General features: G+C 38.2%; 3 long non-coding RNA genes and 1 other non-coding gene across 8 annotated transcripts; all 4 read left to right on the plus strand.

Annotated features, from left to right (window-relative positions):
• The first annotated feature begins 140,295 nt into the window (after nucleotides 1-140,295).
• On the plus strand, nucleotides 140,296-733,865 carry LOC106976764 (uncharacterized). Of its 5 annotated transcripts, XR_008289329.1 has the most exons (12): nucleotides 346,501-349,950; nucleotides 357,041-357,074; nucleotides 493,205-493,347; nucleotides 521,509-521,675; nucleotides 557,521-557,633; nucleotides 622,153-622,308; nucleotides 691,409-691,584; nucleotides 701,852-702,012; nucleotides 709,556-709,677; nucleotides 726,377-726,586; nucleotides 728,385-728,539; nucleotides 729,787-733,865. It is a non-coding gene; the product is annotated as an uncharacterized LOC106976764 (long non-coding RNA). The 5 variants fall into 5 exon arrangements; XR_008289330.1 differs by lacking the exons at nucleotides 346,501-349,950; nucleotides 357,041-357,074 and adding an exon at nucleotides 140,296-140,473; XR_008289328.1 differs by having other exon boundaries at nucleotides 346,501-357,074.
• On the plus strand, nucleotides 206,966-214,085 carry LOC128311200 (uncharacterized). The gene is made up of 3 exons (XR_008289332.1): nucleotides 206,966-207,899; nucleotides 208,291-208,429; nucleotides 213,833-214,085. It is a non-coding gene; the product is annotated as an uncharacterized LOC128311200 (long non-coding RNA).
• On the plus strand, nucleotides 245,141-283,881 carry LOC128311201 (uncharacterized). Its single transcript, XR_008289334.1, has 3 exons — nucleotides 245,141-248,474; nucleotides 253,299-253,427; nucleotides 272,925-283,881. It is a non-coding gene; the product is annotated as an uncharacterized LOC128311201 (long non-coding RNA).
• LOC113603326 (U6 spliceosomal RNA) lies at nucleotides 714,014-714,122 on the plus strand. The gene has a single exon (XR_003424905.1). It is a non-coding gene; the product is annotated as a U6 spliceosomal RNA (small nuclear RNA).
• Nucleotides 733,866-1,153,433: the final 419,568 nt, after the last annotated feature.

Raw genomic sequence — 1,153,433 nt, forward strand, 5'->3', positions numbered from 1 at the left:
GATCGCCCATTCTGAGCAGAATCTATTGCCCTGTAGTGATGGGGGAAAGTTAGATCCATCCCCACACTGCCTCAAACTGCAGCCAAAGTGGAAATTGTTCTGGCTATAAGACGATAAACAACAACAACCGCAAAAACAAAATTTAAGTTAGGTGGGTAGATCACATAGGTTACTAACTCAACCCAGGCCATCACTCATGGGGAAGAATACCATATGAAGGCAACCCCTGCGGAGAACTTCATCACATCATCACTAGAAGGGTTAGAACATTCCTTCATTTGACCTTTCTTGTGTCATGGAGCAAAAGGCATCCAATAGTCTGATATAATTAGTCATGAATTATTCTGGCAACTTGGCATACTATACTAACTTGGTAAAGTATCGACTAACCCTACTACCTGATCAGGGTATTCAACACTTCAGAGTCTGCCACTGCATGGAGTTATAAACAGGTCTTGGCCACGTGCACTTCTATTTACACCATACTTCAGAATCCAGTGAAGCCCTTAGCTTTAGGTGGGGCTAACATGGAGAGCAATGGGGAAGGAGGACATTTGACCACATCAGGAAAATCAAGTCCGGTGATCAGTGGGATGATAGAGATCAAAGCAATCTCATTCTGCTGATTCTTCTACATCCCCAGCAGCACCCGGCATTCTCTACTAATTCATTCCTTCCATATTTTATTTCTTTGTTCACAAATATTTATTGAGAACCTACCTGTGTTGGGAACCTACTGCTAGAGCTAAAGTAGTGAACAAGAACCAACAGTTTTTACCAGAATGGAGCTTGGATCTAACTGGAGAGGCAGATGTAGCATAACACAATTATGGTATCTATTACAAAGGAGGAGCCTTTGATAAGAAGATGTTGGTAAAAAAGCATACATCCTAGATCTGACCTAATTTGAGGTGCATCAAATGAAGTCTCAGAGGAAGTGATTAATTTGAGAGCTAAAGGATAGATAGGAGTTAATAAGGCAAAAGAAAGGAAGACAATACATACAGGTGTGGCAGTATGAGGTAAGAAGGTATGTGGCACATTCCAGAGATTAAAGTATAACAAATAGAACTGTAGAGAGGAATGACTCTAATGTGTGAGGCAGGAGACCGTTCTTAGAATGCCTTAAAGTCAGTGTAAGGAATTTTAATTTTATGAGAGTTTGAAGAGTTTGTGGGATTTTTAGCAGGAGACTGACATGATTAGACATGATTAGAACCTGATTTTCAGAATAGGAAATTCTATTTCCACCCTAAGTATAGAATATAACATTTCTTGGTATATAAAATCTCAGCAGCTGCCCTGTTGATAATAGAAGGGCCCAGGTAAAGGCAGGGAATGATTAGTTAAGAAGATAGTTAGATAATTTCTTTTGTTAACTTCTAATGAGGCCATTGGATGTCTCTACTGATAATCTGAAATGAGCTTTCTTAGGGCTATCTTTTAAGTTGTGCTTTTAATACATTAGAGTTTATAGGAAAAGGCCAGTTGAGAGGCTATTGAAGTAAATTGGTTAGGCTATGAGGACACTTGGACAGGGGGAGAAATTATGGAGATGGGAAGAATAGAAGGATTCTGAAGGAAAGAGAATCAGTAAGCCCTGCTGATTAATTGGCTATGAGGTAGGATGGGCATAAATGGAAGCAAAGTTGACTTATTTACTAGGCTCATGAACACAGAAATAAGTGAATAGTGAAAGAAAATTATAAGTTTGGTATTGAATATAGTGAGAGTGAGATACCTGGGGGATATCCAAGTGACTTGCAAAATGAGCACTGTGTTTATGGGTTTAAAGCATGGAGGAAAGATCTGGGCTAGAGATAGAAATGGGAGTGGTTTGCACATAGATGGTTTGCACATAGATTGAAGCCACTAGACTAGATAGAGATGGAGTCTAGACAGTATGAGAAAAGAGAAGTTGCCTTAAGGAACTCAAATATTTCTAAGTTGGATATAGGAAAAAGGGTGATCAAAAGATACTGAAAATAAGTTACCAGAGAGGTAGGATAAAAACCAGGTAGCATCAGCCTAAATGCTTAAGGACTGAATGTGTATAGGAGAGTTCTGGGAATATACTGCTAGATTCTTCCCTTACCTGCAAAACAAAATATTTCCTGGTAGTGCACCTGGATATCACAGATGATATAGAGGTACCTATGCCTGCTGGGAGCATTCGTTCTTGGCTATAGAAAGTACATTATCCCTACCCTCATATACACTCCCTCGTTGCCCCTGTGCTTGGTCTTGGGTGTGGCTGGCCCACACTAGTCTCATATATAAAAGACAGGCATTGGGAGTGACAAGCTGGCCTTAGTTGGCATGCCATCATCACCACCTAGTCGGGCTACATGCTTGAGGCATTCCAGCCAGCTTATCAGGAAGGGACCCAGGTAATGAGAAATGACATTCTTGGTTAGGTACTATGCTGACAAGGCATGAAAGCCAATCCTTTCCTTTCCTCCCTTAGACATTGTATGTTCTTCACTAATGGGTAGGGTTGAAGGAGTGCAGCCGGGCAAAAAAGAGTAGTCATATATTCAGACTGCTTAGAGATGAATTCTGTAAAGAGTATTTCTCAACTTTTAATGTGCACAGAAAATATCTGGGGTTCTGATTAAGATGAAGATTCTGATCAGTTCTTCTGATTTGCTGCCTGGGATTCTGTATTTTCAACAAGCTCCCAAGCTACAGGAATGCTACTGCCCACACTTTCACTGGCCAGGGTTTAACTTGTATTTGTAAGCTAGCAAGCCAGAAGAGAAAATAACCACCTAAGCAGCTGGAGCAGAAACTGATCAAGAGAGACATGGCGTACTACGTGAAGCCCAGATCTGACCTCCAGGTTCAGGATCAAGTCCTCCACAAGACATACGGATGGTGGTGCCCAATTAATGGGCATGGAACCTGGACACTTAAGTAAAAGGCTCCACTATTATGGACGTTATGATCCTTAGGTGCCTCTCCATTCCCTAGGTCCCCAAGTACTTATTTCTAGGAGAGTTTGAAGAACGATACATTTGTAAACACAGATATAAAGCAAGATTTTCATGGGTCAGCCACATCTTCAGCTACAATTTTGCTTGGGAATCTAAAGAAGATTCCTGGTGGTAAAAGCAATGAAGAAATATTTCTAGTAAGAAAATTGAGTCCACTTAGTTTTTGAAAGTGCAAATTTATAAGGTATATGTTATGTAATGAGTAATTATGCCTTTTTTGCGTGAGGGAACCAAAGAGTTGTATTTGGATTGGCAGTTGAATTCTAAAATAAAATAATACTTCTACACCTGTTCAACTTTTCCTTCTTAAAGTCTGTTCAAAGTAACAGAAAACCCTTTAAAAAATACGGCATAAAGAGAGACAGAGAAAAAGGAACTAGAGAATATACAATATAAAGAGAAGCAGATAAGGAAAATTAAAGGAGGATTTTTACAGGGGAAAAACAATTTCATTTTATTGTAAAGACCTAAATGAATAAAAGAAGACTTTGAATGTGAAGATGATTAAAAAGACAAAATCATTAGCTAAAGATATTTACAAGTTTAGACTCTTTCATTTTGATTGTAATTTTAATTAGCTGGACACTGGGGGGGAAGAAAATGAAAGCCTACATCATCTACTTACTCTTTAAATTGCATTCCACCTTAATTTTCTGCTCTTCAGTTCTTAATTTTCTCTGTTTTTGTTCTAAGTAATCCGGTTATCAGGCTAAAGTGATTTTCCCTCAGTCAGGTTTAGCCTTCTGTAGTTGCGGCTGTAAACCAAAAGTTCACCCCACCGCTTTAGTTTTTATTCTTTCAACAGCAAAAAACTCTCTACAGGTAACTTTTTTTTTTTCCAATCCTTTGTCTATACAGCAGGGTGCTTTGAATACCCATGACAGTTAGATGACTAATAACAAAGACTTCTATTTTTAAAATAATTATGCTCTATTTACACAGCTTTCCACAAAATTTACTCATAAAATTTAGAAGGCAGCAAAGCTTTAAAAAATCTGTAGTTTTATTATTCACTAAAACCATTTTTTCTTCTGTGTGCAAGCAAGTTTGCTTGTTTCTGTTTCTGTGATAAAGTAGAAGCCAAAAAAATCAGTATTAGTTAATCAAGTCTAGGATTTATGTCTGTGTGAATAACATTTTTTAAAATAACATTGATATAAAACAAAACACATCTGTTTAGAATAACCTACTTTAGGAAGGGTTTATCTTCAAGATATTATCTGGCTTTTCAGTAGGCTATTTATTTTGCATTTGTTAAAGAAAACAAAATTAGCATAGCTAACCATGTATTATGCGTCTCTCAGTTTGCCCTGTCTTCCAAAAGAAATTCTCTCAAATAATGTGAAGTAACAATGTTGAAGTGCCCTGAGGTCTGTAGATGAAAGGCACTATTTAAGTGGTGACAATTATTATTATTATTCTGCCATGGATAAAGAGTAACAATTGGCTTTAAAAACCCATTGTGGACAATTTTCATTTTGTTCCCCCATACCTCAGATATAATCAGAGCACAGAGTTCTCAGCACATGATACACACTCAAACCAGGACAGCACATATACAGTGATGGGGAATATAAATGTAATTATCCTAGTAATTAAACACCTAAAAAATAGCACTGGCTACCAGTCAATAGACATCCAGGGTGGCATAATTTAAGGAACAGCAAAAAAACCAAAACCAAACAAACAAAAAACCCCACAAAAAAGCAAAAAACCCCAAAACAAAAAAACAACACACACACACACACACACACACACACACACACACACACACAGCCATATATCACCAGTTGTCTCAAAATTCCAAAATTGAATTTGTATTTTTAAAGGCTTTCTTTACTTTAAAATACAAATACTACTTGCGATGAATTATTCTTTGAAACTTATTCATTATTGCATTATTTTAATGAGTTTCACATACTTTCCAGATGCAGTGTGTTGAAAAGGGATGGGATATGGGGGAACTAAGAAGTTGAAAGAAGAAATTATAGGAACTGTTGAGGATGAAAAATGCAGAAAATGAAATAAAAGAGTAAGAGAGCTCAAGTTCTTAATTTTGCCAAAGAATGTGATGATAATTAACATTATAATCATTAGAAAGTGTTATCGAGGATTGTTACAGAATCCTCTTACCTGGAAGTCTTTTAAAATAGGATACTTGGGTCTTTCTGGCATGCTATTACTGAATAGGAGGTGGTGACATTGATTAATTGTCCTGTTTATGATAAACCTCTTTGAAATGCACTATACCCAAAAGATCTTTTTCTTTAACGCATTATTAGAATGATATACCAATTTGTTTATAATGTGGATATGCTGCAACAGCACTGAGATTTTATTCCAGTGTTTCTTGTCTTTCCCATTTTGCTTAAGACTTACTACAAATTGTCTTCCAGACTCTTGAATAGAAATCAATTGGAGTGTTTCTAAGTACTTGAATCCCTGAGGGCCCCGTCCTTCTTTGGGATCCAATAAACCCAATTTGTGAATCTGTAGACACCTGCCAAGACGAGGGAGGAATGTTTTAGGAGTTACAGAGTGGCAAGGCATGGCATTCTCCAATAAGATGATATTACTGTCAGCTGCTGGGGTTCCCCACCAGGTACTTTCCCCGCATGGGGTTGGGTGTACATCCTCTGGCTCCATGCCACCCCCTACCACTCCAACCATAACACTTCATAGCACTGCACTGTAAAGTTTGCTTATTAGCTAGGAAGCCCTTCCGTGACTCAAGGCTGAAAATAGGGCCATAGGTTTCTTACCTACTCCTAAGTCTCCAGAATATAGTACCATTCCTGGAACATGACAGGTGTTGAAATAATACTTATTGCATAAAAGAATAAGTTAATGAATGAACTTCTTAAAGCAGAACTGCTTGGGTAAATTAAGTCAATTCTTTAAAAAGAAAAGGAATGTGTTAACTACATAGAAATTAAAATTTTTTCATTTGTAAAAAGGAATTTACCTTCTGGCAAAATGAAACAGAGACACAATAATAACAGTAACGAACAATGTTTAAATTCTTACCGTGTCAGAAAGTTCTAAATGTTTTCATTGACGTATTTAATTCATACAACACTATATATGAAATACTACCACTACGATTATTACTTTATTTCAGAATAAAAGAAGGTCCCAAAGTCACATATCCAGTAAGGCAGAACCAGCACTGAAATCAGCTGGAGGCAAGAATCCCAGCTCTAAGCTATTACTCTGAGGAATGCAGACAATGAGAAAGGTACTGTGCTAGGAGCCGCGGAGGATGCTAAGAACAGGCTCTTGCTTTCAAGGAGGCTTATACTAATTAACAATACATGTTTAACTTGTTCCCTCTGTTTCTCTGAAATTTAATAAAAGATGAGAGAGGGTAGGGGGAGAGAGAGAGAGAGAGGACAGGAAGGGAGGGAGGAAAGAGGGGGAAAGAGGGACAAGGGAGGGTAGGAGGGAAACAGCCTTAGTTCTTAACCAGCAAATTTGTGACGCATTTTATACATGTTTGATTCCATTCCCAACAAACAACAATGAACGAAAAGCTCTCAAACCGGCAGCCAGCACTTAACCCACACATTTATTCTCACCATTCTTTGAATATTGAAACATTTGAGAATTATTCTTGGTTAGAAAAAGAAATCTTTCACTCGAAAATAACTTGAATTCTTTCTGCTGTCCAAATCACCTACATAGTCTCCCTCTCTCTCTATATAAAATTTTCCTAGACCTTTAATCTCACACTACTGTTTCCATACTACCACCATAGTGTTTATATATAGTCTAAAACTATCCAATGATGTGGCATAAAATAGCTAATTCATTTTTACCGATGATCATAAAATCTTTGAAGAATTTAGGCTTATCTAGCCTTTAAAGAAAAAGAGCAAAAATAATATAAGGTAAAAAGAGAGAAATAACTTTTGACTTGTTAAAGGGTTCAGGTGCAGGATGAAGCATATATCAAAGGCATATGAAATGTCATTACTTTGAAAAGAAATAAAAGAATAACAAGTTTAGAAAATTAACTATCAAATTACATTTTTTTAAGAGGGGCAGTTAAAATGTTGATGAACAAATATAAGATGATGACTCAGGGGCACTAAAAATACAAAATGTGTGGGTTCTTCTAGATAATACACTAAGTACTGGGAGTTTCACTTTATAACCCATTGTGATTAAACAGCATACTGCTGAAAATGCAGATGTGATACTGCCGTAGTAAAACCAGCCTTTTTAAGGATGTTTCTAATTAAATCATGAAAAATCAAAAAGAAAATGTTGAGAGAAGCCATTTTGAAGATTTTATTAATGATGCATTCATGGAGAGGGCTTTATTAGATTTGAACTAGCAAATGCTTAATGCTACTGCACAAAATGATAGATAAGCATTTTTCCCTAAAAAGTTCTTTCTTTCAGAGCAAAACTTTCTTGTAATACAAATACCTTTTGATTCAGTTAAACTCTAGTAATAAGAAACTTTGATGTTTGACTTAATAATGTTTTAATTAATCCATATCTGCATATGACTTAGATGTATTGATTTCTATCATTTCTCACACAGCTTTCTACCTCTTAACAAGATTCCTTTTCATATTCAATAGTTTTTCTCAGGAGTTATAGATGACATTGACTTCACTGGAAATTGATAGCAAAGTATCCAAGTGTAAATTGTTCCACTACAGAAGCTCTTGTGAAATGTTTTCTGGACAAACCCAGGGAAGACCCAATTTAGGATTAATCTATGAAATGGATTAACAATTTAAGAAGGTGACAGGCGGATGTCTTGTTATTTTAGACACTGTTATCTCCTCATGCACTGGCTAATGGCTCACTGTCCTTTGAAACTCAGCTCAAGAGTCACCATAACTGGGGAACTTCCTAATTCCTCTCCTCCTTTTTTGGCTCCTATGTGATTTCCTATCAAACTGTGCACAGCCCACTCTTTATAAAACTATAATCCCTTATCGACAGTTCTGAAATCTAAAAATCTGTGCAAAACAAAAGCCTTTTACGCTCGGTGCAAAATTTATTGGAAGGCGGGACCTGACCCATGAGATTCTCTGCAGAAAAGGAATGTGCTTGTTGATTATGGGAGCACTTCCCCAGAGCACACTAGGGGGTTGGCAGGGAATATGGCATACGCACAATTCTACTTTTCTAAAATATGAGGAATTTTGAAACACATCTGGCCCCAGTGGGTTTAGGTTAGCAAGTGTAGACCTGTGTTACTATATCAGATTGTAGTTATTGGTTAATTGTCTGGGAAGTCCTGTGACCAAGTACTGTGTTTTATTTACCTTGGGGGAGTGATCTTGATTTGCCCAAAACATAGGGATTTTCTGGGATGCAGCACTTCCGTGCTAAAACTGGATAGGTCCCAGGCAAACAGGGACCTTTGATTTTCAGCCTCTAGCACAGTATAAGGTACATACTAGATATTCAAAATATGCTTGCTGAATGAATGAATAAACTCTCTTCAAATATTCTCTGGTCAGTAGGAAAAAGCCTTGAAGACATTCCATCTGAGTGAAAAATTTGCCCATGTCGATTTAGGCTGCTCCCTACCAGAATGGGGCCATTAAAGTGTTAACTTTTAGGGGCACCTGGGTTGCTCAGTCGGTTAAGCGTCCGACTTCAACTCAGGTCACGATCTCGCAGTCTGTGAGTTCGAGCCCCGCGTTGGGCTCTGGGCTAATGGCTCAGAGCCTGGAGCCTGCTTCAGATTCTGTGTCTCCCTCTCTCTCTGCCCCTCCCCCGTTCATACTCTGTCTCTCTCTCTGTGTCTCAAAAATAAATAAACGCTAAAAAAAATAAAAAAAATAAAGTGTTAACTTTTAAATGTTTTAACATACACCTTTTAATTGATTATTATCATTTTCCCAGCTATCCGTTTGGTTAAAACCCCAAACACATGACCTAGCATGAGTCAAAAGTCCTTGTTGGCATGTGCTTGAAATTACACATATTTACTTTGATATTTATAATAACTTGAACACCTATGAGGGACATAGGTGAATATTGAAATAATTTGCCAGTAAGCCTTTTTTTTTTCTTTTCTTTTTCTTTTTTTTTTTTCTTTTTGGGTCTGGAGCAAATAATAAAGTGACAACCTAGTTCATGAACATTAGAAAGGTGTTTCTATATCATAAAATTTTATTCTCTATTTGATGTTAGGTTATCTTTTCTTACTATAATCTGAAAATGATATGTTTAAAATTTTTTTTTAACGTTTATTTATTTATGAGACAGAGAGAGACAGAGCATGAACGGGGGAGGGTCAGAGAGAGAGGGAGACACAGAATCTGAAACAGGCTCCAGGCTCTGAGCTGTCAGCACAGAGCCCGACGCGGGGCTCGAACTCACGGACCGCGAGATCATGACCTGAGCCGAAGTCGGACGCTTAACCAACTGAGCCACCCAGGCGCCCCATGGTATGTTTTAATCTCAGGATGGGGTATTCATAAAAAGTACTTCCATACTTATTGATGGTGGACTTTAAAAACCTTGGAGAATTATTTTTCCCTATAATAATAGTAACACAAACTCACTGTGGGTAAAGGCCTGCTCTTACTATAGCTGCTCTTGATTTGATACAACTCCCTTGACTAATCAATGTCTCCCTAATCTGTTAGCTCCACTCTGGCCTAATTTATGTACCTGGCTAGACTACACGGATCATCCCCTGAACTATTTGCTCTCCAAGCTCTTCCACCACTACTCTTGTAACACATCTTCCCGGTAGCATCACCCCCTGGCCAATGTGACAGACCACTCTCTGCTACACTTGAGCTGCTGAAAACAGCCAGAGAGAATCCTCAGGACCGTGCAGATGGGCACTGTTACACATTTACAGTTTCCCATTGTGGGGCCTCAGCGCCATCCCACAACCCTTGAATTGCACCCTGTCAGTTCCCTTTCCGGTTTGGACTCCGTGAGTCTTCAACCTGACAATATTTTACCATATTTTTCAACTCCCTTACCCAAACGAGCTTGCCTCCTACTTCATAGAAAAAGTAAGGCTATGAGGTTTGAAACCTCTGCTTATTCTCCCTTGACTACCCCCACCCCCAGTTTATCTATACCCACATTCATGTCACTTGCCTTTCTCAAGTCTCTTTTTGTTGAAGACCCCTACTTTCTCTGCTTTATGTCTCAATTCTTGCTGTCTACCCCAAGATCATACTGTCCTTTCTTATTTTCATGTTTTATTTTCTCTTGTTTTTCTTTTATCCCATAAATGTATTCAAGTGTCTCCCAAGTCTTAAAGAACAAAGCAGCTACAGTAGCCACTCCCCTCTCCTCCCCCCATACATACCCTCTACTCTCCCCTGCCTTCCTCTGTCACTCTCCTTTACTGGTTAATAAGCTGCCCTTAAAGAGGAGGTGACTCTTGGGACACCTGGGTGGCTCAGTCAGTTAAGCATCTGACTTCAGCTCCGGTAGTGATCTCACAGTTGGTGAGTTAGAGCCTACACCAGGCTGCCGCTATCAGCACAGAGCCCCCTTTTGGATCCTCTGTCCCCATCTCTCTCTGCCCTTTCCCCACTCATTCTCTCTCTCAAAAATGAATAAGTATTTAAAAAAGGAGGGGGTGACTCTCGCTTCCTTTAACTCTCCAACACTCAAACGTCCTGCAGTTAGGTTCTACAGAGACTACTGCTGGGGGAAAAACTACTGACAACTTTCAGGCAACCAAGTCTTTTTTTGGTCCTCAACCTAATATCTTATTGAACCCCCCTACTCCAATTACCACTACTGATATATTTGTGAAACTCTCTGTTCCATTGGTTGATATCTTACTGTTACTTCATTTTCATCTTTCACCTCTGTCCATTCTGTCTTCATCTTGTGGATTCTTTCTCCTACCTGCTACTTTTGTACTGGTGCCTCAGTAAGTTCCACTTTTCACTCACTGTTATTTTTTTCTTTTACACACTCTCTTGTGTGAAGTGTATAGTAATTTCCTTTTCCCGGCTTTAACTCCTACTTATGATGCTAATGACTTCAAAAAGTGTGTCTTCAGCCCTAACCTGTTCCCTCCCCTGTATATTTAAATATCCAATTGCCTACTAGACATATCCCTGTTAGATGTTTTATAATAACCATATATGTACTATCTTCTAAACTGAACTCATCATCTCCCACCCCTCTCCCTTCCCATATTTTCCTGTTATATCTATAGTGTGATACCGTGATTTATAAGAAATGTATATTTGGTCTTCAACATCTTCCTGGCACAGATCTTCTAAAACCATTGAAGTTTCCTAAGTGAAAGAGTGATAAAGATGCAAGGAGCAAAGAGAGTCTTCAGTTATTTATAAAAAGTTTCTTTCAACCACACCTGGGTTTAGGATCAGGACGTGACTTTTGGCAAGTCCCCAAGGATGGGGACTGGTTACCAAGGGAACCAACCTCTGGGATTAGAAGGTTGGAACTTCAGCTTCACTTGTCAACCTCCAGGGAGGAGAGAGAGGCTGAATGGTTGAGTAAATCACAAGGGCGAACAATTTCATCAGTCAAGCCTATGTGATAAAACTGTTAACAAAACAAAACAAAACCAAACCTCTAACCGAAGAAGTTCAGAAGCTTCCTGGCATGTGAGATGCCACGAGGGTGGCATACCTGCAGCGGGGCATGGAAGCTCCGTGCCCCTTCCTGTATATCTTGCCTGTGCATCTCTTCCATCTACCTGTTCCTGAGTTGTACCCTTTTATAATAAACTAGCAATCTAGTAAGTGGACTGCTTTCCTGAGTGCTGTGAGCCGTTCTTGCAAAGGATCGAATCTGAAGAGGAAATCATGGCGACCCCCACTTCATAACCTGTAGCTCAAAAGTACAGGTGACAACCTGAACTTGTAATTGGGGTGTAAAGGCCGTGGTTCTAGAGAAGGCAGTCTTGTAGAACTGAGCCCTTAACCTGTGGGATATGACATTCTCTTCAGGTAAATAGTGTCAAAATTGGGCTAAATTGTAGTACACCCAGTTCATGTCCACCGGAGAGTCAAATTGCTGGGTGTGGGAAAATCCCCACAAATTTGATGACCAGAGATGTATGAGTATAGAGAAAGGAAATAGTTTTCCCTTTCATGTGGCAATAGTGATGTCTCAAAACACAATCTGAAATTGTCACTTCTCTGCTTAAACCTTTTCATGGCTCTTCGTTACCTAATGTTAAAACTTTCTGGCCTGGTATATCGTAAAACCCTCCTTGACCTGGCACTCCTCTATCCATCTCCCTGGCCTCATCTCCAGCTCTCCCCGCTTAATAGTTTAAGCATTAGAAACTCGAAGCCACCTATAGTTTTTCATGCGCTTTAGACAATGTTACTTTGAATATACTTGCTCATGCTTTTCTGTGGTGAGAAGAGCTAGTCTCACTTTCCTTAGTCTGTTTAGTATTTATTCATCTTTCAAACCCCATCCCAGGCATTATTTCTTCTAGGAACAAGTTTTATTAACCAGCTTTATCTCACAGTAATTGTGAAAAGAAAAGCCAAAACAATTCACTTCTAAGAGTAGGTTCTGCAACCTATTGGAAGAGACTTTAAACATCCTCAGTGATCCTTTGTGAATCTTTCAGAACTGCATGCGGAGTAGTGAGGGTTCACTCAAGAACAGCTATTGTGATGACATATTTGGGCACCTCTTTCTACATTTTGCTTTAATTTCCTTTTATCTTCCACCTAGATGGAAACAAAACAAAATTACTAGGCCAAAATTTTGTTTTCATGTTTCTTTTCATATACATATTGCCAAATTATTTTCAAAGAGTTGTAAAAACATACAATGCCACAAGCAGAGTTTTACTGTGTCCTCCCCAGCATTATTTTTATTAACATTTTCTTGCGCTGTTGTTAATAGTGAACAAAGCAAAGCATTTTGTGTTAATTTGCTCGTTTTACATATTTGTGATGCTGTTCATTTTCCCATATACTCGTCTGCTCGTAGCAGTTCTTTGTTTAGCTATACTATTCTAATTTCCCTGAGTTTTTCCTGTTCTCTGATTGACCCTCCTCTTTTAATAGCATCCTGTTCATATTTTATAAATACGGTATTTTCTGAAATATTCATGAAGTATTATTAGATTTTTTTCTTAATTTATTTCCTTTAGCCTGAATTCTATCTTTGATGGTTATTTCCGTTTATACTTTGTGATCATTCTCTTTCATATTACAGGCTCTGCTCAATGCCAGGTGATCTTTTTTTAAATGTTCGTGTTTAAGAATGTGACAGTAAAACTAAATCACTGTGTGCTTTGTGTACATGAGCAGAGTTTATCCACCGGCATGCTTTGCTTTAGGGTGAGTAGGGTGGAAGCCAGCCACCATGCTGGGAAGCCCTAAAGCAGGAAAAGAAGGTTTTGCTATGAGGCAGCGTTATCACACTCCTGAATCCTCCCCAGAGACGTGGCTCATTTTCTTTCAAAAAGGAAATTCTGATTTTTTTTTAAAGTTGATTTATTTATTTTGAGGTAGAGAGAGAGGGCATGCAAGAGAGTGCACATGCACAAGGGGCAGAGGGGCAGAGGGGCAGAGGGGCAGAGAGAGAATCCCAAGCAGGCTCTGCCTTATCAGCACATAGTTTGATGAGGGGCTTGAACCCACAAACCATGAGATCACTACCTGAGCCTGAAATCAAGAGTCAGACGCTTAACTGACTAAGCCACCCAGGTGCTCCCTCAATAAAGAGTTTAAAATTTTTATCTAGTCATCTCTCAGCCTTTCCTATATTTTATTGCATTGCATCTGTATTTGGAAAATTCTACTTGTTTCAAATACTACTAGTGAATTATGTGTTCCCTTGAATTGTCTGTATTTTATTTTCAATAATAAACACTTCATCCCTCTGAATATAGTTTGATATATGGCAAATTTTATTTTATTTTATTTTTGGTATATGGCAAATTTTTAAACTTTTGTTTTCTTTTAGGTGAAAAACTCTTCAAACAAAATCTTGCATGAAAACTTAATTTGTAAAAATGAGAAAGTGGAATAGTTTAGGTGAATGAATGTTGGGGGGATTGTTATTCACTCAATCCCATCTCTCTCTTCTGCTTTCTTTCATTTCTGGTCCTATATTTGAGAGTGTCCTTAGTTTTTTGAGAAGTAGATTAAAAAACGCCAATATATGATGTAAAGTGAAAGTCAAAATTGATCCTATTCCTAAGTTACCAATCACTTATCCAAAAAGTAGTCCCTGGTAGCCCTTGTCTTCCCCCATCGAATTGTAAAATCCTTATGATACATTAAATAATTACATATAACACGCTCTAGTTAGAGGTTCTCTTTCTGTTCCATTGACCTATCTATTTTTACACCAGAAATCTTACTGTTTTACCTAGTATAGAATTGTTTTCATGTACAGTAAGGCTGATAACTCATTCATTATCCGTTTTTCCCCAAATTAAAAAAAAAATACTCTTGCCTATGTATTATTCCAGAGTGTTCTGAGAAAAGTTATATTACCTCTGTGTGGTATAATTTTCAAAATATTAGAACTCCAAGCTGCTAATTTTGTTTGATCGTCTGAGATCTTATTTATTTTAGCCAAGTTCCCTCATCCTAGATTAATAACACTATGTTAAAATATCTTAGCATAATTGTTTTCTGTTTGTCTCTTTTTGCTCTGTAATTGATTTCTTTTCCCCCTTAGGTATTTTGTTATTCTGACTCTGTTATTTGGCACTCAGCATCAGTTCTTGTAAGATGACTAGCCTGGGGTGGGCCAAAATCTATCAGTGGGGTCTGTCCACAGGATGCTCAGAAAGAATGCAATCAGAAGTCGAAGACCAGCAAGGAGATCATTTGACAAGGACAGAATGACACTGCCAAAAGCCCTAGTAGATGCCACGGCTGTTAGAACAAAAAAGGCCTCGGTGCCAGAGAGTCAAAGAGGAAACCAGGGATGAAGTAGGGCATAAGGTGAACCAAGTGGTGGGTACAAAAGAATAAATAGCCTGGAATGAGAGTTGGGTGTGTGTGATGAGAGAACATATGAGGTCAGGAAGTTTAGCTTCAGGAGTGCAAGGTGGTACCAAGAAAGTATTAGAAAGATACAAGAGAGAAGTAAGCCTGTGCTTACCTTGCCAAGAAGCAGAGCCCTGTCTAAAGAGGAGGTCCCGAGCACACTCTCATTTGAATTCTGGTCGTTTTATTTCCTCATCCACAGGGGAAAAGAAAAGCAGGGGGAAACAATAATATCTCCGCTTTGGAGTGAATCTTGTAAATGCTACTTCATTGGAAACGAACACTGCCACTTTTCTTTCACCTAAGTCCCTTTTACTTTGTGTTTGGCCTATCTGTATTATTTGTTTAAATATAAACCATATCCTTTTTATTCAGAAAATAGCTGGATTTAAAAAAAAAAAGAATCTAACTTGGGAATCTTTTCTTTTTAGTTGCATAAAACCAACATATAAGGTTGTGCTAGAGACGGTGGGCTGTTCACTAAAGATCTGTGCTCCTCTCCCATAATGTACAGAAAGGCTATTTAGCCCAAGGATTGAATCTCCGGGTGTCATCGTGCGAGCAAAGCGGCTGTGTCCTCTCCACCCTCACTCTTTTCCCATCTTCTGGCTGGATGTCAATGCCTGGGGTGACATTTGAAACTGTAGATGTCAGAGCCTTTCAGCTAATTCCCTGAGGGACCCAGTACAGCAAGCCCCACGTCATCTATTGCTAATATGCACATTGGGTTGTTTTGTGAGCAAAACGCCGACTATTATTGTGTAAAAGCACTGAAATGTTAGAAATTATTTATTATAACAGCTAGTGTTACCCAAACTTACATGATTGTTTAGCTTTTTCTATGTTTAGGTTCTTTGCTGTTTATTTTTCAATTGTTTATTGGCACAGCTCCTTTGTGATATGTGGTACATTGTGCTGAATATTTCAATGATTTGTGAAACGAATATCTTGTTTTAAAATATACTATTTGCCTTAAAGCTAAACCTATAGTTATCTTATTAGCAAAATTGAAATAGTGAGTTACAACTCTTTTTTTTTTAGGGAGACAAGGAACTTCATGCTCCATATTCCACTCACCACTCAAACTCTTTTCCCTTTTACTGGTTTTGCTAATTTAATCTGGAGTCACAAGTTCCATCGTTAAAAACTATGTTATTTTCTCATTTTTTATTCCATTTTTTTTAACCATTGTGACACTATAAACCACTTCCTGATTACTTTTCTTTTCTCCACTTATTGTCATTTTCTCAGCTGATTTTTGTCCTCATATCTCATCCCTACCTGACACAACTCACCACTGATTCATTTTCCAGTTAGAAGCGCATTCTTTAGTAACCTTTCAGAAATTATATCTGGCTGATATATTTTCTGTGGCTCTTGGTATTTAAGAATGTCTTCTTGTCGCCATTGCACATGAACAACAACTTAATTGATTATAAAATTATTAGAAAATTGCCTTTCCTCTTCTTCTCTAGACGTTCTAAGAAACTTTCTCGATTATCTTCAGATATTTATTTATTTTTATTTTCATTTTATTTTTATTTCTTATTTTTTAAACCTTACATCCAAATTAGTTAGCATATAGTGAAACAATGATTTCAGGAGTATTTTTGCAGAGGCCAATCTAATTTAATTATTTCCTAAAGCAAAAGCACATGTGTATGTGTGTGTGCGTGTTTGTACTGATTGCTTACAAGTTCCTACATAAAGCAAAAATCAAACCTTAGCAGGCTATGTCTAGCTATTAATCTCTATTCCTAATTTTTGCCTGCTACATGTTTAGCTTTGTTAATGTCCTGGTTCTCTTATTACATCTTGAAAAGTTTTTTATATCTTTGCTTATTATTTCTGATCTGTTTGGGCTGTTCTTTATAACTATTTAGATTTTAATTCATAGTTTCTCTTTTCATACAGTCATTTAGATGTCTAGGGACACTTCTCAAATACAGCCTCCATAGCATTGATTGGATTCTTTGTAGCCTTAAACCTTATTTTTTTCTGTTTGTAAGAAAGTTAATTTTATTTTGTTGAGTGTGTTTTTCATTTTATTCAACTTTCTAGTCATCTTGTCCTTCTACTCATCGTGTCCTGCTACTCATCTTGTCATCTTGTGGCTTAGTGTGCTTTGGGGAGCCTGGCAAGGGTAGAAGTTTAGGTTCCCCACTGGGCCTTTGCTGGAGGTGATGAGGGGTGAGGAGCTGTAGTTCTGTTTTCTTTTGTTTGTTTTGTTTTCCTGTGGTGCTTGCTGGAGAAAAGCAGTCATTTCTAAGCATTTCTGTCCTGCGAGGCTATCTCTTTCTGGGTGTGTGTGTGTGTGTGTGTGTGTGTGTTTTGGTTTTTGTTTGTTTACTTTTTTGGCAAGACAAAACAGGTTTCTACCTCTATGGTCTGTACCTACTGGTGTTTTCTGACATTCTCCACCACCTTGTCTGGAATATATGAGGCATAAAGAAAACCAATGTGTCTGTCCTTCCTTTGGTCCCCAGGTCTCTAGCCAGTCTGTCTTCTTCTCTCCATCTTTTTGTCTCCTTATGTTTGCTTTATATACAAGTCTCGTGGTTTTTAGTTGTACTCAGTGGGAAGGATAGGGAAAAAAGCATCTACTCCATCTCCAGGAGGCAGAAATCTTTAGCTGAAGATTTAAAAATAAATTGGGAATAATGGGAGGCAGGGAAGACCTGCACTTTTTCTCATTTGTCAAATCATCATATCTTACATTGTCAAAGGACAGTGCCAGACTACCTTCACTAGTCAGCCGCACAAAGAGAGCCAGGTCACCTCCACAAAATGTGGGCAACCCATATAATCTTAGAACAGTTGATATTTTAATTCTATAGTTAATTTCAGAATCATTTCTACTGCTTTCCCTACATAACAGCATTTGACTCATTTGTCTTTCAAAGGACTAGTAAACCTTGATTTGCTTTAGCAGCTTTGAATGGATTTTTATTGTTTCTTACCACTGCCTTTCAACTCATGTAATTTGAAAACTAAATGCAAAATGTAAAACTCAATCAATCTGGTAGTATTCTTTTAATATCAATTTTTATATAATTAGCCCCCAAACTGTGTTCAATTACCGACAATTAATCTTATGCACTTTGAGGGACAACACTAATTTCACACTTAGCAGCATTTAAAAGGAAGGTGGTTCGAGTACCATTGGGGAAAAGTCCCTCCCCAAGGAGTTATGCTTTATTATCACTGCCTAGAGAATAAAAGTGCTTTCCCATTGTACTCCACCGTAGGGGCCCACATTTTCTGTAACTCTAGACCAGTAGAATTGTGTAACAACACACAAGCAGAATCACACATACTTTAATTACAGTTTTCAGTGAGACTGCCAGCCTTTTTAAAAAAGATCCTGAATTTTCCGTGTTCTTTTGACAATTTTCCTGAGTTAGTATTCTTAATGCTATATGGTTAATTGCTCCACTGAGACTGACTGTGAGAAGCCAAACAATGGAACCACGATAGGACGAGGAATGAGAACAATGACAGCTGGCAGAAAGGTAGAAATTGTGGCAAATTGCATAAAAATCAAGAACTTCCAAAACCAGAATGTATTTGGTCAGTGCTAAATACATATTACAATGTATACAACTTTTTGATATATTCTGGCTTTTAAAAAAGATTTGTACCAATTTTCAGTTGACAAATTATATCTTGTTACTGACTTAGATGTACAAGTACTTTCCCCTACTAGTTGGTGTCTAAAGATGATCTCATCAAATCTGAATCATATGAAAATAATTTTTAAATACAATTTTAATGTCTCCTAATAATTCAAAGGCAACTATTATGAATAAGCCAAAGCATCAAAAAAATTATGAATACATGTTATATTGTATGCATGGTGTTTAGCAAAAGATGCACACACATCTGTTTACTTTGGTCTTTCATGACTTTGACCTTTTAGGTGCTTCTTGTTAGTAATTGGGTGATGAGGAGTTGTAGCCAATTTTAATGTTAGTAATTCATACTCAGATATGCAAATTGATGAACACATGATAAATTTTTTAAATTATAGGAACAATTTATAGTGCAAAATGGCATTGCTCCAGGGGCTGAGCAGTGGCCTGGGAACTCAGAGCTGTGCATTTTAATTTCCATTAACTCTCAGTGTGATCACAGGCACAGTACCTTAATCTCCCTGTATGTTGGATTATTCATCTACAATATGTATGTAACAATTTCCTCCCTGTGGCTGAGGTGAGAACTAACCGCACAACAGAGTGGCTTGAAATAAAAGGGCACTATATATACATACCACAAAAAAATACCAAATGAGACTAAAGATGTTATGGACTTAATAAACATTGCATTGTGTCATTTACACAAAGATAAGAAAAATGGCCCTTTGTCATGAGAAGTATGGAAATCACCATATCCCAAACTAAAAATTTTATTACAGTACATGTAATGTAAGAAATAAACATTTTGTAATAGCCGTCAGAACTTAATATGGGCATGGATTATTAAATGAGCTTTACTCTTTATGCTGTGTTTTCTTCAATGCTACATACATCTTCCAAATGTGTAATAACGCATATTAAAATGAAAGGAAGACTTTTTTCCCCCTCTTCCTAACAATGAGTATGTTTCCATTAAGCAGTTAAACTTTACACCAGGAAAACAAAAACCATACAAAGGAATTCAACTTAAAAGTGGGACGTTACCAAATCACACTCCAGTTCATGGCAATTCACAGCAAAGAGTAAATCTGTGTTTTTTAAACTCATCCAGTTGTCCTACCTCTTAAATGATATAGTGTATCCTGGGAGCCCCAGAATACATAAGCGCAACTGGTGAGTTGATGATAGAATTTGAGCCTCTTTACTTTTCCATATATTGAAATATCCATCTTTTTAGCTTAATAAATAGCTCTGCAACACTGGATTTCAGCAGGGAGACCATTCTCCAGTTGTGGAGGAATACAATTTTGAGTCCTAGTGTGTTCCTGAGGCTCTCTTGCATGGTGAAGCTGATATTTAGAAAGCTCTAGCACACTAACACCTGCTAAACATAAATCACATACAGAAATCTACAACTGGACAAGCTCAGGAAGATATAATAGATCAAATCCATGAAGAACCTCACAATGCATTAAGAAAACCTTAAACTTAATCCTATAACCTGACAGGCAGTCAGCAGACTGACTTATGGAGAACTGTAATGTGGGAATTAGACTGAATGCCAGATGGCTTGTAGAAGTCAAATTAAAAAAAAAAAAAAAAAAAAAGAATAAACCGCAGTCAATGATAAGCACAGGTAGGAAGCCTGACAAGGAAAACACAGTAACTACATTCTGAAATAACACAAAACTAATGTTTTATACTATATTCTCTTTCTTTTGTTTCTCCCAGCCAGCTTGACAGAAAGTAGTAATGTTTGACTAGTTACACACCTAATACCAGATGCCAGTTTGAACAGGTGCAAAAACAAAGAATAGAACATTTCCATTTGGAACATCATCAGCTTTCCTCTTCATATGCAGTCCCTAATATGCTTTGCAGGAACTCACCTACTAGGTTTCTTATTGTTATTCCCCTGCTTGGGAGAAGTTCTATTTGCTGAATACATAACATGTTTCCTTAATCAACGGAAAGAATTAAAGAGGAGTGACCAGCTAATTTACCTGGAACCTGGTCTGGTTCCAACAGTTCACACTGTGAGAGGACACAGTGCCGGAATTTTGAGATCACCCTGAGTGAAAATGTGCCTGTTAACCTGTTACCATTCACCACATAATTTTATAGGCCACAACATACTCCTACCAGTGAAAGACAGTAGAAATTGGCACTGACAATTATCACTCTTAAAGGCATGGTCAGACAGCCCTAGTGTCTCAAACAAACAGGCAACTTGTTCCATACAGTCAGTTGGTAAATTGGATGCAGGCAGACAGAGGAACACAATATCCCTTCTCCATAGGTGGTCTCTGTTTCATTAGGTTTCCAATTGATGTTGCTGCACGGTAATCCAAAAATGTGTGATGGGAACATCACTCTCGTTTTTCATTAACACTCCTTCGCAAATGTATCGGAGGCAGGTACAGAACAGATTTTGCCAGGCTTACTTTTATCCTTTTGGACACTATTGCGTATCCAACATCACCATGGGGTGCTTACTTTCTACTTTTTAGAGTCACTGATATGATCAATGTCCTTAAAGATGTTGTGGAAGTAGTGGAAGAGCCGCTGATCATAAAATGGCAAGTGAGTTACGAAAATCAGCTTATATATAAAAACGAATAGTAATAAGGCTACTGAAGTTAGGTGGGACAAGCAAAAGCAGAGGTGGTGCTTATTGTCTCGGGAAATCTACCAGAAATGTGTAAACCATGGAATTTTTCGAGAGATCTTAGAGATCAACCTGACTGATTTCTTCATTTTCATCTCATAAATGAGGGAATTGAGGCTTACGCTGGTTCTGGCTTTCCCAAAGCAATGCAGTTATTGGCAACAGCTGAGACCAGAATGTAGGGCCTCTAACTTGTGCTCTATTCAATGTTCCAGGTTCAGTCTATAATATGTGAGTGCAGAAAACTAACAAGAACTATGTAATCCATACCTCCTGCTTCCATAAGCCTCCATCATAACTTCTATTTATTAAGTTATATCAACACGTCATCTAAAGTATTCCCCAATTTGTAGCTTTTGGAAAAAGCATTCAGCATTATGGTATGAGTAGCAGTGCTAATCTCCTGGTGTAAAAAACAAGGTGTTAATACATTTTGGGTAGATTTCCTGAGACAATAGGCATCATCTTTGTTTTTCCTTGCGTCACCTAACTTCAGTATCCATGGTACTATTGGCTTGAAAGCCTGACCTGAATCCCCATCCAGGGATGGAAAGGATGCCACTCTGCCTTGACTTTATCCAGAAGCCTCATACCCAAGATGAGGGAGAACACCTCTCGTGTGGCCAACCCCTTTTGTCTGACTCCAGAAAAACGGCTGCCTCTCAGGGTGCCTGGGTGGCTCAGTTGGTTAAGCATCTGACTTCGGCCCAGGTCAAGATCTCATGGTTCGTGAGTTTGAGCCCCGCGTTGGGCTGTGTGCTGACAGCTCAGAGCCTGGAGCCTGCTTCAGATTCTGTGCCTCCCTCTCTCTCTGCCCCTCCCCAGCTCACACTCACTGGCTCTCTCTCTGTCAAAAATAAATAAAAACTTTAAAAAAATAAGAAAAAATAGCTGTTTCTTGCATTCAGGGCGACTGTGCTTTCTCTATGTGATAGGACACTGGTTGAAGTGTGTTTGGATTAATGAGAGCCAATGCACAGGGCTTAACACACCTAATGCAATCTCAGAGTCAACTCTGACTACACAGGTCCCATGTTTTTCTCTTCTGCTCCCATTAAACCATATCTTTATTCCCTGTGCTCCTGGGAGTTTCTTGCTTTGGCAAGTGGGGAATCCCCATCCCTCAGTCATAGGTTTTGACATACAACCAGAATATTCATCTAGCTGATTTAAAGACAGCGTAATCATTCCAGAATATGAATATCAAGGAAAAGAATGTTCAAACTATTTAAAATGCCTGAGAACATATGTACAAATACAGAATACTTTACATATACAACAGAGTTTGCTTGAGTTTTCCACCATGTATTATATTCATTTCATTGCTGTAAATGTTAGGAGTGAACTGATACTACCCACTGTGGTTCACCTTTTGTTCTATTGTAAGAGCATCCAGTCCTCATTGTGCAATAAGAGTGCAAAAAGAGTGTGCAATAGGTAACAGTAGCAGATAAAAATAGATGGCATACTTCAGTTGCATTGTTTTATTAGGATTAAAAGTCGTGCAATTAACCATATCCTGTTTCTTATAGTATGAGTAAGTAAGAACATGCTAATCACATAATCCAAACAAATGGTAAGTATACTAAGTGCATCGTAGTGCCTCCAGACATACATTAGTTTCATCTGTAAACTTCAGCTGTCTGAAAGTCTCTTGCAAATTTATCAACAAAAGTAAACAAACAAAAATGATTAGTAAGCTGAGAAACTTAAAAATATATGTAATAATTACTCAGGTTCTTTGGAAAAGTTTGTCCCTGATTCATATCAATACAAATAATATTTTTATGATATTTTGATTAAATGGAATTATTTACTCATGGACATTTGTTATTATGCCACTTTGTTTAAGGTCATATATGTATATTTTAAAGTTCACCTTAATGAGATTATATTAACATCACTGTTTCAGGATAATGTTCAAATAATTCTATTTGCTCATACACTTTGTTTGAGTAAAAGGATCTGCTGAGTTTCAACAGAGTATATACACAGTGTGGATGAAACCTTCTGCTCTTATTAGTAGGTTTCTCTATCAGCACAGTATCTTTCATGAAACATCTACCTCCCCAGATTCAGAGTCAATTGGGAGGTAGTCAAGCCTAACACAGGTATTTTTATAATTTTATTTCCAGATGGATTATGATGTTAGAAACACTGAAAATTCCATTGAGAAAATGAACTAGGAATTTAAATATCCAAAAAGTAGAATTTGGGGCATGGCTACATTGTGACAAGGAAACCACATAATTTGCCACAAATGATCTATGTTCCTTTGGGCAATGACAAAATGGCAAAGAAATGTACTAAAAAATGGAAAGCTGGAGTATCAGCACCTATAATGTTGCAGATAACAGAAAACCTGATCAAGACAACCCAAATGATAGAGAAGATTGATTGTTCCAGCAAGGAAAATAAAGAGGTGGGCAGACCATAGAGGTGCTTGATCCAGAGACTTCGATATGCTATTAAGGACCCAGGGTCTTTCTGTCTCTCTAGTCAGTTCTCTGTGGGTGACAGTAAGGGCCTCATCCCAAGGCTGCCTCCCCTGTGCCGAGATGATAGGTGTGCGGCCTTGGTGAAGTTCCACGCTTCCTCTTCATGGGAGACAAAATTGTCAGGCAAGTCAATGAGATTCTCCCAGAGCTGGGAGGCTGAGAGTAGGCCAACTTTCCCTAAAATATGGATTATGCAGTGAAGGAGTAAATACATACCCCAACCTACCCAAATTCTGGTTTCAGAAAGGACAGGGGATATGTGTAACCAATATGTGTCCATTTTAAAATTAGAATTTTAAAATCAGACTTGATACGAGCCAATGAAATGTCTTAGTCCAGTACCCATCATTTTATTTAAGGAAATTATCAGGAAATTTAAGACCTTAAATCTTAGCATATGAAAGGGCCTCTATTACAGAAATATGTAAATTGAACCTTATAAAACTTGAGGTTTTGGAGAAGTGTAGAGTCATATTTGTATTAGCAATAATATTAAGGAAAAGTATATGAAAGACTTTATTAATTTTTTCTTTTTCTTTTCTTTTTTTTTTCTTTTTTTTTTGGCTGGTGTCACTATAAATTTTCATATCCAATAACATTCACTGTTTTTTTCCTTCCTTCTTTTTAGGCCAGGAAAAGTATGGAAAGTCTCTCAAGGGCTAACAATCAGAGCTGCCTGATTGACAAGGGAGGTTCTTGTTGTAAGACAACCTGAAGCAAAGATTCTAAATCGCAGATTCAGGGACAATTTGAATTTACATTTAAGATCCTTCTGCTTGTAGCAGAAGCTTATGTGTTTTGTTCAGTTGATATATAAGCACTGAGCCAAAATACTCTATTATAATCCCTGATAACATTAGCATTGTGTACTTCATAATATAATTATAGATAGAAATTTGGTCTACTTAATTCAAATTATGACCCTTCCTTAAAAGCAGAACTTGAAAATTAAATTTGTCTACATAATTGATCAACTTAAGTATTATTGAATACCTATTCATATAATATATATTCATACCTATTCATGTAGGTGCCATAGCAGGGAGCAAGGTGTTATAAAATAAAACATATGGAAAACTAAGTCCCTTTTCACAAGCTAAGTATTTCCCATTTCAAGTAAGAAATTTGATACAATGCCCTGGATAATTGTTCAGTTTATATGGCAAATATCATTGCTTTGGCTGGGTGGTTTTATCAATGTAGATGGAAGCAGTGAGGAATTGTCGTGAAAAAAAAGGAAGGGAGGAAGGAAGGAAGGAAGGAAGGAAGGAAGGAAGGAAGGAAGGAAGGAAGGAAGGAAGGAAGAAAGGTACACTGACTGCAACCCTCCCATCTCAAAATAAGAGAATTGACTTGATTAATCTGAGGAAAATAAATCTTTTGGAGTCCGCATTTCTGAGGAGTTGTGGTTGGCTTTGTATGTAGTGATTATTCTCTTTTATAAAATGAACATGTGTGTTCAAATCAGTGACAAGGAGAAAGTAAATTTTTCCTTCAGCCAAACGAAAGTTCAATGATGGGAAAGAAAGTTGAAGGAATTTGTAAGTATCCTTTCCTCTTTGTGCTTAGAGAATGCATGTACATTTCTGCAGTAAAGGAAAAAATTAAAGAAAATGTTCTCCTCAAGAATCTCTTTGAATTTCCTATGTAGACTTAGAAAACAGTATCCTAGCATTGCTTACTCTGAATAATACTTTTCAGTCACATGTAAGCTATTTTATTGGGGGAATACATTTATTTACCCAATAAACAAATTTTGGTAATTTAGGTAAAAATTTAAAAACAAAAATGACACATGTACCTCTGAACATCTTTGTTGTTGTTCATATGGTCAAATATTAGATGGAATTTTTCCCCAATTTTCCTTGTTTCCTCTCTTAAATGTCTTTACAAAACCAGTACAGTTTGTGAAAAACTTATTTATCAATTTAACTAGACAACTGAAGTTCTAATCTATGTCTAACACCTCAGCTTTTTAATTTCTATTCATTTCCTTTTTGGTATGCGGGCATTCTTGTTTAATTAGTGGAATGAGTGGTAGAATCTGATGTCTCAAATTATTTGCCAAAGTCACTGGGTTATCTCCTTAAAGCTGATCAGATGGGCTTTCTTTCTACCATCCTATTATAGGAGGTTTTTGTAAACTAGTGTTATAAACGATTATTTTTAGTTAAGAGAAGCCCCAGGAAAGATTAAAAAAATGGATATAAAGACATTCCAGTTCTTGATCTTATCTTTTTCTCATCTCAACCTTTAGAGAGTCTTGCTGGAAGAACACAAGGAAAGGCAGGAAGGCTTCTTACAGATCTTTGAGACCTCCTTCCACTCAAATCCCAGGGGAGCTAGAACGCTATACCTCTGTGGTTCAAAAAGTCTTTGGACCAGAAAAGGGGCCTTTATCTGCCAACATTTCAAACATATTCAATCAAATATTGATCTAGAAAATCAGCTACTTTTTCCTCTAGCAAAGAAATTAAATTAGTACTTCCTACTGAAGGCCTATACATGGTCCTCGGGAAGATAATGATGATACCCTAGGCTATTCCTAGGATCAAAAGTCTATATGGACACCAAACTGATTTAACATTTTCTGTAATGCATGGAGACAAAAGGGTGAAAGATCTGCTTGCCAATAGTAATGTGCTGGAGATTATCTCATGTGGCGAGTCCTTGCATCAAGAAGCCAGGTTATGGTTTTCAAATCCATCTCATCTCTGAAAATAAAAGAAATGGAATGTGGCCTGTTTCACCTCACTGAAAGGTTTTCATCACCAGAAATATCTGATGGCTCTTATTCAAGTTGACAGTGGCACATGTTTCTCTGACTCATAAACAGTCTCTCTCTCTCTCTCTCTCTCCCTCTCTCTCTCTCTCTCTCTCTCCATTGTGTCCTGTTTCCAAGAAGTACCTGATGTTATGTTATTAAAGAACAGGAGGTTTGTCTGACTATCCTTCCCTAAATATGAGGATATCAAAAAATGACAAAAAGCTTCCCAAATCCTAAAATCACTTAGAATTTCAAGCTTCGTTTATGAAATAATGTGTTCCAGTTGGTGTGAGATAGAAAAGATCACCTTTAGCCAAGACAAACTATGCAACTATGACAACCCAATTTTAATTAGAAAATTTGGGTTGCAGAGAAGCTTGTCTCTGCCAATAGTATCTATGATTTATTTACAAGTTACCTTTATACTTTTAAAAAGGTATTTTCTTGGGAGATGTCTTTGAATTCACCTTTACTTAATCAAGGAAACAAGAATGGATTACACACCTCACAAATTATACTTGCTCAAATCGATATTTTCATGAGTTGATAAAACTAGGAAAATAAAATATCAGCCTTTCTCCTTTGAACCTTACATGTGGTAGAACTGGCCATCAGTATTGTGAACCTATGAATCACAAGGCAGCATTATGGAGATTAAGCATGTGAACCGCCAGCCACTTAACAGAAATAATGCTTCTCAGGCTATGGGATCGTTAACTGTTTGACACAAAGGTTAGATTCTTAGGCAAGATGGGGCATGATTTAGAAATCTGGCACCAACTTTGGGTTTTAATGGCACCCATCTTCGATCCTTTGTTAGGAAGGTTGTTCCAAACGCTGTCACCAGGAGGTCACTCGGTTAACTGTTTTGACTGAACTGACTGAGAACACAACTTAACTATTTCCCTGAATTGACTTGTTTTCAGCATCATGGCAATGCAGTCAAAGAATTATGGAAGGAAATAGTGTTCTTGAGCAACTAATGTATGTCAGCTACATTGCCAAGTGAAAAGAATATACTGATGACCAAAAATATTTGACTCAAATAATTATGTAATAAGCATAACATTACTTATGGGATAAGAGAGGTGAAAGAGAGGTGAAAGAGAGGTACAGACATTTGTTAAACATCTAGTTTATGCCAAGCATTTTGTTTGTTCCATAAATCAATATAGCATCTTACATGAAGGTTGAAAGGATTAATTGCAAGTTTAAGAACTAAGGAGATCTGATTTAACAGGATTCATACAGAAAAAAATATATGAAAAGAGCTCAACTCATGGCAAGTTTAGTAAAAGACTGTGATACGATGTGACTTTCAAAATAACTCAAGAATTTTAGAATGATTAACAGAAGACCAGGTTGTAGAGTATGGAGGGAAAAGACATGTATATAATTGACACAAATCACATATTTTAGGCTCCTTTTCAGGGAAGTACAAGTTAAAATGAATGCTGAAAATTTGGTGATGTCCAAAGAGTTGAATCCATATGGTACAAAGTCCAGAAACGACGTCTATGAGAAACATTTAAATAGAGTGGGATGCTCCACAAAGAGAAGACAAGGGAGATTATAATAGTGTCTTTAAATAATTAATATGCTGTCATGGGAGATGAATTAGATAATGCTGTATAGGCATACGTGACAGACCTTAGACAAACCAAAGTGTGGAAGTTATGAGATTAGGTTTAACATTAATGATGAAGCTTTCAACAATAAAACCTAGCTCAAATGTAGCAAGAGGTATGGATTCTGCAGCATTAGAAATGTTCAAACACTGGTGTGAATAAAGCATTTTTTCAGGAATGCTGTGGAAACATTTCTTACATTTATTGAGACATTACACCAAATTTTTCAGGTCTCTCAAGTCTGAATTTCTATGATTTCTTATTATAATTGCTAGAAAAGAATGCCCAAATGTAAAATTTTTATCCTTTTTGCAGAAATGTACTGAAGGTCTATCACCATGGGAGAATACAAATAACATAACACAGTCTCTGATCTCAAGGTGCTGTACTCTAGCAGAGATAACAAGCATTTAAAAACAGAAATGACTCAGATGAAATCAATACTGTGATGCAGTTATACACAAAGTTCTCTGAGAAAATATGATAGTATTTAGTCCTGATGGGGGTAGTAGTAAGACAGAAGTAGAAAAGCTTAACAGAGAAGCCAGGAGATAATTCTTCCTGTTTTGCTTTTTTTGGTGGGATATGGATAAAAAGTAAAATGGGTCAATAACCCAAAGCAAAGTGCATATTATTATTACTTTCCACCAAGGTACTTCAGTTTACTATGAGAAATACTAGTATAAGATGTGTAAAGTTTGGGTCTGCATCCAGTATTGAGCTCTATATCCTATACAGAAGATAAGGAGGTGGGGCATAGGAGCTGCAATAAAGTTTCATATATAAACTACAGGACTTATATACCTATGTTGGGCATAATATGCTCTATAAATATATAAACAAGCTTGCATAGATCCCAGCACTATATAACTTTTGCACCCAATGTATTTTATTTGCTTTCATTAAATATTTAATTTTTTTAATGTTTGTTTATTTTTGAAACAGAGAGAGACAGAGCATGAAGGGGGAGGCACAGAGAGAGAGGGAGACACAGAATCAAGCAGGCTCCGGGCTCCGAGCTGTCAGCACAGAGTCCGACGAGGGGCTCGAACTCACGGACCATGAGATCATGACCTGAGCTGAAGTCGGATGCTTAATCGACTGAGCCACCCAGGTGCCCCTGCTTTTATTAAATATTTGTACCTGGAGACGTACCATTTCCTTTCTTTATCATGGCTTTAATTTAAAAAACCACCTTTATTAAATTTAATTAACATATTATACAATTCACACCTCTAAAGTACAGAATTCAACTTTTTTTTAGTATATTCACAATATACTAATTTTAGAACATTTTCATCACCTCAAACTCTATTCATTCCCTTTAGGTATGATCCCCCATTCTCCCATCCCCCACAGCTCTAAGCAACCACTAATCTACTTTATATACTTGTCTATTCTGGATGTTTAATGTAAATGGAATCATAGGTTACATTTTATGACTGACTTTTTCCACTTAGCATAAATTTTTCCAGGTTCATCCATATTGTCACATGTATCATTACTTCATTCTTTTTTATGGCCAAATATTATTCTGTTGTATGGATATGTCACATTTTTTATCCATTCATCAGTTGATGGGCACTTGGGCTGTTTCTGTCTTTGGCTATTATGAATAATGCAACTATAAACATTTGTGCACAAGTTTTTGTTTTTATTTATCTCAAGTCTATAGCTGGATGTGGAATTCCTGGATCACATGATAATTAAGTGTTTGTTTAAGAAACTGCCAGACTATTTTTCAAAGTGGCTGCACCATTTTACATTCCCACTAGTAACATATGAGGGTGCCAACTTCTCCAACTTCTCCAAAACTTGTAACTATCTGACTTTTTACTTCCAGCTATCCTAGTGAGTGTAATGTATCTCATTGTGGTTTTGATTTGCATTTCCCTAATGGAAAACTATGTCAAGCATATTTTCCTGTAATCATTGGCTATTTGATTTTCTTTGCAGAAATGTCCACGTAGATATTTTGCCCATTTTTGAAATTTAGTTGTCTTTATATTATTAGTTGCAAGAGTTCTTTACATATTCTAGATAAAAGTCTCTTATCAGATCCATCATTTGTAAATATTTTCTCCCATTTTGTGGGTTGTCTCTCACCTTGTTTCCCGACACTGGAAACAAAGGTACAAACATTTTTAACCTTGATGAAGTCCAATCTATCTATTTTGTCTTTTGTTGCTTGTACTTTTCTGTCATGTCTAAGAATCTAGTGCCAGATCTGAAGTCGTGAAGGTATATACTATACTTTCTTTTAATAATTTTATAGTTTTAGCTCTTACTTTTAGGACTTTGATCTATTTTGCATTAATGTTTATCTGTAGTGTGAGGTAAAGGTCCAGTTCATTCTTTTAGATGTGGCTATCTAGTCATCCCAGTATCATTTTTTGAAAAGGTTATTCTTTCCCCATTAAATGGTCTTGGGACCACAGTCAAAATAAGTTGACCAAAGTCACATGGATTTATTTTTGGACTTTCAATTTTATTCCATTGATCTATATGTTTATTATTGTGCCAGCACCACTCTCTCTGTGTCTCTCTCTCTCTCTCTCCCTCCCTCTTTTAAATAAATAAATAAATAAATAAATAAATAAATAAATAAATAAATAAATATTATTGTTTTTAAATTTAAATTAAGTTAGTTAACATACAGTGTATTCTTGGATTCAGGAGTAGAAAACCCAGTGTTTCATCTCTTACATATGACACCCAGTGCTCATCCCGAAAAGTGCCCTCTTTAATGCCCAACACCCATTTAACCCATTTGCCCACCCAACCTCCCCTCCAGCAACCCTCAATTTGTTCTCTGTATTTAAGAGTCTCTTTCAGTTTGTCCCCCTGTCTGCCTTTATATTATCTTTGCTTCTCTGTTCATCTGTTTTGCATCCTAAATTCCACATATGAATGAAATCATATGGTATCTGTCTTTCTCTGACTGACTTATTTTGCTTAGCGTAATACCCTCTAGTTTCATCCATGTTGATGCAAATGGCAAGATGTCATTCTTTTTCATCACTGAGTAGTATTGCATTACACACACACACACACACACACACACACCCCACATCTTTTTTATCCATTCATTGGTCAATTTACATTTGGGCTTTTTCTGTAATCTGTCTATTGTTGATAGCACTACTATAAACATTGGGGTTCATGTGCCCCTTCAAATCAGCATTTCTGTATCCTTTGGATAAATTCCTAGTACTGTAATTGCTGGGTCATAGGGTAGTTCTATTTTTAATTTTTTGAGAAACCTCCATACAGTGCCTCTCTTTCTTGATTACTGTTGCTTTGTAGTGAGTTTTGACATTGCAAATGTATGTCCTCCACCTTTGTTCTTTTTTTAATTCTTTTTTACTAAAAAATAATTTTTTGACAATTTTTTTTTGTTTTTGAGAGACAAAGAGACAGGGTACGAGTGGGGGAGGGGCAGAGAGAGGAGACACAGAATCCGAAGCAGGCTCAAGGCTCTGAGCTGTCAGCACAGAGCCCAATGCGGGGCTCTAACCCACAAACCCTGAGCTCACGACCTGAGCCCAAGTCAGAATCAACTGACTGAGCACCCAAGCGCCCCTTTGTTCTTCTTTTTAAAGACTTCATAGCTACTCTGATTTCCATGCAATTCCCTAAGAATTTTAGAATCAGCTTGTTAATTTCTACAAAGAAACTCACTGAGACTCTGATAGGAATTGTATCAAATCCATAGGTTAATATTGGGAGTGTTACCATTTTAATAATATTAAGTCTTTCAACCCATGAAAGTGAGAATGAGGTCTTTAGTTTCTCTCAACAATGCTTTGTAATTTTCAGAGTATACATTTTGCATATATTTTGTTTAATTTATTTACAAGTATTTGATTCTTTTTAATGCCCTCTTAAATGGAATTGTTTTCATAATTTCATTTTCAGATAGTTTATTGCAGGTGTATAGAAATACAATGATTTTTGTATATTGATCTTGTGTCCTGCAACCTTGTTTGTGGGAGATGCAGGAGAGAAGCATCAAAAGAAAAGACTTCAAAAGGAAAGGGTTGGAGAAGATGCAAGGCCTTAGGACATGTATACACAGCTGAACACCACTGGGGCTCGTAAGGAATGCCTAGAGCCATTAATATTGTCCAGGGCCTGATCCTCCTTCACACCTGATCCTTCCTAGTGTTATAGAAACTAATTAAGTCAAAATTCAACCCTGAAAACGAAACCATTAGATTGATTGATTAACACACTTGCTTAGCTGACTTTCTGCATGTAGTCTTTAGCAATTATCCTAATAAAAAGAAGCTTCATTCTGGAGTCTGGGCCTCATTCCGACTCAAGTATAAGGACCTTCACTTATGTGCACTTTGTTTGCAGACTCATCTTTTGCGACTTCAGCCATACTCCCTACAACACTTATTGAATTCATTTTTAGTTCTAATGATTTTTTAGCAAGTTCCTTAAGTTCCTATGTGCAAAAGCATGTCATCTACAAATAGAAATAGTTTTATTTTCTTCTTTCCAATCTGGATGCCTCTATTGTGATTTTTAAAAAGACAATCTACAATAGAGAGGAAAAAAGAGAGGTATTATGCTAAAGCATCTGTACGTGGCAAAGCTGGAATTAAGGAGGTAACGATCACAACTACCAGTTGGATGATACTGTGCAACCTACCAAAGATTTTCAAATAATAATAGTAATATCAGTTGGTCTTCAACATAACTAAACAAGAAACATTCCCAATTTACAAATGACAAAACTGATGCTCAGAGATATTCAATGATTTGAAACAGGTCCGAAATTAAACAGGAAAAACCAGAATTGAAGTTCAATACTGACTTCTGACAGAGGTTTTATTGATTGTATCACAGGCACACTTCTAAATTCCTTCTCTACATATTGGAAATGGAGAATTTTCTGGAGCAGCCCAATGGCTTGTATACAGGATAGAAAACTTTGCTAAACAGAGTAGAAAATACTGCTAACTACTTTAGTCAGGGTTCTTTGGATGCATGGAACAGAAAGCTATTCTGGTTAATCTAAGCATGAAAGAAAAAAAATAGAACTATTGGAAGTGGTTAGGGTAGCTCATAAAACTAAAGGAAAATCATGACTATCAAGCCTTGGAAAGTCAGGCCTCCAGACAAGCATTTGGATCTGGTTTACAGGAACTAGTGAACAATTTTTCCAGGACTCTGAGATCAAAAAGAGTGAGATCCAGCTATTTTCTATTCTGGTGACACTCTGCTCAAGATTCTAATTCCAAGAAGAGTCTAATTTGATTGACTTAGCTTGGTCCATAGGAACATTCATTTGCTTCCAAGTCCCATGAAGACTAAGTTCAGTGAAGGGTAGCAAACAATTGGGATGTTATTATCAAGATGAGGTGTCAGACATTGTACCAGACTAGCTCTTCTATTTATTATGTGAATGTGTGCAAACTCCTTTTCCTATTCTATCATAGGTCACAAATCTCTAAGGTAGGGAAAGTAAAAATAATCAATAGGCATGTTTTTGAAATTAACCTTTTGAAGGATTCCTTGAGATTTATGTAGGGAATGTATTCCATGAATATGAGCCCTGTAATTATGGCATCTTGTCTTACAGTCTTTCCCAATATATATATATAAAGTAAATATATATATATAAAGTATATATATATATATACACATATACACACATATATGTAAATTAAATAATATAAAATAAATATATATAAAGTATATTACATATACATATAAAACATATGTTTATATATGTTACATGCATATACATGTAAAAATATTATGTTTTTTACCTATATACATAAATAAAAATGACAATTTATTGTGCATATACACGGAGTACATGAATTTTTCCACTTTTCAGTGGAAAAAGAAACACCCATTATCAATTTACTTTGATTTTTATTTTTCTCTCTTATCTCCACCTCAGGACACAGAACGGAGTTATATTATGGGAAAAACATTATGAGTGCACTCTAGTTCAATAGTTTATCAGCATAAAAATGTGCCCTAGCACAACAAAAGCTTTTCCTATAGATATGACCAATGTTGTAAATTGCCTTTATTGCTTCATGCAGAAATGTGCCATGGACTGCTTAATTACAATTTTTCCCCATTAGTTTTGTTTTTCTTCATTATCGTACCCTCACTGCAAGATTCTATAATGCAACTTACAAAAGGAAAGCCATAAGATGCTGGGGATAAAATGAGAAATATCAAGAGGAGGTAGGGAGACAGGTAAACGAAATTATTATTATGAATGGTGCATTGCAAGATTTCTGCCCTGTGCTTTTATATATAAAGGCAAAGAGCGATTTTTAAAAGCTGCATTTTAACTGTGGTGAAAGAGCAGGTTAATTGGTTACAAGTAAGTGTACATTACACAGTGCACTTGGGTTGCCCTGGTGAAATCAATTTGTATTCCCGCGTTTCTTAAGAAAGGCCTTTGTTTTTCTGGATGGGCACTTGTATTGGTTTATAAGTGAGGATATTTGCGAATTTGGCTGCAGACGATGTAGACCAGCTACAGACCTTGCTAGTGAGCAAGGTGCAAAGAATGTGGGCTTTAATAAATGGGAATTCCAAAGGATTTTGCAGGTTTAGTTGAATGGTGACATCTGCTCTCCTCCCTGCTGCCACAGCATGGAATATGATTTTTGCACTGCCATGTCACATTGGCTCATGATAAACAAAGCTATTTATTTTATAAGAAACAATAGCAACATGATATGACAACTTGAGCTGGCCCAGTGCAATTCAATTGTGTTATTTTCTGATAACAGGAGTATAGCTTGTGTCATCACTGTATATCACTTTCTCTGTGTAAATTTGGTAGGGTTTTTTTTCAAGCCTAAAAGACAAATCCAGCTTTTATTGCTTTTATTATCTTTGATAAGCTACATACAAAAGCTTCTGCCCCTTGCATTAAACTTACATCAGAAATCATATAAAGAGACTTGAATTAAGAATTAATATGATTACAGTCTATAATAAATAATTAGGCTGCTTTCAGATAATAAAATTGTCTACCACTCGGCTTCTTTTCTTTTTTAGAGGAGGAGAGAGGAGACACCTGTCTACACTCAGAGAAACTAGTTTCCAGCTCTATTCTATCCTGCAAAACTCTTATCAGTTGAGATGCTTCTGATTTAGGTCATCTAGAATAGTAATTTACTTTTATAAAAAGTACAGAAAACTTTTGTTTTGTCATGAAAATCACAAATAAGCACACCAAGATTTTCAAATGAAGAAGATGCATTTAAATTTCACACATCTAACGTTATTTTACTGTGAGATTTCCATGAGAGAAAAGTCGACTTTATCAGAAAAGGACTCCTGTGTTTTAATCTCTTTTGCCACCTGCAGAAAAGTACAACAAACGTGTATACTAGACTTTGAAAGTATTATAGCGTGCTTTCATTTTCAAATTCTGCTATAAATTCTCCATGCCCTTGTATTGAGAAACAGCAGGTACCCATAAAAAACAGAAAATATCTATGTCTTTGATATTAATAGACGTTGTATGTTAAATGCACAAAACAGAAATAAAACACACAAAGCAAATCCATGTTTTTGCTGATTGTTTAACAGTTAACAGTCCTTTAGAATTACCTAACCTAGTCATGAGTGGTAATGAACTTTGTGACTTGAGCATGATATTGCTTTTTATTTTATCTTTTTAGTAATATACATTTACCCGTCCCAACTTTAATTTTAGGTATTCATTTCTTTCTAACATTACTTCTATCTACTCAGGATTACTTCCATTGATTTATGCTAGGTTGAAACTCTTTACTCTAGTCGCCACACCCTGTAGGACTGGGCTACAGTTGGCCTGACAGTGGGTCAGAAAACATAAAACAAGAAGCAAAATCTAAAACAAAACAACAATAGCTATAAAAATCAGTCACTATGGCAACATGTCTTATTCTGGGAAGGGTGCTTGACTGTATATAGATATATATATTTAATATTTTATTTTTATACAATCTCTACATCCAGCATGGGCTCCAACTCACAACCCTGAGATCAACAATTGCATGCTCCACTAACTGAGCCAGCCAGGCACCCCAGGTGCTTGACTACATTTAAATTGAGGAAGTGATACAGCCAAAGGTGAAGGTGGTTCCCATTGTCCTTCCTTTGATACAGGTAAACTAGAGACGAATATCAGAACCTGGCTGATGTGTTGGTTCACATTTGCCTTCTAGGCTCACAAATGACAGGTTAGCCTGTCTTTTGGTCTGCACTCAAATCAGAAGGATGCCCTTAATAGTTCATTCAGGGTGTAGAAGTTTGGGGTTACAACAATTTGCCAGGTATGACTCTTCCCTACCAGGCCTGGGGAATGTTTGAGTGCAGGGAAGAGGATGGGGATGAGAGAGAGAGAGAGAGAAAGAGAGAGACCTTCTATTTATTATTATTATTATTATTATTATTATTATTATTAAATTTCTTTTGAGAGAGAAAGAGAGGGCACATGAGTGTGAGTAGGAGAGGGGCAGAGAGAGAGGGGGAGAGAGAATCCCAAACAGGCTCCACGCTTTCAGCACAGAGCCTGACATGGGCTTGATCCCACGATCCTGGGATCATGACCTGAGCCAAAATCAAGGGTTGGATGCTCAACTGACTAAGCCACCCAGGCACCTCAAGAGTCCTTCTGCAGGGGAGGAGGACGCCACATCGTGAAGAATGTCTAGCCTTGAGAAGTAGGTTTTTACTTGTTTCTAAGGCTTCAGTGAGACAAAAGGGTACCTATTTGCAAGTGAAGAAGTGACACTGGTGACGAAAAAGACCAGTTCAGATTAAATGAGATGATGTAGATGGTGTTTGTCTTCTGGTAGGAAATTAAATCGTCATTCTTATTATAAGGAGGAGGATCACATGATTTCTAGGGTTGTTCCCAGCTCATCTCTTATAGTGTTATGACTGAGTTCAGTGTGTGTGTGCACACGTGCATGCATGTTAAGGAAAATACACAGGGCTTAAAAAAAAGAACATAATGAAAATCAGAAAAAGGTGGGATAGATGTTGTTATTTCTAGGCACTACTGTTTTAGCTTCATCTCTGTTCCTACCCAGCTCTATGACCTTTAACCATTCTAAGCCTATTTCCTCACCTATCAAATAAGAAATGAAAATATTATCTCTTCTGTTCCTGTCACTGGTTACTGAAAGGCTCAAAATAAAAATACAGAATACTTGAAAGCACTATCATATATAAGCCTCCTGGATTTTCATTCAAGCAAAAGTCCTCTTCTTACTGCACATGACATCTGTTACTGCATCTTCTTTTCCCAGAGGCATGGGCTAAAATAGTGCTCAAGAACATCATTCATTTATGCACTTATTCACTCAACAACTGCTTATTGAGCAACAACTTTTTTGCAAGGCACTGTGATGGGTGATGGGGACCCACAGAAGGAACGATCAGATTCCTTCCCTTGAGATTCCATTGATATCTGTCAAAATGAGGCAAAATGTGAAAATTGACAAAATGATACCCTGGGAAAGTTACTGGAACGAAGGTCGGTATAAGCTGCCATGGGAGTCATGAAGAAGTGTCAGGTACGAATAAGGCAATCTGGAAAGTCTTCACAGAGGAGGAAACAACTGGACTGACTCTTGAGAGGTGTAGAAGTTTGCCTGTGGTGAGAAGTAGAAGGGAGATTCAAGGGAGTAGGGTTACCATGTGCTAAGACTTGGAGGTGTGAAAAGGCAGTCTGTTCAAGGAATAGCCCTTATGTACTGTGGCTAAAAAAGCAGAGGGCGTGGGGAGGGTATGTTATTGGGCAACACTAGAAAGTTAGCCAAAATGTTTGTTGAGGAGTACCTTCCATGGATAGGAATTTGAACTTCATCCACTAGGTGATATATTGCAATTGTTGAATGTCAGATAGTTACATGATTGCATCTGCATTTTGGAAAACTAACTTTAAGGATACAACTACCATGAAAAAATAATAATAAAAATTAAAAAAAAAAAGGATACAACTACCATGAATACCAAGGGTGAATGATAATATTTCTGTACAAAGATTTTCAAGGAATATAGGAATGTGTTTTTGTTAAGGTAAAAAAAAAAGAGAGTGAGAAAGTAATATCATCCTAAAGTAATTGTTCAGATGCTGTTCAAAGGTTGTTTCAGAATGAGAAAAAGGGTGGTTAAGGACAAAAACCTGAATGGATCTAGATGGTAGTAAAGGGTTTGTGGAGAAGAAAGTAAGAAAGAAAAAGAAAGGAGAAAGAAAGAATGCTATCCCGCAGTGTCAAGCTGGCTGTAGTTGAATGGATTTACTGGAAGTTTTAACTTTAATTTTAATTTTTTTAAGTTTATTTAGTGTGAGAGAGAGCAGAGGAGGTGGAGAGAGAGAGAGGGAGAGAGAATAGCAAGCAGGCTCTGGGCTGTGAGCTCAGAGCCCAATGTGGGGCTTGAACCCACATTGAGATCGTGACCTGAGCTGAGACCATGAGTTGGACGCTTAACCAACTAAGCCACCCAGGCGTCAAGAATACAGGTTTTTAAAATGAGCTTTAATGTCAATAGTGCGCTAATGCAAAACTGTTGTTTTTCTCCCTCTCTCTCAAAAGGACACAGTTTCTTAGATAATTGGTCTGCTCTTCTTAAGAGATTATAAAAATTTTTTCCTTACCTTTTGAGTAATCTTTGTAGCAGGGGGCCCAATGGCAGGCTGACCCTAGATGGGCTGCTTTGGCATAACATTATTTTGAGTTAAAAGGAATCAAAACTCAGCAGATGCAGGAAAAGCTCTCTTCCTGATGCTCAGGTACCTAAATTTACATTGGAAAGAGCCTGTACCAGGAAAATAACTATTAAGACTCCCCCTTAGCTAAGAGACTTCTCTGCATAATAGGGCAACCTTTATTTTTCAGAATATCTCCTTACACCTTCTTGCTAATGGCCTTCCTCTCTTTGTATCCTTAGAACATGTCCTTCTCCTTAGCTCACATAAGCACCATGTTGTCTCATTGTCTTTGAAATTTCATCTCTGTGTGGATTCCCCTTACATACTGCTATTAAATTTGATGTTCTCCTGTGAATCTGTCTTGTGTCAATTTGATTCTAAGTCCAACTGGAAGGACCTTGTAGGGCAGAGGAAGGTTTTCCTCCTTGACAGTGAAAAAAAGGAGGGGGAGGCACTTGTGATGAGTAGCTGGTGACGTATGGAGGTATTGAATTATGTTGTACTCCTGATACTAATATTACACTGTATATTAACTAACTGGAATTTAAGTAAAAACTTAATAAAATTTTCAATCGAAAAATAAAACCCCAAAGAATCTGTACCTTAATTTTGTGCTTTATGTTGTCATTATAATGTCCTTGATTATGTAGGGGAGAAAGAATTCCTGTCCCCTCAAAGGTCCTTCTAACTAGACTAAGAATTAAATTGGCATGAGAAATTTAATAATTTACATACGGGGGAATCCACACAGACATGGAAATTCCAAAGGAAGTCAGGAAAATGAGGTATATGTGTCATTCTGAACTAAGGAGAAGGGGGCAGTGGTTTGGGATTTCAGAGGAAAGGAATGCACTTCACAGGGCGATAAGAAGAGATGTTTGTAATTAGATGTGTGCCCTGCTATACAGATAAAATATATCTCTGTTAATAAACCTTATTCTGGGAAAGACCCCCAATTTAGATTCTTCTGTGTGGTTACAGGAGGGGCAAAGTTTCTCTTGAGCCCACAGGGTCTCAAGGGCCTTCAGCTCAAAATAATCCACATGCCAAATTGGCACATTTTGGGGGGGGAGGGGCGGTCTGCTGTTCTCAACCCCTTCAATTATTTGAGAGAATCAAATCTTCTCAGTGTTAAACAAGCTAAGTTGTGTTTTGTTTTTGTTCTTGTTTGTTTTTTTTACAGTTATGTTACCTCCTAAATGTACTTTTAAAGTCTTTTATTGTCAGTTTGGCTGAATACTAAGTACTGTTTCATAGTGGTCTCTGATCCTATTTAATCGAGTATTCAAACTTTTTGTCATTTTTGACAACTTTTGCTATTTATCTTCTCCAAATCAAATCTTAAATAAAATCTTGATCTTGAACTGCCTTTGACATTTCCCACAGAGTCCCTGGAATATCGCAAAGGATTTGTTCCTTCATTTTGTAAACAGAGATATTTCTTAAAAATGGGTTTATTTTATGTTTAATTGCATAAGAAACATTATCAGGTAAGAAGAGTACTTAATCTTCCCTGGATTATATTAGTTTGGGTACACATTGTTAATATATTTCAAAGCTATATAAAATCAACAGAAATTTGTCAGCTGCCCATACTATCTTCTGATATGATGTTATCAATCGTAACTCCAGCTATTATCTTGGAGTTTTGTATGTCAGAGACAACATTTGTCAATTGCATTGTTTTTATAATAATGAACTCTTGTCAAATCGTTAATAGCAGCCATTTTAAATCGTTTGCTGTTCACAAATAGTTATTGTTTTATTCTAGTGCTTTTCTGAAAGCTCTTACAATCAGCAACAAGCCAGAATACTTTGTCTCCAAAAGAGACTGTCTCAGAGATCCACAGAAAAGATTATGATGGGTACCTGGTGGTACAGCCTTCTGATGGCATTGCTTAAATAACTTTAAGATCATACCATGGGACTAAGAATTTCCAGAACACTGGTGGAAAAGCTCATGGATTCATAAAACTGCTAAACCAAGAACAAGCAGAACAAGAATTAATTACATGGGACCAAACGAACTAACAAAGAATGATTCTAATTCTTATGGCCTTTTTTTTTTTTTTAACGTTTATTTATTTTTGAGACAGAGAGAGACAGAGCATGAACGGGGGAGGGGCACAGACACAGAATCGGAAACAGGCTCCAGGCTCCGAGCCATCAGCCCAGAGCCTGACGCGGGGCTCGAACTCGCGGACTGCGAGATCGTGACCTGAGCTGAAGTCGGACGCTTTACGGACTGAGCCACCCAGGCGCCCCTCTTATCTCTTATGGCCTTTTGTTTGGAACATTTCTAGTTCTTTAATGTTCTATTCTCTGGATTTAAGGAATCCCTTTCTCTTTTCCCTTAAGTTATCTGTAACTCGCACAATTTAGTAAATTATACTTTTGTAAACAAAAATAAAACATTTCTATTTTTCTCCCCACCTGATTCTTCCAGAATTCAGAAACTCTTATTGAACATTCTTATTTTCATGGTGATATAGTTATTTGCATAACTTCAGTAAAAATCTGTTCTCCTTGTAATAGGTCCTAGTTGGGAAAATTGGTTATATTACTAAGGTTTTGACTAGAATGTCATATTTGAGAATGATGTGCACAGAATCAGATATGAGCAGACAGTTTTAAGGACCAAGGATTGGCTTTACGGAACCACTGTTTACAAAGCCCTCTTGGAAAAAATGACCTGTTACCTGACTTACAAGTTTCCCTGTACTGTCAATGAGTAGGGAAGGTCACTTCCTGGCAGGCCCAGGAAACTTAAGCTCTTCTGGGGACTCTGAGAAGAGAGGAACTCACCCAAGTCTGTAGGTACTACAGGTGAAATCTGATGGCAAGTTCTTAGTTTGACACACTAGCCTCGAGAGATTTTTAAAAGTGCAATCTGAAATCCAGCAAAGCAAACCTTAAAAGACCCTCAGCAATCATTCTTGCTGTACTTATTAAATGATGAGGCCAAATTTAATGAAACTAGACTTATTTTGTTCACAAGGATTATTTTACTTTGATTATCTTTGATCAAAGCGGGGGTGATTGTAGAGAGAAATTTTGTGTTTCAGTGGAAAACTGTAACATGTTCTTGTGAGTTATCAGATTCTAGTCTTGCTCATTGTCTTGAACTATTTTTCACCTCTTTGTAGACTGAATCCTGCCACCTTGCACATTTTGTCAGTAATTAATGTTCCAATTTTTCTCCCACTCTCCTGACTTGGCGTCACTGAGACCTACGGTTACCTTTTTCCTGAATCCCTGTAAGCTGAAGTTGGATGACTTGATGTAACTTCAAAGGTTTTATCACCACAACACTGTGAACTGCTCAGAAAGTTCACCCCATACTTGCATCTTCCAATCTCTGCTCCAGGAAATGACCATTATTGTGACATTACCACTCCTCCTCTCGCTAAAGATGCTTCGATCCCAATGTCTAGAAATCTTGACTAGCTGCCTTCTGGACATAAAAACTGGGTTTATAGTCAGCTCTGAGCATAAATGTTTGTTTTTCTCTCCCTTTGCCGACCTCCTACCTCACAACTTATAACCTGAATCTCTCCATAGCAATCAACCTAGCTTCTTTTTTTTGTCTAATGTACTGTAAAATTTTAAGATAGGGGAAATATGGAGGCCTACTTGGACTCCCAGAGGTGGCATAAAGATTATGTTAAAGTGAAAACATTTGTGCTAAAAAGATGCAGAAAGTAGTCTTATCTGAACTTCTCTTATCTGACTAAAGCAGAGCCTCCAGAAAATAAAGCTGCCAATAACCCCCACTCTGAGGAAGCTTCCTGTGGATTCAGCTGCTAAGGAGACAGACTGCCCATTTCCATCCGTATCAAAGGCCCAACAGAACCTTCCATATCTTCCCATTGAAACTTTACACATCTCCCTCATACCCACCTCCTCTTTGTCAAGTTTGGAATATAAACTTTTTATTTCTGACTGTTGAGTGCAATACTCACCACTAAGCACTCTTGCATGTATGCAATGCACACGTAAAGGAACGCTGTTTTCTCTCCTGTTAATCCATTGTCAGTTAATTTGCAGGCCCCCAATCTCTGAACTCAGGTTGGAAGAGGAAAAGTTTTCCTCCCAACAGTGACATAGTAGATGGTGGAATGTGGGTGAAAGTATGACACAGGGCAGACAGAACAGGTAAAATGTATAGAGCTTTAAGTGACAATGCATATGATCTGCAGGGGGCAGAATTGAAACATGGTTGTGAAGGTCAACTGGTATCCAGAAATGGCTCCTCATGGGAGCTTTCCATGATTCATTCGTCACAACTCAGGATTGCTCTTCAGTTTTAGAAGCCCCATTTGTCATCATGCTTAGAGGGGATCCAGTTCTCACAGGTGAACTTAACCTTAAATAAACTCACTAGATTGATTTATAAAATCTGAGGGTCATGGTCAATTTTTTATAAGAACCAGATACCTTAGGAATTAGCAATCCAATCCTAAGACTCAAGAGAGATGAAAACTTATGTTCGCAAAAAAAAAAAAAAAAAGTAAATAAATGTTCTTAACAGATTTAATCCTAAGAGCAAAAAAATTCAAAAAACCCAAATGTTCAGTGGAAACGCCATACAATAGGATACTATTCAACAGTAAAAAGAATGAATGACTGATACAGACAACATGGACAAATCTCAAAAACATTCTAAGCTAAAGAAGTCAGACAAAGGAATTCACACTACATAGTTGCTTTTGCATGAAATACTGGACTAATCTAGGGTAACAGAAATTTTAAAATGCTGGCTTAGGGACGCCTGGGTGGCTAAGTCAGTTAAGTGTCCAACTCTTGATTTTGGCTCAGGTCATGATCCCAGGGTCATGAGATCAAGCCCTGCATGCACTTAACACTGAGTGTGGAGCTTGCTTAAGATTCTCTCCCTATCTCTCTCTCTCTCTCTCTTTCTCTCTCTCTCTCTCTCTGTGTGTGTGTGTGTGTGTGTGCCTCTCCCCTCTCACTCTTGTTCTCTCTCTCTCTCTCAAAATAAATAAATGAACATTTAAAATAAAAAAGTAAAAATGCTTGCTTAGAGGGAGTGTAAGCAATTGCCTGCAAAGGTGCTTGTGAGAACTTTCTGGAATGATGGAAATGTTCTAGATTTAATTGGAGAGGTGGTCAAGGTATTTATAGCTCATGGAACTACAAATTTAAAATCTAGGGCTTTTGTTAAATATAAATTCTACCTCTAGAAGGTGGTTATTGCAAAGAAATATACACGTGGGAGGAGACATCACCATGGAGTAAATGTGAGAAAGTTAATAATGTAGGAAAATAGATTTGCAACTGAATTCCAAGTTTCAAAGAGCGGAACAGGGAACCGACAAGAGAAAAAAGTAGGCAGAGTAGGAAAACAAGCCAAAGAAAGGAAAGCACAGATCAAATAGTGAAGAATCAGGTGACTAGAAGAGTTTGCATATTGCTTATCGTCCTAAAATTACAAGCATGAGAGGCAAAATTAACTGGCCCTTAGGGGGCCAGAAGTGGCTGAGGATTCCTGGCAGTATCCATTTGGGGTGTCCTGATGGATTTGCAGTTAGTATCCTGATGGCCCTGTGCAAAATGCCAGTGGCTGCTTGAAGTTATTAATACATTCCATCTGGGATGTGGGGTCCCAGGAACCCTTGTGGCTCCGCTCCTGGTTGAAGGCATTGGAAGGGCTCAAGCTTCCAGAGGAAGTGTCTGGTATAGCCACGGCAGAATCGGCCTCATTTGTAGTATAAAATATCACTCTTTAGTCAAAGTCATGGAGAGTTTGGCCTAAAGATTCTGGAGGTTTAAGACCATTTGAATAAACATAGTTCACATTCTTAACCAAAATCTGATCGGAACGCGCCACAAACTTCATGTCTGCAATGCTCAGTCAGGAATCCCTTGGGTTGTTCTCTGTTTTGCGGTCCCAATTAAGCTGAAACAAGAACAGCTTTTTTAAATAATATTTGGGCACGTTCACTCAACTCAGGGAAGGCAGAGATTAGTGAAAATAGAAATTAACAAAGGAATGAAATTGCCCTATCTTATGAAAAAAAGTGGGAAATTTGTTTTTACAGTACTGGGTAAATGTTTGTGTGGTTCTGATTTTCCTAAATGGATGGTATGATTTTTACTTTCATTTTTATGCTGAAACAGCTCCCATCCTGGATAACCCCTCTATGTATAGCACATGAATCCATATGATTTAATTCTGACATTTCTTGTCATCTCACTCTGAAATCTTAAGTCATTACTTTTTCAAAAGATCTACTCGGCATAGCATTTCTTTTCAAACTCCCTGTAAATCTCACAAAGAACTATATTATTGCCTACTTCAATTTACAAAAGGAATTTCATGTTAGCTAGGTTTTCCCTAATATATTTTCACATATATAACTACATATATAATATATATTTTCATAGATACACATATCATGTCAGAATTTATGATTTGAGTCATTGTGCCCCTAAAATTTGTGATGCTTGAAAAACACTTTTGATAAACAAAATTCATACTGGTGTTGACACATATAGAACATGAATTTCAGCTTAAAAAACCTAATGGTGAAAATTTACAACCTATACAATTCTTAACAGTTTTTATACCTGTACCTCCCTAACTTTCATTAACATTTAATTTCAATTTATTTCACATATGGGCATTTTTTATTTGACTTAAATTATATATTTTGTATGCTTGGCATTATTTGTAGTGTGATCTAGCTTTCACATTACTTATTTTCACCACTTTAAGATATATGTTATATTTTCTGATGTCATTACAAGACTGTATATCACACATTTATCTGAATTTTAACATTACATCTATAGTCCTGAAGGCACATTGCTGAGTTACTTTAACACAGATCTGTAAGAATTTAGTTTTTAATGTACTTTCCACATAAAATATATTCATTTTCATTCTCCTTGAATATGTATACATTAAAATTTTTTCGTATTTGTAATATATATATTATGGGTAATTATAAATTACACAGATAACTGCACTTTGAAAAATGGTGAGATACGCTTCTGGGGTTTTTGTCATTTATTTGTCATTATCCACATGAGGTAATCATCTTCATCTGGGATGTCTGGTTGTTTTTTCCCCTTTATCAGTAGAAGGGAGTTTCCTACTTATGACCAAATTATGTTTGTTATTTACAAATTGCCTATTACAAACTTTGAAATCATTAGGAAACTCAATAAAATGAAGTTTTAAATACTGGTCAGATTCAATTTGAGGCTACTTCCCAGCCATAGATTGTTCTCTGAGAACCATCCCTTACTGTACAGATGATGATGTTTCAATATGGCTATCAGCCTATGGCCACAGTTGATTGAACAAAGCTAGAGATATCTGGTTAGAGTGAAACCAATCCAGAGGCTCAGCTTCGCCAGATCTATTCTCTCTTGAGGAATTCAGGACTAAGGACTGAGATATGGGCAGAATAGGTCCATTATAACAGAGCATTTGCCTGGAAAGTCATGTTAGATCTGCACTGGTGGGTTGGTGAGGAATGGGATGATGCATGTTTGGGCCCTGTGCATGAGGAGTAGAGCAAAGCTGGTCTGAACAGAAAGAGACATTTTCAGTCAGTCAGTGCTCTTTCTGTTCCCATGAGATTCCCCCATTTTTTCTTTAACAAATTTGTATTTTTTTTCTTTAGTTTAAGTGGATTCTTTTCCTTGTCATTGTGAGATTCCACCTAAGTTACTGGGCTGAATATGGCTCTATTAAACAGAATGTAGCTGAATTACCAATGCTACTCATCAATATGTGGGGTCCTGGGAATAGAAGTACATGTGAAATAGGAAGAAAAAGGAGGAAGAGAGTTTCAACTTTCTCATGAGTTTCAGGCCAGTTTTAGACAAAATTTCAAAATAGGCAAAATATGAGGATGATACCATGCTGTCCCTTTATGAGCTCCAATTTTAATGCCCTCAGGCCCCTAGCACAACATTCTTATTTTGGAGAGGATAGAAGAATAAATCGAGTTGGTTTTCCAAAGTACCCATCCAAACTATTATCCCAAACTAGTATCCCAAAACTATTTAGTATTTCTTCTCAACAAGATTGACATAGCATTAAATGGAAGGCATACGACCCTTGGAATGTGAAATTGCAAATATGTCACATGTCTGTAGCATATCTTCTGTCTCTTAGTCAAATTCCTGAACTTTTTGAACCTCAGTTACCTTATCTCTAAATCGGGTATCTAACCAATTCACATGTATCTTTGCGATGTCAGTTAGCAGTAACCAAAAACTGACTAGAATCACTTTAACCAATAAGGTTAGATGAGGTCATTCATATAACAAAATATCCTAAGTGTGTGAAGCTATGGGAATATTTAAATTGGCAGCTAAAGAACATGACTTAAGGACTCTAGAACTTTCCACCTCTCTGCCAGTCATTTTCCAAATGGTGACTTAACAATCTCCTGGTTGTAAAATGGCTTCCTCAGTTCTGGTTTTCTTGTCTCCTAAAGTGTGGTCTCACATGCAAATATAACAATGTATATTGATTATTATATGATTCCATATATGGTGAAAGGAAGGGGACTTATTTCTTCCTGTGCATCCTTTATCTTTTTTTCCCGTTAGATCAAAGAAGGGCTTTTCTGGAAGCCCTTCAACAGACTTTTCCCATATCTCATTGGCCAGATGCATTACATGCTCACCCTAAACCAGTCACTGGTAACCACGTGGTTTAGACTTTTCTTGCTAAAACCCTGAGTTACAACGAGATGTGGGGCATACCCCAAATCAGGATTTTACATGCAAACAACTGGTCCTAGTCAACCAACAGTGTCTTTTGTCACATGACATTTATAAGCATCAAACTAGCTAATGCATGTGACAATTCTTTTTAAAATTTAAAGTTCTGGGGCTCCTGGGTGTCTCAGTCAGTTAAGTGACTCTTGATTTTAGCTCAGGTCATGATCTCATGGTTTGTGAGAATGGACCCAGAATCTTGGGGGGGGGGGTGTCTCTTGAGATTCTCTCTCTCCCTCTCTCTCTGCCCCTCCCCTGCTCATGCTTTCTCTCTCTCTCTCAAATAAACTTAAATGGAGGTTCTTCAAAAAATTAAAAACAGAACTACCCCACAACCCAGCAATTGCACTACTAGGTATTCATCCAAGGGATACAGGGATGCTGTTTCAAAGGGACACATGTATCCCAATGTTTATAGCAGCAATATCAACAATATTGAAAGTATGGAGAAAGAGCCCAAATGTCCATCGACTGACGAATGGATAAAGAAGATGTGGTATATAATATACAATGAAATATGACTCCATGATCAAAAAGAATGAATTCTTGCCATTTACAACAATGTGGATGGAACTAGACTATCATGCTAAGTGAAATAAGTCAGTCAGAGAAAGACAAATATCATATGACTTCACTCATATGTGGAATTTAAGATACAAAACAGATGACCATAAACCATAAAGGAAGGGAAGCAAAAATAATATAAAAACAGGGAGGGAGACAAACTATAAGAGACTCTTAAACAGAGAGAACAAATTGAGGGTTGCTGGAGGGGTGTTGGGTGGGGGAGATGGACTAAATGCGTGATGAGCATTAAGGAGGGCACGTAGGATGAACACTGGGTATTATATGTAAGTGATGAATCACTAAATTCTATTCTTGAAATCATTATTACACTATATTTTTAAATTTTTTTTTTTGATATTCATTTATTTTTGAGAGAAAGAGTGAGACAGAGCATGGGAGGGGGAACTCCAGAGAAAGGGAGACACAGAATCAGAAGAAAGCTCCAGGCTCTGAACTGTCAGCACAGAGCCCCATGCGGGGCTCGAACCACGGACTGTGAGAACATGACCTGAGCCGAAGTCAGATGCTCAACCGACTGAGCCACCCAGGCACCCCAACACTATATGTTAACTAAGTTGGATGTAAATTAAAAAAAAACAACATTAAAAAACCTAAATTTCTGAACAATACACACACACACACACACACACACACACATTTTGTTGTTTTGTAACTATTCTAACAAATAAAAACTACCATTGTGACATTGTCATTGCTTTTAAGTTACTAAGAGGAAAACAATTATAGTAAACATTTTAGAACTAATTCTCATTAACTTATGAATAACTACTATCTTTCTTATTCTCTCTCTCTTTTGTAAATGTTTATTTATTTTTGAGAGAGAGGAGAGCATGAGCAGGGGAGACACAGAGTGAGAGGGAGACACAGAATCCCAAGCAGGCTCCGCACCATCAGTGCAGAGCTCAACACAGGGCTGTGAGATCAAGAGTCCGACGCTCAACTGCCTGAGCCCCCCAGGTATCCTGGCCTTCTTAGTCTCTTGAAAATTATTTGTATTTAAAAAGATGATGCTTAGTCACCCAATTGATTGACTAGTGAATAGATTTTCCTGGATAAATGAGAATGACCTGAAAAACGTTGGGAGCAAGGAAGAAATTATCAGGAGGCCTGGCAAAGAAACACTTTCTGATTGTCTCCATAACCCCCCTTGAAAGTCGGCTCTTCTACAGTGCTCCTCCTTACCACAGCTCCTTCCTTTCCTCCAGTTTGGACGTCTGAACTTCCGTACAATGCCAACATTGCCCTGCAACGTTCATACAAACGGTAAAGGAGTCATTGAAGATCTTTGGAATTCCTAACTATATGTTATTTCAAATTTGGATTTGGATTTGGTGACTGGCTTTATCAAATTTGGCACAGTTTGAAAGTTGTGGAAATTTTACCTTGCAGAGTTTCAAGATTGTGAAGAAACATTGAGAGCGTCTCAGATATTTTTAGCATTACCTAGAAGAGCCTCTCTATCTGAAGCCTGGATTATTCAGCCTCGTGAGAAAATGAATAATCCTTACAGTTTTTAAGATTGGACCCAAAAGAAATGCAGACAATACGATGATTGGTATGCTCGAGGCCACAATTGTATTTTGTTGAGCTCTAACCGAGCAGAAATTCTCCCGTTGCATTTACTTATATGGCCCTAGTACACTGCCTGTGGCTCTAGCATAATGGATTTCATATAATAAGCTTTTACTAAATATTTGTGAAGTTAAATAGAAAGGAATTGAATTGAAGATGGTCATATCCTTATTGGCCTCCTGCCATCACATTGGTAACAGAACGCCATTCTTTTCAATATCACCAGAATGCTGTCTGTTGTCATTTCATCCCCAATTTTATAGCCTCTGAATCTATCACATACCTACAACAAACTTCTGACCTATGTCTTCTTCCTGAAACCTTCCTCTTGTTTGTTGGGAGATTTTTGATTGCAGATTCAACTTCTTTACTGATTATGTGAAACCTTCCTGATTAATTATAGAAGGATTAAGTACTCTTGCTCTTCCTTTCTTGTCTCTAATGCAGTTCAGATCTCTTTCTCCCAACTACGAAATGCTTTTAATTCTACCATTGCATGGTCTGTCTATAACATAGGCTCTTTATTATGTGTCATGCATTTGTTAGCATATATATATATATATATATATATATATATATATGGAGCAATATGATAATTCTTATCTTCATGAAAGAAAGATTTTACTATCCAATGAAATCATTTAAAGCACCTGCAAGCAGGTGGAGAAGATATGAGATAGTTCCTAATATTAGGTCCATAACCCACTTCTTACGTTTTCATTCCTTTTTTCTGGGTTGTTAATGAATAACTTAGAAATCTATGTGTTCGCTAAGCAGTAACCCTTTCTTCAAGGCCAACAAGGTTGATGAGGTAGGTGTCTTTATTGAATGGATCCACATCCTACCTTTCAAAAGCCCACCTTCTAACCACCTATAGTGTCCAAGTTGGGTACAATCAATCATGTGGGGACATTGACCTTTGTCCTCGGTGACTTATATTGGGATCATTTTGCTTCAGAATTTAAAATTTTAGCTGAAATCATTGTATATTATTTGTGGAAACTGGAACAGTATGGGGAAAAGCGTTTACTCAAAATATAATTTTTTTTTAATTACTGAGTTTGAAAGAGTGTTTAGAAGTGAATTTATGTTTCTGACGTGCCTGGGTGGCTCATTTGGTTAAGCAATGGTTCTTGATTTTGGCTTAGGTCATGCTCATGGTTGGTGAGACTGAGCCTCGCATTGGGCTCTGTGATGGCAGTGTAGAGCCTACTTGGGATTCTCTCTCTCTCTCTCTCTCTCTCTCTGTCTCTCCTCTGCTTGAATGCTCTCTCTCTCTTAAAATAAATAAATAAACATTTAAAAAAGTGAGTTTATGTTTCTTAAAAACTCTATACATTTCACTTATGTTCAAAGAAATATTTTAAATGCATTTTTATTGAGTTTAAATTAGAGATAAACAGAATCAGCCTAAATAACTTGCTGGCTCCACCTCTTACTTAGATCTTCCTTCTGACATATGTTAGACATAAACAATGCCAGCTTTATGTAAAAGAAACAGAAAATAAATCTCAGGAAGCCATTGAACTTCCTAAGCTAATTTGATTTGAGGTACATTTTTGTTTTGATTTGCTAATGTTAATCCCTTAGCCTATTGACCTATCTAAAAAGTAAATAACAGAGGAGTTGGATTGTTTTTAAGAAAACTTTTTTCTCCTTGTAATTTGCTGCAGGCACTGAGAATGGGAACAGGGCATGCCCGCAAATGAAACATCTTTTTCGGGCGATAAAAATGTTTTAAAACTGAATTGTGATGATAGCTGCACAATTCTGTCAATTTACTAAAAAGCACTGAATTGTACACTTAGCAGTGTGTTTGTGGTATGTAAATTATACTTCATTAAAGCTATTAGACACACACACAGAAATAAAATAATAAACGACCCCCTACACAAAGCAAACAAACAAATAAACCCTGCTTCTGGAGAGATCATATGATTGAAACATCTGTTAACAAGATAGATTTATAGCATACTTGGTTACATATTAGGTATATCCTCCTGCTTTGGTAAGAACAAATTAAAGCTAAACAGAAAGACAAAAACCTACTTTAATTCATATTGAATATTAAATAGTCACTGTTTCAGATTCGTTGACAGGCTTCTTATTCTCCTCGAGTCCTCCTTTTACAAGATTCCAGCAAGGACCAAAAAAAAAGCAAAAACTTGATCTTCAAAATGAACTTTCATCAAAGTGAAATGTGGCCTTACATTTTATTAACTTAAATTTCAAATTCTGCATGTATAGGAAAACCTCCTCTTTTATCCAGAAGGAAAAGGTATAAAATCTAGGATTAAAAAAAAACCCTGGGAATGCAAGCTGGTATAGCCATTCTGGAAAATAGTATGGAGGTTCCTCAAAAAACTAAAAATAGAACTACCTTACGATCCAGCAATTGCACTACTAGGCATTTATCCAAGGGATACAGGTGTGCTGTTTTGAAGGGACACATGCACCTCCATGTTTATAGCAGCACTATCAACCGTAGCCAAAGTATGGAAAGAGCCCAAATGTCCATCGATGGATGAATGGAAAAAGAAGATATATATATAGATATATATAGATATAGATATAGATATATATCACATCTCTCTCTATATATATGCATATATATACATATATCACATCTATATATAATATATATATATACATATATATATATATGCATGCATACAAGGGAGTATTACTCAGCAATCAGAAAAGAATGAAATCTTGCCATTTGCAACTACGTGGATGGAACTGGAGGGTATTATGCTAAGTGAAATTAATCAGTCAGAGAAAGACAAAAATCATATGACTGCACTCATAGGAGGACTTTAAGAGACAAAACAGATGAACATAAGGGAAGGGAAACAAAAATAATATAAAAACAGGGAGGGGGACAAAACATAAGAGACTCTTAAATATGGAGAACAAACTGAGGGTTACTGGACAGGTTGTGGGAGGGGGGATGGGCTAAAGAGTAAGGGACACTAAGGAATCTACTCCTGAAATCATTGTTGCACTATATGCTAACTAATTTGGATGTAAATTTTTAAAAATAAAAAATAAAATAAAATATAAAAAAAATTTACATGCCTTATGTAAAACAGAAATCTCAACCTCTGGAAACTTAACTCAGAAGAATAATACAAAATGTAGGGTGCTGGGAAGAGAGGGGCCTGAATGAAGAGAGATGCACATAGCTGTGTTTATATACAAAAAAAAAACTGGTGATAATATGAATATCCAATTTTGGGGAAAATATTGGGTAAACTATGGGATATTATATAATCCATTAAAGTGCTAAATGTGATTGCTTAGAAACCTTATAAGAGTACTTAAAATAGGCTAAAGGCAAAAAGAAAAGCATTAATCATTTTGCAAGTATAATAATAGCTACTGTTTTTGAGCACCTTCTATGTGCCAAATTCTGATCTAAAAGCATCACATGCATTAACTCATTTAACCTAATAACTACTCTTTTCTATGAGGAAAGTGTTATCATTTCCATTATGTAGAAGGGAAATCTGAAGGTAACAAACAACAGGTTGTGTCCCAGGTCACACAGCTACTGAAAGTATGGGACAGGTTTCCAACCCATGTAGTCTGGTTCTAAAGCCCAAACAATGAACAACCACAGTGTTCATTGTGCCTCCATAATTATAAAATCTGTAATTTAATGAATGCAAAAATGAAATATATAGATAAATATTAAAAAATATTACTGAAGAGGAATTAGTACAACTTGGAAGTAGAATGAAAGTAGGCAATGGAGTAGATTTATTAATTTATTTTGTTCCTAATCTGTGGAAGGGCCTGTACTGTCATATTAAGAGAGGTCTCTGGTGAAAACAAAAACAAAAACAAAAAACTTATTTCCTAACAATTTAAATTAGATTCAAAGGCCAGTTTTCCATTTTCTTCTTTATTCTGGAGTTGCAAAACATATAAAAATGTTATTTGGGTAAACTTTAAAAACATAGTAGGCTACAGAGTCAAGATTCAAACCCAGGAGATCTAGATCTGGGGTTGTGCATGTGGATCACTATATTGTGGTCATTTGTACACATACAAGTATGTATGGAGACAAGAATGTATGGGAGTTTTCAAGATGAGACTCCTGACCAAAATCAATTGAGGCTTGTGAAATTTATCCATTGCTTCTATGAGAAAGAGAATATAAGAAGATGGCTCTGGGGAGGAAATTAATGGTAGTGAAGAAGAATAATGGCACAGAGAGAAGATGAAGTTTTCTATTCAAGAATTCTGGTTGTTTAGTGAGCTTGAAACAATCCAGTTAGCTGTTGTGATCAGGACAGGAATAGTAAGATTGTCATACTGGAGGTAACAGTAAGTGAATTCAGCTCCAAGGTGGAAAACCTTTATCAGATTATAACTATTCACATTCTTCCCAAAAGTGAGGAATTATACAAGTTTTCCCTTCTATATACAAGAGACAAAAGGCCAGAAATGGCTCACATACAGATAATTAATTTTCAAGTAAGATAACCAGTCATTTGAAGTGAACAAATTAAAGTGTGTTCTAGAGTTATGTGGATCTACGCAGTAGCTAGTAATCACAGAGCTAGTTGGAGAAAGAAGTATGCTTGACTAATATTGCATCTAAAATGACAGCCTGTAGGGACACCTGGGTGGCTCAGTCAGTTGGGCATCTGACTTTGGCTCAGGTCATGATCTCATAGCTCCTGAGTTTGAGCCCCACATCAGGCTCTTGTGCTGACAGCTACAAGCCTGAAGCCTGCTTTAGATTCTGTGTCACCCTCTCTGCCCCTCCCTACTCATGCTCTGTCTCTCTCTCCTTCAAATATAAAGAAACATTAAATTTTTTTTAAATGAGAGCCTGTAGCAATTATGTAAAGGAGAATGAATGAATCTTATCTACAAGTAATATTTAAGTGCTAAACTAAGAATATAGTCATTACAACATTGAGATCATTAGGATATAAGCAGCATGGGCTACAGAAGATCAGCTAATGTAAAAAACAAACAGAACAGAATGTCAATCTGAAAGACATCTCAAACTAGGAAAGAACAGAAATATTTTCTTCAGCCACTGTTGGTAGAGAGGCTTTTATATTTTCTAGTGAGGAGAATTTAGCCACTAATGTCAGAATTGCTTATCCTTTGGCTTAAGTTTTCTTGATAATAAGCTATATATGGTCTTCATTCTATAATTCTAAACCTATCTTTCTAAATCTATCATGTTGTGATTTTATAAAGTTCTGATGGTATGGTACAGTAGGAAACGAAGAGAATTTGGGGTTGAAAAAACAAGTGTTCTCTTCCGAGCTCTACATCTCACTAATCATGCACTTGAGTGGTTTACTTAATCTTCTCATCTGTAAAATGAGGATAATATCTATGGTGGTAGCTACAGATCATCTTTCTAGGAGAGGCCTAGGGATGGCAATCTTGTTGGTAAGTGGCAATGGAATTTGTCATAAAACTGAATTTGAAGAATAATCACACTGTCTTTACTTGCATTTATTAGAAGTGATGGAAACTGTAGGGAAGTCAAAGGTTTCTCCCATGCTCATGTCACTCATTGGTACTACCAAGGGATGTGGGGTTAATGGGTAAATTTGGGGGGGGGTAACCTAAGTATCAAACTCATTTAGGTACTAAACAAATATTTAGTTCTCTTCATTATTACTCTCTTGTGAGTTCAGATTTTACATAGGTAGATATCAGAGTAAAAATTTTGATACCTGGAGGAAAAACATCAGGGAGGCTGTGCATCTGACAGGCTCATGCTCTGAGAAGACCTCTTTCTATCTTGGTGTACAAAAGCAATAAGTAAGGGCATGCTGAATTACAAAAGAGAACAAAGGTGTCCCAATATCAGAATATGGTTTTTCTTCCCCCTTTCTCTCAACGGACTATCATTCAAAAATTTGAAAAGATTCAAGAAATTGTGGAAAAGACTAAAGAATGTAACCAAAGAATTAATAGTCGTAGATAATCTCACCACATAGATACAACCATTTAGTTGGCAATTCCTAGGAATGCCTGTGGTATGTCATCTACCCTCAGGTAGTGTGCATACAAAAATGACTAATCCAACGGTCCCCAAGACAGGAGTACGGAGGGGAAAATTTGCCAGCCTGGAACCTCTAATGTGTGATATGTAGATTCAGAATTTATTTTATATTCTCTACTGTGTTACATCTCTCTAGAAAGCTAGTATTAACATTGTTTAGAAGATGAGGGCATGATGCCGCCTGGTCTCTCTGTTTTCCTGAAGGTACCAGTTAAGAATGTGAAAGTACACTGCCCAACCAGGATCTTCAGAAAGGGTGGGTTGGAGGTGAATGCTACCTATAGAGCTCCTTCCCTGCCCAGCAAACCTAGCATTTCTCATCTGAGTTCATCTTTAAAGATGTCACAGAGCTTTTGCAATGTTTTATAGCATTTTTAAAAGTGTGTCATGTAAATCAATCATGGCTTCAATTTTTCTGTCAGACTTCTATAACCTTAAACCAAAGCTTTCAAAATTAATCAAAAAGAGTAAGTCGATTTAATTTTTCAGGAGAGAATAACACTATGAAGTTTGTCTTTGGCTATCTCAATTATAAATATTTGTTAATGAATCTTGGTCAATAAACTTTTACAAAGGAGCTTAAGAGATGAGTGATATTTTTCAAAATCTAGTTTTCATTTCTGCATAAATAGCCAATTTTTTCTAAACACAAGTTTTCCCATTTCTGGGAAAAATACAGAAAACCATTACAAAATTTAGACGCTAACCATCCTCCATTCGTGATATATCTATGATTAAGATTAATTCTTTATTCATCTAACCATCCACACACACAGTCTACAAATATTTATAGAGCATCTATGCAATGCTAGGCCTCTGGCTGGACATTAGGGATACACAAGAATCAGTTGGTCTTTGTCTTCAACAGCTCACAATCTCATTGTGAACAAAGACAAAAAATCATGTAGTTGAAACATGAACAGTTAGAGAAATGATAACCACAGATATTGTGGGTGCATAAAGGAGAGGCTAGTACCAAGTTGGGGGACAAGGAAGGGTTTATGGAAAGGTTTCCTGGATGAAGTGTACCTGGGCAGAGTTTAAAGGGGAAGTAGAGGGACGCCTGGGTGGCTCAGTCGGTTAAGTGTCCGACTCCAGCTCAGGTCATGATCTCCTAGTTCGTGGGTTTGAGCCCCACATTGGGCTCTGTGCTGACAGGTCAGAGCCTGCAGCCTGTTTCAGATTCTGTCTCTGGCTCTCTCTGCCCCTCCCCTGCTTGTGCTCTGTCTCTGTCTCTGAAATAAATAAACATTAAAAAAAAATTAAAGGGGAGGTAGAATGGGGCCACCAGTAGGAAGAATTTAGAGGCACTCTAGTCAGAGAAAACCACAGGAGACAAAGCGAATAGTTGAGACAGTAGAATGAGGACAGGGAATACTCGAGAGTTACCAAGGCCAGAGAGATGGAATAGGAGCTGGATTGTCAATTAAAAAATACTTTATAACATCAATTTGAATAGTTGCATAATATTATATCATATGTGCCTGTTCCCCAATAATCAGTATCTTGATCATTTGTACTTTTCATTGTCATAAAACATTTCTGATGACAATTATCATGCAGAAGTTTTTGTCTATATTGATTATTTACTTAAAAAATATATTAACAGAGGGGCATTTGGCTGGCTCAGTAGACAGAGCATGTGACTCTTGATCTCAGGGTTGTGAGTTTGACCCCATGTTACGTATAGAGATTAGTTAAAAATAAAATCTTTCATATATATATATGTGTGTGTGTGTGTGTGTGTGTGTGTGTGTGTAATATATATATTATATATATTATATAATATATATATATACTTTAACAGAACACCTTCAAGAGCAATAGAAAAACAAAGTCAAAATGGCTTAAATTATAAAGAAAATTTTTGTATCTTATGACTGGAAATACAGAGTAGGGAAGGTTTCAGGGTTGGTCCATCCATCAGGCTGATGACATCACCAAACACCCAGTTTCTGTCTTTCTGCCCAGCATCCTCAGCATCAGCTTCATCTGAAAGCTAGCTCCTCTGGGATAGCAGAATGGCTGCTGGCAGTAAACAAAGCTGTGTGATTTCTCAACTTAGTCCAGCAGGACAGTCAAACAACTGTCAAACAAGAGGCTAAGATTGCTTAGCCTTCCCGAGCCAGTTCCAAGGCCACACACAATGCTCTATACTGATCATCAGCTCAGGCTGAAATGTATAAACCAGGATTGGTTTCTGCCTCATCAATTTTCAGTGTTCTGATAGATGTCCAAATAATATGAATAAATAATTTCCAAATGAGGAAATAAAATTAAATAACAAATATTGATAGGAAAAAATACTTCACAGAAAACAGGATTTTTGCATTATGTTTTTGTTTGCAAATAAGCCAAATGATAAAGGAACTGCATTTTCCTTGAAGTTTAGTAGAAATTTTCTGAGATACTCTGGTGCTTGTGCCATAAAAATAGTTTAAGAAATATTTATTATGATAATTAAAATAATACAAAAAATTCGTAAATGTTTTCCTCCCCCAGAGAGACATGTACCTATGTAGACTCTTTTCTATGGACTTAACAAATACATGTATGTATTCATACCAAAAAAATGGCACCATACTTTTTTTAGCTTAAAATATTTTATGTACAATAGCATAACAACACATCTTAATGTCAATTCATAGAGAACTGCTTCATTCTTCTTAATAGCGATGTATAACTTATTTAGCTATCCCCTTCTGATAGACTTTTAGATTGTCTAAATACTTAAATACTTGGAAGAGGCAATTTCAAAGCTAAGTCCTGCCTAGTCTTTATTAAGCTAAAAGAAGATAACAATATATAGATTTGATGTAACACCATGATTTATTTTCTATTTTGATTAGTTCAATTCAAAGCAAACTTACTGTGCAGAATCCTATAGCATCATATAGACTGCCTTGTGAAGAGGAAGAGAATGCCCACTCTCATGAAAAAGGGGTATGATTTTCTAAAAAAGAAATGGAGATATATGTCAGGATTAGGGGAAGAAAATGCTCCCATTGTGGGTTGCAATCCTGAAGACAGAGAAGCAGATGTCTTTAGAAAGAGAGGGTTGAGCAGCATAGTGATGTAAAATCCCTCTTTCATTCTAAACTTTTCATGAAGCTGGCTAGATGCACAAAAGCCTTGTGTGAATGATGATTTCACAGTAATCTCAGAAAGAGAGGGCTGTGTTCCCATGTGGAGTAGGAACAGTTTGCATGTGACAAAACTAATTCCATAGAAGCAGATCTTGGAACAGGAGGAAACTAGGAAGCTCTAGGCTTTACTGTCATCCCAACAGAGTTCCCAGAAGTATTGGAAGAAACTCAGAACACACTTCTAATATGATGAAAACCTCATAGGATAGGGTCCCTTGCATGATATCTGTGTTACGTTTTGTTTTGTATACTTGTGAAAATAGTTTTAAAGAGAGGTTTTTAGAAATGAGGTTGCTGAGGCAAATCTTAGAGACTATGGCAATGGTGGCATGAGCCTAAATTTGGTGTTTGCTTCAGGGGATGCTTTGGGCACTGTTTGAGATGCTGACTGACAAGGCATGTGTGTGCCTATATGAATGTCCTCCTTTGGGGAGGATTTCCTTTTTCCTTTCCTGTGATGTGCTGGCATTTCATAATGTGTCTAAGATAAACAGAAAGATAGTTCATGTTTGTGGACTAGAATGATATTGTTAACATGTCTATTCTTCCCAAATCAGGCCAGATATTCAGTGCAATCCCTATCAAAATTCCAATGGTACTTTTCACGGAAATAGAAAACATAGTCCTAGAATTTGTATGGAATCACAAAAGATGCCAAATAGCTAAAGCAATCTTAAACAAGTAGAATAAAGTTGAAGGCATTACAATTTATGATCTCAAACAATATTACCTAACTATAGTTGCTGGCATAAAAACAGACATATCGGCCAATGGAACAGAATAGAGAGCCCAGAAATAAATTCATGCATATATAGTCAACTAATTTTTGACAAAGTCTCTGAGAATATACAATGGGGAAAGTTGGATATCCACGTGCAAAAGAATGCAATTGGACCCTACCTTACACCACACACAAATATCAACTCAAAATGGAGTAAAGACTTAAATGTAAGACTTGAAACTATAAAACTCCAAGAAAAATCATAGGGAAAAAGTTCCTTAACTTTGATCCTGGCAATGATTTTTTGCAATTGACACCAAAACACAGGCAATAAACACAAAAATAAATAAGTGGGATGACATCAAAATTAAAAAAAAAATTCTGCATAGGAAAGGAAATAATCAACAGAAGGAAAAGGCCACCTCTGGAATGGGTGAAAACATTTGTATAACATATATCTGATAAGGGGTTAATATCCAAAACATACAAGGAACTCATACAACTCAATAGCAAAAGCAAACAAATAACCCAATTTAAAAATGGTGAAGGACCTGAATAGACATTTTGCCAAAGAAGACATACACATGGCCAATAGGTATATGAAAAAGATGCTCAACATCACTGATCATTAGGGAAATGTAAATCACAACCACAATGAGATATCACCTCACACCAGATGAGATGGCTATTGTCAAAAAGTCAAAAGATAAGTGTTGATGAGAATGTGGAGCAAAGGGAACCCTTGTGCACTGTTGGTCAGAATGTAAATTGGCACAGTCATTATGGAAAACGATATGGAAGTTCTGACAAAATTAAAAATAGAACTACTATATGATCCAGCGATCCCCCTATTGGGTATATATCCAAAGGAAATAAAATCACTATCTCAAAGAGATAGCTACACTCCCATATTCATAGCATTCTTCATAGTAGCTAAGATATGGAAACAGTCTAAGTATCTGTTGATAGATGAATGGTAAGAAAATGTGGTATATATAAACAGTGGTATATTATTCATTTTTAAAAAGAAGGAATTTTGCCATTTGAGACAACATAGATGAACCTAGAGGTCATTATGCTAAGTGAAATAAGCCAGACACAGAAAGACAGATATCACATGATTTCACTTACATGTCAAATCTAAAATAAAAAGGTCAAACTTATAGTAGCAGAAAGTAAAGTAGTGGTTTCCATAGGCTGCTGGGTGGGAGAAAAGAGAAGCTATTGAATCAGTTGATGCAAACTTTCAGTTATAAGTTCTGGAGACCTAATTTATAGCATGGTGACTAGGGTTAATAATAATAGATACATGAAATTTGCTAAGAAAATAAATCTCAAGTGTTCTTACCCACCCCCACCCCCCCACACACACATGGTAACTATGGGAGGTGATGGAAATGTTAATTAGTTTGATTATGGTAACCATTTCATGATGTAGCCATATATCAAAACATCCCATTGTATGCCTTAAATATATACAATGTTTATTTGTCAGAAACAAAAAATACACAACCAACATGTCTAACACCAAAGTCCTCAACTTCCCCATCTCCCACAACCATTGCTTTAAGTAAAGGTGACAAACAAAACACAGGTCATGTTCAAAGATGATCTCTGAATTGGCCAACTGTTGCTTGGTTTATATGTTTGTTCTCAAATTAATAGATTTGCTGATCTTTTAAACTAGTAACTACTAACTTAACACTTTCTAATTTTTCTTTAAAAACAATGTTTATTAAGCCTGGTAAAGTGATGATAAAGCTTGTGTTGTTATTTTATTTTCCCTTTCTAGAAATCACTTGTTTAGTTTGCCCATAATATTACTCTCAGGAAGGGTGGAAGTCAGAAACGTCATAAAGCATGGACTGTCTTTTAGATTGTTGCCCTTGTTGCAGATTGGAACTGTTGCTCTTGTCTAATTTTGCTTATACTAATGAATATTATTTTTAGGTATTTCAGCTGACATTCTTATATCTCAGTGGTTGGGTCCTTTCTGTTTGTTTTCTTAATTTTGCTTTATTTTTTAACTTAGCTGTACCCTGCAGAGAGTATGGGCAAGAGAGAAAGAGCACTTTGAACTTTAAAGGAAAGTGGAAAAAGCAAATCTACAAGAAATTCTTTTTAAACTTATATACTAAGGACATAGCTTTTTTGCTTCATCACTTGGATAACTCTGTGCTATAATCGGAATATCTCATGAATATTAAAAATTCCCACTAAATAGTTGTCAGGATATGTTATGTGAAAGGCAACCAGAAGTAGCTAAACAGAAATCTAAAATAGCTCTGGATACATGCCAAGTGGATGGTACAGAAAATAGAAGACTCAACAAAAGAAGGAGCTTTGGAGAAGCTGGTTACAGTAGAGGTGGGGGAAATTGAATAATCTCATAAGAAACATATGGGTTAGATATATAGAGAGGAAGCTGAGGTTGGGTAGTAGAAGTTGTGTGTATTTGGGATTCATGGAAATTCAAGGAACCATGAAGGGCTGGAGGTCCCTATAAAGGCCTGGAGCCATAAGTTTGTCCAAGGATGTCAAGATCATATTGTGGAAAGCCCTAAATGAAGATCTAAGAAGACCGACTTGGTTCATTTGGCAAATTAAAATATTTGGCAGGAGAAAACACTTCTGTTATTCACTAAAAATAATAAATCAATTAATCACATTGTGAGTTATATTTTAGTGTCATGATCTCACAGTTTGTGAGTTCGAGTCCACATTGGGCTCTGCGCTGACAGTGCAGAGCCTACTTGAGATTCTCACTCATTTCTCTCTCTGCCCTGCTATCTCTCTCTCTCTCTCTCTTTTTCTCTCTTTCTCTCTCAAAAATAAATATATAAGCATTAAAAAAAGAACCATGTCAAAAATTACTTATTTCCCTTCTTCAAGGAAGGAACCAACATATTCATCATATTTAGCTGCTTCTGTGTTATTCCTGCATTTAGGAAGACAACTACCCTCTTAGAATTGCTGAAACTAACCCTTTTTATCCCTCAAAGAAATAGTGTGCCATCGTTTACCTCTTTCAAACATTGTTTCAGAAGCTCAAACCGGTACCAATATTGATTAACTAGAGATTTGTCAAATTTCTCTTATCTGCTACCCTAAGGAAAGGAACAGAAACCTGAAGATCAGTGCCTTAAGAAAACAGTATTGTATTTGGAGAGGTGTTAGTACATGGTATAAAGATTTATAGAGTTATTTTATACATTCTAGCTGTTATGCTTTCCAATAGCATGGTAATATAATTGAATAAATACCCTATGAATATGAATAGACTGATTTTTGCAGTATACCTTATCAAACAAAGTACTAAGACCCAAGTTTTATTGAGACATTTGGCACGTTGTCCTAATTTTAAATTTTGCTTGTTCATTGCAAAAATAGAACTAGATGAAGGGTACCAGTATAAACAAAATGCTAATAAACTGCTCACAATTTCTTTGAAAGACTCCAAGTGTATTGAATATTCTGCTTCCTCCCTTAACCCCATGGCATCACATCCTCCCCGATTCACATTCTTGTTTGTGCTTCAAAGACTTGTTCAGGTCATTCTTGTCACTATGTTTATATTGTAGACTTGCTTATTCTATGACAGCATTATGAGTAGTTATCACATTCTAAAATGCCAGATACTGTTTAATTGTAATGCTGCCTATTTTTTTATCGAAACTATTCATACTTTATTACTGTAAACAACTTTGATCATAATGATGCCATTCAAAAGAGCTGATCAAGCTGAGAAAAATGACACTACAGTCGTAAAGTCACTCTATATGTAGCTATTAACATTTTATAGTGCATATAAGGAAAAGTGTTTTAAGTTGCAACCATAGACAAATAAGGAAATTAATTTTAAACACAGAACTATCCCTTTGAAGATTAGAAATACACCACTTAAATAATTATTGCCAACAGATACTTTTAGACTCTAGCAGATGACCTTCAGTACAAAGAACAGCATATACCAGGTTTTGCATTAGACAGATTCAAATCATCTTACTTTACCAGGGTAGAAAACAAGAGCTTTCGTTCCTGGGAACAAATAGGAAAGAAACATACTGTAACCTCACTTCAAAGCTATTCTCTGGTTACATACCAGAAGGGACAAGGTTATAGATGAGGGGTTTTAAGAGACACATTCTTGCGGCACTTCTGGGATCTAACACTCTCTTCAAATGAAATCAAAGACACTTACTGGGTGCCTACTATGTGCGGCGTGTTGCACAGTACAGCACAGAACATGGCCTCTGACATAAAGAAGACCACAATCCGATTGAGAGACGGATAAACATACAAACAATTAAAGACCAGAATCTGAATTCCACAAATATTTAAATAATAGCGTGACACCAGTAGGAGGAATGCAAGGTCATGTGTATGCATAATGACCGGGAAAACTAGAGAGAAATAACCACTGCTGAAATTCAAGAGAGTTAGGTTGGAATGTCAGAGAAGGTTTTATGAAAAGAATTCTTTAGCCTGGTCTTAAAAGACCGATAGTAATAACATCTCACATTTGTTTAGTGTTTTGTAGGGTGTCAGGAAGTATCTGAAACTCATCTTCCTGTGGTATCAATTTTATTTAATAGAAAGTAAAATATTTTTACATAAAAGCAAATAGATTTATAATTGCTATTATTTAAAGCATTAATAAACATACTTAAATTGTGAACCACTTTTGTCTTGGTAATGTCTAAGTGCTTCACGTATATTATTGCTTATAATGGAATTTATCACTCAAATGGAATTCAAGCTTTGTTTAATTTTCACTGACAGATCAAGGAATGGGAAAGGTTTTGCTCTCTTGCAGACTTCTTGGAGATACATGCCTTCCCTGTTCAGGGAAGTACGACTTGCTAAGTAGTTTTACTGATGTTATTTGAATTAATTCTCACAGCAATCTTGTCATGCAGGGAGCACAGATCCTAGAAATGAGCAAAATAAAGCTCAGTGTGCTTAGTGGTCAGCCAAGGTTTGCTCAGAGAAGGGTGATCATCTAACTTCAAGTACAGTGCTTTTTCTCTCAAATCCAATGACCTCCGGGGCCAGGTAGGTAACTACATGATGATAGTGGAGTTGGGTGTGAAATAGTAGGTGAAGACATGATGAACTGGAGGGTATCCCTCTAAGGGCAGTCAAACAAATAAATGTGGTGTCAAACATTGGACAGTGGATTGAGTGAAGGTCAAGGGGAGCTTTGAGCTTTATTTGAATTGTTTGTTAAAAGTTCACTAATATATAGGGGCGCCTGGGTGGCTCAGTCGGTTAAGCGTCCAATTTCAGTTCAGGTCACGATCTCATGGCTTGTGAGTTCAAGCCCCGCATCAGGCTCTGTGCTGATAGCTTGGAGCCTGGAACCTGCTTTAGATTCTGTGTCTCCCTCTCTCTCTGCCCCTTCTTGGACTCTGTCTCTTTCTCTCTCAACAATAAACATTAAAAAATTTTTTAATAAATAAAAAAAATAAAAAGTTCACTGGCATACAATATGTTCCTTAGATAACTCAAAACAGTTAAAAAGAAAACAGAGCTTCTTAAACAGACATCGAGAAAAAAATAAAAATAAACAGACAAACAAAATCCCAGGGTAGTAAAAAACAAAAACAAACACAACACCTATGGCTTTTAGACTGCCAGTTAGTAATCTTTGCCACTTGCTGCCTGTCTGTGACAGGATGTGGACAGGATCAGAGGAGGGGCGTAGACCCTGCTGATAGAACCACATGAATAAAGCTGTGAGGCATTGACTTGCAAGGTGTAATGGCACCTGACTCACCCCTGTTCTTTGTGTAGTCTCTCATAGCTCCCTGGGCTGGATTGCCCTCTGCTCTCAGAGACATCTGCTCTGATCATTTAAGATCATTTACCACCTTCCTTTCTTTTCAAAGCCTTCCTGGACATGGATTTCTCTGGCTATATTAAATAATGTCATTTTTATATTGTCTTGAAAGTTTGCTGTTATTTCACATATAATAGTCATGTTTCCCCCAATCATTCATTCTTCTCTTAATCCATTCATTCAATTAGCTCTGATTGGGTGTCTCTTTTGTGTCAGGCAATGTAGTAGGTACGGAAACTCTGAAGACGAAGAAGACAAGTCTTTGTGTGCTATAGATCAATGTGTGCATATACAGAAGGAGCTCACCAAATACTTGATTGAGAAATACAGGGTTTCGCAACCTCGACACTTTGACATTTGGGGCTGGATAATTCTTTGTTGTGAGGGCTTTTTGTGTGTATTTGGAGGATGTTTAGCATCGCATCTGGCCTCTACTCACTAGATGCCAGTAGCTGACAGGCCCTCATCTACCCCCATCCAATTGTGACGTGTAAAAATGTCTTCAGACATTGCCAACCATCCCCAGTGGGGTGGGAAGGGTGGCAGGTAGTATAAGAACCCACTTGAGAACCGCTGCATTAATAATTTTAAAGACTAAGTAAAAATGGTGTAGTGTCAAACTATTTGAAAAGAAAGGTTGTTTCAAATAAATTTGGGGAAATTTTGATTTAGAATGTTTTTGAGCATAAAAATGAAAATTTCTGAGGGAAGAAATCCTATTTAACCTAGTACCCTAAATTCATTTGCCTAAGAAATTTCTTTTTTTTTTAAATAACACTTATTAATAGCCTATAAATTACTGATCCATTAAACATACTTTGAGAAATTCCATGTTTTATTTTTTACTACCTAACTGTTGGTGTAATATAGGCATTGCTATCCTATTATCTACCCCTGATAAGATATTGCCTTAAGAACACTATGGATGCTGGTCAGGACCCATGGTAACTAGGAAGGTGAAGCAAGGGCATTGTTTAAGGTCAGGGTCTCAAAATTTAGTATGTATCAGCATTACCCAGAGGGCTTGTGAAAACACGGATTTCTGAGTCAGTAGGTCAGGTGGGCCTGAGAATCTGCATTTCCAACTGGCTCTTGGGTAATGCTGATGTTGTTCCTCCAGAGATTTCACTTTGAGAAGCACCATTATAGTATCATGAGAGCTTCAGACCAAGTTACAGTTTCTATTTAGAGGAAAAACCTTTCTCAGTCTTTTGATGTGGCGAAAGCCCATGACTGCTGTCTGTTTCAGAAAGCCAGAGAACAGGGACCCCAGAGAGAGCGCAATCCTTTGCAACAGGAATGACATTAAGTAGCCCATGGACAAATGCCGGTGACACTTTCTATTCCATTGCCATTGCACACTGAATATCCCTCAGTAATTGGAGGTCCACTGCATTTAGATGTGCAGAGCATCATACAAAGGGCTAAACGAATTATAAAGAGGTCTCAGACAGCTTCACTGCCCTCAATGAATCTATGAGACAGTTGAAAGCCACTTAACAATACAAAGCAGCATATTGAAAGGCAAAATAGTACAAGAGAAAATTAAGAAAACAGGGGGAAATGAAACAACATCACGAATACCTTCCATCAATTGTTTGATTGGGTGGATACACACCCAAAAACCAACCCACAAAGCAGGTATTCATATTCCTGTTTTCCTGATAAGAAAATAGATAAGAGGATAAGTGATAACGCTCCAGGTGACTGCCTCTGTTAGGCAGGAGAGCAGGGACTCAAACCCATGTCTATTTAATCCACAGCACAATGCCATTTCCTCCTTGTTCACAGGAGAGATTTCTGCATTCATTTTTCTTGGGCTGTTTCCCCTTGCCCAGCTATGTTAGTTACCTATTTATCAACCAGGCTTCTTTGTTTTTGTTTAGTAAATAAAATGTGTGAAACAAGTAGGTTAGCATATTGGAGCCAAATATATCTATACTAGAACTTGACTGCACCAACTTCAAGATTCAAATAATAAAGTTTACAAACATAGAATTAACCTAGAAGAATAAGGATTATCCCTTAAAAATCACTTTTAGTTAAATATACTCTTTCTCTGCTATGGTGAATCCAAACAATTTTAGTGTATCAGATATATTCATCCTAAATCATATAGATGCACGGAAACAATGGGAGTAAAAAACCCTAAGTAATTATAGATAGAACCAAAAGAGTGAGAAATAATTATAAAAGAAATAAGAATTTTAGAGCCTAAAAATAAATTAAATTAATATTAGACAGAATTAAATTAGTATTTTGCCCATGTTAAGAGTTTGTGAAGAGTATGGAGATTCCTCGCAATATTAAGAGTAGAACTCATACATGACCAGCTAGCTATTCTACTTCTGGGTATTTATTCAAAAATATGAAAATACTAACTCAAAAACACGTATGCATCCCTATGTTCACTGCACCATTATTTACAATGACCAAGATATGGAAGCAATCCACGTGTCCATCGAGGGTGAATAAAGATACGATATGTGTATATAATGGAGTACTACTCAGCCATAAAAAAAGAATGAAATCTTGCCATTTGTGACAACATAGATAAAACTTGTAGGTAAGTGAAATAAGTCAGATGGAGAAAGATAAATGCTGTATGATTTCACTCATTCATGGAATCTAAAAAAAAAAAACCATTAAAATGAATAAACAGAACAAAAACAAATTCATAGATGCAGAAAACAGAATAGTGGTTACCAGAGGGGAGGGAAGGGGGTTGGGGACCAGCAAAATGGTTGAAGGAGGTCAACTTTATGGTGACAGAGGGTACCTAGACTGGTGGTGATCCCTTGGTAGTGTATAAAGATATCAAATTATAAAGTTGTACACCTGAAACTTGCAAAATAAAATTTTGTGCCTGTTTTATGGAAGTAATCATAAAGTAGCCTTTCATAGTAACCTTGATAGTTAGAAGTAACCTTCATAGTTAGAAGAGATCAAACAGAACAAAGATGTGCCTGATAGAGAAGGCTTTTTCCTAGTCTGAAGATTCTGGTATCCTGAGAATTGGGTCCAAAAAAGTTTCATAAAGACTTCTCTAACACATTGGTTCTCACATATTACAGTGCATCGCAATAACCTGATAGACTTGTTAAAAATCTTGGTAGAGTGCACCCCCAGAAATTCTGATTCAGTAGGTCCAGGATGGGTCAAGGATTTGCATTTTAAACCAGTTCTCAGGTATTGCTGGTGCTGGTAGTCTGGGGATGGCATTGTGAGAACTACAGCACTAGCCATGCCAGCTCCTTACATCCTGTTCTCGTACATCACTCTCTAATCTCGCCCCTTCCAGATCAGAAATGCTGTCGGAGTCAGCTCTTCACGTAACCCACCCCTCCTAATTTTGCATTCTGCTCTTTCTCTCTGTGAAAGTCAGGCAACCACTTTTATTGTCTAGTCTTTGCAGAAGCATGATAAAGCGAAAAGAGAACTAGATTGGGAATGGGGTGACTAGTTTTTGCCCTGGATCTGCCACTACTTATCTTGGGCATCAGTTACCTCACACTGAAAGTAACAAAATTGAAACTAGCTGATCCCTCAGGTATATTTCAGCCCTAAAATTCTATACTGGACTTTCTCTTTATAGAATCTATTCCTCAGGGGGGGCATAAGAAAATTCTTAAATATTTGCAACGACATGTGGAGACATTTGCAGGCATTTACATCCTGTCCCATGTCTGAGGAGAGCTCCAGCTCACCATGAGGCAGTGGCTTCCAGCATTGCTCTGGGAGTCAGAGCCCTTGCTTCTGTATTCTATAGACCTTCTCTGAATCTCGACTTCCTCATCTAAAAATGTATAGGTGTGCATTCAATATCTTTGCAGTCCCCTTTATCTATATTGTATAGATAAAATTTTATATAACTTTAGCCCTATCCTCTGTCCCCCCACAAACTAACACTTGCCTATTATATGCCCAAGGGGTAAATGATTTACATTAATGTGTAAGAAATAACAAAGCTAAATGTGGTCTCCTACAAAGAATATTTTATCAGTAAATACTTCCTTAATCAAGGGAATAAATGTATCATCTTCTCATTTCAGATATTAATGGCTGCTTGGGCTATGTAAGTCCTATTTGGGGATAATACTTTCTACCATATACCTTAAGCAACAGAATATACCACCTTGCCTGTGTGTGGGAAATACCAAGTCCTACCATCTAAAAAATGGAGCCTGGATGCAGACCACCTATGTCCTTTATTCTCCAATCTACTTTGGTGAAAAAGGAGTTAAAACAAATTCACTTCAGTTCTTGTTAGGAACTGTGGGAAAGTATCTGCACCACCTTTGTTCCCTTAGTAAGTTAGCGACTTACGAATGGACTGAGAAAAAAAGAAATCTAAAAAATAAAATGTTTTTTTAATATTCATCATTTTTAATATTGGTCCACAACCACATGTGAAATGTGGTTCCTCTTGTCTGGAAGACAAGACAGAAGGCCCCTACTGTAAGTAGGTCACCCTCATCACAATGATGTGAATGCATTTCTGTTACTACATATTTGCCTTGGTGAGTGTGAATAAAGGATCACACCTTTATCCTTCAGGATAACAGAAGAAGCAGAAGTTCATGGAAAGAGCATTGACACAGATGTGTGGAAAGCCAGGGATCTGGGGTTTAGATTGGTGCTTGGATAAGATGCCTTTTTTACAAATTATCTTGAGGGGTGCCTGAGTGGCTCAGTTGCTTAAGTGTCCAACTTGATTTTGGCCCACATCATGATCTCACATTTGTGGGATTGAGCCCCACATCAGGCTCTGCACTGACAGCATGGAGCCCGCTTGGGATTCTCTCTCCCCCTCTCTCTGCCCCTCTCCCGCTCACGCACGCATGTGTGCTCTCTCTCTCCCTCTCTCCCCCAAAATAAATAAATTTTAAAAAATTATCATGAGATGCATTTTATCTTTCAATTAAAAAGGAACTGATCCATTAGGAGTTGAGCTCAGAAAAGAGCATGACCCTTTGAGCCCATGGAAGTAACTTTGGAGATTTCCACAGAGGTTAGTACAAGAGAGCAGTGAGATTAAAAACATTGAAGGTGGATGTACTGGCACTTGTGTGCGGAGGAAAAAAAAGAAATCAGCAAGACTTAGTGACACTGAGAACGCAGAAAGTAAAAAGTGCTGTGAAAGAGAGTCAAAGACAAAGTCTTCAAGTAGTTAAAGAAACCTTCCACTGACAATGGGAGACAAGTAGAAGCAGAGGACAAAGAGCTGAAAACATCCATCTTGGAATTGGAAGGCTAGTTCCCAGGAGTCATTCACTCCTTTCTTCAAAATGCCCATGACACATGCACTTACAAGCATGCGTGCAGAAGCGCATGGAAGGGTCAGCTAAACCAGGAGGCTGATGGTCTGACCTCTCTTTTCTGAACCTCTGATTTCGGACCGTATCTCATTCTTAGTGGAAGAAGTCGGGTGAGCTCATGTCTAATGGGTCTGTTGCCTTTCCTAACTTCCAATAGCTATAAAACTGGCTTTTTAAAAAGCTCTCCATTATAAGGAGGATGACGGCACCTTCACCAGACAAGCATCTTTGCAAACTAGATGACAGAATGAAAATGTGTTGTTGCTGGTGCAGTTTAATTTGTCCAAGTTTCTAATTTTTGACACATATTGTAATACACACACTTATTTAACAGACAAACAAATCAACTAAAACCATGGATTAGATGGGGCACCTGGGTGGTCTAGTCGGTTGAGCGTCTGACTCTTGATCTTGGCTCAGATCATGATCTCACTGTGAGTTTGAGCCCCACATTGGTCTGTGTGCTGATGGTGCGGACCCTGCTGGGGATTCTGTCTCTCCCTCTCTCTGCCTCTCCCCTACTTCTGTGCTCTCTCTCTCAAAATAAATAAATAAACTTAAAAAAAAACATTAATTAGCAATGACTCATCAGGATTGGGCTAATGACAAAATGAGGTTTCAGAAATCTTTAAACCAATTATTTTTAAATTATAAAAAGTTAAAGATCAAAATAACCTAATAGGTACATTACATTTTATAGCAGATGGTACAATACAATAAGTGACTACAGAGGGTATAAAAGGATGTGCAATGTTTAGTGTGGAATGGATAAGGAACTTTTGGACCCTGCCTTTATCTTACAGTCCGTGATGAGAACTTCGGTGATTTTATAATGAAGTAAGTCATTTAAACTATTTCCACTTCAGACTTCTAAAATAATTATCAGGGCTGTGGTTATTGCCATGAAATCATCTTGGTTTTTCAAGTTTATAACTGAAAAGTCCATAATCAGAAACAGGGTTTTATTGACAGTGATGAACCAAAAAAGCTAAGAGAACGCAAACTGAGAAACCATAAAAAATTCCAGTACCTGGTAAGGTGGTTGTTAGAATTTGTCAGCCTTCCTCAACTTCTCCTCCTCCCGCAACAATTGCTCAGTTACCTCAGGTCTTTTACTATCAGGTAACAAACAGGCTTCCATTCATTGCCCAAAATTCAGATGTAGGACTCCAGTCTTTTGGGGGGAAAGGAGTGTAAAGGAAAGGTCCGTTCTTAGGTGTCCATGGAACTAGACAGAAAATAAGTAACGTGAGTACCAGAGAGAAACTCAGAATCTATGCGGGAAGGGAGGTAATGAATTTGGATACTGGTTATAAGAAAGAGCAAAAATCACACACACTGGAACCAGAAGCAAAGTTGAAACAGAGGAAGCAGAAACAAAAGATAGGTTTGGTAAAGATGTGCCAGGGAATGGACCCTTGCATATCTTCTGTCTGGGACCTTGTTTGTCCCAGAGCCTGGTGGAGTCTGGTTCTGAGAGAGCATAGACATTAACAATTTTTTCCAACCTTTTGATCTTACAAGCATATCTTTTTCTGAGAACTTATATCTTTCTTGGAACAGGACAAGAGAAGGGAGAGTGGGATAAACTTGATTGGACTGAGTTTGAATCTTGAATTTGACTAGGGGGACATATATTTTTACATTAGAAAAATAGAATGACCATCAAGTGAAAAGAATAAGAATTTTCCAATAGCATAAATGATAAGTGTGTGTGTGTGTGTGTGTGTATGCATGCATGTGCATGCACATCTATCTAGTGAAAGAGTTCCAGAGCGAAACTGACTTTAGATGTAGAAAAACGGCTGAAGAGAGTTCTGCATATTTCAGTTATGATTTTTACAATTTGACCTAGCAGTACAAATATCCTAGTGCCCTAATTACAGGTCCCTTTTCTTTTTCCTTAAGTTGTTTTATTTTACTTTTCTTGTCATCTATATCACTTTATTTTTTTAATTTTTGATTTTGAGTATAGTTGACACATAATGTTACATTAGTTTCCAGTGGACAACATAGTGACTCAGCTTCTCTATATGTTATGCTACCATCTGTCATCATACAATGCTATTACAATACCATTGACTATATCGTAGTCTGTGTTGTACCTTTTATTCCTGTAACTTATTCATTCCCAAACTGGAAGTCTGTATCCTCCACTCTCTTCCCTCCGGCAACCATCAGTTTGTTTTCTATATTTATAGGTCTGATTGAGCTTTTTGCTTGCTTATTCATTTGTTCTGTTTTTTAGATTCCACATATGAGTGAAATCGTATGGTATTGGACATTTGTCTTTCTCTGTTTGACTTATTTCTCTTAGAATAATACCCTCTAGGTCCATCCACATTGTCACAAGTGACCAGATCTCATCATTTTTTATGGTTGCATAATATTCCTGTGGGGTGTGTGTGTGTGTTTGTGTGTGTGTGTGTACCACATCCTCTTTATCCATTCTACTATTGATGGGCGCTTGGGTTGCTTCTATATCTTAGCTATATTATATGCCTCTTTTCATTTTTTTCTTTTATTCAATACATCCTAGTAAGTGTTCTCCCTCAAAGTCCCAAAATAGTAGAGACTAAGATTTTAAAAATGATTTCATTAATAGAATAAGCATGAGGGTCAGTACATATTTATTTTTCTTTCTCTGTCATTTTTTTAGCCCATCTGGGTCCAAACTACTCCTCATATGAAATATATTGCAACCAACATCCTACCAGCTTTTTTCTCGTGGTTTGGGTTACATTTTCCTGGAAGGGAACCCCTTGTGCAATCTTTGAACTAATAAAGATGGTTGCTGCTAATCCTTTTATTCAGTGCTTTTATTCAGACAGTGAGTTCCTTTTTGTTTTATTTATTTATTTTGAGAGAGAGAGAGAAAGAGAGAGAGAGAGAAAGGGGGAGGGGCAGAGAGAGAGGGAGACAGAGGATCCCAAGCGGCCTCTGAGCTGACAGCAGAGAGCCCGATGCGGGGCCCAAACCCACGAACCATGAGATCATGACCTGAGCCAAAGTTGGAAATTTAACCGACTGAGGCACCCAGGTGCTCCAACAGACAGTGAGTTCTAAATTTAATTTGGTTGATTCGGAATAGCCTGCTTGGGAGAAAAATTCTGCAAAAGAGTTTGTCAAGAAAATGTTCTTGAGAGATCTTTTTTTCCCAAATACCTAGAAATTTGAGTTGATTTTTATCACTTTAATACAGGGTTCCTCAACAACAGCACTATGGACGTCAGGGGTTGAACAAATCTTTATTCAGATGGGTGTGCATTATAGGATGTACAGCACTCCCTACCCCAGATGGGACAATCAAAAGTGAATCCAGGCAGTGGCAAATCTCCCCTACAGGCACAACCACTCCCCGTTGAGAACCACTGATTTAATACCTTCAAAATACTTTCTTTTGAAAGATGACTAATTTGATTGACAACAATATCACCAATAGATAGATATCTGCATGCAATATTATATTTTATAACTTTAAGGAAACATTAAGCATATGTATAATACAAGCATGATGAATACTTCCTTTTTCACATTGCTCTTGCCATCCAACCAACAAAATGTAATATTGTCTTGATCGTGGATTATTGAGCAATTGAGAGCAAAACAACGATAAAGATAAAAATTATTAGATGACCCATAAAGCAATATTAGAATAAATAAGAATTGAAATAACCAGTAATTCTGTTTCTACAGCCAGACCATTTTTGTATTTTATCTCCCTTTTAAGGAGCTATTTTTCATTCATAGCACTGTTGTAAATTATGCACAGCAGACTTCTTCATTTAATAGGTTCAGGTCAGAGAGTGATTGTATTTCAGCAGTTGGTATTCAGGGATTTTGTAATTTATGAGGTTTATTAATTTAGCAGATTATTTGCTTAAGATGCCACTATCCCTTCATGAAGCGTGCACTGTGAGAATTTCTGGTTAGCTTAGTGTTTTCAAGAGAAGTTTCAGTATTGAGAACATTCTCATATTCCTGAAAATTATATAAATTCTATAAAATTTAGTCTCCAGTACGTGACTAGAAAGGATGTAAATGAACTGTTTGTTCCTCTTGTGAATGTGGAAGGGAGGAGGTGGGAGCTTGGAAGTTAAGGGGCTGAGAAGCAGTACCTTGTTCCCATGGAAGAATCAATATAGAATGAAAGTGTAAAAAGAGCTAACTGTCCACAGAGGAAGTGCTTATGAAATTAGGGTCCCTGGGGCGCCTGGGTAGCGCAGTCGGTTAAGCGTCCGACTTCAGCCAGGTCACGATCTCGCGGTCCGTGAGTTCGAGCCCCGCGTCGGGCTCTGGGCTGATGGCTCAGAGCCTGGAGCCTGTTTCTGATTCTGTGTCTCCCTCTCTGTCTGCCCCTCCCCCGTTCATGCTCTGTCTCTCTCTGTCCCAAAAATAAATAAACGTTGAGGAAAAAAAATTAAAACGACAATATGAACTTGTTAAAAAAAAAAAAGAAATTAGGGTCCCTGAAGAGGACATTCCCTGGCATTTCTGGGAGGACCTTGAATTGTCTACTGCTTCCTCAATCACATTACAAAACAGACAAGAACAGAAAGAACAGGAAGATCTGTTTGCAGGTGCCCAGTGGGAGAAAAAGCACCCACCGATGGGTGACTGGGAAAGGCAGAGTCATGTTTTTGGCTTATATTTAGAAATAGGAACTGTTGCTACCAGGGTAGATTTTTGGAACGACATCAAGTTGCAAGAAATTAAACAAAATGGTATTTTGTTGGAAGGAGCCTACTTGTCCTCCAAATTCCAAATCTGACCCTGGGCTCCTCTCAGTGTCCAAATGGATGTCTGGGCAGGGGATGTCTAAGGTGCAATCATCTCCTTGGGGACTTTTCAGAGGATAGACGTATTGCAGAATGTCCTATGGAGAAGGGGCCTTGCCCAGGTATTAGAAGCCAATCAATCTAAAATGGACCAGATATTTTCCCTTTAAAATAGGCTCCCCATACACTACACGAAAGCAAGCCCGTGATTTCATCATTCCAGTCTTTTTCTCATTCACAACCTTTCAAGACTTTCCATCCTAGTGTCAGAGATGGTCCCCTCCCGGCACTTGATTCCAGCATTTCCTCACCTCCACATGGTGCTCATATCTTTTCCCTTCCGTAGAATTTCTACCTATTCATCTCAATCTGCATCGTACCATCCTTGAAGCTCTGGCTCAACACTTGTCTAGTACTGAATCCTTATTTGAACTCCCCCCTCCACACCTACCTTGAAATAATATCATTAATCTCTAAACATTTATGGTCCTTAGTGCCAGAACCCATCATTTGTCATTGCCATTCCCTGTTCATATATTTTAATATTTTTGACGTGTATGTTTTATGTTCTTAATCATAGAGTAGCCACCTTAAATGTAGGGACCTTTAACCCTTCAGCATATCCTTTACATATAGTTGGTATTTTGAAAATATTTATGTAATATTAATTGGGAAGGAGGTGGTTCCTTCTGTTGCTTATATCATCTGACATTCGTTCATTCCTCGCCTTTCTTTTTGAAACTTCCCACAGTTCCAAGCATCTTGCCACCTGTCCCATGATCCAAGCTGGCTCTGTATTTCCAATTTCTCTCCTACAAGGTCTAAAATGTAAATTTTCCCTGGTAGCTTAAAAATAATGGGCTAGAGAGATTAATTCCTGCCCATGAGTGAGTCAGAGTATTAAAGCCGAGCTAACATGGACTTTTGGTGCAGAGCATGTATAGGTGTGTGTGTGTGTGTGTGTGTGTGTGTGTGTGTGTGTGTGTGTGTGTTGGGGAAAGGGATGAGGGAGGCTCTGTCAACATCCTCAGATGATGTCCCCAGGTACGGCCTATTGTACAGGGATGAGCTACTTGAAGCTATAGTCCTCGGGTACATGAGGAGAGATGATACCAGCTAATAAGTAGAATGCAAATGATTTAAATCCACACTTATTGAACATCTAGAAGAATATATGATGTGTGATTATTCTCAATGAGACTTCTTAAAACAGTCAGTTTTAAAGTTCACTTTGTTATCCCAGCCCTTGCATGCCAATGCACTGTTTCTTTTCCATGTGCATTGAAATGGGGTCAAAATCCCTTGCAGGCAAGGCCTGGAAATCTACAAGGAGAGTCTTTGTTCTTATAAAATTTCCTTAATTCCCTACTTCAATGTGATAACATTGAAATTTAATATTAATTCCATACCGTGTAGGGCTTTAGTTTCCAACTTTACGTAACAGAGAATGATTGTACCTACCTTCCCCTATTTCCTTTTTTCCCTTTCTGTATAGTTATTTTAAATGTTCACTGGTTTTCTTGAAACTTAGCAATCAGATAAAACTGTCTTGATTGATGTTACAGAATCATGGATTTCCCACCAAACCAAAGGAAGCCTTCCTCATTATCTCTGGTCTCTTCAGCTAGGCCATGCTCATCTTCAGGTAAATGTACTTATTCCCTTATCTTCTCAAATCAGCTATCCACTTTTCTCCAGCCAAGCTTGGCTGTAAATTGACAAGATCTCCAGTTGTCTTTGTGATTTCCCTGCAGAGTGCAGCTGGGTCCCTTTCAGTTTAAAAGAAACAGGTGTGGGGGTAACTCTGTTCAACCTTTAAAAAATTGCTGTCATAAAAGACAGAGATGGAGTGGTGACTTAAATCTGTTTTTTTTTTTTGAATGGCAGAAGCATCGTACTCTTATGGAATAAGAAACATATGGCACATAAAATAGGTTAATAACAAAGCATCAGTCTTACTGGCCGCTTCCATTTTTTTCCTACATTTTTTGGACAAAAAGAAATTTTGATATGCAAGCTCATAGCTTTCAAAAGCCCCAAATATGATTAGAAAAATTAGAAACAGTGAGGTCAGAAGGGAGCATTAGCTTTGAATCTTTCCAAATTTGGTAAACACCAGAAGAGATTTGACATAATAGAAAGAATAATGAAGTAGACATTAAACAGCTTAGGGTCTAGTCCCCTTGGACATAACTAGCTGAGAGATCCTTGACAGGTCATGAAAGCCCCCTAGACTTCAGGATTCTCATCTTTAAAAGAAGGAAATTGAACTAGATAATCTCCAAGTTTCAGTCTAGCTCTAAAATTCAAGGGCTCAACCCAATATTTGAACCTATTTTATTTTTATTGGTGCATAATAGATGTAGCTTTTTGTTTTTCATTGAGACAATAAGAGAGATTTGGGAATAAAATATCAACAATTTTAAACTTAAGACCAGAGATCCTAATGAGAAAGTTGACTTGGTGGTAATATGATGGGAAAGCATCTACCTGTTAATGTTCTATGCTTAGACATGAGCATGTGTAAAGTTAGCTTTGTCGTAAACTCTGTTTCAAAGTTAACTATGTCTGAAGCGAACTCTGCCTCTAATCCTCTTATTATCACCACTTAACAAATCAATCTTTTATTATTGCCCACCTATTGGCAGGTTTACTGGGTTTTGGCTGATCTAAGCTGGATTCAAATCTGTGGATGGGTTAGGGTGACCTTATTATATGTCTCTTGAGCTTCCTATGCCAAAGAAGTCAGCCAAAGAGTGTTCCTCTTATGGTGATGGTGGAAACTCAAGGGTAATCCCTTTAATTTATAGATTAGAAAATTGAAAGTCAGGGAGGCTAAGTAATAATAAAACCCATCTCAACATATGTAAAGAGAAAAGGGAAGGGGGGATGATTCATTGGTTTACATAACTGGAAAATCCTAGTATGGCTTCAAGGCACAACTGAATTTATTGGTTCAAATGATGTTCTTGTGTCTCTGTCTCTCTCTCTATTTCTTGGCTCTGCTTTCTTGCATACTGGTTTTGTTCTTAAGAAAAGTTGCTTCATGTGGCAGTAAGACAGCTGCCAGCACTGGTCTTGAGTGTTCAGGGTACAGAAAATAAATATTCTACCTCATTGTCCATATAACATTTGCAAACCATTTAGAATGGCTTAGCTAGAGATAAGAACTTGCAAGGGCCACCCATCTGTCCCTGAGATAAAAGAAGTGAGCCATTTGATGTCAGCATGGGGGAGGGTATACAATCCCTAAAGAGAAAATATGCTAACTTGACAAAAGGTTACAGACATCTACTCAAGTGTTTACCTGAAAACCTACAAAGAGGCAGAGTCAGGACTAAAACGTGTATTTCCTAAGTCTTTGACCAGTGCTCCTTAGTATATCTTGTATGAATTAGTGGTGCTGTTTCTGTACCATCTCAACAGTATGCAAGAATGCCTTCTGAATCAATGTCAATTCCAAGACTTGTGTGGGTAGAAATGATGCCCAGGATATATTCATCTCACATCTCTGGATTTTGGAAGACATCTGGGCCACTTGATTAATCTCTGATAATCCATCAAACTGAGGCTGATCAGACTGCCCAGCCAGCTGACTCTATGGCCTAATGCCTGAAATAAATGGCTTCTTGTGCTGGTGAAACTGACCTTTACTGACTCTATGCAATTGATGGAAAAAAAGTCACAGCATTTATTACTTTTTTATGACTATAACTTACCCCAATTCTATGTTTGTATTATTCATCTGCTTTGGAACAGAAACCATGGTCACTATTAAAGACTTTTTAACAGAAAGTGCTTGGTTGTGTATGAGTTTCCTAGGGCCACTCTAACAAAACACCACAAACTGGGAAGCTTGAAAACAACACACGTTTGTTGCCTCACAGTTCTGGAAGCCAGAGTCTGAAATCGAGGTGTGTGTAGAGCCATGCTCCTCCCTCTGCAGCCTTTAGGGGAGAATCCTTCCTTGCCTCTCCCTAACTTCTAGTGGTTCATCTGTAATCTTTGCCATTCCTGGTTGCAGCCACATGATTCCAGCCCCTGTTTCCATCCTCACATGGCCTTCTCCCTTTGGTCTCTGTGTGTTCACAGGGCTGTCTTCTCATAAGGACATCAGTCAGATCTCTCCAATATGACCTCATCTTAATTAATTACATGTGTAATGACTCTAAATAAGGTCACATTCTGAGAACTTGGGGTGAGGATCTCATCTATCTTTTTTGGGGGAGACACAATTCAACCCATAACAGTCTTTGACAGGATAAAGGATTAATACTGAAGAAGCCGCTGGCTGTCTAATACTGCAGTTCATGGGTACTCAACTCTTCTAGGCCTGCTCTGCATTCTCTCTTACTTCTTGATTCTCTTTTTCCCCTTCCTTCCCTGTTAGAATTTCCAAAGAACTTCCAACTTAAGAGGGGTAATGTCTTCAATTCAACTTCTGAGAATGTTTTTCACACCTATTAATTTATCATACCTTACACCAATCCATGAAGTAAATTAGGCAAAATTCATTATTCCTTTTCAATGAATGATGAGAGAGGAGAGAAATATGAAATGACTTGCCTATGGTCAGCTAGTCAGACAGTGAAGGTGGGGTTAGAAAGAGAATGCCAAGTTATAATATATGAAATTGCTTCACTCCTTTACTGCTTCCAAATGCCAGAAAGATCCATGGATTTGGCAGCTTTGAAACTGATCTTCTCCTTCTGCAGGTGCCACAGTTTCCCTGGCCTGTTCTCTATCTAGCCATGCTTCCTCCATTTTTCACCATGCATGGGTGACCTACTCAGCATCAGGATACAAGGGCTGTCTTCAGGTCCATGTCCCTGTTTCAACTGCAAAGTGGATTCTTCCTTTTGAGGTCCCTTAAGTATGTTGAGTCACTCTTTCCTACCTCCTCAAATCTTTGCCTCCTCTCAAATTTCCCCATCTCCGTTAACAGCCAGCACCCCAAGCCAGCAACCCAGGCTTTCTTTCCACTCCTCCTTCTATGCACACATCTAACTCATTGCTAGGTTACATTGAATTTACCCCCAAACTCTCTCAAATCTGTCTCTTTATTCCCAACCCATTTACCACTTTTTTGCTTTAGTCCCTTCTCATTTCTGCCCAGACTGTGGTTTTCCTTCTAGATTCTCCCTGTTCTAATACAACCTCTGCACTTACCTCTGCTAGGGACATTCATCAAAATCACCAGTCCAAAGTTCTTCAATGGCTGCCAGAGCTGAACTGCATAAGAGATATTGGTGGACAAGATACTAGAAACATCAGGGGAAATATGAAAGTAAATATGGTAAAAAGGTAGTCACATCACTAAAACTATACAGATAGTCTCAGATTTCTAAGCTGCCTGAGAATATTAAATACTCAAAGAAGAGTTTGGATAAATAAAAATGGCTGGTGAATGGGGGAAAGGGGATATATGGGAAACTGTACTATTTGCTTAGTTTTTCTCTAAGCCTAAAACTTCTCTAGACAACAAAATCTATTAATAAATAAAACGGGAATGAATGGTCATTACAAATATTTATGAAAATAATGTAAATAAAATTAAACATAATTACTTTTAAGCATTATGGCTGCTCTGTATCCATGTTTAGGGTTAAGGGGACTGAAAGGAAGTCTATTTGCTCAATCATATTAAAACGTAACTTGCTCATATGCTGCCTTGCTCTAAATTGCGAGTTTCATAAGCACTAAAAGTTGGCTGACCTACTTCACCATAGTAATTGAAAGGGATTATTACTGACAATTAGCAAGCAAGCAATAGTAATAGATAATTTACTTTCCAAATATTTTGCAAGCAAGCACATTTTTTTAAAAAAGGGAAACACATTAGACAGTTGTTTCTTGGCAAATTACAATGCATCTTTTATTTCTTGACAAATAATTCATAGTGCAATATTTTTTACAGCCCATAATTCTAATGTGGCTGTTACATTCATTATGTCTACAGACACTTTGTCAGGACAAGTATTCACTACAATGCATGGGGACTTAGCCATACAGCCCTCATTATAGCTGATAGTCCCACGATCATGGCCTGGGCAAAGCTCAGGGAAAAGGCCTTTTTATAGCCAGATTCTGCCCTTGGAGGAAAATGGGGTCATTTTCAATGTAAATGTTAAAATTCTTTCAGCCTCAGATATTATATTATATCAAGATGTAAGTTTCTGTTTGTTTTACCTAGTGATAAATATAGTAAAGTTATGGCATATCTGGCTGTGTACCTTTCTTTTTCACATAATGGAAAAAAATCATTATATCTTTAGCAGAGGCTAAGTAAAGTGAGGGGTAGAAGGCGCTAATGATGCAGAATGCATTACTGAACAATATCTCAATTAATTTTTAGGAAAATATACTTTCAACTTAAATTAATCCATGCTCATTATGTATATGTCTCACCCATATGCCATTGTTTAGCACAAGACTATTGTCTAATTGTAAGCTTATAATAAGTTTCCATGACTTCTTTTGTATCACTTTAAGATTACATTTACTGCTAGATACACATTAAGTACTCAAAAAATGCTTGATTGATCTTAGTCCTCGTTGAGTTTTCCTGCAAATGCACTGCATTCGTGGGTTCCCCAATGCCAATCAATCATTTTCTTTCCTATCCTTAGGAAGATACATAGTTTTCTGTATAGACAAGATAAAGGAAATTGCAGTATTTGCAAATCAAAAACTCTGGAAGCAGTAATTTGCCCTTCATTTTAATAAAAAAGCCTGGACTATTCTAGGATTACTGATCTGCATTAATATAATTCCTTTCTCCTGGAATAGTACTCAAGAACTATATGTCTCGTGACTGAAAGAATGAATTTTCCTCTGTCTACTTCTCCTCCCAGGATCCAATGTGTTCTTTAGAGTTACCCTTATTGCAATGACTTAGGTCATAAACTGTTGCATACAGTAGTGTAGTTATAATTTGTGCATGTTCCCCACCTAGATCCAGCTTTCTATTTAGTAAGTGTTCAGTAGATGTCTAATGAGTTAATGGCCTAATTGACAGTAATTTACTTGCCTTCTCAATAGCATTTGGCACTATTGACATTCTGCCCTTCTTCCAATCAAATTATAGTCTTGGCTGATTTTTCTCCTGCCCTCTAGCTATTCCTTCATAGACTTCTTTAGGAATTTGTCCTGGATTCTCTTCTCTTTCTATCTCCTTGGTTAATATCACACACCATTTTAGGTTCAAATATTATCTAAATGTTGAAAACTCCCCAAATTACGTTTCTCTCCCACTTCATTTAATCTTCTGAGCCCTAGGATTCATTCATTAAAAATAAAAATTAAAAAAAAATAATAATGCATCTTTTCCATTTCAGGTGTATTAGTCAGCTTAAAATATCAATAATATTGGCATAATAAAATATCACAGATTGGGTAGCTTAAGCTACAGGAATTTATATCTCACAGTTCTGGAGGCCAAGGTGGGAAGTCCAAAATCAAGGTGGTAGTTGATTCACTTCCCTGATGAGGGCTCTCTTTCTGACTTGCAGATCCCACCTCCTCACTATATCCTTTCATGGTGGAGAGAAAGAGAAGAAGAGCAAGCTCTCTGGTGTCTGTTTTTATAAGGCTTTAATATTAACATGAGGACCCTTCCCTCATGACCTTACCTAATTACTTTCCAAAAGCCTCATCTCCAAATACCATCACATTGTGAATTAAGGCTTCAGCATATAATTTGGGAGGGAAACATTTCATTCAGTCCATAGCAGCAGTATTAGGTAACCACTCCACATATATAGCAGTAAACAAAACTGATAAGGAATTCTTTCTGATGGAATTTACATTTTAGTTGTGGAAAGCGGTCAATCAGTAAAAAAAAAGTAATAATAATCATTTCAAATCATGATAAATGCTATAAAAAAGAAGCAGGATAATGTGATAGAGTAAAACTAGGATGCGGTCATGGGTTTGGGGGAAATGAGAAGCAGGATTCAGACATTATCTTTTGAGGGAGGTAAACATTTGAACACCAGATATGAATAATGAGAAGGAACAAGTTAAAGTCTAGGGAAAGGGTTTTCTAGGTACAATAACCCTAATCTTAGCTAGCGTAAAAAGAAATTTTATAACCAAGGCTATAATTGGCATCTCTAGTTAGCTATCAAACACATCTCATAACTATAATCTTAAAAGCGGATTCTAGATGACCCCCCAGAAATATGCCTCTTTTCTGATCTTCCCTAACTCAGTAAATGGTTCTACCATGCACCTACTTGATTAGGCAAGGCACCCAGAAGTTATTTCCACTATTTCTCTCTCATTCCCCAGACACAACCCCGCTCTAAAACCTATCTGTATCTCCAAAATACATCTGTCCACTTTTACCCCCCTACAATGACACCAGTACGTGTCACCATGATTTCTCCACAGAAACTGTTGTAATCACCTCCTAATCATTTCCATTGTTTCCATTCTTGGCCCTCTTCTAGTCCATTTCATTCATACAACACTGAGGGGGTGATCAGATTAAAGTATACATTGTTGGGCACTTCCATAGTTATTAAGACAGAGACATGTTGGCATAAAGATAGACATATAGATAAATGCAGTTAAATCGAAAGTCCAGAAATAAGCCCAACTTATGGACTTATTATGCTCAACTGATGTTTGCAAATTTATGCTCAACTGATATTTGACAACAGTTCTAAGAAAATTCAATGGGAAAAGAAAAAATATTCTTAACAAATGATGCTGGGACAATTGAATATTCACATGCAAAAGAATGAAAGTCTGGACTAATTCCTTATACCACACACAAAATTTAACTTAAAATGGACTTTGTAATGTAAGAGTTAAGTGTAAGAGCTAAAATTATAGAACTCTTACAGGAAAACATAGGAAGAAATTTTCGTGATCTTCGGTTAGGCAATGGTCTCTTAGATATGACAACAATAAGCATAAGTGACAAAAGATAAAACAGGTAAATTGAACTTCATGAAAATTAAAAGTTTTCACACTGCAAATAATACCATCAGGATAGTGAAAAGACAATCATGACTGGGAGAAAATATTTGCAAATTATATACTTGACAACTGACTTGTACTTAGAATACAGAAAGAACTCTTACAGCACAATTATAAAAAGATAGCCATATTTTAAAATGGGCACAGGATTTGAACTGGCATTTCCCTAAAGGAGATGTACAAATGAATGATAAGCACACGAAAAGATGTCATTATTAGAGAAATGTAAATCAAAACCACATGAAATACCATTTCATAACCACTAGGATGGCCACATTAGAAAAATAATAGTATGTTGGCAAGGATGCGAAGAAATTGGAACCCTCCTACATTGCTGGTGGAAATGTGAAATTGTATAACCACTTTGTAAAATAGTTCAGCAGTTCCTCAAATTGTTAAACAGAGTTACCATGTAGGTTTTTGACACAGCAATTTCACTTCTAGGTATATAACCAGTAGAAATAAAAACATATGTCTATATAAAAACTTGTACTTGAATGTTCATAGCAGCATTATTTATGATATCTAAGAAATAAACACAACTCAAAAGTCCATTAGTTTTTGAATGGGTTAATAAAATGTATATTCATACAATGGATTAATATTTGTCAGTAAAAAGAACGGAAGTACTGATACCTGCTATGACATGGATGAACCTTGAGAACATTATGCTAAATGAAAGAAGCCAGTCACTTGGGTGGTTCAGTCGGTTAAGCATCTGACTCTTGATTTTGGCTCAAGTCATGATTTCGCAGTTGTGAGATTGATCCCTGCATCAGGCTCTGTGAAGGGAATAGAGCCTGCTTAAGATTCTCTCTCTCTCTCTCTCTCTCTCTCTCTCTCTCTCTCTCTCTCTGTCTCCTTGTGCCCCTCTCCTCCATTCACACTCTCTCAAAATAAAATCGGGGGGGGCGGTAATAGACACCCTATATCTTGATAGGGATCTAGGTTGCATGGGTGAACCCATTTGTCCAAACTGAATCATTAAGATTTGTGCATTTCAGAATACATAAATTTTACCTAAAAAATAAACTGATAATGATGTGGGGATAGGGAATGCGGGGAACTATCGGTAAAACAAAAATTACAGAATGTTTATAATTACTGAAGATAGATAATGGGTACATAGTGGTCATTATACTAGTCTATTTTCCTTGTATATGTTAAACATTTATCATAATAAAGCATTTAAAAATGTATGCCTGTATATGTAAATATATACTGTTAGCCTAGCACTCTTTAAAGTCTTTCCTACCATAGTCTACAGGGTCCTGCATAAATTACCCCCCACCTACCTCTCCCATGATATCTTGCACCCCTCTCTCATAGCTTTGCTCTGCCTCCATCACTCTGGTCTTCTTTTTTTAATTTTTTAAAATTATTTTTAATTTTTATTCTAGCTAGAGAGAGCACACAAGTGGAGGAGAGGGACAGAAAGAGAGACAGACAAATTCTTAAGGAGGCTCCACAGTCAGTGTAGAGCAGGATGCAAGGCTTGATCCCAAGACCCTGGGATGATCACCTGAGCCGACATCAAGAGCCAACCAACTGAGCCACCCAGGTGCCTCTTTCACTTCCTCTCTCCTAACTCAGGATACTCATCCTTGCATTCTTTTTCTGGTTCTCTCTTCATATTTTGGGCCTCAGATTAAAAATTACTACTTCAGAGGCATTCTATTACATCAAACTCTCTCTTATAGCTCCCTTTTTGTTTTTTGGGTTTTTTAGTTTTTCATAGAACATATCATAACATGAAATTGTATATTTGTTTATAACATTTTGTTTTCTCTCACTAGGTTTTAAACTCCATGGAGGCAGGGAGGTTTTTCTATTTGGATCTATACTTGAAATGTTCTGCTGAGATTTCTGCCTGCCACATATTAGGAAACAATAAATATTTGTACATATAAGTAAAGAATGAATAAATGAATACATTTTCAGACTGTTCACATCATGTAGATTTTCTAGAACCAGATTAGACTATGGAGGCACTAAAATTTCTGGGTGTATTTCCTTGTTGTTTAATATTTCAGAAGTTTCTCCAACAGCAACTTTCTACGCAAAAACTCATTTCTCATTTTTAACAGTAATTTGAAACATTTAGAGAAAAGTTGAAATTTGAAGAAAATCTTCAGCTGTATTAACCAAGACTCATTTTTTTCTGATGCTAGAGGGAAGTCATAAAAAATATAATATGGCTATTGTTTTGTAGCTTAAATAACTCAAGTGAAGAAATATGAACACAGCTGCTGGCATTTAAAATCTATCAATAGGTAAATAAGGCCAGAAAATAAGTAATGGATCTTGCTTTCATTTTTTGATTGCCAAAAGTAAAATTAGGACTGTTAAGAAAAAGATTGAACATAATGCTGGAGTTTTGCTAATAAAAAAAACCAATCTACCATATAGGTTTAAAATATTATTAAAATAATGAATACAGTAAAAGATATCTGTTAAAAACCTAACTGCTACATTTTTCAACAGTCAATGAGAATTCTGAACATTCATCTTGGACTGTTTTAGAAGCACAGAAATTAAATGGTTTACACTTTGGTAAACTATAATCTTTAATTTTCTTAACTAGCATGTATACACATATATGTCATTATATATAAAATATTTCAATATATATTAAATATATTGAAATTTTTTATATGTTATATATAAAACATTTCAATATTTTAAGTGTGTATACACATATATTTTAAGTATGTATATATATTTTTTACATACACACACACACACACACACAGACACACTTTATATGAAGTGGCTACACTATTCCAGGTCTTAAACTTTAATGTGCACATGACTCACCAGGGGATCTTATAAATGCAGATTTTTTTCCTTGTGTTTTGTTTTAGTTTCAGGAGTAGAATTTAGTGATTCATCATTTACATATGACACCAAGGCTCATCACAACAAGTGCCCTCCTTAATACCCATTATGCATTTAGCCTATGCCCCCACCCAACTCCCCTCCAACAACCCTCAGTGTGCTCTCTAAAGTTGAGAGTATCTTATGGTTTGCCTCCCTCTCTTTTTTTTTCCTTTCCCCTATGTTCATCTGTTTTGTTTCTTAAATTCTACATATGAGTGAAATCACATGGTATGACTTATTTTGCTTAGCATAATACACTCTGGCTCCATCCACATCATTTTAAATGGCAGGATTTCATTCTTTTTTTTAAATATTTTTAACTTATTTTTGAGAGAGAGAGAACACAAGTGGAGGAGGGGCAGAGAGAGGAGGGGACAGAGGATCCAAAGCAGGTTCTGCACTGAGAGCAGTGAGCCCAATGCAGGCTCAAACTCATGAACTGTGAGATCATGACCTGAGCCAAAGTTGGACGTTCAATCAACTGAGCCACCCAGGTGCCCCAAGATTTCATTCTTTTTGACGGCTGAGTAATATTCTATTCTTTATCCATTCATCAGGCAATGGACATTTGGGCTCTTTCCATAATTTAGCTATTGTTAATAATGTTGCTATAAACATCAGTATTTTTGTATCCTTTGGATAAATACCTAACAGTGCAATTGCTTGATGTAGAGTAGTTCTATTTTTAACTTTTTGAGGAAACTCCATACTGTTTTCCTCAGTGGCTGCACCAGTTTGCATTCCCATCAACAGTAAAAGAGGATTCCCCTTGCTCTGCATCCCAGCCAACATCTGTTGTTTCCTGTGTTGTTAATTGCAGCCATTCTGACATATGTGAGGTAGTATCTTATTGTAATTTGGTTTATATTTCCTTAATGATGAGCATCTTTTCATGTGTCTGTTTGCCATCTGTATGTCTTCTTTGGAAAAATATCTCTTTATGTCTTCTCATTTCCTAACTGGATTATTTGCTTTTTGGGTGTGGAATTTGATAAGTTCTTTATAGATTTTGGATAGTAACCCTTTATCAGATATGTCATTTGCAAATATCTTCTCTCATTCCAAAGGTTGCCTTTTAGTTTTGTTGATTGTTTCCTTTGCTGTGCTTCTTATCTTGATAAAGTCCCAATAGTTCAATTTTGCTTTTGTTTCCCTTGCCTCTAGTAAGAAGTTGCTACAGCTGAGGTCAAAGTGGTTGCTGTGATGTTCTCCTCTAGGGTTTTGATGGTTTCCTGTCTCGCATTTAGGTCTTTCATCCATTTTGAATTTATTTTTGTGTATGGTGTAAGAAGGTGGCCCAATTTCATTCTGTATGTTGCTGCCCAGTTTTCCCAACACCAGTTGTTCAAAGACCAGCAGCACTGACATTGCCTGGGAACTTACTAGAAATGCAGAATTTTAGCCCTACCCAAGATCTACTAAATCAGAATCTGCATTTTATTATTTCCAACTAATCTTCAACAAAGCAAGAAAGAATAAAATGCAGATTCTGATTTAGTAGACCTTGGATAGGGCCTGAAATTCTGTATTTGTAGTTAGTTCCCAGGTAATGCTAATACTGCTGGTCTTGAGCAGTAGTGCTCCATACATTGCTGAGCTTTGTTAGTAGCAGAAAGAAGTTCCATTACTAAAACATGTAACTAGAAAGTACTTTGGGGATCATTTAACACTGTCTTGCCTTCAGGAGATGAACATCTATCATGTAGGGCAGATGGTTCTTTTCTTTTTAAAGATCTCTAAGGACACAACAAACTGCATATTTTGTATTCCATTTTAATATATTTAATGTCTCTGGACCTTGAGGAGCAAAATATTCTGGTAAAGGTTGCAGGTATGTAGGCACATATACAGTTTAAAGCTAATAGAAGGCATAGATGACCAAAACCCAACTGTCATCCTTGGATCTTGATTAAAATATATCTTTTCTTTATGTCATTTTAGAAAGCCCATTTAGAGCCCATCAGCCTCACCCTGCAAGCCAAGAGGGGGCTGGCATTGACTTGAAAGTGGATTTAGGGGAGGTACATTTGCACAAACATTTAAACTTAGTCCAATGTACATGTTCCCAGCATCAAGTTCAATCAATTATTTTTGTTTTGGATGTCTGTGAACATGGGAGATAATTACACTGTTCGGATAAACCCAGATTTCAAAAATTTACATGCTAGAAAATAATGGGTATGTTACTACATACTAGTTTTTTTTTTTTTTACCTATCAAAATGTTTAATGTTCATTGTTAACCTAAAACACACAAACACAAACATACATACACAAACGTGCACACACACATTATCTTCTCTGTACTTATTCTTCCATTCAGCTTCTCTACTTCAACTGCTCTGGGTACACAAGAATCTGAACATCCTGCCCACCCTTCTCCATTGCCAATTGGCCCCTTTAACATATTTTAACAGTCTATCTTCTGCACGGCCACCTAGTTGGAATTTCTCTGTAGAATCATCTCCTAATTTTCAAAAGGAATAGCCTAAAAACTTTTTATTATGAAAAACTTCAAACATACAGGCAACTAACAATACAATGAACTATATCTCTGTCACTTACATTCAATAATTATGAAGATTTTGCCACATTTGCCTCTTCTTATCCTTTTTCTTTTTTTCTTTGCTGAGTTATTTAAAAATAAAGCCCAAACATCATGTCAACTCACTGCTACACATTTTGGTACATTTTTTCTAAATAAATGTGGATTTTTTTTCAATCATTATAATGTCATCACCCCTAACAAAATTACTAATTACTCCTTGATGTAATCTAATACCCAGTACTGTAATCAAATCTCCCCAAACTATCTCAAAAATGTCTTTTTAGAATTGTTTTGTTTCAATCAGGACCCAAAAATGGCATTCTTGATATGCCTCTGAAGCCTCTGATGGTCAAGAGCATTTCCCCTTTCTTCTGCCTTTCCCCCTTCTCTGCCTTCTCTGTGATTTATGAGGTCAACTGATTTGAAGAACATCTCACAGTCTGGATTTGTCTATTTGTTTTCTTATGATGTCATTTAGTTTGTTCCTTTGTATTTGTTGAGCATAGAGGTTACTCTTAAATGCCTGGTTAGACTCAAGTTCTGCATTTTACAGCAAAGATAGTTTATAAGTGGTATTGTATGCTTCATATCAAGTGGCATTGTACAGTCTTAAGTCCCACTTTTAGTGCTAAGATTGATTAATGAGTTGAAGTGTTGACCTTCTGATCTTTCCATCAACTTTTCACCTAATGATTCATCCATTGATGTGCTTTGCCTGAATCACTTACTTTATTTTGAAAAGAGGGATTTTTTTTCCAATTCTATCATCAATTGCAAATTTATGAAATTTGCTTATAAACACAAACTTTTCTTCCCTCAGCAATGGGACTATTGGACTAGTTTACAAAGCAGTTTATATAAGAAAAGCAGAATAAATGTTTACTTCTTTCCTTTAAATTGTAAGTCTTCAGAGTAAGGTGGTGGTACTAAGTTACTTTCAGCAGTGTCCAAAAAGATGTTGCCCCCACCCCTTACCTTGGAGTTCTCTTTCTTTCCCCATTTCTCTTTCTTTTAAAAGATCATTTTGAATTCATAAGACAGCATTTAAGGGTTTCAACCCCAATTGCATTAATTATTCTTTCTGATCCTCAAATTGTCCCATCTTTGGCCCATTGGAGGCCCTTGTTGTTGACCATTGGGTCAACAAGGGTCCATTTGACACATCACGGGATTTGATGGAGACTTTGATTTCCAATCTACCAAGATATCTCAGTTCATGTTGTATAACTGCTGCCCCTGATCTGGAATTAGTTTTTTGTTTGTTTGTTTTTTTCTATGAAGTCGTGTTCTCTTTTAGTGGAGACTGGTATTTAAATGCCACAAATGGGTTCTAGGTATGTTCATTTTTCTTAGCTTGTCATTGCTTCTAGGATTTTTCAGTGGACAAAGCTAAGACAAACTTATTTGGGAGGAAAGAAAACAGTTAAGTTAAATGAATTCATGTTGCTTTTCCAATTCAAATGTAAATACAAATAAGAAAAAAAATGTTTGTTTTCCATAATTTCAGGACTTATTTTTTAAATTAATTTTTGAAATGGAAAAATATTTGTTCCCCAAATCAACGTTATATAGCATAAAATATTTAGAAAGTCTTCATTCCTGTTTCCTCAAACTTATTTTCCCCCTCCTTTCTAGATAATTTTTTTTAAATTAACACTTGATTTTTCCTTCCTGGATTTATTTTTGCTAGAGTAGCAGGATAGTTTTAACATCATATAGTCTCAGCACTATATCTTCTTATTTTTTGTTTGTAGATATTATACTTCTAAACCTTATTAACTTTTATGTTTATGTTCTATACATTCTTAATGAAATTTGTCCTGGTTTTGTGTTAAAGTTTTCCTATTACCCGGGTCATTTTTAATATTATTTTTTTATTCCAAAATGCAAGCAACCTTTAAAAATATAGCAAATGTCATGGATACTGCCCCTAACTGAATAGGATGGAATCTAATACCTATTCTCTGAGGTTTTACTAGTTACAATAGACAAATCATTCTTTTAGGCAAGCAATGCAGCATGAAAAAAAAAAAAAAGACAAAATGCTTGCCATTGGGGAGCTCACATTTTAGTTGGGTAGGCAATGAACAAGTACCTAAATAAATATACAAAACAAATACACAAAATGCCAGGAATAGCAATTTCCTAGTGCTGCCATAACAAAGTACCACAAATTAAGTGACTTAAAAGAGCAGACATATATTCTCTCACAGTTCTAAGGACTAAAAGTCAAAATCAAGGTGTTAACCAAGTCATGCTTTCTCTAAAGTCTCTAGGAAAGATGCCTTCCTTGACTCTTCCAGCTTCCAGTAGCCACAGGTATTCCTTAGCTGGTAACAACATAACTCCAAGTTCTGCCTCCATCCTCACATGGCTTTCTCCCTATGTATCTCTGTAAGTCTTCACATGGCCATCTTCACATAAGGACACTAGTCATAATAGATTAGAAGCTCACCCTACTCCAGTATGACCTCATCTTAACTAATTACATTATCAATAACAATTTTTAATTAAGGTCACATTCTAAGATACTGGGAGTTAGGACTTCAAAATGTCTTTTGGGGGGACAATTAAACCCATGAATCAGGTTAAGTATTCCAAAGGGAAAAAAAAACAGATCAAGGGAAACAGAGTTAATAGTGTCTTATACTAACCACGATGGCTGTATTGGAGGAAGATGAGATGCAATTAGATTCTGGACATATTTCTTTAATAACAAGGTGGTTTTTTTTTTTAATGTTTTATTTGTTTTTGTGAGAGAGAGACAGTGCAAGCAAGGGAGGGGCTGAGAGAGAGCAGGAGACACAGAATCCAAAGCAGGCTCCTGGCTCCAAGCTGTCAGCACAGAGCCCAACACGGAGCTTGAACCCACAAATCATGAGATCACGACCTGAGCTGAAGCCTGATGCTTAACCAACTGAGCCACCCAGGTGCCCCTCGACATATTTCTTAACGTACGTCTTTCATAGATAGGATGTGTTATTAAGATTAAGGTACCCTTTGTTGAGGCAAAATTAAAGAAGCAGAAGTTTTAAGAGTAATCAAAATTTGGTTTTTGATTAATCTTAAGGTAGCTGTTGCACCCACAAATGGAGATGCTGAATAAGCAGGTCAATAATACAAATCTACAGCTCAGGGAAGAGGCATGGACTGGAAATACCAGTTTGGAAGTCATCAGTGATAGATGATAACAAAAACAATGAGGATGGATCACATAGAGAATGTGACTTCGACTGAATAATGTCAAAGTTTCAATATCAGACAAATAAAGAGGCCCAGCAAAGGGAACCCAGGAGTGCCTTGTCAGGTAGGAAAATATACCAAAGCACCATTTTCTGAGTCTCATGTGACTAAGTATTTCAAGAAAAATGCTCTATATCTGTGATGCTCGTAGATCAAATAAATGAGGATAGGAATTAACCATTGGATATGACAACGTGAAAGTCTTTTATGACTTTGACAAGAGCTGGTGACAAGACTAGTAAGACAAAAACCTGACTATGGTAGGTTCACAAGGGAATGGAGAAAAAAGTTATTGGACAGAGGATAAATGAGTTTCATGAGGTGAAATTGTGCTAAGAAAGGAGGCTGTGAAAGAGAGCAGTAGATGGAATGACAGTTGGATTCAAAAAATCACTTTCTTGATGACTAGTAAAGAGGGAAAAATTGATGACACAGGAGACAGAGGGGACAATTGCAGATGTAGGTGAGTAGGTCTGAGGGAACAGGATCCACTGAGGTAGTGGCCTTAGTTGGACAGGAGGTAGGACTTGTATTACAGTTCATCTCTAGTAACAGTAGGAAAACCAGGATACAAGCGTGGCTTTAGATGGAGGTAAGTTTGCTGTTTTGGTGGTAGACGCATGTGAATTGCTTCTATTTTCTCAGAGAAATTAGAAGCAGAGTCATCAACTGAAAGTGAGTCTTTCCAAATTAAGGCCAAGATGAAGACTTCAAGATGTACAATCTCTCACTTTATAATAGCACAATGAAGATTTATTTTCATCACTTATCACTTATTTTCTATACTCATTATGCACAAATCTATATTACAATATTTTTAAAGACTCTCTGGGATTTTTCACTATGAAAGTTTATTTCTGAATTTCTTTAAGCAAACAAGGAAGGCATTGTAATGGGGATGATTTACTTTATCATATAAAATTTAAATGTTGCTTTTTGGGATTTAAAAAAGAAAATGCTCATTATAGATATGATGGGCTATAAGCCAAACTTTTATAAAACTTTGATAATGTCTGCAACCATAAAAATGATCTATTTCAAGATAAAAGAGCCTCACTTATTTCTACTCATCTGGGTAGAAATTACTAAAGTAACTGAATAAAGCAGGAAAAAAAAGGAAGAAAGAATGGAAAACATTTTGTTTCACTTACTGAATTAGTTAATAGAAGTAGACAATGAAAATTATTTATTTAAAATCTCCATTAAGGCAATATCTGTAAGAGATCCTACTGCTAGATTTAGAGAACAACTCACATATATACAAAAGAGATAGTATTGGTTTTATTATTTTGTGATAAGGACACAATTTAAAATTTATCCAAACAAATCTCCTCACAGAAGCATATAAGCTCCAATGCTCCTGTATAAAAGCATTTGCTAAACATTTTTTTTGAATGATAGACTATGTTTAAAACTTTTTATTTTATTTAATTCTTTTGAGAGAGAGAGAGAGAGAGAGAAGGAGAGGCAGAGAGGGATACAAAGTTTCCCAAGCAGGCTCCGTGCTGTCAGCGCAGAGCCTGATGCGGGGCTTGTTCACATGAACCATGAGATCATGACCTGAGCCAAAATCAAGAGTTGGATCCTCAACCGACTGAGCCACCCAAGTGCCCCTGAAACCAATTTTTTAAAAATTTGCACCCTGTCTTTATTGATATTTGTAGGTCAAGTTTTTGTTGATGATCTCATGTATCCATCTAAGAGTGTGTGTGTGTGTGTGTGTGTGTGTGTGTGTGTGTGTGTGTATGTGTGTGTGTTCAAAATGAAGTAGGAGAATACAAACTAAAAATTTATCATTTGGGGAAAAAACCTGGTTTTAGCTTTGAAGAATGCAGAGTCTGCTTGAGGAGATCATACACAGAGAAAAATGATGTACGGATGTCATATAAAAGAATATGACTTAAAACGTATGGAAGAACAAGACAGCATAGAAAAGTGAGCTCATAAGTGTCTGCCACTGGGATAATGACTGTTGAATAGAGGAGAAGTTAGTTGTATATTCTTCTGTATGGCTTTCTCAGCAGCATTTACAATGTGTGACCATTCCCTCTTTAGTATTTTCTCTTACCTAGATTTTGTAGTACTCTTATTTCCTAAATTTCATGCTTCCTATTTCCACTCTTTCTTGGCTTCTTTTGCCTGCTCTCCTTCCTCTCAGGAAACAACCAGACTCAGTTACTAATTCTCTTCTTTGGCAACAACAACTGATAACTGGCACTACTATATCAATCTTGGTTCTAAATAAATTATTGTTTAATCCTCACAATACGCCATGATGTAGGAACTATTATTACTGTCATTTGACAGTAAGGAAACTGCAATCAGATTACTTGCCCAAGTAATTTGGCCAACAGCTTTTCAATGTCTTTCCATTTTTTATTTTTGAAATATCACATTTTTTAAAATATGGGAGTAATTCATGAGTGTCCACATTAGTTAGGATTCTCTGGAGAAATGAAACAGAACCACTAGGAAATTTATATTTATATTCACGTTCATATTCACATATACACACATATGTATATATAAAATGCGTGTTATATGTACATACGTTTCATATGTATATACATATATAGGTGTGTATATATATGTATGCATGTTTATTATAAGAAATTGGCTTATGCTGTTATGGAGGTAAAGTCCCAAAATCTGTAGTCAACAAGCTAGAGACCCAGAAAAGCTGATGGTATAGTTCCAGTCCAAGGCTGAAGGCTTAAGAAACAGGAAAGCAGATGGTTATAAGTTCAAGTCTGAATCTGACTTTGAAGGCAGAAGACTAATGAATGAGCTCTAAGACAGTCAGGCAGAAAGAGCACATTTTCTTCTGCTCCTCCATTTTGTTCTATTCAGGCTGTCTATCAGGCTATTCAGGCTATCCAATCTCTTCTATTGGATGAAGCCCACCCCCTTTAGGGAGTGCAATCTGCCTTACTCATTCTACTGATTCAAATGTTAATGTCATCCAGAAACATCTTCACAGTACCCAGAATAATTTTTAACCAAATATCTGTACACCCTTCAGCCAAGCCAAGCTGACACATAAAATGAGCCATCACATGTTATAAAACGTTTTAAAACACAAAAATATGAACTGGCAATTCCTCCTCTCCTATCATTTTTGCCATCATTGACTTGCTCCTATTCCACTTATCTGCATTCTGCATTTCAAACAGGCCAAAGGTGACCAAACTGGAAGTTTCGCCCAGGCTGTTTTCTCTGCCCAGAACAACTATTCTTCCTTTGTATCACTTAAATTTTAACTCAAAAATCTCCTCCCACAAGTCACATAGCCTAATCACCTTATCTAAAATAACATTCAACCTGATCTTCTGATCTTAATCTGAGAAACTCTCAGTCACTCTTTATTTTGCTATCCAGTTCTAGTTTTTTAATGAAACTTATTATCTGAAATTTTCTTCTTATTTTATTTTTATATTTATTTTTCTCTTCAACTAGGATGTAAACACAACAGAAGAAAAGACTGACTCTACCTCGTTCATTACTTTATCTCCAGAACCCAGACAAGTCCTTGACACAGAGCAAATGTTCATTATATATTGAATGAATGAATGAATGAATGAATGAATCAATCAATCAATCAATGGTAGCTCCCAGCAACTTTGGGCTCACACCTTCCAATTTCACATCCCAAGGAAACAGAGATTCTTTTTCTCCAACAATTCTAGAATAAAACAATGGCGAGTATGTCTAGTGGCTGCATTTCATTCAACCATCCTGAACTAATTGTTTTGGCCAGCAGGTAGGAAAATTTCCCTAAAACATAGCACTAATCACATCATTTCCCACTCAATAGCCTCTTATATCTTCCCTTTGCTTTCTGAATAGCTTACAGATTTAGGTTGTTATTCAAAGCCCTCACTTAACAACAATTGATACCTTATTATTTCTAACCATGTCTCCCAAATACTCTAACCTTCAGCCAGCTGCATGAATCACAAAGCTCTAAACTTCCTAGCTTTCCTATTCGCTTTATATTTGTTATTTCTTCTTCTTAAAATTGGAACACTCTTTCCCATCTCTGTTTCAAGTTATTTCCCATCATTGTAAAGTAAATTCCAATGCTACCTGTTCCACTGAAGTTTCCCTGAACAACCTGAGCCAATAGAGTTTATGTTTCTCATCCAGATTCTGATGGTCCTCACTTTATGCTCCTTTATTAGTATTTTGACACATGCACTTTTATATTAAAGGTATTTTAACATATGCATTCCTTTTCATTATAAGAGTGTAAGCAAACTGAGAAAAGAGTGAGGCAGACTGGTGTAGTTGAAATAACACAGATTTTGACATGGCAGAAACAGTTTAATCACTGAAAAAATCCAAAGCATCCTAAAAATGGGGAGTAACAAAACATAATGTTTCTAATAAGCTGCCTGTCATGTTTTAGGATGCCCGATAAATGTTAGTTTTCTTCCTTCAGTCCATTTTTATCTTCATAATTTTATAATGCTTATTGTCACAGATGCTTGGCAAATATTTGCAGAATTATACGAAAACAATCTTCATAATTCCAATCTTTTACATAGGTTTCATTCTTACATTTTAACTTCTACGTGAGTGACCTCTCATTATCTCAAACTCATCACATCCCACACCCTGCATGCCATGTCCCTGCTTCCCCTTTCAATTTCCTTGCTTCTGTCATTGGCAAGACTACCCTCCTTTTCTCAATACATGTGAGTCACTTTATCTTCTTCATCATCTCTATCTTCTTTATCTGCTAAATCTTCTTTCCCTCTTACCTTTTAAAATATCTCTAGGGGCACCTGGGTGGCTCAGTTGGTTAAGCATCTACTCTTGATTTTGGCATAGGCCATGATCTCACAGTTTGTGAGTTCGAGTCCCCATGTTAGGCTCTGCACTGGTGGTGAGGAGCCTGCTTGGGTTTCTCTCTCTCCCTCTCTCTCTCTGCCCTTCCCCTGATTGTGCTCTGTCTCTCTCTCTCAAAATAAACTTAAGAAACATTTTATAATATCTCTAGCATCTGTTTGTTTCTTTCTACTCCACTACCATCATTCTAGTCCAGGCACTTAGCAGAACTACATGGAATCACTATATGGAATCCCATCAAATATTAATATAAAACCAAGCATTAGTATTACTTAAAGGATGGATGGGTGGATGGATGGATAAACAATATATCCAATTCTTGACCTTGTGCATTAATTTCCAAAACTGAATTTGATATAGGGTGTTTCTAGCTATTTTAAGAAATGTAAAGACTATTCCAAAACAAAATTAACTTATTTAAATTTGGAAGTATGCTTCATTAAGCCCTTTTAATATTAAGTTTGCTGGTGAGTGTGGTTAGAAATGTGAATAGTTTAAAGTCAACCAACAATGTTAAAATATTTTCATTCCAACTAAGTTAGGGATTGCTTCTTGAAGAAGCTCATCATCATGTGCTGGCAATCTGTGAAAGGATATGAAGATAGACATCAACAGTGAGTCCTAGCGTTCAAAGGGGGTGAGAACATAAACTTCATATTAAGAAATCAGTATGGAATACACAACACCCAAATCCAAGTTTTTAAAAAAAATCATTTATTCCAGAGTGCCTGGGTAACTCAGTCGGTTAAACGTTCAACTCTTAATTTCAGCGCAGGACATGATCTCACAGTTTGTGAGTTCCGAGTCTTGCTCTGCATTGACAGCTCAGAGCCTGCTTGGGATTCTCTCTCTCTGCCCCTCCTTCACTCACGCTCTCTGTCTCTGAATATAAATAAATAAAACTTAACCAAAAAAAATTTAAACCATTTATTCCAAATGATTCAACTCCACAGATTGTTCCCAAAGCCTCTGCATTTTAAAACGTAGTCAGCTACAGCTTGGGATCTCTCACAACTGATATTGCAATAAATGACTGTAGGCCACATTCCCTAAATTTGCTTTATTTTTGTTTGGTAGCCAGCCTCCAAGACAGATCTCAATGATCCCTGCCTGTCAGTATTCATACTCTTGAGTAGTCCTCTCCCATATCATTCCAGGGTTGGTTTGTGTGACTGATAGACTTTCTCAAAAGTGATAGTGTGTTATTTCCAAGATTAGGTTATAAAAGACTGTAGCTTCTTTCTTAGGCTCTCCTTCCTTCTTATTCCATACCTACAAACTCATAAAGATTTCGCCATAACCAGTTGACTAAGGAAGAAAAAAAAGACCCTGGCTTGGTTTACATCCCACTGATTTTGTGTGATATTACGACAATACACAGAAGTGAATGGCTGCAGTGCCCTTGCTTCACTCTGGGATGGGTCTCAAGTACAGTGGTAAAGGGAAGTCCTTTAAGTGGCAGAGAAGTATACCTGGTTGTACATTTTGCCTGGAAAGAGACAGCCAAAGGTATGGAAATGCTTTGACTCATGGGCCGTGGCTATTGGTTTGGCTGGATAACCAGGGACTTGGAGGGAGCGTGATTAGAAAATTGGTGAGGATGAGGTCTGGGGAAGAGGAATGTGAACAGACCTCTCCAAATGGGCATGGAGTGTGAAGATATTTACATCCATGTGGAAGCTCACCAAAAGGTGACTTCACTAGAGAGGATTTTAGTAATCAGGTGGATAAGATGCCCATAAAAAATGGATATCGATTAGCCTCTTTCCCCAGCCATCCTGCCATTGCCCAATAGATTCATGAACAAAGCAGCAAAGATGAAGATTTTATATGAGTTCAACAAGGGCTTTCAATCATCAGGCCAATTAGGCTACAGATATTTGAGAGTACCTGGTCAACCAACAGCAAAGACCAACATAGAAACCCTGATATGGCACCTCCTGGGGGGATTAATCAGCTAGCTGGCATAAAGTTGATCATGTTAGACTGCTTCCATAATGGAAGGGGCAGCACTTATTCCTAACAGCAGAATAGACAGCTACTCTGGAAATGGACTTATCTCCCCTACCTGCACATATTTAGGTAAAACCACCAAAATGCCTTCACTACATGCATGAGATTACACATAGCATCTCTTCTGATTAAGGAAGTGACTTCACAGCAAACAAAATATCAGAATGAAACCATGCTGATGGAATTCATTGGTCTTACCATATTTCCATCATCCTAATGCATCTGGCTTGATAGAATGATGGAAGAGCCTCTTGAAACTCAGTTACAGTGTCAGTGGGTGGTAACACCTTGTGGATTTGAAGGAATATCCTCCAGGATGTGGTGAAATGTCCAGAATATGATCCCGTTTCTCTCATAGCAAGAATTCACAGGGCTAGGAATCAAGAGGTGGAAATGAGAGTGGCTTCTCTCACTATTGCCCCTAGTGATCTTATAGCAAAAGTTTTGCTCCCTGTTTCTACAGGTTTAGGTTTTGCTGATCTAGAAGTCTTACTTTCAGAGAGAGGATAGTTTCAACAGGGGACACAATAATGATTCCATTGAATGGGAAGTTGAGACTGCCACTTTGAGTTTGCATTCTTGTGAATTGACAGGCAAAGAGGCAACAGGTTGGAGTAATAGATCCTATCAGTGGAAATTGGGATGCCATACACAATGGAAATAAGGAGGAATATGTCTGGAATGCAGAACTTCTGTAGGAATTCCTATGTTCTATGATTAAAATAAATGGAAAAATATCACAATATAATTTAGGTAGCACCTTTAACCAGAAGCCTGCACCTTTCAAGAATAAAGGTTTGGCTCACAGCACCAGAGAGAAAACTATGTTTAGGTGAGCTGTGTATTGAGAAAAAAGGATTATGGACTAGGTTGAGAAAGAAAATGTTTATAAATACTGACAATGACCAAGTGCCCAGTTGTGGAAATGAGAATTATAACAGTTATGAATATTTCTTGCATATTTTGATATGAATGTTTGTATATATTTTTAACCAAATATTTTTTTTACTTCCCTTCTTTTAGCTCACCATCTACATAAGATGTGTTAATAGTAGTTTACTTGATATCTCAGTATTGAAGTTATAGCATAACAAAGGAGGAGCATGAATTAGCTAGACTAGCTAAAAATTTTTTAATAAAGGACCAGATAGTAAATATTTAGACTTTTCTGGGCTTTGTAGGTCATATATAGTTTCTGCTGCATCTTTTTTTAAAAAACACTCTTTTTAAAAAAATATTATAAAATATATAAATGATGTTATTTTATATTGTATTTATGTTATCTTAGCATTATATTATAAAATTACTGTATTTTTTTTAATTTGAGAGAGAGGAGAGAATGAGTAGAGGAGACAGGGAGAGGGGGAGAAAGGAAGAGAGAGAGAGAGAGAGAGAGAGAGAGAGAGAGAGAGAGAATCTTAAGCAGGCTCCATGCTTAGTGTGGAGTCTGATGCAGGGCTCAATGCCATGACCCTGGGATTATGACCTGAACTGAAATCAAGAAGCAAGCCTCAACTGAGTGGGCCACCCAGGCACCCCACTATAAAAATATTTTCTAAAAAATATTTTTAAAAGTTTTTGCTCACAGGCTGTACAAAATCAAGTTGAGAGATAAATTTAGCACATAGGCCATTGTTTTCCAACTGGACTAGAAAAAGAATGAACATTTTCCACAAAAACAGGAATTTTGTATTGTCTTCTGGGGAAAGGGTGAACCATGTTGCTGTTGTATGCACAAATAGGTATATCATGTTAGGCATAATTTCATTATTGTTTTTATTTGGAAAGTAAGTATAGTTTAAGAAGATATGTCTGAGTTCCAGGATAGCAAATAGTAGACTGTGGTGGCTTTGTAATGTGTCAACTTGATTGGAGTGAACTACATTTCCCAGAATTCCCTTCCCACTGTGTTCCAGTTGGAAATACAAGTTCTTGTGCAAGATTTGGAGGGTAGAAGCCAGGCAGCAGCCATTGTTATAAATGTTCACATGTGTTGTTGCTAGTCTCTGGGCTTACAATGGCATGGGGCAGTAGCCAGACCTGCAACTGTTCCACCTTCTCTTGGATTCTTCTTTAGCTTCTCTAACTCTTGAGCCAGGTGATAAAGAATGCCAGCTTCTCCTATAGACACTCATATCATCAACATCAGAGCAACAGGAAACTGCCAACGTGTGCTTGTAGGTTCCAGCTTATTCTTGTACTTTTCCACTTTTCATCCTTTCTTCCTGACTCTGCCTTCCCAGTGGACTTCCAATTCCAGCATCAGTTGCAAAGGCAACAACCTTACAACTATCCAATTAGCTTCCACAATTGTGAACTCAAATTCCTCTAAAAATTATATACACATATGCATATGTGTATTTATGTGTAGACATATGTGTGTATATAAATATATAATCTCTAAATGGCTTTTTTTCTCAGATTGTTACATCCTATCATTTGGCTTTAGTACCTAGTGGTATTCTACCTTTGAGAGCTATTACAACATTCCCATCCCCACCTAAAGGAACTAAGTAGTGAGCCTTTGTAGATCAGAATCCTGAGTTTCGTATGTTTTTCTTACTCTGAGTTCTCAGTGAAAATCTGCATCTACTGGTAAGGAAATTCCATTGTTTACAACTCAACAAAGACTTTTGAGGAAACAAATTGTGCATAGTGATACTTTATTGTACTAAATCACTTCCTTATTATCTTTCTCACATTCACAGAGATCCCAATTATGGAATACATAGATTTCTATATACTACTTTATTAACGTAACCATAATACAAATTTATTTCAATACAACAAATTATATAGAATCTGTAATCTTATTTGGCTCTGTTCCTTTATTTCTTTCTATCCTTATAGTCCCATACTTTTACAAAACATTTCCCATCAAGCATACTTTGCATCCTGCAGTTTATTACAGTAAAAAGCCAATCACTTTCAGAACATAGACTTACATCCTCTTTTGTAGCTTCACCTCTTCCTATGGCACATACTTGATGAAATCTGTCCCAGATCCAAATTCCTTTGTCTCAGGACCCCTGGGCCTGAGATGTTACCAGTTCCCATCAGAAGGGTATGACAATAAATACCAAGTGGTGGCAGGAATGAAGGAGAACACAGCCAAGGGAAAGAAGATGAATGAGAGGCAAAAATGAAGACTTAAGGAAGACACAAGCACAACAAAAATAAATTCCTAACATGCAGCTCACATTTATTCTGTGCTAGGTAGTGTGCTATGCTTTTTAAAAAGTATTTTCAGTTTATCAGAAAATATTTACTGAATAAGTTCTTTTTTCATCTTTTATTATGAAATATTTTATACAAATATAATGAAGAAATTTTAAGGAAGAATAATAAAATGAATACCCATGTTCTCACCACCCAGTTGAAGAAAGAACATTATCAGTAGCTTTAAAATCTCCTCTTTCTCTTTCTGCTTTCCATCATGCCCAGACAAAGCTACAGGTTTGCATTTTGTTTTGCTCATTTCCTTGCTTTTCCTCATAGTTTGGCCTGATGTATATGTATCCTGACACAATCTATTTAGTTTTGCTTGTTTTTGTACTTCATATAGGTAAAATCAAATTGCATATATTCCATGATTTCTTTTTTCCACTCAACCTTATGTTTGTGAAATGAATCCATGTTCTGTAAGTGTGTGTGTGTGTGCATGCGTGTGTGTGTGTGTGTGTGTGTAGTTGTAGTTAATTCATTTTCACTGTTGTGAATTCTATGGCTGTACCCCCACCTTATCCATTCAATAGACATTTGGATTGTTTACTATTGTGGTTTTCCCATTATAGTAACTAATTCTATTTTGAACACAGTTGAACACATCCCTACTGACACCATGTGAGTGACTTACTTTTGTCCATATTATTGCTAGATTTGGTTCCACTCTATAAGTTAATTCTATACTATTTTCCAAAGTAATTGCACTAACATACATACCCACCAGTATATAAAGTTCCGTTTTCTCCACAACCTTGCTGGTTGTTAACATTGTCAGATTCTTACATTTTTGCCAGCCTAGCAGGTGTGAAGTTAAAGCCACATTGAGGTTTAGTTTGTATTTTCCTAATGGTGGAAAGGGTTGAACATTTTTCATGTTTGTTTTTCATCTTACTTGAAATCATATTTGTTGTTTTTTTTCTACTACTGGATTTTTCCCTTTCCTATTTTAAATAATTTTTAGTACTTGTTTATATATTCTGGAAACTATGCCCTTGTCTGTTATGTGCAGCAAATACTTCTTCCAATTTGTGGCTAATCACTTAAGTTTCTTTATGCTACATAACAAAAGTTCTTAATTTTAATATGCTTAAAAGGTATCAATCTTTCCTTTATGGCTTGTACTTATCTGTCTTATTTAAGATAATATTACCTACTTTGAGCGCTTAAAAAAATTCTATATTTTTCCAGTAAGTTTTAGCGTTGCCTTTCACATTGAATTATTTAATTCACTTATGTAGTAGAGATACATTTCATTTTCCTGTTTGACATTTAGAAAGACTACATTTCCAGCCAGTTTTATAGTTTGGTGGAGCCACGAGAATATATTTTGAGCCCTAAAATTTCCCGTATAGTCTGCCATGCTCACTTTCATTCCCTATCTGCCATCCAGACACAGAAGAATCAGAGAAGAACTAAACCAAAGAAATGGCAGAGCCATCAGCTGGAAGGATACTGGGTCTGTGAGTAATAAGAAGCATCAGGGCATCAGTACATCTCTCCCCGACACATAGGCATTGGAACGTGATACCAATAAGTAACATCTTTAATCCATTGTAATCTGAGGAGTTAAGGAAGATAGCATACCCAACTAATAAAAACTAGGAATTAATGTTTTGTATGATTAGAAGGAAGGCTGTAATTCATTGCCTCCATTTGAATAAATAGTAGTCCAAGCTCCATGTATTTGAAAAAGTCTACCATTTCCTCATTGACATACATTGCCCCATCTGTCATATGTCAAATTTCCAAATATGTGTGGAAATGTGCCTGGGGGTTCTATTTTATTCCAGGCATCTATCCCTGAACTAGTATTGCATGGCTTTAATCTCTATAGCTTTAGGATTTCTGTGTTTTTCTTGGATCTTCACTGTTCCATATATAGTTCAGAATCAGTCTCATAAATTTATGAAAAACTTTATGAGATATTTGCTGGAATTTCTTTTAAACAATAGATAAACTAGGGGAGAACCTGCATCTTCATAATATTTAGGCTTCTTATCCATTAGTTTAGTACTTGGTATTTCTCAATATGGGTTTACAAGTGTATCCAGAAAAGCATGAACTCCAAATATTAGACAGCATTTGTGGTAGACAGAATAATACCCTCACTTCTCAAAGGTCAAACATCCTAATTCTCCAAATCTGCAAATATGTTAACTTACATGAAAACATGAACTTTGTAGATGTGATTAAGGTTAAGAATCTTGAAATGGGGATATTAATCTGGAGATCCTGGGTCTGATCTAATCACATAAGTCCTTAAAAGCAGAGTAACCTTACTGGCTGTGGTCAGAGGTAGATGTGACTATACATAGAGGATGCTCAGAAAGATACTTTGAAAATGAAGGGGGACAAAAGCCAAAGGATATGGGTGGCCTCTAAAGATGTGAATGGCAAGGAAACAAATTCTCCCCTTAGAGCCACTGGAGAGAAAGGCAGCCTGGCCGACACCAAGACTTTAGCCCAGTGAGATCTGTGTCAGACTTCTAACTTAGAGAACTCTAAGATGATACATTTGTGTTTTTAAAGGCATTATATTTGGGGAAATTTTCTATGGTAGAAATAGGAAACTAATACAGTATTATTATTGCTCTATATAATTAGAGCTTGTTCAACTTTACCTGGAAAGTAATACTTCTTACTGCTAATGATTCTTTCTGAATCTCAGACCATCTTTCTGGGGTTGTTTTCCTTCTTCCTAAAGTGAGCCGCAGAAGGTAGTTCACGGAGAGTCTGTTTATGGAACACTCTGGTTTTTTTTTTTTTTGTTTGTTTGCCTTTATTTTGTCTTTGTCTTTGAAAAAGTTCCACTGAGTATACAATTCAAGGTTGACAGTTATTTTTTTCCCAGCACTTTGAAGATATTCCACTGTCTTATTAAAAAAATCAGGTATCTGACTATTTGATTCTCTTTCATTAGGTATTCTGTCTTTTCTCTCTGGCTACATTTAAACTTTCTGTCTGTGGTTTTCGTCAGTTTCACTGTAATACACCTAAAATTTTTTTTAACCTTTTTGGGTGTTTGCTGTGTTTCTTGAGTGTGAGGATCCATGTTTTTTACATTCCCTATCTCTTCAAATGTTTTGTCTTCCCAGTTGTCTCTATTACCTTCTTTTGTGACTCTATGTGTTGAATTTCATCACTCTGTTTTCTCTCTCTCTTAATCCAATTTTGATGTTTTTCTGTTTCTATGTCTTTCTGAACTTCATTCTAGATAATTCATTGACTCTAGTAGTTGTTTAAAAGTGGATGCAGTTAAACAGAGACTACTACCAGTGTAGTCAGGATTTGAGTTTAGAGGTCATAAGTGAAGATTAAGAATTGGAAATTCTAGGACTCCAGACCAGGTAGAGGAGAAGGTGCAGGGTAGAAAACATTAACTAAGTATAGAGAACAGGAAGGTCAGGCATGTAGAAACATTCGAGACAACAATTAGAAAATTATTTCTGAAAGGAGAATATTCAGAAGCCTGTGTTAAGGAATTTATTTCAACTCCCACCCTGGCAGGTGAGTAGAAAGAATGCACTTTGTATTTATTTTTCTCTGCTTGGAGCCAGAGAATAGAAGGTGTGAAAAAAATAAGAAGAGGGAATGTCCTGACCTATGTATGAACCGTGCCATGGAATTCAAGGGCTAAATATGTTAAACAGGAACGGAGTGACAAAGCCAAAATGTGTAGGATGGGAAAAAGCTGCCACAAAGGGCTGAAGCGTAGAGACACTGCTGCGATTGTAAGCACAAGTATTTTATTTTTATTTATATCACCAAAGTAGTTTAAGGTACATTGCTTTGTAAAAATCAAAATATCACATCTAAACCTAAAACCCCTTTTACTCTCCATTGCCCAATTTCAGAACATTCATCACCTAGAAGAACCACTGTCTAGACCCCCTATTTATATAGAAAGATGCCTCAATAAAACATATAGACTAATCGTGCGTGTAGTGAGTGTGTCATTTATGTAGGCTTTTAAATAAGGTTGGGGATTTTATAGGTAGATGTGGGATACTAGAAAGCCAGAATGAAACTGACAATATTCTAATCAGGAAGTAGCCAGACCCTAACAAGGGACTGACAGAGCAAAGGAAGCTGCTAAAGTTGATAAATGAGTATATGTGAAAGAAGAAAGATTTGAAAGTAAAGATAATGCCAGAGATTTGGGCTTAAATACCAGGATAGCAGCTGGTGATTCCCTTGGTGTTTAGGAAGTAGGGCAGTTGGGAAAATTTTAAATGAAATAAAGACATTTGTGTAAGGCACACTGATTTGAGATGAAATGACCTCAAATCTGATTAAAATCTTTAATCAAATGACAATTTTCTGTGACTCGAAATGCACTTATCAGACTATTTAATAATGGACCTATCCTATGGAATATTGATGGATATTTACTTCAATCCCAGTAATTATTATTTTCTTAATTCTAAATTCCTTAAAAAGAATTTTCTTAAAACCATTTTTTTGTTCTTTTAAGGAACATTCAAAAATAAATTCTTTATTAGGGCAACCAGAATTGTGTGACCTCAGTCTCTTACCTTCCTTTGACCTGAAAATGCTGATATTTAAATGAGGGGATTTAGACTTCCTTTTCTATCATTATTGCAGACTAGGTATTTACCTTACCCTTCTGCTGAAAACAACTATAATGTTGAATACTTTTTTTCTACTTCCTTAAATGCATTGATAAGATGATTATAAGGCAAATAAAAACACTGGTGACCTGGTGAAGTTGGGATCCCAGAAGTGTTCTCCTAGGGACAAGTTAGAAACAAACCCAATTCTGCTTTCTCTGAATACCCCACCCCAACACCAACCCCTCTCAGAATGCAAGGAAAATTGCCTGCCTTAAACTACTGTGTTTAATGAAAAAGGAAAAAAAAAATTCTACCTTGAAATGCATCCCCGCAGGATGTATGTCAATTTACATTGGTGAGGTTCTCTAAGAATCTTTAAATGGATAATACTTTGGTTTCAAGTAGTTCTGGTCTAGTTGTGCTCCCCACAACATGACACTAGTAAATGCATATGCTTTTTGGAACTAAAAATTGGAATTAAAGAATTCTGATAATGTTCTACATAAGATAATAAATAGGAGAAAAAGATGTAAAGAATGAAGATATATGAATTATCAACTACAGATTATAAAAGAACTATATTTAATATATTTCAGAAATAAGAGAACAGTTTGAGAAAAATGAGTAGGGAAAAATAAGAATAAAAAGAGAACAAGTATTTTTTGGGGAAAAACCATGTAGAACCTCTAGAAATGAAAATTAGAATAACTAAATTAAAAATTCAGTGGATTATATAAACTGCACAGCAGAAAGAGGAATAGTACGTGAACTGGAAGGTTATTGGGAAATTATTTGGAATGTAGATTAAGAGACAAAGAGATGGAAAAATATACAAAAGTGATACTAGAGATATGGAGCAAAGAGTGAGACAGTTTCTGTTTTAAAAAGGAGAAAAGAGGGAGAAGGTAGTGATGAGGCATAAGGGAGGCCAAGGGCAAAGTACAAGCTAGGACACACCCCTCCCCCCAGGTGGGATATGTATGATATTCCTTGGACACTCCCGGCTACCCAAAATCAGGAAAGATTAAACTGATGAGTCTCCATGAGTTTACAAGAAAAAAGAAATCCTACCAATAGCCTAAAGTCCAGGAACTCCCTACCATCTTGATGTTAATGCTTTACTAGAGAGAAAAACAACCTTAGTTTGACAATAGCTAGGCCTCCAGTAATCTGTTGAGTCTTTAGCATATGAAAATCTCTTCAGAAACTTCCCTTTTGACTTTACCTCCCCCCAAGTCCATAGTACATAGTACATAACCAGTCATTCCTCACAACTCCAGTGCTGCTCTTTCTGCCCATGGGTCCTGTCCCTCTGCTTTGATAAAATGACCTTTTTACACCAAAAATATCTTCAAGAATCCTTTCTTGACCATCAGCTCTGAACCCTACCATGATCCCAAAACTTCATCAGGTAGCAGGTCAAGAATTGAAATTTTCTCATGATAAGTACTGGGTGATGTATGGGATTTTGAATCACTATTTTGTACATCTGAAGCCAATATAACACTATATGCTAACTATAAAAAAATAAATAGATAAAATCTACATATATAAAAAATAAAAATAAAAGAGCATAATATAAATTAAAAAATATTTTGAAAATTTTCCAGACTGAGTAACTACCAATAATCCACGCCTTCAAGAAGCCCCCAAAACTGCAAACATAAAAAAAAAGTCTAGACCTAGACAAATCGTGTTGAAATTACAGATCAGTAAACTGCAAAGATATCATCTTAAGAACCTGTTTACATTAACAAAAGCAATAATAGACCAGGGATCAGGAAAACTCTTTCTGTAAAGAAACAGATGGTAATTACTTTAGGGTTTGAAGGCTATGTGGTCTCTGTTGCAAATATTCAGTTCTGTCATTGTAGTAAAAGCAGCTACAAAATTTGTAAGTGAATAAGAATAGTTGTGTTCCAATAAAACAGTTGTAATTCATATTTGGCAGGCAGGCTATAGTTTGTTGACCCCTGATTAGACTGACATCTGATTCCTTACCAGCAAAAATGGAAGACAGAAGGTAGGAAAATATCTTTGCTGGACTGAAAGAAAACAGTTGCCAACCTGCACTCCCAAAGGAGTGTAGCCTGCAAAATATCATTCAAGAATGAAGTAAAATGAAGAAAATTCCTAGGGGAAACAAACAAACAAATAAAAAAAAAAACCACAAGCAGAAAAAAACTTTGATAGATTTTTACCATCAATGCATCTTCACTAACTAATATTCTAAAAGATATACCTTTAGGCAAAAAAAAAAAAAAAGAAAGAAAGAAAGAAACAATAAGCAATTAAAATGAAAATAATATTTGAGTAAATCTAAAATCAAAATCAACTATATAAAACAAAAAAGCAACAATATAAAAGTATATAAACAATAAAAACAAAGTAGTGTTAAAATTCCCAAAAAGAATAGCATTTTCAATGGAGAGGTGACTAGAATCAAGTACTCTAAATCATTCAATTGTTCAGGAGAAGGACAGAAATATTGACCAACTCTAGACAATAAAACTTTATATATGGTAAATTAAATTTATTTAACTTCCTAAAGTAAGAACTATAAAATAGAAATAGAAAATGAAAATCCAAACTAGTAAGGGGGAAATAAAAAGAGAAAAAAAAATCTACCTAAAGACACATAGATATGTCTTATGTCTATATAAGATAATATAAATAAGTCTACATATATAGGCAATTAAAATTAATGTAAATATACTGAATGCTCCAAATAAAATTTTTAAATGTTGATGCTGGTTTAGTCATACATCTACTACATTAGAAAAGAATAGCAATTTAAGTATAAAGCAAGATCAATGAGATTGGGGCACCTGGGTGGTTCAGTCGGTTGAGTGACTGACTTTGGCTTAGGTCATGATCTCATGGTTTGTGAGTTTGAGTCCCGTGTTGGGTTCTGTGCTGACAGCTCAGAGCCTGGAGCCTGCTTCAGATTGTGTGTCTCCCTCTCTCTCTGCCCCTCCCCCACTCATGCTCTGTCTCTCTATGACTCAGAAATAAACATTAAAAATATTTTTTAATAAATAAATAAAAATCAATGAGATTAAAGAGTAAAACAATAAATGAAATCAAAAGCTAGTGCTTTGAAAAGATCAATAAAATTGATAAACCTTTAAACCAGATTAAGATAAAAGAAAGAAGACACAAATTGTCAATATCAGATGAAAGAGGGGTCATCATACTGATCTTCTGGGCATTAAAAGGATAATAAAGGAATACTATAAACAACTCTACACCCACAAATTTGATGACTTAGATAAAATGACCAATTCCTTGAATACCACAAACTACCAAAATTTACACACAAAAAACAGATCATCTGAATAAGCCTACATCTATTAAAAAAAAAAAAAGTGCCAGGCCCAGATGGTTTCACTGGTTAATCCTACCAAACATTTAAGGATGAAATTCTACCAATTCTATACAATCTCTTCCAAAAATAGAAGCAGGGGAAAATACACACACACACACACACACACACACACACACACACACACACACACATTCTGCTTTCTTTGGAAATATCTTAATATTTTTTTCAAAGATTTTATTCCCCTCATGACAATATTGATGCTGCTCCTCTTGCAGCAATAAAACATACCTGATATTACATGAAACCTATTGGCAAATATATTTTTAAAAATCAAGGCTAGGATAGAAACAAACATAAGTAAGCATGTGTTTTGTTAACTGTTTGTTTTGGCTGCATTTGGCTTCCTAAAGTAAACTCTCCACTGAAATCTTCAAAAAAAAAAAAAAGATAGTACAAGAAAGGAAAACTATGAACCAATATCTCTCATGAACATAGATGCAAAAATCCTCAATAAAATATTAGCAAATCAACTTTACTATGTATAAAAAGAATCATACATCATGATCAAGTGGGATTTATTCCACTTATGCAAGGTTGGTTTAAAATTTGAAAATCAATCAATGTACTGCACATCAACAGCCTAAGACAAACAAAATTATATGATATACCAACTGAATCAGAAAAAGCATTTGAGGAGGGCACCTGGGTGGCCCAGTCAGTTAAGCGTACAACTTTGGCTCAGGTCATGATCTCACGGTTCTTGAGTTCAAGCCCTGTGTCAGACTCTGAGCTGTCAGCACTGCTTCATATTCTGTGTCTCCACCTCTCTCTGCCCCTCCCTACTCAGGCTCCTTAGGCTTGCACTCTCTCTTTCTCTCTCTCTCTCTCTCTCTCTCTCAGAAATAAACATTAAAAAAATTTTAATAAGAAAAGAGAAAGCATTTAAGATAATCCAACACCCATGCATGATAATATCTCTCAGGAAACTAGAAATAGAGGAGAATTTTTTCAAGTGATAAAGAACATCTACAAAAATACCCTACAGTTAACATTCTACCTAATGGTGATAAACTAGATGCTTTAATCCTAATACGGGGAATATGTCAAGGACATCCTCTCTCTCACCATTCTTATTTAACATTTTAATGGAAGACCTAGCTGGTTTAATTCTATGAAAAAAATAAATACAAAGTATACAAGTTGGAAAGGAAGAAATAAAATGTCTTTATTTGCAGAGTAATGAATATATATGCAGAAAATCCCAAAAATTTGCCAAAAAAAAAAAAAGAAGACAAAAACCTCCAAAATGAAAGACTCATGGACTTATTAAGTGAGTATACAAATGTTTCAGGATATAGGTTAATATACAAAAGTCAGTGTTTTACTATATACTAGCAATGAACAACTGGAATTTGAAATGTTTTTAAGTTTATTTATTTTGAGAGAGAGTGCATGCACGCATGTGCAAGTGGAGGAGGAGCAGAGAGAGAGAGAGAGAGAGAATCCTGAGTAGGCTCTGCACTGTCAGCACAGAGCCTGTTGTGGGGCTCGATCTCATGAACTGTGAGATTATGACCTGAGCTGAAATCAAGAGTTGGATGCTTAACTAACTGAGCCATCCAAGTGCCCCAGAATTTGAAATTAAAAAAAAATTATGATAGCGTCCCCCAAAAAGAAAATGCTTAAATATAAGTCTAACAAAATATGCACAGGATCTACATGTGGAAAGTTACAAAACTCTGATGAAAGAAAGTAAATATCTAAATAAATGGAGAGATATTCTGCATTCATGGATTGGAAGATTCAGTATTGTCTTCCCAGCTTGATCTTCAATACACTTCAAATCAAAATCTCAGCAAGCTATTTTATAGATATTAACGAATTTATTCTGAAGCTTATATGGAAAGGCAAAAGCCAACAGAGAACAAAAAGAAGACAATTTGATTTCAATACTTACTAACAAGCTATAGTGATGAAGGCAATATGGTATTGTTGAAATAATAGGCACACAGATCAATTGAAAAGAACAGAAAGCCCAGAAATAGACCCATAGAAATATGGGCAGTGATATTTGACAAAAAAGCAAAGGTAATTGTATTAATTTACTATTACCATTGTAACAAATTACCACAAATTTCATGGTTTACATAGCATAAATTTAATATGTTATGATTCCAGAGTTTAAATTTTTTTAATGTTTATTCACTTTTGAGAGGCAGAGAGAGGCAGTCTAGGGCAAGGAGGGGCAGAGAAAAAGGTAGACAGAATCTGAAGCAGGCTCCAGGCTCTGAACTGTCGCACAGCACAGAGTTCAACTCCTGGCTAGAACTCACTGATGGTGAGATCCAGGCTCTGAGCTGTCAGCACAGAGCCCAACTCGGGGCTAGAACTCACTGATGGTGAGATTATGACCTGAGCTGAAGTCAGACACTTAACCAACTAAGCCACCCAGGCACCCCTATGATTCCTGACTTTAGATGTCTGACATGGATCTCACTGGGCTAAAATCAAGTTGCCTGCGGGGCTGAGTTGCTTTCAGGAGGTTACAGGGAAGAACATTTTCCTTACCTGATTCAGCTTCCAGAGGCACTACATTCCTTGGCTCATGGATCAATTCCAACTTCAAAGCCAGGATTTTCCCATATTGTACCAGTCTGATACTGCTTCTATCCTCATATCTCCTTATCTGACTCTGATTCTTTTGCCTCCCTCTTCTACTTTTAAGGACCCTCATGACTACTTTGGGCTCACCTGTTGAAGTCATCTGAACAGTAATCTAATTCCATCTGTAACTTTAATTCCCCTTTTCCATGTAGTCTAACATATTCACGATTTCTGGGAATTAAGACATGAGCATCTTAGGTGGAGTTGTGGCATTATTCTGCCTATCACTGCATTTCAGTGGAGAAAAAATAGTCTTTTCAACAAATGGTACAGGAACAATGCATGTCCATATGCAAAACAGTGAATCTAGCACAGATTTTTAGTCTTCGCAAGAATAAACCTGAATGCATCATGGGCCTAGATGTGAAACGTAAAACTATAAAACTTCTTAAAGAACATATAAAAGAAAATCTAGGTAACTGTGGGGTTTAGTGATGAGTTTTCAGATAAAGTACCAATAGCATGAGTCACAAGAGAAAACGTGGATAAATTGGAATTTATTAAAGTGAAAAACTTCTGAACTGCATAAGACTCTATCAAGAAAGAAAGAAAAAAGCCACAATCCGACGGAAAAATATTTGAAAACATCTTTCTTATAAAGGACTTATACCCAAGGTACACAAAGAGCTCTTAAACTCAACAAAAAGAAAACAAATAACCCAATTTGAAAATGGGCAAAAGATCTGAACAGACACTTCACCAAAGAAGATACGCAGATAGCAAATAAGCAAAGGAAACACACTCAACATTATCTATCATTCAAGAATTATGGGTTAAAACTGCAGGGACATATTTCTACATATTTATTAAAAGAACAAAACAAACAAAATAACCTAAATTTGACAACATCAGTTAATGCAGAGGGTGAGCAATAGAAACTCTCATTCTTTGTTGGTAGGAAACCAAAATAGTATAGACACTTTGGAAGATTGCTTGGCAATTCCTTACAAAGCTAAACATAATCTTACCATACAATTTAGTAATTGTACTTCTATTTATTTACCAAACTGAGCTACAAACATGTCTACACAAAAACCTGCCTGTGAATGATTATAACAGCTTTATTTATAATCATCAAAACTAGAAGCAAACCAGATGTCCTTCAATAGGTGAAATGATATGCAAACTGTGGTATATCCACATATGGATTATTACTCTATGATTAAAAGAAATGAGTCATCAAGCCATGAAAAGACATGAATGAATCTTTTTTTAATGTTTATTTATCTTTGAGGGAGAGAGAGAGAGAGTGCACGTGGGTGCAAGTTGGGGAGAGGCAGAGAGAGAGACACAGAATCCAAAGAAGACATGAATGAATCTTAAATGCACATTGCTCCATGAAAGAAGCCAGTCTGCAAAGAGTACATGCCGTGTGATTCTAGTTAAATGTATCCTGAAAAAGGGAAAACTATGGAGACAGATAAAGAATAAGTGGTGCCAAAAATTTGGGGGAGGGAGTAGGTGAAGTACAGGGCAGTGATATTTTAGGGCAGTGATGCTATTTTGTATAATATTAAAATGGTACATCCATGACAACACGCTTTTGTCAAAACCTATAGAATTTGACTACAGCAGAGGAAAAAAATTTTTGTACAACCAAGGAAACAATCAACAAAAGAAGAAGGCAACTTACTGAATGGAAGAAGATATTTTCAAGTGATGTACCTGATAATTTGGTTAATATCCAAAATATACTGTACAACTCAACACCAAAAAAGTTCACATAATCCAATTTAAAAATGGGCAGAGGAACTGAATAGACATGTTTTCCAAAAAAGATAGCCAGAGGTCCAACAGACACATGAATAGATGCCCAGAACATCACAGATCATCAGGGAAATGCAAATCAAAACCACAATGGGATATTACCTTATACCTGTCAGAAAAGCTAAAATCAAAACCACAAGAAATAACAAGTGTTGGTGAGGATGTGGAGAAAAAGGAACCCTTGTGCACTGTTGGTAGAAAGCAAATTGGGACAGCCACTCTGGAAAACAGTAGGGAGATTCCTCAAAACACTAAAAAAAGAAATACCATTTGATCGAGTAATTCCACTACTGGGTATTTACATAAAGAAAATGAGAACACTAGTTCCAAAAGACATATGCACCCATAGGTTTACTGCAGCATTATTTACAATAGCCAAGATATAGAAGCAACCCAAGTGTCCATCTATATACGAATGGATAAAAAAGAAGTGGTATATATATACACACACAATGGAATCTGATTCAGCCATAATAAAGAATGAGATCTTACCATTTGCAACAACATGGATGGACCTAGAGGATATAATGCTGAGTGAAATAAGTTAATCAGAGAAAGACATACACCATATGATTTTACTCAAATGTAGAATTTAAGAAACAAAACAAAGAAAAAAAGAGACAAAGACCAGATTCTTAAATACAGAGAATGAGGGGTTGCCAGAGGGGAGGTAGGGGTGGAGAGGTGAAACTGATAAAGGGGATCAAAAATACACTTCTCTTGTTGACCGCTGAGTAATGTATAGAATTGTTGAATCATTACATTGTACACCTGAAACTAATATAACACTGTATGTTAATTATATTTCAATTTAAAAAGAGGGGGGAAAACCCTGTAGAACTTTATAGCACAGAGAGTACATTTTAATCTATGAAAATTTTCAAAAAACCTTTTAGGAAGCTATGGGATCTCAGTATGAAATGCAGAATGTGACAAAACAATACATCTTTATTACAAATGTTGTTGTTGTTGTTGTTGTTGTTGTTGTTGTTGTTGTTTGAGAGAGGCAGAGTGTGCACCTGAATGCGGGCTAGTGGGTAGGCGAAGGGAACAAACATAGAGAGAATCTTAACTGGGATCCACACACATGGGGAGCCTGGCTCAGGTCATGATATCACAGTTGTGAGATCAAGCCCTGAGTCAAAATCAAGAGTCTGTAACTTAACCAACTGAGCCACCAGGAGTCCCTATTACAAATGTTTAAAACAGCTTCACTGAAGAGAGTATGGGAAAGAGTTGCTGACCTAAGTACCTTGGGAAATAAACAGGGTCAGTAAGACAAAAGGCAAAAGAATCTGTATATACGTGCTATATTCTAGTTGATAAAGTTGTTTCCCATGGACGTGTTAGTGAACAAATCTGATACTACTACACACAAATACTGGAACTGAATCATTAAGTAACTGGATGTCAGATGGTGGGAGCCAGGTTTCTCACTCTTGGAGTAGGGTATTACACATTGTAAGAAGAGGTTATAAATGATCTACATGGTAATAGGCTAGAACTGGAGACATCAATATAACATATAACATCTATGTTACATATAAACATAGCAAAGACATGGGTTTATATACTAGGTTTAGTATACACGTATATTTCCTTGATGTGTCAGCTGAGAGGGCCCAGAAGCAATGATAACCTAGTAGCAATGAGCACATCTAGCACCCAGATCTTGGTTTCTAATACCACTTTCTAACTAACTAACTAACTAACTAACTAACTAACTAACTAACTAAACAAACAAATAAATAGAATGGAATGGAATGGAATGGAATGGAATGGAATGGAATAGAATAGAATAGAATAGAATAGAATAGAATAGAATAGAATAGAATAGAATAATCAGAGCTTCTTAGGGAAATGGCTGATTGTAGGACTGGGAAAGAAAATATGCAAGATGAATCTGGAGCATCTTATTTGCCAGAGAGTAAGGAAATGCTAAAACAAAACAAAATAAAACAAACAAATAAAAAAATAAAACCCACCACATTGTTGGGATATATGTCAAATGGACACAGGAACCAACAGAAAGAGTTCCCAATGGCCAAAACTGGAACAATTTGATCAATAAAATAAAGAATAAGTTAGTGGATTAGAACCCAAAGTATAAAATAAATATCTATGAGTTCATAATGATATGAATGATTGAATAAATGGGAGGGAATAAACAAATCTCCTGAGCAGAACAAATTCTAATAATTTGTGTAGACTCCCTACCTTCATCGAGATGGAGCATAAGCTCCCAACTCCCTAACAGTAAGCTGCATATATTGACTTTTTGCCAAAGAGTACAGTATGGAAAGGGTAGGGAGTAACTTTTTGAAGAAAACTGACAAATACTGCTCCAACCAGGTTATCAAGGTCAACAACAACAGTGATAAGTCATGTTGATACTTTGTACCCTTGAAACATGGAACAAAATAATACTTTACATCTATGATCTGCCTTTCAAAATAGGTAAACTATCTGATCATGCATAACCATGTATAAAGTGTTAGATGAATCCCAGCTGAGGAACAGTTTATAGAATCCCTTACTCCCTTAATTTGTCAAGGTCATGTCAAATAAGCTAAGTCTGAGAAACTGTCACAGTCAAGAGGACCTTAAGGAGACATGATGAGGGGCGTCTGGGTGGCTCAGTCGGTTAAGCGTCTGACTTCGGCTCAGGTCATGATCTCACGGTCCGTGAGTTCGAGCCCCGCGTTGGGCCCTGTGCTGACAGCTCAGAGCCTGGAGCCTGTTTCAGATTCTGTGTCTCCCTCTCTCTCTGACCCTCCCCTGCTCATGGTCTGTCTCTCTCTGTCTCAAAAATAAATTAAAAAAAAAAACGTTAAAAAAATTTTTAAAAAAGGAGACATGATGACTAAATGTAATGTGGTGTCCTAGATAGAATCCTGGAACAGAAAAGGGCATTAGGTAAATACCAGGAAATATGAATAAAATGTGAACCTTATAATGTATCAATATTGTTCATTAATAATAAATGTACTATACTAAGGTTACATGTTAATAACAGAGAAAATTTGGTGTGAGATGTATGGAATCTCTCCGAATTATCTTCACATTTTTTTTCTAAATCTAAAACTGTTACAAAATAAAATGTTAATTTAAAAAGTTATTTTATTAAACCGGAAGAAGGTGAAAGGAGGAACAAAATATTTGAAAAAAATGAGATCGATAGCACAAAATAACATAATTACATTGTTCGTGTGGACTAACTGTAGTTAAGAGGCAGAGATTGTCAGACTAGATCAAAGAGCAGGATCCAATTTAGGTTCTCTAAATGGATACATTTTAAACACAAAGATACCAATAAATTGAAGGTAAAAAGATGGAAAAACGTATACCATGAAACCTAAGCATTAAGAAACCTAGAGTGCTTATATATTAATATCAAATAAAGCATGCATCAAAACGAGGAATATTACCAAAGGAAAAGAAGAACATTTTGGAGTGACAAAATAGTCTATTTTAAATATATGCTAAATTATACAATGTTTTTCTTTTGGTTTTTTTTTTTCATTGTTTCTTTTTTAGAGAGATAGGGAGACAGAGTATGAGTGGGGGGTGCAGAGAGAGAGAGATCAAATCCTAAGGGCTCCAAGCTCAGGGCAGAGCCTGACACAGGGCTCAATCCCATAACCCTGGGATCATGATTTGAGCCAAAATCCAGCGTCGGATGCTCAACTGACGGAGCCATCCAGGCACCCCTCTCCATTTTTTTTCTAAAAGGAAGTCTGGGCTACATGATTTCTAAGTCCTTCCTGCTCTAAGAAGTGTGATTCTAGGACTGGCCAGTGGCAAGTCTGACGTCTAAAAGTGAGTGCATTTTGCTATGCTTCTACAAGTCCATAAAGGGCTGGTGGATTCACCTGGGTAAATTCTGATGGGCTCTTTCTGAACAGATTTGCCTATGTAGAAAATAATGCAGAATATTTTGCTTGCATTCAAATGAAATTTGCATTAACCTTTGTAAGTGGGGAAGCATAAAGAAATAGCACGAGAGGTTTGTAGATATACCAGACCATAAGATTGTTTGCTTACGAAAGCTGTTGAACTATTTATTTGATCCACACCACGCACATTTTGGAGGCATTGAACTGACAGCATAATAGACCCTAGGGTGTGTATGTGTTCTAGAGAAAGAGAGACTTGCATCCAAATGAATGCATTTTGGTTAATGCATGTTTTAGAACCATACTTGAAAAGTACTCTATGAAATTTCAATTTGATTTTGCTGGGTCATTTTCATTTAGAACTTAGTAAAAGCTAAACTGCCTAATGAATATTTAGTATACCTTAGACAGTTCAGCATTTTCAAACCTGCATTAAATTGAAACGTCAAAACCAAAGTATGTCATTTTCAAATTCTTCTTGGTTTTTCCTTTTGTGCCTCCTAAATAAAGACAGTCTGATAGCTGGAAATACTGGTATAAAATGAAGAGGGTAATGAGTAGGAAAAGAGAGGTTAGGAAGCTATAATCAATTGTGAGCTTCAATGCAATCATAAACCATGATAGCTGAATAACTCCTAGCTCTACCTTTGCCCTTTCGTTGTAATAATGCACACAGAGATTTTTAAGTAATATAAGCTTGAGATAAAAACTGAAAAGTTCAATTATCTTAGCAATGAAACATTAGGAAGGAAAATGGATATGTTTGAATAAGTGATAAGAGTGGAAATAGAACATAATGACATTTCAGTAACAAAATTAATTTACCTCAGATAGAAGAGGGTGCATTTTCCTATACTGATAGCTACTGATTTTTTGGGTTAGTTTAGCAAGTCGTAAATCTTCCCTGTTGATGTCTAGTAATTATGTATTCATTTGAATTATGAAAATGATTATCGTAATTTTAACCTCTAGGGAGCTACAGGTTTTTCCCCACATTTTCAACCATTTCTGCATTTTTTTTGGAACTCAGAATTACATACTCATTTTTAAGTATCTATAGAAATATATTTAAGTTTCAATTTGATGTGATTCTAATTCACCTTGTAGAAAAAAGAACTAATTTCAAAGTGTGTGTATGCGTGCATGTGTGTGTACATGCACGTTCATGTGGTTATATGTGTGCTTGTGTGTGTACAAAATAACCAGGTTATTTCACTGGAATAAAAAGGTCATGAAGAATTGAGTTATTAAGTTAAGAAAGAATAGAAACAGAGCAATGAAAGACCACAAACTGAGGGCATGTGCCCCAAAGGGTCATTCCTAGCTTAAACATAATGAAGGTGGATGGAGGGAGTGGGGGGAAAGGGCAGAAAAAATGGGAAGCAAAATACAGTCTTACTTTGTATAATAGAAAAAAGTTGGCAAATTATAAAGAACAAAAATGTTACACATTGTTTTATAGTGAAAAGCCTAGGTTTAAGAGGAAAAAAGAAAACAATTTGAAAGCAAGTGGAATGAATAGTGCCATTTTCTTTCCTTTTCCATTGGTTCCATAAATAGGTATTAAGTCTCTTTGAAGTGCCAACAGATTGTGCTAACCATGACGATGGCATGATGTCTAGAGCTTCTCCAGACCTTCCATCTCCTGATGGCAAGGCAGGGCAGTGCAAGAGTCTGTCCGTTAGGTTGTGTGGCAGTCAGGAAAGGAGGTCTGGATGGAAATGCAGAGAGTGACTACTTCTAGGATTTCCCAAGGCCAGCATTTCTGTGAGCTTCATGTCCATTTCTCCCAATATCATCTTATCGTTGGGTTTGAGACTGAATTCCATGTATGTAAATTTAAGATTATTTCCAGTCACGAGTTGTTTGAGCCATATCCTTCTTCCTACAGCCTCTCTCCCTGTGTCCAATATCAGTACAAGATCAGGTTTCTAAATATACTTTTTAAAAGATCCCAGAGTTTCAATGCAAGCAACATCATTCACAGTTCCAAAATGTGCAGAGAATTGGAGGTGGGGGGAGGTTCAACTGCTGTCCACACTTTTCCCTCTCTCTTATCATGCTTCCCTTGATAATGTGTGCATTCAGAACAGATTTCTGCATTTTTCTGAACTTCCATCTTGAGGTGACACTCCTTGCAGACTGGAGTCCCTCAAGTGTGGGAAGATATTCTACCTTTCATTAGTATTATCCTGTTGTCCTACCCAGAGTTCAGCAGCCAGTGGAGATAAAGTAGATTACATTAGAAGGTATACCAAATTTTGCTGCATGGACAGCTGACACCCCCTACCTGCCTCCCTAAAAAACAACAGCAAACCTGGTCACACAGGACCCAACACCTGGCAAGGATCCTCTGCGAAGTATTTCTGGAAGTCCTCCGAGTGTGTCTCAGGGGTACACAAACAAGCCTGTGCCTGTCGGCTGCCACAAAACCCCATCTCTGTGACCTCTGGCTGGCGGCCAACGGTGACACAGGTGCTCTGCCACTGTATTTCCGGGAGGTCCCCATGGCGCTTGCAGAGATTTCGGTTTGCAGAATTTTATTATTTTGCTTACGGTTGTTTTATTTATAACAGTAGATGATGGCAGCATAGAGCTTTGAGGCACTCTGTTAGTTTTATCTATCTTAAATATGAACTACTAGATTTGGGGAAATCTTAGCCCATGCTATTGAAGGATATAACTATTTATATATAAAGTCTCTAACTTCAGCATCGTGAAGGGATTTCTTCTCCTACAGATGCAAAAACAAAACAAAACAAAACTGGCATCACCCAAGCTATATTAATTATAACATGAAAAAAAGATGAAATCTGTAATAAATTGTATTTTACTTCCTAGCTCTTAAAATAGTCTTGAATATCATGATTTTCACCTGAAATAGCCATCCATCGTTCCTTGGACTATAATAGGGAATCTGTTTTACATCATCTTTTCTGAGGGTGTAACACTGGGCTTAGTTTCTCTTTAGTAAAAAAAAAAAAAAAGTCAAAATTGTTCTGTTTGTTCGTTACTATTGAAGATGAATTTTGACTCCCAATGGCCTTAGATAGGGTCCAATGTTTCCAAACAGAATAATGCAGAATTACTCTAATGTAGCTTTACTTTTGCAAAAGAAAGTTGTACATTATAAATAAGCACTGAATACAAACTGCTTGGCTGTGTCTCAATTCTTAGCTCCATGTACAGCCACTGGGAAAAGAGGAGGAGTACCTTGATCTAAGTTAACAGGTATCAAAGGTATAAGAAGAGGCAACATGACAAAAAAAGAACAGTGTCGTCATTTTTGTAAGAGGGTCAACAATTTTCTGTTGCCTACATCCTAATGTTTTTTTCCTCCAGTTAGTGGAGAATCTTTGATCCTTTCCAGATGTTCTCAAGGCCGGAGACAAATCTAATGTCCCACTTTATTATTTCTGGAATTGTTAGAGTTGGCCATCTTACTTCTTTTCTGTAAAGAACACAGGAACGTGTGCATAATTCAGGGAACCTGTAGAATTGTGAAGACAGCAATTCATGACTGCAACATAAACATATGATTTGCAATTTTTTCCTAGAGGAGTGATTGAGTGAGATGCCCCCATCTGGTGGCTAGAATCCAATGATGCGCAGTCACACAGCTACTCCAGCCATTTCATTATGATGATGACAGGTGCCTGAATCAGTTTTTAAAAGCCAGATGCTTTCTATTTTTTAAAAAACGGTATATTTATTTGAGAGAAGGAACATTCTACTACTGTAGTGCTACTACTATTCTATTTTTCTATTGAGCTAAATTAAATGTTGATTTTGTGAAGAGCTGGCTCATTTGATTGCAGAATCTCAGACTTAAGCAGGCTCTCTTCCTGACATGGGCATCTGCAGTCACTCATTCAGGGCTGCCCCAGGGCTGGCTTTTAATGTCTGCTCCCCAGGCTCAGTGCAGGCCTTGCTTGCTCTGTGAAGCCCGTCTTCCAAAAAGTTGTAGAACGACAGAGCTGGGAGATCACCCTAGCTCCTACTGCAGACGAGGAAACTGAGACACGAAGCTGTGAAGCAACCTGTCTGAAGTCTTGCAGCCGGTCAGGGCTTAAGTTCAGATGGAACTCAAGTCTTTTACAGTACAAGGCACTACACTTCCCTTCCCACTCTGGCATTGCCTTTCTCTGGATTCCTGCAGTCTACTACATTATTTAACACTAAAATGTGTATTGCCTGGTGGCACTTTCTAAGTCCTTCTTGTGTTTGAACCCTGTGCTGAATGCTGACTGCACGGTAGGTGTTCTAGAAAGATGTGTTACTTGATTGGCATCAGTGTGCACTGATGTGGATCATGCCTCCTGACCGAGCCTTCTCACGAGACTAGAATGCAGAATCTCATTAAGATTTTTCTATTCGTACCATCTCCTTGAACATATTCCACACACCAGTTGCAAGCATGCCTATATTTTTAAAAATCAATTTATTTAACATCCAGAGTTGCCAACTTTCAACACACAAAATCATGAAAAGAAAAAAAAAAAAGAAATGGAACCATATGATGTTCTACCGGGACAAAAATATCATCTTTCACCACTGGAAAAGGTAAAGAAAGAGACATGAGCTCACTGTGTCCTCTCAAACTCCATGCTAAGCAATTGGCATGAAAACTGAAAAATTCAGCCAATTACCTGGATATTTTAGTTTGTCTTATAAAAAAAATGGTGTGTCGAGGTGTCCAGAATTCTATCATTGCTTAGTTGTCAGTCAAAAAGTCATTGTTATACATAAATATGATGTCATATCAATGCATAATAAACCTTCCTGTCAATCAAAAGTATTGTTATGTATAGACTTTGTGTCAGACATTTTAGGCTTTGCATTAAGATATGAAGTGCATGCAAATTAAGGAAAATTTAAAGATGGCATGGCCACAGGCAAATATATTTTAATAGAGTTAGACTTTACAGGGAAATTGACACTTGAGCAAAAACACAAAATGCAAGTGAGTAAATACAGTTTTCTTCAGCAAAGAAGCCAGCTTTTGAAGGTGGAAAGAGAAATATAATTTTATTATGATACAGACATATTTTCCATTTGGACATATCCACTCATTAGGAGTCTGTAATTGGGAAAGGGAAAAATAATAAGAGTAAAAAGATATTAAGACCAACTTCTCATTTTTTACCTTTTCTAATATTTTAAAAGAAATTTAAATCTGATACAGCTAATTTTCAAAGGAATTATCTGCCAAGTTAATGCAAAAATACTTCCATCCGAAAATTAAAATTTTGGGTCCAATTTTCCTTTCTCATCACTAGTAAAATTTCTTTTACTGTGAGAGTTTGCCACCTGGAGCAAGACCCCCAAACAAAAGGGATTACGTACCCAGTTGTCTCTTGTCTATTTCTCCCCACCTTTGCTCTGGTATGCCACTATCCCTGCTGTGACTACAACCAAAAAAAAAAAAAAAAAAAGAATCAAGGAAGAGTGAACCGTAGTGTAAACTATGGACTTTGGGTGGTAATGATGTGTCAATGTAGGTTCATCAATTTTAATAAACTGCACCTCTCTGGTGGGGCATGTTGATAAGTGCATAGCCTATTCATGTGTGGGGAGGGGGTATATGGGAAATCTCTGTACTTTCCTCTCTTTTTCCATGAACATAAAACTTTTCTAAAACATAGTGTTTTTGATTTTTTTTTTTTGTTTCGTTTTAATGAATCAAAATAGAAGGCATAGGACAAATGGTAATGTCCCATTGTGTCTAACCCAAGTAGCACTGAAAACTTCTGTGTGGGTACTAGCCTAAATCCAGTGCTTATGAAATTCAGTAGATGACTTTAGGGCAAGTCATTTAACCTTTCTGACTCAAGTTCTTCATCATTATGCACACCCTAAATTATATTGAATACTTTCTCCATTCTAAATACTAGGATAGAGTAATAAGCTAGATTATGGCTCAGTACTGAAGGGGAAGCCTACTGTAATAAATTCCCTGGTTCATTATTTAGTTAGGGGTGAGAATGTACAGCAGGGGGATCTAATATAACCAAAGGCAGAGTTAGAGGTGGGTGGGTGTATAGTCTGGGTAATAAAACCTAAAATTAAAATGGTTCTAGAGAGGCTCATACGTGATAATAAGAAAGTGCCAGGCAAAGTACAGAGAACTACATATGACCTAGTATTATTAATTTGGGGACATTTGATTATGATTCTGGAGTATAAGCACCAGCTAATAGATGCTAAAATATATGTATTGAATTGACTCCTTTTATAGACCCTTTCACAGCCTGAATTTATTCCCCAAATGAAGCCATGTGATGTTAAATGCAAGCTGCAGAGTCCTAAGAAGGTGGGAGGTGTGCCTTCCTTGTTCACTTCTGCTGCAGGGCCTGGCATATAGCAAAGGCTAAATAAACATGAAGCAAAGGGCCGAATGAACAAATAGGCTGCAACTGCTTCATTTCACAGATGACAAAAGGAAAGACTAGAAAAATTACTTTGTTCAACGTCACAGGCTACAAAGTAGTACAATTAAATTTTGAAATCCAGGATTCCCTGCTCTTTCAAAAACATTTTTTTTTAATTTGAGTATGGTTGACACAAAATGTTACATTAGTTTCAGGTGTAAAACATAGTGATTCAAGTACAGCTACTACCATCTATCACCATACAACATTCTTACAATACCATTGACCATACCCTTATGCTGTACCTTTTATTCTGTGACTTATTCATCCCTGAACTGGAAATCTGTGTCTTCCACTCCCCTCAACCCACTTGCCCTATGTCCATGCCCTCTGACAACCCTCAGTTTGTTCTCTGTATTTATAGGTTTGATTCTGCTTTTGGTTTATTCATTTGTTTTGTTTTTTAGGTTCCACATATGAGTGAAATCATATGGTATTTGTCTCTCTCAGTCTGACTTATTTCACTTAGACTAATACTCTCTAGGTCTATCCATGTTATTGCAAATGTCAAGATCTCATCCCCTTTTATGGCTGTGTAATATCCCATTGTGTATATAGACCACATCTTTCTTATTCGTCTATCAATGGACACTTAGGTTGCTTTCACATTCTTGGCTATTATAAATAATACCGCAATAAAGATACAGGTACATATGTCTTTTTTGAATTAGTATTTTCACTTTCCTTAGGCAAATACCCAGTAGTGGAATTACTGGGTCATATAGTGGCTGTACCAATTTACATTCCCACCAACAGTGCACAAAGGTGCTCTTTCTCCATACTGTCACCAACACTTGTGATTTGTTGTCTTTTTGATTCTAGCCTTTCCGACAGGTGTAAGGTGATACTTCGTTGTGATTTTGACTTGCATTTCCCTGATGATTTGTGATGTTGGACATCTTGTCATGTGTCTATTGGACCTCTGGATGTCTTCTATGGAAAAATGGCTATTTAGTTCCTCTGCCCATTTTTAAATTAGATTGTTTGTTTGGTGTTGAGTAGTACAAGTTCTATATATATCTTGGATATTAACTCCTTGTCAGATATATCATTTGCAAATATCTTCTCCCATTCACATGTAACAACAGATACTAATACAGACAGCTTCTGTTCTTAGCTGCAGCTGTTTTACTCAAGTATCTACATTAAAACAAAACAAAAAACAAAAACAAAAACAAAAAACACCTCTGCACTATGGGAAAGAATTTTCTGCCCAAACCCTCTATGCTGTACATGAGAAAACGATATTCCTCCTGTTACCATGCTTTTGACTATTACAGAAGCTTTAACATTCACTGACGGTAATTAGTGCTCATGCTCCACACTCTTTTTAGTTACTAAGTTTTACTCAAAACTCCATGAAATGTGAGGAGGTTGTTGATACAGAAGAAATTTAATCTCAGCTTGCTGCAAAGGAAAAGTAATACACACAATATATTACTCCAAAATTGATTTTCTTTCCTCCTGAGAAGAAAATAATAATCTCTAGAGATTATTTTTGGTTTTATCCACAGTGTCTTTGATCAAAGGATATTATATATACATATATATGTATATATATGTATTTATGTGTGTGTATATATATATATACATGTATGTGTGTGTGTATATATATACATATATATGTGTGTGTGTATATATATACACATATATATCCATATATATATGTGTATATATATACTAGAAAAATGTTGCTATGGTTGATGTCAGAGAAATTACTGCCTGTTTTCTCTTCTAGGATTTTTATGGTTTCAGGTATCACATTTAGTTCTTTAATCCATTGAGTTTATTTTTATGTATAATATAAGAAAGTGGTCCAGTTTCATTTTTCATCTCACTTATTGAAGAGACTTTTCCCCACTGTATACTTTTGCCTCCTTCACCATAGATTAATTGGCCATATAAGCATGGGTTTGTTTCCGGATTCTCTAGTCTGTTCCATTTATCTATGTGTCTGTTTTTGTGCCAGTACCATACTGTTTTGATTACTACAGATTTGTAGTATATTTTGAAATCTTTAACCATGATACCTCCATCTTTGTTCTTTCTCAAAATTTCCCTGGCTATCCAGGATCTTTTGTGGTTCCATAAAAATTTTAGTATTATTTGTTCTTAGATGTTATTCAACGAGGAAAGGGATTACTTGAAGGTGTAAATACCAGGAGACAAGAGTCACTGGGAGCCATATTGAAACCTAGCCACAAAATGACCCTGAATCACATGCTGTTCCAGCAAAGCAAGCAGATATTAAGATTATAATGCAAGGAAAGTGCCTATACTACCTAACTTATAAGTTACAAAATAATGAGTTCTACATACCAACTCTCCATGAGAATAAAACCTGTTTGTTTATATTCTGTAAAGCAAAAAAGCTATTAAAATTTTTCAACTTGGGTTTGAACAAACAAACAAGCAAAACCTAGCATAATAAGAAAGCATAAAATGCAGAAAAAAACATTCTCTCCTAGTATCAACGGGCTTATATGATGTGTGAGGTTTGAAGTAATTGGTACCCAGAAGGGACTATATATGTCAGCTGAATTGTTCTGAAAATACCTCCATCCTGCTGACCAGTTCACAGAGAGTTGCTGATAACACAGTCAGAGGAGGTCACAAAGTTTCACTGCTAGATAGAGAAAAGAAGTTCCATGAAGGAGGCAGAAGGACAGAGAGACGCAGGAATTTTGTAAAAGGGCAGAAGGGACCAACAGGTAGACTATAGCTCACCCAGCGATCCCTAAAGCTACCCACCACCAAACTAAACAATAAGAACAACTTCATCACAGAAGGCAAGGGATTTAGACTATTTGAGACCAATTCACCATTGAGTACCTCTGTGGGAAATTCGATTTAATCCCAAAGATGGGCATTTCTTACTGTCCTGAGGAAGTGTGCATTCTCACAACTCCCAGCCGAAAAATGAAATGTGCTTCAAAGTAGGTCAGAGCCAAATGACAACTCTCAGGAGCTTTGCAGTGCACCATGCATGTAAAAGAAGAAAAACAAAGCTGCTTACAGAAGAGTTTCAATTCTCAGATTTTAGAATAAATTCCCCGGCTGTAATGAAGTACAGAATAATCCTTTTGCACTTATTGAATTATTGAGTGAAAAATTTTGGGCATGCATGCATTTTATCCTTGAGCTTGATTGTCCTTTTTCATCCATCCATTTTTGAGCACTCCCGTGCATGATACTACCCTGGACAGTGTGATTAACAAGCATTTACAATAATCTCCTTGAAGATTAATCTGAACATACTTAACTCACTTTTCCAATTGTTACATATTACCTTATGTAATGATTCTTAACTACAGACTAGTTTGGGGCATCTGTACATTTGATGCTGAAAACAGTTAAGGTATAAAAGAGAAATAGATGAGCTTCTTGAACAGCAAAAAGGAGCCATATTTAATCTTGAGTAAACTGAGTTGAGTGACACAGGTTTAATTTTTATCTATCAAGGGTATCATGTAGAAATAGAGATTAAAAATCCTTGGCTTAGAATATAAAGTGGATCTTTCTACATGCCTTCCACAGGTTGGTTCCTACCTACCTTGTTGAATCATGTCTACTCAAGCTCCTTCACTCATTCCTCCTGCTCATGCCCCTCTTCCAGGTCTTTGTTCATATTCTCTCTCCGCTTTCCTGATTAGCTGAATATGTCTGATCCTAGCCAAATTTTGAAAGTTTAGATGCTGCCTCATCTCTGCATGTCAAGGCCAGTACCCTAATCCCTCTTTTCTCTGCACTCTTAAAAATATCTTTCCTTTGGCACTCATCATTTTGTTTCATGATTTGTGACACAGAGGAGGTTTAGATAATGTGATTAATTAATTAAACAAACACTTATTGAGCATCTATTATGTCCTTTGTGTTGGGAATACAAAGATGATTAATCATGAACTCCCTAGCAAGAGCTCATATTCTACCGGAAGTGACAGATGTGCAGTTTACAGCTCAATGTAATGAATTTCTGTAATGAATATGGATGGAGGGCTGCGGAAGCACAGAGAAAGGACTGAGTCAGTATTTATATATTTAGTTGAACAGACACAGATAAAGAATTTACTATTTGCCAGGACAATTTCCAACGCCACAAGATATTAACTTAATTCATCCATCTAACAATCTTACAAGGTACCTGTTATTACTATTCCTAGTTTAGAGATGAAGAAACTGAGGTATGTTCACACAGCGGGTAGGTGGCAGAGCCAGCATTTGACCCAGGTAGTCTAGGTCCTGGATCCTTGCTCAGAATGACCAGACTATGTTGACTCAATATATATCTGATGATCAGAAAGTTTAAGAAATAGACTTATTTCCAAAAGAAATTGATTGTTCTGATGAACCAGCACTCAGTACCCTGCATATGATAGGAACCGCATGAATGTTTGTGAAATAAATGTGTTGGTTCTTGAGAGACATATAGGCATTTGACAGGCAAATAAAAGAAAGAAGGGCACTCCTGGTGAGATGGATGGAGATGTGCCAAGACATAGAGCTAGGAAAAGACAGGGACAATTTAGAGGACTGTGGGAAGTTCTGTGGCAGGTACTGGGCCTGTCTGCCTTGTTTCCATTCTCACCCTTTCCTCTGCTCTTCTGTATCATACCTAGAGCTGCTTCTGTGGGCTGTACTGTCCGGACATCTGCAAGAGGCTGGGTTTGCCCAGGAAAGGCTTGGCCAGACACTGCAGACCAGAAGGCAGACGGAACACAGGGCATTTCTCCCAGACTCTCTTGTCTGTGGCAGTGCCCCTGGTGGTGGCTATGTCTTCTGATCAGCTTCTGCCAGTCAACCCTGGCCTCTGGTCCCCCTCTTCTCCCACAGGTCCCCCAACCTACTTCTGCTAGGTGTCCTGCACTTGCTAACCTCTGAGCTCTTCACCATCCCTCACTTAGGTCCTCAGCTCTACTATTTCCTGTTAAGCAACCCTTAGTACCAAATTCCCTTTCCAAAAAAAAAAAAAATCTTAGCTAGGCTTCTTTTTCATGCTTAGACACTGACAGATACACTCAGAATATTAGGGGAAAGTATAGTATATTCATCATAGGAGAGAGGAAAAGGTTGAATTTATCATTGATGAATAAAGAAAATAAAACCTTTTAATAATATTGTTTATTTCCTCTTTATTTAAAAAATTATTTTATGTTTTGCAAATGTATGCTGTATTAGTACGGTGATATATAAGTAAATATATATACAGTGTATCATGTATAACATACAATTTAAATCTATTTAATGCATTTGTATTTATATATGATTTATAAATCATATATGATATATATTTGTGTACTATATATACATTTATATGTATCATATATAAATATATGTAAATTACGTAAAATATTTATTCATATCTTTAAATATATTTAAACATATATTTTGAGGTATTCATTTCCAAAGACTGTTTCTACTGATGGGGCATTCAATTGAAAGAAAAGCTTGGAGTCTCTACAGAGAAAAGAAAAGAAAAGCTTGGAATCTCTATAAAAATACAGTGAGTTGGTATCATAACAAAATTCATAATCTATTAACATCCTCATAATAGGCAATGTCGTGTCAGAACTCATGACAGAAGCATGTTAAAACAGTGTCACAGAATGACTTATGTGACTTATGCAGGCAGGTTTTATTTGCCTTAGATATGGTTTAAATAAATTAAGCTCTCTAGGGCACCTGGGTGGCTCAGTCGGTTGAGTGTCTGACTTCGGCTCAGGTCATGATCTCCCAGTTTGTGGGTTCAAGCCCCACATCAGGCTCAGTGCTGACCGCTTGCTCAGAGCCTGGAGCCTGCTTCAGATACTGTGTCTCCTTCTCTCTCTGCCCCTCCCCCGCTCACGCTTTGTCTCACTCTGTTTCTCAAAAATAATTAAATGTAAAAAAAAATAATTAAAAAAATAATAAATTTAGCTCTCTAGCATTGGTAGGGGAAAGAGATGAAAGGAATGAAGGTTTGAGGGAGACAGGGAAGGAAGTAAAGAAGGAAAGAAATCTATTCAAATGGTACATAAACAAAAATAAAAAGACAAAATGGCCTCAAAGGTCCAGCTTCCCATCCTCTCATCACTGTCCCCCAGGGTAGACCCTCAAGGGTCCAGAAATTCTCTTTTGGATGGTTGGTACCTACAGAGGACATGTGGCTCCTCTTGAAGGTGACTTAACACCCTGTATTCTCATTTTTTCCTACTCCAAATCAATGAAAGAATAGGACTGAATCCATGGTATCAGGTAGGCAGAATAGTTGCAATGGCCACAGAAAGAATGTCTATGTACACAAAGCCTGCCTCTGATTTTCAATCTCTCTCTCTCCCTTTCTCTTGCCCCCTCCCTGCTTGTGTACGTGCACTCCCTCTCTCAAAATAAATAAGCAAAAACTTAAAAAAAAAAAAAAAAAGGTAGCCCAAGAAAAGCAAAGCGGGCACTCAGAGGTGTGCGAAGGCATGGGAAATCCCAAGCTCAGGTTCTTTTCCAAATGTCCAGACCCTGGGTATGAGCAGGGTGGTCACACTATAAAACGCCTGAGCAGCAACTCAAAATAGTTGTTTTTCTCATCACACCGTTTTATATAACTTTCTAATTTCTTTGGCATTTTAAAATGCTAGTCATTTTTATTTGTGTTTTCAAGTGACCCTAGGGGAAGAACAGAAGGAGGGGGAGAGAGAAACAGCTAAAATAGCTCAACACCTGAGTGTGCTCCTACTGCTCTTTTTCAAGTTCATGCTTCTGCACCAGTTGGTTCGATCTGGACAGAACCCTGGGAAATGAGCAAACCTATAGAATAATTTTTTTTGTGTTGCGCTTCATGTTTCAGAGTAGCTATTTTCAACTAGTATCACAGAGAGCTGCTACTAGCAACTGTTAAATTACATAGGAATTTGACTTCACACTGTTTATTGAAGAAATGCTAGAGCATATTAAGTGAAGTTTTACTGCGCTTGTATATTTCTCAGATGCAGCCACAATGCTAAGTGGCTTTATGACAGTGAACAGTTGATACAGCATTTATAATATGAAAACATTTAAATTATATTTTGTGTTTTCGAACAATCTATGAAAACAGGATAAAGTAACAGTTCACTTTGATGTTTGGGAAAAGAAACTAGAAATAAAATTAAAAGTCGTGAAAAAGAAAATGCTCTCATCTATGTTGTAGATTTTAGAAGATTAAAAGAATATACATATGTCATAAAGTATAAGCTTTTCAGAGTAATTTTTAGAAATAAGAAAATCTAATCTCTGTGTTTGACAAAACCAGCTCTTAATTTCCTTTGGGTACTTCCTTTTCTATCCTCGAGAATTACAAATCTCTAAGCATTATGTGTTATACATCTTCCCTAGTGCTTAGTTCTTGGATTTATGTTCTATTCAAGTACTGATTGCATTAAATAATAATGTTAATTCTCAGTAGTTATTAGTCAAAATTAGCTAGATTATTTGAAATCTCCCTATCATAATAAAAATACAATTTAAAATACCTTTGTTACTTTTTTTTTTGTCAAGGGAGCATCATTATTATAATTACCATCTCCTGAAGATAGTATTTATTACTTCTGTATAAAACAGAGAGCATTACTGTATCCACCTTTAAGGAGCATACAACATAAGGATAGAAACATGGGAATTATTTTCGCCTTTCCACCCCAGGTTAATACTAAGATAGGTGATAAGATGTGCTTTACAATCGAGCATATGCATCACCGAACTGACGACAGCTCTGTAGGTATACCATGAGAATCTTTCAAAACACATGTGAAAATGTGAACTGTGGATTTCTCCCTTTTTCCTACTAAGCTATGTGCTATAGCCAAGTATGTTTTCCGATCATATATTTAATATGCATATGTGTGTATGCATTCCAGATCCTGGTTTATTTAAAGGAAAAATAGCAGTCTTCCAAAGCATGGATTCCAAAGGGCGTAATTAAATTTTAAAAACACTTTGGGCTAATTTTAATATTTCAGGCTTAAAAAAAGTGAATGAGGTGGTAGTGGTTGGGAAGATACTCATTTGGCTGCTCAGAGAACCGTGTCTGGGTTCTGGGACCCCTCAAGTATAGCAGCAGCTGTGCCCATAGATGGTCCTGCACCCATTCCAAGCGCCTGGCTAGAAGTGGGAAATTCATGTTTCCCGACTACCTGCGCCAAGTGCGGGGAAAAGCATTGTTAAGACTCTGCAATTCTTCTCTTCGGGTTTGCCATGGATACTATGCTTATAGTTTTCCAAAAAAACAAAGGATAATGAAACTGTTAGAAGAGTTTGATCTTTTCATAACTTTGCTGCATATTGGAAACTTACACTCATTCCAGAAACTACAGAATGCATGAGTTTTCCAACTTTTATTCTCCTTGGATTTGAAAAATAATCCTTTTAAGCCAAAACTTTTTCTGAGCCTGGGGAAAAAAATGTATTTCCTGAAAACCTAATGATCATATAGGAGCCATAATAGAAGAGTTGTTTTATCACTAATGGACATGTTTTGGAAGTAAACAGTATAATTTTGAGCAAACCATGAAGATAATACTACTAAATGCCTAAATTTTTAGGGGAGATGATATAATAGAATTAAAATTAGAGGACAGAAAAATTTAACCAAAGATGGAGAGATGAGGATCACGAGGAATTAGGAAACAGACATTGCAGGAGAAGCACTACAAAGCCAACCTGCCACATTGCTGAAATTCTGCCATAAAAAATCCATTGCTTTATGAATTCTACCAAAAATCCCTTTGTGGTTCTCAGATCTTTCCTCTTCTACTTTGTTTTTTTTTAATGTTTATTCTTGAGAGAGAGAGAGACACAGTGCGAGCAGGGTAGGAGCAGAGAGCAAGAGATACACGGAATCTGAAGCAGACTCCAGGCTCTGAGCTGTCAGCACAGAGCCTGACATGGGGCTCAAACCCATGAACTTTGAGATCATGACCTGAGCTGAAGTCATACACTCATTTGACTGAGCTACCCAGGTACCCCAGATCTTTCCTTTTCTAAATTGAAATATCTAAGAGTCCTAGTCAAGTTACATTGTGATTAGTGTCATATACATTATTTGAACCCAAGACCTCTGTTCTGACACTCCCTGCTATTTACCTCATAGTAATCTAGCTCAAAATGGAATTTTTAATCCAATGCTAACCTTAAAAATAAGTATATTCTTTTTATAATTTTTTTAATGTTTATTTATTTTTGAGAGAGAGAGAGAATGTGTGCGCGTGCGAAGTTGGGGAGGGGCAGAAAGAGAGAGGGAAACACAGAATCTGAAGCAGGCTCCAGGCTCGAATTGTCAGCACAGAGCTGGACGCGGGGCTCAAACTCACGAATTGTGAGATCATGACCAGAACTGAAGTTGGATGCTTTACCAACTGAGCCACCCAGGTGCCCCCAAAATAAGTACATTCTTGATCATTTTAATGTCCATATTTGTTTTGTGTCTAGGGTTAGTGCTAAGCAGCTCAATTTTAATTATCCCCTGGTCTGAAACAGATAAGAAGTTAATGTATCCCAAGTGATAGCCAAATGAGATAAGGGAGCACCATGCAAAGGAGAGTTCACATAATTTTGAATTCCAGAAATGGTGGGCTCATTGGTCAATCACTTGATACATCACAGTATAGGAATGCCAGTAATCACCAGTACCATATTTATAAAGCTAGAGTTAACTTAGTTTAGGCAAAGTATTATCACATAAAATGAATTGGTTAACTTAGATTTCATTGGTATTATAGATTTAATTTATAATTGCATGTTATTTCGTGTTTATATAAACCTTTTGAGCATTTAGAGGTCTGAGAAAATTCATCTTTTGAAGACAAAACATTGCTCAAATTCTCAAGTGCAGCTAACTTGGTCATTTGCCATGTTGAGACATCCTTATTCTCTTCTCAACCCCATCTGCATTTTTACTCTGGATAATTAGCGTGTGTGTGTGTGTGTGTGCGTGCGTGTGTGTGTGTGTGTGTGTGTAAATTTACATCAGCAACAAACACCGAAAACCAATTCAAAGGTTACAGGACTCAGATCCTTAGGTGCCTAGTTCACAACCAAGGATCATCGCATATAGGGAGATAATCTGACTTTGAGGTAGTGAGATAACCAGTTGCATGCATTTGGTTTGTGTCTGAGTCCAAAATTTCCAAATGTTACTCATTCTTTCTTCTCATTCCTGATCCACTTAAATAATTTCCTGGGGGCGGGGGGGGGGATGTATATTTGTTCATTCACCCTGTTTTGTCCCTTGGGCAGAGCTGGGATTTGAATGCAGGATAGCTGAACTCAAAAACCTGTCTTTGCTTCACAACCTCAGAGATCTTAATTCTAAAGTAAGAGCATAAGACCGTCACCAGAATGGCTATTACATCATTGCAGTGACTGTGTCATTGAGGTCTAAGAGGTGACAAATGAAGTTCTCGTTCTGTAAAATCCCATTGGTTTTTCAGCTTCTTTCCCTTGACCCCACATCCTTTTGATAAATCCTTGTCTCCAACAGTAATATGACCATGTCTCTAGTCTTTGAAACTGGTAAGAATGGAATCAATTATTGACCGCTCCATAACAGACCACTCCAAAACTTAGTCACTCGAAATGACAATTATTGTCCATGAACTGACTGGACAGTTATTCTATTCCATGTAGTACTGGCTGGGATCACTCATGGAGAGCTGAATTTAGCTAGTAGCTAGGCTGGGCTGCCTCAGTTCTCCTCCATGTGGCCTTTCTTGTTAGCAGAAGAGCCTACATTTCTTTCAAAGTTTAAAAGATTCCAAAAGGAACATCCCAAAAGGATAAGCCCCAACATACTAGGAATTATCGAACTTCTACTTGTATCACACTTTCTAGAGACCAGAGCAATTCACATGGCTAAAGCCATGGTCAGTGATAGGACTACATAAGGACATGAATACAGGAAGGTATGATTAATTGGGGCCATCAATGTAACAGACTACCACAAAAAACTAAAAACTCCAGCCATGAACCAATTTGCAATTATTTCAACGTATTTTCAACAAGTGTCTGGTATACCATTAACATTTTGTTGGGCATGAAGGCTTAAAGAATGCCATTAACTAATAGGGGAGGGAAGATACACATATGAAAATCTATAATGTGATCTTACCTAGGATGAAATAATAAGAAATATATATATACTGGTCTCTGATCCTATCCTGACCCAAGGCTCCTAAATTCCTTAAGAGGTAAAAGCACTAGGAAAATCTCTTTTTTTAATATTTGGTCTTTGATCTGTCCCTGACCTGGAATATTCCTAAGTGATAAGAACGTTAGGAGCAGCTCTTGTTCTATGGAGGTGACTCTGGGTGGGCTCCTGGATAGGGGCTGGTCACTGAAAGGACCAAGCCATGATTAGACACTTGAAATTTTCAGTGCTTCCTCCATTCTGTCTAGAAGAAAGAAGGACTGAAAATGAAGTTCATGATTGGCCATGCCTATATGATGAAGCCTCCATTAAAATCCCAAAGTACAGTGTTCAGAGAACTTCTAGGTGAGCAAACACATCTGCACTGGGAGAATGGCACACCCCAACTCCACAGGGACAGAAGCTGCTACAATCATCACCCCCCCCCCCCCAATTTACAGCTATGTATCTCTTTGGCTATTCATCTGTATCTTTCAATAAGTTGCTGAGTGTAAGTAAATGTTTTTCTGAGTTCTGTGATCTGCTCTACCAAATTAATTGAATCTAAAAGGGAAGGAGGTCATGGGAACCTCTGATTGGTAGCCCAGTCAGAGAGAAAATGTGGGTAACCTGGGGACCTATTACTTGTGATGGGCATCTGAAATGGGACGCAGGCAGTCTTGTGAGACTGAGCCTTTAACCTATGTGATCTGATGCTATCTTCAGGTAGACAGTGTCAGAATGGAATTAAATTGCAGACATCCGGGGCACCTGGGTGACTCAGTCAGCTAAGCATCTGACTGCAGCTCAGGTCATGATCTCATGGTGTGTGGGTTCCAGCCCTGCATCAGGCTCTGTCCTGACAGCTCAGAGCCTGGAGCCTGCTTCAGATTCTGTGTCTCCCTCTCTCTCTGCCTCTCCCTGCTCATGCTCTCTCTCAAAAATAAACATTAAAAACATTTTTAAAAAATAAAAAAAAATTGCAGGACACTCAGCTGGTGTCATGGAGAATTGCATAGTGTGGGAAAAACCCCACACATATTTGGTGACTAGTAGCGTCGTAAGTGAAGTGTTGTGAATATGGTAGCCTTGTGGGAGTGAAGGAGACACTTAGGTAGAAGATTGAGTTTTTCAAATACATCTCATTAAGGAGAGAGGTGAGAATTTGGAATGGACTCAAGGGCAGCTCCACTTGACCCTCTGCCTCCAACTTCCAAAGCAAATCTCAGTTCATGCCAAGCAGCCCATGAAATAAATCTGAGGACAGGAAAACGGTGCAAATACACAAAATTCAACTGCATTAGAAAACATTAATGTCGGTTTGGACCTACATAAAGCAGGCCAGGTCTTTAAATAAATTAATGCAAAACGTATTTGCTTTTGTCACCTGACTTTTGGCTCCCTAAGTCTAACTTTTGTGCAACAATTAAAAAAAGATTCTTCCATGTAGTCAGTACACCAATCCCTCATTCAAAGGCCTTGATCACACAGCTGTGAAGCTGAGAAGTTTCATATCTGAGACCAAGAGAAGGCACAATCATTGGGAACGGGTAAATATCAAGCTGGGTTTCATAAGATCAAGTTCAAGTTAGAATTTGGAACAACTTGTAAAATTTAGCATGGTAGAGAGAATATCACAGTATGAAAAACAACAACAATAGGATTATAACTTCTGTTGAATTTTCCTAAGGAAACAGACTAAAGCCATATGTAAATAGATTTGATGGGGGTCATTTCCATTGCTTGGCAATACAATTCCTTTCTCTTTTCTCTTATGTATAATCAGAATGCTTGAATCCCTATTCATTGACCTAGTGGTTAAGAACACCAAAGTGACTGACCTATAGTGCAAATATTTGTTAGTTTGGTCCTCTTAAGATTGGATCAGACGGTCCTTTTACATGTATTATCAATATATTACAGGACCTGTAAACAGTGGGTCCCAACTTCTAAGGATGACAATACTTCACTCAGTAGTGCTTCCCCCCCCCCCCCCCCCGCACAGAATAAGCATAGGTAAGGCAATAATTTCTTTTAATGAGATTAATTCTGATGATAACTTCAGAGGCAGTTTCACTGCAAGATGTAGATTCCTTTTAATCTCCCTTACGAATTAAAATATTGAATCATTTTTGGTGTCATTGGTATGGTGGTTATAAACAGAAGTGAGACTGAAGGGGCAGTGTTTTAAATAAATGAAGCCATAACCCTAGACTTTTTCTGTCTTGGATTACCCGGAGTATCGTCCTAAATCCACCTAGAACAGAAGTTAAATGATGTTTGCATTAACTATAGTGAAAACTGGTCATCAGATCCATTTCTACCCCCAGAACACATACACAAGGGGGTGCAAAGCCTTCCTTTCGGCCAGGACCTAAAGATTTCCTCGAAGTTTTAAACCCCAAACATGTGCTCAGAGTCTACCCCCTCCCCAATCGAATATCTGTGCAATAACTATCACGAATTTATGCAAAGGTAAGGCTGAAGTGCCCCACTGTCTGGGAGCTTTCCACTGTGTAGGTGCTAGTTTGGATGTGTGTAAAGGCGTGTGTGTGTGTGTGTGTGTGTGTGTGTGTGTGTGTGTAATACCGGTGTTTTCTTAAAGAAGGAGTTGAATTGACGCCAATAGGTCATCCTCCCCCGATGAGCACTTTGTATTATGGTTATTCCTCCCCTGGGGTGGTGGAGACTATTCTGCACGCCTTTAGGCAGTCGGACATCCCTTACACTTGAGGTTTTCAAAGTAAACGAAGAACCTAGCGCTTCTGCGGAGTCCAAAATCCACCTGCGAACTTGGGGACGAGAGTTCGGCGGAAAGGAAAGGTGACTGGGAAGTTGCGCCACCTTCGTCGGGCACTTTCCACGGAGGAGAGTCTACTAAGGGGGTGGGGGTGCGGGAAAGGAGAGGGAAAGAAAGAGAGAAACACCCTCCTCCTCTTTGAGAAATTGCACCTCAGCCAGAGATCTGGGTATTATTTTACCTGTATTTATAAAAACCACCACCGCACTCCCTGCACCAACCACCCGACTGCCTCGACTTCCATTAAAAGCAGCTACTAAGACCAAAGAAAGAGGGAAAGACCGAGGAGCGGGGGGAAGACAAATAAATAAATAAAAGAGAGCGCGGGGGGGGGGGTGGGGAAGGGGAGAGAAGGGAGAGAGGGAGCGCCTGGGACTCCAGACGGCGGCAGGTTCAATTAGCTAAACAAAGAAATCATGGCGGATTGTTTACATTTGGCAGCGCCCGGGCTGCGCGGACCGCCGGCCCCGAGCCGCCGCGGCCCCCGAGGAGTCGGCCGAGCTGCCCCCGCGCCCTGGCCGGGTAAGTGACGCCGGCCGCGGGCCCGGGGCGCGGCCGCCACGCGCGCCGCCCCCGCCGCCACCCCGCCCCCGCCGGCCCCCGGCGCCCCCCCCCCCCGCCCCCGCCACTCCCCCTGCAGTCGCCCCAGCCCCCTCCCCCTGCCCCCGGCGCAGCTGGGCTCTGTGTGGATTTCGGTGACGCTGTGGCTCCGTTCCTTCGCTGCTGCTGCTGCTGCTGCTGCTGCTGCAGCCTTGGGGAAGGGGTGGGGGCGGCGGGGCGGCGTGGAGAGCCGGGACCCCCTCCACGTGGTCAGCCCAGCTGGCGACCCCGGGGCGTGCTCTGGGCGCCGCCTGGCTCCAGGACCGGGCGGAGCACGCCGTAGCCCCAGAGGTGGGGCGGGGCAGTGACCCGGCGGGAAGCGCAAGTGCGGAGGGCGGGGATGGTTACTGAGAGACGCAGCCCCGGGGGAGGGCCACCGCCTTGGGTCCTCAGGGTCTAGTGGCCTCCTTGCAGCCTCCTACTCGTCCTTCCTCTCTTTCATGCCCTCCGTCCCCACGACCTCGCTCTCTCTCCTTCCTGTCCACCTCCCCTCTCTGGCCGGCCTTAAGGTTGACAACCTGTGCAAGAGGTCACCTGTAAAGGCTGAACTTGCCAAAGCCACCCACGTCTGTGAGAGCTTTCCAAAGGCGAAATCTTTCCTCATCTTTTTGGCCTCAGGGGTCACTTTTTTCCCGGTAGGATGGAACTCTCTTGCTCCTACAGAGGCTTTTAGAGTGTCTTTGTGCTGAGGTTGGCACAGTGGTACTGGGAGCTAATGACGGGAGGAAAACAAAGGCAACAAATGGGGGCGGGGGGGGGGGGGGCGGGGGGAGAGGGCAGTGTCACCAACAATAGAGGGGCTCTGTATTCTCCCAGGAAAGATGGTTTCCTTTGCGGGAATCCTTCAAGCATCATAGGCATGCAACTGACACATTTCCTTTGTAGAGAGGAAAACAAATCTTTAGGTCTTCAAGTTAATCTGCTTTTCTTTCAATAAAACTTTTTTTTTTTTTTTTTAATGTTTAGTGCATTTAGTTTTCTTTTTTTCTTGCTTTCCCTTTCCAGAACCTGAGTTAATATCTCATATTTTATCTCTTTGTATCCTATCGGGGGAAAAATTCACAGCGGAGGACAGACTGTCAGAGCAGGACTGGAGTTGGTAGCATTTAAGCATTCGAGGCCCAGGCGTGGCTGGGGACCAGGGCATCAGAACACACATCCTTTTGATTCTCTGACATCATACAGCTGACAGGTTGCTAATGGACATTGTAACTTGGAGTACAGTAAATTGCTTTATCACCTGAGAAAGAGAAATGGTGATGTTTAAAAAAAAAAAAAACAAAAAAAGCAAAACACCTCTTGTACTATCATAGCAATTATTCTAGCTTTTCTATACGAATACAATTCAAGTGAATGGATTTTTGATTCATAATTTTTGTTATGCCCTATCAAAGGCCCAACAAGAAGATATGCTCCCACTTTTTCTCTGCTTCCCCTTGAAAGTAGCACACTGGGTGGGTAATTGAATCTCATATATTAGATTCAGCCAAACTATATCCATTTTTCTTGTTAATCACTAAAGCAACTTTCTATCCAACCCACTACATCCTTCATCAAGCAAAACTTTTATTGGGCAGGCATAGCTCTATACTTTGCCATTTTGCTACTCAGTTCTTTTTGACCTGTTGACATTTCAAAAAACTAAAATGCACTCACAGCAGTATAGGAAGGAGAGTGGGTTGAAAGACTTAGCTAACTCAAGAACCTAGACCTTCAGTACTGGAGTTAGAAGTTCTCACTTAAGATTGTACATGTCAATTTTCACACTTGTGTGGACATTAGAAAAACAAAGTTGGTGCTTCCATAAAGAGCCTCTACCCGGACACTTAACTCACTAGTTAGCTTGAGATTCCATTACTCAGTAACCCAAAGCACATTCTCATAAATGGATTTTATGTTGACTTCCTGCCCATACCAGGTCAGAGATCATAATCATGGAAAGAAGTGAATTGGCCTCCAAAGTGACTTAAACAGAAGCAGAAAGATCAGTCTTTGGGTTATAGATCTTGCTGACCCATTAAGGGTCAGTAAATTAGTCGACTGCACTTGAGTTGACACTTCTGATCCCAACTTAATGGGTTGATTAACTGATGGCTGCTATCTTCATTATGGGCTATTAGCACATTGTTAAACCTGAACTTAGAGTACAGAATTGTTTTTATGTTTACTCTTTGGTTCCCAAGGTTAATCAATATTCATCATGGCCTTAAATTATTTTTAACTAAAGAGGTTAAATAAACCCTTTTGTAGAGAAAAGAAAATTCAATACCATAACTATATATGATTTTGGGATGCAAAATGTTATCTGATTAAAGATTTTGCCTTGTACACAAAAAGATCCAATTAGAAACACTATCACCAAATGGAAAAGTGCATATAAATATACACATTACAGATTTAAAATCAACATCCTTCTCATTAGTAGCTAGCACCCTGACCCTCTTATCCTTCTGTGTGCATTTGAGTGATCGTCAAATTTAACACATGATATTAAGACTTCCAGTGATGATTTTCATAACTTGCAGGCTAGGAATAGCTCTTTGTAGGCAATGCCGAAGCCTAGACTTTGCCTACCATGAAGTGTGAATATTAGGCCCCAATGAGGCACACATCTGTGATCAGTATATGTTAGAAATCAGTCTCTAGAGCGCATTATTAAATCCCTGGTGTGTTTCTTCTTTCTTTACCTTCCTGATATTTCTAGAACATTCCAAGGTAGTTGGAATCCTGGTAGAATGGGTATCATCAGTGATTACTCTTTAATCTCACCATTTGGTAATCAATAGGTCAGTAATGCTGGAAAAACTGTTTAAGATGCTTGCAAAATTTATACTCCCAATCACATGACAGATTAGGAGTATAGATTGTTTCTTTCATGTGGAACTTCATTCAAAGCTCAGTGTTCTTCTGTCAGCTCTGTCAAGAGGAGCAGTAACTTCTGGTAGAGGATTTTGAATGGAATAATTGGTAAACACTGATTGAAATGAAATAAAAAACAAAAATATATTTAAATTCAATAATTATTCTATAGATAAAAATAGGAGAATTGGGATTTTTTTTTAAATTTCTAAAATCAAGGCTGAGAAGGGGCCAAGGAAACCTGATAGTTTCAAAATCAAAAGACTGGTCCTCAGAATCATGAGAGGCCACTGAATTTGGAAAAGAGGAGATCACCAATGACCTTAGGAAGGATAGCGTTGATTCAGGGGTTGGAACCAAAGTCAAGATTGTGGGAGGGCAAAGACGGTGAAAAAAACTATGACAGATAATTTTAAAGAAGAAGGTCTCTGAATGACATTCTTGAAAGGTACTATGGATGGCAGATTCTCGGTTTGCAGGACCAAGTCTCAGAGAAAATAGGATCCTAGTAGAAATGGAATTAAAACAGCATTAACTACATTAAAAACTCCATAGCAAATAAAAGCTGTGGAGGGCACCTGCCTATAAAGCTAACCACGTTTGTCAGCATTAAAAGCCTGCACCAATAGGTAATCCTCTTGAATCATCTTTTTTAGTCATTTGGGGACACATGGCTATAGGATTGTGATCTGCCGAGGCAGACGGTCCCCAAGCTCCAGGGTACACAGATTATTTTTGGCTTTAAAGTGTTTGCGCCCATTCTTACTTGAAATTCAATGTCTTTTGCACTTGCTTTCTCCCTTATTTCATTTTCTTAAGCCCTGCCAAAATGCTTTTGTAACCATATAGCCCTTCTACAAATTATCTTGGTATTTAGAGGAATTTTTTTTTTCTTTTTCTGGAGGGGGGCTGTGCATCTGGTGTCATATCTGCAGTTAGAGGATGTGCTCTAAGCAGATTCCTCTCTGAAACACTGGACTGCATTGCCCACCAGAGAAAGCAGTAACATTTATTGTCCTATCCTGTCACTGGAGTGATCGAACTGAATCTATAATATGTAAAAACACGGTAGGCTTTACCCTTGTTATTTAAAATTTGTTTGGCAAGAGCTTATTTTTATTATGAATGGTATATTGTGAACAAGGGAGAAGTAAAAGCAAAACATTTGGCATTGACAATCTGCAGATAGATAAGATTTTTGGTTTTTTGTTTTTGTTTTTGTTTTTTAAATAAGAATTTGATTTAATTAAGATGGCTTGGAGGTCTGCTCTGTGCTTGGAGCAGGAGCACGGGCTGTTATGAGGCACAGGCTGTGGCAAACAAAATGGGGCAGCACAAAGGATCCTCTCCCCATTTTCACTCCTGCTCACCTCAGAGGAAGCAGAAAGGCCTCAGGTCAAGCCTAAGCCAAATCGGTAGAATCTGCATCAAGGGAAGGCAGAGTTGTTCAAAGAAGCCACTGGACTTCCAGATCCTATCAGAGAGTTCTTGCCGGTTCATAGAAGAGCTAGTGGAAGCAGAATCTTGTCAGGGTGAGCGGCTGGAGGAACTCTGCTGAGCCACCGTGGCCCCAGCCTTGGTCCCCACTAGGCTCTGTCAGTACCAGCATATGAACCAGAACTAGGCAGAAGCTGAATCACAAGTAGGTAGGCTTTATATGAGGGAGGTTAGGTGGAGGTGTGGGTATTATTGCAGAACTCTGTCTAGACGCAGCAGACCCAACTCTCTTGCCAAATCTAGCTCACCAGTGGCTTAGCGTTTTTAATATTCAATCGTTTCCCTATTGTACATGTTTTGTGGGGAGGGTGAGGATTGGGTGGGGCTGCAAAGCGTGGACAGAGTAGGAAAAGGCAGTGGCTGCTAAAAATGAAGTAACCCAATGAAATCACAGGATTGGAATAAAACATAATATTCCAGGGGTGCCTGAGTGCCTCAGGTGGTTAAGCGTCCAACTTCGGCTCAGGCCATGATCTCACAGTTAATGGGTTCGAGCCTTGCATGGGGCTCTGAGCTGACAGCCCAGAGCCTGGAACCTGCTTCAGATTCTGTGTCTCCCTCTCTCTCTGCCCCTCCCCCACTTGCGCGCGCGCGCGCGCGCGCGCGCGCGCGCGCTCTCTCTCTCTCTCTCTCTCTCTCTCAAAAATGAACATTAAAAAAATTTTTTTAATAAAAAACCCCCATAATATTCCAAAGGTGTAGTGTTTGAAAGCAAGAACTATATGCTCAAATAAAACTGTGTGTCCAGGATTATGTATTTTGAACAATGCACTGGAAGCTACTTTAAGTTGCTCTGAATTAATGTGTCAAAATTCTTATTTCAAGCCCTTGTGTGTGTTGCTACAACTCAATGAAAGTTTTAAATTCAACGAATATACTCACATAACACATTTGTCATGGAAACTATCCTTTCCAAATTAAAGCTTCTAAATATAGCCCAGGTGAAACTGAGCACTAGAAGGAGTGAGTTTGACAATGGTATTTTATTATCAATTGCCATCATTTCCCCTACACCAACACATTTTGAAGACTGTGTCTTCTTAAAGGCATCACGTACAGTTTAATAGAACTGATTAAATGATATAACTTCCTGGCTAAAACACAACAAATATCAAACATCTTTCCCCTCTCATAATTAGTTGAAGAATGATACTACATATATACAAGAGGCTCTGTGAATATCTAAGAATATCATACTATCAAGAACACACACATAGCTCAACATATTGAGCATTCAAACCAGCATCTTTTAAAAAATCAATGTCTTCTGTTATAGTTCACTTTTTATGACTGCCTCAAAATTTCAGTGGCTGTAATTTTAAAATAATGTATAAACTTTCTGTTGCTGTTACTAAAATTTACTACAAACTTCATTGCTCAGGACAACCCAAATTTATTATCTCACAGTCCTGTAGGTCATGGCCTCACTGGGATATAGTCAAGAAAGATGTCAGTAGGGTTACATTCCTTTAAGGGCCCTGGAGAAATGGAGAAAATCCATTTCCTTTGCCTTTTCCAGATTCTGGAGGCCACCCACATTCCTTGGCTCATGGCTCCTTTCCTCCATCTTCAAAACCAGCAATGTTGCATCTGACTTTTCTTCCATTGTCACATCTCCCTCTAACCACAGCTGGGAACAGTTCTCTGCTTTTGAGAATCTACATGATTTGATTGGACACATCTGGCTAGTCCCCATTTCATGGACTTTACCAAGTCCCCTTTGCCACAGAAAGTATCACATTGACAGATTCTTAGGATGAGGATATGAACATCTTGGTGGGTGAGGGGGAGTCATTATTCTGCCTAATTTTTAATTCTACTCTCTTCTTAACTGTTAGTTTAGGTTCCTCTGCAAGCCGACACCAAGGCAAGGAGACTAGTGCCACAAGTTTATTTGGGAGTGATACAAGAAATGCTGATGAGACCTTGGGAAAAGGAGATAAGGCATAAAAGAAAGACAAGACATGGTCCATTATCAAGCAAGTTGCCACTGGGAAATTGAGGTTTAATCCCATTGGGGCACTCTAAGGGACAGTGTAGAACTAAGAATTATTCCAATGGAGGGGTGAGGAATCTGTAGCATTTATCTTCCACATCCCCGTTCTTATTGGTTCAGGCTGCTTCTAAGGGTGTTATCTCTCTGCTCTCTGGTACTTCTGGCTCATCCTGCATGTGGGCCAAACATGTTCTCCCAGCCAGGCTGAAGACCTCAAGCAGAGATCACAGGTATTCACAGCAAGCAGGCTTCAGAATGAAGAAGCGAGTGTTGGGAATTTATGAATGGAACACCAAGGGGTATCTCTCAGATTTATTCATTAATGAGTCCTACTTTTTATCATTCCTCCATTTCTCTGACACCTCCTTCTTTCTATAGCTAGGATCCAGATCAGCTTCTCTTCATTGCTCCACTAATCCATTCTTCCATCTCAAGTTCTGTTCCACTCTAATTTGTGCTATATATGGCTTCAAAGTTTGTCTTCTTGAAGACATCACTTTTATTGTGCTACTTATTGTTTATTTTTTAATGTTTATTTTTCTTTTTATTTTGAGAGAGAGAGAGCATGAGCAAGAGAGGGGCAGACAGAGAGAATCCAGGCTCCATCATGTCAGTTCAAGAGTGTGACATGGGGCTTGAACCTATGAACCATGAGATCATAACTTGAGCCAAAATCAAGAGCCAGATGCTTAACCACTGAGCCACCCAAGCATCCCTCATTGTGCTACTTAAAACAAACAAGTAAGCAAGCAAACAGACAAAAGCCTTAGTCAATTTCCCATTACCTATAGGAAATTTTTAAAATAAAAATCCTTAGTCTAGCCTTCAGGTAGCCCCCCTGAAGGGCCCCCCTTATCACCTTACCTTTGTCAACTCTTATACCAATTTATTTTTATCAACTTTACCCCTTTACCCTGTCCCCGGAGAACAGAAGAATTAATCCAATTTGCCTAACTATGTTTTGCTTAGTTCATAGTCCTTAACCCTTTGGATCTAAACCTGGGTGAAGTGGAACTTTTCACCTGATCCAGGTCAAATACTCTTGTCTCATCAACCTCTTTACTTGTCTCATTACAATTTCTTACTTTCTTTCTTTCTTTCTTTCTTTCTTTCTTTCTTTCTTTCTTTCTTTCTTTCTTTCTCTCTCTCTCTCTCTCTCTCTCTCTCTCTCTCTTTCTTTCTTTCTTTCTTTCTTTCTTTCTTTCGAGAGGGAAGGAGACAGAGAATTCCAAGCAGGCCCCACTTTGTCAGCACAGAGCCCAACAAGGGGCTTGATCTCACCAACCCTGAGATCAAGACCTGAGCTGAAATCAAGAGTCAGATGCTTAACCAACTTAGCCACCCAGGCACCCCTCGTCACTATTTTTAAGCCCATCTTATGCTTTCCTTTCTTCATGCTCTTGGTCATTGATTGTCTTTTTCTGGGCTAATCATCTAATCTCTGCCCACCCTTCAAGGTTCAGGTAAAACCTTTCCCATCCCTATTTAGCCTTGCATTACTCCATTCCAGTTGGAAGTGAGCGATCTCTCTTCTCTGAACACTTTAAAGCTACTATTTTAGCTTTTATTACTTTTTGTTCATAATTTTAGCTATATTTTTCATAGAATGTAAGTTTCATCTCCTCAGGCCTTTGAAGATAACAGGACATCATATATTTTTGCCTCTCAAATCCTAGGATGTTTTGGGTGTATTGTATACTCTAGCTATTTGTTGATAAATTTGTTAAACAAATAATCTTTTTTTTTTTTTTTGGCAAAACATGAGCAGCATATCTTGACAAAAGCAAAAACTAATTAAAGGGGGAAAATCAGTATTTTAATGACAAATGCTACTGCTGTGCTACAAAGCAATTCATTACTTGAGTTGAATAAAAATCTAATTCTTGTTTTCTTTCTTACTTCAACCATTTTTTTTTTTCACATTAAAGACAGTAACAGGTTTGAAACTAAGACATCTTAAAAGTCAAGACTAGAAGTTTGGATGTTTCTCTCTTAACCTAGCACAAAGAGATGTGGTAAGAATTATAAAGGGTTTTTCTTTTAACTGACAAAGTATAATTTTAAAGTGTTTGGAGTTTTTCATTTCAATTTTTCAAATTTAAAAACTAATTGAAAAAGAACCTAGGATGGGACTGCCTGTGCAAGGCAAAAATATCCAGTGGCTCCTTGGAGTCTGGTTTTACTATTTTTCCCTGGAAAAAATCCTGTTTTCATTTGATCTCATGAGTCAAGGGTGGTGACTGCAAAAAGTTGGGAAGCTTGGCTGATGATTCTTTATGGTATCAGTACAGCTTTCCTTCTGTGCACAATTGTATCAAGGTCTGTGTTTTGTGTTGCCTTTTTAGTGTTGGAAATGGTACCAACAATGACATGGAAGTACCGTCACCAGAATAGAATAAAGTCATCTGGCAGGGGAGCATCATTTGCTTATCTCTGACCTCATTAACACCAACCAACTGAGTTAATAATCAACATATCCAGCTAGTAACACTTTAGCAGTTCTCAGCCCTGGGAGTTTAAAAATACTGATGCCTGGGGTGCCTGGGTGCCTCAGCTGGTTAAGAGTCTGACTCTGGATTTTGGCTCAGGGTATGATCTCATGCTTTGTGGGTTCGAGCCCTGCATTAGGCTCTGTGCTCAGAGCAAGGAGCCTGCTAGGGATTCTTTCTCTCCCTGCCCTTCCCCTGCACTAAAACAAAACAAAACAAAACAAACAAAACAAAACAAAACTGATGCCTGACCCCTGCCTGCAGAGATTCCGAGTTAGTAGGTGTGGGTTGTGTTCTGGGCATCAGCATTCTAAAATTAGCTCCAGGTGATTTAATGAGCAGCCCAAACCTACTCTCTTCTCCAAGGTAGTTGAAGAGTTGAGCAAGCAGATTTGGCAGTACTGAGAGTAAAGACTCATATCCATACAATAGGAGTCAGAGTTAAATTTCAGGTCCCCTGACTCCTGGACCACAGTCCTGTCCTACTTAAAGTGGGATCCTTGGACCAGAAGTTGCCCTTCAGAGCTTGTCAGAAAGGCAGAATCTGGGGCTAACCCCTGACGGCCTGAATCAGAGTCTGCTTTTTAAATAACTTCCCAGGCTGCTTGGTATTCATCCTCGATGAGGGCTTTGAGAAGCCTTCGTCTTAACCATCAGTTAACTGCCATCTCTGAGAGTCTGGAGAATGGTTTACCTCTGTAGCCTCAAGATCTGGCACACACCTGGAACTTAGAAGTTAACGGTTGAACTCTACATTCATTTTGGCTATAAAACATGTTAGGCATATGCTTTTAAACAATGTATCATTTGAAAAAATGAACTTGATTATACTTTCTATACTGTTTCATATTTCATGTCCATGAGCTTTGAGTACCTGTTCTGTACTGGGCACTGTAACTACAAAGGTCAAGAAGATACTTTTTCTCGCCATCTTGGGGGTGGGGGGGAAGAGAGGGACAATAGGCAGATGTGATAATGCTGCAGAGTGAGAGACATATTGGAAATAATGTGGCATAAGAGCTCACAGTGTTTGCCAAGAGAGCATGGTGGAAGGGCATTGGGTCTGGGTCTTTGAGGCAGTCCGGGATGGTTTTCGAGGTGGCATCAGGGTATTAAGGGCAAGTGAAAGAAAGCAGACTCCACACAGCAATCAGGAGTCAGCCAGGCGGTGGAGGTGTGGGGATGCAGGCAGCACTGTTCACAGAGCACTGGAAGCAGAGCTGCCTGGGCAGAGGCTTGGAGTAGAAATACCTCTATCCTGTGTCAAAATATAAGGCAAACCAGGGGCGCCTGGGTGGCTCAGTTGGTTAAGCATCCGATGTCCGACTCTTGATCTCGGCTCAGGTCATGATCTCACAGTTCGTGAAACTGAGCCCCGCATCGGGCTCTGTGCTGACAGTGGGGAGTCTTCTTGGGATTCTCCCTCTCCCTCCCTGTCTTTCTTTTTTTAATTTTTTTTAACGTTTTATTTATTTTTGAGACAGAGAGAAACAGAGCATGAACGGGGGAGGGGCAGAGAGAGAGAGGGAGACACAGAATCTGAAACAGGCTCCAGGCTCTGAGCTGTCAGCCCAGAGCCCGACGCGGGTCTCGAACTCATGGACCGCGAGATCGTGACCTGAGCTGAAGTCGGACGCTTAACCGACTGAGCCACCCAGGCGCCCCTCCCTCCCTGTCTTTCTGCCCCTTCCACTCTCCCTCTCAAAATAAACAAACCTAAAAAAATATATATGTATAAAGGCAAACTGCACTCAGGAATGGTGTTTCTTGACAATCCAGTGGATGGAAATGTAGTAGAGTACTAAGGATGACCAGAGTTGGGAGACAGGGAAGAGAAGAGGGTTCCTGTACTTCTTACCCATTTGGCCTTAGATGTAAATGAAAACATTTAGAAAAGCAGGGGACAGCCCAAACATTTTACAAGTTGGTAATATTAATTTCATGTTAACTGAGGTATGAATTATAGCCCAGAGTTTGGAGGTCTCTTTTGGCCTATAGCCTTTAGCAGGCTAACGTTCAGAATTAACAATAAACAAACTGCAGTCCAATCCAGACAGAATCACCCAACTCCAATACCCTCAAAGCAACCTCCCTTTTCAAATGAGACTGTGGATTTAGACCCATGCTGTCCAATATAGCAACTACTAGTCACGTGTGGCTATTCAGTGCTTGAAATGTAGATAGTCCAAACTGAATTGTGCTGTACGTATAAAATACACATCAGATTTTTGAAGACTTACAAAACATGTAAAATATCTCATTAATATTTTATATTGATTATGAGGTTAAAATGGTAAAATTTGGTTGCATTGGGGGTTAAAGAATATATACTTTAAGGGGCGCCTGGGTGGCTCAGTCGGTTAAGCAGCCAACTTCGGCTCAGGTCACGATCTCGCGGTCCGTGAGTTCGAGCGCCGCGTAGGGCTCTGTGCTGACAGCTCAGAGCCTGGAGCCTGTTTCAGATTCTGTGTTTCCTTCTCTCTGACCCTCCCCCGTTCATGCTCTCTCTCTGCCTCAAAAATAAATAAACGTTAAAAAAATATTTAAATTAATTTTAGGGGTGCCTGGGTGGCTCGGTTGGTTAAGCGTCCGACTTCAGCTCAGGTCATGATCTCACGGCTCATGATTTTGAGCCCCGCATTGGGTTCTGTACTGAAAGCTCAGAGCCTGGAGCCTGCTTCAGATCTGTGTCTCCCTCTCTCTCTCTGCTCCTCCCCTGCACATGCTCTGTCTCTTAAAATTAATTTCATCTGTCCTTCACTTTTTAAAATGGAGCTAGAACATTCAAAAATATGTATGTGGCTTACATTATATTACTGTGAACAGAACTGACCTAGACACTTTCAAGTTGAAAATATTACTAAATAATTGTTTTTCTCTTCCCCACTCCTGGAAACACACTCCCACTTCCACCTGTGGCTCCACAAGACCTGGGAGTGGTTTTAGCTCTAAAGTTGTAGAGGCATACCTTTTCAACAGTTGTGACAAATTGGGGTGACATCAAATGAGTAACAGGCAAACTTTTGCCTTTGTCAAGTATCTTAAACATTTTCATTTTAGTATATCTTTTAAACATCGTTGCAGTTATTTTTGTTGCATGGTTATGCAGGTTTACAACTTGTCCGGCTCTTTCCCTCACAAGCCTGAATAAAATGCCATTGTCAAACACACCTTCTCTAATCTGTGCTGTTTGACATATACTAGGTAGGACAGAGCTTTAAGTTCTATTTTCTCTTCAGTGCAGACGTGAAAGTTCCAGTTAATGAGAGAGTTGTGTAGTGTTTGTGTTTCAGGAAGAAAAGGCTCCCTGAATCTGCCTTAAAGCTTTAGATATGCTGTACAGGGAATAAAGTGACATGCTCAAATTAACTGTGGCCAGACAGATCCACATGATATGAATATAAATGTTTGAGTCTTGCTCAAATTAAGGTTCTTGGTATCAGGGAAAGCGCTTTCTTACCAGGCACGTCAAAATCACTCTATCTTACTCTTCTACTGGGACATATATTATAGTACAGGATTTGCATTGAACTCAACTCTGAGATCTGATTTAATATACTTATAATACTTATAAGGGGGAACTTCTTCAGTGGTCTAACATTTTCAGTCCATGTTTCTTTTCTTGGGCTCTAAGGAACTTCAAAAATCTTTCCACTTTATATCCAATTATGTGGTTAATTGGAAAGGGTAGGAGGTTAGAATGTTAGTTTTGGAGACACGTTTCCGTACCTTACCTTCTGGTGATCGGAAAGTGTATCAATGTGCCCCCCCCAAAAAAAAAGAACCTTCTGAAGGACTAATTCCTTGAATCGTTATTTCTCCAAAAACCATTTCTTTGAAAGCCAATTCACCAAAATCCAATTCCCCTATCAAATAGTTCATGGAAGGGCCAATTTGCCAAATCACAGATTTATCAACACTTTCCTTCAGTGACGCTTCTCTTAAGTTTATCACAGATCCCATTGAGTAAGGCGGCCATAGCAGCTTGAAAGGCTATTTCAAAGGTTTAGATTAGTTTTGAACTCTTAATTTTTATTTTTGCTGTAGCCATTTTACATTAGTTGATAAGCTCTAAAATTCAGTGTACTCCAGGTTTTCTTCACGTATTGGTCCCTGACGTTGGGGAATTACAGTTCATTTATTTCACATCATGCTGTTGTCCTTGTTCTAAATTCAAGGACTTTTATAAATCCTAAGAATAAGATGAGCTTCTGTCACCCAACTCGTTTAATTGGGCCCGTTGCTTTTTGTCCCTTTTTGATTCAGAGATTTGCTAACTGGATAAATTAAATGGATTACTTGCAATGTATTTTAAACATTTTTGAAGTGCTTGAGATGTGAAACAAACAGGAAAGGACATTTGGCTGGTCTGGACTGACAAATGAGCTGCTGGACTGCGGGGTATAAATGGCTGTGGCAAACTAAAAAACGAACTAAAACTAAGACTAAACAAAATGAAATCTTGGAAATACCGTTCTAGGCTGTTGAGCCATTCCATGCAACTCAGTTTGCTAGAAATTTCAGAAAATGCAGAAAGTTTATGACTTCTGCTCCTTTGTTATGTTGACGTGGTTAGCACAAGATTCAGGATGAAGGCAGATACCATTATAAGCAATAGTAAGAAAGTATGAATGCCCAGACGGGATTTTATAATGGACCTTGTAATTAAGAGCTCACATTTGATTTATATTAATCACCAATACAAATTTATTCCTAAAACGTGTGGTCATGAAGACAACATAAAAACAGTTGACTAAAATATTAAAAGTAATCTTCAAAAGCTTTCACTACTATGGATAATATGAATTGCTGTAAAAATCATAGTTTAAAGAAATAAGTTCTTGTGGCACCTGGGTGGCTTGGTCGGTTAAGCATCCGACTTCGGCTCAGGTCATGATCTCACGGTCCGTGAGTTCGAGCCCCGCGTCGGGCTCTGTGCTGACAGCTCAGAGCCTAGAGCCTGTTTCAGATTCTGTGTCTCCCTTTCTCTCTGGCCCTCCCCTGTTCATGCTCTGTCTCTCTCTGTCTCAAAAATAAATAAACGTTTAAAAAAAAAAAAGAGAAAGAAGTTCTTGGTAAACTCAGCAGACTGGCCATTCTTCAAATTCATCATTTGGTAAATTGGCCAAATCAGTGAATGGTTTTTCAGCAAATTGCTCAAAAGGTATATGATTTGGGGCAAGTTAGTCAACTGTTATTATTTTTTTAATATTTATTTTATTTTTGAGAGAGAGAGAGACAGTGCGAGCAGGGGAGAGGCAAGAGAGAGAGGAAGACATAGAATCTGAAACAGGCTCCAGGCTCTGAGCAGTCAGCATACAGCCCAACGCAGGACTCGAACTCAAGAACAGTGAGATCATGACCTGAGCTGAAGCCAGACACTTAACCGACTGAGCCACTTGGATGCCCCAGGCAACTGCTCTGCTCTCACTTGCTTTACTTTGTGAATGGGGATGATAAAGATGAGTGCCTCTGAGGGGCTTTGCCAGTATGAAATGAGGTAACATATACAGCACCTTACGTTTAGCTTAATCAGTGTTCTTTCCTTTTCCTTAGAATGAAGATCCGCCTATGGCTGGGCCACTAGCCAGTGGTCTGCCAGCTCAGGTCAGTTTTCTGGGCCTTAGTTTTCTCAAACTTAAAGTGAAGGGATTTGAGGAGTGCCTGGGTGGCTCAGTTTGTTGAGCATCTGGCTCTTGGTTTTAGCTCAGGTTGTGATCTCACAGTTCATGAGTTTGAGCCCTGCATTGGGCTCTCTGTTGTCAGCACGGAGCCTGCTTTGGATCCTCTGTCTTTCTCTCTGCCCCTACCCCACTCGTGCATTCCCTTCCTCTCTCTCTCTCAAAAATAAATAAACATTAAAAAAAAAAATAAAGTGAAGGGATTTGACTTATCTCTAAAATCTCCTTCTACCCCCCAAATTCCATGGTGTTAAAAACAAAAATAAGCTCTGGACTACTGAATCAAGACCCGTTTAATTCCAAAACTTTGGAGTCTGGATTCCACATAAGTACAGAATTCTGCGGTCGAGGTAACTGGGTCATGGGTGCAAATTACGCAGAACCTCTGAGTTGTTTGCTAGGACCCTAGATATTTTGTGATAGCCGGAGTCCCAAGGTGATGTGTTTTTCAGCAACATGAGGGAAAAACAAGTTTGGTCCTGCATAAGTCATGGACTGGGGAGGGGTGAAGGGAGGGAGCACCCTGACTATATGCATACCTCTGGATGGACTTCGGCTTCATGCAGATGTCCACACATAGTTTAGCTCCAGTGAACCCTTCCTCATTGATTGGTCTAGGGTATGCGGGCTGTGCTACGGGTTGCCCGAAGGTCGACTGGGCACCTAGTGGCAAGTACACCAAGGGTGCCTCACCTGTTGGTTTCTCTTCCTGTCCACTCTACCCTGGGCTTTTTGTTATTATCAGTATTGTGCATTTGCTATCCTCAAGCAGTCTTTTATCAAAAGAAGATAAGCATATGCTTGCCTGTATTACAGCATCTGAACATTTCTGTGCAAAGCAAGTCTTTATTCTGGCTATAGCACACCACACTTGTGAATTCAAACTAGTTAGAATAATAAATAAAAACTTTTTTAGAGCAGACCAACAAGCTTCTGTTGAAAATAGCCATGCCTAATTTAAAATGCTATAGAAAAACTCAACTCTTTCTTCTTGATATTTTATAATGTTAGAGGTTTTCCCCAAACACAGCAAAGTTTACAAATCCACTGATTGTGCATCCAGTCAATATTCCATCCATAGACCAACTGCATTTCCCTACATGATTTTAAGTCTATCTTCAGGACTTCTAAACAAAGTAAAAGGCACACACTTTCTTTACATTGCCATCCATAAAATGCAGCACGAATCTCACTACATTTACTCAGGGGAAAAAGAAAGAGACATCTCCATGCTCTAGGAACCATTGACAGAACATACTGCAATCTTTTCATTAAGTTCACACAAAATGAGGATTTAACGCATGGGCAAAACAGCCCATCCCTAGAGGTTCCATTGCCCATAATCCCACCTTGAAAATAGCTCCATATTAATTGTCGCAGCCAAGTGGACACGGAGTTTTACTGCTCGACACTCCCACTTCACAGATAACTAACTGCAATGCTAGAAACCTTTGTTTTTCATTTTCTAACACATCCTCATTCAAGCAAATATTTTATATGTTCCTTTAAACCCAGAAAATCCATATGGATCAAGCTAAACATGAATGTCTTTGCTGTATTTTGATTTTAACTGTAGGACTTTGAGAATATTTATAAGGATATGTAGTTGTAAGTATATATACACACATATAAATATATGTATGGATGTACTCTGCTTTAAAATTTGACATCTGAAAATTCATATTTCATAAACTGATAAATTGCAAATCGGTCATCCACATTACTAAAGAACCAGCTGAAGCCTCCTTTAAGTAACCATATCCCTAGTTTAATTTAAAACATGATTCAATTTGTAAGTATTTTATTTTCACTTCACTCCTGGGATGCATTTATTGTTTAAAGTGAGGTGCACCTGGATGAAACGAATGTTTATAAATTCTGGCTTAACTTTCCCATTTCTGTGCCTCAGACTGTTAACTGCTGTAAGTCTTACTTTATATAAAATTATGTAGTTCAAGCCTTTTAATGAACCCAGAATAAGCGATTTCCCTAAATAACCACCGGGACATATATTATGCTCATTTCCTTAAAACAAAGAAAACAGAATTTCCCGTATAGTAAAGCCCTCACTACCCACAATTCCACCTTGCACATAAGAAGGGCTCAGTTGTTTTCAGGGTACTATACACAGTTTGCGACTCTGGCATGGTAAAAAATCCTGGCACCTAAACAGCCAGTAGGAGTAATGTGCCAGTTTTGAATTGTTCACTGTTTTTATTATAGGTTCTAGGTTTCAGATGAACAGGAGCCTCCTATTGCTTTTATAGCAGGATATTAAATTGCAGCCTCTGGCAGGCAGCACCTGCCCTCTTCCAGGCGTGCTCTAGCCAGTCGTTGGCCATGTGATACTCTAATGTAATGTATATTTTGTGTTTTGCTCTACATGGGGATTTAAACATTTGGGAACACAATCTCTCCCTGAAGGTATGCAGCCCGTGGTGTCAGGTCTTGATAAAGGCTCCAGCACAACTAAAATTTAGTGCATGTGGAAGGTCCTGCTTTCTGCAGGGTGTTTTGAGTGGTGAAATGAAACAAAAGCTTACGAGCATCTTAGACAAATGTATATAATATCTCATTCCCTTTGGATGGAATTACTTGAAATCTCTTTCACCCTGACAGTCTATTATACTGACCACACAGCTTGATGTGTTTAACACTACCTATTATACAGAGAATTTATCGTGCCCTGTCTGTGCTCTATAAGGGGATGAGTGTATTCTCCCTAAACCTGAAATTAGGGATACTTAAAATAATTAATAACCAGTGGATAGATTACCCATCTTTATGATTTATCTATAGATATTCAATCAGATGTTTAAAGGCACATCTCAAAAAATAAAAGACACGACACTAACATCCTTAGTTTTGGTATTGTCAGTATCTGAAGTTCATTTTTACAGCATTTCTCTGAAGGTTCGTCTTCCAGAGTTGCCCAGCTGAGCTTATAACTTATTACTCAGTTAGAAATGGCAATTAAGGGAGCCTGGGTGACTCAGTCAGTTGAGCATCCGACTTTGGCTCAGGTCATGATCTCATGGTTCGTGGGTTCGAGCCCCGTGTGGGGCCCTTTGATGACCTCTTGGAGCCTGGAGCCTGCTTCAAATTCTGTCTCTCCCTCTCCCTCTGCCCCTCCCCTGCTTGTGTTCTCTGTCTCTCAAAAATGAATAAATGTTAAAGAGAAAGAAATGACAATTAAATCTGTTAGTACACAACTGTGGAACTAGGGATGGCTTCTTGAAATGTGATATATTTGACCTTTATTTCATTCATTTATTTTATCACAAAATACAGTATCATAGGATTAGGAGAGATCTTAAAAGTTCTCCATCCCAGTCACACATCTGATACTTTAATCACCTCTAGAACATTCTTGCCAAACTGATGTTCATAGGTGCACCTCAACTGTAATGTGTCACCCAAAGATTGGTTTCCTATTGGTCATGGCCAACAATGCCCTCCCATCCTCACAGTGCTGTGTAACACATTCAGGATGGGGACTGCAGCATTTTTGGAGCCAGGGAATAGGTCACTACAGGGTCTCTTATTGAGTCACTGCGTTTTAAATTTCAAACACTTGATGCATGTGCCTTTAGCAACTGGGCTTTTGTTTCCGACTTCTTCAGAGTCTACCGCAAAATAAGGTTCAGATACCACAAGCCAATAACTGAAATGTGAAATGGCTTGAAAGGCACTGGTATGCTGAAATGGGTTCCCAACTGCCATTATGGTTTGGTAGTTAAGGGACAGTCCAAGTTAAGTGAGATCTTTCTGGTAGCTTAAAATGTGTTTTGGTGGGAGTATTTACACCACAGAAATTGGCAAGTGGTTTAAATTGTCATCATAAGGAGATATGCATAACTGAGAATGGAAAAAGACAACAGGTATAATGCATTCCAAATATGGTCCTTCAAAGAGACCAAATATGTTAAGAAGTTCTGGCTTTTTAAAATAAGTATTATGGTAATGTAGGTAACTGTGGAAAAATGAAATTAGTACCTGAAGCTAGAGACTATCATCAAAGCATCCTTTCTCTCAAAATGACTTGTTCTTTTTGGGATCACTTTTTGGAAACTTGAAAATTTATTTAGGTAACTTGCAGAACACTACTATTCTTTGCAAATCTCCTAAATGATGGAATCCCTGCATGGTTTTCAGTAACTGATTCATGAACCGGCAATCTCTGAATTGACTTGTGGAAGCATTATACAAAGTAATGACAACCATTTTTTTTTAAATCTGATTACGTATGGATGTGATAATCTGTAGCAGCACTATCAGATAAATAATACATATTTAAAAAATTTCTGTAATTACATGTTTACCCGATAGGCCAGAACGACTCTGTCCCAAGGAGCTGTTACAGACTGAGTAAATAATACATGTTTTAAAGTCCATAATTACATATGTAAACGATAGACTATCGAGTAAATAATGCACATTTTAAAAAGTCCATAATTACATATTTACATGATAGTCTGTAAATTCTGTAATTACTTATTTACACAATAGACCATAACAGCTGTTACAGTCTATTATGTTAACTCTCATAGAATTATATTATGGATTTTTAAAAACACTATAAAGAACCTAAGGAATGGAGTGATAGAAATGAAATAAAATAGAAACTCACACTTCCTATAGTTCTCTCAAAAGAGGAGTGTTTCAAGTTCAGGTAAAACTCATGATTGATACTTTATTGGTGACTACAGACTTAAAATCTCTTTGCCAAAATATAAATTGGGCATCACAGGGCAAGGAATAACTAGGTACTGTGAAATTAGGCCAAATTTTTCCACTATTTCCATGGATAGAACTTATTCCTGGTAATATAAGTAAAGCACTATACGTAACTTCTATGTTATTTAGGCTTCTCATAAAATTACAGTGAAACACAATCATTAGATTTGTATTTATGGTCATTTATTCTTTAAATATAGACTATGCTTTGGTTTGTACATACTAATATGATGTTTGGGAGTGTGTACATAGGTTACATATAATGAGAACGTATGCTTTTGTGGATTTTCAATTGCTTTCGTATCTTTTAAGGGTCCTCATTGCTTAAGGACTCATACAGTGCATTTTATCTCTCAACTTTTGAATTTAATTTTAAGTTAAATACAATATTAATGCCACTAAATGAGACCTCTGTCCATAATTACTACTAAACAGAAAGGCTAAATCAATCAAGTGAGAATCTGTCATTTAGTGATGTTGGAGCATATACTCTTAGTAATAAAACACAGTGTGGGAGAAACCTTTGATCCTATTTGTTAGGTATTATTCTGTAAGATATTTGACAGCTTGAAATAAGTAAGTGCTTGATTTTTAGGGAGCTATCATACAAAAACAAATCTTCATATTTCATAAAATTTATTTTCATTTCATATCTGAGCTCCTGACATTTCTCAACGATATCCACCAATGAGATTATTTAAACCAGTGGCTTTCAAATTTCTTTGAATGCAACCCTTGGTAAGAAATAATTTACATTAGGACCTAGTACATTCATACATATAAAACTTTCACAAAGCCACACATATCCTTAAAAAATATAACACACTCTGATATTATCTACTCCACTGTTTTCTATTTTATTTTGTGAAAATGCTGATTGTGACTCACCAGATTGATTTCATGATCCACAAATGGGTCACGACCTGCAATGTGAAATACACGGATTCAGACAGTGCTTTTTATTGTGAGGGTACACAGGGCTTTCCTACTTTATAATAGGTAGATACAGTCTGGTTACATTTGGAATGGAAGCATTCTACTGGTGCATTATAGTCTAATGAAAGCTGACTCATTATTTATGAGTGTAGAAATATATATTAAAGATATAAAGTTTTCTCGTCTATGTCTCTAGTGTTAAAGATCTTGAAACAGAACATCCTAGAGTACATTGTTCAAGAGTTTTGGTTATTACTGAAACTGAAGAAATTATTTAATGGGAGCTCTGCAGAGAGATACAACAGATTTCTGACTCCTGCTTGAGAAGGGATTCATTTTGTTGGCATTGTTGATGGTCCCAGTGCAGATCTGGAAGCAGAAAAAGAAATACTACTGCAAATGTGATAAAGGATCAGAGAGATTTTTCATCTTCTTTTTATGGTAAGAAAGTCTTTGAATAATGAAATTCATAGGGTATTGAAATGTACCAGAATTCTAATTAGTGAAGTAATTTGAAATTGGGATCCCAAATCAAAAAGCCACAACTATTAATTTGTAAATAAAGTATTTAGAAAATTCTTATTATTCTCCTCTTCATTTTATGTCAGTGTTCACCAAATTACAATTTGGTCACTAAATACAAATATCTAAAATGTATACTGTCTGCTGGTCTCTACCTTGTTGATACTTTACATTAGCGACGAGATGGGAATGAAAGAAGTTTGTGTAATTATTCCTTAATGATCTAGTTTTCATGACTATGGATAAGCTCATTGGGTAAAGACCTTCATACCACGAATATATATTTGTAGATTCAGTCGTACTCTCAAATGTGCATCATGTCAGATATCTTATTCTGGTTTTTTAGAACAATTCTTTGTGCCTCGTTTGCTTTTTCTCCCGCATTACTTAGAGTACAGCCCTCCAGCCACCCAGTCTCTCAAGCTGGAGAGCCGGCAGTTCTCCTTAGCCTCCCATTCTCCTTCCCTCTTGCTATATTGAAGTTTTGGAGATTTGTGACTTAATAGCAAATGATTGCATCACCTGGCTACTGTAATGCCAGATATGTATGTGTGGGAGAAGGTATTTATTTTTTATCCATTTGGGTTTTTATTATAATGCAATTTAAAGACAGAGATAGATTTCTTCCCTGCAGTGTTAACTAGAATAAGGGTTAGCATTATAGAATGTCATTCGGCTGGCTCTTATAATAGTATTTCCGCGACAAACGTACTATGAACCTGAATTCTCCAGAAATTTCTTTCTCCCTTGGCTACTATTTTACCTCAAGGAGAAAGCAGAGAGAATGGAGAAGCAGATTGCTTCTAGAAACTTGTAAGCAATTAAATAAATCTCCTATATATGAGGGCATCTTTCTCTTTACGTTATTCTGCCATCAGTTGTGCAGTATGTAGATTTTTTTTAGTCTTCTTATTCAAAGTTGATGCTCTTGGTGGTGCTATTGCCCATTCATAAATATGCCCTGAAATACAGGGTGTGTGCCAGAGATATTGAGAAGCTAGATTCTTGTCTTGCAGCCATTTGTTTCGTCATTAAAAATATTGCTGAGCACCCCTTGTTGGAAAGGTAAGCATGAACACAAATCCTGGCTTCAAGGAGTGTATAGTCTAGAAATGGTAATAAGAGGTGCACATAAATCTAACAAAAATTTAAAAGTGCTATGTTAAAGTAATCCAACTACTTCTTACCAGCTCCGCTGTCTGCACGGAGTCTATGTCACCATCCTCTCTTGCTTAGGTAGCTGCTAGAGCCTGCTAATTGCTCTCTCTACTCTTGTATCCGACTCCCCTCTAAGCTGTTCTCAGCAGCCAGAAGGGCCTTGTGAACAAGAAGTTGGACCATGTCACTCCTCAGCTCAGAACTCTGTAACGGCCCCCGTTTCACTGTCATAATCTGCCCCCTCATACTCCACATCATGAACTTTTGATCTCATCTCCCACTACTCTTCCCCTCTCTCACTTCCCTCAAGTCACTCTGGTCTCTTTCCTGTTCCTTATAAAAGGTCAGGTGTGTCTCTTCCAGTCTTTCTATTGGCTCCTCCTGCTGCTTGGAATGCTCTCCTGTACTATGTTGTTAATTTCCTCCCCTCCAAATCCTCAGATTTGCTCAGATTTCACTTTCTTAGTAAGCCCTACCTTAACCTCTACTTTAATAATTGGATGGATGCCTGGGTGGCTCAGTTTGTGAAGCATCACACTCTTGATTTTGGCTCAGGTCATTAGCTTTCCAGTTCATGGAATTGAGTTCCACCTGGGGCTCCATACTGAGTGCAGAGCTTACTTGGGATTCTCTCTCTCTCTCTCTCTCAAAACAAACAAAAAAAAACATTAAAAAAATAATTGGAATCCTTTACACCGCCTTCCTCTGCTCTACATTTCATTTTACCAAGTAATCTATCACCTTCTGAATACTAGGTGATTACTTGTACACGATGTGTATGGTTCGAGGTCTGTTCCACATTAGAATCTCAGCTCCATAAGGCAGGTATCTTTGCTTTGTTCTCCGATGCATCTGAAGCACCTAGAATAGTGCTAGCCCATAATAAGCACTCAATGAATAGTTGAATAAATGAAAAAATGAAGGAGATTTACAGATAGGATATTATTTACATTTATAGGTGAAAGATTTATCCTAGGAGGAAGGGATTGGAAAGATTTCATTGGAAGTTTATTGGAGCTGGATCTTGATATAGGAGTGAAGTTCGGATACACGCAAATATATTTAGGTCAAACTGTTGTACTCATTGTTTTAATATTGTCTTGTAATTCTTATCCATAATACCCTTGTTAAAGTCAGTAGAAGTCAAAATGAAGAAAGAATAAAGTACATGTAGGGATAAGAAAGCTGCTGTAAAGTTCTTTTGGTATGAGAGTATACTTTTCACCTGGGTAATGGCTCATTTTGTTTTGTGGTCTATTCTCCCAGGACCAAAAGGAAAAATAAAGGAAAAAATCATTGCAGCAATCACATTAAGTCTATCATTTTCCTCTTTCCCTTTCAAAATGATCTCAGAGACCTGATGTCCTCAAAGCCTACTTCTATTTAACAAAACATTCATTAAATCCAACACGTGCTTTAAAAAACTCTGGCATTTGGATGTTTTGCCATTTCACTTCTCTTTGACAGATTTAGAGGGGGAAAAGCTACATAGATATTAACATCAGATGATTAACTAGAGTAATATAATGGTAACAACATAGTTTAGAGAAGAATGCTAAATTGAAATGCCTGCATGGTTTCTGCCTTCTTTTATTTCTTACTTAAACTGTTCAAAATGAAGCTTTTACTGCAACCCCCAACACTGAACTCTGAAGTTCAATACTAAAATGACTGGAGGCCATGCTGAAAATTAAACTGCAAAGAACTAAGGAACAACGGGAAATACAATTCCAAGCGCTGCTTCGCTCATTTGGCAAGAGACCGTTGCTAAGGTACTGGTTTTCTCCGCACGCTCGGCTCTTGTTCTTTCTTGACCACACTCCAGCCAGGCTTTTAGAGTTGTCACTCTACGGAAATTTCCAGTGCTCATCTTTGACCCCTCAACTGTATTTGATATACTTGAAACACTTTCTTGGCTACTATTCCTGGACATCACGCCTCTGTGCTCTCCTACCTCACTGCCGCGTCCCGAGATTTCTTTGCTGGATCCTCCTCGATTGCTACCTCAAAACATTAGCGTGTCCTGGGGCGCAGGCTTCATTCGTCTTGTTCTCTGGATATGCACTCGCTTCGTGAGGCAATTGCTTTACGACCGCGGCTCGGATTCCATTTAGGTGCCAACGACCCCGAGTGTTTATCTCCGGCACCTGCCTCTCTTCCCGGCTCCCGCTGTGTATCATCACCTAATAGGGACTCAAAATTAACATGTTTAACACAGAACACTTGGTTTCCATTTAGCCGCTCCTCTGCGAACCTCCCGCGGTGCTCCTCACCTCAGTAAAGGCCAGCGCACAGTCACTACTCATTAGGTTACTCAGGCCCCCAGATCCTTCCTTCATCCTCGCCTCCTGCCTTTCTTTCAGACCTGGCATCCAACCCTGTCAGCAATTCCTGCAGGCTCCTCCCTCAAAGCCTCTCTCCACACCGACCCTTCCACCGGGGCTCTGCTTTCCACCCTAGGCGCAGTCACCGCCATCTCTTGGCCATCCACCTGCATTAGCCGCCTGCCTGGTTTTCCTGCTTCCACTATGTCCCCTTACAGGGCATTCTAAGCCAGCAAACCAGTGACATTTAAAAAGGGTAAATCAAATAACGGCACATTTTCCAACGAGTTCCCATCACACTTAGAATAAATCCAAAGACCTGTAATGGCCCACGGGCCCCATATGATGTGGCCTCTGATTCTTTCTCCAACCTCACTGCTTATTTTTCCTCCTGTCAAACCCACTGCCCCATCCCACTGGTTTCTTTGCATCTCCTCAGGCCCCTAGAAGCTCCCATGCTTGCTGATCCCTCTTCCTGGAATGCCTTTACCTCCTACAGGTATACAGGTACATGACCTGCTACTTCTCTTCATCCCCTCCTCTACCTCCAGGTCACCATCTCAGATAGAGCATCCCTGCCCTCCCTGTGGAAACCAGCACGGCCACACTACCCTCTTTACCAGCTTTCTTTTTCACCATACCAGTTATCGCTATTATTATTTTTGGTATATTGTCTGTCTTGCTACTTTAATATGAAGGCAGGGACTTATTTGTTTACTTCTCTGTTCCCCAGCACATGATAGGCACTCAGTAATTTTTTGAGCAAATGAATAGGTGTTCAGTGAATAGAAATTATTGTTAAGCCCGATCTTTTTTATTTTGTTGCCTCCCTTGTTTTCTCTATTTCTGCCATCCTCGTAGTGTCATATTTCAACCACACTACAAACCCTGTTGGAGGTGACTTTTGAAAAAGTTACATGAACCGGAAAACAGTATAGATGATCCAGAGAAACTTTGAAAATATTCACTGGAAATTATCAATCTCCACCTGTCCATACCTTCTGCTTGGCATATTATCATTAGCTCAAGATAATTCAGATACTGGCTGAAGTTTAAAAAAAAAAAAAAAAGGTTTCCTTAGAGATACACATTCCCATGAACCAAATACAAAAAGACCATGAAGGAGAGAAATCCAGACAGAAAGACAGAATATGATTATTTTTTTCCTTCAGTGCATTCTGAATAATTTCCATTCAGTCCACGAACCTAGTGGAAACTAGATCAGTTATTTCATATATTCCATGACCCAATTCAACCTGTTGCCCTTAGGCTGGTCAGAACTGGAGCTACGTTTCTGATGGATGTTAACAGGAAGTTAACAGAAAATCATGGAGATAAAAAATAAAGCAAGAAATGAAAGCAAGATGGCACGACAGGGGTGAGCTGCCCAAACATCTGTGTTCCAACAATCATAGAAGAGGTTCTGGGCTCCCCGCTGGTCTTCCCCATCATCTCATTTCATCTCCATCATCCTGTTTCAGGGCTGATGGACAAGTGATTACAGCACGTTCTTTTCTGTTTTTCCCACCAAGGTACAAGTAAGTTGGAACAACTAGAACGATCATAACTTTAGGGTCAATCTTTCCCTGATGTTTTGGTTATTCTTTGTGTTAATTTGCTATTAGGACATTCTCAAAAGAGAGTTGTAGATAGTATCAAGTAGACCTTGATAAGTCCTAGAAAAACTGTTCCTTCCTTGGGGAGTCCTTTACTCCCCAAGGTGAGTCTATGTGAGTCTATGGTCATTGGATTTGACTGTGAGTTTATCAGTGAACATGATTTTCAAGCAGCCTGCTCAGGTATTTGTTATTTGGTCAAGTAACTGTGTCTACATTTTTAAAACCAGTCTTTATTTCATTTAAACTAAAGTGAGGGTTTGGTGGAGAGGCCAGTGTGAGTTAGTGAAAATCAACTGTGAATATTTTTTAAATGTGATTTATTTTCACTCACAAAAACTCCTGCTCATGATAAGTGTTCAAGTAGACATCCTGCCAGATAAAAAAGATAAGAATTGTTTATTGCTAGCACATTATTTATATACAAATTATTATGCTAAAAGACCAAAAACAAAATTGTGTTGAATTAAAGAGATTAATGTATATGTTTTCCTTAAAATCTTATTTTGGTGGTTGATACATGTTCATCTAAGCTATTCCTTAATTTCTATAAATTTAGAATTAAAATAGGCAAAGAGAGTTTTTAAACGACACGTTGAACAACATATTGGTTCATATAAAATATTTGTGAAATATTTGAAATTTAAATATTTGAAATTTTGAAATGTGAAATATTTGAAATTAAAACTATTTTATAAAAATCTGGGCCATACCACTATACCAATTATAATGCTTTGAGTTATAGCCCAAATATTTGTAAAAAATATTCACAGTTGATTTTCACTAACTCACACTGGTCTCTCCACCAAACCTTCACTTTAGTTTAAATGAAATAAAGACTGGTTTTAAAAATGTAGACAGTTACTTAACCAAATAACAAATACCTGCTTTGGGTTGGTGATAGCCTGGGTCTAACTTCTTCATGTCTGCAGGCATAGAAATTGAGGCCAAGGATGTGATGTAGTTCAATTATGATAAATTTCTGATAGATAGAGACAAAAGTAAGCTTGAATACAATCTACTCCAAATGATATTTTAGATATTTTATTCACTTAGTCTCCCTATTTTGTAGAATTATGTTTCACTTTGACATATTTGCAAACTTATGTCAAAGTCTTTCTTAGTTATATCTATGGGCTTAGATAATAATTACACAAGTTTTATATAGGTTTTTAAAAGTTATTTCATCTAGTTATTAATTTAGTTAATACTAATATATCATTCATTCACAATACTCGTAATTTTTATTCTTTTGTGTTGGGAACTTTTACGTTTCTTTTCAAATTCAGTTTTTAGTCTCAGTATATTTGTGGTCTTTTTTTTTTTTAGAGAGAGAGAGAAAGAGAGAGCACATGGGGGGAGGGGCAGAGTCAGAGGGAGAGGGAGAGAGAGACTCTTTTCTTAATTTTTTAAAAAAATTTATTTTTTAATGTTTATTTATTTTTGAGAGAGACAGAGACAGAGCATGAATGGGGGAGGGTCAGAGACAGAGGGAGACACAGAATCAGAAACAGGCTCCAGGCTCTGAGCTGTCAGCACAGAGCCCAATGCAGGGCTCAAACTCATGGACCATGAGATCATGAAGAAAGCTGAAGTCAGACGCCCAACTGACTGAGCTTCCAAGAGCCCCATGGAGAGAGAGAGAGACTCTTAAGCAGGCTGCATGCCCAGTGTGGAGCCCAATACAGGGATCAGTCTCAGAACCCTGGGATCATGACATGAGCTGAAATGAAGAGTTGGATGCTCCACCGACTGAGTCACGCAGGTGCCCCTGTGGTTGTTCTTTGTTGTTGTTGTATAAATGAACATATGACTTTTATAATTAATTAAGGACTCTTTCTTTAGATGGTTTCTTGCATTGTAATAAGATTATACTGAAGAGGATAAAATAAGATTCAGTTTGAAACAACTGCCACCTGTGACTACCGTAAGGTTTTAATTCATATTTGAATGAGTATATTTCATCAGCATTTTAATAGGCTTCATACATCATTCTTTTATTTCACGTATTTTCAATGAATTAGGTGTAATAAGCATGTATTTGAAACCTAACTGGAGTCAATGCAGAGATGTTTGGGGACCTCTCACCCAGTTTCTAATATTTAGTTCTCCTCAACTTGGGAGAATTTTGCATTGTACAAGCCATGAAGAATTTGAATGTGAAAACAATTGTTCTTTTTCTTTTATTTCCCTTACTTCTGTGGAAATTAAACAACCAAAAAAACTTTAATTCAATACTGTATGATGCCTGAGGTTTTAAATACACAAAAGTCAGTGAAATAAAAGTGATGGTTCCTAGAGCAAGTATAATTCAGACATATTGCACATATATATTAAAGCATAAAAGTTAACACCATATGTACAAAATACTACATGGGCTCATTTGTGTCACCGCTGATAAATGCACAACTCCTATAGGAGCTGTGAGCTCTTATAAGAGCCAGGATTTGAGTCCCAGATATGAGAGAGGTTTAGGTACAGTTGTGGGAATACTGCTACATTTCTTCTGTAAATTTTAAATTTTAACCAGGAAACTGTAGAAGCAAAAATTTCATTAGGGAAACAATTCTAAAACTTCTAATTTTTATAACAACAGATTTGGTCCTATGTTATAAATTCACAAGTTCTTTGCCATTTATAGTCTTTGTTGGTCATTTATTAATTTTTTTCAACAAATATTTATTAAAAATTTATTAGGAGCCAGATAATCCAAAATATTTGGGTCATCAGCAAACCAGATGATAGTATTGGCCATTGTGAAGTGTAAATTCTGTAAGGAAAGGCAGACAGCAAACATAACACATAAATAAATTATAAAGCAGATTGAGAGGTGGTAAGTACAATAAAGAATGAAAAAGAAGAACAGGGTAAGGAGAGTAGGAGTTTGGTGGATACGTTGCACCATGTTAAATAGGGGATGATGGGAGAAAAGATTAGGAGGTAGTAAGGACGTTAGCCAGGTTCATAGACAGGAGAAAATGGTTCCAGGCAAAGGAAACAGTTGGAGCTAAGGCCCAAAGGCAGAAGCATGTGTAGCATATTTAAGGTGCAGCCTCAGTGTAGCTAGAAGGGGTGAGATGGAGAGTCCCAGGAGATGGTATCAGAAAGTTAACAGGAGGCTAGTTCATGAGGGGCCTGTAGGTCATTACCTGGGGTTTGACGATTACTGTGAGCAAACTAGGGTGCAATTCTAGCATTTTGAGCTGAGAAGTGACATAATCAGACTTTACTTTTAAAAGGGCCGTTCTGGCTTTTGTCTTGAGGATAAATAATATGGGGAGTACTATGGTAACAGTACAGTACAGGGCCTTACTGGAGTCTCTTTTAAGCATCCAGACTATAGGTTTGAGCCAGGCTAGCAACCGTGGAGTAGGGTAAGAAATGTTATGTTTTGGAATTAGTTTGAAGGTAGCTCCAACAGGATTTCCTAAAGGGTGGGTGTGGAGGGGAGAGTAAGATGGAAATCAAAGATAGGTGCAAGGTTTTTTTGCTTGAGTAAGTGGAAAGATGGTGTTGCCATTGTCTTAGATGTATGATCGCTGGTGAAACAGGTTTGGGAAGGAAGATTAGAAGTTCAGTTTTGAACTTGTTGAATTTGAGGTATCTTTGAGATATCCAAGTGGAGATGTCATCAGTTGGATCTAAGAGTGTGGAATTTAAGAGAAAAGTCTGGCCTGGAAATATAGATTGGAGAGCCATGAGCCTCTAGATGGTCTTTGAAGCCATGAGTTTGAATGTAGTCATCAAGGGAGTGAGAGTAGATAGAGAAGAGAATAGGGCCAATGACTGAGCTCTGGAACACTCCAACATTAGGAGGTCAGAGGAAAGAGGGTGAACCAGCAAAAAAGATCGAGAAGAAATGACCAGTAAAGGGAGAGAAAAATGATCAGCTGAGTCAAATGTTGCTGATAGATGAAGTAATATGGGGACTGGTCATTGACCGTTAGATTTAGCACTATGGAAGGCTTTGAAGACCTTGATAAGAGCAGTTTCAGTAGAGTGGTAGGGACAAAATCTTGACTGTAATGGGTTCAAGTGGAAAAAAAATGGAGAAAATATTAATGCATGACTCTTTTTTTATATAATTTGGTGAAAAAGGTGATTAAAAAATGGGATGATAATTAGTGAAGATAGTAAGGTCAAAAAATTGGTATGCTGTTAAGTATTTAACCGCTGGTTCTCTGGGGAAAAACCCATTTTAATTTGTAGCTTTTCCCAATATCAGTAATGTAAATACCCCCATTGTGGCTGATTTCACTGAATACAGAGTTGAAAGGATGGCTCTTGAAAGCTGGCATGAGATAACTGTAGCACATCACTAGGTCAACAGAGATTTATCTTTGTTTTAAGATGAGAAAAAACAGCTACTTTGTATTTTTTGAAGGGGCTAATCCAGTAGATAGCTAAAAATTGCTGATGTAGTCAAGAAAGGAGTGAATTGCTGGATTAAAATTTCCAGAGTAGGTGATCTAGTGCACAAGTAGAGGGATTGGCTTCCAATATAAATATATATAGTTCATCTATATCAATAGTGGAAAAAGCCAGGGCAATATAGTGAAGATTCTGTAGATAGTTGTGGTGGAATAGTCTCTCTGCATGTATGCATGGAACAGAAACCCACTTAAAGTTAAAAAAAAAAAACCCATGAAACTTTGGAAGAGTATAGAGATAGCCCAGAAAGCCCAATGGGACTAATGGCAGTTGAGCCTCATAATAGGACTCATCTCTTTTTTCTCGAGTTTTAGAAATAGTCTCTTCTCCCTCTGGAGACTGACTCTATCTCCTCCATTTTCACATGGCTCAAATTCAGCTTCCCTGTTCAAGTGTCCAACAAAGAGAAGCTAATCACAAATAAGAGAATCTATTAGCTCAACTATATCACTCTCCACCTCTGGTCCAATCAATTTAGATCAGAGGAAGGAGCCACTGACCAGTTAGCAGGTAAGATTTACTTTAAGGGACTAGGGCGGGTTCCCTAAGTAGGATGGAGCTAAGGATGAAAAAGTGGACATCTCCAACACAGCCACTAGAAATTTGGGGTAATAGTGAATGGATATGCTTCAGTGTCATACATTAAATAATTTTTTTTCATTTGTTTATTTGTTTATTTATTCAACAGTTAATTATTGAAGATCTATCATGTGCCAGGCATTGTGGTATGAAGGGAGATATGAAGATGAATAAGAATGATTCTGTTCCCGATCCTAAAAGTGTTTCCATTTTTTCTAAGATGTTTACAGTCTTCATCATTATGAAAATGATGGTGCTGATAGCACTGGTTGATTATGTCTTAAGGAGCAAATGGTGAGAATGTTTTGTACTATTTGCTATACAAATGTTAGTAATTAGCCCAAAAAGGTATCATGTACCTACAAGGTATTGTTAAAAAATCATTTATGGCCATTTTCATCTCCTATTAAAAATGAATTATTTTTGGTAATTTTTCTATACTTTAAGTTTCATAGATCATTTAGTCTTTGTGAGGAAAGGAGCATGTATTAATTCCTTTCATATACTGAAAAAGATATATTGCCTCATGCTGATGTTTGAGATAATTCGTTTGTCTTCCAAATTATTTTTTGAATCATATAATAATGTATGACATTGTTAAAGGCTTAAATATTACAGAAGGGAATAAAATGAAAGTTAAAATCTTCCTGCCTGAGCTCTCCCACCACTTAAAACTCCCAGTCTCACTTCCCAGAGAGAAATACTACCAATCATTTCTTATGTAGACTTTGGGAAATTTTTAATGTATACTTAACATATTCATACACACATAGACCTGGTCTTATCTTATGCACCAAAAGTCCTTGATGCTTGTTCTTTGAAATTCCCTGAATATATTTCTACTTAACTTTTTTTATTTTTATTTTTTCATATATTTTGACTTTAAAAATATTTATGGCATTGGGCTAAGTAATAGCTTGGATCCCAAGGACTAACTTACTCCTCTGAACAGATCTGAGATAGAGACTCTAGGTAACAATATCTTTGTGTATATATATATATATATATATATATATATATATATATATATTTAATTTTTTTAATGTTTATTTATTTTTGAGACAGAGAGACAGAGCATGAACAGGGGAGGGGCAGGGAGAGGGAGACACAGAATCTGAAGCAGGCTCCAGGTTCTGAGCCGTCAGCACAGAGCCCAACGTGGGGCTCGAACTCACAGACGGTGAGATCATGACCTGAGCCGAAGTCAGATGCTTAACTGACTGAGCCACCCAGGGGCCCTCTTTGCTTATATTTTTAATTCCACTTTACTGATCTGTGTTTCAGAGAAGTTGTATGACTTGATCATGGTCACATAATTAGCAAGTGGCAGAGGTGAGATTCAAACACACACCCTAATTGCACTGGACTCTACTGTCCTTTAAACGATCTTGACTTTTAATTATATGTAACTATGTTCCTTTTTCATGACTTTCAAAAAGAATTTCTTTTTCCATGCTTTTACAAACCTTGCTATGATACCTGTTCATAAAGGAGGTGTCATCTCTGAAATATTATGCTCTCCATGGTAATGAAATAACCACAAGTTTACTTCACTGAATTTAAACATTTTCATTTCTCCATAAACTCAGAATATTTTGCAATTTTGATTCTTGGAGCTGAGTAATTTTTTAATGTGATGAGGCTATTGGCCTGAAGGATAATTTTTCTTATGGTCTTTGGTTGCCAAACTAGGTTAACAAATTTACTCTCCTACCTTCCTTTAAGAACAACAGGTAATGGCCTTGGAAAGAAGGAATGCATATTTTTAGGCATCTTTAAGGCCAAATATGCTGGTGAATAATTTCTTTGTTGGCTGAATCCTTGAGCCTCAGCTTTAAGAAAAACAGTATCCCTTTAAGAAAACAGTATCCCCTACTTTCAAGGCTGGGAAATAATAGATCCTTAATTTTTTCAAAGAGAAATCTGCAACCCTAATTGCAGATAGAAAAAGGAAGGATTAGCACATAGCTCTTTTTACTATTTTGAGAATTGGATCTTTTCTGTTTCAGTCTGTAGACTATAAGAATCTTTAAAGCCCAGGGGCACCTGGGTGGCTCAGTCGGTTAAGCGTCCAGCTCAGCTCAGGTCATGATCTCACGGTCTGTGAGTTCAAGCCCCACGTTGGGCTCTGTGCTGATGGCTCAGAGCCTGGAGCCTGCTTCAGATTCTGTGTCTCCCTCTCTCTCTGCCCCTCCCCTGCTCATGCTCTGTCTCCCTCTGTCTCAAAAATAAATAAAAACATTTTTTAAAAACTTTAAAAAAGAATATTTAAAGCCCATTACCAGTCAATGAGCCTTGTTTTTAAGGCCAGTATACCATACATAACATTTCTATACTCTCCGTATTTATTACAGTTTTGTTTGATTTTGGATAGGACCCTGAGAAGGTTTTCTTTTGGAAACTTAAGTCACCTACATGTTAAAGAAAATGCACCTCTCTGAATCACTGAGGTATTAATTTGGGGGCATAAAAAGAGTGAAACGAATAGAATTTCATCAATGATATGGGAAGTGAAATATCCATTAGGTAATATGGAAAATGAACAGTGTCAACTTTGCCAATTGCCCACACATTTATTTCCTGTCTCCTTAGCCAATATGCTTACTGCTCTGTCTTTCTAGCAAGTCAGTGGCATTTGCTGAGAGCCCACCATATGTTAAACAGCAGTGTAAGTGTTGAGGGTATATACAAAAGAATTAGAAAATAAGGATAATTCTCTGGAGGAATAGATAATCTAGTTTCCTTTTTTTTTTTCTTGCTTTTCCTATTTGATCACTTTCTTTGGTTTATTCCATTTAATTTTTCTTTCTACGGGGTTTTCAAACATCTATCCTATGGCTACCGTGTTCTTTTTTTTCTTTTATGCACTCCGTATACAACTCAGGAATCTTTGTTGCTAACTTTTTTTTTTACATAGGCCATATGATATATGACTATGAAAAGTCAGATAATAAATATTATAAAAACAATTTTATAGGTGCTCACATCACAGATATACATATATATGTGTATTAGTGTGTGTTAAAATATATATATATTATACCTATATATTTAAAAATATATATCTTTATATATATTATATATTTTTATACATATATACATACATATATACATACATATACATACATATATGTGTGTATATATACACATACATATATATGTAAAATCTCTGGGCCTAGGGATAGCTATATGTTTCAACAATTGTATTCAACATGTGTATTCAACAATACACATTTATATATAATCTATTAAAATGATCAAATTGAGTGGTATTACTGACCATAGTTGTTAATATGTATTTATTCTCAGTCATTTTGATTACAGTTAATCTTAGGGTCTAATTACAATAACATTTGACAGCTTTAATTAGACTTCTCCCAGAGTTACTGGGTCAGCACAGGTGAATAATCCTGAAAATACCCTATATGCACTTACAGACCTAGAGGAGTCACTAGTAAGACTTTGTGTACACTTAGTATTTCAGTATCCTATTTCTATTTTTACCACTGAAATTCCATAAATCTGGTTTTGGTGGTTGAGGGAAAAGCAGCTTTTGAGCAGCTTATTAACATCCTAGATGAAGAGAACATATACTCAAAGCACAGAATATAAAAATGTCTCTCTCTCTTTCTCTTTTTCTCAGTGGGGAAGAAGCAGAAAGGAATGAAGGGGTGGGATGATAACTATACAAGCTGAAAGATTTGCAACACTACATTAAATGCCTCCCCTTGTGTGTTTATGGATCTGTTTATTCAGTTTAGTTATATGACATTGTACTAGCTAGTGGTACAAGAGAGGCAGTAGTCAAAAAATAAAGGTAATTAATTATAATTTAATCAACTTAGAAATTTACTATGGTTAGAAGAGAAACAGAACCACTATAAATCTACTCAAAAAACCACTCTAGATATTAGAAGACATCCACTATTTAGAAATCTGTATTAATAAATACTGTGCAGTGTTACCTGCTACATGCAAAAAATCTGTGCTACCTACCCATTAGATGAGTGGCCATGTGCTTAACATGTTGTTAGCCTAATGTAAGAAGGACAATGCTTAACACTCAAGAAAATCTTGAAGTTGTAAAACCATTAGAAAAACAGGAAGCATTAAACAATTTGCATTATAGTTTAAATAGAGCAAGAAGTTTTTCTTAATTTGAAAATTTAAAATACAAATTGTTTTTTGAGTATTGGTGAAGTTCTTCAAGTTGACTGAAAAACAATGAAATAATGTGCTAAAGCCATGAAAAGGCATTCCTTCACGGTGACCTTGGCAAAGCAGTGCTGAGCTCTCTTCAGTCAGAATGGGGCACAAGGAATGCCTGAATTAGTGTTAATATGGATTGATAAGGCAAAATCTTTGTTTGATGGTAATGTTGATGAATGTTCTAGTTGGCTAGCCTGATCCAAACAACAGCATGGGATTAATGTTTAACAAGTTGATAAAAATAGGGGCATCTGGGTGGCTCAGTCGGTTGAGCAACTGACTCTTGATTTCTTTTGGCTCAGATCATGATCCCAGAGTTGTGGGATCAAGCCTACTTGGGATTCTCTCTCTCCCTCTGCCCCTCTCCCCTGCTCACCGACTCTCTCTGTCTAAAATAAAATTTAAAAAAGCAACAACAACAAAAAACAAGTTGATAAAAATAAGTTGATGCCTTGGAGCCAAGATTTTGTGACATTGAAATGAGAGTGTTTTGAGAGGAGGAAGTAAGAGCCATGGTCTGCAGGAAGGACTAGCTAGCAAAAACAAGACCAAATTAGACTATACTGATATTGGACATATTTTTTGGCAATCACTCTATTTTGGTGTATGTCATTTCAGATGTTACAATACATCCATACGGTCAAATGTATGCACACACACACACACACACACACACACACACGCACACACACACACAATTTTCACATGAATAACAATGTATTTCTGTTTCTACATTTCAATATATATTGTTTATATATTCACATATACACATATAAATATATTATCAACTTCATCTTTAAAAAAATAGTTGCATGTATTCCATTGCCTAAATGCATCATAATTAAGTTAGTGAATTGGATGTAATTTTAACTGAGTTTACACTGACTCTATCTAAAACATGTTTTTATTAACTTTGTCTTCATCATGATTTTGGTGATCTATGACCTTCATCACCCCACTAACCTGATTAACTGAGAACAGACTACATATTATTAGGAAACTTCATACAAAAGTAGCACTCAAAATTAACTCCTAAGGTAAATCAAAAATCAAAAGCCCTGGATTCCATTTTTAGTGTCAAGACTTGGATATCGTGTGATTAACAAGAACAATTTTACACTAACAGTAGTAAATATATGGCAGATGATATATAGTTATAGATTTGTTCTATAAGTTTGTTATAGATTTTTAAAGGAATACAGAGACATGTTGGTTGATAGCAACTCTATTTCTAGGAAATAGAATCAGCACTACAACCAGACTATTGGTTTAAACTCAGCAAACATTTTTAGTGGCTATGTACTTTTATATTAATGGAAAGGAAGGAAATTATCTTACGAGATGGTTAGTAATTTTCACTTTTGTTCTCCTCTCTGATGTTTATTTTTCTTGTTGGGCCATGCACTAGACTGTCATTTAACCTTCTTATGAGTTCCCTGGTATAGCCTATAGCTTTACAGCAATTTCCAAAACTTACTTCCCTTTTAAAGCTCCTTCATTAACCTTGATTTCTTTAAATCTCTTCTCCTGTGATTGTATTTTTGTTAGTGTTGAGCTTTCTTATATTAATTTCCTTTCCACAGTTCAATGAATTCTGAAACATCGGTTACTTCTAGATACTCTGCCCACTGTTTACAGTTTTGCATGCATTATTTTTCTCTCTAGATGACATTGAAGGATAGGAGACTCAGTAAACTTTTCCTATTCTGTCATTATTATTATTTAAGAGATCACATGTAGCTAAAATTAGTTAATTTGAAAATTTTTAATCATCTTTATCACCTGGTATCTCCTTCTCTAGATTTTGTTTCATAGTATGAAAGGCATCAAATGTACGTATATCTGATCATCTATCTTCATGCAAACATATATACATTCTGTCTGCAAACATGTATGCATAGATAGATATGATTCAGTTTCTCTTTCTTTTGGGTGACATCTGTTGTGTGCTCTCCTACGGCAATATTCAAATTCTACTTTCATTTAGAGGATTAAGGTTTATTTTTTTTCTCCCTGGTATATGTTTAGGCCCTTTCCCCATTAGCAAATTATATACAAACTTAACTTCTGTAAGCAAACCAGTTTCAAGAAACCAGGGATTAAAAAAAAAATTAAATTACGTGTTTGGAGCTTAGAAAATGAGGCATAATGTTTTCCAAAGCATCCCTTTTTAGTGTCCTTCAGTAAGTATCACAATATAGTACTGGATTTTATATACATTTAAAAGCTCTGATTCATAATGTAGATTGTAATTTAATAGGAAATTTAATCGTGTTAGAAGATATACTAAATATTTGATAGGTGTTCTGAAGACAAATGTGTGCTAAAAAGAGAGTCATAGTTTAGTAAAGATTAAGACAGAGCTGAATCCCCTGCCTATTAGTTGTGAGCTGAGCAGATTACAGAGGTGTAGCCATTCCTTCAGGGAAGTCTAACTGGTACGATGTAATTTACTTTGGATTTTCAATATCTTTTGGTTACTTCATCTCCTAAAAGGATAACTTGGAAAGTAAATTGCAGAAACAACCATATTAGACCCTTCTGATGAAGAATTAGAAAAACAGATCAATATAGACTGAAGTGTGTATTTTTCTAAATCAGTATAAGCATGGCAACCAAGAAGTGATTTATATGCTTAAGATACAAATTAATCATCAATAGAGTTTTTACATCATACTTTGCAGTTAAAATATTCAGGAGTTATAATTCAGAAAAAGGTATTCTCAGCTCTGTGATCTCATGATCACAGTATTCGGCCACCAGCATTGCTCTTACAAACTGCTGTCCTGTGTGTAAAAACAAACGTACATGCAAACATTACGATTTTACCAAACGTAATAAATCCAGTAATTATGAGGAATACTTAATTAACTCCTGCGAACTGAAAGGCATTTTCTTAAGCACAGTGGATGTCCTTCCCACACATGGGATGCACTGTATGGGTGAGAGGGTGCCTCTCCACCATAATCTTTCAGTTCTTGTCCTTTCTCCTGGGTGACAATTCTATAATGTAAGCATCTATCTACTAAGAACTGAACTGAAACCTCCTATCCATTTTGCATAGAACACTGGACAGCCATTAAAATGGAAACAATATTTCCTCCTTCTTGATGTGCAGGGGACTTAAATTGGTACCCTGGAGGTAAAAGGGCATAGCTCATCACCCAGTGCCCAGGCTATAAGAGATTTTTTTTTAAATAGGTGTAAGAACATGATTTTCTTTCTTAATTTTGGGGAATACAGTCGTTAAAAATTTTTTATTAGTATAATTGTGTATGTAAACCATGATCTTTAAAATATCCTAATTTTCATGGGTCCATTTTAAATGTTGATTATTTAAGTTCTGAGAAAAATGTGTTTAGGTGAGTGAGTGTATGTTTGTGTGCATGTGTATTTCTGCACTTATTACGTAGCAGTGACTGTCCATATAAATAAAGGGAAGTAGAGACTTTGAGCATTCAAACCCAAATCTTTATGATTTAGGTAGAAAAGGCATTTATTGTGCATATGTTTTTCAGGTTGATATATCATGGTTATGGCTACAAGTGTCTATTTCACTTTTCTGAAGCCTCCGTTTTTGTCATAGCGGTTTTCATCTTGTGAATAAAAACATTCAGTATTCCTCCAGTGTATGGCAGATTATTTTATAGAACCAGTCTGCAGCTCTAGTTTCTGTATCTATAGATGGGCAGATTGAACCAGTTACTGAATTCCATACTCCCTTTAAAGCTCCATGGTTCTATAAAATTTGAGACTAAAACTTCTGCTTTTCAATGATCTGAGAGGAAGCTGAATTAAAATATCGTTTTTGAAATTAGTATTACATCTCAGAAATATTTCAAAATCTTGTAACACCTAATCCTCCACTTTGCAATCTTTGGGCATGTAGCATGTAGCATCACTACTAGCTGCTGTAGATGTGGTCCTTCTGAACTTGGCCACCCAGGCCTAAGACCAGCGCTTAAATACTTTACAAATTGAATTGCACTTGTGTTAGAAACTGATTGATAAAATAAATTACTGTATCTTGTAGGTTAGGATTTGAGTTCTGCAATTGTAGCTGTTACAAATTACCTGAAAACCTTTTGATATTACATTTCTTATGGCTGTATTTTACAATTGCTCTAATAAAAAATTCTATACAAAAATTGTTTGATATTAATAGCAATCATTAACAACTTGATAGATTCTTGTTAAGTATATTTGCAATACATTTAATCCTATTAAACTCAGCCTTGAGTTGTTTCTTCCAAATATTATAGGTCTTTATGAAGCTAGCAATATAAAGAAGAGATTTCAACCATTTTCGGCCAAAAATTAGGTTTAGCTTAATGGATCAATTTTTTTCTTATTAAACTGCGTCTGACCAGTGCCAAGTAATACATTCAGCATTGATCTTTGTCTCACCCTGCTGTAGCTTGCGTTCTCTTTATGTACATGAAAAATAAGGTGCCAGGAATGAAAACAATGGCTGTATAATACAAATATAGAATTTTTCTCAGACTTCTATTCGGTTTATCATTTCACTTTGTTATTAATGCCTTGCCTGCTGCTTTTCAGAAATGTGTTTTTAAAAAGCACATTTATTTCCATAAAGAATGCTTTCTTCTGGTGTAATTATAAAAAACATACACCATATACTGGAGTACATCAATTGTTTCAGGAGCATGGACAAAACGTATGAGCCCTGTTCGCGCGTGCAAATGGCCTATTCTAAATGTGGAGCCCTCCGGGGACTTGACCCATTAACACCAGTGATCTGAAATGTACTGGTTAGAACCAGGGCTCAATTTTGAACTATATGTTTTTCTTTTAGTAAAAATAGAAAGATAAATGAAAAGGAAACCAGATTTTTAATAGATCCAGAGAGTGCATGTGCCAAATCTAAAGTGATGTCAGTGCTTCTTTGAAGTGCTCAGTCTCTGAAACAGTTATAGTCATAACAGGAGCCCCCAAACCTCCTCATACCACTGCTGCCTCTGTCTTTTTCCCACCCCAAAACATTCTGCATAGGTCTCAGGAGAATCTTACTGTCACCGCCTAGAACCTCCCCTCTGCTTAAAAGTTTTCCCTGGTGCTTCACTGCCCTAAAGGTGGAACTGACACTCTACTCCTGGGCATTTAAAACTGAGGAATTGGGGCCCCTGGGTGGTTCGGTCAGTTAAGCGTCAGACTCGGTTTCAGCTCAGGTCATGGTCTCAGGGTTCATGGGTTAGAGCCCCACATCAGGCACTGCACTGACAGTGCAGAGTCTGCTTGAGATTCTCTGTCTCCCTCTTTGCCTGCCCCTCGCTTGCTCATGCACGCTCTCTTTCTCAAAATAAACAAACTTTAAAAAACAAAAAACAAATACTGAGGAATCGGTCTTCAACCTGGCTTTTCTTCTTTGTCTTATACTTCCCCAGAACGAATCTTCGACTTCAAGTGTTTCCGAATACACCTTGCACACTTCTTTACTCACAAACTTCCCCTGGGTAAAGTGTCCTCCCACCCTGCCTTTCTCCGTTCCACCTGAAGCCCCAATTTCACATGTCATCACTGTGTCAAAAAGTGACTTGCTCACCCTGCATTAAATGTGCTTTAATGGAGACACGGATTTGGGAGTCAAACAAATTTTGGTGGAAGATACCACAGACTAGTTGCACGTCTTTGGACGACTGGCTTCACCTCGATTTCGTAACCTCGCCCCAGTTTTAAAGGGAAGATTATACTATTGACTTTTCTTTTGTTTGCTGAACAACATCTCCTCTCTATCCACTCATCTGTTCCACAAGTTCTTCTTGGTCCTCTTCTTTCTCACTGTTGCTGTCCCTAGGATGTGGTGATCCTCCACGTGTGTTTCTTCCGCAGCGTGGGGGTGCCCGGCAGTCCTCCCCGTCAGAGAGGGAAGCGCCGTGTGTTTGTCGGGGTTTTCTGAAGGAGGTGTGGGTGCAGAGGAGGCCCGCTGCTGGAGGACTCCCACAACTGGCAAATAAAGAGGCGTTATTTTGGCCTTGGAGCACTCAGATCTCTATTTTCTCCTTTGTTACTGGTGAGAAGGTGCAATATTACATCCAGCCCCACTCTGTTTTTTTCTCTCAGCCCCCTCTCACTCACTGGGCTTACTTACCACCTATATCATCCACTGTCTTTAGAAGGAAATTCCTGGGGTTTTTTCTTGGGGAATAACTATGGTTCCTAGTGTTCACTTGACACACTAGAGACGGAGAGTTGGGAGAAAGATCTCTGAGGCTCAGCTCTGCAGAACGCAATTCTTCAAATCCCTCTCTGCAGACAGCCCCACAGCCCACTGCCACTCTTTGAAATTGTTGACTCAACTGGAGCTGATCTTTCCTCTGATATTTTGGGCTGCAGTTTTCCTCTGGTCTTCTGTCCTTTCATTTACTTCCATTTTCTTTGAGTCAATTTCCTCCAACCTAAGTGGGTTGCTTTCTTATTTGCCAGAACTCTTATAGAGTTTTATTCTTGGGAAAACAAAATGAAACCTCTTCTGCCATTTCAGTGGGACTTGGAAAGTAAGGGGAGGTAGCCACGAGTGCTTGGTTTGCTTTCTCAAGCTGGAATCAAGATCGAGGGCTGACCTGGCAGAACTGGGCTTTATAAGAAAGATGACTCTGCCATTAGATGGAAGGTAGAAAAGGGAGAAGCAGAAGCTGGCGGGGGGGGCGGCAGTTAAGAAGGTGGCACACGGGTTGGGGTGCCAGATGGTGAGGGTTCCAACTAGGGCAGTCGCAGCAATAGAAAGAGATGAAAGCATATTGGATATTTTCGAAATTATTCTTTAATTTTAGGAGCCGTAAGGAAATAATGCTATGTGTTAAAGCCAAGAGTTCCAGGGATAGATACCCTGGGAATGGGACGGATACATGTTAAACTTTTATCTGTACAGTCCTGGACACTGAGAAATGATGTTTAAAGGCATGATCCTGAGTTAGTGCAAAATTCTTAGTTATGAAAATAAGAATTCAATTATGCACACCAGACTGCATTTTCTAGGACAGATCTAAAAAGCACTTTCAACTAAGGCTAAAAGAATAAGGTTTTAAAATAATATCGTTTTCTAGTTGTGCAGGCACTTCAATTAACCAGGCTTCAAGAATCCAGAGGCCCTCACATCTGTTTTTTGTTTGTCTGCTTATTTGTTTCTTTTAAGTCAGGAAGGAGGTAGGAGGGAAATTCCACCTTTATTTGGTTATGTGACTAAGACTTACATTTGAGGACCTTACAGATTGTCTTGCTTTTAAGGTAGGGCAAGCAAATCTAGGTTAGCCAGCCTGCAGGGCGACTAAATGTATTTTAGATTTTCAGTAGTGAGGTGCGTTTCTGCTCATCTCGGGCTTTAAAAGAATCAAAACAAATGCTTAAAAGAATTTTTCTAGTTTCTTTGATGGTTTTAGCGCACGCTGCATGTTTCAGTGTATTACATAAACTTTGAGCATTAGAGGAGCAGTGAGAAGAGATGGCATTTAGATGATGTTTAGTAGGATAGTCATTGTACTCATCCAGTAAGAAGAAACAATAGAGCAATACTACATATTACGGGTCTATTAAAAATGCAACTTTGTCAAGGAAATTTTTTGTTTCTGTGACAGTTCGATAGTTCCTCCATCATGATGTAAAATGGTATAGGCATAGTTATTAACTATATTCCCAGTCAAGTACACATCTATTCCCTTTGCAGATGTGCACTTTATAATTTCTTCGGTTCATAATTTACGTATTGCCACACAGTGCCCTCTCCTAATAACAAAGTAAGTGCAAAATGATTTATGAAACTTTTGAGTCTTTTTCCTTTTTTTATTAGATCATTAAGAATATTCTAATAGATTCTTCTCTTCAGAGAAAATCTATTTCCATAGATTTCTGCCTGTTGTTGGAGAATGTTTTCTTTCATTTACTCATCTCTTTCTATTTTTCCTGCCTCTTTGTGTTTATTTTAGTCAATAAATAGATGAAAAGAAAATGCCTGCCTAACAAAATGCAAAGTGTATTTTTGTTTCCTAGTTGATAAATTATTTAGAAAAGATGTGGGGAATGATAAAAATATAACCTGCATTTGCAAGGCACTTTTTAAGACTTTCTAAAGCAGCATGTATATTGTGTTCCCCTCTGGCTTCTTTAATGGGCCTGTGAGTTAGTAGGGCCAGGTAGTTACTTTCCGAAGATGGGGATTAAAACTCCCATTTGCAGATAGTTTCTTCTAGCTCTCCTTTTGGGAACTACCCTCTGCTATGAGTAAAGCACAAAACCAGAGTCTAGAGTTGGCAATGAACTTGAGAACAAAGAAAGAAATAAAATATTTATTACTATTTTCAGCAATCTCGCTAGTTGACGCTAAGACCCAGTATCACTGTATTGATTGTGCTGATATGTTGCTTGGCAATCTGCGCTGATTGTTAAAATAGCCCAAGTAAACAGATTAATTATGTGCTACGCTTCATGACACGTACAAACACATGGCCAATATTATAGAATCTAGAAACCAGAAGGAGGCCTCCACAAGGGGCCTTGTCCAGCATCCTGACTTTAAACACAAAGAGACCAAGGCTAGGCAAGACCCAATGACTTGTCCAGGATCATTCCGTTATTGGTCTTAGATCCACCAATGAAAATTTAGTCTTTCTTACTTCCAGTCCAGGTATCAGATCTTCTCCTCAGCCGTAGCTTCCCATTCACATACTAGTTATTTTCCAAATCACTGAAAACTAGAGCTCTTTCCAAGGACATTTCTAGCTCTGCTAAGTCATTAATCGATGGGAGTGTCATAGGATTTCTGATCTGGGTTTCAAAAATAAGTAAATAAATATATAAATGGTAAGTTGGAGAAGGTGGAAGAAAGAATGAAGGTTTATGCTAGACTCTTGCTGCATAGTGTAGTCTGGGCCCAGCGACGCTGGGACGGCCAGGCAGCGTGTGAGAAAGGCAGACCTTCTGGCTCCAGGCCAGGCCATTCTGAATCTGCGAGACCCCTATGTGATTTACATGCACATTATAGTTGAGAAGCCCTGCTCCAGATCTGAAGTGAGCAGAGTGAGATTTTGTTGGCTCTTCTTTAATCAATTCATTTTTCTAACACACAAAAAAAATGTCTTTAAGTAACAAATTGCCAAGGTTTGGCTTTCTGAAAAAGTGGAAGCGGAGGTTCAACTTCTACAAGTTATTCTCGGACACATTAGCTCCCTTTGTAAGAAGTATCTCCCCCAGAGCTGTAGAATGCTGTATTTTTAAAAATCGTTCCCTATCTGCTAGATATTAGAAGTATATGAAGTGCCATTTTCTGAAAAAACAAATGAAGTAATGTATTGTATTATAGACACATTATTCATGATGTTAAGGATCCTCCTTTGTTTGGAATGCAGAGGTTTTCAGATTTGTCTTCATTTTATAAAAGGCTTAGTCTTACAGGTTCAATCTAAGTTTTGAGACTGTATTGTTGAAAAGCTCTAAAGGGAATTATTTTTGTATCTAAAATTTTAGAAACAAATGAAAGCAGTATGAAATCAATGTATTTGTATGTAAGCGAATGACCTCCATTGAAAAACATTTACCTCAATGAAACACAGACCAGTGATACTGGACTTTGAAGTAAACATCAAGTTTGCCCAGCATTTATGTAGCATTTTTTTAAAAAAATACAAATGGAAATGGTTCTCATTATTTACATATGTCTTATATTATTCAGAGACTAAGGTTAATGAACGGACAGTCTGATATTTTTATAGTCCAGACTGGTTTCTCTATTTTGTAACAAGGCTTTCAGGGTACGAGTCAGTGAGGTGAGGAAAGCAGGAGCTGAGCAGTGTTTCAGGAGATGAACAGGACTTGAATAAGTAGAGGGAGGATAAGACAGGCCAGAGAAGGACCCAGGCTTTATGAAACCTGAAGTGTGTACACTGTTGAGTCCCCTTTTAAGATAAACAGTGAAAATTGTAAATTCAAAATCGGGTACAGAGCCTTGCAGGGGCCCATACAAATGCTTCCTGGTGTCTGACTCTGGGAAGGTATTCTGAATAGATGGACAAAGTATGAACAAAGGAGCAGGAGTTGAAGTGCATGTGTGGATATATAGCTATCCATACGCAAGACCAAAGAAGACAGGTTAATCTACAGGCAGAGGAATGACCTAGAGGTGAAAAAGGTATAAAATACGGAGACCCTCTCACCGCTGTCACTGCAATGAGAATGAAAACCCATCACCACATGCTCCACCCTACCCCTGACTCTTTCCCTCTGTCATGTGGGCCTTCCGTAGGATTTAGGAACTGAAGAGTCAGCTGGCTTTTTCCAAATGTTACTAACTTTTAGGTGGAAAAAGCAGCTTAAAAATAAACGCTGGCTCTGAAAGTTGAGGTGACAGATTTCCCATGAGCGTGGTGGCCACTGTGTTTATTTTACCTAAGTTGTGAAAGTATGAGAAATGAGAGAAATATTTTCAGTGCAAAGAGAGGGCAATCTATGTGTTTAAGGGGGCCCATGCTTCTTTCATAAACTTTTTATGGGAATGGGTTAGTTTTTCCCTGGTGTGTATGTAGCAACATCATTTGTGAGTTACTGGATTCTTACGTAGTGAAAGGAATTCAATCTCTTTTGCCTTCCTCTCCTCTCCCCAACCCCCACCAACACTTCATAATATCCCCCAATTAATTTGAATTCTCAAAAATTATTTTTATTTCCTTAAAACTTACATAGCACTTAGAAGAATTGCTCAGTAGTTAAGCTTAAAAAATAGTGATCATAGAAATGTTTGAGGGGATCTGTAGACTAAAGAAATGAATTAATAAATCTGTTTCGGATGTGCCAGGATAATAACCCAGCAATTCCTGGCTGAGAAAATTCTGCACTTCTGAATCCCCCTGTCTCTTTCATTCATCACAGTCTTGGGAACTCCTAATTTTAAACTAGCATGTATGTGTCTCTCTGCTCACAATAGAACAAGTGAATCAATAAGAGATGAATAGTTTGGGAAGATTTCAACCGCTCCTGCACCTAGTTTCATTACAGGCAGGGCACAGATGCATCAAGGTCAAGAGTTACTTCTAGACACTGTGATTTGGGTCCAAGAGGGGCTTTCTCTTGAGTGGCATTCTCTTGAAATGTATTTGCAAACACACAGCAATTTAGACTAACAAAGACAATCCACGTCGCTAATATATTTGCAGTAGCAGAAGAGATGCTCAAATTCAGGATTCAAATGCAAAGCCAAAAGGAGAGACTTGAATTTAAAAATCAAAACAAAACAAAACCTCACTCGCCAACTTGTATGGCTCCCCCAGTCTTCGCCCTCCTTGGGTTTTCCTCATTCTAATACATTTACTTCTCTATCTGGTTAAATCCCAAATTGCCACTTCAATTTATCAGCCTGGCACGGTCTCATAGAACAGATCCTAATCCCAGTGTCAGCTCCATTCTACAAGGGCTCCTCCTGCTTTAACTTGGTGCTGAGTTGCCCTGGATACAGCTCCCTGCCTAACTCAGTGGCCCTCACAGGGGGCGCTTCCAGCCCGCAGGCAATGCAAATGAGTACAGGAAATATTACATTAATTTCTAGGCACTTCAAATAAGAGTTAGAACGAATCCCTAACTAAATTGGTAGGGAGCAGTTAGGTGACTGCCTTTCCACTCCTGGGTAAGGTGTCTCCCTGCTGATTGACAGCTGGTCTGCTTTTGAGCAGGGGAAAAGGCTGAGAGTTTAAACTTCGCTCCCACCAAAGTGGCTTTCACTTAAGCAGGGGGAAGCATCATCATAGTTGCTTCAGTGTATTTGCTCTTAAAATCCTGCTCTATTATACACACACATATAAAAATAGAAGTGTTTGTGTGTGTGTGTGTGTGTGTGTGTGTGTGTGTGTGTGTGATATGTGTTTTATATCCATAGGAATTTTAATATGCTGGGGTTGGGAAGGGCTTGGTGGACAGCAGCCTTGTTAGGAATGCTCTCTGCCCGTCCCTCTGCCTCCGACACTTGTGTTCACTGGGACCACCATGATGCTTATTGAGAGGCAGAAGAGTATGGTCTATAGAAGCCTATTCTCCAGGCTAGGACTTTCCAGGTTAAAAATCTGCCACCTACCATCTGTGTGTTCCTGAACAAGTTTTGGAACCCTTCTGTGCCTCAGTTTCTTCATCTGGAAAAGGGGGATAATGGCAATAACAAAGTGATTAGAATAGATATGATGACTAAATCAGACAGAACAGTGCATTTTATATTACGGATAATAAATACACAATAAATGTTAGATATTATTTATTTCCTTATGATACTTCCAGGGAACAATAGAATATTATATATAATTAATTAGAAAACTGACGCTTATACTATTTACCTAGCTTGCCTACCAGTTAATAAGGGTGGAAATGGGAACTTCATCTCCGGTCTGTCTGACACAGAAGCCCTTATTATTATCCATGTGTTTGCTGACCCCTGCTTTTGCCTGTGTGTTAGTGTTGCCTGTCTCCTTATCCAAGACCCTACGTGATGCTTTGGGGCAGCACCCACTGTGCCCATGGCAATGTGAAGCCTAGAAGATGCATCATAAAGATACATTGGTGGATTTATTTGTTAGCACAGCCCTGCCTGTGACGCTGCTGACCACTTCTTAAACTTGTACCTGACAATACACTTCTTTAATACCTGTTGCACAACGTTTCTCTTTCAGAACTTATGGTTACTTGTTTCCTTTTCTCCATAGCACAATTATCCATAGCTCTATTATATATTCAACTTGTTAGTCCATGTTGTTTTCTAACTGTCCATAACATGGCCAAATAAATTGCATTTTGTTCCTATTCCTCCTTAATTTCTCTTGCACGTCAAGGAGCAGTCCACATATAAGCCAATTGAACAATCAAGGGAGCCCCTTGCTTTTTTACTGGGTGGTGTTTAGGCTCTCAAGTGGTTTGAAGAAATGCGAGGATGAGTGAGAAGTCAGCAGCTACCTTTAGGTTGCTTTTGTCTTATTTTTCCTTTTTATAGCGCCTGTTACTATGGACCAGTTCTCTCTCCTTGAAGCTCCTTCTCTCTTAGATTCCAGTGACACTGGGACTTACTGGATTTCCTCCTTCCTCTCAAGCAGCCTCTTGGGTGCTCTCCTTCTACCAGCTCCTTAAGTGGCCATTTCTCGGGGCTCCCTCTTCAGTCTGTACTTCCTCTGACTCTACGACGGCTGCCCAGCTACTCTCATTTGTAGCCAAGACCCTCCCCACCACACACCAACTTGAACCCCACGTCTCTTTGGAGCACCAAATCTATGTGCTCAACTGACTGTCAGATAACTCTCTGGTTTCTCTCACCAAAAAGACTGCAAAATCATCATGTCCAAAGCTGAACTAATTTCCACACAATTCCCCAAACCCACACCCCCTTCTCTATTTGATATCTAAGTGGATAATAGACACTACCATTCACGTTTCACAAACAAAAACCAGAAACAAACCAAAAAAAAAAACCCACAAAAACTTGAGTGTAGATTGAGATTCTTCCTTCAAACACCAAGTCTTGTATACATTACCTCCTAAGTATCTGTTGAATCCATATTCAGTACCACTATCTTAGTTTCATTTGTTGCTATTTCTTGCCTATGTTATCATAAGAGATCCCTATGTGGTCTCCTTGTCTCTATTTCCACCTTTGGGTTTATCAGGAAAGATGCTTCTAACCCTAGATCTGACTATGCCTCCTCCCTGGTAAATAGTCTTTGGTGGCAGGCATCCCATCATTGTCCAGGCAGAGTCAAGCACCAAGCACCAAGCACCATAGCACGCTTGCAGACATGCGGATTAAGACCTGGTTCCTGCCCATTCTGCTAGCCTTTATGTATTACACTTCTTCTTGCATAGCCTGTGCTTCTGTGGTTTAGATAACTTGCCTGTCCTTGAACAAGCACTGTTCTTGTGTTCTCACATGGTGTGAGTGGTGGGATGCGGAGAAGTTATTAAGCATTCGGAGCCCAAGTTGAAATTTAGGCTCTGTGTAACGTTGTGTAACATTGGGCTCGTGTGTAACATTGTGTAACAGAGGCAAATGATTTCACCTCTCTGGTCCTCCCGTTTCTCAACTATAAAGGGAAATATAATAGCATCTACTATGCTAATCAGTGAAATACAGAGAATAGCAAGAGCTGTATATAAAGTAACTGTTATCGTTGTTACCGCACATTCTTTAGTCCCTCTGCTGTCATCTCCTACAGCCTGGTCTGGCCACTATTTCCTCTTTCTTTAAAACCTAGCTTCTGGTGCCTATTCCCGGAAAGTTCCTTCGCCCTCTTCCCTCAGCTTTCATTGCGTCCCATGCATGCCTCTACTACTGCGCTTACCTTAACTTTGTGGAACTGTTTACCTGGTTTGCACTCTTTTATTCTGTCTTTTCCCGTACCACACGCTTGCTTCGTAGTGCCCCAGTTAATTGTTGAGTGGTTTGCTTAAGAATGTAAGTCAGTGTTTAAAGAAGGTTTGAGCCTGAGCCTGGGAGTTAACTACTTACTTGCTCTGTGACTTTGGGCAAGAGAAAGTAAGTTTTCTCATAGGGTTGTTGGAATTATTAAATGCATGTGATTATGTTTTAAGCACTCTAAAAATATTAATTATCTGAACAGCTGAAGATGGCAGGCAGTGGTATTTCTGCCCGATTTTGCCTTGATGTATAAAAGCCATTTACCTTTGTTGTTGAGCCGTGTGCCTAGTTATTCATTAATTACTTTTCCTCTGAGATATCATAGCCTAGACACTTTGTCTGAGAGATGTCACGAGATAGAAGAGGGAAAGAATGCTGGCCTAGAGGCGGGAAACCTGGCTCTATTCTGTATTTATTCCTGACTGCCTTGGGTAAGGCGGTGGCCTGTCTGAAACTCAGTGTCCTTATCTGAAACAGAGGGCTCGTATAATTGCTTGGATTCCTCCTAGCGATGGCACGATCTGTATCCTCTGAGTGAATACTGTAGCCATGATTACATTCTTAGGTATTCCAGGATACTTTGTCACCTCATCTTCCCCCCTTTTCTCCATTTCTACCAAAAAACAAATACATTGACCCAGCTAATGTTTTCTATATGGTTTAAAAAGCACAGGCGTCTGTGGCATGAGGCTAGTGGGTGAGAGAGAATGTTAGAACTTAACGTGGGATCGTCCTGCTAGGGCAGGAGGGGCGGCAGAAATGGGATGGTGATGATGGAGAAGCCTCTGTTCTTTCAAAGTCAGAAAATAAAGGATATTTTAATGAGCCAGCCACCAAAAAATGTTTTAGGTTTTATAGCATGAAAGGAAAATCTGTTGTAAGGTCTGCTTTAGATAGCAAGGGACAAGACAAAATGTAACAAAATGAATAATACTTAGTATCTATTCCTAAGCAGGCAAATGGTTCAGAGAAGGGCATGAGAAACTTGATTAAGTAAGAAGGAATTTCTGGGCTTCAGAAAAGCAAAGCTAGACCTAAAAGGAAGATTTCATTTCTAGCGTACTGACTAAGCATTTACTATGTTTGTGTGAGGCACTGTCATAGGCGCTCTGCATGTATTAAATCACAACAAGCCTATGATATAGGTACTACTACTGTACCCATTTACCAGATGAAGAAACTGAGGCGCAATTGTACAAATTCACGTAGCTAATAAAAAGGGCATATGAGGGGTACCTGGGTGGCTCAGTCAGTTGAGTGTGTGACTCTTGATTTTGGCCATGATCTCACGATTGTGAGATGGAGCCCTGCATCAGGTTTAGTGCAGAGCATAGAGCCTGCTTGGGATTTTCTCTCTCTCTCTCTCTCTCTCTCTCTCTCTCTCTCTCTCTCTGTCTCTCTCTCTCTCTGCTCTTAACCCTGCTCGTGCTCTCTCTCTCTCTGTCTCAAATAAACAAACTTAAAAAATAAGGGGGGGGGTGCGTGAGATTTGAATTCAGACAGTCTACCTCTAGACTCTGAATCATACTTACTCTATTATAAACCAGAAAACGTCATTTTAACATTTGTGTTGGGTCACTCTCCTAGGGCAGGAGTGGAAGCAGAAAGAGGATCTCCTGTTTTAAAGGAAGAAAGGGAAAAGTAGCATGTCCAAATTCTAGGGCGTGGCCAAAATGGTTATTTATCTCCCTACATCTTTAAAATATGTAGGACTTAATTATCCCATATCCTGCATGTTTAGTCATATAGAAATATCAGCTCTGAGGAATGGGTTAGTCCAAGATGATATGTGCAAACACGGATTACCACTTGTGTGTCAGGATAACACTGACATGTAGGGCCGTGTTTCTTCTCATTTGTACATTCATCAATATATGGGAGAATTCAGTGTGAATAAATTTTTTTTGCCATTAAAATGGGTGAAAAAGGATAACAGAATATTGAACCCCTGTTTCCCATGGAGCATTATAAATTTGGAAAGTTGTCAAAATTGGCAGTTATGTTTTTCTTTTTCTTTTTTTTAAATTTTTTTTTCAACGTTTATTTATTTTTGGGACAGAGAGAGACAGAGCATGAACGGGGGAGGGGCAGAGAGAGAGGGAGACACAGAATCGGAAACAGGCTCCAGGCTTCGAGCCATCAGCCCAGAGCCCGACGCGGGGCTCGAACTCACGGACCGCGAGATCGTGACCTGGCTGAAGTCGGACGCTTAACCGACTGCGCCACCCAGGCGCCCCTGTTTTTCTTTTTCAATTTTTAAAATGTTTTCATTTCAAATTATATCACACAATTAGTAAAAGCATATAAAACATAAAGCATAGCTTCAATGACTATTTCCAAGTGAACATTCATGCGGTTCTCATTCTGGCCAAGAAAAGCACATCCCCAATACCCTAGAAATGCCCTTTCCCTACCTAGCGCCCCAGTCACAACTCCTAATTTTCCCCTGGGGTAGCCACTACCCTTCTGTCAGGTTTAGTTTTAATTCTTTTTTTTCTTTTAATCATCCAATATCCATCAAGCCGCAAAACCTAAAAAACATCTTACTCTATACCATCAATCCACCGACTAATTTAACAATCACACATTCATACTGTGCAATGCTGAGTTTATAAATGTAATTCATAAAAGGTTACCAGTGTTTGAGGGAAAAGGTTATATATATACTGTTTGTTTCTAAGGAATCACCGCTCTTGACTAAGGGAGAGTGTCCTATATTTCATGTAAAAAGAGCTAGGATGGCACCTATTGAACACAGTTTCTATAGAGCCAGTTTGATGACGACTGTATTCTGTTTGTAGTTCACAAAGAACTTTTGAAATCGTATTCTCAATCCTTGTGAAGAAATTGCGGTAAATATTACTATTACCACCTTCTATAGGTGAGAGATGAGCTGATGCCTTTATCACTCCTTTGGCACCTGTGCAAGGAGGTTGGGTGAAGTGCCTGGGACCACACGACCAGGAAGTAGCAGTGTGGAGACTGCAAGCCAGGCCTCTGCATCTCACCCTTTCCACTTGATCCTTCTGCTTCTTTTAAAATAAAATGTTTAATAGCCATCTTTTAACTTTTCAAAGTAACAAATGGTTCACTAGGTTCTTTTAATTCAGAAGACTTCTTAGCAGCCCTGTAAGGTAGGTAGGACAGGAGTTTTGAGTCTCATTTGGTGAAAAAGCTGAGGTTCAAAGATGCAAGGTGATGACATTCAGTCACATATCCAGCAGGTAGTGGAGTCTGGTTTGAAGTCCTTTATGTGGAATCCGGAGCGAGGTGGACGATGAGAGGAAAGAGGGACCCCCCGAGGGGTCATATCATTTCTTCTGTCCTTCCCCTTTGTCCGTGGCCACAGATCCCGTCCTTGACCGGAGACTCAGGAAGAGGTGGAGACTGAGGTTTGGGGAAGTGGCCCCTGTTGTGAAAAGGCTGTGGTAAACGAAGGGAAGACGTTGGGGGAGAAATTAAGAGAATAGGAAGGAATTCAAAAGTAGTTCTGCTCCTTCAAGTAAGGGATTTGTTATCAAACAGGCGAATATAAAAGACAGGGATTACCTCAGCATTTTTTGAAATATCCCAAAGAGCAATGATGACTGAAGACAATGAAATGTCAAGAAAATGAATCATTAGATTGGCTTCAAGGTCATTTGGGTAAAAATATAGTTTCATTTCTTTTAATAAACATTTACATTTTTTCCTAAAGCTTCATGATTCTTGATATGGGGGTATTTAGCGACAACATTTGGCCCTATTTCATCTACCAGCAACATGTGAAGATCAGCACATGCGGATTAAGACCTGGTTCCTGCCCATTCTGCTAGCTACGTATCTGCATGTGAAGATACGTATACCTAATCTGTTTTTCAAACATCCTTTCTTGGTTCTTCTGCCTGGTGTTTCTCAAAGAGACACGTCAAATTCTTTCCACAGGCATTTAAGGCATATCCTAATTTAATAAAATAAGTCTATGCCTTGTAGACTTTTATGAGGGAAAAGAAGGTAGAATCCAAACCAGACGATTATAGGGCGTTTCAACTCTATAAAGGTAAAGAGACTTCATCAAATAAAGTAGATCCAGGAGGAGCACACCTTATGTACCAAAGAGTCAGAAGTAGCAGCTAATTTTGAAGTCATTTCCTAACCACAACCATCAAAGTGATGATGGTATCAGTGTCTCAAATATTTACTCACACGTAAAGCCAACAATTAGAGAACAGTGCCAAGCAGGGCTTTACAGTTCAGTCTTTCTTTGTCTCAGAAAGAATCGGGTTTGTTTTGTTTTGTTTTTTAACACCCATTCAAACTATTTTGAGATTTTATATGCTTAGACTCAATCATAGCATTGAATTCAGATATAACCTTTTGCAGTATGTGGAGCTAATGAAATCACCCCAAAGGTCATTTACTTAAGCAAGAAGCACTCCAAATTGATCATGATCAGTTAAACTATCAACTCCAGGTAACGATTTTTCTCTCGTCTTCTTTCTCCTTTTAGTACTCACTCAAGTACCAGAATTAGAAGATCAGTTTGTCCCCAGTGTTTAACATCCAATTTTCTACCAATCCGAACACCAGACATGCTCTGTTAGATTTATGATGCTCTTAAAATGAGTTTTATTTTACAAGTCAAGGTACAATCACCAATTTTGTTGACATATTATTACAAGCTATGTAAAACCTTAGATAAAAGCCAAAAAGGAGATAAATCGCACATCTAATAATTAGGTATTGTGGGAAATTGTGAAATATGTGAGGATGTGCACAAAGGCACATGTATGAAAATAAAGGACACTAATCCAAATTCAATATTTTTAGCTCAGTTTTCAAGATCAATTTTTATTTCTTGTCTCTTTAATAGCAATTTGGTAAGTAAGACTGTATATAATGACATTACGTATCCACTTTACATCAAATAAAAATAATCGTGTCAGTGAACTTAAAAGACCAAACTTACATACTGTTACCATGAGTTATATAACATAATTCCTTTAAAAATTTCTAGGAATCATGTGACAAAACTTTAACATTATAGTTAGAAGTTTATCATTCTCCAAAAATATAATAATTTATCATGTGAATATGCGCCAACAGCTCATCTTTATTTTTTATTTGGATGCTTAATGTTGGGCCAGTTCATAACACAAGGCCCCATCTCTAGAAAATGAGCAGGGAAAGAGGAGTGGGAATTTAAATCATCAATTGTATTACCTAGTCAACCACCCCAGCAAAGCAGCTGATGGTTCCTGAGGCTGAGAAGAAATTGAAATGAGGTTTGGGGACTATGGATTTAATTTTTCCTTTCTAGTGTGAATTCCATTCTAATGCATCAAGTAGCCTCTACTATTGGAGACAGACATGAGAAGAGGGGATGAGTTAAATGGATAATGGTGCCTCCCACAAAACCGTAACATCATTGTCTAGCTACCTCTCAGATTCTGAACGCATGGTTTATGGAATCATCCATGACTTCTTTCACCAGTGAAAGAACTGTTTCTTCTATTTCTCAAAAAGCCTTTCTTATCCCAAGATTTCATGTTGGCTAAAATATTGTGAATGTGATGATATTATTTCAGTTATTTTTTTTTCTTGCATCATTCAGATAAAATTTGTTTTGTATCCCACATACAGCGTATAAGCAAATCCTGTTGGCTCTGCCTTCAAAGTGTGTCCTGAATCCAGCTATTTTCTTTGTTTCCAAGTCATCACGTTCATCTAGACCGCAGCAAGAGTTCCTGACAGGTGTTCTTGGTTTTACTCTGGCCTCTGATAATCTACTTCTCACAAAACAGTCATTCTCTCAAAATTAAAAAAAAAAATTAATGTTTTCTTTTGTTTTTGAGAGAGGGAGAGAGAGAGAGAGACAGAGTGCCAGTGTGGGAGGGGCAGAGAGAATTCGAAGCAGGCTCCAGGCTCCTAGCTGTCAGCACAGAGCCCTACTGGGGGCTTGATCTCATGAACCACGAAATCATGACCTGAGCTGAAGTTGGAGCACTTAACTGACTGAGCCACCCAGGCGCCCCTTTTCCCCTTTTCTCTCAAAATTTAAATTAGATCACAGCACTCTCCTGCTCCATCACACTTAGAACAAACTACAGTACCAACTTCTCACCATGACCTACAGGGCCCTGCATGATCTGGCTCTGGGTTCCCCATTTCCCACCCCTCTTCTGTATTCCAGTTGCACCGGCCCCCTTGCAGCTATTAGACACACATGCAAACTCTTTCCTCAGGGCCTCTGCTCTTGCAGTCGCCTCTAGTTGAAAGTTTCTACTCCCAAATCCACATGGCGCATGCCTTCACTCTGTCTAGGTCTTCACCCAAACGACTCCTCAGAAAAGCCCTCTCTGACCCTCCTATCTCAAGTAGGTCTAACCTTCCCTGTTACTCTATGTTAGTTTTCCTCAGAACACTGATTGCTATCTAAACTAATACTGTTGGTTCATTGGTTCATTGGTTCATTGTCTGGCTCGTACAAAATGTCTGCCCCAGAATACCAACTCACGTAAGTCAAAGACTCTCCCTCCTCCCTTCTTTCTTCTCCTCTCCTCCTCCTCCTCCTACTCCTCCTCCTCCGTCTTTTTCTTTCTCTTCTTCCTCGGTTATTCCGAACCTGGGAAGTGGAACTAGTGCCTAGAATATAGAAGCACTTGATGGAAAATGTGTTGAAAGATTATTTGTGGAATGAATTTTCTTCTTAATATAATGTGACATAAGTATCCCACATTTTTTTCTCCAAATAGTTTACCAGTGGTCCCAGGATCTTGCTTCTTTCCCAACTGATAGAAATGCCCATCATTGTGACAGTCAACATTTAATATACATTTGCTTATGTTTGTGGGGATTCCACTTCCGTCTCTTGATCTGACTGGTGTTTTGGAACCAGTATCATACTGCTTTCACCACTGTTGTTTGGTGATGCATTTTGATAACTGACAGTGTCAGTTCCTTCCCCAATACTCTTTCCAAATTCTTATTTATTCTTGCCCATTCTTCTTACTTAGTTTTGACAGATGATCATTAGAATGACCAAATCAAAAAAGTTGGATTTTAACTGGAATTATGTATGGCCATGAATTATGTATAGCTGTGAATTCGTTAACGATGAATATTTTGCATTTTTTACAATGATGGGTCTTCCAATTCAAGAGAAATATGTCTCTCCATTTATTCAAGCCTTTTTTTTTTTTTTTAGTGGCTCAATAAAACTTTGTTGTTTTCTTCGTTTCTGTCCATTTCTCCTTAGGATTATTTTATTTTTATATATTTTTTATATTTTATATTTCACATATTTTGTATTTCACATTTTATGCATATGGTGGTTTCCAGTTGAAATTAACTTTATTTTAAGTGATATTTTCCCAGTGAGTCCCACCTGGTACTTAGCTTTCTCTTTGTGCTGTACAAGTGAAGGTTTGAGTTCAAGTATTTTCAAATAGTGAATTCATTTTTTCATAACTCATGGTTTTGATGCTATGGATTTGATAAATATAAAATCTTATGTTTCACATTATGGTCATTTGTCCTTATCCCTGCCACTCCCTATTCCTTTTATCACAATAACTAACAGAATCTGTCATTGGCATTTATACAAAAATTGCTTGTCAATTGAACATTTTATCAATCATCCACCCAGAAGTATACCATGAACATGAGTTTAACACCATTCAAACAGTTACAAGTCACTTGAAATTAATTTTTGAAGGAAAAAGCTATTTTCTTTTTCAAGCATATAGATAGAAAGAATTTTCTATATTGTGTCTGGCAAGGTAACAGCTCCTTCCTTGAAAAGAATAATCTAAGCAATGAAAGGTAAAGCCAAAAGAAAATCACAAGATCTTGAATTAGAAAATATAAGTAGAAAATATAATAGATATAAAAATAATTCAGATCTGTACAATATACCCATTCTTGTATCATATGTATATATTATAGGCTTAGTTTGTATAATTGGCAGAAAAATGTTGCATAAGTCAGAAATAACATTACAAATTCTCTTTGTTTCTATTTGCAAAATTTCGGGACTTAACAAATGTTTCTTTTGCTTCATGTACTGTCATTGCTTTTCATGTTCACGTGCTATTCTATTCTTAGCCCCAATGCAAGACACCCTTAACAGATACCGTCCTGGAGAAGGTCCAGGGCTCTGAGATATAAGTTATCCCCATTAATCATTGTAAATAGGGAGTTCTGGGATGAAATTCTTTCGAGTGTCATATGTGTTATAATACGACTAACCTAAAATGATCGCTTGTGACTTCCGTTTGTAAAACTGTAACACCTTCCGGGTGAGGATGTTGCCCCCAAAATAAGAAGTATCCACAACGAAAGTTATGTCACGTTAGCTGGTGTAGAGCTTCAATAATCCCATGGTGTTCTCTAAAAGATGATCAATTATAGCTTCTGGAAACCAGCATGCTTTTTAATGTTTCACATGGCAAAAATAAAATCCCTCTCTTCCTTTATTTGTCTAGTGTGTATCCTTCTGCTTCTCTTGATGATGTTAATGAGTAAAACGAACTGCACTTTGATAGCTGGTTTCAAAAGACCCATTTAAAAAAGATCTCCACTTCTGAAGTGGGATGCCGATATTGTCTCCCCTCTTATCTACCATCGGAAAACAAGTTAACAAAACATCCGGAGAAAATGTTCCTCATATTATATCAGGGAGGTTGTACAATTTCCACGTTGAAGTGGGCTGGGGGTGGGGGGAAGGGTCCGCAGCTCCAAGCCGAGGCAAAAGAGACTCCCGTGGAGTCAACGACACACTTATCTTTGAGAACTTGAGGTTAGGTGGCTTTAAATTAAATATTAACATTCAAAAAAAAAAATGAGGTCTGTGGTGGTTGTCACTACACAGAGGAGACCTAAATTGGGCTGTGGCCCTGAGGTCCCAGCTCCATTGCCAGACACTGCAGTGAGAGAGGGCGAAGCAGTCTGCCTGTAGAGGGAGCTGGGTTCAGAACTTCATTTTCCTCTGACGTATTTTGGCTGATTAATAGGCTGACACTAATTTAGGTCTCAAAAGAGTAGAATGTTCTGTAACAGGACGCAGAAGGAGGGGGGTTGGGGGCGGGGAGGGGGAATCACAGAATGTGGGATGCCTCAGATTTGGGCCCAGGGAAACTCAGGGCATATTTTAAAGACCTTACCCGCTGGCAAATCGAGGATGAAAAAGCCAGTGCCTGAAACAATTAATTTTGCTAATCATGCAATCTAAATTGTCACACTTAAGTATCTCAGTGTTGACCTGTTTAGACAATACGCCTTAATCCACAGGGGAGTAGTTTCAGTAGATCATGTTTAAGTTAGCTAATTAATATCAAAAGCAGTGTGGAATTGACTAACAGGTAATTTAATCAAAAGATAATTAAAACTATTGAAATTTATAAATTATTATTTAATTAATATTAGTTAATATTATAATTTTCAAAGTCTGAATTATGCTGATTAAGGGTTCTCTCATAAATACCACTGAAAATTAATTACAAATTAATATAATCTGCTGAACATCCTCTTAATGGACTTCCAGCTATTCTTGACTTTTGCAATAAATAAACATTAGACCCCATACTGCATCCCATCTTTCTGAATGCATTAAGTATTCTGGAAATATTGAGGCCATTAACTCCTTGGATTTCTAAGGGAATTCACACACACTATAGCACCTTTAATAGCAGAGAGATTAATTCTTTTGTTGGGATTCGAGGTTTAAGGGCACTGGGGCTGGATGAAGGTTCTGAGGGTGAAGCCAGTGTCTATTTGGCTCCTCCATCTATGTGGCTCAATCTAGTCCCTTCCTAGTCTGCTTTAGAGAAACTACCAGAAAACAGTTGGGCAGGAGGGTGCGGGAGACAGTTCTGATATGGAATGTTGCCCTGGGCCCTTTGCTTCTCTCTGTGCTTTGCTACAATCCTTGCCTGTGGGTGACTTCATTAAGAAGGATGTGAAGGGATTCGGGTGGGTGTGACTGGAGAGCTGTGAACATCAGATATTGTCGAAGAAACCCAACAGCCTATGATAGGGTTCTGTTCTATTTGCCGAGAATATAGAGAAATAAAGGGAAAGTAGGGGGTGGAGGGGGTGGGAGGTGGGACTAGATATTGTCTCCCCTCTTATCTACCGTAGGAAAATAAGCTAACAACAAATCCGGACAAAATGTTCTTCATATTATACCAGGGCGTTGGCAACACTTCATACTGCAATGGGCAAATACCCTCAAGAGCCCTGGAACACTGTGGAGACAACTCTTTATTGCTGTTTCTCCCAGTATTTAATTTTTTGACTGTTAAGGGATCTAGAAAGAGAAATGGAAACCAGAAAGCTGAGCCAAAGGGAACTCTCTTTAGTCATTGAGGATTTGTGCTATTAACCTTTCCTAATAAACTGAACATGTAGGGCCTTCCCCCTCCACCCACCCTCGGCGTATAGCATCTAGCACATTGGGGGTGCCCTGTAAATGTACAGTGACCTCTCTGCCTATATTTATGAGGTACTTAGATGCCGAATGGGATGTCACATAACCTAATACAACATAGAGAAGCCCCTGGCTGAAACGTATATGCAGTAAAGACAGATTTACAGCTGCCTGGGGTTTCCCTTTGAATTTCCAAGATTTATCTGAGCTTAAGGTCTCCACATTAGTTTACACTGCCAGAACATTCTTCAGAATTCACGCTAGAGCAGGATCTTGGGACTAGTGCTGAATTTCCTTTGATGAACATATGCTTTTGGTCTCTTGTTTTCTCTGGAGACTGTGATTGAAATTGAGGGTTATGGTCTTCATTTTGTTTTAGTCATTGACTCTGGACCACTATCAAAATGCTCTTTCTTAATTGGAGCATTTTGGGGAAGCTAATGAAGGAAAAATCTTGTCCCTTAAAAATTGAATCACAGCTGCAGATAAGACTGACATATTCAGTTCTTAGAAAGAGGCAATCAATGTTGCATGCGTCAGGTGAGTTCATTTCTCGAGCTCAGCTTTAATAGCTTATAAAGAAGATTGATTAAGTTCTTGTCTGATAGATCAATAGCAGAATGAAACGGAGCTTCCCTCCTTCCCTTCTAAAATGTGGATTCCCAATATGCTTAAAGGCAGAGAAAAGGCAAACATTTGTGCATTGCTTTTCCCTCCAATTTATTATTAACGGCAGCTATTATAAACAGGCACAATATTTTTAAGTTACCTATGTTGCTTTATTATTGTATATTCAACATTTGAGAAAGCTCATTAATTTAGTCAACAGTCTATTTGTTTCTGCTTCTATAAACAATTTTGGCCTAGATAAAAATGAAAGTGGTAACATTGAGAACTTAAGGAAACTTTATGGATTTAAACCTTGAGACTCCAAGTCTGCTATCTGTTCTGTGTAGTGAGTATTAGCAAATAACTGTATGAAATCTCGAGTTTTGTACATTTCTGTTGTATGTTTAAGATAGAATTGTAAATTTTTTGTTAAAGTTAATCATTTTCTTTAATTATGTTATGAATATAAAATGCATATGCATAATATATTTATGTACATATTCCTCAATTCAGTTAATTTAATTTACCTACTTTCAGATTTTTTTGTTCTCTTTTTTGTTTTCTTCTCTTTAGTCTATGGAATCGTGGCAAACTATAAAGCATGTTGATTAGGAAGATAATTATCAAATGTTTTCCAACAAAGATTAACTTGCCTTTATCTATAGAATATTTTTAATTGCCATATTTCTAATTCCTTTAATATACTGGGCAGGTTTTTTTTCTGCTTCTTAAAGTAAAAATTTACATGTAAGTAAAAATATATTGAATGAACAGATTTAACATAAGATGTTGGACAGTATTCTGAGGTTAAAAGTGGTTTCTTCTGAGGTTAAAAGTGGTTTGTTACGTATACAAGAAGCTTTCCAGATGGGTGAAATCATTCTTTTTCTACCGACTTTGCACCATCTCTCTCTCTCATTCCCTCTCTCTCTCTCTCTGTCTATATATATATATATATATATATATATATATATATATATACACACACATATATATACACACACACACACACACATATATATATATATACATATAGTTTTTCATCTCCCATTAACCTTTCTTTCTTTTTGAATTTCAAATAAAAATGCTAATATTCTTCAGGTACAGTGTTTCTCAAATTTCAGGAGTGTAATGAGAACAAGTCAACCAAGTTGGGCGTACAGCCCCTATACGGTCTCTAGCTCTGCCTTTTTGTTTTTGTTTTTGTTTGGCTTTGTTTTTAAGGACCAGGGCGCCTTCTTGGCTGCATTTATAAAATTGTAATAAATAATTGAAAGTTCAAAGGATCTTATTTTGTTTTTTATTTTTATTTCTAAAGTTTATTTTGAGAGAGAGGGAGAGAGAGCGCACATGGGGGAGGGTCAGACAGAGAGGGAGAGAGAGAATCCCAAGCAGTCTCCACACCCAGCACAGAGCCTGACAAGGGGCTTGACCTCATGACTGTGAGATCATGACCTGTGCTGAAGTCAAGACTCAACCAGCTGAACCACCCGGGCTCCCCCAACTTCTCAAGATTTTAAAGGAAAGAAATACTTTGAACTCTCAGAAATAATTACTTTAAATAACAGATAGTATAACTTATTGTCCAGCATTACATGTAAATGATCATTATATTTTAACTGAAATTGATAGCATAGAAAAAAAATGTTTTATTTTACAACAAAGGCCTCTTTCTGGCACAGTAAGAGCAAGTGTGCAACTTTTAATTATATATTACTATTTAATTGTTATTAATAGCATACGTATAGTAATATGATAGGGAAATATTTAAGATTCAGCTCCTTTCAAGGTCTCAGTGGCTTGGTAGCTATAGGTAATTTTATATTTACTTTGGTACTCTGTCTTGTCGAATAACTTTTCAGATAGAAGTCATTAGTCTGATGGTACAGCATAAGGCTTATGTTACTAATGTCTTTTAAAAGCCATCTTATATATTGTAAATTTCTAATTGAAAAAGGCTCAGGGTGCCTGGCTGGCTCGGTTGTTAGAGCACGTGACTCTTGATCCTGGGGTCGTGAGTTCGAGCCCCATGTTAGGTGTAGATATTACTTTAAAAAATGTGAATAAAACAAGGCTCAAGAAATAAAACATTGACTCTACAGGAGAATGTCTTTGCTTTCTCCCTTAGAATATGTGACAGAAGAGAAATATGACAAAGAAAACTGTTTTATAATTTCATAGATGCTTTTATTTCTGTTTAATTTGAGCAGCTTATTGTCATGTTTTAATTAACATGAATTAGAATATGAATAGTGATTGTGGGTATATTTTAAGGCCAGCATTTCATGATTACAGCTTTATATTTTCTCTGCTTAGAAAGTTTTATTAAAATGATGTTGAGGGTAGATCTTTTGGTAAGTGTTGTTATCACTAAAAACTAGTAATATAGAGTTCAGTAAGAAACTTTTGGAAGCAATGCCTATGTTCACAGCATATTGTGGTGGTGGTTTTATGGGTGTACTAAACTTGTCAATTTGTATACCTTAAATATATACAGCTTTTTGTATGTAAAAACAAGATATAAATTAACTCCTTTGACAACGGGCAAAATATTCTGCGTGGATGTTTTTTAACCTTAGCCGAGCCATTAATCTTTTTACTATAAATATTTTGTAACTCTCCTTATTATCTTGAGTAGAAATTCATATTTAATATAACTTGGTATATACATAAGTTGTTTTAAAAATCAACATAATTCATTAATTATAATGATAAAAGAAAGGATTATGGATTTATGATAAAGTACTATGTATCTTAGGATGTGAATGCTTGGGAGCACTATACCAGGAGACGGAACAAAGTTAGCCAAAACTTGCTGTAATGTATATGAGGGCCATGACTCACTGCTGCTGGTACAGCATGATGTGTTGACTATTCAGACAAAGGAGTGGCTTTGTCATCAGTGAAGTGCTGTACCAAGTGAAGAATAACTCTCGGTAAAGTGATAAACAAAACAGTGTGGAATCTTCCCTGGATTACATGATGGTTGGATTCCCACAATATTCAGTTCATGTGAAATTTGTGGCAGACATGCTTTGTGTTGATGTGTAAAATGGAGTTATTCCCTAGGCTCAAATGATTATAAATGGGGCTTTCAACTATATGAATGTGTTGTAAGACAATGGAAAAGTACTCGGGATGTAGGTTAGTTTTTTGTTAGGTGTTAGAGTGACTCACTTATTGCAAGATACTTAGCATCCTGGTCTCCATCCACTGAATGCCAAAAGGATCCTCTCCATCACTGTACCTACCAAAAATGTCCCCACATTTTCCAAAGTGACTCCTAGGGCTTTCCAGTGGTAAGCACGTAATTATGAGTAAGCACTACTATCCTACGTGAAGAAGAAAGATAAGTGGCCCCTACTCCAAGCTAAGTATCATTGAGTCTTTACTATTTGGGTTCAATTACAATAAGTAAATGGGCTAAAATCATAAAAATATAAAATATGATCTTTGTCAAAAGCTTGATTTTGGATGTTAAGGTACTTGAAAATATAACAGATCTTCTAATGAGAATATGACCATTTCTAGATTTATAATTTTTAGGAGAAAAATTATTTTTATTGGGAAATTGTACTAAAAATGTCCTTCAGAATTAGGTAAGAAATTATCATAACCTCAACCAAAGACATGCCTGAACTGTGAGCTGAAGTGAGAAGGACAGTAAGACAAAATGGACAGGGTTTGTGCTTTGGTGCTGGGGGAGAAACCCAGTCATAGTGGGATACAAGTGGGATTCATTGTGCTTTGAAGAAACAAGTTTTGGTTGTAGCAATAGGCTTAATAAAATGGCCTGTCTGGTCCCTTTTCAGAGGATTTGGAAAAGCCAAATAGCTCTCATCTCAAACTGAAGAAATCTGAGATCTGTGCCTTATAAAGAGAAGTGACTGTGGAGCAGGAAGGCAAAGGATCAAATTCCAACCTTAATGTTTCTCCTTTTCCTTGGTGTAGGACCCAAATTCCTCTATCTGGATTTTTTAGGTCCTGCACGATTTTGCTTCATTGACTTGTCCTGCCTTATTCCCCGCCCCTGTATGTGTGCTGTGCTCACTGTTCCCTCCAGTGCCTTCTTCTTGGTGGGTCCCCCAGCACTTTGCCTCTCCTGTCCCACCCATCTCTTTAAGGTGACAATATCTGCTCTCCTGTAATTGTACTGGCAAAGCTGAATTGCTCTCAGATTATTTCCTGGATGCTAGTTTTATCTTCCCAGCTAATAGATTGCAAGCCTTCTAAAGGAAAGGATCACATCATAAGTTTCTTTGTGTCCTTCGCAGGGTTCAGGGAAGGGCTGGTCACCAGTGGCTGCTGGGTGAACAATTAGAAATTAATCAATTGGCTTGGCCTGAGAAAGCATATTTCAATTGATATTTCTTCAATTTATAGATATAGTCTTGTTTTTAAAAAGTCTTGTTTTTAAAAAGGTCCTCATAAGATCTCATGTTTTCTTATATCTGATGGTAATGGAAATATCTCACTTCAAACCTATGAAAAAATGAATTCCTATCAGTATAAACTTCCCTCCTCTTTTAAGGAATATGTTTTCATTGCAGTCAAGATGTTAGGTCTCTCTGGGAATTAACTTCTGTCTTATTCCAGTGTGACAATGCCATCTATGAATCTCTCTAAGAGATGCCTGCCTTGCCACATCTCCTAGGGTCATGATCCAAAGGTCACTAAGTGGTAGCTATAGGGCAACATTAATTATTCTCAGGAATGTCTTTCTACAGCAGAATCTGAAGTTCAGAATTAAGAAGACATCCTTTGCTCATGACATCTTGTTTCATTTGTGTTATTTAATTAGAGATAGCCTTGTATTATTAAGGACTCCTTCCCTGGATCAGATGCTATTTCTTTTCTTAAAGCTCAGTCCCCCAAAACAGCTATATTCTACAAGTATCAATTCTCTTTTGTGAGAGCCCAACAATATTATTTTCAACTCTCCTGGTTGACTGATTAATTTTATGCCATTTGAAATCTTTGATATAGTCACTTCAAGTCTTAAAAGAGGAACTTGACTTTAATTCCACTTGTATAGAACTTGTATAGAAGTTTATCCTTTTAAAGTTGTCAGATTATTCTTTACATTTTACATTTGTTATTAATAATGATTATATTATATGTATATATTGTATATGTATGTGTTTCTGTATATATGTGTATGTTATGTGAATATAGATATGCTTGTAATATCTCAATAAAATTTTAAACAGTGCTCCTCACTTATTAAACTTAATAAACTAAATATTTATGAGTGCCTACAGTGTTCCACTTATCTACATATTAGAAATACAGAAGAGAGTAGACAAAAATCCCTGCCTTACATTGTAGTGGGCAATACAAATAATAACTTACATTTGAGAAGGGAAGACAGAAAATAAGATAAATAACTAAAATAAAGCAAAAAGGAGGATATGAAACATCAGAGTTCTTAGTTTTGTTTTGTTGAAATTTTAGGTAGGAAAGGTAGGGAATAAGAGAGTGACTTTGAAATACAGGCCTGGAAGAGGTAGAGGAAAGAGCCTCATGGACATTTGGGGAAGAACATTACAGGCAGAAGCAGAGGCAAGTGCAAATATGTTTGCCCACCGCTTCTATTTGGTTGATTTTTTTTAATATATATTTTTAAAAATTTATTTATTTTGAGAGAGAGTGCGCATGCACATGAGTGTGGGAGGGGCAGAGAAAGAGGGTGAGAGAGAATCCCGTGCAGGTTCTGTACTGTCAGCACAGAGCCCTACACAGGGTTTGATCCCATGACCACGAGATCATGACCTGAGCTGAAATCAAGAGTCAGATGCTCGATCGACTGAGCCACACAGGGACCCCTATTTGGTTGATTTTTAATTAGGAAAGTGTCTTCAAATTCCAGTAATGGGAGACCGGCATAGGTAGTAGGGAAAGTATTGGACTGGAGTTTTCTATAGTTTTGGGTTCTTGCCTCACTTCTACTAGTTTCCATTTACTGAAATCGTGATAAGATTTTCCTATGCATTGTCTCACTTAATATTCACTACAGCCCTAATAATTAGGTGCTATTATTCTAAATGCATAGAAGTATAAATGAAATTTCAGATTAAATAATTTAAATAACTTGCCCAAAGTCTTACTGCCAAACAGGAAAGGAGCCCTAACTCAAGCATATCAGATGTACTATGGCTCCTGATCCCAATCTCACAGGCTTCCTTCTAAGACAGGTTAAAACCTTAAGTCCTTAATCACTGTGGCCAAGAGAGGAGTTCTGATAAACTGGTGGGAAACTTTCCAGGAATTGTACTCATTTCACCCAGGTGAGGGTTTCCTTGTTTTAAGGCCTTTATTGCCGAGTTTTTCCCTATTTGCTTAAAGTTATTTTCTACGTGCTTAAAGTGAGACTATAAATATTAAGACAGGTTTTTTGCTGTTGTTTTGTCTCTTTTTCTGTTTCCCTCTTCCCTTTCTCCTCCTCAGACCATCTGCATTTCCCCCTCCCCTACTGTGTCACTAATGCTAATAACCTATGTGCATGCTTCTGCGACTTTCTACATGTTCATATAATGACATATAAACATATCTATTCCCATTGCTTTACAAAAATTGGATTGCAGTATATGGACTTGGACTTCTCTGCATGTTGTAACAAGACATTGGGGAGAAAGATCCCTCCAATGTGGTTGATCTTCAACCATTTCCCTGTTGAAGGCATGTTTGTTTGTTTGTTTCCAATTCTTTGTGTTTCAGTAAACATGCTTGTTACCTACTGATGCTTTTATTTTTGAGATTCATTCCCAGAAACAGGATTACTGGAACTAAGGTATATATAATTTTAATTTTTATAGGTCTGTCTGGATTATTTTCAAAAAGTTCTGGAACAATTCACATTTACAGCTTTCATTGTTAAATGAAACCATTTTTCTGAATCCTCACCAGAAGTAAGTGGTTACTTCTCTTTGTAAATTTTTCAAATCTGATGGACATGAACTATCTCATGGAATTTACATTTTCCTGTCTGCGGGGGGGGGGGGGGCTTAAATGTATTTTATAAAATTATTGGCCATTAAGATTCACTCTTTTGTGAAATGTCTGTTCAATTGCTTTGTACAGCAATTGGATGGTATGTCTTTTTTTTTAACTGAGGTGAAATTCACATAATATAAAACTAACCATTTTAAAGCGAACAATTCAGTGATATTTAGTACATTCCCAATGTTGTGCAGCCACACCTCTATCTAGTTCCAAAACATTTCCTTTGCCCCCCCCCACCACACACACCCAAGCCCTGTACCTATTAAGCAGTTATTCCCCATTTCTCCTTCTCCCTAGTCTTTGGCAACCACCAATCTTCTTTCTGTCAGTATGGATTTACCTATTCTGGATATTTCATACAAACGGAATCACACAATATGTGACCTTTTGTGTCTGGCTCCTTCCACGTAGTATAATGTTTTCGAGGTGCATCAGCGTGAGTGGTAGATTTTTTTTTGCTATCAATTTGAAAAGCTATTTGTGAACTCTAGATTTTAAAACTTTTATGTCACCTGGATTGCAAAATCTTAATATATTATCTGCCAATGGATTTTGTGTACAGAAAGAATCATTTGTCGTTCAAAAATTGTAATTTTTTACACAGTTGCATGTATCTTGCTTTCCTTTAATCTCTGCGTTGGAAATTCAGCCCTTAAAGTTTCTTCTAATATTTTTATTCGTTTAGGTTTACATTTAAATTTTTAAGCAAACTGGAATTTTAGTATATGATTTTTTTTCCCTCGGAGGGATAGCTATTGGCAGTGTTGTTATTTTTAAATAAATCATCCTTTCTTGACTAGATTGAAATCTCATTTTCCATATATTCAGTTCCTGCTAGTGACTTTTTCTGATTTCTCTAGTGTGTTCCACTGATATCTCCCACTGTTCCCATTCTGATACCATACTGTTTTGATTACAGTGGTTTGTGTTGTTCATAATTTTCTTTCCTTGCTACATATTTTTTTCTGGATTTGTATTAACATACCTAATCTTTTTTTTTTTTTGATCATAGACAAGAAAAGTTACTTTTTATCAATTTTGAAACTTAAAAGCAATACATTTAAGAATTCATTCTGAAATAAATAATTAGATAATTTTCTCATATTTCTGTTGCTAACTCTGTAAATCTTAATCCCGATTAGCAAGAAAAGATTGCTATTCGACTGGGCTTCTTCTTAGGGAAGATACAAAGATAAGACCCTTCCCATCAAGTCTTCCATAAGTCACAAGTGTTTCATACTCGGGTCCAGCACCACTGCATTAATCTGTGAGGAAAGCAAGTACGGAGTGATATATAAGCTTCCCTGGGAAAGCTGTGTGTAATCTGCTTATTAGCGATTCCTTGCAGAGCCTGTCACTATGACTTTTTGCCCCATGATTACCAAAGACCATTGAACTCTTCATTCATAAAGCATTTGTAGGCAACCATTGTGTACCCATTACTGGGTAAGACCTAGAAAAGAAGACATTACTTGTTTCAGCTTTGAAAAACAAACATAATTTTTACTTCACTAAAAGAAGACACAATCTCTACCCTTGCAAAAAATCACAGCACAGTTGGGAAAATATAAATATTTATAATTATATCTAAATACATCTTCAAATCAACATTTATACACACATATACACACATATCCCAGTAATAACTTACATTTGTATAGCGTAGCTCTTTATAGCTTAGAAAGTGTGTTCATCAAAATTGTTTTATTAGAATACCCTACAAATGTGAACAATGTCCATTAGCTATTTGTACCCCTGACTTACTGATGCTCAAAATAAGATGTGTAAGGATGAGCAAGGTCAAACACCTTTCAGAGAAGATGGTTTAGTTCCTGCTATTCTTTACTCAGGTTTGTTCTTCGGTGGAGCCATCTTGGACTCCCAGCACCAAAGCTATGGAACATTTTTTCTCCCAGGAGTGGAGGTATTCTATTCCAGTTTGGTGGGCATTTATATTATGTAGTGTGAACTGTTCTTATAGCTGGGAGATCCGGTAGAGAACAAGACCTCCATGGTCCCTGCCTAACAAAGTTGATGTATGTAATGTGTTTTGGGAGTGACCGACATGTAGAGCAGGGGAGACAAGGATAATAAACATATAAACAAATAATTAGAATTATGATAATTATATAATGGACTGACATATGATAGACATATTTGACCTGACAGAGCTGGATAGCTAGCAAACTTTTGTAAGCAAGAGATTGTTAAACTGAGTATGCCGTAATTTGGGGAAAAGCATTGAAGAAGAGGGAAAGCCTGAAGGTCGGAAGGAGAATAGAACATCAAAGGATCTGAAATGGGTGGGAAAGGCTGGATTATGAATAGCAAAGTTGGATAGAAATAAAGCCAGAGAGTGAGGCAAGATTCTAAAGGACTGGTAGGTCCAAGTGAAGATTTTGGAAGTTATCCCTGCAGCAGTGAGAAGTTCCAGAGAGACATGGTTATATTGGAATGCTCTGACTGCTTCAGAGTAGGGCATCAGAAGAGAGAGCAGTGAAAAGCCTGTTGACAAAGTGTGGTGAGAAATGGGGGCGACTTGGACTGGGATGTTGGTAGAGATGGAGAGAAGCAAACATATTTGAGAAGCATGGGAATAGGATTCGCAGGTCTGGGTAAATGATTCCTGGTGTAGGGAGGATGTCAAGAGTATCTCCCAAGCTTTAACCTGGGCTTGAAGGAAAGATGATGTGAATTTAAAATGACAATTCAATTGAGGGATCTTGAAAATTGTTTTGGTTCTTTCTTCGTTGATGCAAAAGGAGGAAAAAAAAAAGAATGTGCCCTTGTAGGAATTGGAGCCCCAATTACACACCAAACATTTGTTTTAACTACAGAAGCTACAGTTGTACAGAGCTGAAGTGAATGTGATACACTAGTGATAATAAAACTGAGGTCCTGCCCTCTATAAAAGTTACACTAATTATTATACACTTGCATGTTCACTCATGTTATTTATTATTTTCTATTTAAAACTATTATTTTTATTGCAAAAGAGGCATAATTTTACTCTCAGCCTATAAACCTTACTATAACTTATCTGTATCTCCTAAGCACAGAGCCGTTTTTGTCCCTTTAATAAGTGTAATAATTTACATTGGCTAATGGTACAACTATGATAATTAGCATAATGTAGTTGTATTCTTAACCACTGCCTTATTAAAACAATTTTAAATCTTGCTATTTTTTCCTGTTGGAGTGGAGTTTATGATTACCCATGATTTTTTTTTTAACTATGTATAAAAAAAAAACAACTTTGCTTCCTTTATTTCACTTCTATCTGAATCTGGTCAGCAGAATTTTACATGTGGTTTGGGGATTTTAATCACTGTTGAGTGAAATTGAATACTTTGTGCTTTTTTTCTTGGTTCTAGATTTATTTGGGTTTTCTTCCTAGGTCTTTTGCTTCCAGGCTAGTGTATGCAGTTTTTCATGACCAAAAGGAAATTTAGTCATTTTTTTCAACTACGCCATGATAGATAGTTGCAGAGAGGAAAGTTTAATGTTAATGATTAAAATTCTGAATAAAAATTAAAGTGCACTCTTTTATCTGGCATTATTATAAAATAAAATACTTTGTTTAACCAAATATTCATATACAAACTCCATATAAAACTTATAGAAATTATTAATTTCTAATAATCAGAGCCAAATTAACTTGCCTAAAACTGAAACCAACTTTAATTGTATTTTTGGCCTTTGGAGAGTCAGAAGGTTTTTCTAATCCTGAAGGTTTTTCTAATCCTGACCAGCACACGAGTGGCAGCCATCAGCTCTGTTTTGCTTACTCCAGAAAGTTGCAAAAGTTAGAAGTAATAGAACATTTTGAGTATTCCAAAAGATCTTTATTATCTATTTCCAAGATATGGGAAACTTCTCAACTTTTTTAACAAAGCATTTTCTAAAGGCTTAAAATAAAGCATTAAAGCTAGAGAGGCCAGGTCTAGGAGGTAAGCTAAGGCATAGTTAAGATAATTGACATGCAAAGTTTTAAATTTTGATATTATTTAAAATTCCAATAATCTGGATCCTAATTCAAGAGAGCCATTAATTAAGTGGATTTATTTTTCAGCATTGGCCTCTCCCTCCTTTAGTGTTGAGGTTGTTGAACTCGGTCTCATCATCCACCTGCAACCCCAGGTCACCGATGATCAGAAGACCTTTCAAGTTGCAAATTATGAAAAAATATTAAATTATGCTTACTATGTCCAAGTTAATCTGAAAACTTACTAATCAAATATCTTGAATATTTCTAATATTTCCAATCAAATACCTTGAATATTTCCATGTAATAATAATGTCTCCATTATTTAATTTGGAGAATTTGGTAACAGAAACAGACAACAGCAAAACTCAGTGTTTCAACAACCTATGAAATTCAGAAAATAAGGAGACCCTTTTTCCTTTTTAATTACCCAGAATCAACTTATGTTCCTCTTCTTTTGACTCATAAAGCTCAACCTAACATGGGTATTCCAGGGGACAACAACAAGGATACTTGCTGCATTGCTCTTCTGGTGCAAAGTGTGTCAGTCTGTATCACTTATTAAAGATTTTTTTTAGTTGAATGAGATTTTACATAGATCAAATAATTGCATCCATTTTCTTCCTTGTTTATCTCCCTGAAGTTGCTTAATGAAAGGTCAATAAAGTGCTATTAACAGCAAGAAATGAGGCCAGGGATATGAAACACCTCTGTAAACTGTAAACTGCTCACAGATATATGATGATGAGACAATGGTAACAGTGGGTGTTTTGAACAAGGCTGACAGTTGAATACTCCCTATGCAGTGACTGGGAACCAGGGAAGCAGGTTTCCTGGAGGAGACTTTAGTATGTTAGCTTCTGCATTAATTTGAATCCGTTCATCTGCTCTGCTGAGATCTTGCACATTGTTTGGCCCATTTCACTCTCTAATGACAGGTCTGGTGCATTTTGATGGAGAACTTGCCAAACATGTCAGATTTCAGACCAACAGGTAACCAGCCAACCCTGTCTCTGAGACATCCTTTCTACATGTTGATTTCATTTGTTTTGCCTCCTTCTACACCGTCCAACTCCAGGCTGATTTCTTTCAGAAGGCCTTTTCTTCACTATTCTCACATGAAAGGCCTTTGCCTTGGGGGTACTTAATATTTGAACTCTTATTTTGACAACAAATTTATTATCAATATTGTGACATCTCTCCTTTGGCCTTCTGGAATCCTTACTTCAACCCATGTATTTGCAGGTAAATTTCATGTGTATGTGCTTTATATTCCCTTTCATAACATAAAACTATATATAGTATATTGTATAGTATGGTTTTGAGGTATGTTTTGATGTCCAAAACCATGCTCTTATATCTCTTTAGATGCTTCACAGTGCTCAGGATTCATGAAAATATATGAGTTCAGTTTTTGTTGATATGATTTTCATGTCCAAAGAAATATTTATAAAACTTCTTGTGCTTAGGAAATATATTTGATTTGTTTTATTTTTTAAAAAGACACTTTTTCATAAAAAGGGCTGTATGTGGTATGGATGAAGGCAAGATACAAAAGCATTTTTTTCTGCAGTTCTATCTTTGGTTGATTTTCAGTTAGATCAAGGATACTTAACATAGATGGGATTCATAGGGTCCTTAAACTGCCTGAAATTGTATGAATATTATTGTGTGTTTGGGGCCGTTTTTCCCCTGTGGGGAAGAGTGCAACGTTAATGCATGTATAAAATACTCAATACATAAAAATGCAAATTTATAAGTTGGATGTTCATTTTATAAAATGATTAGGTAGGATTTTGTTTACTGAGCTCTCTTCAACATTTGAAATTATTCCGTTTACCTGTCACTTTTCAGAAACCCATGTTCTTTGCTCTGGACAAAGTACACCAGGAATTCTCCAATTTGCAGTGGAATAAATAATCCCACAAATGTACTGCATCTTTCCGTGAGACAGACATAATTTGGAAATGTGCGTCTCATGGAAGTGAAGGTGTTTCTTCATTTGTTTGTTTTTGTTGTTTGATTGATTCTGTATGAGACCTCACATGAGACACAACACCGGCCTCGCAGTTGGTGGCTGAATAAAATTGATGTCATGGATTGAATAGCTCTGTTTGTGTATTAGTCACATAAATGAGTTTTTTTAATACCCCAGCCTCCACGTTCCTTGAACTCCTCTCTGACAGCAATCTTGTTTTTCCGCCCTACCTCACCCATGATCACACACCATACCAGTGGTTCTCAAACTGTGGGCCCCAGACCAGGAGACTCAGCATCACCTGGGACTTACTAGAAGTGCAAATTTGGGAGTTCAGCCCCAAACCTATGGCATCAGAAACTCTGAGTGAAGTCCAACAGTTCCTTTACCCAGCGTTCCCGGGGATTCCGAGAGCTGCTGCCCTAGACCTTGCCAAAACCAATAACTCAACCTGCTCCATCATCTCAGCCTCAAGCTTCTCATTCTCCAGTCACCATTTTTATCTTTCCAGCCCTCTCCCTCTAAATCTCAACTTCCCCTAGGATCCATCATTCTTGTTTACTTTTTCTCATCACCACCCATTGTCCTTGTTACTCCTCTCCTAATTAGACTCAGTTGTCCATGATTAGAATCATTGTCTCACGCTCCTCCTCTCATCATCTTACCTGGACAAATCCAACCCTTCACTCTGCACCCTCACGACTGACTGGAGGAAAACTCACAACATTGCTGGTGATCCCACTTTACCACTATCTGAACTGGGTCTTTAGTGCTCCCTGGAAATCATAGTACATTTTCTTGGTCTGGTCACTTTCATATTCTTTTATGAAGAGTATTTTCACATTCTGCCTTTTACGTGGATCTTCCTGTGGATAAACTTTGCCCTCCCCAAGGCCAGCTTCTACATTGGATTTTGTCCCTTCTCCCCGATTAAAGGAAATTGTTCCAGCAACTCTTTCTCTCTGCTGCACCTTCATTTGTTCCTATTGGGTCACTCCCATCAGCAAAATAAACAGCAAAATAAAAATGCTGTCGTATAATGTGACATTAAAAAAATTCTCCTACCTGCAAATGCCCTGCTCCCTACTACCCATTTCTCTATTTTAATAGGAATACTCCAAGAAAAAAAAATTGTCCCTAGTCATTTTCTCCCAGCATTCTCTCTTGAACCTATTCCAATAAGACTTTTGTTTCCATTGTTTCACCAAAATAATTCTTGTCAAAATTATCTAGAGCTCCATGGTGCACTTTGCAGGCTTCAGCCATCTTTATCCCCCTCACCCCATTCTCTCAGAGAGCCCAGTGTGGGGCTTGAACTCAGGAACCATGAGATCATGACCTGAGCCAAAGTCAGATGCTTAACCAACTGAGCTACCCAAGCACCCCTCACAGGTTATAATTTTAGGAAGGCATATAAAGATGCGATTAAGAACACTCAAATGTAATCTGAGGAAATATAATCGGGAATCACATTTTTTTTTAAACCACAAAAATTGTGACATCTTGCAAGGTAGTTAAAATTTCTATATCCATTCTTTGAACAAGTTAACTGAGGGGAAGGAGAAAGCAGTACATTTCCAGAGCACAGCACACATTGGGCGAAAGATCCGGGATGAGCGCCCAAACGTCCCATCTTCCTGTCTCATACTTTTGTATTCAAAATATTGCAATCTGTTACCTAGAGGATGATTAGTGTGTAAAACTGAGTGCTTTAATTTTACTGCAGGAAAAAGTAATGTAGAAAGAGCATAGGCTGCGACGGAGACAAAATTTGTCTAAACAAAGATATCTTTGGTTAATTAGTAAAATGGCAAAGACATTTATGAAAAACAAGACAGGCACATAAATCTCTTTCATAAGTGTTAAATATTTCAATATTCACTCATATGAAAATCTTTTAATGTAATTCTCATATATTTGTAGAAATGATTAACACCATGTGTGAAACATAGTTTTTTTTTTTGCCACTGAGCTAACATTACTTTTTATCATTATATCTTTGAATACCATATTACTTATCTGACCTAGAACATTTCACATGAAAGAAAAGCTAAGCTAGCAAAAGAACAGTTCAGCTCATAAAAAGATGTGGTATGTGTGAAAACAGATATGATTAAAACGGTGTGTGCTGTTTAAGTGAATTAGGAGTCATCATGGACAGCTCTAGGAAGAAGCCTCCCCATCACACATTGGCAGTTAGGAAGGTAAATAGGGCTCCAGGGGGCATTAAAAGAGGGAGTAAATACTATGGAAATATTAAGTTGATGTTATATCAAATAATGATACACGTTCATCTAGAATACCAAGGCTAATTTCAGTCAATGTGCCTTAAGACACGTCAAGCAGAGAATGAAAATATCCATAGAAATGGAGAAAAATGAGCAAGTTGGGGATGACTTCATGTAAAGACAATTTATTTCTAAAAATCAAGTTTTCTTAAGTGGGAAGTCACTTGTTTTCACAAACAGCCCAATAAAGGACATTTGGTAATTGGGTGACTGATGCTTATGATAAAATAAGTAGTAGCAATAAATAAACCTCAACAATAAATAAAAATCAATAGTAGTATCTGAAAAGTGGAATGGTACTTAAAGCCAGTAGTCTGGTAGAAGCAGAACTTCTATGCTAGTGGCTTCATTCTTTAAGTTGTGGACTTACCTCTGTCCAACCAACACAGAACAGTCATTGTAGGTTGAAACCCTTCTGCATTGACACGAAAAGTATAAAATGAAGTCTCTTCTCTGTTTTCCTAATTAACAAAGTTAATTGTATGTGTGTTTTCTCAGAAAAAGAACATAAAAAGGATATTAGTAAATTTGGGAAAGCTAGAAAAAAAGGAAAACATTCTTGCTGTGAACAACAAAAACTGATCAGTTAATGTTTTCCGTGTATTTTCATTTTAGCAAAAACATATTCCTCCATTCTAAGCTCTCAGTGATAATTTTGATACTATAATACTGCATCAGTAGATGTACTATAATTTATGCAATCATTTCTGTAATACTGATGATCCCGATATTGACAGTTTTGTACTCTGAGTACTAATCAAGTGATTAGTGAATAGGAAATGTTTAATAAAATGATGAACTTAATGATCGTGCATGTTGTAAGAACTAACAGCTCTCACTATTTTTCCACCTATGTTTATTTTCAGTTACATGCATTCACAACACTTTAACATTTGCCCTCTAGAGTATAAACATCCATTGGGTTTGTATGATATCCCCATTAGCCCAGTTTCCTATGCAACTGGGCACTTAGTCAATCATTTCTGATAGCTAACAAGGGCTGATCATTCGTATCGTGGTCAGAGCCAACTCTAGAGGCAAATACCTGAAGGACAGAGAAATTATGCCAAAGGAATTCCAGGCTTGGAGAATGTAGATTAAATGAAAGTCTTTTTCACTATAAAGGATACTTTGTCCCTATTACCTAGAACTAAAAATAGCTATAGCTCACTACTGGGAAGGTTGCTCTAAGAAAAGAGATGACATCATTTTATTTTTCTTTTAATAATGTTGGGCATTTTATAACATGTCCAATTTATATAGTTTAACTTGGTATATAAATTTTATGTCATTTTTCCTCATGTGCTTGTTAAGATGATTAACATCTTCATTTCACAGTGAAGAAACAGGGTTTATGGTTGGAAGAATAAAAGAACTAGGGTTACATCCTAAACCCTTCACCATGTGCCTCATTCATAGTCTTCACAATGGTGTTAATTTTTATAATGCAGGTGACAACTATGGGGCAAACTTGATCCCCATGGACCATTGGATAGAATCTGAGATACCCTTTATTTATTTTCTGTTTGTTCAAACGGGAAAAATTAGTCTCATAAATCTATAGCTAATTTTAACTTTCTTCCAAAATACGAAGCATGCACCATTACTAGAAATTGGATTTACATATAATCGGGATATGTATATATCTGGTTGGATCAGTGCAGATAGTTTTCTTGAATCTCCAACTGCTTTTGATTAAATTATTTATTAATGCTTTTCCCTTTAAACATCCATAGCTCTGGTCTTCCCAAAGCTCAAATGATTTTCTGCCTTTTCCATAGGTTACTGTTAGGTTCAAAGCTTCTTTGTTCTGTTTTTCAAATCTATAAGGACATTAGTAAAGACCAACGTTTGGGAAATTTGGAGAAACCAAGCTTATTTCAAAGGTAGAGTTAAGAGAATGAACTCGGAAGGTATATTATTTCATTACCAAACAGGAATTTTCAGGGAAGAAAGAGAGAGGGATAGAAATAGAGTGTAAATAGAAGAACCGAATCGTAGAATCTAAACATTTTAGAGCTTTGAGTGGAGCATCCTTTCTTCTCTTATGAAATGTCTTTAAAAATGATTTGGGGTCTTGATTGCATGTTTAGGACGTCAGAGAACTAAACTGGGGAAGGGAAATTCAGGGCCCTATTCTGCCTTTGCTGAATACTGTAGCTTTTTTCCTACGCCCGACTCCCGCCCCCCACCCCCCCATTGCTAATTATAACATTTGGAAAGATGGGGGTGGGTGGAGAGGAGGGTTTTCTTCTTTATTTTTTTTCTTGGAGAATGCTTTTCTTTCAAAGATACTGAGTTTGGAGAAGATCTTTAGACGAAGGGGTACTAGACATAAGAGTCTTTTTAAGTTCTTCTTATCCCAACATTTGAAAAGGCATTTTATTCATAAAGCTATACTTTTTTTTTTTCAAAGGAGCCATTTAATTCATTATGGAGTAGTATGAAGCTGTTGAGAGAGATATAGCAGCTTGATTCATTTGAAATCACAGGACAAATAGACTTTAAAAAGCAAATGCATCCATTTTGACACTAATTATGTGTCTTTTGCACATGCAGTATCTCATGTCACAAATTGCTCTCATTTGCTTCTCACTGCAGAATGTCTCCAAAATGAGATGAGCGGAAATGGCTGAAACAGGTGGATGTGGAACAGGTCGGGGACTTTGGTAGAGGAGGGGTGGGTTGAGAAAGAAAAAATGAAGGTGTCTTAGAAGTCACTAGAATTCATTGGGAATTCATTCAATATGATATTGACCCACGTGATAAGGTGGAACATATGGCTTCCCAAGTATTTTGTATCCTCCTTACAATCATAACAACAACATAACAGAGCCCACTGTATACCAGGCATTCTGCTAAGATTATTTGATTTATACATACTGTCTTTGAACCTTAAAATTAGCTTATGATTATATTCCCAATTTATAGAGGAAACCAAGGAGGTTGAAGAATTTATCAAAGGTATCTCTAATATGTGTGTTTTTCCCAATAGCGCCAAGTCACTAACTAATTCTGACACTAGCTGGAGATAACACCAGGTCCCACTGCTTAAGGGCTCAGTCCTCAAGACTGCCTTCCCTTCAGACGCCAGTTTCACATCCAGGCTGCACCTGTGCTTATGACCTCCTGGCTATAGATCAGGGGTCCCCACGACCCTCTCTTTGGGTTTGATTAATGTGCTAGAGCAGCTCACAGAACTCACAGAAACATTTGACTTGCTAGATTAGGGGGTTTTGATGAAAGGATATAACTCAGGAACAGCCAGAGGGAAGAGATGCGTAGGGCAAGGAGTGTGAGAAGAGGGCAGAGTCTCCAAGGTCTCCCCAGATGAGCTATTCTCTCAGCACCTCCACTTGGAAGCTAATCAAATCTTGTTGCTCAGCAGCTTTTATAGTTTACTCTGTAGCCCCTGCCTTCCCTCCCCCTTCCCAGAGGTCTCCAGATGGGACTGGAAGTTCTAACCCTCTGAGCAATTGGTCTTTCTCTTGACCAGACCCAACCTGAAGCTACCTAGGGGACTCACCCACCCCATAGTCACCTCAGGAGCATAAGCCCAAAAGGGGCTCCTTTGTAAATGGTAAAAACACTCGTATCACTCTGGAAATTCCAAGAGTTTGAGCAGCTTTATGCCAGGGACTGGGGACAAAGACCAAATATATTGCCTGTTACACCACAATATCATAAATAATACCTGGGGGACTGAAGCCCAGACAGTCTGCTTCCAGAGCCCCCAGGAGCTCTCTGGCCACCTTTGTACCTGGACCCCCCATCCTGCACTTCCCCCACCCCCACTCTCCTGGTTTGCTGCCCCTGAATTCTGTAGAATGCTTTATGACAAACAGAAAGTTTACTGAAGTCTACAGAATTAACCTGAGTTTGGCATCTTGCAATCCACTCTTGGATCTATTTAGCACAGGAGGAGAGCTTTATAAATGATGCAAGAGTTTCTTAGAGTTCTTTATAGAACAATTCAAATAGGGCTAAAAACAACCAAGAGGAGAGAGAAGTACACATTCATTTTCCCTGAATATGAACAAAAACAAAAGCATTTGCTACATGGTGTGAATTGGAGGAATCTTATATTATTGAGCTGGTGCTTGTTGCCTGATAATGGAAAAGATTAGCGTCACTTTTCTGTAACTAAGCCTGTAATGGTGTCACAGCCTATTTGATGCCAATTGGTGTTCCTGGGGTCCTTGGTATAAAGCAACCTTTGCAAATGAGTAGTCAAAACGGTTGGAATAAGGAATAAAACCAGAGAGTAAAAAATGAATAGCTAATTCAACACTTAATTTCTTTTAATTTTGAGAGTCTTACATATGTGCTGCAACTATTAATGGGTGGGATGCTGATGATAGGGGAAGAGTTTTAAACTGTAAATTTATTTTCACCTGAGCTGCAGAACTCAAACCTGGCATGCCTTACACGTAATGCAGTTTGACAGTTCATTTGAAATAAATGTGCCGATAACCCTTAAAAGTGGTAATAAAATACTCTTTGCTCTACTGTACAGATGATTAATACCACTAAAGTAATTAAATTCCATTAGGCTGAGGTTCACATACCCAAGGAATTGGTGCCAGGATTTAGCCGTTCTCTAGTGAGGACAAAAGACTAATGCCTTTTAAAGCCGCGTTTCACCAGGAAAATCCCAGGGAAGTCTATATTAACTTAGGACATCTGCTTGTTGTGATTGTTTGAGGTATTGATGCATTGGATCATTAGCAGGGTAGCGTGAACTAGTGTTTTCCTGTTGACAAGGATCTCTCACCAGGAGCTGCTAGCTTTCTGCAAGGGGAGAGAGAAAGCAAAGCAGGGCGGCCAAGTTGAGTCCTGTGAATGGCTTTGACTTACAGAATTATTGCTAACTGTATAGTCTCTGATGGTAGGAAACAGCATTTTGCCCCCAGCCATTTTTCCCAAGATCAAAGCCAAAGTAACTCTGTCTCCTGCTGTTTTGTAGCTGTAGATTCTTAAAGACTGGCATTATTGTCATCGATGAACAGTTTGCCCCCTTTCAGATGGCGGCAGTAATGACCCACGGGGGAGGCAGTGGTTAGGCAGTGCTGACAATGTGACCAGGTGCTGCAGCATAAGCGTTTCATTAAATATTGAAGCAATGGTTTTCAGTTACAGTGGCAAAAAGGGAATTTGGTCTATGTCCAAATATGTGGCTATTTTTTTCCTTCAACCTCTTCTAATCACATTATTTTTTGCATGACCTTTCTGCTGAAATTAGCTGCTGTCCCGAAAAGCATCGTGTGTAATATATCTAAGGTAATTCCGTATTCCACTTTACGTGCTAGTAATCATTCTTAATGGGTGAATGATTTATTTACCATTTTTTTCTTAAAATATGCAAACCATAAAAAAAATAAACCTTATGATTTTTTCAGTTTTCAGAGGTACCAAATGAAAGAATCCTGAAGGATTCAAGCGAAGGATAGTTTGCAGACACTGAGAACAGGATGCAAGCACATTTAAGAGTTAGTTTTTTTTTTTTTTATGTGTATCATGTGAGAAACAGTTTTAGAGCCTCAACATTCTGTTTCCATTTGGAGACCACATTAAACTTGTCTGTATAATTTGTTAAATGAATTCACAAGAGAAAAACTATGGTCATTTTGAAAGGAATGTAGCTGCCACTTCATTAGAGTGGGATCTGTTCCTCCACTTACTGTGTGTGCAAGGTAACCAACAAACTGTAACAACGGCATGGGTGTAGAGACCGTGAGTCCTCTGACAACCTGCCCTGTGATTTCCTGATCCTCTGATTCCAGAATCCTCTAAGAGAATCCGCTGATTCTTCTCTAAGAGAAACGGGACAAACCTTTATGGATAATAATCGAACACCACAGAAAACTCACTTAAAACTTTTAGAGGAAAACATGGCTCCTGTTAGAGGCTGTGAAAGGTGAACTGAGACCACAATGTACCATGAAACGAAACAAAACAAACAATACAGAAGCTCCATCTAGGAAAGAACACAGGATCTAAATATTTTCTCCCCACTTATCCCTACCTTGGAAATCCCACTTAGTGATAAATAGCTATTTTAAACTTTCAAATTTTCTGAAAAACCAAATAGAGTTTCTGCATGTTAATTGCAGTTTGCTGGGTTTCCATATTTAAATCAGCTTCCTCTCCTCCTTCAACAAAACTTTGGCACTTCCCTACCAAATATAAATATGGTTTGGATTAAGATTACCATCCATCTGAGAAACAAACCAAACTTTTATTTTCGTGGTTATTCTGTACCAACGCACCACCAGATTTGCCCCTGAGATCACCAGCACTATGTAATAATCCTCCTGAAATAAGATCCTGTTGTTAATTTTCACTCTTTTGGTTTGTTTGTATGTAGTTAGGAAGAACTGAATTAAAATGCCATTATAACCAAACCATTACTCTTCCTCTTCCTCCCTTGTCTCATCTTTATTCCTTTGCTCTTTTTCTTAAGTTCATAGATGTTAAAATGGGTGTACCTATAAGGAAAAAAAAAACTTACTGAAAAATGACTATTACCCAAATAGGATTATGTATTATGACCAGCATTAGTAAAATATAAAACAACTTTTAAAAGAGATATGAGAAAAATTTCAACCATTGAGGTTTATTGCTATCATTTCCTTCTGGTTGTGCTGTTTGGAACACTTCAGGAAATGACTGACTTCTTTTCTTTGATGAATCCTACAAAATATAGAGGTTTATGTAGAATAGAAAAAAAAATGGAAGCTGCTGTAGACAAAGCAAATAATGAAAGGAGAAGAAAACAGAGGGAGACTTGTCTAAAGATGTAACTGCTATAACAAGTTTGTTTAAACCTATCCAAGCTTAGTTGATGGTATTATCACCTAGCTAGTACTTTCATGTTGAAAATTGTCTATAGCCCAGTGACTGTTTTAAGAGATGACAATAGGGCCAAATTCTAGGGTTGTACAGTGAATACAAAAATGGATACAAATGTGTCTCTTGTCAGAACCATTCGGATAGCAGGGATAGGCAAAATAATTTCTAAAAAAAAGTTATGATATTCCTCAAAAGAATATATTTATCTATTTTCAAGTGCTAGGTAGGATATTTTCTCTGCTTCAAGAGTTTTCACAAGCAGTGTGACATCTTCAAAGTTCAGTCTAGTGCGATAGAAATATTTTTCGAGAAGTCAGTAGGCATTGAAAACTATTCCTTTCTTTTTTTATTGTAATGTGAACATTCTGTTTTGACATAATTTCCTCTTCATTTCTTCATGACAACTTGCGTGCACCATTTAAATTACTCCCCATTATTCAACTGTATTCTTTGGGCTTCTTTGAAACACATAAATATTAAGGATAGATTAATGCCAGAAAGCATGTCCAAAATGTTACTTGCAAGTCTAACATGTGATCAAGAAAGAGCTATTTTTGGTGCCTAGAAGAAAGACTGAGATTCAGTTAGGTGGGAAAGGGTAGGGATTTTTTCTTGACTAGAAAATAAATGGCCTCTGTTTAGAAAAAGATTTTATTTTAATATATTAAAGGGTTTTTTCTTCTTTAAGCTTTCTTTTTATGAGGAGATAAGAATAACTTTCACATTCTTTCATGGGATTCCTAATTTTGTGATATACAGCCTTAAAGATTCTAAAATTATCTACATTAGGAGAAATTCCTCAATTTCAGAATGTTCTATATGTTGTGAAGTGATTTAATATTATAATGTTTGTTTGTTTGTTTGTTTGTTTGTTTTGAGAGAGAGACAGAGCATGAGCAGGGGATAGGCAGAGAGAGAGAGGAGACACAGAATTCGAAGTGGGCTCCAGGCTCTTCATTATCAGCACAAAGCCCAACGCGGGGCTCAAACCCACGAACTGCTGCAAGATCATGACCTGAGTCAGACGCTTAGCTGACTGAGGCCCAGACGCTTAACCCAGGCGCCCCAGAGATTTAGTACTATAAATCAACAAACATTTATTAAGTAAGTGTAAGCACATATCCCAGGAAATACTTTGTGTAGGGCATTTGAGATCTGATCTTATGTGTTTAATTTATAGAGATTGACTGGTGGCTGCGCTCTCCTTGAGAACTCTGTATGTTCTTTTAAGGTTAAGTCATGGCTAACCCTGTATTTGGTAGAATACTGGCATCCTGTGAAAAACAACAAAGGGTTTCTATGCAAAATGGAAAACCGATGCTTTTCCCTCTTCATAAACCCTAAACTAATTTTCTAATAAAAATATTTCCATTTTAACTTTTCTCTTAGGACTGCCCCCTTTTTAGATGCTGACTTCCTTTTTAGGCTTCTGAGCTATGCAGCATTGTGAGAGAGAGCCAGAATTTGACCAGCACAGAGAGATTGCAAAGCATACTCAAGCAAAACTTAGGGTGCTAGGGTCATTAAAAATTGGGAACTTCAAAGGATTCAGTAGAATAGAGGTAGAAGAGATATTATGGACTACATATTTGTGTCCTCCCCAAATTCGTAGGTTAAGGCCCTAATCTCCAGTGGTATGGTATTAGGAGGCAGGGTCTTTGAGAAGTAATTAGATCATGAGGGTGGAGTGCTTACGGTGGGATAGGATCCCTATAAGAAGAAACAGGAGATGGGGCACCTGGGTGGCTCAGTCCGTTAAGTGTCCAACTCTTGATTTTGGCTGAGGTCATGATCTCGAGGTTCATGAGATTGAGCCCCACATGGGATTCTCTCTGTTCCTCTCTGTCTGCCCCTCCCTTGCTCATGCTCTCTGTCTCTCTCAAAATAGATAAATAAGCTTAAAAAAAAGGAAGAAATAGGAGACAGCTTGCATCCTGCCTCCGTTTCCCTCTACCTCTCCATCTCTATGTCTCTGCCACATGAGAACAAAGCAAGAAGACGACCATCTATGAACCAGGAAGAGGGTTCTTACCACAACCCAGTCTTGCTGGCACTCTGATCTCAGACGTCCCAGCCTCTAGAACTGTGAAAAATAAAGTCAGTGGGGACACAAGCATTGAAAATTCTGGTGGTATATGTAGCTGAGCCACGTGAGAATACAATGAAGGAAGGAGTAAGGGAGGAGCAAGAAATATTTGCTAAAAGTAACAATTTTCCCCTCCAGTTTCAGAGGATGAGTTGAAGGGACAATCTAGCAAAAGCAAAGGAAAAATTCAGAAATGAGTTCATGGAGCTGTGTACAGTTATACCTGAGGAGGACAGTTTTGTTTCTCCTTTCTTTAGAGCTGGCGCTTAGTGAAAGTTAAGGATGATGGACATGTTGATGTCCTACAACATAAAGAGTCTAAAATTGGCATGGAAAGCAACCTAGAACTTTCTCTTTATGTTTTGTCTTCTTCTGGGGCCTCTTTAATCATTATGGTGTCATAGAAGTAACATAGGGGAGGTGCCTGATATATTTAAGACCGAAGCATTGTTCCCAGTACTCCACATGTAGCATCTTATTTAATACTCTCAAAACCATGCCAGATAGCTCCAGTCAGTGGAACCTTGGATTTATAAGTGAGACACTCACAGTGATGACTCCTCATGAGTCACCCAAATGTCTGCTGTGTGTAGGATTTTTAATTATACTGAAAAAAGAGTCTAAATTGCTCAGTGAGGCTAATAGGCAGGGGTAGGTTCTAGATAGTGAATGCACCTGGCTAATCTTCTAACATCCACACCTTCACATGTCTTTGTTTTCTCACCACTGAGAAGTTTTGTACTTTAAATACTATTGTTTACTGTTGTATGTGTGGGGAAAATAATGCCTAGAGAAAGCCAGGGGCTAGCGATGGGAGTGAAGAAGTCTAGGAAAATTATGTCTCTTAGAAGTTCTGGGTACATTTAAAAATACAGTGCTGCATTGGGCTCTGGTTCAAATCTGTAAATGAAGAATCCACTATATGCATTGAAAAGGCAGAAGAAAAAGTGACTCACGAAGCTGTTTCAAAGAGTCAAAAGTTGTTCTTTAAATAAAAGAGGAAACTTGTGAAAATTACAGTTGGTAGAATTTATTTTAATAGCTTCATAAATGACTTAAAACCTGTACTTGTAAGATCATTAGGGATCCTAGGGAGTGGCCTAATTTTTTTCCCACTTACATTATTGCATTTCATGAGGGCAATTATATAACATTGTGGTATCTGAAAATGTAAGGATTTGAGAAAGACTGTGGTTATAGTCCTTATAATTGTCCATAGCATAATCTATTTTGAGTGTCATTTATAAATGAGGTAACTAAGGCATAAAAAAGTTAAAACAAATAAACCAAGGGCACACAAATAGCAAAGGAGAGCTGAGATAAACTTGGTTTGTCTGATTCAAATGCCTTTCCCACATCAAAATTTTTAGATAAAAACCTGAATTTATTTGCACCAGACTGGTTGAGTCATGTAACAATCAACTTACATATGACTTTTCAGAATTTTCAGCACGCTTGGATATTTACTCAAGACAGATCCCACTGGTATAAGGTCTGGGAAAGTCTTCACTGATTTGCAAATCCGTTGTAACCTGTGACACAATGTCAACTTGGCTGCCCAGTGTTAAAGGAAAAACACCCAGTGGATGTGCTGGAGACTGGTTCTGGCTCCCACAAGCAAATTTTTAGATTGTCAGGAATTTTGTAAGTCTGTTATTTAACACAGTCATGATTAAAAATTAAATTATTACACTTAACGTCAAATTAATTATATTTAAAATAAAAGGAATAGCCTTTCAAGACTCATCACTTTGTAATGACTTTATAACATTTTTACTATTGTCTGCGGTCTTGAAGTCGTTCACATCTGTTGTATTTTCATGGTGGAAATACTATATAATGGTGTGCTACTGCACATCTTTTCCCATACTCTCCATCTAGTATCATCATGTTGGTAATGTGAAATCAGCCATGGTGGAAGTACTTGCACCAGGAAAATTGGCAAATGCTACAGTCAGAGCTATTTTTTCCTCCCTGAGAACTAGCTGTTAAATATTTACTAACGCGCCTCTACCTACAGCTTTGCAAGTGTTTAATTGTGATTCTCTTGCTCATTCTTTCGATAAAATGAACCTCAACCACACTAAATGTAAGTGGCTCCAATCACTTGTTCATATTGTTTTCATAGGTTGAGAGATTAGGATTGAGGGGAGGTTTGGAGGAGCAAAACATCCTGCTCAAAACTAGTTCTAGTTAAAGGGAATGAAGCGAGGAAATCTTGGCAAACTCTCTTATTTCTAAGACACAGGTTTGCTTGGAATTTTGCCCGAATGTCACATGGAAAGAAATCGAGATTGTATTTTTTTTCGCCTATTGGGGAAATCAACACATATGTATTAAAACAGAAGGTAAAAAAGCTCATTTACAATGAATTTAACCAATTGTGGTTCTAAGGGTAAAAACTGTTCTTCTCTAAACTGCCAATGCTTAAAAACAAACGTGGGAATGAAAAGGGCACAAAACAGGCATGTAATTCAGGACAACACTTAATAGCATGTCAATAGTTTTTCAAAGGGAAATGTGAGGAGGGCAGGATCATCTTCCTAGGATTCATTCTGCCTTACCCTGGGTTCTTGGACCTTTCTAGCTCCACTAAAACACGTTTTAACATTGATGAGCTATGGGCGCAAGATAGAGAGGAAATTTTTTTTTTTTTGTCTCAGGGTGCACATTTGCAGCTTTGAAACTCTTTTACATTTTTATTCTTCATGCTGATGAGTCAGTGCAGATTTATATTACCAAGTTATTATGGGTAGTAGAGACTGTGTCTCCTTGGAAGTAATGGCATGTGATTGCTTACCCCATTACTTTCAATGGGACTCAGTCGTTGCCATCCTTAGGGACTCAATCCCATTGAAAGTAATAGTCTGAGACTGCCCACATTGTTACCGGGCTTTAAATTGGATTGAATTTATACTGATCGGTAGGGGCTAGCCACAGAAGTCTCACTTTTAAAAGATGTAGACTTGATAAAGTTTTTTGGCCAGCAGTTGAAAAGTTTAACTGCCTGCCTGGAGAAAGTATTTTTACTGTTTAAAACACTCACTCCTTAATGTTGAAGTGTTTTCACATTTAGCCTCTGAACTATTAGAGAAATTCATAACATTTCAGGAAAATTGTTTTCAAACGTTAATTCTTCCCTAACTATGCTATATTCAGGCATTTCAGGAAAGAAGACACTCTTGCTTGGATGTTAATTACTTTCTTGTTCTTAGAATAATTATATTTTTAGAACTGGAAAGAAACTTCACAGTATCACATTTTAGATGAGGAAACTGAGGTTCAAGGTAATTTGCCATGGTCAAGGTCACAAGGCAAGTTTTGTCCCAGAGTGAAGATAGTACAGTTCTACTTAGGATTACCCAATCCCATTTAAATCTTTGGAATTAGTCTAATTTTATACTTAGATAATATACTATATTATTTCCGGATATATTATACATTGCTGTTTACACTTAAATAATAACATGTTTTAATTTTTCTTCATAAAACAAACATTTGCAGATCCTGTAAGTATAAAGTACCTTTCAGGTGAAAACACTCACTGTTGGGGTTGGTGGGAGGTATTACATAGGAGGCTGTATAAAATGGTGCTCGAAAATTGCTCCACATTTTACCTTTTGTCTAACTTGGCTCCTGTTATTTGTATCATAGTCTGGAAATGCAGCACATAGTTTTTCGATTTCTGCTCTGTTATTAGATTGTTAAAAATGCCCAGTCTTGGTGTGTTGCCATAAAAAAAAAAGTTTTGTTGTAACTTCAGTTAAATTAGCAAAGTGTTGGGTGCCTGCCTGGGTGGCTCAGTTGGTTAAGTGTCTGACTTGTGGTTGGGGCTCTGGTCATGATCTCACAGTTCATGAGTTTGAGCCCTGCATTGGGCTCTGGCTAACAGTGCAGAGCTTGCTTGGGATTCTCTCTCCCTCTCTCTCTGCCTCTCTCTCTCTCTCTCTCTCTCTCTTTCTCAAAAATAATAAATAAACATTAAAAAAATAGCAAAGTGTTATTTTACATTTGGTTAATATTACAACTAAAACATAGATATACCTTGATATATATAGCAAAAATAATAGTTAATAAAATCATTAAATATTCAGTTTTCACCTTATCATGAAGGCTAATCATTTGTGAGTTGTTGCAAAGACCTTCATCTTCATTAGCAGTGCCAATAGTTGAAAGTATTGGCCAGTCCTAGATGTTCTTGTAAAAGAATTCAATGCTTTGTCAATTATGTAATGAAAATGAGGGAGATATTAGCTTTGAAAATAATAACATAACCAAAAATTTAATTTATTATTTTACTGTCAATATTAGTGTTGACATATAGATTTTGACCACCTGCATATGTGCATAGTGCTTATCTAACTAATATTTGGATAGACAATTGAATTATAAACATATTAGTTATGTTACTCTGAGACTCTGGTGTAGTATGAGGGTGTAAATGTGGGTATTCTCTACAATCTCTTATATTTCTAGAGTCGATGATTATGTGATTTCAAAACTATAATTTTCAGTTGTAGCATCTAATTGTCTTTTTTAGTGTACAAGCATACTTTATCCTACAATGTTGTCTTAGTTATTTTTAAAAAGTAAACTATCATACCAAAAGAAAAAAAAACCCACAGCATATTAATCTGGGTATTTAGAAGTCAGAGAGAGTAGTAGCTACCCTTGGAATAGGGGAGGTGGTGGTGATAGTGGCTGACAGGTGAGGAGCATGGGGAGCTTCTGAATGCTGATAATGTTCTGTTTCTTGATCTGAGTGCTGGTTATACAATTGTATTTGGTTCGTGAATATTCATCAAGTTGTATACTTTCTGTATGTATATACTTGAATAAAAAGTTTACAAATGACATTCAAATATAAGGACTATGGTCAATTTATGTTTAAAAATCCGATATTTCAAGAGACTTACCTTATTTTTTTAAGTTTATTTATTTATTTTTGAAAGAGGGAGAAATTGCGAGTGGAGGATGGGCAGAGGGAAAGAGAGAATCCCAAGCAGGCGCCACACTGTCAGCAGGCTCGAACCCATGAATTGTGAGATCGTGACCTGAACCAGTATCAAGAGTTGTACGCTTAACTGACTGAGCCACCCAGGCCCCCTGAGATTTACCTTCTTTAAAAAATCCCTCCTAGGGTTTTTTTGTTTATATGTTATTCTGTAATAGTAGAAGACAGAGGTCAACATACTATGTCCTCTGGGCCAACCTGGTTCTCCACCTGTTTTTCTCTAGCCTGTGAGTGAAGATTGGTTCTTACATTTTTAAGTGATTGAAACAAAATCAAAATAAGGATATTTAATTACACATGGAAATGATATGAGGTTCAAATTGCAGTGTCCAAAAATAAAGTTTTATTGGAATGCAGCCACATTCATTCATTTCTGTATTATCCGCTCTTTTTTGTTGTCTGTTCTACTGCATTACAGCTGCTTCGCCTCACAATGGCAGTTTAGTCGTTGTAACAGAGATCGTAGGATCTGCAAACCTAAAATATTTACTATCTCAACTTTTAAGAAAAAGTTTACTGGGGGGGCACCTGGGTGGCTCAGTCGGTGAAGCGTCTGACTTCAGCTGAGATCATGATCTTGCGGTTTGTGAGGTTGAGCCCCGTGTCAGGCTCTGTGCTGACAGCTCAGAGCCTGAAGACTGCTTTTGATTCTGTGTCTCCCTCTTTCTCTGCCCCTCCCCTTTCACTTTGTCTTTCTCTATAAAAAATAAGTAAATATATTTTTTTAACTTAAAAGAAAAAAAGAAAACGTTTACTGGGGCACCTGGGTGGCTCAGTTGATTAAGCGACTGACTTCGGCTCAGGTCATGATCTCACGGTTCCTGAGTCTGAGCCCCGCGTTGGGCTCTGTGTTGACAGCTCAGAGCCTGAAGCCTGCTTTAGACTCTGACTCTCTCTCTCTCTCTCTCTCTCTCTCTCTCTCTGTCTCTGTCTCTCTGTACCTCCCCTGCTCGCACTCTGTTTCTTTCTCAAAAATAAAGAAACATTTAAAAAAAGAAAAAAAAAAAGAAAAAGTTTACTGACTCAGGGAAAGGGTCAGCCTAGGTGTCAAAGGTAGATTAATACTATTACAATCTAAATGGTGTATGAAATTATGATATCAGCTAACTCAGATATTATCCATACTCACTCAGATAGTTCTTTTTGCAGCCTACATTCGGTGTTCATCATCCTATACATGAGTGGGAAAAGCAAAAGCAGCACAGCCAGCAACTGCATTGAAAAAATATTTTCTCTGAGGTATTGCTACTTTCCCTCATTCCTTTATCATACCAGATTTCACCACCATCATTGCAACATTCCTGCAGACACAATCAGAGTGCTTAGGCTGGTAATCTGGTTAATATTTTGCAACTGTGGGGGAGAAAAACTTTTTCTTCTTCATGTCTAGGTTCTTTGGCTGGCCTAATAATTAAATTGACATAAAAGAGATTAGCAGGAGAAGAACAAATTTAATTTTTTATGTATGGGAGCCCCACAAAATCATGAGAGGCTCTCAGTCATTCATTCAATTGAGGCATATACGCCATCTGGAGCTAAGAAGAAGAGGGTAAATGTCTGAGACTTCAAAGGGAAGGAAGACAATTCTTGGAAGATGGGAAGAGCAAATGTTTGGTAAACAAATGTTTGCTATGCCACAGATTAGTCTTTCTGATACAAAAAAAAAAAAGGCTATCTCTTATAATAGGTCTCTTCTTGGCATAGGCCCCCTATCTCAATCCTTTTAGGCAGTTAAAGGAAAGGTAAAAAGCTCTTTTTGAGTCTGTTGAGCTTTGTCTTCAGCCCAGAGTAATCCATATGCCAAAATGGCATGTTCTGGGATTGCCTGCCCTGAACCCCCATCACAATCTTCAGTAGGAATGACACCTGCCTTTGTCTTCAAGAAGTGAGGTGTTATTTACCACAAGCATTTTTTTTAAGTTTATTTATTTTTTAATGGGGGGGTGAGAGAGGGAGAGAGAGAGAATCCCAAGGTGGCAGAGCAGAGCCCTAGGCCATTTGATCTCATGAACGATGAGATCATGACCTGAGCCAAGATCAAGAGTCGGAAACTTAACTTAGCCACTCAGGTGCCCCTACCACAAGTATTTTTGACCCTCAAATATTTGTTGAACGTTTCTTTACTTAATTATTTGTGTTTTTAGGGACATTTTTTTCAACTGGTATTAGCCATGTTTTGAAAGTCACACACACACACACACACACACACACACACACACACACACACACACAGGTGTCCATGTAGCCCTGTAGGCAATTGTTCATATATCATATCTCCTTGATCTAATATACACTTAAAGTTTCCTCACAATGGTCAAAGGTAGCAACCTAACTAATATTGATTGTCCTGTTGATGATAAGAATCTTTTTGAGAAATAGAGAGCCGTGAGTGCTCAAATACAGCTACGGCCTGAGGAAGTCAAACATCATAAGGTGCCAGAAGCTGGAGTACCTTTGTTTGCTACAAACAAAGCAAACTTTTATGCAGCGTGGTGAGAGGGTGAGAAGGAGCTTGCAGTTCTCACCCATCTAAAACAGGGAAATTGGTAAACCAAGCACCCCGAACTGGAGCTGAGCCATGATTCTTTAAGTCCTTCTCCTTTTATTTTTTCTCCCATGTATTCCATATACACACATGGAATGAGGGCCTGTGGCCATTGGATAATCTGAAGGTGGCCACTGTGCACAGGAGAATATGGGTGACAGCGTGTTTTGTGATGTTACAAGCATGGTCTCTGTAGCTGGAGTCTCAGGATTCAAACCCAGCTCTGCTACTTGCTGGCTGTATGTTCCTGGACAGGCAACACATCCATCTGCTCAGTACTTCCATTCCATTATCTTCAAGACAGTGGTTAAATGAGTTAATGGAAGTGCTTTGAAAGGTGCTCAGTTAATATCATCTATTATTGTTTCACAGTCATATCTCAGAAGCTAGAGAAGAGTCCTCAATAGGATACTGGAGGCCAGTTTAGCAATAAAGCGGCATCATGATGTATGAAATAACCCTGAACAGAGTTTTTATTTTATCTGAAACTCAACTATTTTCCACCATCTAAAATAAAATTGTTTGTCTTTGTGGATAACATTATGCTCAGAATTTTCAGTCTGAAATATTTAGACCTTACTCAACATCTTGTATTTCCTCATTAATGGAACAAATAGCTACTGAGTACAGGTACTGTGCCAGGCCCTGGGGATACATCAGTGAGGAAGACTCACATAGTTCTAGAGGGGAAGAGAACAGGCAAACAAAAGCAAATAAAACATCTGTGAAAGGAAGAAGCATGGTGTTCAAGTGCTGAGAGTGAAAAAGTGAGTGTTGACCTCGAGATGTGCAAGAAGAAATACCCTATTGACAGGGTGGTCAGAGCCAGCAGGGGAAACTCTTTGAGGGATAATTAAGCCTAGATTTGAAGGTTAAAAGGAAGCTGCTAGGCTGACTCTGGAAAGGAGAGGGTTCCAGGCATACTGCACAGCAGAAGTCTTGCGTTAGAAACTGTGTGTCCTGTTGAGAAGAACCCAAAGGGAGTTGAAAGTTGGTTCACAGGGTGGAGACGGGAAATGATGATAGGAGTGGGGGATAGACCAGGGAAAGATGTTGAAGGTCGGGATGCAATCTGATTTCTGGTGTGCTTCAAGGAGGTCCAACTGGCTGCTGTGAGGAGAATTGTGGTCAAGGGTGGAACTCAGGATTACAGTTAGAAGGCTGACCAAGTGGTTCCCATGGTTCCTGTTTACAGCAGGAGGACCCTTGACATGTTCGTGCATGTGTGCATTGGGGTAAGCAGTGGCTGGGAGCGCATATATGTCATGATCCTCAGTAAATCATTCAGGGAATTAAAAATCTGTACCACTGTGAATGAGGCAATGAGCTTATATAGAATATATATCTAAAATAAATATTATGAGCCACATATTCATATGGCCTTATAAAAGATGAAATGTTTTAAATTTAAAATTCTATGATCTCAATGTGAATACAGTTTAGGATTATTATTTAGCTTGTTAATAATATTTACTTTCATGTTTTTAAAAATCATTTCCAGGGAAAGAAAGTATTTATTTGGTCCCACCAAACCTGTATTTCCATTAAAAAAAAAAAAGACCTTCTTTGTTTTCTTTATGTACGTGAAAATTCACATTAATAAGCATAAAGGTGAGATTTTAAAATGTAACAGGGATAGTTGTTACTGAAATGAACGTTGGGGAGACCTGGGTGAAAACGGCCCAGGTGGAAACACCTTAGCTATATTCTGCTCAGGCTGTATGATTCTATTGAAATTTCAGGTCTCTCTGGGGTTTGTTTCCAATCAGCCTCCTGGCTTAGAAACTCATGATGTGAATTTTTGATGGCAAAATTAGAAAATAAAGTGCCCTTCTCTTTTAAAAATAAATTTTGAATTCAAGAAGTGATCTGGCTAGACACTTGTATAAACTAACTTTACATTCGTGATAAATGAATATAACGTGGACAAGAAGTTTCACCTGGTTTCTCATTAATATGATTATATCCTGAGTTGGTGATGAGGTGGGACAGGTTTTGAACTTGCCTAGTCTAACTAATTTATTCCAGAATGAGAACCAATTCAAGTGCATCCACATGAGAGCCTGCCATGCCATCTAGGAAAACTGCGTGATTACCCTGAAATAGCCCCTTACCTTAGGAATGGGGTACAGATTCCAATGTGAGTCAAGTTATTCAACCTGGAGTTAGCTGTCCCCCAGCCCCTCCCTCCTTTGTCCAGGGCTAATGCAGACAAATGCTCTAATCCGCCCATCCTGAGGCTGGCAGTTTGCCAGCTGCAGGGACATTAGCTCCTCATTAGCACCTTGTCATCTGCCCACAAATCCACATCCTACCCAGGACAAAACATAGAGTGGTCTGGCTCATTTGAAGCTTTGACCACTGAAAGAAGGAATGACAGTCCATGGGGTTTCTTATGGTTTTATGAGTTAGGAGTAAAAGAGAAATTCATATGTTATTTAGGATCAAGAGATTAATGGGCATGTTGATCAACAAATCATTTAATTATGTGAGATATTTCTTGGTACACTTTTTATAAATTCAGATTCCAGCACTGACCCCTTGTATCCAAATCAATTAGAGATAGTCTTTTCTTTTTCCTCTAGAATATCGTCTTTGTTGTTGTTGATGATGACCTCGGTTTTTTGACAAGGTAGCATTTCAAAGTTGCAGAGTAACAAAAAGGAGAGATACATGTTCTGAGAAGTAATTCTGAGATGTTGTGGGCAAACAGAAGAGTTTAGGTTGTTCTAAAATTCTTTGTAGGGGAGCCTGGATGGCTCAGTAGGTTAAGTCGGTTAAGTCGACTCAGGTCAAGATCTCACAGCTTGTGAGTCTGAGGCCCACGTTGTGCTCAGTGCTGACAGCTCAGAGCCTGGAGCCTGCTTCAGATCCTGTGTCTCCCTGTCCCTCTCTCTGCCCCTTCCCCACTCGTCCTCTGTCTCTCACAAATAAATAAACATTAAAAACAATTCTTTGCAATATTGAATAGGTAAAGACCATTTGATAAAGAAGCAATTCCATTAACAGCAACCCTTGCCCTTGTTTTTTCTTTTTGTTTTTGTTTTTTTGTCCACAGATCCTGTGTCAGTCAATCTGTAGTTGTAAAATGTGTATATCTGAACATGTGCATCAGTAGAAGCTTTGCAGATAAATATTCCCAAATCTGTCTTTGTGGTCATTTCAGCCACCTGTGCCATCAATTTTGGTCACCACATAAATTAATCCTCTGGAATCAACGCACAGCTAACTGAAAACAAGACTTGAGAATTTCTAATTGAGTGTCTTGCATTGGAATTTGTCCCTGGGTATAGAATGGCTGGGAAACATCTTTGTTTAGATGTCAGGTTTTCACCTTTATTTCCACCCCACACAATATCTGAGAATTAGGCAATTAGGAAAGTAACGGTTAGTTGTTATATTTTGTAATATCCAAGTTAGTTTAAATTCTGGCCTGCAAGCAAGCTTAGTTTCTTTTAGGACTGATCTGATTTCAGTAGTTTGGATGTATGTTAGTCTGTGCTTTCAGACCCAATAATATAAAGTTGATCCTATAAGAAATGATGAGGTTGGTCAGTGTCTCCAAACAAGCAGCTTGCTTTGTTGGGATGGAAATTTTAAGGGTTGTATTATCTTTCTAAGATGGCCTCATACCTTGCAGATCACCACAAGATTTTAGGGTGCATAACATTCATTTGGGATATGGAGTGTTGAAGATGGGAAGATGTCACATTTTCAGAAAGGAGCTAACTCTTCAAATATATTGTTTCCATCTCTGAAAATATTCAGACGGGAAAAATAAACCTGTCAGTTGAGATAGTTTTATTTTCCCTCCTAGATACCAAAAGGCTGCCTCTAATCACTACTTAAACTCACTTCCAGCTCTGTGTAATCCATAAGGCTCCACGACTCTTACCTAATGTTCAGGATTTGCCCTGTGTATGTGTGTAAGTATAAAAGCGTGTGTGTAGAGATAGGTTCTGTATTGGTACCTGTCCTATCTCTTTCTATTTTGCATAGTGTTTTTATGCTGACAGATCAAACCCAAGCCTCTGACTGTATGAGTCTCTAACTGCAGCTGCTATCTGAGTTCCTTTTGGACATAGTCCATTAATCTATGGCACAAATTATGTTTTAATAAAATATATTTTTCCAAAATTAATTAAAAAATAATTTCATGACATGTATCAGGTTCACTGAATAAATGATGGTTATGTGATAACCAACAGCATCCAAACAAAATCTAGTCCTCAGATGTTTAACTGTATTGTTTTTCTACAGGCACAGATTCTTTGGTATCAAACTTTGAAAGAATATTATGATCCGGTTATCTAGTTTCTGTTTCAGTAAATATATTGACAAGAAAACCAAAATATATAGCATTCACAATCCGGGCTTTCAAATTCAGAAGTATAGTTATCACAAACATACCTCACAACTCAGCAATGCATAAAAAGTGTTTAAATAATAGATCGAGATGACAGATGTCATAAACATATATGAAATGGATATAGTCAAACCTGGCAAATTTTGAGATGTGGTTTCAATCACAGTATTTTTTGTTGATTTTTATATATGATACGAGGCAATTTTGAATTAAGGCAGGTGTCACCTTTAATTTATTGTCAGGTGGAAAGCACACTTATTTTGTACTCTAAGGATTTATTCAACTTAACTCTGTAATTGCTAGCAATATACAAGCTCATTATATCACAATTTAGTATATTTGATGCCAGCTGTTATGGAGTTAATGGTAAAGTCGAAAGAAATGACATAAAACACACTCTCCTGTTTAGTGCAACCATCATAATATTACCATTAAAAATCGCCAGTCGGCCTGGGTGTTCACTTTAGTATTGTTTCTAATGTCATAAGTGAAAAAATAAGAATTTTTTTCATCAAGTGTTGCATTTGATATTTTGCTGAACATTAAACTTTTAGTCTCTCTTTAACATCTGAAAAACCTCTTGCACCTACTTGCTTTTTCCGAAAGTTATTTTTAGCAAAGCTGCAGTTTAAAAACCTATTTTCTCTTCATTGGAATGGAGTTTGAGAGGTGTCTGTATAAAAACTAAGAAGCAAATAGGCTTTTAATTGGGTTATGTGCCACTCAGTATTTTTTCCTCCTGGATGTAAGTTGATTATTTCCTACTTATATTTTAATAGAGCCTGTGTTTCTTAGGGGAACAATTTCGAGATAAAAACAGTATAACAACTCAATAGGAATGCAGCAGCAAAATTCTAAGATTAGGGAAAAAAGATTTTCCCATATTATAAGGAATTATGTGTATATATATTATTTATAAGATATTTATTTATACTGTTAATAGCTACAATGATTACTATGATAATTTTCACAATTCTGAACAACGTATCGGTCATTACACTCTATAGCATCCCCATATAAAGCTAGTGGTATATTTGTGTCACCTTTGGTACACATGTAAAATTGATCATTGTAGCCAAATTTCTTAATTTGGGATCATGTAGCTTCTTTTTTTCTAAATATAGTATTTCATATGTGCACAAAAGGCGACATTTCAGGTATTCTTAAAATTGAACAGATGTTAAAATAAGAAATAAGATGACATACTACATTTTTAATTCTAGGAATACTTAAAAATATTCCCCCACCCTCTTGTTACCTGATATATTTAAGCCAATAATCATACCCATTTTGTGAATTTGTGTATTTAACTTGGGAAAACTCACTCTTCTTCACTGACACATAAAAAGAGAAAATGCATTTCTAGGAAACAATCCACTTGTAATTTAGTCCAGCTATTTTCAGTACTTAACTTTTGTGTTTTTTCCTTAAGTTCACCATGATATGACATTTCATTATTAGAGTTTTTTTTTTAAATAGTCACTCATCAGATATTAAAGGATGCAATTGGTTTCAGTTCAGGCAGGTTTTAACTGCGTTTTAATTAGCTTAAAACATATGCTTCCATTTATCGTATTACGTGGAGTACATCCTATTCCATTTAGCTGAGTATTGAGGACTATTGTACAATATTGTGCTCAGGCTAAAACAATGAAATACTAATTGGATCCAGTAAAATAACTGTAACATTTCCGATTCCTATTAGGCAGGTTACGTAAATTAGGCTAATATAAAATGGTGCTTAATAGAATTGCAAATATGGTGTGATGATACATTCAGACAGGAAAGATAGTGAAAGGGGATTTTGGAGGAAATCAAATACATTTGCATTACAATAAAACATTTCCTGCTGTGAGGGCTCTAGCAATGCTGGAAAAAACAACACTCCAGCACCACTCCCTCTTATTTACATAGGAATGCCATCTCTACCTCTTTCAGCTCCTAGGAACAGTTGTCTGTCTGTAACAGAGAATAACGTGCAGTGCAGTTTTAAGACTGTTGATGAATATAGTCTTTTTATTATTTCATTGGGCATCACATCTGAGATCTTTATACTGCAATGAGGGAACATTTCTCTTCATGTACAGTATGTCTTTTTATGATGAGAATGTGCTTTCCAGGCTTGAAAAACTGACTGCAATCATTGCATTGGATTGATATCTCCTATTTGAGCTACTAAGTGTCTTGTGTTTATTTCCTTCTCTTCTTTTAATTACTAGCCACTGGAGTGGATAGCTGTGACATTTCTGTATACTTTAATTATCCTAAAATGGATTAGACAAGAAGGTCAGGGTATTCCTTTCCTTCAATGTCTTGCCCTCCTCGGACTTTGCTGTGAGCTTGAATAACAGCCATGTGTATTATTTTAAATAAAGAAATTCGAGAAACTGACAACAGGATGGGAGAAAGGTAAAATGATCCTTTTTCTAAAAATCCTTCTAAGCCAACACTAATTTTGTCTTTGTTCATTAGCAGTCCCCATGGTGAGTTTCTTCTCTGTTTTTGAGGAATCCAGAGCACTTTCTGGGCTGAAAGGTGTTCCGGGGAGATTTTTGAAGCTGTCCCTCAAAGGAAAAGTTGCCCAATGAAGTGGGGAAAGGACTACATTTTTCCCTTGCAAATACACTGATAAAAGAGCTTTATGCTGAACTCACAAGCACCCTTGAACCTTTCAGTTTGCTCCCAGCGTTCAGATCCCAGTGTTTCTGTGAAATGGCAGAGAGAGAGAGAAGACCATTCTAGGGCCTAGCATGCAAATGAGCAAACCACGTAAAGGAAAAGAAAATTTAAATCTCATCTATTGTATTCTAAGCAGGTTGCTAGCAAGCCTTTGTGGAGCTGGTGTAAAAATGAATCTCATCTTCTTCCTGCCATGAAAACTAAAAACATACTTTATTTCCTCACTCACATCAGCAATTTTTATGCAGTTTTATCTTCAAAAAGGTTTTGTTTTTCCTAGGCATTTAGTGTGTAACATTTTCATTCATGATACAAATTATTTTGTCTGCTTCTGTGCTTCTGATTTAGACCTTAATCTCCCTGAGATCTTTAGTTGTGGAATTTGTCACTTTATTTATATTCACAGGTAGCTCTCCCCCTCCTTTAAAAAGTGTTGGAATTAATACTGTTTGCTCAAAGGAACAGCAATTTTTAGAAGGTACTGTATCGTATGGAGCATGCTTTCCTAGTGAAGCAAAGCAAGTTAAAATCCTCTAGCTTCAAATTCCCTTCTCTTTCAGATTTCAGCTGTGAAGAAAAGGATTTTCATCTAGATGTAAAAGATGGTAATTGTACAATAAGGGAAAGGTTCTGGCCAATAGAAACGTGCCTGGGGGATGTGAAAAGAAGAGCAAAGAAATAATCATCAGGCCCTGCAGGCTGGACTTATGGGAAAGGAATGCTTGACAACCCACATGAAGCAAAATGGTCAGTCAGCTAGTCAACTTTGTCCACCAAGCCAAATAATCCGTTTGGCTAGTTCCCTGACCCCATTCCCACCTCCCACTGTATTTACTAAAGAAAATTAAGCTGATTTGTTTCAGCCTCATTTCATATAGAGAGTGTGTTAATCCTTAGATCTATGTGTTTGTTTACCTATTTACCATTATTTTCTTTTCCCCTGTCAGTTTTCTAAAAATTGGGATACACTATAATTTCATGTCAGGTAGGTAGAGGTTGAGGAGCCAATCCATTGCCCACGGAAGATCTCTGCTCTCAAATAAGCCTTTTTAAAAAACAACAACAACAACAAAAAACTTACTTTGAGATAATTATTGATTCATGGAAGTTGCAAAACGGATAGAGAGGTGCCATGTGTCCTTTGCTCAGTTCCCTCCCCTGGTAACCTCTGACATAATTATATATGGTAGGGTATCGATACCAGGAAAATGAGATTGATACCATTCATGACCTTGCTCAGATTTTACATGCATTCATTTGTGTATTTGTGTGTGTGTGTGTGTGTAGTTCTAAGCAATTGTATCAAATAACTTTTTTTTTGTTTTTAGCCTAGTCATGTTTTGTAAAGAAATAGCTAAGTAACTTAAACAACTGATGATGTTTTACTAAATCTCTCATTATTTCAACATTAAATGGTAGCCAAAACTAAATCTTGTTGCTTTGGTTGCTTTGTAGTTTGATAAGTGAACTCTTCATAGACACAGGAACATAATATATGTATATTATATTCAATAATATAATATATTATTATATATTATATATATATATAATATATATATATATATATCATTGAATAATATATATTCAATGATTATTGAATATAATCAAAAGAAAAGCCCGGATCGGTAATTAATATGATTTTTATCACAACTGGGACATTAACGTTTAATTATCTCTAGAATTATAATTTTTAACCTTTCACATACATACACATGTGCATACATACAGCTAGAAGCTTGCTGTATATACAACCCTACTTTTGTCTCGTTGATCATTACTTATGTGTGTGCATACATACACTTAACTACAGACTCTAATTGCCTTATAGAGTACAAATGCCTTAAATCAGGGGTCAGCAATCTATCTGAAAAGAGTCAGATAGGAACTATTTTAGACTTTGCAGGCCGGTGTCTGTTAAAAGTTCTGAACTCTGTCCTTGTAGTAGGAAAGCAGCCACAGAGGATACATAAACGAATGAACTTGGCTACATTACCATAAAACTTTATTTATGGGCACTGAAATTTGAATTTCACATAATTTCATGTATCACAAAACGTTATTTTTGTTTTGATTTTTATTCCAACATTTAAAAATGTAAAAATTATTCTCAATTCACAGGCCTTACAAAAACAGTCCGTGGGCTGGATTTGGCCAGCAGGCTGTAGTTTTCTGACCCTGGAGCTGCACAATATATGGAATTTGGGGTCATGTTTTCGTGGGTGTGTGCACATGCAAAAGTTTTCTCCATTATAATCTCTAATTTTATTCTCATCGCCACTTGAGAAGCCACAGACAAGTTATAGGGAAGGAGCAGTTATGTTAACATGAAAGAAGGCTCATAATAATGTAGTCCAGTAGCAATAGCTTCCTTTTTTCCCTCTTTCTGTCTTTCTCTTTCATCTTTCTTTCTTTCTTTCTTTCTTTCTTTCTTTCTTTCTTTCTTTCTTTCTTTCTTCCTTTCTTTCTTCCTTTCTGTAGTTTACCATCGCATTAAAAGGAACAACGCAAGTTTTTAATTTTTTTCCTATTTTCTTGTCATGGATATATTAGCAGTACATGATGCATACTAATTATAAAGTTGGCTGTAACAAGAGTTCCTCTTGTGAATCCATTTAAGAACTGATTGTTTACTATCTTTTTCTGTAAGTATAAAATTTTAATTATGCCACTGACAGGAACTGTGCGTGATACAGTGCTCTACATTTATCACTGGGAGAGGGCCAGTTGCAGAGCTGTTTGACTTTGGAGAAATCCTGATGCGTTTGCAATGTTGAGCAGCAGGTGCCACATTATTATGTACAGAAAAGCAATTAGGAAGCATATTGGATGAATGGGGAGTGCATTAATATTAGCAAGTACATTTGTCAGTGGTTTTGATGCGAGTCTTTTTCTTTCCTTTATGCAACATTAAGATTGTGGCTCTCATAAATTCTCCCCTTAAATTGCCATCTGTTCCCTTGTCAGGCAGTAGTGAGGTAGAGAAAAGTTTTCTTGACAAAATGAAAGGAATTTCTTTTATTTAAAGTAGAAGCAAAAGAGCCTATAGAAAGTTGCAGAATTGTAGGTTGTACAGTTCAGCTTTGCGTGTGTTAAGTAATTACCTTTGAATGTAACATTAACTGTGGAAACCCTTTGATTTTTACAAGTTGCTATTTTTTTTCCAGTCATTTCATGTATTTTAAAATTCAATAGGAAAGAGTTATAATTAGATTAACGCAGTGACAGCCAGCAATTGGCCACTGGATTAGGGAGTTTGAGGAAGAAACTGCTGATTTTTTATTGCGATGCATCTTTTCCATTTTGCTGGCCCAGGGCCATGTTCCCATCCTGAAAGGATTTAAGATTAATCACTAGCATGTCACCCCTCTTTAACTCCAGACTATTTCTGAAATAAGCAGCACTCAATACAATAACAATTGAAAGAGATTCTCTGCACACCATGTACTATAACAACTGGATATTATCTTCATGACAAACTCTGATGGATAATTATTGTTAAATTTTCCAAAATCTTCATGAACTGAAAAAGCAAAGTGAATAAGTGACTTTGGTTAATTGAGTTTTCTAGTTAATCGAAAGGTAATATAATTCCTTTAACTCCAGCTACCTTAATTGAAATGTTTTTTCTTGAATGCATTTGTTTACTTTTTAACTAGTAATAGAGTGTGTACAATATCATTAAATATATGCTTTTATGTACTTCCTCATCATTTATTATCTTCAGCATTTTCAGAAAGGCCTTAGAAAGAGGGAAGAATTAGGCTAAATTTGTACCTAGCCTAGAGCATAACCTAATTTAAAAATTGGTTGGTGTTGTCAACATACCTTTTTCTTCTTTTTCCAAAATTCTTTTTTTTTAAGTTTATTTTATTTATTTTGAGAGAGAGAAAGAGCACACATGCGCACAGGAGATGGGGAGAGAGGGAGAGATAGGGAATCCCAATCCACACTGACAGTACAGAGTCTGACTCGGGGCTCCAACTCAGGAACCATGAGATCATGACCTGAGCCAAAATCAAGAGTCAGACGCTTAAGGGACTGAACCACCCAGGTGTCCCCCCAGTCCAAATTATTTTCCAAAGGAAATCAAGCTAGCATATTTTCTGGTTGAGTTAATTATCTCATTGATTATAAGCATAGAAAACAGGGAGCTTTTTTAAGTAACATAAGGATTCTCTCAGGTCTGTACCTTGCTATTTGTAGTGTCCTCACCACCTCCACCTGTTGACAGGTGAGGTCTTATAATTTCTTTCCCTCTGTGTTCTTGGAGTAACTAAGGTCAGGGGAACTAACGATTTGTGACCCCAGCTCACATGAAATTAATATAATAATTAATGCTTGTTTACTGTATTCACTAAAACAAGGCTATGTATTTTGTCCACTGGTCGGCTGCTCCTTCCATGCAGGTAAGTCTTGTTTAAAAGCAAATGTTTAGGGGTACCTGGGTGGCTCTTGATTTCCTCTCAGGTCATGATCTCACAGTTTCTGGGATTGAGCCCCACATCGTGGTCTGGTAAGAGCCTGGAGCCTGCTTGAGATTCTCTCTCTCTTCCCCTCGCCTGCTCTCTTTCACGTGTATGTGTGTGCATACTCTCTATCTCAAAATAAATAAACAAACATTAAAAAAAGCAAATGTTTCAATACCAGTCTTTGTTGGTGAGCAAGGCCTCAGAGTTAGTGTATTAATCTGGATCTTCAGAGCTAGTGTCCTTAAGTTCTTTCTTTCTTTCTTTCTTCTTTCTTTCTTTCTTTCTTTCTTTCTTTCTTTCTTTCTTTCATGTTTATTTTTGAGAGACAGAGACAGACATGGGTGGGGGAGGGGCAAAGAAAGAGGCACAGAATCTGAAACAGGTTCCAGGTTCTGAGCTGTCAGCACAAAGTCCCCTGCAGGGCTGGAACTTGCAAACCAAGAGATCATGACCAGAGCCAAAGTTGGACACTCAACTGACTGAGGCACCCAGGTGCCCTTAGTGTCCTCAAGTTCTGGTAGCCTTGTGGATTTGTCTCCACTCATGGAGTCCAGATGTTTAAGTATCCTATATCCTGCACAGGGCTGGAGATATGTTGATAAACAGGTTTGTTTTGTTTTGTTTTGTTTTGTTTTCAATTTTGTTCTTAATTTTTTAAATTAATTTTTAAAAAATTTTTAGAGAGAGAGCACGAGTGGGGAAGAAGGGCAGAGGGAGAGAAAGAGATTCTTAAGCATATTCCATGCTCAGTGTGGAGCCAATGTGGGGCTCCATCCCATGACCCTGGGATCATGACCTGAGCTGAAATCAAGAGTTGAACACTCAACTAGCTGAGCCACCCAGACACCCCACCTTGATAAACTCTTAGTTTGAGAATGCATTTATTTATTTATTTATGCCTCTTTGGTTTTAGCTCTATTAGTAATATCCACTTTCTTTGAAACTTGGATATGCCCAAATTTTCTTCATCATACGTGACTGAACAATCTCTTATGTGACTTTTATTCCTAGGTGGCTAACCTAATTAATTGGGCATTGTTTTAAAACCATCCATAGGGAATTCTAGTCCTACATTTGGGTATCCATGGACTCACTATCTTGTGTGAGGCACGTGGGTGGAAAAGGACAATTTTAAGGTGTAATGTGGGAGTGACTATGCCATGCCTTGCATCCTCACACTAGATAGCTAACCTTGGCCACACAAACAAAAACAAAAATGAAGTGAAAGGAAGGAATATTATCTAGGTAATCAGGAAGCAAACCATGACATTAAGGATGAAAATGTCTTGTTATCATTTGTGATGAATTTCCATACCCATTCTCTCATTACCTTCTCTAACAACCCAATGAAGTTCACATTGTTCACACAGCATATTACAAATGAAGAAACTGACCCTCTGCCAGGCTTTCAGAATCCTTCTATAGGGAGAGGCAGGGCTAGGAGATGAATGAGGACCTATAGATTCTGGATCTGGTGCTTCTTCCTACCCCTCAGCCTTCGTCAGCTTTTCCTATTTTACAAGGAGAAGTTTTTTCACTATAGTTAATCTATTTGCAGGTCTGGTCTCATTGGTTTAGATCTCCAATTTACTTTATCAGGGTAAGTGGTTCCAAACCTGCCTCCCTAAGTTCTTGAGTTTTTTGTTTAAATGAGGCTAAATGGAAGGAAATGTCACGGTGGGTGGAAAATAACACGGGGCTGAGAGTTGGGAGAACAGATTTTTACATGAATTTGAGAGATAATTTTGGGCCATTCAATCAAATTTTATCTTATCTGTAAAATGAGGGAGTTGGCCATAGATATTGTCTAAGCCCCCTTCTGGGGATTTTTTTGTCTGTGTCATAAAGTCCAGAAATTTCCTGAGCTCCTCAGTGTTCAAGGAGACCAATTCTCTGTTTCTGAGTGTGACCCTCTGGACACACTTCGGGTGCCTAGATTCCAGTCCCACTGGAGCAGTGCCCCAGCTCTGTCACCAAAAGCTAAGCAGGTAGAACCTCTGAGCTCCTGCCTTGTTCACACAATGAGGATGCTCATTTTTGCTCTGCTGGCTTCACAGGGTGGTCTGAGGATCAAATGAGATGATAGTTGTGAAAACATTTTTTTAAAAAGTCCATGAACTTAAGTAATTAGTCTTTGTCTTAATCATCACCTTCCTATGGCAGCTATCCTTCCCTCTATCTTCTTGTTCACCGGGCTTATCTGAAGGCTAATGAGGAGTGCTGAAAGGCTAGTGGTGAGCAGCCTCAGTTGGGGATGTCAGAGCTACATTTCTCTAGGGCATTAGGTCTGTAGGAGTCTAGGTACTCCTCAAACCCGGTTCATTCCTGAAGCTAAGGGAAGGTCTATGAAAAGACTCATGCATGTAGAAGGGAAGAAAAGAACAATACTATCCCTTAAAAAATGTTTTAAAGTGTGAATGCCAGGCAGCCTGGGCATCTAATGGTGGCAAGAGAAAATGACCCTTGAGCTTAATAATTGGATGGCTGTCACTGCCTTTCAGCCATCCAGGCAAGGCAATTGCAAACCTACTCTCTGTCTCTCACTACAGTGAGATCTAGAGCCAAGCTTGTAACCCTTCTTGGCATGTCATTCGGATCTTTTCTCAGTTCCTTAATTATTTATTTATTATTATGAAGACATCACTTTGAATCTGGGCATGAGTACAAAACAGAAGGGGGAAAAAAAAAGCTAAAAATCAGAACCACAAAGGTTAGCCAAGTAAAGAGGTCTCCAAGTACCTTTCCCTCCATTTCCTCACTAGCCTCCCCTTCCTTCTTTCTTCTTTTGTCCACATTATGCACCCTGCAAATCTCAGAGCCACTACCCATCCATAATCAGACCTATTTGCAGGAGTTTAATTCAATGCACTTAATGGCCACGTTTAAAATGCAGCTGAATTTTGTTTTGGACCAATTGCCCATTTTTTTCTCTCTTATCCTTAGTGACCCGGTCTGTTGAGTCTAATCTTGGTAGAACTTGTCAGAACTCCCTTTGTCAAAACTCAAGCACAACTTAAGCTTATTATGCAGTTCTGTTTTGGATTGTTAATCTTTTGTATTTATTTGTGTTGGATGGGTTTTGTATTTATCTAAATCCTATGTATGGATATTTTCGTATTTGCCTGACTCTTATATATCAGGGACAGTGACATAGGTTGGTTCACTGGTGACCCAGGTTCCTCCTAATGCAGGATCACATTTGTCTATAGTTTCGCAAGGCACTTCTCAGAAGGCATATTTGATATGAACAAGATAAATCATTCCTTTGACACATAGATATCAATGTAAGTGTCCCATGTGCCCTTAGGAATTATTAACTTAATTCACTTCCATGGGTATTTTAAAGAACCCCAATATTTATCGAACCTCTCAACAGTGTGCAAGTTACTGGGAGAAGGGAAAAGAAATATAGGAGATGATACCTCTTCTAAAGAGAGTTAACAGTTTGGGAGAAGAGGAGTCTTAACATACACAGATTTTTAGAGAAACAGACAATCAAATTGTGAATTTAGATGCAGAAATTCAGGGATAATAAATAGATCAATCAACTAGAGTGAATGGAGGAGACTTTATTGAAAAGGAAGGATGTGACTAGGACTGTAAAGCATAGATTGAGTTTGAAAAGAAGGGGAGAAAAATACACAATGAGGGAAGGGTATGACAGGAACAAATTTGTAGAGGTAGGAAGACACATGGTACAATACAGAAACCTGTGGCATTGGGCTCCAAATGGGGTACGGCAGGAGATAAGAGATGTGAGGGAGGCTGGGACCTTATTACCACAGGTTTGTGGCTGCAGTTAGAAGGGGCAGAGGTTTGAAACAAGAGCACAATACGTGGTTTTAGGAAGTCGCAAGTAGCTAATGGTACACAGGGTAGATGAAAGAGAATAAATGGAGCCAGACTGGATCAGCACATTTAAGTTCAGTAGGGAACGTGTCGGAGGAGGTAGGAGACAACGTGATGGTGAGAACCTGCTCCCCGCTGGACCCAATCTGGAGGCTCCCCGTCCCTCCCGCGTACGTGGAATAAAGGTTCCGCACACCTTTCCCGCAGCCGGAGCCCTTTCAAAGGGGCAACCTTGAGAGAGCAACCAGTGCGACGGTATGGGTGGTACACGTGACTGAGCCGTGCTAAGGCCTCTTCCTAAACTTTAGGATTCTGGCGGGTGAGTGGGGAGATTTACTGCCCCTGTGGCCAAGGAACACAAGCCTCCTAAGTAAGTTCTATTGATTATTAAACCGCCACTTCTGCCTTTTCTCCCTGCCCTCCCTCCCCTGGGTGCCGGTTTCCGATTTCCCCTGGGGAAACTCCTGAGGCTGGGAACCAGCAGAGTCACGCTGTTTTACATCCGTTAAAAGATAAACTGAGGTATACAGTATTACAAATTTTAAGAGTTTGAGTAAAAATCAGTTTGATTTTGGCTGCGCGTCAAACCGGAAGTGGCTAGGGGCGCTCCGGCGGCGGTGGTGGCGGTGGCGGTGGCGGCGACAGAAACCCTGAGAATGACTTTTATAGAGAAGACGCGGTGCAAAGCCAGGACATTTTTTGATTGGCTGTAGCTTAAGCAGTTGCCTTATTTGGCAAAGCCTAGTTGGCGGTTTGTGATTGGTTACCTTTAGGTTTCGGATTTCTTCACTTGGAGGCATCATAGGCTTAAATCTTGGTTTAAGGTTTAAACCATGGGCTGCTAAGGTATCAGAGCTCCCTCAGTCTAATGACCTCCTTGTTCAGTTAATTTAACACAATGTTGCAGGTTTTGTTTTTTTTTTTTTTTTTTTTTTTTTTTTGTTAACATTATCTTGTGTGAGACTGGAAATAACCCAAGAAGGTAAATAGAGCGTGCCATGTTATTCCATTCTCTGTATATAGAAATTATTGACTCAGTGATGTCAAATATTTTGCCCAAAGAGTGGCACTTCAGAAGTAATGGAATTGGGACTTGTTATGGGGATTCTGATTTTGTAACTGGACGCATGCTGTGTTATTGGGAATCAAATGCTGCCTTTTTTTTTTTTTTTTTTTTTTTGGCTCATAAAATTGGTGGGAAGGAAGTTGGACAAGCAGAACGTTTTTACTCCTGAACTCAGTTCACTCCAGTTATGCAGACTCAGCTTCACACACTGCAGAGTCAATTTCCCTGTGCATATCCATTGCCCATTTTCTTAGAATTCGAACAGGTATCTCTTAAGATGCTTTTTAAGACTTTACCTATTGACCAAGTATGGGTTGTTCTCAAGCCTTTGAGATAATTGCATTTTTTCTTTTCTTTTTTTCTTTTTTTACAACCTAGGGTGTCATTACCTGTTTTTATTTTGAGCCTCATTCTTAAATACCCTAGCAAGGATAAACTCAAAGGTTTTAGGACCATTGACCATGACTGATGGATTTTTGTTCTTTAGAAAACTTTTTACAGAAGAGTAGTATTCTTCTATAAAGATGCACAAATCATAATTGTACAGCTCAGTGAATTGTTACATGTTGAATATACCCTGATCAAGACACTAAACATAACAGTAATCCTAGAAGGACCCCTCATGTCTCCTCCTAGTTGGCGGAGAGTTTATTAAATTGATTATTCTTTCTTTCTTACTGTTTTGAACTTTATATACTAGTGATTTTTAAAATTTATTTATTTACTAATTTATATTATTATTTTTTTAAGTAAGGTCTGTGCCCAACGTGGGACTTGAATTCATGACCCCAAGATTAAGAGTTGTATGCTCTACTTACTGAGCCAGCCAGGTGCTCCTAGAAATACTAATTTTTAGATATATTATTGTCTTTATATTTGGTATACATATTTTAATGTCTTGAAGAGAAGGGCTCAAATTCTTTGATTCCTTTTAATATTAGTGTTTCCATATTTTTAGTCTTACATGTAAATATTTACTGAGTATGGTCTCTAGCATTATTATAGAGAGTATTGTCAGATTTAGGTAACCTGGAATAATTTTTATATAGCCTAATTTCAATTTTCAATGCTTTATGTACTTTAACAGTTGCTATTTGATTTCAGAGTTTCACTGCCTTAGACATTTTTCAGCTGTTTTTTCCTCTTTCATTCCAGACACAGTCTATAGACCTTATGATCATTATCACCTAGAGGGTTCTCATTCAGTTTGCTTTGCTAGACCTGTCATCTCTGTTAATCCAAGTCAAGGGAATTGATTATTTTTTTTCTAATTCAACATTTATATGTCAATAGCAAGCTCAGTGCTTGATTTCCTGTATTTAGGGTATATCCGTTAATGTCCAATTATAATCCTTTGTTACTACCAGCCAAAAGCTTGTTTTTACTTTCACAAGGCTTGTGGAGTTTGTTACCTTCTTTGTACTATGAAATGTCTTTACAAAATACATCTTAGAACAGTACCCGTGTGAATTAACTAGCTTTCTTCTTTTAGCTCTCATAATTAAAACCCATGCATATGGAGATATTATTGTTCTATTGGTGGTGACCTGATTCTGTGGTCCTGACCTTGAAGACAGTGAATCTGAGTCAGGAGTCTTCTATAACCATTGTGTTTGACATTTTTAAAAATCTTGGTTCACATGGCTGATTCTGACATCACTTCCTTTATTCTAAATGTTTTCCCCAAATTCTGCCCTGATCCTGACCTGTGGCTGTTTTGAGTAAGGGCTTGATTTGATACCTATGATCTTAGCTTTCTTCTTCCCTAACTATGATTAACCCACTGTACAGACTCAGTAGCAAAACCCTGGGAACTTCCCGTACAGTATCCATATGTAGGACTTCTGTTTTGCTTATGTGAACAGTCCAATTCTCATTCCTTTCTGACCAATGTGTGCATTTCAAGGCAAGCATACTCAAATTAAGGATTCCTTGTAATAAGGTTCACTTTTCTTCCAACGTAAAGAAGGAATGCTCCCTGAAAAAGGGAGAGGGGAGGCCCCTTTCTGCATCTCTTCCCACGTTCTCTCCAGGAAGGAGCAAGAGAGTCTTCAGGGACTTATTTCTAAGTGCAACACCTAGGTGTTGCCTGTGAGGAGTTAACAGTCCACTATCAAGAAGAAAAAAGAAATCTTACCATTAGATGTTAAAGAATATAAACACTGGGAGGCTTGCTCTTTTTTCTCTTTCCTTTTTCTACGTAGAGTCTTTCTGTTGTTTTTTGTTTATGTTTCTGCTTCTCTCCAGAGTTCTTTTTCCTAGTCTTTTTCCTAGTTCTTGATTTTCCCCCTCGATATAGCCAGCTAGATGGCAGTAGCAGGGGCCACATGAGTATTCTTAGTGTCCCTTTGAAGAGGCTTAAAAACTCACTGCAGCTGATAGGGAGGCCAGGAGGAGCCTTGGTACCTCGGGACGTTGGAAGGGTGGGCTGGGAGCTATCAGCAGATGTGGATTGGCTATAGTTAGAAGGCAAGCCCCTGCTAGCTGAGTCACTACTGTGGCTTGGTGAAAGTCTGCCTCCTGCAGGTTTACAGGCACCCTGGAGAGACCTTCATGGACTTGGTGATTCTGTGTCCTCCTGACAGGCATGTGTTCTTTTGCAAAACAGGGCGAGCTTTTCTCCTTTGTGAATGAAGAAAAAATTACATTTTTTGGGTGAGACATTTGGTACTTTAGGTAGAAAGTCATAGTTGCATTCAAATCCTTTTCCTCTTTTGTCTAGTGGACATCCCTATCTTAGGATAAGGCACTTTCCATCAGTTTCTTGCCCACACAACAGACCCTACTCCTAGGAGAAGCACAAGACTTTTCACATAGCTAAGTGCAGAGCTCTAGGGTCCTTTTCCTGATAGCCAGAGAAAGCAATTTTCCATGGTTGTGCACAAGCATTATCATTGAGAGTGGTTCATCGATCTATTAAAATAACTTATGTTTTAACTTTCTTTGGCAATAACTACAGTCTGAATTCTCTGCACTGGGAGTTGTGACCAACAGTTGGTATTTGCAAAATGGCATCATTTACATGTGCTCATTTTCAGGACCTCTGTCAAATGATTAGTTCACAGGTTCTATTTTTGTTTTGAACTTAAGAAGGATTAAGTTTGAGAGTGTTTATTTGTTTTCTAATGCATATTTTTTTATCAAAGATTTCTTAAAGTTTTTTGGTTACATTTAATTATTATGTGACATTTGGGGTTGAGTTAGTATTTCTAATCTTTGATCTTATTTTAAGAGTTGCTCTATAGATATAGAGCAGACTAATTCTTCATCTAAAATTCCAAAAAAGACAAAATTTTACATTTCCTCACATAACTGTTAAGGAGGCAATACCATTTGGTCCCAAGGTTTTTAGGGGGCAGAGACGGGCTTGCCTTGAAGAGAGTTCATACCGCACATTTACTCAAGAAGGTAGTGGACAGATGAATGTTAAGATCTCAATCTCCAGTGTTTACTGAACAGGTTCTGGGGAATTAGTACCTCACTCCACAGCATGTGCGTGTGCACGCAAATACACACCACACACACACACACACACTCACACACGGACACTTCAAGCTCTAGCTGAATCTGGTAGCATCTCTCTTCATGTTCTTTCCTTGAAAAGGAGTTTGCCTGTGACAGTTTCTTCTTTCTAACATTCATATAAAAACATTTCTGTTGAGGAAGGGACTAGAAGACGATTAGGGTACTTCTACAAACCAAGATTTCCTCTTTTGCTCCAGAGTCGTCCACATCCTATTTGATTCTGGTTTTGATAAAATACCAAAGCGAAAATGATTTATTTTAAAGATCATTTGATTTTGATTGCTAGTACACTCCTCCACTTGGTAATACTCAGCCTAATACCTTAATCAATTTTAATTCCAGGCTCCTCTGCCCTGTGCATGTCCTCTTGGAAGGGCGTACCCACTGACCTCAGCACAAGATGAGCAACAGGGTTGCAGCGACTGGCCTATGTAATGACTTACTATGTCTGTATAGGCAAACCAATCCAATTGCATGGTGATATTTGCTTGCCTCAAAAGGGACATTTTGAAACAAAAGAGGGAAATAAACATGGGATAAAATTGGTTTTTACTTGATTATTTCATGATTAATTTGTTGATTCTTACCAATAACAATTATTAGGAACATTCCATGCTCCTGGTGCTGGGATTATGAAGGCAAAGGAGATACACTCCTGCCATCCGTTTGCATACTCCAGTCAAGAGAGGAAAATGGGTTCATAAAGAGATGATGAGAATCATATGCATTAAGGTTAGTGCTGGACACCCAGGGGCTTATGGGGGCATGGGAAAGGGGTCTGTAACCCTGCCTGAGGTTAATGGTAGAGGGGATGCGTGGGGAAGGCTTCTTGTAGCAGCTGACTCATAAGTTTAATATGAAAGGATGAATTTGAGTGAAAGAGATGAATGAATCAAGGTGGGGAGAGAGGAGAGAATGGTATTATTGGCAGAGGATACAGTATTAGCAAAGCTTTGGAGTTCGGAAAGTGCACATGCATATGGAGGGAATGCAAGCAGTTTAATGTTGCTTAAGGATGAAGCAGGGAGAGGGAAGGATGAGAGATGAGGCCAGATAATTAGGCCGGGTGTTGTCTTGCCATTTTAAGGAGTTTGGACCTTTTTCTGTAGCTGGTGGGGTGCCAGGAAAGTTTAAAAGGGGACACGGCTGGGCTCTTCTTCTAATCTGATCATAACTTCAGTTCCTTCCCGCTTTGAGGAACTGCTGGGTATTTGTCAACCCAATGGTGTTGGAGGTATTTTTCCCCTGATGAGTGGACAAGCCGAATTCTTCAGAGAGATGCTGCCTGACCCATATGGCCCACTGACAGTTTGACAGTTGACAGCTTTTAGTCAGACTAGATTCACTTAAGCTGCTTACCCATCCTGAGGCGTGCATGCGGCCAGAGCCCGGACTTCACATCATTCTGGCTGTCTTAATTGGGCACTAATTAAATGTTTTGGCTGGAAACCTCTCCTTGCCATGGCTGAATGGACTCATTTGAGGCCAATATTTCAGGGAAACATCTTGTTAGGCTGATCTGATTCCCTGTTTAAAAAGAAAATGCACATATTCAGTTGTTTCTTCTTATTTTTCTTCTTTTAGAAAAAAAACAAAGTTTAAAAGGATGTGTGTATATATGGATATCTATCTATCCATCTATCTCTGTGAGTGTGCATGTGTATATTCACATGTATATATACATACATATTCACGAATAGGTAATATATATAACATATATATGTATGTATATATATTATATATATTACATATATATTATATATAACATATACATACACACACATACACACATGTGTCAGAATAGGAACTTATAGAAAGAACAACTTTGCAGTTAGGAGGCTAGAGGTCACATCTAAATTTTATTTGAGATTTAGTCTAGGCTAAAAGTAGTTAATCTGTTTATGGCTTAGTTTCTGTATTTGTGACAGAGTTGTGAAAAAGACACATGAGAATTTTATCATAATATTTAAGAATGAAATCTGAGGGTGCAGATGATTCATCTCTAATCCTAGGAGATGGGGGAGCCTGGCTTGCTCAGTTGGTGAGGCATGCACCTCTTGATCTTGGGGTTGTGAGTTCAAGCCCCACACTGGGGGTGGGTACAGATTACTTAAAAGGAAATTAATCCTAGGAGATGGATGGATGGACCAAGATCTGTTTTCTACCTTTTCTTAGCTATTACATGCTGACAAGGATTTCTTTCTCAAATCATTCCAAAAGCAGAGTAGATAGCCAGTGTCTGGGGTTCAAAGGGCCACTTTTCAGTCTACACTGTGAAGTATGCCAAGAATGCCCGCAGTGTCCACAAGAAGAGCAATAGGCGCAGCAAAATACATCGAAGGAAAACCACTGAGTAGACCATCCGTCTGTGGACCTTCAGGAGCTGGTTATACTGCTATTGAGGGTATTGGCATGGACTATTAATTTGAAATAGGTATCATTATTTGTTGAGAAATCCTTCCACTTGCTGAAACTAAGCTTCTCATGAATTTTGCTTTTCTGGTAAAATAAACCTTGTATTATAATAATTTTTTTTTCTAAAATAATGATGGTATTATTGTATTAAACAATGACTAATGTGAACATTGGGATTTTCAGAGGTTAAAATTAATTCCTAAATTATAATTTTCTATGAAGAAATAGAATTAGATAACAGGGTTGGTAGATGATTTCTCGTCTGGAAAGGAAAAATAAAATGTGCTCCAGTTCGTGTGTCTTCAACTCTTTCAATTAGCTTAATATTTATTAATATATATTGTATCTGGTAAGTATAGGTTTATAAGGCAAAACTTCATCAATTAGCTATTCTTGAATTCATTTGCATTTGATTACTAAGAAGTAACTTGTTCACAATCAACAATTGTAAAACAGCACAGTATAGCACTGCCTGAACTAAAGTAGATCTTCAAAACTTCTTTGATGTGTGTGCTTCTTTAGGTCTTAAGGACACATTAAAGTGTATGTTGAGCTTTCTAGAATTCACTTTATTTAATGAGAAATGTTTTCCTTCTTGTTTTGCCACTACCTTCCTCCTCCATATCCACTCCCCCTCCCTTTTTTGTTCTGAGCAATGATTCTGTGTGTTCTTTTCCTATTTAAAATTTAAAGAGTTACATTTGGGAGAGGAACAATGTAGGGAAAGGAAACCCCTGGAGTGTGTCTGATGTGATCGTTCTCCTCTGTGCCACCATTTTTCCTCCCGCTGTGGGAGCGCTAAATGATAATGCCTGATACCTTCCTGAATAAAGCCTGACACGGTTTCCAGCTGTGAGCATGTGATCAGTTTTTATGTTTGATTTTTGCACACAAGTATACTACTGCAAGCATGTCCACAAACTACTTCACAAATGCTTCAGGGAGGAATTGCTATTGAGTGAATCAAACATTAAACAAACACTGAGTGATTGCATTACAAAACTACATTTATTTTAGAAAACCATGTTTCTGTTCAAACCTAGAATCTTTAAAAATTAATTTCTATAAAATGGTCAGGTATAACCAGACAAGTAACCCTCAATAAATTTGCTTTCAGGCTAATTCCAGTGTGAGATGAGTTGTCCAATAGAAAAAAAGATTATGCTGCTCCCTATACTTAGCTATAATGATTAAATTTGATTATAATTATGCAATGGGTTGATTCATTTGTGAGAAACATTGACTAATATATTATGTCATCTTAAAATGGAGTCTCATAGGCTGTAATTTTTAAATCCATATTTTTCTTGAAGCAGGATATTGGATACATATGATCCTCGGTTTAGTGACATATTTTGGCAATATTATAGTCTTATATTTCAGACATTGTATTTTAACATCTTTTGTATGACAGACAATATATATTTCTTATTGTTATTTATGAAGTTTGTGGTATGCCATGATGCTTGTTAAGCACTAAAATTTACCATATACTTCTTCCTGGCTCACTGATCAGTATAGGAAAAAAGGGGAAGAGGGTCCTGAAGGAATACACTAGCAGACAAAAAAGAAGCTATTTTACTTTTAGTGATAAGAAAGTTCAATCACTGGTTCCAGTTTAATAGTTTGGACATGGAGGGGAAGCACATAATTTATAAATTAATGATAAGTACCTATAGTATCCACTCTCATGCCAAATTCTTGGTTTTCTAAATCGCACTGCTTGACCTCATGCAAGCACAAGGTCAGGTTTGGGGGCTACTCCTTGTGTATCAGGTGTAATACTAGATTCTGAGGAAGGAATATTACATTTAGAGAGAGTCAAAATATCAAAACTAAAAAAACAATCAAGCATTCTGTTGAAACTTCAACTTTTTAAGGTGTGGTTGAAATGAATCTTTGCAACATGAAGAAAATGGCGACAGTCTGGCGATAGTTCTGGAATGACTCTGTTAGTGACTACATTTTGTTTGTTTTTAACTTCATATACATCTACTTTAAACTCCAACTGAACATTTCTAGTGATGATTACTTGTTTTCTATTATTGTAGAAATCTGGCATTTCCTGATTAGCCTAATAATTGACAGTTTCTAGTTACGTCTTTACTGTGGGTGACAGCATTAAATCACCGCAGACATTTAGTCATCATCTTTAGGGTGAGTCATTACAGTTCCAAAGAAGGTAGATAAATAAAGGAGAAAAATTGCAGTTAGTCATTAAAACTTCTGCAGAGATAAGGAAACTACGTACCGACATAAGGAAACTACGTACCGACATTGCTTTCATGAATTTTCCTTACTAATGTGCTGGCAAAAGAACAATGCTAGTCATTCACACAAACACTGAATCTATGAATTTCTGGCAATTGAGGATTGTTTCCAGTCTTGTTTTGGATTTCCGTAAGCTATTAACTATTCTCTGTCTCTCAATTCCTCTCTCTGTATACACATTACACATGCTCACACATGTACAGTATATATGAAAAATATACATATGTAAAAATGCATGTTAAGTATATTTGTTGAATGTACATACATTAAATGAATGTGACATATATTAACATAAATATATTCAATGTATGTTAAATATGTGTATATGTGAAATATTTATTCATCTATCTCTCCACCCATTCATTCCTGTGATTAGTAAATGGACATCTTTCTTCTAATTAGTACTTAGAATTTAAAAATATGTATATGGTGTTTGGGGAATGATGGGACATTGGTGTATACATTTGCCAAGATTAAAACTTTCAGGACTGGTTGGAATATGGGTAATGGGACGAGGGAAGGGGCAGTAGAGAATCACCAGATAATTTACAGTAACTGAGGCAGTCTGTACATGAGCAGATTGGACTCTGTCTAGTCATTCTACATTTGGACACTTCAGTCTTTTTCTTCTATTCATGCAGATAATAATATTTCTTATCCCATATATGCCAAGCTGCCATTCCCAGACAGCTGCCAGAGACCAGATATCTTGCAGTTTATAACATGCATAGGCGGAAAAAGGGAATGTCCCTGTTTTATGTACCATTTAAAGAGGGGAAAAGCTCTGCCTGAACCTACCCCCTCTATTCTTCCCCTCATGTTTCATTGGCCAGAGCTGTGGCACTTGGCCTGTGTTTCAACGAATTACTTATGGTACACATGAGTCTTTTCTGAGGCAGCAAAATACAGGACTGTGGTCAGTTCAGAACAGGAAAGACAGTCATCTAGAGCTTTTCTTAGTTTAAAATAAGAAAGAACCTTTTTGTCCCATCAGGGTTTAGCATTTTATGGTGCCATTGCAAATATCTAAGTCCTGTCTGATTTAGAAAGATGACAGTGGCTTTTAGAAATTTTTATTTTAAGTCATTGAGAAGTTCTTTTGAAGTATAAATTAATAAAATATAAACAGTTTACCACCTTATATTTTAGGTAAATCTAGATTCATAATCTGCTCCTACCACCACTGTTTCCCAATTAAACAGCCAAAAGAGTCAGTCCTTAGAATGGATTAATGACCTGCAAAATTCCATTTAAACATAGCCATTCTTGAGTTTTATTAGTGGAAAAATACAAACTGGTCTGTGGTCATGGATTATTACAGATTCACTCCAGACTGCTGAATTGAACTCTGATGAACCTGTGACACTCTCCATTAAACCTCAAAATGAGCTTTCTCTTAATTGGGGAGTAGGAAGGGAAAAGTAAACTAGTGGCTGGTAAATGCCAGACTTGTGAATCATTGCTTTATTTTGGACAGAGTGTTGAAACATTTTTAGATGTGCATGGAGGTAAAGGAGAGGGAGTGGGGAAAGAAGTTTATTCATTTATTAAGCCTAGCTCTGTTCTAGGCAATAGTATTTAAAAAAAATTAAATATAATATGAAAAGAAGGTAGTATTGTAGTCATTTTTAGATGATAAGATTGGCTTTAGAAAGGTTAAGTGACTTGTACCAGACTTAGTAACTAGAGGTGGATCTGGGATTAAAACAGAAGTATTCCATAGATATTTATTGAGCTAAGCTCTCGAATTTAGTAGTGAAGAAACCAGATGTGACCTTTGCCCTTCTGGGGCCCACAGTCTAGGTGGCAGAGACCAATATTTTTAAAAAATCATTAAAAAATGTACATGATTATAAATTGTGATAAGGCTTACAAAGAAAAAGTGCAGGGTATTCTCACAAGGGGACATAATTTCCATTGGTGTTTCCATTGGAACATGTAAGTGGAGACCTAAAAAGTGAGATGATATCACGTAAGTGAAGAATGGAGGCAGTTCTCTTCTCTGTGAATAATTGGCCTATGTTAGGGCCCTAGGTGGGAGCTGACAACTGGCCAGTGTGACCAGGCCATAGTAACTGAGGGCTGGTGAGATGAAACTTGAAAATAGGCAGGACCAGCTTTTTGTAGAGCTTTGTAAAAAGCCATGATGAGGATTTAGGTTTTTACCTTAAATGCAGAGGAATATCATTGAATCAGGGGATGTTACAATGAGATTTACAAAATCATTCCTGCTGCCGTGTAGGAAACGGATTGGAGAGATTTCTTTCATATCTAGGTAATTTCAGTAAATATTTAAAGTTATATATGTCATAACTACTTGTGTCTAATTAGTGTTAGTTAAATGAATGAATGAATAAATGAATTTCTGGACCAAATGTGGAACAATGCTTTAAAGATAAAAAACTGAAGAAAGAATTACCTCCTAAAATGGCTCTGAGAAATTATTACTACACAGTTCTACTGACAAAATGAAATTTACCTATTTTAATTTTTTTCTACTCTGTTATGCTTTTATACTTTAAGAGATTGAGCTTTCCAGAACTGTCTGCTTAAATTAAATTTGTTTGTTTTTTTGGAAACCTTGGCTTTCTTTAAATTAAAGTTTCCTAATGCTAAATACCTAGCAAGCTGCCAAGTAATTTTAGAGTAGAAGAAACTAGCAGCCCAAAATGTGCCTACAGTTTTTAGAATTCAAAATTATAACTGATTGGTCTGTATTTGTGTCTTTTAAGATATAGAAGATGTATTTAGAAGTTTCCTAGTTCCTTTTCCTTTAAGTGGAGATATTAATGAGCTTATCAGGGATGTAGCAGTGTTTTATGAAGAAATTATTACCAGGGGAATATACATATTCAGGTGTACATAAAAAACCAGCACCGACCCTGAAGGTGTCCAGTACATTTTAAGCGCTTTTGGCAGTTGTGTGATCCACAGATGAACTATCCATATCCTTTAAAAAACAAAAATGAAATAAAAAGCAGAATTGGAAAACCTACACAAAAGATCACGTAACCCACCCATGTTTATATTGCAAGCAGATCATCACCTAAACTTTTTGAAGCAGGTGAGCTCATTTTCAAGGAGGGACAACGTCTCTCCCCACTGGACATGCAAATATGCTAAATCCAGATCATAGAGCGCCTGTGATAATCTCCTTGTGAGAAGATCTAAAGCAAGTGACTGTGTGGGCTTTGTACTCCCGGTACCCCCAGGTTCAGACATTTAAATATGTTGTCCTCTCTGTCTGGAATGTCTCCTCTCCACCTTATATTTACCCTTCAAAATGCAGTGATGCTACCTTTTCAGGGTAGCCTCCCTTGAGTTTTCCTTTAGGTTAAATTAGATTACGTTCCCTTGTTATGGACTCTCTGAGCACCATGGCATTTATCACAGCTGAAATTGTACAAGTATTTGCTTAGTTATTTGATTAATATCTAGTTTGTGAGCTCAGTAAGGTTAACGACAGTGTCTGTTTTTGCTCAATGGCATCTGGTATATGTGAGTGTTACCAAGGTGAAGGCAATTGCTATCTCCATCAGTGTTGTAATAAAGTAGTGTTTTCAAGATATTTCTCACCAAGATTAAGTTTATTATGAAATATGTCTCATTACTTTTTAGAACTCCATACCAGTTCCTTCTCCTTTTTCAAATAAATCAACCAAAATCATGACTTTTGAAAGCTTTTAAGCAGTGTTTGTGACCTATGCATAGAAATTCATTTACATCATGACCCATAACTGTATGCATCATGCATATGAATAAAAGCTTCACACAAAACTTCTGTTCTGCTGCAAAAACTTTTAGTCCATTCTTAAAAAAAAAGAAAAGAAAAGAAAACAAAAAAGAAAAAGGATGCTGATTGTAAACCAAAAAACTGATTGTATCTTTCACTAACAGGTTGTGAGGCAATACTAGAAAAGCACTAAACTATTGATCTAATTAGGGTTCTCTCTATTACAAAATAAATGACTCAAAATTAAAATTTTCTATCCATTGATAGTATTACACATGCTTCTGATTTTTCTCCTTTATTCTGCATCATCCACATTTTTGTTTTACAATCAAGCATATTGCATTTGTCATCAGAAAAAGATTAGTAAAATAAAATTGCTGTCCAGTTGTTTTGTCACTGACATAATATATACTTTGATATTCTAAAATTCTAAATCTTCTCACTAACTTCTCAATTCACATTCGTCTCATCTTACCAAGATTTCTCTTCTTCAAATCTTCATACAATCCTTCAACTTTCAATTTGTACTCTGAAGAGCTATTATGTAAAACTGGTTTCCCAGCCCTTCTTTGCAAAGTCTCACCCACTCACATCCAATATATAGATGCTCTGAAGACAAGTACTGTGGGTGTCGCTTACAATTTAGATGATCAGCTTCTACCCAGGAAATACACTTATTCCAGTATTCCAGTCTGCATGTATAGTACAAAGTACATTGTGTTGTTTGTGTTTAACATTGTTTGTTAGTATCATTATCAACATAGTAATGTTATTAATAGTATTGTCAGAAACAACAGCAATCACGAAGATAACAGCCTTAACAACAGTGGCATTTACAGTATGCCATTATATTAATTATCACAATGGATCTGACAGGCTGCTCCGAAGAATTCACATTAGTGAATAGTTTATGATTTTAAACTCAAGAGGAAAACTAGAAGCTACATCAATCCTAATATACCCTTGTCTTCATGTACCTCCCACTTTTTCTAAGTTTAAAAAAACAAAGAGGAAAATGATAAAAACTATTACCAGACCAAATTTATTAATGGAATTAAATAGGTTGTTAGCTCTGTAATAAAGGAATATGACAAAGAGTGCTTTTTTTTTTTTCTCTCCATAATTTGATCAGTGTCATTTGTCTGGATAGAAGCAGTTCATCAGAAGGGAATGTGCATGGGGCACCTGGGTGGCTTAGTTGATTAAGCATCTGACTCTTGATTTTAGCTCAGGCCTTGATCTTAGGGTCATGAGTTCAAGTCCTGAATTGGGCTCCATGTTGGATGTGGCCTACTTATAAAAAAAGAGAATGTTCATACTCAACAAGGGGAAGCCGTGAAAGGTAAGAGGTTCTTGCAAATTTAATATTTCTAAATATAATTAAGTTGAGAAAATATTTTCCTCTGTTGGAGAAAAGAATGGCCTGTTACCTGTAAGTTAGTTTTATAATTTTGCTTGCTGTGGATTTTGTAGTCCTGAACATTAGAAATGGGATAAAAGTCATTATCAGTGGAATGTCTTCCTGATCTAAATAGTAGAACTGAACTTCACAAAGGAATTTTATTCCTTTTGTGTAAATAAAAAGGTGATTTTAGTTTATGAAATGAACTTCTAATCCTGATTCTGAAAGCTTGTTCATTTACCCATCAGTAATTTACTTATTAATTTCTGTGGCACTGGACAGATATGAATACTTAGTAATTAAAGTGTCCTACTGATTAGAGGTTCCTAGAAAGCATGAAGTTATCTGGTTGATTATTTACAGATTTGGTTACCATAGAGGCAGTTGTCTTTACTCTTTCTTATCTGAGATAATTATTAGATCAAAATAGACAAAATTTACCAGCTGTCTTCTTTGATGGTCTGCTATTCAACTAGCTTTTTTTTTTTTTTTTTTTTTTTAAGTGAGCACTGTGCCCAATGTAGGGCTTGAACTCAAGAGTTGCATACTCCAACAACTGAGCTAGTCAGGCACCCCTCAACTAGTTTCTATCAGAAGCCTGCATCACTGACGGCCTTTTGAAGGCAATGAGTATGTGATATTAAATGCTAGAAATAATTACGGTTAAGCAGCAGTCTAAAGTACATGACACATAGCCATTTCTAATTTCTAATAGGATAATCTTATTTTGTATTTGTTTTTGGTGTCATAAGAATTAAAATTGGTTAAATAAACTTTATTTATATTGTTAAGTTTTTGTTTTTAGTTGTGTCTTGTATTTATTTATTTAAGGTATAATATATAATTGCATTGGATTTGTTGAAGATACTTAACCTAGGGCTGACTCATATTACGGCTAATTTGTAGCACATGGTTAGTGAGGCAAACGACCTTTATCTCAGATCTTAGGAACTAAGTAAGATTCGGCATATTTAATACTGTGCTTGAATTGTAAAAAAAGTACTTAGATAACTAAATTAAAACACAAATGCAGGTTCTTTGTCAAATCAATATGCAAGAGTTGCATCCAGCTGAAATGCTTTTTAGGCAAGATGGCTGTCCATAGTCATTGGCCTTATATGAAAGGAAAAACAGTCACTGATAAGCTAAAATAAGTCATTCTTCTGAATCTATTAGAAGCAAATGGTGAAGAGACTTTTCATTAGACATTTTTAATTTTTTTTTAATGTCTATTTATTTTTGAAGGAGAGAGAGAGAGAGAGACATAGCGTGGGCCAGAGAGGGGTAGGGAGAGAGGGAGACACAGAATCCAAAGCAGGCTCCAGGCTCTGAGCTGTCAGCACAGAGCCTGATGTGGGGCTCGAACTCAAACCGTGAGATTATGACCTGAGCTGAAGTCAGACACCCAACCGGTTGAGCCACCCAGGCACCCCAGACATTTTTAATAAAAGTGAGCAGCTCTTGGAAAATACCAAAGGAAATATGCACATAGCATCAGATGGAATGCACATTATAGATGGCTGTGCCAACTTTACTGGTTCAAAGAAGGCAAAATGTTAACAGAAACTATCATCTCAAGTCAAACGTTGAGGCCTAGTAGTTAGTGCTTTAACATAAAAAAGATTTCTAGACTTCCTCTTATTTATTTTCAGCTCTTTCTTGGGGAGACTCAGGAATCATAGTGATGCTCCTCTCCCCTTAAAATACTGGGGGCGGGGACACCTGGCTGGCTCAGTGGGTTTAACGTCTGACTCTTGATTTACGCCCTGGTCATGATCTCACAGTTTGTGAGTTTGAGCTCTGCTTTGGGCTCTGCTCTGACAGCGTGCAGCCTGCCTGGGATTCTGTCTCCCTCTCTTTCTGCCCCACCCCCCTGTTTGTTCTCTCTCTCTCTAAAATAAATAAAAAAGAAACATTGAAAATAATATTAAGGGAATTTGAGGCTTAGGTGTGTTCACATGTCTCCCAGTATGACAGAACTGGGCTGAGAACTCAGGTGTCCCCACTTCCAGTTCTGGCCTTCACCCATTATGTCACACAGCATCTAACATTTGTTTGCAACCTCTGTTTGTGTGTTTGTTCCATTAAAGCACTTTGCTGACTGTGGGGATACAAAAGATGAAATGAAAAGTGGAATTGTGGTAAGTGAACCTGAGGGACAACATCCTGTGTTCACTTTGGTCTAAAATTCTTGAATTTATGGGAAGGAACTTAGATAATTCTAATGAGTACTTACACCTTCTTATCTTTTTAAAAACTGTGCTTTCTAATGTGTAATAGAATCTGTTTTTTGAGACATCTTCTTTTGAGAGAAAACCCAGATTCTCCCCAAATCCTCTGAAACTTTTCTCTCAGTGTTCGGTCACTGCTATTAAGTAAAATGTACTTCAGTCTAAAGAACTGGGCAGATGTTAAAGACTTTCGTGGTCCCCACCAGCCAGGGGGTTCCTCTGTTTGTTATTTCCCGGCTGCTTGGCACGTTCTTGTGACATACAACAAACCTCCATTATAAAGGATTATATGATGAGTCAACAAGCATGTGAAAGATAGCAACCAAATGGTGACTCCCAATTACATGAAAAATTACTATAATCACCCCTGCTGTAACACCCGTCTGTTGGCAAAGTAGTTGATCCCCTTGAAAAGCTTTAAAAGAAGGCCCAGTGCATTAAATAAAAATCTCAGTTCTGTGTGTAATCATAAAAATTAACACTGTCACTTTAAAAAAAAATCTAATTGGTGTCCTAAAGGGAAACCTACTAGGCTATGTAAAGTAGCTATTATGAAAATGTTTAGCCTTTGGAATGTATTTCAGACAGCTCTTGTGTTGCCAGATTTGTCAGCCAAAAATTCACTAAGCAGATTTGTCAGGGGTTGAGGCCATAATCTGTAAAAAAGACATTGGCATAGAGATTAAAGATCAAGAGAATTATATAGGTTTGTTACCATATGCCAAGATTCCTTTTTAAAAATAAGTTTATTTATTGTGTGGGCTGTAACCAGAAGCAAGAGCTATCTTTGTTTGATATTTAAAACAGTAGCATTTCCTGCTGGGGAAGGAACAAAACTGTTTCATTCACATGCTTGTATGTGGTGCTAGAGGTGGTTGGGAGGGGGCAGGATGTTTCTGACATTCCTCCCCTCGGTTCCTTTCTCTCTTTCTGCCCTATAAATCTTGTATCAGAGTTGCGAATGAAAAATCAAGGGAAGGAGAGCTGTTGAGTCTACTGTCATAATCTTTCTGGGTGGGTGCCATAGGACCTGGCTGGACACCTTCACCTTTCAGGGAATATGTCCCCAACACAGAGGGTACAAATATTGTAATCAGGCTTCTCTTTTCCTGCCACAGGTGATATATTCACATCTGTGAAGTTCCCACTCTGCACTCTTACACTTAGAAGCATCAGTGACCAAAAATGACTGGGTGCAGGACTTCTGGGTTCCTGCTCTAGCCTTCTGACAACCTTGCCATGTGGCTCTGAGCAAGTCATGAAATCACTCTGAACTCCCCATTCCTTTATAAGGGTATGAATTGGGTGGTCTCTGAGGAGCCTTGCCCTTAAAATTCTGTGAATCTCTAAAGAATCCCATCTCATGTAGGTTGCAGCCTACCCAGGTGCAGCAGGAAAACGTGCTTTTACGTATTGCTGTAATATATGCTTCAAGGTTTAATAGAATGGTGGAGTGCTTCCCCAGAACAACTGGTGTGAAAGCATTGTGCTAGAAAAGCTAGGAAAATAGCCAGTGTCTCTTGAAGTTCCAGTAAGTCACGTATAAGGATGCTTTTCCTAGAATGGTGCACACTGGGACAGTTTGGGGTGTTTATAACAGCCAAACATAGTAATGACATTCTGGCACATTTACACTTTTGAGATGATCATGGATGAAACTCCCGGTAACACTTCATAATTTTAACAATGTTTTAACAGAGAAGGCCTAGTCCATAGATGACTCTGGGACACAGAAAAAATTAATTTACCTACATGGAAAGGGAATCACATACAATTTTTGTGGGAACTTTCAAAGGTGCTTACACTAAAGCTTTTCCTTGCCACTTTTAAATTATATCTTCATCATACAAATGAAATACTGCTCAAAGAACCGCTGACTGAGAGAAGTAGCAAGCAGTTTTTCCCAGACTTTATTCAGTATTCACATCCAATCACATTGGTAAACATAAATACATCACAGAACTTATTCAAACACTCACAAGTTATCTATATAAAGACAAACTACCACATATTCTCTGAAATAGATTTTTTCTCCATTTCTCTTTTGCATTTTTCATTCTGTATATTAGCTGTGAAATTCATCTTTTTTGGGGGGTGGGGGGAGCAAATTATAGACCCGTCCTGGTTCCACCCATAATTTTCCACATTTTCTTGAGACAAAGTCTGCCACATTCAGACAAAGTTAATGGCAAGCAGAAATTCCAGAAGTATCCAAAAGGGGTTTTGAGTCTGATACCTTGATTCCTGACCTGAGAAGAAAACAGATTCCCCACCAGGCTGGAGTCCTGGGTCTTTAGGAGCCAGACTTGTCATTCTTCAATGTAGCAGGAAAGGAAGGGATACCTGTGAGATGTTTTCATGCGCACATAGACACTAGGGGGTGTCCAAGGACTAAATGTGTTTCTCCTTCCTTTCAGATTTGTCTCGTCGGTACTCCTAGGTCCAGCTAACTTGAAGTCCAGGAGCTGAGGGAAAATCCATCCAATTAATTCCTGTCTTGTGCTGAAATGAATAATGTGGGGTCAGTTTCATCATCAGGCCCTGATTCCCTTGGATCTCTGGCAGCAATTGTAATCTCAGGGTTCAGAACCAGGGACCATCCCATAATATAAGCTACAGGTGATGGGGAGCAAGGTGCTCTGTTATCAAATGCTCTTTATCGCTGTGTTCTCCAGAATTTGCATGTACTTGAAAAGGAGTCACCAATGTTTCTTTACTTCAGTTAGTTTCAGTTTTGATCTGTCCACCCTGAACTGGAGGCAGGAGCATTGTGAGAAGGTAGAACTCTGACTTCTCATTCTTGTGAGGTCTGGTTTGTTTTTTAATGTAGATTATTTGTTGATTATTACGTATTAGAAAACATTTGCCCTTGCTGTTGTAGACATCTTCAGGCCTTTGGGCATGGGTCTCTTTATGAATACCTATTACTTCTTAATTATGATGGTTTAATAAGATATGTCTTTCATTTTCATCTCCTATCTCTCTTCTCCTGTGATTCTTCTCCCTTCACTATTGGTCCCTAAGGGCATGTTACTGGCTCCTTTTCTTTATTGCTCCCGTCTTCTCTTTGCCCCTCCTGGCGAATTAAAAAAATAAATAGAATGCATTTTAAGGATGACAACGGTAATAATAAAGTCAGGAATTGCTTTTCAGCTAAATGCACTGATTGGAAGTGCCTATTGAAAATAGCATAAACCTAATTGAAGTAGTCAACCCCTCCCATACAGGTCATTCTGTGCTCTATTAAAATGAAGGTAAAACAAAGCTTGTGACATTTCTGCATTTCCCAGACTCACTTTTCCTAAGACATATCAATAGTATTGACAATAGTATTGCATTGTGCTCCCCAGTGACCTGGGCTGTCATCTTATGGTCCTGGATAATTCTTTCATAATGAAACCTTATTGTATCCTTTCCCTGTAACAATCAGCAGAAAAATAATTATGTTTCAACATGTAAGATTTGAAAATTTGAAACAAATCAAAATTGTAGTGATCAGCCTAGAACACTGATCATTTAGATCATGTGGATACTCACTACCACCTAATGTACCTGTTAAAGATGCTGATACATTTCCTAAACTTAAGAAAATAAATAAATTGCTAAAGAAATGTTGAAAGTGAAATTATCAGAAGAGTTGGGATTATATCTAAGGATGTGTTATTTCATTGCATTTTGAACAGTTTAAGCAGACTCCTCAAGAGTCATTAGTGGGTTCTAAGCTTTATTACTAAAGTCTCTTGTATTAGATAGAACTATCAGATTTGATGGCAAAGCAGTAGCAGCTGGGAAACTGCTCTTTCTCTCCCCTCTCATTTCCCAAACAATGTTTGCACTGATTAATACTATGCAACAAGACATGACGCAGAGATTGTGTTGGCATTGTGTTCTGATGACCCCACACATTGTGTGCGCTCTGTGGTTCCTTTTGCTGTTCATAGTTATACGGGTTTATCAGAAATTACATGTCAGGCTCCCAATGAGTGTAATTGTATACTGATTGTGTATAGTTTTTTAAACCTCATTATTAGCCTTGTATGCAAACCAAATAAAAGGAAAGTTTAAAAAAGGAAAAAGAAAATAGCCTCCACCGGACGTCATGTCAGAGCCCAGGTGTTTGAGCCTGGATGCAGGGGGGAACAAAATGTTCTCTCGGGGACATCTGCTGCAGCCATGTGCTTGAAAAAGGCCCTAATGAATGGAGGGGAAGGAGCAGAGTGGCGAGGGTGTTGGGGAAGAGCTCTGTGGCTCTGCTTTCTTCTTGCTCTGTTCTCCTTGCATGCACGATTCATTTAATAACGAGGCAGGAGGACACTGAGGGATGCAGTGTGCATGTCCCCATTCATGTCAGCTTTCATTAATTGGTGCCCCCATGGCAATTTCTCTGCATTCTGACCCTCTCCTTAGAATCACTCTTTTAACAGAAAAACAAAAATAAAAACACCTCAACTCTGTAGCCACAAAGTCAGGGGGAAGTAGACATAGGAAGAGTGATGAAATGAACAGTGCTTTATTTCCCTTCCTAGGGCTCTGCCCTTCTGCCCATTTATACCTGAGCATTTGTTGGACATTTCTAAGACAGTTATTACCCTGGGTATGCATTCGTTGGATTCACGAGCAGGAATCTCAGCAGGGAATCTTGAAGTATTACATACCAAGGACGAGGGCCATTAGAATTAGACTCATCCCTAATGTGGGAAGTACTTAGTTCTCTTTTAAAAACCTTTAATCAGTATACAGTGGTTCAGTACACAGATGTTAGCACCAGTGTGAGGGCTCTCTAATTGTAATTTAAGTTATCCCTGCCTAAGGGCTCCCAATCAAATTATTAGACTGTTGCAGTGAGTCTGTGGCTCTTGGTTGCACCTTGCAAGGGGGTATTTTCTGGAATGATGAGAAACAGTGGTTTCTCCTGGGAAGCAAATGTACCATTATGGACTTATTAGGTCCTTGATTAGATCCACAGCTGATAAGTGAGTAGACTTTTCAAGAGAAAATATTGCAGTTTATTTCAGTGTGCCTTATTCAGCCATTGGGTAGTGGAAAGGAGGTAAATGAAATAGAACTAAATGAAACATGCATGCAATTTTCTTAAAAGTTGTGGTAAATTTATTAATCAATTTTTATAATTGCCATTACCCCTTTAGGCATTGGAGGTAGAGGCTTTTTGAATTTGTTTGTTTTCTTGCTTTTTCTCCAATGCCCAGACGAGCTTCCTATTGGCAATTTTCTGACTGGACTGCCCAGGATTAAAGAGTTAAACATTTGGAGCGACAATTAATTAATTAAGAGGTCATAGAAAGTTAACCTCTCAAGTTTCTTTCCTGAAATGCATGTTTATCTGATTTGCTTTAATAAGTGACTTGCTATTGAACTAGTTTTATATACTTTAATTTGAAGATAATTATAGTACTATAATTCATATTTCAGATGCGCATTAACTTTTCAGAAGATATCCAGCTAGCTGCTTCTACCTAGCATTGTGCTTATTTTAGTAAAGTATAACCCGAAGAATAATTGACTGGTTGTAGTAATATCTTTTAAGTCTTTCTATTACTAGGCATTTATTTGATTTTAATTGTGGAACCATTGGTCATATTGAGTTCATTTCCTGTTCATGTTGATTTCATGAGTCTCTCCATTAGTATTCAATTGCACAGTAATTAGTCATTAGTTCACCGTGATGTCTTCAAGCATGTGTACACTTATATTCTCATTTTCCACTCAGTTTCTGCAGTCGTATTTGAATTCTCTCTTTCTTAAAGAGACGAAGGCCACGATAAGGAAGATAAAATGCTAGATCATGAATTTATTAGACTACATATTTTGCCAAAAGGCTCGCAGTTAAGGCATGCAAAACTTGATGCATTGAAAATGAAATAAATGGCAGCTGCCTAACCACAATACTGAAGTCACTGAGATGTCAAAGCCTGGGATCTGAAGCATTTATGATCAGAGGCGAGATAGAAGCTATTTAGCGAAACTTCAGGATGGCGCTTGACCCCAGTATGCACCTGGCTAATTCTGATTAGAGCATCTTCAATTTCTGAAGAAAGGTCAAATTCCCAACTCATTACTAAGCTCCAATAATGTATTGGATTTTGCCATTTTAAATAACTGTTTGGCTTTGCAGATTTATTTTCCTTTACAAGAGAAAGTGTTCTTTAAAAATATATTATCAATGGTTTCATTAATTTCAAATTTGCTGTGTTTTTAGCACATTTTATCTAACATATTCGTTTAGCTTGTATGAAAAGTAAATATGTCATCTGTCATAGTCTGTCACAAGCTCATAATTTAAATCCATTAGAAAATTGTCCCTGCTTTTTATTTGAGCTGGCTTCACATTGTTGTCCTAATTAAATTGGAATCTTATATCATTTAAATGTTAGACTTGAGAATGAAATTATTTTTATTCAGTGATAATGGTGGTTTTCTTCACAGAGCTCAGAAACTGCTTTCAGGTTAGTTGAGTCAATGTTCAAGAAGCCATAACTGCTGATATAGGTTCCCCATTAACATTTACTCTTTCCACAAAATGAGAAGCAGAAGAAATGGGGTCCTCAAGATAGAGTCTCTTCTCTTCCTCTGAATATATCACTGCTATGATAGCTTATTCCTATGCCCATTTTTTTTCATTGTCCAAAGGTAGTTTAATTCTTCTAACTAAGCAAAAATATTTTGCTCAATAGTGTGCATAAATGCTTCTCAAATTTTAATGTGCATATGCATCTCTTGGGGACCCTGATAAAACTCAGAATCTGACTCGATAGCTTTGGGATGGCTTCAAGATACTGCATTGCTCATAAGTTCCCAGGTGAAGCAGAGGCAGCTGGTCCATGCTTTTCACTTTGTGTAGCAAGAGTGTTAAAATGCTAGGAGGCAAACAGGGGATGAATCAGAATTAATATGTTTTCATCTAACCCTTTTTGAGAATTGAAAAATCGTTCTCAAATTTTAGAAGTAGAAATGCCAGTTGTTATTTTGACTTAAAATTTACTAAAGTACTGCTTGCTTGCTTGCTTATTTATTTATTTATTTATTTATTTATTTTTAAGTGTTAACATCTATGTTTGATCCCTTTAGAAGCAACTGGCTTTTGTAAGAGGAATATGTGTGGCTTCAAATTCACCATCCTGACTTAAACATACCCATTGGAGTATGTGTTTTCATATAATTAAACTTAATATTTAGAAGTTAGTGGAAGGTATGTATTTCTGTATCTTTTTTTTTAAATTTTTTTTAACGTTTATTTATTTTTGAGACAGAGCATGAACAGGGGAGGGGCAGAGAGAGAGGGAGACACAGAATCCGAAACAGGCTCCAGGGTCTGAGTTGCCAGCACAGAGCCCGATGCGGGGCTCGAACTCACGGATCGTGAGATCATGACCTGAGCTGAAGTCGGACGCTTAACCGACCAAGCCACCCAGGCGCCCTTCTGTATCTTTTTTATATTAAAAATTATCTTTAATTTTGTTTAAACATCTAAGAATGAGGAATTTTCATGTCTAAATTTAATAGGGTGAATCTTTCTATAGAAAATAATATCCAATACTAATAAAAAGGGATGCCAATTTCAGAATCACAAGTAACTGGAAATCTGGAGATGTTCAGAGTGGCTTAATTAAGGTAGATGTCCACTGTGTGTGTGTGTGTGTGTGTGTGTGTGTGCGTGTGTGTGTGTGTGTGTGTGTGTGTGTGTGTGTGTATGCGTGTGCCTTCTTTGGAAACAAATCAGATCGACAAAACTTAGTTTATTTCATTTCTGTGGGCACAGGGTATGAATTTCTTGGCTTTTGGTTTCTCTTCAGCACATAGTCTCAATTACAAACTCTTTTCTCGACTGATTATAGTCTGTAAGTCCCCACATCTATTTGAAGAACTCTTCAAGTTTTCTCTAAATTTTGGTATACAGATTTGAATGAGGATGACTGTTACCCATTTATGAAGTGAAACACTCTTGATCTTCAGCCCTTTTTCTTGAGCCCTTTTTGTCTCTCCATCCATCCTTTCCTCCCTTCTTGTCCCTTGTTTGTTTTTTCTTTTAATGTGTCTATTGGATGAAAAATGAATGATTAGTGCAAAGAGAATAGATTTTCTTCTATTATGATAGAATTATGATCTATGATCATATTATCAGTCCATGAAACTTATTTTCTGAACTTTTTTTCTTATAGCATGAAACCAAAGGAAACATTTTAAAATATCAGACATACTCTAGGAAGTTGGTTCACATCAGTAAGTAATTCTGTTCCTTGTTGGATAATGTGTAAACTTTGAAGAAAATACTTTTAAAAGTTTGATGTAATACTATTTTAATTTTTAAATAAAATAGTTTTTAAAATTCACGTAAGCTCAAGGAACTCACCAGAATGGATTCGGGAAGGGCAAAAATAAAACAACAATAAAATACTTAACTCGTCTCAGACTTTAGAGCCCAAGTAGGCTTTAAGTAAATTATGTGTGATTTCTTTTATGTAAAAGCAGGTGATGTGATGGGAACAACAAGATGTCACAAAAGGCAGACCAAAACTTTTGTCCATCTTCTTTTTCCCACCTTTGGTACTTGGAATATTACTTATTCTTTCTAAGCTTCAGTTATTTTTCAGCTAATATATGACAATGCTGGTAATTCTTCACTCAAAAGATCCATTTGAATTAAATAATATAATAGAGTCCTCCCAAGTGTTGTGGATTTTTTGGCTCTGAAAATAAAGCAGAAAACAAAATAAGAAAAAATGATCCCTCATATAGCTTACATTCTAAAGGGGGAGGCCGGACAATAAAGAAACTAAATGACAAATGTAATATGCGCTATGGAGAAAAGTAGGTCAGAAAAGAAGGGGATAGAGAATGCTAGGGCAAGAAGTAGAAAGATGGCAATTTTCAAAAAGGTCATCCGAAAAGATGGCATTTGAATAAAAGTCTCACTGAGGAGAATGTTGCAGGCAGGGCAAACAGCAGGTACAGAAGCCCCAAGGCAGCAGTATGCCTCCGGTGTAAGAAGAAATGCAAAGAGACTGGTGTAGCCAGGGAGGAGTGAGTGAGTGGGGAGAGGTGGGAGAAGATCCAGTCGGGGAGGGAACTGTGAGGCCAGATCATACAGGGCCTGGTGGGATATTGTCAGGACCCTGGTTTTTATCCTGGGTGTGATTGGAGGTTTTGAGCAGGACAATGACGTGATCTAGGTTTTTAAAAGGAGGACTCCCCCTAGAGTCTGGTGTCAGTGGAGGTGTGAGCAGTTAGAATCTGCATATACTCTCCAGGGTAGAGCTGACAGGATTTGTTGTTGGATGTGGATGTGAGAAAAGATGAGAGTCAAGAAGGATCAACTATTTTGACCTGAGAATCTGGTAAGAGAGAGTTGTTAACTGGCTAAGGCAGTCTGTGGCAGAAACAGGTGTTGAGGAGGCAGGAGGATCCCCAGTTAACATGTCCTAAAATTTGAGAAGCTTTTAGGACATCCCAGGGAAGCTATGAGCTGGTACTTGTGCAAACACATTGGTCAGAGGCTAAGTGTGGCAGAATTCCAGGCTGGATATGGAGAACCGTGAGAGGTCACTGGTAGCCTTGAAAAGACACCTTTCCATGGGGAGATGGGAATGAGAGCACTGTTCACATAGTAGGTGCTCAAGAAACAGGAGTTGCCCTACTTTTATTTTTCTTTCACCTTCTATCTCATACTGTTTTTATGTATAACTAGATATAAATAGAGTCCAGGTGGCAAATTACTTGTTGTGTGCATGTTGTTTGTATGTTTTCTTCATTTATTCTGAAGAATGTCATTCTATATCAGTTGGCTGTAGGCTCTGCTTCTTGGTTTAAATTACTTTTAATGCTTACCTTCATTTGAACTAAGCCATATGTCTTTGTCCTTTCTTGCTGGTGAGCATACCATAATATTTATCTTCATAAGTATTTGTTAATAGACCATCTGAATTATGGGGTGCTACCTTGTAAAGCAAGTTGAATAAAATTTTGAACGGACCTTTAGGCCCTTACTTTGGAAAGCCTCAACCTCATGCTAATAAACCATAACCAATAAAGGCTATTTGGGTGCTTTAAAAAACACTGAGAAAATGCACACAGATTATAAATGATGTTTTATATTATGCCCAGTATTGACAGGTGCAGTTGATATTTTAAGATTTTTTTAATGTGTTCATCAAAATAGCAACTGATATAATATTAGACCATCTGGAGATTCTTTACCTACTGAATTATTATAAATGTAATAAAATTCAATTTTGTTTCTCCTCTCTATTGACATTGCTTTCCCATGTGGCATCATACATTGTTCAATGACTTAGGGGGTCCATAACATATTTATGCTTCTATTTTATTTGTTGATTTTAGAGTTTTGTGTTCAGTGTGTCCCTTTATCCATCCTTTACATGAGGCCCACCGACAGCTCCCAGTTCAAAAGTAGCACAAAGGTAGGGATGTCTTGATTATTCGTTAATGAAGCATTTTGGCTGGAAATTTGCCCTCAGGAAAGCAGAACACGCTGATTAGAAACATGTGTTTTGATGAAACCTTTTGTTCAGTGAATCTAATTTCTCTATAATGAACATCTATAAGTATTGGTTTAATTCTTTCTCAAGAGTTAATTTTCCTGTCCTGTAGTTATTCAGGGCAGTACTTAAAAGCATAATATATAGTCATATGTTTTTAGTGATGATTTTTTATTTTAGAAAATACCTACAGTACTAAGTTTTTGCTAATGCTATGGTGTTGATCATATTGTAATATATACATATATCAAATCAACACATTATACACCTTAAACTTAGACTATATTATGTATCAACTTTCAATGTAAAACACATTAAAAATAAAAGCCATGTATAAAAACAGAAAATACACATTACACTAGAGAAAACTCCTTTGTTGAAAGAATCTTGCAGAACTGTATTATCTTAGTCAAATTTCATTTAAAATTAAAAAAAAAAATTTCAGGGCATCTTTTTTTTTTCTGACACAAATCAAATTAATTATGTCTAGAATTATATTTCCAGTAAGAGGAAGTTTTTCAGAAAAACGAAAACTACCCACCTTTCACGATGACCAAGTTCTACTCAGGATGGGCTAACAGTCGTAACAGAAAGTCCAAATTCTCAGTGGTGTGATACAACAAAGTTTTCTTTTTCCTTCTTGACACCGTCTAATTAGGATGGGAGGGGTACTTTACTTCACACGGTCATTTAGGGACCTATGTTCTTTCCACGCAGTGGCCCTCCCCATCCTGTCTCCAGAAGACTCAGTGTCCTTGGTGGGTTCATTCCTACCCAGACAGAGAGGGTAGAGGACAAAGAAATAGCATGGCAGATTGGTAGGAGTTTTTAGAGACCAGGTCTAGAAATAGCATGTATCACTTCTATCTATCCAGTTATCTGTCTATCTAGCCAGAACTCAGTTACATGGCTCCATCTAACTGCAGAATAGCTCAGAAAAAAAGGTTTAGCTGGGTGCCAAGAAAAAGTGAACACAGATATGCCTTGGTTTTAGCAATCTGCCAAAGACCCTGTTAAGTTAGAAACCAACACACTCACAGTAGTGGGCTTCTCCTCATCCCGCAGCCTCTCTTGATGCTATCGCTTTCCCCACCTACTCTTCTCTTCTGGTGTTTACCAAATTGTGGAAACTGAGATGGGAGGGAATTGCACACTAAACTTAAAACCGATGAAGAAAATTGAGTTATTTTTCTTATTTAAAGGCATACTTATAATTAACTTGTGCCAGTGTCTTTTGTCATTACCTCTCAACACTACCCTTCTCGGTATTTAGCTTGCTTTTTCCTATATCAGAGGCTGACATCTATTAAAAATGAACTGCAGCGTGCCATGCAGGCTTGCAGATTATGAGGAGACTCTGGTATATGGTTCGGTTATGTTCCTGCACAGAAATAGCCCTGGATTTAACATTTATTGAACACCTACTATGTAGCCGTGCTAAACCACTTAAAAGTATTAATTTCACTTAATCATCAGAACTACTGTGTGAGTCAGGACTATCCTTATTTGGAAGGACTGCTTTGATTAAAATCCAGACCTCTTTGACTCTAAAAGCCAGGCACTCTCCACATCAGGCGGTCCATTTACCGGCCCTCCCCTGTCTCACCCTGACTCCGCAGGCTTCTTTAAGGACAGAAGGCCCTGTGTAAGTCTCATCATGTTTGACCATGTAGACAGGAGTAATTGCTTATCAAAACAGGCAAATCTGTTGTGTGTATAGACATAGGCTGAGCCTGTAATCAGACCTGTGTACTCAAACCAGGGATTAGGAAACTAACTTAAAGAGACATCTCTAAGTCATGTGAATATAGTGAGAAAAAGATTACAGATATTCTGCATATGGATTAAAAAAAAAGGTTTAAGAAAATGAATGAGAAAAATGAGCTTAATGCTTATTTCCCTAAATTTGAGGTCATTTTCCAATATATTTTTTCTCTCATTTTATCTCCATCTTTCTCTGTCTCTGTGATTCATATTCTCTACCACTGCTGACAAAGGAAACCAAAGGAAAAAAGAAAAGATTACTTTTTCCTTTTCTGTGGACTCCAAATAAAATGGACATGGTATCCTCTCCTATGATGGTCTGATCTTTGCTTCCATCTGCACATCTGACCTAATTATACTAATAAAATGAGGAGGCAAAGGGAGATATTATACTAACAAGTGCAGTTTTTAACTTGCACAAGAAACATTTCTAATCCCTTTGCCCTCCACTCTCCTTTAAACAGTGATTTCGCATCCCTTGATGCTCAGCAGGGGGGAGTGGCATTTGCCGCCCCATGGCAAAATGGATCTGCATGCGTTTACGTAAAATTGGTCCACGTGTGAATTAGCTTGGAGTTGTATTGTGTTTCTTATACTAATATAATATTGTTCTAGTGCTTGCCCCTGATTAAAGAAATACATAAATAAATAATTTATAATTTAATTAATAAGGTATAATATGCAAAGCACAGTAATTTCAAACAGCTTGTAATGTCTCTAATGTACTTTCAATTTTTTATTTTACATAAGGGCTATATTCATTATGTGGTTATGATAAACATACTAATGAATTTTATTACAGGAACAAATTTAAACATGTAAATGAGATCAAATAGTATTAAAATGCAAACGATGGTGAAACTTATTACAAACTAACCTTGCCAACATACATCGAATGATGTTATTTTAAAACTTTGCAAGTTGTATCACTTAAACAAAGGCAGTGCTTTTTACAATGTCTCTGAACATAAGAATTTGTGAACTGTAAGCTTTAAGCTTTATTCTCACATGAACCCCTCAACCAAAAAAAAAAAAAAAAGAAGTTAACTGGAATCCAGGGTTTGCATGTAACTTTGGATGACAATTAAAATCCCTTTTCTTGTTCCAGTGAACAGTAATCTGTGCATAATTACATTCAAATGAGATATTAGCATTTTTTGTGCTTACTCTTTGTTAATTGCAGAGTTCACTCACCATGGTGATGCTTTTGATGGAATCAGGCAACCTTATTGACCTGATGCCGTAAGGCGTGTTGGGAAATTCTGCTGTATTCTTCATTTTTTTTTTATTTTGGCATTTTGAGGAGTCCTGCTGCTTTTATTACATTCCTGACACTTTTGTTAATAAATCATTGCAAAGTTAATGAAAATTGCATTCAGGCATATCCAAAATAATTGTGTCCTTTGTCATGCTAATAAATTGAAAGATGTTGATCCAATGGGCGAACGCATGCCCATGATGGAGAAGTTTGTGATATGGGTGCCTGTTGCACTCACACTGTTTCCTTGGCGCATCATTCCATGTAAAATGTGAAAGAGGGAAACAAACCTCAATATGTTTTATTTCATACTTTATACAGTGAGCCTTTAATTAAGTCAGCAAATGGGCGAATTATATCTACACAGAGAGAAGTATTTGTGTTATGATTTATGAAAGGTTGTTAATATCAATAGGAATCTGCAACAGTCTAGTATCAGACTCATGAAAATATGAAAACCATGTTTAACTGACCTTTCTCTCATGCCTGGGGATTGTTCCACATTTATATATGACCCATCTGATTTAAAAATGACAATGATAATAACTCAACATTTGTTTCCCAAGGCTTCTCCTGTACTAATTCAGAAGGAAAGTGAAGAAACGTGATTAAAAAATTTGCCTTTTTTGGCAAAGCCTCAGATTTTTCATTCAGAAAGTCTTAAGGGTACAGGGTATGAGTAAGGTGTGTGTTTGGGGGTAAACACACAGTCATATGCACACACATAGGGAAGCAGGTTTGACAGTTCTAGGTAAGGAAGAGGAGTTTAGAAAAATTTAAACTCATAATAGATTACATATATGTATATTTCAAATTTATCTCAAGGAAGAACTCCAAGTAATTGTTGTCTTGGGGAGTTCTTAATTTATGCACTAGCCCATCATGCTGATTTTAGGTAGGTATTTATTCTGCTATTCAATCAAAAAGCATAGTTTCCATAACAACTGCCACATCCGATGAAACGTACAGCTTGGCATTTGAAATACAGGACTTCTTAGGAGATATGCTTCCTGACATATTGTGTTGAACTTGTGTTCCTTTCATTCTCTTTTAAGCTAGCAAGATCTGTGTTTCTATAAAGGACCATCGCAGTTTTACATAATTATTACAATCCATCTGCACATTTCCAGGATTTATATTAAAGTAATTAAAGCCATTTTGTATTAGTGGGTGCTGTGTGGAACCGGCTTGGATGCAGGATTCTAAAAGTTCCCACTTGCCTGCTTGCTGTGCTGTAATTTGGAGAACAGAATGTTCCGTAAATGAGGTTTGGGAATACTACATTTTTTTCTTTCTTTCCTTTCTTTGCAAAGTAACTTTTTTTTCCTCCAGTGGAAAATGGAATAAAAGGTTCACCTAGGGACTGGAATTAATGTAGTCCTTCTGCCTAGGGTTAAAAAAAGAGCAAAATCACAGCTAGCAACGTTGTGCAAACCCTAATATATTTTGCTTTTTCTATGGAGAAATAATAAGCCTGTGTTTCTAAGGCAACTTTCTTCCAAAGAACAGCAAGCAATTTAATTTATATTCCCATTTTTTCCCAGCAGTATTTGTTCAAGGTAAACAAGGGCCAATATTATTAACCCCATTTTATGGATGGGATGATTGAGGTAGACAGGTAATGGTATACAGAGCAGATAATGAGCCAGATAATGTTGTATTGAGAGAGGCACATCGTAGCAGGAGTAATAACTAATACTTGTTATAGCAGCCCCATAGAAAGACCCAGATAAAGGTACAATACTGCAGTTGCTGAAAAAAAAAATCGTGTAAGTTCCAAGCACTTTCAAAGGGAGAGTTTGGCACAGATTCAACCACTTCTGACCTATGTGAGACTCCTTGGCATCTCCATTGAGGTTTGCAAGGCATAGGTTTGATTCTTAGTGTTCAGTTCTGTCTCATAAGGATCTATGATTCCTCTGGATGTCCATAGGGAGGCCCAGAGGATGCCATACCATTCAGTTATCAGCATGCTTAATAAAATGAATTAATTCATGTAAAACAAAATAAAGTAAAACAACTCTTTTTTTCCCTTCTTAGAGTTCTAAGTATCAAAACTTTCTCTACTTTGAGGGAATGGGTGGTGCTGAACAGTTTCTTCCCTGAGCCACTTCTCTGCCACACAATTATTGTCAGGCTTCCAAACAAATGGTTAACTGTCCTTCCTGTGATCCCATCATATATCTAGAAGAGTGGGTGATGATGAACATTCTTTGTTACAAATCGTAGCATCCACAAAATTTACAGGGTATGGAATCCTGTTTCTGCTATAATAGTATAGCTGAGATGTTGGGTGTCCTGGAGCTCAAGGTCTTGGTATAGAGTAAAGGTTATGCACATGGACTTTGAAATCAGACAGACCTGCTAATGTGCCACATATTTGCTATATGCCTTGAGTCAGTTACTTAATAGCACTGAGCTTTGGTTCCTTTTCCTAAAAATGAGGATAATAACAACTTGCTCATAGGGTTACTATGAGTGTTTTGTGAAACAACATTTGGAAAGTGCTTAGCACATTGCTGGCATATAGTAAAGATTTGAGAAAAGGCAGTTTCTAGGATCAATCATCATTCATACATTTTAGAACCTACCAATTTGCATTACCTAGCTTGCTCACTAATTTCTTTTCCTTCTTTAGCCAGTCTATCTCTTAAAGGCAGTTTTGTTTGTTTGTTTCATATGTGTGTGTTTTAGGTAAGAAAGGACTTGGGTTTGACAGTACAATAACTGTTAGGTATATGATCATGGAAGGTGAAAAACCTTAACTGCAGTTTTCGTTTCCACTCACATCCCACGACATTAAACTTCTGAAACTCACAAGGTACAGTGGAGGCAACTGGAATGAATAAAAAGGTAAAGGGACTTCATAATGGGATTCTAGAAGTGGACTTCTCAACAAACTCCAGAATTTAACCTGCAGAGAGTTCTCAAAGCTTGAAAGAAGAAATTTAGGGAAAGAGGATATATTTTGCACAGTAGGTATTAAAATTATATAACTTTACCCTAAAATGTAGTATATTTTGGAACTTACTTAAAGAGTTTTTTGAACGCATTTTATGGATTTAGATCCCATGATGTTAGCAACCAACATCTATAGGATTAGGGATCCTCTTAGATGGGAGGTTGAGTAGACTAGTAGCTGTAGGCATGGGGATAAGAATATAAGAATGAAGAGGGGCATTGCTCATAGATACTTGCCAGGCTGGTTCCAGAAGCTAGGATGACTAAGCCCAAAGTGTGTTACATTTCTGATATTCTCAACAGATTGGCCATTGGCTTATAACTAGATAGTTCTTCTGAAATAATTTAAGCAGGAATACACACACACACACACACACACACACACACACACACAGAGTCCTAGTGGACATCACCAAAAATATCTTTATCTGTCCCATGGTCTGTAAAGGCAAAATGCAATACAATTGTTTAACAAAACGTTTGTTAAAGTTTTGGTTGGGAGTTGAGAGGAAATCCTGCTATATTAATGTGCTAAAATAAGAAAGTGTTCTAATTCTGAGCAGTGCCCATTTTCATTTTTGTTCTAGCAATGTTAAAAACTAACTGGCCTTCTTACACACGCTTACCTTTCTTTTCCTTTTTTTAAAATACATATATGTTGCTCATCCAAAACAGACACTTTGGAGTGATTGACTTGTTTAATGCTTCTGTGCTTCAATACAAGTTTTATTGCCTAGAGTCTATTTTACAGTGTGCTGGTGAGACAGCTCCTTTCTCGCACATAAAATCATACAAATCCAAATTGTTTTTGTACAAATAGAATCTGTGACTAACAACTTGATTTTATTTAATCTAAACGAGCACTCCTAATAATCTTCAGTTTTTTAAAAAGTATTTTTTAAGCATTCTATTTTAGGTGGAGGTTATTCATGGTTTAGCTTTATAAAGGATCAGTGTTACACTGGGAACTCTTAAAGACTTGATGCATATTCAGCTTCCTAGAATATCTTATAGGACTGTACTTGGAAGTCCCGGGTTATAATCTTTTCTGCTACTAACTTTCACGTTCACTTGCTGCAGGTAACTTAGCATCTTTAGTCCTCCATTTCTTCATTTGGGAAAATATAGAGATACTATCTGAAGTGTTCAGTATTTCTAAAATTCTGTAATCCTGTGGAGGTTTGTTGTTGTTTCTTCTTTTATTTTTGTTGTTTATTTTTGGTAACAGGTCTTATTGAACAAAACCTCTTTGGGGCTCCTCTACTTTTCAATTAATGCAGCATACAAAAATGGAAACAAATCACTAGTAGAAACTCAACAGGAAAGAAAAGCTGAATTGAATAGTGTACCTTCTGTTATGTATAACATCAGTTATATCATGTTTCTCCTCTGCTTTGAAAACCTTAGTTGACTCCTCTCAGGTCCTCATACATTGGTCCCAGCCTTCACCTCAAGCTTCATGTCTGCCTCTCCTGTGTCCAATATGCTGTGTGCTCCAGACTAGTTGAACAGCTTGCCATTCTCTGAATATTTCATATTTTTTGACCCTTTCATGCCTCTGTTCCTTCTGTTGAGGATGTTCTTTCCCCTTCTTTGTTGTTGGTAAAACTCCCATATTTCCTGACTAACTTTATTTTTTTTATAATGGTCATCACTTACTAATTCCTTTGTTATGTACCTGTATCTTTCAACAAATGTTTGTTGACAAATAATTGCAGTCCAGAAAGTGCCTAGTGATTCCAGATCTACAGAACACATTGTTCTAGAAACCAATGAAGTCGCATAGAATCCATACCTTTGGCAGATGAAAGTCGTAGTAAAATTATTCCAGAATTTCTTTGTTCTGGATTTGGAGGTCATCAGTTGATGACCTGTCATTTTGCCCTGAGTTGAGTCACTACCAGCAACCCTGAAGTGGTAGCTAGAGGGTCCAAGTTTCACATTCTAAATTAAAAATTTTCTTTTTTAATTTATTGAGACACATTTTTCCTGATAAGTTATACACGATCAGATTTAAGTTAAAGTCACAATAAGCTACCACCTCTACAATCCAGGAAGACAGCATTTCTAAGTCTAGTTGATGGAAAACAGAAATCCGAAATCCTAAGTAAGGGATTCATTTAATGTATTTCTCGGGGCGCCTGGGTGGCTCAGTCAGTTGAGTGACCAACTTTGGCTTAGGTCATATTCTCACGGTTTGTGGGTTTGAACCCCATGTTGGGCTTTGCATTGACAGCTCAGAGCTTTCTTCTAATTCTCTGTTTCCCTCTCTACCTTTCCCCCTTCTCAAAAATAAACATTAAAATAAACAAGGAACATTTGATAAGCTTGGAAAAGCCAGATTTTGCTGTGACCTTCTCCAGCAAGAATAGCAAGAGAGTGGTAAATGCTAGTAATGGATCTGGGTGTTTCATAAGTATTTTATTCCCAGTATCTTGGTGGTTTCATAGTATCTTTTCTTAACCAGTGGGCCCCAGTATTAACAGTGGTGGAGTCTGTTAGATTCCTGCAGCTATTTGCTGGATATACCATTAGTAAGGGGCACTCAAGTGCTTCTTTAATGATTCGCCAAACTTGCCAAATATCTTAATATTGAGTGAAGCAAGATTGGTTGGGAACAGCATTCTCCTCCTTCCTCCTCCTCCTCCTCCTCCTCCTCCTCCTCCTCCTCCTCCTCCTCTTCTTCTTCTTCTTCTTCTTCTTCTTCTTCTTCTTCTTCTTCTTCTTCTTCATCTTGTCTTCTTTCAGCATGTGTTGTTATTTAATCAAACACCAGGAACATAATCTGCTTCTTTTACCATTCTCCTCAGTTAGCATCAAGGAGAAATGATATTGCTCAGCAGCAGAATCTCCGAAAGCTGAAAGACTGGCAACATACACTTCATTATGTCTCATTGTGTCCATTTTAAAGACCTTCACACTTACAGATCTAGGGTAAAGGCTCTGTTAATTGCTTATATAAATGTTGGCGGCCACTTTGTTTTTTAAACTCTATCCTATCTTTGCCACTAGAAGATTTAATATAAGTGAATCAGCAAGCAGATAAGAGATGAGCAGGCCTTCAAAATACATCTTCATTAGAGCAAAAGCTCCTCTGAACATACTTCATGCATCAACTACTATAAAGTATTTAAGAATAAAAATTGTAAAGGAGAACCTATGATACACATCAAACTTAAAGAAGAATTCTAGTTATAGTCTCATCCTAGACACTTGGCCCCTAAGTATTTAAATCAATCTTAGAATTCTGGTACATCAAAAAAAAATAAATGAATTATAAAGGGTTCAGGCCTTCAGAACACATATAGTGAAACAGCACTAGGGAAGCAGCTGTACTTTGTATTTCTGCTTATGTACACAATGCCCTAGCAAGTCTGCATGAGAGACCACTGACCCTTCAAGTAGGTGCAGAGTGTGGAAACCGTGGGTAGCTTGAGTAGTTGGCATGTGACCAACTGTGTCCTTTTCAGTAGTGCTCATTTGTGAGTCTCGAGGTACCATTTAGCCTGGTGCTTTTCTCTTATTTGAAGTTCATACACATATTGCATGTCTATTCTATATCTTATGTTACTCTTCCTAAGGTTATCTGTGGCTTTGAAAGGCAGTGTCTGATGCATGGTTTGTTTGCCCCTTGTTCACTTTTGCCCACTGAACTTTAGTTTGTAACTATCAGCAAAGATGTGTCTGTCTTAAATGACTGAATATGAATTAATTTAGAGATGCTTATCTATACACTCTGCTAGAAATAGTGAAAGGATTAGAGAAGCATCAAACATGTGGAACTGCTAGGGAGACTGAAAATTTCATTGATTCTTATAGCTGATATTATATGGTAGGTTAAAGGCTTCTCACACATTTCAGGAGAATTTTTGTAATTGGAATCCATATTTTACAGTATTTTCCTAATATAAATGTGGTAAGTTGACAATCAGGAATTTTTTGCTTCATATTCAGCACTGTATCAGTGACTGGGCAGTGCTTAGAATATTCCTTTTTGTCCCTTTCTTTAAGTTTTTGATGGCTTTGTTTGATCTGACACTTCACAGAAGTCCCTAAAACATCGAGACTTGTGTAATTCATTTATCACGGGTGACAGTTCCATGGACAACATATCATGTCTGACTCTATTACATTTGCTATAATCTATGGGCCTTGTGATGAATGGAGAGAGGGGTGCTCTATCACAGAGCTCCATCACCGCTGATCTCACCTGGAAACACTGCACAGGTACTAATTAGAGGAGGCCTAAAGTGGGATGAAAATCCTAAGTAATTGAATCACAATCTCCCAACAAGCTTCAATCCAGATCACTTCTATAGAGTGATATGCTATATGGTTTTCTTTTTCTGCTTGCAGCTTGGAGTCGTCTTGCCTCCTCTGTGTTGCTGAGACAAACATTGCTCTACACTATCTGCACCCATACATCCAAGTATATCTTCTCTGGTGCTTAGAAGAAACATCAATGTGTCACATTTCTTCGGGCTCTACTATGAAAGCCATATTCTTACCACTGAAGCAAATCAATTAAATTTGTTTTCATTCATCAAAAGAGAAGGTGACTTATTCTGGGTTGCTAGAGTTCTCCGAAGACAGTCTTCTCTTCTTTGGGTTCGTTGAAATACTTCTCAACTTTCAATGTGCATATGAATTATCTGATGTCTTTTTCAAAATGCAGATTCTGATCCATTAGATCTGGGGTGGGGCCCAAGATTCTGCATTTGTAACAAGCTGCAGTCCCCTGGCCGCACTTTGAAGAGCAAGGATCTAAGAGGAACTCATTGAAGTGTATGCTTGAAGATAGCCTTGCCCACTCCTGAGTGGAAGATCATGGGGAGCCCAGGATTGTTCAGATTTCAGTTAGAAAACTGTCTACTGTAGCATGTGTCCTGCTTATTTCCATTAATGAGTACTGAACCTCAGTATTGATCTAACCAGCCTTGAAAGGTCAGACTTCATCCCTGAATGAAAGGCTTCAGCACATCCTGAACCCTGAGCCACAACTGCAGGAAAACCACCCAGCAAAGGGGATTAATTTCACCCCTTTCTGTATTGACTCTGTTTGGGGAGTTAGTATTTTTGGCCCTGAGCCAGCTGATCTCATCCACAAATTAAGCTGACAGTTCCTTCCAACAATAAAGGCTGTCTTGGAGCCAGGGAAACATTGATTTAATTGGTCTCAAACAATTTCAGTAGTCACAATTTCACAGATTCCTAAGGGAGAGCCTCACCCTCCTGCAGGGGTGCTGGACCCTTTTTCTTCTTTCTTCTCCATCTTCATTGATGCTGCTGGCCAGTGGATTGGAATTGCTGCACAAGAGAGGAGGGTTAAGGTGGACACTGATTAAGGTAGGTGGAGTTAAATGAAGCCAGCAAGTGGGACCAGAATGTCTGGTCAGAGAAGGAAGAACAAGACTGGTAGAGAACAGAAGTGAACAAACAGGAAAATAGTTACCTGTGGGTTTGAGAATATTTGAAACTTCCCATTGTGTATATAGTTTCCCATGGAGTAAAAGGCTACAGACAACAGACATACAAGAACTCCAAAACTGGAGGAATAAAGGAGCCTTTCTCATTCTATGTTTATTAGAGGTTGCAAAGCAACAGCTAAATCCATGGTGGTCATGTAGAATATGGAAGTGGATTCAGAAACTGGAATGTGTGGCTTAGAGGAGACTATTAACTATTGGTACCCATGAAACCCAGTGAATTTTTACTGCTTCTAGGTCTGGAATTTGTGAACTCCCTTAGTTTCCGGGAATCCTAGAACCTCCTGAAATTCTGTCTGGCGTTTGCATGTGTAAGCTTTTTTATCCCCCTCTGGAAAAAAAATTTCCTTTTTTTAAATTAATTAATTAATTAATTTATTTATTTATTTTTAAATCAGTACATAACATAAAAGTTGTTTGCAGTCTGCAAAAGGCTAAATAAAACACTGCTCTCTAAGGAACTGTAGAGACAAGGAAATTTTGGCTATACCCTGTGATACCTGATGTATGATCCTGTACTCCAAACTTGACCAGAAAATGCTTCATAATAAATTAAGGAAAAGATGGAAGCCAGTTCCTCCAGTAGGACGAACTAAGACTGACACTGATTTGCTTGCCTGGGGTGAACCATCTGAGTTAAGGAGTGGTCAAGAGGTGAGTGTGAGGAGGGAGCATTTACATCAGAATGAAACTCAGGCCTCTCATGGCTTTAAAAACTCACCTCGTGTGTTCTGGCAGAGATAGAATGAAAACCCAGGACTCCTTAATCTAGTGTACATTTGCACTTCACCTGATGTTCTAATTCAGCTGTACCATTTCAGAAACATGCTCTAGCCCACTTTTCTTATTTGATCCCACACCTTTCCACAATGACCCTAAGTGTTATGTGTCTTGGCATAAACCCTTAGAACCAAAATTACTTAATGATTTCTAGTTTTTTTTCCTTGCTTTATGTTATAAAACATAGTAAAGTTAAAAAGATTGTTCTGCATTTCCAAGACCTTTCCCATTTTTGCCTTTTAGTCAAAACTCCATTCTCATATTTGCCAATATTGTAAGAATATGGAGCGTTGTAAATCCACACCTGACTCTCCGTTGCATGTATTCTATCCATGTCTGTATATTCTCCAGTCCCATCTGGGTGCATGCGGTTGCATTATGCACTCTGACATCCATGTCATGTCATGTTTATCCAACTGTTTTACTACTAGTCAAAATCAAAAGTTCTTTTCCTCCCCAATTCTCCCAGCAGGGCCTTCCCAGCTTAGAGAAAATGAAGCTGTCGGCCATCAGTTTGTACATCATCACCAACAATAAACATGCCAGGATCAGAACCTGTATTTTGTTATCTGACCATTGTTGATGGCAGGGTAAAAAAAAAAAAAAAAAGACAGCTTGATTTTCATTAGCTAGGCTGACCCTCAGCCCTGGGAACAGTGGGGAAAATATGCATTTTGACTAGAAGTAAACTGAGGAAACATGACATGGAGTCAGGGAGGGATTGTAGATCTGTCCCACGGGTGTGATTCTTTAACAGGCTGACTTTTGGCATTTGAGGAAAATCTCAACAGTTCTCTGGACAGAATTTTTATAACTGTCCATTCAGCAGGGCTGATGTGTGACTTGAAATAGTACGCTTATTTTATTTTATATGCTCTGGCTTTTGTATACAGATGGGCTTGTTTCCTGAGGCCTGGAAATAGGGACTTTTCCCCTTTCTCCCTTGTCCTACCCTACTTTGTATCTGTGGCCTTTAGAATAATGGCTGGCCCAATAGGTATGTAATAAATGTCTTCTGAAAGGAGGTACATGTTTATATGGGAGTGGGAGCTGCGTTTTATTTGATGTGTGGTATAGGAAAAGGAACAGGCTCTGGAAGTCAGACAGGCCTGGGTCTCAATCTGGAATGTCACTTGCTGATTTGATGTTAAATCAAATCAGGTCTTTTTATCATGGGTATAAGAAGAATCTCCTCCCTGAGATGTTAGAAATAAGTGAATTAGCATGTGCAAAATGCTGATGTGTATTAAGTTTTTGAAATAGGCTCATTCCCTTTCATGTTTTGGTTGCTTCTTTTGGTATAAATGCTAGATATGCTAGAAATGTAGGGCAAACTCAATACAACTTTCACATGAATCTCATGGCCTTTCTTTTGAATATTTTTGTGTGATAAGGAAGAATAAGGGGATTGGAGTCAGACAGACATTAAACCCATTTTTTCTCTGTATAGTAAGGCTTAGCTAAAACAAGAATCTTGACACAGCACCATCAGCTATTTTGGTTGCATTATCGTGCCCGTATCTACAACCCGTATCTACAAACATTTCCTGTTTTTCTGTTGTGTTCACATTCAAAGGTAATATTTGTGGTGCTAACAGAAGACAAGCAGAAGAGCCTTGTTAAATAGAATAGAATATTAGGATGTGTCAGAAGGGAGAAAATTAGGGGTAGAAGGACCAGGGTGTTGGGCAGGAAAGAGAGAAGAACAAGACCTAGGGGTGAAGGTTTGGTAAGGTGCAGACCCACTGTTGTACTGGGTGGAATGAAACACTACTGCCTGGTCACCAGCCTGCCTTCTTTTTCCATGGCCTGGATGCTACCTCGGCTGCTCTCTCTTGACTGGGATTTTCAGGGTTAAGATTTAAATCTCTCCTTCTCTTCCTCTTTAGAACTATAATAAAGGCACCAGGAGGGTCTTGCTCCCTCTGGCCTAGAATAAGATGAAAGAACAAAGGAAACTTGATTCCATGCCTGCAAATTGAATTTTCTTTATTGGGTCCATTTAAAAATTCCTGGAGTAGGAGATTCACCTGGACTTGGGGGCATTTCATTTGGACTTGGCTTAAGACCCTAGGGTAGACAATTGGAAAGCTCCTGTGCAGATTTGGTGGATGTGTTATAAAGTGTGTATGTTGAGGGGAGGATTAAGGATATATTTTCAATAAAGAAGGTTAAAACTTCTGCTAATCATGGTTAGTGATGCATCAATCTCCTCTCAGGGACATTTTTAATTCATTTCAACAAGGATTTGTCACTTGTCTACTATTTGCAGGACAAGAGCAGAGGGCTCCCTTCTTTCCTGGGTCTGGTATTATGATTGGGCAGAGCCAACTTAGAGAGGAAACAGTAAAACAAACAAACAAACACAGAAGTAAATTGTTTAATTAGCTATAATTAACCAGCTAATGCATTTCAATAGTCTGTGTATGGGGGTAGTCAGAAGGGTCAATGACCAGCACTTATTAAAGAACCAGAAAGGGGTTCTTGGAAGTGGATTTCATACCAGGATAAAAGAGGTATGCCCTAGTATGGCAAACAAGATAGTGTGCCTGGCTGCATTTCTTGACTCATTTTATCAGGTCTTCATCTATTATCTAAGGAATAATTGCAGTTCTTCTCATGTGCCATATTCTCTCATGCCTCTGCATCTTAGCATATGTGCTCCTTCTGGCTGGAAGTCCCCCCTCTCCTTTCATTTGTTCCTTTGACAGTTCATTCAAACATAACTTGGTTGAATCCTACTATCTTTCAAAATCCATTTTGTGTGTCACCTCTTCCAGGAAGCCTTCCCAGAGGACTGTTCCCCTGCCTACCCGCACCTCCCCACCCCACACTGCCCTTAGCTTAAGCAGGGTGTTCTTCTTCCGTGCTACATTAGCACCTATGCATACTTTCCATACAGTGCAGTGAGGGCAAATGCTTGCGTCCCTGACCAGACTCTGAGCTCTCTCGGCAGTGACTTGTTTTAGTTCCATGCTTGCAGCCTCTGTAGTGTTGGCAATCCAGAGCTAAGTCAAGAAAAGGTTTTTTTAATGAGTGAATAAGAGAATACCAGAAAAAAACAGTCCTGAATATCTCATTGCTACTTTAGTTACATACTCCTGGAATGAAAATTTATGTGGCAAAGAGTCCCATTTTAGAATCAGAATTCCTAATGCATATCTCATCCCTGAAAATGATGCCATTGTCTGGCAGTGACTCCTATGCATCCAGAAGAAGAAACCTCTTAACATGGGCCACAGGTGACTGTGTGCCCCAGCTCTCCTGCTGGCAGCTGGCATGGCTCCATGTTGCCTCCAGGAATGAGAATGCTGAGGCCAGCTTCTTCCAGGATGAATGAAGGGTCCTGGCAATGCTAACTGAGCAAGACTGGGGGTCCATTTGGAGGCTGACCTCCCTGTGTTGTGCAGCACATGCTCTGTTGGGGAATGGGTGCTGCGTTTAGTGTTCCGTTTTCCCTGCAAGAGATGCAGAGATGTGAGGCCAACCAGAGAGAGGTTAAAGAGATGTGGGAGCCTTGCAGCTGGGGATCATTAACAACAATCAAGACCAACATAAAAAGGCAGCAGGACTTCCCTCCCTCTTGGCCTTGGAAGCCATCTGGATAGAGGAAATTTGGTTTAAAACCCTGGTAAGGGAACTTTTTAGTACTCTGAGATTGTTTTTTTAAACTTCTCCATAGAAGTCCCTTGACTCTCTAAAATCTGTCCCTTAAAACCCTTTGCCAGCAAATTTGTACCCCTTTATACCAGAAGAGATTGTGACTGACAGCATAAACTATGCACTTACTACCTTTCTTAAATACCTGGTAGACCCGGTGGATCTTTTCACATATTCTGAAAGCCACGATCCTGTTCGAGTCAGAATTAGGCAAGATTCTTTGACTGCTATGTCTATATGCCCTTCTAAGGGCCCATCCTATGCCACAGCTGATTAGAACAGTGGTGGCCCCTGACCCTGGGGTAGCCCAGTGGCCTGCAACAAGGCCTGGCTAAGTCAATCAGATTTTTTCCTAGAGAAATTGGAAGCAGGAACAGGGAGAATTTGCAGTCTATGACATACCTTTGAGATGAAAGGTCAAGGTCATATAGAATTAGTGCTAGGACTTCTTTTGTAATATCACATGCATACTGAAGTCCTAAAGGGCTGGGTAGTGAAAATTTGAAGACGCAGTTAGACAAAGGGGATGTTTCAAATGTGCAGAGAGAAGTAAAGATGAAGCCCCATAGGTCCTAAAGAATGAAGGAAGTGGCCTCAATTACTGTGTTTTGGTTTCCCGGTATGGTCCAGCTCTACTGTGCTTCTTGTCTTTGAATGTCCGGATGTCCCTGACATCATTGCGTCCTTATAGCTTTCCTTTCACTAACTTGATAGGGTCTCTTTCCTTAGCAGTGAAAAGTGCCCCAAACTTGTCCCTGTCAGACTTTGCCTGATCATGGAACTTGTATTGCTTTTTTTGGACTCAATAAAAACAACGCATTTAGATGAAAGGAAGTGAAGGGGGATCTGATCAATGACTATCTTTACCTTCTTAATAAATGCCATAGTAGCCTCTGGAACCTACTGTCTTGGTTCCCTTTCTCTCCCTATCATTGGCAGCAAACAGCAGTTTGGGCCTTAGTGGCATTCTGTGTTATTCCGGACATGTAGTATTTTTGTTGAGATTGCTTCAACAATGGCTAGCAATATGTTTCATGCTTCTCTTCCACTCCCCATGTCATTTAGTTATTGGGCACAATGCCAGCGTACAGAAATTATTCCTTGACATGGAAAGGTAATGATGCTGACTCATGCTTTCCTCTTAGATGTATATGAGGGAAGGAAATCCCCCTAGTCACTTGTATAATTTGCTTTTGAAACTACTGCCATGGAAGCTCAGTTCCACCCTCATTTGATAGTTGCTATTCAGATTGTCAGAGAGGCTGGTCTGATGCTGGAGGTCTAGGACCTGGGAACATTCTATGGCCTTGACAATTTTTATCTTTTTTACCCAAATGAAATAATTATTTTCATTTTTTTAACCTTACTCTGAAAGAAATGTATGTTTACAACACTCGGGGCTGTGGTATTGTATTCTCTGCCTAGAAGATTCTCCTCTCTGTGATGCCCATGGCTGGGTCCTTTGCTTCATAAAGGTCTCAGCCTGAATATCACCCTGGGAGAGGTCTTCTTTGACTGTCCTAAATAGCCAAGTAGTTGTTCTCAGTCATCTTTCTCTGCTTCTAATTTCTTTCATTGTATGCGCCACTTGCTGACCTCCTATTCTATTTTTGTTTATCCCTTGCCTTCCCCACCCACTGTAAGCCCACAAGCACAGAGACTTTGTTTTGTTCCAGGTCATATCTTCAGTGCCTAAAATAGTGCCAAGGGCATGGTACCAAAACAGTTATGTGGAATGAATATATCTATGAATTGCAAGAATTTAAAGATTTCATAAAAAATAAAATGAAAGTAAATATTACCCACACTTCCACCACCCAGAGATAAATGCTGTTAACATTTAAGTGGATAACAGTCTTGAATTTTTTAAGGAAAGAAAGGGAACATGCTATTTTAGTCTGATTTTTTTTCACATTGCAATGAAAGTGGATATCTTTCGATGTTACATCAACAGTTCTCAGCCATGGTGGTGAAGCAGGTGAAGAGTGCTAAAATTCACATTCCAAAGCCTCACCGTAGACCAACTCAGTCAGATACTTTGGAGTTAGGGCCAACATTTCTAGCTTTGGAAGTGATTTGGATGCACAGGTGGAGTTGGAAATTACTGGTCTACGTGGTTATTTTAACTGCACAGAATGAATGGAGAGTTTTTTTTTTTCTTTTTGCAAAACTAATGAATCCTTATTGGAATCTTAACTGGTGACCAATGAAACTAGATGTACCTACTACTAATGAGTTTCTCTCTCTCTCTCTCTCTCTCTCTCTCTCTCTCTCTATATATATATATATATATATATACATATTCCTTTAATCCTCACAAGAGCTATAAGTTTGGCACAGTGCTGGCACCATTTTACAGATGAAGAGATTGAGGCATAAAGAGGTTGAATAACTCACCCAATTGTCAAAGTCACACAGTCACATACCTAGTAAGAAACAAAGCTGGGCCTTGAACCCAAGGAATGATTCTGAGTCCATTCTCCTCTCCTGACCCTGACAGTATACAGTCCTCCCATGGATTCTAATATGTATTTAATTTAATAATTCTCATTGATTTAGTTCTTCAGTTTGAAAATCACTTTCATTTAGGAAAGCAGCATGATGTAATGGAAAGACTGTCACTTTTAGCCATTATCTGCTTAATGGTTGGCTGACTCTGGGCAAATTGTTTAAGTTCCCTAGTTTAGCCATACCTGAAAAATGAGAATGGAAATACCAACTGATCACCTGTGGAGAGAATGTGCATAATACATCTATTCCAGTGCCTGGCACAGGTAGGTCCTGAACACATGATAGTTTTGGTGTCATCATCACCTTAGTTAATCCTTGCAGATGTTCCAGTAAGGATACAGGAGGGGCTTTTGGAAAGGTGAATGTGCTGGGTTCAGTGTGTAATGTTTGCCTATACTTATCTCCTTCCAATACACCAGGTTAACTTTATAGGTCAGAATCTGCTTTGACATGTAACTTGGTGGGTGAATCCTCTGTTACATCGTGGGACAGATGTCTTTTTCCTACCCCTTGCCCTGTAAGTTATAGAGAAAAAGGCACACAGGGTTTGAATGGGGGTAAAAAGATAGGTGGCATATCTGCCTTTTCCGGTTGTCTTTATTCTATTTTACTAGTGAGCGATTTAATTTTACTTGCAGAATAACAGAGATGTTAATTGTCATGTCAGAGCTTTTACATGACAAGATACAGTTAGTTATTGAATAGATAAGGACAATTTCAATGCAGTACAGTTATGGTTGAGGTAGCACAAGTGAACAGTGACATTTTTTATTTAACTCCCTATTACATTAAAAAATCAAGTCCTTCCGCCTTTTCTTAAGAAATTATCAGCCATCAGTCTTTTGAACTGGAAGGCTCATGAGTTAAATGTGTCTCTGGAATACGTATGAACAATTGTATTATAAAGCATCCCCTGCCTACAACTTGCCAACTGAGTCTACCCTTGCTCAGGATGTTTGAAGTGTGAGGAGTAACGGTTGGGAGAGAATGAGTGGGCACAAAGTTGAAATGGATAATTGAAATAGGTATTTTCTGCTGACTGGTAGAGGCATTGGGAGATGGGAATTGGGAGACTGTGTGTCTATGACAATGTGTGAAATGGCAGTTTTTGTTTTCCCCTGGGTATTCAATCTTAGGACACTCTCAGATATGGCCAAGATATTATATGAAAGTCAAGTTTCTAATTTTTTCTACAATGTCTTTATTTCCTTACCCCTCGATGCACTCTACTTGGGTTTCCATCATTGAACCAATGCCGCTCTCAGAAGGGTTGACAATAACCTATACGCATTCTTAGCCTTTACTTTTGTGACCTGTCAGCATCATTTGATGTTGTTCTGCTAAATGAACAAACATGCTCTTCCCTTAGTTTATGACTCCACATCGTCTGTCTTTTCTTCTATGAGTCTGGCTACTTCTACTCAATTGCCTTTGTCAACTTGCTCTTTTTTCTTAATCTTTAAATGTTTGAGAGTTTCATAGCTTTGCCCTTGTCCCTCTTGTCTTTGCAGGCTATGCTTCTCCCCCAGGAAGTTTTATTTATGTTTGTGGTTTTAAGTATGTTCTGTGTTATAGAATCACTACAGTGACGACTTATTATTGTGGATCTCCAGCACGGATTTCCCTTTACACTCATATGAAGACCTCCTGACCTCCAACACCTGTTTCATGAGCAAACGCAGTCTCTCAAAAAATGAACTCATCATCCTTTCTACCCTAAACAAAATCTTATACTTTTCCTATGGCAACTTTGCATTCTGTCTCTCAGCTCCCATCTCCAAACAATATCCACCATGTTCTATTGGTCTTACCTCCTAATTTTCTTTTTGGCTCTGTTTGTTTCTCTCCTTCTGTAGTCTCATTGTTCTAGATAAAGCTACCATGATCTCTTTCCCTTGACCACATATTCTCTTACCTGATATTTCCATATACCTTTATAAATCTAATAAGTAGATTTGCTTTCCATCTGTTTAGTTACCTTCCCACTGCTCTAAAACTAAAAATCAGAATTCTTAACACAGTCTCAAGCCCTACATGATGGGGAATATGCCTCTATTCCCAGCTTGAACCTCTCTCCTGCTCATTCTATGACTCCTAGACTCCTTAGTACCCATGTTCCTTCCTGGATGAGAGCCTTCACATGCTCTGTTCCCACATCTTGGAACTCCCCATCCTCCTTCACATGCTAAAATATTAATTGTTGCTTTTTCAATTCCTACAGAAAACATTTTATGACCTTGCAGGTCCTTCTGCTATTTGCCCTTATTATACTCTACCAACCTCCTTCATCCAGCACATAATGAGTGTAACTAAATAGTTAACTTAGGTAAGAGTCATATAATATTTTGCTATCCCAGTGGGATGATAATATCCATGAAAATAGAAGTCCATTTTATATTGTTTTCTGCTTTCACCCTATGTCTGGTAGAGTTCTTTACATATAGAAGGCATTCAGTAAATATTGGTTGAAAGAAAGAAAGAGAAAATAGAGAATTCCTTTGGGGATATGGAAAATTCAGAAAAGTATCTGGGCAAGAAAATATTCCATTACTGAATTTGGGAAAGATAAAAGTTCTTTCTCTTAAACTGTTCAGTCTATATTTTTCCTTTAGTAAAATTCCTTTCTTCCTGGTAAAATAGGTGGATAATGGGATACTTTTTCTGGTACAAAACTTCAATCAGATGAGGGCAGTCATGTTATATTTATGGTGAAAATATATGCCCAGTTGTATAAATGTTCTTTGCCTAAAGAAGAGTTGTTGTTTTTTATTTCCATTTAAAAAAGTGATAAAGTTGAAAGATATTATATTCCCAATTGCTGAAGCATGTTTCTGATTTAAACCTACATTTCTTTATGAATTTAAATTAATCATATATTGAAGATGGTTGAAAGATATAAGGTTGTGTGCTGGTATCAGTGTGACACAACTAAGTAATTAGTGAGGAGTGCAAATACTTTCATTAAATAAACTGCTATCTTTTTAGCACTTGAGGGAGATTTCATCTTATCCTTCTTCCCTTGATTAAAAAAGAAATGATATATCTGTTGTAATTCAAGAGCCTTTACTCACTTCATAGACATTGTTGACACTGGAGACCATTGCATGAAGGGGAAAGGAAGGCAATATTCTCACCCCTAACAAAACTGTCACAAAATCACATTTTCACATGTCTGAGAAAAAAATAAAAAGAAAGAAAAAGAAAGCACAATGCTGTTAATTTTCAACGTGGATTTCTCAACAGCTAAATACAGGTGGCAAATGAATAGTATTACACAACTATTTTCTAAAGCATCTCCAATAATTATCACTGGCAGTCTTTTGTGTGGAACAATATTTGGGGGATGGGCGACTGAGAAATGGTAATAAATGTAGAGTTGCCACAATGGAGACTTATTGGAAGGCTGTTCAAAAGGTAAGCAAGGAAAGGAGCAAGTTTCTGTTGAAAAAGCAGGAAGGGAAAGTGGTTTGAAGAGATCAGTGAGAGGGAAAGGATGTGGGGTAGGCGGCTGCAGGCCCACGGAGGATTGGAAACCAGAAGTGGAATGTTGAATTGGACGTACATGTAAGAGGAATTGATTGAGGATAAGGGAGTGGGATGTAGTATTTCAAATTATATATGTGAGGAAATGGACAGGGCCATTGTCCACAAGCATTGATGTGCTGACCTGAGTATAGAAATGAGCTCATCATGGTCCACGATTGGGAGGACGTAGAATATTGATTGTGTCAGACTCCAACAAGGTCCTTGTCTCCTCTCTTTTTCTGAGCCACTGGCAAGATCTCCCTTAACAGTATGCCTCATGTTTTCTAACACCTGGTCTGATATTATTTCTGGTTTTGATTTTTGTTATTAAATCACATGAAGGAAAATTGGTCTGATATCTAAAAAGACATCCCTAAATGGTGAGAGACATACATATATTTTTATATTTGGAAATGTTTAAAATTATTTATTCATCCAAATATATATTGTTTGTTATGTCTTAAAGTATTGAAAAAAATTTCTTGTTGAAGGAAGTTTATGTGGTGCTGAGGGATGGCCCTTGAAACAACAATGACAAGTATGTGTTGATGCAGTATAAGGAAGAGCTGTCCAAAATATGGACTCTGGCTTGAGGAGTACTGAATTCTTCATAGTTAGAAGTGTTTGAACCCAGGAAGAACAACCTGGCAGGAATGTGTTAATAAGAGATGCAAGTCAGAAGCCTAGAATAAGGAGCTTCTACACAGCTTGTTATCCTGTGACCCAGAAGCAGGCTATGGTCTCCAGATAGGTTTTGTCTGTCCCTTTTGGGCTTTATAATCTTGAACTAGTTGCCAACACTTAAAAGTTGGGAGAATTCACAAGATTTAGATTTCCAGCTTTTCTTGAAAAACTAGAACTGACAGTGGGATACTAACCTTTATAAATGACAAGCCTGCCAGAGGAAAGTAGCTGTTGTCCCTGGAGATGGCACATAGGATCTCCTGTTGTCACAAACCAGCACAGTCCAGTTCTCACAAGCTCATTCCTTCCCTGTTCTCTGTACGCACTGGACTTTCCATCTGCTGGTAGGTTTTCCTACCCTGAGATTTTCCAAATCTATGAAATTTTCAACATTATCTTTTTTTTTGTCTCATATATTATATATTTTGACAGCTTATAACCCATGGTTAAACTACCCCATGTTTTAAAAAAATGTTAATTTATTTTTTAAATTCCAGTATACTTGACATAGAGTGTTATAATTCACGTGTACGATAGAGTGGTTCAGCAATTCTGTACATTACTCAGTGCTCATCTTAAGTGTACTGTCAATCCCCATCACCTATTTCACCCATCCCCCTACCCGCCTCCCCCTTGACAACCACTAGTTTGTTATCTATATTTAAAAATCTGGGTTTTTTTTTTATTATCTCCTTTTTTCACTCTTTGGCTGTTGTTTTGTTTCTTAAATGCCACATGTGAGTGAGATCATATGGTACTTGTCTTTGCCTGGCTGACTTATTTCGCTTAGCATTATACCCTCTAGTTCCATCCATATTATTGCAAATGGCAAGATTTCACTCGTTTTTATGGCTGTTTGAGATAGTTGTAAGAAGGTCCAAGAGAGGTGTAGGGGTTTATACCATTAATGTTCTATAATGATTTTAAGTTAGTTATGTCAAAGATATTTCATACTGATAATCATCTGAGTATAAACCATTAATGTTCTATAATGATTTTAAGTTAGTTATGTCAAAGATATTTCATACTGATAATCATCTATCTGAGTATAAACCATTAATGTTCTATAATGATTTTAAGTTAGTTATGTCAAAGATATTTCATACTGATAATCATCTATCTGATTGGATGAATCCACTGTTTTGCCTATAAAAATGGCTATTTTGTAAAGTATTATTATTTCCCTATGAATAGATACATGCTTTTCTTCATAAAGCATGATGCTTGAAATTATAAGGCAGTAATTAATCACTATCATAAATCTTATTATAAACCTTGCAGAAATGTTTTAAACCAGATTGCAGTGATTCTGCAGAATGTGTAGATTCTAGACATCCATATTTTATAAGCACCCATGCTTAACAGCAAGAAGACCCAAACAAATATATTATTTTGTTTGGACATTTGATGTCGAGTATACTTAAAAATGTAACCAAGGAATTGAAAACGAACTTTTTTTTAACTTTACCATGCACCTCAATAGCATCTCCTTTGTCTATCTTATTAGCAAAAACATGTTAAAAATTTACCACACTTTATCAGTGTTGTATAATTCTAGTGTTCAAGTCCTTAGATATAAAATTACCATATATATATATATATACACATATATATGTGTATATATATATATGTTTTGAAATGGAATCAGATCCCAGATGCAGTTATTTGCAAAATCTCAGGAGTTTGAGATTCTTCAGAATTCTTCAGATTCTTCGGAAGAAGAAATATGTTTCTCATTACTTTTGTAAAACTTTGAAGTATATTATGTTTTAATTGTAGAAAATACACCTTTAAATACTCCTTTGTACTGCTTATGATAGTTGTGCCTGTAATCAGAATATGTTCTCATAAAGATCTACATACACATACATACATTTTGATCTAGTGGCATTTCCCCATTAAAGAGAAGAGAAATGCAAAAGATTTTTTAAACTACTTTTTTTTTTAAAGACAGGGTGTTATATACATACCATTTATAAATAAGCCCTGAAATAGCCACAAGATATATGTGGCAGACAGTTGAGTAAACATGGTCAATATTAAGACTTCCACAGTTGACTCAAGTGGGTAAAATTGATTTTTTAAACCTGTAACCCATTATGAGTATGCATTTAACCTAACCAAACTCACATGGTGGCTTTTGCATTTTTGTGTAGCTTGGATTTTCTGTCTGTTGTCTAGCAGATGCTAGAATGGGGAAGTGAAGCTCTTCTTGGACAATATATATGAGACAATAGTGGAAGAAAACCTTTGGTTTGTTTTCTTCCTGTTTTTAAAATTCACAGTGCTAATTTGTGCTGTCTTTATACTCAGTATGTAATGCGTTTCAGAGTTGCCCTCACTTATTTTTTATGCCCACTCATGAGAAGTGTGTCGTTTTCTAGAATGGAGAAGGTAAAGCAGAGTTCCACAAGGTCTGTATTTGTCACAGTGAAAATTTGGCAGTTTATTGACTTTCCTTTTTCATTCATGTTGACTTGTCATTTTCTTTGTTTCTCGTTTCCTAATCATGGTAGCTCTTGCTTGAGAGCTTGTCTTTACAGGGGCAGTAGCAGAATGTTTGTTGAAGTTATTACCTTTTAACATAGCTGCTTAATGATGTCACAGTGGTTGTGGAGGAGAAAAGATAATTTTTTAGAACTCCTCTTCCTTAGCCAATGTACTTCATGGAATCATAGAAAGCTGGGGCTGGAGGGAATCTCCATAATCCTGTAGTTTGGCATTCACAAACTGGTAGTTCACCAGCTTTTACCTTGGCATTGCTTAATTTGACTGCCATAATGATTTTGTTTGTTTTCAAGTCTAAATCTCTTCAAATGAGGCATGTGTTTTTCAGGTTCCTGTAGACTCCAATACTGCCTAGTTTTTTGCAACCAACTTCTTGACACATTTATGCCACCCACCCAGCCTATCAAAGTATTTGTGTTTCTGACTTCAAATCTACTGAATTGAACCATATCAAATTGCCATTTTTTTTTAGATTTAAAAGGTAGTTGAATATTAGAAATTCCATATAGTTCAGTCTTCTGATTTCAGAGATAAAGAAGAATTTTTTTTTTAATTTTTAATGTTTGTTTATTTTTGAGAGACAGAGAGAGAAAGAGCACAAGCAGGGGAGGGGCAGAGAGAGACACGCACAGAATTTGAAGCAGGCTCCAGGCTCTGAGCCCAACATGGGGCTCGAATTCACGAACCATGAGATCATGACCTGAGCCAAAGTCGGACGCTTAACTGACTGAGCCACCCAGGCACCCCAAGAAGAATAATTTTAAAGAACAAATGACTCATTTAAAATAACAGAGTTCCCAGCATCTCAAAACAGGTATATATATGTGTTTTCAGAAGTTGCTATGTAAAGGATAGTTTTACTAGATTGATAAAGCAATTGCTCCTGGGGCTTATAATTTTTGAAGCCTTATCACTAAGTATATCTGTGTAAGAATGATTTATTCTCCTTCTTTCCCGGGAGTAGGATTTGGAGAAAAAGAAGGGGTACCACTGACAAAAGGTTAACAGAGTGAGGAGAGAAAGAGACAGAGAATGTATAGAACTGAAGGGAACATAGCAATTTATGAGAGTTGAGTGGAATTTTCCTGAAATGCTGTTGTCTCTGTTGATGTACCACTTGTTTTATGTGGATTAATAGTCATCAGAATCAATATGCTCTAAGTGATGCAAGTGAATTTTAACATTCTTTCATTTAACAGATTCCTAGTGTGAACCATATTTAATGATCAGCCTAAAATTGGAAATAGATATTTATTGCGGGGCTCTAAGTTATGAGTTCATTTTGTAATTGAGTTGGGACAAAGTTATGATTACAGTTTGTTCATTGTATGCACTATGGCTTAAATAATGCCTCTGAAATGCATGCATGTAGATGAAACTGCATCTGTGTGTCTAAGGAAAAAAATCCTGTCCTTTTTATTCCAGAGTATTGGGAAAATGGGTTCTGAGATTGATTTTGGCAGTTAATAAAAGTAAAGAGTTACAATATTGTATTGTACTCTAAAAATTAGAGAGAACAGAGCCACTTAATTATAAGTGGCTGTTTTTTCAGCTTTATATTTCTGTGCTTGTTATGAGATCAATAGGAATTATCTTCTGATTTTTCTAGTTCTAAACATGCCAAGAAAACAATAGCCCTAACCTGGTGTGCTAACACTAATAAATCATAATTATATTCTCAATAATAGAAGTGTACACTATTCTCAAGAATGTATACAATACTTAAGGCTACATTGTCTCAGATTCCTATGACAACCTCAGGAAATGAGCATTAGTATTCCACCCCCCAACCCCCTTCTCAGTGGAGGAAGTTGAGGTTTGGCAAGAGAAGGTGGCCTGCTATGAAGTTAGAGTCTGGATCCTTGTACTCTTATTCCCATGTGCTGTTCCTCTTTCACTGATGGAGATAGGAAATATCAAAGAACCCCCCACACTCAGACTCTTCAGAGCACTGACAGTTTCAATACCAGCAGAGAATCACCTGGCAAAGTTCAGAGATGGCATTGAGATTTTGACTAACAGAGGCTAACCACGTACGTAGTTGAATTTGCAGCAGAGGAAAGGCTACTGTATCCTACCTTCATGGCAGATCAGAACTTACATTGTCATGCCATCCTTCTGCTTAAAAGGGTCATGGTTCTGTGCCTTTCATTATCTAAGGAAATATCACATTATTAACCAGGGGCACTGAGGGATGTATATGAGAATGGGTGGCACAATGTATATAGATGATATTTCCCAGCGGTCTTCTGGAGAGAGCCTGTTCGAATGTACTGCAGCAATTCAAGCCACATTAACAGAGAGAAACACTGTTCACTGTATCCCTTCTGTCCACAAGGGAGTAAAGTGTGTAGGGAAAGAAGTTCAATTTCTCCTTCTCTGTAGCCATAAAATGATTTTTTTTCATTTTGATAAGAAATATCAGTCTTTGCAATTGAAAAAATTCAGTTAGAATTATCAAAATAATTGCACTCATTGGGCAATTATATGAAGATGGCTCATTATTAAAAATCGATCTTCTGGTGTTTATCTCAAAGAGAATTTTCTATTGCCCTGTTACTAGAAGGAGAGTGGCTTTGTGACTGCTGGTAGGCTGGTAAGTGAGGGCTAAAAACTATTTTCTCATGTGACATATTCATCACCTTCGGAAAGAGAGAAGAACTGAGAAGAACTGTATTAGGGTGGAGGAATTATGGGAGATGGCTTTCCAAATGGTTTTGTAATGAAGCTACACTAATTATATAAGGAAATATGTTTATAATACCAATGAATAATAGAAGTCTTTATTAGGTGCTACAATTGTGTTATCAGTTTTATAAATATTTGCACCAGCAGTTAAATAGAGGGGAAAGAAGAAAGACCAACAGTGGTATACATTTCAATTATGTATATAAAATAGCCACTTAAAAATTGGTCTTTGGTTGTGATGCCACATGTCCTGCCTGGGTCATTTACCTTTTTTCTAAGTAGCTAGAAATGCGCCTAATAGATCTTATAAAGAAGAATATACCCCAAGTAAATTTATCAGGGTATTAGAGGTTGTGAGCACATCACATACTCTGTTGTTGTTTTTTCTGGAATCATCGTTCAATCTTGGTCCATGTTAGTAGAGTACTTATAAAGGAACAACTGTCAAAAAGGTTCTCTCTCTCTAGTTTTCTTTTCTTTGGCTCCTTGGTAACGATGAAATGACCTTGTTTGAGTGCATTAAAGTTTTTGGTACTGATGTACAGTGTAAGTGATCCATTTTGTCTGTCACAAACCAATATTCTTTGAAAGTCCTCAGTGTTTTAGGTGCAATTCAGAAAGTAACAGAGAAAGAGACTCGATCCTCAAGGAAGTTGGAATCTAAAGGCAATCTTTCCTTCAATGGTGAAATGTTCTGCCAGGTGAAGTGCCTGCTTACTCCTCTATGGAGAGAGATTGTCTTTCGCCTTGATGCAATCCAATGAGAAGTCCCTGCCCTTACCTATTAGTTTTAGAGAACAGTGTGGGGAAGAGGAAAGTCTTCAGAACACTTTTCTAATTTCAGATAGCCATTTAACTTGTCAAAACCCAGAATTTGTTTCTTTATGTTATCTTCATGTGGAAGAGCTGTGTTTGTATTCAGAAAGCAGACAGTTTACCAACTTCTGCTATAGCCACTAACTCAGGATTTTTCAGCACAAGGTATTGCAACCAGTGAGGTAGCAGAGTGGGGGTGGGTGGGTGGACAATCTGGACTTTTTTTATTGTCCTGTTGGGCATAAATGCTCTACAGTCGGTCATTCCATAGTGCTTGGGTTTTGGCCTTGCAGACCTAATGAGGGGATGAAAGATCCATCACTTCTGTTTCAGAGTCCTGATATTTCTGTCCGTGGTCTCAGTTGTTGTCCATGGTCTCTATTTCCATGGCTCCCTATGTCCTAATACCTCTGAACTTTCACCATGCTTGTATAAGTTCAAGGAGTGTCCGCCTCATATTACAATGGAGTTTCTGAGTAACAGCTTGTTTGAGAGTATTGCCTGTGACCAAGAAACACATAAGCAAAGGAAGCTTTCAATCCTCATTTCGTTTTCATTGTAGCACAATAAAAAACTAATTTTGAAACTATTTTAAAATTTATATGATTTTCAGTTACAAAAAGGATCACTTTTCAACCAGACTAGTGCATGTGTGTGAGCGTGGACACACTTGTGTGCGTGCGCGTGCGCACACACACACACACACACACACACACTGATATAATAATCTGGTATTCATCACAAACAGACCTTTAGTATCCTGCCATTAGTCTGTGATATTATAACTCATAAAGTACAACTCTTTATTTTTAAGGTTTTATTTATTTATTTTGAGAGAGCACACTGGGGAAGGGCAGAGAGACATGGAGAGGGAGGGAGGGAGGGAGAGGGAGAGGGAGAGGGAGAGAGAGAGAGAGAGAGAGAGGAGAGAGAGAATCCCAAGCAGACTCTAATGTCAGTGCAGAGCCTGACAGGGGCTCTAACTCATGAACCATGAGATCCTGACCTGAGCCGAAATCAAGAGTCAGACGCTTAACCTGCTGAGCCACCCAGGTGCCTAGTACAACTCTTACAGTGTGCATTCCACCAGAGTTAGAGTCTGATAGATTCTGATATTGTATTTGGTGGAGGGGGCAGTAACAAGAAAGTCTTAGGATTGCTTCATACATTGCATAATATCAACTAATAATTATTCAATACAGATGTTTTAGCTTAGGTCATAATTTCAGACTGTTCCTTTTCTAAATACTAAAATGCAATAACATTTTGCTAAGAAACTGAAAACACAAGTCTAAGCACAGACATGAATATGACATCTTTCATGTGTATGTTTTTAGCTGTATGCTTTGGTTCTTGAATATAAGCTTGTGCTGCTAAATATTAAGATGGTTCCTTTACTCTATATACTTATCCAATGATAGAAACCATGGCACTCATTTTGCGGAGATGTGTTTGTTTAACTACTGGAGGTTATCCCAGTGGCAAGTTCATCCTTATTTGATAATAATGAAACATAAGTTTTATATGTTTGCTTGAGTAAGATTGCCATCTGGTAAATAATATGTTTTGTGAGTGTTTATAACAATCATGGTTTAAGCCCAAATTGACTTATCATGATTGCTGCAAATAACACTTGAGTGTCCTAACTGGTTTGATTTTTTTTTCTTTGTTGAATTGAGAAAATGTATTTTATGAAGCTTCCTGCATTTATTTTTAAAGTATTTTGTGGGTTTTAAAGCTTGAGTTTTCAAAAGCAATAATTACAGTTGATTACTATCTCCATACAGTACTTCTGCTCTAAAGTAGAGAAAAAAGATTGTTTATACAGCATAAGTATTGTTTATATATATGTGTATATGTATGTATATAACAAAATATATGTATATATATAGATATATATATCTACATATCTCTATCTCTATCTATCTATCTATCTATCTATCTATCTATCTATCTATCTAAAGTAGATTTGGTTTCACCATCAACAAGGTAGAAGTTTATTCCTTTATAATTGATGAACCCTAAACATTTTCACTTTAGAATAGTATATTAACAAAGCATATCTAACAGCCAGGAGTGTCTTGGTGTATTATTTCTCAGGCAGTAATAGCATTAGAAGCAATTGTGAAAATGGTTTCCAACCCATTATCTCTCCTTAAGTTGGAGAAACTTATGATAGAAAAAGTTTTTTTCCCCCCTCAGCTGAAGTGAAGCTGAGATTGTCTTTTCTCCATGTCACATGTAAAACAGCTTTTCTAGTTTCCACAGGATTAATTTTCCACATATCAGTTCAATTTGAAGACTTCAAGTGAGATTCAATGACTTGTTCTTGAAAATGTCAATTAAAATCTTTAGCTAGTTGCTTTGCATATCAAAAGGAATATAAAGAAATGGGTATTTAGGCTAGAAATTTAGATGAGCCTAGAAATGGAGTCTATAGTTGGTTAGTGATTTTTGGTTAGAAGACTAGGCATTTGATTCTTCATGCCCATCAGTTATTTTCATGCTTTTCCAAGGTCAAGGTTGTGGCATTTGGCTAGAGCTGGCTCTCTTGCTTTTGGGTGATATGATCTGGAAGGAAATAAGGGAGGCTGAGAGTATAATTAGATCAACCCAAAGCCATATTCTGCCCTTTGAAATGTTCTTTTTATATTTTCTTATATTCTGGAAGACTATCATATCTTCATTAGGAAGGTCTTCTGTACATACAGAGTATAGGTAGATACCTTCCTTGATTTCATCTTTATCCTCCCCTACTCAATTGATAATCTTTCTTTTAGGGAGTTTATTTTCACATACAGGTTCAACTTCCATTTACATGTAGATAACTCCAAATATACATTGTTGCCTCTCAGCTTTAGATCTCTGCCATACATATACCAGCACTCCTAATGATTTATCCATAGCTTCTTAAACTGTTGTTAGAGTTCATTATCATCCCTCTTCTCCTCTTGCTTTTCCTATATTCGTGATTTCATTCATATCCATGTCTGTGGATATACTGCCTTTAAACTATGACTCTGAAATCTGCACTTCTAGTCTGAAGAGATGAACTTCCTGTATATAATCTGTTCTTCCTCTTGTTTTGTCCATTTCAGAGAAGAGGATTACCTCCACCCAGAAGCGAAAGCCAGAACCTGGTTGACATCCCAGATTCTTCCTGTCACCTGATCTTCCATATCTAATTGGTAACCATGGCGTGCTTTTAAGTAGCTCTCAAATCTATTCCCTCTTTTTCAGTTCTACCTCTTCTGCCTTAAATCCAGGCTTCATAATATCTTGTCTGCATACAGTAGATATTTTATAACCGGTGTCAACTTGCCAGGTAGCCTTTTCAATGTCATCCTCCAAATCCCTGCTAAAATGATCATTTAAAATGCAAATCTGAATATAACTTTCTCTATTTAATATCTATGACATTCGTGCTCACTGTTCTATCAGTAGAGACTAACACAATGATTGGCACATAATAATAATGATATTTATCTCATAGCATTGTTTTAAGAATTAGATTATCAATATAAAGCATGAATGTTAGGCATCAGTTACTGTTATTGGCACCATTGTTGCAGAAGTAATTCTAATAAAGGATTTAGCAATATCCATAAAGGAACGAGTCATTTTCAAGATAAAGTTCAAGCCTCTGCCATAGCAAAAAAGAACCACTGTGGTCTGGCTCTGGTAGCATTCCAGCATCATTTTATGCTATCTCTTTAAACCCATTTGGGCTCCAGAAATTCTGAACCTGTAGCACCTTGGAGGATGGGTCGTGGTCTATTTCACCTTCACAACTTTGTATGTACCACTTTCTCTGCATAAAATGCTCTCACTTGAATGCTTTTCTGCTTAGTGTATATTTACTCATCCTGCAAGTGCAGCCTGGGTAGCTCCTTTTCTTACACTGGGTTAGGTATCTGTCCTTCAAGTCTTATGACATCCTGGGCATAATTCAAACACAGTAGTTGTCACATCGATAACGATAATTTTGCTTACTTGTCTGTCTTACCTGCTTATGAACTTCTTGCTGATCGAGACTTTTTAATCTACATCTTTCACCTGGGACAGTGGCTGCCACAAGGCAGCTATTCAGTGAATCAATGTAATTTTCCACTATAAGGTTTTAGTTCTTGGTGTTTGTTCTCCTTTGGATTTTTTTCCTCATCTTGGCGTGACTTAATTCAGATGCCATTTTAAAGATGAAGCCTGTTATGGCCTATTTGAACAATCTCTTTCTCATCACACAGTGCATGATTAATATCATAGCACGTGGAGAAACATGAGCTTCAAGTGGGGTAAAGCTGCCTTTTAACTGGGAGACTTAGGGTGAGTTACTTCATCTTTGAGCCTTGATTTCTTTGTCCATATATTGTGATATCAGCACTGCCACACAAAGTTACATGAGCCATTGCAGGTGGAGATACAGGAGGAAATATGTGGAAAGAGCCTGGTGCTGTTGGTGGTTGTAAATATTTGTACCCTGACCATAGTGTACTAATCATAGATAGTTTTCATCATTGACAATGACAATTATCTTATTTAGAAATCAGAAAAATAAAATTCATCCAGGATATTGATAATTATTTTCCCCAGGAACAAATCCACACTTTAGTAAAAATGAGAAAATCTTTGTAGTAAATAGTTATTTTTGAGATCTTTTGTTTCTAGTACTTTTAACAATCTTTCCAGGTGTGTCTTATTTACATTTCATGATTTAAGAAACTGGTGTTCAAATAGATTTAAAAATTTGCTGGGGCGCCTGGGTGGCTGAGTCAGTTGGGCGTCTGACTTCGGCTCAGGTTATGATCTCACAGTTCGTGGGATCGAGCCCCGTGTCGGGCTCTGTGCTGACAGCTCGGATCCTGGAGCCTGTTTCAGATTCTGTGTCTCCCTCTCTCTCTGCCCCTCCCCTGCTCATGCTCTGTCTCTGTCTCAAAAATAAATAAACATTAAAAAAATTAAAAAAAATTTGCCCAATAATTGTCAATAAGCATAAAGATTTTTAAAACTGTTGGTATCTTTTGACTCAAGAATTCCACTTATGGGACTCCATCCTAAAGAAACAAAATCAGGGTACCTGGGTGGTTCAGTCGGTTAAATGTCTGACTCTTGGTTTCGGCTCAGGTCATGATCCTAGGGTCTTGAGATCAAGCCCCGAGTCAGGCTCCATGCTGGGTGTGGAGCCTACTTAGGATTCTCTCTCTCCCTCTCTCTTTCTGCCTTTACCCACCTCTATCTCTTTCTCTCTCTCAAAGGAAAAAGAAACAAAATCAAAGGTACTCAAAAAGATGTATATCTTTGTGTATTTTCATGGGCTTATTTATAATTATATAAAAATTTAAAAACATGAAGTTTCAAAAACAAGGGATTATTTAAATTTGGTGTAACACATTCACAAAAGTGAAGAGTTGAATCCTTATGCATTAACACACCCCAGTATGTTTGCTTTTTAAAGTTTTTAAAATGAATATTGTGTTTTTCTAAGGATTCTTTCATTTGTAAATTTAGAAACTGAAGGTCAAAATTGCCATATATATATATATGTGTATATATATATATATATACATATATATATATATATATATAATGTGTATTTTTTTTTCTGTATCTGGCCTATCCAGTTTCTTGTATCCCTTGGTAACTATGATCTCATTTCTTTTTCTGGAGGTATATAAGGATGCTGCTAGTTTTTGTGTTGGAAATTTTAGGCAAACTCAAACTAGAAGTGTGAATTTCAGCACAATAAAAGCCATTATTAGAAAAGGGAGTCACTTATAGTATTCCAAAACAAACCTATCATTTCTGCAGAGCCAAACAGTTTACTTAACCAATGAGGATATAAATATTTGCATATCTGATAGACTAATGCCAGCTCTAGATTTAACACAGTGCACAGCTGCTGTCGGCTGATGATTTTACTCCTGCAAACTCAAATATTAACTAAACCAAATGATAGATTTTTAGCTTCTGTTGATAGAAGTTTTACAAAGTGTCTTGAATACCTGAGATAAAAGACATTCATGTGTTTCCAAGATAAATGTAATTGTTTATAAAAACTGCCCCAAATAGTGATGTTAAAATAATGTTTGATGTTAGAGGAAAATGCATGTGAAAAGACAGTGTTAGAAAAATGATATAATGCAAAAAATTGGTTTTCAAACCACCCAGTTTTCTATAACATGGAAATAAATCCTATCTACTCACTCCAAAAGGCTCTTCAGGATTTACTATTAGAAAATGTTAACTTTCCTTATTTCTTCCATTTTTTTTTTTGTAGACCCAATACATCTGAAATGTGTTAAACTCTTTGATCTATAGCGAATCGAGTGTTCTTTATGTTACAGGAGATTTTAAAAACTGATTTTTCAACTTTTAAAAGTGATTGATTTTGACATAAGCGTATAAAAAATCCATCCTTTTGCCTGCTTGGCTAGCACCACCACAAGAAAAAAAAAAACCCACACAAAAAAAGCCTGAGGTGAGGTCATCCTCACAGAGAAGTGGAGAGGGGAGCGCTCAGGGCAGGCGTGCTTTGCTTGGGCATCCGGAGCAGTGTGATTAAAAAGCAATTTATGCCATGTCTCCTTCACACTAATAACCATTCCAGGTGAAAGCTCTCCAGGAATAAATGTGCTATGGTAAAAAGTCGGGTCAGTTTTACATTTTCAACAACCGAACACAACAATACACATAAAAATAGTGAACATTTAGTGAATCATGTGTGAAAAGGAATGATCTGCTTTGGTGAAAGCTCCCAAGTCAGGAAGCCTGAGTTTTGCCTCATTGATCTTGGGCATTACTTAATTCTTTGTACTTTATATTCCCTTTATAAAAATATGGGGAAATTATCCTTCCCTACTTATCAGATTGACCAAAGATGTACTACTATCTCAGTAAATACTTTGAATATTTTAATATGCTGTTGAATAATATAAGACATTGCTAATAGCATGAGTTACAATAAACCACTTGATACTAGCTTTCAGAGAAGAAAGTCAGATAAAGATAATTTGGACTTAAATTTGCTTCTTAAAATAGAATGACTTTGAACCAAAACAAGTCAGTGTGGAATTGTCATAAAGTTGTCAGACAGGCTGAGGAGAAGGTTCTGATTTTGCCTCTGTCCCCTGTTAGGTGTGTCTCCTTTGGAAAGTTTTTTAAACTCTTTGTCTCAGGTTCCTGTTCTGTAAAATTTAGGCTTTGAACAGATTATATTGAAGATCCAGTTATAAAATTCTATCTGTAGCATGAATCATAATTTATTCCCCTTTGGGAATATTTTATTTGACATTTCTTTAGATCATAAAAGCTGATTAAAAGTTTTAAGGGATATAATGCAAGAAGTTTGATCTGAGAACAATTCTAAAAAACTATGTGTGGCAGGGTGGGTGGGAAGGGCCAATAACATTATGCATAGGCAAAATTCTCATGCATATTTCTGGTGGAAACTGTAAAACCCACTTTGGGAAAGTGGTAGGAAAGTCGAAACATTTTTTGGATGAGCATTGATGATTAAAGATGTCAGAGTGACTTAATGTAAGAAACTTGACTTAGTTGAAACTAGGCCTAAATAAGGGAGGATGGATGGGAGCTTCCCCTAACCAAATCTCGGGGAAGATTCAGAGCAATGGAAACTCTCATACAAGCTGGTTTCTTGTGAAGTTAAATTTAGACCTGCCCTATGGCCCATCAACACCAGTCCTAGATATTTACAGAAGAGAAATGAAAAGTTAAATCTACAATAAAAGACGTGATAGGAAAGTTTATATAGCAGCTTTATTCATAATAGCCTCAAGCTGAAGCAATCCAAATGCCCACGAGTAGGAGAATGGGTAATTGTGGGATATTCTTACAGTGAAATACTAACCAATGATATAAAGGCATACTGATTCATTCAACAACAATGGATAAAACTCAAAGCCATTGTGTTGACTGAAGGGAGCCTGATATGATAACATACGTTCTATTGCATGAAGTTGAAGAACAGGCAAAGCTATGAGTGAATGATGATTGATTAAAAGAGACATGTGAGAATATTCTTGGGTGATGAAATGATCTATATCTTGATTAGGGCAGTGGTTATATGGATGTGTGTCTTTATCAAAACAAATCAAATTGTATTCTTAAGATCTGTGCATTTAACCATATGTAAATTTCCCCTCAAAAAAAGGGGGGTGGGGGAGGCTTTTATGGTAAATGGAAAAGTTGACAATGGAAGGATTAAGGACCTACCTTATAGAAAACAATAGGATGTTAGTGGTTTATGGGCAGGAAAGTAGATATTATTTACAGCAATGATTGGAAGAGATGAATTCACTTAGTTCTCAAGTGGAGAGTGTTCTAAGTTTAGACAAAGCACCAGTCTGTAGTCATTTCTCTCTGCCCTTCATGCTGATAGGAAACAAACAGAAAAAGAAAGAATGAACCTCCCTCCTCATATTATATTATTCTACACGATTTCTGAACTTCTGGTAACACAAGCACCTCCACAAGTTTGGGAAATAGTAGACATTCCGATTCTGAAAGATTGACTTTGTTCTGTATTATTATTATAAAGACTTCCAAGTGGTACCCCAAATTCAGTTTCTATACCCTAACATTCAAGAAGAACATGAGGAATTTGTTAGATGACACAAGAGGATGAAGGTTTGACTACCAGGGAGCAGCTAGTAATTGAGATGGGGTTCCAAACCCAGGCAACCACGGGGACTAATCACCTACCCCTTCCTCATGCATATTTGAGAGTGGATGCAGAGCCCTAGGTCTTAATTTGTGAACTGAGTGTTCATGAAAGTGAATGCTGATTAGCATTAGCTCTGCTAGAATGCCTATTTTCTGAGCACCTACGCTGTTGTTGATCAGTATGTTCTGTTATTATTAGGGTGGGAAGTGGGTGGGGAATTTCAGTTGTGACTGATGGGTCAACTCACACATAAACAGATTTTGACTCCAGGTTATGATACATAATACATATTTCTTTCATTAATAATCAGTTCAGTAACCTGAATCAGTTTTCATATAATGTAACTTCACAAAACACAAAATCACTTTATATTCTACCTTGATTAATCTACTATAAATCAGGTGGAAAACTCCATTTTGATATAGATTAAAAAATACCTTCAACAAGTCGACTTCAGACTAGTAGATTAATTGTTTATGTAAAGGGGGAACCTGGGTGATTTATAGAGTTCTTTTGAAACACTGCATAGTATTATAAAGGAACTATTTATAAAAAAAATTTTTGTAGATAGAAAGATTCAATAGCTTCCTGCTAATATGTCATTTTGTTTTTCATTAAAAATGCTTTTTTTGGGGAATACTTTTTGGCCCACTTGTTATAAGATTACAACTTAAACTGCCAATAAAATCATATTTATCTCCCAAAAATATGTAACCTGTTTATTAAAAAGGCATCTAAATCACTGTCTTCAAATATTTGAAGTCCTGTTATGTGGAAGGGGACAAGCATTATTCTAGATTGTTTTGGTGGGTAGCTTAAATGGTAGAGAAGATGGAGATTTCCAGGAAAATGAAATTTGTAACATTTAGAGAGTAGAAGCAGTTGAATTCCCTGAAATAGAGGTTTATCACCAAAGGGTCCATGCCTCTGAGGTTAGATAATATCTCAGAACTATTGCATGGGGAATTGTGTTCTGTATGAGGAACTGAACCACAGGCCTCCACATTCCCCAGCAATTCTAAGACTATACCTACTTGATAGACATGAGTATTTTTAAAATGATACCTTCTTTAGAAACAGGTATCTGCGGAAGAGTGATTTCTAACACTGCCATAGAATGCTGGCCCGCCATTCAGAAGGGAGAATGGTTTAGTGCACTCCTTTCCTCAAACATGAGATTCTTGATAAAGTGATTGTTCATCCTTTCCTCCAGTAGCTCCAGGAACTTAGAACTTGTTGTGTGAGGTGATCCACCTCAATTCTGTATAATTCTGATTATTAATAGTTTCTCCTTACACTATGCCAGCAGCTCTCCAAGGGTTCCTTAAATCCTTTCGGGGCGAGAGGGTGGGGCTCACAGTCAAAAATATTTTCCTAATAATACTAAGATGTTATGTGCCTTTTTCCTTTTCATCCTCTCACAAGAGTACAGTGGAGTTTTTCAGTGACTACATGACATGTGACATCATAATAGGCCGATTGCAGAAACAGTTATGAGAATCCAGCTGTCTTCTATTGAACCAGACATTCAAGAGATTTGAAAAAAATGAAAAACAATGCCACTCTTCCTATTAAATATTTTTGTCTTAGGAAATAGCTGTTTTCATCCAAGATGTTATTTATGTTTACATGTAATGGGTTTGTTATTATTTTATTTTATTTTATTTTATTAAAAATTTTTTTAATGTTTATTTATTTCTGAGACAGAGAGACAGAGCACGAGTGGGGGAGGGGCAGAGAGAGAGGGAGACAGAATCAGAAGCAGGCTCCAGGTTCTGCGCAGAACCCGACGCGGGCTGGAACTCACCAACTGTGAGATCATGACCTGAGCCAAAGTCGGACGCTCAACCGACTGAGGCACCCAGGTGCCCCTAGTTTGTTATTTTAAAATGAATTAATAAAGATCTTTTCAATTTCTCAGTTTTATATTTCAAATATAATTATCAACAGATATAGCCCACATAAATTAAAGCTTTTAGGTATCCTCAATATTTTTTGAGTGTAAAGGGGTCCTGACATCAAAAAGTTTGGGATCTGCATGCCAGGTCAGAGACTGCTTTCCCTCTAACTTTTACTCATGGAACCTATATCTATGTAGGATATGTTCAAAAAATATTTGATTTGAGAGAGCCTTACAAATACTTGAAGACAATGTACTAATTTCTGAGTGTCTGTTCTACAGATAATAGGCCATCACTTCCTTTAGTTATACATAGCATATGACTTTGAGTTTCCACACTATTTGATAGCCCTTTTTTTGAATGTATTTCAGTGAGTGATGTATCATCTTAAATGCAGCTCTCAGAAATGAGCAAAATATTAGAGGTCATACTTTTAATAGTAGAATGGGACCATTATCTTTATTAATGGAACTTTGCTAGTATTCATGCTGCTTAAGATTGAATTAACATTTTTGGCAGCCATGTCATGGTTTTTGATGCACACGGAGCTTACAGCTAACAAAGAGTCTTAAATGCTTTACAGGCAAGCCACTACTTCTAGGCCACATTTTCCAAATCTTTTATGACAAAGATTTCCAAATCTTTTTGTCAGAATTCTCTTTTTAATCCAATGGAAGATTTTATTCCCTATTAAATTGAATCTAAATTATTCAACATATTATTACAATATGCTGGGATATTTTCCAGATAGCCATTGTGCCATCATCTGATATACTAGTTTTCTCAGCTTTGAGGCATCTAAGTATTCAGTAAACACAGCATCTACATGGTGAATCAAATTACTGATGCTGGATGAAGCTAAGGGAAGAGTTCTTTGGTCCATTCCTGTGGAACTTCTTTCATGTTGAAGAAAGTTTTCCCTCTGCAGATTCATCAGCACTTTTCCTAAGAGATGGCCAAGATGTCAACTATGGTTTCTATCAGTGTCCCTAGCAAGACTACTCTTATGAGCAATAGAGTTCTCAATAACTTCTGGGTGCCTCTAACTTTCCTACCGCCCATCTTTCCACTTATTCTCGTCTACCCTTGTCACCCTTAATGTGTTTATTCTTTTATATAAAAAACTTATTCTCTTTGATAGAGAAAGCAAAAAAGTTGAATGGCTTTACTTTCTCTCTGTCATCAGTTATTTTATACCTTCTTCCCCAAGTAGACGTCCTAACACTTTTTGTCTTCCTTTTGCTCTAGGTATAGCTTTAAAAGACTTTGTGTTGTCATCAGGGCCTCTCACAAGTCTCCACTCACTTTGGACTTTCTACTTAGATGATACTGGAGAGTACTTTCCTCAGCATTGGTAATCTACCCCCCTTTAATCTACCACATGTGCCTTTATCAAATTTGCATTGTCCGGTTGGTCTCTGGGCTGCCACATGACCTGTTGAGATACTTCTCCCAACTCTATCTTCAGAATCTCATTTTTGAAAGTCGTGCCTATTGTTTTGAGCAGCTTTTGCTGTTATGAGTCACTGGCCTGAGTTCTTGCTTATCTTTCCACGTAACACTTTACAATCACCGTTTCCAAAATCTGTGGCATCAGTATAACTACACTCAGCTCTTTCCTGTTTTGACTTCTTGAACTCTGAAAGAACACGGTCACTTTAAAAACATCTCGTGTCCCCAAACTCCAAGTTCTTACATTTTTATGACATTTAAATGCCACATTTATTTTCAAAATTGATTTCTTGCTACCAAAAATATATTTTTCTTGTCTCTGGGATAGAATGCAAATGTTTTATTTCCATTGCATGTTTGCTGGATGTTAGTACAACTTGCCATGTGCGGAATGCCCTATATCTATATGTTGACACGATGCCAACTCTTTCAAATATAATTTGTTTCAATCAGAAAGTATTTTACTAGTATCTATGTTCCTAGAATTACGTTCAGGTAAAACTAAGAAAAATGTAAGACTTGGTCCCTGTCTTCAAATTACTTATTATATATCCTTATGAAGAAAAGGCAGAGTAGCAAAATAAATAGCAAACAAAATCAATGTGATAATGCATCAAATTGTTTAGCCACTTATTTAGCCGACTTATTGTGCATCTACTGTATACCAGATTCTTCAGTAGATGCCTGGGACACCAAGATAAGTAAGATACAGGAGTACCTTGAGGAGTACCCTCCAATGAGAGGGATGGGAATGAGGAATGCTCAGGATTATAGCACAGTGAAAGGTAGCAGAAATGCGCATATGAGGCACCATGAAGACCTAAAAGAAGAGGAGACCAGCATCATTTGTACTCCTCAGAGAACACTTCAGAGAAGAAGGGCAGGAGTTTCAATCATGGATTGGCTGTTACCAGACAGCAGGATGGAGAACAGAGCTCTTCATAAAGAGAACCAAACAAGCAAAGTGTGCAAGCACCGTAAAGTGTAGGCAATGCTGCATGGCTGAGAGTTTGCTTTGTTATATTTGGGGGCAAGGGCTACAGGTGAGTCTGAAAAACAGGGATTTAAAAGTGAGTGTTCAGGGGCGCCTGGTTAGCTCACTCAGTTGAGTGTTCAACTTTGGCTCAGGTCATGATCTCACGGTTTGTGAGTTTGAGCCTAGCATCAGGGTCTCTGCTGTCAGTGCAGAACCCGCTTGGGATCGTCTGTCCCCCTCTCTCTCTGCTCCCCCCACCTGCTCTCTCTCTCTCACAAATAAATAAACATTTAACATAAAATAAAATTGAGTGTTTAAACCAATGGTTTTCCATTTGTACCTCTGCAGCCCCATAGAGACAATAAGGTAGGCCAACAAGATCTGATCTGCAGTGCACAAGGCCTCTTGTCCCCACTGCCGCCAGAACAGCTCCTCCTTTTTTTGTTTTATCTACTGACCTTTGAGTCAAATTTTCTTGAAAGAATTGTTCTGGACCTTTTTTTTTTTTTTTTTTTTAAATGAAGCCCACTGCAGTGGACAGAGGAGAAATCCTGATAGAGTTTAAATAGAGGGGCAACGTGATCATCCCAGGGGTGAATAAAGGAAAGATAGGAAGCAGGAAAGCAGGGGGTCACTGCATTTACATGCTCATTCCTTCAAAATGTATTTATTGCCCACTGACCATGTTTGAGGTTAGGCTAGTAAGATCCGGGACCATGAGAGTTGGAAGTACAGAGAGAGCTTTGTATTTGACAGCTTTATCACAGAAGAAGGACTTGAAGTGGTTCTTGAATGATGTATAGATTAGGAGGTCTGAGCCTCTTTGTAATTTTCTTATTTTGATGTGATTTAAAAATTATAGAAAATTTACATTTTATTTACTTTAAAAACATCTAAATCTTACAGAGTGCCATATAGAAACATGGAAACATCCATCCATTTTTATGTTTCTGTTTCTATTATATTTCTATTTCTATAATGATGGAGATAAAGGTAATGACTATTTTGGATTACTGAGTAATCCATACTGTGAACTTTCAGAACCTGAATTCTCAAAGATAACATTACCTTCTTTTTAACCAAGATAGGCAGAGCTCTTTCCATCTCAGTCACTGAACTCTGTAGTTAATGTGAAAGACTAACCTGGTCTATGCCCTGCTTTCTGGTCCAGGTGGACAGGGAGCCCAGATAGATATTCAGGGGCCTCTAGGACATGCATAGTCTGCTCTGTTGAGCTTGTTATTGTGTTATAAGACACCACACATCTATGACACTCTTGAAGCAACTGCAAATAAACCCGTAAGGCCAATGGAATAACTGGCATTCTCTCTAGAGATTGGGATTAAGTGAGAATTCTTGGTGGCTTACTGTGTGCCAGGCAATGTGCTCATATCATTTCTCATTATTTCAGTTAATTCTCAGAGAAAAAGGATGAAGGGAAAACTATTATTCTTCTTACTTTATATATGAGGCAGCTGTGACTCAGAGTTGTTCTCTAACTTGCCAAGACCACAGGCAGTAGGTGGCAGAGCTGGGATTCAACCCAGGGATGGTCACACTAATACCATACTCTTAGCTACTCATGTTATACTGTCTCCTGAGGATTCAAGCCTGTGCTCAGAGCAGAGATTTGGCTAGAAACTCCTCTAGGAGAAGCTTGTGGGGACTCGACAGTATCAAGTAGTTATCTTGGCTCCAGACGCTCATAGCCCTGTCCCTTGGGCCTGCCCTGTGACACTGCTCTATCAGTTAGGAATTGTGCTCTGCTGATAGTAACAGAGATAGGAAAGTCTGGGGCCTAATAAGTTAGAAGTTTTCCTCTCATGTGAAGGAAGCCTGTAAAAGGACCGGCAGGGCAGGCAGGTGGACTTCCCAAGGGCATCAGGAGCCTGAGTTCTTTTATGTTTATGTTTTACCATCTTTAGTGCCAGTCAGTAGAAAGATGGTGACTGACTCTCCAGCTGTCATAGCCAGGCAGGCAGGAAGAAAGGGGGGAGGAAAAAAAATGGTCTCCAGCTGTCTGTTAACTTTTTAAAGAGCTTTCTCTGTTAACTTTCTCATTGGCCAAAACAGCCGCATAATCATATGCAGATGCAAAGGAGGCTGGGAGATAGACTGTTAGCTGAGCACAGTACCCGCCTAAATAAATGTAGGACTATTATAATAAGAGAAGGGTGGAATGAATATTAAGTGGGCAGCTCATCCTTTCTGCCACATCTTTCTCCTGGGAACTTTGTGCAGTTTATTTCCAGGTTCAAAAGGTGTCCTATGAAACCTGTGTTGAATCCCTACTCTGGTTTAAGTGCTGAAAACTGGCCTAGTGAATTACAACATAGTTTTATAGTCTTATTCATGGAATCGACAGCCACTATCTTTAATTTTGGGTCTGAAGAGTTGGAGCCCGCTTAGGAATATTATTTTGTAAATATTCTTTGAATCTTCAACCTCAGTGGTTCTAGTGGTACAAACAGATAACTCTTGTCTTCAGCATATATTAGAGAATCTGAAGCCACAGGCGTTAACAATCTTTATTCAAAGTTGAGGCTAGGCTGTATGATATGTGACAGCCAGTTCAGTGACTTAATCATTGTTTTTCTAGTGCTTTTTTTTTTTTTTTTTAATGTTTGCAGGTCATTCAGTCAAAAGTAGAGCTTCTCAAAGATGGAGGGAGGGCCAAGAAACTATATATACGTTGAGAAGAAATTATTTAAAAAAAAAAGCATACCAAACCAGGGCTTTTAAACTGTAACTTTCAAATGTTACACACACACACACACACGCACACACACACACACATCTTCAACAACCCCACAATGCTATATTATTGTGCAAATCCCAGTAACAGCGTTTATTTAAAACACTCAATACTAAGGTCAATGTGTTAGGAATGGCTAACCTAGGCTGAAGCAACCAACAGCCCCAAATTTCAGTGGTTGCATATAATCAAAGTTTTGTTTTTTTTTCTTTCACACAAAGCCCTCTGTAGCTCTTGGTGATTCTCCAGAGAGACCCAGCAATTTAGCAGTTCAGGCTGACTAATGCTTTCCTTTCCCATGACTGCACTGTTAGGGACACAGGGACTCTTCTATTAGGGAGAGACAGAGTTATAATAGAGATTCTCTATAATAGAGAATCTAGAAGTGACACATCTATTTTAGCTCGTTTGCATCCTTTAGATCTAGTGATATGGCTTCCCTAACTGCAAGGTTGCTGAGAAGTGAATATTCTAAGTTCCTGGAAGGAGAAAAGAATATGATGAACATTATCTTTACCTTAGTCCAATAATGAGACAGTTGTTTTAATGTTCTGTGGTGAACATCATCTTTCAATCCTGCCAATATTTCTCTCTGGCTCTATAAAGTTGGTCTAAACTTGACGCCTTTCATGAATCTGAGGTCAAGACCTAATGACCCTGCCTTCCTCTTGCCAAATCTCTCCATGATTGACCATGATAGAGTTCAGGAACACCATCAAACAGCAATAACAAACATACTGTGTAAAGGTGGGTTTCTGGGACTGATGTGTCAATAGTGAAGCAGGTACGCAATACATAATTTTGAATGAACGTTGGATGGATGAGTGGATTTTTCTTGGAAACATCCTTCAAGTTCAAGCACTATAATTGGATATCATTTCTAGTCAGCTGGACATCTACTTTATATTAATTATTAACAGAGTCCAATTGAAATTTCATATGAAAATAGGAAACTGAAAACTCCCCCTGCACTCTTTGAATCTTTCATCAGATACTTCCAGTCAGAGTCACCAACAAAAGAGAAGAAAAAACTTCTCCCTCAGTAGAGGGATGGAGTATTTTGTGAGCTAGTATGTACATACAGAATATCTGACGACTTCTGGGGTGCCTGGATGGCTCAGTCGGTTGAGCGTCCGACTTCGGTTCAGGTCATGATCTTACGGTTTGTGGGTTCGAGTCCCGTGTCAGGCTCTGCTGACAGCTCAGAGTCTGGAGCCTGCTTTGGATTCTGTGTCTCCTCTCTCTGCCCCTCTCCTGTCCACGCTCTGCCTTTCTCTCTCTCTCAAAAATAAATAAACATTAAAGAAAATGAAAATTAAATAAAAAAAAAGAATAAAAACTTCCTAGTCTCCTTCCTCAATGGTTATTGTTCTTTGCTAACAGGTCTTTTTATGTCCCTCTATGTTTTTCTCTTTAAAAAAATTGAAATTCTGAGGTGGTATATGTAACCATTTCCTTCCATATTGTTTGTTTTATGTACCATAAACTTCAGGAGATTTTTCTACCTTTAGATATTAAGTTATAGTTTTGAAAACAACAAAAAAAGCAGCATTGCACTGAATAGAAAGTTGTATATTTTCATATCACAGATGGAAAAGAAAACTAAGATAAAATTTCAGTCTAGAGCATCCAGAGGAAATAACCATTTGAACATGTGTGTGGATTTCCCAACTAGGAGCCTAGATATGCTTCCTATTTTGATCTGTTTCATTCATTTCCCATTTAGGGAAATATAGTTCACCCTTGAACAATGAGGGGGTTGGGGCACTAATCACTCACACAGTTGAAAATGGATGTGTAACTTTTGACTCCCCCAAAACTTAACTACTAATAGCCTCCTGTTGACTGGAAGTCTTACTGATAACAGTTAACACATATTTCATGTGTTATATATCTTATATGCTGTATTCTTTAAGTGAGCTAGAGAAAAGAAAATATCATTAAGAAAATCATAAGCAAGAAAAAACACATTTACAGAATAGTACTGTATTTATAAAAAAAAAAAAAAATCCATGTATTAGTGGACCTGGGCAGTTTAAACCCATGTTGCTCAAGGGTCAGCTGGAGTAGCCAAGATACTGGGTTCTACCTGTGTTTTCACCCCCTTGAGGCTGGTAGACACCAAAACAAAATCAGAAGGTAGGGTGTGTGTATGTGTGTGTGTGTGTGTGTGTGTGTGTAATGGGAGTCGGTATCAGGAAGGGGAAAGGACACCTCTGAATTCTGTTTGTCACTTGTAGTGAGAACTGATGAGAAAGTGAGTTGTGCTAACGAGTTATAGGTAAGTAGGAAGAAAAATCTTTCTTGTTGTAGGTGGCAAGTTCAGCCTTTACTTTTTTAGTTTCTGTGAATGAGGAAATGATCTTGTCATGACTTGATTGATTCAGGCGGAGCTCTTACATAGATTTCTCCCATTTTTTAAAACTAAAGTCTCTTTGTTCTCAGTTAGAAGAGAGTTTTCCTTTCCTTTTGTTGGTCAGCCCCTTTGTGTTTCTGTGGTGTTGAGCCACCAATCTGACTCCAGTGGCACAGTCACACATGTGATGAGATGAGGGACAGACATGGGAGCAGATTGTCCCAGGCGGCTACTTTTCTGCTGACTTGGACACAATCCTAGGGGAAAAAATCATTTAAAATAAGTTCCTCTCTTTAAATCTTTAAAGTTTCTGGGACAGCAGGCAGGGACTTGGCAATGTGCTGGTAATGTGTTTTAGCCAGGATGGTCTTCAGAAATATGCTTGAGAATTATTAACTCGTCTGGGCATAATTTAGCAGTATTTACTGTCTGTTCCTCTGAGTCATTGCACAATCTGTACTGTCCCGGGGATATTTAGACCTTCCTGGCCTGGTCTGTTTTGTCATGTAATGATATATAAAGATACAACCATTCTTAAAGTGCAAGCTTGTACCCTGTCTAAGTGTGACCTCTTTAAGTTAATTTTTATGCATCAAAGCTATTTGACATTTACCCAAACAAATTCAAGTCTCTTGGAGAGGTTTTTTTTTTTTTCCTTTTTTTTTTCTTAATGACAAAACCACCGTTGATCTGACAGCTTGCTCTCCTGGGAAGAGATATTGTGGGTAGCTTTAAAGCCTTAATGCTTCCAAAGTCCTTTTCTACCACCAGTCCCAAAGCAGTGTGTCTGGAGCCGGGGCAATGCAGCTTGCCACGGTGGCAGCTGGGAGTTTGACAGTGTTATGAAGAATTGCAACTGTTGATCAGTGAATTGTTACAGTGTTGATGACAGCGTTGCAAATTAATTCTGAAATTAACTGAGGGGACATGAAGAGGTCCCACTGCTTCTCTGAGAGAGGAAGGGCAGGGTAAAAATTACCAGTGGAGCGGCGTGAGGAACACATTCAGAAAATTGTGCCTAGTAATCAAGGTGGCGGGTACAATTTCCATCGTCTTTGGGAGAGGCATTTGCCTAAGGAAAATTGGTGGCTGAAAGATACATGTAAAAGAGTTATGACTGAATGTTTTCAGTGCTTTGTTATTTTAGAAATGATTTATTGAACTCATTGCATCTTGGAAAGGAAGAATTAATAGGTTGCTATTTTCCTTCTGTTTCAAAATTAACCCAATATTTTATAAAATTGAAATACTTTTTTAGAGTTTCTTCGATTTCTCCTGCCTTCCTTCTTAGCCTGTCACAGGGTTTTTTTGTTTGTTTTGTTTTTGTTTTTGTTTTTCTTTTATTCTTCTCTCCCTTTCTTTCTTTCTTTCTTTCTTTCTTTCTTTCTTTCTTTCTTTCTTTCTTTCTTTCTCTCTTTCTCTCTTTCTCTCTTTCTCTCTTTTTCTCTTTCTTTCTTTTTTTTTTCCCAGCTGAAAGTACCTTCTAGTGCTCAGTGTTATTTTGGCTATGTGTGCAGAATGCCGTGTACCTAAAACCAGAGGTATCCTTCACCGGTTTGTAATAGCCATTAACATATGCTTTTCCCAAGGTTTCGTGTACTTATTCTGAGCATGTGCCTTTTACAATGCAGAACACAAGAGACTTGTTTTGTAAGATTAATGAAGGTCACCAAAATTCTCAAAAGTATTCTGATAATTAAGGCTTTGTTTATCAAAAACAAGTTATATTAAGAGCAAAAAGATTCATGGTAATTATTCATAATCTTAACAATTCAAGTGTAGCCACCTCATTTGTGCATTTAATTCTTCTTGTTAATGTTTTGCATAAATCTGCATAATTACTTGAGTTGCCTGTTGTAATTTTGACAGCTACTCAGTTCATGTGCACTAAAGTATATCAAAAGCTTGATGTGCTGAATATTTATAATTTTACGTATGTTCTTGGGATAATATTTTTTCAACAATATTTTTAGTTTTTATAAAATTGACACGGTATACTTGGAAACTTTGCCAAACGTGGCTCTCTAAAACAGAGAACTCATGAGGGAAATAGACTAACATTTAAAGGTATAGAACCCACCCGGGGCAAATTTTTTCAGTAATCCAGATGAATTATGCCTGTCATGAATTATTTCTCTCTCTCGATTTCTCTCTGTCTCTCTCTTACACACACATACACACTAAACACCATACAAAAACCTCATCTTATGTTTTTTATAGAAATCTTTTAAAATTAGGGAAACCAGGTTTTCTTTTTCTTTTCCTCTTCTTCTTCTTCTTCTTCTTGTAATTAGTTTGTAAGAGAGAGAATAACCAGATGCTTGACTGGATAAGAGTAACAGTATAATAAATAAATAAGCCCAAGAACCACCCCTAACTCTAAGCAAGTGTAAGCTTGCATTGTCCCCTGAATTCTATGTAGGGCACAGAGGAGGTCAGGATCCATTTCATTATGAAGTTATTAAAATGAGGGGAAATGTTTGACACAACGTATGTTTCTTAGTAGGAGAATTTTTCAGGTAATATGAAATGTCCAAGAAATAGCCAGTTGTAATCAATGCAGTCACAGAGAAATAATAGCAGTAAAAGAAACCCATCAATAAAGTGATATTATGCTTCTTCCAAACTCCTGGTGGGGAAAAGATTTTATGGATTGCGAAAATTCTAACCTCTTCCAGATAAATGAAAGCAGGCATGATTTCAGAGTGATAGCAGATGTTGCAGTTGTTTGTAAATATCCCTGTGCTTGTGAAATATTGAGGCATTTCAAGCCTAGATCTTCGAGGAAATTTTATTGTTTTTGTTCAGATATACTTGGGGGAGTTTCATCAGTCAGTTGAAGTTGTATAATTGATTGTGCTGATATCAGAATTGAAATAAGATATTAAAACAAGGTAAGCTTGAAATTCTTGTCACTGGCATTCTCACAGTTGATTTTAAAATATCTCTGAGGTTCTGTTTTGCATGAAAACACTGTAGTTTCTTCAGAGTGACTGAATTTAAGGCTAATTCTTTGGTTTAAAAAATATTGAAGTTGCTGGTCTTTCATGATGCATACTCTAACATCTGCATACACTATTAAATAGGAGATGACATCCCTTGGAAATCAATTTAATAATTTATCCAATGTTTATAAACAGTGTTATTCTAAGAGCTGATATATAACAATATCCATTAGCTATACATTGGGATTTTGACTCATTACACTTTTTCCAAAATGATATAAATTTATTAGCCTTCCAGTATTAAACAGCATGTCAGTATTTATGAATTATTATAACTTAAATGAAGAAGCCAAAGAATGAAAATGGTTGCCTAAGAGAACAAAGATCTTGTTAGAACTCAGCTCCTGTGAGACGGACATGAGTTCCAGAAGCTTCTCCTACCCCATGCAAATAAATGGCACCAGTAATCCGTTAACAGTTTTTTTTTTTTAATTATTGTTGTTTAAATGCTTCTCAATGCATTGAAAATACCATTCAATTTTATGGAATATGGGGAGGGTGGGGGAGGCTGTTGAATATACATACTTCTATGGGGTTATTTTGCAAAAAAGGGATTCTGTAGGTGCCAGTATCAGAGAAATTTTCCCGTCTTTTTCTGTGTATAGGTGTTTCTGTGTATTTGCGATGTGTACGTGTGTATTTATGCAAGTTGTGCACACACAGACACACACACAGGAAGTTGATTAAAGTTGCAAGTGCAGTCGTGTGCTTATATTTTTCATGTTAATGAGTACACAGATGTAAGTGAAAAATTAAAAGGTGGTTATATTTAGCTATAGCTGTACACTCAGTGTATGTTGCACACAGTAGGAAATGGGCATAAAACCAGTGAAAAAGCCTCAACATTGCAGCTATATGCATTAATTAAAAGAAGTTTGTTAAACTAAATTTGAAAAAAAACTTCTTTAATTGTGTTTACCCAAAAGCCTTTTCTTCCTAATTTAAATAGCATAAACATCTGGACTAAAGCAATATTAGAATCATGGCAGTAGTCAAGCAAATCTTGTGGAAAATAATGAAATTAGATCCCTGGTGTTGTGACAGAGTAAGGGCAGGATACATCAGTTCGATGTTAATAAAATTTCCATGAATGACTGAATACAATTAAGAAATTGTCAGTTGCGGCAATGAACTTTTGTAGCTCATAGATGTTTGCATCATTTGATTATGCTGGCAATTTAAAATTGTTTGTTAGTGTCTGTGTTGGGATATTAATTATGACCTTTATTACAGCCCACAATTAAACTAGTCATACAGCAACAAGCACGCAGTGTTGCAATACTAAAGGGTCTGAACTGTTGAGAGAGGGGTCTTCTGTGTTTGGGCCACCAGTGCCCTTTCAAATTGGAAATGATTGTTAAAGGATGCAGTAGCTAAGAAACTGCAACAACTGGAATGAGTAAGCCCTTTAATACAAGAATTTCTTTTTAATAGTGTTTTAACAGTTTTAATTGCTAACAACATCTGTAAAATTGGAAAAAAAAAGCATTTTTAACTGTGACTCCAAGATAAGCTTTCCCTGTTTCAGGAGGAGAAAACAATTATTCATTGGTTAATTAGCTGTAAACAACTTTTAAAAGACACATCCATTATATATGTAATTATTTGAAAAAAGGCTTTAATGTTATTTGTACTAATGCATAATTATTAGTGCTTGCTAAAAGGATTAACAGTACTTAGATGACCACTATTATTGAAGAGTATCACAGTGAAGAAATGAGATTAGCATCAGGGAGGAATGTATTACGATGAATCAGATAGGGGTTTTTGAGTTGTTTTTTTTTTTTCTTTTTGGCACCCTTTGGTAGAGGTAACGTGGAGTTCTATTACCTTTTCAGAAACAATGTGTGTCCAACTCAAGAAATGGTAGTTTTTCATCTTTATTTTTATGACACATAAAGAAAATATCTCACCAGACAAGAATATATTCCTAGGGTTACATTGCTGCTATGATTTATTTATTTATTTGTAACTCTGAGCACTCTTTTTCAAAAAATCAGCAGTAAATTATATTTTAAACCAGTGGTTATTAAAAAACAAAGTAGTTACCGATAAAACCATCAGCTTTTCAGAGTCATTTGTGCTTATGGCAGCTTTTGTATCATATTTATTAGATCATGTACCTTGTTCCCTGTGGCATGTTTGATAATTCACAACCTTTGGTAGAAACCAAGCACAATAAAAACAAACTATTTCTGCCTGATATTTGGATTTCAGTTGATGAAGTTCATTGTGGACTTGCTTCTAGTGGTCAGGGATTCTGGTTGAAAAAGAACAACTTGGACATTCCAAAGTCAAAGAGTTTGGGTATTGGCTTTTCCCCTGCCCCGTCCTCCACCCCACCCTTTTGCTTAGCTTGCTTTTTACATTACCTTTCATGATTACCTGATACTATTGTTAAAAATACTCAAAAGTTGTGCATTCCATTTTGCAGTAATGTTGATAGATATTGCATAGCCTAGGGGCAAACCCAGGGCTTTTGTACTTGTTGCTACTGCTACTGCTATTATAATTAACTCAGCTTAGGTGGTCCAAAGGCTTGGTTTGGGCTTCCTTACCACAGATGTCTGGATTTAATTCCACTCAAGAGCCCTCCCTTTTAGAAAGAACTGAAGTTCTGGGGCTTTGGTTTCAGGATTTGCAAACCTAAATTTCCCAGGATGCCAGTTAAAATCTCAGTGGTGGCGACATCTTCTTTATCTCTCCTTAAGACAGAGAAACTAAATATTACCTAAGGGAAGGCCACTGAGAGATAAGACCTTGCCTAGAGCACTGTGTAGACAGGAAAACTCTTGCATATCTCTCAATAATACAGGTTTTGCTTCCAAGTCCTTGACCAAGTTTTCTACCCTGAACTAAAAATGTGAGTTAGTGTCCTTGTGAGTCACTTCAGCATCCATTGGAGAGCAATGCTATTTTGAGTTTGAAATTTTTATGGCATTTGGCATGAGCTTGCTATCTCTAAGCAGTAGAGTTTTTTGTCTTAGGTGATACAGAACGAACCTGTTTGGGCTGTCACATTGGCCAAGGGATCTAAGCCAGATTCTCTCCTGGCTTGCCTTGAGAGACCTTACCTGTGACATTATTCTAGTGGCCATTTAAATTTGAGTGTACTTGACTGCTGGTTAATCTTCTGGGTTATTAGATTCCTCCTCTTAATTTCTTCCCTATCTCCGTCATGCAATCTGAATATTTGCAGGAGGGGAAGATGGTGGGAAAATTCACCAACGTAACTCATACATTTATTATGTATTTTTTAACTCCAAATTCAAACCCAGTCCAGGGCCTTTGGCATGGAGGGGGTTCTAAATGGATACTGTAGCACTGTTATTTTCATTCATTGACAGGGAAATTATTACATTTTTAGGAATTTGTGAATTTAAGCATAGATGATTACTTTGAACGTTGGGGTTTCACAAATGGGAAGCCTTGTTGCTCAATTTACTAATTTATTTTGTGATCTGTGACTAAACTGAGTAAAAATGCAAATAGTACAAGGCCCTTTCCATTTTATCACCAGATCAGTTTACTGATGGGAGGATCAGAGTCACTAAACACTCCAACACTCTCGTGATTCCTAAGTAGTTGGGCATTAAAAGCAGCTAAAGTGAAGACTATGAGAAGATTGCGGCGCTTCACACAGGGAGGTTTAAATGAAATCTAGTTATTTATTTTAGGTTTAAAATGAAGAGTCTCCAGCTCAGTTTTATTGGCCATTGTGACAGCACAAACAGGTCTGTTTCCCATCACACGCGACAATAAACTGCATTGCTGGGAGGTGGCAAACTCACGCAAAAAGGAAGGCATTTGGCAAAGGCTGAATGAATAATGCTGCTTAAAGGGACCCTTTTAAATGCCTCTGTATGTTATTTGTATCCAACTTCTGGTTTTTAAAAACTAAACATCACATTTTTGATTCTTCCTCTTCTTTTGTAGGGCACAAATAAGTTTCTTTTTCTATTTATGACATTAAAAATAATTCATGAAAATGTATTTCTTTCATATGTGTATATTAGTATTTTCAGTGAAGCCAGGTCATCAAGGGAACATTGAATAGCGAAACCTGTTACAATCTTGTGCGCGGTTATACATGTTTAGAGATACTATGGGTCAAGTGAAATTCTAATATGATTTAATCAGTCTTCAACAAGGGATTTATTCTAAAAATCCAGTAGAGGGAGTGTGAAATTCCCAGTGGCTGTACATAGATTGCAGATGCCTTTAAGCAGAAATGATGGGAAATAAGTTCCCAATGTAAAAGGATCAACAGCCTAGATTCATCATCTTCTCACACTTCAGAACATGAAAAGATCAGATGTGGCATAAAAGTTGATTTGTTTAACACTGTCTCTTTCAAATGTCTCTTCTTTAAAAATTATTCAATGAAACTAAGTGATGTAGCTCATTTGTGGAATAGGTCAGGGACTGAGTTGCAGGAAGTTCATACATGTGGGTCTACAATCCCTTCCCCAAAGCCCCTGGGGCAGATGTATTTTTGCATTCTGAAATTTTCTATTTTGGAAAGGTAATGTGGTGCGTGTACCACAGATTATGCAGCACCTCCAGCTGGGTCTGGGGCAGCACCCTATAATCAAACACATTCATATTTCTGCATTGCAATGTATGAATATTCACACTGAGTGGGATGAATAAAGACTGGAAATAATCTCCTTGAAATTAGTTCAGGTCTGGTTTTGCTGCCACATGAGTTATGAAAAACCTTTCAGAGCTTTTTGTTTTCAGAGTTGCAGATGGGAGATTGTAGACCAGGATTTCTATACTCGGTCAAACATTCCAGTTATTTTTGGGTGTCATAGTTTTAATCTTTATTCCAGTTGGGTCATAATATATTGCTGTAATCAAACAAGCAACCAGGGACAAATGTGACAAGAACCTTATTGGAAGACCCAATGTTTTGTTTTGTTTTTAATAAAAAGTCAACAAAAATTAACCAATATGAGCCAAGCACTGTGCTAGAGGCCCAGGGGTATGCTAGAGGAATAGAAGCATGGTCTCTGTCCTTGTAGAATTTATAATGACTTTGGGCATATGAGACTTTGTCTCTTTTCCTCTCCTTCTCTCCATCTCTCTCTCACACACAGAATAATATCAAGACACACACACACACACACACACACACACACACAGGTACAAATGCTAAATTGAGTGTCCCAAAAAATACGTGCTTTAAGTGTGCAATGGCAAAGAGGTTTAAAATCACCTGCCAAATCCTATTGATTGGCAGTGGCTGCTTCTGGTGTTATATTGAGGCTTCTGAGATAAGTCTGAGATTAGTTGCAAGAGGCTCCTTATTGATTATCAATGCATGCTATGGTGGTAGGAGAGTGGAATGACAACAGATATGCCATCTGTTTGCCATCCCTTTGTATCTAGGCCTTCATATCTAGGTAGTCCAAGTCATTGATTTTTCTTTCTTTTTTAAAAAATGTTTTAATGTTTATTTATTTTTGGAGAGAGAGAGAGACAGAGTGTGAGCAGGGGAGGGGCAGAGAGAGAGAGGGAGACAGAATCCAAAGCAGGCTCCAGGCTCTGAGCTGTCAGCACAGAGCCTGATGCGGGGCTTGAACTCACAACTTGTGAGATCATGACCTGAGCTGAAGTCGGATGCTTAACCGACTGAGCCACCCAGGTGCCCCAGTCAATGATTTTTCTTAAGAGGGATATCTTATTGCTGCTGCTGTTACACAGTTGTTGTTGTTGTTGTTGTTATTATTATTTTTAATCATTTCATGCCAATTTAAAAAAGTCCCGAGAGAGTTATTTTAGAAAGTTTAAGAACATAGTCATGGAATTGTGTGGTTATAACTTGATGATCCCTTAAATAAACATTTCTTACTTTTTTGTGTGTGGAATTCTGATGTGGTAAATTGACATGAGTCTGGAACAATAAAATTCAGTGTAGCAAGTTAGATTTATAATGCCATTGATGAGTAGTTGAAAATCTCTTCAGTTTAACTTTTTTGTTGTTTTTTCATTTTTTTTTTGTTTTAATAGGAGTTATCAAAATGTAGTACTTCTAATTAAATGTGCACCTCTCTTTTAAGAAACAATCCATTTGGGGGCTGTTACCCTAATTATTACCTTCTTTTATTTCTTTTTGTCTTTCCCTTGTTATTTCAGGAGACTGTTTGCAGTTGGTGTATTGAAATAGAAAGGCTTTATAACCTTGTTGCTAAGACCACCCTCTGAAATGTTCTCAGTCCACCCTCTGAAATGTTTAATTGTGATGAGCACAGGATGTTGGAAAAGACCTCATTCCAATGTATTGTTATGAAATATGCATATATACATGTGTATGTATATATTGTGTGTGTGTGTGTGTGTGTGTGTGTGTGTATAAACGTGGCAAGCATTATTTAATGGCAAGGATGTAACACTCCGCGTGACTTTCCTCTGTCTCCCTTACCCCAAGCATTCTCATATGACCTAATCACAGAAAAACGTGTCAGATTTTCCTAGCTCTGGAGTTTGACCTCTTCCCATAAGAATTGGGTTTTGACATACGCTTTCTCCATTTCTGACTGTAATATCTTGAGATCTTATTTGAGAGATTTTTTTTTCTCTTGAAGTTTTATTCTCAGGTTTGGAAGGAAAAAGATTCTTTTAGCCTTGTAAATTGTTTCATATTTTGCAGGTACATGATAAATTGTATGGTGATATAATTTTATATCATTAACAAATACTGAGCTGAATATTTTAAATGAATTCTGAAAAGTTCAAAGTTCCCTGCTGCTTGTGTGAAAGGTTAGGCCATCACATTTAAAACAAGACAAAATGGAATAATAGAGGAGCCACAGGCATCTTTTATTTCTATATCTTTGGGAAACAGCAGCAGGGATCAAACAGTTTAGCTATGACAGTGCCCTCCTAACCTGCCGTGTACCTCTTTGGGCGTGAGAATGGACAATCCAAGGGACCAAAAATGTGCTCATCCAGACTCTTTTGAACATCAAACTGGGCAATCATATCTATACCCAGGGGAAGCTGATTCATGGCTGGCCACAGAATGGCAATGCAGGCAACCAAATGAAATGGATTATAAAATTTGATTGGTATAACAAATCGAAGTTAAAATGTCCCCTAGTGCATTTAATACTGAACTGGGAAATTGTGATCAGATAGTGTGGAATTATAAATTTTTTTTGCCAAAAAATAGAATATTGGCTCATATACAAAAGACTTTGAGAAGAAATAGAAAAATAAAACTACCAGTCATTACCAGATATCAGCAAATAGACTTTATAATCAATGTAATACAGGTTTATTTTAAGCCTGTATTAAGTATATAATAATCTCAAATTCACCCTAACTCAATTGGTTACTGGGAGATATATATAAATAAAATAATAAACAACTATGTTATTCAAAAAAAAATAATGAATAAAAATGCATCTTAAATTCTTCCAGCTTTGAGTCTATTTTGAAATTCATACAAAAATTACATTAGACAATTTTAACATTCACAAATACAAGTAAAGTACTACTTCTATAAGATAAACACAAGGATTATAGTTGACTTTATATTTTAAAAAATAAATTAGGTAGAACAAACATTTGGTGTTAAGTATTTAACTTGGTTCTAGCTATGTATGCATGTGTTTTTCTTTTGCTAGATCCCTGTAGTACCTAAAAACAGACTCATGAATCTCAAATTATACAATTTGACTAAACAGAGGAAACTGTTAATGCATAGAGTATTAATATATTTCCATTATATTGAGGTACATATGGTTTTATTGAGTGTATTTACTGTTACAGACACATTTGATGATATCATGTCCACACTTTCACTATGTTTTGTGTGTGTCAAATTAGAACATTCTTTATGTCTGTTCACCCATCTAAATATGCTAAAAGTCCATTGGTAGCTTCATATATGTATTGACATCTATATAGTGCCTGTGGCAGCCGTGAGGATATACCTGTAACTACAGGGAGTGTAATTGACTGAGGTCCCTGGTTTTAGTGCTCTGAGGTCCACTTCTGAGTTTACTGTAAGGCCATGCCTCCTAGATGGCTCAGCCAATCACTGAGCTTGGCTTAGTAGTTAGAAACGTACTAAGTCAGGCCACTTTCTGGGATCTCCTTTGACAGATGACTTTGGCACAAGGACTCCCCACGGCTTGCTGAACCTTTCTACCAGGGCAGCCTAGGAGGCTTCTATCCAGACTTTCTTCCTTCATGTTCAGACTGCATCATGGTATGAGGGCTCTCTTTGCCTCTCCTAAAATCCCATTTTGGCATCTGCTTTGCATAGGACCCAGACTAACACAGTGCTTTGGTTTATTCTTATTCTTTGGGGATTTTAATTATTTGTCAACTTTCTATCACTTTCAACAGACTATAAGCATTGAGGTGCTCAATAAATGTTTTAATGAATTCATGAATGAATGGATGGCTTTTTGAGCAAGATTCACAGATAATGAAACTCAAATATGATGTGGTCTTTGTCAACTATATACTCCCAGTTTTACCCGATCTCTATCCTTAAAATGTTTTGAACTTAAGATTTTAGTGATATTCAAACCAGAATATAGCTTGTGACTCACCCCAGTTAGGGCCATATCATTGCATTTTAGCTGCTGACTAGTCAGTGACAGCCAACATGTATTTATGAGACACCTGTAATTATTCTTGGCTGGGAAAAGTGGAGGATTACGGAGATATATAAACATAGTGTTTGCCCTCAAGATGCTTACCATCTCAGTTGACTAGAGACAAAATTTACAAGCAACTACCATCTATTAGCAATTAGGCAGACTAACAGCATGTGGAATTTAAGACAAAGAACCTTTCATATATAGCCAAGAGCACTCACAGATGAGTAGTTCACTTGCATGCAGAGTCTATATGGCTATGTTTTCTCAATAAAATGAAACACTATTCCCTGCTCACTTAGTTTCCCAGGATGGTGGACTTCTTGTTAGTAACGTAGAATACTTGTGTCCTGATTAGAAAGTGCAACCCGATATTGGCTGTTTATTCTTGCTATTCAAAATTTTGTAGGCACACTAGCAGTATTAACAGCATTACCCCTGGAGCTTGTTACAAATGCAGAATCTCACAACTAACCCCAGAACTACTCAGTCAGAATTTTTGTCCTTAACAGGTGACTCGCATGCACATTAACATTTGAAAAGTGGTGCCTTGGAGTCTGATGCTCACACTCTTGACTGTTCTGTTTCTGTAATGAAACTTAGATCACAGCAGTCCACAATTACCAGGAATCTCACACTGAGTTGCAAGGAGTCCTGACTGAGTGCTGGATCCCAAACCTGATGGATCAACACTTTTTCATTAACTCTTTAAAAATTATATTTATTTACTTTCTATATCCTGCACTGTTACCCCAAAAAATTTTTATCTTCATTTATTTTGTGCATCCATTAGCAAGATGTGTTACCAAAAAGAAATTCTAAAATATATGTAATACAATACTTTTAAGGTAATAATAATAGAAACCAAAAATAATAATGATATTGTTGGAAATAAAGGTGAAGAAAAATATGGATAAAAAACAGAAGCTAAAGGAGAGGAGGGTACACAAAATCCATGCAGAGAGATCTAGTACCTGTGTGTTCTTTTGCAATAAAAAGATTGTTGAGGACAGTGCCTGTTATGCTAGTCCGTGCCACCTGTAATAATATCTCCATGAGACAGCCTTCTAAAATTTAGTGCCAGGAAAATCTTTGTCTAATTTGAAGAACTATTGTGCTCCTGTCTTTATGATAATAAGCTTATATAAATTACCAATGTTTCTCTCTTTTCCTAACTGCTAGGAAGCACAGGGCCAAATTTTTTGACAACTATTTTAACCTTCACAACTGAAACATTTCATTTTCTTTCCTTGAATACTTAAAATGATTTAATCTTATTGTATGTATGTTCTGTATCATAACCCAGTTCAGATCACTTTTGGAAGTGTTTCTGTAATGAATAATGACTATTATATCAACATATAATCAATCAACACATTTTGTTTCCATTCTGACATTGGAAAGGATGAATGGTGACTTTTTTGCACCAGTAAGAAAAGTGGATTGCTCATTTCCTCTTAACCAATCTGATCCAAATGGTTTCAGAATTTGGAGCATGCCCAGTAGAGAGTGAATTCTAACAGAGAGGAAATGATTAAGGAATAATGTTGAGAGCTATACCTAAAGGAAAGACAGGAGTGACTGTGAAATTGGACATAGTCAGAGGAACTTATGTAGTTGTGTATGATGCCCCACTGTAATCTCTATGGATCAACTTCCCTTATGTGCCAATGTCAGCCTACAGAGGTGAGATAGCAGAGTGTGCCATTTTCAGTGTAGATAGTGTAGATACATTCACGAGTAAGATGAGAGTCCCACAGACTGTTTCTTCTGCAGAAAGATGTGTTTTTGTGGTCATGGCCATGGAAAGATGGAGGTAGGCTACCTAGCCATGTGTTTTCATTTGCTTTAATACTTGAACATTGCCATTCAATTCCGTCCATTTAAGCCTTTGGGTCTTGATTATATAGAGATCATCTGACTTACATTACAGTTTAATTAATTTCCTGCATTTGCTCCTTGGATGAAAGAAATGTTTGTGATAGATTTTGATGTATGCAGAGGGGCTAAGGGGTGTGAAAGCATGAACTTTGGGGACAAAAGGACAACAGTGAAGGTAGTTGTGTCGGAAGATAGGAGGAAGAGAAAGTTTTTTCAGTGGGTACTTTCTGCTCTTCCAGATCAGGAAGGGATAGTGGTAGGTTTTTCTTATTTCTCTATTATTTGTTTGTTTGTTTGTTTGTTTGTAAGCTGGTTGTCAGAGTGGGCAGGGTGTTTTTCAAAAAGAATCCCAACAGCCTCAGTACAAAACTATTTGCCATATATCCATATATCTTCTTGTTCAGTTCTGTGAGTTAATTAAGATCTGGGAGTCAGCCTTAATTCTAGATTGTCTTGCTTGTAGCCAATTGTGTTAAACATTAATGTAATTGAAACTTTATCTTTTTAAAACCTGTGAATAATTCAGTTTTGTTTTCCAAAGTATTTTCCCTTAAGAATACTAATATCAAAAATACAACATATATCAAACTTTAAGAGTTTATGGTCACAGAAGTTACCTGTGAACAGGATAGCCTTTTTCTGCATAAGTTTTAAGTGAATAATTATTTGTATGTATATAATAAATACTAGGCAGTTTGGCTTTAGTTTTTCAACTATTATATTGTAATTATCTTTTTAAATAGAATTTTAACTAAATTTGCAATATCTTACTAAACTTCTAGCATTAATATTGTTTATGCATGTTCAGTGGCATTCAGGTTTCTTGAATGTTATAGGTAGAACTGTAGGCCAAGCCTGTATAGAAGTCTTGCCTCTATTTTTATTTCCTCCATTGGGTAGCATTTATTTTATAATTGATTGTCAGCCTGTAATTTTTTGCCTTGGTATATCTTTAACATTTTACAGTTTGCATTAATTTTTATAATATTTACACCCTACCCTTTTGATGCATTTTTTAAAATAGTGAAATGAAGTGAGATGATCTTTATTTAATTATGTCTTACTGCACCAGAGGTTCTCAAGCAGGGTTGTACAGTAAAGATACTTGGGGAACTTTCAAAAATACAGGTGTCCAGGCTGTACCCAGATTAATTTAAGTTAGAATCTTTGGACCCAGGAATCAGAATTTTTTTTTAAACCTCCCCAGCTAATTCCAACATGTAGCCGGGTTTGAGAACCATTGGATGGGGCAGAAAAGCACATCTGCTCTGAGCCACTCCTGATGGCTTCAAAATTGATTTCAAAAAAGATTCTGTGCCTGGGGCTTCATACCCATTTGGTGTGTTCCTATCTTGCTTCCTAAATCAATTTCAAGCCAATAATAGCTTGAACCAGTATAAAAGACAGTGGGAGTATTTTGTAGCGAGTTTTACCTAAGAAGTCATTGACTTATTACAATACAAGGAATTCCAAACGTTGAGTCTTTTCATAGGCATAATTGATTGCATCTGAAGTTCATTATAAGTGCTCTATCTAGGAAATACCCAAGTAAGCATTCCACTGAATTAACATTCAACATTCAAATTGGGTCTACTATTCACAAATTATGTATGTGAACCCATGGGGCAGGCATACATACAGATATAAAATTTAGATATATAGATACATATCTGAGAATCTTTCCTAGAGCCCAGAAGAATTGGTTAGTCTAGGTTGGTGCCAGGAACCTTCAAATTGGAGGCAGGAGCCTGAACTTTCTTTTCTTCTGTGTCTGCTTCTGCCTGAAAATTCTGTCAACTTTATTATGTAGACAGTTAAAAATGTAAAATCAGGTGAGATTGATTTCTCCTCTCTCCACCGCCCACATTTTTTTTTTTAAGTGCAGAATCTCTGGATAAATATCCTTAAGTAAGAAAGTTTAAGTGCCTACTCTGACAGTTACAAATAATTTTATACAATAGGCAGACAGACAAATTGTGCTGATTGTCTGTATTTCTTTAAAAAAAAAAAAGGAGAGAGGGAGAGAAAGTCTGGTCTGGAGACTAGAGTAAATCACAAAAGTGATCTCAAGTGAACAGAGATAGATTTCTGGAATACGGTGTGCAATGAAACCACTGACCTCTTATACACGGGTTCATGTCTTTTTCTACAGAAACAGATGGGTAATAGCATAATGCCGAAATCATGCTCTACATAATATGGACCTAGTGATTGCAGACCTGATTGCTTGCCATATGGTTGCTGAAGGGTTGAAGAGAAAATGGGATGATATGCAAACCCTTAAAAGCAACATTTTTATTGAATGGCCATTACATTAAAATCCAAACTCTGCAAATGAAGGCAGGAACTGTGGTGAATAATGATGAAATAACAAAGCAATAAAAACAGCAGCAGCATTGTATGTATTTTGTTTTCGATATGCAAACTAAGGGCAGACTTATTTTTGTCACTTTGCCTAGCATTATTATGAGCATTAGGGGGTAAGGTGGTGGGACATAAATGCCTTTAGGGCAGAAATACTGTATGTGTGGAGCATTGCTGCATTCCACTAGGTCAGAGAGAGAAGGAAATAATCACTTGTCCCAGAGGAACTGAATTTGACTCAAAAGCTACCTGCAGTATGTGACTAACCTCCGTGAAGTTCAGTATATCAGCAAGAAGCTGGTAGAAAAACCTGTTTTAGAGTCTAGTGTGATAATGCAGAATGAAGAAGCTTGTTTACTTTTTGCCTTTGAATTTCCTCATGCAGATTTTGCTGTTGCCTCACTGTTGGCAAACAGGTGTACGGGATAAGGTGGATACCATTTCCCAGAGCACATTACAGTTTAGTTGAGCAGCTGTGATCTGTTTTGCTCTGAGTTTTGTTTTTAGTGTGTTACCGGGAACAAATAGTTTTTTTTCTTTAAAGAAATTTATTTTATTAGTTTGCTTCAAATTTGCATATACTTCATTTCCTGTTTTTTTTTTTAATGAATGTCTTTCAATCATGCAAAAATCTTAAGAGTTTGTGTTCTCAGAAATGGAACTCAAGTACATTAAACTAAACCTACGAAGAGTGTATGGAGGGTAATATGCTGAGAGGTAAAATCTGAGGACTTCAGTGAGAAGTATTTATTTTAGCATGTGTGAGCTACTGATCAGGACCAAACATTTGAACAGTGTGTGTTAGTGTGCTCACTAACCTATGTGGATTTGGGGAATTTATATTCCTGAGTGCCTACCTGTGAAGGTTCACTCCTCAAGAAAGGGTTTTTTTTTTATTCAACACCCACAAATGACATCTTACTGTGAATTAACTTACTAAATTTTATAGATTTTTGTTTTAATTTCTAAGAGTTAAACTATGTGATAAGTAAGCAATTTGAAGAGTTTGCTTTTATTTTCCTCATACTTGATTTCTTCTGAACATGACCACTGTTGTAATTCCTATTTCCAGAAGCAGAAAGGTCCTGAGAGAGTTTTAAAGTTCAAGATGAAAAAGATTCTGGACCTCTTGTAAATACTGCACTTGACCATTGTTTATAAAAATTTTATTTGGAGGAAGAGATTGATGTTGGTTAATATGAGAATGGGGAATATCCTTTAATATACCTTGATTCTTTCCCTAATTGTTAAAGATGGTTAAGAATTGTTTTATTAAGTTGAAACTGTCCATTGTCAGGCTAAGTTACTGATATTTCAGTTCAGGGATTCTTAAACTGGAAGGCCGGTTAAAGCACAAATCACCTCACCTAACCTAGAGTTTCTAATTCAGTAGGATCTCCATGGGGTGGGTTATAATTTGCATTTTAACAGTTTCTCAGTTGACATAGATGCTGTGGATTCCTGGAACTACACTTTGAGAACCCCTCGCTATGTTTTTAGTGCCTAGTTGTCAGGCAGAAACCTTAGTGGTATCAAATATTATTTATTTGAACAAGGAAAAAGTTTTGCGAGCCTTCAGTTTATTTGATGTTTAAAAAATAATGGCTTGTACACCTAAGGCAGCTAATGAGGCCACACTGGGCAAGCACAAGACAGCTTTGTCTAAATTAGCAGTGGAGGTGCAGGTGGAACCACCTTAGCCCTGATGAGAGAACTTTCCATGTTTCCTCACTGCTAAAAGCTATCAGCCAGGTCTGCATCCTGTGACAACATGCATCACTCTGATTTAGTAGCTTAGAGTTATGCACCTTCAAAATCCCATTTGCTTTTGCTGGAAAAATAAGAATTTCTGTAGCACCGTTTAAAGAACTCCCGACCACTTAAATGAATCCTGGAATTGTTAGCATTTCATCAGCCTCATTGCTTTTATTACTTTCTGTGGCCTAAAGACATATGGCAAACGTAGTATATAGTATTTAAGACATTTTATGTATGGCAAAGAGTCTCCCTCCCCCCCCCCCCCACCGTGATGAGGAGCATTTTCTTCCTGCCTAGAAAGCTGATTTTTATACAGCTTGACTAGTGACATATCTCCTGTGTGGCAGAAATAAGTTTTGCATAACTTTTAAGAGCCCAGGCTGACCTATTTAACAGATACCCAGTGCTACATAATGTATTTAGGTCAAGCATTGTGTTTGAGCTCCTCATCACTCTTGTACTAGTCTTGCATTCTGTGAAAACCTCAGGTATATCACAGATACAGATATAGGCCAAGGGATGTTGTCTGATATCAAAATGTAATAAATCTCTATATAACATAATTATCATGTCATCCAATCCTACTGCTAGAGTTAAAAAGGAATCTTAGATTTTAATGAAATATCTGCCCTACTGATTTTACTATAAGGCATTCACAATGCTGCTATTAACACCGTGCTATAACTGGGCTACTGTAAAACATCAGTCAAGTGAAAATGCTTTTGAGTGTCATTACTATTTGGAATACTTTTCTTTAAAAATTAAAATAAAATGGTCTGCTATCATATTTTTGTAACTTTTTACCTGAGTAGTCGAATGATTAAGTTTTGACACATGCCTCTCAGGGTTGGGTTTTTTCCTAGCAGAAATTTCTCAGGTAAAGGTTGAAGCCTGAATATGGGCAGTGTCATTATCCTAATATGTTGGGAGATGAATCCATCCATCTTATAACAATACCTTATTGCCTCCAACGATCTTAAAATTGTATGAAAGTAAATGTGAACTTGAAATGAGATGTTGAGAAAATGCAATTTAAAAATTATTCTAAGCTAGCTTTTAACATATATTTATCAGTCACATTTCTTCCCCCTGTCTAATTAGAGAACATTGATTTTTTTTTTTTAAGAATTGGTGCTAATATCCTTTTATTTTTATGTTCATGTCTCCCATCGTCTCCTCTAAGATATCAAAACAAGTGCCTTGAGCTTCAGGTAAACCTATATCTGAAAGGGATAAGAAAAAAAAGCTTCTCATTTAATTCTTTAGCTTTGGTATGTAATATACCATTATTCCCATTTTATCGCTTGTAAACTAAGATCCACTTGCCTACCAGCGTAAATCCATTGTATACCATAGGTTAGAAATCAACTTCCTGCCTCATCGTGTAGTTATACCTTGGCTGCAGTACTCAGGCTGTAAAATCAGTGGGTCTCAACCCTGGCTGCACATTAGAGTCACCTGGGGAGCTTTTGAAAAAAATACCAGTGCCTGGGCCCCACCCCAGCCCATTAAGTCAGCATCTCTGGGGACAGGGCCTGGGCAAGGATTTTTGTTTTTAAAGCTCCCCAGGTGATTCTAATTGTGCAGCCAAGGTTGAGAACCACTGTTTAAAGTGAAACAACGTAGAAGTTCATCCTCAGTCTTACCCAGGAATCACTTTGTCAGCGTCCACATTTTTAGTCACAGATTGCTAGCTACTCTTACACAAAAGAAAATTAATTATACCCATGGAGGGAAGGAGAATCTATGGTATAAAATTCAATTCGGTAACCTACTTACACTGAGAATGGGGCACTTGACCAAGGCTTGAGGAAAAAAAGCTCCGACCAAGTTCAATATGAAAACGATGACTGTCCTGGATGTCTTCCCCCTGCCTTTGATTTAGAGCAAGAATTGGTGAAACAGGGCATTGAATGCACAAAGCCAGATGAGTTACTCACCCACTCTCTTCCCTCATCATTGTCTATAAGATGGTGATAGGAATAGGGTGGTTATGAGAGTAAAGAACTTAACAGATCCATGTATTGAAGGCATGAAATAAGTGTTTTAAGAATTAAGGATCACAGTTTCTGCTTTGGGCCAATGACAAAGCAGTAAAATTGCCTCTCATTACTTTTGTTTCTGTATACCAAAGGGATAGATTAAAGTGGATATCAGTAGGTATAGTATGCATCTTAAAATCAAATGTCAGTGACCTTTAAATGAGCTGTTTGGACTATTTGTGTGTTCTCTGAAGATACTTGAAAAATGAATTCCTCCTCTTCACTTTCCCCTTCCTATTACTGTTTTTTTCTTAGATGAACGTGATGTTAAAAAAAACAGCTTTATTGCTGTCATGGTGGGACAAGATCTTGTTGGGGGTAGGGCACATATCCAAGAGCATAACTTTGTGAATAGCGGCCATGGCATAGTAAATGAGGAATTCTATGTGAGGTGTGGTTAGTGTACTTCCATATCCCATACACTGCTGTTGCCCATGTTACTTGGATTTTATAAACCTCTACGTTTGTTTTTGTCCGTCTTCCAGAAAGTAAACACATATTTACTCTGTGTATTGTTTCTTTACTATGATTTTTTTGGTTAATTATTTGAAAATATCATTTATCAACCTTAACCATTAGCAATTTGTCACTTGCATATTTTACATCACTGGTCATTTATTATCTTTTATTTTTAAAATACTAGTAAATTTACTGGCATTTCAAAATAAAAGAAAGATAGCAAATTTTATTGACCTTTTTAAAACACATATGTGCATATGTGTGAACTTCAGCTATCACATGGTCTATTTCTAATGTCCTGGTCTGAAGTCCACCACCGAATTGGTAGATTTATTATTTTTTTAAAAAATGTGTTGGGGCGACTGGGTGGCTTAGTCGGTTAAGCGTCCGACTTCAGCTCAGGTCACGATCTCACGGTCCATGAGTTCGAGCCCCGCGTCAGGCTCTGGGCTGACGGCTCAGAGCCTGGAACCTGCTTCTGATTCTGTGTCTCCCTCTTTCTCTGCCCCTCCCCCATTCATGCTCTGTCTCTCTCTGTCCCAAAAATAAATAAACGTTAAAAAAAATTTTTTTAAATAAAAAAAAATAAAAATAAAAAAATGTTAAGATGGCATATAAAATTTTTTTCTTTAAAGAAAGATACTTAATTTTCTTTTGTAATCATGACAAGATTTTTACAAATACAGAGGCTTTTTAAATCATTCAATTTAAATAATTTATAATAATGCTGTTTTTTACTCTATAATCTTAACAATGTGGAGAAAAGCTGCATTGAAGTGAAATGGGTAGTGTACTTTTTGATTCAGTCCCATTCAAAAGCATGACCCCAGTCTGAGAATCTATATATTAATTTAGGTGCATTAAACATTCTCCCCTCACAGAAAAACAAAAAAGACCAACTGCCCTCAGAGGAGAAAATCCTGCCACATGGTGCGCCTTCATTCTCATCCTTTTGTCCCATTCCCAAAGCTTCCTCTACGAGTCTTCCATTTTGATTAACAGCCTTTCTTAGGAAGTGGGAGGCAGAGACTAAGATGCTAAACTCTCTCTGAAGTGTGTGCTAAATGATTCACAACAGTGTGAATGAATCAATTTCTGCAAGCATTCCCAACCTTTTAAATATGTAGTCTGCCAAATCTTTGTTGGATTACATTCAATAAAGAAAAAAAAGCACCTTTCTCCATGGCACCTCTTTCCACACAACCCACAGTATGCCAGCCCTTTGAATTTCAGCTTCATTATACTTGCCCCAGAGATAGACAGTGTTTGGGGGAAGCATCTACTATTAATTGGTCTTGACATTTCAATGTGTTAAGGTTTGCCTCTTTCATTTTCATCATTGCCATTACTATTGGGGTTCATTTTAGTGGCCTCAAATGTTTATTTTAAGAAACTGCCAGAAATAAGAGAAACTGAACATTCCTATTGATGCACAAGTACATAATGCTGAAGAGGGATTACCTTCTCCCAAATGGAAGTGAAATATCTTTTTCTGAGTATTTCTTTTTGAGGGAAAACAAGTCAGCAACAAATGTGCTGTTTACACTTAGCTAATTGTGCATTTAGGCAAAGGTTGCCCAATTTTTAAATGCATCAATGTAAATAATTAGAGTTCATTCTCAAAACTGATCTGAGAACTAAGTTGAATCTCCAAACGGTGTGATATAATTTAAGGACCAGTATTTACTTAGGGGAAGTTGGTGCCTATATTCCAAAGGCAGCAACATCAACACTCAGGGGTTGTCTTTTATTCTGTTGACCAGTGATGTTCTCCCTCCATATGGGAGTATATTTCAAGATTGGTATCACTGTTTAGAGCAAGGACTCTCATGATTCCCTGTGTGTAACTTAGGAGCAGTCAAACCTACAATACCTAAAACTCAGCTTAAATTCATTATCTCCATTCCCCTTCCCCTACCAAAAAAACCCTCAGTTTCCCTTTTTATATTCTGTGTCTCTCTTAGTGGTATCACCATACCCCAGTCATCTAGGCTAGAGAAGAGGTTTTGTAGAAGGGAGGTTATGAACTACACATAAAGAAGGTTCAAAGACTAGTATGACATCACTAGAGGAGTACCTTTAAGGTTTCGTCTGCAGACATCTACACCAGAATGACACATAGTGTTTTGCTAAACTGAGAGATACCTAGCCTGTCTTCAGATCTACTGAATTCGAGATGCTGAAAGTGTGGCCCAGGAATCTTTATGTTCACAGGCTCCCCGGGTTAGGCTTGCTCAAGTTTGAGAACACTGTTGTTGAGTTTTAACATTCTGTTTGACATCTCTCTTAATTTTTACAACTAATCATCCAATCCCACTGCATAAGCAAGACATTTATTCTGAGCATACATTTGTTACTGAACTCCATGATAAGAAAAGAAGTATGGCTATCATGTAGTTATCAACATAGGAAAAGAGGGAGAAAGTTTGAATATTATTAGGTCCCAATTGTTTTAAAGAAATCTCTCATGAAAACTGGAGGATTCCCATTACGAAGAAAAGAAAATTCAAGTCATATTAGCTAATGAAGTTTTGTGGTTTGAGCACGACATCTTCATATTCTCCCCCTGGGTCATCTCTATCCCTCCCTTTTCTCTCCCCCTTTCCCTCTGTGCTTCCCTCCTCATTATAGAACTGTTGTGAGGTATCATAGAATTTATGCTCTGAAAGTTCATTTCTTTCTGTGGCAAATAATCATCTTAAGTAGCACCAGGGTTTTTTTCTTTTAGAGGAGAATCAAGAAATTTCACCTAGACACAAATTATATTTAATATCCCTGAATGGGGTAATGGAGAATATCAACACCTTGTGTAAGAATACAAGGTACTGTGGAGGCACGTGGGTGGCTCAGTTGGCTAAGCGTCTGACTCTTGATTTCAGCTCAGATCATGATTCCATGGTTTGTGAGTTCAAGCCCCGCATTGGGCTCTGCGTTGACAGTCCAGAACCTGCTTGGGATTCTCTCTCTCTCCCTCTCTCTCTGCCCCTCCTCTGCTCATGGTCTCTCTTTCTGTCTCAAAATAAAAAAAATAAAATAAACTTAAAAAAAGAGTACAAGGTACTGTGGTATTTATGTTGGGGTGCAAGGAGATCTGATTATTATATTTAAAGAATAAAACATTTTTTATTTCTTAGTATTATAAAATATTACTTTTTATTTTTCATTTCACAGTTTACAGAGATTTAAATTTAGAGTTTATTTTTTGCAGAAAGTAGGGATGTTTCCCATTTGGTAAGAAATGGAGGTTAATGATTTACTAAGCTCTGTAACACTCAGTTGGGATGTGGACAGGGAAGGCCAAAGTTTCTAGGGGGTTACTATCATAAAATAATATTCCATTTTTTTCCATTGCCAAAGTAGAGGGTTCATTGTATCTCCTGTGCAGACTAGAGTGGTTGAGTTATACACTTTTCCCTAAGAATGCCATCCAAATTTCATTCTTTGAACGATTAAAGCCAAGAAGCCCAGAGAAGTAAAAATACATCTAGATGGGCTTCATGTTTGCCCTGGTTGCTTTTTTTTTTCTTTTTTTTTTTTTTTTTTTTTTTGGTGCACCGATTATTTTCTGGGTAAGTTGGATGAAATTGCTGTCACTCACCTGTTAACATCCTGAGTCATTCTTCCTGCAAGAGAGAAGAAGATAATTCAGGCTCTCACTGCTTCCTCTCTGGTCAGGTTCCCTAGCAGCAAAGCCTGAGACAAGGATGCACTGCAGAGGAGAAGGGGTGTGAGAAAGCCCAGTAGGGCATGTGGTATAAGCGGGAGTCTAGTTTCAGCTTGCCCTGCAAAGTTGATGTCCCTTAAGTTGAAGGAGTTGGCTTTTGTACCCCTCATTTCAGACAGTCCTTGTAGAAGTTGATAGTGGAGGATGTTTTAACCTCTCCAATGAAGTGGATTCTCAAGGCTGAGGACAATTCTGCAGAAAAGGGGACAGCCAAGGCCTTTAGCGGTCAACACTCCCAGAAGCTGGGGGATGGCTGCCCCCTGGGAAAGGAGTTTTGCAGGAAGAACCAACAGCATTCAGTTTTGGGTTTTTGTCTCTCATCTCTTCAGTTCATGCTTCATTCTGCATTCATCAGGTCATCATTCTGTTCAGAAACTACCAAGACTTTTCACTGTCTAGAGAACACAGTCCCAATTTTCCAGTGCTCCCAACTTTTTTTTAAGTTTATTTATTTTTGAGGGAGGGAGGGAGGGAGGGAGGGGGAGAGAGAGAGAGAGAGAGAGAGAGAGAGAGAGAGAGAGAGAGAGAGAGAGAAAGGATCAGGGGAGGGGCAGAGAGAGAGGGAGACACAGAATCCAAAGCAGGCTCCAGGCTCTGAGCTGTCAGCATAGAGCCTGACACACAGGGCTCAGACTCATGAACGGCGAGATCATGACCTGAGCCAAAGTCCAATGCTTAACCAACTGAGCCACTCTGGTGCCCTGTGACTTTTATATTTCCAATCTTTCTCTCACTGTTCCTGCTGTTCTCCCTAGGTAAGCAAACCACCTCGTCCTGCACACGTTTCACAAATTTCTTCCATTCCTCTCTACCTGACATACTTCTTTGATTGTTCCTTCATCTCAAATGCTTTCTTCTTCATGCCTTGAACTTAGAGTCAACAGAACAATAATTGAGTTCCCATTTGAATACATTTTTGCTTGGGTAAATTATTAACCTCTTTGAGTGTTGGTTTCTTCACCTCTATGAGGGGCTGTTTAGGTCTTAGGTCAAATGAGATATTGCATTTTAAAGCTTTAGAAAATTCTCTCTATGGTACTCACTTATAAAGGAGTCTACCCACAAAGACACCATGCTCCTTTTATTCTATGAACTTTGCTGTGGAAGGTTCTTGATACTTTTTTTGTGTCAGCTGTTTACTATTTATCATAAGTACACTTGAAGTATGAGGCAGCACTAACTTTGGGCAAACCATCTTAAGTAGACTGTAAGCTTCCCAAAGGCATGCCCACTGTGTAACCATCTTCCATAGTGGCTAATATAGGCGGTCTTCCATGGAGGTTTGTAAATTAACTTATTTATCAATGACAACGTGTATCTGAGGAAGGAAAGAGAGTTTCAGGCCTAGATGATTACAGTTAAAAAATCCAGGTAAGTTTAGGTTTATGGTTGAAACAGAAACTTAGAAGCTAATGATGATATATAATGCACAGTGATCAAAAAAATCACTGGACAAGGGAACTTTTTATGGAATCAAGGGACCTCTCATCCAAATATATGTAAAAAATAAATGGTTGTAGTAACCAGTACATTAGCCAAGAAGTTCCAGAAAGTCATCTCCCAGTTATTTGCTTTCTTCACTTTTTATTAAGTTAAAGTCAAGTAAAATATACCTTTCAAAACATTTTCAATTTCCTTAGAAACTTTGAGTATTATATACTCTTTTCTCAAGAATAAAATATTTAATTAGGATATCTGATTGGAGCTATGTGTCAAAATGATTAGAGTCAGTAGGTTAATTATAAAAGGCAATGTTATTAAGAATTATTATTTGTTATGTTCTTAGTGGCTGGAGTTTATTTTTTTAAGTGTATTCCATTATGCCCCACGGGTATTTATAGACCAAACTTCTTAGCAAGTCTGGCTTTCATGATTTCACTCCATGCACTCGGCTTGTACAAGTGGCTATTGAACACCAGCCAGGATGATTCACTTTTTATCATACGATGGAGCTTACTTTCAATATGGTTCTATCTTGAGATATCTGTTTTCTGCTACTAGTTAAATACCAGTGACATATAAGGTAGTAAGCATTCATTGAACACTTTAAAATACGTAGTTCGGGACTTTAATCAGAAAGTTGGGATCATGATGAAAACATAAACGTGGACCATATCACTCCTTTACCTCCCACTGGAAACTCTGAAACAGATAGGAGGGAGAAAAAGAAATTGTGGAAGACCTAGAGGAATGTCCAATTAGCCTGCTTATTTCTACTATAGTTGTAATTGATCTCTTTTGAAAACAATCCATGGTTTATGTGTGTCTCTCAACTGAAACTTAGAAGATGAGAAAAGATAGGATATTTGGAATGTCATATACAGGGAAGCATTTCTGTCAAACACATTATTGAACCTGGAAAAAAATGAAATTGAAACAAAGAACACCTGCTACTTTAACTCATTTAAAAAAAACCATAATATTCTTTACTTGCTGACTGGAAATATTGTATTTTCAGAGAAGAGAAAGTGCTAATCTAAATGGGAGAAAAATGTAATGATTCACTATGCAATGATATGAAATAAGAAATATTTTAAATTGGGTATTTTAGTTTGTGGAGGGGTAGGCATTTTGTATAGAAATGGTTTTGCTCATCAGGTGGTGAATATTTCTCACAAATTGCAGTAAAGAGAATAAAATCGGCTTGTCACTAAAGATTTTTTTTTTATTGACATCTTTAGCTTGTCTTCATGCCAGTAATTAAATTGCTAATTATGTGTTTCTGTTACTGTGGTCATGCCTTTATTACATAATTGCTTCAAGTTTTGCTCAAATCACTAACAATATTTACTTAACCTTTTTGTGCATTAGATAAATTTTAATATATAAAAGCTTTGGAACGAGTTCATTGACTCTGTTTTGATTAGCAAAATCAAAGGAATTCTAACCTTTCTTATAGTTACATGGGTTGGGTCATATTTTCAATGAGATTGCTGATAATTATTAATTCAAGCAATAGCAATCATTGAAAGACCAATTTAAATGGAAGAGAAAAAACACAAAGAAAACTTTTCAAAACCCCAGTGCCCATTCTAGAAAAATAAAATGATCTTTCTTGAGGTAATTGGAAATACAAAATTAATAATTTGATCCTTACTATGTGCTCATATTTTTCCAAGAAAATATTTGACTAAATTGTGGGTAATTCAGATACCAAGCTTCCCCTCCCCTTTTGAATGTAGGTATAATTTTTGACAGTGTTTCAATGTATTCAGGATTTTTTTCTCATTTGTTTATTTTATGCAAACCATAGGAGACATTTTTCTCACTGAAGATTGCCTCTTTATTTTATTTTGAAATATTTGTATATTTGTTTCATTAAATGAGATAATGCTTTTTCTTATTAACATAATTTCCAGTACATTAAACATATTTCTCCACAGACAGAAGAGAGGAATCAAATTAAATGACAGCTAAATCACTTGCAGCAATTTCAACTGTTAAAAGAAATAAGTGTCTCTGTTTTCTTTGTGATCACAAGATGTGCTGTAAAGGGAAATGAAATGCTAAAGAAAGAAGGGAAAACATAAAGAAATAATGACTGACTTATTGCAGTAATACCATGGAGAGAAGAAAAATTCACTACAAATAAAAGGAAAAGTAATATAGTGGATTTGAAAGTTACCAAAATTCATTTCTTATTGATGAGTTCAGTGGAAGCCTAATACTAAGTAAACTGATGAAAAAAAAAATCAATGCAATAAACTATGAATGATGAAAGTTGAAATAAATACTTTGCGTATGGAGGACCATTATTCTAAATGTCTTTAATTTTTTAATAATTCATGTCTTTATGTTTATAAAAAAGGAGGAATTATTGCTTGGTAGACTTGAAATGCATGTAAAAAGCATCTACTAGAAGCCCATATTTAGTAATAAGTCCAATGATATTGGCGACCTTATGATTTTACTATCATATTCTGACTTTGACAAAAGTACGTTGGGGGGAGGTGAACCTGACTTTTAAAAATGGTGCTGACAAATGATCCTGGTGCATATTTTACTCTGTCACAGATAAACTACTTTCCAAAAAGACAATTAATTTTTGGACCATGGAAAGAACACAACTCAGAATATGTATGTATATTTGTATATAGTATATGCTTATGAATATCCTGGGGGACAGCAGTAGCAGTTTTGGCAAAATTCAGCACTGCCACACACATGCGTATGCATACATATCTATATCTATATCTGTATCTATCTCTATATATCTATATCTATATCATCTATATCTATATCTATCTAATCTATCAATATCTATCTATCTATCTATCTATCTATCTATCTATCTATATCTATATGTGTGTGTGTATTTTTTTTATGCTGGTAAGGTTGTTAATTTGTTCAAATCAAGCATACAGCCCACCTGGTTCTCTGTATTTGTAGGTGGGCTTATGCATTCATTTTCTCTCTTCACACATCATTAAAAAATAACTAGTTAATTTAATCAGTTCAATCAGAAGGCAGTCAATTCAGTATGGGAAAAAAAAGTCACTTGAGTCACTTTTACTGAATTGAATCTGTCTGCATTAACCTAATACAGTTGATCTTGAAACCCTCGTTACTCAAATTTTTGTCTCTCTCCCTTTCATGTCCTCCAGTCAGTTTGTACCCCAACCCTTCACCCTCTATCTTTCCCTTTGCCCTGCCACCCCTCCCTTTTGGCTTCTTTTCTCCTTTCCTCCAACATGTTGGGAGACCTTATCCATCTGCTCCCTCTTCCTGTTCACCCTCCTCTTTCCCCCTCCACCACCACACACAGTTTCCTCTGCCCCACTGGAAAAAAACAAAAAACAAAAAAACCACCTAAAGCTGGTCCTTCCTTCCTGCCTTCCTTCCTTTCCTCCATCCTTTCTTTCTTTCCTTCTTTTCTTTCTTTTTCTTTCTCTTTCTTTCTTTCTTTCTTTCTTTCTTTCTTCTTTCTTTCATTACAGAGATTTTGAAACTATTGCTTTATTGAAAACATCTGACTGCCAGTATAGAATATGACTCTTAAGGTAATGTGGTTTTTCCACTTTAGAGACCCCTTCATACTAGAAGTTCTTGGGTCCCCACTCAGTATAAACTTTAAGACCATCTCTGGGATTATTTTCTTCTCAGTATGATACCTTGTGGGTGTGTGGGTGTGAGCTGCAAGTCGCACAATTTTCTAAGGAGGAGGGAAGGGCTGACATGCAAGGGAGGGGAAGGAGGCAATGTTAATGTTCAGGACTCCTTTTGTGTGCCCACTTTGGAAATACTTCTCCTTATCTTTCATTCAGAATGCAGGGGATAAGGCAAAAGTGCAGGCCACAACTGAGAGATTTTGAATTATGCATTAAGCTGATAATGCCCCAGAATGCAATCTTATGTCAATAAATAACTAGGCTGGTAGGAGGAAGGAGGTCACTTTACTTGTGTGGAGGGCACCACATAGGGAGAGAATAGAGGAAACCTAGGTGAAGGGTGAGAGGGAGTTCACATACTTTAGCTTGCTCTGATGAAGAAGTAAGAAGAGTAAGTTAATATTGAAATTATTTCCGAATGCTTATTTGCTTTTAAATTGATTTAACCAAGATAAAAGACTCTCCAGTGTGGGCCCTATGTGCCCAAGTTTGCATTTGGGGCAGGGTTAGCCCTTCTGTGGAACCTTATGCAAAGAAATTCTGTCTAGGGGAGAAATTAATTTGAATCCTTTAATGGGACCTATAAACTCTTTAAAAAAGCAAGATTTTTCATGATGAAATTTGGCAAAATACATAATAGGACACTCAGGGTTTTGTTTCACTGGGTATCCTTCCCTTATTAATATGTAGTAGAAATGTGGTAGAAGTTAAGCTAGTGGAAGGAGCAGAAGGATTAAAAGAATGCTATAAATTACCTCCCTGGCCCATGATACAGCACTGCCCAATGCTGATGAAAACTAAGTCTTTAATCTTTGCATTGCTTCTCCTGCTTTAGTCAGATGCATCAATGAATGTGACCATTTTCTAGTATGAGAAATTAATCGTGGTGCAAGGACACACACACACACACACACACACACACACGCACAATTTAAAAACATATTTAGTTTATTTACCAAGAAAATGGAAAATGTGCAGGGTGGAGACACTGGCCGATTAACATCTGAATTTTTGCCTCTTCTTTTCTCACACACAAAAAAAGAGAAGAAATTACACATATATTTCATCATTTTCCTACTTTTAGACAGCAATTTGAAGCCTCTGGTTCTGCAATCAGAAGCCTGTGCTTAGACTCTGCAGCAGTGAATGCGTTTGGTCAATTCTATATGCACACATGGATATATACACACCAACAAATTAAAAATGAATCTGGGAAGACACCCCGCTCCTTAGAGAGTCATATCAAGCAGTGTTTAAATTAAATAATTTGCAGAGTATGGGGAATAAAGCCTTTGTAGCAGTATCTGGAGGTTATCTTCCCTTGGGAAATTCCTGTCATTTAGTCCAATCTGGTGCATGCCAGTGAGACACACATTCATGCATACACACACTGGTAGATAGATTTTATTTCATATCTAAATTATATTTATTTCTTGGGGTTATCTGCCATTTTGTGTTCATGTCCAGCCAAAAAAGAAGTGAACCTCTTGTGAAGGGTTTAGGTCACTAAGATCAAAACAAAGGAGAGGAAAGGTTGTTAGTGAGTAGAAATAAGGGAAGGCTTACTTCTCCTGGCATAAAGCCAGTTATCCCACAGCTCCTGGGGGAGCATGGCTGTGATCGGGAGTATGTTTCAGTTCAAGTCAGTGTTTGATTTTGCTCCCAGCCCATTGACTGATGGCAAGCAAAGAGGAGACATGGCTGTGATGAGGTAATGTGAGTGGGTAAACCACACGTAGCAGAAATTAGTTGATTTCTTGCTACTTGTTCTACTCAACCAATATGAAATCTGAACTGTATGTTAAGTAGAAGTTTTCCGGTTAGAACCACATGCCATGTTTCTATTTAACTCATTTCTGTATCGTTGGACGTATTCATAGCCTAATCAGCACACCTGTCCTGTGGAGAACTCAAGGCCAATCACAATAGGGATGGTGAAAGATGTTAAGAGGAGGTGGGAGAGAAAGAAAGAGAGAGAAAGAAGGTACCTAACTATGTTATCTATGTATAGGGAATTTTTAAAATCCTGGGTATGAAAATAGAGGTATTTTCAAGAGCAAATAGTTATTTTCCTCAGGGCTAAGATTATCTTTGTACCCCTTAGACTCCCACTTTAATCCCTTAAAAAAATTCTTATAAATTACTAGTAGCCTATATAGAAACCATGAGTGAGGGCAAAATTCCTGGTGACTCCTGCATTCTGGCTCCCCTCTGTTTCTTTGACAAAATACTGGCGTTATTTTTCTAGGACTGCCATAACAAAATGCCAGACTGGGTGGCCTAAATAACAAAGACATATTTTCTCACAATTTTGGAGGCTGGAAGTCTGAGAGGGAAGTTGGTTAGCAGGGTTGATTTTTTCTGAGACCTCTCTCATTGGTGTGCAAATCTCCATCTTCTCCCTGTGTCTTCATACGGTTGTCCTTCTGCATGTGCATGTGTCTGGTGTCCCTTTGTGTCTTCCTATAAGGACACCAGTCCCGCATTTCCTTAAAGACATTATCTCCAAATATGATTACATTCTGAGGGGGTTAGGACTTTAACATATGAATTTGGGAGTATGTTCAGCCTATAACAACTGGTCTTCCAAAATATTCGGTAGAATGATAATTTTCCCATGCATTTAATCTAGCTTACTTAGAGATTCATTTCCCTAACTTTCATTCTCTTCTGCATGTTTATTTAGAACTGATTGAAGGTAATTTATTACGATTAATGTAGGTGGTTGTGTTTTGTTATCTTGAGAAGTGAAGGTTGGGGAAAGAGAAAAAAGCTTATTTAAGACAACAAACAAACCTTGTCTGAATTTTTTAAAAAGAGGAAGTCATCTCTTTTTCCTACTAGAACAAAATGGCAGCAGGCAGACAGTTTTATCACGGAGACTAAAAGAACAGGTTTTCGAGTCAGCTGCACACGCGTGCTAACTCTGACCTTGAGCAAGTTGCTCAGCCACACTGTTCCCCTGATTGATTCTGCCTCTCTATACTGTGGATAGAAGTAGAACAGTTTCAGAGGTTGCTGGGAGGATTAACTGAGATGATATGTGTAAAGTGCATGGCATATTGCCTAACTCACAGTAAATGCTTATTATGGTCTGAATGTTTATGTCCTTCTAAAATTCATACGTTGAAGCCCTAACCCCGATGTTATGGTATTTGGAGGTGGGACCTTTGGGAAGTAATTACGTTTCGATTAGATCATGAGAGTGAGACTCTTGTGCTAGGGTTAGTGCCCTTACAAGAAGAGAAAAAGATTTCTCTCCCTTTGGGGGCACTGCCAACGAAAGACAGACAGAAGGCAGCTATCTGCAAGCCAGGAAGAGGGCCTCACCAAATACTGACTCTGCCCACACCTTGATTTTGAACTTCCCAGCCTCCAGAACTATGAGAAATAAGTTTCTGTTGATTAGCCACCCTGTCTATAATATGTTGTTACAGCAGCCATCGCAGACTAAGAGAGTGCTTAATAAATACTTACCGAACGATAATAATAATCACCACAGATACTTACAGAATGCTGTACTGTTCACGGGTCTTGACAAGATAATATACCCTTTCTGAATTTCCTCTGATTTTAGATTGTTAGAGGTGGAGCTAGGAACAAGTTCTTTTTCTGTTAGTTTAAGTGGACTTTGATCGAGAGCTGGACTTACAAAGTATAGGAAAAGGACAAATAGGCTTTAGTGTTACCTTCTGTCCTCCAGTGATCCAAAGATCCTTAGTCAAAAAGTAGAGCAGTGAGTCAGAGGGACAGTGGAAAAGAGGGGCTGGGGTCTTCTCACAGCCTGAGTGTCACCAGGAGCCTGGCTTGTCCTCCTCTGGAGAATCTCAGCCTATTTTTTCAGCATAAGTGGCACACACCAGGTGTGTGTCCTCTGAGCTCTCAGAGGGACAAGCCACCACACCCTCTCCTTGTCCACTGGGCACAGTGGCCCAGCCTGAGTCTGGGAGTCCCAGACACATCAGGGACCACAGGACACTTAGGACTGGCTGCGAGGCAGAGGTTACCTACAGTTCTTTGTAAAAGGTGTCATTGTGTGCCAAACACGGTCTTACGATTAAGTGAAGTTTTGCCAGCGATACTCAAAATGCTGTACAGTAATCAACTGGCATCAGCCAGCACTTTACTCTCAAGGCCCTCAGGGCTCAACTACTTTAGAAATAGTCTGGTAACTAGGGAAATATCCATTGTTTTAAAGTTGCATTTCCTTAAGGAGCCTATGGTCTCAAAAAGGGGATTGTCCCATGAAAAGCTACTTTAAAATACAGTGCTTAGTTTTGAGAGAAATCTTGAGAAGTAGAAAGACAATTAGAATTGAATACAAAAACAAGGTGTTGGAGCTATGTTAAAATAATCTACTAATAGCTGATGTTTATTGAGCATTTTCCTGGGAGACACCATGCTAGGCTCTTTATATATACATATATTTTACCTTATTTAATCTTCTCCATAATCCTATGAGATAGGTATATGATCTCTAGTTAATAGACAAATAATGAACTAAAATAGGATTGCCAGGATTCAAACCCATCTATTTGGGATATTTATCTGGGCTCCATTGCAACCAATGGCAGTGGTACCTGTATTTAGATGATGATAGGAATCACCTGGAGCTTCTGAAAACAAAACAAAACACTTTAATACTGTACCTAATTGTAAAAATATGAAAATATAACATGAGATGATTTGTATAATTGTCAGTTGAGAAAAACTATTCTAAGGAACAGACAGACAATCTCTGTATATTTGAATTATATACAAAGTTAAAAGTCAAGCAGAGAGCTTTTAGAAAGTAGTAAGAAAAAGATCAAACAATACAAAAATGGGTATAGAATATAAACAGGAAGTTCATGGAAGAAATGAGAATGACTAATAAGCATATGAAAGGAAGCTGAAAATAAAAATAAGATGTTCTTTTTAATATGTTAAATTGGTAAACTTTTTAATTATGAAAAATATTTAGCATAAGTGAGTTGTGGAGAAATGGGCCCTTTTGTACGTTTTGTAGGTAAGAGTAGAACATGATACAACTTTTTGGAAGGGCAATTTTTCAGTATCTGTTAAAATTTTTAATTCACATATGTTTTATACAAAAATTCCAGTTCTAGGAATCTATACTGCAAAAAAAAGAAAAACCATGTAAATGAAGATACAGTATAAGGATGCCCATAGAAACGTTTTATTTTGCATGTTTAAAACCATCATATAAGTTAGGACAATGGTAAAATCAAGGTAAAGGCTAAAATATTTATGATTATATATACTATGGAATACTACACAGCCATTAAAAATAATAAGAAAAGTAGATAATTTTAGATAGATCTAGATATAAATCAGAATAACATGAAGTGAAAAAGTCCATTTGCAGAACAGTATGTGTAGTCTAATTTTGATTATGAAAAGTGCATACACAAATAAAATAAAAGTGAATATGTAAAGAAACTTAAAGACACATCTATATTTAATAGCAATTAACTCTGATGGATAGCTGTTGAAGGCATAGCAAGAACATTCTTTCATATTCTTATTCGTATTGATATGGAGTGTGTTGATTTTTGGCCATAAACATATATATCTTTCATTTAAACTTTTATAAAGTGACCCCCTGAGTGATTGAAAATATTATTGACTCTAGAAAATATTATTGACTTTTATATCGATAAATAAAAATATCTGCATGGATAAAAAGGTGGGCTTAGACAGTGGCTTTTTAGGTGCTAAGTTTTCTTTCTGCTTTTCATATTTTATTTGCCAGATATTCTATAGTGAGTACTATTGCTCCACCCAAAATGTGTTGAAAACAAAATCCCAAAGACTGAGATCCAGGGGTCAGCATTTTATGAAGCTCTTGGGATAAGTCTGGCAGTTAGTTGGGTTTGAGAGTAACTGACAAAGGCTTCACATCTCTAAAGGATTTAAAGACAACAAGAAGCTTAGAATTTGAATATGCCTAGAAAGAGTGATTTCACTTAAATTTTGCTTGAAGATAAATTCTAGAGAAGTTAATTGTTTCCTTCCTATTCATGAATACTGATTCAGCACTCCTTTTTGGCTTCCAGATTCTCAATCTACTGTGGTGATGCTATTACTTTGGTAAGTTTTCCACACTTGCTGAATATCCTATACCTCATGCTGCTATTTATATTAACTGCATATGGTCGATGCTCTAATTCCAAAGTCAACACTTCTGAGTATGTATTTAATTGTTTACAGAGTAAGCAGTGGGGTGGTTTTAGAAAGCCCATCGCTGGATTTCCACCTCTTCTTTTACCTCTTCTTTTCTTTCTATTTGTGATAACGTTGCAGAGTTTCCAGGCTATTCGCTCTTAGAAAAGAGACATGATTACATTTCATATATGAGCTCCTTCCTTTTCCTATCTAGTGTTGGAAAGGAAGGGCCAGATGTGTGTGTTTTTAAAAGAGCCTTGAATTAATCTACATAACTTTGGACAATCATGTCTGCCTGCCATCATGTCTTTCTGACACACCGGTATGCACACCAAATGTTTGTCCACTTAACAATGAGACACTTATTTTTGTATTCCCAGATTTCCTGATATCTGCTTAGAATGTAGTTTCCTCCTGTATAAACTGTGGAAGAGGATCCATTTTCCCATGTCTGCTCAATACTTCTATACTGACCCATTTTTGCCTTCTGCCTCTTGGGTGTTTCTTATTTTGGAGGTTAGGGTATGGGTGAACTGTTCTATCTCCCCACTTCCCCAGCTACTGAAACACAAATCTTTGGAGAAAAATATAAAATAGATACTTGTGGATTGTCTATATCTTGAAGGTCTTCTTCACATTCCATATTTTGGAAGCTCAGTGAGGCTAGAGTTCTGTAACCTTTTGGCCACAGTATATATCCCTGGCTGAATGTCTCTTGATACTATAAAAAAGCTACAAGCATAGGAATTGTTATGGGGGGGGGGGGGAGAAAGCTCTTCAATAATTAGGATTCATCTACAACTAGAGCATTTTATTAATTACACATTGTAATCACATGGATAGTCACAAAACCAATCGTGCAAGTCTGTATTTAGAGGTTTGTAGACAGAAGACTTAACGTAAACATAGAAACCTACTCAGCTGTAACCTGCAAAGAAGATAACAAGAAGGATTCTGTCCTCTGTATGATTTGTGAACAATGCTAAGTAAATATTCATCATTAATATATAATAACTGTTGCTTTTGGCAGTTCACTTTTCATTTAATTTGATAATGTGTCCAGTAAATGAAGTGGTACAGGCTACAGTGTTTTACCAACACAATTGCATATTTTCAATCATTGTTAAATGAAGGCAGCTCAAGGCAAAGCTTTAACCCCCACTAGTTTTGTGTGTGATAAAAAGAGAAGGCACTATCAATCTTTATTGTCTGTCTCGCTTACTGTAATTGCATTCAATAGTCCACTGATTCTGTTGTCTGTGCTAATGTCAGGAACAGAGGAGAGCCAGATGCTCAGACTTGATCATATGCATCCAGTGGCCACTTTGATAAGTTGGCAGCAAGTCGCTGGGTTTGATGATAAATTGTTAACGCTATAGATTATGAACAGCTGAACACTGCAAGTGTACATGGAGGAAACTTCTTACCTTGTTTTAAATCTGGCATCATGATGCTAGCTAAAGGGCATGTCATGTATTATTCAAATGCATCTTGCTCTGGAAACGTGCCAATGACTCATTGTATCCCTATGAATAGTAAAAGCAACAACAACAACAAAAATCCACAGTGATTTGAACATGACATTAATGGTCCCAGGATTATGAAAAGCATTTTGAAATACTGTTTAATAGTTTTGATTATCTAATTCAACGAGAAGAAAGCTTCTGAGTTGTATTCACATTTAATCCATATTAAATCATGTTCTTCTTGGTCATTTCTGTTATATTAGCTGATAATGAGGATGTTTTCTAAAAACAAACTGGTTTTTCATTAGTTAAAACCCATGGCAATTTGCTTGTGAAGGGACATAAATTGGGACTGCGGGGCAAGCAATGTGTTGAAATTTTTGCCAAGATTTTGTTTCACATAGATGTTGCTGCCTCTAAGAGAGATGTGATATAGGCCATTTGTACAGAGTATACAATAGGTCTTATTTCTATTGAGCCTATGTGACAGTTGTAAAAGTTCATGTCATGGGTCTTACGTCTTTGGACAACTATTAAATTGTTCTAAAACAACTATTAAGTTGTTTTAAAAAGCCAAGATGACCGTGAACTGTATAATAGTCTCACACCAGAGAACACTGAGCTGTCGACCACATTTTAAATGAAAAATCCTAAGTGCAACCAGATGAATATTTCTTTACGGTTGGAGGAATTGCTCTTGAAGTCTCTGATCATTCCATGGTTCAGTTTACCTAAAATAAACACATGTAAGAAGTACTGTTGGATTTCAGGATTGAGACAAGAAATGCAAGAAATGTCTCTTGCCTAACTGGTATGTTCCTTCTTTAGATAATGGAGATTTTGTAACCCTGTGAATTCCTTTTTGCCTGTGCTGCTAGGAAACTCAAAAGTCACTGATACTTACTTTTTGTTAAAAGTTTTTATTTAAATTCCAGTCAGTTAATATACAGTGTAATATTAGTTTCAGGTGTACACTTTAGTGATTCAACACTTACGTATAACACCTGGTGCTCAACACAAGTACACTCCTTAATCCCCATCACCTATTTAACCAGTCCTCCCACCTCCCTCCCCTCTGGTAACTATCAGTTTGTTCTCTATAGTTAAGAGTCTATTTCTTGGGGTGCCTTTTTCTCTTTTTTCCTCTATGCTCCTTTGTTTTATTTCTTAAAATTCATACTCACTTTTTAAGCTAAGTTTTCAGCTATGATTCTCTCTTCTATTTCTCCTTCATTCTTTTCTTATTACTTTACCTTGTTTTTCCTGTCTTTTATTGGCAGGATGGGTATATTAGGTAAATGGATAGCAGAGAAAAGAAGAGAGGGAATCAACTTTACCATGAGGTTTTAGGGGCAGAGTCCTAAGTGTGTATCACCAGAGTAAGGACCGAAGTTTCTAGTTATGACCAAGATGGGATTCTAGCTGACATTGGAAAAGTCACTTCAATCTCTTCTGGGTCAGTTCCTCATCTTAAAAAAAAAAAAAAGATATAATAAAAGTATTTCATAAGATTCTGGTGAGGCTTAATTAATTAATATAAAGTAAACGTTTAATCCATGTTAGCAACTGTGATGGTGATAATGTTCGTGTGAGCTCCATAAGTGAAGATAATACAGTATGACCCAAATGTTAGAATTTACTTCTGATGGCATCAGAAATTGAGTCCAAACCTTAACGCATTCTCACACACAATTTGGTGTACTACAAGTTAGATCCTGTTTTGAGCAAGCTGATATATGATACTCTTGGCTTATTCATTCGATTATTTAGGAGATGCATTCTTCACTCATAAAAGATGTTTTATTTTGTAAAATTCATTTTATTGTTCTTTGGGTTATCAGGCTTTTCTGTAAAGATCAGTGATTTACATTTACACAAGATTTGCAAGAACTTTTTGGTCTGAAGTATGATAGGTACTGCTCTCCTCTTAACACTTGAGAGAGAGAGTTTGACTCAGATAAGCCCTCTCTACCCGGATCACTAGGAATATTGCTAGTCTTCTGTTAATTGTGGTGAAACTCTCAGTTTCCTGTGGCCTGAGGGTCCATTCCTTCCTAAGCTTGGTCCTGCCCTTCTCAGTCCCATAAAAGTTGGAGTTCCTTGGGGTTTGCCTCTAGGCTCCTTGCCTCTCCACCTACACACTCCCCCTTGTGACTTCATCCAATCCAGAAGTTTTAGTATCCATCTCTTTGCTGGTTGCGGCCAAATTCCCTTCTCCAGTGTGGTCCCTCTCAGGGCACTTCATTTCACTTATCCAAGGGTGTTTTCAACATCTCCATTAGACATAAATAATCGTGTAAAATCTAGCTTGCTCCCCACCCCCGCCAATCTCCTCCAGTCATTCCTAGTTCACTAAGTACTATCGCCATCCCGAATTGCTCCAGCCAAACTCTTTATCCTCCATGCTCTGCTTTGTTGCCTTCACCTGCCACACCAATCCGTGAGGGAGTCTGGCTGGGTCTCTCTCCGGAACATACCTGACCTAGTCTGCTTCTGTCCACTTTTTCTTTTCCCACCTCAGCCACCATGCCTAAACCACCTGCCACTCTCTCATTATCCCACTGCAGTAGCCTCCTGGTCTCTCTGCTTCCCTGCAGGCTTCCCTTATAATTTATGCTACTTAAAGGTGACTTTTAAAAACACAAATAGTATCATGGTGCTGACTTCTTCCTAAATCCCTCCAATGGCTTTCCATCATACTTAGGATGAAGGCCAATTTTTTTTCCCCACTGTCTGTGAGGGCCTATTTTTCTGAAGTCACCTCTTGTGTGCCCTCATTCTTTCTCTTCAGGCATGTCAACACTGCTCTTACTCAGGGCCTTTGCATAGGTGTTTAGTCTGCTTGGAACACTCTTCCCAGATTTATAAGGAACTGGCTGTGTTGTGTCATTCAGGTCTCACTCAGCTTGGATGCCATCTCCCTTGGCTTCTCCCAACATGCACCCCCCACTGTGGCTTGCATTTTATTTTCTTCAAAGCGTATAACTGTCTGATTATTTCCTTTATTTATTTGCCTATTTTCTGTATTCCACTATTACATTTGAGCCTCATGAGAATGTGAACATTGTTACCTTGCTTAGCCCCGAGCATTGTGCTCAGCTTATCGGTTAAGGCTGCAGACTCTGGGATCAGATTTACCAGTCTGGGTGCTATTGTTGACACCCACTGTCCTGTGACTTCACACCAGTTGCTTCATCCTCTGTGGCTTTGTTTTCTCCATGAAATGGAGACCATGGTAGCGTCTACTCATTACTGTTGTTGCAGGGAATAAAGGAAATGATACATGTGAAATATTTCTAATAGGTCTGGCACTCGATAGTTTTTGTGTATTTTCCTACTCGCTTTGAATAGTACCTCCATATAGTTGATATTCAGTAAATATGTGTTGAATAGCATGTGAAAAGATACATAATGATATTTTCATGTTTTGTTGATGAATATTTCTGAATATTATCTATTTTTGATATTAATCTATGAAAAGATCTTATGATAATTTTTTTGACCTCAGAAGAGTATTTCAAATATTTATGATGTTTAACCAATGGACTGTTATTAACAATTATGTTGTCATTTGAATTTCTAAAACTGGTAGATTAAATCTTGACACCTTACTCAATAATTTTGGCAAATTAGCTCACTCATCATAAATGGTGAAATCACCTATTTTTCTTTTCCTTTTTTAAAAAAATGTTTGTTTATTTATTTATTTAGAGAGGGAGAGAGAGAAAGAGTGCCAGCAGGGGAGGGGCAGAGAGAGAGAGAGGGAGAGAGAGAACCCTAAGCAGGCTCTGTGCTGCCAGCTTGGAGTGCGATGTGGGGCTCAAACCCACAAACCAACTGTGAGATCATGACCTGAGCTGAAACCAAGAGTTGGACGCTTAACTGACTGAGCCACTCAGGCGCCCCTATTTTTCTTAACAGAACCTTAAAGGCTGATAAAACTATTTTCTCTTATTATACAAGTTTGAAAATTATTTGAGATAATTAGAAAATTTGGTTGAGCAAAATGAAAAAATAAAAATAATCTGTAATTCCTGATATTTTATGTATCCTCCCACTTCCAGACTTTTCTGTATACTGATATGTGTATTTTGTTTGATATTAGCTGTCTGTGTAAGCCTGAAACAAAGGCAATGGGACATGGTTTATTTGGGAAGTAATCCCAGGGAGGTCACTTGTATTGCCATTGTTAAATATATTGTTTTTTTGAAATTGATTTTTTTTCAGTGTTTGTTGCATGCATAGAACTACAATTGATTTTTTAAATTGTATCCTAAGACCTTATTAGACTTAGTAGCTTTTTTTTTGTAGAATTTTCTAAGTATACAATTATATTGTCTATTTTATATTGACAATTTTACCTGTTTCTTTCCAATTTTAGGCCTTTTATTTCTTTCTCTTGTCTTACTGCACTATATAGGACCTCCAGTAAAATGAAGTGGTGAGATCAGAAACCTTTACCTTTCTTCCAATCTTGGAGAGAAAATATTCAATTTAAAACCATAAATCTGATGTTAGTTATGAGTTTTTAGCTGATACTCTCTCTCAAACTGAAGTTTCTCCCTTTCCTTTCTAATTTTCAGGGAATTTTTATCATGAATGAATGTTACATTTTGTCATTTTTTTCCCCTACATCTATTGGAAAGATGATCTGTTTTTCTTTTTTATTCAGTCAATATAATAAATTTCATTGATTTATATTCAAACATGAAACCAGCCTTAAGTGTATTAGCTATGATATATTATCATAACCACTTGATTATGATGTATCATCTTTTTAATGTATTGTTGGACTCAATTTACTAATATTTTGTAATGGATTCTTGTTTATTCATGAAAAGTTTCAGTCTGTAGTTTGTTTTTGTTTTCCTGAGAATATCTTTACCAGGTTTTGATATCAGAGTTATGTTGGCTCATCAAATGAGTTGGAAAATGACCTCCCTTCCACTATTTTTGGAGAGAGTTTGTGTGAGATAGTTGCAATTACTTTTTAAAAATATTGGATAGAATTCACTAGTGAAACCAGATGGGTCTGTCATTTTCCTTGTGGGGGAAAGCTTTCAATAAAAATTTAAATATTTTAGTTGATATGGGGCGATGCAAATTTTTTATTTCTTCTGTGTCATTTTTGGAAAATTGTGTTTTGTAAGAAATTTATTCATTTCTTCTAAATCCTTGAATTTATGACCATACCTTTGTATACAGTATTTTCTTAATGCCTTGTATTATCTGTAGGATCTGGCGTGATAGTCCCATTTTCATTTCTGATATTGGTATTTTGTGTTCTCTTTTTTTGGCCAGCTTTGATACAAGTTTATCAATTTTATTAATCTTTTAAAATCAATTTGGGGCACCTGGATGGCTCAGTCGGTTGGGCGGCCGACTTCGGCTCAGGTCATGATCTCGCAGTCCATGAGTTCCAGCCCCGCGTCGGGCTCTGTGCTGACCGCTCAGAACCTGGAGCCTGTTTCGGATTCTGTGTCTCCCTCTCTCTCTCTGACCCTCCCCCGTTCATGCTCTGTCTCTCTCTGTCTCAAAAATAAATAAACGTTAAAAAAAATAAAAAAAAATCAATATTTATTTTGTCCTTTTTTCCTATTGTTTCTAATTCATTGTTGTTCTTTTTCTTTTTCTTTTTGTTTCTTTTTCTTCTTTATATTTGGGTTTAATATAATTCTCTTCCTATTCTGTTCTGTTAAGATAGAAAGTTAGGTCACTGATTTTTATGAATTTTTTGTCCCTTCATAAACATTTAAATATAATACTATTCATTCCTTTTTAACTACTACCTAAGTTGTATTCCACAACTATTGATATATTAGGTTGTCATTAGTATTCAGTTTGAGTGTTTTCTAATTTTTCTTTATGGTTTCTTCTTTGATCCACAGGTCAAATCAGTGTATTATTTAATTTTAAAATATTTGGGGAACTTTTTAGCTACCTTATTTTGATTGACTCTAGATCTCACTCCATCGTTATAAAAAACCTCTGTAAGATTTCAGTACTTTTAAATTTATTTAGGTTGATTTATAGTCCACTGTATAGATGAAAAGATTGTGAATTCTGCAGTTGTTGGGTATACTAGTCCATAAATGTCATTTAGGTCAACAGTGGAAGTATTCTATATCTTTATTGAATTATGTCTGACTTGTTCTATCACTTATTGAGAGAGTGTCAAAATCTACAACTAAGGCCATGCATATTTCTCTCTTTATTTCTGTCAGTGTTGTTTTAGGTACTTTGAAACTCTGTTATTAGGTGCATACACACTTTGTCAAGTCATGACTTCTTGATAAATGGACCCTTTGTTAATTTTGTGTTGTCCCTTTTTATTTCTTGTAATACTTACTGACTTGAAGCCTAATTTGCCTAGTATTATTATAGCTACATGCTTTTCTCCTGAAGCTTTGGGATCTTTCTCCTATCTCTGGTTTAACACATGTTAAAAACCAAGCCCCTGGATTTCCAAGAAGGAGCTCCATGCATACCTCCATTCAGTCCTTCCCAAGGCATTAGATAAGCTTTCTTCTCTGTTTTTCAGATTTTTCTTCAGTCCTGGGTCTGGGGATTTCATTAACCCTCTTGCTAGCTCAATTCTACATTAAAAGTACGTTTGTTATGTTTTATCCAGCATTTCTAGACATTTCTAGCAAGAAGAACTTTTAGGTTATCTCGTCTACCATATTGATGAAATTAGTAGTCTCACTAGGCCTTTTCTTGTACAGTTACGCTTTTTTTAATATTCAAATTTAATTTTCAATTTTTAAAAATAAATGTAAAGAATAGTAAGGATGATAGCTATTATTCAAGTCTTGAGGTTTCTGACACATGAAGATTATAATGGAACTTCATGAGCTTTTTCAGTATTTCAAAATTCCTGATGTCACTTATTTTATATGAATATTCAAAAATGCTATGCGTGCTAACTAGTGTATCATGTCTCTTTGCTCTTCATTAAAATCATATTATCTCAGTGTGATAACAATGGTTACATAATGTTGGTCTGAAACACTAGCTCTGATGACGTCTGAGACTAATGAAACATTTTTGTTACACCAAATACTGAGCAGAGTATCTCAGATATTTCTAATTTCATAGTGGTGAGACTTTAACACAATCCCTTTTTCAATATTCTTCAATTTTCTCAATCCTTTTGTTTAATAATTTATCTCAATAATTTGTAAATGTTGCCTTATTGTATTACTAACCTCTTATTTATACTACATTTTGTCCCACTGTCCTATTCATAAATTTTTATGCTAAACAATGTACATTTTATAAAAAATAAACACAGAACCACTGGGAAAAGGAAAATAAAAGTAATCTTTGATTACATAAATATTTGGATCCACTGCATTGTTGCTTTCTGGACATAAAAATGTGGGCTAGGGGCACCTGGGTGGCTCAGTCAGTTAAGCGTCCGACTTCGGCTCAGGTCATGATCTCACAGTTTGTGGGTTCAAGCCCCGCGTTGGGCTCTGTGCTGACAGCTCAGAGCCTTGAGCCTGTTTCAGATTCTGTGTCTCCCTCTCTCTCTCTGTCCCTCCCCTGTTCATGCTCTGTCTCTGTCTCAAGAATAAATAAAAACATTTAAAAAAATTTTTAAAAATTTAAAAAAATGTGGGCTAGATGTCCTTATTGCAAAATTGTCTTGGGAACTTGGACCTCTCTACTTCCATTCTAGAGCTTAATATGATTATACTTTGCAATTGTGCCATGTATCATAGCTGAAATTCTAATGGTTGCACTTATGAAGCACAGATCGGAAATGTTTTCATTTTATAAGATTTTGTTCTAGAACCAGAAGACAAAATAATGGAGTACCTTTATGTAAATCAGCCTTGATCTAAGCATCTGGATTATAGTGGTGAAGTATATTAGAAGGCTAATTTGCTAATCATTTCTCTCAACTATGGATATAATTATGGAAACATAGACTTCCCAGTTTGAAAAGGTCATAAAAGCTAACTCTTTTCTGAAAGTTAAATCCCATTTACAATATTCCTGCCAAGTACTCTTCAAGTCTGGAATTCAGCTCTTGTTCTATAGTTATGTGCCCAGTGATGTAAGGTCTCCTGACTTTAGAAGACGAACTGTGCCACCCAAAATAATAAATAACCTTCAACCTTTGGTGAGTTCCTTTATCTCACTATCACTGAATGTTCGTGCTCCTGAATCTAAATCATTGTCTCATGCTGCATGGGAAAATTGGGACCCCAAACCCAGTGCTTCATTGGTTTTCACACACACACACACACACACACACACACACACACACACACACTCATCAGCTTCGAGCTTTCTCAAGTTTATACATGCATGTGTATGTGTGTTGTAGGGGAGGATAGACAGGAGTTACATCATGCAGCCTGTAGGACTTTTTGACAGTTTTTTTTTTCCTACACTCTCTTACCCAACCCATTCAGTTGAGGTAGTGGTATTCCATTAAGAAAACTTCCATTCGCATTCAGTGTAATTCCTGGGTTAATTCTGTTCTAATTTTATCAGAAAGTTACTTTCCACAAAGGTTGTGCTCACCCTGAAGGAAATTCTGCTGAATAGTTTTTTCTCTCATCACAGAATAATTATCTTTAAAAAATATATTAAATGTCTACATGTACTGTACAACACTACCAATTTGAAATAAATAACCTGCTAGTTTGAATATCTGTCATATTTGAAGTTAAGAATTGGTCAAACAGTTGACCCTTGAACAATGTGGTGGTTAGGGGTGCCCACCTCCTGCACAGTTCAAAATCTGAGTATAACTTTTGACTCCCCCAAAACGTAACTACTAATAGCCTCCTGTTGACCAGAGGCCTTACTGGTAATATAAACAGTCAATTAACAAATATATTTTTATGTTATATGTCTTGTTTTCTGTATTCTTACAATAAAGAAAGTTAGAGAAAACCAAATGTTAAGAAAATCATAAGGAAGAGAAAATACATTGATGGTACTGTACTGCAAAAAATCCACATATAAGCCAACCCACAAAGTTCAAAGCCATGTTGTTCAAAGGTCATTATAAATTATAAAATTTCTGGGAATGTGAATTTTTGTCCAGGAGGGGAAGATTTTTGCATGGATATAATCATAGCAGGGGTGCCAGCTTGATGAAAGGAAATAACTTGCTTGCAGCTTAGATAGTGATAAACTATTGCAAAATACTCTTATATTACATTCACATAAGTAGAGAATCAGTAGCTAAAAATGCAGTGCCAGATATCTGTCCTTTATTACCTTCATGAATGGATACATTAGACTAATCTGTAATAAGCACATTCACTTTCTAAATGGAAAACCCTCAAAGTACTGTCAAACCTTAAATGAGCAGCTACTGACTACTCAAACACTGGGCAGCATGGCTTCTCATGTGGTTTCAAAAGTGCTTAGGAAACAGAGCAGTTTCATCTTACCCAAAGTTTTAATTAGACTAATTTCTGAATAATGTACATACATTATTAAATCTTACTACTATGGTGATTATTTTTATATAGGGTTATTTTTAAATTTTTTTTTAACGTTTATTTATTTTTGAGACAGAGAGAGACAGAGCATGAACGGGGGAGGAGCAGAGAGAGGGAGACACAGAATCGGAAGCAGGCTCCAGGCTCTGGGCCATCAGCCCAGAGCCCGACGCGGGGCTCGAACTCACGGACCGTGAGATCGTGACCTGAGCTGAAGTCGGACGCTTAACCGACTGAGCCACCCAGGCACCCCTATACAGGGTTATTTATTCAAGGTTATTGGAACTTTTTCCTTTAAACTAAAAGAGACATTTACTTTTGTTTCCTCTCATGGCAATGTTTTTCTTTTTCCCCTGTCTGTGCATCTGTCCTTTCCCTCAGATTCTGAATGGTGTTGATAAAAATATCTTAAGATCTTAACTAAGATCTGGGAAATCTTAACTGAGAAATCTGGGGCTATTGCCATGCCTATGAAAATTAAGTGTTGAGAGTGAAATAGGTTAGGTATTAAGAAAATGTGAGTTAGTAAGAAAGCAATGCATTTAAAAGAGAAAAGAAATACTGAGAAGGAAGATCTTTTGGGTGTTGGAAAAATTACTGAAATATCTTTGATTCTACTCATACTTATGTACCTGGTAGTGGCAGCGGTGGTGGCAGATGTTGGAGAATTCTTACATTACTTGGATGTTGTTCTCAGTGATTTGCCCCAACATTTTCCTTAGAGACAGGGACCCTGATAAGCACTATATATGTTCATGTATGTATCCCTGTCCATGTTTTTGATTGAAATCAATCCTGTAATAAAATACTTTACTCTGCTACATCAGTGTGAATGTATTTATAGCCATGGGAATTATTTAATGTTGCTTGATAATCTGTTTTGTTTACACTGAAAAATCATTAACTAAGTAGCAGAGAAAACAAGAAGTGGTTTGTTAAATTCGTATTACCTACTGTTCTTTCTTTTTTCTTGTATTTTCTTCAAATTAATCAATTAAAATGCACAGATGTTCAATTAAAACTTTAAAAATTTTCCATAGCTACAGCTGTTTTGAAGCTACATTGTTGAAAATTTAACATATCTAGTAATGATTCCCTCTCAGAAGAAATTAAATTAATGACTCTTTGCTAGATTATTTTCCATTTGATAAATTAAACAAAATTAGAAAAAAAACCATGAGCCTTACAATGCCTGCTACATTTATTAATTAGCATGATAGACTAGCAGTTATTAATATGAAAAGGCAACAAAATGGAAAATGTTTCTTATTTTTCAAGTGGAATACCTTCAGGACTGCAGTTTATCTTACCAGCAAATGGTTATACAGTATAAATTTTTAAAATTTCACCTGTAAATAGCAGACAAGTGACAAATTTTGTCATCTCACATAATAGAGATGGTAGAGATGTGATTAGGCCAGGCAAATATAACGTTTTTTTTCACATTTTTGTCCAACTTCTGCATGATAGACAGTGATCCTTAAATAATAAGTAGAGAAACACGATCTTTTTTTTTCTTGGCTGTGTTGCTTTATCTCAAAGAGAAATTAGTACTTTTTTTCTCATTTCTAATTCATTGTTTGATTTTTAAAGATCTGCCCACTCATTTTTTTTTTCTTATGCCAAAGAACTAGTACATGCTCATTGCCTTAGTCATTGTTCTCTAGAGAAACAGAACACACACACACACACACACACACACACGTATATACAGTATACACATATACATACATACTAAGAGACAGATTTATTTTGAGGAGTTGTCTCACATGATTGTGGGGGGCTGGCAATTCTGAAACTTGCAGGGTAGGCTGACAGACTGGAAACTCAGGCAGGAGTTGATGTTGCAGTCTTGAGAGGATTCTTTCTTCTGTGGGAATCCTCAGTCTTTGCTTTTAAGGTCTTCATCTAATTGGATGAGGCCCACCACATTACAGAGGGTAATCTGCTTTACTTAAAATCTACTGATTGTCAGTGTTAACACATCTAAAAAATATCTTTGCAGCAACATCTTGACTGGTGTTTGACCAAACAACTGGGCATCGTAGCCAAATAGGTTGATGTATAAAATTAACCATCACACTCATTGAGGAAATTTTAGAAAATAAAAATAAAGTGAAAATGGATATTTAAAAAGTGCTTGTAATGAAGAGCCTGCAAATGATCTCTGCTAACATTTTAATGTTTATCCCTAGAGTCTTCCTCTTATATTTATATATCTTTTCTTCTTCCAAAGTTGAGAATACAGTGGTTATCTCATAACTCATTATTCTCTTAAGAGTATAAACACCTTTTCACTTTACCAAAATGATTTCTTCTGCAACTCATATTTAATAGCTGCAATATAACCAATTGAAGGAATTGTTGGACTCTTAGGTTTTCAATTTTAGAAGGACATTATATCTTTTCACACTTATCCTTTGAATATATTACTACACACTCATTTGCTAGTTAAAAATATGCACATTTTAAAACTTTTTGCATGCATTGCTAAATTGCCTTCCAGAAATATTGTGCCAGTTTACATTCCCAGTGGCAATATTTCAGAGGCCTGTTTTCCTTCCTTTTTTCAGTATTAGGTGTTAGAATTAAAAATATTCCAATCTGAAAGATTAAAAAAATCTTTCATTGTTGTACTCTGAATTTCCTTGATTTTTAGTGATGTTGAATGAGTTTCTTAAGTTCATTGATGTTCGTAGTTCTTTGTGAATTGTCTGCTTTGCCCAATTTCCATTAAAATGCCATTATAATTTTCTCATTATAAAAACTATACAGTGTATGTAATCACTTTGACTATCATGTATTTTGCAAATGTTTATTCTAATTTATTATTTGCCTCTTGATTTTGTGTATAATTTTTTTTGATATACTAAAGTTTTTGTTTTTATTTTTGAGTAACCAAATCCATTAGTATCTTCTGTTATGTTATACTTTCTGTTTCATAGTTATAGTTTTTCTACCTTGGGATTGTATGTTTTCTGTACCATTACAGTTTCTCTTTTTCTTTTTTAGCTTTGAAACTAAATTTGATGTATGGTGTGAGGCAGGGATTATTTTTCAGTTCACAATTTTGTTTAAAATGCAACTTTTCTATCCTTCTAAACATGGGGAAATGACATGCAAAAGACTAAAAGGCTGGAAAGGAAAAACGTATACAATTCACATCTGGTAGACCCAGTATACATCACAATGAATCCACATTATTTGATTTTCTATCAGAAAGCAGAGTTAAATATAATAGCGGTTGCCTGAGGCTTTCATGTGTGTGAATATGTATGTATAGGGGCATACGACGGAGCATGCCTGTGGGATGACAATTATGGTTCTGAGAACCATTTCCAGTGTAGCTCTATGATCTTATTAGCAATGTTTTCATAGATTTGGACATTTTTCTTCATGGACAATGCCTGCATCGTTAGTCAATAATCACACTACAGTGTTTTAACTGCAGGGGTATTTATGTGCCAGGGCAGAATATGTCCACAGACAAGAAGCTACCAATGACCAAATCTTGTAATCAGTGAATAATTTGTGGGAGAAAGTTTATGACACCCCTCCCTAGCACAGTGCTTTTTTGTGGCCTTAATGTAATTGTCACTGTATTTTTTGTGCCCTCACGGGAAATGTCTTCCATTTATTCTTTACAAAATTGTAAGTTATTGGGTAACCCGGCTACAAGACACTGCAGTGACTGACATAAATCTTACCCTGGATATGCTCCTGTTTTCTCATCTTAAAAACGCTCATTACTCCCTTCTTCAATATTTCATCACTAGATGTAGGACAGGAAATAGTGATGTGAAATTTTAAGTGTGCCATATTAAGAATCATGATTTTCAGAAGCAAGCTTAGTGTTTTACCAATATGGTTCATATATGTACCAATTTATTTTAGATTAGTAGTCTCTGTATTTGAGATTATATTTTAGGATTATCCTACGGTTCAATTTAATGTGGTGGAGTTCCTTATTAATGCTTGTAGGATTTTATCATGTACTGCCCAGTTTTAGACTTGAAGTTTTTATGACATGGGGTTTGGAATTTTGCATTTTGTCAAACTCCCCAGATTTCTATAGCCACTGAAAATTTAAGAAGCATTAGAATACTGTTTCTGGGTTTAGGATTAATACATTTGGGGAAATTTTTCATGAAACATTGTGAAAAGGTAGGGAAAAGTGCCTGGCATAGTGGCAGACACAGAGTAGCTGTGCATTACTTCCTTAATCTGGTTATTAAAAGCAGTTCGTAAACTGATCTTGTTTGGTCTGTTCTGCATTTGTGTCTATTCCTAAGGAAGCTTCCATTTAAATACATATATTTTACAGTGTATGCCTTGTATTAGTAATTTTTATGAACTTAACATTTAGAGGGCAATGTTTATTGACCCTTCACGTGAACAGTTCATCATTCTGTTAAAGATTCAATATTCTGAACATTCTAGGAACATAAACATCCACAAGTCCTACTTGTATTAGCTAACAGAATTGCCGTATATTTGCACAGCTGTTAAATGGTCATCTCAAAATTTTAAAAAATAGTTCAGATGTGTAGAATTATTCAAATTATGTTAATATTCAGAGGTTTATACCAAAATAAGAAGATGCCACCTTGTGGTACAAAAAAAAGATTCTTTAGTATGTGTGTAATATGTGGTTGACAAATCTTTCAAATATGTGGTCAATGAACCTATCTGAATGAATAGAAAAGGCAACAAAAATGCTCATGATTACAGTCAAGTGTTTGAATTCAGTAACTATCTCACAAATAGAAAGATCATATGGGGAGAATTATGTGGAAATGTGCTGTTTTATGAAAGCAGGGGTCTATACAGCATTATACAATAGTCACAGAAATTAAAATGAAGCATTTCAATAATATTTACTTAATATGATAAAATAAGCTCAGAACATACACTTCAAAATTAAGGTCATGTTGCAGTTTTGAGAACAATTGCTATATTTTTGTTTCTTTAGGTTAAAAAAATTTTTTTATTATGATTTAATTTTAATGAGCTTAAAGAGGTTTTTTGTTTTTGTTTTTTTTTAAACTCTGAACAACACTTCTGTATGTGATGTTTTGTTAAAACTGACAAAGATTATTTGAAGTGAATTATGGACTATGGCATTTAGCTACATGATGATACCTTACCTCAAATTATCCTAGAATTTCTGAGGATGAGTCAATTTTGGAAACTATATAGTCCAATGTTCTTCATCTTATAGGTGTGTAAACTGAGGTATAGAAATGTTGTATGATTTGTTCAGGATCTATCACCTCTTCAGCAGTTGACTTTATTCTGTGCTCCTTCTATCTCCCTATTCTGCATCTGAATTGGTCTCTTGTATTGAGAAGCTTTGTTTCTCAGAAAAAGAACAGAAGAGAATACATTTCTCCCCTCTGAACCTTCCATTAAATGTTTATTTTGTTGCATTTCTCCATAAGCATTTTTATATTGCCATTTTCTCCTCTTATTAGAATACTCAATATAGTTCCAAATAGTGCATAATTGAAAACAGTTTATCATATCCATTTTTATTTATTAGTATAATAGTATCCCTGCGATCTGGTGGCAGGAAAGTACTACACTATTTTATTGTAATTTATCCCATTTTAAATGTTCATTTGGGTCTATGAAATTGCATAATACTTTTTAGAAATGCACTTTCAGACTATATGCTGGAAATAACCTCAAACATCAGAACTGGTTTAGAAAATTTTGCAGAGGAAAAATTTGGAATATTGTGGGATATTCCAAATTCCAAAGTTAAATAGATCAATCAGCCAGTCGTTTCAAATATTTTGAAGTGTGTGCAAATAAGATCTCATCCGTAGACATTTGCCAATGACAGATGACAATGGAAAGTACCAGCATTTATTGTTACTGGAATTTTAGAGGAACCAAGGAGCAGTGGATGATTGTACCTATCAGGAAAACCATCCCAGAATATATTTAAGTGGGATCTTGAGGAATAAGAAGAATTCATATAATTAGGTAGCAGTGTGTGGTGGGCACTCTAGGCAAAAATGATGTGGCCTGAGGTTATTTCTCTCTGGCATATAGTAATTAGAAATTTGCTTAGATATGGCCAGGGGCCTTATATAGTAGTATGACTGTTGAGGACTTAAATGATGAACCAGGAATGTTTAGTCCTTTTCCATATATAATGGAAAGCCATGGGTGACTTTTGATTAAGAAAGTGATATGAACAAACTGGCACTATGGATAAAGATTATACAGAAAAATGTGTTTTTGGAAAATAACACGAAATGAAATATAGGTGTGTTGATGACCCTTAATTGAGCAGATAATCTTTCTATTTCGGGTGTGCTTTGATTTGCAAGTTTTCTGAATAAAGTATTTTTATTATTATTTTATTATTTTTATTTGGGTAATTTCCCTTTCTTATCTTATTGGCCAGAAATAGGCAGTGGAAAAATTCAGACTTGACTTTTCAACAGTCCATCTTTTCAACAGCACTGACCTATAGGCATACTTTCACCCTCTATGTGCAGATTTCCTTTAGATATAAATAATTAAAGCCTAGGGGCGATTATACATTAATGAGGCGGTAGAATACCTCATCCTTTATATGCTTTACAGATGGTGTATATAGGAGGTTAGTTAACTCAGTATGGCCCTATATAGGCCTCAAGAACTAAAGAAGAGCTTTCTTGAAAACGTCCCTGTGGTAGGCAGAGTAATGGCCCTCTAAAGATGTTAAAGTTCTGGTCTCCAAAACCTGTGAATGTATTAGGTTATATGGCAAAAAATAATTAAAGTAGAAGATGGAATCAGAGTTGTCAGTTGGTATGAAAATAGGGAGATTATTCTTCATTATCTGAATAGGCCCAGTGTATTTATAGGGGTTCTTAAAAGTGGAAGAGGGAAAGGAGATTCGAGTTATAACAATGTGAGGACTCCAGTCACCATTGCTGGCTTTGAAGACAGAAGGAAGCTACAAGTCAAGGAATGTGGGCAGCCTGTAGAAGCTGGAGAAGGCAAGAAAACAGACTCTCCCTAGAAGTGCTACAGAAAGGGATGTAGGAAAAGTATACAGAGAGTGTACAGAAAGGGCACGTTGATTTAGACCCAGTGAGACCTATGTTAGACTTCCCACTTACAGAATTGTAATATGATACCTTTTTGTTGTTTGAAGCTACTAAGTTTATGGAATTTGTTTTAACGGCAGTAGGAAACTAATACAATCACGGCCAAAGAACAAAGAAATAGTTATACTGGTGGTAAAGATGACGATTGTTCTCCTCTACTTCCTCTTTCTTCTCTTCCTCTTTGTCATTATCATCATCTGTAGTTACCCTTCATGGAGGGCTTACTATCCATCTGTTAAGTGCTGTGCATATATTCTCACCCAGTTCTTACCACCACTTTGCTGGTAGGTATTACCTCATTTGTGACGATAAAGGCTCTGAAGAGTTTGGGGAGAAATTGGCCAGGCCTTTGCAGTTTGTATGTGGCAGAGACCAGATTTAAACTGTTATCTGAGGGGAGCCTGGGTGGCTCAGTCAGTTGAGCATCCGACTTTGGCTCACGTCTGATCTCACCGTTCGTGAGTTCAAGCCCCGCATCGGGCTCTGTGCTGATAGCTAGAGCCTGGAGCCCGCTTCGGATTCTATGTCTCCCTCTCTCTCCTGCTCAGACTCTATCTCTCTCTCTCTCTCAAAAATAAATAAACATTTAAAAATTTAAAATGATTAAATAAATAAACTGTTATCTGAGGTCAAAACTTCATTCTCTTCAGTGTAGGAGTGGCAGGGAAGCCGTAGAAACATGGAGCTGAACATGTTGGCTGAGGCCTGACCACCTGGGTTGAATTTTGGCTCCTTATCTTATTGGTTGGACTAGTGTCTGGGACACAGTAAATCCTCAATATATCTTGCTATTATAATGATTAATTTTGATGATTATTATTCATAGATGGCATAATAAGAGTAGTCATTGTCATAGGAGGGTGATTTGTTAAAGTGATCACTACCACATCCATTTTATTGAGCTTAACTATAAACTGTAAACTTTTCAAACTGCATTTCATCCTTGAACCTTATTAATTAATGCGGCTTGATCCTTATTTCTAACTGCTGGACATACCCTGTTTTACTCTGTTAAGCCCTGCCCTTTGCTAGACATATCGTGAAATATTTACTCTAATTCCTGCTCTTTTGACTGGCCCGAACTTTGTGCAGAGAATTTCTCCCTTTGGAAAGTTACTTAGTCAAAGAAAAATAGGTATTTGAGTGAAGAGAATAGTCTCTTGGGTATAAAGTGATGATCTCTCTGTTCTACCATTGTCAGTAGATGGCATTGTGATTTCGTTGGATACCTGCGCAACTTGCAGCCATTGTATCATCTCACAGATGAACCCCATGCCATGCTTAACCTACCCTCAGTCAGATTAGAAGATAGGTAGCAAGCCCAGAAAGTTGTACTAGGGCAATACGAAGTCACTGGGCCTCCACAGTAAACATTTGGTAACAAAATGACAGGATTTCTGGTTGTTCCAAGATTCTGATCCACTGGCTAGTATAAGGCTGTCATTCATCTCTGGCCCTAGACTAGGACTGAAGTATAGGTGTCCTGGGCAGCCAATTCCAGGACATATTGTTTCAGACACCAAGTGAGGTCCCAACACCTGGGACCGGCAGATGTCAGTTTCTTCCCAGTTGGCTTCCTGCCCTTCCACTTGCTCTTCCACTCCTTTGACTTCCACAATACTCTTTTCTCCTTGTTCTTCTTTCAGCTTTCATTCTTGCTTTCCTTTATGGAAATAGTTTTGACATTAAAAGATAGTTTTCTCCAGTTTTAAAACTTCTACCCTTTACTCTTCTTGTTTTACCCATTCTTCCTGGATGCTTACTATAACCTATATGCTGTTGACTCCTCATACTATCTCACAAGCTCCAGAATTCTTAACCTGAGGTTTAAAATGCTAAATCCAGTGGTTTGCCAACTGGATGTTTAGATTAATCTTGAAATCAACAAGTATGAATTTCAACTTGTCATCTTCCCTCTATACCCCTGTATCATCTCAGGTGTGGCATCTTCTCATCGCATCTTCAAATAATAATAAACTGTTTTTCCTGTGTTTATCTATTTTAATGTTTTTCTTGATTCTTTCCCCTCTTCTTCCTTATTGTCACTGTCCTAATTCAGACCCTCATGTTTGTCAACTAAATTTTAATTTGGTTTTTGATATTTTTTATGAATAGGTATAAATTTTATCATTATATATATTCAATAGTATACCATTAAATATTTAAAAAAATTTAAGTCTTTCCATTCTTTTAATCCTAGATAATACTATCTAAAATGTTATATGTTCCCATAGGTTTTCCTCTAGATTATTATGGTTTATTTTTTCCTTAGTAATTAATTATTAACACTATTATAGTTTCTTTCTAATGTTAAAATGTCTTTCCCATTATTGTCATTACTTATTTAAGTTTTGGGTACTCGCATCTTCTTTCTTGATGGAATTTGTTGACTGTTTAATAACTTTTATAAAAATCAGCTCTTATAATTACTTATTAATTTTAGGATATTTTTGGCTTTTTAAACATTTTTACTCATTTCTACTTTTATCTTTAATATCTTCATTTTATCTGAATTTCTTAGGTCTTTGGTTGTTGGTGGTAGCTTTATGATCATGAATTTGCCTCCAGTTTTCAGCTTTCTAAGCAATCCATAAGTTGTAAAATGTGGTACTTGAAAAAGGTATTTATTTGATGTGGAATTTCACACATATACAACGTAAAGAGAATAGTGCCATCCACCTCAGTACATATCACCAAGGTTCAACAGTTACCAACATTTTGCCACACTTGCTTCACCTGTGCTCCCCACATTTTTTTTCCTTCAGTATTATAAGTTAAATCTTAGACATCATGAAGTGAAGTAATATAAGTTATATTTTAGAATATGTATGTATGTCGATATTTATGTGTATTTGTATGTATATGTGTGTGCAAGCATATATGTATATATAAACACTCACATACACATTTTCAACTGATTGGGGAATCTTTGGGGCTTGATTAAAATATTTGCAGTTGCAAAACATGTAGTCAGATTATTTGATCTGTATTATTTATGCTTCTGATAATTTATTGAGCTCCCCCCTCCAACCATGAGTTAGCATCTTATTAGTTTTTAAATGTATCTACATGGATTTTTCAAAAGCCAGTAAACTCTATTTTTTAGAATAGGTGGCTCAATATTATATTTTATTAGCTATACAAGTCCAGTTCTTTATGTTACCTTTATTTTAATTGTAATAGTCCGATTCTCCATGATCTCAAATTCTTCATGATTTGTCCAAGATGTATTAAAAAATTAAAATCTATCATGATAACTTGTTTCTATTTTTCATTTTATATTTGCCTGCCAGTTTTAGCTTAATATATTTGAATGTTGTATTTTTTAACACATAATGGGTTTTGGCTGCTTTATTTTCATTTTCATACCTTCTATAGATACGAAACATCTTTCTTTTCCTCATTTTATGTTTTCTGCCTTAAACCTATGTTGTCCAGAGTTAACATTGCCACCTCTACTGCCATTTAATTTCTATTTGCTTGAGAAATCTCTACTCACTCTTATTTTTAACATATGTATGTACTTCCATATTAGAGATATCATAGTAGCAGCACAGAGTATATCTTTTGACTCAGTCTGTTCATTTTCCAGCTACTTCCAATTTTTCCAAAACTGACAAATGGGGTCTTATTTCTTTTTATGCTTTTCTTCCTTTTTATGTGTTCTTTCATTTCCTTCAATTTTTGGATTTCTATAGTTTTTGTTACTTTTGTTCTAGTTGCTATTGTTTAAATGGACTATGCTTTCATCTTCTCTAGGGATTAGGAAAGTAGACATCTTGATACTTGTTCTACTCATTTTCCAAAATATCCAACTTCTGTTTTTCTGAATATTAAAGTCAAGAAAGAAATAATATCTTGTTTATCCACAAGGAATGCTTTGATAGTCCCTTCCCCGTCCCCTATTTCTTGCTTCTTAAAGGGGTGCTGGACTTAGAGTGATATTTTAAATTATTGTTACTTTAAATGTATTCTTTTATAAGAATTAATTTTGACATTTGCATTCGGATTTGAAAATATATTTGCAACAGCTATTTAGGGCTAACACTTACGTTTAATTATTTCAGAGCTCATCACTAGGGTTTATGTCCTAACTCTCCTATACATGAGGTTTTTCATTTTAATTCAAGTCATAGCAGTCTTTTCATCCCAATCCATTTTTCTATTTAACTCAGATTTTTTTTATGGTATATTGAGGATGGCAAACAAATTTCTAATTTTTTTTTTTCTGGTTTCCGTAAGATCAACAAATACGTAAAACTTCCAAATATTTTCTTTCCTTGATTTACCATGTTTAACCACAGGTCTTTTGTTGTTTTATTTCACTTACATTCACTCAAATGAGAACTTTATTTCCAGATGTATTATTTTCCATTTTCCCCTGTCCCTCCTTTCTTCACATACTATAGCTGAATGTATTCATTTTCCTTCCTTATTTCCAGTGACTGGGGGCATTCATGTAGTATAGGTCTTGCTCCAACTGAAGTGGAATCCTCTAGTACCTCCACCACTTACTCAGAATAATGGAATTTGTTGAAACTATAACCTGCAGGATTCACTGAGAGCAGTGCTCTTCCAGTTCTTTCTTCTACACTTCATGTGTGGGTGCAATATCCTCCCAGAATGCAATATGCTATAATTATCCTCCTACCTTTCTGTTCCTCAATCATTATTTTCTGAGGGTTTTTCTATCTGAACAGCATAGAAATATGAGTGGACAGGAAGGGAGAATAATATTATGTCTGCCCCAAAATCAGCACCCATTTTGAACAGGATGGCTGCTCAGTTTCCTGTTTATGAAAGGGTCCAAATCTCTGAGCTGAGCTGTGCAACAGACAAAGGGAGTGGGGGGGGGGGGGCAGCAAGGGAAAGCTAACCTACTGCTCTTTCAAGGAGGTAGATTTTGCTGTTTTATGAGGTGATTCTTAGATAGGCTACTGACTGTTTTCTCACTCTTGATGCATCAGCCTTATAATCACTCTAAATTTTTCCCAGATTTCTGGCACTGAGTTTCCTGTCAGCCTTAGTTTTCTGTGTTAGAGTTTTCCATTTTCATATGTATGTTATTGACGATTGGGAGAGGCAGTGCCAGGGGATGGTGGCCAGATGCCATTTTACACCAGAAGTCTTCTATTATCTACATTTAATGGTTATAAATAATGAGTGCATTTGGGAATACTCTCACTTGTTCATTCCAACAAACCCTGGGAACCATTTTCTTAGGAATTAATTAATTCAACACCTACTATGTGCATTTTCAAAAATATGCCCCGTATTTAGTAGAATAAGACAAATCGCTTTTGCTTCAGATTATTACAATTAGAACTACAGAGTTCGGTTGAAAGATCCGTGGTCCAACAGAGTCAAAACCACTTTTCTCCTTGGAAAATAGGAAAGCCTATACGGAGAAAATAGATACAAAGAAATGACTCTTGAGAGGTATAAATAGATAATCAGAGGCTAGGTAGAGAGGTCAGGGCATCCTAGGCCGAAGGAAAAGCTCAGTGCCATAAGAGAGTGTAGCATGAGATCAGGAAGTGGTGACAGGGTACAGGTGAGTAAGCTAACAAGGTTCATGAGACCCCCATTGGTATGGATGGTGGTTTGGAATACGGAAAGATGGATGGCAGGAGGATTGATATGAGAGCACTTAGAATCAGCTAGGCAAGTAAAAATGTCAAACAGCAGCAGCAAGGAGGGAGGGGAAATGGCAGGTTAAAAGTCTAAAGTTCACAGGTAGAGGACGATAAAGGAGGAGTGCGTAATTGAAGACTGATTCTTCTGATCTCCTAATTACATAAGGTACATGTCTGATACAATGGTCAAAGTAATTGATATAGAAAAATAAACCATTTCTGATTTCATCATTTTCAGATCAATCTTTTGCCTGCTTTAGGTTATCACATATGTGTTTGGGTTGTGATCAAATAAATCTACTTATTTTAACAAACTCTACAGTAGTACTGATATCTTTCTTACTGGGCCAAATAGTCCCATTTCTAGTGATGAAAAAAACTGAAGGATAAATGACATTTCTCATAAATCCAAATAGAAATTCCTGATAGGCCTAGTTTGGTAGCTAATCCTATTTTTGATTTCTGAACAAACAGTCTTTTCACTAGAATTATCTACTTTCATGCTCAAGAAAGTCATGTAACTATCTGAAAACTCATGATAATTCACAAGTTAAAATGGAAGCCATTTTGTACCTTTGTTATTCTTGCAGGAAGTCCTAGTTCCAAGGAATAGATTTCTCTTATTTATTTCACATAGGTGTGATTAAAATGAATCATAGGAGAGACAAAGTAAAATTATTTCCCTAAAGTTTTGGGAAAACTAATATTCTATTCAGAAAACCAAATGGTGTTATCCAAGTGAAAATATTATTTATCCCCCAAAGGAATTTCTACCTATTACCCACAATTCTGTTAGATATGCTTCTCATGTTTGAGTTTCTTGCCCAATATCATTTATCTTGTATTCAAATGAAAAAAAAAATCCTTAAGCTGTATTACTGAGAAGTTTTCTGCTAATGGGAAGGAAAGTAAACAGTAAAACAAAAATCCTTAATATACACAAGAATTGTTTGAAGGACTTAAAGTACTCTTTTTGTAAACTCATGATACATTTATAGGCTTCTGAAATAGAGAAAGAAATCTCCATTTGCTCTAGTCAATTAATTTTAGAGACACTAGAAATGAAAAATAGAAATATAATACCTATCATATGTATAAGTACAAGTATATTATAATAAATATATAAATATATGTGTTACAGGGTTAATAGTGTGGTGATGTGACATTCTTCTCACGTTCTGACAATAGGGGTAAGGATTTTTAGACAATACTTAAGCCTGAACCTTGATATTCATTCCAGAAATGATGCTAAAATGTTTAGTGATGCACTTGTCTTAATTTACTCAATTTAAAAACATAACTCACTGCCCATTATATAGTATTTTTTTCCAAGATTTAAAAACTCTAATAAAGATTCTGACACCATGTAATCAGCTACCATCAATATGCAGAGGCTGGTTTTCATTTTCCACTTTTCACTGAGAGGCAGTCCTTAAAGTACTGAAGACCAAGCTGTACTTGAAAATGGTTGAGATTCGCTTGTGCTTACATCTTTTCTATTCCACCTCTACTTTCAAGACATGCTTTCATTTGACAAGGATGCTTCGGAATTTGAATTTTAACATGTAGCTGTGTGCATTAGGCATGCAGATATACACAATGTATATTATTTTGCTTTTACAGTAATTATTTTCATTTATGAAATTCTAAATTTGATGTTAAATATTGAATATTTTGGTTAAGTGACAGCTTGTGCTAGCTTTAGGATATTCCTGCTTGATAATTATTCATGAGAAGAACAGCTGAAAACAAACTAGTTATACACCTTGGCAAATTACTGTGATTGTAATTCTGTGAAATTTCCCCATGGCCATGTGACTTTATTATAAGTACTCTAACAGTGCAGATGTCCAGAATGTTGTCATTGTCACAAATGTTATTCCTATATTCAAAGTTTTTGAATTACTCTTTACTGCTTCGGAGAGAACGTGAGGAAGGAGATGAGACACACACAGTATGGATGACAGAGCATATGCAACTCCTTTCGGCGCCTGCCCTCCCTTGGTTAGGAGTGGGCATGGTGCTTACGTACATCACTCCTGTAAGATACAGAAGCACTGGCATTTTTGTGAAATCTAGATATGATGAAAACATTTCCTATTAAATGTTAAGAAAAAGGAAAAATAGCCCCAATTTATCATCCTTCAAAAAAATTCAGCTGAAATCAAATGTTATTTCCCTACTCTCCTTCTCCCTTTCAGTTCCTTCCCCATATGGTTCCTGAAATGTTCCTCCATTTAAATGGATTTTAAAGCTCATTCCTTATAGTTCCTAGAGCATTCATTGCTTTTGAGAAAAAAAAGAAAAACATTTTAGCATGTGCTATTTTTGTTATTCTAATTAGCAAAAACAGCTGGTCCTGTGCAGCTCAGACTGTAGTCTTTTTCAACACATTGTTCAGATTTTTTTTTCCTCCTCTTCTGTCAAGCTACAGGCTACCACCTCTCCTCTTCCCACACAAATCAACCCCCAAAACACCTGCACACACAACCTTAAATATCACCTACATCTGCCATGACAGGAAAAGGGAAGCAGCCTCTCCTTCCTGGTGGCTGGGCAGGGCTCATGCACCAAATTATGTGGAAGGTGAACAAAAGTCATTCACAAGGTACTCACTACCTCATTGATTTTACATTCACCAAGCACTTTACTCTGTTGTCTCAAAAGTACAGCTATCTCATAGTTTTTTGTTTCTTTTCTTTCTTTTTCTTTTCCTCTCAACTCCTCTGGCAAATGGGAGTAGCCTCTTGTAGAATCAGAGATTGAAAAATTGGATAATCAAACCTAACTCACAATTTGGTATCTATCAAAGGCATGTGACTGCCAATGATCATTGAAGCTGATCAAAGTCACACTCTGTTGCCATGGCAACGAATCCCCATTTTGTTTATATGGAGGGGTACTCACCACAGGAGAATAATGCTGAGAGGAATTAAATTTGTGTTGTTGAGAAATTAACATGCGGGATGCTTAGGAGTGAATTGAATGGGTGCTTATCAGCGTGATTTTTTTTTTTTTAACCGGGGTGGGGGTTGGTGAGGACAAACCATGATCTGTGGAGGGTGTTATTATGGAAGAGTCCAGTAAAACACTGAAATGTTTCAATAGTGCATTTCTAAGGTGGAGTCCAGATGTAGGGTAATAGTTTTTATTGGGTTTTGTCACTTACACATTTCGTGAGCTTAAGTATCTTCAAGCTCTTTGACTCTTTTCCCTTTTACAAATTTAAAAAGGATTACAAGAGGATACATCTTTTAAGTTTTATATTTGTTTTTCTTTGGAGCTGGAAACAATTCTTAATCTAGCACCACTAATCTGCTAGGTGAGATATAGTATGATTAATGTATTTTCATTTTCAGTTACTCAAGATCTCCCCTAGCCAAATTCTGGTGTTGAATGAAATTTTTTGCATTTTTAGTTTGGAAGATATCACCTGGTCATGAAAGTGGTAAGTCATTAACAAATTTTTTCCATCATTTTTTTTTGGCATTAAAATTTTTTTATAACAAATTATAGTCTCTTTTTCAAAGAAACACGATACAGATGGGTTATTTTAAACGTCTTATCACCTTAAAATGCTAGCATTTATTGCCACCTCACCCTTTCTTTTTCCGTGTATGATTCTCTTGCCATTTTCTCTGTGGTCCTTCCACTTTATCCAGCCTCCATGTCAAATGTTTGTGCTAGAATCCCATCCACACAGAACCATCATTTCCCTCTCTCTCCTCCTCCAGCAGCTGCCAGGGATCATTTACTCACACTTCCTGAAGTAAACAAGACTATCATATGTCCAAAAACCAGTTTCTTTCAGTTGCACTTGCTGTTTTGGCCTTCTACCTGTTCACACTTCTCTCATTATTATTCAAAATATGAATTCCACAAATATTTGAAGTGACTGCTTCTTTCAAGGCTGTGCTGACATGTAAGATGTGATCCCAGTCTGGGAGTTTATAATCTTGTTATGAGAAAGGGAGAGAAACCAATACTCACTGACAGTCTCCTTGGTGTCAGTGCCCCTGCTCAGCACTTGATGCATTTATACCTCATTGATTCTCTGTGCACACCAGAGATGAGCAATGCCCCTGTTACTCAAACAAGGAAACTGAGGCATGGAGACGTTAGGCAACTTGCTTAAGAACATGTAATGGAAGACCACCTCTAAGGTCTGGAGTGCCTTTCTCCACGTTCCATGTTTTCTTTGTTTTTGTCCTTTTTTTTTTTTTTTTTTGGTCCATCTGAGGTGATAAGACAGGTAACACATACACACATAAATACCACACAAATACCACAATGGAATGAATGTTACGTGAGTGTTAATGACAATTTCTGCCTCAGAAGGGGAAGATAAGGAATAGGCCTCTTTTTTTAATGATTATTTATTTTGGGAGAGTCAGAGAGAGAGAGCATGTGCACGAGTTGGGGAGGGACAGAGAGAGAGGGAGAGAGAATCCCCAAGCAGAGAGCGGGCCTGCATAGAGCTGGAGGCGGGGCCCAATCTCAGGAACCCAAATGTGAGGATCATGACCTGAGCCAAAATCAAGAGTCGAATGCTTAACCAGCTAAGCCATCCAGGAACCCGTGGAATAGGCCTCTTTTAACCAGGGTGTTTCGGGATAATTTTGAAGAGAAGGTAGCTTTAGGGCTGTGAAAGTGCAACAATTTTCAGGTGAAAATGAAGCATAGAGGAGAGGTGACTTGTTCTGTGTCACCTAGGTCCACCAGGAATGTTTATTGGTGCTTGCTATTTAGGTTGCATACTCAGAACAACAGTGATAGAATCTTCATGGTTTTTGTTTTTGTGTTTCTCTTGGTTTCCACACGAATAATGTGCACTCATAATTTCCAGCTGAGTGCTTGCTGCTTTTTTTTTTATTTTTAATACCTGGATTGCTTATCAAAAATAGCTCTTCTAAAATTTTTTTAAATATTTATTTATTTTTGAGAGAGAGAGAGAGAGAGAGAGAGAGAGAGAGAGAGAAACAGAGTGTCAGTGAGGGAGGGACACAGAGAGAGGGAGACACAGAATCTGAAGCAGGCTCCAGGCTCCAAGCTGTTAGCACAGAGCTCGACACGGGGCTCGGACCTACAAACTGTGAGATCATGACCTGAACCTTGCCATCGTGAACTGAGCCGAAGTTGGATGCTTAACCACTGAGCCACCCAGGCGCCCCTCAAAAATAGCTATTCTAGAACAGGATATGGTGGATGATATATTCCTATTTTATGGAGCTATAAGGCCCTTGGAACATACAACCTTTGTTAGTCAAATTAGATTGAATCACTGAAGAACTACAATTCTCTATTGTCTATGCTAATCAAGGTACTGATAAATGAAATTCAGGCAGAAACCACTAACCATCACTTTACTGTTTACTTCAACCCTTTTTCTTACCAAGTTTTGATGACATACTAAGGTTACAGTGAGTCCCTTTTCTGATTGCTGGAGGTGTTATTAAAAATCAAAGAAATAGGGGCGTCTGGATGGCTTAGTCAGTTAAACATCTGACTCTTGATATCAGCTCAGGTCATGATCTCATGGTTGTGAGACTGAGCCCTGCATAGGTCCTGTGCTGGGCGTGGAGCCTGCTTTGGATTCTCTCCTCCCCACCCCCCCCACTCACGTGCCTGCTCTCTCTCTCAAAAATAAAGTTTTTAAAAAAAAAAATCAAAGAAATAGAAGAATCCAAAAATAGAAAATATGCCCAATTAGCTAGAGAGAGGATTGAGTCAGGAACCAAGGGATAGTAGGTTTGTATACCAGCCCCTTAGTGGTGTAACTCTTGTAAGGCAGTGATCTTTTACTTCCTCATTTTCTCATGTATGTGCTGAGAATGATACTACTATTATCACTAGACTTGTTAGCAAAGAAGTATGGAGTAGTTCCCATGTCACTTTTAAGGGAGTTAATATTAATTCACTATAGTAGCTTTAAGGAGAAGGTCATTTTCATAAGAAAACTATCTTGCCACCCAAAGAGGTCAGATCAGTGTTCCCCTCTTCAGTGAAGCAAAAGGCTGCACACTTCCTGTGGTCCTTTCTACTCGGAAGTGAATCCAGGCCTCCCTGGGAGACCTTTGTGCCTGTTGAGTCCCTGTCACCATGGTGGGAACCTGTGAACAGGAGAGTACCTCCACACTGACACTTTCTCCCACAGGAAGATTCTTTTAGCCCAAGACTTAAGAGAAAATGCATTTTTTTGTTTGTTTCTTGAAGTATTTCCTTGGAGGCTTCTTCCCTTAATGCTGCCCTAACAAGCCCCTGGATGTCTCCTTCCTCTGATAATGAAAGCAAAGCTGCTAAATTTAAGGAATTTCTTTCTTTCTTTCTTTCTTTCTTTCTTTCTTTCTTTCTTCTTTTTTTTATGCTTATTTATTTTTGAGAGAGAGAGAGAGAGAGAGAGCAAGTTGGGGAGGGGCATAGACAGAGGGAGACACAGAATGCGAAGCAGGCTCCAGGCTCTGAGCTGTCAACACACAGCCCGACTAGGGGCTCCAACTCACAAACCACAAGATCATGACCTGAGCTGAGGTCAGATGCTTAACCGACTGAGCCACCCAGGTGCCCCGGGAATGGAATTTCTTTAACCAGAAGTATTACATAATCTCATTATTTATTGGTTAAATGTGCTTGAACCACTTAACTCATTTCTTTGGTTAAGAGGAAAAGAAAATCTGGTCAATGCCTTCCAGAAAGTGAGTCAATCAGTTGGCAAACAGTGCGTGTGTTGTTACTATTGCTGACAGGTTATCTGACTAGTAAGAAAAGGTTTTCAGGGTACGTTCCAAACCATCACCTGAGCATTCCCAGGCTGTTTTGACCTTATCTAAAAAAAGCAGGAAGAATGTCTCCTATTGCTTCAGTGTACTTTTTGTACATTTTGGGGAATTTTGAAAATGTTCCTGTCAAAATCTACACGAGGCTGTTGCAAGGTGGGCCATTTAGAGACCACAGCTCTATGGTTTCTGGTTAGCTCCATCCCCACCCGTTGTCCCACCCATGGCTCCCAAAGAGCTTTGAGGGCTTTTGAGGTTTTAAAATATACCTGCAGTCTGAATGGCAGGGTGAGGAATAAGGAACAGGGAGCTCCAGCTTGGCCTCCCTGTGTGTTATTTGGGCCTGAGGAACATGCAGCAGGTTAATAATAAAGTTGCAAACTTAGCGCACAGCCTTAGGACCGTGTTGTTCTTGCCACAGTGGGTCTTCCAATTAACAAGGACATCAGGCCCTCCTCTCTTCATACCAGAAGACCTGCCACCAGTTTCAGCTTAATCAACTTTCAGTCACTTGGTACACATCCACAGTATGGGGACTTCAGTAATTGCTCAATTGTTAAGAAATTGTTAAATAGATTTTGTGCAGAAATGAAGTTTCTTGAAATACATTTGCATCATCAGAATCTAAGTTTATGTTCCTTGGCAATTCTGTCTACCCCTAAGTTTCTGACTGGCTTTTTCACTCAGTGCTATTTTTATTCAGCACAGAGGAACAAACACATAAAAGAAATCTCAATTTGTTAAAGCCCAATATTAGGGCATAATGACTGGATTCAACAATGAACTGACTTTTGAATTTTAGTGAATGAACTAAATGAACGGATTGGAAGCCTCTGCCTTTGGAAGTGGGCCCCTTCTGTTCCTCTATTCTAAATTTCGTACTAGAAGGAAAGTTATTTTGCAGGTATAGTCCTTTGCCTGGAGGTCGCTTTTAATTTACTTGAAATGATGATTTCTTTTCCCTCTTTCCATTAAAGCATTCTTTCTATTCAAGGCTAGAGCATTGAGAAACTGTAGCAAGCATTTAGATCTTTTGTGATTTATAGATTTTATGTATATATTCCACCTGTAGTAAGCCAGCAAATATTCCCCTTTCCATGCAAGGAGAAATATGGCCTAAAGTAAATAAGAATGTCAGGGGGTGGGAGGCTTAATGAATTTCATGAATCCTTGGGAAAACAAGAGCCCACAGATGACTTTCTCTTCTATCTGTTTTGAATGCAAGAAACCAGATAAAATATTGGCTCTATCAGAGCCAAAATAGAAGATTCTGTTTTAACTAGTCAAGGCAAAAAGGTAGATAGACACAACTGACATAGGTAGACGGATGACAAAAAATAAAACCAAAAACTGAAAAAAAAAAAGCCCCACACTAATTGTAATCCTACTCTACAAACTATAGAGATGGCTCCTTTCCCACTGGTTTTCCTGCGGGATGGGAAGCAGAGAGGGTTAACTTCTCTTAGCCTTTTTGTAAAACAATAGCAGCCTCCCTTTGTCTTCATGGCTGCAATTGGTAGGATGGAAGTACAGTCCATATACCTTGAGAAGAGAAAATGGTTCACATTGACCAATTTTATTTGACTTATTATTGGAAAAATAAAAAAGTTCGCATTCTTTTTTTTTTAAATGTTTATTTATTTTTGAGACAGAGAGAGAGACACAGCATGAAAGGGGGAGGGTCAGAGAGAGAGGGAGACACAGAATCCGGAGCAGGCTCCAGGCTCTGAGCTGTCAGCACAGAGCCCAACGCAGGGCTCGAACTCTAACAGACCCCGAGATCATGACCTGAGCCGAAGTCGGACGCTTAACCGACTGAGCCACCCAGGCGCCCCAAAAGTTCACATTCTTGTTTACACAGTATAACTATCATTCATCCTTCTAGAGAGGTGGTGTCATTAGAGAAAGAACTTACGATGAAAGAAAGACACCTTGAATTTTAGTCCTTTGCTCCTAGTTGCTGTATAAGCTGGTAAGATACAGAATTCCTCTGGCCTTGACTTGTCTGATCTATGTAATGGAAATAATATTTTATCAACCAGAAAATAGAACCTGGGAAAAGACAAGGCATTATTGTTCCTTCCACACGTGTGTGCAGTTTTTATGATGGGCATGTACCACCAATATTCTCGGATTTTAGCTAAGAATCAAGATTTCTCATGTGCTATAATAAAATGAGGCTTCATGCTAGACAATAAAAATAAAGCAAGAGAAAAGTGGGGAAAGCCCTAATGGTTTTCCAGCTTTATTTCAAAAAGCATTTCAAAACTCTCAGAAAGACAAAAATGGACTTTTTCAGACAGTTACAAAATAATTGTAGGTACTAGATTAACTCTGCATGTTGCTAGTATGTTGGGTTTATTGTTGATTTGTCTGTTTCTGGCTTCCTAGTAAATAGTATGTAAAGCAAAACCTTATTCATTTCTTCAGTTATTATACAGCTAACTTTTAAGGATTTGAGGATGGAGTTGCCACATTTTTGACATGCTTATAGATCGTACTAAGGGTTTAAATAATTTGTTCAACTCATCTGTTGTTTCCTTTCATTTTTCCCCTACTTATGAAAACTACAGTTCCTCTGGACACTTAAAAAACAAGGTACCTAATTACTGTTTTAGTTACGATGGCTGCATAAAAAATTATCTCTAAATTTGCCAGCATAAAACATTTATTTATTAGGCTTATTGATTCTGTGGGTCAGAAATTCCAGTCATGTCACGGGGGGACAGCTTGTCTCCACTCCAAAATGTCTGGGCCACAGCTGGAAGACTAGAAAGTTGGGAATCATTTGAAGTTTGCTCACTCACACTTCTGGCAGTTGATACTGCTAAAACTTTGCTGGGGTTACTGACCAGAATGTGTATCTGTGACCTCTTGATGTGATCTCAGCCTCCTCATAACATGCAGAGAGAATCCTGGGCAGAAGCTGTACCCTTCGAGTTGGACAATCATATAACATACATCTGTACACTCTATTGGTCTGAGCAGTCATAAGACTGACATGTTTAAGGGAAGGAGAAATAGATTCCACTTCTTCATGGGGGTTGATTCTGAAAGAGCATGTAGGACTTAGAATATTGCTGTGGTCATTTCTGGAAGATGCAGCCACCTCCCCCTCAACATTGTGAAGTTGTAAAATATATACAGCCAAGAAAACATCCAAAGCAAAAAGTAACTATTAGGCAGGTGCCTTGCTTCTACTTATGGGGGTGGGAGGTACTTCTCTTGGGGAAAAAAAGGAAGAGGAAATAGTTATAAGCAGAGAGTCATCTGTAACAATTTAATTCAATGGCTTGTAAATTCTCAAATAACAAATATTCCTAAATTAAATACAAATATCAAAACCACATTGTAACATCAAATTTAGATGTTTTTGGATGGATCTCATCCGATTTACTCCAGTGGAGTGGATATTCCAGTTGCTGAATAGGGTTAAAGATGGCAATAGTAGTGGTGTTCTCAAGGGAAAGGATTGTGGTGACCATATTCCTGCTCTGGTCAGGCTTCTAACCATTTGCTAACTTTTGAGAGTATTGAGTGAGATCAGAAAAAATCTTTGAGATGTTCACTTATTTATTATTTCTTTCATTCAAGCCACACTGGTTGAATACCCAGTGTATGCAAAGCATGCTAATTATTATTTGCTCTGTCAAGCACACAGATTGATAGTAAGCTGTGTCCACTTACAATAGTAATAATAGCTGCCATTTATTGAGCACTTAGTATATGCCTGGCATTGTGCTAGCACTGCATACAGTGTTATTCATTCTTATAGCATGAATTCAGGCATACGTAATTATCACCCATTTTACAGTTGAGCAAACAATTTAGGAAAGCTGATTCCTTGCTTAGTTTGTATAGCTAATTAATAAAAGATCTTAGTATCAAACTTTGCTTTGTTGGGCTAAAAAGCCTGTTTTTCTTCCCCCCAACTAGGCTAAACTGCTTCTTCCAAGAACTTGTCTTAGTGGGGAGAGGGAAATGAAAGAAGATATATTTATAAATAATTCTAGTGTAAGTTGAAATTTGTTAAGTATCCAAGAAAGCTAGGGAGTTAGGAGAGCCTACTTCTTTGTGGAATAATTAGGGGGAAGGTTCATGGAAGTGGTGGCACTTGAGTTAGGGCTTGAAGAATTGGTAGGCTTTTAACACGTGGAGATGGGAATAAAGAAGGAAATCTAGATGTTGGAAAAATGTAGCCAGATTATGAAGAGCATGGAGCCATTTGGGTAATAGCAAACCATACCACTGAGATGAATCCAAGTTTGAAGATTAATGAATTAGAAGGCTGGAAGTGTGGATTGAGTCCCTTTGGTAGAAGTTCGGATGTGGCAGCTAAAGGAAGTTCATCTAGGAGTTCTGTAATTCATGGTGAGCAGTTGAAGGTGTTTGAGTAGGACAGTCACATGGACAGAGCAGGGCATCAGGAAGAGCAATCCAGATGCTACCTAGGATGGATCAAAAGGGTTTGACATAGCGATGCTAGGAGGTTTGCAATAACCTGGAAGATGAAAGATGGTGATAAGGACAGAGATGGGATTATGATGGGAATTATAAAGAGAAAGAAGGAAATGTATTGGCAATTCCAGAAAAAGCTAACAGCAAAGAGAGAATATCTGTATTTCTCACCAACTGACTAGTTGCTCGAGTAAAACATATTTGCCTCTTCCCTCAAATTATCTGTTTTTATTTTATTAAGTCATAGTCTCCGGGGGCCCTACTGAGCACCTGCCTCTAATTTGGAAATGTGTTGTCATGGCTCCTGTAGAGGCTGTTCTGCATTTGGAAATTCATTTTCTATTCCGTTTATTTCGATTAAATGCTTTGCTATTAGACTTCTTACAAGTCGTATGCCCTGAATACAAAGTTAGAAAATAATATTCAGCACTGGAAGTGCTGAATTGCTGGTCAGTGTTGTTAGGAGCAAGAGGCACAAAGGGGTAACGGTGCACATTGCAAGTAATTTTGTAGAAGAGGTTTATCCAATTTTTGCCCCTGAAATAGTTCAGATTTTTTTTTAAAAAAGAAATGATGTGCCTGGTTCATTCTGTTAACATTTCCCTGTCCCTGTGCCCCTCAAGGTAGGTCTGTGCACATGGAGAGGTTAATATTAATATTGCCTTTTTACTGCTAAATTATCTGGCTCTAGAACCATTCACAGATTCTATTAAAGACCCCTATGGAGGATTGCTTCTTCAAATAGGCATTTTAATTCACCCGGGTACAATAAGGTGTTACCTTCCTTTCATTAATAAAATGGGAACTCATAAAGAAAACCAGATTATCTTGAATTTATGATCAAGTAATTTTGTTTCTCTTAGCCTGGATAATAATTGTGAAACATCATTTCCCCCCTTCTTTCCTTTTCCCTTCATACACTTCGACATTCTTAATTTCTCATGTTTATTTATCTTTTTTATTTTAATTTGACAGGGAAAGCTATCTAGGACCCCAGGAGGCAAATGCTGTGACTCAAGAATTGGTCCTTTCCATCTTCAATTTAATGAAATAATAAGCCAGTAATTGATTTATATTTATATTTACATTTGCCTTACAAATTCTGGGATTTTTGTCACCTTTATTGTAATTCCATAAGTAGTCACCAAATTACTTCCAATAAACTCTATTTTTCCTTTACCTACCCTGTAACTGAAGTCTTTTATCGTAGTCTAGAGGCTTTGTTCTTCCCTCTGGTTTCTCATGTCATTTTTCCTCACCATAGGTTTTCGTTTTCATTTTAAATTGTTAATGAATTATTTTTTTGCCTCAAACTCTTTGTACCTTTATCAGCAGATAATTTGTTCCAAACAGCCTAACTTTGTGTCGTTCTACTTTCCACATAACCGCATCGTCAGTAGTCTGAAGAAGACAGTCTTCTGATGTTATTAACAATTTAGGATACAATTTGGAATTGGAAAGTTAGCAAGGCAGATTTCTGAGCATTCCAGTTTGGTTTCCCAAAATTTTTTCACCCAAACTGTGATCTTTCTGGTCTGGGCCTTCCTTCGTTCAGACACTAGTTGCTTTATCTATGCTTACTAAGGAGCATATATTATCTGGTAATAACTGAAGATTAGAAATAGCTAATTAGAAGGAAGATTGAGGAAAGAGGGGCATGTGAGATGTAAACAAATCATATCTGAAATGACAGCTGGTTGCCTGATGTTCCCGAAAAATATAAAACTGGAAAATTAATAAACTGCATTGATATTGGTAAATATGTTCTCTGGAGCACGTACTATGTGTCAGCTGCTTTTCCATGTATCATATGGAAATCATATATCACCACAATTTAGGTTATCAGTGTTCCCATTTTATAGATGAACAAATTCAAGCATATTCTAAATTATCAAAATCACCACAGCTAGTAAGTGGCAGTTCCAGAGATTTCTCCGGGTCTGTGTGACTCCCCAAGCTATGATGTCATTCTATTGTACCTTGCTGCCTCAGTGCGCTGTGGTAGTTGTCTGTCAACTTTCGTCTTCCAAGAAAGCATTAACTTCTATAGCTTCTACTTAAGGAAGCAAAAAAGCAATTTGTCTTAAGAGAATTCCATTGAAATTAAAAAAAAAATACTTTTTGGTGTTAGGAAATGAACATTTAAGTTATTTGAAAAACTACTTATGTGGAAAACCTGATACCACAAGAAGATAAGATAAACTATTTCAACATAATCCTGATACCACACTTTCAGGAAACTTGACTCCAGATTAGATTTTTCTCAAACTAAAAAAAAAAAGTTCCCATGATATATATGTTTTCTTTTTCTTTCTTTCTTTCTTTCTTTCTTTCTTTCTTTCTTTCTTTCTTTCTTTCTTTCTTTCCTCCCTTCCTTCCTTCCTTCCTTCCTTCCTTCCTTCCTTCCTTCCTTCTCTTTCTTTCTTTCTTTCTTTCTTTCTTTCCTTCCTTCCTTCCTTCCTTCCTTCCTTTTCTTTCTTTCTTTCTTTCTTTCTTTCTTTCTTTCTTTCTTTCTTTCTTTCTTTCTTTCCTTCCTTCCTTCCTTCCTTCCTTCCTTCCTTCCTTCCTTCCTTCCTTCCTTCCTTCCTTTCTTTCTTTCTTTCTTTCTTTCTTTCTTTCTTTCCTTCTTTCTTTCACTTTTCATTTGACAAGCATTGAGTGACTATTATTTACACAGAGACACTATCTTGGCTTTTCAGAATTCCACCAGATCAAGTAAACAAAACAAAATGAATTACAAAAAGCATTAAAAGCTCAGTTTCAGTATAGGTTGGGTAAGTAAGTGCTGCAATAGTCCCCCTTTCTCTTTACCTCATCCTGCATATTGCCACCAGTTATTTTTCTCTAAAACTCTCATCTGATGGTATCACTTTCTGGTTTTAAACCTCTGACAACGGCCATCGACCGTTAAGTAACTTTTGTCCCTTCAGAATCTGTTGCCTTTTGCCTTTTCTGGCTCCTCTGGACCTGCCCTCACCAGAGCTCAGCCAGTCTGTACTGCTCATTTCCCCTCCGCCTCCCCCCAACCCCCCAAATGCTAGGCACTCTCACATCTTCATGCCTGTGTTCTTACTGTTTTGTCCTGGGATGTGTTCTGCCCTTTCTCATTCAAGTGGTAAGTCTCCATTCATCCTTCAGGATCCAACTCAAACCATGCCCCTCTTCCTGCTGCTTTTCTTGACAACCTGCTCCTCCCTGTTAGGAAAGAAAAAGAAAGTTGATCTTCCCAGAGCACTTCATATCATAGCATTTTTTAAAAATAATAATAATGTAATATAAAATTATTTTGATTTGTCTCTGACAAAAGCACAGATCTTTCCAGAACATGACTCTATTCATCTTCATATCTTCATCTCAGGATTCTGACACATACTTGGCCATCTGTAAAGGTTGAAGGAGGAGAATAGGATAGAAGTGGGTGAGTAGGTAAGTGCTATGGTAAGAGGGACTAAGTTTTCAGAAGTGGTTGGTGGTGGCTTCCCAGGGGAGTGGTATGTAAGTGTGGCTTGAAGAATGAGTAGGAATTTAGCATTTTAGCAGACAGCTATGAGCAGGTTCACAGTGGGTGGAAAGAGGGCCCCATAGCACAGAAGTGTGTATCTGAAAGCTTGAGAGAGCATAGCCTGCTTGGAAATTGCAAATAGACTAGTGTCTTTAGAGGTGAGCATGCAGAAGAATGGAGCAGAGTGGGCTCGGAGTGAGAGGTGGCTTCATACAATGATGAGCCTGTGGGTGTGAGGATTTCATTCTCCCATGCAGGTCTTTGGGGGAGCCACTGAAGCTGTGGCACTCACCCAGGTGGACGTGGTTGTGTGGTGACGAAGGGATTGAGAGCGCTAATTGGGAGACTCTGGCACAGGTGGAAGCAGAGACAACGGCCTGTCTGAGATGGGATGTAGGGATGCTCACGTTTTGCTAGAACTTCTGTCCAGAAGTTAGCTTGTTCCTTTGCGCCTTACTACAACTTTTTCAGACTCTGCTTGGATCTCTGATGTTCTGATTTTATCCCCTACACTTTCTCCCTTGTTCTCTCCACTCCAGCTACCCTAGATTCCTTGCCATTCTTTGAACCACCCAGAAAGTACCCCCTCAGGGACTATGAGTTTTCTACTCCTGATTCCTTGAACATCCTCCCTGCCAGTCTCCCTTCTGGAATCTTTCCCCTTTGACCTGTCTTAAATAGCACCCCTGGTGGTCACTCTCTCACTTGTGACCCTGCTGTGGTTTCATTCTTGGTCCTAACACCTGCATTTCTTGTGTATGTTTTCACTGCCCTATTTCCCTTACTCAGAATGTAAACTCCACGAGATTACACAGTTTGTTTTGTTCTTTGCTGCATTTGAGCACCTAGAAAGAATTATGCCTGGCACATAGTAGGTACTCCATAAATGTGTATAAATATGACAGTGTTCTCCAAACTTTTTCACCTAAGGACATAGAAAATAATAATATGTGCATGGTATCAGGGTATATTGGAAGGGACTGGGCGATGTCTATATGCTACTTGGTTAAAAAAATAGTAATTACTTTTTTTTAATGTTTAATTCTAATAAGAAAAAGAAAATCAAGTACTGGGGAAAATATTAAATTTTGCATTTACATAAAAGTTCCAAATAAAATTTTCGTATTTTCACAAAATTTTATTGCCATTGTTACCTCATGGCATGGCTATAACCTATTTGCCACATACCAATGGATGTTGGCCCCCCCATTGCCTCTTTCCATTCTGTCTAGATTTGGGATTTTGCCTCTGGGGCAAAGCTTGCTGGCAACACTGTGTCCCTAGCCGCATCCCACACCTTCGTCTTCCACTTGTGAGCTGGTCTGATCTAGCGGGGCAGTGAACTGGACTGTGGCCCATGCTATTATCGTAAGGGCACTGGATGTGAGTTGCCTGCATGATAAAATAGTAAGTAAGTAATGTTTGTGAAAGTTTGGCGTGTTGGAGGCCTCCTTGCTTAACCGCAGCTGAGCAGCACCATCTGCTTGGGAACAGCCAATTTGTTGTTTGTTTTACACTGAGTTTATTAAAGTTACCCAAGGGAGAGTAGGAGGGACCTTATTTGGAAACTTGTTTCCTTGAAAACCCACATGATTTAGTGGAAAGAATACTAGAAAAGGCTTCCCAAGACCCAGGTTCTAGTACCACCTATGGTCTGAGCTGTATGATCTAGTAAACTGCTGATTCCTCTTAGCTCTGGTGACTTCACATACAAAGTAGGAATAATACCTTTCCTGCTTATATCTCACAGCTGCTGTGACAATCACGGCAAATCCTATAATGGCAAACTATAAGTGTACCATAGAACTTACGATGTTATTTTTTTTTTCTTTAAGTATTGTTGTTAATACTGGCTTTAAGTTATTTAAGGGCTTCCACATTTGTAGAGCTCTGCTCAGTGAAAATTAGATTTCCCATCGTAGACTATCCCACTGGGGTGGTTGCCAGGGTAATTCTGTACATGTGAGTGCACATAGAGTCAGTCCCTAAAAGCTTCAATTGGTCCAGGCTTCCTTATCCGGAAGCTTCAAAAGCCACTACATCTCTTATCCATTAAAAATGAAAGACTCATGAGTAAGATTCATGTTCCTATTTTAAACCTGACAACTTGTTAAGTTATATATTTCTAAAATGAACTCATCAGCATCAAGACTTATCTACAAGCGTTGAAGTGAGGCTATAGTTAAGCATAGATTAACAAAGTTGTATTAAAAGGTTACCAGTCCTTTATTGGGACCATTTGAACATGTTTCTCATTTCTTCTAAGGATTTAGAATATGTTATCCAAATTATTTATTATCTTGCTAAAATCTCCAGAAACAAATGGAAACTTAATGTTAGTTTCTCTCCTCAAATACTGATATGTTCCAAAGGTGATTCAGTGTAACTGGTGAAATGATCTTTAGTTCAATTCTCAATGCAAGGTATGATGTTCCAGTTAATAAACACCCATTAGAAGCCTTTGCTGTAATTCCTGGATATCTTTGTTTAATATTAAGGAGCATCAAGGGCATTAAACATATACTATTTTTTCCAAGCATTTGTATTGCTATTTCGTGTTTTCATCATTTTGCTAATCCTACTGTTGAGAAGTTTGTTCTGATTATTATTTCTTTAATGTCTCTGTGTGCTTCATGGACAATTTTTCCTCCTTTTGTCTCAATGAAACCTTTCTTTCTTATATCTACTGCACAAACAAGAGAAAAAGGGTGTTTTAAAAAATTATCTTAAATTGCTCTCATTTTTTAAAACACAAATATTTTCAATTTGGTGTTTTGAATCTCAGGTGAAGAGTGTAAGAGAGACTGTAGAAAACATTACTTTGGAGAAAAGTTCCTATTTTGGTTCCACAGATTGGAAATCAGATTTTTCCAGGATTTTTACAGCATATGTAAATTGACATCCCCTGAAATTTGGAGACACCAAAATAGAAAGTAAGGCCAGATTTATTTTCACTTTTAGTAATCTGGCTCTATTACCTTGAATAAACTAGTCTTTAGAGAACCATTTTTTTCCCCTCATTCTAAAAGTTAAGTAAACTCTGTATAGAAAATATGGAAAATTTTGGAAATATGTAAATAAGAAAAAAATATAATGATTAATTCCACAACCCAGCTATAACTACAGTTGATGTTTCAGTATATTTCTAACCTGTTTTTTTCAGTGTTTCTCAAATATATATATATACATATATATATATATTTTTTTTTCTTTTTAAATCAGGCCATGATTTGTTTATACTCTTGCATTTTGGTTTTTCTTTTACCATTACATTATGAGCATTTGTGGAAAGGATAAACTGAATAAAAGTTATTAAATATTCAATAGTACATTAAAAGGCTATATGTTATTCTTTATATGGATATTTTATAATTAATTTTATTCTATTACCATCAGGTAGGGATAAATTTGTAATATAAATAATTCTTAAATGCATGTTCCCGTAAACAAATTGTTTTCATTTTTAATTGTTTCCTTGGAACCACCAAATGTTTTTACATTCCTCCTATCAATTTGGGTGTTTTTTTCTATATCAAAGTTATTAACCTTTATTGAGGCAAGTTTTTACTTACCAGTTAGAATGTTAGAAAAATTAGTTTCATTTATTTAGAAACATTAATTAGAATATATTTCAAAATTTTCTTGGCTATTTTTCATTCAGTAGATATTCATGGAGTTCCTCCTCTGGGCTAGAGATGCTAGGCAAGAAGGATATATTCTCTCTTCTCACAGACACACAGCATAAGTCTAGAGAAAGTCTTATATTTCTTTTAAAACTGAACTCTAAAATCACTTTGGCAAGGTTAAAAAAAAAAAGCAAAGATTTTAATTGTAATAACACTAAGCACATGAAATAGAGAGGAATTGACATTCTTACTAAATTTAGTTGTCTAAATCTCTATATCTGAGACACAAAAGGTCACTTTATGTATTCTTTTATGATTTTCAGTGAAAATCTGTGTATTTTTCCTGAGTATTTTATTTTAAGGTTCTCTCTGGGGAGAACTTCATGGTTTTGTTATACTTTGAGAAACATTTTTTCCCTATCTTATTGTATGTATAGAGGAAAATGATTTCTTTTTAAACATTTAGTTTATATTTGGCCATTTTCTGAAACTCTTTTCAGTTTCTCTAAGAGACAGACATAGTTTAAAGTACATCTTTGGCACCACCTGTTGTATTAAGTTGACAACTTATGCAACTCTTGGTCTTGGTCTCTGTGTGTGAACAGGACCATAAACCACCTTATGGAGTTATTAACAGCTAACGAGCTACGTATTAAAGAATTGAGCACAATGCCTGGCACGTAATAAGCATTCAATAGAGCCTAGATTGTTATTACAATTTCCTTAAATTCTTTAAATCATTTACTTATTTATTTCAGGTTAGCCTAATGTCTCCCACTATAATTAATAGGTTTTTCTTTATTTACTTAGATACTATATTATTCAGAGCATAAAATTTTGAGATTCTACCTAGATGGCAGATTATGCTTATTATATTTTGATTCTTTTTTGTTCCATTTAAGTTTTTAATTCTAATTCTTTAAATATTCTAATATTTAAAGCTTCTAATATTATAAGCTTTCTTTTTGTGTGTTATATTGACAGATATCATTTTCTTTTTAATCTGTCTTTGTCCTTTGTGTTAGCTGTGTTTCCATTAGCAGCAATGGCCAGAACGATTTACCCCATCTCAAATATTTTGTTTGCTTTTAAAAATAGTTCTACGTATAAATATTTTGTGTTATAATTAATGTATTTGGTAATATTTCTCATATTTGTTTGAAACAGTTTTTATGCTTATTTCTTTTGTTTTCTCTGCTGCTTTATAGATTATTTTTTTCTTCCTTCCTTTGATTCCTTCTTTCCTCCTTTTTTTTTTCTTTTGGTTTGCTTTTTTCTCCCTACAGATATTTATGAAGTATACATTTGTTTCTAGCACTAGTAACTACTTTTATATTAAAATAAAGCTTCTTAGGCCTATATTTCTCTAATTACCAGCATAGAGAAAAAGCTGCTTTTGATTAGCCACTATGTAAGATGAGGAAATTTCCTCCTTTACTACTTTCTTTGCTTTAACTTAATTCTCAGTTTATGTGAATATAATCTGGGGTGTTAGATTTGAATACTAAATGTTAAATAATGATTTTTTTATACTTCTTCTCTTACAAGAATCGTTTTTAAAATTATTCATTCATCTTAATTATTACATTTAAAATTTTTATATTAATATTCTTTTTACTTATATTTATATTTTGTTTTCATTTTTTCAAATTTTTCTATATTTTCTCTTAGCTTAAATATACCATTGAGTATTTTGAAAGGTATGTGGATCATACTTTCTGAGCCCTTGTGTACCTGAGGATATCTTTTTATTGCCATGTTGAAGTGCCACAGTTGTTTGTATATATAATTCTTGGGTCACAAACTTTTCCCCACAAAATCGTATAGACATTGTTTCATGTCACCTAGTATTTAATGAAGTCCAACAGAAATGTAAAACTAACTTGACTTTTTTACTTCTTTGTAAATAACCTATATATATATTTTTTCAGATACAAATAGAGTATTATTATATTTTTATACTCCCCCCTTCCTTTTTTTTTTTTTTTTCGACATTAGTCCTTAAGAGGGCTTTCCATTCTTCTTCTATAGCTTTTGTCTCATGACTTATTGTTTTTTGTTGCTGTCCTTGTTCTTTGTGCTTGGAAATGTACCTTGTATTGGCTTCAGTATCAGGGAAGAAGTTTTTTCTGCACAGTTGAGCATTGTTTCTATAACACAGATTCAATGATAATAAAATTCTGGATCCCTTTTAATCTTTTCTTAATTCATTCAACTTCTTTATCACCTACATATATATCTCAACTAACTCTCTTTTCAAACCAGTCTGTATCATTTTACCATTCACCTCTTGCTTTTGAGGTGAATTTTCTTAAATCTTATTGAGAACACTAAGGAGATGGGTTATTTTTTCCCAATAGTTAAGGAACAGTTTTTTTTGTGTGTGTATGCGTTTTCTCTTTTTCTTCTGTGTTGTTGTCCTTTGATTTTATGTTGGAGAATCTTTTCCTAAACTGCTTTTTGTTGGTTTGCTTATCCAGGAATGAGGTGTGATCTATCTGGGCTAGGCTTATAAATATACTATGCTGGGTGGGTACATTCTTCTTAGAACATCTCACCATTTTCCTTGTTATTAGAATTCCTCTAAAATCTAGGCTTATGGCCAAATGACTAGTGTCAGGTAGTCATCTATCTTGTGACATCCTTTTGAAAAGGGGAAGAATTTTCTTTTCTGTTTTGATCACCTCGATTTGAATATTTTTAAGCATCATTCAGATTTTCTTATCCCAGAAATAATACATAGAATCTCTAATGCCCAGGTAGCATCTCTTCCAGGGTTCTTCTTAATTCCAGACTTTGGTCTCAAGTTCAATGTGTCCCTGTCCATTCCAGCCTTCATATAGTCCCTTACTAAAATTGAAGTCTGTAAAAGAACATAGAACAGCATGGACTGACAGGGGTTGAGGATGGAGTGGCACAGTGAGGAAGGATTAGCTCTGGTTACCTCATAGAGAAGCTTCTACTCAGTTCCTGCTTTTATGATCAGCAGAGCTACCATGTTGCTGGAAAGAGGTACACAGTGAAGGTGAGTAAAAATCCCCAAAATTTCATTTCCTCTAACCCTCTTGTCTTATTTCAGGGCTCCGTCTACTCTTTGATTACATGACATTTCTCCTGGAATATAGCAGATTATTTATTAGCATGTCAAGTTTCCACTGCTATGGTAACTTATCCTTTTTCTCCCCTGTATTTCAAGTATGTGGAGAGAGGGATGAATTAGATACCCCTGAGAATAATCCTAATCTTAACACAGAGCATTGGTATGATCCATAAAGAGAGCACCCCACCAGCTGAAGGTAAAACAATGAGCTGCCAATATACCTTCTATGTAATGTTGTTAATAGAGGATCAGACCTAAGGCTTTTCTGAGGATTCAGAAGTGGTGGCCTCACCATTATTGATGTGAGAATATGGGATACAAATATTATGTTCTCATTAGAGAATCCTAAGGACTTATCATGCATAATGAATGAAAGGAATGTATAGAAGGGAATTGACAGGGACTGTTACAGAGCTGAGGATCTGGGAGTTTGGGTCAGCTGATGATATTTAGAAGATCTTTGCAGTTCTGTTTATTAACCTGCAATTCTGCTTATTCTCTAAATTAAATAATCTGTTCTTTGAGGTCTCAGCTCTGTGTTTAGAATAGCATTTCAGGACAACCGTCTCTCAAGTTTTGAACATCCCAAGGGAGCCATTTTTAAAGACACCTCTCATTCATGCATGCAGCTTTTGAATTCACATTCTTGTCCCTGTTCAGAATAGACGGCTGCTTCTGCAACTTCAGAAGACTTTCTGACTTAGACTCAGGTCTGTCACTGTCATTTTATGGCAGATTGAATGTAGTGTTGGTTGTCAGTTTCAGAAAGAATTAAATACTGCCTGCTGTTGTACATCTTTAGTCTAGGGCTCCTTTTCAAAGCACAATTGGGCCTCTCCTTTTATTTCATGGACTTCCTGCTTGGTAGAAATTCAAAGGCACGTTAATGTCTTCCAACCTTGAGATGGCCACACTTAAATGGTAGGAAACATGAAGCCAAATCCAGAACCAGGACAAATATTTAAGGAGTGGTGTATAAATAAGGCTTGGTAACCAGAAACAAAGAGTCAGGAGGTACGTCACTCTCATTTTACCTGTCCTCACACGGGTGACTTCCTGGAACTCCAGAGCTGATTTGTAGTTGAAGGACCCTAACGGCTAAAAAGGACTGCTCAATATTCACCCAGAAAGTTATGCCCAGAGAGCAAGATGGGTGGCCCAGGACACTTAAGAAGAGAAATCTGGTCAAGATAGGCAGTCTCAGGCTGTGACAGACCATTAAAGCCTATGGAAAATAAGACTTACAGATGAGGTCTTTTGTAAGTTTTGTGTTTGGCAGAAACACTTTACTTTGCAGTCAATAACCTTATGATTAAAATAAGGTCTTTGTTCAATAAGAGAGCTGGCTGAACACTTTATCGTTCCAAATGCCCTCCCATTTATTCTGAATTAGCTTGTTCACACTTTAATGGATAAAAATTTCCATTTTAGGTTTTTATATATGATTATGCATTTCAGTTAAAGCCTCTTTTTTTTGGAAAGGTTTTACAATGTGATTTTATTTGTTTGCTAGTAAAATTTATTACCGTAATACTTTTACCATCCTCATTTAATCTTCAGACTTCTCTTTAAAAAAAAGTCAATTCACCATTATGTTAGCTACTCACACTGAAGTGGGGGGGGAGGGGAGGGTCCAGTTGCACAGTGTATACATTCTTATCGGCTTTGTCTTGAATATTTTATTCTGAGGACAGTGAAATCAGTTTTCACAGAAATAAATCATTTAGTCATATTAAGATTTGAAAGGGTTATAAATGCTTTATTTTCAGCCATTATTGTGAAAATAGAAAAGGGGGAAAAACACCCCATGCTATCATTTAAACATGTTAATTCTTCAAAATAGTGTGGTGGCAAAGCTTCTTTTTATTATTTTGAAACAACAAGATTGGGTGAATAACTTACATCTGGTTTATTTCCTTTTGAGTTCTTCTCTCATGGTCATTTTGAATATGAATATACATTTCTGAAACAATCATTGTTATTTTTAGGGCATATATCAAGAAATAAATACCTCTTGAATATGTTTAATAAGTAAAAGAAATATTCCTTTGTATAGATTTTATAGGTAGATTTTATATAAAGATTTCTCTAAATTTATTTATTTATTTTAAAGTTTAATAAATTTCTGTGGATTCCAGGAATAAAGTATACAGCCCATTTCCACTTTTTTATAACACTTTTTTTATGTTAAGACCTATTTAGTTATTGGTGCTTTTGTCTCCAGGTATGTGTTCATTCATATATGTAGGTGAATTTATTTATTTTAACACTCACTGTGTGACAATTTAAACTCTATCGTGTCATTGAACTTTATGTTTGAGAAATGTTTGCCAAAGAATTCAAGCACTTCTAAGAAACCCTAGCACACAATGAGATAAAGATGATCTAGCAAAAATGGGCGCATTACTATGGTCACTGATATTTTAGGACAATTCAAATGAATGTAAACTAACTTGTAGTTTTTAGAATTTTTTTTTTCTGAAATGATCAATCAATCTGATTATGTCATAGAGTTGTCCTTCAAAAGAGAAAGAATAGAATTTTAACTAATGTTCAGTCTCCAGGCACAGTGCCTTCTTACTTTTCACCCAATAGATGGTGAATTTTTATTTTCATGGTGTTAATACACATCAGGTATTTTAAACTTAAGTTTGTATGGCTGTGCTTGAAAATAAAGTTAATATGAAAGGTGCTATAAAAATAAAATCAAATTCTATATACTACTTTTCATCCATACACACACACACACACACACACACACACAAATCATCAGTCCAAATTCATATTCCTCTAAAAATATTTGTAAATGTTACTCCAAATACCCATTTGGTAGATTCATTATTGAATCTTTATATAAAATTCATCTTCTATAAGCTATTCAGAATCTTTAGAATTCTTCAACATGTCTTAATAATTGTGTTTGAGCAATGTTTTACATTTATAGGAGTTTTAAAAAGGCAGGTGCAATGTGACATATCAGAAGAAGCAAATTAAACTCTTGTAAAGCACAGCTGGAATGCTAAAAATGTGTATTTGTAATTTAAATATGTGACACCATCACACTGTAAAATCAGTTCATAATTAGAAAACATCTGTTTTTTCCAATATGATGCCTAATAGTATATTTAAATAATTTAGAATGCAATAAGAAAAAAAAAAGTCAAGGAACAATAAGTGATTTACGGACATTTATTTTCTTTTGTTTTCATGCCCTGTAGGAGATTTTGGAGTAACCTATCATTTTGAGGCTACTTTTTGGATAGAGCATAATCATCAGTGATGAAATGCATATGCCAAACATATGTGCTGTTATGACCTTATTGTGTTAGTCACATAAATAAATAAATAAATAAATAAATAAATAAATAAATAAATAAATAAATAAAACCAGGTTGTGTAGGTTGCGGTGTTAAGGATTTACACACTGATTTTTCTCTCACCCTACTTTTTTTGTTTGTTTTAATTAAAAGACATTGAGACAAATAGAAGTTGATTATTTTAACAGGAAATTTATGTGAATGTATTGCAAATAAAGGGAAGCTGTTGAGTTGTATGCATTCTGGAAATATACTTGAACCAGGTAAAATATTGAGTTAAAACTTAACAGGATCAATTCGAATTTAGCTAATAAAGTTTGAACAAAACCACAATTTCTCAAATGAAGTTAACATGGTAGATTAGCCGCACATCTGTCATCAGCGTTCGCATAGGAAGGTATTTATATATGTGTGATGAAAACTCAAACGGGTATTTTTATTCTAACTGAAGTGTGCACGCTGAATAGTCTATTGCTTTATTGGCAGTAAATTGTGTAACTTTTTTTTTTAACCACAGTCCAAGTATTTGTTTCAGATATGGACAAACCAAATGTGTTTTGGAAGGTTCTGTTTTTGATATTACCAGCCTGTGTCTGGAAAGGTTTTCTGCAAATCCAAAAAAAATATTTTTTAAATAGAAAAATAAAATAAAAATAAAAATAAAGCATTTGCAGCAGCTACAAAACTGAATAAAAGCAGTCAGTAATACAGGTCAAGAGTACTTCTTAAGCTCAGTCACCAAGCTGTGGTGAGTAAATTAAATGCAGCAAGGCCTGCCTGAGGAGGAACTCTGCTCTAGGAAGGGGGTGTGTTAAAATGCACAGACTTACCTTTCTATTTTAAATGCAGTTTTGCCACTTTAATTCTTCTGTGGGGGGTGGGGGCAAAGACTCTCTTTTTTGCTGGGTTAGAGTACACAAAGTTAATCTGCTGCTATTTATACTCATCTACTTTGAATCGCCTTTTATCCACCTTTGCTGCCGCCGCCCACCACTCGCCATTCATCAGTTTATACATTGTGCGCCAGGGCAAATAATGACAGAATATCTAGCTAAAGAAGGGGTACTTAATCAGCAATCAAGATTCAATTTGTTTTAATTTTAGCAGGTGTTTGTGAGGTACATTGATGGGAGAGATAATATGTGCTGCTTTCATTAGCTCTCTTGTTTTTGTGCTTGAACATTTAAGAGCCAGATGTTCGGAGGTGAGCTGATCAGAATATTAAGTCTCCAGAGGTTGGTTTCCATAGTGTTTTACATTCCTTTCTTTATCTCCCTCGATTCACCCTGAGCTCGGAGGTGCAAGTGCTTGCAATCACAGACTCTATCTCAGCGTCCTGTTCAACTAAGGTTTTAAATTAGTGGCTAATTCTCGGTATAAAATGCTTTTGTTTAATAATCTGCCATTAATTCCTGGACTCTGGGTCATCCTCTTTTCTCATTCAAAACTCTTTCCACTGATAATCTATTTTAGAAATTATTTATGTAGCAGCTGGTATTTCATTAGGATATTTTCCTGAAGCAAAAATACGAGAATCACATAAGCTACAAAGGTACTGACCCCATCATCTTGTTAAATCCATACCCAAACTTGATCAGTGCTCTGTCATCAACTAGTCAAAACATGACAGTGAAGACAGCATCATGGCCTGAACAACAATAGCAGGGCCATTTGAAATTGGTAGCTTTGCTGACTTTGAAAGTTATTACCTCTCGCAAGGAAGTGTGAATATTCTTAAACGAAATTATTTTATAATGTAATATAAGATTACTATGTTACAGTTTGCAATAAACCATTAATAGGAGTTGGAGAAGATCTAATCAGTAGTTAGGCTTTGTTTTACAATTTTAACTCAGTTGTAACTGAATTTAGCTTTTATTTAATAGCTTTTCTACATTACATTTTGATAAGCTGCACGTTTTTTTTTTTTCTTCTTTTTCTTTTGGTTTTCCCACATGCTGGAACATGAATTCCCTTTCTGCTGAAAAACAAACCTACCAATAAAGAGTTAATTGAATTGGCATTGGCAAGAAGATGTTTTCTCCTACTATTAATTGTTCTCTGTTTACTTTGATGTTCAAAGATTGTACTGTTTTATAAGCATATTTTCTTAATTGTGTCACCTTGTACCATAAGTATGTCAGAGGGGAAACATTTGCAAGTGATTAGATATGGACCTATGTGTCACCAAATGTATGAGGTACATACCCTTATAGGATATAATTGTGATCTTTTAATATGCAGCCATTGACCCAGACTTGTTATTATCTATTATAGTTTATAATAATGTATCTCTTTATGATTAAATGATGATGCCCGGCAGAACACTATGATTAGCATTTCAGTTATTTATAGATTATGTCAGAGCAGTAATAAACATAAAATGCTGTTAATGTGTGGCTAATGAAATCTGGACATGAACAAGTTTATGAATTGATATAATTCATTTGAGTGTTCTAACTGAGCTGCTGGTTCTTGTCATAATTCAAAAGCTTAGCAGGGTTCACCGATTAGGTGGTAGACTAATTTGCTACAAAAAGTCAATGGGTTTTCATCGTCTTGGGCCATCATACCCAGCATGGCTGATTGCATAAGGACTATACAAAGTAATTCTCATAAATATGTTTATTAAGCTTAATATGTTTTGTAAGGATAGGATAGAATCAACTATTACACAACATATGTAGAACAAAAATCACAGTGTTAATTAGATAGCCAAAAAGATATGTACAGCAAAATCATGAAAGGCTAGAGAATTATTTGATTATTAAGGGAGGAAGAAAACAGGGTGATTCAGGAGCAAATGCTGATGAAGACTGCAAAATGAGGATGCCTTTTGTCCCCCCTTGAGATACTCATCAAGTACACATTAAATTCCATGTGACCAGTGACGACTGGAAGCTGCAAGTTACATTTCTCAGGCTGTTAGTACAAGCTTCACATCTGTAGCTCAGTTGAAGTTGCCAAGGAAAGACACCAGTTTGTGCTTTGTTCTAATGATGTTAATATATTTATTGGAAAGGTCTTTTTAAGACCAAATCTGAAACTATGATTTCTTCTCAGGAAGCAATATCCAAAGATGTCTCTGAAGGTTCTTAGAGATCAATCTCTACGGCTAGACAAAGAACACTCACTCTTAAATCTTAGGCAGTAGTGGCTGGCTCCAAGACATGCCACACTCGCATAGAATCACTACAGAGCCATGTCTGATGCATTAAAGTTAGGTCAGTTTTGAATGTCATAATGTAAAGAGAAACAATACATTGCTTTTCCAGCATCAATGTGAATGTAAAATATTTGGTTTCATTGCTGTGTTAGCCTATCTAATTTAGGTGCCATTTCTACAACCAGATGTTTCTTTTTACTAATTCATCAAAGATCTTTAGAAGACAGAACTAGGAGAAAGGATTATTCAAGGGGTCAGATTTTGTTTGGATGATGATGATGATGATGATGATGATGTTGATGATGATAATAATAATAATAAAACCAGCACTACCAATAACAGCAGCTTTCCCACAGTAATGATGAGTGCTTTTTGGGCACTAAGTAAGCCCGTGATGTGGGCTGTAACTGGGCATATCCAAGTTGAGGCTGGATAATCAGATGGATGATCAGACTGGATCAGCATTTCCCAAAGAGTGTTCCATGGAATATCAGTACCTCAAGATGCTCTATTTTTTAAAAAAGTTCAAATTAATATTGTAAATACTATCCATGCCATTCTCTGGTTCCCATTCTAACTGATTTAAAGTTAATACTGGGGTGTCTGGTGGCTCAGTCAGTTAAGTGACCGACTTTGACTCAGGTCATGATCTCACAGTTTGTGGGTTCGAGCTGATTGCTTGCTCAGAGCCTGGAGCCTGCTTCGGATTCTGTGTCTCCTCTCTCTCTCTCTCTGCCCCTCCCCTACTCGCACTCTGCCTCGCTCTCTCAAAAATAAATAAATGTAAAAAAAAATTTTAAGTTAATATGATTATTTAATCCATGCAACAAGCAAGAAAAAGTTTAGGAATCTAGTAGGTGTTCAGTAATTTTTTTGTGGACTGAATACATCCATTAATTACAATTTTCCGGAAAGTTCCTTATTGCTGGTAATGAAGCAATTTTATTTCATTATTTTTTAATGTTTTATTTATTTTTGAGAGAGAGAGAGCACACAGCAGGGCAGCAGCAGAGAGAGGGGGACAGAGGATACAGAGAGGTCTCTGTGTTGACAGCAGCAAGCCCAATGTGGGGCTCACACTCGCAGCCTGCGAGATCATGAGCTGAGCCGAAGTTGGATGCTCAAGTGACTGAGCTACCCAGGTGCCCTGGGATTGAAGTAGTTTTAATGTAAGCCACAGCTTCTGCATATTTAATACGGTTGATTTTGTTGCTTGTCCTGTAACTGTGGCATAGGGTAAGTTTTTGCTTTTGTCTCTTTTAAAAGAGGAACTAGGCAAACAACCAGAAGAATAGAATCTTTTTGCTCCTTGTTGACAGTTTTTTCCCCCTAAGGCTATTCTGTCCTCAGAGTGGACATTTACCCCAAAATCTTTTTGGGTAAGATACATAGTCCCTTTCCAAGCACTATGAGTGGACAGTGGAGAGCTCCTTGGGGTAAAACTTTCATCACTGCCTCTACAAATATTTTTCAGGCATGTATTCTTTTCTTTTAAGTTTTTATTTAAATTCCAATTAGTTAACATACAGTGTAATATTAATTTCAGGCGTACAATTTAGGGATTCAGCCCTTCCGTACAACACCTATTGCGCATCACAAGTGTACTCCTTAATCACCATCACCTATTTAAACCATCTCCTATCCACCTCCCCTCTGATAACCATCACTTTGTTCTCTATAGTTGAGAGTCTGTTTCTTGGTTTGCCTCTCTCCTTTTTCCCTGTGCTCATTTGTTTTGTTTCTTCAATTCCACATGAGTGCAATCATATGGTATTTATCTTTCTCTGACTGACTTATTTCACTTAGCATAATCCTCTCTAGCTCCTTCCACATTGTTGCAAAAGGCAAGATTTCATTCTTTTTTATGACTAATATTCCATTATAGATATAATATATATACTATATAATATTCTAATATATATTATGTGTTTATATTATATATTCCATCATATATATGTGTGTGTTTATATACACACATGTATGCATACATACATACATACATACATACATTCATACAACTCTTGTTTATCCATTCGTCAGTAGATGGACACTTAGACTGTTTCCATAGTTAGACTGTTATAGATAATGCTACTATAAACATTGGGGTGCATGTATCCCTTTAAATGAGTATGTTTGTATTCTTTGGGTAAATATCTAGTAGTGCAATTGCTGGATCATAGGGTAGTTCTATTTTTAACTTTTTGAGGGACCTCCATACTGTTTTCCAGAGTGGCTGCACTAGTTTGCATTTCCACCAACAGTGCACGAGGGTTCCCCTTTCCTCACATGCTCACCAACACCTGTTGTTTCTTGTGTTGTTGATTTTAACCATTCTGACAGTTGTGAGGTGATATCTCATTGTACTTTTGACTTGTATTTCCCTGATGATGGTGATGTTGAGCATCTTTTTATGTGTCTGTTGGCCATCTGTATGTCTTCTTTTGAAAACTGTCTATTCATGCCTTCTGCCCATTTTTAATTAGATTATTCATTTTGGGGTGTTGAGTTTTATAAGTTCTTTATATATTTTGGATACTACCCTTTATCAGATATGTCATTTGCAAATATCTTCTCCCACCAGAGGTTGCCTTGTATTCTTATCCTATAACAGTGTATACCTCCCTCTACTACTTGACTAGTCATGTTATATTTGAAGTGTTTATCTGTTTATAAATATTGCTTGAACTTATCAAAATCAGGGTCTGTGTCTTATTCTGCTTATGTGTACTCCAATGCCTAGCAAAAGTGCCTAGTTGGGGTAATCTACATGGTAAGTCTGGAAAGAAAACAAGGTCACATGGGGAACATTTAGGAAAGATGGTGTCTTTGGAAATGTGAGCCCTAATCTTTGGAGTCCAACAGCATAAAAGTCCCTGGAGCTTTAAAAAAAATATGAGGCTAGATCCCATTTTCAGAGAGTTCATTTCAACTGGATAAGGCTTACAAGCTTATATTTGGAAAATAAACAAAAAGAAGGAACATAAAACAACAGCCTCCCCAGTGAATTGAGTACCTGTTTTAGGCCCAGGAGACATCACACATTAACTTTAAGACCCAGTGCATCACTAAAAGTGTAGTCCTGAGAAATACATGGAAACCCAAGGGCTCATCCAGAATTGAGGTTTGCTTCTATTCAGCTGTAGATGGAAGATCTTATTAATCCCTTAAAAAAGAGGTGATCAATAGAGAAATATACTGGGGAGAGATATAGATATAGATATAGATATAAGTACATGGTATATGTTTAGGTATGTGTATGTATTATATATATGTATATATATATGCATAATGTATATAATGTCTGTATATAAATGTATCTTAGTTTATCGCTTGATAAAACTATACAAGTTCACCCAGGATGTTTTGTTATGCTAAATCAGTAGAGCCAAGTAGGGAAATTCCCTAGTGCCAAACTGTAGAATCCTATAGGGTATCAAAAGTAGTAGTGGAGGTTCTTAAGCTATTTATAATATTTCCAATAACTTAAAATTGTAGATTCACCTGTGATAAGACTGCATATGCTGACTTAAAATGACAAGTTTCTTGCTTTTGGTTATAATGAAATAAACTTAATTCAGTGTTTCTGATTTGCTCATGATGTTTTATACTGAAGGCAGAAATATCTATACATATATGTATAATAAATGTCTTCGTACCTGATTCAGTTGGGACTGGTAGTTGTGCAAATTATTGGAAAAGTTGATAAAATCAAGAGTAATAAAAATAATACCTACATATAGGACACATTTTATTTTAACTTAAAACTTTGAAAATGGGTCCAGTGATTGAGATTCCATATAGTCTTTTTTGCAAAATGTATGCCAATAATCTAGGCTTTCTGAGTTTCAATTCCAGTTTCTTTCAGGTAGAATGAAAAATTATAGATGCTTCTGAAAAAATTTGAAAGCAGAATCTATTTTTTTTAATGACTTTTTCAGGGGCTTCTGGGTGGCTCAGTCAGTTAAGTGTCCAACTTCGGCTCAGGTCATGACCTTACAGTTTGTGGGTTTGAGCCCTGCTCTTGGTTCTGTGCTGACAGCTCAGAGTCTAGCACCTGCTTCAGATTCTGTGTTTCCCTCTCTCTCTGCCCCCTGCCCCCTGCTCCCCCTGGCTTGGTCTCTCTGTCTCTCTCAAAAATAAATAAATAAACATAAACAAACAAACAAACAAACAAACAAACGACTTTTTCAGTCTGTGGTGGCTTTCCCCAAACCTAGTACTACAACGTTTCTGTGTGTGGGTGTGTGTGTGTGGGTGTGTGTGTGTGGGTTGTGTGGTGGTGGTATGGGGTTGGGGGGTGGGTAGCTCAATTTTATTTATCCAAAGCATTGAATGTAGTTTTATAGACACAATAATTCTTTATTTTGCCCTCATGTCTCATTGGATTGTGAGTCATTAAGAGAGTGTTTACACATAAACATGTGTGTGTGTGTGTGTGTGTGTATTTGATTTACAAAATATTGAAAATTAATCATGATTTAATGGAACTTGTTTAGTTGATAGAGTGTTTGGGAAAGAAACCAAGAGTCAATAAGTTCTTTTTGACAAAAAAAAAATTAAAATTATTTTTTAATGAATCCCTTGATTCCAGAGTCCTAGCTTAAAGAAATGTATTCTTAGTTTCTTTAAGTAGAAACAGCTGACCAACATGTTATGATCTAGGTGTATGTGTAAGGATAAACTCTGCTCCGACATTCAAATTCCTGGTTAGACAGACACTCCTAATGCAGATAATTTTACAGAAAAGGTCTTTCTCTATTTGGGATGGGCAGGAATCCAGATCTTACAAAATTGTGTCTCAGTGTGTGCTCTCTTACAACAACATTTTCATTTACAGAATAAAATGCTTCCAACTTTTTATCAGGCTCTTCATAAAATTCTCTTTTTTTCTCATATTATCTGTTAGAACAGGACTGAGATCCTTTATCAAAGGTTTTTTGTTGGTTTCTTCTTTTTTTGTGTTGAAGACTGTTTCTGTATCCCAGAATCGACTCATGAAAATATTTCAACTCTGTACCTTTTGATTGAGAAACATCTATTTGCCATTAGTAGAACCAAACACTGAGGTCTTGGTGGCCATGAGTATCCTCACCTCTTGTAGTTCAGGGATATTCAACTAGAAACCAACAGTTAGGGATTTAACACCTAAGAGAATGTTAGTTAACATTCTCTTTTCAGACATCCTTGTCATTTCCCAGCCTCTGTCCCTGTAGGTGTCTATATGTGACTAATTCTTACTGATGGAATGTGAAGAGAAGTGATACATCACCTCTAGTCCAAGGCAGTTAAAAGTGGGTGGGCCTTGCATATCATTACCTCATATTTTGCTCCCTGCCTATCTTCTTCTTCCTTTTCCTTTCTCCCTCTGTCCCTCCCTTGCTCTTTTCACTTGTGTACTAGAAGTGAAGGAGACTAGGTGGAAGTTTGAGTTGCTCAGGAGAGAATTTTCCAAATCACACAGAGGGAGAGGGGTTAAGCCACTGAAATTTCAGGGTTTATTTGTTACCACCGCATATATTAGCTCGTTCTGAATGATACATTGGCTCACTGTAGCACAAAGTTTATTAAAGGAACCAGAAGAATTTCAGTGGAATATGTTCTCACCTGTAACACATTTCTATACAATACTGCTAACTGTATTGATAAATCAGATCCAGCTAAACAGTTATGAATAGCTATCTGCTTTTTGCATCTGTAAAGACTTATTGTGAGTATACAGATAATCAAAGAAGACATTTAAAATGAGCCAGCTGTAATAGAGCCAATGAACAGCAGCAGTGGCCCTGACCTCCTCCTCCCCTTCTCCTCAGTCCTGATGTTTATTAGGTACTTACTAGCTTCTGGGTGTTTTCTAAGAGCTTTACTTGGATAATCTAAATTAATCCTCACAAAAACCCAGTAAGGTAGGTAGCATTTTTTTCCTCATTTTACAGATCAGGAAACTGATGCCCAAGAGGTACATTGCCCAAGGTCATGTTGCTGGGAAGTGAGAGGATGAGATAGGAAACCCAGAGTCTGCCGCCAGAGCCCATGTGCTTAACCCCTACATTATGTTACATAAGCCAGTTTCTTAACTGATACTCACAAGTGTGGATTTGTAGATTTATAAGCATAGTGCTGGGCATGGAGCCAATACTCCAAAAATACATTGGTTAATTTCTTGGTGCAGGGCTTCCAGAAGCCAACTCTTTTTGGTAGGTGAGGGGTCGTGAGCAGCATTGCATCATTTAGGGCTACTGAAGCACCTCTGTTTCCAGCCTTTTCTTCCTCATTCAGAAATTCTGGTGGCGCCTTGAACCCAGAGATACCAAACATTCAGAGCTTCTTTGGTAGAGGACGATTATGCATAGACTGGATTTGAAGAGCTGTGTACCATAGAAAAGGGCTCAGCTTGTGGCATACAAATTATCTTAAAATACCTCATGCCTGTCTCCAAAGCTTCAGTGTATCCCTTTGCCTGTTTGCGAGATTCTCCTGATCTAACCTTGTTTTCTACTGTCTTTGGATCACAAACTCTGTAAGCAAAGGAATTGGTATAAATGATACCTGGGATGCTTTATTTTCCCCGCCAGGCAGATCATCTAACTGTGTCCACCATCCATATTTCTTAATCCTCCTACTATTCCTTTTTCATGTAGTGAAGAGTGTTCAAACATTGGGTCAGACAGACCTGGATTTGAATACAAGCTGTATCACTTAGTAGAGGTTTGTCCCTGGGAAACTTACAACTAAGTCTCTGTAAGTCTCTCCCAGGACCATATCTCTCCACTATGAAATTAGTATAATCACATTGACTTAGTACATTCTGGCCCATAATTGGTTCTCAGTGAACCTTCACCTTTTAGTTTCTGTCCGTCTGGGCATGTATCATTTTTCAAGGCCTAACTTTTGCTCCGTCTCCTCCTTGAAGCCTTCTGGGATGAATTCAACCCACACTGTATATTTCTCCTCAAATTGCTTCTGCATTTATTTTCCTGTACTCCACAAATGATCCTTCATTATACTTGGCATCCGAGCTGACATCCATAATCAAATCTCATTTAGTCTTTCTTCTTTGTCTTGATTATCCGACCAGTATGCAGGTTGAGGGTAAGGAAGCTTTTTTGCCTGCATTTCCCATAGAACCGGGCACACAATAGACAGCCAGTGCACACTTCTTTTAATTGTCAACCCATTTACCTTTGCTATAAACCAACAGGAGAAGGGAACAACTCAATTTAATGATTGCTTAATTTATTTTTGTAAGACACTGCATATGGAGACATGGGGAACCCCCACGTGAGGCAAAAGTGATACAGAAAAAAACTGAGTGCAAAATGCTATAATGCAACTTGAGAAATAGAAACACAGGCCATCTAAAAAATGGAAAAATATACATTTGGTTTGGAAAATTAGAAAGGATGAATGACATGGTTTCCATTACAATGGGTACTGTCTATTTACATTTTATCCATCACCAGTCCAAATGCTTCATTGTCAAAGGCAACTGAAAAACTGCTCCAAATTCATCTGGAAACAGAGGGGAGTGCCTCAGCCATGAGTGCATTTGCAGGGCATTCCTTCTGTCCCACTTGGAATCCAGTACTTATTCTAATGGTCCTTGATGACATGGGTCTCCCTTCATCCAACTTATTTCTTTAAAAGTAAATCTCATAATGCGAGGATATTTGTATATAAATTCAGAAGTACATGTGTTTTAATTTTTAAAAAGCTAACAGATGTGTGGAGTGGAAATGTAAAGAGTTCATTTATAAAAAAATCATCTGTGATGATTCCAGGGTCTGTGCAGAGGCATTTAACATTGTTCCCTCCACATGTCTCTGACTCAACACATGACTCCATGAGCATTTGCTCCCTTATCTCCCACATCAGCCTCTGTTCAGTTACCTTTCAGTATCATTCACGCTACACACATTCTTTTACCGTGGAACATAAATCTTTTTCCTGTCTCAACAAAAAAGTGCTGGGTGTAATCATACACCACCAGCTTTAGACATATTTTGCTGATCTTTTCATTTGCCGCCCCCCCCCTTTTTTTTAATTTTAAACTTCTAGGGATTAAATTTGTTTTTGCCATATTGTTCCCACGAATAATTTTGCCTTCCCTTTGAAGATAAACCATACCTTCTTCCTTTCCTTTATTGAGTTAAGGGGAAAAAAGATTTGAAAAGATTTGTAATTAAACTTGCTTCAATAAAGTAATCTATCATGAATCACTCTAACAAATTTGACATCTGTAATAAAACTTCACTTTTACACATACCCCTTTATGTCAGCCCAGATCTTTTAATATTCTTAGGAAGGGAATCAAAATAATCATAGACTCTTTGTCAGTACAATTAGCATAAATGCCCTGAATAATTTGAAAACATCTACACCTTAAACTTCCCTATGGCCTACTTTGTCTTAGCATTTAAATCTTTCTTTTTGGTGTGTGTGTGGGGGGGGGGGGGTGGATAAGCCAGTGTGTTACCCTTTTCTTGATCCTAATGTGAAATTCTCTTTCTGCATATCTAAATACATATCTGACTCAACCCCTTAGAAACCTTACCCACTTCTTTATCTCCTTCCCCATTCACTAGCTTCCCCACTCTGTAAAGTTAAAAAGAATTATGAGTGTAAGCCAAGAGAATGCTGGGCTCGGAAGTGTGTGATTTGAAGATGTTGATGATAAGCATGGAGAATTATAACTACCCTCTTTAACTAGAATGTCATATGTTTTGCTCACCACCCACAAAATCCCACAGGCAACTTAGAGGAACAGTATTTTGTCTGTGTCTGTATCTTACTATTGCATATGTTGTAATGGAGCAAACATACACATTCAATATATGAGGCAATTTAATTTAAAAAGTATTTAGCTCATGTACTTTGGGAAAAAAGTCAACTCACTTCAGAAATACTATAGAATTCTGTAATCCCACTATCTAACACAAAAGAGGACTAATTCAGAGTCTGGATAGCAAGAGTTGTTATGAGACAAATTATCTAAAATATAGGGGAGCTAAACTTCTCAGCAGTTTTCAGGATACTTGGAATATAGGCAGCCTTTGTACAAATAAATATAGGTGTTACTTTACATAATAGGTAGTTATTATATAGAATGCAGTACCCAAAATGAAAAAAATAGCTTCACTAATCTGTTTACCTATTTGAAGTTGATGCCACTTGAGGAACACTACTACTCTGTGCTATAAAAATTTCTCCCAGCCTCTCCTCCCCCAAATTTACTGTGAGAAAGAGAATACTGAACTAAATTGACAGTGGTTAAGTCTTGCAGTTATTTTTTTTTCTATTCTCAGTTAGTTATTAAAAGATTTGCTAATAATCCTTGTCCCTTTTATTATCTTTATAGAATGTTCCTTAGAGTAAAAATAGGTGTTTGATTCTTCCTCAGAATCTTGGAATTTGTAAGTAAAACATTTTTAAGATCTCTTTAAAATAGGATGGCTTTAAACTCTTAATGGCTATCTAATATCAACTTGGAGGTCTATAAACAAAGTCAGCCCAGCTGCCATTGTGAGTTTGGATTCTTCAGTAAACATGGATGATACTCTGATTTTTTTTCTTCTTGCTTCATTCCGTGTGTAATAGAAATGGTCAGCACCTATGCACCAAGCACACTGCTAGATGCTTAGGGGCATAGAAAATGGTGGACAGATATAATTCCTCCACATAAGAGTTTCCAGTCTGTTTAGAGAGAATATTCAGAGCATATGTGGATGATGATCCTTCTATAGATCATACATCCAAACAGAATTAGGAGTGGGGAGAATGTTCTGGTGCAAAGCAGCCAAAAAGGCATTCTGGAGAATGTGAGGCAGATCTAGGTGGAAGAGCAGAGAAGCAACATTGTCTGGCAAGGTAGGAGGAGTAGAGCAGGTCTGTGAGTAGCATAAGGAGAAGCCTGTAGAATGGGCTACCGAGAATATGGGAATGGTGGCAAGAGCTCTGGACTAAAAGCTAGAGGAAGTATGAAATATTTCATGCTTCTGACATTCTGCTTCTTCATCTCTAAAATGGAATAATTATACCTCCTTTGCATATCTTACAGAGGAGTTGATGGCTCAAAAAAAAATACTTGTGGAGGTGCCTTGTAAATTGTAAATCCAAGTGTTACCATTGACTGTGTATATGGGGACATTTGGAGAGAAGCAGAAGAGGAGGCCTAACAAGGCTACTGCTAGCGGAGAGGTGGTTAGACTTACTTCAAAAGACAGAACTAGCCACAGGGAAAATCATGCAGTTCTATTAAATTTTAAAAATATTTCCTGATATCGTAATACATGATAATGATGGAGATTCAATGATGTAGAAGACAAACAGAGGCTCTGCCCTCCCTGATCTTATGATCCTCTTCTCCCCCAGAACCCTGTCTTTGTCCTAAACCTACCGAATCTCATCATGGCGCAGTATTGCCCTTTTCAAAAATATTGTCTTCATTGTGGCCTCTTGAAGACTTAACATGTATTGGGGAAGAAAATGACTAAATGTTAAGTCACTTAAAAATGCCAGGTGCTGGGAAAATATTCCTGAGCATTTCATTGAGGAAGGAACATGATAAAAATAGCCTTTGAGGAATGTTAGTTAGTTGTGGGTGTGAAGAGCGTGTTATGGAGAAGTGTGGCAAAGGCAGTTCCTTCTTCCTGAACCCCTGACGCTCCCAGGCCTTCCACAATTAGCAGTGCCATGTGACTAATTCTGGCCCATGGGCTGTGAACAGACATTGTTTCACTTCCAGGCAGCGCAGTTAGTAGTCAACGCATGACCCTCCAGCTCTCGTTTCCGGTGTGGCCGCCCTGCAGGTCCCTGGTTGGCAGATACCCAAGATGGAAGCAACGTGTATGTCTCTCTGAGTTGCTTCATGCTGGAAGCCGCTTTGGAGAGGTGCGTGGAGGAGCAGCAGCCTTTCATGTGAACACGAAATAAACTCTTTTGGCTTCAACCCCTGAGTCCTATCCTGACTCTTACGGCGAGATGGGCTGGTGTCAATAATCTGCTAAATGACAGGAATATTATTCTAGGAATGAGACAAAATAGACAGAGTGGGGGAACGCCCTGAATGCTCTGCTTACAGTTCCCAGCACTTGTGCGATGTCATTCCATTCAACTTCTCACCCATTAACCAAAGACTACGGGTTGAAAACCAATAAAATACATTGTTGTTAAATTTGTCAAGATTATATGCAAAAACAAAAACAAAAACCTGAGAACTAAATCCCAAGGATGGTGGTTTAATGCATAAGATTATGTTCACTGAGGGAGGAAATAAATGCTGAATAAAATCTGCATGGAGATATTCCACTGCAATTTTCTCGTGTCCATGTTCTCTTCTGATGACAGAACAAGCCAGAAATGACTCTACATCTACTGCCACGTCATGTGGGCTTTGTTGACTGTATGGGCAGTTTCTCAGTGAAGAGAGGCATTTCAATTATTCCCAGTAGCTGTGTTCTTGTTGACACCTTGATGCCATATAGGAAAGAGTTAGTGAGCTTTACCCTCTGGAGCTAAATACATTTTATCAGGAAACAGTTTCAGCAATTGACTCTCATCTGGTCATGTTACTTATATCTTGTTATCTCTCAAGGGCCCTGTAATTAAAGCAGGTGTGTGTCCTCTTAAATTAGAGATGTGGCAACTGTAGATATTGCAGTAAGTTCCAACAGGAGACCCTCGTTACCCTTAGATTGTGTAATTAAAATGAAGCTGGTGGGAGTGTTTGGCCAGGGAAAGTGTCAAAATGGGAAAATATTTCCCAATGCAATGAGCTTATAGGATACATCATAAATGAACCAGAAAACATTTCAAACAAAATCACAAAGACTCCTGCCCTCCCTCCCAACTTCCGTCCCTTCCTCTCTCCCACCCTACCTCCCTCTTCCTCCTCCATCTCTCTCTTTTTTCCCTTTTCCCTCCTTCCCTCCCTGTCCCTGTCTTCCTTTCCATAAGTAGGCCAAAGCAAAATCTTAATTTAAATGTTTTTCCAGTATTCAATGTGACACGTAAGACCTTCTTGCTATTTTAATAGCTAATATTCTAGTAACCAAGTGACCCAAATTTGTTTAATGGCAGTTTTAGGGCTACTTTTTCTGTGTTAACTGGCTAAAGAGCATGTTCCACAACTCTTGAAGATTGTGGAAAAGTAAAGACAGAAAGACAGTTGAGGAGGAAGAAAAACTGTTGAGGTGAATGAAAAGAAAATGTGATAAAGAGGACCCAAAAAAGAGAACCAGGGGCGGAGAGTGGCAATATTTGTCTGAGGCAAATGGGTGAAGAGGGGCTAAAAGGAATTTCCCCTGAATACATGTGTGTTTTGCAAAGGTAATTCCACATAAATAATATGTGGTGCTAATTACTATGCTCAGTGCTCTTGGATGTACTTTTTTATTGTTGACTATTTTTAGAGCAGTTTTAGGTTCATAGAAAAATTGAGAAGGTAGAAATTACCCATATACCCCCTGCCCCCAAACATGCAAAACCTTCCCCACTACCAATATCCCCCATCAGAGTGGTACATTTGTTACAATTGATGAGCCTACATTAATACATCATAATCACCCAACCTACGTTGACACTACATTACAGTTCACTCTTGGTGTATATTCTGTGGATTTGGACAAATATATAATGACATATATCCATCAGTATAATCTCGTACAGAGTATTTTTACTGCCCTAAAAATCCTCCGTACTCGACCTATTCATCCCCCCACCCCAATTCCCATCTTCTGGCAAATGCTGATTTTTTTTTTAACTCTCTCCATAGCTTTGCCTTCTCCAGAATATCATCTGGTTGGGATCACATAGTAGGTAGCCTTTTCAGATTCAGATATACATTTAAGGTTCCTCCATGTCTTTTCATGGCTCGATAGCTTATACTTACTTTTTGAGAGGAACATAAAATGATCTTCTCAAGTTAGTCTAGAAGAAGAAATGCATGGTAGATGATATCAGTCCCCTCACCCACATTCCCTTGGCTCCCTCAGCCCCAGTAAGCAATCTCTGTGCGTGTTGATGTCTTCCCACCTCAAGTTTCTCTCAGCTTCGCTACTTCAGGGCTTTCTCTACCTTAGCTGCTTTAGCCCCGATTAGGTGTAGCCTTGGAGAAATGGAGCTAGAAATTTTCAGGGCCAGGGCAATTCTCAATTGTGGACTGGATCAGAGAATAAGTACCCCAACCTTCTAACCCTGCAGTGGTACAGTTCTGGGGTTCATGTCTTCTCAGTTCCTGAGGGACCCAAGAGAGAATAGGTCGGTGTCCACAGTGATAAGAGGCTGACAACTCACCCTCACCTGCTTTCCCTCCTTCCCTGACTCACTCTCCCTGTTCCTTTATGCCGGCTTCCTGGACTCATGTCCCAGTAACCTCAGTTCACTAAGTCCTTGTCTCTGTTTCTGCTTTTGTAGGAATGCAAATGAAGATACACAGTTTCTGCCATAAAATGTTTTTCAAATTCAACTCCTCGGTTAATTTAATCTAATTTTCAACTCTTTTTGGAATAAGTTGAATTGAAACATGTTTACCCAGACACCCACCTCCTAAAAGGATGGAAAACAGAATTATGGGACAGTCTCATCTCTCCCACCCCCAAAATGTTTTTATTGGTCAGGCTAGATGCTTACTAGTGCTTTCAGGGTTATTATCAGAAGTGCTAATTGGTTAGTATACAACACAGCTTATTCTAGCATTACAAGAAAAAATGCTAAAAGTAATGTATTATTTTTATTTCCCTTTCCTCAGCCCCCACAACTATTGAGAACCATTTAACCTCTAAGTTATTAAGGAATTTTTTTTTCTTTAGAGATGACAATGCGTGATGATTTCTATGTCCTTAGGGCAAGGGTAAATCTTGGTGTGCAGCCTGAACCAAACAGATAAATATAATTATTATTTCTGTATATTTGATGATGAAAGGGTTTCAGGCTCCACAGACTGATCTTCCTGTCGCCAACTGCGTACTGCCGAAATTTTGATTAAAGGCTCACTGAAGTAGTTTATCAGTATTTGTTTGGTTTCAGGAAGTAAAATATGTGAGCTCAATATGAATGACAGACTACATCCAACGAGAGCATTTGTTTCATCAGCCTGGGAAACTCAGAGTCCTTGCTGTAGATAATGTATGAGGAAGATATTTTCCCTTCTCAGATTTGCATAGAGCTCAATAGTCCCCTGATTCCAGACATATTACGTTCTGTGGTAGCTCTCCTTGCCTCCATCTTCCTCTTGCAAATGCGAATGTGCTAGAATACAGACATCACTTAAAAAAATAATTTAAACCCTTCAAATTCCCCTGTCTGGAAAATGTTTATACAATTTGTAACAGAGAAGCCCAAAGTGCAGCTGAAGACAGCCAAAATATTTTGCTGACTTTTTGAAGGGATCATTTCTAGGCAGGAAGAAAAAAAATACTGATCTTGATAAAAGGGAAAGAAAGAGTGAAAAAGCAGGTTCTGATTTTTAAACTTTTGTGAAATAGTAAAACAATATTTTAAGAAATTCCTTTAAAAATACTAAAATGGATGAGTAGATAGAGATAGGCTATGAAATGCCCTTGAGTTTCTTGAGTCAAAGCAAACTAATGTTAGGGGCACTATAATTAATCTAATGTTTTCTTGTATGTCTGAGAGGAAAAGGGGATGATTGAGAAAGAGATGGGAAAAGAGAGAAGGGAGGGAAGGAGAGAGATAGGAAAGAGAGAACACACACACACACACACACACACACACACACACACACCTTGGCGAAGGGATATGAAAAGAAAACAACACAAACAAAACCATCAAATAAGCATTTCCAGGACTCACTTAGTGACTATAGAATGATTATTTTATTTTTAGTGCACACTTTCCTATCCATAAGTGGAAAGCATTAATTAATACAAATAAACTTTTGATAAATTTCAGCTACTTATATCTGTGTATGAAACTTGAGGTATTTATCCTAATCAAGCCATTTAACATTAAGAATTTTTAATCTTTTCTTTTTATCATTATTCTCATGAATGTGAACCTCATCACTCTGTATGTACACACCATGTACACAAGTGATTACAAAAACAAAACAAAACAGACATCAAAGAAGGATGCCTTGATTTCTTTCTGTGGAGCAAAATTGAAAGAAGCAAACATATACACCATCTATTGTAACTTTCGTGTTTTTCCAAATTGCCTGCAATACGTCAAGCTCTTTGTTCAGATCTTTTAAAATAACATAAAGGGACAACATGCAGAACACTTAGAGCGAAGGCTGACAGCGTTTTTTTCAGCTGATGGGACTTGGGGTAAAAAATAGTAATAATGATAATCATCATCATCATCATCATCATCAACCTGCACAATGTGAATTAGAAACGAAATACCTATCTCTACCTTTTGGATTTTTGAGTTTCTCTACACTTGTAATATAATCTTTATATTTTGAAATGGAGGCTTATAATCTCTTTTTTCCTTTTATTTTCTCTTTCTCTCTCTTAAACACTGAAGTCCCTTCTATGTGTGGGATAAGTATACAGTGAGGTATATGATAGGTGCTACAGTAATTTTGAAAATGTGTATTATTTGGCAAAATAGTCTGTAATGATTTGAGCCCATTGTGTACATCTGTATTTGGACACTTCTTTAAAAGTGAATTTTTGATCTGATAGACCATAATGACTTCTTCCATAGCAAATCCCTCTAGATGCTGAATTATTGGGCCTCCACTGCAGTTATGGTTTATTGGGTAAATAATAGTCTGACTGTACCAAGGCAAAAGTTATGGATGGCCCAACGTGCATGTTAGCTGCCTACAAATCTTTCCATAGTTTCATTGAAAACAATTACCTGAGTATACAGGCCAATGGGAGAGTTAGGGATTCCTTTTGCATAATTATAATGCTGTGCCTGCTATACTTTTCAAGGCCTTTTGTTCTGCATTTTTCATTAGAAGATGACAGCAGTTCTGAGAGGTCAGCCCTGGGAGCTTGTTTAGCCAATGAGAAAGCTGAATCTTAGCATGTTAAGTGACTCACCTGGGTCCTTGGAACTCTAGATGGAGAATGTGGCCATGAGGGTGGGTCTCCCTCTGCTGCTGGGCAGCTGCCTTCTTCTCCACACAGTCTACAGCAGGTGTAAAGTGACAAGGTTAGGTTTAGCATTTAACTTGAAGAGAAAGGGGACTAATATGATGTTTAAATGTCAGCAATATTAAAGTTTGATTACATTTTGAGATCAAAAAAGAGAAAACCATTTTAAAACATTAACAGGAAAAGAGTGGTAGTGTTGAAAAAGAGAATTAGTAGTTTTATATAAGAGCTGAAGTTGTGGGTTTGGAAATGTAGGTGACAAGGGTGTTCATTGCAACCACAGGTACTGAACTAGGTTCCACTTCAGTAATATTACCAAGAGTGGCATTTTTTAACAAATGGCCATTATTGTGTATTTCTCAAAATAAGTTTCTTAAAAAATAAATTTTCAGAACTGAGTTTGCTCTAGGGACTTACACTTAGGGCTTTCAAAATGTGCTAGAATGTGAGTTAATAAATTAAGAATTTTCAAAATTCTCCCTAAAGGTTTCAACCTGTTTGCCTTTTATTTTGCCTTCTATTTGTTCTTGCTAACAGGATTACATCTATAATATATTTTATGCAATTGGAAATTGAATATTTATTGACACAGTCCTGTGTGAAGCCACACAGTCTGGCAATGCTGGGCCTAATAACCCGAGTAAGATATCCCTGCTGTATTAGTTTTTTTTATTACTGTTATATAAATTACCACATATTTATCTACTTGAATCCACACCCATTTATTAGCTCCTGAAGGTCAGAAGTTCAGCATCATGTGGCTGGGTTCTTTGCTCAGGGTTTCAGCAGGGTAAAATGAAGATTCATTTGGTCTGTTTTTTGTCTGGATGCTCTGGGAAGACTCTACTTCCAAAATCATTTTCCTGGCAGAGTTCAATTCTTTGTGGTTGTAGGACTGAGATCCTCATTTTTTGGATGGCTTTCTTGCTGGAGACAGCTCATGATTTCTAGAAGCTACCTGCATTCCTTGTCTTGTGGCCCCCTCTCTCTTCAAACCTGCAAACTCATGCATCAAATCCCCTTTGTACTTGGACTCTCTTACTTCTCTTTATGATGGAGAAAATTCTCTGTATTTAAAGAGCACATGTGATTAGGTCAGATTCACCCAGATAATCTGTCATCTTAATGTCAAGTGATTTAGAACTTTAATTCCATTTGTAAAATTTTTTCACAACAGTGGCTAGATTAATGCTTGATTGAATAACTCAGAGAAGGTGTGTGTACAGCAGGGACCAGGAGTCTTGGGGGTTCATTTTATAATTTTGCCCACCACACCCACTATAAAGGAGGTTAAGGTCCTTTAAGATGGATAAAGCAAAGATGTATAGAGATAGGATACAGGAAGAATTATAAGAGCCACAGGGGAGGGATAAACCAGATGTTATAGAGATTTTAAAAAGGGAGAAACCAGTTTTGCTTAGGAAAATCTAGAGAGGTTTCATAAAAAAGAACTTGAAGCGTGGGCAGTATTTTTATTCGTGGGGATTAGGAAAAGATGCTTGAGGCAGAGATAACCACACAAACAATTGCACAGAAATAGGAAAGTGAAGCATCTTGGGGAAATGGTTAGCAGTGCTATATAGATAGAGGTTGGAATGGGTTTGAAGTGGTGAGAAATGGAACTCCAGAGGTAACTTCTGTTTGGGAAGGACTTCAAATGCCAGGCAGATTCATTTGCCTCTAAATGGGTGGGGATGTACCACCATGAAAGTCATTGAATATGGGAGAGATGCGATGGGAGCTATGCTTTAGAAAGGTTGATAGTGCAACAGGAAGAAGTAGGGGTTGGGGGGGTGGGCATCCAGAGAGGTTCTCTATAAATACCCTAGAAGGTAATGAGGGCCTCAACTCTGCTAGGGAAAGTAAGAATGAAAGGAGGGTAATGGATGAATGTGGTGATAAACTCTAAACTAGAAAACAGTTTGCAAATATGGAGGGAAAGGAAGGGAAATTTGACTCCACTTTGAGCCAGCTCTCATCAGTAAAGACAAGGACATCAGAATGATTTGCTTTGGAAAGAAACTGCAATGAGATAGGCTATAGATAGCACACTTCAGATGGAATCATTGTTGAAAGTATTCTTGGACCTCGGCAATAGAATGAAGCTCTTGGAAATGAGGCCACCAAGACCGTATTCGTTGGATAAGGGGCCAGCGAGGTGAAACTAACAGGGCTTTATCTATGGCTGCCATGAATAGGCCAAATGTGGAATTAAAATAAATCCAGTCATGGAAGCAGAAGGATGCAGAGCACCTGGTAGTGGATATGCTTGGGGTCTCAATCATTTTGGAGAATTCAGTGCCATAGACATGGGGTATATAGTCTAGTCCCCAAATGGAAGGGGTTAGTAAAAACTAATTAGTATACAAGGGACCCAGTCACCTCTAGGAAAACCGATGCACTATTCAGAAACCATTCATACAAATTGTCTGCCCTTATAAGTGACCTGAGTTAGGAGAGGGTTTCAGTCTGGCAACTCACGTTTTCCAAGACCTTGGTAGACACACTGGGAATAGAACTAATGTCAGTTCCATGGGTTAGATTGTGTGAATACAGTGATATATATTAGCCACCTTGAAAATGAATGACATGATCTGTAAGCTGAGGATGTTACTATCATATTTACAATTGAAAGAGAATAGACAAGGCTTAGACTATTATTTAATATTCTGACTTCCAGAGAATAGTCAGTCCAAACTTTCTGACAAGCAGGTGAGAATGTGGTCTGGCCCTTAGAAAAGTGATAGTGATCCTATATGCCTTAGAATTTTAGGAAAAGCAGCAATGAAATTTTAGGTATATGAAAAAAAAAGGGGGTAAGAAAATTGTCATTAACTACTCTTCACTAAATTTTTGAGAGAGAAATTTTTAGAGAGAAAAGAGATGTGCTCATCAAAGGGCAGGCTTGCTGGGTTGTTTGTTTATTTTAAAGAATCTGGTAGTTCTGTGTTTGTGGATGGAGGAAAAGGAACCTGCAGGAGTACTGAAGACGAGGATTGCAGAGCAATCAGATGCTCTGAAATTAGGAAGGAAAGAGGCAAATGGATGTGAGAGGCAGTCTTAGTGAAGTTAGTGGGATCCTCCCCTGGTGGGAGGACAGCTTAGGTTCTTTGTAAAAAAAATGTAGAACACATCATCCTCAATCAGTGATGCTGCCCATCTAAAAATAATTAATATCATCTTAATAAAACCTGTTTTTGAAAATACTTGTATGACAGGGACACCTGGGTGGCTCAGTCAGTTCAGCTTCCAACTTCAGCTAAGGTCATGATCTTGTGCTCCATGGGTTCAAGCCCCTCACTGAGCCCCATGTTCAGCTCTGTGCTGACAGCTCAGACAGAGCCTGGAGACTGCTTCAGATTCTGTGTCTCCCTCTCTCTCTGCCCCTCCCTCACTTGCTCTCTCTCTCTCTCTCTCTCTAAGATAAATAAACATTAAAAAATTTTAAAAAAGAAAATAGTTATATGACAGATATGCTTTTATTCTCTCATACCTATTCTTCATATTAGGATTTAGGTTTCCAAACTTTTCTTTGAAGTTTTCCTCTGACCAGCCCTTGTTTTCAGGAGGCTGGACAATGAGGGTGGGGATGTCCTTAGAATTTCTACTTAGATCTTTTTGACTATTACATGGAGTAAGGTAAGACAGAGGGCCCTGACACCAAGTCTGGTAAATGAGAATCCCCAGGAGTGTGTGTTTACCAGGAGGGAGGAGATAAGGTGCCAGCGGGAAGATGAAGTACAGGTTCAGATGCCCAAGGAGGCCACAAAGCTGGAGAGTGTAGTGAGTGGAAGGGCGAGAATGAACTTGGATTGAAACACCTGAGCAAAGCCAGAGACATGGAAGAAGGAGGCATGGCTGAAATGCTGGATTAGCGTCAGACAATCATGCACATCTTCATCATAGAATGAAAACTTTATTTTTTTTCACCTAGCACGACATCAAGGTGTTCCTGCCATGCTGAGAAAGCATGCAGGCTCTTAGAACATCCTCCAGGGACTTTCATGCCCCAGCCTCTCCTCCCCTTTCTTTATGAGCATCTTTGCTTATTCAGCCAAAAATACCACTTTTACCTCAGCTTTTCCCACACAGCTTCGTTTTTACTTGAGATACCTTCTTGACACCATCTTCCAAAACCACTCCCTTCAGGCCACAAGTTTCTGAAATCCCAAGTCTTTCAAATTAAAAACATACTGGCAGAATTAATAGAGCTGCTTGCAACTTGCTCCTCCAATCTAAACAAGAGACCATGGCATCTTTCTATCCCACATCCTCCAACAGTCATAGTACCTTTTGTTGCACCTGCTGTTGAAAGAGACTTTGTGAATATAACTTTAAAAAAATATGTTTCAGTTTTACCCTATCCTCATCAAATGTGTAAGTGCTTGGAGCACATTTAAATCTCTTGATCTTGGATTAACCCAGTACAGAGTAATATTGTATTTAACATACATTTCTTGAGTGTTCACTGTCTTGCCAGGATGGTGGTGGTGGTGGTGGTGGTGGTGGTGATGTGTGTAGGGGATGGAGATCCAGGTAGAAGAAATCATGGTTACAAAAGCAGAGGCAGGCCTGGAGGAATTGCAGTGCGTGCAGCACAAGACGTAGGATGCTTGAGGACATGGTGGCGTGGACAGTTAATTCAGCAGTGTCTGTTGAAAAGAAGTGAAGATGTTTTTTGAGGTATTTGGAGTGGATTCCAAAGGCAGTGGGGGAACCACAGGTCTCCAAGCAGGGGAGTAAATTGACTGATTTCAGACAGGGTCTGATTTTTTTTCCCCTAGCCATTCCTCACAGTCTCTAACACCCTGGAGCTAGTCAGTAAACATATTTGCTGAATTAAATGATGTTTCATCCATGTGAAGTGAATGTAAGGCAGGGGCAACAGTGTGGCGACACTGTAGCAGGGGGAAGCTGGAATCTGGAAGAACGGATAGACCACTGCATGTATTCCAGTAAGAGATGGTGGAGATCACAGGGTTATGGGTGATTTTTATTTTTGTCTTTGAATTTCTGATTGTCTTGCAGATTTCTTAAAATAAGCATGAGTTATATTTATCATTTAAAAAACCTCTTAGACCTTATTATGAAAGGAAAAGGATATGACTGACTCAGTCATTGGGAGTGCTCACGAAGAGGACAGAGTTGAGAGACATTTGGAAAATAGTGGACCTGAAGAAATGACCTCCTGCCACCACATGTGCACATTTCATATGCCTTAAATTTATTCAGTTGGATTTTTGTTGCTGAGCTCTTCTGAGACTGTAAGGTAATCCCAGGCCTCTGTGAGTGTAGGTCTAGGGCGGTCTCCCTAACAGACTTTTGGCAAATTGAGGTCCTCTTGTGAAGAAGTGAAGGAAAGACCTCAACCAGGCTAGAAGACTAATGTTTCTGACCTCAGTCTTTCAGGGCAGCCCTTTATGGGAGGCGGTGGTGCCCATGGCTCTGCTCCATACACTCTTCAGGGACAGTAGAAGATCACCTACCACTGGCAGCAGTTTGGGAGCTAGGAAAGGACGATACTGAGCTGTATTTCATATGCTAGACTGCCTAGTTGCTTCTTATTTCCTAGTTCCATTATCCTTGTTTAGTGGAATCTTGTTTCCATTTTGTTTGTGCTGGACTTTGGAGAATTGAAGAAAAGTTGTGTTTTCATGTTGGATTAAAACATGCAATGGAAGCCTCTTGGTGTGACTTTGGTATTAGTAATTAGCATAATTACTTCCCAAGGGGAAGGTAAATCTCAGGGTATGGTTGGGAGGCTGTCCGTTCCAAACATCTCTCCCTGGTAGTGATTCTCTCTATAACTGTGAAGGGCTGGGGTCTGGTCCTTTTAAGGCATCTACATTCAGCTTGGTGCCTATTTTAAGTCTGAGGGTAAAACCAGAGAAGACAGAGGGTTTGAGTATGACTTGATATTTCAGTTTGCCAAGTTAGAGAACAGTGTCATGGATAGATAAAGCATTCGTGAAGGACAGGTTTTATGGAGAATGATTATGCTTGACTTTGGACATGCTGAGGTCAGAAGCTAGAACTCAAAATGTCATATCCAAACAGAGGATGATAATACCAGTTATACTACCTCATGACATTACCATAAGAACAAAAACAACCACCACAAAGCTCTGGATTGATTCTAGAAGTAGACTGAGATAATACATGCCAAAGTACCATTACATATGTTACTAATATTGAAAATAATAACCAGTATCTCTGTGTATTGTCCTGTCTGTCACCTTCACATTCCTATGGTGTATTATTATCCCTTCTGTTCTTAGAAACACTTTTAATTGTATTATTGTCAGACCTAGAGCAAAGATTTATTTGGAGCACTCCTTTATCCTTTAGTAAGAAAGGTTTTAGCTTTTCCTGGGAAAGTTTCATTTAAGATGTAATGATTAAAGCTTAAATATAGCCTGATCTCAATCTATCTGGTTCAATGTTTTCAAAATCATTGTTCCTTAAAGTCTGGTAATTTTTGGTTTCATTCATCCAGGACTGGGAAAGATACTCACATGTGGAATTGGAGGAAGCAAATAACTTCCTTTTAAACACCACAAAAATCCCTGAATATTACTAATACTATAAGGCTCTTTTTTCACTCAATTTATCTGGAGAAACCCTGATTTGCATATGTTTGCATCTATTTGCATGTGAAATTCAAGTGACTCCCAACTCCAAGTATATAAGATGAAACAAATTAACTCTTTGTTTTAACCTGCTGTGATTCTTGTCTAACACTATGTGGTAGGTTTGGAAATTTAAGTGCCTTTTTAACAGAAGAAGAATTTAGGAAGTGTGGAGGTGGGCATTCAGGGTGTCATCTTGGCTTCAACAGTAAGGATAGGAGGTCACCCGAAGAAGCCTGGGAGAATGTCGGTATGAACAAATATATTCCCAAGTGTGGGCTTCCAGAGCACCCCTGCATTGATCAAAGAAGATCCAGAAGAAGGTTTTGAGAGACTTCCACCTGTAAACAGGGACTCACAGCTAGCAGAGGCAAAGCATACCCTTGGTCCCCTGTACCTCCCCATTACTACTATCCCCATATTACACCCCTGCCTTCTTTCCAAGTGTCCTTGGGCCTTAAGGCCTTCTTTCCAAGGCCTTAAGGCCTGTCTTAATTTTATGCAGACATATATCTATATATATATCTGAGAGGGAGAGAGACAGAGACAGAGGGAGGGGGGTTAGAGGCATGGAGGGAGGGAGGGAGGGAGGGAGGAGAGAGAAAGAGAATCTCAAGCAGGCTCCATGTTCAGCACGAAGCCCGATGTGGAGCTCAATCCCATGGCTCTGGGATCATGAGCTGAGCCAAAATCAAGAGCCAGATGCTCAACTGACTGAGCCAGGAGCTCCTGTGCAAATATATATTCTAGAAGAATTGTATATATTCACATTGCATTTCATTAGACACGTTTTAGAAAAGAAAAATCTCCCCTGATACCTCTCTCCATTACATATAAACAGATACATATATGTATATATATATATAAAGTATATTCTTCCAACCTTAAGAAATAAAATACTCGAGGGGATTTTAGGTTCTTTGGAAAACCAGTAAATATATATGTATACAAGCCCTGGAATGGGAGGAAGGGTAGGTGTTCTTTAGAGCCATACAATTAAACCTTAAAGGTAGCTGCTTCCTTGCCTCCTTTTTGGATCAACTTCTAAGACTTTATTACCCAATGCAGTAGCCACTTACCACATGTGGTCATTGGGCACCTGAAATGTGGTTGAATTGAGGTGTGCTGTAGGTGTAAAACATATACCTATTTTGAAGGCTTCCCATGAAGAGAAATAACGTAGAACTTTTCACTCATAATTTTGATTTGATGTTGAAATAATATTTTGGCTATACTGGGTTATGTGAAATATATTATTAAACTTAATTTTCTGTTTCTTCTTCATATTTGTAAAATGTAGCTGGTGGAAAAATTAAAATGACTTATGTGGCTCATACTTATGGCTCACACAACACTTCTGCTGGGCTGTGCTGCTCCAAGAGAATCTTTTCACTTTAATCCTAAAGGGAAACCTGTAACAAAAGCTGAGTCAGGATTGGGCTGTGGCGGGGAGCACTGGCTACGCATTACTGATGTTCTAGATTATTACTGTTTGTGATTTGAATATCAGATGTCTTAAAATCATTCTAATATGGATCTTGTTTGCCTTACCTTTCTTTCTATCCTGCCCATGTTTCTACTATGATTCAATGCAGAGACAAGGGAAAGCTGGTGTCCTCAGCTTTAGCTCAAATAAATGGATTTTTGTTGAAACACAATTTCTCCTGATGACTAGTAAAAACTAATTAGGTTTTGTCATTTATTCACTTGGAATTTTGTCTCATTCAAACCTTGCTACTCTATTTAACCTACTTCTAGTTGGCAAATATCTGCTGCCATGTTAGGTTATGCTTTTTTGCTTAAATTAACTCTTAAATAATATAGCATAGCAGATACAGGAGAATGGGTGTGTGTGGGGGGGAAAGTTTTCACTTTTTCTTTTTAATACAAGACTGATTTTATTATATTACCAGGGAAATAAGTTAGATTGCTCTGGCAGTTTCAATAAATCACACATGAAGTCGTCTTTTTTTCCCCCTAAATTAAATTTTTATTTAAATAAAAGTGTTATGTTTGTATTTGAGCTGACAGCTAAATCTGATAATTAGAGTGCATGAAGTTGGCTTTGATTGGCATTGTAATTGGATTGTCATTGGGCTGAGAACCTATTATCTTTGGATCATGCCCCATGAAATCTGTTGAAGAAACTTTGCTGCCAGTCATTAGAGCCACCATCTTGGCTTACAAATTAGGTTTGAAAGGCTTCTTACCACTGGGAATGTAATTTAAACCACTGCAATTGCACTCCCATTAATTAAAATTATATTAAAATTATGGTTCATTTTCTAAATATTTTTTTCGTATTTTATTAGACATACTTATTACTAAATGCTTAACAAATTATATAGCAGCGCTTAGTAAAATTATGTTTCAGAGATAATCCATCTCTTCAGCACATGCTACTCAGTATCAGTAGAATTAGTCAATGTTAATCATTAAAAGATATACTATTTATGTTTTTCATTACAACTTTCATAAAGAAGCATTTCCATTATTTCAACATAAAATGCGGGACCAGCAATGTCTACTGTAAATTAAGATTGGTCCTGCCAATAATGAAATATGCAGCTTTGCTATAAGGAGATGTCATCTGTTATGGTCCCAGTTATTCCTGCCTTAATTTTTTTCTTTTCTAAAACAATAGAAGCCTGTAAAAGAGAGAGGACTTTTTTTTTCTTTTTCTTTTTCTTTTTTGGATAGAAGATTAAGGGGGAAAAAAAAGCACACACATGCCAAAATCTATGCTGCTCTTTATTCCTATTATTGTCTGCTAAAAGCAGATCAGAGCTGATTAAGACAGAAAAGGAGCTTGTGAGGGCTGAGAATAAGAATGAGGCAGGAATTAGGGGGTGAGGCTGGTCTCTCCTTTCTGGTGGAGATGGGGATGCGTGTGTACCAGGGCCCACAATGCATACTTCCTTTACACTGGCCTTTCTCGTGGCCACAGAACCCCGGATCCCTATGGGCAGATGCCATAATCAAGAATGAGAATATGAAGAACTCAGAGGCATACTTTCAGAGACAAAGAACAAGGCAGAGATTCTTATGTTTACTTCTCTTATTCTATTTCTTTTCTTTTCCTTTTTTATGATTGATGTTGTGATCGTTCAGGAATATCCCCTTATCCCTCAACTTCTTGCCTGCAGATATCTTTGGGGTGATGTGTTGGTAACTTGGATTTAAAAAAAAGAACAAAAACTTCATTGAGATTTAAAAGTATAAAACAAAGTTTTCAAATTTGTCCTGATTTCTTTTTTAAGATTATATTAAATATCTGTACCCTCTCTGGCCTTCTTGAGGATTCTGTCTCAGCTACATTTTTACATGGTACCTATTTCCATTGTTGTTTCAGTCTCTAGCTTCAGTGTTTTGCCCAGTATATGGCATATAATACATGTTCAGTAAATATCAAATTGAATTGAATTAGAATTTTACTACTTCTGAAGATGCTAAGGATAGTTAGAGCCAAATCCCAAGTGGGCTAAAGTACCACATGGGTGACAAGGTATAGTTGATAAGGTACCTTCGTAACTTATTTTATTTACTCTACCATATGGTGTTTAGGGTGAATACTACTACCTGTTTTCTCAGCCCCCTTTTCACAATAGATGAAGACACTGAGGGTCAGAGAAGTGAGAGTTTTAAGGCCACGTCGTTACTGAATAAATAGCAAAGCTGGGAGTAGACTGCAAAACTTCTGTCTCCAAGCTCCGGGCCTTTCCATTCTTGCATGCTGCCTTCTGTAAAAAATGACAATGCCCCAAAGTGAGGGAGAATGTGGGAAGGCACACTTTCACTTCCACTCTTATGCACCGGTGGGAGAAGAAATGAGAAGACAATTAATAATATGGCTAAAAATCCTAAAGAATGTGTGAATCCAAGACCCTTTGATTCCCTTTCTAGGAATATGTTCTAAAGAAGTAATCACATAATGAGTTATTTAATTATGGCCAACTTTTATTGGCTGTTCAAAATGAACCAGGCACAGTGTTCAGTGCTTTACATGTATTTTTTTGCTTCAGGCTCAGAACAGTCCGACGAGGTATGTTCTTACTCTCTCCTGAAACAGATGGTGAAATGAGGCATGGGAGGATTTTATAAAATATGTCCAAGTGTCCATGTTGCATGGCTATTTGGGATTTGGACCCACGTCTGAACCTAGAGCTCTTCCTCTCCACTGATCTGCTCATTGCTCAGTCATTGCAGTGATGTTAAAGCAGAGAAGCTCAGAAGCAATATAAAAGCTTGGCAATAGGGAATTTGTCTAGGAAAAAAATCCTATAGACTCTCCGAATGATGCTTTAGATGTATATAATGGATATTGAAAGATGATTACAATAAAATTGAAATCTATAAAATACTATTATCACACTTGGTAAGCACATGTCCGTGGAAAAATACCTAGAGGGATTATAGCTCATTTTTTTCTTATTCTTCATCTGTATTTTCTATTTTTTATTACAATGAACATGCCTAATTGTGTAACTTTTTTTAGCTAAAGAATATAATTGGGGAATAGTTTAGAACTTTTGAAACATTCAAATAGCATCAACAAATTTTCAACAGGTATGTCCCAAGCAAAGAATGAGTTTCCCTTCTGAAGAATTACTTTTGTCTCCTAATCCTCCTGGATAGGACCCTTCTGGTTTCCCACTCAATGACCCTGCCGTGGGCCTTTGAGCTCAACAGAGCGTCAGAGAGGAGGAGGCTCATTGTGGGACCGGGCTTGGAATGTTCACTGTTGCTCATGCAGTAGAACCTGATTGAGAGTCAACCCCTTCCTTTTTGGATGGGCATGGCCTGTGGAAAGGAAGCTTGACAGCCAGATTCTGGGTAGCTTTGCACAAGGTTGAGTTCACATAGCTTGAGATGCAGTAGGAATAGCAGAAAAGAAGGTAGGGGCCTAAGCTCTGAGAAATGAGAACAAAGAGGAGAAAAATGCCCGCCTTCTGCGGGGTGGACAGTCCCTTATTGTCCTCATTTGGCTTCCTTGGTGGGTAAACTCTATGTCAAAGCAAAAGGCCCAGCTGAAGGGTCAGGAGAACAGGGCTAAGGCAGGACTGAACTTTCTGAGTTGGAGTCAACCATGTGCAGGCTTTTCTTCAGGACATGCCTCAAATACCCATGCACGTGCTGTGGTTGAATCTGTGTGTGTGTGTGTGTGTGTGTGTGTGTGTGTGTGTATTTGCATTTGTTTGGGTGTAAGCAGTGGCTTAGGATCTATTCAGGTTCTTACACTTGCAAGGGCAAGTGGGGGTGGGGGGGAGGAGTTCAGCAGAGAGACACCAGGTTCCCTATACTTCTTTCTATTCATACATTAGAGATTTGAGGCATCCCATTAAATCTCATTTGAAAAAATTGTTCCAGAGCTAAAATGTCACCTACAAAAGTTCAGAGTGTTTAGGGGATGAGACACATGACCTGTAAGTTCCCTCGTGTGGTAGAAAAGAAGATAATGGATGCTGCCCAGAGAATGCAGGCCGGAATGAGACAGCTATGCATGAGAAGGATAGAAGAGTTGTGTACTAAAAGAAAGGGCAAAGGAGTAGACAAAAGAAACCCCACATTTTCACAACTTTTATCTTATACTGATGATGTATTTGCAGCTGAGAAATGTCTAGAAATGGTTGCCAGATTATTTACTGGCCAAATAGAATCTAAAGTTTCGAAAGATAAATTTTCTCAGGGAATATCAGTCATTTTAAACTAACTGTTGTTACAGTATAGCTGCCAAAAAATTACATATATAATCACCATAAATTCCTCTATGTGTGTGTATGTGTAATTTTTTGGTATTCCTAGAATTTAGGTGTGATTTTCGCCTGAGCTCACATTTCCAGTCTGAGACAGTAGAATTCAGCTCCTCCATAAAAGTTGGCAGTTCTGTCCAGCAATTCTTATGCTGTACAATAAGAGGCAGTTGAGAATAAAAGCTCTGAGATTGAACTCTGGAGCCAGACCCACTGAATGTGAATCCCAACCTGCCATTAATTAGCTCTATGGCCTTGGTCAAGTTTCATTAACTTTCTATGCCTCAATTTCCTCATCTGTAAAATGGGGATGATGATAGTAGCTCACTGACAGGATCTTTTTTTTGAGGATGAGTTCAACATGAATTGAAACCTTATATGAACTGAAATACTTACAACCATGCCTGGCACACAGAAAGTTCTATAAATGTTAGATGTAATTGTTGTTATCAGTTTTCTTCAACACTTACCAAATACCAAGTATCGGAAGAGTCGAAAGGACGAAAAAGATGTATTGCTCTTCCTCAAAAATCGTAAATCTCAGATTGCTAGTTTTCTCTATTTTCTCTATTGTATTGGGTCATATTACTGCTGTCACCACTATCTTTCTATCAGAATTTCGAGTTTCAAAGTTGTATTATTGAAGAAAACATGGAGTTCTCCTTATAGATTTTTTTTATTCCCTAGGAGAGATAGTTACCTCCTTCCTAAGCAAGTCAAGACCTAGCAATTCGCTGCCTCCAAGGTGAAGCAGCCCCTACCTAGATAACCACAGTGGGATTGCAGTGAAATCCTTTGAGTATAGTGAAGGCCCTATGCTCCCCTCTTGGTAAGTGAAATCATTGATCTGCTTTTAAAACTAACTTATCTAGGGGTTATCTATATCAACATTCATACTGAGATAGGCAAGGATGCACACAGCTAAATGTACATCCACAGTAGAGGCACACACTTACAGAATCCCTCCACACAGCTGGGACCTCACATTCAAATTTGAATGGTTTTTACTGAATTAATGTACTCTTTCCTAAAATCAAGAAAGAGCATGGAATCTTTGCATTTTTTTCTTTTCAGTTTGTGTTAATATAGACATGAGCCTTTATTGGGAAAAGTAGAAAGCAATGTGTATGAAACTTGGACTATATCCAACTGAAAAAAAAATGAGTTCAGATGCTTTCTGTGTTGGTTTTCGCCTCACATGCAGATTGTGCTATTTGGTGAGAGAAATAATTAGTCATTTACAGGTTCATTACATAGTATGGTTAAACCTGACCTTCTCTTCCCTTTGGCTGGCTGGTGAGGGACCTTTCTCAGTAGGTCCAGCTGGCTAATATGGCCCTTATATGTACAAACCTATGTAGTACAGTCTGTTTCTTCCAACTCTAATGCCACTCTCTTTGAGATCCCGATTTTACATATGGCAAGGAAGAACCTACATGTCATTCATTTTCAATTCTTTGTACAAGATTTCTAAATGGGACGTCCATCCTCCATTCCCCCTCCTACAACAAAAACGGCACATTGTTATTTAAAGCAAAAGCTTTATAGATTAGTTGTTGAATGTGATATTCATCTCATGAATAACTAATAACATAAAATAAAGAACAATGAAAATGCAAATTATCTGCACATATACAGTGGCAGTTAGCAGTACGAATAGCCCTCCTGAGTTCGTGCAAGGTAGGCAAAAGCCAGTCAAATTTCTGATTGCACCTAGTCCTTTGAGTTGCTGAGACAATATCAGAATTCATCTCTTTTAGGACTCATTATTGAGGCATGAAAAAAAAAAGAGATTGAAATCTGGTAGAATTTCAATTCTTTCGTTAGCATTATTAATAAACAAGAATTGGCAGAAGCTAAACTGATTGGCACGTACATCTGGAATAACAGAAATAAATAAAGTTTCAGAATGGGAGGAAGGTTTCCTGCTGGAAGGATTTGGGTAGAAAATAGCACATGTATGAGGACAGCTTCAAATCTAACCAAACCTCAAATAAATCTCAGTAGCCCTTGTAGGATGGAAGAAGGGGACAGGTGGGTGCCTCTTTCCATGGAAGACATACCTTGCTCTTATTTTGGGGGAGAGTACAGAAAGAATGTTAGGGAAATGGAAGTGGAGAGTAGGTTCCTACAGCTATGAACAACCAGTCTTCGGAGACTCACTAGGGAAAGATTTTATTGTTCTAAGTATCAAACTGATCCCAGGCACTATTTTCTGGAATGGCTCTTAAGAAGACATTAATGGTAAAGGATCTTCGGCCTTTGAAAGATTTATATTAATACACAGAGCCAAGATTTTATTTTATGTGTACACAGTGAAGTAGCCTATCGCTTGATAAAGAGCCAACACCTACCAGAAGCGCTGAAATTTTCTTTCTCTTGCTCACCTACTTGTATCCAGTTTATGTGCTCCTTGTGTACACTCTACATTTAGAAAATGTATTCAGAGTGATTTGATGCAAAACGGCTAGATTTTATTTTCTTGATAGTCTTAAGCCAGAAGAGGACTCTTTGCTCTGTATTTTAGTGGCAGATTGCCCTGTATCAGTCTTCGTAAAGATCTATCACAATAGTCATGCAATGAGATGTGAGCAACGGACATGTGCACAACTTAGGATCTGCCTTTTTATAAGACATTAAATTACATTCGATTTTTTTCTTTCCCTGTTGTAAGAGAAAGATGAAAGCCAAAGGCTCAAGAGGACCATTTAAAAGCAACAGGCCCCACAGATGGCTGACCCAGATAACTGATAGCATGACATTACAGCCCCACTCTGTGTGGTGAGCTCTGACAATTCTGAGCCCCCTGGCTGCCCACCACTAACTGCCAGCCTAAACTGTGCTTCCTGTGACCATGTCAAAGTCTTCTTTGGCCTAATAAAGGACCTCCCCACTCTCCTCACCACAGGCCAGCCTACTATATTTCCTTCTGAATCAGCTCATGAGAGATTCACTACATTCAAAAAACTTACAGCATTCATGAAACTTCTATCTTGATATCTTGACTTCTACATGACTTATATCAGTTGTCTTCAACCATTTGTACCCAAGTATCCTTAATGACATAGGTGAGTTAGATTCTTAATCCATGCCTAGTGAACCCACAGCAAACAAGCACTTCTTAACATTTCTTTTTTTATTTAAAAAAAAATGCAGGGAAGGGGCGCCTGGGTGGCGCAGTCGGTTAAGCGTCCGACTTCAGCCAGGTCATGATCTCACGGTCCATGAGTTCGAGCCCTGCGTCAGGCTCTGGGCTGATGGCTCGGAGCCTGGAGCCTGTTTCCGATTCTGTGTCTCCCTCTCTCTCTGCCCCTCCCCCGTTCATGCTCTGTCTCTCTCTGTCACAAAAATAAATAAAAAAAATAAAAAATAAAAAATAAAAAAAAAATTAAAAAATGCAGGGAAAACTTATATTGTACTCCATAATGTGTATGTGTTTTAATTTTTTAAAGTACTTAACAACCATCCCCTGCTGCCATGATGTTGAATTTTAGAGAAAAACTGATACTCAAATGTAGTCTCCAAACCAGCAGCATCAATAGCATCTGGAAACTTACTAGAAATTCAGATTTTGAGGTATCCACTTACTCAGTTTGGGGCTGAGGCCTAGCTATCTGGTTTTGAACAAGTTCTGTAGGTGATTCAGACACATGATAAAGTTTGAGAGCCATAAATCAAAATGTTGTGCTATGTTAACCATGAGGCTTTGAGCATTTCTTGATGTGGTACTCTTAGGTATATCATTCCTAAATTGGAGAAGTGTAAGATAGCTGTACTCCAGATTTTTTAAAGGTATGTTTACATATAGAGAATATGTACTTGGATGTACCTAAAGTTCAGGCAATTGGCCATTCCACAAATATTTACTGAGCACTTACTGTGTGGACAGTTGTGCATTAGAGATCTACAGCAGTGGGCAAAACTATTATGGAATGTATGTTCCACTGTGGGAAATAGCCAGTAATTAGGTGTAGTATAATGTCTTGGGGCAATACGTGCTATGGAGAAAAAGAAAGCATAAGTATAGAGATCAAGAGTGTCTGAGTTGGGACTTTTAGATAAGGTAATCAGGAAGCCTCTCTAACAAGGCAGCTGTTGAGCAGCGACCTCAATGAAGAGGAAAGGTTATGAGACAGACTGTCTGGGGGAAGGTAATTGTAGGCAGAATGAGGGGATACCATTGTCATGTTCTCCAACTTAGAATATGTGAACCTTGACACTTGGAGTGTTTCTTGTCTTCTCCGTCTGGGCTGTAGGTCACTGAAGATTACTCCCCCTTTCCCAGACCAACTGTATGCTAAAGATCCCTTTTGTCAGGAAAAGATGGTTTAACTCTTCTGGTAAATATTCTATCTGGTCGTTATCTCTAAGTGTGTCTTCCGGTCAAGGGGTCAGTCATTGAATCCTGGGCTCCGGATAAGCAAGAGCATCAACCGTAACTCCCCACTTTTTCATCTCCCCAAACAAAAACTTGGAATGCAATTTACAATATTTCTACTTCATGAATAACTTTGAAGCTACTCTCATGTATGTCTGTAGTAAAGAAAATCATTCATAAGCTTTGTACTTTACTAATGGAAGAAAACATTACTTTTGACCTTACTTGCAAGTATTCTCCACACAGCACTGTGTCAAGACAAGGCGGCAAATCCTGGGTTGAAAGTACCATGATGAAGGTCAAGGTGATAGATTCAATCCCTATTTGTGGCAGTTAACTATTACCCCAGAGACTAACAACGCTTACTAAAGTGAGTCTTTTTAAATTAATGTCATTAGTGCAGGGCAAAGTATGAACCATTCTGACCAAAGGAAAAGCATGCCAAATACATGCACTATTGACAGCAGATAAAGATGAAAATCATGCAATTTTGTTTGCTGTAACATGTAAAGGAGGCTGTGATTGAGATTGGAGACAAAAAAATCATTGCTCTTTCCTCAATCCATGGCCTTTTTTTAAAAATGAAAATGTTCAATGGAAGTACTATTCAGCAGTAGTTTACTATCCTGAGGAGTCCCCAAAGGGTTTTCCTCTTCATCCTGTTGCAAATGCACAGGAGAGTTACAGGTGGGATTCACTGAACAGCAGTGGTGGTAGGACAGCCTGGAATTTACCTGCCTTTGAAGGTGAACAGACAAATGTCCATCGTCTATGGGACCCACTGTGTTACCAAAAGTGTAAAGACAGCCATAAGTGTAGTCTCGTAATTCCCACATGTATTTCTAATGATTTTTAGAAAAAGAGCAAAAAAGGAGTCACAATTGTACTTTATTTCACTTGAGACAAAAAAAGGTGGTCTCACGGAGATCTGTGGCCTGATTTCACTTTCTTCTCTTTCCCTTTTTCATTCATGTGCTTCTCTTCTCACTGCTTTACTTTCCCTGCCTTTTGTTTCTCTGATTTATCACTGGATCTCTTATCCTCCCATCCTTTGATACAATATGAAGTTTGAAACCTCCAACAGTCGTTTCTGTCAAAGAAAGCATATAACCTCCACGTTGGAATGTCTTTGGAGCTGTGTGAATAAATGTGTTGAGAAGGAGGAGATGGTTCCCAGGTAATTCTTGCAGACAGAACTGCAATCCAATTCTGGATCTGCAGTCAAACCATCTACAGAGATAAACATCAGAAGCAAATTTGTATTTATGGGGCAAATTGTCCTTTGCCCTCAACCCAACATTGAATTTGAAAAATTCCGAGCTTTGTTACATGTAGAATTGGTTTTTAATGCTTCAAGGTGTATATAGGTGAGTGAGAATGTAGTTACATTCTCGCATCCATTGGTGACCCAATTTTCTACAACGTCACTTTGCATGTAAAAAAAAAAAAAAGAATAATGATAATGATGAGGGAATGAAATAGTTACTGTCATGAAAATGTTGAAAATAATCTGGCAAGTCTCAAAATTTGGGAGAGATTTGAGGCCAAGAAAGACTTTATCAAAAAGACTTTAAATACTATCTCCAATTTTTCTATATCTTGGTAATAAGGACATAACATTTTTCAATCTAAAATGGTTTTCCTTGTTTATGGGGGTCCCGGAGTCAGGGATGCAAGACTGCACTTTCTGGTTTATCTTCAGATGAAATTCAGCCAAGGGGTTCAGGTGGAGGGCATCTGAAGTGTTCTGAGAAAGCAACAGTGTGGAAATCTCTCATTGCACCAGCAACTGACTTTTCCACAGACACAGAGGTAGAAAATTACAATTCCTCCCACCCCACCCTGCATTCTTACCAGATTTAAGGAATTCCTGCTCCACTTCCTACACAGACCTGGTGTAGTTCATGCTGGTGCCAAATTGGACACAAGGGGGCACCGAAGTGCCACAAATTTTGCCCTGGGACCTTTCTCCACGTGCAAATTCCCATCTACAGAGAAGGCCAGGAAACTCTGGCCCTTCAGGAGCATTCTTCTTCCCAAGCTTACTCAGTAGAGGCATTACCATGGTGGTTGGAATCATAAAACATTGCCCACAGTTTGTGTTTGCCCAAGCATCTGTCTTGGTGCCAGTTTGAAAGTACTCCACCATAGTGGTTGAAGCATCATGTTAAACTTTTTTTTTCCTCTTTACCTAATTCAGCACTGCATGCTGTTTTTTTTTTTTTTTGAGAAAGTGCTAAAAAACCCATTTGAAAGGAAACTCTTTCAATTTAAAAAATGATATTCTTTTCTAACAATACATTTCAAGTATTGGTGTCCTGAATATATTCTTAACAAGGAAATTATTTTTTTTCTTGTAATCCGTCTGTTTGCCAAAAGAGACCGTCATTTGTTGATTTACTTCCTGTGCTTTGTTTTTCTACTTTACCTAAAAAGTGAAGAATTGGCAGGGTTCTTGCCACAACGTGAAAAACCATGGGATAATTCATGGAGCAACAATAAAGTTATATGTTAGTTTCTCTCCCTTAAAAGAAGATGGGGAATTTGACTATTGATTTCAAATTTTCTCTGTCTGGGCAGGAGAGCTTGCATTTTATTAAATGCAGTCAATTTGTGGTGAAATATTCTTTTTATTTTTCAAGATAGATTGCTGATTTCCTTTAGAATGGTGGGGAAATAAGGCTGTACCTGCTGAGTGCTGAAGAGAAGCGTTTATTTGCTTTATTGATTTGGTCCATTTTTGTGAGATGTTTTCTATGTATTTTTCATTTGGCTACAAAATGTACCCACAAATGGTCCTGGCTGCTGTACTGCTTCCGTGTCCTGGAGAATAGCTCCAAAAGACGAGTTTAGAATTTGCAAATGGTTCTTTTGTTGGAGAAGCCTTTTGTCCAGGGAGCCCTGTCCCTTAGAGGTGGACAGGCATAACTACAACCTCTATACTTGCAGTGATCTTGATTGGTTAAGTTCTCTTACAGTTTGACAGTATGAATGAAATGGAAGTTTGGGCTTCCAAACTAGTACCCTCAATTCATTGTTAAGCAGGAAGCCTGTCCGATCGCGGGTACTGACATCAATGCAAGGGATATTAAGCTTTCAGAAATGATCCTTTGGGCCTTGACTTCTTATTTTCTATAAGGGGGTAAAAGCTTCCTCTTTAAAAACAAAATGACAGTACTGCTTCTAATTGAAAAATTATTCGTTTATATAAAAGACAGCCTCCTTAAACACCATTCAGTTAAGCCAAGCAGGAAGAATGCGTAATCCATAGTGTTAAGTGGAAAAGTATAATGCACGTGTTATCTACAATATGTAAAACGTTTGCATGTTTAGGAAGGGAAAGACATGGAATAAATGATGTAGATTATTTTGTAGGAGTTGGGATAAAAGGTGACTTTAAAAATTTTTTGATTTTTGTTGATTTTATAAGATTGTTTATGGGGGAAAAGGGCATTGGGTACTTTCATAAAATGGTAATTCCTTTAGGTGACTGGGGCCAGTTATCTCATCATTTTCTGGCTTTCTGAGTTAAAATCTTCTGAGTGTTGGGTTTTTTTCAAGTGATACTTAATTCAATTGGAGATGACCATTTCTACGTTCTTTAAAGAGAAAGTCAGAGCAAGCTTTTTAGATATACACTGGAAAGGTGAAACACAACTTTTGTTGAAACTTAATTATGTATGCTCTCTTTCTGATTTTGACAAAATACGCAGGGTCCATTGGCACTTTCGATTTCTTGGATAAGCAGGTGGAGGAAATAAACTTGATAAGTTCTAAACTATAGTAAAAATAGTAGACTCAACTATACTGAAAAATAATATAGTTTAAGCTATATAATAAAATTCCATTAACCAAATTACCTGTTGCCATGAAATACATATATTCCCCAAACCCTATGCTTACATGTCAGTATTAAAAACTATACATGTGTATATATATGGATATATATTTTAAAATAAAATAAATTATATATGTAGTTTTTTTAGGGGAAAATAGTTTTATTATACAATTAGTTCATATACGTATGAGGTCAGTTAACTCTCTTCAGCTTTTAGTCATGCATAGAAGGCTAGCTAAAGATAGCATATCCAACCCACTTCATTTCCTATGTGTGCCTAAAGGCACTGATGCTGGATTTTGGCAGAGAAAATAAATTCAAATATAAGAGGATGTAGGCATGTTGATTTCCAGACCAGAGGAAGAAGTTAAAGAAGTAACTTTGTTTTGGATAGAGGTGGGTGGGAAGGGACGTTGTCTTTGAAGTAATGTTGGGAGCTTAAATCATTTTCTAGGAGCCTTTCCAAATTTAATTATTTTTGTGCTCAGTGTTTCAGATTTCAAATAATTCCAGTTATCTAGGTTCCAATACAGGCATATGGGTCCCCCCAATTTCCTGCAACTTACAAATGTATTTGTTTGAGGGAAGGAAGTTTCCAAGGTGGGATTCATTTTTGTGGTGATTGTGGTTGTTTTCCTTGCACACATTTCTAGGCAGGGTTTATGAGAGCAGCCCAGGGCATTTTGCTTACCTTTGGCTAAAAGGCAATACTTGAAGGTAATCTTTTGGGTGGCAGAGTAGGAAGTGGTCAAAGAAATATATAAGAGAGTAACCTTGGATCAAAATCTTTGCCAATTTGTCAATTCTTGCATGGTAAAACAAACAAAAAACAAAAACAAACAAACAAATAAAAACCCTAAAGATTTGATAATCCCAGGTTCCAAGAGCAATACGTTTTCATTTCCATCACTGTATTTCATCCTGAAGAGCAATTTGCCCATCTCCATTATGTTTCTTATTTATATTCACGTATGGGTAAGTATTTCTTTACATTCAGCTGTCTCTTATTATATACTGAAGGCATAGTATACTTTTCCAGTCTTGCTGCATTGTTGTTGGCTTGGGAAATCCCTACGTTTTAATAAAAATGTAACTCATACAGGATTTTTGTGACCACTTAATTTAATTTTTCCTGATACACCTTATCATGGATGCTATTTTAAGGTCCTGCTGTCTTCTGTTTATGGCCCCTTTCTCTTTCAAATTCATAAGAAACAGATTAACAATGTTTCTAAAACATTCTGTTTTGCATCTATGTGATCTTATAAGCATTTCTTTCAAATGAACTCATTTTAGCTACCTAGAGAGATACCACCCAGAGTTTATTTTTTTAAGTAAGTAACTCAGCATCACTTCTATTTTTTCTTGTCTAAAAGTTCTTTTTTAAAAGTTTATTTATTTTGAGAGAGAGAGAGAGAGAGAATGCACGAGCAGGGGAGGAGCAGAGAGAAAGGGAAAGAGAGTATCCCAAGTAGCCTCCATGCTGTCAGCATGGAGTCTGACATGGGACTTGATCCCATGAACAATGAGATCATGACCTGAGCCAAAATCAAGAGTTGGAGACTCACCGACTAAGCCACCCAGGTGCCCCTAAAAGTTTTTTTTTAATTAAAATATTCATTGATGGGAGAATAGTGAGTTCCCTTTCCCAAATATGAAAAGAAGAAATGAATGATTGACTGAAATTTTCATTTGCATCCAGATGTCTTGGCACTCTTTTGACATAGCCTTAGTGTGTGTGTGTGTGTGTGTGTGTGTGTGTGTGTGTGTCTGCAGGCCTATGTTGCAACCCTCCAGTCCCAGGTAGAAATTGATGAGGCCAGTTCTGGGATTAGTAGGTGGGGTGGGTGGGTGTGGTTTCAACCAGTCACCAAGATACTCAGTTATCTTTACAGGTACAGGTGTGTTGGAATGAAACATAGGGCTAAACAGCAGATGGCATGTGCCTACAAATTCAAATGATCAATAAAAGAAATGTCTGCTCTTCGGGGACTATACTTGTGGTCTCATAGCAGATCTGACATTATTCCACTCGTCTTAGAAAAGGGGGACTCGGTTTATGCCAGTTCAAGAAATTATTCCTCATATCTCTTCCAGAGAAGTCTGTTGTGTAGTATTCCTAGAGTTATTACCATTTGGCCTGCAGCACTGACTGCCTTTGAGTGGTAAAGAAAAGTGATCCCCACACAATGAAGTTAGTAAACCAAAGGTATTTGAGCCTCTAGTATAAATGTGTTATTAAAATTCATTTCTTATATGGTGAGCCATAACTAATTTCAGAAATTGATTTTATCACCTAGAATCAGCAATATCTTTCTGTCTGCAGTTCACTGCTACATGGACACATTCTCTTTTAAATACATTTTTCTCTTAATACTGAGAATATTATCTCATGTCTCTATGTGAGTGTCATACTCCAAATCCCATCTGCTGATCTTCCTTTCAAATATCCCGGTGTCCTCCTTGTTTCCCATTTTTTACTGTTCAGGCCCTCCACAGAACATGATTGTCCCAGCAGACCTTTTATCCAAGGACTGTTGATCACAGCCCAAGAGCTGTCATCCTATTTGCATTCTGTGGATGCATCATTATTCACAACATTTGATGTCCATAAAAACACATTAAAACTATTTCCTTGAGCAAAAATAATCAGCTCTCTGCTGTACATATCATTTGTATACTCAAATTGTAAAATGTAAATTGATATATAAGAAAATGGCCCATTAACTTTTTCATTAATGACAATAATACATTTTGTACACCAGCAGCAGGAGGATCTTGCCTTTACTTTGGCAACCTGAAGGGTAAATGGGGCCCTCCTTCTTTTTCCTTTTTAATTTCATAAAAGTGATGGGTGTCATCAGAGATTTTTTTAATGTATTCTTATTTGTCTTTGAAAATGGAAGTTGTGACTTATACAATTGAAACTTCTCTGATACATAGGTTAAGTGTTTTTCTTTTAAGAAAAAGGAAAAGAAATTGTTTGCTCTTTGAATATTCTTGGATAACATATATTACCTTAAAATGTTTATTGTTTTTACAGTGCTTAGTTCTGTGCTTCCCTATTACATTTAACATAACTGCGAAAATCTTAAAAATATTAAAAAATGGCATCTTTTGTGGCCAGATGTACAATCAAGTTGAAAATCCTTTTTGTTATGGAATGTGGACATTTTTATTAAATGTTATTAAGATTTACTTTTTGTTAGAATTTAGTGCATTTTCTTTATGTAAGTGAGTGTTGAATGAATCATCTGTGGTTATTTTATGTAGTAATAATAGTCATATTCTTCCAGGTTTTAACTCCTATAGTGCCTACATGATAGTTATCAAACTGCAGCATTTGATTCAAACATAGATTAATAATTTGTCTATCACGGATACATCATGCACTAACAGATAAAGAGCATCTGATATTAACTGAGAAATAAAATCTGCCTTCAGTAAATTGCGTAGAAAAATTACACAGTACATTTAAATTACCATTTGCTTAGCAACATGCCCTTGTAGCCATTCCAGTGGGGCTATAAAATGATCGATTTACTTTAATTTTCTACTGAATCCTGAAAAAAAATGGCTATCAGTAACCTATCCCTTCATCATAGCATGCTGATTCACTCTGTGTATTAAATTTACTGGCAAGGAGCAAGACGTTAACAAAAAGTAACAGATAATGTGAACATTTCATGCATAATCTGTAATATGAGATATGTATTAATAGGGAAATTATGATGCATTCAATTATTCTGAAATGCCTTCCAGAGATGTTTTGATTTGGCTGCGCTCTGATAGCAGCGGCACAGCGGGGAGCATCTCAAGTGATGAATAACCTAATCTCCTAATCTCAAAATGGGCACTATTCACAGCTAGCCTGGGAGAGGCTGGTGGAAGAAACCACACTTCACAGCCACGGCCACTGAGAAAAATACAACAAAAACAACCCCAACAACCACAACAAAACAACCAGCAGCCAAGCCGGCCACCCTGCCACCCAGCCTTTTAAAAATAAAGAAATGAAATGCACATCTCTAATGAATGCTGTTTTGTCCCTTGTGATGGCACAGGGCTAGATTCTAATCTGAGAGGCACCTTCCGCTCTTCCCAGCAAAACTTACAAGACAAAAGGCTATAAAAATGATTGCACTTGCATTAGTGCTTTAGGACTCCGGTAGTTATGAGACATTATGTATGCACAAGAACCCTTACTAATTTGCCACGTTTCATGCACACCTGGAATGATCTGCCCCACGTATACATCTTTTTTCTTTTTCTTAATTTCCGAAGAAAACCTATCACAACAGGAAACTGATCATTTTGTATCATAAGCCCCATGTTCTGTAAAGCTGCCTGGGTGTAATTAAGCGTCTACGTTTACTTCTTCGTGTGGGGAACAATGGTCTGGCTCCTTGGAGAGGTCAAGCAGGATTTATTTTATTGTGTACAGAGTCGGAGCAATGGGGGAGGCTGTCAAGATAGTAACTGGCCATTCCTTTGCATTTTTGTGGCCTTCCCTGTGTAACAACAGGGCTGTATCCGCCCCCCCACCCCACCCCACCTTTGATTTACTTCCTTTTTTTCATGGGATCATTGCTACAAAACTATTAGTTAATACCCTGCTGTAAGGAAAAGAAGTCCTGAGGAAAATATGCTATGCATGTATGCCTTCCCCACCCCCAAATTACTTGATTGCAGCAGGCTCACTTTTTGATTAATGCAATTTTGCATAAGGTAATATTACACGAGTGTATTACTTTTCAGTAATTATTCAATGGAGTTAATATGGCAGACTTCTTGAAGAAAAATTAGAACCGTGGCGTCTCATTTCTCTAAATCCCCAGCACTGTTCAGTAGGGTAACAATAATAATTATGTATAAATAAATAAATTTCTTTTATCAATGTTCACTTGGGCTGGAAATAACGGGCAGCCTCATCCCCAATCAGAACACTAACGGTTGTACTTTTTAATTAGCAGTGTTCCGAGGGGCAGAGATGATTTTATGTGCAGTTTTGTTATGCTGCAGTTTGGGAGAGTGACACAGTGATTTGTTAGAACAAGGATCTTTGCAGTTTAATCATCGTGTGAAATTACGTGTGCTCTTTCGCTTTCGCTTTTCCCTGTACCTTTGGGTTTGAGCCACTCCAAAACGGAGGACAGCAAGGCATGTGGACTCCCTTTCCTAAAGCAATTTTCTCTCTTCTAGGTCTGATTTCACGTGAGCATCATTTTAAACTCCAGCAAGATGTGGTTCTATTTAACTAGCCCTTGCTTACAGAGGTCCCATGCCTACTATTACATTTCCTTACCATGATGCATACTTTGCAGTGCATTTTTCTCACTAATCATGGTTTAGCAAACAAGGAAGATGAGGGCCCCGTTTTATGAAACTTTCTGATGAGTGATGTTCAGTTTATTTCAGTCTTTAGTATACTAGAATGTACAATTGCTCTGAAGATAAATAAAAGATTCAGCCGGGTGCCACTGGAGAGCAGAGCAGCATGTCTTTGGCATTGCTTGAGACTTATCTGATTTGGATTTGTATACCTCATGGGGAATGGCAAAATATTGGAACAGACGGCTTGATATTTCCGAAGAATATAGTGGGCTTTATTAGCACCAGTTTCGCTCCCTGACTGACGGCTTTTTCAAATTTTTTATCTTATTAATCCGTGCTACTGTATGTAAATGTTATTCCTCTCTGCATAAGGGAGGCAACCAGCGATTTGTAATAAATGCTTATGAGTGCCTGAGGCTGCACTTAAACTTTAAAACATCTATTATTAAGTTGCAAAAAAACACTGTAATGGCCAATAGTGACCTCATAGGAATTTTAAACTGTGGTCTGCTCTTCTGCATTAAAAACAAAAAAATTGCCTCAAGTTAGAATTATGAGCAATGCTATTTTAACAGCTGCATTTTGATTATTAAAGTGTGTTTTACAACTGAATTACAATGCTTTTATGGACTCTAGGTATAAGATTTAAAAAGGTCATTAAACATAGTCGGGTCTTGTCACAGTAGGTGTCATTGTATACAATGGACACTATACAATCTATTTTATGTCACTGCACTTAGGATTTAAAATAGCATGCAGGACCATTTTAGTTTGTTTAACCATGTAGATTACTATAGATCTCTCAAGGATTTTTGACAGTTTGCAGTCTGAGATGACTACTTTCATTATTATTTTATTAATTTGACAAGAAGCCCTACAGATTTTCTGTGTATCACTGATCCATTTGTCCCAGAAATAATTAAAAATGCCAGCCTGGAGCAACAGACAACAGATACACTTCTGGCAAATCAATGTTCAAAAATGCACTGCTTGTACTGTAGCCAACTCTTTGGTCCTGAAACATTTCTACATTTTCTCAATCTGATCGTATATGGGCTCATTGACAATAGGTATTGACCCAGGGTGTAGGTTTTCCAAATGAGGACCTTTGAATTGATTTATCCATTATGTCACATGCTGGATACTGTATGTAATGTTTACATCTCTTGCTACACAAATACAGGGCGAAGTTGCTTTTCCCAGGGCTGGCTGTGCCGTACGCGGCTCAGCAAGGCGGTAAATGTAAACTTGAGTTTGCCTTGCCTGTGCTCTGCCTGTTAGCCACCAACATGTAAATCTTTAATTTTCTTTTCATTAATCTGGCACGGTGTTATGCTTGTGACTGGCTAGAGTCTGTGCCATCCGTGGAACTGATTTCTGGGTGCCTGATTGTTGATGAGGACACGGGGATGGAGGTGTGATAAGGAGTATAGAACCCTCAAAATATTTGACAAAATGTCACAAAGGATTGTATTTGCATGTAGGACTGTGGGTAGGACATAATGATTAGTGTGCAGTGTGTCGCTGGCACTGCATATCCGAGCTCATGCAGATAACATGTCTGCTGTACAGCTTTGAATATTGTATATGTACTTTGAACATATCTATGACTAGCAAAGCTGTCATTCTGTTGGAAAATGTAGCTGCATGAATGACAATCCTGGTTTAATTTTTTTTAAAAAGAGGACATCTTCTAAATAATTATTATCATGCTAATAACATTTGTATTCTTTTGTGTATAATTAAGATCTGCCTGTCTAAGCATGAAATAGGGTTGAAATCGTGAGGAAGTATGCTATCCTTAACCTATTTAGTAAATCAGTTTTAATTTGGCTTCCTTTAGGTTAAATCATAACAATAGCACGCTGTATGCAAAAATCCACAATTCTTGGCTGTAAACAATCTTGGAAATATTTAATACTCAGCAAAGCTTCCCACAAAATTAAAGAAGCGCCTCTTGTGAATGTTAAGTGCTGAATCAAAAATAATGATTCAACAATCATAGAAGTCATATATTTTTAAAAGTTAACGTTAACTCTTTATATCTCAGAGTGATAAATACCCAAGCAAGTGTATGTTTTGACCTCTTTGGCTTTGGCATGTTATTTTTTTCTCTTACGTAATAAAAAAATTAATTTAAGATTCCTACTCCACCTACTTCTGAGAAAACTCGAGGCAGCAAACAGGATAAAACACAATGAAAAAATAAGCCATTTAGGGATAAAACATAACAGGTTATGCAATTTAATGATCACAAACTGTTTTGGAATACATCATGCCTTTTTGTTCTCTTAAAATAGGAATATCTTGTTGGTGTTTGGTTATTTTTTTTTCCTTCTGTAATTTCATGGCTAATACCTAGCCAGGCAATTATGCTAAAAGAAATTATCTTTGTCATTTTGCAAGGGTTATTCTTTATTTCCAAGGTACTCATGGCTTCTAGAACCTAGCATATTCCTCTTCCCCATCCCGACTGTAACCATTTACATTCTGTGATTTATAAGGTTATTGGAAAACACCTCCATTTATCAATTATGAGAGAGCACAGACTGCTCTGGAGCAGTTCAGGCAGCATCCTTGGCAAGTGAAATGTCTAAGGGGGTGGGAGGGGAAAAGAAGGAAAAGAAAGGAACATGGCAACAGGAGGAAAGTGGGAGTGCAAAGAGCTGGTGGTCAGTGATGCTTCTGCCTTTGTTTTCCTGCTGAGCACTAGCTGCCCTTCCTCCCACAGCTTTCCTGGTATTGTGCACACAGGCCCCTGCCATTTGATTTCTCCAACCATATTTTTGGTCCTGTTTTTCTATGAATGTGTATTTGTTTTTCAGTCATCAGCAAATATGTTCTGAGTGTGTATGCTCTGTGCATGCTGCTCTTGAGGGCCTAGAGTTGGGCACGGCCCCATGAGGAATAGGAAAGAAAAGATTGTAAGACCTACTATGGCCACTGTCATGGGCCAAACAAGATTATCCACAAGAGCCAATTAAAGGTAAAAAGAAAAGACAATGTGAAATGAGTGGTAAATGAAACCGTATTTGCAGAATGGTTTGTGTCACAGTGTTGGACACATCATAATTGCTTAGTAAATGGTACTCAATAATAATAATAACAGTACCTTGATGACGGCCATCGTGGTAACATTGATGCCAGTAAGGACTCAGTAGTTGTCATAGGGAAAGAAGTGAGAACAGACCAAATGTTTCTACCACTTTTGAAACTCTAGGCATTTGAATGAGTTTTTCACAGTGGAAGCCGCTTTGGTGGGACCTCTGCTTACGCTTGCTACCTGCCCCTCACCCCTACTCTCCTACCTCCCCTACTCTTGTTCTTTCTCCATAGCATTTATTAACGTTCTAAGCAGTACCTAATCTGCCCTTCGCTTCTTTTTGTCTATCTCCCCCTACTTGAATGCAAGCTCCATGAGTACAGGGATCTTTGTCTGTTTTGTTTGCTGCTGGATCACAAGCTCTTTAAGAGTGTCTGCACTGGGTGGGTTCTTACTAAATATTTCTTGAATGTTGAATGAATGACTGATGGCTCCTCTAACTTGCCCAGCTCCTTCTGCTGTTTCCTAATCTTGTGACTGGACTTCTCCCATTATATACCCTTATATTAACAGCACACTCAGTGGCCATTGTGGCCATGCTTTTTATAACGAGTCCACTCTCCTGGGGAAGGAGAAGAGAAGAAGATTTCCAGTGCCAGCTGTGTGACTGATGATAACTGTATGCCTGTGCGAAGCTTCTGGGAACAGCTGGAAAATCCAGTTATGGGTCCCTGATATGCTTGCACATTGAAGCCAGTTTTTCTGGGCAGGCTTTTTCCTGAGATACCCACTTCTCTGAACAATTCCCTCTAATGAGCAAGTGGTTAAGTGAAAAGGCTTTAGAGTCAGGCGGACCTGGGTTTGATCCTTCTCCCCCACCTTTACACCAGGCTAACTGAAGGCATGATTTTAGCCTCCCTAAGCTCCACTCTCTTTATTTATAGAACTGAGCTAATAAAGGTACCTGCCTCCTGGGTGTTTGTTGGGAATTAAATGAAATGCTGTATGAATTCTGCACGATGTTGAGCAAGACAGAGCTCAATAAATGGTGGCCAATGAATTGACACTGCTACTAATTGGTATTAGTTTATGAATATTGTTATTATTTTGGCAGCAGTCCACTATGTTGTGTTAAATATTATCTAACACATATTATCTGTGTTTCACACAGTTCTCTCTTTCTTTACAATCTACTCACTTCTCCTTTAAGGTATTTTTCTTCTATTTATTCAGGAATCTAAATTGTTAGGATTTTTTTTTTTAATTTAAGTAACTAGTTTAGGAGAATATACTGAGATTCGAAATTATACTTACTTTAGAATTAAAGAGAGAATTATTTTCCCTCAGGTCATAATCATTAATAGAAAAAGTTGAGTAAAGGTATGGGATTTGGATGAAGGACAATGAAGAGAGGAAGATAAAGGGAGAGATAGTACCATAAAGCCAAGAGACACTGTGGAGACCATGGGAAGGACACAGAAAGTAGGAAGGAATGAGACAACTGAATGAAATGAAATAGATATGAAGAAAAAGATAGAAAGGATCAGGAAGAAAATGGTAAAAATAGAAGACATGGAAAAGAGACCCACCATATATTTATTTGGATTCCTTATGAAAGAAAAGACCGTACTAATGAAATGAAACAACTATTTAAACAGAGATGCAATGTGAGAAAATTCTTCTGAAAGGAAAGAATGAACCTACATGCTGACTGGACAACAGTGCCAGGAAAATTGACTCATTTTAGTCAATACCGTGCACATTATGGCAAAGTTATAGGGCTTGAGCATCCAGGCAAAAATGATTATTTAAAAAGTCATTTTTAAGGGATTAAAAGTTAAGCTAGCTTCAGATTTCTGTACAGCAGGCTTCAATCCCCGAAGACAACACAATTAAAATCTACAAGATACTTAAGGAAAGAAAATATGAATGAAGTATTTTGTAGCTAGTCACATTCTCCCTCTAGTATAAAGACTCTAAACCAACTGTTTTGAACACATTTAAGGAGTCAAGGTGTCTTCTTACTATGAGCTCTCTGACCAGAAATTACTAGAAAGTGAACTTTAAGAAAACAAACAGAGCAAAACCACTAGCAGTGAACATTCCATATATTTAATAAACTAAGACTAAAAATAACATGGCAAGTAGAGTAACAGAAAACAAATTTTATAGGTTAGTGATTCTCAAATTTCAGGTACATAAAGATCACCTAGGAATTCTGAAAAATTAGATCTGGGTGAGGCCTCGGATTCTTTCTTTCTAACCAGCTCCCAGCTGATGCCAGTGCTGCTGGTCCCTGGACCATGCTTTGAGTAGCAAGTGTCTCATTATAACAAAACACAACATAACAAAACACACACACACACACACACACACACACAAACACACACTAAAATTAGGAGGGGAAAGCAAGTGGAAAATAAGACGTGTGATTATTTGTTCAACTATAATAGCTGTGAGTTAGTATTATCTACCACTGATAAATCAACTTATAGAAATATAACTTCTAATTACAAAGGTAAATATTAAGAAATATAATAATACTGACAAAAATCAAGTGGGGGAGGAACCGGATGGTATGCCAAGGAAGAAAACACATGATACTTTTTTCATTGCTCATGGTAGGAAACTATTTGATACAGCCCCAAAAATCAGAGGACCAAAAATATTATATAAAGATATAGTTATAAAGGTAATGACTAAAACAACTGTAACTCATCTCATTCTCTGCCTCATCATTGTAAACATTTTCGGCTGGATAATTCTTTGGGTGGGTGTTTGAGGGGGGGTGTCCTGTGTGTTTTAGGATGTTTAGCAATATCCTTAGACTATTCCCACTAGATGCCAGTAGCACCCTGCCCCCTTCGGTTATAACAACCAAAAATGTCCCAGACATTGCTAAATATCCCTTGGAATACAAAATTATCCCTGATTGAGAACCACTGTTGTATATAACCCATCACCATGCTTTCTGAGAAAACATTAGAAACATTCCTACTTACGGTAGAAATAAGAAAAAGATCCACATATCCAAATGATTTAGAAAAAAACTAAAAGGATAGGCAAAGACGTGCCATGCAAATGTAAACAGAAAAGAGACAAAATGGTATTAATATCAAACAAAAAGGAATGCAGGCCAAAGGCATTACAGAAATAAGATGAAGAAAGCCCCTTTGTAATGGTGAAGGATGAAATTTGCAATGAAGATATAATGGTTATAATTTTCTATGCACCAATACCATAGCATCAACATATAAAAAATACAGGACATTCAAAGGAAAACAGAAACAATAATAGTTCACCTCTTATGGTCCATGATTAGATGAAGTGAAAAAAAGTCGCAATACAGAAGACTGTAATAATTATGTACGTTTGTGTGTTGTATGTTAAGTTCTATTCCATAAAAATAGAGGGGAACATAATTTTCCAGTAACTATAAACCCTTACCCTGCTCACATCCTAAGCAACCAAGGAAACTACAATTGTCTCCAGATGTATAAATAGCAAAGTGAACATTTTCTGATCACAAAGCAACAAAACTAAAATTGCGAACAAAATCAGAAAATAAAATTTCCTGCCTCCTGGAGGAAGATGTCTCAAACTCTGGGGGTCACAGCAGAAGTATAAACTGAAATTTCAGAATATATAAAATAACAATCATTACCCTATAGTACCTATAATAGTTGATAGGATATAGCTAAAGCAATGTTCAAAGGAAAGTCATTGCCTTAAATTCTTGTATAAATAAATAATAAAGATTATAAGAATCAATTATCTGATGTAAGAAGGAACAACAAAATGAATGTAAGAACTAAGAAAGAACAGCAGAAATCAATGACTTATAAAAATAGACAAGGAATATAAATGGTATAGTTAAGCTCTTAGCTAAATTACTAAAGGTAATAGAAGCTAAAATAAAATTCACGAAATAAGAAGGTAGGATAGCCACAAAATTGAGGAAAATAAAATATCAGAGGGGACTACTCAACTACTGTAGTCAATATTTTACAAACAAATCTAAAATTTCAGGTGCGATAACGTACTTAAATTGACTCTAAAAGAAATATGAAGTGTAAACAGATATTTTTCCATAAAAGAAATAGAAAACATTTTCAGTTCTCCATGCCTCCCTCTTCATCCCATCCTCCCTCTCAAAAAACCAACCAACCAGCTCTGATGGCTTCTCAGGGGAATTTCCACCAAATATCTAAAAAGCAGATGATTCCAATGCTGTTTAAATTATTTCAGATCATAGATAAAAAGGAAAAATCCCAAAATATTTTAAGAAGTGAGCATAACACTGGTTTTTAAAGAGCAACAACATTTGAATATCTATCAAAAGCAAATGATATACCAATGTAATCAGACCTGGCCTTGCACTAGCTTCCCCAGATGCCTGGGCTGCACCTTCATAGGGTCTGATGTGATTGGTTGGTGCATACTGGAAGTGGGTCAGCATTGCTGTGTTGTTGTGTTGGTTTTTGTATTTTTTAAAGCTCCCTATGTATGATAAGATAGGATGATCACTATTCTAGATCAATATCTTTCTAGAATATCAGAAGAAAATCTTAAATAAATATTAACATTTGGAATCCAGCAGCATATTAAAAGAATAATACCATATGACCAGGATCTTTAATATGAGGGTATCTAATAATATCATATTAAGAGAAGAAAAATGATCTAACCATTTTCCACAGACATTAAAATGTCATGTTACAAAATTTAATATTCATGCTAAATTTTTTAAAAACTCAATAAAAGAATATATTCATCTCAAACCAAAACCCATCATCATGCTTTCTGGGACACAGAAAGACGCATTCCTACTTTTGTTAGAAATAAGGGAAGGAGGATGTCCACCATCGATATCTATTATTGTACTAGGTAAGCTGGCCAATGAAAATAGATGAGGAAGAAGTAAAAAGAATAAAAATTGGAAATGAGGAGGTAAAAGTATGATTATGCAAATGATATAATTAAATACTCTGAAAACAAAAAAAATCAACTAAAATTACTACAACAATAAAATCATTCAGGCATCAGGATACTAAATTAATATACAGATGTCAATAGTTTTCACATTTATAAACAACAAATTAGAAGGTAGAATGGGAAAAAATACCTGTTTAACCATAATAATAAATAAATAATAGTCATCGATGTGAGCTTAACAAGAAATGTAAGACTTATGAAGAAAATTTTAAAATACTTTTGAAGGCCACAAAATACTGTATGAACAAATGGAAGAGCATAGCATGTTCTTGGATAGGAAGACTGAACATCATTAAGATGCTAATCCTTCCTGAGTTTACTTATAAATTTAACATGATCCTGATAAAAATACCAAGCCTTTTTTTCCCCCAAAACTAGACAAGTTGATTGTATAATTCATATGAAAATCAAGAATATCCAGGAAATTTCTGAAAAAGAAGACCAATGGGCAGAAATTAGACAGACATAGAAAAATGTATAATGGTATGATACGACTTGTGTAAAGGAAAGGAAAAAATTATATACACACAGACCCACACCATATATATAATACATACACACATATACACATGTGTATGGATGTGTGTGTGTTTGGTTTTCATGTGCATACTCTTGTCCTCTAGCAATATAAAAAAGAAATAGAGAGGAGTGATAACCTAATTGAAGACAAATGCACTTAGCTAATGCGGGATAGAGGTGGGAAAGAAAGCTTTCACGGAGTACATTTTTACCAATTTTGATGTTTGAATCATGTAATTGTATTTATGTATTCTGAAATAAATAAGCAAAATATAAACCCATTTATAGAAAAATAGGCAAAGGACAATTTGAAACAGATTTGAGTATCACTAATCAAGGAATACAAATGAAAGCAATGATAATAATGATACTTTACTGATCCTTACGTTAACTACATGACAAGTACTTTGTATGCATTGTTTAGCTTAATCAACAAACATAACCCTACGACATAGGTACCTATATGCTTTTAGGAAATTTTTCAGCTTTTTGTTCCTTGTCATTTCCAATGTCCTAAAATTACCATTTTTCTATTTAATTTTCAATGGAGAAAAAGTAAATATTTAAAAAGAAGTCTAGTGTTTTTAACCATCTTGTCGCTCAGTCTTACTACATCGTTTGCCTGAATGCTTCTGAGGTTTTCTTTCAATGCCCCACATTTTCTGTGGTTTGAAAAGGTTTCATGGCCTTCTCTTGGTTCATTATCTGTGTTATCAAATTAATTCAGAGACATTATAACAATTTTTTTGCATGTGATGAACTTTATTATTTCAAAACCAGCATTAGAGTCAATAGATGAACAAATAACTTTGGAATCATCCACTATATGCAGATGGTGAGAAACTTTAAGAGGTTGACTGAAAAGATAGATCTGGATGCCATCAAGGGCAGGTTCAATGGTGGATTCCTGAGCCCTTGGCATGTGTATTTAAAGAAACCCACTCAACATAATAGGAGCAATAGTTAAGGTGATGGAAGCTAAGCTAAGTGAGGCTTGCTTAGCTAGGAGAAATACTATTGCAGACTTCAAATAAATGATGACACATCAGGGGCAGCAAAACCGTAAAGCATGTGAGATCTGCTTAACACTGTTCAACCATTTACTAGCTGGATGACTCAAAGAAAATTAACTAATCAAACTAACCAGTCTGTACTTCAGTGGCCTCATCAGTGAAGCGAGATGATCATCATACCTGACGCATAAGGTTATGGCGTGGATTAATATATATACAGCTCTTGGAACAATACTGAGCACATGGTAAATGCTCAATAAATGAGAGCCATTATCACTATTACTGTGGTAAGATCCCAGCTCTCTTACACAATTTTTGGAACACCACTGCCTCTAGAGATATTTCATATAAGAAGAGGTGCCTATAGAAGATGAACCATTTCCTGCAACAATTGACAAATGTGGTGGAGAAAAAATTAGATGGTAGAAAGGAAAAAAGGGAGAAAGGAGAACAGAATACAAGTATGGAAATTTAATTGCTATCAGCAGTGATTGTGACTATTAAAGTTGACAGTGAGGATAATGATAACACAGAAGTGATGCAGGGATGAGGATACTAAAGATTAGAACTATGCTATACTATCAGATTAAGCAGAACCCCAAGAAACATAGAAGAAAGCATGGCCATCTCTAGTTTGCTTGTTTGTGGAAAGCTTGCTAAACTTTTCACACCTTTCTTCCATGACCTTTGAGGGCATAAGATGTCATTATATGATGCTAAGCAGTAATATTTCTAAGTAATAAATTGTGTAAAGGAATATCATATCTAGGTCTATCTCATAAGCCATTATATATTATGGATTCCAATTTTCTTCTAATAAAAGGCAAAAGACAAAAGGATTATAAAAATTTGTGCAAAGTATAAAAGATAAAATGAGTTTCTTCACATGACTTGGAAGATTAGCCCAGAAAATCTTTGATGAGACTCAACTTAGCTCTACTTGCTGCATCCCACCTTAGACACAGCCATGGTTATGGTCGTGATCAAAAAGCAAGACGCTATTTTGGGCTATTTCAAAAGCGAGCTCCAGGGCCACTGCTAGGATCAATACTCTTTCAAATTCCATTTCTCTATCATATATACATAGCTTTCCAACAATGTTTGTAGTGTTTCTGATAACTAATCACTGAGATACACAGGCCTGGCTCATGGTCCATGAACAGTAAGTGGTCAGTATTATTACTTGTTCAACACAAAAAAAATATGCTAGAAAAATTATATTATCCTTTTTGTAGAGATGAATGAGTTGAGTCTGACTAGGCTGAAGCAAATCATCCAAAATCACATAACTAGTAACTTAGAATTGCATTGCAGGCATATATGACAGCATATCCCTTCTTTTCCACATATTGGTGCCCACACACTTTAATACATGAATTTGTAAAATCCATTTTGATTATCAGAGTTTTGTACGTTTTTATCTAACTTTTTTTGCTGTGTTTCAGTGTTTTGAGCTTTCCAAAAACATAAGATGTTAATGTCTTTATAAATATAGATATAGATGTTTGCTACATATTGAGAGACTTTATAAATACGCACACATACACATTTTGGTCTCAGCTAAACTGAATCCCATCAGCATTTCAGTATGCTCAAGTCTCTCCCATCTAACACACACACACACACACACACACACACACACACACACACGGAAATCAGACAAAAACCTTCCTTCCATCTCATGCCTCCTTCAGCTATTACTCTGTGGAACAACCACACCTCAGAACAAGAATTCTAAAACTAGTTGTCTCTATCCACTCTGTTCCTTTAACTCTCATGTGTTCCTCAACCTACTCTCTCTCTCTCTCTCTTTTTACCACTCTGATGAAAATGTTCTTGTCATGGCCACAAACTCTCTTCCATGTTCATAAAACTAAGGGCCAATTATAATTCCAATGTTCTTTGACCTCCTGCATTGCTTTGATGCCGTTAGCCATTTTTTTCTTAAAATGTTCTCTTCTCCCTTGAAATCAATGGCAATTTGGTTGTTGCTTTTCCTTTTACCTCCACTTCTTCTGGACCTTTTATTCAGGCACCTCTTCTATGAGTTCCTCTTCCTTGGGTTCCATTATAGGTCTTCTTTTCTTTCTCTACACACTTCCCTGCTTGATCCCATCCATTCCTGTGACTTTGATGCTGTCTGTGGTTCTAATCCAAACTCCTTTCCTGATCTCCAGGCCAATTTTTCCAACTGCTTACTCAATATGTCTATCTGGCCCTCAATCTCATATTTCTAAAATTGAATTTCTTAACCCCAAACTATAAACCTGCACAACTTCTATATTTCTCATTGTGAGCCTAGAAGTTTATAAAGCACAGCATTCAGGAAACATTTATTCAGTTAATTCAAGAAGCATTAAAGTTGGATAATTCACTTTTTTTCTTCATAACTCAATAACATATTGATAGGGAATGTTTAAGAAATATTTTGTAAAATAGCATATAATCATCTCTTCCATGCCCTGTGTGGGATCCCAATAGGATGACCCTTGCTTAAAGCCCACATCTTGAACTTGGTCCATAACTCCCAGTGCCCCCATTGACACTCATGGGTGGGTAATCAGCTCTGTAGAGCAATGAGGTCTCTCTGTACAATCCTGACAGCTTGTTACTGGACTTGAAATTCTGTAATCTTGGAGTGGCCCATCGATCTATAAAGTAGTCCACCGTATTAGAATAATTCTACCAAGAATTAAGCACAAGGAAAATTATTATGCTGCCTGGATGATTGATGGATTGATAAATGTATAGGAAGATAAAGGAATCAGTGAATAGAGAGTCAACAGAGATAGGGGAGATACTTTTATAAGGAAACAATATATTGAATATTTTAGACAAAATATGCTATGTTTATTGAGGACTTACTTTGTACCAGAAAATATTCTATGAATTTGATATGTATTAGTTCATTTAATTCTTCCAACAACTTTATGAGATGAAAATCTCACTTTCTGTGTTAGGAGCCCAGTAATAGGGAGCTGAAATAACTTGCACAAGGTCATACATCTAGGAGTCATAAAGCTTAACAAACATATTATAGATGGTCTTGGTATGTAAGATTTGATCTCATTTAATGATGATTGGGAAAATAACATAATCACAATTCACAAAAAGGAAACATACTAGTAAGTAAATACATAGAATATTGTTCATCCTTCTTAGTAAAGGAGAAATGCCATACAATAAAATAATACTTTTAATTCTCTTAAATTAGAAGCAGAGAGGGAGGGAGGGAGGGAGGGAGGACGGAAGGAAGGAAGGGAGAGAGAGAAAAAGAAAGAAAAAGCGTTCCTAATTTGGCAAAGTTGTGGTGAGTTAGGCAGGCTGTCTGCCAGGAGTGTCTTGGGTACTGCACTTAGAAAATGATAGATTAAATGAAAGTTATAGAGAGTCTGTTTCTGAGCTTTTAGTATGAAGAAACAATTAAAAGAAAAAGAAAAATTCATGTACCAACATGGTATTGCAAAAATCTAAATGCCTAGTCATAGAGTGACATCATAATTCATGAAATCTGTAGATTATCCAGGCATTAAAATAGCCATTTTGAAGATGTTATAAAATATGGAAGATATGTGTGGTGTAATGTTAAGTCAAGAAATCTGAATATGAACTTTATCTTTAACTATTACATATATAGTTAATTTTATGCCTGTGGTATAGATAATAGATATAGAAAAATGAACATAGTTACTATGTTAATATTGTGAGTTTCTTTATTGAATAGCATTCTTGTTGTTGTTGTAATGTTGTTGTTGTTAGAACATTGTTGATGCAATATGAATTTACTTCTGAAATTCAGAAGTAAACCAATGAATTAGATCAGATACAGGGAGGCTTTGTAAATGGTCTGTAGCATTATTTGCAAATAAGCAAAGGCGGCACCATTATGTACTGGTAGAGCCTGGGGCTTTGATTACAAACTTGGTTTTTAAAATCTGACTCCAGCATGTGGTTTTAGATCAGTCACAACCAATTTGACCCTTAGTTTTCTCATCTGAAAACAAAACCTAGGCTCTTGGATTAGTAGTCAATAATATTTAGTTGTTGCTGATGTACTCCCTCCTAAGATTTTCTATAAAAAGCAAATAAAAACCCGGGCACCTGGGTGGCTCAGTCTGTTGGGCGTCAGACTTCAGCTCAGGTCATGATCTCACAGTTCCTGAGTTCCAGCCCACATCAGGCTCTGTGCAGACAGCTCAGAGCCTAGAACCTGCTTCGGATTCTGTGTCTCCCTCTCTCTCTGCCCCTCCCCACTTGCGCCCTGTCTCTCTCTCTCTCTCTCTCTCTCTCTCTCTCAAAAATAAACACTAAAAAATTAAAAAATAAAACTAAAAAAAAGCAAATAAAAACCAAACAAAAAACCCAAAGCCCAAGTCAATTCTATCAATTCTGTAAATTGAGAAAGATTTCACTTGGTAGGCTACATCGGTATCTTCCTTTTTATGGTTTGTTGAAGCACTGGAACTGATAAACTTTTGGGAAGTGGAATCTTTGCTTGTCTAGCTTCCTGTGGGCCACTCTTCTCATAGTCTCATTCAAAAGTTGGAAAGAGTCACCCTAGAGGCTAGGGATTTGAAAATGAAAAGACTAATGTGTTCTTTAAGAACATGGAAAGTCTTTTCTTTGTTATGCTAATCAATTCCTCTGCAAATAGAAAAGTGTGATGCTCATACTACCAGTGGCACTCTAGATGATTTTAGGTAGTATATAGAGTTTTAAAAACTTTTAATAAGTTATGTTTTTATTTGAATATATATTAGAAAAATGATCACCAAAGTTTGACATACATACTCTAGGAATTATACAAGATGATTTATTTTGGTACCAGAAGATAATATTTGAACTCCTATTCATATTCTTTTCTTAACTTACCCTTTACATTTTTCTGTTTTTTATAATGTTAATAGTGTATTTGTACAGTTACACAGGTATATTGTCATAAATAAAACAGTACATGACTGGATGTACATGCTCAAAAATTTTACTTATGGGATATGTAAACCAAAAAATTTAGAGACCACTAAAATAGAGAAATATTGGTTTTCCACTTTTAATGTGGTATACAGTTTCCTTTAAGAATAAGATTCTTAGGGGGCACCTGGATGACTCAGTCAGTTGAGCGTCAGACTCTTGATTTCAGCTCAGGTCATGATTCCAGGTTCATGGGATCAAGCCCAGAGTTGGTCTCTGCACTGAACATGGAGCTTGCTTAACATTTTCTTTCTCTCTCTCTCTCTTTCTCTCTCTCTCTCTTTCTCACCTGCCCCCATCTTTCTCCCCTGCTCACGTGCTGTCTCTCTCTAAAATAAAAATAAAAAAGGGGGTGCCTGGGTGGCTCAGTTGGTTAAGCCTCCGACTTCGGCTAATGTTCTTGCAGTTTGTGAGTTTGAGCCCCACACTGGGATGTCTGCTATCAGCATGGAGACCACTAAGGATCCTGTCTCCGTCTCTCTGCTTCTCTCTCTCTCTCAAAAAATAAATAAACATACATACATAAATAAATAAATAAATAAATAAATAAATAAATAAATAGAATAAGATTATTAGGAGAGTTGGGGCGCCTGGGTGGCTCAGTTGGTTAAATATCCAACTCTTGATTTCTGCTCAGTTTATGATCTCATGGTCCTGAGACCAAGCTTTGCATCTGGCTCTGTGCTGGACGTGGAGTCTGCTTAGGATTCTCTCTCTCCCTCTCCTTCTGCCCCTCTCCCACGTGCACTCATGCACGCACTCTTTCTCTGTTTCTCAAAAAAAAAAAAAAAGAAGGTTATTAGGAGAGTCAACATAGAGTAAATGATAGTACAGGAATAGTAGGTAGTATCAAAGAAATTCACAAACCAGGATGGTGAGACAAGAATTACTAAAGTCTGGAAATCCTGGCAGAGAATATCAGATGGCAGAGGAACGATTTGAATATTCAAATAAAAACACACCTATATATTACTCTTAGCCTAAGATGATAGTTTTCTGGGAAAGCTGGTCATCCTGGAATCGCAAAAGTTCATTAGCCCTAATTAGGAAAAGGACAGAATGGACACTGAGGGCATTTGGTAGAGCAGAATCAAAAGACCGATGAGGGGCACCTGGGTGGCTCAGTTGGTTAAAGCGTCCGACTTCAGCTCAGGTCATGATCTCATGGTCCGTGGGTTCGAGCCCCGCATCAGGCTCTATGCTGACAGCTTGGATCCTGGAGCCTGCTTCTGATTCTGTGTCTCCCTCTCTCTCTGCTCCTCCCCTGCTCACGTTGTCTCTGTCTCTCAAAAATAAATAAATGTAAAAAAAATTTTTTTTAAAAACCAAAAGACTGATGATGTCAGGTCATAAGGGGGTCTTGGGTTCAGAGGTCAGCATCTGTTTCTTTTTTTTTTTTTTTTTACATTATTTATTTTTGAGAGAGAGAGAGAAAGAACAAGATGGGGAGGGGCAGAGAGAGAGGGAGAGAGAGAAAATTCTTATAGGCCCCATACTGTCAGTGCAGAGCCTGATGGGGGCTCAAACCCATGAACCATAAGATCATGACCTAAACTGAAGTCTGATGCTTAACTGACTGAGACACACAGACACCCCCAGGAACTGCTTCTATGTAGCCTCTATCTAGTAGTTTCAGATCTATTTGTACATTTAAAGCTCTATTTCATAACTTATTTGGGGTTAAGGGAGGCTTGAAATTTTTAGGGCATAAGAAAAAGATCTAGATGAGATTAATTAATTCAGTCAAATATTTTACAGACAAGTTTTGCAGTCACCCCCCCCCCAAATGTACAAGATGTACAAAAGATGTACAAGAGAATGAACCAAAGCTGTTTACCAGGGCAAATGGCAAATAACTCCTAAATGGTTTATTTTTGACACACTAAAGATAACATATCCTTCCAATATTTTAGTTTATAAGTTTGTGTCTGTTTTGATTTTTTTAAGGAAGAGTAGAAGGCTGGCTATGCATCTTTCTTAAAACGTTTTATAGACTCAAATGCTAAAAAGAATGCCTTCAGATTTTGATCAAATAGTCTAGTTTTGAATCTCTGTAATTGATTAGAGAAATAAGTAACGACTGCTGTGTGAGAATCATCTTTTCTAAGCCAGTTGAATTATGTGAGATCGAGGGAAAATAGGTTGTTAGTTGTTTTTGCCAAATAATTAGCTATTATTAGCATGTAAACTATATGTCAACAAATGGACTGGAAAAACACCCACAGTACTTAGGCCAAAGTAAGAAATTGTTGATTGCTGGCTTTTATGCTCAGGAACATTTTTAAAAACAAGTGACAAAAGCCAGCCCATCTGCATGATGATGGTTTGGGATCCAGTTTCATTTTTAGTTGTCAGGATTGTAAGGAAGTTTTTGACCCTGTTTTGTACCCACCTCCATTGACTTCCCTTGCAGTACTACATAATTGTGTATTTTTAGACATTTATGTACCTTTACCTGCCTAGAATTTACCTACACTTGTCACTAATGGGTGTGATTGCAGGATAAGAAGAAGGACAAAGGTAATGTTTGGGGACCTCAGTCAGAGTGAACTTTTTCTTGCTTGAGCCCTCCTTGAGCAAAGAAATAAAAGTCCTAGAGACTTCTAGGTACCAGTAAGTACAACTCACTAAGTACTGACCTTTAATAAATCTGCCCAGTCAGACACATTCTTTTACTTAGAGAAATATAGGTCTGGAAGGGATTTTGAGCTGTCATAAAATTCACCTATACTCATTTTGGTCAGGACTAACCTGAGACTCAAAGATGTTGGCCCAAACACTTTTTTATCATTCCAGTGGCTGACAGCTCTCATTGCTGAATTTTCACTATGCTATGGCTTATTTCTTTTTGTCTGCCTTTTTAAAATGAAGACACACTATAAACCTTTCAAAAAAATTTTTTTTCATAAATGGGGAGATATCTTGAGGTGACCTCTTTTCTAGGTGCTCACTAAAATATACAGTGATACTGGGCATTTGGTAGATTTAAAACCATCTTTTTGGTTTTAGTCTTGCCTTTAGTTTTTCCTCATTGGTTAGCATTGTCTTATAATCCAGCTCATCTCTTTCTTCTTTTTTTATTACTTGTCTTAGAGAGAAGCCCATAGAAACACACAAACATAAAAATAGTAGAGGTTTTTCTTTAAGCCTGTGACTTTTACAAAGTTTCTCCTGTAGCTCATCTGAATTCCACAAGGGAGATCTGAGGGGAAAAAATAAAAATGGAACATAAGAGGGAGTTGATGGGACAAGGACTTTAGGAATATTATTGTGTTTCTAATAACTTCATGTGGGTTGAAGGCCATCTGGATGGCATTATGGGAGAAGGGCAGCCTGCTGGGATATTTGGAAAAGAATCAGGTTTATTAGATAACTTGTGCAGTGCAGTTCAGATTTGGGAACACCTGAAAGGAACAGAGAAGTCAGGGAACTATAAAAAGAAATAATTTATTGTTCCATGGATATTCTAAAAATAAATATGATATTACAGATAAGAGCAGTAGTTAATTCTGGAGAGTTCAGATGATCAAAAACCCATTTTTGAGTTACTCAAAACAAAGAAGATAGAATTGGTGTTTATTTATGAGATAGTAGCATAGCCTTTATAACTGATAGAAAAATATGCAGTTTCCCCCCTTTTTCTGAAATAGCTTATTCCTTTCCTTTCTAATGTTTTGTTGACTTTCCAGTGGTTAGCTCATGTGAAAGATGTGTTCTCGTTCCTAGAGGATTTTTGGAGTCTTGTACAGTTGGTTAGAACAGAAACTATTTTTTTCTCAATTATTTAAATAGAAATAATTGAGAAAAAAATCAATATAGGGAGAACTATTTAATTTATATTATACTTCTATTGTTCAGGTTATATATAAGGTATTACAGACAAGTGTTTCTCAAATACAAGAATGTGACCCCCAAGTTTAGAGACTTAAGAAACTAAAGTGTAAGGTATAACAACAGCTTTCAAATTCAAATTTTTATAAGTTTGATTTATACAACTGCTTAAAAGAGTGCATATGAAGGCATGTGGGGCAATTGCCACTTTTGTTTTACATTTACTGCATTTTACGTTACAGGACAGCCATTCGTATTTGCCAACAACATTGAAAGAATTTGCTGAACCTTTTTAGGTAGTAACTTGTTCCCAGTGATGTGACAAATGACACAAATACTAATGGCTGTATTTGATTACATACTGGTCAGTTCAAATAATAAAAAATGATATTTGTCTATAAATGTAACAGTCTATACTATGTATTACATATTTATACTTGTCTTTATATTTGTATTTGAATTTATATTTATGGTGCGTACATAGATGGTAGATCTCTAAGAAGATTCTTTAAAAAATATATAATTAAAATGAAAACACTTAGAATATATTTTTCTTTTAATTATATATATTTATATAGTTAAGTAAATATGGGAAATATGAATATATATTTTTATTTTTCACAAAAAAAATTTTTCATCTGTATGTGGTGATGGATGCTAATTAGACCTATTGGTGATTATTTCATGCCATATACATATATTGGATCATTATATATTGTGTAACCTGAAACTAATACAATGCTCTATATCAATTACATCTCAATAATATCTATTTACATAATTACAATATATATATATAATTAAAATGAAAACATATTTAAAAAAAACCCTCTCCAAGACCTATCCTCTGTGACCCCTAATTAGAACCATTGGTAAGGACAATTTCTTATTCCTGTTGGTTTAACTGTCATGTGCTATTATTTTCTCTATGGAGAAAAAGGTGGGGTAGGGGCAGATGAAATAAATCTACACAGAAAAGATCATTATTAGATGTTAGATTTCTGGGACATGTAACAGTTGCCCAATTTCACTACCTCATGTTGACAGAAAGCTGACCCAGTGAGATTACATGATTTATACCCAGTAGCACAGATAGTGACTGAAGTAAGACTCAGCCCCATGATTCCTGACTTCCATTTCTATGTTTTTGGAGCACAACTATTAAAAAGAGACACGAATGCTATTTTTCCTCTAAGCAATGGGAAGCAAATAGTATGTGGTTAATGTGGATACAGACAAAATTAAATTGGTCTTGGTTCCTAATTTTCCTCTTTGTTGGACTCAATTAATTAAAAATAAAGTTAACTTTCTTCCTTGTTTTCTTAACTTCCGTCCTTCCTTTTTGTCTTTTCTTTTCTTTTCTTTTTTTTTTTTTTTGGCCTTCATGTGCTATAATTCAAATTTTTATTAAGGTAAGAGATTCCTTTCTCAGGTTGGAGAAAAATACTTCATTTTGTACAGTCATTTAAGTGTGAGTATTAGAAACTGTCAAATGAAAAGTGGATTTATTTGGGGTGATATGGAGTAAAGTGGCAATGCTTTGGGGTATCAAACCTGGAACATCAGATCCGAAGGGAAATTAACTTCTTTGTGATGTTCTGCTTCATTTTATGCAATTCCATTCAACTTTTTACCCCTCACCAAGCTCTGCTTTACCCAATTCGGTATCATATATCAGCTTTTGGGGGCCTTGGTACCCTAAGTCTCAAATGCCAATCATTGATACCAGCCTGTTTGTCTCCATGGTACCTGTCACAGAACTCAGCTGCACATGTTCTTACTATCAGAGGCTTTCTTTTTTTTCCCCAAAGACGGAATTTCATGCTTAGTGAAAAGAAGTAATGGAAAATAAAAAATCCTTTACCCTTCGGATATTTTCCTGTGTTCATATTCAAAATTGAATATTATTGGGCATTGTATTTATTATAGTAGAAATTATTTTTGACGCTCACACTTCATCTTCTCTTGCCTATTAACATACTTGTACATTCAAGTCTGTATAAAGAAACTCAGCAGAGAGAGTGACCAAGGTCGGGATAAGGGAGACAGTGATGCCAAAACTGTGCTCACTCACAAACTCTCCCAGTATCGAGCGGAGACGAGGAGAGTAAATGCAGTACTAGAAAGATAATATATTATTTAATTCAACAAAGGCCATGTGATAACTTTGAAAACCTGGTACCTTTTCTATTTTCTAGAAGGAGACTCAAAGAAGGAAAAAAAAATTCTTGTTGTTTTTTCTTTAATAATTAGGAAATGCCTACAGTGTAAGTTTTAAGACTATAAGCACTTGATATTTAGAGATTTTACATACTTCTATGTGGCTTCTGTAATTCAAGGTTTTAATAAATAAAATGATAACACTGGCTGTCTTGTATTGAATACTTTAGTATAGCGAGAGCCATCACTGTGCTAAAGCTGTCTAGATACCTCATTTCACATAGATAGATAGATAATGTCATCATCCTCATTCTGTACATGGAGACACTGAAGTTCAAGGATGAGAAGTGTCTCTGCTAATGTTGCACTGCTATCATATGTCGGAACTGGAAAGTATACAGGCTGTGTAGTGCCACGGTCCTCACTAAACCCCTCAACTACTATGTGGTGAAGCCCACCAAACCATTGTCCTGTGAAATCCCTATCAGCCTTTAAGGGCTCACTAGTAGTACAGGTGGAAACAGGATATATTTATAAACCTAATGTCTAAATGGGTTAGATATTTTAGGGTCTGAACATATGATAGAATGTTATTATCCTAAAGCCTGAAGAAATGATAGTGATCTCTTTTTTATATTGTATCTCTTTTCTGTGCTTAGAATGCCCGCTTCTTTGTCCAGTCTTCAATGTTAAGACTTTATTCATCTTTCAAAGCCCATCTTAAATTAATTCCCTGTATTAAGTTAATCCTAATCCAAAGTGATTTGTTCCTTCCCAGTTCTGTGACCATTCAATTACAATGAGGACTTTCAACTCTATGTAGACTTATGGTGTGTGATCACTCAGGTTGGAGGGCCTATCCATACGGGTAACATTCTGTCTGATTCATCTTTATACTCTCTATTGCAAGTGGCTTGCTTCTCATGGGATTTTACTACAGATCTGTTGAATGAATGAATGAGTGGATGAATGCAATGGAAATGGGGATGGGAACCTCCAAAGGTTGATCACTTCGAGGTCTATAGATGATGATGATGATGATGATGATGATGATCATCTAATATTTTATTCATGCTTATGCTGAGAAAAGAACTGTGAAAACTGCTGCATAATCACATTTTGCCCTCGAACAATCCCATTAAGAAGGGATTATTATCCCTACTCTACGGAGGAAATGGCCTCAAAGAATTAAAATAGTATGTCTAAATTCATAGAGCTACTAAGAAGCAGAGTTAAGACTTAACCCTACCTAGATCCATGTGCTTTCCAACTAAAGCCACCATGCCATTACAATTGACTTTTTTTTACCCCTCTGTGCTTACTTCCCAATTTAGGGTTGTACCAAACTCTCCTCCTATAAAGCCTTCTCCATCTCAGAGATGGAGGCGCAGAAGAGGGGAAAACCTGGGGCCACTGGATACAGTTGTACAGGATGTGCATGCAGTACCTCAGGAGGCACCATTCACAAAGACCCCATGTGCACAGTATGCCCTGACATTTGTGACCTCCCTGAAACCTGTGCCTTATTTGAAACAGTTCCCTTATTTTCAATGTAAATGTTGATTGCTTAGGAGCACAGTACATTTCTCCTTTCAACCTCCAGGATCGTTTTAGGCAAAAGATATATCCTAAGAGACCTCTATATCTCTATCTTAGCTTTAAATTCTGAAAAAAAGAGAAAAGAGCTTGTATACACTAAGAATCTTATTCACTAATTAATAATGAATGCCCACAAAAATATATCAAGTAGTAATTATGCAATTGCAATTCTAAGAACCTATTAAAAATATCTTTATTGCTTGAATAATTAAATCACATTGGTGACCAGTATCTCTGACTTTTTTTTTTGGTGTTATTCAATAAGGATTCTCCTAAAGGTGATTTTGATTCATCATAGGGTAGGCACTGCAAAATAAATAACCTGGCAGATGCAATGCCACATGACAGATCTGAAAGCATGTTCACTTAATCTCTGCCTCACTGTTTCACTAATCTATCTTTTTAAATATTTCCAAAGGTCTCCTCAAAGTCTTAGCTTGAGTTAACACTCTAAGCTCTTGATATTCATTCCTTCATTTAGAAACCATTATCCAAGTGTTGAAAAGAGCCACTTAGCCATTCATCCTGGGAAAGTAAAGATTTATTCTGGTTAGCTTTCAAAAATCCTAACTTTCATTTCATTATTCATTCACATATTGTCATAGTGGAGCAAAATCAATAGCAATACACTTAGATTCTGTGGGCAAGTGTAGTTCTTATTTGTAAGGCTGCACAGAGTATCTGGTGCCCACTCGGTAAGAGGTTTAAGTCATGGTCAAAATTAACCTAGGAACCCATCTTCGGTAATTTGTTATCAACAGCTATTGCTGTTCTGCCGAAGCAAAGTTCACCTTGGCCAGGTGTTTCCAATTGCCTGCCGCATGTGCAGGCAATTGTTTTTTCCTGCTTTCCTAATTTTATAACCTTATTCTTTCAGCTTCTTCACACCCTCCATTTTCAACTGCCTTTTTCATTTCAGCCCTGATCCCTTATCGCAGCATGGCTTGGCTTTCCAGCCTTTTGCCTGCCTGTTTTTTGATACCAGCGTTGCCCTGCTGGCTGCCTGGCTGTCCTGTTGCTGAAGTCCGCTGTCATCAGATCCCCTTTTGTCTTATTGTCTGACTTTCCTATCACTTACATAGCCTACTCAGTCAAGGCCTTACCCCTGCCTCTCCTGAAAATAGCTCTGCATCAAGCTAGTGAACTGCCACTGTTAAGATCTTGGTAAATTGGGGATATTGATGATCTTTGTAGACAGTGTTGGAGAGATCTTTATGCTGATGATGGCCACATCTTTTTTTTTTTTTTAACATTTTTTAAATTTATCTTTGAGAGGCAGAGAGACAGATCATGAGCGGGGAAGGGGCAGAGAGAGGAAAACACAGAATCTAAGCAGGCTCCAGGCTCTGAGGTCAGCACAGAGCCTGATGAGGGACTTGAACCCATGAACTGAGATCATGACATGAGCTGAAGTCGGATGCTTAACTGACTGAGCCACCCAGGTACCCCATGGCTACATCCTTTTTCTAGACTAGAACTCTCCCCTCATTTTCAAAACAAAATGTCCGGATAATTTTGTCAATAATTTCTCTCCACATTCCCCACAATACAGGTATACAATATTGAGCTAGGGATCTCCCATAAACCTGTTCCATCTTCTGTATTCTGTATTCTGTATTCACTCTCTCTGGTGGTATCACCCTGGCTGGAAGCCTGAGAATAATTCTTGATGTCTTTTTCTTCCCCACCACATCCAACAACTTGTGAAATCCTGTCAAAACATTCGAATCATGCTGTTCTCTCTAGTCTCTCTCCTACTGTGCTGGTTTAGGCCTTAGCGTCCATTGTTTTTCAGCTCAATTGATATCATCTCTTCCAGACTCGCCTCCCCCAATGTGGTTTTCTTGGTTGTCCCTCAAGTATGGGATAAAGCAGTTACTACTTATTGTGACTCTTCATTATGTGATCCTTGGTTCTGTTTTCATATCTTGCCAATCAATGTCTCTGTCTTTATGTTTCATGAATATCATAATCCTCATGGTTCACCATATCATCATCATACAGGCTCTCTCATTTGTAACTTTTTGATGTTCCTTCGTGTCAATTTAGTTTTCTGTTTTTTGCTTGGCTTTTGATGTGCACATTCAGTTTGAGAAGACATGGTCTTTATTAATTTAGACGAAATTCTCAGTTATCATCTTCCTAATATTGTTAGTCTACCACTCCCCCAATTCTCCTCTGCTTGGATGCCCATGAGTATGTAGTAAAGGTTCTCAATCCTCAATGTCTCAGAGCTGCCCTTTCCAGTTTTTATCTTCATTTGCTGCATTACTGGTTGAGTAATGATTTTCCAATTCTTCAATTCTTCCTGCAACTAATGTTTGTCTAGAGCTTCTCCAATTTATTGCTTTTAGTTATTTCAAATGCTGTGTTTCACATTTCTGAAAATCTGATTAAGTCATTTTCAAATAGATACCCATTTTCATTTCTGTTTACTCTTCTTTAAAGTAGAACTTTCCCCTATCACTTGTTCTGAATGTTATTTATGTCTTTATCACTTTGAGGATATTAAATATAATTATTTTTAAAAAAATTTTTTAATGTTTATTTATTTTTGAGACAGAGAGAGAGCATGAACAGGGGAGGGTCAGAGAGAGAGGGAGACACAGAATCTGAAGCAGGCTCCAGGCTCCGAGCTGTCAGCACAGAGCCCGATGCGGGGCTCGAACCCACGGACCATGAGATCATGACCTGAGCCGAAGTCGGACGCTCAACTGACTGAGCCACCCAGGCGCCCCTAAATATAATTATTTTAATTGTCCAATTACCTTCATTTTTTCAAGGTGTATTCTTCCAGTTACTGAATTTATCCATTTGCTCTTCTAACTTTTTGTGTCTCGTATGTTTTGGAATTGGTCTTCAAAGATTTGAATAGGGTTTGTTTTATTTTCTATCTGTCTTTGTACTCATGCCTCTCTATTGTCCCTCCCTGTTGTGAGTTTCTCTCTGTTGAGGCACCCAGATACTCCAGTTCACAAGTAGATCTTTGAAGGGCAGTGTGGCACTTTTTTCTTACCCTACTGAGTAAGTTAGGGCTGTGAGGTGGTATCTGCTACTTAAAGCCTCTTAAGTCCCAAACTCTATGTAAATAAAAGCACTAGATAGAGGGTACTGTTGGGAAAAAAAGGACTGTGACACGGAACTCCACTAAAGTAATGCATCTGGCTGCTTCCCCTTCCTATTGTTCACTCCACCCCAGGGCAGAGGGAATGACTTATTTGCTTAGAGACTTTTTTGATATGGACTAAGCATACGTGCTTTAGGCTCTTCTGGGCTTTTTGTTTTTAATTGCCTGAAAGCAGGAATGGACAGGGATGGGAAAATTTCGGTCTGCTCTCTTGGCCAAGGTATAATCTCTACTCTGTCTTTGCGAGCCAGCAGTTTTGCATTACTACCTGTTATTGGGTGGACAGATCTGTCTAATTAAAGGGACTGGTACCAGATGAACATATGGGAGGGGGGAAAAAGAGAGAGAGAGATAGAGAGAAACCATAAGAGACTCTTACTGACAGAGAACAAACTGAGGGTTGATGGAGGGTGGGGGGTGGGCGATGTGCTAGATGGGTGAGGAGCATTAAGGAAGGCATGTATTGTGATGAGCACTGGGTGTTGTGTGTAAGTGGTGAGTCACTGAATTCTACTCCTGAAACCAATATTGCCCTGTATGTTAGCTAACTAGAAATTAAATAAAAATTTGAAAAGAAAAAGCAAAAAACAAAACAAAGGGACTGTTACCAAGTTGAATTGGTTATGCATCCAAGCTACACTCTCTAATCCAACTTGTATCTCTAATAGAGCATGCATTTTTATTTATTTTTTTGTTTTTTTAATGTTTGTTTATTTTTGAGACAGAGAGAGACAGAGCATGAGTGGGGGAGGGTCAGAGAGAGAGGGAGACACAGAATCTGAAACAGGCTCCAGGCTCTGAGCTGTCAGCACAGAGCCAGACGCGGGGCTCAAACTCACAGACTGTGAGATCTTGACCTGAGCTGAAGTCGGAAGCTCAACCGACTGAGCCACCCAGGTGCCCCTAGAGCATACATTTTTAAAACCTATCTTCCTGACTCCTCCCTGTCTTTTGCTTTCTCTCCCAGTTGGCTCTGAACTTGAACAGGAAAAGGGATCCTATCCACTGAGCTTTCTTGTAAATCTAGTAGCTCCTGTGTAGCCTCATGAGAGGGATTCTTAATCTGTTTACTCACAGAAGCAGGAATTCCTAGCCTCTTCTGCTGGCATCCACAGCTTGAGAGCAGCAGACCCACAGCTTCAGGACAAGGCCTGAAAGATTTATATTACTTGTCTGCTTTTAGGGCACAGAAGTGTGTCATTTGTATTTAAGCATAGCTATGCCTTTTGATATTTATTTATTTATTTATTTATTTATTTATTTATGCTACATTGTAGTAGTGGAGAGAATGGCCAGTATGTGGCTATGTGGCTTTGCAATTCCACTTTCATGAGAAATCCTTCTCAGTGACTTTGTGCCTGCTGTTTCCTCTACTTGACATGCTTCTGCCTTGAACTGTCTCTCCCTGACCAAATTGTCCTTTAAGGCTCGACCTTGGTGAGTCTTTTTTTTTTCTTTTTTTCCTAGAAAACTTGTGTTGTAAACTGTACTTACAACCTAGAAATGACCCTTTTAGGTGTCTTCCTCATTAGGTTGTAGGTTCTAAGATGGAGTGTTACCCATTTTCATGACTCCAGCATGGGTCCAGTGCTTGGCACACAAGCAGCTTTAGTAAATGCTTGTTGATTGATTGATCATTAAAGTAAAGGAACAATTGTGTGTTTGTGTTGATAGATCATATATAGATTAATACATTCATTTTTTTCTTCTCATTTTTATTAGAATGTGATTTCATTCCCTCCTTACCATTTCTGCCAATACGGCTTTAAGAATTCACAACATCTGAAAAGCAGCATGATGAGATGGAAAAAACATGGATTTTAGAGTCAAATTGTTTGACTTTGTTCATCTTCTTAACTTCTATCAGCATCTATTTCCTTGTCTGTAAAATAGGGTTAACAGTAAATTTTGCATGATCTTATAAGTTTTAATTGCCAAATCACACACTGGGCCCATACTTCTTACTTTCCTATCTCTGTTCTGGCTCCCTTGTATTATTATTATTATTATTATTATTATTATTACTATTACTATTATTATTTGAGACAGAGAAAGAGGGAGAGAGAGGGGCAGAGGGAGAGAGAGAATCTTAATCACGTCCCATGCTCAGTGCAGAGCCTGGTGTGAGGCTTGATCCCACGACCCTGGGATCATGACCTGAGCTGAAATTAAGAGTCACATGCTCAAATGACCAAGCCATCCAGGGACCTCATCGCTGCATTAATCGTTGCAATGATTTTCTAACAGAAATCAAGTTTGTTCGGAAGTTCTCCATAATCTTGAACTTTTCCCCATAGGCATAATCAGATATGGCTGCTCAGAGGCTATCTTGAAATGTAGGTTTAGTCTCCTTAGGCTTTTTTCTAGCAAAAGATTCAACCTTTTGCTTTAAATGGAGGCTCCTACTATAGAAGGCACCTTCATAAGAGGATTCTAAAAGAGATGCATATTAGAATCTTAACACTTGGAAGGTTCAGAATACACCACTTAAACAATATTTCCAGGAAGGGGCAATCATAGAGGAAATGCTGTCACAGCATTAGTTTTAAATGGGCAGTCATGTGGGGCACCTGGGTGGCTCAGTTGGTTAAGCATCCGATTTTAGCTCAGGTCATGATCTCACAGCTCGTGAGTTCGAGCCCCGTGTCGGGCTCTGTGCTGAGAGCTCAGATGCTTGAGCCTGCTTCAGATTCTGTGTCTTCCTCTCTCTCTTCCCCTCCCCTTCTCATACTCTGTGTCTTTCTGTCTCTCAAAAATGAATAAACTTTAAAAAAAATGGGAATTCATACTAAAACTGCAAAAAAAAAAAGCAAAATGAAACAAAATAAAAAGTGGCAAATTGCATACATGAGGAAGTTCACATGAAGTGAACTTTTTCAAATCCACAACTTGGATATCTTCTTCCCAGTTTCCTCCTAAATGAAAAGGAATGTTGGGGATAGTTTTATTTAATTCTTTAATCTTCTTCATGTTGTTGTTTGCTCTCTCTGAGTAGAAATAGGGAATGAAATTCACTTGCTTAATTCTCATTAATGTGTTATAGGAGTGGAATGGGATGAGGTTTGTTCATCCTCATTGCTTCCTTTTTCTGGGCTGGAGGCCATAAGGCACTTGGCTTCTAGAGCTCAAGCTGTTCTGTTCTTCAAATATCCCCTGACAATCAATTTATTGAGTGATCCTGATGTTGCTCCAGGGATGAGATGACAATTACAGACCCACCAGGAAGCAAAAAGGTGGCAAGAACAGCAGTTACTATACAATGGTGAGGATTCAGGGATTTGTCAGTATATGGGTGTGAGGCGAGAGTGAGAAAGAATAGTGTGTGTGTATGTGTGAGCGTGTGTGCGTGCGCGTGTATTTTCAGCAGTGAGGATAGGCGAACTTTGATGTTTCGATGTACTTAAAATATGATTCCACTCAACAATAAATGTAGCTTTTGTAATAGGAGAAAGAGCCAGAAGGGTGAAAATTTATAAAGCAAGAAAGAAAGCTGGAACAATGGCCTTTGAATGAGGCCCCTTCCACTGCTGTTAGAAAGCAAGAGCCACTCTTTGTACAGACACTACACGTGAGTGTGAACATCAGAGTGGGAGATGACGGAACGTATTTTACTTTGAGTGTTGAGTTGAAGCCAAACTTCCGTCAAGGCCAGCTGAAGATTGTTCAGTTTTTAGAACTTCTTTCTTTCCTGCAATATGTGACTCCTTTGGATTCTGTGAGTGACGATAATTGGGAGGAGGTCAATGAAGGGAGAAAGCCACTATTTTTGAAGTGATTTGACTTTTTATTGTTTTCCATGACTGATTGGATAGAATATGCATTAAATAGAAACTTTCAGGTAAATGATACTTTGCTACCAGTTCTGTTGGGCATCTAGAAGAGTGAAAGGAAGAAAATCTGGTTTTATTTTCTCCCCAATAAACATATTAGCAAATCCTTTTCCATGCATCCATCAAAAAAGCAATTTTAAAAAAATAAAGTGTATAAATAAGCATAGCAGATGGATATGGGATATAACTTATTTAAGCTTGAGCAGTTGTTTATTTCTTCTTTGTAAGCCAATCATCTCATATGTGATTAAAAAAAATAAGGAGGAGCTATGATATCTCCATTGTGTTGCTCACCAAGAAACAATTCCCTAGATTCTGTGAATTAAAGCTAAAAGTAAATTAAGCATATTAGGCTCCATTTTTTGCAATTAAATTCCAGTGAGTGGTCTCTTTTACTCTGTATTTCATCTCTGCCTGTTGAGTTAGTTTGAGAAAATTAGGTAGTTGGGCTTGTGTGTGTGTGTGTGTTCTTTTTGTTGTTGTTGTTGTCATCATTGTTGTTTTAGAGGAGGACGTTCTAATATTATACCATGAAGGTGAGGAAGAGAAAGCTACATAATGCTTTTGTGTGCGTTTGTTTAAACAGATTGTTACACTTAAGATTGGAATTTGAAATATATTCACACTTTCCTCTTTTGATTTCATTTTAATAAATAGCATTTTCTGAGAACAAAAAAAATGTCTAATTTTATGAGAACATTTTGTGTAAAATCAGATCCAAATCCCAGACATCCTGATAGCAACTGCCACACATCCTTTTACATAACTCCTGAGAATATTAAGGCAGTCCACACCAAATTTCTATGTTAAAGGCTTGTCGATAGGATTAATTCAACCCAGAGCAAGGTGACAAAAATATGTCATCTCGTAGTTATAAAGCAGCATGAGTGTAAATGGACTCCGTCCAGTTCTGATGTAAATTATAAACAATTAAAAGTACAGGAGTTACAATGCCCAGAGCTGAGAGCTGAGGACATTACTGCACACTTGAGATAACTTTGGGAACTGAAGAAGCAATTGTTTCACAGTATGACATGAAAATAACAGACAATATTTGCATCTGCAGAGTCAAGCGCAATCTTGTGTGTGGCTTTATCATATAGAGGATTTTTTTTCAGCAAGCTGGCAGGAGCATGAGTGATGCATAATGGCAGTGGTGAATAGTTTTTGGAATAGATTAGTAGGTGACGTCACGGATAGAGGACTATTTATCACCATAATTTAACACAAGATGCAGCACAATGGCTTGATGGATGCATTTTATGGTTTTCAGCCAATCATAATAATGGACCTATTGACTAAAGTTTTATGTGTCCTTTACACATCCTTCATGTTTTAGAAAAAAAAAAAACAACAAAAAACAGGGACCATACTGGGGAAGAATGAGTGATAACTCTGAAAGGGCCCGCCCTGTGTGGAGTATGTTTTCAACCTCCTCAAACCCTAGTCCTGAGGCTCTCTGCTCAAACTACCAAAGGCCAAGGCAGAGCCAATGCTACATTAAAGGAAGCATCTGAGGTGAGAGATAATGTTGCTCTCCCCTACCAATGAAGTCAGTGAGCAGGGAGCAAAGTCATTTGGGAAACTGAATTACTGTCACTTCCATGGCAGTTTTTTTCCTAAAGAAGGGAAGAGGTACCAGTTAAGGAGAGTGATACCTCTCAGATTTTTCAGAGAATTTCTTAGCCACTAGTGTCTCAGAAGATGAAAAAGGAGGTTGGAAAACACTCCTTTAGAGAAAACTGTGAATTAGACATGTCAGATCAGATAATTTGCTTAAGATGGAGAGAGTATCCTTTGTCTTTTTTTTTTAACCCCCTCCCACCGTCCACAAATACCCTGAGGGATGAGTTTCCTTTCAGTGATTTCCGTGGACTTCTTGGCTACCATAAAAGATTTCTTCTTTTTATTTCTAAGGACTAGTGATTTTATTCATTTAATAAATGAATTTTATTCACGAGGACTTTTATGCTTTTTATTCACCAGGACTAGTGATTTTTTTCATTTAAGTACAACAAGTAAGCAAAATGTTATATGATGCAATGAGGACAGATACCCTGATAATAGGTAGATTCTTCAGTTTCAGAACATATGTACCCATCTCTTACTGATTGCCCTTGCCCTTGTCTGCAAGTGAGAGGGATAATATCATTACCCACATAGGAAGGTTGAAAGGGTTAAATGGGATAATGCAACAAAAGTATTTGAATATATTTTGCATAAGTCTTATGTTTAAGACATACTACATTTTCCAACTTTCATGCTGTGGTGTAGGGGTGGAAAGCAGAACATATGGAATAGGGCTGTTGGCTCTCCACCCTGGATCATGGTCATGATATTTGAAATATCAGGGGAGATTTAACTTCTGTTGCCCTCAGTTTCCTGGTAAAATGGAACTCGACATTAACACTTGCCTCATTTGACTGCTCTGAAAATTAAATATGTTAATAAATGTAAAGGACTTGGATGTAATAAGTAATAAATAAATTGAAGGCATTATTATGACTAATCCTGCTCTTGGTTTCTTTTAGGAGGTAGCCTGTCAGTGATGAAGGGTCAGTTCAGCTTTCATTGTGAATATGTATATTTGTTCCAGCTTTATTGAGATATAATTGACATATAACATTGTATAAATTTAAGGGGTACAACATGTTGATTTGATACACTTATATGTTGCAAAATGATTACCACAATAGGTGACACTTCTGTTATGTCGCATAATTGCCATTTCTTTTTTGTGGTAAGAGTATTTAAGATCTAGTTTCTTAGCAACTTGCAAGCATATAATATAATATTATTAACTATAATCACTATGCTATCCATTAGATCTCCAGAATTTACCATTGTGAACATTTTAAACACTGTAGGTTATATATTTGTATATGTTCTTTGTTTGTACTTTTCATTTGCCACAATCTGAACTGCAAATGGAACAACTAACATCTATTTAAATGGGCCTCTGTGAAGAGAGAAACTTTTCTTTATGAATGGTAGACAGAGGAATAAATTCCTTATTTATCTATCTATCCATTCATCCATCTAAACTTTTTGAAATCATTACTTTATGAAGGAGACCAGATGGCTCAGGAAATTTGTGATCCTCATACTTTCATTGGGAAAATGCTTTTAAATTAAAAATCTAAAAGCATCTTACCAGTATTAGCTCATTGCTCATTAGAAATAACCCAAGATTCTTGGTTCAATTCAGCTTCATGATGCTAATTAGCAAAAACATATCTTAATCTTGTCCTTTGTGTGGCTTATAAAAATGGTACACTTTGTTTCCAAAGAGTCTATATATTTGCACCATAACCATTTTGTATTCTAACTTTGGTTTCACCAAGAAATAGAAAACATGATACTAAAGTAGAACAAATTGCAAGAAAGAAAGAATAAAGAAACATAAAATAGGTATTCACTGTGTTGAAGAAAAAAATACCCGGCCAGGCCATAAGTAATAGTGCATGGGGTATCATATTCATGCCAGTGTGGTATTAAGTTGAGTGTGAAAAACATTTTAAAGAAAACTTGAGGTTTTAATTCAAGGAGATTTACATAATTCCTCACACTCAGTGGAGTGAAACTCATGATACATGTAAGGTAAGGGAAAGCTATTCCAGTGTTTGAAAAGATACATTGCATGAGAAGGGGAGACAAAATGCCAAGAGAATGTTCTAGGAAACCAGTGAAAATGATGATGCAGAGTGTTCTGTTAAAAGTAAAGAGAGAGAATGAGAGAGAGAGAGAGAAAGAGAGAATATTATCTTACGTTGGAGAACATGGATACTACATTTCAGGTGTAGGTAACACAGCTGAATAAGAAACAAATCATCTTTGGTGATGATGGAAGCCAGCCACCTGAGAGCATGTGAAACATCCTCAATTTACGTAGGTTTCATTCCATGCCTTGCTGCCAAGTCTTGTCAGGTTAAGCCATTTTCATTTTGTGATAGGCCAGGGAAAGATCTAATGAAGTTGGATTTCAGCGATACATTTGGTAATCTGCAAACAAAGGTGGTAAAATATGGGTAGGATAGTATGAGTACTTTTGTAACTATTTAATCACATGCCAAAGAGTGCTACTTAATGAAGCAAAGTTTACGCTTAGGGAGTTAACTAGGCTTGTGCTTCTGCCAATAGTCTGACTTTGTTCCATATTTTTAACAATAGCTTTGATGATAGTATAGATGGCTTACTTGTCTCATTGGTAGACAACAGGAAAAAGGCGAAGTAACTCTTATTTGCTTCATGATCAACAAGGTCTCAAAGGCTGCAACCATGGGTCAAATGTAATGAAATAGAACCCAAAAGAGGGGGGAAAAAGGCGGAACAGTAGTAGCACGTTTTATAAAGACACAGTGCTCAATCGATTCTGAAAACCCATCATGTGTCAACACTGTGATGCAGCTACTAGAAGAGCCGTGTGACTCATGGACATTTACTTAGCATCAGTACCAAGGAGGTGAATGTTAGAGAGTATGGGGGTTTGGTAGCAATATCAGCAAGATACTCCTAAAGTTAGTTGGGCTAGATGAGTGTGGAGTGGCTGCAAGTCTTGTATGCAATATGATAAAGAGCTTACAAATCACTTAAGGTGCTCGACTAACAATCTCTATGTCCTCCCAACTTTAAGATTCTAGAACTTGCCAAATACAGCTTTATATGAGCCATGGAGATGAAATTTAATATTAAAGAAATGAAGTAAACGGAGAGACCAGTTGGCATTCATGCAAAAAAACCTTGAGCTAAAATCTCTGTTTTTTTGCCAAGTGTTTTACGGTATGTTTCCACACACCGTGTTTCAAAGCAGTACAAAAAGAAAAAGGCCCTCAGATGGTAATTATCCTTTGAACTTTTATTTAATTTGGAATTTGAATGAATTTCTCCACCATCAAGAGGGGCTTTCAGGCTGACACATAGAGATAACCTGTGGTTCCAAATCTTCTGGTAGGATTCAGACATGACTGCAGTCACCACTTTATTTGACTTTCACTGAGTCTTTCTGTTTGCCTAGCCTTGTTTAGGTGCAAGGAGTAAAAACAGTGACCACAAAGACAATCTAGCAGCTCACAGTTGCATACATTTTCTCTGGATGTTGTTTTCATCCTTGAACCATCATTTTTTGGAAGCAAAGACCAAGAACCTTTTTGGGTCGAAGTCTTTGTTAAGGATATCCATTTTTTCCCCTCAAATATAAAGTATTCTTTTATTTTCTTTTTTCTAAAATAAGCAATACTTTTTAGTACATTCTTCCACATTTAGCCTTTGATTTTGTTTTGATTTTCACAATAAAGTATAAGTATTTCAAAGACCGGGACCATCTTTGAATCCTGAGTTGACCAGCAATTTTGGCACAGCTTAGGCACTCTGTGGATGCTTATTGGATTTTAAATTTACTGATACTTGGATTAAAGAAAATTAAGGAAACATGAGAAATAACACTAGTGATCCTGGATTAGATGCTGCACAAGTAAAAGGGCTTTAGGGAGACAATTGGTAACATTTGAAGAATGTCTGTCAACTAGGAAATGGTTTTGGATTTTAATGTTAATTTCATGATTTTGATCATTGAACTGTGGCTATTAACGTTAATTAATATTGTAAATATGTTAACATTTGAGGAGTCTGGATGAAGGTCATGGGGGACACTTTCTACTGTTTTTGCAAATGGTTAGCATGTCTGAAAAAATAAAATGATAAAAAGAAAAGGGAAAAATGTTTTTTGATGATGTGGTTTCTCAGTGGTTTCTAACAAAATAGCATGGGGCAAGATAAATTGGTATTTTTCTAAGGCTTGGGCATTTATAGGAGAAGAGGAAGTGGTTCTGCCTTGTGCATAAATCATAAGCATGTTCTAAGGTACCACTGGCAGGCGTCCCTTGGGATTAGCAATATCAGATCACAGGAAAGTGGTAGTTGGGTAGAAGGCCATTTGTCCACCTGATCTTTAAAACTCTGTCAACCAGACTGATGTGCAGTGTGTTCTCTATTTAATTCTATAGAAAGTAGCCTAAAAGATGACTTCAAGCTGACTAGGAGTTAATTTTCAATGCTAACCTTCAATTAATTTGTAACTTTTTTGGCACTCGGTTTGCTGGAATGGCTGTAATTATGTTGTTTTCTGAACGGTGAATTCATTCAGGGCATACTCTCCAGACTGTTTATACAGCTGGAAAATAGCAATGGTGATAGATGAGGGGAAAGAAGTTAATAAGGAACTTACTTTAAAAATTCAGTTATCTATGTGGGTATTTTTTAAGTGTCTCATGAGCCATTATTGGGTAGCTTAAATTAAATTTTTCATGGTCGCCATTTTAAATGAGCTAGTAATAAAATCGCTAGATGTTTTAATATTTTAAATGCTGTCTTGAATTTGAATGCATACTTGACATCACAAAGGAGGCAGCTTAATGCCTTTTTAATACTTAGTTCACCATTTGCTGAAGAAAGCCATGTTGGTTTTCCATTAAGGAAACCAAGCCTGTCATCTACAAATTTCTCCTTAACCAGAGCTGCTCTTAGTGTTTTCTGGAATTCTTTCTATGATCAATTCAAACCCAGGCAGGATGTATTGCTGCCATATTGGTTTTAGCTGATGGGTTACAAAAATTGCCTGTGAGATGAATGAGGATGCTTGCAGAGGATCTTCTGGCTTTTACAATACATGCTCTCACACCTTACTTTCTATTTAGCCCAAACAACACTCTTCAACAACAAAGATTTCCTTCTGATCAGGAATGCCCTTGGTGTGGTTGCACACCTTGTCTTTAACAAACTACTAACTTCAAGAGCTGTCGTTTCGACTGAGGTTGATTCTTGCACTGTCAATAAAACATAGACTGCTAGACTCTAGACCCTGAGTTTCTGATTCAGAAGGTCTGGGGTGAGGCTGAAAATTTACATTTCTAATAAATTCCCTGGTGATGCCGATGCGCGCAGGTCCAGAGACCACAACTGGAGAACTGTTTCTCTAAGACAGAGGTTAGCAAACTATGCCTGTGGGCACCTGGTTGCCCACTATTTTTGTAAATAAGGGTTTTATTGGAACACAGCCATGCTCCTCATTTACATATTGTCTATGATTGCTTTCAAGCTACAATAGCAGAGGTGAGTAAAGCCTAAAAGGTGTATTACCTCACCCTTCACAGAAAAAGTTGTCTGACTCCTGCCCTAAGGTATTCCTCCTAATTCTGTTCTCAAACATGACCTAGGTGTGAGGTGTGGATGTGATCACATCTGGGCAATAGAACAGCCACCCATTCCCTCTCTGTCAAGGTCCTTTTGCACCTGCCCCTCCCTTTCTTTTGCAAAGTCTGTTCTCAGAACAGAAATGGCTCTGCTATTAGTCATTTACCCCTTATTCACTTGTTTCCTCTTCAGAAGGCATTTGCATCTTAATGGTTCTCTCTTCTTATGGGACGGAAAAAAAACAAAAAAACTGTGAATTACATTTTGCCATAGGAGCGAGGAAATCTCCCTTTCTCAGTCCCAGTGAGAGGCAGCCCCTAGAATGGGCATCTCCCTCTGCCAAAGTGCACTCAGACAAGAAAAGAGAACTCTTCCTAACTTGTAGCAGCAATTTCTTGCCATGGCCTTCCATGCTGGGCCTGAGGCCTTTGCTGCAGTGCATAAAATCTGGTTTTGACACTGTTACGGGTTGGAGGAGAAGGGTCAGTTTCACAGATGTCTAAATGTTTGTTCCCAACCAAGCCAGTCATCAGTCCTCCCACTGGCCCCTGAGGAAACTTTTATTTCCTGGGGGAACAAGTGGACCGCAGGATTTCTTTATGTCCATCATCTTTCTACGTTTCCTACCTTTGTAGTCTACCTACCCAGATGATTTGTGTTGCACACATACTTTTTGCATAGATACTTTATTTCTTGTGCTGTGCTTTTGTTTATGGGTCTCTTTTGCCTAGAAAGCATGTGTTTTTTTTTGTTTTGCTTTGTTTTTTTTTCCTGTTCACATGGTTACTTTCTCTACATCCTCCATTCAAGTGCTCCTTCCTCCAGGAGGCCTTCCCTGCCTCCCTCAAGATGCACAGTTGACACTTTGTGTTTCCATGATTCTCTGGCACCTCAGCATCACTGACCTTCCCCGTCATTTTCTAATCTAATCTAATTGGCTGTTTCTCTAGGCTCACTCAAAGCGGGCTATTACTTATTTCTGTATGTCCCATCCCTAGCACAATGCTAAAATGTGAGTCATACTCAAAGTTGTTTGTTGGATGAATAAGTAATTCGGAGATACACCCTCAGATGAGTAAAGCCTCATTCACATCATCCATGCACACAGAGTGGTAACTTGGTAATAGTTCCATTGATGGGATTCCCTCAAAACAAAATTAACCATCTAGTTATTTCTTTCTCCTCTACCTTTGGGAGAACTCCTCCATTTTTACCAATATTTAGGAACATCACAACTTTTCTGGTGGTGGATTTCCCCTGCCTGCCAAATGAGTCTAATCCAACCAGCTCTTGGAACCTGCCAGGATTAGTTCAGGATCTAATGAGAATGAGGAGGAGGAGGTTTGCAGAATCAGAGGCACTGCAGAAACCTGTGGCAGTATCACTCTCACACAGTGTCATGGTGCCATTTAACATTCTTGTGTCCTAGAATTCTTCCTGATTTTAGAAATTCACTCTTCAGTCTTAAGTCGGATAAGCTAAGGCAAAGACTCATTCAATATCCTTTCTTTAGTCTTGGAGAGGAAACAAGGGAAATGATACATGTTTATATTCTGTGCTTCTCAGAATTGTTAGCAAATGTGTCTGTAGAGAGGACAGCTCTCAAGGTCCTATATTTTAAACATCTGTTTTTAAATAGTAGGTTTCTCCTTAGAAACACTCATTGCATTGACATTTGCAGATTTCTACAGAGGAAGGTCAATAACTGCGGTTTTAGAAAGTATATCCCCTCTCTGCTTGGGTCCCTCTGGGCAAAAGCAATTCCTACATCTTTTAAAGTTTGGACCATTGGGACACCTGGGTGGCTCAGTCAGTTAAGCAGCCGACTTCAGCTCAGGTCATGATTTTATGGCTTGTGAGTTTGAGCCCCGAGTTGGGCTCTGTGCTGACAGCTCAGAGCCTGGAACCTGCTTCTGATTCTGTGTCTCCCTCTCTCTCTGCCCCTCTCCTGCTTGCTGTCTGTTTCTGTCTCTCTCTCTCTCTCTCTCCCAAATAAAAAACATTAAAAAATTAAAAAAAAAAAACCACAAAGCTTGGACCATTGCATGACCCAGGTGGAAAGGGGGCTTTTAGGGCCAGTGAGCATGGAATTTTCTCACTTCATCCCAATTATGGAGAAACCTGCACTAAATAGCACTTTGAAAATTACAGTGCTTGGTCCAGCATGGACATTTGGACACATGTCCCTGAGTGAGCAGTATCCGCCCTAGCAGAACAAGGGTCCTTCTTGCTCCCTTTCCAGTTTTGGAATCATCTTTATCAGCCTCATTTGAAAATTCTAAGATTCCCTGTAGTCACTATGCTCCCTCCCTAGTCATTCATTCACTTAGTCATGCAACAATAATTTATTAAATTCTAACCATCTTCCAGGGACTAAACTGAGTGCTGGGGTGAAGCTCTGGTCTCCCTCATGGATGAGGTTGATAGTCTAACTGGAAAGATATTGTGTCTTTAAACAAGAAGATAGATGATGTAGCCGAAATAAAAACAAAGAGAAATAGAACTAAATGGCAGAACTTGCATCTCTTAGCTAGGACTGTTAAGGAAGGCTTGCTTCCAATGGGAGATGGTGTTTGAACTTCATCTTGAAGAATAAGCTCATCAGATGCATAAGGGAAAGAAGAGAGAACATTTAATGTAGAGGATAGTGTGTGCAATCAAAAGGCAGGTAGAATCGTGTACTACTCAGAGTATGATGAGTTGTTCAGTGTGGCTGTGGTTTTGGGAAGTGGAGTGGGAAGAAGAGGCAGGAAAGTAAACAGAAATTGGGTTTTAGAGGACCTGAACTGCTAATGAGTTTGTTTGTGGTTCTTCAGAAAAGGGAAAAACATTGAGGAATTTTGAACTATTTCATCGCAAGATACATGGGTGTTTGGTGTGGGACTAATATATCCAAACACCTTGGAATCCTTCTCAGCAGTGGATGAGTCCTAGTAACACCAGGAACTAGTCTTGCCTCTTATTACTGAATCTCTCCAGATAAGTTTTAGAGTGTTTGAAATCATAACATATTTTTTTCTGAGATTGGCTTGCTTTCTCTTTCTTTCTTTTTTCTTTCTTTCAAATTCAAATTAGTTAACATATAGTATAATAATGATTTAAGGAATAGAATTTAGTGATTCACCATTTACATATAACAGTGCTCATCACAAGTACCCTCCTAAATGCCCATCACCCATTTAGCCCACTGCCACCCATCCCCCCACCAGCAACCCTCAGTTTGTTCTCTGTATTTAACAGTCTCTTATAGTTTGTGTCCCTCTCTGTTTTTATCTTACTTTTCCTTCCCCTGTGTTCATCTGGGAACTGAATGCCTTAATGCTCTTGCACCTTACATATTTCATTAAGTAAACTTTGGTGTAAAACAAAATCAGAGGGTTACTTTTGGGGATAGAGATTAATAGTGCCCCCACATTTGATTATCCTCTCCTTTCTGGGCACACGGGAACTCTTCCCAGCTTCCCTTAGCACTAAGTTTGATGCACATACTAGTTCAGGCCAATGGGTTATGAAGATAAGTGAGTAAGTATAATTTCTGATTAAATACTTTAGGGGCACCTGGTTGGCTCAGTCGGTTGGGCATCCGACTTCAGCTCAGGTCATGATCTCACAGTCCATGAGTTCGAGCCCTGCGTCGGGCTCTGTGCTGTCAGTTCAGAGCCTGGAGCCTGCTTCGGATTCTGTGTCTAGCCCTCTGCCCCTCCCCCACTCATGCTCTGTCCCTCAAAATATGAATAAACGTTTAAAAAATTAAAAAAAAATACTTCAAAGTGGTGTAGGTTTTCCATTTTTCCCCCTGCTGATGCAATCCTGGTAGGCCCATGTTGAGATAGCAGTGTTAGGAGATGGTGAGAACCTTCCTCAGCCAGATCCCCAAATGTCCATATGGATCAGAGCTACCTGGTGACTTGTGTGCGAGATGAAGCAAGAGTCTAAAATGAAGCCTGGTCATATTGCACTACTGAGATTTTAGAATAAGTTTGTCACCACAGCCAGGGGGATATCTGGAATTTATGGGCTGTGAAACTTATACAATTTGATAGGTGTTTTTACAACAGAACACGAAAATAACTTACTTTGGTAAATTTGACAAAACATATGACCGTGAAGACTCATTTGCTAGGATCCTTCTAGGGCCTTGGTGGGAGTCTGTATAGATGAGAGGCCCTGATATTTAGGGCTTATTAGCTGTACTGTAAGTCTGCATCTCCCCACAGCATAGCCTACTCTGATACAATTTCTTAGAAACATTTTCATCTCAGGCCTTCTGTTTCGTCATGGAAAGCAAAGTTCTGTTTCCTGACAGGGAAATTCACTCATTCCTTTAAGGGTAGGAAAGGTTTTGGAAGGGAGCTGGTGACGATTCCTACTCCCCTGAAACTGTCCCTGTGGTGACAGACACACATCCACACATGTGCATCACCCCAGTAGCGCCATTTGTGTCTTGTGAAAAAGGATCATAGACAACTTGGAATCCAGGGGAACGGTCCGCCAAACGCCCCAGCTTTTACTTCCCCTAGCTTTGAGAGTTTGCAGATTGCTATCGGAAATTCTCAGTGAATGATTGGTTGTCCACTGGATCCATCTCTTCACCCAGTCACTTATTTAACAAGTATTTCTTGGGTCTGAAACTACTCTAGTTGCTGGAGATAGCATGATGAGCAATATTTTTGTGGTGCCTGTACTCCTGCAGTTAAAAACCTAGCCAATTCCTTGATCGCTACTATCAGAATATATGGGGCCGAAGTTAATTCTTTCCGATCTGTGGGTTAAGATTGTCCTGAGCCAAATGAGTTGACTGACCTTTGCCCCTTTTCGACTTCCCACTTGAGGCAGCAGAGAGAATGAATTAGGTCATTCAGGAAAAACTGTTATAGCCTCGGGAAGAAAGTGCTATTTAAATCCAAATCATTAGCACCAATAAATCTAATAATAGACATATAAATTCATAATGCATTTGAATAACTCTAAAATAAATATGTGTGGTGATTAAGTGATGCTGTAATTGGAACTCTGTAGGTGGAGGTGGGATGAGGGGGAGAGAAAACCACTTTTTCTTCTAGTCCTTATTAACCACCCAAATTTGGGAAGTGTTAACTTGGAAGTGGAATTGTGAGAGCATCTCTGATTATGAAGGGCAGGCTAATGTAATTAGTTTCTGTGCGACACTTTTGCAAGGTGTACATGCATGTCCTTTGAGTCTATTTCTCATTGTTATTATTAAAATTTTTGCTAAATTGCCAAAATCTCATAGCAGTCAAGGAGCTTTATATGGGAATCATGCTAAATGTGGAGCTTGGGCGCAGTCAGGTGATCATTGAAATATGAATGGTGGTCATGGATTAGCATCCACTTCTCAAATTTCACGCAGTTTGCAGGCTACAGTGGCTCATTCTTATTGCATGATATGTAATGGCTCAGTACTTACAGATTTTCTGTTTTTTAGTGCCAGCCCTTTCCTTCCCCCCAACAAGAGCTATCTTTATGACACCCACATATTTTAAATGAAAGAAAACATAAATACATGCAAAACTGTCATTGGCTTTTAAGGTATTATATAAGTGATTAAATTTTATCATGAGGAGACAACCAGCTAATGGTTTTAGTGGAACACATAAAACCTCATAAAATACAAAAGTTAAATTTTGTCATATAATGGGAATCGGTTAGAGAAACCAACAGAGTTTCCTTTTCCCCCTGAATAAATTCTAAACAGTCCTTAGAAAATGAATTACCAGACTGCAAATCAGGATGAAATATTTTATAGCCATAAAACTAAAGCTACTTTCAGACCACTTAGTTGAAAGGAGAAAAAAAAAAAAAAAAGGGAGAGTAACTTGTCAACCCTGTTGTTGCAGTGTCATTGCCAATGGCATTGATGCTGGGCTCTGCCTCCATTTTAACAGTTTGACCTTGTTTAGAACAACCTGAATCCGATCGACAGGGCTCCCTCACAATCCCCCAACCAGAATAGAAGGCGCAGCCCCTCCGAGAGCACATTCAGCTGGAGCTTTGCCAATTGAAGTAATTACGTGATGAAACTATTTAACTTTGACTAAAATACTCTCACCAGGTTCTTGCAAACGGTGTGTCTTATATCTTGTCGAAGCAATTTTATATCATGCCTTTAAAGTACAGTAATGGCCCCTTGCATTGACAGAATCCTCGTAAAAGGAGAAGACCGAGACCTGGCTCATGAAGTGGTATTGATTTTCTGAGTTCCTGCTCGAGTTGCCAAAGATACAACACTGTTGTTAAGGAGAGGAGATGCCTTGGCCTTCAATATCACAGGAGGGTTCCTCGGTAAGCACAGGCGTCCGGAGGCCCCTGTGATAAATAATGTATTTGGGTGATAACTGCCTGTATTACTTTGTTAGTTTTAAAGTGACTCAGCACTCGTTCATCCCAAATGCTTCTGGATGTCACTGGTAGCTGTGGCAAACTGTTCTATATATAAATAGTGCCCAGACTCAAAGAGAGCTCCTCTTGAGGGTTAATTTACATGAATGATTTATTTTAGGCAGATTTTTCTAAATTTTAATCAGTTAGGACAATGACCAGATCTGACTTCTGGGTAGAGTGATGGCTTCAATTTGTTGCTTAAAGAGAGCTTAAATGTGTCTGCAGATCCGGAACTATATCTAATACAGGTTAAGTTAGTTTTTAGTCACTTCTAGTAAGTTTGTGTGAGAAAGATTTATAACCTTGAGCATAGCTCTATGTATGTCATTATAGATAGCAAGAGAAGGAAACCAAGCATCTGATCAGATACTTGCAAAATATGCATTTCCACCAACCTACATAAATGGATACAACTTAATCTTCCCTTTTTTTTTTCAATCTTAAGTTGATAAACTGCACAGTGTCTAATGCTGAATAAAAGTAAGAAGAATGATCTGATGATTTTCAAGGAAAATTGAAAGTTATGTTTTTTAATCTATTGAAAATATGAATGTCTATACTCAAAGCCTTTTTTTTTTTCTTTTCGGTAGTGGTGGTGGTGGTGTGTGTATGGGGAGGTGCTGTAGAGATGTAAGGGATAGGAGTGTTGTGTATTGACCCCACTCCTGATTAGAACACTTCTTGGAGGAAGATAAAGATGAGGGTGGAAGGTTTGGAACAGTGGAGGCAGAGCTAAGTCTCTGGCAGAGAGCCACGTAGTATGTGTCCCTGTCCCCCATCCCCACAGGGCCCACACGAGTGCCCCATGAGAGAAAAGGAGAGGGAGAAGAGGAGGGAGGTACACACATGGTTTCTCCTCACTGAGAAGACAGAGAAGGCCAGAAAAGCAGGGCAATTGGCTGGAGTCTCTCCTAACCAATTAAGATGATACTGGTCTAGTAGCTTCTCTTTCCTCTCCTATTCTAAAAAAAACTGGAAGAGCTGGCAAGTTGGCCATGAGCCATGAATGTACATGTTGTGTGCTGCTTAACTTTCAGGAATGTCACTAAAGTAACAGGGCTCTTTGTTGGGATAGCTTTGGTGGTGAGGGTACTGTCTGCCTTGTAGCCTTTGTTGAGTGACATCACTGGAATTATGCAGCGTTCAGCCAGCTTGCCAGCGTGCAGTGGTCCTGGAGAAAAGATGCTGTGCAACGAGAAGATAGCGCGACCTCAGTGTCCTTATCCTTACTCCAAGCCCTTCGAGGTCACAGATGGCTCTAGGCTTGGCTGGGGAGAGAACTTTAAGTCATATTTGAGATTATGGTTTTTAAATGAATCGGAGTGACTCTTAAATGAGACAAATCTATCCTGAAAGAGACTGGGGGTTTATGAAACAGCAAGGTATGAAGAGAACCATTCATCGGGGGAGGTAAGGATTAACATGGTAGAGTGGGAGGCGGTGCTAGAAAAGAGTCATATTGTTTCATGTTTTCATGGCAATGAGTACCAACTTCTCAATAAATTCAGTACATATAAAATGAGAAGATTGCCGCTCTCTTTCCCTGCAATCTCAGAACATTTTCATCACACCAAAATACATATTTTCTCATGAGTCTAAGGAAACTTACTTGCCTAGAAATCAGTTTTGCTTGACTTTGTGCTCTATTTCCAGTGAGGAGGCTCCTCCTAGTCACGTGTCTGCTATGCCCTGTTTCCAGGGATGGACTGTCACCTTTCCCTGTGTCTGAATCCATTCTCATGGTTTTCTACAACTGAATGCCTTTACGATCATGATCCTGTTTTACTCTCAGTAGTTGTCTGAACCCCTATCCCTTACCTGAGTTTTATTTAATCTGATGCCAAAAAGTTTAGGGTTTGCTGAGATTCATGTGGAAAACCTCCGAAACTGGTTGGTTTAGGAGACGTGCTAGTGCAGGACCACTGAGGGCATTGCTGCTTGGTCAGCAGCCTCCTAAGACACTGTGTACCTTATTTCAGGTGGAAGGAAGCATCTTTGACAATCCCAATACCACCCAACATTTACCATTTGGTTACCGAGGAATGGTGTCATTCCTGGGTGTAATCGCGTTCTTCTAAATGTTCTGTCATCTTAGATGGACGATGTGAGGATAGTTAAGGGTCCATTAGCCTGGGGCAAATGAGGAGGTGATGCCCTCTGAAGCTTGATGAAGGTCAATTAAGGACAACTGAAAGATAACACTAATTCACACAGTGGGTAATAAAACAAGGGACCTCATTATCCTAAAAGGTGATACTGGAAGGAAATATAAATGGATTTTAAAAGGGTTTGGACAAATTTATGAATGACAGATTCATAAATGGTTTTAAAGAAAAGTGGGATGCAGTCGACCTTTAAGGTGGATGTCAGGAAGGATAGTCATACCTTCTTGGGCCCTTCCACTTAGAGCTGTTTTGAGCAACAGGACCCAGAGTTGAAGGGAACACAGGCATGGGTGGTCAGTCTATTGCCAGCTCAGGAACACATGGAGAGCAGAATGGAAGCGGAGAGGCTGAACTTTGAAGGCACACCACTTTCCAGTTCAATGGCCGTGGGAAACATCAGACATCTAACAAAGGGAAGGATAATATGTAATACGTACTTTGCACAGCTTTTAGGATCAGAGAGACTATGTGCAGAACATGTCCAAAGTCTATGGCGAGCACTCAAAAATTGCAACTGTTATTATGAGTAAATCAATGGATATTAAAATGACACTCTTTGCTACTTTTAAGCACAGTCACTTGTGCTGGGCCGGTGGTTTCATTACATCATTGAATATTCCATCTGTAGAACCACATAACTTTAGACCGTTACCCATAGAATCTTGGCAAGTGGACATCGCCTTGAAGAGGTTGGTTCTAAGAGCAGCCTCAGGTATTGTGATGCCTTGATGTAATTTTAGGAAGTTTTAGGTGCCTACACTAAAGGCTTATACCTCTCCCACCCGTTACCTTCATGCTGAATCTCTTTACAAAGGACAAGATTTACCGAAGCTCTGAAAGCTTCGCAAACAACCCTTTGAGGAAAGACAAGGTGCATTTAATGAAAATCCTTTGACACCACACTGCCAATACCACCCTGCCTAAGAATTTGAACATTAATTAATAAGAATTATTAAGAACAATAAGAACATTAAGACCAAAAAACAAAATTAAAACCAAAAAAAACCCTTTCTCTTGCTGAAATGGTGTGATTTAGGGGTAGATGACACTTTTGGGTAGGAAAATACCTTCAGGAGCCCTCTTTCTTCAGAAAGACAAAATCCTTTGGATCTATTATGGAAAAGAAGTGAGAGAAATACTCATTTAGTTTTGCATAATTGAAAAACATAAAATTTGAGTTTTATAGTGACAGTCGATAAAAGAGATGGGCAGAGGACCTTTGCCTGGGTGTTTAAGGAAAGAAATGATGGGCGAGAAATTCCCTGGAACAAGGATGACCAAGGGACTTTAACATTAATGGTATTTGCTTTGCAATTTTAGGTTGTTCCTATTTGGTGTTGTGTCATGATCTCTTCTATTCTACCCAAAGTAAAAATTAAAGTTAGTCACATGCAATAGCTTTGTACTGGTGGTACTTTGGGGAAGCAAAGAGGACAGAGGAGATGATGCACATGGGTAAAGTGACCAAGGAAAGAGGGGCAGTCTGGGGAGGCAGGGCCATAAGTAGAAAGAAATAAGTGGGAGTGACCAGGAAAGTAGGACATCCTTCCCTTCCTGGAAACTCTCAAATGTGTTAGGGACTGTACTACATTTCCCATGTGTGGGACTGGGCTGAGCCTGGGTCATTTCATCAGGACATTTAAAGGAGACTGTGTACCTAGAAGATGGGAGGGCTTGGGACATTCATATTATATGTCTGTTATCATTTGAACTCCATTTAAATTAACTCACGTCCCAAAGATGCTGGTATTTGTTAACTTTCATCAATTGTCTGCTATGGAGATACAGACCGAAACAAAGAATGCTAGTCAAATTAATACTTCATTGTATGTGCACAGTACTTGAAACTTTACAAAACACTCCCATCTCTATTATTCATTTGACTGTCCAATCACTCTGTTAAATAGGTAGCAAATTAGGAAAATTTTGGTTTTTCCTAATTTAGGTATCTAGAAATCCCATCCTTAAATAGGTTATAGTTCACTCTATGCAAGTAAGTCCTTGGATATTTGTTAAGCGTTAAGTAGTTGACTCATAGTTGGTTAGAAAACCCACATGGACTGGAATGTTGGTTTTGTTACAATTTATGAACCCTGGTATTCAACATTAATATAGAAAAGGTAGAGGGGACATTTGCTGAGCCGAATGCTCAGGTCTCTGGTATCTTGGACACACAGAACAATATGTAAAGTAATAGCAAAAACAAACAGCTTAGGAAAAGCAAAGCAAGGTATATTTGTAATTCCTGAAAAGGATTTACGACCTATATAAACATGAATCATAAACCCATTGGCAAATAGATCCAAGCTCTTTCAGGAAGATGTTTCATTTATATGTGGGAACTAAAAAGTCAGGATGAGAGAGGCAGTCAACAACAGAAAAGAAGATTCACGTTACTCAGAACACATAATACCTTGGTAAATGATTATCCTGACATTTTAGTTATAGACATTTGATTTTAATTTCCTCCACACCTGTGCTCACTTTTGAGGGGACAAGGCTTGCCAATAATCCTCTCAGAATTTTTTGGGTTATATAGCCTTATGGAAAGTCTTCTCTGTAAAATACTGGACAAGTTCCTCTGTTAAATTTCTACTGTAGGCTCACTAGAAAGGTTCAAACTATATCCATCAAGAGGAAAGTGAAAGAGGAAGTAAAGGCGTCTATAATCCAAGCTTTGCTATATATTAGCTGAGTAGCCTTAAGCAAGTTGCTTATGTTCATTCATATATTTATTCAGGTAATCAGTGGATATTTATTGATTTCTTATCACATTTAAAAAATATATCTTCCACAATGATCAATATGAATATGAGAAAACAAAGCCATTTCCCTCAGGTGGCATACCACTTAGCAGACTTGAACTCAAACAGGAACTGAAAACAAGAAAGGAGAGCTTAGGACAGTGTTTGTCAGCCTGTAGGTCCTCCAATAAATATATCTAATGAATAAGAGAAAACAAAAACAAAAGCAATGGAAGTAAACAATCAAAAATGCATACATATATATATATCTTTAATATCAGCATATTCCCATTCAGACTATGTTGTATATAAATGGGGGTATATATACAGATGGGCTTACACTGGGCATACTATTTTGCAATCTGACTTTCCTTTTTTTCCTAATAATATACATACTGAATATTATTTACTGCTGACTTTATTGAATACTGCCTTGTAAGCTAAACAGTTAACTTTTTCCAAAAATTTCCTGTAATAAGGAGAATTGCAGGATCTGTGATAAACATGCCTTTTTTTTTAATAGTTTTATGGGTCACTTTTCACAATATATATTGTGTACTATATATACACAATATATATATAGTGTATATATATATTAAATCTATATATACACATTTAATCATATTGATTTTTTTAATTTTTTATTTTATATCAATAGGATATGTATGTATGTCTGTGTGATATGTATGATATGTGTGTGTGATATATTATTTCATATATATATACTAAATGTGCCCCGTAACTTTATATCATGGACACCTTTCAGGTCAATAGGACCTAGCTATTATTAATGGGATTCTATGTCATTATGTCATTCAGTTATTTGTCCCATGATGGGCATTCATGTTATATCTGCTTTAAATTTTTTTAGCAGTTTAAACCAATTGTCCAAAAAATGTGTCTGTATTATATGTATCTGTGTGGACTGATGTTTTCACAGGGAAGATTACCAGAAGAACAGTTTCTGAGTTAAAGAGTCTGTTTATCTTTTTTATGTTTATTTACTTATTTTTGAAAGAGAGAGAGCACGTGTGCACACTTGCGCAAGCAGGCAGGGGAGGGGCAGAGAGAGAGGGGGAGAGAATCCCAAGCAGACTCCATGCTGTCAGTGCAGAGCCCAACGTGGGGCTCAAACTCACAAACCGTGAGATCATGACCAGAGTGAAATCAAGTCAGATGCTTAGCCAACTGAGCCACCTAGGTACCCTAAGAGTCTGTTTATTTTTAATAAATATTGACAGAGCATTTTCTCAAAAAGCTTAGCAATCCATTTTCCACCAACAATATGTAATACCCTATGTCAATAGTAGCACCATGCACTGACCTTGAGTGAACTTTTAGGTACTTTCTTACCCTCTCAATTATGTACAGAATGTCTCAGCCTGGCATTCAAGAGCCTCTATAATATGAATTCAATTTAACATTTGAGTATTTTCCTTCATTACTGTCCTAATAGATAGTACATCTATAGAAACCCTTACTTTAGCCAAAGTCATTGCATTGTTTCTAAAACCACATTTGTCTTTTCTTTTTTTAAAATATAATTTATTGTGAATTGGCTAACATACAGTGTGTACAATTCCTTAAGCTTTACTCAAGACTGTTTGGATTTGGCTTTTTCTTCCTTTCCACCACTTTCCTCTTTCTGACAAAATTTCCCTTGTTCTTCAAGCCTACATTCTTCCTTGGTCTCCCTGAGACCTTCAACTGTGTTCCCCTCCACTCTTGAACCGTCATCGTGTTTTATCCATGTCTGTCTTGTGGTACTTCTGTATAATGTATATTGTATTATATACAGTTCTTTATATACCTGCTTATTGCCCATACTAAATAGTAATATTTTGAAGATAGATGATCTGTCTCTTCCTTAGTATTTTTCATATCTATACTTAATTTTTTTTTTACCAAATTGAATTAAGGGGATCAGTGAAAGAGCTATCACAATATACTCAGTGAGTAGGGAACAAAGCAGAGGAAGCATTAAAAAATAATGAGTATATTTCACAACTGAGTTACTGGGAGAATGAGGATTCCTTTCTTTAACAAGTAGCAGGAGGAGACCATAGTTTAGACACAATCCGTGTTAGGCATTATCAGGACACCTGGGTGGCAGTGTACAATAGGGAGATAGTTGTATGCGATTCTGACTTTAGAGAAATTTGTGTATAGACTTCCCTCAATTTATTTATATGCTTTTATTTTGAAATTAGAATGAGCTAACACATGTATAATAGTAGAAATAATTATTTCCTATATGGGAACACTCTAAAATAGTAGGAAATTGCTAAAAAGGCTTTGACCGCCCATTCTTTTTTACAGGTGTCACAGATTTTGAAAGCCTTATTTTTCTCATGTAAGGAAAATTGGTGATGGTCACACTTCCAGTGGTGTGTGTGTGTGTGTGTGTGTGTGAATATTATTCTTAGTTCTTTCTAGGATAGCTGACGTTCAGCAGCTGACCCATACGTGTATGGTCATCCTAGTTATCAAAATAGTGAAATCCTTCTCTATTGGAACTTAGATTGTTTATGATCCATATCCTATAAATGCTCTCTTGCCATCACCCTGGTAGCCCTAATCCTTCTCTTAGAATCCGTTTTCCTCTCTACCAGCCCCTTTCTTCTCACCCTAATCCTCCCATACTTAATTAAGATCTGGCAACTAAACTGTTAACACCTGACAAGGTAGAGCCCTCTTGGGTCCTGTTATAGCTCTGGATGGTGTCTATACATAACTGATCATCCCCAGATGTGTGTCCATTTGAATACACACAAAGCATGGTACAGGCTTCTCCTCCCTTATTTGAACAAGGAATTACTCATTTGTCCATCTGAACCTGAGCCTTCTTCATCCATAGAGTACCACTCAGTCTTGACACGTCATTAATACATTAAACCAGAACTGCAAAAGCTAGAGATTTTAAGAATAAGAGGTTGAATGGGCATATTGTGAAAAGAATTCATCTCAGAGAGGACAGATACATGCAAGCCCTGTTTGTTTCAATATTTGCATTTAAAACTGCTGAAGGCAACTTAACGACAGATCAGATGATGACGCAATCCCATTTGTGAATTTAAATCTGATTTGTTTTGATATAGTTTTTACCAAGGAAAGCACTGAGGGAGGTTCTGTGCCACTGCTGTTGCTGGTGTTATTTAACCCATCTATTCCTTCTAATAAAAAATCTGAAGAAATAAAAAACTATTGATCTTTATTTATTGACTTCCTTGTGAGTATAGTTAAAGTTGACACAGATCAATCACAATAAAGTTAAATGGATGATATAGTGTAACGTGCCCTGAGGATTGCAGGGGGGGGGGGTTAATTATGAGAATGTTAACATTTCCCTGTATGCAAACTGGGTAGGGACAGGGATTGTCTGACTACATAGGGACACTAGTAGTGGAAGTGACAGAACTCTGGCCACTTCACATGTTCTTCAGCACAGTTTTAAGCCCCAGTGGTGAGGGGGAAAAGCAGGAATAAAGGGAAGTCACACAGCCATTTCTCAAATTTCTTATTAAATATGTGTTTCACCCTGTTCCTCTTTGGAGATCCTAACTAAGATTAATATCCAACATTGTCAAGAGGGAGAAGGGAAACATACCAGGGTTGGTGAGGCATGCTGGAAAAAGCAGAGTATCAGTCTTGAACTCTACTGCCCACATCTAACCTATGCCACATTACAAGAGTCATTTCCTCTCTTCCTTCTACCCCTATCACTCTGCTATTTCTAACCCATGGAGTAAAATAATCTCTTGGAAAAAGAGCGTGTTGCCAGTGGAAGAGTCCTCATCTCTTCTGTTGAGGTTGAGTCAGGACCAAACTGCTCAGATAGCAAAGTCGTCTGACTAATAATAGTTGTCTCTGACTCCTGTGTAAACGAAGATGACATAGTTAGCTCTGATTAGCAGTGCACGTGTTGTGATTATCTTTCTAACATTGGGAATGTCTTTGCCCTGAATCGTCCACACATGCTCACTCAGTTCCCATTGTAGCCAATATCGAATCTCAGCTGAAATTAAGCAGTTGGTGGAGAGCAATAGTTACAGATCAACTAAGGGGTATTTGTGGGAACTGGAGCATAAATATCTTAGCTTCATTAGGCTAGTGTTCTGAAATGGACTCACTAAGCATCTTGATCCTCTTACGGATGCCTGTTCCAGTGACTGCAGTCCCGATGGCTACCAATACTTAGTTGTGTGTCCAGGTGGATTGGAATTGAAATGATGATAGCCTTGTAGTGGAAAATTATGAATCCTTCATTGTTGTGGCATAAAGTACTGCCATTTATGTCTTTTGTATTTGATTTTATTTCTAAAGAACCCAGGTTTTAAAGTCAATAACATTAACAGAATTCGAGAAAAGTGTATGGCCCTGCTTTATATTGTATTCATATGACATTTGAAACCAAGAACATTTCTGCTGGTGCTCAGAAACATGTTTTCCATCTTGTATATGGGCTTTTCTTTACCCCATCCCCTCCACAAAAACCAGACCTGACAGAAACCGTTGTACTCTTATGTAAAGGTGAAAGAAATAGGGCTGCATCTCAGGGAATAAATGTTTCTTTGATTTCCTTTTCTTTTTCAATTGGTCGCCAATAATTTTACACTTTCCTGGCGTTTTCCAGGCAATAGAAGAAAGAAAGGAAGGGACTCTGGAGAGGAATTCTGGTCCTTTCTGTAAAGTGTTCTCACCTGGCTGTCCATTTTGAAATGCAGCCTGCCTGCATACAAAGAGACCACCACCATTTTTCACATGCAAAGACAATTGACAGTTGGTCCGAATGCTGGAAATAAGGGTCACAGCAATTTCCATAAGAGGCAGAGTTAATGGGATTCTGGCCACTCCTAATACTACATGAAAATACTAAGTTTGGTGCAAAAATCATCTTAAAGTGCACACCTATATTACCAGGAAAAGAGAGTCCTGATCTCTTTGGGGAGCCTAGAAATCTAGGATGGCTAACTCATTTTCAGTGGATGGTACCTTCAAGCTTCTTGTTATCATCCACTTAAAAGGTTTATTGTGAAGTTAATAGTATTTCTCCTGGGTAAGGGGTGAGAGTGTTTGGAGGAAGAAAACTGTTTCTTAAAAAATACCATGTTATATATACATTATTTTTGGAAAGGCTATTTATTTATTTTGATGAAAAGGAACTCTAGTTTCAGGGCTTCAATGGATATATTTGGGGATGCCTGCTTAATATATTAATACAAGAACCTCATGGAACTCTGCTTGTCGGTTTGTTATTTTTCTTTAGATTCTTTTTTTTTTTGATTGAGTATACATGAGTTGAGTCAGTATTTGTGCATTCATCAAACGTTGATGAATAGTGTATTAATTAGGATTAGGTTCAGCTGCTAGTAACAGAAAAAAAATGGCAGTGGCTTAGGGGAAAAACATGTGCTTATTTCTCTCTGACTTGATATTCTAGAGGAATGCAGTCCAGGGCTGTATGGTGGCTCTGTTTCCCCTGGGCCTTTGAGTTCTCCACTCCACCAACCCTAGACTAGAGTCCTCAACCTTATGGTCTCCTGTGGCATTGACAATGCAGGCTGCAAGATAGAGGATGGGTTATGAAGAGAACAAAAGGAGAGACGTGCTCTAAAGACAGGATTCTGTTTTTTTTTAAGTTTATATATTTATTTTGAGAGCGAGAGCAAGCAGGATAAGGGCAGAGAGGGGAGAGAGAGAATCCCAAGCAGGCTCCACACCATCAGCACAGAATCTGAAATGGGGCTCAAATTCACAAATGGTGAGATCATGACCTGAGCCAAAATCAAGAGTCAGATGCTTAACTGAGCCACCCAGGTGCCCCAAGATAGGATTCTTTAAGGTGGCAAAGGCAGGGGGCGCCTGGCTGGCTCAGTCGTTTAAGCGTCTGACTTTGGCTCAGGTCATGATCTCATGGTTTGTGAGTTCAAGCCCCACATCAGGCTTTGTGCTGACAGCTCAGAGCCTGGAGCCTACTTCAGATTCTGTGTCTCCTTCTCTCTCTGCCTCTTCCCGACTTGTGCTCTGCCTTTCAAAAATAAATAAATGTAAAAAAAAAAAAAGATGGCAAAGAGGCATTTCCACTTTTATTCTAATGACTGGAACTTAATCACTTGGCCACTTGTTATTTCTGAGATACTGTGAAATGTAATCTTAATTCTGTGGGGTCCTGGCTTAATATTCTGCTATTATGGGAAAAAATTGGAGAACAGATATTAGAGTACAACTAGCATTCTCTTTAACAAGAAATTTACCTGATTTGGACACATAAATACAGCTGAGGGATGTAGGGAAGCCCTAACCCTTAGTTCTTCAAGGAATACTTCAGAAAAATGGTACAATGCCAAACATACATAGAATTAGCTACATTAAATGCAAAACAAGTAACCATTCTATTTGTTCTGTGACAGTGTAAAATTGCTAAATGTCATCAAGAGGGGAAAGTGCTAAGTCAAAGAAGGCTGTAAGCTCTTTGGTGTAATTCAACCAATGAGTTCTGGTGAACCAGATTGATGTTCTTCACCCTTGCCCTAAATGTGTTTGTTTATATCAGGATTTTCCATGATTATGTAGATTCAAGCACAAATGTTGTACTCATTTAGTAGTTCCAAATTTTGGCAATGATAATTTACAGTTTTATTTATGGTACCTGTGATTATTATATGGTACCTGTGATTATTTGATAATAACATCAACATATTTTTATTTGTTTCTCCCTTATAATCTCTTAGTGTCTATATCTCCTCTTCTGTCTTAATACACACCTTTTAATCTAGTATCTTCCACAACTAATTCAGAAATGCTTGCTCCATTTTGAATAAACTGGAGAAAGATCCTCAAAGGTTTCCTGTTGTTGGGGAAAACAGCCAACACAGCAGTAAGATGATCAGAACCACGGACAGCAACACACATGCTTCATCCCTACCCTAATCCCACATTCCCACAAGAGTTTTATTAATGTCTACAAATGTTAACCCTGAGGCAGTAGAGATTCAAGTGAGAGAGTCTGAAAGGGGAGAGCATTGGGGAAAAAGCCAGGGGCGGCCTACATAGTTCTGTACTCACTCCCCTTCCCACCTCCCACCCCCACATCACCAACCAGAGTAGTTTTTCTCCTGAACTCTCTCAACCCTTAATTAATTTCTAACATCTACCTCTATTACTATGGAAAGTATAGACCATGGAAAGTATAATAAACTTAAGATGGTATCTCATAATTTTCCCAGACTACATTTCTTCAACATCTTAATGGTTTTAGCTTTGTTTTCAATTCAAGTTTATGAACAAGGCATAATTCAAATTATTTGACGTATTTCCAGGATTAATTAAGAGGAATGCCTAGACTCCGGAGTCACTGGGTCCTGCTTATTGTTGCTCACCTAAAGTGCAACTTGTTCTAATGATTCTGACTCATTCCTTCTTATTCACACTCATTCTTTATGTAGTGACACTGGAGTTCAAGTTCTTTATTTTGTAGATAATTAGTTAAAAGCCCAGGAAAAAAAAATCATGTAATAAGTTCAAGGTCATATGGAAAATTAGCAGCATATTTAAGCATCCATTCATTGTTTTCTGACCCCAGACCCATCACCACTCTGATCTACTGTAACATACCACTTCTTCAGGACATTAACATTAATCAGATTTAAGGTGATTATAAAACACATAGTCTGTGGTCACCCTGAAAACTTTATAGCTCAACTACCTCTCAGACAGGGTTCTAAAACACATCATGGCTTTAACTCTATTATTTCTTACTCTTCCACTTGGTACATATTTATAGAACTCTTATCACATGCTGCATATTCTGATGGAGCAACCTACTCCATCTGCTTGGGCTTCAGAGCTGGATACTGATGAACCATGAGTCAAAGGTATCCATGGAACTGAGAACTCTCATTCAGGTATATGGATCCAGAGCCCAGTTTGTAAGAGCCCCTCCGTTGGCTTTCTCACTGAATGCTTGCCTTAACTAATGGTGATCAGCAGCAAAGTGTGTCTGTGTGAGCTCACCTCTACTCCAAAACTGACCTAATAGAGACTTCCAAATGGAGAACTGACAAGACTCTGGGGCAGGCATAATTTCAGAAATAAAATGCAACAGCAGTTCAAACATAGCACAGTCAGTTCATTCCTTTTTTTTTTTTTTTAATTCAGTGCAGTGCTCTGGGCATATAGTTTGTTTTCTTATTTGATCCTCAGTTTTGCTCTTTTTCCCCTCTCTCACTGAGGACCATATCTAACCACATCCACCAGACTTCATAAGAGTGCTGAGTTGTCATGCAGGAGTTTTACCTCACACTAGGGAGATATTAGTTGATAAGATCCACCTTGTTCAGATTTATTGCTTTAGCATATTTCATGCTAAAAATATTTTTTCTACCATCTGCTAAGATTAGCACTCTAGTGGTATAATAAATTTACTCACCCTGTTTCTGTGATGTAGTTTGGAACCAACTTTATACTTTATTCGGCCTAATTGAAAATAGGATAAGATAAATGATGCACTTTGAATTTCTCTCTCCGACATACCATTGTTCATTGCTTCAACAGAAGATGAGTACATGCGATTGTAATTTTGGTGGTTCATTAAAACAAAAGTTCCCATGGCAAAAATACAGCTTTAGCCATTGTCATCATCCAGTGGAGTCTTGTAAAAAATATTTAATGTTGTTTGGCCCTCCCAAATTGAAATATTGTGTTTCATTGAAATACAAAACTGGTGGCCATCTTTCCAAAACATGTTATGAAAAGAGATATATTTCATGGAAATATGGGACTTGGTATTCATTTACATCTGAGGCCCAAACTTAAGGCCAAATTTAGAATCTGATATATTCTTGGCTCAGTAGGACATGTGGATTTCCTTCTCTGATTTAGTCTTCTGCTCAAGCTTGAGTTGTTTTGGCCATTTTGAAAGAGAAGTAGATGTAGGGGGTTTATTATGTGTTATATTGTTATGGACCCATACTCTTGTGTAGCAGATCAAAGTCTCCAACTTTGATCCTGGGCTGGACTGTGAGACTTGCTTTTGCCCAGGGGACATCAGCAAATGTGATGCAAGCAGAGGCTTTAAAAATGCTTGAAGACTGGGACCTAGAACACAGTCGCCACAAAAAGAAGTAGTGACTAGCCCATTTGAGACGGGTGGCCAGGCTGACAGACAACACCAACCTCTAGACATGTGAATGAAGCCATCTGAGATTATCCAGCCCTTTGTGAGCCACCAAATGATGATAGTTGCATGTGTGAACCCTGGTAAGACTAGCAAAATAGCCGTCTAGCTGAATTCAGTCTAACTTGTTGACTCACAGAGTCATAAGGAAATAATATTTTTACTTTTTTATTTTGACTTAAATTTCTTTCTTAATTTTTAAAATTGTGATAAAATACACGTAACAGTATTTTTAATTATAATCTACAACTTTCTGAGGTGGTTTGTTATACAGTAACAAATAACTGATAGAATATCTAAAACTCTCCTCTACCACCAATAAACACAGAGAACTTTATGATTAGGATTGAGAATGATGGACAGACTAAGGCCTAGATTAAGCCATAGTCGTGGCTGGGTGGAAGTTGCTAAAGAGACCATGTGAAATGTACTAGAAGATCAAGATAAGAAAAAAAATGGGAAACCATTATTTATTACTGTTTATAAACATTATATACCTCACTTTCCTCTCCTATAAAATGGGCATAGTAAGGGTAACTTCTGATGAGGACTAATCCACATAAAGCACTCAAAACAGGGCTTGATACAGAGTAAGCATGCAATAAATATGAACTGTTATCATCCTGTGTACATAATATATTAACATGTGATTGGCCAAGTATCTTTGCAGCCATGATATTAGTGACTCACAAAGTTGAAACACAATAAATAAATTGAGGTGGTTAAGACTTTGTGATTCTAATTTAGTTTACAAGTGATGAGCATGTCATGGCTCAGCTGCAGAGAGCTGTCTGCAGATTGGCCACTGGGCCCTTTCCAAATGTCTCTGTAGGAAAGTTAGTTTTAAATCAAGTTAACACAAAATCCTACACGAAGTTTTCACAAGAAACTTTTTACTCCCAAATTACCAATTTGACCTATGTCTATACCCTCAGAAATCAGAAAGGAAAAATAGCACATAATGTAATAAAAATACCTCCATACAGCCCTATTTCCCATGCCAGATCGTTTTCCCTAGTGTAGAAAGAACTATCAAATGATTAATATGATGTGATGTAAAATTCTTAAAAATATACAAAAATCTAGATATTTAAATTTTTTCCTCTTAACATTACAGTTTGGTGACCAGGTGATGGCAGGAGTCTATATTTGAGTGTGAGTCTTTGAGCGTGAGCATACTCAGTGTGTGAAGAAGGCTTCCTCCACATTTTACCAGATATGATGTATTCATTTGCCAAAAGGTATAATTTGTATATTGTGGTCTGAGTTTGAAACATGGATATGTTTAAGAGAGGGAAAGTGTTGTCCCAGTTCTCTGACCAGAGCCTTGAGGTTCTACTGAAATGCCTCAGTATTTTGTGGATCTTTCCTTTTTACCTCTTTCCTTCCTTCCCTCCTTCTCCCCTCCCTTGTCCCTTCCTTCCTTATTTCTATCTCTCTTCTCTTCCTTCCTTCTTCCATTTTACCAGTATGGTTGACTGGAAGAGAGGAGTATATGTTTATTAGAATGTTATCATCTGCTGTACTGTTTCTGACTTTCTTAGTCATTAAAAAGTGAAAGCAATAAACTTTAACCTTTCTACACCTCTTCTTGTCTCTACAATCTGGGAAACCTTCATAGGAGTGAGGTAGAAAGCCAAAACTGTTATTTATTTATAAATCAGTGTATCATGGTGGTCAAGAGCCTGGTCTTGAGTCTGGAAAATCTGTGTTCAAATCCACACCCCGTACTTTGTAGGAGTCTGACATTGGGCGGACTAATTAGTCTTTTTGAGGCTGAGCCCATCACCTGGTAAATAAGGTTAATGATTGCCACCTTAAAGAGCTGAGATGATTAAGTGATTTTATATACGCAGCATGAATGGTACATAAATAGTGGTCAATGAGTGGTGAGGATTATCATTTCATTTAATAGAATGTGCTGGGCTATGTCATGAAAATTTTCAACCACCCACTCTGCCCACCAGCTCTACACCACTTACTACTAACTGGAATAAGACAGCTGATCAGGGATGGGGTTAAGGTCATGTCCTCTCATCAGCACAGACCTTAGAGATTACTAAACTCAAAATCATGGCCACAATGGCTGGCACTCTAACATCCTGTTCTCACCCACCCACAGGTCACATCTACATTTTCAACCCGAGACTGATTTAAAATGAAGAGCAGCAGAAATAACATTTAGGTGATGTTATTTCTCAAGATGATTAGTTCAAACTGCTCATTTTTCAACCTTGTGCTATCTAATATGCTAACCAGTAGCTACATGCACCTATTGAATAATTGGAATATGGCTAACCTGAATTGAAAAGTGCCATAAGTATAAAATATACACTAGATTGTGAAGACTTAGTGTAAAAACTAATGTAAAATATTGCATTAATAATTTTAAATTGATTATACATTGAGTGATTGCATTTTACACACATTATATTTAAAAAGATATTAAAAAGGGTGCCTGGCTGGCTCAGTCGATGGAGCATGCGACTCTTGATCTCAGGGTTGTAGGTTGGAGCTTCATGTTGTGTGTAGAGATTACTTAAAAATAAAATCTTAAATTTTTTTTAATATTAAAATTAATTTTCTGTTAAAACTTTTTTTTTTTACTGTGGCCACTAGACAATTTAAAATAATATTTGGGTTCATATTCGTGGTTCACATTATGTCTTTTTTGGGCAGGACTGTTTCAAACAAAGCAAATTAGGCATATAGTTGTGAAGTGACTTGCCCAGGACAGCTCAGCTTTCATCAGCAGGACACAGATGTGATTCCAGATTGCCTAGCTTACAGTGATTTCTCTCTCAACACACAACCTTTTTTTTGGCTAACGATCTTTTTTTTTTTTTTAGACTGTAGAATTGGGTCTCTGATGGTGTCTGGGTCCCTGAAAACTGAGGTTTCTTTGAAAAATACTGCCAGTACCTCCTGTGACTGGCTGTGCTTTTTTGTTGTTGTTGCACTGCCTGGGAGACTGTGCTGCTGTTATCCATTTCTTGCGTCGGTTACAGAAATTGGTATTGTATCTAAAACAATTGCTGTTATTAACAGGTTAAGCTGCTGGGATGTTAAAATAAAGGCTGCCCAGCTTTAGTGCATTTTGTTGTAATCATCTCCCAGATGCCTTGTCGGAAATCAATTCAAGTTCAAAACTGGCTGGAATTGGGAGGTCAAGGCTTTGGCAGACTAAATATTTTATCTTCTGCTCATGTCTGGAGCTTTTAAAGATGTGGACTGGGGGCTCTTTTCTCATACCCCATCTGGACAAAGATGATTGGCTTTGCCATTTTGCCCAGGTTAGGACAAGGTTAAAATCAATTATAATCAATTATTAAGAGTCTTCTGTGGCTGCATTGCTTATAGGGGGATTTTAAAAGTTTCTCAGTTCTGAAACATGCATATCTTAGTTGCTGCTGGAGATGTTGTTATTCTAGAATGTCAAATATAGATGTTATCAGCATCAGGAGTAAATACACAGAATTTCTACTTCCCATTTCCTTGATACCTGTGTTTCAGGACAATGAGAAAAACCTAAAAAGGCTGAGATAATCATCGCTGCTGCACCAAGTTGAAAAATCTTGTTACCTTCTTATATGTGTTAGACAACTAGAGCTATTTATAATTTGGTCACACTGTCAAATTATTTCCTAGGAATTTATTGAGAGGCTCTCTGCAGTTCTTATGTGATCATTTGCAGTATAAATGCACATGTAAGTGCTCAATCTAAGGTAGACTGAAAGAATCATAGGTTTCTAATTCCATAGTAATTTTGAAACAAGCTAGATCCAGCCCTACATTTTATGATAAGAAAACTGAGGCTGAGAGAATTTAAATGGCTTCCCCAATTCTTACAGCTATCCAAAGGGAGAATTGTATCTCCATGTTCCCAAATGCACATGTGGTCCCTAAACATCCAAATGAATCTTTTCCTTTTATATACTAATAATTTTCTTCACAATGATTTAAGAAGAAAAGCTACTTGTACAAAATGAATTTCATTCTGAACCTTGGACCAAGACATGAACTCAATAAACAGAATATAATTTTAAAGTGTTTTCAAAAGGTCACTCAGCTTTATCCTTCGTTTCATTTTCCATGAATGGAAATTCTTTGTATCTTAAAATTTCATCCAGATGCAGTAGCTGAGGGTTCAAAATGCTGCCCCCCAATTCTACTTTATTCAGAGTCTATATAGAAGAATAAATCTAGAAAATATGCCAGAATTTTTCTAAAGGCGTGTGCAATACCAGCTATTGAATGAAGAGCGTGGACCACATGCCGATTTTGTCTAGGATGAGCCCATCATTGGCAAACACTACTACATGTTTTCATAGCAAGATCCTTATCCTTGTACTGTACTTAAAAAAAAAAAAAAAGAAAAACCACACTATTCCTAATTTGAGAAAAGCAAACACATGTAATCAGGGGGCAGCTCTTTGATTTTTAATACTTACTTATCTTTCCACCATTAAAATGAAGACTCCACAGTACATATTAGCTGTCCACAAGCTTACGTTGGCAGTAGAACCAAAGTGAGATATATGTAAAGCTTTTGCAAAGTTAAAATTACGAGGCCTCAGTCATAATAATTGTGTAGACATCTATGAAACACAAAGTAGGATTGGGTAAGATCACAGCTTGAACCCAGACAAACCTGGTTTTGTGCCTGGCTATTACTAGCTATTTGGCCATGGACATGTTACTTACCTTGTTTAACTTCACATTTTTCATGTGGAAAATGGGGATACTAATTATGCTAACCTCAGGGAGTTGTTTGAAGATTAAATGAAAAAATGTCTGTAAAACACTTACCACAAAGCTTGGAGTATAGGATAGCAAGCTCCAATAAATCTTAACTATAGTAATGATAACAAATAATAATCATTATCATTAATAATGGTAGCAGCAACAGCAGCAGTCACACTGATAATATATATATATATATTCTCTATTTCTAACATTGTATTATTTTCTTTTGTATCTATATGTGCACATATGGGATAGAATTGCTTCAATGTCTGTTCAGATCAAAAGTTCTGGATGAATTTTTCATCATGGTTTATTTCATAGCAACACAATTCAAATACTGAACCCTTTATCTGTGTGGAAGGATCACAATGTTCATTTGGATCATTGGTTATATTCTAAGAACAGTTTATTCACTGCATATGCAGGGGTAAACTGATCCTGATATTACAAGGGGTATTAATTAATTGGTAGAACTGTTTACTCTTTCTTTCTGTATAATATCTAAGTTTGTAGAACATTGTATCAGAACAAACTTTCAAAACCTTTCAAACTCAGCAGATGGCATAATGCAGTGCAGAAGATGTAAGGATTATGGAATAAGACAGACTAGTAGATTTTGCCACTCACTTGTTGGGTCTTGGGCAAGTCACTTCACCTGTCTGAACCTCTGGCTTGTTATATATAAAATGGAGAGAATAATACTTACTTTCTGTTATCATTTTGAGTGTTAAAATTAATATAATGCAGGTAAAACTCTTAGCACAATGCTTGATTCATGTTAAGTGATTCTTAAGTGGCTGCTGCCATTTTTATTTTGTGTATTCATGCAACTGATAAATTATGGTATTTGTTTCAGGGAAGTGAATAAACATTTAAATTATATCCATTCATAGTGTCAGTCCACAAACATTGATTGATTGATTGATAACTGACGTGTGCTGGACACTATGCTAGACCTGGAGGGAAATGGTAAGCAAGAGAAACAGCCTTAAAGGATGAATGGTGGGGCATGAGGCATGGTGAAAGAGAACAAATAAACAAGTGATTTTGGTAAATTGCATTAGAGTTTCACCGACTATCTGTTCTCATTGGGGTTGGTAGCCAGTTTGGCTTGTAGCTATCAGCTCAGAAGACCACCAGTTTGAATCTGGATTCCGTGTACACATGCTTTTCTTTGAAGTTGTGCAGTCCTTTACCCTGTGTTTACATAGTTCCTCCATCCAAACATCTCGAGCATTTAAAATTGGCTCAGGAACCTAGTGTGTAACTTCCTAGCTGAGAAGAGAAACTGAAAATATACTCTACCTGCTAGAGTGTTGACATAGCAACAGATAAAGAAGCTCAAGAAAACGACTTTCCATTCTCAAAGGTACCCTGTGATGTCCTGCTATTTATTTTTCTTTGCCTGGGCATCGTTTCTTCTTAACTGGTTTTGCATCTGATAAGATGAACATTGAGCATTTGCAGTATGTTCCTTGCCTGTTGTCAGTTACCAGCCACAGATCACCAGCAGGACCTGCTATTCTTGCATTCAGTACCAGCGCTCCTCCATTCTATTTGGATCTACTTGCTTAGTACCAGGCATGGAAGCATAGAAAGGAGTAATAGAAGAATGAATAATCCTGTTTAGTTTTCATAGAGAAGAGAGTGATTTGAAGGAATGAGTACTCCAGAAGACCCCCGTTTCCTTCACCTTTGTGAAAGGAATGCCCTATGTTTTAAATAATGGTTCGTGTGGTATGCAGCATATCCAAAGAGTAAATGCAGAGATGAAAGCTTCTATTTATTTTGTACAGTGAAAATAGAGATCTGGAAATCGCATCTGCTTCTCATTTAAATGTATTTTTTTCCCTAATTATTTAGATGTATAGAGGCATCAAGCCAGGTTTCAGTCAACAACAAAGGTCTTGTGTTATCTAAATAAAACCTCATTCCTGAAGCCACAGGTCATAACACTTAAAATAACTTAAAGATCTCAACATGGCTTTCAATGCAAAGTAATTATAATGCCTGGGTCATGAACAATATTATTTTTGTTTTTATTTTTTTTTAATTTTTTAATGTTTATCTTATTTTTGAGGGAGAGAGAGAGAGAGAGAGAGAAAGCATGAGTTGGGGAGGCACAGAGAGAGAGGGAGACACAGAATCAGAAGCAGGCTCCAGGCTCTGAGCTGTCAGCACAGAGCCTCACAGGGGGCTTGAACCCACAGACTTGTGAGATCATGACCTGAGCTGAAGTCAGATACTTTAACTGACTGAACCACCCAGGTGCCTCTGTTTTCATTTTTTAAATCAAGTGTAAAGGTATGGAGAAATATAACTATATTTCCTGATACTTTATAACACCAGGTAATTTAACCTTGGTTCTGAGTCACCTTACTTTTTTTTTTCTTAAGCTTATTTATTTATTTTGGTAGAGAGAGTACAAGCAGGGGAGGGGCAGAGATAGAGAGAAGAGAGAATTCCAAGCAGGCTCAGCTGCTGTCAGCACACAGCCCAACACAGGGCTTGATTCCATGAACTGTGAGATCATGACCTGAGCCAAAATCAAGACTCCAGTGCAAATGCCTAATCGACCGAGCCACCCAGGTGCCCCCTGACTCACTTTACCATTTGAAGAATAAACTTTGGAATCATGACTTCCATCTCTTGTTTGTAATAGAGAAGGATAAAGACCCTTTGGGGTCTTTGGGTGATTTGATAATACAGATTAGGTATTGGAAGCACATTCGAGAAGGTGGTGCCTCACATATTAACTGGTGTAATTATGACTCCCTCAATTCCATGACTCACAAAATAGAAGAGTCCACAATAAAGACCTTTTTTTATATAAGCTCTATAGCTATTCAGAAACATTGTAATTCTGGAGAGAAATGAATTCGAAATTTTGAGGAAGAGGGCCCTTAGAACCAGCAAGTTCTCTGAACAGTGGGTGTGGTTGTGGAAGCCCAGGCGGTGTGGTAGATCTGTAGCTTATGGACAGATCTGTGCTTTGTAGGTGACCCCACAGCCAAAATGAAGACAGAAGCAAAGGAGGGCCTAACTGGAGGAGAGAGCTGTCACTCATTGCTTTAAAAATGGTGTTTGCAAGGCCACGTGAAAAAATGAAGCTATCCCTGATTTCGTTAACCCCTTCCCTCCATGAGGACAAGGCTTCTGTTTTTGCTCCTCTGCACAGCTCTGACTGCAGATTGTCTCTTACAAGGGATCTCCTAATTATTCCCAGTATGACTAGAGGCTGAAAAGATGTTGAATTGGGGAAAATGGTCTTTTATATTGCCATTTATTTATTTATTTATTTATTCATTGAAAGGAGAGCAAATGAATGGGGAAGGGGCAGAGAAAGAGAGGAGAAGAGAGAGAAAATGAATGGGGAAGGGGCAGAGAGAGAGAGAGAGGAGAAGAAAGAGAATCTTAACCAGGCTTTGTGCTCAGCATGGAGCCCAACGTAGGGCTAGATCTCACCACCATGAGATCACCACCTGAGCTGAAATCAAGAGTTGGACGCTTAACCGACTGCACCACCCAGTTACCCCCATATTGCCTTTTAGATAATTTACAGTATGTTCTGGAGATGTAAATTGAAAAGTTAAAAAAAAAAACACTTCTCTATTTCTCTCTGGCTTGCCCACCATAGAAACCTATTTCAGTCTTATTTTACTAGCTCACTAACCGACAGCACTCATGGCTTCCCTGATACATGACAATTGAATTTAGGATAAGAGTTTACATTTTTATATTTTCATATGATTTATAATCTGCCTAATTTCAAAAAGGATTTGGGGCAGCAAGAGTAAATGACCCTGGGAGTTACACTGATATTTTTACTCTTCATTTGGTCCATAGTTTAGACTGCATACATTTCCATAACTGAGCAAGGATCATATCTGGATGACCTTTATCCAGGGTAAAATTCACAGAATTGCAGGAGGTGGAAAATGAGTTCTTCAGTATTTACAAAATCACCAGAGGCACATCTGAATGAGTTAAGTATTCTGCCCAGTGTCTGTAGTGGTTCTATTAATTATATTGTTTTGTACTTTAGACACATTTCCTGTTGGAGGTGAAAGGAGAAGATGAAAAGATTTAAAGTACCCCTTGGATTGCTGTGTGACTTTGGGCAAAACACTGACCACTCTGAGCTCTAGATTCTACATCTGTTAAATGGGGATAATAAACTAACAGCATCTTTATGATGGGGTTGTTGTGAGGAGCAAATGAGATAATGTATATGTAAGAGCTTAGTAAACAATAAGTCACTATGTATTATGCAGTCAGTGTGGGTGAATGCTTTATTTACTTCAATCTCAGCTTCATACACTGAGAGAGACCAGGCCCTAGCTCTCGGGGATGCTCTGTGAAAAGTGCCTCATTGTGTTTAGGCTTTATTTATTGAATGCATTTGAATGAGCGATCATTCTAAGAGCAGAGAGTCATTCAATTTGATCTCACAATGGGGTGATGGGTGAGGCTGGAAACTACATTCTCAAATGCATTATCCAGAACACAGGAAACAAAACCACTTTTTAAAAGTGACTCATCTTTAATATCTCATAGCAGTTTTGAAATACTTCATTCATTCATTTTTATAGCAAACTCTTAATTGAGAATGTCATAAACCGCTTTGCAGAGAGAGGCAATCATGACCTGGGAAATTAAGTGGAGTAATTTACAAATAGGCTTTTGTTGAGCTGGAGATTTTAGCTTATTCACAGTTTGCCTTTAGGTTATCTTAGCAACACACACTCCCCTTTCCCCACCCTGTTGGCAGTATCTATTTTGGGTGCCCAATATGCGCTGAAAATGAAACCAAACAGTTTCCTATATGTTGCTTTTTCCTGGCCTGCATTACAAAGTCTTTCTGACCCATTATTCTCAAAAACAAACACTGATCACTGTCATTGTTCTTTAAGACCCTTCATCTTTTCACCTCATCTATTGTCTATCCAACTTACTTTCTCTGTGGGTCATATAAATAATATTGTGAATGAATGAACTCTGGGCCCATTTCCAACCAAACTTGACCTATGTCCTGGGCGAGTTCCCTCTTTTTTTATTTCTTTACAACTGGGAGTCTCCATAATTTGGCACTTGAGAAAATATATCATTTTTTTCTTACTTTAAAAAATATCTTGTTCCTCCTCCTCCCCAACCCAATTCTATTACAACTTATGTGAAAAATGCAGACTGCTAAGTCTGATACACTTGGATGAAACCCCTAGTTCTGCCATTTACGAGTTGGGTCACCTGGGATGATAATAATTACTTCATAGGGTTGTTGGAAAAGGTGAAAAAAAAAAGATAACTCATATGAAGCATAAAGCACATAATATGACTTCATTAAATCTTACTCAAAGATGAATTCATTGATTCTTCTCTAGACAAAGCTTCCTCTTTAAGGAGAAGAGGAAGAGAAAGAACTTTCTCTCTCTCTCTCTCTCTCTCTCTCTCTCTCTCTCTCTCTCTCTCTCTCTCTCGTAACCAAGGATGCATTGCCCCAACTTTCCCACCCACAAACTCTTAACCTTTTACTGTTGAAGATCCTGTGAACTTTCACCTAATTTCAGTCTTGCAGCTTTATCAAATGTTCATTGGTTTCAGTTCATTCTTTTTAACAAACATTGATATCTCCTGTTATGTGCCACGTATTGTGCTTAATGTGATCAAGAAAATGTTACATACAAAATTCCTGCCTGCAGATTAGCGAAATACTTTTTAAAGCCATGGATTCATACGGTACTCCTCCCACTCTCCCTTTCATATATACATATGCTGTCTTAGAAATTAAGCTTGGGGAAAGGGGGAAGAAAGTATCCATGAAGAGAACCCAGTGGACTACAGCTTTCTAGGTCACTTTCAACAGGCTGAACATCGACGATACAGTTTGTGCAAGGTACAAGCCATACCCTACATTTCATCCTATGGGTATTGTGCGTATTTCTGTGCTTAGGCACTATGTCTTACTTAAAAATTATTTGAGCCTTCTTGCTCTTACTTTATTAGGTATTGATTCAGCATTTTAACTCATAATTTGCAGTTTTCTGATTTTATATATCCACATGCAATCCATTTGATCTTAAAACAATTGCTTCAAAAGCAATATTTATCTAGCTTAACAGTATTAATAGTCTTCTGCCAAAGATTCCTGACCAATTTATCTTTTTAAAAGACAGAATATTTATATAATTTTTAACTAGGTTAAAGCAGCTTATTTATTTAAATGATGGGTAAAGTAAAAAATAAAAATAAAAAAGACTGCATTGGTGATGCCAAAACTCAGTAAGTGCCCATCTCTTTCCACCTGCAGCAACAAATAGCCAACAGGTTATCATTGATTTTGGTAGATTCATAGAATTTCCAAGTTGAGAAATAATATCTAGTCACCTATTACTCAAATTGTGGTCCATAGGCCAATGACATCATCAGAACTTGGGAGCTTGTTCAGAATGCAACAAAATCAGAACATGTATTTTAACGGAATCCTCAGATGATCCGTAAACCACTCAAAGTTAAAATTGACGTTCCATTTTAAACCACCTCCGCCCTTTATTTAAGAGATGAGAAAGATCGAACTCAGAGTTAGTGCAGGCTAGGGCCTGCACTCCAAGTTCAGAGTTCTCTTTTGTACTCAGGGCTGCCTCAGTGGCTTTCTCACTGTTGTTAACAGTAGAAGTAAGAGGCTACTGCCCAGCCGTTCACTATAGGTTTCCTTTTATCTTAGTTTCCTGGCTGATGTGTGGTGGTCTAGAAAAATAAATTTCAAGATTAGAGAATGACTTTCCCTTTCACCCTGATTTTTCTTGTGCAGGAGGCCATTTGGCTTATCATCCTATATTGCATAAGCCTCCTAAATAACAATGAACCCTTAATGAGGCCAGAACCCTTTTTATTATCATTAATGTTTGTCAGCACCTATGATAGGAATTTTACCACCTGACATTCTTTCCCCAACTCACAGGTTATGATTGTGTAGTACATCTCCACTCATATAAGGAGGATTGAAAAGGCTGAGCCAAACCCTGTTAACAAAACAGTCCCCTGAAGGGCTATAATATTGCTCAGTGGTAATATCATCCCTATGCATTTTATCTTGTACATGAAATCTGGGCTAATTATCATTTTCTCATACAGTACATTTTAGACCATTGTGTTTTTGTGTCCCTGCCTAGTTCATTAAGCAGGGTTTTACAGCTCCTCCAGTAACAGGATTGCTATTGACACTTTCATTAGACCCATAATTCAAATGCTTGTCTGCCTTCCAAATGGAAGCCTCTCAGTCCAGAACCACAATCTGGCCACCGACCGTATGTTGGCTTTTAGAACTGTCATAAACTCATCATCACATTCAAGTTCTTGAAGGGTCAAAATCTGCTTTCTTGGTGAACTGTCTCCATCCAACAAACAGTCAACGTGTTCTCCAAGAATAGTCAGCCAAGCTTTTTCTGTCGCTCTCTGAAAACTCTTCCAGACAGTTCTTAGTATAGTGCAACTATGACACAAATAATCATTGCCTATATTTAAATAATTCCCTGCTTCATTCATTCATTCTGTTATTTTACCATTTTAGATCAATATACCCATCATTACAGCAGATGTTGTAATGACTTAAAGATAAATAAGATGGTCTCTGCCTTGGAGTATCTTATAGTCTAATAGATGTGTGTAAGTGCAATGTGAACATTTTCACCACCAGGTTGTAAGCAATTGGAATGACTATAATTGTAGATTGCTGTGCTCTAACTAATGGCTGTTATCAACTGTTTTCTCATCAATGGTTCAAATGGAAATAGCATCAACCAGCCTAGGCTTGTCCACAGACATGATTCCGATGGGCAACAGGGACAAAGTAGGGCTGGATCAGAGATAGTCCGTGCTCTGGTGATCATGAAAAATGGTCTTTGTTTTTTTATTAGTGTTTTGTTTTTCTCTTTGACAAGGTTCAAGAAAAGGTTCAATGCAAATATTTGATCTAACTGACAATAAAGCTTTTTAGGAGAGCCTACTAGACAAGGAAAATTTCTGCTTTTAATGTTTGCAGAAGTAACTTATCTTGGCCCTTTGTGAAGAAGCAGGAAATCTGAACAGACTTATGTAGCTTCAGTGTGCAGTTGAGGTTTTCAACCTTTACAAATTGCTTTTAGCTATTTATTTGAACATATAATTGTAGACCATATATTTCAAGGTACAGTTAATTGTGTTTGATTTAAAAGGCTGCTGTTTGGATACTTTGCTTTTGTTTTATGACCAATCAAATCACAAAACAAAAAACAAACAAAAAAACTTATCTGTGGGTAGTTTTTACCTTCATTGTATCTTTGCCTTTGAAAGAGAGGAAGAAATGGAAAATACGAGAGTATGGTCTTGTACCATATCTTCACATGCTTTTTTTTTTAGTTCTTAGCCTTACCTAAGTATACACATTCAATTACCTCCTCTGACCAAACCCATGTCTGGACTCCAGAAAAAGAAGGGCTCCCTGCTGGAATGGACTCACACCACTGAGCAGAAGAAGGATGTAAATCTGGTGTCTGTTGCCGATCAGGATAATGTGGCTCCATTTTGCAGTAATACTGCTGTGGTGTTGGAAAATGACTTCAGCATTTTTCCCAGTGCATTTCATTCCACTGCATGTGCCTTCAGAAACATGCCCGATCGCGTGATGGAGGTCAACAACAATGTAGGGTTTAGAAATTGTTGCTTAGAAATCACACTCACTTAAATACCTGAATCTGTCCATCAGCCATGCCATAGCTTATTCCAAGCTTGTGCAGAAGAGTGATTTGCAATCTCCTTGCTTTTCATTTCAAGTAGCATCACTCACTTTAAGTCAGATATTCAGGCCTCTTCAGAAGCCTCCAGGGTGAAGGACAAGTAAGAAGAAGCTTATCAAATCTTTCACAACTGGGGCCAACTGTATCTATTGCATCAAATTTGTTACCTCTTTCTCTGATATTTTATTTTAAAATAACACATTCTTCCTTTCATGTGACAAATAATGGGGATTTTGGCACATAATTTCACAATCCCAATGGCTCTTTTTTGGTTCTACACATTTAATTGGTCACTCCCCAGGTTAAAAGCTGGGCCAAAATGACTGAGGTTAAGGGAGAGGATCTAATATTTGTTTTTGTAAGTTCTTCCCCTTTGAGTTATCTTCCCTCATCTTTTATCTTTTATAAGCTCAGGTTGCATAACTAAATTCTGGGTTTTTTTTTTCTTTTTCACTCACAAGGACTTACCAATTTGGGCTTCTTCCAGTGCTAAAAAACGATTACAAATATGAAACAGATTTTACTACTGGACTTGAATACCATATTAAAAACAAGAAGATCATCAAAATAATTGAAAAAGATCCTCACCAAAGAATAGATACAATGTGAATGGCAAGATATCAAGGAGGTAAGAGGTAAATTTCTTAATAAAAACATGTTTGTCATGTGGTCAGGTGTATACCAATTATGACTCTAGGCTGAAGGTAGCATTCTTTCTCAGTTAAGGGTCAGAGAGGGGAGGATCATTTCTAATCAAAAAAACATACTGGATAATCCAGTTTCCTTTTTTTCTGGGTCTGTCCATCTAACTATTAATTATAGAAATATTGCACAATGCTAGATTCTTTCTAAGGACATCATTTTAGAGGAGCGGTATGCTTAGTACAGGAAACATCCTCCACAAAAAGAAAAAAAAAACTCCCGGAGACATTTACCAATTTCTTGTGCTTCATCTTGAAAGCACATCTTGAAAACCCATCTCCAGGATGACAAGGTAGCAAATCAGGGGCATAGGGCAATAAAGCTCTTAAACCTTGTTTATCTTAATGTTGGAAGAAAGGACATTCAGTCCCCCAAAACCAAAGGGCAGGAGATGGGTGGGAGGGTACCTGAGGTGGGCATGTGAAAGACTCTACCGAACAAGAATGTAACATGAGGATTTGAGGAGGTGGTGGAAATGATTTTTGAAAGGAATAATGGAGACTGAACAGTGAGTGTGTGAGCTCCCAGAGTGTGCTATTTGATAGGCTCAGGGTATTAGAAAATGAGAGAACGTATGAAATGTTAATAGTAATTGCTGTGCACTGCATTCTTGGATCTCCATTCTCCTCAATGAATGAGTAAAGGGTGGTATCCCCCAATTTTAAATAAAATGTCACTTTGGGTCTGAACACATGGCTGCAGCCTTTATTTCACTCAGAAAGCAAATATTCAACTGGGCACCTTGGCAATGAGATTTCTTTTAAAATAAATACTAGTGTCTTCTCAGTGCCCAAGCCTCAGCGTAAGTACCAGGTTTCCAGTTTTCTTCATGTGGCCAAGTTTGTAAAGAGCAAATGTTAGAAGAAGGTGTCAGCTTTAGCACTGGTGGAACTAGTTCAGTAACTAGGTGACTGAACCCAAGTCAGTCATGCGAGGTAATGCTGTGCACTAGTTGTGAACAGGACAGGACTTTGGAGTCATACAGATTTTGCACAAGTTACTTGATATTCATTAGGCATTGTTTCCCATATCTATAATGCTGGGCATTAAAAGAATCTCCCTCATTGGGCTTTTTAATGGCATAATGTATGTGAAGCTTCACAGCGAGGAGTTCAATAACTATCAGCCAGTTATAGTTGTTACTGCTCTCAGGGTGGTGTCCTCAGTTTCCTCATCTTCAACATGGAAGGATCAGATAAAAAAATTTTCTCTATGCTCCTTTCTAGTTCTAAAAATCATTTCTATAATTCCTCGGTGAGGCGCACCAACCACAAGAAACAGGTACTGTCAACGAGACAGCTCTTTTGCCTTGAATCTCTTAGAAATATTTGACTTCTTTTAAAGTGCCCCATCCTTGGAGGCACCTGGGTGGCTCAGTCGGTTGAGCATTCGACTTCAGCTCAGGTCATGAGCTGGCAGTTCTGAGTTCAAGCCCCACATTGGGCTCGCTGTTGTTAGCGCTGAGCCTGCTTTGGATCTTCTGTCCCTGGCTCTCTGCCCCTCCCCCACTTGCCGTCTCTCAAAAATAAACATTAAAAAATATACATCTCTTAAAAAAAATAAAACGCCGTATCCTTGAGAGGGCCCAAAATTTCATTTAACATGTGCTTTACCAACGTGTACAGTTGTCTACCTGTGTTGCTTGTACAGTTTCTGAATAGGAAGAAAAGAGATGTAGTTCTTCTCTTTCCATCTATAAACTGAGCTATACTTGAAGCATTTGTGATTTACCCTATATGCATGGAGAAGTCGTTCTGCTTTTCCCTAGAAAATAAGTAGCCACCAAAATGTATTTTCCTTTTCCTTTTTTTTTTTACCCTCCTCCTCTTCTTCCTTTTTAAAAAGATACTAAAACCCTAGTTCTTCTGCAATATGAAATAGTCTCAGAGACTTTTGAGCTATTTTTTTTTCTTTTTACTTGATTTTTTGTTGTTAGAATCTGGCCCACAGAAATGTAATACTGATGGACTTGTTGACTGGCCCTAGAATATATCACAGTCCCCAAATACATGAAATTTAAAAAAAAGAAAAAAGAAAAAAGAAATCAACATTGTTCTGAAAGGAAGGTAGTTAAAATTCAGAAAGAGAGATTCTTTAATTAACTTAATAAAATTACTAATGGAAGCATTTTAACTGCTAAATTTAATTTACTTGTCAAGATATCAGGCTACAAAGAGGAGGGAAGAGTAGGAACTCTGCTTTCCATTATGATGTACTCTATTATAGAATAAATTTGCTTAAAATGAAATATATCACCAAAAGCCATCAATGACATCTTAATTTGGAACAGCCAGTTGAAAAGTAATTAGACTATGAAGCAATCAGTTCTAGTAAATCAGTGTTTCCCTTTACATAAACATACTTTTTTTTCTTTTCTTTCTTTTTTTTTCTTTATTCTATTTATATACAGGAAAGACTTTCAGGTAGTAGGCAGGCGAAGATGCTGATTCTTTTGGCTGTCGGTGTTTTTACTTTACATTACCAAGCTGTCAAAACAAAATGTTTTATGATGGGTTTAAAAAATGTATAAGCATCTGATTTGATTTAATGTTTATATTTATATGTTGAACTGAGGAGAGTTTGCTTATCATAGGGGTTTAAAAGATTTACATTTGTCTGCTTCTTACTTCCAAAATGCTTTCCAGATCCGCAGGCAGCGCTGACACCTTACTTCAATGAATGAGGCTCAGTCAAAAACCAGAGAGGAGCCTTGCCTCTCCCTGCAGGGTCCCTCCTAAGTTATATAAACAAAGGTGGAAAATGTGGTTGCTAATGATACATCGATGGGGAGGGAGGTGGGAGTGGTTAAAATTATCCTTGTGTTCTATGTCTGACAGTTCACCATTAGTAATTTCTCAAAATGTAACTGGCCTTCCTAGAAGTGTGTTTGTTTATTATTATGAAAAGCTAATGAGGGGGATGGGTGAAACAGAAAATAGTCTAGATTTCATCTGATTTTGAAAAGTTAACCTGATTTAGCTGAGGTATCAAGAATCCCAGTATCCAACTCATTTCTATTAGGAAGCTCTTTTGTATCTCTGTCTTTTCTGATCACCTTGGTAAACCTCTGAAGAAGACATTTTCAACTTCAATTTACAGACATAGAAATGGAGGCCCAGAGAGGTTAAGTGACTCGTGGAGATCGCAGAGGTAGTTAATGGAAGAGTGGGGGCTACAACAAGGCTTCTAGGCTCCTGATACTCTTTCCACAACATCTGCTTCTGATGATGGAATCCCATCTGTTATATATGGAGGGGAAGAGGTGTGAGAAAAAAATAACTAGATGAGATATCAATCACTCGGCAAAATATTTATGAAGGACTTCATTCAGATATTAGGGGAGTCACCATTGTCACCAGCCCTGAAACATCAGAGGCAATGATGAATTATGCCAAAGAGAACATTAGCTCAGACGATAGAGAGTACCTTGCAATGTCATGCTTGTGTTAGTGTGTATTACTCTCTAGTGGGAGAGAATGGCATGAGAGAGGAAAATAAAGGACAGTTTTTAGTGAGGAAAATAAGCTACACCTTGTTATGAAAGAAGAAATGTGGGGAAACCTGTGAAACACAGTTCCAGGATGTGCCAGCATGCAAATCACTTAGCAGTATGCAAATGACCTCACCCTTATAGAGTAAATCATTTCCATTCTCTCCACTGCCTCTTTAGAAATGTGATCATTGATAACAGCACTACAAGGTACTATTCCTAGTTGAAAAACACATTGGGAGGAAATCTAGTATGTATGATACAATGAGATTATTAGCATTCATAATTGTAGATAGGTGTGAAGTAGCCTAAGACAATGTAGTCTAAGCGCAAAACAGACCTCTGTTGCCTGTAGCAGTGAGAGAACTGAACAGAGCACAGGGCTGCAGGCACCCTGCTTCTAGAATTCTAGTTAAAATACAGTTTGTCATCACCAATGGCTGCTCAAGATTCGTATATAACAGGACAATTGCCCTGGGAGTGGCGAAGGCAAGAACTATATGAAAATAGACAGAACAACTTAAAGTTAGCAAAGAAGGATAAGGAGAGCAAGAGTGGGAAATGAGATATTACTAGTAAGAGACGTTGGATGGAGTAAGGAGGTCTTTTATAAATGTATCAAGGAAAAAAAGTGATCCTCAAGAGAAAAAAGACCAGTGAATAAATGAGAAGAGGAGGGTGTGAAATTAATGATGGCTGAGATATTGACCTCCTGCTTTAAGTCAGTTTTTAAGAGAAAAATGAGAAGAAAATTTGGACAGCTGGAAGGCAATAATGACTTTTAAAAATAGGTATCGACAAAGAGGATGAGGGGAAATTTAGAAAAAAATTAAACATTGTGGCATATACAGATTGTAAGCTTCAGATAATATGCTTCCCAGGGAATTAGATTTCCTGCCTACTAACTAGGCACAGATATGGAAGAAGAACAATACAAACTAAGAAAATGTCAGAAATTCCTCAAAACAAATGTGTTTCATATAACAATAGAATAATGATGGGGCTGGCTGGCGGAGCAAACACAGGATAGGCCCTCTTAGTGTTGTGTAAATTTCGGACGTACTTGGTTATGCCTATGTGGCAATTGCAATTTTTAAAAATTTAGGGAAAATTTTCTCTTTTATTTAGCAAGTAAGGAAGTAACCTCAATAACCCATGTTAGCTACTGTGTATTATGTACAAGAGATACTGTCATCGTCCCACAGGAGAAAATTGGAAAATGATGCAGTTCCTAAAACATTACTGAAAATGTTGATTAAATATGTACATGAAATTGGAAAATTCAGAGTGCAATGAAAAAAAAGGATCTGAAAGAAAGGTTCAGATCCTAATAAAAATTTTAAAGCTAAATCCTTAATATCCAACTAGTTCTTGGGAAGTTACTGGATACTTGGGAATAATCATTTAGGGAAGTTTTTATTGATACTAGGTAATGCATTTTTGTAGGATAAAGATACAACTGGTAGTATTGGAGTTTTAAAGAGAGTAATTTATTGGAAGTGCATTCATTTTTATAAGTTTTTATTTATTTTTATTTTTTAATGTTTGTTTTGAGAGGGAGAGAAAGCATGCAAGCAAGGGAGGGACAGAGAGAGAGGGAGAGAAAGACTCCGAAGCAGGCTCTGTGCTGTCAGCACAGAACCCTACATGAGGCTCCACCCCAGGAACCGTGAGATCATGACCTGAGCCAAAATGAGTGAGCCACCCAAGCACCCCTTTAAAGGTTTATTTTTAAGCGATCTCTATGCCCAACATGGGGCTTGAACTCACAATCCCGAAATCAGGAGTTGCATGCTCTACTCGCTGAGCCAACCAGGCACCCCATGGATGTGCATTCTTAAGGGAAGATTGTGTCTTGGAATATTTGCCCCTGAACAGTTTCCTTGGCAGTCCTACATATGGGCTTAGTTGACAGACTGTAGTCACTGGCTTCTTGGTTTCTCTCATTTTCAATGTCCTTTTTTCTCTTTCCCTCTTGCTCTTCAATAACTAGAATCTGAGATTTGTGGTATACCATGCCACTGATGCACTGTATCCACACTCTACAAGAACTCTGCAGCACCTGCCTTCAAGCTGTTTACAGTCATAAGTCAAATGTAGTTTATTGTCAAGTCAGTACCACAGTGAGGAAGTGTAGAGGAGTTTGAAATCATATGCAAAGGGATGTGGCAGAGAAAAGGCTTGACCTCCTCCCTGAAGTTTACATGGAATTTAGACACATTGGCACAAAGTGGGGAGAGAGAACATTCCAGAGTCTGCAGCAGTTAGAGCAAAGGTCTAGCCTGAAGTGCATCTGCACAAGGGGGTGGGAAATAGATCTTTTCTGGTGGAGCAGATTCTTAAAAGGCAGCAGATGCAGCTGTGATGTGGTAGGACTGTTTGTAATCTGAAGACCTGGACACAAATCACTGCTCTTTTGGAAAAGTCATTTTATCTCTCTAAATCTCATAGTCTCAATTTGTAAAATAAGAGCCATATTCTCCCACAAGGCTGCCCTGCTGGGTGCCAGCCAATAGTAGAGTCATGGGTTTAAAGCAGCTATATGATCAGCTTCTTGCTTTTTACCCAATGTTCTGCTTTGCTTATGCTGGCATTCTGTTCCTCAACAGTTACTTTGTGCCTAAAAGGCATTTGACTCCTGGTGTATTACAGTTAAGCCATTTACTTTTGCTAATTTATGGTTTCATATTCCTTCCAAGGTTTTTAAGCAGTTTCAATGTTTTCTATTAATTTTTGATATTTTATTATAATCATTCCCAAGTGGGTTGGGAGGGAGATAACCCACTTCCCCATTGGATTATGACTGTGAAGTTAAGGCAGAGAACTTATGCTGAAAAAAGAGGAGATTCAACTCCATCTATAGAATGTTGGAGACTCTGGGGGTGCCTGGGTGGCGCAGTCAGTTGAACGTCTGACTTCGGCTCAGGTCATGATCTTGCAGTTCGTGAGTTCGAGCCCCACGTCAGGCCCTGTGGTGACAGCTCGGTGCCTGGAGCCTGCTTCGGATTCTGTGTCTCCTTCTTTCTCTGCCCTTCCCTCACTCACACTCTGTCTCTCATTTGAATATAAATAAACATTTTAAAAAATTTTAAAAAAAAGAATGTTGGAGACTGATGACTAGAATAGTGGCAGATTGTGAGTGCAAAGTGGGTGTACATAGCTGATTATTTTACATAAATCAGACCCCGAATCCAATAAAGAACCCAGTCCTCATCATTGAAAGTGGTTTCTCAGTACTACTGAAGAAGGGAAAGAGGGGTGGAGAAAGGAAAAGGAAGAAAGATAGAAAGTTAAAAGAAAAGAGGGAAAATAACAAAGAAAAACACGTAAGAAATAACATTTTTTAAGAATTCATTTTGAAGCTATGTTGTATCACTTGGGTATAATTACCCACAGATGAAAAAAATCTTTATTTCACTTTTCATGTTTTTCTGTTCCTCTTCTCTACATTCCTCTATTTACAACAACCTCACCCTTCTCTATTGCAAGAAAAAGTGAAAAGTGTTGGTCCATTTTTTGTTGTTGTTTTCATTGGTAGTTTTAGTAAAATCATTATACATAGAAAATTCTTTTTTAAATCCTTGGTTTCTTAATTTCTGTACTCTAGAACTTAGACCCAAACTCTCAGGAAATCAAAGTAGCTTAATAAGTCAATGTACATATAGACAGAACTGAAAATGCCTGACTAAAATCCTAGGTACTAATAAGTAACAGATAATGGTAAAAAAGATATTCCTCTTAGTTGGAATAAATGCTATTTGTTATAGTTATTTTCTCATGTGGCTACCATATAGTGTTTTAAAAGGTTACTTCCATGTTTCAGACAATTGGACCTAACTTATGGCTCAGAAGACATGAAAAATAAAATTGTGTATGATTCAGTAAACAATAAATATGAGGAATGCTACAAACTGAAACTTGTAAGAGTCAGCCAAAGCTATACTCAGAGGTGAAGTAATAGCATTAAATATTTCATTTCCTTGGGGAAATATAGGATAATTACGAATGAATTAAAGAAGACCTCTGGAAATTAAATATAAAGCTATGAGGAAATAAGTAACGAAGATAATAGTAAAAGAATCTACTAAAAGTAGTAGAAGTGATTAATCATCTCTAGGTATTAGCAAAAACTATTTTATTTATATAACAATGCGATGTTTATACTTATCATAAAAAGTAAAATATATTATCATATAATATATTTATAATGTAATAATATATTACTTATTAATTTATTTTGTAAATAATTTTATTAATTGACAAAACCTTGTCAGTTTTAATAAAGGGGGGAGCCACAAATGAAATTAGAAATGGGAGCATGGATTATTAAAATAGATTCAGGGACAATAAAAATCGTAAGAGAGTTGTGCAAAGTTATGTTCCAATGAGTTTGAAAATCTCAATGAAATGAAACTATTTTGGAAAAATATAAATTACCAAAAATGTTTAAGAATAATTGAAAAGAAAGAATTAAAGCAGTGGCCAAAAATGAAACTAAATAACTAACCAGCTAAATACAATTTTAAACAGTTAGTGTATTACAAGTGATTAGTGTATTTAAAGTATTAGTACTAAAACAAATCCTGGGAACTTCAAAGCCCAATTAATTTTAAATTAATACTAAATATAGAAAAATATTAAAAACTACCTAATTTTATGATACTAGTGTTACTCTGATACCAAAATAGAGAAAGGTAGTAATATAATACAATAAAAAAATTTATAGACCTCTCCCACTTGTAAATATAGGTACAAAAAATGAAACAAAGTGATTCAACAGTTTGTAATATGAATGGTCTTCTCATATGGTGTGGTGGGTAGGCTCAGTGTTCATTTCAGAAGGAGGTGAGGAGGTCATTGCATTTTTTATTCTTTATCAGAAGAGGACTCAGTCTTGGAAAAGTGGCAGGCAGGTGGAGTAGCCTCATCAACGCTGTGACCAAATTGAAGATCACAGAAACAATTAGAATGTGTCTTCAGGAAATGATTTGATTCTGCATATATTTGCTTCAATACAGGGACTGGGGTTAAAGTCATGAAGCAGTCAATAAAGCAGCAGCTTTATTTTTTGTTGCTTCTACTATTTTTAAAGTCAATGTTTACTTCACAGAACAATTATAAATCAGTGTTCTGTATTAAATCTCCAATATAAACAGTCCATGTGGTAGGCACTGCATGCAGTTCAAAGAGGTCAAAGTAATTGTTAGTTGTCATAAACTTCATGCAAGGTGGGTACCTCCATTGTACTTGTTAGTGATCTGGTTCCTTCTCTTTCCACTGCATTATACCCATTTCAAAGATCTATTTCCCTCTCCTCCTCCCCTTCTCCTTTCACTCATCTCTACTTCCCTCTCCTTTTCCTTCTCCCTCTCTCTGTCCCTCTCTGTCTCCCTCTCTCTCTCTCTCTCCTTTCCTTCCCCACCCCCATGTCTCTGATTCTTTGTATTTTGGGGGGAATTTGGCAAGCAGAGCCTTTGTCAACAGAAACCTGAATGGCACCCTCTTGCAGAGGAAAAAGCTGCCTTTAAGTGCCATTCTTAATTTATGGGTAAGAGCTGCTACTGTACCTGTGTGAGGTTCCCACGAGAATTTCACTAAATGTGTCTCTGCCAATACCAATGACCGAAAGAGACCTTCCATTAACTTCTGAATTAGCCAAATGGGACAGAGCTTAATCTAATATGTGTTATTTCATTTTCTAGGTTACTTGTTTTAAAGGAAATAAAGTATACTCATAGGCTGTCTAAAACTGTCCTGGGAGATGTGCATGGAAGGACTCCATCTAAACAGTATTGGCTTCTGTGAAAGCTGGGTGCATGCCTGAGGGCCCAATTTAGCTTGGTGGATGCCTTTCTCACAGTAGGCAAAGCAAACCCCTAATTCCAAAGAGCTCTGAGAGAAATTACACATTCGTGAAAATGATGAGCGCTTGTGCTGAAGTTTTAAGATGCTGTAATAAAGGAGCTTTTTCCTGTCTTGATACCTCCACCAATGCCTATCTGACTTCTGCGTGGAAGTGGCCTTCCTCACAGTAACTGTGATCTCTCCTCTTTGGCCTGGTATGACAGTGCTATGAGCAGTCTGGCCGTCATCAGAAGCAGATTGGAAACTGCTTCTGAAACCTCAGAATTCAGACTGGCTTCTGAGGAGGCGGAGTGGTGTAGTGGAAAGAGAACCAAACTCACTGCCTGTAGACTGAATTTCTTTCTCAGCTGAGCCCAAAGCAGCTGAGTGACCTTGAACATAAGTCCCCCTGGGCCTCAGTATCTTTATCTGTCAGATAGGGTTAATAATATTTGCTCTGCCCATTTTCCATGATTATTATATTGATCAAATGAGATAATGAATATAAAAGTGTTTGCAAACTACAAAGCTCCTATAGAAATTTAAATTATTTTTAGTGTGATATGGCATATGGAATGGTCCAACAGGTTTCTGAGATCTTGTAGGTATCTTGGCAATGCCTTCTTGACTGTCTAGGATTTTCATGAAAGCAAAATTTGCTAAACAGAGCTAGATGCATGCAGCTCTCTCTCTTTTTATAGCCCTCCTTCCCAACTGCCAACCCTATTCATGGGACTTAGGAATGTGCCAAGGTTAGAAGACTCAGACATGGGGTGTGAGCCATAACTTCTAAATCAGTTCTGGAAGGATGCCAGACCATCAGTTTAGAAAAGTGATTTGAGTGTCTTCCTGAGGACAAAGAATTACTTAGAGGGTGTATCTTTCAAGAACATGTTATTGAAACTTGGAAAAAAAGAGTTTTAAAACATGAGAACACTAGTATTAAAGGCACTCTAAACCAATTACAGCATATTTACTTGGATTTCAATGGGCGGGATACCCTTTTCATTATTTGCAAGCTTCAAGAACATTAGAAACACTTCACTGAAGACAATGTAATATCCAAATCTGAAGTAGGCTGTTGTTTGTCCATTTAATCCACTTTCTTGCTTTTACCTTCTTCATGAAGGCAGAAGAGCACTTATATGTTTTTGGAATGCACAATGTACCCTGAGTAGGCAGTGTACTTTTGGATAGTTAGCACCCTTTGTCCCCTGAAAAAAAAAAAAAAAAACGTATTATATCCTCCTTACCCTACCCTGTAGTTGCTGTGTTAGAATAGGAGCCATGATAGGGACGGGTTTAGACCCCTGAGCCCTTAGCGCAGAAAGGCCTTGTCATTTCCAAGAGCTTAAAGATCATTCTGCATGCTTCAGGGAGTTTCCTTGGGGCCATGGATGATAGATGGGGATAAAAGGCATAGAAGCCTGAGGGAGACTTATGTTCAGAGGTGCCCAGTATTTTAAAGATTTGTTATCCACAAGGCATTGACTACCTTCAGGTAATGTGAGGGCCTTCCACATTTTAGTACCCTTTAGCCAGATGATGGTCATTGAACAGAGAAAGAATATCTACACTTTTTTTCCTGATTGCTTCTCTGTATGGGTTTGAAGTGAGTTTGGGGACCCTAAAGTGCACTGGTGAATCGCTGCATATCATCAACTGTGGCCCTTTCTTCATGCCAACCGAAAAGGCCCAGTCTATACAGGCTTTTCTTTGGATCTTGTTTTTCTCTCACTTCTCTGGGGTAGAGGACTCTCCCACTTAGAAGGGCCTTGACAATCTGTCCTGCCAAACAGTGGCTTGTGGTGCCTGCCTATTTTATGCCAACTTCCCAAGCCTTACATGCTTCAGTGGTACCCAGGTCCTGCTTCAGTTTGGATGGACCCATCCTAAGCATCAGCACTTGACTCCGAGTCTTTTGACAGTAGGACTTCTGGGTCCCACCTGCTGGAGTAGCTCCCAAGAGACCACAGCCAGAGTGAGGGGGCCTCTGCCAAGGTTTCTGAGGCTTCCTTCCCTCTTGGCTCTCTTCTTCTCACTGACCGCCTGGTCAGCATTTGATTCCTCCCTCTGTTGTCACTATCTCTGTGACTTTAAGCCAATTACGTCATGCCCCTCCAGAGAGATAACTCCCCATCTTCTTAGGCAGGGAAGGATAACTGCCATCACACTCAGATTCCCTAATTAAGTCATTATAATAATGACTTAAGCACACAATAAGGTCAAAAGTCCAAGTTGGTTCGTAGTCAATAGCAGGATGTTGTTTCACAAAATCATTCAAAGACCTCAGCTAATGGTAACTCTGCTCTTGGCAACATGTAGTTTCCAAGGCCACAAAGTCATAAGGGTTCTAGTCTAGAAAAGAAGAAAAGGCACATGGGGAGCCCGTACCCTCTTAAAGGTGGTGGTCCAGAGTGGCACACATCACTTCTCAGCCTAGAGCATTGACAGATACTACCCATAAAGCCATGCGAGGGGCAGGGTGGCTGAGAAAGCCATATCTCAATAAGAGCTCTGAAGTGTGGAAGGAGAACAGGAAGGAGGACATTTTGGTGCACAGCTCCCTCTGCAACACACAGCATGTCTGGCTAGGTTTCCTAGGTTACTATTATATGTAGTTGTAGCGAGCATGGGCTACTTTTCAATTTTCTTCTGCCACTTACTAGTTTCATGATGATGAATAAGTAACTAAACAGCCTGTGCTTCAATTTATTCATCTTTAAATGGAGAGAACTTAATACTTACCTGGTAGGATTATTGTGAGGACTGAATGAGTTAATTCTCACAGGGCTTAGGAGAGAACAAGGTGTCTATAATCACTCAATACATATTAGTCGTTCAGTCAACCTTCTGTGAGTTCCTGTTAAGATTCAAGATTGAGGCTTATGGTAGAATGGGGCATTTATACTCTTTGTGATAACTTGTGAAACAGGGTGTTTCTGTACTTCATAATGGCTTAGTAATAGCAATGCCCTTTCCCTGAGGTCATAAACAATCTAAAATTCTAAATGCAGATTCCAAGTAAGAGAGAGAGAGGGAGGGAAGAAAGGAAGGGTAGAAGGAGCAAGACAGACAGACTCCCTGTTGGCCTGACTGAGCCATACTTGGAACTGTCCTGCAGTGGGAACTTTCTACCCAGGCTTCATTTGTTCCCCTTCATAAGGTCAGACCTACACTCGGGTCTGAAGGCTCTCCCTGCCTTCTCCAACTCCCTCTCCTTCTGCCCCTGTAGGCATCTCCTCTACTAAACTTCTCCCACATTTAATCCCATTTTTGCATCTGCTTCTCAGAAAAGCCAAATAACACACTAAGTATTTCACATATATGTACTCAACATAAAATGAAGCTCTCCCCAGTTATCCTTATGCAAACCCCAAGAAACTCTCTCTCCAGTTTTGTGTAACATTACTCAATAGAACATTTCATTTATGCCAACATTTCATTTATGTAGGCAGTGGCTAGTTGCCTATAACAGGGCTACCTTCTTCAGGGTACAGCCTGGAGAACATGTACAAAGAAGATGAAAAAGCCTGTCCTACTGCTGGACGTAATGCTTTTGGACCTTAAAGCATGCTGGCTTGGGACAGACAGTGCCTGCCACAGGGCCACAGAGGGATTGCATGGTGGCGAGGTGCACCTGCCGGCTCCTCTGTGGCAGCGTGTTTTGAGCAACGGTGAGTGAGCATCTGCCTGGCACTGTGACAGGTGCTAGGACTACATAGACAAAGGCCCACTCGCTGCCCTCACAGGGCTCACAGGCTGGCTGTGGGCCGACAGTTCAACAGGTAGTTGCAATTTCTCTTGTTGGGTGCTAGGTGAGAATAAATTCTGGGTGCTGAAGAATTATAGGAGAGGGCAATTTATGAAGGAGGGAGTCAGGGTGGGTGTCCTTGGGCAGGTGAAAGCTGGGCTGTGGGCTCCTCGGTTTTGACTAGAGGCTGAAGGGAGATGAAAAGCAGATGGTGTCCAGACTGGAGGGCATGACAGAGTGGGGAACATCCAGTCAGAACATCCAGTCGGCCTGGAGGGTGGGCCGGAACCAGATTTAGTGCTCTATGGGGAGAACTGTAAAAACAACTGTAATATAGTGTGATGGATGCCATCATAGGGCCTTAGAGACAACAAGGCTATTGTCACCAGAGGAAGGGAGGTGTGCTGAGAGTCTTTTAAGACCCTGATATCGGAAGGGCTTGACGGAAATTACAAAAAATGGAGAAATATTAAAAACATATTTTTCAACTTTCAGTTAGCCACCTCTTGGTGGCTCAGTTTGCTGCTTTCTGTAAAAAGTAGTATTTCCTTTTATTTGTTCTGAAATTCTATTCATTAAGCTTCAGGGGATGGGGTGTATGTAGTATGGGGTATGTGACCAGACACTTAATAGTAACATCCTGAACATGAACGTTGTTAATGATTTCATATACAATCAATCCTTTAAAAAATCATGAATTTTGTCATGCTTTCCTTTAGGCTTTATCATTATATAGTGAAGAGCCCTACTTCTTTATCTCTCCCTTTCGTGTTCTTCCCCTCTTCTTTTTCCTCATCTCTTCTGCCTACTTAGTCATCTTCTACTCAGTCAAGCTGTGAACAGGTGGTTTCCAGCTTTGGGGCCCCCTGAAGGTGTGAGAAGCTCTTTGCTCTGTCTGTGATTCCCTCATGCCAGCCAGGGTAACCACATTTGACCATCACCCTCTGAACACTTGGCTTTCAGTGGAACCCTGGGCTATGTGCAGATATGACTCCGAATAGCATCCCAGCTGCTGTATGGACACAGCACCCCTCCCTCTCTCACCATTTCTGAGAACATTTGGCCCCATCCCAGTTCTGGAAAATGTTCTGTAGTACATGGGTCCATGGAGCAGCTTAGAGTTCCTAGTTGGCTATTCCTACCTAATGATGTTACGTGCATTTCTGGCTCCTTCCTCATTTGGCCTTTTGGGTAAGCTGACCCGGAAATACTGTTAAAGGTCCCCTGTAGGAGCCTGCTGCTGGGCTCAGATCTTTGGAGTAAATCAACCTCACTAGACAAACCCAGAATATGAAAAGCTCTGTTTAACTGTCAAAACCCAGAGTCTTCAGTGACATGCTTTTAAAATAGCATGCACCTTATGTATAAAAATATTGTTCCATTTCTACCTAGCTTTCCCAGGAATGCTTGTATTATGTAAAATAAGACACACCTGTGTAGTTTCCCAAGGCTCCGGGTCCTGTTGCTTCTACTGCTGCTCCATTCTTCCGCTACTGAAAATAAACGTGTGAAAGGCTTGCCACACACCGGGATATTTTATTTTAAGCTAATTGGACACAAATAATTTTAATTTGGGTTATGATCCAAGTGAAGCTGCAAGTGAACTCCTATTTTAAGCCAAATCCATCTCTCTAAGTGACCCCACCAGATTTTTTTCTGCCATTGAAGAGCGTGCTCCTTCTCACCCTTTTAGATTCTGCTAGCACAGATATTCTTTAAAAAACAGGTAGGCTTCTCCGGGCTATGTGGTTCTTCTTTGTCTGCCTGGTGCTGTTGAAGGGCAAAGGGCATTTGAAAGCATTGGTCTTCACATAATGCTACCACCTTGCTCTTAGCTCCTTCCATCACCACATGAAAGTTGCCGTGAAAAAACACACATCAAAGAACGAGTCCCATTGAAAAGGCGAGTGCTGCCTGCTGAGCTGGCATTCAGAGCCAGGGCTTTTGTTTCAGTGGTGACTCTGACTCTCCTCCACCGAGTTTCCTGTTAACTCTGGTGCGGGTTCTGACTCTCTCTTGATGATATTGGAGTGTGTGTTTGTGGCACTCACTTTTAATCAGTGCATTTGAGTTTCTGAAGTAAGAACTTCTTTCTCCAGCAGGTTGAAACTTTTGAATGGAAACATCATGTTTGGCTAGATTTGAACCTAATAGTCCAGTGATACGGTTTTAAATCCGGGTCCCCAAATTTAACGCACATTTCGGGAAGGGAGATTTTCCTTTCTTATTTTCTTTCTTCTTTTTCCCCTTTATCGATGGTTTGATAAGTATGCTCATCTTTTGGAGGGAGAGATGCTTCCTTGAGAAGGGTTTATGTAGGGACTATGGCAAGAGGCAGTGTGTCTGGCTCTTTGCATCCAACTTGGTTCTTCCTGCTTTGCCCCCTCCCCTCCTCACCACTCTATCTGCAGAGTGTGAGGGATGAAGTCTCTGGCTGAGCCACCGATCTTCAGCCAGTGGGCATCTGCTGCTAGTTCAGAAGGTTAGGCTGAGGTGGGCATTACATTATACACAGAGACTTACAAGTCTCTGAAAATGTCATAGATATCTCTTATCAGATTGCCCAGCCAGCCACAGGTGGTTAGCGGGATGCTCTTCTGCTGTATCTTTGCTAATGGGCCATCATCTGTCCCTTTTCAGGGTTCCAAACCACCATTTACTTAAGTGGCAGCCAGAACCCGCATTAGATGCAGTTATGAACTAGACAAAGCTGGCCTTCCCAGACTTGTCCTTGGTCCTCTTTTGCTCTTCTCTGCACTCTATCCCATTGTCCTTCAGACCTTTCTTACTCTGCAAACAAGTTCATATAGTCAATAATATTGTAATAGCTTTGTATGGTGGCAGATGGTAACTATACTTATCATGGTGGGTATTTGGTAATGTATATAAATGTTGACTCTTCATGTTGTACACCTGAAACTAATATAGCATGGTGTGTCAACTATGCTTCAATTAAAATAAAAAAAAAACAACAAGTTTTCAGTTTTAGAGCTTTGTGGAGTTCAGTGCGGAACTTAGCTTGTCCACTGCTTTCCACAGTTGATCTACATAGAGCCTTTTCCTGGCTCCCAATCTCTACCCTGTGCTCCAAGCAGAGCATTGCTTCTATTCTTAAGCATTTTTATCTACTAAACATTAATGAAGAATTAAAGGTTGACTTAGGGAAAGAATACTGCTAGAATGCTTCTGAAATTCACCCGTTCTATTCCAACACTGTCATTTGATAAATGAGGAAAATGATTTCCAGGATGGTTATAATTCTTGACATAGTTAGTCTGGTGGCAGAAACAGAATTAAAAACCAGATTTCCTAAAGTCATCCTCCTGTCTTTTCTTTTATATCACCCTGTGCAAAAATATTTTTGACCCTTGGGGCTTTTGCATTTTGAAAGGAGTTAGAATTTAAGTTCATGTTTGAAAGAATTTATCAAACCCTATAAGTAAGCTTTAGGCATAAGCCATCAGATGGAGAATTTGTGTGCTCATATGTGCAATGACAGCTTCAGGATTCTCCTGGAGACTGAAATTACACAGTATAGGGTGGCCTCTTGCTCTGTCCCCAAGTGGTGGCATCCCAGGTGCTTCCTCTACCTTTCTGCAGCAGGAATCACAAGCATTTGCTACCTAGTTGCAGTGCCTCTGTTCCATGAGAATTTTAAATCAGAAGCAGCTTCTTCTGTGGTGATTATTACGCCTGATGAGAAGATTCAGGAGCATGCTCGTGAATGAGTATGAGAGAACATGAAGTCCTCCAGAAAATCTGAAGTCAGCTCCACCATATCAGATTGTACCAAGTATATGCAAACCCTCTCTGAGAGTTCCACAAAAATGTCCATTTAAAACTCACTTCTTTAAATCTGGATTTCTTCCCTCATCAATTCTTCACAAACCTTCATTCCTTAGCAATATCTCCATGAAACAGTGTATGTCCACTCTTGGATAACAGTTCTAAGAATAGTTCATTTCTACCTGTGCAAATCCAGCCTACATTCTAGAAAGACATGTGGCTTTCTTGAGAAATAGACGAGTTCCTTTGAAACTTTTGTTGCTATTCTTAAGGTGTCTTGTGCACAAAATGATCTTTCCATACATTCATATAATGCTCCATTAATATATAAAGCATTATAAAATACATTATTTTGTCAGATTCTCAAACCCAATCAGCCAAGTAGGTAAAGCAGTTGGAGTCAGGATGTTGAGTTAGAAAGGTGGAACCATTTTTCAGGATGGGAACCCGAGTCTATATTAATAAGCTTTCACATTTTGGGAAGCGGTCCCCTGCTGGAAAACTGAATTGCCACAGTTAAGTGAAAGCTGTAATTAATGCACTACTCTTACTGTCCAGCAGGAGGCGATAGAGTTAAAGTTGGCTTTCCATTTTCTACATAATTTTTAAGCAGCGCAACCTTCCCCCGGTACCTTTCTCTCATACTCAGGTATCGTTTCCCTCCACTTCAACCCTATCTTCCTTATACTCCTGACCTCCCACTTTATTAAATCTTGATTTTGAAGTGGAAGGATGGAACTGATGCTGATGTGTAAATTTTACCTGATGTTCTGCTATCTTCATTCATTCATTCAAAAAATATTTAATCAGCTTCTATGATGTGCTAGATACTAGAGAGCAGGGTGGAGATATTACACTGAACAAAACAGATACAATTCCTGCCTTCATGGAGCTTGCATTCCTGGGGTAAAGGCAAATGTTCTATCACTCAAGGGTTTCGCTTGCAAGCAATCCATTTTAAAATCGGTTAACTAAAGCAAAAAAGAAATTTATAATTGCTCCGGAATCAATAGGAAGCTTAATAGCAAGTTCAGTTTCTGAAATAGGCAAGACCTAAATGTAGCTAGGCAGCAGGGCAATAGAGACGAAGTTCTTCTGGAATAGTCTTGGTAATGCATGCTGCTGTCACCAGTGTGTTAGACGCTTGGTGCTAATGCAGTCCCATTCTCAAGGTCACTCTGAGTGATTTCTCAACTATTTCTGTGTCTTTATTTTACTTCCTTAAGATTTAAAATCTTGAGTTGGAATCTTATATTGTCTGAGCCTACTCTTTAGCTGCTAGCCATGTAGAAAGGGATATCTGAACTCTTCGTACCTGCAGTGGGAGGCAAAGCTCATCCTTTCAACAACACACACTTGTTATTCTACCTCAAGCATTATATTCTTTTGCAATTGTGAAGGGCAATGTGAATCATGATAAGAAGTTTTAAATATTATACTAAGTGCAACAGGAAGCCACTGAAGTGCTTTAAGATAGAAAGTGATAGGTGTCAGTTTACATTAGAAAAAGAAATTTCTATGGCATTTTTGAAAGCCCCAAACAGGAACTTGACAGCAATATACTTCCCACAGACATTGGAAAACTAGCTTTTAATTATTTATATTTGACTTATTGTTAATTATTATCATTATTATTATTCTTACTATTTTAGAGAGAGAGTGGGAAGAGGGGAGAGAGAGAGAGGGAAGGAGAGAATCTTAAGTAGGCTCCATGCCCAGCACAGATCCTGATGTGGAACTCGATCTCATGGACCCTGAGATCATGACCTGAGCTGAAATCAAGAGTTGGACACTTACCCAACTGAGCCACCCAGGTGCTCCTATAATTATATAATTGTTAGAGTAATATATGTATGTTATATTACTTTAGAGTAAGTAATGCTAGATGCTGTAACAATGCCCAACTCTTAGTGGCTTATTTTATTTCTTATTCACATAAAGTCCAATGCAAGTGTTGCTAGTTACCAAGTGGTCTTCAATATGGTCCTTCAGGGACCAAGGTTCCTTCTATCTGGTGGAACCACCATTCATTCCAGCCTTGGATTCTTTTGCTGGAACCTCAGCATATGGCCAGGAGTCAGGGAAAGAGAGGGAGTAAAGGATCATGTGATAATGTTTTCTAAGCCAGGCCTAGAAATGCTTCTATTACTTCCTCTCATATTCCATTGGCTGGTACTCAGTCACATGGCCATTCAACAGCAAAGGATCCTGGGAAATATAGTCTGTGTGTCCAGGAAGTGTAGGGAACAGGTTTTAATGAACAAATGACAGCTCTGTCATACAGATAAAAACTTACAGGCACAGAAGTGTTATAACAACAACAGCAACAACAAATCAAATCCTTCCCACCCTCCTAGCCCCTTTCAGTCCCTTAAATCGACCACTTCCAACTTGTTTTGAGAAGATGTGACAGTGAGAATGACCTTACACTTAGCTCTATGCAGCATACACATTGTGGAGGAGGAAGAATTCTACATTTCAGATTGTTAAAGTAATTCTGGATCAAGGATGCAGAGTTCAGTGAGTTGTGTCACTGGCCACTTGGGTGGAAGCATCAAGGTCACCAAAGACCAGGGTTTGTGAGTCTCATCACCTTTCACATTTTGAGCTGGGTAATTATTTGCTGTTGGAGGCTGTCCCATGCACCATAAGATGTTTAGCAGAATCCGGGCCTGTATCTGCTAGATACCAGTAGCTTTTCTCCCCCTAGTTGTGACAATAAAAAGTGTCTCCTGACATTGCATATGTGCTCTGGTGGGCAAAATTACCTCTGGCTAAGAACCACTTCCAGAGAGGTTGAACCTGGGGGACATAGAGGAAGGTGGATCTCATTACCGTGGGCCTCAGATTATGGCACCCCTGAGCTTTTTGTAAGAACGCCCCTTAGCTTGCATTGTAGAGAAAGATGAGGGTGTGGAGGAAGAGCGTGGATGGGCCGCTTCAGCATAAAAGACTGTGTTAGGTGCTTTATGCCATCATCCCACTTTAAGATCGGTGAGTAGCTTTTGTCCGTGACTGTTTCCATCCTCTGTCTCTCATCCCTGTCGCAGCTGTTGGCCAGGAACATAACAATACTTGAGGAAAAGTTGGGCATTTGGGACAGAGGGAGCTGGGCGTCAACTTGATTTACTTGCTGTTGCCCCAAACTTCGGTTTTTTGTTTTGGGGGTTTTGGGTTTCTTTTCTGAAGTGCAGCCCCCTGGTGGATAAAGATTGACTCTACCTCTCTGATTCAGCTGCTCTGTGGAGACAGAGACATTAAAAAAGAATTAAGAGTGAAGACAAGTATATTGATCTCCCTCACCAATCTCCTCCAACCGATACCTCTTAATCACAGAACAAATTGGAGTCCTGGTAAACTACTTTAATGAGCATCCATTCTATTTCCCAGTTCACATGATTGGAAGGGAAGCTGTCTTCCTCCCTCCCTACCTGGCTTCTCTTTGTGTTGTGATTCACTCATACCGCATCTATATTTCATTTTATGTATACATACATATATATTTTTTTACATTTTTATCTGTGTTTTGCCATAGCACTGGAGGTTTATTATTGTAGATCATCGTGAGGCACCTGAATATTTTGCAAGACAATGAGCCTCTAGAATCTCAGTATCCGAGGAACTAATTTTGTGCAGCAAGAGGAAAAAAAAATAAGGAAAGAAAAAGGAAACAGTAACTATACATCTGGTTTCTAGACAGTATTAGGATGGCATAACTTGTTCCTGTCTGAGTGAATTCAGTGGATTTGTATTGTACAGTGCCTGCTTAAAATGTGTAGCCAAATCATAGCAGTTCTTTAAATTAAAAACAAACCCCATGGCTTTCACAGCATTGCGAGTGTGCCTCCTATTTGCAACTCTGTTCAGGTGAAACCAACTCTTATCCCAAGAGGGTGGGCAGGCAGGAGAGCTCTTAGTGCACAAGCATAAATTTCTTCGTCCTTCCAAATGATATTTTATAAAATTGTAAAGGAAATTGACACCCCAAAGTGCCTGGGTAATGCCATGTCATAAACTTCATAGTGTAAATTGGAGAGCTGGGGTGGGCTTGTGTTCTGAGCAGCAGGCTGCATACCCGGAAACTGGGTCCATGTTTCCAGGTCTGTTTCTGGTTTTGTGTCACCCAGGGGAAATCAGTACTTTTGTCAGGGCCCCGATTACCCATCTCCAAAGTGTGGATATACACTTCACTCCCTCCCTTTCTCTGTCCCCAGCTGTACCTTGCATTATTGGTATTCAGAAAATAGATGAGCCAGTGTTTATGAAACACTTTGAAACTCTGAGTGAAATAATCTTATGCAAGCCTAAGTTGTTATCAACTGTATTGTTATCCTTATCGTTACAATGTACATGCTGTTGCATATTTGCAAATTACATACAATAATTATCTGAGTACATACAGTAATTCAAGTACCATCACTAGCACTTGACATTAGTATTTCATAGCAACTTGCAGGGCAATAAATAATGTTGGGATTCTTTCCCTTGACACTTGATTATTTGTTCAGGGCTCAGAATTTGTTAGACATTGTAATTAGGAGAATTTAAGCCGTATCTTCCAGGGGCTTTGTAATCTCTGACATCTTCTCTCTGGCAATAGTCCTGTGTTATAAGAGGTTCCCAGAATACTAAAGCTTCTGGAAACATTTGCATTTACTCCTTCAGTGTTTTCATTTTGCAGATGAGGAAACCAAGGTTCAGGAGATCAAGTGACTTTCCCAAGGCTGTGTACCTAGTTAAGGTGTCAGAACTGGAATTCGAGTATCTGGATTTCTGGTTTAATCCTCTTTTCATTGCCCTTCACTACTTGGGAAAGGCAGAAGAGAAAAGGGATAGAAAAGCAGGTTTGATTATGAAATTCCTCAAGGACGATAGAACCCCAAAGTGTTAGGAGTTTAGAAGTCTTCCCAAATGCACCCTAAAAGAGTAATTGAGGTTGACAAGAAAAGCGAAGGTCAAAATGTAGCCCATGGGTTAGAGATGTTGATGGCGTGGTTAGAAGACTGTAGGATCGGTTTCCCTAGAGAGCCTTGGCATCATCACCTAGTGTGAAGTCATAGTCCTTGAAGTTGTTCTCGTCTCTCTGGGAAGATAGTGGATGGGCTCCTTTCCACCACCTTTACAGCTGGGATGTAAATGAAGACTGTCAATTCCTGGCACTCATCTGTTGCCTTCTAGAGAACACACACCAAATAGTTAGCTATTGATGATGGTGGATGTGAATGTTGGGGTGGGTGCCCGGGGTGGAGTATGGCAGCCACCTCACTGCCTGTGGAGCAGTGATTCCCATTACTGTGTGGAAACATTTATGGTTGACCGATATTCTCCAGGTGATTCGTGGGCTAGTCTTTCATCGTATTAATATTTTCTTCATAATACAGGACTATTCCTGGCATGAATTAGTAATGTGCTTATGATATTTAATGTCATTTAGACAGTCGCTGTTTGATTGTTAGCAGCAGCAGTGCATCTTCCCATTTTTTTCTGGTAGGAATCCTTTTTTTCCAGTCAGTCATCAGAGATCACTTTTGCTTTAGTAGGCTAAACTTCAAACCTAAGGACTGATTTTGAGTAGGGAGATCCATATTATTCCTGGGAACATGGAAGAGTTAATTACATAGCATGGCACTGAAGTTGAGCGTAGTGTTGAGAATACTACACTAGAAGACAAAGGACCACGAAACTCACACTGACTTACCTAGCAAGTACCTTTGTAGTATAACAACTCACTTAACATTTCAGGGCCTCACCTATCTCTTCTGTGAAATGACAGAATTTGATTAAATCAATTCTAAAGCCCCCTCTAGTCATAAAATTATAGGAATCTAAGTGAATTGAAAATTGATGGTACAATTTAGGAGGAAGCTTCCTGGGATATGGAACTTCTAGAAGATGTGATTGCAATTCTTCTGGAACACATAAATTACAGTAAATGACCCAAGAGTCAGAGCCCTGAAGTATCGAAACTTCCAAGGTATGAGAGAATAGCTTTATTTTTATGCTGTACCCAAACCACTCTTTCCCCAGACATGACAAGAATATTTCCAAACGTAGATATTGAGTGATGACATAACAAAACATTGGCCGTCACAGACAATCTCAGTGTTTCTTAACACTATGCGACAGAATGGTGTGCCGTGTCAGGTCTTTCTTCTAGGCTTAGGAAGGAAGGGGAGCAAAAGAGAAGCTGGAGGGGAAGCAGAGAAAGGAACTGAGGCACAGACTTGCTGAGCTGAGTGTTTGCTAGTAAAACGGCACTAAAAACACATCTACTTGGTATGACTGAAAATTAATAAAGCTGATTCTCGTGTGGCTAATAGGATCCATCCTATGTTCTTATCATGTCATTCCACATACATTAAAACAAAACAAAACACTGAAACCCAGTGGGGTAGCTCTTTGATCTGCCACCAACTTGGCAACAGAGAATTTGCCCTCATGAATTGGAGCCACACAGTATAATTTTTCATTGACATCTGACATAGAATTCCTATGACAGAGGGGTTCCCTTATTGCCCAGTGCCACCACCAGTAAGGTTCCACTGTGTGTGTGTGTGTGTGTGTGTGTGTGTGTGTGTGTGTGTGCCTCCAGCCCAGTGCCCAGTGCGTTTGAAGAATTACAGTAGTTTAGGGAAGAGATGTCGAGAAACCTCTCTTGTTTCTGCAAAGCCATCTTAATCATGCCTGCCTCTTTTCTTTGGGTTGATTTACATAGCAGTATGACATTTCATCATTAAGGAAGCAGGTCCCAATCTTCTATGTCTTTTTCTTGGCTTGTCTGGCAAGCAGTTCTCTTTTGCAAGCTATGAAATCCTTAAGGAGGACTTCCTGGCAAGGGAAAAATCCTCAGTCATCCAACAGTCTCTCACTTTTCTATTTTAAATCTTGGCCATGCACATATGGTTGGGCATGTGTGTCTAAAAATTTCTTCCACATTGACTAACTTGAGCTATTTAATAGATTGTGCTGGCCGTGGGCCTCTACAGCAAATCCTGTGATGCTCATCTCCCTCCCTAGGGAGGCAGGAGACCGCCTCATGCATTTGCCTTTGTGCTTTCCTTGTAATCTCCCTCTCTGGCCCTGTTAGAGCATGAAAGTTAAAGCCCGCTTCTTTGCTCATTTTCTTGCAATTAACATTGTCTTTGCTCTCCTACTTCCAGCAGAAAAGTGAGATCTCCAAATATCTTGGTTAATGTCCCAGCAAATGCACTCTCCCTGGAGCTTTGCTAGGGATGTTCTAACTCATTTCTAAGGACAGGAGAGCTTGAGGATTTTTCTACCCTCTGCTCTTTAAGGCCTGATGGTGTATATGTGTGTATGTATGCATGCGTACGTGTGTGTCTGTGTGCATGTGTGAGTTTAATGTGTCTCAACCTTCACTTTTCCCCGAAATTTGTAATCTCTTGTCTCCAACAGTCCCAAACACAGACCTGGGTCCTATTAGGTTCTTAGAAATGATGGGTGAAGTGAATTCGAAGACAAAGCTGGGTTCTGGCAACTTTTCTCCTTCTTCCAGTTGTAGAGAATAGGGCCAAAGGGACACAGGAGCATGGTAGAGGCTTGCACCCAGAGCTCATCTCCAGCTGTGCCTCTTCCAGGCATGAAGCCCAAACCCCCACGGTTTTCTCAGCAACTTAGCAACCCCGAGAAGCTGGCAAAATGATGCCCTGTGATCCAAAAGAATGACTGCCCTGCCAGAAGGTGAACTGTTCTGTCTTCCTGAAAGAGACTGTTCCTAAGAAGACAAAGAGCAATACTAACAATAACATCGTCATCATCATCATCATCATCATAATGTGGGAGGAGAGCTGTACGTGAATACCAAGTAGTTTAGAAGCTTGCATAATTCCCACCCCCCACCTCCCCACCCCCAGGAATCCTATACGTTGTCACACTCTATGCCTGGACTGTTTAGCACTGTCTTAAAACTCGGAGCCGCTCTAAGAGTGGTGATATTATCCTCCTGCTGGGGAGGCCCCAGAAACTTCGGGTTTTGTTGAATGTTAAATATGTCCCCTGAAGTTTATCACAAACAGCATGAAGGAATAAAACTCCACGTGGCTCGTGTTCCGTAGATCTTCCTCCCCACTGAAATGACAAGCCCTTAAGTTAAAAAAGTCCGAAGGGTATGTGATAGATGTGAACATCAGGCTTACCTTCTCGGAGGGGTGCCTCGGCAGTGCACGTGGTTTCAAACTTTATATAAAATAATGCTGCTCTAGTAAATGGGAAGAACATGTTGTCGTTTTTGGACTCCAGACAAAGGCAAGAGTAAACATGCATTAAAACGGAATCTCTATTTTTAACTCACCTTTCTCTTTCTAGAAATCACATCAAAATTGGATGACACATACTACTGCATATCTTTCAAGGCTGTAGCAACTTCCCAGCAGAATTCACAAAAATCATTACTTTCCCACTGCTAGTCAGATGGATAATGTCTGAAGGCACCACCAACATTTTCTCTGGATTCTGCCGGCTCTGCGGATTGGCGAGAAGTGGTTGCTTTGGACTTTGTAGCTCATTTAGCAGCTCTCGCTTTGTTGTGGTCTCTGGGAGGAAGGTATTTAGGTGATGTGGCCCCCTTTCTCCTTTCTCTGCTAAGCTTCCTCAGCCCTTGGAAAGCTGTTTCTTTATTTTGCATTTCTCGTTTTGCTTTTAGTTTGTTTCTGTATCTAGATGTGGTACTTAAGGCATCCGCCCCAAGAGCCTCAGGACACCGGGCATCCCGGAAATGGGGCACACATGCCTGTTTATGGGCTTTGAAAGCACGTGAGCAATGGCACAAGGGACTTGGGATCTGCTGCCCGTGGAGCTTCTGTCATGGCTCTTCTCCTACCCCTCTGCTGAGAGGAAGGAACACCCAGGGAGGGAGTCTCAGCCTTCCTTGACATGCTGTTTGGGGCCTACTCCTAATAATGAAGGGGCAGGAGCCTGAACAGAAGAAATGAATACTCCCGCAGAATCATCATGAGGCTTTCCAGGTATTGCCAGGGTAATACCTGTAATCCTTGCATGGCCCTCACTGTGGTAAGGGCTTTGCATGTATTACCTGTTTATGCGTCCAGACCATGCCTTGAGGCAGGAACCGTTATTCTCCTAGTTTATCAGTTGGGAAACTGAGGCAGAGGGTGGCTGTGTAACTTGACTAAAGGTCACAGAGCAGTCAGACCATCCGGCACCAGAGACCACACTCATAACCACTCTGTTCTCCTTCCTTCATGCACCACACCTCATCTCATCAGTGCAAGTAGCTTGTAAGCCAAAAGTAAAACGCTCAAATGTACTGTCCTTTGACTACCAAGACCTTGAGGCCATCTTTCCATCACAACTGGTGCATGAGGCTTGATTTTTATTTTTCTTTGTTTGCACTGATCCTCACTGCTCACTTCCTAAGACCATTTTAGGAATGCCAGTGGCATTGTTTTTAATTGTTAACACTTGCCTGAAAATACACAGATAGTCCACAGGCATAGCAAAGTTCTGTCTGTAAACACACCCATGTTGGGATTGAATGCACGATCTTACGTTAGTACCACCTATGACCTTACAGAGCTTACCAGCTCAGGTGATGGAAAACAATCTGAAATCAGACTGATGCTCCCTCCCCACTGTATGTAAATTCAGCCATATACAGCATACTGGGGGTGTAAAGAGCGAGTACAGTGTTGCTAATTTGTGGCTTGTATTTTATGGAAATTAATTTTTTAACCAAATATTAGAGTAAGTAACTAATATTCACTCTTCTAATAAAATGTTATGGATCCTCACTGTGCATATAGAACTATGCTAGATGAGGAAGGGAATATGATGATACGTAAATAAGGGTCCCTTCCTTTGGGGGATTATAGACTAATGGGGAGAGATGATGGAGAATGTAAAGTCCCCCTCCCCCAAAATTGAAAGTCACAAGAAAGTAAATATAACAAGTTGTTACACCCAAATGGCTTAGACACAGATTTCTCTGAATTGGAAAGGGAGAGAAGGAGAAAGAGGAGAACTAACATTTATTATGAATCTATGCTATCCCAAATGCTTTTAAAATGTATTTTTGATGTAATTATCACAACAGCCTTGTAAGGCAGACATGACTGTTTCCTCATTTTAATGATGAAGAAGCCAACTGATGCAAAAAAATTCCTGCCCTATCAGAGGGTGCGCCATTCTGTCTTCCCTGTAACTATCACCATGGTTCCCTTAGATATTTGGTGGTAGACTTAGAGTTTTGAAGCCAAGCATTAGTTCAGGGAAGGCTTCTTTGAGGAGGCGGACTTGAGGTAATCAGGATAGAGAGCATATGGGCAGAGAGCGGGAATCAGCATGGATGCCCTGATGGAGAGAAGACTGTGCATACACACTGAGCCAGAGCAGACTTAATACTCTTAGGACATTTACTTAGGGGTAGAGTTGGAGATAACGTTAGAAAGAGGCCTGAAGCTAGGTTTGCATCACTATGAGCTGATTCTGGTGAGGAAACCATAATGCATGTGTACACACACACACACACACACACACACACACACACGATCACCAATCGTTTTGCCACATTCAATCTCGAACATAGCACCAATAATATTTCAACTCCACATTAAATGTATGTTTTTAAAATTTCATATCAAGGTATATGGTCTAGGTAGGAAAATCAGCTTTTCTTCACCCTGTGATCATTCATTGAAGTGTTGTTTGATGTCAATAAGCTGTGTAAACCCCAATGCTTGCCTTACCCTCTTACCGTCCCGCTCATTGCTTGCTTTACCTGAATAGGTCAAGTAGAGAAATCCCTGTGGATCCAGATGTGTGGGTTTTGCATTCTACCGGAGTTTTCAAGGGGACTAGAAATGGAAAGTAGCAACTACATAATCCTCTTTCTGGGACATGCATAATTTTCTAAAAAATCCCCTTTGCCTGACTTTATAATGTCACATTCTAAAATATTCAGGTTGCTTTTGTTGTTCTCTCCATAAAAAATTAATGATCATGAAAGTATTATCATGTTTATTTTAAAGCAACTATTTTCTACATTTTAATTAAAAGTTGTAATTCACCATCTTTTGACCAAGTTATCTTAAATCTTCATCTTATTGGTAATGGGTATTGGGCTAGATTCAGAGAGAAATACAAGCGTTACTTAATGCAAACAGTAAAATCTCAGCATTTCTAGAGATATGGTTCTGTTCATTTCATGTGCTGCGCTAACTCTGCCTTTTTAATTAGAAATATCCTCCTGCTTATGCAAGAATCCTGGGAAAGGGGCATTGTCTTATTCATTATGTATTCCGTGAGAATCACAAGTGGACAAAACCAGGCATAATACAATGACTGTTGTGTTATTAAAGCACTTTAATAAGGTTGCTCCCTCAGTAGAGTGAGCTTCTCAAATACCCATTTCTTTTTCAAGAGGTGAGCTGCATGGAGCGAGATATTCCATGCTTCTCTGGGTATGAGTGAGGCTCCTTTCTGTATGTATTTTACAGATTTCCGTGGGTGTACTACCAGACTAGTTCCTCTCCCTTTTTAGTCCCCTGTCCTGTCTTAGAGAGTGATGTCCTAGAAAGTATTGGATTTTCTATTTTTGTCCTATAGTATATAAGAGGAAATAGTTTAAAATAATGATATATAAGGGAAAGTTCTGTAAACAAAGATCCACTACATTTGGGGCATTTCTATGCAGTGTTGCCCTGCTATATTTACCCCTCTGTTCTCCACTCTCGGCAACAAAAAACATAATGGTTAAGATTCTATCTGTAATGGTTTTCAGTAAAAACAAAAACTTTAATGGTACTAAAAATCTCTTAAGAAAGAAACTGCAAGTTGTGAGGAAGGGTGGAAGGTGGGGAAGGAGGGAGAGAAGAAAGTGAGGAAGAATGAAAGGCAGAGAGAGAGGAAGGGAGGAAGGAGAAAAGGAAGGTTTTTTGTTTTTTGTTTTTTTTTTTTAAGGTACCCACCCAATTGTAGCAGAGCAAAGACTTATCTATATGCATTACTTTGATTTCAAATTATTTTTAGCATGGCTTTTATTGTACTCATTGTTACATACATAAATCTTTAAAGTAATACGTTTTGTAAGAAATGGTCATAAAAATTTACAGCCAGTAACTTTTCCCCTGTCCCTTACAATGATATTCTACTAAAACCATTAAATGGTTCTCATTAATGCCCTTTAAATGATTGTGTAATGACCCACAATCGCTTGTAAGTGAACAACCATTAAAGAATTACCAGTTCTTAGCATGCTTTTAAGTACAGCTTAAATACATGGGAGGTAACATATAATATATTAGAAAAAGTATTAAATTTGGAATAGTAAAAACATGATCATCACAAAAGAATGAGTAGGTGTGCAACTCTACCCTGCAATGACCATGGTTCCTACTGAACATATTATTACAGTAGGTTTTATGGCATTTGTCCTTTTTACCATATTAAATCTTTTTCCTTTTTTTCTGGGATTAATAATAATAATAATAATCTCTGTCACAACAGGAGTGAAAGTGCATATAAAACCAAATGGGGGAAATAATTAAACCCGTGTGTAACAGACAGCAGCCTATCTAAACAAAAAGTGAACAGTCTGTCCCCCAGATATTTTCTACATGAGGGCAATTATTCATTTTTTCCTAACCCTACAGATATTGGGTAAGGGATGGTCTAAGCACTTGGATGACTGAATTTTTTACACTTCAAAGTGTTCTGCATCCTGGGAACATGGTCAAAGATACTAAAAAAGAATAACTCTTCCTTGAAGGTGTGAGGTCAAATTAATCCTCTGCTATCCAAGGCATGTCTTGTAGCAAGCTTACCCACCCATGTAGAGTTGGGTGGTTGACTTACCCTAAACTACAAATGTCAAATTTGTGAAGAGTTTGGTGGCATGCGTTTTTGAAGTTCTTTCCGTCCTGACAGACCTTGTTTATACCCAAGTGCCACTTACGGGGATGGGGCAATAGAACCAGGGCCGCAGGAACCTTATCACAGATACAACAACGCACAGGTTGGCAAGATACCGAAGTAAACGAGGGACAAGAGAAAATCAAATTATTAACTTCCATTTGTATCTGCTTACCTTGAAGACATTTCATCAGGGGGAGGGGGAGCTGGGGGCAGAAGTAGTTTGGGGCTGGAAGGCACAGCTACATATCTTTTCCTGTGTAATTTTAGAAACCTCAGGTCAACATTAAATCCCCAGCTGGCATCTAACTGGCCTCCAAGGATTGATGTCACACTACATTTTCTGCTCTCCAGTAAGCTCTGCTTATCCCCACACGTTTCCTTTACTTGTCTCCTTCTGATGCCGTGAGCCAGTGGCAGGGAGGAGACTCCTAATCTCACAGGTGATAAGTTAGACTTACAAAGGTGATCAGACTTGTTTCGCTATATCTTGAAAGTCTCAGCTTAGGTGTTACTTCCCCCCAAGGACCCTTCCCTAACTCCACAGAGTTGTTCCCTTAATGCTTATCAAATGCTAGTAGAATGCCAGAAGATCTGGGAGGGCAGGTGCCATGTTGGTCCTATTCATGGCCAATCCCTCATCCCTAACACAGTGGCTGACAATGCTGGGCTCTTAAATAAATATCAGGTTATTAAACTCACCCAGAAAGGTTGCAGAATAAATCCAGTTGGTCAACTAAAGCTGGATAATTCTAAATAGGTCACTATTCAAAAACAAAGCCATGTTGGAAATTTATAGAATTGTCATTAGAAAGTGGGAATTTGGGCCTGTCAAGAATAAAATGAATCTCAGGCATTCCCCAATTTCTCCTTTCTGTGTCCTTTCTCCTGTTCCATTCTGGTTGTCCTCTTTCAAGCAGCTCTGCTTCTATTAGTCTCATCTTTTCCATTCCTCTCCTTTGCCATAAAGCCAAATCCCCTCGAAAAGCTGTTCTTCAGAAGCTGCTTCCACTTTACCCTAGTCCAAGGGTGCCTGTGCATCTTGAAACTTTGTTATATCGTAAAGAAAGTTTGCTTTCCCTTGACTGCAGTTCTGGGTATTGGTGGGCTTGTGGGACGCACTTCCTGGGCACCCTGTAATTCTGATGGAGTGCTGGGAGAGAGTGGAGTGGAGGAGGACCTGGGTTAACTTGAAGACTGACCTAGGAAAAAGCATTTCCCTTAACGGGCTTGTAAAATACATCAAGCATAGAAACAAAGATGAAAACAGAGCACACACACACACACACACACACAAAACCCAACTCTTATTCTCTCAGTATTTTCTTAGCTCCGTGTCAGCTGGTTGTCTCTCTCAGAGTCAGGGACCTTTCCCATCTCTGACTGTGAGAACACATCCAACTCTGAGACTCTTCCCTGTGTGCCTGGCAGTAGCTGCCACACTGTGTGTTATTTAAGAAGCTCCATTTGGCTCCATGCTCTACAGAAGAGAGGAACATATGGCCTTGACTGTTAAAAATATTCATGAGTCATGTTGCCCAGTGTTGAAGTACAGCCACCTCAAGGGCAATTTTCCAACAGCTCATATTGGTTTACAACATGGAATGAAGACCAGATGAAGTTCCAGGAGGTATTCAGAGGAGACAGAATGCAGTGACGCAAGTTAGAATTTGGTCACTATGCTGGGTTGCATGTCCCTTCTGGAAAGAGGCATGGAGTGTTAGTAGAATATCAGAGTGAGGGATCCCACTCTCTGGTTCCATTTATAGACCCCTTGTTCTGCTAAATCCTTCTGTAGAAAGAACTTGAGTAGACTTGGAAGTGAGGGTTACTCCATGCATGGACTCCCCAGTGACTTTCTTCTTCTTCTGTGACCACAAAGAGCTCACCTTGCCTCATGGCATTTGCTTGGTCTAGAATACCGCGTGCTTTAACTCCCATGCTGCTAATGGAAGGCTCTTCCAGGATAAGCATTCCTGGTTTAAAAACAAAAGAACAAAAAAACAAAAAACAAAACAAAAAAATTAGTTAAGGCTCCTAGGGAACTTCTGAAAAAGTGCAGATTGTGGATTTTTGTTATTGTTTTGGTGGTGGTTTTCATTTTCACATTTCTGAAGTTTCTATAGAAATGGTCCTGAGTGTGTTTGGCTTCCTGGGGACATTTTATGTTTTTTGTCAAACACCAATATTAAAGAAGCACAGTCAGAACAACTGGGGCTGGGGGATAAAACGACTTAGCTCTCAGATGGTCTAAGAGTAGACAAGTGGGACGTCTATAATAGCTTCATGATTTAGAATACAATGTACTGTTTGCCCTCTATCCTTTTTTCTATTGTAAATTAATCATTAGAGGGCTCTATCTGAAGCACTTTTTTTCTCACTGTGTATCCTGTTTCAACCTGCCCCATGCGGGCGACTGCACCTGACTGTAATTTGGGGAACACAAATTGCAGTGGTTCAGCACTTTGTGACTCCTCTAATAAGTTAATGTCACTCCCATCTCTGACACAATTCAATTCAGAAAGGTTGTGATGTATCATTAATGCATTAAAAAATGTTGTGTTTTTAGACTTGAATACCTGGAATTAGTTGGGGGCCTGACAATCCAAAACAGACTCTTTTACAGTGCTTGGGAGCCCTGAGGAAGCAATTCTTGTTTAAGCATCTGCGTTATCCAGGAAGCCCAAGTACTTCAAAGGTCTGTGCAGGATGCTCAAAATAGGCACCTTGCCAAACAGAAATTGAAACACATATACATACTATACTATTTGCCTTACAGAAATTAATTTTCAGCCAGCAGCACCTAGGATTATTTAATATTTATCTTTAGCAGCAGGAAGATGAATCTATTATTTTATGAGTTGATTTTGTTATTTTACCTGAGTGTTTCAGTCAGTCTTTACAGTAGGAGACACTTACGGTCTCCCCTATGCCCTGCCTGTTACCCTCTTTTTTAATTATTATTATTTTTTAAGTGTTCAGAAGCAGTGGGAAGGTTCACTTTTTAATCACTTGATTTCCCCCGTTGGTTCCCTGGGAAGAAGTGATCAGGTCCTTTCAGTAATCTGAGTAAATGTTGAGATCCAGGGTCCTACCAGTTAAATGGACTGTTTGGTGGTAGTAGGTGTTGAAGAAACATTTCTGGATTGCAAGTCAGGAAACTGAATTCTAGAGCCTCTCTTCACCTTTGTGACCTGGGAGAGATCTCTTAACTTTTCCCAAGCCTGTCTGCCATCACCTGTACCTAAGTAGGTTAGAGTCAACAGTCCCTACCGGAACTCTTTCCCCTAGTGATTCATCATCCCGAAATGCCACCGGGTCTTACAGTTCCTCCTCCTGTCGCTGAGATCCCAGAGGGTTGTGTGCTATGTTGATTGTTTGTGCCTGTGAAATTAAAGCACCGAGAAAGGAATATGTCAGTATGTTGAATAACAAAATGACTGATAGAGTATCAGGGGGACTTGAGTGTATAAAAAGCCACAATATTGCAAAGCACCTTGTAGATGGGAACTGTTAAATATCAATGGAGCATTGCTGTGTCTGCACTGTCAGCGCTTCCCTGTGACCACAGTGAGAGAGATGCTAAAATGTCATTTCATGGACCACATTATGTGCTGCTTACGATGAATATTCCGGCCATGGTTTATTACATTTTTGATAAATTGTAACTTCTTGGACCCAAATTTGGTTAGCTTATCTCTAGTGCCATTTAAATCTTAAAAGACTGAATTTGCCCCAAAGATTTAATCATCATTCAGCAGCGGTCTGTAACCATGTGGTACTAATTTAAATTACTGTAGCAATGGACAAGTCTCTATCCAGAAATTAATAAATGCAATTTATAAGGAATGTTAAGTAACAACTAACAATTTAATGCTTTGTGAGTTTCAGCCAAACTGATTAAATAATTAAAACAGATTTCTAGGGATAGGGGAAGAGATTTTACCATAAAAGAGATAAACAGTTTGGGAATTGTATGCATTCTTTTAGACATTTAGGATAATTAAATCCAAAACCTATGTTAAAATAACACTGAAGGTCTGGTTTAAATCACTAGTGGGAATTGCTAAGTTAAGAGTTGAACACCATCCTCAATGTCTGCTCCATTGTTTTAAATAAGGCATTTGGGGACTCTCAGAGCACTGGGTCAGTTTATAGAGTATGCTATTGGTAGAACAATATTGGTCTCAAGCACAAATAAATGTATCAAATGGAACTACCTTCTCGCCATGATGTTTCTAGGCTTTTACTAAGTGAAACTAGATGGTTAGAATCATCTCAGAGCTATTGTACCAACCTAAAACTTCCTGGTTTTCAAGTTCTTATTTGTTGAAGAAAAAATAAAGGAATTTAAAGATTATAGATTACAAATGGAATGTGTAATAAGGATAATATGTACTTTGATGGACTTAAAATAATTTACTTTGCAACAAATTATTGAGTGCTTGTACATGTGCAGTGCAGGTATGTCTGTGATACAAAGATTAATAAATAAGGAATGGAAATGCTCTGTTTTCTGATGAATCATAAGTTTGTAGGCAGCAAAAGCAGATGGGTAGTCCCCTTGATAGAAATGACTATAGGTTACCATAGGACATACTCCTTTTAAGGATAATTTTTTAAAGTGATTTGCATGAAGGGCTCAAAAGGTGCCCATCATTCATTCTTTGCCTTGCATCTGCAGTCCACCAGCCCTGGTGGAGAAAGACTATTGAACCACTTCCTGCCTTAACTGTGTGAAAGCTGGATGGTATTTACAGGATGGAGTGGAGATGTGAAAGTTGTTTAAAAACCATCTTTTTGGGGGGAGTGCATAGCTGGTGAACACTGTGGGGGCTTCCTGCCTTAACTGTGTGAAAGCTGGATGGTATTTACAGGATGGAGTGGAAATGTGAAAGTTGTTGGAAAACTATCTTTTTTCGGGGAGTGCATAGCTAGTGAACACTAGCTGGTTGAATTTCCACGGAGCTGACCAGCCATTTGAGGGTTAAGTAGATGCCAGTTGAATGTTCTGTTGCCCAATAGGCTTGGAATTCATTACCTACCAAACTGAACTTACCACACTTTCCTGCAAATGTACTTTTCCTTATGTGATAACCAATTGCCCTGGTATGCCTGGGACCCAGAGGCTTCCCAGAATGAAGATCTCTTAGCACTGAATCTGGAAAAGCCCTGGCAAACCCAGATAAGTTGAACACCCTGGTTTTTACCTTTTTCTCTTGTCTCCTCTACCCTCATTAACCATACTTACCCGATCATTCTGGACTTTTCCAGTTCTTTTTCCACATTCAGATTTTTTACTGAGCTCCATCACGTATTTCATCTCTGCCTCTTCTCCAGACTCCTTGTTATTGCCTTGGCTCAAGTGATGTCTTGATGTTCCTGAACTATTGAAGCAACTGCTAAACTGAATAACCTGCTTCTAGACTTGCTCTCACCACAACCTCCCCATGACCCAGCTGCCAGTGATATTTTAAGATGTCTATTCACTTTGTTAAGCCTTCAGTGTTACTTATTGCACCAAATCCCAATTTATATACATGAGGTAAAAAAGACTCTCTGTCATCTGGTTCCCGCCCCAATCTCCAGGCTCACCTCCATCCACACCTCCTCTTGAACTCTGTTCTCTGGCCATTTGGATATCCACTTGGGATTTCATGGGGGCAGAATACTAATTCACACTTGTACACCTTTGGGTATAATATTTCCTCTTTTAAAAATGCCCTTCCCAGTCCCTTTTTCATCTCAGAAACAACAAATTATTTTTCAAGACCCACATCCTTTATGGGATGCATAAACACAATGTGATGTTCAAGTATCACATTCCTTTATGAAATCCTCCTACCCCCAAAGTAAAAAGTAAAAGTGCCTAGTATACTCATCATGGATCTAAAACACATTTTACAGTTATTTATTGAGTTGTTAGTCTTCTGTTATAGATTATATATTTTAGTGTAGGAACTTGTATTGTGGTGATGAAAAACTGATTTTATTAACATTTATTTTTAGGTTTTGGTATTTGGTCTGACACATAACAGACCCTGAAATGTTGGTGGAGTGAATGAGGAATCTCTCACGCTGCATCCTGGGAACTATACTTAGACAGCAATGCAATGTGTGTGGTGAGTTTCCAGGAACTTTGATAATGCCCTTCTCCTTTCACCTGGATGAAACTTTTAGTACTTATTTACCTGTTTATCATTTCACTATTATGTCATCTATTTGCTCATAGAATAACTTCCAGAAGCAGATTTTATGTCCACAAGTTAGAAGAGGTACCATTTTATATCATTTTCTTTTCTTATGTTGTATTAGTTTTCATTCAACTCTAACAAACACTGTTGACTGCCTATCCAACATCCATCTCCCCACCCCATGACTTATCCTTCCAAACAGAATCCTGTGTATTCCATGGTCACCTTTCCTCTGCAAGACTGTGCACTTCTGAAAAGGTTGCTTTTCTTCCCAAGGAGGGTGTCTCCTGATTAGTCTAAGGCAATCCTAGTGCCCACATATGTAAAGCTACCTAAAGACAGCTTGAAGTTCTTGTGATACAGTTCTGGCCAATGAGATGTAAGACAAGTCTGTTGGAGATCTTGTGGAAAGGTTCCCTCTTACAACAAAGGTACCAGGAAGAAATGGTCTCTTGTTCTCTGAATGCCATTCTATCTATATGTGACACCTAAAACTACTGTGCCATCTTGTGACATTGAAGGAAGCCAGCCTTTGGGTGAAGCCAACACTGAGACCAACATAGCATAAAAATATAAGGAACCCAATTATGGATGTCATTATATGGAATCTCTGATCCTGCCCTAGCTAGAGCCCTCATTCTCCTTCTTCTAGACTTGTAATTATGTTGCATATGGTTGAAGGTCTCAAAATTTACACAGACAAATTTAACATTGTAATCTGAGAGGGCCAGGGGCGTTTGTTTAATACATACAATATGGTACTTTGAAGGTAAGGATAAAAATGAATAAAATATATTAAAAGGAAGAAGCCAAAATGACTACCTGAGAAGATTCAAGTTCTACCATTTATCAGTAACTACTTTGAATGAATCAACCAATGAAAGAGGATTCTGTTCGAGGAATTACAATAAGTGCTTACAAGGAACACAAAGTCTAAGCAGTCATAACCTTTTTCTGCGTGAGCTAATGGTCTCATTAGGGAGCTGGAGCAGCGACCTAAATTACTATAAGATAAGAAAGTAATGGATATTATGGTAGTGATAATGATCTAGCATTTTACTGAGCAGTCACTATGTACTAGGCACCATTCTGAGTCCTTCCCAAGAATTTTTATTTGCATCAGCTGTATTTTATCTCTCAAATATTTTTCTCACAGACCACGTCCTGTAAATACTTATATGCCACTATACTTGTATAAGTCTCTCCCATTCTATGAGAGAGAGAGAGAAGAAAACCACCATCTTTCCTGACTTTCCTTTCCTTTCAAGATACCGCCTTATTTATCTTTACAAACTTCACCAAGTTTTTTTTATTAATAAACTTTATTCTTTTGAAAAAATTTTTTCAATGTTTATTATTATTATTATTACTATTATTATTATTTTGCGAGAGAGAGACAGAGCGTGAGTGGGGGAGGGGCAGAGAGAGGGGAGATACAGAATCCAAAGCAGGCCCCAGGCTCTGCACTCTCAGCACAGAGCCCAATGCAGGGCTCGACCTCACGAACCGTGAGATCATGACCTGAGCCAAAATCGGTTGCTTACCCGACTGAGCCACCCAGGCACCCCTAAACTTTATTCTTTATTCTGTTTTAAGCTCACAAGACAATCGAAGCAGAAAGTACAAAGCTCCCATATATCCCTGTCCTCACAGGTACATAGCCTGTCCTGCTGTACGTATTCCCCACCATAGTTTTGCTACAATCAATGAATCTATATTAACACATTATCATCACCCCAAGTCCATAGTTTGCATTAGGGCTCACTCTTGTTGCTGTACATTCTTGTGTTTGGACAGATGTAGAATGACATCTATCTCCTGTTGTAACAGCACACAGAATAGATTCACTGCCTTAAAAGTCTCCTGTGCTCTGCCTGTTCATCCCTCTGACCCGCTTCTCCCAAGTTTTTTTTAAAAACTAAATAAATGACCCCTTCTTCTACAAGTCTGTGACTTTTCGCATCATATTCATTCTTTGCTCCACAGCACTTATTTTCATCCCCCTCATTTTTCTGAAACTGCCATGAGAGAGGTCACTGTGGACCATGATGCTGACAGCTCAGTGGCTGCAGCCCTGCTAGTTACTTCTTTTGCCCTTTCTCCTTTACAGCATCATCTATTGAGTTGACCCAAAACAGAAGCCTCTCCCTTCACTTGTCTCTCACCCGTCATCCCCTCTTGCTTGTTAATTACATCATTCTGTCTCCAAAATGTTTATTGTGTAAGTTTCTCCCAAGAGGAACAACTTTTCCTGCCTCTACTTAGGCTCCCATCTCCCCTCCTCCAGATGCCTACAAGCACCTCCGAGCTTATTCTCACGTCAGCCTGTACCCTACAGCACAAGTTAGAGTAACTTTCTAACACGTCACGGTCTCCCTGGCACTCACCATTTGAAACCCTTGAATAGTGTCTCTTTCCTGCAGAATAGCATCTAAACTCCGTGGCTCTGCTGTGAAGGTCTCCCCACTTCCGCAGTGGTGCTCCTTCCCAGGCCCTCCTCCAGCCTCTCCTCCTCCACGCTGTCTCTTCTGCCTACACTGGGGTGGTCTGGCCCTGAGCATGTGTCCCTCCACCGCCCTGTGACTCTGCACAGTCTGTTCTCTTGGTGTAGAGTGCCCTCTCTCCCTTGTCCAGGTACTGAATTTCTACTCCCGCTGAGCCACATTGCAAATGTTTCCTGCCTTCCTTTAGCCTTTTCATGGAACATCAAAACTGTTGTGCTGTGTTGTCGTATTTGTCTACGTGCTCTTAAATGTGAGCTTTTGAGACAAAGTACTCTGTCTCGTTCACCTCAATATCTCCAGTACCTGGCATAGTGCCTCGTATTTAATAAATGTTTGTTGCATTAAGGCTATTGCGATAGAGTAAGCAGAGTGTGATGGGAGGTCTGAGAGGGAGCAACTGGCAGGGGAGCTTCATTCATTCATTCATTCATTTATTCATTCAACAAATATGTGCAAAATATGTACTATGATTCAAGCATTCTTCCAGGTATTGTACATAGTGAACAAACAGAAGGATGTCTTACACTCGTGGGAGATAAAATTCTGTTTTATTTTATTTTATTATTTTTTAATTTTGTAGAGGCAGAGACAATGTGCAAGTAGGGTAGAGGGGCAGAGGGAGAGAGAGAGAGAGACAGAGAGAGAGAGAGAGAGAGAGAGAGAGAGAATCTCAAGCAGACTCCACACTCAGTGCAGAGTGGGGCTCAATCCCACGATCCTGGGATCATGACCTAAGTCAAAATCAGGAGTCTGATACTCAACCAATTGAGCCACTCAGGCATCCCAGTAGCATTCTATTTTAGTAGGAGAAGACAGATACAGTGAGTTTGGCAAAGGACCAGTATCATGAATGAATGAAAGGGATAAGACAGAGGTATAAGGCATAAGGAGTGGTAAGGGCCATTGATAAACTGATCACTCCATGACCCACCCAAAGGCACTTAAACTCACATTAAAACATCAGTAACAGCAGCTATGCATGACCTGGTCCCTGATCATATTCCAGGGGCCAGCTTTAGCCAGTAGACTACCCCTTTGTGGTCCTTGTTGCAGAGGCATCTTTGGTCCAGATCTTGTTCCTTGAAAAAGCAGGGAGAGGCAACAGATCCTTGGATGCTGGCAGAATATCCTTACTAGTTTTACTCCAGTCTACCTTGATAACAGCACCTAACTGTGGCTTATCCTCTTTATCCTATGCTTATAGCGTAATGACCTTTTTTTTTTCAGCAACCACAAATTGTCCTGAGAAAATAGTCTACTTGTATTCCTTGGAAGGAATACCCTTGTACTTGGAGATCAAAATCCCAACAATGAGAGTGCCAAGGAACAAAAAAAGCATGGGCTTCTCATTGAGAAGTTTGGGTGTTTTAAAACAACTTCTGTAAGCATGCTTTTTAGGGGACAGGAGAACAAAGAAATGTTTGCCATTAGTATGTGTGTGTGCAATGAGATGGCAGAAAAATAAACTTCATAATATTTTAAAGTTGAAAAGACCCTGGAAGGTAGCTCTAAATTAACCCTTTCATTTTACACATAGGGAAACTGAAGTTCAGGAATCATTGATGTACCCAAAATTGTGCACCTCGCATATATTAACACAGTGTTAATGGTTGACCATCTACCTCTGCTCTGTGTTAGCAGCCAAGGGTTTCAAGCAGTTGGAGATATATTTAAGGCTCTGACCAACAACTTTAAGTTTCTTTCCGAATTTCTGTGATCTAAATAGCCAGCGTCTAATGGGGAAGGGACCTATGATAAAGGTAGCTGGAGATGGGTTATAGTTGGTAGGAAGATGTAAGGATGGCACATGAAATGTGTTTAGCTCCAGCCACAAAACTGAAGCAAGAGGTTTTCAGAATCATAAAAGTTCTGATAGTATGTGGGAGAATAGTACTGTTTACCTATTAAATTATTTATTCATCCAGTTCACCTATTAAATTATTCATTCATTCATTCATTCATTCACTCAGAAATGCTGGACCTTACTGTTAGTTACTCTGAGCTAAGAGCTGAGGAGGACATAATATAACAGGATGCTCCTCCCTTTCTGGGCTCAAAGAGCTCACAGCCCCACAGAGAAGCCAGATGTGCAGGCAAATCGTCACAAAGCTCTGTGCCATGTAAACATGTATGTTGTTCCAGAATAAAGGGAAAGCCCACCTGGACGCTGAAGGCAGTTTGCCCCAAGTCAAGTGCTGTATTAAAAATACTATTGCATCCTCCCTAGTCATCCTCTAACAATGCTGCCTGGACACTAATAATCCTCTGAAGAATCTTTCTCCCTCGAGCAAAATTAACCTGCTTCGAAGATATGATGAAAAGGTTTCCTGCTTCTTTTGAAGTTACAACACTTGCCAAGTGATGTACCCTGTGTTTCCGTGACACTGTTCCCGGAAGGACCAAGGCCCCTGAGTCATAAGATGGCAGTCATTCTCTGCAGCCATTGGCTCCAGAGGAGCAGGCATTTCCATCCATCTGCAAAAGGAAGAAGAATTAGCCGCCTGCTTGAATCAACCGTATGTGTGTTGGTTGAGAGTTGTTATGAGACGTACCCCTGACAAGAGCCGAGTTGCCCAGCCAGCTTCCCTTTATCAGATGGGCCAGTGCCAATCATCATTGTTCTCGCAAGGTGATAGCAGGAGTCGTTCCCCGTTAGAAGATGGTGGCATTCTGGCAGGGTCACCGTGGCGTTAAGATGCATAGCATTTGTCAGGTTTGCCTAGGACTTCTGGAGGTTTAGTTATGAAACTTGTTAATTGAGCTATAAATATAGCTGCAGCCTTTGCCTTCCAGTAAGGCAGTGTGTTAATTTGGGTTTGGCAGGGGGATGGTGCAAGCTGCCAATGTTATGTTAGGATTAGTAACGTGCAGTACATTTTAACTCCACTTCCCCATGTGCCACGCTTTCCTCCTCTGTTTGTTATCTTTCTGAGGGAAGAGAGAAGAAGAGAAGGCAAGCTCATCATCATGGGCATCTTACATTAGGGATATTTATCTGCAGACCTGCTTTTCACCTTACAAGTCTCCAAGTGGAGAGGGTTCGAAAGATAAATGAAGAAAGCCATGTGCACCACAGCAGAGGGCTCAGCCACAGCCTTCTGGCCCGAGATTAGAGTCACTAAGGTTGCCAACAGCAGGGTGTTTCTCTTGTTTCCCCACCCCCTCCCAAACTCCTCTCTATATTTAGGACATCCCTCTGTACATTAAGGTGAATGTGATAATAACAAATACATGTTCTCCGTAATAAAATCATGTTCCCCTGTCTTTTTACACACATGAAATTACATGTGGAGTAGGTTTGTTTGCTTGTTTCTTCCTCAAATACTCATCAAAGGGTAAATGTATCGCTTGCTCATCTCACTGAGAAAAAATGTGTGGATTTTAAGCTGTACATAAAAACAACCTTGGCTGTGTACTTTATGCTCACAGGGGAAAGGAAAGGGTGCTGCAGAAGCAGTCATAACATGCCTGCTTAGAGATCCTTGATAAGTATTAACTGAATGAATGAATGGGTGAGTCTCAATTAAGTGGAGTTTTGAAAGAGTGGAGTTTGTAGATTACCCAGTCTGCCATGTCTGCTTTCTTTTCTTAAAACACACAAGTGACCTGGAAATAGGTTGGCAAAAATGTAGACTTCTGTTTGTTGGCATTGTGGTAGAGGAAAGAACTCACTTCCAGCTAAGTGGTATCAAACATTTAATTTTTGTTTCCTGAAGCACCTGGCTTGAGTAGAAATACGAAAGAATGTAGAAGTCTAACATCCTGTTTGGATCTCTCTGGAGACAGTGCTGATTGCATTTCCCTGGTTATGAAATGTTAGCGAGAGATCAGCTTCAACTAAATATTCTTTGTTTTTCATTTTGCTTCCCCTTCATGGACATGTCTCTCACGTCTGATAAATAGAATTTTCCATTCTTTTTTTGTTTTGTTTTTATATGTCTGTTTGGTTGGAGTCCTGTGTTTTGTTTCATGGTGTTTTTTTTTGGGGGGGGGTTGTTTTTTGTTTTTTCCTGTGGGTTGAACTCTGGAAGAGAAGATGTTAGATCATGGATGCAGAAATATTCTCAGCTCTAATAAGGATGGGATTAATTTTCTTTACAGTGAAACTGTAGCCTGCCTCAACTACACCAGCAGTTAATTGTATTTTCCTTAAGTCCTTTTGATATTCATTTGAGATGCATTTTATAACCCATCTGGTAACCTTGCTGCTAACCAACAATTATAGTCTGACATCTGAATACAAAGAATTTGGGACAAGCCACAGTTGTACATGGAAACTTTTAAAACAATGTCTCCCTTAATATATTCTTTACTAAAAAACATTGTGAAGAAATGATTATAGCCTCACTGAATTCTGACATGCTGAAAAAATGGCTGTTCATTCCTTGGGAATTTGTACCAACTTAGTGATCGGGAAATTGAGAGACTAATAATAATAATAATAATAATAATAATAATAAGGCACAAGCTATGCCAAGCAGCCAACCTTTCCTCTGCTTCACCCCATTGACTAGCTTGACACAGCCTGGGCCAATATCAATTCCAACTGTTTGAGGTGGACAGAGAGTGGGTGCTGCTCACAATGTGGTTACTTTGGAGACTGAAGAGTCTGGAATCAAATTGATAGGATTATTAGAGTCTGAAGCAGGGCTGCTATGGGCAGTTGTGGGTTTTTGTACTTAGGCACTAGGCCGAGTAGGCAAGTGTGGGCTGGAATCTAGTCCCAGTACTGCTTGCCAAGCTGTGTGTGCCCCAGGCTGGGGCTGCATGAGCCGGGAGGAAAGGGCCTTTCTGTAATTCATCTGCCAGGGTGGAGTGCCTTTTTGTAACTCGCACAAAGATGCACTGTGTGCTAAAGGTGGCCTTGGCTGGAAGTAATTATTGAGGGGATCCTGTCTTCTCCACTGCTATTATGTATCTGAAATTCTCCTGGTTCTATCAGCCCCTTCCTTTGAGCCCCTTCCCTTAATCTCAACTGTGAGAGGAGGAGTGAATTATTCAACAGGGACATCTAGAAGGAGATACGAAGCCTGAGTAGCTCTGCCCCCATTCTGCTCGATGTCCTTTTAGGGAACCAGCTGCCTGCAGGGAACACAGATCCTACAGGTGGTTGTGGTAAGTAAGGAGGAGAGGGAAGAGAGGCCTGACCCAGTCCAGTGTCTCCGATTCCAGGAAGCTCTCTTACCCATTTTTCCCGACCTTGCTTTACTCAGTAGGAAAGTTATAATTTGCAGCCCCCCACCCACCCATGGCTCACTCTATTTTCTCACTTTTGAGTTGGTTCAGAATTCAGGAAGAGGGGTACTATTTATTGGACTCCCAACAGGATCTTAGAGACCATACAATTCCCCATTTCCCTCCACACCCATACTTAGAAGTATTCTTTCCAGCAGAAGCCATGAACTGGTGGGCTCTTGGCCAGATCCAGCCTACATCATGTTTTGTTTGGCCCACAGAGTATCTTTTGGAAATAATTGCACAAACATTAAAAAATGGGAGGTTGCATGTGTCCACATCAAGATTTCTGGCCCTTTTAGGGGCGCCTGGGTGGCGCAGTCGGTTAAGCGTCCGACTTCAACCAGGTCACGATCTCGCGGTCCGTGAGTTCGAGCCCCGCGTCAGGCTCTGGGCTGATGGCTCAGAGCCTGGAGCCTGTTTCCGATTCTGTGTCTCCCTCTCTCTCTGCCCCTCCCCCGTTCATGCTCTGTCTCTCTCTGTCCCAAAAATAAATAAACGCTGAAAAAAAAAATTTAAAAAAAAAAAGATTTCTGGCCCTTTTGAACAACTAAAACGAAAAATGGAAAAGCTGTCCACACTGGGCCAGTCTCTCTACATGGCAGTAATCAGGTAGTGGTGTACACCCTCTTTCACAGGGCACACACTCTCCAACTTTCCTTTGTCCCCCCTACTCTCTATTGGCTCCTGGGCTGAGGCTAGGTGTCAGCTACCCATTCGTCATTCCTCTCGCATAGTTTTGTTTTGTGTTGAATTAAATGAGTGTCCCTTTGTTCTTATGTCTCTTTTAAAAGTCAATGGGAAAGGCTCCATTTCTGAAGACACATGGGAGCGAGCAAATGTCTTTATGGAACCGTAGATTATTTCCATATGTTTAATGTATATTTTTTCCTGGATGATTCACATGTTATGCTACCTACCTGGCTCCTAGAGTCATTTTGGATTTCTGTAGCATTTTTTTTTTAGTTTTAGTTTTTTAGTCTTTATTTTTCTTTCAAAACATAACCAATGAAAAGGTTCATTCTACTACATGGAAGCTCTTCCTTATCTTAAGCTGGAACCTGCCCCCTGCACTTTGCGCATGATAATATTGGCTCAGCCATCTGGTATCAAGTAAGTAAATATCCTACTGGTAGTTCTTAGAATTGTTCACTGATATTTCTTCTTCTCCTTCTGGATGTGGCAGAATTTCACTTCCTTCAAACCTTTAAATTTCTTGACTGATGGGTCCCTGCTTCCCCTTGGCAGTTCTGGCATTTAAAGATCATTCCTTTGTCTTTATTTTTTGTTTGCTAAGATAAAATTCCATTTAACACATGCTTACATGTTTTCTTAATATGTGACAAATTACTTTTCCACTCAGTTGTACAAAAATCTCTCTTAAGATGATTATCCCTATGGTCAGCTCTGCCAACAGCTATAGAACACTCCAGAACAGAGAGTAAAATCTGCCTGAAGACCAGGAAAAGGACAATGTGACCCATTCCTTATTTAAAATAGTGTCACATTGGGCCTGTTTGCTATTTTATGTGTTGTATAGACTTGAGTTTTTTTCTGATAGGGACACCAAGAAACACGTCTTGGAGCGCATAGGTACTGTCTAAAGCTAGGGGAAAGTATGGGTATTCTTCAAACCTTCCATTGAGTTCCTGCCATGCTTGAATGTTTCCAAACTTTCCTTGAATTTTTTGGAGTATTTCCCTTTTATCTGTAAGCCTAGAATTGCTTGGTGGAATGAGCTCCAAGGTTTAATGACTAGTGCATAAACAAGTATATACTCCCTTTGTTGGTGCTGAACCACATCTTCCAAAATTTAGGAAACAGTCTCTGGTCATTTTTCTGGCTTGAACTGCATAACCTTTGATGTTTTGGTGCTACCAGGGAAAGACTATCTTTTCCACTGGGGGCTATTTGTAAGAATTTTTGAACATTTCCAATAATTCATCAGAATTGAAATAGTATGTAATTTTTGTATTTTTAAAATAAACTCACATCTATCCATCCATCTTTCTTGTCAAAGCTAGTGTCTCCTTTTCTGTTTTTGCCTAAATGTGTTTTTGGATGGTGTAAAGAGTGATGAGGAACAACTAAATGTGAACTCAAAGAAGAAATAAAATTCCTGTTGCTTTTCCCTACAAACCTGATGGGTTTCATGTCTCCCTAGCCCTTATTCAGGCCAATGGGGAGATGGAGGCTGAAGGTTCTAAAGGTCAAAGTGAAGCACATCCCAGATGCCCCACCCACTGATTATAGCTTTGGGCAAAGTACAATAGAAAGAACTCGGAATTCTGGGATAAAAAGTTTCTAGCTCCAGCTCGGGAGGTGCTTAAGTCATTCGGCTTGTCTAAGCCTCACTTTCTTGGTCTGTAAATCTTGTATTCTACTGACTTCATTGATATAATATGAGAGTCAGGTTCAATAGGGGAATGTCCCTTTCAGGCGGACTATTCTGAATGTGCTCAATTGTTTTTATTACTGTTCTTCCAGGCTTCATGGCAAGTAGAGACATGTTTTTTAGGAAGGGATATGTTTCCCAGAAATGTTTTGAGTGGCCCCACTTGTCCTTCCACCCCTGCCAGCTCTCCCTCCATAGCCCTTTACAGTACACAACCCAAAGAGTAATGGTGAGGCTTGTTTGCTGCACCAGGTAATCTTCACCACTCTCCCTGCTTCAAATTGAAGCCTCTAAGGAATTCAGTATCCCTCTGTCCCTCCCTGGGTTTTTTGCTGAGTTTTTGTGGGAAGCCCTAGAGGTCACAGGCATTAGGAAAGCTAATGTCTGAGATAGAGGGACTATATTGTGTTTAGGGACTATATTGTACTGGGCTGCACTCAGACCTTGGGCATTTCTGGCATGGTGTGCCTCAATGGGAGGACCATGACACCAAGGCGCTAGAGGGGTTCCTGAAAGGGTCCAGGAGTGCCGGGGGAAAGGGAGGTTTTGGAGAGCTGATGGCAGGCCATTTGTACCCCAGACTCCTTTCTTCACCATAGGATGTGTCACTTCACCCCATCTCCCACTTCTGTCCCCCCGGAATAAGTTTTTTCATCAGACAAACGTGATTTAAGGATCCTGAGTGCAATACTGAAAACTGGGCACTTGGTCAGTAATATTTTCTTTGACAGAGACTAGCCATTTTTCAGTTTATTTTCTGGATACTTGGAAATTTCTGGTGTGTTGCCTTTAGTGGCTCAGGGAATCCACACTTAGGGCCATATAGAAGTATACTTTTCTGCCAAGCTTTGGTTTCTGAGGTGGGAATTCCCATAAATTATTGCTGCCTTCTTAGTGCTCATGAAAAAAAAAATGAGAATTATTTTGAAACCGAACAGCTATGTTGTGGACTGAACTGGTGAAGGAAAGAGAAAGGATTTCAGCCAATCCAGTCACACGTTTCTGGGAAAGCAGAAAACGGGAGTATAAATGAATCAACAGATACTACCCTTTTATGTGTGTGCCCATCTTAAGTGTATTCGGTGTAATAAGAATATATAAGCTAGAGGGGAAAACTTTGTGATCTATGCTTCAGATTTATTTCTACTCCCTGGAGTCACTGCTTCACTAACCTTGCTCTGCCCCACATCATCCTTCATCCTTCCAAAGTAAATAAATGGAGTTCTCTTCAGCTTCTTTTCTTAATTAGCTATCAAAATTTGAGGTGTCACCCAGACTTTGAAGGCCCCTGTGACACTGTCTTAAGAATGCGGGGGTCGCCCCGCTGTCCTTGACCAACTCGCCCCTCTTCCATCAGCGGTCAGCAAGATACATGCAACCGCACACACGTTCCCTGCCGGGCTCCCGCCACCAGTTCCAGAGATGGCGGAGCTCCTGGCCTCTGTTTGTATATAGAGCTGTCTGAAATGCATTCGGGATCTCTTGAGGTGAAAAGAGTTATATAAACAGAGAATGTTATTATGGATTCTTACTACAGATGGAAATGACTGGGTATTCTCAAAATAAATAACATTTCACATTTTTATAGATATGTAACATAATATGCATGTGTGTGTGTGTATTTATATTCTTTCCATCTTGAATACACAGCCTCTCCTTCCTCAGCACTTGGATAAGCCATTCATTTTGCCTCCTGCTTTTTTGATTCTCTTCTTAAGAATTCATTTAATTGTTGCCAGCGTTTGGGGAGTGAGGATGAAGCGGTTATAGGCTTCCTGCTAGCTCCCACCAGATAAGCCTGCCGTGGCTGTAGCAGTTAGGAGAGCTGAATGCTGAAAACACTTAAGTTCTGTTTTTCCACTTCCCCTCTAAAGAGAGATCAATCAGCTTGTGGCTCAGCATAATTACAAATGGAAACTTCCTAGAAGAGATGCCCAGAGTTGGAGGATTCGATGTAAGGCACCTAGATTCAGAAGTTGCTTGTTTAGATATTTGGGCATCCCCCTCCTCTTTTTTTTGAATCTGCATATGTATTTTCTTTGAATTCTGGAGGGCAAAGCATGCCATGTCTCATTTACATTGATCTACTCTCAGTAAAACAAACAAGGGAAGGTAGGTAAACGAATGATAGGATTATCATTTTCATAATGGTGCCATTCCCACAAGAAAAATCTCGAGTATTAGGACCCTATGCCTGGGGTTTGCAGAAAAGAGCAAAGATGCCAGAGAATTATCCTGAGCCAGGGAGGAGGAAGATTGGCATCCACAAGTCCAGGCAACACGAGGCGGACAACAGCTGGCTTTGCCAGCTCCACCTGGCTCCAATAAAGACTGGCTAGCATCCTTGGCAGTGGCTGGTGGGAGAGGCAGACAGAAGCCAACTGCCCCGAGGCTGGCCAGTTCTGGTGGAAGGTGGAGGAAGGAGAGGTAGCTGGGTGAGAGGGCCTCAGGCCCTCAGTATGGTGCTGAGAGAGTGGCTGACTTGGGGGAATTCAGGCCAATTAGAGAGTGATCCTTTCACACTCAGCCATCTGGAGATGTCTGCAAGGGGACTATCCTCAGTGAGAACTTCCAAATTTTAAGAGGATTTAATGAAATCTTAAACTAAGATTTACCGAGTGCCTAATACACAAATGGGCTCTTTGATAGGTGCTGGGGTCAATAATAGGAATAATCGCTACAGTGATAAGAACAAGATGATGCTAATGATAATAGCAAACTTTTAATGAGCACGTATTAAGTGCCAGCTTCTGTAACATCCATCAGCGCTCACCATCTTACTCCTCACAATCTTCTATAACATAGGTATCACCATCCTCCTCATTTTAGTAGGAGGAAACCAAGATTTAGGGAGTTTAAGTAGTATCCCCAGAATCATAGAATTAGGTGATAGCTGGGATGGACACCTAAGCAGTCCAACCCTTAATATGACTTCTAGACTATATGAAAGAATGTAGAGTCTGTAGTAAAGGAATTAGTAGTCTAGTAAATAAGGTAGGCATGAAAGAAAATGCATAGAGTAATGATGAAAACAATCCCATAGTAATGCACTTTGCAACAAAACAAATTCATGTATAACATGATTGAATATTGGATTTCATTACTGGCTTCAAACTATACTCAAACATTAACTGCATAATAACTCAACTTGTATTTTGGGGTTAAATTTTTTGGACTCCATGCAGAGTGATATGGAGGGGTGTCACCACAGAGCCATAGTAATAGTAGCTGATTTGTACAGTATATTGTTAATAGCTGATTTTCACTGGCCGTGTACCATGAAGTCACTAATTATAGTTCCTAAAACCATCCAGAAAAGTAAATAATGTTATCCCTGATATAAAGGCCATGGAGCCTCAATGATTTGTTTCAAGTTCAGAGTTAGTAAAGTGGAAGAGCTGGGATCAGAAGGGTGACAGAATGATCCCAGTCCAATGCTTTCTTCACTATGCCGTCTTTACTGCCTGTCTTCAATCAAGTGGGATATATGGAAAGACTACACATGGTACAATTACACAGAGTAGGAAGCATATTTAACTGTGAAAGGAGTTTTCATAGGAAAGAGGAAGCCGACATTTACTGAGTTCTTCCTATGTGCCAGTCACTGAACTGAACACTTAGCATGTATTGTTTCATTTAATTTTGTAAAAGCTGAGTCAGGGGGCACCTGGGTGGCTCAGTCAGTTGAGTGTCCAACTCTTGGTCTCGGCTCAGGTTCTGATCTCATGGTTCCTAAGTTCAAGCCCCACATCAGGTTCTGTACTGACAGTGTGGAGCCTGCTTGGAATTCTGTCTCCTTCTCTCCCTGCCCCTCCCCCACTTGCTCTCTGTATCTTTCTCAAAATAAAAAAAAAATAAAAATAAACTAAAAAAAAAAAAAAAAAGCTGAGTCAGGATTTACAGATGAATAGGAATTTTCCAAAGAGAACCTTGGGAGAGATGTGGCTATTCCAAGCAAAGAGAATAGTATGGAAGGTGTAGAGGCATGAAATATTATGGTGTATTTGTGGGAATTAAAATCATTTTGGTATTACGAAAGCATAAAATACAGTACGGAAGTGGAGTGTGTCAATGTGTGTTGGCGGGTGTGGAAGATGGTTGTGACTGGATGTGACGTTGTAAAGATAGAACTTCAATGACATCAAGAGGACCTTGGACCAAGGAACATGGATCTTTTCCTATAGAGATCAGGTAGCAGAGTGAAGGGAAAAACAAATCCAAGTACATATTTAATTTTCCTAAAAAATCTTGAAAAGTAGAGCTATTATCCCAGTTCTTTTAAGCCAATAAGAAGACAAGTTCACATAGAAAGATGAAGGAATTTAGCCAAAATCATACAGTTTGTAAATGGCAGACCTGGGCTTTGAACCCACTTTTTTGGGGGCTCATAAACCACATTTGTTTTACACCAAGTTGTTGCTGCTTGAAGTAGTTCAGTTCCACAGATTGGAAAGGAAATGAACAAAAAGAAGGTGGACAGAAAGTGTTCAGCAGCTTCAGACACACTCATCCAAGATTATCCTGTCACCGAAATCAATTGCTTGCTTACACATTTTTATTTAAATTCCCAACAATTACCCTTGCCACCACGACCTTCTTGAAATGCCAGTCAAGAAAGGTGATGTAAGATGGAGTCACACAAGAGCATGAAGAAAATGACCACTTCAAATAAACATGGAACTTCTCTAACTTCTTTCGCTAGCTAGGTTGCCACTGTTTAAGTTTAGAAAGTAGGGCAGCCAAGAATTGCTGGTGCTGGTGGTGCATACACAATGACACTCCATGAGGACAAAAATCTTACTAGTAGTCTACTTGCCTTAGTCCTAACACTGAGCTGTCTCCATCTGGAGGAAAGGATTCATTTTTCTACCCATACAAAAGTGCCATATGGGTTAGCAGAAGCCCCCCTCAGGAAAGAAGGAAGCATCAATAAATTGGCAGTTCTCATCAAAAGTTTGATTTAGTCTCCACATTTTAGATCAAGGAGCACCACTGTAACAATTGTGTGCCTAATTTGCAGAAATGGTAGCATTTAAATTCAAATTCAATGGCGCTTTCAACCTCTACTCCAAGTTGTTGTTAACCTTCCCGTGCAGGTGATATTCTTGATTGACACTGCAGGTTGTTTTGCTTGTTCGTTTGTTTGTTTTGGTCCTACCAAGTACGGAAAGAGCTGTGGTACAGGGGTCAGAGAGTTCACTTTTTCTACTCAGTAGTGGGCTGAACATTTCCATGTTGGTTACTTTCTCAGAACTCCACTTTACTCAGCTTTGAATTGTGCCTAATAATACCTACTTCACAAGGGTGTTTAATGGTTAGTTCCCGGTTGGAATTAAGTGCTGAAAAGTGGTCCTGATGATCTGATTATCCATGTGTTACATAGTATCAGAGTCAAGATAACACAGATGCATCTTCACCCCGCCTGGCTTGGAACTGCTGTCGTGCCAGAACCCCGAAGGGACAGGTTTACTCCAGAGACAAATAATGGAGTCTGGATTCAAAATGGGGTGGTCTTAAGGAGATGTAAAGGCCAGTCTTGCAGGTGGCCTGACTCCACACCACCTACAGTCTATATTTTTTTGCTAGCCACTCTTTAAACCTTTCTTTGGTTGATATCCAGTTCATCATGACACTATTTTATTAATATAACCTGTAATGTATAAAGCTACACATTACTTTTACGTATAATATACATTTAGATTATACATTAATACACGTATCTAAATTAGCGCCTTCAAAGTCTTTGTTCAACTATACCTTGTCAGTCTATCATGACCACCCAAAATAAACTCCACCTTCCTCATAGCACACCTTCTCCTCCTTTATTTTTACATCTATTCGTTATTACCCTCTAACATACTACTTACTTGTGATTTTGTTTATGTTCCTTCCCACACCCACCAGAATATATGCCCTATAAGAACAAAGATTCTAATTCGTTGTTTTCATAGCTTTTTCCCAGCGCCTAGAATTTAGTAGGAGGTCATTTTGAAAAAGGAAATTATATTATTGTTGCTTTTCTCTCTTAATTTCCAGGACCTGAGAGCTTATTTTAAACAAACTTGTCAATAAAATGCTTTTTCTTTTGATAGTCAAGATACAACTCCAGACATAGAAGCTTTAATTAGCATACTCAAAAATTTTACTTGGCCCATCATTTATTAAAACTAAAGTAATTTCCCAATTGTCCAGAGTGATACATTTTCCCCGGAGATAAGAAGCCTGAAGGTTGCTTTTGTCTATTTCATAGAAAGAAATAAAATTTGAAAGTTATGTCTTCCATCTGTGATTTTCTTCCCACAATATTATTAGAGACTTCTAAGATTGTAATGTCAATCTGAGGTATTGCCTAATAGATAATAATTAAAGACTTAAATCTCGACACAAACAATGCAGAGATATTGCTCTGAAAGGATAAAGAAAAAATAAAGTCCATCTGCTCCAAATCTCTCAATGTGAAAATACTTGTTTATAAATTGTCAAGCCCATATATATGTGTGTGTGTGAGTGCGTGTTGCTTTTTTAAATAATGGTTATTTCAAGCGAGTGCAGAACTTTACTTTTGTCATCTATGCATATAACATTTGTATGAAAATAATGAGACTTTTTGGTGACTTAATTGATCCACTGAATTTTCAGATGCTAGTTAAACAGCTAAGGCAGATGAGGTGACAAAAAAAATTTTTTTTAATTTTTAAGTAATGTAATGGAAACACAAATAAATTACAGTATGTTTGTGTGAAGGAATCATTTAACAAGACAACATACAGATATGTGTGGGTTGAGGGGGAAGATGGGTAGCTTTCTTATAGGGAAATATAAAATGGTACATAATTCAAGATCACAGACAGCTTAATCACATAAATATAAATAGAGACAACCCATTTTATTTGTTGCCTTCTTGCTTTTATATTTTATCCTGTAACTTTATTTTGTTTAACAAACAGTGATTTTTCTTTCTCTCTCTGTGAGTAACTATTTTTCATTCCTGAGTTTTGGTGGGGGTTGGGGTAGGGAGAGGCTGAAAATATCAGTAAGAAAATATGAAGAAGGGCTGAGCTATCTTTGTCTGCTGGTTGTAACCTGTGTTTATTATTTTTTAAGGGGTTAAGATACAACTGCTATGGGATCCAGAAAAAGGAAATCATATTGGCTGCTGCTTGTGTGTAAGAAGCATTTCAGCCTAAGCCTAGTGAACTTCCTGGAATGCTACCCTCGGCTGATGGAAGCTGAGCTTGTGTTGTAAGCAGTGCATATTATTGTATAAAATTTACTGCAAAGGGGAGTGATATGAATAGAGAATGTATACAGTAGCTTACTGCGTGCTAGCAGGTCTTTTCTGGGCTCCTAAATGTTAACTGGATAGTAATGTAAGTTATTACACTCATTAAATTAGGCCACAAACAAGTCAACAGTGATTCAGCAAAATGGCTTTGTTTGTATAGTGCAAGGAAGTCTGATAGATATCCAGTCACACATTTATGGCTAAATGGATGAAGATTTTAACATTACAGCCTAATAAAAACCCCATACTGTGTGATTAAATAAGAGGGAAAGCAGTAAAAAAGAGAACGCGTAATGACGGTAACATGTAGGTCAGTTACAATTTAATTGTCATTGCACTTCATTGCTAACATATCAATTCTCTGCTGCTTAGCTGAGCAGAAAACAACAACTTAACATGTACACTGGGCCCACTGACGAGTCGTCAAACCCCCACTTCCATCACCTGCTTTTGACTACTTCCTTAACAACCACATGAAGTCTTCCTGCTTTAATAGGATAATCTCGCTGAAAGCTCCTGCTGACTATTTCTTCCCATGCTCAATGCATCAATGATCAGTAAATTTACTTCACACTCTACATAGATGCTAAAATTAGATTGTTTGCATTACAACTTTCAATACTTCTGCAACAAGAAACACCTGCCTGCAGATTTATATTGTTTTGTTTAATGGTTTAAAATAAAGATAGCCTCACAGTGGCGATACCTTGATGTACTATATTGGAGGCGCACAATGGCTGATCATTTTTCTTACTTATCCAATTTGTACTGTATTTCTTGCCATATAAGGTATAGCTTCATTATCATTAATTGCAGCTTTAGAAAAACCAAGGAAGTATTTATTCTTGCCAACTTTGCTGCAATTTTACTTATTCAGTGCAACTACGAAAGGGAGGGGGGTAAGAAAGCACTGTATATTTAACTCCCCCCCCCCAAAATCTGGATAATTCATGCAGATCTCAAAGGGGCTTTGGCACCTTTTTAAAATGTTAGCTCTAAAGAATTGTCTGTCTAGCACACTTATGCTGATCTATAGTAAAGACTTAACCGAGTACATAACTGAACTATTAATTCAGGTGCCTAAGGTGACATTTTTTATCCAGCTTAGCGTAGTCTATTCCGTATAGAATAGAGTACAGCTCCTGGTAGAAAAAAAAAATGATCCAAGGGAAGATAGATAACTTTATTAGAATGATTAGAAACATCCACATTTTTTTTTCTATTTCCAAATCTTATTTTAATTCAGATTTCTGGGAATCCGGCCCATATATTCCAAATGTCGCTAGTGTACAAATCTGGCAGATTTTCTTTCCTTTGCACCTCACCTACCTAGATAGAATTATGTGTCATCCGAGGGTAAGGAAAAGGGCCTGGCGTTCAAGATCATGAACAAGCAAAGAGAAGACCCCAGGAATAAGTTCTACTCCTAAATTAACATCTATAGGCAGCCTCTAAGCAGTGAGAGTCAGTAGGTGTGTCTTAAAGATTTGGGAAGAGCCTTGTGGTTACTTCTAAGACAGAGTTCATGAATCGCCATTCTCATTTAGAGATCAAATATGGATAGTTACAAACCCAAGGCTGTGATCGTTAAGAAAACATTTAAAATACCACCTTTCTTGTGTTTTGTTTCTTTCTCCTTTATTCCTTGTGGAATAGGAACTCCTTTCTTTGAGTTCAACCAGGGAGAAGACCAAAGTAGTACAGTACTTTTGGTTTCCATGGTGCTACTTATAAAGATTATGCAAAGTGCTTAATGAATAAGTAACTCTTCTCAACACTTTGCAGATGAGACACTTAAGAGATTTGGACAAAAATAACAATATGAATAAAAAGTTAGCTGTGGTGCTCCAAATGCCTGATTTTCTACATATATCCCTGTCAACTCAACTGCACCAAAAGAGTGACTTATCTTCCGGTGATAGCATGCTTTGACATCGTTCTGATAATCGGTATAGGCCAAGTTGGTTCCTCTAGCATGGTTAGCTTTCTTACCATCCTGGACAATCATGTCTAGTGGAATTGATGACACTCATCCCCATCTAGGAAATGAATGCTGGTGATATGCAGAAATTGCTTGACATACTACAGATATGCCAGCAACTGGGGCAGAAGGCTGAGGAAGACCTATCATCTCAGAACTATCCAAACAGATATTTTATTGGTAAGGGTTTTCATCCTTTTATTTTAACTCATTTGTTGAATGTTCATATACATTTCTCTCTGTCCCTATTAGAAATAAATTGTAAGTACAAGACTCATTTTCACAAGTAACATATTATTCAGGGGGGGATAAATGCATTGATTTTTCCATAAAAATGAGCTCTGTAGATTTACAAGTGCCTGGCTAGCTAAATACAGAAATGTGATAAATTCAAATTCACAACAATGAATTTAACCGCATTATCATCCGAATAATCCATTTAACCATATTTTAACCTATCTGAAAGTAGCTGGAAGAAGGGTTGAGGGAAAACAGTTTTCAGGTATTTTTAGATATTTTTGAATCATAATTCCTACTTGTCTAATTTTTAAACTTGACCAAAATGCCATATTCATTTTATCTTTGAATCAAAGAGAACTTGGCAAATTTCCTAATGACAAACTCCGTTCAGTGACTTGAAGCATTGACTCATCACCCAGAATATTAACTATCTCGATTTTTTTTACATTACTTAGCTGCTTTAAATGTTAAGGCTGATCAGTGTTCTCTGGGGCCATTTTAGATTTGTCTCTCTCAGAGCAGTAAGAGACCAGGAATGGAATGAGAGAGCCATAACCCCACTATACATTGTGTGTATGTGTGTGTGTGTGCATGCGCGCACGCCTGTGCACACACGTGTGTGTTCATGACGCTTGTGTAATGCTTGATTTGGCAGTATGGGCTTCCACTTTCTCCAACAGCTGCTTTTTATAAGCTTATCTGAAACCCTGACACAATTTTTGGAAGCTCATTAGACTTAAGAGTGATTGCAAATGAAAGAGGATGCACGGTTACTCACTGACATTCATGCCTGCGTTTTAAATCTCATGCTGTATTGTTGCAGATCTTGATTTCACACTCAGATGCTTAACCCCACATTAATATGTGTCTTCTTTCCCAAGATGAACACAGTTGCCTTCCCTGCCTGGCATTATCATTCCCTGCCAACAAAATGGATTGCAGGAAATTGGGGGCGGGGGAACAACGATGATGTCTCAAAACTTTAACCATGATTTTTCAATTTATTCTTTAATGCAGTGCATATTTTTGAGTGCCTACTATGTACAACACTGTACCAAGCACCACGTAGACTCTTCTTCTTGTGAGTTAGGTTCTCAAATAAGATGGCAGATGTTTTCATCTCCCTAGGGTCATGCCAAAAGTCTATTTCTTTTTATCTTTCCTATTAAATTATGTTTACCTGAATATATCAGGTTCATTTCACCTAGGCAGGATGTCCCATTAAGCATGACAAGTAGAAGGTTGCAAGATTAATGCCCTTCTTGAGCTTGAATTAGTGTGTCAGCATCTTTCCAGACCTGGGACCAGAGTATATAGGAAGTATTCCATAATGGACCTTAGCCTCTAACTGAACTGCTCTAATATTATTTCTATAACAAGACTACTTTTAAAGAGCCTCATTATTGGCTTCATTAGATATGTTACTTGCATCAGTGGCTGTAGTTATGCATATAATATAGGAGAGGTTAACATAGCGTATTTTTTATGTATTATATGGCATATAGCTTGAAGTAGCCAAAAGGTTTATGGCGATGTAATTGGTAGTTAGTGTGAAATTTGTAAGACAAATAGACAATATCTAGGGTAACCCCTCTAATCCTCTTCTTTCAGTTTTTTACAGCCACCAAAGGGCCTCATTAAAACAGCAGTCAGCACCTTAGTGAAAAGATACAGTGCTTAGAGTGCCCAAATGTGACAGAAAATCTGCATTTTGTAAATCTGACACCTTTGATAGATTATACAGTGTGAAGCCATTTCTTCTAAGCGTTATGATAATGCTTAAGGTTCTCTTCTGAATCCAACTTTGCTATATTCACTAGCTATAACAATGTGAAAAAGAGCCGATTGAATAAAATGAAGCTTAGAAGGTAGAGAGGAACCTTTTTCTATGGCACAAAGCTCTTTGCACGCAAAGGGGCTGGAAAGCAGCCCTTGGCATTTCCAAGGACCACTTAATCTTGGGGGTAACATTCCTTTAAATATGAGGATGCTGTTTATGATACGCTGGCATTTGTGTTGTGGAGGTGAAACAACCTGTGGGCTTCCAGGGTGGACGAATAGTGGTTTTATATGCTACTTGGGAAGGATTATTGGCTTTTCATCTATTTTTACAGATTAATGTTTTACAACTGTACCCAGGCTGAGGGAATTAATGAAAACCTTACTGTTCATTTCACAAAAGAGACTTTTGAAATCTGAGACTTCAGAATGCAGAGGCTCAATGTAAATGATGTGAAACTAGGCAACTCTGGTTAGTACAAGGTGGTGGCCAAAGCAGAGCAGTCCCTGTGAAAGTGCCACCGTGAGTTTTGGAAGTGTTACTGCAGGTGTCCCAGGCAAAGATTGCCTCCCTCCAAACCCTCCCCATATCTTCTCCCATGCCAGCACAAGTGTTTGGCCTGGCTCCTTTCCACACAGTCTAGACCCCAGTGCCCCATTCAGGAAGATTTGTGTGGAGGGCCCACAACAAAAATGGAACTTAAAATTGGAAGATCTGTAGAAGTAATCGTTAAAAAAAAAATGTACTGTCTGTAAATTTACATTTTCATGGTAGCTAGAGGGGAAGAAGGTGTAGCATAAAACTTATGAATATGATTATTCTCTATTTTAGCCCAAGATTTGAGAATATTTACTAATTATGATGAGACCAAAATGCAAGGATGACCTCTCTTGAGTCTTTTGTTTCTGCCTATGATTGAACACTATCCCTGTAAATATATTTCCAGCAATTCCAACAAAGGGAGAAAAGCCCCTTCCCGACTCTCCCAAGCTTTCCATCTCTCTGGTCAAATGATATTGAAATGAATCTTTTGTATCTAGAAACTTCTAAAAAGATAGCCAGACCATTTTGACCTACATACACTTTATGCATTTTATGATGAGTATAAACTGCTTACTAAAGTAGTAACATATATTTATTAAAAGTTAAAAATAGAGAAGATGATTAAAAAGCTTCTTGAATTATTTATGTTTTTACTCCATAGCATGACAATAGAGTGTTATGTGTAAGCACCTATCATTCAAATGAAGGAAACATATCTGACATTGTTCATGTTTTAGAATTGAAAGTCTTCGAGGACGGATTGATAATCAGATTTAAACATGCCAAGGTAATCACCTCTTGTTTCTCCTTAAGTATACATGGCCATACATGCCTACTGAAATTCCCTTTTCAGTATCTTAGGTTACTCATTTTGAATCTATTTATTAAAAGGGTTAGGTTTTTTCCCCCACTGTGATAAAAGAAACCAGTTTTCATTTAAATGATTCCATTTAGGTATTTGCAATTATTAATAATGCAGAATACAAAAGGAAATCTTTCAATGACAGGAACCTTGAAATGAATCCTTGAGAATTTGGAATGGATATTGCTTTCTCTGACAATAATCTGGGGCCAGTCTCTACTTTTGTTGAATGCAGTAGTTTTGGTTTGGTTTAGGTTTTTTTTTTCCTTGTTTTGAGGGTCAGAGCTATTAAATTTTAGTCGGTTGCTAGAGGGAGTGGCGGGCCTCTTGGCTGAGAAATCTACTTGAAATTACTCTTTGGGAGAAAAAAAAGGAGAAAATTGCCTCATCAGACCCATCTTTCAACCAACAAATCCTGCGACTCTCACTGTTCTTAATTGTTGACCCCTACCATCTGTGTCATGCAATGTGGCAGGAACTCTCCCTTCAAATAAAGATCCATGTTACCTCATCAGGATGTACTTGTTAAAAGTGATAATGGTTCAGAATCGGTACTTAGCCACGTGAAATACAATATCCTCTCTTAAAATGTGGAGGTTTGGGGCCTAAATTAATACCCTTGGTACAGAAGTCATTATGTTATCTGAAAATCTTTTGATTTGAGTGGAAAATATCTGTGAGATGCTTTTGTTATCCAAAGAGTTCGAAATGCAGTATTTATTTAATTTGGAGAAGAAGTTATTGTGTGATGTCTACTACTAAGTGTTGAGTGCCATTTAGCCTTTAAAAAGCTGCCTTTACACATGTAGTACCAACACTTGCAAATGTCTTTAAGGAATTATGTATTTTCTCCTCAAATACATTTAAAAAAATCTGATATGTATGTGGCATTAGGTGAGGGGGACTGGACTTAAGAAAAAAAAAAAATTGCAACCTTTTACAGTGAATTCTCTTACTGCATGTGGTTTGCCTGCCCTGACAAATGAACTTAAAGGGGCATTGTGAATAGGGTGTGTGGGTTTAAAATTCAGTGGATTATTCACATCTGTTAGGTGAGAATTAAAGAGAGCTGAATAATGTATTCTTATGTTTTAGAGCTATCACTGCCAAAGGCTACTGACTAGTAAGTGTCAACATCTGTGTTACTTCTTTAGATTTCCTGATTCGATGTGTCTAAACATTTCATTTACTACCGGAATTTTTTAAAGTTGTTTTAAGCCTCTGATGCACTATTTCATTGAAAGATATTATTAGCAAATATTAGTTAAGGGATTGTATGTACAATTAGCCCCAAATAACATTAACTGAATGTTGTGATTCGTATTATTGAAAGAACGTCAGACGCTTGAAACGGTAAATAATGGAATAAAAATACATAAAGGTACCTGTATTTTGACAGTGATATTCCACCTCTGGTTTTCCCATGCGCAAGCATAAACACGCGCGCGCACACACACACACACACACACACTGTCTCTCTCTCACACACACACACACACGCACAATCATTCAAATGCCTTTTCTTTCTCTGACAAAAATATTCATTAAAAACATTTCACTGTGCTGCCTTTTAATATAGCACGGGCATTCAACCTGCGCAGGAAGCTTCCTGGAACCGCACAAATACTGTGTAATTATCTGGTGGCTCCCTGCTGGCTGCTGCATATTCCAAGCACAAAGTGAGCAGCGCATTTCTAGAGCCTGACTCCTGTCTTCATTGTCCCTGCTTGGAATATGAAGCCTCACTTCATTATAGTAGACCTGATCAAACTTGATAGATTTAGCCATTATTCTTGACTGTGTCAACTTTCCACAGTTTTTTTTTTTTTTTTTCTCCCTCCTTGGGCTCTTTTGTTTTGCCACCCAGGGAATGCAGAATATTCTGAGTCTAGGTTTCTCTCTTTCTCGACTCTTCTTCTCTTTCTTCCCTCCCTCTGGGCTCTCTCAATCCCCCTCCTTCTCCCTCCACCCCATTTCTTTCACCATCTCACCCCCTCTCCCTCTCCCTTCTCCCACCCAAACAAGCCAAGGATTCAACAAATAATGTTCCTTCCACATCATGTGATTCAAGGAAAATAAGGCTTGCAATTTTTCTCTCAATTGTCCTCTTTGGTTTTGATTTTTTCAGTTACTATAAAAGAATTCTGCATCAATGTTGACACACAACGCAGAAATGCTTTGAAAATCCTTTTCTATTTCCTGTTAGTAGCACAGTAACTTTTGCTCTATGATGTTGTGGTGATGGTTGGGGTTTTTTGTTTTTTTGTTTTTGTTTTTTGGGTTTTTTTTTGCAGGGGGGTCTGTTTTATGACAACTTTCAAGAAGTACTTCAGAGTTCATATTTTCAAGGATTAGCCACATCAGTGTATCTTAACAAATTTTATAAACGTTGCAGTGCATCTTCTTTACAAAAGGCATTAGATCATTCTCTAGGCAAATACAGATGTTGATACAACTGGTTTAGCATAACAGATTGCCTTGTAGTTTTTGAGAGTTGCTATGCAACAATAGAGAATTGTATCATAGTTCTCATAACATTTTAAAGTATCAAAAAAAATAATGCAAGTTGTATTACCATAATTAGGATCACACTGATCCCTTACACTGTCACGGAACAAGTTAATCAATATGTAAGGTATTTGTTACTGACCTTAAAATACTTATAAAGTCAGTTTATCATTACCCTAGTTAATGAACATTTTGTGGTGAGATTTTATTCCTGGGGTTTTAATTTTTTTTTTTTCTGTAGTGTATACATCCCTTCGGTGGACCCCTAGCACTGTTTAAAAGCAGAAAATAATGGTTGATGTTAAGGTCTGCTTATTAAGTGCAAATTATTAATACAGTAAAAACTTAAGGGGCTTGGAAAGTCGTCTACTCTCCAGAGTCTCTCTGCACTCCAAACCGCTCTCCCCCCCTTATTATGTTTATTTTTTGAAAGCAAAAGCCAGGCTCCCAATCTGATGGCTTTCAACAAGTTTGCTCACAGGATTCTTATTGTAGCATCTGGTTTTATGCCACAGAAATAAGGTACGAGGCTAGTATGGCTTGAATTTAATATTATCCTACTTAAATTAAAAATAAAATAATCATTTTTTAGAGTGGCATTTTCAGTCACACCAAAAGCTTCGCGGCATCTTAAAATGTAAATTGCCATGAAGCAACACAAAGGAGAAAGGGAAGATTTTGAAGGCAATCGCACTGATCACTTAATTCAGTGGCTGCATATCCACTTGGCATAAGGTAATTAGAGTGCCACATTGCTGTAAAGACAGAAAGCTTAGGGTCCCATTCTGACTCACCCAGACGATAATACATGATTAGAAGTCAGTGACAGATCACAACTGCTGAATGACCCACCAAGGTCTTATCAAGGGCAAATCGCATAATTAGCATGCACTTCGCTGGCAGAGGAGTGCAGTGCTATTGTTCCCGCACAATCAAATTAGCCCCGCCAATGAGGTCAGTGTTCTGTGACCTTAGAGACATTCCATGTATTATTCCCCCCTCCTTGTCACACGCATGCACACACACACGTGCAATGTGCACACATTAATACACACTTAAACTGAACCTAAGTTCTGTGGACACTAACAACATGTTTTATAGAGACATTTTTGAAGTACACTCCATTGACTCTTTAGTTCACCATGTATGGAATGAGGAATGAGGAAGCCAGTTAATGTAGTCTGACCCTGGGGGACACATATGTAATGGAGCTACTTTGACATAAATTCAAGAATCTAGTGAGGCCTGGATCTCACATTATTTGCTCTTAATACATCTGCAGCATCCCACGTGTACTAATGAAGTCTTAAGTCAAGCTTCAGGTCTCTTCGTCCTTCTAGTGATCAAAATGACGCCGTGGATATGTCCACTCCACCTCCACCCCATCTACATTTTCCTCAAGCATTGTCCATTTCTAGGACCCCAAACTTCTCTCCGAAAGGACAGTGTTTCAGGAATGGCCGATGTCTCTCCTAGCTCCAGACTATTCTTACAGCCAAAGCCCCACCACACTGTGCCACCAACTGTCCACTGAGTGCAGCTGTCGCAGTGTCCGGTGTTTTCCTTGCTGGGTGACATGTCAGGCTGCAAAGCTGGCATCTTCTTTTCATTTTCAGCAACTTGGGGATGTGGGCAGAGCCCTTCAGTGAAACAACTTGAATGACTGGCTTGGAGGCTGTTTTGTTTTCTAGCCTGAAAGTCACTGTCTCATTTGTTCTACACACTTTGTCACGTGTTCAGTGCACATAAGAGGTTGTTTGACACTCAGCAGGAGTAGCAGCATCTGTTCCCTCTGCCCTGTGCTTCCCATTTTTCGGCTATACTCTCTCTAAACCAGGTACCGTCTCCCACACTTCTGGACGCCATTTTGCTGACATTACCTGCTATTGAACTTTCTACTGATTCTTTTAAAGAAATTGTTTACATCGTATCATATTAAAGCTGAGTTTGGAGTCCTTTAGTGAAGATAATGAAGATATTTCCTTTTGTGTAGAGCTAAATAATTTCAAGTTTTTATTCTCCAAATCTTGCCCAAACATGACTCACAATTTACTACTATTAAGAGAAAGCTCACATGAGCTGAGATTTCATGACATTTTCAGAAACATCTAGTCCAAATTTTAGTGCTAATGAGAAGTCTAGGGAATATTGATTTGTGTAAGAGGGAGGGGCTCTGGCTTGAGGCTATTGTGGGGGGGGGGGTTGCTGCATGAGGTGTAGAAAGCTTTGGCTGTATGGTGCAATCAAGAAGCAATGGACTGAATATCAGATGACTTGGGTCTAGTCCTGGCTTTGAACTTGGCTAAGGCTTTCTTCATTCTTGGCCTTGATGTCTTTATCTGCCAAATGACTAGATTTGGCAAGAGGCTGTCTGTGATCCCTCCTAGCAATAGTGTTTTGTATTTCTAAAACCTGTGTGAAAGCTTTGCCCAGTCCATTTGGTTATATGTACTAATCAACCGTAGACCTTAATGTTTGCACGTTACAGCTCTGACCGCTGTAACGGATAGTGATATTGCAGACAGGGGACTGAGACCCTGGAATTCTAACACACGCAAGGAAGAGAGGGGTACAAGTGTATCTATTGTTTACAAGATTTCCTCCCCCTCCCACCTTCCATGCATACACCTTCTATAATTAAACACTAAGGAAGGGGAGAAGCCAATGAAAGCACAACTGATTTATGTTTAAATAATATGTTCCCAAAGTGTCACTGAGCAGGCAAGTTCATCTTTGAGCCAATTAAATAATTCGAGCTCCAAGTTGGCCTCTTCCGTAATTGTTCTATTTTGTGATGCTTGCATTTTAATGGGCGATACATTTTTACAATTGTATCCTGGTACTGTTGTGCTTCCAAACGTATTTTCTTGGGGAAATAAAGGATTTCGATTGACTTCTGTTTTCTGAAGCTGAACTACATGGACATTTTAAGAGAAGGAGACTTAAATTAGAGTTTAATAAATAGTACAAGGTCCTCCTGAGAATTTATTTCTAAAGTATACTTCTTTTATTACAGATGTCTTGGCCATTTGTGCTAAACGCATGGATGAAACTTTTTTCTTGTATGGCACAATGATAATTTCTAAAGGTGTTGATTGTGCAAACACAGGGACATTTCCCTTCAATGAGAATTAATATTGTCTGTCTGTAGAACGGTAGCAGTAGTCAGTGTGCCACAAAAGTTCCTGAAAACATTATATTTATAATGATTGTGATACGCTGTTCCATCCTTCTGGTATTTAGCCTTCATGGTAACTTCTTTTTGATGAAAAAATATAGAGAATTATGCACAAAGGAGCAGTTTTTATACTTGTAATGGAAATATTAAAAAGGGACCCATTTTTACAAATTGTCTCTCTAATAGAGATTTTACAGCATCTGTAAAATATAGACACTGCATCTTGCAGCACTGTATCTGCTGTAAGGGTGTGTGCCAATTTGCATAAAGTGTATATTTTCATATGTGTGCTCCTTGTCCATTATATACATCACATATAAATATAAATCATGGCACCCAAAGTCTCAGGGGGTCCCCCCCCACCTTAGTCCTCCAGTGCAAACCATGAAAGTCCCCTAACAAACAGGATTAAAATTCACTCCTTTCAACCATCCCAGGCATTTATTCCTTCCTTTTCATTGAGCTACATTTGTCTGATTTAACAAGATAAGATTTGAGTGCTGATGCAGCCCGTTGTTAATGTAGCAGCCGCATCCACCATACCATCGACACTCGGCATCAGAGGAATGCATAAATCAGGTATTCAAAAAAAATTAGATATGCAGCACACCAGTTTTATAGTCCCAGCCTCAGAAATTGAAATGGCCCAGATTAATGTATTATATCTTACACACTGTCCGAGTGAATCAACTTTAATATATTGAACAGATTCGCAGAACAAGACTTTGTTATCTAAGGAGCACTCGGAAGAAGGAATTGACCTGAGGATTTGATTTGGTTCAGGTAGTTCATGTTGTACAGCAGCATTTGAATAGTTTCACATAAAAATAAAATTTGTATTAGAAATATTTCCCATCATTTCTGGGCTCATCTGCACGGCAGCTTTGCAGAGGGCCAATATTACAGAAACAATGTCCGGCCAAGATATGATTTTAACCTTTGCTTCTGACATGGCAAAACAATATAATTGTAATTTTAATGCAAGCTGCTGTTTCTCAGCAAGGCAGCTTGTACGGGCTGACTTTAACTAGTTTGGATTTTGACTGGAAATGAAATGCCCATTGAATTGCTCATACAATAGAAGGACCACAATTTGTAGCGTTCCATTCCCAGAGGCTCAGTCGGGGCTGAAGCTGTTCTGTGAAGAAGCTGCTTTTTATACTGCTGGATGCCATTCCAGGGAAGGACGGGCTTGGAAGCAGTGCAAGGTTGTGAGGACAGTGGCTCTTTTCCTTGCCAGGCTGGGAGAACCATGATGAGGAAATAGTTTAGGGATTTGCAACCAGAGATGATGTGGGTTCCCCACCCCCGTCTGCCTGGAGGCGGGGAAGGAAGGGGAGGCAAGCAAAAACTGAAGTCTGGGGAGAAACAGTCTGCATTTGGGTGGCGGGGGGCGGGGGGGGGGCAGGTGTGGAGGGGGTGAGTACGTGGCAAAGTGTTTCATTCTTCCATGACTTTCTCTTCTCTGTTTCACATTCTAGAGAGACCTCTTTGTGCAACCTTTGGACCCACAAGGTTGTGCTCTCTTTACAGTGATGGAGCCTGAACTCCTACCTTATACTTCTTGATGATGATGTCAGCTGTGTGATCCACGATGGGTTGTAAACTCCCCTCTGACTCAGAGATGGGGTTCTACCTGTTTAATGCGTTTAATAGAACAAACACTATCAGTGGTGATGGTGACTTTATCATTGAACCCTGAAAATCTCCATATCCCTAAAGTACTTGGAACAAGAGAAATAGGCAGAGAAGAGTTACTAAATGTAAAGACAGCAAACAGATGCACAGCAGGTCACACCCCAGTTCCTATTACATGCAGATGCAAGGTAAACAAGAAGTCAAAAGAAAAAGCACACTTCTTCCCAAGATGGCACCCCAGCCCTTGTTAGCATTGGCAACAAATATTCTGCCTGTTTACCCAGTTAATCTCGCCTCTTTCTCAGGCCTTTGATGTATTCTGATTTTGCAGAGATTGAAGGTCTAAATGATCTACCACGAGCAATAGCTTAAAGGGTTGCTTTGGTACAGTCACCTTCATGGGTAGATGACTTATGCCCCTTTTTCTATGATTGGTGAAGTCATATATGAAACTTGTCTGACATCAGAAATCTGGTTAGGTTTTTACAACTTTTACTAATTCTCTTTTCACCTGCCTAATTCTTGTGTGCTCTCCAGATGTCAACATAGGTATTGCTTTTGATACAGGAAGCCAAACCTTGGCCCTCTGTCACCTCCTCCCCTACCGGCCCCATCCAGGCTGCTGCTCACCTACCTGCATGCCCTGCTTGCGTCCTGTGTTCCCCCGTGTCCCACATTTACCTGCTATTTTGTAACTGCTTGTTTCCATCTCTTTCTCCCAAGAGGACTAAAAGCTCTTTAAGGCTATCTTTTCCATAATTCTGTCTCCCATTCTTAACACAGTGCCTGGCACATAAACAACTTTCATTAACTATCGGCGGAATGTACTCATTCATTTATTCAGTAAATATTTTTGAATGCCTACTATGTGTCAGCACTGTTCTAAGCTCTAGGGACACAGCAGCAAACATGGCAAAGTCACTGATCTCACACAGCTTACATTCTAAGGTGACATTAGCAAGCCAAAAAATATTAAATGAGCCGTGTGAAATTTGACTATATGAGATCTATAGAAATGGCAATTTCTTATGGTCCAGCCTAATGCATAGCATGCCATGTGGAGATAATGAGCACATCAGTGCAGTAATGGTGTTTGACAACATCATCTGAGCCATGTTACAGTGTGAAAGGCTCCTGCTTGAGCTTATTACACTTTAACATAAAAATTCTCCAAAAATCATCAGGCAAAAATCGGGCACCATTAGTCACATGGAATATAATAGTTGCTTTAATGGTTCCTGAAACAGCAGTCCTTGTGTCCTGTTACATATGTGTTACTCCACAGCGTTCCCGTGGCCATTCCAGACGTTGCTTCTGTACTCAGGGGTGCTCAGCATGTCCTCAGAGCCCCGCAGAGCCAGCGTTTGCCAACTTCCCTTGTGGCCCGATCTCTGGGTCTGTGGCCAACAGGATTCTCATTGTGCCATGGTGACTCTTTTTCCTTAAAACCTCACTCTGGTTCTAGGAAACTGCCGTTGCTACCCTGGGAAGAATAACTTGGGGGTGCTGAGCCAGGGGAAATGAGACCAGGCACTTTGCTCTCTCTCCTCCTCTCCTGAGCTGACGGGTACCAGAGTCTGTAATTTTATTGCAAGTGGCAAGTGTGACTGTCTCCCCGCTGACCCTCACCCTTCTCAAAGACCGTTTGGGGGCCCCTTATCTGTGTGTGCAGAGTGGCCATCAGATGGTCCCTGAGCCCAGGACACCGAGGGGCCATGCTTCCCTCCAGCAGGCACATTTGGCGCGTTCCTTCTCACAGCATGTTCTTGTTGTAACATCCAGCTTTGACAGCGCACATTCCCTGAGTGTGTATGGGGAAGTGTCAAAAACAGTGCTAACATTTCTACTCGTTGGGATCATTAATTTTTTTCAAGGAATTACTAAATGAAATGACGTTTTAAAAAAGCCCTCCCATGCTTCCATTTCTAAAGTTTTTATTTTAAATGTTGTGTGCCCTTAACTGCTTTATCCCCTTGCACTTAGCTTATTTTTCCAGATTAAAGTCCATTGTGTTTTTATATGATAGAAATGATAAATATTTTCACGTATTTTTTAATTATATAGGAAACAGCGCTGTTTGCTAGCTTTCGCTGAAATTATAAAGGAATCTAGAAAAGAGAAAGGGCATCCAAAGCAAAGGAAAGGGAAAGAAACTGCTACACAGGGGGCTTATGGTGGATTTTATCCATCTAAGACCCTAGGGCTGGGGGGTGGGTTTTGATCACTCCCTAACTCAAGCTGACTGAAGGCCAGGGGCATATGTCTTATTTGGACCATCTCTACAGCAGCTAGTACAGGTCGCTGTGCACTGAGCAGGATAGAATGGCATTTGTGGAGAAATCATTCCAGCTACCATGTGTATTAAGCACAAGTTTTGTGCCAGCTCTAACTGGACCCTGCATTACTGCATTATAGAGATCATCTTCCCATTTTACATACAGGCAAACTGAGGCCCAGACAGTCCAAGTAACAGAGCTAGGATCCAAATCCAGGTTTCCACCTCCAAAAGCCCATGCCCTCTCCACTCTGTTACTCAGCTTTTAACGTGGCAAATTCTCAAGATATGGTAGAGAGATCCAAAATGTTCATCAAAGGAATGCATTTGCCATCAGGAAATGGTTGAGATACTCATTCATATTAAAATTGAGGTCTGTTGTGTATCTGCCCCAGGCTTGTTTTGGAAATTATAGTGATCATTTTATCATTTTTTTTTCTCTTCTCTTCTGTTCTCTTCTCTTCTCTTCTGTTCTCTTCTGTTCTCTTCTCTCTCTCTTTCTCTTTTTCTCTCTCCATTCTTTCCTAAGGACTTGAACCTTTCTGAGGGGTCTTATCCTTGATCCCATGTAGTATGACTTTAAGACACTCTATGCAGTAAACTGTGCAGTGTGAGTGAGAGATGTTCTCCAGCACACTTCCTCCTGCCCTCATCCTACCAGATGACTTGGAGATCCACAAATATCTTCCAGCATTCCTGTCTCACTCTTCATTGAGATAAAAACAAAGTGGCTCCAACCCCCATTATTCCAACGTTTTTGGAGATCTGAAAGGGGGCAGGGAATGCTGTGCTCCCCCAGGCACCTGTCACTCTGAATTCTTGCTTTCTCTGAACTCCCTCCACAACACTCAGTTGCACTTATGAACGCTGTCTTCATTCCCTAAAGTACCACAAAAAATGAGTTATTGCACATAATATGCATTTATTGACGGTTTTCAATAGTAAAGAGAGATTACAGAACAGAAAACAACTTTAAATTGACTATGTGATTGCTCTGCTCTTGTAGGGCCTTAAACATCCTCATTGCAAGGCATGTCCACCTGGCCATGGTCTTCCCTAGAACTCAGCCTTGGGCTATTGAAGTGGAATTTGTTCTTCCTACTGTAATCCTTTTGCTGCCTCTTTTCTCCTCAGATTTTCAACCTCCTCCCATTCTTGTTCCCCCAGCCCCCAGAGGAAAGCTGAAAATTCCTGTAAGTTGTTCGGCTGAGCAACTGAGCACCACTTTTTCCTGTTCCCCACTTTTCACAGCTACCTGCTTTCGCACACCCGAAAGGCCCACTAAATGGCAATGTTAAACAAGGAACCATCTACCGATGGGATGATTTTAGAAGCTTTCCTAGAAAGGAGAAAGTGTGCCAGTCATCCTACTTTTGTAAATCACATTCCACTCCTCATATCGACCTGTTTTGCCCACTGATCTGATCTGGGTTTGACCATATGCCAGAGTTCAGCTAGTAGCCTGTCCCCACATTTCTCTGCTTCCCCCACATACTTGGTTGATATTTTCTACACTCAAGAAACCAGATTTGACCAATTTGAAAAGGTATACTCACCCCTGTGTTTCCTGCAACATTATTTACAATAGCCAAGATATGGAAGCAACCCAAGTGTCCATTAATAGGCAGATGGATAAAGATGTGGTGAACATCTTCTAGAAATAAAAAGGCTGGATTAGAACTTGAGCCTTTTTGTATCCAGAGTACAAGTTCTTTTTTTCTGGGGCCGGGGCGGGGGGGGGGGGGGGGGGAGGAGTACAAGTTCTTAACCATTCTACATACCTCTCTACACAGGTCTTCACATATAATCTGTCTTTTCACATAATCTGAGCTAGTGGGCCCCATAACTTTAGGTCAGTAATGGAAAAAGTCCTGAGTACATTAAAGCCAATTAAAGGAAGAATAAGGGGCCACAGATTGAAGTATTCTCCTTGACCAGAGCTCAATTTATCTTTGACTTAATTATTTATCTTGGGACAGACTCTTATATTCACTTAATAATCTACTTTCCTCAGAACATCTGATAACAATCCATTGCTTATTCATTTCCTTTTTGTATCTCTGGGCATTTCTTAGAGTATGTCTTAGAGCCTGGAGATCACCAAATGAGTCCATTTTTCTAAAGCATATCAAACCAAGCGTCTGTATAATATCTAAAGCAACAGTGGTGGGAGTTTAGAGTATATTTTACAGTGCTTCTGAATGATGACATTTAAACTATGATTCAGAACTCCCTTTGTTGCTTATCTTACGTGCCCAGAATGTTCGAGGTGTACTTACCTGAACAGCATGGTTCTCTTCTGTGCCCCCTTTAAAAATGGTGCTCTGCTGGCATGAAGCCTGGTGAGTCACTGGTGCATGTTGCTGGAGAACCACATTTTAAGGAGAGCAGCTGCTTATTGGCTCCCGGAGGACCTCCTGCTCCTAGGTTGACAATCACTGTGAGATTGCTCAGAGGCCACTCAGAGTCCCTTTTTTCCTAAATTCCTCTAAAAACAAAGAAGGTACAAAAATCTAAAAGACTAAGAAACTCTTGGCGACATTCTCAGAGCCAATCTAAACACCAACAATCAAAACAAAGAAAAGGTTATGTGGAAAACTCAGCCAGTCATCCAAATGTTTTAACATTCAACATCTAGATGTTTTCAACGTTGGTATCACATGAACAAAGCCATAGTACTTGCTTGGCCAGTGGCCCAAATGGTATAGAGTGACCTACTCATTCAGGAGATTTTTTTTTTCTTTTAGATGATGAAAAGATTATCTTAAGTTTTGAATTTAATGATGAAAGGGACCTTGGAAATTATCTAGTCTAAGTACTTCTTTATCAGGCCAGTGCCTGGGAGGATATGACTTGGCCAGTCTTAGTCACATTGCTAATTCCAGAGGCAGCAGTGAAACAAAGTTCTCCTGCTTCTGGCTGTGTCTTCTTATAGTGATATCATGCAGCATTTCCTTTTTTGAAGGAAAAGGAGAGTGAATGGCTAAAATAGTCCACCTTGGACACTGCTTTGCCTATTCTGTTTCCAAATATATACACTATTAAGCCTGTATAGGTAGGACTTACAGTACTGGCTGTTACATCATCATCATCAAATATGTGGTGTGAATACACTGTATGTGAAAAACCCCTGACTTGGTGCAGGTGAAGATGTGAAGACTTTCAGACGTCAGCCCAGATATTCATTTCTGGTCATGCCATTGAAAAGAATCATTATACAAACCTACTATTTCAGGGGACGTAATGCAGCCTAGAGAAAATCAGGCCTTGAGTCACATAGATCTTGAATGTGTTCACCCTTCCCTGAAAACCAACTATTTCATGAGAACATGTGTATAAAGGAATTATGGGAACATTTGAGAAATGCAAATAACTATGTTTTCTTAGCATAGCTAAGGGAAGTAAGCATGAGTGAATGGGATGAAGAGGTGGATATGGAGTCGCTAAAGTATGGGTCACACCAATGGAACTTTAATACGGTAAAGATAGATTTTTGAAGCCGTTGGCATGGAGTTGTGATTAAAGTATATGTGGTATGACAAATGTAGGAAAGGCCAATAAGTAAGAGGATATGAATAAGCTCATAAAAGGAACACAAGACTAATTTTATTAATGTGCTCATCTTTTAAGAAAACCCGAAAGGGTTCGTATTTTAGAAACTTTGCTCCCCAGGATGTCCTCATACTGTAAAAACAAACGTGAAATTTCTTCTCTAATGAGAAGAACTCATGAGAGAATTAATCAGGTTATTTGTTACTGTTTCACAGTTCCAGCTTTTATCATATGCCATCCATTTTGCACCATCCGTTTTAAAAATGCTGGACGCGTTGAAGCCCCTGCCCCCCGCCATGCCAAGAGCGAGAGTTCTTGGTGCCTCAGTGAGTCCCCAAGCCCACTGCTCTTCAGATTTTTCTTCCTTGAGAAGAACGCCTCCACCCCCTGGCTCTCCCACCAGCACAGCTACTGCCATCACGCACCAGCATAAAGCACAGATTGCTGCCCAGCTCCTTGGAGAGGGGCCAGTGCATTTGTCAGGAATTGAAAAGTTTTGGAGCCAGTTCGAGGACTTTCTGGTACACAAAGCGTTGGCTGGGAATGTGGTAAGTATTAAATGGGATGTTAATTTTCATGAATATTTTCCCCATGGTTGTAGCTTGTGGTCATTGAGCAATTTAGCAATCACCATGTGGTCTGTTGGACACACAGCCTGGGTGAAGTTCAAGAAATTAGCAGCCAGTCAGTGGGGAGAAGGCCAGAGCTCAAATTCATGTGTGTTTTTACTTTCTTCCTTTCTGTCTTGCTCTCTCTCTCTCTCTCTTTCTCTCTTTCTCTCTCTTCTACCCACCTCAGGGGATGGCTGGTGCTTTATTAAATTTTTAGGTGCAACCATATGCCTGAGATCTCTATGTACCTTCCATGTTGGTGTTCCTTCACATTCCCAGCCACTTCATTTAGCCTGTGTTTGTCAGACTTGTATTCTGGCTCTAAAATCAATGTTTTAACGATTCTTGGCCAGTTCATTCTTTGCCTTATCATGTAGGATATACTGCATCATTAATTCCAAGTACGCATATGTACAGGGGCAAGGCATTCTCTATTTTATTCTTTTCTTCCAAAGTGAGGGGGGTTTGTTGGAGTTCTGGGAGTCACAGGACATAAAGGAAGATATTTGATATGAGGACTGTGGGAAATCATGGTCCATTATTTGACATTAATACTGCTCTCCTTTTATATGGTACCCTTCTTACATCTTATGAGCTTAATTAGCTCTCGTAATACCATGTGAGGTATCTAAGCCTGGAACTCTACCACAGTCCTTCCTTTATAGGATCTTATAGTCCCTAGAAGTGAAAGTGGGTTGCTCAAGATCATACAGCTAGTACTGAGAGACAGGTCTCCTGCCACCAGCTACACGCTCCTTTCTGTCAGCTCTTTTCCACCTTGATGCCCAAGCTATGTCATGAGGAATTTGTCTTTCCTTTTTAATTTTTTTTAATGTTTATTTATTTTTGAGAGAGAGAGAGACAGAGCACGAGTTGGGGAGGGTCAGAGAGAGAGGGAGATACAGAATCTGAAGCAGGCTCCAGGCTCTGAGCTGTCAGCACAGAGCCTGACATGGGACTTGAACCCACAAACTGTGAGATTATGACCTGAGCTGAAGTCAGACGCTTAACCGACTGAGCCACCAAGGTGCCCCAGGAATTTGTTATCAATAACAAAAATAAGAAAGTCTGCCCCTGACTTATCTTTCTAAATTTTTATAAATTATTGCAGGTGAGGCTTTCACTTTCATGAATCATAATCCAGTATGCTTTGGGGAACAGAGGAGAAGGGACAGAAATATCACATGTGTACTGGGAGTTTTGTGTGACACAAGAGCCTTAGATTATCTCATGGGTGCAACCAGGGGAGAGGGGGTAGCATGCAAATGGCATCTGAGATTTTGTTGATGCGAATTTGAGAAACCTCTCCTGTGTTAGTCACTGCTGTCTACTGTATTAAAAGGAGATATTCAACTGGGTCCATTTAATGATTCTCATTCTTTAAATGACACCCACGATAGAACCCAAGAAATCAGACTTTTTAATATTTTCCATCTCTGGTTCAGGGAAAAAGAAGCTCTGATATTGATGTTACCTTCTGAGAATTAACTACTAGATCAATCTGAAATAAATCTCTAAGAGTTCATTTATGAAAACTATGTTATTTGGTTATCTGCCATAGGTGTGGGTACACATATAATTGATAATATATGGTAAAGTACATTATCTGTCATATATTTCAATAAATGCATTGCATATTATATTTATTCTCAAATATACACATTCATATGTATAATATATATGTGCCACCCAGTTATTTTTTAATTTTTTTTAAATGTTTATTTATTTTTGAGAGAGAGAGAGAGAGAGAGACAGAGCGTGATTTGGGGAGGGGCAGAGAGGGAGGGAGACACAGAATCTGAAGCGGGCTCCAGGCTCTGCACTGTCAGCACAGAGCCCGACGCGGGGCTCGAACTCACAGACCGTGAGATCATGACCTGAGCCGAAGTGGGACGCTTGACCGACTGAGCCACCCAGGCACCCCTGTGCCACCCAGTTTTTATTCAATATTGTCAGAAAATACATTCTTCTACGTCTGTGAAATTTGAGCTTCCTTAAACATATACCTTTTTAGAATTTAAATGTGTTGATGGATTTTACTATGAAATGTTTTACATCCTTCCCTTTCAGGAAGTAGAGAGAAAGATAAAACTCATTTGGTTGTCTTTGGATAATTTGTGTCAATATTGTCAACAGAATTTATTTGTTTTGTTCTCTTGTAAAGATCCCCTCAGGTATGGTGGTGGCCTTGGAGATTATTTGAGACGTTCTGTCTTATTATCTTTTTGTGTCCCTTCTCTTATCAGGAGAACTACTCTAGTTTTTAGAAATTTCAGCCTGATATTCTCTAGCATTCTCGTAATTTGCTTCTTATCTCCCTTGAGCAGATATAAAACATATCTGCTCATGTTTTATGTGATATAAAAACATAAATATTATGTCTAAAATAAGAGTTAATAGGCTCTGAGTGATTAAAGTACCTATGAATTATCAGGGCTTTATTGTGTGGAATAATACCCCTGAATTTCTGATTCCAGGAGCCACTTTTCTCTGCTGTCTCTTTGATTTTCAGGTGGGGTATAAAAAATGGAGGTTGCCTAATAAGCGAAGTGATACTCTCCATGAAAAAACAATGAGGTGCATATGAATGCTTTCAATCTTACCGGGATTAGCTGTGTTTAGTTTGGGATGACCAAAGGATAACCATGGAGTGCTTCTGGCTGTGCATTTGAGAGGGGTGTTTTTATTTGTGTTTTGTCAAGGATGAACCTTTGAGCACACTACAAAAGGACAGTGCCTCTTTAACAGAGACTCTGGCTTCTGTTCCTGGGCGCTTCGCAGTGTTGTTCGTAAAGCAGCATGAAAGAGTTGATTTTCATTTTATGTTGTGCTTGTGAGGCATTAGCATGATGTTCTAACACTTGTAAATGAATACAGCTCTTGCCTAATCTGTCATTTTAATGCCTTATAGATTTTATTTCACTCGATGTTGTACCAGATTCTCAATAATAATAATCAACTGCTTTGTTGTTCTCTCGCAGAAATTAAATTTCTGCAGTGGGTGTGCAACTAATAAAAGATGTTGCTTGAGGAAACAAAAAATAAATATGATGAATCATAAAAGTTGGGTGGGGGGAGGGGGAGAGGGGAAGTTGCTCCTAGATGAAAGACAATTACGGAACCAGTGGCGAATGTGTCGGATTCTCATATTGTCAACAGCTTAATAACCCTACAGTCTTTAGCCACACTACCTGTATTCTTTGAGCGTTAACCTCATGGACTTGGTGTTTTCCTCGATTTCATTTAGAAGCATTAAAATAAGAGGTGAAGTAGTAAAATAACTATTCTCTTTACTTTGCACCCTAGATAAGTTTGCTCAGGGTTGCCATTTTGCCGCTCACGTACCTTTTATCTTTTCCCCTGTCACAAGCTATCTAGAAGAGCAGCATTAAAGGCAGCTGTGTGGGACTCGGAGTATTGGCAAAGACTGTAAAGTGGAAAATAAACAGTGTGTCTATCACCAAGCTACAAGAACACAGCACTCATAGCAGTGAAATGACAGTCAGTGGCAAGCAACTAATTGGTCACCAGCTTTGGAGGAAATATATTCTTCCAGACCTCTGTCATTTACCATGTTCTTTAGTTGAAAAAAAGCACCGGGTTGAAGCGTTGGCTCTAACCCCCAAAAGAAAGAAAATGAAGAGTTAAAGTGGCAAGGCTGGGCAGGCCCTTTGGAGACTGAGTAATTGGAGGCATCCACTGCTAGAAAAGTAGTTGGCTCCCCGCAAAATAATTAATTCACCCCCTCATACACAGGTGTTGTGTGGGTCCAACACCAGTTATGTGATGAATGTTGTGTTTCACACAGCTTCTGCCTGAGAGTCTAGGCTCAATGAATTCAGAGTGGTGGCTGAATTTTCATTAGAGTCTTCCCTTTTTCCCCCTCGTTTTGTCCATCTAATTTATAATTACTACTGGAAAGGCTGATGCATTGATGAGCTACGAGAAAGCAAGAAGAAACATGTTCATCTACCAAGAGGAGGAGGGAGGTCTACACCATAAACATTTAACTAAGAAAAAAAAGCCAAATGTGTGGTAACAGACACTTACAGTGCCAGACCTAGAAATGTAGTGTAATGCTAAATTAAAATATATTAAAATGAAGGACCTTAAAGCATAATTCAATTTACCTAGCATGTGAACCAACCTAATTTGGACATATTGCATGGAGAAGCGAGGGACTAAGAAAGAACTCCTCACTCGGACAAGCGCTTTGTTTACCACACAGGGTGTTCCCGTTCAGTGTAGCTTGGTCGAACAATGCCTCTGTGTGCATTGAGATTTTGAACTCTAAAAGCAAGATGTCATCATAGGAATAACTGGTTGGTTGTCTTATTCCACAGAACTAGGTAGTCCAAGAATTGTAAGATATTTTAGAATCACGTGGGTCAGTAGCTTTATAAATGTAAGCACTGTTTAAGTGCTGGGAAGTCTTGCCTCTGCTGGGTGCTACAGGACCCACAAACCCTCTGGAATCGTACCCTTTATTTTATATGAATGGATGTGCATTTGGGGGATGCTAGAGAAGATCACTGGTTTTCCTCAGATTCTCAAATTGATGCAAGACCAGAAAGAGGCTACAAACCACTTATTCATGTAATCTGAAGGAAGAAAAGGAAGGCAGAGAAAGGAAAGAATGAAAAATAATAAATTTAAGGAAATCTAGGATCTAGTTCTTCATGAAAGTCGGTTATAAGTAGGAAAGAATTGATCGAAAGCAGTTTTTAATTTTACTTAAAATTTTTAAATGTGATCGAAAGCAGTTTTTAAACATTGTTCTCGTAACTTGCTTGTAATCCCAACAGGAATCAGCTGAGAATTTGAAATGGCATCCTTTTGCATACTGTGACTTCAGTCCCATTTTTAAAACAAATATATAACCTTAAAAATGTCCTGAGGTATTACTACCCTATGTGTAATATTGTTCTATTTTTTTTTTCGCCCCCTTTTACCTTTTCTGAAGCAATAACATGGTTTGCCCAAGGATCTGCATTGGATAATACTTGTGGTGACCAGGAGGGCATATCTCTATGACTGCAAGGAATGTAACTGACCCGGGGCCTCGACTGCTATATTGGTGATCCATCACCATATGAGTCTGTGCTTCCTGTGTTGGGTGTCTAGCCCATGAGGAAGCACAGCACTGTTATTGAGGCATGCCCATTCCTAGGAGGTTCAGGATCCCCTGATGGGCCAATCTGGCTCAAGGACTGTATAATGACTTTGCCAGACTTTCCTTAGAAATAAATGCATGACAGTTTAAGATTCTTCCACTCAGTCTTCCTTCTCTCCTTCACTTGGGGTCACTCACATCATGGCCTGAAGGCTCTCCCAGCCTCTCCTGCCTCCCTCCCCATTTTCCTGCACAGGCATTTCCTCTAATAAATTTCTTATACATGGAATCCCATCTCGGCATCTGTTTTTTGGAGGATCTTGACTAATGCAATACTAAAATTCACACTTTTTTAAAAAACCATTCACTATATGCAAATTAATGTGCTACCTTGTTGTCTCATTTAATCTCATATCCCAAGAGATAAGAATTACATTTATTTTACAAGAGGAAAAACAGTTGCTCAGAGAGGTAAAATTACCCAATCTTACATAGCCAGTAGATTTCAGTTACCATTTGAAGAAGGTTCTGTACTACTCCAGAGCCCATAGTGTTTCTGTCACTAAATTGTAGGCCCCTTAAAAAGCAACTGCTACTGCCTCCAAGTCCTAGTAGTACTAGTCACTATGTTTGATTTTTTTTTTTCTTGAATGTGACTGTGATTTAAAATGATGACATTGGCATACAGTCATGTATTCTCTTTGGCTTTGTGTCAAGAGACCGTGACATGAAATTCCTGCCTCCACCATGGGAGGAGTTCCGAACTGATTGATGTGAGAGGATTTAGGTCATCCATTTGGACCTACCACCCAGCCCAAAGGTGCCTTAGTAAGTGATGTTCGTGCATCCATTCAGCTTCCCTAGTTAGACTCAGCTGCTGGGAGTGAGAGGGAGCCCATTCAAGAAGTGGAAGCCCTGCCTGTCTATTCCTCCCTAGCACATGTGACACATGTGACTTTCACCATTGTCAGAGAGGTCATGGGTTCAGAGCTGAGGTTGTTGTTGTTGTTGTTATTGTTGTTGTTGTTTAGAGAGCGAGAAAAATGAACGTTCCTCTTTCAAGGTTCCTGTTTCGTGGTGTTTGCTAGACAAAGTAGGATTTTCACAGCACAAGTCCTTAGCTCAAGAGCTCCACTCAGTCAGCAGTTATTTTATGTGCCTTTTATCCAGGCTTTCTCATGTAAAAAAAAAAAGTGAAAGAGAAATTTATCCACTCAAAGTGCTCTTTTTGCTAAACTTGTGTCTTTCCTTGTTTGTCATGTTAATTACATCCCAAACAACCCCCTTTCAGAAAATTCTGCAATCAAACTCTAAAGCCCCATCAGATGTACAGTGGCTTTTAAGTGGACTGGTTTTTCATGTAATAATGAATTCAATATTATATTTACCTCTGTATAAATGTAGATTCTGCTCCTTGGCAAGATATTTAAAATCTCTTGTTTCTCAGCTTCCTTACCTTTAAGATAGAGATAATAATAGTATCTCTTTTGGGAGGTTATTATATAGTGTGTAATGTGCCAGGCATTCAATCCACATTAATGTTTGTAAGTAAATAAGCAGATTTAATCAGCTAATCTTTGGTCCTACAAATTCAGGATTCTGTCATTGATAGTTCTGTCCAGCAAATTATACAAAAGGGGAGACTTTATATGAAGACATTTGGCTGCATAACACTTGCAGGTTCAGACAACTTTAGGAAACGGTGTTTTCAGGGTTGGCAGAATCTACGGAATCTCAAAGAACATAGTGTGTGCTCAGTGAATGTCACAAATGTGTAAAGGAAAATGGGAAAGAGGGAATATGGCAAATAATGGGTTTGGTCCTCTAAGGTAAGAGAAAGCTAAAGACTCTTAGTAAAAGATTATTTCTCCAACTTATTTTCAGGGAATAGAGAACTGATAATTCAAGAGTTACTCAGCTTTCCTTGAGTATTTATACTAAATATGGAGGTTCCATATTACAAACACACTTGAGAGCCAAATCAGCGAGTAAGTCAGTAAAATTATTTTGTTGCAGAAGTAGGGTGGTGATGACTATTTTATCACTCTGCAGAAAATTCCCTGCTCATCCAAAGTGAGGCTATACTCACCTTCCAGCCTAGTCCACTTGTTTATAAACTCCAACAAGCAAAACAGTGCCAAAGGACACACACAATTTTTCCAAACAACTTAAAGTGCTAAACTGATGGCCAAAATTCTGGCATGATATGTCAAGCATGGTTACTGATTAACTGGAAAAGTTACTAGTTTAAGAAGAAAGGAGACAAAGACCCCCTCCTGACTTAAAGAATTAAACTCATTTTGGAGAGAGAGGGATTTGTTTATATGGTTCCTAACTGGATGGTTTCTTTTTAATACTGGAGGAATCTAGGAATCCAATGGGGTCCAACATTAGATTTACATGTAATGTGGAATCAGCTTAATTGGGTCTTATAAAGCTTATTTGAGCCCTCTTACATAAGAGGAAACACTGTCCTAACCCAAAGACCTCTTAAGAAAGGGAAATAATAATAGAAAGAAAATTTGTGGGTTTCCTGGCCAAGCTTCAAAGTAGATCTTGGAAAAGTCTCCAACAGAGACGAATCTGCTTTTTCCCTAGTCGCTACTCCCTTACGATTCTGCCTCATGGTATGTGTGTACCTAACGTATTCCATCCCACTGGATCAGCTCTTTATAGGTCAACTCCATTTATTCACTAAATAAAACAGGGATCGAATCCTTGTTTTGTTATGAGCACTAGTAACACGAAGGAAAAAAAGAAAACACATAATCACCAACCTCAAGATCCTCATCTGATAGGGATACATTTAAAGAATTCGATTTGTATGTCCTCGTGCATCAGTCTCCACAATGAGGTGTGCATGTTGAGGCTGTGTAAAGATCATATTTGATATTAGAACATTAGGTAATATCATAGCATCTATTCATAGTTTTAAATGAGAAATTATGTTTTACTAATATTGAATATTTGAATTTACATATATTACATATATATATCATTATACATAATTATATGCTAAAAATACTTTTGGGGTGGAGAAATAAAGGTTTGAAGACAACTGTTACAGTACATCGTACTTTATACCCACTGGATGTCAGTAAACAATTGCTGAATGAAAGCATTCCTATCTCAGATTAGTAAATCGTCCTATTTTCCCAGGTGCACTATAATTCACTTCATGTCCTTTTATCCACCCATGCTTCCTCTTCTGCATGTTGCCTCCATGACCAGATTGCCTCAAATGTCTATATAACTCATAACCTTCCACTCTTCCCACTGACCAGGTCAGAGCTCCTAATTCAACTATCTGAGTTGAATAGAATAGAGTTGAATATTCCCCTTGAATGAATTTCTGATAATATTTTCTTGAGGTAACACACGGCGAGCTTCACAGAAGATTCATTTCCATTCCCAAGTGTAAACATTTTAAACCCAGTGTTGCCTGAGTATATCAGGTCAGTCTGCTTATCAGTGAGAAAATTGGGCAACCTCTATGAGTCACCCAAAATTAGAAAATGTAGTCATATTAGATTTCTAAACTTTCTTCCCCCAAACTCTTGCTCTACTTATTAATGCCCCTTTAAGAAAGTAGGGTAGGGTTTATTTTGAGGAGTCAGAGTAGGGTTTCTTAGCCTTATCACTATTGGCATTTGGGACCAGTACTTCTTTGTTTTGGAGGCTATCCTTGCATTGTAGAATGTCTGATATTATCTCTGTCTGCTACCCATTACATGCCAGTGGCAGTCCCTTTCCGTCCCCCATATTGGACAGCCATAGATGTCTCTAGACATTGCCAAATGTTCACAGGGGAATAAATTTGTCCCAGTTGAGAGCCACTGGGTTAGGGTATGTAGTATGAAGCATTTAAAAAAAAAAAAAGTGCACTGTAGTTTGGCAAACAATGGATTAACCATGTAATTGGGTTCAAAAGTGATGTGAATATGTGAAATGTGAATAATCAAAAATGATTTATTTGAGAGGTTAGTGTCAACCCCAATCCCCTGCTAATCAAAGTAATTTCAAGTTGTAACTAATAACTTAAATCTAATTCTCTCAGATCTTGTTTGACTGTGGGGGAACAGAGATTTTGAGCAGTAAGATGGTAAATGGTAGGAAGGGTAACATGGAGGATATACAGACAAAACAATAAATTGTTGAGGGGTGATTAATAGCATATTTTCTGCATAATCAAATGAATCAAGGCTATCAGGAAATTCTATCACTCATGACATCCATTGGGAGGTGTGCCCAGAAACAGCTAACAAAAGGTAGCATGCTATGTAGGAGAAGATGATTCTTGAAATCTCATTATTAAAAAGTGGCTCAAGGTCAGTTTCACAGCACATTAGCAGAGTGCATGTTTTCTGAATGAGCTAGCTAATTTTACTCTAAAGGCTTCTTCTAAATTCTAATTGGGGAGTCTTTAAATCTTCAAACATGAAAATGTTGGAGAAGGGATTCAATTATGTGTGAGTTGAAAATAGGAACAAATCTGCTTGGCCAATATATCTCTTCTTTCCCATGAGAACTGATGGAAAAACAACCCACCTACCCCAGTGGGCTCACTGTCCATTTGCTAGATTTATGTCATATGGGGAATTATTAGGAATTCTAGATATTGCAAACGTAACTTGGGTCAAAATTGTCAATTAAGTGGAAAAATTATATATAAAATTAGGATTTCAGAGACCCAGATCTTTCGGCAGATAGCTAAGTTCTGAAGCCCTTTGAAATCAGAATATAGTCCAATGACCCTCTGGGGTAATCCTTCCCATTAAATTTGCAATTCTTCAATGTTTGATACTGTCCAGGGAGCAAACGAATTAAGACTTTCTTTTGTATAATGTTTTTTTTTTCCTCCCTACCTGGCCTAAATTCTGACTCTGGCTCCTCTGTGAGCTGCAAATGGAAAGGTGCATGTCCTGTGGCAAGTGCCATCCATAATTCATGCTTCTGAAAATTAAAACTGGCTATAGTTTATTGTTTTGTCACTATGTATTACACCTACAGATTGTTTAAATGAGAAGAATTTAAAAGGTCTCCACGTATATGCAAAAGCATGTGTAATAGAATGCATATATGTAGGCAGTAAAGTGAAGGAAAAAGACATTGGTTATCGCATGTGTAAAGTGATATAGATTTTAAGTTATATATACTACATATTTGTTTACCTTATAGCAAATAACATACATAGGGTTACAACTATTTGTATAGTATCTTTTGCATATTTGGGAAGCTGCCATCACTAGTCTATAGCACAAAGTCAAAAGGCATTTTAGGAATTGTATACAATGAGTCGTGGGTCACTTGAAATAAATTTGTAGGAAGCCCATTAAATCTTTTTTCTCTCTTTAGTACAAAACACCCCAAAGATCATTTCTCTAATGCATTGGTGTGTCAAATCTGTATAAACAAGTATAAATGTTAAAAAAGTAAAGAATACTAATCAAGAGACACAAGACATACACTGCTTAATAAATCTTGCCTTCAATTTATTTGTCTAGTATTACAAAGGCAGAGGAGATATCAATTAATATAGGCAAAGAGGACCCATAATTTATAATTAACTGGCAAGTGGTTTGTAACAAACAGCAGCACCGAGTCTAATAGCCAGTAGAAAAATAACTAGTGTTGATTTGTCCCTCGGCAAATTAATAGAGTGCTTATCAATGACAGGGTTACATAAAACTGCTAAATAAATAATCATCAGTGAGTTCGAGTGAAGCAGATCTTTAACAAGCTTAATCTGAACCTCTTGACATCTGTAGACTATGAAGAGATTAAATGGTAAGAAAGGGAAGATACAGTGTGCATATTGTAAGTCTGCTCAGTAACTGTACAAGATCATGTTCTTATGTAATGAGAAATAAAGAAACATTTTTATTACAAAATTACATTGAAAAATGATTTTCATTATAATTAGAGTGAAAATTATAAAAGATATATCAAGTAAATGCTGAATTGGAATTCACCAGATGAGAATTTCACTATACTTCTTAACAATGAAAACACATAATTTTAGTCATTTTTGATATATTTTTGCTCGTTTGCTTCACTTTTATTACTCACCTTTGTACACGCCATGCGTTCCAACTCATATGTCACTACAGCTACATCAGTGAGCTTATTTTTGGTTATTATGGTTTCGCTACAGAAGAAAATTAATCAAGGTCCTATATTTAAATGGACATTTCCACCCTGCCTTCCCAACCACCCCCCAGCCATTTACATGGAATTCTAAGTTTTTGTTACAGGATGTTTTATTACTCATGGTTTATACTGTGCACCGTTTGCATTGCTGTGAATTAACAGATCTATACAACACTTCAGATCTTTTCTATTAGAGAGGATTCTAAAAGATCACCCTTATTTGTTAGTATATTATCATACCACTTCTATTTTCTTAACGAATAAAATAAATTATGTATTTTGAAAATCCCTGGGCTTTGGGAGCAATATCCTGAAGCAGGATGTTATCATGCTTTAGATACTAACTTTTTTAAAGACTTTATTTTTTTTAGAGCAGTTTTAGGTTCACAGCAAAATCAATGGGAACTTGCAGAGCTTTCCCATATACAACAGTGCCTTTTAAAGACAGATAGAGCTGAAGCCTCTCACAAAATGGGGAAATGCCCAAATCTTAAATAGAAACATGGTTTGCAGTGGGAAAAATAATATAGTCTCCTGGTGTTCCTGTGAGAGACAAAACATGAGAATCTGGGGCTGGACAGTCACGGGCTGCAGCCCATGTCACAATTCCTCGCTTCTTCGAGTAGAACATTTCCTTACCAGCTGGCATTTCCACATTTTGGGGGCTAGGAAATGCCACCTCTGTAAGCGTTCACCATTATATTCGTAAGTCTTTGCTCCTCTTATGTGCTCCCTGTCAAGATTCAGTTGCAGATACAGTAGATCATTTACATTTTGTTCTTAAGATAGATCTTAACTTTGTCATGTTAAGTACCAGTTAGTACCAATGAAAGCTACTGAATATCGAGTGTGAGTATGTGTGTGTTATGTCTTTAGGATGCTTGGTAATTTATAGCAGCTATTCTGAGACTTCATGCCAATATTACATGCCCAATGCTCAGATCTTGGTCAGCTGTATTACTGCTTTCCTGAATTACAGACCCGATTTCTAGCAACCTTGTGGGCATCTCACTCCTAACATTCTATGAGGACTTTATAAATCACACAGTGGAAACTGTATTCACAGTAATTAATGACATCATCTTTCACCAGTTTTTTAAACTTAATAAACTAGGAGACATCTGTAATCTCCCATTCTCCCTCATGTCCTCTGTATCCTCCAGACCCACCCAAATGAGTGTATGTATTCTTTTACTTATGCATCTAAAGACACCCCTTCCCATCTGTTTCTATTACCACCACCTTTGTTCAAACCCATACCTTGTCTTACCTGAGATTTTGTAATAACTTCTGTAGTAGGAAGCATAATGGCTTCCTGAAGCTGTCCGTGTCCTAGTCACCAAACCCTGTGATTATGTTACATTACATGGTAAGGGGAAATTAAGGTTGCCTATGTAATTAAAGTTGCTAATCAGGTAACCTGAAAATAGGGAGATTATCCTGGATTACAGGAGTGAGTCCAATTGAATTTCGGGGGTCTTTAAAAGTGGAAGAGGTAGCATAACAGGCCAGAGTGATGTGTGACGAGAGGGTCTCATTACTGGCTTTGAAGATGGAGGAAGGGACCACAAACCAAGGAAAGCAGGTGGCCTCTGGAAGCTAGAAAAGACAAGGAAGTGAATTTACTCCACAGCCTCCAGCAGGAAGGAAATGCCACCAACCACCTGATTTCAGCCCAGTGAGACTGGTGCCAGACTTCTAACACAAGGACTCAAAGAAAATAAATTTGTGTTGTCTTAAGCCACTAAATTTGTGGCAATTTGTTACAAACAGCAAAAGGAAACTTATACAGCATCATAGCAAGTTTTCTTGACTTCTGCTTTCTTCTCCTGGATCCATTTGATCTGCCTATGATGCTCTTGTGTTAAATTCTTCAATGGTTTTCTGTCTTCACCGGGATCCAATTGCACTGCTTTTGCAAGGCACAGGAGGCTTTTCATGATCTGGTCTCAATTTCCAGCTTTTAACTCCTATCTTGTTTACCACTTCCTCTTTTTCCCCTTCCCCACATGTCCTAAAAATATATTCTGCCCTCGACATGCATTACCTTTTTTAAAAAAATTTTTAATGTTTATTTATTTTTGAGAGAGAGAGAGAGAGAGAGAGAGAGAGAATGCGCGCATGACTGGGGGAGGGACGGAGAGAGAAGGAGACACACAGTCCGAAGCAGGCTCCAAGCTCCAAGCTGTCAGCACAGAGCCCGACATGGAGCTTGAACTCATGGACTGTGAGATCATGACCTGAGTCGACGTCGGACACTTAACCAACTGAGCCACCCAGGTGCCACTCAACATGTATTATCTTAATCACAGTTTATGGAAAATACCAATAACCTTTTGGCTACTAAGTGCTTGTTTACACTGTTGCCTGTTAGTAGTGTGCTTGTCCCTCACTGTCTTCCTGGCGTAACACCAAGTATAAAATTCTTCCAAACTCTGTTCAATGTCTGTCATTCATGGCTATTCCTAGGACACAGTCACTCCTACTTCTGCCACTGTTCCTTGCTAGCCTTTGTGAGCCTTACTGTGTTCTCCATGCTGCACTCCACTGTTCTCTACATTTTATAAGGATTAAATCATTTCTTTCTCACAACATCCTGATGAGAAAGAGATAGATCATCTCCATTTTAAGACAGATGAAATTGATGTGTAGAGAAGTTAAGCGATGTTCACAAGTTATAAAGGTAGTAAGAAGTGGAGCTGAAATTTAATCCCCGGCAGTCTGACTTCAGAATCTGTGTTCTAACCACCACTTTATCCCTCCTCAATGTCCAAAGCATGGTCACTTTAGTGAATGAAGAGAATTACTGCTTTTTTGACTTTGTGGAAATGAGAAACTTAGTTATATAAAATGCTATTCTACTGGAGGAGTTGACAACGTGATAGCATCATAGACCTTACTCTGTGTGATTTTACTAGCTTTGATTTATTTTGCTCATCAAGCAAAATCTTTCCAGCAAATTCCATTTGCTAATTAAAACAAATTGTATCGTGTTCATGAGGAACATTGATCTGTAGTTTTCTTATAATATCTATCTTTTGTTCTATTATTGGGGTGATAAAATGAAATGGGAAATGATTCCTCCATTTCAATTTTATGGGTGAATTTGTGTGAAATTGGTATTATTTTCTTACATGTTTGGAATTCAACAGTGAAGTCATTTTGTCTTGGAATTTTCTTTGTGGTAAAGCTTAAAACTTAAAAATACTATTTTAAAATATGCATAGACTTATTCACATTATCTTTTTCTTCTTGAGTGAGTTCTGGTAGTTTGTTTCTTTAAGGAACTTTCCTGTTTGTCTGAGTTGTTGAATTTGTTGATATAATATTCCCATATCCTTTTAATATATGGAAAGTTTTAATGACACTGCCTCTCCCTTTCCTAAAATTGGTAATTTATGCCTTTTCTCCCTGTTTTTTACTAATCAGTCTGGCCGGAAGTGTCCCAATTTTATTGATTTTTTTCAAAGGACCTGTTTTTGTTTCATTGATTTTTCTCTCCTATTTTTCTGTTTTCCATTTCATTGATTTCTGTTCTGATATTTATTATTTCGCTCCTTTGGCTTACTTTTTAAATTTATCCTATTTTTATGTGTGTGGTGGTATTTTTATTTCTCATAGTGGACAGTGAGTGTATTAATTTAAGATCTTTCTTCTTTTCTAATGCAGACATTTCATGTTATTAATACCCATCTCCCACCCCAGTACTGCTTTACTGGGCACACAAATTAATGATACGTGGTGTTTCCATTTTCATTAAGTTCAAATTACTTTCTAGTTTTTCTTTTGATTTCCTCTTTGATCTATGGTTTATTTAGAAATGTGTTAAAGTTTCCAAATGTAAGGGAACTTTTCAGAAATCTTTTTGTTTTGATTTCCTATTTAATTTTCTCATGGTTAGAAAATGTATTTTGCAAGACTTGAATCCTTTTACATTTACTGAGACATGTTTTGTGGCCTAGAATATGGTTCATCTTGGTATGTATTAGAATGGGTATTCTAATGTTTATAGGGTGGAGTGTATATACATATATATCTCAATTAGGTCAATTTGGTTGATACTGTTGTAGTAAGGTCTCTGTGTCCTTACTGATTTTCTGTCTGCTTGTTCTATCAATTATTGAGAAAGCGATATTGAAATCATAGATTGTACTTATGTATTTGTCTGTTTCTCCAAGGAGTCCTCAGTTTTTTGCTTCATGTGTTTGGAAGTTCTATTATTAGATGCCTGAACATTTAGGATTTTTATGTCCTCTTCATGAACTGAGTCTTTTATCATTATGATATGACATTCTTTACCCTTGCTGATATATTCTTTGCCCTGGCATCTGCTTTGTTTGATATTAACATAGTCACTCCAGCTTTCTTTTAATTAGCATTAGAATGGGATATCTTCTTCCATCCTTTTACTTTTAAAGTATTTGTTTCTTTATATTTAAATTGTGATTCTTATAAATGACACATAGTTTTTCTTTTTTTTAATTATATTTGACAATCTGTGCCTTTTAATTGGAGCATTCAAATCATTTTCAGTCAATGTGATTGTTGATATGGTTAGAGTTAAGTCTATCATCTTTCCATTTGTTCTCTGCTTGTCTCATCTGTTCTTTATTCACTTTTTTCTCCCTCTTTTGCTTTCTTCTAGGTTACTTATTATTATGATTCCATTTTTACTTCTTTTGCTGGCTTACTAGCTGTAACTCTTTTGTGTATATGCTTTCTTTAGGACTTACGGTACACATCTTTGAACTTATTATATTCTACATAAGGTGCTACAATACCACTTCCTGCAGAATATAAGAATCTTACAAAAGTATACTTTCAGAGGCCCCCTCAGTCCTCATGCCACAGATGTCATACATATTTCTTATGCATTTGTTTTATGCCCCACACCACATTGCTATTATTATTGTTGAAACAGTTGTCTTTTAAAAAGATTTAAACAGTAAGAAACAAGACTCTTACATACGTACTCGTGTGTTGCCATTTCCAGTGCTTTCCATTCCTTTCGTATGCGAGCTTTTCTTTTTAATTTAGTATTATTTTCCTTTTTCCCAATGGGCTTTCTTTAACATTTCTTACAATGTCGAACTGCTAGTCCTGAGTTTTTCAGCTTTTTTGCATCTGAAAAAAATATTTGTCTCACCTTCATTTTTGGAAAGTATTTTTCCCTAGGTATAGAATTCTGGGTTTATGGGGCCATTTTCCTGTCAGTTCTTTAAAGACCCCACCGGTTTCCCCTTTACTTTGTTTCTAAAGAGAAATCTGATAGAATTCTCATCTTTGTTCCCTGGTGTGGAATATGTTTTTTTTTTTCCTTTGGCTGCTTTTACTATTATCTTTTTATCATTGATTTTAAGGAGTTTGGTTACGATGTACTTTGGAGTAGTTTTCTTCATATTTCTTATACATGGGTTCATTGAAATTCTTGGATTTGTGTTCTCTGGTTTTCATTAAATTTAGAAAAATTTCATCCATTATTTCTAACTTCTTTTGCCCCATCCCTTTTCTCTCTTTATAGGATTTCAATGTAAGGTAACTAGAAGTTGTCCCTCAGCTTACTGATGCTTAAAATTTTTTTTCTCTTTTATTTTGAATGGTTTTTATTGCTACATCTTCAAATTCACTAATCTTGTCTTCTGCAATGACTCATATGCTGTTAAGCCCATCTAGATTTGTTTCACCTCTAGGAGTCTTAGGTCTTTTTACCCTCCATGCCTCTTCTGAACTCCATGAACGTGTAGAATACAGTCATAATAGCTGTTTGATGTCCTTGTCTTCTGATACTAACATCTGTGTCTATTTGGGATTAGTTTTAATTTATTGATTTCATTGTGCATCAAGGTAGCATTTTCCTGATACTTTGCATATCTGGTAATCTTTTACCCTGTTGGTTGCTCGTTACTTTTGTGGTCCCATAAACATTTTTCTCTTTTGTTCTGGGACACAACTAAATTACCTGGAAATTTGAAATTGTGAAAGGTCTTACTTCTAAGATTTTTAAGTGAGTCCAGAGCAGTGTTTAGGCTCGGGCTGGTTATCTCCCACTAGTGAGGCAAGAGACTTCTGTGCACTCCTCACAATGGTCTGTGAATTATGAGGTTTTCAGTCTTGGTGGGAGTAGGTACTCTCCCAGCGCTGTATGGGCACCTGGCAGTGTTTTCTCTAATCCTTTTGATTGCTTCTTTCCCCGGCCTCAGTTTCATTACAGGCCTGTGCTCGTAAGTACTCTGCTAAATACTCAAGAGCCGCTCTGCAGATCTCCAAGACTCTTCCTCTGGCAGCTCTCTCTTGTCTGGAACGGTGTCCTGGGGGCTCTAGCTGCCTGTGTCTCCCCATACCCGGCTCTGTATCTCTGTATCCTCAATCTTGGATTCGGCTGGGCTCTGCCTGGATGCCCCCCTCCCTCTACCAACACCTGAATACCCTCTCAAAGCCTATGTTAGTGGCAGTTGTAGGGCTCATCTCATTATTCCCATCGCTTAGGGATCACTGCCCATTGCCTGATATCTAATGTCTAGAAAATGATTATTTAAAAAAAAATTAATGTTTATTTATTTTTGAGAGAGACAGAGACAGAGTGCGAGTTGGGGGAGGGTCAGAGAGAGAGGGAGACACAGAACCTGAAGCAGGTTCCAGACTCTGAACTGTCAGCACAGAACCTAACGCAGGGCTCGAACTCATGAACCACAAGATCATGACCTGAGCCAAAGTCAGATGCTTAACCAACTGAGCCACCCAGGCGCCCCTAGAAAATCATCATTATTAATATTATCTGGTATTTTTAGTTTTTTTCAGGCAGAGGTTAAATGTGGTCACTTTTACTCCATCTTCATCAGAAGCATCGACAGGTTAGCATTCTTGTTGGGGACAAAGATCCAGGACCCAAAGTCTGAATTTTCTGTTTCGAACTATGAACACCAATGGGCCAGAAGCGTTCTCAACCTGAGTGCCCTATGGGTGTTTGCTAGGAATAACCAATAGTGGTCCTTTGCAGAAATGAGGTGTGTGAGAAAAGATGCTAGAGAGTCTATCCTGATAATACTAACCCCCACAAATCCCAGCTACTCTCTATAGCACTTACGGCCAAGGCTGTATACAGACCACTTCTATACTATGCTCCTGTAAACAGAAGTCAGGCCATAAAAATAGACATAGATTTTTCTTAATAGACCCATGGCTTTGATCTGAGAGACAAACAACTAAATCTGAGGCCCCAAAAATCATGTATAAAGTTTTGAGGACTTGGTGAGAAGTGTTACTGCTTACATGTAGTACTCATTTTTGTCGGTTTTCACCAACCGCAGCTCCAAAATTGTTCCCGGACCTGACATTTCACGGGGTCATTTGCCTTTTAAATGCACCGCTCACTTTTGTATGCCTGATCTTCAGGGCTTAGGACCAAACATCTTCAATGAAAGTTTCAGCAATTACAAAAGACAGCATTAAGTCCTCACACCATGTTTTGAAAGGCTTTAGGTTGTTAACATTGAAACGGATGTCAGGTTTGAAAAAGGAAAAAAAAAAAAAGCACATTTTTTTTTTTAATTCAAAATTAATGTTTTCACTTCGGGGCCAGCAGAGCCATATCTTCACACAGTTCGGAGCATGTTGCCCTTCCAGGCATATGTAACTCTAGGCCTCACAGACCTTGACTGTCCGGAGGAAGACCAGAATCACAGCAACAATCACCAAAAGCTGTTCTCCTGGCTCCCTTCCCTACATGCTTTATGAGAATGTCAGGCTTCCTCCCAAGTCTGGTGCTGGGAATTTCCAGGGAGGACCCGATTTTCGGTTTCTCGCACTAGTTCTCTGGAGGGTAAGGTGTTTTCATTTTCCTGTCCTCCACTCCTGTTTCTCACCTCTCCTGCCTCTGATGAAAGGGTGACAGTTCACTGGCACCTGTCGAGGTAACAGCCTTTATGGCCACTGAAGAAGGCATCCACCGTCCTCGTGTCTGATGTCTAAGGACCACTGTACACACCAGAAGCCCCAGTGCAGGACGGCCTCACCTCCTGAAGGCACCCCCCATGACGCCCGATGCCAAACAACGCCTGCGCCAAGATTCCCTGTCCCCTTTTGTGAGGGCAGTGTCATTCAGGATAAGGAGAGTTGTTACCACTGCTGCTGACTTCTTGAACGCCGAGTAACTCAGGGAGGTTCTGTGCAGCGTTCTTTGTATTCGTCCCCCCTCCTGTTGTAGGCATCCCAGCCCAGGATTCCAAGGAAGTCACATTTCATCTAATCCATGGAGGACAAATAGGGGAAAGCAAGATTTATTCACAGAACTACAAAAATAAAAACCCATGTGACTGGAACCCATGTGGGATAAAGTAGCCACAGAGTGCTGGGGTTCAGTCATTCACCTTGGCAGAGGAGCCCTTCTTTTGATGTGGTTCACTGCTCTGGCACAAACATCTCCACTTTCCCGGGAGGACCTGATTCTTCAGGTAAATACATATACCAGAAAGAAACTCATACCACCATTTCTTAAACATACCTGCACGTGCCCAAATTCTCAGATGAATTCACTTTTGGAGTTCAAATGGAACTCCTACTACCCTTCAAACAACATGTGCGAGGCACCCTCTTGGAATGATTAATGATGAACCTCCAGTGACTGTGAAATGGTGAGGCCCACAAATAGGAGGGCCAACTGGACAAGTTCGTAGAGCTGTCTGAGCTTTCCTAGACCTGAGGGCTTCTGGGATGGCTAATTATCAGGGTGTTCTCTCAGTACCTTGGGGTTTGTGAAATCTAGGAAAAGACTGTGATTCTTTGATATGCTTAAATGGTTTCCCAGAATGACTCCCAGATAAGAATAACTGAAAGGAAGTTTAGTTGTTAGGCAATCCCTGGGCATCACGGACCTTCCTCTGTCTGGTGGAATGATGGGCTTACACTAGGCCACAGGAAGTCTGCGTGAGGTAAGGCTGTCTGTAGGAAGAACTAATGAGTGAGGAATGGCAGAGAGAAGTTAGGGAACCATTAACTGAGTGAGAAATAGATATTGCGTGGCCAAAGCCATAGATACCCACTCATCAGGCAATCAAAAATACCAGCATTGAATATGTGTGGTGTGCAAGGCACTCAGAGAGTGGCCCTGAGGAGCAAACAGGCAATAACTAACAACAAGGATGACAGGTAACTTTTATTGAACACTTTCCTATATGCAAGGCACTATACCACATGCATTATCTTATTTAATTCTCAGAACAACTTGATGAGACATACCCTTCTATTATTCCCAGCTACAGATGAGAGAACACTGAGGTTGGGGCATTTATTCAGGGTGCATAGTTAGTGGAATATGTGGGTCCCTTTCTCTTAGAACTGCAGTATATGGCCTAGCCCTGCCCTTTAGGAGTTTACAATCTAGTTGTACAGAAAATATCTATATTTTTAAAACTAATGATCGATACAAGGCAATAAATAGTGTGCTATATTGTGATATGTATAAATTATACAGACTAAATGTACTGTGACATTTCTAAAGATGAGAGGTTCCTTTCTAGTTGTGGATGACCAAAGGAAAGCCACAGGATTTGGGCTTGACTTGAAGAAAAAAAAAAGGACACGAGAAGGCAGAGATCAAGCGGGGAGGAAATATTAAGTCAGATAAAGACAACAAGAAAACTTAAGTGCAAAGTGAGAAAAGTCTAAGTTGTGATTCTTCTTTCCTATAAATGGACACAGGAGTTTACCCCCCAAAAAGAATTGATTATGTGTATCTCAAGCAAGCAATAGTCATTTAGGGTGAGTGTGTGTGTGCAGTGTAAGTGTAGATGTATGCATCTCAAATATTTTATCAAAGCTGGGAATGATGCACCAACAAAGTAGATGCAAAGCCTGAATTGGACTCCTATTTACTTGGGATTACATAGGGGGTTTTCATTGGTGGGGGGGGGGGTGGATTTTTCCTTAAATGATAGAAAAAGAAAGGGAAACTCACTTGATTGAATATGCTTTCTGACCTCTCTGATAAGCTTTCATGCAATTGGTAGAATCTCCTAAATTGGAATCAGGCTCCAGCAGCTGTTTGGGGAACTTGTCACTGACCACTTTTGTTGCAGCAACATGAGGCTGCTCTGAAGGGGCACTGTTAACTCTCATGAGCTTTCATCTCATGCTCCCTCAGTCTTTGGAGGGATCCTTTTAGAAATGCATTTTAAAGGTAGCATTTGTTTATATCTGGTTTGCTAACTGGATGAGTTAGAGTCTTTGGGTTCCCAATACAATGGATAAAAATGAGTGATTAGGGTAAAGAGAATCATTAAATACTTACAATAATACTGTTGCTTTTGTTCAAAAAGTATTTTTCACTTGAATTGATTCTTGTTCTCATTTTCTTTGATTTATATCTATGTGCCCTTTTTCATTAATGACACCCTTTCGAATACTAGAATATTTGGTGGCACTCTTGAAGGAATTAAAGTGCATCCAAAACTATCATACGTTTTGTGCACTTGCCCTTTACCACTATGCTGCCATTTGAATAGAACTGTTTCTTGTTCTGAGCATTATGTTCTCCGGAGGAAAACTTCTTCCACATTCTAGAAAACACTCCATTTTTCATTTGCATTGGTTTAGTGCTGCACATTACAGCTTCTTTCTCTCTCTTTCTTTCTCTCCCTCCGTCTTCCTTCCTTCCCTCCTTTCTCGCCATCCTTCCTTCCTCTCTCCTTCCCTACTCTGTCTTTCTTTCTTTCTACTTGTAACAAGTTGTACGTCTCTTGTTTTCCTGAGACTAGCTTACTGAAATTGCTCCATTGGACAGATATCACTATAACTGAATTGTAAACCAAAAAATTTGTATGTTAATAAATATTTGGTAGCTCATATGGGTAGCTCATATTGATAGCTCAGTATATAGTATCACAAGTAAATAACACCATCCTAATATTATTTTGGTACAAATTTCTAATAACTAATCCTGACCCAGTTTCTCTGAAAATACCCTTCATATTTCCAGCCAGACATTCACTTATGTTTTCTTTGATTTTGCATCTTTTATTTCCTTCTGACATAGGAGATCTGGAAAAAATATGCTTATTTAATTCTAAATTATAATGTGAAAGTTGTCCTGTATCTCCAAGAACACGTATTATAGTTATGAACAAATGATATCCAAATCTAAAAAAATAAATGTAAAATAATTTTTTAATAAAAAAATAAATGTCAGTGCTATCCTATCCTGTATCCTTTCTGGATGTAACACATGGGTCACCTTTATAGGCAACTGTATTAAGGATTTATAATCATAGTGTAATTAGCAGAAGGTATCTGCTTTATTAGTAGTCCTTTGTAATCTTGTTTTTCACTGCAGGATCAGAATGGATTGGTGAATAAATTTTAAAATATAGTCCAATATAGTAAGCCAGCCTTGTTTTTTGGAGTTTTGGCAATGACATCTTCCATAATAAACAGTATCAACAATCACTTGCTGCCTCATGGTCACCCAAACAAAAAGTAAGCTGACACACTGTTTCTCAGCTCTGCCCTTTACTTGAAAGATGTTCTGTCCATAGTTCCATGAGTGCGCTAATCTCTTGTAGGCCATTTGCTAACATCATCATCGTCTGCTCGTTTACAAGCTAGAAAGACCTGATGTTGGACACCCAGGTGTGGTGCCCAGCACAAACTGTCAGGGCTGGAGCTTTCACCAAGCTACTGAGAGTAGCTGTGGAGAGTCAGCCATAGAATCTAGCTCCCTCAGTTATAAGGGAAATAAAAATGAGGTTCTCTTTTTTTAATTCTAATGTTTTTGTTTTTGTTTTTTTTGTTTTTTTTGTTTTTTTTTTGTTTGTTTTTTGTTTTTTTTTTTGAGAGTGTGTATCCCAGTCAGTCTGGGCTGCTAGAACACATTACCATAGATTGTGGGCTTACAAACAAAAGAAATGTATTTCTTACAGTTCTGGAGGCTAGAAATCTGAGATCAGGGTGCCAGCACAGTCAGGTTTGGGAGAGAGCTGTCTTCTGGGTTTCAGGCTTCCTTCTTTGCTTTGTGTCTTTACAGCGCAAAAAGGGCTATGGAGCTCCCTGGGGTCTTCTCTGTAAGAGCACTAGTCCTAGTCTTAAGGACTCTATCCTCATGACCTAATGGCCTCCCCAAAGCCTCACGTCCTAATTTCATCACACTGGGGGGCAGGATTTCAACATATGAATTTTGGAGGGGGGACACAAATATTCAGTCCATACCAGCAATGCAAAGTGAAACGAGCAAATTCTACAAGGAGACAGAAAAAAAACAAGGGCTGTGAGAATTCTGAGATGGAAAAAGTTAGTAGCTAGGGGAAACCTAGTATTTGTAGACTAAAAGGGACTTTAGTGATCATCAGGACATTGGTATGAGTCACGCTAGCATTTTCTCTTTCCTCTCTTTTGCCCATGGTCAGGATTTCAAATCAGAACTCAGAAGTCAGAAAGGAAAGAAGGAAGGAAGGAAGGAAGGAAGGAAGGAAGGAAGGAAGGAAGGAAGAAGGAAAAGAAAGAGAAATAGAAAGAAAGGAAAAGAGAGGGGAAGGGAGGGGAGGGGTGGAGAGGAGAAGAGAGGAGAGGAGAGGAGAGGAGAGGAAAGGAAAGGAAAGGAAAGGAAAGGAAAGGAAAGGAAAGGAAAGGAAAGGAAAGGAAAGGAAAGGAAAGGAAGGAAAGAGAGGGAAAGAAAGGGAAAGAAAGAAATCTCATTGTGCATTGGATACATAATAGTGTGTCTATCTCAACCCCTCTCTGTCCTCTAGATTGACCATTAACATAGTCCATAGTATCTGTATTAACAAATTAACAAAGGGATTTGTATTAACAAATCACACAGCAAGAGAAGCAGGACTCCATTGAGGAGTCCTGGAAATGACTGGCCTTTATGGAACTAACTAGCAATGTACATGGACACCTGATAAAGATCGGAAGGAAGGTCGTGAGACTTCCATTGGAAGGCTGAGCTTTTCTTCTAATTCTCTTAACCTACAATGGGCTACATAAATTCCTGCCTACCTAGTAGTATCTTGTGATTCTTTTTATACCCCCTTAAACACAGTGTTACAGACTCCACTCTGACATCTTCATTCTGAATCTCTCTCCCTACGACACAGAGATTTCTGTAAACTCAGCAGTAAAACCCAACCCCAGAAGTTGACAAAGCTGCATAGTAGGCTCCTCTTACTCAGGTCTGTACCCCTCTGAATGCTGATGTGTTCTTGAAATGAGGGAGCTTTAAAACCCCTTGTTGACATCGGTCTAAGATCTCTCTGTCTGAGGTACTATCAGGGAATTCGCAGGGCATTCATCAAAATCAAGCTGATGCAAGCATGAATACTCACAAGAAAGAGCCCTTTTTATGCTGAAAACTGCTGAAGGCTGGAAAAGGGGCTAATTTATTTAAATTATCCCTCTAAGTGTCAAGCCCCACACTTTCTGGAAGGGTCTGACAACTGTGGGTTAAAGAAAGTTTTCTCAAATTTATAAATAAATTAGTGACGGTGGGAAGTTAACCTGGGAAATCAGAGTAACAGAAAAGTAATCGCCATTGATGTTGATGCAGATGTAGGAAAAATACAGTTTTCTGCTATTAAGCTTTTAAATGTCAGCAAATGGCAGTTTAGTAGATCATTTGCTAATAATGATTAAATTTCTCATTAAAATGTTTCCTTCATTATTCTTCAGGTAGAAATGTGTAATTCAATGATTGTTACATCAATTACACTTAAAAAGCTCATTAAAATACTGAAATATTATCTCTCGTAGTCGGAGTACTTTAAGAGTACTGTACTAATTATAAAAGAAATAAACTCTTATAATAGCACCATTTGAACTGATGCCTTATAAATTCTTAATGTAAAGCTAACATGTAAAGTTTAAATCAAATATATAGATCCAATAAAACAAAACCTTTTTAATCTTGTTTTACCTTCAAAAGGACTCTGATTATTGTAATTAAATAATGCATGATATAATAAAGATCTAGAATGTGTGATTATTTCATTGGCAATTGAATATTGGTGCTTTTTATTTATGCAAGCAATGTATCACAGGCAATATGCATCAAGCATTAAAATATTGATACAATTACACCTAGCTTGCCGAACCAATAAAAAAATCTGTGACATGACTCTGCTGATGATACGAGGACAGTTTGAAATCCTTTTTAAATTTTAATAGTCTGATGTGCTGGGTTATGCTAATTTTGCTAAGAAATAATGCCTCCAAGATTCACTGTTGTGCTTTTCATTCCTGCGAGCGAACAAATCCAGCTTTGCTCAGCATGGCTAACAAGTAGAGTTTGCTTCTGTACGCATTTGACCATTCTTTTTCTGGGAAAGATAAAAAGCACAGTAAGGTTTGGGGTTAGTTTGTTTGTTTTTAAGGGTATTCATTCATATTATAATGACCTTTCTCTAATTTTCTCATTTACTAAGTTTCACAGTTGCTTTTAAAACATTCAAATGCTTTTTATTCTTAAGTCCTTTCTCAACAGAGCAAAGGGTTAGGGAAGTTTTCCTTGTAGCTGTTCTATTATTAAAGCCTTGGCAAGTGACTACGTGGGGCTCTGAGCCTGCCCCAGAAGTCCTCCATGAAAGCAATAGATGACAGAATTTTTCTGCCATGTGCACACCTGGGGTTCAGTGTTACATAGCTGACCCATTTTCTCACCTGTACAAATGGACCCAAAATGCCTTTGTTGTTCTGTGTGCACAGGAGTAATTTCATACATAATTGTTGACTGAAAAACACAGCAACAGAAAGAGACACTCTGCTCATTTGGCTGCTGAAATGTTTGTATGATTCTGGGGGCTCTTTGCTTTATTTTTAGACCCTTACCCTGGCTGGAGGGGGAAGGTGTTTTCTATTATCCCACCCAGCAGCAGTGTTAATACAGAAGGATGCAGAGATTCAGAACGTGATAGCTGTGCAAGGAGCGACAACAACAAGAAAAAAAAAATCACATAGTTCAACTTGCGTATTTTACAGTGAGGGCATCTCGACACCCTAAGAGGTGAAGGGGTTTTACAGGCGTTCCTTCTTTCAACCAGTCTTAGATCAGAGCAGGATCTGATGGAATTACCATCACACCATGGTTACCTAGATCTTCTCCTCAGTGATGGTTATCTGGGAGACCTGATTAAAAAAAAAAAAAAAAAAAACACCCGGTCCCTAAGCAAAAGCTGCCTGATATCTTTGCTCTCCAAAGAAGTACCAGATATACTATGGAGCTCTGAAAGAAATGGGAATTGCTGAGACTGTAAACAGAGTGTATACATTGCAGTAATTTAATCGCGTCTTAAGACCCCAGAGTTGTACTCTAGAGCCAGTAACTGTGTAAACTCCATCTTCACCTTCCCTTCCAGTGACTGTAGTTCCCCTTTTAGCAATGTCAAGTGTATTTTCTCCCTCTTTTCCTATATGAGTAAGTAGCAATGGCTGGTGATGATACAGCACAGTTGATCATCATGAATGTCTATAGGATGTCATATTTATGCTCTTCTGTTTAGCTTAAATCTCACTCAGGTTCTAATAGCAAACAGTCCAGTTACAATGGGCTAGCATTGCAAAGCATCTGCTCAATTCAGATAAATAAGACCAATGCCTTTGAAGGGCAAAGTTTCAATACAAGTGGCCTGCCATTTCATTTGGAGATGGGATTCTTCTGCAGCGTAAATAACAAAGGGGAAAGGGATCATTTGCTAATTGATTAATTATCTTATAAATGAATGACAAACCTGTGGAGTGCTAGCTAGGTGTGTGCAGAAGACCTGGCTGCTTTCTTTTCTCCTTCCAGTGTCTGAGTACAAGTGATGACGAGGCTCTGTACACACAAAGTGGCATCTGTTACACCAGGCTGGAGGCCACATGCCATGATGTGCTTGTCGTTTTGTTAGTACTTGAAAACCATTCGTTGCTGAATGCAGGTATTTGTGTGTGCACACTGGTGTGCAGAAGCATACAAAAAGAAATGAAAATTAAATTTCAAGTCCCAAGCGCTCCAGTGAGTTAAGAGTTCAGTTGGGATGGCCGACTGTTCTTTTTTTTGCCTTGATTTTTACATTCTATAAATGGCAGAGTTGTTCTGAATAACAATCTTTTGTGGACTAAAAGCGCCAAGGATTAAAGATCAGGGAGAAGAGTGTTCGTGAAGTGCAAAAGCTGGGGGTTGCAGTGCCTTGATAACCACAGAAGAGCCGATAATTAACATTCCTGCTTCCTAGGCAAAAGGGCAATTGGTCTTCCAAAGGCGTAGCCTACTGCTCTGTTTCTCCCTCTGTATGAAAGTAGCTGATTTAGTCAGAAAGGTGACAGTTAAGGCTCTTTGCTGGCGGAATTTTTGCATCTTCCCAGTGCCTCGTTTCCCCGACTTTACCACAGAGGCTGTCCATCACGGTTGTTATGTATGCAGGCTGAGTGAGCCCGCAGGGGATCCTAGTTATTTACACTCTTTTTCAAGCTTCGAAGCTGTTATAATCATTCGCTGTCAACTTTGTGCTGACACTGAATTTTACTTTGTGTTTTTTATGCTCGGTTTGGGTCTAAAATACTGGCATCCATACCCTACACTGTAATTCCATGGGTGACTGAGCTGACCAGCCGTATCCTGTATTACTAACAGAGCCCTGGAATCCTGCTCCATATGGAAATTTCAGAATTTGTTGATTGTGGACAATAAACAGAGTCCTCCAGCTTTGTGCTTTTATCCTGGTGGTGGCCCTCAAGAATAAGCCAAGCGTCCGGTTTCATCTCAATGCATTTTCGTCTTAAAGAGCATGTAAGTATCAGTTTCATTTGCCCCTGAGTTGTAAAGTTGAAACAGGCAGAACTTTCCCTCTGCAACACCCAGTGTGATTTTCAGGCATTACTCTTTCCTCCAGACCCCTGTTAAAAGGAAAATGTTTGTGATCTTCCCTTGTGGTTGCCCCCTGCTCATTCCCTTCTGCCTTGAATGGGTCAGAATACGTGCTGGAAATGCATTCATGATTCAGATCAAAATAGAAGTGTTGTTCTAGGTGCCACGAATGACAAGGGACAGATTATACAGACCCTGGGTAAGGCCACCAGAGGGATGTGAGTGATGTGCTTTTAGACTTCATCAGGGGACATTTGCATGCTCAGCCCTCAATGTCCTGTGTCCTAATCATGCGGGAAATAAACACCTTCCTTTCACTTGTGAACAACGTTCTTCCCATGTAGCCCAGGGCCTGAAACCTTTAATGACAGGGCAGGGGATGGTTTCTCCATGTTTAAAATGTACTAAGTTTCTGTGCACCGTCCCCATCCCTCCAATATGAAAATTTCATGTACTTTGGGGCCCAAAGGGAAGTGATCCACAAAATGATATGACCCTATTCTTAACTGGACTTGAAATAAAGCTGGTCAAGGAGCTTGTGTGCTCGGCCAGTGTAATAAAGTAGACAAATAATTACCGAGCAAATCAAACACACTTACACCTCAGATGATTTTGAAATATTATCTATAATCGGGCACTTCTGTGCTAGGAGGAAAGGTTAATAAAGTAATTTAAAAAAGATTGTGTGGAGTATTATAGAATCAGAAGAGGGCTGGCGATCATAATTGTTAATCTCCTAAAACACAAGTTCTGCATTGCACAAAGCAGATATTTTAGTACATATTCTTATTGTGTATTCCACTTATTACTATATTAGCTTGCTTAATTATCCTGTATAAAAACCTTACTTTCGATTTTTTTTGGTATTAAAAGAGTTGATATGATTATTCCAGCAGACCAGCCATGCATATGTCAGTCTTGATGTGTAGATGTGTACAGACAAGTAATATCTTTGAAAATTAGTTGTCTTTATGTATGCCACATAGGAGAGCAATACTGGAGTGGGCACATGGTATTTATGTAGTGGCAACCCTTTCCTTCCTGCTGTCATTTGCCACAGATACATAGACAATGACACAACTTTTGCAGTTGGAATTGCTGGAATCAAGAAAGGTAATTTCTAAGCTAGTTGCTAGTAGTTTAATACTCTTGAGATAGAGCTAAGGTGTATGGTTGTGGGATGTACCTGCAGGAAGATCTGTTCACATAAAAACATCTCTTCTGAATTTATTAAAAGTCATATAAAAAAGTAAGTTTTAATCATTCTTTCTTCTATTGAAGAATCGATTTGGCATAGAAGGAAAAAAAGGGAGGAGGGTAAGCATGGGAAGATAGAAGTCCCACCTCCACCAATATGTGTACCCCAGGGCAGATTGGTTTCTGGAAAATAGGAATAACAAAAAGATCTGCCTCATAGGGCTTTTAGAGGATATATGAAAGAACTACGTAAACTTCAAAAGCCCCTGCTAAAAATATTATTTATTATACTTCTTTATTTCACCAAAGTTTCCCATCACCTTCGTATCATAATATTTTCTCATAAGTATTTGAAATATTTAATGTATGGTTATGCAACTATGTTTCACCTTAAATTAAGCCCAGACTGGTTAGAAATACGTTTCTAATGTTTTTCTGTGCAGATAATTTGTGCTTTAAATTATTGCCCTCTCTTGGCCCTGCTGCCTCTTCTGGTAACCTTATACTTTTCTCCTTCCACTTCCAACATCTCAGCCAGGTGATGTGCTGCTCCCATGCTTTCACATCCAGTTTATCCTTCGCCTCCTTGTACTCACGCTTTTGTGGCCGCCACACCACTGAAACCAATCTGTGTTAGTCCACGGCCGCCAGTGGTCGTTCCTCCAAACCATGCCTTTGACCTGTCTGCCGTGGGCAACCCTCGGCCTCTGTGACACAGCCGGCTCCGGGTCAGCCGCCCACTCCCGCTTTGTGTTTCCCTTCCTTCTTCTCCTTGCTGGAGAGGATGCTCCACAAGCTCAGCCTGAGCTCCTGGCTCTTCTCTCTTCCCCCCTGCCCTCCCCGGCGCCTTCAGAGGCTCTGTCCATTCCCGCTGCTTCAAAGATAGCCTTGCTGCTACTTACGCCGCCCACATCTCCCTTTCAAGCCTCAAACCCCAATCCCTCATAAGAACATAAACAAACACAATTCTGGCTGCAGCTGTGCAGAGCTCTCCACTAGCAGGAGTTACTGTAGCTGTCAGAGTGACCAGATTTGAGGAAGCTTTATTTTAGAGTCAGGGGAATTAGGGTCTTAATTCCTGCAGACTGAAGCAATTGTGACGTCGTTCATTTGATGTGATTTTGGTGTAGAACCAAGCAGACTTGGTGACATGTTGGAGCCCTGTGCTAGAACCACCTACTAAACATTGTTTCTCATAACAGTGGGGGTTCAGAAGGAGCCTTCCTCTCTCATCTACCACCTGATGGCGTGGGTTGAGGACTGTGGGGATATGGCAAGGTAAGGGATACCCTGCCAGCACAGAGGACTTTCAGAATGACTGAGCTGACATGTCTATTAGTTGCTTTGTGGATTAAGATTTTCCTTTTCTCTGGCAGCAAATACTAAACTCTTAGAACTCTTGGCAGTAATGTTGGCAGGACTCCAGTAAGCCAGCCTCTTTTGAGGACTTTGACCCAGGCCAACATGGTCTATGATTTCAATTAAAAAAAAAAATCAAAAGGTGAAAAAAAAAATGAAGAAGAAATCACAACACACTGTGACTCTCAGGTGGCATCACACCCACGAAATTTTGTGGCACCGTTCCACCTGTCTCCTGAGAGATGAGAACCTTGTCTAGTGCTGTCTTTCATCACTGCAAAAAAAGTTCAAGTCAGGACCACAGATGTCTAATATGTGTCATTGAAAGCATGGCTTTTCTCTGAACTTGGCAGCTGAAATGAGTTGACTCCAACCTTCTTCTGGGATCAATACCAAGTCCCTATGGAGAGCCGAATGTCTTTCTCGAGGAAAACTCATGGACCCAGTGTAGATTAGGGGGTGGCAGGTGTCGAGGGAGGATGGGAGAATTATGTTTGTGAAGGAAAATCAAGGGAGCAGGAAGATCTCTCTTCTCTTCTCATTTTTTGGAACTCAGCTACCATCACTTCACATGCCCTGCTTCTGTAATCAGTGCTTCTGGATCTAATGTTGCTCTTCTGTCTGGCTGCAACGTTAGGGCACGAAGCTTCCGATGGAATTTGCTGGATGAGTGGCTAGTTGGTCAGAACAGAAAACTAACAGACGTTATTTTTTTTCAGCAGTATTTTCCTTTGGCCATGTTTCCCAATAAAACCTTCTAAATTCAGTATGGTTGTGTCTGCATGACTGATTTCTAGGGTAAAGCAGGTAGGTAGCATATTATTTCAAATACATAAATATTAGCCATATGTAATGCTGGCCAACAATTTATTGGTGGGATTGACTTTGTTGATAGCAGCTCTGCTTTGTTGATCCCTCTCTCCCTCCTTTTCTCCTTCCTTCCGCCATCCTTTCCTTCCTTCTTTTCTACTTTCCTTCCTTCTTCCTTCCTTCCTTCTGTCTTTCTTTCCTTTCTTGGATACAATATGGATATCTTATATTTATTATCATTGACCAAAATGATTTGTTGTGTTTCCTTGCTTATAATACTGACATCAGCCATTGCATTGTTCAATTGTTCTTGTGTTTACATTTCTACACAAGGTTAGAGTTTTCCTACAATCTCTGGAGATGTAAAGATACAAAGAGTAAAAAACAGAATAACTGGTATGTCTTTATATAAGTAAGGTCAGAGCACATCATCATATCACATTTTTTTTAAACAAGGTAACAGAATTTCATACTATGAGTACCTAAGATCCAATACACGGAACAGGTTAGAGAAGTAATATAGTCATAGTAATTACTTTCATCTGGCAAAATATTTCAGTCAGCAATGACTAGCAATAAAATAAAATGATCACCTTTAGTGTATCTATTACAAAAACAATTGCCTAAAATAAGAGTGGTTTAAAATACCTGGTGGAATATAAAACATCCATACAGACTCTCTCTCTCTCTCTCTCTCTCTCTCTGTGTGTGTGTGTGTGTGTGTGTGTCTCCCCCTCCCCCCTCATTCCCTCTCTGTCACACACGTGCGCGCACACACACATTCCACACAGTCCACAGACTGTGTTAACAGCAATTTACCTGAAATGTACAGCAGTTTTTGTTCAAGAAAAAAATACTCCAATTAAGGATTTATAAATAAATACTGTACTATTATAAGTACCGTCCTTTTAGAAATGAGTTTTCTTTTAGCTTTTAAGGTTTATAGAAATCACTTATCTGCTCCTTAAAAGACTACTATTCTTTTTTTCTTCTCTTTTTTTATAAATAGAGTGAATGTGAAACATCATTAATCCAGTCGTAATATCATCTGATAGTAGCTAATCCTTTCTTAGGCACAGCTTTTCTTGGGCCTTTGGAATATAGAAATGTGCTTTTACTGTCAGGCATTTTATTTAAGCATCAATCTATTCTTCATGCTTAATTGTGTTTTGTGAAAGACCACCAAGCAAAATGAACAGTGTCTTCAAAGTTCCTTCCCTGGGAGTCCTGTGACATTCTCCAGCCCGCTGTTTTGTATGCTAAGGTCATGGATCAAGGGCAGCTCCGTGCCTGTGGTTTGGACTTGGCTGTGGGCTCCAGCGGGATGATGCAACCCGCACTGATCCTAATCGGTCAGAAGAAGTCTATTAAGTTTGAGCCCTTAAGCTGTCGCAGCCAAATCAGGGATACCAAAGTTACATTTGTTTTTGTGATGACCATTCATTTTGGTCAAATGAAGAAATTGCTCGTGTGGGTTTTTGTGGCTTCAGGGGCAAAATCTGTGAATGTCACGTATCTTTTAGCCTCTCTGCTTTCCCAGAGATATTATTGAGAAGACGTTTATGAAAAAAAAATCATTTTTATTGCAGCTGTTTATAAGTCACCTTGATCATAAAGGAAAAGAGGAAAAAGAAAGGTAATCAGAAGCTCGGTTTCTTTCTCTTAGTGAATGACAAAGTTGGGAAGGCCTGTGTGCTGAGGTCCTGGGGACCCAGTGCGTGGAGCTGGGGCTGGGGCTGCCCGTGTCACTTACTTAACAGGCAGGAGTGGGCTTAGGACTTTCATCTTGAAACTCTTCATGCTTTTTCAAACACCGTAGTCTGGCTGAATCAGAAAACATCTAAATCTTCTCTCTTAGATCCAAATTATAGCTGTGCACTCAGTTTTTTTCACCTATGAAAAGATTTTTGGTTTGAGAACAATGCTGCCTGGGGATGGCATCCTGACCCATAGCTGCCAAAAAGAAAGAATTAATTTTTCTCCCCATTTTCTTCTTTAAAATTGTTGAATTTTTAGTTAGCCAGGGGAAGGGTTTCCGAGTGATACAAATGTTTATCTGAACTCACTTTCTAGTAAAACAAATGGAAAACAGGAGTGCATCTGGTGTATGCATTGTTTCATCATGGCAGAACAATAGACTTCAATGTGCTTGGCAGGGAAGAACTTAGGTGTTCCATTTCATAGATGGAAAAACTGAGACCTGAAAGAGTAAATGTCTTGTCCAGACAACTGACAGCAGAGATTGCTAGAAGCTATTTTAACTCTCATGAAAATGGTTTGTTTACCACCAATATCCAGCAAAAGCTGTCACCTTCTGTAGGAACAAAAATTTTCATAATGTTCATTATTCTAATAATAAGAAGATATATGCAATAGTAGTTGTTTTGTGGCTGTAAAGTGAGGCTGACTTGGATTGGAGCATAGCTTGGACCCCTGTAGAAGTTCTTCAATTTTTCTGAGCCTCAGTTTGCTAACTTGTAAAGTGGTCAAGGTAATTATTCATACTTCAGAAGTCTGTTATAAAAATGCATATAAAGTATTTCACACCAGATGCAGAACATTATAATTGCCCTATACATGATGGTTAACTTTGCAGTTTACTGACAACCTCCCCAACATCAAGGGGAAGAAAATTTTACAGTTCCAGTCAGGAAAAGGAAAGCATGTGTGAGTATGATATAGAAAATAATACGTTTTCTAAGATTGCATTGTGAGAACTGAAAAAGTATAAAAATTATGGTATTTCAAATTGGCGTACTATTATGTTGCAGTACTGCTAGCAGATAGATGTAAAAATAAAGTACAGATGTATCTCTTTTTAGCCAAATCTGATATATGGAAATCTAGATTTAGAGAAAGACTGGTTATAGGGTCATTATTTGCTTTACAAAGCTATTTGGCTTAAGGTTCCTTTATAAGGGAACTTCCCTCATATCTTTAATGTAATATTTCATTTACTGAAAAATCACACAACTTTGCAAGAACTCATTTCATGCACAAATTGAAGCACATCTGTTGAATGTATAGAGGAAAAAATAGAAGTTGAAAGAAGGAGTACATTAAAAGTTAGGAATAAGTCAGATAATAACACATATGAGGCACACAGAAGGAGAACATTAAAAGTTAGGAACAAGTCTGATAATAACACGCATGAAAAATAAAGTAGCAAGGGAACATGACGTACTGAAACTTTATCTTTTATAATTAAGGCTTATTAATAACACAAATTCATAGAGTTCCTATTCTGTGTGTGTGTGTGTGTGTGTGTGTGTGTGCACATGTGCTTATAAGAGAGAGAGAGAGAGAAGGAGAGAGAGAGCCTGCCATCACCTCTCTATATGGCTTTCTGTTTCGCTGTGAGCTGACTCCTCCCAAGTTCTCCAGAATTTGACACATGCACCTAAAATGCAGCCATAATGCACTCACGTCCTTCCAAAGCCCATTGATTTTGCATGTCATTCCTTTTGACTAAAATTTTGTCCTCAACACTCTGGCAACCTCAGTAGCTAATGTCTATATCTGTCTCAGCTAGGCTTCCCCTTCACTGGAAGGTCTTTTGGATGGCATTTCATCTCCAGAACACTCAGGGAAGCCAACCTTTGCTGGACATTGGCTTACCTTCTTAGATGGTTTTGTTGTGGGGTGTAGCAGAGCATAGACTTTGGAATCCAATGGACCTGACCTTGAACTCTGGCTCCATATCTGACTTGAGGTTTGACCTGGATCATGTGTACTGATCTCGCTGGGCTTTACCCTCGTTCATCAATACTCCTGGGAAAATCAACGGTACTTCATATCATTTCTGAGGAGATATGGTGAAATGCGTAAAGACCTTAGCATAGTGCCTAGAAAAAAGTTGGGATACAACAAATGTTTCTATCATTTTTTCTATATTACACTGCATTGTAACTACTGATTTATTCCTCTGTTTCCCCATTGAACTATGAGCTACTTAAAGGAAAATACTGGATCTTACCGAGCTCATATTGCCAGAGCCCATCTGATTCATAAAAGGTGGGCACCAAATGCATATTTGTGGAATCTAATTGAGACAAACACAACAGCGTATATTTTCATGGAATATGGCAAGTCCGGGAGTAAAGTTATGCGGAAGGAGAAGAGAAAGAACGAAGAGGTACAATGAAGTCCAAAGGGCACATATCACTAGAGAACTCTCCAGGTTGCCCCCCAATTAATTAGCAAGTATTCTTTGGGAACATTTGTTCAACCAGTTTTGAGTCACTCTAATTACACTGACTTTTTTTTCAGTCTACTAATATGTTATGCAGTAATGTGCTAAATGCCTTGATAAAACTGAGACCCGTTCCCCCAAACTGTTTGGTTAATCATTCCCAAAAACATAAAGGAAACCTCAGAAAGATTAGGGAAAGAAAGAAAGGGAATGAGGTTGATAAAGAGGAAGGAGGAACGTGGGGAGGAAGGAAGGGAGAGACTCATGTGCTCTGGAGTGAATCTCTGCTAATTGTAGGTAATTGCTACTTTCTCTAAGCACAAACAATTCATACCTGTGGTAATCTGTTCTAGAATTTTGCTAGAGATATGTTCTGGATATTTTTCTGGTTTTGCAAATTAAGTTTTTCCTTCTTTAGACCACACTGATCCCTGGTTGCCCATGATTAAACCACGATTTAAAAAAAAAAAAATCATTGATAGGCTTTTCACATTCACATCTGGACCGTTTATTAGATTCTTTCAGTTACCTGAGAGATAATTTGCCTGGACTGGAGCCTTGAACTCATTTGAAGCAACCAGGTTATATTTTAGTATGTCTTGACTTATCTTGGGCCACAGTTCACTCTTAACTCTGTTTGCTCTGCCCTCTCCAGTTTGAAGATCATTCTTCGTGATAGAGACCACAAAATCAGAATAGGAGTTGAATAGTTCTGTGTTCCTTGTGACATCTGTTAACATTTTGCTGTGTGCCCCAATCAATGTACCTATCCCTTTGTTCTTCTTTACAAACAGAGCTTAAAATAGCTTTCTGTTGTCCTTGGCAGTTTTTCAACCTATAGCCAACCTTTAGCCCTCCTGACAACATTCTTAAGGCACTTTTTTATATTGGCTTCTCATCATCTTTTCAGCCTTCCATTTTGGGTCTGTGTCCCTTTATGTTGTGCATTCAATAGCTTTAAAAAGGGAAAACAATGCTCTTTTCATGTTATATTATCTTGGAATAATCTTTGGAATAATCTGTGATTGTTTTGTCAGAATTTTTAAAATAGATTTATTTTCCCTTTAAAATGATACAATCATAGGATCATATGTACATTCTCATTACTTTGATGCCTGCTTTTCTAAATTCTAAGGTAAATACCTATGTCCAAAATTATTTTTCTGTGAATATGACTCTAAGATGACATGTTACTTCCCTCCAAGTTTCTCATCACTTTTAGCTCATCAATTGAAGCTTCCTCCTTGTTCAAAATAAATTCAAAGTAAAAATTCTCCAAACTGATTTCTCATCTTTCTCAGGGACGCAACCAGCAGAAGGCAAGCCAAAACCTTACCAGAAGTTTTTCGTTTAGAAGAATTTTATGGCAAGTCTGTGGGAGAAGTTTCCCATCACTAATTTAACTTATCTCTATATTAGTTCTATAATCTGTGTTAGGAAGGCATGGGACAGGTAGTCAGTCCATTTCTGAAATGAAACAACTTTGAGTTTCCTCTTCTTTTAACCTCACTGAAATGCATCCTCTCACAGTTCCTCATCAGGGCCATTCATGTCCATTCTTCCTTGATACAAAGTGCTGGAGCCACATCCACATTACAGACTCTTTTGGGGGCCAATTATACCCATTCAAAATGTGGCTCATAGAACGGTGCCAGTCTGCATGTGGTTTATTAGTGGTTTGCAAAAAGATAAGCACAGAAATGGAAAGTAATTCTGTTGACACTTTTAAAGCAATTTAACAAAAATAATTTTATGTATGTTGAATCTAATAAACATTGAGGCTTGAATTTTATATATCTTTTTAAGAATTTTTTTCTAGTGATTTCTTTTTATTACACTGCACAACAATATTGGTTTAGAACAGACTGGAAAGGAAGAAACCGGTGAAGGACCTTGGATGATCTGGGAAGCACTACTAGACAGGAGGTCCACGTCTTACAAAGACTTGATGTAGGTGTAAGGTCATATCTAGCTTTTTTTATTGAAGTGACACATAAAATGTATTATTCTTAGTCTGTTTATTTGTTGTATATGACCACACGGAACAAATTCATTGTCTGCCCGCCTTTGCTGTTGGTTTCTTCTGAAACATCCTGATCGACTCATGTACAATTCAAGATCTCTAAATCATATCTCTTGATACAGCTTAATACGAAGTTTTAAAGCTTTATTCAGTTTTTGCCTTTTGGGGGCTCAAATTTCAGCACAGTTTGCTTGGCTGTGATATTGTATGCCATCAGTCCTCAAAGGACTACTTCTTCTGTGCAGAAGACCCTCTTTGTACCATTAGGAAGTGAAGGGAAAACAAATCCTCTTTTGGACCACCTGGTGATTTCCCAGATCCCCCTGGGGTTCTCAACTGAAATTGGAGACAGATGCTTCTACCACCTGTAGGCCCATGTCCTCCGCTTCTTGCTTCCATTTCATGGCCACAGGTAAACCGTGACCACATCTCCTAGAGACAGCATTGACCACCACATAGAATCACAGTTGAGATTCTATGATGACTTACATACATGTTACATCTACATCCCAGGAAAATCGTTTACGTCACATAAGGGCCAAACATGATTTCCTGAACTCCTTTGTAGAGAGCTAACTACTCTCTCCCTCCACCTTTGCCTCTTGGAGAAGTTGATGAAACTCTTCCAGTGTGACTGTCCTGAGAATTCTCCTCATTCTACGTGTAATGGGAGGGAGGTTGTCATTGCCCTCATGGGAAGTCTATACTCATGATCCAGAGAAGTGGTTCCATCTATGACATGAAACCCCACCAGTCCAAACTTTCTTCTTTTTCCCCTCTTCACACCAGATTCAAATTTTCCTGGCTTCTCAGAAATGTTCTTTCTTCTTTCTTGTTGGGTTCCATTTATTTACAAGTCATTTCTAGGACCTTTATCTTCTTTAATAAGCTGGAACCACAGAATGGCACTCATCAAGTTCCTTTACTTTCTTCTCAGGACAGAACTCCAAGCTGCATTTACAAAATGCATATTACTGAGAGCCTGGACAGGAGGGAAAACACAGAACTATCTAGCAGGATCCTCTGTGATCCTAACCCCCAGGTATCAACACACACGCTGCCTATCACAGGTGCCCTTATAGTCCGTCTATTTGCTATTCCTTGTTACACCAAGGCTTCCAGCACCGGGTTGTATGTGGCGGTGATGGCTGCGGTGCAACGGGGCGCTGAGTAATGCTGCCACTAACCAGTGTGCTGCGTGGGTTAGATCTGCTTCCTTGTTCAAACCCAACGCAGAACAGCCCACCTGGAAATGGGAGTTCTTCACAGCCTCTTCCTTGTCTTTGCTCCTCATTCCTTCCAACATCTCATTAAAAGCCTTTGGGATGTGATGAGCGCAAGCGCTGGGAGGACAGATGAGAGAGGTAATGGATCTTGGAGTTATGAAAACCGTGGATTTGTGCAGCCTCGGTGCAGGGGCTACAGAGTTTGGGATACCATGAGGCCGTAGATACCTGGGTGTAGGCCTGGGTCTAGGGTCCTTTGCCAGTAGAGGTGGGAGAACTCACACTCTGAACAGGAAATAGGAAATGATGCTTTTCTGCAGATCTTCCCGTATTAACCCATCTCATTCTTTCCTCGCTTTGTATCTCATGCTTTTCTGTTTCCTGGAACCAAAGGGCAGGCCAAGGCAGTTTGCATTTCAACTCAGCTACATGATGACAAATATGTTTTCTATGGGCCAAACTGTTATTTAAGTATTGTTTCTATGGAAAAATTAATTACAAATTCTAAAGCTATTTACCAATTAACTTTGGGAATTAAACACATTTGTCACTTGGAGGCTGACTCTATGAGGTCGATTTAACTAAATACATACAGAAGTATATGTGTGTACTAGAATGCTGTATTTCAAGGCGGCTGTTAGATCGAGTATAAAATATGGTCTATTATATTGTGAAAGCAAAAAATAAATAAATAAAAAAGCTTGACTTGATCTAAACAGAAACTGTAATATTCTAAAAGTTTTTTACAAGCTAAGAAATGTATCTATGTAGACCTTGAACCTTGATTTGGACCTGTGTATTTAAGGATGAAATTTTAAGAGACGTGAATTTCACCAGATGTATGTTTTCAAGCAATCACTTGTTGGAAACAGTACACTTCTCTTTCCAAAATATTTTGCTTTAGCTCTAACACTTAGCTTAAAAAATTAATTGCAATAGAAAATTGAAAATACCGTATCTGTTATTTCCAAAGTTGGGATAGGGCAAAACCCCAAATTCGTAATGCAATAAAAATATTATTTGAGAAATTTTATTATGTCCCTTTAAAAGGCTATAAATGTTTTAGCTTTCATTTGATGTTTTTAAATACAATCCTCCACTTAATGTGTGTGTGTGTGTGTGTGTGTGTGTGTGTGTGTGTTTGGTTATGTATTTTCCAACAGAATTAATAAAGTCAAGGTGCTAAAACAAGGCCAGTGCTTATTCCATAGAATTGTTTCTGGAACAAAGCAAATAAATAATTATACTTTATTACAAGTAGCAAAATTTAACTTGATTATCTGAAAACTAATTATGTTAACTTCTATGACTTAAAGTGCAGTTTTTCCCCCATTCCACTAATTAAAGGGATATTAATATCAGTTGTATTTTAATCCTTGAGAGTCAGAATTCATAACGTATGATCACTGCCCACAATTTAACACAAGCCAAAATGATGGTAAAAGAGACCTAACAGTATACAGTTGTCAAAATGTACCTGCAGGCTCTCAGAGGAATATTAGAACAATTGACGGCAGGTGAAATAAAAGAAGTCTCAGACTTCTGAGTTCAGGAGGATTCAGCAGAATTTCCTACAGTGTCACTTGGGTGCTTAAAGCCCTAACATATTACATGAATGCTTCCTGCAATTAGAATAGCAACTACAGGTGGAACAGATTCAAAACTGCTTACCAAGTTGTTTGTATCTATTTCCCATGGGTTTCCTGAGGCCACAGAGACAAGGAAACGGTCTGAGTTTTCTTTCAAAACTAATGCACATTAGTGGTGGCACCTTATTGGGAACCCCATGTCATTCCCTTAAAATCATAGACAGGCCACCCAATTAAAATTGTACTTTGTGGGGCGCCTGGGTAGCTCGGTTGAGCGTCCGACTTTGGTTCAGGTCATGTTCTCACAGCTTGTGAGTTTGAGCCCCTCGTCGGCCTCTGTGCTGACAGCTCAGAGCCTGGAGCCTGCTTCGGATTCTGTGTCTCCCTGTCTCTCTGCCCCTAACCCACTCACATTCTGTCTCTGTCTCTCTCAAAAATAAATAAACATTAAAAAAAAAAAAAAAAAGAATTGTACTTTGTGGAAACCAAAGCAGCCCAGCCCAGGTGCTCCAAGGTACACTCATAGGGGCTGAAGACCTGCTTACACTGAACCACGCAATGCCTGCCTTGACCCCCTGCAAAGAAACACATCTTTTGCATATATGCTCTGTAGCAACCAGTGCTCTGCCAAGGAAAACTGCTATTTTAAATGGAGGCGCTTTCTGTATCAGCAGGAAGAATTTATGCCCAGCCAGTAAGGAGGCAGAGAGAAGCTTTTGTTGTCTGTCACATGTTAGTGCAGGGAAGTGCTCTGCCCTGAAGGTGCCAGGTAAAGAGAATTGCCAAGTAAAGAAAATTTATTGAATGTGTTTCCAAAAAGGAAGCATAATCTGACATTTTTTTAAGGATCTCAGAAAAATAACTTTCCTGTTTTTTTTTTAACTTTCCTCAGTTCTAATACAAAGAATGCAAATACAAATGCAAAAATACCTACCCTGTCTTAGAGTGCTTTGATATAGCTTTTTCAATTTAATCATGTTTTCATTTGTAATTATTTTCTATGCTTCTCTCTATTCATATATATGTCTGCCTGTATCACACCTCTAGATGTTGAATTTATTAATTTTTCCCCTCTCTAGTGCTCTCCCTCCCCAGGAACCGCATTATTTGGGGTCCGCCTGATACTTCCCCTACCACGTCTCACTTTGGGGTAGCCAAAGTTCTAGACTTTTCAACCTCGGAATGGAGGTAAAGGATCAAACTTCCTTTTGAAAGCCTAGAGCAGTCTGAAATCTACTTCAAGCTTTAGGTTGTGCTCTGGCTTTGGAAAGCAAGTTAAGAGCCTTTAGGCTTTTCACACCTTCCGCCCCGCCCCCCTAACTCTAAGCCCCGCCCTCATTTCCTGCTACCACCAACTTTCCCACAGTTGCCCTCAGGGTTTGTTCGTTTGCTCAGATGTTCTTAGGACTAACCTGAAGGTGGTCACATTTGCCTACTCCAGGATTTTAGAAAACAGGCTAGACCAAAAAGACAAACAACAAAAACAACAGAACAAAAACACCAAGTGGATGAATCCGAATAAAATGAAGGCACCTAATTTCAGATTGTATCGGAATGTCGCTCGGCCCTTTTTCTCTCTCTCTCTCTTTACAAAGCAACCTCAACTCCCGTACTCTGTTCCAACTTGGTCGGCGACCGACGAAGTGAAAGGTTCCACCTCTGAGCAGGTAAAATATGTTTGTTAGAGAAGGACTGCTCCGCGCGGTAAGAATGACAACAATTAGCACATGCTACTCATTAACAAACGGAGATTAGAGCAGCCGAAATGGCAAGCTGCCATCAGTGTGATAGTTACGGGGCAGTTTAATTTCTAACGAATGTGAGCGCTGGATCAGTAACAATATTCGACAAAATGCCGCCTGCATTCTCTTATGGCTTTCATTACCAAATTGAAAATCTGTGTAGATTTCTGAAAATTACTTTTAAATGTAGCCAATCTCCTAGACTGCAAGGCTTGATTTGCTGGTGAGGGAGCCCTGCTGTGAGATTTTAATGAAAGATCATAGTGGCCCTCCAAGGCCGGCAAAGAGCTATAGGCCCTGGAAGACCCGAAATAATCTGTTTTACTTTTAATGGCAGCCATTTTATATTCATTAAGATCAAAATGCAGTTTTGCAGGCAAATTGCAAAGCTGTTCCACTCACAGCTTGAGAACCTGGAGGCCCTACAGCTTTTTATCTTGTTCATAAGCAAATATGCAGTTAATATCTTTTAATATGCTTTGATGCTTGGTACCTTATGGGTACATTGTACCGGAGGTTAGAGGACTGCATGTTTCCTTGGCACAGTCAGCCACCAACCAAAGCGGTAGTCCTTTTATTTCCATAATGGCAGAAGAAATGAGTCTCTTTCTCTCTTTTTATCCCCCACCCCGTTTTTTTTTTTTCATATGAGCTCAGCTCAAATAAATTGTAAAGCACTGTATAGTGTACATTCAGGGTCTCAGAGAAGGCGCAGTTTTTCACTGGGATCCATCTGTTGGTGGTTCATATTATTTAAATTTATACAGTCACATTATTTAAATGTAAACAGCCAAATAAGATAGGATCAAATCATTGGCATCTGGAAACTGTGCTCTCATCCTCTTTGATTGTGAGGTTGTCTGCATTAATAATGGAGTTCTAAAGACTGTGATTCCACCTGATATACTGTATGACCTTAACAGTTGTGATTTTATCAGGGTTTCACTGTAGTAGAAAATGAAGGTATTTTGCAGCTCATTTCCAGCAAAGCTAGTTTGCATTATCCTCGTCCAGAGCAGGCCTGACTGTTTTGTGGGTTATAAAATATCAACCCCCCCTCCCCACTGTCCCCTTTCTGTTTTGCAGCTATACTTCCGGTCTAGTACCATGTTGGAGATTAAATTCCATCAGATTTCTTGTAGCATGTAAATGGTACTGTGGTAAATGATTAGGTAGGTGGAAGGAAGGAAGGAAGGAAGGAAGGAAGGAAGGAAGGAAGGAAGGAAGGAAGAGGGAGAGAGGGAGTAAGGGGGAAGGCATTTAGTTTTATGAGGTACAAATCTTGGCCTCTCCCCAGCATAGCATCTATGTCCTCTAATTCAGCAACTTCTGTCTCATCTCTAAGACAAGAAATAAGGTCGGTGCAAGTGGATCTTATTACTCAACCCATTACTCCATCTTAATTCCGCCTTAAGCAATCTGCCATTGTTAGAAATAATTGTCCCAAATCACAGAACTATTCAGTTGTTGTAAAAGCAAAATTCAGGGGTAATTTGGGATAGGAAACGGGACCAGCTATGTCTATTTCAATCTATTGCCTGAAGATTTGGAGGCTAAGTCAAGACACAGCTTTTGCTTTTTTACCCAAATGATTTTGGCTTTTGAATGCACTCAAGGTGTCCGGGTGTTAGAACTAGGGTGGGGGGAGGAGAACTGGAGCTTTTCTGTACGTGGGAGCAAAAAGATGTTGTGCATCCCTTTTTGACTTTCTAGCCATCTCGAAGAGCACTATGGGGCCAGCTGCTTGAAGGATGAGAGTCAGCTCTTCTCTGCAAGTAAATGCAATATTGTGGTGTCTCCAAAAAATAATGTGTATTAAGACAGCTCCACAGAAAGGCCAGCTTTTGTATCCTCTGGCCGGCCCAACCTTTGTACTTAACCATACCCCACAGGCATATTATAATATTGGATGACACGTTTACAAGTCCTAACATCTTACTCTGTGCAACTGCACAGCTTCTTTGCAGGGCCCACGAACTCAGGCTATAACTGTCTGATGAGGGAATTTGATAACCCACTCTCTTTGGGTCTCAGGGCAAGGTGAAGGTGTTTGGCCTGCCAAGGCACAATTTAATGGGCTTCTGAAAACACTCAAAAGGCAGACATAAATGTGTGGATGGGCAGCCAGCCAGGGTGACCTGGGGATGGGGCCCGTTGATTTTAAGCAGGGTGAGGTCGGGAAAGAATGTTTCAGGCCAGAGCTGGCTGGGGGAGCTGGAGGGGCTCTCTTGAAGCCTGAAGGTTGACTGTAAAGGATTTACAGAGCTTGAACCTGACTCTGTAACTTAAGAGCTAAAGCATTCCCACCTGTCCAACTTTAAAAGGGAAATGGAAAATGTAAAGAACATATAATTAATTTCAATTACAAGCCTCACATATCTCAGGCCAGATAGGCACTATCTTCATTTCCTGTCAGCTCAATGGGCTCCAATACAAAAGTCACGTAAATTAAATTAAATTAAAACATAAAACTCTCTCACATATCTGTTTTCTATTCTTAATGCCTTTTGACATTTAGTCTTTGATATGGCTACTTTTTTTTTTTTTCTGTACAACGTATATACCTCAGATGTCGATTTCCCATCAGTCTTTTCCCTTTATATTGTATCGTCCAGCATCATGGGACAATTAATTCATCAAGAATCTTTGAGAAGATGATCAGAGAGGGAAGGGGAATGCACTTACACATGAAAAGTTTTACCGAATGTCTGTTTGCTACTTGGTTTCAATTCAAAATTGCCCTGTTCCATATTGCAGTCGTTTGTGATTGCCCGACTTTGGGTGTTTAAAAAAGTAATATGGAAGTTTTTTTCCAGGATCAATAACCTAGTTTTCTTTGGGCCCACAGTTGTTTTCCTTTTTGTTTTTTCCTCCAAAGACATTGCAACGTGTGTTGTGCGGTGTCACTGGCCACAAAGGGGTCACTCTCTCACAGAAGCTGGGTTCCCATTTTGATTCGGTGCAAGGGAGAAAGTAATATTGCACACTATTTTCACATAGCCACAGAATCAGCAGTGGTGTTACATCACTACGAGTTGAGCTCCGTGTAGATTCCTAAAAAGGAGATGCGTGTGGGGAGGGTGGCAGCTGTGAGGAATAATAACATCACCCTCAGTGAGATGCTGTCAGGGAAACTGGGAGAGAAAACAATCTTCATTGAAGCTTTTTGCTATTTGAATTTCCTTCAGCTGCCTATTATCCATCCAAATATTAGAATCCATACATAATAGGGTTTCTCGGCTCCTACGTGGTATTATATTTAAGTGCGCAAAAAGGAAGTTGTATCTTGCAAATTCCTCCAAAAAGGTTATCAAAATTGCCCCGAAGGGTTGACATAGTCCTGACAGGGATTGTTTTGAAGGATGATGCTATTATTTTTCATTGGTCATTCCACAAAAGTATTAGGAGGGAAGAAAAATTCGACACCTGTCCCTCGGATCTTATTTAGCAAAAAAATAAATAAATAAATAAATACAACAAGATTTCACTTTAACAGGGTCTTTCAGGCAGAAAAATACAGCAGTAACATGTGTAAAGAAAATTTCAATATGTTTTGACAATAGTGTAATCTAGAGGAAGTGTTATCCCCCTTGTGGAGGTCATCATTCTTAATACAGTGTGTGTCATCAATTCTCAGGACAACAGAGAAAATGATCTAGTCAATACATATGAAACAGAAATCATGCATAAACATGCTGCCTTACTATAAAGTGGGTGACACCACTGAAAATTGGATAGCAGGCCTGGATGCAATTTTCCATAACTTTTTATTATTCATAAGATCGTGTGATCTAATAAGCCACACCTCAAATTACTGTCCATTGAAGGTGTTCTTGAGTGATAGATTTTGACAAACCAGACAGAGGATATATTATGATTAAGATCAGATGCTGGTAGTGCTGGACTTCACGCAGCTGACTGTTTTCAGCTGTCTTCCATCAATTCTACATCTCCCCCCTTAGAAAAATGAAGAAGCATGAATCCATGGGCTATGAATGCATAAGAGAAGAAATCTACTAACTGATTATTCAGTAGGTCTGATCTCAAGTGTCTCTCCATTTAACTTTGATTGGGGGGGGTTGATTTGAGAAAGAACAATGAATAGGAGGGACAGAATATTTGAGTTGAAAGAGACAAATATCTGAATCTGTTATCTAAGTATTTGTTAAAATACATAGAACTTTAAAGGGGCAGAAACCTCATATATTTAAGTGACTAAAAAGGAAGAAAAGGCACTACTACCACTACCAGCAGAAGCTCAGCACAGCCAAGGCAACCCAAGCTTTCACCTAATCACTTTTTGTTAAAATTAATGGAGGGTTTCTAATTAAGCAGAGTGCCTCTGCAAAAGGCTTTTAAAAGCTCGCTTTTTCCTCTTTCTATTCCTTCCTTCCTTCCTTCCTTCCTTCCTTCCTTCCTTCCTTCCCTCCCACCCTTCCTTCCTCCCTTCCATTCTCTCTTTTTCTTTTTTATCCTGTTAAATAACTCTTCTGGTCTAGGTCTACGAAAAGGACTCTGCCCCTTTAATTCATCAAATGCAGAAAAACTGGCGTAGCCAGTATCTACAAGCCACATTCCAAAGGGAGATGTTTTCAATTCACTCATTATAGAAAGGTCAGTCAGGTTCAAGTTCAATGTCATGGAAAAGAAGTACTCTCTACAAGGAGTACCACCCACACATGAAAAAGTGGAGGGAGAATTAGATGAACTATGTAACCTAATTTTTTGGGCAAATACAAGAAAATTAGCCCTGTGTGCTATTTGAATTTAAAACCACATATTAACAATTCAGCTCTAGAAGGTGACAGCAACCACAACAAAGTAAACACGCTCTCCAAACCACTCGGCCGTAATGATGTTATTAGTATGCATGTTGCTGAGCCCAGATGTAGCCTTTAACAGCCCAAGCCCTTCCAGTGCTTTTTGTTCTAATGGCTTCAGACTCTTTTTCAAAATGGGACACTCAGAGCCCACCAGGACTAGAGGACAGGATCAGGAGATAATTCACGCTGGCAAATGGAACATGACCGCCGCGTCCATCCTCACCACATCCCGTTGTCTGCCATGATAATAAATGATATCTGCTGGAAGACAACAAAGCACCTGTGAAGAATTGTAGGTTAAGTGGAATGGAGCCTCTGTTGGGGCTGAGCTCCGAGAAGTTGTTCCTTTAGGTTGACGGCAAAGCAGTTGCCTGTAGACGGGAGGAGGAGGCCCCACTAGCGACCTCTCCTCTTAGGAGTTCTCCCCGGAGTGAATTTCCCCATTGTGAAAAGGATGGGCTGGTTTTCACTTACATGTGCTTGAATAGAAAAATTGTATATAGTGCCTCAATAGCCTACACGTATTCAAACCAACTGCCCAATTCATCTGTGAGAGCCTTAATCTTTATGTTAATTTTTGCGTAGCTGCTGTGAGAGCCTTTGAAATGTACAAAAATATGCACAGCAACTCTGACGTTCAGAACGCAGAACCTTTGGAAACCACACCAAAACACAAAGTGTCTTGGCTTAATCTGTTCCTTGCTACAGTTGAAGTCAACCCTCTTGTGCCATTGTGTTCAATCTCTTCCTTGCGAATAGTGCTCTCTCTCTCTTTTTTTTCATTTTTATTACTGTAGATCTCCAGAAATAGGAGTTAGTGCTGTTTTCCTTTTTGAATCAGAAGTAGGTAAACACCAGCAAAGCTGAGGGTGTACAGTGTGATTTAGTGTAGGTTAACATAGTGCAGAGGGTATTTTGCAATAAAATTTTAAATTAGGGGGAATATATTTACTGCCTGTCGTGTGTGTGGCTTATGAACTATAGGTTTGATATTTGGCAGAATGTGTAAGAACTGATAATTAGGTATGCGTGTGTAGGTAGTGACATTTGTTTAAAACAAAGTACTGTAAAACTGAATTCATTTATGCCTCTTACTTTGTTCAGCCTCTCATAGACAAGTAATAAAATATACCAATAATATCTCACTTTACAATAAGCTTTAATTATGGAGACACCTGATAAAATGCAGATGAACTATCTGTTCAAGAGCTGTGTGGATTCTAGTAAATAGAATTGGTATAGTGTGTGTGTGAGAGAGAGAGGGGGACAGAGACAGAGACCAAGATAGACAGACAGAGGCAGAGAGAAACTATACATAATAGTTAAGATATTTTGAAGGTGCTTTTTTTTTAATTTGTAAATTTTTATCGGCTGAAATTATATTTAACAAATTAGAAAAGGCTCTCGTGTAATTTGTCTTCACTTTATGTATCGAAATACTAAAGGAAGCAGTGCCACAGAACCAAATAAGAGCATTTGATGACTGCCTGTTACTTTTTATATTGCCATTCAAAAACATTAAGCTTTTCTTTTTGTTTGGCAAAATAATCTTAATTTAAATACTAGAAGCATGAGTGAATAACCATTTTAATAAGTCCCAAATGATGCAGAGTGTTTAGAAACCTTTGTCACTTTTTTTCCTATGGGCAAAATCTGATCACTGACCAATTATGCCAGAAATTCCAACTGAAATCAAATGGACGTATTTTCCAGGTTAAAAGTAACCCAGAGAAGCCTGAACCAAGGCCCTTTATGGTGCAAGGTTACTGTGAGAGCAACTCTGATAATTTCTGGTTTGTTTTTTGTCTCCTTATTTCTGCTGTATCCCTCAGCAGAGGTTTATTACAATAAACTTGGATACTAAATGAGGCTTTATTAATTAGGGATGGGCAGAAAACCAGCTGTGACATAGTGACCCCGGGTGGGAAGCCAAACCAGAGTAATTAAGACATAACATGGTAATGGGAACAAATAATGAATACACTCAGTGACCTGATGCCAAGCGGTGCCCCCTCTCCAGGCCTGTTTTTTTTCTCTCTTTTACTTTTTTTTTTTCCCTTTAAACTGATAGTCCCCTTGAATTGCCTTCTTATTATACTTTGATACAGATGGCATCCAAAGTAGTAAAAGTTGAGGAAAATATGGACTAGTGTTGGAGAAACTGTGAGGTTTATGTGATACTATTCTTATTTTCAGGGACCAGAGATTGATGCTCCTTTATTTTTTATCACACAGCATTTCTCTTACAAGGAGAAAAGCCAGTTGAATAAGACCCGGGTCCAAGCATGCACGTCTCCCCACCCAGTCATGATCTACAGTATCTCCTGGGTTTCTTCCTGTGATGCTAACTCCCCTCTGATGCTGAGTGAGTGAATGAATGAATGAATAAGAATTCGGAAGAAGTCAGTGGGATTCCCCAAGGTCGCAGGAAATGAGGAAGTCTCATATGGCTCTCTATGTCAGGTTCTTGCTGCCCAATCAGGAGACTGTGATAAGGTGGTCCTCAAGGAGTCCACATCAAATATCCATAGACTTAGAACCACAAAGAAGCTATCAAAAGAGCATGCCCACAGTTTTAAAATGGTTCACAAAGTTTCCAGGTGGATGAAAACCTGACCCAATCACACGTTTTCTTCAGTGTACTTTGGGTTTGGATCAAGAGTGAATCTGCCACAAGACAAGAGCTTTATTTTTAACTTTTAAAAACCTCCATAAATGCTATGGCTGTCAAATATTTTTAGTGATTCTTGTTCACTTCCTGTTAAAATCTCATTGTTTGGTACCTTTGCAGATCTTGAAGTTAAATAGCATCTATGCTCAAATAACTCCAAGTCTGACCCAGAGTAGGTGCTTAATATAAGCGTATTAACTAATTATCTAGGCATGTAAAGTGGCAAATAAAGGAGTCCACTAAAATTGCTTGTGTTGGTACATAGTACAAGCAGATAAACCATCAACATTCCTGTAATGGATATTAAGACATTTTCCTTTTTATTTTCTGAACTTTTAAGGCTAATTGCTTCAAGTTTGTTTGTTTATACATATCAACATAGCTAAAAAATATTCATGATACATGGTATAACCTAAAAGATTTTCTTGTCCCAACTTAAAATCATTTGTACCTTAGTTCATTCTTTGTTTGACACAAAATCTTCACCTAGTTTTCAAATAATAAAGTATTACTAAATAAGATCTTCCCTAACATTAACAGAAAAAAAGAGTTATGAATATGTCAATTACAGCTCTCTTAAGTTATCCATTAGCTCCACTTCGGGTGTAAAGGCTTTTCTTTTTTCTATAAAAACTGCCTAACACTTGTGAGAGAGCCATAGATGGTATTCTCGATAATGTGGCCTTGTGTCGTGAAAGCATTGGCATTTCTTTTGCCTTCTGTGAATCATATCATAGCTGGCATACTGAATTAATCAATAGAAATATTCTGTATCTATTAACAATTTACTGTTAGGAGATAAAAGTCCTAGAAAAGTGAAAGAAAGAATTGCCCCCATTTAATTTTAAAGCAGCTCTACGTAGACCTTAGCACATTGAGCAAAGAAGATACATTACAGGACCACTGACTTCATGCTTTTATATATTTTTTTAAATGAGATGAGTTTGAATAAATAGGTAAATAAGATAGTTGTAATGGAACCTAACATTTTCTTTCTTTAGACCTGTTTTAGTATGATATTCAAATGAGTGACTTCAGGAAAGTCGTAAGAATGTTCTCTATATTTGTAGTCCTGACCTATGTATATTATTAATGTAATATAATGCAATAATGTAATATAAAAGAAGGACCTCTGTCTTATAGAGAGAGTATTTTCATTTATTTTTTTTAATAGGGCAAACATTCATGCATCCAGATGGTATGGATGTGGGGAATGGATATGGGAAACTTGCTCCTATTTAACCAAATAGAATTTCTTAGCCAGCCTGAAAAAAAATGCTTTATGATACCCTCCCCCCCCCACCCCTCCTTTCAATTCCTCCTGTTTGGGTGGGTTTTATTTAAAAGTCAAGCTCAGGAAATTCAGAGCTTTGAGAAATAGTTTCCACATCCTTTGAGTAAGTTTAGAAAATTTCTCTTTTTGGTTTTAAATTAAAGGTAAAAAACAAACAAAGAAACAAACAAAAAAACAACATCTCCGTAAATAGGAAAGAGGTCCTTGGGCTAAGTCAGTCTTTATCCACTGCTTAGCTGGAAACATAATCAAATACAGAAATTTGGAAAGATAAAAGTACAATTTCCCCATCAACCCACTGTTAATACAGTAAAGGACCTGTGCATCAAGCACGTAAAGATTGTACCCCAGAGCATGTCCCAGGTAACTTGAAATAAAGGCAGTTGCTTCTGCAGTCTCAGAAGACAGGCAGATGCTCTTTTCTTTGGAAGATATTAATGCTGATACAGTAAACATTTCCAGAGAAGCTTTCCCAGAGTGGAGTCCTTTGCTTTTCCCCCATTCATCCTCCTCCCTGTTCTTTGAGCTTGAAAAGAAGAGAACTGACAGCATATAAAAAAATCGTGGATGGAAGATGGACAGAAATCAGAAAGAAGGGAAGTGATTAGAGATGGACCCAGAAAACCATCCTCTTCCCTGGCAACTGCCTCGTGAAGGCGGAGGAAAAAAATAATTCCTAGAAACATCATTTATGAACTGGTGTCCTCACTCATCATTTTCTGTATTTTCCAGCTTCTCTAAAAATGTTTTACATTTTTAATTAAATAGGATTTTTAGTTTTTTAAAAGTAAATGGTCTTCTAAGACATTCACATTTAGTCCATGTGAAAGAATAGTATAGTTGGAAACAAACTAAAGATTATTTGGCAAAACATCTTCAAGGGATTTGGGAAAAAAACTATTCTGACTCCAGGTTTTGAGCATTTTCATCTATCTGTCTATCTATCTATCATCTACATAAATACATATACATGTGTAAATACACATATATGTAATTCTCCTGTGTGTATGTGTGAAAATATTAAGAATTATAATGCATGCTAAGCTCTTTATCCCCAGTGATTGTGTAGAGGACAGTGGTGTGCAGATAGCAGATATTATATTTGCCTCATTCTAGATCCACTGCCCACGATTTTCCACCCATTTGTTTTCAACGGTTCCCTTGGCTTCTGGTTTCCAGTTGGGTTTAGATAATAAAAGCATGGGCAGTACATTCACAGGACAGGAGGGGAGTAAGTGGAAGTACTTATTCTCCCACTCCTTTATTACTAGGCCACAAGTTGTCAATGGCTACAAAAATAATGTAGTATAATCCATTGAATCATTCATTTAACAAATATTTATTGAGGTCCAAACTGCAGTTGGTATTGGGGCCCAACAGCCACCAAAGGCATGAGATACCTGCTCACACATAATTTATGTGACAAGTGTCTGTTTTGATTGTTTTCATTTTTAGTCATGAGATATTTGAAGTATGTGGTGATCCACCTTTTGGTGAGAAGCCTTTTTTTTTTTTTTTTTTTTTAAGAAGTGGAGAAAAATATCAAAGCAATCCTTGTAAATTCTGGTAGTCATTTGACATGTTCCTGGCAAATAGGTTTTATATACCAGGGAAATTGTTGAGTGAAAAAGGAAAGTAAAATGAATCTTAATTACTTTTCAAAGGGTATTTGAGCTGCGATGATACCAAATGAATTAATGAAATATTAAAGAAGGGTGTGTAAGCAGGAAGACCCTGTTTCTTACCAGGCATACCCTAAAGTGCGCCAAGCATATGCATTAAACCAGGCTGTAAGATTAATTAAAAACAGCAGATGATCTTTGCTTAACACTTGCAGGTTGTCTTGATGTAGGAAAGAAATTCATCATTCATAGAGGAACTTATTTGAGTTATAGATTTGACAACTAAGACTGAACATACATAGTGATAAAACATCTGCTCAAGTCTAGTCAAAAGCTCAGTCAGTTTCGTGAAGAAATCAGTCAAGCCTGTTGCTCGGTGGCACGTAGACAAAAACCACCAACTGATCGACTGAGTTTTTCACTTTTGAATGGGTTGTTTGGCATCATGTAGACCCAGCCTATGATTATACTGCCATCTGTATTCTTTCTTACATCAGGCTTATTTCAGCCACAACTTATACATGCTGTTTTGAGAAGAACTAGTCAATATTTTGGTTTGTCTTTAGCTATAAGAGCGCCGTAGACAGTCTTGCGTGAACTTGGCTCTGCCTTGCTAATTCTCTGTCAGTTCTGGCAGCTATAGGAATTTAAGTTCATGGTGTAGATATTTGGATTCCCCTCAAAATAAAAATAAAATATGTAAAATAAAATCTCAAAATAGGCTGCTTGTCTTTAACAAAAATACCCAAATTCCTAGAAATGGCCAGCCATAGTCAATATGTATATATGTGAGAGTATAATTTTAATGTTAAAACAATACAAACAGAATAGAATATTTTGTAGTTAACAATTGCTCATGTTATCATAGTTTTCAAACTACATGAAGCAATTGAAAAAATCTTCCTTTACCAAATTCAACTGCACATAAAGCTTTTGAAACTGTAAGATACTTTGCGGTGGTGGTAGGATTGGAAATTGCGAAATGAATTAAAATATTACACATATTTATCCTCACTAGCACTTTAACAACTTATAATATTATAGCCACTGTAGTGATCAGTTATTTCTTCTAAGGGCATATGCTTAAAAAAAGAGAGAAAGGTTGAGCTTTGGAGGGCAACGAATCATCAAAGAGTTTTTGCATAATGATAAAATTGTTCTCTGGTTTTAACAGCTCAGAGCCATATTAAAACGTGTCCCTCTGTAAGTATACCTGAATCAAAATCCCTTTTTTTGTTTGTTTTCTTTAGTAAAAGTTGAAGGAAGTGATAAGTCAAAGAAAATGAGGAGGCAATATGTGTTCTTCTTTAACAAAGGAGTAAATAGAGCAGATTCAGGTTTATGGATCCTGAAATTTATAAAATTTGGGTGACCTGGTTTTGAAAATATATGAAATTATAAATAAAAATCAAGTGAGAAAGTTAATGCTATTTAATTGAAAGGAATGTTATTTAATTAGTGTTACTTAAAATTAGAGGAAAAGGGTCTTTGGAAAAGGCATGTGCAAATGAGCGGCCCTAAATTTGAGGTACATTATTTTTACAATGTAGCCAATAATAGGACTGACAAAATATCCTAGAACAACAACAATGAAAAAATTACCTTGAATTTGAGCACAGGAAAATAATTTGTCATAAAGAATATGATTTATGATATATCTTACATTTAAATCTCTTTTGATTACCATAATTCATAAATAACACTTGTATGGGAGCAATCTTGGTTTCTTTTTTCCTTTATTCCAGTAAAATCTGAGTCATCTTACTCTTAATTTCATTATTTTATGAAACATTTCAGAATCACTCAGTAAAGACTCTTCAAACATTAGGAGTGGTGGGCATATTACCAGAAGAAATATGGTAGACCTAGAGGAGATGAAATGATAGTTGGAATTGAGAGGCCACAGATTTTTGTCTCACATGTTATCAGCATCCTCACTTTACAGATAAGTGTAATAAAGTCCAGAGAGGAGAGCAACTTATCCAACTTCACATAAACCTTTCGTGGCAAAGGTGAGTTTAAAGGACACACCTGTGAACAGCCAATCCAGAGCCATACCCACTGCACGTGACTTCACATCAACCTCAGACCTCCCATTCCCTTCACTGTGTCAGCCAACCAACCTCATTGTTGTGGTCAATACCATTGCCATCTAGATTAGGATACTTGGAACTACCTAGTGAATTATAGTGCCTTCTCTCAGACTCATGTGGTATCAATCCAATTTCAAGTGAGCCTTCTGAGAACATTATGGTGTTTACACACACTTGCTCTGACCCCTGGACACCTGTGGCAGCACTGTATCTTGCCAATCGTAATGCAGTTAACAGAAACTCAGATACATGATTCTCTACTTTTAAGATAGTTCTTCCAGTTAATTAGTTTATTCACTCAGACAGAGGTGATATGGGAGTTCTTGACATTGTTTTTCTAGCAGTTTGAGAGAAATTAAGTCTTTCATGGTAACAACAAAAAATACTGATTTAAATGTGAATACATATTTTTAGGTATATCAGTTAAATGGCAAGAAAGTTCAGTAGTTCTCACCGGTCAGAAACTAAGTGAAAGAACCCAAGAGGCAAGTGAAACAGTTACTATAATTTGTGTTCCTAGGGCACTGATCAACCTAGGTGAACCTGAGTGTTCTTTTTACATCTTCATACGTTGCAGTGCTCACAAGGAAAGGATATGACATCTAAAAGGTAATCCTCTTTATAAATCTGAGACCCTAAAGAGCCACACTCTCAGTATAAGTAGAAATATTACGTTCCCCCAAGTGATCAGCAAGACGAATTCAACTAAATTTTGAATAAAGGAAAAACCTCTTCTTTGGGAATTCATATCACAAGCCAATCTTTACCAGCTAAGTTTGCAAATACTTTGATATGGGGAAATAAACTCAAACCATACCTTAATTAAAATGCTATTATATCACTGGTGCCCCCAGGTACCTGGCAGGAGCAAACACATATCATCTCTACAGGAACCTATTTCAATCCAAATCTCAGCAAATGTATATAAATAAAGTTTAAAGAATGAGAACTCAATGTCAAAATTATAACACAAATAAAGCAGCAGAAAACATCAGCAAAAGAATCTGACCCCAAACTTTCATATATTGAAAATACCAAATAATAATAATAATATAGAGACTAAGTAGGTTTAGCATATTTAATAAATTAAAATAGGGGATAAAAATGAGCAAGATAGCAGAGTCTATTAAAAACTGACCAAGCAGGTATAATATTAACCAAAGATATCAGTGAAAGAAAAATATAATAATTGAAATTAAAAACTCAATACTTGCCTCTAAAATTACATTAGACACAGATAAAAATAGAATTCATAAACTGGAAGACATATCTGAAGAAATTATCTGGATTGTAGTAAAGCAAGGCAAGGAAATAGGAAACATGACTGAGTTATTAACAGGCATGGAGGATAGAGTGAACACTCTAAAGCATATATATTTAGAAGTTTTGTTAAGAATAGAGAGAAGCAACATTTCAAGATAAAATGACTAACAGTTTTTCAGAACCAATGAGAACACCCATCCTTAGATTCATAAAATCCCAAGGAAAATGTTTTTGAAGTCTACATTTATCTACATCCATATATAGATCTGTATCTATATATCTATATAGATGTATATCTATATGTAAATATATAGTGCTAAAATTGAATATCACTGAGGACAAAGAAATGATCTTGAAATCAGATGGAAAAGATACATTGTCTAAGTAAATAGAATGATTAAATTAACACATTCTCATCAGTAGCAATGGAAGCCAGAGATAATAGAATACCTTCAGTGTACTGAGAGAAAATAACTATGAACCTAGAATTCCATATTCAACAAAGAGTGAAGGTGAAATAAAGACATTTCCATGTGGAAATTCTGAGATGCAAGGATGATGTTCTAAGAAAGTAATTAATATGTTGTTAAGACTAAGTAAACATTGACTACTGTGTTTGTAACAGAGAAAAATAATGGGGTGTCTGGTTGGCTCAGTCAGTTAAGCATCTGAGTCGATTTTGGCTCAGGTTGTGATTTTGCAGTTTGTGAGTTTGAGCACCCCCCCCCCCCCCACCACACACACACAGGCTCTGCACTGATGGTGGAGAGCCTGCTTGGGATTCTCTCTCTCTCTCTCTCTCTCTCTCTCTCTCTCTCTCTCTCCGCCCTCCTGTCCCTCCACCACTCATGATCTTTCTCCCAAAATAAATAAATAAAATTTAAAAAGTGAAAGAGAAAAATAAGGTAAAATAAAAATCCCTATAGCAATAGTGCATAAAAAGAGAAGAAATTTTCAGTTAATACTGTCCTAACATTTGTTTGGAAGGAGAGTGAATTGATGATTAACTTCAGAATTTGATAAGTTAGTATGCATGTTAAAATTCCCAGAGTTATTACTAAAAGAAATGAAGCACAGTAAGCAAAAACGAAAAAAAAATCTAATGAGAAACCATACTCCATTCAAAAGAATAAAATAAAAGTAGTAAAAATGAACCTAGAGTAGGAGAGACAAATTTTTATCCCCAAAGAAGATAGAGGCAAGTTTAAAAAATCAGAAATTCTAATAAATCTAAGTGGGTTAAATGATCCAGTGAAAAACAAATAGACATATATAACACATAAAAATACAAATAGTTTGAAAAAATGCAAATAGATTGAATAATAGGAAAAGGTATACCACCAAAATAAGAAAAAGAAAAAAAAAAAAAGCTAGTGCAGTTTGATTATTATCAGGCAAAATAGATATTAAAATCAAAATAATTCCTGAGATTAAGAGAGAACTAGGTAATGATGAATGACTCAATGCAATGGAAAATATAAAATTTTTAAATGCTAGTCACTTAAAACATACAAAACAAAATCTTGTCTTCAAAAAATATATAAAGCAAAAATTAAACCAAATATAAGTGTAAATTAATTCATTATATTGGAACGTTGTAACTATACTTATCATTAATTAAGAAAAATAAATCAGAATATCAATTTGAAAGACAGTTTACAAGCTTTATCTAATGGATTTATATAGAACATGTTTCTTTTCTTTTTTTAGAAAGAAAGGTAATTTAGAAGATAATATAAAAGAAACATTTTGACTCTAAGTTGTCCAATAAATATTGGTTTAATGATTAATGTTAGTTTGTCATTCTCTTATGACATTTTCCTTAAATTTGTTTTATGTTACCTGCTTGTTTTCCCTGATGGCATAGCTTTTTTTTTTTTTTAACTTTTGGAAGTATATATAATTAATGAAATATTTTAAACTTGAAAGTAAGAACTTCTCAATACTCAAAAAAAAAGTGAGCATCATCTATTGTCCTTGTGGTATGAATAGAACATATCTCAATTTTATTATAATCAAAATAACATTTTCTAATAACTTAGTATATTGAAAGTCACAATTATTACCTTATTAATTCAGACTGTCATTCTTTAAAAGTTAAGTGGCCGAAGGACACTGATCCTTTAGGTGTATACTGTATTATGTGAAAGTAGTTTATCATCATCCCATTTACATATGCTAAATCCTTTAAGCAAGGACAGATCAAAGAATTTACTGTTGTTTTATCTTTGACAATCCCCTAAATGATGCTCCATGAGGGTACTATTTCTAGGGTGCCTCACGTTCTACAGAAACACAAAAACAATTCCAGTTGTAGAAAAAATGGGAAGATGGTGGAGTACTTATCCAATAAACTCCATTGCATCTATAACTACTTGAATAATTGACCCCACTTTTTTTTTTGTCAGAATTAGTTGGATAAATGCCTTAGTTTTCCATTTTACTTAATCTGTGTAGACAGAGCCAAAGAATCCCTCCTCCCTTCAGTGCAAGCTTTTCTACAGCACAAATGATGTTAATGCTCTTGATTGGCATGACACAGCACTCTAAACCATTTGACTCCAGTGAATTAGTCAAGCAAGAATGTCTGAAAGCAGAGTGACTCCGTTTAAGTACTTAAATGCACAGCAAACAACTGCTTGCCTTTTTTTCTTCTCTAGTGCTGTCTCATGAAGCAGTGTATTATTACAGATAATCTACGGTGAATAAAAGACAAAGCATTCTGTGTTCAAAATATACACACATTTGCCAAGCTTACTGAACCTGTGATTTTTCAAAATAAAAGATACAAATATTTATTTGAAAAATGATATAATTAAGAGAAGCTTACTACAGAGCAGCAACTACACATGCTGTATAACAAACCATAACACCAATAAACAGGTTTTGCTGACAGACACCTATTATCAATAAGATTAGTTGAACTCAAAAGAGTGCCAGGAACCCTCTTTCATGCTTCAACAAAACATAATTTGTTTGAAGTAATGATGACTAGTTATGTATAATTATCTGATTATCAAAAAAAAAAAAAAACCAAACTTGTTTAAACAACTTTGGTGTGCTGCATTATAAGGTTTCATTTAGTCTCTGAATTATTTAATGTTTATGTAGTTCTGAGACAAACTGCACTATTCAAAACCAATTAAAAGATTTGCCCAGATTACCCATAACTTGCAAATTGGCACAACATGGTAGGATACTTATTAAGTCGGGATGTTTTTTGGAGAGTAGTAGAAGCTTCAAAAAATAATGAGGTTTTCCAGAAGGGGAATAGTTTATAAATCATCAGTCAATGAAAATGATTCATGAAATTATATCAATTTTAATATAAAACAATGTAAGTCTTATCTCTTGTGTAGGTAGACTTTTAAGGTGTATGAGAAAGTGAATTGCTTATACTATGCAAATGAAAATAATCATTCGGTGTCTAGCAGACTCTTGCAAATCAGGAAAAATATTTAGATTTATACACAAAGAATTTTAGTCATTCTTATTCTTCTGGTTTACGTGGAAACACAATGACTTAAACTAATACTATTTTCTATTCAAATGGCATAAATTAACTTTGCTTCTTGGAACATTTTATTTTGAATACTTGCCCAATGAGTTAAAATGCTAAAATTTTTCTTCCCTGGTAAGGTCCCAGTTCTTTATGGGAGGTAACTTGATCTGGGTAATTATCAGGAAGACAATAAAGATAGTTATAAGATTTAAACTTATTTAAGTTTAAGGTAAATTTATATATAATGTATGACACTGAGCCTAATAATCTCCACACATTTACATTATCACCAGGCTTTGACCACAAGTTGTATAAACTGATATGGGATAGACAAAAGGAGGATTATTTTTTTCCTGGAATAAGGAGTTTAGAAATAGGAGGCAGCTGATGACATTGGTTCCATGACTTAAACATATTGGGGTTAATATTAAATGAATTGTTCCTGTACTTTTTCTCATGACTGCCCCATCCCTTGGCATTGTGTTCACGTCAAGGAAAGATGGAATCAGGGAAACTGAAATGTCAGCACTATCTGTTGCTTTATCAGACAAGTAAAAGCTTTCCCCCCAAATACTCCTGCAGCTGAATTTCTTTCATCTTGCTAGTCAGAAATATGTCACACGGCCACCCTGAGCTGCAAGGCTGGGTGGGAAAGTGAGTATTTTTTACAGTGGAGATGGGAAAGAGAAAAAGGTTGAGTCAGCTAAGTAACAGTTTTTATATCAATATCAATATTCTAATAATGGGAGAGTGATTTAGTTCATTACTTACATGCATCCAAAAAGTGGAAATTATATTTCCCTGTCTACCTCATAGATTATGTGAAGGTTAAATGAGATGATACACCTGAAATTACTCCATGAGCTATAAGGAACTAAACATAGTTTGGACAGTCAACACTGATGTGAGAACACAATCTTGAACATCCTGTGCCATAACGCCTTGTATTACTGGTCACCTCAATTTAGCCTCCCCATTTCCAGAAACCCATTCTGCAGACCTGTGAACACAAGTGTACTCCAAGTCCTGATACAGAGAAGTCAAAATATTCACAGTAAGTGCAGAGGGAAAAGAGACAAATAAAGCAACTAGAAATAAAGTGTTTTAAAGGAATGAAGATAACGATGATTTATTGTAATATAATGAGCATCTAGAATAGAAAATCTATAAAAGGTACCTAGAATTCCACATTGTAAAAGCAGAAATTTTCCTTAAAATTGAGGGAAAACCTGGGGCACCTGGGTGGCTCGGTCTGTTGAGCGGCCAACTTCAGCTCAGGTCATGATCTCACGGTCCGTGAGTTCGAGCCCCGCATCGGGCTCTGTGCTGACAGCTCGGAGCCTACAGCCTGTTTCAGATTCTGTGTCTCCCTCTCTCTGACCCTCCCCCATTCATGCTCTGTCTCTCTCTGTCTCAAAAATAAATAAACATTAAAAAAATTTAAAAAAAATAATTGAGGGAAAACCTGATTAAGTATGTTTAAAAACATTATGTTTCAAGAAAACAATGATAAATATATAGCCTGACTAAAGTATTAAACCTCAAGTAATTTTGTAAATTTTAATTCCAGTACAGTTAACATACAGTGTTATATTAGTATTAGGTGTATAATATACTGTTTCAAAAATTATATACATGACTCAGTGCTCATCATGGTAAGTTTACTCTTAATCCACCTGTTTCACCCATCCCTCCCCCCCCACCTCCCTTCTGGAAACCATCGATTTGTTCTCTACAGTTAAAAGTCTGTTTTTTGGTGTGTCTCTTTCTTTCTTTGTTTTGTTTCTTAAATTCCACATATAAGTGAAATCACATGGTATCTGTCTTTCTCTTACTGACTTATTTCATTTAGCCTTATACCCTCTAGGTCCATCCATGTTGCTGTAAATGGAAATAATTAATTATTTTTTATTTTTATTTTTCATATTATTTTCATATTAGTTTATATATAATGGAATATAATATGTACATTTATCTATTTTATATATATATATATATACATGATATATCTCACTTTATCTATTCATCTATCAATGGACATTTGGGTTCCTTCCATTATTTGACTATTATAAAATAATGCTGCAATAAATATAGGCATGGATGTATCTTTTTGCATGATTGTTTTTGTATTTTTTAGGTAAATAGCCAGTAGTAGAGTTACTGGATCATATGGTAATTCTGTTTTCAATTTTTTGAAAAACCTTTTTCTCCACATCCTCACCAACACTTGTCTCTTGTGTTTTTGATTTTTAGCCATTCTGACATGTATGACATGATATTTCATTGTGGTTTTGATCTCTGTTTCCCCAATGATAAGTGATGTTGAACATCTTTTCATGTGTCTGTTGTCCATTAGCATGTCTTCTTTGGAGAAATGTCTGTTGATGTCTTCTTCCCATTTTTAATTGGATTGTTTTTTTTGGTTTTGAGTTGTAGAAGTTCTTTATATATTCTGGATACTAACCCTTTGTCACATGTCATTTGCAAATACTTTCTCTTGTACAGTAGATTGCCTTTTGTACTACTCTCATACAGTAGATTTCTGGTTGTTTCCCTTCCTGTGCAGAAGCTTTTTATTTTCATGCAATCCCAATAGTTTACTTTTGCTTTTGTTTTTCTTGCCTCATGAGACATATCAATGTCAGAAAATTGGCCGATGTCAGAGAAATTTCTACGTGTGTTCTCTTTTAGGATTTTTACAGTTTCAGGTCTCAAATTTAGGTATTTAATCCATTTTTGGTTTATTTTAATATGTGATATGAGAAAGTGGTCCAATTTCATTCTTTTGCATGTAACTGTCTGGTTTTTCCAACATTACTAGTTGAAGAGACTGCTTTTTCCCCATTGCATATTCTTGCCTCCTTTGTCAAAGATTAATTGACCCAATAATCATGGGTTTATTTCTGGCTTCTCTGTTCTCTTCCATTGATCTATGTGTCTATTTTTTGCCAGTCCCATACTATTTTGATTGCTACAGCTTTGTAGTATGTTTTCAAATCTAGGATTGTGATACTTCTAGTTTTGTTCTTTTTAAAGATTGTTTTGGCTATCTGAGGCCTTTTGCAGTTCCATACAAATTTTAAGAACACTTGTTCTAATTCTGTGAAAAATGCTATTGGTATTTTGATAGGGAATGCAGTAAATCTGTATATCACCTTGGATAGTGTGGACATTTTAACAATATTGGTTCTTCCCATGGAATATCTTTTCATTTGCTTGTGTCATCTTCAATTTCTTTTACAATGTTTTATACTTTTCAGAATATAGATCCTAGTTAAGTTTATTCCTAGGTATTTTATTATTTTTGTATACTTGTAAATGGAATTGTTTTCTTAATTTCTCTTTCTGCTACTTCATTATTAGTGGTAGAAATGCAACAGATTTCTTTATATTGATTTTGAATCCTGTGACCTTACTAAATTCATTTATCAGTTCTACTGTTTTGTTTTTTGTTTTGTTTTTTTTTGGTGGAGTCTTTAGGATTTTCTATATATAATATCACACCATCTGCAAATAGGGAAAGTTTTAATTCTTCTTTACTGATTGGATGCCTTTTGTTCCTTTTTCTTGTCTTACTGCTGTAGGTAAGACTTCCAAAACTATGTTAAATAAAGTGGTGAGAGTGGACATCCTTGTCTTTTCCTTATCTTAGGGGAAAATTTCTCAGTTTTACACCATCGAGTATGATGTTAGCTGTGGGTTTTACATACATGGCCTTTATTATGTTGAGGTATGTTCCCTTAAACATACTTTGTTGAGGGTTTTTATAATGAATAGATGTTATGCTTTATCAGATGCTTTTTATCCATCTGAAATAATCACATGTCTTTTATGATTTCTCTTGTTGATGTGTTGTATCACATTGACTGAAATGCAAATATTGAACCACCCTTACATCCCAGGAATAAATCCCACTTGATTATAGTGAATGATTTTTTAATGTATTGTTTTATTTTGTTTCCCAATATTTTGTTGAGGATTTGGGCATCTAAGTTCATCAGAAATATTGGCTTGTAGTTTTCTTTTTTTGTAGTGTCTTTATCTGGTTTTGGTATAAGGGTAATGCTGGATTCATAGAATAAATTTGGAAACTTTTCTTCCTCTTCTATATTTTGGAATGATTTGAAGAGAATAGGTATTACCTCTAAATGTTTGGTAGAATTTATCTATGAAGCCCCCCAGTCCCAGACTTGTTTCTGTTTGGAGTTTTTCTGATTACTGATTCAATTTCATCACTGATAAGTCTGTTCAAGTTTTCTTTCTTTCTGATTAAGTTTTGTGACATTAATGTTTCCAGGAACTTATCCATTTCTTCCAGGTTGTCCAATTTTTCGTAATATTTTTCATTATATATTTTTTCATAATATTCAGTCATAATGCTCTGTATTTCTGTGGTGTTGGTTATTTCTCCTCTTTTATTTCTGATTTTGTTTATTTATGTCCTCTCTCTCTCTCTCTCTCTCTCTCTCTCCCTCTCGATGACACTGGCTATAAGTTTATCAATTTTGTTGCCTTTTTAAAGAGTATTTATTTATTTTGAGAGAGAGAGAGAGAGTGAGAGAGAAAAAGAGTGCACACTCGAGGGGGGAGGGGCAGAGAGAGAGGGAGAGCAAGAATCCCAAGCAGGTTCTGTGTGTCAGCACACAGCCCAATGTGGGGCTTGAACTCATGAACCATGAGATCATAACCTGAGCCCAAATCAAGAGTTGTACACTTAACCAACTGATCCACCCAGGCACCCCTTGTTGATCTTTTTAAAGAACTAGCTCCTGGTTTCATTGATATAGACTATGCTTTTTTTTTAAAGTTTCTATTTCATTTATTTCTGCATTAATCTCTATAATTTCCTTCCTTCTCCTGGTTTTGGGTTTTGTTTGTTCTTGTTTTTCTTCCTCCTTTAGGTGTAAAGTTAGGTCATTTATTTGAGATTTTTTCTTGCTTCTTGAGGTAGACTTGTATTGCTATAAACTTCCCTTTTAAAACAGTTTTTGCTGCATCCCCAAAATTTTGGAATCCTGTGTTTTCATTTTTATTTGTCTACATGTATTTTTTTATTTCCTCTCTGAACTTCTTGGTTGACCCATTCATTGTTTGGTATCATGTTATTTAGCTTCCATGTATTTGTGTTCTTTCCAGGTTTTTTTTCTTGTGGTTGATTTCTAGTTTCATAACTCTGTCTCATCTGATAAGATGCATGGTATGACTTCAGTCTTTTTGAATTTATTGAGGCTTGGCTTATGACCTAATATGTGATCTCTTCTGGAAAATGTTCCATGTGCACTTGAAAAGATTGTGTGTTCTGCTGTTTTAGAATGGAATATTCAGAATGTATCTGTTAGATCCATCTGGTCCAATGTGCCATTCAAAGCCACTGTTTCCTTATTGATTTTCTGTTTGGATGATCTATCCATTGATGTAAGTGGGATGTTAAAGTCTCCTATTACTATTGTATTACTATTGATTACTTCCTTTATGTTTGTTATTAGCTGCTTTATGGATTTGAGTGCTTCAATGTTAGGTGCATAAATATATACTATTGTTATATCTTCTTATTAGATTATTTCCTTTACAATTATATAGTGTCCTTTGTTTCTTGTATAGGGTTTCTTTTAAAGTCTTTTTGTCTGATACAAGTATTACTACCCTGGCTTTCTTTTCACTTCCATTTGCTTTCCATCCTTTACTTTCAATCTGCATATGTCTTTGGATCTGAAATGAGTCTCTTGTAGGCAGCATATAGAGGAGTCTTGTGTTTTATCTATTCTGCCACCCTATGTCTTTTCATTGGGACATTAAGTCCATTTACATTCAAAGTAATTACCGATAGGTGTGTACTTATTACCTTTCTGTTAACTGTTTTATGGTTGTTTTTGTAATTCTCTGTTCCTTTTTTCTCTCATTCTTTTTTCTCATGATTTGCTGGCTTTCTTTAAAGATATATTGGAGGGGCGCCTGGGTGGCTCAGTCAGTTGAGCGTCCGACTTAGGCTCAGGTCATGATCTCATGGTCCGTGAGTTCGAGCCCCACATTGGGCTCTGTGCTGACAGCTCAGAGTCTGGAGCCTATTTCAGATTCTGTGTCTCCCTCTCTCTCTCTGACCCTCCCCCGTTCAAGCTCTGTCTCTCTCTGTCTCAAAAATGAATAAAACGTTTAAAAATTAAAAAAAAAATAAAATAAAGATATATTGGATTCCTTTCTCTTTATTTTTTACATATCTATTACTTGTTTTTAATTTATGGTTACCATTAGATTAATATATAACACCTTTTTTAAAGTTTATTTATTTATTTTGAGAGAGATAGTGAGAGAGCACAAGTGGGGTAGAGGCAGGGAGAGAGGGAGAGAATCCCAAGCAGGCTTCACACTGTCAGGGCAGAGCTTGATGTGGAGCTCAATCCAGTGAACCATGAGTTCATGACCTGAGCTGAAATCAAGAGTTGGACACTTAACCGACTAAGCCACCCAGGTGCCCCAAGTTCATATATATATATATATATATATATATATATATATATATATATATATATATTTATAGAAATATATAGTGCATATATATGTAATATATTATGCATATAGCAGTCTATATGAAGTTAATGGTTGCTTAACTTTGAACCTATTCTTTATTCCTCTCTCCCTGCTACATTTAAGGTATATTGTTTCATACTTTAGATCCTTTTATTTTGTGAATCCCTTGACTGATTTTTATAGATATAGTTAATTTCATTCCTTTTTACTTCCTACTTTTCTTACTTTTACTAATGGACTTTCTTGTAGGGCTGGCTTAGTATTCATAAAATCTTTTAACTTTTCTTTGTCTGGAAAACTGTTTATCTCACCTTCTATTCTGAATTATAACCCTGCTGGATAGAGTATTCTAGGCTGCAAGGTTTTTTTGTTTTGTTTTGTTTTCTTTTCTTTTAGCGTTTTGTACATATCATGCCACTCCCTTCTAGCCAGCAAAGTGTGTGCTGAAAAATCAGCTGATAGCCTTGTGGATCAGCTGATAGCCTTGTGGGGTTCCCTTGTATATAGCTGTTTTCTTTTCTCTTGTTACTTTCAAAATTCTCTCTTTATCACTTCTTTTTGCCATTTTAATTACTACATACCTTGGTGTGGAACTTCTTGGGTTGATTTTGTTGTCTCTGTGCCTCCTGGATCTAGATTTCTGTTTCCTTCTCCATAGTTGGAAAGTTTCTGTTATTCTTTCTTCAAATAAATATTCTGCCCCTTTTCTCTCCCTTCTTCTTCTGGGATTCCTATAATGCAAATGTGATTATGCTTAATGTTGCTGAGTTCCTTAAATCTATCTTCATTTTTATTCTTTTTTTTTTTCTCTCTCTCTCTCCTATTCATCTTGATTGCTTTCCATTACTGGAATCTCCAGATCACTGATCAATTCTTCTCTTCCTCTAGTATACTATTTATTCCATCTAGTATATTTTTAAATTTCAGTTATTAAGTTCTTTATCTCTGATTCATTCTTTTTTATGTTTTCTATCTCTTTGATAAGAGTCTCACTGAGGTCCTCCACTCTTCTCAGGTCCAGTGAGTATCTTTATGACCATTACTTTAAATTCTGTATTGGGGGTGGGGTTGCCTGGGTGGCTCAGTTGAGCATCTGACTTGGGCTCAGGTCATGATCTCACGGTTCATGGGTTCAAGCCCCACATCAGGCTCTGTGCTGACAACTCAGAGCCTGAGCCTGCTTTGGATTCTGCGTCTCCCTCTCTCTCTACCCCTCCCCACTCATGCTTGTCTGTCTGTCTCTCTCTCAAAAATAAGTAACTATTTTTTTAAAAGTTAAAAATAAATAAAAAAATAAATTCTCTATCAGGTATAGTAATTATCTCCATTCTGTTTAGCTCTCTTGCTGTAATTTTGTTCTGTTCTTTCATTTTGGACATATTCTTCTGTCTCCTCATATTGTCTAACTCCCTATGTTTCTATGTGTTAGAAACTTCCTGTTTCTATGTGTTAGGAAAATCAACTATATCTCCTGCTTTTGAAAGTGGTGGCCTTATGAAGAAGAGGTCCCGTGGTGCCCAGCAGTGCAATGTCCACTGTTCACCAGAACCTGATGGGTGTCCTATGTGTATTGCATGTGTCCTACTGTTGTGGCTGAGCTGCTTTTGCCTTTAGTCCAGTTGTCTACAATGGCTCTCTTCGCCTGTTGTGAGCAAGGTTTGGTCTCTATGTTGTTAGTAGGCCAGTCTGGAGCTGGGTCAGACCAAGTGTTTGCCAGAGCTGTGGTTGCATTGCACCACAGGGCACTCTCCCTGTGTTGTCCTCTAAGAAGCTTTAGTTAGTGGTCAGGGTCCACAGTCAGGCCTGATGTCTTCCCCAGCCCACTACTGGGGCCATAGTCAGTCTGGTGTATGTGATTATCTTCCCCTCTCCCTGGAGCAGGAGTCACTTTGGAGTGGTACTGGCCTCTGTTGGAGCTGCTTGCACACTACCAGGCTTGTGGCACCACTTTGGATGGGCTCAGGCCAAGGGTGTACTAGAGGGGGTTGTTCCACGAGAGAATGCAGGGTAGGGAGCACTGTTTGCATGTTAGGTAGTGGGTGTTGGCATGGTGCTGGCTCCCACAGATGTCCCTATGACTAGGTTTGGGGGTAGGGAAGGGAAAAGACTCCCACTAGCCCTTTTGTTCTTGGAGAAGTCCCCCAAGGATCTCTGCCCCTCCAGCACATGCTCTGAGAGCAGTAAATAAATCTCTTTCTCCGATACTTCAGATATTTTCCTTTTTAAAAAAAAAAAAAAATTAATGCTTATTTATTTTTGAGAGAGAGAGAGAGACAGACAGACAGAGTGTGAGCAGGGGAGAGACTGTGAGAGAGGGAGACACAGAATCTGAAGCAGACTCCAGGCTCTGAGCTGTCAGCACAGGATCCAACGCAGGGATCAAACTCAGGAATGGTGAAATCATGACCTGAGCTGACATCGGATTCTTAACCGACTCAGCCGCCCAGGCACTCCCAATATTTTTCAAACTGCTGCTTCTATGCTGGACCTGAGCTGGGCTGTTTATTGCGCTGTGTCTTTAAGGGTGGGGATTCTGCCCTCTCTGCTCTCCCAAAGTAGAGCCTGCTGATTTTTTAAAGTTCCAGATGTTAAGCCCCAGTGATTATTAGGCCCCTCTGGTTTTCAACGACAAATGTTATGGGAATTCATCTTTCCCATGTGGGTTCCCCTATGCCTGGGGTGGCTGGTGTGGGGTCTGGTCTTCTCTCCATTCTTGCAGATGGTCCCATTTGACTTCTGTGTTTCTGCCCTTCTTACCCTCTTTTATGTGGTTCTTCTCTACATTTAGGTGTCAAGACTCTGTTCTGCCAGTCTTCCTTCAGGTTGTTTTCTGGGTTATTTATACTGATGTGGGTGTTATCTTTTTACCATGGGATGCCTAGGATTCTCCTATTCTGTCATCTTCCCTGGAATTCTCTAAAAGAGATATTTTTAGTCATCCAGGCAAAACCAAATCAAAACAAACAAAAAGCAAGTAAGCTGTAATATAGAAAAATCATGCTAGCCTCAGACTTACCAAGCAGCTTTCAGTTCCAGAAAACCAAAGAAAAATGTCTATATCTCCTACTGTTAAGAATTGTGACCTAAGATGCTCATCATGTAGGTATAAAAGCCAAACATATTTTTAAGGACACAAGGACTGGAGAAGTACAACATCTGTGAGCCCATCCTGAAATAAAGAACACACAAAGGTGAATACCAGGCAACAAAGAAAAGAATTAAAATAAATAACTCAAGAGTGGAGAAATGATTGATAATGATTCTTGACTTTAGTTAAACATAAGCCTCAGATAACTAGTAATGGAAATTCAGTTTTGAGGACTGAGTTTAAATGTTGTATATCTTGATGATGCAAAAATAATACCATAAGAATAAAACATCAGGAGACACAAAAAGGAGAAGTGGGAAGGGATGGAGTTTGTTTGTTTTTCTTATTTCTTAAAGAAAGTCAAAACTTTCTAAACATGAAGTTTAAAAATATAACTAGTATTTATATAACATTTATCTTAAATTTAGAAGTCTATGTTTTTAAACAACATAAAGAATAAGTGTTTAGAGTTGAGCATTTCTGTCATATATTTAAGATATGTGTGTGTGTGTGTGTGTGTGTGTATACATACATATTTTTTTTTCTGTAGGAAGAATAATAGATGTCTAGGTCTTTATCCCCAAGACTTGTAAATATGTTATTATACATGTAGGGTTGCAGATAGAATTAAGGTTGCGGCTAATCAGTTGACCATAAATTAGAGAGATTATACTGGCTTATCTGATTAGGCCCAATGTAATCACAAAAGTCCTTAAAAATGGAAGAAGGAGGCAGAAAGTCAGAGTGATGCAATCTGAGAAGGTCTCAACTAGCCCCCGCTGGCTTTAAAGAAGGAGGAAGGGGGCCACAAGCTGAGGAAGCTGGGGAGCATGTAGAAGCTGGAATAGGGAAGGAAACAGATTCTTCTTTGGAGTCAACAAGAAGGAGACTGACACCTTGATTTTAGCCTCATGAAACTTCTACAGAACTGTAAGATAATAAATTTGTGTTGCTCTAAGCCACTGAGTTTGTGGTAGTTTTGTATAGCAGCCATAGGAACCAATATGTATATCAATCTGTGTGCATGCAAATTGATATAAAAATGTTGTTCGATTACCGTTAAGGATGCATCTAAAAGAGAAGATAAGTAGTTTTTCTATGGGAGTGATGGTGGGGCTTATAGCTCTACCATCTTTTAACAGCCACATAGTGGTATATATTTGAACTCTTAGGGAAGTGGAATCAACAGGGAGTAAAAGTAGAAGTTGGCATTAATTCCCCAATACCACTTACTTCACATTTTGGAAATCCGATTTAAAACTATAGACTCATGGGATTGAATAATGGACTTGACAAAGTATTTATTCTGCTCTGGCTGAGAGAAGTGGAGGTGGGAGTTGAGGGGTGGAGAAGGCAACACTGTCCAAAGCTAGTGCTCATGCCATAGGACTTGCTTCTAAGAAAGAAAGACACTTGCATTGGTGAATTTTGAGAATTCTCTGATCTGCCAAACAAGTACTTATTGAAACTTTCAAAGTCAGATTCCCCTTTGATGCCAGAAAAATTATATACATTCTCTCCTTTCCCCAATTTCACTCTCCTTTTCTCTCTTTTAAACATTTTAACTATAAGGCATGATAGTGCTAGTATTGTTGAGTTTAAGTGGAAACCTAACATGGGATATTTATTTTTGTGATATTATTTTTGAAAAAAAGTAGAAAATAATGAGTGCTTCCAAAAATATTTTCCCTATTGAGCTTGCATTTCTTTTGCTTTGTTTTTGTTATTCTGATTTGATCTCTGTATGGACTGTGGTTTCACAGCTGAGGCTATGCTAAGCCTGACCCTTCCAAGAGAGTAACACTTTTGTATATTCTTTTGGCAAAATACATATTCAAAGATTGATATTCCCACTTTTCTTGGGTGCTTTAATGGGCAGTTTGACTCGACATCACAGTTCTCAAAGTCTAAGAGGATATCCTAACTTGGACAAAAAAAAAAAAAAAGACATATATACAGGGTTAGGAAAAAATACAATGTGTAGGAGCTAAAAGGCTTGATTTTCTTGGCTGGCAAAATATATTTTATGCAATCCCAGAGTTGAAGTAAAGACAAATGAATGTCCCCATAGTGTAATCACCAAGTTGAAAAATCAGGTGACTTCAGACTTCAAATTCCCTTTTAGCCCAGTTTTTATGTTTTTTTTTTTATATTTTGGTTGGTGGATGAGTCAATGTTTAAATGGTCATTCATCATTTACCATATAAAAGAAAAGCTATTACCTGAAACTCATTTTTACAGTTGCAGGAAAACAGAAATAATCATTTTCAAGGACCTAAAGCTGTTTCTTGAACAATGTCATCATTTTATCCTTATTTTGCTTACTATTTACTTATATATGAGCCAGTTTTGGAGTCTGTACCCTGCAAGTTCTGGCTGTAAACAGTTTCCACCAACTTCTTGCTGCAGCAAGTGAGGAAAGGGAATTTGACTTTCCTGAAATCAGAGTTATCTTTCAGACAGACTCAAAGAACTAGACCAAAGGCATAAAGGCAGCTATAAGCAGGCATGGCCCCCATCATGGGCCATGCAGGGTTAATTCTAGATAGCTAGGAAACTACATAGTTGGGAGGCTATTAAAGTGTGTCTACAGGAAGTTATTGCCCTTATTCGCAGGGTGACCCTGTGGTTTTTTTTCCAGATATTTCAATAATCATCATTTCAAATGTATAGATCTGAGTTTTGTGAATATTTTCTGTCTTTTCTATGAATGAAATGAAGTAATCTATTGGTATTCATAAAGTAATAATGATATATAAGGAAGTTGGACAGTGGTCTTCATGAAAACTGATAAGAGTGCCTTCATGGAAAGTCTACAGGAGAGAGGGCTTGGTGCTTTAGAAAGAGTATAGACACTGTAGAATCACCTAGACTTGGTTGCAAGTCTTCCTCTGCTGTTTAATAACTGCATGAATACAAGCAATTTAGCGAACCTCTTTTGGCCATATTTTTCTTAAGTTCATAAACAGGAGAAGTAACACTGTATCAGAGAGTAGCTGTCAGTGTGAAATAAAACATTCAAAAAGCCCTGCTAAGCTAGCTGATATGCCATAGGAGCTCAATAAATGTTAACTCAATCCTGCTTAGTCACTCTGAGATCCAAGAATTCTCTTTGGCTGGGTCAGAACAACATGCCAACTATGGATACTCTTGAAATATGATCCCGGGCTAAACATAATTCAAGCCTACACTAAACCATGTGGAATATACATAATGTATCTTGTTTTAGTCCCAAATCCTCACCTCTCCTTCTCTCTTCTAGGAGCTTCTGTTGGGTACCAACCCAACAATATATCCGGGACCATGCTAGACCCTTATATGTTTCATTTCCTTTAATCATTATAACTGAAATAAAGGAGCAGTTGTTTTCCAAGTTACTACAGAGGGGACTGAATTTCTGAGAAACAACCTAGCTCAAATTTGCACAGCTAATTAATCAGAATTCTGTCTTCAAATCATGTCCCATTTTACCAGTCTACCTCCTTCTAAGTTTTGTGATGTCAGAGAAGTTTCTGAGGTGTAGTTTCCATAAATCATCCAGAGTGTTTACCATGGCAAATTAATCAACACATAAACAAAAAGTAGAGTCTTAGTATTACTCTGCAGCCAATGGATATTGGCAACACAAACAATTTTGTGCTTCTCTTGGCTAACTGGTCGATAGCACTGTCCTGGGTGTCAGAGACATGGTGTCATAACATGCCAGGCAGGGAGGGGAACCGCCACCAATGATCAGATGGTCCACAGAGAGAATGTGGGAGGCAAAGCTGGAAATGGGCATAGAACTGAGCTGAAAACAGTCACAAGGCTAAGAATGTGGACTTTGTTCTTAGTGGTTTCCTGCCGCTGCCTTGTATCTATACTCATGTCCACTTTTCTACCACCTTTTCTAGGCTTCCAAGAAATACGAGCAAGAGGACAAAGTTACCACATGTACATCGTTTATTAAAGTGTCTGTGCATTTATTAAATGTTGTTCAGATCTGCTTGCACTCTCTGATCAGCAGAGCCAGATAGTGTGTAAACACCTAGGACCCTTGAATTCCCTCCCCTGAAGTCTAGACTTAAGTTAGGCCTGAGCAGTTTTCTGTTTTCCCAAAGCCTTTCTATAACCCACGAAGTCCTCCAAGCCCATAGTTTTCATCCAAGGAAATAGAGAAGGAGAGGAAAGGAGGGTGATGCATTAGACATTTTTATCCTTTCACTTTCCCTCCCAAGAGCTGAGGTCTTAGGCTCCCATGTGTCCCTGTGAATCCACAGTAGACTCTCCCTAAGGGTAGAATAGGCACATAATGGCCAGCAAGGACCCTTTTATTACAAAATACATTGAGAAGGTAGTTGCACCTTTATAATCAATTACTTGGAAAAATAAAGAACGAGAAAATCTTAAGATGAAACTAGTAACTTGCAATAGCAGCGAATCTGTATTTTAGTTATCAGAAGGACACTTATGCACATTTGAAGAATAGAGATAGTGATGTATCTAGTTGGGAGACTCAGCCTCCAGACAGTTCTTAGTGTGTTCAATGGGATTTAAGGACCCATTGAAGTCTTTATGCAGCCTCCCCACAGGGGACAGACTCAACCACAGGTCAAGAACCCCTACCCATGGTAATGGGGAGCTACTGAAGATCATGATGAGTTATAAAAAATGATGTTTCAAGGAAATTGAAAGATCACTAGAGATATAAGAGACTGACTATAGGGAGACTGATTGATGCTTACATTATTCTAAGTATGAGGTTTGGGGGTCCAGGCCTAAGTAGTAGCAATAGAAACAAAAGTTAGTTGACAGAGAGGATTGGTACATTTGTTTTTTTATTTATTTTTATCTTTTGCTACTTGGATGTTGGAAGAAAATGAGAGACTCCAACTTTTCAAGTCCTAGTGATAGGGAGGATGATGGTAGTGAACCATCTTCTTTGGGGAAAAGATAACGTCAGCCCCAGCTATCTTGAAATAATGGCAGTATATTTGCTAGGTGGAAGTAGGGATGCTCAGCAAGCAGTTAGAAGTATGTGTTTGAAGTTCAAAAGACAGGTCATGACTATGGATGGAGGTTATGGAGTCATTGTAGAAGAAACAATTAAGACCATAAGAGACCAAAAATGTACTCTCGGAGTGAAAGAATGCAGAGCTGGACCAGTTAAAGATGAATCTAGAGTCTACCAGGGCCAGCCAACTCTTCCTGTAAAAGGCCAAAGAGTAAATATTCTAAGTTTTGTGGGCCAAAGGTCTCTGTTGCAACTACTTAACTATGCCATTGTACAGCAATATGTAAATAATAAATTGGCATGGATGTGTCCCAATAAAAAGCTATTACAAAATCAGGTGACTGCCTAGATTCGGCCCAAGAACTTTAGTTTGCTGACCTCTGGTCTAGAAACTTAAGCTCCATGAGGGCAAGAACTGTGCCTATTTGGCTTACTACTGTATGCTGGATGAATGCTATGTTGAGATGATTATGTCTGTATTTAGCTTTGTTGGGGCAACAGAGAAAACCAGGAGCATCTAATTGTCATGAGAACAGTCAGGATTGTGTGATATAGACAAAATGAAGAAAAGAGTGTGCCAAAAAGAAAAGTCTAGCAATAATGATGACTCTGATAGATTTTGAAGAATAAGGAGTTAGAAATTATTTTGGCAATTAAAACAAGTCAGATACTGAGGTATACATGATAAGAATAAAAGGTCACTGGAAAGGTATCAAAGAAAAGATATAACCATGCAAAATAACCTGGGTGCGGGACACAAGTAGCTTAATGAAGGAATTTGCATGGTTTAACTCCAGTAGTTAGGGTGCTTAACATGTTTAGATTTTTAGTCAAAAGATATTATTTTAATTATAGCCCCAAATCTGTGGATTAGATTTTTATAAATCTAACAACATGATTTTGCGAACTATTTGAGGGAGAGTCAGTCAAACTTGTTTTTTGATGTTATGTAGATGAAATAACCAGCTTGCCTGATTTTTTCAAGTAGTTGTGTTGATATTTGTCAAGAACTTTCTTTAGCTATTTTTCTCTAAATTTGTGAGCTTAACTTTTATGAGTTTCCAACTTCGCATTATGAAGTCAAGATTAAACATATGATTTAAATATTTTCATTTTATTATCAGTTTCCAACATTTACTTATTCCTTCCAGATTATCCCACACAGAGCTGTTGGAATTACTCCATGATGATTTCAAAGAAAATTTTCTTCTCTAAACACTCTTATCCCAAGGTAAATTGATGGATTTCTGATGAATAAATTCCAGGAGGAAAGCATCAGCATTTTTTACTTCAATTCAGAGTATTTAATTCCTACACCCTTAACTGTGGCCACCTGTCATTCTAAGTGTATGCAGTAATTTTTAACAATGGAAAATTATTATTTTTTTCATACAATGTTGATCACCTTTGTGTCATTTGATACCTAGTGTGTTTAGTTTGTTATGCCAAATGCAAGTGGGAGAAAAACAACACTATAAACATGTCTAATCATGTCATTGAAGCTTTTCTTGGAATAATTGGAGTGTGATGATGGAGCAGGGAGAAAAGAGGGAATGGAAATTGAGGAAAAGGGTCTCAGCCTGAATTTTCCAAATTGGCTATTTATCTGGTTAATTCTTCATCTTTCCTCATCACCATGTCTGAATTGAGAAAATCTTCCTAATGATAATAAACTATGTCAAGAACAGATGGCTGATTTGATGTGATGAAAATAGCTGTGTCAATTGAGGGTATTTTTTTTTTCTTACCCGTTTTGCTTTTCATCACTCTGGGGTTGGTGGTTCACGTGTTTTTTTTTTTTTTTTTTTCTTTTACAGAATCTACCCAATGTAATGTGGTGTATCTCTCCCCAAAAACAGAGTAGACCCTTTTCTCTGAAAGAAGGGATGGAGAAATGGTTTCAAAAAAAAAAAAAGCAATTATCACTTTTCCCACCTTTTCAGCTTTAGCTAAGTTACTTTTGGAAGGATCAGTTTATAACAAATGTTTAATGTCAGGAATTTTGCAGTTTCATAGGCCCTGACAGCTTGGCATGAAAAGAGGTGGCATTATGTCAATTGTAAATGAGTATGCTATTTACATACTAATTAAACTTTGCACTAGTGGGGTGAAAGAATGTCATTTGGAGCACCCCAGATATTCTGTTTATATCATTGTTGTCTATATAAAGAGCCTATTGTTTGGCATGTCACAGCCTCATCCCGTAAATGCCATCTTATAACCTTGAAGTACTTAAAAAATATTGCCCCACTGATGGGCAAAGCAAACAGAATCACTGTATCTAAACGCAAAGGGAATTCCCAGATTCACCTTGCTTCGTAATAGCGCCAAGTTTGATGATGGTGGTGGTGGTGGTGATGGTGATAGTAATAGCTTTTATCGATTGCTTCCTCTATGCCATGCCTGTGGCATTTTGCCAAGTGATTTTCATATGTTAACTTGCTTTCTCTTCAGGGTAAGGTGGGAATAGTTATTACACCCTTTTTACACATGAGGAAACTGTAGTTGTACAGTCTGTGAGGACCTTAGGACTCCATTGTGTGCTGTTATTCACCATACGATGCTGCTTTCTGCTCTGCCGTGTCACTGACCCACAGAGGGTCCCCTGATGTCAGATGTGGCCAGGGTTACTGAAAACATACCAAGGGCAGGAGCATTGCTTATCATCTCAATCCATTTACTTAAGGAAGGAGGTGAGAAACAATAAACAGCATATGCGTATTCCCCAGTATATTATTCCTTATTTATATCAGAGGTACGTCACAAATACAGGCTCACCCTACATACATATTTACCACTGCCTTTCAGCTACATCTTCTCCTATTTTGTACTAAGGCCGGATGCCCAGTCTGTTGGTCATGCTGTTACATACAATTCCACGTGTGCTCTAGGAACCTGACTCAGGAACACTGGTAATGTGTCTGTTAACTTCTAAAATGAAAAATGATTAATAGCCTATTGAGCAATTATATTCTCCTGCTTCACGTCTGCAGAATGTAGTTTATTGGATTTAGCTAAAGACATTTTTTCTCACTGGATGAGGAGCAGAATCAACGTTATATCATACCTGTGTGGGAGTTGGCGTAACAAGATTTGCAGCGATAAAGAGCAAGATCAGAACTTTTCCTGGCTGGGTTGGTGGAATGAGCTCACCATCCGTGTGGATATTTATACCCCACTGTCGAGAGTGCAGATTTGGCACTCCTTGGCATTGTCAACAGAGTGCTGGTCTGTACTTCTTTCTTCTTTAAAAATGACAGAACAGAAAGCTTAGATAGTTGACATTGAAATCACTTGCCAAGAGAGGGTTGAACATATGATCCTGTAGAGCTTTTTTTCCTCACTATTTTCAACAATCTTCAAGGTTGAAATAATTCCATAATAGAGTCAAAAATCCAGGGGAAGAAAAGAAAGAAAATATACTTCAGCTCTCCATCATTCCAACTACCATACCACATTTCATGAAATGTGACATAGTTTTGCTCCACAACCTCGCCAAAGAAAAAAAAAAAAAAAAAAGGAAAAACCTAAATTTTAAGCTGATAACTCGAATGGTTCCAGAGATATCAACTTGTGAAAAGTCACAATTTTGTATTGTGCTGAAAAGCCACCTTACAACACAGGGACTACCATCACTCTTTAATATCCAGCAGAGCCCCCCGCTGTGCTTTGTCAGTCACTAGCAACATCCAAGTCTTCCCGTAAAAGTAATTCACACTTTTTTCACAACACTGTTGCTTTAATTACCACTGAACTCTGCTGATGCTCAGGCAGGCCTGGCAGGACCAAGGGAGGGTCAGAGCCACAAAAGAAGCAAATAGCTTTTTTCCTCCTTACTTTATTATTAACAAACCATCTTTGATGGAAATGTTCCTAGTTCTGAGGCCTAGACTTAACTCTGGGTCCCTTGGTGTATTCGTTATCAAAAGAGACCCACAGATGTCATTCTGAGAGACAGAGACGGAGAGAAATATTACCTATAATCCTAATTAGAAATTAGAAATTTTGGCAAGGGACAGACTTAGCTATTCAAAACTGGCAAACACTGATTGCATCTCTCATATAGCTTTCATTTCCCACAAATGAATATAGATCTCATACTGTACCATCTTGCTGGACAAACGTCAATTTATCTACTTATTTACTGTGGATTTTTTTGTTTCAGGATTAGTTGACACAATAAATCACGTACCAAAGGAAACTACAGAACTGCCAAAATCTACCAGTGCATAAAAGTGATACAAAGAGGCTATGTATGCTTTATAAATAATATGACAGCAATATGATAGGCATAACATCTTATGTGCATAAGGCACCTTTCATTCCATGTCACAAAATATGTCTCCAATAAAACTGTCCCTGTGAAACCAGCTTTCACAGTCTCTTTCACATAGAATATGAGGGTGGCTATCACTAACTTCATACATACTTTTAGGGAAGAAATAAATAGGTCTGTGACCCTAGGCAAATGTCTTAGACTGCTAAGCTTTCTCCTGGCTCTAAAATTCTATATTTAAGACATTATAACCTAAAGTTACACCTGCATCATCAAGTAATTAATGCTACTGTTGTTTATCATTTATCATTTACTAATTCATGAGCTGATTTGTCACCATGGTGCAGGGTTTAGCTCGAGAGTGTGGTGCTATGATAAATTAATTAATATAGGTGGAATAATCATCAGCTCCTTCGCAGTCCAATTGACTCATATTCCGGGTCCCCTATGATTTGGTCCCAACCTTTCTAAATGGATGTCTTTACTCTCATCTATGTAAACCCTATGGTTCAGTGGTTCCAAACTCTGATTGATCATCATATTTTCTTGGGGGAGGGCATTTAGTAAATTGGAACATCTTAGAAGTGGGATGTGGAATCTGTCACTTTAAGGGGGTTCTTGGAGTTCCAGATAACGTGTTAGGTTTGAACAATTTCTTGAATCAAACTTTTCTGCTTATTTCCTTACTTCCAATATTTCTCAGCATCTTCTGCAGAAATCTTGCTCATCTTTTGAATCCTACTTCAAATAGCACACGTCTCATATAGGATTTACTGGTTTCTTCAGCTGCTAATAGTCCCTGCCTTCTTAAAATGCTGATAGTCCTATATACATTACCCAAGACTTATTAAACCTTGTACGACAAATTGCCATTACCCATATTTTTCTCTTTATCTATGTGCATACGTTTGTCTTATTAAAATATAAGATTTTTTCACCCAACAATAGGTTACAACATTGTTCTTTGAATTCACATAATATAGAGAATGCATCCTAACTGTTGGTGGAATGAATACCTGAATTTTATGTAGCATGTAAGACTGCAAGCAAAGTTAAAATGACTAACCCTTTTTATATGTTCATTTATATGACACAGACCCTGTGTAGCAGGCTGATTTTTTTTCAAAGGTGGCTGACCCAACATATATTCCATCCCATGTGGAATATGCTATCCCAACTCCTTAAAGTGTAGAAAATTATGTTGAGAATCCCCCCACTGAGAAGTGGGGTCTTTGTTCTCATGCCTTAAACCTGGGCACATCTTTATAAATGCTTCAACTAAAAACAGTGTGATGGAAGTGACTCTCTGTGACTTCTAGAGGTAGGTCCAACTCCTTCCTGGATCTCTCTCTTGGGAGCCACACCTTGAGAGCCCAGAGCTGATGGGGAAGGAATCTGGCTGCTGTGGAGCCTCCATCCTGGAGAGATATCAAAGGAACTACATGGTGATTAAAAGACCCTCAGTGTTCTCTGTCCCCCAGCAGTTTTGTTAATGTTTGGGGCCCCAAACATCATGTAGCAGAGAGAAGCCATTACCAATCTTCCCTAATTCCTGATGCACAGAATCCATGAGGGTGACATATGGCCATTCTATGCCACCATATTTTGGGGTAATTTCTTACTTGGAAATAGTCCTTGGAACACACCTAATGGGAGGCACTAGAGATCCAGAATGAGTAAGATAAACTATATATCCACTTTTATGAACATTATATTTTACAATAACAAACCAAAACAAATACACAAACAAGAAAGAAACCTATCATCTTGTTAATTTAAACTGTTCTGTTTATTTTAAGGGCTTTATTAAGGCATATTTGACAGACAATAAATTGCACATATTTTGAAGGACAGAAGTTACAAGTTTTGACATATATATGCACCTGTGAAACCATCACTATGCTGAAGATAATTAACATATCTATCACCCCCAAAGTTTCCTCATCTCCCATTGCAATCATTTCCTGCACTCAAGCAACCACAGGCCTGTTTTCTGTCACCTGAGATTCATTTGCATTTTGTAGAATTTTATATAAATTATAAACATGTACTGTGTTCCCGTCTTTGTCTAGTTTTTTTTTTTTACTCAGCATAATTATTTTGAAATCTATGTCTTTGTTGCATATACCAATTGCTATTCCTTTTAATACTAAGTACTATTCCATTGTATAGCTATGTTACATTTTCTTCCCACATTTGTGTTGTTTCCAGTTTGTGGCTCTGATGAACACAGCCGTTGCCATAAACATCATGAGCAAGTCTTTGTATGGACATACGTTTTTATTTTTCTTGAGTAAATATCTAGGAGTAGAATGGTTTTTCCTCTGTACTGTAGCCCAAGAACTCACTCAAGGGAGTGAGGTGGAGCAAACTTAGGGTTCGCCTCATTTGCTTCCCGTCTCTCAGATATTATTCACTTTAGTTGCTTAATGTCCAATGTCTTCAAAGCTGTATATATAGATTCATAAATTCTTCCTTATTTTCAGTTGTTTCCGGTGGGAGGGTAAATGTGGTCTGTGTTACTCCGCTTTGGTTCTGCCTCCTTTAAACTCCCTCCAGGTTAAGGAACTAAGAGGCAGAAGAATATCCACCTCTTCTTTGTGTCTCCCAGAAATTTGTTTTACAAATGCTATCGGGCATTTGTGCCCTGCTGTAGAAGGCCTCTGGAGTTGGTCATGATGTCTGGTGTAAGCTCACAGTTTTGCAGCTTACTAGCTGTATGACTTTGAATGAGTTACTTAGCATCTCCAAGCTTCAGCTTTCTCATCTCTATCACTTTAACATCAATGAAAACAACAACAGCGGCGGTAGTCATAAAAATAATAGCAACCATGATCATTTCATAAGGTTGGTATAAGGTTAGAAGACAACTCATAAAAAATACAAAACACGATGTTTGGAACCTCAGAGGCTCTCAATAAATGCTGCTGATTATTACTTGTATGATTTTGGGACCACGCCCTCAGAAAAAAGAGAAATGGTGTCAGATCCTTGGATAAAAGGAATATGGCAAATAGCCCTAATATTGTTGTGGAAATACTTAGTAATAAAAGGAGGTGCCTCGTACACTATGAGTAAAGGCTCTGGGTTTCATTCCTTTTTCCAAATCCCATCACTAGAGAATTGACATTCTGCAACCTTTACACACAAAAGCTTCAAGAAATTCAGTCAACTCATGTTAGGGATCTGGGAAAAGAACTTAAAGTTCGGTCAACAGAAATGATCCTCTCAGAGAAACTTGTTCTATCCACTAGGGCTGAAGGAGGGGAGATGTGATGTGGAGCCTAATGCAATTTGTAGAGTGAGTTTGCAGAGGGAAGCTCTCCATTTTGAACTGATTGAGGGTTTTCTGATTGTGCAAGCTCAGTAGCCAAACGGGTAGGCGAAGGCAGAGAAGGAACTTCTTAGACTCAATTTGCTGGTGAATACAATTTGTACATAGGACGGTATTAAATAGGTACTTCAACTGTGTGTGTGTGTTTGTGTGTTGTCAGTGGAGAAATGAAATGGAATCTCAAAATTTTTTCTTTGTTTTATGGCGGTTTGAATCTTCATGTATGACCTGGTAGGTATACACAATGTGGACTGCATGAGAGTTTGAAAGATCTTTAACTTATTGAAAAATTAAAATGATTAACATTAAAACCACAACAACCACTTTTTAAGGACGCTTCTTGAAATTGTGTCTATGCCAAATGCAAGGCTCCCGTGTGCTCTGATATGACTGGGGCCACCTGAAGCTGGTGAAACAACAAAGAGGAACTTTGATGCCCAAACAGGATCTCTGGGTTGTAAGACAGCATTTTTGATACTTCTCCTTGTAATACTGTTTCTAGATCCAGGCAGAAGCTGCCCCTGCCTTAACCAGGTGCTTTGCTAAGCTCATTGTGTTACTTCTTGGTCCCATTTTAGTTCTCATTAATGAGTCAGTTGTGCAAAGTACCAAGAAACATTCCCAACTGGATCTTGAACTCCTGCCCCCTTCTAGGCCATGCTCAAGATATACTAGACCCCCAAATTCCTGACCCAGGTGGCCCTAAACCCACTTCTAGGGTCTGTGCAGTCCTCTCTCCTGGGTCCATTTTCTCAGAGGTGGACCTTACCAATGGCCTCTACACCCCCAAGAGCTGAGTTGTGGACTGAACATGGAAATGTAGGAAGATGTGTCCACACACATTAGGAGCCTCATAATGCAGGGATGGGAAGAATAGGCTGGAGTAAGGCTTCCCTCTTCTGCCAATTCCAACAAAGAACTCCAAGGGGCCCAAAGATTCTAAATTGACACCTGGACTTCTGGATTGTCATTACATTGTTCTTGTATCCATCAAGATAAGAAGATAGAATCCATTTTAGTCAATAGTTTCCTAGTTTGAATTGTAATATTAAAATATTTTGCCATTGCAGTATGTGGGCCTCCCTTTGTGTTCTTCCTCCAGGCCCTTTAAACGTTAGGGGTAATTCTTACTTTGTGATAGGTTTTTCTTTCTCTTGGTTGCTTATCTTCTTCCTGTACAATGGAAAGATAAAACAGAGGTCAGAGAGACAAAAAACTGATGAGTCAGCCAAACCCTTCTGTCCTAAGGTGTCTACTTTACGATCTGTTGTGTAATCACCACATCTGCAGCCTTCACAGACGATGAAATGCTTTCTTCTTTGGCACCTTCGGAGGAGGGTCAGTAGCACGGTCTTTAAGTCCCAGAACCCCTGGGTTCCTAGTCAGCCTTAATGTCTTCTCTATCCTCTCCACAAGCTATTTGAGATTCTCCACCTGCAGCATGGTTGCCAGTTGGTAATTTTCCCGTTAAGAGATGTCATGTGGTCTCAACAGTGTCTGTTGCCATCACCCTTTCCCATCGTCCTCCTGCATCCACCTCCCAGTGCTCTTGGTTACCTTTGATGTACCCACCATGCACATCTGGGGAGGTGGGGGGGTTCCTCCCCAGAAATGTTGACTTCCTTATCTTCTATCTTGTGAATACTGTCATCTTTTTCAAGTTGCAGCTTAGGATTTCTCTCTTCTTAGGGAACACCTCTCTGATGAAGTAGGAAGGAAGGAGGTTTGGAGTCATATAGACCTGGATTCCAATTCAGTGCCTTGTTAACTTACTGACCATGTCACCTCACGCAGTTCACTCAAACTTTCAGAGCCTGAGCCTATCCATAAATAGGTATGAGGACTCTTCCCACATGTCCATTGGGATGATTAGGTGATGTGAGTGATGTAAAGCACCTGGAAGGTGTTTAGATCAATTCCTGATGTTGATGACTCAGGTCAACATAAGCACTTCTTCCTATGTGTTTCCCTGGTTCATAAAACAAACCCCAGATTCTGAACAGCAACATAAAGACACCAGGCCATAAAAAAAGTATAATGTATCTATCTAAGGAAGGGCTACCAGCTTTTAATGGCTGGACTTTAGGGTACATTCAGAAAATGTGCTGAAGAGGTAGACTGAAACCACGATGAGACAGGCATTTTAGATTAAATGAAGAAATTTGACCTACTGCAGTTTCTTAGAATTCCTGGAGTGGATGTGGAAATTTCCCATCTTCTTTAGATAAAGCATAATTAAGTATCTTAAAATATTTCAGTTTAATGTATACATGGTGATGATGTGTTGACAAGGAAAACTTTGGGACTTCATTGCCTACAACAGTGCAACAGGTTAGTGTTACCAAAGCATGCTTGCCAAATGATCAATGATAGGCTCTAAGAAAATAAGCTATGTCAAACATGGTGTCGTGCTTTGGATTAGGTGAGACTATCATGTTCTTAATTCACACTTCCCCCCAAACTAGATAAACCATTTCATAAGGAATTTTCTTAGTGCTTATATTTCAGAATGAAATTCCTATGAATTTGGGATACTAATGATTTAGCCACATACCAAGTTGGAGCTTCTCCAGTGTGCATGTGCTTCTTATGAAAAGGAAGAAGGCAAGTTGCCAATCAAAAGGCTAGTTGCAGATTGAAGGCAGAGACCCGACTGGTGATAATTGTTGGCACAATGTCCTATACAGAGACATACTCAGAAAACGCTATTGGGTCCAGTCAAGTCTTCCATATGACAACTAAGAGCCCTCCCTTGAAGACATGGCATTTCTTTAACCTAGAGCTGAAAGAAAGGCAGCAGTATGGACAGTCTCCAATTAGCCAGAAGATTTTAATCTACTTTGCAGAACTAATCGAATGGTTGTGCTTCCCCAGCGTTCACGTGAATTGCACCCTAGCTGGAGGTTAACGGACTAAACAATAGCAGCAGCAATTAAGTGGATGTAAATGAATGTGATAGGCTAATTCTCACAAGGAGAACATCAATGTGTCAGTGTCAATGCTCTGGTGCCTGGAATAAAAGAGGAATTGACTGAAATGAAGAAGGTAATATGTAGCAATTTTGTTCAGATGTATATGCTCCAACTTGACTGTTCGGAAATTCCTTGGATGTAAGCAGGAGGAATAAAAATAAGTAACAACAGTAGTTCTCTTCTATATAGCCTCTTGTGGGAGGGGAAGAAAGAAAACACCACACTTTCATATAAATACATTCAAGGTATTATACCTCACGGTGTACCTTAACTATGAAATAGATTGCAGGATATGGAATTGAGGAAAACACAAATCTACTTACAATAAGGGGAAGGACAGTTTCATGACCTGGGAAGCTGAGAATTCAAAAGAGGACAAACTTCCCTGGCCTTTTTCATATTTGGAAATGGAGACTGATCGACAGAATAAGCAGGCTGTAGAAGTTTATCGCTGCAGGGTTTCAGCAGAGTCTATCTAGAAAGACGGAAGTTGTGGGACAATAGGAAAACTTGAGGTTTTGCTTGCATTCAGCTCTTTAGCACTTTAGTACTTTGGGGAAATTTCTACTTCTGTAGCATGGGGTGTGGGGCTTGGCGGGAATGTGAAATCTGCAAAGATTTCTGTAAATTCTTTAGGATCGAAGCATCCACAAACATTATGTGAGCTGTTTGAAAGAAATGGGGTATTTCAATGCAATGAATATAACCTGACTTCTTGCTTCCTGCTCCTCAGGGCATCTCAAGCTACCTCTGGAATGCACTGGGTGAAGGAAGTCCTGTGTCCCGTCTTTTGGCAGGGGGTGAGCCACAATCTACCTTTCCTCATAAGTCTTCAGAGGACATCCCTGGGTATATTAGCTTCCTAGCCTTTGATGGACATATCATAGATGGGCCTGATTACTATCACAATGCTTAGTCTGCCAAATACCAAAGGATGGAAAAGGAGAGCACACCAGATGTGTAAAGGAAGAAAGACAGCGCAGTGTATGAGATGTAACAAGTCTTCTACTGGAGAATATTTTCTCAAAGGCAACTGAACGATTAGAGTAAACCAAAGGAAATCGATCAAGATTACCAGAGAGGTATATTGAGAGAATGAAAAAAAAATCCATCATCTGGAAAAGAAAGGTGGATATGTATATTTATAAAGTTGTTTTTAGAGAATGTTCAGATGATTTTTAACAAGCATAGTCAGAGAATTCAAAGTTTTGAGAGTAGGTGAAGCCCAGTGAGGACCCAAATTATCTATCATGATACAAATATATTAACATTGAAACCGAAATAAAGCTATACATGAAGGAAGTGACCGAATAGTTTAGTTTTTAACTCTTCTGTTCCTTTTTAAAATTGCTTAATAGAAATCTATAAGTCCTCGTGTCTGCCGAGATCAAACCTATGACTTTGTCTCCTTATATGAATAAATTTTATCGGGAAAAGTTTGAACTTGAAGAGCTAAATTATAAGGAGTAAATACAAATCCAGGTTTCGTTAACTTAGTTGCATAGCTGATTTAGATCTGTCTCCCTGCCCCATCTTTTGTAGACAAAGCCTCAAAGAAAGTGAAAGTAATATTAGTGACATCTTATTTGGCCAATTTAGAAAGAAGTATTACAAATATGATGCATTAGCAATTCCTTTGCAATGAAGCAAGAGGTGAAACAAAGGTGATGGGTAGTGTAAGTTGGACTCGCATGCCTCGATGATTTCAATGGAATCAGGCATTTTTTGAAGCACAGAATCTTTGAGGTTGTAATGTATCTGACCTGTATATTTACTGAATGTTTGCACCTACATGTGAGCTGACAGGAGGGAAGAAAAGAGAATGTAAAGTAAAAAGCTCAGGTAGTTTTAAATATTATTTGCCAATCAATTTAACACATCTATATACTGTAAAATACTCAAATCATTCTTATGAGCAGATAATGTGAAACAATGAAGCATGGGGTAATAAGGTAAAGCACAAAACAGACATTTAAAAGGAAGGAAAAGGTAGTGGCACAAGTTTGGCTCCCTTGAGATAGATTACTGGTTTTATCTGGAGGTGGAAGGCAGTGCCTTAGACATACCTTATATCATACGACAAATGTGGAGTTTGAGGAAATGTTCATCTGTTTTGCTATTATTTACACAGGCATATGGTCCCCAAAAGAATACACTCTGTATCTGTATAAACTAGGTAAATCTGTGTTTGTATTATGCTAAAGGTGGGTCAAGGAGATGGGTTAGAACTAGAAAACTTTATGCCTTCCTTTTTTGTAAGTCAGCGAAATACCAGGTCCAACGATTACCATGTTTCTGATGAAATGAAAAAAACAAAAGGTGTGATAGCAGATTTTAAAATAAGTTCTGTTTTTGGATTCCTGATAAAGAATAAAGAAAATAGTATTTAATGTACAGCATGATTCAAAATAATTGAATACTAGAAATATACTAGGAGAGTACATTTTGGGTGCTCCATCCCACACAGAGGAAAACCATATGAGGAAAAGATATGTTAATTAGTTTGCTTCTATTCATCATTTCACTATGTATATCATATCAAATCATCATGTCATATACCTTAATATATTCATCTTTTCTTAAACCCAAACAATAAAAAAGGAACATAGTCTCTCTTTGCTCAAATATACTTCTCTCAATTTCTGAATTTTGCTACCATCTCCAAGGGAGTCAGGAGGGACTAAAAGGGAAGTTGAAGATATTTATCTTGTTTTTATGGGAGAAGAAAATGTGATTCACTTACCTGAATATAAACAGTCATCATGCATGGAGGTCAGCATACATAGCATTAATTTGATTCTTAAAAAGGTGTGATGCCCTTAGGTTTGGCAAAACCAATGTAAAACATCTTGCATGGTGGATAAAACAGTATGAACTCTTTCCATCATGCCAAGAGCTACTTTAGATACTTGATGTATATCATCCTATTACATCATCATAATAAGTCAGTAAATTAATGTCATTGATTCCACTTTAGAAATGAGCAAACTGTTCCTCAGCGAGGGTAAGAGCCTTGTTAATACTCTCCCAGCCAGTGAACAGCTAGGGCCAGGATTCCTACAGGTGAACTGCCCACTGAAAGGGCATTATGAAGTCGATGATGGTAATATGCATACATTTTGGGACAGCAGTCATTGCCTTGCGTAACATTATTATCAGGAAATATCTTTGAGTTTTAAGATCCATCAATACATAAATGGCTTCTCCACAGGTGTCTTGTCATTGGAAGTATTTTAGGTATCACAAAGAATAATTTTATCATGGATCAAAATGGACCAGATACCTGAATATATCTCTTTGGAGGGGGGGCAAAATCAAATTCCCATGTTAATGCAAGGAGTATGATAGAAGGAAGGAAGGAATGAAAGAGGAAGGAAGGAAGGAAGGAAGGAAGGAAGGAAGGAAGGAAGGGAGAAAGGAAGGAATGAAGCGAGGGAGAGAAGGAGGGAGGGAGGAAAGATTAAAAGAAAGAAGGAAGGAAGAAGAAAGAAGAGAGAGAAAGGAAAAGAAAGGGGGCTAGGGTAACATCTGTCACCATTATAAATGTTTTAAAACCTGTTTCTCGATACGGAAGGACATTGATGCATTTTGCTTACAATGGAATAAGATATATAATCTATGTATATTCAAGGAAAAATAACCTGAATTAATTGCAGTAGGAGGCCATCAATGCAAAATACTGTTCTATGCAGCCTTTGACCTTTATCAAAGATGAAGTGATTAAATAAACTATTAAAGACACATCAATTACAATGGAGACACTGGCCATTCTGAAAGCCATTCATTCCACGTGGGCTGTTGCCATGTGCAGACATAGAATGTTTTCCTCTAGGAGCAAGACGCACTTGCTGATCTGTTGCAAGTTCCAACTGTTTCACCCCAGGTTCCATGCATAGCTTTCTATTGGGTGCATGAGAACACACTCTACTTAGACTCTAAAATGGTAACAGAGCTACGTCATTCCGAGCGTGAATTCCTACACATGGACCAGGTGTGCTTGCCAGTGGGTTTGCGGCAGGTATTCACCATTCCTAGTCTATGGTCTTAGCTTGGCTTCTTCTAGGAAGGAAAACAGTCTCAGATTCCTAGGATTCTGCATCAGTTTCTGTGTACCAATCCTTGACTTCTCTGTGTGTGATGTGAGGTTAATGAGAAAAGACAGTTTGCTTTTTTTGCCTCAGTGTGTAGACGCCGCTGAGCAAACTTACCCAACTGCCATTTGCTTGAGACTAACTTCTGACATATGGATCAGATTTCAACACACAAGCAGACATGCACTGGTTTCATATGAAGCAAGCGTTCCCTTGATATCCTGTGTACGTAGCAATATATATGTAACTAATCGAGGGTGGAATATACCAAGCTGCACTCACACAGCCGTCCACCTAGGATCATGAACTCTATTCAAGTGAACCAAACTGAAGACAGAAGCTTTCTGTGTTGCAACAGAATACTTCTAAGGAACATGAGTGACTTTTTAGTAGACTGAGATGGAATGAAAACACAGTCACAGTATTTAAGGATGTACTAGAGTAAGAGACAGTGAGTACAAACATCCTCTCCCTGCCCCTGAGCTCCCCCCCCACCTCCGCCCCCATGACCTCATGATCTTTCTTAGCTTTGTCCTGACAACCTGACCTTACAGAGCTCTACCTGGTCCAGACAACCACATAAACCCCACAAGCAAATAGGGGGTTGGTGCAGCCTTTTCGGATTTAGGATCATGTTTAAGCTTATGAATCAGATTTGTCTATGTGTGGACATGACAACGATGGAAAAACTGTAATTTAGGACATATTCTCTTTATCCTTTTATGTAGAATTTCACTTTAATGTGATGCAAATGACAGTAAGAAATACATTCAGTGACTGTTAAAGCCTTCCCATTAAAAATTCTGTATGCATTTTACATTCTAATTCATGTACAGTCAAAAACCCTGATAAAATCACAGTGCTGATTTGGCTGCTGCACTTATCGTATTAATGAGGATACTTTATGCCTTTTGAAAATTGGGATATGGTCCATTATGTGATTGTAAATGATGTGATTGTATCACATAAATTTGTTATTCAATCCCCCCCTCCCTCCAGTCAGCTTTGTATATAAGAAGATTCATTGGTGAGCCAGAACCGAGGGCAGAGAACTGAACTGCAAATTACTTTCCTTCTTTTGTCTTTTTTCCATGTATAGGAAAGAACACAATAAACATGCACACGTGTGCATGTCAGTATTTATGTCTATTTTGTCTTCTCCTCATTTTATAACTTTCCCTAAAAACCAGAGAGTAAAGCTCAAAGTGAAAGAAAGGAGCAGACAGGCCAGAGGCTCGCAGAAGTACACGGTGACTTCTCCCACAGCCACAGCTACTCCCTTCGCTTCTGAGCTGATCCTAGACTGAGGATTTTGCTTGAAGATAGATCTTTCCTTCCCCCCTCTTGCAACAGGTGAAAGGCTTGAGAACTGTTGTTGTTTAAGGTTTCCTGATTTTGAGTTGCATTTACATTCCTAAAAAATACCAGCTCCTCTTTCTGTTTATTTATTTTTCTGTCATGCCTGCCTAATTAGTCATCATTTGCTCCCACGAGCACCTAGTGAGAGTGATCTATGAACACAGCTGCAGGGGGCCTTTGGCTTCTTTCTGCCCCTGCACCTTCTGTTTCTGAATCCTGCCATAGACGTCTACCTTGGTAAAGGTCAAAGAACTATGTTTTTCCCCTCACCAGAGACACAAACACCTCCCCAGCCATCAATATCTTCAAAGTCCCCACAGAACGAATTAGAGCATTGCCAACACAAGTGGCCTCAGAACACTCAGGTTAAAACAAAGGAGGGGACCAGTGGCCCTCAGCTGAGTCCCTCGTAGTCTCGAAGGGCTGCACACTTCCTTTCCTCTTTAATGATGGTCTCCGGCCTTGTCATGCGGTTGTTCGAGAGTAGTCCACAGACCACAGAGTGTTCTTGCGCCCAAGTCTGGGCAATTGTCCATTGTTGCCTGCGCTTCTGTGTCTCTTAAACATTTGGCTTGGGATTCCTAAGCAATTTGTAGGCTGGGTATTTTTTTTCTTGTATTTCTTCAAAAACTTCTCTTCTATTGCCTGGAACCTGGAGAAGTAGTGGTGCCCCTCACAGTGGAGCAAGCTCCGGGGTAGAGTCCTTAGAGTTTGGAAACGCAAATGCCCAAGTTCTTGACACACACCTGGCAATTTCACATTTCTGACTTTCTTGCTCATCTTAAAAGCTGAACTTTAGGCTTTATCAAGCTCTGTGTTTTCCCAGAGTTCAGCTATTATGGATGAAATCGCTTTTTTTCTTTTTAAGGTCTCTGTCATGTTGCCACATCAAAAATACAGTACCAGGGCTCCTGGGTGGCTCAGTCGGGAAAGCTTCCAACTCTTGATTTCAGTTCAGGTCATGATCTCATGTTCGTGGGATTGAGCCCCACATCGGTGCAGAGCCTGCTTGGGATTCTCTCTCCCTCTCTCTCTCTCTCTGCCCCTCCCTTTCTTGCTCTCTCACTCTCTCAGACTAAATAAACATTAAAAAAAAAATACCGTACCATATGCTTCCTCTCCCTTCCCCCACCCAAAAGGAGAGATGCTACAGGGAACAATATGCCTAGGAGAATACAAATATTATTGTAAATTATATATTTTAAATGGCTTGTGGGAAAAGAGAAGTAGCTTGACTGAGATATACCAAAAGCTCACAGCAGGTCTTTTGTGATGGGAGGTAAGTTTTTTACCTTATTTCAGATTCAAGACCAACAAGAACTTTGTACAATCTTCTGGACAAAGCTTGCCCCATCCTAATCTGTGCAAATCCACTCTGTTCTGTTGACTGCTCTCCTTACTAATCAGCCCTACACAACTGTACCTTTCTCAGGAGTTATACACACTGCATTTTTATGCTTCTGTTACTGAGTGGCCTTTTTCATACTTTTGCTTTATCTTGCATTCAGTTACTCACAACTTGGTCTGTAGAATAGGATACCATCATTGCCTACATTTAAGCAACAGCACATTATGTCATCTTGCTTCATATATTTTACTTCTATCTCTCTTAAAGGCAGTGCATTTGAGAAATCTTGGCTCTGCCTTTGGGGAGGAATCATTTACCTTCTTTCATTCAGGCTGAAATTTGTCTCCTCACTCCCTTTGTCAATAAAAAAACTTATTTACATCTTCTCAGATCCTATTAGTTAGCTCGATTGCCTAATTCTTGTAGTTTTAAGAACAAACCATTTCCTTGCTTTCAATCATTGCTGGTCTATTTTATGGGTTCCACAAGGCCACATTTATATGTCTGCTTACTTTCTTTGGAAAGCTTTTTCTATTTCACTCTGACGTGCAGCATCATGTGCATGGTCCATTTCCCTCCCACGAATAGGAAATATGAGGACATATGGCTAAACAGGCTTCCTGTAAAAGAGCAGAGAGGAAGATATTAGGCCTAGCAATATTGCCCATTGGGCTCTATGTCTGAGGATGAGCATATTTGATTCTATATGAATTTGCTCGGGTCTTTCTTCTCTCTTGTCTTTTCTAGTGTCTTAATACTTCCTTAGAATAAATTTTCCCACCTAAGATGGAACTCCTCCTTTCTCTCTTGACAATGCCGAGTAAATCAGGGTGTGGAATATTACCCATGAAACCCACTCTCTGAGAGGTATTGCTGGCTGAAGCCACGCTGTTCATACACCATTCTATACCCAACTGTGGATAATAACAGAATTGATTTTACCCGAGGAAAGACAAAGGAACCTCGGGGCTGCTTTCTGCATTATTTTGTTCTCAGGTTATTCTGCTCTGAATGGTAAGATCTCTCACTAGAATACTGGGTCACATTTAGCTTCCTGTATAGCAAATCCCCCGTAGGGTAACTTCTGGCATTGGGCTATGAGGTATTATTGTTCTGTGCCCGTGTGTGTGTGTGTGTGTGTGTGTGTGTGTGTGTGATCATCAAATTATAACATAAATAAGTTTGTGTTTTCAGGTCCCATGAATACCCTTCTTCTTTTTTATAACTATTAAGAAAGTAGATTTTGAGCTAGAGACTAAAACCCTGGCTTTCAGGTAGTGTGAAAGGTGGGTTTAAAGAAAACTGTTCTTTAATAAATAGTAATAAGACCATGAATAAGTCAACCTACATAAATTATAAGGGCAATACTGATAATAGCCACTATGAAGTGGGTGCTTAGTATGCCTCATGGATGTTCCAGTTGTCTCCAGCTTATTAACTCACCAAATTTTCACAACTCCTTTAGGTATGTATTACTATTATCCCTATCTTCTAGATGTAGAAATTGAGGCATAGAGAGACGTTTTACTTGTTCAAGCCATGGGTGGTAAGTGGCAGACCCACAATTCAAACATGTGGCATTGGCTCCTCGATTTTGACTCTTAAGTACCTCATTGAGAGGAAACTCTACAACCTTTCATATAGTGGTCATCATATCAGCAAGATCTTTCACAAATAATTTAAGGAAATTCTGATAAAATCACGTGTAATGGTAATGACTTCATTCCTAATACTTGTGATTCTTTTCAACTACATTATCCCTTAATAATAAAACAACCCAACATTTTATCCTGAGTGCAAAGGATTCTGGAAAGTTAATAACATATAATGGTGATAAAAGTGGTGGCCTTTAAAAGAAAATTCCAAACCTGGTGTGTTTGTGATATGATTCTTTTACTATTGCTTAGAATTCACGTTTCCATCTCAGTCTACGTTCTGTTGGTGATCCCTGATTCACCTTTATGAAGGTGAATAGGTGCCTAATACTCGGCAAGGGTATTTCTGGAAAGCTCAGAGAAAGAATCAGCTAGAAGACTCAGTTGTGCATGACCAGATGTGCGTTCCAGGGCTGATCTTCATAATCATAATTCTCTGTTTACAGAGAGAGTTAGCGAATGTTTAAGGGTCCGTGCTCATTGCAGCTTTCTGAGCATTGTTAACTTTGGGTCTAGTTCTTTTAGCTCATTGCTCCAGAGTTGCCATGAATGCGCTTTAAAGTCCTACATACACACCAAGAATGTATTGGATGTTCTGGAGTTGTGAAAGTTCGAGGAATATTGGATTTTATGTTTCATATAGTATCTATTACTAGCTGACTATCACTTGCTTCTAGCTCACAGAGAATTAAGAATAGTGAATGGAATGTGTTGCTGGTTTTGTATGTGTATTACCCATTGGATTGTGTGAATAAGCATCAAATTACTGGTCAGGAATTACAAATTAGTACAATTTAGCGTAAATATCATAAAGCTTTCTGGAACCCCCAAAGAATCCTTTCTATCTGGCTCTGGCTCCTGCCGAGTCTTCACTATTTGATCAATATATCAGATCAAGAATAAGTGGAGCCCCAAAGTCACACCATCTTATCAAAATAATTATCTTTAATTAATATAATTATTGATCATGTAGTAGAAGTCACTGTCTACATGATATAAGGCTTTTAGGATTTCATGGGAATGCTTTACAACTTAATTATGTTTCCCTGGGAGATTATAACATAATTCAATTTATTTTCCCATGTGTTTCATCAATCATTATGTGAATAGAAGGAATATCAGAATCTCATTTCTCTGTCAATTCTTGAAGAATTTAGACAAGTCGTTTCAGTAGTACAGAGCTGATTAGAAGAAGATAAGGTCCCTCCCACATGAGATTGATCCCCTACATCACTGTTGTGTTGGTGCCACATTCTGTTGCTTTTGTAGTATGTGACGAGGCTAACCGCAAAAGCCTGTGAAAGCTTTTGTGTTCCAGCTTTCGTAGCAGACCGAATTCAGGCCTATGTAAAGTTCCCTTCATTGATGTGTAAGGAGCTATGTTCTTCTCTGGGCCTTGGTTTCCTTATCCAAGGAGGCAGCTGGTATCTAGGCTTCCTTCCACCTGTAAAGTTCAGTGCTCTAGTTTTCCTTGTGCTTTAGCTCTTCTAGTGTCTACGGCGGTGCGTGTACCGTTGAGTGTACTTCTGAATCACTGAGAATCTTGTTAAAATGCAGACTCTGAGTCAGTAGGTCTAGGTGGGACCTGGGCTCCTGCCTTTCTAACAGGCTGCCAGGTGATGCTGAAGCTGCCGGTCTGTGAATGACTCTTAGTAGCAGGGATCTAAATGATGCACAGAGACAGAGGGGGAAAGACTAGCTCTTTATCTTCCTTTGGTAACTTCTCCATTTGCTTTCCTCCCAGGGCTACGATTCTCGATGACTTTCTTCTGCAGATCACTGCAGCGTGCCTCCTCTTTCCTAGCTCTACCACACGGAATTGGGGCTTCAAGAAGACTGAGTGCATCCATACAGAGCACAAATCCCTTTGCCAAGAAGGAAATCACAGAGCTTATCAGGAAAGATGTGTGCCTGTAATGTCAGCCATCCCCGGCATGCTGAAATATGAAATAAATGAGGTGGAGTTTAATTTTAGGGTCTACAAATTTGTAATGTGTTCATCATTCCTGTTGCCATTTTGCATGGCAGGCTGAAGTTGGCGGATATGTTTTGTGAAGAGAGCTGCATTTGAGTTCTGGTTAAATCGAGCACTCACCCCCTCTCCTGTCCCTCTCTAATCTCCTCTTGCAGTTATGAGAAAGAGATGCCACGTATCTTCGAGGGGGTCCCTCCTGGAGATGTGCATCTCTTTTGCTTTCCTGAGGGCAGGCTCTTTGGGGGATTTTCCCAAGCCCCACTGCAGACTGGCCTTTCCCAGCAGAGGGCGCGCTTCCCCAGTACCGTGGCCCCAGAGCAGTTTCCTCCTCTCCTGGGGTGGACTTCTCTCTCGCCACTGGGCTGGTTAGGGCTCCTGGAGGATCAGAGGTGGGCTCTCAGGAGGAGAAGAGATGAAGTCTACTCTAAAGGAGAAAATCAAATCAAATCATTTCCGATCTGAATCAGTGACTTTTAAAATGAAAGGTCTACTTGGCTACTGTTAATGGGCAGCTTTTCATAATTCTCAGCTATTACAAGACTAACTTTCCTTTCTTAAAGCTTCTCTGAACCTGGCATTGTCCGGCATTTGTATCCTTCACTTTAATGAGAGCTAAATAAGAATTATATAGGGAATTTTAATAATTCTCACTGGACAGTTAATTAAGCAGTGAGGAGTCTTTAGAACTGTTACTCTTTCTGCCTTTTACAGACAAGTGCTTCCACAGATTCCAACGAAAGAGGTCACATTTATACATATATATAAAACGATGTGTGGGTTAGTAATTTTTCTCAGTAACAAATGACCTCCCTAACGAGCTGAAATAGTGAAGTAAAAATCCACCTTTTGTGGCCCACTTTCCTTGAATTCTATTCTCCACTTCTCCTCAAACATCTTTGCCCAGGAAATGAATTCCCTCTACCTTTAGGGGGGTGGGTAGAGGGCTTAGGTGTGTTGATCTCAAGTTTTCCAAATTTGTTGTTCCTCTGTAAATCATACGGCCACAACCCAGCCCAGTCATTCATTGTGAAATTCATTTCTTTTCTTTCTTTCGTTTTAAAAATCAGTTTCTGTTCTTCCTCATTTTTGATGGATCCTACCACAAACTTCAGCTAGAGTGAGTGCAGACGACCATAACATCACTCTCACATAGAGGGTATTTTATTAAGTCCAGCAGTTAAAAATGTACAAAGTTCCTTGTAATAATCCATTCATTCTGTTCTCGCCTGATTCTTGGAGTAAGCCTGCACAATTATTCAAATCCCAGCTTTTAGCTACAGCATACACCTCGCCATGGGGCTATGCCTCTGTAATCTTGCTTTGGTCTTGCATGTCAAATGGAATTAACTCCCATAAGAAATGTGTGCGAAGACAACCCAAAGTGTCTAATCCTGCTGCTGTCTTAAATTTCTGAAACTCTGAGCTGTCATCTTTTTCTATTGCTTTGTTGAAGTTCTCACTTATGCTTCAGTCCATCCAAAGCTGGAGTTTAGGAAAATTTGCATTTTTATATATTTTTTTCAGTTATGCTCTCCCTTGGCCTTTTCACATGTTCTCTTTGTAGAAGGATTTTTTTTCTCCCTTCAAATTCCAAGACCATTTTATACACAGTGGAATTTCAACGAGAGGTGAATTCACTTCTTTTTTTTTTTTCCCTGAGAGTACACAACTTGAAACACAGACAACACTAGTTGAAGATTCACAAGCCAAATCCAAACAGACGTGGGCGAGGGTGTGCGTGTGTGGATGTGTGTGTGTGAGTGTGTGTCTCAGAGTATTGGGTGAGAGAGAGGAGAGAAGGGATAAGGATACCGTTATTACCATACCTTAACCACTCGCCTAGCTAATCGCAAAAACTAATTCTGTCTCGATTGAATCTCAAACCGCATCGTCTCCCTCCTGGATAAAACGCTTGGTGAAATGAGTTTGGTGAGGCTACTTGTATGTTGTATTAAGAGTAGATTAGCTTGATGAGTGATTTCTTACTCTTCCTTCTCTAGAGAGCATACTGTTTTAAGATCCTGAATGCTGAGAGTGGCCTCTTCCTTCTTCGCCATGTCCTGAACTCCGTTTGCCACCTCCTGCTATTCCTGGACATGAGGAATCTGGAAGAATACGCCGTATCTGGAACGCCAAGCAAGCCCTTAACAAATATGTGTTGAAGCCCTTTGAATGAGTAAGAACAGCTTGTTCTATTCTTTCTGAGTGACTTATCCTGTTGCCTCAATTTACAAATTATATCATTCAATCTGGAAATGAAAGCTGCCCAGATTTTAGTAAACTTTCCTCACAGCCTGTGTGTTCAGTCGGATAATTACACGTGGTCCCTATTTTTAAATCACCAGTTATTCAGCATCGTGGGTTTTTCGAGGCGTCTTGACTAAGTGAGGTGTGGAAGGGTAAAACTGTAACTCGGTGTGGTGGATATTTAATAAGTGGTAAACCGCAGGATTCTCCATTTGAAAGTTAATTAAGGCCACTAGCTGGCCGGGCTTGTGCAGCAAACATGTTCATGGTTTAGCCATGGAAACAGTCACAACAACGCTCAGCTAAAAATAAATGGCCTTAAGAGACATTTTTTCACTGATCACTCTTGAATGCTTATTGTTTTTTTAATAAAGGGGTTGTCACATTTTTTGAGGTAATCCCCACCAGCACCGGCTCCTTCAGAGACTTGGAAGTTTTCCTTATGCCTGGCCGCTGGAAATCAAAATGAAGAGTGATGTTAGGGGACAGACACATGACCAAACAGCGTTTTTAATGCTATGTGCAAGAATGTCTCTCGGAAGGTAATCATCTGTTGTGTTCTCCTGGGTCTCTTTGCCTAGTTGATAATGGCTTTTAATATGTGGATGCAACTAGTTTGGGCACAAGATTAGTGAACTCTCTAGCTCACTAATAGTTTATTTGCTCCAAATTGGGTTTAAGTTTGCCGAAGAGCCCTCCTTTAGTGACAGACAATATAATATGAATTACGTTTCTGTGTGCTCATTGTTTCTTCGTGATGAAAGCAGTGTAATAAGACAATATATTTTACTGTACAATATACTACTTTGGCTAATAGGATTGAAAAAGCACATTAAATGTAAATGTCCTTTCAGCATCTGGATGGTGAAGTTAGATTGTCTTATCAGATATCTTAATACTGCTCTGGGATCCATCCGGCAGTATTTAGGGCAGCTGAAATAGGTGATAGCAATGTTCCAGGCAAATGTGAGACCGGGCTGGAACCAAGGTAAAGTGGTATCAAGGAGGCCGAAGCGATTCTGAGGCTTTGTTAGACTGCTTGATTTCAAGTTGTTTTCAGTGGAGCTCTAAGGATGCTGTCTTAAATCACTTTGGCAATGGACACACTGTAATCTTGGTCCATGAATCCTTCCATTTGATTTTAAACCATCTTCCTGACATTGGAGCATATTGGGAGCAGGTATTACAAGAATTCCTCTGCCTTCTCATCCATCCATACTCCAGTGGGTCTCTCTAGGCACATCTTGAGCAGAATTTTGAGCTCAAATGACAGTTCGTCCTTGACAGGACTTGCTAGAGGAAACAATGGCACAATGGGACAAATATTCTTACCATCTTCCAAGCACTGTATCTTGTATGTTGCATACACAAGCAAATAGAGATCCTATCGTGGTCTGAGGCCATAAAAATTCAGGTCTAGATTTAAAACATCTTCTTGTTTATCCTGGCCATATCTGCAGCAGAATATTCTACATGAAATTGGCCTGGAATTGTCATCCCGACAGATTCTCACTTGTGGCTCTTTTTAGCCTAAGATGGACAGCAAATGTCAATCTCTGCCGTTATCAGCTGAGTTTTTCGGGCTCCGTTTTTCTCATTGGCTACTTTAAATGAATACCATTTTTGCTGGTTTGTTCCTCCTCCTCCCCACTCTCCTTTCATTTTTGTTATTTGTTCTAATTTAATTTGAAATGCCCAGCATCTGACTGTAATCAGGTGAGGAGGCTCTGGAGACTTCCAGCAAGAGCAGGTCTCCTGAAAAGGGTCTTTTGGACACAACAGAATGAGCCTTTATTTATTATCTCAGGGATAACAAAACCGGGAGAGAGCAAGACTGCGTGGCGGCTGTCCTTTCAAGCGGCAGCAACTTAGTGAAACACTCCTGTCCCTAGGGTGTGAACAGACCGCCCCTTGGCTCAAAGTCATCCTGCTGTCCCTGGCTGCTGGTTCTCTAGGCCAACAAAAACAAGCATAACAAAACATACAGAGAGAGTGTCAACAGAAACCCCTCTCTTAGAGCCTTGCTTTTGGAAGTGGACTGGATTTCTTGCCACACAAAGGCTCTGGGCAGGGTGTCGTTGGCCATGGCCACCTACCTAACTCTGTGACTCCTGTCCCTGAGGTGGGACACGTGGCTCATTAGGCACACGTGATCTCACTCTTCCGTGATTCCCTAAGGAAGACCCCCAGATACCCCGTGCACCAAATGAAGATTGCTGAAGAGCTATAAACGCTGGCCATTGCAAAGAATCATGTGCGCTGAAATTCTAGCTTCATAACCTGCAAAAATGACCTTCCCTGACCCTCAGTTTCTTCTTTGGTAAGCTGGGACAGCAATGTTTCTCCTTCTCATTGTGGCAGTCAAATGAAATACAGAGATGTGTTACAGCTGAGCAAAATATCAAAACGTTTATACCAATGTAAGGTCTGGCACGTAGAGCCAATGGAACCATGATGTAATGTGTTTGAGAGATAGGGAAGCAGGGCAGAAGTATAAGCTATCAAAAGGGTAGGTCATTTTTCTCCATAGCAGAAAAGGGTGCTGATCCTCATCCCCAAATTCAAGCCTGGGTCTTACCATATCCACAGGGTCTTCTGCTCTCTGGCAAAGAGGAGACAGCTTACGTCTGCTCCTTCACAGAAATGTTGCGGAACGGCTCGGTTAGAGGAGATGTAAGGCAGCATCCCGCGGGTCCTTCATGCCACAGTTATTACAGATAAGCAATTATCTTGGGTATTTAATGTTCCTGTGTTGTGAGTTTTCAGGGAGGGGTGAGAAGAAGTCAAAAGTTCATGATAGTCGGTGGTTCCGTTCTTGCAGGAGTGAAGCGTGGTGAAGTGCGAAACTGACAGCTCTAACCTATCAGACCATAACCAGTGTCCAGCAAGATGAACTTTTCAGGATGTGGATATATTGGCTTTTCTGTAGTTAGTAGCCAAATGGATTTTTGGTCAGTGCAGGTGTTTCATCCTGCCACGTAATCTGCCTAAGACCTGTGTATATAAAGGGAGATAATGAGACTCCTTAGGAAACAGGGGTAGAACAAAGGAAGGATAAAAAGAAATGATAAAATCTATGGCCCAGGAGCGTTTATTCCCTTTATCCCTAGCATTTAACCCAGGGGCTGGTTTTATTGAATATTGCATGATTAAAAATAATTGTAGAAGACTGTGACCGTGCCATCTTTTTTTCTTTTCTGTCTTTCTTTCTTTCTTTCTTTCTTTCTTTCTTTCTTTCTTTCTTTCTTTCTTTCTTTCTTTCTTTTAACATTTCACTCACTTAAACCTATGCAGAACCCATCACAGTACCATATACAGGGTGGGCACCCAGTGCTTTCTGGTACCAAAAGGAAATTTCCAGAATATTCAACACTCACCAATAAAGTGGAAGGCCCTGGAAGTGTTGACAATGTCTAGATGATGTCTAGACATCATGTCTGTTTCTGGCAGTCTGTGAACTAACTGAACCATTGGACATCTTTGCATTGTAAGGGTAGGAGTGGCCATGCTCTGAAGCCCAGACATCCACCTGAAATGCCTGGCATCTGGGCATTTCCCAGCTGCTTTTGCAACACACACCCACAAGCCTTTGTTGTGGCAGGTTGGGGTGTGGAGGGGAGTGGAGAAGCAGAAAGTAGAAGCTGCCTAAGTCCTGTGAGCCTTTGTGTCCTCATCTGTAAAATGGGCTAGAGCTTTTGGAGTCCCAGAATTGTAGGAAATGAATGAAATAATGTAGGTTAAACCTTATCCCAGTGTCTGGCTTAGAGGAAGCATTCAACAAAAGGGAGCAACTTTTATTAGGAGGAAGCATATAACTCTTATCTTTGAAAAGAGCCCCTTGTCTCTCCCTGCCTCCTCCTTCAAGCCTTTGAGGCATTTCTGTAGTAATTGGCTGCTGGGGCTTGGCATCTATCTGTAGAGAAATACATTTTTGTGAAAGGGCTCTGAGGTGGTGGTGTGGAGCATTTATTAGTGATCTAAGGCAACATAAGTTGCCTCTGGTTTTTATTGACGGTTTCTAGCTGGAGGCACAGAAACGCACAGGCACTAAAGGGTGAGTTACTGTTGGTTGCTACTCTCTGGACCAGCAGGGACCTGGCGAGCTCTTGGAGGACAGAGTGTCTTGCATCAATCAACAGTGACCCCTCTGGCTGAATATGTACAGGCATAAAGAGGCTCCTAAATTAGCCCCTGTTCTCCTTAGCTGGATGGATGAAAGATGAAGTGAAATCCCTGGAGTGGGAGGAAATGTGTGGTAGAGGACTGAGCCACACTCTGGAAATTCAGGCTGACCCCTCCTGCCCAAAACAAATCCGAAGTGGTTCTATTTTCTGTGGGCCTACTGAAGTGTATGTGTTTAATAATCTGACATCGTGGGAGAAAAAGAAAGGAATGGAAGATCCAGGGATAGAAGAGAATGGACAGGGGGAATAATATCCAGAACTATTTGTCTGATGAATGCATTAAAATGGAGCAGGGGTGGCTTAGGACTAACTTCAGTATTTTTCCCAAGTGTGTTTTGATGAGATGGACTAACATTCTGGGCAGGCATGAGAGGTGTAGTATTAAGCCAACTGATCAGTTTTTAATACGATGTAGAAAATTTTCATGTGTTTATTAAAATTTTCACTGAATATTAATTTACCTAAGACTGCTGAAGAGCTGGCTAAAGTCCATAAAAGCCAGGAATCATACAAAAGCCACTTTTCTAGGGTATGGTGAGGTCCCTCTAGAAATAATGCTCTTGTTTTAATGTTTAATGTTTAAAAACTGTTAACATAGGGGTGCCTGGGTGGCCCAACCGGTTGGGTGTCAGACTCTCGAGCTCAGCTCAGGTCATGGTTCGTCAGTTCGAGCCCCACATCGGGCTATGCACTGCTTGGGATTTTCTCTCTCTCTCTCTCCCTCTCTCTCTCTGTGCCTCTCTCCTGCTTGTGCTTGCTCTTTCTCAAAGTAGATAACTAAACTTAAACAATTTTTTTAAAAAGAACCTGTTAACATATACCCAAGGAGTCTTTTTCTCCCCGCCTCCCTAGTTGTAATTTCTCCTTTGGTTGAAAAAGTGAGGAAAGAGAAAGATTCTCCAGGTAAAAGCACACCTTTGTGCCTCACGTTTTCTAGAATTTTGATATGGCTCCATAGCATTCATTACAATGCCTGTTTGAGAGCCATTAGTACTCACCAAGGCTAGTGAGAAAATAGTGAATCCATGAACTCAACATTTTTTCCTGTGTTAAGAAATGTCCTTTACTTGCTTTCTATGACACATAAGACCAGTGTATTGAATCCTGCTCCGGATGGGTATGTCACAAAACTACATCCAGGAGCATGGAGTCATCCCAGAGACAACGGAACCAGATAGGGTGGCTAACTCAACACAAACCCAGTTCTGCCGCTGCCAAAGTGAATTCAGAAGGTTTGTTACACATGTGTGTGTGCATGCATCAGTCACCACCACACACGCCCGAACTACGAAGAACCATGAGAAGGGTTTCTTTCTCAGTTACCAGGCCATCTCGGGATTATCTTCCTTGAGTGGGGATAAGTTGTGAACATCAGAGGCTGTGGTGGTCTGGATATACATGAGGATTCCCCTCTTAATAACAACAAGTAATGCTTACGGGGCACTTAATAAGTGCCTGATGCTGTTCACATCCCACTTCATATACATGGATGTGTTTAAATCTCTTAAGAACCCTATGAAATTGGTCCTATTATAATCCCCATTTATGACGAGGAGTTTAAGGCAGAGAGGTTGAGTGATTTCTCCAAGGTCAACTAACCAGTGGTAGAGCTGGGATGTGAATCCAGGCTGTTTGACTCCGTGTCATATGATCTTTTGCCCTAGGTTTGCACCGGGGAGCCTGGAAAGTAAGATGGACTCTTCGTCTACAAATTATACCTCTTTTAATCTGGGGGAAAGGGCTACTAAGGACATCCAGATTTGGAGAGCATTCTTAGAATTGCCCTTCTAGAATCTGTGGGTCCTACATCAAACAAACAAAAAACCCAAATTCAAGGGACAGTTTCCAGATTCAAAGTTTTCCTAAATAGGACTCCCTCTGGGACCACTCTTAACAATATAGACACAGGAGATAGCCTCAGGGTTCCCACGAGGAGACCCTTAGCTCTCAAGTACTTTTGACTCTATTGAAGGGGGTCCATTGCTGTCAGTAGCAGCAAATGATACAGACAAATGTCAACTTGAAGGTGTGTACCATGTTATCACAAGTGTGGGATTAACTTGTGAAAATTGTGAGTATTCAGGAATGCCACACCGTAACTCCATTCATTTCTGTTTGCAAATTAATTCAGGAAGAACCTTTGAAATTTATGTTTTGCTAAGATACAACCTAGTTCCTCCTCTTGTACCTCCCCCTTACTGCTCACCTCCCCTGCCTTCCACCACTAGTACGTCCATACATTTTTAAAGTCCTTTAAAGTTTTCAAAGTGCTTTCATATACATACTCCATTTTTTTATGTCAGGTCAGGGCAAAATCTTAATTGCATTTGGCCAAAGGCCATTTTGAAACTTTAAGACAAAAAGGGACATACAGTGTGATCTTTGAAATAAAGGGGATTAAAACACAGCAAAGTTAAGGTTAGACAGAATTTTTGAGTTTTATATATATGTAATGACCAAATACTTGATGTGTTTTTCTTTTAAACAGTTGGGGTTTAAACAAAAACAACTAGAAGATGTAAACAAATTATTTGAAAATAGCATTTATCCATCTTTGATTTTAAATAGCTAATACATGCTCATCACAGAAAATTTGAGAAATGTGAAAGTGAAAAATCAAAAATATAAACATCCATAATCTCATTAGGCAGAAAAAATGATTATGTTTAGAGTACAATCCTCTAGTTTTTATGTTACACGCACACACACACACACACACACACATGCACACACACTCAATGGAGTTGGAAATTTCTTCATGCTACGCTCAGATATGCAGAAAATAAATACTGCCCTTTAATTTCTAAGAACTCTGATCTGCTCCATGTAATTCCACTTCACTGAGTGGTAAAAACAACTTATTATCTATCCATTAGCAACATTTCAGTCACTTCTTTCATTTTCACATTCAATCTATTCAAAGTTATGATTGTTCATATAGAGTCTTCTTTGAAAGACTTAGTGTCTTTAGGAAAATGCTCAGTCTTTCAGCTCGTTCGTGTACTCCCCTACTTCTCTTCCTCAAGACACTGGCCTGGTGTCTGAGAAATAAGGCTAAAGCTAACACAGACTGCAACTTAGAATGAAATATGAAAAGGCAAAGAAGGCCTCTCTGCTGAGATAACTGATGTCAAAAAACCTCCCTTACTCCAGACTAGGACACACGGCTTGCCAAGCAAGGGCAATACCTCGCAGCACACATCAGTGCACAACTTTCCTAACCATAAGGTACATATTTGCCAAGGGGCTTGATCCATCTATATGGGGGCAGAGGATGGGGGTGCTTGAGTCCTTGTCCTGTGTCTGGCCCTGCGACTCTCTGTAGCAAGGTCTCTCAGACTGGCTGCTCTTTGGCCCACAGGTGTCTACAGGTTTGAATTGAGACCTGCTCTTCTATTGTTTGGTCAGTACTCTCAGATAACCCCGGGATGCCTCTGACTCATCTCAGGTTTTGCTGATGCTTTTTGAGTCTGTGCTATATAGCGTAACCAGCCTCTGTCTGGGAAAGTCCTCTTGGAGTGTCTTCTGGGAAGGCACCATGCCCTCCATCACAGGGGGCCCCATGCTAAGCCCACAATGCTCAGCTAGGCCACTCTGAGTCCTCTCTTTGGGGGACATTAATAAACTTCCGGGTCTTGCCTATGCCACATGGGAAGTGGGAACAGCTTATAGAATATAAATTCTCCACCTTCCTCTTTCAGCCTAGGCAATACCAACGGGTTCCTTTTATGCGGCCATCCCCCATTGTGCATCTAATTGAAATCATTTCAGCTTCTACCTGATTTAGAACTGTTGAATTAACGGAAGGTCAAAGCGATAACGGGAGAGGTTTTAAAAAAAAAACTTCTGTAAAATTTACAGCATGTATTCTGTGTCTTGTCCCAAGTTCACACTTTTTCCTCATAAAGAGCTTGAAACTCTGGAAGTGTTTTAGTGCTGCACCTCTGGAGTCCCGAAGAATCTTCAAGGGAATCATTTGCTTCAATGATTTTGGCTTCTGCTAAGTTTATGTTTTTTTATCTAGAAAAACTCTTGGTGAAAACTCACAGCATGATATACAGAACCAATTTTAGCTGATTATTTATACAGTTGATTGAAAGCTTGCATTTCTGCTCAAATGCTCACTTCTTTATTTTTTAAAAAGGAGCCCTTCTTTAGTGCTCCTTGCAATTGTTATGGAATTCAAACATCAGCCTTTGGAAACTTATACAGGATGAAACAGCAGAATCTTCAGCATTGAGAAGAGGTTTCCCTCTGGTTAATTAAAGGAGCAAGAATTATGGAACTTTATAGCCATTTAATTATGTCATTAACATGAGAGTTGGCTAGCAACAAGGGAAGAGACAGCCACGGGCCGCCGCATAAACTGAGCCTGATCTTTCAGGGCTGTGTCAATGCTCCGACCGTGACACACTGCATTTTTGAAAGATTGTGTCTACATTGACCCATTTGTTAGAAAGATATTTGATAACTTAGTTAAAGTGGCATCAGTACGTATTTTCCTAATAGGTTTTCATTTTCTCTGGTTAGAAGTGTTAAATAAACACGGACAGGTCACCTCTGAATATTAAAAGCTAAAAGGCGAAAGTTTTCCTTCTGTGTGGTCAGCAGCGTGGTTAGGCACACTTCTGGACATGTGTGTTGATATGTCTGGTGGGAAAAAAAAGTAGTAACACCTTTGCCATACTAATTAATCCTAGGTGGCATATTTATTTATTTATTTAATAAATGAATCTTATTTATTTTATCCTATGTACCAAGGCCTTTATTTTCCCTTGTTCAATATTCACAACAAACTTACGAGGTCGGTTTTATTATACCTGTTTTACAACTGAGCCTCAGAGATGTTCACTAACCTGCCCATGTCCTACAGCTAGTGAGTAGGATTCGATCGAGGCATTAATGACTAAAAGGCCATCCTCTTACCTACTTCGATGCGCCACCTTTCTTCCCTCCCCCACCCTACCAAGTTTGTTATGAAGATCAAATACAACTTTGTATGTAAATATATAAGCTATTTTCAACTAGGCAGATTCTTTTCAAGGTTTCTTTTCTGCCTATGTTCGGTTGTGTTATGTATCTTTGCATTGTTGATAAAAGTATGTAAAGGAAGACAATGGAAAATAACAATCATGACGTGATGACATGATGATTATAAAAAATTAAAAAGAAAAAAGATTACAATCATGGCATCTGCCTATTTGCGCCATTTTTTAAATTTGCCTTCGGTTTCTGTCAGAAGAATCATAAAATTATTTATAGTTTGTGTATTAGAATATGTGGTTGGGAGGGAATGCCTCTGATTTTCCATGAATTGTATCTCAGTTAATAAAGAAATGTGACCAAACTCCTCATTAATGTTATCCCTTGAAAGAAAAGTTGTCTGGGAGATTCTATGTTCTCTGGGAGATATGCTCTCCTACTAAAATGATCTTCGAAAAAGACATACACATACATGAGAAAAAATTTCTTTTCAGGAAATTTTAGACTAAGATTTGCCATTAGAACACTGAATCTGCATAGCCCTCCAGGATGGTAGGAGGAGAAGTCGGGGCAGAGTGATAAAGAGAGAAAGAAAGATAAATATTGGTAAAAGACCAACTTTTCCATGTCACTGGCACAATTTTGTTCTGACAAATATGAAAGATTAAGAACTAGAAAACAGACATAAAACAAACACTTTTGGGGATATACATTTACTTCACAAATTCAATTAACTAAACACTTTCCAGCTATCTTCAAAATGCCCTCCATTAAGTCAGAAAACTTTTAAATTGGCTGCATAAACTCTTGACCCCTTGGCCTCAGGGCACCTTATCTTGTCTAATCAATCAACCCACAAGAATTGTTTTTGAGTTTCTCTGACATGCTCCAGACTCTGATGATCCTTTGTCCCTTCACACCCTCGTCTTGGCAGATCAAATTCCATCCTGGTTTCTCCTTTATTATAACATTTGGTCTTCTTTTCACATTCTAGACTTTCTTCACTAACTTCATAATTTCTGTTTACAGACTCCAAGTGCCTTTCCAAGAAAAAAAAAAGGAGAAGAAGGCACTTTCAACAAGTGGACACACTGCTTCAATCAGTAGATTTTTGCTTTTCTCTTTCCTGGAACGATTGCTGTTTTTTTGCTTCCTTGCCATTTCAACATGTTCCTTGAGATTGTGGTAAGGTATGTATACTATATGCCAGGAGACAGTCATCTAGGACTCTGCAAACTCTTCTTCTTTCCTTTTCCATCAGTACTAAAGGGTGTATCTGGTCATCCATGTAATTTTCCTTCAGGGATACGCTGGTATTTATTTTCTTATACGGGGCCACCTTCCTATAAGCATAAGTGAAAACATGTTTGGGAACATTTCTTTCACATCATTATCTCCCTTCTGTATCTCCTCTTCTATTTCAAATCCCACTCTCTGTTGGTCCCTCAGTATCATTTAGATGCCTTACTTTTGTGTTCTTACTATGTACTGTTCAATTGTACCATTTACTTTAAAGCAACTTAATCTGATTGTCTTCCTTCTCCAGTAGACACCTTGGTGGCAAGAACTATGTCTCACTTATATCCCCAGGCTTTTGCACAGCATGTAGTCCATAGTAAGGACTGCGTGACGATAGATGGAAAATAACCCGTTCACTGGAAATTACTGCATTAAATGAAGGGCGGGATATTTGGGTTAAGGGAAAGGATGGCTAAGGAAGAATAAGAAAGTAACATGAGTTGATTTGGAGAATATAAAAACCTAAAAACCAGTTCTCTTAATATCAGCAGAGTCTCCTCCCTTTTCATCTGTGGAAAGAGAGGAGAGTACTTCGGTTGACCCACAGGCAAAATCTAGCTCCTCCCAAGTTAGAGAGTTTCTAGCAGAGTGGAGGATTAAGCACAGGCCTGCATTAGTCGCTGATGTCATCTTAATATCTTCCATAACTGAAAGCCAAGTAGGGTACAAAAAGCTTCTATGAGCTCTGAAAGTCGATTCATTTGCACACACGTGTATTGAGAGCCCACTTTGTGCTGCAACTACAGATATAAAGACAACTGGGACATTGTCTCATAATAATTCTCTTTTCTCAACCAAATTAGCTATTCTTATCACTACAGCTGTCTCTATATCAGACGTTCATAACACCACTTGAGGAGATCTTTAATACTTCCTTGTGAAGAACTCCAAATGGCTTCTTTTCCTGTAGGTATGCCATTCTTCTCTGCCCACTGTGAATTCAACCTTAGGTTTTCAGTAAAAGAGATAGCCAGATAGAGTTCTAATAGTGTTAAATTGGTAGTTCTTACCGTATATTACATTTTTCATCTGTTCATTTAACATATTTGTTGTGCAATGACCATATGCCTAGAATGTTTCTGTACATAGGAATATATACATGAACAACATAGTAGACCTTTTATGCACATGTGGGCAGACAATAAACAAACATGTAAATGGTGTCAGCCACCATTTTTTCTACAATAATGCTGTGAAACAAATAGCTCTAAAATCTCTGAATTAAAACACCAAACATTCACTTGTCTCGTTAGCAATTCTGTGGGTCAGCTGGAAGATGACTGATCTTATCAAGGTTCAGCTTATCCTGGCTTGAAACTGTCAGTTGGGATCTGATCTACTGGTCCAGAGACACCAAATCCATGGACCAGAAGCTACCGGGGCATGTGCTTCTCATGAGGGATGGCAGAGTGCAAGAGAAGAAGCCAGATCATGCCAACAAGTCTAAAACTCTGTTTCTGTTACATTTATTAAGATTTTCTTAACCAAGACTATTCACATGCCAAGCCCAATATGAATGGATCAAGGAAATATTTTTTCATTCATAGTGGGAAGACCTGTAAATCATATGGAAAAAAAGTGAATGTATAATTTTATAAAGGAAATGAATGAAGACTTAAAAGTAATAATTCAATCTCTCTTGTCAGCGTCTGCCCTCTTGGTCACAAGTTTTCAGAATCCCTCTGCACTTAGGACAGAGTCAGTGTGATCCCATGAAACCCACAAAGGCTCACCCAGATATAGTTTCAGGTTCAAAGTCCATGATCTCATGATCCGTGTCAGGTCTAGGTGGAACTACTCTTGATCTATACATCTATAAATTGAAAAGATACGTTATCTGTCCCTACATATCTAATATGCAATGTTGGAATAGGGACAGGGTAAGAAACACTTGCATTCGATGTGGAGAGAACTGAGAGAAAGATAGAAGTCACTGCTTTATAGCAATTTTGAAATTCTGCTAGCCAAATTTTGCCAGGTTCCCCTACAGGGAAGTTGGTTTATATCTTGGTTAGGCCCTGGTTCTACACCTGAGAGGTAATCACCAGCCTACTGCTGTACATGGGTCTTTGCTCTGCCCTTGGAACTTCTTCCTTTTTCATCTTGGCTTTTCTGATGAGTACTGGAGAATATGCCCTTCTTTGTTGCTGAGCAGATTTCTCACCCTGCTTCCTGCCTATGAAATTTGGGGGCCCAGAGATCTTTATATATCTCAAACAGAGATAGTCTTTTTAAACCTAGGTAGGTGGCAATTTTTCCAATGCAACATAAAACTCCCTCAAAAATTTTGTTGGTTTTCAATGTGGATTCTAGTCAACTACATGTGTCAAATGCCTCACCCACAATTCTTTTAAAGACATGATTCCTTCTAGATATAAGTGTAGGTACTTTGCTCATTTATGAGTCGCACCTTTGATCTCCTTCATCTTTTCAGGGGTCTTGACAAAGGGTGTGACAGCCACTTTTTTAATTTTGTCTTTGCTGTATGGCAGTGTTCTAATGCCACACCTTTAGAGAGAAGTGGTTTAAGGTTTCAAACTTACAATCCCCAGAATTTCTAGGTTCTTTTAATTCCCCTCAGTCCTGGGGCGCCTGGGTGGCTCAGTCGGTTGAGCGCCCAACTTCGGCTCAGGTCATGATCTCACAGTTCGTGAGTTCAAGCCCCGTGTCGGGCTCTGTGCTGACAGCTCAGAGCCTGGAGCCTGCTTCGGATTCTGCATCTCCCTCTCTCTCTGCCCCTTCCCTGCTCATGCGCTGTCCCTCTCTGTCTCTCAAAAATGAGTAAACATTAAAAAAAAAAAAAAAATATATATATATATATATATATATATATATATATATATATATATATATATAAAAATTCCCCTCAGTCCTGCTTGAAAGCTAGTCAATTTTTTTCCAAGCTCATTTCTTTCTTGTAGTTACTTATCAAATGTGGATAATAGCAGCCAACTCATACCACAAATATTCTGCCCCAAAAATTTCCCAGCCTGTGCTATCAGTGCACTTGGCACATTCTTTTGCTTTCCAAGTCATTGCAGTTGTTGGTTGTATCAAATGTTTTGTTTCTATACAATCTAGGTTGTCATTTTTCCAGCTTCTTATTACAGTTTTTTATAGTTTCCTCTACTTACTACATGATCCCAAGTCAAATGATACATTTTTAAAGGATTTTGACAGCAGAAGGCCATTGCTGGTGTAATTTTTATATTAATTAGCAATTGCCACATTAATGATGGGTGATAAGCCTCACACTCAAACCCAAACATCAGAGGCTCAAACAACAACTGTTTATTTTCGTATTGATGGTCCCATGGGTTGGCTGAAACGGCACTACTTCAGGTCATGGGGGGAATTGGTTCTAGGCCTCCAGTTAGGTTCAGTTTTGTTCCAACAATGTCTTCATTCTTTGAAAAATGACAACTTACAGCATATTTTTTATACAGAATGGCAAGAGCTCCAGGACGCAAGTAAGACACACAGCACATTTAAAGTCTCTGTTTTCATCAAGTCTACCAACATTTAATTAACCAATGCAAGTTAGTCACATGACTAAGCCTAACATCAATTGGGTGGGGGGGCACCTGGGTGGCTCAGTCGGTTAAGCATTGGACTCTTGATTTTGGCTCCGGTCATAATCTTACAGCTTGTGGGTTTGAGCCCCAGGTCGAGCTCTGTGCTCATAGTGCAGAGCCTGCTTGAGATTCTCCCTCTCCCTCTCTCTCTCTGCCTTCCTCCCCAATCATGCTCACTCTCTCTCTCTCTCTCTCTCAATGTAAATAATTAAACTTAAAAAAAAAAAAAAACATCAATTGGGTGGAGGTCATTTTTCTACCCATAGTTACACAGCATGCATATTACAGTAGCAGGGGAGTGGGAATCAAGAATTGAGAACCGTTCGATCTAGCACACATGCAAACAAGAAAATATCAACTAGTATAAATGCTGTTAAGGAAAAAAAGTAGAGTAGTGTTTGGAGACTGCCCAGAAAAGCGTTAAGAATAGTTTCTTGGAGATGACATTTAAACTGAGACTGAATGTCTTCCAGGCAGAGAGAATAGAGTATAAAGACCTGGACGCAGGGATGAGCTTGGTGTGATGGAGGAACTGAAATAAGACCATGGGGAGGATGGTAGGAGATGCGATCGATGAAGCAGTTAGAGGCCAGGGTATTTAGACTTCTGTTATAATTACTGCTATATGCCATATCATACCGGACATTTCAGAGGATTATTTACCAAAATGCTGAAAATACATTGTTTGTGAGTTTTACTGGCTGTCATGATAACCCATGAATAGGGTAGCTGCATTCAACCAGTCTGGAAGGTTTTATACACATTGAATTGTGTAATCAATTCTAAATGATTTACCCTTTCACTGGGTCTTATTGGAGTGTTGGCCTACTAAGTTGTTTCAATGGAAACAACTGAAAATACTAAGAATTCTTGACTAGAGAGGTACCAGCTAAAATACTCAAGAGAGAAAATGGTGGCCTCTGAAACTGTTTGGCTTCTTAACAACTCCAGGTATTTATTTCCCCCTGGGCTTCTTAGAGCTAAATGGAAATATAAAGGCATTGGAGCCTCCTTTCTCCCCTTACTCTCATTCTTGGGAAAAACCTCATATTCCTTTGCTCCCCAGAGGGTTTTCTAGATCTGAAATAGCAACAGCTCTGATTGCTGGTGATATCTCTTCCTGGGGAAGTTATGTGCTGGCACTCTGGACAGGGTGGCGACCTAGGGTGTAAACTCTAGAAGTACAGCCCACGCCCTTGGGAAGTTCATGACTAATCAGAGTGAAGGATGACTTTAACTGTGGTCACATGCAAAGTTGGTTATAAGTACCTCCAAATTTCACTAAACCAGAAACACAAAGATTCTAAACACGCAAATTTCCCAAATCATGAGGTCTTGAACACTTCCTAGAAAAGACCATTGATCTTTGTCCTATGTAGAAAATGTTGTTCAAAATTGGTATTCAATTAACAAGATTTTCTTCTGTCCTCATCTTTCTCTAGACTTAAAGAAAAGAGAACCATTCCCTTTTCAAATACATGAAAAAAGTAAATCAAAACCAGTGACAGGGACAACCTTCCGCTGTCCCTGGGTTATAATGACACCTCTATAGGTGTGCCCTTGACTTCTATTAAGAACGACCAGCTAAACAAGTGAAACCCACAGCTGTAAATTTTCACCGCAGCATCTTTTAGCAAGAAAGGGGCTGTGTCTGGATGAATCCGAATATGCTGGCTGGCAGAGCTCAGACACAATAAGGCGGTTTTTCAGGAGAAAGAAATGCGACAGTGTTTATTTCACATGCATTTGTTTGTCAGACTTCAAAGCACCGGACAGAGATCAGTTAAGCATTGCCACCTGTCCCATAGGCTGCGCCTCATTTTCAGGTGGGTCTCTGAGCTCATTAGCACTGAGGCAGCTCAGCCTCTGTTAAGCTCCTGTGCCACAAGGTAGGATAGGAATCCCGCCAGGAGGAGGACGTGGGTCCTGGCTCCTAACCATCCCCGCTGGACTCCAGCTGCCAGAACCGCCCAAAGAAGAGAGTGTGCCGCCTGGCCTGAAGAAAGCTCCCAGCCCAGGAGAGTGGCAGGTTAAAAGCCTATAGGATGGTTCAATCAAAGGCATTGCCTTCCTCTGTCCTGTGCCGCTATTGTACGTGGGAACACATGCTGCTAGGAGACAAAGAGGACACAGGTTTATTTTCAAGCGTAGGACTTTGGAACCACTTGGGAAGAATATTCTTGATTGAGAACCAAAACATTCCATGATGCTTAACAAACCTGCAAATTGAAAAATCAGCATCGGCCTATGCAGCCAGGAAGCAGGAGAAGGACCTATACCCTGAAAAAAAAAAATTCAAAATATTCCTTAAATGATATTTGTGTGCATTTGCAAAATTACCGCTTTCTGAATCAAAGTCTCAAGCTGTTTTCATCTGAGAACATATGTTGTGCCGTTAGACAATATCTCAGCTGCCGCCGCCCATGACATACCCCGCCGCATTGCATAATGGACAGTCCCGCGAAGAAGGCGCAGCGGCTCAGTCAATGCCCCTGTAATAATATTTTAAAATAAATGATATGCATCATTAAATCACCGAGGATGACTAACTCAATTTTAGAAAACCCACAACTCCAGCAATCATAGTTACAGCTCTGATTTGAATATTTTCACTTTCACCTGAGCAGCCAGTGGGAGCCAGTCAAGCAGATTCGCATCCAGGCTGTACTCTCAAAGGAGCAGGAAGGAACCCGTGATTATGTAGTTACAGTAACGTCGGCATCATGCCTCCTGTCCGCCTGGGCTTTTTAGACTTTTCCTTCCTCCCTTCTTGCCTTCTTATTTACATATCACAGGCATCCTCTTTGTAAAGTTATTTTAAATAATTTATTAGATTGATCTTTTTAAAATTCTACCCTGGCTAAATGTCATAAGGAGAGAGAGAGAGAGAGGGAGAGAGAGAGAGAGAGAGAAAGAAAGTCTTCTAAACTTATTTAAAGGTTTCTATTGGAGTAGGCCAGTTACCTGCTTCACTGCTGATATTCTAAAAATACCTCCATGTCCGTACTATTATCCATTCTTCACGTCCAATTGCTCTGTTATGGTAATAGTCAGAAGCACACCATGCAGTAATTACTTACAGCTGACTGAAGAAAAGAATATTCAACTCCCCCACTGTTCCACTAGAAGGTCTTTATGCACTATTAACTCATTCCTGTTTATTAATACTCTACTGGTAATTCAGACTGCTGCCTCTCAGGTTTGTAATAGGAGGACTATTAAACAGCAATTACTGACCATATGGGTTGGTGAATATTTGTTGTGGTTTTTTTTTTTTTTTTGGTGGGTTCCCCCCCCCCCACCCCCTTCCAACTTGTTTTTTAAGAAGCCATATTACAACATGGTAAAAGTAACATCGCATCTGCATAAGATTAACGGGCTTGGCAATATTTCTCCCTTAGAAAATGCGCATTTATTCCCAGATTATCATTGCTGGCTTAGGAGGACAAGATCATGGGAGAATGAGGGAGATATGGAAGACTGTGTACGTGTGGGAAGACCCCTGCCTTGGATGATATTTTGGCTCTTATCTTCCTTATGTCTCTCGGTAGGCTGTTTTCTCTTACTACCTTTAAGAGGCACTGACCCGTCCTCAAATCCTGCAAAAATAAGCAATATGTATTGAGGAATCCAAATGGAACACCCTTTTCCCTTTCAAGTTCCCCCAAGCATTTGGAAGTAGCCGCTTTAAATTTTAACATTTCGTAAGTGCATCTCCCAAAGAGCAAGTATGTATAGGACCCTGGGAGATGGCAAAAGGCCCCTCCTGGGCAAGGGATGGCTTGAGTAGTGGGTTCAAGTGGGGCAGGCAGTTGGTAAAGGAAGATTATGGTAATAATAATGCGTGCCTCTCTCACAGGTAGTGAGCTCTGAGCATGTGACAAGCATTAGAAGCATTCAAATGGAGATGCATCTTCCAGATAAACAGGAGCCCAGGAGCTGATCTCCATGCAGAAGATGATGAGTTGAGATCCTGCCCAGGTAAGTCGCTTGGCGGGCCACCCCCATGGAGGCAGGGGCAGAGACGTATCTGGGCTCTCCACACAGCCAGCTTTTGCTCCAGAGCAGCCAGCCTCCTTAGTGCTCCGTGGGCTTTCTCTTCCACTTTCTCTCCTTCCCCATGAGGGCCATTCTCTGTGTCCAAACCCTTTTAGGCCTTCAACAAACAGGTCAAACCTCTGAAGACTCCAGCTTACCCCAATCTCACCCTTTCCATTCTGCCAAGTGAATTGAATTTATTGTTTACCTTTGGTAGGTGATCGTTGCTGGCTTAGCACTCTCCCTTTGTTACCTGCTGCTGTTGTGTGTTTGGGAGTGCTTTCTCTCAGACACACTCTAAATCCTTGAAGACAGGCGGCATGTTCTTTAAACTTCTATTTATCCCTGCACCTCGTTTGTTAGTGGACATTCAGTTGGTGTTGAGCAGAGGTTGGAAGAATTCAATGGAAATAAGGAGAAGAAAACACTAGTCGCTAAATTTTCTTACTCTATGGAGGTCTAGGAGTTACAGTTTCTGTGTGAAGTATGGAAAAACAAACAAACAGTAACAAAAATAAACAACAAAAATAAAATGACAAATACCAGCCCCAAAGCATAATAGTACCAAACTAATGCATAACATATAATTGATGTTCAATGAAATGAATTAAATATGTTAGATCAGAGCTTCTTCACGGTGGGTCTAAGCCCTGAGCAAATCTGCACTTCATCCATGACCTGATTTGAACTAGAATCCTGGATTGCCCATTGCCTGGGTGATCCTCAAGGGGAAGGGGTGCTTCTCGCAGAATCTCTGTGGTGAGCACCTTTGAAAAATATAGCACCATAGGCTCAGCCTGCGCCCAAATGTTTCATGGATTAAAGGACCTAGTAGGCACCTTAGAGATTAGCTACTCTGGTGGATTTCCAAAGTGATTGTGTTTGTTTTTATTACTGTTGTTTTTAAAGCAGAATTTATTTTTTCCAGTTAAGCATGATGCAGGATACTGATGCAGATTAAGATAGGACAGCTCTGGTTGAAGTCAGGTTGGGAGCTATGGATGCCCAATTTGATAACTCAGCTGATAAAGCCACAGAGGCCCTTCTAGGAGACCCTACTGTTCCTATATGAAGATATATGAACATTATATGGAAAACATTTTTCTACTCCAGCCCTCTTTTGATAATACGTGTAGACTGAGTGCCTAATTTCAAATCCACACAATTAGAGAGCGGTGGAATTATCCCTGGAGTTCAATCTTTTGGATAATCAGCCATTTTTTTTCCCTGTATTCCCCACCTGTGCTAGTGGGTTACATCTTTGCCACCAGCAGGCCACTGTTAGTAGCTATGCACGGGACACGGGAGGACCAATACGTTGGGCCTCCTCTTAAAACAGAGCTGAGCCAGGTTTGAAGTTCAATGAGTGCAGGCAAATTGGCTGGAGTAAGCAGAAGCCTTTGACGACCCTAAATGCCAAACACATGTGGTGTGGAGGTGGCTCTCTCCTACTTGGCCTCTCCTGCACTTCATGATTAAACTTTCGGCACTGGCTTCAGCTCAGTTTGGGGGTTGCACATTTGCCTGGTCCTTGGTCACACTTGTGTACCCATTTCAGTCCAGCCTGAGTTGAGTGGAACTACCACAGAGACTTGTTGAGGGTGCTGGAAATTATGCTTCTGCTCACAGCACCATATAGGTTATGCTATCATCTTTTATAGTGTTTAAAAATTGTGCGGCAAGGGGGTGGGAGTATCCATATTGCAGACCACCCTTTCATTCTTTCACGGATAGAAGCAGCAAGACATAGAAAACAAAACGGCGTGGGGGCTCAGGGCACCTGTATTCTGGACCAGATTTTTCACTGGTTAGCCGCATGTCTTAGGGACATATTATTTAACTTCTCTGTAGCCCCATGTCCTCATCTGTAAAACAATGCCTTCTGGCCTAGATTTGCTTCTAAAATATATTTGGCTTTACTGGGCCATCAAAAAAATATATATAATGGTCTTTATATAGTAACTCTATGTTAAATTGTATTAAAATAAAACAAATGATTATGAATAGTCACATTATGAATAAAATGCTCCTCTATGCCAAGAATTTTAAATTAGGCTACATGACAAAAACATTTATTTCTGATATCAGTGAAAACTCGAGATAAGTCAGTAAAGATGGTATTAAGCCTTGTAAATATCATCCAACTGTGACTTGCAACTGTGGAGCTCTCCCCATGGGTGAGAACATCTGGGCAGTCTGTTGGCTTCATTTCAGGCATTCACTTATTCAGTGCATACTCACTTTTTTCCTATGCTATCTCATTCTTCAATTCATAAACATTAAGTTGATGCCGTTGATTCATTCAATAAATGCCACTCAATGCATCTTTAAGTAAGAACCTGCTGCATCTGCAACAGTGTTTTAATAAGAATAAAATGGTGAGTCCCTGACTGTGAGCGGCTAACACTCTCATTCAGGAGGGACAATGTATATGATAAAAAGATGAATAGCTTTACGTGACAGTGAGTGATTAGGGTCCAAGAGAAGGATAGAGGCTATAAGGGTTGGGAGTGGGGGGGACTGGTTATGTGGCTAGTATGGACCGGAAGGGTTCTAGCATGCCTCTGGTTATTCCTTGACGCGTGATATTAGCACAGGTGGAGAGGATGAGAGAGGTCACTTAGGTAGGGGAACAGTATGTGCAAAAAGCAGTGAATTGGAGAAGATTAAGAGGTGTATGAGTTTAGTGTAGATCTCCATCTGGAGAAAAGGGTTTCCGTAAGAGATTAGCGGAAGCAGTGAGTACAGAGTCTTGCATTTTGGAGAGGTAAGGAAAGTCAGGCGAAGACTTTTGGCTGTCATCTCATTGGCAGAGAGGTTTGTTTTGCTTGTTTTGTTTGGTTTTGTTTCTTTATAGGGTGTTTTAGTCAACGGAAATGTTTTTATTAGTGAAATCACAGAAGAGTCCTCAGGACTAACACAGAAAGGAAAAGGGAGGTTGCAGAAAACCACTGGGGAGTCAGGTGAGACAAGGGAGAGATTTTAAAGCCTCAGAAAGCATGACTGAGGCAGCAGAGCTTGGAGGGCCTGTGGCAAAAGCAGAGAGCACACAGAGCCTCCATTTCGAGGTTTGGTTTCTCTTGCTCTGGATACTGTGGGCTAGAAGGTAGTGTGGGGTACACAAGGAAATGTCTGGAGCAAGGCACTGGAGAAAGAGAAGAATAAAAGGAAGAAATGGGGAGGGGATAGATAGAGACAGAGAATCAGACAAGAGTAAGGGATGAAAGGAACAAAGAGCACATGGTCAATGAGGTTTCGGGAGACAAAGGAAATTAATCAAAATCATTATGTGGCAGGTTGGAGTTCAACTCACAGATTCAGGTTTGCAAGTAAATATGACCATTTTTTTTTGTAAATTTATTCTTCTTTGTCAAGGCCCTGTTTTGCAGGAGACAGTCATGTCAGCTCAATGTCTGTAACTTCCTCCCATCAAATCCCTGAGGTGGTCTCTCATTTGCAGGACCTTCGGTGGTACCGAGGTGATGGAGGTGGCTGGAGGGGTTGGGGCCTCTGCCCTTGGTTGCCATCTGTCCGCTGGGCATGTACCAATCCTGCCAGTCACCAATCCATACAGACCACCCCAGAGGCAAGCTTGCGTTCAGGGCCTCCCAGGGCTGCTTCCATGCTCTTCTCCCCCACTGTAGAATCATGGTGCCTGTGCAATGCTGGGGGTGGGGAAGTTCACAAGCCCATCGGCCTGAAAGGACCACAGAGTGCCATCTTCCCAACAGAATTGCTCTATCCCTGGAGGGCTCTTCTTTGCTTTCGTAAAACAAAGGTATCTGGGTTTTTGTCCCCCCTGCCATCCCCCCACCCCCAGAGACCCAACCCTGCAGTAGGACCAGCCTGTTTCTACTCCAACTGTCCTACAAATGTAGGCAATTGTCTCTATAATTGAGCACATCCCATTTATGATGAGGCTGAAACAGTTTATAGGTGGGGAAAATGATGTAGAGGGTTATGTGACTTGCTCAAGGTCACACATCTTGTCAGTGAAAAAAATGAATAAAAATGAAAATATGCTAGCTTAACCTCCTTTTTCTTTTCCTTCCACTTTCCCTCCTTTCCTTTTCTCTCTGTTCTTCTCTCTCTTTGTTACTTTCTTTCTCTTCTTTCCTCCTGGTCCCCAGAAGGACTTATTACGTGCCAGATAGTATATAGGTACTGGGTATACCATACCAAACAAATGAAACATACTGCTTTCATGAATTGTGATTCTTATAGGGGAGATGGACATTGTGCACGTGCATACCCAGACTCATAATTTAAATTGTGGTCAGTACTCTGCTTACTCTGGCAGCACATATACTAAAATTGGAACGATACGGAGATTGGCATGGCCCCTGTGCAAGGATGACAGGAAAATTCATGAAACATTCCATATATTTTAGGGAACAGACCGATGGTTACCAGAGGTGGGTGGGGGGATGAGTTGAATGGACAATGGGGATTAAGAAGGTGCACTTGTGGTGAACAATGGGTGTGGCATGGGAGAGTTTAAGCACTGTGTTGTACACCTGAAACTAATACTATACTGTATATTAACTAACTGTATATTATATAATATAACTGTATATTAACTAACTAATTTAAATAAAATGTAAAAAGATAAATTGTGGTCAGTACTGTGACTTCTATGAAAAAGCACAAGGGGGAACTTAGTTTAGGTTAGGCAATCAAGAAAGATCTTTCTAAGGAAGACACATTTGAGCTCAGAACTCAAAGACAGGGATGAGAGCATTCCAGGTAGAAAGAATGGCATAGGCAAAGACTTGATATGTTCACAGAGCTCAAAAACACTTGTGTGACAGAGGTACTTCAAAAAGGGAAAATGGAACAAGATGTGGTTGGAGGAAGCGACAGGATCAAAGTCTATAGGGCTATTTTAGGCAAGTCAGAAATTTGGATTTTATTTTAAGCTTAATTGAAAATCAACTTAAGCAGTGGAATGACATAATCCGATTAACATTTAAAAAATTCTTCCGGCTGCTCTGTGGAAAATGAATTGAAGTGAGGATGGATGGAAAAGGAGAGAGTAATGGGAGTTGGGGTCTCTTCAGGTAGTCCTGGGGAGAGATGATGTGGCTTTGGACCAGGGTCCTGCAGGTGCAGATGGAAAGAAATGGAAGAACCAGGTCATGTCGTTGGAGGAAGAGTTGACAGATTATTGGATTTCAAGTGTTAGGGGGACAGATGTCCCAGGTTTCAGACATGAATGACTGATTATATGTGGTTCTATTTACTGATGAGGAAGGCTAGGAAAAGAATAGGTTTGGATGAGAAGAGTTTGGTTTCCTGTGAGAAGATGTTTCATCTTGTGGTGTTGTGACTGTAGCAGAGACAAAGGTGGACACTAACGCAGTGTTTCCAGTTCCTGAGCATGAGAAAGAAAACGTTTACTAGCATCCCTTGTCCTCAATGGAAATCTTTCAACCAAGTTCAGGAAAAAGAATTTTGAGGGAAATAATGTCATTTTCTGTCCAACTCATGTGACCATCCCGCCTCTTTCTGTAGCAACTTTAGAGGCAGCCTTTTCTAGATGGCACAGCTGAAAGATGATGGAACCTTTTTAGCCTGGGTTCCCGAGTGACTGCCTCAGAGCTCTCTGCTCACCCTCAGTGTATGCTTCATATGAGTGGGGATATGCTGAGATTGTGAGAATCGATTGTGAGCTCTTCAGGAATTTTCCAAGCTGCTTATTAGGTACAACCACTATTAAAAATTAAAAAAGGAAAACTTAGAGAGATTATGTTACAAACAAAGGTAATATATATCCAACACATATCCCTTCCCAATTATTTTACCAGATTCATCTATACTCTTGAGGTGTTTAGGTCAATTGTATTCATGTGGTAAATAACACAGGATGGTGTGATGCTATGCATCTCTCTTTCCCACTCTGTGTTCAATGGCATTGCGTTGGGAGCCCAAACTCAGCCATGGTGTGGGCATTTATACCTTGAAGGTCAACACATGCTGTAAATCAGGGCTTGAAGAATTGCTGCGTTGATTATTTAGACGTATGAAAATGGTGAGAAAAATGCCAGAAATACAGATTAACAGTACTTTGGGTGTGTAGCTGTTACATTGTGAGTAGCATTCAAAGTTAAGAAAACATTCAAAACTATTATCTTATTCAGCAAAGAAGTTGCCAATGCCATTGACAGTGGAGCTCTAAGAGTCATCTTGACAGTTTCACTTTTGTCTAACTTGTCAATGGAAACAGGTTATTGAATCAGAGATGGAATAAACAGGTGTGGTTTTTGTTTGTTTGAATAGCAAGAGTGAGTGATGCATTTCTCTGCTCTCTATAGACGGTCTTTATAGCCATGGGTTTGTTTGCCTTTTTTTATTTTTTGATATGGGGTAAAACACTTAACAGTCTCAACAAAATCCTGTGCTGGGACACCAGTAGAGCTACATGAATTCAGGGTAAGGAAGGAAAACTCTCTCTCTCTCTCTCTCTCTCTCTCTCTCTTTCAGACCCAGCATCTAACTCCTCACCACCTGTTGTTCATTCTACTTCCTAAAGTCTCTCAACTTAGTCTTCTGTGCTCTCTCTCTCTGCTGACGTTGCCCTATTTGAGCTCTTCATCATAGTTTTCTGAGCTCAAAATAGTTCCAGGGTGTCCCTCTGGGTCTTCCGCCACATTGCTGCTGGAGGTATTTACTTTAAAATGATGAAACTGGATTCAGGGATTCCACAAGTGTGGGATAGAGATGCGGTAGAATATTATTCATCCATGAGAAAGAGGGAGAATTCCATTGTTTGTACTAACGTGGATGGACCTTAAGGGCATGATGCTGAGTGAAATAAGTCAGAGAAAGACAAACACTGTATGATGTCACTTGTATGTGGAATGTAAAAGAGCCAAACTTAGAAAGACAGAGTAGAGTGGTAGTTACCAGGGGCTTGGGAAAATGGAGCGATATTGGTCATAGGTTGTAAGCTGCTGGTTATAAGGTTAATAAGTGATGAGGTTAATAAGTTTGGGCATCTAATGTACAGCATGGTGATTATAGACAGTAATACTGTATTGTATACTTGAATGTTAAAAAGAGAATGATCTTAAATATTCTCGCCAGAAAAAAAGAAGAAGAAGAAAACAGCAATGTGACACAATGGGGGGGGGGGGAGTAGATAATACTATGGTGGTGATTATTTTACAATTTGTGAACATATCAAATGAACACATTGTAGAACTTCAACTTAGACAATGATATGTCTCATTTACGTTTCAATAAAGCTATCAAAAATAAATTTAAAAAATAATAAATACTGGTCCTCCTGGTCCAAAAGACAGTATCTGGACAGTTCAGCATATATACAAGGCCCTTGACCATGTGTCCTTGTCCTACTCTCACACCTTCACTTCCATCTCTCTTACTCCTTCGTACAGCCCCTGCCATGAGGGACATCACCACTTGCTCATCGCTGAACATGCCATGCGCTTTCACACATTCATCCCTTGGGGTGCCTGGGTGGCTCCATCAGTTAAGCGTCCAACTCTTGATTTCAGCTTATGTCCTGATCTCTCAGTCTTGAGATCAGTCCCCGCACTGGGCTCTGTGCTGAGCGTGGATCCTACTTGGGATTCTCTCTCTTCCTCTCTGTTTGCCCATCCCCTGCTTGTGTATACACATGCTCTCTCTAGATAAATAAGTAAACGGCAACAAAAAGTCCGTCACTTGCCCCACTTTTCTGCCTGTAATCTCATTATTTAAAGCCCGGTCAAATGTTACCCTGTCATTTAAGTCTTCCTAAGTCTCTCCAAGTTGTGGTCCTGCCAATGTGTCCCTAATGCTCTTCCGTCTGTGCCTCTGTCGAGCAAAACATTGTCTCATAATCACTCAGGTGGGTGCCTGACTGGTCCACCAGCCTTGAGGGAAGGCCCCTCAGCTAGCCCAGTGCTCAGCACAAAGCAGACACTCAAATTTTTTTGGATATTTTTTTCCACGTGATTTGCATGGGATTAGGAACCTTCAATGTCATCTACAGCCCTGAAATGAAGTACCATTTATTGAAAAGCCCAGGGCCCCTGACCAACTTGCTAAGTAGTGGTTTGCCTAAAATGAACTGCATATGTGGCAACTTTTCCAAGGTCTTTATCACAAGTCAGGCAGGATATACCACTGACTTATATGAAGGCATTTCATGGTACACATCTGGACATTTTTTTCTTCATGCCAGGAGATTCCCAGAGCACAGTTAGGTTTGATGAACATTCTTATACACATGTGTCTAATTATATGCTGAACAATTGATCAATTAATTTGTTGCAATTTAGACAACTTACTCTAACATCATGTTTGTTGTTGTTTTACTATTTTAAAAAGTAGTAGATCCAGAATGATCCTTGGGAGTGAGAGCTCAATGCTCTCTAGTCCATAAAAAGTGAATGGTATCATAAGAGTGTTACATCCAGGCTCTTCTCACTGATATATGCTCCTCCATACTCATGCATAGGGTCTGAGTTTCCAGACATGTGGTATTAGATAGTTAAAGCACATCGATGTTAATTTGTGAAAAAGTGTGACTAATGTAGCCGTGCTATATGACTATATATGTGTGTGTGTGTGTATATAGTATATCGTGTGTGTGTGTGTGTGTGTGTGTGTGTGTGTAGTATATCTAACCCAAGACTAGATTTAAGAAGAAGCAGACAAAATGGGATTTGTTCCCATGTATTAGTTGCATGACTTATATATCACTTACTGTTATGGGCTGAATTGTATCCTCCGAAAATTCATATGTTGGAGTCCTAACCCCCAGTACCCATGGCCCACAATTCAGAGCCTGTTCCTTTAGGAAGGATGTGAAATCATTGCTAAATATTAGCTTTGAAGGCATAAGAGGAAAATGGTTGTTATTTTCCCTTCTTCTCTAGAAACCCTACTGAATCCCATTAAGAAGAAAGTTGAGCTATTATAATAGGAAACTATGTGAAATGGCCTTTTCTAGAATAGCAGATATCAGTGCTTTGAGATGTATAGCATCAAGAACACTATATATTTTGTGGCATATAGATTAGATAACAAGTGAATAAATAGGGAATCTTGTATAAGAAATATGTTTACACCATCCGAGGTGCTTATTAATAATGATCTTTTTTACCAAATAATACCAAAAATTGTTACTAACATCGATCACAGGACACAGTTTGTAAATTTTCAACCACATTTATGCCTCTTGCCTATATTTGATCCCTGTGATAAATAAGGTGGATTTTTCCCCCCATGCAATAGAAATAAATAGGACCCCAGTAACTTTTGACATTTGCCATAGATCAAATAACAATTTGGAGCCAGAGGAATGACTAGAGCCTTCACCTTTGTAACAATCTTTAAGATCTAGGGAGAGACAAGAGCTGCCTAACCGTCCTTTACACATGTTGATTCATTCCAGTTTGGGTTGTTTTCACTGTAAAATTTAGGAAGGCAGTGTGTAAAATGGTCCCTGGGCTTTGGTGAGATTTCTCAAAGGCAGTCTGAGGTCCACGTTAGCAGTATGTACCATCAGGATGAGAATAACAACCAGTGTTTCACAGTATGTGCTCACTCCGATATCCAGATTCTTATATCATCTTCCAATTTGGGCCAGTTTGACATCCTAACAAAAGGTAGTTTAGTCACCTTGTAAATGGCTTTATGTAGGTTATTCTTTTTTTTTTTATTTTTTTTTCAACGTTTATTTATTTTTGGGACAGAGAGAGACAGAGCATGAATGGGGGAGGGGCAGAGAGAGAGGGAGACACAGAATCGGAAGCAGGCTCCAGGCTCTGAGCCATCAGCCCAGAGCCTGACGCGGGGCTCGAACTCACAGACCGCGAGATCGTGACCTGGCTGAAGTCGGACGCTTAACCGACTGCGCCACCCAGGCGCCCCATTTATGTAGGTTATTCTTAACAGGATGTAGTTCTACGGAGCAGAGAAAACAAACTTGAACATAAACAATGCCGGAGCAGGTGTTCTAGCCGTTGGAGAAAAGTCATTAGAGTGACATTACTCAATCACTTTGTTTCCCTTATAATAATATATTATTTATTAGAAGCATTGCTTTTTTTTTTCTCTGTCACTTTTTATAAATTTCACATCTAACATTTTCCCCCTTTGGGTGTGCCACAGCAGAAGCAAGTTATGCTTGCAGAAGGTGAGCCAGAGAAATTTTAATCCTGTTTTGACTAAAGCTCTTCCCTAAACTTATTTAGAAACCAACAGAACATTTAGCGAGACACTGCTGATATATATATTTTTTTGTCTTTTATTTGGGTTTCTCAAATCCAAAATGTTGCATTTCAGAGCTTAAAGAAAATTAAAACAAAAGCAAAAACAAAACCTATTCCTCATGTCCCTCCATTGGAAAACATGAAAGGAAGAGTAGCTGCATTAAATGATTCTATGAACACTTTAATAAGCAGACCAGACACAGATATTCATGGTAGTGCATTTTCTTTCAGTGTGGAAAGAGCAGTGATACTGTGGAATGTTTTCCCCTCCACATACCAATTGAGAGTAAAAGGGATTCTATTTTCTAGGTATCTTACTTAGTAAAATTAAGCAAAGCTTCTGGATTTAAAGCCTTCAAGTGAAGACAATAGAGTGTGTTAAGTAGCCAGCTAATATTCTGCTAAAAACCTGACAACCCTCAGGGAGGCCTCATAGAGTGTCTATTATTGGATTGTGAGTCTCATCCGACATGTTTTTGATTTGGATAACTCCAATTCTACCCCATTCCCTCGCCATTTCAAGCAGCACTATTGCAGTTCAGGCAATCAACAGAGACCTGGAGGAAGAGAACATTAGATCTGCTCTTGGGAACACAGGGGAGACAGCATGTTAAAACTGGGGCATTCGCCTCCAAATTGGGGCATGTGGTGCCCTTACAGAGAAGACTCTCCTCAGAAACTTCCTGTCATTCCCTCGAGACTGTATCAAGTTATCTTGGATATGACACTATGAAAATGCTACAGATGCAGCAGGAGAAATAATTTTTTTTTTCCTAAGATGATTATCGCAAACAAAGAATTCATGTCAAAAATAAGTAAACTTATCTGAGGAGTTTAATAAGCTCTGGCTGGTGGAAGGAGAGGGAAGGTGAAACTTGGAAATTTTGTACTTCCTACGTGTTCATCTTCTGTAGTCTGGCTTGGGTGAGTAGGGTCACTTAGAAAGGAAAGTAGGCCAAAATGAGAAGCAGACAATAAAAAGGAAATTTTTATCAGGAAGTTTCCTGTATTATTGATAGTGTCATTGCTAGCGTCTAGTGTTTCCACTGGAAACATCAAATATGCAAATAAAAAGGTGCTCATGAGCACAGCCACTTCACAATTAGCCACACCGAGGGAAGACAAAAATTCTTGGGGATTTTGGGAAGTAGAGAGAATACATACACTTAAATAGATAATTTTTCATTACTTTGGGCTCCTCTTGGCATTGAGACATTGGCAATGTCTCACAAGGGCTTACAATTTAGGGAATAGGTTGGATAAAAATGAACAGGTAAAATATAGTGTATAAGGAGTGTATATAAATGCCATCCAAGGCCAGTATGATTATTGCAGCTTCCATTACAATCAGCGAACATTTACTATCTCTTCATAATAGGCCAGGCAAAGCTCTAAGTCCCCTCCTACGACAAGTTACTTAAATCCCCATGACAATGGGAATTGCTATCTCCATTTTACAGAAAGTAGAACTAAAGCACAGAGAGGTTGAGTAACTTGCTCTTAGGACCATGGTGCCAACAGCAGAACTAGAATCCAAAGTACATGTTTATGGTTCTTCACAAAGATGACCCTGTACTGCAACTGTACTGGGAGAGCAAAATGGAACTCAGGCCTGAATGGAAAACCTATATAGCAAACAGGCTGTACATGGCTCACTAGCTTACCTGTGGTGTATTATGTTTGAAGGGTTGCCTAATTGATGGTTTAGGAATAAGTCAATTCTAGAAATAGTTTAGGAATATGTGGTTGAACAAATAATGGTATAATACCATGCTCACTATAATACATAACATGTGCTTTTTATTCTTTCTTTTTGAAGTAAACTAATTGCCCTCATGAACAATTGGTCATACTAGGTACTTTGGCCCATGTGCATTGATTTGAAAACCATCTCATTGAAGTACTGGGACATTCCACTTTTAAATCTCCAGCTCTCATTCTGACAGGTTTTGGATAGGGATTGTATGGAATTCATCCTAAAAAAATGTCCTATTTCACTGAAGATGTTACTAAGAACTGTGCCTAAATGTCGTTTGTCTCCTAGAAAACACAGTAAAGAGAAGAGCTCAAGGATTTGAGAGAAGGTTTGGCACATGATGATGAAGGAATAGGTCTTGGGGGAAATGAAGGGACTTTCTCATCCCTGGTTCACCTGAATGTGCACCGTACAGTCCAGTGAAGGTGACAAGAAAGGATGGTATTTGTGAAATGCACCCATGCGGTGACATCCTCACCTCTCTAACACTGATGCCATTGTAGATGTTTTTTCCAGCCCTCTTTTCGCTATCCACACAGCATGATGTACCTTGGCAGGGCTTTTACCTAATTTTTCACCCTCAAAGATGCTGAGATGGAGCTGAGCATATGGTACAAACAGAATGAATGGCAGAAAATAAGTGCAAGGAGAAACATTTATTTAACCTCAGGAAGACAAAAAAGTCTTTGGTAAATTGGTATAGAACTGTTGGATCATTCTTTACGTGATTGTTCCTTCTTAATTTTAGTAAAATATTTCAGTTTGGGGGAAATATCGTTCCTCACCAATAAGATATAAAAAGAGAACAACTTGGGGCACTTGGATAGCTCAGTTGGTTGAGTGTCTGATTCTTGATTTTGGCTCAGGTCATGATCCCAGGATCATGAGATTGAGCCCCTCATCAGGCTCCATCCTGAGCATAGAGCCTGCTTAAGATTCTCTCCCCTTTTCTCTCTCTCTTTCTCTCTTTCCCCCTCTGCCCCCTGCCCTACTCACATGCTCTTTCTGTCTCTAAAATTAGAAGACAGAACAACTTTAACTATTTGCAGCTCTTCCTTTAGAATTTCATGCTAATTTTGCCTCTCTCCCTCCTCTTTATATTTCTTTCTATGCAAATAATTCTTGCATATTTCTTCCAATGTATTTTTCATGAAGAAAACATAATAGAAAAGTGGAAAATCAAAGGTAAGCAGAACAGATCAAGGCAGAGCTTCACCTTTCTCCATGAAGTGCTTCTGAACTTCTTTAGATGTAATGCTCTTGAAGGCAAGAAACATGTCTATTTTATCTTTGTTTGTATCTGCAACATATTAGGTACACAGCAAATTATCTGACTCTATCAATTAATGAACAAACAAGAATGGATGAAGAAAGTAGATGTTTTTGTAAGGCGCTCAAGGAAGATTTATAGAACATTTTGGAAATAGGCCCACTTTGTTTCCGAAGGAAATTTTACTTTCAAATTAAAAAAAAAAAATTTACCCAAATGAGATTTTGGGGGATTTCATGTGATTAACTCTTTACATTATCTTGTAGTAATTATACAGAAATCTCTATTTATGTAAACATGGTGAATGCATCATAACACTAGAATAAGTGTACAAATACTGCATGTCAAATTAGGTTATAATCACTTTCAAGGGACGTGATTTCCTAGTTAAACAGATTCGTTTACATCTTGTGAAATAAAAAATAAGTGAAAATAACTATATAAAATCAGGCTTACAGCTGGACAGATCTTCTTGGCAATGGTCCAGGCATTGAGTGGGGGTGTTGTCGGGGGGGTGGGGAAAGCCCCTCCAGCTGAAGGATTCTCAGGAAGACCAAGATGACTCTGTAGGCTCGGCCCAGAGAGGGGCCTTGGGCTGCTGTCCTGACTGCTATCTGTCCCTGGCTGTCTGTGGGGAGGTGGGCTGTCTTCACATTTCAGATGAGACTCTCTACTGGGAGGGGTTTGGGAAGGGGTGGGGGAGGGAATGGAAAGTTGCTTGGTAGAGGAGAAAATGAAGTCAGTTCAACATTTCACCCGTAGGTAAAAAGCATAACACAATAAGTCAGGGACCCTCTAACTAAAAAGCGAATAGTTGAAGTAGCATTGGAATCATAGTTTAGAGTCAGAGTTTGAGAACCATGGATCACCTGGTACCATGCTCATAATACAGATGGGGAAACCGGCCACGAGGTGAGAAGCAGCATGAGAGGGAGACCCATAACTCGTCTTCCCAAATCTGGCACTTATTTATGAGGTGACTCAAGCTCACCCTTTCAATGAGATGACTTTTGAAAAGCTGCTCATTTTGTTGCATATTTTGGAGAAATACATTTCACGTTGCCCTGACTTAGCCAACGCTCTGCAGTGCTGCCTTATTTCAATGGCAGAAAGGCATGTTCCGAGCCCCGGCCAGACGTGGCATGTAATACGGTGGCATTCTCTATGGCTGATCATACATAGTTTGCCTTTCCCTAAGCTTTGGTAAGCAGGGGCTTTGGTTACCTTTTCACTGTGTCCCCATCATATTCAACTGCTACTTATTTTTGTTAATTACAAGAAGTCACCAAAGCCATGATTTTTTTTTTTTAACCCATGAATTCTGACTTGGATATAGCTCCACATTTCTGCAGTTCAGTAAATTTTTTTTGTTTAGTTGATACTCATGTTTGTTTAAAATGTTCATTGAACACTTGTTCTATGCTGTACTGCGTGTACATTACCTTCTTCTCGTGTTCCGTTGGTTGAATTGTCCTGAGCAGGGCTTGGCAAACTATGGCCTGTGAGCCAGATCTGGCCTACTGCCTGTCTTTGTAAATAAAATTTTATTGGAAGACAGTCACACTCATTTGTTTGCATATTGTCTATGGCTGTTTTTGCACTACAACGGCAGTGCTGAGTAGTTGGGATGGAGACTATATGGCCCATAAAGACTAAAATATTTGCAATTTGGCCCTTCACAGAATATTTTGCCAACCATGGTCTTGAGTGTGAACACTCAATTATCTGGCTGGCTTCATAAGAGAGCCAAATAAAATAGATGACACTAAATTAGCCACCCTGAGTGCTTCTCACTCTCAAGTGTTTGTGGCCACGAGTCACAACCATGGCACTAGGCAGTGAGGAGAGACCTGGCAAAATAGTCTCCTAAGAAATACAAGCCTTCTCCACATTCATTTATTTTCAAGCCCTGTTCCTAGAACCATCCCTAATCTGTACTAATACTACAAACTTGTAGCTTTTGCATTACGAATTTATTGTTATTTCTTTTACCTCCTTTTTTTTCAGGGAAAAGGTAATTAGGCTATAAACAGAGGCCTGACAACTAATTTCAGTCAAGGCAAAATTAATACAAAGCAAGCAGATAATTTCAGTCACGTGAAATTAAAATAGATATTTTTTAATGACATTCTAAGAAAAATCCAAGTCTATTTTTTTCCCTTTGTTTTCTCTTACCTCACCCAGTTCTCATGCAATCCCCTACTTGTGCAGGTAGTGACATGTGCTAATTTAGGTGAACTACCAGCCCACGGCTGTAGCTGTCCTCACGGCTCCTTCTTTCTGTCCTCGCTGTTGATCTTTGCATGGAGACCTGCTTCTTCTCTCTCCTTCTCAGGGATTCCTGCACACAGAAAAGACAGGACATTTGAGGGAAAGGTAGTCACTGCCCACCCCTTAAGTTTCTAAATTTTCATGGACATTGATAAGAGCCCATTCGCTAAATCTGTTTTGGAACTTCAAGAATGTAAAGGTTAGTGCCACCGTGGGTGTGTGGGTGTGTATTTCTGGGGGGAGATTCCAAGCTTGCTGTGTTCTGTCACTCCAAGAACATATTAAATATGCATCTCAATGTCAGCAGCACCTTGAGATGCTATCTCCAAAATTATCACCTGCCTTCTGAAAACCATAACCCTAAAAATATTGATTGGTTAAAAGGCAGGATCTGAAGGAATGAGCCAGTGTCTCTGTGAATTATCCTAATCAAATAAGGTTAGTATTAACCTAGATACTCACTGATCTGCCAGTATTTGGTTTGAAATGTAGGCATTTCAACTGAAGTTATGTGTTTCATTCTTTTGAATATTTCTCCCAGACATTTAAATACATTACCACTAAGCCAGAACCAAGAAAAGCATAAAAAGCATTTTAGGGAATAAATTCAGCAAGTTTCCATTTGTACCAGATAGTAAAATTGTTGACATGCATTATGAGGCATGTGTATTTTTCAGCCTGTCAGGTCTCAGTCACGTGCTCCAGGTGGAATATTTTGGCTGCTAAGGGTTACGCAGGAAGGTCTCAGACCATGTAGGTAGTAGTGCTTCCTGATGAAAAGAGAATTTCCAAGTCACCTGGCTAGCTATTTAGGCAAGTCAGAAGAAAAGCTTATTTCATTAATTATGCTATAAATGTAACTTCAATGAAGGGTAGCCAGCTAAATATAAGATTAAAGAGCTGGTAGGGATTCTCTCCATTGAAGTGTTGAGCTTTACGCAGTTTTATTTAGAGGCACTTCCATTACTAAGGAGGCTATGAGTTGATCGACTGTGTCTTAGAATTAACTACAGTGGTGAAAACACAAATTGCAAACCAGCATGAAGTCACAAAGGGAAGGGAGAAGAGAGAAGAAGTTAAAGTCAGGGACTCACATGTACTCTCCATTTTCCTTCACAGGAATAAGTGTCGGACCAGCTGCCTGGAGTCCGACGTTAGCCGGAGCGAGCCTAATTACCAGTAGGCAAGAGGGCCCGATGCAACAACGTGCTACACACACGGCCTTCCTCTCTGCTCTCATTCGCTTCTGGTTTCAGAGGAGCCTGGAATTTGGTTGGAGGCAAACAATTGCGTTCCCTCTGCTCGATATGCTAGGATGAAATATGATTGGTAAGGAAAGAGAGGACCTGGCCCGGAAAGTGTCTTGGCCACAAATTATTTGTGTGGGCACCAGAGGAAGGTTCCAGTGCTATACTGTGTGGACAGAGGGAAGGAGGCCACGAGGGCTCGGAGCGGGCTTAGCGCCACCAATTCTGAAGCCTTTTGTGGGCACCCCTCATTCCCGCCAGAGACTGTCAGCCCCAGCCTCGTCAGCGTTCCCTTTGTGCTTCCCAGTGGAGAAGGCAAGTGCAGATCAAAATTAAGCTTTAATCCTCTCAGAGACTAATACTACTTTTTTTTACCCCTTTTCCTGATTCCTTGACTGATTTCTCTCAAGATTCAGGGCTCAGAAAAATGTTTAAGTTTCCCACAAATGGCTGGGATGCAATTTTTTCACGAAAACACTAAATCACAGTCTATCGAAGGGTAATTCTTTGTACTCTGTTATGCACATCTCTGTGTTTCCTATGGTGACATCAAGACACTGTTGGTGACTAAATTGTTAAATAAACGCTGAAGATATTTAGCTTTTATTGGCGTTTCCTTTTCAGTTTGCCAATGATTCTACAACTGTTAGTTCTTTCGCTATTAGAAGATAAGCCCACAGCAGAGCAAACTTTATTCTCGTTGCAGACATGAGGAAATAGATTCCACGGCAAAGATTTGACACAGGTTAGATGGCTGGTAGTTGCCAGATTCTTGACTAAAACTCCTAACTCTAGATTTGTAAGCATTATGCTACTGGATGGCTCTGCCCCCAGAGGCCAGGGGAGACCATTCCTTCCCACCTCCAGGTTCAGTGATGTCATGTCAGTAGCTTGAAATTGGCCATGACAGCAGTGTTTACACCATGGAAATTGTCGAAAGCCACAAATCAGAGAGAGTTGGTTAGTCACCTCCCAAGGGAGTTGGCTGTCGACTATCTATCGGCATACCACCGGTTAGAAATCTGGGTACTTGGCAAAAAACTCTCATCCAGGTTTCTTCATGTTTAGGATATGTTCCAATGTGCTTGATTTGTACGACAGTAAGTTTCTTTGTAAAACCTTTTAAGTGTATCCTTTTGCAGTCTTTTGAAACTAAGCTTAGGAGAACATCAAAGTATCTTCTTGGAGAGGGAGAGCGAGGTCTGGGAATAAAATTAGCTACTTGTTTAAGGCTATGGGTGTTTGTGAACATGCAAGTGTGCTTTAAATTACACATAATTTTAAACAACTGTGTAAAAAGAGTTTTAAAAGTTTAATGGTGCTGAACCACGAATAGGAATTAAAAATTGAAAAGGAAATACAAAACTATACCTTGTTTTTCTGCTTTAAAAAATAAGTTCCCTTCTCATTTGCAATTAAGATGGAAGAATTTGCATAAAATGTGTAAAATTAGAGATAATTGAACTACAGTAGCTATAAAAGTAGCTTTTCCGCTTAAAAAATAAATCAGATGTCCACTAAAAGGGTGTAAGAGCCATGCCCCCCTCCCCCGCCTCCCTCTTGCATTTGGGTCTCTGGTATTTTTCACACTTTTATAGCTGATTTTTATTGCCAAACAATCCTTGGAGTTTGTGGCAGTTCGGAGACAGCAGCAGGCCCAGGCAGGCCTGTTAACTCTGGCATGTTAAGGACCCTTCAGAAGATTTCAAATCTAGCCTCAGCACCCAGGTCAGTAGATCAAATCTAGGGAGACCTTAGGGAGGCTGCAAGTGGGGGTGGGAGGAAAAGAGAACATGGGGAGAAAGGAAGACAAGAAAAGCCAAAGAACGGAAATGCCTTTAAAGTAAACATCAATAGCTGTTTTTGTTTCCCCGAACCAGCATTTCCCCCAGGGAACCTCCAGTTGAAAAGGGCCAGTCTGGAAAAGAGTGTGCCAATGATCAAAGTGGCCACATATGATGGTCCCAGACTGATGCCTGTGTTCCCACTGAAGGAGACTTTCTTCCCGGGATGAGATCCAGCCTCCCCTCTAAAGGTAAGCTAGGGAGCAGCCCTGAGTAACTTCAGGAAACGCGCGCTAGGCCTATTCCTGATGGCCCCCAGCAGAGGTGGCCTTTGCCTCTCCCATGGGGGCCCAGGCCCATGACGATGCACCCGCCCACGGTGCGCTATTTATTTGATGCTCTCCAGAGCCGTTTGTAATATTCAGTGTTGGTAGGGTATTCTTTCCGTTTGCCTCATCTGCCCTCTTCCTCGAAACCATAAGCACTTCAAGGGCAGAGACTACGCCTGTCTAAGCAGAGCACTGGGGGCGGGAGGGGAAATTTCACAGAGATGAAACGTGATATCGAAAGTGCCCACGTGGGGGAAAATGTTCAATTCTCAGAAATGTGACAAAGCTCTCAAAGTGGTATAAATGGAAAAATGCTAGTTGTAGTTTTATACTTTCTGTGGCTGAGTACAAAAATCACAGTTTAAAAAAAAAATCATCATAATAAATAAAAACAAGGAAAAGCGGCCTCTTCAAGAGCAGTGAGATCTCTCAGACTAAGCCATTTTTTTCTGTGACCCTCGAACATCTGCTCATGCCACACCTGTGCATTATGCAATGGATGCCAGGGCATCTAGGAGGTATGTTAAAAATGTTTATTGATTGGATTTGACATCCTTTACCCTCCGGAACCCAGAGCCTTCACGGTCAGCTCTGTCTGGAGAGGCCTTTCCAGCATAGATCTGTGCTGCTAATGCTCCTACTCCATCTACGTTCCATCTCTTTAAGATAAATAACAGGAAAGATCCTGCAGTTCCCTTAGCTCGTACCCTCTCTTTGGAAGTTATCAGCTGCTTTGATATTAGGGAATAAGCTTATTGATTTAGTGCGTACCCCTGCGTGGTAGTTTGCTTGCCTTCAACTTGAGGCATCCTGGAGATGATACGTCAACTCATAGTAGCAATTCTGCTGGCATCAGAGGCCAGTGGGGGAGAATACTGGCAGGATGCAAGTATTCTGAATCCCAGCAAAACTTTACTACCCAGAGAGCTGTCTTCTCCATTTTTCCATTAGGCCAACCTAGATGTGCTCCCCGTTAGCCATGGGTATGTCCATTTTACTTACACCATGGCATGTCCATTTCCCAAAGAGAATCAACATAAACATAAAATTATTTTTACATATTCCATTTCCCATGTGAAGGTAGGCGGCTAAAACCTGATTCATATTTAATAACACATATAACTACTGTGAATGGTGTACACTCATTCTTTATGTACTCCAACCCAAAGTTCTTAGCACGCCAGGGTGAAGAAGTTCTGGAAGTGTTCTGTGAAGTTGCATCTTGAAGAATGAGGAACGCAGAGGGGCCTCTCAGACCACAGAGGATGGCAGTGCTGGGAATGACGTCTGGAACTGGTCATTGGCACCCAAGGGTGGAGAGAGCTGGAATCCACACCACCATTCCCTTCTTTGTGCATGTTGAGACCTCCTGTGACTTCAGAATCTTTGTCAGCATAGTGTTACAAGAAGCAGTTAATTGAGGTTGGCCAGAGCAACAATGCTTCTTTGGCACTCTTGGTATTTATCGTAGGAGAGTATGGTAAATAGTGCTGGAAGTAGAATGTGCCACTTTCTGGATTATTTTCTTCTAGTTGATGAGTAGGATCTCTTCCAAACCTTGGGAAAGACTTGTGCTTTATAGATATTTTTTTTCTTCCTAATTATATTCCACTACCAGCTTTTCAGCCTGTTTACATGGGTATGTAAAAATACAGAACTAGCTTTCATTTAAAGCTAGAAAAAAAAAAAAACAAAAAGAAAAACATAAAAGTAAAATACGTACTATAGGATCTTCAGAGCTCCTGCCAGTGGACCTCAAACTTGGATTTCAGTTTTTTAGCTCTCTACAAAGAATGGCCTTCACAAGCCCATCCAATGACTGCAACAACAAAGACAGGGCCCCACAATACTTGAGGTCATCGAGGGGCATCATGGCACATTTGGGGCCACCTTAACTTCGTCTCTGCGCTCAGACTGTCCTTGAGTAATCACTGAACTCCCTTTCTGTCCCGTGGGAAATGACACCTTAACGCCTTCTTTCCAAATAGGAAACTTCCACCTTCATGGAAGCGATATCAATTCTACTCAAGGTAAATTCTATAATTTTTCAAAAGTCTTTTGTTTAATATGGAAACTTCAAGCAGAGGACCCAGGGCATTTTCTTTCATCAATGTGATTCTAATTTTATCAGAGCACTAAAAAGAAATCTACTTGGCTTTTTCTTGTCCAGTACTCCACTTGCTCTGAAGCACATTCAAAAGCCACCTCTCTGATCTGAAGACGTCTCCGCAGAATTATGTAATTGGACCAACGGTTGCGGGTTCCCCACACTCTTGCTACTTCGCATTATTGCAGAGCAGACTACTGTTTTGCAGACCTTCCTTATTGCGTAAATGGCTACATTATCACTGTGTACACATTAGGACAAGCAAATGGGCCCCTTAAGGCAAATAAGGGTTCAAATAACCCAGACAAGGTAGCCCAACTGAATTGAGGATTCACCCTTGTTACAACCTCATTGCTTTATGGCACATGAACTAGTGGAAGGGACAGACTGCTTCAAGTGTGTTTCTACTGATCCTGCTGGCAAATCACAGCTTTATTACAGTAATGAGCCTGACCATATTTCTGTGCTTATGCATATTAGGCACCAAATGTATTTTCCGGCCTGCCAGCCTGTGGTAGTAACTAACATGAGCAATTTGTCCTGGGTTGCAGTGTGTGTGCATGCATTAGGTATGAGCATGTTAGTTGCTTTGGGGTATAAAATACTACATGTTTCATCATGCGTATTTTTATATGCACAACTTAACTGTACGCAAAATAGCTTGGCAATTAACCAACACAACTTATTAGTTTACTACAAGATTATTGCATAAATATGTGAACTGGGGACAGCCACAATTTCAATTTGGCAATATTAAAAATTTTGTTGGATTATTAACTATCTGAAGAAATATCTCCCCCCTCTATGGTATAAGTGTTAAGGTTCTTTAAAAAAATATCTCGATTCTTCTCCCATTTTCATTTCCATAAATAACCCTGAACGGGACCCTTTTCGGGAGGCTGTGGGATTTGAGCCGGTGAATTCCCCCATACTCATTGTGAGCTGACATTTGGCCTTTGACCCCGTCAGCTTTCAGGCGAAGGTGAATGATCATTATTACGATTTCTTCCTCAGGATCACATTTTATGTATGCCAGTTATTGGGTCCAGGATTATTAAAAAGGAACATCAGCATACTTCAGCTCAACCGCTAAGAACAGTTATATGTTTCGTCTTTCTGTTGACCACTGGGATCGCAGAGCTCAGTGCTGTTGGCTTGTGTGACTGCCTTGGAGGCGTACAGGACTTACTCCAAAAGTGCAGACACACGGAACCACCTCTCCCTGAACTCTTAATTAAAATGAACTCTTTCTCCCGCTTCGCTGCAAAACAAAGAAACGAACAAAACATTAAGTACGGAATACAGGATTGGTACAAAATAAAGGGTTAGCCTGGTGGGAGGCTGCTGCCAGGGGAATGGCTGCTCTTGCTACTTCCGCACGTGTCACATGTCGTAAGGTGTCAGAGAATTACTTTTTTCCTCCATTCAGGTTGGATTTATGTAAATGACTGCACAGGACAGGTGCCTTTATTTAGTTGCTACTAAAGCCGGAATCATGTTGTACAAGAGCTGATAACATGAAATAACACGAAATAAGTGGGCTTATCCCTTCTGAAGCTTGTTTTACAGTACTGGTATTTCTCTTTAGCAAATCCTGCTGCGTCTTTAAGTAATACGATAAAACAACATAAATGTCTTTGTGGCTAAAACTGATTGTTTCAGGAGGAACATGGCTGTTTTATTCTTGTCTTTTATCTCCTCTACACTGAATTTTTGAAAACATGACCAGCTCCCTGGCCTGTATGTATATAAATAGGCTATTTGCGTAGAGACCCCACAATTATTCATGCATCAAAGAGAGGGAGAATGGGAGGGAACCCCATGCTGATAATAGCAGCACCCCAAATCAATATAAAACCAAGACCGAAATGTGCCTTTTGCAGTCCTGTCACAGATTAATATGGTTCATGATAGATACTTAGTTCTCTGACAGTTTCCCCTGCACCTTCACTGGGAAGTTGATAGAAATTACTCCAGCTGAATGCTTAAAGCAGATGTTATCCCATTAATTAGCTCTGGACCCGGGTACACTCGAGACTTTCCCATTTTCAGGCCGAAAGGAATTGGTCCCAGTGAGCGTGCTCTATATCCACATTTAGTATCATCTCATAAACAGCAGTGAAAACACAGCAGGCCCTTGATGAAGATCCATTAGCTTATTTCTAATTTAAAGTTATGTTGCTTAACCTTAATGTAATTGGTCACCGGTGGCCAACTGTTTGTATAGTGTGTTGATGACCAAAGAGATGTAATAAATTATAAAACTCTCTGCTTAAATGGAGGGAACGACTGTTTTGTTAAAAGCTTTGCATGTAATAATGGTAAAATAATTACACCTCAAGCCGAATAACTGTGAAGCTGTTAATACTAACAACAGAGTTGTTCTCAGGATAGCTCGGTTCATCCCCATTTAAAACCAGTACGTGAACCTGGCTCTTGTATTTAGCAAAAGAGTAACTTGGAAAGTTCAGTCTCACCCTGATTAAAATAAATGGGTAAGTCGTCCTGTTGTCTTAGTTGGGAATGGTGGTGATGGGTAGTAGGGTGGTGGGGTGAATTAAAATAACCAATTGCTATGGTTAACTAGGAGACAAAAAGCACAAACCGGTTCGTAGTCACTGCCAGACACGTCTTTAAAGAAGACTTGATTAGCTGGTGGAAAAACTGGGATAATCATCAAATATGAAAGTAATTGACACAACTTTAATGTTTAATAATGAATAGCCCGCCAGAGGCAAAATAAAGGGAAACGGTCTTCTTTTCTCAGAACAAGTTCTGACTTAAAATTTCTTAGGCCAAATACAGAGAGCGATTGCTCGAGGTTTGTGAACTACAATTCCAAGATTATAATTAAAGTTATAAATATGGTTAAAATGAAATCACACGATTAACAATATTCAATCTATCAGGGGTAATGATATTCATTCCATAGGTTTTCTGTATGTCACTGTGAAAAATCTAGTCCCCCCTCTCCCTGTTAAAGGCTTGTGACTTATTTTGAAATGCAAAAGTGAAATAAACAGAGTCGTGCTTCTGTCTGGATATGCGCTTTTTTTTTTTTTTTTTTCTGTCCTGGTTGGACTGTGTTCACTAGCTTCGCTGTAACAAGTAAGAAAAGTAAAGTTTTTGCTTTTCTCGAAAGATTGTCCTTTTCTCTAAATATTTGCATTCTGAATTTGGATCACCTCCAAAGGGTACTCGCTTCACAATAGAGAAAAAGCACTTCTCTCCCTTCTCACATTACATTTCTTAGAAAGACCTTCGAATAATTTAAACTATTTACAGTACCTCCAGGTCATTATTTCCCCTGACTCCACTGAAATACCTTGGGACACTATTTACGGCTGACTTTCTGAGTTACCCCACAGGATCAGTTTACAAAATGAGACTTCACCATGTGAAAGTCATTATTTTGTTTAACACAACTCGCAATGTTAAGGGATTCCACCCCCCTTTTCTCTTAATTTGCCACTTTCACACAAACGCTGTCATAACTGGTAGTGTCAGTTATGAAAACGTCAGCAGCTCAGATATGAAGAGATGTACACTTCAGGGCCAATATATCAGTAGTATTTGGGGCTAATTCATAAAATCAAAGATATCGATCTGAAAACAACAGGAGAATTAATAGATTTATTTTTTCTTCCAGGAAAACAAAGGGGGGGGGACTTCCTATGCAATGAACAATTCTGCATTATGGATAATAACCTAACAGACACTTCCAAGCAATCAGAGGACAGTGTTCCATGCCACGAAGACCACGCTAATTGAAGCTGTAAAAGGGGAAGTCCCCAAGTTTGTACAGAAAACAGTTGTGCTCTGGGAATAAGTTCAGAGCTACCCTTCTTAATGGTAAAAATGACTCTGTGGCTGTTCCAACTAAAAATCAATGTGGCTCACAATTTTAATAAGGAACATGAATCTGAAAACGTGTTTAGTATCAGGTTATATAAACACACCCTAATGAGATACCATAAAATCCATCACATTAAAGGCTGGTTTCCTGCAAGGTATATTAGCTAAAAATGCTCCATATATTAGGTCAGTATACAACGGTACACATAATAAAGCAGCTCTGTCAAGATAAGATGCATGTTTTGCCCCTTAAAACTGTTATGTTTTGCACATTTTATAAGGTTCCTTGAATACATGAATAAGATAAGTTATTCCCATCTCTTTCTTAAGCAATCTCAGAAATGGCTCTGACCTGAAATTGGAATTCTTGTAAACACCCATCCGAAGAAAATGTGTGCGGCTCTGTCTTAAAGAGACGGTACATGTTTAATTATCCCAACTTCTTCTAGCAGAATACTATTAACGTGCACATTAGCATCATCTCATTGGCTCATCGTGCGGCTCCGCCTTAGGGGCAACAGTAGGAGCTAATCTTATTGCTCCCATGCGCATAATAATGAAATTTGGTCTTGTCTCAAGGCAGCGTTCTTTGGTCTAAAGTACAGCTGGAGACATTACCGTTCTGGAAAATTTCTGACCGATTCCTTGTCAAAGATAAAGAAATAAAATAAAATATAGTCCCAAACAACGACTGTGAAATATACTGCTTTTGCCTTGAGTATCAAATATTCAGCGATTAAAGATACGGACGACTTCATGTTTGAATAAAGACAGGAGTGGAAGCTACATTAGTAGATACCCATGTTTGTATACATACCAAGGAGCACACCCCACATGTAAACTCCAGATAATCAGCGGATACCAATGCAAGTTCTGCTTCTGAACGCTATCTTCGGCTGTGTATAGGTGGGTTACAAAGAAAGCAAAACCATAGAGAGAACCCTTTTCCTCGTGTCTTTTTCATCTGTTTGCCAAGAAACAATGACAAGATCTCATGGAATATAAAATACCCTTGCCTTTTTGCATGCAATGTTGGAAAGCTCTAATAAAAGAAATATGCATACACCGCCTGGCACACACAGAAATACACGTGAATTCAAGGCTACTGAATTAAGGGAGGTTGTTCCAACATTTCCCCCACTGTCCATTATTTGTATTCAAGGTTTTTGAAATGACATTGTAATCTGATGATGCACCAGCCTATTATATTGTCTAGCAGGACAAATATCCTTGCGTTTTCTCTGTAGAACTAACACAATTTTTCCATGTCAGAGGTGCATAATATCCTGGCGGTCATAAGGAATGATGCTATTAATCCTCTTGGGCAATCTCCAGGTCTGATTATTAGGGAAATAAATTTGCATGCTGCATATGAGCTAGGTGAATCACCGAGAGCACAAATTATATTTCCTGACAGCAAGTTAGAGGATGGAGCCGTGTCGCTTTTTTATCTTTCCCCCCCTCTGAAAGCTATAGAATTTCAATTCATTACATGAGATTGGTTAGAATTCAAGTCTCTTTTTAAGTTGATATTAAGTTGAGTCTGTTATCTCTGTGAAGGCTGGTAGGTTCCCCAGAGTATCCACCTAATCACTACTTAAAAAAATCGAAACGTATAGTTAGTGTCATGATTTAGGTACCCGAGCTCCTTTATTTATCAGCACAGAGTGAGATAATTTCAATTTGAGCCTCCATAGCCCTCATGAATTTAACTGACTTGAAAGCTTTTCACCCCTGCTCCCTTTCTCCCCCCCCCCCCCGCCTTTTGTTGCATATTGTAATAATAGTTATTCTGGGCACCTTCCTTTCTGCCATGCCAAGCATTGCACTAGGTTCCTTCCTCCATCGGAGAGACTCGATTCCCGCCAGCCAAGCTTGCGCACACAGCCCCGACTTCTCTCTCCACATCTGACTGCCTCCTCTTTGCCAGCAGTACTGCCAGACGTGTCTGCATTCAACATCCATGATGAATGTATTTTTATTATTTCCAGGGGTTGGCATCTGAGAAACCTTTTTGCATTATTAAATTTGAGCAGGGAGAATGATAGCAAATAAGAGCATAATAAATTGCTTTCTGTCCTAATGTATTAATTAAGCAGACATTTATTATAATGGTTGTTTTATGGACCCATTGTAAAAATGTATGATTGTGTGGTGATACTCTTAGCTGGAGCCACATATGGTGACTCGGGTGGATGGGTGGTGACGTTTGTCAGATTGGAAAGGGTTCACCAGGTCTGGTCTGCAAATTCACGAGGAAGCAAAGGGGCTGGTGAAACAGGATCGCTAGCATGCAAGCAGGTCAGGAATCCTTTTATTATTATCGTGGTTACGTGTAAAAATAAAAAAGGCACATAGCACCCACAGTAAATGCCTTCTGTTGTATAGTGCTTTATGGTTTTTAAGCTACATTTACAGATGAATGCACCACAAAAAGATACACTAGATTATAGAGCCTTCCTTCAATTCAAAAATGTGTCTTATTACCATTGTTTGAAACAGAAATATGTGTACGCTTTGGAATAATAAGAATAGTGGCAAATCCAGGAGGCAGACAATTTTGGAACACGTAAGATCTAAGTGTTTTAGATTATATTTATCTATTCAGAGCGAATCCACAGTGGCACAGCTCAGAGGGTTCTATCGTGGCCTTCTGATTACTTGAGCCACGGGTAATTGTCAGAAAAACAATTCTCTCTTTACCTCGCTTCTCCACGGTGGGTTAAGTGATTCATCTACCATTTTTTTTTCCAAATAAACAAATAACTAAAAGGTCCCAGCAAATTCTTCCATCACTTTGCTTTCCCATGCAGTCAGTATGGTTCCGGTACAATCATTTTCAGAACAGAAACACCTACCATATCACAGGTGTGCTTTGTAGGCACATGGCTTGTGATTCTTCATAGTCAGAAAAATATTCTCTACACTTAAGAAAAGGAAGTAACAGTTGGAAGGAATTCAGGGAATGTCCATGGGGAGGGGCGCCTGGGGTCTCAGGGGCTGTTTCCTGTCCCTCACGTGGGGGGCTACTTTTGACTTCAAGTAGTAGTGTCTTTCGGTACTGTTTAGCTCCTGCCTGATACTGGACATTGAAGCTGGTAATTAGAGTTGATTTGTAACCAGCTCAGAAAAGGACATGAGATTAGAAGCTAAAAACGCCTACAACCAGTTACTGCAAATAACGCAAACCAAACCCATTCCCGGAGCTCTCCTAGACCCCTCTCCTCTGGAGGTCAGCCCTTGCACTGGCTGCAAAGCAAGTATCAGAACCACTGGGGAGGGGAGAGGGAGAGATGGAGAAGGGACGAGGCTGGAATATATTGATCACCGAGCACATAGGACAGGCCTTGAGCCTGACCGCTAGACAACCATGGAAAAGAACCGTAGAGGCCATGCAAGGTGCATCCATGAACCGGTAGCCAAATGACACACAATCCTGAAAAAACGCTGCCTCCCTCTGCATGATGTGAAAATAGTCACTCGATTCAGTAAAAACACGCCAAGTTGATGAAAATCTTTATATTTAGAAAGTGATAAAATCTGAGCGATCTGAGTTTGCTGCTCTCATACCTTTTGTTCAGATATTATGTACAGGTTAGAGAAGGAATTTCCATTCCTTAATGGAGAGCACCCGGCTAGGCACCTTGTTTATGCTGTTTTCCATGGTCCACCCATGGCCTTACGTAGAGAGAAGGAGCGTGGGTTTATTTCAGGTGTGAGGATGCCGAGGTCTGAGCAGTTAAGTCAAAACCTAAGTGCAGAGCTAGAAGGTAGTGGAGCTGGTGTCCCCATATGGTTCTGATGCCTGAAGTCTTGTGTTCTTATTCCTGGGCCAATGTTTCTCCTAGAGAGAGGGAGAGAGAAAAGGGAGAAAGAGACATGGGAAGAGGGAAGGAGAGAGAGAAAGAAAAAAAACGCTGGGAGGAGAAGAGGGACGGAAAGAAGGAGGAAAAGAGAGAGAGAGAGAAAGAGAGAATTTGAGTCTTCTAAATGAAAGGGAGAGGGAGGTAAATTTGGTATGTTTTTCATACTTCTGCTCCAAACGTGAGCCTGGGTGCTCTGTCTTTACATCTACAAGAATCGCATGTAAACTGTTTCTCTTTGCTCTTGAGAATTAAAGGAAAGAGCTGGTCATCGCCTTTCTCAGAAGCTTTCTCAGGCACAGAGTCTATGAAGCTGCATGTCTCTGGATGATGCTATTTGGACCCAGACAGAGTCAGGTGTAAATTAAATCTTGATCTTTACTAGCTATTATGTCTTTGAGAAAGCCGTTTACCCTTTTGAGTGTTCAATTATTATTATTATTATTATTGTTATTATTAATATTATTACATTTAATAGACTCCATTGTAAAACCTCATGAAGCACAGTAAATTCTTCCAGGTCTCTGGTCAAAATGCAAATTTGTATAGTCCAGACCATAAACCAGGCAGAATCCAATCCTCCTAGGTCGTTAATCGACCCAGCATTAAAACAGTACACTGATTGGCTGAGCCCAATACACTGAGTGTAAAACTCAGCGCTGAGAGTGGCAGTGATTAGCCTCTTGCCGTGATTGTGTGGAATCTGATAACACGTTCTACTATAATCATGGTCATTTCCATGTCTACATTTGTCCCGGCTGGTGCAGTGAACAAGAATTTTTACTTCCATGTTTTCCCACGAGTCCCGTAATTACTCCAAGAGAGAAACGGTACTTTCATTGACATTTTACAGATGTGGAAACAGTGGCAGAGATTTGGAAAGACCTGCCCAATGCCACCACTAAGTAACAGAACAGGACCTGAAACTCAAGGCCTTGGCCCTTTGTGGTACACTTTCAGGTACCAGCATTTTAGATCTTGAACCTTAAGCTGAGGAGCTTAGAAAAAAAAGAAGAATGACATATTTTCTGCCACGTTTTTCAGCCAGCGTGAGGAACTAGAGAACACCAAGCTTTGTGTAGGGTCTGGATCCACAAGGTAAGTTGATTGATATGTCTTTAAAAATTGCACAATTATCACAATGCTAATGCCACTTACATTTATATAGGGCTTGGATTCCAACCATAGCGCACTTGTCCTGAAAACAAAGGCTAGCTTTGCAGGATTTTGCCCAGGGCCCTGGCATCCACTGGGGAGATGGCAGTCTCCGGTTAGCTTCAGTGCAGTGACCTATCATGACAAAAAAGGAATTTCACACAGCCCAAGCCTCTGACAAAACAGCTCACCTTTCAGGGAAAATGTAATATTTTCTGATAAGCAGCTTATGCTAGTTTTCTTAGCAAATAGCCCGGAAGCGTTTCTGTCTGTGGCATTTCTAGATGTGATAAGTTGAAGGGACCCCTTCTGACCATGCCATAGTCAGGCAGGGCCCTTTTGGTTCAGGGGACAGCTATTTGGAAAGATGTAAACATGTGGCAATTTGAAAATGATATAAAGTAATTGATCACAGAGACAGCCCAGAGCATGCATTGTTAACAGAAATACATGTCCCTGTTTATGGAGTTGTAAACAGAGGAGTGTATATTTATTGTTGGAGGTAGAGGCCGAAGCCTGGGGCAAGATTAGGTCAAAGCCTTGTCACTTTTGCACATGGGCATGCATAAAAGCTATGCACATATTTTAGTAGCAGTGTTTTCTAACGCGCGTTCAAAGAACAAGGGACAGGGGCTAGACCTTCCCGTTCTGGGTTTCATTTGCTCGACATGGCAACTTAATGAGGTGATACCGTTACCGTTTCATGAATGAGGAACTGAGGGCCAGGAAAATCTAGTAGGCCACGTTAGGAAGCTCATTAACAGCAAGAGTTACTGTTTGAACTGATTTCTGACTCCAAAGTCCAGGGTCTCCACCACCCCATTCTCCCTCCAGAACTGAAAAAGCGAGGTACGTCGTGGGGCCCAGGGCTCACCCAGATCTGCTCCTTGGTATGAAAACCTAGGGTTACGCCATCAGACCTGAGCAAGGAACGGGCACCGTGATATTTTGTCCCTCTCTAATTATACATCAAAGAAAACCTGAGGAGGTGCCATATCTCCTCCCGTGTCTGAGTACCACGGGCTTGGTCAGGCTCTGGTAAAAGATGAAGACAATCCTTCAGGGAAATTTCCAAGTGACTTACAGCCTTTGCATTGCAAAGAATGCTACAGTGCCTACAGAGTTTGCTTTCATAAATTTGGTTGCAGGCTATTTTGAGGGAAAATGCATCCCATCTTCCCTTTACCTTGCAGGTATTCGGGAACTATTAGACTACATTTTAAAATGAATTGTGTGCACTGATGTTAGAGAGGGTTAGACTCTCTGAGCTGCCACCAGTGACATATGACTACAGTGACAGACAGTCAGCGGTATTCAAACTGAATTAATCAGAAAACACAGCCTACTTCAATGTGACGTTTAGAAGGAGGAGGAATAGCTACTTATTTACCAAAGGGATGTCACTGAACCATCTTTCTATCTGGAGATAGCCTATGGCTACAGAATCCTTTCAAACCAGCAGTAGAGCGAGAAACTACACTGGGAGCCAGGCCTTTCAGGCCAGTGGCTCTTGTTCTCTTGTCTCATTCCTCGAGCCGGCCCTGGGTATTTCATTTTGGGCAAGGCCGCAAGATGAAGTGGGGGCTTTGTGTGCCTTGTATGGGGACCGCGGGGACACAGGGAGCCTTTGGAGTTGGAGGCCCTTTCTCTGATCATTCTCCAAAGTGAACACGCACACGCAGCACCCTGCAAGGAAGGAAATGTGCTGCTAACGGCGATAGTGGTACCTTAATTTTACAAATATGTGATGCTAATTATGCAAACAGGTGAGAACTCTGAAATCTCTTCATCCTGTGTGTCATCCAATGGAAATATTATGCAGCCCGCCGCGACATTATGCAGTAATAATGTTATTTCGCACCGGCTAGTTGACAAGCAGGGGCCAACGCTGTCTATCAAACAAAACTGTTGTGCCAGATTGTATCTTGGCGATAAGAAGAGGAGCCACTCGGAGTCTGTTTATGTATTAATCAAGGCATCAGACTCACATCAGACCTTCAGATACATCCTTTACTAGAAAATATGAAACTCTTCTGGATACGAGGTGTCTTAGCTAGAGCTGCTGCAACAAAACATCATAGATGGGGTGGCTTAAACGACAGAAATGTGTTTCTCACAGTTCTGGAGGCTTTAAGTCTGAGATCAGGCTGCCAGCACGGTCACGGTCACCTTCCTGCTGTGGCCTCACGTGGCAGGGAGGGAGAGAGAGAGAGAGAGAGAGAGAGAGAGAGAGAGCTGGCTCTAGTGTCTCCTCTTATAAGAACTCTACCCTCATGATTTTATCTAAATCTAATTATTTCCCAAAGGCTCCATCTCCAAATACCATCACATTAGGGGATGGCGTTTCAACACATGAGTTGTAGAAGCACAATTCAGTCCATAGCACCAGAGAGTATGACTGATACCCCCACCACTACCCCCCCCCCACACTCCTCCTTTGCTCTCAAACTTCTATTTAAGCTCCAAGTTAAGTAAACGGTATGAAGTTCTTAGAGTTGGTCCCATTTTTTTCTCAGCATAGGAAATCATCTGGCTGTAACTCCCCCAATTGCGTATGCTCCTCACACTTCCACAAGTGAGACAGACACCACGCAAATTTGTCATGAAGGCAAGCACACTACTTTGCACCCAGGACCAGTTAGGTGTGGTAAGACTTGTGGAATGGTTATGCCACTTGTCCCAATAAAAAGTGCTTTGATTCTAGAACAGATCCAAAATGACACGTGCATTTTTACACTAAGTCACCACTCCTCCTTCCTACTTAGTGCTTACCAGATACTCTCAAATTCCAACATTCTGTAATAGTCACAGTGGGTAGGAGTATTCAGATCTCAGTGCCAGAAAGGTCTAGGATTCCAGTCTGAAACCAAATCTGTGACAACATCTGTTGGACACCTGAAGGTGACACCAATATTTTCTTCACCCAGTTAGTGTTGGAGTATTTCAGATGAGTGGTTGAACTAAAAGTGCTTTCAGTCCTTAGGTGATACATATCTAGGTGGAAATCAAAGATGAAATTCTTTTCTTTCCTTGTTTCTCTCTCTTCCTCCCTCCCTTCCTCCCTAACTCTTCTCCTCTCCTCTCCTTCCTTCCTTCCTTCCTTCCTTCCTTCCTTCCTTCCAAGAAGCTGTAAAAAATCTGAGGGGTTTATACCACTGAAGGAAGAGATTATTGAGTAATTACTAGCCACGACTGACTTGTTAAGAGCTTGGTAGAACTTAAAGGCTGAGTCTACATAGCACAACGTGAAGAGGATATTTGGTAATTATTATTTAATTTGAGCAATCTTTGCCAAGAGGTCCTTTTACAATTAATTAGTCTTCATTTAAACACAATTTCATAAGTGGACCTCCAAGTATCACCTCAGGAGAAAAATGCAGTACCAATAATGTTACTTTTATCAGGAAATATCATAATGGAATCTATGACATGGCACAAATAATTATCTATAACCCAAACAAAGCAGTCCTTAATGTTCAGAATATCAGTCCTGTGTTTCTCTTTCCTTGTCTCTCTCTCTTTCTTTCTCTCTCATTCAAAGAAAGAACATTTTTGACACCTATATAGAAAGACTTAGTAAAATGTTTCAATTAATGCAGAGTACTTTTGCTGTGTGCCTTGAACTTAGAAAATGCTGTTAGGTAAACTTTTCAAGGATTTATCAGAGAGTTTCTTCCATAAGTTTGTAGTATAAACAAGGACCTTTCAGTCTGATTTGGAGGTGATGCCAGAATGGGAGCAACGGTTCCCTTGTATATATTTTAATTTGGCTCAATTCATTTCAACCACCTATAGGTGACACGTACTCTGTTGCAGGCACTGTGCTTTATAGGTAATTAGCTCCTGCTAGATAGCAAGTGTTTTACAGACAGGAACCAGATCTTAATGGACTTCGTGTTCCTGATGCCTAGCAACGATAGGCAAGTGTGAGTGAGCACAGTGTGTTTGGGGAACACAGTCCTGGATGAGACTGGACAATGAGTAGGAGAGTACCAGGATAGGGGACCTGATCATGGTGGGTCTTGAATACAGCCAAGAGAGTCTCAAATAATGACATAGAAACCAGAGAACGTTCCTGCAGTAAAGACTTTAATCCACATAATATCCATGCTATTATCTAGTGCAATTTATCCAGTTGGCAATTTTTTGTGTCTGTAAAGAGTGAAATAGTAAATATTTTTCTCTTTTGTGGTCTCTGTTGCAGCTACTCAATGCTACAGCCATTATAGCAGGAAAGCAGCTACAAACAATATGTAAGCAAATGGACCAGGCTGGATTTAGTCCATGGGCTATAGTTGGGCAACTTTTGATCTGGTTCAATGTTTGCTATTTTTTTTCTAACAAAAGAATTTTTGACTGAAGTTTTATGAATGACAGGAGCAGTCCTTAATGAACAGTGTTATTAGTGTTTTTCTTTATCACACACACAATGTATGGATCACCAAAAAATAAATGACAGTAGAACTCAGAAGTCACCATAACTCCAAAGCCTATGTTTGTCATGCTCAAGTGGAATTATAGGAATATGGATTGAATGGTGGAGTGAATACTGCAATGATCTTACCGAAAATGATGTTCAAACAAAAAAATTGAATTTCTGTGACCCGGTCAGACTAATTTCGAGTCAAAATATCAAGAAACCACTCAATTCTCCTGAGACATCTGTATCTACTTCCAGATGACTCTCAGCATGAAGACAAAGACGAGCTGAGATCTTTGGCCCGTGCCAGGTTTCCTCACACATGGAAACTTGAGTCACAAAAGGTACCTGGTCAGATTCTCAGGTGAGCCTCCTGCCATTCCTGTCAGGTAATGAAGGGATCCGAACCCTGGACTGCATCTGCGTTAGGAAGTACCTCAACCCGCTGGTAAGAGTTTTTCAGAGCACGGTTGTAGCCCTTGGAGTCAAGTGTAAACAAACACCTGGAACTTCTACCCCCTTCCACATACTACTGGTACAAGACTTCGTCACATTTGAAAAGATAGTGGTAATAATAACAATGGCCCAGCAAGAAGCTGATGGTAGCCCTTTGGGTGAGCAAAGATTGAGCTACAGTTTCCTGTGCTTCCTCTCCTCCACTGGCTCCCTGAGCATCCCTTCTGCCCAGGCGTGATTTTTCTCTCTGTAGTAGTTTTTGAGTATTTGAATGGTAGATCACACACCTTTAAGGCTGTTATTTTCAAGTTTTAATAATGTTTTGCAACTCACTTCCGGTTTCTCAGCTGCCAACCTTGCCAGAAGCATTCCTTGTCAGGTACTAATTTGGGTGACGTGACGACCACTTGATCTAAATTTTTGGTGGGTAATTACTGAGTCAGAAGTGAGTAATTTTTTGATATCCAGTGGCAGTCAGAAAGGTGGGTATTTTACTACCCACTCATTAGAGATTCTCCAGTAGCGAAATGTCCTGAATTTTGCTCTGTTTGCAGACAGAAGAAAAATCTGACTGCTCAAATGAAAAGTAACTTCCTGCTTATCTGGCAGCACTTACAGGGTGTATTGAAGTTTTTTATTGTGAACCCGCTCCAGAGTTTCATTGTAGCTGCAATATTAATTTTGTATTGATCAAAGTCTCATGAAGTGACTTTCTCCATTTTTTGTTATAAAGATCTTGCATTTAATTTGAAGAATAGCTGAAGATATTTCAGTGATGAAGGATTTAAGAAATAGTAGAAGTCCTCACTGGTAAATCTTAGCACTTGAGAGTAAAGAGCACCATCCTTTCTGTGAAAGTGCTAGCCCTTTTCATGTAATGCTTTTGAGTGGATACCTTTCATGTTTCTAAAATTGTTCATTTTCTTCTTCTACCAGAAGACATGAACAATGGAAATGTTTTGGGTGAGAAATTAAATATCACTGGAACTTCAAGAAACTTCATGTACCCATTTATTGGAAGCAGTAAAATGAAAGACGCCATTTTCATTGTGGTAAACTTCTACTTTTAGTCACAGACATCAGCCTATCATATGATATCCCTTTAACTTCAGGCGGAAAATTGAATTGATGTTATATACACTCAATGCTTTTTTTTCCTTTAATAATGTCCTAGATCAAATCACACCTTTTTGCTGTAATTAGCCCAGTGCACATTTAGAATTACATATTTTTAATGCTTATTTATTTATTTATTTATTTGGAGAGAGAGAGAGAGAGAGAATGTGAGCAGGGGAGGGGCAGAGGGAGAGAGAGAGAGAGAGAGAGAGAGAGAGAGAATCCCAAGCAGGCCCTGCACCCAGTGCAGAGCTCGATGTGGGACTCAATTTCAAAACCATGAGATCATGACTTGAGCCCAAATTGAGTCAGATGCTTAACTGAGCCACCCAGGAGCTTCTAGAGTTACATCTTTATAACGCAGCTTCAATATTGAGAATTCTATGCACAGAGATCCAGTTTAAAAGTGAAAAATTGTCTAATTGATCTGAATAAATTATTTTAGAAATATTGATTTGTGTTGAATAATTCTGTGTTGGTTTCCCATGGCTGCTGTGGCAAATTAGCACAAAAACCTGTGTGGTTGAAAGCAACTGAAATTTATTCTCTCATAGTTCTGGAGACCGGACGTCCAAAATCTATATTGTTGGATCTAAATCAAGATGTCAGCAGGGCTATGCTTTCAGTGGAGGCTCTAGGGATAACCCCATTCCTTGCCTTTTCCAGCTTTCTGTGATCACCAGCCCTCCTTGGCTTGTGGCGGCCCCTCCCAAATTTCTGCCTCCATGGTCACATTGCCTTCTCATTTTCCATACGTGTGTGTGATCTCCCTCTGTGTCCCTCTTATAAAGATACATTTGATTGCATTTAGGCCCCACCTGGATAATCCAGGGTAATCTCCCAATCTCAGACCATTAACTTAATCATATCTGCTAAAACCCTTTTTTGATATATAAGATAACTAACAGGATCCAGGGAATAAGATGTGGATTTCTAGGGGGAGGGTGTTTGGTACCTGACTCCAAATGCTTACTGAATACTAATACTGTGCAATACAGAATACCGTCTACATCCTCATTGCAGTACTATCTTTTGCAGGGTTTTGGACAAAGTAAAACTCACTCCCATTTGAGAATAACAAAGGTTGTTAAAGAAAGGGAAGTACAAATTATGCAAATAGGTATGGGTTTAATGTTTTTTTTATTTTTTAATTAAAAAAAATTTTTTTAATGTTTATTCATTTGTGAGAGAAAGAGACAGAGTACAAGTAGGGGTGGGGTGGAGAGAGGGTGAGGGGGGACGCAGAATCTGAAGCAGGCTCCAGGCTCTGAGCTGTCAGCACAGAGCCGAACATGGGGTTCAGTGAGGGGCTTGAACCCACGAACCGTGAGATCTCGACCTGAGCCGAAGTCGGATGCTCAACCGACTGAGCCACCCAGGCGCCCCTGTTTTTTTTTTTTTATTTTTGAGAGAGAGAGAGAGAGAGAGAGAGTGCGAGTGGGGGAGGTGCTGAGAGCAGGGGAGACACAGGATCTGAAGTGGGCTTCCCACTGACAGCAGTGAGCCGGATGCAGGGCTCAAACTCGTGAACCGCGAGAGCATGACCTGAGCCGAAGTCAGATGCTCAACTGACTGAGCCATCCAGGTGCCCTGAAAATGGGTATGGAGTTGAAGGCAGGAATAAGGTTGCGAGAAATGCCTAGTGAGTGGAAGATTCGGATGGAGGCTGTAAAAAGAGGGAAGCTTGGCATGTAGATTGGGACTCTGGGTTTGAACCTTGGGTTCTAAAACCAGATTCTTGGATTTGAATCCTCACTGTTTTTTTCCCAGATGTGTGTCTTTGTTTGATCTCTCTGTAAATCAATTCTTTCATATTTATAATGGAGATATGAGTATCTAACTCATAGGGGGTTTGTTATAATACTTAGGACACTTGGATCAGTATTTGCAAGATAGTAAAATATAAGTTTCTATTATCATTCTTAAATGTCTAACATCTCATGGTTATTGACTTAATTGCCCCAAATCCCTTCAGAAGTAGGTAGGGGTGCAAGTCTTACATGAGTTACTGGGAAGGACAAAGGTTTCTCAAATGAATCCTTTTCTTTATTAATCTCAGTCCAGCCCTATTCCTCACAGAGCCCTAAGATTAAATTTTAATGACAATACTCCGTGTGGTCTTTTTACCTACAGAAACTTCAAGTAAGGAGAGGGTAAATTTCAGTAATTCTAACATGCACATTCTTTCACGACTGTGTCTTATAATCACTGCTATGTCATCATTTAGCAGTGAACAATCTTTCTTTCTTAGTGGTGTATGAAATAATGGCAAATTCTATAACCGTGGCCCTTTAGATTTGATGAAATGTGGGTTCTGTCTCATGATATAGGTGGGGAGACTGAGACGCTATGTGCTTTGTTCAGGTAAGTCAAAGATCCAGGTTTAGTGATAGCATTCAATTTCTGACTCAGTTGTGTATTTTCTTCTCCAGACCAAGCCTCTCTGGTGGTTTCTAAAAGACGCTTCAGCTAGGGAAGAGGCAGCACGGTAAAGCAAAAAGAACACATGATTCAAGGCCACACAGAACTGAGTTCATATCCAGACTCTGTTGCCTGCGTGATGCTAAGCAAGTTGCATGTCCTCTCTGAGCTTCAGTGAGCCCTTCTGTTCAAAGGTATTGATAATACATTTCTCAAGAGGTCAAGGTAAGCATCTCATCAGTTTCCTGTGGCAAATGGAGAAGGCTCACCAAATACTCCATCCGCTCCTTGAAATCAGGTAGTGCCATATGACTAGCTCTGGCCCAAGGCACCCAAGAGCTGGTGTGCAATACTGTATCTGCCTCAGCCCCTGAGAATCTGAGGGATCATATGTTCTATAAGGTGCAGCTCATCCTCTATTTCTGAATAATTCTGGGGGGCATTTCCCAGCCCACCCCCAGACATTCACATGAGACACAGAGCAGGAGAAAGAGGTAACCGTTTGTTCTGTTAACCTGCTGAGGTCTGGAGGAGGTTACTTATTACTGTAGCATGCCATGGCTGTATCCATTTCACAATACTGCATAACAAATGACCACAGACACAGCAGTTGAACACAACACACATTTATTTCTGTTTACGCTGATCAGAAGTCCAGGTTTAGAGGGACCAGATCCTCTGTTTAGGGTCTCATGGAGCTGGAATTGAGGTTTCCGTGAGAAGGCAGGTTCTCATCTGGCATTAGAGTCTTCTTCCAACCTTACTGGTTGTTGAGGGAATTCGTTTCCCCGAGCTCCGGAGACGGAGGTCTCATCTTCTTTGCTGGCTGCTCTCAGCTCCTACATTCCTTACCATGTGGTCCTTTCCACCTTCAAGTCAGCAACAGAGCGTCATGTTCTTCACATGCTTCGAATCTCTGGTTCCCTCTTCTGTGGCCGGTCAGAGGAAAGTTTCTGCTTTTAAAGGGTTCATGTGATTAGTTCAGAGCCACCCAGATAATCTCCTATTTTAAGGTTAATTGATTTGGGGCCTTAATTACATCTGAAAAATCCCTTCTCAGCAGTACCTAGATTAGTGTCTGTGTGTGTTCATTGAGGGTGGGAGTCCTGGGGATCATCTTATAATTCTGCCCATCACAACAGGATATCTTAATTTACAGAATACCACCCACCTAACAGGTGCTTACTAAATATGAATCATCACCACACTCCGATTGGACATTTATCCACATATCAGTATTTCAGAGTAGTTTTTATTTTTAATTCTTTTAAACAAGGAAATATCACAAAAACACATCCTCCTTATAAAGAATCGTAGTTCTTCAGTTGTAAGAGGAAGAGAAGCTCTGTTATAAGTTTGGTGAGGATAATATCAAATCATTTGCTATTATTTATATACATGCATAAATACCTGTATTGAACAAAGAGTATGTCTTGGTGTGTGCATGTGTATGAGGTTTTGAGTGTTTGTGTGCATGCTTATTTTTACATGTTTTTACATAAGCAGCATCACATGTTTTTACACACATGTTTTTACACACGTTTTTACATAAGCAGCATCACACTAAATGTATGCCATGCTTGTTTTTTCACAGATGAGCAAATATTCTAGATGTTTCCATATTAAAGCATATGAAACACATCATAATCCACAGGTGTTCTACCCTATTGCATCAAAGGCTTTTGGTAGGCACTTAGGCTGATTCACACTTCAACTTCACAATAATTGCATAATAAACATTCATGCATAGGACTCTTTGTAATCATGTATGAAAGTTTCTCTAAGTTAGATGGTGAAAAGCAGATTTGCTGTGCTATAGCATACGTATGTTTTTATTTATTTATGTATGTATTTATGTATTTATTCATTTAGCGTGAGCAAGCGGGAGCAGGAGAGGGGGAGAGGGAGAGGGAGAGAGAGAATCCCAAGCAGGCTCCACACCCAGCACAGAGCCCAATGCAGGGCTTGATCTCATTACCACGAGATCGTGACCTGAGCTGAAATCAAGAAGTCGGATGCTTAACCGACTGAGCCACCCAAGCACTCCAGCATATGCATGTTTTAAGTTGTGATCAATGTTGTGCCTGGGTGGCTCAGTTGATTAAGTGTCTGACTCTTGGTTTCAGGTCAGGTCATGATCTCACAGCTTGTTAGCTCAAGCCCCACATTGGGCTCTGGGCTGTCAGACCAGAGCCTGCTTGGTATTCTCTCTCTCTCCCTCTCTCTCTGGCCCTCCCTGGCTTATACTTTCTCTCTCTCTCTCAAAATAAATATATAAACTTAAAATAAATAAATAAATAAATAACTACATAAATAGTGATTAATGCTATAAAAGTGATCCCCTAAATTTCTGTAACAATTTTACTCCCACCAGCATTGTAAAGGAGCACCCTCATTGATAATGTGTGTTTTTTTTTTTTTTTAATTGGATTCTGAGTAAGTTACAAGGTATTGAACTGCTTACTTTCAGCTCTATGACAACAAGTAGTCTTTATCTAATGTGGTTTGATTTCCTGAATACTCACCTCCTTGTTCTTTCTTTGAGGTCTAAGAAGGACCCATTTCTGTTGATACTCTTTTTTATGTATTTGAGTCTCCTTTGAAGTCATCAGCATTTTGGAAAGTCTTAGCCTGGAGATAGGAAAAAAGAAGGCAGTGGGAGATAATAAATTTAATTATTAATATAATAAAAACCGTCATACTCCCCCCTGCCCCAGATGAATCTGATAATATTAACTGTCAGCTGTGCCTATGTGCATGTGCTGTGCCCATGTGCTTTCATAAAGATACCTGTAGCAGCAAACCCAGAGCCACCAATTAAGACTAAAAGAGTGAGAAGCACTACTTTTGTAACATGCATCAAAGGCAGCATTAGCTGGTCCAATACCAGCCTACCGTTTGCTTTCTTCTACTAGTAAAACTCTTACAGTGAATATGGAATTAATGGGGAAGATATTGATTTCGGTTGTTAATTTGCTTTCAAAAATTGAGCTCCTGCAATCTTGGAAGAGTAAGTCTAAGACATATCTGTTTATCCATTTATTCCTATTAAAATGGCACTTCTAGAAAATATTATCTGGTATTAATCAGGTGAATGGTGTTATAAATGCCAGGGTTTATGTTTATTATACTTATTAAACTGGTCCTGATATCTCATAAAAATAAAATAAATGGCAGGGTTAGAAATGGAATACTTTGTATAATTCTTCAAATCTTTAATATTCTGTTTATTAAGTTTTTATTGAAATACAATACATGGAGGACAGAGTGAGTGAGAGGAGTCCCAGTTCTAAACAGCAGCTGAGCTCTAGCAGTTCTAGGAGAAAACAGTCCGGCTTCTATTTTTTTTTCCTATGAAAATCTCTTAGACTTCTGAAGTCGCTCCATTCCTGGAAATATGCTTTTCAGAACTAGGAGGCGAAAGTCACCTTTTCCTTTAGGAAGTGCTTTTGTTGAAGAAGCGCAGGCTTCTAGACTTTCCCATCATCCAGAGCTGATTGCATTTACTGTTGCCGCTTTTGCAGAGAAACAGCGTCAGCCGTGGGAACAAGGAAGGGAAGAGAGGCTTATAGAAGCACACGGGCAGAGACCACAACCCCGGGAATTCTCCAGGACAGAAATAACATTGACACCTGTGCCATTGTTCCTTCACCTAACAGTAACAGTGCTGAGCACGGGATATGCCCTTGGCCTGCACCATTTGGGGGCAGAAAGCAGGTAAACTGAAATGAGCGCCTGGAGGACGAGATTCAAGGCAGGTCAGCTGAGTGGAAGGCTAGCTCTTTCATGGGCTAGAACACAGGAACCACCCTGTTGCTAAAACTTACAAGTAACTTTCGCTGTCAGGGAATCCAGCCCTTTTAAGTGAATTAACTCCCTATGCCTGCTTTCACAACTGGACAGTGATAATACCAATGATGTTTTTTATATCCCTTGTATATTAGAGAAAAGAAGCTAATTATGATAAAGCAATTTGAAAGCTTCTAAAGTAAAGCAAGATATTATTAGAGCAATACTAAAGTATTCCATATGCACCTCGAATCTGAATGGTCACATTTCCTGTTTTTTTTCTAATCTACATGTCAACTCTGACCTAGACAGAAGAATAACATGTAGAGGAGGTACACCAGGTAATTGCTTTCATGGGACAAGCAGAGAAATTCCAGAAATACCTCCAGTGTCTATGACTAGGTATAGAGACTTCAGAATCATTTTTTTTTTTTTTTGTAGAAGTCATTGAAACCATAAGGAGAAAAAGACCACATTCGCTAAGAGATAGAATATAGAGCTGGAACAGTTAAAGATGGACCTCAAGTCTATCAGCATTCAGCAAACTCTTTCTGTAAAAGGCCAGACAGTAAATATTTTAGGTTCTGCAGACCATACAGTCTCTGTAGTAAGTACACAATTCTGCTGTTGTAGTTGCTGCAGGGAAACAGCCACAGACAATACATACACAAATGAGGGTGGCTGTGTTCCAATAAAACTTCATTCGCCAAATCAAGTAGTGAGTAGGATTTGGCTGTGGGCCTTAGGTGGATGCTCCTGCTCTAGACTGCAAGCCTCTTGAGGACAAGGACTCCTATCTTCTTCATTAGGTGTCCCGAATAACCTATGTGACTGACAGATAGTAGAGGCGTAATTAAAACTCACTGAATGAATAATAAATTATTACTCTTCTCTGTTTACTCATTCCAATTAAATTTTGTGTTCAGATTCTGTTTCAACACACTTTTTGTGGGTGCCTAAAATGTAACAGGCACTGGGCTATTTTATCTGACAGCTTTAACTGTTTTCCTTCTTGGCCTTATCCTTCTTTAACGTCAACTTATTTTTTGTTTTTGTTTTTGTTTTTATTTTTTTTCTTGTTGCTTCTGTTTAGTAGCTTATTTTGACTGTCAGAAATTCCTCAGAAGGGATTGAAAGTAGAATAAGCATATGTGAGAAAATAAACAATGAGTGTTTTATATGAATTTGCATTTTTGATGTATTTATTTTACTGAAATTTATCCTGTAAATGAGACATCATTCCCTAACACACATTCTATGTAACACCAGCCCTGCAAGATGCTTCTTGAGAAAAGGTGTCTTTAATCAAAAAAGTCTGGGAAGCTGTATATTCTTTCTACTTGAGAGTCAATCAGCAAGGACACTAGGTCCTATGGTAAAGAGTCAAAGAATCCTGAAAAGTTTCCTTTGAACCCTTCATGGAACAGCCTGTGTGCAAACACCAGCAAATGCCATTTGGTGCAAGGTCTCAGCAGGTGCATGGGTCCCTTGTTCTCCCAGAGTCCTGTGGAGATGAGAGAGAGGTATACTGGGGCAGGGCGCTGCTGAATATACTGAGGGACTGTATTCCTCTAAAGGAATCTGCCACTGTATTGCTCTCCCTTTGTATGATGGAAGCATGAGAACAGCCTTCAGTGGGGAGAACTGGGCTCAGACACCTTGCAGTCCGAACTTGGATACCAGCCACCTGGGGGATTGCTGGAAATCCCAGTTGCCTGGCATCCAGAGTCTTAGGGTGCCTTTGGGAAATTAAGTCTCATTACATCCCCTAATGCTGAGAAAAGAAGAAGCTTCTGAACCTTTGGGTCATTGTGGCTGCCCCTGCTGAGAGAGTTGGAGACACTGACCCTGCTAGCTCATTTCAGGACATCACAGAGAGGGGTCTCATAAGTGCAGTTTTCCAGTAGTCTTTCATCATGGAAACCCATCCTTCCCCCTTATATAAGTGTGCAGGCGTGTTGTTTTGCAAACCCCTAGTTAATATTATATGGAGCCAGTGTTTTGTGGAGCACGCTTTGGAAATGCTCTATTAACTACCGTGATACAGTGTGTTGTTTTGTTTTGTTTTGTTTTAATGGCCACAAATGTTCACTTTTCCCTGTATTCACACCCTTTGCAATGTAACTCTATGGCCTCTCCCACTGAAAAGTGGAATCTCTTTTCTCTACCCTTGAATCTGGTCTAATGCTGTGGGCTGCTTCTGCTAATGGAATTTGGTGGGGGTGCCAGTGCACCAGATCCGAGGCTTTCACTCATTCTCTTGGACAGCCGTCAACATCATAAGTGTGGACTAGCTTACTGGGTGCTGAGATAATAGATGAGCCACGCCCATTGTCCCAGTCAAGAATTAGCCAACCATCAGACAAAATAGTGAGGCCATCCTAGACCAGACAGCCCCCAGAAGATCCCTACACATGCGAGAGATCCCAGCCATGACCAACACAGCTGATAAGAGTAAGCCCAGCAGAGGCTAGAACTACCCAGCTGATCTTCAGCCTCATGAGCAATAATAAGTGTTGAATGTTTGAAACCACGGAGTTTTGGGGTTCTGACAGCTGTGGGCTATTGCTGTAATGCAGCAACTGTCCCTGAAACAGCTACTAATTTTTGGCCTTTTTATATTTCATCTCTTGTCTATGAAATTAAGGCCTAGGCAGTGATATTACTGAAAGAGAAAAGTGGATCGTACACATAAAAATGATAATCAATGTAGAGTATTATACCAAGAATATATGTGTTAGCAAAGGATTATTGTAGATGTATTATTTTCACTCAACATAGGCAACCTTGTATAGTCATAGACCAATAATATGAAATTAGTGTGCGGGTGGGGGACGGGGATCTCAATGGTCTAAAAGAACATATGCAGAGATTTTTTTCCTGCTTCTCTCCCACCGAGCCTTCCTTCTGACTGAATCCACAAGGTAGCAGAGAAAATCCACATGCGATCGGGGGACATTTCTGGAGATTTCTTTCTGCTCTGAATTTTTTTGACAACCTGTTTTTGTCTGGAAATAATAATGAGTGATAATAATAAGGAGAGGCTTTTTGTTGTGAGATTTTAAGCTTGAAAGGTAGACGAGTCTTCTCAAATGGCTAGAAAGATAAAAACAGTAAAACGACACAGTGGTACTCTGCTTCCCCCGCTCCTGGTTTCTGTCCAGGGGGAAAATATCCAAGCACAGAGGCCTCTCGCCTCTCAAAAAAGCATTCATGGGTAAACAAATTGGTGCCATCTTCCCTGTGCCCTGAGAAGCTGTGAGTGTAGCATGGGGAGAAAGGATCTATCTTCCAAAGCAGTAAAACAACTGTCGAGCTGCTCACAGAAGTCGGGGGCTCACTGGACCCACGGAATTCCCACACCACACACTCCAGCCTCTTAACTAGTGCCGTTTGCTGGGATGCGGCCAACTAATTGAATCTAAATTAATGATGTACATTTCGTTTCGTTTAAGTTGTTAAACTGTATTTCCATGTTTGATAGTCATTTGCTAAATCTTGGGAAAACATTGCATATATAATAATATGCTTGAATCCGCTGTAGCATTAAAAAAAAAAAGTTAACAAGTTATATATGATTTACTCATTTGAAACACATCTGTATTTTAAAGAAACATTAGTATAATCAGGAGAGGGATTGGGTTATTGATTTGAATTCCAATTCAGATATTATTTAGGGAGCGTGTCTCAGAAACAAAAGACGTGCTTCTGTCTTTCTCAAAAGCGGAAAGACGTTGGCTCACCTTTTTATAAAAAAGAAAAATGAGATGTAGAGAAATAAATAATATTTCATGACATAATCATTCTTTTTTAATTTAATCAGGCATAGTTCTTTTTACTTTTCTTTAGGTCTCTGAACCCTAAACAGCAGAGGTAAAAAATAATTTACTCATAGCCAACTAATTTGAAAAACTAAATATGTAATCTTTTCCCGGAATAAATGATTTGATTCTTTGCACTTTGCTAATTTGGGAAAAAATGCAGAAGGTTGCAAAAAATTAATGAAGAGCATTTAAAGCAGATTTCTTGAATTTTTTCTCATTATCTTTATCTATAGTGAATTTATCACAAAACAAACATAGACAAGATGCTTACGTTTGGTTTATATTATATGTGGATATGCTCTTTCCTTATATATAATATTGTGGTGGAAACGACACAAAGCTAAGAGTGAGAAGATATGGATTTCTAGAAGTTAGGAACCAGGAAAGCTCAGGCAGATTGCTTAACAACTCTATAAGTCATTCTAATATTAGATCAAAATATATAAAACCGCCAGTATATGGCCACTTGTGACCAGAAAAAAATTACAGTTTTATATGATTTGACCTAATACCACTCTTATAGGGTTACTACATGAAATAAATTTTTTAAAAACATTTTGTAATACTATAAAATGTGTGTAAATGCAAAAATACTAGGTTATTATCCCAGTGTGTGTGTGTGTGTGTGCACATGTGTGTGTGTGTTCACACAAAGGAAACCCATCTGGTACAGCTGTGATAATAACTGATACAGATAACCACACATTGATTTGCCTGGTTTGCAAAGAGGATTGAGGGTACCGGATGGCATGAGGCACCTTTTATGACGACTCATTTCTTCTCCATTGAGATGTCTGATATTTGGCCTTTACTTTAAAAAATATGAGTTATGGAGCGCCTGGGTGGTTCAGTCAGTTGAGCATCTGGCTCTTGATTTCCAGTCAGGTCATGATCTCACGGTTCGTGAGTTTGAGCCCAGCATTGAGCTCTGTGCCGACAGTGCAGAGCCTACGTGAGATTCTCTCTCTTCCTCTCTTTCTCTCTGCCCCTCCTCCCTCTCAAAAATAAAATAAAACTTACAAAAATATAGGAGTTAGGGATTGAAGAGCAAGCAATGGATCCATTACCTCTCTGCAAGACTTTCTGTGTAGACAGACGAATTAATAAACTGGCTTCTCTGTAGCCATCATCAGGCTACAGAGACTTCTTCCTCCAAAGACATGTAAGCGCTTGATTCTGGTTCAAAGGCAGGCCACGTTGGGTATTCACAGATTACCAAACGGTGGACGCGCATGCATCTTCAGCCTTCTTTTGGGCCGTGTATGAACACCTAGCCTCCTCCGCTCCCCCCTGCAATGTGTCTGCTGGCCTCCCATACCCTGCACCCCCCCATCCCACAGCATGTTCAGATCCTGCTTCTCTTTCTTGCTGATCTAGGTGTGCTTAGCCCAGTGAGCCACAATAGTTCCTTGATTTGAGCTCCTGTGGAGGTAGCCAGCCCATCTGCATGGACAGGCTGAAGAAGGGGCACCGTGAACTGCAATGGTGGGATCGAATGGTTTCTTATGACTTTCTGATTTATGACTGTGGCCTGGTAACTTTACTTCCTGCCCTAAGATTATGTGAACTCCTGTGCACTCTTATATTTTTTCCTGATACCAGTCTGAGTGGGTTTCTGCCACCTTTAAACATGGGGCTCAGGCTCAGGGTGTTCCAGCAACACTGCTCTTGCTTCCACAGACCTTTGCCTTGTTTATGAATCACTAGACACCATCCTTCTCACTTTAGACTTAATACCTTGCTATCTTATGTATGTTATGTCCACATACAATGTGGTTTTTTTAAATGAAACTTATTTATCAGGTTTATTTCAAGTGATGTTTGGTTTTTAATCAGAGTTACGTTCATTAATCATGGATGGAACTAGAGTATATTATGCTATGAAAAATAAGTCAGTCAGAGAAAGACAGATATCATATGATTTCACTCATATATGGAATTTGAGAAACATGATCAGAAGGGAAGGGAAGGAAAAATAAGATAACAGAGAGGGAGGCAAATCATGAGACTCTTAAATACAGAGAACAAACTGAGGGTTGCTGGAGGGGAGGTTGGGGGCGATGAGCTAAATGGGTGATGGGCATTAAGAGGGCACCTGTTGGGATGAGCACTGGGTGTCATATGTAAGTGATAAATCACTGGGTTCTACTCCTGAACTCAATACTACATTGGTAACTATCTTGAATTTAAATAAATAAATTTTAAAAACTACGTGGGACAACAACAACAAAAAATTTCAGGATTATTACTGTAAAAAAAAGAATTTAATTCATTTCAACTCAAAAAAAAAAGATGTATGATTTTATGATTGTTAAAGCTATCCAAAGGCCTGTGCTATTTAGACCAGAAAGTTCCCTTCCAAAGAGTATTTCCAAGAACCTTTTGAGTAATTGTAGCACTGTTGGAATATTTGGATAGCTTCCCACACTGCCAATTTTTTAGGTAGAAGCTTTCCTTGGGCACACGAAAAAGAAAGTCACATTTTAGATTTACACCTTGAAATGCATGCTTTAAGGTAGGAGTGATACTAATACCTTTTCCACAGTGAACCCCAAATCAGTGCTTCTTAAATGATGGAGTTCAACCCTTACAGGTGCCAGTGGCTTAAAATAAATAACCATAAATAAAAAGCAGAAAACCCAAATCAAATGTTTTTCCCCCAGTCTGGTTGCTTCCCAAAAGTGTAAGCAGATCACGTGGACAGCAGTGGATGCTGTTGAGCGTGTTTGGCTAGAGCCTCTTACAGACCTGTTTTATGTAATCCTGGCATGGATGTCCTTTCGTATTTTGCAAGCAAGAGAAGCCCTTATGCTGTAGGCTCATTGAAGGACAGAAGTGACACTGCACTCCAGGAGATATTTCTTGTTTAAACAAGTTACAAGAAGATTATTTGAAGGGTAACAGCCAGGTTATGTACCCCATAAAAGTACGAATGATTTACAAATATTTAACAAGGAAAAAACTAATTATGCCGCTCCTGTCACACAGAGGCCAGCCTCAGAAATGGTATAATCAATATGGGAATGTTAGCTGTAATACAGTCTGTCAGCTTTTTAACCAACCAACCAACCAACCAAAAGAGGAAAAAAAAAAAAAGAATCAGAAAGTCTATAAACAAAGTTGAGGCCTCTCCTCCAGCCTCATGAATTTTGTGTATACAGTTGCATGTACCTTCCACATGTAAGGTATCTGAACATTCAGGAGTTATCTCCAAGGCCATCTGGGAAGACCCGGATGGGATTCTAAGAGAACTGTTGGCTTCACAAGGGGTCACTGTACACAAACTATAACAATTTTGTTCCCTGGGCCTGCGTTAGTGTTTTTGAGAACATTTTTTCTTTTCCACCAAATTAACAAAATTAACAAAATCCACTATAGGCTCAGAGAATTGTTTTCCCATGATGTACGTGTGTTTGAAGAGGTGCATGTCGCTTCATACTTTGCATGGTTTCATATATCTATATAAATGTGATGATACAGACGTGTAGGTGTGCATCTAAGAGCCCAGGAAAATTGCCTCATAAAGAAACATCACCCTGGAATACAAACAGTACAGAAGTGGCTCTCAGAATCGGGTGAGTAAGCAGGGAATCACATAATCGTCCATGAGCACAGCTGGAGTCAGACTCTATGAGTATAGTTCCCAGCTCTGGCCACTAGGTATTTGCGATCGTGGGTAAGACACATGCACTACGAATGCGTCCTCAGAGAAATAAAGCCAACAGTGGGAGTTATTTTATAGGGTTATGGTGCAGATTACATGGCAAGTTCATAAGACAATCTCTAGAACATAGTAAATGCTCAATAAATATTAGCTATTACTATCAAACTAAAGCCTTTCCCATTTGTAATTCGTGTTGTCTTTGTCTTGCTAGCTTCCAGGTACAAATAGGGTCACGTTCATAGTAACGGCCCAAATTTTGCTGTTGTTTACCAGCCAACGTTCCAGCCCTTGGAAACTAAGCACTCTATGAGATGCTCACGTATGTCCCCCTCTCTCTCCAGCCCCCACCAATATTCACAGGTATTCCTGGACAGTTTCACATCAGCCCATGGAGAGTCTCTTACTTTTCTTGTTGATGTTGGTTCAACTTAAAGCACCTGATGATGATGTGTTGCCATGGTACCTGCGGCCAAGATCTATGGGAAAGTTGAGGCTAACGTCAGGGGCTCTGTCTCCCTTCTGCCACCTCCAAAATTACCAACTCATGAGGATTCTGGTTGGGGTCATGCCTCTTACTGTTCTCACTAGTTGGGAGCCCCACAGTGGAAATGTCTCTCTCCCCTACACCATGGCACATTTTATTACCAGGGCATTAAAACAGTTATGTGGTACTCCTGCACTCATGGTCCCTTCAAAACAAACAAACAAACAAAACAAAACGTCAACCTTTGCTTCAGCACCCTGCAGGAGGTGCGAGCATGCATTTGGAGGTTCCAAATAAGGACCAATATATACAATTAATACTCTGCTTTTCTCTCCATCTAAGCCTTTTGTCAGTCATCTGTACAAAAGAGCACTCTCCCAGCCAGTTTTCTTAGGAAAATTGCTTGCTCAAGACCCTGACCAACATACCAGTCCTTCACACATGCACAGGCACATCTGAATACTGGCTTAGGCCCAATGGAGTCTCTCCTTTCTGTGATGTAAATGGCATGGAATTTTTCTATGTTCCAACAGAATTTTACCCCATATGGTTTTGGGGAACATGATTTGACCCACGGCAAGTATTTGAGTCATTTAATATTGATGGTTATGACAGGGCTCCCTGTGTTACATGGTCGGAGATGGGAACCCTCACTGTTTCTACATATAAAGTTCTCAGAGTTGGGCCGCCTCTGATTTGTAGCTTTGTTTCAGTAGTTTGGGTTGGTTACCACATTTTACATTGTAATAACTTTACTTTATTGCTACTGTCACAACAAAGCAAAGCAGCTATTATCTTATAACAAACTAAAGCTACATTTCTAAACCATTGCATCTAACCAAACTACAGTGCTATAACACCTAATTTACAGTTTATTCCAATTGCATGGACACGAGGAGCATAAAATAAAAATAAAAATATATATATCAGATTTCATTGGCTCGTCTGGGCCAAGGGCTTTGAAGTTTGGGAGGATGGTTATAAAACAGCTGAGGTTTCCATGTTTCTCACAAGACTTTTTTTGAGCACTGGGCAGCTATTTGGAGCTGACTTAAAAGTGTCCCTGTGATACATTGACATCACACTCGGGTTCTCTCGCTTCTGTCCAACCAAGATAGAAACCTGCTCCCCCAAGACTTGTGCAGAACTGCCTCTCCTGAACTATGGGCACTGCCGTGAAAGGGATTGTTAAAGGTGCCCAGAGGTGAAAGATTCTTAAAGATAATCCACCAGGCCAACCAGTTAAGGGTTTGGAGGGGTGAGAGGGAAGAATACAAGTGCAGAGGCAGAAACACAAAGTAGCTTCTGGGTGCCCCTACACAAGCGTACTGATGTGTTTCCATTGAAGAGTGTGGCTCTGGTTAAAGTTAGGGATGAACTACCTTTAGAATAAATGAGAGAAATGAAAGCTTGATTCTTTTTTTTCTTCTTATAGGCTGCACAAGATCCTACAGGTTCAGAATGGCCTTACCACTCCTCTCTCATCTGAGACAAATCTTTCCTTTAGAGCCAACCGCTTCCAAAAGCTCCTAACAAGTTCTTAACCTGGGTGTTATCCCCCCGTCCAATGCACACATATGCACCTGACAGGATGGGTCATTCCTCTGAACTTCCATAAGTCTCAATGATTCCGTAAACCGTGGCCCATATGTCAGCTGGTGGCATTGCACTCAGCAATGTGGGTGAAGAAGCATTTGGGAAATGGAATGGCTGAGACATCATATGGTAGCATGGGACTAGGAGAAATTTAGAGTGACTCCCAGGTTTCTGGTGGCCATGGGTCAATGTGGTAGTGCCATTTATTGAGAAAGGTAGAGATTTGTGCAGTATGAGAGTTGATTGCCTACTTTTTTATACAGCCATTTAACTATACTAATCACTTATCACGTAAGCTGCATCTCCTTACACAGCTAGTCATATTTTTCAGCCTATCATGGTGGCTTCCACAGATTAGTGTCCCAGAAACACCAGTTAGTGACAATGGAGGTGGTGCTCCCCACAAACCTGGGCAAGACAAGGCCTTGGATATCAGGCTTTAGAATGCTTCTCTCTGATCCTCCCTGGCTGTACTCCTCCCCACAAGGTAACAAGTTTGCAGGATTATGGGGATGAGCCCGAGCAGAGACTTTGCCTTCACTTCCAGACAATGTTTCACATATCCTGAGCCTGCTTCCAGGACCAGTGCAGGCTTCCCACAGTGCCAGCTCTGTATGGACAGACTACACCACTGGTAAGTGCAAATCTGGGCCTCAGTAGTGGTCAAGGTAAGCCAAGGGGTGGCTGTTTGAGGGGATAAGAGGTGGAAAAGTCCAGATGTGCAGATGGGGATGTCCACATAGATGTAGTGTGGATTACAGCCTGTGTGGGACGTCAGGTACTGTGTCGTGAGGCAGGATTTGGGAACTAAAGACTAGTCTGCTCCATACTTTCAAGTTCCAGTAGAGGATTCCAAGGACTCCAAAAATTTTAATTTGGAGCCTAAATGTCTAGGTTATTATAAATGTATATTCATCACAGTAGAAGGATAGAACATATTTTTTTAGAATACATTGTCAGCTTAGTATAATTTAATATTTAGATCTGTGATACATTTACTCTTGATCTCAATCCTGATATGTCAGAGTGTATCTGACAGGGGGGCACCAAGAAGCACCTTATAGTCAGGTTCCCCTAAGCACACCTTGTAGAATGTGACCATCACAGGTCCCACATGGAGCTCTGTCGCTGACAAAATTGGTGTTTTAGTAGGTTTAAGACATGGAAAGTGAAATGTCATGGGTTCAGGAAAGTTGGGCAGCAGGATGGACTTGGTTCTTTTCTCCTAAATTATTTTGATCTCTCAGTATTTCAGACTCAGCCCCACTGTCTTCAAGCTTAATCTGTTCTTTCGGATCATATCACGCTAATTTTTCATCTTTCCTTTGAAATAATAACATTACAGTTTTGATTTTGTCTGTCTCTCCCCACCCTACCTCCTGGGTGTTGTACTAAATTTCTTTGTGTTTTCATAAACTGCACTACTCCTCCACGGTCTGTCCATCATTTTGAGGGTTAGAATACTTTCTTTTCCTTCTGTTTTTAGTAATATCTGTATTACTCAAATCTGAAGTATTGCTTTGACTGTTTTCTGATTCTCTCACCTTCTCTTCCTACCACTCTTTTTCATTTGTTTTTAAATTTTATTTTTTATTTTTTAAAATTTACATCCAAATTAGCATACAGCGCAACAGTGATTTCAGGAGTAGATTCTTCAATGCCCCTTACCCATTTAGCTCATCTCCCCTCCCACAACCCCTCCAGTAACCCTTAGTTTGTTCTCCATATTTTTGAGTCTCTTCTGTTTTGTCCCCCTTCCTGTTTTTGTATTATTTTTGCTTCCCTTCCCTTATGTTCCTCTGTTTTGTCTCTTACAGTCCTCATATGAGTGAAGTCATATGATTTTTGTCTTTCTCTGACTAGTTTCACTTAGCATAATACCCTCCAGTTCCATCCACGTAGTTGCAAATGGCAAGATTTCATTCTTTTTGATTGCCCAGTAATACTCCATTGTGTGTGTGTGTGTGTGTGTGTGTGTGTGTGTGTGTGTGTATAATATCTTCTTTATCCATTCATCCATCAGTGGACATTTAGGCTCTTTCTATACTTTGGTATTGTTGATAGTGTTGCTATAAACATGGGGGTGCATGTGCCCCTTCGAAACAGCACACCTGTATCCCTTGGATAAATATTTAGTAGTGCAATTGCTGGGTCATAGTGTAGTTCTATTTTTAACTGTTTGAGGAACCTCCATACTGTTTTCCCCTTAACAACCTTGTTCCAGCACCAGCAAATGTGGTTGTTCTCCAGGATCCACTGGGACCTTGCCTGTGGGGAGGCTGCACAGCCTCTACCAAATGTCCTCCCAGCAGAAGAACCACCTCTCCCCGTGTGGCCTGAGGACCCCCCCGGACTTCACCCTGCTCCTGGGGATTCACCCTTCCCACCAGAGCACCACCAGTTATTGAGCTGCGGAGTTTCAGACTCTGTGCTAACCCCCTGTTTATAGAGTATTCATGGAATTCAAACCCTCTCCTTTCTCCTTTCTCCCTTTTTAGTCAGTCCCTGCAGCTGTTTCCACTTTTCCACTTTCTCTCCAGCTACTTTTGGGAGGGGTGCTTTTCCTGTGCTCTCTCCCCATCTCCATCCTCTCTCCGCAAGCAAAAACAGCTCTCTGCCCTCCACGGCTTCTCTCTCCCCCAGTTCACCTCTCCGCACCACGTACCTGCTGAGTTCTGTGGTTCAGGTTTTGCATTGTTGTGTTGATCCTCAAATCAGTTTTCTAGGTGTGCAGGATGGTTTAGTGTCGATCTAGCTGTATTTCATGGACGCGAGACACCCTCCCTCCCCCCCAAAAAACCTTCCATGCTGTTCTGCCATCTTGGCTCCACCATCCCGTGTCTTTTTTAGAAGGAATTTAGAGGGCTGTTGAGTTGTGGTCAAGTAGGATTGTGAGAGCACATTCTATGCCAACAAAGTAGCCTTCAGTCCAGGTTGGGGATAGGACATCAGGCAGGGGTGGATAGAAGGTGTGGCAGGTCTGGGGTAAAGTAAGTTTCTGGGGAAAGCTACAATGTCTTGATACAACAAAGAGAGGAAAGAAAGGTCAGGTGTTATATCAGACACAGATGTCATCCATGACCACCAAGGGGAACAGGTGTTTCTGAAAACCCCTACCACCTACACCCAGGTAATGTTAATTTTCAGCAAAGTTAGGTGACAGGGTTAGTCTATATTCAGAGTGGGTTGGGGCCTACAGTTAGCACTGTAACTGTTTTCTTACTGAAGATGAAAAGGTACGGGATATCCGCTCCATCATCCGATTTATGGTGGCCACAACCACCCCACTTTAGGCTAGACTTTGGGAATTTGAGCAAGCTGCTCACCAGTGGGAAGAGCTGGCCAGAAGAGGGGATGGACAGGCCAGAGATCAAGCCATAGCTGGGATTGGCACACAGCCAGTAGCAAAACAGGCAGGGCCAAACTGACCAGGTGACAGGAGCGCAACAGCTTAATCTGATTTTAACAAAAGTAGGGGTTTTATTTCCTTAAAAAATAACAGAAACAGAAAAGAGAGGGCCATTGCAAATAACCCCCCTTGTACCAATTCGTGCCTGGTGGCTAAATTTTAGCTCCGTGCTGAGATGGGCATTCTCAGTTTCTCTTCAGTTGTGCTTACAAAAAACATTTGCCTATTGCAAAATACTCCATAGGCATAAACTTAAATTCTGGTCCTCATACATAACATGTCCACAATTAATTATGTCCAAAAAATGAAACTGATGAATATTTACAGTTAGTTAGGCACCATAAGAAATAGAAGTAAAAGGGTAAGGCATGAGGCTGGCAATCTAGTTACAGTGACAGACATCAAGGTGTGAGAAGCTGGTGACTGCCCACAGCAAGAAGAGATAGACTCTCAGTACAGCCAATGACCAAGACACCAAAAAGGAAGAGATCACTTCAGCTTGCGTGGTTGGTGGGGTTTACCCTGGAGAAAGAACCAGATGAAGGGTAGAAGCAGGTAGTCATGGGGCAGGAAGATCAGCGTACCAAGGATGTACAAAGATGCTGTAAATAAGAAATATGGTGTCGATTGCCCCAGCATGAAGCTCCTTACGTAGGCTTCACACTGTAAACCTGCCCAGCTACCAATAAAGCAGGCAACACCATGGTGTGAGAAAAGGACAAGCCCCTTACAGGCCGTACTAGCTTAGAAGAGGATATTTGCAAGTTGAGAGACACAACCCAGGTTTGCCTCCAATAGCAAGAGCAGCTTGCCAATACCACCTGATATTATAGCTCCTGGAAGCTGAAATTCTGTAATAAAACAATGGGTGTTTTAGTGCCATTCCCCTGCATTGTATCAAGACTTTACCAGGTACAAGTAACTAGCGCTATCCAATCACAAATAATAAAGGTGGGAGTGAGGTGGGGAGGAAACTGTGAAATGAAAAGCAATTCCAATGAAATTGAAATATTATGTCCCATTCAATTCATGTTATGAATGTGTGGCCAAAGGTGTAAACATGTCATTATTTGAAATTTGGCTTTTAAAAGAACACCAAATTGTCAGCTGTCCATGGTGACCACTTGTCTCAGTCCAGCCCTGAATAGAAGCAACGTTTGAGCTGGATGTTAAACAGAGGTCATGGTTTCAAAAGGCAGAGAGTCAAGATAAGTATAAGGCAAGAGAAATGCATTTCTGACAGGGAGGACTCATCATGTCTGGACTTTTACTACCTAGTACATGAAATTTGGGGAGTTCACATGGCAGTGCTTACGAGGCTTATTTGCAAAACAGAAACGTTCTAACTAATGCCCTGTCTTCTTCAGCAAGTATGTATTCCTCTCCCCCCCACCCCCCCACCCCAGATCTGAAAGCTTAGCTTTCCTGTGCCTCTTGGCCAGACCCTGAGATGGCAGTGTGGAGATAAAGAATAGGAACTGTGAAGTCAGGCAGGCTTGGGCTTGAATTCTGGCTCCATCTCTTACTGGTTGTGGACGTCAGCCAAATTTACTCACCCTTTGTAGAAAGTCTTCAGTCTTCTCGTTTTAAAAATGAGAATAATATCAAATGACCACATAGAGCTATTGTATTACTTGAGATTAAAGTATCTATCACCTGGGAAGAACTCAGCGAATGGCAGCTTTGTCTTTCTCATTGAAAACTGGCAAAGAATAGCAATGGTTCTTCTTTCTGCTGTATCCAGGCTTTCCCTGCCTATAGCTTTGAAAAGCAGGTATGCAAGTATCCGATACGTTTTTAAATACCCATTTTCTTGGCGCATCTTGACATTGTCTCACCTGATAATTTACTGACCTTTTTGCTCCAGAAAACAATTCACCAAAACACGACTGAACATGGGTTTTCATGACCCATGAGTCAGTTGCCATAGTAGTAGATCTACTTGCACATTTTTTTTATATTCCAAAGTAGACTATGGTGGCTATTGATTTTGCCTGCCCATTATGCTTTTCCATCTCCCTGTTTTGAATAAAGCCTCTTCCCTTTAGTTACAGGGTTAGAGTTCGACCCAAGCCTGGCCATTCACAGTACTCCATCCTCTTGGCCGCTGTGCTTGGCCCGAGATATAGCCATGTGACCCAAGCTGGTCCAGTTGATACACTGGGAGAAAAAACCTATTGATTCCTCTGAAGTTATTAAGCTGGATGTGTTTAATCTGGTGCTGGAAGATGCCATTTCCTTATCATACGAAGGGAACCTTGCTGCTAGCTCTAATGCTGACTATGTGCAAGTACTGTTCTAAGAATTGTATTTGTATTATCTTAATCCTCACAAGATGCTTATCTTGCAGATAATTCCATAGTCATTATTGGAGAGATAAGGAAATTCAAGCACAGAGAGGTAAAGCAACTTGCTCAATGTCACATAGCTAGAAAGTGATGGAGATAGAATTTGAATCTATGCGATTTGTTATTAATCTCCTGGCCAGTGGTTCTCAATCGGAGACAGCTTTTTCCTCTGGGGGACTTTAAGCAATGTCTGGAGACATTTATGGTTCTTGAAACTTGAGCAAGAAGCATTGCTGGTCTGGCACCCATGGGGCAGAGGCTAAGGAGGCTGCTAAACATCCTACAACACACAGAACATCCCTCCAAAATGTGAATAGTACTGAGTCTGACCATTCAAGTTCCCAAGTCTTGATGGACAGAAGTGACAGAAACACCCAATTCATGCTAGTGCTAGTCCCTGGGGCTCACGGTATCATGAGCTAAAATCAGAACCTTCTCAGTGATTTAAACCAGAGATGCCCTTTATGTCCAGTACAGTTTTGAATGAAGTGTTGTTTTGGGGCTGCGATCCGGAGAACCCTGACTAACACATATACAGGGCCCCTTCTTACTCTACTCCAGGCACAGACATCTGGAAAAATGTGTATGATTCCGTGTGTGCTGCTGATTTTCCACCTCCGACCATCAGGATTATAGGGATTGTTTTTCTCTCTACATATCAAGAAGCTTAATTAGCACTTTTGGGGAAATGTGATAGTGATGAGCTATAAGCCATCGCACTTATCACATGGGTCAGGGTGGAAATGATCCTCAACAGTGTTTTTCTCTATCTTTAATTTAGAAATTATGATTCAGTGAGAGATACTTTCTCAAACATTTAGACTTAGAGGCAAATGCATGCTCAACACATCTGCTCGAGGAAGCATGTTTATGTACATTTTACTTTCCTCTCTTTGCATCCACTTCGGAATTCTTTCTCATCCTATGTGCATAATATAGACTCATGTGTTGTACAAACCCATCAATAAGTCCACATGTCTCTGTGCCTGAAGGTCAACAGACTACTTTCTTTTTTTTTTTTTTTTTAGTTATGATCAAATGACTACCAACACCTAGAAACAACTAGAGAGAGCTGGAAAAAAAGTCTACATGTAACATCTAGTGCAGCTGTAAATTTAAGAAATGTATAACAGATCTGGGAAGTAGCCAGCAAGCTCCCATTTCTGTGTAAACCACCAATATATGGGATGCTACTATTTATTTAGGAGCCTCACACTTAGAAATTCTGCTATGTATTGGGCATGTATGTCACTTGCTTGTAGCAATGAGGTGAATGTTTTGATACTTAACAATAATAAATCTTATAGGCAAACTCTTGTGGGGTGTGTGTGTGTGTGGTTGTTTTAACATGTCTGGGTCCTTCATATATAGATATCTTAAATTATGAAATAAATCCTTAAGTAAACCAAATCTTAAATAACTAATTGAATTACACTGAACTTTTTAGATGGTCCTAAATGTTTTCTGTGGGACATGTTGCTTTAAAACATTTCAAGTTGTCCACTGAAGCTAAAATGTGTTTGGATTCTTCTATTAAGGCCTTTAATCTGATTAAAATAAATGCTCTAAGATCTCTGTCCTATAATGGGGACACTAAATAATTCTCAGATAGACTTCTTCAGGGGGTTACAGAGATAATAAAAAGATAAAAATGACTTTGCTCAGCCCCACTGAGACCACTGCGAATGACATCAAGATGTATTAAAATCAGACACTTCTCACCAATGTCAACCATTTCATTGGATATTTTCTAGGTATTATATTTCTCTCTCTTTGTTTTACTTGTACTTCTTTCACATGTAAACATTTTTCTCTGTTAAAACAACTTTGCAAAACATTGTCTTCCATCATCTTTTAACTTTGCTAGCACAGATGGTAAAATTCACTATCTTATATGGTTTTGTGTGGATGTATCATTTTATTCCAATTCGATAAATTTGAGGGATTCTTTTTAATCTAGCAATCTTCTCTATGTTCCATTAATATCTTCTCAGTAGTTAAGAGGCGGCATGATAGAGTGGAAAAAGTATTTTTGGAGTTTAATCATATTTATTATCTGTATACACTGGAAAAGTTACCCCGAGTCTCCGTGGCCCTCATTGGTAATAGCACACTAATGTTTCTGAGTGTGAATTAACTGGTACCAGACTTACTGAGTGCAAACAACCGGTAAACTGGACAAAATATATGAAACAACTGTTTGCAGATGTTGGGCAACAGGCAATCCAGAACTGTGATCCCCCAGAAAAGCAAACCAGCGACGTAAGCCCTACAATCGCCCTGGCTTTCAGCCCGGAGGCACGTAATGGACCACAAGAAAAGGAGAGAAATCCAGTATAAAATCAGTCATATCACTGATACGAAGAGGCAGATGTTGGACTTTGTGATGCACAGCAGTGGAGAGGAACAACACAGAAAACAGTTTGAGGAATCTGTTAGGGGTGCTTTGGGCATCTGGAGCTCAAAATTGCACAGGGGAACACGACAGCGCTCGGCAAAGAAGCAACGGAAGCCGCAAGCTGAACAACCCCCAGGGCTCACACGGGCTGGAGAGAAAAAAAAAGCCAGCATCAGAAAAGGAAGAGGTGATAGATAACGATTGCACATCCGAAATTCATTAAGTGCATATTAAGACAATATAAAAAACATTAAGCCAATGAAGTTGACAACTTAGATGAAATAGAGAAGTTAAAAGACAGAAATTACCAAAACTGACACTAGAATAAATAGAAAATATAAATAGCAATATATGTGTTAAAACAAATTGAATTGGTAATTTAAAAATGTTCCCAAAATAAAAATTCCGGGCCTGGATAGCTTCACTAGGGAGTTCTGTCAATCATTAAAGGAAGCGATGATACCAATTTTATGCAAATTCTGTCAAATACTAGAAGAGGATAGAACCTTTTGAACACAACTTATGAAGCTATTATAACCATGACACCAAATCAAGACAAACATAGGAAAAAATTAGAAATCAATAGCCCTCAAGAGCACAGATGCAAAATGGAACAAAATGTTTGCAAATCAAATTCAGAAATTATATGAAATGAATATAATATACATGATGACCAGGTGGTCTTTATTTCCAACATGCGAGATTAGTTGGACATCCACTAATCAACACAAAATCACCATACTACCAGAATAAATGAGGTAAGTTGTGGTGTGTGCGTATACATGTTTGTGTGTGTGTGTGTGTGTGAGAGAGAGAGAGAGACAGAGAGAGAGCGAGCAATAATCAAAATAGATGCAGAAAAAGTGTCATCAAAATTCAATATCCATTTATGATATACTCAGCAATTAGGAATAGAAGGGAATTCCCTCAAACTAAGAAAGATAAGTATCAGAAAACCCACATGGCTAGGTCTCACTTTCAAGCACTCAGACGTCCCTGGAACCAATGGCTTACCTTCCCTGATCACCTCCTATTGCTTGATATGTGGACTTGCCCCAGTGTGGGCCCCATCTTTGTGTGAGTAATAACTTTTTCTGGTCTGCTCAGACTTTCTGTCAATACACCTAGAGTCACAAATCTATGGCACTGATTATTGCAAAGATTGTCCACATTAGCAGTTATTATGCTCATGTTCATTTGTAATATTTTCAAATAATCTGTCATTTCTCTGAGCGCATGGGCGAATTACACAACTCCTCTACTGCTACTCCCAAACTTGTTGTGGCTACATACTTAATATGTGCTTTGTCGTTGGTGATGGTGTTGATTTAATTTGTTGTAGCCAATACCGTGGTATAAGTTAGAATTTTGGATACTTGTGAGCAAAGATAACAACCTTATTGTTATATCAACCCTTCCATGGCTTAAAAGTGCATGTTCTGATTATAGACATTTTGATAAGAACAGGTGTTGAGGCACCTTGGATGAAGACCTATCACTTTCATAAGCATGGACTTCGGTAACAGAAATGACAACTAGTCGTGCATTATCAGGGAATAAATATTTCATACCCATAGATGCTTTCAAGATGAAAGCATGGGTTATTAAGTAATGTGCAAATTATTAATAATGGGAGCCTGATTCACATTAGTGTTTTCTCAGTAATCTCTAAATGTTGCTAATTTTCAGCAGTCTCCCAAAATATATGAAAGCTACTGCTTAGATGTGTCCTCTACAGATGCCAAATACAGTGATAGGTTTATATTCTATTTTTCATTTTCCTTGGTGTATTGTTGAAAAGTGATATTCATACCCATTAGACAAATGTGGTTGGAATTGTTGCAGTTATATATAACACATCAACACCTGCTTGTTTCTTCTCATTAAAAATGTGATATGTCCTGAAATCTGGTTGCATTTGAAAGGGTGAAAATGCATATCAAAAGCAAATCAAAGATTTTGTAAAAGAGCAGTGGTGCAAACCTCTGAGAGTATCACTTCTTGAAGATGATGTATTGAAATCTATTCTTTCTATGAATTTCCATGTGCAGCCTCTTTAACTGGTGAAGGCTCCCTCTCCTAACCTGATGGGTTTTTAATGGATGTGTTGGGGGATAAGGTGCAGGGTTTTCATTTGTGTGACCTTTCCAGTAGTAGGTGAATAATGAGAGTATTCAACAAACATCTTTTTGACTGCCACATCTTATCCTGCATCACTGTGGAATTCACTCAAAGGACACCTGGACTGTGTTGGCGTCTCAAATTTGTGAAAGACTCAGTTTCCAAGTATCCAGAACCTACCTGTGTTTTTCAGGCTGGTGCAGCTAGAGTAACTGAGGCTGCTCCAAGAACCATTCTTTCCATGATGACAAGGGTTTTCAAAGGGGGGATTAAACAAGTCTTGGTTATTTCTTGCTTGACACAAGAAGACATGGGCTCATGATTACTGACAGAGGCCATTTATGGTGCATTTTCATGCCTGAACTGTGTTTGATCAAATCAGAAGGTCTTTTATTTTCATCAGTGTGAATTGGCTATATGTTGTTGTCTTTTATTGCATTGTTGCACAATGCAGGATCTAGAATTTGGTTATATTTAATATTGTCCTTAGAAGGGTGTTCATATGATTTAGCTATTCATCCTTTCTTACATTTCTCAATAATAAAAAAAATTTTCTTATTTAGCTTATTTCCTTTTTTTAATTAGATGCAAGAAGATGCTAGCAATTAGGCCAGCTAAAATTTGGTTAAAAAATAGAAACGTGAAAAAGACACAGGAAAGATTTTGTATTTGAACAAATCAGAGAATAGGCTACCCACTGTAACAACCTCCAACTGGAGTGACCTTATACAATAAAAGTGGCTTCTTGCTCATTTTAAAGGGAAAGAAGTTCTTTAGAGTCATTCAGGAACCAAATTTCTTCCACATTCCACATTTCTCCACCACCCTCTAGGTCTTTGGAGACATCTCCATTCAACTGACACAAAGGGAAAGAGGCAGAGTAAGGCTCACTTGGTGGGGGGGGGGGGGTTGTGGACTAGGAGATTTGCCAGAAACTTTTGAGGCTGGCCACAGTGTGACTGCAAGGGAGGCTGAGAAGTACAGTCTAAATGTGTGACCCAAAGGAGAGGGGAAACTATTTGTTGGGTAACTAGCAATCAGTGCTACATAAGTCGATAGGCCAATTTCAGAACTACAGTGTGAAACTCAAAGATTCAGATACAAATCCAAACCTATCATTAGAGACTTCTGTGAAAAATTGTGTGGGATGTTTACTCATTGAACCACTTGGTCAGAGACATACAACGAAGTGTTCTTTCACAATATGCTGGATGCTAGTAATGAAGGAATGACGTGTCTTCACTCCCATCGTCCATTTTCTCTTTGGTTGGCAATGGATTGGCAACCACATTTGCTGAGTTCTTGAGCTCCCAGGCTTAAGGCAATATCAGTCTTGAGTGTGAAGCTATATATCCTTCAAGTCAAGATTCCCAGAGGCTCATCATATAATTAAAACGTTTCCAAAATAGTCATCATGTTATATTCATAGTAATAAGTAAGGCTGTACCAGAGGCTATAGAGCTGTGGGGGAAAAAAATAGGGGTCATTCTCCTTTAAATAAAATGTGGCATATTTTCTACTAAAAATGAAATTTTTTGAAATAATAGGTAAGCTGTCCTTGTTATTCATAAACATCTTATTTATGCATCTTCACTGTTGTGATAAATTAGCTGGGTTTGTTTTATATTTCCCTACAGTTTACTTTAAATAATCCTTCACAGTCGTTCACCACAAGACCACATAAGGTTCTTTTTTTAATACCCAGAATGCTGAAATAGCATTTTGAGCACAGACTGTAATGCATAACAAGTGTATTATTTCTTCTTGGGAATGCCATGCAAAAACTTGTTCCTCTCATATTGTCTGTTTTTAGTTTAATTCCTTAAGGCTGCTCTGTATTTTAAAGGGTGATATTCTTTGACCTTACAACCACAAATCACCCCCAACTTTCCTTCTCCTACACTCCCCATCAGCCATATTCTAGCATAACCATATCCTGAATTTCATTGCCACAAAACACTAACCACTTAAATGAGGTTATTAACATAAGACACTGCTCACCCTTTTTCCCTCTAAAACCATTTCTTTACTTTTTCCACCACACCCACCTTGCCTGTTGTACCTTCTCAAGAGGCATTTGTGTATTCCACCCACGCTCCTCACCCAGTCCATGAGTGCTGATGTCAGTGACAAAGGTGGCTTTTAAATTAAAAAAAAAAAAGCCTGGGGGGCACCTGGGTGGCTCAATCAGTTAAGCCCCAGACTCTCTCTCTCTCTCTCTCTCTCTCTCTCTTGGAAAAATATAACTTTATTGAAAACAGTAAACAAAAATATACACCTTTATTTTATTTTTATTCTCAAATTAGTTAACATACAGTGTAGTCTTGGCTTCAGGAGTAGAACCCAGTGATTCATCTCTTACATATGACACCCAGTGCTCATCCCAACAAGTGCCCTCCTCGATGCCCATCACCCACTTTCCCCTCTCCCCCACCTCCCCATCAACACTCAGTTTGTTCTCTCTACTTAAGAGTGTCTTATGGTTTGCCTCCCTCTCTATTATTATTTTTCTTTCCCTTCCCTTCTGATCATTTGTTAAGTTTCTCAAATTCCATATATGAGTGAAATCATATACCTTTTCTCTGACTGATTTATTTCACTTAGCATAATACCCTCCAGTTCCATCGGCTCAGATCATGATCTCATGGTTAGTGAGCTCAAGCCCACCTCAAGCTCTGAGCTGACAGTGCAGAGCCTGCTTGGGATTTTCTCTCTCTCTCTCTCTCTCTCTCTCTGCCCCTTTCCCATGTACGTGTGTATTTACTCTCCTCTCTCTCTCAAAGTAAATAAACCATGAACTCTGGTTCATGGAGTTCATTATCAAGTGGGAAGAGACAGTCACATCAGGAATAGAAGTGTGGTAAATGCTGTGAGAGTATGTGCAAGACCCCACACAATGCCACATTCTTTGCTTTTCCCTGTTATTCCCTCTGGTCCAAATGACATTCCATTTTAAATTTTAAAACACTACTCATCCTGTGTTATATCCGGTATTTGAATGTCCTTAATTCTTGCCCCACCCTTCTGGGAAGAAGCACTACTTTCTTGGTACTAACAGTAACCTTTCTGTGTATTCTACATTATCGATATTATCACACTTATCCTAATCACTTGTTTACATTCCTCCTTCCCTGTAGAGTCCTTGAAGCCGGGATCATTTCTTATTAATTTTATATTACTGGTGCCTAGGACAGGGTCTAGAAAATAGCACATTTCTATATACATTTAAACTGAACATATTCCATCAGGACAAACCAGGGAATATTTATACAAAGAATGATACTGGGGAAGGAAGAGGGAGAAATATGCCCCACATATACAGAGGCACAAAAATACGGGAAATCAGAATTGGGGCAGGGTGGGGACAAGGATTCGGGGTTGCAGTGTTTCATAAGCATGTGGTGGGTGATGGGAGGGAGCCATAAGAATGTAGGGAATAAGATTGCTGAAGAAGATTGGGTGGGTAGTAAAGGTTTTCATAAAGCAACATTCTGAGAGAAAACCTAATTCAAGGCCGTGGTCCTGAATTTTTGAAGAATACAGAGCCCTTTGAAATTTGAAAGCATCCATAGACACAATCCACAGAAAATAAGCAATTTGTAGGCACAACTACTATCACTATTTTGGGGGCCTTGAAATACCCAAAACTCTCCCAAGGAACCCTGAAAAAAATGTTTGTTTGGCTTTTGCTTTCTCACTAATTGAGATGCATCACTTTTAAGCATCACTTACTAACGACTGAGTTGTCTCACCACTGAGACTTTCCCCCCACATATCACCTGCCCATTAGAATATCAGAAACCTATGTATATGTGAGCTTAGCAGAAAGGAGGAAGAAGCCGCACAGTCTGGGCTAAGGCCTGAAGTGATCATGCCAAGGGAGTTCTTGTAGGTCAGCTCGTCAAAATGGAACACCATAGAGAAGGTTGAAACCCAAATCTTACTGTGATAAGTCTTAGGTATCTTTGTGGAGTGTCCCAGTGACTCAGTTTTCTAAGAAATGACTAATCCATAAGAATGCCATCCTGAATCGAATTCTAAAGTTTGTCCCGTCCTGCACTCTATCTCCAATACCATGAATGGGTTGTGGGGAGGTATGGCTGGGTATGAAAACAGAATATGGCACTAAACTTGGAAACTGATGGATGTTTTCTGTTTAAGCCTCACATCCCTCCATCTCCTGCTGTGTATCTATTTTTCATAAAATTATGTAAACTTTTCATGAGACCAGTTATTGTTTATCCCTACTCTGTATCTTAGATTAAGATCTTTTATAAGCTAAAGAATTCTCTGAGGCAAGAGTAGTTATGCAGAAATATTAAATAGAATATCATTCCATGCAAGGGTTCCTGGGTATACAAAGTGTGGAATGTTCTTTTCTGAGATTGTTATGTTTTCTTCCAAAAGTTTCTCCCATTATGAAGCTCATTATTATAGAGGTTTTCAAGCACAGACTCTTTGGGGTCCTGAGATTGAGGAAATAATGCAAGCCAGGTTTCTTTATGATTTCTCAATTTTTGTAGAGCAGAGAGAATTAGTCTCCATACATTATAGAAACATGTAGTAAATTCATGAATTCGATGAAAAATAATTCAAAACAATGAGTTTATTCATTCAACAAACTTTCAATACCATGTTGATGCTGCAAACACACACATGGTTTACATTAAATAAATATTGAGTGATTGTAGTTGGGAAACAAGGAAAGTGGGGGACGAACTTAGTAGATTTTCCTATAAGAGCAGAAAACAATAGAAGAAAAAGAGAAAGGGAAGTGGTTTTGTTTGTGGTAGTCTGTGAGTGGTTCTGATTTGTAAGACTTTATTGGGAACCCTGATAAGACCCTGAGAAAAAAGACTGATCTAGTTAAGTAAAGGGAGAAATAATCTTTATTCACCCAATTTAGGCTGGAATAGGTGGAAAGAGGCTTTAAATTATGAATTTTGCAGCAACAAAACTTACTGAGGCAGTTTCTTAAAGCCCTGGAGAAATTATTATGGTTTTCATCTTTAGGTCGGCACCGGCTTTGAATAGCAGCCTCGGAGAGTTTGAAGCTTCCTCTCTGTACTCCCGTTCCCCCCTCTAGCCATCCAGTGTTGGAAACCCTTTCATTTCAGAGACCAATTGAGTGTGTTTGCCAAGGAGAAAGTTTTCACTAGACTCACTTCTCTATTTTCTTTCTGACGCAGAAAGCTGGAGTCAGACCTCTGGCCAATAGGAGGGCATTGACAAATCCCTATACTGGCCAGGACATAAAATATTTATACTCAGAGAAAGCTAGACTAAGTAGTCTGCAGAGTATTTTGCAGTATCGAAGCCAAACACCCCCCCTTAAAGAGCAGAGCATGTTCACAAAACTCCTCTTTTAGATTGAAAAGTAAAGTATGATTTCCATAGTAGAGGATCGCTTGATGTTCCTTTGAGTGATACACACCATGGACCTTCTTAAATCACAGTTTGCCTGATTGAAGTGAGGGGAAATTGGCGGATTCTTTTTGGAGTTATTTACTTGCTTATTCTTGCCATTATCAAAGACATCAATTTCTGGATGGGAGGGGTAGGTTTCAAGGAGTATGCAAGATTTCCCTTCCTGGAGATGAGTCATACAACCCCTGACCTAGTTGGTGGCCTTGGGTGGGGGTTTTGAGCAGGGCCTCTTGTCTCACTGCCTCGACATTATTTGGAATTGTGGAAAGAGGAGACGAGCTTTGATGTTGAAGACACTCAAAGGAAAGCAAAGGACAAGGGGAAAAGCGCAGCGAGTGTAGCACCGCTGACCCTAGACAAGACTTGGCTGGTCCTCCTGGCCCCGCCTCAGAGCCACAGCCTCTCCATCAGCAGCAAGGGGCAGAGAGGGCTTTCCTTTTAGTTGAAAGCAGAGGGTGAGCTGAGCAGGCAGTTCAGAGGGTCATTAGAAAGCATCAAAGGAGGCAGCCTCATGATGGTAATAAGACGGCTGTGAGGAAATAAAGTGGGCATTGATCTGCACTATCGAGTGTGACATTTTAACCGAAGCTAAAAGCCAAGAGCAAATCTAGCCCTCTTATTCATCTGCCTGCCTGTTTTAGTAAATTGTCTTCCCCCTCCCCCCAAACCACTGGCCTCAGAGGTCACTTCATATTAGCTGGCTTGTTAATACTGAGGCAATCAATACTTAATCAACAAGTAATGGGATTTTGCAGTCATCCTGTATGATCTTTCAATAAAGCCCCGAATCCATCTCGGCCCATTCCAAGCCTGACGAAAGGTGTGCGGTTGCAGCAGACCCTGGATTTGATGGTCTGATGCTCTTCGGCTGATCTGCATCTTATTAAGACACCAGGCAGCCACCGTCCTTCACCCCTTTGTTTCCTGATCCCCACAGAGCACAGCGTGGCACAGAATCCAGGCATCTGAGATTTTACATGCATCAGTAGGAAAACTCAGATGTCTTTACTGCATAAGGTTCAGGACTCTTTGGTAGCATTATACAATTAAAAAATGAATAAATAAAGGCCTGGAGAGGGGAAAGAAGCAGCAAATAGGGGAATTTTAAAAGGCAGGGGTGGGGGGAATGGCTGATTTAATATATGATATCAGGCCAGGGAACTGGAATCCCCACATGTTCCAATTATTGAACTCTGGGCTGCTCAAGATATCCTCTGAATTGGCTCAATGAATGATGAGGGGAAGGACACAGAGCTTGGCATTGGCTCTGGACACCCAAAGGGGGTTCTGAAGGAGCCACCTGGGTACTACACTATGGAGAGAAATTGGTTTTGTGACACAGGACTTAGTTTTCAGTCCCTTGGTATCTTGATGAATATAGGTGTTTTGTCCACTTGTAATACTGTAGTAGCCTTCTGTAGACGCTTAAAGGGGTCTCACCTTGCTGCAGTCCTCACAGGATCCTCCAAAGCAGGTTTTTCTTTGATGCATTAGCCACTTGCCATTGTCTTACCTTTCAGGCTCAGAAAATAGATCTTGACAGTGTCTGACTCAATGGTACCAATTTATGCTAATAAAGGTCAGTGAGTGATGAATAAAACTGGGATGCTCATTTATTATTATAACTTTCAAGCAGATAACCTTTCAGATAAATGGGGCAGACACAAGGGTCTCACCAACGTATCCTTTCACATCAGAAAAGAAGCTATGCTATTAGATGATTGATTGGCAATCACAGAATTAGATCAAGGGGAATTAGGGGATGATATGAACATAAAATGACAACAAGATCTAGCAACATGATCCATGCAACTCTACAATCGGCTAGGCCAGCTATTCTGCATTTATGACCAAACTTTCCATCTGTGAATACTTCACCCATTATGTGTACTATTTCACGGCCGCCTAATAAAATCAGTACCATCAGTATCCCCATTGTACAGATGAATAGATTGAAACTTTGAAAGTGGTTGAATTGCACACCCAAGGTCATATAGGTCATATAGCTAACATATAGGGAAGTAGAGATCCGAACCCACACAGCCTGACCCCAGAGCAGTGATATAAACTACTAAGCCATATTGCCCTGGCTCTGCCATTTACTAGCTTCATGACTTTGAACATGGCCCTGAAAAGAGTTAAGACCTAGTTTCTCTAAACAACACACTGGGAATACTAATCATGCCTGGTTCATTGGGTTGAGGATCAAATGAGTTAGGCCATTATAGCCCTCAGTATAGAGTTTGGCTTCAAGTAAACACGCACAAAATGTTAGCAATATTATGATGCCATTATATTCATGGCCATATATATATGGCCATATATATATATATATATATATATATATATATACACATATATGGCATTATATTCATGGAAGCTTGGTACATTGTCTTCCCTCTTCCACTCTGCTTCTGCTTCTGCTTGGATGGGCTTGGCCAATATGTCCCTCTGGATCACTTCTTTATTTAGGGCAAAAGCTGACCTACCATTCCTCTAAATGGCACAGTCTTCCTTTAGCTATGTCTGTGACCTCCATAGTGGAATAATATCTTCTGGGAGGCATAGGAGCTATTCTACCACTTTTTGGTTCATACTTTATCTTGTGGAGGTAAAACAGATTTCCAGGTACTCTGATGGAAGCTGTGAGGAGCAGGGTGCCAGCTAAAAAAACTTATCGTTTTCCTTTTATATTATCTGTGGCTGCTAGGAGGATGCACAACATCCAAGATCTATTTTCAAGAAAGTCACTAAATTTGCATTAAAAATAGTTTTGAGGATCCTAGCAGCTAGGGTAAAATGAGAAACTGAAACATATTGTTTCCTTTATCCTACTTGGTTTAACTGTTTTTAAGACAGACAAAAATGTTCCTTAATTCGAAACTTTTCTTTTAACAGTTCATTTCCTTTTAAAGACTGTCTTTCCTAATAACAGAAACAATTCATGTTCACCTTTTAAAATTCAAACCGTATAAAATTTCCAAAATGAAAAGAGAAAGTTTTTGGTGACATAACTCTTTAGTTGATCTTCTTGACCTCAGCCATTGGCGTTTTCCATCACCAGCTTGGTTGGATTGCTCTTCCCTACATGCCATGCCCATCAGGCCCCTCAGCTGCTAAATGGCTTTTCACAGCTACCTACTCACTGCTGCATAAAGCTTCACCCGCCCCATTTCTCCAGCCCAATGCCGCTGCCACACCTCACCTCTCTAGCACGAATGCCACAACATCGTTTGAGTCATGCAGACTTTTGTTGGAGTTGTGTTCACCTCCCTTGGTACTTTCTTCCAGTTGTTAGGACAACAGGGATGTCCTTACCTTAGCCTCAGTAACCCACACCTGCGTTGAAGGGCTTTTCTCCATGAAATTGGTCCTGAAACTTCAATCCTGTTGATCCTGTTTTCTGAACCTCTCCTGCAGTAACAGTCTGTACTCCATGATTGGCCAAATTATGTCGTCCGTATTTTCTGTTCTGTTTCCCACACCGGCATCTTATCTCCCCTGCTAGGTCACAATTTCTCTTGTGGAGGGATTCAGTCTTAGACTTCTTCTATCAAGTTTGTATGAAAGCATTAAGTGCATGGCAGGATTTTAATATACACATGTTGATTAAAATGATTGTATTTAGGCAATTTGTTACCATGATAATAATATTAAAACATTATGAGTATCCTCATCATTATTAAAAGCTATAATAATACATATTTTATCATCCAAAATATAATAATTAGTGAATTATTATTGACCAATCAATCTACCAGCCAAAGGGTTGATGCATATTTTCTAATGTAATCCTCATAAAGTGATCTGGGCTAGGTATAATAGCTTTTACTTTGTAGCTGAGAAATTTGAGTTTCTAATAATTTCAGCAACATGGTCAAGACTGCAGAGGTGGGGAATGGTGGGCTTGGGATTTGAAAACAGGTTTCTTTGATTCTTATTTATGCACACTACACCATATGTATCTGTTTGCAAATGTTCTTTCCTTTTTTTTTTTTTTCCCTTTGGAAATTGACCCCTGTTTGTGAAACTGACCAAAAGAACTTTCTTTGAGTGAAAGGATTTCTACCTTTTACTCTCAACCCATGCAATGTTTGTTGCCCCAGTCAGCCTCGGCCTTGTAAGGCTATCCACCGGCCCACCTCCCTCTGACACTCAACGGCATACTTTCTTCTTCCTATTTCCCTGTCATTTGCTCATTTGATAAAACTGAACATTTAGGTCAGAGCCTTAGAAGACACTTCAGAAGGAACACTTCTTGTGCCATCAACCATGGCTCACTTTTCTTTTGGAAAACAGAAGCATCAACACAAGAATAGATAAGTGACTTTGAACCAGTTCCCTGAAATTCCTAGAGGAACCTCTCAGAAAAGGGCAGCTTATTTTGGCTTTACTCTATTGCTTTACAATTGCGGAATGTGTGTATCACGTTCCGAAAGGGATTCTGGTAAAGAGAAATTTTCTGAGCCCGACTTGAGATAATAATATTTTTTTAAATGACTAAACTTCATCTTTAGAGCAGTTTTAGGAATCGCAAAGTGGAGAGAAAGGTAAAATACAGATCTCCCATATACCCCCTACTCTTGCATGTGCATGGCGTCTCCCATTACCTGAGTCCCACACCACAGTGGAAGGGTTGTTACACCGGATGAACAACACTAACACATCATTATCACCCAAAGTCCATAGTTTACATTAGGGTTCACTCTGTGTTGAACATTCCATTTGATAAATGCATAAATTGTATGTATCCACCATTATGGTATCATACAGAAGAGTTTCACTCTCTTAAAGCTCCCCTGTGCACTGCCTGTTCATCTATCCCCCCTCCTAACCCCTGGCAGCCATTAATCTTCTTATCGTTTCCAAGGTTTTGCCTTTTCTGGAATGTCATATAGTTGGAATCACGTACTATATAGTCTTTCAGATTGGCTTCTTTGACAGTAATATTCATTTAAGTTTCTTCCATGCCTTTTCACTGCTTGATAGCTCATTTCTTTTTAGCGCTAATAATATTACATTATCTGTGTGTACCACAATGTATTTATCCACTCATTGATGGAGGATATCTTGGTTGCTTCCAAGTTTTGGCAACTATGAATAAAGTTGCTATAAACATCCACGTGAAGATTTTGGTGTGGACATGTTTTCAGCTCCTTTGGGTAAATACCAAGGAGCATGACTGCTGTATCATATAGTAAGAGTGTGTTTACTTATGTAGTAAACCACCAAACCATTTTCCAAGTAACTATACCATTTTGCATTTCCATCACCAAAGAAGGAGAGTTCCTGTATGGCACGTCCTCAATGGCATTTGATGTCAGTGTTCTGGATTTGGGCCATTCTAATAGACATGTAGACAACAATTTCTCATTGTTTTAATTTGAAATTCCCTAATGACATCTGATGTTGAACATTTTTCATATGGCTTACTTGCCATCTGTATATCTTCCAGGCTGAGTGGTCTTGGAAGGAGAAAGGTACATGTTCATCACTTCTCATTCAAGGTAGAGTATTGATCTATGAGGTTGACCTTTACTCCTCAATGAATGGGAAATATGAGAAGAATGAACACAGGATAGCTTGTGCCATCTGTGATGGAAACCCATTGAAATGAAAAGATTCAGTAAGACTTTTATTTTTTGAGTTTACTTATTTATTTTGAGAGAGAGAGACAGAGAGACAGAGAGAGAGACAGAGAGAGCACATGCATGAGAAGGGGAGGGAAAAAGAGAGGGAAAGAGAATCCCAAGCAGGCTCAGAGGTGCCAGCATGGAGTCAGACACAAGGCCTGGACTCAAGGACCAGGAGATCATAACCTGAGCTGAAATCAAGAGTTGGACTCTCAACTGACTGATCTACCCAGGTGCCCCACAGTAAGCCTTTTATTTATTTATTTTTATTATTATTTCTTAAAATATATTTATTCATTTTGAGAGAGACAGAGACAGTGTGGGTGGGGGAGGGGCAGAGAGAGAGAGGGAAAAAGAGAAAGAGAGAATCCCAAGGAGGGCCCACTCTGTCAGCACAGAGCCCAATGTGGGGTTTGAACTCATGAATCGTGAGATCATGACCCAAGCTGAAATCAAGAGTTAGGCGCTTGACCTCGGTGCCCCAAGACTTTTAAAAATAGTAACTTTTTTTTTGTTCCAGTTTTGCAAAAGCAATAAAACAACTTGAAAAGTCTATTGTTTCTACTTATTAAAGCTATGAAGCCTCTCCCTTTCTGCAAGCTAACTGTCCCTTTCTGCCCCCTTGCTCATAGAGCATTAGTGTTCCAAGTATTTTCCAGTATGTAAGTAGCTGTTTGGGTTGATGTAAACCTTCAAAATTCAGGAAGTTATATCTCAGAGGGTAAAAAAAGTCATGATTGCATAGAAAAGCTACTCAAAATGCAGCCATAGCAATAAACTACATGCCAAGGAGCTTAGCTGGGGGACCTACTGACTATGTCTGTCCGCTCTCCTTAGCGTCAGCATCAGCATCAGCATCAACAACTTTCTGGCACTTAGGCCCTTCTTACTTCCTGATGGTTCTCCAGCCTGTCCTAATTTGCCTTTTAGTAAACTGGCTCTTCCTTCCTCTCACTTCTTGATGTTGAGTTCAGAGGCATCCAAAGACTTGACAGATGTGCTCTAGGAGGCCAGTGATCTTAGAGTCATCGGAGTTCTGGGTCCTCCCGATGCTTTCAATGCAGGGCAACAAGAACCAGTGACTGCAATGGCTTTCCAAAGAAAAGTCAGGCTTATCTCTCATTCTGCCTGGAAAAATATCCAGTTGCCATCTGAAGAAACTGGCCCTGCCTCTTCATTGTGAGGAGAGCTGATGAGCTCTCCTGTTGAGTAGGTCCTTCTAGTCACTAGGTGAAGAAGGTTACAGAAGAGAAATAAAGAAAAATCTCAAGACCAGAGGGAAGGACCCAAAAAACCAGATCTGTGAATGCATTTAGCTTGATTTCTTTTACGACCTAATCTAGAGGTCAGGGCTGACTTTTCTGGCTTTTCAATGACCATAGGGGAAGTGATTTTGTACTTGCTTTGAGATCCCAATTGTCATGCCAAGAAAAGTTCAAAAGATTTAAAGTGATTGCATATAAAAGGAAAGAATCTATGTGCTGGGTAGCTCCCATTGTATCCCCACCGTGCCCCCTCCCCCCACCCCCACCCTCGCCCGCCCTCTACACCTCTCCACTCTGCTCTGGGCAGGGAAATCTCCTACGTGGACTATTTCAATACCCTCTGGCTTATAGTTGCTTTTGGCTAACGGGAAGCACCAGCAGGAGGTCTGCAGGTGAGAAGACAGTGGGGTGGGTATTGTTCCTTCAGTTCCCTTCCTGTTGGGTCACTGTGGGTTGACTGTGTTTCTCTAGTGAAGACCCCAGCTCTTGTGAGGCAGTCTTCTCCCCTGTTATGGCCAGGGGTGATAATGGGTCCCAACCTATTGCCAGACTCAAAGTACTACACATACTTTTATGTTCCTCATATCCCTGCGCCTTTAATTGCCCCTTTATTAGGCTTTCTTTAATTATCCTATTTGACTGTGCTATCACTGGCTTTCACTGATACCATATATAATAATACCATATGAGAAGGAGGAAATGCCTGAAGACTCTTCAGATCTAAATAAAAATTCAAAATTTGGAGGGCTTCCTGAAAGAAAAACATATTGTACTCTATTTTACCTTCTAACTTGAGAGGACTCTTTTAAGTGAGCTATGAGTATAGTATATGTTTATATTTTGGAAGGGGATGGTGGTAAACTTAGAAATTAGGATGAGCATCACATGTGAAAATAAATGATGCTGTGAATGGCATACTTCTCTAGTGATTATGATAAAGCCCCAACTCTTAATTTGGATAAATTGCTAACAACCCAACTTAGCACACCCATTTGCAGTAATCATTATTTTGCTGACTTGGCTCTATGTCTGGTTTGCATTTCAATAGTGAATGCAAAGCCTATAAGCATTTAAGGGCTTTCTTGCTACATATCTCCCTATTCACAAGGAACCCAGCCCAGAATCAGAATGTCCCAATGCCTGTGCTGTATTTCTGGTAGAACATTAAGAAATTTTGAAGTATGGTTTAACTCTTAAATGCTACCGAGGGTCTTTTGAATCAGTTGCTAAAGCTACTTATAAAGTTCAAAAGGCATCATTTCAAACCTAAAACCATTAGCCAACTGCTTTATTGACATAATGAATTCTATTTAGATGGAGCGCTTAACCTCAGCATGCACTCGTTCCTTGGTCTCTCACATGTACAGGAGAAAGGACGTGATGGGTCTGTGCATCAAATGAGTCTAGTCTAATCATTACCTGAATGTCTTTCTGACAATCAGCCAAATTAACAAACTGCATTATAATGATTTTTCCCCCCATTGGCCACTTTTATGAGTTAGGAGATTCCATCAGTTATTCAGAAAAAGAGCCATAATCTTGGCGTTCTGGCCCTAGGTCTATTATTATCCAACCAGTTTGAGTGTCTTTGAATAAGTCATTTAACTTCTCTGGGCTTCGATTTCCTTATTTATAAAGTGGAGCATTTTTTTCTCACTGAAGTGTCCTGGCCAGGCCCGTCCAAATGTTTGTGGGTTCCATTTCTCTGTAGTGCTGTTACTTTGGTATCTTGACAATGTCTGGAGTTTATCAGGGCATTTATTTGTGTGCCTGGACATCTCAAGGTAGTTGAGAAAGAGACCTATGTATTCTGTACATAGATACTCAGTCCCCAAAACACAGTGATACCCACCTCTGCTCTCTAGAAACCAAACTCATCTGCTGGCTTAATATCAGCTTGACCTTCCAAGTCCATATCTCTGTTCCAGGCCAGCTTTGATTTCATTTTCAGCTGAGTTGTCTATTTTTCTTTGATGTGATAGTTTATAAAGCAAACTTGAAGGGACTCTGAAATTGGTCTGGGCAGTATTGTTGTAGCAGGGGCCTTGAACTTCAGTGGAAGAAGGCCAATCATACATTCTGCATGTATTTTACCAAACGTGACAGTCTGTAGCTAATGCCTGAGAGCCTGCATTTCGAAGACACCTTTAACTGAATGCAGCTTAGATGGAGAGAAGGGCAACGGAAAGGCAAATGAACATCTGGCGAGGCCAAGAGTGTGATGAGTTGTATCCAATACCAGGCATGTCCTGATTAAATATTTCATGCTTTCCCCAGCCAGACATCACCTAACTCTCAGCTGTTCTCTTCAGCAGGGATAAATTCACCTTTATGAGAGGATGCACTAGCATGGGGTTAGAACAGCATGTTTAAGACGTGTTAGGAAAAGTCTGTTTGCATCTGCTCCCATGATCCACCTCCCTTTTCTCCTTCTTCCCTCCTCTCTTTTTCTTTCTCTCTGTTTCTTTCTTCATACCCCAACCCTAGGCTGTCTTGGAGAACAGATTTTACCCAGAAGGATCAGGCTGAAAATATTTTCTTTCCTTGCAGTTCCCATATCCACACTCATCACAGGTTAAAGGTTCCACAAGCTGGTTCCTGCTGACTCTGAGACCTTTTTGCATTGGGCCAAGAGCCTGGCTAGACAGAAGACACTGTGCTGTGTGTCTGTGACTTTAGTATTTTTTTTTTTTCTTTTGCAGAGTTCTTGGCTATGCTGTTAGGTGAATAGACTTCGTGGTTCCTGTATCTTCTGGTGGATTCCTCATCATTAATATGTGGCCTCTTAATCCCATTAGAGCTTTTTTCCTTAAACTTCATTTTGTCTTATATTACTATTGCTACCACCTTCTTTTTAGGGAGTATTTACACTGTGTATATATTTTTTCTTTTCTTTCTTTTTAACCTTTTAATGTGACTTTGTTTAGGAGATCTCCTTTATGTAACATAGAACTTTATCTGTTTAACCTAATCTGAAAATCTCTATATTTAAAAAAACATTTTTAATGTTTATTTATTTTTGAGAGAGAGACAGTGTGAGCAGGGAAGCAACAGAGAGAGAAGCAGGCTGAAGCAGACTGCAGGTTCTGAGCTGTCAGCACAGAGCCTGACGCGGGGCTCAAACTCACACACTGTGAGATCATGACCTGAGCCGAAGTCTGATGCTTTACTGACTGAGCCACCCAGGCACCCCTAATAATCTCTATATTTTAATGCAGGTGTTTCTGTACTTACTGTGCATTTGTACATATCATTTTCATTTACTGTGTTTACTGATATATTTTTGGTTATATCTACCATCATACTTCATTTTTGTTTACTATCCTCCTTTTCTTCATTTTAAACTTCTTTTATTTTTTTTTTAAAGTTTATTTACTTTGAAAGAAAGAGAAAGCACACCAGCGGTGAGTGGTGGGGAGAGGGAGAGAGAGAGAATCCCAAGCAGACTCCGTACTATCAGCACGGAGCCAAATGCAGGGCTCAAACTCCTGAACCGTTGAAATCATGACCTAAGCTGAAATCAAGAGAGGCTTAACCAACTGAGCCACCCAGGTGTCCCTCAACCTTCTTTTAAATTGAAGTTCTTTATACTCCTCTCCAACCATCACCATCTAATTTCTTTGTTGATTTGGAGTATATGCATTACATTTCAATTCACTTAGTTTTTTAACATATTATGTGACTAAATTTTTTAAAATATATCTACAGCAACTCATTTTTTCTACTTTTGTCCTAAATAGTCTAATATTAGCACCATCTAGTTACCACCAAACATTTCTCTCTTCCTGGTTTTATTTTCTGAAGTCATAACTTTGCTTATATGAACTTAAAAATAAGGGCTTGAAAAGGCAACCAATAGAGACTTAAATTATGTGTTCACTTGAATCAATTTCTGTGCTTTTCACAATTTAATTTTGCCCCTGAACCTGTCTTTTGGAATGTTTTATTTTATTTTTGAAGAAACATATGTTTATTCATTCTTTTAATGGAGACCTGTGTGGAAAAAAGCACCCTTCATTTTTATGTGTCTCAAAATGTATTTATTTTGTCCATATTTTTGAAAGATAGTATAGCTAGGCATAAAATTTTAGGGTTGATAGTTAATTTCAGTCAGTTCATTGAAACTAAGAATCCATTGTCTTTTGGCTTCTCAAAAGCCTACTGTACAAAAAATCAAAACCAAAACCAAAACATCTATCATCTCCTCTGGGTAACATTACTCATCTTTATGGGAACATTTAAGATTTGTTCATTTAATTATTTATTTATTATTTTATTTATTAACATATGACAGTTCCAACTGCTTAACACCTTTATCATCAGTTGGTATTTTTAATTTTAGTCATTCTAACGGGTGTAGCATATTGTCATTTTAATGTGCATTTTTCTAATGAGTAATGATGATGAACATCTTTTTATGATTGATTTATTTGTGTTTGTATAAGTACAGTGTTTCTTTTAACTGAAGTGTAGTTGACACACAATGATACATTGGTTTCAAGTGTTCAACATAATGGTTCCATAACTCTATACATTATGCTATGCTCGGAACAAGTGCAGCTACCATCTGTCACCATACACTATGCAATACCACTGCCTGTATTCCTTATGCTGTACCTTTTAACCCAATGACATACATTCCATAAGTGGAAGCCTGATTCTCCCACTTCCTTAACCCATTTTTGCGCCCCCCCATCCCTCCCCTCTCTGGCAACCATCAGTTTGTTCTCTGTATTTATGGGTCTGTTTTTGCTTTTATTTGTTTGTTTTGTTTTGCTTTTTAGATTCTACATATAAGAGAAGTCATATAGTGTTTTGTCTTTCTCTGTCTGACTTATTTCACTTAGCCTAATACCATCTAGGTCCATCTGTGTTGTTGCAAGTGACAAGATTTCATTCTTTTCAAAGGTTAAGTAATATCCTATTGTCCATTAGAACATCTTCTTTACCCATTCATCTATTGATGGACTCTTAGGTTGTTTCCATATGTTGGCTTCATAAATATGCTGCAATAAACATAAGGGTGCATATTTCTTTTTAGATTAGTGTTTTTGTTTTCTTTGGGTAAATAGCCAATAGTGGAATTACTGGATCATATATTTTTATTTTTAATTTTTTGAGGAGCATCCAGACTGTTTTCCATAGTGGCTGCACCAATTTACATTCCCACTGACAATGTACGAGGGTTCCCTTTTCTCCACATCCTTGCCAACACTTGTTATTTCTTGTGTTTTTGATTCTAGTCACTGTGATAGGTGTGAGGTGATATTTCATTAAGGTTTGTATTTGCATTTCTCTGATAGTCAGTGATGTCGATCATCTTCTCATGTATCTGTTAGCTATATGTGTATCTTCTTTGGAAAAATGTCGATTCATGTCCTTTGCCCATTTTACTCAGATTATTTACTTATTTATTTATTTTGGTGTTGAGTTGTATGTTCCTTATACTTTTTAGAAATCAACCCCTTATCAGATGTATCATTTACAAATGATATATCTATTAAGGGGGTAGGCTTATTTATTTATTTATGTATTTAAAATGGAAAATATATGTTGAGGCACAAAATTATGGCTCCATCTTTAATGAAAATACTTTTTTAAAAAATTAAGGTGATGTTTAAAAAAATTTGAATAGTTCAAAATGCTGAGAAGCAAAAAGAAAATTTAATCCAACCATATAGAAAAGCTATGGTAATGTATATTTTTGTTTCACTGTGTTAACATCTTTCCAATTTAAGAGATAAACATCTATATCATACTTTAATGACTTCACAGAGAAGCATCTGGACTTTAGCTAGAGGTACTCATTAAAACTTTAGGAAAATCACATACCCACATTGTCTCCCTTTTCTAATATTCTGTTAACTTCTTAAGGGCATGAGGAAAGGACGATGTTATATCCATTTCATAATTTGAGGAAATGGATGGGTAGAATAATAAGTAAACAACAAATGGTTGAATGTATCAGTAAATGAGTAAACAAATGAATAGGTGCTCAGATGAGCAAGAAAATCACCACAAGTTGCACCCTTCCATTTATTTAGTCATGTTCCCGATCAGGTGGTTAGAAGTAATGATTCTGTTAAGACCCTTAAGTCTTCTAATAGTTGTCAATGTATTTTAATATAGTGCCAATGTATAAAAGGACTATTTAGGGGCGTCTAGGTATCTCGGTCAGTTAAGCATCCGACTTGGGCTCAGGTCACGATCTCACTGTTCATGGGTTTGAGCCCCGTGTCCGGCTCTGTGCTGACAGCCCAGAACCTGAGCCTGCTTTGGATTCTGTGTCTCCCTCTCTCTCTCTGCCCCTCCCACCCCTCTCTCTCTCTCTCTCTCTCTCTCTTTCTCTTTCTTTCTCTCAAAAATAAATAAATGTTGAAAACAATTTCAAAAAATAAATAAAACAGCACTATTTAGAGTATCTTATTGTATAGGAAGTGGCTCTATGGCTGCCTCTCAGATCTCTCTTAGGTCTTGGAATCATTTAGAGGATCATTCAATCTTAGAGAATGAGTAATTTCACATTTTTTCTAGAAAAGAGAGTGAGTCCTCTTGCATGTTTGTTTACCCATTGACTAGAAATGTGTGTGTATATGTATGTGTTTGAACACATACATGCATATGAAGCACATTATTCACTAGGTACAGGAGATTTGTTCCTTTCTGGAAGTCCATGATGGCTAAGAGACACAGTATTCCCTGCGCCAGGGACCAGCATGCCATGCTCTGAAGATGCAACATGAACGACATTAAAATCTTGTTTGAACTTATTAGATCTGCAGTAGAAAAGACCATGTTCCTGCACCAGAAAAATGCACCTTTGTATTTAGCTATGACCAGGCAAGGATTCCATGTCATTTGAGACCTATCTCTTATACCAGAAAATAATTTAATGCTCATCAACTGATGGTTGGTTGGTAAAGGCTAACACATTATATTTTGAAAATTATCATCATTTAAAATACAATAGTCAAATTTAATTTCTATCCATTAGAAATGTCTAATAAGTAGTCATGAATCTTAGAATTTCAGGGGCTCTCTAGAGAGCATCTCATTTGATGTTTCATATTCATGCAGGTAAAATGCTATTGTTTTTTTATTTCAACGACCATTATTTAATAATACTAACATTTCGGGCACTGCACTAAGCCCTGGTGAACAAAACACAAACCTACTACCTTTAGTAACTTTAGGTTCAGTATTTTATAGATGAGGAATCTGAATGCCTCATGTTATGAAAAGGGTCTTGCCCACAGACATACAGCCAATTGATGATGGAGAAAAGATTAGAACTAACCTACAGATAAATGGTTTGCCATCCACATTATACGAATTCTACATATGTTAACCAATATTAGTGTAAGAAGATTTTTTAAAGCTTATTTATTTATTTTGAGAGAGAGAAAGAAAGAGAGAGAGAGAACAAGCAAGGGAGGGACAGAGAGGGAGAGAGAGAGAATCTGAAGCAGTCTCTGCATTGACAGCACTGAGTCCGAGGCAAGGCTTAAACTCTCAAACCATGAGATCATGACCTGAGCCTAAACCGAGAGTCCGTCGCTTAATGGATTGAGCCATCCAGATGCCCCAGTGTAATAATTTTTTTTTTTATTTTTTGTGTTTAAAAATTTTTTTCAATATATGAAGTTCATTGGCAAATTGGTTTCCAATTATTAAATGGAGTTCCAGAATATTAAAACAAAAGTACCCAAATGTCCAGCTCTAGTATCATTTATTGTAATGGGAATGGTTACTTCTTTATATTTACTAAATAATTTGCTTCTCATAGGAACCCAATGGAATAGGCTTATTAAACCCATTTTACAGAGGAAAAAACCCTAAGGCACTAAGTTTATAAGTAATTTGTCTTAAATAACAGAGCTTACAATTGGCAAAAGAGGATCTAATATCCTGGCTCTTAACTACTCTGCTATCTGGCCTCTCAGGAGAGTGATCATTGATGTTACAAGGTCAAGAAATACTTTCAAGTCATGAATAAGTAATAAACCTCTTTTTTTTTTTTTTGCTAGCCATTCCGTTGGTTTAAAAATCGTTGAAAAATCAAGAAGAAAAGAGACAAACCAAGACCAGACCCTTAACTGCAGAGAACAAACTGGTGTTTACCAAGGGGGAGGTGGGTGAAGGTACGGGTGAAATAGGTGAAGGGGATTAAGAGTACACTTATCATGATGAGCACTGAGTAATGTATAGAATTGTTGAATCACTATACTGTCCACCTGAAACTAATATAGCACTGTATGTTAACTACACTGGAATTAAAATAAAACAAACCAGGGCTCCTGGGTGGCTCAGTTGGTTGGGCGTCTGACTTCAGCTCAGGTCACGATCTCATGGTTCGTGAGTTCGCGCCCCATGTTGAGCTCCGTGCTGACACCTCAGAACCTGGAGGCTGTTTTGGATTCTGTGTCTCTCTCTCTGCCCCTCCCCCCGCTAACGCTGTGTCTCACTCTTTCAAAAATGAATAGATGTTTAAAAAATTAAAAGAAAATGAAACAAAAACAATCTTTTAAAAATCTATGGTTTAAATTCCTATTAATGAGAAGAACTCATATCTCGATGATGCCCAATAAAAGGCTATCTTTGAATGCAGTAGGTCCCATTTCTCTTTGAAAATGGGTACTTTTTTAACATTTAAAATTTTCAGATTCCTATTTATTCATTTAGCTACTCACACATTTCTTGTTGAACCTATAGTTTTCTGAGTACCTTACAGGTGTTAACAGCCCTCTAGTTTCTAATGTTGGATTAGCATTGGTCTAAAAGCATCAGAAAAACAGAGATGTATTTCTTGATCTATATTTTTTATACCTGTGTTTTAGTTCTTGTTCTCTCTTAAGTGCTCTACTATTTTTCTCTGAAATAAATTTAATAATTTTTACTTCAATTGTTCATATTTTGGAGTAATCCCACCAGGATAGAGACAGGCTCTTAAATCTATAGTAAAATAGAAACATTCCACCAGAAGAGATTTCTTTTCATTTTTAGCTCTCAGATTTATATCTCTTATGAAAATGAGCTTCACACTTCCGCTTGCATACCCTTGCAGCCCTCATAAGAAGGCGAAGGAAGGAAGGAAAGAATGAAGAAAGGAAGGAAGGAAGCTCTCTGGGAAATATGCAAGTACCACACAAAGTACTAGATTGTGCTTTTAGTCCTGAAAATTGAAATTTATAATAGATTAGACCCTTTATGGTTGCAGGTTAAAAACATATTGTCAATTTATCAAAGAAGAATGTAGATTTTTTTTCAGAGTGACAATACAGTAACACAGGTACTTATACTAATATAACACAGTGTTCAATACCTAGTAGGCAATCAATGCTCTCTTGCTGATTTGTTTGATATACTACTATTAATAATATACCATTAAGTGAAAAGCTAATAATTGTTCTCAGCCTGTTTATACCATTTCGATGTTAGCAACATCAAGAGTTCTAGTCTTTATTCTTTAGGGATGATTAAGGCTGATCACAGAGAGAGCCTTATGACTCTAAGAGTATGATTATCAGCTAGTATATTCTATCTAAACAATTAAACTATTGTATAGTATAGAAAGAAACTGTGTTTCCTAGGCTATCTCACTGCAATATACGAGATAACACTCAAATTTTTTACTTCAAAATTAAGAAGTTTTATGTACTAAATTTGGGAAACACATGCATCCCAAAGCAAGTCTTTGTGTCCCGTTATAAAGCACTCAGTGGTAAGTTTCTTCAAAAAATTGAGAATGATACAAAAGCAAAAGAGTGTTCTATAGAAAAAGCACAAATGTAGGGAAGGATATTGTGGGTAAAGAACGCTAGTTATCTCCCAATAACTATGCTCCCCTAGTCTAAACTACAGACAACATTCACGGACAATGACTCAAAGGCATTGGAGATTGAACAAAGCAGGTAGATTCTGGTGAGAGATGGCACTATGAAAAAGAGAATGGCATGTTGATTTACCAATTTTTATGGCTTTTAGATTACAGTCAAATCACAGCTGGCACTGACTAAGACTCTAAAATCTCTAATAGAAAACCTTCAGGCTTTTGACACAAAGGAACAGAAGAAAAAGCTCGAGGCAAACACAGCAACTGGAAAGTAGGGTTCCATCCCAGAAAGGAGGACAAGGAGAAGGAACTCCAATTTCTGTGCCAAGAATCTGCCCAAATCTCTGGCTTTACTCTGATCCATACCTGGGTAAAATGGATTCCAGTAAATATTAAAGAATTGAACTGGGATTTGACATGTAGCTCAAGAGACAGAATTTTTGGCTTGAAGCTGACCAACTTAGTTACCTCCTAAGAGAAAGAAAACAACTTGTCTTTCTGGGGTGATATACCAGAATCCAACATCTTTGTAACAAAATATTTACAACATTCAGAATATACTTCAAAATATTACCCACTTTTTTTTTCAACGTTTATTTATTTATTTTTTTTTTGGGACAGAGAGAGACAGAGCATGAATGGGGGAGGGGCAGAGAGAGAGGGAGACACAGAATCGGAAACAGGCTCCAGGCTCTGAGCCATCAGCCCAGAGCCTGACGTGGGGCTCAAACTCACAGACCGTGAGATCGTGACCTGGCTGAAGTTGGATGCTTAACCGACTGCGCCACCCAGGCGCCCCTACCCACTTTTAAGATAAAAGACAATCCATGGAAACCAACCCTTTGATGACCAGGATTCTGGAACAGACAATTATAATTATGCACCATGAGGAAGAAGACAATATGCTTATAATTAATAAAATATGGGATAGCTTAGCAGAGATATAAAAACTTAAAAAGGAACTACACAGAAATTCTAGAGCCGGAAAATTATAATATATGAAAGAAAAATATAATTGGATGGGCTTAGCAGGAGAGTGGAGATAAGTAAGGAGAGTCAATGAAGTGGGAGACAGGTGATTCGAAATCATCAAATCTGAAGAACAGAGAGAACAAAAGATTTAGAAAATAAGAAGTCTCCGGGACAGGTAATGTACAGGCACACCTTGTTTTATTGTACTTTGCTTTATTGAGCTTCACAAATTATTGTGTTTTTTACAAACAAGTTTTGTGGCAACCCTGCGCCAAGCAGGTCTATGGGCGGCACTTTTCCAAAGGTATTTGCTCGCTTCGTGTCTCCGTGTCACATTTTGGTAATTCTTGCAATATTTCAAACTTTTTCATTTGGATTAAATTTGTTATGGCGGTCTGTGATCAGTGATTATGACTTGATGAAAGCTCAGATGATGGTTAGCATTTTTTAGCAATGAAGTACTTTTAATTAAGATATGCACATTTTTTAGACATAATGCTGCTGCACACCTAATAGACCACAGTATGATGTAAACATAACTTTTATATGCACTGGGAAACCAAAAAATTCATCTGACTCTCTGTGTGGTGATACTTGCTTTATTGCAGTGGTCTGGAACCAAACCTGCAACATCTCCAAGGTATGCGTGTAATAACAAAAGATCAAACACCCATGTAATTGGAGCCCCAGGAGGGAAAGAAAGACCTACAAAAACTGTTTGAAGAAATAATGGCTGACAAGTTCCAAGTTTCACAAAACATACATTTTCAGGATCAAGAAGCTTAGAAGATCCCAAGCAGGATAAATACAAAGAAAAAATGTGCACAGGAACATCATAATCAAACTACTCTAAAACAAAGATAGGGGCTCCTGGGTGGCTCAGTCGGTTAAGCGCCTGACTCTTGATTTCGGTTCAGGTCATGACCTCATGGTTTCATGAGTTCAAGCCTCACAGTGGGCTGCATGCTGACAGTGTGGAGCCTGCTTCAGATTCTCTCTCTTCCCCTCTCTCTCTGCCCCTCCCCCACTGGATCTCTCCCTCTCTCTCTCTCTCTCACTTAAAAATAAATAAACATTAAAAAAAGAAAAAAAAGAAAGGGCAGATGTCTCCATCCCCTACCACTGTATATTTTTTTTTTATAATAAAAAAAAGAAAAACCTCCAGATTTTCAACTGGCCGTATGGTTGCCCAAAATAAAACTACATCTCCCAGTCTCCATAACAATCAGGTGTGGCCATGTGACTAAATTGTTGACCAACTGTATCATAGGGAAAGTGAGGCATACAATTCCCAGGACGTGTCCTTAAAGAAAGGAGATGTTCGTCTTTTTCTCCTTCCCTGCCTCCTTGCTGAATGAAGTGTGATGTGGTGTAAATCTTCCACGAGAGCAATGCCCTACATGGCAAAGAAACAACTGAGAAGGAACCCAAGGTTTCCAATGCACAGAGGACCAGTCTGGCTCTGAATGACCTCATATCAGCCTCACAATGCTGTCTGGGACAGAAATAAATATATCTTTTTATCTTAGAGAAAAATGGAATTTTTATCTGTTGCTTTTGATTTTCTGATCATACAACTAAACTTACACTACATTAATACAGCTGAAAACATCTTGTATCAATGTCAGGAAACACTTTACACAGGGCAAAAAGCAAAACATGAATAAGTCAGAAGTCTGGCAAAGAGGTAATTAGATTTTTTTTTAATTTCTACTTTAATAAGGTAAGAGGTTATTAGTGGAATCAAAGTGCTATTCTCTTTGGTATTTTTCCCAAGCTTAATGTAAGTAATGCTTTGTTAAATGGCTCAGAGGAGTTTTCAATCAATCAACTTCAAAAAACAAAGGAAGAAAGTCATAAACATAATTGAAGGAGCCTACTGATATTTTCCATTTTCCTCTCATTCTGAGTTTGTTTTAAATTAAAGTCAGTGCTCATTCACTGTCTCTCACCTGTTCTCATATAACTTCTCCCAACGGTCTTGACTTGCTATGAGGCTTCCCTAAGCCTCTATCTCTTTTCACTAGACAGGAAAGACTCCATTGTTTCTGCATGTCAGAGAAGTGGCTGCGTTTCTCCACTTTGTGCTGGTGTAGAACTGTGTCCCCCCAAGGGATCGTGGATTATGGTTTTCCTCTAAACATCCAATTGGACTGGCCCCATCCTCACAGGATTTTCAGCTCTGCCCCCAACTCTCCCCAGAGTTGAGTGAGATAGCTACCATTTAATGATGTTGCCCTATGAGAAAGCAGGTATCTCTTACATAATTTTTCAGTAAAGTTTGTTTTTAAGAGTATAAAAGAGCCAGTATCTTTTTTAAACATCAACAATGATCTATCACCTATCTATCTATCTATCTATCTATCATCTATGTATCTATCTATTTATCTAGTTTGTCTAAATACTTTGTCTAATATATAGATAGATAGATACACTTTCTAGAGAAAACGTTTAGGAAACAAACCACTAATTTAAAGCAGGATCTTAAAGTAAAACACTTCATTAGGCCACTGAGGTGGCTGACTACTGGTGAATGTTCCTCCTGTTTTTTTATTTTTTTAATGTTTACTTGTTTTTGAGAGAGAGAGAGAGAGAGAGAGAGAGAGAGAGCAGGGGAGGGGCAGAGAAAGAGGGAGACACAGAACCTGAAGCAGGTTCTAGGCTCTGAGCTGTCAGCACAGAGACCAACCGGGGGCTCGAACTCAAGAATCGCGAGATCATGACATGAGCCAAGGTCAGATGCTCAACTGACTGAGCCACCTAGAGGCCCCTCTCCTGTTTTTTTTTAAATCTTGTGAGTTGCCTCTACTAGGGCTGGCCAGCCAGCTCTCACGTGACTCTCACATGGCTTGTCAGCAGCTTCTGATGCTGCTAGAATCAACACTTTATTTTTTTTATTTTTTTTCAACATTTTTTATTTATTTTTGGGACAGAGAGAGACAGAGCATGAATGGGGGAGGGGCAGAGAGAGAGGGAGACACAGAATCGGAAACAGGCTCCAGGCTCCGAGCCATCAGCCCAGAGAGGACGCGGGGCTCGAACTCACGGACCGCGAGATCGTGACCTGAGCTGAAGTCTGACGCTCAACCGACTGCGACACCCAGGCGCCCCTAGAATCAACACTTTAATGCTAAACATCAGGGAGATTTGATGTGAAGGCTTTCCCACTAAATAGTGCTGTCCAACCAATACCTCCTCTGAACATTTGTATAAGGAAGCAGTGCTTTCCTCTCTGAGTCTGTTTTGCACTTGATTCCGATTTTAATTAAATACAGACAGGAAGATGGCAGCTGTCCAGCTTCCTTCATTTCCCATACCTGTATTATGACTAATCAAGGGAATTCTGGTACTTTGCAGGTTGCGGGATCTTCTCCTGTGTCACCTCAATAAACTCCCTGTACTCAGCTCCTGTGACCTTCTCAAGCTCATAGCTCTGGTTGACCTTGAGGGTCATTGCATTTGTTCTAATGTAGGCAGGCTTCAACCTGCCTTCAACCCAGGCTCTCTGAGCCCTGATGGGCATGCAAAGAGAAGGCTTAAGACATTAACCCACGTTGCAAAGTAGCAAGTAGGAGCTTAGAAATGGAAGAAGATTAAGAGAGGTGTTTGGTTAAAGACAGGAACTATGACTGTGACTGTTACAAGTTGAATTGCATCCCCATCCCCAAAATTCAAATATTGGAGTCCTAATCCTCAGCACCTCACAATGTGACCTTATTTGGAAGTAGGATCATCAAAGATGCAAATAGGTTGGAGGAGGTCATACTGGAGTAGGGTGGACGCCTAATCCAACATAACTGGTATCCTTATAAAAAGGGAAAATTTGGGTATAGACACACACACACAGGGAGAATGCCAGGTGGGGTCTGTTGTTCTGCTATCTCGAGTCAAGGAAACACCAGAGGCCAGGAGAGGGGCCCAGAACGGTTCCTTCCCTAGTGCTTCCAGACACATGGCCCTGCTGACACCTTGATCTCAGACTTCCAGGCTCCAGAACTGCGAGACAATGTATTTCTGTTGTTTGAGCCTCTCAGTTTGTGGTACAGCAGCCGTAGGAAACTACTACAATGAAAAACACAGAGGCAAGAATGTACAGGGAGGATCCTAGGGAATGCTAAATCTACAGATACTGTTAATATCTAGCCCTTTCTGAATGCTTATCGTGAGCTACATGTGTGTTTTCCCATTTAAAGCTCACAACCTCTCTCTAAGCTCCACCGTCATCCCACTTGATGGATAGGAAACAGAGATTCAGATTGGCTAAGGACATTGTCAAAGCTCACACAGCTAGGAAAGTGAAGGAGGGTTGGTGAGAGAGATACTGACAGAGCTGGGGAGAGGAAACGGCACGGAGAGTGGTACAGATTTCAGTCTCTATAATTGATGCATTTCCCTGTACCGCACACGAAGCACGGACCAGCAAATATACACTGCTGACCAAAATAGAGCCACCATTTTTTGTTCCTGGAAAAGAGCATCAAAATGGTTCTGCAATTCTCTCATCTTACCCATGGGAATTAATAACCAAAAGAAATAAAAATTTCCATAAGGCCAAACAGCGAGTGTGGGATTATCATGAGGGATCATGCCCTGTGGCCCTGTTCAGTATGTCTTCCCTCCATCACCTACCTGTGTAGATCACGCTGACCAGGGAGGCCTCTGGGCCATGCATGCTGTCTTCCAGCTTCTCCTATGAAAGGGAGATCCCCCCTGGCTAGAACCTACTGGGTCCAGGGAGGAGATCTCCAATCAGTGGTGCCTGTGCCTCGGTTTTGCACCCTCTCTGTGCTTGGTCAAAAAGAGAAATGATACCTCTCTTCGGAACTGACATGTCACTCTTTCACCAAGCATGCAAACGTCCTGCCAGGCCTTCTTGGTAAATATTTACTTTGAATTATCACAGGCCAGAGACATCCGCTGTCCAGAGAAGCAGAATGGTGAGTTTGGACGTTCGGAATCTGGAGCCTGTGATGAATAGAGAAATACAACCTTGCATGCCGTCAGAGGCTCTGCTCTGCCAAGGGAAAATGTACTTTATACAGCCACAGGCTTGACCTCCAAGAGCCTTAAAAGGCCTCACATACTCAAAGGTGCATTACCAGGCCTTACACTAATTCATCATGATAGCTAAAGTGCTCTGTGTAAACCACAGGAGATCTGAGTCCCCTGGGCACCCAGGAGTCAGATTTAATTGCTTCGAGTTTAGCATAGGGAACATAAGTGAACATAGGGGAAAGACTATTTGCATATTGTTTGCAATAAAGCTTAGAAATGGTTCCAGATGTCTGAGCGGAAACCTTCTCCCCAAAAGTTTAGCCAAGGTTGGAACTCCACGCAGGCCAACCTGATGGACACTCTACCCAGCTTCTCTCTTCCTACTCTGAATCACAGTTTGCAGGTTGCAACAAGAATACTCAAGACAAATTTCTATTCTGAGCAGGCCGGACATGATTTATTAATTCACTTTTGAAATAACAATTGCAGTTGGGAGGGATCTGCTGAAAGCCTTAATTACATTAGAAAATATGCTTCGCAGCAGTCTGCCCCTATCCAGTGTACAGAACACATAATTATCATAATTTTCAAATTTTATTATTATTATTTGAAAAAAAATGGATGGAGAGCAGACTCTACCAACTTAGCTACTTCAAAGCAGTGGCTGAGTCACATCTGAACTTCGAAGAGATGATTTCCCCAACTTGCTTGTTAAGGCCCCTTAAATGGGAGAGCATGTACTGGCTGTAGTGGCCTCAGATACTGTTTGTCCGACAGAACTGGCTTCCGCGTCCCTCTCTCCTCCTCTGTGCCGAGAGGGAAATGCTCAGGTGTGCTGTTGCCAGAGTGATTAGGCTAGCTGGGAACTCTCCTTGGACAGGAGGTTGGAAAGCCTTTGGGATCGTGCCCTCTCATCCTTGTTAAATGACTGTGAGTGTGTGTGTGTGTGTGTGTGTGTGCGCGTGTGCTGCCACACACACACCTGCCTAGAGGGAAGCGGTTTGATTTCATTTTTTTCAAGGCCCAGAGTGTTTTTAAAGGGAAAGCAAAACATTTCCGGAAATGAAGCGGGGGTCTGTGGTAGGCAGCAAGGGTGCCAGGCCGAAGTCTCAACCGTTATCATCAGCTTTGTTATCAATGGCCCATGTCTTTAGAAAGCCTCTGTCTCTGAGTTTTCTGTCTGTCACCCCAGGGCAAGCCGACCCTCCCTCTGTTTCTTTGGGTGGCTGTGATATTTATCAGACTAATGAGTTCAGTTCTCGTGTCAATGCTAAAGTGGCAGTAGCGAGCTGTAGCAGGCCCCTGCCCGCGTTCCCCCTTACCTATGGATTTTCTGCCTTCCATTCTCCAAGTCTCCTCATTCCACACTTCTTTGATCTTTAGATATCAAGGACACTGGGGCTTGAGTTAAGCCATGTTGAATAATTCAAACTCTGCTCAAGTGGATCCGTTTATTTAGAAAAACCAAACAAATTAAAAAAATAAACATTTTTTTTTTTTAAATAAAAAGCAGCAGGGCACGTGGGTGGCACAGTCAGTTAAGTGTCTGACTCTCGATCTCGGCTCAGGTCTTGATCTCACAGTTCATGAGTTCAAGCCCTGCATCGGGCTCTGTGCTGACGGTGTGGAGCCTACTCGGGAGTCTGTCTCTCCTTCTCTCTGGCCTTCTTCCACTTGTTCTCTCTCTCTCTGTCTCTCTCTCGCGCTCCCAAGATAAATAAATAAATAAAAATTAAAAACAAGTAAAATAAATAAATAAATAAATAAATAAATAAAAAGCAGCAACAAAAGGCATAGGTAAGACTGACCCAAATTTATCTTGAAGCTAAATCATTGTTCTCTAACCTGTCTTCTCCCAGAAAGGTATCCAATGGTGATCTGAATAGGGGGCAGCAAAGGAGAAAGCAGGGTGGATTTGAACCGAGTGATTTGGAGTCCAGCCCTGGCTTGGCCACGCAGCAGGGCCAAGACCAAGGGGACTCTCGCATACCTGTGGGCTTCTGCTCCCCCATGTAAAACTGGAGACATACTCCTGGGTCGTCCTCCTCAGAGAACTTCTCTGAGGATCCTCTAATATAGCTCATGTTGACGTCGTTGCAAATCATTTAAAGTGCTTTGAAAATGCAACGTGGCATTATCAGAACTGACTCAGAGCCCCAAACACAGTAGGAGCTAACTAAACATTTCTTGAAGTGGGTAGATTGCCTATTTTCCATTTTATAGTAATAAACAAGATGGCTGTTTTGCTGTCCCCTGAAATGACCCAGCTCCTGCCTACATATTCTCTGAATTCCTGGGCTCAGGTTTTTCTTGGTGAGAAGAACTGAAAAAGCAAACATATACACTGAGGGTACCAATCTTTCTTAGAAAAAGCATTTTATTCTCAAGGACGAAGACAAAACTTGTTTATATGGACCAAATGATAAAATTTTGGTCATGAACATCTAAAGATGAAGGGGCTTTGGGGTGCCTGGGTGGCTCAGTTGGCTAAGTTTCTGATGCTTGATTTCGGCTCAGGTCATGATCTCAGTTTGTGAGTTCAAGCTCCATGTCAGTCTCCATGCTGACAGTGAGGAGCCTGCTTGGGATACTCTGTCTCCCTCTCTCTGTCTGCCCCTCCCCCACTTGCATCTCTCACTCTCTCTCTGTCTCTAATAAACTTTAACAAAAAGATGAAGGGGCCTTAGAGAAATTAATGTTCACTTTCCAACTTCCAGCTTCATTTTCAGAAAAAAGAAGCCAAAGTTAAAAGTTTCAGTGACTTTTCTAAATTGTTTGGCTTTGTCACACAGCAGAAGAAGGTCTCTGATTTCCCACCAAGTCCTATAATCTTTGTGTTCCTTTCCCACGAGGCGTCCAGTAGGACTGCTGCTCTGAAGGACATAACTTCAGAAGTACCGCCCTTATCTAAATGCCATGGCTTACAGAGGAGAAGCCTGAGGTCTATATGGCCCTCTGCTGGGTCTGAAGCAGGAGTAGCTATAGTTACCTGGAAAGGCACAGGAAAAGCTTTTTTTCTCCAGGCTCCAAGCAGGAGGAGGAACTAAATAAACATTTCCCCCATGCCTCACATGGACAGCTGTTTCTTGAGAGGCATCTGTGTAAAAACCTTCCTCTCATGGCTGTTCTATTGGTTTCTAAGGCCGTATGTGAAAAAGAATGCTCTGCGTCGGTTATCACCGGGGGAGATGACCAGAGGCTGTGTTCCAACCCCTCCTCCCTGGGAACATCCATGTCTCTTCTTGGTTAACAGGCAAATGTTGCCATGTGCCTTGTGTTCCTTCCAGCATTCACTTTGGTTTCCTTCACACAAGTAGATGGATCGGTCTTCTGATCAGGTTAAGAAAAAAGATTGTTCTCTTTGGTTTTCTTGGTTGGGTTTGCAGATCTGACAAGGAAGAGTAAAGACTAAGGGAAAAAAAAAAGTTTAGGAGTTGGGGAGCTTTTTCAGGTCTTCTTCTGCAAGAGGTAAGCGCACCTTGAAACAAGTGGAGATCATGTTAAACATCCCTGCTTTCTACTCAGGGGTTTATCATTTCAGTTCTTGTAGTTCCAATGGAAGAATTGATTGAAGCCTTCCCTCAAGGACATATTACCTCCAAGCACTATTATTTCAGAAGTCAGAGTTTATACACTTTGATAATACTCTGGAGACCTGAAAGGAAAAGAATAAATGGACTGTGTGACCCCAGGAGTAGAAGGAATAAAATAACATGGAATCTGAAATCTGAACGCACTATTGCCTACTACTGGCTTAAAAATGTAAAAGTACTTTGCTTAACATGTTCACTAGTTGCCAACACTTCAGATCACAGGCAAATAACTGTGCATAGTTCCTGGTGCACAGCGGTTGGGAAGACAGAAGGAAATGGCTTGTGTTTCAATTCCTCTCACAAATCCCCCCACCTCTTCCTCCTCCTCTCTAACTCCAAGCTTCTGCAGCACAACTGTCTTATTTTTAAACCCATCTAAATAATGGCGTTAGTGAAAACATCATGAACATCAAAATATCAGAAAATTGGAGCACATCAAGATGGGCCCCGCTCTTGGGAGTGTAACATGGGAAGAGGGCCCATACTTCTTGGGGAGAGGCTGACTCAAACCGTGAGCACGAAAGCAGCCTACAACTCTCCCATATCCGCTAGGTCTACAGTCTACGGTTTCCACATCTCCGCCATTGCAAGACTGCCCTCATCCCGACACACGTGTCACATTTACCACCTCTCCCCTTTCAGTCTTATTGTGGATATCTGCTTCCGCTTGATTTTATCAGTTGGAAGTGGGATGGAGCATAACAGTGCATTTTCAGCACTGCCTTGAATGAATTTCTTGGTCAGCTCAGGGATGGCGGAGTTGACCCAGTGAGGTATAGAGGAGGGTGTGGAAGATCATGGAAGACCTCAGTAAAGCCCTAAGACAAAAATGTCAAGGTGCTCAGATCAGTGACCCAACGAACGGTGCCATGGACGCTCTGCCTTGTGGGGGCAGCGGTGCGCAGAAAGGGGCGGCACAGAACACAGAACAGCGAGGCTGACAGCTGGTGAGACCAACAGTGCTCTCTCCCTTTGGCGTATCCTGAAACTGAAGAGTTGCCTTTCGCACGTTTGCTTTTAAAAAATTCTTCACCTCCCTTGTCTTGAATGTTTACTGTCAACATCCCTCCTCTCCTCCCACTCTTCTCCCCACTTTGGAAAGGTGTAAAAGAGGTACCATATGTGGACTCCCTCTGCTGACATGTTTCTAAGAGACCTTGTCAACTGGTACTAATTGTTGTGACTGCAAACTTTCATTCATCTCGGATGCTGCTGCGCACTTCTCTTGCCTTTACCATTCTGGGCCAATCCCACGTTCCCGTGTTGGTTCATTGCCACGGACAAGACTTTCCCTTCCAGAGCCTCCTCCTTCGGCATCACAACACCTCTCCTGTCAGTCCTTTAGCTTGTAGCCCAGCATCTGTAGAGCTCAGTGTGACTTGAACTGAAGACTCCTGTTACTCGGGACCTGTGGAGAGGGTCCAGGCACCAGCTTTATCCCTTCATTCGGCTACAGCAGCATATTCATTACGGGTGGGCCATGTTTAGGAACTCAGTGCATTATTCATCAAGTTACCCCTGTTGATATGCGCGTTGTTGACCTGCACCTCACAAGGGCACCAATCAGTGCTGCAACTTTCTATCTCCAACAAAACCCTTGTGATCTGATGGACTCACTGGGAAATATTAAAACCTGAGGAGGGAAGCGAAAGGGGAGGCTTTATGAAAGTGACTTCAGAACACTATCCAATTATTAGTATGCTTTTTCATAATACTGACGGTTTCACATTTTATTGAGAGAGAGAATTTTTCCCTAGCTCTCTTGGGAATGATTTTATTGAAAGCATCAGAACGAAGAAGATGGCTGCATCATTTCTGCAGTGCCAAGGGTCAGAATCTTTGACTGGTTCGGTGTAATGTGCACATATAAAATTTCACTCAGTGCTTATTCATTGCCTTTTATTTAATATATAATCTGACTGGATCCACTTTTGCTTCTTTACATTTACTGCTTGCCTGCATTAAGGTCTTCTTTTGGCTGCTTGAATACGTATATATTAAATTCTGTATACACACACACACACATATTTACTCTGATCAAAAGTCTTGCTTAAAGCGAGCACTTCCTTACTTTTGCTCTTTTTACACAGTAAGTCCAATGGCATAGATAGAAACATGAAAGGATCCATAGGAAACCACTTTCCTGGTGACAGCCATTTAGTTTAGAATACTGCTGTCCCTTCAAAAGTAAATATCTGCTCCTTTCCTTATCCCTCTTTGCTTTCCCTGCATTCCATACCCACCCCCATCCCATTAAAAATCATTCCACAGCCAACAGAAAGCACTTTCAAGTACAATAGATTTTTTTGAGTTGAATTATTAAAATGCACAAAACCAAATCCAAAGAGCTAAGTTTCTAAGGAGAGCTTTCTGACTAAAAGGAGTGACCTCTCCTCCAGGTTCTAATCAATGGAGGAAAGTCCCAAGGAGACAAATGGAGAATGGTCAGTTTTATTCATGAGGGTCCAATAAATCTCAGAATATGGGACTCTTTCATAAAGTTGGGTTAAAGAATGACTTTGAGACCAGGGCCAAAATTGTTCCTTCTTATGTGTCCCCGCTGGATTGATGATAACAACTCTTGGTGAAGAATTGACCTATAGGTTAGCAGTTCATTAAGCCGCGTTTATAGAAAGATCCGAAATAACATCGCCTAAACAAAATAGAAATTTATTTATTTCCCACATAAAAGATGTCTGAAAAGGAGCAGTTTAAGATTCCCCTGGTGGCTCCATTAAGTCATCAAGGACCTAGATTCCCTCTAGGTTATGGCTTTGCATTGCAAACATTACGAGTCTATACTTGTGATCCAATTAAGTGTATCTCTGACTCTTTAAAGAGACTTTTCAGATGTTCTATGTAACACTCTCACTTACATCTCTTTGGCCAAAACTTAATCACATGGTTATACAGAACTGCAAGGGAAGCTAATCTTGTAGCTAGATACTTTTGGGTCTGCTGAGCATCAGGGTGCTTATTTTTAGAGAAGGGTAGAAAGAATATTGAGAGCCATATAGCAGTGTCTGTGAAACTTGGCTGTGAAAGGGTTATTTCCATAACCTAAATCTAAGCTTGTCTCCTCCCTGTTGACTTCATCAACTCTAAAATAAAAACACGTCTTATAATCATGACATATAAGTAGGGTGACCATATAATTTTTCATCCACGCTGGGATATCTTTGAGAATAAAAAGGGAAAACTATTAATAATACACCAGGACAAAAGGAGTATACTGACTCTGCTAAGCAAGTGGAAATATGTGAACTAAGTCCTAACTACCTTTCAGGTCTCCCTCCACATCCCCACTTGGACTTCATTCTATATCTATAAAAATAATTTAATTTTTGCAAACGCAACATGATTCTCTACTTGTAATCACTTGTCCTGGAGTTTCCTTGCCAACTTTGTACCTGGCAAATCTCTGTTCATGCCCTCCACTTTGTACCCCAGCTCAGCTATTGCCCTGAGAAATCTCCCCTAACCAATCTCTCTCAATTCATGGAGCACTACTCACTTCTTCTTCTCTGCTTTTGTCCATTGAAAACTATTTGCTTGCATGTTTAAGTTGCCATCAGCTGAAGCTAGGTTATGCTATGACAGCAAACAAACTCATCAGAGTTTATTTATGGCTTATACTTCATGACCAATGCCATTTGGCTGAAAGGCTCTATTTTTTGTCGTTCATTGTAGGTTGAATGAAGCCACAGTGAATTTGAAGTAAGTAGCCAAGTTGCTGTGTCCAAAAGGACTAACTAAACCAGAAACAATCAGGTGGGAAGTGAGCTCCAAAAAAAAGATTGAGGTCAGCATCCTATATTTCAACCCAGATGTATAGGCCAATATTCCAGTGCCTATAAGTTAAATGATCATTGTTCAAGGATGAAGGTTGGCTGAGTTCTGCACTAGTATTTACCACCCGGCCAGGAACACATGGATAAGGTTTGGTAGAAAAGCATTAAGAGCCACAGAGAGAGAGAAGACACCCATGAAAACTCCTCAGACGATAAGCGCAATTGGCAAAACTCATCTAACAGGAAATAAGCTGCCAATAACTGAGGAATGGTCAGTTATTGTCAACAAAACTAAGACCTTCCTTCCAATCCATTTTTCATGAAGCATGCCACACCTTTTCTCACCTGAGTCATCAGAGATGCAGTTACCAACTTCCGAAGGCAGAAGAAGTAAATGGCAGTTGAGCACCTTTCTGCACACCACATTGGGGAGGGTGTTGTCTCCAGGCATGACTAGAATGTCTGAATAGGTAAGCATGTAGTCTACTTGACTGTTAATGACCACATAGGACACTGGGGAGGCCTTTGACGGGAAAATATTCTGCAAAACAGAGCTTATTCTTATTAAGGCTCATTGAGGTATATATTACTCTTAGGGAATGCCTACTAGTAATAATAACGATGGCCAATTTCTCTCTGTTTCACTTCTCCTCTGTAAGATGGGCTAATAAATTCTTCATTCCATACCCCACCTATGTCCTGAGAACAAATTCATAGCAATCATTCAGTCATCATGCATTTATTATTCAACACATAGAAGTAGACCAGGCACTCAGCAAGGGGCCACATAAGTGTGCAAGAGCATCGCCAGTTTGACATTCCTTCCGAAAGCATTTCCTCACACTGACTTCCCTAAGTGTGCACTTGATTGCATTAGCTAACTTAACTATGATAGGCAGACATCAGATTGCCTCCACTCCACACACCCCTAAAGGAACAGGAAGCAGAGACAGTGTCCTGCCTCTCTCTGCTTTGATAATTGTCTGGGATGCAGTAAATGTTAAGCTGAGGGGTAGAATCATCTTTGACGATGGGTTTCTTTCTTTATAGCTGTTGGAGAAACAGGCCCCAGGCTGTTCAGGAGGCTGCTGTGAATTCCTTTAGCCTTCGGTGAGGCCAACCCACAGAGCTGAAGGGGTCTGTGAGAATGTTATTGCAAGTTCTTAATTCAAAACATCACTGGAAGAAGACTTCTTGGGAGGGGGCTGGAGGGACGGGTGGGGATGGGGGTGGGGGCAAGAGAGCTGCTCAGCTGGGATGAATTACTGGGACTGAAGGGTTGGTTTTGCCCCCTAGTGGTTAGAGGCTTAGGGACCCCAGAGCTCAATGGCTCTCTGTACCATGGGAATACTCACCACTGATTGAAGGCAGCAGCTGGGTGGAGAAGGACACTACTTGGGATCAACAGAGCCATTACCCAGTGATGTGACCTCAGTTCTCAAGACCCTGGTCCCCACATGGCAAATTGAAAAGGATGGACTAACTCACAAAGTGTTCAATTCTCTCTGCCCTTATTGGTAGATGACTCTAGCAACATAACCTGTGACACCAGGATTCCCCCCACGTATTTCCGGAGGGCAACAAAGGCAGAGTTGAAGTCCTGGCGGTCTCTCCTTCAGGGTCAGTACATCTAAGTGAAAGCAAAGATACAGAACATATTCCTCAAGGATGTTTGATTAAAGGCAGCACAGGAGGATGAACTCGTGGTGGCCTTTGGAACAAAAGCTTCTGTCCTTCATGGACATCCTCTGTGCCCTGTCTGAATGCCTTGAAAATGAGTGAGGAGGGGAAACTGAGCAGGGCAGACAACGCATTTCTAACACCTCCTTGAATGAATTTACAGAAAATACCACTTTCGCACAAACAGGAACACCGTCCCCGTCTGACTCGTTTCTCACATCCCAATAGCCTATGGACCACAAATCACAAAAAGCAACTCAAACTCAGAAAGGATTAAGACCACCTCCAACCCTGGCATCTCAAGGGGCAGTAGGTGACCCACCTTTAAATTCATGGAGGGAGAAGTATAAAGATAGTTCTGAATTGCTGGGATATTGACCATCTATCACTCTGTAAGAATGAGACTCCCTTGGATGTGATGTTGGAGGCTTGCTTTTCTCCCCTTTCTGGAACTTGCTCACTGAATCTCACAACACTGTAAAACAGATGACTCTGTTGTTGATTCTTCTTTTCCTATGTCATCTTTCTAGATTTTCTGATGTTGTATTAGGCAGTTAATTCTCAGGCTAGAGGTTCTGACCAGATCAGGCTGAAGACATGCATTTTGGGGACTAGTGCTTCCTAACTCAGTGCCTTATTACCATTTATTATTATTATTATTATTATTATTATATTAGCTTAAAGAGAAATGGATTTTCTAAGAGAAACGGATTGTTTGCTCTTTTCTGGAAGCTGTACCAGGTTTGAATGAAACTAGGGATACCATTTAGTCAGTCAATCACACTGAGAAAATGAAATGAATTTGGGGTATCTTAGTCAACAGAGAGTTATAGTTAATTTTTTAGGGCAGACAACTGATCCTTAGTCACCGGGGATTGTTAACAAGAAGAATTCCAGGTAACTAGAAAAAAAAATGGAGTACACTATTCAGTTAAACGTGGTGGGAAAAAAAGAAACCCATAAACTCCTTTACCAAAACCTGTTTCTGCCTGGCTAGAGTGAAAACGGAGACAATGAAATCATTTTCAGCGAATTATTAGTGCAATATATTTTTTTCCTTTCAAGAAAAGGAAACTAAAGAATGGTTGTGGCCTTTTGTTGTAGATAGCTTTTCAGAACAGTGTAACGTAAACAGATTATCTGCAGTGTTTATTCAGTGTGAAAAAACAGTTCCAAGAGCCCCAGGTGCTTGCCAAGATCATAATTGTACCTTCTTAAATACTTTCATTACTTGGAAGTACAATAAGCGAAGCGGGGACACATGCTTTCCATTTTCTTGTCAACAAAACACCTCCAAGAAATTAAGCTCTATTTTCTCTAGAAAATTTCTCTAGAACCGTTCAGGGTGTATGAAAAGGGAAAGGAGGAAGGGCTTTAGCTTAATTTCTTTATGACCTTGAAAAGAAACACTTAAAATGGCCCCTCCAAAAAAATAAAAGCAGGGAGAAGTGACATAAGCCTGGGGTATGGGATGGCTCAAAATTAGAATATTAAAAGTGAGGTGGTTTCTGTTTGGCTAAACGTGACTACGAAAGTGCAGGGTACTCAAGTAACGTGTCCAGCTCTCTCGTATGGTAGATTTTTCCGTGGAAGGAGCCGAGCTACTCTGGGAGTTGAGCCAAGCCAAAGGGCGAAGCTCAGGCTGTCTGCAAATTCCCTGGGTCAAGTCCCGTCTTCAGGGTGGAATGAAAAGTCCGTGTTGACCTTCACGAGAGCTTGTCTGATCATAAGATGGATGGAGATCTATCTCTGCATGGGCATTTGAAATCACTTCTGATATCCAAGCACCCAGTTTCCGGACAGAGAGTGAAATCGGCCTATGTGCCCAGGGGAGGTTCCATTCCTGGGGAAAAGGGCTTTTATGTCTTAGTCCGCTCCTGTCCTGGGCGGCTCTTTTCTTTCAGTCCCTTTTCTCTGAGCTTCTCTCCATCCTCCCTCCTCATCTCGCCTTTTCCCTTCACCTTCAGTCTCTGCATTATCACCAGCCTCACCAGGCTTCAATCTCCGGGGTGTGTCACAGCTGCTGGCACTCAGGCAAACATTTACCTTCACGCAGCCACTGCCACGCTCTTCTTTGCTCCATCATGTGAGGGCGGTGGAAGTGCTCCTAGATCCGGAGCAGTCTGCAAAGATCTCTCTCTTCCTTTCTTTGCTTTCTTTGATCGGATTCACCTCCAAATCCCTGCTTGAAGGAATATGCTCACTTCTAGAGAGACAGAGAGAGAGAGAGACAGAGAGAGAATTTCTGTGTGTGTTTGTGTGTGTGTGTGTACATGTGTGTACGTGCATGTGTTGGAAGCAAATTCACTGGAATCTGTCTAATCAAAATGGTCCATTAGTTTTCGCACCTGAATTTTAGGAGAAATGGAAAGGATGCAAGGAATTAACAATATTGAACTCTTTGGACAGATGCTTCTGTAAGCATTATTTTCATTCATCTTTACACCTACCCTGCCAGCTAGGTTTTTCTAAGCCCATTTTACTGACAAGGAAACCGAGGCTTCAAGGGTTTCAAACTGAGACCAGAAAATTACAGCCCATGGACCAAAACTGGCCCACGATTGCTTTTGTAAAACAATCCTTTGCTGGAACTCAGTGACACCCATACTTTTGTGCACCATCTATGACTGCTTTCACACTACCATGGCAGAGTTGAGCTGTTGCAACAGGGACTGCATAGCCTGCAAAGCCTTTAGGGAACAGGTTTGTCAGCCTCTGGCTAAAATGCTGTCACTATCTTCACCCCAAAAAATACATGCTAGAGATAGGATTGACCTTTAACCTATACCTTTCTGGTTCCAGACCTCATTTGACTTTGAAACAAGAAACAAGAAAATAAGGTGATATTTGGGTTTTTATTAACCAATAGCAATTTCAAATACCTATTTAATTTACAAAAGAGAGAGAGAGAGAGAGAGAGAAAGAGAGAGAGAGAGAGAGAGAGAGAGAGAGAGAGAGAGAGAGAAAATGACATTGGATTGCTTTGAGGTCAATTTAGAGTTAATACAATGTTTATAAATCCTTTTTTTTTTTTTGTCCTGGATCTCAAGAATGACCCAGAGGAACTGCAAGACCTTGCCAATCGTGTGTGCATCCCTATCCTTACTAGGGCAAAACAAAAGTTACTGAGCGATTCAGTAGTTCTGGGGTGGCAAGCAGTTAATACACTCATGCCAAAATCCTCCTCGACCAAAAGATTTTTCAGGTTAAGCCTAAATTATTCAGAAAAATTAGATAAACTACACATATTCCCATGACCTTTGGGTTAGCAGCTGTTTGACCAAAAGTGACAGATTCAGGTTGGCTTGTGCACTGGTTCTCAAAGTATGGTCTGAGGGTATAGCAGCATCAGTGACATTTGGGAACAACTGGGTTCTGTTTTCTGACAACCCTTCCAGGGGATTCTGTTCTACCAAACCCACTCCAGTAATGCTGATGCAAGCTAAAGCTGGAGAATCACTGGTTTGTGCTATGGATATTCACTCAGGGTTTCTTGGTCGGTTTCTGAGTTGACTTTTAATTCATTCATTCATTCATTCATCCACTGAACATCCTATAAATCTATCTTTATATGTTCAGTCTCTGTTTACAAAGTGCCTACATCTTTACTTAGCAGAGGAGATAGGAAAATGTGGAATGGGGAAAAACACATTCTGACATTATTCTAGGACTTCCTTCCTCTTTAGTGGGGTACATGGCTATTATTTGACGTCAGTTGATATTTCCACAGCAAAGTTGCTTATTTAATTAGTAAAGACTACTACATAGTCCTGTTCCACATTTGTCAAAGATGAAACAAGGCCCTGATATATCCCAGGGAAAGGCCTGGGGGGGGAGGGGAAGGTGTGTTTTGATCTTCAGGATTTTTTGTTCAATGTCTTTCAATGTTCACTCTTTCAGGACTGCTGTTTTTAAGACAACCACCTGAATATTAAAAAACGATAGAATTCATGGAATTAGGAGAAAAGGCTTGTCATATGAGTCAGGCACCTCCGTGTGCCAGTTCAGATGATCTCAGCTCACTTATGAAGCTTCTGGACACAAGTGCCACTTCAGGGATGAATGGGTCTAAGTGCATGCTCCCCCATCCTGGCTTTTTCTCCTATTGACTCCAAGGTGTGTGAGGCTACAGGACAACTGAGAACTCACGTGCGCACAGCCCCGGAGTGTAGGGAAGCTAAGGTCCCATGGAGGGAACCTTTGGCCATTGGTAGGCAGAAGCTGACAGATAAATCTTCCTCCTGCTTCTTACCAACCAAGTGTTGTGGGATGCAGCCATGAAAGGGCATCCTTTTAGGAGAAAGTCCACAACATGGAGCAAGCCGTGACACTTGCTCCCCAGCAGGGGCCAGCTCAGCACTCTCTTTCTTGTCTTATCCCCTTTTCCCTCATTTGCTTCCTGGGCTTTATTCCCTAATCAAAGAGAAGCACATACACCATTGCCCTAGGCTCTGCTTTCTTTGAAACTCAGGCTACAGTGTATATTACACTAGAACAGAGGCCAAAAGTTTCTTTCTTAGGCTCATCTCAGACTGCGGTCAGTGGAAGTTCTAGATTATGGAGAACATTTGAGAAGTAGGGGAGAACACTTAGATGATGGCAACAGATGACTTCGGGGCAACTTCAATAACCTCACGTTGAGTCTCTCTGACCACACATTGTCACCGGAACCCCTGTGGCACAAACCTGGCTCCTCACCCTGTCTACCTCATTTCCCCATTGCCTTTCACTGCTTCCTGTAGACACGTCTGGATTATACTCCTGTGAGATCCTGCCCAAACTCTGCCCTACCGTGAAGCCCTCAGTTATGTCTTCAGCCTACAGTGCACTCCCCCGCTCTGAACTTTTCTGGCACCCATTGTCTTTTCTGCTTAGCATCGGTTGCGTCCCATCCTTGGTGTGATTTTGCCTATCTCTGAGTAATTTTATTTTTTTAATTTTAAGTTTTTATTTTCGTCCCAGTATAGGTCACATACAGTGTTATAATAGTTGCGGGTGTACAATATAGTGATTCCACACTTCCATATGTCACTCGGTGCTCATCACGACACGTGTACTCCTTAATCTCTGAGTAATTTTCTAACAAGATGATACTGCTTGAGAGGATCTTGTCACTTCCTGGTAACTTCCGGGTCTCGGACTTCCTGGTAACCCTCAGAGAGCCGGCAGAGACCTTTCAGTGTTGGTTGCTGGTTTCCGTTGGAGAGGCCATTCTCCCTTCCTGGAGAAAACCGAGTGAGTATGAGAAAAATGGTACCAATTACGTACTCCCAGACTCCAATCCTGAATCCAGCCAAACTGCTTAACAGAAAAGTGTCTGTTTTTCCCTGTTTGGTTTAATGATTTTCCTGTAGATCCACATCTCTTTCTATCACAAAGAAATCACTTTATCCTGCTGGGTAATTAATACAAATGTACAGTATGGCAAACATATTCCTGTAGACGGCTTATTTTTGCTGGTAAATTACAGGAAATCCTATATAGTACACCTGGGACACCCTGCAGTTTGAAATTAGAATATAAAGTGTCTCCCAGTTCCTCCTGCTTGGCTAGGATACTGGTCTGATTGTGAAAGCCTTTCTAGTTAGACATGTAATAAACTGGAATGATGGCAAATTCATTTACTTCCCTTTAGCTTAAAATTAATAAAGATTTTAATTCTAAGCTTACAAAAACCCACCACCCTGTTTACAGCCCTCTGGGTTACTAGAAGGGGATGGGGTGTGGTGTTGGCTCCCAGTTGTGAATTCGTTCAAAAAACACACGCCACATACAAATTTGTAACCAAATCCTTAGAGTTTAAGGCATTCGCCAGTAAAACTCCTTGGCCAAGCTTTAGTTCTGCGTGATGTCACATCTATATGAGCCCTAGGACAGCATTAAACTGGCCACAGCTGTTTCTGATTAGAGCAATCTAGACCCTCTTAAAGGCAGGCTGCACCTCTTCTCTGCCCCTTCCCTCCCTCTTCCTGAGTGGCTTTCTTTAACAAAAGAACTTCTTTATGAACATGGTCAGTGGGGTCTAGCTGTTTATTCTCACAGCAAGTTCGTGGTAATTTGGTTCAGCCTTGGAATGGCTTTTTGTACACCACATGTGGGTGAGGACACACACACACACACACACACACATGGAGAAGGCCCAGAAAGTCTTTCTTCTTGATAATTGCTGGGTAAATCCTCCCTAGGCCTGTGGGTGCTGAAGTATAAATAAAGCAAACACCTTGGCATCTTCCTTTTGGGAAACAGTATTCCAATCCAGAACCAAGAGCTTAAGGGAAGTGTCAAATCTCATCTCTTCTTGGAAGAGAAGGGGGTAATGTGAGGATAGGTGGTATAAACTTTGCTGAAATTTACCCCCTCTTTTTGTTACATAGTGTGCCCCCTGGTGGGACAGGGGTCCATCAACTATTTCCTAAAGGGCCAGATGGTAAATAGTTTATTCTTGCAAGCTGCATACCTTGTTGCAACTACTCAACTCTGCTGTGTCAGTGGGACACATCCACAGAAAACTCATACGTGTCAGACAAAACTTTGTTTACAAAAAACAGGGGTTGGGTGGGATTTGGCCCAGGGGCCTAGCGTGCTGACCCTGCTCTAGTACAGTGGGACTCAGGATGTGGTGGCTGGGTGCCAGTTCAAAACTGTTTGGAAATGTCCCATGAAATGTCCCATGACATGGCAAGTACGGACATTGAAAGTAAATGGCTAGTAGCAGTTTCACATTGCCAGAACATTCAAGTGCCTGAACACTGCCTTTCTCTTTCTGAAGAAAGAAGAGGCCAGTTCAGGTGTTGCTGACCTTGCCTAGGGTTTTTGCATGTGGTAAAGCCATATACGGATCATGCTCAGTTGGATACCTATTTGTCCATGATGCATATGAAAACCAAAACCAAAACCAAACTGATGAATGAGTGTTTACCACAGACAGTTCGAGGGGCAGCTCTAGCCGACGCCTGAGTGAGAAACGTGTCAGTGTTCCGATCCAGCTTCTAGCCCCATTTGTCTCTCTGTGAAGAAAGGTTGGGTAATACTCTCCATCTGCCTGCCTGAGACCCTGAAACACCAAAGCTCCATCTGCCTTGCTGGCAGGTGAGGAACAAAGGGCCTGTGCCTCTGTTTCTGGGAAGTTAGGGCAGTAGCATCATGAGGAAGGTTGGAATTTTTTTTTTCTTTTTTTGGTCTTGTGGTAAAAATTATTGGTTAGAACAGACCCACAGGGAATGGGGAAGGAGGTGCAAATTGCTGGCCTTGGAGAAAAAGAGAAAGAAAGCATTACTTCTTGAACCCAGACTGTTTTGTCTCTTTTCTGACTCTATCGAACCTCCCTCCAGTAAAGCCACCTTCCCAGCCAGGCCTCTTTTATAAGGTGCTACTCACAGGCTTGGCCTCACAGTTTGTAAACACATAGAAACTTATCTGGGATCTGGGGTTGAAGTCTTCAAAACCCAAAGAAAACTTTGGAAACTTCAGGTTGTTAAGGAAAAGCATTAAATGCCAAATTTTGATGGGTTGGGAACATTTTAAGATACTAGTACCATTGGATTCCTAGCCTTAAAAGCCATGATGTCACTGTAGAGGAATATGATGTCAGGCTGTAAAAAGATCAGAAAGCTATTGAAAATTCCTAGGCCATGTTGGGAAGTTTATATGCAATGCTGAACAGAAAATACAGTGTTCTTTTTCTTCTTCCCTCTACCTCCTTCACAAGCAGGCCTGCCAAAAGCATGAGGTGAGGCAACTGCTGCCTGGGAATATAGCTGGCTTTTATTACTAGAACTTGTTCATTCTTTAACAGAGTTGCAGTAAAACTGTTTTTCAAAGTTCCTTGGCTTAACTACTACATGAAGTATTAAATGGTCAGCCATCCCCTTTTAGAAAGAACATTTGCTTTCCATGAAGTCGGGAAGACACTTTTCCTTGTGTTGACTCAGGGCTCTCAGTAACATGGCAATCATTTGTGTATTTTCATTTAAGAAGACTAGACTTCTTGCTTTAGCTCTCTTATTAAAGAATTATGGGGGTTCTCTCTCTCTCTCTCTGTCTCCTCTTTCTCTCCCCTCACTCTCCTCTCTCCCCAAGGACTCAATACTAATAATGTTTTTTTAAATAATTTATATTGATACACTTTCAAAGACAACGATCTCACATTCTGATGGTAAACTATTGGGTAAATCATCTGTCAGGAATGATTAAGGAGCTGGAGAGACTGATTTATGGGGAAAGATTAAAAGAACTAAATGTGTAGAGCTTAGCTAAGCAGAGACTGGGGGCACCTGATAGTCATCTGCTAAAATCAGGGAGGGATGTGACTGGAGGAGAGGGGAGAATTATCTCACCTCGAAGCTGCGCTCTAACTGAGAGTAATGTGAAGAAATTCAGGAGAGGAGGATGTGAGATGGGTATCGCGGAAGTCTTTCTGACATTGAGATCCATTAGGCGTTGGGCTCATCTCTCAGGAGAAGTGTAGGTCCCATTCTCTGAGATGGCGGAGTGTCTGTGAGATGGGCAGGTTCCTTTCATTCAGTTCTTTGTTTCTCTTTTCCTGGGTTGTCATTCTGTTGTCCCCAGTATTTGCAAATGCTGTCTAAAATGATAGGAATAAGAACCAAAATGAGAGGCTGAAGAGGGGGCTGGGACCCCATATCTACTGGTTCCTCCACCTTTTCCTCCTAGGCAATGATCTCTCTTCCCAGGATCCTAAAACCTACTGGATGCATAAGGTGTTTTAAGTTAAAAAAAAAAAAAGATAAGGTAAACATAGTGGAAGAAAATACCCACTTTTCATTCCTAAGTTGGGAGAGATACAATGCTTTGAACATTATTTGAAAAATAAAGAAAGTCACCTGAAATTCCACTGATAAAGATAATTAATGCTCACAAGTCTGAATGTATCATTTTTTTTTCACTGTCATTTATGAATTAAAGAATATAGAGTTGTTTTAAATCACTTTGAGTTTGGGGTGCCTCCACTTTCTGCCACTCTGCGAATTTGGTCACTCTCAACAAATGCAGAGCGTAAAGCCAAGGCCCAGGTGATTGCCTTCCATCCTTCACGAGAACTCCTGGTAAATGCTGGGATTGGAACTGACCCATTGTGGGAATGCTGGCCAGATTCTGTTTCAATTATTTACATATTAGAGAGAGGGGACCACAAGGTCTTAGAATAACAATCCTAAATATTTACTATTTTCCTCTTTTTCTCTACCCACTGAGTGTGAATAGGGGGTTATAAAGGTCAGACGGGCCTATGGAGATGAGAGATTAAAAGAGAGTGATACTGAAGAGGGAAGCAAGAGAAAAAGGAACAGCAAGAGGAAATAAAACTGATTCCAAGGGATTTACAATCTGGTTAATATTTCCATCCTCTCAAATCCCTAAGTTTCATATGTAGTTTCCCTGCGAAACACAATATCAGCATAAGGCTAATATTAATTTGAATCTCTCTTAGCAACGGATAAAATATCCTAAAATTGTAATGTTATTTAAGCAAGGTCAAGAGAGAGAGGGGCATATATTGATGTGACAAGTCACTTTGAGAAAAATCAGATTACATAGCTGAGGAAAGATCCTATCCAGTTAGGAAAGAAACTAAGTTTTCTGAATTTTGGATTACCTTCCATGCAAATAAAAAGCTCAGAGAACACAATGCAGAAATCAAATGTCCAGCAGATTTCACCTGACCTGTGCATGAGAGCAAACACATAAATTTTCCGATATACAGATTCTTTCAGCATTAATTCAATCTTCTGCTATGACAAATGAAAACAACCATTTGTTTTCCTTAAGAGCCATTATATGGATTTTAGTTACCCAAACATTTAAGTATTTCTGTTGAAATTTTAAGCTCTCATCAAAATCTTTGCTAGTATGAAGACATAGCTAAATGTCCTTTCTAAGACTTTTCTGTACAGTTTTGGAACTAACATCTAAACTGAAAATATAGTGTTCCTTTACCCAGTACATTGCTTTCATCACGTGTATGTGAGATATGTAACTGGTTAGTAAAGAGAGAGTGCAAGCTATACTTTGCCTTTCCATAGGAATCCAAAAGGGGATGGAAAACAAACACTCTCCCTCCCCACACCCTTCAGCCCCAACTGACTTTTACTCCTTTTCCTTCCAAATGCACATGCCTTTGCTAAAAGGAAACCAAAAAATAGATTGGAATCTTGCTTCTAGCTTTTCTGGGTTTTCAGTTTTGTTTTCCTCTGCTATTTGCCACTTTGTTGGATGTTTTGTATGGGTCGGAACGTGTGTGTGTGTGCGTGTGCGCGTGCGTGCGTCTGTGTGTGTGTGTGTGTGTGTGTGGCTTAATTATATGAAAATTATACTGGGGGTTCAGTAACCAGTGGCTTGAAAATTAACTGAATTATGAAAGCTGAAATGTTGCTCATAGCATCAGTTAATGACAAGGTCGCTGCCACTGTCATATTCAAAAGAAATGTCACACTTGAATGGGGCTGAGATGGCTGTGTTGTCCCAGGGTCCCAGGTAGAGACAATGAAATGGGGGCTCCTTGGGTACTGTTTCATCCCATGTTTGAATCAAACGCATTCTTCTTTCAACTCATTTTGGTTCTGCTGTGTTCCCATAACATATGGAGTCCCTAGGTATTCTGCTATAACATGGAAACTTTTAGGGCTGGGAATAACAGATCATGAATAGATTGGAAATTCTCTCTAAATGCCCCCTTGGGTGGTTGATGTAAAGGCTCATTGTGTGTTGTTTCTATCTTTTACAAAAATCAAATATGTCTAGAATTATTTGAGTCCAACAGGCTATATTAGGGATCTGAATGCCAGCATACCCCATACACTACCAGATAAATAATGACAGATGTATGCCCCTAGTATCTCTTCCTATCTCCCCGGCTCTGGGCAACTGTAGTTAATTGAAAAAGAGGAAAGAGGAAATTGAGTTTGGGACAGAGTCAGTTGGAGATGAAGGGAAAATCCAAATAAAGGACTTTGATGTTCAGCCTGTCCCAAACCAGTTGGCAGAGCTGATACAAGTTACTGCATGGGAGCAGGGGGTGGGGGTAGGGGGCCAGAACAGCAATAATTCTGCAGAGCAGTGAGCCAGAGAAGGAGCAAGAGGGATGGGTGACTTCTAACCCAAAAGGAGGTGAAGTGTGCCCCAGCTGTCTTGGACCCTGTTGAGCCCCCAAGGATCAGAACAGGGCTTCAGGAGAAGAGGAGACAGTTAGCTGCCTTGCCACTCCCCAAAACTACACCCCCATTTCCTCAGCAGAAATATATCGAATCTGCTATTGTACATGCAGTGTTTATTTTCCCTCCCTTTCTCTCTCAAGATGAGGGTTACCTAAGACATAAGACTGGAATACATAAACATGAATATACTTTTCTTCTTTTAATTTTTCTCTTTCCTACCTGGAGTCCGGATTCAAAGCGTCACCATATGGTCTTCAAGAAAACAAAACAAAACAAACAAACAAAAACCCCAGAACAACTAACAGCCACTGTTTTCCTGTCACCACCATTAAGTCCTTTACCTCTAACATCTCATTTTATCTTCACAATAGCCCACTGAGGTTAAATTTACCATCGGGGTTTTAGAGATAAGAAAACCAAATGAGGAGAGGAAAATGAGACAAGTTGCCAAAGCCTACCCAATTGGAAAGGAACTCACCCTGTATCCCACCCCGGCAAGTCTGTCAGAAGCCCAGGTCTGTGCATGAACCCATTTGCAGTCCACCTCTCAGCTACTGTGGCTTATAGCTGGGGTGACTTTAATTCCTGCTTTGCCCAGTACAAAACTCCTTTATATTTTTGTCCCAGTTTTCCATCTGTTTGAACTTAGCCTCAGACAGGAGTTTCCTGGTAAAGATGATGGAGACACTCTACACTTAACACAGCTCCCCGGTGTGGTGTGTTGACCAGGTTTATCCCACCCGTCAGAACCTGTGGTTCTGGCAGCAGGAACAGAGCTCGGACTCTGACCCCCGGTGCCCAGGGAAGCAGCAATGGCAGTTGAGAAGGCGGGATACTTGCCCTGGGCTGCGTGCTGAGTGCTGAATGCCCACAAGACAATAGAAGGACGTGGGCATGTAGCACCTGCTCTCTTGTCCCCATTGTATATTAGTTCAACTTCTCTAGAGACAAGAGAAGGTGAAAGAAAGGGGTGGTGGGGTGAGCACAACTAGAGCAGTGAACCCTCAGTTGAGAATTAATCAATAATTCTGTCTCAGTAGATAACTACACAACATGTTACAATTTTCTCTGATTACTCATGCTGAGCAGTAACATACAGGGGAAGGATATTCCTCAGTGTTTATAGTTCGTAGAGTGAGAGCAGTTGCAAGGAACTTTTTTGCAACTCTTAATCTTGGGGGGAAAAAGTGTGCAGACACCTAAAGAAAATCTATCCTACGTTTGGGGCATTCAGTAGGAAAAGCACGTGACATGCTTTGGGATGAACATGTTGCTCAAGAAACCTCCAGGGAAGAAGGAAAAAGGAAAGACAAACCCTGACCAAAAATTCCATAGGCCTAAAACTTAGGATACACATAAATGTCATTGGTATTCTGTGGGGATGGAGGTGTGTCAACGGTCCCCTCCACTTGCAGGTGAAGAGAGCAGCATTTGTGCCAACTTCCAATTCCCACTCTGGTATCTGCCACAATGCCATACTGGCCGCTCTGGTTCACTACTTCAGGGAGGTAATACATCTGGGTTTGGTAGATTTTTTTCCCAGAAGTAGGTGGGTGCTATGGGATGCTGGGTGACTCAGTCGAGTAAGCCTCTGATTCTTGATTTCAGCTCAGGTCATGATCTCGTGGTTTGTGGGATCAAGCCTGGTATTGGGCTCTGTGCTGACAGCATGCAGCCTGCTTGGAATTCTCTCTCTCTCTCTCTCTCTCTCTCTTTCTCTCTCTCTCTCAATATATAAATAAACATTAAAAAAAAGTAGTGAGTGAGTGTTATTCCCTCTGTGTGGAGTCCACATCATATCCTTGAACTAGAATCTATGATGAAATAGTTTATCTGTAAGTATATAAAAGCCAGTGTGGTGACAGCAAAAACGTTTTTTGAACACTTGCTAGACCATGCTCTAATTTGAGGATTTTACTTGGATTAAGTTATTTAATATCCTCACTACACACCAAGGGAGGGAGGGACTCTTACGATCCCCACTTTAAACAGGTAACACTGAGATTCCAGATGGAATATCCCCTCCAGAGTTCTATCATTCTTCAGCCCATGGAGATTGGCCTCCCCAGTGGGACGGCTCTGAAAAAGATGAAGAATAGTTTGAGTTTCCTTGGGTTCAAATTTGACAATTACTCTTTTTTTTCTTTTTAAATCTTTCCTTAAATATCACTTTCAAATCTCCATCATGTCTGCTCCTCCACTCATACGTGTGTCAGTGAGAATCATAGTAGGGACACTGCCCAAAAGCAGAGATCAAAATCTGATCATGTGCAGGACTGTGGCAGAAACGACGCAGTGTCTACCCAATAGCCACTCTCCTCCTGCCCTGGTTTGGGGCAACAATATGCTCAGTGGTAACAAAACAACAAAAACTCACGACTACTTTCCTCAGACTCCTATGCAGATATGTGGGCCCATGTGACATGATTCTGACCCAGAGGTATAAATAGATATTTAGAGATGGGTCTTATAGAGGAACTTGGAGGAAAGGGAAGCAAACTCTGTGGGGGGATTCTCTTTATACTTTATGCGTGTCTTCACTCCTTTTGATGTCTAGAGCTGTCACAGACAGTCTCTTACAAATGAATATGAGGGAAGGACCATAGAATTGCAGAGATTTAAAGCTTTGAGTCACCTCACCAACCCTAAACCTCCACCTTCCGATCTCTTATTATGTAAGAAAGAACGTTATGGAGATGAAGAGGGTAGATGCATGTAAAGCTTATGACGATAAGTCACATAATAAGGCTATAAGTGTAGCTATTACTTATGTTATTAAAGCCACTGTTATACAGGCTTCTCGTTATGCATAGAAGAACCTAATCCTCAACAGATATTAGTGCCAAATGTGAACAATTTATCTGATAAGCTCTTTGAGGACAGTAACAAGGCCTTCCATAGGAAGTTAACTGGTATCACCTGGAAAAAGCATTTTGTGGTCAAACTTGAGAAGCCCTGGAATAAACGAAATTGACCAGATTTCTCTAGTGCAGTACTTCTCAGAGCCTTTAGTAATTTAAATATGCATTAAGAATCTTTAAGTGGGAGATTAAACAGGCAGCATTTTCCCAACTTCTTAAGTTTGGTTGGGTGTCTACACAACACCCATTCAGGAATCCTAAGTTGGATGTTTTTAAATATGCTTTCCATTTCTAATATGTTATGATTCTTTTCTAAGAATTCCTCTATTTACCGAATTTCTGAATGCACCGTGCCATTTCATCCCACTTCTTTGTTCAAACTTCTCCCCTGCCTGGACTATAGTTTTTTAACGAACACATTAACTGAGTGCTATTTTGTTTCCAGTATCGTGGCAAAAAATTTTCATACATTTAATATATGAGATTAAATGTATGAAATCTTAAAGGCACAGCATAAGGAATGCTTGTTTGTTTCCCATGAAAAACTATAGATCTGAGTGACTCTTTAGGGGTCAACCAAACTCTGTGTGGTGACACATACGTGACTCTAATCTCATGACTCCGAGGCTCTACCTCTCAAGAGGAGGCCTCCTCTGAGTTTGATATTTCAGGGAAGGAGAAAGCCAAGGGCTGCTCACCACCTCAGCTTGGAAGTAAAGCACGTCACTTCCTCTCATAATCCACTGGCCAGAACTAGTTATGTGGCCCCATCTAACCACAAGAAGCCTGAGAACCACTGTTATAAAGATGCTAGGACACTGGTAAGCCCATTAATGTCTATTACAAAGTCTGTAGGCTGGCTAATATTATCATCTTTTATTTCATTGCAGGTGGGGAAACTGAGGCTTAAGAAAAGTAAAGTCACTTGTCCAAGACCACTCAACATAACCAAGATTTTAATCCAGACTGCCTCTTGGGATCACCTGACCTCCAATTTACCCTGGGTGGATTTGTGTAACAAGTTCCTCTCTACCCAGCCCCTGACCCTGTGAAGGAACTGCTCAGAGGAGGGACAAAAAAATTCTGATAGAAGGAATAGTGTCTACAATCCCTTTTCTCCCACCCCACCCCCTGTATGGACTGTGCCCCCTTTACTTTTCACCAACACTTAATGCACATCAATCTTAAAAAAGAGAAGAAAAAAACCTCCCCTCCCCCCCGCATCCCACAGACAAGTGATGCCCTTCTGCTGCTTTACAGAATAGAGAGAAAACAATGGCTCCCCGTGTAGAGAGTTCTAAGTCTTTTATCTTTCTACAGATTCAACCACAGTATTGATTCTTTATTGACCTAAACTGTCCTAAGCACAGCTGTGGTTTTTTCTCATATAGTGTATGGGAGAGTTAAGGCAGATACTACTTTAATATTGATTTTTGTGAAAAAGGTGCAGGAAAGAGGGCAATTTGTGTCTGCAGTCGCTCTTCACTATAAAAGATACCATTGTTAGGAGCTTATAGCATTATATCAAGGGTCTTAATCTGTAGCAATCTTTTTTTACAACTTAGAAATAGGCTTGGGCAAATGTGTTATTGGTGTTAATGATATTTTGAAGTGAAGCAAATTTGTCAGCCTTTCTAAGTAAACTGCTCAACTTAACTATTTGAGGACTTGGTCAGTTGGCTTGATGGTTGTGCAGAAATCCTGGGATTTATTTATTTATTTTAAAGTCCTTTGGAAAGAATGTTTTGTTGTACAAACAGTGACAACAGTGTTGGTTCAATGAGTCTTTGAGAAATGGAAATGCTTGTCTAGGGCTGAAATAAGCTATGCCTCTCTCCCAAGGTGAATATTTCTTCTTTAAGAATCAAAGGATTCTGGTTTTTGGAATATTGTTCTGTGATTCAGGAGAGAGGAGGAAAAAGAAAAAATCACTTAAGATAAGGCAATTTTATTGGCCAGAGTAAAATGGCTGTTGAACTTGTGGGTGGGATTTTCACGTTCTTGAATGAATATGTATTTTTAGAAACAGGTTCTGTTTGTATGATAGAAAACCTTCTGGAAAAGTTTCAAAAACTCCATAAGAAATGGTAGCTTCTCTGAAACGGGCTAGCTTAATTTGTTTTATATTTAGGAAATGCACTGAAAATCGGCATTTAACACTAAGTCTAGAGAGTTTGTCAGCCACTATACTGTGGTTTTATTGAGGTTATTTGCTTCCCTTCGTGTGGGAATAGCCAATGAGCCAGTGAGAAATATTAACTATGTATCTACTGCACACAGAACATTCCCCAGGGCACTGGCCACAGAGGAGAACAAGACAATAGTTATTTAGAGCCATGACCCCAGATAATGATGACCAGGGACTGGTAGGCAATGCCAAGGCACTGAGTTATTTGCGGGTGTGGCAAGACCCCTGTCAGCTTGTCTTTAAAAGCTCAAAGGGTAGGGTCCCCTTCCATCACTGGATAAGTGTCATAGGATAGCCTTCAAGGTCAAAGAAAAAAGAATCTAGTACTTCTCAAGATGCTGTGCACTCTCGCCCTGTTAGGGAAATCTATACACTGCTTAACGATATTAGAATGATGACTTCCACTGATGAATGGTGTATTAGTGAGCTTTAGCACACTGTCTACTGGGCAAAATACATCTCTTGGGTCTGATTCTTGCAGACAGATGCCAAGATGTATCAAATATTCAAATTATCACTTCCTTGTAACACCTGGTTTCTACTTAAAACCCCAGTAAATTCCAAAATAACACCTGCTCTTCAGATCATTAGTTGTATTCTAAACATTTTTCTTTAATCTAATGCTGTTGTTTGAAAATGTGTAATACTGCAACCACCACGAGCTGCTTCATTTATATTAACATAGCATAGTACTGGGTACATATTATACAAGAAAAAGTCCAGAACAGGGATCATTCCATAAGGAATAGAGGGGCTAGTGATTTGATTACACCCTTAATCATCTTTTCTTTCTTCTATTTCATTTTAAATCTCCATATTGAGTTACCTGACAAAATTTGCAAACGTGCAAAAAATATGCCCCATATTGATTGACTCTTTGACATAAGAGTAAATTATCTTTACAGCTCATAAATATATTGCATAGCAAACACGTACACAGGCATGAACACACAGATAGACACATACCCCCTCATGCTCTATGCCACTTGAAAGCTGGACAGCCCTGACGATAAATGTAGCCAATATGCCAGGCTCTCAAAGAAACCAATAATATGGTAAAAATAGCCATTTTGTATTCTTTTTTGCCATCCATAATTGCCTTTAGACTTTTTTTTTTTCTAAAACTCAACTTGTGGAGGAATTCAGGACATCAGCTTGAGAAAACTGAAAGCCAAAACTTATGGTTTAAATGATGAGTGAGCTGGAAGCATGGAACGGCCAGTTGGGGAGACCTGCCATGTGACTTGATTGGCCCAGGAAGCTAGGGGCAGTCTAGAGGAGCAAATAGATTTTTTTGACTTGCTTTGTTCAAATAAAGCTTAAATGTGATCTTGGTGAACAAATGGCATGCCTTTTCCTCAGAAGTTTAGACAGCAATAGAATAACTGGAGACTGAGAATCAGTAGAGAGTGGTTGTCACCAAGGACAATAACATCATAAAAATCGAAGCTCAGGGGTGTGCAGGCCTGCAAGTTTCCTTTAAACATCCTCCCCCACTGCATATATTCTTAACAGTACCCAATGAGGGGACGGGCAAGAGAAGGAGGGCAGTCTTCCTCTTACAATGTGTTTTGAAATCTTAGGAAACATTATTGGTTCTTGCAATGATCATGGCCAAGGATTCTAGATAATCTTGCACAATGAAGAACTTTCCTCTACCTATAAAACATTAGAATTCTTTCCATGGGGCACCTGGGTGGCTCAGATGGCTAAGCATCTGACTCTTGATTTTGGCTCCGGTCTTGATCTCACGAATGCATCAGGGTCCCTGCTGAGTGGGGAGCCTGCTTGGGATTCTCTCTCTCCCTCTCTTTGCCCCTCCCCCACTCACACATGCATGCACACACACACACTGTCTCTCTCAGAACATTTTTTTCAAACATTAAAAAAAATTCTCTTCAACAGCATGTAATAAGTCCACAATTAAACCAACCTAGAGCACAACCTAGAGCACAACTTTAGTATTTACGTGTTTAGCAAAATTTCAATATACACTGACATTTCCAGAATGTTACCATCATATAAATCAAAGGAGAGCATACTTTCTTTCATTAGAAGCACTGTCAGGAAATTGTTTACTGTTTTGGACAGCCACATCACTGCTCAAGCTTATGGTATTGGGTTTACCATTTAATTCACATGTACTTCTCAGTCTGCATGTATAGCTACTTGACATGTATGGTGATTCTATGTAACTTCAAATATCTGATTATTGTCGTATAACATACAACAAAATGTATGTTGTAGGAAAGTAGTATTGGGTTTGACGGAATTGAGAAACAGCAATAAATACATACATACGTACATACATACTCCAAGTTTATCCATATACTATCTTTGTTCCAAATAGTCATTTCACGTCTTTCCTTATACTTGATTGCCTCCAATTTCTGACTTGACTCTCTTCTTTATTCTTTACACTAAGCACTTAACACTCTTTTTCTGGCCACAACCTTGCTGCAGTGCCTTGAATAAATCACTTTCTCAGGTGAACTGATCTGTGGTACCAACTTCAGTTTGCCTTTGCCTTAGAACTAGAGGGAACTCTATGATCACATAATTCAATCTGTTCATTTGAAGATGGCAAAACTGATTCTCAAAGAGGTTGCCTAAGACTTTTCTAAGTTTTCCTACAGAACATGAGGCAAATAAGACTGTGCCCTGAGCATTATTCTTCCAATCTGCACATAAGGATCAGAGCCCTGTTCAGCACAGCTATCTTCAAGACACCTAATAGCTTTGAGGCTTATAAGACTAGACGGTGATATGATTGCCATCTTCTGTTTTCAGAAATGCTAATATGCTTAACTGGAAGCTTCACAGAAGAAATATTGACAGTAGTCTTCTAAGCTCCACCTAGGGCTGAGGGAATGTGGGCTGTTAGACTTTGGATGTTCCAGTCCTAAGAGCAAGATTATCTCTATTATGAGATGGCTGAGTCTGGCTAAGCCCGATGCTACTAACCTCTGGTTCGCCTCATTCTTTTTCTTTATTTTGAGTTCATATTCACCATGGTTAGATTTGGTTCTCTAAGGAAGAAATAGGATGGTTGTAGGATGGTCATTTTGATTATAAATTAATATGTTGACGAGCATTCAGTTAAAAAAATAAATTTCTGACTACGATTGGCTTTTTCAAGTAGCTTGATCACAGACTACAGGGAGGGACCACACTGATCATGCTGAGGGGCAAATACTTTTCTTCTAAGCAACAAGTATTTCCCATAACGTCAATTTTGTGGTTTCCTTCATCAGTTTCTCTGGGGCTAGTTAATTGACATCTAGCTCTAGAAGATGAACTCCAAATGGGTGTTCGCTAATCAGGTTTCTGATCCTACAAGGCTGAGGTCTGAATAGCAATTTCCCACCAAAATAGAAACTCCATGTGGGCAGGGATTATTATGTTTATTTTCACTGCTTTATTCTCAGTGCCTAAAAGTGGGTGGCATATCTTTTGCATGAATGCATATTTCTCTGGCGGATACTAACTTCTAGCTCTTCCTTGGGGGCATGCCCCACCCCTCTACACACACCCCCCCATACCACTGGTGTCAGTCACAACTATTTTTCCACCCTTGCTAGCAGAAACAGTGTCTTCCTTTCATCAGCCCATTGCATCAACAGGAAAGGGGATGAATATAACCCCTGTAGGCTTGTTCAGACTCAGAAATGACAACCAATGACGGGAACTGAAATGACCAGGGACTTTTTGTGATGTGGCTCTGGCAGAGCTGAAGGATGAGAGGAATGGGGAAGAAAACCATAGGAAAACAAAGACATTAAAGAAAATTTCTCTCTTATTCAAAACTGTTTTATTACCTTTCACATGGCCTTCAGCAAATAAAGATACGGCTCATTTAGGCTGAATCTTATGAAATTAAAATTCAGGAAGGTAAGTATGCTAAAGACTAAGGGGTGTCAGTTTGATTTGTTAATACAGTACTTTCAACAAATGATGGGGGCCTGAAATAATGATTGTAGTTTTAGGAAGGGATGAGAGGTAAGAGAATAGGCCATTTTTTTCTAGTTTGAGTCTGAAGGAAATGAGAGAAGGTTGTAGCTAAAAGAAGGCTTATAATCAGAAGAAGTTTTTATTTATTTTTAAATTAGGAGATACTTGAGCATGTTTTGCAGCTCATCTAGACTGAAAATATAGTGGAGAGGGACTAATATGTGAATCAAGATTCTGTGTGAGATGGGAGAGGAGAACACCCAGAAGGTAGATGCTTGCCAAAGCAACTTCAAGGTGGTTCCCTAAGATAATTTCAACTTCTGTTATGTATTAGAAATCCCACAAGAACTCTCTTGCAAAGAGACATCTTTGATAATCTCACAAAGAAGCTTTATAATATAGCTTTGAAGGCAGCTTTATGGAGAGAGTTCTGTCTAAACTTGTACTGCATAGCTTCCCCTACATACACAGTCTGCTCCCGGTTGAATTGGTTCATGCTATCTAGAGACACAACAGAGGTACAATGATCACACTGTTCTTACTTCTTTAGAAAATCTTATTTACAGAATTGTTTTATACTAACTTGACATCAGTCCATTAGACCATGGTGTTTCTGTTTGCTAGAGTACAATGGAGAGAAAAACCTTAGACTCCATTGGAAAAAAAAAAAAAGGGTAAGAGCACCATTATGGATGAACCTCTGCATGTAGAATGATCAAAGATTCCAAATGAAACCAACAGATATCAGAAATGACACCCAGGTGAGCCTCTCTGGGAAGTCCTTAACAATATGAGTATATAACCACTTAAATTCCTTTTTCTTTAAATGGCAGATTCTCAGTAATTATATGTCAAGGAAGAGTTCAAACACATCTACTCAGTGAACATCGCCAATCTTAATATAAATATATAAACAGGGAAACAGATGTCAATCATCAAATAGAAAAGTCTTATAAATTCACTTCAGCCATCTTCTCTGTAAACAAGCTCTTTAAAACAGAACCAAAACAAAACATCAGCAGGCCCTTAGTTTATGGAGATAGTTACAGAGAGAGGCCTCAACTTTAGCATATGTGCCTTTTGATGAACGTAAATCTATAGAAGAATTACTTTGGGAAGTTACATGCTTTAACTCTCTAATGATATAATTGCTAGCACAGTATGGACATTTCTGTCCAAAAATACATTTTATCCATCTAAAAGGGTAATATTTAAGAGATTTGAATGAAAATAACTTGCTAAAAATAATGATTCTGTTTATCTTTCCTTATTTTATTATAAATATGAGTTTGCCATATAGATTGATGAAAGCAGAGTAAATCTAGGGAACTAAAAATCATCCATAATCCCAATACCTAGAGGCCTCGTGTATCATATTTCCTTCCTGTTTCTTTTCCATGAATTTTGTACATAGTTGATAATTATGTTACATAGCAGTTTAGTATTCTGATTTTCTCATATAACAGCATTCCCCATATTATTCCAATTTTTCCAGAAATTTATTTAACAAATGCAAAAAATACCATTGAATATATTAAATTGAATAATATAAAATTTCTGATATTTAACCTTTTTGTTTTTTGACTTCAGAAAATGGCAATTTCATGGTGTTCAGCTTACATATGAAAGAATTTATCTATCATTTCTCTATTACCACGATGGATAATTTGGTCATTTCTTGTTTATTTTTTTATTATTAAGAACATGTTGAAATGAGTGTGTTTTTGCATACTCTTTATTAGCATTTCTGATAACGTCCATGGGCTCGATTCCTAGAAGTGATGTAACTGAACTAAAAATAAATTTCTTTATGGTATTTTAACTTCCATTAGAATAATTTTTTTCTAGGAGTGCCTGCGTGGTTTGGTCGGTTAAGTGTCCAACTCTTGGTTTTGCCTCAGGTCATGCTCTCTCGGTTCATGGGTTTGAACACCACATCAGGCTCTGTGCTGATGCTGAGGGATCTGCTTGGGATTCTCTCTCTCTGCCCCTCCCCTGCTCTCTCTCTCTCTGTCTCTTTCTCAAAATAAATAATAAACTTTAAAAAGAAAAGTTTTTTCCAAAATACTAAGCAAAATTAATTGCAATCAACAATGTATGAAAATGCCTGTTTAGCCACATGCTTATCAACATTGAATTTTTAAAATTTCTTCATTTATTGGAAATTTAACAGAAATACAAAAAACAAAAACAAAATAGAACCAAACAAAAGCCCAATGACTTGTTTACATTTGTCTTTCTTCTTTAATAGTCAAATAAAATATTTTTCAAGGTTTGTTAGCTATTTTAATTTCCTCTTTGGGGAACTGTCTTCCTCTGGATTTTGCTTGTTTAGATTTGAAGGATTATCGTTTTCTCTCAAGTCCTGCTGTCATATTTACAGCCTTTCTTGTCTAGTTTGTTGTTTGCTTTGATTTTGTTTATTTGACATAGAAAATCTTTTATCACATATAAAACTGAGTCTTCTTCACATGGTCTTCTCTTTGTACCCTTTCTGTGTCCAAATTTCCTCTTCCTGTAAGGACACCTGTCATATTGGAGTAAGGCCTATGCTAATGACCTCATTTTAACCTTTCCTGTTTAAAGACACTTGTCTCCAAATATAGTCACATTCTGAGGTACTGGGGGCTAGCACTTCAACATGCGAATTGTTGGGGGTCACAATCTGGCCGATAACAACGGTCAAGGTCATAATTTCATGGGAGCAAACATGGGCACTCTGCCTCCAGAGCCATTGCTCTTTCTTTTTCTTTTTCTTTTTTCAACTTTTTATTTTTAAAAGAGTTTAAGACTTCTAGAAAGTTGCAAAAATTGTACAAGGAGTTTTCATATATCTTTTTCACACAGATTCCCTTATGTTAACATTTAAATACATTTGTTTTTAAGCCAGTACTGTTTATCAAAATTAAGAAATTATCAATACAATACTATTATCAAATCATCAGACCTTAATAAAATTATACCAATTACCACATTACTGTCCTTTATAAAGAAAGAAAAACAAAGCTTTCTTACGTTCCGGACTGTAGTGTTTTCTTTAGTTGTCACACCTCTTGTATTTCCTTTAACTTTAAACATATCTTTTTTTTTTAATTTTTCCTGTCCCTGACAGTTTTGAAGAGGACAGGACTGATATTTTCTAAAATGTTCCTTAGTTTGAGTTTGCTGATGTTTCTTCATAATTAGATTTAGGTGATGCATTTTGGGAAGGAATTTCACAAAGAGTTACTGTGTCTCTTAGTGCATCATATTCTTTTTAAGATTTTTTTTAAGTTTATTTATTTTGAGATGGGGAGGAGCAGAGAGAGAGAGAGAGAAGGGAGAGAGAGAGAGAGAGAGAGAGAGAGAGAGAGAAATCCTTAGCAGGCTCTGCACTGTCAGGGCAGCGCCCAATGTGGGGCTTGAACCCATGAACTGTGAGACCATGACCTGAGCTGAAGTTAAGAGTTGGATGCTTAACCAACTGAGTCACACTGGCGCTCCTCTCAGGGCATCATATTAGGAAGTACATGATATTGATTTTCTCCTTTACTAGTGATAGTAACTGATCATTTGTTAAGATACTATCTGCCAGGTTTCTCCCCTATAAAAGTCACTATTTTTCATTTCTAAAATTAATAAATGTCTCATGGGGAGATACTTTGAGACAATATAGATAGCCTTTTCCCAACACAATTTTACCTCCTAATTTTGTATCTGCTGATAATTCTTGTCTAAAATAATTATGATGATGATTTTTCAATTTGATCATTCCTTCTATATGTATGAATTGCAATTCTGCCATTTGGATGAAATCCTACCGTCCCCCATTTATTTATTCATTTACTTGTATCAGTGTATACTCATAGATTCTTATTTTATTCTATGGGTAATAATCTCTTACCACCATTATTTATTTTGTTGTTCATATTATTCCCAGTTTGGCCAGGGGTAGCCACTTCAAACTGCTTCTATATCTTTTTGACAAGTCCCTATTATTCCTTGAGCATTTTCTTAATTTCTAGCTCAAAAGATGTCCTGAAATAATCTTATACTCTCTCAGTTCCAGTCCTAGGATCATCTATCCCTTCCAAGAGTCATGGTTGCTGTTCCTGTAGAATGGCCTTTAAACAACAAGATCTGGGCTCTAGGTGTGCTCACTGTTACTGAGGTGTAGTGGATTCTCAGCAGAGAGCTAGTAAATGTATGTTTCTAGCTATACATCTATACTGACTATCATCGACCATTCATCTCTCTTCCTCTATCCAAATTGATTCTGTATATCTAAACACGTTGAAACCTTCATTTCAAGTTGTGAAGATGGTCCTGACCTACAATCCTTCTAAATCTATGTTTCGGATGATCTAATATCCTTTTGTTAACACTGCTCAACTTTAATTTCCAGTGTCTTTCTGACTTTTTATTCTGGAGGTTAACACCAGACATCACAAATCTAGGATTAGGAGCACAGGAAAGTTAGGTAACATTCCAAAAGAACTATATATGAGAAATGACTGGAAAGTCTGCAGACAGAATTTGGATCTTTTCAGTCTTTTTTGGTTTGCACTTATGTAATTTAGAGCATGTACTAGTATCATAGTCATATCGACACTGAGGTTTGAGAATTACTAAATCCCTGGAGGCATAGATAGCTGAGGGGTAGGTTTAGGATTACTGAACTCTGTCACAGACAGATCTGGCCTCAATTTCATATCCCAGAGAGCTCTGTGTCTTAGGTCAGAGGTCAGCAAATTATGACCATACCCATTCATTTATACATCGTCTAAGGCTGCTTTTCTGCTACAATGGTGACTTGAGTAGTTACTATAAACTGTAGAGCCTGTAGAGCCTAGAATATTTACCATATGACCCTTTACTGAAAAAAAGGTTGCCTATTCTTATACTAGATCATCGTGAGCCCTGATGTTGATAATCTTTTTGCCATATCTACATGTGTACACACACACACACACACACACACCCCACATACACACATACCATTGCAAGGCAATGCCATCAAGAGATATTTTATACATGAGTGCTAGCTGAGGGGAAAAAAAATCTGCCAGTGGTTGACTCTGTATCACATCGATGCAATTGCATTGGCATGAAAGCCTCTTCTTAGATTTCAAAGTATACTACGCCCAGACAGGGCATCAGATTAGTCTGCCTGTCCATTCTGTGTGGCATGCAACCTCTTCGAAAATTGGACAAATAAATGAGACCCCCGGATTTGGCAGACTGTGTTAGTTCTATATGACTTATCAGTTTGGCTTTGTGGTACTGTCAGAGGTGGACTAGTCCTATGTCTGCATTTCTCATTAATTATTTTGAGATCTGAAAAGAAAGGGAGACATTCTTTGGAAAGACTAGGAGTACAATACCAACTTCAAAGCCATGTGGAATGGTGTGATGTCTGCTGGTAATGCCAAATTACCGCATGGTTGATCCACTTGCCAAGGTCAATAAGACTGCTGGAGCAACCCAAATCCCCCTTTGTTCTACCCATAATCAGACATGTAGAGATACGGACACTGGCAATATGAATTTAAACCTGGGTTTGTCTTACTCACTTTGGCCTTCCTGCGAAGTCTCCTGATGTTGACTTGATTTTTCTTTAACACCTTTTACTTTATGTTGAATTAAAAATGAGACTATGCTTCGGAGCTTCCTCAACCACATGTTTGCCTCAGGGCCCTCTGAACATTTTCTCTTGCTATGAAATAGTCTTTCTAGAATCAAAACATTCTGTGTGAAAATACCTTCTTCTTTGTTTTCTGATGACTCAGGCTGCTGCTTACTTTGTGCACCTATTCGGATGTATTATGTTTTTATGTCCACTCCTTTTACCTGCCATAAAGCACCATCGCTGGGCTGCCGGCTAAGCTTTTTGTCTTAGAGATGGGAAGGAGGACACACACAAACATAGGCACCACCATTAACTCTTTGATTGCTTGAACGCAATGCCCTCCAGATCCACCTGAGGACTGCACTGAGAAAGTGACTAAATTTTAGTTTTAGTTTCTTACAACGCAAGCCTTTTTAATCTATCCTCTGGTCATTTGCCCAAATTGTGAGTTCTTTAGGTGGAAACTTTGGCTCCCCATAATATAAAATTATTATTCCTAGAGGACGGAGGCTTTTAAGGAACTGAAAGTAAATATTGCAGGACTCTTGAGAGTAAGAAGGCTACTTTTCTTAGGTAATAGTAGAGGCAGTGTTTCAAATGTCTTTTAGCACTTAGGGCTCTTGTTAATATCAGAGATATTGCAGTCTGCCCTTTCACACTTTGCCCACGAAACTCAATACAAGATGCACACCATTCAAATCACCTGCAAACGCCCTACAGTGCTGAGTCATACTTATCCCTCACAGCCCTCCCATTCCCACTTGATAGACCTGATACCCTTGATAGTGCCTTTTTAAAAAATGAAACATGTTCTTTTATTCCAGAGTTTTGGCATCTTTGACCCACTAAATCTAATCCAAAACTCTTTGGGACTGACATTTTTCAGGATTTAGAATATTTGAGAGTTTAGAGAGATGTATGTATACTGAATATTATAATACACCCTGTGGGGGGATCTGGGACAACTTCCTGAAATAAGACATACCAATATTTCTACAGTAAATTATATAAATATTCCCAGCGGATAAACAAAAAACTATAAATAGCTTCGTATCAATTTAAGTAGGGCTATGTTATTGCTACTAAAAGATTTTAGGTCAGTTCATGTTCTGCCACCAAACACATTTTTAAAAATTTTGACTTGGGGTATTGCAACTATGGGATTGTTGACCTATAGGAGGTCAGCAAAATGTTTCTGTAAAGGGCCAGATAGTAAGAATTTTAGACTTTTCAGGTTATACTGTCTGTGTCTCCTCCCACACTCTGCTGTTTGGCCTTAGAAGATACGTAAATGGGCGTGGCTGTATTCCAATAAAACTATGTACAAAAACAGGCTGTGGACCAGATTTCGCCTGTGGGTCATAGTTTTCCAACCCCTGATCTATACAATAGTCACTGTGTTAAAATTCTATACCCTGGGTGTCAAATCCACTGACTACCTTGCCATAATTTCTTTGAATTAACATTTTGAGAATGGGAAAACTTCTTTGAGAAGAAGTGACCTCTGCTGCTTGCCACACCATTCCCTTACCCCCTCTCAATCTCACAAGCCAAAAGTATATACAAGAACGGTATTTAGATCTAGGATAGTACTTAGTATCTCGATCTGAGTATGAACGAGAATATACTTGTCATTAACCTCATGGTTAATATTATGTGACATTATCATTTGAAAATAAGGAGCGGCTAGAATCTGGTGGTGTCATTGATTGTCACATTAATGATTTTAAGGCGGGGAAAGAAACTAGTTTTCCAGGCTTGACTTTAACTTCTGGTTAACTTCTTGCTCTGACATTAGATTGAGCATTTGTTCTGTTCATATCTTACTTGTTTTTCTTTGTGTTTATTTCATTAGAAATAAAAGTTTATAGTGGGACTAAAACAAATGAACCACTTGTCAACTGTTCATGGAAGTTTGTGTTTTTCTTCACACAATATGGAGCATAACTCTAATGGATCAAGTTTGAAGGGCTTCTTCTTCTTCTTCTGCTTCTTCTTCTTCTTCTTCTTTTTTAATGTTTATTTAGTTTTGAGAGAGAGGGAGACAGAGAGTGAGAGAGTGTATGTGACAGCTGGGGAGGGGCAGAGGTAGAGGGAGGGGCTGACTGAGAAGGGGACAGAGGATCCAAAGCAGGTTCCCTGCTATCAGCGCAGAGCCTGATGTGGGGTTTGAACCCATGAAGTGTGAGATCATGACCTGAGCTGAATTCAGATGCTTAACTGACTGAGCCACCCCTGAAGGGCTTCTTTAAATGGGCTTGTTCTTTTAGTGGGTGTTGTCCAGTACTTGTGATCAAGAGTGACAATAGAGAACGGAGCAGTATCCTCTAAGGGTGGCCTTCCAGTGTGCTGAAAAATTATGGGCCCTCAGTAGATGATTCATTGAGTATTTGAATGAGATTGAGTTTAAGAGACATGACCGTACCTTCTGGAAGTTAGAAAAAAAAAAAAAAACAACTCTCAACAAACTCTGAGTCATGAAGACCTATTTCTTTAGCCTGGTTGTATGAAAGGGATGATTGGGGGCAACCTTGAGGACTAGCTAACACTTTTGCCAATTATCTGCTGAGCTGACTGAGTAGTGACCCATGCTAAGCGTGCAGCATATTTAGGCATTCTTTCCTCGCCTGTAGCATCTGCTCTCTTGATAACTTCCTGTCTCCATGTGGGAAGCTGCGTTCATGATTAGTTTTATGAGTATGTGGATCAGATTTTGTCATTGGAGGGGACATGATCCTTTTTCGTTGTGGTTATAAACTTTCCAGACTTGGCCTTAATCGTTGAGTGTGTGTAGTTCTTTGAGAGTCTCTTGTGCACTTTCAAGAAACTTTTTCATAAAGTTTCTTATGCAGCTTCACACCTTGGTTTCCCTGCTAGATACTGGGCTCCCCGAGAGCAGGAACAGGACTTTTGTATGACTGTGATCTCAACATCTCCATTGGTACCTGACACACATAGACATTAGACTTCAGATTAAACAAACAAATATGCATTAATATGCAAACACATTGTAATGACAAAAAAAAAAAAAAGTTAACCCAGTTCAGGGCAATGAGAAATAATACGGCATATCTACTGGAAACAGTAGTAGGAAAAAGAAGGGTAGATTTGAAGGACAAACCTTCTTGTTTTAAACAGGTTTGACTGGGCCACCTTTGAGGGCATCTACAAGAAGAAAAAGTGCCGATGGTAATAATTTCTGCTTAATTTCCTCTGGATTTAACCTGGTCACTAGCTGATTTGGTTGCATTAAGAGACAACGGACTTTTATTATCTAGTTATCTTTAAGGACTATTCATGTAACAAATGAAGAAAAAAGAGTCACTTGAGCTTAGAAATCACACACTAAGGTACGAAAAAGGAGCTGGGGTTTGGAGGACCAAGCACTAATAAAGTAAAGAAGACAGTTTCTAAACTGTGTTGAGAGAATTCTTAGTGGTTGAGAGAATATTGTCTATTAGATCCTACATGTATATATTGCAAGCTATACAGCTTCCCTTCTAGTCTGAATGTGTCAGAGAGACGATCCCCCTTCTCCCTTCCATCCCATCTAGAGATGAGGGCACGCAGCAAGCAGACAGTGACATCTACCCAGCTGCCAGGGCGGCGCAGTGAATGAAGCGGCCCCTCACAGCACTCTGAATGGATTGCCAATTTTTATTATGTTTAAGGCAGGCAGTAATTTCAGTTTTCAATTCCACTAAGTAATAATAGTTATTAATTAGCAAATTAGGCCACTGGGTTCTAGAGGTGAGCTCACAGAATGATTAAAAATGAGAGAGAGAAAATTCACAGATAATGCTCAGGTTTCATAGAAGCCTGCCACGATTGAGAGTTTATGTTTGTACATCTCTTCAGAATGGATTGCTGCACTTAAGAGCAACTTACATTGCCTACAGTGCTGTCTGTTCAGTAATTGCAGCAAAGTGAGGTACTGCACCATACATTGTCATAAAGATGTCAAGAAATGAAGGGAGATGTTCGAGGGCTCAGCTTCTAATACTTACATTTTAAATCTGGGGGCATTAAATCCAGGGAGGAGAATTCCTGAGTATTTCCCCCCACATACCAACAAAGGGCTTAGACATCTCTTGAGTAAAAGCTCTGAAATCAACCCCAGGGAGGATTTCTGGACTCCAGGTAGGTCTAATTCATTTTAGAGGCTAATTTGGGGGGCTTTATATTTCAAATATGATAGCTTTCATGGAGGTATGTGTACTCTGTCTAAAAGTACTTTTCATGGCTCTACCGAGATAATAACAAAATCCCTAAAATATCATTAAACTCCTTAAGGACTTGAAAGGCTAAAACTGAAGTTTATCTTGCAGGGTTCTAGATGGGCAAAAATTCAGGTAACGTATCTTCAGACTTTTGGAGTATATTCTTGATACTAAGAGAAATAGGTGAAAAGTGGAAACATCAATCAAACTCATTCTGAAGATACACAAATGTAGCAATATGTCGGAGTTTAACATGATTTTATAAAACTGTACAGAGGCAAACAAAGTCTAGGTACGAATACAGACTTTGCCTATAATGGCAAAGCGAACTAAATCATTAAGACAGATCCCAGACTGCTCTTTTTCAGAAAAACAGCAAAACAAACAAACAAACAAAGAGAAGAAAAATAGCATCTCCTTATTCCTCTATTAAAATTAGCTATTGCATGAATTTTATTTAAATGAAAAATTGGTCTATTTTAGTTTGCTTATGTAGAAATAAGAAATAGGCATTACTTGAGACTTTAAGACAAATTTCCCTCTTCAGTTATTCTTTTCATCTGAACGCCCTCTCCTTGCCTTATCTTTATTTTTGCTGCCTCTGTAGAGATTCATCTTTCAGGGATTTTTCCTACCATTTTTTCTTTCTTTCTACTTCTTTTGGTCTTTTCTGAATACTTGCCCTTAGGGTCATCATGGGATAATAGAAAGAGTGGGTTTTAGTCTGACAGAAACTAAGTTAAGCCCTCGACTCCACTGTTCACCATTTATTTTGGCCTTGGGAAAATTGATCAACTTCTCTGAGCTTTGTTTCCTCATCTGTAATGCGTGGGATAAGTAATACCTCACACGGTGGTTTTGAGTTTGCTATCGTGCAAAAAAATACTTGGAGTGAAGAAAGGAGAGAACTTGGAACTGCTTAGTCAGCACATAGACAAGAGCTTTTGTACCAGTACTCGTGTTAGACTAGATAAGACATAATCATCTGAGAGGTAGATAGACTTAGTAGTTATCAGCACTAATACTGAGCATGTAACTGTGATAGCTAGCACTCAGTGGGTACTTAATACATATTGGCTTCTTTCTCACCTTCCCGACCCTATTCTGACCTCAGACCACACGTGTGTACACAGATGCACAGACATACACTCACTTACAGACATACCCATATGTTCATCCTTGCCTTAAGTGTAACCCGTGTCTTTAGGTGTGTGTGGATTTAGTGACCTCTTACCTATACTTACTATCCCTAGTTCCCACATAAAATTGTAAATTTCCACATTAGAGGCTCTGGCCCTCTTCCATTATGTTTCTCTTAATATTAATGCATTAGGAAATCTCATTTGCCATGAGAATGAATGTTAGGTCTGTCCACTGAGTTTTGTAATTTGGAACTCTCATCTAATTTTGAGTCTACAATGTAAAGAGTACAACAGTCAATTTCCATTGGTGGAAGATAACCACAGTTTTGGAGAGAAGGTATCGAAACACACTGGAAAGGAGAGAAGAAAGGGTTGACAGTGTTAAACTGACACAAGATTTTCAAATAAGATTTGAAATAAGATCAAGTTCATCAGCTTCTATCATAGTAAGTCAACCGAATCTTGTCCTTGAGTAATCAACCAACCAACCAACCAACCAAACAAACAAAACTAGGATGATCTGTGAGGGAGACCAAGAGATTAGATCTAATATTTGAACATCAATCCATCGTTCATCATTTGACTAGGAAACATAAATGTCTCTGTTTGTGTCTAAGGATATCACATGTAAGTCCCTAGGGATCTCACTCAAGACTGAGAGTTCAGCAAAGGAGCTGGCTAGATTAAAAATGCATTTCAAGGTTAAGATGCTCTCAAGGAGTTTCTGCTTCAGTCATTGCTATCACTGAACTTTTCTGCCTTTAAGGGTTTGTAATATCTAAATTCAAATTATTCCATCTCTAAAGCTACTCAGTGATTTTTTTTCGACCACCAGCACAATGCAGTTTTCTTTTTCTTGTCACCTCATATCATCACCTATGACACAGGGTTGTACAGGGAGCACAAACCTGGAGCTTTCATTCACGGTCACCTCAAGCCCTCCATAGTGAGACATTTTGAATAATTTGAAATTATTTTTACTAGATGTGTTTGTGGCTGTCAGACTCCAATCTACATGGTTCATAGAAGCTCAATTTATTTTCTATATTAATAGCTTATTGAGCAAACATACTATGCCAGGCTACATATATATGTAGCTTTTTTCCCCAGTGAACTCAGTGGTCTTGAATACCCAATGAAAAATGTTTCTATTATCTTTGCCTGTTTGCATTTCAAAAACTATAACAATGTATTGATTCTTGAGACAATTATTGGGGCTTATAGAACTTATCCTCCTGCTTGGATATGACTTAGAATTAAAGGGTTCATTAGATGTCCCAAGGGGAGTTTTCATATTCCAGGACAGAAAAGGGATACCATGGGTTATGCAAATGGCTCTGTCAAATGTGATGTAAAGTACTGGGTGAAATTGACAATTTCAGTCAAATATCTGAAGGTGTGATCTACATGAGACTATCTTTAAAATATTCAGGAATCCTGATAAGCTGCATTTTCCAATTTTCTTTATATTTCATGGCTTATATTTGGTACTTGATTGTACATCAATTAAGCTATTGTACCAAGTAGAATTCAACTCCTCTGAGGCACAGGGGGCAAAACAAAGATATTTTGAGGAATTTACCATGTAACTGAGAAAATGAGCCTTGCATAGATGAAACAATTAGAAAATTGTTGAACCACACAGTAAGTGACTAATCAGTATTGGAAGGGATAGATCAGTGTGGAATGTTAATAGCAGGTGATGACTTTATGAAAGAGAAAAAAAATTTAACATAAGTGTTGGTATTTAAATAGAGAGGAGAATGGGTTTGGGTAGTACTTTCAGTGCAGGAAAATAACATGAGAAGAGGCATAGAAATAAAAACAGACAGTGTGAACCCCCTTAATTAAGTTGGAAGTGAGAATTGAGAAATAGTGGGAATAATTTGGACAGACAAGAAGAAACTAATTTCTGGAAGTTCTTGTAAGTCAGCCAATGAGATCTGAGACTGATACAATAGGTATTAGGAAGCCTATGCAATACATTTTTAGGAGTGATGTGGCATATATAAAAGTGTTATTTCTTAGTATTACTCTGATAGCATATGCAATTGTATCAAGGTTCTCAGGTCTTTGGTTTTGAGTAAAGGATACGGCAACAAAGAGAAAACATGCATAAAATGATTGTGGAATTCCCAGTATTCTTTGGAGAATGTTGCGGAAGATGGGAATGGGAATGATACAATATTATTGGAATTAGGCAAATATTCTGAGAACCAAAAAATAGAAAATGTGCATTATGGAAAGTACATGTTAGTAATTTTCACATCCACTGCTTAGAAGTTTCAGAATTATTTTTTTTATTTTTTTTTCAGAATTAATGTTTAAATGTTCACCCTGTAAATAATAAAAAACAAAATACATGAGCATTGAATACTTCATAGGTTCACTAAAAACAAGTGACAACAGATGTGAGATATTTTAATTTTTAATAGCATTACTATGCTACTATGTATTAATCTTATGTCCTAGGAAAGGGTCTGATATATGGTAGGTCCTCGATAAACAAATGTTGCATAGCTGCTTAAATACATAAATCAGAGGAACAGATTTGTCTAAATCTAGATTGGTCAAAATCTCTGGCAATGTTCTATGGGGAAAAGACAAAGAAGTGTGTTGAAAATGATTTTATAGTTAGGTTGGTTCATTCCTTGTTGACTAGTCATAGTGTTTTGATTAACACGTTGATTTCAACTGGAAATACACTCAGTACCAATACACAGGCTGTGTTCTTGTCCCATCTCCCCAACACTTCTATTGAAAGTTTCCATGTTGCTAAAAAAATAAAATGCCTATTATATTTGAATGGGTGACAAGGTGCAAAGTTTGGCTATACATTTGTTGACAGGTTCAGAACAACAACAAAAAATCTAAATGGCCTCCAAGATAGTTAAATATACAACCTGAATTAAGGAATGTGATTGGGCCAGAACAGAGAGGGCAGATAGAGCTTTAGTGCAGCAAAGGAACAGCCCAGAAATTTGTCCCCCAGGTTGGGGACCTAATTAATTATGTAACAACTTTTCTCTTCCTGGTGGTGGAGGTGGAGGTGGAGAACCCAAAGTTGGCCTTTATTAATCTGGCCCTATGACTTGTTGCCAAAAGGTCCATTTTAGTCCCTGTTCATCTATTAAGTGGAGTTGTTCTCCATTTGGAGTTAATTGCTATATAAATAATTGAAGTTCCCCCAATGGGAAGATTAATAGAAGGAAGCTCTAGCAGAACCCCTTTCCATTAACCATAAGAAGGCAAAAGGTATGAATTGATTAAATATAAATAAGAACCTGGAGCATTGGCTCCAGCCACTCCTTTCCTATCCTTCTGTGGACAAGTGCTAATTCTAGGCTTCCCTTCAGTAGGGGACTGTTCCGTCATGGTGCTCCAAGGAAACCTGTCTTTTTCTGATAGGATAGCACTGGGTCATCCTCAGACCTCTTCTTCCTTATTGACAGCCCATAGTTACATTACGAGGCAGATAGTTTATTCAAATACTCTTAATTGCCCATAGTAACTGACCGTGTCATTCTTGGGATCTTTCCTCTATAACATATTCTTTTTCTGATCCCCTTGTAGATGTTCTGAGTCACCTACTATTATGACTGGTCTCTACCTGTCCTTGAGAAACATCTCAGACCTCTACTCAGAAACTCATTTCCTTAGACCAAGTCTATCCAGTTTCTCTCTCTCCTTCTCTCTCTCTTTCAGGGTTTTATGGGATAAATAGTTATCTAATCTAAACAAGGAAATTAATGAAATATCCACCACTCCCCTAACCATACACACACACACACACACACACACACACACACACACCTACTCCAGCATTCTCTGCTTTAGGAGAACAATGATGCACTTCCGTGTGGTAAAATTCTACATAGTCTTAAAGGGAGCACCTTGATAAACTATGCAGTGAAGGTGGGGGTTTGGGGTGACAACATCTCAAACAAATGTGGCACGTGGTGTGCTCTCAGTAAATATTTGTCAAATAAATGAATTATGATTCCCATTCTATTCAGTCCCTCTACTGGTATGAGCTACGACTAATGTCCTCACTGATTTTCCCAACAATCATGAACACCAAGATAAGTCATCATGTTTTTTTGCAGAAAGTTGTCTCATAAAAGAGCAGGATTTTTATCTTACCCATTTTGAAACAATAATCAAGATATAATTTTTCTAAAATCTTGTGATGATTTTGGGAGCTGAATTTAAATTTCAAATTCCATACCACATTCAGAAAGGATAGCCTCCTCTTTTTGCCCCTAATGGAAAGGATGCTGAGGCTTCCAGTCTATTCTGCCAGTCCAAAAATAGAAACCATTTATAATGCTCTGTTATGTTCCAGTTACTTCATAAGGTGCTTTACATATGTTATTGATGTAATCTTCAAAAGGGGCGCCTGGATGGCTCAGTCGGTTAAGTGTCTGACTTCGGCCCAGGTCAAGATCTCACATTTCATGGGTTCAAGCCCCGGTTCAGGCTCTGTACTGACAGATCAGAGCCTGGAGCCTGCTTCAGATTCTGTCTCTCTCTCTCTCTCTCTCTCTCTGCCCCTCCCCTGCTTGCACTCTGTCTCTCTCTCTCAAAATAATAAATAAAAATGAAAATAAAAATAAAAATAACAAAATCCTCAAAACAACCCTGTTAGGTAGCTATTGTCCTCATTTTAAAGATGAGGAAATATACTTGTAAATGCTGTGCCTGAGATCACAAAACAAGGTATGCAACAAATCAGGAGTTACACCAAGTGGTCTGACATTTTGGTCTTCCTGGAAGCACAGTGGAGCAAATCCGGGGTGGCTGGATTCAGTCCTCGCTTTGCCACTTATCATCTGTTAATTTTGTTAACCTGTGGAACTCCAATGTACCTCAATTTTATCATGAGTAAAATATGGAAGGTAATACATTTATTCACAGGGTTAACCTATGATTCAATTACTTAGTTCATGTGAAATATTTAGAATAAAGCTTGGAACATAGCAGGCATGTAATATATCTTAAAGGTTATCATTTGAATTTGTGTAGAACTAGTGCTCAACTTTTTTGTAATTTAGCAATTAATAGTTTAATAATCCTTTGTTTTATTTCATGGTGTGATATCAGAAATTAGATGACCTCATGAAGGGGTCACTTAATAAACTGTAAACTCTTTAAGGACCGAATGCTTCATGTGTTTTAAAAAACTGGAGGATCACCCAACGAATATTAGACACACAATTAACACTTATGAATAAGGATGAAAAATCCAACCTACTACTCTTCCCAAACAAAGCCTTTTTTACATTTGTGTGGAATTTTATAGTTTACAACGTGATTCACAGACTTAAGCAGGAAAACCTTCACATAACCTTTGCAAAGTATGTCCCTTTATCCTGCATATCACAACTCAGAAAGCCAAGCTTCAAGATGGCCATCAGATGAAACAAATCAAGATTTGCTTCTCTCACATAACAAGGACTGAAAAGTGATGTGGTGACTGGCATGGTTTTACCAGCTTGATGAGGTTAGGTTTGTCTCTGGTGTCATTTTTTTTTTTTTTTTTTAAATTTTCCTCTGTGGTCAAAACAGAGCCACCCCATTTCTGGCCAGGATGTTAGCATTTAAGGCCATGAAAAGAGGAAAGTTTTGCCCGATTGCTCATTGTCGTCTTATATGAAGGAAGAAACGCTTCTCTAGGGGTTTCCTAATGCCCCAGAAAACTTTCTTTACGTGATATGGGTCACAAGTTCGTTGTATGGAAGCCCTTCATTGCAGGGAAGACTTGGGAAGGATAATGGCTTGGCTTCCTCACCTACAGAGTGAGTAGTAGCAAGAGCAAAGTGGTGGCAATAGCTTCAAGCTTCTCGATAGTGTCCGCCAAAAATCACTTTTAATACTATTACTATTCCTGCTATCCCTACTACTGCTACTAGACATTTGCCCTAACAAATACAGTCTACTCATTTGTTGTTCCTCTAGTTCATCAGGAAATGAGAAATGAGAAGATTCTTTCTAGCATTGATGAAGAAAAGTCCGTATTTGAAGGTGAAGATGAGCATCTTTAATCCCACGGCTGCCTTTTGACAGAAGACATTGATGACTAACATCGGGGCCTTTAAAAACCCTCAACTCCTAAGTTTGTATTCAGTCAGGAGCCCAGAGTTGTAGCATGTGTGTCTATGAGCTCCTGGTTATGCGATCACTGGAAATACCCACACTTTGAAATAAAAAGCTCAGATGAAGCTATGACAATGTCTGAAAGATTTGGTTTGGCTTAGATGGGGCTTGAATGGTGCCGAAGCAGGAGAAGGACAGAATAAATACAAACCAAGTTGGAGCATTCCCAGTCACATATCTTTCATGCGAAAGTGGCTTCCTGGGAAGTGAATAGAGACAGCCCCTGGGGCCTTTCTCACCAAATATGAACACCCTTCCAACACCATTTCTGGAGGCAGGGCCCAACAAGTACAAAGGAGGGGAAACTAATTGAAATCTTTCTGAATTTCACAAACACAACATTACCCAGAAGGATTAAGTGAATATAGGCTGGCATTTATCCAAAGGATGGACTTCAAGTCACTCTTGCCTTATCCATCAGCTATTTCCTCTCACAAACCCTGCTTGTTCCTCCCCATATCTGCAGGGAGATGATTATATGAATGTGGTCTGTTTGGAGAAGTGAATTGAGCCCATGCCACTGGAAAAGTCAGGAAGCTGGAAGCGGGGAGTGTGATGGAACTGAATCAACTCTGGCTTCATATCCAAGCTGGTGTGAGCAGGTAGCTTAGATCATTTTGAACCTAATGTCCTCTGGGAATTCTGTAGCCACTCTCCTGATTGTGCCCTAACCCAACAGTAGTTTGGAAAGCCAAGACTGGATTTTGGAAATGGGCAAGTAAAGAGAACTTTTCTAGTTATTGAATGTTTGGGAATGGAAGAAGTGGAGAAAACACATAGAATCACCTTATTTTTTGCGAAGTTTGAAGGCCGCTGGCAGTGTGTTTGCCTCACAGCTATGGTGCTAGCAGACCCAGCTGAGCTAGACCCACTGTGCTGTGTCTTTAGTATACATCTGAAAGTATTTGCAAATACTTGGCACTTGGGAAAATGATTTTGAGCCAAGTACATTTTCTCAATATAAATTGAGAGAAAGGGAGACAGAACAGACAGATAGACAAAGGGAGAGAGACACAAAGCTGCTTATTCAGATGAAGGGGAACTTCATCTGATCTGCTTCATTTATACTTAGCTCATCAAAATGAGTTAGTGTTGGGCTCTTTACTGTGCAAAATGCAGTCAGTTTCCATGGACATTCCTTTTCCTAGAGAATGGGCCAGCTGTGACAGGATGATGTTTTAGGATATTGGTCCCAGAGCTAAGATTCACAAAGTTTGGCTGAAGGCGAAACCTATTCTCCTCTGCTCATTATCAAACAGTTACACTGCATGCAGTTGGCCATTTAGCTGCCTCCTAACACCTTGCATTGCCATCTTATAAATGCTGCTGCTTTGTTGAAACACCTGCAGCGTTTCTTGGCTTATTAGCACCATTTGATCACACAACAGGAGTAAGGGAGGCTCATTTGCCTCTTGGCAAAACAGGTGAGGATGAATTGAGCGCTGGATCACCCCTTCCTTTAGCATGGCAATCCTGTTGGTGAGGGAGCTTCCCTGCCATCAGCAGAAAGAAGTGGGGATCAGCAGCTTGAAGCAAGAAGAAGTCGACCACATGGCTACACAATTACTAGTAGATTAGATACTAGCTTCCCTAGTAGTTCTCTTTACCTTGTCGAGGCTACCCTTAGACATTGCTCTTCTTTCCTCTTGAGTTTCTCCCCTCAGAATAATATTCATTCTGGAACAATTTAATTCTAAGTCAGAGGTGGTTTTCGGATTTGGGCAAGAGGTAGAGGGAAGAAAATACGATATTGGAAATAAGCGTGATATTTGTGTCCTGAAGAGACATTGCATAGAGCAGTGGTTGTTGAAAATTTGGTCTCAGGGCCCCTTCACACTCTAAAAAAGTTACTGAAGATCTCATAGAACTGTTGTGTGATATGTGACACACACATAAAATACAGAAATTTGAGCATATATTGTTGCAAAACAAGATCACGGAGGTTGTAAACTTTTTGTTGTGTTTCCAAAAAAGAAAGATTTCCAAAGACAATTAATTTTTGGATTTCAAAATATTGATACACTAGATAATATTAGGGTTCAAAAACGCTATAGCTAGTATACACAAAGATAGCTGGTGAAAGTACAGTAGAAGTAATGAGAAAAAACTGTTCATCTCTGAAAACACACTTTTAAAAACACTATTTCTCATCTGCCCTTTGCCCTCACACATGCATAGTCTTTCTCATCGTAAACATCCTCCACCAGAGTGGTAGACGTGTTATAATTAACGTATCTGCATTGCCACATCAAAATTACCAAAGTCCACAGTTGATATTAAGGTGCAGTCTTGGTGCTGTTCATTCTATGGGTTTGGACAAATGTATAATGAAGATCCTCAAGCTCTACCTCTTTAGGCCCCCTCTCCACCCCCAGCCCTTGCAACCACTAATCTTTTTACTGTATCCATAATTTTGCTTTTCCCAGAATGTCGTATTGCTGGACTCATACAGAATAGAGCTTTTTCAGATTGGCTTTTTTCTCTTAATAATATGCATTTAAGTTTCTTCCTTGCTTTTTCTTGACTTGATAGCTCATTTCTTTCTACTGATGAATAATAACCCGTTGTCTGGCTATACCACAATTTATTTATCTATTCACCTACTAAAGGACATCTTAGTTTACTTCTAAATTTTGGCACTTGTGAATAAAGCTGCCATAAATATCCATGTATCCCTATTTGTCTCAATACCCATAACACCTTTCTGTGTGCACATAAGTTTTCAATTCCTTTGAGTAATACCAAGGAGCACAATTGCTGGATCATAATGTTTAGTTTTGCAAAAATGACCAAACTGTTTTCCAAAGTGATGGTACATTTTGCATTCTCACCAGCAGCAAATGAGAGTTCCCATTGCTCCTTACTCTTTCCAAAATTTGGTGTTTCTCTGTGTTCTAGACTTTGGTCTTTCTAATGCTAAATCATGGTATCTCATCTTTGTTTTAATTTGCATTTCCCTGATGGTGAATTATGCAGAAAATATTTTCATATCCTTATTTTATGTCTGTATATTTTCTTTGGTGAGGTGCCTGTGAAGGTCTTTGGCCCATTTTCTAATTGGATTGTTGTAGAGTTTTAAGAGTTTCTGTATATTTTGGATAACAGTTCTTTATCACATGTATCTTTTGCAAATATTTTCTCTCAGTCTGTGGCTTTTCTTCTCATTCTCTTTACATGGTCTTTTGTAGAGCAAAAGTTGTCAAATTTAATGAAGTCCATTAATTTTTTTTTAATGGACGTGCCTTTGGTGTAGCTAAAAAGTCATTAGCCATACCTAAGGTTATTAAGTGTTTCTCCAATTTTATCTTCTGGAAATTTTATAGTTTAGCATTTTACATTTAGTTTTGTGATCCATTTAGAGTTAATTTTTATAAAGGATGCAAAATCTGTCTAGGTTCTTATTTTTTTTTTTTTAATGTGGACGTCTAGTTGTTCCAGCACCATGTGTTGGAAAGACTATTTATTTTCTTTTATTGACTTCACTACTTTAGCAAAGATCAGTTGACTATATTTATGTGGGTCTATATTGGGGCTCACTATTCTATTCCATTAATCTACTTGTATATTCTTTCCCCAATGTCTTGATTACTTTAGCTTTATAGTAATTCTTCAAATCAAATAGTGTCTGTCCTCCAACTTTGTTCTTCTCCTTCAAGACTGTGCTAGCTACTCTGGTTCTTTTGACTTCCATATAAACTTTAGAATCAATTTGTCTACATCCACAAAATACCTTTCTGGGATTTTAATGGGATTTTACAGAATCTGTAGATCATAGGGGAAGAAGTGATAGCTTGAAAATATTGAGTCTTCCTATCTATGAACATGGAATATCTCTCTACTAAAATTCACATAGTTATTCCTTGAAACTACTACCTTAAGTAATCCTGGAATATATGGGCACATATTCTATTAATCATCAGAGTGATGGCATCATCATCATTCTTTATGTGGCTTATGGAAACTTCTACCACATACTCATCAAAGAGAGTGAGAAGTTAAAAAAAACATTCTAGTATACTTGTATAAGTACACTTGTATAGTTTTAGCATACTTGTAAAAATAGTTTTAATCTCACAAGACTCTACATGGGCCTTTGAAACCTTCCAAACTGATCATCTGTTGAGCATTGTTGGGCTACAAGACCAATGCCCTGAGTTTGAAGCTGAGATGTATTGCTAACTAGAAAAGGGGCTGTTAAGAAGTTAGTTAACTGCTCCATTTCATTATCTGTAAAATCTGATAATGAATATTAGAAGGTGAATGTTGATTTTGTCTTACTGTGGAAAACTGAAATTGCTCTCCCCTCCCCTTCCATTTGTTGTATTGAAAAGATTCTAGCATGTGGGAGGCAATGGTCACCTGCTTCCCATCACTCCAACCACTTTAAAGGAATTCTGGGCAACTGTCATTACCCTCTGGTAACAGTGGACCAGTTTTCTTCCTGTTGGTATTGTGGCACAAATGATATTACAAGATTTATTTAAAAAGAAAAGAAAAGAAAAAGAAACAAGCTTTTTTGTCTGTGAGGATAAAGGTGATAAAATGGTAGCACACTGAAAGAGGGCTGCTTGGGACTCATCAGGTCTTAGAAAAGCAGTTAGGGACCCTGCCTTGGTTGCTACAGGCAAGTGATCTTTTTATTGTTTCCAATTTACTTTAATATACTTCTATATATGGATTTAGAAAGAGTGTGGGGGAGGCTGTGTGTACCAGATGAGTTTGGAATATCTTATGTGAAAAAGAAAGGAAGTGCATATAAAGAATGATGAGTACATCTTGGGTGCCTGGGTGGTTCAGCCGGTTAAGCATCTGACTCTTGATTTTGGCTCAGGTCATGATACCACAGTTTGTGAGATCAAGTCCTGCATCAGGGTTTGCACTGACAGCGTGGAGCCTGCTTGGGATTCTCTCTCTTTGCCCCTCCCCTACTTGCTCATTCTCTCTCAAAATAAATAAATATTAAAAAAAAAAGAATAATGATGAAGACATGTTAAAAGAACACAAGAGCTAGTTTGAAGGGGACCTCCCCTAGCCAACTGGGACAATTTGAACATCAAGGTAAATAAGGACAGTAAGATATTATAACTTATTGAATACCATAATAATTATTAAGTTCATGGTATGGATATATGTAGAAGAAGGGGAAGCTCTCCCTTGCAGTAGAAGCCCAACTAGCAACCATTTAAAGAATGATGGAATTAGGAATCATAATTGGTTAATGTTAATTTCCTGATTTTGATTATTTTACAGTGGCTATGCAGACAATGTCTTATTTTTAGAAAACATACTATGTAGCATTTCAGGGAATGGGGAGTGAGAGAGAGAAAGAGAGAATGAAACAGAAAGAGAGAGAAAGGAGAAAGAATGAAACTCTCTGAAGGGTTTGGGGAACTCAAACTTTTTGCATTATGCTTGTAACTTTTCTCTATAAGTTGGAAATGATGTCAATTTTTTAAGAACTAAAGTAAACTATAGTTTACTTCATCATAAGCTATAGCATAATATAAATTAGACAATTTTACTCTATGCCATAAGGACCATTGATTAACAGCTAAATACCAAAATCAGATGCTGAGTTAGCATTTGGAGTATTCAAATAAGAAAATCATATCTAGAAATGGCTACACATCAGTAATTTTGACCAACCCAGAGGTACAGTTAATCAGCATAATACATGTTAACAAATTTTATCATAATTAATATAAGAAGTGGTCAAGATATATGGATTGGCTAGCAATACTCTAGAGTAGTTTCACCCTCTCATAAACAGAGTGTAAGAATCTAGCCAGCCCTAAGGCCTTCACTCATTTCACTTTAAGGGGACTCTAAACTTAGGAGTCCCAAACAAGTCCATACAACTGACTCTCACTGCAGGTTTTTTGTTGCTTGCCTCTAATTAGAAATTTAGCCAAATCCTGTCAACCAATAGATGTCTCATCTACATCTGGTGACCCTTTCAGGCAACAACTTAAAGAAATCCATAATCTTTGATCTTATAACATACATTGAATAACTGTTCTTATGCCCACTTGCTGATGAATATTTATTTGGTTTGAGGTTGGCTTTCAGTAAAACACACCATCTGTATTATACCACCCTAGGAGAAGGAGTTTTCTAAGGCTTCCATAACAAAATACCACAGATTGGGTGGTTTAAATAGCAAAAATTAACTTTCTCATAGTTCTGGAGACTCTAAGTCCAACAATAAGGTGCTAGCATGATTGTTTCCTTCTGAGGCCTTTCTCTTTCGCTTGCAAAGGGCCACCTTCTTGATATGTCCTCACATAGTCTTTCCTCTGTGCATCCATGGTGTCTCTTTTTGTTTTTTATAGAGACACCAGTCACCCTAGACAAGGGCCTCAACCTAATGGGCTCATTTTAACTTAGTCATATCTTCACAGACTTTGTTTCTAAATATGATCACAATCTGAGGCACTGAGGTTGGGACTTCAACCTATGAATTTGAGAGCAGTAAGAGACTCAACCTAACCTGTAACACATATTTAGAACCCAAACATTCCTTTAACTGTTAGAGGCTCCACATATGTATCAGAAGACCCTAATAATTGTGAATAAACAAATGGGCTTAGGTCAGTTCCAGCATCCCTTTACCCGAGGCATGAGACAGTAGATCCTCCAGTAAGAGCCACTGAGGCCCCAAACTTTCCAAGCTAGTGCACAGTAGGCATAGGACTCAGATACTAACCCAAACTCTCCTGAGTCATTTCCAAATACACTGGGTATACAAACTGCAAATGTTCCAAAATACCAATAAGTGCACTGGGTAATAGAAATAGAAATTCATGGAGCACCTGGGTGGCTCAGTCGGTTAAGCATCTGACTTCAGCTCGGTCGTGATCTCGCAGTTCGTGAGTTTGAGCCCCACGTCAGGCTCTGTGCTGACAGCTCAGAGCCTGAAGCCTGCTTTGGATTTTGTCTCACTCTCACTCTCTCTCTCTGTCCCTCCCCCGCTTGCACTCTGTCTCTGTCTTTCTCTCTCAAAAGTAAATAAACATTAAAAAAAGTTAAACAAGAAATTGATGAAAACTTTCTTAAAATATGTGTGTAGGAACTAGGGAATATATTTGCTCCCACTCCAGACTTCCAAGCTGGGAAAACGCTTAATGAGCACTGTCATTACGAACACTGGCTTTATGGAATTCCTGTGATGATTAACATCCCTGGTACACAGCTGATGAATCATTGACACTCCATAAATGCTAATATTATATAGGAAAGCTATTTAGCCCTCATTCTTTATGCCTAAAACTTATCAGATCATCCTGTGGTCTTCCTAAAAGTGACTTACCATTTATAGAACTTATGGTGAAATTTAGTTTAACAATAGGTGCAATCAATATTGATGCATACATTTGGAATAGTCAGGAGGTTTTTGAATGTAAAGTTCTTGATATCTCAAAATGAACAAGCTGATGAGTTTCCTGGTTATGTTTAAAGATGTGTGATAATTCTGTGAAGACTGAATGTCATGGATGTAAGCAACCAGTAATTAAGGTGAGATATTAGAAAATGCTTCTCAGTCATACTTAATAATGTCACTTTTGAGAGAAAATTTTCAGATAATACTTTTGCAATTTGGTTATTAGTTAGACACCCACAGGGATAATATTTACTGAGATGTATGTAATATACAATACTAACATACAGACATTTATGAATATATTCTGATAGAAAAAGTTCACTTGCTCGTAAAATATACATCAAATGTATAGGAGGCTCTTTTCCATGGCTCTCAAAGAAAAAGGCAGATTCCTTAACCTAACATCATTCATGTTTGTCATTCCTTATCAATTCATGGCTGAGAGATCCTGGCTTTCAACTTTCAGTGATGGGCATGTTCAATCTCAGCTTCAAGATACTTTAAATTTCTTTGTTTTGTTTTGCTTTTTGGCGAAAGTGATTCTAGTTAGATTTGGTGGGTTATGGCCTCCCATCCCCACTCCAGCCTTTACTGCTATTTTCTTTTGAGATGCAGAAGAAAAGTACATCACAAATATTTCTCTTCAAGACATCATGGTTGATGGTGCTGCTTCCTTTCTAGGGGTTAGCCAGAACCATTTTTGTCTACCAACACAGTGACTTTTAAGCTTTCTGTCCTGTGGCACTCACTCCACAGGCTTCAGGTGTTCAGGCTTAGTCACTGAGACCTGTGGTTGACATGGAGATGGAGACGAGCTGCCCAGGCGAGCCTTCAAGGAGGCATTTACTGACCTAGTGTAGGGAATGCAGTGAGCAGACTAGTGTCCTGAGCAGGCTGACTCCTGTGGGCTCCTTTGGGGTCTGTCAGCTCACAAGACCATCTCCCTGGACATGCTGCCCCTCTGGTGACAGCCTACGTTCGTGACTGAGTGAGGTGATGGCATCCAGGCCTGGCAATTTTGGCCCAAAGTGGGGGCCCTGAAAGGCAAGTTTCTCTCCAGAGCCCCCTCCTGGGGGACTACAAATTTGTTGGGCCGCAAAGCAGTTAGACTTCTTTCTCTGCCCAGTCCTGCTTCTGCTCTGTTCTTTTCATAGGTCTCAAGACCTAAAAAACATCTTACACCAAACTTCCCTTCAGGATCTGTTTCTAGAGAACCTCACCAGTGGCAGCTTCTCTTTCTTTAAAAAAAATTTTTTTAACATTTACTTTTGAGAGACAGAGCATGAGCAGGGGAGGGGGCAGAGAGAGACACACACACAAAATCTGAAGCAGGCTCCAGGCTGTGAGCGGTCATCACAGAGTCTGATGTGGGGCTTGAACCCATGAACTGTGAAATCATCACCTGAGCCGAAGTCAGATGCTTAACTGACTGAGCTACCCAGGCGCCCCTGGCAGCTTCTCTTTCCTTTTGATCATCTTTTGTCTTACTTGTCTTGCCTTCCCACATTTCCTGAAGCAGTGTAAAGAGAATATCTAGTAACAGCCATCAAGTTAGTATCTAATTTGTGTAGAATTTTTTAAACGTACATGACTTTCACATGTAACTTTCTTTTTCATATTTATTCCATCAACAGACACAGAGGGGTGAGAGATATTTTCTGTTGGCAAAGAGCCAACGCTCAACAGTCAGGCCAGTGCCACCTGACTCAAGGGCATTGGGGACATTTTATAGATTCTGAGGGGTTTTACCCAAAATGCCAACGGGCAAGTTGTAAGCTAGAGCCCACTCTGTTTCTGAACTGTGGTCAAGGAAGAACAGAATGCTGAAAAGATTGTAAAGGAAGACAGAAGGAAGGTTGAGGGAAATGTACAGATCATTTTTTCCCCCACTTTCCCAGGAGAAAAGTCACAGTGAAATTCAAGCATCAGGAGACTGGTATATGACAACAAAATGGCCTCTGAAGAAAAACACTAAAATATTTATTTATCAAAGGAAATATTTTTTTCCCGTAGATATTCTTTCCTACATTGGTCATCACAGCCAGACACCTGTCTCTAATTTTCAAAGCATTGCTATCATTCAGTATTACCATGTGGGTTAATCTCCATGCATGTGGGCTGAATCTGTGTTTTAAGAGGCCAGGACCATCTGATACATATGAGAAAGTGACATGCGTTTTATACGAGGCTTAAATTCCTATGAAGGAATGGCTGGCTTTGTCCTTGATCTGCTCACCGAACTCTTTTTAATATTAATGTGCTATTTAAAAATGCATCATTTACCTCCAAAGTAGCTCGGTGGGCGGTATTAGAGCCCACGGGCAAGCTATGAGGCTGGGAGTGAAGCAGCTGATTGCTGTTTATCACACACTACCGCTGGCTCCCAAGGGTCAAAACTTCAAGTGCAAGTTGGCAGAGAAGAGGGGTTTCCATCTATTCCCTGGTGTTGAGACTCTTAAGATTAGTGTGACCTACGCCACCTAATTCTTGGCAAGATACTAATATAATAATACTTATTTTTTTAAGGTCAAAACTTCGGATTTCCTTCATTAGCGCCATCACCTGCATCTCCAATTAGACTGCACCTTCGTGGCTTCTTTTCAAACCATTGTAACTGTGTTTTCTAGCAGGCTCAAAGTACTCTTTTTGTTTCTACAGAGGCAACACACTGAAAGACACATTTCCAGTCGAATTTATGGACTGCTTCTATTCCCACCTTCATCCTGTGCTGCTAAAAAATATAGGATTAGACTAGAGCCAGACAGATGCTATAACTACTGTTGGAAAGAAATATAGATTTTAGTTGGGAAGCTATAGACACCAAGATAGAACCATGAAAATGTGAGCTGAGTGGTTGAGCTTTAACTCAGCAGAAATACTTGTTCTATTTAGTGTTTGTTATTCTCAAATGGTAAATCTTAGAGAAAACAGTGCTAGAGAAAGTGAAACCAGAGGTTTATTATGAAAATGAGCAGAGAACTGAAGACATGTTACGAGTCCCATATAATTGCCTGACGGGGGCATAGCTAATCCAGTACAGCATCAGGCTAAGGCTAGCAACTGGATTCTGCACAATTTGATCTGTTATCTTCCCCCGAATATTCTCGTACTGTTTTGTTTGGGGGTATTTCCATCTCCCTCTGACATAAACAGTGCCCAGAAATCTTGTTGTTTTATCGAGTAGGGAGAAAGAAAAAACATTTTGTTTAGCATAGCGCACGGTTATTCTTCCCTGTGTTTGTAGACTAAGACATTTTCTTCAAAAAGTAGGAAGATGGCTCAGCCTACATCAGAGCAGAGCTGTTCGTTCATTCACGCATTCACTTATTCATGGATAAAGCATTTATTAAGCCTGCACTACAGGGGCTGAGGTTATAAAATGACATTCAGACTGAGTTCCTTAACCTGCCCCACTGCTTGTGTAAAAGCTCCAGTGGCTCACAACTGCCATGTTATTTACCCTTCCCTGAACCCATGACTTTTCCATGTGACCTTGGAGTTGCCTCTCCCTCTCACTGGGCCCAGCCATGTGGCTTGTTTGGCTGAAGTGATAATCACAAATATGAGCAGTCAGAGGCTTGAGAAAGCTTACATACTTGGACTTGCTCATTCTTTTTTTTTTTTTTTTAACTTTATTGAGGAATAATTGACAAATATAATTGTATATCTTTAAAGTGGACAATATAGGGCCACCTGGGCGGCTTAGTTGGTTAAGCATCTGACTTCGGCTCAGGTCACGAGTTCGAGCCCTGCGTTGGGCTCTGCACTGACAGCTCAGAGCCTGGAGCTTCAGATTCTGTGTCTCTCTCTCCCTCTGCCCCCCCCCCTCATTCTCTGTCTCTGTCTCTCAAAAAATAAATAAACATTGAAAAATTGAAAAAAATAAAGTGGACAATGTAACGATTTAGTATCCATATTTATGGAATGATTACTAATATCACGATATTTAATACCATATTATGAACTGCAGTCACTGTGCTGTACGTTATGTCTTGAGAACTTCTCATAACTTAACAGCATCTTACCTACATGGGTCACATATATCATATGCTGCCACATACAGTCTGGTTGTTTTTTGGGCCAATGTGGCCATTGGTGAGCGCTGATAGTGCTCAGTGACTGAATTTCCAAGTGAGTGTCCTTACATAGGACTATTTTTCCTAACCATGGGATTTTGAAGCTTACCCTGCCCTGTCTGCTTCTCTTCACATCTGGCTCATGGCCTCAGGCAGACCTCACCCAAAGGTTTTCAGGGGTCCCTGCCTTTCGCTGTGTAGAGCTATCCTCTTAGGCTAACTGAGTGGAATCAAGTGCATATGATTTGACCTGGCATGACCCTTTTCAACTAATTTAGATATTATTTAGAAAGATTAATAGTGTGAAGAATATTAATTATAAGGAATATTAATTAATATTGATTAAAGGTTGTATATGTGATCATGTCTATGATCACTGGGCATCAGACTCTTGATCCAGAAAGGAACCTAATGTGTGACATTGAAAGCCGAAAGTTGTTTCAAATATCCTATAGCAACGGTGCCTGTCCAGGGAATAAGAGTAACCATACATTTCCAACGGCCTGCATATGGAATCAGAGAATTTTATTTTATTTTATTTTATTTTATTTTATTTTATTTTATTTTATTTTATTTTATTTTCAATATATGAAGTTTATTGTCAAATTGGTTTCCATACAACACCCAGTGCTCATCCCAAAAGGTGCCCTCCTCAATACCCATCACCCACCCTCCCCTCCCTCCCACCCCCCATCAACCCTCAGTTTGTTCTCAGTTTTTAAGAGTCTCTTATGCTTTGGCTGGAATCAGAGAATTTTAGATCTCTGACGGTGTTGAAAACTATCTCCAAATCTGTGGTTGGTTTTAACAGGTGATAAAAATTGAAAAAATTTTGATGTCAAATTGGCAAATTTGAGACTATTATTTAATATTGTAATTAAATTAAAAAAATTCATTTCCTGTTAAAGACTTAAAGATGTATCATGCCAACCAATTTCTCACCTATGCGATATTTGTGATATTTTAATCCTTGGCTATTTAAAAATTTTTCTTGATAATCCCTTTGTCACTTTCAGAGCTTTAATAGCTACACTCAGGAAGCAAAGTAGAAAAAAATGAAAGCCCAGGAGTTTCAGAAAAATCCAGGTTCTCATTCTGCCTTCGCCACTTATGAAGTATGGGCTACTATTGGCCTAGTCGCTTCACTTCTCTGAGCCTTGGTTGTCTCTGATGCCTAGCTCAGAGGTGAGAAATAAATATACAAGGAGCTTAGTACAGTGTCCGGTGAATAGTAAACATTCAAAATTTGACAGCTACTTTACCTCTCCACTCCCTGCCTAATCTTTAGTAATATTGTGTCCAAGGTGGGCTGGGGTGGGGGATCCTTGGCAAATCCTAAGAACCTTCCAATTAAAAAGTATGGAATCAGCCTCTTGGAAAACCACATAAAAGCAATGAAAGAAAAATTGCAACCCCGTTATCTCCCGCAGGACTTTATCTCCATGTCAGAATGGGATACCAGGAAGAGGCTTCCTCGTGTGCTGAGATGCTCCAGGAAGGGTGTTGGAGGCATGAGGAGCTTCAGCATCTGCTCCACAGAAAATGGCTTATGTTTAAAAATAGATATCTCTGTGTAGATATAGATATATCTATATCTACACAGAGATATCTATTTCATATATATATGTATATATATATACATATGTATATATATATATCTTGAAACCAGCAGAAGATAGCTTCAGATTCTCCTCCTTCGCCTCAGGCATTTGTACTCAGAAGTGTGGAGGAGGTCATGGGTATTACAAAGGCATCTGTTTAAGAAGTTATGGGGGGGGGTGCAATCTGGGAAGGCAACTTGGTCAGGACTGAGTTCAAAATTATGATGTGTAGGTGGAGAAATTCTAGCAAGGATCTAAATCAGTTTTTCATCCTAACAGTTCTTTGGGATTTGTGGGTATGGGTTAACATTTGGCCAACTAGGCTGGGCCATAAAATTATATTTCAAATATTGTACAAAAAGTAATAGCACACAAATCTAAAATCCAAAGCCCGGAGTTCTGAAAACTGGTATCTCAAAATCTTTCACTGTAAAACAAAAATAGAAGTAATTAATATTTTTGGGGGGGGTAATAATTCAAGTTACTCCAGGGTTCTTCTAATTATTTACATGAAAGTAGAAATAGAAAGAGCCCCAACTCTTAGTGTCTATTAATATGGTTCATATCAAACTGCATGAGGGAAGTCACCTTAAGGAATTAAAATAATCACTAAGAAGTGACAGAAAGCATGCACTCACAATTTATTTCTATAACTGCAATACATTTGGACAACGTACTAGTTACCTAGGGCTGCAATGACGGATTACCACAAAATGAGTGGTTAAAACAACAGAAGTTTATTGTTTCACAGTTTTGAGGCCAGAAGTCCTATATCAGGTGGTCAGCAGAGGTATGTTCCCTCCAGAGGCCCTAAGGAAGAATCCTTCTTAGCATCTTCTTAGCTTCTAGTGAGCAACAGTCATAGTAAGATTTAGGACCCACTCTAATCCAGTATGATCTCATCTTAATGTAACTAATGACATTTGCCAAGACCGTATTTCCAAACAAGGTCACAGTCTGAGGTTCTGGTAAACATGAGTTTTGGGGAACACTCCTCCACCTAGTCCAGACACCAAAATCAAGATAACATACGGCAGTCTTTCTGTCTTGCTTGAAGAAGTCAGTCAATATTTCTCAAGTGCAGGGCATTGTTTGCAGTATAACAGGTTAGATCTGAGGGCCAGGCATGTTGCTCTGGATATGAAACTGGTCTCTGGTTTGCTTCTCTGTTTTTGCTTTCTTTTTCCCTCCCCACCCCCCATCCCAGCTTCTTTTGTAAACTGTATTGACCTCATTCAACTTTGAATTTGATAGAAAGAAAACAAACAAACAAAAAATATATTTAGCAACAGATATAGACACTTATTGTCTATCATGTCTTGAAGTAACAGCCAAAGCAAAGTTTTGACAGAGAAGAACACATGTAACAGCTACTTTTTTCCATTTTTTCAATTCATCGTATTGTGATGGTTATTTTATTCCTGAAGAATTTGCCGGATAATGGAGAAAAGAGAGATTGAAGAAAGGTTGAGCTACACAAAGTTAAATTAAGAGATGAAAAAAAAATCTTCAAACCCACATTTATACACACACACACAATTTATCTGGCTGAGTTATTTGATACAAATAATAGATAATGAATGTGCCTGCTCCCTTCCCACCTGTGGTCCAGACATTAGCGGTCCTGAGTTCGATTCTCAGCTCCACCACTATATGAGTATAATTTACCAACCTTTCTGTCTCTATAAAATGTGGATAATTATATGTGTCCTATCTATCTTTCAAATTCATTGTGAAGATTAAATATGATAATGAAAATGAAAGGAATTTGAATTCTAAAAGAAAAATGTTCTCATGACTGCCAAAAGTATTATTCGATCCACTTGAAAACTGAATGGATATTCTTGGCAAAGCCTAAGATTTATTGTCTCCTCCAGCCTTGTAACAGTGGCTCCCTTTTATTGAGCAGTTGCTAGAAAACACCATGTGAGTTGCTTTATATAAATTGTTCCTAATTCTCACAATGACTCTGCAAAATCAACTTTATCTCCCCTATTTTACAGAGAAGTCATTGAGAAGGAAAAAGACTCAGTGAGCTCTATCTGGTCAACTCAAACTTGAGCCTGAAAGTCACACAATTTATGTGTCAGGCCATGATTCTCTGCCAAAGTCAAGTTCGTTTTCCTTTCTCTCCCCTCCACTAAGTTTCTCCTGGGACTTTTTATACACACACTCGTCTGCATTGTCTTTCCTCTCCTCCATACCAAGGGTATTGAGTAAATTAGTCATTTAGTTAAAAAAAAAAAAGTCAATCTCAACCATTATTGGATGGCACTTGGGCTTAATGAAAAAAATGGAGAGAATTTTTCAGTTTTCATCTGGTTATTAGTGAACGCTGAGTTTCTGTGCAGATGGAATAAAAATGGACCAACAGTGTTCTCTACACAGTCTTTCAAACGTAGGTACAACCATTTTCCTGTTTAGTCCTTGGCTTAGTGCTGGTGCTCGGTGATGGCAAACAAGGGGTTTCCACTTGCTCCTCTGTTCCGGTTCAGCTGAGACCCAGACCACTCAGGGACAACTGGGGCCCTGCCAAGCTCATCTGACTCTCCACTGCTGGGAATGGAGCGTACTGACATGAGGGTATACGAAAGATGGAGTTCAAGAAGATAGCACTGATTTCTAATGATGTTTTAGCCTCTCCTTTCAAATTTTCTGTTTTGCTAATGCTTTACAATGCATCTGACTTATTTCTTCAATTGTAGATGTATTGGAAGTGTGCGCTCAAAAATTTTTCACTGATTTGGGATAAGATTAACAAAATGGTTTAGAAACCAATGCTCCAGAGTAGTAGAGGCATTAGCCCCAACACTGGCTTGTATCTGAGTTTGTAGGACCCCCGGTATGGCCTGTTTTCTTCATAACCTCTGCGAGAGTAATAGTTCTTTGGGGAGGTAGGATAAGAATGAACTAACACTTCATTTTTTTTCTTCCTCCTGATCGTGTGTTAGGTTTTTACTCACAAAAATGAATTAATGTATTTGTCCCAAACACCCCATTCTTCATGGCCTCGCCTTGGCAGTCACAGTACAAGGGGGACATACCTAAATGGTAGTAGGAAGAGTTGACAACAATCAAGTAGGAGCTCAGCTTCAAATGGCCTTTTTCACAGAGCAACCAGCATCCCAGCACAGAATCACAGAAGCTCCGAGCTGAAAGATAACCAGATAACACCGAAAAATTCACTCAAGCAATTATTTTTGATTAAGCCTATTTGGTATCTAATAATGATGGGGATGAATGTATTTAAACCAAATGACTAATTTTTAATGCTCCCTTTTCCAGTGAGTGACCGTTGGGACTCCTTCTGTGACCCTAAGTCACCTTGGATTCACCTTAATTTCCTAAACAGGCATGCAGATTCCATTCATTATGCACGAAGCTCTTTTTGCCGTGGTGAGCATTGTCTCACCTCCTCTTGACTTCTGTTAATCTGACAGCCGCACAGTCCCGTCTTGGGGAATATTGCAAAGCATCTCCAATTCAATAGCATTTCTGTGGTCGAGGGGTTTTATGTAATTACAGAAGTTCTGTCATTGATTTGAATGTTATATCCCTGTTGTGGAATTATGTTTGGACTTCATCCTAAAGGACCAGGAAGGGATTGTGTTTGTTTTGTTTGAACATTTCTTATCACAGAACTATGTTGGAGACAAACCCCAATGACACAAACATTCAAACACCACCTTCAGATGTAATATTGATTTATAAAACAACAGTGCACAGCTGCCAAGCTTCACTCTTGAATACAGAAGGTCTTCAATTCCCAACAAATTACTGGCATTTCTACCAATTTACAAATTAGAGTTTCCTCAGAATATCTCACAGTTCTTAATATTCCAGTCACCTTCCTCTTCAGCCTTCCCTCTTGAAATATGTGCGTGGGGACGAGGGGGGCAGCGAGAAAGTAGAGCATTTGTAAAATTGGAGTTAAAAAAATCTAGATCAACTTTTATCCTTAGGCAAATTATGCACAGAGTTAAATTAAACCACTATATGTACTTGTAGATTGAAGAATCAGAGGTGGAGGAGGGGTCAGAGACACTGAGATCAAAGTTTCTGTTCTTTGAACAAAATCCCTTTGAAAAGCCCCCATGCCACCTATTCTGCTTGTTAATGTTTTGACGGGGAGTGTCTAGCGGTGTCATCAGCCGCAGCGTATTTTTAATACCATATTTTTTCAAAATTTTCTGTGTGCAGCTAGCTCTACTTAGCAAAGCACCAGATCCTTTGCCAGCTCTGTTATAGGTCTCTTAAGGGAATATTTTTGTTAATTGCAAATATTTGATTGACAAACATAGGATGCAATTAGCAGTCAGGCACAGTAGGAATGTGCAGTGAACTGGATCCCTGAACCAACGGATCTCAACTCTCTCAGCTTGATCTAAAATCGACTAGAGCATTTCAACCATATGTTTGCCTCAAAGTTCCTCTTTCCCGTGAACGTTGTGATTTCCCCAAACTCGCTTCTTTTCACGTTGGTTCACCAAGGGAGCTAATTCCTCTCTGATCAAGACAAATAAAGAAAGAAAATTCTTCACAAGTTTCAGTCTGGTGGGGCTCTTTGACCATGGCGGTAAAATTAATGTGGACAAGATTATACATGCCAGTGTTCCTTTCCAAAGCCCTGGGTGGAAAAAGAATCTGACCTCTTTTGAATTCAAACCTTTTTTTCCCCCCAAGCTATTTAAAACAACCTGGCACCATCTGATTATCTTTATAAATTACATTGTGCTTCTTTCTACCCACAGCAAGATGAGTCCTTTTGTTTTGTCTTAGTGCAGTACATAGAATAAAGTTCTGTTTTTAAAACAGACCAGTCATTATTAAAGGTATTCCTTATGCCACAAATCAGTTGGAAGTGCTGAAAAGTCTGATTAAATATCAGATATTCTGTACCCCCTCCTCCTCGGGGAATTAATTAAAACTCATTTAAAACTCACAGAATTTGGGGGGGGAAGAGAACCTCAAAGCCTTTAATGCTGGCTTGAAAAGTCTTAAGAAAATTTAAGCTGTTTTCCTACCTGTATGATATAAAACACAGGAAGTTCAAAAACTGAAACAATAACCTCGTTGAACCGGGTTCATAGCATTGAAAGGCCAGTTGTCAATTTCTTTTCCCTGACTGACGCCATTCACGTGTATTTGGGGGGATGAGATATACAACATGAGTGCTCTCTCTAAATGATAAGCAAATAGATATCAACATTGTGGATAAAGAGATAAGAAACCTCTCAAGGCAGCAGGGACAGCATACCGCATGCTTAGGGACACCCTGCAAGTACGTGGCAAATGATGTAGGGGCTTCAAGGAAGATGGGGAGCCTGAAACCCAGGGAGATTTTAAATTAGTTCAAGGACACACTGGAAGTGCTCGGTGATATGGAAATATAGGGCAGGAATCCTGACATGCAGCCCATGAAACCAGAATGCTTGTCAAGTCTGTCAATTATAATGTGCCACACTCCAAATAAAGCTTTAAAAACGGGCATCTGAAGGCTGCAAGGCGCCACTGTGGTTCATCTTGACCATCCTCCTTTCTCTAGAAAAGCTGCGATTAATTTTTTAAAAGTAGCAGTCTGCTCCAAACATACAAATAAACGGTGTTCTCCGTGTTTGGAATATAAATAAAACCATGGAAGAGTGAAGTAGGAATCTGGGCAAAACAAAAAGGCAATCTCACATTCTCTTGCTCTTCTCTTTTTTCCCCATCTTGGAACGATCACCCCAAGCTCCCTGATTGTGCAAATGTAGGTGATAGAACTGACTCACACTGAGAGCACTGACATAGCAGGCTCATGGGTGCGTGTGTGTCCTGTGACTTTTGCCCTTAGCCAAGACTGTGTCTAACCCGGTCACAAGAGCCGGAATCTCCTAGTTCACGTTAACTCACCATTTGGCTAGCGGTCCTGGGTCCTTAGATTCAGACAAATTTGGAGGTGGAAGGGATCTGGAAGGAAATCTATCCATTCAACAGATGAGGCATCAGAGGCTCAGAGAATGGTGGCCTGCTTTGAGTAACTGGAAGAGACTTCCAAAGTCTACTTCTTCATGGACTGATGGTTTTAGCCCCAGGACCCAGGAAAAGTATGGGAAACGGAGCAATCAATGCAAAGAAGAACAAATCAAAGCAGTTACCCAGGTGGATGTGGCTGATTAGGTGACAGGTTTCTGTGAAGAACATTTTGTAAGAAGGGGAGGGCTGTTGGTCAGGGAAAGGAGTGTGTGCTTTATTGATTAGCACAGGATTACTCCTCAGGTGGTGGGTCCATAACCAGAAGCTTTCTGATAGAAAATCAAATAATGCACCTGGTGGGACTGGTACACTGTTAAGGTATGTATTCACCTCTTGCACTGTCTTCAGAGAAGGCCACTTGCCCTCAGAGAAGCAAGTTTCTTTTCAGACTTTCTTCAGTTTGCAGTTTGTCTGCTAATGCTCTGGTCTCTACAGGACTTCACACGTCCGATTGTAAAGGCTTTGCACGTGGGGGCCTTTCTCTTCCTTGAAAGCCTTAGTAGGGGCTGTCTGTCACTCTACCAGAGCTTCTCAAACTTAAGTGTGTGACAGAATCACCTTCAAGTCCTCTTCAAATGCAGATTGCTAGGCCTCATCCCCAGACCCTCTCATTCTGCAGGTTTGGGGTGGAGCTCAGGAATCTGCATTTCCAACAAGCTCACAGATGCTACTGATACTGCTGCTCCAAGGACTGCACTTTGAGAACTACTGCTTTTGAGACAGAAGCAATGTTCAGTGTATATTATTGTCTAAAAAATCCTCGACTTCAGCTGTATAGCAGTAGATAATAAGAGTCAGAGAATGAAATAGTGCATGGTATCTTCTAGCTGCTCAATAAATATTTTTGATTGATTGAATTGAGGCTCTATTTACTTATATAGGCCAAAAACACAATTTATGGAGCTGAACGGGTTCCAAAACATTTCTCTTTTGGCCATACCCCAGGCTGGATTCAAATCGTGGCACTGTCCAGCTTTGTCAAATCGGGTAGTTTTTCCATTGTCTACCAGTTCTAAATCTTAGCTTCCTCGGTTATAAAATTGGAGGAAATGGGTATATTCTGAGGATTAAGTAAAAGAACTATTATTACACGTCTTCGCAGCACAGTGCCTGAGTGCAAAAATACTCAGTTTTTAAATATAATGATTGGTGAAAATATGTTTTCTGTAAGTAACAGAGATGAATAGAAGGTATTCTTTAACATAAGAAATATATCTTAAATTACGCCGTATGATCTAATTCTCTAAATACAGAAAATCTGCATGTATATCCATGTGACTCCAACGTGAAAATAAGCATAGATACCCTCTGCCACTAAAAAATATTTTTATTAGAACATTTGATGCAATTAATCAGTTTGTTTTAATTTATGAGCAATCACTAAATGGTTTAATGGGTCGGCACATAACGAATACATAATGGAAAACCTTAAAAACCAGTGTACTAAGTGGGCCAGATGCTCATCAGCTGTTTAGAAGCCTATACACCTGTGGCTTGGTATTAAAAAGTGAATAATATTCCATGTCCTTTGTTAGTTTTCTTGCAGACATATATTTTAAAAGTCTTAAAGAACAAGAGTCTAAAAAGAACATATCAGAACAGGCTTATGGTTAGGTTTTACATTTGTTTATATTCTTTAAGTCATATATTTATACCTTTGGTTCTTTATAAAACTAAGGGGAAAAAACCCATTTTCTAAATGAGTTGCCATCATTGAATAAAATTGGAAGAATAAGTAGATCATGAAATTCCATATAATAAATATATTATTTATGTATTTATTTTAATTTAACTTACATAAAAAACTTACATGGTTCTTACTATGTTCCAAGGCATTATACTAAGTGCTTTACAAATATGAGCTCATTTAATCCTCCAAATAACCTTACGGGATAGATATAATTAACATCACCTCCATTTAACAGTTGAGTGCAGCACAAGTAAATTAATAAAATTGCTGAAAGTCACATAGCTAGTAAATAGTGTGGCAAGGATTCGAACTGGTTCTGAGTCCCTGAGCACTGTGCCCTACCTTCTAGTCACCCACCAAATGATCATCTCTGGACTGGATGATGCAAGGAGTACGTGACCCCGCCTTCACAGAATTTATAACCTCTGGGATTAAGAATGCTACAAGAATTCATTAAGTGACAAGTGCCAATGTGTATGATCTATAGAAGGAGGCCACAAACTGGGGAGCTACAGATCAAATAATGGCTTGTGGATATGTTTCATTTGGCTCATATAATTTTTTGAAATTTTTGAGTTACTGCTTTCAAAAGGAAAAAATTATATTAATATTCCAGATTTTCAGCTGTGAAAAACTCTTAGAAATGTTGTGCTCCATGAAACAATCAGATGGCACTAAGTCCTCTTCTGTTTGCTCCAGTCCCTGGCACTTACACAAGACATTCACACATATGCATGTCAACTTATGGTATTTGCTTAGCCCCTGAGTTATCATACATACTATATGTCCTATGAAAGGGGTGTATGGAGTCATGGGAAAAGTTGTTGCCTAGAGTATTTCTGGGGGCCGATGAAACAAAATGTTATTTGCACTGAACTTCAAAAGAGGAGGAGGACAAGTGGATGTAACAATACTTGGGTGAGCCATTAGATTCCTTCTGATACCCTAGGCTGTATCCATACAAAATATCTTCTAAATTCTATCAAATATTGAATCAGCATTACAGTTTTCTGTTACTCACTTTTGTGGTGACTACTATTGGACTAGAGTCAAAATATTCTTGCCTGCATAGTGAATATTGTTTATTCACTGAAGTATTGCTAATCTTACTTCTCTGCACTGGAAATAAAGCTCCCTCAAAAATACTCACTGCACAAAGACAGAGGCATTTGTTCTGATGACTGCTAAGACAGAGGCATTTGTTCTGATGAATGCTATGTTTCTAGAACTAACACTGTGCCTGGAATGTTAGAAGAACTCAATAATGTGAGAGGAGGGAGGGGGAGAAAGAAAGAGAGAGGAAGGAAGAAGGAAGGAAGATGGAAGGAAGGAAGGAAGGAAGGAAGGAAGGAAGGAAGGAAAAAAAGAAGGGAGAAAAGAAGGGAGGAAGGAGGAAACCATAGCATCTGGTGATCAATTTCCCTGAGAGCCTTCTCCCTCACTTCTAAGCATGAGTAATAGCTGCTGACCACAGGCAAGAATAGCACAAGAACTTAGTGGGAATTATAAAGCTCTACAAGTTTTTACCATGTTCAGTAAAGGTCAAATTTGTAACTTGTTTTAAGAATTAGGAAGAGCCACAATTTCTCAGGGTGTGGCCCCTAGACCAGCTACATGAAAATGAAGCACTGGCTGAAAATGTCAGGTCCCCTGCCCCACCCCAGATCTAATGGCACACGGCAAACGTCATTTCTGTGTGACAGGGGATTCCTTTACACGCTAAACTTTGCACACCCAACATTGGTAGAACCACAATTCAGTACAGGAGAGGGCTTAGCACCTCAAGACTGTGAGCCTAGAATCACAAGATTCACAAAATCCAATTCAATTCACTGGAGGTGGAAATTATACAGTGGGTTTTGAGTAGATGTTAATTCAGCCTCTCACTTCCTGATTAAGCTGAGATTTTACCTGGCTGGTGAGTGTTTCGTTAATACATGCTATGTTACCATGTATCTACCAAAGTGTCACTAAAATTCGTCAGACCTAAGACTAGTACATTGGTTGCTTTATTTACTTGTTTGATGTAACCAGGAAACGTGCTTTACTACAGGAGTTACAAAATTTTGTTATGTTTGGCTGATGCTGTGGTTTAAAAATGAATTTGCATGCCTTTCTGAGTATGCTGTGCCCAGTTGGGCCACAGACTTCGTCACTTCCTCTTACATTTCACCAGGCTGTTTGACATATTTAGGCATAACTCTACTGAGTATGGCATCTGGAAACAAACCATTTCTTACCACCCTAGCCCAAGCCATTATTACCTTTCACCTAGTTACTGCTGTAATGCAATTATTGGTCTTACTGCTTCCCTCTTGTCCCTTTAACTCTATATTCTCTACCCAAGGGCCAGATGATCTTTTGAAAACAGCTTATAACCTCCTCATGGCTTCCCATCTCACTGGAATAAAATCCAACATTCTTACATGGGATTCATCAATGCTGTTTATAAAATATGTGTAGCTCCCTGCTTAATGGACACATGGTAGAATTGTACCGTTGCCCACAGCTGTCCATTCACCTCACCACCACCATCATTGAATGTGGCTGTTTGACTAGATCTGGCCAATGACTGGTTTGTGCAAGTGATGTGTCACTTCCTCCCTGGGACATTAACTGCTGATAGGAGACCCTTATGAGATTTTTTTCCCCTGCCACTATGATGGGCATGCCACTAGTGTGTGCTCTGCCCACCCTGGTTCCCAAGATGAGGCTGACATACTATAGAGCCTCCAAACTAATGGTAGACATGATGTGAGAAAAAAAAAATCCTGGTGTCTTCAGCCAGTGAGATTTTGGGGTTGTTTGTTCCCCACCATGATCTTGCATATCCTGACTGCTACTCATTTTTGTCTCCAAGACCCAATCGGATCTAACTCCACCGACTTCTCTGAGCTCTTCCCTCACCTCTTTTCTCTCTCCCCATTCTGTTCTGCTATACTTACTGTCCTAGAGTGTATCAGCCTTATTCCCAACTTGGAATCTTTTCACTGTTCAAAATGCTTTATGGACACATCTTTACATGCTCCCTTACTTCATCCAAATCTTTGCTCAAATGTCTCTTTCTTAGAGAGGATGTCCCTGACTATGTGTGTAACATAGCATCATTCATTACTTTCTCTATCCTTCCCTTTTTAGTTTTCTCCATACCTTCCATAGGTTTCCTTTATCATTTTGCATTCTGTCTCTAAAGCTAAAATGTAAATTCCCAGAGGGGTGGGGATGTTGTTTTCTTCACAGATGTTTTCCCAGCACCTTGAACAGTGCCTGGAGTAGAGGATCACTAAACATTAATATTTGTTGAATGAATGAGTTTATTTGGACATATCACCTAACCATCCATGTGCTCATCTGAAAGTATGGATTCACAGGGCCCTCAACCTACCCCATAAGGTTATGTTACACCTTTAGAAGTATAGAGCATAATGTGTTTTATGGTTTCAGCACAATGACAGGTTAATTCACTGAATTGTTCCTGTCTAAGGCATCAAGAAGAAACATCCTAACAATAAATGATACATCTGAGACCAATGGGTTTGGCTTCTTTGGTTCCTTGGGCATTTTATAGCCTCATGCTCATGCCTTATGTTGAAATAATTTCAGAAGGAACTGTGAGCACCAGTAGGCACTGTAAGGATGCACAGGAAGCTGAAATCCTTCATTCTTCTCAAAGGAGGATCTGTTTATCATTTATCTTGAAAGTGCCGGCAGAGTTTTGCTTTGTCATACAAAGTTTATTGATTCTTTTATAGCAGCGTTGTTTGAAAATTAATTTGGAACTTAAGCAATGACCTCTTTGAGAAATAGTGAACATTTAATTTTTTATGCTGAGCTTTCTGAACATTTAGTAATGGGGTATGAGTCACACTGAAATAGAAGCTTCATTTTCCACTCTGAATTCTACACAATACAATTTTACCTATAAAAGACAGCACATCTCAGTAAACTCTGGAAATATAAATTTATAATTTCCCCCTTCTTAGAGTTGGCCATACAATACAATTACCATAAGAAGATTGCTTTAAACATGCAATTATAAATATGGCATGATTCTATAAATTATCTGTAATTTATTTATAAATCTTCTGCTAGGGCTAATGTTTAACACATGCACATATTTTTTTATATTCCCTTTCCCTTCAGTTCTGTCATATCATTAGATAAATATACTTAATGAAGGTTTATTATGGAAATAAAATAATCTAAACAGCATTGTATGGTCTACTGTATTATGAAGGAGTTATTTTAAAAGCCTATTAAAGTCCCTGCTTGGGCTTGTCCAAGTTTGTGTGAGTGAAGAATGATAACCTAGAAGAAAATTCCTATTTTGATTATTCAATCAAATACATTTTCTTGTATTATTCAATCAAATCAGCTCCTTTTCTCCTTTTACTACTCCTTGTCTCTAAGTCACAGTCGGATAAAACTATAAGTCAAGAGAATAATTTCTTCTTCATGACACTGCTAGAGGTATTCAAACGGACCAGGTGGTGAGTCAACTTCCTCATGCACTAGAAAGGCAAAAGAAAAGCATACTCCTTCTCTAAAAGACTGCTCTGAGGTCTAAGCATCAATTAGTTTTTGTTTTTGTTTTAAGAAACGCGTTAAGAATTTGCAGCTAGATTTTTGCAAATTGTGTATGTCACAGCCAAATCTGATGTGGTATTGTAGTCAAAGAGGTATACTTTAACCTTACTGACAAAAGAGCACTTAAATTTTGATTCATAAAATGGGATTCTTCCAATAAATGAGGTACAGCAGACTATTTATGACATTTTTATATTACAGAAAGTACTTACATGCCCACTCTACTACGCTTTCAAATAAAACAAGCGAACGTCAGTCAAACTAATATCCATGACTTGAGTTCTGGGATCCTATCCTAATCATCTCCGAATCCTTAGCACCTAACTATACCCTTCACCTACCACCTGCTAATTAAGATACTGTACACAAAATGATATGCAAGTGACCTATCACCAGAAAGGCAATAAAACAAAGATGGAGGGGAACTCAGAATAATTATACTGGGATCCCACACAATCTGTACATACCTACATATACGAATAAAGATGGTTAGAGACAAAAAGGAGTGGGCAATGTTGAAAATGTTTTAGCTTTATAAAAAAAGACAATACCAATATGTGTCTAATTCACAAGGCATGAGGCATCCCACAGTGATAGCATCTGGACAGGTGACTGTAATTTTTTCCATTACTTTTTCCACAGTCTTTTAAGGACAACCTAGGGCAATAGTTTTTAAGAAAACCCTCTTCTCCCTTGAAGAACAATTTTTTTTAATCAAAGGCTGCATTACCTCCCCTGGAATAAAATCTTACTCAAAATTTCAACAACCACAGCATATTAAAAAGAAACACAGACAAGCACAGATAGAAGACCCTCTCTCATGGTTTCCCCTTACTTACCACGTATGGTATTCCCCATAACAGTGTCCAAAGTCTTTACAAAGAGCTTCAGGCCTCCTACTTAGAAAAACAGTAATTCAGATCTATAGGAAATGGATAGTTTTTCATTTTACCCAACAGATGTGTGTGTGTGTGTGTGTGTGTGTATCTTGATGTTGCATTCACTAAATAAAGAAAAACCCTATATTAACATTAAACTTGGTGTATATATATGTGTGTGTGTGTGTGTGTATCTATATAATGTATATGTGTGTGTGTATATATACACATATTTATATTTGTCCAATTATTTTCTTTGTTAAATTATTTGTTGAGATCTATACAAATAGACAACTCTTAAACTGGTTGGTAAGGAAAAGAAAAAAGATAGGAACCATATTTGGTTCCATATTGTGATTGTGGAAAACAAGTAGTGATATATTTTTCCTCTATTGGACATATTTTCAGAATTATGCATGGGGATTTATATGAATACCCCATGCCATTTATAACAGTGCTACAAATAACAAGGATTATGCTCATTAGCAAACATTGCTAATTTTCTGAAGGAGATGCTACGCAGACATGGCTGAAACGAAAGTCTTTTTTAGACAGAAAAGACAAACCTGGAAATGGGAATCTACATCTTGGTCCTGTGACTGTTTAGTGTAGTGTTTCATGAGACGGAGAGGAGGCAGGGGAGAGAAAGACAGGGAGAGAAAGAGGTGATGCTTTGTATAATATCTTACGAGAACCACAAAGAAATCTGATGTTCATCTTAACCAGACACAGCTATGATTTTGCTATCTAGTTTCTCAGAAATATTCATCGTATCTGAAGAACTTTCTACTCTAAGAAACTAGGGCCACATGGGACAGGGAGGAGGGGGAAACAAAACAGTTCTCTAAAAAAAAATCTTTTCTCTCTACCACTAAGTTTGGACAAATAATTGACATGAAGGAAAGATAGCTTTTTACAAGGAATGAAAACTTAGCTGTCAAGTTGCCCTCAATTTTCCTCAATCCCCATCTTACCCCAATTTTCTCATCTGCATAGCTTGTGTTGTGCTTGCTGATGTTTTTCTTAGGGCTAATTTTTGCCTCTAAATACTGAGAAAGAATAATCAGGTGCTTGAGAAGTGGTGTCTCTGTTCATCTCCCCACACGTGACTGCTTTCTGTCTGGTGCTTTGTCATGGTGCCTCCAGAGCCGACTTCCTCGGCTTCCTTTGTTATCCTCGCCAGATAAATAAACAGCACGAAATTACCGAACTTATTATGGTAATTGAGAGAAGGAAACGGAATGCCGAGCCTGCCCCCCTATCTATTACGCTGCCATTGCCAAAGTTGGCTAAACCTCAGATGCTAGTGTAACATCGGCCCTCTCCTGTGCCCCCCTTTTCTCCCACAGCCCCCCACCTTCTTTGATGATTGTTTTCTGTCCATCTTGAGCTGGGTGTCAGTTCATTTAGATTTACATCAAGTAGTAAATTAAAATAATCACTCAGCAAACACTCTGAGCTCAGTTTTCCCTTTCAGTCAGGAGTTGCGCGAGCTGCTTGAAGCATTCAAGCAGAAAATATTGCTGTCTAGATATTTGTCCTCTGGGTGATAAAGGAGGCATTGTCTTGGGACCCACTCAGGCCTCGGAGCCGATCGTCGCTGTGCATCACAGCTGTGAAGTGCGCTTTGTTATGTGTCTGAGGACTCGGGTTCAGGACCTTGTTTCTCTTGAAATACCAGACTGATCAGAGCTGCATATGTTCGGGGGAAAGCAGGGGTCGGTGGTTCTCTGTCCACATTTTTACTAGATTATTCTTGGACAGAACTCTGGGAAAATACCCTGCAGCCTAAACCATCCCAAGAGTTTTGCTTTGTTTTAATTCATTTTCTTTCTTTCTCTTTCTTGCATCTTTCTTTCTTCTTTTTTTTTTTCTCCTTCATACTCTGCATTGTTGCAGTCCTAGAAAATGCTGGATTTTATCTGCATGAGTCAGAAACAAAGGCTTACAGCACTGCTTTGAACCCAGTGTCATAATGTACCAAGTTATAAACCTGTTTCTTTGTGCTCTCATTACAGTACATCTATCTGCCTGTTTAGAAATCAAAATGCAGAGTTCGGTCACCTGGGATGAAATATAGGGTAGGCTAACGAGGTGTTTTTGTTTTTGTTTTTTGTTTTTTTACCATTTGTAAATGATCAATGGAATCTTGAAACAAAACAAGGAGTTGATGGGAGTAAAAGAATCAGAATTTTTGCTCTGAATGAAAAAAAATTTTTTTAGAAAAGATAAAAATTATCCTGTGTAAATCTCTAAGCCATTACATTTTGATTACAGCTTTTTTGTAAGTCTGTTATTGTTAAGAGTGTTTGAAGGAGAAAAATAGCTGTTGCTGTAAGTCGTGAGAGAAAAAAATGTCAAATGATAAGGAGCATAGTGGTAGGCATCTGAAGGAAAATTGAAATATTTAGTCAATTATCTGAGTTTTTCCAGATAGTTCCACATGCGTGGTTAATTGACTTCTGTTATCTATTTTTTGGCCAGATAGTTGGCATTGTATTATATTTGTATCTGAGCCAAGGTATCTATAGTAAATGTGACCCTCGATATATTCCTTGTGTGTGTTATGGCAAATACGCACCTTCAGTTATAAAGTTCTCTATTTGTACGTGGAAATGGAAGTACTAGAATTAGCAAAAATTCAGTATGAAAGAAATGGTATGGACACATATACATTTACACACACATACATATGGTCACATATGACTTCCTCATGAAGGAATGACTTCTTATTCTTGAATTAGTCAGTTAAGCGTCCAACTCATGATTTCGGCTCAGGTCATGATCTCATGGTTCAATTCAAGTCCCTCACTGGGCTCTGCGTTGACAGCGTGGAGCCCGCTTGGGATTCTCCATCTCCCTCTCTCTCTGCCCTTCCTCTGCGCGCGCTCTCTCTCTCTCAATAAATAAATAAACTTAAAAAAATACATTCCCCTTTGAGGAGTTCTGAGTCAGTGGTGACTGAAGCTGTGGCTCATGACCCCACCATGACCGGGGCAAAGCTCACCCTCTGGACCATGTGAACTTTCCAGTAAAGCTGTATGTGCAAGAGACATAGGTGTCATTCATTGCACTGGCAATGCTCTGCCCTCAGAGTATGCCAAGGCCTGTGAAAGTAGAGTCACTAGACCAAACACTAAAATCAGAGATCGATTCCAGTCATATACGTATTTGAGTTTGTGATGTTTTGTGTCTGGTAAGTATCAATTTGGTTCAGAACCAAAAGATGAAGGAATGAAACCAGAATATTTGGTTCTGATTTGCTTGGGCTCTAGGGTCAGATAGCCTTGTTTGATTCTCTGCTCTACCAGTGATAGCTGAGTAACCTTGGGCAAGTTACCTAACCACAGTGGGCCTCAATTTCTCCAGTGCTACAATGAGAACATTATCGATATGTACATAATTTGGTTGTTAAAATTATTTAATGAATAATGCACATTAAGTGATTAGAATGGTGTCTGGCACATAGCAAATATTCGACAAATATCTTATTAACAATAGAGAGACTAAAACATAACGATCCCCCCAGGTATAAAAGTGATGTTGAATCCAGGAAATACAATTCAGGTGGATCAATTTGTCCTAGGTTTTCTAAGGTTGATGTATACATCAGAATCAGGTTGTTCTGAATGAGAATCTCGGTTCAGCCATTTACTAGCTATGTGCATGGGTAAATTACTTAACTGCTCTAGGTTTTCATTTCTATGTAATAATAACTGTCTCACAGAATTGTTGTGAAAATGAAAATAGAAGGTGCACATAAGTTGCTTAACATAGTACCTGAACAACAGAGCTTCCCCTAAGGTATGCAGGATCCCGGGCCAAACAAACAAACAAACAGAACCCAAACTAACAACAACAAAAATCACTCCATACAGTCATCTAAATATTATTACAAAATTCAAGGGCCAATCACTGACAATTTAGAAAAATGGGTAGAGAAGAAAAACTTTAGGCATTTTTTTCTTGTGCAATCACTGTATATGAAAATCTTTCAGCGTCCAAGTGCCATTTCTTCCTGTTCAGGTACAGGAAACTTCTCCTCATGGTTTTTGTCTGTTTGTTTGTTTGTTTGCTTTCACATTTTAATTTAAAAAATGTCCTGTTTCTGACTAAAATCCCAACTCTCACCATGAAAAAAGATAGCAACCCTGTTTGTTATTGTTCATAATGCCAGGACTCTTCAGAACATGTATGTACGAAAACAATGTAGATCTTCTTGCTTCTGTAGTTCCCTGGTACCATATTTTAAATATTAGCCACAACATTACTTATGTCACTTATCTCACCACTGTGCTGCCCAAGAATACTGGTTTCCAATAATTCTCTCGAAAGTTGTTTCTGTGCCTCATTGATGGAAAGCACAAATGTAAGTCTTGCCCAGAGTATGCAAGATAGTGTAAGAATAACCTGTTACTTCATCATGTTAAGTTACAGTGCAGAATTTGTTAGTGGACATGTAGAGCACTATATTTACCAACCATGCTTTCTCTTAAAATAATTAGGCTATAACCATTACATTCCTTCAGTGTGATCTCCTTTCTTTTTTTTTTTTAAGTTTTATTTATTTTTGAGTGGCAGAGAGAGACAGAGTGTGAGTGGGGGAGGGGCGGAGAGAGAGGGAGACACAGAATCTGAAGTAGGCTCCAGGCTATGAGCTGTCACCACAGAGCCCAATGAGGGGCTCAAAGCCACGAACCGTGAGATCATGACCTGAGCCGAAGTTGGATGCTTAACCGACTGATCCACCCAGGCGCTCCAAATGTGATCTTTTTCTATGTTGTCTGCACCCTGTCTTCCACACACATCCACCAACAGGGAAGACAAACAAAGGACAAGGGGCTAAGTAAGAAGAATGGCCCCATTTGCATAAGAAATGTCTGTCCTTGGATCAGCATGTTTTAAACTTACCTAGGATAGCATGATGTGAACATATCAATTAATCAGAAAATTAATGGGATGGACCTATTGGCACTGTGGAGAAATGATCTTGGAAGCCTTCAAAGGAGATAGCAGTGGCCATCTGGAAGTATGTCTGACACATGGCACAGAGCCTGTGGAAGGGTTGGGGTAACTTTTTTGAATGCCAACAATGATGGACACACTGGGTAAATAACATCTATAGTTGTCCACACCACCCTTAGACTGAAGTATGTAGACTGAAGATGTTGCTGTGGTTGGTCAGAACATGGATGGATAAGAGTTAACACATGGGCCATATACATAGCTCAAGCCAAAGGTTAGCAGAGGATTGCAGTAGCCTATAGTCTTAAACTCCTCCTGTGTCTGACTTTAAAGTCATACCATTTTGACATGACAACCCCAAAGAAATGTTGCACTGACCAGCAGGAGAAATCCATTCACCAGTCCACCCTCCTGTAATTGGCTGGCCATGTGGCCCCAGAACAGCCCAGGAAGACCCCATAGGCTCAAGCTCCAGAGCTCCTGGGGCATCTGGTTGACCTCATAATTGCAGGGAATGCCATACCACTCCCAAGGAGAGAAATGGGTCAGGACTCAAGTAGATCTCAATTTAGGCTCAGGTAGACCTATTAATATGGTGAGAGAGAGACTTCTAAAATTTTGAGGAAGTCATTCAGTGGCTAGAATGGGATTTTCTTTTTTGGGTAAGGAAGGAGAAGGAGCGGAAGGAATGGATATATGAGGCAGAGGCAAAAGAGAGAGGAATACAAATGGCAAATAGTTGAAGAAAATGCAGGGAGTAGGATGTGGGCTTGTGCAGGGGCTGCTGGGGCACTGAAGGATGTAGATAGAGATTGCAGGTGAGACTGGAAAGTTGAGTTCAAGTTTTGAAGAGCCTTGAGTAAGATCTGTATCTCTATAGTTTAAGGGCTTATTTTATGCCAGGCTATAGGCATTGGAGACATGATTCCAGGTTTGGAGGGAGAAGAGTAGATTGTTGAAAGATCTTCAAGAAATGTAGTGATACGTGTTTTAGAAAGATTCCTGGTAGAACTTGAAGGGTTAGATAAGAGTGGGAGAGGCCATAGAGAAGAAGAAGGAGCTATGGAATTACTTCAGGGAAGAGAAGAAGAGAACTTCAGTTAGGGCAGCAGAATGAGAATGGAGAGGAGGGGATAATCTAAGATTTTTACAGAGTGAGATCAGCAGACTTTGAGAACTAATTGGACAGAGACTCGAAAACTAGATTGGCCATTTGGTGTTACAATATCTATGAGATTTAATCATTCATTCAGTCCATGAAATTTTGTTCAGTGTTGTGTCCTCAAGCGCTGTGAAGGGAATAACAGAAGGAGGAGCAGGTCTGGTGGTGGTGGGCTTTCAGCATGGAGAATCATCTATATGTCAAATATGCAGATTGCCAGGCCTCTCTTTGTAGGTGTGGGTTCTAGAGCCCGGAGATCTCTATTCTTAACATTAACCCAGGTAACACTTTTCGTCAGGAACATTTGGGAAACACTGCATGAAATAATACATTCGATTCTGGATGGGTGGAGATAATGTATATAGATAGAGAGATATGGACACATAAATATAGGGGATCCTACTGTATTTACATGGGCTTTGGAAGCAAAATATGTTAACAGGAGGTTTACTGAGCTACTCTGTGGGGAAAAGCAAACAAACAAAAGAAGCTAAGACAATAAGAAAGAAATTCTCCAGAGAGCACCTCTCTGGATATGAGAAATGGAACTAGAAAACTCCGCCAATAGAAATGTCTCCTTCGTTGACTGAAAGATTGGCTCAGCCTCCCATCCAGATCCAGCTTCAGGCTTTAGCACTGATTATGGTGATTGATATTGTAATTCTTCATTTTGCAGCAGAGCACCTGCCTTGAAGCCCACACAATGCTTATCTGCTGCTTTGCTGAGAAGCCAATACCAATGAAGGCAGAAGACCTTCTGATGGGAGAGTGGGAGAGAGAGAAGATGGTTTTATGTTTATTGCACCACCTTTTACCTTCATCAGGACTGGAAAACAGGTGGCATTTGATTTTGGTGCAGTCCTTAACCAGGATTCGTGTGTTATCCGTGAAATCCCCCACTCCTCTGAACCACAGCATACACGCACTATCCCATGCAAGCTAGAACCCTGAGTATCTGGATTGTTCCTGGTTTCTACAACTAAGATCTAGCTTTCTCTCAGAGTTCCATTTACCTTTTTTCTCCCAAAGGCAATACTGTTTTAATCTGACTACTTGATTTCTGTCAAAGTTTTAGTGCATTGTGATGGCTAGTGTTTTATCTGGTTCAGGTAATATACACTTTAATGGAAGACATTGGCAGAGGTTGTACCTTAAACTAAAAGGGTGACTTCAATGATGGAATTTTTGGGAAGAACAGATATTTTGTTTAGGTGGAGATAAACTAATTAACTAGGACATGTGGAGGATGAATAAGATATAGGGAACAGTACTTTTTATAATTAAAATTTAAAATTTTTAATTACAAACTCCAAATATCAATGCAGGCAATAACAACTTTTTTATTGGACCATTTAGGACATTTAAATGAGATAACATATATAAAGTCCCGCTGTAGGACTTCATATATATATATATATATATATATATATATATATATATAAAATAATCTCATATATATACATATATACATATAAAATCTCATTTAAATATTGGCAAACAGTCCTATAAAAAGTTATAAAAATACAGGAAAAGCAGTTGCTTTATGGTATAATTAAGATGGGGATTCTGGAACAATCATCTTTGGGAGCATGCCATGTTGTTCTTATGACAATTAAGTTGCTTAGTGTCTTTAGAAGCAATAAGCCTGGCTTGGCTTAAATGTTGATATCTACAGAACCTTAAGAAATGAGGAATCATGCACCTTACTGGCACCTGGGTGCACCAGATTGGTATTTTGCCAAGTACTTCAAATACATCGTATTCCGCATGAAATAAATATACTGTGAATAAAATGCTCAAGTTGTAAAGCGTAGATACTATGATACTGCTGTGGTTGCTCAGATGCCTTTTCCCTCTTTGACTTTCTGTTTCTCAGGGGTGTTCTGAATAGTGGAAGGTTGTCAAAGAAAACTGCGTGCTGGTGGAATAAAGTTAAGCTACCATGCCTTGCTATTCAACACCAACTCAAAGGAAATGCATACGCTATGCATTGGAAATGCTGTCAACGGTGTTCTGGCCCTGCTTAGGTACTCAAATCACTAACCCTGCCAAGGAATAAGTTTGTGAACCTCCTTTTCAGAGGTTCTGTCTCTGATATTTCAGAACCATTCAATTATAATTCTGATGCTTCCTTTTATGTGGCAGTCATGGGTTGTCAGCAAAGATAGAATTAAGAGAGGCACGTGAAGTGTGCTACAGCGCCTCATGCCTAAGGATCTCTATTTCTTTTGTTCATGGTGACAAATGACAGCCTTAAAGATATTTGTCCTGATTCCTCACTGTCCCTATGCAGGTAAAAACTTCCATTGAAGTCAAACAAGCTTCATTGAAGTTAATGGGAAGTAATGCCCTTGAAGGGAAGGAAGACTAGGGTGATTAATTTTAATTAGCCAAACATAAACAAGCATGTGTCTACAAGTAGTGACAGGAAAGTGGTTGTTTGTAACTCCTAACTTAGCTTTAGGGGTCTAGGTATGGCAATTTTGTGAAGAATCAAATAGAACTATTTCAACCCAGAAATATAAGAATGTCCATAAAGAATAAAATCCATTCTCTATAGGTTTCTCTCAGAGGTATACCCTCAAAACATTAATTCAGCACATAGCTATTAAAATATTAGCACACGCCAAACACTTCTTAGGCCTTGGGGACAGAAAGATGAGTACAACTAGCTATCCATGTAGAGCTCATATTCAGACTGTGGAAATAGCTCAGTAAACAATTTTGGTATAAGTCATTCATTTGCATCTCCATCATTCATTTATTCATTTATTCATTTATTGACTCATTCAGGAAATATGTAGCAAACACATTCTGAATCTTTTCTGCACTGTTCTTTTAACGGGAATGTGCGAAGTACTATTGGAATCTTGTGGAATAAGAGTGATTCGATGCAGAAGGGTGAGCTCTAATCATGCACGGCTTCTCAGCAATAGTATCACCTGAGCTCAGTTTCACAAGAATACTATTTAGTTAGGCTAAGATAAAAGAGAAAAATGTAGGATGCAGAAACTATATAAGGAGAGGTACAGAAGCATAGAAATTCAGGACCTGTTCTGAAAAAAATGTGAACATCTCTTGGCTTCTAGTAAGGCTCAGCAAGATACAGTCCTCAGGCCTAATTCAGATCAACTATTTTTGTACAGGCCGTGAGCTAAGAATGCTTGTTTGTTTGTTTTCAAAATTTTACATGGTCGAAAAAAATTCTAAGGACCTATTGCATTGAATGTGAAAATTATATGAAATTCAAATTTCAGTTTCTATGAATAAAGTTTTATTGGAACACAATAACACCAATTTATTTACATACCATCTATGGCTGCTTTTATGCTCCCCAGTATAGTTGGATGGTAACAACAGAGCATGTATGGCCTATACAGCCTAAAGTACTTACTATCTGGCCCTTTACAGAAAATGTTTACTAACACGTATGCTAGTGTATAAGGTGTTGGGAGATTGAGACTAAATTGTGAAGAATCTTTAGTATTCTGTGAAAGAATTTGGACTTCACCTCATGGGAACTGGTGAATACAAAAGTTTAAGGGTTTATTTTTATGTTATAAAGTAGTTTTTATGAATTCAGCATTCATTAAGTTGATAAAATCCTCCATGCAAAGATGAATATGGCCACATGACCACAGAACAATAATTGGGGATACCTAACAAATCTCTACAGTTCTTAAAGATCATTAACAGGTAGTTCAGATGTGTCTCAAGGCCTGTAGGTCAAAGAAAGAAAATAAGAGTGTTCAGTTTAGAAAGTCCCCTAAGTGACTATTTGGCAGAGACAGTTTCCTGAGGAGGTACAAACATGTACCTAGTTTTTGGCATATGATTAAAGACTGAAAAAAAATTATTTGGTTAAAGCCAATATTTACAATACTTGTTTAACAAGAAAAATCTCTTCTTTAATGCAAAAAAAAAAAAGTCTCAGGTCATTTTCGCTGTAACAGTTATACTCGTGACAGAAAATGCATAATTAAATCATGTTATTTAAATTAATTTAAATTTAAGCTGTGTTTTTAGACACCGAAATAATATAAATGTATGTAAGGTGTATTCAATCTTCTGAATAATATTTGGTATATGTGGTTTCAGGGACTTTCAAAAACTGTAGGGAATTCAATGTTCATGGCAAGAAGGCAAGGAGTCAACCAACGTTTATAATGCCATAGACCAGTTTTGACTGAACTGCTTAATACCTTAAGTGATTTGCAGTTTACTTGTGTGATTTCTTATCTTTCAAATGAAAAAAAAAAAAAAAAAAGAAAGCCAAAGCAAACAAGTTTAGTTTATAAAGTAATCAAAAAGAAACAATTTGGTTAACCATGTGCTATGTCACTTTTAGACCTAATTGACATTTTTCTTTTAACAGCCAGTTCCTTGAACAGTTAATTGATTTGTCTTCAGATAAGCAGGGAAAGAAAGGTCAGGCTGGAATTCATCCATACCACGCCCTCTATTTGGGTTCTAATCCTCACCTCTTCACTTCCCTTTTACCCAGATAAATTCTGGCTACCAGATAAAAACTGGCTCAGAGGTCACTTGCAGAATAGGTCCAATTATACTCATCTTTTGCAGTGCAAAGAAAAGTTGATAGCTCATTGTTCCTAACAGCTTAGGAGATACCTGGGAAATAAAAATAAATAAAATCCTGGCAGTAGACGGATAAATTGGTGATATCAGAGTCAATCATGCCACAGGAACCCTTATCCACAGAATTAAAAACAACCACTGAAAATACAATACTCTGGTTTTCTCCTCAGAAAACTTGGCTGAATCCAGCTTAAAACTGCATTCAGTGACTCCTCTCTAACATTTTGACTCAGGGGTGATCTGGAGGTCAGCTCTGAGGTCAGGAGTAGGGCAATGTGATGAAACTTCCATTTCATTGTCAACCATGCATTTGAATGCAGTTCTTTTTTATAGGCAGAGTTAGAGCAAAAGGCCAGTAGGGATACCCTCACTTGTCAATTACTGTATGTTTTATGTCTTGAGTCACTGGCCCTAGAACCCAAAGAACTCTGTCTGTTTGTTTGTTAAGAGTTGACCCAAGATCCTTATTCCAACCCCAGAACATGCAGTAAACTTCAAGGTTACTACTTGCATTATAATTATGATTACTACTGCCAGTGTCATTCTGTTTACATGTTGCTTTTAACACTTTTATTACCATCACTTCTAATCTCATTTGATCTTTCACAATAGCCCTATATTGGTACTTTCATTAGACACATGAAAACATACTTGGTCATTTGTTTTAAAGACCACAAGTCAGATGTTTTATCTATTTTAATATAAAACATTTTTGAGAGTTCAAGAAAACCCAACTGTTCTTCTTAAGTATATCTCCCCCTGCTATATGTCTTATAGCCAAATAAAAGAGATTTGGTCAGCATCTATCTAATCACCTCACCCCTAGCTGAACATTTAGGCAAAGATAAACTAAAAACAGATTGGTTAGTAAATAGGAAACGTAGCTCAGAGAAATTAATATAGTTTATAGTTAGTCAGACAAATTACAGATAATACAGGATTAAGAACCTGAATCAAACATCAAATTAGAAATTCAACAAACATTCATCAGGAATTTTTTATTGACAAGGCATTATGCTAGGCACTGAAAGACTGATAATAAATAAGGTACTGCTTTTATCTTCAAGATGTCTTGTAAATCTGTTGAAATAAATGTATTAATTTATTGAAGCTCTATTCTAATCCAAACATTTTCAAGAAAAAAAAATTAAAAAAGACTACTACATTTAAAGTTGAACACACTGAGGAGGGCACCTGTTGGGATGAGCACTGGGTGTTGTATGGAAACCAAATTTGACAATAAAGTATATTTAATTAAAAAATAAAAAAATAAATACATAGAAATCTCAAAAAAATAAAGCTAAACACAGTCTACATGATAACTATGATAAATATATAATTACAATATTCTCTGATTTAAACCTTAACTGAAAAATTCACATGTGGCAAAGCACCCAAGACTTGATCATAAGACTCATGGAACCCCATAAAGAATTCTAAACATCATTTTCATAAAAAAAAAAAAATTCAATTCAAGACTATATGGTGGAATGAGAACTAGTTTTTCAATCAGAATACTTGGATAGAATCCTGGCTCTGCCATGAACTATTTTGATCTTTGATCTTAGTCAAGTTACTTAACTTCATCTTTACAATGGTGGTGGAATTGGGGTAGATACTGATGCAAGGCTTATTTCACCTTAAAATCTCCATTACTTTAAAAGCCTATGGGGCACCTGGGTGGCTCAGTTGGTTAATCACCTGACTCTTGGTTTTGGCTCAGGTCATGACCTCAGGGTGGGGAGATCAAGCTCCTTGTTGGACTCTGTGCTAGGAGTGGAGCCTGCTTGAGATTCTCTCCTTCTCCCTCTGTCCCTTCCTGACTCGCATACATGTGCTCTAAATAAATAAATAAATAAATAAATAAATAAATAAATAAAGTGTATTTAATTAATAACAGTGAGTATTATGAGATCTACGTATACACTAGTCCCACCCATATTAAATAACAGCCCTTACACTCACTTTCCACTATGGTAGGCAAACCAGGTAATGCTTTCTTAGAACTATGGTTTGAATTTTTTAGACTTGCTAAGAGTTCTCTCATACTTTGATAAGAGACATGAGTAACTGTTTTTCATGATCACATATATTTATAATAAGTGATGCTAGAAATGGGTGCAAACCATAGCAGAGTGGAGGAGGCTAGAGAAATAAAGAAGCTTACAGAAAAGTTTTGGTTTTCAACTTGCATGGGGATAATTTTAGCTATTCCACTGAGCCTTTTACATTAAGCTCCTCAAATCAGAGTAACAGGTGCATACGTACTCCTAGAAACTTTCCTGTTAAGGTACATCACATCATTTCATTGACATGGAGATATAAAAATATATAATGTCAATAAATTAAAACACAGTCCCAATGAATATTTACTAAAGAATCATACAGTATTGCCTTGGTTTCTAAGAAGACTAATAGGGATTTTCAACTTTGTTCAGATTAGTTCTTTGTTGGAGGCAAAATGGCAATGGAGTATCAGCAAGGACTGTAGCCCTTGGAGCTCGAAGGAGTCTTTATCTCAGTTGCTTTTAAATGGTGTTAGGCATGCCCATCCAGAGGAGCCAAGGTGAAGGATCTTGTGTGGATTGACTGTTGGGGCCCTGACTGATAATTCCTACTGTGATATACTTCAATGCCAGCCCACAGCAAAAAGCTGGGATTGGATTTAGAGCCAATGTAGGCTCTAAATGGAGTTTTACTGTGAAACAAAACACCTGTCTTTCATCCCAAGCTAAATTGACAAGCAATAATTTAGTTGTCTAAACTGAGAGCTTTCAGGATTCCAAACTGCATAATGTCAAAAGACAATGTATAAAGTTGCATTTGGAAGGTTCAAAGGTAGAATGCCATGTAGGCAAACATATTAAATGACTGGTCTTTCCCTCTCTCTCTAGCTCTTTCTTCTGTTTTCTCCCTTTGCCTTTGCTACTTTTTCTTTGTGTTTGGGAGTGGGGAAGATGGGTGGCATATGGTACAGGGGGTTGTGACTAGTTCTAGAAATTGGATGGGTATGTAACAAAGGAAATCACAAATCTAAAAAAAACCTTTTCCTCTCTTATGCTTTCCCTTAGGTGAGCATTTCCTATGATGAGCTAAACTAATCAGAGATTAAATGGAATAAAACCAACAATATTTGGGCTCTTCAAACAAAACACTGGGGTGAGATTACTAAATTCCTACACCATCTCCCTACATAAATGCGAAGTAACACAGCCTGGATTTTGTTGAAACTTTTTCCACACAAATTATTCTGATTTCTCTTATCTTCCACTTCAGTTGTGGTGTTGCAATCTGGGTACTTGGCATCAGAGCATCCAAATTTAGACCCCTAACTTGACTAAGTTTCACACTTCTCCCTCAAGAATTTTGGGATAAATTGTAAAAATAATTGTGGCCTTTGTTTCCCTCAAGCCAAGACCACATATAGATGCACACTGGGCATTTCTTTTTCTTTTTCTTTTATTTTGCAGGTTCACATGCTGTCTGTCCCTTCTCCTGTTCTCTTTTCCAGATGAGCAAATGAAGGAAGCAGGGTTATTTAGCAAAATGAAACAGATGCTACAAAAGTAGCCAGTTAGTTGTCTGCAGAAATATCTGATTGGACTCTGCCAGCTGTCAATTAGCATTTCCGTGTTTAATTGATAAAGTGGTATTTACTTTTCGGGACTGCCATTGGCTGAGATGTTTGGTGTAATGAATGCTAAACTGAGCCTAGATCATTTTTTAAATCGTAGCTTGGGGCTTAACAGCCCTTTAAATGAATTGTATAAACAAGATAGCTGTTAATTCTCAATCAATGTGTCATTAATCATCAAATAGTATTAAAAAAAGCAACTGTCTTTAAAAGGCTCAATAAACTCTATTAAAGTTACCAAATTATCCATTCAGGGGTCATTTTCTCATTCAGAGTGTGTCAAGATTTTAACACAATTGTACTTGACGATACATATTTCTGTGACCTAATAACTGAGAGAGATATATATTTATCTTCATCAATTAATATGGCCTCAAGAAATTAGTAACTATTATAGCCTTATATCAGTAGTCATTAATAAAAATAGAAAGTAGAACCCACAGTGAGTTCCATGTGTGTTTAGATTGCTGATACCTACGAGCAAGAACTGCACCAACTTCATGTTAGAAAATTAAGTGTGGCAAAAACTAGAACAGTATTTGTCAGCTATTCTTTCCTATAACACAAATGCAATCATTCAAAATTCATCTACAGTCCCACAGACCCAACCCTTGGGAGCAGTCAGATGACCCTAGCTTACACCATTTCGTCCACCAGACTACAGTTCTGCCTCCCTGGTCATAGGATCCTAGCATAGTGCCTGAATACATTAAGCAATGAATATTTGTTTCATGAATGAACAAGTGACGATGGGGGACATAAAGGGATGTCAGGACCAATTACATCTATTAACTTTAAGCTGTGTGCTTTATACCTATTATCTCATGTAACCCTAATAATGACTTGTTTAGGTAGGTAGTATTATTCTCATATGTAATTTAATTTCATATTTATTTATATATGAATTTATATACAAATTACTCTTACATTGAATTAAATGAATTAACTTAATATAATCAATAATATATAAGCATATTTACTACATCACGAGCTTATTTTAAGAAGTCAAATAATGACAGAAGCTTATCATGGGAGCTGTTTTTCCCTAAGGCCAATTTCCCTGGAGGATCCTTCTTCAGTCTCTTTTCTGGGGATATTATGATGCCTGGATGCCATACAAAGAAGTGAGTAACAAATTCAGCCTGTGTTTTCCAGATGGAGGTAATAGTAGAAGCATGTTGGAGGATAAATGAGATTTTACCAGCTGGACAGGAATAGAAAGGACAGTATTTTAAGTTAAAGGAGAAACAAGCACAAGCCTTAGGCTTGTAGAAGTTGCTGGTACGTTTGTGTAGCTGAGAACTTACTATATCTGTGTGGGGTTGGGTAGACGGAAGAATGTAGGCATCAGGAAATGGAGCTGGAAAGATCAACTTGGACTGTTATGTAAAAGATTTATAGTGCTATGCTGAGGAATTTGCATTTTTCCTGTATGTAGAAAGCCAAGCAAATGTTTCAGGAGGCATCGAGTCCGTGTTATAGAAAGATGTGGCAACATCGTGGACAATGGATTGGGGAGGAAAGGAAGCAGGGTTAAGTCCACTAGTTAGGACGCTCTGGTGGTCTTCCATACAAGCAACAATACAGACCTGAACTGTGGCTGAGTACTTACAGCAGTCGCCATCCGTGCCCTGCCTATAGCCCAACTCTCACCCCATCGTCGGGAATGGAGTTCAGATAGGGTGTGCCCATCCACTTCTCAGTGAGGCACCCACATCCCCAGGTCAGGAATAAATCCTGATTAGTCTAAGCAGTCAAGGAAAAGCCACTTAATTTGCCGGTGATTGGCTGAGGGGCATACCATGTCACGCCGTGTGACACAGTCTGAACAATGTGATGCGAAGGGACTTCACTGGGAGCTTTTGAAAAATGGTTTTTTCCTTTTATGAAGAGTAAGTGGGCTGGACAGCTCCTTCCACTAGATATTTTCCTGCTTGGACACAATTCTGTAAACTGTGACAAAACATCTGACCGTGTGGGAGAGCAGAAAGAACGAACCTGGGCTTTTTATGACATTGATGAGCTGCTGAGGTAATTAATCCTTATTCTAACTATGGTAAGAGATAACAAATTTTCCTTTATCCAAGCTGGCACACCACTTACCCTTCTCCCCTTCTTCCTGCTACTACTGCTACAAATAACATCATGTGTCTGAGAATATTACCACATGGCAAGCACCATCTAAGACAACAACCCTACAAATTAGATTCCATTTTTATCCCCATGCTACAGATGTGGACATAAACTCAGTAAGGTTAAGTAGTTTTCTGAAGATCACACAGCTGTTGAAGGGTAGGGCCAGCCAGAGTTTGAATTCACCTTTATATCCAGACTTGAACCTCCATGCCACATTGCCTCCCAAGGTACGATAGTAAAGGAAGGTAGGATGGAATTTTGAAGATGTATTAGAGGTTGTATCTGTAACTATAAGCTTAGGGACCTACTATATTGGATGACAAACAAAGAATCAAATATAGTTACAAGCATTTTTTTTTAACCGAATGACACAGTAAATGCTGCTCAGGGTAACTGAGGATTAAGAGAAGAGGTTTGGGGTTAGGAATTAGAAATACTATGTAGAGGGGTGCCTGGGTGACTCAGTCAGTTAAGCGTCTGTTCTTGATTTCAGCTCAGGTCATGATCTTATGGTTTGTGGGTCCGAGCCCCGTGTTGGGCTCTGGGTTGATGGTGCAGAGCTTGCTTGGGATTCTCTCTCCCTATCACTCTGCCCCTCCCCCACTCCCATGCTCTCTCTCTCAAAATAAATAAACCTAAAAAAAAAAAAGAAAAAAGAAAAGAAAATAAAAGCTATGTGGCTGAGTTTGGGACCTGTTAAAAGAAAAGTGTCTGGAATATGTTCAACAGACAGTTGGGAATGGGAGACTGGGATTTTTAGTTATTATTGCATAGCTTTGTCTGGTCTGGGCACTTAGAAAATGCTTGTGTCATAAAATAAATTGATATATAAGCCGCCTGTGAATCTGTACATTAGTATGCTCTCTCCTCTGCTTCCAACTTCCACCATCTCATTCAGATAGATATATAATCAAACATTAATGTAACAAGAAGAGAGAATATAAAATATCTACACTGGAGCATGCTTAGTATTATGAATAACTAGCTAATAAATAGCCATGATGAAATCCTTTAGTTTCAAAAGATTCATTGGTTGTATTTACCTGTACCCTTTCAAATATGGATTCAAAGTCAAATACACATCATAAATATTTTTATTTCTTTACTGGCATTTTTAGTTATCTAACGAACAATTAGATCATCCCAGAAGGTAGTTTTTCAAGTGTTTTGTGTATTTTTTCCCCTGAAAGCATTTTGTAGCAAGGGTCAACAGCCCGATGATGGTTTTGGAATGCCAACCAGGTGACAACAGACTGATGCTTCTGTCACCATCCATGTGTTTTGGGTTCATGTGGCAGAGATGCCAGTGAGACAACCAAGCATTATGCTCTTGAACAGGAAAGTGTTTTCTTTCCATGAGCTAATTTTTTGTAATAATAGAGTCAAATGAAAGGGGGGCGGGGCGCAGCAGGAATAGCTTGTTTTAGCTGTGAGACACGTACCTAAGTCTCAAGGGTAACAACACAGTGAGAATCAACTACTGATAAAAGAATTCTAGTTATCCAACTGCTTTGTGCCTTTATGCATTTATTCCAGTTATCTGGGTTTCGGGGGGCACCATTTATTGATGATTTCCAGTGTGCCAGGCACTCTACCTATGCCCGTGTTTGTTTCTGCTGCTGGACTAAAATCAGCTTGAAGACAGGGAATGTCTCTTAGTCCATTTTATATCCCAGAGGCAGAGGCTAAAAGGCTCTTTGAGCTGAAGTGAGTTATGCCAGCTGTAAAGAGAGAGACATCAGAAGGGAAACTGGTCTGTAGGATTCAAATGTTGCAATGTACACGGTCTACAGAGAAATGGCACCTCAGTTGAACAACCAGGTGGCTTGGATGGACTTAGTTCTCAAAGGCGTTCACTGCTCATTTAGGTAATCAGCAAATAAATGAAATGCTCAACTACTGGCTTGACAGTCATTCCATTCAACCCGGCTTTACAAACACCAGATACAGGTATTTGCCACTTTGTGAAGGTTTGAGTTCTGCCACTTTGCTTTTATTAAAGGCCTACTAGGACTGCCTGTTTTCGCTCACCAAAAGAAATCCAGAAGAGAGAGGATTTTTGCCTTTATGAAAAAGGGCGAGAAGTGAAAACAGCATTCAGCATTTGTTTTGCAGGGAGCCTTTATAGAGGCAGCGCGTACTCCCCCAGCAGTGAGGGTGGTACTGCCCAGCTCCTTCCCCTGCAACCACACTCAGCACCTCAGCATCAAGCCACCCAGGCTTTGAGCTGTGTCTGTGAGCATCTGTGCTTTACCTCCATGTATTTTGTGCATCCGTTAGCAAGTTGTGTCCTAGGATACCAGGAACGTTTTAAATAGGTTATTTTTTGGGGTCTGGGAACTCAAAAAGTTTTCCATATAGATTAATGGTAATTGCTTCTCTCTTTATGCCATTTCAGCCTACAAAAAAGATTCATACGGGCACTCTACTTTCAGAGAGCAGGCCATACCTGTACCTTTATGGTAAGAGAGACCTGGATTCAAACCCTGGCTCTTTCACTTTCCAGCTGCACGTCTGTGGTGGAACCACCGTTGCTTTAAAGTTTCATTTCCTCACTTTTAAAATAGTATTGACACAACTATCACTTAGAGTGATATTTAAATCTGATAGTCACTATAAAATGCTAAGCTTGGCATGGGGTAAGTGCTCAACTAAAGGTAATGCATGTAATTAATTCTTTTTATCATAATGTCAATGGGTTCTAATCTAAACATTGCATATGTGGCCTGTGACCAAGGATCCCTGGTGGTAGTTTACTTTTGTTTTTGTTTCGCCTTAGATTTCACTGTTAGTTAGGTATGATCAGTGGTGTGGCTTTCCACCATTGCTTTTCAGCCATGACTCTAAACAAGGAAGTACTCTGAGGAAAAGGCTGAAAAATATTGATTACTACAAGTAAATCCTAGGTGATGAGTCACCTTTGGTGGATACCACCTTTGCTCTGTTCCACAGCCATAGGCAGGACTCTTCGCCCAGGGTCTCAGTTAAGAATGTCTTCAGCTGCAAATAAATACACAGGCAAACAAAACCTCATAGCAGATTTAGGTAGTCTAAGTTTAGTGCAGCAGCTCAAAACTGTCAGGATGAACACAGGCATGTTATCTCTTTGTGCTATGGACTGGCTTTGGGATTTGTGCCCTATGGCTGTGGCCTTATGATTATAAGATGGCTGCCACTGCTCCAGGTTTTACTTCTGCTTCCCAGACACAAGAATGGTAAAGGTCTTATCCTCTTGAAGCTTTGTATTTTTATTCCGGGGGTACTATCCTCCTTGGCAGGCTTCCAGTTATATCTTATAGTCCAGAAGTAAGTCAGACATATGTCCATCTTTAGACCATTTGCTGGCTGAGGTAATGAGATTTCAATTAATAATTTCTAACAATAGGATAGGTAGGGACTTATCCAGAGGTTTTCACCCACTACCTGAACTCATGGGGAAGAAAAGCAGGGAATATCTTTTGGGAAGGGAACAGGGTCTTCCATACTCCAAATACCTTGGGAGAAATTGTATTTGATTTAAAATTGAGGATAATCAGAGCATTTAAATTACAAACAGGATGACCTTGGGCAAGTTACTAAACTACTTAGAGCATTAGTTTCCTCTTGTGTAAAATGGGGAAAATAAAATCAATCCGAGAGGTTTGAAAGCTCAGGGTCCAGTCTCTCCCTTCCTGGCTGATAGTCACCTCTCAATAAATGTTGGTTTCCTACTGCGAGATGTTAGCCGAGTTTACTTTTAAAACTCTAAAACCTAGTTTCTTCATCAGCAATACGGGCACAATAATAGTGAGGTAATTCTTGGAAAGCACGCAGCAGCAGAGTTTCAAAATCATACAGCTCAATGATTATTGCATGATAATGTAAGATGTTAAGGATAATGATGTAGGCTGGTTAGTCTATTTGGGTAGTGTTCCCTAATAGTCGAAAGACAAATATTTTGGCTGAAAATAGCTCCACAACCCCGAAGCTTTATTCTTAAAGAGAAAATCTTTTGGGCTTCTAAGGACTTATGGTCATTGAAAATTTCTTCATTCAATTCAAAACTAGCACTGAAGGTTGGTGGTTCTTAATTTTATTAGCTGTTATCAGGTAACACTTAAAAAGGGATGAGTGAGAAGTATTCGAGTCTTTTTTGTAACTGTGTATTTACTGGTTTGGTAAGGTCAGAGAGAAAATATTATATCTTCCTCCCACCTTCCTCTGCCTATAGATCTAAGAAAATTCATTTACAGGACTCCGCTTCTTGTCAAACAGACTGCCTCAAATCCAATTTTTCCCTTGTGATTTTAAGAATTTGTTTCAGGAGACCCAGCAGGACTGGCTTCTGTCTCAGGCTAGACAAGCCCACCAAAATGGCCATAGGGTAAGCTCTGAATGGCAAACTCTGCCCAGGGGGAATTCAGCAAGGATGGAGAAACCTCTTGGCCTCCTGCAGGGAGGGGGTTCTGAGGGTTCTCTCCTCACACTTTTGTTTCCCTCCTTGTCTCCTGTTCTCCCTTTCCTCACCTCTTAACAATTATGCCATTAAAAAAAACTTCCAGCTATAAGCCTTTTTTCATTCCTCTCCAGGAGATATGTTATCTCGCCTTCATGATGGGAGTCTTGGAAGCCTGGGAGTTTGATGAAGAACTTCTCTAAGTAAAACCCAAAGAATCAGGAAGGACTCTTTCAACTCTAAGACTTCCAAAAGAGGAGGAAGAACCAGATAGTGTGAAAAGAAGGAAAACTCTAGCAAGAAAATTAAAATGGTTGGGTTTGTTCTTTCTTCTCCTCCTCCTTCTTCTTCATTTTTTTTTCTTCTCTTTCTTCTCCTTTGCCTTTTTCTTTGGTTGATGACTTCCTATTTTGTATTTGATTCAGCCTCTGGATCTTAACATAATACCTAATCATATACATATCCTGTTCTTTTCCTATTTTTAAAAACATTATCTTCCCAGTTTTGTACACATTGATGGACTTTTCCTTCTCATGTAGTTCATTAATGATGCAATTGCATAAGAAAGAAATTACATATGTTTGGAATGTGGATTTGCTTCATGTGTACAGAAGAGAAGGTACATATTTGAGAAATAAAGCAATTAAATTTCCAGGCAAATATTAATACTGGAACAAATCAACAAAAATGACTTTCTAACTTCTAAAAATGCTGAATAAATGAATGGATGGATGCTTTCAGACTCAGCTCCAATTCTACATGTTTGAAGAACCACTCACTACCCTTTTTCTTCTTGGAAAGAATTCCCTGCTGTAGCTTAGCGCTTACGATACTGTATTATGATGCCTCTCCACTTACAGGCTGCAATTCCCTCGAGAGTGAGGATCTACCTAAGGGACTGGTCCACCCAGAGGATATTCATCAACATTTGCTGGCCTAACATTTGCTGTTCATCAACTTTTGCTGGAGGTGAAAGGGCAAAGAGTCATCAGTTGTTTGTAGGATGGACATTAAAATCTATGGAATGCAAAATACTCCAAAAATTGGGATCAGCCATTTGGAAAGGCAAAATTTTGTTGGTACTAAAGGAATGATCCTCCTTTGGCTGTCTGACCATTTTAAAGCAGATGTCAGAGTCACACTTTTATCATGTTTATCATCCTAAACACAAGTTACTGGAAACTTTGATGCACCTAAATAATGACATTATCACTGATTAAAGAGATTAAAGTAAAACAAAGAATAAATCTCTCCAATAGGACACATCTTTTCTCTTTTTCTTTCTGTACGTCTCTAACCTAATTAGGTATATATGTGATATTATGAACGAATAATCAGCAGTACCTAAACAGGAGATGCACCATGTTCACGCATCTTTTCCACCTTCTCAGCCACCCAGTAGGGGGCGCTGTACTGGACACGGTGAACTGTACAAAGAGGATTGAGAGGCTATATTTAAGCAGCTGGCTTTCTAATGGGGAAGGTGAAAATAATAGGCTTTAAAACAGAGAAGATTCAAATAATAATATCAACAACAACACTATCATTGAAATAATAGCTAACAGTTTAAAACTTTTATGATTTATCAGACATTGTGCCAAAAGCTTTATACACATTTTTCCATTTAATTTTCATAGTGATCCAATAAAGATCTTATTAATGGCCCCGTTTTATGGAGACTGAGATTCGATACAAGTTAAGAAATATACCTAGTCACACAGTTAGTGCCAGAGCTGGGAATTGACCCCAGAATCTATTGGACACCAGAGTCTATGTTCTAAGATTAAATCTAATAATGAAAAATTCAGGAGCTGGAAGCAGGAGGGGGATAGTTACGAGGTCACCCAATATATCTCAAGCCTAGGCAAGGACAACAGTTATTAAGGGGATTAATAGTAATAGTCTTTACCTATTATTATTATTTTTTTCATGGTGATGATAGTGTTGAAATAGTAAATCAGGATTTCTTACATTCTTACTTATGTGAAGGAAAGATATTGAGTGTCTTACTTGCAGATTATTCTTTTAGATTCTTTTTTATCCTTTTTCTCCAGCTTTCTTCTTTCCTTCCCTTTTGCTGTCTGATATTGATGCATCGCACTTCCATATCAGATCAAAAGCATATGGGATTTTGAACTTATTGACACTGTTCTGTTAAAAATTACATTTAGAAGCATGTTAAAAGGTCACCTCTCTGGTTACTTATTTCTTGACACTTTGCTAGCACGGACTGTAGCCTTGGTTCATTAGTCAAGGATATTAACAGCCAGGGTTCGGCTTTCTGAGGTCACATGGTACAGTCTGGGCCCACACATATTTCTAAGGCTTGTTAGAGTCTTTATACTTTAAGAATTTCCCATTAATCTCTGCCCAAGAAGTGCAATAATAGGTTAGTCATCAGATACATATCAGAATCATTTCTACAAGTATCTTTAATAGCGTTCATTAGTTCTGTGCTTATGTTTTAAGGGAAATGAAGGCGGGGGAAGAAAATGCCCCCTCTCCAACACAGAACCTTTCCCTTCTTCAAGAGCATCTCATTTTGGAATCGCTGAAATTAAGACACTGAGAATGTGCCAAATAAAATGCAGAAAATGTGCTTTTCCTGTGGAAATGAGGGCTCCTACAATCCTGACTTTTTTTTCACATAGAGGCATCATCTTTGATCATTATCAGATTTTACAACTCATTGTTCCCTTCCAGTCCTCAGGGTGAGAGGATCATGTAAATGGACAGGCAAACACTGGGATTATAGAGGGCATCCGATATTAATAATGGCAATAAAAAATGTTTACCTAACTTGAGTAGATTGTGTGTATAGATAGGATTTGTGTGTGTGTGTATGTGTGTGTGCATGTGTGTGCGTGTGTGTGTGTGTGTGTGTGTGTGGTGTTCCTCCCTCTCACTTGGAAAGGAAATATCAGAAGATCAGGAAATGCATTATAGGGTTTTTGTATGCAATATTAGTCCATTTCTTGGCGGACACCCAAATCTATTGTGGCGAGAAAGTAATAGATGAACTAACTAGGGACTCAGACTTACTGGCTAGTGTCCAAGAAACATTAAAAAATTGAGTACTGAACATAACAAGTAGGATGGTGCATGCAAATTTAGATGTCTTATTGAAAACAGCACATTTATTAATATATTAGACTTGTAGACGTGAGGGTGTTTTAATACCTACTCAGAAATTACTCATGGGTCGGCTTCACAGAAATATCACTTGCATAAGCATGAGCTTACAGAGATGGTGCCTGGCATGAGTGATCGTGGCTGGACTATTCTAAAAGAAACTGGGAAATAAGCAACATGTTATGGTCATCGGCAAGGCATCACCCTTCTTCTTAATTAACTAAACACTAATGTATTGAATTCCCACTATGTGTCAGGTCCTATTCTAATATGCTGGGAATACCCAGATAACATTTTAAAGCATCATCACACAGGAACTGTTTTTTTTTAAGTCAGATTTATTAAAATAGGATTTATGTACGGTAACATTTATCCTTCTTAGAGGTACATTTTGATGAGTTTTGGCAAATGTTTAAGGCCTATAACCATCCCTATAATTAATATACAGAACATTTCTATCTTTCCAGAAGTTTCCTGTTGATTCTCTGTGGTTAGTAACCTCCTCTGATCCCCAGCCCCTGGCAACCATGAATCCAATTTCTCCTAGTTTTGCTTTTCCAAGTGCCGTATAAATGGAATCAGACAAATCACAGCCTTTTGTGTTTGTCTTTGTTCACTTAGCATAATGCTTTTCAGACTCATCCCTGTTTCATGTGTCAGTAGTTCATACCTTTTTATTGCTGAGTAACATTCTATTTGAGACATTAGCCAGTTGATGGGCTTTTGCATTGTATCCAGTTTTGGTGATTATGGATAAAGCTACTCAAATATTTGTGTACAGGTCTGGTGCATTCTGTGGGTATATATTTTCACTTTCTTGTGTAAATGCCTAGTAGCAGGGATTGCTGGGTCATACAGTAAGTATGTGGTGAACTGCAAAAGAAACTTCTGAAGAGTTTTCAAAATGATTATCCCATTTTGTTTTCCCTCCACAATGTACGAGATTTATATTTATTTTATTTTATTTTTTTTTTTAAGAAAGGTAGACTGCCACATGCAGCACCTCATTTGGATGTGTTGGGAGTCTTGGAAGCTTGACTACCCTACGTTCTCCTACAAATGGACCTTGAGAATTTGTTTGGAAGTTCCAGCAGGGGAGTGCAGCTGCTTGTTTACCCTTGACCAAAGAAAGTCCTCCTCTATTGGGGAAAGTCGTCCTCTTGTCCTCCTCTACCAAGCACACAGCTTTGGGAGGGACACACATGGAGCAGCGAGGGAGGAAGGGGGCACTTGCCTAGCTAGCCAGCTCAGCCGAATCAACCCTGGCAATCAGTGGGGTGACAGATGTTGCAGCCAGATTGCCCTCACATCCAATGTACGAGATTTTTAGATGATCCACATTTTCGTCAGCACTGGGTATCATCAGCCATTTTAAGTTAAGTTATTTTAATCTATATGTGATGGAATCTCATTACTGTGTATACATGCAGCTCACTAATGACTAAATGCTGAGCATTTTTGCATGTGCTTATTTACCACCTATATCTCTTTGGTACAAATCTTTGGTTTGGATCTTTTGCCATTTTTTTAAATTGGGTTTTGCCTGCTTCTTATGGACCTGTTCTGAGAATTTAAACATTAAATGGAGATAACTACCTCACTGCGTTTTTGTGAAAGTCAATGAAATATGCATATTAAAGTGCTTAGCATAATCCCTAATATAAGTGTTATATAAATATTATTGCATTAGTATTATTGTGAGACAGTATTCATGTTCTAAGGTGCTCACCATCTAGTTATCAATGGCTTTCACTTTTTTCTAGATTATGTCCCACCCCATCCTGGTCATAATCCTACCTGAGACTCCACCAAGTTTTGATAAAGTCCTAAATGATAATTAAGACATTACATGGTAATAGATAATTGTATAATACTACAGGGCTGTCTTTATTGCTTAAAGATGGAAATATCACCTAAAACCTAGGGGCTACGGTGAAATGACAGGTTGCTGGACTTGGTTTGTTGTGCAATGACTTTGATCATTGACACTAAATTTCTTGGCTTGCAACAAGTGATACCTTAGAGGACCACATTCTGAGAAGGCAGGGCTCAGTGCTTCTAAAATATTTGAGCAGGGCCATGGGGGACCGCACAAGGGAATGTCACTTCTCTAACAGTTATAAGGATAGAAATGAAAAGGGAAGCCCTATTGGCTAACAAACAGATGGGGGAAATATGTTCCATTCCACTGATGATTTAGAGAATGCAAATTAAAACAATAATACATACTATTTTACAACTCTTAGAGAGGTAAAAATGGAAGACTGATAACACTAAGAATCTTGACAATGTAAGAAATTGGTAAAGAGCACTTAAAAATTTTTTTAACGTTTTATTTATTTTTGAGAGAGACAGAGACAGAGTACGAGTGGGGCAGGGGCAGAGAGAGAGGGAGTCACAGAATGTGAAGCAGGCTCCAGGCTCCAAGCTGTCAGCACAGAGCCCGATGCAGCGCTCGAACTCATGAACCGTGAGATCATGACCTGAGCCGAAGTCGGTCGCTTAACCAACGGAGCCACCCGGGTGCCCCAGTAAAAACCACTTTAGAGAGAAATTTGGCAATAATGAAAAACATTGAAGATGCCCATTTCTTACCACCCAGGAATGTGACTTCTAGGTGTCCATGTTAGAGAAATGTTCTCATGCTGTATAAGGAGATATGTTTAAGGGTGTTCACTACAGCACTGTTAACATACAAAGCATTCACCTGTTCTTTACTACTAATAAATATTCATATAAACAACTTCTAATCTTTAATTAGATCCATATCTTTTCTTTTTTCTTTTTTTTCTTTTTTTAATGTTTAATGTTTATTTATTTTGAGAGAGAGAGAGAAAGAGAACACAAGGGGGGAAGGGCAGAGAGAGAGAGAGAGAGAGAGAGAGAGAGAGAATTCCAAGCAGGCGCCACACTGCCAGCACAGAGCCCAATGTGGGGCTCGAACTCATGAACTGTGAGATCATGACCTGAGACAAAATCAAGAGTCAGACACTTAACTGACTGAGCCACCCAAGTGCCCAGTCTTTTGTCTAGAAGTTACTTTCTCCTGAAAATCTACCATGACTCTGTCATAAGCTAGCATTCTTATCTAATGTGTATTAGGAGCCCCGGAATCACACAGAGATGTTTCTATTACCTAAGTAAATTCAGCGTTGTACACAAGACAATTTGCACTCTGCAGGCAGATTTGAAAAGAAGATGCAAGAACTCTTTAAGGAGCAAATTGGGAAATTTAGATAATTTCTTGCTGAAGTGCTTAATATCTGGTAATATGAGTACTTGAAATGTCTTTAAAATGCCAGTTGGGAAAGGAAAGAATTACATTTTCTAGAGAAAAACCTTGATTCACTAGAGCCCTCAAATAAGGAGTCTGCACCCTCTGGTTTCCTCTCAGAAAGGGGGAAATAATCACACCATAAGTTCATATTAAGTACTAGTCAAAAAATTAAATCAATGCACCTTCAGAAACACTTCCTAAACCTCCTACACTTCCATGTGAGTCTTAGATGATTACTGGCATTTAGTGATTTAACAGTAAGCTGGAGGTCTTGAAAGCACCTCAATGATTCAAAAAATTGGTTTTGCTTAAGGTGCTATCTAATTACGAAGAATAATAAAGCTTTTGAAAAACATGATTTGAAACAATAAAGTCTGGGTTTGGGGGTGTCAGCTCTAAATTATCAAGAAAATTTATGTTTTACACATATCCATTCGGTAACTTTGATACACATTATCAAAGGCAAGGCTGCCAAACCAATCTACTATACATTGCTAGAACCAAAATACACTGTGAGATATTTTTGCCAAAAAAGGAAAGTATGCATGTTATTTCTCACAATAACTCTAATTCTACTGGCAAAAAAAAAGGACAACCTATATTCTTCAAAGATGTTTATTGTGATGTTATATTAAGTAACAAAATATTTCAAATAGTATAATACCCCAAAATGGGATTGATTGAACCATTGAGCACATTCAATTACTTGAACATTATTCAGCTATTCAATATGCTGAGTTGAAAACAATATATCAACAAAAATGGAGGGCATGATATATATAAAAATTCTGTGTCTATGCTATGATTATAATTATGCCAAATTTATGAGTTCACGTGAACAGGAATTTCAGAGAAGGCGGCAAATAGCCATTCATTCTGTGGCTGTTTGGGGGTCATGGAAGAAATGATTATTTTTTAAAACATTTTGTAACTTTTACCTTTTTCTGTTATTTTAAGAGAATGGTAAACACAACACCCTATTCCTTGAGTACGCTGATTTATTTAGAGCTCCTCTCTACACACAATGGCCAACATTAATGTGAGTTTTCTGAAGATATTTAGAATAAAATGAATTTACAGTCTTTGCAAAGAGGCTATAGTTTTCTCCCATAAATCACACCTCCTTTTAAAAGGAAGGAATCTTTCTCTTCTTTTCCTTTGGGCTCCAGCAGGTGGGATCACCTACATAAGATATATTTGCAGTACCTGTTTCCGTACTACATCAGCTAAGCTTTTCCTGAGTTTGTACAATCAAAACAACTTTAAAAAAATAAATAAAGATCAGAAAAGGTGGACTTCTGAGCTGAAAGAGTTTTCTTAAACTCTCACGGCTCTAATTGTTACATGCAAATTGTTCAATAAATAACGCTGACCATAAAAAGAAAAGATATTAATTAAGAAAAGGATTTAGGCTGACTCAGTCTCATACATGAGACAAAAGGTTAAGTAAATGCCAAGGCCGCTGTGCCTCTTCAAACAATGAATATTAGTTTTAGAATCATTAATGTCTGCTTAGAAAACAGAGTCATATTGGAGACTTGTATGCCAAAATAACCAAGAACAGAGCTGATTCTTTTCAATCTGAAGCAAAATAATTCTCCACCTGAGGGCTAAATGTATACCATTAAGAGTGCTAGCTACCACAGCAGGGACTGGCACTTTTAACGTAGCTAAAGCGAGATCGTGTTTTTCTTGACTATGGTAACTTACACGGTTAACACGGTTAATAATACGGATCAGCAAGGTCTGGATCAACTTTGCTGAGGAAAAGCAGGGCTGACTGGTGTTGGGAAGCCATTCCAGTCTCTGATGTGGTTATAGCAGAATTCCTAAGTGCAGGCCAGTAAGGGACAGGAGTGAATGCAGGACTGGGCAGCTGTCTGCCCCTGGCCAGGCATGCTTCCTCTCAGAGCAAAGAAAAGGTATCTTCAAAGCAAGATACTTTGCAGACTCACCTCAATATCCCCAACTGGTTGAGCCTTTGATACTTCCTATATCAATCTGTAAATTCTGCAAACTAGCCTTTATTTTGTAGTGCATTTTTCTACGAAGGTTATTCTTCAGTCGCTTTCTAATTTCTACCAGAGGTAGGTCCTCCACTCTGCTGCGGTTGAGGTGAACAGGAAGGGGAAGGTTTTGGTGCCACTTGCATTTTGATAGAGTTTCTAAATATAATTTATATTTCTACTGTTTTCATTGAGTTTTCCAAATACCTTGGGAGATCATAATGCCTCTCTCAAGCCAGAATAAGTCTTTTAACATTAATACTTCCCAGTATGGGCATAAGTAATTCACATTTACAAATTTGGGGAAGTGAAGTGTGATGTTCAAATTCTAAAATTGGGAGTTTTGGGGGGGTAGTAAATTAGTTTATAATTATTGCTAATGTTAATTTGTATAGAAAATATATTTAATATGTAAGTTTTAAAAATCCTCTCAAATCCCTTCTGCGTTAAATATCTGTGGTATTGGAAATAACTGGGGTTCAACAAATGCCTTTTGCCTCAAGTTCTATTTTGCTGGCTGTCTAAATATGTGCATTCCTTTAAAAGACAATTCAACCCCTGCACCTAATGCATATATTTTTATAATGTTGGATTCAGAAATCAGATTTTTATTTAGCTAAATACAGAAAATAAAGGCTTGCGATTCCAGAGTGATCCCACTGATGATTAAAGTAGATCCTGGGATGTACAAGGTAGAGGACTCTTAAACTGCAGCAAGAAATATGCATGAGAAGTGACATGACAGGAGGTGGGGGAGACCCAGGTCACATGTCGGCTCCTAAGCTACTTGGCAAAGCAGGTTCAGTAAGGCATTTCACCAAGTCCTGCCCTAGTTTCTCCACTTTGAAATTTAGATAATACAACCTGCCTCCATTCTGCCCTTCTGGTTCCCTTCTCACTTCATAGACATATTTTGTGAGATTAAAGAAAATGTATAAAGAAACAAAGCAACAACAAAACTGTTGGTTGGTAGGGAAAACAATTTTTTTGAATGTTTATTTATTTTTGAGAAAGAGAGAGACAGAGCATGAGTGGAGGAGGGGTAGAGAAAGAGGGAGACACAGAATCCGAGCCAGGTTCCAGGCTCTGAGCTGTCAGCACAGAGCCCAATGCGGGGATTGAACTCATGAGCTGTGAGATCATGACCTGAGCCAGTCAGATGCCCAACCAACTGAGCCACCCAGGTGCCCCAGGGAAAAAAAAATTAATGTGAGATAGCTTCTTAAATATCTTTATGAAAGCATGATAAAATTTCAGAGCATTTTTTGTTTTTATGCTCTAAATAGCCAATCATGAATATGAGACTATTTATTTTTCTCATTATAGAGTCCTTACTAAATGGTTAACTCAATTACCATAATTTCAACTGCAAGAAATTTATACATAAACATTATGTATATAATGCATATATATCACACATATATATTACATATATAAAATATATATGAATTATGAATATATGATGCATATATATACTTTAGATATGTGTTTATATGTGCATATGCATATGTATTTGTGTGCATACATACATATACACACACACTGGATGGTGAAGTCACATGCTGTGTGTGTGTGTGTGTGTGTGTGTGTGTACACTCCAGACACAGACACAGGACTAAAAGGAAGAACTTTTCCTTTGAAGACTTCTCCAGAAGCAGCTGGCAAACCATAGAACTAAATCAGACAGGACAGTTCTATATGAAGGTCCTTTTGTTAAACTCTCTTGGGTTAGAATTCAAAACAAATTGTGTCTATGCTGAATCATCTTCATAGAAAACAGCTACAGTTAAGTAGGCCTGGCCATAGAGGTGGTAGACACTGGGGACTTTGCATCTAACAGAAGGTCCCGAGCCTTTGATAGAGCCAAGTGGATAGAGAGTGAAGTCTCCTGTTGGTCTTCCTCGACGCTGGAAGGGAGTGAGAGGTGGACATGGCTGTATAAGCCAAAATTAACACATCAGGGATGAATGAAGGGAGTGGTGCATAATGGGAAATAGTGAGTGAAGTGCAGAGAGGAAAAATAAAAATGGAGCCAGCATACATGTATAGAGTGAAATCAACGAGGAGGAGCTCAGAAGGTGACAGATGGAGAGGCAGAAGCAAACAAACACAACGAGGGACCCCAATTAAGGAGACAAATGGGATAAAGTATAAAAATATGCAAGGAGTGGGAAGTGAGCCAAAGAAGGAGGCTGTGCACTAGGGTGGAGAGCGAGTTGCAGGGAGCAGGTGCGACTGGCTTAGGGTGAAGATGGACACAAAGAAGGGACAGCAAATGAGAGGGCAGCAAGGGTAGAGGATAGAGGGCACCAGAGAGCCTGGAGCATCCTGTGAAGTCATAAATTCATAAACAAAGGTGCAGAGACACTGGGGGGAAAGGGAACAAGAGAAAACTCTAGAAGAATACAAAATTCTATCTTTAACACACAGGCATGTTGATTGTGTTGGGAGTCCCCTCTGCCAAGGAAGCTCAGGAGGGAAGACGTTGTCTTCCCTTTGGGGGAGGTGAGGAACACTAAACATTGCAAGAAGTCTGCTATACAACCACTGATGACTGAGCAAAATGAGGAAGGTATGGTTCAGTACAAAGCTCGTGGTGGGAGCAGTCAATGCTATGAGTTTGGAGGCTAGAGGAGACCAACTTGGCAAGAGACATTCGTAAGATTTTGATGAAGTCTTGAGCTAGGGCTCAAAGGAGAGGTGATTTTCCACAGCAGTAAAGAGATGGCCATTCTATTCTTTGGTCCTAGAACCCTCTTGGGGGGTGTGACATTTGTTAAGTGAGGGAGATCCTGAACCCCTGACCACCATCACCTCTACTGCCTTAAATTACCTTTCTCAGATGTGGTGCTGGCACCAGAAGCTGCCAATGTAAGCCCAAATAAGTTATTTTCTTTCACATCCGTGTGCTTGGAATGATAATGTTACCTCCTGGTTTATCCACCCTGTTCTATCCAGAACATCTTCATCCATAAATCCTCCATCCACCCTTCTAGGCCTAAGTCAAACACTACCTGCTCCTCCTCTCATTATGAAGTTAATTAAAGTGTTCCAGTTAAAGTTCCTGCAACTTGTCTGAGCATGGAAGGCCACAAATAGTTGCTAGTTCCCAATCCTCTGGATGGGAGAATACAGAGGATTGGCCCACTCAGACTTCATTTCCCTTTTCTTCTGTTTGAAGAAACTTTGTTCTCAGTTTCCCTGATGGCCACAATGCTTCCCTGTGAATTAAGTTCAGCCATATCTCTACCTGTAAGACTTGGAAGGAGGGAATGGCCCCTGGGCTGTTTTTGTAGGGACATAAGCCCTGAAAGCATGAGGCTCATCTATGGTGGCACTGCTTGTCAATTTTCCAGTTTCCTGAATATTGACGGGCACATGGGGTGGTGACAGGGGCAATAGCAGCTCCTTAATCCCAGTACCTTTTCTAGTTTACAAACAGCCTTAGAGGTAGTAGCTCCTCTGGAGGGCCCACATTGTGGGAGACATTCCCGAACCCTCAGGCCAGACCCTGAGCTTTAATTCTTCTGCCATTTTATAAGTACCCAATTTCCTGTATTAAATTCTTTCCACTGAAAATATTCTGCATATTTTCTGTTTCCCTGTTGAGACTCCACTCCTACCCTAACACAAATATGGATACAAACAGCTATAGCAGTTTGGACCCTCTGTTGTAAGGCAACAATATATCCCATTGTGTTCCACAGTTAATTACACATGAGCTACACAAGTTTCTTGCTTTTTATGCTGTGAGTCCATCAGTACACCATAACGTAAAACACAGCGCCACATATGGAGTAGGATATCCACAAAAAATGGAATAAATCACTGCATTCTTTTCTCAGTATAAGATCCCAGGCAACGTGGAAATTACCCAAACTATTTTTTGTTCTTCTCCTGACACATCATACCATTTCTAGCTTGCCAATATGTTTCCTATTAGAGTGCCTTATTATCAAGGTTGGGGGTAGGTTTCCATGACCTTGCAACCCCTTTCCTGATGACCATCTCAGCTGCCTGGGAATGGGATTTCAGATACCAGTTTGCTTGTGGAGAATTCTTTATGTTGAGATAGAGTAGGTACACAGGAACCAGCTTGAATTTTGAGAATAGTGCCCACATAATGAAGTAATAAAATGATGCCAAAGGATTTTATTGTTGCTGGCTACTTCTACAAGTCTTATCATAATTTCTGTAATTAACATATCTGTATTTGTAGTTAAAACATAAACCAGAACTAATAAGAGATCATAAGCTTGAGTTTTATAAGCCGCTTCTACCCACAGGCCTTGGGAATTTTGAGATGTTTTAGCCCGTTTATGATGTGGCTCTTATCCTCTTTAGGCTTCAAGTCACAAATATTGAGTTCATGTTTGTTTGTTTGTTTGTTTTTACCCAATTTGCAAATTGTTTTGCTCTCTATCGTTATCAATTAGCAAAGACAGCAGCAAAATATTTTTGTTATTGTTAATTTTCTTTACCCTACATACCAAATTCCTAGACCATCCTAAGTACTTGCTTAAGCAATATAAAAACGAAATAATAGAAGTTGGAAAAGCTAAGACCAATCAGTATACCGACGCATTGCTGAAGACCAGTCCGAGTCCAGAACAAAAACAAGAAACGTCATGGCGTATGAAAATGCCACTCCTCAGTCTTGTAAGTGGTTTTCAAAATGTATGGCCAAGAATTGTTTTTTCGACTCTGCCATTCTTCTTCTTCCCACTCATTCCCACTCTGCACAAGTGCACATGTCATTATATTCCAACAAACTCAAACAGCCACTTGGCAAAGATATATTTGGTTTCTCCCCAAATGCCCATATGTCCGTGTCATGCAGATGCAAATGTTACTGGAAGAAGATATGTAATGCAGTAAATGCCAGGACGTTCTAAGCATGTTGACTTGTGCTCTTGATGGCATCATTACTTACCTGGGTACTCCCCTAGCTCAATCCTAATTTCTTGACTTGTCCTTTAGTAAGGGTATCACTGAAATTCATAAGTGTTACATCCTTTCATTCACTGAGAAGCTATATAATTAAGAAACTGGAAAGTGTGAGGAAGAGGCAACCATTTCCAGTTAGCTTGCATTTGTCTCAGAAAGAGGCTGAGGCCATCAGAGAAGCCAGCTTTTTAACTAAAGGGGTCCCCATCCTACAGACAAATGAAACACACCTTTCACTCGTTAATTCATTCTTCCATTTTCTATGTGCTAACCACGAGGATTATTGAGATGAAGAAATATGGATTCAGCCTTCAAGAGCTCATTGTTTCCTCAGGGAGACAGACACATCGGCGCACCTGTCCTACCTGGTGAAAACTTCCTGCCATAGAGGCATCAGCCAGTGCATTCTGGGAGCAATCAAGCAGGGGCAGCTGAAAGAGGATCCCTGAACATGTTCTCAGCAAATACGCGAACTTCTCTCAAAATGTGTTACAGTGGCACTGGAGGACAAGTTGATGTCATTATATTCCTTTTGGAGAAAAAAAAAACCCTGAGATTTAGAAAAAAACTGGAAGTAAACTTCCCCACAGCCATCATACAGAGCTGAGATTAGAACCGTTTCTGAAGGCACAGTGACTCAGCCCAACAAAATAGATGTGCTGTTCCAGCATTGCTTGGCAAAAAGCCCTCCTTGCCATGAGTAGAAAAGATGCTACATTTTGTTTCATATTCAAAATATGTTATATAACCCAGTTGGAATTCACTGAAACTATGTTCTCACTTCATTCCAGACCCTCAAGGGACACCTGGAAGTGAATTGTGGGCAATGAACCATCTGTTTTTCTGTTCAGCCTTTCCTTTCCAAAGTCAGTTCTTCCCCTATTTGTGGTAAGGTGACTACCATTTCCCTGTTATGCAAAAGCAAAGGCCCAGGATCAACTGTGAGGCCTTTCTTTTCCCTTCCCACTCCTATCCATTCATGACCTAATGTATACACATTCTTTCAGAGAGTCACATACCCAGAAACACACTTATCTTCTTTTCTGTCTCCTGTCTCCATTCATGTAACATCCTGACCCTTCCAATGGTATCCCACTACCTGTTTGGCTCTAAGCTCTCCTGATATATACTGCCTGATTTGTCTTCCTACATTTCTCCTGTCATCAATTAATCATCCACCTTATGCCAAACCCTTAAAGTCTCTCTTCTACTTGAAAGAGAAAACACTTAGCCTGACCACTAACAGCTCTCCAGGCTCATGTTCTCTGGCCCTCTTCTTTCTTTCTGTTTTTAAAAATAAGATTTGCCTGTTCTTTTTTTAAAATGTTCATTTATTGATTTTGAGAGAGAGAGAGAGGGAGAGAGTGAGTGAGTGGGGGAGGGGCAGAGAGAGAGGGAGAGAGAGAATCCCAAGCAGGTTCCAGGTTCTGCACTGTCAGCACAGAGCCTGACGTGGGGCTTGAACTCAGGAACCATGAGATTATGACCTGAGCCAAAATCAAGAGTTTTTTTTTCATATTTGATCATGCTGCTGTTCTTTCCTGGGTTGCTTTACATCTATTCTTCCAGATCCCTCCTTTTGACAAGGCTCCACCTCAGCCTCTTGAAATCTTTCTTGATTGTTCTAGTTAATCACATCTTCCTTCCACTCAGAACCCTCAAAGACTTTAAAAGGTGTACCCTTAATTTGGCCCTCACCTTAGCAAACCTGGTCAGAAAATACTCTTTTACACCTATGTGTCAAATCTTCCCAAATATTTATCGATGACTTAATACACTCCAGTCACTGTGAGAGATGTCTTACGTATACTATCTTTTAGAGCATGAGTGCGGGAGGAGCAGAGAGAGAGGGAGACACAGAATCCCAAGCAGGCTCCAGGCCCTGAGCTGTCAGCACAGAGCCCGACATGGGGCTCGAACTAGTGACCTGTGAGGTCATGACCGGAGCTGAAGTCACATGCTTAACTGACTGAGCCACCCAGGCGCCCCTCTTTTTATTTTTTTAAATTTTTTATTTTATTTTCTTAACTTATACTATCTTAGTAAAATCTTGCAAAAATCTCAGGAGTCAGTATCCCATTTTCGGATGAGAAAACCAAGAAGAAAAGTCCCTGATGGACCTAGAGCCACATAGCTAGTTAGCATCTGAGCTGGACTAGAGTTCAGGTCTGTCAGAAGTCAGGTCCATGAAGTTTCCACTGTGATATTATAATATGAACTCTTTGATAGAAAGGACCGTGTATAGGACGTCTTTAGAACCCACCAGCAGTGAACATACTGCAAATCCTTAATGGTATGTACTCATTAAGTTTTTCATTCTAAGGGTGCTCTGTAACCTTCGTTTTAAAAGGGACGGCGACAATAGCGTTCAGGCCGACGACAGGCTCTAAATGTTCAGCTACATGTGGAGTCAGCAAAGTACACACCTATTTTCATTTCAGAACCGCACACCAATTTCCTTTCCTAAGAGAAGTGCAAGAAAGCCGATTTGTCCATGGGTGGGGGAAAGAAGATCGTAGAAACCTCTCTCATCAGTGAGAAAAGAGAGGCCTCAAATTGTGTCTGCCAGCCCTTTGCTCCTCACCATTTGATTTGGGGTTAGGGTGCTGGCCCATGTCTTCCAGTTGATTCTTTGACGAAGAGGATGGTGATGCCAACACTGTGAGTTTACAGTGAACGGCTCTTTGAGAGTTAGTCCACCACGAAAACCTTCCGCTGTTTTGCTCCAGTAAAGTGGGGTCACCACGTGGCCTCAGTGAAAGTGATAACCTGCTAATGTGGTCACTTTGCCAGACAGGAGTGGCAAATCCTACTTGAAACGAGTCTCCTTTGGCTGTAGAGAAGTCTTCATTAGACCAGATTAGAAACAGGAGTGTCAAGAATCTGAAGTTTCTCAAAACACTGAAAGAGAGATGTGACTTGCTTTATGATCAAAAAGTTCACGTCTGTGGAGCCAGTGATTAAGGAAATTTTTCATAAAACTCAAGAGGTTCTGTGAAGATTCTGGTGACTAAGAATGTCACTCTCTGTGATGAAAAATAACTAGAGTCAGGTTGAAGAATAATGTTTGCATCTTCACTGTGTGGGTTCAAGAACTATATTCCACTAGAGTTAGCTAATATTATGCAAGCTTTGAAAAGAGAGATGTTTTGTGACTAGGATAACCTACGGAGAATAAAAAGTCTGATTTGATGAAAAGCCTCTGGTAAAATTAGAACCTGTTTCTATGCTTATTCAAGGAAAATAGAAAGTAATGAAAATTAAAAGAGTGGCAGAAGAATCTTGCAAAAATCCTGACAAGATGGCAATCTAGAATTCAATGGAGTTGATTTTGTCTTTCTCTATGGTTTCATCAGCTTTTTTTCCTCTTCCTTTCCATTTCTTTTTCTTTCTGTCTCTCTCCAATAAAGACACATTTGTTAGTAAATTCATTATATGCATAAAAGCAGTATTTTCAGGGAGAGCATGCAAGCTTGTAAAGAAGAGCAATGGGGAGACCGTGCTCATCAGCAACCCATCAACAAGCAGTTACTACTTGGTGCACACTGAATTCAAGGGGCAGTGTACGGAGAGAAGTGGCTGATTTTAGACAAGCTTCAAGGATCTAGCCTGGCAGATGCATTTGTGTGGGTATCGTGATTTGGAAACTATTTATCATATCAAGAGCCAGGAATAGAACTTGGACGCTGACATGTTTAACACAGAGGGCCGGGAGCCCCTGAAGCCCGAGCACAGGGCACAGAGCACAGATTCAAGTGTTAACCACAGAGGATGGTTAATATCAATGTCAGGGGACATGGAGTTAAATAGTTTGGACCAGCATTCATTAATTGATGAAATCTAATGGGTGCCATACTCTGTGCTAGACAGACTTCGTAGTGAAAACACAGGCCTGTGTACAGCCAGTGGACCACGTCAGACTCTGAAGTCAAAGCTGAGAGCCCATGAGAAACACTCAAGAGAGACAAGTGAGTTGCAGAAGTCTTAATCCCGAAGCCCTTGGGAAAAACACCCTTAGGCTGCTGTTGAACCAACTGCCCTAAAGCATGGTCTGCAGTGTTCAGAAGACCAATATCTTATTGCTGGACAGGTCTGAACAGGCCAGGGTTTCGGTCTGACTCTGCAAACCAGGAGCATCCCAGGTCACTGAGGACCTTTCCCTTTGTTGCTCAGTCTAGTGCACAGGGAAGAAGTAAATAGTCACAGAAAGGTGTGGACTGCAGGGACCTCTCCCAGTGGTGCCCTACGAAGTGGCAATTATAGACATGAAGCATCTAGTACAGTTCCTGGTGAACACTGAAGTCTAGACTGAATACTAATGTCTATCTTGCAGTTACTAATTGGGTAAACCACAGCCCACTGACAGTCTGTATCTACATTTATAAAATGGGCATCATAACACCTTCTGCGTCTGATCTTGGTCTGATTGTCCTCTGCTCTGTTTTGCTCTGCTCTGCTCTATGTTGCAAGAGGCTGACCCTGCAAGTGCATTTATCTGTTTCCTGGCCAATGGGAGGGAGGCACTCGTGGGAAAATGGAGGGCAGGAGAAAGAGAGATACCAGGGTATTTTTTTTCCCACAGTCTCACTGCCTTGGCGGGCATTTCCAGAAGTAACTGTGTCTCCTCTGTGGTTCTGGTTCCCTCTGGGCTCTTGTAATTCTATCTTCTTCCTTTCCCCCACCAATAGGAAGGTGTCTCACCATCTTTTTTGGCATCTCAGCTCTTGCATTCCCTGTGTTATCAATTTACTATCTTATATTCTCGTTGTTACCAACTGTCCATCTTAAATCCACTCTGTGATAAATATGTAGAAGGTTTCTTTTTCCTGCTTGGATTCTGACCAATGCACTCTTTTCACAGTGTTCTTATAAGGAGTCATGGTAGTGCTCACTTTGGCAGCACATATAATAAGGAGTAGCGGTAATTTCAGACATGAAGCCTCTAGTACAGTGCCTGGTGGATAGTAAAGTGCTCAGGTATTTGCCCACTAGATACGGTTGTCAAAGCAAGACCTGCTTTATGTTGGTCCCCTGAGTCCCTGTTTTAGGCCCCATCTCCAGTCGTCCTTCATTGTGCACTTAACTCTGCGTGGCATTTGTTTGGTAACAACATATACATGCTTTTGCATGTGAGCTTAGATAATATCTTAAAATTTTTTTAATGTTTTATTTACTTTTGAGAGAGAGAGAGAGACAGAGTGCGAGCAGGGGAAGGGCAGAGAGAGAGACAGAGACAGACAGAATCTGAAGCAGTCTCCAGGCTCTGAGCTGACAGCACAGAGCCCGATGCAGGGCTCGAACCCACGAACCATGAGATCATGCCCTGAGCCGAAGTCGATGTTAACCAACTGAGTCACCCAGGCACCCCGAGCTAAGATAATATCTTAAAATTAATGTTTTATTCCTTTCATGGCCCTAAACATGCTAGGAATAGCAGGCCCCGATTAAATGTCTGATGCTGGAAAAAAAGCCTTGAAATTTACTTCTCTCTCCACTCTTAGTGTAGTTTGTGAGATTACCCTGATTCCCAGGTGGTCTGAGGGTGGGCATCCCCTCCCTGAGCCCATGTGATGCTTTCTCACATAGCCTGAGGGTTGTGTGCAGGAGCCCGTGGCAACTGTGACAGATCCTGGAAATCTATCACAGGCCAAGTTTTTTTCAGCACAGTGTAAGCATCGGTGTTGAGTTCACCTAAAGAAATAAGAGCAGTACATTGTCATCATTACTTACAGGTGTCTTGTCCGCCTATGGGATACCAAGTAGCCCTTTGCCTAGAAGCACAATTAGCATCTTTACTGCCTATTTCATTGTTAAAACTCAGATGTATTGAATAGGCTTCCCAACCATCATTTGTCCTCAGTATAAATACTATTTTCTTGAGAATTGGGATACTAATTAAGAGATACCCCTTTGTATCATGTTTGCCATGATATTTAAACTCTTGAGTCACAGTGTCCTCCTCTGTAAAACTGGGAAAATATTACCTTCCTACTAATATTATTTTCAGAATTACAAGTATATGTAAATGTTTTTTTTTTTCAAATCAAGGGATCCAAAGATGCCAGCACCATTCAATGGGGAATGAATAGTCTTTGCAGCAAATGGTGGTGGGAAAACTGGATATCTATATGCAAAAGACTGAAGTTGGACCCTTACCTAATACCATGCACAAAAATTAACTCAAAATGTATCAAAGAACAAAATGTAAGACCACAAACTATAAAACTCTTAGAAGAAAATAATGGACAGGGGAGCCTGGGTGGCTCAGTCAGTTAAGCATCTGACTCTTGATATCAGCTCTGGTCATGATCTCACAGTTCATAAGATTGAGCCCCACGTCAGGCTCTGTGGGATTTTCTCTCTCTTTCTCTCTTTCTCTCTCAGAATAAATAAATAAACTTTAAAAGAAAAGAAAAGAAAAGAAAAGAAAAGAAAAGAAAAGAAAAGAAAAGAAAAGAAAAAAGAAAAGAAAAGAAAAAAGGACAAAAGTTTCCTGACATTGGATTTGGGAATGATGTCTTGGATATGGCACCAAAGGCACAGGCAACAAAAGAAAACTAGACACATTAGATTGCATGAAAATTTAAACATTTTTGCATCAAAACACACTAGCAACAGATTGAAAAGGAAACCTGCAGAGTGGGAGAAAATATTTGCAAACCATATACTTGATAAAGATTAATATACAAACTATATAGAGAATCCCTAAAACTCAACAAGAAGACAAACAACACAATTCAAACATGAGCAAAGGACTCAAATAGATGTTTCTCCAAAGTCGATACGCAAATGGCCAATAAGCACATGAAAAGTTGCTCAATATCACTACTCATTAGGGCAATGGAAATCAAAACCACAACGAGATACTATTTCACTCACGTTAGGATGACTCCTCTCAAAACTACAGCAAATAACAAGTGTTGGCAAGGATGTGGAGAAATTGGAACACTTCTGCCCTAGAGGTGGGAATGTAAAATGATACAGATGCTATGGGGAAAAGTATGGCATTCCTCAAAAAATTAAAAATAGAATTACCACATGATCCAGTAATTCCCCTCATGGGTATATGTTCTGAAGAACTGAAAGCAGGGTCTCAAAGAGATATTTGTATACCCGTGTTCATAACAGTATTATTTACAATAGGTAACCTGTGCAAGCAAACCAGTGTCCATCAATGAATAAATGGGGAAGCAGCAATATATATATATACATATATATATATGTATATATGTATATATACACACACACACACACATACATACGATGGAATATTATTCAACCTCAAAAAGGAAAGAAATTATGACTTATGCTATAACATGAATGAACTTTAAGGATGTGCTAAGTGAAATAAGCAGGTCACAAAAAGACAAATGGATGCTTCCATTCCTAGTTGAGCCACCTAAAGTAGTCAAAATCATAGAGACAGAAAACAGAATGGTGGTTGCCAGGTCCTGGGAGTAGGGGGAAATGGAGAGTTACTGTTTAAGGTATAGAGAATTCCAGTTTTACGAGATGAAAAATGTTAGGGAGATGGATGGTGGCGATGGATGCACAACATTATGAATGTATTTAATACCACTGAACTGTACACTTAAAAATTGTTAAGATGGCAGATTGTGTTTTACCACAGTAAACAAACTTTGGGGAAAAAAACCCAAAGACAAAGGGATCCATGAAGTAAAAACCACCTCACTCAGGAGGATGATCTCAATCAAGACTTATGGACTGACTGGATACATGAAGTTGAGTCTTAGAACTCTGTAGAAGGGCAAGAGCCCCTTGGTCTCCTGTGGCTCTTTGAGTAACCCTTGTCCTGCTTCTTATGTTACCTAGAAAACTGGAGACTTGCACACCTGAGGCTCAGTGGAAAGTATGCAATTAGAAAAAAACACAGCTCTTGTCCTCAAGAAGGTCGTAGTGCAGTTGAGGGGAGGAAAGTATATGTTCTCTCATGGTTCATTTCAGCTCGCCTGTCTTACTCAGCTGCCTGAAAGAAAGGCCCGTACCCTGCAAAGTTTGGCTTATTTTTTTGCAGAAAGAAGCCTGCAGATCACTGGTAGCAACTATTTTTCGTGGTAAAATTTCTCGAATAGCAGAGGGAAAATCTAGATTTGCTAAGAAAAACAAAGCTCAAGCTAAGTTGGGAGCCCCAAAGCTGGCCTGTGTAAGAGCTTATTCTGAAGGGCTAAGTTCTCAGCCTGTCTTTTGGAGTGACTCACCAGAAGATTCTTGTCATAGAGTGAGGCATCTTCCCTTTTCCAGCAATAAACTCTTAAAGATCTTCCATGTTTTCCTCTTCCTTTCTTCCTTCTTAAAACCCTGATCTCCAAAACGTAGTTGGGACTCTAGAAAAGAAGAAGCCCAGTAATTTAGGAACACAGTATCTAGTGATTCCTTCTCTTCTTTGAGTCTTCCCATCCCTAAATAGGAAGCAGGAAAATCACTTGTATGAAAGGCAGCACCACCGAGAGCCTTGCTGTGCATGCTTCTCGTCCTTGAGAAGAAAGGACTTCGCAATATCATATGTCATACATAACAGAAACCAAAGGCAGGTGAACTAGGTATACAGACTATGGATTCTTTCATGGCTGGGTTCTCAGCTCTAGTCTCTCTGACTAGAGCTCATGTCTAGATTAATGAAAATGTGGAGCATTCACAGAATCATCAAGATGGTTTAGATAGGGAGGGGAAACAGGCAAGAGTGAAGGCAGGAGAAATACTCTTTTTCCATTGCCCAGCTCCTCATCATTTCCTTAGGTGATGACCCACTGACCCACCGCTGTTAACTTTCAATGGCTTTCTTTCCCACCACACCTCTGCTTCCTTTTCTAACCAGCTCCCCCCCCCCCCGCCACTTCCGCTTTTTTTCTTTGCAAGTTGCTTCCATCCATAACGTCAGCAATAATCACTGTGGTATTGTTGCTCAGGAAGTTTTGAAGAGTCAGAGTGGGCTGTAATTGAAGAGTTCATTACCAAGATCAGCTGGTTCCCTGATTACAGTGGCAAGGTGAAATATTTATCCTCACCAAAAATCTCCCGCACAACCGTCTTCCGAGTCACCCACTTTCCACTCTTTTTTCATTCGAACCCCGATGAGCTTGTCAGCAAAATTAAAGGTATGTCATTCACATCGTGCCTGCATTGCAAAGGACTATAAACCTGCCAACCTCTTTGATGAAATAAAAGGGTTTTATTTATGATTCATGTAGGAATATGAGGTTATTTTTATTCCGTCAGTACACTAATAATCAGACGAGGGCTCGGGAAATGAGGAGCCCAACTGACAGGGAAGGTTCTGATAAAGGGGAGCCCTCTAGGGTGTTTGCCCCGCTTTGTAATCTCCTTTCTAGTGTGAGGTTACGAGCGTGGCAGAGTGTGAGCCAGCTATAAGGCTTGGCTGCAGGAACAAAGACAGTTGCAATCCGGCAGGACTTGGGATGCCATTCGATGAAGGGGAGGGAAAAAAAAGCAGTCCCTTCCACGAAAAAAAGTTTTTGCTCCGGCCTCAGGTTAGCAATTTGGAGCCTCCCCAGTTTCCTGTGATGTCTCCAGTTCAAAAGACAGCCGATCTTCCAGTCTGCACTCCTACTGGGCATTCTAGCCAAAGTTAAAAAAAAAATAATAATATAAAAAGATAAGTAAAAGAAAGAGAAAGGAAGAAAAGCCAATTGGCCAGGTTCCTTCCACAATCATTAACCATTTGTTCCTGCCACCAACGTCCTTGGTTAAGGTGATCTGACTTAAAGGCAAACAAATGTGGCTGAGTGTATTTCAAAGGACACCCTTGCCTTATTATTTCAAATACGCCCATAATTTGGGGCCCCTTTCATCTTTGTTCCTGCTCTAGGAAGTGCTTGGAAGCTATTTTAATTCAAGTTGGGGGTAAATTCTCATTCCTACCCATTCCTCCCATTGAGATGACCTTAAGCAATTCTGAATAAAAAGTTATCTCTGCATGAACGGGGCAGCATTAGGACCTGTGATTTGCTCAACAGTGACATCTTGGCAGAGAAACACAAAGACATACAATCTACTGAGGATGAAGTGCAAGAAAGTTCACTGGAGGAAGGAAAATAATACTAATCCTTTATTCAATAAGCAGTGAGTAAAATGAGGTGCTTTTTTCGGTAAGGTTAAGTAAGTGAAAAGTAAATTTAAAAACGGCTGTATCAACTCAGATGAGTGGTTATGTGAGGGGTCCCGCTGACAGTGTGGTTTTTGTGACAAAGTACCACTTAACGTTATCCTCAGGTATTTATGTATACGTGTATGTGTCTGTATGTCTTTCCAGAGAAATCGCACTGGCAAAGGTCCTGGCTGTTCCTTCAGAACCCAGAGTTGGGTTCTCCAGTGCTTATCCTCCTCGCTCCACACCAAAGGGCACCTTTTCCGAGGATGTTGTTGCACCCACCCATGACTGAAACAAGCCTTGACTGATACCGGAACATTCCTCCAGGATGGCCAATCACACGAAGTGGCATCTGCGGAAGTAAAAGCCCCGGGTGCACACCAAAGTAACCGAGGCCTGAGCCGCACGCCCCGTGAGAGGATGTAAAAGATGCTTTGGCAGGATCTGCCTGCGTGGGCACTTGGGACTAATGGTTTACGTATCTTGGGTCACCCTGTCCTATTAGAAAAATCAGAGGAAAATGTCTTGTTTTGGAACTATCTGGTCAAATCATTTATCTCTCGAGAAAGTCAGGCATCGATGGGGCACCTGGGTGGCTCGGTTGGTTAAGTGTCCCACTCCGCTCGGGTCATGTTGTTGCAGTTGGTGAGTTCGAGCCCCACATCGGGCTCTGTGCTGACAACTCAGAGCCTGGAGCCTGCTTTGGATTCTGTGCCTCCCTCTCTCTCTGCCCCTCCCCCCACTCGTACTCTCTTTATCTCTCTCTCTCTCTCTCTCTCTCTCTCTCTCAAAAATAAATAAATGTTCTTAAAAACTGAGAACAAACTGAGGGTTGATGGGGGGTGGGAGGGGAGGGTGGGTGATGGGTATTGAGGAGGGCACCTTTTGGGATGAGCACTGGGTGTTGTATGGAAACCAATTTGACAATAAATTTCATATATTGAAAAAAAATGAATAAACTTAAAAAAATTAAAACAAAATAAATAAACGTTAAAAAAATTAAAAAAAAAAGAAAGTCAGGCACTGTTGCTGTTGTTTTCAGTTTCCAAGACATATTCTGATAAGGTAATCCTATAGTTGGAGAGAAATGGCATATTTAGCCGCCTTTGCTGGAAGCCTGGCCTATCTATCTCATCCAAGTTCCACAACTGAAGTTCTGTGTGGCTTTAGCAAGTGACCTAACATCTGTGTGCCTCAGTTTTGTTATCTCTAGCACAAGATTCTCTTAGCCTCTTGCCTCGCTGTTTAAGTGGCAAGTAAGATATTGGGTGTGCGTGTTTAGAAAAGGATAAAGCTTGATTTGGAGTCAAGCTGTTTTAAGTGTGAAATTCTACATTCAAAAATGGGCTTCGTGGTAATGCATGCCAACCAGCCTTTGAGCTGAGTTCTAGAAAGGGTTTCCCATCTAAAACAGGGCCTGCCTAGGTGGGGAACGACCCTGAATGGCAGAAGGTGGGGTGGGGGTGGGGGTGGGGCAGACACAACTGTGTTATGTCCAGTGCCCCTCACAGATTTCTATTAGAGAAAGCACTGGCCTAGTGGTCACTGTCAGAACAAAGTGGGAGAAGTCCTGAGCCGCAAAATATCATAGAATGATCTAGTTCACGGGATCCAGAGATTCCAAGGCCTGCTTTACTTTCATTGAAATTGCACCAAAATGAGAAGCGCTTCAGTTTGTTAGCACCGGCGACTGACAAGGCAATTACTATGGAAGTATTTAAGAAATTAGAACATCTCTCCAGTTCCAAATATGGATCTTTGAAGGCAGCCTCTTTCACCATGGCAGAGAAAAGCCTGAGGTGTACAAGGAGATGGCCTTGCACCTTTATTTCCCAGAGCCATGAAGCACGCCTCTCACGCAGGCCGTAGTGCCAGGAGGTACAGCAGGTAACTAGTCCATCGGCCCTCGATTTCACTCTCATGGAGCAGGGAGGTTCATTATACTCCCTTTATCAGCAGCGAGGTTTACAGCTGAATCCATAAGAGAGCTCCGTGTGAAACATGAGCTGAGAGAGAGGCCCTGCGTCTCACCATTAATAAGCCCTCTTCTGGGATCCGGCATTAGCGAGATTCAGCGGATCATGGAGCACAGGGGTATCATTTTTACATGATTACTCTAAATTCTTAAACCAGAGGCTTAAGAGAGAGGCTTCTCACAAAAGCAGCCGTGGGAATTGTTGAATGATTGGTACAACACTTGCAGTGGGTTAAACCACTTCAGGTAGCTCCACTTGTGGGGCTTACGACCCGGTATTTAGCAACCTGCTTTCCAAAGGAAGGGGACAGGGATGAGAGGAGAGGAGGGGTTGTCATGGGGGAAAGGGCAAGGTTTACCGTGAGCCCTGGTGTGGTGTGCCCGCAGCCCCACCCTGCCCTGCCCTCCTCCTGCTCTTGCCACGTCTGCCTGGCCTCTCACCAGTGTGGTGCTTGGGATTATCCGCTTTCAGAACACTGACACCACTGCAGGTCTTCTGAAGAGGCTGACACTTGTCCCCATAAACTCACCTGCTTCCTTCTCTGGCAGCAGTGAGATCCCTGCTGAGAATGTCAGGCTCAGACAACCGGAGCCGGTCCTCCGGCCCGCTTGGGCCTCCCTTCTCTAAAATAGCGCCGACGTTCAGAGAAGAAAATGCTGATGCTATTTTCTCTCTTCCTTTGGTCCAAACTTCCAACGACTCCTGTAGTCTATCTAGGAGGTCTCTTTGAAGGTAATGTGCCTCACTGTGCCTGGGCGACTCTCCATTGGGCTTCACTACCCATGCATAAACTAAAGTTTAATTCACCAGCTCAGAACAAGGGATACCTGCCTCCATTCAGCACAAACCAACACTCTAACAAGGGGCTTTCTCAGGGGAAAAGTGAGGCAGCTTTCTACTTTGCCTCTGAATATGGGAAGTCCCAGAGGGCAAACCAAAGGCTCACCATACCTTCAGTATTTGAACTCTTAAGATGCACCTCTTATCTGATTGCCTAGGACATAGGTATATTATCTGAAGCCCCATCTTGCCCTTAATTGTACTGGGTTTTGTATTGTTCTCTCATTATTTCAAAGGTTGGTATCAGCTCCCCACAATGAGAGACTATGCCATTGAAGGGTAGGGACTGTGCTGTATTTTTCTTTTGAACACCCAGAGACTTCCAGCACAGCCCTGGGCATATTTGACATACTAAAAACAGACTGGCTGACTTCAGTAGAAATGCAATTTGCATTCTTAGGCTCCTTCTCCCCGAAGCCTCTGACACTTATTTGAAAGTATTTTCAAAATGTTTACATCTGTATGAGATCTAGAAATCCATAGTTGTATGGACTGAATTTTGTCCCCCTAAAATACATAGGCTGAAGCCTTAATCCTAATGTGACTGTATTTGGAGATAGGGCCTTTAAGGAGGTAAATAAGGTCTAAAGAGGGCGTAAGTGTGAGCCTTTAATCTGATATGACTGGTGTCCTCATAAGAAGAGAAGGAGACACCAGCAATTGCTCTCCATGCACGTGCACAAAGGAAAGAATACGCAAGGACATAGCCGGCTATCCACCGGCCAGAAAGGCCTCACCAGAAAGTAACTCTCCTTGGAGCGCAATCACGGACTTCCAGCTTCCAGAACCGTGTGAAGATGCATTTCTACGAAGACATCCAGTCTGTCGTGTGTGGTGCTGGCAGCCCAAGTATACTAATACGCACAGCTACCCATTTTACAGATGACTCAGAGAGACGCATAGGGTCAAAATAAACATCGGCGCTCACATCATGCTCATTTCACTGTCTCATGTTGCAGCTGGGAAATGCTGGGTGCCAGTGGAAGGGAACTGGAGTGCACAAATGAAATCTCGGTATCAAACCGTACTGTTTCTTACATGATCTTCTCTTTCACTTGCCAGTTTATAGCCTTTGGAAACCTACCAGCCTGCAGACAGTGGGAAGGAAAGGCGCGGGGCGGGGGGTGGCTTCCTCTGGAAGTCATAGAATGTAGCGAGTCTCAAAATCAACTGCAAGGGGAAGTTTTACCGTGGGGCTAGTACAGGGAAGCACCCCCGGAAGACAGATGTTGTTTCTCCCAAACCATGCACGTGAATATAGCCTAGACAACTGTTCAGAACATTTCTCTCACAAAAAATAGGGGAACCGCTGGCTATTGGGGCAATTGACTGACACTACAGAAAAGAAAGTTAATCTTCCATATCAAAATTTTTAGATGGATCAAAGATCTAAATGTAAAAATAAACTATAAAAATACTGAAAGAACATGTAAGTGAATGTTTATATAATTTTGAAGAGGGAGAGGTCTTTTCACATGAAACTAAAGACAGAAGTTCAAAAAACAAAATTTATATATTTTACCTGATAAACATCAATAATACCAGTGTAACTAAGCAAACCAGTTAAAGACAGGAGTGAGATGTTTCGAGAAATACATGAAAACATATTTGCACATCTGTAGCCAGCAAAGTTAATATACTTAAGTATGTGAACAGTTCTTTCTAGCTGGTAAGAAAAAGGCAAGTGTTGCAAGAATATAGTGGGAAAATTGAGGCACCTAGGTGGCTCAGTTGGTTAAGCGTCTGACTTCAGCTCAGGTCATGATCTCATAGTTCGTGAGTTCGAGCCCCGTGTCAGGCTCTGTGCTGACAGCTCGTAGCCTGGAGCCTACTTCAGATTCTGTGTCTTCCTCTCTCTCTGCCCCTCCCCCTCTTGTGCTCTCTCTCTCTCAAAAATAAATAAACATTAAAAAAAAGAATATAGTGGGCAAAGAATGTGAGTAAACAGTTCGTAAAATAAGAACCTTAACTGGCAAATATATAGTTAAAAAAGTTTCATTCTATGAAGCAAATAATTGCACATTAAAACCATGAAAATATTTTTTTATATCAGAACATATGGGTAATAGTTCTTTTTTTTCTAATATTATAATATCCAGATTGGCAAGGGTGTATTTCCTCCCTTTTATAAACTGCTGCTGAGAGGGTAAATCAAGAGACATTTCTTGGGGGACATTTAGCAATATCTTCAATACTTTGCATATAGTAAATTTATCAAAAGCCTTAAAATGTATTACCTTTGACTTGACAATTCCACCATGAGAAATTTGTCCTAAGGAAAAGATTGAACAAGCAGCCATCTGCACAGAAATGTTGATCACAGGTTTGTTTATATGGATAAAACTATTGGGGAAAATCTAAATATTCAACACTAGGGCGCTGGGTAAGTAACCATACATCTGTTTAATGGAAAAGCCATTAAAATGATGTTGAAGGTATTATGGGTTTGTCAACATGCAAAGACATTTCTAATATATTCATAAGTGAACACAACACCTATAAAGTGTGTGTGTGTGTGTGTGTGTGTGTGTGTGCGCGCGCGCGCACAAATTCTGGAAGACTACACACCAAAAAGTAAACAGTTTAACATGAGTTATCTCTCTGGGCATGAGTTTAGATCATTTAATTTTAATTTTATTTTCTAATTTTCAAACAGTAATCCTCCTTTCTTAGAAAACGGCTACAATAAAGAGGATGGGATGAAAGGTCAGAGGATGTAACTGGAGAAACCGTTTTTGGAAATGGAAACAATGAGAGGTCTTTTACTCTACTGGCTGCTCTTAGTGTTTCATAAAGGGTGGTCTGAGTATCAGAGCCACTGGGAGGCCTTGTTAGAATTTCAGATTCCACAACCCTACCTGGACCTTTTAAATCTGAATCTCTGGGACAGGACCCAGGAATCTACCAATGTAATGAACTCCCCAGGTGATTCAGTGTAAGGGTTGAGAACCATGACTGTATAAATCACCTGGATTCTTTAAATCTCAGAGTTACTGAATAATGATCAGTCATATTGACTACATGTCATGTGATAAGTAGCTTCGAGAAGCCTCCTTATCGGTGCAGTGACTGCTGGGTGCTCATGGAGACAGCCGAGGGATGCAGATCAGGGCATCCTGGATGCAAGAGGAAAAGCCCTTGTTCTGGCTTGCTCTCTCCCTTCCTCCCCTCACTGCTTCTCCTTCCATGATTTGTAGGCCGTAGAAATCATCCTGGCCTCTGAGTCTCTTTGCATCTAGTGAAAGTCTCAGGCACTTTCACCCAACAACAAAGTAGACATTATTCTTTGGGAATTAGCTCCAAGAGCTGGATAGAAACAACCCACTTAGGAACCTGCCAAAGAGGCGATGTTGGGAGTAGAGTGAAAAGAGAGGAGTCCAAAGAGCTGAAGCTTTCCCAAGGCTGAGGTATGGCTGGAGTGGATTGAGGGGGAAGAGGAGAAAGAGTTCTTTTTAAAATCGGCCAGTTTTCCAGGGGTGTGAAATGCCAAAACTAAGTTTTCCATAAGTTTAAGCACAGACGCTGCCTCTGTCAGCTCTCCAGACTCTGATGATAATATGATACCCAAAGAGTGTGGTTGCTCCCAAATGCCACAGTGAGTGTGTCAGTCCACGTCTGGCATTTAATTGCTTTCCTAAATTACCAGCAGGTGGTGCAAGAGTTTCCAAGTTCATGAACTTCCCCTTCACATGGCTTCTGCTCTGGGGAATCTCTGTCAATAGCTTACTCCTCCTTGCTGTGAGTTCCTCTCATAATCCTTACATGGCTCCTCTGGACTCGAATAATCACAAGGGAACAAGAAGCATCTTTAAAACGCATTTTGTACCTTTTAAAATGTGTTAAATATAAATGTAGAATCAAAGAAACATGCATTAATTATAGAACTGTGTTAAGGAAAAGGGGAAAAAAAATCCCATTACTAGCAAACCCAGAAGAAACATAGCTTCCTCCTGTTGGCAAAGAGGAATGGAGAAATTTAGCAGAAACCTTTAGGATTTAATGCCCTTGACCGCCCACTAAGGACACTGTGAATATGGATTTGGGATGGGAGGTTGGTGTGGGGGAGGGTATTAAATTAGTCCAACTCAAAAAATCTAAAAGAATGAAAGGAAATAAAATCAGCACTGTCTGAATTGTATTGTTAGCTTCACGGTTATATAAAAAGTGAGGAAGAATCTCTGATTGGGATTCCTAGAAGTGCTGTTTTGGGATATTTCAGGCCAAGGAGGAGTCGAGAAAGACTGTTTTAAGAAGACACCAGGCTGTTAGATGCAAGTTCAGCCAGGGTCCTGTTCTAAGGACGAGCTGGAAGCAAAGGGGACTAGAGCTGGGGTTTGCTCATGGTGGGGTGGAAAACCACATTCCGTAATCGAGGGTGCAACTCTGACAAGGTCTCAAGTCATGGGTGCTGTGGGGTTCCTGGGTCTTGGGCAACTGCGGCGGAGGGCAGAGTTAGAGAGCGATAGTGAATTGGGGACTTTGTTCACACATTGCATGCAGGAATTCAGATGTGGAGACAGTGTGCATCATCTCACTATTACAGTTCATGGATTTAAATGATGAAGCAGATAAATATTGGATTAAGGCATTTGTGAGTACTTGCATGTCTCTGATGAAAGCTGGAAAATGACACTACTGTCTTAGACAAACAGAGCTCCAAAGGGAAGCGGCAGAATTTGGCTCATGAGACAGAATGTAGTTTGCATGGAATGAATCTGCTTTTTCTAGAAATCTTCCTCCTTTCAGAGACCCTGAATAGACTCTTTCTAGGGCTGCTTTACTGCTTTTGAAATTGCTAACTACTCTAGAACTAACCCATGAAGATCATGAACAAAACCTCGATATGTTGGGTGACTGTAGCAAGCTATTCAAACTCCATGTGCCATTATGTTTGAGGCCACAAATGTAGAGTTTCTCAGCCATAGTGAAAAACTGGATATTATTCCACAAGCAATGGTTACAAGGAATCTACCATATACAAATATGGACAGGGGTGTGTGGACAGGAAATCAACTCTATTACACTCAATTACATTTGCTGAAACCATATTATATACATAAACTTGTTCTAAAATGCAACTGAAATATGGTTTGCTGCTTGAAATTAGGGCTTGTTGTGACAATTCAGGATATGCTGATTGTCACTAAAAATGACTATGGGCACATAATGAAGGAAAATGCGCTAGTTGATAGGTAGGTGCAGGTGACGTATGACAGCTAATGAGACAATAGAATGTGTAACTGGAAAATGCACTATCTTGGTTACTGTGAATTATATCGCCATTCATATTGAAGGGATCAAGGGTATACATCAATAGTTAGACACTCAGACATGTGTTAATTCCTGCATATGTATAATGAGGAAAGTAGGTGGCCCAGCAAAGTGTTGACAAATATATGCTAAGAGAAGTTTTAAGCAAAAGCAGAGATAAAAGGCCACTTTCCTGTACAAAATGACTCAATTGTCCTAAACCATCTCCTTTTAAGAGTGTCTGTAGATTCATCTGACATCTTTTTTGTCTTGGAGGAGAGGCATTTCTCTTCCTCAAAAGGCTGAATGTTACTTGAGAATATTTCTCCTCCTCCGCAAACATCAGCATCTAAAAATTATATATTTTACTTATTTTATTTCCTGTCTCTTTTCACTAGAATGTAAATCATGAGAGGCAAAGATCTTTTCCTCTTTCAATGCCATATCTCTAGCACTGAAAACAGTCAGATGCATAGTAGGTGCTCAATAAATAATTTTTGCATCTCCCCACTACCTCTTTGAATCTTTAGATCTCCCTACTTTCTAATGGTAAGCTTAGGGATTTGTATTATACAAACAAGAATTCACTCTCAAAGTTAATGTTCTAACTCCCTCTTTTTCCCTTTTTTCTGCCAGACACCACAAACAGTCTGCTCTTCACCGATCTCCACATTCTCACCATCTGAAGCTATGTTTTATCCATTTGCACTTTACTCAAAGAGCTTTCTCAAATCTGACTTCCAAGTTCAAGAGGCCTTTTTATGGCCAATACCCTATGCGACCCCTGCCACATGTAGCTGATTGATTACATGCCCCGTTGATTACTCTCTTCCTCTTGAAGTTTCCTTTTTATCTTGTCTTCTATGGCTCTGCATTATCTTGTTTCTTTTCCTATTCCTTCAAAGGATCTATATCTGTCTCTATTTCCCTCTACCATAAGCCAAAATGTACATGCTTAGTAATGGTTTGTATGCAGGTGTGTGTGTTTTGGGGGTTTGCTCCTTTTTATGTCTCCCATTCTTCCTTCTAAGTTCTGTCTCCTGCAGTATTGGGCACAATAAATAGGAATTTTAAAAAAATCTCCACCATTTCTGTTTATTTGGAGGTACATGACTGACAGTTGATTGTTCATATAGGGGCATACTGTTAATTGATTGTAGCCCTTGTAGGATTTGTATTGTTTGATTAAGAGTATGAGGTACTTGATACCTCACTTAATTCATCTCCTTCCAACTCAAAAACAGGAATCCACTCTCTCAACGTTGTCAAAATGCCGTACCAACTCTCAGAGCTATTAGTAGAACAAGAAGTTTCCTGAGTGTAGAGTACCATACTGCTATTAAACACTCAAATCAATACACTCTCCTAGTTCTGATATCCAGTTCAACAGCACACCTTCTGATTACGGTGGTTCCTTTATAGATATGCTTATAAAAAGAGGACGAGTCATTCAAGCCAGAGGAAATATGAGTTTCTGTGAGTGTGTTCGTGTGACAGCTATAGTTCCCATTGAAAACTGATCATTTGGGGTTTTTTTTTTCATCAGATTATGTGAGCTTAGATAATGTAATTCTGTCCCTGAGAGATGGATCCATTATTTAACTGTGATGATATGAAAATTTTAATCCAGAAAGGCTGACCTTAGATTTTAGAACTATGATGATGTCACAGTTCTTCACAGCAAGAACCTGCTGATGCCAATTTACAAAGGAAAGCAAATCAAGCATTGTCGTCTCAAGATTTTCACAACTAAGATCAATAATTGGGTAGATTTCACAGGACATGATTGATAATTGAAGTGAAATGTCCTCTAATTCAAGTAAAATGGATTTTGTATCACATACATGTGTCTGAGAAGATCAACGTCTATTTTATGTTTTTTAGATTAATTTACTGCTTAAAGGAACCTTTGAATGGAATGTTTTCTGTTATACAAAAAATTTTATAGCTATATTTATAATTATGTTTTTTAATTATTGATATTTATTTGTAATAAGAAATACATGCATTGAACCCCTGCTAGATGGCAATCATCTCTAAAGCCTTTCATTAAGACAGTTACTGAATTTCAGCACACACAGGTGCCATGTTGGAGAGAGAATTTCTTGATACCTGTTACATACATATTTTCACACAAAGCATGTTACCTAAACATAATCAAGGAGTTCCTTGAGAGGTACCTATATATTATCATAATTTATTAAAACCAGGTTACTACTCCTGGTGCTGGCCAAAATGGAGTAAATCCACTGTACCTATCACTCCCACTGTTTACAACTAAAAAGTCTAGATATCATTTAAAAAAAAACTGGGGTGTCTGGGTGGCTCAGTTGGTTAGGCGTCTGACTTCGGCTCAGGTCAGGATCTCACGGTCTGTGAGTTCAAGCCCTGCATCGGGCTCGGTGCTGACAGCTCAGAGCCTGGAGCCTGTTTCAGATTCTGTGTCTCCCTGTCTCTCTCTGACCCTCCCCCATTCATGCTCTGTCTCTCTCTGTCTCAAAAATAAATCAGCGTTAAAAAAATAATAAAAAAAAAACTATCTGAGGACTCTGAAAAGTTACCAATAGCAGACAGGGTCAATTTCTAATTTTTTTCCCAAGTTTGACCCAAGTGTGAGATAGTGAAACTTCTGAGGGGGAAAGGCTCCCTGAACACTAATGTGTATAGGAAAAATCTCAGACAGGACAGAGCTGGAGAAGATAGCCCCTTCCTCTGTATATGAACAGACACAAATCATGGGCTCACCCATAAGCTGTGAATGTGTGTAATAGATATGAACCAGCACAGCAAAGACTTTGAGGACTGAACTACAATATAAACCAACACCAAACCCCAGACTAACGGCTGAGAGGTACATGTGTAGAACATATCTAAAGCAACATAGCAAAAGCTTTGACATCTTAACTGATGTTGAAACCACCACCCACAGAAGGCAAGAAAGGCTTTACCATCTGAACCTACCAAAAAAAAAAAGCAACATTCACCCCAGACTTTAATGACACCCAGAGTCTCAGTCTCATACAAAATGTCCAGGACAAAACCCAAGTTACGGAAAAAACAAATAACCAGAAAAATATGATGAATTCATAGAGGGATGAGAGATAATAGGAGTAAGAGAAAGTAAAAGGGTCAAATCCATAATTATAGTTGGAGATTTAAAATTCCTGTTCCAATTATCAATAAAACAAGAAGATAGAAAATTAGCAGGGATATAGAAGACCTAAACAATACCATCAACTGATTTGATTGATATTTATTGCACACTATACCTAAAAACAGCTGAATACACATACTTGTTAAATGTATGTTTAAAAAAAAAAAACAAGCCCTAGATCAACTGTATTGTGGGCCATATAACAAACCATAACAAACTTAAAAGAAATAAAAACTATGCAAAATATGTTCTTTGATCATAAGGAAATTAAAAAAAAACTGAAGGGGTGCCTGAGTGGCTCAGTCCATTGAGCGTCCGACTTCAGCTCAGGTCATGATCTCATGGTTTGTGGGTTTGAGCCCCACGTTGGGCTCTGTGCTGACAGCTCTGAGCCTGGAGCCTGCTTCGGATTCTGTGTCTCCTTTTCTCCCTGCCCGTCCCTTGCTCTCATCTGTCTCTCTCTCAAAAATAAATAAACATTAAAAAAATTTTTTTTAATCTGAAAAGTGTCAAAACAAAATGTTTTGTACTCACTGTCAATATGGCGATGAAGCTATTTCTTTTAGAATGAAGCTAAAACAGTGTCTAGAGCACAATTGATAGCATTAAATGCTTATGTTAGAATGAAGAAAGGCCTCAAATCAATGATCTAAGCTTTGCCTGAAGAAGCCAGCAACAAAAGAACAAATTACAGAGCAAACATAAAAGAGGAAATAATAAAAATAAGGACAGAAATCAATAAAATTGAAAACAGAGAAAAACAATAGAGAGAAACAAATCAATAAAACCCAAAGCTGGTTCACTGAAAAGATAAAATAATTGACAAATCTAAGTCAGACAGATTGAATAATAGAAAAGAGAGAAGTTACCAATTTTCAATATCAGTAATAAAAAGAAATATTACTACAGATGATCAGATTATAAGAAAAGAAGGGATTATAAAATAATAAGAGAATGCTAAAAAAATTCTATGCTTATAAATTTGACAATTTAGATGAAATTGACCAATTATTTGAAAGATGAATACAAAACCTCACCTGAGAAGAATCAGATAGCTTGAATATCCCTATGTCAGTTAAGGAAAATTTTTCATTATTAAGAACTTTCCAGCAAATAATAGTCCAGGACCAAATGGCTCTACTGATAAAATATACCAAATATTTAAGAAAAAAAAACATAAAATTTTCACAATCTTACATACTTTTACACAAAAATGGAAAAGGAGGGAACATTTTCTAATGCATTTTGTGAGGCTGTACCCTCATATGAAAAGCTAGACAAAAGTAATACAAGAAATAAAAAAATGCCAACCAATGCCTGTCACGTACATGACACAGAAGTATTCAACAAAATATTAGCAAAAAAAAATTCCAGCAATATATTAAAGAATGACAATACATCATGATCTTGTGAGGTTTAGTTCTTGAATGCAAGGCTGGTTCAACATTCAAAAGCCGATTAATGTGATTCACTACAACAGACTAAAGAAGAAAAACAATATTCTTTAAATAGATTAAGAAAAATAATTTGGCAAAACTCAGAATCCAATTTCCTGATAACAATGCTATTAAGGATCATTTTATATATTTATTTGCAATTTGTATAATTTCTTTAGTGAGCTGTCTGTTCAGATCTTTTAATTGGGTTGTTTTCTTATTGTTGAGTTTTAAGGGTTCTTTGTATATTTTAGATACAACTCCTTTATCAGATATGTGTTTTGCAAATATTTTCTCCAAGTCAATGTTACTTGTCTTTTCATTCTCTCGATGTTGTCTTCAGCAGAGCATACAATTTTTTTTTTTTTTTTGATGTTTATTTTTGAGAGAGAGACAGAGTGTGAGCAGCCAGGGGCAGAGAGAGAGGGAGGCACAGAATCTGAAGCAGGCTCCACGCTCTGAGCTGTCAGCACAGAGTTCAACAGGGGGGCTTGAACTCACAAATGGTGAGTGACCTGAGCTGAAGTCGGATGCTTAACTGACTGAACCACCCCTGAAGCAGACAATTTTAATTCTAACAAGGCAAAATTTATATGCTTTTAGTGGTGTGTCTAAAAACTGATCACCAAACCTAATGTCACATAAATTGTCTCTAATTTTTTTTCCTTTATAGATTTTACAGTATTGTGTTTTATATTTAGTCCTATGACATATTTTGAGTTAATTTTTGTAAAAGTGTAAGGCCTGTATCTAGATTTATTTGCATGAATTTAGGAAATTCATGAATTCAACTTTTTTGCATATGGACATCAAATTTCAGATTCCACATATAAGTGAGATCATGCAATGCTTTTTTTTTTCTTTCTGTGTCTGGCTTATTTCACTATATCCAGCATAATGTGTTCCAGGTTCATCCATGTTGTTGCAAATGGCAGAATCTCCATTTTAGGGATGAATAATAATCCATTGTATGTATGTATGTGTGTATGTATGTATGCATATATATATCTATATATATCTCACATTTTCTTTATTTATTTGTCAACAACAGAGGTTATTTACTTATCTTTGCTATGGTAAATAATGTTGCAATGAACATAGGAGGGCAGATATCTCTTTGAGATCCTGATTTCAGTTCTCTTGGATATATACTCAAAAGCGAAATTGCTGAATCATATGGTCATTACAGTTTTAGTTTTCTGAGGGATTTCCATACTGTTTTCTATAATGGCTATACCAATTTACACACCCACTAACAGTGTCCAAGAGTTCTCTTTTCTCCACCTGTTCACTAACACTTGTTATCTCTTATCTTTTAAATAATAGCCATCCTAGCAGGTATGAAGTGATACCTCATAGCCTCGATTTGCATTTCTCTTATGATTAGTGATGTCGAGCAGCTTTTATATACCTATTGGCCATTTGCATGTCTTCTTTGGACAAATGTCTATTCAGATACTTTGCCCATTTTTAAAAGTGGATTGTTTTTTGGTTTTATTTGGTTTTGTTTTTTGCTATTGAGTTGTATGGCTTCCTTATATATTTTGGACATTAATTCCTTATTAGACATATGGTTTGTGAATATTTTCTCCCAATACATAAATTGCCTTTTTATTTCATTGGTCATTTCTATTGTTGTACAGAAACTTTGTAGTTTGATGTCTTACTTTATTTTTGCTTTTTGTTGTTGTTGTTGTTGCCTGGTGTATCTAAGATATCTAAGAAATCATTGCGAGACTAGTGTCAAGGAGCTTTTACCTCATATTTTCTTCTAGGAGTTTTACAGTTTCAGGTCTTATATTTGTTTTTAATCCATTTTGAATTGATTTTTGTGCATGGTTTAAGAGATGGGTCCAATTTCATTCTTCTGTATATGGATTTCCAGTTTTCCCAATTCCATTTACTGAAAAGACTATCCTTTCCCCATTGTGTATTCTTGGTGCTCTTATGGAAAACTAGTTGACTATATACGATTCGGTTTATTTCTGGGCTCTCTATTCTGTTCTATTGGTCTATGTGTCTATGCCAGTACCATATTGTTTTGATTACTATATTTTGTAATATAATCTGAATTCAGGATATGTGATAACTCCAAGTCCATTTTTTCTTTTTTAAGATTGGCTCAGCTATTTGGGCTCTTTTGTGTTTCCATAATACTTTTGGAATGGCTTTTTTTCTACTTCTGTGAAAATGCCCTTAGAATTTTGACAGGGATTGTATTGAATCTGCATATCAGTTTGCTAGTATTTTATTAAGTATTTTTGCATCTTTGTTCATCAGAGATGTTGGCCTGCAGTTTTCTTTTCTGTGGTGTCTTTATTTGGCTTTTGTATCAGAGTGATGCTGTCTTCATAAAATTAGTTTAAAAGTATTCCTTCTATTTCCATTCTTTGGAAGCGTTTAAGAGGATTAGAATCAATTTTTCTTTGAATGTCTGGTGGAATTCATCCATGAAGCCATCTGGTTCTGGACTTTTTCTTTTTGGGGAGGTTTTTCATTGCTTCAAATCTTCTTATTTATAACTGGTCTGTTTAGGGCTTTCTGGTTTTTCTTGATTCAGTCTTGTTAACTTGTAGATTTCTAGAAATTTATCCATTTCTTCTAGGTTACTCAGTTTGTTTGCAAATCATTATTCTCATAGCCTTTTGTGATCTTTTTAGTTTCTGAGACATCTGTTGTAATATCTCCTTTTTCATTTCTGATTTGACATATCTGAGTCTTCTTTTTTCTTAGTCTAACTAAAAGTTTGTTGATTTTATTTTTTAAAAAACTTTTTTTTCTACTCACTGATTTATTTCATCTCTGATATTTGTTTTTTCCCCCTTTCTGTTGATTCTGGTTTTAGTTTGTTCTTCTTTTCCTAGTTCCTGAGGTATAAACTTAGGTCGAGATCTTTCTTCCTCTTAATGTAGGGTTTATTGAAAGCTAGCATATTTTGTATCAGCACGAAAACAAGTTTCTATTGTTCCTTCCTGTTGTAGAGATCATACAGTAAGAAGGAAAGTATGAAACATGATTTGATAATTCTCTGTCTAGAAGGGTACATTAGTGACTCTAAATATGCAAAACCTAGAAAGAGGGATTGGTGCCTACAGAGTCTGGGAAACCAGACAGTTTATTAGGATAGGTATTCAAAATGGGGGCCAGAGATAAAAAGAACTTTGATGCAAATCCTCAATATCAAAACAGGGGGTACCTGCGGTTGATTATGTAATGGCCATGAACACCTCCAATTCCAATATGTACAACTCTTTACAATGTGGCATTGACATGTCTCCCATTCAGAGGTAGAATATACTTCTCTACCCCTTTGAATCTGGGTTTGCCTTCTGATTTGTTTTGTTCAATAAAATGTGGCAGAAATGCCTTTGTGTAAGTTCTGGAGCTTTGTCCTTAAAAGGCCATATAGCTTCCATGGTCACCTTATTGGAACATTGCCTTAAGACTGCCACAGAAGGAAATCCATCTCGCCTCCTGGAGGGGAAGTGACCACATGGAGAAAAAGCAAGATGATCTAGACAATAGTCAGTTCCAACATGTGAGTGGGTTCTTAAGAATTTTCAACCCAGCCAGCCCGCCAACTAAATGCTATAGCATGAGTAGATCTAAGCTAAACCATCCTGCTAACCCACTGATTGTGAGAAACAATTAACTACTGTTTCCAAATACAAAGTTTTAAGGCTATTTGTTATACAGCAAAAGACAACTGATAGAACACAATAAAACAGAAATATTTACGTCTTGAGGTTGAAGAAACAATGCATAAGCCCACTTAATGAGCTCTGAAACCTTGTTTCCTAAGCAATGAAAGCTTAGAAATTGGATAATTGAATACAATTTGGATAAGGGAACAGAAGAAAGGAAGGCATCCCAGGCAGGTGAAACAGTATGAGCATAGGCAGGAGACGGGACAAGGAAACAAAAAAAGCTCCTTCTTTCATGCATTTTTCTTCTCCAAAGTGGTTCTGTGTTCCTTCCTAAATATTCCGAGATTTTCCTCCACAGGAGATATATTTTAGCATTTTCATCTCAAAGAGTAGAATTAGATGATACCTTCTTAGGGGCAGATAAATGAAAAGGAATCTCACAGTCAGTGAGTGTTTACTGTGATATTTAATACTGATTAATCTCATTTAATCACCAAAACATACCTGTGCCATAGGTACTTTTTCCTATTTTGCAGCAGAGGAAACTAAAGCTCAGAGTGATTAAGTAACTTACCAAAGTTCACTGCATTAGTAAATGGTATTATTTTGTTTGTTTCTATTCCAAATCCCATGCATTTCCACAACCACTACCTCCAGACTCTATTAGCAATGCTTACTTTATTTCCTAGAACAATCCAGGTACTCAAAAATATCTCTATGATGGAATTTAGAGTACAATCTTACATGACAGGACTTTCATTAATCTTTTACTCTAGTTATATTAACAGATAATTTTTTTTTATTTCCCTTCCTTTATGTGTCCATTAATTCACTACTCTGCCATTCATTAATTCATTTAACAAATAGGTGTTGGGCACCTCATAAGTACCAGCTTTCTAAGCACTAGGTACACAGTGGTGAGGGGAAATGCACACTCACACTCCCAAAGTCTCTGACTTCTGCATGGTGAAATTTTGGTCATTTCTTTGTCTTCACCAGAGATATCGTGGGTAGGAGTATAAGCCCCTATGTCACTAATTTGGATTCTCACTCATTTGTTTCTAGCCGGGCCTGATAGCTGGACAAAACAATGGGGGTAGTTAATATATTCAAATCTCTTTGTTTCTCCTCAATGAATAATGGAGTGCCCCTTCCTAGAAGGGGGAGCAGAATTTACCAACAATTCCTTGTTTATTTCTAGGGATTATAATGGTTATAACATATCTCTGCTACCTGTAAAACACTTACATTGAGTCTGGGTGGAATGATTTAAACTGATCTTAAAAATTCAACTATTCTGTAACACATATCAAAGCCTCTGGAACTTAAACTTAACTGAAATGTGCATCTAAGTCAGACTACAGTCTCCTGAAGTTTCTATGGCAAGTTTGTCAAAAGTTGGAGAGTGTCATTTATTCCCAGCTGTTTCTAAGGTTCCCAACTTCCACCCCCCATACGTCGTCGTCTGAGATTCTTGGCTGAGAGAGCTGTTTGTTTCCTTATTTAGCAAAAACTAGCACAGCCCTGCTTAGCAGAGGGACAAGCTGGAATCTGCAAGTCTCCGCGATATCACCCAGGCAATTGCCAAGTTGTCACAGGTGTACATGACAAGAGCAGTGGGAAGAGAGAACCGGGGACCAGTGTGGACCTGGATGCTGGGGCCCCATCCAAAATGTTCCACACTTGTTCCCGCATCTGTTAGAGAAAATCTGCTTTTCGTGATGGGCAGAGGTGGGGGGCACGGGTCCTACTTGCCCTTTACAAGACGTTGTGAGTCAGCAATTATAAGCAGCACTGTTGACAGAGAGTTCCTTGATAATCAAGCCACAAAGAAAAGAATGGCAAGAGTAACTGGAAAGAGAGAGAAATCAGAAACAGTGAGTTTTCTGAAGAGCAGAGAATAAAACTGAGAGATTAGTCTTATTTTTAAAAGCTGCTGAGTTGGTCTCACTTCTTTGCTAACTGAGTCTCTCGATTTCCCCCTCAAGACTTGAATACCTGACCTGAACTGAAGGGGAAATGCAGAGGCTCAGCTTACCGACAGGTGGACAGGTGGCTAGGTGGCTAAACAGGTACGCATTTCTGTTTCAGGTCAGCTTTATATGGGACTTAATTGAATAATATCACCTCTCACTTTTTTCTCTTCCCCCTCATTGATCAAGCTGCTTTTGAGAAAAGTGATACTTTGCATATCTGGCTAAGTGCTGTTAACAGCCTCTGCCTGCGGTTTGTTAAAATTAAAAAAAAAAAAAAAAAAAGTGTGATCTTGCCGGAGAAGTAATTTGCTTCTCTCCAACCAATGATGGCTTGTACTTTATGCAAATTGGTATCTAGGGACAACAAATCCCATTTAATACATATGCATAGTTCATAAAAAAAACGACGTGAGAGAAAGAGGAAAAAAAGATAAAGCAACGAGTCAGCAAAAGAACAGGTTCCGAGGAAATTTATTGTCCCAAATTGGACATTTGTAACAGATGATGTGAACAAGTGTTAACTTTGTTTTCAGCAGCTCTTCACGTACATTCACTAGACATCACACAGATTATGTTTTAAGGATCTGAACTGTAATAAAAAAAAGTGTCTATGGGCTTTAGAGTGTTGTGTTCCATATGGTTAGGGAAGTACGGAGTTATTGCGACAAGCATCTTGTGAAGCTCATTACGCGTGGTGGTGTTAGATGCGAATTGCCGCGCATAGCTATAGGGTACGTACATGACATCCCACAGTCAGCAGATAGCAACTGGAAATGAAAGATATGAAGGCACAGAGTACAGCTTCAGGGAACATGTTAGACAAAACATCTGCTGGTATCAGAACACTGCATTATCAGATCATTGTGGCCATGAATTTTTTATAAAGACACTTTTTTTCCAAACCGCAACTTTGAAAGTGACATTTTGTGCAAAAAGTTTTTGATTGAAGTGTGATGTCAGGAGGAAGTCCAGTGCTGTGATTCATTGTGGGGAGAGCCCACACTGATGGCCCAAGAGAACTCCTTTTTGCAAAACGGGGTAATATCTGCTAGCAAAATCCATGCTACAGTACATGTACAGGGGGGTGCCTGTGCAAGAAAGTTTTCTAAGCACAAACATGACGGAGGTGCACTACTCTTTCATACCGCTCACTCTGTGGGGTGGTCCATGACCTAGACATCCACTTAATCCTCTTTTCTCCTGTGGACGGTGTCGGTCAGTAGCTCCCATTAAGCAAGGAGGCCATATTCCATCAACTCACCTCTTGTGTTCTGCTTGTTAATGGCAGCCATTAACAAACTATTTCTTGTCTCAAGAAATCTTGCCATTCCTGCCCAAGAGTGCTCTTGTAAGACGTTCCTTCACTGCAGGAAATATGCATGGATGAAAAACTAGTCAAGTTCTGATCCTTGGGAGTGTGTGGTGTGTATATTAGCATTCCACATTCCTTAGGAGAGGGTGGGATGATGGCTTGAAGAGAGGGAAGGAGTGAAGAGACGGTGCTCACCTTGAGAAAGATCATAGGTCCTGATATTTAGGTCCCATTATAGGATGTCACATAATTCATCTTGGGAGATAATAAAGTGCTTCTAAAAGCATTATGACTTATGGAAGAACCAGACTATCTACAGCCATGTTTCTGTTAATGTGGCTCTGAGAAATGGAATAATTTCACTGATTCAGACCACCCAGGCCATAGGGTAAAGGGATAAATATATTTCTCTTGAAAGATCTAATGCAAAAGAGCAGTAGAGAAAAAAGAGTTCAAAGACAAGTGGCAGGGCACTGAAATGGATTCTGGAGAACTTAGAGGAAGTATTTTCCTCTACTGGTCAATCTTCAATTTAATCTTCTCTTCAGTAAACCACTGGATTTCTCTTTCGGCCCATTAGAGTAGTGACATGCTGGATAAGATCAGAATGTGAAGTTGGGAAACCCTTAAGAGTCAGAATCCATTCCTTTATGGCTGTAGATGTGCAGGAATATCTGTAGAATAATTGGCAATAGTTCCAGATATGAGAGAAAAAATGTAAAAGATACTCATGAGTGAGTAAACACTAACTATAGAAGACTATATTTCACAGTTCCACCCCCAAGCTATTCTCTTATCATTCTATACATCCCCACCCCCATTTTCTCTTCCTCTTATTTCCTTCTTTCCTTCTTCTTCTCTTTTAGCAAAGGCAAGGTGGGAAAGAAGAGGATTTCTTTTTCCTTCATAATTCTTTTTCTGTGTTGCTTTGTAGAAGAGGTATTGATAGAGACAAATATTCTATGGGGAAAAAAAATCTGTTCTCTGCCATTCTCTATGACAGCTTGAATGAACCGTCAATTAATTGTATATAGGAGGACCTGAAAAATCACTCATTAATACCTTCAACAAATATCTCTTGAGCAACAAGTTACTGTGAGTGACTTTTGCCGAAATAACTAAATTATTTCTATCTATATTCATTTTGGAGTAAGTAACAACTTAGTAATACTTAGAACAGAGGAACAGAGGAAGTTAAGTAACCCTGAATCTGTCTTTGTCTTGAGAACATTTGCTGTTCCAAGTAAATCTGGCTTTGGATTTCTTGATTTCTGAGGCCATGGGAAAAAAAGTCTAGGGGTCACTATAAGTGGGAAATCTAATATGAGACACTCCTGCATACAATTAGTCCTCCAAAGGCCATATACTCAGTATAATATAAAGCACAAGTAAACACAACCCAGTCACCAGCCAGTCACCAGCCCACAGTCCTTGCCAAAGGAAGGAATAAAACTGCATATCTGCAGACTCTGCATAGGATGCAAGAGAGATATATTCTCTTAAAATTCATAACCACAACCAGTTATGACATGGTTATGTCGAACAAAACTCATAGTTTATGGGGTGTCAAACACACACACACACACACACACACACACACACACTCACACACACAAAGTACACAATGCATGTATGCATGAAGAATTTGGTAAAAATACCAGGATGGTGGCCAAGACTGGACAGTTTCTTTCCTAGTGGAAGCCATCTTTAATATAGGCCTCCAGGAATCCCTACAAATAAAGTTTCAAGAAATATGTACAAAATGCACAACAAAACAAGATACCATGAGTAAGATTCATTAAAATATGTGGGCAACATAATCAGATAAAGACCTAAATAAATAAATAAATATCAAATATGAAATAAAAATGTGTAATCAAATTCTAAGGATGCAAATAAGAGAGTGAAATTATAAAAAAAAGGTAAAGATTATAAAATGTGAGAGCATATTTGAACAAGAAACAAACAGAACTTCTAGAAATAACATATAATCCAATGGGTAGGTTTAAATTTGATTAGATATAAAGAAAGAAATCTGTGAGCTGGAAGATATCTGAAGATAAGCAGAGATTCAAAGTATTTAACAAGTTGAATCAACATAGAGGAACAAAAAGTTCTAATATATGTTTAATTAAGTTTCAAAAAGGAAGAAGAAAGAAGGGGACTAAGGCAGTATTCAAAAGCATGAGAATTTTCCAGGACTTATTTTTCAAAAAACAGCAATTCTCAGATTCATGAAACTAAATGAATCCTAACCATGAAAATAAGTACCTGGACACATGAAAGTATAGAACACAAAACACATACACATGTTCAAGTACCAAGAGAAAAATGAGAAACTTCCATGTCTGATGCACTGACCGCTAACTTCTCAACAGTGACAAGGAAAGCCAGAACACAATGTGATATCTTCAATGTGCTCAGAAAAAAACAACTGTCAACCAAGACTGCATGTTAATCAAGGAATTTTTTCCCTACCTTTACTGAGATAAAATTGACATATGATTGTGTACATTTATGGTATAAAATGTGATGATTTGATATATGTATATATTGTGAAACGATTGCCACAATAAAGTTCATTAACACATCCCTCACCTTACATAGTTACAATTCTTTTGTATGTGTTGAGAACTTTTAAGATATACTCTGTTAGCGACTTTCAAATATGCAATAAAGTATGATTAACTATAGCCATTATGCTGAACTTTACATCTCCAGAACTTATTCATCTTATAACTGGAAGATTCTACCCTTTGGCTATCTGCACCCACTCCTCCTACATACTTGCCACCCTACCTCATACCCTTGCCTGTCCCTGGCAACAACCAATCTAAACTCTGTTTCTATGAATTTGAGTATTTTAGATCTCACGTGTAAGTGAGATCATACAGTATTTGTCTTTCTCTCTGACTTATTTCACTTGGCATAATGTCCTCAAGGTCCATCCATGTTGTCACAAAAACCAGAATTTCCTCTTTTTAGTGGCTGAATAATATTCCATTATACATACATGCTACATTTTCTTTACCATTCATCCACTGATGGACATTTAGGTTGTTTCCTCATCTTGGCTATTGTAAATAACAGTGTGATGAACATGGGGGTGCAGGTATTTCTTCGATATAGTGATTTAATTTCCTTCAGATAAATAACCAGAAGTGAAATTGCTGGATCATATGGCAGTTCTATTTGTAATTTTTTGAGGCAGCTTGACACTGTTTTCCATATTGGCTGTAAAAATTTACATTACCACCAACAATGCACAAGTGTTCCCTTTTATCCACATCTTTACCAGAACTTGTTATCTCTCCTCTTGTCTTTCTAATAATAGCCATTCTAACAGGTGTTAGTTGACATCTCATTGTAGTTTTCATTTGCATTTCCCTAATGATAGTGACACTGAGCACCTTTTCATGGACTTATTGGCCATTTGGATATTGCCCATTTTTAACTCAGATTTTTTAAAATATTGACTTGAGGAACTCCTTACATATTTTGGATATTAATTCCTTATTTGACATATTGCAAACATTTCCCCCATTCTGTAGGTTGCCTTTTCATTTTGTTGATCATTTCTTTTGCTGTGTAGAAATTTTTTTAGTTTGATGTATTTCCACTTTTTTATTTTTGCTTCTGTTGATTGTGCTTTGGATGTAATATCTAAAAAATCATTTCCAAGACCAATGTCAAGTATATTTTCCTGTGCGTGTGTGTGTGTGTGTGTGTGTGTGTGTGTGTGTGTGTGTTTAGGAGTTTTGTGGTTTCAGGTCTTACATTTAAGTCTTTAATCCATTTCAAGTTACTTTTTGTGAGTGGTGTTACAGATCTAGTTTTATTCTTTCATGTGTGAATATCCAGTTTTCCTAGCACCATTATTGAAGAGACTATCTTTCCACCATTGAGTATTCCTGGCTCTCTTGTCTAGTACTAGCTGACCATACATGCAAGAGTTTATTTTGATAGTTTAATCAGGAAGCATGTTCCTCGAGCTTCATTCTTCTTTCTCAGGACTGTTTTGGCTGTTTGAGGTCTTTTGCGATTCCATACATATTTGGGAATGTTTTTTGTATTTTTTTAAAAATGTTATTGGAAAATTGATAGGGATTGCATTGAATGTATAGATAGCTTTGGCAAATCTATTAATGGTATTAATTCTTCCAATCCATTAACACAAGATATCTTTCCATTTATTTGCATCTTCAATTTCCTTCATCAATGTTTTATAGATATCAGTATAGATATTTCGCCTCCTTGGTTAAATTTACTCCTAAGGATTTTATTATTTTTGGTGGCATTGTAAATGGGATTGTTTTCTCAATATTCTTTCTGATAGTTCATTGTTAGTGTATAGAAATGCAACTGATTTTCATATATTGATTTTGTATCCTGCAACTTTACTGAATTTCATTTCCACAGAAATCTCCTACAAGCTTCACATGGGTTTTGCACATATCTTCTAAAGTTTATTCCTATGTATTATGTTTTTTCTTATTATAAAAAGGGACTTAATTTTATTATTTCTAATGAGTTGTATTTTTACATATGAAATATATACACTCAGAATATTAATACTGTGCAATTCTATCTACTGAATTCTCTTTGTTTGGAATATATTCTCAGTTGATTATTTTGAATTTTTTTATATATAATATTATCTGCAAATTTAAATATTTACCCTTCCTTTCCAGTATTATACAATTTATTTTTCTTATTTGATTGCATTGACTAGTTTTTCCAAGTTTAATGTTACATAATTAATATTACATAATTGTGATAAAAACGAGCATTCTTTATGTTTTTCACCTTAATAGAGACACTTATAGTACTTACCCACTAAGGGTCATAATTACACTTGGGCAGAGATAGGTAAGTGTTTTATTATTATAATATAACAGTTATAACTTCCTACTTTAGTGAATTTTTTCCAGGAATGCTGAATTTTATCAAATGTCCTTCAGAATCTATGGAAGAAATTATGAGCTTTCTCCTAATATTTCTTAATATAACAAATTTATTACTAGATTTCTCAATATTAAACACCTTGCTTTCCTGGCATATAATCCACTTAGTTATTCTGCAGTCTTTATGGTGAGATTTTATTTAGGATCTTTGCAATAGTATTTGTGAGATATTCGTCTGTATTTTCCTTTTTTCATGAAACCATTTTCAGCTTTTGGTGTTAATGTTATACTCAGTACATAAGAATAAAGGGAAAATATTGGAGATATCCACTCTTTACAGGTTTCCCTTGTGAATATGTCTACACATGGTGCTTTATAGAGAACAGTGACATGAGAGATACAAGGCATGGACAAATGTGGAAAAAAGACAGACTTCATTAAAAAAAAATTTTAACAGCTTTGTTGAGATAAAATGCACATACCATAAAGTTCACTCACTGTGTACAATTCAATTCAACATTTACAGAGTCGTGCAACCATCACCATAATCTAATTATATAACATTTTCATTACTCCCACACAAAAAACCCCAAACCAATTAGTAGTCATTCTCCCATTCCACCTTTTTCCCCCACAACCAGTCTTAGGCAATGACTAGTCTACTTTCTATGGATTTTCTTATTCTGGACATTTTTTAAAAGGTTTTATACAGCATGTGGTGTTTTGTGACTAATTTCTTTCACAGCTTGATGTTTTTGAGGTTCATGCAAATTGTAGTGTGTATTAGCACTTTCTTTCTTTACATTGTCAAATTACATCCCATTGGGTATACCAGATTTTCATTTATCCATTTACCAGTTGATGGACATTTGACTGTTCCCCCTTTTGAACTATCATGAGTAATGCTACTATGAACATTTGTGTGCAAGTTTTTTGTGGACATATTTTCATTTTTCTTGGGTCTATACCCAGGTGGGTGTATAGAAAATTTACAGGGCTTGGTGAAGGTTCAATGGGAATTTTGAAAGTTGAGGTCCTTTGGAGAAGGACTAAAGAATTGGGAGCTATTTAATATGAAAAAATAGTTTAGGGATACACAGGAAGACATCAGATGGATTACCTGGGTTATATTGTAACTCTATGATTAATATTTTGAGGAACTCCTGAACTTTTATCCAAAGAAGCTACATCATTTCACATTCCCATCAGCAATATATGACGGTTCCAAATTCCCCACATCCTCATCAATACTTGTTATTGGATGCAATTAATACCATTCTGGTGGATATGTAGTGGTATCTCATAGTGGTTTTCATTTGCTGTTTCCCTAATGATCTTCAGTGATGTTGAAGATCTTTTCATGTGTTTATTGGTCACTCATATATTTTCTTTGAAGAAACGTATAATCCAATCCTTTGCCAATTTTAAAATTGACTTTTTATTATTGGCTTGTAAGAGTCCATTATATATACTGTAGGCAAGTCTCTTAGATACATTATTTACAAATATTTTCTCTCAGCATGTTGGTTATCTTTTCACTTTCTTGATGGTGACTTTTGAAGCAAACATTTTTAATTTTGAGGAAGTTCCACTTGTGAGTCTTCTCTTTTATCAGTTGTGCAGTTGGTATCGTATCTAAGGAATCATTTCTTAACACCCAATCACAAAAATTTACTACCATATTTTCTTCTAAGAGTTTTATAATTTTAGTTATTATATTAGGTCTGATCAACTTTAAGTTAATTTTTGTGTATGGTATGATGTAGGGGTCTGAATTAATTCTTTTGCATGTGGCTATCCATTTGTCCCACAAATAAACTTTTCTTTCTACTTAGTTTATATTTGAACCATGTGAATATATTCAGAAAAATATTTGGTTGAGTGAAGAGAACAGATAACAATCCTATTCACAAAACAAAATACAGAGAATAAAAAATCCTTATTCTGTCACTATCATAGGAGACTAGATATGATCTTGTGTTCCAGAAGCAGATGTCATTTTCCCCAGACTGTCCATTAAAAGAAGGGTTATCTAATAATGTAATTTCTGAAAATAGCTCACAATATATCTGTACAATAGAATATTCCATAGTCAGTAAGAAAAAGGAGAGGTTTCTACATGCATACATATGGAAAGCCCCTGAAACACATCATGATAAAAGTTGCAGAAAAGTGTTTATATCATGCAAACATTTGTGTGAAAAAATATATAATATATGGATGCAAAGGTATAGAATATTTATGTATGTATCTCTCCAGAATGATAGTCAAGAAGTTGACAAAATGCATGCCCAGATAGAGTAAAAGGTGGCTGAAGAGTAAAGAAAGATGAAAACTTACTTTATGTTCAATGCTAGTTTGTACCTTGTGAATTTTAAACAATGTATCTGCCTTAGATACTTAAAACTTAATAAAAGTTAATAAAATTGCCTTATTAACTTTAATTAATTTTAATGGAGAACATTTTTCCCAAGTTTTCTCTGAGATATTGACTGTAGAACTCTAAAATATTTCCTATTAAATGGTATTGACTATACAAACGATGCAGAAAAAGTTATCAGTTCAAATTCCCTGAACATTCTGACACTACAGCCAGAACCTACTCAATACTGAACAACATTCAAAAAATACCCAAAAAGAACACATACTCTTCTTAAAGAAAACTTGGTGCATTAGCACACATTTGTTCACAAATCTCAAGATATTCAAACAAACAAACAAACAAACAAAAACTTGCCTTGCATTTTGAGAGATGTAGTCCCTCCCTTGACTCCCTCTAGTCAGCTGGTTTCATGGACCCACTGATCTGGTTTGCCATGACATCCCCCGATATTCTCCAACAAGTTTAGAGATGATGTCAATGTTCCCTCAAACACAGCCATTTCAAATGATGCATCCATTACTCTTCCAAAAGAATATATATATTATGTATATATATATACATATTATGTATATATATATAGTATGTATATGTATACATATACATACATTATATATATACATAATATATGTTTACATATATTATGTTATATATATAATGAATATATAATAAGAATATATATCTATATCTATATCTATATCTATATATATCTTATATAAGATATATATATAAGAATATATATATAAGTATATATATATAAGTATATATATATACTTTATGTAAGAATATATATATATATATATATATATATATATATATATATATATATCTCCCCACAGGTTTAGTATAATGCTTTGACTGCCCCAGGAGTTTTAATGTCTGACTTATTGTACATTGAGGCCACTATTTGCTAGTCCAGATTTATTTTTAACTTTATTAAAAATAAAGATAAAAGCTTGATGTGAGCAAAACATACCTAGCTATAAAAGTCCAGTTGTTCCTGTTTTGGATATTCTTAAGTCTTGCTTCAAAATCCAAAAATGTTCATATATTACAGTGGGCACATAAAAACAAGTGGTTCATTTCTTTCAATTGAAAGCGTAAGCTTCTCAACTCCAAGTATGGGAACTTAGGTGCACCTTAAGCTTAAAGAATCAAAAAAATTTACAAATGAAGTTACCTCTTGGTAAGTTCCATGACTGGGAACAAAGTCCCATATTATTCATCTCACTGCTGAGTCTGTCCATCCACAGACTGTGTTGATGATGTCACCAAGACAAAGGAGTGCATTTAGTCTAAAAAGCCAACTTGAAGAGACATTGAAAGGTTGAAATTATGTATGGCAGAAGACAATTATGCAAGCTAAATGATTCTTTAATTAATAATGAGATCCATCACAGGCTAAAGTCAAAGACTCATAGGATGGAAAGCTTTGTGATTTACTCAGTGTGTGCCCATATGTGCCTGCAGCGTATATATTTGGGGATATAAATGATATATGCACAGTGCAAGTACCATGGCATCTGAATCTACATGCCTGTTGTCTCAGCTCATGACTCATTCATACACTGAGTGGGTGAATATCTAGAATGTAAGAATTATCTTTTAAGAGATAGAATGCATTGCCTGGTTCCTGAAGCCATAGGGTTTATTATTAGAAAAAAAAAGTGAATTTCATTGACTTGTAATCTATATTCCCTTATTTTCAAAATACAAGTAGTTACTTTATTCTGGCCAGATTTAAATTTTTTAACATTAAATCAAAACATGAAAGTGCATAAATTTCTTCATGTATGTTAAGTCATACCAACATATCAATGTAAGTGCATGAACTAACAAAATACTATTTATTCCACTTTTAAATGGTTCCCAGTCTCTGGATGAACAACTGCTTTCAACTAGTTTCATTTGTTTCCAAATATGTTAAATACAACTCCCTCTTCATCCTCCTCCCCTCCTCTTAGAAGCTACCAAGGGTGAGATAGGAAAATGGAGAGAGAGACTCTAACCCAAAGAGCTGAAGCTTTATGGGGGGTAAGGGTTTACTTTACGTCTTTTTTTTTTAAACAAAGTGTTCTATGGTTCTAAATGGTTGTAAAAACACCATTAAAGAAAACCTGAAACAAAATAAAGTTAGTTTCTTATTTTATACATATACAAAAAAATTCACATAACACCCATGTTATAAGAAGTAGGAGAAAGAAATCTTTGAACATTTTTAAAAATAATTTTGTTATTAAATAAGGGCTATGTGAGAAAAAAATCACAGATTTAAACTATGTCAAACTTCTATATAGCACAAAACAACATTGTAAAAGGAATTTAAAGGGGAAAAAGACACACCCAGAAGAAATATTCTAACATTCATGATAAACCAAAGATTACTATCTGTTGTAGATCAAGACCTCTTAAACATGTATTGAAGGGCAAGTAACTAGATGCAAAACAGCAAATGATATTAAAAAAATTCACCAAAGAATGTATATGGTCAATAAACATAAGTTACTAACCTCACTAGTAACCAGGTAAAATACAAATTTTAAAAATATATATTATTTTTTCTCTGTCACATAGAAAAATATATATATAAAACAAACTTGCTAATGTCAAGTGTTTATGAGCTTATGGGAAAATAAGCAATATTTAAACTCTTTGAGGATATACGAGTGCTAACAATGCTTTTGGAGAACGATATGGCAATGTCTTTCTACTTTTCAAATATGCATATGAATTTATTGAGCAACTCACTTCTAGCAATACATTCTAGAAATATATCTACATGTCATTCATTTATTTGTTTCCTTACTTGTTGATTATTTTTGTGGTGGTTTTAAAATATTTCTGCAAATTCTTTGATAGTTCTTCCTTTATAAAGTCAAGTCTAGGGCCACATGGGTGTCTCAGTTGGCTGAACTTTCAACTCTCGATTTCAACTCAGGTCATGATCTCATGGTTTGTGAGTTCGAGCCGTGCATCAGCCTCTGCACTGACAGTGTAGAGCCTGCTTGGAATTCTCTCTCCCTTTCTCTCTGCCCCTCCTCCCCTTTTCTCTCTCAAAATAAATAAATAAGCTTAAAAAAAAAGGAGTGATGCCTAATTCCCCTTCCCTTGAATGTTGGCCAGACTTTGTGACTTGCTTCTAACCAAAAATATGTAGTAGTAGAAGGAGTAATGTTAGGAATATTGCAGAATAGTGATTCTCAGCACTTGTCCCCCAACCATATATGGACATAATATCTTTACGAATCTAGTTAGAAAGCTGAAACACTCCAGAAGAGCACAAAACTGAAAATAGCTGCATTAAGATGAATAATAAGAGCTCTTTCACTTTATCCCCATCACCCCTTTCCCCAAGCCATGATAAACCCAAGGTTAACTTCATACTTAATGGTGGAAAGCTGAAAGCTTTTCCTCTAAGATAAAGAACAGGATGAAGATGCCTAGTCTCACCACCTATATGCATCATAGCACTAGAATGCTAGCCAGAGTGAGCAGGTAAGAAAAAGAAATAGAAAATTAAAAAAGGAAGAAGTAAAATGATCTGTTTGCAGATGACATGATCGAGTATATAGAAAACCATAGATTCCACTAAAAAATAAGAATAATACATGAATTCAGTAAAGGTGCAGGATACAAAATCAACTTAACAACAATCAGTTGCATTTCTATACACTAACAACAAAAGGATAAAATGCTTAGAAATAAACTTAACCAAGGAGGTAAAAAACTTGTACACTGAAAACTAGAAAAACATTGATGAAAGAAATTAAAGAAGACACAAATAAGTGGAAAGACATTTCACAATCATAAATTGGAAGACACTGTTGTTAAATTTTTCATACTACACAAAGCAATCTACAGATTCAGTGCAATCCCCATCAAAATCCCAATCATATTTTAATAAATACAGAAAAAAAGATAGTTCTATATATCATTGGGATCCACAAGGTCCCAATGTCAGTAGCCAAACTGACATTGCATAAGAACAAATCTGGAGGCATCGCCCTTTCTGATTTCAAAATACACTACAAATCTATAATAATTAAAGAAAATATATACGGTACTAGCATAAAGACAGACATACACACCAGTGGAACAGAATAAAGAAGCCAGAAATAAGCCATGCATATATCGTTAACTGATATTCAACAGGGGTGCCAAAAATACACAATGGAGAAAGAACAGTCTTTTCAACAAAAGGTGTTGGGAAAACTGGATGTCCACATGTAGAAAAAGTGGCATTGTACCCCTATTTTACACCATTCCAAAAAAATCAATTCATAATAGATGAAAGAGTTCCCCTTTGTCTGCATGCTTTCCAATATCTACTTTCCTGTGTTGTTTATTTTAGCCATTCTGAAAGGTGTGAGGTGATATCTCATTGCAGTTTTGATTCATATTTCCCTGATCATGAGTGATGTTAAGATCTTTTCATGTATCTGTCCTTTGGAAAAATGTCTGTTCATGTGTTCTGCTCATTTTTAAACTGAGTTATTTGGCGGGGGGGGGGAGGGGCTGTTGAGTTTGATAAGTTTTTTTTTTATATATGTTGGATAGTAATCCTTTATTGGATATGTCACTTGCAAATATCTTCTCCCATTCTGAAGGTTACCTTTTAGTTGTGTTGGCTGTTTCCTTTCCTGTGCAGAAGCTTTTTACTTTGATGAAATACCAATAGTTTATTTTTGCTTTTGTTTCCCTTGCCTCCAGGAACAAATCTAGTAAGAAGTTGTTATGGCCAATGTCAAAGAGATTACTGCCTATATTATCTAGGATTTTAATGGTTTCCTGTATCACATTTAGGTCTTTCACCCATTTTGAATTTATTCTTGTGTATTGGGTAAGTAAGAGGTCCAGTTTCACTCTTTTGCATGTTTTGTCCAGTTTTCCCAACACCATTTGTTGAAGAGAACCATTTTTCATTAGATATTCTTTCCTGCTTTGTTGAATATTAGTTGACCATATAGTTGTGGGTCCACTTCTGGGTTGTCCATCCTGTTTCATTGATCTATGTGTCTTGTTTTTATGCCAGTACCATACTGTCTTGATCACTACAACTTTGTAATATAACTTGACATGTGGAATTGTAATGCCTCCAGCTTTGCTTTTCTTTTTCAAATATTGTTTTGGCTATTCAGGATCTTTTGTGGTTCCATACAAAGTTTAGAATTATTTGGTCTAGCTCTGTGAAAACTGCTGGTGGTACTTTGATAGCGATTGGATTATATCTGTAGATTGCTTTGAGTAGTATAAACATTTGAATATCTGTTCTTCCAATCCATAAGCATGGAGTCTTTTTTCCATTTCTTTGTGTCATCTTCAATTTCTTTCATAAGTGTTTTATAGTTTTCAGACTACAGATCTTTCACCTCTTTGGTAATGACATCCTGGACCAGATGAACTTAACAGATATATTCAGAATATTTTATCCCAAAGCAGAAGAATACACATTCTTTTCAAGGGCACATGGGACATTCTCCAGAGTAGATCACATAATAGGTCATAAATCAAGCCTCAACAAGTACAAAAAGACTGAGATCATACCATACATATTTTCTGATCACAACACTATGAAACTTAAGTCAATCACAAGAAAAAAATTGGAAAGAGCACAAATACATGGAGGCTAACGAACATCCTGCTAAGGAATGAATGGGAAAACCAAGAAATTAAAGAAGAGATTTAAAAAAATACTCGGACACAAATGAAAATGAAAATATGAAGGTCCAAAACCTTTGGGATGCAGCAAACGTGGTCATAAGAGGAAAGTATATAGCAATACAATCCTACCTCAAGAAGCAAGAAAAATCTCAAATACACAGCCTAACCTTACACCGAAAGAAGCTAGAGAAAGAACAATAAATGAAGCCAGAAGCCAGCAGAAGAAGGGAAATAAAAATTAGAGCAGAAATAAATGATATGAAACAAAAAGAAATCAGTGGAGCAGGAGCTAGTTCTTTGAAAAAACTAACAAAATTGATAGCCCCCCAGCCAGACTTACCAAAAAGCAAAGAGAAAGGACCCAAATAAATAAAATCAGTAATTAGAGAGGAGAAGTCACAACTAACACCACAGAAATACAATTATGAAAAATTATATGCCAACTAATTGGGCAATATCGAAGAAATGAATAAATTCCTAGAAACATATAAACTACCAAAACTGAAAGAGGAAGAAATAGAAAACTTGAATAAACTGATAACCAGCAAAAAATTTGAGTCAGTAATCAAAAATCTCCCAACAAACAAAAAGTCCAGGGCCAGATTTCTTCACAGGACAATTCTACCAAATATTCAAAGAAGAGTTAATACCTATTCTTCCCAAATTATCCCAAAAAATAAAAATGGAAGGAAAACTTCCAAACTCATTCTATAAGGCCAGAATTACCCTGATTCTAAAACCAGACAAAGACTAGTAAAGAGAACTATAGGCCAATATTTCTGATGTACATGGAAGCAAAAATTCTCAACAAGATACTAGCAAATCAAATCCAACAGTGTATTAAAAGAATAATTCACCACAATCAAGTGGGATTATTCCTGGGTTGCAAGGGTGGTTCTATATTCACAAATCAATCAATGTGATACTCCACATTAACGAAAGAAAGGATAAGAACCATATGATGATGTCAATAGAGGCAAAAGAAGCATTTGATAAAATACAGCACCCATTCTTGAATAAAAACCCTTAACAATGTAGGGATGGTGGGAACATACCTCAACATCACAAAGGCCATATTTGAAAAACCCACAGTTAATATCATCTTCAATGGGGAAAAACTGAGAGCTTTTCTTCCATAGTCTGGAATAAGACAGGAATGTCCACTCTCACCACTGTTGTTCAACACAGTACTGGAAGTCCTAGCCTCAGCCATCAGACAACAAAAAGAAATGAAAGGCATCCAGATTGGCGAGGAAGAAGTCAAACTTTCACTACTTGCAGAGGACATGATACTTTAAAACCTGAATGACTTCACAGAAAAATTGCCAGAACTGATACACGAATTCAGTAAAGTCACAGGCTACAAAATCAATGTACAGAAATCTGTTGCATTTCTATACATAAATAAGGAAGTAGGAGAAAGAGAAGTCAAGGAATTGATCCCATTTACAATTGCACCAAAAGCCATAAGATAACCTAGGAATAAACCCACGACAGAATATTATTCAGCCTTAAAAACAAAGGAAATCCTACTAGTTGCAACAAATGGATGACTCTGGAAGACATGCTAAGTGAAGAAAACCAGTATGAGACGGAAAAATATTGTATGATTTTACTTATATAAGGTATCCAAAATAGCATACTCATGGAAGCAGAGAACAGAATGGAGGTTACCATGGGCCAGGGACAAGGGAAAATGAGGAGGTATTCAATGGGTATAGAGTTTCAGATACGCAAGATGAGCAAGTTCTAGAAACTGAGTGTACAACATAGCACCTATAGCTAACAATACAGTATCGAGTCCTTGAACTTTTATTAAGAGGAAAGATTTCATGTGAAACATTCTTACCATGAAAAAGGGGAGGAGGACACAAGGAAACTTTTAGACATGATGGATACTTTAATTACCTTGACTGTGATGATGGCATCAAGAGTGTATACATACGCCCAAATACATCAAATTATATACACTAAATATATGCAGGTTTTTTGGTATATCAGTTGTACCTCAATAAAGTCATAAAAAATGTGGTGGTAGTGTTGATAGGCAACTTTCCAGGCTAGGTCACAGAGGGGATAGCTTCTGTTTGGCTCTTGCTCTCTTAGATTGCTCATCTTTGGGAAGCTAGCTGCCATACTATGAGGACACTCAAGTAGTCTGTGGAAAAGCCAATGTTGGAGGGAACTGAAGTCTCCTAATAACAACCAGTACCAACCTGCCCACCATGATCATGAGCCACCTTAAATCCTCAGTCCCTGTCCAGACCTCGGATGACCAACAACATGTTAACTACACTCTAATGCAGGATGCCAAGCCAGAACCAGCTAGCAGATGCTCCTAGATATCTGACCAACAGAAACTATGAGGTAATAAAAGTTCGTCATTGGTCAAGGCTACTAAGTTTTACTATAATTTGTTATGCAGAAGTAGATAACTAATAAATAATATTTTATGGTAGCTTTATTTGTAATAGTAAAAAATCAGAAACAATTTAAATCCCCATAAATAAGAGTATGGTTGAATAAACTGTAATTAATCCATATAATGAAACATTATGCAACTATTAAATTAACAAGGTAGCTATATGTAATCTAAAGTAAAAAAATCTTTAGGCAGTATTAAATAATAAAATCGTTAAACATTATTCATTGTATTAATTTTTATAATAAAATATATTTGGATGTATGTAATTTACATATACACCTACATACAATTGTCTGCATTTGTATGTGCTTTCAGAAACCTCTGGAATGGAGTGTTGGACAGAGGGACAAGGATATTTCACTTTATACCTTCTATATGGTTGAAATTTTTAATAACAAACATGTTTTATGCATCCATGTTTACTTTCCTCATTTTATTTTAAAAATTAAACTAATGATAAATGAAGTAGTGGTCTCTTCTCTTAAGAGCTTTCGTTGTTGATATTAGCTAATTACCTCAAAGCACAAGACAAGAAAATAAGATAAAGTCAAAATGCATACTTTACTTTAATAGCGTTATGGCTATGACCAGGAAAGTGAAATGATTATTAGTTGTGATTCCAAGCTAGGTAGTTTTATGTCATTCTACGGCCCCAGCTTATCTGCCTGTCAAATGGGATAGTGCATCTGAAGAGGTGACTTTAGTAAGGAATAACAATGAGTCGGCCCAAAGACACCACTGATACTGCACAGAGTCCAGAACCCACCTAACACCAGACGGACTGTGGGTCGATAGTGACATCTTCATGTACAAAGGACAGCACATTAAAGAAGGGGATGAAATAGATGTCTACCTGTGGGAGCTATTGATTGGGTTTAATGCTAGGGCTTTTATCCTGTTATGCTGCATGTAATATGCTGAGGATTTCAGAAAAAAAAATAATGCATGGGTTGTCCCAAGAACTAGAGGTCAAAAGGGAGTGGATAATAGAATTTGAATAAAAAGGAAAAATTGATTAGCTGATAGTGATTATTAGGCAAGGTTACAGAAGGCAATATTACAACTTGCAGAGCATCGCTAAAGGACACTCATCTCTTAATACAAAGCCATCTGAATCAACCTGAAGTACAAAGTATGAAGATTCAAGTGACCAGGGCAAACTTTAATTGGGATTGCAAATATTACTTTGCAAAACATGGCTAAAAAGTCTCCTTGAGAGTGTTTATGTAAAACCTTATGCCTTTCTTTCAACGGTTCCTTATAAGGAGCTCCAAAAAAAATTCTTTCATTCCAGTTTATAGATTTTCCTTATTTTAATGTTCTCATCTCCGGTGTAGGCATATTATAAATGGAATTAACTACATTACTAATGCTTTTAATCTGATTTTACTGGTGCCTAGGGCTGATGACTGGGGATCAGCATTTGTGTCGTTAGAAGAAAAATACAGTTATATAGAAACAAAATTACATGTCCAAATAAACATATCTCTCTGTGCATTTTATTTATTATCCCAACTAGCCAAAGCACAGGGCCCTGACTGCGTGTCTTCAAAAAAAAGGTAGCTACAAAGCAGTTTGTATGGCTGCAAGAATCAAAAACTCACCCTTGATCAAAGATCTGGCAAAAAGAGCCCAGAATTTGACGCATTCCTTTGTTTGTAGCTCCTGAACTGTGGGCCTGGAACTATACTTTTGTGAAGCACTTCATACATTTTTGGAAGACTATTCATATATACAAAATAATTGACAGTTTTTAACTCCGTCAAATCAACCGCCAAACAATCCACTGGGTTGCTGCAGACTCAATCTGATTTGGCTCTTCAGACAAATGCAGGATCGGTGCCTACTGGGTACTGTTGATTCTAAGCCCTCCGTACAAGGCCACAACTTTGAATCTGGTGACAGGTGAAGGAAAGAAATGCTAGAGTGCATGAGTTGAGAATTTTAAAAGCAGTGATTACAGAGAGAGGATGATACAGTGTAAAATATGAGAACTGGTTCCTGAAACCACAATGGACTCTTGCCTCAACTTACATTTTCTTATATTCACTTTGGAGTATTTCTAGATTCTGTGCTATGCCTGACATAAATCCTCTCAACATGGATGGCTGTCTCCTCCCATCACCCATAAACCTGTTCATTGACTCAGACATACCAGTGGCCTTCCATGTGCCAAAACTGGCCTTCACCCCCTCTACACAAGGGGTCCTCACTGTCTTCTGCCCTCTGACAATACTTTCTGAGTGACTTGGTAGAAGGCAACTCTTTTCTTTTCAACTTTTTTTTTTTTTGGCCACTGCATCTCTTATTTTTAATAATCATTTAAAATGCTATCGCTTGACTTTTTACATTGACCATTACCTCATTATTAAAGGACAATATCTGCACCCCAAATAGCTTTATTACCATTATAAAAGCAAAGGCAAATGAAGGGAAAATATTTTTAATTAAGAATAAGAATATTTTAGGAGTTCCTGGGCGGCTCAGGTCATGATCTCACGTTTCATGAGACTGAACCCCCTGTCAGCACAGAGCCTGCTTGGGATTCTCTCTCTCCTCTCTCTCTGCCCCTCTCCCTGCTAACCATTCTCTCTCTCTCTCTCTCTCTCTCTCAAAAATAAACATTTACAAAAGATTAAGAATATTTTCACAATAAAACTTCAACTTCCCAGTATGCTTACAATGAAGTGGGGTTTATTGTTATTTCTATTTTACTAGTTAAGACACCAGGCTGAGAAAGGTTAAGCAATTTGCCTGAAGTCAACTTGATTTTAAGAGGGCTGATTCAAACCCAGGTCAGTTGGGCTCTATCCTCCTGGGCCAGTTCAACAATAGGTAACATGAAAGAGGCTGCATGAATAATCTGCAGAGCAGGGTAACCACTGAAGGACTGTGGAGTGATGAAAGCAGACAGAAACGGGCTGCCGATCAGGAAAGGCTTCTCAAATGAGGGAACACTGACAGAAGAGAAAGAGATGGAATACAGTCCTGAAAAACAGAGGCTCAAGCAAGTGGAGCAAGGTAATAAAGAAAAGAAAAGGCATTTGCCATTAGAGCTGTAGAAATATTTACAGTTGGTTTCCAATCTCCTCATATTTTCTATCTAGCCAGACAGCAATAAAGGTATGTGGAAAAACATATATATTAAATTACTAGGTGTCAGATTTCTGATTTGATAACACTCGGTGTAAAAATAACAGTTATTATTACTCTTCATTTATCTAGCTCTGAGCATGTACACAGCACAGTATAATATGTAGAATTTATCAGAGGAGGGACAAAATCGGTGCCCCAAGGGCTCTCCGAGTGGAGGCTCCAGGGGGAGACCGTGCAGCACCCGAGAATCAGGGCACGGCAACCACACAGATGTGGGGTGGCCTCTCTGCCAGGCTGTGGTCGAACACTGTGGTCCCATTGCAGGTGGCAGTTTTCTTTTGTGCGATATGGAAAGGGATTTCAAAGCCCATTTTTTAGAAAGAAGATGTTGATTGGAGTCTTTCCCTAACATGTGCCACAGATTACCACATTAAAAAAAAAAAAAAGCCAGTTTTCCTCTAAGAAAGCTGCTGTATTTGAGTGGTGGGAAAAGTGTGATCATGATCCACTGAGACCCACGGTCTGGGAGCCAGGGCAGATGGGCAGCTTTCTCTCAGGGTCCCAGGAAGACAAGTTTTGGCTCATGATGTTTATAAGTGTATTCATTATAGGGGATCCATCCGTACCAGCAAATACAGCCTCAGAAATGTCCCGCTGAAGCACCATTGCTCAGAGATTCAGAACACAACCAAGAGACGGCAAGTAAGCTAAAGTTCCTTCACTCAAATTACAGCACAGGCCCTCAATCATAGATTATTAACTTTTACTCTGGACACAAGTTTAATACACTTGGTTTCATAGTTTCTGCAGCATCGGTTATTTAGCAAGAGAACGTGAGAAGTGTGAGGAAAGGCGGAGAGCGAGACAACAGGGAGGCAACAGAAAAGCTGGAAAATGTAGCCAGGACTGGGGTGGGTTGGAATGACAGGGCACCGAATACACACACTTACAACTCTTTGGTGCCTAGGAGGGGCAGCATTTGCACAGGTTACAACTCAGAGTTCGGCTTGCGCTTTTTTCAGCTGCTACGTATTATGTATTATCCATAATAAGAGAATTGCATTTTATTTTTAAAAACAGGACTGTGACATTCTGCAAAAACAAATACTGAATAAACCACCCCAACTGAAAAGAAAAATAAAATGGCTGGAATAAATAATTTAAGAATAGAGGACTCATGATGTAGGATAAAAGCAGTAAGTAACATTGGGACTTAAATCTAAATAGCCTCTATTAATTGCTATGAAGGTTTAAGGCAAATGTAAACAAACAAACTTCTTAAATTAAGATACAATGCAAAATGCTAATGATCAGTTGGAAAATAAGTCCGGATATTTCAAAGATATATGTCGGAGAGAAACTACAATCATGTTCAAGTTCATTTAATACTGAATAAGTATTCATTGAACCTCTATTATGTGTCAGGAGTTATACTAGGTACTAGAGCGTCAGCAAAAAGCAATACGAACCAGTTCTTGCCTGAACTACAACCTAGCCTATGAACAGACAATAAACAAGTAAATAAATCTATAATGTAACCTCTGGTGATGATGCATGCAACAAAGAAGAATAAACCAGGGCAAGAGAGTCAGGGGACAGTCAAGGGGAGTGATTGCTACTAGTTTAGATACGGTGTTTCTTGGAAATTCTCTCTTAGAAGGACACATTTAGACAGAGATTCTGAAAATAACACAGCCATTCAGAGGAAAGGCATTCTAGGAGAAAAGTGCTGGGTGAGTGCAAAGGTCCTGAGGCAGCAATGGATTTGGCATATTTGAGGAACTGCTAGATGCACAACAAGAAAGGGAGAGAAGGTAGATGACTTTAAAGACAGGGATAGTATTCCAGCAGAACAGGACCTACTGTTGAATTGGATATGGGATATGATGGAGAGAGGAAATCGAGGAGAGACTTTAGGACAATCCCCCAGCTCCACATCACCCTGATGCTGGGATACTAGGTAAATGGTGGTCCCAATTACTGTGACGGGGGGAAAGAAGATAAAAACCAAATGTGCGAAGGATCCTATCAGGTATTTGGAGAGATTGGACTGAAGATCTCTGCCTGGGACCCATCAGAGTAGAGATGGTAGGTTAAAGCTAGGGGACTGGCTAAGAGCATCCAGATAGTATAGATACAGGAGACAACAGGCACGAAGCCACATGCCAGCATTTAGAAATGAGCACAGCAGGAGAAGTACACAAAGGAGTAAGGGGTTCAAGAGTCTAAGAGAAGCCACAGAATGTAGAATTCTAAAGATGCAAAAAAATCTCCAGAAAGGGTGAGTGACCAGAGTAGAGCCTGCAAGTTTAGGCAAATCAGGTGAGCGCTGAGAACCCCCATCAAATATGGTGATCTGTCAGTCATTGGCAGCCTAGGGGGGAGTGCTGACAGATGAATTCATAGATTTACAGATAATTTAAATTCTTGACAATGCCAGAGAAATGTACAAAGTTTAAAGTTAAAGCCAACATGTAATATAATAAATATGCCACAGAAGGATCACTTTCACCATGCCCCACCAGGCCCTCTGCCCGGTGACCTGTTTCAGATAGGAGTCACATCCTTGGATACGATGGGATGCAGAACCCAGGGTGGAACCATTCCTTCCTGTTATAATGAGTCGTATATACCCAGGAGATAAATCAGCCAGGATTTAGAAAAGGGACAATCCAAACAATTTAGAGGAAAGGAAAGATTAAGAATCTTATAGGGAGACTACTGAACTGAGAGACAAGGGGCAGCAAGAGGTGGGGGACCCTCCGTAGTCCAGCAATGACTTGCCTTAGAGAAAACGAATCCTAGTACATAGTGCTTTTGTTTTTGTTGTTTTTGGTTTGTATTATTCGCTTATTTTCTTCACCAAGTAAAAATCAAATAACAGAGAAGCTATATTGGCTAACTGTTTGGAATTTTGTAGGAAAAAGAAGAAAGGGATGTGGTGATTTTGGATTGAGGAATGGTGTAGGGACAGCTCCCATACAAGGCATAGTATTTCCTCTACCATTGTAAAAATTTGATATAATTGCATATTGGGAGAAAATCTAACCATCAGCACCATATTTTTTTCCCTTATAATCACCTATATTTTATTGTCCGTGGTTGTGGAATTGATGCATGGTAATATTCCTTTTTCTTTTTTAAGTACTCTATGACAGAATAAGAGAAACTTCCATTGTGATAGTGCAGCAGCCAAGATTTAAAGGTTGTGCTGGACTTACAATTGAAATGCAAATCACTCTTTGCAAACAGCCTCCCGCTGAGGCCCAAATTTTTACAGATCAGGTTCTGCTGTCCTGATGAGGAATCATTGAACAGCATTTCCCAGGATTCACAAATTAGTTGCTGTCTAAGGTATCATTTTCTACGTTATAATTGTAACTTACCAGAGGAAACTTTGTCACAAAAGACAGTACCCTGTGCTTCCATTATTTTTCCAGCTGCACCGCCACTAAGGATTCTTTCACACACAATAAAAATACACACATCACGACCTCCCTCTCTGAAATACACACTCCTTGAATATAAACATTTTGAGAATATTGGTGTGCTTTTCTTCCCCTTCCTTTTTAGATGTGCAGGTGGTAAAATACTGGCTGCCATGAACTGCAGACAATAAATAAAAATTACCAGCTTCTTATGGCTGTCTGATAGAAATGTGCCAGCTTGGAAAAGCCTGATTCTTCAGGCACAATGATACTCTGGGAGAAGTAGTCCCTGGATACTCATTCGGATCCTCTTGCTGAGTGCTCCTTAGTGTGCAGGTAAGGCTTGTCCAGTTCAGATATGCTTTGGCTGCCCTCAGAAACAGGAGGCCCTCAGAGCCCTGAAAGGTTACCTCCTCATCCCCGAGTTACGAAAGCCTAATGCTCTGAGAGACAGTGCTGCACACAGGATACAGAAAACAACAGGTTGAGAGTCTAAAAGCCAGAGTTGAGAGATGAAATCATAATTCCAAAAAGCATGGCTGTACAGTGAGAACATCACTAGTTAGTACTCTTAGGCTTGGTCTTGTTACAGACCTTGTAAACTGAGTTATCCCAGACAAAACTCAGCAGGTCTCTGGACATCAATCTCATATATAAATGTTGTGGATCAGAGTTCCTCAAAGAGAAGTCAGAATCACCTGTCTAAGCAGCACACAGGGAGCTTGTTCTAAAACGTGCTTCTGCGGATTCATCCCCAGAAATTCTGATTTATTAGCCCTAGGATATGTTCCAAGAATCTGCAACTTTAACCAGTTCCCCAGATGATTTTTATGCTCACTGAATTTGAGAAACACTGCAGTGGATGAACTCTGAGATTCCGGCCAGACTTAAGGCTTGAACAATCCATAGGTTAGTCAAGCATTGCCACCATGAATACTGTCCCTTTATTAGATCGATCTAGGTCTGTCTTTGTCTATATCTGTATGTCTATATCATGTATATCCATCTCTATCCATATTTAAAGCCAAGTCGACTACAACTACATCTGTATCTATATCTACAGCTCAAGAGAAACAGAAGACAAAAGCCTACTTCAGATGAGGTTGCTATTTACATCTAGATAGAAGCTCCTGGAGGTTCCTCCACCCAAGTATACTATCAAAGTCCTCAATGACTGGGCCAGCTATAAATGTGATTAAATCCCAGAGATAACCTTCCACATCTACTGGCCACTGAAAAGAGATGACTCTTATAGGGGCTGTCTTCTCCTGCTAGAGCAGGAGAGACTCCTCAGGACGGGAGAGAAGTAGAGGGAGAAGCATGGTCTTTTCCTCAGCCCCTGTGGTTTGGAGAGGAAGAACAACTGAGGAAAGAGGTCAGAACAGCCCTTCGATTACCTCAGTTGCCTTCATGAAGTAGGAGGGAGAGAAATCTGTTGTGAGGGCAGGAGCAGAGGAGTATTGAAGGGAAGTATGAAAGTTGGGAATTATTATTGAAGACAAGGGGTATGAAATCTTTGCAAAATTAACAGAAAAGCATGAGTTGCTGGAGTCCTGATGGGGGTGAAAGCCTCTGGAATTTTATTATTGCTAATCAGCTTGACTGCGAGATTGTTCATATTGACATTTGATTGCATGAAAACCAAGGAGACTGGATATATTTTCACATCTGGTTTCGTTATATGTTTTATGCATGGTGAATTATCTATTCATATACTTTGTTCATTTATTTTATTACTTTCGTCTCTAATTTCTTTGACTATACAACTATTTATGATAATATCCTTCGGTGTCTGTACTGCAAATAATATCCATCCTTTAATTTGTGTTTATGTTTTTTCAATGTGCCTAAGTTTTTATTTGTACGTACCCAAATCTACTGAATTTTCTCTTTACATATTACTCAGTATTTATTAAACTTACAAAGTCTATGCTGCTGAAGAGACCCAAATATTTCCAAGATTTTCCTTTTTTGGCTTACAATTTTAGCTCCCCTGCCCCATGTTTTGCTTTGCCTGGTAAGATAAAGAAATCTTAATCTTGATCCCCTTCAGGTGGCTAACGAATTGTATAGTCAACTTCCAATTACTCACAAGTTAGGGAGGCCAGCATAAGGTGCATGGTTTTAATACTATGAATAATTTCTCCAATGAATATAGCCGATTGTCTTTTTGTTCTTCCTGTAAAGCTTTCATTTCAACAAACTCTTTATCCAAAGCATCAGTTTATTTATTTAGTTGTTTGTTTATCCAAAGCATCAGTTTATAATGATAACATTTATCTTCACAAAAAGATAAGCCTGGTTTCTTTAGGTGACACTATTTTATTGGGTCTTGGTCTCCTTACATGTAATGTAAGACATTTTAGATGATTCTCAAAGGTTTTCTCAACTTTGAAACTGTGTTATTTTTCTGAGGACCGTAAATACCTGTCATTGTGCTAACTAGAGATACAAACCAACCTGTCTCCCTTAGACTAGGTGCTCAACACTACAGCCTTCAGGCCATATCTGGCCACTGGCCAGTTTTTGTAAGGCCCTCGAGCTAAGAATGGCTTTTACATTTTTAAGGAGTTGCTACACAACAACAACAACAACAACAACAACAACAACAACAACAATAAGAATATTCGGCTGAGGCCCAGAGATCATACGGGGTCCTCAAAGACTCAAACATTTCCCACGTGGTCCTTTGTAGAATCGGCTGCCTGACTCTCACTTCAGTGTAGGCGGGCATGTCTTTTGTTATCATGGGCACCTCTCCAAAAGTACCATCGGCAGAGAACATGACGTGTACCATAGTTCTTTTTCTTCTGGGCACAAATTCAGAACACAGTTCCAGCCTCCCTTGCAGTGAGGGCTGGCCGCTAACGGTGTCTTGCAGGACGGGCTGTGGGTGGGTATGATGCACACCACTTCTAGACCTCTGCTACATCTATCCCCTGCTGGAGATACGAATTCGGTAGACCTACGTCCACGCTCCCTTGTGTACACTAGCTGAATGTAGAGAATATAGCGGAGGACACCAGCACTTTGGGAGATGGTGGAACCATAAAGTGGAGGGAGTCCGAGTCCTTGACTGACTTCGTGGTAGACTCCCCACCAACAAAGAGCAACGCATTGACCTTCATCTGAGTAAAATACAAACTTGTGTTGGTTGAGATGGTAAGTGTTGAGAGTTCATTACAGCTGCTAGTATTTATCCCAACTAATTCAGCGTTTCTCCTGCCATGGCTCAGCTAACACGTTGCTTCTGTCTGCTTTGAGCCAGGAAACCAGAGCACCAATACTGTGAAAAACAAAATTTTGACACTGAGGGCTGGTCAGTTTCTGAGTGACAGAAAAATTCTATGACATCAATTTAAAACACAGATTTGGGTAGATCATGGGCCTTTGTCCGTTGGCTAGTTAGGTTAGGACTATTTTTTTTCCTGAGAGATAATTCCACTCAAACAAGTGGAGTGTCAGACCATCCACATTAAGTGCATTGAGTCTCTTCTTTCCCTACCCTAGGGCTGGGGCTAATCAGAATGGAATGACTTAAAGTGAATATAAGTGCATTGCAACTAACCAGTCACAAAGTTGAGTTCTGAAGATATATGGAGAAGAATTATACTCTTTGCACATTCATATTGCCTGAAGGAAATCACAGAAATAATCCTTATAGTTTCTAAATACTGACCCTCTATGACAGTACAGAAAATGCTATCTCCAGAATGTTTGTATATAACGACAACAACAATGTTAATGAGAAGATGTCACCATTAAGATAAAACTGTCCCAGGGAGAAGAGCATGACTGAATTTAGTAAGCCTAGGTTTGAATCCCTGTGGCATTACTTACTTACTGAAGACCTTCTGTGACCTCAATCTCTCTGTCACTGCGTTTCCTTACTGTAAATAGGGGGAAATGATACTAACAACACCTGCTTCTTAGAATTATAGTAAAACTTAAGTGAGTTACTATTTTTAACTTAGAAGAGTGCTGGCACATAATATGCATTCATTGATTCTAATTATTACATGAATCAAAATAAGGGAACTAATCCAATATGCAAGGTCTAACGTCACTCTTCGAAAATCTCCACACCCTCTCCTCAGTCATGCACTTCTGTAAACACCTTCCCAGTATTTCACTGTTGCCAAAATCATCCAATAATTCCTACCCAGCCACATTTTGAGAAGAGGGTTAAGTTATAGATAGAGTTGCAACAAGTGGATAGGATGTGAAGGGTACTGCACTTGGATGTTATCTCAGGGGAAAGACAGAGAGGTAGGGAAGCAGGGGGAGGTGTGTGCTTACATTACTTCTGGAGCCTCTCATCTCTATAGAACAGAACTTTTTGAGGGCAGAGCTCTGTGTTCTAAGAATGAGACTTAGAGACCAAAAGCAGTTTCTCGTTTTCTCTGGAGGAAAGAAGAAGCTCTCCTTTCTTTCAAACCTCTGTAAACTCGAGGTATGTGTAAGTGCTCTCTTTATTCTGAGTTGGAGAAAAAGAAGCCAAAAAATTCATGATCAGAAGGAAAAGTTCATTTTGGAAAAATTCTTCAGGTTGCTAATGGCTATATACGTATATTTTTAATTGCTCACAAATAATCAAAATTCTGTGGTTTATGTTATCTGGAGAATCTGAATATTTGCATATTTTACTTTCTCAGTATGCCTGGTTTTCCTTTGTTAAACTTTATAGTTTCTCAGAGAAGCATAAAGAACTATATACTCTTACTCAGTGCAATTTGAAAAGCTTGTTTTGTTTTCTTTGAGAAGGAGGAGATACTTTTGTCATGAAGCTTGGAGTCACCTTGTTTGCAATCTCTTAAACAAGTGATAATTTATCATAGAGAAAAATAAATCCACATCCCATATGCAATATGAACAACTAGTTTCTGCCATTAATTCAGAATTCGTAGTCCATCCTGCATGTTTTATAGCCTAACATAGTGATATGAAAGGAATTTTATATATTTTAGTTCTGTCCCTCTGCCGGCAGTGGAAGTAAATCCCAAAGTATTTCAGCAGGTGCTATTAATATGCAAATAACAGAGAATACACTATTTCTAATAGACCTCCCAACTGCATAGGAGGCAGCGCTGTTGGAGCAAATTAGCTTTCTGTAATTTGCATGCTTTTCACAACCTCCTGGGATTATATTTTAGATCAGAGACAATAAAAGCATATGCAGTTAGCTTAAAATGTAACTAATTTTAGACTTTGAAACAATTTTAACCTAACTTCTTTGTGGTGTTAAACAGCTATTTGCAAAGAAACTTTTATAACAGTCTATAATTTTCATAGCATTGATTTGCCATTAATGGATCCATCTCTCCATAGCATGAAAACAAATGTGGGAACAGACCAGGTGTATGAGCTTCCCAATTGACTGAAAAGACACAAGGGTGTGGTGAACGGGAGGCCTAGGACTATGCATTGTGTGGGCAGTTACAAAGAATAGCATGAATCCGGAGAAAACGTGAAATTGGCCCAAATGGCATGATCAGCCAAAATGTTTTATGGCCAGAGCAATCAGCCACAAAGATAAAGCCAAATTATTTAGCGTCCCATGTAAATCTCCCAATATCTAAATATCTAAATAAATAAAACAATATTGAAATAAACTAAAAAATAACATTGGATTAACTGATTTTAACTACTATTCCAATTTATATCTTACAAGTGATGTGTTTTTAGAACTATTATCCTATGTCATAAAGTTAAGAAAGCTCCTTGAAAAATATTAATCCAGTCTGGCAGCATAAGTGATTGGGAGTTTAACATAATGTAGTGGGACTATCTTTTCTTGTTGCTCTCTCAGTGAGAAGAGGAAAATTGCAACAATTTGTACATATTTTATGGAGAAAATAAATTATTTTGATCCCTTCCTGGACTGAGAAGCCAGGTTTTTAAAACACAAGTAGTTAGATGATTTTTTCAGCTTTTTGTTGTCTTAAATCCACACATGAAAATTAAATTGAAGAAATGAAATAATTAGATGTTTAAAGCTAAATGTCGTCGTTGAGTGTGTGGTTTTGATTTGGAGCCCAAATTGTCTAATGACTAAATTATTCTGCATTTTCTTTTGTTTCTATAGACACGGATGCATCATAAGTTTAAAATATAAATATGTCACATGAGAAAATGTCATAAATGGGAGTTATGGAAGATTTACTATCTGTGTTTCTTAATCATTAGTCCAGTAACCAACAGCTGACCAGAGGTAAAACAGAGGAGTTGAAGAAAAGAAGAAAAATAAAAGATAACTTTGGTCTGCAGAAAGAATATAATTATGAAATGCTCATTCCAATACTTCTGGTTTCATTAGGCACAGATTCAATTCAAGTAATTTCTGCCTCATGATTCTTGCTGAAATATGTGAATCAACCTAACAGTAAATAATCTGGCCATTTGACAGACTTTGGATATGTAAAATAAAAAACAATTAATTTAAATATGACAAATTAAGCTAAATCAATAATCAGGCATAGGTACATATTTATATATGGCTACAATAGCACTTTTGTTTATTTATGGGTTCAAGTTTTAATTTTTTTTTTCAACGTTTATTTATTTTTGGGACAGAGAGAGACAGAGCATGAACGGGGGAGGGGCAGAGAGAGAGGGAGACACAGAATCGGAAATATGGGTTCAAGCTTTAAAGATATTATCTTTTTACTAATGATCATATTTTGGAAAATTAGACTTGTATGTCAACTGGAAAGACAATCCATGCATGCTATATGCAAATAAGGCTAGACACTAAGGAAACAAGTTCTCTGAACATGAAAAATGATATTGAGATAATTATAATTTTGCAACAAAATTAAGATAATCTAATACCAAGTAAATATAAATTATGTAATATTGATGTATTTTTATAGATATCATAAGTTTATATAATTACTCTAAACTATAGCACAGCTTACATTTGATATACCATTTCTTCGAATATCTTTCCTTCCATTCGAACCCTCGTAGGACTCTGTCCTCAGTACCTCTTATTTCTTCTCTTTTTTCTTTAACAATATAACCCAGTGGGTGACTTTCTTTTTACTTCTCTGTTGACAATTCCCAAGCAATGTTTTCGGTTCTTATCATTTTGTTTTATTCTTAAGCTAAATTCAGTCCACCTATGCATCCATTAAAGTCTAGTTCAAATATGAGCTCCACCAGGAAAGCTTCAGTGATGCTGCTGGCTCAAACCCACCTCACTTTTCTTCAGAAGTCCCGTTGCTATCAAATCATTCTCTTCTTAAAAATATGGCACTTCCTAAGTTTTAAAATTATATTGGAAATGTCTTATTTTCTCTGACTGAACTGTATGCTTCCTGAGAGCAAGGTTTGTTATCGCATGCTGAAACCATTTCCTTAAATATAGCAGGGACTCTAGAAATAGTTAATGGTTATTAATAAATAAAGTTACTGTAAGCATTAATTTAGTCTCTTACATACTGTTAGATATGGGAAAACTTTATCTTTCATACCTCCCTCTCCCCACATTTTTAAATCAATACCTACTCCTCTTAGAGTAGTTAACTCTGAAAATCCCAGAACACAGTTTCAGACTAAACCAGTTTTGACTGTTCTTATGTGACCTTTGGTATATATCATTGATCTCTGCTGTGTCTGCCTCTCTATTTGTAAAATATTAAAAGCTCACTCTCAACTGCTCTGAGCTTCTGTGAGGATTACCCAAGGCAACACGCTTTGCTCGAACATGTTCCGAAGGCAGGTTTTTATAAACAAAGACTGGCAGTTCTCGATATTCTAGTTCTGGCCAGCATTGCTTTGAGCCTTGCAGTGTCTATGAGTCGCTGAGGGGCCCTGGCTGCCCCTCCACTGGGACAACATCTGAATGTCCTCGTCTTTAGTTATGTGGCTGGCACCTCAATGAAAAAGCCCTTTATGGTCTCTCCTTTTCTCATGGAAGGGGTGTTTGGACATGATCTCCTTACTGCTGACTTCAAGTCAAGGAGAACTTTTTTGGCAGCTGATGTGAAACAAATTCTGGTTGGACATGTTTAGGGCCTCAAGTCACAGACCTGTGTTTATTTTTATTGAAAAAGCACAGAGCAGGGAGACTTGGCCCTGCGGCCTTTGAGGAGTACACAATAGCAGGGCTCTGGGTCCAACAGTAGATAGAAAGTGGTTTCAAGAGAAGATTATTAGTTTTTCTTCCGGGAAACTAAAGGTTGCTCTTCTAGGTATATCACGCAAATAGAAACCAGGGAAGAGATTTCGTTTTCAAGAAAATGTTGAAGTATCCCAACACTCCCCAGCTTAAATAATCACAACAGTTTTGCCTTTCCCTAGAAATCATGGATTCTATCACAACTCTCCCATGTTTCATTCTTTTAACACCAGAACTTCTCTCTCTTGAATGGTATTTTGAACAATGGTAGTGCTGAATATAGGTTTCTTCAGTGAATTCCCCATACTATCTATCTATCTATATATATATTTTTTTTATCAAACAACCATTTTTATTGTTAGGTTGCTCCATTCCATTATAATCTTATGGGCAAGGCATCTCTTTTTTAATATTTTATTTTTTTTGAGTTTTTAATTTTCATTCCAGTAACTTGCAACGTTATGATAGTTTCAGGTGCACAATGTAGATTCAACAATTCTATACATTACTCAGCGCTCTTTAATCTCCTCCACCTATTTCACCCACCCCCCACACACCTCCCCTCTGGTAACCATCAGTTTGTTCTCTATGGTTAAGAGTCTGTTTCTTCGTTTGTCTCTTTTTTTCCTTTGCTCATTTTTCTTCTCAAATTCCACATATGAGTGAAATCATATGGTATTTGTCTTTCCCTGAGTGACTTATTTCTTTTAGCATTATACTCTCTAGCTCTATCCATGTCATTGCAAATGGCAAGATTTCATTTATGTGGTTGAATAATATTCCGTTGTACACATATGTACCACCTCTCCTTTATCCATTTATCTACCGATGGACACTTGGGTTACTTCCATAATTTGGCTATTGTCAACAATGATGCAATAAACATAGGGATGCATATATCCTTTCAAATTAATGTTTTTATATTCTTTCACAACCCGTAAGGTGATTACTGGATGATAGGTTAGGTGTATTTTTAATTTTTTGAGGAGCCTGCATACTGTTTTCCACAGTGGCAGCACCAGTTTGCATTCCCACGAACAGTGTACAAGGGTTCCTTTTTTTCCACATCTTCACCAACATCTGTTGTTTCTTGTGTTGTTGATTTTCATGTGTCTGTTTCCCATCTGTATGTCTTCCTTGGAGAAATGTCTGTTCATGTCTTCTGCCTATTTTTAATTGGATTGTGTGGGGGGTTTTTTGGTGTTGAGTTGTATAAAGTCTTTATATGTTTTGGATACTATCTCTTTATGGGTTATGTCATTTGCAAATATCTTCTCCCATTCAGTAGTTCATCTCTTAGTTTTACTGGTTGTTTCCTTCACTGTAGAAGTTTTTTATTTTGATGTAGTCCCAATAATTTATTTTTGCTTTTATTTCCCTTGCCTCAGGAGGCAAATCGAGAAAAACGTTGTTACAGCTGATGTCAGAGAAATTACTGTTTGTGGTCTCTTCTAGGATTTTTATGGTTTCAAGTCTCACATTTAGTTCTTAATCCGTTTTGAGTTTACTTTTGTGTATGGTGTAAGAAAGTGGTCCAGTTTCATTCTTTTGCATGTAGCTGTTCAGTTTTCCCAACACCATTTGATGAAAAGACTGTCTTTTTCCCATTGCATATTCTTGCCTCTTTTGACAAAGATTAATTGATTCTGGGCTTTCTATCCTCTTCTAAATTGATCTGTGTGATTATCTCTGTGTTAGTACCATAGTGTTTTAATTACTACAGCTTTGTATTATAACTTGAAATCTGGAATTATGATACCTCCATTTTTTTTCTTTTTTCAAGATTGTTTTGGCTATTTGGGGTCTTCTGTGGTTCCATACATATTTTAGGATTATTTGTTCTAGTACTGTGAAAAATGCTGTTGGTATTTTGATAGGGATTGCATTAAATCTGTAGATTGCTTTGGGTAGTATAGACATTTGAACAATATTTGTTCTTCCAGTCCATGAGGGAATGTCTTTCCATTTCTGTCATCTTCAATTTCTTTCATCAATGTTTTATAAAAGGCTTTCACCTCCTTGGTTAAGTTTATTCTTAGGTCTTTTATTAATTTTAGTGTAATTACAAATGGAATTTCTTTCTTATTTTATCTTTCTGTTGTTTTATTATTCTGGTATAGAAATGTAATGGATTTCTGAACATTGATTTCCTCCTACCTTCTTTCCCCCCCATGTATCTTCATCGTCTAAATTTGATGCCTCTGATTAATACTGGAAACACTTCTGTCACAAGAAATGATTCCTCTCACATTAACCTCCCCTCAAGCCCTATGCTTGCACTGATTATTTTTTATTTGTCATGAAAAGGATCACAACTTGTATGCATTGAACGTTACTCATTATTTGTGAGGCGGACACTATGCTAGTAGCCTTACATTGTCTCCCTTAATTTTCACAACTATCTTTCGAGGTAAATAATATTACACTCATTTTAAAGATGGGAAAATTGAGCCTTCAGTGGGCTCAAAGTAAAAGTGTGAGGTAGTGGCAGAGACATTATTTATATTAAACGCAGGGTGATTATAGTTTCCACATTCCACTATACAACTAAAAAAGATTACATCATTACACATAAATAAACATAACAACGCACACATATGTATGCCTACAACAAGAATACTTGTTGCTGAAGCTTCATTACACCTAACACGATTTTTAGTGGTTAGACAGAAACCAGCCACTTTAGTGACAAGTAGATGAACTAGGAACTACCAAAACAGCATGTTTGTTACATTGTTAACTAGTGTTTAGAATGCTATAGGCACAGATTCCTGTATAGAAGTCTTTACATGTCTCATGTATACACAAGAAGATTGAAAGCTAGAATACCAGTTTCTCCAAAACAGTCTGATGATTTAGTCACTCTTTCATAACTGCAGATGACCCTAACCCAGCGGCCTATGACACTAGACGGACCCACATTGGCAGATGCTCAGCGGGCATCAGGTGTTTCAGCTGGAAGGGGGTTAAGCAGGTATTTAGATTGTAGGTGGGATTAGAGGCAGTTACCATCCACAAGAGAAGAAGATAAGACCCAGATTCTGGATATGGGGGCCTGGTCCAGGGCAGAAGCAGCAGTCATGCTGAGCCTCTGATGGCCTGGCCCAGGGGACCCCATTAGCCCTAATCACAGCAGGTGTTGTTTCCACAGTCTGCAGCAGGACCTAGCCTATACATGGTCAAGTGCTCAGAGCTTCAAAGATTAGAGGGCGTAAGAGACAAGGAGCTACCCAAGTCACCTCAATCCTCTTTTCTCATGCCTGTTTTTTAGTCTTCTTTTTGAAGCTTTCTGGAGCATGATGACTCTTCAGCAAACCATGGTAAAGTGCCTGGGAAAAAATGAACTTAAACTAATGCTTCAGAAATTCTTTCATAATGCAGTCTGAACCAGTCCTTATTAATGAGGCCAAAGTATTTCCCATCCAACTGAAGTCCTGCAATTATTTAAATGTGTAAGTGAAACCATTCTTTATACCTTCATTCACAGTCCATTTAAGTCAGAAACCATGTTGACTTGGTTTACTAACTGGGCATTAAGCACCATTTAAGCAGTTTAAGAACTATCAATAGTTGCAATGGCCCATAATAAATACATGTACAATTATTTCTATATACACTGTCCTTCATATTTGAAAATTATATTGCCAATACAATGACCAATCACATGCCTAACTCTTCCTGCACAGCTAGTATTTAGTGCAACTTTGCATGGAGATTTTCCATTTATAGCGCACTCACATTATCTCATTTATTTTTCAACATAAACCAATATATTATTATTATTATTATTAATTTACTATTAAGGAAATAGAATTTAATGACATTGGATAACCCAAGAGGGATAAAACCAGGAACTAGAAGTCCAAAGTCCTTAGCATACTGTGTCCATACGTATCATAACCAAGCCATACATAGTTCATAGTTGAATATACAACTATATGGTGTAGTTGCTACACGAAATTTCATAGTTGCTATACAAAATTCTGTGTTGCCCGTCATACTTGCATACTGGTCACTTATATGAGATACAAAGCTTATTTATGAGGAAGAATGATTAGTTATTTAAATTCATACATCGTTAAATCTTATTTCAGTAATTCCTTCCTTGGGGTATTTAAATTATTCAATGGGGCATTCAAATTAGTTATAGTTTGCAAATATAATAGAATTTTGCAGGAAAGTGTCTCAAAATAATATTCTTTAAGACTCAAATTTTATTTAGAATTTTTAGTTATAAATGTAATCCTATATTTAATTTTCAAATATACACCATCCAGTAGATGTATATTGACAGGTTTTTTTTTCAATTCTCAGTATATTAGAAGTATGGAGTTTTATTTAAGTATTTTCTTAGAGGCTCAGAAAAAGACTAGAAAACTTTAAAATATAATTTCATACACTGAAGCCTATGTATTCAAAGCCTTGTTTTGTAGATTTTGGCTGGTATGAGATAAAGCTCATGAAAATTACTTCATTATGTCATTTGGACAGAGAAGGAAAAAGGTTTTTAGTGATTTCATTCTTTTTAAATCACTTTGCCTTGAAAATATTCCTTGAAGGATTGCTCAGAATAATTAATATGGACAAGGAGTAGTGTCTCACTAGATGTCCCTAATGCAGCCTCTCCCTAAATCCCAATAAAGTAAATCCCAATAAAGTATAAAGGTCCATAAAAGATGAAAATTTCACAGAAACTTGAATAAGTGACAATGAAGCTACTGCCAAAAATTGTCAAAATATTACACGATCTACAAAATCTATGTAATTGAATAAAGTGGCACAATTAGTGGTTATGTATATATTGCTAAAACAAGAGATCATATTGGCCCGAAAGAAAGAAGGGAAATGCTTTCCCTCTCTACCATTACCTGTCTCTGAGAAAGAGATGCTTCACATCCCCAGTCTAGGAAAACTTTGCTGCATGGGTGTTATGGAGTAAATGTTTGTGCCCTCCCCCCACCCATTCATATGTTGAAACCTTAACTCCCAATGTAATGGTATTAAGAGGTAGGGTCTTTGGGAGGTAATTAGGTCATGAAAGTGGAGCCATTATAAATGGAATTTATGCCTTTGTAGGAAGAGACATGAGAGAAATAATCTCTTTCTTGGCCATGTGAATATACAGTGAGAAGGCAGCCATCTATAAGCCAGGAAGAAGATTCTCACCAGAATCCAATCATGCTAGCACCCTAATCTTGGACGGTCAGTCTCCACCACTGTGAGGAATAAATATTTTTGTTGTTTAAACTCCCCAGTCTATGGTATTTGTTATGCAGACTAAGCTTACTAAGATAATACAGATTTTATTTTAACACACTTAAATTACTGCTTCTCTTCTTCCATCTTTTCATTCCTGCTACCATTCAGACATTGAAATCCCCAGGAAATAAAAGTTTAGGAAATATGGAGATGCTAATGGAAACACACTTCATCTTTGAAATAGAACCACAATAAATTTAACACTGTGGATGGGAACAGTGACAGGAGGATGAGTGTTGGTAGGGCATGCTGATCATTGTAGGTTGTTTGAACTTCCCTGGTTCAATGTCAGTGAATCACGCAATGAATGCCGGAGATAATCTTAACTCAATCCAGAAGAGATGTGCTTAAAATCTGCTGAGCTGAACTGAATTGAGAATAGAATCTTAATGATACTTCAAATATATACTTAGAAATACTAAGTATAAGTGGTGCCCAAGCAAGCCATACATAACAACTTGCTAGAAAAATACTGAGTGTGCCTATATTACTTTCAAATCAGAATCAGTAGAAAATGCTAGAATAGTATTTGGCATTTAAACAGTATACAAAAATATGTGATTCGTGTCAATAGGCGAACAAAGGGTCATATAAAAATCATGCTGAGTTGTAAAGAAAACACATTAGTTACAACATGAGACGGGCAACATAAGAAAAGATAATAAGTAAACCAAAATGAACAGTAGTAAAAGTAAAGTCTTTACTGTGGAAAATATAGAACAGATTGAATTAGTATGTAGGGATGAAGATGGCAAATTTTTAAAGTTCTGCCAAAATAAAAAAGAAATAAAAAATCATGAGAGAAGTTTATGAGAAAAAAAGATAACACGAATGTGAAAAATCATATTTTAAAGAAAAAAATTAGGGAAAAATATAATAGAAGCAACATCTGAGCTAAAAAAAAAAAAGAAAAAGATTATAGCTAAAGTTTGAAATAGAACTTAAAAACACCTGCAAACATCCATGTAGAAAAAAAAACAAGCTACCTACAGGTAAACACAATGAAGTCTGGCCTGAGACACCTCCTTCACATCAGTGAATAACATGAGACCGTGTGATTATAGTCTACAGAAGTCTTGGGGAATACATTTATTATTAAAATGTGAGCAACATATCAAGTTTATATTAATATGTGAATAAGTCATTCTCTGATATGTATGGGAGGCTAAATTTAGCATCTATTTTCTTTTTGAAAAAAAATTAAAGACTTGTTGGAGACCTATTCCAGGAAACTGAAAGATAAATCAAGATTACAAAGTCCAAAAGGGAAATAGGATATTGGATAATTTTTTTAATGTTATGATTCTAAATACAGAAATCAGGATTGCAACCAATTTGTGTTAAAAATTAATTTGTGTTGCCAAACACAAAATATAATGCAGAAGTCTGGAATATTTTTGAAAGAAAAAATACAGTATGAAATATATCAATGGACATTAATCTATGTCTAAAATGTAAAAAAACAGAAATTCTAAGAAAGAATTGAAAGTAAAATTGTACTAATTTCCTCGTTATTCATAGCATCTCAAGATACTGCTTTCATCTTTTTAAATCATGTATTTATCAAAATACATTCTAAATGAGAAAAGTACATAAAACAATATGAAAATGTATGTGACTAAAACCACAAATTCCCTCCTTATAAACTTGGTCACCAGAAGATGTAATCATAAAAAAATGGTTTGGTATATATTTTTTCAGGATTATAAAGAGTTTGCCAAAATACAAGAATATGCATATATATATATATATATATATATATATATATATAAGCGCACACATATAAATACATACATGTGTATACGTAGAACATGTATATACATGTATATATGTATGTACATGTAGAGCATATATATCTATAGTTATATCATTATCCATATGGAGTACTTGTATTTTACATATACAGCAGATAAGTTTTTGGATATTATTTTTGCAAAATTCTATATTAAGATGCTGTTTTGCAACTTGGGTTTTTTTTTTCATTCAAAGAGTTATAATGGATGTTATTCTTCTAAACTATTGGGATTACACCGAACTAAAAACTTTTGCACAGTGAAGGAAGCCATCAATAAAACAAAAAGGCAACCTACTGAGAAGATATTTGCAAGTGATATATCTAATAAAGAGTTAATATCTATCAAAAAAACATAAAGAACCTATACAACTGAACACCTAAATAAATAAATAAATATCTGATTAAAATTAGGCAGAAGACCTGAGCAGACATTTTTCCAAAGAAGACATCCAGACGACAAACAGTCACATGAAAATATGCTCAACATCACTCACTATCAGGGAAATGAAAATCAAAACCACAATGAGATATCATCTCACAATTGTCAGAATGTCTAGAAACTCAAAAAGACAGGAAATAACAAGTATTGTCAAGGATGTAGAGAAAGAGCTACCCTAGTGCACTGTTGATGGGAGTGTAATTGGTGCAGCCACTGTGGAAAACAGTATGGGAGTTTCTCAAAAAATTAAAAATAGAAATACCATATGATCCAGTAATTCCACTACTGAGATTTACCCAGGGCAAATGAAAATACTAATGTGAAAAGATATATATCTATATCTATATCTATATCTATCTATATATCTATATCTATATCTATATCTATATCTATATCTATATCTATATCTATATCTATATCTCTCCCTATTTTTATCCCAGCATTATTAACATAGCCAAGATATGGAAACAACCCAAATATCCACCAACAGTTGAATGGATAAAGAAGATAAGGAATATATATATTCCAATATAGTCATTATTAAAATGATAGGGTAATAAACATTCTTCAGCATATATCCTTGCACACTTGTTTTAGTATTTTTGGGCGATATGCTTCTAGAAGTACAATATTTGTTTTAGTGAATATGCACATTTTACATTTTAAATTGTGGCATTTATCCCTTTCTTGAAGAATCTAGGCTTTCATCTAAGCTAAGACTGCCTCTCAAAACCAATAGAGAATCCCATCTGGTAACCAGCTTCTGCTTCCTGAACAAGTAACTCCTAAAGCCACAAGGCAAGCATCCTGATGCATCCTTCCCCATGATGCATCCTTCCCCATACATATATATACATATATATATATATATATATATATATACATACATATATATATATATATGTATATATATGTATATGTATATATATGTATACACATATATATGTATATAAAAGCTCCCAAGGCATGACATGCATACATATATACATATATGTGTGTGTGTATATATATATATATATATATATATATATATATATATATATATATCATGCCTTGGGAGCTTTTAATGAAATTTTGTATTCATGGCTCTGAGAGAGTAAATATTTAGTTTTGTTGAAGAAGCCATGGCAATTGCCAGTAGTGATCACTTTAGCACTTTAGATACTTATTTGTAAACATCAACAAAATAGACAAGCAAGAACAACTGTACTTTGGGAAAAATAAAAATCAAATAAATAAAAAAAACCACACACTAGAATTAAGAGTCTGAATCATGAGAGGAGAAAATATCCTAAGAAAACAGATGTAATGTAGGAAATAGAAGACAATTTTAAATTAAATTTCTATCTCCAGAAATATTCAGTGATTTATCGAAAGCAACTATATATCGATATGAACAGGAAAGGCAAAAACAACACAGGTGCTTAGAAATTAAAAACAGAGTTAGTAAACTGAAAAACAATAATGATAGTGGTACTGAAGAGTTGAATTAACAGTACTTAAAAGTGAAATAATATGTGGATTTGGACTGCAAGGATCAGTAACAGCCAGATAAATCTATACAAGTTATAGTTATCTCTAAATAGTATTTGGTGTCAGAGTTGTTAAATGACTGCTAGTTTCAAACAAGCAAAGGCACAGCATGAAATCAGTTTCCTGACTTTCTAGGAGAGGATTTCTAAATAATTTTCTCAGATGTGGATGAAGGAGAGAGTTAAAGAGGTGGGGGAGCTTTACAACTATTGTCTTAGTTGAGGAAGAAAGTGTAGAAAAGTTCAACGACATTCATCAAAAGCTTAAAAGAGAGGGGGTCTGATGAACTTAGTTAATTGAGGGATAGATACAATACAGTGTGCCCATTTTAACTGTACATTTTTTTGAGAATTGGGCAATATGAACACTTGTGTAACCATCACCACAATTAAGATAAAGAATATTTTTTTCACCAAAATATATTCCTTTAGCCCCTTCCCAATCAATCTCATACATCTAGTGCAATCAACGACTGGCCTACTTCCTGGTGTTAGAAATTAAGTATCTTTTCTACAGTTTCTTATAAATGGAACTGGGAATCATACAGCATGCACTCATTTGTGTCTGGCTTCTTTTGCTAAGTGTATGTTTTGAAACTCATCCATGTTGTTTCATCTATCAATAATGTGTTCTTATTTATTTCATGAACTGCATTTCATTGCACAGACCACAGTTTGTTTATCCATTCCTCTATTGATGGACATTTGAGGTGATTCCTATCTAGGTCTATGAGTGTAACTGCTGGATTATGTATCAGGTGTATGTTTCCCAGTCATTCTTTGCCTGGCCTCATAGTAGGCATGTGAGATTAGTTTTCAGTAAGGACTTGAAGGGACTCCAAGCCATGTTGGGAATCTCCCCCCCTTTTTTTTGTTGCATAGTTCCCTTCCTGTCAGTTCTTTCCCACTCAAATTCTAGCTAATTTCATCTTCCTGAATGCCAATCTGTCTCTTCAAGTCAACAAGACCTGTGGGCACTGTTAGGGATCTCCTTCCCTGTGCCCACAGCTGGATATGGAAATGAGCTTCAGGCAGAAAGCTGGGGCAACCTAAGGGCAAAACTCATTTTTTTTATCTTCTCCTGGGATCACAGTCCTACTCTGCTCATTAGCTAGTATCTGAAAACAGTGACTTCATATGTTTTGTCTAGTTTTTTGTTTATTATGGGAAATTAAGTTTGGACTTTGTTAATGTCTTCAGTCAGGAAATCAGAAGTTGATATTGATTAACTTTTAGTTGAATAGAGAATATAACTGTTGAAAATTTTAGGAAAAGAGACTATTAGAATAAAAATAGAAAATGGAACTTTCAAATTATTAGGATAAAAGAAAAAAAAAGAAACAGTAGAAATTAGAAATGCTGCCAACAAAATAAATAGACAAAAGTAGCAATCACAATAAATGTGGAATGAATTCATTAAATTATCTGGGACAAGACATAAGGTTTAAATTGTGTTTAAAAATCCAACCATACATTTTTTATAAGACATAGTAGATATAATTAGACTATTATTTAAATAGTTTGGAAATAGTGATATGGCCTCATTCTTGATTCTGCTACATAGAAAATATAGTTTAATGTTATTTGAAAACCAACATTCAATTGAGCAAAAGTCAATGTAAAACTGAATATTTTTGGAAAATATAAAAAGCAACATAGTTCTCATGGTAAAATAAACAAGACATCTAATTTGTATAAAATAAAGGGAAAATATCTATTATATTAAGAAAAATTAAAACCTACAGGAAGAAACATCAAACATCCTAAATATCATAATAAATGTAAATGGATAAAACTCAAAACATCTCTGACACTAACAAAAGGTCATGATATATACCACCCATTTCTAAAAGATGTCAAAGTAATAAGAGAGTATTAGAATATTGTGTAAAGATATATCAGTCAAAATAGAAATTTAAAATGTTAATATTAATATCATAAAGTTTTAGAAAAAATGAAGACAATGATGATTATTTTTTGTTGAGAAAAGATATTCAGTATTGTACTGAAGGTCAGTTCATGAGGATCAATTAAATACTCCTCAACTTCACATTCAGTGATGTCACAGAGATAACTTGAAATTGGCTATGGTAGCTTAGAATTTGACAAATGTTTCAAGTCAGACCTCCCCTCCCTCCCACACAGAGACTTGGTTTGTTAAACATTTACCAGTTCATTCATTTACCACTGAACATAATCCAAAATGAACAGAAAATACTTCTGACTCTGTAAGGCCCAACAGCATAACTTAGAAATGGAGAGCACAAGCTTATCAGAAATTCAAAGACAATATGACAGAAACTCAATATTTGTGGGAGAGATTAATATATCTCTGTCAGCTTTTGATGATTCAAGTAAGCACACACACAAAGTACAATGAAATAGGTGATTTGGATTATATAATTAATAAATCACCTATTTCATCATATTGATGTAGATTGCAAACATCAATGAATATATTTTCCTTGTTGCATTCATAATTTAAAAGTATAGTAAATCAGACAGAAAATCTCAATAATTGACAAAACACTTAAATAATGAAGTACATAGTCTTGGGCCTCAAGACAACCAATTAGAAATAGCAGAAAGTTAACTATTGGATTGCCCAATGAAATCTCCTCCCTCCCTCCAACACAGAAAACATCCTAAATAATTAAGGTGAATTTGGAATCAGTAATTTAACTGAACATAATTTCAAAAATAACAAAAATACGACTGTTGCACTAAAAATATTAAACCTATAAATTCATATTTTCTGATTCAATCATAAGGTAGCGAAAGTCGGAAAAAGCCAAACATTTTTACAAATTTTTAATTTGCAAAAAGCAACAAATTATCTAATTACTATACTTTAAATCTCTAAATTATTAGACTGGGCAAAACAAAATCAAAATACATAACATACAATATTTCTGATAAGTACTTCTAATAAATTTATTGAAAAAATGAGAATTAAAATTTTATATATGATAAAAGGGATGTTTCCAAAAAACAGGTCTCTTAAGGATAAAAGCACTATTCATAATGATCTCCAATAAACATGGGGATTTTAGAAATAAATAATAGCTAACATATTTTAGGTGCTTATCTAGTGCCAGACAGTGTTCTAAGACCTTTAAATCTATTAAACTATTTAATTCTCAGATAAAAGTATATGATAAGTGGGGTGGTTCACACAGAAGGAAACTGAGACATTGAAATGTTAAGTAATTCACCTAAGGTTAAGCAGCTGGTGATGGCAGACCTGGGACTAGAAAAGAAATCTGGCACCCGAGTCCCTACTCTTAAACACCACACTACACTACCACCCGGAACATTTTACGTGAAACTAGGCTAAATAGGAAGTAGAAGAAAAAGGCCAACTGCATAGAAAACAATGTGAAATCATTATGGATTAACTCTGAGAAAGATTTTTACATCAGACGAACTTTACAAATGATATTTTTTCAAACTTTCAAGACATCACAGTCCCATGATCAGGAATTACAGCAGCAACCAGAGAAGAATAGTACTGTTTTAGGAATTAGGAATGCAAGGAGAAAGGAGGGAGGAAAGAAAGTAGGGAAAAAGAGAAAAGGGGAAGAAGGGAAAGGAAAAGAGGGAGGCAGAGAGGAAGTGAAAGATAAGATCTCTTCTCCCAGTAGCTACTTTTTAGGGACTATAGACTGTTCCTGAAACAGCATTGGGTAAAGATGATAAAGGCAAGGAAATGTATAAGAAATGCATTAATGATGGGGCGCCTGGGTGGCTCAGTTGGTTAAGCTTCTGACTTCAGCTCAGGTCATGATCTTGTAGTTCCTGAGTTCAAGCCCTGGAGCCTGCTTCAGATTCTGTATCTCCCTCTCTCTCTGTCCCTCCCCTGCTGGCGCTCTGTCTCTCTCCTTCTCAAAAATAAATAAATATTAAAAAAATAAAAAGTAAAGAAATGCATTCATGATGCAATAGGAAAATAATTTTACTAGAATGAAATACAAATGTAACCTAAATCAAGATTTTCTCATTGATGCTTGTGTTTTATAAGTATACATTTATAATTATATAGCTATTATTAATAATCCTTCAGAGTAGAAAACATTTGTTTAAAGTTGAAAATTGCTTATCCAATAACTACTGAGTTTCTATTGAAATAATTGTTTTAATAACTGAATTTACAAAATCATAATATTTCTTAGGAAGGAATTATAGCAGAAGAGAGTAAATATGGCTTTAACACAAATAAGAATATTTATCTGAAACTGACAGCAAACATAATACTTGTGAGTGAATACCAAGAAAGATCATCAAAAAGGTTAGTTGGAAAAAAAGTCTTGACCACTGCTGCTATTATTATGTATGCATTTCTTTTTCTTTTTTTTTTTAAGTTTATTTGTTTATTTTGAGAGACAGAGTCAGAGAGAGCAGGGGAGGAGCAGAGAGAGGGAGAGACAGAATCCCATGTTGGCTCCATACTGTCAGCGAGGAGCCCAACACGGGCTCAAACTCAAGAACGGACCTGAGCTGAGGTGAAGAGTCACATGCTTAACTGACTGAGCCATCCGGGTGCCCCTATTATGTATGCATTTCTGAACATTATAGGCAATACAAAAGGATTAGAAACAGGAATTAGAAGTGTAATCAATGGAAGAACACAAAACTATGTTTCCGTTATTCAGAGATGTCATCTTTATGACATAGAAAAGCCAATGAAAGCAAATGCAAATTTATTATGTAAGAAAATGTCAAGATAAAAGATATGCATAGGAAGATCCCTTCCCTCCCCATAATACCAATAACCGTAAGAATTTTTTCCACAAAGACAAACATGTATGTATTTATATACATATATTTATATATGTGTGTGTATTTAGACTTGTGTGTGTATCCAGAAATAATACTTAAATAAAATTATTTTCCCCACAATCACTTTTTAGACCCTTACTTTGTATTTCATTATCATACCTGGTATATTGTATGATTATAAAAAACATAATCTCTACCCCCTGGCAGAATAAAAGACTTAAGAGCAGGGTACTGGTTTTTCACTGTTGCTCTTAGTGGCTGCCGTATAATGAACAGTCAATAAATAATTGTGATGGTAGCTGTTGTAGGAAGGGGAAAACCTGACAGATGAACAGAAACTTGTTCATCATCATCCTAGCTGAATAATCTGAATATTGCAAAGATGCCAGTCTAATATATTTAAAGAATAATTTATTTGAGTCCCAATGGATACATAGTTTTGCAAACTAAGAAAAATATTTTATGTCACAATTAGAAAAAGAAACAGGAAGGCATCACCAAGAATATTCTGGAAGAGAGAAGGCTGAGACTTGAACTCAAAGATTTTAACGCAACGTTTCCATTTGTGCAAAAATTAGCAAATGCATCAATGGAACCTAAAAAACAGCCCTAGAACTGATCCTAGTTAAAAGAAGAATTTGACTAATGGAAAGGGGAAACATCACAGAATAGTAAGTGAAAAATTACTCATTCAGTAAAGGGGATTAGAAAAAAAATGGATATTAGTGAAAATATGTATCATATATTAAAATAAATCCCAGGTATACTGAAAAACTAAACATAATGATTACCACATAAGAAGAAAAACTAGAAGAGCAGAGTTTTTAAGTACTTGTGGAGTAGGGGAGTGCTTTCCACATTCAAAAAGGCAGAAACATCGTATCAAAACTGCATAAATATTAAGTAACAAAGAGTAAGCTGGCAGAAATTTATTTTCATCAAATATTAAGGAAGAGTTACTACCCTCAATATTAGAAAAGCTCTTATAAATTAATAAAATAAGCATTATAACTTCAATAGAAATATGAACCAATAATAGAAGCAAATTATTTGCACACATAAAAGAAATTCAAATATCCAATAAATACATGAAAAGTTGCTCTGCAATGATATGCTAATGTTAATTTGCCGAGGAATAAATGATCTTTAGAATTGTTAATACTCAGTGATGATGAGGGTGTGTGTGGGAGGTGGGCAGTAGTGTGCTTGTAAATGTTTTGCAACCGACTCTCTGGATGAAGTACTCAGATGAATACTGAATATCAATGACTAAGGCAAAAGTAAAAAAAAAATGAAATATGACAAAAGTCAAAATATCACTTACTCTCCTTTTTTTTTAGTTTATTTATCTTTGAGAGAGAGAGAGAGAGAGAGAGAGGGAGAGAGGGAGAGAGCACAAACAGGAGAGGGGCAGAGAGAGAGGGAAACACAGAATCCGAAGCAGGCTCCAGGCTCTGAGCTGTCAGCACAGAGCCCGACATGGGGCTCAAACTCATGAACTAAAAGATCATGATCTGAGTTGAAGTCAGACGCTAAATTGAATGAGCCACCCAGGTGCCCCAAACTGACACTTCATCTTCAATAAAATAAGTAACTTCTTTTCTACATAGTATAATTGATTTATTGAACAACAGAATAATTATTTTCTCAATGGTTAACACTATTCATAATATAAACACTACAGACATGATGTATTCTTAGAGTAAACTTGCATTATCAATACTTTGTCTATTGCTTCATTAGGTTTTGAAAAGCAACAAAAACAATAATTCGGGCCCTGGTCTGCAACATCTGTGGCTTATGTGGGGAAATAATCCCACCAGCCTGATATCAATCTTTGAATGTGGAGTTACTGGGAGACACACAGTAGCACATCAATATGCAGTATTTCCACCAAACAGATGTAATAAATACAAGTATTAGAAAGTGAGGAGTTCTTACCATATTATGGGAAAAACTTGTTTATGTGTATTTTTAGGTATGTGTAAATGTTTATCTTTGTCTTATCTGGGTAGTATACTTAAGATGAATTGCATTATGTTATTTCAACTTTTCTATCATTTTCCAATTTTTCTGCAGTTAGCACATATTTTCTCTTTCTTTACTTCAAGTGTAATAACGAAGTAGCAGAAAAAGAAATTAAGAAAACAATCTAATTTACAATTGCATCAAAAATAATAAAATACCTAGGAATAAGCTTCACCAAGGAGGCAAAAGACCTGTACTCTGAAAACTATAAAACACTGATGAAAGAAATTGAAAAATGACACAAACAATGGAAAGATATTCCATGCTTATGGGTTGGATGAACCAACATTGTTAAATTACCCCTACTAACCAAAGCGATTCCTATAAAAATACCAATAGTATTTTTCACAGAACTAGAACAAATAATCCTAAACTCAGTATGGAACCACAAAAGACCTCCAATAGCCAAAACAATCTTGAGAAAGGACAAAGCTGGAAGTGTCACAATCCCATATTTCAAAATATACTACAAAGATGTAGCCATATCTTGTTTTGTAGTCAAAACACTTTGGTACTGGCATGAAAGCAGACACATAGATCAATACAGTAGCATAGAGAGTCCAGAAATAAACCCATGTTTACCTGGTCAATTAAGCAGTGACAAAGGAGTCAAGAATATGCAATGTGGAAAAAGACAGTCAAATGGTATTGGGAACATGGACAGCTACATGAAACTGTACCACTTTCTTGTACCACACCCAAAAATAAACTCAAAGTGGATAAAAGACCTAAATGTAAAACCTGAAGCCACAAAACTCTTAGGAGAAAACACAGGCAGTGATTTCTTTGACACTGGCTGTAGAAACAATTTTTCTAGATATGTCTCCTCAGGCCAGCGAAACAAAAGCAAAAATTAACTATTGGGACTACACTGCAATGAGCACATACCTTTCAGTCATATACTTTTATGAGAGAGGGAGGGAGGGAGGGAGGGAGGGAGGGAGGGACGAAGAAAGAGAGAGAGAGAGAGAGAGAATGAGTGGGGGAGAGGGGCAGAGGGAGAAAGAGAGAGACTCTCAAGCAGGCTCCATGCTCTGCGTGGAGCCCGACATAAGGCGTGATCCCATAACCCTGGGATCATGACCTAAGCCGAGATCAAGAACCAGTCTGTCAACCAACTGAGCCACCCAGGCACCCCTCTGTCATACACTTTTTTGCAGCTGTTCCAATGGAAGCAAAAAAGAATTTGTTCCTGTTAGAAAATATTCTGCTTCATGTCTTCCAGGATTTAAGAAAGAGAGGAAAAGGAACGTACAAAAAAAGTAGGATGTCTTTCAAAAGATCAAGTCCTCTGGAATTTGTACATTGTAGCTTAATTTCACACACCCTAAACAGATTACATATTCAATTTTAATAGCATTCCATGTCCAGCACAGGCTCTAAATTATTTCCAGCCATGTTCTTAGGCCCCCTACCAAATTAGAATGTTCTTGAACTGCCAAATTGAGGTTCTTTCTCCATTAAACTGAATACTGCCTAACACATCATTATCCCTGGAATGATGCAGTGTGTATTTAAAATCTGTATTTCTACATACATTTTCCACATGCTGATTGTAGAGAACGTGGTAAGCTCCATTTTGATTCATTAGTTCAGTAAAAGAGATGTTCAGAATTATTCCATATAATTCACAGCACTTAAGAAAGCATATATTTTCATAATACTCTAAATCTATTGCTTACAGTAGTAACTCAAGCCTATTATGGTGTGTTTGCCATAGCACTGTCATTTTGAAATTGTGATGGGGCTGTTCCTTCACTGTAACTTGCCAACATAAGAATTGATTTAGAATAATATTTTTATTGAGTACCCAATATACCATCTTGTGGTTGTTTGCACTGCTATAGTAGCAGAGAAGTATCAGTACTTTCATATAAGGTATAATTTGAATTATGCTTTTAAGCTGAAAACTGGTCAACCTAAAGAACACCAATATAAACCAGGATATGTTTTTGTGTGTCTATTTACCATGTATACTCTTGTTACCTTAGTAATGTTGATACATAGAATAACTTTGATAAATAGAATAAGTGAGATTGAAGTTAAGTATTTTTAAGATAGGTAACTACTTCATTTCTCCACATGCAGATACATTTCCAGACTTACTATTATACTTCTATGCTTTCAAAATTGTTGGAAACACATGATCTTCAATTCATTATTACTGACAACTAATTAGTTCCTCAGATATCTTATAATTCCTATTGTTGTTGTTAAATATATTGCTGGCACACTTGTTCCTTATGGAGGTCTTATTACAATCATAGTTGTCCATTTTGGAATCACAAACCAATACCCATTATATTATATTAAAAGAAAACTTCTTTCACCAGACTTGCTATTTTTTTTTCAAAAATCAAAATTAACTAGATGATGCTATCTGAGATATCCAAAAATTATGTAAACCTCTTCAGTTATCTGTTTTATCAATATGTATTTATTTTCCTGTTCTCTTCTAGAGATCAGTGTATCAGTTATATTTAGTCAGGAATAACCTACTCTGTATATTTATATTTTAGTTTTACCTCTACACATTTCATGTTTAAAAAATATATATTTATTTATTTTGAGGGAGAGCGCACACGTGAGCAGGGGAGGGGCAGAAAGAGAGAGGGAGAGAGAAAATCCCAAGTAGGCTCTGCACTGTCAGTACAGAATCTGACGTGGGGCTCGATCCCACAACTGTGAAATCATGACCTGAACCAAAACCAAGAGTCAGATGTTTAACTGACTGAGTCATCCAGATGCCCCCATTTCATGCTTTATAAATTAATTCTGCAAAGAGAAAATGATGATGGAGAACTGTAACAGATGAGACTTCTACAAATGATAAATGTGGGGAGAAGGGCCCAAGCAGGTAAAATAAGGCAAGATCACAAAGATATAGTAATCAAAACAGTATGGTACTGACAGAAAAAGTAGATACACACATCAATGTAACAGGATAGAGAGCCTGAAAATGAACCCACGATTATATGGTCAATTAGTCTATGACAAAGGAGGCAAGAATATACAATGGGGAAAAGACAGTCTTTTAAGTAATTGGTGTTGGGAAAACCATACAGCTACATGCCAAAGAATGAAACTGGACCACTTTCTCACACTCTACACAAAAATAAACTCAAAATAGATTAAAGATCTGAATGTGAGACCTAAAACTGTAAACTCCTAGAAGAACACATAAGCAGTAATTTCTTTGACATAAACTATAGAAATATTTTTCTAGATGTTTCCTCAGGCAACCTATTGAATGGGAGAAGATATTTGAAAATGGTATATCCAGTAAGGGGTTAATATCTAAAATATATAAAAAACTTATATAACTCAAAACCAAAAAAATCCAATCTGATTTAAAAATGAGCAGAGGACCCAAGTTGACGATTTTCCAAAGAAGACATATAAATGTCAAACAGACACATGAAAAGATGCTCAACAACACTAATCAGGGAAATGCAAATCAAAACCACAGTGAATATACCACTGTATGCTAATATGTTAACTATGCTGGGTTTAAGATAAACTTTAAAAAATGGTGCGATTTCACCTCCTATCAGTCAGAATGTCTAGACTCAAAGAATCAAAAAGATAAGAATTCTTTTGTGTGTGTTGGTGCGGATGTGGAGAAAAGGGAACCTTTGCCTTGGGAATGTAAATTGGTACAACCACTATGGAAAACAGCATGGAGGTTCTTCAAATAATTAAAAATAGAAATACCATATGGTCCATTAATTCTACTACTAGGTATTTACCCAAGAAAATGAAAACACTAGTTTAGAAAGATTATGCTGCTATGTTTATTGCAGCATTATTTACAATAGCCAAGATACGGAAGCAACCCAAGTGTCCATCAATAAATGAATACATAAAGAAGATGTGGTATATACACACAATGGAATATTACTTAGCCATCAAAACGAGTAAGATCCTGCCATTTGTGACAACATGGATGGAACTTGAAGGTATTATGCAGAGTAAAATAAGACAGAAAAAGATAAATACCATTTGATTTCACTTATATGTGGCATCTAAAGACACAAAACAAATAACAAACAAACAAACAAAAAAACCCAAACAGACTCTTAAATACAGAGAATAAACTAGTAGTTGCTAGAGAAGAGGTGGGTGGGACGGTGAGTGAAATAGATAAAGGAGATTAAGAAGTACAAATCTCCAGGTATAAAGTAAATGTCACAGAGATGAAAAGTACAGCATTGGGGATATAATCAGTTATATTCTAATGATGTTGTATGGCGACAGCAAGTGACTACACTTACCACAGTGAACACTGAGTAATATGTAGAACTGTCGAATCACTATGTTGTACACTGGAAACTAATATAATGTCATACGTCAAATGTACATCAATATTTTTTAACTTAGGCAAGATCACTCTGGTGATGTCTTTCTCCACTAAGGCTTAGATATCCTGTGATGTTAGAGAAAGCTTCTGCCTGACTAAAAAACGAAGTAAATTTTTCCAGAAGTTAATAGAATTTTTTAAAAAGTCAAGGATGTTTATTTGGAACTAAATAAGTAAAAAAGAATAAAATAGACAAAATGCAATGCTGTGGCCAGAACTAAAAGTTTCCTTGAAAGTTTAAGATTCCAAATGAAAACAATATACCCAGCTACCTAGCAGTTCTATAGTTTGAGTCATCCGGTTAATTCCATACCAATTATTTATTTCACAGCATTTTATAGCAGTGAAATAACGTGTTGACCACTAAATGTATGACCAAAAGTTAATTAAGTAAGTTTTCAAGTTAACAGACGACACAAGAGTCAAAATAAACTGAAAAGGCAGAAAGTTTAATTTAGTCCTGGTCATTTAATTGAGTAACGTCTATGGGTGAGAAATTTGTTTTTTATGGATATTCATTTTTAAACAAACTCGTGGTAAACAGAGAGCTATCTAATTTACAAAATGTGAAGTCATCACATTTTAGCTTACATCGCCTTTTGAAGCAGCAGCCTGATTTATGTCATTACTGGTTAGCTCAGGTCTGAGATAAAGACAAAAGTGAGGCATGAAGGGTGTCTGAAATGACCCACCTCCAGGGTTTCATGCTGTACCAGACTAGAATGGAAAAAAAGTTTTAAAGAGAAGATGAGTTTGACCAAACAACTGAAGTTTGTGTTTAAGGAAAGGCAAGGGAGAAAAAGAAGTAAAACAAAGGTTTTTTTTTTAATTCAAAAAATCATTAATAGGTACAAGAATGACAGAAGAAACACCAGGTTTGAAAATGAAAATGGAGAAGTGTGAACAAAATTCCATAACTGACAAATTTGAAGAAATAATGGAAGTAGCAATGTCTAGCAAATAGCTGACAGTTTGAGAGAGAAGCTTGGGCAGATTCTAGAGTTCAAGATATAAATAAGGGATGAATCCAGATAAGAGAGATAAATTGAATCTTGCAGCTGTAAGAGTGATAAGGCAGGGCTAACAGATAGAGAAAGAAGAGAGAACCACTGTCCTAACCATTCCACTTCTAAGAACTTATAAGTTCACCCCTACACGTTTGAAATGACACATGCTATTATAGTGATGTTTGTAATAACCACAGATTGGAAAGAAGTGACATATTCACCAGTAGGGGAATGGTTACATAAACTAGGGTACATCAACAAACTGAACTGTTAAGTAGCTACAGAAAAGCTGTATAACATGCAACGATCACCAGGATACATAGTTAAGTAACAAACACATGGTGTAGAATGGTGTGTAAATCATGCCACCTTTTGTGTGAAAATATTTGGAAAAATAGAATATATGTTTTATTTACTTGCATGTAAAAAAAGAAAGAAACACTAGAAACATACAAAACTAATAAAGGTGGTCATAAATAGTGGCAAGGGAAAATGGGGAAAATAAGGATACAGTGGAAAGGAACCTTGTCAACATACACTTGCAATATTATTTTGATCTTTGAACCATGAGAATATATTAACAATTCAAAACAATTTTTTCTTTAATTTATGAAAACAAAGACATGGAGAGGGCAAAGATGGATTCTACTTGGATAAAAATAAAAAGAGGGAAAAAAAGGAGCATGGCAACTAGATGAAAACCATACGAAGCTGAGAGATAAGAAAAGGACCAAGAGAATAAAGCACCAACTGGGTAGTGGAGAATGCCAAGGGAGGAAAGGTGGTCAACATCTTCAAATGTTGACAGAAGGTTATAGATAGTGAAATGGACATCGAGCGCACAAGACGCACCCAATGGTAAGCATTTTTCTCCCTGTAGGTGACAGTGCTGGTGCACTGCACATTGCACCTCAGTCTTTACATGAAAGTAAGTCTTTAGTGTGTAAATTACTTAAGACATAACAATAAGTCTTCTTTAGAACTGGCCACTAGATCTCTCCCTTTTGTTTAAAAATACCCCGTATCAAAGCTATAAAATCAAAGAGTAAACATGACAGATTAGAAAATGATCCTCATATGGGCACCTAGGTGGCTCACTTGGTTAAGTGTCTGGCTTCAGCTCAGGTCATGGTCTCATTGTTCATGGGTTCCAGCTCCATGTCGGGCTCTGTGCTGACAGCTCAGAGCTGGAGCCTGCTTCTCTCTGTCTCTCTGTCTCTGTCTCTCTCTCTCTCTCTCTCAAAACAATAAACATTAAAAAATTTTTTAAAAAGAACATTATCTTCATAAATAATAAGATCTAGCATTCATTTTAACTTAAAAAAATAAAGAACAAGATGTGTGCTTTGTTCAAGAAAAAGTGTATCAAATAAAATTTTCCCCTGAAAGGATGGCAGTCTTTTGGAAGTAATCAATCATATTTTCTCCTCTTCTTCCTATTAAGTATAGCTAAAACCTAGACAATATATAAAAAATAAACATAAGACTCCTAGAGAAGAAAGACAGAATAAACCATGGCTCCACCTTACCTATACCAGCAACAGCCAACTTGAGAGCTCAGATTTTCATCCCAGCTCTGTAGTGACAAACCCTTCTCTTCTAAAGTGCTATCAGTAAAGACCACATGGCCTAGAATTCAAATTCTACTTGGAAGTAAGGAGAATTCCGATTACTTCCTCATTTCCTCAATGGAGCAGTGTCAGAGCCTACATAGCAGAATGTTATGACTTTCATCCAGCAGTAATGACCCTCTTCTCACCACCCACTCTGTGTCAGTGGAAATGACTGGAGGCAATAAGGAGACACGCCAACCCCTCCCAATCAGGAAGGTACCATTGGAGGCCTGGGGGAGAGCCAGAGTTCCTATCATCATCTGGGAGTAATAATGAGTACTGCTCACCTTGGATCTGGGAGTAATAATGAGTAGTGCTCACCTTGGGTGTCAAAGAAAGGTGAGTGGGGAACCTGGATTTCTACGCAAACCTGGCAATAATGAGGTGACATTCCCATCCCCTGCTGGAAGTCAGAGGAAGTCAGCTAAAAGAAAATATTTAAATAAAATGCAGACTCTCTTGAATATAACTAAAATGACAAAGATTCAGTGAAAATCACTTATTATGTTAAGAACCAAAAGACATCAACATGAAATGTCTTTCATGAAATGAAAAGACAATATAAATGCCAACTCAGAGATGACAAAGATTTTAGAATTATTTGACAAAGACAAAACTAATCACCATAAAAATGCTTTCACGAGTAATTATAAACACATATGAAATAATGAAAAATAAAGACATAGCAAAGAATCAGGAAGATTTTTCCAAAAAATTGAAAAATGAAAGAACCAGATGAAATTTTTAAAATGAAAAAAATATATAATAAAAAATTAAAAAGAAAAAACCTCAATTATGGACTCAACAACAAAATGGAAGGAACAGAAGGAAGAATGATTAACAGAAAGATAATGAATGCAATATAAATGACTCAATCTGAACACAGAGAAAGTAAACTGAAATTTAAAAGCCTAAGGGACTTGTAGCGCTATATAAAAAAATCTAATATTCATGTCATCAGAGTCCCAGGAGGAGAGGAGAGAGTGGAGCTAAAAACTTCTCAAAAAAAAAATAATAGTTAAAGATTTTGTGACTTTGGCAAAAGATATCCACCTGCAGATTCAAAAAGCTAGACAAACCCCACATAGGATAAACCCATGGGAATATACACCAAAACACATGGTAATGAAACTTCTGAAAACTAAACACAAAGGAAAAATTTTGAAAGTACCAAGAGAGAAATGACACCTTAATTACATAGGAAAAAATATTCAAATGACAGGATTTACCATCAGAAACCATAGAAACCAGAAGGAAATTGCACAACTAGAAAAGCTAAGACAATTTTGAAAAAAAACAAAGAATATTGTAGAAGCAATTAATCTACCTGATATCTAGATTTATTGTATAGTTGCAGCAATCAAGACTCATGGTGTTGGTGAAAGATAGATACATAGATCTATGGACCACATAGTTAACCAAGAAAAAGACCGACACAAATATACCCAACTGATCTTTTAGGCTTATTTAATTTATTTTTTTTTAATTAGTAAACTATTTCCTAGAGCAGTTTAGCTTCACAGAAAAACTGAGTGGAAAGTACAGAGTTCCCATATATCCCCTGTCTCCACACATGCATAACCTACCCCCACTATCAACAACCTTGAGAATGTCCTGAAAAGAATGCGTATTCTGTTGCTTTTGGATGGAATGTTCTGTATATGCCTGTTAGTTACATTTGGTCTAAAGTATGGTTCAAATCCAACATTTCCTTGTTGATTTTCTGTCTGGATGATCTATCTATTGTTGTAAATGGGGTACTGACATCCCTTACTATTATGGTATTCTCTATTTCTCCTTTCAGGTTTGTTAGTGTTCACTTATATATTTAGACTCTCTAATGTTAAGTATATATATATATATATATATTTATGATTATTATATCTTCTCGATGAATGGCCATCTTTGTCTCTTATTAATCATTTTTGGCTTAAAATCCACTTTGTTTGGTATAAGCATGGCTACCTCTGCTTTCCTTTGGTTTCCACTTGCATGGGATATTTTTTGTCATCTCTTCATGTTTAGCCTATGTGTGTCTTGAAAGATAAAGTGAGTCTCTTTTAGGCAACATGTAGTTCGGTCTTGTTTTTTTTTGTTTTTTGTCCAGTCAGCCACTCTATGCCTTTTGATTAGAAAACACAATCCATTAACACTTAGCATTATTATCAATAGGTAAATATTTACTAATGCCATCTTACTGTTTTCTGACTGTTTTGTAGTTACATTTTTCTCTTCTTCCTTTCTTGCTGCCTTCCTTTGTAAACTGATTATTTTCCATAGCGGTAGGCTTTGACTCCCTTCTCTTTATCTTTTGTATATCTGTTGTAGATTTTTGCTTTGTGCAAAATTGTGTAGATTTTTTTATTTGTGCTTTGCCTTGTGAAACTTACATAAAACATCTTATACATAGCAGTCTATTTTATGCTGATAATATTTAACTTCAATAATGTATAAAAACTTTGCCCTTTTATTCCCCCTTTTATGTTTTTGATGTCACCATTTACATCTTTTTATATTGTGTATTCATTAACAAATTGTTGAAGATATAGCTATTTTAATATTTTTGTCCTTTAACCTTTACACTAGAGCTAAGTAGTCACATCACCATATTGCAGTATTAATGAATTCTGTGATTATATTGTTTTTTTGTTCCATGGTAATGCTAAAACTTCTTAAGTGGGCTCCAGAGGTTTCCCAGACTGTTTTTTGTTCATGCATAGAATGCTTTGTTCAGTCATTGGTTTTTGTGGGGGGAGAAGGAGGAAAAGGAAGCTGGGTTCTCCTACCTCATATTTTTGCCCACAATCTGGAATTTTCTATTGTCCTATCTTCAAGCTCAGATTCTTTTCTCAGCCATGTCCAGTCTGATAATGAGCCCATCAAAGGTATTTTTCGTTTGTTACACTGCTTTTTTATCTATAGCATTTCTTTTTGATCCTTTCTTAGAATTCCCCTTTCTCTACACTATCCATCTGTTCTGGCATGTTGTCTACATTTTCCATTAAAACCCTTAGCATACTAATTATACTTTTTTAAATTTCCTAGTCTGATAATTCCAACATTTCTGCCATATCTAACCCCGGTTCTGGTTCTAAACAAGGGTTCAGTCTTTTTACACTGTACTCTTTGACATTTAGTATAGCCCTGTGATTTCTTATTGAAAGGTGGACATGATGTACTGGAAAGAAATGCAGCAAATAAGCCTTTAGTAATGTAGTAGTAAGGTGTTGGAAGAAGTGTTCTATTGTCCTATAATTAGGTATCAGTTTCTTGGTGATCCTGGGCCCCTGGACTGTGAATTTCACTGGTACTTTTCATCTTTTTCACTTCTTACATTTATAGGTACAGGAAGCCTAAAAGGGGCTGGATTTGGTATTTCCCTTCCCTCATGTAGAAAGCCAGAGAGAGCTGGAGTGGGTACTTCCCTGGTCAGGAAAACTCCGATAAAATAGTTTCACCTGAGGTCAGCTTCGTTAAAGAGAATGGAATGCTCTGGTAATATTTTAAATGGTTCCTTTTCCCCTTCCGCTACTGGAAGCTTCAGAGAATTCTCTCCAGTATTTTCTGTGAGAACCCAGCACAGCTCTTAGAAGTAAAACTCACAAATGTGTTTGCACTCTACTTCCCATCCCCCACGACTGCGACTCCCTGGATTTTTTTTTTTGATTTAACTTTATTTTTTATTTTTTAAAATTTACATCCAAATTAGTTACTATATAATGAAGCAATGATTTCAGTAGATCCTTAATGCCCCTTACCCATTTAGCCCATCCCCCCTCCCACAACCCCTCCAGCAACCCTCAGTTTGTTCTCCATATTTATGTCTCTTTTGTTTTGTCCCCCTCCCTGTTTTGATATTATTTTTGTTTCCCTTCCCTTATGTTCGTCTGTTTTGTCTCTTAACATCCTCATATGAGTGGATTTTTTAACTCTCAGAGTTGTCCACACTGAGCTTCCAGCAGTTTGTCAATTACAGTTCAGGTGTTCTTATACTGGCACTGGTTCCTGCAAAAGTTTCTGTTCATGAGTTTCTGTTCTGGAAAGTTGTGTTTCTCTGTATCCAACCACCTGTCCGTTTCCAATTTGGGGGGCAGCAGTTTACCCTGTGACCTCATTTATATGATGGATCTAAGAAGAGTTATAGATTTTGAATTTTTTCAGCTTTGCTGGTATGGAGCAGTGACTTCTAAGCTTTTTACTTCTAAGTCCCAACTGATTTTTGACAGAGGTACAAAAGCATTCAGTGAATGCAAGATAACCTTTCAAATGAATTGTTCTGGGGCAATTAAACAATAATTGTCAAAAATGAGAGAGCCTTAATACTACAAAGCTATAGTAATCAAAACAGTATGGTTTTTGTGGCACAAAGAGACACATAGATCAACAGAACAGAATAGGGTCCTGAAATATGGTCAACAATCTCTGACAAAGGAGGTAAGAATATGCGATGGGAAAAAGTCTCTTCAAAAATAGTTTTGGGAAAATTGGACAGCTACATGCAAAAGAATGAAACTGGATTACTTTCTTCAACATACACAAAAATAAATTCAAAATGAATTATTTTGAATAATAAATATTATTTATTATATAAATAATTAAAAATAAAATTATTTTGAATAATACATGAATTATTATTAACGAATAAATAAATGTGAGACCTAAAACCATTAAAAAAAGGCACAGACAGTAATTTCTCTGATATTGGCTATAGCAACATTTTTCTAGATATGCCTCCTGAGGCAAGGGAAACAAAAGCAAAAATAAACTATTGGGACTACATCAAAATAAAAAGCTTCTGTGCAGCAAAGGAAACAAATAACAAAACTAAAAGACAACCTAGTTAATGGGAAAATATATTTGCAAATGACATATCTTATAAAGGGTTAGTATCGAAAATAATAAAGAGCTTATTCGACTCAACACCACGGAACAAATAACCCAATTAAAAACGGGCAGAAGACATGGACAGACATTTCTCCAAAGATGACATACAGATGGCTAATAAACACGTGAAAAGATGCTCAAGACCACTCATCTTCAGGGAAATGCAAATCAAAACCACAATGAGATATCACCTCACACCCATCAGAATCGCAAAAATCAAAAACACAAGAAACAACAGGTGTTGGTGAGGATGTGAAAAAGGAACCCTCATCCACTGTTGCTGGGAACACAAACTGGTGCAGCCACGATAGAAAACAGTAGAGATTCCTCAAAAAATTAAAAATAGAAATGACATATCATCCAAAAATTCCACTCCTGGGTATCTACCCAAAGGAAATGAGCACTGATTCAAAAAGATATATGCAGGGGTGCCTAAGTGGCTCAGTTGGTTAAGCATCTGACTTTGGCTCAGGTCATGATCTCATGGTTTGTGGGTTTGAGCCCCACACTGGGCTCTGTACTGACAGTGTGGAGCCTGTCTGGGATTTTTCCTCCTTTCTCTGCTTCTTCCCCACTTGCGCTTTCTCTCTCAAAAATAAACTTAAAAAATAATAAAAATTAAAAAAAATTAAAAAGCCCAGAAAGATATATGCACCTCTATGTTTACTGCAGAATTATTTACAATAGCCAAATTATGCAAGCAGACCAAGTATCCACTGATAGATGAATGGATAAAGAAGATGCCATATATATACATACACACACACACACACACACACACACACACACACACACACATATACACACATATATATAATGAAATATTACTCAGCCATAAAAAAGAATGAAATCTTGCCATTTGTAACAACATGGATGGATGGACCTAGAAAATATAATGTTAAGCAAAATAAGGCAGTCACAGAAAGACAAATACTGTATGATTTCACTCATATGTGGATTTTTTTAATTAAAAAATTTTTGTATTTATTTTTGAGAGAGAGAGAGTGTGGTACAACCATGAGCGCAAGTGGGGAAAGGGCAGAGAGGGAGAGAGAGAGAGAATCCCACACAGGCTCCACACTGTCAATGCAGAGCCCAATGCAGGGCTCGAACTCACAAACCATGAGATCATGACCTAAGCCAAAGTCAGATGCTTAGCCAACTGAGCCACCCAGGTGCCCCTATGCATATGTGGAATTTAAGAAACAAATGAACAAAGGAAAAGAAAGAGAGAGTGACAAACCAAGAAACAGACTCTTAACTATAGAGAAAAAACTGACAGTTACCAGAGGGGATTGGTTAGGGGGATGTGTGAAATAGATGATGGGAATTAAAGAGTACACTTATGGTGATGAGCACTGAGTAATGTATAGAACTTTTGTATACCTGAAACTATTATAACACTGTATGTTAACTATACTGGAATTTTAAAAAAGTCCAACTGACAAAAAATTAAATTAAATTAAATTAATAAAATGTGCCTTAACCTATGTCTCATACCTTATATAAAAAATAACTCAGCAGCACTCTCAACAATAGCCAAATTATGGAAAGAGCCTAAATGTCCATCAACTGATGAATGGATAAAGAAATTGTGGTTTATATACACAATGGAATACTACATGGCAGTGAGAAAGAATGAAATGTGGCCCTTTGTAGCAACGTGGATGGAACTGGAGAGTGTGATGCTAAGTGAAATAAGCCATACAGAGAAAGACAGATACCATATGTTTTCACTCTTATGTGGATCCTGAGAAACTTAACAGAAACCCATGGGGGGTGGGGAAGGAAAACAAAAAGAGGTTAGAGTGGGAGACAGCCAAAGCATAAGACTCTTAAAAACTGAGAACAAACTGAGGATTGATGGGGGATGGGAGGGAGGGGAGGGTGGGTGATGGGTATTGAGGTGGGCACCTTTTGGGATGAGCACTGGGTGTTGTATGGAAACCAATTTGACAATAAATTTCATATATTGAAAAAAATAACTGAAAATAAGTCATAGAATTCTATGTAAAATTACTAAATTTTAAAAATAAACACAGCGGAATATCTTCAGGATCTTTGAATAAGTACATTTTTTTTTTACTTGACAGCAAAATCGCTATCCATATATCCAAAAATAAATTAGACTTTATAAAAAACAAAAATTTTTAGTCTGTAAAATACCCTATCAGAAGGATAAAAAAAAGACAATCTATAGACTGGGAAATAATATTTGCAAATCCCTATCTGACAAAGGACTAATATCTGAAATATTTAAAAGAGTCCCAAACCTCAACATTAAAAAAATTCCATTAGAAAAAGAGCAAAACAGACAAGGAGAATATACAGATGGCAAATGAACACATGAAAAGATGTTCAACATCATTAGCCATTAGGAAAATGCAAATTATACCGCAATGTGATATTGCTACACAATTATCAGAGTAGATAAAATAAAAAATAGTGACAACATCAAATGTTGGGAGAGAGTGTGGAGAAACTGGATCACTCATACACTGATGGTGGGAATGCAGAATGGTACAGCTGCCGTAAAAATAGTTTGGCGGTTTCTTACAAAATAAACATGCAACTACCATATGACCCAGTAATTACACTTCTGGACATTTATCCCAGGAAAATGAAACTTTATTTTCACTCGGAGATTTGTAGAAATGTGCATAGTGCCATTATTTGAATAGCCCCGAACCAGATACAGCCTCGATGTCCTTCATCAGGTAAGTGGTAAATTGGTGGTATATCCATACCATGAATACTAGTTAGCAATAAATACAAATGAACTACTGGTACGAGAACTATGCTGAATGGAAACACCCAATCCCACGATTTCATACACACAACATTCCTGAAATGACAGAATCAGAGAAAAAGAGTGGTGATTTCTGGGGGCAAAGGCAGGATGGGAATGGGAAATAAGTGGGTGTGGCTATACAATTCCAGTATGAGAGATCCTTGTGTTGGTGGAAATTTCTGTATCTTGACAAAATCAGTGTCAATATCCTGGTTATTATATTCCACTTTACAAGACATTACCACTGGGGGAAACTGAGTAAATACACATGCTCTTGTTACATTATTTCTTACAGCTGCAATGTGAATGTACAATCAATTTAAAATAAAAAGTTTAATTAAAAAAAAAAGAGAGGAAGGCATACTAAAGCCCAATCAAAGCAAAATGAAACAAAAAACAGAGCCAAAAAGGCTTCCTTTGAGAATTTCAGTTAAATAAAATACCAAAACACATTTTATCAATTGCTATCTGATTCTGATTTCTGTGTCCATATGGGTCATGGAGAATCCCTAGTCCTGGCAAGACTTCTGTTCCTTTCCTCTAGGAGTGTGCCACCTCACCCTGTGATGGGACCCTTTTGGTTGCTGTTCTATGTTTGAACAGGTCAACAATTATTCTAGACTCCAATTCCAACATGTCCTTTTCAGAGTGCAAGCAAGCTACTTGGGTTTCCTAGCATTCCAGCATCTCCCTTGTAAAACAGCCAACAACATGGCCAAATCTATTGAGAGCATGCCCTTGTCAACCTTCTGAGTTTATTGATATTTACATTTATGATACAAACGAGTTTTCTGAGAGCCTCCTTTTCTGCTGCCTGGTATTTGCTTTCATAGGAGAGAGACCAGACAATTGAGAGGGAAGGAGGCAGCACTTGTGCTGGATTTATTGGCACAGCACACTGAAGAGCAAGCACACCACCAAATAGAGGATATTGATAAGGAGACTAAATTCATTTGAAATCACTAAAACTCAGTTAGGGGCATATTGTATTAAGTGAAATGCCATTACTGAAGGGCCCAGGGAAAGACTGTATGCCAAGTCATGAGAGCTTTTCAGCTCACTGGAAGGCAGCCATTGCACCCACGCACTACATTTGATGGTTTGGAAGTACAGATAATTTCTGCATAGATCATAAAGGGACTTGAAAATGGCTCTGTCCCTAGGAGTGCAGGCACGGGCTGAATTGTCCCCGAGTGAGAGCATTCAAGAGAGGATCCCTGTGCAGTAAAAACGTACACTAAGTGGGTACTAATCCCAACTTTCCATAAAGGCTTTCTTTCATTGTGATTGTGGTACATTAATGTATTTTAAAAACTCCACACTAAGGACCATCATTTGATTCTGTGATTTTTTTTTTTTTTTGCAAAGCATCTTTTTCTAGAGAGGATGGCAACAGAACTCTGGTTTATGCAATCTATTTTAACCATTTTTAGTTAGTTTTAGAAAGTTCCCCCAGCTGAAGGAAGTTCTCTGCTCAGGCCATAACAGCCATTTGGGGTCTATTCTCCCTGCAAGAGAGAGCTTGCTACCTGCCACAAGTCAGAGTACATTCGGAAAAATCTGTTTTCTTCTAAGCAGGCTCCTAGTGCTTCCCTGAAGTTTGTTTGAGGTTTCCTCGCTTGGTGTCGCTCACACTGCCCTGGCACTATTAATCCTGGTGAGCAAGGACGTACTGTAAACACAAGTCCATTTCAGTGATGTGTATAAATCTTGTTCAGGTTATTCAGACTAAGGCAGTCCCTTATCTAACAAGCACCAGAGCAGACTTTTGAAAACACTTTTCACCTGTGACAAGAGTGGCCCAGTTTTGTCCTCGCCAACAATGGAATAAACGCAGTATCTCATGTCAGCTAACTCCATGTCTTATTTATGCCAAATTCCTCTGGCTTTGGCATTTTAAGACAGGCTTTGCACTAGGATTTTATTCCAGTTCACACATCTAGAAGAGCATTGCTCTGAAAAGAGAGGAAAGATTTTTCTTTCACATAAACTTCTACAATGACCAGAGCAGAAACGAATTGCCTTTGTTGTGCTATTTCACTTTAACTCTACTGTATGGCAAGCAGGAGAAAATATCCTTTGAACCTAAGATAGGTATGTTGAAAACTACCAGCCTCGTGCCAAACAACTATGAGATGACTCAGGGAGTCAGCAAACAGAACTAATTGCTGGTTGGATGAACATCAAGGCTTATTTACTGCCCATTGAGGACTTCCACCTAAAAATAAGCTGCTTCTTCTTCTTCTTCTTTTTTTTTAAAGATATGCAGGCTAATTCAAGGTCCTAATAGAATTAAGAACATGCTAGAAGATGTTCATATTTGCAGCAACAGGCACATACTTCCCTCTCTGTGGCTACAAATGCACATGGCTGGCCTTCTGGCAGCAGGATCCTATTTTTTTCTATTTTGTACCTCCAAAGCACCAAAAATGAGCTTTATTCTATAGAACTGATCTGCCTATGGCAAAATAGATTAAAAACTTCAAATGTTTGTAAGATTATCAGAGACATGATTTGCAGGCATGTGTTTTAATATATCAAATGATAGAAAATGTATCAATTTTGAAACACCCAAATCCACACTCATTAATTATAAAGCTTCAGTTTAAGGAAGAAGATGGATGTCCTGGAAAAAAAGAAAAAGAAAAAAAATGCCTAGAACATGGATGCTTGCATTTATCCCTCTGATTTATATTCTATGTAACATCTGAGTGGTCTTTCACCATTTAGATCCATTCATATCAGTCTCTTGGGAAAACTCTTCAAAGGTAGCCCACCTCCTTCAGGAAAAAAGTTAAATTTCTTTGAATGGCAACACCATATATCTGTCAAGGTCTTGATTCTATCTTGATCGGCAACTCCTTTCTAGATCTTACCCTGTCACCTCTTAATGATCCAGCAAGACTGAATGACTTCTTCCAGAAACATGCCATGTCCTCTTTGGCCTCTGTGCTCCTGCATTAGCCTAGAAGGACTTCCCATCACCCAGTGAGAAAAGTTCTCTATTCTTTCAAGCCTGAATGTACATGTATTCCCTTTCTAGGAGCTTTCCCTAATGTTCCCAACAGACTCTCAGGGTGTGACGTGTCCCTAATAGATTTTGTGCACACACATGGTTGTCATTACACATACTTGTCAATGTGTCTGTTTCCCAACTAGATTATAAGCTTCCCATGGGCAGAAACCATGTATTTTCATCTTTGTCTCTTCAGCACCACCTACTAAAAATGTCTGGTAAGATTGCAAAGAAGTTTATTGTATGTGTGAATGAATAAGAGAATCAACCAATGATAGTAACTATAAAAAGAATTTTCAGTTTTAACAACAAAGCAGCCACATAAAAATAGAGATTAAAAAAAAAAGACAAGACGAGTGCCTGATTTCCTTTCAGTGGTCTGTTTAGGGAGGCATAGAGACAGAGTTCTCAGAGATGCTGGCCTGATGTTCTTCCTCACCACCGTGAACCATCTTCAAATATTCTCAGAGGTACAATGGAATAGTCCTCCTCCTCCTCCTCACCATCACTATATATATCATCACCATTATACTCTTCTTTTGTTTGAAATCTGCCCTCTCACTAAGACAAAGTAAAAGAAACCCTTACACACATATCAGTTCATGGTTCAAAGAATACCACCTTTTCTCGGGTCTTGCGGTCTACATTTTATCGAAGCAAAATATATAAGAATCTTATGGCAGAGCCAGGGAAATCTGTATGTCCAGATACTTGCTTTTGTCAGCCTTTAAAATAAACAAAGTACTATTTCGATATGATGGCTTGATGTTTGAGTCCCTGGGATTACATCTTGTGACGAGACCTGCGTCTGATGGAGGCGAGTGTGTTCTATGGCAAAACAAGAAGATATCAGCACTTCCCAGTCCTCTTTTGCATTCTCACAGACACATCACTCATGATCCCTATTTAAAAAGCCTGTTTATTTAAATACTTATTTAATGGCAGTACTCTCAGACACACCTGCCTCACAGTGATACTGGTAGATACATAAGATACTATTTATAAAGGGTCTGATTTCTTTCTTAGGATGGTATGTGTTAAAATTTTTAAATGTTGAGGATGTGATTGAGCAGGATGATATTAATAATTGGACTGCGGAGAGAGTGAAGTGTGCTGGATACATGGATTTTCTAGTTAACTAAATGCCGTGCTTTGCAAGACAGCACAGTGGTTAGAAGTGAACTCAAGCACTAGACTCCTTGGGTTCAAAACTGGGTGCTGCCACTTCTTGCTGTGCACACCTGGATAACTTTACTAACCTCTCTGGAGCCTCAGGCTTTATTTTAAAAAGAAGAAAATGAGGATGCCTATGTCCAGTGCTATGATGAGTCATATTCGACCCTGAAATGAGAAAGGAAGGTGCGTGCCCCTGAAGACACTTATAAAATATCCTCTTATATTTTAACCAAGCGGAAAAAGTTAATAAAAGTTCTACAGTCAAAAAAGTCTGATGATACTTAGCTCCATGTTGTCCAGTCTGTTAACTCATCATTGTCAACCCTCATAAGCCCACCCAAGAAGAGGACACAGTGGCCCCACAGGCCCAGAACCTCAGGCTGATAAGAAATTACTGTTTCCATTGCACAATAATGCAGGGTCATAAAACAATAAACAATAGCCTGTCCTTATTTAAAATTTTGAGGGGTCCCTGGGAGGCTCAGTCTGTTAAGCGTCTGACTTCAGCTCAGGTCATGATCTCACATTTTGTGGGTTTGAGCCCTGCATCAGGCTCTGTGCTAACAGCTCAGAGCCTGCAGCCTGCTTTGGATTCTGTGACTCCCTCTCTCTGCCCCCCACACTTGCTCTCTCTCTCTCTCTCAAAAATAAACATTAAAAAAATATGGTAAAGTTATGACATTTTTTTCACCATGAATTTTTTGCATAATTTTTGTTTTTTAAATATTTCATTCTCTTTTATCTTGATTATTAAATTCTTTGGTATTGCTTACGTGTTTTGCACTAACCTCTCCCTAATCCTATCCCATATTTTGTTGTGAAAATGAAATAATATAATACATGTGAATCCCTTAGGATCATGCCTCACATATACTTAGCGTTCAGTAGTGTTCTCATTAACATTGTTTTTAATAAGATTACATGCTATGGGACGCAGATTTGGAGCTCTTTCGTGTTAGCTCTTTGCAAGGCAATCTTCTCAATATGCTGGTATTATTTTTAGTTCTCTTGAGTTCTGTTAGCCAACAAGCACCAAGCTGACCATATCAACTCACGGTAGGTCCTATTAGATATCCTTTAAACAGAACTATTATACGTATATCTTAATTTCTGCCTTTTGTCTTTCTGAACAAACCAGCCAATTGGATGAAGAAGCGAGTCAACTCAAGCCCATGCTTTCTCACTGAACTGGTCATTTGTGTGAGTTGATGGACCTGTCAATTTGGTCATAACAGTTGAGCCAGATGCTGGTGCAGATTTAGTGGTACGACTAATTCCTGCACCGTGAGCCTAAGTAAAGGTAGGCCCCCTCGGAAATGTAGCCGGTTGAAGACTGCTCTCTCCAATCACATTGCTCTCTGTGTCGTCACAAACTGACATCTGTGACAGTTCCACCCCAACTTGAATGTCTGTGATCCCTGTACACAATGTACTCTGCTGTCTTCTGAAACCTTCCGAAACCAATCTGACCGGATTATGATGTTGATTACACCTGGGAATGTGACACATGAGGTATTTAAGAAGTGTTTCCAAGAGCAACCTTGTCAAAATATATCTTCACTCTCATAAAAGTGACATAACAGCTGCATGGCTGGTTCCAACATACACAAAGTGCATGATAAATAAGCAAAAAAGTAAACATATGCCAAAGAAAACTTAGCTGATGTTATTTTAAGTCGAGTGATATTTTGGAAGGGTTAAGCATTCCTACGACTAATACATGATTGAGAGGACTCAACTTTAGTACCTGCGTGAGAATATTATAAACCAAGCCCACGCGATATTAAAATAAGTGAAAATATATGCAAAATGTATGAGAGAATGTCAGGTGTAATGTTTGATAAAGTAAGCTTAATGCTTAAGAAATTTATCTTCAGGCTGAAAAAGCCAACTCTTGCAGTTCTGAGTTAGAGTATAATTTTAGAAACTCTTTTCTGTAAAGTCATTCTTTTATTAATGAGATCAACTCTAGGTGAGCTGAAAGAGGTAACTTCCTAAAGCATCCAGGAGGACAAACAAGACTCACAAAAGCACTGAGAAGTCAGCATGCCATGTTAAAAAAAATACTGAGAGTCAGCTTCATACTATTCTTTCTAGGGGAAAAAGGTGACAAAAATCTGTCCTCAGAAAAATCTTTTGGTTTGTATCCATTCAGTCCACCTTTTTCTGTTTGGGACATTGCTGAAACTTGTGAATAAATAAAATGTTTGGAGCAGAGGGAAGCTGTGTATTACTTTAGAACCTTCTCTTTCACGCTAGGGTATCATGTTGTTACACTTGGTGACACCCTATTATCAGGCCGGACTTCAGTAACAACGCAACACCAGGAAGTCCAGAGAGCAGATTTCCATTGGCTAACTGGTCACATACTGTGGCTCCCAGCTGAAATAATGTCGTGCATCAGCAAGGCAATGAATGAAGAGGAAATCTGCATAGTACACAGCCCCTCTGCAGCATGACTCAGTCTATCTCTCATTTGTAACCCAAATGTCCTTCCTTCACAAAGCAGGCTGGGATGAACTCAATCAACCAGGGTAAATGATTGACAGCCAGCACTGCTGAATTATCCAGCAAAAATTAGGAATAAACATCACACGTGTTTCAATCTGTGAAATAACGTCATTTTCAGGACTACTAGCAATTTGAAGATGACCTTAAGATCTAGGCCTTTGGCACACTACCCGGAAGCTGGAGTCTGGTGTGTACCACTTTCTAATGGGCCTGAGTGGTGAGAAGGTTCTAGGAGTTCAGGGTGTTCATGAAGCATGCACTCGAAAACAGTCACTGTGCAAATCTCCCAATTCCTGATTTTTGTCCCCAATGTGCAGAGCATTACTAAACAAGCATGGAATTCTGAAGCAAAGTTGGAGACATACAGAAATATCTAAGTGACTGATTTTGGATCTGTCACACCTCTTTTCAGTCACTTCCTCAATTTGGTAACCAAAAACCAACAACAACAATTTAAAACCATTAAAAAGAAAGAAACAAAGACTAATGGAATGGTTTGGTCAACCTCTTGCTGTTAATGGTTCAACTCTTTTCTGGCATTACTTGGTGACTGGATAAAGGATCCCCACTACTGTAGATGGTGTTCCCAGTGACACAGCATTATGGGATACTCGGCATGGTAATCCTGCTTATGAAATTCAAATAGAGCCAATTAACTTGTTCATAGCTGTTCCACATCTTTTATTGTCTCATGTGATTATCTTAAAAGCTACCATATCAGAGAATAGCATCATTTGCAGACATCAGTTTAATATTAGCTTCTCTTGCTCTGAAGACAACAGTTCTCTCTCCCTCTCTCACTGTGTTGTTTCATGTCTCTGTCCTACTCCTCCCTTCCCATCTTTCGTCCACTTTCATTCTCCCCCCCTCCAATTTTTTTTTTGAGAGAGAGAGAGAGAGAGAGAGAGAGAGAGAGAGAGAGAGAGATAGGGACAGATGGGGAGAGTGGCAGAAGGAAAGAGAGACTCTCAAGAAGGCTCCATGCTCAGTGTGGAGGCTGATGCAGGACTTGATCCCATGACCCTGGGATCATAATCTGAGCCCAAATCAAGAGTTGGATGCTCAACCAACTGAGCCACCCAGGCACACCTCTGTCCATAATCTTTTAATAATATTTTAAGGTATTATTTTATGCTGGGGTTTCATTTCATGAAAACCATTCTACATCCCTCTTACAAAATGAAGACGATCAATAAATTGTCTGCTTGCCAATTTAAAAAAATAAGAGAGGTTCAAAATTGAAGAAAATAGCTATTGAGGTGTGACTGCAGACTCCAGAGTTTAGACGAGTGAATGCAAATCTCTGTACTTATAGAGAAAGAAATCTGTAGATGGATTTCTATATCCCACGAAATTAGTTGAAGCTCTTACATCAATATTAGGTATTGAATCTGACCTTCTTTGAGGAATACTTTAGGGAATGGACAGTTGACATTATTTCAGGTCATATGGGTTACAAGGTAGCATACTTACCGTAAGCATTAAAGGCTTTTGGAGAAGGAAATGGGTAGCCTCAGAGAATAACAGCTCTCCATATTCATGGCCAGGGGCCAGAATGTCAGAAAGAAAGTGATCACCTACTTTTTCAACAGCGACTGCCCCTCATGGGGAATGGAAGGTCTCTTTGATATTCACTATGCACAGGCAAGGAGTGAAGCTGGTTCTCGGTTTTGTACTGGGGCTAGCTCTACGCACACTCATTACAAGGTTATTACTATCATTATGGTGGACAATGCAATAATATTTTAAATGGGCCAAATTTGGCTCCTAGCTATTCATGAGCTGCTCTTGCAGGCCTTAGGGAAAATGGCTTATGAGTGCAGGGAAATGGAATCTGGCGCACATCCCATTGCTTCCTCTACTACAAATCAGAAAGAGCCTCTGTGAAGAATATCCACAGTTCTGGTTCTCGTGAGCTCCGATGATAAGATATGTCCTTCATGGATAACTCTTTGGGCCTGACTGCCGAACTGGTTTGGGGCACAAATAATATAAAACAAGTGAAGTTAGTTCGCCAAACTCTTCACTAATCCTTTCTAATGCATTCCTCTGACATTCTACCTATCTTCCTCTGACTTCCTTTCTTATACACCACTTTTCCTCCCATGAAGAAGAAAAAATTTACATGAAGTTAGCATGTGCCAAAGTATGTTTCCTGGGATAGTGGTCATTCAAAATGTCCCACCATAAAAGGATCCTGGGAAAAGTCTTTCACTCTTGGAGAGTCATAGTAAACATGAGTATGTTACAGGCTTTGAGTTGCTTTAGAGAGGAAAGGGAGCAGTTTCATTGTGATGTGGGACCCCTATTTTAGGCATAAGATATAATACCTCTTAGAATTATTATTGTTCTAGAGAATTAAATAAAGTTTCAAATTTTAGGGGTCTCATGTAGAGCGTAATGTTTAACTTTAGGAGTGTCATAAAAAGGTTAGCTGTGCTTCAAAACTAAGCTATACCATTGAAAATTTAAATGAAATAAAAAGCCTTTCAAAACGTTGTCACCCAAAGCAGGCATTCAAACTGTAAACTCAGAAAAAATTATATTGGTATTTATTTCTTTGAATTGATTATATATGAGATACAAGGTATCTGTTAAGGGAAAACTTTTGGCATCATCAGGTAGAACTGATGTTCAAGGTAGTTTTAACAACCATAACTCATAACAATAGTTAGTGTATGAAACATGGCAAATCTTCCCTAGCTCAGGAGATAACTTTGCTTTCAGTTGTATGACTTCTAGAAACCGAAGCTAAACTTTAAATGATATTTTATATTTATTCCAAATGTTAGCAATTAAGCCAATTAACTCTATTCAGAATAAGTACCCTTTCAACTTCAAAATGGAGATTTCTTTTGAACCAGATTTCTGGTAACTTTCGGTCCTGATGTAATGGCTAGCCAATTGATTGTTAACCCATTTAAAAATAGGATTCCAGCAAAACCCTTTGTGCATATAACCATCTGCACAAAGATGCCCCTGGCAATTATTAGCTTGGTCTCTCTTTGCAGAATTCCTGGGGAAACATGATCTGCAGTCAACGAGCCCTTTTGGTTAATAAGCACACAGTGCCACAGAAGGAAATTTAACAGGCTACTCCATCCATAGACTTTAGGAAGGTTGTGTGCAGGGAGGGAAGGCTTCTAGGCCTGCCTTGTTTTTCTACTTCCATTCTTCAGTCAAGGTGGCATTACTGGGGCAAGCTTGAAGGACCTGGGCAGGCAGAAAATGGCGCACAAACTTTCTCCTATAAAAGTAATTCTTTGTCCAGGTTAAGGACCAGTTCACAGTTTTATCAGAAACAGAGACTCTGTAATCATTATATTGGAGCACACACGAGGAGATACAGACCCTTATGTACTTGCACCACTGGACCTTTTGTAGTATTGATGTTCATTGTGATAAAAAGTAGAGAAACTGAACATTCAGGAGTTCATTTTAGAATAGGATTCACAGCTAGAAAGTCAAGCAAGAAACCTACATGGAATAGCAAGCTTTATCTCTGATTTTTTTTTATTTTTATGTTTTTAAAAATCTTACACATAGGCTAATGCCAGGAGCACTATCTAAGATCTAGAAGGTTCTTGGGAAACATAAAAGCCAAGGTTTCCCTTCATTTGGGGCTGCTGGGTTGTTTCGAAAGGCATGACCTAAGACCAACAAAGACAGAATTTTCAATATTGAAGATCAATAAAAGAGGCTTTACTGGACAACAGGGCACAGAGGAGGACATAAAGGGGGGAAATATTAAGGACTAATTGAAAACAGGCCAAAAAAACCCTTAGGCTTTCTAAATGAACCGGAGCATTTTAAATGATCCCGTGAATTTACTATTTAATAATACTGTATTAGAATCAAGTGCTACCCTAAGCTAGTTAAGAAAGGTTTTTAAGCAAGTTTGAAAGCCACAGAGTTACTTCAACAGTCAGCCTTCAGCCTAGACAGAACTGTAGAGTTCCTCTGAGGAGTAATCTTTTCATTTTGTCCATTTACGTGGTGGTGAAGACAGCAGGGTCAGACCATGTAAGAGAAGTGAATACACACTCTGGTTCAAGACAAAATGATTGTGTTGTTTCTCTAGGTGTAGACTCAGTTCAAGTTAGGTTAACCCCTATAAATCACTTCCTGTGGTTTCCAGTGACCTTTGCCCGATTATCACATAGAATGCTGCCTTAATCGCGGCTGATTCAAGTCTACCATACCTAAAGTCTTGTCGCTTTAGGAAATGCACAAATTGGGCTGATTTGCCTAAACTACCTCTTTCACTAGGCCCCTGCATTTGAAAGCCTACCCTCATTTCTGCTTTCCTGTACCCAGGCCAGCACCCAGCACAGATATGAAGTAAGCTAGTCTGAGCAGCTCTAGACCTGCCATTCTCATCCTTCTCTCCTAGAAAGCACCTCCTCCCGCCCCCACAACATGTTTTCTATGCTGACCTTATGCCTCCTACAGCCCTGATCCATGATACTTAAGAACTTAGCGTGTTCCTACTCTACCCAGTGGAATTTGCACTGTCCCAGAGGAGTCACTTGCAACCTAAAAGACAGCTACAAGTGGAAGGATTTCAGGTACCAGCCAGCAATCAATGGAAAACGCGAGGGCCGCATACACGTTCTAGTTTGCAAAGCGGCATGCTGTGACGTGTAGGGCTGATTATTTACTGTATTTCTGTTCCCTCATTCGCAAAAAGGAAATTATGAAAGTCCTTATGGGGTTGTTATTAGGTGTAAATGACTCAGTATTGGATAAATGCATAGGATATAAATACTAGGTAAGTGTTTAATCATTACATAACAGTGGGCATCCAGATCTGTCAGGGTATGAGACATGTTAAATTTGAACACTGAGTTTAAACCATGAACTTTCACGATATGATTCCAATCCCTTCCATCCATGTACAATATGGATATCTACAATATCCTCTGCTAGAGTCAGACCGGTCTACTAATTCTCTCCTACACTTGAAACACTCCCTCAGACCTCAAACTCACATAACATACCTCTCTCCATGACCTCGTTAAATTTGACCTAACTTCTAAGGCCTAGATTCAATTTTCTTCATAAATCAGCTCTTGCCAACTGGGGTGTACACTGGCTCTGCTTTTTTCTGAACAACAGCAATGCTTATTGTGTACAGCATAACTCTTGTGAGGGTTAGAAACATAGATAGTACTCAATAATTAAGCTGCACAAGAGTTGACATTCAAAATGATATCTTATTTCCCTGCTTCCCCCTGGGGGAACTGACCTCCTTCCTTCCCACTTTTCTGTAAAGCATAGGCCCAGGCTAACTGACAACTCAGCTTGCTTCTTCTTCATGGTCTACATCTACAGAAAATTGTGTTCTAATTGGGGAATGGTCCCTGTGTGTATGGCTTTATGTTTGTGATGACCAGTCCTCTTCACCCTGATGTCTATTCCAAACTATGCTCAATGCACCAAGCATTCTTCCAAAAAAAGAAAGAAAGAAAGAAAGAAAGAAAGAAAGAAAGAAAGAAAGAAATTCACAAGCAATAAATAATTGAATTTTCAATTATTCTAAATAGCCACTCTCTTGCCACAAAAAAAAAGGAACTACAGAAGTACATCCTCTCTCATGTTTTTGTTGTGCTTTTTAACAATGTTTATCTTTTTTCTTCATCTCTGGCTCCTAGGTACCACAGTATTCAACAAATATTTGCTGAGCATCTATTATACAAGGCCCAGAGCAATAAGATGAGCCAAGAAAAGGTGAATGAGACAGCTCTACCTTCAAAGAGCTTTCTATAAACAACCAGTCTATAGTTGTTGTAGCTCATTAAAATATAATAAGATAATAAAATAAAAATAAATAAATAAAAAATAAAAACTAGTAAGGATACCTAGAAAACCAAGAGAAATTAAACTTTTTCCATGAATCCTAGTAATTCTCCCAGGAGCAAGTTTAAAGAATAAAGGGAGAAATATTTACCATCTTGTTAAGATTATCCTGTTTTTTTTTCTTTTTCTTTTTTTTAATTTGGGCAGAGTTGAGGTGTCTAACCTAACCTAGGTGAATAGTGATGCACTTGAAAAGACAGGAAGAATTTAGGACTCCTATATGATCTAGATTAACAATTACAGACAGTACTACCCTTAGCTCTTACCCTCCCTCACCCTGGGCTTTAGAAGGTGTTGCCCTAGCTCTCTCAGTTCATGTTTCTCCCCTCAGTGGGAGGACTTTGTGAGGTTAAGGTTTAGAGGGCGGTCCAGGATTCTGAATTCCACAACTGGCTACTGTGTACCCTCCAGGCCTGAAGGACGGTCAAGGGGGTGTTATTGGTGCAGAGTATGGATGGAACTGAGGTATATGCAGCGAGGTACCCCCACAAGTACAATGGAGCTTCTAATAGTGCAAGATAAAGTAGAGGTGAAAGAGAGAAAAGGGGGCAGGTCAGGGCCATGAGTTGTGGGCCAGCCCTCTCTACATAATCATTTTCTGTGGAACTCCCAGACATCAGAGAACTCTAAGTTCAGGTCTGAGTTTAGGGATCATTGTAAAGGTATATCCTTCAAGGCAGGAAGACAGAACATATGTTATTTAATAATTTGTTAACTTGATTTATGACTTTTAAATATTATGCCTATAATGTATGAGGCTCCATATTTATTCTTACCCCAGCCTCATACATGTTAGGGCTAAGGCTGAATACAGCCATAGGTACATACAAAACAGGTTTGGCGCAGGCTGTCATTCCTCCAGAAATCACTCCAGGTTCTTTCCCCCCTTGAGCCTCCCTGCACTCTCCTTCACTTCCTGGACTGTTTCCAGCATAACACTGTCTCTCTGCCTAACTTAATGGGAGTGGGATAGCTCTTTGGACCATTGGTTTGGTCCCTACTCTCTTCTCTCTGAATGCTATCTTACTACTTCCACATTTTGGGGTTCCTAATGACTGAACCCAGGTACATTCTACCTCCTTGCTCAAAAATCTCAAACTCAAATGAGATTTGCATGAGAGCCAGCTGCATCCTCAGGGGCTGGCATTATCTAGTTGTCCCAAACCTCAGTTGTTCCCTCTTTGTTACAATGTATGATAAACCCTTCCTTGGTATGAAAAAAAAGGGGGGGGGGGAAGAAAGAAAATAAAAGATCTCATAAAGAAAGTCAACTGTGTTGACAACTGATGGAAAGAAATAAAAGAAAGTGAAACATAAATTAAAAAAAAATAGGGGCACCTGGGTGGCTCAGTCAGTTAAGTGTCTAACTTAGGCTCAGGTCATGATCTTGCAGCTTGCGGGTTCGAGCCCTGCATCAGGCTCTCTGCTGACAGCTCAGAGCCTGGAGCTTGCTTCGAATTCTGTATCTCCCTCTCTCTGTGCCCCTCCCCCTCTTGTGCTGGCTCTCTCTCTCTCTCTCAAAAATAAATAAAAACATTTGAAAATAATAAATAAAATAAACAAATAAACATGGGATGCCTGGGTGGCTCAGTTGGTTAAGCGTTTGACTCTTGATTTTGGCTCAAGTCACGATTTCATGGTTCCCGAGATCAAGCCCTGCGCTGTCAGCACACAGCCTGCTTGGGATTCTCTCTCTCTTTCCTCTCTCTCTCTCTCTCTCTGCTTCTCCCTCTGCCCATGTGCTCTCTCTTTCTCTCAAAAATAAATAAACATTAAAAAATAAAATAAAATATGTTAAAATAAATAAATAAACCAAAACCAAACACCCCAAATCAAACTAAACCAAACCAAACCAAACCAAACAAAACAAAAAAAACAAAAAAACACACAAACCATAAAAGTGAAGGTATTCAGTCAAAAACTTTTGAAAGCATGAAAGCTTGTAGTGACAATGTTTGGTGATGGCTGAGATGTATGACTTAACACTGGTAGATCCATGGCATACGCCATCTCCATGTGCCATACCCCTTGTTATAGCAAAGTTTATCATAAAGCCAGTTCTGATAAACTGCTAATATCTTAATAAACACTTGTGAAAATTAGTTGACTGACTCATTAATTCACCCATTGTACAAATATTCACCTAGCGTCTATCCAACAGACTACCTGGTATATTCCAAAACAAGCCCACCATGACTGTTCCATTACACATAGAAGCACTTCATGTCACAGCTGTAATGAGAAACTCAGCCTCTCTTTCTACTCTTCCACACAAGTAAAGCACCCCCTTAAATACTAACATGTGTTACTTTAACTCTTTGGGATGGAAATATTTCCAAAGTATCCTCATTTCCTTAGAGTATGCTAAATGTTCTGTAATTACTCATAAAGTCAGTTGCTCACAGTTTTAAATAATTCTGTTGTACTCAGAAAATTGCAATGTATAGATGGCAGTCTGTTTGGTTTTTTTATTTGTACTGTATAATTTTTTTAATCTATTCTTGTTCACCATTTCTATCCTTGTGCCTTCTACTCCCTTTAATGTGCCTCTCACCTTTTAACTGGGAAACCACATTTGTTAAAACTTTTTCTAAAATAGCAGTGAGCATCTGATATATTGTTTATGACACTTAGGACACTAATTTTATGGCAGCTCTTTTGGCTACTAAAGACCAGTTTTGATTATTTCCTATTTCTCAGGTGTATTGAGGAGTTATTAGATGAATAATTACTAGACAAATGAGATATTATTGAGATGTTATTGAATATATTACCAAACATGTCACAAGATAACTGGCTAGTTTGGGAAATATGATTTTCTTAGAGGCTAATTCAGTGAAACTATTTTCATTTAATTGACTGATTATTAACCAGGTCAATTTACTCAGTTGTCTGCATGTCAACTTCTAATGTTAAGAATTTATTTTCCCTCCTAAATACTCTGCAACTCAAAGTCTGAAATATCTATAAAGCTTGTAAAACAAAAATATTAAAATGGGCTAAGAGACTACAGTACTCACTTTCACGATGATAGTATTAAGAAATGCTCCCCAGTGAAACTGGTGAAAACTATTTTTTATGAAAACTTTCAGAAATTGTCCTAATGGGCAAATGGCATATAAAGAAACATCTATTCAAAAATATCTATGAAAATTGGGTAATAAAAGTGAAAGTGTGTGGTATTTGAACCATGATTACTCCCTCTCTCTTCCCCTCCAGATCAGTGAGGTGGAGGTTCCCCTCCAGACTGGTGCCACAGGGCTCCCTCTACCCCCAGAACCCAGGAGGAGGGCTTTCTTCCTGGCAGGAGTAAGATGGCAGTATTTTTCATCCTGCCCCAAGTGTCTTGTTGCTGAGGTTAGGTCCCAGGTGAGTACAACTGAGAAGGAACTCCTTTCTTGTACCCAGCCTCCAATGAAGGGAGGCTCCACTGAGACCTGGATTACTCTTTCTCTGGCTCATGAGTTCATGTTTCTACACCAGGAAAGGCAAACTGAGAGACCCCCAGTCTTCTTCCCCCTCCTCCATGGAGTTCTTGGTTCCTAAAATGGAGGTGACCTTGAAGAGAAGAGATCCTTGTCACTTCCCTTCCCTCAGATCCCTGGTGCAGAGACTTTTGCCTGGGGAGAGAAGTAGGCCATTAAACAGATAGCTCTTCATCTCTTTCTAGGGAACTGTCTTCTTTTGCAAGCTAGAATGAAGAAATTCAAGCCTAAAGGCACTCTTAAAAACAGGAGAGGTTGTGGTGAAAGGCAAATGGAAGGAGACTGAAGATGTAGCTTAAACTGTAGGCCAACTAGTTTGTGGAAGAGAACCGGGAACAATACAGCTGGGAAGAGCCCTGCAAGGATCAAAACAAAAACCGACACTGACCTCAGAAACTAACCTTTCAAAGCAGCCAAAATCTGAATGGATTAGTTTGTAGAGTGATTTATACCCCAGGGCATTATCAAATGCAATAGAGTAATCAGCTGGCAATTAGTGAAGTTTAACAATAAATGTGGTCAAGGCAAAAGAGGCAGAGTCCTACCAATGCCTCTGTCATTCTGGGCAGCTGTGAATACATCCAAACCTATACATCCCTGGGGAACAACATCAGAGGCTAAACACTGAAGTAAGGAGGAGAGGAGATGACATTAAAATAATTTGTACGTTACTAAGCAAATAAATAAGTAAATAACAAGTAATAAGCCTTGTTATTGGCTTGGATAGGAGTGGGAAGCCAGTACCAAGAACAGGTATAACATGTTTTCCAAAATGCCCAGTTCCAAGAAAAAATTATGAGGCATGTGAAGAAATAGGAAAATATGACCCATATATAGGGAAAGAAAAATGAAGATAACTGAAACTACCTGAGAGAGAACAAGAGTTGAATTTATAAGAAAAGACTTTACAGTAGCCATTATAAACATACTCACAGGATTAAAGAAAGCCATAATTAAAAAAGTAAGGCAAGGTCAGAGAGTATGAATAAATATAATATATAAGAAAATATAATTTTAAAAAAATAAAGAGAAATGACAGACTTCACTAGAGAGGATCAATACTGATTTGAACTGGAAGATAAAAGAATACGTGATCTCAAGATGGAATGGTAGAGATTGTGCAAGCTGAAAAATTGAGAAAAAAAGAATGAAGAAAAATGGAGAGCATCTCAGAGAAATGTGGAATATCATTAAACACACCAATGTACACATAATGAGATTAACAAGGGAAAGGAGAAAGTAGTAGAAAAATTATTAGAAGACTAAAATTATTAGAAAGACTAAAAACTGGAGTGGCTATCCTGATGTCAGAAAAAAATAGACTGTAAAACAAACAAACAAATTACCAGAAATAGAGACATTTTGTAGTGATACAAGAGTCAATCCATCAAAAAGATATAACAACTATAAACACATATGCTAACTAATAACAGAGTACCGAAATACATGAAGCAAAACTTCACAGCAATAAAAAGAGAAAAGGCATTTCTACAACAATAGTTGAGACTATAACATCTCACTTTCACTAATGGAAAAAAAAAAAAACAAATAGAAGATAAACCAGGAAATAGAAGGCTTGTACAACAGTATACACCAATTAGACTTAAAAGACAACTATAGAACATTAAACCTAACAACAGAATATATGGTCTTTCCAAATGCACACAGAGCATTCTCCAGGATAAACCATAAGCTAGACAATAACACAAACAAATCTCAATAAACTTAAAAGGACAGAAATAACACAAAGTATGTTCTTGAACCACAATGGAATAAAATTAGAAATCAATAGCAGGAAAAAATTTAGAAAACTCATGGAAATTAAACAACACTCTGCTAAATGACCAATGACATAAAGAAGAAATCAAAAGGGAAATTAGAAAATACTTTTAGATGAATGCAAATGAAGACACAATATGCCCAAACTTATGGGATGCAGCTAAAGCAGTGTTGAGAAAGAAATACATAGCAGTAAATACCTATATTAAGAGAAAAGAAATGTCTCTAATGAGTAATCTAACCTGCCCTCTTGAGACACTGAAAAAAAAGGCCAAATTAAGTCTACAGAAAAGAGAAGGAAGGAAATAATAAAGATTAGAGCAGAAATTAATGAAATAGAGACTAGAAAATGTTGAGAAAACTGATGAAATCAAAGCTAGTGCTTTGTAAAGGTCAAAATTTACAAACATTTACCTCAATTGCCAAGAACAAAAGAGAAAAGAATCAAATTATCGGAATTATGGATAAAAGAGAAGACATTATTACTGACCCTATAGGAATTAAAAAGGGTTATAAAAAACTACTATGAACAGTTGTATGCCAACAAATTGCATTAACAGGACTAATTCCTAACAAGATACAAATTACCAAAACTGACTCAAGAAGATATAGACAATCTAATTAGATTTATAGCAAGCAGTAATAAAAAATGTACCAACAAAGAAAAACTCAGGCCCAGATGGCTTCACCATTGCATTCTACCTAACACTTAATGAATAAATGCCAATTCTTCACAAACTCTTCCGAAAAGTAAACAGGAGCGAATACTTCCCAACTCATTCTATGAGTTCAGTATCACCCTGATACCAAAACCAAAATCATGACACACAAAAGAGAAAAATACAAACCAGTATTTCCAATGAATGAGGATGCAAAGATCCTCAACAAAAACTAACAAAACAAATCCAGCAACATATAAAGAGAATTATACACCAAAATAGAGAAATGGTTCTGGGACAACTGGGTACCCACATACAAAAGGATAAAGTTGAACCTTTTCCTCATACTATCTACAAAAATTAACTCAAAGTGGATCAAAGACCTAAATACAAGAGCTAAAACTATAACACTCTTAGAAAAAAAAACATAGGGGTACATTTTCATGACCTTGGGTTTGGCAAAGAATTCTTAGATATGACACTAAACACCCAAGTAGTAAAAAAAAAAAAAAAAAAAAAAAAAAAAAAGATAAACTGGACTTCATCAAAATAAAATAAATAAATAAACTTTTGTGCAAAAGACACCATTAAAACAGTGACACCCCAAAGAATGAAAGAGAATATTGCAAAGTATATATCTGATAAGGAACTTCTATCCAGAATTTATAAGGAACTCTCACAACTCAATAATAAAAAGACAAATAACCTAATTTTTAAAACGGGCAAAGGGTCTGAATAGATATTTCTCCAAGAAAGATTTACAAATGGTCAAAAAGCACATAGAAAGATGTTCAATAATATTAATTATCAGGGAAATCCATATAGGATGGTAGAATTAAAACAACAAGAACTGGTATGGATGTGGACAACTCAGAGCCCTCCTAGACTGGTGGAAAATAAAATGGTGCAGCCGCTTTGGAAGACTGCCTGATAGTTTCTGAAACCATCAAACAGAAGTTCTAAATGTCCCAGAAATTCCATTCCTACATACGTACACAATAGAAATAAAAATATTCCACGTAGAAACTTATACATGACAGTTTATAGCAGTACTATTCATAACAGAAAATGTGTAAACAACCAAAACGTCCACCAGTGGATAAATGTATGAACAAATTTATATCTATGTGATGGAACATTACTGAACAATAAAAAGGAATGGAATACTGAAATGTTCTACGACATGGAAGAATCTTGAAAATATTTATACTGAGTGAAACAAGCCAGTCACACAAAAAACCCCACATATCATTCAATTCATCTGAAAGTCCTGAACAGGGAAATCTATAGAGATAAAAAGTATATTAGCAGTTTCTTAGTGATGGGGGGATGAGGCAGAGGTAGTTAATAGATAAATGGTACAGGGTTTCTTTTGAAGGTGATAAGAATATTCTGAAACTGACTACGGTGATGGTTGCATATATTCTTTGCATATACTAAATAAAATCCATTGAATTACATGTACCATCACAAAAATGATAAATTTGATCCCATATAAATTGTAAATATCTGCATTACAAAAGGAACCAAGTACAAAGTTAAAAGTAATTAAACTGAATAGAAGATATTTTAAAAATTTAATAGAAATAAGAGTTTAGTACTGACAATCTATAAGTAACTTCTGCAAATTAATAAAAAAAATGACAAATGAGCAGAGAGTTGAAGTGGCATTTTACAGAGAACTATGAATGTAAGTCAAATGAAGAGAATTTCAGCTTCGACAGGTACTCATGAAATATAAATATTAAATAATGATACAATTCCATGCTCATTAACAAAAAGACAAGGTCTAAGACACCAATGTTGGCAATGAAGTGGAGAGACAGGAACTTCATTCAGTCTAGTGGGCCTACCAGCTGTCATAGCCAATTTGGAAAGCCACTTGATCAATTGTCATACCCTATGTCCTAGTAATTTGACTCCCAGTTATACTCCCTAAAATAATTCAAGCATATGAACTGAAGGAAACACATATAAGAGTGTTCACTGTAGCACTGTTTCTTCTTGCAAAAATCTAGAAACAACATAAATGTCCATGAGCAGGAAATTGATGGTGTATTTACCCTGGGGCACTAGACAACAGATAATATGAGGAGTCAAGGGCATATATGATAATGGAAATAGATCTTATAAAACACGTTGAGTAAAATTAAGGCAGTTGCCAAATGATATATATTTAAATAAAAATGTAAACCTTTCAAAAGTAATAGTCCACAAATATCCGCACAAAAGTAAATATAAGTGCACAAGTAAAAGCGCAGAAACACACGGGATTGATAAACATTGAATTAATAATAATCGTCATCTCACTGAGAGAGTCAGTGGAATGGAATTGGAAAGGTGTTTACAGAAGGAAGGTTATTTATAAAAGTCTAAAGCAAATGTGTCATCATGTTAGGATTTAATGGAAAGGCAAAGCAAAAAGGTGTATAGGATGAGAATTATGTGCACAGGTTCTGAACCAGAATGCTTTGTTTCAGATTTGTCCTCTGCCACCTACAATCTGTGTGACTTTATGCAAAGTACTTAACAACTGCATGCTAAGTCAGAAAAACAGAATGATAATAATAGTACCGCATAATAGGGGTGTTTTGAGAATTTAATAAAAAATTCATAGATGAATGCTTGGCATGTAGTGTCTAACATTGTTACTTGTAAGCTGCATATTTAAGCCTCAATATTTATTTTTCTATTCTAGTTTCTCTGTTTGAAATATCACACAATAAAAATACTATTATTTTTTTTTAAATTATACCAGACTTTACATGGGAAGAGAAGGCAGAGAGGGGCTATCCACAGGGATACATTTGATATACGCTGATCAGTCCCTGCTTTATAACCCAGATATTTGAATTTCTAAGAAATGAAAGTTAATTACAGGGTAAATATTCTAACAATTAAGGCAATGACTACACCAGATAGCCACTTATCGAGTTAAAAAGTATTTGTTAAGATGTCTCCTGCTTGTCGAGCTTTTCCTTACCAAGTAGGCAAGTTAAAAAAAAAAAAAAAAAAAAAAAGATCAAGCAATAGTCAACAGATTCCCTGACCTTACTGTCCATGAAGAAAATAACCAGAGAACAAGGGAAGGGATTGTATAAGTTCCCCGTGTACTGGAGTAATGCAGTGATGAAAAAGGGCTGTTTGGCAGGAGTAATGAGGGAAGCTTGATAGGCTGGTTGGCTTGGTTTTTTGTTTGTCTGTTTGTTTTATGTGGAAATAGAATTTTATTTTTGAGGAAAGTGTAAGATGTTTACAAGTTGAGAAATCAGGAAAGCGTAGTACAAGAGGCAAGAATGAACATATCCTGAGAGGGGACTATCTGCTTGCTGAGAACAGAGGGTTTACTCCAGGGAGGGGTGCAGGAGAGACTATAGGTTTCGACAAGCACATTAATATCGATAAGCCATTAATATCAGAACTATACTTTATGACAATTAAAGGGGAATTCTTTAAGAATGACTTCTGGTGAAGTTGATCCTGAAAACCCTTTTACTAGGAAGTAGTTTTGGTTTGAATCTTCAGAGGAACAAAAAACTACAAATTTCATACTCTTGTCAATAGAGATGAGAAAATATACCTTGAAGCTATAGGCGAAGTAGAAGACATTTGGAAGGATTTGCAACATGACAGTCTCCCCTCACATGCATAACTAAACAAATTTAGTTTTAAAAACAATGACATACATTTTAGGAGGGGAAAAGCTAGTAGCTATAAAACCTCTCACCACATCTTTTCTGGAGCTCATGGAAAGAGCCCTACGGCGATCTTTACAACTACCCAACAAGCTCTTGAAAATTAGCTTTTTCTGTGATTTAATAACACCATTTACAGGAAACAAAACTTAACTTTTTTAATACCCACTAAGAGAATGAAGGCAGAGGGATAAGGCGGTAGCCAGTGAACAATTCATTATCTCTGTGAAAACAAACATGTAAATAATCCTTTATTTAATTTCATGGATGTGGAGTGGGTAGGGGAGAAAGTAAATCCTTTTCAGACATTATGCTGGTGGCTATAAACACCCTCTCACCCTACCCTGTGGTCCCACTGACACGCTGGTGCTAAAGTGAAAATATTCTACCAATTCTAATAGACTGAAAATAAAAATAAACAGCTTAATTACATGGTGGGTGTTTTTGAATGGCTTTCTGAATTTTAAAGTGCTCATCATATGTCTCTATTATTTCCACACTCCACAAGACTTCCTTGCTTGAAGTACTCAATGAAGTGAGATCGATGCAACACATAGCCAGGAAACATCATGCTTCCAATTCTAGTATCTCTGTTCATTTCATCATTGAGGAGGGCAGTGAAATTATAAGCACTGTGGCAACCTTGCTGGCTCATATTTCTACTTGAATGTCATGCCTAGCTCAAAACTTCTATTCCAAATCAGGAGAGTAAGAAACACTGGTTGAGAAATATTTGATTAGTCTTCTCTGGCTAACAGAGATGTGGATTTTTAGATATCAGGATATGTTGTAAATTTTCAGAAGACAGAACCAAAATCTATCAAATTTGGTGGTATTGCATTCAAAGGAAAGCCTATGTAAAAGCTTCGTGAAAGTACTGTATCATGTTACTAAAGACAACATTTTCATTTGGAAAACTCCCTTTCCCTAAAAGTCAATTAGTAGACTATGTGATCCAATCAGTCAACTCCTTTTTTGAACCTTTTTGGTATTGACACTATGGACAAAGGAGAGAGAGGGAGGAAGAGAGGGAGGGAGGGGGAAGAGAGAGAGAGAGAGAGAGAGGAAGAGCAAATATAGAAACATAGAGATAGAGACAGAGATAGAGGAGGAAAAGGAAGTGAAAAAAAAGGAAGAGAAGGAAAGGAAGGTAAAGGAGAAAAGATAGAGCAAATGATAAAAGGCGAGAAAGGAATAAAAATGGAGGGAAGAAAGTAATGGAGGAAGGAAGAAGAAATGAAGTATAAAATTTTTATAACTAAAGAAACATGATTTTCAAAAGCTTTCTTTCAGGAGCTTATGGATATATTTGAATAAATTGATAACTGGAATTCCTCTTTGGAAACTGTCAATTTATTTCTCATCAAAGACAGATGATGCACTTTTTACATTAGATGCAGTTTTATGTTTTATAATAACAAAAATGTGTGATCTACTGTATTCATTAATTTTACTTGTGAATTACATGCTTTCCCACCCACCCCCAAAAGTCCACCTAAGCTGGTCTTTTGAAAGGAGGCAATGTAAATATGTGGGAGAGACACAAAATGGAATTCTGGCCATGCGTGCTGAAAATAAAAACAGTGCATCTACAGAGAGAGAAGAGCAAGGCTAATGCACAGAGACAAGGAGACATGTGCGTGAGGGAACCCTCTCTCCCGAATTTCTGACAATTCTCCATTTCCAGCTTCTTGAAGTCTCTTGAGTTCTAAGAGACACTGTTGTAGTTTTTGTTTTGTTTTATCTCAAGTGCAGAAGGTTTGATTAATCATATTTCTTAGTTCATGGCACTCTCTTATATGTTGATGTGAGGCTTCTTCTTATTTTTTGAAAGTGTGTGTGTGCGTGTAAGAGGAGGTGAAGTATGTATTCATCTTTATTCTCATTCTCTATTCCTTTTATCTTTACTCTCATAGCAACCACCCCAATATAATTAATATATATGATTAAAATTGAACTTAACATAGAAAGTGTATATGGTATTTTGTGTGCATGTATTTTATTGATTACACGAGTGACATTGTGTTATAGCCTCAATTTTACTTATAATTTTCTTTCCTCTCGGTGTTTTAGCGACCCATCCATGTTCCCATGTTTGTATATGTCCACTTGGTTGTTTCCAATCATTGCATGGAATTCCATAGTGTGAATCTACTACATTTTTCATATCTACCTCCTTAGTATATAACCAGTGTTCCATTTGCACAATCACACATAAATCTAGAGTAAACATCACAGAATATGTCCCATTCTGGAATTTCACTGTATTGCATCACTGGATCATAGGCATGTGAATACTCTGTGACAAAATACTGCCAGATGTCTCTCTGAGACATTATATAATAGTTTCACCACCATCAAGAGTACAAGAGGCCTTCTTATCTCCAACTCCACTCATATTTGGCATTATCCAGCTCTATAATTTTTGTCAATGTCATGGGTATTAAGGGATATTGCTTGCTTATTCTTTCAATGATCTAATTATTAATGAATCTGAACATCATATCCTTTAGTTACTACCATTCACTTTTACCCTTCTGAAAATTGTGTGTTCATATTTATTCCTTTTTTCTCTCACAATTGGGTGATCTCTTTCTTTTTTATTATTAATTCTAATAAGTCCTTTATATGGTCAAAACATTTGTTCCATTTTGTAGGATCTTCCTTATCTTTAGGTTATTACTTCACTCTGTGGTGTATTTTATTGAGCAGATATTTATAGTTTTGAAGTAACAACATTTAGTTGTTCTCCAGAACAACTTACAAGAAATACATTATTTCTCTGTGTAAACACTGTTTCAGAACACAGAAAAAAAGAGAAATCCAAACAACTCACTCATTGGATTAGAAAAATATTAATAATCAAATATTATCATTATAAAAATACACTCTACTTTTACACATAGATGAGAAATAAAAAAAACACTAATAAATTTAATACTCATAAATTGCTAACTTTTTCTAATAGTGGATTAAAAATAAGCAGTTTATTTATTTTTTTAAAGTTTATTTGAGAGAGAGAGAGACAGACAGAGACAGAGACAGAGGAAGAGAGAGTTAGCACCAGAGGGAGAGGGGCAGAAAGAGAGGGAGAAAGAATCTGAAGCAGGCTCCATACCCTGAGCACAGAGCCCACAGTGGGACTCAAACTCATGAACCATGAGATCATGACCCGAGCCAAAGTCAGATGCTTAACCGACAGAACCACCCAGGCACCCCCTACTTCCCCTAATATAAATGTTTTTTTTTTCTAAAGACAAATGGTTTGTTAAAATAATTCAAGGATAGTTCAATGTCAGATCATCTCTAATTCAATTAAACCTATCAAAGGAGAACTATCACAGGATTTTAAATAACAAAAATCAACAGAAACACATATTCAAAGGAAAAGATATAAATAAAAGATATTTAAGACTAGGAAAAATAAATGTAGTTCCATTATTTATTGTATGATATAATACTGTGGGTCGTTAGCAACTCCATAAGCAATGAAAGAACTATGAGGTGTTAGGTAAACAGATTTCTTTCAGGACAGACTGAGAGATGAGCATTTCTATCTTCTCTGATGAGTCCTGGTGGGGATAGTTGGTCAGGAACTGTTTCTTTATTTGGGTTGCTAAGTTTTATGTATCATTGCCAAAAGAGACAAAGTTTTCTTTTTCTTTTCTGCAGGCTCCAGAATAGCATCTGACTTTTTATTTGGGAGTAATAAGTCAAGTTTCTTAGGAAATGATTTCAATTTTAAGGCAACAATTTCCATACACAGCAAATTATGGACTGTGGAGCTGAAAGGGGCTCTTGAGTTGACCACTCTGGACAGTTACGGAGGTGGGGAAGAACTGTGTGCTTGGTTTGGAGGTCCTAAACGCAGAGCCTATGCAATCACTCAGTGTTTTTAACTGATGAGGTACAGTTGTTTGCTCCTATATTGCCTTGGAAATCTCCAGTGGCAAATAGTTTATGTATTCCAACTTACACAAGTGGCTATTTTATTGTAAAACTCCAGGTACACATACTTTTCTTCCACGTTCAGTGAAAGTTCCCTTCCTTCTTTACGTCACTTATTCATGGATTCAAAATTTTCTGTCAGCAACAGTATATTTATTGCCCACTTAAAGCCATTGTTTCATATTCTGATTTAGAGTACAGCAAAAATGAAGCTCTTCTGGTATCTTGTAGAACTTAAAATACTGGCATGATTTGGGATTTCAATTCTTTCAACCATGACTTGGTTTTCAGACTTTCTCTACCCTGTTTTCCGCCCCCCTCTGGATTAAGTGTCCCCATTAAAATATGGCACCCAGAACTGAACAAAATATGCCGGATGTGGTTTGAGCTACAGTGTAGGAAAACGATTACTGGTTGTAATTTAGAAAAAGGGCTTCTACTAATGCAACTTACGAATGGGACCTTTTAAAGGCATCTGCCTCAGACTGATGGGTCTTATTAAAGTTGTGGTCAGCTAAATCCTGCGGATCTTTTTCACATGAATTTCTGCCAAACCAAGTTTCTCCATCCTGTACTTATACAATTAATATTTGAACTTTTATACAGGACATTGCATTTATTGCTATTAAATTTCATCTTATTGGAATTTGCTCAGAATTCCAGCCTGTCAGAACATTTTTGAACGTTGATTGTTCTATTTATTATCCTTTCCAACTTTGTGCTTTCAGATTTCATAAATTTCCTTTCCATTTGTCATCAAAATCATTGGTAAACAGGCCTAATGAGGCTGGGCCAGACAGAATGAGTGGTCATCCACTAGGTAATGGAGACTAAAATAAATTATCTGGGGCTGATTATTGAATTCTGTTAACCCAACTTTTACTCTGCTTGAATTTCATTATGTACATTAATTTTAGAGGAAATACCATTGAATATTTTATTTAAATCAATCTATTTATGCAGGTTTATTATGACTGGACAGTTTTATACTATTATTTGGGGGAAAAAGAAGTCCATTCATTCATTAGTGCCTACTACGTGCCAGGCAACATTGTATGCTAGAGAAGTACTCTACACTATTATAAGAAATTTGAATTTTAATTGTGATAACAAACCACTAGAAAGTTTATTAGGCATAGTCAAATGATCTGAATTCAGGTTTAAAAGATCGTTTTGGTATTATGTATAGAATAGACTATAGAAGGGCAATAATGTGAGCAGAGAGACCAGTAATGGAATTATGGAGATTAATTCAAGAAACACTTACCTCTGTGACAGATGGTCTACGTTCTAAGCTCCACTGATAACAAAAGTTTGGGAGAGACATGGCAGCCCCAAACAGGGGTTCCCTTATCTATGAAATAAAGGAGGAAGATGCTTTGTGAAATAACCTCTACAACACTTACCAGCTATAATATCCCACATATTTGCTGTGTAATCATCACGAGTTGATTTGTTTACTGTCAAACCCAGAATTTCATGGCTCTATGACAATGTCACCTTTTCTCAGTTTCTGAGATCCATAATCCTCCTTTGTTTCAAATTGAGACTTCCTTTGTTGTATGTAATGCTTCAAAAGTTGTGAGGGTTGGATCTTTGAAAGAACATCTATTGATTCTGTATGTGGGCCTGTAATATGGAACTTACTTCTAGTAGCTCTGATCCTTTTCACTAATCCCTCATTTGGATGACAATCTTCATTTTACATCATTTAAGTGTTTTCTCTCTGAAGACCTTCTTCCTTGTTTGGAAGGCCAGAGCAAATTAAGAGCTGAATTAAGAGCTGCCTTCTTGCTATTGACTGTATAGTTGGATGCTGTTACATGTTTATGCCATTATAGATGCATTTGCTGCTGCTATAGCTTTGGAGTTTCACAGGGCACACACCAAATGGATACATTTCAACAAGAAGCAGTTAAAGAGGCCTTCTTGCTATAAAGACCTACCACAGACCAGGAGTAGTCGCTCCATCTTCAGGAAGAAGTTCATCTTCTGCTGGGTTGTATCATCATCACCTGCATCAGCAGCAACATATTGTCCCTGAAATACATTAAATGTGGAGTGTATGTCTGGTACTGAGCTAAAAGATTTATGTGCATTATCTCATTTTATAGGGCAATTTATTCAGACATCCACTCATTCATTTGATTACTATTTATGGTACACCTCCGATGTACCAGATATTGAGCAAGCAGTAGGATGTGGGAGTAATCCAAGCCGTTGATTTCCTGCTTCAGGTTATGCGTAGCCTACAGGGAAAGGATAAGCACTACACAGGTGATCATAACGAAGTGGATATTATTTTTTTGGAAAAACACAAGGTTTGGGGGTGCTCATAAGAGATGGGCCTACTAGATAACTCCAGCTTTTGCTGTTTTCTGAATAAACCAACCAGTCTTCTGGTTGAGGATTATTGATTTCCTGCTCCCATTATCTAAGGCTCTCTTCTAGAAATCCATATGGCTTACTCCCACATTTTATCCTTTCATGTTACAACTTATTATATTGGTGGAGCCTTTTCCTGCCACGCGGTTTAATGATGCAACTTTTTTCCTCAGGACTTTCTATCCCTTTGCCCACCTGATTTTTCTTCACAGAACTCATCAACACCTGAAAGTATATGTATGTCTCCCTTCAACCTACTCCTCTAATAAGTAACTTGCATGAGACCAGAGGCTTTGTTTTATTCATTGCCACTTCCGGAGTGTAAGAATAATAATTGGCACATACTAGGTTCTTGCTCAAAAAATATCAGTTAAAAGTTTGACTGAATGAATAAATGAATGGATGAGTATTATATGAGAGCCTGGGCAAAAGCTTCAAATTCGTCAAGCTGTGCTGCAGATCAGGGCCTTGTGTTTTTCCTGACACTGAGCAAAAGGGAGACAAGTGTCTCCAGCTTAGAGAATGGTCATTTCACATTTGTGTTGGAGGATGGTCATGTAAGTCTAAAATTCCTGCACAGAGAGAAGAAATAATCTTGAGCAATTTTGTAAAACAGACAACTTAGAGGTACAGTATTTGTTACAGACAAGTGTTAAATTGATGAATGAATGTATACATTTATGAGTGAATGAGTGCATGTCTTGGTTTGTTTCCTTATATAAGATGATGTGCAATGTTTCCATTTCCCTGTGTCCTGTGAACCTCTTACTCCTTCTTGGCTCAGTCAGTTCCCCTTCTCTTTTTCCTAGCTCTCTTTCTACATATATCTGGCCCAGATTCTGTCCTCCAGTGTTAACAGTAGAGGACTATAAAAAGAAGGCAAGATCCAAAGTCAAACAGCAACAAGGGTCACAGGAACACAAAGAACATGAGCTGAATGAGAAGCAGTATGTGGCCTTCAAGAAGCAGCACTGGGGGCAGGGGAAGGAGCCAAACACAGTCTCTTTTCCTAGGCACAAGCTGGCTAGAAAGCTAACCAACCTGATGGGGAGACGTTACCTCTAGAGGTGGAAAGGGCAGAGGCAGGAGGGATACAATTCATGAGAAAAAGCAGGTCCTCAAGTGGGAAGGAACACCTGGCTTTAGGAAATCAGGAGACACAGAGATCAACGGGGTCATAGCAAAGTTTGCAGGGACACCGTAGACCATCAAGGATGACCCAGCAACCAGGAGGAGGAGAAGGCAAAGGGCTGGAGCTTGGGGTCAGAGGCGGTTTGGGGAATTGAGAGCATCCCAGAAGAAATAGCAGAACCTGTGTGAGACTACAGTCATCCCTCCAAGAGAAAATACCTTGTTTTTTCCCTTTGCATAACAAGAGTCTGTGCACATCATTCCCTTTCCACGGGAGGCAAGGTGAGGAACACTGGCAGCAGGACTCTTCTTAGGCATCACCAAACAACAGACTAAAAAATATTCAAAGTCATATGTGGGCCTCGTGCAATAAAAAATAAAGTCTTTTGTTGTTGTTGTCAATTTTTTTTTTCAGCAGTCTCCCTGGATTTCAGGTCTTCCAGTATTTATATGTGGACAGGGCCTCAACTTGCAGCTTCACTCACCTAAGACAGAAGCAAAGGAATGGTGGGAAATTATGTGGAAAGATTGTTTTTAAATGTAAATTTACAAATGGGTCTGTCTGGAGAGTCAGCGGAGTTAAGATGTCTTGGCAGGTAAATATCAACATGAGGCCTTCTAAGTCCATTTCTCATTTCTTCCTTTAAGAAATAAGAGATCATGTTCAGTGAATCACCAGATGGAGAATTTGTTCAGGCAAAATGGCTTTGCAAGTTCCCTTGTAAATCGCCTCTGGCTTCTAAAAAACAGTAGCAAATGTGCCGAAGACTGAATTAGCTAGAACAGAAGTTTCACTTTTTCACTACAAGAATTATCTGGGCCTGAGCAAAAACCTGGACTCCCAGAGTTGGAACGGATGTGAAAAGACTCTGTCAACCAGGCCTCTGGTGTTAGTCAGGGAGGCTTACAAAACAAATGAAATTTAGAGCAGTGTGAGGTCCCCTTCAGACTTGAGAGAAATCCATTCCCTCCATAATCTTGAATCTAAAGGAGTTTGCTACCCATAGGCTGTGGATGCTGAGGGAGCGACATTGATCTCTACATGATACATGTTGCGAAACCCTTGTAGAGGCTCCCAAATGGCCTGGGGGTATTGGAAGAAGATAGCCATTTAAAAGTCAACAGCAAGAGATGAAATTCTTCTGGAAAGCCCAAGGTTGGGACTTTCTTGCTTCCCACACCTTTCAAACCTTCCCAAAGATAAGATTTGATCAAAGAGCTTTCAACTGAATTGAGCAAAGGATACTGTCTACACTGAGAGATCCACTGGGACTGCAAGTGACCTTTGACCCTCCGACCACTGTGTTAGCTTCGAGGCCTGCAGCTTGAGCACAGTAAGCATTCTGAAGTGACTCTAGGAAAGGAATGCCTTTCTAGAAGCATTGTCTTAGAGGCACCCACCCCTCTAGGACTCCACAGGGCTTTCCTCTCACAAGACTCCACAAATGGGGGTTCAGCTGAGTGAGACTCTGCTGAAGAAAAGCCTTCCATCTTCACTCCTCCTGAAGTGGAAAGAGGAATTGATAAAGTCAAGGGACAGGGTGGGAAAAATAGCAGCTGGCTATTTCAATAGCTTGGGTTAAAATCAGGGCATTGAATCAAAATCATAGAGCCACCGACCCAAAATTTACTGAGCTTTACATGTGTTTCTTTTCTTGAAACTAAAGCTTGCACTTGGGGGAAAAAAGCCTGCGGGGATTATGGACTGTGTGCAATTTAAATTCTTTTGCATTTAGTGACTTTTTCTGGTTAGGGAAGGATTCAGGTATTTGGATAATTTCATAAACCATTGACTTTTTAAAGAGGAATATGAAAAAACATATGCCAATTGAGTTAGAAGCTGGGCATAGCTGTGAGCTAGATATTAGTCCTTTTTACCAAAATGTGGTTTATGAGGCTTTTAATAGAGATTAAATTGGTGGAAACCAGGTTTTACCTTATTATGGATTTGATAGTTTCTACATTTATCTCCCCAACGTAATACTGAACTGTTGGACCCAATGCAGAGTCTTTAACTCTGCTTAGATCACCTAGTTCCATTTCACAAATAAGAAATGACAAATTTCTATATACAAATCAAGACAATTCATCAATGATTAGCTATTTATCTCTATACACACCTGTCCTGCTGTCTCTGTGTCTGTTAACGGCCCTAAGAACCCCAGTAGGTAACTTTGATGTCTATACCCATTCCTATTCTGGGATGTTCTTCACCTGCCAAAGTTCTACCCATTCATTGAATATTACTGAATTACTATCACTGCTAAAAACTTTTTATAGATGGTGATACATACTGTGAAGGAAAACAAAGCAGACTAAGGGGAAGCAGCATGCCAGGTTTGGAGGGATGCAAATTTTGGAAGGGTAGTCAGGAAGACCTGTCAGGGGAGGTGAGAAGAATGAAAATTTTAAAAAGCAAAGTGGGCAGAAGCTGGTGCATTCATGAATACCAAGGGGCTTGGTGGCTAGAGGGAAGTGGAGGGTGACAAGGGCAGAGAGGCAGGCAGTGGCTACACATGCAGGGCTGGATTTTATTCGAAGTGTGAGAGCAGTGGATGGTTGTGAAAATGACAGTGATGAGGCTGACAAAGTACCTCTCCTCATGGAGCGTAAGCTCCAGCGGGAAAAGAAAAAAGATGAATGAGGACACCAGATGTGAGCTGGTTTATGCTTTAAAAGATGGCACCAAACTGACATTTACAAAGTCATGAATTCATGGGGCTCCAAACTGAGTTTAGCCCAATCCGTATTGGGACATTTTCCCCCTTGAACTATCATCTACTTGAGGGGAGTATGTCAGCTTTTCATCGCTCTGCTACGTCGATTTAATGCTCAGGACGGTATACATATTGTCTAACCTACCTTTGGATAGAAAATAAGATTTGATGTTTTAAAGGCCCTCACTAAGTCATATAAAACTGATTCTAAAACTGATTCTTTTCCCAAAAGAAATGGTTTCTATGTATGTTTGCTTTTCAATACTGGTTCTTAAGATTGATGAAGGTATGTCTTAGGCTATCAAATGAGAAATCATTATGATATCCTATCTAAAATACTAGGAGTGTGTGTATGTGTGTCTGTGTGTGCGTGTACATGCATGCACACGAGTGCACGCTTGTGCATATGCAAAAGCACTCATTCACCGTCTGCCTTCATCCATGTGAATTCTATGTGAATGAATTAATGAAGAAGGGTCTGAGAAGAAATGAGCTGAGGCTGCTGTTTCTGAACTTCATTGTGTTTCGTCCTCTCTCTCTCTCAGTTCACTTAATATCATTAAGGCAGAAGTTTGGATGAAGTAGCCCCTCCTTCCTCTGTCTCATGTGTTATGAGCTCCCCATTGGTGACCATGGAAGATAGCGGCCTCTTATTCTCCCACACTGGATCTGTCAAACCACTTACAGAAGAAAGGATGGCACTAGCCTACTGGTTAATTTCTTAATTTTTTTTAATGTTTATTTATTTTTGAGACAGAGGTAGACAAAGGACAAGCAGGAGAGGCACAGAAAGAGAGGGAGACACAGAATCTGAAGCAGGCTCCAGACTCTGAGCTGTCAGCATAGAGCCCAATACAGGGCTTGAACCCACAAACCCTGAGATCATGACCTGAACAGAAGTCAGATGCTTAACTGACTAAGCCCACCAGGCGCCCACCCCTCTACTGTTTAATTTCTAATATCAGTCTGGAACCTTGCACATTCATTGACTCTGTTTCCTTCTATCCAGATAAAGAGGTGAAAATCAGTGCCTGGTGCAATACAAGAAGATTTGCATTCCATTTCTCTCTAAACCACAGAGAAGGAACTGGGTCAGACTACTCGGCCTGAAGCTGCTACTTCTGTATAAAAGCTTCAAAGGACTACCCTGAACGCTCATGGTTTCCCACAGGCCTTACGGCAGAGATGTTTACAGAGAGAAAATGGCAGGACCCTGATACAGGGGTGGGGGCATGGAGCTAGGGAGGAGGGGCCAAGGGTATAAAGGAACCAATCTTTTTACCTATGGCCTTTTTTCCCAGGTATAGGTCCATTACTTTCTTTCCATTCATTTAAATTGCTATTCAGCTGGAGGAACCAAAGAACCAAAGACTTCTTTAAACAAAGGAACCCAGAGGGGTAGAGCCTGGAAATGTTGTCATAAAGGCCATCATTCAAAGGAGAAGTGATGAGGAGTAATAGAAATGCCAGCACCTTGCTTCAGTTTGAAAATGCATATGCAGCTTTCTAAAAATTTATTTTTGGGGGGTGTTGGAAGGGGAAGTTGAATGAGGAAGAGGAGGAAGGCAACTACCCACTTTATTCAAAGCCCAGGGATTAGAGGCACCAACCAATGCCAATTCTGTTCAGTTCACCTGAATGAGAGCTAAATAATAAAATCACATTATACAATGCAGAAGTCAACTCAAAGCAATGAATACAGAACAAAGGTACTTTGGAATATGCCATCCTAATATTCCTGTCTGCACAGTTTAGTGTTCTTAAATGTGTTTTATGTTTAATGAAAGAAACAATGGCTTTCAGTGGAGGGAAAAAATAGATCTTTAAAGATAATCAAGGCCTTAACTACCTACCTTAGGTAGCTGAGAAAAAGCTACTGTACTCTTTATTTTTTAACACTCCAGATATGTAATTTAATGCAGGTCTAATGACAGTCTCAAACATGGGGCTTTAATCGAAATTGTTCAAGCTCAGTACTGTGACAGGAACTCACAAGCCCCCAACAGTGCTGTCCATTTTCTCAGGTTCTGTAAGAAAAAAGGAAAGAAGAAAAAAACCTCTTGAACTTATGTTGCTATTGATGTGTAATATACAATAAAAAAACAGTTAAATTTCAATTACCCACAGGTAATTATAATTTTATTGTTTGACTGTACTACAGGGATTTTTGTAATTCCCAAGACTAATAATTTTCTATAATTTTACAGGTTGTCAAATAAACTATTAAAGATTATCTTTGAAAAGGCGTCTGCAAATGTAAGGACATATCATACTGTTCATGTACTGTATTAGTAATTAGAGATCCCTGGATAGTGAAATATCTGTGCTGGGAGCTCACCACCGGGTAGCACATTTCCTCACAGCCGCCTCTAATCTCCCACCAAAGCTTTCAAACTTCTCAGGTATTCTCTTCACTGCTGTAGGACGCATGTTCAAATTTTATTAATATTCCCCCCCAGCAATTCCAAACAGTTTGTCAAGATAAATCTCTACCCTACCGCCTGGTGGGAAGAAGTTAAAATCAGAAAGATGGACCCCACCTATTGTTAACAGAAAAATCTCTAGACCAAATGCAAATTGAGGGGCAAAGGTTTGGAATGCTGGAAGGATTAGTTGAGAGAGTGTGTGTGTGTGTGTGTGTGTGTGTGTGCGCACACGCGCACGCGCGCATGTGCTGGGTAGAACAGAAAGGTTTTGGGCCAAAGATAATTATATAGTTATTTCTACTGATAGCTATAGCTATTATAATCAATGATATGAAATTAGCCCCCAATAGCAAGGTCCCTTCTGAAATTTTTTCTCAAGGCAATTTCCTTCTGTTATTTCCATGTATATATGGTAGAGTGCAGACTGTGGAGCCTAAGGAGATAAACCTTGTGCTTTTTAATTGAGCATCAATACTCTTCTCTATGAAACAGACACCAATGACAGGTCAGGGAGCTGCAGAGATGACTTTCTCTTGGAGCCTTTTATTCCTCTCCAAATGCACCAAGCTTGTCTCACCTTCGTGCTTTTATGCAGCCTAACTGCCTTCCTCCCCTTTCCTGTCAACTCCAACTTATTCTTTAAGACCAGAGGAAATATGAATACTTGACGAAGATGTCACTAACTTCGATTTCTATTAAATATTTTCTTTTCTGGGTTCTCAAAGGATTTTTTCATCTTTATTATCGGGGCAAGAGGCACCATGTCAAGTAAACCCAAAAGAAACCTAGGACTAAATACGCAACCAGAGAATGCCTTCGGGTGTCTGAAGGATACAGGAAAGGGCCAGGATGGACTTTCAGGTCCGAACCAGAGATAAGGACCGTGCTCTCTGTGTTGGGGGAAGGAGGATACCACAGCAATGATAGTGACTTAACACCAAGGGCAAGAAACTGAGAGGTGGAGGGGAAAGCAGACAAGGAGAAGAAAACAAATACTGCAAGGTCTGGTTGGATTATATGGACAGCCACTGTCTGAAAAGGGTTAAAAAGCACTGTGGGGTCTGCTGGCCTGTGCCAAACCCCATCTTACCAGGTCCTACTGGGGCCTACCAGTCTAAGCATTGCATTGTCCTGCAAATCCATGCTTTCAAAGCATCTCTTACACTGGTTTGTGAATTCCTAATGGGCGGATACTGTTGCATCCAGTTCTGTGCCCCAGCACCTTGCCTAGTAGGTAGTCACCTAATACATGTTTGCTGTCTGGAGTTGACATGCACAGATGATCTGAGCTCTTTTCCTGGCCCTAACACAATCTGCCTCTATAACCTGTACAAGATTGAGGCTCAGATTTCCATACTACGTATACACCCATTTCCTTTTAAAAGTCTGGAGGGAGAGTAGAAATCATTCTTTAACTAGTACCCTAAAATCGCTCCCACTTGGATACTTATTTCTTGAATTCCAAAATGAAGGAGTAAAATCTTAACTCTGCAACCAGAAGTAGGTGCAAATGCAACAAAGGGCAGCAACCAATTAGCTCTTTCTCACTACTAGCTCAATGGTTGGTTGGAGATCTTGTGTGAGAACCCCATTTGGTGAGAGAGTAAGAATTCATTGGTGTGAAAAAGTGTCTTGTGGGGGTGAATGAAGAAATGCAGAGGGAGGAAGGAGCCATGGGAGAGAAAAAGGAACTAGAAAGAAAGTCCTAGGAACCACAAAGACATTATTTTGCCATCTTTACATTTTGCCCAGAGTTTTCCTTGGTAAGAAGAATTGATCACAGTTTGATCTTTAGGTAAAAAGTAGGAAAAACAAGATCAAATTAAGAAGTATGGCAATAATTATATCTACCTTATAAGACAATGAAGGTTTAAGGAATGCAGAGATGGCCACAGAAAAAACTCTTCAAGGCCACAGTGGACAACCACAGAGTAAGGGCAAGAATGAAATCACTTGCCTTTTAATCCCATGCTTTTCCTGCACGTTTCTGCCTCCAATCTTGGTGTCAATACTTAAAAAGATACCCTGCAACACATAGAAGAGATATTTCATAATCAAAGAACTAAATTAAGATGCAAATGAAGTATGTAGAAAATATTAACAATATTAGTGTTTAAACAAAGATTATTTCCTTTACCAACGCATGATCTCAGCACAGATTTCGCTCTAATGCAATGTACTCTCCTTATTGGCCACTGCAAAGCCAGTATTTGCCCTTGTGGTGGTAAGCACTCTGGGAGCTTAAAATTCAAAATGTAGAATTATTAAATACATAGTCCTTATTGTAGCATGTCTTACTTCTCGATAAGTCATTTTGATAACAGCTTTGTGCCCCGAGCTGAAGTAATGTCAAGGTCAATTATTTCATTCAATGCCCCTAATTGAGACTACTTCTTTGAGGTCAGGATAATGTATTACTTTACTTTCATAGAGAGGAGATCAAAGCTCTACCTTAAATTTTTCCGATGCAAAGCAACGCTGCTTTAACCTAGGTTATAGTAACAGTGGGGGGGGGGGGGGCGAATGCTTACTTATTTTGGAGTCCCTGACCCCCAGCCCTCCATCCCAAAGACAGTATTCAGATCAATAGAAATGAAGTGTACCTAGTGAAAGAGACAGGCTCAACCTCTGCTCTCACTGCATGTCCTTAATCATTTTCTCTTGTCTGTCTGTTTCTTATATTTGTGTTTGTTTCCAGCTCTAGGAGAACCTTGATTTCCACGGAGGAAGTTTGCATTAGCAAAACCAGTTTGTCCAGAAATGCACAAATGAGCCCCTTTGTACACGTCTGAGATCTTGAGTGCCCAGGCTCTGATTTTGCTGTTGCTACTGGAGCAGACATTGTGTGGGAGATGGACACCCCCAGATGTACTTCATGGGTCCCAAACTCAGCTAGTACTGTGTTTAAAAATCAAAATATTTCCCATAAGATCTAGATCTCTGGATTCTCAAGGAAAGCATCAAAAGATCTAACAGTGTCCAGCCCACATTCTTAAATGGTAACAATTGGCTAGTCCTGAGGAATGGCTGCCTCTTTTAGACAGGATATGCATTCAGATTTGTCACCATCCCAACTGCTCCTTGTTGCAAGGGTTACAAGCTGGCTAACACTGCAACCTGGCCAACATATTTTGTTTGGCCATTGTAGCCTCTAAATTATTACTAGTATGGCTTTTTTTAAATTTATTTATCCTTAGAGAGAGAGAAAGAGAGAGTGGGGGAGGGGCAGAGAAAGAGGGAGAGAGAATCCCAATCAGGCTCCGTACTGTCAGTGTAGAGCCCGATGTGGGGCTCTAACTCACCAACTGTGAGATCCTTGACCAGAGCCGAAATCAAGAGTAGGACACAGAACTGCCTAAGCCACCCAGGCACCCCAGCGATATGTATTTTTTTTCAGTCGTGACACTTCCAGGCGGTTTTTCAACCCTGCATTTCCACAGACTCCATATTCCTGTTGCTCTGTACCCGACCAGATGCACATGTTTATACTGCCAGCCTGGCGTCAGTAGCAGCCCTTCCCGATGTCCTGCCCCATTTCCCCTCAGCCACTCGAATTCCCCTGATACTGACAAAGGCAGTTTCCAAGACACACAGCTGTCCACCTCGGAAGCCTGTGCCTCTCTCCCTTTTGTTGCCTGAGGGTTTTCCCAGCTCCTTTATGCTATACTTACTCTTCGGCAAGACACAAAGAGGAGGTGCTGGGCATTCATGCCCCCTGCTGCAGCCCTCTGCCAGTGGAGGGTAAGTGGCGGTGGATGCACTCCGCGGTCTCCCCAACACCGGGTGGAATGATTCTGAGGTGTATCTCCCATGGTTTCTCAGAGGGGGTCTCCAGTGAAGGGAAGCCCCACTGCCCACAGCAGCAATCAGCTCATTAACTCATCCTTTTTGGCTTTTCTCCTGAGAGAGTACAGACCACTGTCTTTACTTGAGCTTCCTGGGATTGTCTCCCGAATCAACTACGTGCACCAAGCTTTGAGCTCAGTGGTTGCTTCCCTGGGAAACTACCCTAAGACAGTATTTAAGTGTATTCTACTGCGAGGGCATCCAAATAGTTACACGCTGTGAGAATGGTTGCTCAGTGTTGGGGGGGTTCCAGGATCCATGTCATGGAAAGGAAAGCTTGTAGGAACTGGGCAGAGAAGACTTAAAATAAGTCTGATAACTATAGTCACATTTGGGGAAAATAGCCTCTGAAAAGAGATAAAACGGACAGGTTAGCTCCAGAGGGCAAGATTAAGACTAGGAAATTTGACCCAGGCAGATGTAGGTTTAATGTAAGGACACATTTTTTAATCTTTAGAGCACACGAAAATGGAACGGACTGCTTTGTACAGAGGTTCACATTTCCTTTCAGAGATTTAAAGTAACTAAATGCCCTTACTTTACAAAGGCCCTTATAATCCATGCTGCCCACACACATTTATTAAATATCACAAACATGGGGCATACAGGGGGAATCTTGCAGTTTATCGGATTGAGTGGCTTGTCAGATTTTTTGTTTGTTTGTTTTTTGAGGTTGGGGAAAGGGAAAAGAAAGAGATAATAGCTGGCATTTGGCGATGGGAGAAGTAGTTCCCCCGCCATTATAGGGATATAATTTAGCACCCCTATAAAACCTAGGAATGCCTCAAATCAAAATGCATTTTTCTCTTCACACTGAGAATCTCTTAAGTGCGCAAGAACGCATGAGATCAGGTGAATTATCTATTATCGGAAAGATATTTATGACGCCTAGGGTGGGAGGGCACGATTCATATCTGCTCCTCACAGGGACTCAAGCACACTAGTAAGCCAGCAGGGAGGAAATAGCTGAAATATTTGGAAGAACAGACCCTCCCTGCCAGAGGTTACTGTGAATTCAAGTGTTTTCCACTTCTGCCCTTCTTCAAAGCTACAAAGCAATGAGGTAGTCAAATTAATGAAGTATTGTAATAGAAATGGAAAGATTAGAGTGTGCCGAAGAGTGGAATACAGTTTTGTTCTTAAGAGGCACAATAGATAGGAGAGAAGCACTTTGATGTAAGAGGCTGGCTGGAGGGGCTATTCAGCTGCAGTGTCACCAAAAAAAAAAAAAAAAAAAAAAATCGGAATGTATTAGCATGATTTTGTTATCATTACAGATAGATAACGCCTGAGAAAATAGACATTAGCAGGTTGTAATTCAATGGAGACTTTCAGATAAGTGTGAGCTGTAAGAGCAGGGCTCTATCCAGTGTACATTTTATCAGAACCTCCTGTGGGATGAATTACAGCTCCCATAATGGCCAGCAACCCTCCCATTTATATGTATGGATTCCAGTCCTCCCAACAAAAGTAAAAGATAAATGGAAAGTCATTACCAGGGCACACAAAAGGCCAGAGTGAGGGAACCCCCAAAGTGACGGTGTTCAACTTTCAGGGAGGTATCACCTCCCTGTATCAACTGCTCTTAAGCCAGTGTCACACAGTGGAACTTAGGCACATCCCCAGGAAGTTTAGTCCTAATTTTGAACATCAAAGTCTTTATTATTTTTTCTAAATTTTTTTTTGTTACCATTTATTTATTTTTGAGAGAGAGACAGAGACAGAGACAGAGAGAGAGACAGAGTGCAAATGGCCGAGGGGCAGAGAGAGAGGGAGACACAGAATCTGAAGCAGGCTCCAGGTTCTGGGCTGTTTGCACAGAGCCCAATGCGGGGCTCAAACTCAGGAACCATGAGATAATGACCTGAGCTGGTCAGATGCTTAACCGACTGAGCTACCCAGGTACCCCACGAACATCAACGTCTTTAAACCTGAGAATGAAAGTGATGGTTCTTGGAGCACAGATACAATGACCTGTAAAGTCCACTCATCACTTACAGACTCTAGGGCTCCTTATAAAGACACAACAACTATGACAATGAGGAGACCTGGAATCATCTTACTCTATCTCCCTGGCCTTCCCTGGGGGGGACGTCTCCAGCAGAGGGTCGTGGCTTCAGTCCCAGAATCCCAGTGCTCCTGTGAGTGGACCACAACAGGTGACTTTTTCAATGACATGCTTAGTTCCTGTTCTCCTGTTAGTTGATTTCGCTGGGATTTTCTTTTGATGATACTAATTCCGCCAAAGATAATTAGGGAACAAGGAAGTCTGCTTTTACATTCGTGCCTTGGGATGTACCGATTTAGCATCTGAAGGAAAATGAACTTCACTGAATGAGAGGATAAGAGGAAACTCCATTTTAAAAGAGAAATGAATGCTTCTTAGGTTTTGAAATCACCTTAAAGGATGAAACCTTTTTATTATGACCCTTCTGGCGATAAGAACGTGTCCTCAGTTGTTCAGTGTTTTCTGCTCAGACACAGTCAGCCAATGAAATGGGTTGGTATTTGTAAAAAGGAACTTATTTTTCAATCAACAAACTCTCCAAGCTGCTGGTGGTGGTATTGATGGGTGTCACTCTGAATTATTAATGTTGAAATGTTTCACATTTTAGCATATTTCCTGAAGAAAAGGATTAAAAAATAATAATAATTCAATAGCCCCTCCTGCTTTGTGGATGATATCTCGCAGGGAACTTTCTGATTAGAGCCAAATGTGTCTGGTTGTCATAAGACATTCCATGGGGTAAGACTGACAGTTTGATTTGAAGATTTTAGGATAAGAAAGTGGCAATAAAATATCACAAAAATGTAATATTTTAGTGAGGGGAAGATCACAACCCATCCTAACATCATCCCTATCTCTTATCAATATATATATCGGGTTGAAAATGCCTTAAAAATAGATACCATGCCTATTCTGTACATGTGCTGTGGTCCCACAACTACATGAAGAATATAGTTGGCTACTAAATACATAGTTTTAGGATTTAAACTCTTTTTCAAAACATTACCAATAGGAGATGGAAAATATGTTCCCTTAGCTGCTAAAGATTTTGCTGTGTTTTAACGTAGCCAAGAGTTTACAGTAACACTTAACCTGCAATGGGGAATGTGACTTGGAAAATAGAAAAGAATCCACACAGTATCAGAAGGAAGTTGTTCAGTCTGGTGCAGTTACAGAACTGGGATAACATACACAAATTCTGCCCCACAGACCACATATGATGATGTTTGACAAACTTATTGATATTGCAACTCGTCTAAATTCACTCAGCTAATACCAATGAGTTCCAGTGAGCATGCCGGTCTGAGAGAGGAGATGAAATTAATATGTAGACTGAGAGACTTCAGAGCAAAGTCAATTATCTTTTCGGCGACTAGGGTACTTTGCATACACAAATTAAATATTATAAGTAACTGAGAATTAATTTTATACAGGAATCAATTCTGAATATTGTACTCTCACACACCTGTTATATTAGTGGGATATTTTTCATAACAAAAAATTAATGAAATTGACTATTTCCCTAATTTTAAAGTTAAAAAAAATTAAGTTATATGGAAAGAAGAAAAAGGCAAAAATGTGAAGGAAAGGAAAAGGAAAGTAACTGCAAATAAGAAAAACATTGAAGGCTATATACTTCCATATGAGAGAAAAGCACTTTTTCAAAAGAAACCAGTTATTGTTTCCTTTTATGTAATATTGGCTACTTAAAACAGTATATTTTCTGTAAACAAGTTTAAAACACGACAATAAAAGAAGTATTTGTAAACTCATTACCCGACCTAAATACTAGAACATTAACAGAGCCATTGTTTCTACATTTTTCACCTTAATCCTCAGTCTTCCCACTATCCAGAATTTCATGTTCATTATTCTCTTGCTTTAAAAAAAAAAAGTCTAAACCCCTCTTCATGGATCCCTAAATACTACATCATTACTTCCAGGTTTTAAGCCTTATACAAATGGTATAGTGTTGAATATAATCTTTTATGACTTGATTTTATCAGCAAATATTTTTTTTAAGATTCATCCCCTTGGGGCACGTGGTGACTCAGGCAGTTAAGCGTCCAACTCTTGATTTGGGCTCAGGTCATGATCTCAGTTTGTGAGTTTGAGCCCCACATAGGACTCTGTGCTGATAGCACAGAGCCTGCTGGGGATTTTTCCTCTCTCTCTGCCCTCCCTGATTTATGCTCTCTTGGTCTCTCAAAATAAATAAATAAATACAAACTTAAAAAAAAAAGATTCATCCCCTTGTGGGGTGTAGCTGTTGTGCATTCATTTTTATTGCTGCATAATGCCTCATTGTGTGTATATCACAAGTGGTTCATGCATTGAATTAGCATGGCTGCCATAAAAAAAATATCACAGACTGGGTGGCTTAAACAACAGAACTTTATTTTCTCACTGTCCTGAGGGCTGGAAGCCCAAGATCAAGGTGCCCGTAGGGTGGGTTTCTAGTGAGACCTTTCTTTCTACCTTGCAGACATCTGCCTTCTCACCGTGTCCTCACGTGGCCTTTCTGGGGTGTGTGTGCACTCCAGGGATCTCTTCCTTCTCTTATAGGGACACTAGTCCTTTGTGATTAGGACCTCACCCTTTGACCCCATTTAATCTTAATAACTTCCGTAAAGGCCCTTTCTCCAAATGTAGTCATATTGAAGCTTAAGGCTTCGACATACGCATTTGGGAGGGTGGGCACAATTCACTCTATAACGTATATTATCCTGTTGAAGGGCATTAGGGTGGCTCCCCCCAGGTTTTTGTTCTTATAACCAATGCTTCTATGAACATTCTTATACATATCTCCTGGAGCTCATGAGTAAGAGTTTCTCTAAATCATATAAATAGAAGTGGAACTGCTGGCCCATAAGGCATGCAAATGTTCAAATTCACAAACTGGCACCAAATCATTTCCTAACATGGTCATATCAAGTTTTATCCCCACCAGAAGTGTCTAGGTATTCCCAAGGGTCCACATCCTCACCACCAGTGGTTATTATCAAACGTCTCCATTTTTACCAATCTAGTGAGTGGAAATGTTATTTCATTGAAGTTTTTAACATTATTCCCTTAATTATAGAAGATTTTGATTTTTTTTGTTTATTTGCAATTTGTATCCTATTTTCTGTAAAATTTCTATTTCATCCTATTCTCCATTTTGATAAGTTTCTATTAAAAAAAATCTAGTGGTAGACATTTTATGTGCATTTTAGATACAAAATCTTCTCTGATTGTATGTTTTATTGTATTTCCTAAGCCCTTTATTTCAACTCCACTATTAAAAAAAAAGGGGGGGAGGAAAGCTTGGTTGTAGACTTTACAAAATCCTTCACTAATTTTTACTAATTTGTGTCCTTGTGTCCTAAAGTATTTTACATGAAGCACATAAATTGATTTGGATAATAAATTCTTTTGACCTGTTTTATCAACACCTACTTCATGCAAAGGCACTGAAAGCAACACTATGTAAATTGGATATGGTCCTTGCTCTCAAGATGCTGAAAGTCTAGCCCAGACAGATAACTGAGTAGAAGCATAATACTAGAGCATATTAATAGGGCTACAATAAAAGGGCCCTGGGATCCCAAAAGTCCTTTGAAATAGTTTAAAGCTAAAACTGATTGAATTCTTACTATAGGCAAAGATAATCTCACTCCTTCCTCTGAACACCCTAGGAGATTGTTCCTCTGCTGCTGTATTTTGAAACTGGTGAAACCAAACTAAGGTTGTCTGAAGGACCCAAGCCAACAAGAGGTGTAGCAGACTTTGATCTCGGGCATCCTGACCCCACAGCTCTTCTACAACATTGCCCATCCTTTTCCTCATTGAAGAAGGAGCTATAGTAGGATGGGACCTAAGAGAACCTAAGAGAAGAATTAATTTAGGCAGTGGCATTGGATGTAGGCCTTAAATGATGGGAAGATTTCAGAAGTCAGAGAAGAGGGCCTTCAGCATGGATAAAGTCATGGAAGGTGTAAGGTGCATACTCTATTTTGAAGACAGCAAGTAGAGCCTAGTGGCATATTACTCCCTTTTAAATAAGGCTGAAAATAGGTGCATGAGTGAAAGGAAAAGGAATGTCATCCCCAAGAAACTGCCGTGGCCTAGAAGGTCCCTCAAATCTCTCTTCTCCCAGCACTCTCTCCTGGCTCCAGTCATTCTGGCTTCCCCGCTGCTGGGGACAGGCTCAGCATAGCCCTGCTTCAAGCACCCTGCACTTGCTTTTTTGGTTTTCATGAATGCTCTTCCCCCCTGGGCCCAGAGTGTGTCTTCATATCTACTTTTTGGGTCTACACTTAAATGTTACTCATTGCAGAGGGCCTTTCCAATTACCTTGTCTAAAACCGTAAGTCCCCCCCCCTTCTTGACTCTGCCTTATCTTTTCTCACAGTGCTTACCACTACCCAAGCTTATATTGTATCACTATTTCCTTACTTGTCATCCACTGGGCAAAAATTTTGGATGGTTTTTATCTTTACAATAATCCCAGGACCTAGACTGTGCTTGCTACACAATGTGTGGTCAACACATATTTGTCAAATAAATGACATAAAGGAACGAATGATGGATGAATGATTGAATGAGTAAATGATGGGCATGAGGTTTCTGGCTTCCCCGCTGCTGTGGACAGGCTCAGCAAAGCCCTGCTTCAAGCACCCATCAGAGGTTTCGCAGTTTGTGACATGAACCCGTATTTTCAGTCCGTGGCAGAAACATAAAGGACGAATAGGAGAGGCAGAATAAAACAAGACAGGAGAAGAGTAGTGAAGTTTTACAACAGCAGAGGGGAGCCCACTAGCTCAGAGCTTCACATCTGGTATCAGATTATCAGAGTTCAAAGCCCAGCACTAGAAACTCCTCACTGAGTAACCTCAGCAAGTCACCGAGACTTAATGCTTTCTTCTGTCTGTAAAATGGGGATGCTGTTATCACTTGACTTTTAAAAGGACTACTGGAAGGTTTAAATGAGACAATGCATTGATTAAACGATTCACAACACATAATGGTGATTATCAGTAACAAGCACTTAAGCTAGGGCAGCCTCAGTGGGAGTGGAAAGAGGAAATGGGGTAAGGGACATTGAATAGGTAATACGAGAAGGCCTTGGGATAATATAAAAGGGAAATGCCTGGAAAAGATTCATATTTCTGTTCTGACTGATTAGGGAATGGCAATAACTTTAAGTGAGATCAGGCATACAGATAAGGGATTCAATTTTGAGTGTGTCAAAAGGTAGGGGACAGGAAGTAGGAGGAATGGCAAACCTGGTTTTGAAATGTTTGAGGGGTATGCAAGAACTTTACATGGAGGTGTCTAACAAAGATTAAAAATGTACATCAAAGGGTCATGACAAACTTCAAAACTTATTTGTTTATTCTTCAAGAAGATCCACAATAGAATTTTCTTAAATAGTTCGCTTTGTATTTAAAGTATGGTTTACTTAACCTGAATTTTACTATCTCTCTAAGCCTTATTACTCTAACAAGTATTTTGCAAATTCTCCTGGCTTCCATGAGTAAACCCAAGGGCGAACAGATCAGAATAATGACCCAGTCCCCCCTCCTAATCCCACCCTCATGCCTGTCCTCAATCTTTCACTCTGTTGAGGAACTAAGATTCTCAAGCTCCATGTGCATCCTGAAGACTTGATTCCAATGTACTGTGGGGCTGAATAAAATGGTTGTTAAGGGACCCCCCAAGGGGAGATGACCAACCCTCCAATTTGCAAACCAGAAAGCTCTTGTTTACCATGCTCAATTTTAACCACACACATTCCTACTCAGAGGAAACAGCATGCTCGAGGCAGTCAAAGAGCAAAAGGGGGTAGTTAGAAATCTGTAATAAATGTATGTAAGTGAGACAGAAAATTAGAAAATGGCCACCTGCCAGCAGCCACATAAATTTTGGAGGAAATGCATTTTCTACTGGGATGCTTTATCATAGGAATTGCAAATATTTATTAAAAGTATTAAAATAGTCAGAATGTTAAATGTTTCCTCCAGTGGTGAAATTTCACATTGCCACATTAGAAGATGGGATATTCAGATACAGTGTTTATTAAAATGACTTCATTTTATTAGTCTGTCATCCACAATAAATGGGCAGGTACCTTTAAAACAAGATCTATTGAAGATAAAAGAGATTTGGGGGATGGGCAGCATCTCATTGTACGAACTTGCGGCTTTGACTACATGAGTCTATAAATCTTGCAACCTTTCCCAAACGATGGCAACAAGATTGTGTTGCTGTTTTGATATTAAGTTTGTTGGATTTTGTCATCACATGAAAACCAAAAGTAGAATTTGCCACTAACTGCCATGCTCTTTCATGCAAGATACACCTGATAACTATTTGGATGGTTCATCCTTCATGGGTTCTCAGATGCAACTTAACAAGCACACTAGAGCGAAGATGCTAACCTGGACTCCAAACGAACGGGAGATGGAAGGAGGTGGCTGCTTTACTGCACCAGGATAATAGAGATGACAGCTAGAGCGCATCATTACTGAGTGGCACTAAGTTGAAGAGTGACAGGATGAGCTGGACAGATTACCTCCCTAAGAGGCTTGTGGTTCGTACAAGGCGCTGACCTAATAAAGATCTTATGCCATCACCCAGCAAAGATAGAAAGAGCCTTTTCCCATCTTAAGATACTCTTTTGTGTGAGTCAGAACAGCTTCCTGAATCCATGCCATGAAATGCTGATGGTACTGAAAGGAATCTAGTTCAGCTAAAATATGGGGTAGGGTGTGATGAAGGCAAAGAGAGGCAGGACCTGTCAGGAAGCTAGACACTTCTTGGACAGAATACTTAAGAATTCATTAGCCTTCGGTAGGTGGATGGAGTAGCCATCTTTCTTATGAGAATGTAAGCATTCTGTTTAAAGTATTAATTCATTCAGGGACCCCTGGGTGGCTCAGTCGGTTAAGTTTCTGACTTCAGCTCAGGTCGTGATCTCACAGTTCATGGGTTCCAGCCCCACATGGAGCTCTGTGCTGACAGCTCAGAGCCTGAAGCCTGCTTCGGATTCTGTGTCTCCCTCTGTCTCTGCCCCTTCCCGTTCATGCTCTCTCTCTCTCGCTCTCTCTCTCTCTCTCTCAAAAATAAGTAAATTTTAAAAAACTTAAAAAAATAAAGTATTAATTCATTTATTCAGTGGATATTTGGGGGGACAGCTCTGAAAAGCTAACAAGAACTCTGGGTGCTGGGAATCAGAGATGAGCAACGGAGACTCAAGTCCCACCTCAGACATCTGACATTCTAGCGGGGAGGAGATAAATGTTTACAAATCAATATACGGTCTCTCACGAGGTAATGATGGCTCTGAATAAAAACCAAAACAGGGTCACAGGGTGGAAAGTGACAAATGAGGTCAGGGAAAGTTTACTGGATGAGGGATCATTTGAGCAGGTCCCTGTATGTAGTTAGGGATCTGTCCAGATCCTGTGGGGTTTGAGGGAAGAGCATTCCTGGCAGAGGCAACAGCAAAGGCAAAGGCCTCCTGGTGTGAGCAGAATTGGGGTGTGGCTGTTTTCTCCAGCCTCCAGACAGACTTCCATAAAAAAAAAAATGTTAAAGATCTGTGAGAATGTCAGACCTGCTTGGTCACTGCTAATTTAGGTATCTCTTTTGGTTTAGTTTCTGACATGGTTTCAGGTTCCCTTGATCTCCTCAGACAAGGGATAAAAATATCCCATGGCAAAAACACTCTCCAGCTACTTGCAAGGGCCACTGGGTCTGATAACTCTTGTGGGATGTGTGAGCACCCGCTGATTCAATGGAATGAAATTTAAAAATTCTGAAATCTCAAGATGATAAGACAATGATCTTAATAAGGTAGTAAACTGTAAGCGAGAACTTACACATTGGCTTTCCAGAAAGCCATTCATTCATTCTTATCCCTCTTACTGCTCCCTCCTTCATTCCTCGTCCAAGTATTATCTATCTACAAGTGCAATGCAGTTGGCATGAGGTGCTGTGGGGGATACCAAGCAGCAGGCAACAGACTAGCGTGATGCATGTGGACAGAATGTTTAGACTGCCCCAGTTTGGAGTCTGTGTTCCAATTTCTACAGGCTCTGAATGGCCTGGAGATTCCTAACCATATCACAGTGGTATGACAGAACCTGCCTCACTGGGCTTTTATAGGGGTTCAGTGAATTTTTTTAATGGCTTAACATAACGCATAATATAAAATAAGTGATTTTATAAATGTTAGTGCAGAATCATCAGAACTTAAGTGTTCCTCAGTTTTCATTTGTTCCTCTAATAAATACCTGTGGATCAGTTTCAGGATTGGTATTGAATTTTAAAATCATTTCTGCTTCTGCAATTTATTAAAACACTTGACAGGTAAAAGAAGAGAATTAGGAGTGAATCAATCTATGTGTTGCAGATATCAAACCATGGCACTTCCTTCTCATTAATTTGTTCATTTAGTCCACAAATAGGTATTCAGTGTCTGTTCTATATCCAGCTCTGTGCTAGAGGTGAGGATCTACTAGTAAACTGTAAAGGAATTCAGGACTTGCAGATAGTAAGAGGATGACTTGGGATGGAAGGGATACAGATACAATCAGGAGTAGAAAGCTCATTTCAGGTGAGCCAAATCAAACTGCAGGAGATGGAAATTCTGCATTTGAGAGAACAGTGACGTAACTAGCTCTAGGAGAGTTGGGACCATTGAAAAGAAGACCTCACCCCTTCTTTCTTCTTCCTGCCTGGATCGCAAGGGATTGTGGGAAAGCTGCAGCCATCACTAAAATATCATTAAGTCACAGTACCAGTCCCAGATGATCTGCACCTCTTTTTCTGTGAGCCTGACAATTCCCCACCCCCTTCTATTTGGTTAAGTCAGTGTCTCTGAGTTTCTACATAACCCTCATTAAGGCCAGTATCTGCTATTTTCCAGACATTATTCTAAGAACTGAGGATTGTGTGGTTGTATTTCAGTGTGGCCAATCTGTTTCCTAAATTGTTTTCATTTTCTAACCATAAAATACAGGAAATAATGCCCTCTCATAGCCCAATAAAGGAAGGGCTTTGACCTGGTTTAAGATAACCACAATACTGAAAAACCTCTGTGTTAAGTTTTCCCTATGACCAAAGCAATGATAACCTCTCCCTGAATACATGTGTAGGAACGTGGATACGTGGTGTTCCATGCATCCCTTCAGACGATGTGCTCTTAACACAGCATAAGGGAAGAAGAGAACAGCCTTATCCAGGAATGCCTCAAAAAGGAATATTCTATCATGTGTCTCTTACTTGAGAAAAACTAAGGAACTGCAGAATGTCCCGGCTGAGACAAGGGAAAGCAAACTTGCTCATCAAGAAAGTTCATGGCAAACCTTTTGAAAAGGAATACAAGTAGTGTGTGTGTGTGTGTGTGTGTGTGTGTGTGTGTGTGTTTGTGTGTGTGCACGCACATGTGTGTGCGCATTTGGAGAGAGCTACCGAAGCTCAGAGAGCTTACAGAGAGACACAAGGGAGGCAGGAAAAGAAGGGAAGGAAGGACCAAAAAAAAAAAAGTGAGGAAGAGAAGGATAAAAGAAAGAAGGAGATGGAAGGAAGATATTAGGAGGGGAGAGCATGAACAGAGCAAAGGGACAGTGAGAAAGCAAGGTACATATACTGGAGGCCTGCTGTGGGAGACAGATGTTTTCCTAACCCTCTCTCATCATATCCTCACCTCTGCTCCAAAGACTTAGACACTTTTATCTCTTTTCTGAGGTTAAGGAAGCAGGCTTAAGGAAGGGAATCAACTTTCTCATGGTCCCATGGTTGCTAAGTGGCCCCCATAGGATCCAAAGCCCAGAAAGAAATTCTATGGAACTCTGTGCTTTATGCAATCTCTGTACGGGCACAAGGTAAGAATCTCTGGAAAAGGGTGAGTTTATTAAATGAATATTTATTGAGAATGAAAATGTGCCCCCAGAGATAGTGGGAGGGTTTAAGTCCAGACAGGAAAGACAATTTAATAGCTATGACGATATTAATAGCTATGGAGAACATTTAAGCAGGGTACAGGATATAGGATGTAGGAGATTCACATACAGGTTTGGGTACAGGGTTATTCTTTACATAGGAAGATTGTGAAGAGCTCAATGATAAGGCAAAACTTGAACTGAAACTTAATATAAAGAAAGAAAGTGAGCTATGAGGCTACCCTGGGAAGAACATTCCAGGTATGCACAACAAGAGCAAAAGCCCTGTGGCTTTTAACAGCTTGAGACAACAGAGCAGCCGGAAAGTAAAAACATACCTGTCATAGTAATTTATATTCAGGTATAGTCAATTATAGCTAGTCAGTAGTGGAAGCATTATCCAGCATTATATATATCTATATATCTATATACCTATATATCTATATCTCCATATATAAAATGTATAAAGTGTATAAAATGCTCCAAGAACAGCTGAGTTGGAAAAAGACTGAACTGGAGATGGTATTACAGATATTTGCAAAAGTCTTAAAAAATATCTGTTAGTGAACCAGATTCTGTTGTCTCCAGAAAACTAGAGAGAAGAAAAACAGAATTATCCACTAGAATTTGAGGCAGGAAAAAAGTTCTCTGGTATTGGGTCAGGTCATATTTTGTGTTTTTGTTCCATTTCCTGCTTGAAGGGTTTCCATATTGTGGTGAATCTGTGTGTGGCTGTAATGGGGGCTTCCATCTGTGATCCTGGAAGAGACAGGTCCCAGAGCATAAGCCCGGTCATTCATTGTCTTGGGAGGAAACTCAATTCAGACCTTAGGCAGAAGGACATCCATATAGCACAACAGATAATCTCCTCAAGACCAGCTGCTCCTTGCTTTTTGGACACGGAATAGGACCCAAATTACAGAATCTGGGACCAGCTCTGTCCTGGGTGCCACATATTGTTTTCCGTCCTGGCAAGAACGACTGATGTAGCCTTTTCAGTAAGATGCATGCCAATGTGACACAATGCAAGAATAAGCCCATCAAATGTGAACCAGGGTTTTTGTGCGACTACAGAAAAGCCCTTGTCAAAAGGAACTCTCGTTATTTAGAATCAAATTTCAAGAGGCTTCCTTCGGATTTTCATGCATTTCCTGTTTTCCCTGCACCCCTTTCTCCCTGACACATGACTCCGTCAGAGACCATTTCCTGGAAGTGAGTTCCTTGAGACAACAAACCACATGTGATTCTTCTCTGCATCCCACAGCTTAATACCAAGTTGAGCACACAATAGGTACACATAACGGTATTCCATGTATTTATGGAAGAGAATTGAAACATGTCTTGGGGGTCAAACCAGCCTGAGTTTGTTTGGCTTTGTTAAAAAATGAATGACAGACCTTTCACAGGGCCCCAAGTGCTACCTTGTTTTTTGGAATTAAAAAAAAAATAGGAAAAACTTATGGGCATTCTGGGGAGAATTCAAAGAAGAATAAGACATGCTTCTAGGAAGAGAATTTTATAATCTAAGGGGAGAGTCAAGACAAAAGCATATGAGGATGCAAATGGCAATGCTGAATTTAAATAACAGTTCCAAGCACAACAGAAGAACATCACCAGACAGGTTAGTTTCCACTGCCAAGTGAAAGGAAAAATAAACAGTGCTATAGGAAGTTCAGAGAAGGGAGAGATTTTTGTCTTCTTGCACGGTCAGAAAAAGATAGAGGGGTTTCGGATGGGGAGAAATTCTTGACCCAACTCTTGAAGGAATGAATAAGATTTCCCTAGATTGGAGAGAAGAGTAGAATAGAACCAACTGAATCAAAAGTACAGAGGGGAAATATATATCTGTAGAAACTGCATCGGCAAACACAGCCAAGAGGTTAGAGCAAAGTGGCCATGTGCAGAGGATTAGTGGGACAGAATGGGGCAAATCAAGGTGGGAACCATACCGTCCTGGAACTTGAGGGGCAACCTGAAACATTTGCTTCAACAAACTTTGACGAGGCCACAGGTCTTTGTCTTGACGCTGAAAAAAAAATGCACGCATGACATGATTTCACTTGCAGCCTGATTTAGCAACGTCTTTTCTGGTTTGCCTCTGCTGTTGCTTTCCCTAATTTCCTCACTGCACAAAGAAAATAAATAAATAAGTGTACTATAGTCTTATTTATCCTTCTTTGGACATTTCTTTACCAGGCAGATGGTCAATTAAGAGCACTAAACAATGACACTGTTTTCTCTGTAAACATTTTTTTTTCTAATAGCCTAACAAATGTAAGCCTGTGCTGCCATACTGCTGAATACCATCTTGACTTTCTAATTACAAAGAACTGTGTCTTGATAGTTACAATTACAGCTGTAACAATGATGCCGGGCCCTGAACAATACCGTTAGAGGCAAAGTGCTTATCCGAATATTCACAAATAAAGGCTTAAATTTATGCCAGAGATGTAGATGGAGGTTAAACAGTTGGGAGGAAAGAAAGGTTGAAAACACTAGTTTAATGCTACAGATGTGAATTTGAATCCAATTACTCTGGGCGGGGGGGGGGGGGGGGGGAACTTGAAAAGGTGCTGTGTTCTTCTGTTTTAGTAATCAATAGGTTAAGGGGTGGTTCAACTTAGCATGCTGATACCTCTAATTTTGATATTTGGCTACACTCTATCGTTTTCAGAGCATACTATCTTTTTTAACTAAGTGGGTTTGTGTAAGGTGCAAATGAGTATCTCCTGTTTAGAGGTAACCATTCTTCAGTGAACCCATAAATGAAATAATACAGGTTTCTCAGGCTCTCCAAAAGTAGTGCTCCTTTGCAACCTTTTGTAGGGCAAAATACTGTAAAGTTAAGAAGTAATTACCATGAATTTGTATGGAAAATTTTTCGAGCATTCCCTGACACACAAAAATGACCTCTCTCAGGCTTTTCTGATACCTTAGGGTGCATCTCGCTAACGGATGCCCAAAATGAATCAAACTAAAACACAGATGCTCACAGACACAGTTTCAGGCTTTGGTGGCTTGGTGCTGAGATGCTATGTGTGTTTCCAGGGGAAGGAGCTGGGCGGTGCCACCCTCACTGCCCAGGGTGTCCTGTTTCCTCTACAATCTCTCCTGCAGGAGCAACACCGAATGCTATTTTCACTTTTCGCCTTTTTTTGTAAAAGGGAAAAATTCTCTTTGGATTTCTTTCAGTTAGTGAACAGGTACTGATGTAGGCCTTTTGTAAAAGCTAAGTGGCATTGAACCCAAACTTTAAAAAAAAACAGGGGATACCTCTACATGATTTTTGAGCAACCAGTGTATATATTCGATACTATTTTTAGAAATCAGCATAGTAAAGTGATGAAGCTCCTTAACGCTTTAAAGTCAAAGGCTAGGTATCAAAAAAACACCTTGTTCTGCCTCAGTTTCCTCACCTGTAAAGTGTAAATAATAATGGCACTACATAACAACCATTTTCATTGGATTTGTAGTGAGATTTAAGTGAGTAGATACAAAGCATGCAATATAGCAATTGCTGTTGTATTTTAAAAAGAGCAGGAATTGTTATTAGTGGAAAGCAGGCTTTAGGATGAGCTTTTCAAACCCTGAAATAGAAAAGCAAAGTCAAAATATCTAGTAAGAGGGCATCTACCTGAAGGACACCAGGCCCCTTCAGTGTCTCTGGGTGTGTCCACGATCTTTCCATAGCTCATGGCCAAAGAGAGTTACTATTTCACTTAAGGGTGTGAATGGACCAATCCAGAATTGCACTTTGCCATTAACAGCATTCTAAATTTTCATTTGGGAATTTTCTTCCCAGCTCCAGATTGAGAGTTAACATTGGGAATTAGCATGCTAATTATGTCTTTCTTCTTCTCCTCGTTCTCCTTTTCCTCCTTCTCCTTCTTCAAATAATCTACCATCTACTAGAGTAGTAAGAAACCAAGTGGCCTGAATAATATAAGGACGGCCATGTTCCCAGCCCTGGGTGGAATAAAACATGTGCTTATTGATGAGCTTCAATGTTTAGCTAAAATAATATTCACAATCTTTTAGACTTCATTGTACACAGTACACATGTCATGGCTAAGCCTGTTACACGTAAAAACTTACTTAGTCCTCCCCAAAGCTTTATAAGAGAAGTAGTATTTTCTCTGCTTTGCTGTATAGATAGGTAAAGCAGACCAGACAAACTATAGAACTTACTCCACGTCAAATCATAAGTGGCCATGGACTTTGACATTTCATAAGCAAACTAATAATGGGAAAACATATAAAGGCCCAAAAGCAAACAGACAAAAACGAAGGCCCATTACACATGTGAAAATGCTAAATTCTTAGTTCCAGGTTTGGTTATACTCAGTCACGTTCCAAGGAGGTTTATCCCCCTGCTAATCCTGTCCCGTTCACCTGCATGCCGCTATCACAGTGATCTGCAGAGGGGACCATCTAATTACATTATGGTTTTGTTAAAGCCTTCCCTGTCTTCCCCATTTGTATAGGATAAAGGCCAAGCCCTTTAGCTTGGCACACCCGGTCCCTGTGACCTAATCCTTATCTCACCTCTGAACATGCCTCACAGTTCAAGCTGAGAATCTCAGCCCAATGAGTAGGCCCTGCTGCTTCACACTGTCTTGCCATTGTCCCTGCTTTCCCACTGCCCAGACCAGAGGATAAACATCGTTTTCTTTACTGACCTGCCTGGAGCCCACCAGGTGGCACAGTCTATACCACCAATGTATGTCCCCCATCTTCACTTAGTGTATGTGAGCCCTGGCATTGCCCAGTTTCTTTCCTTATTTCTCCCTTGATTAGACTTTTAAACTCCTACAGAATAGTCTATCTTAATGATCGTTTAATCTCTAGCATCTAAGTCCTTGCAAATAAGTCCCCAGTGAATGCTGAGTGAATGCAAAAGATGAAAAAGAAAAGTCTTCATAAGTATTCGGGAAAACAGAGAAAACCCCACCCAACTTCACTGACTTCAATAGTCAGTCAATAGTCAGTCTGAAAAATGTTAACTTGAGCCACCACATTTCCCTGCTTAACTGAACCTTTTCTCTGTCCCTGCTTTCCTCCAAGTGAATTACAGATCTGAAGATGGGCCCTCAGAGGGTATATGGTTTAGAATCTGAAAGGATAAGGAGTGGAGACCAGCCATTATCTCTGAGACATTTCCCTTTCAGAGAAATTATACTGAGTTGTAAGACTCAGAAATTACACTGAGTTGTCTTGCCAACCCTTGAATTAGCTTACATCTGTCTCGTCAGGTATTAAATGTAAGTTCCATGACAGCAAGAGCTGTGTCTAATCTATTGGGGTCTAAATCCACCATGTGCCCACCAGCTATTTGCAAATGCATGGGGTGTGTCAGGCAACCCATTATTGAGAAGAGAGAGAAAGTAACCTGTAAGGTGGGTGTGATACTTCAGATTCTCTTTGTGCAAAGAATAATCTTCAATCTTCACTTTCCAAATTCGGAACAAAAATAGAACTCCATGGGAAGAAAAACTAACTCTGGAGTTTTCATCCTAAAAACTGAGGGTAGGTGGTCATATTTACCAAGACAGAAAACTAGGAGTTCAGTTCAGTTCAGTTCAGTTTGGCCATGTGCATTTTGAGATGTCTAGACGTTCAAAGGGAGATACTGAGTGGGCAGATGGAAATATAACTCTGGAGCTCCAGGGAGATTTGAGGTTAAAGATGTAAAGCAGAGTGTCAATAACATGGCATTTGCAGCATGCGCCTGGATGTGATGACTCAGGGACAGCGTGAAGACAGAAGAGATGTGAGAGAATGAGAGTGGGGCACTCCAAAATTTAGAGGTCAAGAAGACAAAGATCCAGAAGAAGAATCTAAGAAGTATCCATCAATAAGTTAGAAGAGAGTGGTATTCAGGAAGCCGAGGGTGGAAAGTTCCAAGGAGGGATCTACTGGGTTAAATGCTATAAGACTGTCAAGCGAGGTAAGGTCTGAGAATAAATGCTGAATTAAGCAACATGGAAAAATCCTGAAACTTAGATGACTGCGGTTTACTTCTTACAGAATACACAGTGTTTGGTTGTTCTCAAAGGACCTGTCATCCTTCTGTGCTTCTGTGCTTGCTTCCTTGAGCACCACCCTTTCAGACCATGCAGTGAGGAGACTTCCCAATGTTTCTGATGGGTAGTGAAACCTCAAGGGACGGAAGCAAGGGTCGCACATCATTAAGGAAAGGTCAGTTCCCAGGCAGGAATTGGTATTTCCTTTCCTCCCATTTCCATATTGCAAAGATGCCTCAGGCTTCCTAGAGTTTCTATTAAGAATTCCAAATGTCCCAGCAATGATTTTTAAATACTAGTTTTTCCTAGGATAGTTCTCTTTAGCTTGGCTTACCCCTGCAATACAGTCAGGGCCCGTCAATCCCTGTAAAAGTCTTTCGTCACTCTGACTCCACTCCCTCCCATACACCATCTCTAGATTAGTGCATTCATAACGATAATAGCTATAATTGATCTGTTCTATATCATCATCCTTCATCTTGTGCACACAGTAGGAACTCAACAAATATTTGTTGTGTGGCTTGAAATTAGAAAATTTTTCCAAATGCATTCTTAAATCTTTTCCTTCCTTTTGATTAGCAAGATTCATTTTGTTTTTGTTCTCTGCCTAGCTATTTTTAAATATGATGAGAGAAGAGTATCTCCAGATAGTGTATGAAAGCATCTTAATACTTTAATAATTCCATATAATTCCAAATGATCTCTTCCCTCCCATACTTTAGAGTAAATAATAAGTACATAGATGAAAAATATGTGTTTTGTATCCAAGGGAAGAGCTATTAAGTATTACCAAAAGATGGAGAACATTTTTATCTTAAGTCAGCCACATAAATACCCATTAATTTTTTAAATGATTTTATTTGGTTGATGGAGTATTACATCTCCAAATTACATAGTTTAGATTTCCCATTACACGCTCCTTATGGATCATATGCATATTCACAAAGTTACACAGAAGATTCTACGATGGGAAGGAGCCAATTTTCATTTTCTCTGTTCTTGTTTGAAGAACCAAAACTGTTAAAGGGATAAAGCACTCAGAAGTGCCTGTTCCAGGTTAATTGTCTCAAATTGCTCATTTAAAGCACCATTATAGTACAGCAAAGCCAGTTAATCTACTCTGAAGCTGCCTTTTTTATGACCGTAGCTACATTTGGTGAAATGGCACCTTTGGCAAATGCCCAAATTGGATAAAATTGCCATTTTTCTTGGAACCTAGGAAGAATAACACATGTTTTGAAATCACTTCATATCATGTGGCTCGAAATGGTAAACTGCATGTTAGTCCTGCTCTGGAATTCAGTCTCTTCAGCATTTTCCGATTTGACCCTAAATTTCCTTTGCTTTACTTAAGTGAGTCAATGATGTGCTTTTGTGCACAATACATAGGTAAGAGTTGGGGGAAGGGTGCAGAGGGAGCTGGCAAGAGCAATTGTGGCAATATTTTTAAACATCACAACTGTGTAAGAAAATGATGTGTCCCTGCATTGACACTTGTGCACAACTTTCAGCTGATGGTACCTTTATTATTGGAAACACTGTAGTTTGAGAGCCTCTTCAATGTTGACATAACTAGCAGGTGCCACGATCATAATGGTAAAAACATTCACTTATTAATCAGTGCAAATAATTCCTCTCTAATGCTGCCAGTTTAATATGGCAACCTGATAACTCTATCTCTATCTATACGTATAGATAGATATACATATATAGATATCTGTATCTATATGTATAGATAGAGATAGATAAAGATAGATAAATAGATAGATAGCAAGCAATGAATTTTTTTTTTTTTTTGGAGTGGGGAGGAGGGTCAACAATTTAATGAATCTCGTCTGCATTTTAATTCCAACCTAATAATCTGCCTCTGGCTCTTTTCCCTCCCTCACTCTGAACGTTTCTCCGGATCCTGCTGTTAAGCACAATGGGATATTTACCTTCCTACCTCAGTTATGCGTTAGGATAGGGGAAGCAGACAGATAGCCAGGCCCTCCAACCCAACCAGAACTAATGTTAACCTGTCACCAACCCTCACCGACATCATCCTCAAATTCCCTTCTCTCCGTTTGTTCATATACAATCTCCCCCCTCCCTTATTCTGACACTGCAGTGCTTTGCAGGTTTCTTTTATTAAACACCACTGGGACCCAGACTCAGAAATGTGCAGCATTTCTGAGTTAAAATAAATAAATACAACCCATTTCCAGAAATATTAAAAAAATTCATCTAAATGTGCTCCTGTCAGAGATCATTTGTTTTCATCCAAACGGGGAAGACTGATGGCTTCAGGATGGACTGGGTAGAGGGACTCCATCTACTCATTCACTCTTTCATTCATTCATGCCTTCATTCATTTTCTTATAAAAAAGCAACCCACCACCCCTTGCTCGCCATGTCAAATGTAAACAGAATAGACTTTGTTATTAGGAGAGATGTGACTCCAAGTGTCTGAGCTGCAGAGTGACAGCCGGCTCCTCTCTGAATTTCAGGCAGCCTCTGTCACTTGCCTTGACAATGAAGGAAGTTAATATATTCATGACATTACCACACATGCATTCGCAATTCACAGCATATTGTATTGTTTACCCCTGTTCTTTTGTACTACTGCATGTAGTAATTTGCCTTCTAGCAACAGAAAAATTCCTCAACTTAAAATTTTACCCTCATTTTATTTACCCTTAATAGAAAAACCACTGCTTCCTGGCCCATCCGTGGTTGGCAAGACCACCTTTCTGCAGCATTGCAAACAGATAAATGTCAGATTTTACATTTTGATCTGATGTGTCTACAGTCATTTCCTATACATATTCCTCATCTTCTGCCTCCCACGCTTCCTTCGGCAGTCTTTGCCGCCCTTCCCGTGTATTCTTAGCACATTTTGCACTAGGTGGCCAGCTCTTACAAGGGAGAACGAGAGAAGTGTGGCATGGATTAGGTAGCATACCCTCACAACAGGGGCAATGCTGGTGAAAATGAAGAGCATTGGGAAGTTCTGCTTTATTTTACCACCTATGTTCAATATGCCCGTGGTGCCCGTTGCTTTTATACACAGTGACGCCTCCTTGGGTTTATTCACCAGTCCCACTGGACTGGATACATTCCCCAACATGTATGGATCTCCATCACTCATTTAAAATCTGTCTATGGGACATTGATTACTCAGCCTCCTCGGTCTAACTTATTTATTCTGAAGGGGTGCAAACTTGTAATAATGTTGAATGCTTAGACAGATGGTTTTGCTGTGATGAGTAGGGGGTAGAGTTGTTATTCTCAGATACCACACTATTGTTCTTCAGAATATTGCTGTTGAGGACCAGAACTGAAACATGCTTTGATGGCTTAGGGAAACTTTGCGGAGATGGCTGGAGGAGGCAAGCAGTCTGGGTGAGCAACACAATGGCTGTTTCATTTTCTTCACAGTGATGAGCTGTCTGCATTCCAATGCATGTCACAAAATTCCTGGGCTGAGAGAGGCTGTGAGGGGTCACTCAGTCCAATGCCTTGCCTTTGAGTAGAATCATTTTAAAAAATACCCTATGTTAAGAGTCTTGAAGACAACCTATGCCCCTCAGTCTAACCGAATGTGGAAACACTTTCCTACACTAGACATAATCTTGTCTGCAATTTAAAAGCATCTCCTGTTCTGTTAGAGAGAAAGCATTTGGTTGTTCTTTATATTCAAACCCTTTTCACACTTAAGAATTATAATTGAGTTATATTCTTTCAAATTCTGCTGCTCTTATAGTAGGCTATATAATTCAGTGTTTACTTTTGTAACCACCTAGTTCCTTTGTACTAGTTATTTATTGTTTCATCTCTGGATGCCTATCCAATTAACTTATAAGTTCATCTGGGCAGGAACTGCCTTTTATAAACTCTTATAAATGATAAAATGGAGGCTCTAAAATAGTGATTCTCAGCCCTGGCTGCATATTTGGATCACCTGGAAAGATATTTTAAAATACTGATGCCTGGGTTATACTCCCAGAGGATCTGAGTCAAATGGTCTAGGACATAAGAGGATGTGGTAATTTATTAAAAGCCACTTAGGTGATTCTAATGGGCAACGAGGGTTGAGAGTACGATCTTGGGAAAATTGCTTAACATCACCAAGTGTTGATTTCTTTATGTAAGAAATGGGGATAAAATAGAAGCCACCCTTTTCTTGGAGGATTAAAAAGCTCATGTATGTAAAAACCTTAAGCACAGTGCCTGGACCAAGGCATAGCATCAACAAATGTTAGTAAGCATTAATATGGTTCAGGTTATTATTATTATTTCGCCCAAAACACCTAATATGCTCTTAGAAAACTATCACTTAATAAATACACATTAACGAATAGCTTCAGGTTACTTACCTACTTAATCCACATCTACAAGAAAAAATCTAAATAATTAAGGTAAATATCCACATAATTCAAGACAAAATGTAGTTTCACCTACGTATCAAAATGCTTGAAGAATATGTGTTTTGGCATTTGACCTAAATGATTGTACTTGTTCACAATTTCCTCACACGTAGAAAATAACTGGATTGACTGTGAATTGGCAGATGTATAGTGGGCAAATAAAAGGGCCATCATATCTGAAGAATAAAGTCAAAACATAAAGAATTACAAATGCTTATGACAACCAGATATTGTCAATCAAGGATAATACAGCATCATAAGGTGATAAGATCATCAGGATACTAACATTTCATACACAATATCATATTTCATTATAATAGACAAGTCTTACAAGTTATCTGAGAAATCTAGCCATGCTATACCCTCATTTTACAGATGGGTAAGATAAGTCTAAGAAAGGTAAAATAATTTGGCTACAAAAAGTTATAATGCAAAATATGACAAATTAAGACAGGATCAAACCAAGAAACTTAGAAACAGAGAAAGAAGAAATTACTTGTGATGTAGATGATCAATGAAAGCTTCATAGTGACATATGGTCTATAAGTGGAAAGAAGGATGTAATTTAAACAGGCAGAAAAAAAGTGTAGGCCATTTTAGACAAAAGGTCCCAAAAGAATAAGGACCCAATAGAATAGGCAAAACAACAGACCTGGTTGACTGGAGCCTAAGTGCATTAAAAGGACAATGGATGATAAGGTTAGAATAGAGGCTTGAGGTCAAATGTTGAAAGGTCTTGAGTGATAAGCATAGCATAGATCTTAGAGAAGCCATGACATAGGCTAACACTATAGTAAAAATACCTTTAGATTGGCCATAATAGAACTGAAAATCATATTTTCAAAAAGATGAAGCTCATAAAAAAGTAACTTAAATTAGCACCAAAAAAGAGAGAATTCAACATTATTTAAGACAACAACAAAATCTATATACCCCCCAAAAATAACAACAGCAATTTGCAGTATTCAATCAAAGCTCAATAAACATGTGAAGAAGCAGAAGATATGACCCACAGTCAGGAGGAAAACCAATTAATATAAGCAGACCCAATAATTACAAAACCGGTGGAATTATCAGATAAGAGTTTTAAAGCAGCTTTCTGGGGGCACATGGATAGCTCAGTCTGCTAAGCATCTAACTTTGGCTCAGGCCATGATCTCATGGTTCGTGATATCAAGCCCCATATCAGGCTCTCTGCTGTCAGCACAGAGCCCACTTCAGATCCTCTGTCTCCTTCTTTCTCTGCCCCCTCCTTCTCTCTATCAAAAATAAATAAACATTAAAAAGAATACCTTTCTCAATATATGTGCTTGAATATTTGCAGGAAAATAGGAACACACTGCAAAAAAGTGAAAGATACAAAAAGAACAAAATAAAATTCCTAGAGCTGTAATATATAACATATGATATTAAAAATTCACTATTTTAGTTTAAGAGCATATCAATCACTGAAAAAGAAAAGATCAGGGAACCAGATGACAGCAACAAAAGGAAAAGTAGCTGAAGAAAACACAAAGGGTAATTAGTGATCTGTGGGTCATTTAAAAATGTTCTTATGTAAGTAGTATAGAGTCCTAAAAGGATGATCAGAAAAATATTGAAGAAGTAATGACAGAAAATTGTCCAAAATAGATGTAAACAATAAACTCAATGATGTAATAAGCTCAATAGATACCAGGAAAGACAAACACAAATAAAATCATACATAGACACATTGTAATCATATAGTAATTAGCCAAAAAATAATGAAAATCTGAAGAACAGCTAGAATAAAAATACACATTAAATACATGACAATAAAGATAAAAATGAGAGCTACATTTTCATTAGAAGCAATGAAAGATAATAGATCAACATTTTAAGTGAAAAAAGGGGGAAAACCTATCAATTTAAACTCTGTATCTAACAGATATCCTTAAAAGTGAAGGTTAAATAAAGATTTTTCAGTTAAAAGGAAGAAAGTTCACCACCATTAAATCTGTAGCTGAAGTATGTTAAAGGAAGTTCTTCAGGCAGAAGAAAAAATACTACCGTATGGAAATTCAAATCCATACAAAGGAATGGAGAAGTTTGGACATGAAAATATAAGAGTAACTTTCAAAGACTTTTCCTCTCATTTATTGTTCATTTAAAACATAATTTACTGCTGGGGTGCCTCGGTGACTTGTCGGTTAAGCGTCAGACTTCAGCTCAGGTCGTGATCTCATGGTTTGTGGGTTCAAGCCCTGTGTTGAGCTCTGTGCTGACAGCTCAGAGCCTGGAGCCTGCTTCAGATTCTGTGTCTCCTTCTTTGTCTGCCCCTCCCCCACTCACACTCTGTCTCTGGCTCTCAAAAATAAATAAAATGTTAAAAAAATTAAAAATAAAAACATAATTTACTGTTGAATACAAGAATAATAGAATATTTTGAGAATTATAAATGTATAAACTTTATAACAACACAAAGACAGTCCAGGGAGAATAGAAAATTATTGTTGCAATTTTTCAAATTGTACTGAAATGAGTACATTATTTGAATGTAGACTATAGTAAGTAAAAAAAAGTATACTGTAAACCCCATAAAACCCAATAATTTAAAACAAATGAAACAAGAGCTATACTTAAAAATCAAAGAGAAGTTGTCACTAGCCAGATACTACCGTTTGACCTTTACTGCCCACCTACTTATACTCACTGACCTGTGTCCCACATTTTTCCTTAAGCTCTTCTTTCCAGCTTATCTCTTAACTCAGGCAAATGGAAAGCAAAAGCACCCCTCAAGTAATAGCGACTGCCCTGACAAGATCTCCAGCCTACTCAGACCACCCAGACCTGTTTGAACTTAACTTCTAATTCACACCTGTACGGATGGACTATGGAGTGACCTCTAGAATGACCAAAGACTACTTTTATTTATATCATTATAATACTAAAATCTCTGCTCAAGGAGGAGCACAAGCCTCATTTATATAATATACCATGTGTGCATAGGCATGTTTCCTTAAGACATGTATGGGACCTTATGCCTGCCTCTACATGCCATGACAAAGCTTCACTCTATAAATATTCATCCTAACCCTAAATAAAAGGAACCCATTCACTCTTGCTCAAGGAGTTCTCAGCCTTGGAAGCTGTTCTCTGTGATCTCCTTATTTGCTGCAAATAAAGTTTCCTTTGTGATGCAACTCAACCTGGTACAGTTTCTGATTTACCATGGCATGAACTCAAGTTGGTTCGGGTACAAAGTGACATCACCAAGCCGATGATATAGGTTGTTCCTGACTTACTCCCCTCACAAGAAAAACAGCTAACATCTGTTCAGGAGCAAGACACCACTGAAAAAATCCAAGAACACTTGGGCGATGTTCAAGCACCAGCCCCTGCACCAAAGAGATGAAGACAGACTGCATTGGAAAGGTAAGAGAAGTGACTGCAAATGGCTGCACTCCCCATCCCCCAGGCCAACACAAAAGGTTTTCCCTGAGCCTCTGGTTCCTCCAGTGGGAAAAAAGAATCCAGGGAGGACAGCGAGCATCCCCACCAGAACTGTGGGTCATTTTGTTGAAACCTTTACCCTGATCTTACACCACAGGGACAGAAATCAGTGGGGCTCAACCACTGGGAATATGACTATGTCAGAGAAGGGGAAGGGGCTTGCAGTAGCCAACACATTGATCTTGACAGACCAAGTTCTTACCTGAAGTGCCCAATTGGTGGTTTTGCTCATCCAAGTTGGTGGTGAACTTTGACCAAGGAACTGGTGGGGTAAAGAACTGCGTGATTTGGATCCTGAAGAAAAAGTTTTGCTGGCCCCAGCACCCAGTTTTCCTACACCCAGGGAAGGAGCTGAATCACAGACCCACCTGCTATGGAAAGTATCTTCTGGTTCCATCTGACAAGGAGGGCTGACCCAGTGGTATGCGGTGAGGAGGGGTCAGGGGGCAGAGTTCATCCCTACAGAGCAAAGCCAGTCCCAGGACTCAGGCATGGAACACAGGCAGAAATAATGATTCATAGCCAAGACTGAGAGTAGCTCCTGGCCCCTCCAAACCTGAGAGCCTATTTAGGAAATTGAGAGTGGCTTGAAGCAGCCTCTTCCTGTCCAACCCAGGCAAGGGAGCGGAGACAGCCCTACCCACTATGTGGGAAGTATCTTCCAGCCCTATCTTACCAGAGAGCTGGAGAGAATTCCTGGAAACTGTGCAGCCCAGGGACATTCAAGCCAAGAGGTGGGCAGAGCTGATAGTTTGCAGGGCAAAGCCAATGGCCTTGTTCAGTCAGGGAAACTAACCTACCCCCTAACTTGGGGTACAGCTTTGAGTTAAGACAACAAAGAGTCTTACTGGTTTTGAAGTTGCTTCGCCCAGGCAGGGAATCTAATTCATAGCCCCGCTTATAACCGAAAACAGCCTTAAGCTTGTCTGAGCAGGGAACCTAACCAGAACACATGGGAAGCTGAATATCCCATTCAACAGAGGCACTTGAACAGATGGCAGTATGTAGCTTCTCCCATCTGCAGAGTAAAATTGGTAGCCTCACCTGACCAGGGAATTTAGTATACACTGGACTGATTTGGGTCACCAAATAATGAGCAGTATAGGCCCTGGATCCCATCCTGTTGCCTGCCAGAGCAGGAAAGCTAATTCATGGCCCTACCTACTACTGAATATAGCACTGAGTCCTGACTACTTGGTAAATCTGACCAGAGAATCCATGTAAACACAGAGTCCATCCTATAGCTCACTTGGGTAGGAAACCAAATCAGCAGTCCTATCCAACTTTTTCAGCCATTGGCACAACTCTTATCCCCATTCTCAGAGCTCAAATAGTTGGGTAGCCTCAAAATAGATCATAGTCGCAGTACTCACTTGCTCAAAGACATTATCAGCAGTAACACCCAGAAACACAAGTGGAGCTGACTGGTGAAAAACTCTGTCAAAGCAAACCTGTAACATCTAGAAGAGGAGCTTGATTACTCAAATGTGCAGATACAAATATAAAGTCAAGGATCATAAAAATATCAGGTAATTATAAGACCACAAAAATAAACTAATAAAGCTCCAATAAGTGACCATAAAGAGATGCAAATCAACAAACTATCAGACAAAAAATTCAGAATGATATTCTTAAGGAAGTTTAACAAACTACAAGAAACACAGACAGACAATAAAACAAAATTAGAAAAAATAATGCATCAACAAAATGAAAAGTTTGACAAGAAAACAGTAACCATCAGAAAATCAAACTGAAATACTATAGTTGAAAAATACAATAACTGAATTGAAAAATAGAATTTCAAAGTTTCAAAACTCTACTTTCTTTCAGAAGAAGAGTTGACTATACAGAAGAACGAATCAGCAACCTGGAAGATACAACATTGGAAATTATCTAGTCAGAGAAACAAAACTAAACAAAAAAAGAATGAAAAGAGTGAAGAAAGCCTGTGGGAATTATGGACCACAATGAAATGAAGAGAAACAATATTTGCATTATGGGAATTCCAGAAGAAGAAGAAGAGAAAGAGAAAGGGACAGAAAGTATATTTAAAATAACAATGGACAGAAAAACTTCCCAAACCTGAGGAGAGAAATGGATATCCAAATCTATGAGGACCAAGGGACCCCAAAAAGTTTGAACCTGAGTCCAGGGCTACACTGAGACACACTATAATTAAATTGTCAAAAGTCAGAAACAGAAAGAATTTTAAGAGCAGCAAGAGAAAAAAGTTAAGTTACATAGAAGTCTACATACATAAGACTACTGGAGGATTTCTCATCAGAAACTTTTTAGGCCAGGAAAGAATGGGATGACGTATTCAACACACTGAAAGAAGGTAATTGTCAAACAATAATTCTATACCCAGAAAGGCTGTTTTTTAGAAAAGAGTAGGGATAATGATTTTCTTAAACAAACAAACACTGAAGGAGTTCATTTTCACCAGACCACTAGGGAGTTCTATGAGTATAAGTAAAAGAACACTGATTAGTATCATAAAAACATAAGAAGGTAGTATAAATCTCACTAGTTATGGTAAATACATAGACATAGTTAGATTCTGCAATATGGTAACAAGAGTGGTTTGTAATCCACTTAAATTTCTAGGTTAAAATTTAAAAAAAAAGAATGCAGTAAACACCATAACTACATATATATAGCTATATAACCATAATACCATTACTACTAATCTGTTAATAGTTGCACAATATTAAACTCATGTAAACTGTTAACAGTAATAACATAAAATGTGAGGACGAAGAGAAGTAAAAGTGTAACGTTTATGAGTTCTACTGAAGTTGTTATTAGTTTAAAATAGGGTGTTTTAAGTTTAATATATTTTATGTAAGCCTTATAGTAACCACAAGGGAAAAGCCTGCAATAATTACACAAAAGAACACAATAAAGAAGTCAAAGCATACTATACCAAAAGTCATCAAAACACGTTAAAAAAAACAATAACAGCAGGATAATAAATGAGTAACAATGGATCTATAAAATAACCATAAAACAAATAATAAAATGTCAACAGTAATTCCTTATTTATCTATAATTTATTTCAATGTAAACAGATAAAATTCTCCAATTAAAATACACAAGATGTTTGAATGTATAAAAAACATATCCAACAATATCCTGCCTACAAGATACTCACTTTAGCCTTAAAGATACACACAGACTAAGAGTGAAGGGATGGAAAAAGAATTTCAAATATGGTAACAATAAAAAAATAGACTTTATGATAAAGTGGTCAGAACATCAATAAGATATAATAATTATAAATATTTATGCACCCAACATTAAAGCCCCTAAATATATAAAACAAAAAGTAACAAAGCCAGAAAGAGAAATAAACAGTAATACAATAATAGCTTGGGATTTAATACCCCTCTGTCAACAATGAATAGATCAACCAGACAGAAAATCAATGAGGGAAAGAGCAGATTTGAACAACACTATAGACCAAATGGATCTAGCAGATATATACAAAACATTCTAACCAACAAGAGCAGAATACACAGTCTTCTCAAGCTCACATGAAACTTTACAGGATAGATCATATATTAGACCATAAAACAAGTCTTTAAAATTCAAGATATTTGAAATCATTCCAAGTATCTTCTCTGACCACCATGGCATGAAACCAGGAATCAATAAGAGGAAAATTGGAAAATTCACCTTGGAAATTAAACAAGACTGTTCTGAGCAACCAGTGGATCAAGAAATCAAAGGGGAAATAAAAAAAATATATTCACAAAGAAAAGGAAACTCAACATACCAGAAGATGCAGGATGCAGCCAAAGCAGTTCTAAGAGGAATGTTTATAGTAATAAACACCTATTTTAAAAAGCAAGAAAAAAAAACAAATAAATAGCATAACTCTATGCCCTAAGAAACTAGAAAATGAAGAGCAAACCGATCCCAAAGTTAGTAGAAGAAAGAAAATAATATAGTTTAGAACAGAAATAAATGAAATAGAGTACAAAAAATAATTGAAAAGATTAACCAAATTAATAATCGATTTTTTGAAAAGATAAAAACAAATTTGACAAACCCTCAGCTAACCTAACCAAGGAAAAATAGAAAGGACCCAAATCAACAAAATTATAAATGAAAAAGGACATATTACAACTGTAACACAAAACCTTAAAAGATCATAAGAGGTTATTATGAACAAATATATGCCAACAAACTGAACAACCTAGAAGAAATGGAAAAATTCTTAGAAACATACAATCTCCCAAGACTGTGTAAGGAAGAAATAGAAAGTCTGAATCAGCCAATTATTAGTAAGGAGATTAAATAAGTAATTAAAAATCTCCCAACAGAGATAAGCTCAGGACCGGAGGGCTTCACTGGTGAATTTTACCAAACATTTAAAGAAAGATTTACATCAATGCTTCTCAAAAAATCAGAAGAGAGAACACTCCCAAATTATTTCATGATGCCAACATTACCTTGATACCCAAACCAGAAAAGGACACGACTAAAAAAGAAAAATACAGGGGCGCCTGGGTGGCTCAGTCACTTGAGCATCAGACTTCAGCTCAGGTCATGATCTCACGGTTCGTGAATTTGAGTCCCGTATCAGTCTCTGTGCTGACAGCTCAGAGCCTGGATCCTTCTTCAGATTCTGTGTCCCCCTCTCTCTCTACCCCTCCTCTTCTTGCTCTCTGTCTCTCTCTCTTTCTCTCTTTCTCTCAAAAATAATAAACATTAAACATTTTAAAAAATAGAAAAAAGAAAACTATAGCCCAATATCTCTGATCAAAATAGATGCAAAAATTCTCAATAAGATACTAAAAAATTGTTAGGATGTCCCTGGAAGAGGACAGCCATCTCGCCAGCGCACTGGAACAAACTGAAGCTCAACCAATCACCGAGCGCCAGCACAATCCAACGGAAAGCCCCTAGCAGCTTGCCAGAACGAACTGAAGGTCAACCAATCACTAAGCAACAGCACAACCTGGCAAGAAAGAAAGACCCACCCGAACCTAAACCCGGAATTGCTGCAGATTAAAAACCCTACCCCACCATACGCGGGTGCGACTTCCCTGACTCCTCTCACTCCCTGAGTCACGGAACCTCACCCAGAACCTTAGTTCCCAATAAAGCCTTAAACTGCAAAAAATTCTTTTTGACTCTAACTCCTATCTTTACCCCGCCCAACGCCTGACACTAACACAAATAAAATTCAATAGCATATTAAGTCCCAAGTGGGGGAAGATGGTGGCGTAGGAGGACGCTGGGCTCACCGCATCCTGCTGATCACTTAGATTCCACCCACACCTGCCTAAATAACCCAGAAAACCACCAGAAGACTAGCAGAACGGATTCTCTGGAGCCAATCGCAGACGAGAGGCCCACCCACAGAAGAGGGTAGGAAGGGTGGAGAGGCAGTGCGCGCTACACGGACTGGCGGGAGGGACCCGGGGCAGAGGGGCGGACTGCAGGCAAAGCAGAGCCCTCGAGTCTGGCTTGCAAAAGCGGAGGGGCCAGACGGAATGTGTTAGTACAGCAAGCAGGACTTAACATCTGGAAGGTTATAAGCTAATAGCTCTGCTCGGAGAGCAGGAGGGCTGGAGGACTACGGGAGGGAGAGTTGTTGATCCCCAGACGACAGAGCTCAGCTTGGCGGGGAACAAAGGCGCTCACCAGCACCATCTCCCTCCCCCATCCCCCAGGCAAAATCCCAAAGGGAACCAGTTCCTGTCAGGGAACTTGCTTGCACTGCGCAAACAACCAACACTGTGCTTCTCTGGATCCATCCCTCCAGCAGCATGTCTGACTCACTCCCAGTGCCACAGGGCCCCTCCCGAAGCGGATCACCGAAGGAAAAGCGAGGTGAGCCTGCCCCTCCCACCCATGTTCACCTTGCCGATCCACCCCAGCGATTATGTCAGATCCCCAGCACCACAAGCCTGGCAGTGTGCAAGTAGCCCCCACAGGCTACGCCACCCCACAGTGAATCCCGCCCCTAGGAGAGGGGAAGAGAAGGTATACACCAGTCTGACTGTGGCCCCAGCGGTGGGCTGGGGGCAGACATCAGGTCTGACTGTGGCACCGCCCTCCAACGCAAGTTATTCAAGACAGCATAGGGGAAGTGCCCCACAATTTCGAACGACTCTAGGGACTATCCAAAATGATGAAACGGAAGAATTCCTCTCAAAAAAATGTCCTGGATATAACGACAGCTAATGAACTGATCAAAAACGATTTAAACAATATAACAGAAAGTGAATTTAGAATAATAGTCATAAAATTAATCACTGGGCTTGAAAACAGTATACAGGACAGCAGAGAGTCTATTCCTACAGAGATCAAGGGACTAAGGAATAGTTAGGAGGAGCTAAAAAATGCTATAAATGAGCTGCAAAATAAAATGGAGACAACCACAGCTCAGATTGAAGAGGCAGAGGAGAGAATAGGTGAACTGGAAGATAAAATTATGGAAAAAGAGGAAGCTGAGAAAAAGCGAGATAAAAAAATCCAGGAGTATGAGGGGAAAATTAGAGGACTAAGTGATGCAATAAAAAGAAATAATCTATGCATAATTGGTATTCCAGAGGAGGAAGAAAGAGGGAAAAGTGCTGAAGGTGTACTTGAAGAAATAATGGCTGAGAACTTCCCTGATCTGGGGAAGGAAATAGGCATTGAAATCAAAGAGGTACAGAGAACTCCCTTCAGACATAACCTGAATCTATCTTCTGCACACATATCATAGTGAAACTGGCAAAATACAAGGATAAAAAGAAAATTCTGAAAGCAGCTAGGGATAAACGTGCTCTAACATATAAAGGGAGACCGATGAGACTCGTGATGGATCTCTACTGGAACTTGGCAGGCCAGAAAGGAAAGGCAGGAACTCTTCAATGTGATGAACAGAAAAAAATATGCAGCCAAGAATCCTTTATCCCAGCAAATCTGTCATTTAGAATAGAAGGAGAGATAAAGGTCTTCCCAAACAAACAAAAACTGAAGGAATTCATCACCACTAAACTAGCCCTACAAGAGATCCTAAGGAGGATCCTGTGAGACAAAGTACCAGAGACATCGCTACAAACATGAAAACTACAGACATCACAATGACTCTAAACTCATATCTTTCTATAATAACACTGAATGCAAATGGACTAAATGCGCCAACCAAAAGACATAGGGTATCAGAATGCATAAAAAACCAAGACCCATCTGTTTGCTGTCTACAAGAGGCTCATTTTAGACCTGAGGACACCTTCAGATTGAAAGTGAGGGGATGGAGAACTATTTATTATGCTACTGGAAATCCAAAGAGAGCTGGAGTAGCCATACTTATATCAGACAAACTAGACTTTAAATTAAAGGCTGTAACAAGAGATGAAGAAGGGCATTATATGATAATTACAGGGTCTATCCATCAGGAAGAGCTAACAATTATAAATGTCTATGCACCGAATACGGGAGCCCCCAAATATATAAAACAATTACTCACAAACATAAGCAACCTTATTGATAAGAATGTGGTAATTGCAGGGGACTTTAACACCCCACTTACAGAAATGGATAGATCATCTAGACACACGGTCAATAAAGAAACAAGGGCCCTGAATGAGACATTGGATCAGATGGACTTGACAGATATATTAGAACTCTGCATCCCAAAGCAACAGAATATACTTTCTTCTCGAGTGCACATGGAACATTCTCCAAGATAGATCACATTCTGGGTCACAAAACAGCTCTTCATAAGTATACGAGAATTGAGATCCTACCATGCATACTTTCAGACCACAATGCTATGAAGCTTGAAATCAACCACAGGAAAAAGTCTGGAAAGCCTCCAAAAGTATGGAGGTTAAAGAACACCCTACTAAAGAATAAATGGGTCAACCAGGCAATTAGAGAAAAAATTAAAAAATATATGGAAACAAACGAAAATGAAAATACAACAATCCAAATGCTTTGGGATGCAGCGAAGGCAGTCCTGAGAGGAAAATACATTGCAATTCAGGCCTATCTCAAGAAACAAGAAAAATCCCAAATACAAAATCTAACAGAACACCTAAAGGAAATGGAAGCAGAACAGCAAAGACATCCTAAACCCAGCAGAAGAAGAGAAATAATAAAGATCAGAGCAGAAATAAACAACATAGAATCTAAAAAAACTGTAGAGCAGATCAACGAAACCAAGAGTTGGTTTTTTGAAAAAATAAACAAAATTGATAAACCTGTAGCCAGGCTTCTCAAAAAGAAAAGGTAGATGACCCAAATAGATAAAATCATGAATGAAAATGGGATTATTACAACCAATCCCTCAGAAATACAAGCAATTATCAGGGAATACTATGAAAAACTATATGCCAACAAACTGGACAACCTGGAAGAAATGGACAAATTCCTAAACACCCACACACTTCCAAAACTCAATCAGGAGGAAATAGAAAGCTTGAACAGACCCACAACCAGCGAAGAAATTGAATCAGTCATCAAAAATCTCCCAACAAATAAGAGTCCAGGACCAGATGGCTTCCCAGGGGAGTTCTACCAGACGTTTAAAGCAGAGATAATACCTATCCTTCTCAAGCTATTCCAAGAAATAGAAAGGGAAGGAAAACTTCCAGACTCATTCTATGAAGCCAGTATTACTTTCATTCCTAAACCAGACAGAGACCCAGTAAAAAAAGAGAACTACAGGCCAATATCCCTGATGAATATGGATGCAAAAATTCTCAATAAGATACTAGCAAATCAAATTCAACAGCATATAAAAAGAATTATTCACCATGATCAAGTGGGATTCATTCCTGGGATGCAGGGCTGGTTCAACATTCACAAATCAATCAACGTGATACATCACATTAATAAAAGAAAAGATAAGAACCATATGATCCTGTCAATTGATGCAGAAAAAGCATTTGACAAAATTCAGCATCCTTTCTTAATAAAAACCCTCGAGAAACTCGGGATAGAAGGAACATACTTAAAGATCATAAAATCCATTTATGAAAAGCCCACAGCTAACATCATCCTCAATGGGGAAAAACTGAGAGCTTTTTCCCTGAGATCAGGAACATGATAGGGATGTCCACTCTCACCGCTGTTGCTTAACATAGTGTTGGAAGTTCTAGCATCAGCAATCAGACAACAAAAGGAAATCAAAGGCATGAAAATTGGCAAAGATGAAGTTAAGCTTTCACTTTTTGCAGGTGACATATTATACATGGAAAATCTGACAGACTCCACCAAAAGCCTGCTAGAACTGATTCATGAATTCAGCAAATTTGCAGGATACAAAATCAATGTACAGAAATCAGTTGCATTCTTACACACTAATAATGAAGCAACAGAAAGACAAACAAAGAAACTGATCCCATTCACAATTGCACCAAGAAGCATAAAATACCTAGGAATAAATCTAACCAAAGATGTAAAAGATCTGTATGCTGAAAACTATAGAAAGCTTAGGAAGGAAATTGAAGAAGATATAAAGAAATGGAAAAACATTCCATGCTCATGGGTTGGAAGAATAAATATTGTCAAAATGTCAATACTACCCAAAGCTATCTGCACATTCAATGCAATCCCAATCAAAATTGCACCAGCATTCTTCTCGAAGCTAGAACAAGCAATCCTAAAATTCATATGGAACCACAAAAGGCCCCGAATAGCCAAAGTAATTTGGAAGAAGAAGACCAAATTGGGAGGCATCACAATCCCAGACTTTAGCCTCTACTACAAAGCTGTAATCATCAAGACAGCATGGTATTGGCACAAAAACAGACACATAGACCAATGGAATAGAATAGAAACCCCAGAACTAAACCCACAAAAGTATGGCCAACTGATCTTTGACAAAGCAGGAAAGAATATCCAATGGAAAAAAGACAGTCTCTTTAACAAATGCTGCTGGGAGAACTGGACAGCAACATGCAGAAGCTTGAAACTAGACCACTTTCTCACACCATTCACAAAAATAAATTCAAAATGGATAAATGACCTGAATGTGAGACAGGAAACCATCAAAACCCTAGAGGAGAAAGCAGGAAAAGACCTCTCTGACCTCAGCCGTATCAATTTCTTACTTGACACATCCCCAAAGGCAAGGGAATTAAAAGAAAAAATGAACTATTGGGACCTCATGAAGATAAAAATCTTCTGCACAGCAAAAGAAACAATAAATAAAACTAAAAGGCAACCAACAGAATGGGAAAAGCTATTTGCAAATGACATATCGGACAAAGGGCTAGTATCCAAAATCTATAAAGAGCTCACCAAACTCCATACCTGAAAAACAAATAATCCAGTGAAGAAATGGGCAGAAAACATGAATAGACACTTCTCTAGAGAAGACATCCGGATGGCCAACAGGCACACGAAAAGATGCTCAACGTCGCTCCTCATCAGGGAAATACAAATCAAAACCACACTCAGATAACACCTCACGCCAGTCAGAGTGGCCAAAATGAACAAATCAGGAGACTAGATGCTGGAGAAGATGTGGAGAAATGGGAACCCTCTTGCACTGTTGGTGGGAATGCAAACTGGTGCAGTCACTCTGGAAAACAGTGTGGAGGTTCCTCAAAAAATTAAAAAATAGACCTACCCTATGACCCAGAAGTAGCACTACAAGGAATTTACCCAAGGGATACAGGAGTACTGATGCATAGGGGCATTTGTACCCCAATGTTTATGGCAGTACTCTCAACAATAGCTAAATTATGGAAAGAGCCTAAATGTCCATCAACTGATGAATGGATAAAGAAATTGTGGTTTATATACACAATGGAGTACTATGTGGCAATGAGAAAGAATGAAATATGGCCATTTGTAGCAATGTGGACAGAACCAGCGAGTGTTATGCTAAGTGAAATAAGCCATACAGAGAGAGGCAGATACCATATGTTTTCACTCTTATGTGGATCCTGAGAAACTTAACAGGAACCCATGCGGGAGGGGAAGGAAAAAAAAAGAGAGAGAGAGAGGTTAGAGTGGGAGAGAACCAAAGCATAAGAGACTTAAAAACTGAAAACAAACTGAGGGCTGATGGGGGGTGGGAGGGAGGGGAGGGTCGGTGATGGGTAATGAGGAGGGCACCTTTTGGCACGAGCACTGGGTGTTGTATGGAAACCAATGTAACAATAAATTTCATATATTAAAAAATAACTAACTAACTAACTAAATAAATAAATAAATAAATAAAGTCCCAAGTGGGATTTATCCCTGGGATTCAAGGATGATTCAACATGTGCAAATCAATCAATGTGATATGTCACAATAATGACATGAAAGAAAATAATCATATAATCATTTTAATAGATGCAAAAAAAGCAGTTGATAAAATTAAAAATCAATCCATGATAAAACTTCTTAAAAAATTAGGTAAAGAAGGAACATATCTCAACATAATAAAGGCCACATAGGACAAGCTACAGTTAACATCATACTGAGTGGTGAGAGGCTGAAAGCTTTTCCTCTAACATCAGGAACAAGAAAAGGGTGTTCACTTTCACCCCTCCTATTCAGGATAGTACTACAAGTCCTAGCTAAAGCAGACAGGAAATGAAAACATTTGAAAAGTATCACAACTGGAAAGGAAGAAGTAAATTTGTCTCTATTTGCAGACAACATGGTTTTATGTATACAAAATCCTAAAGACTCAACTACAATACTGTTAGATCTAATCAATGAAATTAGTAAAATTGCAAGACACAATATTAACATATAAAAATTCAGTAGCATTCCTATATGCCAACACTGAATTTTCTTAGAAATAAAAAATGGATCCTGTTTACAATAGCATCAAAAACAATAAAGTAGGAATAAATTTAACTAACGAAGTGAAAGAGCTCTACTTTAAAAACTCTAGGACATTGATGAAAGAAATCAAGTAAGATATAAATAAATGGCAAGACATCCCATGTTCATAGATTGGACAAATTAATATTGTGAAAATTTCAGTGCTACCATCTATAAGTAAGGCCATCTATAGATTCAATGAAATCCCTATCAAAATTCCAATGCATTTATTACAGAAGTAGAGCAAACAATCCTAAAATTTATATGGAACCACAAAAGATTCCAAATAGCCAAAAAATCCTGAGAAAGAAAAACAAAGAAGGAGGCATCACTCTTCCTGATTTCAAGTGATAGCATATAATGCTACAGTCATCAAAACAGTATGATATTGGCGTAAAAACAGACAAATAAACCAATTGAACAAACCCAAGCATATGTGGTCAACTAATATTTGACAAGAAAGCCAGGAATACTCATTGGGGAAAAGATGGTCTCTTCAATAAATAGTGGGATAACTGGATATTCATATGTAAAAGAATAAAAACAGGACTGTATCTTACACCATCACAAAAATTAACTCAAAATGGATTAGACCTACATGTAAGACCTGAAGACATGAAACTCCTAGAGTAAAACATAGGAATAAAGCTCCTTGACATGGGTCTTGGCAATGACTTTTTGGTTATGACACCTAAAGCAAAAGCAACAAAATAAAAATTAACAAATGGGACTGCATCAACTAAAAAAGCTTCTGCATAGTGAAAGAAACCATCAAAAAAGTGAGAAGACAACCTACAGAATAGAAAAAAAAATTGCAAACTGGTGATCTCACAAGGGATTAATATCTAAAACCTATAAAGAACCCATACAATTCAATAGCAAAAACACCCATATAATCCAATTAAAACTGGGAAAAGGATCTGACTAGACCTTTCTCCAAAGGAGATATATGAAAGGCCAACAGGTACATAAAAAGATGCTAAACATCAGTAGTATTAAGGCAATGCAAATTAGAAACAAAATAAAATATCATTTCATGCCTGTTAGAATGGCCATCATCAAAAAGACAAGAGATTAGAAATGCTGGTAGTGATGCACAGAAAAGAAAACCCTTGCACAGTTAGGATTGTAATTTGGTACAGCCACTATGAAAAACAGTAAGGAGCATCCTCAAAAATTTTTTTAAATATATAACTATCATATGATCCAGCAGTTCCACTTCTGGAAATATAACCAAAGGAAGTGAAAACACTACCTCAAAAATAAATCAGCATGCCCATATTCATAGGAGCATTATTTACAATAGCTAAGACATGGAAACAACCTAAAGTGTCCATCAGTGCATGAGCATATCAAGAAAGTTGTGGTATATACATACAATGAACTATTATTCAGCCATAAACAATGAGGAAATCTTACCATTTGCAACAACATGGATAAACCTTGAAGGTATTTTCTAAGTGAAAGTCAGAGAAAGACATGATCCCACTTTTATGTGGAATGTAACAACAAAAACAAACATACAAAAAAAGCCTCATAGAGAAAGAGTTCAGAGGCAGAGGGTGGGGGAAGGGGGAATTGGAGGAAAATGTGAAAAGGTACAAACTTAGATTTGTAAGGTAATATAGGATACAATGATGACTGTAGCTAATATTGCTTTATAACACATAGGAACGTTGATGAGAATAATTCCTAAGAGTTCTCATCATAGGTGAAATTTCTTTCCTCTTCCTTCCTTCCTTCCTTCCTTCCTTCCTTCCTTCCTTCCTTCCTTCCTTCCTTCCTTCTTTCTTTCTTTCTTTCTCTTTCTTTCTTTCTTTCTTTCTTTCTTTCTTTCTTTCTTTCTTTCTTTCTGTACCTGTAAGAGTAGATAGATGTTAGCTGAACCCATTGTGTTAATCATTTCACAATATATGTAAACTAAACAGTCATATTGTACCTCTTAAGTTTATACAGTGATATATGTCAATTATTTCTCAATATAATTGGAAAACAGAGAAAAAGATAAAATGGAATGCTTAAAACATGTTTACATATGCCAAAAGAAGTCAGAAAAAGTGAAAAAGTAACAGAAAACAGATGAGATGAAGTGCACAAAAAGAGAAAAATGGTAGATCCAAACCCAACTATATCAATAATTACATTAAATATACATGTCGTGACACTATAATCAAAATATAACAATTGACAGATTAGATGGCCAAAGCAAATTTCCACCAATATACTATGTTAATATATGATATAGTTAATTTCAAGAAAGAGACATTAACTATAAAAAGAGAAACAGGATAAAATTTAAAAGATGGAAAAACATATACCAGTCAATTACCACTCTAAAGAAAGCTAGAGTATCTATATTAATACCAGACAAAATGGACTCTGGTCAAAGATAGCCAAGAGATAAAGAGGTATGTTTCTCAAGATAAGTAGCCAATTCATGAAGGTGTAACAAACCTAATTAATTAATAACATATAAGAATCCCACAAGTATACACAATTATAACAAAATTTCAAAATATGTAAAACAAAAAGTCATAGAACTACAACAAAAGATAGACAAATCAACAGTCATAATTGGAAATTTCAAATCCCCTCTCAGTTTAACAGAAGTAGACAGCAAATCTATCAACCAATATGAACTAATTGACATTTATGTAGCATGACACATTGCAATAGCAAAATACACATTCTTTTCAAACATACATGAATTATTCACTCAAATACACCATATATTGTGGCATAAAAGAAGAGTCAATAAATGTCACAAGGTACAGAGTACATTAGCTGGCTATAACAGAATTAAAAATGGGTAAGGGGCACTAAGGAATCTACTCCTGAAATCGTTGCACTATATGCTAACTAATTTGGATGTAAATTTTAAAAAATACAATAAAATAAAATAGGATTCAATATTTTTAATCCTGAAAAATCTACATTTATTGGGATAAAACTATACTTTTAAATAACCCAGCTCTAGAAGAAATCAAAGTTGAAATTAGAAAATATTGTGAACTAACATATCAAAATGCATTGATTGTAGCTAAAGTAGTATACAAGGGGGATTTAAAAAAATTTAATGTTTATTTATTTCTGAAAGAGAGAGAGACAGGGAGCAAGCAAGGGAAAGGCAGCGAGAGAGGGAAAAACAGAATCTGAAGCAGGCTCCAAGCTCTCAGAGGTCAGCACAGAACCTGATGTGGGCAGGCACTCACGTATTGCAAGATCATGACCTGAGCCAAAGTTAGGATGCTTAACTGACTGATTCTCCCATATTTTTTATGGGAGGGATATTTTTTAACCTAAAATGCTTGTAATAGAAAACAGGAAAGAATGAAAATCTAAGCTACCACAGTAAGAAACAAAACATTCCACATGGGGCGGGGGAAAGAAAGTTATACCCAAATGAAGTAGAAAAAAGAAAATAATAAATTTTAGAGTAAAATCAAGGAAATGGAAAATAGGCAAACAGAAAATTAATAAAATAAAATGCTTGTTTACTAAAAAGATAAATGATTTCATACACTTGATAAGTGCTTAGCCAGAGTTATCAAGTGAAAAAGAGAGAAGATACATTTGCTAACATCAAGAATGAATGAGGAGACAATACTAGAGATCCCATATTAATAAGACATTATGGAGAAATTATAAAAGACATTAGGCCATAAATTCAACAAATTAAATGAAAATAACACATTAATAGAAACAAATTACCAAAACTAACACAAAAGAACATAGAAAAGCTTAAAAGCCACATATGTTTGTAATTACAACCTTCTTTCTAAGACAATTCCAGTTTCATTTAGCTTCACTTGTAATTTGTATGATATAACTTAAGGAACGAATAATACCAATTCTCCCGGAGCTCTTTCAAAAAACAGAGTAGGAGGGCAAACTCCTTAAATCATTTTATGAGGTCAGCATTATTCTGATAATAATACTGGACAAAAATAGGATTAGGAAAAGAAAACTATAGACAAATATCTTTGATGAACATAAATACAAAAATACCTAACACAATAGTAAATAAAATCCAGAAGTATTTCAATGAAGATTCATCTCAGGTTTGCAAGATTAGTTTAGCATTTGAATATCAATCAATATATTTCACTGTATTAGTAAAATAAAGGAGATAAAATATATGCTTATCCTAATAGATGCAGGAAAACATTCAATAATTTTTTAACAGTCATTTATGATTAAAAAAAAATCTTAGCAAAGTTAGAAGAGAACTTTCTTACCCTGACAAAGAGTATATATAAAAGAATGAGAGGAATCATCATATGTAGTCATGACAGACTAAGTATTTCCCTCAGATATTTGCATTAGGTAAGTTTTTCTGATCACTTCTACTGTGTTTATTACTAAAATCTTAGTTAATGAAATGAGACAACTAAAGGAAATAAAAGGCACAAAGACTGGATATAAAGAAATAAAACTGTATTCACAGATGACACCATCATACACTTAGAACATCTTGAAGAATTTATACAAAAGTTTCGAGAAGTCATCACTGAATTCACTAAGGTCACAACGCAGACTATCAGTATACCAAACTTAATTGCACTTCTATATATAGCTAGCAATGAACAGTTTGAATGTGAAATTTTAAAATTTCACTTATTATGACTTTAATATAATGACATTATTAGGGAAAATTTAATAAAATATGTGCAATATCTGCAAACTAAAAATTTAAAAAGCATTTCTGGAAGAAATTAAGACATCTGAATACAGGAAAGATTTGGGACATTCATGAATTGGAAGGAAAACAATTCCTTTAAGATACCAATTCTCTCTAAATTGGTCTATAATTCTATACAATCTCAATCAGAATCCAGGAAAATCCCACCAAACTGATGGGTAAAACTTGAGAAGCTAATTCTGAAATTCATACGAGAAATTTATGTGGAAATGCAAAGACTATAGAATAGCCAAAACAATAGTGACTAAAAACATATGAAGAATCCATAATACTTGGGTAAAGACCTACATTGGTTAAATATTGTACTTAATCGTAACTAACCTCAGCCTTTACCTTAAAAGAAATTAACTCGATGTGGATGGTATACCTAAAATAAAAGCTAAATCTTTCAGACAGAATCATGAAGAAAATCTTTGCAACTGTGAGATTGATAAAGATTTCTTAGATAGGACACCCAAACACACACACATACACACACATAACACAACCATAAAAGAATAAAAAGTCAATTGCACCTCAAAAAAAATTTAAACTCTGATATTTGAAAAGCACCATTAAGAAAATGAGCAAGCAAATTATAGACTGGAAAAATAATATTTGCAACATGTGTAGCTGACAAATTATTTTGTATCAGGAAAGTATAAGGTGATCTTTCAACTCAATTATAAGTGGACAAACAACTCAATATAAAAATGGGTAAAAATTTGATCAGATACTTCACAAGAGAAGATGCACAAATGACCAATCGGCACATGAAAAATGGTCATCAATAGGCACCAAGGAAATGCAAATTAAAACTATAATTAATTACTTCTATACACCTATTAAAATAGCTACAATCAAAAAGGTTAGCAATACCAACTGTTGATGAAGATATGGAATACTGCAACAGGAACTCTCACCTTGCTAGTGGTAGTTTAAAATGATATAACCACTTTGGAAAGCAGTTTGATAGTTTGTTATAAAATTAATCATACTTACTTGTTTTGTTTGTCCAAGAAAAGTAAAGCATATTTCTAGAAAAACACTCATAGTTACATTATCACAGCAACTTTCTTCATAATATTTCAAAACTGGAAACAGTCTAAATGTCAATCCACAGATGAATGTATAAACCATTGTAGTATATCCATTCAAGGGAGTACTGTGCAGCAATAAAGAGACTACTGATACAGTTAACACTGTTATGCTGCATGAAAGAATCAAGCAATATAGGCTTACATGCCATAGAATTCCTTTTATATGAAATTCTAAATCAGAAAAAGTCATATATAGTAACTGAAAGCAGATTAGTGTTTCCTTGGAACTGTGTAGGCTGGTGGGGTGAGGACAATCATGGACTGCAAATAGGCTTAAAGGATCTTACTGGAGTCATGGGAGTGTCCTAGCTCTTGATTTTGATGGAAATTACACAAATATATAACACTTAATAAACTGTTCACTAAAAATGGGTGCATTTTATTGTATATAAACTATACATCAAAAAAATACACATTGATTGACTGGATCCTACTAAATTTAAAGACTTGTAAACATTTACCAATCAGGGTTAGGAAAATAATTTTGCCTATAAGAAGCAAACCTTTTAGGAAGCTTTAAGAAAAGAAGGCTACTATAAAGATACACTGGGGCTGGAATTTGAACCAGAATTTATCTGATAACCTCTTTACCCCAGGCAGCTCTTAGCAAAGGAGCAAAATTTTAAATGAGGGAAGTATGGGGCAAACAGGAAGGCAATCAAAATGAAGCTCACTGAGTAGTTTTACTGTGTCAGGCTCCATGCTAAGGATATTTCATATATTATCTTGTATGATTATCAAAACAATATATGATAAGCATTATTAAATCTTTTAAATAACATGCTCAAGCAACAAAACTAGAAGTAGAGATGTTGAGATGTGAACTGAAACCTGTTGTCTCCATAGACATAGCTTTTGTCACTTAAGTAAGAGAAAGTAATTGATGAGAGGTGCCTGGGTGGCTCAGTCAGTTAAGCATCTGACTTTGGCTCAGGTCACAATCTTGCGGTTCATGAGATGGAACCCCGTGTCGGGCTCTTTGCTGACAGCTCAGAGCCTGTAGCCTTCTTTGGATCCTGTGTCTCCCTCTCTTTCTGCCTCTCTCCCGGTCATACTCTGTCTCTCTGCCTCTGTCTCTCTCAAAATTAAATAAAAACATTAAAATTTAAAAAAAAAGAAAAAATAATTGATCAGTCAATGTTTATTAAAAATGCAAGGATGGGTTGTTTTGTCTTTAAAAAGGAAGAGAGGAGAACTCATCAAACTCCACACCCGAAAAACAAATAATCCAGTGAAGAAATGGGCAGAAGACATGAATAGACACTTCTCTAAAGAAGACATCTAGGTGGCCAACAGGCATATGAAAAGATGCTCAATGTCACTCCTCATCAGGGAAATACAAATCAAAACCACACTCATATAACGCCTCACACCAGTCAGAGTGGCCAAAATGAACAAATCAGGAGACTATAGATGCTGCAGAGGATGTGGAGAAACGGGAACCCTCTTGCACTGTTGGTGGGAATGCAAACTGGTGCAGCCGCTCTGGAGAACAGTGTGGAGGTTCCTCAAAAAATTAAAAATAGATCTACCCTATGACCCAGCAATAGCACTGCTAGGATTTACCCAAGGGATACAGGAGTGCTGATGCATAGGGGCACTTGTACCCCAATGTTTATAGCAGCACTCTCAACAATAGCCAAATTATGGAAGAGCCTAAATGCCCATCAACTGATGAATGGATAAAGAAGTTGTGGTTTATATATACAGTGGAATACTACTTGGCAATGAGAAAGAATGAAACATGGCCTTTTGTAGCAATGTGGATGGAACTGGAGAGTGTGATGCTAAGTGAAATAAGTCATACAGAGAAAGACAGATACTAGATGTTTTCACTTTTATGTGGATCCTGAGAAACTTAACAGAAGACCATGGGGGAAGGGAAGGGGAAAAAAAAGTTAGAGAGGGAGGAAACCAAACCATAAGAGACTCTTAAAAACTGAGAATAAACTGAGGGTTGATGGGGGGTTGGAGGGAGGGGAGGGTGTGATGGGTATTGAGGAGGGCACCTGTTGGGATGAACACTGGGTGTTGTATGGAAACCAATTTGACAATAAATTTCATATTAAAAAAAAAGGATGAGAGGTTTGTCTTCAAAAGAGAATGAGAACTTCTGCCTCTGAGAGAGATGTCAGAATTTGAATATGAATAAAGTACTTAAAATTTTGAAATGGTATATTTTGAAATGCAAGGAACTTGATACTTATATTTCATAGTTAACTTGACCTGATTTCCAGTTTCTGAACTGATAGACTTCAGGAAGCCTCTTAAATTTTCCCCAATAACTAAATAAATTAGTGTGGCAGGATGATGCTTTTACATTAGTAGCTTTTTAAAATAAGCTGGTCTAAGATTATGTTCCTTATGAGAATCATCATTTTTGTTGGCTGTCTCCAGTGATATTGTACAAGAGACTGGATCCTAATTTTTATAAATCCTTCAAATCCAGTCTTACAAAGGCATGGCAGTATTATTTTCCCCCTTGAAAATGATATAAGGTTATGGGGACAAGTGATGAACAAGAGAACTTAAAAATTAAAAATTGTGAACAGAGGGAAAAAATGGGAGATTCAAACAAAAATGCAACCTAGTACTAAATATGAAGTCTTGTATTTAAGCGAAAACCCCAAAGGCACAATAAAGGATAAAGGGACCTGGCTTACCTGAGATCCATTTGAAAGAGACTATGTAGAACTGTGTGAAATAGAAGCACAACATAGACCAAATGTATATGAAACTAACAAGATCTTCAAAGTGTGCTAAAGAAAGTTTCCAGAATGTTCTAGTGTAATCAGGTTGAGTGTAGAGTGCTGTGTTCAATCTCAATAGCCACATTTTAAGTTGGACTTGGACAAACTACAGTTCATTTAGAGAAGGCAATCAGAATAATGAAGTATTCAGAAAGCACATCCTGGGAAGAATATGTGAAAAAGTTGAAATGAAAGGGTTTTGTGACAAACGTCTGATGGATGAAAACTGATTTTGCATTTCTCAGTGGGAACAATCAGTACATGAAGGGGGATGTCTAACAGACATACTTTCCACAAATGAGACAGGCTGCTTCCCAGAGGGATGAACTTCCTCCCAACTGCTGGAGAAGATGAAAAATGACAATCTTTTCAGAAGAGTATAGCTGGAGTTCTAAGGTTCTCAGCCTTCACTGCTATCAGATACCTTGCATGTTACAGAGCAAAAGGATTTGGCCATGGTTTGGTTGAGAAGGATGAAGAAGAGAAAGGAATTCAACAGTCGTTTCACAGATTCTTGAGTAAGGAGTAGGAGGACAAAAAGGCAAGAAGAGTAGATGTTTGGGGAGAATCTAATAAACTCTATTCTGTGGTAGATTTAAAAGTTTTACTGAAATTCCAATTTTATACCCAGGTGTAAATATTTGATTGATATTATTTGCAAATGTGTGGCTGTTTCATGGATAAAAGGCAAAGGAGTTATATAATTCTGGAACTTATTTGCCAAGAAATAGTTGCTGAAGATGAGAGTGTGAATGATATCTGAAGGGAAGGGAGAAAGAAAGAGGGAAGGATAAGGAGAGAGCCTTGAGAAATTATTACTTTTCAGGGTCAAAAAAGAGTGGAGTAAGGGAAAAAAAAACATTAAAAGGAGAAAAATAGGAGGTTTATAGAAGCCAAGAACGAAGAGAGTACCAAGATGTCAGGGGCCACTGAAAATATTTAAAATACTGCAAACAGGTTAAGGAGGACTCCGAAAGTTCCATTTAACTTGACCCTCAGGATTTGGACCTAGGGGGTAATTTTCTGTAAACTAATGGATACAAATGTTAGTAAATAGATGTAGTGAGCATACTTTTTTCTTTCAGTGAATTTAGTGGCAAAAGAAATAATAGTGAGATAGCATGTTGATTGCCAAACAAGATAAAAGCATTTTTTTTAAAGAAAATAAGATGCTTTTGTGTACGTTTATGTAAGCAAAAACAATTAGAGAAAAGACCAATGATGCCAAAGAAGGAAGAGGCATAGCCTGTAGATCTTGGAAAAACCAAGCAGTAAGAAGCCCCAAAACGCTTGGTGACCTTGGGGGTCATTGCTAACTCTTAAGTCTCAGTTTCCTGATACGGTACCTGAGATATCTACTTTTATATGTCACTGAGAGGCCTACACATGAAGTACATAACAAGTCTATCTCAGTGCTTGATACACAGTCATTATTTTTTTAAAAAAAACCTAGTATTTCTTTTGGAAAGGAGATGGAAACAGGAGGGCAGAGAAGGAAAGATGAAGATACCAGAGAAAGTTTCAGAGAATGAAGCATGGTGACAGATGGAGAGGAGGAAAGATTATGGAGGTTGTACCAGATGGCCTCTGCTTTTTCAGTAAAGTAGGAAGGAAGGTCATCTGTTCAGAGTGAGGACAGCATGGTTGAGAATGAGGCATGAAAAATGTAGAAAAATGTTAGAATACTTTTTCTTTCTTCCAAGAGAAAAGGGATATACAGTTCAGTGAGGCACAAGATACTGAGATTCTGAGGAATAAGATGCCTCGAAGTGAGCTTTCTCATAAGTTTATCCGGCAAAGCTTGGCATCTTGAGAATGAATGAGTAGCCCACAAATGGGAAGGTAACTCATTCGGAGGATTTGGCAGGATCTAGGGCACGGTAAGCAGTGATTCTGGTGTGATATAACAAAACACCTGGAGGTAACTGACATGGAGTCTTGGCGCATGGGGAAGGCTCGTGATGCTAGAGGTAGGACAAAAAGCCACACACTTGAGAGGCAGCTGAGGATATAGGGGTCATGATAAAGGTGGAAAAACAGGTGTGGGAGATGGGAATAGAGATGGCTGTTGTAGGTGACAGGAGCTCTTATGTATGGATTATTGAAGCTGAGTCAGTCTTAAGAGAAGAAGAGTGTGAAGAGGTGAAAATAGAAGGTGGCTGAAGTACATTCATATCAAGACCGTAGACATTGAAGAGGTTAGGAAATTTTTATAAAGGGTATGGTTTTGGACATCAATGAAGACTGTAATATTATTGAGCCAATAAAAAATTTAAGGAAGAAAAATATGATAACCACAATAGAGCTTCATTGAAGAAAGGTAAGAATAGTAGTTAGGTGATAGTTCCAAGGTGGTGAAGAGGCCTTTAAAAGGTGTCCCAACAGTCAGAACAAAACATTAAACTGGGACTCAACAGACCTGAGCTTGAAGCATGACTCTGCCACGAACAAGCTGTTAGATTTCCCAGCTAAAGAGTAAGGGATTTGGATGTTGCGATTACATCTAGTTAGATCTAATAATAAATGTGACCCCTAATACTGACATAGTTTCAGTTCACCAGAAGCATACAGTCAATTTAAAGAGATAAGCTACATGCTCATGCAAAAAGAATAAAAAATAGCAGATACGTAACCATACAAGACAGTGTTTGAATGTTAAGTGGGTGGCAGGGCAACCCAACGTAAGTACATTCTTACTACAGATGTATCTCAGGACAAGAGCCCCTCATTAAGTCACCATCTTTCACTAAGGAGAAATGAGGAAGCTCCATGCCCTCAGCTTCTGAACAAAAATAAAGGATCACTCAATCACTGCCACAGAGGCAGAGTTTCCCAACTGGCTTGGTGTTTAGCTGGTGTTTAACTGGCTTGGTGTTCATCTTGCCCAATGAAACTCCAGGCTAGCACCACCCTCCTCAGTTCCTCAGTCTGAGGAAGACTCTCATGCCTGGCACTTTCAAGGGATTTTCAGCAGAGCTCTCTGGAATCTGCCTCTGCCTTCTACCCACCACACCCCACACCGAGTCTCTGCCTGAATCAACCACATCCACCTACCTACCTGCTATATCTCTCACATGCCATTTTTCCTCACTCCCCTCATCATGGGACTATAAATAATAGTTCAGATAATTTATTACTTTTTGTTTTAGCTTTATTGAGGTATAATTGATATCAAAAAACTGCACACATTTGATGTATACATCTTGATAAATTTGTAATCATTACTATCCGAAGCCAAGTCCACGGAAAATGGATCTCTGCTGAGTGCAGCCTCTATTAATAGAAATCTTATGACCTACATAGTGACCAGACCTGGGACAGACACATTTTACTTTTGTAGTCCTGACATAAACAGGACTGGCTTCATCCTTGGGCAGTGCTAGGGTCCACTGTGACACTAAGAGTCCACAAAAGTGTTTTAATTTTAATTTCTTTTGGAATAAAAATGAATATGATAACATGAATATAATATATTATAAGAAATCCAGCCTGGATTATATTTGCTTTTAATATCAATACAGTCATAAAATATAATTTTTAATTTTTTGTTTTTTGGAGGAAGGGGACCATGGAGTCAAAAGTACCTAGATGCCATGAAACTCATAATACAGTCCTAGGTGTCATCATTAATAGCTCTTTCATCCCTCTCAAGTTGCCTTAGTTTCAATGATAAAACTATAGGGCAACCCTACCAATGAGAGAGTAGAAGAGAGAAGTAAGGGAGATGCATAGAGATGGAAACTCTCAAATCTGAAGTAAAATACAGATGAAGGCCTGTTTCAGACCAATAGCCATGGTAAACATATGGTCATTGTTTAATGCTCTCTGTGAGCCTGTCCATCCCTGAAGCCTCCCTTCTGTTCTTAGAATCGTTCTAAGAGAAGCCAGTTCACCGGCTGGGACATAAAAAGTATAAAGGAGAGAAGAGGCGGGGAGATTGTGACTCCACCCATCCCTGTGAAAAACCCTATCCCAGTGCCCCCCCCCCCCCACTTCTTCCCCCTTCTCACTTTCTCTGTCTCCCAGGCTGCCAAGTTTTGTTAGAGTTAGTTCTAAAATCACGCAGATTGCCTCTGCCACAAATTCATGTTCTCTAACCCCTTGCTGTGGCTCAGCCATCCTTCTTTTCATCTCTTGTTAACTCTGTTTACCCCTCCTCCCATGTCTTGGCATAGAGGAGAATGAAAAACACATCAGTCTTTCTCAACAAGTCTTGGTTGAGGAAATACTGCAACACCCAGGACAACTTCTGGTCTGGTCACAGATCTGACCTCAAGTCACTCACAATGTAGAAAAAGAAAACAAACAAACAAACAAACAAAAAAAAACCCGTGATTCACCAATTTTCTTTTTTACATGCCTACTATGTGGCAAGCAGGGTGACAAACACTTAAGTTTTAATAAGGTGAGTTTGACACGGGCTCTGTTTCCCCTGAAAAGTTCACTTTTCAAAGGTATGTAAATGGATCAATATCGAGCCAAATGTTGCCTCTCTTTAATTGGGGGTTGGCAGCCGATGACGCTAAGTTCACCTGAGGGCAGATTACAGCAGAAAATTTGACTCAACTTCCACAACAGGCATCTCTTTGCCCTTAATTTGGACCTTCCCCCATCTTCAGACATTTCTACATTAAAACCAAAGTGAATACAAGCTGATTTTTAAATCATTAAAACCCTTGGCCCAAGCAGCTAGCTAGAGCATGTTGTTCCTTAGTTAGGAGCTGTCAGAATCACTTAAAAACAAAGCTGAGCAAAGTGTTAAATAAATGTACAAGAAGGCAGAAGGGGCAGTTCAAATATCACCAGGTAATCCAAATCCACTGTGGATTTGGGGAGAGCGCATCTGCAGACTCTGAGAGACCGCAATGCTGATTAGCTTTTTAATCTTACCCCAGTAAGGATGGAAATTTTTCCTGTTACTGAGAGACACGAGGAAACCATTATTTCTTTGTGAAGACAAATATCCATTTCAGTAAGTAATTTAAAGCACACACTGTAGAGAACATGTGTGGATATTTGGCAGAGAGCTGGAAGTACTAATAAAATAACTTCTCTTTAGCTGGTCTTTTCTAGACTAAAAGACAGAATTAATGGTGTCTTCTTTCTGGTATTTACCATATTATGGATGCTTACAGTTGATCAACTGTTAGAAATAAAGAAGTCTTATGCACATAAAATAAGGGAGGGAGGACAAGAGAAATCTATCACCATTTTCTTTTTTACTTGGAATGTCATCAGTGTTTAACTAACGCTCTTGATGTCAGCCTGGCTAATGACTCTGTCTTTCATTATTTAGATATGTCTATACCTGCATAGCCCTGGGATTGCCTCAATCATACATATTTGGCTTTAATACTGTTTGCCCCTTCAGGATTTGGTGATATATCCTAAGAAAAAAAAATGCATTTATATTTTTAAATAAATGTTATTTCATGACATATTTGTGAGGCTAAAAAGAAGATTGGGGGTTGATGATGTTATAGGGCACTAAGAATAATTTCACTCTAGAAACCACACATCTTACCATCTGTCCCTCGTCCTGGCATCATCATGGGCAATGGGAAGATGCATCCAGTATTCATACACATAGTCAGAGCAGGGGGCTGGATGTTGTGAAGGAAAAATCCCTACCTGTCTCTGTCATTACCCTTATGGGGTTTATTATAACTTTTGGGTAGCAGATAAATATGAAAGAGGCCAAATACAATATTTAATTAGTGGCACCAGAACAAAGAGTAGAAAAATTAGAATTGTCTCTTATGACATAAATGAAGTGCCTGGCACCCTTCCTGGTTCCTAGTAGGTGCTCAATAAATATTTGTTAAATGAACGAATAAATATTTTCTACACCCAGGATGATGACTCTGAGCTATCATATATTTGGGACTCCAATGGCAAATATGAAGCTTCAAGATTCTCAGTCATTTTTTCTCCTGAAAAACTGGCTTCTTAAAATATACAGTTTAACAAATGACTATCAAAATAATCAGTCTGCTGACCCTGTGTCCAGAGAGGTTTCCAAGACGGAGGACTCTGCTATGCATTACCGGTAAGGACCCACTGGTAAAGACTTTGTTGTGGATCTTCAGACATCACTGTTCTGCAGAGCCCCTGTCTCTCTTTAAATCTTTGGTGTCCTTCAGGGACTCTTCATATTAGCTTTCTAATTACCAAAAAACATGTCACAAAATTTCCTTTTCTCTCGTGTATGCCGATTGCAATGCGTCACCTTCTGGATCAAGTTAAATAGTTCTTCTCCTTCCTTTGCTCTTCTACCTTTGAAAGTTTTGTGGACTGTAATTGTTTCCCATCTTGGCTATGGCTTCAATGAATGATCCATTTTCTTTAATCCACCCAGATAACTGGATTCTTCTATGGGCTTAATCATATCGCTGCTCTTGCCTGGAGTTCCTCTCTTGCTGTGCATTTGTTCCGAAAAGAGATGCCTCAAACTGAACCCTGCACTCTGGTGAGATTTTTAAGGAGCAGATGTTCTCTTGGTATCCCTATGACACAATTTTATTGCTATGCAGCTTTTTATGGCATTATTGACAATTTGTATTTTCTCCAAAACTGTGCCTAAAGCTTTGCAAGACTTTACTTTCACTTATGGGTCTTCATTTTACTTGCATTTGATGAAGATGGGGGGAGAGAGAGAGAATGAGAGAGAGAGAGAGGAGACTTACATGCATGTGTGTGTGTGTGTGTGTGTGTGTGTGTGTGTGTGTGTGTGAAGATATAAGACAGAAGAATTGCCAAAGGTATTTACATTCTCAAACTAAAGAAATTGTTTCTTTTGATCCAATCCATTAGAGATTACAACTATCCAAATTTCCAATCTTAAAAGCTCTTATTCACTTGATAGTTTGTAAAATATTATTTTACAGGTACATAGTTAGATACATAGATATAGATAGGTAATATTTAATCCTATGTGGCAGAATTATTCCCACCTTACAGATGATGAAAGCAACTGTCTGAAGAATCCAATAATAGGCCTAATGAAGCAAGGGGCAGATCTGGGACACAGTCCTGGATCCCCTGACTCCCAGGCCAGCATCATTTCTGTTCCAAACCAGCTGCCTCCTCCATCCCAGCTGTTGTTCAGAGAAACCAATTCCAGTTTCAGATGCTGCATACATCACAAAACACTACAGTACACTTTATACTCAGTCTCCAATACTTATTGTATACTTTGTTTTATCAGATTGCCTTGCAATTGTCAAAGGAAAGGAAAAAAAAAAAGAAACAAAGAGAGTGAAGTGAAGCTCACGTTTTTCTTTGGAGAGATCCCTGCGAAAGACCAGTGTTGGGAGTCAAGGGCAAGCTCATGGGTCTGAGTTTTTTCCGGTGTAGTGAGAGAGACTAAACCTCACCATGCCCTGGTGATAATAAAACGGAACACATGACATGGAGAATACAGTGCTGAGTTACCTGGCTGAGACTCAAAATTACAAGCAGGTCGTCTTCCAAAAGTTTTTCTGAAGGAAGTTGTTTAGATTAATGAATGCACGTTCTCAGGCCATAAAAAAAAAGTCTTATAAATAAGGTTAAGAGATTAGGTTTCAGCCACAAAATCCTGGCTGTAGGTGCCTGTAGGTGTCTTGGATTTCTACGGTTAAAAAAAAAAAGTGTTTTGGGATATCTAGGACACAAATCCAAACCACAGCTCCCAACCACTGCAGTGAATCAGGATCTCTCCAGGATCCAAATCATGAGTATCCAGGTGGGATGCTGTGGCCTGGGGAAGGGAATCTAGAGAGGTGGTGATGGTGAGGACCATCATGGGGCATTTGCAGAGAGTAAGAGCAGGGCAGTTGAGAATGCAAGCTATTATGATTGTCAGAGTCTCCAGCCAGATCAGCAGCGCTGGGGAGAGGTTCCTCCTTTCTTTAGTTTTGCCAGCCTGAGACACAATCTCTCCTTTCTGCTATCAGCCACTTATTGCTTGAAGTCTCCCTTTCACCAGAAACAGTTTGTGTCAGGAGTGGCCCAGGACTTCCTGAAGCCAGCATATATAGTGATACCAAAGATTGGCTGAGTTTATACATGTTCAGGTCCCTTTGTATAAAGATCATATCAGAGGATACAGATTCTTTGCCATGCTCTGTGCCCCTACTGTGCTATCATTACCATTCTGTAATTTAACAAATACTTTATTTCATATGTAAATTCGCAAGATATAATTGGCCAACATATCAGATGCTTAGGTTGTGCCTCTTCAGAGACCTTATATCTGGTATCATCTAGTATAAATTATCCAGATTGATATCTTTATTCTTTTTTTTAATCTTTATTTATTTTGGAAAGGGGGTAGAGGCAGAAAGAAGACGACAGAGCGTCTGAAGCAGGCTCTGTGCTGACAGCAGAGATCCCAATGCAGGGCTCATACCACTGGACTGCGAGATCATGACCTAAGCCAAAGTAAAGACGCTTAACCGAATGAGCCACCCAGGTGCCATGATATCCTTATTCTTAATATGATCTATTTATATCTAAGTGTCTAGTGCGAGTTGTCAAGATTTTTTCCAAGTAGTTGCAAAAATGATGGGCTTTGGAGTAGGACTGCCTGGTTTATAAGCTCTTGCCCTTTATGTAATTATTTATACAAGAGTAAAAATAATGTCTACTCCAAAGGTTGTTGGGAGGATTAATGGCTTGGTCCTTGCAATGGACTTTTCCTAGTAATTACCGTAGAGTAAGCACTCAGTTTTTCTCTGGTTGTTATCATCATTGTCCCTCTTACCTTGTTATGCTTCAGAGTTATGTAGATTCCAGGTTTCCTATGGAATTTTGGCAAAGGCTCTGGGAAGGACCCTCCATCTCAATAGGATTCTCTGAGATTGGAGGAATTGAGGAGAGGGGCTGACACCTGTGAAGTTATAATGACCTCCGAAACTCTTTCAATGGAAGAAGGGAGGGTGGGAAGAAAAAGTGACACCTCGTCTTTGCTCTCACTACTACAGAGATGGGTCTGCCCAAGCCCAACCCCAGGATGCACGAAAAGTAGAGATGACCATAAGGCCAGTGGGTAGAGAAAGAGGCAGCAGAGTGTGACAGTGTTGAACATGTATTCCGAGGGGCTAACTATCTGGGTCTGAACGCCATCTCCACCCCTTAAAACCTGTATGACTTTGAGCAAGTGACATAAACCCTGTGCCTCAGTGTTCCTATCTGTAAGAAGGAGATAATGATAGTATTTGCTCACAAGGTTGTTGTGAGGATTAAATGAGTTAAGGTACGTAAGTGACATAGAATAATGCCTGCCATAGTTTAAGTACTATAATAGGAAGTGAAAAAAGGGGTGATGACCCGAATACAGTTAATAATAACAAACACCCCCTCCAGTGGCTCTTCTTGAATCCCATATGTGTTCAAGATGTGCTTGTACAACACATGTGTTTACTAACCTGAGTTTATTTTTAAATAATGATTCAACTATCTTCTGATTTTCTTTGGCTTTGCACATGTTTGCATTTTTGTCTACCATGGTTTCTCAGTGTCATCCTAACTTTATTATCAACCTTAGAAAAAAAAATCAGCCCTTCTGTGCATGAATAGACTCTTAGTCTGCCTCTGGAATGTATACGGATTTTTCCCCTTTAGTGTCTAGAGTGATAGGTAAGAAGCAGTCAAATCCATGTCTGTCTCTGCAAGAGGCATGACCCAGCCATTCTTCCTGTGCAATTCCTGATCTGAAGCAGTGCTGGATTCTTTTTGGATCAATCTCTTTAGGTAAGGCTTTGCAATTCCTCTAAAAAATAGCCTGAAATGATAAGAGAGAGAAGATAGACCAACAGAGCACTGTCAGGCTAAATTAGGCATCTGTCCATGTAGTTGTTTCTTAGCCTTCTGCACTTCAGTTTCCTTCTCTGTAAAATGGACATAATGCTATGTAGCATTCCGTGTACCATTTGTAGAGTAATTGAAATCATGAATTATTATTGAATTCTACATTTTATTACAATAGTTGTGTTTTCTTTCTTGGTTTTATCAAAATCTGCATTCTCTCATGGAGTATGTTATGTGGGTGAGTGCTGTCTTTTGTGTGTGGTGAGGCAGAAAAGGGTTAAGTATAGTTGACCTTAACAACTGGATGTATTGCATGCCCCTCAGAAATTCCTCCATAGATATTGTTTTCCTCACCTAAACTTCTGACATGTCCAGAGAGACAGAGAGTTCACAGTTGTGCTCTCTGAATGGCATATAGTATTCTGCTCTTCTGTGCTTTGAGTTTGTGCATAAATGTGTGGCCAAGCAGCCAACCAAGCAGGCACAAAATCTGAGTTTCCCTCATGAACATTAAGGAGCCTGATGAGGACAGTTGGCTGACTTGAAGACCATCTTTCCTTCCCATAGAATCAGTTTAGAGTCTGTGGTCAGGGACAACCTTCTCCTGAAGTGGTTTGGGGTCACCTCTGGCACACGGACAAAAGCCCAGTAAAGACCCTAGTGTCCTCGATCATAGTGCGTGACCATAATAATCTCAGTCTAGAAAACTCGTAAAGAAGATATAACCAAATATCTGCCTCAGTCATAGTGAAATAAATAAATAAAGATCACAAAAGGGAAAGCAACCATAGAACGTAAAAAGCTCAACTTTCAAACTTATCATGTACCTTCCAGTGATTGTCTCTTGGTATTGAATGTGTTAATTTGCTGTGTCTACTCATCCATGAGGGTCTGTGACAGCATTATGAAAAGTCAATGAGAGCTACAATCATGAGTTTTCTGCTTTTAATTTTAAGTTTTCAGACTGATTATAATTTTGAAAATATGAGAGGATAGAACATATTCTAAATCATCTAGTAAAACACCTTAGAACCAAGTATTGCCACATGATTTCCATGCTCCGGTTCACATGTGAGTGAGTAGTCTTATTGGTACCCAATGGTAAACATACATTCAGAGCATGTCTGGCCGACTTTAGGTGATCATGCCCTAATGTTAATGAGACAGCGATCATCATGTGTCTGCTATTGTACTCTTGTTGGATTCCTTTACTAATTATAAAGACAAAACTTCTCTTTTACAGTGATCAGCTACAATTGAAAGATATTTTCACAGGCTAGGGCTTTAGCTTCATAATTTATTTAATAAATCTAGAATGTTTTGACATCATGCAAATGACAATGTGGTGGAATAGTGTTCTACATTAATTGTCAGAAGCTAATGAGAAAAGAACAGAGGCAGACTTAATATATAAATGGGATTTTTGTATCAAATGAACAGTGAATGACATCACAGCACCTGGTACAAACTTCTGAAGCTTTTATAGATGTTCAAATAGAGAATTCTGGTTGAATAATTACATTGTCACCAGGCATATAGTGGTATAACCATACTGAACTCAAAGAAATTCATGTAGAGCAAGAAGTACCTTCCATGCTGCTTATAGATGTTTTGTGCCGACCCATCTTTGTACATAACAACTTGAAATAGTTCATGAGAAGTAAGCAGTAATAAACAATGAAGAATTTGTCATTCTGACAGGTGTGAGGTGATATCTCATTGTAGTTAAGATTTGTATTTCCCTGGCGATGAGGGATGGTGAGCTTCTTTTCATGTGTCTGTTGGCCACCTGTAGGTCTTTGGAAAAATATCTATTCATGTCATCTGCCCATTTTTTAACTGGATTATTTGTTTTTGGGGTGCTGCATTTTATAAATTCTCTATATATTTTGGATACTAACCCTTTATCAGATAAGCTGGAGAGTATTATGCTAAGCAAACTAAGTCAGTCAGAGAAAGACAAATACCATATGATTTCACTCACGTGTAGAATTTAAGGAACAAAACAGATGAACATAGTGGGGAAAAAAGGAGAGACAAATCAGAAAACAAACTCTTAACTATAGAGAACTAACTGAGGGTTGCTGGAAGGGAGGTGGGTAGGGGGGTGGGTTAAATGGGTGAAGGCTATTAAGGAGGGCACTTGTGATGAGCACTGGGTGTTGTACATAAGTGATGAATCACTAGATTCCACACCTACAACTAATATTACACTGTATGTTAACTAACTGGAATTTAATAAAAACTTGAAAAAATATTTTGCCACTAAATATTTTATAATTTTTTAGTATTAATTTTTGGGTAGACTGTTAAATGTACATTAAAACAATGGATTGTGGTTTAAATGAGATATTCTTTATTATTTTTTATTTTTTTACTGTTTCTTCATTTTTGAGAGAGAGAGAGAGTGCCAGTGGGGGAGAGGCAAGAGAGAAAGGGAGATACAGAATCTGAAGCAGGCTCTAGGCTCCTAGCTGTCAGCATAGAGCCTGATGTAGGGCTCAAACCCATGAACCATGAGATCATGACCCCAGCTGAGCCAAAGTTGGACGCTTAACCAACTGAGCTACCCAGGTGCCCCATAAATTAGATATTCTTTAGAAAGTAAAAGTGAAAACAGTGTGAGTATGATTTAAGGAATGGTCCATCAGGTACAACATTACAAATATACAGGTTGACAGAAAATGCATCAAATGCCTATTTGTATTTTTTTTACAATTAAACCTACACAGGTCATTTAGTTAAGCAAAACGTAGCATCATCTGCCACATCAAATCATTTTGAATAGTTCGGCTACATATTTTATTTGCATTTATTTAATGATAAACTGAGGCATATTAAGATGTTTAAGAGTTTATTTGAGCATTTATCCATTCCAACTGGGCAGTGCCCAACCAGAAATGGTTAGAAGTGCTCCTCTGACAAGAGCTACGGGAAAGACTTTAATGGAGAAAGTAAGAAAGCAAAAAAATGAAATTATCTTATCAGCTACAGCTTAAGGAATAGTTGGCCATTCTTGGTTGGCTGTATTTAGCATTTTGATGTCATCACCTTGAAGCATTTACAGCCTTAGATTTTGTTTTGCTTACATAGACCTCCATGGCATTAGAGCAACTTCAATCTAATGGCCTCCTTATTTAATTAATTTAACATATACAATGTGAAGCTTTGTTTAGGTTTTTTATAATATGTGAATTATAAGCATGTTTGCACATACATAAAATATAATGAAAAAAAGCAATTAAAGACAATGATAAAAGCTTATAATTTTTTTCTCCAGAAGTTTACTTTATCTGAGTATTAGCTAAGTTTCTTTAATGGATAAACGTTGTAGTAGTAAAATTTAACATTGATGGAATACCTATTACACATACATAATTAGTATTACTCTTCTCACTTTAAAAATAGAAAAATATATTCCAAAAGAATAAATGACTGGTCCAAATTCATAAAATTGTTAAGTAGCAGAACAAGGATTTGGAGTAAGATAGGCATGGTTGCAATTTCTATTCTTTTCTCAAAACAACAAAATGTCTCATGGTTTGAGCTGGAAAAATACAGAGGGACAGTTAAAAATAATGAGTTTGGTTTTTTAAATGTTGACCAGTAGTCTTTACTCTTTGACAATAATTATATGAAAGGTCCAGGAATCTCATGAAGCTATTCTTAATCATTATGATAAAACATCACTATTGCATATGAATGAAAAGCATTCTATACTAGTTCAGAAGAACTCATCAAAAGTGGACAATTTTTAGTAACTACTGCATGAGTATCACTCATTCTTCACTTTTAACATGCTATTAATACACCCTATTAACAAATGTGATTGATAGGTAAAGCAATTGCTTTTCTACTCCCCATTCCTCTTCTTCCTCCTCCTCCTTCATTTTGCTTTATCTCCTCCTCAACCCTCTCCTTCATTTTTTTGCTCTGTTCCTTTCCCCCAGTTTACATATCCTGATGTCATTGTCCACCACCCTTTTTTCTGATGTTGATATTCTAAGCAGGAAACTTTGCCTTCACAACTTAGAGTGATACCATCTCTGCTGCCCAGGGCAAGAGAAAAGGGTTTCATTTCTCTTATAGGCGGATTATAATGTTCTAACACCTGAGAATCCAAAATTGTTTAACACTGAAAGACCGTATTTGCTGGAGGGAATGAATACATCAGAAAGGCATAAGACCTTTTCAAATAAAAGTAAGTCAAATATTTATTGAGCACCTACCATGTGCAAAGGCTAAAGTAGTAGGTAAAAAATGAAAACAAGGATAGGGAATGCCTTGCCATCAGATTGGGCATACAAAAATTCAAATTGTAACACAGGTTCAATAATTGCTCAAGGTGGGGCACCTGAGCGGCTCAGTTGGTTAAGCATCCAACTTCGGCTCAGGTCATGAGCTCACAGCTCCTGGGTTCGAGCCCCACGTCGGGCTCTGTGATGACAGCTCAGAGCCTGGAGCCTGCTTCGGATTCTGTGTCTCCCTCTCTCTCTGCCCTTTCCCTGCTCGCACTCTGTCTCTCTCTCTCAGAAAAAAATAAAACATTAAAAAAGTTGTAAAAAAATAAATGCTCAAGGCAATTATAGAAAAACTTAAAAGGAGATATAAAAGTAATGTATAAATAAATAGCAAAGATTAATGCTATCAAGTTGAGACAAGACACCGAATTTGAATTGCATTGGGAGATTTGCCAAGTATTTGCACAGTTGCAAAAGTGAAAACATAGTAGGATTATTATTGGATGAATGTGGTGAATTATTCCGATCAAATCAATAACAAAAACGTTCTAACAACACCCCAAGTCACTAACGAAGACCTTCATTTGGAGGAACTGTGTATTATTATCAGGAGCGTAGGGACGGTAGTAATGGTAACAGTAGAAAGAGCAGTAGTCATGGTGGTGTTACCATTTTCTGAAACCCTCTGCATCTACAGGCCAAGAACTGTAAACAATGCTACAGCCCATCATGAATCTAAAGGATTAAATGTGGCAGGTCATGAGTGGTAATTATAAATTGTTTATTTTTTCCTTAACTTTTGGATTCCATCTCTTATATTTAAATCTGCATTAACTTAAGTCTTAGAAATTGTCAGAAATGTGATTTATATAGGGGGAGAAGCATTATTTCGACACAAGGCAAAATGGAAAAGTTCTTTTTTGCACACATGTTTCCAGTTTTGCTGCTTAATTTTGGAAAGAGGTAATTCTACGTCAAAATTAGTCTGAGTGAAAAATGCACACACAGTAATCTTCATTTTCATTATCTGGAGTAGTTCAAAAGGCTCAAAAAATGGAACTATTCTCAAAGAAAGGAATGCATGTTCAGGTAATTACAAATAACAGACGCATCTGGTTATCTTAATTGTTTGGGAATGTCTCAATTAGCTGTGAATGTTTTCATGATGACTTGGAGACAGTGAAAATTTTTCACAGCAGATTGGATTCAATAGTGAAGAAATATAGGCAGCTCACCCTGAAGTCTATTTATGACTACAGAATCCATTCAAAGATCCGTATCTTTGGGATTTTATTTGCCTGTAAAGGGAATAAAATGCTATTTTGTTTTGTTTTGCTTTATCTCTGCAGCTTTGTGGTTGGTCTGAAGAGCAAGCAGGACTGGCGGTACTGTGGATGCCCAGGCGAAGGCAAGACGTGCCAGCCTCATGTTCTCCATCCTGACCACAGTTCCGTTTCTTAGCAGAAATTGCCTTCTCACTGAAATTTGATCCTCGGGCTTCCTCAGTAATTTGGGTTTGCTCCTTGAGAAGCTTAGAATGATCCCCAAATACAGGCACATTCTCAATCTGGTTTAGGACTGATGGTTTTTGGATACTTGAAAACAATTCATACTGACATACTTTGGTCAGATAGTCAGCAACATTATGTGTCTTAGACCTGCCACAGTAGGCATGCTATCATACCCTATCATACCCTATCATGCTTCCAGTAGGTTGAATTCAGTCCAGATCCTGCTTTTATTTCAGCTTAACTTCTTTAGTTGATTGATTGATTGATTGATTGATTGGTTTTAAAGACATAGATTTGTCAACTGTAGGATAGAACATAAGTTACTATATGCAGGGTATAGGGCAGTATAGGATAATACAGGATAGTTCTGCAGGATGTCCAACAAATCAATGTCTTGTACTCCCAAACTTACTCCCTGAATTAAAAAGCTCTTCTAACACAGTTCCCTTGTTTGTGGTATATTAATGGAGACAAAAAGAGATGGCCTCATCTGTTACAGGTGCACTTTCCAATGCAACTGTTTAGAAATGCTTCAAGAGTGATTTTTCCAATCTTGACAAATACTCTCTCAAGCCAGAGGAAACTTCATAATTTCTAGTGAAGAGGTTATGAATTACATTAGATCTCACTAATTCCTTACTTAACTGCCACCTTTATATAGAAAACATGATCTGGGTTAAAACCTATAGATAGAGAGACTGCACATGGGGGGTTAATCTAACAAGCAAATGGATGCCCATCGCCTCAATCAAATTCAGATCAATGGTATTTATCTGTCAGCCCTTGAAATAGAACATGGGCTCCTCCATCAAATCTTTCTTATCTGTAGGAATTAGCAGGAGACACCTAATACTCTCTGGAAATTTATCTACTCCTAAAAAAGTCAGTGTCTCCTAATTTTTCAATGCAGCCCCACACGGATACAGCATAAATGCTTAGGAAGTATTGAAGAGAGGGGAAGACATGAAGGGGAGTGGGAAATAGGGAAATGTTAGTGAGACAGTCAACCTCCTCTCTTTTAGGGTGGGATATAAAGTTGGTGCTTTAACCATCTTGCAACTTCTAACCTGTATATCCACCTTTTAAAAAGTAGAAGCTACTCCTTGCTGTTTAACAGAGACTTACAGAGTCACAAGGTCCCTAATTAACTAGGAATCTAGTCAATACTATTTCTTCTTAAAATTCTGGACCCTTTGAAGCAAAAATATCAATGTAATATGTCCTGAATGAATACATTAGGTAATGGATCCCACATGAACCATGGCTTCATCTTTCATGGCTTTTCTCCCATCACACATTTTCTCACCTGATCCTTTCTTGCCCACTGTGGAGATGCTAGATGATTTGCTGTTGGATTCCATACAAACCTTTCACGTTTTGTAAGACAGTAAGCAATCCCTTGACTTCCATAGGCTGTAAAGCTTTTCTTTGTAAATGGAATGTCGACATATAAAACCTGCCCTCAAGGAACATCTTCTTACCCCTTATTCCTGTCTTTTCTCCAAGAAGTACACTGGCTTTGAGCCTCTCCCTTTAATATATACCACTATCCTTCAGGGTTTCCAATTTTCATCTTCCTTAAATCTGCCAAAATTGTTATCCATGTCAAAAAATACTGTACAATGATCTTCCCTTCATTACCCAACCATTCTTCGGGATTCACTTAAGTCTACTCCCTCCCAAACCACCTTGAAGCTTTTGAATGCTCTTCTAGATTCTAAAGATTGTCCATCTCAGAAGCGTCAAGTATATATTTCAATAGTGGGTGACATGAACGTTCAATCAAACCCACTGCTACTTGTACTGTTATGTATCTAGTAAGATCCATAACCTCTTTTAGAAAAGGAATGTGTTTTCTGCATTTAACACTATGTTTGGTCAATAATGGGTTCTCAGGTAGGATAGGCAGAGGGGAGACACATCTGCCAGGGTGGAGTACTAAAGAGAACCTGCTTTTTTTTTAATTTTTGACATTTATTTATTATTGAGAGACAGAGCATGAGCAGGGGAGGGGCAGAGAGAGGAGGAGACACAGAATCCAAAGCAGGCTCCAGGCTCCAAGCTGTCAGCACAGAGCCCGACACGGGGCTCAAACTCACAAACTGCGAGATCATGACCTGAGCCGAAGTTGGACACTTAACCGGCTGAGCCACCCAGGCGTGCCCTAGAGAGAACCTTCTAATGGTGGTTCTGGATAGATGTGTTAGACCTTGTGGAAATGAAACCTAAATATTAAGGATATGTTGGTAAGTGGCTGGTTTCATTACCAATAGAAGAATAAAAAAATATTTGTAAGGTAGAACAATGTAAGAAATGAGCTTATAGATTATGAAGACCAACATTCACTTTCTACAAACTAGGAAGCAGAGGTTCAGGCGTTGTTCCTTTTCCAGTTGCTAATACATTTTGGCTATTGAGGATTCAGATGTAGGCAAATTAATGCTACACAGACAAAGATACACACCGGTGGAGAGAACACCAGAAGTGACTCTTGCAGAATGACTCAGAACTCAAAACAAGTACCCCAAAGCAGAGGCAAGACCCTCTGGTCCTGCAGAGTGGCAGTGTTCAGCCTCCAGAAGCACAAAAACACTGACCTCAGATCTCAACCACGTGGCTTGGGCAAATAACCTAACCTCCTGAGCCTCTGTTTCTTCACTTGTAAAATGAAAGTGATAAAAGCTCGCAGAATCAGGTAAGACTGAAATTCAGGCAATGTAAAAATCTCAGGGCTTAAAAGCTGTAGAATATAAATACGGTCTCATTTACACTATTACTCAAATCTTGATGCCCCACTATCCAACCTGGTTTCTGAAGTGAAAACAGACTTACAGACTTCCTCTTTCCTAAATACTTCCCAACTCCAGGGTGACTTTTCTATTCCACTCATCTGCCCTTTATCTCCATCCCCTACTACAATGATCTCAGCTGAGACTCCACAGAACTTAAGACTCTGATAGTGTCCCGAGAAGTCATGCTTCCAGCTGAAGCCTTACTCCCTTCACCCACACTACAGATGAAGTAGAAACCACCTCACTATTTGGCTATTGGAGCAAGAGTCAGAGCTATAGCATGGTGCAGGGCATCTGGCACTCCGGTGTGCCTACTGCTGAAGCCAGGGAACGTGATGGAGCAGTGAGCTTCATTTTCACACTCACAAGGTCAGGAGCAAACTAGTCCCTCCTTGTAGGTTCATTTGGATTGAAGGAGGGAGAGTAGGATACCATAGCAAGGCTGATTGAGGCCTCAAGTATTAGACCTTTTAATTGGAGTATTTTCCACTGGGAAATTATGATCTTCTTCTCCTAGAGCTCTAAGACAAGACAACAGAGTAGCTGGGGCAGACTAAATCTGACAACTACTACCAGGTCATACCCAGGACCACTGTTAACTTTTGGCCCAAGCTCTGTTACCAGACCTGCCTACGTGGCAGACTTGACCTTCGCTTATGACACAGGGTTTTATTGGTCCCATTATTTCTCTCTATGATCTAGCCTCCATGTGGACATTTACCCAAGTCTATCTCTCTGTTTGTCCACCCATCTATCCATCAATGAAGTCCCCTTACTCCCTGGACTCTTCCATGTAAATGACTGGATTTTGGTCCAACTGGTTTAGTACATGAATGTTAAAGCACTGAATAAATACTTGACATCTACTACACACAGAAAAGAAAGTCAAAAGCAAAAGGTTTGGAGATGCTTCTCCAGAAAATTAAACTGAAATTAAACATTTTTTTAAGTCCAAATAAACTGAAAGTTGGCTGGGCTTCACTCCTGAGTATGAAGCAGATAGGTTTACATGTTAATTGGATAATTGGTCAGCTGCAGTCAATTCAAATATAAAGACACAGATTAAACCAAATTTCAATAGTTAACAACCCACTACCAGGTTGTTTATTTGTTTGTTTTTACTGGCCTGATACTTTTAATCAGTGCTTTTCCACACACTGCATGGAGGAGGAAGATTGCTGGGAATGGTTAGAGAGGCCTAGAAAAAAATCTAGAAGAGGGTTGCTAATAATGGAATGAAATAATGGAATTTTAGTGGAAGAGGGCTTAACTCCTTGGAACCACACAGTGAGATGAACTAATATTTATTTATAGATGAGGACACTGGGGCAGGGAAAGGTTATAAGTGAAACCAAAATATTATTCTTTAGAGTTTTAAGTAGAAGCTTAATTAGTTTAAGAAAGTCTTAAAAAGAGAACTGAACTTATGACATTTCCTAAACTTTCTGGGAATAGCATGCAAATGATTTCAACTTGTGAATCTTCAGTTTCTACTTAGTACAGAGAGGACCAAGACTATGGTCAATAGTCATTATTGTTCTGAGAACACTGATATTTGCAATTTGTAGATGGTTTCCTGGGAGGCAGGGACAAACATTTGTATACCATTATTTAATTTAATTTTTAAGATTTATTTATTTACTTTGAGAGAAAGAGAGAGCATGTGCATGATGGGGGGTAAAGGGGCAGAGAGAGAGGATGAGAGAGAGGGAGAAAGAGGAGAGATAGAGAATCCCAAACAGGCTCTGCACTGTAGCCCGATGCAGGGCTCGAACTCATGAACTGTGAGATTATGACCTGAGCCAAAATCAAGAGTTAGATGCTTTACCTACTGAGCTACTCAGGCACCCCTCTATATCATGATTTAATTTTAAAAAGGGACACAAAGTGTGTTAGAAATAGCGACAGATTCAAAGGTGAGTGTTCTTGTCCTGACTTCTACAAACTGAGCGCAATGAGGCAAGCGTGTATCTGCACCCCTCTTGTCTCCATACTCTTTGTAAGGTGACTGCAGCTCTTCCCATCATGAAGTAGTGTCTCCTTCCTGAATCTGGGCTGCCTTTGTGACTTGATTTGACCAACAGAATATGGCAGGAGTGACAGCATGCCAGGAAGCCCTGCTGTCTCTCTCTTGCTATAAAACAAGTCCAAAGGAAAAGATACCAGAGGCAGAGAAATTCAGCCAAGTTTTCCCAGCTGAGGCTCCAGACGTGTGACACAACCAGCTAAGATTGCAAAGCCACTTAACTGAACTGCAGCTGATCTCAGATACATGCATGAGCCCTACTGGGCCAGTACAGCCTAGTGAATCCCTAGCCTCATAAGCCACATGAGCAATAATAAATGGCTACAGTATTAAGGGGAGTGACAGTTACTGTGCGTCGTTATTGTAACAATAGACAACTAACATATATGTCTGACAGGATTAGCTCCCTCTATAACATTAGTATGGCTCTGACTTCTGGCGGAGTGTATTGGATGTCCCTAATTTGACTGTGGAGAAAAATATAGGGAGATGAATATCTATATCTATATTACATGTTACATACATATATTCATCTAAGTGTACGTGTATATATAGATATATACACACATATATATGCAATATACATAACCACATCTCTGTAGATATGTCTGACTTTAAACATATATATTTACCTATATCTAAATTAATAGACACAACCTGTAAAATCAGACAAGATGCTTTACACAGAGCTCCTCAACCTGATACATTCATCTTCATATAAAGGTAAATTATTCATTTCTGTCATCAAGGATTTAGTAAAGGCTCTATTGATAGCATATCCTATGCACTGACATAAACTGGCCCAGGGCAGATTTATTCAGCAGGTTGGGTAACTAACATATCTTGTGATTTAGCCAAACACAGGTTTTATTTCCTCAACCATCTTTTCTTTCCTCCTATTACAGTTTGTGTGGCCCTGCATAAGATTTGCTCACATCAGTGATTAGTCCCTGTATCATTTTTATAGGTCTATTTTTAAAAGGTGCTTATTTAAGTGACTGGTAACTAATCATAGTTCTATAATTGACTGAAAAGTTGACTCAGTGTAAAATCCAAATTAAATTGGGAAAAAAAACCACCCAAACTCTCATTATAAATTATTCTTCCCAGCTCCACAAACACTCATTTTACAAACAGCGAGAGCATGAAGAGACAAACTTTGCCTTCCTGCAAAAAATATGTTCAACAATTACAGACCAAAATTTATAGCAAAGGAAGAATGTTCCTCTTTCTTCACAGTGACACTAATAAAAGGAAAGAAATATAAGTACTGCTTAGTGTAGGCTGGGAAATGCCTAAATTTTAAAATTAGAATAGTAGCATTTTATTTCTGGACAAGCTCGACTGATCTTTTTACACAGAGCGACAGACAGGCTTAGGGGGGCATGACCTCATCACAAAGATGTGGGCTTCAAAGGCCGCTCCTCAAACCTCTTGCTGATCACCTGCCCTTCTACTACCCCAAATTAAACATTTAAAAGTTTTGAAGCCTTCTTGCTTTACATTAAACATTTTTCTACCATCCTCCAGTCAATTACCCAGAGGCCAAAAATATCTCTTCCCCCATTCAGCCTATGGCACCTCCACTGTGAAGTGCTCTAAATCCATTAGCAGGGCCCTCTCTGCATGCTACATCATCGCAGGAACAAAGCTGCGATGATGTAGAACAACCCACGTTCATGTATATCACTAGAGTTCTAGCCTCCTGATCAGCCAGCGGGCTTAATAAACATTCCAGATGGCTTGCTCTGCCTGAAGGAAGAATGGATAATCACACTGCACTCCCCTCCAAACAATAATAAAATAAGGCCATGGTAGCACAGAAGCCTGAGCCTGCCAAAAACATTGAAAGGACTGCTTAGAACAATAGAATCAAGTGATTGGAAGGCACATCAGTGCCCTCACCCTTTATGAAGGAAGGTGGCCTGCTTTCCTATAAAGCATGCAAAACCAATTGTGTTATGCAACAGCTCTGCTGAGAAATAAAGAACGAAAAAAACAACAACAACAAAAACTCCATCTAAATACTTTCTTTTAAGAGAATCTGGTGAAAAGGGAATTTAAATAAAATAACCTTTGCAAGCCAGAACCCCGAGTCATGCTTACATAGCCCGAGACATACAGCTGTGCGTTGTGCTTTGTCAGTCGGCAGAAGAGGTACGATCAGTTCTATATTCATTTTAAGGAATCTTGAGTGCGATTCCACAATTAGAATACACAGAGGTATTCTGCAGAGTGTCTGAAGAGGCTTAAAAGGATAAATTCACATGCAGAGTTGAGTTGAGCACCACTGGTTCTCAGCTCTGAGGCCAATTCTTGCAGCACATAGCTCTCCTCTCTCCTCTTTGCCCTGGATCCCTCTCTCCCTTTTACTCCTTGAGTAGTATCTTCTGCTCCTTGAACTGATACCCATTTGTCATAGTTAATACTTTCCTGGTTGATCACTTGTCTTCCCTTTTAGTTTGGAACATTTGATTACCTTGTTATGTGACTGGAGTATATCAGAGTTGGAACTTAAAATTTGCTCAGTATTTATCAAGAAAGGTCTCTGCAGAGCACAGAGGATTTTCAGGGCAGTGAAACTACTCTACATGTTATAACGTTGGATCCATGTCACTACAGCTTTGTCAAAACCCATAGGATGGACCACACCAAGAGTAAGTGCTAACATACACTCTGGACTTGGGGTGATAGTGAGGTAACAATGTAGGTTCATCGACTGCAACAAATGCACCATTCTGGTGGGCAATGTTGAGCATGGGAGCGGCTGCGCACGTGTGAGGGTAGGAGGTATGTGGGAAATCTCTCTACCTTCCTCACAATTTTTCTGTGAACCTAAAACTGCTCTAAAAATTAGAGTCTATGAAAGAAAGAAAGAAAGAAAGAAAGAAAGAAAGAAAGAAAGAAAGAAAGAAAGAAAGAAAGAAAGAAAGAAAGAAAGAAAGGAGTCTATGTAGACTTGGTATTTTCTTCATTTATCGATGGTCAATGAGGGGAATAGCTCGATGTCTGAGTAGCATTCTTCACACACAGCTTTGACTCTGCCTCTAAACCAAATAAAAAATTGCAAGTTCTGACTAGATGTATTTGCATAGTAGACTATAACAAGATTCCTTAAGGGTAAGCTAAAAATCAAAAGACTATTCCCCCGAGGAAAAGCATCTGTAAATAAGGGGCACATGGTGCTGGCTCCCATCTCTCCTGGTAATGCTTCCCACTGCTTATTATGAGTTGTGGGTTGTTATGGTGATGATAGGAGGAATGAGCCAGCACAGGTTGTGAATGGTGTTGCCATCTGAAGAGAAGCATACCCATTTTAGGATCTATAAGGTTAAACATGTACCTACGTATAAGATTTGTGAAAAATTACTCTTTTAAGTTGGGTTTGATATTTGGCATCTTTTATTCCCAGGATATTAGCTTATTTTATGAGGCTAATAAATCAAACATCCTGCAAGCCAAACAATCCTGTCTTCAATAAATTATTTAATATACCAAAAAGCTAGTAATAAGAGCATGGTACCATAAAAAAAATAAAATAAAAAAGGACTATGTTGGGGCATCTGGGTGGCTCAGTTGGTTGAGCATCTGATTTCAGCTCAGGTCAGAATCTCACGGTTCATGGGTTCAAGCCCCACATTGGGTTCGCTGCTGTCAGTCTGTCAGCATGGAGACCGCTTTGGATCCTCTGTTCCCCTCTCTTTGCCCCTCCTTCCACTTGCACTTTCCCCAAAATAAATAAATATTTTAAAACAGAACTATGTTACATTATGTGTTCTGTTAAGATATCAATTCTCTAATCTGCTTTTAAATATAGTATATTTCAAATCAAATTTGAGTTAGTAATTTTTTTAAAAAAGTTTATCTGGCATAAAAATAGTTAGGAAGAAAAACTATGTTAAAAATAAGAAGAATATAAAAATATGTTATAAAACCACAATCTGAGTTAGTAATTTTTTTAAAAAAGTTTATCTGGCATAAAAATAGTTAAGAAGAAAAACTATGTTAAAAAAGAAGAAGAATACAAAAATGTGTTATAAAACCACAATGATTAAAACAGTATGATACTGGACCATGAACAGAAAAAAAACAGTAAAATAAAATCCATGTCAATTTATGATAAAATAAAGGTATCTTTTCTAATCACTGCGGATGAGATGGATTATTTCATTAATTTCAGACACATTGCTAATTTTGGGAGTAAGAACAAAATTAGATACATAAGTTTCAACAAAGAAAAGAATGCAAGTGTATACATTAAGGAAATAAAATAATAAAATTGCTAGGAGAAAATACAGAAAGATATTTGATATGGATAAGATAATTTTTAACATGATGCCAAGGTCATAAACTATAAACAATAACACTGACAAGTCTGAAAAGACAAAAATAAAACATCTATTTATTTTAGGATATACCATAATCAAAGAATAAAAATTAAGTTGAAAGGAACTATCATCCATTTTGAGTTTATTTTTGTGAATGGTGTAAGAAAGTGGTCTAGTTTCATTCTTCTGCATGTTGCTGTCCAGTTATCCCAGCACCATTTGTTAAACAGACTGTCTTTTTTCCATTGGATATTCTTTCCTACTTTGTCAAAGATCAGTTGGCCATACTTTTGTGGGTCAAATTCTGGAGTCTCTATTCTATTCCATTGGTCTATATTTCTGTTTTTGTGCCAATACCATGCTGTCCTGATGATTACAGCTTTGTAATAGAGGCTAAAGTCTGGGATTGTGATGCCTCCTGCTTTGGTCTTCTTCTTCAATATTACTTTGGCTATTCAGGGTCTTTTGTGGTTTCATACAAATGTTAGGATTGCTAAACTCAAAATGAATGAAGGACCTGAATGTGAGACAGGAAACCATCAAAACCCTAGAGGACAAAGCAGGAAAAAACCTCTCTGACCTCAGCCACAGCAATTTCTTACTTGACACATCTCCAAAGGCAAGGAAATGAAAAGCAAAACTGAACTATTGGGACCTCATGAAGATAAAAAGCTTCTGCACTACAAAGGAAACAATCAACAAAACTAAAAGGCAACTGACAGAATGGTAAAAGATATTTGTAAATGACATATCGGACAAAGGGCTGGTATCCAAAATCTACAAAGAACTCACCAAACTCCACACCTGAAAAACAAATAATCCAGTGAAGAAATGGGCAGAAGACATGAATAGACACTTCTCTAAAAAAGACATCCAGATGGCCAACAGGCACATGAAAAGATGCTCAAGGTCACTCCTCATCAGGGAAATACAAATCAAAACCACACTGTGATACCACCTCACGCCAGTCACAGTGGCTAAAATGAACAAATCAGGAGACTATAGATGCTGCAGAGGATGTGGAGAAACGGGAACCCTCTTGCACTGTTGGTGGGAATGCAAACTGGTGCAGCCACTCTGGAAAACAGTGTGGAGGTTCCTCAAAAAATTAAAAATAGATCTACCCTATGACCCAGCAATAGCACTGCTAGGAATTTACCCAACGGATACAGGAGTGCTGATGCATAGGGGCACTTGTACCCCAATGTTTATAGCAGCACTTTCAACAATAGCCAAATTATGGAAAGAGTCTAAATGCCCATCAACTGATGCATGGATAAAGAAGTTGTGGTTTATATATACAGTGGAATACTACTTGGCAATGAAAAAGAATGAAATATGGCCTTTTGTAGCAATGTGGATGGAACTGGAGAGTGTGATGCTAAGTGAAATAAGTCATACAGAGAAAGACAGATACCATATGTTTTCACTCTTATGTGGATCCTGAGAAACTTAACGTAAGACCATGGGGGAGGGGAAAGGGAAAAAAAGTTAGAGAGGGAGGGAGGCAAACCATGAGACTCTTAAAAACTGAGAATAAACTGAGAGTTGATGCGGGGTGGGAGGGAGGGGAAAGTGGGTGATGGGCATTGAGGAGGGCACCTGATAGGATGAGCACTGGGTATTGTATAGAAACAAATTTGACAATAAATTTCATATTAAAAAAATAAATAAATAAAATAAAGGTATGATCTCTAAAAAAAAAGGAACTATCAATATATATACAAGGTTAATAACTTTAAGATATAAAGTATTCTTTTTTTTTTAATTTTTAATGTTTATTTATTCTTGAGAGACAGAGCATGAGTGGGACTGGGGCAGAGGGAGAGAGAAGGAGACAACAGAATCCGAAGCAGGCTCCAGACTCTGAGCTGTCAGCACAGAGCCCGATACGGGGCTGGAACCACAAACAGTGAGATCATGACCTGAGCCAAAGTCTGATGCTCAACCGACTGAGCCACCCAGGTGCCCCAAGATATAAAGTATTCTTAAATGTCAAAGTAAAAGATCAAAATGGCAAGAAAAACTGATATGCAGGAATAATGAATTAATTCACAAATTAGACAAACACCAAATGGCCTTAATGATCTAGAAGTACAAGTAAAAATAAATGTAAAAAATCTAAGAAAATTGACAGATATAAAGTGGAAGAACGCTTCCAAACATAAAAATGCTGGATAAACTACACACCACACACACACACACACACACACACACACACACACACACACATATATGTAGTATATATAAATAAATATAAATAAACATATATATATATAGGAGATATATATATATATATATATATATATATATATATATATACACACACACACACATACACATAGGACATCCCTAACTCCCTTCACCTGCTTGAAAGAGCCTTCTCTGAGAAAACTTAATGTCTTATGAGAAAAGATCTATAGATAATGACATTTTGTGGTCCCTGAATGAAATCACAGGTTTGTTACTTTTTCATCTAGAAGTGAAACCCACAAGATTTCTATCAATTTTTTAGAACTCATCTCTAAATGAATGCCTAGTTTAAGACCAATCATAGATGTCTGAGGAAAACCTTAAGCATGAATGAAAGAGACCAAAAAAATAATCAAAACAAAATACGGAAAAATTTAGAGAAAACAAAGACAATATAGATAATTAGAAGAAACAGAAAAACAACAACATCAACAATAACAACAACATGTCATTAATGTCCTCTGAGACAGGAGAAGAAACTGCTTGAAAGAACAAACATCCTGAGAAGAAGAAATAGCTGCTGGAAAGTGAATATATGAAAGCTGCAATTAAAAAAGAAAAGTAAATGAGTTAAAGGAAAAAATAAACTTCTTAGAAGAAATTAAACAAAGAAAAAAATGGCTAGGGCATAAGAAAATATGTAAGAACATCTAACAGGGCCAGTATCCAAATGATAGAGATCTGAGAGAGAAAAGTGAAATATTGAAAAGGAAATAATCAAAGCATTAACAAGAAAATATTCCAGGGCTGAAGATTAGGAGGTTCCAGATTTAAAGTCTCCACAGAATATCCCCCAAATTTATTAATTAAAATTTCATCACACCAGCACCCATCACCATGGTATTATAGTATTATCAATAAAGATAAATAGAAAATCCTAAAAGCTTCCAGAAAGCAAAATGTATGACACAAGAAGATTAGGAATCAGAATGAAACCTGTCTTCTCAAAAGCAAACTTGGAAACTAGGAAAAAAATGAAGATATTAAGAGGAAAACAGATTTCCCACCTATAAATCTATAATTCAAAAATAACTGTGATGGCAAAACAAAGAATTCCTAGATGTCCAAAATGCCATTCTTCCCTAAATTGTTATGTTATGTTATGTTAATATATGCACAAATATATAATTTCATAAGCACTATTCTCAGGAGTTATTGTAGAAGGTACTTCCTCAAATTATGGAACTAAAGCAAAATAACAGGAAGGCATGGGATTCAGGAAAGAAGGGATCCAAAGCAAAAGCAAGGCAAAGGGAAATTCTGATAGTGAAGAGCAGCTCCAAGGTGAAAGCTATGCATCATGCCTGGAGAGGAAATGTCAAGACTGGAACACAGAAATTCAGCTTCTACTGATCATAAAGGAATTTGGCATCAAACAACTCCTACTCAAAATAACCCAGATATCTTGAGAAACCAAGATCCCCAAGAGAAGAGAATCTCTGACAAGTGAGCCCAAATATTCGGCACACAAGTTTTCCCTTTGGAACGTTTGCAGATATTTGATTCTAGACAAGAGACTACAAGGTCAGCCTCATGGTGCCATTAAATGGCAGAGAACCAGTGGAGATTGTAGCAATATTAAGGGCTATGAAGACAAAAGTTGGAAGTCAAGGTTGTCAAGGACTTCGGGGATCAAGATCCTATCAAAAAAGGCAAGTGCAGAGATGTGGGCCTAATATTTGATGCCAGATTCTCCTTCAAGGCCTTTGTTCTTAAGTTGCCAACATCAAGAAGCTAAGAAGCCAAACAGAAAACAGCTTAAAGGGAAAGTGAATATTTTAATAGAGACCCTGTTACTTTGAGACAAAAACTGGATTAGGATACCAAGGAGTCCAATTAAAGAGTAAGTCTGCATCCACCTATAAAGTCAGGGTATGACTTGTATATATAAAAATATATGAGCCAATTCCATATAATGTCACACACACACACACACATATATATATATATACACATATATATATATAAACCATATATATATAAACTATATATAAACATGTGTGTGTATGTGTGTGTGTGTGTATATATATATATATAATTTATCATAAGAAGTTGGCTTACCTGATTATGAAGTCTGGGGAGTTCCATGATCTGCTGTCTATAAGCTGGAGACCCAGGAAAGCTGGTGAGTCTGAGTTTGTAGGCATGATAACCACAGAGCTGATGGTGCAAGTTCCAGTCAAAGTCTGAAGACTTAAGAACCAGGAGGGCCAATGATGCAAGTACAGGAAAATAATTATATCCCAGCTCAAATAATCAGAGAGAACAAATTCTCCCTGACACCACCGTTTATTTTTATCAGACCTTCAATGGATTGGATGGGGCTTACCCACATTGAGGAGTACAATCTGCTTTACTCAACCTACCTACTCAACCTACCCTACTCAAAGGGTATTTCATTGAGAAATACCCTCACAGACACAACCAGAATGACATTTAGTTAAATATCTGGGCACCGTGTGTTCCAGTCAAGTGGACACAGAAAAATGAACCATTACAAACTCTTTCTCATAGATCTTCTCAGAATGCAAGGGAGTAGTGCAATCAAATCTCGGGCAGTGCAAGATGGATAAGAGAAATCCCACTAAGGTGCCAGTGGATTTGGGACCATTTCCCCAGTGTCAGGCATCTTCCTCTGGATGACAGAGAACTGAAAGACATTTTTCCAAGTCCTTATAAGCCCACAATGAGTGGACTGCAGATAGGAGAGCCACGAGAAATCTCAGCGAGGTGAATTGGGCTTTTACTGATTGAACCATGCTGGATCTCTGAAGGCTGAGAGCAGGCAGCAGGGAAAAAAATGATCTCCTGAGGCACAGAAAGATGTTATAGAGGGAATAGAGAGCAGAGAAAACTCCCCAGTAATCCTAAATAATGGCATTCATGAAGTAAAACAGAGAAAACTTTTATGAAATGAAAAGTTTGAAGCTTGGTTGTAAAGCATAAGTAGGTCTCCAAGATTTTACAAGTGTGTAGATCCCAAGCCCTTGTTCAAGGGAAAGTCCTTTTTCTGCCCTCAACTCATAGGAAGCCAACAGTGAACAGAATCTAAGTAAGGCTGCACCAAAACCCAGATTCATATTAAATACAAATAAAATTTATCCAGCCTCCTACACTAGTGGCCTAATAGAAGGAGAGGTGTGCCCTTTTCTGGAGAATAATGTTACTTATTTCAGGCTCTATTTTTCTGTTACACAAAATGTTTAACATATAATCAACACTTATGAGAGCCATGAATAAGCATAATGAGACCCTGGTCAAGAGACGGAACAGAAAGTAGAATCAAACCTAAAGGTTTTAATTATCTGAGACAAATTTTGAAATAATGGCAGTAAAAAAGTGAAAGACTCCAGTGGAATTGTGAATACCTGTGTGAATAGATGAATGATTTTAGAAGAGAAGGAGAAAGTATAAAACTAACGACATGTAAATTCTAGAAATAAAAATCCACATATCAGATGTACAGAATATTTGATAGTTAAATGCAGCCTAACCAGAGAACAGAGCTTTTACTGATTAAATAGTAATCAGTAATATATATATATATATATATATATATATATATATATATATATAATGAAAGGACTATATAAAATGAAAGATCAATAAACTTGAAGACAGGTTAGTAAAAAATTATACTAAAGGTTGACATCAATGGAATGGAAAATCTGACATCTGTGTGAAAATATTAAAAGGTCAAACATACATGTCATTGGAGTCTCAGAAATAGAGAAGAGAATAGGAAAGAAGAAATATTTGAAGAGAAACTAGCCCAGAATTTGTACAAAACTGATGAAAGACATCATTCTACAGAGCCAAAAATTTCAGCAAACCCCAAGCAGGAAAAATATAAAGAAAAACAAACCTAAGCATATCAGAATCAAAATTCTAAAAATCAATGATGATAAAATCTTAAAAGTAACCAGAAAAAAAGGACACATTACATAAAGGGAGACAAAGCAGGAATGGTGGTTGATTTTCTTCAGAAACACAGGATGATAAAAGGCATAGAAAGATATGCTTTAAAACTGAGAGTGAATTTAGGGGTGCCTCAGTCAGTCAAGTGACTACTGATTTCAGCTCAAGTCATGATCTTATGGTTAATGGGATGAAACCACGGATCAGGCTCTGTGATGACAGTGTGGAGCCTGCTTGGTATTTTTACTCCCTCTATTTCTCTCTGTCCCTCCCCTGCTTGTGTTCACATTCTCTCTTCCCTCTCTCTCTCTCTCTCTCTCTCTCTCTCTCTCAAAAATAAATAAATAAACAATAAATTCTTTGGGCTCCCATTAAAAAAAAAATTAGAATGAATTTTAAGACATTTGCAGACATTAAAAACAAGAGAATTGTTTCCAACTGATTTGCATTTTAAGAAATGTAATAAGAAGAAATTCAGGCTGAAAATAGATAATTCAAGAAGGAAACAGATTGCAAGGAGGAATAAAGACTACATAAAAGGGCCAATATCTGAGTTATTATAAAATACCTTTTAAAATGGATGTATATATGTGTATATGTATATATTTGTATATATAAAATTTTATACATAGTAACTTATTTAAAGAACTATTAACTAAACAAAAATAATAATTGTATTATGATGTTTTTAACATATATGGGACAACAGTGTGGGATCAGACACTTGAGACATATACACATATACGTTCTCTCTCTCTCTCCCTTTATGTATATATATGTTTATCTATATAAATATAACTTCCGTAAAGTATATATGTATATATAATGCATATATGTATTTACATATATAAATGTATATATGTAAAATATCTATTTTGTACTATATATGTGTATATAATGCATATATGTATTTATATATATATAAATACAATATATATATCTTACAGAAGACATATACCTATAATACATAAGTAACTCCTATAAATAAATTAGAAAAGTGCAGACAAACCATAAAAGATGGTTAAAAAAGTTCAGATGGGGAGTTCATAAAAGATGATATTTTAATAACCAACAAATGTAAAAAAATCATTAGGAATATGTAAATAAAACCATTTACCACAATGACTAAAATGAAAAACTCTAACAATACAAAGTTTATGTGGATGTGGAGTAACCTGATGTTTCACAAATCACTGGTAGGAATATAAATTATTAAAACTATCTTGGAAGACTTTGACAGTAGCAGCTAAAACTGAACATATGTATGTGCTGTGGCCAGATTTCCCTATTATTTATGCAGCTAACCAATAAGTGTACATATGTGCCTATATGTATAAACAGAAACAATCTAATCATCTATCAATGGCAAATAAATACTTGCATGTCATAATATGGTATATTACATAGTTATGAGAATGAATTAACCATTGCTTCACGCAACAATATGGATGAATCTCACCAATACAATGTTGAATAGAAGATGTCAAACACAGAAGAGCTCATACTATATAATTTCATTTTCTTAAATTAAAAAATGACCAGATTTACCATTCGTGATAGAAATTAGTTTAGTAGTTAACTTTAAGAGGGGAATAATGATTGTCTAAGTCATAACACAGTATTTGAATAAACCATTATGGTTTATTTCTTGATCTCAGTGGTGGTTACATACATGTTCACTTTGTAAAAATTCGCTTATGGGGCGCCTAGGTGGCTCAGTTGGTTAAGCATCTGCCCCACGATTTTGGCTCAAGTCATGATCTCATAGTTCATGGGTTGAAGCCCACATGCTGTGCTGACAGCACGGGGCCTGCTTGGGATTCTTTCTCTCCCTCTCTTTCGGCCCCTCCCCCCCCTCATGCTTTCTCCCTCTCTCAAAATAAACTTAAAAATACCATTTATTATTTGCACACTTTGTATTTAGTACTTCATTTTAAAGTTTATTTAATTAAAAAAAGAGAGCGATTGGAAGAGAAAGATTGGAGGCTCAAAGTGTCTGCAGAGTAAGAAAATGAATGAAATAGTTGCTTTACCATTAAAGTGGAGTTTTTAGATCTCTGGGAGTGATTTGGAGAATGAAACAACGCATCAGTCAGGGTGTCAATAAGAAATAGACAGCATATTCAAATTAGGATAATTGGAGGATGGTCAAGAGAGAGACTGTTCCTGGCAGGGGTGCAGAGTTAAGAACTAACTAAGTTAAGTTAAGTTAACTTAGTTAAGAACTGCTAAGTTAAGAACTAACTCGAGTTAATGACTCGAGGTAGTAATAGCAGACCTATCACTACCTGTAGTCTGAAAGGAAACAGGGCAGAAAGAGGCTAGTGGAACCTGGAAGGAGACAATCCCTTAAGCAAAAAGCTGCCTTGAGAGGAGCAGTGACCTTTGACCAAGGATCAGCCAGCCCTAGGCAAAGGTTAGCAAGGAGGGAGTCACAGGAATAAATTTTTGGCCAATCTCTCCTTCCTCCCTTTAATCTCTTGAGAGTGCTTCCAATTTTATAAACCTAATTAGAAACACAAAGTCAAGCCAAACTCTGATGTTTCTCATATGGTCACCTTCTAAAAGCACAAAGAATGGTGGGAAGCGATGGAGAATGGATCTAAATGGGGCAAATGGAGAACAGAAAACCAAACAAATAAAAATAAGATGCGATTGGGGTGCCTGGGCGGCTCATTCGGTTAAGCGTCTGACTTCAGCTTGGGTCATGGTCTCACAGTTTGTCAGTTTGAGCCCCACATCAGGCTCTGTGCTGTCAGCTCTGAGTCTGGAGCTTGCTTTGGATTCTGTGTCTCATTCTCTCTCTGCCACTCCCCCACTTGTGCACTGTCTCTATCTCTCAAAAATAAATAAAAATGTAAAAAAATAATTTAAAAAATATTAACATGCAATTATTAATTTGGGGGCTTATATATGAAAACATAATTATATACTAGATGTCTCAGCTGTGAACAATATTAATTGAATCACAATGGCATAAACACTGTATATTGAAGTCTCCTAAAAATTGGGATAGGTTTATATCAGGGGGGCAGAAGAGGTAGTGGTATAAAAGATCAAAATTCTCAGTTTACACACTAGAAATTCAATAGATTGTCTTTAAAACTTTTTTTTAAATCAAGAAAGAAACATGTAAATATGCACATTAGTCAGAAAGAAGGACATAAAAAAGCAGAAAATACATTGTTGCATATAGATGACTTGGGAAAGGGAATCAGGAGGTGAGAAAGACCAGGCAAAAGGCCTGTTTTCTTTTAGATGTGGCTGTTGTTAAAAACCATATAGGACTATTTGGTATTTCAACTAGGTGTATATAATTATAGAAATAAATAAAACAATATTGAGGAAAAAATTAGTAAACATATCACTATTTTTGCTATTTTTATGAGCTCTTTGGGAGTTTTTTTGATCTATAAGAAAGGCAATTTCATATGGTTTAACCAAATAAGTAAATAATATTAATTATAAATACTCTAATGCTTGTAATGGGAACACTTAAGAATGATGGGGAATTCAAAGACAAGATATTAATAATATGGAAGACTGGACAAAAGAGCTAAAAATGAAAACATTCTTAAGCTCTTTTATTGCTTAGGAAGACTACAATTTAACTTTCACTTCTGTTTAGCATTCAGATTAAAATTTAAGAGTAGCTACTAAAAGACTAGTAATAGAATATATAAACTTCAAAGTGTAGGTAGTAGGAATAATGAACATCAATTGATCCAATGGAAGGCTAGGAAATAAATTTAAAAAAAGGAAAGAAAAAGCAAATAAAAATGTTAAAGGGAAAGACAAAAAAAGATTGGAAAAACAAGTCTAAATATACCCATAATAATTATTATGTGACATAGATTAATCTCACCTATTGAAAGGCAAAGACTATCAAATTAAATTCTAAAAATCTAACTGTATGCTGTTTTAAGTGTTACTCTTAAAGCAAAATAGTACAGAAAGTCTAAATAAATTGAATATATATAAGAAGATATACTAAGTATAACCAATCAAAGGAAATATTAGGTGTGTGATCTATGTTTTAAAAAGCTAATAAAAAAATTCAGACAATTTCAGACAAAATAAATTCCAGAAAAATAAAAATAAAGGATCCTACATAATGAAATAATGAAAAAAGAATATATAACAACCATGACCTGTGTGTACCCAAAACTGAGAGAGTTACAAGAAGAAATTCACACAACTACCGAGCTGGAGATTTTAACAGAACTCAATTATCAACTGATAGATTGAGTAGGAAAAAATGCAGAACTTTTAAACAGATAGAAAACCTCAAGAATTGTCAAAATGTATGTATTGTACAAAAGAACTTTTCTGATATGTCAAAAACTTAGAATCTGCTATAATGAAATAATAAAGAGCAGCATGTGTTTCACTAGGCAAGAATGTAAGACACTCCCCTAAATAACCAAGGGAGTAAAAAATAGACGCTAAAAATTACAAAATGTTTATAATTAAGACAATAATTTTACTACATAAGAAACTTATAGTATGTGGGAAAGTAATACTTAGAAAGAAATTATAGTCTTAAAATTATTTATTTTAAAAACAAGAGTGGGGAGGGAATGAGCTAAGTAAAGAAGGTTATACCAACAGTAGTATAAATCCAAAGTAGAATGATGATAACCATTATGATAGATTAGATTTTGATCTTTAGTAGTCTGGGAGAAAAGAAATAAACCTTGTCCAATGTTGATAAAATATGAAGAAAGAGTCACTCTCATTCACATGGTTGGTGCAAGTATGTATAAACTTAATGCTTCTGAAAGGTCATTTGATAATAGGTTTTAGTATTTTAAATTGGGTATGTCTTTGTGTGTATTTTCTTGAGCAATTTTATATTAAAGAAGAAATCAGGCAAGTGTACGAAGATGAATTCCCCACCCCAGATGAAGGCAGAGAGAAAAATCTAATGTCTAGTAATAAAAAAATTGGTCAGTCATTATACATGGTTGATATAATAAAATGTTACACAATCATTTAAAACGATGAGATATAGCTCTATTAACATGGAACTATGTCTAAGATCTATTATAATGTAAAATAATCAGATTATAGAATAGTACACATAGCTCTATTTTTCTTAAGAATCAAAACCAATATACACACAATAGTTAATACACAATTATTGTAAGAATTAAAGTAAAGTGGAATAGTGTACTGGCAAAGGTGTCTTTAAGGTTCTTATTGTAAAAAAACAATCCTCCAACTCCACAGACTAACAAAACCATTATCACTTGCAGGATTTTTTTTTTTTTTTGTCACGTTAGTCTTACAGTCTTTATTGTGTTTATCACACTGATGTAAACTGGCTGGCTATGTTCATTCTTGTCCTGGACAATTAAAAACTATTTACAGACGTTTATTCCTTAAGGCAGCCAGTCAACTTGGACATTTTTAATCTTAGGGCATAGGGAAATCCTTTTAAACAGTTATACCAAACTCTTTGGGATGCTTGCCCATTTACATTTCTGTATAGATGTCGTAATGGCAGCATTCTGGAACAGAACTCATTCATAGGTAACTGATGACTCCAATACAGAGATAACAATTTCCTTTGTTTACTAAGTAAGTGCTCCATATTAGACAAATCTGCTTCTTGAGAGCAGGGCTGAGAGCTCATATCTTGTACAAAATACAGAAGAATGAACGAACCAACATTTACTGGAGTCCCTATGTTCCTGATACCGTGTTGAATATACTCAAGTTCAAATATAGATGTATGTTAACTGATTGATTCTGGAAATCTAAATTCTTTCCAAGCATTTTGCAAGTAAAATGCAGAAAGGTGCTTTGAAATCTCTAAATTTGTCCATTTGTTTCATACAGAGATTTGAGAGCATAAATTGGGGAAATAGAAAATACTGGAGAAAGGGTAGTCAGCAAGAGCCATCTGTCTGTGCTGGTGGGGCTAGGGGCAAGGATAGCAAAATAGGAGGATTGAGAAATCCAGAAAAAAAGATATTAGAACTGTCTTAGCATTTTTAAAGCAAGCCTTCATTGTTTGTCCTTATTATCTTCTTAGAAGAGATTCTTAAACTATACTGAAGAATTAAAGGAAAAGAAAAACATTTCAAACTATGCAAATGATGCTGTGCTTTATGTGCGGCCCACTCCTTCTGTTGCTGCTAATACTTGAGAATTAACTGAATGCACGCTACTTGCCCAGAAAGTTGTGACACATATCTAGGTTATTTCATTCCTATCTTATCGTAATTAGGTAAGATTTTCCTTCGTGTCTATTTTGACCAATGCGGTGTTTGAATCCTCAAATTGAATGTGATTATCAGTCATCCTAACGTAGTTAAAATCAGTCAACACTACTGAAAATTTTCTCAAAACAAAGAGAAAAAGTGGGCAAAGCTGTTGAGATGAGAGACTACTTCAGGCAGTCCATGAATATTAATTCTGTCTAGGTTTGTAGGTCAGGAAAGTCACGATTTTTAAAAATTTATTTAAATTCAAATTAGTTAACATACAGTGTAGTATTGGGTTCAAGAGTAGAACCCAGTGATTCATCACTTGCATATACTCAGTGCTCATCCCAACAAGTGCTCTCCTTAATGCCCATCACCACTGGACCCATTCCCCACCCACCTGCCCTCCAGCAATCCTCAGTTTGTTTTCTGTATTTGAGAATCTCTTATGGTTGCCTCCCTCTCTGTTTTTACCTTATTTTTCCTTCCCTTCTCCAATGTTCACTTGTTGTGTTGCTTAAATTCCACATACGAGTAAATGAATACGATATTTGTCTTTCTCTGACTTATTTTGCTTAGCATAACACATTCTAGTTCCATCTATGTTGTTGAAATGGAAACATTTCATTCTTTTTGACTGCTGAGTAATATTCCATTATACATACACACACCAGATCTTCCTTATCCATTCATTAGTTGATGGACATTTGGGCTCTTTCCATAATTTGTCTATTGTTGATAGCACTGCTATAAATATTGGAGTGCATGTGCCCCTTCACATCAGCGTTTTTGTATCCTTTGCATAAATACCTACTAGGGCAACTGCAAAGGAAACAATCAACACAACTAAAAGGCAACCAATACAATGGGAGAAGATATTTGCAAATTACATATTAGGTAAATGGTTAGTATCCAAAACTTATAAAGAACTTGCCACACTTAACACCCCCCAAAAAACAAATAATCCAATGAAGAAATAGGGAGAAGGCATGAATAGACAATTTTTTAAAGAAGACATCCAGATGGCTAACAGACACATGAAAAGATACTCAGCATCACTCATCGTCAGGGAAATACAAATCAAAACCACAGTGAGATACCACCTCATACCTGTCAGAAGGGCTAAAATTAATAACTCAGGAAACAACAGATATTGGTGAGGATGTGGAGAAAAGGGAACACTTTTGCATGGTTAGGAAAGTCACCATTTTATTAAGAGTCTTTCTCTCAACTCTCTTTGATTCTTTCACCTGGAATGAAATGATGTGTGTGAGGTGGATCTTGCTATGGCTTATCGTTATAGGTTCTGATACATGAAATGCCTAACTACTATATATTTTAAGATTTTAAAACCTTATACCCAGTGGAAAAAATGACTATTTGGGGATATCCTGTTGCTAGTGATGCCTCCAAGATAACAAGGTGAACATGAAGCTGTATCAAATGGGATGGAGATGTAAGCTGTCAAGACACTGAGGTAGAAGCAGTAAATACAGGCACTAATCCTGGCTTCCCAGAATACTCATCACTGATCAGAGAGTCACCATAGCGCTGGGAGAAGATCTGGCTCTTCACCATAGAAGTCAAGGCAAAGGATAACTCCCAAAACAATTAAGTAGTTTAGAGAGACAAGAACAGCACTGTCTAGATCAATATTGGTCAAAAAGAATGGAAGATAGGAAGAATCAAAATTATGTATATCCAGATAGAAAAATGCAACCTCAAATGTAGTTTGATCTTCAAAGTTTCCAGGGAGTGTTGAATCAAGTACAGTGGTCTCGGTTTATAAATTAGATTAAAATTATTGGAAGAGTGTATCAAGCTTCTGTTTTCAAGCAGGTCATAATAAGAACAGCATACAGCTGCCAACTATGAGTGGGATATTGGGCTAGTCTCTTAATAAAGGATTTCAGACCCTTTGTAGGGGGAAACCTGCTTGTTTGCTTGTTTGCTTGTTTCCATCTTTCTCTTTTGCCTTTGGCAACATTATATAATGTTTAGACAACATTTGTCTTCTTCATGCTGTGATTTTTTTCCATCTATGAAAATTTGTGGCCAAAACTTTACCTTTCATGGCTATGGTGACTAAAGGATGCTCAAAAAGGAAAAACTACACTGAACCTCAGAAGAAATGCGACTCCATGGGAAATGAATCAGAGTATGTGTGAGGATTCTCGGGGGCAACAGAGATAGAGAGGGTTTCTGGGATAAATTCAGGTGAGCAAGCAAACCTACCAACCGTCCTATATATGAGATGCCAGCTGTCGGCCATCAAGGGGGGCCTAGGACAGAGGAAGCTTGCATTTCATTGCGGTTGGGCATGTTGGAAAGCTTGAACTTCATTTTGCCGAATGTTAACCTTGAACTTCTACTATTTCTTTCTTTTTGTCTCAGTTTTCTTTTAGATAATTTTACTCCCTTCTTTAAGAAATCCACGATAGGGAAAAATGAATTAAAAGGGAGAAAAAAACTTTACAAAGCAATTGCTTCAGAAACTCTTTTCTTATGGTGGACTAAGATTTTTTTTTTAGTTTTTGTTTAATTAGGTTTTAAATCTTTCCTTTCTTAATTACTTTTTTTTGGTATTAACACCTAAATATACTTCTATTCGGAGCACAAACATACAGTGATAACAATTAGCAGAATAATTACACTCTTTCTGTCAGTGTAACCTCATGGCATAGAAAGTATTACAAATCCATTTTAAAACATATTAAATGTTCATATTAATGAGGATAATAGAGAACAAGTACCAGCAAACTAAATATTGTTAATGATTTTGAGCTATTAAATTCATTACCATTTTCTTTCATAATAAAGTGGTTACTTGCTAATTAGACCTTTTTTAACTCATCATTATTGAATTCATTACATTGTGTGCAGTTAACCCTTGGAGGTCTGTGGGTGTGTGCACACAATTAAAATCATTTTAATACCATGTTAAGGAGATATGGGGAGTTCTTATGGCTTTTCTAACAGTTGTTCCGTATACTTTCCTTATGTACCCTTTCTTGGCAGGATATGCCTGGCAGCTTCAGAGCTGTCACTGCATTTTCACCAACACATAATCCTGAGGCAGCCTGAATTCATTAGGGTTATTACCATTAGTATTTGAAATAAAAGTGCATACCACTTGTTTCATTATAAAAATCAGAAGTACAAAAATACTCTAAAGCAAGTAGGCAATAATTTAAAATAGTTTTAGTGAATCCAATGAGGTAAAGCCCATAAGGCAATTTTTCTGCTAATCTGAAGTCAGGTAAAAATTAATATTGACCTAGGGGAGAATGAATGGTCTCAGAATGTTAGGATTTATTTTATGTATAAATAGGATATTATTTTACATACCACTACTCTTGGACAGTCTGGAATACACACACACACACACACACACACACACACACACGCGCGCGCGCGCACATATGTATTGTATATATAGGTATACACATATGCACACATTTCGATCTGCTAATTTCTTAGATGTGGTCACATTGACCCAGCTGCCTGAACTCTTTTTCCTAGTTTCTCTTGTGATCACACATGCAAACATGGTTACTAGCCTAAGGAGGGAAAGTATAACCAAGGAACAGATTTTTGGTCTACATATTTATTTCGTGCTAAAATCTAAACTCTTGGGGCTCCTTGGTGGCTCAGTCAGTTGAACGTCCAACTTTGGCTCAGGTCATGATCTTACCGTTTGTGAGTTAGAGCCCCACGTCAGGCTCTGTGCTGACAGCTCGGAGCCTGGTGCCTGCTTCGGATTCTGTGTCTCCCTCTCTCTCTGCCTCTCCCCTGCTCATGCTCTCTCTCTCTCTCTCAAAAATAAGTAAACATAAAAAAAACTTTAAAAAAATATCTAAACTCTTATCTTCGGTACTAATAAGCTCAACCTTACCTTCAGTACTAATAAGCTCAGTCTAAAAACAAAAAAGTTCAGATTGATGGATAAGTGTATGAATGAGACAGATATTCATTTGTAGAAAACAAATCTGTGTGTTTGTGTGTATATGTGTAACACAGGTGGGCAAGGGGTAGTGGTGAGAGTGGTGTTGGGGTGACAGGTAGGACATTGGTAGTGTGGTAACATACACACTTTGAGACAGTGGTTGGTCAACAGACTAGAGGACAGAAGACAGAGCTTGCTATGGTAGCTTGTCTTTCAAATGATTACCATCAATTCCTCCCCTCTGTGAATATAAATTTCATTCACTCATTGAGAAGTGGAGTCTACCCCTCTCCTTCAATTGGGACTAGCATTTATGACTTGCTTGATTAACAGAATATTAGGACTCCAAATCTAGGTCACAAGAAGCTTCATAGTCCCAACGTTTATTGGAATAGTTACTCTGGGGAAACTCCAAGTAAAAAGTCTAACTAACTTGAGAGTGTAATATGTAAGAAAATCCAAGCTCTTTATTTGGAGAGGTTACTTGAACAGATCGTTGACAAATCAGCCTTAAACTATTACAGCCACCTCAGCAGCCCTGGTGCTGAGTGAAGGAGCCTTTAGCTTACTCCAGCCTCAGCTGTTCTCTGACTGAAACCATATGGAGGGCCCCCAAGTGAGAACCCCAGCTAGTCCACCAGCTCCAAGAACCATGAGATAACAATAACTTGTCGCTTTAAGCCACAAAACAACAGATAATAGCAACAGATAACCAGGACATTGCCCCTCGTCTAGGTATGGACTTCAAACAACTTATTCTCAAGTTATTCAAAACTTATATTCATTTCCTATTTTGCAAATATAAACATCAACAACAATTTGTAGGACCACAGAATTGTAGAACTCTGGTAGAATACCACTGGAATGTAATACAATGTGATTAGATCCTGAAACATTTCATTCTGTGTGAATGGTGGCTTCTGAAGTCGTGAAACACAACAGTCTTATCATGCTTAGTATTTTTACAGAGCTGTACTTTTCACAGATAACTTTGTCCTTGTATCCCATTTCCTTTTATGACAAGCACGAGTGGTACTTGGGATGGAAAACAGAAGGTCAAAGTAGACTAGTGATTTGCTCAAAGTCACACAGCTGGTAAGTTTCAGAGCCCAGATATGGACCAAGATCTAAAGCACTTTGCCGTGTACAGTCCTGAAGGCCTGCCTGGAACACATTTCAGAGCTTTCCGTGAACCCCAGTGTGGTATCACTTTCCTCTCCCAGCTCTATTCTTTAAATCAATAGTTGAGTAAGGTTGGAAAGTCTCATTACTTTTCATTTTCTCTGTCCTTATCATTAAAATGCGGTTGTAACATCTTCCTCAAATTCAATGAAATTAAAAACGTGGAAGCAAAATATAATTTTGAAAGCATTATACAAAAGTTGGATAATGTTACTATTACCTCTTGCCCCTACTACCCTTACCAGAAAATACTTGATTTTATTATAAAAAGTAGACTCTAAAGTGCTGAGAAGAGATATGGGAGCATAAGGAATAGTCAGAGGAAATTCTATGGAGGAGGGGCAATTAGAAGTATATTTTAAAGAAAGCAAAACCCATTTGAGTAGGTTGATGAGGACAGAGAAGAAGGAAGAGTCAAGAACATGGAGTAGCCATTGGGGAGGGAGGTCTGAGAGGAAGCACTGAAGTAGGATTTCAGAGGAGATGCTTGGCAACAGAAGGATGCTGAGAAAGGGTGTCAAGGAAATGTGCTTACAAAGGGTACACAGAACTCAGTTCATGGCACTTATCACTTGAAAAATAGAATCCATTAGGATAGTTCTTCCTTTACTTCCTTTCATCCTTCTCTTCCCTTCTCTTTCTTCCTACTCCAGTGGCCCTTGAACATTCCTAGAAGCCACCTTCCTGCCACACACACATTTGGTGAGAAAATACTTCGTGAAGACATGTTCAAATGAAGTCTTGCATGGGAGCTACACAAAAGTGGGTGCAGGCACACACACACCCTCACCACCGCCACCATCACTGTCATGAGCATTCCCAATTACTGAAACAAAAATGAGTAACGTCTTGTCTCATGTGTTCATCTTTCAGAGTAGAAACTATGTCCATTTTGTTGATTAGTTTCATTTATGAAACACACATTTTTATAACAATAAGATACTGCATCTCAATGTAATAATATAACAATGCATAAAAAATCCCTAATTAGAGGAAAGCATGTTTCTACTCTGTACACTGTAGCGTCAATAAAAGTACACCCTTAGTATAGTTTTATCTTTTCCTTCCAAGAATATGTGATTCTAATTCACAACTAAACAATAGATTACCTGCTGAGAAGAAAGTGTCCCTTTTAAGAATATTCGTGTTCGTTACAAAAAAAAATTCAAATTCACGGGAATCCAACACTGATATAGACTCTCTTATTATTTGCATTTGGAAAAAAAAATATTGTCTCATAGTCTTCCCATGCTTATCATGCTTTCAAGTTTAAGAGTAAAAGTTGATACAATTAATAGTCTCTTTTCTCTATTTGCTATTTTTTTTCTTCCTAAAAAACTGAAGCACAGAAAATATGAAAGGAAAGAAAGACTTGGATTTTGCAAATCAATATACTGAAAGAATGTAGGTCAGGTTGCTAGTGTTCTGAACGTGCTAAATGTCTCTCAAAATTACTTTTTAAAGGATCTGGGGCATGAGTTCTGTCCCTCTGTGCCTGCCCTGATAAAAGGTTATCAAGTCTGAATCAAGATGGCTGACTGAACAAATGACTTTCCTCTTCTCCTTCTTCAAATCCCATCAAAATGACAGAAAAAATATAAAAATAAATCTATATCAGTTCCCGGAAGCTCACTGGAGGTGCGGGGGGGGGGGGGGGTCCTAGATGAATGATAAGTTAGGAAATCTGGAAAATGTTTAGCAGATGGGAACTGATAGACTACAAAAGTTCCCTAGAATAGGGACTAACCAACCCCATAAACAAGAGAAAGGACTTCTAAGAAGGAATTTTTTCTAGTTTTACTTTAGCCCCAACAAACAGGTTAGATGCTTGAAGGAGGAGCAGGTCTGGCAACTTATCATAGAGCAAACAGCTATTCTTAGAGCATTTGACTCCAGCATTTGTCCTCTGCTAATCTTTTCATGTTGGGTTTCTTGCACGGTGAAAGGCTTATTTGGGGAGGCCTCAGGTCAGTTAATTAATGGGTGATGCCAATAATGAGGTAGGTCTATTAATCCAGACCGAGTTGTGACCCCAGTCAACTTTTACTTATTTATTTTTTAATTCACTAAACAATTTGGCCTGTGCCAGATATTGTGCATAAACTACAGGTACCAAAATATCTTTCTAGTCTGTAAAGATTGACCCAAATTATGTTTCAAATTTTAGCTGCCACTTTTCCTGTGTGACCTTCATCACGTGAGCAAGAGTGATATAGCCTAGGGTAAAGTCTGTGTGCCTGACTTCATCTTGGAAGAACAGAGTGTTGTTACACAGAGCTTCTGATGGTGAGGGTATATCAGCAGGTGCAAACAGAATTGCAGTCTTAGATTTTTTAAACTGTGTGTTCAAAGGGTTAATAAGACAGTTTTAAAATTTTGACCAGATCAAGATTTCAGGTCAATGTTAATGTTGAAGAGAACAATATGGTAGGGTAAGTCTAAAGGATCTGCTGTCTGGTTGATCAATGCAGAAGTCAAGAATAATTTAGCTTGGAACATACAGATATGCGCACACACACACACACACACACACACACACACACACATACACATACACATACACAAATAATTAGGTGTCTCTTCATAAACTGAGAAAATCTGTCTTGGTGTATGTGTTTTTATTCTATGGGAAGTTCAGGTTATATGTCATAAATTTATGAAAACTAAGTAACAAAAAACCAACAATAATTCATCCTTACCAAAAGTTATAATTTGGGAAAGTTTTACTTTTTTCAAAATAATAGTCCATTTAACATCCCAATTTTTGGAATATGTCTGTCTTTAGGTCTTCCTTCATCATCCAGAACCTACCTATCTATTTAAACATTCTCTAATGTGACATACCTTCTTATTTCCTTTCTATAGTGAATTTTATTCCTAGAAACAGCCAAAAATCATCTGGCTAAAAATAGGTGAATAAGATAGGTAAGCTGGGAATAGTACTATTTATCAAAAATGAGATTGATTTCACATGTGGCTTAAAAATTTGATTCAAAAGGCAGGGGCGGTGGGAGCCTATGTAGCTCCCTAGGTAGTTGGTTAAACGTCTGACTTTTGATTTCAGCTCAGGTCATTATCTCAGAGTCTGCGGGTTCAAGTCCCGCATCAGGCTCCACACTGATAGCGTGGAGCCTGTTTGAGATTCTCTCCCTCCCTCTCTTTCTCTGCCCCTCCCCTGCTTGTGTGTGCATGCTCTCGCTCTCTCTCTCTCTCTCTCTCTCTCCCTCTCCCTCTCCCTCTGTCTCAAAATAAGTAAATAAACTTTAAAAAATCTGATTATAAGGGAAAGAACTGTTGCTTAATACCCACCTCTGTCTCATGATTACCAATACTGTAGACCTTCCAATTGTCACTGAATTTACAGTGGAGAGATGAAGAATAATGAGATAGATCAAAGGACACAGTAGCAAAGTTACCTTCATAATCAGAGGCTGGGAGGACGGTCCAAGATTATTATTCCATTATAGAGTTATATGGATTCAAGAGTTTTATCAGCCCTGTTTTAGAGCTATGATATTTAAATAAAATCATGGAATTTAAATCACCTCATTCTTCAATTTCTAATATCCTATTACTGATTGGGAACAATCATTCCAATGCTCCATCAGAAATTCAGGACTTAATCATTCTCTTTCTCTCTCTAAATGTCTCTCTCTCCTTCACCCACCACCAACCATCTCCCCCCCCCGCCACACACACGGATACCTCACAGACCTATACACATTCCTACCAGTTGTCTTTTTTGTCTTTTATTTCCTACTCATAAAGAAAAATAAGTCTATTTTTTAATTTCTCATGGCCCATTTCAGTGTTAATTTACCCACTTTAAATTTAATATTCTGCTTTAAGATGTTTAATGTGGACTTCTCTTTTGTCTTTGCTTCTGGCAATCAAGAAGTTCCGTTTGGGGATGCCAAATTATCGCCCTTTACAAAATACAGGGGTAGAAACAGCATATTTCAATTTGGTTTTGTTAAGTGTAAATATTTTGGTCAATAAAGGCCTGCAAATCAAAGTTTGGGGTCTTCTGATGTTTTGTGTTTCGAAAAATGTATCCAAATGCACATGTTTATATTTATGTGTTTGCCTGTTCTTTTTGCTCCATACTGAAATCTTCAGGCTCTTGATGGCAGGTATCTTGGCAGATAATCCAGGATTTTGGTGCTTATGCTTGGTATCTTAAAAGCCCTTTCAAACTTCTATAAATGACTTTATCCTTTTACAACTAAGACATTCCATTTGAAAAGACTCACCTCTGAGAAGGGTGATTCCTAAAAGATCTTACTCAAGATCTCCCACCTAGGACCACCTAGGACCTTTCATGTAAAAGTCCTCTGTACAGCAGCCAAAGATCAAGGGGGAGTAATAAGGGGTACAAAGTAGATATTCACCTGGGTACAAACACCTAGCTTTCTACAGCCATTCCTAAGGGTTTGCGACAAGAATATGCTCAGCATGAGTGAATCTGGCTCCACATCCTAGTGGGAGGGGATTTATGTGGGCAATTCCTCCTCTGCAACATTATAAACATAGCCTATTATCTCTGGACTTTCCAATTCCTAGTTCTTTTTCCCTAATGAATGATTCATGTATTAATAATGGTAAAAATAATACTTTGCAATTATAGCATGTTCTTTTTCTCTCCAGAGTGCTCACTGGACATTAAGTACATAATCATTTTTTCATTCAGACTGTCCTGGGGGGTGGTTGGGAGGCTTACTGCTGGGGATACCAGCTTTATATTATCCTTGTTCTGCAAACACACTTTTCTGTGCAAATGCCAATTTTCTGCATTCTTTAGGAGACAGAAGCTAAGATGGCTCCTTTTTTTGAGGTGCCAGAAAGCGTTGGCAATACGCATTGTTCAAGACGAACTCATTGAACTTTTAGGTTGACAGAAACCTTGGGCTGACCTGTCAACCCCCACTGCTGGCTAGTCCTCTACCTAAACATGTAAATGTCCGAAGGCCTTGATTCTTAGTTCATGTCCTATTTACTCTCCATCTATATTCTGTTTAGATGATGTCATCCAGTACCACAGCTTTAAATGACATCTTCTTGCTGATTATTCCCAAATTAATATTCTGTAGTTCAAACTTCTCCTCTGACTCATACATCCAGCTTCCTGATTGAGATCTCTTCTTGGATGTGCACTGGGCAAGTCTGAGTTTACATGTTTAATTTCCCACACCCCATCCACACCCTCCCATACTCACACCTAATCTGTTCCTCCCCCAGTTCCTCATTTTGGGAAAAGACACTCACATTTGCTTAAATTTAGGAGTCTCCTTGGCGCTTCCCTTTCCTTTGCCTCTCTTGAATCTTCTCCATCAAATCCTATTGGTCAACTTCCAGTGCCCCACCTGAGGTTTATGCCATCATCTTTTGCCAAGACTACTTCAGTTGTCCTCCAGCTGGCCTCCCTGATCTATTCTCGCCACTGTACAATCCATTGCTACAGGAGCCACAGTAACTGTTCAGAACTTGAAATTTTTTTAAGGGACTCCTCTCTTAAAACCCCTCTCCCTGTGTACTTGATTCCCCTTGAACACAAAAGAGCACGAGCTTCCTATGGCCTTGCCTCTACGGCCAAGCTCCCTATGGCCTTGCCTCTAGCTCTCTTGGACCTCATCTTGTGTCACTGTGCCCCTTGCTCAGTGTGCTCCAGCCACACTTGGCACCTTTCTGTTTCTGAAATAAATCATTCATGCCTGAGTATATGTACCTTCTCTTCCTTCTGGGTGGAGTCCTCCACCTGTACATTGTCATAAGAATGGATTCTTTTCATATTCTTATTTTCTTATATCCCAAATATCATCTCAGAAGGACTTCCCTAACAATTTCATATAAAGTACTCATTTCCTTCATTGTCATTATTTTTATCTAAAATTAGCCATTTTCTCTGGCTTTTCTCTAGGAACCATGGGACCATGTGTCTTAATCTTTTTTCTATTTCTATGGCTCATAGTACGTAATCAACAAATATTAGCTAAATAGTACTGAATAAATAAATATGGGCGATGGTGAAAATACTTCATATCCCAATACAAGAGACTGATGTCATTCATTTTGTGTTCTCAAACTATCTTCATATGGAGAGGGACTGGGAAGTGAGGGGAGGGTCCAGAGGCTTGGAGAACACTTTGAAAGTGATGGACTAATCCAGGTAACAAGGGGGAGGACTAGCTTAAGGCAGCATGGATGGGAACAAAGAGGAAGGGGAAGAGATAGGTAGAATCTAAAGAATTTGAGGACAAGATACATAGGAATCAGGGATAAGGTCCAAATTTCTTCCCACAGTGACCTGAGTAGATGATTATGTTACTGACTACATTTGAAAATGAGGGAAATAACAATATTTAAGATTCATAGTTGATGAAATTTTGAGGAGTCTGACTGGATTATGATAATCTCCCTTTCTTTTGAATTGGCTTCCTTCCACAAGATTGGGCTCCTCGTGATGATATATATATATATGTAACCTGCTCCAATAACTTGGCTATAGCCAAGTGGATCTGGAATGGTCATGTGATCCAACTGGAGCCAGACTCTCTTTCCTTGGAATTTAGAATTGGAGTTGATTGATACCTCGTCATTCTCTGGATGTGGCTAGAAATGAGGTAACAAATTTTGAAACTGTGGGGATGTCCCCTATAATACCAAGATAGAAAGTCAGTTTATATAGCAAGATAGTAAAAATCAGATATTCAGAGAGAAATACAAATGAGACACCAAGGGAGAAAGAGGGTTGTTTATGTTTCTGAAGACTGCTCAGCTTCTACTTAAAATACTTCAGAAATCTAGCTGCCTTTTATTTCCTAAAGATACTCCAAAATCTAGTAGTCTATTTTTTTTTGACTTTTTAAATGTTTATTTATTTGTGGGGAGGGGGGGCAGAGAGAGAGTGAGACACAGAATCCAAAGCAGGCTCCAGGCTCTGAGCTGTTGGCACAGAGCCCAATGTGGGGCTCGTACCCACAAACTGTGAGATCATGACTTGAGCCGAAGTCTGATGCTTAACTGACTTGGCCACCCAGGCACCTCCCCCTTTTTAAATTTTTTTTAATGTTTATTTATTTTTGAGAGAGAGAGAGCAAAATCCAGTACTCTATTATTCTTGCAACAAAACTCTCTTCTCTCTTTCTGATTTGTATTTTAAAATTTACATTAAATAAAAAACATATTAAATTATATATACATATATTATAAAAATAATGCCAGAGGATTTATTATATTTTTCTTATAAATAAGTGATTGAAAAAAATTCACTTCTCTTTCCTTGGTAGTGTAAGTCAGTAAATACTCACTTGTACAATGTCTGATATGCACTGAGAAGAATTCAAAGACTATATATAACATTTGGTCCCTGCCACAGAAAGTGTTAGAAACCGTTTGGTACATGAAAAGCTAAATCACTTGAATTTAATAATAATGTAATAGGGAAGATGTCACAAGGTATGGTATATGTGATTAATTGCCAAACAGTTGAGACAATAACACCATGAGTCCAGAGGCTGAAAGAGTGCCCAGGCCTGGGTGGACAGGTACATTTCAGTAACTAGTGAGGACAGAGGTTAGGGTTTGCACAGCTGGACAGGGATAAGAATGGGTTAAGATGTCACCATTGGGAGGTCTCCCATGAACAAAAGCAACTAGGGAGGGGAATTTGAGAGCCCAGAAGCCCAATAATCTTGATCTGAGAAGGATTCTTGATGGGTAGAAGTGACAACAAAGAAAGCTCTAGTGTACAGAAAATAATTTAGCATTTTCTCCCAAATGGAAAATGCTCTTGGCTCCCCAAAGAAAAGACTAGTTTCATATAAAACTCTTTTTTTACCTGCCTGCCTTTAAATTCACCTTGGCTAAAGGAGTCTTTATTCCAATGCCAGTGACTGATGGCAGCTCTCAAGCAAACAACCAGATCCTCGAAATTTTGCTTCTGTTGTTTCCATGGAACTAACAATCCAAGAAAACTCCCCAACATGGGAGCGTGAACATTGGAAAATGAGCTGCACTCTCTGTATGCAGGACTGAACAGCTTGGAGAACAGGAAGGAGTGAGCTGGGGACTTGGCAGCTCAGCCCCAGTGTGGGTAACTGGACTGGGAATGTGAGCCATGTGGAGTACATCAGGGCCAAGATGGCTAAATCTGCGCTGGCCGGTGTCTGACCCTGAAAGAAGGAAACCTTCATAAGCCCAGGCCCAGCTCAGCTCCCAGACACATGTGTAAGCAATACCACCCCCAACCTGCTCCTCGACACACAGGGTCAGTGTTCTCCCTAACAGAATGCACATGGGTGAGTCTTCATTTGCCCAGCCAGGATGCACCAGCTTGGGCCTCAGCTTCCTCTTTCGGAATAGCAACACATTTCATAATGAATCTTTTAAGACACCAGTTGTAAATACAAACAAACCTGAAACCCTGGTCTGCTGCTGGAAGTTAGCATGATTAAAACAAAAGAAGAAAAAAGAAGAAACCTAAGCCTTCAAGCCGGGTGTTCCAATTTCTACGTCTCAAGTATAATAGGATACTCACTTATTTTTTTATTTTTTATTTTTTTCCACCTACTTTCCAGAGGAAAAAAACCTTCCAGTCCTTAGGTGCACTTATTTGAACCAACCTCTAGTGTGAAAAGATCTGATTTGTCAGCATTTTCCCCCTTTCAGACACTCGGGTCATATTTTATAGGTACCTAAGCCATACAATCACAAACTGTCCATGTCTTGTCCAGACTCCAGCATCACTATTTCCATATGAATCTAGGTCAAGGCAATAGCAAAATGTTAAAAACCTGGCATGCCAGGAAGAAAGGGAAAAGGAGCAGAGCTCAGACTCAGATCCTGGCACAGTTCCCCAGTGTCACGTCGAGAAATTTAAAACTGACCCCACAAACTCAGTCCTCACTATGATCAGGCCAGCATTTAAAAAACACACGGACAGCTGAAAAGTCCAAATTCAAATCAAATTCCACTCTTCCAAATGCCATAAGCCTCTTCTCTCTCCTCTTTATACCCATTTACACATAAAGGGGGGGAAATGAAGAAAGAAAGGGACTCAGCAAAGCTCATTAACACGTAAAAAAATTAATGAAGACTTTATTCTATACAATGAAAAATTAATACAACTAATTAATTTTGAACCTTAATTAATGTTTGTAAAGCACTTGGAGATTCTCAGATGAAAGACAGCATAAGTGTATTGAGGTATCATTTTGTGATGTCATTCTGGCACATAGAGCTAAGGTGCCACACAGTAATATTATTAACGCGAGTAACAGAACTATTCTTGGCAAAATAATCTCAGATATAGTAGGGTTGTGCAGAAATTTCTACGTATCAGTTTACATTCAGCAAAATCCCACAGCTGTGGAGTTGGTAGGAAGCTGAGAGCACTCTATGATGCCCAAATGGGAGTGAATTTATTACAATACCCAGGTACCTTTGAAATAATGGAAAAAGTCCTGGCACATGAATCATTCCAAATTAATTACTAACTAATCCCATTATATATTTCTGCTCCAGCTAAACAAAATTACTTGTTCTTTCTCACACGTTCCTACTTGTGTGCCTTGGCTCTGATTTTTCCCCTGCGTCAGGAGTGGCTTTGCTACTACCTTCACTTATCTAAGCCCTTCCATGCATCAATGTCCATGTGAAGCAGAGCCTTCCATGAAGTAGCCCCCAAATCCCAGAATTTAGAATTCTCCAGTCTCTCTGAAGTCCCTTAACTCTACATTCAGGCCTTTCTTAAGGAGTACAGTCTATTAATCAGGATAGTTGTCGTTATGCTGCAAGTGATGCCTCAAAATCTTTGTGACTTAAACAATGATGTTTATTTTTTTGCTTATTATTAAGTCAACAAGGGAGATGAAGTAATTTGTCCAAGATACAAGTGGTATGACACCGATGCACAGTTTGCCCTGATTTGTATCAGTTCTTTCAAAATACTCTGTATTGATCAAATATGAGGAATGAAATAAAAAATGATTCTGCAAGTTTAATTTCTCTGAGCTTAGAACTCATAGTACTTTTTTTTCCTGCTTTAACAATTCTTTCTCCCTCTTTTTTCCTCTTTATTGTTTTCTATTTAATGATAACAATGAAAAATTAATCTCCCTCTTAAAATCAATAAAGGTAAGAATTGCTGGATAATTACGGAAAATCATAAAATTACTAGAAAATAATGTTATTTCAAACCTTAAAATTTCATATGGAAATTACTGTTTGTCTCACTAAAACTTTCACATGTAGAAATATTAGAAGTCACCATGTAAAATTATCTCTGTTGGTGGATTAAGAGATACAAATGGAACGTGAATTTTTTTGTATGCTTGTTTTTTTATTTATATTCTAATGATTTAAAAACAATTATCAGTTTAGTATTTGATCATGGAATATTGGTCTCATCTTAACTTAGACATCTCTTTAGGGACCTATCTCTAAAAATTATTACATTCTGAGGTATTAGCATTTAGGGATTCAGAATATGAATTTTAGGGGAACACAATTGAGTCAATAATAGCCCAATTAGACCACTTCCAGAAATAATTAAATAATGCTTCTACTTTACATAGACTATCTGGTATCGAATTGATCATCTCTTTTAATCCTTATAACTGGCTGATTTTAGCAACTACTTTTAATGGAATTCCTTCCTTCCCTCCTTTCCTTCCTTCCTTCCTTCCTTCCTTCCTTCCTTCCTTCCTTCCTTCCTTCCTTCCTTCCCTCCTTCAGTCTTCTCTTCTTCTCTTTCCCTTTCTGCCTCAGTAAATTTAAAGTAAAACAACATATAGGAAATTCATAGAATGACATCTTCCGTTTTACAAGTGTGACTAAAGAAGCACAGAGATTCACAGAGATTCTAAGTATCTTTTCCACAGAGGCATGATGAGCCTCTCCCATCGCTTCCTAGTGAGTTTTCCCCATATTCCAGGGATCTTTAGTTCTATCAGCTTCCATCAGTTTTATCTCATCTAGTCAAAATGTAATATATCATGTACTCTATCTCTGGCTTCTTTTGTTCAATATAAGCTTTTACAGATCCATCCATTGTGATATATCAATAGCATGTTTATTTTTAAAGGAGGACGTAACTGGAAGAGGACAGCAGGCAAGTACACGGGGCACATGCTGGCTTTTGGGATGCCCAATGGGAAGCACAACTCTCATTTCCCAGACCACACCAGCCTCAATCACAATTGGAGAACTAGTGACATTTCCTGAACCCAAGACCATACCTTTGAATCAAGGGTTTCTCCCGAGTGCTCTTTAATGGCATCATTTTCATGCCCATCTCTAGAATCCTTGTCCTATATTGTCCTAAAGGCTCCTCCAAAAGGTGTCCAGTTGTCTTTGCTGACATCACTTTGCAGGGCTATACACAATGTTTCTCTTATTTGAGTATTAATTTGGGGGTGCTTATAAGCTTATTAATATTGAGGAACTCTTCTGCTCAAATAGGCATCACATGAAATGAGGAAACACACTATCCCTAAATATACTCTGTTAGTAGACCACAAACAAGGTGCTAGAGCTCCCAGATTCTTACAGATGAAATTTGTCACTTGACTGGCTCTTGACAGCCACTGCCATCCTAGATTGTAACAAAGATACTGGAAGCTTGGGCCCCCCAACCAAAGATTTATGTGACACTGCACCATACCAGAATCAAAATAGTTTGTTCTCTCAAGACAGCTACTCTCTGTCTTCCAAGCTCAGGTGGTCTAATTTCTTTCCCTCTGGTGGATTCCGTCCCCATCAGTTATGCTGTTAGAGGAGTCTGGGGTGGGGGTGTTATCATTCCCTAAATTCCCATCATCTTGGTCCCAAGATGAGTTGTTGCATCTAGTTACTATTCTTCCAGAGACTATTAGGGGCTATGCAAACAGAATTCGTTCTTCCCCTGAAAGCATGTCTGTATATAGGTGAATTTTCAATAAGCATGAAGTGTAGGCACTGTTGGAATCTTGCTGCAAAAAGACATTTTGGATCACATCTTCCCCCAGTACAGGGATAAGTACATTGAACCTAAAAGTAGCAGCTCTCCATCATGTCCAAGGAAGGTGGCAAAACCTCTGAAAACACTGTCCATTAAAACCTAGCTTCAGTAAGTCACAGGTTAAAAGACACAGTAGGGAATATGGGTGATGGTATTGTAATAGTGTTGTATGGTAACTGATGGTAGTAGCTACATTTGTGGTGAACATAACATAATATGTAGACTTGTCAAATCACTATGTTGTACACCTGAAACTAATGTAACATTGTGTGTTAACTATACTTCAATAATATATATAATGTAATAATATATGATATATATTATATATAGTTACAAAATGAAGAAATTGTGGCATCAGTCAGTCTATCCAGGATTAATATAGGCACAGCACTTGTGAAATGTAGAGCCCTAAATAAGAATGTTTGGTTAAACACGAAGATGATCTCAAAGTGTCATCATAACAAAGACTCCCTGCCTGGATTTTTATTGCGTTCAAAACCTCACTCAACTACTCGTTACCCTAGGTGATTGAGATTAGAGTCCCCACCATCCATAAATGTACCCTCTGGCATGCTCCAATCATAATTTCTCCTCCATGTCTCTAGTTTATCCTCTAAGGAAACCTGGCTGCCAGTTCTGTGGCTGGTTCATAGTAGGTGATTAATTCTATTTGTGGAATAAATAAACGTGAATGCAAGGGAACAGCCAGGTCCAAAATATATGGTACCTTTCTATCCTGGAATACAATCAATGGGAAAATGCTACACAGGCCAGCTAACATAAAGTGAATGGGATTTTCAACCTACCCAACTCCCACTAGAGTTAAAAAGGCATCTCAGTTCCTAATTTTATCTTCAGTTAAAGGTTATGAATTGAGATGGACTGGACTCCCCTAAAAGTCACATTCTTCACCTTGCTCTAATGTACATCTGAGCTGTGGGTGGGGCTGAAGGCTGGAAGAGTAAGGCCGGGTGATGGGGTACAATGCAGAGGCGGGGCTCTACCACCTTTCCTTTTCCACGTTGAGCCCTGGAGAGAGGGTTGTCAGCATAGGTGTTATGAACCCTTTGATTTGAAGCTTTCTCATCTGGCTGCACAATACTTTGGTGCCTTAATAAGATTCAGCTGAAAAGAGACTTCCTTCTTTTCACAAATTGAAAGAAAATCTGTTTGGACATTTTTAAGGGAAAGGGGAAAAAATTCTGGGTTTTCTTGCATTCTTTTTTTTTTCTCTCTCTCTCTCTCCCTTTTAAAGTTGTTTCTGTCTCTTAGCAGCTCTCCACCTTGTATGTTCGTGTCAACTAACTGGTTTTGGGGGGATTAAACAAGAGAAATAATGAGAAAATATTTACATTTTAGACTCATGGGCTTGGAGGTCCAAGTAGAACCCTGTCCAACAAACATTTTTAGCATGTAAATTTTTTAAAATTAGTAATTCTAGGAATAAGTTAAAATTATCTTTATGCTGTTAGAGAAATTTTACCAAATGCTTATATATTTTTAAACTTTGCTTTTTTGTTGAGGGATAAATTACATATAATAAAAGGCAAAGACCTTAACTCTTCAGTTGTATGAATTTCGACAATCTTATAAATCTATAAAACTATCATCCAAACCAAGATATTGAACACTTCTATTACTGCAAAAAGGGCCTCTCCTATCCCTTCCTAGTCAATTTTCCCTATATTTCAGGGGAAGTTTAGTTCTATCAGCTTACATCACTTTTATCTCATCAATCAAAATGTAATACAATATATCATGTATTCTATCTCTGGCATCTTTTGTTCAATACACGTTTTTAGAGATCTATCCAATGTGGTATATCAATAGTATGTTTATTTTTATTGCTAAATGATGTTCTATCTTAGAGGTGCACCATGATCTATCTGATTCTCCCATTGACAGGGTGGGTCTGCTCAGGTTTTGACAGTAATGAATGAAGCTGATGTGAATACTGTTGCATAAGCCTTCTTCTGTGAACACATACCTACGATTCTTTTAAATTACTTGGGAGTGAAAATTCCTGCGTCGTAAGAAATGTGTATATATAACTTTTTGAAAAAACTGCCAAACAATTTTTCAAGGTGGTTTCACCATTTTATGCTTTCATCAGCGATGCGTGAGCATTCCAGTTGCTCCACATCCTCACCAACTTTTTGTAGAACAAGTATTTCTTCTTATAAAAAAAATTTATTCCAAAAGAAGTAAAATTATATGCTATTGTAGCTTTCATCCATATCTTTCTGATGACTAATTAATGACACCAAGCAACACCTTCATATGTTAATCACAGTGTATCTTTCATTTGTAAAGTGTTCAAATTATTTATTTTTTTTAAATCAGGTTTCTTGCCTCTTCATTATTTAATTATAAAAAAATTTTACATATTCTGAATGAGGTCATCTTTAACATATATACACTTGGAATATTGTTCCAAGTGTGTGACTTAGGTTTCATTTTCTTCATGGTTTATCTACTGATTTACAGAAACGTTTTAATTTTAATAAAGTCCATTTAATTTTTTCCCCTTATGGTTATTGTGTATTGTATCATGTTTAAATATTATTTGCCTGATCATGGACATATTCTCCTATTGGTTTTTTATGGCTCTATAATTTTAACACTTAGAATTTCTAGTATCTCAATTTAATTTGTGTGCATGAGAGATAAAGGTCTAGGTTCTATTTATATCCTTACAGATATGCAGTTGTTCCAAGACTTAGACCCCAAAGGTTTTCTTCTGGTTTTCAAAACAGTTTCATGCTTTTATATTTTACATCTATGAAATACTTTTTAGTAAAATTTTGCATAATATGTGAGATTTAAGGTTTGACTTTTTTTTTTTTTTTGCTGTGGATGACCAATTCCTCCAGTATCATTTGTTAAAATGATTATCTTTCCTTTATTAAATTGCTTCTGCACCTTTGTCATAAATTGAGCTGCTCTCTCTCCCTCTCTCTCTCTGCCCCTCCCCTGCTCATGTGCACAAGTGCATGCTCTCTCTCTCTCAAAATAAATACATAAACATTAAAAAATTTTTAAATAAATTGAGAGTTGAAGTCAGTTGAAAAGCTGGAATTGAACATCCAAAATCCTCTTCTTCATAAAAGCAATGAGAACCTTGGCAAAAAAAGTTATCAAAATTAACTTTTCAGTACTTTGGAAATTAACCAAAGGCTTGCAACAATTACAGGGCATTATTTCAAATACAATGGCTCAATCTTGGTAAGAACAGCAACTTTTGTGGTGTTTTGACTTGCCTGATGTCTATCCTCCTCTCCCCAGCTCTGCTATAACTCTGAATATCCACACTGAATAACACTGAATATCAACAGCTCACAATTATGGTGAATCTAGCACTCTAGTAGCCACTGACAGAGGAGAGCAGAAATAGAACTCCTTAAAAGCTTCATTCCCAGACAATTATTCCTATTTGAGCTGTTTAGCGGTTGTCTGGAAACTCAGCTTTCAGGGCTTGTCTTACTTGACCTGACTCAGCACTCACTCTATGTGAACAATATTTTCCTAGATGTTTGTTGAAAACAATCAGTAGCAACAGTTTAATGCTGAAGGTGCCTTAGTCAGTGATAAAACTTGGGGCAAGTAGCAAACTAATAACAACAACAAAAAAAAACAAACAAAAACAGGCAAACAAAACAACGGCGACAACAACAACAAAAACAGAGGAATAAAATATCCACTGGGAATTTGGAAAAGTTCCAATAGTCTCCTGAGAGCTGCTGTGTGCATGCTCAGGAAAAATCTAAGATAGACCTAAATTCCCACCTCTGGTTGACTCTGAGTCTACAAAAACAGGAAATCAAGACCAAGGCAGTTATAACTTCCAAAGCTGTGCTGGAGGCATTTTTCACACACAAATCTAGTCAGCAAAGACTGGGAGACTTATTGGATCAAGGCATTTATGGAAACCTCTATCCAATCATTAGCCAACTAATAGGGTAATGGAGCAGAAATCTAAGTGGCCACAGATGACAAAGAATATGGATTTTACAGAATTAGTTGAGGGATGTCACTAAACAGATATGAATAACAACAAATAGCACAAACAGCACACCTTGGGAAGATGAAAGAATATTATTCTCAGAGTTATATTATTTAAAATGTCCATTCAAATAAACAAAAATATATGGCACATACACAGAAAATAAAGTGTCAACAGAAATGTTCCTTGGGGCACCTGGGTGGCTCAGTCAGTTAAGCATCCAACTCTTGATTTTGGCTCAGGTCATGATCTCATGGTTTCATGAGTTCCGGCCCTGTATCGGGCTTTGTGCTGGCAGTGTGGAGCCTGCTTGGGATTCTTCCTCTCTCTCTTCGCCCCTTCCCCACTCATGCTGTCTCTGTCTCTCTCAAAATAAGTAAAAAAAAAAAAAAAACTTCAATATTTAAGAGGACCCTGGGTGGCTCAGTCAGTTAAGCATCCAACTTCAGCTTATCTCACAGTTCATGAGTTCAAGCCCCACGTCATGCTCTGTGCTGACAGCTCAGAGCCTGGAGCCTACTTCGGATTCTGTGTCTCCCTCTCTCTCCGCCCCTCCTCTGCTCATGCTCTGTCTCTCTCTCTCTCTCAAAAATAAACATTAAAAAAAATAAAATATATATTTTTAAAATTTAAATTAAATTAAATTAAATTAAATTAAAAAAAAAAAGAAATGGTCCTCAAGAACGCTTCAATGTTGGACTTACTAGACAAAGAATTTAAGTCAGATATTTAAAATATGGCCAAAGAACTAAAGGAAACCATGTGTAAAGAACTAAAATATGATAATGGTTTCTCACTAAATAAAATATATATAAGTTTCACATATATATAATATACATATTTCCAGAAAGAGAAATTATGAATTATGTTATTGCTCTAGAGTATACAAGATAAATATTTATGTTTCAAGAGTTTATGTTCAAATAGTATATTACTTTAAGAACTGAGACACTTATAAATGTGTAATTCCATTAACACTTTCCTATCCTTACTGCTCTTATTACCTGAAATTCTATGATTTTTTTTTATCAAAGACAGACATTACTTGTGCTCACAAATACACATTTTCCCTTTCCTTTCAGCACACAAAAGAATATAATGCCATCTGACTAATCTTGACCAATGGCCTATGAGTGGAAACTTTGTGAGTCACTTCCATGCTGAATCATAGAAGACTAAGTGTGAGATTCCTATGCCCTCTCCCTTTCCTCAATGATTGTCATAAAGACTTTGGGTTAAGATGGCACTGTCACATAATCAAAGAAGCCTGCATTGCCCCATCACTGCAGAGAGGCACATTTTGTGTATGACAAGTAAACTTTGGGTGTGTTAAGCAATGGAAATTGTGGGATATCCTGATTTATACAGGAATTGTCATTATAATTTATTCCTTGTTATAATTGGATGGTAAACTTCTCATTGTCTGGTTTTAACCTAGTGTACAACTTTTTTGTATCCCTTGTCAAAAAAGAGAGAGTAATTAACAGACCCCTTGATCAAGCATAGATTGAGCTTGACATTAGGGTTTCAATCTCTTCTCCCCAGTTGGTGATGAATAAACCTGTCCCTTCACATTGCCCTGACCTGGGACTACTGAAGTCCACAAGTGCCACAGGAGACATCTCTGACCTGGAGCAGAGATTACTATGAAAACTACAGCTATTGACTCAAAAATATGCATTACAAATGCACTTTTTATTATTTAACTTTCATGTACTCATCTTTGTAGCTCATATGGCTCTCATATCCTGCACATAAATAATGACCCGCATCTAGGGGAAGGAGCCCCAGACAACAGAAAGGCATTTTTCATTCCATCCTCTCTCAGAAAAATGAATGGAAAGCAGACTATAAGCACGAGCCAATTTTTAGTATTTGAAAGCAACAATTCACCTGGGAAAGGATACAGTGACAGCAATGTCATGGCTTTATTTTCCAAGGACCTTCTCTGTGTCAGTCTCTGGAGATACATACAAGTAGGCTCTGACCATATTCTCTCAAGCAGTTTTCTGTTCTTGATAGTTTAGAAAAGGATAGATGTATTTAAAATCACAAAGTGCACAATCTCAACATCTTTTTCTTTATATTGCTCATATTTTCCCAAGGCAATCATGCCCATTACATGCTTTTAACTTCCATCTATATTTTAAGGATTATGAAATCTGTAAATCTTGACAAATTTTCTCTTGAAACCCAAGCTCTATATATCAAGTTGTACAGTAGGTAGTAGAAATACTTCAGTATCCCATGAATCACTTCAACCCAATGTGCCCAAAGCTGAGGCTATCATCTTTTCCTTCCAAATATGCTTTCCTTCTGTAAGGCACATCTTGGTACATGTGTTTTCTCTAAGCAAGCTTTCTAAAATTTGATTTAGATCACCTAATTGCACTCTTCAAAAATTCTTCCATAATTTCCTACTGTATCTACAGTATACAAGCTAAATTTATGCCTTGGCATTTTTTTCACTTGCTAATCCCTTAAACATAAACAATCTTTTTCTGGATACCGTCATGTCTTACTCTTTTACTTCCTTTAGGTCTTTGTTCAAATTTTGTCTTATTAGAAACAGCTTCTCTAATAAACAGCCTGAATAGATTAGCATCCACTCTTCTCTGTCTTCCTTATCTTTTCATAACACAGTGTGTGTGTGTGTGTGTGTGTGTGTGTGTGCGTGTGTGTGTGTGCGCGCGCGCATGCGTGTGTGTGTGTGTGTCTTTCTTTCTTTTTCTTGTCCTCTTCCTCCACCAAAACATAAGCTTCTTAAGCCCAGGCCTTTGTTTTGTTCACTGCTGTATCTCCAGAGCCTAGAAAATTCTTGTCATATAGTAGGTCCCCAATTAATATTTTTGAGTGAAATAATGAATGAATGAAATGAATGAAAGGAGGCAAGTGGGTGAAGCATCACAGCCTAGATGGTTCCATGGTTCCCTTCCTCTCCTCTTTTTCTTCTTTTTCTTTTTCTTCTCTCCTCTCCTCTCTTCCCCTCTCCCCTTCCTTCCTTCCTTCCTTCCTTCCTTCCTTCCTTCCTTCCTTCCTTCCTTCCTTCCTTCCTTCCTCTTTTTAATAGGAACACAAAGCCCTTCTGAGATTTCCCTAGAAAAATTTTCTTGTTTGGCTCTTACGACAAAAGTGAGCTACATGGCTTGTTTATAGTAAGGAAGGGTGGGGAAATACGTTTTGGGAACTTTCTACTCTGTCGTTAAGGAAGGTAAGGAAGAAAAGGGCTGGGAATAGATTTTGGATAGTCATTCATTAGTTTCCCTCATTCCCATCTCATTCTTCATCTATTCTTTATATTTCAGCTTAACCATCGCTTCCTTGAGAGGCCCTCATCTGACCATCCCCTCTCCAATGTTCACTTCAGATTCTTTTATTAAACAAACTTGTAGAACAATTTCCCAGTAATGACTTGCATCAGTTCTTTCTATTTTCTCTTCCTGAAATTATCTTTTCCAGATTTTCATCTAGATGGTTTTTTCTCACCTCAAATGTAGAATCCTTCCTCTGCTATCTAAAATATCCCTACCCCAACCCTAGCCCTGTCACTCTTGATCCCATTGATGTGTTTTCTTCATAGTACTCATTAATATCTAAAATTATTTACTTGTGAGCTTATTTCCTTTTTTCCCCTTTTAGAGTATATTATTTATAGAATAGAATTCTTTGTTGTCTTGAGCCCCAGGACCTAAAATAGTCCTAAGGCTTCTATTAGTCTCAAAAAGTCTAATTTTGAAGACATGTTAGAAAATGAACCAATAGCAAAATTTATGCTCTTCTGAGTATTTTTACTTCCTTCCAAATAAATGATTGATTAACATGAGTTCAAAGGCTTTTCTGACCTAAAGTTTGATGATAAAAATTCAGAATCAGAGAACATCAAACTCTACAGCTATGGTATTCAACTTTGCAAACTGCCCAAGGGAGTCAGTAAACTAGACTCAACATTTATCACAGTTTGATAATATTTTGACTCATAGAGAAATGTATATAATCTTAAATAGAGATATCCAAGAAATGTTGAATGGCTCTAAGAACCATACTAAATCTTTGATAAATAATTTATACAATTCCCTACACATAGAATATCAAGTCTAATGGGACGATACTGTCTAATTGAGTAAACTGGCAATCATCTTGTCTAACTAGCTAGTATTAAAGTTATTTTGAGATCATGATCATTTGTTATTTTCCCTAGTGCTATTTTTGAAAATTTTTCTCCCTAAATATAAAAAAAGATTTTATTTCAAAAAACATAATGATGTATAAATGTTGAATCACTGTTATATATCCAAAATTAATATAATATTGTATGTCACCTACATATATATTTATATTTATTTTATATTTATATTATTTATTTATTTATTTATTTATTTATTTATTTATTTATTTATTTTAGAGAGAGAGGGTGAAAGTGAGCAGGAATGGGGCAGAGAGAGAGAGAGAGAGAGAGAATCCCCAAGCAGGCTCTGCATTGCCAGTGCAGAGCCTGACATGGTGCTCAAACTCATGAAGTGTGAGATCATGACCTGAGCCAAAATCAAGAGTTGGATGCTTAACCAGCTGAGCCACCCAGGTGCCAATTTATGTATATATTATACATATATATGAAGCTTAGAGGTTGAGAGCGCTAGGCAACTCCAAGGCTTTCAACCCCTCTCTACTTCAGTTTATCAGACTCAACTAAAGGATAATTTATGAGCTTAATCAAAGAGTAAGAATGGGAGTATCACTGCCTAAATGCAATATCAATAGTAGATTTCAAACTGAGTGGCTCACAAGTATTGCTATTAGAGTGTCCCATCACCTCCAACCTCCAGGGAAAGTTTCTTTGAAAAGAGACATGGTCCTAAAAGCACCTAATGATTCTGGGAAATTTTTAAATGTCAGTGTCTCAGATTTGGCAGGGCCAAATAATACCTTTGTACTCAATTTCCTCATTATACTTGCCAACAGAAAGTTTTATCAGATGTATCGTCTCTGAACTCCAATTTCCCCATTTGAGAAATGCCAACTCTCAAAAGTAATCACTATTTCACACCTCCTCCATAATACAGAATTCTCCCAATTGCCATGAAAACCTCGATTTCCAACTACAAACATGGGGCATCCATTAGAACTCCAGGAATTCTGTTGCATTTACTCTAGAGATCTGTTAAAATCCCAAAGTGCTAAGAGAAAAGAAGGAAGCTTAGAATAATCCAAACAGTCATTTCCTGTGAAGAAGGAGAAGAAGGAGATTGAGAAGAAGGAGGACTTATTTCCTCTGAAAAAGAAGAAGTAGGCGGTGGGGAAGAAAAGGAGGGAGTGGGGAGGAGGAGAATGAGAAGGGACATAGAAAAAGGGGGAAAGGAAGTTGGAAACCACTTAGATAACCAGAACTTGAAGGGTCATCTGCTTTTAGAGGATTATTACCCTTGCTTTTGCTATCTTCTAAGATCAAAGTAGAACTAAAGCCTAATTTGAATGTCTCCTTTTTCAAGTATCCTTGCCTCCCTCCAAACTTAGTAAACCTTTATGTGGTTATATGGTTTATTATTATCAAAATTTCCTATTATACAATACTCATGCTTTCCTCTTTTATCTCCACTAGAGAAATTTGCACCATTTTTCCTCCAATGGCACGTGACATGGTTCTGGGATTACAGAATCTTTTGCATGAAGGCTTTTTTGTCCATTACTGGATTACTTGATTTACTATCTTTCACAGTGTGCCTTAGCTTCTATCATAGCATGTGAATGTGTTCTCCAGAGATCTTTACCCAGTGAATCCAAATTTCTGAAATTCCCTTATCATAGTTAACTCCTAATTCCTTTTCATCCCCTTAGCTTTAGTGCCAAAACAGTGAGGAAGAATTAAATTGTCCCTTTTCCATATACTTAACATCGGCGGGGGGGGGGGGGGGGGGAGGGGGGGAGGAGGGCAGGGGGCATCTAGTGTTCTAGGAGAACCATTTTAGAAATACTTCTATAGCTAGGTAAATTGTTTTTCTCTTGTCACCATCAGCAAAGAAGAAGCAATCTCATTTTTCAAACAGATGCCCTGGGTCTGAATATTTGAAGCAAGAAAGGAAAAGAAAGACTAGGGGGGAAATCTTTAAAAGTATATGTGTTTTTTTGAGGGTTTGGGTTCCTGACTCTGAAATTTGGCTTAGCCCATAGCAGCTTCTCAAAAATGTTTTTGACTGAAGGTTGATTTCCATAATATTTATTTTTGGTGAAAGGGTCATAGTACTTTTTAAGAGTAAAGATTTATGATTGCCTATACAACTGGATAGATAGCTCAAAATACTACCTATGACAGCCTTTCAAAAATGTCAAAATGGCATCCTTCAGGGTGTTTCATATGTACCTGAATTTCAATTTCCACCCCTTATCTTCTATATTTCTACAACCCTCAGCCTATTAATTTGCCTATAAATGGTTTGTCATGCTCACCATAGCTCTTATAATTAAGGAACACTGGACATCCAATTTCTATCCTACTGAAGTAAATGAGGCAAAGTTCAGGTGAATATGGTCTCAGAGGACATTCTAGGGCTTACTTTGCACTCCTGGTAGTGGCAGAAAGACATAACAATATGAAAATGACCTATCTTCCTCCCCTGAAAAGACTGCTTGTAGATTTCATATGATTGAGTTCTTCTAGGTTGATGAAGGTGACTTACAGCTCTTGGCAAAAAGAACTGAGAAGCCAATGCATAAGTATTTACTGCATATATAATTTGCAGCATTTTTAGTGGTCCATTCTGTATTTGTCCAATTCTTCTTTTATGGCTATTTCTCCCTGAATTGACCAAGACTTCTGTCCTCAGCTTGGTAACCAACCCTAGGATATCTAGTCTTCTCTCTGAGGTCACCTCAAAAAAGAGTCTCAATTCTAGGATTATGAAACATCCTATTGACATTTAATATTCCCAGTGTTCAAAAGGGTGTGTGCCATAGATGTAAATTTTGGTGTCTCCACCATGCCACATATGCAGGGAAAAAAAATAAGCTTGATGCTTTGATGAAATCAACTAGATATAGGGAAAATTATGAAGTTGACAACATTTCTCTGAAACACCCCCCCACCATGTTCCTTCTCTGTTTCCTTCATTTCTATATCCCCTACTTTGGAAGTGAACTGAAAACAATGAGGCCCCAGCCCTTCCTGTCTTCATAGACAGAATTTATATAATGGACATTATTGTACATGTTATCTACTTCTAAGCTGCCTCCGTTTTGAAAACAAACTTTTAAATCTGATCTCTCCAAGTCGCCTCTGAAAAAAAGAATTGAGGGGAAACTATCTCTCCTGGGTTTTCTTACACTCTTCATTTCCTCTCCAGGGTTTTGTCACACTTATTCCTAATGGTCCCACTTGTCTTCCCTCACTGGGGTTCCTTACTGCCCCGTCTCCCTGACCCAAGCGTAGAGAAAGATTCCTGGATATTCTCAGCACAACAGAGGCAGTCTCAGGTTCTCCACAAAATTTACCAAAATGTAAAATGAAAACCATAAAAAAAGATGACAGAAAATATAGATAACTTAAAAAGTCGTCACATGTTAAGGTGTTTTTGTTTTGTTTTGTTTTGGGTTTTTGTTTTGTTTTCCCTCAAGGATTCCAGTAAAAGGAGAGCCAGGCCTTACTTACTGAGTACAAGAAAGGACTCCTCCTCAGGTAAGAACACTTAGTCTGGGGATCGTTGGTATAATTCCACAGATAGCATTTTCTTCCCTCCCAGACTCCTGGGCCTATTGCCTGTAAGTTCTGTTTTATTTTCTGATCTTTTAGGGTGAGTCTATTGAAATTTTTCAAAATGAAACACTGTCCTGGCTCAACCCTCCTGAACAGAAAGTTACATACACCATTTCCAGTTTACAGTCTTAAAACAAAGAACTTTTAAAATTTAAGACAGTCATGACTAACAATATAAAGATATAAGGTAATGCAGTGATTCAATTTGTAGCTTTACCATATTTTGGTTGTGAGATCTTGGGATATTACTTTACTTTTACGTGCCTCAGTTTCCTTATTTATGAAATGCGGAAAATAACAGTATGCAGTTCACAGAATTTTGTATTAAATGAGTTATTGGGGCGCCTGGGTGGCTCAGTCGGTTAAGCGTCCGACTTCAGCTCAGGTCACGATCTCGCGGTCCGTGAGTTCGAGCCCCGCGTCGGGCTCTGGGCAGATGGCTCAGAGCCTGGAGCCTGCTTCCGATTCTGTGTCTCCCTCTCTCTCTGCCCCTCCCCCGTTCATGCTCTGTCTCTCTATGTCTCAAAAATAAATTAAAAAAACGTTAAAAAAATAAATGAGTTATTAATTCAAGTAAGTACTTAGAAAAGGCTCGGAATCTTACTGTTGTTGTTTTTGCCACTGACAACCCAGAGCACAAAAGAATGATCTATGCCTTCCCTGCTCATCTCTACTCATTAATGGAATATTTGATAATTTTGTCATATTCAGCTCAGGTCTTGTCCGAACTCATTCCCAAGGAAAAAACCTTGGAAACATATGCCTAGGACTGTTCCATACTATGATGATCCCTAAACCTTTGAACACACAGTTCACTCAAAAAACGCTGATCTCCTACCACATTCCAAACACTGTGCTACTAGGTGTCAGCAATTTAATGATGAGGGAGAAGGAAAGAAAATGCAGATACAACACTTGTTCTCATAGAAATAAGCATCAATGCAGATACTTGGCAAAAATATTGTCTGCTTTGGAAACACACAGTGGTATCCAAAGGTAGTCTCCAAAAATTATGCCTTCAGACATTCATGCCCCTCTGCAGTCATCCTTCCCCCCAATGGATCTGAGCTGGCCTATGGCTCATTTTAACCAATAGACTGTGGTGAAGGTGACCGCTCCCGTTTGAGTTCTAAGCCTTAAGAAGATGCAGCAGGCTCTGCTTTTGTGTTTTGGGGGAGCCTTGAGTTTCCATATAAGTGGTTCAGCTGACCTGCTAGAGGGACCCCCTGGAAAGGCCATGTGGAGAGGGAGATGTCTCACAATTAATGGCAAGAGAGCTTCAGCCATCCTCACTCCCAGCCACCCCCACCAAGGCTCCAGACACATGAACGGGGCATCCTGGATGTTCGAGCTCAGTCACAAGTCCACATGAGTGTGGACTCAGTAGATATGAGCGGGAGCAAGAGCAGTTCAGCTGAACCCAGTCAACCCACAGAATCATGAGAGGCAATGGAATGGTTTCTGTGTTAAGCCAAAAGTTTTGGGATAGTTCGTTATGCATCAATAGAAAGGCTGACTGCATGAAAACATCTTCTCTGCCACTTATGGACAGATAACCTTGGTGAAATCATTTAACCTCTGTGAGGCTCAATTTTCTCAACTGTAAAATGGGGCAAGGGTAATTCTTTACAGAGCTGTTGCAAGCATCAGATACAATATATGTAGAGTTCCTGGAAACTGGTCTTAATAAATGGCAGCAATTATAGGTGGTACATTCCCAGGAGGATTTTTATTTCATATCAGGATTCTGAAGACCATAAGGCTTCCCCCAAGTTGTTATTCACATTTGACCAAAGGCTCCTTTTCCATGTATGTGAATAAAGCCAGGACTGAATGTGAAGAGCTTTCTCTGTACACGTAGAATTCAGGGGATAAGAGCCCATACTCTATCTGACATTCTCCGTATTTTTTAACATTTTATTTTGTATAAGAAAGATATGTATTCAGTTGTTATGTCAACATTAAGTAATTACAATTGTTGTTAAACATGGCATCACGAAGTTCTCATCCTTGCCTCCAACTTAATGCTCCCTGAGAACCTTAAGAGATTTGTAAAATAAATGATGTAAAACATGGGATGTTTGGGGTGCAACAAATCTCATTTATTTTCACTGTCATCACTCACCATGGTGTATAATATCTGCTCCACGCAGACTGAAATATTGCAGATGTTTTCAAAATACTATTGGGCTATGGAGAGACCTCTTGAATTTCTCATCTGGTTACTTTTAGTTTAAATCCCCATCCACAAAGTTTCTGTATACGTGTATTTAAAAATCTCGAGCTTCTCCCCTATTCGCTCCTGGAACCACTGCCCACCCAACACCCAGCCACAGAGCACCTGAAAACAGTTCCTGGCATTCCATGAGGCACATAGGATTGAAGAACAAGGAGGCAAAAGATAAAAGTAGTTATAACTATTCATTAGTTTTTGGTACATCAGATAATTTGTGCAATGGCTTCAGGGCTTTAATTGAATCACTTTTCCCACCTTGCCTTAATTTTAATTATGCAGCAATCATTTTTACCAACCTGAGCAAAGGAACCATATGAAAATGTGACATATGACAATATACATTTACCTAAGCTCCAGGACTACAGTGACCTACAGGCAATTAGCTACTGCCTCTAGCACTGAACAACCAATTAAAGAGTTAACGAAATGCCCTCCAAATCACCTACATGTTCAGGATTTTTGGACTGCCAGGAACATTGCACTTCAACTGATATAATTTTTGACTGACTGATTTAGTAAGTCTACATCTGCTAAAATTCCAGACTCATGCCTGTAAAACTGAGGAGTCAGGTTTTATGAGGTGCTTTCACTGTCATTAAAGACGATCCCACCTTAGCCCTTCTCCTAACAAGACAATCTTGCAGCCGTCATTAGGAGGCGTGATCCTAGCTTGTCATCACAGAAAAAAAAGGCTTGCTAGGTCAGTGAGGATGGTACTAAGTTCATCTCAAGGATGTAAGACATTCATTCCTGTGGCTATAAGCCAGAAACTAAATATAAAGAAGGAAGGAGGGAAGAGAGAAAGGACGGAAGGAAACAAACGTGACATTTTAAGATATCTTTTTAAATTTAATATTCAAATTTAAATATCATATTTTTTTAAGATTTTGTAGTACTAGTAAAGCTTGAGATAAGAATTTACCCAACAAGTGATTTCACAAAGTGCTGGAAGCAGAGTAAGAGAGCAGACAGGAAAGGGAAGGAAGCCACAGTGTCTCTTTGTGGGCAAATTACCACTGTGATCAGCTGGACCTCCATCCTGCTGGTTGGCGGTGTTGAACATGCAGTGCTGTCCCATGTGAGGACCGCAAAAGATTTCCAAGGGGCAACTCTTGTCGTTGGCTAAGAGTGCACTCAGTTATTGACCTCCTAGCACTTTGCCTACTCCACACGAAGGCTGTGAATGTTCCAATAGCTAGAGAAAGCCTTCAGACAGAGTCAGGGTACTCACACTAGAAAAATTTCAAATGCACAGAAAGGTGTGTTGTGGGGCAGTCTTGGTAGGACACTGAGTGTGACCCCAAATTAAGTGTGTCTGAGTAATACCAAGTTTTGTTGTGGGGCTTGCTTCATTTAGCGTAATCCACACAATTCACTCATTACATCCTGGATCTAAACATGATCTGTTTACCTGTTGTTACCCAATTTAATCTCTAAAATCTGTCCTTGGCATAGAACACCTCAAAGCATGACTGTTGCCCTTTGGGATGTCATAAAGTGGGGGTGGGGGGACAGTGAGGGACAAGAAGCAACCTATGCTCAATGGGGGAATTCATTAATGCTATGTAAATCACATATTTGATTTGGCTGGACACATGACTGGGTTAAACCTATCAGAAATATGTTTGTCAAATTAAAATAAATTGGGACAGAGGATCTAATAACTAAATATATTTATGAGAAACAAAGCCTAGACAAAATTGAAGCTTATACAAATCTAGACCAAATCAAACCAGTGACCAAAAACCCTTTTCTAAGCTACTTTTGCTGAGGCCTAGACATGTTCATTAAATACCACAAGGATAAAGACAGAAAAAATGAGAGAAACACACAGGCTATGTTGGATCTTGCTTTTGGATGAAAGCCTAAATCATGCAACCTAAAAGGAGCTCTCAACTTCTGTTGTTATTCTTAGCTGAAGAGTCAGTTCTGAAGAGAGGTCCAGATACCACAGGAAGAGAAAACCTTTTTCCAGATGCCTTCTCCTCCCTGATTTCTTGGCAGTGCTCCCAGGAAGCTGTCAATCAGTCAGCCAGAATATATGGAGCAGTTGTATGGAGTCAACAAGTACCCGTTCAGCGCCTACTACACAAAGGCACTAAGCCCTTGTCTAAGATCCAGAGAAGTCGAATGAACTACAGGAGATGGGCTGGAGATGGGCTGATGGGTAGGTTGGTTGATTGCTTGATTAAATGATTCAACTAACTGAATGAATGGACTCCAATAGCCCAATTTCTTTATGGACAGTAACCTTGTCTTCTCTACCCTGTAAAAGCCATACTACCCCAATGCTTCATGCATGTTGTAGACACTCTGTAAGTGATTGCTGATGGCATGAAATAAAAACAGTGCAAAGATTTTTTCATTGTGAGATGCCATGTAAGATCTGTAATTCTTCAAGGCTGTAGGCATTTTTCTTGGTTAAGGGTTAATGGAACACACAGATGAGCAAAACTACACCCCCATAGCACCACTCTTTGGCTGGGATTTGCAATCTTGGCTTCAAAAGCTTAGAGATTTCCAACCCATCAGGGAAGACTTTCTAGATTATGAAACAAGCAGTTTTTCACTCACTTCTTACTTTCTCTCACTTGTTTCTTTCCTGTCATGCCAGATAATCCTCCACTCACAAGATCAAGTTTTTGCCTTCTTTCTACAAGTTGTCTTCATATTTATCCTCGTATTTCAACATTCTGTTTATTATATTTTTGCTAATAAAGTCTTCCCAATGCACTTCTGTTGTCTTTACACATTCTCTTGAGAGTTTCATTCATATCCAAATTAGTGTAATCAACAAGGCATACAAGTTAGGGATTTTACTGGTCAGTTGATTTTAGTCTCGAAGTTTCAAACAACTTCTTAGACATTTATTACATTCCTTGGGCTTGAACCAATATAAACAACTTTATGAACAAACCCACTTCTATACAGTGGTCTTTATTATCTCTTCTGTCTTTATTGAGCCATTGCTGGTATTTTAGATTAAAAGCCACCAGAAGGCAGAGATTGCAAACAGAGCCTTATTTATCCCTGGACAGAGTAAAGATTTGTTACCATGTCTCAGAGTAAAAACTCTTTGAGACTTTGTTTCCAAGTTGCCCATCTACTACTCCTATTCATTCTATAACATTGCAATTTCTCTTCTCTTTGGTTAACAACAATGAGAGTTAATTGGTTTGAGGTAAGTGTAAATAAAACCTTGTATTCCGCTGAGTATATGTTTACAATATTAATACCTTGCAAATAAGGAGCCTATTAAATTAACATTTATTTTCAAATTACTAAAATCAGAAATTTTCTTTTTTTAATGTTTATTTATTTTTGAGAGAGGGAGAGAGAGAGGGAGGGAGACAGGGTGAGAGGGGGAGAGAGGGGGAGGGGGACAGGGAGAGAGGGAGAAAGAGCAGGAGAGGGAGAGAGAGGGAGAGAGAGGAGGGCAGGGAGAGAAAGGAGGAGACAGAATCCCAAGCAGGCTCTGTGCTTTCAGTGCAGAGCCTGAAGAGGGGCTGGAATTCATGAACCATGAGATCATGACCTGAGCTGAAATCAAGAATCGATGCTTAACCGACTGAGCTACCCAGGCACCCCCAGAAATTTTCT

The sequence above is a fragment of the Acinonyx jubatus genome, chromosome A3 (assembly GCF_027475565.1).
Source record: "Acinonyx jubatus isolate Ajub_Pintada_27869175 chromosome A3, VMU_Ajub_asm_v1.0, whole genome shotgun sequence".
NCBI classification, from domain to species: domain Eukaryota; kingdom Metazoa; phylum Chordata; class Mammalia; order Carnivora; family Felidae; genus Acinonyx; species Acinonyx jubatus.